At 40.1% G+C, this 1027571-nt stretch overlaps 2 protein-coding genes across 5 annotated transcripts; both read left to right on the forward strand.

The window, feature by feature from the left end:
• The first annotated feature begins 148761 nt into the window (after positions 1-148761).
• Positions 148762-199858, forward strand: DHX15 (DEAH-box helicase 15). The gene is made up of 14 exons (XM_033105963.1): positions 148762-149001; positions 155486-155921; positions 161309-161502; positions 172121-172280; positions 174793-175011; positions 180040-180207; positions 186870-186956; positions 188015-188164; positions 188565-188673; positions 189032-189223; positions 192090-192212; positions 196259-196449; positions 197965-198134; positions 199292-199858. The coding sequence occupies exons 1-14, from the start codon at positions 148934-148936 to the stop codon at positions 199407-199409; spliced, it is 2385 nt and encodes a 794-aa protein (XP_032961854.1). The 5' UTR covers positions 148762-148933; the 3' UTR covers positions 199410-199858.
• Positions 199859-242420: 42562 nt separating this feature from the next.
• Positions 242421-871027, forward strand: PPARGC1A (PPARG coactivator 1 alpha). Of its 4 annotated transcripts, none has more exons than XM_033106261.1 (14): positions 242421-242911; positions 582468-582640; positions 778696-778875; positions 829294-829488; positions 831282-831404; positions 832289-832493; positions 836476-836521; positions 836631-836704; positions 848844-849759; positions 850306-850410; positions 850562-850682; positions 860460-860581; positions 860914-861065; positions 866937-871027. In XM_033106261.1, exons 2-14 carry the CDS (start codon positions 582572-582574, stop codon positions 867038-867040), a joined length of 2412 nt encoding a protein of 803 aa, XP_032962152.1. In that variant the 5' UTR covers positions 242421-242911; positions 582468-582571; the 3' UTR covers positions 867041-871027. The 4 variants fall into 4 exon arrangements, with proteins under 4 accessions (XP_032962152.1, XP_032962154.1, XP_032962155.1 ...); XM_033106263.1 differs by lacking the exon at positions 582468-582640 and adding an exon at positions 426183-426247 and having other exon boundaries at positions 242424-242911; XM_033106264.1 differs by lacking the exons at positions 242421-242911; positions 582468-582640 and adding an exon at positions 760016-760116.
• The last annotated feature ends 156544 nt before the right edge of the window (positions 871028-1027571 follow it).

Here is a 1027571-nt window from a genome sequence, read left to right on the forward strand (position 1 = left end):
GCCAGGTACTGCGCCGTGTGCCGGGTACCCAAAGCTGCACGAGTCCTTCTCTTCTAGGGGTTCATACTCTGGAGAAGGAACAGCAGTGTCAACAGATCCATCCAGTACGGAGTGGGGAGTGCAGCTGGGGAGGGATGGATGGGGCCCCTAGAGACCCAAACACTAGTCCTGGCCACAGACAAGCTTGTTCAAAATCCAGATTGCTGAGCCCCACCCCAGGCTGAGTGAGTCAGTTGCCAGCAGCAGCTTCCTGGAATTATCTTTTTAAAAAGCTGGTCATTCTAGTGAGCAGCCAGGTTTGGGAACCAGTGCTTGGCAGGAAGAACTCAAACTAAAGATCTTTGTCAGGGGCAGCCATTCTGGAAGATAAGTTGGAGACTTCTGGGAACTCAGAGACTTCTGGAAACTCAGAGACTCCAGCCGCGTGGCCCCACCATCCATCCATCTGGCTCGTTGAAACACTGAAGCCTCATCTGCTCAATCCTTGCCCCTCTGCATTCTGCTGATGGGTGTAGTTTTCCTCAACTTTTCAGAGTTCCAGATGCTTGCCTCCCCCCCGGCCCCACCCCACAACATTCTGCTTCCTCTTTGTGAATCTTTCATCCAATCAAAAAACAAAAAATCTGTATTTTCACTCAGTTCCTGAAATAATAATTTTATGTAAGTTCTTGACCATCGTATCACGTGGTGCTTTCTTCATTTAACCTAATTTTATTTCTTTCAAGGTCTGTGGGGCCAGAGTCCCAGAAAGCAGTTTCCAGGCTCTCGGCCTCGCATGGAAAGATGCTGGCTCAGGTAGTAGATGGCCGTCAGCCATGACTAGTTGGCCATCAGCTGTTACCGGTTAGCCATTAGCCACTGATATAACCGCCGTGGTTAAGCTAGCAAGTGCAGATTGCAGTTAGCGTGGCGGGGTACAGTTAGCACGGCAGATTGCAGCTAGCAAATTGGTTGGTTGGCAGAGAAGTGGACAGCAGATTGCGGATCATGTGGCTCCTACTTCCTGTGTCTCCAACCCAGCCGCCAGCGAGACTATAGTGGTATGACTCCCCTACCTATGGCTCCGTGGGTGTTCCTTTTTGACCTCACTATATCCTGCATTCTTGTGCGGGGAGCAGGACCAGAGACCCCGCATGACACCCTGCATGACACATGGCGCAGTGAGCAGGGTACGGTGACGGCCAAAGCTCTCTGAAGGGCGGTGGAGCAGTTTGTGCGTATGAATACTCAGTCTCAGGAAGACCAGGAGGAGCAGCTGCCAGAGAGCTGGACCTCTGTGGAGGGGTGGGAAGATGTCGATGGTTCTCCGACTAGCATAGGCTGGAGAAAGTGAAGGTCGTTGCAGCCCTGTGGGCTGGGAGGTGCTTGCTGAGGCAGCCCTGATGCAGGACTTGTAGCTCAGGAGGAAATGCTTGCTGAGTCCTCCGTGGGAGATGCGGGTGAGGTCAGGGTCATCCCTCACCCCCAGGTTGGGGCGCACTTGGAGCCCTCTCCCTGCAGAGAGAGCAAATGATGGGACAGCGCACAGCCCTGGTGAATGACTATGGACTATGGGGAATTGCCTTCCATCCCTGATTTGATGGACCGCTTGACTGTTTGCTTGGGAAGGTACAACCATGTACTGGAACTGGCAGATGTTTGCTTCCTGTGTCTCGACCAGCCACCAGTCAGGCTGGTGCAGGAAGACCCCTTGTTGGGGTGCAGGAGGATGTTTGCTTTCGGGCCTCGACTGGCCGCCGTTGGGAATATGTAAGCACCTTGGCTGTGAGCCATTATTGTTCCAGCATGGTGCCCTGAGGACCCTGGCTGTGCCCAGGAAGTCTGGCTGTGCCCGGAAGGACTGCTGGTGCCCTGAGAAACCGTGGTTGTGCCTGGAGAGCCTGGCTGTGTCCAGGATATTGAATTCACTTCCAGGCTCCTCCCACAGGGCCCCTCGCGGAAGACACTTGTCACGTAGATTGTGAGGTGAGACCTTATAGGTGTAGAGTATGGGGACAGAGCCAGGAGTGCAGTTTCCAGGCTCTCGGCCTCACATGGAAAGGTGCTCACTCAGGTAGTAAATGGCCATCAACTATGATTGGATGGCCATCAGCTGTGGCTATTTGGCCGTCAGCTGTAACCAGTGAGCCATTGGCCACTAATATAACTGCCGTGGCTATGCTAGCAGTGGATGGTGGCTGAACTAGCAAGCGCAGATTGCAGTTAGCAGGGCGGATTGCAGCTAGCAAGTGGGGTTGGTTGGTTGGTAGAGAAGCGGACGGCAGGTTGCGGATCATGTGGCTCCTGCTTCCTGTGTCTCCAACCCAGCCGCCAGCGAGACTATAGTGGTGTGACTCCCCTATCTATGGCTCCATGTGTGTTCCAGTTTGACTTCACCATATCCTGCGTTCTTATGCAGGGAGTGGGACCAGAGAACCCACATGACAGCCTGCATGACAAAGTCCGTATTCACTGTCATTTTTATAGCCTTCTAGAGGAAATTCGCCTTTTTTCTCACCCCTAGCAACATCCATGCCCCCTTCCTTTGTAGTAGCACCCCAGTGTCCTTCTTGGAAACCACGCACTTTCAGCCCATGTAGGGGGGATTGACTCCACCCCTTGCTCCAGAGGTGGGCTTGTGACCAATCACAATGTTGCATTGGATCCAGGATAGCCCACTCAGAGCCAGTGAAATGCAGTGACACTTTTGCTGGGACTGTTGGAAGAGAGGTATCCTCTCTTTCCCCCTGGACTTGAACTGAACGAAGAAGACTGGAGTTCTTACAGCCACCTTTGCCCACTAAGGGAGAACCTGTCTGAGGATAGGGCCAATGTGGAGGGAAGCAGAATAAAAGTAGGGTGAAATCTGGACCTGATGGGCAATGTTTGAGCCCTGGATCTAGCCATACCTGAAGCTCTAACTCTTCATTAGGAGAGTCAATACATTCTCATTTTGTTTAAGTTGTTTGGGTTGGGTTTTCTGAACTGGCAACCTAACACTTTACAAAACACTTTCTCGTCTAGTATTTTATTTAGTGCTTGCAATGTTTTTGGGGTATGGCTCTTACTTTGTTCACTCTGTAGAAAAGGAAATGAGGTTCAGAAAGAATAAGTAATGGGCCCAAAGATGCAGAGCTAGAAAATAGCAAAATCAAGATTTAAACTCAAGCCTCTCCGGTTCCCAATCCCAGCCCTATAATCATTACATTTCACTACCTTGCAGCCTAAAGAGGAGATAAAAGAAAAAAAAAGAAACAGGTAAGTCTACACACCGTATTTATCTCTGTAACCTCAGTGACTGCCTCGCACTGAACCACTGTATATCTGTGAAAGTATGATACGACAGAAAATCCACTGAGTATTGTAAAGCAGCTGTATTAAAAGAGACAGTCAAAAATACTCCTATCTATGTAGAAGAGATCTCCACTAGAGGACTTTGTACTTCTTTTATACAGTTGTAAACAGCTTCCTTTTCATTGTGTTCAGAAAACCGATAGAATTCATGTCTACCAAGAACGAAAGTGGTTTCCATGAGGCAGAAAATTTGTGAAAGCAGCACTTAGGGTTTCAGGTTGCTTCCTGGAAAGGCTAGGTTCTGCGTGATGACAGTTTACCCAACTAGAGTACTTCAAACATGCCCGAGAAAACTTTAAGTGTGTCTTGCTGGGCCAGGGTTCTTCCAGAAACCCCCTGGGGTATGGAAGTGGAGCCAGGGGACTGCGTGATTCAATCTTGGATCCTGTGTTTTTGTCCAAACACCTCTGGATAACCTGGGGAAAAAGAGATTCTTTTTGGCAAGATGGGCAGGGAGAAAAGAAGCATCATGCTTATTAATAATAATAAAGTGATAACAGCTAACATTGAGTAAATGCCTCTTGTGAGCCAAGTACTTATTAGGCAATGTGCATGCACCTTTTCATTCGCGTTACTAGTACATTTCCTCAGTGAAAAAGAGATTGCTTTCTGTGTCCATCTCACATGCTGGCAATTTTCCTTTCCCCTATGTACATGTCATCCTCCCGTTCAAATGTCACGACAATGTGTTTGAATCAGAAGGGACTAAAAACCAGTCAGAACCAGGAGCTTCTTAACTGGTTACACTTGGCTATGTAAGGAGAATGACCAATGGTAGGACATGAAAGCAATGCCTTTTCTGGCTGGAAGGGGGTGTTTGTAAAGTGTCTATTCTCTCAGGAACACACTAGAGTGAAATCCCTCCAAGCTAAGTTTTTCATGGACCTTGACCCTACTTTCAGTGCTACTTCCTGTACTTGGCAAAGAAAGCTTGAGTCATTCCTGCTCTACCATATAAAAACAAGATAGCAGTATGAGTCACCTAAAAGCATATCCAGTGTAGTGCTGATTTCCTCAAAATAATTGCATGGTACATTCCACTTGAGAAAAGAAGCATTTTCAGCTTACTTTCTAGTCATATTTATTTTAAAATATCTGTTAAGCCCATAACCACATCTACCCCTCTTCTTGCTGCATCGCACTATAGAAGCTAGGGAGCCAGACATGCTTTCCCAGGATCACTTTCAGCTAGTGGTGATCACATGATCTAGTTATAACCAATGAGACATAACTTGATGTGGCTTTCTTTTACTTTCCTTAGAAAAGGGACATAAAGGGTTGGTGCCACCTCTTTCCCCTTCCTTTTGCCCTTAAACAGGACTTGAAAGGCTAGCAATATGGCAACCACCTGGAGACTATGAGTTAACAAGAATGAGAACAAAAAAACAACATGTATAGGATGGAGGAGGGGAAAGATGAAAAGATCCTGGGTCCTCAAAAACTTCATTGAAAAAACAAATTAAAACTAAAGGGGAAAAACGTGCCAACAGCAGTTCAGCTCTAATCTCGTAATAGGAGAAAATCTCAGTGTGTCCCACTGTTAGTGGGTTTCTGTTACTTACAGCCAAGTGTATGCCTAATGGATACAGTTATGTTCCAGACCCTGTCCTGGGCATTGTGACTATGAAGATGAGGAAAGCATGTCCTCACCGTGAGCATTTCATAGTCTACCTGGAGAGACCTATATATGAGGGACCATAGCATCCTCCCCAATGTCACTCCCATATTTTACAGGTGAGGAAACTGAGACCCACAGTGCTTAATTGACTTGTCCAGTGTCACACCTGTTAGGTGTAGAGGAAGGACTTGAGTCTTCAGGTTGGTGACCTTGTACTTCATCAGTTCTGAGGCTCCACTGACCATCCCTTTACCTTCCCCCTGCTGATCCCCTCACACACATACCTTGCAACGTCACCATAATGAGGAAACACTCTCCCTACTCAGATAACCAGCTCGGCTCAGTCCCTTTCCTGTACACCACCAGAATGACCAGATGAACAGAAAACCTGGGCAGAAAAACCCCAGGGGACATGTGAAAAATACACAAGCATCACAACATGTAGAGAATAGAGTCTAGGGACAGAGGTGATAGAACATTCTCTACTCCTAAGATTATGGAAAATTGTTGCTGGAAGAGACTAGAAGGGAAAGAGAGGTCTTTTGACTCAGCCTCTATTTTAGAAAATGAATTAGGAAGTCTAAATACTTACAGGATTCAAAAGGTTCAGATTCAAGGCCCAGGGAATGAAAGAGTCAGGAAAGCAGCCAAGTGTCGCACACAGAAAATGAGTCCAGTATGGTTCTGGCCATTCTTAACTGATGTCTGAAGTGGAATGAACCACAACTCCCACCACAGCCTCTAAATCACCATCACCCACCAAGGCTCCCCAGAGAGGGAAGCCACAGAGCAGCGGCAACAGAAGATTAGAGGTTCTGTGCAATGGCCCTAGTAGTACATTTTGAATAGCTTTTCATAGAATTTTGGAGCAATCTTATAAAGTGATCAGTTCCTCAGTGTGCTCTAGGCCCTGACCCAGCTGTGCAGGATGCCACCTTGCCCTTCCTGGAGAGAACACAGGAATAGGACTTAGTCTTTGGATATCCTCCTCCCAAAGGGGATGTAATAGGAACTGCTGGGAGCCCCATCCAAGGCCTATCCAAGGCATGGAACTTTTTAAATGTTTCTCCCAAGTTCTGTCTATCTAAGCACAAGAAATTTTTCACACTGGTCTCTCTCCACAAAACTTACATGAGAAGCAGGAGTTTATTTCTCATTGGCCTATTTCCCTCAAAAGCCAGACCAGAAGAGATGGAATCTAATTATTGGCTCAACTTATTTTATTTTTCTTATGGATAAATGTTTTACTAATCAGATCCTTGATTCTGGTTGGGTATTATTTATCAGAATAAAGTTAAATTTTCATTTGTGAGCATGTATTCATTATATAAACACCAGTATAGACTTGAAATTGTTTTAAAAATGCATTTACAAGGACAGAACAGCCATTTATAAAAGAACATGCCTATGCACGGGCTGAAACCATCCTCTCTTTTTTGAATTCTAACTCTCAAAGTTATAAAATCTCAAACAGAACTTGAATATTTACTACAACAGAAATTGAAGCTCAAATGCCTATGGAGGCCAAACAGGTCACATAATGAATAAAATGGGCCAGGTATATGTCGCCTCCATTTTGTCTTTAAACACACAGCCTCTTATCTACATTTTGTTTTCCCATTTTAGTGGAGATACTTACCTGAAGAAATATATCTCTCCTGTGAGAACAACAACCCATTGAAAAGTGGCAATTCAGCCCCCCATGCCTGGGAAACAATGGAGAAGAGTAGGAACAGCAGAGAACATGCCAAATCTATAAGGAGCACCAGATGCTCAACCATATGTTACCATATGGGATCACAGCCTATTATTGCCAGATCTTCTATTTCTCAAAAGAGGTCAGAGACTCAGATTTCTATGTGATATCTCTCATTATTTCAATGATGGCTGAGTAGTGTTATTTGCTGCCTATAAAAGATACATATCAAATATAAAGACAGACAGATTGGCAGTAAAAGGATGAAAAAAGATTTACCATGCAAACAAGTAAGCATAAGATAAGCATGATTATATTAATATCAGACAAAGTAGATATCAAGACAAAGATAATTGCTGTAGATAGTGACAGCAACTGGACATTTCACAATGATAAAAGGCACATTTATCAGGAAAACAATAATTCTAAATGTTTATACACCCACTAACAAGACTTTAGAATATATTAAACAAAAACTTACACAACTAAAGAGAGAAATAAACAAATTCATAATTGTAGTTGGACATTTTTAACATACCCTCTTATTAATTGATAGAAGAAATAGGCAAAACATCAGTAAGTATACATATAGATTATTTGAACTCTATCAACCAATATGACTGAAATGATATTTTCCCCAAAATTGCAGAATAAATATTCTTTTAAGTTTTCATAAAGTGTTCACCAAGATAGACTGTATTTTATTCTATCTTGGTCTCATGAAATTTAAAAAGGTTAAAGCCTTATACACTATGTCATCTGATTGCAATGAAATAGAAATAGAAATCAAGAGCAATGAGATAGCCAGAAAAATACCCAACTATATGATACCCAACTAAACAATCCCTTTCCTGTACATCACCAGAATGACCAAATTAACATGCGTCAAAAAAGAAACCATAAGGGAAATTAGAAAATATTTATAAGTAAATCATAATGGAAACAACATATCAAAACCTGTGAGATACAGCCAAAGCAGTTAGTAGGGGAAAATATATAATTTTAAATGTCTATATTAAAAAATTGAAAGGTTGACATGTTAAGAAGCTAGAAAAATAACAGCAAATTAAACCCAATGTAAGTAGAAGGAAAGAAATAATAAAAATCATAAACCAATAAAGTTGAGAACAGATAAATATTACAGAAATTAAAGTCAAGGTGGATTCTTTGGAAAGATTAATAAAATTGATAAAGCTCTAACAAGACTAATAAAAGAGAAATCCAAATTACTAACATGAAAAATGAAAGAAGGCACATCATATCTTATAGCTACCATCAGGATAACTAAATATTTTGGACAAATTTATGTTTATAAATTCAATAGCTAAGATGAAATAGAAAAATTCTTTAAAAACATAACTTGTGAAAAGTGACACAATAAAAATAGTTTAAATGGTTTTATATATTTTTTAAATCAATTTTGTAATTTAAAACATTCTTCCCACACACACAAAAATTGTAGGTCCAGATGGGTTCACAGGTGAATTTTACCAAACAGTTATCAAATATTTAAGAAAGAAGTAATGTCAAACTTATCCAAACATTTTCAGACAATAGAGGAGAAAATTATTCTCTATTTTGAGGCTAAACTCTTAAACCAAAATTCTGATAGATCAGTCTCTCATGAACATAAACCTCTGCACTTAAAAATTACAAAATTTAAAAAAATACAATTTTTTGAGAGTTATTAAAGTATATCTAAAAAACAGAGAGGTGTTTCATATTCATTGATTTTAAAATTCAATATCATTAGGATTCGAGTTTTCTCAAATTCAATGCAGTTTTAGTTACAATCCCAGCAGACCTTTTTTTTTAATAGAAATTGAAGAGGCGATTCTACAATGTATATGGAAAATCAAAGAATATGGAATTGCTAAAATAATTTGAGAAACATAGAGGACTTATACTACCTAATTTCAAGAGTTATTATAAACCTTTAGTAATCAAGTGTAGGAGATAAATCTTCAGTAGGCACAGATTGTTTAATTTAATACAAAAAGCATAAATCATAAAAGAAAAAATGGACAAACTGGACTTCATCATAAGTCAAAATGTTTGCTCTTCTAATGACACCTTTACAAAACTGAAAGGGTAAACCACCGATGGGGAGAAAATATTCTTAATACACATATCTGTCAAAGGACTTGTATCCAGAATATACAAAGAACTCTTACAATGCAACTTTTTAAATGGATCACAGAATTTAGCCAATACTTCACAAAAGAAGACATACAAATGGTCATTAAGTATCTTCATTGGTCATCAAAAAAATGCAAAAAAACCACAACTGATTGTCACTCTATATCAATATGCTTGGCTGAAAAGAAAAAGAATGTAAATATTGGCAAGGATGTGAAGTAACTAGAACTCTCATATGTTACTGGTGAGAGTGGAAAATGGCGTAACCACTTTGGAAAACTGTTCAGAAGTTTCTTATAGAGTTAAATACACACTTAACATGTGATGCAATAATTTCATTCTCAGGGATTTACTCGAGAGAAATGAAAATGTATGTCCACATAAGATTTATATAAGAATATACATGTGTGCTTTGTATATCGGGGGTGCCAAAAAAATGTATACACATGACTTGTATTCATCTTTTGTTATTGGTATATATTGAGTATTACAATTTTAATACAGTTTTTTCCTTTCTTAAAATGTATGTACATTTTTTTGGCACTCTCAGTATATATAACAGTCCCATTGGAAACATCACAGATGTCCATCAGCAGGTGAATACATCATTTGTGTTATAGTCCCACAACTGAACACTATTCATAAATAAGAAGGACTAAACTACGGGTACATAAAATAGCATGAATGGATCTTAACAATATTACCCTGAGTGAAAGAAGCCAGACACAGAGCAGTACATATTATATGACTTTATTCACATGAAGTTGCAGAACGGGTGAAAAAAAATCCATTGTAATAGAAATCAGAACAATGGCTTCCTAGGATGGAGGTGAAGAGGCACCGGTTGTGCAGGTGTGTTAGAATTAGCTGCAAAGGGACATGAGAAATCTTTCTAGGATGATGGAAGTGTTCTATACATTGAACATGGGATGCTGACATGAGAGTTTACACTTGTCAAAGATCATGCATGATGTGGCTGATAAATTGTACTTCAATAGATTTGAAAAGCAGAGTCATTTGCAAACATTAGCAGAATAACAAGGTTGACAGCTGTTGAGCTGACCTCATTGGTGTGAGGATAACCTCAAGTTCAAATTCTTTCCAGGCAAGGTCATCTAAATGGAATGTTGTATTTTGTATTGTTGCTCCTTAAAATCAGTCTTGCAGAGATTGAGATCAGACCTCTAAGGAGCAAGTATTCTAGAGTAAACAGAATAGGCTCTCTTATTCATTGCTGGGATGGTTGTTTTACTGAGGTTCTAAACTATCCTTAAGACAAGTGCTGGGCAGTTGACAATTGATGGGGACCGCGAGAGTGGAGAGCACTCCTCCTGACCTCAGGCTAACTAACTCAACAGTCCCCTCATAGCAGTTATTCACTCTAAGCCTCAGGGCTCTCGCATGTAGAAACAGGGACAGTAATTGTGTAAGGATTAAATGATACCATGTTTCCCCAAAAATAAGACCTAGCCAGACCATCAGCTCTAATGCGTCGTTTGGAGCAAATATTAATATAAGACCCGGTCTTATTTGAATATAAGACTGGGTATAATATATATAATAAGTCTTATTTTGGGGGAAATACAGTATATGTATGTAAAAGTAACCAGCAAAATGTTTGGCATATAGTAACCACCACATTTTCTGCTTTTATTGTTTATTTGTGAGGATAACTCACTTTCTAAATTGAGCTAGGAAACACACAAAAGTATCAGGGTGGGGATGGAAAGATGGCTGTGAATGCAAAATAAATTTCTTTATATCATCACAGGTGACTCTTCAGGACTCAAGATACTTGTACATTTTGTTTCTGTATTAACTAGATCTCCTTAGGTTGCAAGTGACAGAAATGCCACTCATGCCAATTTCAGCAAAGAAGGGATTTTACTGGAAAGTCCAGGATTTTATATTCCAGTAGCTCTACAACCCCTAATAATTCCAACCGAAGTCTCAGGTTGAGTCTCACAGAACCTAGTTGGGTCATGTTCCCGTATTTGAACAAACGACCACATCAATGAGGATGGACTACAATTCTGTCACAGACCCACCCCTATAACCAGGAGTGAGGTCAGCACCACCAGAGCCACTTGTGAGAGAGGGAAAGACATGGGCCCCCAAAGGAAAACACAGGTGCTGCTCTGTTTTTGTCCTCGTTCTGTACGTCTGGCAGGTGCTTCCTGGCACTACAAATTGTTCTCCCCTGTGTATGCCAAGTGAATACCACGGTGGATTATGTGCAAGCCGATGAGTGTTCTGTGGAGAAATTAACTCCTTTGAAGCTGCCTACACATCACATGATCCTGTCACTCACTTTTCACATGTATTCCCAGAGAGGCACTGGTTCTTAAAATTCCTAAGAACATTAGCTCCACACTGAAAAACAGACTATTTCTAATAAGTGTCCATGACTTGTCTTGTTATTAAACAGACTTTGGAATCTCTTTCTTTCCATTTAAACAGAGTTTGGACTTATTTCAGCACCACCTTGTTGTACAGTGAATGTGGCTTCATTGGGAGGAAAAGAAGGGAGGAATTGTTTGTTTATTTAAATATTCCATTTTTATAAGCAGGCTACTTGGTCCCTTGGGACACTTTAATTGCTTCCTGTTATGAGATCAGTCAAATAGGATGAATGAATTAGACCATTCAGTTGGAAGCCATAAATGTTAGTTGAATGGACAAGAAAACAACCCCTCCTTTTTCAAGTGGCAGCCAGAAAGTGTTCAACCCAAAGTTAGGGCTCAGCTAGTAGAATCATCATTGCTTTGTAATTCGGGACTTTCCACATTTTGCAAAGTGTGTCGTAGACACTACTGGCTTCGTATGATTTTTGATCCCTGCTTTTCTTTCTAAAAGGTATACAGTTTGCTAAGGTATCTAAGTCTACCCAACAGGATTCAGAGAGTCACCAAGGAAAGTTCCTGATGAATCCAGTTCAATTAGCACATGGGGTTTCCCAAAGGTGGCCATGCAGAGAGATGTAAAAACCTGGGTCCCTGAGGCTGTGATGGTTCTGTGACCACATCTTTTTTTTACCTCTGGACTTCCCACTCTGTGATCTGTTATCCAAATTAGTGCAAGTCAAGGGTTTCTTTCATTTGTAGCCAGACTAACACAATGTGCCATCCCCTGGAAGAAACTGGCCTTTATTCAGGCAATGTTCAGTAAAAAATGCTTTTTCCTTTACCTACTCTGGGCACTAGAACCCAGACTGCAATTTTCAATTGGATCAATCTAAGCGTAACTGTCAGGAATACTATGGGCTGCGAATAACATGAAATATGATAAAAAGGTGCTTAAACACTTAGATGTTTGCCACATGGAACAAAAAGTCTACAGCTGTTGCGGGGGCTCCATCATACCATCAGGGCTCAGGGCCTTTCCATCTTTCTTTCCATCATCATCGGTGTGTAGACTTCTGACCTTATGCTTGTTGCCTCATGGCTGCAAGTTGGTTTTTACAGCTCCATATGTGGCGCCTCATGTCAGGCAGGAAGAAGAAAGAGGGCAAGCAGCAGAACCCGATTTCCGAGACGACTTCAATGTATGTCTCATGGCCAGAAATGTATCACAGGGCATCCCTAGACTCATGAGAATGTGGCAGAGCAAGTGGTGTCAGCTTAACATATTGCTACCCGCACAAAATTGAATTTTCCTTATTAAGGAGGAAGAGAGAATGTTTATTAGGTAGGCAGCTAGCAAAGCCTGCCACACTAGTTCAGATATTTATCTGTAGTCCTTTAAGAAACTAAGGAGGTTCTTTAATCTGGGATTTTATAAAGACAGCAAAATGAGGAGATGAGAAGGACTAACCTCATTCATGGAATTAACGCTGACAGTTGACTTAAGCATGAATAAAGAGACCCCAAACTAGATACAAAAATAATGTCTTGTATTTATTTTCCTTATCTGAAGGGAGTGATGCAAACCTTACCAGGTGCAGCTAAGGGAAATGTTTCTCCCAGATCTTCTTCATCTCTCCTCATCCTGGTTCTGTGCCATTCACAGATCTGCTTTGGGTCCCACAATGACAAATGGTTGTTTTCCCCTCTAGCAGAGGTGGTGGGCAAATTGTACTCTCTCTGGCCACCATAGATATCCATCCATCCATCCATCCATCCATCCATCCATCCATCCTTCCACCCATCCACTCATCCATCATCAAACCATTTATTTATTCAATGTAAGTTTTCTAAGCTCAAACTACCGAGTCTTGTCAACAATACTGCTATAACTGTAGCTTTGCTAGTGCTTAGGCTACTGCACAAGTCTGTGTAAATGTTCCTCCAATGTGCTCTCAAAAAGCCTTGTTTTGCTTTCTCTCCATCAGAGCTGTGGGGCTATTTTCTACCTCTCTCTGTTCTGAGCAAGCTCTAGTCTTCGCTGCAGGAGTGGAAGCAATTTTGTTATCTGCGCCTTTTGACAGGAACAGAAAAGCTTGCGAGTTGAGTAGTGCTTGGGAAAAACATCCCTTTAGAGAGCCACCGCTGACTTTCTAAACCTTAGGGAAATGTCCAGTGCAGCATAATTAAAAGCAATGACTCGCGTCCCTTTCCCCAGCCAGCAACACCAGCCGCTAAGCAGAGGGCTTTGTTCTTTAACCCCATGGAGGTAGGTGGTGGTCTTGTTTTTACACAGGGAGGATGCAAGAGCAAGAAAAGTTGAGAAACAACTTAGTCTCTCCCTCTCTTTGCTTAGACAAAGAAGTCTGCAGTTTCCTCTCCAAAAATCCCAGTGAATATGATTATCTTGCCAAGAAATAGAGGGAGGCCTTCTTCTTCCATGAACACATGAGAACATATGTAGGTAATTTCCCCAAATATGTTAAGAGATATCTTGGTAATGCAGAGAGAGGTGGTCAAGAGGGGGTGAACAGGGACGTCATAACGGGAGGGGCAGAGAGGAGGTGTTTGATGATTGCCTTGCAGTATCTACCTCAAGCTTAGGGACGAAAAACAACCACCATGTAATTATAACTCAGGGGTCGATATGACAGTGAGTTGCCTGGGATTGACTGCCAATTCTTCTACTGGTCTCGCTTGTTTTTTTTGTTTTGTTTTGTTTTCCTTGCAGTTAGTGGGCAGGTGGGGCTGCCACTGGGCTGGACACGTGAGCCTCAGGTATTTCTCCAGGTGGCCATTCTCCATGTGACAACACCTACTCCAAGACCTCTCCATGTGGCCCTGTTCTAGAGCAGGAGCACACAGACATCTGACATGGTGGCTCAAGGCACTGCAACAGGTGTCTTGGGCTCAGAAAGCCCCAAACATCACTTCCTCTGAATTCCATTGGTCAGAGCAGTCACAGGCCAAACCCAGATTAGGTGAAAAGGAATGCAGAATCAGGGGAGTTTTAATGCTTAGAACACCACGAGGAAGAGAAGAAAAGGCACCAAACAAATTGCCTATCTCACAGCTCGCCTGTAGCCCGTGCCAATGTCTTCCCAGCAGATTTATTTAGGAGACCATCCTGACTTAGGGGATCTGGGTTGTGAAATAGGGTTGTGTAAGATTTTGGAGCCAGACTCACAGTCAGGGAGACTCTAAATAAATAATACACTCATCTTTTCTCAATAATACACTCATTTCCTCTCCATCATTCCACACATGTTTTTAATAATGATGATAAGACCTGCTTTAAAGCATCTGCAGAAAATACAGAGAAATAGCTTCATTTTGCTTTGGCCACCGCAGCCTTCAGGACCACCTGTCAGAGCACCTTATTTGTTTATGTAAGCAAAATGTGTTGATTATTTTTAGCATAACTTAAGCCCCTGGAGACTAATGAGGTGTTCACAGTGTGTGTTAATTATGTGAGTTTTGTTGTCTTCATTAAAGTTAAGATTCTCCATCCTATTTGCCACCTAAAATCCCCAAGGAGCCACATTCCTCTTCTGACCCTGGCATCTTTTAGTTTCCCGCAGTTCACACAGTCACGTAAATATATTTCGTTTCCCCTGCGGAGAAGCAGATGAGCATGGCTCGCACACCCACAAGACCTTGAATACCCCCTTTTAAATTTGTATCCATTTTTAATCTCCATTATTAGTTCTTGGATCTTACAGTAAGCTCATCGTGCAGGAAGCTAGCGACATGAGCTCATTTAGCACTGACTGTCCTTCAACTCAACAGAAAACTGCCGGAGAAGCTGAAAACCAGGAAGAAGGAAAAGCACCAAAATCAGCTTTCGTTGCTTTTTGCAGCTTTTTGATTAACCAAGGAATTGTGTTGTATACACACGACTCTGATTATTTTAGACTTCAGCAATATACGCTATACTTCTGTCCCGAGTGACAATACATCCCATCCAGAATAACCTGTTCTCAGGAAGAGATAATCGCCTATTCCAGACTAATTTGAAGCAGCAATCAGCATCCCTTTCATGACTTTGTCTGCATTGCTGATGTTCTGGAGAAGCTTTCTTTGGCAATGGTGTTAGGGACCTTATTGCAAGTCCAAGAGGTAATGGAGTTCAGGATTTCAGCTGCGGACGTCTTAACGATGGCGGCATCAGGGTGTACGAAGTTGTAATGAAAATAGCAGGTGAACCTAACTGCAAATCGCACATTGTGAGTCTTCCTAGTAATTAGAGCTGTCTAAAAATAGAATGGGCTGTCACATGAGGTGGCAAGCTCCCCGCCAAAGAATCAGGGATGTTGAAGGGAGGTTTCCTTGTCAGGCAGGGGTTAGACTCCATACTCTTGTGGCCTCTTCTAACCTTCATCTAGATTCTACAATTGTTCTAAGCCCACACAGAGCAATCGTTTTGACTTTGGAAATTTGCAAGTTGGGTTCCATGATGGAGTGTGATAGAGTAGAAAGTCAGGCAGTCTTAGGTTCCAACCTCCGCTGACTCTTACTAGCACTGTGTGATTGTGAGCAGTACTTTCTTAAACTCTCCCTGCCCTGTAAAATGAGGATGGAAATATACTGCTTCTAGGGCTGTTATAAGAGTTAGGAATAATACATTTAAAATTGGAGTCCCAAGGTAAGCGCTCAATAAATCACAACTCTAGTTACCCTGAGGAGTGGAATTCTTTTACTTTGTTATTCACTCTCCACTTCAGTGACAGTCTTGATTTGTAAAAACAGAAGAAATGGAGGGCCCATAAAGACACTGGAGAAAGATTGCACTACCATGTTTCCCCAAAAATAAGACCTAGCTGGACAATCAACTCTAATGCATCTTTTGGAGCAAAAATTAATATAAGACCCGGTCTCATTTTACTATAATACAAGACCGGTTCTTTAATATAATATAATATTATAATATAATATAATACAATATACCATGTCTTATATTAATTTTTGCTCCAAAAGATGCATTAGAGCTGATTGTCCGGCTAGGTCTTATTTTCGGGGAAACAGTAGTAGCTGGATTAGTTGAACAAAGAAGCCTGAGCAAATCTTCATGAGAAGTCACCCTGTAGTGTGTCCTGAGCAGGCAGAAGCCTGTAGGACTGTCCTTTTCCTGGGAAAGGCATTGCCTAGTGCCTATAGTGTATTGGGCACATGCGTACATTATCTTAATTATCTACACCATTGCCATGCCAACCCTGAGCAGTAGGTCTGATCATCCCCATTTTACAGAGGATAAAACTGAGGCTCAGAGAGGTCACATGCCTAATCCCAGGACATGTAGCTATTCCAGAGATTGGCTTCACCCACTCTGCCACCAAGACTCCCTAGCATTCTGCTGCGTCCTCCATTCACAGGGCAGAGTAAATCCAGATGCCCAATTGTCCTCTGAAAAAGATACTCCCGCCTGATAGGATATGGTGAATTTAGAAAACCAATGGGAGCTTCTGCAAAGCCAGTGTTTCGAGAACTGAGCTGGAGCCTTAGTTTGGAGATTCTGAATTAATGGTGATCTGCCAATAACTCGTTCTTTACCTATGCATCTCGGGCTTTGCGTGTGTCTGTTAGACCTTCATACCACCTCTTGTCCACATGGTTCAAAATTTTAAAGTACAAAAAGGCATACAATGAAAACTCACACTTGCGCCTTATCTCCCAGAAACACAGCTCTCTTCCCCCAGAGACAATTAGTTTACCAGTTTCTATATATAGTCTCCTAGGTTTATGGTCTTGTTGGTTTTTTTGTTTTGTTTTTGTTTTTACAAAAATTGAAGTGAAATTCTTATATAGCCATCCAAAAGTGTATAATTCAGTGGCATGTAGTGTATTCACAATGTTGTAAACCACCACCTCTCTCTAGATTCAAAATTTTTCATCAACCCAGAAAAAAATGACAAAAACCAAAATCCGCCATTAAGTAATAATCACGCCCCACTTTCCCCTCCCCCAATCTCTTGGGCACCACTATGTTTCCATCTCTATGGATTGGCCTTTTCTGGATATATCATTTAAAGGGAGTCATATAATACGCAACCTTTTCTGTCTGGCTTCTTTCGCTCATCATGTTTTTGAGGTTCATCCAAGTTGTAACATGTATCAGTACTTCATTCCTCTTTATGGCTAAATAACATTTGGGTTGTTTTCACCATATTGGCTATTATGAGTAATGCTGCTCTAAACATTTGTGTACAAGTGTCTGTGTGGACATATGTTTTCATTTCTCTTGGGTATATACCCAGGAGTGGGATTGCTGGGTCATGCAGTAATCTTATGTTTCAATATTGAGGAATCACAGGTTTTCGAATGCATGTAACTTACCCTATTTTTCCACGGTTGATGGCATACTATGCACATTGTGCTGCATCTTGCTTTATTCACTTGACAATAGATTTTGGACATCTTTTCAGGGATGTGCTACTACATATTTAATGACCAGCTCTCATAGGTTAGGAAGTGCCCTGACTGGTAACGTTGACAGGTTCCCATGGTGTAACTCCTACCATGGCCATTTCCCGCTACGAGAGGTCACTGACTGCGGAGTCAGGAAGAGGTACTAATAATCTGCTCGCGCGAAATGGTCCAAGCCGGCTCCTGCTATGACTGGATCATTCTATGTCACAGCACAAGGAGCTGCCTCATTCCTTTTTATGATTGCAGAGCATGTCATTTCAAGATGTGCTATAATTTTTTAACCAGTCCCTGTGGTATACACTTAGGTTGTTTCCAGTCTTTTACTTCCACAAACCAGGCTTTAATGGATAACCTTGTGTGCGTGTCATTTTGCTCATGTGCAAATGTAGCAGTAGACATGGTTCCATGACTTCAGAAGAATCACTAAGATTCTTAGGAAGAAATTCTCAAAAGGCAATTTATTTCTTCATTGGACAGTTATGGCTGCTAGGAAGAATTCTAATGCAAAGAAATTGTCTCTTTTTGTCCCAGTTTCCTTGTGAGTCAAATGGATGCAAATTAGCTAGCCACTTGCCAGCATCAAAGAAATAATGTAAAACTTTGAAATAAAATTGAAAAGCATGTTTTTCTTCTTAAAGATAGGTATTTATGTAAATACAAAGTGGCATGGTTCACACGTGGTGACCTAAAAATACACTCATGGGACATTGTAACCCTGCAGGAGAGGGAGCCAATCAACTGATTAGGATATAGAATAGTTGAAGAGTTTTAGCCTGGTTCTTACTTAGATTTTTTGACCAAGAAACTGAAATACAATGTTTCAGAATTACACTTTAGACTCATCTGGGAAGCTTTTAAAATCTTGATGCTCAGGCCACAGCCCAGACTAATCAAATTACACTCAGGAGTTGGGGGCCCAGGAATCTGTGTTTTTAAAACTCCCTTGGTGATTCCACTGTTTATCCAAGGTTTAGAAGAAAATATAAGGAAAGAATCAAATTTGTGATATAGGGAAACACATTTGTGTTAGTCAGTGTTATCCAGAGTAACAGAACCAATGGAATGAAGGAGATTATTTTAAGGAATTGGCTCATGTGGTTATAGAAGTGGTTATGGAAGTCCAACATGTGCAAGATGGGCCTGCAGCCTAGAGATCAGGAGAGAGCTGGTGCTGCAGTTCAAGTCCAAGGGCTGTCTGCTGCTGGATTCCCTCTTGTTCACGGGAGGTTAGTCTTATGTTCTGTTCAGGCCTTCAACTGAGTGGCTGAGGTCCACCTACGGTAAGAAGGGCAATCTGCTTTATTCATGGTCCACTGATTTAAATGTTAATCTCATCGAAAAACACTTTCACAGAAACATCCAGAATCATGTTTGACCACATATCTGGACACTGTGACCCAGCCAAGTTGAAAGATAAAATTAACCATAACAATATAACAATTGTTGGGAGATACTAAAAAAACTTTATCTTTCAAGAGCAAAGACGAGAGTTTAGTGGTTATCTGAAGTTGTATTTCTCTTGTTTAGTCACGAACAAATTCTCTCTGAAATTCTTTGGCTGTTCCCGCAAAAGGAACCATTTATTTGTCACTTGTAAACCCTACTCCCAGAGCTCCTAGATTTTATTAAAATTAAGAATCATGAGAAAACAAAGTATTTTGTTCCATCATCTTGGAATTGGCTATTTTTATTAGAAGATTATCAACTTTTTTTGTCAGAAGGAGTGAGCATTGTTAATTGTGCAAAGAGATTCACTAGAGTGGCTATAAAAAGTTTGGTCTTAAGCCATGAATATATTCCTTTAAGAAAATGTGATTCCTTCTTCCCTCTTGAAAGACCCGCATAATCAAAACTCAGAATTAAAAAAGGTTAGTCTTGAGAGTTCTATAGGTTCAGCAGGAAGGAAACATGGTTTATTGGAGGAATATATCCCGAGGTGTTTGATTTCAAGAAACAGATGAGAAATCGAAGGCCCTCGGCTCAGCAGCAATCTGAACCCTGTGCTTCCAGCTGGCCTTGCACCTCCACTGTTGTTCGAGCTTCCATTTCAGAGTACAGACTGGAGCTGTTCAGCCCAGTGAGGAGATCCAGGCCCTGAGAACAACGCAGGGGGTCTGAGGACTCACACTGAGCCTCTCACAGCACCATATGCAAGGCTCTGATCCCCAGCGATCTCGGGTTCTGCCTGGAGCCATTTTTAACCTGTGGGACCAGCTGACTGGTAAAGCCAGGACTGCTGTGCGTCAGCAGGAAACTGAGTCAGCCTCATTGATTTGGTGTAGGAAGGTGTGGGTTGAGTTGGTGGGGACCTTGGATGAGTTTTCGTGGTCATGGAAATAGTTTCCTTTTGCCAGCTACAAATCAACTAGCATTCATGCAGGCTCAGAAGCAGAAGAGCAAAAGTTAAAAATAAGTCAACCTTTTATTTTTAGGCAAGGCAGAGCACAGCCCTAAAACGGAAACTGGGGCATGTGAACCTGCTTCTCCTGGGAGACTCAGTGGAAAGGAGCAATAAGTACAAGGTCTCTCCCATGGAGTGTCTCTGCTCATGCAAGAGGGTATGTGGAAAGACCTGTCTGAGCATGGGCGGCTCCTGGAACTGAAGCAGGGCTGCCCTTCTATCCAGTTCCTAGCTAAAGTTCGGGGGACCCGGAGCCTCAGATTTCTGTCTAAACCCTATCAGGAAATGACATCAGGGTAAGAACACCTCTGCCGTGGACGTATGGTGTGTGTAGGCAGGCCTGGTGAGCTCCCAGCCGTTCCATTGTCAAAACACTGGGATATTTTCATGCTGCTTGGTAAATAGACACTTACCTCTCTGCCTCCTCACTACCGGCTACCCAGCCTCTCCTCCGGCACATTGCAGACTACCCCGGCATCCAGCAACTAAAGGGTTAATTCCTGGCACTGTGAGGCGTTTGGAAAATCGGATTGCCTCTGTTCTCTTGAAAGAACTCTGGTATCAAAATCCAGAATTCAAAAAGATTGGTGGTGAAAGTTCTATCGGTCTCAACAGAAAGGAATCCATAGTTGACTGGGAAAGTCATGAAAAACTGAATTGTCCCTTCTGTCCTTTTTTTTTTTAAATTAAAGTTTATTGGGGTGACAATTGTTAGTAAAGTTACATAGATTTCAGGTGTACAATTCTGTATTACATCATCTATAAATCCCATTGTGTGTTCAGCATCCAGAGTCAGTTCTCCTTCCATCACCATATATTTGACCCCTTTTACCCTCATCTACCACCCCCCACCCCCCTTACCCTCTGGTAACCACTAAACTATTGTCTGTGTCTATGAGTTTTTGTTTTTCATTTGTTTTTCTTGTTCTTTTGTTATTTTTGGTTTATATACCACATATCAGTGAAATCATATGGTTCTCTGCTTTTTCTGTCTGACTTATTTCGCTTAGCATTATAATCTCTAGATCCATCCATGTTGTCACAAATGGTCCTGTTTCATCTTTTCTTACCGCCGAATAGTATTCCATTGTGTATATATATACCACAACTTCTTTATCCATTCATCCATCAAAGGACATTTTGGTTTCCATATCTTGGCCACTGTAAATAAAGCTGCAATGAACATTGGAGCACACTTGTCTTTATGTATAAACGTTTTCAGATCTTTTGGGTATAGATACCCAGGAGAGGGATTGCTGGGTCATGTGGTAATTCTATTTGTAATTTTTCGAGGAACCTCCACACTGCCTTCCATAACGGCTGCACCAGTCTGCATTCCCACCAACAGTGTATGAGGGTTCCTTTTTTTCCACAGCCTCTCCAAGACTTGTTTGTCTTGTTGATGATAGCCATTCTAACTGGGGAGAGGTGATTTGCATTTCTCTGACGATTAGTGATGTTGAGCATTTTTGCATATGTCTATTTGCCATTTGTGTGTTCTCTTTGGAGAAATGTCTCTTCAGCTCCTCTGCCCATTTTTCAATTGGGTTGTTTGTTTTTTGTTGTTGAGTTGCATGAGTTCCTTGTACATTTTAGATATTAGCCCCTTATCGGAGGCACTGTTTGCAAAAATCTTCTCCCATTCAGTTGATTGCCTCTTTATTTTGTCTTTTTATTTATGCCTATTTTTTTATTTTTTAAAAAATAATTATTTTTATTGCCTATTTATTTATGGTTTCTTTTGCTGTGCAGAAGCTTTTAAGTTTGATATAGTCCCATTCATTTATTTTACTTTTTACTTCCCTTGCCTTTGGAGTCAAATTCATAAAATGTTCTTTGATCCCAAGGTCCATAAGTTTAGTACCTATGTTTTCTTCTATGCGGTATATTGTGTCAGGTCTTATGCTTAAGTCTTTGATCCATTTTGAATTAATTTTAGTACATTGTGACAGACAGCAGTCTAGTTTCATTCTTTTGCATGTGGCTTTCCAATTCTGCCACCTCCATTTATTGGAGAGGCTGTGTTTTCTCCATTGTGTATTTTTTGCTTCTGTGTCAAAAATTATCTGTCTATATTTATGTGGTTTTATTTCTGAGTTGTTCTCAATTCTATTCCATTGGTCTATGTGTCCGTTTTTCTGCCAATACCATGCTGTTTTGATTATTGTAGCCCTGTAGTGCAAACTAAAGTCAGGGAGTATGATACCTCCAGCATTGTTCTTTTTTTCTTAAGATTGCTTTGGCTATTCGGGGTCTTTTGTGGTTCCAGACAAATCTGATGATTTTTGTTCTATTTCTTTAAAAAATGCCATTGGGATTTGATGGGGATTGCATTAAATCTGTATATTGCTTTGGGTAATATGGCCATCTTAACTATGTTGATTCTTCGATCCATGAGCATGGAATGTCTTTCCATTTCTTTGTGTCTTCAATTTATTTTAAAAATGTCTTGTATTTTCAGCGTATAGGTCTTTCACATCCTTGGTTAAGTTTATTCCTAGGTATTTTATTCTTTTTGCTGCAATTGCAAAAGGAATTGTTTTTTTTTTTTTATTTCTTTTTCTGAGATTTCATTGTTAGTATATACGAATGCAATGGACTTTTGTACGTTGATTTTGTAGCTGGTTACTTTACTGTATTCGTCGATTGTTTCTAATAGCTTTTTGGTGGAGAATTCAGGGTTTTCTATATACAGCATCATGTCATCTGCAAAGAGTGACAATTTAACTTCTTCATTCCCAATTTGGATGCCTTTTATTTCTTTCTCGTGCCTGATTGCTCTGGCAAGGACTTCCAACACTATGTTGAAAAGCAGAGGTGATAGAGGACAGCCCTGTCGTGTTCCTGAATGTAGCCTTCTCTCCTTTATAAAAGGTTTTGGAGCCTGTCCATGTCACCAGCAATAGGATTTACTTTCTCCGTAAATGATTGGAAGCTTCAGCACCAGGACCAGCTGCACCCTTTGGGACTGGTCCTTGTCAACACAGTAATGATTAAGTATAGTAATGATTAAGTACTGGGTATGGAGGTATGTGGGTTCCATCAAAGGAAGGTATTGGGTTGGTAACCTAAGGGACTGTATCCATGGCCCTGCCTACTTAGCAGGAAATACTCCTCCATTTCATCACGGCATTTTCCAGCTATTTTGGTCCCCTGGGTGCCTTCTCCTGTGGGCATGGCACAGATCCTTGATTTCTTCCATTCAGGCCTCTTCACCATGCCACCATACAGTCCCTCTGCCCTCAATGATCCTTTGCTGGAGACACCAGTGCTACTGCCAGTCTGACCTCAAGGAAGCAAGGGCTCACCTCCTCGTGTCCACTGAATCCCAAATGTGGACAGGCCTTTCCACCTGGTTCCCACAGGGGACCAGAGACCAGGATGTCACTTTTAATGAGACCTGGTATAAGTGAGGGAGTAATGACAGGGAAGTTACATACAGAAAAAAGCTCATAGCTCTGATGGGCCAGACATGCTTAACAGCTCAGGTTCCCTGACATGTGCTCTTCTGGCTGTTTTGAGACTAGGATGAGTTTCCCTCAGCTGCCATCCAAAAGACCTCAAATGTCCCCACATCTTTGGGTTTAGGCCAAACTGATTTGGCCAAGCTTTACAACAAGGAAGACAGGATTTTCTCATCCCGCTCTGGGGCCCGCTCTGAGACACCAAAAACTCAGCCAAGCAGAACAGCACCACGGTCAGTCAGTCTCTCTCCAAGAATCCAAGCATCTTGCAAACTAGTCTGACCTATCATCAACCAGTTACAAACTCCACTTCCCATGAGGGTGTTTGTTATATTGTCATTCCCATTTTATAGAAGAGACACTAAGACCAGGAAAGGTTTAGTAACTCAACTCAGTTCAACAGCCTATAAAGTTTTCTAAGGCCTTGTACCTATACGATCATTCCAAAACCACTACACAAAACACTTTTCTTATGCAGATCCGGAAATTCTTAAAACTCTTCAACTATTAACATGTTGCAAATGTGTGACAGGCACATGGTGCTCGTGAGTTAGATATGAAGTTAAGCTTGAAGACCTCTGGTGGGTTTCATGTGGAACAGAAGCCAACGACAAGAAGCTTAGAAAAGGACACATCAGCAGAATGCTTTTAAATTTTTCCAGTTGACTTCTTTACCATCTTATCCGTGATATCAGGCGACGTAGCTTCAGCCACAACACTAGTGTTCTCTAATTTTTCCGTTGCCTTGTTCTTGCTCACATTATTCACATGTAGCGGTTTAAGATCTGCAAACACGGGTGAGATATCACAAACAGCTCAGTGTTTTCACAAGACCCTGATCTGCCACATGCTGTAGATTCTTGTGTATGATACTTCTTTCAGCTGTGCTAAAGCTCCGTTTGGGGTGAATATGATTTCTGCTGCTGGTCTTGTCAAATCAGATTCCTCACTGCTGTGTCTTTCTGCCTTCTATTTTTTAAACCCCTCCATCCGTTGGGTTGCTGAGTCCTCTGTTTTATTTTTCGGCACCAGAAAAATGTCCTTATATAGTCTAGTACTCTTTTTGGTTGCCCATGTATATGAGAACTTATCCCTAGATTGTAAATTCCTTGAGGACAGAGACCTTGTTTTAAGCATCTTCATCTTCCCTTCAGCTCTTACTGTAGACACATTGGAGTTGTTGGGAATTGGTTTATGTGTTCTAACTCTTCCCTTTCGGTTTGTGCCTGGCCCATCCCAGTGGTATAAGCCCTCCATTCTCCTTGCTACCCACTTTAAGTCCATCTGTGGCAACTCTGTACCATTTCCATTTACCTACGAGTAATGTTGTATAGAGATGGTTAAGAAGTGAACCATTCTCATCCTCAAAACACCTCCCGATTTTCTTAAATTTCAACATTCTTAATTTTCAACATTTATCTCATTAGGAAAAATTACAGATGTGTGTTTTTCAAAATCATTTTCTTCATTCTCCTGGAAGGCAATTTCATATGGCAGCATACACACTGGCCTTCAAGGTAACATAGTCACAAGTTTGGAGGATTAAGTGTGAACATCTTTGGGGGGGGAGCACTTTCCCGTAGGCAGGGAAAGCATAGCTAACCTAAAACATCTCATTGTGCCAGAAAGTAAAGAAGGGCTCAGTAAATGACAGGGACGTGTCAAAAAGGACATCAGGAGCCAGCTTGAAGAACCTTGTATTAGTCTGGCTGCCATAACAAAGTACTACTGACTGGATGGCTTAAACAACAGAAATTTGTTTTCCCACAGTCCTAGAGGCTAGAAGATCAAAGGGTCAGCAGGTTGTGTTACTCCTCAGGTCTCTCTTCCTGGCTCTCAGATGTCCCCCTTCTCTCTGTGTCCTCACATGGCCTTTCCCCTGTGTGTGCCCTGAGAGAGAGAGAGAGAGATCTCTGTATCTCCTTTTCTTATAAGGACACCAGCCCTGTTGGATTAGAGCCCCACCCCGAGGGCATCATTTACCCTTAATTATCTCCTATAAACTCTATCTCTGAATTCTGTCACATTGGGGGTTAGGACTTCAACATATGAATTTTGGGGGTACACAGTTTAATCCATAACAGTTCTTTCCACTTGTGCTGTGATTCAGACCCAGCTGGGTGAGTAAACCCAAGTTAAGAAGGCTCTCTGGACTTTGGAATACGGGGATGGGGAGGGTAGAAGATGTAGTGTGGTGTGGTGTATAACACATAGATGGCTTTTGACTCTGCATTGCATGGGTGACTGGATGTAAGCACATTCTGTTTGGACAGGTTGGCACCATTTTTCAATTTCATCATTTGATCTGTTTTTTCCTGTTAATCATTTTATGACGGAAACAGAATTCGATCGTACGAGACTATATGAACCTACTTTGGGAGTTCTTGAGCCTGCAACTAAAAAGAAAACACAACTTTGGGATTCTTCCTGGCCCTAAATTAGATTGCCCTAGAAGTATCGTATAAAAACCTGTAGACCACTGCTTAGTTGGTCCCCACCACAGCCAGGCTGCCTTCATCTCTAACCAGTCATCTTATCAATGCTCCATCTCACCCTCAAGCCCAGCTTCAAGTGATTTTCATGGCTACCCTAAGTGTAAACTGTAAGAAAAATGAAAGAGAGGTTAGAAAGCAAAAACATTTTTCTGTCTTTTCTACTATAAAATAAGTGGAGAAAATTCATCATTATCATCCATAATAACAAAATAATTACAATAATTTTTGCATTTCTTTCCAGTGTTTTCCACACACTCATTTTTGTGTATCACTTCAACGACATACATGCAATTCTATACTCTACCCTTAGTACTTAATCTTACAGAATTTAATATGTCATGTGGCACTTTTAAAACATACCTGCAAATTCTGTGCCACTCCCCTCACAGACAGGTGGTATCGATGCCTCCTCCCTTAGAATCTGGAATGACTTACTGACTTTCTTGTAGCTGATAGAATGTAGAAGGAGTGATGCTATTTAACTTTCAAAACTGGGTCAGAAAGACCATGCAGCTTTTACCTGATTCTGTTGGGACATCAGCTCTAGGGGAAATAGCACCATGCAAGAAGACCTGGTATCCTGAGACTGCCCTGCAGAGAGCCCTCATGTACACACTCTGATGAGCTCGCAGCTGACAGCCAGCATCAATTCCCAACCATGTGACTGAGCCGTCTTGGACATCAGGCTCAGTCAAGTCATCAGATTTTATTTATTTATTTTTTTGCAGCCCCAGTTGACACCTTTCTGCAACTGCATAAGTAACATCAAGTGAGAACTGTTCAGCTGAGCCCTTTAAAATTTGTGATGTATAAAATTATAAGCAAGATAAAATTGTTGGTTTAAGCCACTAAGTTTTGAGGCAATTTTTCACACAGCAGTAGTAACCAGAATGAAATGTTGGTACCTGGAGATGATGGACTGCTATAATGAAAACTTAAAACATGTGGTATTGGCTTTGACACTGGACAAGGGACAAGGCCTTGAGAATTACGTCAGTGAGCGCTTCAAGGAAAATATTACAAGAAGCTGAGGAAAAGGAGACCATTGTTACGTAGTGGTGGGAAGTTAGTAAAACCATCACCTGTTATAATGTAGAAAGTAGAATATGCACTCAGTGAACTCTATGAACTAGATAAGAAAACGTCCAGGCAGAAGCCATCTGGCTTCTTCTAGCTCCTATAATAAAATAAGCACACAGATACAAACAGATAAACTGGAAAACCCACTATTCAGTTTTCAAGTGGAATTTGGAGGAAATACAAAGGGCCCAAGTGAATATTTTTAGCCAGCAAAGGGTTCTTAAAGTAAAAAGGAGACTCAGGAAAAAGATTTTCAAGAAAATGTGGTCAGATGGTAAAAATAAAGCCAGGGGTTGACTTTAAAACACTTTTTAAAAGATTTCAGAAAGATTCAAGATGATATCTCATAGACACTACCAACCAGGTAAAAGCATCTAAGGATCTTAAGTTCATGCTTTGTAGGTTATATCTCTTCAATAATAGAGTTTCTAGGCTCTTAAAAATATTGACTTTAGCAGCCTTACAGGGAGTCGAAGATAGAGAGGAGTCTTTCTCAAAGACCCCTTATGGTTTTTGTTAATAAAGAGAACTCTAATAAGATTCATAAAACCCCACAAAATTTTTCAAAAGAATTATATTGGCAGAGACAATACCATCTTGGACTGAAAGAGACAGAAACAGAACAAAATGAAAACACATCTTTGGATCCCTACCTTCTGTGGGAAGGAAGCAGAACTAGAAAGCTATGCAGCTACAAACGCAGGCTATTTATTATGGAAAAGGAGGAACTACCCAAAGCTCTCTATAGAGTCAATGCAATCCCTGTCAAAATTCCAATGTCATTTTTCACATAATAAAAAAAACACTTTAAATTTGTATGGAACCATAAAAGACTCTGAATAGTCAACGCAATCCTGAGAAAGAAGAACAAGCTGGAGGTATCACACTTCCTGATTTCAAACTATGCTATAAAGCTATAGTAATCAAATCAGTATGCTACTAGCATAAAAACAGATACATAAACCAATGAAACAGAATAGAAAGCCCAGAAATAACCCCCCACATCCATGGTTGAATAATTTTTGACAAGGGAGTCAAGAATACTTAATGGGGAAAGGATAGTGTCATCAATAAACGATGTTGGAGAAACTGGACAACCACATGCAGAAAAATGAAATCAAACCCCTATCTTACACCACTCAAAAAATTACCTTGAAATAGATTAAAGGCTTAAACATAAGACCGGAAACCATAAAACTCCTAGAAGAAAACATAGGGAAAAACCTTGACATTGCTCTTGGCAATGATTTTTGGAATATGACACCAAAAGCACAAGCAACAAAAAGCAAAAATCAACAAACGGGACTACATCAAACTAAAAAGAAAAGGGAACATTTGGGCATTGTTGGTGGGACTGTAAGCTGGTTCAGTCACTATAGAAAACAGCCTGAAAGATCCTCAAAAAATTAAAAATAGAACTACCATAGGATTCAGCAATTCCATTTCTGGGAAAGGAAATGAAAACAGGATCTCAAAAAGGTGTCTGCGCTCCCATATTTATTGCAGCATTATTCAGAATAGCCAAGGTATGGAAACAACCTAAGTGCCCATCAATGAATGAATGGAAGTAGAATGGATACATAAAGTGGTATATATACACAATGGAATATTATTAAGCTACGAGAAAGAAGGAAATATTTCCATTTGTGAAAACATGAATGGACCTTGAGGGCATTACACTAAATGAGGTAAGTCAGACAGATAAAGGCAAAACTGTCTGACATCACTTATATATATGGAATCTGAAAAAGGCTACTTGTAGAAACAGAGAGTAGAATGGCAGTTACCAGAGTCTGGGGGGTGGGGAGATTGATGGGATGTGGATCAAAGAGTACAAACTTGCAGTTAGAAGATGAATAAGTTCTGGGGATCTAATACACACCAGTGTGATTATAGCTAAAAATACTGTATTATGTACTTGAAAGTTGCTACCAGACTAGATCTTAGACATTTTCACCACAAAAAAGAAACAATAATTGTTGACATGATGAAGGTGTTAGCTAATGTTACTGTGATAATCCTATTGCAATATATAAGTGTATCAAATCAACACATAGTACACCTTAAACTTACACAATGTTATATGTCAACTACACCTCAATAAAAAATAAAAATAAATTACTATAGCTGTTACCTGTTTTCTCTTCTCAAATATAGGTAATAAAAATAATCGCCTTCCTCATTTTCCTTCTTTTGGATTATTTCCTTAGAATAAATTCCCCAAAGGAAAATAACCAAGTGAAAGAGTTTGAATATTTGTCTAACTTCTAATTCACACTGGCAAATTACTTTCCTAGAAGTTAATACCAATTGGCCCCAAACACTTCGGGTGTTGTAATTTTAGGTATATTTAACAGCATCACAAATTCAGAAAGTTGTTCTTGTGTATCTATTGTAAAATTTCATTACCCTCGTTCTAGAAAGGAATCCGTACCAGTTGTAGCTCTTTCCTGCTTAGTCTAACTCAGTCCTTTATTGTCTGGTTGGTGTTTCTTTTTATCCTAACAAAATTCTTCTATTGCATTTCCAGCCTCCTTCTGGGAAGTTAGCTATGGAGAATGTTAGCAGCCAGGGCTATATCTAGCCTTCTGCTCTGCTTACATGTCTCTCTAAAGTAGCCCTGAACCACACTGACTTTCTGATCTACCTCTAACCTGCTAGGTTGCTAACGACTGAGCGTTTATTCTGAGTTGTACACACATTATTTCATTTTTTATCTCAACCACTTTGTAAAGTAGACTTTTCAGATAAGGACTAGGGATCAGAGACATTAAGTAACTCTCTCAGGAGATGTACTTTGTAAGCAAAGGGGACAGGATTTGAACCCATGCTTTTGGCCACTACACTTCACTGCCTCACCTGGACTGCCAGTCTAAAGGGTGTTTCCTTCCCACTCACCCGGGCACTTCCGGGGAGGAGGATAGAAGTCAGTGGAAAACTCTGATTTGCTCCTTTCAAATATTGTCTATTTCCTCCAAACACTGACCTGCTCCATATTTTTGAACCATCCCAATTTAAAAGTTAACGTCCAGGTTTTAACTATATCTATATCTCCAGCATTAAGATGCATCTTGATGTATATTTTGTTAGAAGTTATTCAGAGGAAATAAAAGTGAGTATGCCTATATAAATATATGGACATCTTTTCTGAAAAATTTATTCCCGTGTCTAAGAAATTTTGTACTTCTTAAAATGGGAAGAAAAAAAGTATGCTAAGTTATTCTACTTCTCCGCAGTCCTTTATATTTCTTCTCCTTCCTCTGGATAAGCTGTGATATGAAATACTGACACCAAAAGAAGAGTCCTCTGGGAGACTGGGGACTGAGCTGTAAACATGACTTTGCTTCTCTGGAATGTGAATGCCACGAAAGCAGGGCTTTGCTTGTTCACTTCTGTGTCACCGGCACCTGTAACAGCACCTGGCACTCAGGAGGCACTCATATCTGTGGAATGAATGAATGAGCTACCTGGCACCTGCCCAACAGTGCTCTAGTGGTAACAGCTGAGATAATTTGTCACATGACTTCTGGCTCAGCATCTGCCATGGAAACCAGCCCCGGGCCTTTGACACTCAAAGCCTGGTCCCTGGGCCAGCACCTGGGAGCCTGTCCAGGGAAAGCAGACTCTCGGGCCCCACCCCCAACCCATTGAAATAGAATCTATATTTTAACAAGATCTCCAAGCGATTTGTACTCACATTAAAATTTGCAAATGACTCTCTAGACCAGTCGAACATCATCAGCATGACCTGGGAACCTGTGAGAACCGACTGCATCGGAAACTCTGGGAGTGGGGTCCAACAATATTACGTGCTTAGTACCTCCAGGAGATTCGGATGTTCCCTAACACTTGAAAACCACTAGAACAGCCTCCCCAACTTTGCTCTTAATTCCACTCAGAATTTAGATCTTGGTTGTAGTAACTGGACTTTACCATTCATTTACCATGTAACATGACATACGCCATTCCAAACACAATGAATAACCTCATTCTTCTAACCTAACCTTTAAAGAGGCCAGATACAGAGTTCTAAATATGGGTTTCAGAACATAGGACTAGATCATGTCAAGATTCTCGAGGCCTGAGGATGCAGCTGCTCCCTGCACAAAGGGGCTGAGTAGAAGGGTGTGAGATAGATGAACTCTAGCCCATGTTCTACCCTCCAGGTGACTCACCTACAGAGCTGCATCTGCCCAGTAGCGTGCCTTTTTCTAATTCACCCAACGGTGTGGGATGAACCAGCTGTGGTCCTGAGTCTTACTCCTGTGACCTGTGTGTAATCATGTAAATGGTTATATGCAGTAGGTCCTGCTGTCCGATATCAGTGCAATGCATGCCCGTCTCATAGCATTTTCTACGCTGGACTCATTCTCCCTCATTACAGCCGATGGGTTCTTCTCCTCTGCTCCCTCTGACAGTTGTCGGGCTGTTTGCTCTTCTAATTCCCACTTTCCTCCAGGTTTACTGTTAGCCTCTCACTTGTCAGCTATTTGATCTCTTCTTTAAGGTTTTATTAGTGTATCTTCTTCCTCCCTTTGTCAGAGCTCATACACCTGACGCTGCAAATTCTTTAAAACCGCTTAAGCAGCCTTGAGCAAATACATGTTCAAAATACACATCGTTCTTTTCCAAATAGCGTTTGTACCATGTATCAATTTCAAAATAGGGAACACATATTTGCTATTACAGCTTGCAGCCTATAATATAATTATTAAGCTTAATTTTTAAGAGTCAGTAAACAAAACTACAGATACACGTGCACAATTCATATAGCCATCATCTGCTTGCCACTTATCAGTGTCAGTGTTTAGAAATTAACAGCTTTGGTCTTCACAACGATACAGACTTTGACTGAAGGTAAAATCCATTTCGAGGTGACCTTTGGGAAAACATATTTAAGTTTTTCACATACAGGGATATGGAATTAAATGTGTCTATTTGTAACTTCTGCCCATTGACCCTAGATCTGTCTCTGGAGGAGAAAGAACAAATTTTATCCTTTTACCACCTGTCAGACCTGAGATTTTAAACAATGTCTATCATACCTCCCCTTCTCTATTCCCACCCACTTCTTTTCACCTCCATAAGCCAAAAGCCCTCTCCTCCTTTAGTTCTTCATCACAGGCTAATTTACATCAATTCACCCTCTTGATTGTTCTCCTCTGAATGTGTTCTTGTTAGTCTATAGCACACAAAATGTATGATGCCAAAATGAAGACATAACTTTGAATGCTCTGAGAAGCATGAAATAGAGAAAGACTATCTCCCTTCAGATAACACACCTCTATTACTGCAGCTTAGTATCACAGTTTGCTTACTTTGCAATCACATCCTGTCGCTGGCCCACAGCAAACAAAACTTTAATTGCCATACATGATATTGATTAAGTCATTGCCACCCGATGCTCCCTTGCATGGTTTTTAGTAAGACTTCTTTCTGCCATAGACTTCTGGGGCTTTCCTCCCAATTTCTCGAACCTCTAGAAAAGCCTACCAGCAGCCAACTCTCTCTATGCCATGTTCCTAGGCCCAGTCCCAATCCAGTTTCACAAGAGACCGTGACAGCCTTTATAACTATTGCTGGCTGCTTATTCACCAGCAAACTTGAAAATGTGATTAACAAGAGCAACAAAAAAGAAGTGCTATCGATGAGGAAATCTGGTGACAATGATTTGTTATTGTTACTGCTATTCCCAGCCCAGATGGTTCTCTAGATGAAATGGATAAAAATTGGATCCTCTCTGTGGCTGGTGACAGGTGCAGACTTGGCCCCTCCAGTGGGATCTCATCAGACACCCAGCCCACCACCGGCTGAGGAGCTTCCCACAGGCACGTGTGTTTTGTGGCAATTCTGAAAATTGTCAAGTGAATAATCGGACTTTTCTCTGGTGTCTTTTAGAAGATTCCCTTCTGCTCAACCTTTGAAAAACTGTATCAGTCAGATTCTTTGTTTGCAAACAACAGAAACAAGCTCTAGTTAATTTAAGCAGGAAAAGTATTTTTGGGATGAACATGGTGATCCTTCCACAACTGATGAAAGATTTGAGAAACAGGGTTTGTATACGATGGGAACTAAAGAAGCCCTGGAAATGTAGGTAGTAGGAGATAACTGAGAATCTCGTCAGGGTGTAGCTAAAATGAATGAATTACAACCTTTTATTTTCTGTTTTTGTATCACTCTTATCAAGATTTAAAATTTGAGTCAAGAGAGTTTGATGGCTCAGCATGTGTATTAGGTGTTGTCTCCTGCCTAGAAAAGGATGGGCCCTCTGGTTAGCAGTCAGCAAAGCAGCACACAACAGGGAGATAATGACATAAAATTATATTGAAGAGGTGGGAATTCCCGAATGGGGAGAGAGGAGCTCAGCAAATTCTTTCCCCTAAAACAACTATAAAACTGGACAAAATTGTCAAAACAACTGTAAGCCGTGAAACTAACCAAACTGGCAAAAAATTGAGAAGTGTTTATTCAAGTAAACCCACTGAAACTTGGCAAGAGACATGTGGATACTATTTTGTTTTAGCCTGGGGCTGTTCCCATTGTCCCTTCAATTCCATTGGTAGAGTAGAACTCCCAGGACAGGGCAAGCTGTGAAAACCAGCAGCTTTTCTGCCAGAAGAAGCTGACTTGATTTGGAGTGGAGCATGGAAAAACAATCCCATGTGCCTGAAATCATGGGAAAGAGTCATGATTGCTTACATAAATAAATGGGGATGGCCAATATCACAGTTATTCAGAGACTATGAGATTGGTTAGGACAAGCAATAGACTGGAAGCATAGCCAGAAATTTGACAGGGACACCTAAGGAACTAGATAGGTATAGTGGGTCTAGAAAACTCCATTATATCCCTAGAGGTCTGAAAGGCTGTAGTTATGCTCAAAGGCTGAGTGCATGCTCAGGAAAGCTTCTACACATCCCTGGATGAATGTGAAAGCTTGGGTACATCCAGAGAAGACACAAACAGGCTCAGTAGAAAATAAGAGCATAGACAGATTTGTAAACTGCCTGAACTTTAAATGTGTTCCTCAACCCATATAGAGATCCATCAGCAAAGGGTGAAAGCCCTGCTGGCTCAATGTGTTTGAGCACAACCTCTGATCAATTTGTAAGCTATGCTGAGCTAAGGGTGAATAGTAGAAAGCCAAGCTTAGAAATAAAACAAAAAGAAAAAGAAAACTTAGCAAAGACATCAGCTGTCACACACTGAGGTAAAGAGAGACTCTACAGAACGAATCCACACAAGTCAATAAACAAACCAACCAATCAACCAACGAACAAAAAACCCTGGCAATAATGACATCTCCCAGAGAGGAAGTAAGAATCCAGAGTTTCTACAATATATTATCTAAAATGCTTAGTTCCTAATAAAATATTACAAGCATCTAAAGAAATATAAAAGTGGAAAACGCAGTCAATAGAAAACTGTATCTGAAAGGTCATCTAAGGTGATGGATTTAGCACAAAAAAACTTCAAAGTAGCTAGTAAAAATATGTTCAAGAACTAAAAGAAATTACTCTTTAAAAACTAAGGTAAAATGTGATGACAATGACTCCTCAAATATAGAACATCAACATATGCTTGTACACATAGAAATTATATTTTTAAAAGAACCAAATGGAAAATCTAGAGTTGAAAAATAAAGTAAGTGAAATGAAATTTTCACTAGAGGGACTCAACAAAATATTTGACATGGCTTAATAAAGAATCCGTGACCTTGAATACAAATCAGTAGATAAAAGAGGAGGAGGAAGAGAAGAAGAAGAAAATTGAACAGAGCCTCACAGAGCTGTAAGTCTCCATCGAGCACATCAACATACACGTAATGGGAATCTCAGAAGGAAAGAAGTGTGAGAAAGGACATAAACAAATATATTTGAAGAAGAAAATGGCCCAAATTTGATGAGAAACATTAATCTACACATTCAATACGTTCTATGAACTCCAAGTAGAAAAAATATAAATAGATCCACAACTAAATACATCATATACAAAGTTCTGAAAGCTAAAGACAAGCTTGAAAGCAGCAAGAGAAAAATGACTCATCACATACAGAGACATAAATACAATTAACAGCTGACTCCTTATTGAAACAATGGAGGCCAGAGGCAGTGGGAAGACATATTAAAGGTGCTAGAAAAAAAAAAAAATCCCGATCACAAGGAATTAAATTAAAAATCAGCAACAAAAATAAAATTGTCAAATCCACAAAAATCAGGAAGTTAAATATCACACTTCAAAATAACCAAGCCAAAAAAAAAAAAATCGCAAGGGAAGTTGGAAAATATTTTTAAATGAATGAAAATAAAAATACAACATATCAAAAATTTATGGGATGCAGCTAAAGAAATGCTAAAAGGAAAGTATATAGCTTTAAATGCCTAAATTAAAGAAGAAAAAAGCTCTTAAATCAATAGTTTAAGCTTCTACCTTAAGAAACTAGAAAAAAGAAACAAACTAAACCCAAAGCAAACAGAGAAAAGAAATAATTTTTTAAAAAGTAGATATCAACAAAATAGAAAAAAATAACACTGAAAATTAATGAAACCAAAAGTTACTTCTTTGAAACAATCAACAAAATTGACAGAACTTTAACTAGATTGACAGAGAGAGATGGGGTGGGATAGAGAAAATACAAATGACAAAAATCAGGATTAAAAGAGAAGGTATCACTACCTACCCTGCAGAAATTAAAGGAAAATAATGGATTAGTATGAACAATATTATAGCAAGAGGTTAGACAGTTTAAATGAAACTAACAAATTCCTAGAAGCACACTAATGATCACAATGGACTTAAAAAATTTAAAAATATGAATAGACCTATAACAAAAAAAGAAAATGAATTACTAATTTAAAATATGCCCCCCCCCCCGGAAAAAAAAGCCCTCCAGATCCAGATGGCTTCATTGGTGAATTCTATCAAATATTTAAATAATAAATAATATCAACCTTTCAGAATGCTTCCAGAAAATACAAGGAGTGGAAACACTCCCATATCATTCTATGAAGCCAGTATTACCTGATGCAAATGTCAGACAAAGATATCACAAGAAAATAAAACTACAGACCAATATCCTCATGAATATAGACACAAAATTCCTCAACAAAATATTAGCAAAATGAACCTAGAAACATATAAAAAGAATTATACACCATGACCATGTATGATTTATCTCGGTAATGCAAGATTGGTTTAACATCTGAACATTAATTAATGTAAAGTGCCGTATTAATAGAATAAAGCACAAAAGCCACATGATTATCTCAATAGATGTAGAAAAATCATTCAACAAAATTCAACACCCATTCAAGTAAAAAATTTTCAATAAACTAGGAATAAAAAGGATAAACCTTCCTCAAGCTGATAAAGGGCATCTGTGAAAAACTTACAGCTAAATATTGTATTTAATAGTGAAAGACTTAACGCTCCCTCCTCAAGTTCAGGAACAAACTAAGGATGTCCTCTCTGGCCACTTTCTATTTTAACATTGTGCTAGAGGTTTTAGCTAATGAATTAAGGCAAAAATTTTTAATTAAAACCATTCAAATTAAAAGGAAGAAGTAAAATGGTCGTTATTTGCAGATTACATGAGCGTGTGAGGAGAAAATCCTAAGGAATCCATACAGTTTTCTTTTTAAACTACTAGTGTTAATATATGAGTACAGCAATGTCACAGGATATAAGATCAATATATAAAAATAACTGTGTTTCTACATAGTAGCAATTAACAACACACAAAATAAAATTAAGAAAATGATTTCATTCATAATAGCATCAAAAAGGATAAAATAGTTAGCAATAGATTTATCAATAACGTGTAAGACTTGTGCACTGAAAATTATAAGCCACTATTGAGAGAGGTTGAAAATCTGAGTAGATGAAGAGACATTCCATATTCATGGATTGGAAGACAAAATTGTCAGTTACCCCCATGTTAATCTATAGATTCAACATAATCTCTATTAAAATTCCAGAAGTATTTTTCAGAAATTGACAAGCTGATCCTAACATATATGTGAAAAGGCAAAAGTTCCAGAATAGCCAAACCAATTTGAAGAAGAAAAATGTGGGAGAACTTTCACTTCAAAACTTACAAAATAGCTCTAGTAATAAAGACAGTGTGATACTGGCATAAGGAGAAATATATGTATTTATGCATGTATGTATGTGTGTATATACATACACATATACATATGTGTGTGTGTATATATATATATATAACAGAATTGAATTTAGAAGTAAACATATATTTATGGTCAATTCATTTTCGACAAAGAAGCCAGCCAAGGCAATTCAATGGGGAAAGAATAGTTTTTTCAACAAATGGTGCTGGGATAATTAAATATCCACAGACAAAAACGTAAATCTAGACCCTTACTACACACCATACACAAAAAATTAATTCAAAGTAGATCATAGACATAAATCTAAGAGCTAAAACTATAAAACCCCTGGAAAGAAAGAATAGGAATCAATCCTTGTGTCTTTGGAATAGAGAACAAGCTCTTAGATACAATGCCAAAAGCATGATCCATAAGTGAAAAAATTCCTAAATCAGATTTTACCAAAATTAACAACTTTACATATAATGGCATCTTCAAATATACAATTAAGAAAATGAAGAAACAAGTCATACGCTAAGAGAAAATACGTTCAAAATGTATATCTAATAAAAGACTTGTATCCAGAATAAATAATAGAATGAATTAAGAAGAAAACTTGATTTAACAATAGGCAAAAATTTGAACAGACATGTCACAAAAGAAGATATATGAATCACTGATAAACACATGAAAAAATGATCAACATCATTAGTCATCGGGAAAATGCAAATCGAAACCGCAACGAGGTACCACTTCACACCAACTAGAATGGCTAGAATAAAAAAGACAGACAATAACAAATGTTGGCAAGGATGTGGAGAAATCAGATTCCTGATACATTGCTGGTGGGAATGTAAAATGTTTACAGGTGCTTTGGAAAACAACTTGGTTGTTTCTTAAATAAGTAAATATAAGCTTATCATACGATCTAGCTATGCCATTCCCAGGAATCTACTCAAGGGCATTGAAAACATATCTCAACAAAAAGATTTGTATGTGAATGTTATAGAAGCATTATTTATAATAGACAAATATTGGAAACATCCACAGGTTCATCAACTGATGAATCGATAAACACAATGTGGTGTATTTATACAATGAAATACTATTGAGCAAAAAAATACCCTCAGGAAACAAAACGAGTTATTGATATATGCTTGTAACATAAATGAGCTAAATATTTGCCCTGGGTTGTTTGTTTCTGCGGGCTGAGACCCATTAGCAAAACATCCTAAAGAAACCCAAATTTTTATACACCCGCTTATTCTAAAAATAGTTCAAACAAGCACAGTTGTAGTGATTTAGAGCTTTCCTGCTTTGCATTCCTCACTAAACCTCACCCCACATCTGTTAGCAAAAGATAAGATATGCCCTGGACAATAAAGACCCCAAGCCGCTGCTGCCCTTCAGGGCTCCCTGACGAGACTGCCTCTGCAATGGTGAGTGACAGCACCTAGACATGAAAGCCCCTCTCTGATCCAGCTCTCCCTCAGCAGTTCCCTTGTTCTCTGCCCCTTCTGAATGGTGGCCCCTGAGCCATCAGGCTGGGATGGTCTCATCCTGAAAGGGACTTTTCGTCATGCAATCCTGAGCACCACCCAATAAAGCTTATTGTGTGTTACTGTCTGTCCTGGTCATATTGTTTCCATAATCAGCCCCCAAATCCTTTGAACCCCCTAAAATGCTCCAACATGGATGAAGCCTCACAAACATGTGAAGTGAAAGAAGCCAGACACAGGAGACTACCTATTGTATAATTTCATGTGTATGAAATGCTCAGAAATTGTCAAAATACAGAGACAGAAAATGGTTTAATGTTTGCTTGAGTGGAGACTGACAAACAGGCATGAGGTGGTGGAAACTGGGGCTTGCGGCCATGGTTGTGCGAGTCTGCACATTTAGTTGTTGAGTTGTACATTTATAGCAGGTGAAATTTGTGGTATGTAAATTGGATCTCACTGAATTGTTTGAAAATTGTATTTTGGTGCTGATGCCAAAAAAAGGAAGGATTGATGTTGAGGATCAAATCACAACACATACCCAGTGCTCCTTGCTGCTCAAACTGTCACTGACTCCTGCTGTCATGGTGGTATGAATTAGGTGCATATGGAGTCACGCAGGAATTAGGTGCATATGGAGTCACGCAGGACAGCTGAGAGCAACTGTGCTCATCCTTTGTGTTCCTCATCAACATCACACCCTGTTGTCTGTCTTCTAGGCACCGGATGTGATTGTCCTTTCTGGGCCCAACCACTGATAGAAACATGTGACTAGTCCTGAGCAATCAGCTGTGAGTGGCCGTGATCTGGGTCACTTCTGAGCTGAGCATTTGTCGGTGGAAGGAGCTCCTCAGTATTCCTCTTCACTCACATGGTGATCGGTAGTGTCCCATGTGACCGAAACTCTGACCACCCCCAGCCAAGCTGAGCTGGACAAGTAATGTAGGTAAAAGTAAACCTTTGCTGTGTGATAGCCCTGAGACTTGGGGGATGTTTGCCACCATAACGTAATTTAGCCTATCTTGACTGATCCAAGACAGCCACACTGGAACCTAGTATGTTTTGGTCTGAATCTGAGCAACATCAATTGCCACTAATCACTGTAGTAACCACTTTATTAATCAATTATGTGTCATATGCTGTGCAAGGTATTTGACATAGTTCCAACTCTCGACGCAACGCTTCCAGGTAGAAATTACTTTTCTGATTTTACATTTGAGAAAACTGAACTCGAGCAAGTTGCAGCAACCTGAATAAGTGATATAAGCCTAAGAGTTGCTAATACGAAACTCATTTACTCACCTACTTAACAAATATTGGCTATTGCCTGAGGCCTGCTGGTTATATATGCTGGGAACCAGGAATACAATGGTGAGCGAAACAGTCACAGGCCCTCCTCTCTCAGGGTGTAGATGCTTCAGCATCACCTGGATGCTTCAGCCCTATTTCTAGAGATAGATTCACTTGCCTGAGGACGGTCCCCTGGCATCAGTGTTTCTTAAAAGCTCACAAGTGATTCTTAGAAGCATCAAGTGTGTAAACCACTGGTTTGGAGTTCAGACCTTTTGAGTCCAAACACCTAATATCTAGTCTCATCACACAGCCCCTTGCTCCTGTGCAAACTGGATCAGGTTTGACGGGGCCTCAGCAGTTGGCGGGGTTGCCAGCATCTCCTATTTCCTCTCACAGACCTCACCATAATCATCTTTTGTTTCCTCAGCTGTCTCACGCCCTTCATCTGCCTGTGCTACAAGAGAATCTTTGAGCTGAATGAGACTTTAGTTAGAATGATCAATGGTTTTCTAACATTTTTAAGCTCTTAATTTCTCTTTTGCTTTTGTGTGTGTTTTTCTTTTTAATTCTTTTGCACAATGTATGATGCAGATATTAGTGAAACCTGAATGGAATTAGGAGCTAGGACCCAGGAGCTGTCTTTGCTCTCCGTTTGCTCTTTACCCCGGGCCATCTCTCTGGAACCCTCAGGCTCTGAAGGACATAGTTTGAATACTACTGACATTGCGCTACTTCATCATTCCATAGGCAGAGCAACTGAGGCCCCCAAAGGGACACAGGACTTGCCCAAAGTCCCATAGCTTCCTTAGTGGCAGACACTGAGGCAAGAACCTAGGTGTCTTCACTCTCAGTCCAGTGCTTTTGTCGGCACAACATGGAGCCTCCCAGGCATGTTAAGGCTAAGGGTCGTACCAGCATTGTTCTAGAATCTGAAAAGAGCCAACCAAAGAATAGCACTGTGTCAGAAAAGCCCCCTGGAGGACGGAGTGGCTGAGTTGAGGCCTGAAGATGAATTGGCACCAGGCTGGCCAAGAGAGGTGGGTAGCATTCCATCTTGAGGGAGCTGCATATGCAAAGGTCCTGAGGAGAGGGAGGGAGGGGGAGAGACAGAGAGAAAGAGAGAGAGAGGACTTTACCAGCTTTAAGTCTGACCAGAGAGAGGACAAGTGATAAGAGATGAGGCTGAACTACTATAGAAACCAGAAGCAAGATCATGAATATATAGCCATCTTATTGGTTCTCTGAAGAATCCTGATAATACAAGGGACCAGCTTTCTTGGTATCTCTTTTATCCCTGTTTTTGGAGTTAAGAAACCTACTCAGAGGCTCTATTCCCACTGGCCAAATTTGAGGAATGGGACTACTATGATTGGCTTAGACCAATCGGAATTCACCTAAGTGACGTGGGGTAGATGTGGAGACTGGAACCAGCACGGAAGAAGGAGAAAGTCCTGCCAGTGTCAACTACAGCAGGAGTTCGGGGGTCACAAGCCTTAGGTCAGGACCCAGATCTGGGTGCCAGCATCCAGGAGTCCATGAGCACCAGAAATCCTGAGGTGAAGCTCTAGTCTCACAAGGCCTTTCCCCAGGGACTCTGGTGGGGCCAGAACCTATCGGAGCGAAGAGGAGCCCCGGGGACTCTATAAATGAGAAGTGGGAGGGGACTGTAGTTGCCTGGAAGTGGGGAGGTGCTGAAAGCAAATCCTGTCCTCCAATCTTAGCAGGAATATATTTCCTTGGCTATGGAGATGTAGAGATTTCTACATTTTGCCCACTTGTTCTTGCTCTTCAAATGAACCCAAAGAGGCACTACTCTCAGGGAGTCCAGTGAGGGGCAGTCACAGTATCTGTCTCTCAGAGATGGACTGAAGATCTATTATCATGGAAAATAAGTCCATCTCCACATGCTGGAGTCTGTGAAGGATTAGAAACTACCCAGTCCCTTCCCTTGAGGATCTTACAGTTTATTCTGGATCCCAAAACATGAGGCTATAATTAATATTGCTCTGATTTATAAGGAATACTTCCTAAATGCCAGCCACAAAGCTGAGGACGTAACATGTATTTGATTATTTACTTTTTACAACCAGATAATGAGATGATATACTGTTGTTACCATTTCACAGACGAGGAAATGAAAGCTCAAAAACATACCTAACTTGTTCAAGTTTCAATGAGTGGTGGGTTGGGACTCACACTCGGCTCTGTCTGACACCAAAGTCTGTGTTCTTGCCCATAAGACATGGGACAAATCATACGTATTGGAATTTGAGAGAGAAAAAGCTCTGCCGGTGGGATAGAGGTAAGAGCAAAGATCTCCTGAAAGGAGGGAGAGTAGTTGAAGGACACTCACCTTGAACGATGAATAGAATTTATTATAAGCTTTCTCTCTCTCTCTCTCTTTTTTTTTTTCCAGGTGAGACGGTGCAACATAGCAGGGGACAATGAATCTTCCAAGGTCATGCCACAAGTCACTAGCCAAGCCTGGCCTGTCAGTCACAGGTCTGCATTCCCAGCTCACTGAATTCAGCAGTCGAAGCAGCTGTGGTGGCACTATGTCAAATAAGTCTGGAAGCAAACACCTGCAGTGTTTCCCCTTCTCCTCCTTTCCCTACGATGTCCCCTAACCCCTCCACAAACGACCCTCTTATCAACCCTCCCACCTACCCATAAACTGTCCCAGGAAATGCCAGGGTCTAAACACCATATTGGCCATGAGAGACTCGGTCAGCTTCTTTGCCTTCTGGCTGTTCTAAACAAACAAAGGGCAGTGCACAAGTTATTAGTAAATACCAAGGCTTAGTTTATTGTATAAAACTTCAATCCAACAAATAAATGAGCCATCAAGTTTGAATTTATGTAGCATTCAAAACACATTAAACCCATTTGACCATGACAAAGGCCTTTCCTGCTTTGAATGATGAAGCCAGCACTGCAAATACCCTTCGATGAGACATTAAGCAGGTCCTTTTAGTTTGTCTCTGGGGACTGTCAAGGTGGAAGGTAAAGGTTCTGGCATTCTTTCTAAAGAATTATTTTGGGAAAATCCCATCTTGGCTAAGTCTCCTTCCTCTAAAAAAGGGTTTGTGAGACTATAATGGTCAGAACAATTACTGTCACTCAGCTAGGGGTTATCTAGCTGGCGGCCACAAGGCCCTTCCTTACCTTGAGATAATTCTGGAGACACATCAAGGCACAACGAGTTCCCATTAAAGGATGTTGGTAGCTGATTGTGTGAGGTCCCAGCTGCTGTTGTGGCCTGTCTCTGAGCGGTTTCTCCATCTGCAAATTGGTTCCTATAATACCGCAAAGAGGGTAGTGAGAAATGAAGGAGATAACGCGGGAAAGAGCATTTGATTAATCCCAAAGTCCTATTCAAATAAAAGGTTTTAACATCAATAATATTTAAGGATAACCAAAGTCCTATTCAAATAAAAGGTTTTAACATCAATAATATTTAAGGATAACAGATCAGCCCACCTTCTCGCTCCATTTTAGTTGTGGGGACAGAGTCCCAGAGAGCAGTTTCCAGACTCTCGGCCTCACTAGAAAAGTGCTGGCTCGGTTATGAGATAGCCATCAGCTGTCATCAGATGGCATTTACTGTGCCTGGGTGGCCACCAGCTGTTACCGGTTAGCCATTCACACAACTGCCGTGGCTACGCCAGGGGGTTGGATCCTTCCTGTGTCTTCCTGCGTCTCCAACCCAGCTGCCAGCGAGACTATAGTGGTGTTGGTATGAGTCTCCCATCCATGGCTCCGTGGGTGTTCCTTTTTGGCCTCACCCTATCCTGCGTTCTTGTGCGGGGAGCAGGAGCTGAGTCCCTACATGATGCATGGCGCAGCGAACGTGGGGGGGATGTTGGCCGAAACTCTCCAAAAGGTGGTGGAGCAGCTTGTGAATATGGTGCTCAGTTTCGGGAAGCCCGTGAGTAGCGGCGCCGGGAACAGAAGGCACAATCTGTTTGGGAGAAATGTGACCCTCGGTGAATTGGTGGGCCTCGCAAGCCTCCGGATGGCACACCACCCTGTTGGCCTGGTGGGCATCACCTTCCTTTTGGTGGTCCACTTCTGCCATGAGCTCCTAGAGTTGTGGACATCTGAGACCGAGGCCTCCACCCTCTCGGATACCTGGTGCGGCGAGCAGGATTCCAGCCAGGTAGGAATGACGTCTGACGCTGGGCGTGAGGACAGGTGGCCCCCACACACTGTATGGTGCCCGGTGGCCTCTGTTCTCGGGAGCTAGACTCCCTTGGATGGATGGGAGGACGTGGATGGTTCTCCGACCAGCATAGGCTGGAGAAAGCGAAGGTTGTTGCGGCCCTGTGGGCTGGGAGGTGCTTGCTGAGACAGACCAGGTGTGGGACCTGTGGTCCCAGGAGGAAACGCTTGATGAGTCCTCGGTGGAGGATGCGGGTGAGGTTGGGAGGACTTGGCGCCCTTGCCCTGCGGAGAGGGCACACGTTATGGGGCCAGCACACAGCCATGGTGAATGACTGGGGACTATGGGGAATTGCCTTTCATCTCTGATTTGATGGACTGCCTGACTGTTTGCTTGGGAACATACCACCATGTAATGGAACTGGCGGATGTTTGCTTTCTGTGTCTTGCCTGGCTGCCAGTGAGACTATGGTACAGGAAGACCTCTTGTTGAGGTGCTGGCGGATGTTTGCTTTTTGTATCTGGACCGGCTGCTAGCGAGGATATGTAAGTACCTTTACTGTGAGCCACTATTCCAGCATGGTACCCTGAGAACCCTGGCTGTGCCCAGGAAGTTTGGCTGTGCCCAGAAAGTAGGTGGACATCGAGGGACACCCGCTGGGACATTACTTGAACTGGACAGAAACTTTTTCTCGAGAACTGGGTTCCTGACACAGAGCCCCTTGCAGAAGACACTTATTGGGTAGATTGTGAGGCAAGACTGTGTAGGGGTGAAGTGTGGGGACAGAGCCCCAGAGAGCAGTTTCCAGGCTCTCAGCCTCACATGGAAAGGTGCTGGTTCGGTTATTAGATGGCCATCAGCTATGGCTGGGTGGCCATCAGCTGTCACCGTTAGCCATTAGCCACTAATATAACTGCCGTGGCTTCGCTAGGGGTTTGTTGGCAGAGAAGCAGACGGTGGATTGTGCATAGTATGGATCCTGCTTCCTGTGTCTCCAACCCAGCTGCCAGCGGGAATATAGTCGTATGAATCTCCTATCTATGGCTCCGTTGGTGTTCCTTTTGGCCTCACCATATCCTACGTTCTTGTGCGGGGAGCAGGAGCTGAGTTCCTGCATGACATTAGTTTTTCTTGCTTTTGCTACAGGCAATGGAAAGTTTCTCATTTCAGCTGGTGTTTCTGCTCTTGCAGGGAGCTCTTGGGGCCAGCAGCTGCTATTAATGATTGGGGCTGACTCGTTGGAGTTAAGCTCCATCTGGCCAAGGATTGAGCCTCTCTATAAACAGGCAATTTTCAGGCAGACATTGCCTAGAGACGTAGAGAGCCTAGGACAAATCATATTTGTGTGGTCTTCTTCCCATAGCACCCCCAATTCCCATTCAAATGAAGACCAAAGACAGCTTTAAAAGTCCTTCTCCCAAGAAAACACTTACACAAGTAGGAACCCAATGAATCTGAGTGGGAGGAGTTAGAAAGGGGATAATCACTCAACAAACTGGACACACACCATGGAACTGTATGGGCTGCTGAGTTACAAAGATGACTAAGACACAGTCTCTGCTCTCCAGGAATCAGACATAAACACACATGCCAATAAATAGCTATGCCTTGGCCGGAAGCTGTGACCAACTAGCTGTGTCTTGTAGAGACCAGTTCCACACCCTTTGTTTCAGGGCCTTTGGGGTGAGGACGGATTTTTGTATATAAAAATTTCAGGTCATTTTAGCATGTCTTTCTTCCACCTGCACCGACCTGGGTCATTACCTCCTCAGCCTCAGCCTGGGGTGGTTACTTTCATAGATGCACCATAAGATACATCCCATGCAACGTCTCTACTAGAAGAAACACTGGGTGACATGAGAGAGCTAAAATAACCAAGGGTTCGAACAGGATGAAGAAGACTGAGGTCAAAGAGGATAAACCCAGTCCTTGCCCTCCAGTTGTCTGAACTGTTGTGCAAGAGCAGAAACTATTATAAATATTTACTAAATTCTCGTGCTATACTCGCAGTCTCATTTAACCATCACCACAACACTGGGGAACAAATATTCACTGCCCTGGGCTACAGCTCAGGAAATGGAGGCTCAGAGTAAATGTCTTTTCCAAGATCCATAGCTAGTGAAGTCAGGATTCAAACTCCTATCTAGCCGACTTCCAATCTGGGCTCTGAACTGTGCAATACTCGGTCCCCACCCAAGCCCTTTCACCTTGGGCTCTGTTAAAGGCCTTATCTTTTGAAAAATACGCTTTGAAGATTAAAGTTCAGATGAGATAACAGGTGTAAAACACCTAGTATAATACCTAGAACCTACTAAGTGTTGAATATACGACAGCTACTGCTTCTTCTATTGTTATTACCATGCCATGTGGGAGCACAGAGAACAGAATCCAGCTCTGGGAGAAGACATTGAGGAGAAGCCAGGCAAGGTATCAGTGTATTCAGGGCAGGATCCAAGCCCAAGAAAAGACAGAATTGGGCAATTTCCTGAGGCTGCCTACCGAAAGGCAGAACTTTGTGCTAAGTAACAAGGTTCCAGTGTGTGTGTGTGTGTGTGTGTGTGTGTGTGTATCCATCTATCTATCCAACAAAATCTTTGTAAACACATTTCGTGTGCCTGGCACTGACTATAAAACAATGAACAAAACAGACGTAGGTGGGGAAGCACTAGGTGGAGAAGGTGGGTAACAGTAAACACAGGAGTAAATAAATGTTTTCACAATTGAGAATAGCATCAAAACTGTGACGTACAGGGTGCTATGCTACAGAACAGTTGAGGAGAGAAGCTATTGAGAATATCAAGAAAGGCCTGTCTAAAGAGGTGATATTTAAAAATAGACTTGAAAGATAAGCCCGCAGGAGAAGGAGGGGGTGGCACAGAGTGATTGGAGACACAGAGCTGCCCAATGGGCCATCTAACAGCAAATCCTGTCGGGACCACACCTCGTGGGGAAGCCTTCAATCCTTATGGGAGTGGACGCTGGTAAATGACTCTCCTTGGGTCATTGGTTTGAAGACTAGGGCCCTCTGTTCTAAAGATGTCTCTAGGGGCGGTCCTGGGAACCTGGGATATCAAAAACAAGGACACCAGTTGGCACTGATGAGTTGTCACTTAATGCTCCCCTATGAGATGCATTGAATGAAGGGGTTGGCGGTGGGTCTGGGAAACCTGTTGGGGACAGGCCACCCAGTGAACTCAAGTTCAGTCTGTTTTTGAAAGCCTCAAAAAGAGTATTCCTGCTATTCACATTTCAATGTAAATCAAACCGCCTTCAACCAGCAAGGCTGTGTAAACTTGTGTTTAATGTCAGGTTCATATTAATATTTGCATTAACAAGATTGATCGTTTACATAACAATGCATATGTAAAGTCTGGGCTAGGTCTGGGTTTACACATATTTGCATAATGTTTACAGATTGATTGATTAGACAAACTGAGCATAAATCCAAGTAAACTGCTAGTTGTTTATTTTTTCTATTGGGGCTCGGTAGCCTATATCTTAATAAATGGGCTAAACTGAATCTAAGTCCTCTATTATAACCTTCACAGGAGATTTAATAGCTCTGAAAAGTAATTTTCACGGAAAAGAGTAAGATGAAATCATTGGGGCTAGTTTTCCCTTTAATCTCAGCATTGAGTGGTAAAGAGGACACTGGCTTTAAAATATACTCTAACAGAGATAAAACCAAGCCATAGACAGAAAATCGAAGTTCAAAATTCCTTCTGTCTTAGCCATTGAGGAGAGTTTCTTAAAAAAGTTCAGGGACCTTGATAGACCATGTGAACCTCTGCTACCCAATGGTCCCAAGAAGCCAAGGGAGAATATACCTTCCTTTCATGCCTTGAGCATCTCCCAGTAGGGATGGAGTCCCAGAGAGCAGTTTCCAGGCTCTCGACCTCACCTGGAAAGGTGCTGGCTTGAGTAGTAGATGGTCATCAGCTGTGATCAGATGGCCATCAGCTGTAACCAGTCGTCCATTAGCCACTAACATAAGTGCGTGGCTATACTAGCAAGCACGGATTGCGGCTAGCAAGCGCAGTTCGCAAGCGGATTGTGGATTGCAGATCGTGTCGAACCTACTTGCTGTGTCTCTCGCCCGGCCGCCAGCGAGACTGGGGTGCAGGAATACTCCTCGTTGGGGTACTGACGGATGTTTGCTTTTGTGTCTCGACCAGCCACCATTGAGAATATAGTGCTATGACTCCCCTACCTATAGCTCCGTGGGTGTTCCTTTTTGGCCTCGCCATATCCTGCGTTCTTGTGTGGGGAACAGGAGTTGAGTCGCTGCATGACACTCCCTCTGGTTGAAGAATACATGGATCCATGCAAGGCCCTTATCTCCATTCCAATTCATTTTCCCCCTACCCCACCCACCCCTCACCAAGGGGCTCCCCTTGAATGTGCCCAACAGATCTCTGGAGATCATGGAAACAGATAAAGACCAACCAAATGAGAATAAGCAGAGGCTATTGATTCTGAACTTGCTACCCTGTTTCCCCAAAAATAAAAGCTAGCCAGACAATCAGCTCTAATGCGTCTTTTGGAACAAAAATTAATACAAGACCGGGTCTTATATTAATTATATTATATAAGGCCGGGTCTTATATATTACTATAGTAAAATAAGACCCGGTCTTATATTTATTTTTGCTCCAAAAGACGCATTAGAGCTGATTGTCTGGCTAGGTCTTATTTTTGGGGAAACACAGTATATAGCAAGGTTAGCCACTGCCACCTGCATTTTGGCAGAGACTCAAAGGCAGGCAGAGGAGTGGGAAAGTTTTACGGTGGAAAAAAGGGGAGGCTTCAGGTATGCCCAGATTGCACGCTGTTGACCTGGGGAAGCTGGAGGTAGGCTAACTAGATGGGAGGTATCCTATGTGATTGGATAAAGGTTCACATTTGACCTTCTCAGGTTGTTATCCTAAGCTGGAAGTAGGGAAAAAAATTGGGAAAGCTGTCAGTTATTAATCAAGGTCATTTGGGGTCAATTGTTACAGAAGTTATCATTTAGCATCCTGGATTGTTTAACAATCTGATTTCCTACAAGAATGACATAGCAGGCTGGCTTCCTGGGCTGGTTATTGTAGATAACTACTGGTTATTGCTTTCCTGGGTAGGTTGCTGTAGGTTGTAGGTCAGAGTTCCAAAACGAATTGTAACTTTAACCTTTGTGTAGAAAGAAGCAAGTAATTAATAATGGGCAAATATTTCAGAAAATATTGAATTTGTTAACCTTGGGTACTCTGATCAGGGCCATATATGGTAGGTAAGAGTTTTCCGGGGATTATCTCTATTAAATCTTTCCGCTAGTCCTTGGAGAAGGGCTACTGTCATTATAATCATCACCATCATCATCTTTATTCCCATTTTACACATGAGCAAATTGAAGCTTATACCATCTAAGCACTTTGTCCAAGCTCTGTGTATCTGGAAATTAATGGAGGTCGAATGCAAATCCGGGGAGATCTAATGCCCAACCAACTGGAGAAATCAAACTCTTTCCCAGTACTCTAAAAATAATTATTAGAAGCTTGGTATTTCCATCAGTTGAGGTGGTAGTGTCAAGTGGTTATTAATTATTCACTGAAGCAGTTCCCAATAGGACCCCTATTTACCAAAACTTGGTCTAGTTCTCTTTATATACTGATATCTGGAAAGGCTTCATTTTTTTCCAAAAATACTCTCGGCCAGACCTTTCAGTCACTCAGGCAGGAAACACTCTCCCCTTCTCGCTCCCCTCTTTGTGACCCTTGTGATTCAGAATTATGGAGCTTGTGTTTTCCTGTGACGCACTGCAGTGGTTGCCATAGGAGCCTTTAGCTTCGGCGGGCTTTCTGGAGAGGCACCTGCGAGTCCGTAAGTACCATGCCCCCCTCACTTACCCTGCTACCGCGTGGACTTCTTTGCTGTAGCTCCAACATGCCCGGCTTGCTCCCACCTCAGACAATTTGCATTTGCTGTTCCCTCAGCCTGTAATAGCTGTTCCCCACATCTTCCAATGGCTGTCTCCTCTTCGTTCAGGTCTCAATTCTAATGTTCCCAGCCCAAAGTGCCCTGCATGATATCCAGCTCTAATATATTTCCCCATTCCTTGGCCCAGCACGTGCCACTCCTATGGTTTGATTCATTTTTTTTTTCATAGCATTTTACACCGTCTGTAACCATCTCACTAATTTTTGAATGCTTGTTGTTGAAGTCCCCCATTAGAATATTAGTTCTAATGGCTAATTCATGATTTGGCTTGTTCATTCCTTATTCCTGGCACCTATAAGGTCCTCAGTAAAGATTTGTTGAGTAAATTATCCCACTTAATCGTCCCAACAATCCTGAAGGCAGTTCCTGCACTACAGTTGAGGGAACTTGGGCTCAGAGAAGTTAAAACAATTTACCCAAGTCACACAGCTGAACACTGAGGTAGAATAGAGCAGTGACTTGAAACCCAGTTCATCTGCCTCCTGTTTTTTTCTGTGACCTCCTATTCAGCTTGTTAGTGAGGGAGAGATTCTCTCCCCAGAACTATGGGATTGACGAATACCTGGCACCTGACACTGGACAGATGAAACCAAAAGCAGTTTACTAGTTACAAGTACTCACAGCCCTCAGGAAAGAGGACACTGTGCCATGCGGGGCCACCAGGGGGTTGCACTAGGGAACAGAGTGAACCATAGGGGCTGTGGGAGGCAGGCTTTGTGATATCAATAGAGTGGGGTAGCTCCTGAGTCCAGCAGGAGGGTATGATTGGCTAGTTTGAATAATTTGGGTGGCTGGTGATAGACTGAAACCTGCTACTCAGAGATCAGCAAGAACTGCACCTGGTGTGTTTAATAAGGTGGGTTGTTTGGCTGGGGGCCCTTATCTGTGGGAGCAGAGCGGGAAACTCAGGGTTAGGCCATTTGAGGTCCTCCTGATTTCACCGAATGCCAAGGTAGCCCATAATATGGGACCTTAATTTTAGGCCTTATACTACACCCACATTAAACACTGTGTTAATGGTAAAAGAGAAAAGAGGATTGGTGGCAAGGAGATGACGTAGAAGTTGCCATTGAATAAGGCAGTCTAAAATTAAAGAGGGTCACCCCACTGAGGAAAGTGCAAAGCTCTTTCCAAAATGCTTTGCAATCTTCAGAAGATTCTATCTTATTCCAAGAGTACTGAAGAATTGGCAAGGCTGGTCTTTCTGGGAAGAACCTCAAGGGCAATATTTTAGGGCATCTGAGCTCATGAAGTTATGGACGTTGGCAGACTTGGCTGCTGGAACTCATTCAACGCCTACCCTATAATACCAGTGGGTCTTGGTAGTGTGATTTTAAATACCCATAAAAATCAAGCTTTATTGATAGGAAAAACATAATATCTCCTTGGAAGTGGGCCCTACTTTGAGCAAAGAGAGTATACACAATGTTCCCACTCTAGATAACTGACCCAGGGGTCCCCTGGGGCTACTGAAGCCTCATGCATAAACTCATCTGAAGAACCCCTTAAAAACAGCGTGATTGGCATCTACCGTGTTTCCCCGAAAATAAGACCTAGCCGGACCATCAGCTGTAATGCGTCTTTTGGAGGAAAAATGAATATAAGACCTGGTATAAGACCAGGTATAATATGATATGATATGCTATGATATATAATATAAAACCGGGTCTTATATTCATTTTTGCTCCAAAAGACGCATTAGAGCTGATGGTCCGGCTAGGTCTTATTTTCGGGGAAACACAGTAAATCATGTCACTCTTTCCTGCATTTCAGATACTTTGTTCAGTCAGACATCAAATTATTTTCATTATGTAGGATGAAGAGATGTTTGTAGTTCTTTTCCATTTTGCTTTGTGCATGTGTGTGTGTTGTTCTATTTTACCTTCGGTTCATTGAGATTGAATTCTTTACTTTTATGCCACCACATGGGAAGAAAACGTGAACGTCAAGGTTGACATCTCCTGACTTGCTAGAGAAATGTGCAACCTCCTTACATACATCGCTTGGAGAGGTATCTCCTATATGCCCTTCCAATCTAACGTGTGTGCGCACACGTGTGTACACGTACACATATATATGCACAAGGCCACAGATAGCCTGGGTCCAGTCCACCTGTTGCCACTTGCCAACTTTGTCTTTCACTCCTTCCAGAGAGATCATAGCCAGACATCACAATTTCTTCACGCCCTCCTAGTCTTTCTGTTTGGAACACTGTTCCCTGCCCCTTCTCCTCTCTTTCACCTCCCAGCCTCACCCTCTTTCATTGGCTGACCAATAGCCACCCCTCAGATCTCACCTCTCAGGGAGGTATATACTTTAATGATAATCCTGTACTTCCCATTCTGCAATCCTCTGTGTTCAGAGGCTGCCCTGGGAGATGCAGGTGGCAGCCTCTTTAGTGACAGCATGTGACCTGATCCGAGTGGGCAGGGGCCAGACTGCAGCACCAGTTGGAGGATTGGACCTGTCAATGTCTCTTCCTGAATTGTTCTCTCCCTTCCACCCTGTTTCCTCCACCTTGATGCAGACCACCGTTCTGCCATGTCCTAGAACGATTTAACTGGCCTTGCCTCGTGCCTCGCCCTTGCCCGGTCTGGTCAGGTGACGTGGGTGATCGTTGCTCGTGGTCTTCTTGCCTGGGCTCTGCACTGCATAGGGTCCAGCTCTGGTTCTCCTTCTTCTGCGCCTGGCCCCACGGGGTGAGGAGATGCCACAGAGTCTACAGGCCAAGGGGATGTTACACCAAAGCCTGTGTCCCCCACTGCCCCCCACATAATTCAAAACCTTGATCCAGACACCAAGGACCCTGCATTCCTGATATTCCAGCTCTGAGCCCATTCCAGGCCTGCACGGGACTCCTCCCCAGTCCATTCCCCTGAAGGCGAGCTGTGTGTGGCCACCCTGTCAGGCCTGTGGTGTGGCCCAGAGGCAGGTGCTTGCCTGGGAGTGGGAGGTGATGTCTGGACATAAGCTGGAGAAGGCACATGTCTGTCGAGTGGGGCAGAACTGGGGTGAGAAAAGACAAGGAACAGGCAGCAGGCTGGGGGCCCTGCAGCTGTGAGGGGCAGGCCTCAGGGCATTCCCTGCTCTGAGCCCTCAAGGACGCCTTACTGGTCTCAGGAAACCATCCAAACTCCTGAGAATGTGATTTAAGGCCCCAAACTTCTTTGTTTTCTGTACTTCTCCAGCTTCAGTCACTTCTCCCAGGTTCCCTCTCAAATTCACATTCCAGACCTACTAAACGATTTGCATATCCTTAGAAGGTAAATTACCCTATTTCATCATTTCTGACCTCCTTCCTCCCCACTGCTCCTTGAGAGGAAGCACCAGGACTTTCTACCCACTGGTGTGTCCCCAGCACCAGAACTGGGCTTGGCACATAGCAGGCTCTCGGAAAATATCTGGGGGAGGGAAGGAAGCAGGGAGGGGCCATGAGAGCTGGATTTTCTCCTGGCATGGATAGCACAGACCTCTGAGCAGCCCCAGTCCACACTCCAATACTCTGAGAAGCTGCCGCGAGTGCTATACTGGGGTAGGTTGGGGGAGGGAATGGGGAAAAAAAGAAATGAGCAGAATAAAGAGCATCAGTAGGCATTGACATTATTTTAGTTCTGGTTCCACCACTTGTACTCTCTGTCAGAGGTCAGCACACTTTTTCTGTAAAAGGACACAGATAGAAAGTATTTTAGGCTTTGCAAGCCTAAACTTCTCAACTCTGCCTTTGTGGCACAAAAGTGGCCACAGACAATGTGTAACTGAAAGGACATGGTTGTGTTCCAAAAAAAACTTTATTTGCGAAACAGACAGTGGGCCAGATTTGGTCCATGGGCCCTAGTTTGCCAACCCCTGATCTCAGTGACCTAGAGCACTAGATCTAGAAAAAAGTTGGGGATATAATATCTAGTTTATAGCCGATGAAGAAATGTTATATGACATTGTTTTGAAAATTATAATGAAGTAAAAATACTAGAGCAATATACATTAGCAGTATCAGTAATGTTAATAGGCTATGGTGAGGCCCGTTAATAAATCACATTGATTAAGTACCCACTGTATGCGAGGTGCCTTGCCCTCACGTTTTTACTCAGTCCTCACAAGATCTTGTGAAAAAAGAAATTGTTACCAATTTACTGATGAGGAAACTGAGGCTCAGAAACTGGCTTAAAAGTCACACAAGGAAACAAGGCTGAATTCTAACTAATAGCAGTTTCTGGATCCAAAACAGTACCCTCCAAAAAAAGAAATATAAATGTGTGGTGGGTGTAAATAGTAGATAAGTAGTTGAATAAATGGCTGCAAACAGATGGGCCCCTGTTGTGTTCAGATATGAGGGCAGGACCAGGAAATACACCGCCGGCTGTCAAATGATTGCCTGTGCTTGCCACGGCCTCTGAGGCTGGACGTTCTTCTCCCTTGGAGGAGAGAAGCTCTTCCCGGGCAGGGTCCCAAATTTAAATCCTGTACGAGGCCAGGTACCGCTGATGAGCTATGCCATCGGCGGAGGACTGGCCTTCTCTGCAAGGATTTCCTGAGTCACAAGGCAGCCCTCCAGAACTTTCTGGGCCTGCCCTAAACCAGGCCTGCCTCAGCCCCGAGGGGAGACTCAAGCTGCCAGTGCCACTTAAATGCAGAGTCCCCTGCCTCAAGGAGGCCAGATTTAGCAATCTGTCACACACAGCCTGCCTTATCGTGACACAGGACTCGGAGAGGCAGGCAGCTAGGGCAGGGAGGAAAATGTCTATGGGCAGGCCACGCAGACAGGGATTAGAGAGGCTGGGGGAGGATAATTATGGCATTTGCTTTCCCATAAAGTGCATATCAAGAGGAAAGGATTAAGCTAATTGAAGAAATCTCTAGCACTTACGTCAAAAGTGGCTGCAAAGCGATTGCTTTATCTTGCATCTCACCTGCTTCTGAGAGCCCAGCTCAAAGAGGCCTACCCACATCTCCACACTGTCCCCAGCAACTCTTTTCAGAAATAGTGTGAATTGGCGTCAGCCTTTCTGCAAAGGACAGAGGAGCTAAACTTAACTGCATGTGAGGGAGGTTCCCCACCTTTTTTTCTTCCGTTGACTTCCAAAGCTCACATCAAGTTTCCCAGAGAAAGATGGAGAGCTGATTTTCCTGAGGTTTTTACATATGTGTGCACATGTGACAGGTGAATTAGTGGCACTGAGACTGCACGTACTACACAGGGATGGGTGGCAGCCGCTCTCAAACTCTATTTTTCGTCTCTCTGGAACCTTAGCATATACTCCTGAGGGCCGTGTTAATGCAAAGAAAAAGCACAGACTCCAGGATCATTTATTATTCCCCTCCCTCACCTGTGCACCACTTCCGGTCCCAGGCATCTCCAAACCCAGAACCAACCTGAACGGGATCGGCGTTGTCTTCCGTCCCACAAATGGAAGTTGGTTTTTAGTTGCCACGTGAAAGATTTTTGGAGTCCTCTCTGCAATGAATTGGGGAAGGCAGTAAATAGAAAGATTTCCTCTTTCTTCTAGTCTTATACTATGTCTACCAAATAATATTTGACAAATGGACTGCTGTTTCCTGATGAATAAAATAACGCATCTGAAAAAATATAACCAGTTGCCTAATTTTAGGCATGGTGCATTCTTAGACTGCCTTAGAAAATGGATTGCCAGAGGAATTCAGAAATATTCGTTTGAGTGCTTAGGCCTGGAAACCTGGATCCATTCTCTGTTCCTCTGTAGCTTTCTGACCTTGGGGAGTTATTTCAACTCACTTTGATTTCTTCATTTGTGAAACGGGGGAATACAGCTCACCACATAGAGCTATTGTGAGGATTACATGAGATGGTTCAAGAAAAGCATCTGGCACATAGTAGGCACTCAAGAGTGGGAGTTATAATCATTGTGATCATCTGCCTGGAAATCATACGGCATGATAAGGTACTGTATTTATTGGGGTTCTCCAGAGAAACAGAACCAGTGGGCTGTGTAAATATACACATATTTGGATTTTCAGGAATTGGCAATTGTAGGGGCTGCTGGCAAGTCCAAAATCTGCAGGCTGACCGTCAGTCTGGAAATTCCAGCAGGAGGTAATGTTGCAGCGTTGAATCCCAAGGCAGTCTGGAGGCAGAATTCTTTCATCTTCAGAGACCTCCGCCTTTTCTCTTCAGGCCTTGAACTGATTGGCTGAGGTCCACCCACGCTATGGAGGGGACTCGGCCTGGCTCAGAGTGTACTGATTTAAATGTTAATCACATCTAAAACACATACCTTCACAGCAACAGTAGACTGGTGTTGTTTGACCAAACAGCTGGCCACCATAGCCCAGCCCAGCTGACACGTAAACTTAACCATCACAGGTCATCGCTTACTTCAGGGAAAATTGTACCTGACCAAGCACTGGGCATGAAGGCACCACAACACAAAACACACAGCTGCTTAGGCCCCGCAGAACCTATCAGAAGATGTGAAGAAGGAAGACACTCTGATGTGATGAAAAGCACTCTACGCTCAGCTGGTGTCACAGGTTCAAGCCCCCTCCGCCCCTGGATGACCATGTGGTGTTTCGGCAATTCACTATCTCTCAACGTCCTCGGCTGCAACCGATAATAAACGCATCTGCCCTGCCTCCTGCTCATGGCAGTTATGAGAACAAAATGAAGCCCCTGTTGGGAAGGGCTTTGAAAGTAAACTGTTTCGTGCCCCAATACAGTGGTGAAGGCATTATCCTACGTGGAGCGTAACGGTCTGGTCTGGACAGGTTGAGTCCAGTTCTTTGTACTAAAGCAAAGAAATGGCAACTCTGTGAGGCAGTGCATATGTTTGACCTTATTCTAATACATCAGCTGACACAATCGTTAATGTTTTCAATTAAAATCAATTCTCTTGCCTTCTTGGGATTTTAGAGTAGTTTCTTGGGTGTGAACTCGGTGACCAAGTTGTCTCAATACTAAACTCCACCCCCCTCCCCACCTTCTCAATACATTTTCACTGCACTTGAGCAGGGCTCAAAGCAGCAGGTCCAACAAATCCTTGTTGTGCACAATTCATTCATTCCAGAGAGATTTATGGAGCCCTCACCATGTGCTGGGCACTGTTCTGGGTCCTGGTTGGAAAGGGTGGTGTCTCCAAGTGCTGAGCCCGGTCGTGGCACAGGAAAAGCGCTTGCTAAATGCCAGCTATTTAGTATTTGTTCATACGTCATTACGTGGCCATTTTGGAAAAAAAGGCAGGATTAATGCTTTAAAATAAAGACAAGGCAGAGTCAACATTCCTCCCAATCTCTGCAGCTTTTTCAGAGTTTCCAGGCCTGCAGCTCAACATGAGGTCAATATCACTCTGAGCTCCAAAGTCAGGGCACCAGGAGCCCAGAAGAGTGAGGCAATCGTTCTTTGGAAAACTTCACCATCACAGGAAATTGTCCTGTGCTATCTCTTAGAACACTTCACACTTCATTGGCAAGCTATAAAAACAATTACCAGGTCATTAGTAAAGGTTATTATATTTTTGAAGATCCAAAAGCCTCTCTCCCAGAATGACCTTAGCAAGCATTTCAGGGAGAGACAGTCGCTGTAGTGGAAAGAGGGGAAGCTTTGGAGTGGAAACTGAGGGACTCAGCACTGGGTGCTTAACCTTCTCCAAGCCTCAGTTTCCTCAACCCTGTGCTGGAGCCAGGAGTCCCTGCCCATCTCACTGAGCTGTGTGAGAGGTTGAAATAAAATGGCTTTGGGAATAACACCTGGCACCACTGTGAGCCCTTGGAAGCCATTCTGTAAATGCAATTCCTTTCTTTCCCTCGCTCCACGTTGCCTGTGTTTGGGGTCCAGATATGAGTGGAATAAAGCAGGAAGGATTGAAATGGACACGGAGTCTATTGTGATGAGCTAGGTTGTAGGCTAGGCTGCAATAACAATCTGAAAACCTCAGCAGCTGAAACCCACCAAGTTCATTTCTCACTCACCTGTCCTGTCCATCATGGGTTGACAAGCAAGCGACACTTCCCAGAGCTGCTCAGAAATCTGACGGACAGAAGTGTCATCTTATCACATGATTCCAAGATCACAGAGGGGCAGAAAAGGAGCATGATGAATCATAAGCTGGATCTTACATGTTCTGCCTGACAGGGATGTACATTAATTCCACTCCTGTTGCTAAAGCAGCTCACACCTGAGATCAACAAGGTGGGGATGTATCATGCGACCAGCACAGCAAGGACTGGAGGTGTAGGAGCAGACCAACGTATAGGAACTGGGACCCAGCCAATGTTCGTGTAAAATAAAAAGAAGATGGAAATCTAGCAAAAGTTCAGGCTTCAAATATAATCTACCTTGTCACACGAACTCAAACTGTTTTCTTTAACCAATAACGTCCTTTAAGCATCCAATCCTTCGTTCATTCAATAATTTGGTGACTCAGCTTGTGGACCATGATCTAGTGACCGTGATCTGGTCCCTGCTTTTATGCAGCGAATCTTCTAGAAGGAAGACAGGCAACAAACAAGTAGGAAATATATATTGTCATTTCAAGACATGATAAGCCCTCTAAAGAAAAAGAAAACTGGGGAAGGAAATCCAGGATGACCAGGATGAAGTGAGAAACACAACGTGTGTGCCTGAGGACGTTGAATGAGTTAAATGGTATTCCCCCCCAGCCCCCGATTTTTATTTTATCCCCACCCCCATCCCCTTAAAGCTTTCTGGAAGGCAATGTGACTGCCTCAAAATAATGGCAATGACAACACCAGTTTTTGTAAACACAAGAGCTAACATGTTTTTTCCCACCCCTCCCCCAGCCCTCCTCCCAGTGTGGACCGCAGATACTGGGCAATGCTCCAGACCTCTGTTGCTCCAGAGGCCCGACAGGGAAACAGAGTGAGAGAGATCAGAACAAGGCAGGACAAAAACAGCCTCCACCATTGCCTGGGTGATGACATAATCCCTGGCAAGGCCTCAGCCTTCCTGTGCATCTGCACCAATCTGGAATATTCCGTTTATTTACCTACACCTGCATGTGGATGTCTATGTCCCTTTGTGTCTTAGGCACAAAGACAGCACTAGAATAGAGGTGGATGTGCTGAGGGCGGGGTAGACAGCTTTCGTTTATTGAACACCTCCACTGGGTCAGGCGCTCGACAGACATGCTCCTCCATTTCATCTTCACAACATCCTCAGGACGTAGGCATGCATGGCCCCAGTTTGCAGGTAAGTAAACCGAGTCTCAGGAAAGGGAGTTTGTTCTAAGTCACAGGTTAAGTGCCAGAAGTGGATGAGAGAACTCCACGCACATTCTGTTCATCTATGCTGACTTCCAACTCTTTGGCCGTCCTACCCTCTCCTCCTTTCTTTGACTCGGGGGCATCTGTTGGCATCAGTAGTTCAGCCCTGCAGATGGTTCTCAAAATGCACCATGTCACTGTTTATTATTTGTCAAGCTTGTGTTATATTCTAGAAATGAAGCTAATGGCTTTACATACACTATACACTATAATATTATTTTACAATCAATGGATTATGAACATACTACATTAAACCTAAGAGGTAGATCATTATAATCCCACGTTTTTGTTTTTTTTTTTTTTGCATTAGAAAACAGAGGCTCTGAGATGTCAGACTCTAAAAGCCACACTTTCATCCACTGTGGCACATTGCCTTCATAAACCCAAATTTCTTTTCCAATAGATCTACAGGCTGCTGTTACTCTCTTCTATAACAACCCACCAGGTAGACTTTCCATACGAGAATGTTTTTTTTCTGTCCCAGACTCCTTGTTCTTTTTTTCCCGTTTGGTGATGTATTTATTTTAATTTGTTTTTCGTTTACAGTTGACATACAAAATTATATTAGTTTCGGGTGTACAACATAGTGATTTGACATTTACCTACCTTACGAAGTGATCACCCAAGAAGTCTACCACACATCCTGTAGGATCTGATGAAAAGGATAGAATCCCTCCCCAGAAAAATGCTCATGAAAACCTAAGTAGGAAAAAATTACATGCAATGATCTTATTACGTTAGAGTTTTATTTACTTCATATGTGCTCAACTTTTTAAAAAAAAATGTATTTGATTATTCAAAAATGAATGGTTAATTCCAGGAAGGAAAAAAAAATGCGAAAAAACAAAAATTTAATCTCAAATTTGCTCAAAAGTACATGTCAATTTAAAAAACATGATGGTATTTACCTTGAAATAGAAGTTGAAACTGTAATATATAGTTTGATATGGTCTGCACATGTCATCTTTAATATCCAATCAGCGTGAGTTTTACTTTAAGAAAATACTAAATGCTGACTCACAAAAGAATCAGTGTACCCAAAGCTCTTTGACAAACGAGGGGAGACTTACACCAAGGATCACCAGCATTCTCCAAGGCAGGGTTTGAATCACAGATCCTATCTATTTGTTAAGCTACTTTGGAGGGCAAGTAAGAAAATATCTACCTAAAATGGATTAAATCGTAAGAATGTATTTTTTCCCCAGGTAATCTGAAGATAGGGAATTCCAGTGTTAGTTCAGCAGCTCCATAATGTCAGAATTCTGGGTCAGCTGCTCTGCAATTCTCCTGACCTCCCCGTCATGGTCTCAAGATGCTTGCAGCAGCTCCGAACTCCACATTTTCCTAGGACATTGCATTAAAAGAAATTTCAACGTCAGAGGGGTGTTGCTATTTGACAGAGGTGTTGCTTTAATATTCTTTATCTACTCCAAGTTCCAAGTAAGACAGGTCAAATCCATGAAACGAGAACTTCCCCAAACATCTCTAACTATAGATATGGCTTCTTTTTACTGAAAGGGTGACTAAGCAATTAAGTAAGATATTTCAAGGATTTTATGTCAAGACAATACAAGTTTGCAGTTCTAGCACTTTAAAATGAGATCTTCTCAGGAAAAGTGTCTGCATTGTCCAGCGTATTTTCAGGATGGACAGTCATAATTTTGCCACACAGTAATCACTGCGGCTGTTGGGTGAGAATAGGGAGGGAATCCTTATCATGTTCATTGATAAAAATTGAAACAAAGATATATGTAAATTTTGACATCACTTCTTTTCCTTGATATTTGCCAACTTAAGCTAGGCCCAACATAAAAAAGGCAGAAGTGCACATTCAATGATAAGGTATATTGTCATCCATTCCTATCAAAGGATATTGTTAGGCACGGCCAGGCCGGAGGAATGAGTCGTGGGAGACCAAGATTGGTCTATTAGAATTTATTTGGCGTGTTGAGCTGCGGGAGTTCAGGCTTGAAAAGACCATAACTTCCCAGAGCAAAAAGGGGTATGGAGATTTATAGGAGGGGATAAACGAGGTTGTTCCTCCTTCAGTGCTTCAGGGGGTTTTCCTTGCCTTGTCTCTAGCAACCAAGGGTTTTAGGGCATTACCAAGCCCTCCAGCTCCACACCCTGGCCCCCAGGCCTCTGTCCAGACCACCCAGGTCTGCCCAGGGCCGCTGATCACAAGGCCCTAGGAGACAAACAAAGTACAAAGCAAAACAGGATCAGATGGTTTCTACACTCTGGGCAGCTTCTCCAGGCCTAAGGCAAACACAAGCGGACAGGTACAAGGTACAAAGCAAAACAAGATGGCTTTAAAGATAAGAAGGTTCCTGTTCCTGGCCTAAATATGGCCTAACAGATACTCTTCTCAACAACAGGAAGTAGCAAGTTGGGGTAATCACTGGTGTATTCGTTACTAACCACGTACAGTGCCACCCTTTTTATCCTACATTTGTTTGCCATGACACCATATGTCAAAACTATTTTTACATCAAAAAATGTTACTTTCACAAAGATAATTTACAAAGTCACACACACACACACACCCCTAAAAGAAAATACTTATCTTCTCACCAGGAGATCACTCATGGTCCGCAGATTAGGAAACTGCTTGTACACATTTGCCCTCTTTTCCCAATGGGATGGAATGGTAACTGCTACTTTTCATGTGATCTCAGAGTTCTGCCTCTGAGAACACCACCTACGTAGGACATTCTAAAAGACTGAAATGCAACTGATTTTCAACCTTTCACTTATCACTTTCCCAAGGGTAGATAAAACAGGCTGGAGAGGGAGTGAGGGTCTCTTTGGAGGTACCTCGTGGAGACATAAATTATGGTCTGCAGAGTGACAATGACATGAGTCACAGGTTTGCATCCGGGTTTCCCACTTTCTACCTCTGTGACCTTTATTTAATCTATCATTCTCTCTAAACTTCAATTTCCTTACCTGAAAAAAAACGAGAGTAATCATCATTTCCCTCAGTAGGACTGAGAATTTTTGAATGACTCAAATCGATACTGTAGTTATGACTTTGGTCACTTTTAAGTGACCAAACAATGTCGTATTATCTAAGATGAACTGGTGAACTAATAGCACCCACCTGCGTTTCTACCTATAAACAGGGGAAGATGGAAGAATGATAAAGTTGGTTGTATAATTTTATCCCTCATGCTTGTTCGCAGTATCTGTTTCTTATACGTAGAATCCATGTGAGATGTAAGTGGAGTCCACACAGCCATCCTGGGTATTCTATCTGTCTTTAGAGGCAGCAGGACGAGGGGCAGAAAGGCTCATGTTTGTAGGCAACTCACATCAACCCCTTAAACCCACCAGGAAAAGATATTCTGCAACTCTTTGGTCGACAGACGAGTCGGTATGGCTGTGGCAACAATAGGATGGGCAAGGCCTTGCGGGAAGCTTTCTTTATTTGATGATCAGGCCACAGGGAGAAACAAGAGCCATGTAAAAGTCCAAGTCCGCAACTCCAGCTCTTGGGCAAGTCGCTCAAACTCCCGTCTCCGCCCACCCTTCATTTACACATTTGCATGTGGTTTTGCTCATTATAATGTCATTAGCATGAGCAGAGGGGTGCTCTTATCAGGGTAACCAGGAGAGAAGCTGGTGCTCTCGGTTCTTAGCTGAGACCACTAACCTGTGTGATCCGTCTCTGGCTGCATCCCTAACTCACTTCATTTTGTAGGTTTCCGGATTGTAGAGTCTTCTATAATCTCCGTATCACTTGGCTTACTAGCCAAACATGCTCTTCTAAACCCACTTATTAAATATATTTATGTCCACCTACATGCGCATACGGTTCTTTGTGTGTGGAAATGAGTGTATGTACATGTACACCATTTCACGTATACCAAACGTTTTATGTACTTATTTAACAAAATATATGTCTTTCCTCCGTTCAATAGATTAAGCTCTTGGACACTAGCCAACCGTCTCCTACTTGTTGCCAGGGTTCTGATAAATGTTGATCTCTATTTCAAAAAAAAAAAAAAAAAAAAAAAAAATTCGGCATTTTTCCATATTCTGAACAGTACTACACATTTACTATTTATCAAGATGTTAAAGACATTGGATCACACGTCTACATTTTCAGAGCCTGTGGAAGTCAAAAGTTGCCAAAGATTCTGAGTCCTAGGTGACCCTGGGTTCTCAAGGTCTCCTGCAGAGTTTGTGTCTCCTCACGCTGCCTCCGATTGCTACATGACGTGAAACAGCATCCTCCCCAAATTCCTCCTTTTCGGTCACTTATATCAGATATAATAGGAAAGTATTATCCAAAAGTGCAAATTCCTGGCCCTTCTCCCACCCCTCACCCTGGGTTAACAGCAAATTCTGATGTGAAATACTTTGAGTAGTTCTTTGTTGGGGAGAGATGGGAATAAAAGGTTGGGGACTACATCAGAAAATGCAGAGATTGTTCTCAAAGAGAAAGAGTAAAAGAAAAGAGTAGAAAAGTTGTGAAAAGAAGTGGTAGGAAAAGTAGAAACTCTGCTCCAGTTGAGTGTTTGAGAAAGTGGATCCTCAGATGTGTTTATTTAACAAACATCGATGTAGCTCTTCCTGTGTGTCTAGTACTGTTTCAAAGGCTTGACAAATATTAACTTGTTTCATTCTCATTACCACCCTAATAAGTAGGTACTATTATCATCATCATTTTACAGATGAGAGAACTAAAGCACAGAGAGGTTAAATGATTAGCCAAAGATCACACAGCTTGTAAGTGGCAGGGCTAAAACTCAAACTCAGGCTGTCTGGCCCAGAGTTCATGCTCTCAGCCCTGCTCTATACTCCTTCTCATGTGATTTATTAAGTACATTTCTTCCTATGCTATTACAGACATTCAAGTAAAGTTTGGAATTAGCTATTAATTTTGGCTAGTGGACTGCATTCCTCTGTCCATGACATCAACTTGAGACTGGGCCACGTGGGGCCCCAGAATGCACTTGGCTTTTAAAAGAGCACCTGAGTTGATGGGATCTTCTGCAGATGGAGGGTGTGGCTTACAGAAAGGAGACATAACATAACTTTACCGACATCTGCCTCCTTTACAGCCTTCTCTTCCTCCTTCCCTTTCTCTCTCCTCTTTCCCTACCTCTTTCCTGCAGGACTGGAAACTGCAAATGCTTCTCCTTCGAGTAAACAGCTTTTATCAAGCTTCTTCTCTCAAGTATTCCTGCCCAGTCCATCACTGTGCTTAGACGGACACATTTTACAGAGCCCATTTTCCTTCAAACAATATGTAAGGTTTGTCTTTGGTGGGATGCTCTTGTTCCTCAGGGTTCTACGAAGATGAATTGGAACTGAGTTTCACTAAAGCATTACCCATAGGGTGCTGACAAAGGCAAAAGGAGAATACCCAGAATTACAAAAGAGAAGCGCTGAGAGTCACACCTAAGAGTTGCCATGAAAAAATGCTCTCGCCTGACTTTTCTAGGTTATCCAGTTTTTCTTCACTCCACTCTTCTGATAAGCAGAATCTAGATGTTGATGCTTCCCAGCTATAACTGCGTATTGCTGAATCCCTGAGAAGCCAAGGCAGAGATCGCGTTCAAAAATCTGGCCACTTTGCTATCAACGGTGGCTCGGGCCCAGTGGAAAATGTTACTTCTTATGGCCAAATTGCAAAAACGCCCTCTTGAGTTTCCAAAAATACCTTCTGGCTGAAGAGTTCTTTGCCTCTGAGAGGAAGGGTGATGGGGTCGAAACAGCCACTGAGTAGAAGGCAGCAGACATTAGTCACATGGGGAGACATTGCAGATAAATTTTAAGAGCCCCTGCAAACACAAGATCATATGGTGTCCAGGGGCTTTTTTGTTGTAGCAGATATATCTTGGGATCTTTGAAGGAATGGTTGCACTGCCAACTCGTCAATTAATCAACCCTCCCAAGGTCGCCAGGGACGCTGTGGATTGGGCCCGGGCAACAGGGGCCTGGAGGAACTGGCTTTAATTAAAGGATTTGTGCAGTAATGGAATCCTGAAATCCTTTGAGCGATGTTGCATGAACTGGGCCTTTCAATCCCTGTGTGCATTTTCCATGGCTGCAAAAAAGCGACAAATATCCTGACCAAGCACTTAGAGGGAGGGTGTCGTTAACCCGTTTAGAAACCCCGTTGAAGGACACATGGGTGGGAAAGACGCCCAAGCAAATGAAAAAAAAGCAACCCTGCACTCTGCAGCAGTGGGAAGGATATCCATTCTCCAAACCCTTGTGATAAAACCTTGTGATACGGTTGTTAGGATTGATATTTCCTGCGCTCAAGTTTCTTCATACTCACCGACTGTCTTCATTTGAATTGTTACAATTTGGATGGAATAATTAATATCTGAGAGTAAGAGTCTTTCTGGGAGTTCTCTGGATTAATTCTGCCTTAGATTTTTTTTTGACATGCAGAATATTCTGGTAGGGCATCTATTGGCTTTTAAAAAAAAAAATCAGCTACCTTCTTTTAACGAGGTATGTACCCTGGCCCCACCTGTCTGGCTCTTGAAGGTATTTTTTCTTTTGTGACCTTGATCAGACATTTTTCTGACGCTGGGCTAATCCCTTTTCTATCATCGGCATATGTGAAATTCACACACGTGCTATCTTCTCATGGGTGTTCCAACCTGTGGGCTGCAGCACAGAAAATATGAGCTGGACGTAACGCCAATTCCTGGATGCTAACAGGAACGCTACCTTGCTGCTAATTGCTACACACCTCTGATCAAGGCCCATTGCTAGGAAGCTCAGCACCTGGATGATATGACTTTGTCCCCAAAAATCTCTTCAAAGAACTATGATTTAACTTTCAGGCATTGGCTTTTTATCAGGAGCTGTTTGTAATAAGGTCTTCTTATGTGTTTTGAGAAACTACTATCAAATTCTAATACTATATTGTTCAATGTCACTTATCTAAGTAACCTGAAGGCTGGGTTACTCTCAGAGCTCAATACTAGGAAAACAGTTTGCTTTCTTTGTCGATAACCAGACATGTACAGTACATGTCTTAGCTCAGGCTGCATAACAAAATACCACAGACTAGATGGCTCAAACAACAGAAATATTTTGTTCTCATAATCCTGGAGGCTGGAAGTCGGAGATCAGGGTGTCAGCAGGGTCTGGTCCTAGTGAGACCTCTCTCCCTGGCTTGCATACACCGCCTTCTCTCTGTGTCCTCACATTGGCGGGGGCAGGGGGTGGGGGGTGCGGACAGAAGGAGGGCACTCTTGTGCTTTTTCTTATAAGGACACTAACCCTATTACGTCAGGGCCCTACTCTATGACCTCATTTAACCTTAATTGCTCCTGTAAAGGCCCTGTCTCCAAATACAGTCACATCGAGGGTTAGGGCTTCAACATATAAATGATGGCCGCACATAATTAGTCCATAGAAACACATGTACACAATCCATGCAATTTTTCTTTCTCTCTTGAAGCTAGGAAAATCATACAATTGAAAGTTTTTGATTCAATTCCATTAGCTTCTTTAACCTAGATTTTCGTTTATAATTTTTCCTTACTTCCTCGGCCTCATTACTCAGTTTTTGTTCTTCAACCCCTGTAATAATGTGGAGTTTTGTTTTGTTATGTTGTTTGTTTATTCCATGTGTTGTAATGACAAATCTTCCAAATAAATGCTGGAAGCTGATGGAATATAAGAACGATAAGTACAAGAAAAAATTTTTGTCATGACAACATGAGGAAAAATATACTTCAGATATGTTTGTTTGTTTGTTTGTTTGTTTGTCTTGGAGATCTGCTTAGCTTGTTTGTAAAGCTCTTAGCTTGCAGCATCCATAAAATTAAAGGTGGCTTGTTTTGAAAGGCCCAATAACAATGGGTGTTAATGCTGAAAAATAAATGAACTCCGCTTTCTGTACTTTTCTTCAGGAAAGTTGTTCCCAGCAAAAGAGTTCCAGGAATGGGGAATTTGACTTTTTTATCAGTCACTGACTCAAGAACTAGTCATCTTTTGCTTAGAATCATAGATATTTGACCAGTACCTTGATTCTTCCCGTGTAGTCGTACTTCATACCCAGTCTGTTATGAGCTTCTGTCGATCCTACTTCTGTACCGTCTCTCAAATACGTTTTCTCCTCTTCATCGTCTCTGCCCCTCCTTAGTTTGAGGGTCTCACCTGGTTTTTCACGTAGTGTTAAAATAAATGCTGTAGTGGGCAGGTGTCATAGTTTGGGCCACTTAGAACCCTTTCTATATTTTGGAAATGTCCTTGTCGTCATAAGACAAGCCCAAACTGGTTTCCCCAGCATCTCTTGCAGCCAGGACACAGACACTGACTCGGCCTCTAATCAAACATCTGCACACGAGACTTCAAATCAGAAGAAGTGAGTCAGTGAAGCAGGTCCCACACTCACCTCCCCCTGGCAAAGGTGAGGACACAATCTCCTGGTTTCTAGGGGCAGAGGCCCTGGAAGTCACGTTCAGCATCTGTGTCCAGTGATGGCCCAGTGATGGTGGCAGAAGTGTCACCACTGCAGCTGTTCTCAGATGCGGTGTGGGCCTGGTTGCTGGTTTCATGACTCTTTTCTGACTCTCTAAGAGATTCTAGGGCTTGCCTGCTCTCCGCTGCTAGGTCATGCTCTGCTGAAGCCTGCTTATTTAGTGGTTTTCCGTTATTCACCACTAAGGACTCTAGTTTTAAACAACAGAGTCTGACTCTGACTGATTAAGTAGAAAAGTAGTTGATTAAAAGGATATTGAACAACTTCTGTTTTCAGGAAGATGCAGTAGAATTCTTTCCCTTATTCTTCCTAGTAAGCACAACTGAAAACATTACACATTATATGGAGAAATATAAGACGCCTCTGAAACAAAGCTGACTGGTTAGGAAACACAGGGTCCAGGGAGTGACATAGGGATGAGTTCCCTGGGTTTGCTGTCAGCCTCGCATGTCCCAGACTGGATATTGGGGAAGTTAGAACTCCAGAAACATCAACAAGAACAGACCAAACTTCCCTACAGAAGCCTGTTCTCTCTACCAACGTTATCAGGACAGGGGATGCCAAGCAAGACAGAAAACCTTTAGACAATAACCACCCCACTCCAGGCACCGAACGCCACAGGAAAACACTGCAGCCCCACCCCCACTCCTACCAGCAGAGGTCAGTAGCCTAGATTCCCCCTCTTGCTGGGCTGTAGCCATGTACCCCAATCTCCCTATTGTGGTGGTGTCGGAAAAGGCCACGCAGGGAGCCAGGATTTCATCCCCAACAGGTAGTAACATAAGGGAGGGAGGAAAGAAGCCCCTCGTTTCCCAGCCCACTCCCTGCAAGGTCTGGCTATGCTTTCTACCCTTGGGTTCTATCCAATTTTCCTCTCTTAACAAATCTGCTTAACTTAAGCAGTTTGAATAAGTATTCGAGTCTCACTTCCAGCCATGCCCCTGCTCAGATAAACTAAATCCAGTGGGATGCCTGGTACATGGACACAGTAATTGTCCAAAAGATGGTGTTGGCCGTGCATCTGCCTCTTAAAGTACACCCCATACCTCCGACACAGCCTCCTTTTCTGAGGTGAAATGTCACATCCGCAGAGAGGGCTTCTCTAACTTGATGCTCCAAATTATGCCTCCAGTCCAGCTCTGGTCCCCCTTCGCAGCCCTCATCACAGGTGACATTGCACATTTACCTGTGACTGTCTTGCACACTAGGTGAGGCTCCCTGGGCAGAGGCAGCATGTTCAAGTTCACACACCCAGCAAGGCACAAAGCACAAGATGCGTAGTCGGTGCTCAGTACACATCGCTGGAACAAATGAGTCTCTGAAACAGGAGCAGTTCATTCCGTGAAGACCTCTCAGGCTTCTCATGATGATGACAGGGGAGGTGATATGTGGCAAAGTGTGCAAATATGGCCTGTCAGTCCCTGAATAATAATGTGTCTTCTTGTCCCCTCGCTGTTCCCTACCAAGCCTGCTCACCTCACTGGGCAAACTCCGGAAAGGGAGGAGCTGACTCTGATCTCCTCTCTCCACTTAATCCATCTTCCCACGGAGAGGAGAGGGGAAGAGGAAGAAAGGCTAGGAGGCAGTATACACAAACCCATTTTCCCCAGAGGAGGGACCTGGCCTGAGTCTGCGGCTGCGCCCAGGAAGAATTTGGCAGCTCCTACCATCCTGCTGGGGTGCTACAGAATGAACTCTTGATGACCTGCAGCCACGAACTTCATGCCGATGTCGAAACAACCCCCTCAGTCTTCCAGAATTCAAAACATTGGTGTTTTTTGTTGACCTCCCTCCATCATTTTAAATTGGTCATACAAGGAGTGCATTGCAGTGGCTGTTGTTTTTAAGTGGGTGGAAGAAGCTTTTGCACTGAGACCTCTCCTTGGCCTGCTGTTGCCCGGAACAAATGTTGCGATCAAATTACCATCCTCTGGAAATAGTAGCCTAAATGGGAAACGCTGACAACTTCTAACCTGGGCCGTGCAAATGGCATTGATAGAATATCTAAAATAAATGAACACAGAAAAAAAAAAAAAAAAAAAAAAAGCAAAGCAAGCCTGAGGTGTGGGTTTCCTTAACACAGCAGAACCATGTGGCTCTGAGCCTTCTGTGAGTGGGAGGGCAGGAGATGCCAACGCAAGTGGTAGGACAGTCTCTGCTGACCTTTGCATAGTATTGTGTTCCGCCAGCATTGTTCCAAGTAGCAAAAGTGGCTCTGTAATGACGTCTGGTAATCAGAGAGGTGTTGGGGAGCTCTCCAGCCCCCAGCTCTCCCCACTCATGGCCGGGGGACTGTGCTTCTGGGATCACAAAGAGTGCATGTGATCTTTTGTGCATGAGGTCTTGCATTCGTAGAGCTTTTTATCCTGTTCCAAGTTCTTTTTGAAAGAGACATGACACAAGACATTAACACTTCATTTTACAGGTAAAGATACCAGCAACAAATGCACGTCTCATCCAGGCCTGGAACTCAAACTTTATGATTTCTCTTCCAGTGTTCATTGCACCAAAATCATGTTTGGAAGTTTAAATAATAATAATGATCATTATAGTAATTATAGCTGACATTTGTTGAGCACTCATAATGTGACAGGTACTGTCGTAGGTATTTCAATGCAAATGATCCCATCCCTAGGAGGGAGGCACTGTCATTATCTACATTTTTATGGGTGAAGAAACTAAAGCCCAGAGAGGTTAAGTAATTTGTTCAAGGTCATACAGCTAACAAGTGGCAGAGCTCAGAGCCAGAACTCTCAATCCATGTATATGAGGCCTAGCCAAATTCAACATTAAGGGAAAGAGTAACACTGTTTAATTTATGTATTTTGTTTTATTTATTCATTTCCTTATTCTAAAAGTGATTTAATTATGTAGTTTAGAAATTAAGTGAGTTTCACTCAATGGACTCTTCCAGCGAAATTTGGAAGATTACTTAATAGCATAGAAAGGTGTACCTGATAAACACTTACATATAAAAGCAGGATACAAAATTGTAAGTACAGTAGAATTACAATTGTGTAAAATAAGCATGGGAAAATAAAAATCTGTAAGGAAAGTTGTGTTGGAGTGGTGTGATTGTTTTTTAAATGTTCTCTATTTCTAAATTTTCTGGGTTTTTTATTTTTTTGAAAAATATTTAAGGAAATGTGAAAAACTTCCCAAAACATAGCTTGACTTACTGATTTGATTCTCTGGCATTTGGAGAACCACAGAGAGAGAGAAAAAAAATAGTGTTTTAAAAAGCAAGAAAGGTGAAAGCAGCTAAAATCTTTTCATTTTATTGTATCAAAACATCAAAGAATTTGTCTTGATTATACTAGTAAAAATTTGTCCCCACTGTTGAGAGAGAGAGAGAGAGGAAGGAGGAGGAAAAAGAGAAGGAGGAGAAGTGGGAAGGGGAGGGAGAAGGAGGAAAGAGAAGAAAAACAAGGAGGGAAGGAAGAAAAGAAGGAAGGAAGAGAGGGAGGAAGGGAGGAAGGAATTAAAGAGAAAGAAAGGGGGATGAATTTTGTTGCACAAAAGAACCATTAAATTTCACTGCTTTGTTTGGGAACTACTTAACAAGTCCACAAACACTAATCTTGCTGGTAATTAAAACAGTGTAAATGTCACTATTCCAATCTTTGACATTTGGTTTGGGTCTTGACAGGGCACAATGAATTATAGAGAAGGACTCTCCCTGTTGCAAGCACATGTGTTAATAATCCTGGCACAAGGCTTTAGTAGTCCTCTAGATATTTGAAAAAAATCTGTATATCAAGATATATGCCATCCCTTCAGCACTTCATCACACACTGCCTTGTGGCACCTCTTCTACTGCTGTTTCGTGTTGTTGTGTGGTTGTCTTGAATCATTTTTAAACATCTATGCTTGTGAGTCTGGATTTGCCATAGACGTGGCATCTTTCCTGAGGGCACTGGTTGTGTTCTAGTTCTTAGTAACACAATGTCATATACACCAGACAAGGCCAACTACATTTCAATACTAATAATAATAGCTACCACTTATTATAGTAAGTGGTGATCACTTATATATAGTAAGTAATCACTTAAGTAATATTGAAGTATTAAGTAATTTTAAGTATTAAGTAATCACTTACTATACACTGGGCACTATGCTTCCTGCTTACCAGACACTTGCTCATCTAAGGAGACGCAGTGTGTGCAGCGGTTAGAACAGGCAGCCAACCAGCCTGACTGCCAAGTCCACAATGTACTAGCTCTGTAACCTCTGGCAAATTTCTCAGCCGCCTTGTGTCGGAGTGCCAAAATGAGGAAATAATGGTACCTTACGTCTTAGGGTTGTGGCAAAGTTCAATGAGTTGGTTTAGGTAGAGTGCTTGCACGTTCAATAACTATTAACATTCAATAATTATTAACCTCTGTTATGCTCATTTTGTGACTAGGATTGTTCTTTCTTACAATGAGAAAACACTTGCCTCTCCCCCCCCTGATTTCTCCCCTACACTTTCCCATCTCAGTAGATGGTACCACCTTACTCCTAATTGCCCATGTCAAAACACAAGGCATCATCCTTGAGTTCTTTCTTTGCTCTCCTCCAAGTCCAGTCATTTAACAAATCCTGAATCCTCCCACTGGATTCCACCCTGGGAAGCAGTCTTCTGTGGTGGCCCTGCGTGGATTAAGAAACCACCACCCCCATCCATGTATTTCGTATGTAATAATGGGCAAAGCACTGGCACTCTTATTTGGGATAAAAATTTGGGGAAAAACCTACATCACAGGGTTGTTGTGAGGACAAGTGAAATAATCCAAGTAAGGCACTAGAAAGAATGCTTGAATACAAAAACCACATAGGCAATGTCAATCATTGTTGTCATTGTTATTATAGCCACTAATTCGGAGCTGGTCCAAACTGCCATCAGCTCTCACTTGGGCTGAGGCTGCAGCCTTCCTACTTCAGTTCTTACCTTTTCATCCCTTCACCACACAGCAGCCAAAGGGATCTTGTTAACATGTAATAAAACTATAACTTTCCACTGCTAAACATCTTTCAATACTTTCCCACGACACTTGGATAAAAATCCAAACCCTTAGCTCTGGCCTGCAAGTCCCTATATGAGATGACCCTGCCTATTCTGTCCTCAGCTTGGACAGTGGTTATCTAGTGGTTATCCTCCCACCACTAGAATCCAGGGGCACCAACCATTTTTAGTTCCTATAATGTGCCAAGCTCCAGCCTGCCCCAGGGCCTTTGCACTTGCTGTTACCGCTGCCCCCAGAATGCCACTTCTTATATTTGCTGGTCTCCGTAGTGTAAATGTTCTCTCTTCTGCCAGGATATTCTTATTCTGTCTGGGGTTGCCCCTCCGTCCCCACTCCCCAGTGACATTTCATTTGTTTGTAGCCATGTTTGACAGTATCTGATATGTTTATTTGTCCACTGGCCTTTCTGTCTCTTCAACTAGCATACAGCTTGTTCTAGTTACTAGGGTGGCGTGGCAGATTACTCTAAAAGTTGTAGTATAAAACAACCAATTGTTATGTTCCCAGATTATGGAGGTAAGGAAGTCAGGTAATGAACATGGGGATGACTGAGCTCTCGGGGCCTCAGCAGGAAGCTGCAAAGACTAGAGGCTGGAACAACTGGGGCTCTTTGGGCATCGTTTTCTGTCTCCATGTGGTCTCTCCAGGTGATCCCTCCAATAGCAGCAACGAGGTAGCTGGACTTCCTCTTTGTCAACTCAGGGATCCCAGGCAGATGTCCCAAGGGGGAGGGGGAGGAGAATGCCATGTCACCTCTTATGAGGCAGTCTTGAAGGTGATGCAGCATCACGCCCACCATGGTCACAGGCTTGTCTTGATTCAAGGGCAGAGCACATAGGCCCCCCACCTCCCCATGGAAGAGTGCCGGTGTCACAGTGTAAGACGAGAACATGCTATATACATACAATGCTATGTAATTCAGCCTTAAAAAGGAAGGCAATTCTGTGATTTGTGACAACAGGGATGGACCTGGAGGACATTATGCTCAATGAAATAAGCCAGATACTGAAAGACAAATATTGGATGATCTTTGTTATGTATGGAATCTAAAAAAGAGAAACTCATAGAAGCAGAGAGCAGAATGGTCATGGCCAGACACTGACGGGAAGGTGACGGCCAAAGTACACAGAGTTTTAGTTCTGCAGGATAAATACGTTCTGGAGACCTACCATACAGCATAGTACCTATAGCTAATAATGCTGTATTGTACACTTAAAATTTGCTTAGAGGGTAGATCTTATGTTAAGTGTTCTTACCACAAAACATAAAAAACAGTAGTAATAATAAAGAGGGAAGGAGGAAACTTTGAGAGGTGATGGATATGTTTATGGCTTTGATGGTGGTGATGGTTTCCAAGGTGTATACCTATCCTCAAACTCATCACGTTGTATACATTAAACATGTAGAGATTTTTACACATCAGTCATACCTCAAAAGTGTTTTAGAACAAAACAGTAAGCATGGATGCATGATTTGGTTTGTTTTCATTGTTTGCAAAGGTGTTTAGTATAAAACAAAAATTAATATAGAAGAAGAAAAAGGAGAAGAAGGAGAGAAAGGAGGAGGAGGAGAAGTGGAGGAGAACGTGGATGACGTATACTGGTCCAGCCATCTTTGGAAACACAGGCTGCCAGAGAGCTCCACCAGAGCAGCAACCTTGCCTTGTTCATCTTGTATCCAGAGTAGTGTCTGGCACGTAGTAGATGATCAATAAATATGTGTTCAATCAAGGAATTAAATGCCCTATAAGTATCGTTTTGTAGATGGAAATCTTGAGAATGGCTCAGGTGAATGGCTGAGTGAATGGCTCAGGTAGAAACCCAGGTCTGACTCCAAAAGCAGTTTCTTAACAAATTATAGACTCTATTCCCTCCCCAATGTTGAATATTGAATAAACAAATAAAAGAAGAAAGGAGTGACTCATTCTATTTCTTCCCTAGTGAAATTATTCTAATATCATGTTCAGATTCATGTTCAGATTCTATCAAGTCTCCAATTTCATTCCCAGATTTCCCTTCCCCAAACATTTTAGCGCTGATTCTTAACACTGATAGGTACAGAGCATCCTTTTTCAGTAGGATCGTATAAGGTCTGGTCTTAGGATGCCTAAGACTATTGTTTCCAAGTTAAAGGCCCTGGGAATGGTTAAGTACAGCTCGCGACGGACTCCAGCCAAGGACTGTCTACGCAGCCTTCAAAACTGCAAGTATCTGAAGACTTTTATTTTCACTTGCACAAGGCAGGGCCTTTCTGTAGGCTGTTGTTTCTTGGCTGGTGGTGGAGTGGCTAGACGGAGTCATGGTTCAGAGGAAGAGCGCCACCTACTGGTGACCTGCTCCACCTCCAACACCACTGCAGCTGGGCTTAGACTTCCTGGGTCTTGGTCAAAAGGGTGTGCCGGGGTATTCTCAGCAGCATGGTGGAATCTTGGTTTTGACCTCCAACTCTGGTATTTGATGTAATACTGAGGCCGACACAATCATAGCACATTAAATACAGGGCAGGCCAGTGTGGTTCTCTGAGGCAGGATGATAACTCAAGTGGGAAACTATTCTTTCCAAATACAGCTTGTATTTTTCTGGCAAGCCTCTCCACTGAATGTTAGCTCATCAAGGAGAATGATTTTATAGCATATTTAATATCATTCTAGTAAAATATTAACTAGGTTATCATTTCCAGTAATAAAGTGTTGACTTTACCTCCATTTTCATGTGTTCCTGAGAAATTCCAATGTATTAATAATATAACATAAGGCAAGAAAGAGCAACCTCTCCTACTTTCTGGAGGCTTGTAGCCACAAGCAACAGAAAGCCATGGCAACTTGACTAAATAAATAGTTCATACAATATGACTCCATTTATGTGAAGTTCTAGAATAGGCAAAACTAATAAGTAAGAATAGAAATTAGAACAGGGTCTGGAGCAAAGATGAGGAGTTAATTGCAAAAAGATACAAAGGAAGTTCTGTGGGGATAAAATGTTCTATATCTTGATGGCATTAGAATTACTCAGAGGTACATATTAGTCAGAATCCATCAAATGGTGCAATTAAGATTTGTGCATTTCACTTACATACATTTTTCCTGGGAAAAAAAGAGATATAAATAAATATTGAACTCTAGTTAATGACTTGCATTTGATGTCGGCAACTTCCTTTGAAATCCACTAAGAAATAAGATGAATTGACAGATGCACCGAGAGATGGACTGATACGTGATAAAGCAAAAAGGGCAAAATGTTAATCACTACCGGATTAAAGTGTTGTGTATGTGGGTGTTCACCATACAATTCTTTCAACTTTTCTGAATGTTTGAAAATGTCCATAATAAGTAAAAAGGAAAATTTTTTAAAAAGAGAGAGAACAAAGCCATATAACACGTGTACTCACCTCCAGGTTGGAATAAGTTAAGAAAATACCAAGTTTGGGCTGCTTTGGGCTGGAATTATCTCAACGCAGTTATCTTAGAAAGAAGAACAGATTGGGGATTTTAGATGTCACCAATTAATTCTTTTGAAGATTTTTTTTTTTTAATTTTGAGGTGCCCCTGAGCCTCCTGGCCCATCCCTGTAGTAGTGGTCGGCTCCCAAATTGAACTACTGAGGCCGAGGAAGAAAATACTGTTTTACCAATTACTTGTCCCTTTCTGTAACCGCTTGACTAGCAAGAACGTTTTTTTTAAAAATGGCTGAGAGCCTGTCCTTCCCCATGTCTATCACCTTTCTAACTTTGTCGGTAGTTTTTTCAATGAGAATAACCCCTCCTAAGCATCCTGTCTCTGGAAAGAAGCTACACAAAAAATTCTTATTGAAGAGAGCCAACAAAGCTCTTTAAACCATCAAGTGATTTAAGCGAAGATGAACCAGAAGTATATGAATTAAATTTCCCCGCAAGTTCTATAGAAATCCAATAAATAAATTAAATGCATGTGTATTTAAAAATTAAAGACCAAGAAGGCTTGCGGCAAGGTGCATTTGACATTTGAAATAATAAAAACTTGAGAGGAAGCATGTAGCAAGATATGCACTTACGTGGTGTTATAGGGGCCCTCGGTCACCGCTCTGCCTGACTCTGTGTTTACCAAGCATAACGGCATTGCAGGGAAATTCAATAAAACTCCCTGGGTGCCAGATGTGACTTGAGTGTCATCATTTAGAAGACAACGTCCTATAAGTACCGCGTGCTGACCGATTGAGCCAAATATATGGTGATGGAAGGAGAACTGACTGGGTGGAGAACGCGCAATGTGATATATAGATGATGTATTACAGAATTGTACACTTGAAACCTATGTAACTTTACTAACCATTGTCACCCCAATAAACTTTAATTAAAAAAAAATACAACGTCAGCAGTCTCCAGCTCAGCCCTCAACCCACGAGGGCTGTGATTGTTGCAGTCCTGAGTCCCTTCAGAGTTGCCTTTCCTTTTGGAAGCGTTTGCCTCTAGCTCCCAAGCATGCCTGCGAAAGGAGCTGGCAATATATTGCAAGAAACTGAACAATGGTCTCTCATCTTGACTTGTTACTTCTACCTTGAAGAATTTAGCTTAAGCAAGGGATTCTGAGATGTGGCCAAAGCTGTGTGTACAAGGATATTCATCCTCATGTAATTCAACATAGTAAAAATTTTAAAGCAACCGTATGTCCAACAATAGGGGATTGGATAAATAGACAATCATGTCTAACAGTAGAGGGTTGTGGATGCTGTTTTACACAGTAGTTAAGACAATAGGTATGAGTTTGAGAATTGGCTTACCCACCCACTGGCTCTGGCATCTTGGTCCAGTTCTATATGTAACCTGGCTTCCTCATCTATAAAATGGGGATGATAACATTACCTTGTGAGCCTGTTAGAAGGATGAAATGAGACAGTACAAGTAAAGCCCTTATGCAGGGCTTGATCACTGTAAGTTCTGAACTATTGGCATCATAATTATGGTTATGTATATATACTATATATAATATGTATTATAGTATGTGTGTATACACATAGTACTTTTATATAACTATTACAAATTAGATTGTTTAAAGAAGATTTAATATAAAAATGCTCATAATGCCTTAAGTAAAAGAAAAAGAATACAAAACTGAACAAAATATAACTCAACTTTATTAAAGTAGACGTTTAATGGTCATAAGAAACAGACTGGAGGAGGAAATCATCAAAATGTTATCAGCGACTATCATGTCTGATTGGGAGAATATGAATGATTTAAATTCTTCTTTTGGTGCTTTCCTTTATTTTTATTAATTGTCAACCAGGGTTACATATTACTTGGTGTAGTTCCTTCTAAATAGTACCTATTAAGTCCCTTTAATTGAGATGAATATAAAGAAAAGAACAAGAGACTCATTATCTTATCACTCAGAAAATTCTCTTGGCATTTTTTTTTAAAGCAGCATATAAACATAGTTAAAAATTGAGAGCACAGAGGAGTACCAAATTAATAGTGGAATTTCCTACCTGTTTACACCCTCTGTCCACCCCCCCAAGGTAAACACAGTGAACAGTTTCCTTCAAGGGGAGGGGAAAAAAATCAGTATCTATCAGTGCACACAGATCCGTCTTATTCTTTTAATTGTTATCAATTTTTACTTACATTCTATTCCAAGAAAACTGTTGCTTTTAAAACCCTTTACTCATCACCCAATCCATGCCACCACCCCTCCATCCCTTCCAGTCCAGCCAGAATTTGCAGTTTGTTTGGTGAGTCAGTTCCTATGCATTTACTCACATAATGACATCCTCATACATAACATATGACATTCCTGGGGGTCTTTCTTTTTGATGTAAATAATACCGCACTCTACACATAAGTTTAACCATAGCACAGTTTTCTGTAATATGGCTATATTTGTACCACAGTGTTTTTAGCATTTCCCCTATGCATGCATATTTTACCTCATTGTTATTTATTAGTTTCACAATCAGAATGAAATATTCATTATTTGTAGGTTTCCTTTTCACTAACCCTAAAATATGTATACAAATTTTAAATCGGATGTTCGAAGCAGAGCATTCAAAGTTCGTGTGGTTTGCTTGGGTTTGGAATCAATGAACCCTCTCGGTATTTTGGGGGTGTTCATCCCATTCTGGGCCCTTTAAATGAACTGTGCAATCTCAACCACACTGGACCTCAGAAGTCAGCACCCCCGGGGGCTGCTCCAGAGTCCCTCCAGTTCCCCTTCACCACCCTGAGGCTTCTCTTCCCTGCACACATGCTTTCCTCTCTGATCTCCATTGAGCCCCATAACCCAGTTGCTGCTTCTCCTCCCAGCCAGGAGGTAGCCAACGCAGCTTTGGACTTGCTCTCTCAGCGAATCCCTGATAAATAAGGAAGAGAGAGTTCAGAAAAAAAAAAAGAATTTTAACCTGTTTTTATACCTTAATATTAAAGAAAGTAATACGTTGCAGTGAGGTGCCACTGTCACACTCCCTTAACTAATATAGAAGTTTCTACTTGACGTAACCCTAAAACGTGAGGCTCTGGGTTTAATGGTCTGCCTTTCAAACCACCACAGGTCTTTGGTCGCTACACGAGTCTTTCCAATCTCCAGTATCAGCTTGCTTGCTGCCCGCTGCCTAGCTAGTTAGTGGTGAGTGAGCTAAGAGGTGGCTATCCTTTTGCTGAAGCAGAAACTAAGCTGAGAGAGAACAAGAGTGAGCCCCCTTTCCTGCCACGTGGGGGATCAACGATCCTGAATGTTAGTGCCGGAGGGGACCTAAGTCATCCAAGTTCATGCCTGTTATTTTACAGATAAGGACATGGGGCTTGGAGAGGGGAAATGATTGTCTGAGCTCCCGCAGGTAGTTAATGCCAGAAGAGGAAGGGTCTGCACCGCCAGCATTCCGGTTCCTAATTGAAGGCTCCTGCCAGGATGGGTTGAGATACCTGGTCCCAGATTGCTAAGCATTTCCCACATTGTCCCCGAAGGCAGAAAGGAAACCTTTTCTATTTGGTTCAAAAGAAGCAGGAAACTAAATCAAGGGTGGGGGAGGGGCAAAGGCTCTGTGTGTGTGTGTGTGTGTGTGTGTGTGTGTGTGTGTGTAGTGCAGAGAGGAAGTGATGTGAGTAATCCCAAGAGCTGCTGTCACACTGACTTTCCCGGGATGCTCCTACCACTAGGCTTACTGGTTACACCAGCTGCACTTCCCAAAGCTCCTCCCTTCCTGGCCTGCCGCTGACAAACTGCACTGATTTACAAAAAAGACAACTCCGCAATTGCCTGAGTACATTTAATCTTTTCAAATTAAGCCAACTTCACATTCGGCATACCATATGGAATTCTTCAGGGTGTTTATAAACACGGTTACACTTAAGCCCTCGTCCACTCTGCTCAAACTGTAGCAGAAATAGTACAGAGAGCCAAAAACACAGAGATTGAAGGGACAGCCTGCTACCAGGGCAAATCCTTTGAGAGGTGGGAAAGGCTTTAGACACCATCCAGTCCACAGGCTGCACCCTCAAGGCTCATGCGGTGCACTCGGCACACAGATAAGTCGAGTTTGGCTCTCTTTGTGTTTCTGAACATTTTTGTGCCAACATTTAAGAACTGGAAGATTTCACATAAAAATCCAGACGGGCTGCATCTTTGAAAAAACTGGAAATGCAGCCACACTGAGTCCTCAATCCCCCACAACAACAAGAGGAGTAGTAGTAACAGGCAGAAGTACCTCTGCCAGGGGTACCCTTTCCCATTGGCCATCATTCCCACCACTCCCTATTGTCTTACACCAAAGATCTGAATCACTCATTCTCAATTCTTGCCTGACCCTTGAAAACATTAGAGTCTGCCATCCTTATTTAAATGAAGACCTTCATTTACAGAGGAGGAAACTGAGTCTCAGAATCCAAACTCGCCAGTGATGAAGCTGGGATCTAATCCATAATACATCATGAGAGCATCCGGGCCAGGATAGGGGTGGGAGGTTGAGGGAAAGGATGAAAGCACAAAGCTCTTCCTGAACCCAAGACTTTCCAGACAACCCACAGAGCGCTTTGGACTTTCTTAGCTCATGGAGCTGGGCATGTGGGGGATGGAGAAAGGCAAGCCAATTTGACTGACATTTTGAGAGCCTGAGAAACCCAGATGACTTCAGTGTTAGATGAGAAGGTGAGATAACTGATCCTTAGCTTTTGGAGACATTCATTCATTCATGCAACAAACATTTATTGCCTTCCACGAACTACTTTAGGCACTGGGGCGACAAAGATCTTGATTCTGGTCCTCAAGATGCTTACAGTTGAGCAAAGAAAAACATACATGTAAACACATGAATTCCAACAGCTCTTCTCCTCCTCTCTTCTAGACAAATCTGTAGGTGGTTAGTGTGAGATAGTAGAAAATAGATATTGGTCTCTGCCCCCACCCCCAGCTTCTGGCAGAGAGCTCCTGAAACCCTTATCATTTATGGGGTATTAGGAGTCTCTTTTGTTCTAATGAGGTGACTCTGGGTGGGATTCTGGATGGCCTCTGGATGAGGGCTGGTCGCCGGGAAGAACAAGCCATGATCAGAAGCTTGGGATTTTCAGCCCTGTCCCCCCATTCTCTTGAGAAGAAAGAAGGGCTGAAAATGGACTTAATGATCTATCATGCTTATGTGATGAAGCTTCCATAAAAATTCCAATCGTATAGGGTTCAGCGAGCTTCCAGGCTGGCAAGCAGGTGTGGGTACAGGGAGATTCACTCGCCTGGAGACGTCATGGAAGCTCCACGGCCTTTCCCACATACCTTGCCCCATGCATCACTTCCATCTGGATGCTTATCTTTATCCTTTTTCACATCCTTTTATAATAAACTGGTAAAACCTAAGTAAATGTTTCCCTGAGTTCTGTGAGCTACTCTAGCAAATTAATCAAATCCAAGGGGGTGAAGATCATGGGAACCTTTGATTTATAACCAAGTAGGACAGAAGTTGTGGGTAACCTGGGGACCTACCGCTTGTGATTGGTATCTGAAGTGCATGGACAGTGTCAGAATTAAGTTAAATCATGGGACACGCAGCTGGTGTCAGAGAACTGCTTGATGGGGAAAACCCCCATACGTCTGGTGACCAGAAGTGTCAGAAGTGAAGTGTTCTGTGGGAGTAATAAACGGGAAAGACACGCAGGAGGTAGACAGGAGTGGGATTTTTTTATTTGCGTGTCTGTTTGTTTTGTTTTCCACATTAAGGTAACAAGCTGACTTGCACTTGGATTCAAATACTGATCCTGTCCCTTCTGAGTTTGGACAGAATGCTTCCCAGCTAAGGCTCAGTTTTCACATCTATATAAAACGATGAAATGCCTACCACATAGAGTTCTTGTAAGGAAGCGTTCGAAAAGTTCCTTGCACAGAGTAAGCATTCAATAATTAGTGAATTCAACCATTCTTCTCCTAGAAAGATGTTTTCCCTCCTCTGCAATTCATTCTTCTTTTTTCCCCATTTCCTTTCTCTATTTTTCTCTCTTTTGTTCTAGACATCGTTTTAAATGTAGAGATCTCCGAATATTTTCATTACTGGGCGATGAGCAGGTCGGCACTTATTGAAATAAACCCATGTGGCTTTGACTCCCACAAGCAGTGCATTGTTTGTGCTGCTTCTTTGAAGGACAGAAAATTGCTAAGGAGTGACTTTAATTACTTGGTCTCTTATTCAGATGGAGTATCTTGGTTGACCGTCCTGCTCCGAGGTTCTCACACAGAAAAGTTCTTTCGGGCCTTGTGCATCCCAAATTCAAAGGTGAAACAAAGGACCGAGAGGGAGAAAATCTTAGCTGTTAATCCCAGGACAGATGCTGGTTCCCTTGTTGGCCACAGGCAAATTATCTCCCCCGTCACTTTCCCCACCAGTAATGCAGAAATCAATTATTTCCTGGCCTCACTTGAGGGCTGAGAGACTTAATTAAGTTTTTGGAAGATGGTTGTTAGTTAACCTAATTCTCCCCATAAACTAACAATCCTTTGCTTTTCTAATCACGCCTCCCAAATTTTCATAAATGAGTCCACTTTTCCTCCAATCAGAATGTAGGATGACTGTTCTTTTACTAATTCACTTCTATAAATGGCTTTTAATGATATTATTATCACTTTCCCATAAATGGGCCCAGGGTAGGAAAATTCTGATGAAGACATTGAACCTCAGAGATGACCAACACCACAGAGGCAGGCTGGGGAAGAGAACTATGCTCTCCAGAGGAGAGTGTTATCTTTGTCCTTATAAATACAGAAAGGTCTTGGACCCTTGGTCTTACCACCCTAAAGAGAATTGTGGATTAGGTTAAACTTGCTAATTTTGCAGTGGCATGAACAAAGGGTCCCTAGTGGCACGAGTGCGGGTCCCTCAGACATCGATTCAAATCCTGACTCCACCACTTCCTAGCTGAGTGACCTTGAACATTTGTTCAACTTCACAATCTATAAGACGACAATAATAAAGTCTCCTTCCCAGGCGTGTCATAAGGAAGAAATGAAATAATGAGTTCCTTCTTCATGTTCCCTTTTAGAAATGTGTGCACCTGTCCAATTTCCACAATGAGATTGTGAGAAAGCCCTGGAGAACAAGGATTGCTGGAGTGTGTCCATCTTTTCTCAACAGAGGTTCTGCAAGAGACTTAAATTCCATGGAAAATTAGGTGAGTGACTATTTTCTAGTGCCATGTTAGATGCAAAAGACAGAAGTTAATTCATTACCTACGATGGATGCATCAGACATTAGGGATTAACTCTTTCCTGCAAACTGGTTAAGAAGTGTTGATAACACTAATCATTATGAAAGATAAACTTCAAACTTTCAGTGGTTTAATATAATAGAAGTTTACGTCTAATGGGTGTTTCATATTGGCTGGAGCAAAATAATTCAGAGCTTCCCAGGGGTCCGTGCTCATCTGCATTGAAGGGAAAGAGCAGGGAGGAGTGAGGTTTTCAGTCCACATTCCATTAGAGGGAATGGCGGCAGATGGCCACTCCCAAACAGAAGGGAGGCTGGGAAATGTAGTCAATCTGTGGAGCCAGGGTAAGAAAGAAAATGCTAGCAGGTCCTTCCCACATACAAGTCTTACCCACTGGGTGTTTAGTCTATCATATAGTAGTAACATACAGTAGGTGACAGTTTCCATAAATGTCTGTTAAATCTAGAAATGAATGAGTGACTTCATTATTCATTTATTCAATCAACCCTCACACCCTGACTTTCTCTGTTTATCCTATGTCTTATTTCTCCTGAACACTTTCTTCCAGCCATCTCTGTCAGTAAGGCCCTGATAAATTGATCGGTAGCATTAAACAGTGTTTGGAAAGAGCACTTGACCTCAACTTCCAAAGCCTTGGATTTGCATCTCAGCTGGACCAGTTACCAGTGGGTGACCTGGGGCCAGTCACTTTTTACTTATAATTACAGATAGGTAGTCCAAGCTCCTTTCGCTAAGGTGAAAACAATGGTTTGTGGACTTACTATAAGACCACAGGACTTAATACAAGGTAAGGTACTTCCGGATGTGCCATACACATGTAAATGTTATTCACAATTATCTCTGTTATTAACTGGAAACACTCAAGGCATTTCCCCTCCTAGGGTACCAGTATTATGAGAGAAAATTCTGAACAGGTTTCTAGTGGTAAAATATCATACACTTCCTTGCAAAGCCATGCTTTCTACTCAATGTTTCTGTCCTAGGAGTTACATGATAATAATTTTCATAAATATCATCCCAGGGGACCTGAGTACAGGGCTATTGTTTGAATCTGCAACGCTGGTGAGCTCCAGGATAGTGAGGAACGTGTACACATGACATGGTGATGTCAATGGAAGTCAAACCAATCTAGGGACGGGGAAGGAGAAGAGAGAGGGAGGGAGCAGGCATGGAATGCCTCCCCATACCTGTGTTGTGTGTCTCTGGCAACACAAGTGACCATCAACTGACCCAGCTGGATGATTTTTCTCCAAAGGGAAGGGTTATAGAAAATCAGAGGGGAATTCAAGGTTTATAGACTCATTGAATGGGGCAAAAGAAAAACACCTTTGTCATTTGCATGGAAACTTATGTAGGTAAATTCTCAGTTAAACCATTCACCCTTTGTGGACTAAGTTTGAAGGGCAATCTGCTGCCATTAAGTCTCTTACCTCCTAGGAAGGGTGGGGATGTGATGTTGTAGAAAACAACCCTGGTAGTGGAGCCACGTGGAGCTGGGTTCAGATGTTTGCTCTGCCATTTATTTCTTGTTTGGTTTTGGGAAAGCCTCTCTGAGTTTTGGGAGAGACTAATTCCTGTGTCAAAGGTTTGTCACGACAGCTAGATACAACAATTTAGCTGTTGGCCTGCCTAGCACATAGTAGGCATTCAAAGGATAAGTATTGTGATTAAAATAGACCAAAGTATCCATCTCCCCTACTGATGTAGTGATTGACATGCTCATTTCTGAACAAAAAGGAAACTTTGTAAAGGGAGAACGGGGTGTAAATATCACGCTTCTTGGAAGGAGGGGTCTTTCTGACCATCCAACCCAGAGTAAACCCTCCTGGTGACTTCAAAATTGGGTGTGTAAAAAAAATTGTTTTTAACCAAAACAAAAGCTCCAAGAGGGCAGAGAGCTTGTTTGTCTTGTTCAGGGTGGTCAGCCTGGAATGCCACGTGTTTAAAAATAGCTATTGGAAGGAAGGCTAGGGAAGGAAGCTGGGCTGCCGGAATGATTAATAAACACTTTAATACTGACAACCCTCACATCCCACAGAGAGAGCTGCGTCCTGAAAGGCAGATACCCCTGGGAAAGGCAGCAGTTGACTGAAATGTGTTCTGACGTGTAAAGGACTCCTAGGAGATCCCTGCACAGGAAAAAGACTACAGAGAATCTGGGCTGGGAGATGGGGGCAGGGAAAGCGCTTGTCTGGTTGTCACCTGGGCACACGAATGCAGGTGTGCAAGTGGGTTAGGAAGAAGCCCTCCCCAACTCAACCTGCCCATGCAGAACCCAATCTGCATGCATCACCCACGCCCTCCGCGTAGCATCCATCTCCCTTTTCATCAGTGGTTGTGGGGCAAGGGAGGAAAGTATTGTTCAAGACCAGACATGAATCTTGCAGTAAACAAGCTTTATTCTGCCCTGTTGTGTGGGTTTTAACCTTTCATAATACCCAAAGGGCAGATTGAAATGCTGCAGTAACGCACTGTAAAGCTTCCGTGCTAGGCTTTTGGCAAACAAAACAAATTCTAGCCATGAAAAACAAACAAATAAAAAAATATGAAATGCCATTTTAAGCCTTCTCCTAAAAAGAGGCATGTAGACACACTTTCTTTGTTTGCCAGCGCTCCTTCTCCATTCCCTGAATCTCTCCTTCCTTCTAATCCTCTCCCTCTCTCCTCCCTCCTTCCCTTCCTCATCTCCTCTGCTTTCTCTTCCTCTTCCTACTTATTCTCCTTCAGTTCTCTCTTCCATCTTCTCTTCCTTTCTTTTTCTTTGTGGATGAGGTTTCATATTAGGTGGGGGCTGAGGAAGGAAAGGACCTGACATTTATGAAACACTTACTATGTGCCCGGCACCGGCTGGGAACACCGACATGTATTATTTCATTGAACCTTCAAAGCAAGCCACAGGGCAGTAATTCTCTCCACCACATACTCAGAGTGAGACTCGGCAATTAACTTGTCTGAGATCACACAGCTAATTGATCCGATAAATCTGTCAGACTTCACCAGCCATACTACTTACTATTTTGAATTTCATTCAAACTGTTTTCATTCCAGTATTTTCTTACAGATGTGTATGTTTTGTTCTTTCACCCACTAGTATCATTTCCTGGGGAAATAATCAAAGACATACACAAAGACAAAACAATGAGACTGTGGATCACAGCATTGTATTTGATGGCAAAATAATAATAATAACTAAATATCCCATGCTAGTGGTTGGTCGAATAAATGGAACACCTATGAAGCGAAATACTTCAAAGATATTGTTTTACTTATTGCCCTGGAAACATGTTGCTGATATATTATGTAAGAGGGGAAAAAACAGGTTTCAAACAATATGCAGAGTACTATTTTGGCAAATATATGCATATAAAAATTCAAGAAGAATGTAAAAAGTGAACAGTTTATCATTGAATAGTACGATTATAGGTAATTGTTATCTCCTTTTGCTTCTCTGTGTTTTTAAATTATTTTCTACAATGAGCTTGCATCCCTTAAGCAGTTTGTTTTAGTTTTTCTTCTTTTTAGGAGTAATTTTTAGAATGATTAGAAAGCTGCTTTCTAAAACATTTTGCTTGAGGGCCCAGAATTTGGAAACATCTCTCTTCTTTTTTAGCCACTACTGAAAGGAGAAATAGAAATCCTGGCCAAATACTGACAGTTGGCCAATATTGTTTCTTTTTGTAATTACATTGTCAATCGCTGATTAAAATGTAAGCGCCTGAAAACAGGAACGTCCTTTTTTCCTGTTTAATCCATGTCCTTTTGTGGTGTTCAATGAATATTCACGGTTGTTTTATTTCTTCCCTTTACTCCTTTGGTTTTGGTTTGGTTTTGGGGGTTGTTGTTTTTTCCTATTTCACACCAGTAGTTTTGTCATTTGGCCCCTTTTTAATCCGAGTTTGTAAAAATTTGCAAAATGTATACAATACTGAAATTACTTTTTTCTTTGAATCAAATTAGGGTTTGTTGAGTGAAGTGCCCATGTAAGCCAATGAGGTGGGAGGGGTATATTTAACCTACTTGGGAAAATACTTTTGAACTCTTTACAGCATCTTTTTGTGCCCAGTTAATTAATGGACTGATTACAAATGATTATAATTCATTGAGTCGATTTGGCAGAATTTCCTCCTGGCAGAGCTCTGTTTCCTAAGAGTTTGTGTGACTTGCCAGTATTGAAAGTAACCCATCTACTTCGCCTTGCAAAATAGTCACTAATTCATAACCTGTTCAGAATCTGAGTGGTTCTTCCACACTTTTCGAATTTTTTCCTTTATTTATTTCGTTAGACTTGACTGTGGTCTGGAACCCAATAAATCCTCTTTTAAATAAAACCATGCTTTTAAACACACAAAAGTGTTTTCTTCACTAAAAATTATAGTTATAGAATGCAAGATATGAGTGAATGTATTACTCATGCTCACTGAATTAAAAATAATGTAAACAATACCAAGGTGTGTAAAGTGGGAGTCCACACCCCAAGTCTCCCTCCTCCATGCAGAGGCGGGGAGGACTTCTGCCTGGTTTCTGCGGAAAACCACCATCCACTTCCGCCATCATGGTATAGTCCGCAGGCCTGGGGCTGGGACTCTTCCTCATTTAATTGATGGGGGCTGAATGCTGTTTTGATCCTCCAATAAGACAGCCTCAGAACTTTCATGGGCACTCAGTACCAAAATTCCAGGTTAATAGCGCTGTTGATTTTCTAGTTTTGCAAGGGGGTTTGCTGTTTTATTTTGTTTTGTTTGCCAAGAGCAAACTCCTGAATAGTCTTCAAACGGACAACGTGCCTATCAGATAATTATTTCCTTCACTAAATGAAACAAGAATAGAATGAACATAAGAATTGACATTAGGAGCACATGGAATCTTAAAATGGTCCCTCAAGAGCTGCACTGTTCGACAGAGTAGCCAGCCACACATGTGACTATTTAAATGTAAAGAATTAAAAGCAAATAAAATTTAAAATCCAGTTCCTCAGTCGCACCAGCCACATTTCAAGTTCTCAATAACCACATGTGGCTAATGGTTACCATATTAAAAAGCACAAATGGAGAATATTTTCATCATTGTAGAAAGTTCTATTGGACAGCACTGATTTATATGAGACAAAAATTGCAAAACCATTAGTGAAACACCTCCCTTGGAATATAGATATATGTTTCAAATTTGGCTGCAGATATTTTCCACTTTGTACAATAGCTATAGTTCAGAACATATGGTATAACTGGAAGAATGGCAAAAATATATCCCAAGAACCTTCTATTCTGGTTACCATTGTTGTGGAACAAGTCACCCCAGAACTTAGCACCTTAAAGCAGGAACAACCACATTATTATCTCTCCAGGTCCTGGGCCTGGGCTGAGTAGGTGGTTCTTGGGTCTGTGTGTGGTTGCAAGTGGTAGCTGAGGCTGGAGTCAGCTTCCCCCGTCCAGTGTCTGGTAGCTTATGGCTGTCGTCGGCAGGGACCTCAGCTGGGACCTGTCCCAGAGGAAGCCGGAACACCTCTCAAAGCCTGGCCCGAGAAGGTATATTCAGCATTGCAAACAGGGGTCCTTACCCTCCCCAATTCAAGAGGAAGGAACAAGAGAGTCATCATCATGCGGGATGGGCGAGGTTGGGATGGCCAGGCTTGGAAACTACCACAGGCTGCACCTTCTCAGGACTGGCCAAGAGTCCATTTTCGCATCACTGCCTCCTGGTCCCTGGCCCTAACTGCAGATGGGGGCCCCAGCTGGGAATTGATCATGTTAAAAGAAAACTAATTGCATAACTTCTGCAGTGTTTTTTCCTTCCAAAGCACGAACTCCAGATCTTTGCTGTACCTTGGATCCCTTTGGCAATGGTGACGTCTATGGACTGGACTCTTCAGGATATTGTTTCCAAGTGCATAACATAAAAATAGGATCTCAAAGGGAATCAGTTATATGGAGACACAGTTCCCAAAATAGTTAAATCAGAATTGAGTCATAAAATCTAGCGAGCTCTAGCAGTAGGTCTAAGAAAGTACTGTCATTTCAAAGTGCTCGTGAACCTAAATGATCGTTTGAGATATCCGCAGCAATTATATGTGATATAGAAATACCTGTGATTTCTATTGATGACAAATTCATAAATTCTGCTAAAACTGTTGTGGTTTGTTGCCTACATTCGTATTTAACAGAAATGTTAAATTACAGTTAAATGTGAGTAAAAATTACAGTTATAGGCCGCTCCCTGAGTCTATTTTGCTTAGGACCCCCTGAGCTATGGGGAGAGCCACCCCAACCTGGCCATTCTGCCAGCTAAACACCTTCATAGTATATCCATTTCTGTTGCTACTGTCACCACCTGAGTCCAGATGGCAATAATCTCTTCCCCAGATTATTAATCTATTAGACACAAAAAAATCTGATTGTGTCTCTTCAGACGCTTCAAAATGGTTCCCCACTGACCCTAGAACAAAATCCAGACTCCCTCACCTGGCGCTGAAGTCCACAGCTCACCTCCCTCTATCCCCTCCCCTTCTTCTACCAATTGAACATTTATTCACAAATACGTCATTCTCAAAACAGCCTTTCTCCAGCCTTTCATGCACACTTTCCTCTGCCTGGAACATTCTCCCCGTCTCCACTCGTCTTAGCCATTATTTCCTCTGATACTTGCCCTGATATTCGTCTGGGTTCCTGTTACCCTGCACATCCTGCATCCTAGCACTTTCACAGTTCATTGTAGGTATTTTCTTGTTCCGCTCTCTGCTTCTCTCAGTAGATGTGCTTGAGTCATAGTAGGGTTTCAGTAAATAAGTGTTGAATAACTAGATCAATAAGCGAACAAATAAAAGGTGAAATTAAAGATCAGAATTGAGTCATATTCAAGACTCCAGAGGATTGATGCACCAGAGGATTGAAAGATCTTTGAAATACGTAGCCAGTTATGGACCTAAGAGAACTTAGTTCTGCTCTGGGAGAGAGACCGACATTCCCCATGTTCAAATGGCACACATATATTTGGGTGGATCCAAAACCCCTTGGATACCTCAGCACCCACTAGGCTGCAGTGTGTCAGGGCTGGATTCCCAAAAGCCCAGTACATGGCAGTGGCTGTACATTAAGATTCACTCTTCATCCTACAGTTTTATCCCATTCTACAGCACCAGGTCTAAGTCCCATCAGAAACACATATAACTTCTTGATTTGCTTTTATTATTCATGTCAAACATGATGAAAGCAAGTTTTACCTGGACTTGAAATTGACAGAGACCTCAATTTCTTGGTTGCCTGGATGAACGAACTCTGGATGGGGCGTAGCCTGTGTTTCAGGAACAGTTTTGCCTTAACAATCTCATGCTGCTGGTCTCAAGGGCAGAAGCTACGGTCACCTGTAAATCCTATAGAGACCAGCACTACCCACCCCGCAGAGACCAAGGGAGAAGTAGTTGTCGTTCGCTCCAAAGAAGCTGGATATTGGCATTTTTAGGCAAAATCACTAAAAGCTATAACTGAAAAGTTATTAATGCCTTAAGGACAACAACGGTGCTATTTAAATCTATACTTAATATATGAACTAAATCCAGAACCTAAAGTTGCATTACATAAAAGTTCACACAACTAATTAGTATAGGGAATGCCTTCAGCAGCCTAAAGATATGATGAATCTAGCACTGTTGAGACAAAAGAGAGCATTTTCAAAATCAAAACATCGCCAAGACCCCAGAGTAATCCTTCCGATCTCACCCATCAGCTTTCACGTCGTAGAATGAGCCAATGTCAGTGAGACTGCGTCCCTCATCACTGAGTGTGGTGAGAAGATTATAAACATACAGTGTACACGTATTCACACTTGGCCTTGCTCCACAAGGCTTTTGGAATCCCATAAATTACAATAATAAGACATAAACAAATGCTAAAATACAAGAGTCAGGTAAGTTATCCATCAGAATGGGAAGTCAAGTTTGGGGGAAGCAGAGCACAATTTTTGAAAACCAAAAGGTTCCATGTGTTATTATAGATGTGCTGCAAATGTAGCCTTGAGTTTTCCAGTGCCCAAAATGAGAAGGGAAGTTAACCAGGGACAGTCAGCACAGTACCACAAGTTGTGTCTTAGGTCTGCGCATCGTAAGGGTCGCCCTCACAGGAATACCTCCATTGCCTGGGAACCCTGAGAAATTCCAGAGACTAGCGAGACAGGTACGATGGAGTTTTATTTTACCTTGGGTAAACCGATCACTTCTTGCTGTCCCTAAATCACATCGTATAGGTGACAGCTTCTTCTGTCCCTCGTAGGTCTATCTCCAGCCTCTGAATAGGTTCAACCATTCAACAGACATTTACAGAGGGCTCACTGTGCTGGGCGCTATCCTCGTGTGGTGGACACCTGGTGTGCTGCCTAAGAGCCCTTCAGGTATGAAGGGTTCTTCTTTGGCTGCTGAGAACTCCACGGGCATCCAGCCCTGCTGTCAGCTCACTTCAGAAGGGAGCCTCCTCGCCTGTGGTGGCCCGTATCCAATGACTAAGCAATTGGGGTGGGGAGCTATAAAGGCCCCCTTATCTCAGCTTGGGGCACTTCTGAAGGAACATCCTGGCTTCAGAATGCCCCCATAGAATTGTCCGGGGGCTCTGTAGAGGGTGCATCACTGCTCAACTTCTGCCCCGTTTTGCTTCCTTCCTTTCCTTTCTACAGGTACCAATCCCAAGAGCCCTTCCTAGTAAACCTCAGGCACACTACATCCATCTCAGAGCAAGTTTGAAGGAGAGGAAGAAAAGCATCTTCACCTGGTTAGCAGTTACACCCCTGCTTCCTGTCCAGGAAGTTACAGCAGAACAGAGGGAGGTAGGATGCTTCAGTGTCCTGGTATGCAGGGGCCTGAGTGGTCCAGTTTCCACCATCCTTCGCCCCTCTCCCCACTTTCCTCCCTGCTGGGGGCCCAGGGTTCTTGGCTCACTACCTCATTATCATAAACTAATCTAGGGCTAAGTTTTCCTACACTGAAAATGAGGGAAAATGACTAAATGGTTTGTAAGCTCCATAATTATGATTCTTTGGGCATTTTAAAACATAGTCATGTTCTTTTAAGTCTCAACCACGTACTTTAGAGAGTGCCAATTTATGGAAATGCAAATACACATCAGAATATACTATTTATTTTTTTCAATACGGTATATTTTGGTAAATACATTTACCTTACCATCATTGAAGAACATTCAGTGAGCACTCACCAGATTCACCACATAGCACTTGAAAAAAACAGCAGTTATTGTGATACTGACATATTTGCATTTGTCTCATCTTACATGAAGCAAATGAGAGCGCATAACTTAGTTTGAGAATCAACATGTGTGCTACATGGCCATGGTTTCTTCTTCCTCTTCTTCTTTTCCTTTTTCTTTCACCATGCCAGATGGTGTGGGTCAAATTATTCTAGAATGCAGAGAGCCTGGGTTTCTGCAGATGAGCATAACTGTTGGTGCAGACTTCTGCTTCTATCCCTGCCACTCACACACAGTAGTGTAATCTGCTCCCACCAAGAAACCCCAGCCATTCATGCTACTCAGGCAGGAGGGTGGTTACAGCAACATTTTTAAGTGTACTTTGAAAATTTGGGGGATAAAACTTTTGTTTTCTCAAACTCTTAGAAATATAAGTTTTATCTTTAATTTAAAAAATGAACTGAATTACTAGGATACATTGAAATTCCAGCTTGAAGAGTCAGATAGACAATGTTGATAGCCAAATTTTATTGATTATTTTTTATGCATTAACTTATCTAATCTTCACAACAATGTCTGCATTTCACAGAGGAGGAAACAGAGGCACAGAGAGGAAGGGCGACTTCCCTAAGATTTTTAACCCAGGTGGTTTAGGTTTTAGAGACCGTCCTTTGAACTGCTTCCTTCTACTCATACGTGACCAATCAATAGCTCTGTGACTCAGTATCCCTATCAAAAACACAAGTCTAAAAACAGCATCTTCAATATAGGGTTGCTATGTAGTGATAAGTGGATGCAGGAAAAGCACTTGGCTCTCTGCCAGGCACATAGTAAGCGCTAGAGTGCGTTGTCACTATTGAATTTCACGGAAGTTCTATCAAGGGAAGTGCATACATCCCCTGAGTATCACACTACTGAATCTGACTTAGAAACCCGACCTTTGAGAAGTTCAGAACTTTGTCCCTTAACAGCACTTACCCAACCAGGATTCTGAGTATGTAGGTGAGTTATGTGATGTCACACACCTTCCAGACACTGCCTGTGTGTGTCCAGGCTGCGTTCATTCCCTATGATTCCATACGTGGGAGTGCATGCTCACGTCTGCCTCCAAGCTACAGAAGAGGCAAATGCTTTGAGCAGTGACCAAAGCACAGAGGAGGCCAAGAGAAACATTTGGCTCCATCTTGTCAACACTGAGCTCCTTACTCTTATACTTGACGATGAGAAGATATAAATTGGTACAGGCTTTATGGAGAATGATTTGGCAATGTCTATCAACATTTAAAATGCACAGGCCTCATGACCCAGCAGTTTCTCCAGAAAAGAAAATGATATCAAATGCATGATAGTCACTTCAACAACACTTATAAACAAGAATGATTGAAAGCTATGTTGATGTCCATTCATTGTGGTATAGCTATCCAATGAAATCCAATGTTGCCATTAAAAGAATGAGATGGCTCTCTATGCCCAGAGGAACAATCAACAAGATACATAATTAAGTGAAAAAGTAAGGTGTAAAATATTATCCATGTAAAAAATAGATACATATACACATATTCCTATACATTCACATACACACATATGCATATACATATATGTGTACATGTGTGTATATATACATACATACATACATTAGTCCATTTGGACTGCTATATTACCATAGACTGAGTGGCTTATAAATAGCATAAATATATTTGTTACGGGTCTGGAGGCTGCGAAGTCCAAGAACAAGTTACCAATAGATTTGGTGTCTGGTGAGAGCCCACTTCCTGGTTCACAGCTGTTTTTATGCTGTGTCTTCACATGGTGGAAAGGGCAAGGGAGCTCTCTAGAGTGTCTGGGTCTGTTTTATATAGGGACACTAATCCTACTCATGGGGTCCGTTCTCATGACCTAATCACCTCACAAAGATCCCAGCTCCAAATACTATCACATTGGGGGTTAGGTCTCAACATATTAATTTTAGGGGAACACAAATATTCAATATGTATATGCAACGTTCCATTACATGTATATGTATATATTGAATATGTAATATATATGTGTCCATTAGGTAATGTACTATATACATGTGTAATATGCTATATACATATATGTAACACACACATATACACATATGTATTGTTCACCTTTGAAAAAACAAAGAGCCAGTTATTTTATCAGCAAAATGGGTTTATTTGGGAATAGCAGAGGAACTGCAATTCGGGACAAGCAAATACGGCAAACCAGAGGTAAGTCCAAAGAACAGAGGAGAGGGACTTGCTTTCAGAAGAGAAAAAGAGGAAGTTGGGAGCAGGGATGTTTCCGAAGAATTCAGGGTGGTAACAGCTTCTCATTGGTTGAGTGTGGCAGTTTCTCATTGGCTGGGTTATAAGCAGAAGCCCAAATCTGAAGGCAACCAGCTAAAGAGGTTCAGGTGACAATTGACAAAGGTGGAGGAGTTTTGCCTGTGCTATGTCTTCCTGTTTGGGGTCTGGGCAACAGTACACGAGAGCTCCCCCCTTCAGAACTTCCTGACTCCACTTTAAATGAGGTCTATTTATTTATTTATTTAATTTTTTTTAATAACTTTTTTCTTATTAGTTTCAGGTGCGCTAAACAATGTAATAGACATTTACCATTTATATCCCTCACACAGTGACAACTCCCCTCCCCCCATCCACTGTCCCTCTGACATCACACACAGCCACTACATTTCCACTGTCTGTGCACCTGAGGCTGAAGCTGAACAATAAATGAATGTCAACTACAATTTTATATATATATATACACCCACACACACACATATGTATGTATATTTACAAGAAGCGGAGTACAGCATTAGGAATAGAGATAGGTCTATTTATTTTTAACAGTGCATATTATATTACATAGGTACATATTACATTATATACATCTATGCACAGGGGATGTCTGGAAGAAGGCTATATTTTAATCTGTCCACTCCTGCTAGAAGTAGGCTCCCCCAAAAATGGGGATCATCCAGTCTTGTTCTCACAGTTTCTCCAGCATCTTGAACAGTGCTTGATACAAAAGAGGTGGTCCAGAGGGTTTGAATATTCCAGAGTGTTGGAGAAGGAGGAGAGAAATCACAAATGATGATAAGGGGAAAAGAAAAGGGACAAGGCAGGAGCCAGGGCTGAGACGCCGTGGAAGGCACCGAACATAGCTTCTACTGTACAGAACTGGAACGAGATGAAAGCTCTTCCCCCAAAAGGAGCTGGGATACCTTCCACCAACTCCTCCCCACCTTCTGCCAGTCACCTCCCAGAAGCTGGAGCTGGACCACAATTTACAGGGTGTAACATTGTCAGAGGGAGATGACATCTCTGAAATGAACTGATTTTAGACAAGTTCAGATGGCTTTGTGCCCCATTTATCAGGTCCATGCCCCATTTGCCAGTTTTGCAAATAGGCGACGGGGAAAAAGGAGTCTTTGTTGCATCACAAGGAAGGCCAGCTTTTCCTGAGACTGTGCAGCATAGCTGCCATTGTGTGGGCTGTTGCTGAGCAATAGTCATTCTCCCTCCCACGGTGGGCAAGTATATGTCGCTGCTCCGTAGATGTTGGGCTTGGCTTCATAACTTGTTTTGGCCAATGGAATGTTGGTGATAACATGACTAGAGCCCTTACATGCACCAGCCCATTTGACTTACTAGTTCTTAACTCTGGTGTCCCCCCACCAAAGGAAGAACACACCCTGCATGACCACTGCCCTTTCACCTGTGCCCCAGAGGAACCGTACATGGAATCAGCCTGAATCCCAACTCCCAGCCGGGAGCCTATCGCACAGAACCCACTGAGTCACCCAATGAGTTCAGCTTAGATCGCCTGAACCACAGTCCACCCACAGACCTGGAAGCATGAGAATAAATGCTGGTTGTAAGCCACTGAGGTTGAGGGGGTTTGTTAAGCAGCATTATTGTGGTGCTAGATGGTTGATTCAATAGCCACTAGTACTACCTGCTCCAAAGTCAGGTATGAGCTTTCATAATGGCTGTTTTCCTAATAGCTATTTGACCTTGGGTAAGGTAACCCTTGAGCCTCAGTTTCCTCATTTATAAAACAGCAGTAATAGTAGCATTACTCTCGGCGTTGTTGTAAGGATTAAATGAGATCATCTAGATAAAGTGCACCTGGCCCAGAGTAAACATTCTGTAAATCAGGTCACAAACTAGAAGTGTGTTTTCAAAAAATTCAATTAATTATCTCAATTCCCGACTGCCAACTGGGGAATTGTTTTTTAAAAAAATCTAAAATTACATCTTCTCTTGAAAAATTAGATCTGGTGACACTGGGCCAACATTTCTACATGTCCATAATAGATAGACTTGGGGGATAATATATCACTGTGTGTACAACAGAAAATCTGACTATCAGCGTTTAAACAAGTAAGGGGTTAATTTTTCTCATGCAGCAAGATGTCCAGGAGCCAGAAGTCCAGGGCTGGCAATGAGGCTGAGCAATGTCGTCAGGAACCCAGGCTCCTCTGTCTTGCTGCTCGGCCATCCTTAGCATGTGACGTTTGGTCCTCATGATCTCAAGATAGCTGCTGCATGTCCTGCTACAGCATCTGTGTTTCAGGCAAGAAAAGAGGGTGGAGGAGGCAAAGGCACAAAGGCTAAAAATCTCTTCTAGCAAGACTTTGCCCTTTTGTATAGGTAAGGAAGACCATCCTAAAGGAAGACATCCTAAAGGTCAGAAGTAAGTCATATTGACCATAGCTTGCTGCAAGTGTGGCTGGGAAATGTAGCATTTCATAATTGCCTCTATAGTTAAGAAAAAAGGGAGTTGGAAAGATGTTGAATGACTCAAACTAGAGTATCTCAAATTAGCACAGACCCGTCCCAGTCAGGTTTATTGTTTGCCTTCCCTCCGTGGCCCCTGCACCTGTCTGTGTTTGCAGCTTCTTACACAGATGGTACCTGTTTTCGTTATCCCCAGACGAGTCACGGCATCATTTTGGAGCATGCTTTTGAGTTTGTCACTTCTGGCCTCGCCTGTCCAAGCTCACAGCAGAAGTGAATATCCAAGGCCTCACCCTCCCCAGCTAGTTCGCCCCACACTTCATCTTTAGCTTCTCATCTGGGGCGGGAGAAATACGCAATATGCTCAAAGAAGCACTGGAAAGCTTCTGGTCCACCTCTCCAAAGTAGCTCTAACCATGCTAGCCATGTTCTTATTGTGTCACCTTGGCTAAGACTGAGAAAATATTCGTTTCCCTCTACTCCAATGGTCCGATTTTTCCTTTTGATTTTTCCTTTTGTAAGCCACTGAGGTTGAGGTGGTTTGTTGAGCCTTGATAGTTTCATACCATTGATATGTTTCAATGGACATTGATAGTTTCATACCATTTTTCGAGGCAGGCTATTGAAGTTCCAGGAGGTGACCTCTATTTACCACAATAAAATTAGTGATTTATAGAAAGTCAGAATTCCACAATCCCCCAAACTCCCCTTTTATCCCTAACTATTGTGTCAACAGAGCACCCAGCATCCAGGATAGTTCAAAGGTCTGAATTGTGTAGCAAAATAAATCATTTTTTAAATCCCAATAGTAATGTATGGTGGGAGCATTCTTAGGTTGAATTGAGTAAGAGAGTCGATGCAGCCAACCTTGGCTGTGGTATATTACTCAAGTTGATGTGGGGCAGAGAAGATTGGATATTTAATGTCAATGGTATCGGGAGAGGGGGTGAGAAATTCCAAGTTCCATGAGAAAATAAGAAGGTAAAATGTAGGTCCCAGAAGCCCTGGCTTATTTTTTTCTTCCCCTCCCCCACTGACAGTCTCCCTGTTTGCTTCCTTTCCCGTTTCTCTTGCTCTCCCTCCCTTCCTCACTGCTGGTCTATTTCTGTGTCTATACAGTTGAAGACCAAGCAACTTTTTCACTAGGGCCCTCATTTAGTTACAGTGTTGACATTCTGATCCCAGCAGAACTCGGTCTCAAACTTGTTTATTCGCATGCCCTTGATGTTGCGCTTTCCGTCACCACGTGCAAACCTCAATCTCCGAGTGTGCAGAGCTGCCCTAAGCCTGTGCTGAGTTTGCTTGTTTATGCAAACTCTGCACATTCAAGGTGGCCTTTGCACCAGGAGACTCAGGAATCACGGAGAGAAAGGTCTGCCGTTAGATGGTGGAGTAGGCTTGATGGGTCTGGCGGCTCAGTGACAGCAGCTCATTGTAGTACGGCCAAGTTATTTTGAGCCCGTACTATAGTCAGACACAGTGCTAGGTGCTGGGGATACAGAGGTCCCTAAGATATGATGGATCCTGCCCTCAGGAAGCCCACCATCAAAGGAGGTGGCTGACCCCAACATAAATTACTTGCCCCTCTAGAAGGGCTCTCAATCCCCTAGTACAGCACTTCTCACCCTTCAACGTCCACACAGCTCCTCTGGGTTCTTGGGAAAGTGTTGATTTGGATTCAGTAGACCTGGGGGGGTGGAGCGCGGGGTGGGGGGTGGGTACTGAGGTCCGAGCAGCTAACAGGCTCCCAGACATGCTCATGCTGCTGATCTGGGGCCTCCCTTTGTGTAGCCCGCCTGGTCCTAGGGCTGGGGGTCAGCTGTGAAGAGGAGGCCTTCAGGGGTGCTGGGGGGACAGTCCCAGGGAGAATGAGAAGCTGCTGCTTGCCCACCCCAGAAGCACGCGGCTTTCACTCCGAAACAACAGGCTTTGCCCTTTCTGCTAAGGTCCACTGTCTGCGTCGTCGCACACACTAAAGGAGTGTTTTTCAGCGGTGGGCTGGGCTAGGGCAGTTTCAGGAGACAAATATTTGAAAAGGAAGCAGCAAAACATTGTTTAAGGTTGAGGCGGGTAAGTGCACTCTTGTTCTGAGGGCGGCCTTCCTTTCTCTCTTTTCTATACGCACTGGAAAAGGGTTTCTCAGGGCAATACAGATTCCATAGCTCTCCATATCCCCTTTCTCCCACATCCCCTTCCCCACATAAAGGTACCTATACTTGTCAGCGTTCCTGTGGCACTCCACACACAGTAGGCGCTCAATAAATGCTTTCCCAATCTTGAGCAGAAAACACAATGGAGCTTGTATCATGCTATTTGCTTGTCAAAGCCTGGAGCCAGACTCTAGGACCTATTTTGTACTTCTGAATCTCTACTTAGAAAACATTTTCTTCTCTTTTCTTGTAAAGGATTGTGTCAGGGGTGCACTATGCAGAAAACCATTAAGAGATCAATGAGTTTCCAGTCCATGAGACTCCAAATGTGTGCTACTGTGTCAGCCATCTATTGCCATGGCTAATGCTGTGTGACAAACAACAACAAGCCCTCATAAGCGATCTACTTATTGTTCATGCATCTGGTGGTCGGCTAGAAGGTTCTGTGGATCTGGGCTTGGCTCATTCACATGTCTGGAGGTCGTCCAGTTGTCCTGACTAGACAAGTGGGGCGACTGGCCTCTGTTCCATGTTTCCTGTCTATCATCCAGTAGGCTCTCCCAGGCAGGTTTCCATAGGGGTTGTGGAAGGGTGCAAGAATGCAAGCAGAGAAATGCACATGACTTTTTTCCCCAAGCATTATGTGTGCATTATTTCTGTTAAAATCCCATCTGCCAAAGAAAGTCACATGGTTGGGCCAGGGTCACAGTGGGAGGGCTCTGCAAGCTTCCATGGTGAGGGCATTGATACAGGGAGGGGAGAAAAACTCAGCTCATGGATGCAATCCATCCACCACAGCTTTCACAGGTAACAGAGTAACTCTCCAGTTCATACTTAAGCTGATCCAAGCAACATCTTTACACACAGCAAACATCTGCCCTTCTTTGCTCTCTGAAAGGCAGGAAGTCCTTGGAAAACAAAGGCATCTGGAAGGAGGGAGAGCAACCAAGTGTTTACTATCAGTGCTCTAGTCATAAACCACATTTAATTCAAACTCAAAAGGATCTATTTACAATCTGCCAGGTTTTAACATCCCCACCCTTAGGTGGCTTCTCAGCAGCAGTAGAAATATCAAGCTTTGTGCCTCTTTCAAAAGCAAGGGCCTGGGCTCGCAAGGTAAACAAAGAGTAATGAAACAGCAAATGGCAGAGTCTCGAGTTGTTGGAAGGTGTCTAGCGGGATGCCACGGGGATGTGGTTTCATTCTGGTCTCATTTAACATCTTCATTAATGATCTGGAAGAGGGCGTAAACAGCACATTAATTATATTCACAAGTGATGCTAAATTGGGATTTGCCGCCTACACCAAAAGAAGGGACTCTGAAAGGACCAGGCAGGAGATGGATCCAGCCTGAAAAAGGCCAATGGCACCTAGCAAAACATCCCAGCACGTGGCAGGGGAGGGAACGAGTCATTTGGAAGCTGTGAGGCCAAAAGGCAAGGGAGCTGCCTGAAATCCCTTCTGGAACAGGCTAAAGTATTCACAAATAAACCAAAAGGGGTAAAAAGTTTATATCAAAGAGTTGGCATCAAGAAATGAAATACAAGCAGGCTGGAACAGAAGAAGGGAGGAAGGCACCATAATTGGGTGTATCAATGAGGGAGCAGGTTGGCTTGACCTTTGTCCTTTACAGCTTCCTTCTCCCACCAGGATAGTAGCTCCTGAGGGTATGGATTTGTGTCCCCAGCACCTGGACTCATGCTTGAAACATAGAAGCCACTAATAAATACTTGTTAAATGAATGCCTGAATGAATGAATGAGGAATGGAGTATGATTCCGAAGAAGGAATCAAAAGAGGTTTTCTCTCCATCAGATACAAACCAGTGTGAACTTGATTAAAAAAAAACAAACACAAAGAAACTAAACAAAAACAACGGGATGGGGAAGAAATAAAGTAAAAATCAAGCACCCCAGAAAGCAGAGACCCTACTGGTTTTATTTTCCAGTGCTAGTAGCAGTAGTCACAATGGTAATAAGGATGATGATGATGAAATTTATAATTATAATTATAATAATAGTGGTTATAGGTGTCTGTCACTGTTCTGAGTGCTTTGCTTGTGTTCTATCATTTAATCATCACAATAAAACTATGAGGTATTTTCTATCATTGCCCCCATATTACATATGAAGTACAGAAAGGTTAAGTAACTTTTCCAAGGTCCCCTAGTGACAGTGGCGATATTTAAATCTCTGCAATTGTATCCCATGCTTTTTACTACTCTATTGCGTTGCCTACCTCATTGGTTTAAAGGAAAGGGGGGAGGTGTGGGGGACATAGGTGGCTAGAGGGAGACGGAGGAGGGAGGGAGTGGAGAGAGAGAGAAAACAAAAAGAGAAAGTAAACAAACACAGTCAAAACAGGGCATTTGACTCTTCCCCATCTCCCACTCAAGGGACCACAGCCCAGTGTGAGCCTGAGACCGAACACGGAACTCAGTTCTTCTGCCTGCAGGTGCTGCAAGCTAAGTATTATTCTAATATTTAAAGGTAGAAGTGTTTTGATTCCAAGTGCCACTTAATTCTAAACAGAGGACTTTATCTGGTGCTTAATTGAAGAAACCATCTATAGCTTTATTTTCTTCTTTATTATCCCATTTCTCATCTCTCATTTACGTGAGTAAAAAATCTGGGACTTTATATTATATATACATATATAATAATAGCATATGTACTCTTGTTATTTTTCTGTACATTCATTATTTTCTGCACATTACTACACGTCTCTGTCATTTGTACATATCGAGAGTCGAGTACATAAAACCACGTCCACGGCGGTAAGAAAAGATGATATAGGAACATTTATGACAACATGGATGGATCTTGAGAGTATAACGCTAAGCAAAGTAAGTCAGACAGAAAAAGCAGAGAACCATATGATTTCACTGATATGTGGTATATAAACCAAAAACAACAAAAGAACAAGATAAACGAATAAAACCACGTCCACTGTACTGTACTGTATAAGTGATTTAAGAGTCACATTTCAAGGGTCACATCTTTTTGTCCTACACTTTGACATTGAAACAAAACCCCATTGTCCTGGCCTTCTCCTCTTTCGAAACCACTCTATGTTGCTTAACATTTTTGCCATGGCTATAATTTTAAAAAATTGTTTTTGTTTGGTCTGATGTGTATTATGTCCACACTTGAAGGTCACGCATTTGACTTCTGTAATTACCAGCATCTAGAGCAGGAGTGTCCAAACCTTTTTCAACGGTTTTCACCAGGGCCATATGCGGTAAAATACACAAACAGCCGGGCCACTCACTCGAGGTGAAGTACGTATTGCCTCACCTGGTGTATTTAAGTAAACTAAATATATTTTTGGAATTTGCTGCGGGCCAATTAACAATGGATTGCGGGCCGCAGTTGGCCCATGGGCCGCAGTTTGGACACCCCTGATCTAGAGGTAGCATGGTCTGCGGTGGGACAGATTGAAGTTCAGGCAGAGACAAGCTGTGGTTGAGAGAGAATCCTGGAAGCAGCAAAAAACTGGGTTCAGCCCCCAAGGTACCCTAAAAGTGCTCAGTTCCTGAAGCTTTTCCTCTGCTTCGATAAGTTTCTTTCCCAAATTACTATATTTGCTTGTTTGTTTGTTTGTTTTTACCTGTTCAAATTGAGTTTCTGTCTCTTACAACCAAATAATTCCTTCGTAATGCAGTTATTACATTGGTCTGTCCAGTTTTAAAAGCCTGTCTTTTGATTCTGGGGAAGGGGGTCAGTTTAGAAGTATTCCAGGGGCCAGTGGGAGCCATGTTCCAGGTAATTTCCAACTGGTGTTCATCTAGAGATCACTAAGAGTTGACTCTGTGTCTAAGTTTGATGCCTAAGTAGTAAAAATGTGCCATTGAAGAGGAATTCCTAAGGCTGACTTAAGGTATAAAAAGTTGCTCTCCACAAAGACGACAATAGAAAAGCATTTTTCCCAACACGTTCCTGTTAGAGTAGGGTGACCATAGAATTTATGTGCCAAAGGGGTACACTGTGGGGAATGAAAGGGGATGCCTTCAGCACTTATTCAAGGACAGCAGGTATAAAACAGGACTGGTCACCCTATGTAAAATACACCTCAACAAGGGGGTTCCTTGACCCAGAAATATTTGGGAAGTCTGCCTACTATAGTTTCATTCTTAAGGGTCACCACACCCATGCTGTTGAAATCTCTATAGTAAAGAAACCCACTAAATGTCTTCTAAACCAGCATTTCCCAGCTGATTTGATTATGGAATCTTTATTTTCAATAACACTTACTACCATCCCTGGGACTCAATCTTCCCTAGAACATACTTCAGAAAATGTTGACCTTGAACATGTCTTATTCAGATACAGTATAACCTGCTACCTGCATGAATGACCTGTATCTAGAGGCCTCTAAACAAAAATATCTTCCTACCAAGCTCCCATTTGCCTGAAATTTCTACCATGATTTCTTCCTTTAAGGACCTTTTAAAGGATATATATTGAAATGGGGTTAGGCTTATGCCATCCGGAAGGAATAAGTCATTACTTAGCTAAACATTAGTGATAATCAGTTTATCTGAATAGCCACTTACCACCCATAGATTCTGAGTGGAGAAAGGGTCCCCTAGGAGTTGTCTTCATGGGAGGAATAGGGGAAAAAAGGATCCGGTGCATGGGACGCTGACCTGGCCTGTGCAGTATTATATTTTAGGGGAGAGTTCTAAGTCAATATGGTTCCCAACCTTTACTCCACCAAAGATATCGTTACTCTTTACCTGCTTCCCCATCCTTAATTTGAAAAGGTGTTGTCTCCCAAATAAACTGAACTTACTCAGTAGTAGCATTTGTAACTTTATTGCCATTTATTTTTTTCATCTGCCCTTTACCTTCTTTATTCTGAGAATGTTGTTTCCTAATTGCACCCATGAGGTTCTAGAAAGGGCTTCCATGATCTCAAACCCCACCTTTATGGACCTACTGGTTAATCTAGGAGCGTGTCCCTGGACTCTGCTGGGCCAATCAGAGTCCTTCCCAGGGATTTTTGACATCTGGATCAGAATGAGCAAGTCTCAGTCCCTCTTGGGCTACCAGAGCTGTTAGATGTGGGCCTGAAAGCTGCCAGCAGCCATGTTTTCAGCCACAAGGAGGAAGCTAGACTTACAGCAGGATTTCTCAACTGCTACTGACATTTGGAGTCAGATAATTCTTTGTTATGGGGACTGTTCTGTGCATTGTAAGATGTTTAGCAGTGTCCTTGGCCTCTACCCATTAGACGTCAATAGCACTCTCCCCACAGTTGCGACAACCAAAAAATCATCTCCGGATATTGCCAAATGTCCCCTGGGAGGTAAAATCATGTTCCATCCCTGGTGGAGAACCACTGTTCTGGAGAATGAAGTGCACACTCACAGGACAGCACAGGTGACAGCTAAGGAATGAGAGAATGTCCTTGTGACATTTAAGACCCCAGTTCCAGCTATCCTTGCACACTGTGCACACTGCACACTGTGCTGTTCCAGCACACCCCAGTTTTCTGTGGATTGATTTCATAAGCCAATTAATTCCATTTTTTTCCCCCAAGCTGGCTCAAGTTGAATTTCTGTAGTTACACACTAGAGTATTGTGTTCATCTATAATTTTCATTTGGATTTTTGACCAACTGAAAATAGCTCACCCCCTTGCTCTCCTTCTTCTCCTATCCCACACCCCCCTCCAACAGGTCCATTATTACATTCAAAGACCCCTATAAGTCAGAGTTCCCTACCTTAGCCTGAGAGGTTTGAGGCATGAATGAGCACAGAGGTAGTAAAAATGAGCCCTGTGCAGGATCCAATACATAGAACAAAAACACTTCCTCTCTGTTCTCCAGTAAGCAGCAGAGTGAGCTTGCCTAAAGATAATTTTTTGAGAGGGGGATGGGATTTGGGGGGTAGGGGAAAGTATTTTTTTCTCCAATGGTGGAACTAAGCTAAGCAAAATTTGAAAGAATAGATAGCTGATGTCTCAATATCAAGGAAGCCTTTCCCTGGGACTGCTACAGGCTGTACAGAATTCCCTGGGCACCAAAGCCGGTGACCATGCCTTCCAGGCCTGGGGAGAAATTGTGGCCTGTGTTGCCAGCTCAGAGCCAGACAGACATTGCCTTCTTGAGTCACCAGGCCCTGGGCCTCTTCAGTAGGATCCCCACACCTTCCCTTGGATTGAGCTCATGGACCTCCTGCCCCCACGGTACACAGGCCCAATGCAAAGTGGAGCTTTCATAAGCCCATCCACACCCCAGCTTTGCAGCTTAGAGCAGCATGCTTGCAAAGGGGCACCGACTGGTCCTCTGGCAGGACATATTGGGACAGCCATAGGTTGTAAAAATATTTGAATGATTCCACAGTGCTAAGAAAGTAGATGCTATCCTAGGCCCACTGGGCGTACCTTTGCCGATCCCGTCTCTCCCTTGGAACCTGGTGCTTCAGAACTAAAAGGTTAATGCTGAGACTTCACTTACTTCCCATTTCTGCCTTGGCATGATCCTGTATCGTCACGTATTCTTTATGGATGCGTAAAGCATGTTGGACTTGCACATGGAGATGCAACAGTGTTGGCTCCTGCCCAAGGCGCTCACAGTCCAGCAGGTGAGAGAAGAGGTACACAGCGGGCATGGTAACAGCGCGCAGGAGATGGAGAAGACGTCCTAGCTGGAAGGCTGTTGAGGACTCAGCTGATGGATACCATCCTTTCCTTTAGAGGTCGCTCTGGCTTTCTGCGGCGTCCCTGGGAGTCGGGATGATCGGCGGTGTGCATCCTTGCGCTCTCTTGGTGCCTCCTGATGGGCTTACACTGACAAGTCCGCTGGTAGGAATTCAGCTTACCTCCTACCACAGAGGACGCACACCCATCATCCTGGCCACGGCCAGGCTTTGGTGCCACCCACAGAACTGCCAAGGTCACGTATGTGCCACGGGACTGACACGATCAAAGATAGCTAAATTTAGACGAGGGGATCCTGTGTTAGCTATTTCCTTGGGTTACTTCTATTCTTTCTTATTTAGGCATGGCAAAGTAGAGAACCTCAAGCATCCCTCCTTAATTCCACTTATGCTCGGGTCAAGGAGAAACAAATGATCCACCGTAAAACTACTCCTGAAAAGGCAAAGAAGAGGACTATGAGAAACGGTGAGCAGAGTTCATTCTGGTCAGAATATAAGAAAGACAGAAAAATTACTCCTTCAAAAATATTCTCTCCTTCTTCCTGAATCTATATACCCTTCCACGGTACCACTCTACCCCTCCGCCATTCTGGCCCCATTGAAGCAGGATCCTATGTTCATGCAACAGTCAACTATTAACTGATAAGGCTGAACAACTCCCAGTAGGTATTTGCATTTTAATAGAGAATTATTGAAGAGCAAAAAGCTTTCAGAGTCCAAAAGAACAAAGCACAGAATTAGAGGCTCTGAGGTGGATATTTGGGGGAGCAGAATATTGTCCTGGTTATTCTCAAGTTTTACCATGTTTATTTTGTCCCCTTTACATGGGACACCTATTGTCAAATCCTCTTCTAATGTTCTCCCCTCCCACCCTACTACCACCCCACATCTGCTAATACATTAGCTGCCAGTGGCTAGTTTGTAGGGTACCTAAGAGAGAGAGAGAGAGCTGTCTTTTATTTAGTGAAAATTCCGATGGGCCACACTGGTTATGGAAGGCTAGCTTTTAGGTTGTGACCTGCCTGGGTCGGAGCTTAATAGAGGAAGAGGTGAATTGCTTGACGGTGGCTGGGTTGGCGGCTATCTGCTAAACTGGAGGAAGTAAGAAGAGATGGGAAAAGAGGGAAAAATGGAGAGTGTGGAGATAGATCATATTTTTATATGAAAGGCTGGCCAGTAAGGAGAAGTTCATGACACAAGAAGGGCCAATGGACTTTTGGAATAGAGATGTTTGATTTTAGGTTGGGGTGTGTATGTGGGTGGGTGCATGTGTGTGGGTTATACTGGGTTAAAAGCAATCTCCTGTACCTTCAACATGTCAGAAAAAATGTGCTGTGCCGTGTGTCCATGTGGAATTTAAGGGAAGAGCATGTATTTGAGTAAACAATGCTAGCCGCGGGAGCAGGTAAACCGTAACACAACACAGGCTTATTTCTCCCTCCGGTCACAGTCCATTGAGGACAGGGCAGTCATTTTGTGGCTATGCATTTGAAACACATGGCCTCCAAGGTCAAAGACCTGTGTGACATTAAGAATGAAATCAGTCGGGCAATGTGGAAAAGGAACAGCACACCCAAAAAGGAGGCTGTGGAACGGAGATTGAGTATTAAATGGAAGGAGGAAATTAAAGCCGGAGGTGACTAGAGAAATTTAAAGCCACAGAGAATAGGAAAGGATGTTGGGAGCGATGCTGATTCCCGACAAAATGAGACAGGAATTTGAGTTGATCTTCTGTAAATCTCAAAGGACATAGTGACTGCAAGGTGAGATAATTGGAGCCGTCTAGATAGCGGACACTTAGTCACTCTGAGATAGGGTGTTTACCTGCCCCTCCCCCAATCCTACTTCAAATATGTGACTGTTTGGAATATTCTGGTCCTCTTTCATGTGGATATGGAAAGAATAATTTTCCAGGCAAAATGGGAAGCCAGGCCCCAACATTGCTGCTCTTGGACCACAAAAGAGCACAGGCTGCCAGCCATTGGGCATGAAGCGGTCATAGCAGCAGCATCCCTGAGTGGTGAGCGAGAGTTGTCTTCAGTCATAGAACACAGGATGTGCCAGAGCACTGCCCAATGAGGAGCTCTGCTTTCAGACCAGGTCCCAGGTGAAAAGGAATTCTTTCCACCGAAGAGGGTTAAAACGCTGCTCACGTGATTACAGATGGGGTTTGGGACGCAGACCAGAGAGAGGGTGAGAAGTGCATGACTAGTACCCCATAGAGGTGGCCACCATGGAAACATTGTCTAATGCAAATACTGTACAGGACTTCAAAGGGATCTGCTCAGCTGCACAAACCACAGCTGACCCTGGTCTGCATGAGCGGAATCATGGCCAACAGAGAGAGGGCTAAGAATAGAGAGACAGAGTCATCGGCCCAAGAAATGACACCAAAACTTTGCAAAACAATAGGAGAGAAACCCAGCCTCCCTAAGGATAATACATAAAGAGGATTTTGAACACTGAGGATAGAAACGCCAAGGTCTGTCTGCAAATAACACTAAAGGCAGGTGGGTGCCATCCTAAGATCCGTTTTTCGCCCTTCCCCTGCTCTGCTCTACATCCTGCAAGGTGTGTGTGTGTGTAAGAGGGTGAGCGAGGGGCTGACCCTGTGGGCTACATGTCCCAGGCTTTCTGGGTTCAGCCATCGGGAAGCAGGAGTGGGAGGCTGAAGGGAGAAGCAGAGACTTCACTCACCTCTGGACAGTCCTCTGGCAGTGGCTCTGCCGGAGCTGCCAGCTCCTGCCAGACAGGCTAGTGGTGGTTCCTGTGTCCCCCAGGTGACCCCAGCTCCTGGGTTTCAGCAACATCCCCTTTACCCTTTGTCCCTCAGCCTAGAGGTGGCAGTGGCTTTCTGCTGTTGCAAATCTCTGGGCCACTTCACAGCTCTGTTTGTCTTCTCCACTCTTCCATCACCAGTGTCACCAATTTCCTGCATGAAATGCCCTATTTCAAACACTAAGAAGGTTTCTGCTATTCTGGTTGGAGCCTGACTATCATAGCCCTGAATGGGAAATATCACCATGCAGAACAATGGGGAAATGAGACACTGTGGGCGCACCCATGAAAAAGTGGGGGGGCAGGCAGAGGACATCCACCCCACTGGTTAAGGATTCCCATTCCGTCGCGGAGAGAGGGTGCTGGAAGGTGATATTAGAAGAGTAATTATACTTAAGCACATATTTAGTAAAGTATTCAAACCATTTCCATCCCAGTGTGTGGGTTCAGTTATTGTCCCCCAATTATTTTGTAATCTTAATGAATGTAAGCTCTATGAAGTTAGGTATTTTTGTGTGTGTAACTTTCTATTTGGAAATAATTTCAAACATAGAAAAGTGGCAAACTTAAGAATATTAATAGTACAAAGAACACCCATGAATTCTTTCCCCAGTTTCACTTATTGTTATCATTTTACCTGTATGTGTCTCTCACATATAGAAAACATATGTGATTATTTTAATTATATAACCATATTATGTAATTATATAATATTTTTTCTTAACATTTGAGAGTAAGTCGCATACATCAGGCCCTTTATCTCTAATTACTTCAGTGTGTATTTTTTAAGAATTGGGATAGTCTCCTAAGTAACCACTGTACCGTTATCAGTGAATTTAATTCATAAAATAGTTTTACCTAATCAACTTACTGAATTCCAATTGACAATTGACCTAATAATGTCAATCAACCCAATACTGTTCTAACAGAATTTTCCCCTAGTTGTAGTTCATGAAATTGACATTTTTTGAAGTCTATAGTCTCTCTCTGTCTCTCTCTGTCTCTCTGTCTCTCTGTCTCTCTGTCTCTCTCTCTCTCTCTCTCTCTGTCTCTGTCTCTGTCTCTCTCTCTTCCTCTCAGTAGAAGTTTCCTCATTGGAAGTTGGCTTGATACTTCCTCGTGGTCCTATTCAGGTTATGTCTTCCCAACCAGAATACATCATTGGTGACATGTAGCTTTCTCAATGAATGACACCTGGGCGCACACAACATCCACCTGCCCTTCATGGATGATGTCAGCTTTAATCATCTGGTCAAAGCGTCGTCTGATTTCTGCATAGTGATTGTTCTTTCTCTTCCAGCTGACGACCAACCAATCTCAAGAGACACACTTGAGACCATGCAAATCTCTTGTTCCTTACGAAAATTACCTCCTATATTTAGAATGCATTGATGATTCTTGCCTAAGCCAATCTTTATTACAATAATGGTAAAATGGTCATTTCTGGCCTCAGCATTTCCTGCCCATCTACCAGTGGGAACTTGACATTTTACTATAAGCAAGAGCCTTGCGTTCTCTCTTATTTGTTTGTTTGTTTCTTTCTTTATCTACCTATTATTACAATGGATTCATCAATTTTTACTTTAGTGGTTTATAATTCACTATTGTCCTTAACTATTTGGTACTCAAATTGTCCCAGATTTTGCTGATGGGAACCCTTTTAGCAGGCTCTGGGTCCTTGCGACATGCCCTTCTTTCTTTCTTTCTTTCTTTCTTTCTTTCTTTCTTTCTTCTTTCTTTCTTTCTTTCTTTCTTTCTTTCTTCTTTCTTTCTTTCTTTATTTCTTTCCTTCCTTCCTTCCTTCCTTCCTTCCTTCCTTCCTTCCTTCCTTCCTTCCTTCCTTCCTTCCTTCCTTCCTTCCTTCCTTCCTTCCTTCCTTCCTTCCTTCCTTCCTTCCTTCCTTCCTTTTTTCTGAGCACTTCCTTGCAGATAGCATACTAGATAAGTATTCATTAGAAGATATTCAAGGCTCTTCTTGTATTTACCCAGGGCAGGGATTTTTGTGTTTTGTCATTGCTGTATCTCCAGTACCTAAAACTATGCCTGAACACAATAGGCATGGTTTTCGGTACTGGAGATACAGTACCTAAATTATTATGCTCAATAAATACTGGGGGTGCCAAAAAATGTATACAAGGGAACACTTTGGTCAATGTTGCTCAAGCCGTAGTTCACCATAATCAGAAGTGTCTGGACCCTGATGGGAACCACTCTGAGCACCTCTTGTAATTGCAAAAGTCAAATGTGACTTGTATTCATCTTTTGTTATTGGTATATATTGAGTATTACAATTATAATAGATTTCCTTTCTTAAAATGTGTATACATTTTTTTGGCACCTTCTGTATATATTGATTGTATGAGAATGGTTATTAATTAAAAACCTCTTTAGGTACTAAGATATCTATGCTGGACAAAACCTAAATGGTAAAGTTAAGATTATGGTGGCCAAAAGCCTGTGAAAATGTTTAAACCCTGTAACCTACTAAAGTTATTTCTAGGAATCATTCTTAAAAGGAATAATCTGAAATTAACATAAAATGTGACTACACAAAGATGTAAATATAGCATTATTTGCAGACAAAAAAATTTAGACACAATGTCCAACAGTGGAAGAATGATTAAGTAAAACTAGTGTACATTTACGCAATATAATGTAAAGCAACCATTACAAGTTAGATTTCTGGAAATTTGTTAATAGTGTTGCAAAAATGCTTTTGCTCTGATATTAAGGGGGAAAGAAGAAATCCAAAATTGAATAGGTAGTATACATGAAATATATTAAAATATTCATACAAGCAAAACAAAAAGGTAATATAGAAAAAAATTTCAGTAGGACTTGCCTCTGTGTGGTAGGATTATGTATTTTTTTCCTTCTTTTTACTTTCTTTTGCATTTCTAGTTTTTTCTACAATGTGCCTGCATTTCCTTCATAACTAGAAAAGTTAATATTTTAAGAAGAAAAAAGAAAATGTTACCATGCATGATGAGTAACTAGGTAGGCAGTACCCCTCATGTTTGCTCTGAGTGTTACATATTACACAATTAGTCCCAGGTTCTGAAAAGCACTTCTCGACAAACAAAAAGATGAGCTTAGAATGGCTTCAAGACCTTCTTCAAGCAACATCCTGTACCTGGAACATTGCACCAGCCTCCCTCTGTCAGTATCTTATCCATCCTTCAAGGTGCCTTAGTTTGGTTTTCTGCAAAAGCAGAGCCTAAGACAAGGGTTTGGGTGCAGGTGGCTTTTTTGAGTGAGGAAGGCAGTAAGCTCTGTGTTAATAAGCAGGTGACTACCAAGAGTTACCTGGAGTTCAGTCCCTATGGGATGGTCTGATGTGCTCTAGAATTTTTCCACCGTGAAGGGGAGGCTGAGGTCTTAATTCACCAGTTCTTACACCACCATGGCTGAGGGTTGCCCCCGTGGGCATTAACTGATACTTGTGGACTGCTCTGCAGTAGGCATGCAGACTTTGATGGCACTAGAGAAAGGCCCAAGCAGAGGAGCAGAGAGTCCCTTGAGGCCAGAAGCTGGCAGCTTGTCCACCACAGCTGCTGGTGAGCTCGGAGGTGGTCCTGGGGTGAACTGGGACAGGTATCAACAGCACCTGCTACGGTGCCCCGGTGCCAATTTGTCCTTACACCGAAGAAGCTTTCTTTTATGAAAGCATGCACCTCCCCATTCACCCAAACTTCCATAGCCCTTTTGTTTATGATGTTCCTACTATCTGTGATGCCCCCACTACCTCTCTATGCTCAGTTTCCTCACCTGTAAAATGAGAATAATAGTGCTTGTGGTAGATTACAAAGAGGTACATGACAATTCCTCACCCCTCTGCCTTCCATGCCCTTTATAGCATGACTCTGCAGCTCCTCTCATCGAGATAGAGACTATTCCCCAGTCCCGGAATCTAGGTTACCCTTGTAAATTTGCTTTGGCCAAGCGCAACTGCAGCAGAATTGATTGTGTGCCAGTTTTGAGTTTTGGCCTCTAGAGGTTTGTGCACTTCCACGTGCTTCTTGGAATCCTGCCTCTATCATGAGAATAAGCCGGAGCTAGCCTGCTGGAGGAGGAGAGGGACCGAGTAAAACAGAGGCAAATTGTCTCTTCTCAGACCTTCTTTGCCCAGCCAGCCCCCAGCCACCCTGATACACGAGAGAACCTGGCCCAGGTGCCTCAGTCAACACCCAGCTGCCTTAGAAGCACAAGCTCCCAGCCAACGCTTGTGAGCAAAAATCTATGTTATTGCATGCCACTGAGGTTTTATGGTCATTACACAGCCTTATGGGAATAGACAACTGACACAGCATCAACTTCACTAACAATTAAAGAAGTATATTAACACGTGCAGGAGTTAGCACAGTGCCAAGACCGTGATAGACTTCCCTTAAATGTTAATTATTATTGTTGTAATATTATCACACTGTCATCATGTGCCATGATGTCAAGTTATATATATGTCAGTTTCTCCTATTAAACTAGGGGCTCCTGGATGATAGAAAACCAGATCCAATTCATCCTTGATGACATATTTCCCTATAACAGGAGCCCATAATTCAGGAGGGAGATAGACGTGTGCATAAAGTCTGTTGTGGGAACTAGAGATAGCAAATATCCAAAAGTGCTGAACACAGAGCTGAGCACAAAGAAGATGCCTGATGATGATAAAAATAAGTAATGAAAACCAAGAATCCCCCACATCAGGGTATTTTTGTGGAAGGTAAGCTCGATAAGGACTGGGCTGGCCGTCACCTGCACCTCACAGAAGCCAAGGAAATGACGGGCTAATTTGGTGGTTTTACAGCCATAGCTGCTGCTCACACTTTACTGCTCTCTCTTCCTCCAGAGACCAACGATCACATGATGAAAAAACTAATTAGAGCAAGCATGGTGCCCAGAATAAGCAGCCTATTAAGGAAATTTGAGTCGAATGAAAGCAAGAAGACATCTATTATAAATATATCCTTAGCAAGTATTTATTTTGGGGTTCTTTTCCCACAAAACCTTTCCTTAGGGAGTTTATTGTTTGAGAAAAGGCCTGGTAAAAATCAGAATATTTGTACAATGTCTCTCTGGGACCAGCAGGCTCATGGAGTGAGCGCCCAGCAGGAATGCACAGGCAGCACATGCGGAGCCCAGACAGCAGGTTAACAGAGATCCAGACGAATTTATCTTCATTTCATGTCTTCGACAGCCTCTCAACTTAGGTCAAGTCCAAGGCAAATCAAGGGATCTTATAAGAGGCTGGGAGAGGTGATGGAGAGCATGTGGACTAACTTGGATTCCATTCCCAACTCCAGGACCCACCAGCCAGGGGAAACTTGACCTAGTTACTTAATTTCTCTGAGTCTCAATTCCCTCTCTGCAAAATAGGGATAACAAGAAGTCACCTTGCTGGGCTGGTATGAAGATCAAGGAAGGGATGCCAAATGTCTGGTGCAAAATGGCAGGCATGTAGGGGCAGGACATGCTAGTCGCGAAGCAGTTGGGCTTGCAAGCCAGATGGCCTGTGTTTCTATTCCAGCTTTGCAACTTGCTAATGGTCCTTAACCTGTCTGTGCCTTAGATTCTGTAAAATCTGTAAAGGGGGGATTTTATCACTAGCTCTTAAGGTTGTCATGAGGATTAAATGAGTTCCCATATGTAAAATCCTTAGAACAGTCTGGTATATGGCAAACACGCAATAAGTGTTAGCTATTTTTCTTCAAATAGAATTATTAATAGAAACCTCTGATGACCAGAGACCTCCTAATCATCTCACGTTAGTCCAGATATCAGCTGCAATACACTAGCTTATAGACACAAATGGCAAGAGTGAATTTAAGCAAATCATAATTCAGTGAGTCACGATTCCAGTTTATAAACAGAGAAGCACAATTCAATTTTATAGGCAGCTGGGCTGCTAATTAAGAAGAAGCCCTTAATTATAGCATCTGATGTAGGAGGCCTGCCTCGTGCTCACTCATCTTGTATTTTTCCTCACTTCTCCTCCCTCAACCTATCACCCACCTATTGCTCTATTATTTATTTCTCTGTCTCTGTAGAGGGCTTGTCAGTTGTCTAGAGACCTACATACTGAAACTGCTCCCTGGCTCTAGAACTCACACATCTCAGCTTGAAGTAAGAACAGTGCTCAGTTCTCCAGGAAAGGTGGTTAAGGGGTGGGGTGGTCCTGAGGTTAAGGCAGAAAGACGTGGGGAACACACAGGGGTTAGGGGGAGCCATAGGATTTACCCAGGGAAAATGAAAACCTATGTTCATATAAAAATCTGTATGCAGATATTTACAGTGGCTTGAGTCATGATCACCAAAACCTGGAAACAGCCCAAATGTCCTTCAGCTGGTGAATGGATAAACAAATGGGTACGGGCTCACAATAGAATATTGTTCAGCAGCAACAAAGAACAAACCACTGGTACAAGTGCATCATGGGTGCATCTCAAATGCATTAGCAAAGGAAAAGCTGGAATAGAAACACAGACTCAACAGTGTGTATGATTCCATTACTACAATTTTCTGGAAAAGGCAAAACTACAGGGGTTAAAAATAGATCAGTGATTACCAGGGCCTGGTGTTAGAGGAAGGGGGTCCACCACAAAGGGCCCAAGGGAATTTGGGGAAGGAATAGAAATGTTCGATACCTTGTTTGTCGTGGTTGAATAATATATGCACTTGCCAAAACTCATAGAACTCTACACTAGAATAGGTCAATTTTGCTACATGTAAATTAGAACTCAACAAACCTCACTTTAAAATACAACGGCACATAGAGCCATGGATCAGCAAAAAAAAAAAAAAAAAAAAAAAAGACCTTGAAGAAATAATGTCTATTTTTTCCTGCCTTTTATTTTTACTTTATGCATTTCTTGACATCCTTGTTAGACATTAAAATACACAGTTTTAAAAGTAAGGATAATTTCAAAAACACACAATAAAGAAAAGAAAGCCTCTTCAATAAATGGTGCTGGGGAAATTGGAAAACCACGTGCAAAAGAATGAAACTAGACTGCTATCTGTCACCATGTACCAAAATTAACTCAAGATGGATCAAAGACCTAAATATAAGACCTGAAACAATAAACTGCATAGAAGAAAACAGAGGTACTAAACCTATGGACCTTGGGTTCAGAGAGGATTTTATGAATTTGACCTCAAAGGCAAGGGAAGTAAAAGCAAAAATAAATGAATGGGACTATATGAAACTTAAAAGCTTCTGCACAGCAAAAGAAACCATCGGCAAAATAAAGAGTTAACGAACCAAATGGGAGAAAATATTTGCAAACAACACCTCCAATAAGGGGCTAATATCCAAAATATATAAGAACTCATTCAACTCAGCAACAAAAAAAGCAAACAGTCCAATTAAAAAATGGGCAAGGGACCCGAGCATACGCTTCTCCCAAGACGACATACAAATGGCCAACAGATATATGAAAAACTTCACTAATTATTAGGGAAATGTAAATCAAAACCACAATGAGATATCACCTCACCCCAGTTAGAATGGCTATCATCAACAAGACAAGTGATAACAAGTGTTGGAGAGGCTGTGAGGAAAAAGGAACCCTCATACACTGTTGGTGGGAATATAAATTGGTACAGCCATTATGGAAGATAGTATGGTGATTCTTCAAAAAACTAACAGTAGAATTACCATACAACCCAGTAATCCCTGTTCTGATTAACTACCCAGAAAATCCGAAGACATTTATCTATAAAGATAAATATACCCCTATGTTCATTGCAGTATTATTTATGGTGGCCAAGACATGGAAACAACTGAAGTATCCTTTGATAGATGATTGGCTAAAGAAGGTGTGGTACATATATACAAAGGAATATTACTTGGCCATAAGGAAAGATGAAATACTGTCATTTGCAACAGCATGGATGGATCTTAAGATTATCATGCTAAGTGAAATAAGTCAGACAGAAAAAGTCGAGAACCATCTGACTTCACTCATGTGGGATATAAAACTGAAAGCAACAAACGAACAAGACAAACAAACAAACAAAAACTCATAGACACTGACAACAGTTTAGTGGTTACCAGAGGGTAAGGGGGGAGAGGTGCTAGTCGAAGAGGGTAAAGGGGGTCAAATATATGGCGATGGAAGGAGAACTGACTCTGGGTGGTGAACACACAATGCAATATGTAGATGATGTAATACAGAATTGTACACTTGAAACCTATATAGTTTTACCTATGTAATGTCACCCTGATAAATTTAATAAATAAATAAATTTTTTAAAGTAGGGGCAATTAATCTCATCAAATATAGTAATATTTGTATAAGAAAATGTTTCTGTTTCCAAGTAAAATCAGTCTTGTAGGAAGAATTTGGTATGAATTCCACTGGGCAAAATCCATTTCCCATGGAAGATGATGCACATAATACAAGCATTTGAGACTCTGAAGTAGAGGGGATAAGGGTCTTAATGTGTTTTGTCCAACCAATTCATATCTGACTTCAATGCACAATGACCTCAATATATTTGATGAGATTAATTTTGCCCCTGCTTTTTAAAATGTATCTATCTATCTATCTATCTATCTATCTATCTATCTATCTATTTATTAAATTTATTGGGATGACATTACATAGGTAAAATTATATAGGTTTCAAGTGTACAATTCTATAATGCATCGTCTACATATTGCATTGTGTGCTCACCACCCAGAGTCAATTCTCCTTCCATCACCATATTTGACCCCCTTTACCCTCTTCTACCCACCATCCCCCCTTACCCTCTGGTAACACAAAATTAGGGCAAAATCAAATACAGGCAAGTGCCAGATGGATATCCCCAGAAGAATAGCTTTGTCCAAGTGAAAGAATGGCAGAATGACTAACAATAAAAGAATTCCTTTTCAGAATACCCCTAAGCTGCCCAGGATCTAGCACCGCAGAAAGAGACCTGATTTTCTCAGTTCATCACAGAAGTATAAAAGAGTGTGGATTGATTGTCGTGAGCCTTTTCCACCATTAAAACAATTTTTCAACTGAAAACACACTTCACTTATGAAACCGCAGTGTCAGCTTTTCAAAGAATACAACAGTTCCAAAAAGCATCTGGATAAATGAGTAACCCACGGCTGGGTCGGGTGAGGAATGGCCGAGAGATATGAGCCGTCAAGTACTGAGTATTTGCTGAGCACAGTCAGGCATGACCTGGCCTTGTCCTACCACAACCTAGGAGGAAGATGCCATCATTACCACTTTACAGACAGGAGATGAAGGCTTAGAAAGGTGAAACCACTTGCTCTTAACCCAATTTATATTAATACTATCAAATGCACATGTTCTGGGCAGGCTTGAGCCAATCGAACGTGGTAGAAGTGCTACTATGTGATTCTAAGATTGGGTCATAAACAGCCATGCAGCCCTGGACTGCCAAGAAATAAGATAAATTACCTGAGGCCATAATGACAGAAAAACCACGTATAGGCACTCCAGTGTGCAGTCCCAACTGAGCTGAGCCTTCATCTAACTTGCCAGGCCACTAGACATGTCAGTAAAGCCACCTTGTACATTCCTGGTCTTCGCAGCCTCCATCTAAATATCGCCAAGTGATCTTAGGTGGTACCGCAGGGAGGACTTCGACGGACCCCTACCTAAATTCTTTACGCACAAAATTGTGAGATTTTGTTAGGTTAAGCCAATACCTTCTGGGATAGGTTGTAAGACAGCAATGGATAACAAGAATACCCCACCCCCTTGCTTGTCATGCCTCCCTCTTTGAAGAGCCTCTGGGTGGACAGTGCATCGAGTCTTAACCCCTGAACAGTTAAGAAGGTTCTTCGAATTGCACCATGAAATGTTGGTTTATTTAATTCCATCACGTGAACCAAGAACAATGTTATAACCTATATACTACATGAGTATCTGTATGCAATAAAGAACCACAGCATTTAGGACACAGTTCCTTGAAAAATTAGTCTCTGCACCTAAGGACTGCCAGATATTTCTAAAAATGTCGTGTTAATATTTGTTGGCTGCTTGTTCATTCACTTGTTTATGACCTGTTTCCTGTCAGAGCAATAGAAGCAGGTTCTGAGACGTATGGACACTTGAAGTGAGAAGATTCTGTTGATGTGAATTTTTTGCTCTTGTATTTGAGGAAAACATTCTTCAAATTGAGCAACAAACACCTTTATCCCATTCATGCAACAAGGAAGAACAAATTGAGAACCATGCCTTCAAACCTATGTCAGTCCAACCAAATAACTGATATATGAACTTGTATCATTAGTTACCTGAGGAGTTTACAGTTTGCATTTACCCCTTTATTCCACAGTATTTACTGAACACATAATAATACATAGCAAGCACCATACTGGATCTAGGAACACAGAAATGAAGTCAAAAAATAGCACAGCAAAGGAGCTTATAAATCTTGCAAAGGAAGTAAACACATAAACAACTACTTTAATTTTGTGATTATAAATGCAAATATTTGCATTTATTTAAAAAAAATGATATTTTTGGAGTTAAAATGTACCTTTACAATCATTGCCAATCTTTACTTTCCTACCAGCTGCCAAGCAGAAAAGTTGTCAGTGTCCAGTATAACACAGGTGTGACAGCCAAAACACAGGAATATCTAGTGACACCCAGTGAGTACGTGCATTTATTCTTTTATCACCTCTGTGAGTTATTTGTATTGGTGACAAAATTCTAACTAACCTTTGGATTCCTAATTATTGCTTTAAGTATCTTCCAAAAGATTGTTATGTTATGATAAAGCATTATAACAACAAAAAATGAGCTCTCAGAAAGTTTTTACAACTTCAGTAATTATTTTACTATTGCAAAATATAATAGGAGAATTGCTGGACCTTTGCAACTTAACACAATTGTGTACTAAAAAGGACAAGCCCTCATCTGTACCATTCCTGAGGAAAAAGCTTTTGTAGCTAAGTTCTTACCAACATCCAATAATTTTCCTTTACCCCTACAAGAAATCAAAATGAATTAAAAAGGAGAATTAATACTACAATGAGATATCACTGCACACCTGTCAGAAGAGCTAAAATTAAAAAGTGACAATACTGTATTAGTTTACTAGGGCTGCCATAAACAAACACTACAGATGGGTGGCTTAAGACAACAGAAATTTATTTCTCAGAGTTCTGGAGGCTCTGATAGCAAGGTGTTGACAGGGTTGATTTCATTCTGAGTCCTCTCTCCTTGGCTTGTAGATGGCTGTATTCTCCTTGTCTGCACCTGGTCTTTTCTCTGTGTGTGTCTGTGTCCTAATCTTCTCTTTTGTAAAGACACCAGTCATCCTAAATCAGGGCCCACCCCAATGACCTCATTTACTCTTAATCACCTCTTTAAAGATCCTATCTCCAAATACAATCACCTTCTCCTGTACTGGTGTTTAGGACTTCAACATACGAATTTAAGGAAGACATAATTCAGCCCATAACAAATACCAAATGCTGGGGAGGATGCAGAGAAATTGGCTCTCTCATGCATTGCTGGTGGGGATGTAAAATGGTACAGCCATTCTGGAAAATAGTTTGTCAAGTTCTTTAAAAAAAAAACTAAACATACACTTACAACATAATATAACATAGCAGTTGCACTCCAGGGCTTTTATTCTAGAGAAATGAAATCTTACACCTGCACAAAAGCCTGCACATCAGTTTTCATAGCAGCACGATTTGTAATAACCAAAATTTCCCTCAATAGGTGAATGGTTGAACAAACTCTGGTACATCCATCCCATAGGATACTGCCCCGCAATAAGAACGAACAAACTATTGATGGACACACCAGTTTGGGTTGGACTTTTAAAGGTCATTTTGCTGAGTGGAAACAATCTCAAAAGGTCACATACTCTATGATTTCATGTATGTACCATTCTTAAAGTGACAGTATTATAGATGCAGAACTCAGACAAGTTTTTGCCAGGGATTAAGGATGGGGGAAGGGGAAGGATGAGTATGACTGGAAAGGGTAGCATGAGGGAGATCCTCACAGGATCTTGTTTTGCATCTTGAGTGTGGTGGCAGTTCCACAATTATACCCATGTTAATAAAATGACATAGAACTACACACACACACATTGCACAAATATCAGATTCCTGGTTTTGACATTGTACTGTGGTTATGTAAAATGTAACTGTTGTAGGAGACTAGATGAAGAACACACAGGACCTCTCTGTGCTCTCTCTGCAATTTCCTGTGAATGCATAATCATTTCAAAATAAAAAGTCTGTTTTAAAAAAGTCAATGATTATGAAAACAACAACATTTTAAATGAAGACAGGATCCATGGGGACGAGTAAGAGGGTGAGAGGTGAGTGAGGCAAGTTGCGCAATTGCAGGACTTCATTTAAATGTTTGATATTTTGTTCATTATAGGGTTTTTGGCATTAACTTAATTTTTAAAAAATATTGCATGAAAATATCACTTATCTTGACTACTGAGTTTTTTTGATATCCCCTTTAATTTTGCCCCCAAGGCAAGTGCCTTGCTCACCTCACCCTAGTCCCACCCCTGTCATCCCATGTTGCCTAACTGTTTACCCAAGGGATTTGCTTCTAATAACTGCTATGTAAAATATACATATTTTACAATGTTTTAAAATGTAATTACAAAAATACTTTATACTCACAAAAATAAAAGAATATAATAAAGTAAAAAAGCAAAAGTCTTTCAAATCTTTCTCCTCTCAATTCCGTTTCCAGAAATAGCCATAGTTAATAAATTGTGTGTCCTTCCAGATAGTTTTTATATAAATACAGTCATGTACCACATAATGGTGTTTCGGTCAATGACTGAATGGTACCGGGAGTGCCAAAAAAACTACATACACATTTTAAGACATTTTAAGACATGTTATCTATGTATTATTTTTCAAAGTTGAATTGAATTACATAGCAATGTGTCGTATGACGTTCGCTCAAAAGATGGCGTTCATCAAATGAATGATAGCATCATTCATTGCATTACAATTTTAATAGTGTTTTCCTTTCTTAAAATGTGTATACACTTTTTTGGCACCTCTGTATATATGACAGTGATCCCATAAGATTACAGTATCTGCCTACAGGCAAATCTATGACGATAAAAGGTAACAAACCAAGCAAACCACCAAGGACATATTTCTGAAAAGAGTGACACCCCTTCAAGAAGAGCCTCAGGCAGGTCCTTCAGGAGGGTTTCCAGAAGAAGGATTGCTATCATAGGAGGTGACAGCTCCATGCATGTTATTGCCTCTGAAGACCTTCCCGTGGGACAAGATGGGGAAGTAGAAGGCGGTGACATCAATGATCCTGATCCTGGATAGGCCTAGGCTAATGTCTGTGTTTGTGTCTTCATTTTCAACCAAAAACTAAAACTAAAAACTTTAAAAATAGAAAAAAAAATTATAGAATCAGCTCTAAAGAAAGAAAATATTTTTGTACAAACATACAATATATTTGTGTTTTCAGCTAGGTGTTGTTACAAGTTGAAAAGTTTTTAAAAATCTTATCAAGTAAAAAGGTTGTAATAAGCTAAGGTTAATTTATTGCTGAAGAAAGCAAAATAGTTTTTATAAGTTTAGTGTCTATAAAGTTGACAGGAATGTACAGGAAAGTTCTAGGCCTTCAGATTCACTCCCCACTCACTCACTGACTCACCCAGAGCCATTTCCAGTCCTGCCAGCTCCGTTCTTGGCAAGTACCCTATAGGGGTGCACCGTTTTTTCTTTTATGCTGTATTTTTACTATACCTTTTCCATGTTTAGATACATGCATATTTACCATTATGTTACAATTGCCTAAGATATCACTACAATAACATGATTCACAGCGTTGTAGCCGAGGATCAACAGGCCAGGTAGCCGAGCTGTGCAGTGCACTCTATGTAAGTGCATTCTATGATGTTTGCACAGTGACAAAATTCCTTAACAATGCATTTCTCAGAACATATCTGCTGCCATTAATCAATGCCTGACTGAACGTGTAAAGTATACATGCCGTATATACACTTTAAAAAACAAATGGGATCGTATTGTACCACTGTTCTGAACTTGCTTTTTTTTTAATTTCAATTAAAGATATAACAGGCACCATATCCTTCCATTCTAGTCCATTCTATTTGAGCTGCATAGAAATTCATTGTATAGCTATATCATTATTTAATCAATTCTCTATTGATAGACATTTAGGTTGTATCTAGCATTGTTTCAAACGATACAACAACAAAATCCCTAAACATAGCTTTGCATGTTTGTTCTAATTTAAATTTTTGTTATTAATATTGCCAAATTGCCCTCCCAAATACTTTATGTATCTTCTCTCCCTTTACTTATTGTTTCGGGAGTATCTATTTCACTTCCCTGGGGCCAACACTGCATGTCACCAATTTAAACATATACATATATATTTGCTAATCTGATAGGTAAAAAATGGAATTTCATCACTTTATTTTGATATTCTTCTAATATATTTTTATGTATTTATTTGCTCTCCTGTGAATTTTGTGTTCATATCCTTTGTCCATCTCCTATAAATTTTACTGCTTTCTTATGAATTTTCTGTTTATATCCTTTGTCCTTCCTATGAATTCTGTGTTCATATCCTTTGTCCATCTCTATATTGGATCATTAATTTTTTCCACGTGGATTAGTATGAACTCTGCATATTAAAGAGATTTGTCCTTTATATATCATATATTACAAACATTTTTCTTTCCGAGTCTTGCTTGTCTTTTGATTTCTGTCTATGGAGGTTTTTTTGTTTATTTGTTTGTTTTTGAGTGCTTTTTCTTGCTGCATGAAAATATCAGGATTTTTAAAAAATTTAATAATCTTATCATCAGTGGTTTCTTAATCTCATGTCATGCTTAGTATGGTCTTCTCTATTCAAACTTATTTTTTTTAATTTACCCATGTTTTCTTCTAGAGTTTTTGTTGTTGTTATGGCATTTCTTTGGGAGTTCAAGCCATTGAATTCCCTTTGGTGGAAGAAGTAATGTAGAGGTCCAGACAACCTTTGTCAAACAGCTTTCCATTTTTTACCACATACTCTATTGGATAGACCATCTTTTTTACCACTACACTTGAGAGGCTACCTTTATCGTGTAATAATGTACACACATACTTCTGATCGTTTCTGAATTTCCCGTTCTATTTATTTAATAGAAGTTTCTGCTTCCATATTAGTTCACAGCATGCTAATCACTGTAATTTAATAGAACATTTAAATACTTGATAGGGTTATTTCCCTTTATTATTTCTTTTTTCCGTGGATATTTTTCTAGCTCTTCTCTCATGTTTGTATTTCTAGATGAACTTCAAAATAATTTTAAGTTTTTTAAAAAACCCTGCATTCTGACTGGCATTATACTGAATTTATAAATTAATTTCAGGAGAATTCCTATCTTTTAATATATTTTAAATAATATTCACATTTTAAAATTCCTAGGCAAAAAGAACACATCTGTTAATATATTAAAGAATTCTCAAACAAAATACTGTTGCATTATGTTGCACATCTTTGATTAAGAGCTTGAGAAGGGAGATCTTTCTAGGGAGGACAATCATATAAATAATTGCAGAATAGTGTGACTGCTATAACAAGGGATGTACAATATGTTATGGAATATAAAATTATAGAGTTTGACGAAGTGTTCACTTTCCCAAAGAGTTATTGGGGACTACCAAGACACGACGTGTCAGCTAAAGTTTGAGGAAAAGTGAGCAGTGACCAATAAGAGTATTATTTATTCATGTATCTACTGGAGTGTGATATTACTCAAAGAGATTGTTTTAATTAAAAACTGAATAGAAAAGTACTCGTTAAAAATTGGAACTTGTATATAAGCAAATATTCATACATGTGAGTGAATTCTTTAGATAGTGTAGATAGGAACTTTTGTCAGTTATATGTGATGGAAATACTTTCCCAGCCAGTTTTATTAATTTTCATGGTACAGAATCAAAATTTTTAGACAGTCAATTCTGTCATTTCCTGTTTAATTTCTCCTATTGTTTCAATCTTTCAAAAACTACCATCTCTAGAAAGATCTGGTAAATGGGGTCCCAGTTTGGCCACCACATTTCAATAAACACATGGAATTGCTGAATAGCATCCAAAAATGCTGAGAAATGAAAAGTGGGTTTCCATTTTTTCACAAGTAAACATTAAAATAGAACAGACCAAAGAGAGAACTTGTGCATTGTCTCCAAGAATAATACAGAAGATAATGAGCAATGATTTTTCATGTCCAATAATCTTGATTAAGAGAAAATAAGTGTACAGCAAAGTAAAAAAGTTTTGGACGAACACAAGAAAGAACTTATTTACTCTCAGGATGCTAGAATAATGGAATAAACTTCAAAACAACAGGAGGAACTCCATTCCCATCGGTTTTCCTAAGATAATAGAAGTCATTTATACAAATGGCTTACAAACTGGAATTCTAATTTGGAGTATCTTGAGGAAGGTAAGGGGAAAGGATAAGACTATTCCCAGGAGGCCAAGGGCAGGGGTCTATTGTCTGAACATAAAAATCTGGGGAAACTGGTTTATCCAGTTGACAGATAGGGTGTTGACAGGTAGGGTGCTGACCAAGCTGATAAGCTCAAGGTCTCTTCTCCGTATTGGCTGATATTAATAGTCAAAGGACAAATCACAGTCTTAAAAATAATAATTGTGGTCCCAGTTATTTTGTGATCTGTATGAACACACGTTTGGCCTTGAACAAAAGGGCTCACAGGAGACATAATTCTCTCCAGTCCAACACAGTCACAAATTTTCATAAAAGTCTAAAACCAAAAGCATTGAGAATATAATTTTTTGTTAAAGGAAGGAATAAAAGGCAAGTTTTTAGAAATGCTATGCTGGTGGGAAAGTGAAATAAAAATAGTTTAGCACAATCCCAAACTCCCAAATTAACCAAATTTCTTTTCATAGGGCAGGCATATTCAGCGTACAAATCAATGGTCAAAATCTGGTCTTTAGTGACTTTGAAAGCACACATAAATGCATATTTTACATTTTGAAAAGTCTTTAATTGACTAGTAGAGCCATGGTAAAAAGAGATTAGAAATTTCTTCAGCTGCATAAGATTTTCAATGAGTTTCCTAAGGCTGTGGGTGGATATCTTTGATTTTAAGATTGAGTCGATTAGTAGAAAGGAAATGTGTCAGGCATTAGAACCTCATTTTTATTATCTAACATTTATGCAGTGCGATTCATTTCCTCTCTGAATTAAAAAAGTACTTTATAATATCTTGGTTACTGTGAGTGCTATTCCATTTAACAGGCTGGAGCTGGAGATATTAGCGGAAGGCCAGCTGGTGGCCAAGCCAGACCTCACAAGGCTACCGTTGTATTGATGGGGTCACCAGGGCCCCACGTCCAGTAAGTCAAGTTTATCAGATTCACTCAGACTCAGAAAGATGGACTCATACTAATAAACTCCCGATTCTCTGAGGTCAAGGAAACGAACCAAACAGGTTCTTTCAAAAATAATAAATCTGTAACAGTGTGGGGAAACAATAAAAACCTTTGTTAATGAACAAAGAAATTTGGAATTATTCCTAAAAGAGAAAAAGCAAAAGGAATCATATTTAAGAGAAAAAAATATCCCGTAGACTATCACAGCTCCAAACCCAGGCAAAAGAGGAATCTCAGTATTGGGAAGGTGGCTTTGGGAGGAGATCCGTACTCAGAGCTAACTCAATTCACTAATTCATTCTCTCATTCAACAAAGATTGGTTAAGCATCTATGATGGGGCAGCCACTGTTCTAGACATTTGGGTCAGATCAGTACACAAAGCAAGATTCTTGTCCTCTTGGAGCTTGTGTTTTAGTGGGATAAGGCAGACAGTAAGAGACACTTAATAAATGTTTTGGTATTGTTAGGAAGGATGAGTGCTATGGAAAATGAAAAAGTAAGTGGGGTCAAGGGAGACTTGTGGGTGTAGGGGGTAAGGAGCTGTTTATGGAATGAGGTGGTCAGGGTAGGCCTCACTGAGAAGGAGAGAAGCAAGTTAGGGAAGCAGCTATCTGGGAGGGTATTCAAAGCAGAGGGAACAGTAAGTACAAAGGTCCTGGGGTAGAAGTAGTGGGCCTGTCATGTTCTAGGGACTTCAGGGAAGCCAGAATGGCTGTGGAGGAGTAAGCTAGGAGGATAGTAGAGGAGGTCAAGAGGTAAGAGGAAACTGGATTGTGTAGCCCTTGTATGGAACTTGGACTTGAAACAAAATGGGGACAGTATCAGGGGGAAAGTGTGTAGGGGAGAGAGGGGAGTGCAGGGCTTTGAACAAACGAGTGATTTGATCTAACGTCCATTTTAAAGAGCTTGACTCCGGGTGTCATGTTGAGAATAGACTGTAAAAAGGCCAGAACAGACACAGGACAACCAGTAATCCAGGTGAGAGAATACAAGCAGTGGAGAGGAGGAAAGCGGTCAATTTTGAATATATTTTGAAGGTAGAATAAGCAGGATTTCTTGATGCATTGTGTGTACAGTGTGAAAGAGAAAAGCCACAGAGGACTCACATTTTCTAACCTGAGCAACTGGTTACATGGGGAAGGTGGTTGTCCTCATCTGAGATAGGGACAGCCTCAGGTAGAGGAGGTCTGATGGAATTTAGGAGAGGGGAAAGGTGGTCATGAGTTCCATTTTGGATGTGCTGAGTTTGAGATATCAATTAGACATTCAAGCTGAGATGTCAAGAGGCAGTTACCCAGGATCTGGCGTTGGGAAGAGAAGTCTGGGCCAGATATATATATATATATATATGATGATTGTTGGCATATGTATGATGTTTAAAGCAACAAGACTGAATAAAATCACTACATGGGACAGAATAGATATGGAAGAATAAAATCACATTAATTGATTAAAAACAAACAAACAGATGTTCATCTCAATAGATGCCAAAAAAGGCTTGATAAACTTTAAACACTCATTCCTGATTTAAAACAAACAAACAAAACAATAACAACGAAATTCTTAGCAGGCTAGAAATATAACGAAACTTTATTTACGGGGAAAAAAAGACCTCAACATATAATGAAAGATATCGTGTCCTCTAGATGGAAAACCCAATATATGTATTTTTCTCTACTTTCTCTGCTTGATATTTCTCAAATCACAAAGCAATACAGCTTTATTGTAACAAGTAAAACAATACAATGATGTGTAAAGAAAAAGTGAATCTTCATTTTATCCCCATCTCAATCCCCTTTGAAGTAACAAATGTTAACAACCTGGAATTTATACTTTTGCGTCTTTTTCATGGCTCATTCAGTATTACAAGTATTAATACAGCCCACAGAAATACAAGGGTTTAGCATGGGCTTTGTTTTGACAAAATGGAATCATGCCATACACATTACTAGCTTTTAAAAATTCAGCAACATGTCATGGACATCTCTGCAATTATATAGATATAGATTCAACTCTAGCTTTTTTCCCCTAATATGTATCATAAATATGTACATACACACATCATATATATTATAAATATGTGTACATATCTAATGTGCGTATATATAATTTATATATACATATATACACATTTTAATAGGGTATCATTATTCTAGGATATCATCATTTAGCTATCATTATGCTAAAATTTAAAAATATCAGATCAGATTTTTTTTTCTTCTATTCTTCCAGTATCCACCCAGATCTTACCCCCTTACCTCCAACCTGGCATAGCCTCTGTTGACAACCCCAAGCAAAGCATTCCATGCTTTTTCCCCAAGCTCAGGTAATCATAAACAAACAGAAGCTTGCATACAAATACATACACTTACGCACCCACACACTCGTACACATATACTAGTTTATCACTGGGAACCATAATATACACTGTTCTTGGCATCTTGCCTTTCTCACTCAACGTCTTGCAGAAATCGTTCTAATTCACAGGCAGTGGTTCTAATTCCTTCTTCTTAGTAGCTGCATAGTATTTTATGATGCAGATACACAGTTTATTCAACCATTTCCTTATGGATGCACTTTGTTTTTAGGTTTTATCACTATACTTCTGCAATAAACAAGTTCCCATTTAGCCTTCTGTACTGGTTCTTTTATTTATACTGGCTACATTCCCAGGAGTGCAATTACCGGGTCGAAGGGTATGTGGATTCTTTATTTAAATAGAGGCTGCTAGACTTTTTTTTACTCTGAAAAGGCAATAACAACTCACATTTTCACATGTGAGTTGCAATGCATGAGATTGCAATAGATAATATCACTTTTTAAAATTTTTGCCAGTCTGATTGCTGTAGAGTAATGCCTCATTACTTTCATTTGCAGTTCCCTGACTGCTGGTGAGTTTGGGTACCTTTTAATATGTTTATTAGCCATTTGGATTTGCTAGTCTACAAATTGCCTATTTATACCTCTTTAAAAATTGGAAGCATTTATCTCTTATCACTTTGTAAGAATTTGATGTATATAAGAAATATTAACCCTTTATCTGTCATCTGCATTGCATATATTTTTCTACACGCACATTTTGACTCTTGATTTTGTTTATGGTATCTTTTGCCATATAAAAGTTTACAATTTTTGTATAACCAAATATGTCTATCTTTTATACTTTCCAAGTTTCTGAGTTTAGTAAAAAAGATGTTCTCTGACCCCTAGATTTGCATGTAGTCGCCTAAATGTTCTTTTAAGATTTATTGTTTACATTTAAGTTTTTAATACACTTGGAATTTATTTTTGGATTTGCTGTGAAATTGGGATGCAAGTTCATTTTGTTCTAGATGAATAGCCAGTTATGCCAGCACTATTTATTAAATAAACCATTCTTTCCCACAGAATTGAAATACTACCTTTGTCACATATTAAATTATGATATATACTGAGATCTATTTTTGGATCCGCTCTTCTGTTCCACTGATTTGTCTATTCTTATGCCAATACTGTATTGGTTGTATTACAGTGATTTTTATAACACTGGCTTTCAGTTGAAGGCAAATCTCTCATTATTTATCTTCTTAATAGTTTTCTTTGCTATTTAGGCATTTATATTTCCATATGGATTTTAAAATAATTTTATCCAACCCCCACCACCCCCCAGAAAGAAAACTCTCGGGATAATAAATGCAATTGTGTTATATTTATTTAGGGGAGGATTGGGTTTTTTGAATCGGTAATACTTTCAGTGTTTATTTCTTTAAAAAAGAAATACCATTATCACATCTTAAAAATTAACAGTTTCTTGATATAATTAAATGTCTCTTTCAGATGACCTGCTTTCCTTGAATCCTCTAAAGAATCCAAGGAACACTAAGTTTTGTTTTGTTTGTTTTGTTAAGAACTAGTGGACATAAATAGATGGATGTGTTTCCATGCAACTCTCCCCAGTTCCTCTGCCATGTGTGGAACGACCATATTTTCAGTTTTAGATGCGAGATGTCATTGGGGTTCGAGGTGCTTGCATGCATCCTAGGTGATTATTTTATGTTTCAGGGGCTTGTAGGAGCCTCCTCAGGTTGGCTTGTGAGGCCCTTGGAGACGCCCTGGGGAGATTTCAAGTCACACCAGAGAGCAGGAAGCTGAGATGCTCAGGGCAGGTGGTGCATTTCCTGCCCTTACAGTCAGGGCTGTAATCCCAGGGGCCTGCTGCCCTCTCGGGGAAATTGAATTTGGGACAGTCATCTGGGCCCTTAATCTTACTGGGTTAGTCACTGTTTCTGGACTTTTTCAGTGGACAAAGTAGGAAATGATGTTTGTTGGTAAGATTACATATGTCATGAGTTTATACTAATAATTCCAATTCAAATTAAAGAGTACAGCATGTTTACTTAATTCATTGATCTCCTTTCTGCCACACTGAAAAATTTCAGTTGTTCACAATCCCAACAGAACTACTTGTTTACTTTAGGCCACTCTGCGTATAGCATAGTCTCAGATATAACCATCTCCACACTGTCTTTAAAACATAAGATTTCTGGGGTGGCCCGATGGCTCAGTTGGTTAGAGCGCAAGCTCCGAACACCAGGGTTGCTTGTTCGATTCCCACATGGGCCAGTGAGCTGTGCCCTGCACAACTAGACTGAAGACAACAAGCTGCTGCTGAGCTTCCGGAGGGGTGGCTGGTGGGTCAGTTGGTTAGAGTGCAAGCTCTCAACAAGGTTGCCGATTCAATTCCTGCATAGGATGATGGGCTGCGTCCCCTGCAACCAAACATTGAAAACAGCAGCTGGACTTGGAGCTGTGCTGTGCCCTCCACAACTAGATTGACTTGGAGCTGATGGGCCCTGGAGAAACACACTGTTCCCTAATATTCCCCAATTTAAAAAAAACAAAAAGAAAAAAACGAACCATGAGATTTCTGAGAGCAGGTTAAGATATTTTTTGCAATTCTTTTTATGCCCTCAGGGCATATCCCACTAAGGATGGGCTATCAAATAACTGTGCTTTAAAAGTCACTTTAAATTGGTTCTCTCTTTGTAGCTGTGGTACCAACCTGATTCCAGCTGGGTTAAGTTCATTTGTTTTATTTTACTTTCAGTGTTTAGGGATTGCTCCTTAAAAATTTAAGTTTGATGTATAATTGTGTAAAATATGAGTATATATAGTTTTAAAGTCAAATCTAAAAGCAAGGTAATATTCAGAAAAATCCAGGCTCTATCTTGGCTTGTTCACTACTTCTCACACAGGAAGTCATTTTAACCTGTTTTTATAGTTAATTCACTTTGCATTTTTTAAAGTAGTTATAGATTTATGCACTTGTGTATGCAGACATAGTATTTTATACGTACATGTGTATCTCCCCTTTCTTACGGTAGAAAACCATCTACACTTCTCTCCACCTTGTTTTCTCAAATAAACTCTGAGAGCACTCTGTCTCCTCAGTCTTTAGAATTTGAGTGTTTTCATCCAGTGGAGTTCCCACCTCCTTCCAGCTTATGAGCTTTACATTGGCCATCCTGTCCTCCATTGAGTTTTCTAATGCACACTCCAGTTGTATCGTTCATTCTCCCTTCCAGGCCACCAACAGCATCCAGCAGCTGAGAAGTGTTATTTTATGATACTAACTTTTCCTGTCCAAGGGCAAGGTATATGCAAATGTAAGGCTATCAGCTGTATCTCATTGTAGTATACAAATTTAATGCAATTCCACTCCAAATCCTAATAGGACTTTTTCAAGGAATTTAGTAAGTTGATTATGCAATTCATATGAAACAGAAAGGGACCCAAATAGCTAAGAAAATTTTGAAATAAAAAGAAAAATAAGTGAAGACTTTCCTCGCCAGATTTTGGAGCATGTTCTAAGAGTCTATATATAGACTTACTTTACTAACATACTGTAAGACTTCTGCTTCTGGCCATGATGAAGCAACAGAGACCAGATTTAGCCCTCTCCTTTAACAACTAAATTACTAGACCAATACATAAAATAATAGTTTTCAGGCTGAGGTGTCCAAATAGCGAGGGAAGTGAAGATATGCATGCCACAGGCCAGAAGCATTCGTTTATATCTTTCCCGGATCCCTCAGATGTTAGTGGACCTATACGGCAATCCAGAATGGTCCAACTGTGTGGCATATTAATACACATCTCTTCTTGCCAGGGGAACCCAATATCATTTTTTACCAGCTTGAACCCTTTCTCTGGGGCCTGGACAGTGGATCAGAACTCATGGCATTATCTATCACTCTGTGTCATGTCTTTCTGCTCCTCTTGAAAGAATTGTCTATATGTCTTTTTATCTCCTATTCACTCAACCAACTTCATTTGGGCTTTTATCTCCACTACTCTTCTGAAACAGCTCATAGAAAGGTCACCCATGGCCTCCATCATTCCAAACCCAGTGATCAGATATCTGTCCCATCTTACTTCTGTATTAGTTTTCTATTGCTGCTTGAAACAAATTACTACATGCTTAGCAGATTAAAGCCAAAATAATTTATCTTATAGTTCTATATGATAGAAGTTTGACAGGGGACTCCCCAGGCTAAAATTAAGATATCAGCAGAACTATATTCATTTCTAGAGGGTCTAGGGAAGAATGTTTTTCCTTGCTCATTCAGGTTATTTGCAGGATTCAGTTTCTTGCGGTTGCAGAACTATTTTTTTTTTCTGGTTATCAGCTAAGGGTTGCTCCCAACTTCCAGAGGTCACACTTATTTCTTTGCTTGTGGGCCCCTTCCTCCACCTGCAAAGCCAGCAATGGTGGGTTGAGCCCCTCGCATACTTTTAACACCTCCTGCCTCCTCTTTCATCGCATCAATCTGATTGTCCATTCTGCCTTCCTCTTCCATTTTTAAAGGCTCACGCAATTACTTTGGGCCTGCCAGCATAATCCAAGATAATCTCTTTAGTGTAAAGTCTATAACTTAATTCCACCTGCAGAGTATCTCTTGCCATATAAAGTAACATACACAGGTGGAACATTGGAGAATGAAGACCGTAAAGCAAAAATCCTGCCTAGTACACTGGGCTTCTTAGAAACATTTAACATTTCCTTCTTACTATGTTAACTATTCTTGGTTTAAGAGACCTGGTTTTGATGTCTGGTTCTTCAGTCATCTGGTTTTGACAGTTAATTCTTCTCAATTGCCTTTACTGGCAAATTAAAGGACATCAGGAAAACCTCAGAGTCTGGTTCTCACTCTACTTCTCAATATGGATCAAGTGATCTCACTAGTTCCATGTTTTTAAGTAACATCTCTATGCTGAGGACTCCCACATGTATATCCCAACCCTCAACTCTAGACACGTGTTCAGCTGCTTCCTTGATATTTCCATATAGATGTCTAATAAGCATCTCAAAGTTAGCATGACCAAAACAGAACTCTTGATTCATTCCCTCCAACCCACCCACCAAAGTCCTCCTCATCTTAATAAACATCCAACCAGTTGATCAGACATCCTTTATTCCTCTCCTTTCTCTCTGCTATCCTGAACTTCTGCTGAGACAATCTGTTAGCATATCCTGTTGGCTCTGCCTCTAAAATATGTCCCGAAGCCAACTACATTTTACCTGCATTATTGCCACCAACTTAGGTTTAGTCACCATCGTTTCTCACCTGAACTACTTTAACAGCTTACAGAGCAGTCTCCTTGCTCTCATTGTTGCTTTTTCTCCCCATAGTTGATTCTCCAACAGCAACTAAAGTGACTTTTTACAAAGTATAAAACAGATAATATTGCTCCCTTGTTTAAAATCCTCCAATGGATTTTCATCGAGATTTTAAAAAATCCAAACTCCTTCCAATGACCTATTTGTCCTACACAATCTGGCCCCTGTCTACCTCAGTGACCTCATCTTAGCCAATTCCCTCGTTTACTAACTCTATCCACCACTCTGGTGTTTTTCTTATTTTTCACACTTATTCTCATTTCCTTCCTTATGTATGCTCTTTTCTCTGCCTGGAATATTCTTCCCCAGCTATTAAAAGGCTGGGTTCCTCTTATCTTGGTTCAAATGCCATCTTCTAAAAGAAGTCTTTCCTACAGAGGAGATCCAAGATAGCAGAGTAGATAAACGCTGTGCTTGCCTCATTGCATCAACACATCAAAATTAAAACTAAATTATAGAACAACCATGCTGGAGAAACCATCTGAAATCGAATTGAACAGAAGTTTTACAAAGGATTTAAAGAAGCAGCCACGTAGAAACTGGTAGGATGGGGCAAAGATGCTAAACAGGCTTATACCACACCCATGTGTGGCAGTTGAAAATCAAGAAAGATATCTTGGCCACAGAGGTTCCTCATGAAGGAGTGATGGACCTCAAACCCCCCCACACCAAGCACCACAGTCTGCAGTACTGGTATCGGGAAGAGGCACCCCCACAACTTCTGGCTGTGAAAAAGAGTGGGGATTCCGACCATCCAGTTGGGACGGAAAGCTGCAGGAAACCCAGACATCCTCTTAAATGGTCCGCACAGGCACTCATCTTGGGCTCCAGGGGAGGGACAGTGATTCTAGGGTCATTGGAGACATATGAGGAGAGACTGAATTGTATAACTTCAGAGGGAGGACTAGAGGGACAGTCCCCATTTTCCCTGTGTGGAGCCCTTCTCCTGAGCAGCCAGCAGGCAGGCGCCATCTTTCCTGTGTTGAGCCCACCCCCACAGGCCAAATCTGAATTTGATTGGCGTGGTGAGCTCTGCTGCTCCATCCTGCTGATTCACTGAGTCCCTGCCTCACCCAACTTGCATACTACAGGAGGCTTTATCAGCGGCTGAACCTTACAGGAGCCAGGAGGTGGCAGCAGGCCTCAGTTGTCCTGGCTTTTTGAAGAGCTAGTCCAGACCCAGTACTGGTGGCAGCAGTCCTCAGTTCACAGTGTGGCCTCTCCCACATGCCTTCAGGTACAGCACAGGCAGCAACCAACCATGGATCACTTTGTAGATTCTGCCATGTACTCCTCATCCAGTCACAGGCAGTGGCTAACCTGGGCCTGCACTGGAGCCCCTGCCAAGAGGCCCCAAAATCAACATACTTGGAGGTTGACTTCACCACAGCAGAGCACCATCCAAGCGGCACACACAAAGGGTGGTCTCAATAGGCACCAGAGCCTGCTGGGGCGAATCCCACTCCATGGGGTAAGGCCTCTGCACAGCAGCCCGTAAGCTATGGACGTGGCCAAACCCCACAGCCAGTCAGCCTGAAGGTCAATACCACCCACTGACATGCTAACAGCAATCAAGGCTCAACTATAACAGGAGGGCACACACAACCCACACAAGGGACACTCCTGGAACACCTGGAGCAGGTGACCAGGGAGACTGTGCCACTGGGCCCCACAGGACCCCTACTACATAAGGCCAACCAACAAGACTGTGAGAGACATAGAAGATCTACTTAGTACATAGAAACAAACACAGAAAGGCAGCCAAAATGAGGAAACAAAGAAATACGTCCCAAATGATAGAACAAGAGAAAACTTCAGGAAAAAAACTAAACAAAATGGAGGCAAGCAACCTACCAGAGACAGAGTTCAAAACAGTGGTTGTAAGAATTCTCAAGGAACTTAGTGAAAACTTCAACAAAGAGATAGCAAACATAAAAAGGGACATAAAAACCATAAAAAAGAACCAGTTAGAAATGAAGAATACAATAACTGAAATGAAGAATGCACTAGAAGGAATCACCAGCAGACTAGATGAAGCAGAGGATCAAATTAGCAATTTGAAAGACAAAGTAGCATAGAACACTCATTCGGAACAGCAAAAAGAAAAAAGAATCCAAAAAAGAAATGAGGATAGTTTAAGAGATCTCTGAGACAACATCAAGCATAACAATATTCACCTCACAGGGGTACCATAAGGAGAAGAGAGAAAGCAAGGGGTTGAGAATCTATTTGAAGAAATAATGACTGAAAACTTCCATAACCTGGTGAAGGAAATAGACATAAAAACCCAGGAAGAACAGAGTGTTTCCAAAAAGATAGAACCAAAGAGGCCCACATGAAGAAACATCAGAATTAAAATGCTACAGGTTAAAGACAAAGAGAGAATCCTAAAAGCAGCTAGAAAAAAGCAGTTAGTCACCTACAAAGGAGCTCCCATAAAACTATCAGCTGATTTCTCAACAGAAACTTTGCAGGCCAGAAGGGATTGTCACAAAATAGTCAAAGTGATGAAAAACAAGGACCTACAACCAAGGGTACTCTACCTAACAAGGCTGTTATTTAAAATCAAAGGACAAATAAAGAGCTTCCCAGACTAGAAAAAGCTAAAGGAGTTCACCACCACCAAAATAACATTACAAGGAATGTTAGAGGGACTTCTTTAAGATGAAAAAAAGGAAAAAATATGAATAATAAAATGGCAATAACTACTTATTTATTAACAATTGCTTTTAATGTAAGTGGATTAAATGCTCCAGTCAAAAACATAGGATGGTTGAATGGATAAGAAAACAAGACCTTTACATATGCTGCCTATAAGAGACTCACTTCAAATTGAAAGACACACACACACACACACACACACACACACTAAAAATGAAGGTATGGAAAAAATTATTTCATGGAAATGGACATAAACAAACAAAAAAGGCTGGGGTAGCAATACGTATCCCAGACAAAATAGACTTTAAAACAAAGGCTGTAACAAGAGACAAAGAAGGACTCAGTAATCCTATTTCCTGGTATTTATCCAAAGAAACCCAAATGCTACTTTGAGGTGACATGTGCATCCATATGTTCACTGCAGCACTGTTTTCAGTGGCCAAGATGTGGAGGCAGCCTGGGTGTGCACTGATGGATCAATGGATAAAGAGGAGATGGTACATATATATAGTGGAACATTGCTCAGCATGGGTGGGAATGGGTTCTTGCGACCTGTGGAGGCGTGGATGGACCTGGAGGGTACTGTGTTGAGTGGAGTGTAAGATGAGAAAGACAGATGCAATGTCATTTCACTTATATGTGGAATCTAAAGAACAAAATAAACAAACAAAACAGAAACAGACTCATAGATACAGAGAACATTTTGATGGTTACCAGATGGAAGCAGGGTTGGGGCGGTGGGTAAAAAAGGGGAAAGGATTAAGAAGTACAAATTGGTTGTTACAAGGTAGTCATGGGAATGTAGGGTATCGCATAAGAATTATAGTCAATAATATTGTGATAACTACATATGATGTCAGATGGGTACTAGATTTATCTGGGTGATAGATGGGAGGGTCGTCGGGGGGCAGGGTGAAAAAGGGGAAGGGATTAAGAAGTACAAATTGGTAGTTACACAATCATCATGGGGATGTAAAGTAAAGCATAGGGAATATAGTCAATAATATGGTAATAACTATGTATAGTGCCAGGTGGGTACTAGTCTAGTCAGGGGGATCACTTCTTAAATTCTACAAATGTATAACCATTATGCTGTACTCTTGAAATTAATATAAAATAATATTGAATGTCAATTGTAACTGAAAAATTAAAAAGCGGGGAAAGGTGAAGGGTAATAAGAGGTCCAAATTTCCAGGTATAAAATAAGTAAGTCGTGGGGATGTAATGTACAGCATGGGGAATATAGTCAATAATATTGTGATAGCACGGTACATTGTCAGATGGTTGCTGGACTTATGATCACTTCTTTAGGTATATAAATGTTGAATAACCATTGTGTACACCTGAAACTAATATAACATTGTACGCTAACTATATTTTTAATAAAAATCTTAAAAGAGAATTCTTTCCTAATCACCTTAGCAATGTAGCCCCTCAGACCTTCAGCACCTCCAGTAGCTCTTTATCATACTATCCTGTATCATGTTCTTCATGGCACTCATCAATATGTGAAATTTTCTTATTTATTTCATGGTTGTTGTTTGTTACCCTCCACCAGAATATAAGTGGCACAAGAACAGGAATCTTTTCTATTTTTTTCACCATTATAGCCTTAGCACCTAAAACAGTTTTTAATATATAGTTAGTGCTAAATACATATTTGTTCAATGAATATATTGAACATTTAAACTTCTGACCATGCATCTATAGTTTGTTTGGATGTTGTTCATATTGACAATAAAGAAACCAACCCTAGTATCTTAAGCTGGGTTTCCTGGGAAGCAGACTCTGAAACTGAGATTAGCATATAGGAAGTTTATTAGGGAGTGCTCCAGGGATCAATGCCAGTGGAAGGGAAGGGAAGAAAGAATTTGGCAGAGAGAAAACGCTGGCTGTGACAGAAGGCCTAGGTGAATCCCAATAGGAACCCCAAAGCTAGGATAGCCCTTCCGGCTAGGTCCAGATTGTGGCGTGTTGGACCAGGACTTATAACTCCCGTGATGATGGGTCATCAGACACGGGCTACCCTGGGGCGGAGGTGTGCCATTGGGATCACTCACAGAGGCCGCCACTGCAGTAGGTCTCAGTACTTCAATTAGCTCTTATCATCAACCTCCTCTACTTGCCATCGTTTACCCTCACCCTCAGCCAGCACCTTTCGTGCTCCTGGTCGCTTACCTCGTAGTGTGACCCAGGCCTGCAACGTTGAAGGGTCTGAGTCCCGGCTCACCATGCTGTTTTCAGGCTGTAGCTGCAACACTTGTCTATTTACTATCAAAAGTGCGCAAAAGAGTCCCAAAAGATGCTCAAATGAATTACCTATGTGGAAAACATACTTTTTGTCCCAGTCGTGTAACCACAGCATTCACTCCTCCTAGAGACCAGGGCCAATTACTTCTGCCAGGATAATGATTCCTCTTCTTGCCGTCATTCCTTGGCATGAGGAACTTAAACAGCCCAGTTGGCAGCCGTGGTGGAAATATTCCCTTTTAGGAACCAAGATGTTCAGAACCCAGAGTTTCTGGACTGGGAAGCACAAATTCCCAAAACGGATCATTAGAAGTGAAGGAAAGTGAAAGTACTCCTGCTTCCACCTCTTGATCCCCAGACGTGTGTATTCTACCTTTTGGGGAAACAGCACCATGTAAAGTCCATTTATTTAGAACGTGCACTGCATATGGAAGATGCATGCCATCTTCATAAGGTATTGCCTCCGAGCCAGTTCTGTCAGGCTATTGGCTTCTGGGTATTGTAGTATGAACAGTGGATCTCAGAGTCATATGTCATGTGCCTGCTCCAGCACTTTCTTTAATGTTAAGTGGGTCCTTTTGTCTGATACAATAGTATGTGAAGTTTCATGTGCTACATGCTATAGGCTATAAGCATTCTATATGCTCTTGGATAATGGTACTGGCTGAGGCCCTGTGGACAAAAAGAGCAAATCCATACTTGGAATGTGTGTTCATTCTTGTGATAATGAATGGCTACCCCTTCAGGGTAGATGGTATCCAATGTAGTTAACTTGACACCAAGCGGTTTTCTATTGCTGCTTAGAACAAATTACTACATATTTAGGAGATTGTATCTTTGAGAGATTGTGTTATATTGGGCACTTACTGCTTCCTATTGCTAACAGGGCGGACATTCAGTGGTGGCAGTAGCTAGAGCAGCCTTGTAAGTGGTACTCGCAATGCGGCCTTCACATGCAGCTTCCATCCCAGCTACCATGTGAACTCCATTCATGTGACTCTCATGCAAGCATTGGAAGTGGCTGATGACAGAGTCTGGCTTGTATCAACTGAATGGTATGTGGTTTTTCAGTGACTCTTCTAGGATGGATGCTCCCTGATGGTCACTAATATGTGAAATAACGATCTTCACCCTCTATGCCCACTTCCATATGTTCATCCACATGACTTTACCCATATTCATTGTCCCTTAGCTAGTCAGCACTGCCCTTGAATCCCTGTGTATTCTATTGTCAGGCCACCTCTCTTTCTATGTAAAATGGCGGATCAGGCGGGAGAAGTTCCCCTTGTTACTATCTTTCAAGCCCATGCTGAATGGGGCACCAGTGCAGCCATTGTCCATTTCTAGCTTACACCAACAAATCATGTTGAGCCATCTGTGCATCAAGCTCAGGCTTTTTCCTCTTACATCAACTGATTATCAAGGATCCTCGCGTGCAATAAGAGATGTGATCTGAGTAGTAGTGTACTGGCAAATATTTAACAACCAGTTTTCTGAAAAGAAGAAAAAAATATCTGATTTGTACTATTAGCTAACTTTCCTGGTGTAAATACTTCCACTATGGTCAATTTTAAACTACCAATGTGAGGTCAACATTCCTGAAGATTTAGCAATGAGCTCTCATGAGCTGGTACAGACTGGCTCCAGCACACCACCAGAGGTGACACAACAGTGGTGGATGATAGGAGCTACCTGCATGATACCTGCTCTTACAGCTTGCTCGTGCCTCTGGTCTAATGATGTTCAATCCTAGATCCTCTTCCATCTGGGCCCACCCCACCTTACGGCATGGAGAGTATGACAGAACATAGCTCATAGGGGTAGTTCTGGTGTCACAGTCAGCTGATGATCCATGGTGAGGCACTTGTCTCTAGCAGGTCCTGACAGTACTCCAAGAGCTGTTTTTTGAAAGGTATTTAATTCTGTGTTGTGGTTAGTATATCTGAACCCTGTGGATCTACATTGTGATTCTCCTGTTGGAGCTTGCATAAAATCCACATGTCGTCTTTTTCTACTACTGATACCCCCAATACTATAGGGTCTGCTGAGCTGTGTGGTCCAAGAAGCCAGCTGCTTGCCCTACAGCCTGGACCTGTTGCAGAGTCCTTTCCTGCCACTGAAAAATAGCGTCCTTCTGTTTCACCTGGTATGTGAGCTGGAGCAGTACTTCTGAGAATATATAGCTTCCAGAACCTAATGACGCCTATCTGACAGCACTGTGCTGCCTTGCTCACGATGGACACTATAAGATGCAGTAATTTCTCCTTTACTTTGGAGGGGCTCTCCCAATATCACTGGACTCTAAAAAATTACTTTTGAATCTTTTAAGGTTTACCTCTCTTAAGAGTGCATGTGAATTACCAAGGCCTCCAACTTCCCAGCCACTTCTTATTCATTTAGTCCAACTAGCATGATATCGTCAAATTACTGGACCAGTGTTATATTTCTGTACAATGTACAACTGGTCCATGTCTCTTCAGACTATCTTGTGACAGAGGACACCAGAGTTGACATAGCTTTGGGGCAATGGAAACTCTTGCATGTTCCAAAGGAATGTGAATTGTTTCTGATTCTCATTTTGAAAGGCATAGAGAAAGGGTTTAGTTGTCAGCTCATCGGCCATATGTCTTGTACCTGAGTCCACGCTAATCTGTTCTAGCAAAGACAAGACACATAACACAGCAGATAGTCCGTTGCCATTCTTCAGGGTCTGTCTGGATTTTGTAAAGGCCAGACTGGTAAATTAAATGGAGGTAAGATGAGGACCACTGCCATGCATCTTTTAAGTCGTTAAGGGAGGCGACCATTTCTACCTTTTTTCTCTCACTTTTTTTTAATGTGGTAATATATATATAACATGAAGTTTACCATTTTAGCCATTTTTGACTATACAGCTCAGTGGTATTAAGTACATTCATATTGTACAACCACCACCACGATTCATCTCCAGAACTCTCAGCATCTCATTTCATTCAGCATAATGTCTTTACAGTTCATCTATGTCAGATTTTCATTCCTTATTAAGGTTAACTAATATTCCATTGTATGTATATATCACATTTTCTTTATTCATCTGTCATTGGACAGTTGGGTTGTTTCAACACTTTGGCTATTGTGGGTAATGCTGTTATGAACACAGGTGTACAGATATCTGTTCAAGTTCCTGTTTCAATTCTTTTGGATTCCCCAAAGTGGAATTGCTGAATCATATGGTAATTCTGTATTTATTTTGTTTTTGAGGACTTATCATAGAGCTATACCACTTTATGTTTCCAAAAGCAATGCACACAGGTTCCAATTTCTCCACATGCTTGTCAACACTTAACATTCTGCGTGTTTTCTGTAATAGCTATCCTAACGGCTGACAAAGCATTCTCTCACTGTGGTTTTGATTTGCATTTCTCTAATGAATAGTGTCTTTTCATGAGCATATTGGCTATACGATATATCTTCTTTGGAGAAATGCCAATTCAAATCCTTTACCCATTTTTTAAGTGAGTTGTTTGCTTTTTGTTGTTTCCCTAAGTTGGTTTTGAAACTGTTCAATATTCATTGCATTTGTTCTTTATTTCTTTTTTCACTTCTTTTTCTGCTTTCTCTGGTTTTAATTGAGCATTTTATATGATTCCTTCTTATCTCCTTTCTTAGCATATCAATTATACTTTAAAAATTTTAGCGGTTGCCTTAGAGTTTTCAATATACATTTTAACTTACCTAAATCCAGCTTAAATAACACTATACTACTATATGTATAGTACAGATAAGTTATAACAGAATAGTTCCAATTCTTCTCTCCCATCCATCCCTCAAGACATTGTTGTCATTCATTTCACTTATCTATTGCTATAATCACCCAATACACCATTACTATTATTATTTTAAACAAGTTGTTTTCTGTTAGATTCATTAAGAATACAAAAAGTAAAAGATTTTATCTTACCTTTTTTTATTCCTTCTCCAAAGCTCTTCCTTTATGTAGATCTGAGTTTCTGACCTATATCATTTTCTTTTCCCTTCAGAACTTCTTTTAATATTCTTGCAAGGCATTCTTCATTTCTGTTACAATGTTTTGAATTTCTAACATTAGCTTCTGATTCCTTTTTAGAGTTTCCATCTCTCTCCTTATATTATCCATCTTCATTTGTACCTTATCTACGTTTTCCATTAGAGCCCTTAGCATATTAATCATAGTTATTTCACATTCTCTGTCCATTTCCAATTCCACATTGATTGGAATTTGGATTGAAATCTGTGTCATATCTGAGTCTGGTTCTACTACTTGCTTTGTCTCTTTTTCTCGTTTTTTGTTTTTGTTTTTGTTTTTTGTTTTTGTTTTTTTGGCATGCCTTGTAATTTTTTGTTGAAAGCCTGCAGAATATATTCGGTAATAGGAACTAAAGTCAACCGTAGGCCTTTAGTATGAGGTTTTATGTTAATCCGGCTAGAAGTTGGGCTGTTTGGTGTTCGCTGTAGCTGTAGGTGCAAGAGGTTTTAAATTCCTCTGGTGTCCTTGTTTAGTCTCCCTTATTGAGGATGGGCTTCCCTAGGAATTCTTCCTCAGTTGGAGCCTGCATCTTGCAGCTCTTTTTCAGCTGTAACCCACTGTTATTATACTGGATGCCTGTCGGTGTAGTGGTAAGGAGTAAGGAGGGAAAGTATTCTACAATTTTATGATTGAAGCTCAGTCTTTTAATGGGCCTGTGTTCCTGAGCTGTGACCTTTACAAGCTCAGCTTTTTTTCTCCCTTAGGTGAGACAAGAAGGCTAGAAGGGGCTAGAGTGGGAGAAATGCCCAGGTAGGACAGGATCTGGTAGTCTCTTCTCGTCGAAAACCAGCCCCTATTATGGAGAATGAACTGGGCATATTCCCTTCTCTCTCCCAGAGCCACAAGCATGTCTTTCTTGGCATTTTATTGGGAAAACTTGGTGGTATCCTGGAGGTAAAATCCGTAAGAATGAGGGAGCCCCCGCACCCCTCACAACTGAGGCCCACAGGAGTTTCTCACTCTCTAGGTAGTCCAGACTCAGCTTTAGATTGGTCAAGATACCATTTGAGTATTCCAACCAGCTTATGGATCCAGCGGGTTTGCTCCAGGTAAGCAAATGTTTGCTGTCACTCTTTGAACTTGCCTGTCTCTCCAGACTTCAGGGTGAGAGCCTACCCTGCAAACTCAGTTTTCTAAGGGCTCCAAGAAAAGCCATTAGTTTTCAGTTTGTCCAGCTTTTTCTTCTAAGAATGGAAGTGATAATTTCTAAACTTGACATGCTTGGAGGTATAAGCAGAAACTCCTCCCCAGGTTTTTTATTTAGTATCTTGGCTGGAGTGGAGAGGGGGACAGTTTCATAAGCTTCTACTTGGCATTTCCTACTATGATAGTTCTTACCTCTTGCAGGCCAAGAATTCAACATGAGGGTTGTGCCAACTACTAAGAGTGTCTATTCTAAGTGTACATTTATAGATTGGGGACATGACAAGTGGGTGGGTTTGAGAACCCAGGGAAACTACTATGAGCTGGACCTGAACCAGATCTTCGTTAGACACTCCCATTGGCCCCCACTCTAACAGGGAGCCCATAACGACACTTTGAGTCTATCAGTATCAATGTCAGTTCAGATTCCGTATCCAATTGTCCTTGAAATGTTTGAATATTCTCTTTCCCCCAGTGTATGGTTACCTAAAAGAATGGCTATAGATCACTTGGAGAAAGGACTTGGAGAATTATTACTGTGCACACAGTGATGTTACGTGTTGTAGTCCTTGCTCCTAGGGACATGGCAGTTACCTTAATCAATGTACTCCAGGTCCCAAAACTGGTCGTAGAACCAAAACTAAAATTAAGTCACTTATGTTGGGGACAAAATGCAGTTGGCTAATGTGGGTTCATTAAAGAAAAACAAAACTTAACCTTACCTAAGTTGCAGGAATTTACAGTTCTTTTCAGAAATAAGCAGAGGACTTCAGCCAATTTCCACTGTCAAGTCTGTTCATGCATCTTTGGACTTTCATGTTCCTCTGACTCAGCTAACCTGATCCAAATAAGGCAGGAGACCACTGGGTAACCAATCAACTAAAAAACCAAATAACTTCTGCATTTGCCGCCATAAAAACCTTTTACTAGTCTGTGAGCAACTCAGAACTCATTGCTCCAGTAGCCTTGGGTTTCCCAGCTTATAGGTCAAAACCCTTGCAATGAACTCATCTTTCTGCTTTGTTGTACTCAGTGTGCAGAGTTTGGTTTTTGACATGGCGCAAGTCTAGAAACTGGGCAAGTTTTCACTGGGGCAACTGCCCTCAATCTTTTGATCATCCATTCTTGATTTATTTTGGTTGTTCAGATTGAGGACATCCTTTGATGATTGCCCATCTATTTTGCTCTAGATACCTTGTCCTATTTACCATCTCTACTACCTTGTAGCATCCACCTGGCTTCTGATGTTGAAATGCCACCGTGTTACTTCTGTTACAGGCCCCTTTCATCTTTACTACTCTCAGGGAGCTCAGGTCTGAAATGGCATCTTCTACCTTCATCTCTGAACTATAGAGAGAACCACCACTGAATTTCTGAATGATGTTGATGCCTCCCTCACCAGAAAATTCTTTATGGATTCAGTAAGTGGTATGTCTTCTGAACTTTCCTGTGGAATATATTCCTCTGCTGGGTTTTCCACCTTTGTGTAAGTATTTTCACTCTAACACATTCACTTCTTTCAGCTATTTAACCCCCTTTTACACTGTGATGCACAGCAGTTCTGGCACTTCTGCCTTTCTTGGTGACTGTGGCATTGCTTTTTCCACGCTTCTAGATGACATCCTAAGTGTGTTTACACCATTGCCTGGAGTTCTTGTGTATGTTAAATCCTGTATCCTGGAAAAGTACTTCCAGATTGATAAAATTTCCCTTATTTAACTTTATGTTCCACCTCCCTCCTCCCTTCTTTATCCAGAACCTTCAGAATTCCATCCCATGCATACTTTCTTGGCTCCTGCTGGTACCTGATGGTTAGATCCTACAGCTTCTTTGGAGTCATTTTCCAATACTATCAGCCCTAGGATGTCCCTGGAATATTCTATGTTGTGACTTAACCCTAATTTTTGCCTACTGGTCAGCAGGGTAAGTAGGGGTATATCTTGAGGGAGGTGCATATTATGTCTCAGAGAGTAGGCTTCTGATCATCTCACAAGGAAGGAGAATTAGCTTTTAATAGGGAAGAGCAGGGCATTTTGACAAGCTCACCAGGTTGAAGGGAATTTAGGAATTCAAGATTTTTCAGGTCTATCAACCTAAATATCCCACTCCCAGGTGTCAGAGGTGCACCCTTTCTCAATGAGGGCCCTAACCTTGACGTATCATGCCTGTCTAAGTGGAGAATTTAATCTTCATTGTAAGTTTCCACTTGGCCTTATGAAACTGTTATATTTAAGTCCTGGGATTGGTCATCATTTTTCTTTGTCTTTCCACTGCAGGAGATGAGAATCTGTTTATTTGCTCCCAGAAGGTCTTCTAGCTTTCCCACTTAATTTTGAATTGCAGATTAATTACTCTCAGCCTTTCATTATCTCTCTCCAAAGTATCAAGTCCACTTAGCAACAGTCAATCAAATTCCGATGTTCTTATAGTTATTATTTCCTCCATACTTTGAAAACAGTGCATGGTCTTTCCCAGTACACCACGGGGGGTGAAATTTTAACAATTGCCCTGCAATTGGCAACTATGTGGTAACTATGTTCTACATAGTGGTAACTATGTTCTACCTGCCATCACTAAGTCATTGCCGGCCACCAATGGGTGGCCAGGTCCAAAATCCAATCATAGACTCTGCTTTCTTGGGCCATTCCTAGCACCAAATCTTTTTGGTTGGGTTCCATGAAAAGTAGACTTCGAAGCAAGGACTAGTGCACAGGAAGTTTATTAAGGAGTATTTAGGATCAACACCAGTGAAAGGAAAAAGATGAAAGTAGGCTTAGGGGAAAAAACTGGGCTCTGAGGCTGTACGGGGGCTGGTAGATGGCTCTTCTTTATTCCAGGGACCATTTGCTCTGAAAATCTAGAATGGATCATTTAGACCCAGAACTTTGCCCTTCCTCAGAGAGAGTGAACATCCTGGCAGATTCTGGCCCGTTGTTCCCCTTACAGATTCCAGAAGGGTCTCTATCCTTTGGTAAATATGGCCACTTCAGTTACAACACAATTGGTTAGGTTACAGTTTTCTAGGGATATACGCTAAGCCCAAGGAGAAAGTCTCTTCATCTTGACTTCGGTTCCTCCTTTACCAAGTCTCCTTGCACATTTATGAGAGGCTGATGCCTCTAAGGGTAGAGCACTTCTTCAGGTGGAATTCTAACCTTTTCCCTCATTTTTTTCTCCAAAATTTTGGAGTACTTTATAGTTGCCCTCAAACTGGGAACCTAGATATCTGGGACTGGAGTAGTGAAGAGTGAAATCTGGATTTTAATTCTGACTTTGACACCAATTGCCTGTGTGAACGTGGGCATGACCTAGGGGCTCATTTGTAATATGAGCTAAGAAGGGAAAATCAGCTGGAAACTCTTTTCCAGGTTTACAATTCAGTGATTATGCAACATGACCCCTGACAAGTCAATATACTGCTACCGTGTTTCCCTTAAAATAAGACCGGGTCTTATATTAATTTTTGCTCCAAAAGACGCATTAGGGCTTATGTTCAGGGGATGTCATCCTGAAAAATCATGCTAGGGCTTATTTTCCGGTTAGGTCTTTTTTTCGGGGAAACACGGTAACATACATTTAGGGTAAAAGTTGTACAGAAAATTTTATAAATGAAGATATTCGCCTTTCTTTGTACTGATTTTGTAATGTGGATTAGGTACAAAAATAAAAACCCTCTTTATCAGTTGCAGTATTAAGGTTGTATTTAACCTTAGCGGTTGCAGTTCTGAGGATTTGATAAGAACCTGGTTATGGTCTTCCAGGGCATCCAAACATCCATTTCATGAACTACATAGATCACCCAGCTTCGGTTGGTCCACAGATCTTTCTTTTATGTATTTCTTCTGGGAATGAATGCAACTGAGTAAGCAGATAGTCTGGGGGAGAGATCCATTAAAGTGCTAAGAGTCATCTTACCTTAACGATTGTCTATGACTTTAGGGACAGCACTAATGGCTGTGTGACTTCTTAACTTCCCTCTGCCTTAGGGTCCACATCTATAAAATGACACCTACCTTGCCAGGGTGACTGTAAGAATAAGGGTAGAGGTAGGGTTACCACAAGTTCATAACAGGCACACAGGAAAACAAAAAGCTAATTATGTCCTTACTGTCAGCAATTTTCTCTATTCCACATTAAAAAAAAAACATCAATAGGTTGAGAACATACAGTCCATACTAGGTTAAAAAAAAAGAGAGAGAGAAAAGGGCAAAATGGATTATGGCAAGTTTTGACATTTTTCTCACTTCAGTTTCTTCACTGACACTGAGTGGTTAGTGGCTTCAAGTTCTAGAACTGGAGTTACAAAATAGTTACCATAGGTTCCAATCCTGGCTCTGCCCGGTATCAGCCATATGATCTGGGTTTCTCAAACTCCCTGGGTCTCAGACTCCCCTAATGCCAGGGCAATACAAATGGACAGGATTTCCTACCTAGAACTGATCTTTCACCTCTCTCAATTTCTTCACATCAGACAGGGGCGTGAAGGCTACGCGGGGACAGCCGACTTAGCAGCCGCTCGAACGGCCTAAAGCTGGTACCAGGAAGAGAGCGGAGGCCGGCGGGAAGGAAATTGGGCGGATCTGGAGTTCCCGCCTCCGATGCGTGCGCGCTCACCACGCACGCACAGCACGCTGCGGGAGCGCGCACGCCGGCCCAGCCCTCGTCGCCGCCGCCATTTTAGCTCCTGGTTCCGGCCGCGCCGTGTAGGCTGTGGTGCGGGAGGGGTGGGGGTCCTCCAGAGTTAAGTAGCTGTTGTCGACTGCGCTGATTAGGCCGCCAGTTTTTCTTTTTTTCTTCCTTCATAACCGCCCGCTCGAAGAGTCCGAAGATGTCCAAGCGGCACCGGTTGGATCTGGGGGAGGATTACTCCGGCAAGAAGCGTGCGGGGACCGATGGGTAAGCCAGGCCCGGGGCGCGAGGCAGAGGCTCGGGCTTTGTTGGGGTCCCGGCGGGAAGCGGACCAAGGCCGGCCTGGCCAAGCGGGGCCTGGAGCCCGGCCTTTTGTTTCTCTTTAGGCTGGGTTCATTGGCGGGTTGAGCGAGCGGCGCCACTCCCGGGGTTCGGCTGGGCAAGGGCGCGGGGAGAGGTGTTGCGCGGCCGCCGCCGGGCCCAGTCGGAAGGGTGGAGAGGCCTGTCGTGGCCACGAGGGCGCCTCCCCGGACCCTGCCAAACGAGTCACTTGGAGGGGAGCGGGCGGGAGGAAACCGCGGACCTCGTGGCCTGGGTTCCCGGGTAAGGCCTGGAACCGGGGGAGGGGATGGGGGAGGGCGCGGCGGGAGTATTCGCTTCCAAGGGCACCAGGTACTTACCAGGCTGAGGGGCCGCGGAGAGGGCCTTGGGGGCGGGTGGGTGCCCACCTAGGGGAAAGGAGGAGGGCGGAAAGTGAGAGAAACGCGTGGATTCTTCTTTTTGACTGGGATGGGGGTAGCGGGAGTTGAATGAAGCGTGCAGACGAGGAGTTGCCGGGGGAAGGGAGAATAGAAGGCCTGCCGGGAGAAAGGAAAACGTGGAATATACCTGATGGGCAGGAAGGCTGGTCGTATGGAGCCACTGAGTTTATACTTTCGCGGGAGAGCGCGTGCCTCGGTCCATTCAAAGACTTCAAAGTAGATACTAGGCAAACTTCCGCTCTCTGCTTATGCTCCCGCCATCTCCTTTATTTCCTGCTTTGGCTAAAACTGGGTATTGGGCATTCCTGGGATAGGAATTAAAAGGCATTATTTCTTTTCCAATAAATTCTTGATTTCTGTCCTCCCGCCTTCCTGCATAACTAGTTTTTGCAACAAGAAGACCCTTTTCAAAAAAAAATTTTTAGCATTGATGGCAAAATATCGCACGTGGGGAGGTTGAGAGTTGAAATGGAGTGGTGGTGTCTCAGATTCCTTTCCCTTAACGTTCATTAAAGATACAGATGAATAGACTTCAGCAATTGCATCAAAATCATTTCTTGTCCAGTGTGTTTTCATTCCTGAAGTACAGTGTTTTACTCGGATAATTCAGGTATTTTTACCGTTTTATTGTGTGCACGTGTTCAGAATCACGGTGCCAAATCATCTTTATAACTTTTGTGAATTTTTTTTTCACCCAAAGTGCATTTGCATTGGTTTCCAGGTATCTGTCTAGTGAGTGTATAAACCAGGATAGGGTGTACTTTTTGATCCCTTCCCATATAGTGAATATGGAAAGCAGAAATAGGTAATGTTTTAATCTTGTAAAATTTTTAGTTTACAATGTTAGACTTTAGTTTTCTCTCTTTTTAGGTTGTCTCCTCTTCCCTCCCTCCCCACACCCTCAGCAAAACTTTAGCACATTTAGAACTCCTTGCCTCAGACTGTTTAGAGTTGCAAGTGACTTTAAAAGAGAGTATAATCAGCTCCACTGAAGGGATGAGAAAGGAAGACCCAGAGTTGTTAAGGTGGCTTGTGCAACCTTAACCCAGTTCACAGCTGGATTTAGAACCTTGATCTTTTCATTTGCACTCTTAGCTTCTTGCTTTTTCTATTACACTACAGACTATGACTGTATTTAAGAGTCATGACAACCTAATTTAATGACATTTATGGGTCACTAAAGTAGGGGACTCTTGGTTCCTGTGAAGCAAAGATAAATTGCTTGTCATCTGGGTAAAATGCAAGACGTCATCTGACTTCTCTCATAAGAGTTCAGATTGAAACAAAGTACACTAGGAGGGAATGAATTCATTTATTCATATTTGTGGGTGTGCAACATTTAAATACTTTTCTTGGGATTAGTGGTCCCATGGGTTCCCTTTCTCTTGCAAAACTGATACCCTTAGTAAAAAATGTGGACTTTCTATGTCTGACATCTACCTGTAATAAAGCCCAAGTTCTGAGATAATTCTGGGGGGACATTTATATACTCATTTCTGTGTCATCTGAATGTCATTTCTCAGAACTAATTTTCTTTAACTGAGCTTACAACGTTTTAGTGCTTGGGTTCCCCCTGCTCCCCCCCATATTTTATAACTTGAAAGTCTCTTTTCACAGACATGCTGTTTTGCAGTTTTTTTAAGCCTTGACAGTTAGCAAGTGGCTTTATTTGAGAGGGTAGGCTTGTCTTGTGAACTTCATTGCCAAACATGGCTGTACCATTTCCCCAATACTGAGAACGGAAAATAATTTAGTGGGAGATTTCACTCAGTTTCAAGTTCCCACACTATGTATAGTTTTATTTACTCCTGGTATATTTTAGTTTTGGGGTCAGGTGGAGAAGTTGAAGGTTTCTGTTGCAAACTGATGGTATTCCTTTTCCATCATCCCACAAAAATTTCTATATTAAATTATGCAGAAGACAACTACTTATTGAAGTGTGGAAAAAACTTTTTGAAAATAGAACATTTTTCACTTTGGTCTTAGTTTCTGATTAATTCCTGATAAGTACTTTTCCTGTTAATTGTGGAAATGTAAAACAAATACACTGATACAATAACATGTAAAATATAGTGGTACCTCCGTTTTCAAACGTAATCCGTTCCGGACGACCGAGTTCTGAAATGCTCAAAAACCTAGGTACCACTGTATGTAACTATGTTCCCGAAACTATTTAGGTGCTTTATATGTATAAGCACATTTTCACTACAATTCCTGTGATATAGGTGAGGTTAAGTAACTTGCCCTGGGGAACACAAGAATGTCCATATACATGAAGATATAACCAAAAGGCAAAAAATTTCCATGAAATTTTCATCCCTATCTTTAATCCTTTGATGAACTTTTTTAAAGGTTTTTGAATATTTATTCATACATAATGAACTATAATACCGTGTTTCCCCGAAAATAAGACCTAGCTGGACAATCAGCTCTAATGTGTCTTTTCGAGCAAAAATTAATATGAGACCCGGTCTTATTTTACTATAAGACTTATAGTAAAATAGTAAAGACTTATAAAGACTTAAAATAGTATAAGACTTATAGTCTTATAATAGTAAAGACCAGGTAAAGTACAAGCTGCAATTTACTAATTTACTTATATAAGACCGGGTCTTATACTAATTTTTGCTCCAAAAGACACTTTAGAGCTGATTGTCTGGCTAGTCTTAACATTCGGGGAAATACGGTATGTAATATCAGTGGGATTTTTCAGTGTGTTTTCTGCTTTGATTTTTAGTCACTTAAATATGTAATAAACTGTAGAATAGATAACACATCCTTTTCATTGGCTGTATAGTATTCCACTAATAAAGGGCTATTGTAACAACCAATTTCCTGTTCAGTGATGCTTTGGTAGTGTCCCAGTCTTCATTGTTTTATAAATGAAAAGTGGTGAACATCGTATGTGTACATATTTGCATATTTATAGTCTTAAGAGAAGTTCCTGGGAATGAGATTGCCAGATACAAAGCAGTACTTATTTTAAATATTCTGATTTTGATTTTGATGACCAGTTTACATTTTAATTAGCAGTAATTTAGTTTCTGTTGTTCCATGTGGAATTTTAACATGGTGGTGTAAATTTTTCAAAACCTTGAATGATAAGCAATATGTATTGGTCATTTACTATGTTCCAGCACTACATATATTAATTCGTTTTAATTCTTGAAATATTCCACATGACATATGAATAGCCACATTTCATAGTTGAGGGAAAAATAACTGGTCATATAGTTAGCTTAAGTGCTGAGCTAGGATTGAGCTGCGACAGTATAGAACCATGTGTTCAACTCATATTGTGTCTCTACCTGCCAGGTTATGGCTAAGTGATTATAAAGCACTGCTTTGATAGTTTTTAAGCATTATACCTTAAATAGAAAATATTCGTAACAGTAAAACTTCTTTATAATAAAAGTGCCTGTTTAAAAAAAGAAAGCATGCATGTGCACAGCAGTCGACACATATTTATGAAGCAATGGCTTTGAACTCCCCTTAACTGACCCTTAAGTTTTATTTTCCCTCCCCCAATAGACAGTTTGAATCATAGGCATTTTGAGGTGACCGAATTTGCTTTCTGCATCCTTCCTGTTGCTTTATTATTTTAATCTGAGAATAATATTTTTCACTTTGCAGATCAGTAAATTGCGGCTTGTGCCTTACCAATGGTTATGCAAGTCAGTGCTAATTTTACTCTTGTATCAGTTACCCCCTCATTCGTGGTCAGCAGTTAATCTTTGTGTCTTCAGAATGTGTTTTATGCTTCCTATACTGTGGTCATTTTTGATAATGAAGTTTCTGATGCAGTAGGCCCTTGAAAAACATTTTTGTTAGTGAAAGTATTACTGTAACAAAGCAAGTTGATTCATGCTTTACTTTGTCCATCACTCCATCCCCCATATTTAATAACGTTACAGTGTTTCCCGGAAGAGAAGACCTAGCCGGACAATGGACAATCAACTCTAATGTGTCTTTTGGAGCAAAAATTAATATAAGACCCGGTCTTATTTTACTATAAGACCGGATATAATATAATATATTAATATAATAGTATCGGTTCTTATATTAATTTTTCCTCCATAAGACGCATTAGAGCTGATTGTCCGGCTAGGTCTTATTTTCGGGGAAACACGGTTAGTGCCATATGTTAAGTGCCTGGTGCTGTGCTAGAAGTATAGGAATTCATTAAACTTTATGGTTGTCATCTCCTCCCCCACCCCCATACACACACACACACACACACACACACACATACACACACCTCCCTGCCACAGTAGAATACTAGAAACATGAATTCTTTTTATTTAGATCAGGTGTTTTTTTAAAGATTCTTTTATGTTCTAAGATCCTTAAGATGTCCAGTGTTTGAGCCATTAATGGCTACAGTGCTTTTCCCTTTGCTGGGCATGTTCCTGTCTACCCTGTTACAAACTGTTCTTCATTCACCTTTGGGGGCAATGTAAAATACTTTTTAGTTAATGAGCACCTTAGACCAGCAGCAGAATGAGAGAAGCAAAGAAAGGATGGTTGAAGGCATATTTCAAGGATAGGCCAAGAAGCTGAAGTTTTCAATCAATTGTGAGACTTCATTTTGTATGTTTGTTAGGTTATCCTTTGGGTTCTTTTTGCCTTTGATTTCCTTTCTCTTTATGCCAGATAGCTGAGAGGCTTCCTTCCTAGCTTGTATGTCCTGTGGGTCTGTAAAAGATGAGAACTGAAGTAAATTCCTATGGAGTGAAATTACGTATTTTAGGAAGGACAAGATCAAATGTAATTGGTTAGCTTATCATTTCTGTAATTGGGGAGCCATTCTACCTCATGCTGGGTTTAGCATTTTAGCTGTGTTCTGCCGATGGGAGTTGCTGTTGCCCAGCTAATGTGCTATTATAGAGACGCAGTGGTCTTTCCCACTCTGCTACTGATATTGGGGTGTGGAAAATTTGTATGTCTTGTGTGTTAATATGGGGCAATGACATGTTTAATGGCTTGTATCATAGCTCCATATTGCCTGACTATTTTTGGGTCTGGGTCCAAACACCTTGTGGCAAGTTGTCTTCTGTAGCACTTGGTCGGAAGTAAACTGGATTAGTAGAATGAATAAACAGATTATTTTAGAATTATTAGTGTATTCGGAATCATCCCTAGTAACTGGAAGTAGGTACTAGAATTGACTAGTTAAAATTGACCTAAGTTTAATATAGTGGCCATCTGCATGATTTTAAACAACTTAATAGTATACAATAAAGCTTCTTTTTAATGGGCTATGTTTCACTTTACAGATGACCACAATGTACATAAGTTTACAAAGTACTTACAATGTTTTACTTTTGCTATTAAGGGTATCATGCAAGAGTAAACAATGAAAACAAAAGAATAAAAAGTATTTTAATTTTAGTTTTTCTTTAGAGCCGTATATGCTTATTGCACAAAATTGGGAAAGTGTAACTTAAGAAAATTCACCTATAATTCTTTAACTTATGTTTATAATACTATAATGTGAGGTGGAATTGTCTTTGTGTCCAGAAGCAGTGTTCTTGCTCAATTTTGAACGTACTTTCAGTGCAAAAATTAACCTTTTCATAGAACTTGAAGGAGAATCTGAGAAAGATGGTATTTCTATCCTTTTTTGCCTGGTTTGGTCCTACCATTTCCCCCCTCAATCTTTAACTTCTAAGTAGGAAGGGATTTTTACATGCAGAAGCATGAGTTGTGTTACATAACGGTTAAAGGTTGTAGAAAGACTGTCCCTTAACAGAATTTGAGGCATCATCAGGGAAGGGAAGGATATTTGCGGGTGAGGTATGGAGAATCCTTGATTTTTAAGTTCTTTCTCATTCTTTCTGATACTTAATGTATGTAATTCATTGAGTTTTATATCAGTTTATTTATTTGGTTGTTGAACATTGACTTTGTGAGTATAATGCTGCTGTGAACATTTTGCATAAGATTCAGAATCTTGAGTGCTAATTATTTTATTTATTTATTTTTTTTAGGAAAGATCGAGATCGTGACCGTGATCGTGAAGATAGGTCTAAAGATCGAGACCGAGAACGTGATAGAGGAGATAGAGAGCGGGAGAGGGAGAAGGAAAAGGAGAAGGAATTGCGAGCTTCCACTAATGCTATGCTTATCAGTGCTGGATTACCACCTTTAAAAGCTTCCCATTCAGCTCACTCAACCCACTCTGCACATTCAACACATTCGACACATTCTGCTCATTCAACACACACTGGACATGCAGGACACACATCACTTCCACAGTGCATTAATCCATTTACCAACTTACCCCATACTCCTCGATACTATGATATTTTAAAGAAACGGCTTCAGCTCCCTGTTTGGGAATACAAAGATAGGTTTACAGATATTCTGGTTAGACATCAGTCCTTTGTACTGGTTGGTGAGACTGGGTCTGGTAAAACAACACAGGTGAGTTATTGTATACCATGGTATGTATTTTGTTAATGTTTAAGTTTACTAAATGCTTATTTGATCCAGGTGATCACTCATTGTCTGCTGTCTGGTAGGACATCTTGAGGAATAGCTGTTTTGGTATTTAGCACATTTTAGTGACTTACAAAGTGGGAATCCAGTTGGGAGTACCTATTTTCCTGAGTCTATAGGGGGAAATAGCAGTGCTGTTTTTTCTGGTTTTGTTAACATTCAGGATGGTAAAGTGATGCTCTTCCACCCACTTTGACTGTGAGGTAGTACAAATTTGGGGGTACAAGGTTTTCCAGTGCTTGGATGGAGAGATCTGAACCACTGGAGTGATTTTTCCTTTTTGTCATTGTTTGTTTCTTTGTTTTGGTTTATTTGTTTTGTTATATAATTGTTTCAAACCATGTGGATATTCTCTATTCTTTAAAAAACGGAAGAGCTAAATAAATTCTCTTGTGAGCTCCATCCGTCTGTAGTTACCCCCTACACACACACACAGAACTAAACACTTACTACTAGTATCTTGTTAGTAGTATATCTAGGATGTTTTCATGGATGAGCCATTATTTGCTGGGCCCATGTTATAGACATCGGGGCTGCTTCTAATGGTGGTTTTGCATGGACAAATAATCTGGGGGATAAAATTCCCATAGGTGGAAATTGCAGAGTCAGAGGATTGTTTGTAATTGTGATACATACAACCGAATAGCCTTCTATAGGGAACAGCAGTTTACCTTTCCATGAGCAGGCGTGAGAACATATGTGGGAAATCATTAGCATGTACTAAACATGAACTTTTACAAATCTGATAGGTTAAAAGTGGTATTTTTGTGTAATTTTTATTTTGCATTTACTTGCTATGAGTGAGGTTAACCATATTTTCATATGCTTGAGCCTGACTCATCAGTTAAAAATTTCTTAAAGATTACACAAGTAGCAGTCCCTGGCCATTATAAGAAATTTAGAAAGTTCATGAAAGTGTTGAAATGAATTTAATGATCACTCATCTTACCATGCAGAAATAATTATTAATATATTTCCTATTGGCCTGTTTTTCATGTTTATGTACCTATAGTACATATTTGTATTTGAGCACGCTGCATATACAAGTTATTCTTATTTTAAATTACATATGCCACAAATCTATCAATTTGAGTATTTTGTGGAGATATTTTGAAAGCTACAGTAGCAATTAAAATACGAAGCTTTTATTCAAGTCTGAGACTTAATGAGTATGATTTTTCTTTTTAAATGAAGGAAAACAGTATTGATGTTAGGAATTGAAAACCGTTGGTTTATTTTTATCACCTATGGAAATTTAAAGATTACCTGAAAAGATAGAACTCTAAATATATTAATACCATAGTGTTTAATTATTTTAACTAGTTCATCTTATTTGCATAGTATTAACAACACCCATTTAATTAGCATTTGGGTAAAGCCTTACACCCGTGTGCTTGATACGTATTTGTTTTTCAATATCCTGCAAGGAAGTTGTGAATCACCATTTTACAGATGAGCAAAAGGAGGCTTAGATTTATGAGAATTTAAGAGAGGTTTGGCGGGTTTCTCTGAGTTACATGGATTTAGTTGGGTTCAATATTTAAAACTTTGTCCCTTTGTTTCATAGCCAAAGTTACATTTATTTCGTACTGCTATTCTGTGGTCTTACATGATTAATCTTATTTCAGAGATGAATTTGTTTCGTAGTTAGTGTAGAGGAAGGTTAAGTCAACTCAAAACAAGAGCTTTGTGAGTATTTGGATAAATAGTTGGGATGTGGGGCTTTTGTGGGGCGTTTTGTTTGTTTATATTTAAGATACTTGGCTACTTAGGAGCGCAGAGCATTTGGGAGACGCGAAGGGAAACTGAACAGCTAACTAGTCAGTTTCAACCAAATGCTTTTTGGCATACTCTTTATTAAACTTTAAAATATTCAGGCACTTTTTTGGTTATCTTTTTGTGCGTATCAGAAAAATGAAATCCTCCAAACAGAATCTAAAGTAATGACTTTTTACTGAGACTCAGTAAAGACATTTCACATTGCAATTTTGTATGCACCTGTGATATCCATATATAAAAAAACCAAAGTACAGGGCGGCTGGTTAGCTCAGTTGGTTAGAGCGCAATGCCTATAATACCAGGATTGCCTGTTTGATACCCGCATGGGCCAATGTGAGCTGCACCCTCCACAACTAGATTGAAACAACTACAGTAGTACCTCGGTATTGGAACATCTCCATTGACGAACATTTCGGTTTACAAATGCCGTAAACCCAGAAGTAAATGCTTTGGTTTTCAAACATGCTTTGGAAGTCGAACATGTCACACCACTTCAGCTGAGTGCAAGATCCTGAGGCCTCGCTGTCGGCTGTTTTCGAACGTTTCAAAACTCAAAGTCTTCTGAAACAGATTACATTCGAAAACCGAGGTACCACTGTACTTGACTTGGAGCTGATGGGTCCTGGAAAAACACACTTAAAATAAATAAAAGTTTAATAAAGAAATAAACTAAAGCTTGTTCAGCCAAGGGATGGCATGACGAAGGACATAGGTTTAGAGAAGGGAAAGCATTATACGCCCTGGACAGAGTGTAGGATGTGTATGAAGAGTGAGGTGGGGCAAGTCAGACTAGAACAGTAAATTGGCCCTTAATATGTCTTATGGCCCTTAATATGTCTGATGGTCAGGAACCATCAGATTTTTAATTGGAGAGGAATTACAAGGATTTTAACAAAATGTCCTGTCTGGTGAGAATGCTGCTGACAGATGATGTAGGAGGTCATAACAAAATTTTGACTCTGTATAGGTCAGTAGAATGGAGAATAAAGGAGAGATTGGAGTTAGAATGTTTCTGTTATTGAGTAAAGGGCATGGGAGGAATTAGTATTTGGAGGAAGGTGAGAAATAGTTTTGGTTTTGAACTTGTTAAATTTAGGATACCAATAAAATAATTCATTCTACCAGTGGAGATGACCACTAGGTCAGGGGTGGGGACTAAAGTTAGATTGACATTTGTTGTAGTATTAGAAGTCAGAAGAATAAATAAGACCACTCAGGATAAGGTATAAAACAAGACTAGAGCGTTGAGGATCAGTTTTCAGGAAGGTGGCCACAAATGGAGGAAGGGAAGAAGCTGAAAGGAAGTGATAGCTTTAAGGAGATCTGATCCCTGGCTTGAACAGCCAGTAGCCTGCATATTTCAGCACATACTTGCCTTCTTAATGCTATTCTTAGGAATATGAATAGATGGATTGACTAAGCCATTCTCCAGATACTGTCTGGGAACCCTTGAAACCTTTTCACAGGTCTTGGGATTTTCTTCATTGACTTCAAACAAGACGAAAATATTGCCTCACATTCAAAATAGAATCAGATGAAAGAATCCGGCTATATTCTATTAAGCCAGACATTAGAGATAAGCAAAAATGTAAAACAATGTATTCTTAGTTTTTTTTTAGTTTGGAAGATGTTATTTTTCATAAAAAATGATAGTGTAGAATGCGTTTTTATTGTTAAGAATTAAGTATTTTAACAGTTTTTTAGTTTTAATTTGCTAATATAGTTGTTTGGCCTCCTATATTATTTTAAAAGTATAAAGAGTTCCTGAGATCAAAAGTTTGAAACTGCTGAATTAACCCAAAACTGTTTATATTTTGTTTTAAAAGTGGGAGTAAGCTGTTTATTTCACTAGAGTGAATTTAAAAAAATCTGAACATTCTTGCTTTGAGAATTCTGAATTAATTTTAAATAGTTTTAATTGACCAGTGAATATTTTTATGAATTTCATTTTGTTTGGTCTTATAAAGGACATTTTGCCTTTGTGAGAGGCATGCTGAAATGAAGATAGAGGGTGCCAAGAAAATGTATACACATTTTAAGAAAGGAAACCTGTATTAAAATTGTAATACTCAATATATACTGATAACAAAGGATGAATACAAGTCACATTTGACTTCTGCAATTACAAGAGGGGCTCATAGTGGTTACCATCAGCGTCCAGACACTTCTGATTACGGTGAACTACTGCTTGAGCAACGTTGACTAAAGTGTCGACTTGTATACATTTTTTTTGGCACCCCCGGTATATATAGTCTTGCTGGAAAACCATTTGAACTTTGTTTTGGCTTTACAGACCCGGAGAACCATTTCTAGTTGAGTACTTTTGTTCATTTAAAATCCTTTAAAGATATGCATTGTTATGTTCTAGAGAAGCAGCATAATGAGCCCTCCCCCTTACAGATACTTGTCAGTGACAGCACATCCCAAAATTGTAACCTAACTAAAATGTAGTAATACAGCAATCAGTATTCTTCAGGTACTGTACAAATTCTGTACTCAAAAAAGCCCCTCAAAGTGTCTTTTTTCTTTTGGAAGCTTTGATGGAGACCCATCATGTCCTTGTGTCAATATATTCCCGCTTAATGGAATAACCACTTAGATTTTTTCCCCACGGTTTTTTTCCAAGTACTACCATGTTTCCCCGAAAATAAGACCTAGCCGGACAATCAGCTCTAGCGCGTCTTTTGCTCCAAAAGATGCGTTAGAGCTGATTGTCCGGCTAGGTCTTATTTTCGGGGAAACGCGGTACATGAGTGGAGAAGAACCATGAAATTGGAGGATCTATTAGCTTCTATTGATAATGGGACAGGGAGGAAATGCCGTGTCATCATGGCAGTCAACCAACTTGTGCTTGTTGGTGGTTTTTTGCTTCCTTTCGCCTTGGCTGCCCTCCTTTCTACAGGGAAGTGCTGCTGCTTCTCTAAGTCCTATTAAATCTGAGATTACAATTGCTAAAATTGATTTTGATTTTTAATATGATACCTAAGGTGCTGCCATTGTGTGTACCTATTGTCAGGAGAAGGATAGGGGTTAGATTCTGCTGGATTGTGAACCAGATTTGAATTCAGTTAAAAGATAACTGCTTTATAACTACAAACCAATGTGATTTCTGTTTTCACCTACCTTTTGTAACTCAAATTGTGTAGAAATTTAAGTTAAGAGTTTCTTAGAATATTTTTGGAAACTAACCTTTGTTATATAAAGAAGAATTTTTTGTAAGTTGGGTTTTTTCCCCAGTATTTAGAGAAACAATTCATGGTGGAACAGTTGACACTAGAGCATATTCAGCAAAGCCTCAGCAGACCTATCCCACTCAGGAGTACAATTAATGTTATGTCAGTGTTATACATGACCCTTTCTTGGCTTGCAGTTGGAGTACTCATGCTATTATAAGTTTGAGTCATAAATAATAATTTGTGGTGTGCCGAAGTTGAATTTTTTTCAATTATTAGAATGAGGTAAAATGCTTTGTGTTAAATATACCTGATATGCAGGTAGAGTAGAATTAATTTAAATGTGAAATTATTTGATAGATTCCACAGTGGTGTGTGGAGTACATGCGATCGTTACCAGGACCCAAGAGAGGAGTTGCCTGTACTCAACCCAGGAGAGTGGCTGCAATGAGTGTGGCTCAGAGAGTTGCTGATGAAATGGATGTGATGTTGGGCCAGGAAGTTGGTTACTCCATTCGGTTTGAAGACTGCAGTAGTGCAAAAACCATTCTTAAGTAAGTACTGTCTTTAAAAATGGACACTTTTTCTTTTAATTTTCTGCCACTAGACAGGGAACTTTGCTAGTGGAGTCTGAAGTCATCTAAATTTAGAATAGTCCAAAGTAGACTTTCTTAGACTTACTAGATGACATTTTAATGTGGATTCTTTTTCTTGGTAGTAATATATATAGCTATTAGTAGGCATTGACGTTCAAAGGTCAGATTTTAGTTACTTGGTGCAGTATCTTGGGTGAAATGTTGTATCATTTAAATGTGATAGAAAAGTAAAGTGACATATCTCAGTAAAGCACAGTTACTTTTCGAAAGAATGATATGTGGGATGGGATATGATTTATTTGTGGAGCGGGTTTTTAATGTTGATTATACAGCTATTATCATGTACATGTTATGAGCTAAAAGGAGGAATCTTTTGTTCTGTAATACACTCGTGGAGCCTCCTAAAAGTCCTCATTCTTCATTATAGCATGGCACGCGTGATTAACTACCACATTGAGCTCTTTCTCACTTATTTAAACTTTCTTAATTTTTTATCTTCATCTTAAAATTGCATTCTGCATAAGTAGTGATATATGTTGCCTGATGGTGATTCTTCTGAAAATTTTCCCCTTTTGTTGCTTCTGTTTATTTTGTAGGTGACATTTCAATCATTTCTAACAAATGATTTCTTTGTCAAAGTGAAGTCTTCTCCCTGAGGTTGTTTCTAAAAGACAATTTTGGAACAATATATTACATGGGCAATAACATGAATCTTTGATGGCAGAAGTATATATATAGTGATATAGAGATAAACGATACATTTTATAGAAATTTTTAATGTAGGCAGAAGTAGAATAGTACAATGAACTCCCATGTATTTGTGCATCTTCAACCATAGCCAGTCTTGTTTTCATCCATACCCCAACCTCTTCCCAACCATATAATTCGAAAGAAATCCTACACATCATACACTTTGATCTGTAAATATTTGTGTATATCTCAAAGATAAGCTTTCAAAAATAAAACTGATATCACAACTTACATTTTTTCTTCATCAAAATTCAAGTTTTGTCATTTTCTCTAGTTTCTTTGATATATTTCATTTTTTTAGAGCTTCAGATTAATGAATTCAATATCATTTTTAATAGCAGTTGGACTTAAGTGTTTACTTAAGTCAGCTCGTCTATGACTATGAGGCATAATTTTGGCTTAAACCTTAATCTTCATTGAATAAACCTTTTTAGTTTAGTGATAATCACATTGATTAGTTGTAATTACAGTGTAATTGATAAAAGAATTACATAAACAAAATCATAGCTTGTGGTTTTATATTACTTTGATATGTACATAATGTCAAATACTTGAGGATAATAAAAGACAGACTTGTTTTTAGGAATAATATTCTGACATTTGATTCACCATACATCGAACTTTTCTTGGTAAGCCACAGTTAAGCAAGGAGAACAGAATTTGGAAATTGGGAGATGAAAAAAATTGTATGTAGTATTGGGGCTGAGAGTGTGTGTGTGTGTGTGTGTGTGTGTGTGTGTGTGTGTGTGGTGGTAAGTGGTAGATGTATGTTTATGAAAGATTTTGGTTTAGTTACTAGGGAGTAGCAACTAACAAATAGATTTGATAGCTCAAAGTGAAAGTATTTTTGGCATTGTAATTTTTTAATGGCGTGGTTTCCAGAGGCTATCATTAAACTAAAAAAAAAAAATCTTACTGTAGACAGGGTAAGGTTATTGGGATGCCTTCTAGACTCTTCTGAAGAGCTACCGTGTTTCCCTGAAAATAAGACCTAGCCGGACCATCAGCTCTAATGCGTCTTTTGGAGCAAAAATTAATTTAAGACCCGGTCTTATATGAGATCCGGTATTATGTTCTGTCATGTCATATATTATATTATATTATATTATACCCGGTGTTATGTTATACTTGGTATTATGTTATATTATATCATACCCGGTTTTATGTTAAAATAAGACTGGGTATTCTATCAATTTTTGCTCCAAAAGACACATTAGAGCTGATGGTCCAACTAGGTCTTATTTTCGGGGAAACACGGTAGAAGCTAACCTAGTGTTGTCTTAAAGCAGTGTTAAATCCTATTTAATAGTATGGGGCTAGTGGTAATTTGACAAATAGGAATGCTCCATTGAAACCAGTGTTTTATGAATCCCTAGATATATTTTGTATAGTCATCTATCAACTCATGTCTTGGGAACACATGTTAAAAACAGCTAAGGCCTTAATAAAGATCAGCTACATAGTAGTTAATTGGTAGGGAGACTGAATACATCAGATAACTATCAGTACCCTCCATTAGCTGTTTTCATTTGTAAATTTCAAATGCTTATGTATCCATTGTGTAGCCAGAGGTCTTCAGTTTTTCACCATAGAAGGAGGTAAAAAGGACTAACTTGTGAACTGTCTGTGGGACTCAGAATTTAATCATATCCTTTTTGATTCATTATTGACTGTAAATAAACACCATTTAAATAAGTTTGAGAGTACTTGAGCTAAATTAGTTTAAGTCATCTCTACACAGATTAAGGGTCCAAAGATAGTTTCTTCAATGTTTGAGATACATATACATAAATTTAGGTTCTAGGTCTATTAGGTTGATTGCAAAAACCACAATTACTTTTGCAACAACCTAATAATATTGTGCCATTTACAGAGGATTGGATCTAGTATAAATTAGTGCACGCTCTGTTAGACTAGCCTTAAATAGCTATCCAGTCTCAGTAGACAAGTTAATTTGACAATTTGACTACGCTGCTAAAAGGTTGTTTTCATTTCGTTTGTTGTGTTTTTGTTCTCCCATCTTTTTTTCTGAAGTGTTCGTTTTGCCATCTTGGAATGGAAATTATGAAAAAACAAAAAAAAAAATATGGTAGCTAACGAAGAGCAGACCAGTCAGTGAAAGATATGTTGCCAAATTTGTGACCAGTCAGTGAGAAAATCTTAATTAATATAAGGAAGAAGAGGTTGGTATACTTTTGCAGTGGATTTTAAGAAGCACTTTGTAGTTGGAGTAGTAACAAATTTTAAGAAATATTTTTTTTTTTTGAGGGAGCTGATAATTCTTTAAAGAATAAAACAGTTTGATAATCTTGAACTTATGGAAAAACAATATTTGAAGTTATTGATTTAATAGCTAATTTCACCGTTAGGTGATTTTTCCTTTTGGTTTTTCACCCCTACATGCCATGCAAAATTACTGATCTATTTTGATATTGAGGGAACCTAGTAATTTACACAAGTAATGCTTAGTCATTCAGTTAACTTGAGTACCTTCTGTATGTCAGGCAGTGCTACGTACCATGTTTCCCCAAAAATAAGACCTAGCTGGACCATCAGCTCTAATGTGTCTTTTGGAACAAATGTATAATACCTGGTCTTATATTAATGTTTGCTCCGAAAGATGCATTAGAGCTGATGGTCTGGCTAGGTCTTATTTTTGAGGAAACACGGTAACAACTATTGTATAGGGTTGTTCTGAGATCAAGTATGTTAATTTGTATACAGCCCTTAGAGTAATTCTTGTCACCCAGCAAGTGCTAAGTCAACATTGCTACTCCTGCTGCTGCTGATAGATTTCCAGTTTGAGAAATTATTGGATCTTATTAACCAGTTAACTCAGTTATCCCAGTTAATTAGATAGGGGCTTATAAAGCCAAGTAATGAAGTTCCTTTTAACACAGCAATTGAATTACAATTTGGGGGTTTTAACTTAAATTAAACCTTGACATTACTTGTCACTATGAAATGAATTAATGAATCCAAGTGTTCTTTTAAGATGTGGAAACAGGTCTGGTACTTTAAAGATCATTAATTATACAAACATTAATTATAAACGAATTTATTGAACATCTGTTATGGTAGGCTTTGTTCTAATTCAAGTGTAGCTCTGAAGTTAAAGACAGTTTTACTGGGTATTTATTTAGAAAGGGTTAGGCATAAAGAATAAATGTGGTTGTTTACCACTTAGGCAGTTCCTGTTAGAAAGACTAAAAAAAAAATCACTGTTGTCACTCCAGACTTAGAATTGTATTGGCTTTTGTTAATTCATAGAAAGCTAACTTGATTTCCTGAAGGTCTGCCTATATTATTACATTTGTCCTTTGTGTTCATACTTAAGCATGTGCAAGGTATTAGTTATAGAAGTCTCCTTTTTACAGTGCCAACATCTTAAAAAGTATAAAATGGAGCCTACACATTCATCCTAGCTTTCTGTAAACTGCTGTAAGGATGTTAGAACATTTCCTTCAAAACTGAAAATTTGAGGAATGGGCAGTGTATTTTGAAAATAATGATTTAGTTGCCTTTTGTTCTGTTAATTTCTTAAGCATTTTTTTGCTCGATTAGACATCTAACTAAAACATAACCAAATCTTAGCCGTTTACAGAAATAAAGCTGTATGCTTTGGCTGCTGATCTTAAGCATTTCAGGTAAGAACCATGAGGCTACACATACTACAAATCTGGTTAGATATTTTGTCTGCTTTCCTTTTGCTCACTTTTTTTTTTTTGGTATTAGGAATGCATTAAAACATCGTAGACTCCGATTTCAAAATAATCTATGCATGATGTCTTTCCACGTGACTGTTTACATCTACCGTGTTTCCCCGAAAATAAGACCTAGCCGGACAATCAGCTCTAATGCGTCTTTTGGAGCAAAAATTAATACAAGACCCAGTATAGTATAGTATATATAGTATAGTATAGTATAGAATAGAATAGTATAGTATAGTATAGTATATAGTATTCTAAAACTTGGATTGTGCAAGGGATTATACATAAACTCCGCTTTTGCAGATCGTAATATTAAACTACAAAATGTTTTCCGTTTTTTTAAACTGCTGTGTTCACATAGGTCAGGCTTGTGAAATTGTCTTAATTTCATAGAACTATATAAATTGGGAAATAACAGTGCTAGCCATTTTGGACACACACAGAGGACTTTCTTAAATTAACGATGAATCTAAAAATAGCTAGATCACTTAATAAGGTAAATGATTTCATTTTAAAGTGATATTATATATACTTAGAGTAGATCTTTTTTTTTGTACCCATGGCATACAGAAGTAACTGATATTGGAAGACGTTGTTTTGATGGAGGAAGGTAATTTGACGACTTATCTGTAGTTATTGAATAAGTATAATAGCATTCACCGTGAGCGTGTTTGAAAATTGTTTGCTTTTTGGTAATCACCCATCATAGTGTTGGCATTGTGAAGGATGGTTAGGGTGTTCAGTGTCACCATATTTAGTAGTGAGAAGAGCGGTTTTAAAAAATCACTATACTATATATAGCTCTGTCTTCTAAATAGCTCCTGATAAGTGAAAGCTGTTTTAGCTTTGTACTACTGTTCCTTACTGTTGTCATTCATACACTATTTTACTGATAGGGGCTATAAAAAAAAATGTGTTACATGGTAGAGAAAATAAAAGTGAATAAATATTTGTTTTCGTCATAGTCTCTTTCAGAAGTCTTGATCTATTATAATTTTGAATTACTACACACAAACCTGTTTGTGTATGCATTTTAATGTAGGTAGCTTTTCTTTAGTAGAGGCACTCAGGTGACTTGATTGGATTGTAGTGGATAAATCTAAAAACTTAGTGTGAATAGAAAATTTATACCAACTTTAACTATTTTATTTTTAATTAAAATCTGTACATTCATCAATCATTAATGTAAGACCAACACCATTTCCCTGAATATGTATGGGTGGGCCCTTTGGAGTTCCATTATGCACTAAAATGTCTAGTTCTTAAGGTGGGGTTTAAACTCCAAACACAGGTGTTGTTGCTTTTCTGGAATTCCAGACCCCTTTCCCTCTTTTACAGTTGTCTCACCCATTTGATGAGTGTGTGTGTTTGTGTGTATGTGTGTGTTGATAGTTTTTCAAGCTTTTCTGAAGCATACAACTTAGGATACGTATATGCAACTCTTTTTCTGTGCTAAGAGTTGATAATATCATTTCATGTCAAATGTAATTAAGTTTATCCAACTGGTACAGACAGAAAAGTGGCTGTATACCAGTATGTTTTATAGAATGTAAGGTTATTCCAATTTATTAGGTGAAAGTTAAGAGCATAGTATAAAAGTCTGTACTGAATATTTTACCAAGTACCAGGCAGTTGGTGTACTAGGTGCGTTATATGCTTTGTTTTGTTTAAACAGTAGCCACCATATTCTCATTTTACAAGTGGAGCATTAGAAAAGTTGAACTTGTTCAAGGTCAGACATCAGTAAGAAAGCAGAGACTTGAACCTAGGCTTGTCTTACAACAAGGATGTGTTCTTTACCACTGTATGGGTTACTCCTTTCCATCCTCATTCTTCATCTCCATGTAAATCTGTGTGTATTTGTAAAGCTTTCCTGGGAATAGGAAAAGTAGTAAATCTAATTACCCAGATTAAACAATGCCAGTCATTTATAATACTCTTTGAAACAGATACCAAGAATTTCTTTGGGTCATGCTGAGTCAGGTTTTGGATTATTTAGAAACACGGTTTGATTTATTTGCATGTTTAGTTATGCCAGGATAAAGCCTATACTTTGAAAGGTAACCAGGTCCTAATAGTATTAGAATAGCGCTTCATAACTAGGAATTTCAGTACAAATTAACTTATAGAAGGGCTGTTTCAAGACATGACTGATTCACTTACATTATATTTTGGAGATTGTTCTAGAACAGTAACTATAAAATTGCCTCATTTTTAGTGGCTGCATAGTTTAATTCTATTGATGAATACACAAATTGGCATGTTTGGTTACAAATTGCTGCTCTCCTTAGTACCCTCTTACAACCTTCTACACACATTTTTTCACACATGCACAGGTGTATATATCTGTGAAATGAGTTTCCTACAAATGAAACTGTTTGGGTCAAAGGGTATGTTGGAATTTTATTAGCTTTTGCCACATTGTGCTCCATAGAGATTTTATCTACTTTGACCAGAAAGGAATGAGCAAATGAGCATCTGTTTTCATACCCATGCCAACTTCTTTTATCTTTGTCAATATTGTAAGTGAAAAATGGAATCTCATTATGGTTTTAATTTGCATTTCTTTTGTATGAAATTGAACATCTTTACATGTATTTATGAGCCATTTGTATTTCTTTTTGGAATCTGAGACTAGTGCTTTTCTCATCTTTCCAGAAGTATTGCTACTGGTTGACAGTTGTTTGTAAGGTGCTATGTAAAATGCATCCCAATGACAGAGAGGCTAAATTTTAAAAAATGTACAGTATTATAGGATTGACAAAATTTAATACCTGTTCACATTCTTTGCCTATTTATGGTTGGTTGGCCTTTTTCTTAGTGATTTATAGACACTTTTAACAAAATTAAAATTCTGGATATAAGATGCAATTTTTGTCCAGTTTTCCATTTGTTTCTTTGCTTTGCCTTGAAGAAACCTTGAATTTTACACAAGTAATTAACCACTTTTTTAACATTGGATTGTGCATCAGACCCGGCCCAAGATTGCTTTAAATGATTTAATCCTTGTACTTTAGTATTTTGGTTTTGTTTTAAATATCTTTGATCAATCAGGCATTTGTGGGGGTGGGGTATGTGGTTCAAGATGAGGATTAAGGAAGGCATTCGTGTTTGCGAGTGTTCTCTCTCTCACACGCACTCACTCACTCTCTGTTTCTACCTGCACCAAATAGCATAGCACTAAATTATTGGGGATTACTGCTTCCCTGCATAGACATGGTTTTAAATTTTTTCTGGCATTCATTTGGGAAACATTTTTCACTTTTCTGTGGATTTTTTTCCTTTTTAATTTTTTTTTTGAACCAGACTACGTGAGATGTTTTGAAAAATTATAAATACATGTAAACAAAAGTATAAACAAGTAGTAATAACACATTTGCAGCACGTGATGTTTTACCATGCTTTGTTTACATCATCGTTGTTCATGGTGACTGGGGTTGGGGTTGGGGTTGGCTTGTAGTTGTGCTATACCACCTGTGTGCGCCAGTTGCAAAAATCCTTAAGCTAAGTTGATGCTGCTCAGTACACTGGGTTTCTTTTTGTTGTTGTTGTTAATTTTACTCTATTAATTAAATAGTTGTAATTGAAAATTTGAGCTTTTTTTACTTAACTCCAAGGATGGTTTGGCTGCTTAGGCATCTACGTTACTTAATCTACGATTCTCTTCATTTGGACTAGTGCTTCTCACACTTGAGCAAGCATCAGAATGACATGAAAGCGTTTTAAAACACAGATTGTTACGCCCCACCTTTAAAATTTCTGATTGGAATCGGAACACTGATACTAGTGTTAGTAAGCTATTTTACAGGTTTTGAGACCCTAGAAAAGTTAGCTGCTAATATTCTGTTTTCTTTACTGCAAAAGCAACTGATTTGATTGTATCTTTAAGAGACTTTCTGACTGTAAAAATGTCATTTTTCCTGAGACACTATTGTACAAACGGCAATCTTCTGATATTAACTGATTATGCAGGAGATAACTGTAGCATTTCCTGGAATTGAATCACTGGGTGATGATCAAATTAGTGTTGAGGAATATCCAGGAGCCTGTGGAACCTGGAAGGCAGGGTTTGGGCTTAGTTGACCATTTAACTTGATACATGTAATATGCATAGTTAATAAAACAAGGCAAATAAATAGTTCCGTTAATCTAATTTACAATATTTACAATCTGCCATTTGTAACATTTCCCCTTTTAGAAAAATATGAAAGAATGATTTTTTGGGTCAGCTCTGCTTTTGAATGCCTCGACTGCTGTGGTTGTCTGAAGTGTGATGAATGTGAGGAGGAAAAAGATCAAAATAAAGACGGTACTTTTTAAAATGAGTTTTAAGGAGTTTTCAAGTTGAAGTCTGATACTTTATCAGTTCTGACTTTTCTCACATTTTTAATATGTGAAATTTATATACGTTTTACAGTCTGAGGGTCTTACAACTAGTGGCAGTTTGGTGGTTGTCATTGCCTGTGAATTCTTGAACTTGATCTAGCTATACATATTGGCACTTCAAATAAGTAATACATGTTGGGACTATGTGTTGAGTTTATTTTCTAACTAAAATGCCTTCAAAAATGTTACACTAGGGTTTCATATTGAAATGAATAGGCTTGAAAACAGTGGCATGGTGTAAATTTGATAGTATTTAAGAAAATATTTGTTGGAAGAGTGACCAATTTCTTTTTTGCCTTGCAAAACAATAGATAAGAGCTTTATTGAATATAAGAAAGTTACCCACTAGTGGATGAAACTGGATTGTGTTTGCTACTGAGATAATGTGCGAAAAGATTGCCTATCTCGTGTCAGTACTAACATCTGAAGGCAGGAGAAATTACCAAATATCCTGAGATAGATCAAAGATATTTCAAAGCAACGAGAGGCTATAATGTAGCTGATTCATGCACTGTGCTGCACTATCGTTAAGGCACTGAGTCATAGTTTAATTGGCACTTCTTTTCTTTCATGGTCTTAATATAAAATAGTTTTGCAGATAATGCTGTGTCAATTCCAGAAATGTATTCAGGTGTAATAAAGAGGATTCATTTCTCGTACACTGTCAATTTGCTGAACTTACTGCTCCAACAGATGGCATCAGCTAAACATATCAAGTTGGTTCATGAAAGATTAGGTTAGACTAATTTGTGAAAAATCGAGCCAAAATAGTGAAGTCATAAATGATGACTTCAGATTTTATACTGCTTTTAAGTCTGTAAATAAAATCATGGATTTGTATTTAACAGAATGAGCTGTGACTTCAGCATTTGCAGGCTGACTTTGTTTTGTCCAGGCGCCAAACTAAAGATAAGTTGCAGATAGTTATTTTGTATGAGTGACAGTAGTATCCTGAATGGAATGGACAGGAGATGGCTGACACAGAAACAGTTCTGCAAACCACCCTTCAGCTGAGTGCCTGGATTCCATATTAGCTAACCTGAGCCATCCCTTAGCCTGGTTTCCCTTCTTTGGTTCTTTGATCTAGCTGATGTCATCTGGCTTTGCTCTTCCACAGATATTTGTCAGCATTTCTTTAGTACTAATGCTGCTCCTCATTTCCATGAGTGTATTCCTTTTTGTGCTTTTTTAGGATCATTTCATTGAATTGGGTGGGGCGGGGGAAAGAGATGGTAGACTCATGTACCCTCTTAGCTTTTTTGAACCAGGAGCCTGTTGTTAGTTCAAGTGGGGAATTCTGGGGCCTTTCAAGAAATGTACATTTGAATGTAGGAACATTTTAGTGATATGATGTCATAAAGCAACTTAAAATCATTTTTCAGTTTTGTTTTGCAGGTTGAATATTTGTATGCTTCAGATTTTGCTTTGGCATGTGTGTGAAACCATGTGATCATTATATTCCATAATCCGACTTGTTTTCTCAGTGCATTTCAGCATTAACAGTCACACTTGACAAGATTTGATAATGCATAGCTTCTTTGATACATACTCTTAAAATTTTTTCTTGAAACTTAATTTTGCAAAAGATTATTGAGATAATAGCACATTTGATTTGGGCAAAGGTTTAATTTTGACTTACCTGGTGTTTTTGCAATTTGTTTTTATGTCGTGAAGTTTAATTTTAAAATTTCCTACATGAAACTTGACCAGCACATTCTTTGTGAATATAGGTACATGACTGATGGGATGTTACTTCGTGAAGCTATGAATGATCCCCTCCTGGAACGTTATGGTGTAATAATTCTTGATGAGGCTCATGAAAGGACATTGGCTACAGATATTCTCATGGGTGTTCTGAAGGAAGTCGTAAGACAGAGATCAGATTTAAAGGTGAAGTAATTTCTTTTACTTGTTTCATTCATTAAACATGTACATATGAGGTCTGACAGTTAAGTTCGCAAACTTGCCACCGTGCGCTTACATTGGCAGCACTGTACAAACAGCTTGGGAAGGTTTTATAACCTTGGTATATCAGTGTCTCACAGCTGTTCGTGTTGACGTGTGGCGGTGTCTTGCTGAATGGCGTTCATTATTGTTGCATGTTTTTGTGTGCTGTCGCAAGAATGGCTAAACTTGAATTAGAGCAATGAACAAACATTAAATTTCTTGTTAAGCTTGGCAAGAGAGGAAGTGAAATCAGGGACATGTTAGTCCAAGTTTATGGGGATAATGCCATGAAGAAAACGGCAGTGTACAAATGGATGAAATGTTTTTCTGAAGGGAGAGAATGCATCGCTGATGAAGAAGAGGTCAGGACGGCCAGTAATGAGCAGAAACTGACAAAAACATTGCAAAAAGTAGTCGAATTCTGCGTCAAAATCATCGGCTGACTGTGAGAAGCATAGCAGACCAAGGAAACATCCATGGACAAACAGTCATGAAAATCTTGGCATAAGAGAGATGTGTGCAGAAATGGTCCCAAAGGAGCTCACCGATGAACAAAAGCAAAGGAGAGTCGAAGTTTGCCAAGACCTTTTGGAGAGACAAGATGACGTTTAGGGCCATGTTATCACTGGTGATGAAACATGGCTGTACAAATACGACCCTGAAACAAAGTGTCAATGTGCACAATGGAAGTCAGCCGGTTCTCCACGCCCAAAAATGTTCCAGTCGGTCCAAATCAAGAGTCAAAACGATGTTGGTAATCTTTTTTTGATATTAGAAGGATTATTCATTATGAATTTGTACCAGCTGGATAAACAGTTAACCAAGTTTGCTATTTGGAAGTGCTGAAAAGGCTGCGTGAAAAGTTAGACGAAAACGACCTGAACTTTTCGCTGTCAGTTCATGGCTCTTGCATCACGACAATGCACCAGCTCCCAGGGCACTGTCTGTGAGAGAGTTCTAAGCCAGTAAACAAATAACTATTGGAACACCCTCCCTACTCACCAGATCTGGCCCCCAATGGCTTCTTTTTTTACCCGAAGATGAAGGATATATTGAAAGGAAGACGTTTTAATAACATTCAGGACATCAAGGGTAATACGACGACAGCTCTGATGGCCATTCCAGAAAAAGAGTTCCAAAATTGCTGTGAAGGGTGCACTAGGTGCTGACGTCAGTGCGTAGCTTCCCAAGGGGAATACTTTGAAGGTGACCATAGTGATATTCAGCAATGAGGTATGTAGCACTTTTTCTAGGATGAGTTCGCGAACCTGATTGTCAGACCTCATATAAAAAAACAGGGAACACATGCTCATCACTCTAATCAACTATAAAAAATAAACTGTAAAAGGAGCAACCAACAAGTACCTATACTCGTGGTTTTCTTTCTTAATCTATTTTGCTGTCTTTGTTTTAGAGTTGAGGTATACTTTTACTTTTTAATACTGTATTTTTAAGCCAAATCTTTTCAATTTCTAATCCACTCAGTTTTTTATAATCTAATAGCGTGGTATTTTTGTAACCCTGCTGCTCACCCTACTCTATTAAGTACAGAGGCCTTCTTTAAGGATCAGATCTTTGTCCCTGTCCTAACAAAAATACACCCATTAGAATTCATAATGCTGCAGTGTGGGAATAATTATACCCAGAACAACCCACTCCTCAGAAATGTATTGCTTAGCCTAGTGTCTTGTTTTTTCTGTTATACCACATGTACCCTGGCCAGTGTTACTATGTTAATGAGGGCTTAAAACTAAATGTTTTAACATTTTTGTCTCCCAATGTTTATGAAGTTCCTCCTTTTTGCAGTACAGTGTTAATATATGTATTTACAGAAGGATTGTACACTGGGCAGAAAGAATCTGGGTCTCAAAAATTGTTGATAGCTGAGTATGTTTTTCTTACAAAAATTAAATTATGCTTTTAAAGAATATATTTGAAGAACTATATGAATGCTACCATTATTAAGCTTTATGAGCTATTGAAGTTTTAGGGAGAAACTCAAAGTAGAAATTAAGAATTTTGTGATAGACTGTTTTATTGGGGGGGGAGCCTTCTATTTTAGTAAATTTTTAGTGGGTTATATAATGTATGATTTACATAGAAGGGTGATTGCAGTGTCATGCAGCCCTGCACCTGAACAGTCGTTTGTAGCTGCAGGTTTTAAAAAAGAAACCCACATTTATTTTAAGAATTTTTACAAAGAAGTCATGCTTATTAAAGGTGATTTGGAAGAAGGGAGAAAGTTTATACCTGTGCCACTGGGGGTTTTGTTTTTTTCATTTTCTTTGTTTCCCCCCCATGTGTAAGGTTGTGTTTTGATAAATGTAGCAGTAATCATACTACACCTTAATGATACCTTCTATCAATCCCTTTTACATGTTATGTAATTTTATAAACTAAGACCACATAAGAATCTTTAAAGACAGCTTCAAATAATTTACTGTTTTCTTTTCAGGTTATAGTTATGAGTGCTACTCTAGATGCAGGAAAATTCCAGATTTACTTTGATAATTGTCCTCTCTTAACTATTCCTGGGCGTACACATCCTGTTGAGATCTTTTATACCCCTGAACCAGAGAGAGATTATCTTGAAGCAGCAATTCGAACAGTGATCCAGATTCATATGTGTGAAGAAGAGGAGGGAGATCTTCTACTTTTCTTAACTGGTCAAGAGGTATCGTCATTATTTGCTTCATTATTCATCCTTTGGCATACTTTTTTATCCCAACATTTAAAGTTTTTCTTCAAACTGATTGTCTTTATATATGAGATAATAATAATTCCTTTTATCCGTGTGCTCTAAGAATACCTTTTTATACCATTGATATTTGTGTTCTAGTTAGTTACCCTAAGAATGTTAAATGCTTTTAGAATTTCAAGTTTTAGCAATTTAGTCTTGATTTTGTAGAGATCTAGTTGGTCAGTGGTATGGTAATTTGCAGTTTTGCTGAGGTATGGATTTGAATCACAGCTGCTGTGAAATCAGGTAATCATAGTTATTTTTAGCTTGTGAGTGAGCTCTGTAACTGAGGCGCCCATCCACCATCAAAGCGAATGTTTACGTTTTGTTTTGGTTTTCCACATGCTCAGTGAGGATTGGAACGAATCACTGAAATTTCTTAGTTAGAATTTACCTCATTTTAAGATTGAATTTTATTCTCATGTGCAACATTTTCCAAACTTGTTTCCAACAAGATGTTTATAGGTGTGCTGTGAAATTCTTAAGTGGCTACATACATTCAGGAAAAGCTGTCTGGATAAGTTTTTATAAAGCCTTTTACGAGAGGTTTTCTTAGAGCCTGTCATTTACTCTACTAGGCTTTGTGAATTTTCTAGAATGTGTTTCCAAAACTAATATACATGCAGAACACTTGACAAAACCTGCAGATTCTGATTCAAAAGTCAGGTGGGGCCTGAGATTGTGTATTCCTAACAAGCTTCCAAGTAATGCTGAAGTTTTTAAGGATTAAGTTAGCAAGGTTTTAGAGTGTGCTGGTCCATAGAACTTTCTTCAATGCTGGAAGTGTTCTTATCTGCTGTTTAGCATGGCTTTTGTATATTTGAAATGTGGCTAGTGATAGGAGGGACTAAATTTTAATTTCATAAAATTTTAGTAAATTTACATTTAAATAGCTACGTGTGCTGACTCCTGTTACAGTTTTTGTATGGCCCACTAGTTAAGAATTGCTTTTACATTTTTAAAGGGTTGTAAATAAAAACAGTATGCAATAGAGTATATGGATGCAAAGCCTGAAATAGTTTGGCCCTTTGCAGTGCAAGATCTGACACTTGCTCCAGAACATTTTTTCTCAAGTATGGTCAGTTGATTGATTGCCTGCTCAGGTGGGGAGAGTTTTTCAAAACAAAGCAGGTTCTTGGCCCTGTTCCAGACTTGCTGAAACAGGTGTAATTTGAGGGTAAAATAGAGGAATCTGCATCTTTCACAAGTTTCTCGGGTCATTTTTATATTCCTTGGGGTTAAAGTTCACTGCTCCAGAGGAATGTTTTAGCCAATATCCCTGGGGTGCGTTAATGACACCACCCTAAACAGTGGGGTGGGAAATTGCCGTACTTCTCTCACAGGTGTGCTGTGGGACTCACCTCCTACCTCCACTAGCATGTGAACTCTTATTTGTGTCTACGGAGATGTTTAGCATATAATATTTGAGCAAATGTTACTGTGTTAAGAGATATAAATGATGGCTGATATTTTTTGTCCATTCAATATTGTCTGTATGATTTATAATTTGTGCTCCATTGGCCATAGTTTCTTTTCTGTAGAGCAAGGTTTTTCAACCTCAACACTATTTACATTGTAGGCCAGTTCTTTGTTGTGGGGTACCTTGTGCATTGTAGGGTATTTATTAGCATCTCTAGCCTTTACCCATTAGATGCAGAACACTCCCTCCCCCAGTTGTGACAACGAAAAATGTCTGCAGACATTGCTACATGTCTCTAGGAGGGTTCCAAATCATTCCAAGTAGAGAATAATATTTGTTCTTTTGGGAAATAAGATGTGTTGCTGTTGATACTGGTAAAGGAAGATACTCCTTTTTATGCATTTTGAATGGACGAATTTTTATATATTTTGTATGCAAGAATTCCAAATGCTTTTTTGATGGCATAAAAACCGTACTTATACTGTAATGTAGAGTGAGGTATTCATTTTGTCTTATTTTGTATGGCCTTTATAGTTTCTCACTTCCCCCAAAGTATACAGCATATTTTCTTAAATGACCAAAATAGTTATTATGTTCAGATAACCAAGAATATTAGAATTCTATTAGAAATATCAGATGGCCTCATAGTGAGGACCTGAAAGACTTTTTTAGGAGTTAACTTCCTATACTTGAAATTTTGGCAACTATTCCTATAGCAGGGGACTGGAAAGGAAGTAAGCCTGTGGTTTTCAAATGTGTGCTAGAGAGGGAAATACATGTCTTTTGATAAAGTGTCACTGTAATTGTGAACCTCGTGTGTGTGTACTGTTAGGTTTTTAAGTTTCCTTTAGGTGACTAGTCTTGAATTTGAAGACGGGCAAAGGTAGCAGAGTATTTAATGTATTTTGTTTTATTGATTGTGTGTAGTAGCAGTGATTTAAAGATAAGTAAAATAATTATTCCTCATGTTTGTGACTGTTATTTTTACTTAGTCAGTTAAATGGTAGATTTTGGGAATTCATTACTCATACTTTCATAAATTTGAATAGCATCCATAAAATTTAGTTTATCTCATGAAAATTTAAAATGATTTTTAAGACCATTACCATTTTGACCACTTAAACCAAAGTGCTTCTATAATCATCTGACTTAATTTGGGAGAGATCATTTTTAATTAGTGATACTTCGGGAAAGACTTGAATTCTAGAATTTTTTTTATGTTGTTTTATGTTAATGCTTAAAATCTGGACTGATGAATTCCTTAGGGGTGCTACACTACTGAATTAGATAAGAATGATTGTAAATATCAATTGTTTGTAAATGCACACTTGATTGAAGATCCTGACTGAAATCCTTCATTCTTTAAGCAACACATTCTTTTATCTTTAATTTTACTGAGTAAAATGTCTTTTCCACATGTAGTGAATTCAGTGTCTTTAGGGTTCATGTTAATTTACTAACGTATTTGATGCTTTTGGAGCTGACAGTCTTCTTAAACCAGAAACTCTTGAACTTCTGTCTGAATTCTCAGTATTGCTCATGACTGAGCAGATGGTTGCTTTATGTTGATGATTGTCAATGAGTTTTTGTGGTCTTCTGAACTGACAGTATTGACTTTATCAAGGTGGGTAAACTTCAAGGGAAAATTTTGTTGCAGTTTTAAAACTTGTTTTTATATAAAAAACGTAAGTGGTGTTTAGAGATGTCTTTGTATCCCATGAAGTAGTGATTTGTTAGCTAGCTCCATATCTGCTTAGATTGGATAGTCTAGTCCCAAGTAAAGTTGGAATCACCTTGTTAAAATTCTGGAATCTACAAATGTACAATTTGGGGCACTTAATTTTCTTGTACTGTGTGTGAAATTTGGATGTTTGGTGACTTCTAATCATTTATTTTCCTGTCAAATATGACTAAATTAACAAAATTGCAAATATTCTGAATATTGACGGCTGTTTTCCATTTTTATTTTAGAAAAAAATCTAATTTTGTATTTGCATACCAGCAGGGGGCATTCTAATCTAGATCCAGCATTTGAAAGCAATTTCTTTCTGAAAAGTTTATTTCATTTGTTGTATTTTTCTTCCAATGAATAACATTCATTCATTTTCTTTAAGAAATTTTAGGTCTCAAAGGGAACTATTAACATCAAATCCTTAATACTGTGTTTCCCCGAAAATGAGACCTAGTCTGGATCATCAGCTCTAATGTGTCTTTTGGAGCAAAAATTAATATAAGACCCGGTCTTATTTTAATATAGTATAAGACTGAGTCTTATATAATACAATTAATATCATATATAATATAATATGATATGATATGATATAATATAAATGTGATACGTAAATACCGGGTCTTATATAAGACCCGGTATAATATAATATAATATCAGGTCTTATATTAATTTTTGCTCCAAAAGATGAGTTAGAGCTGATGGTCCGGCTAGGTCTTATTTTCGGATATATACAGTAGTAATTTTCTGTGTCACAATTTTTAAGACCTTACATATTTGGAATAGATGACAAAAAAAATTTCAAGATTTCAAAATTTTAACTATTCAAGAACTTTGTATTCTTTAAAAAAGTTGTACTTTGGTTTAAAATCATTTCAAGGAAAATTATCCTAGTTTGATATAATAGAAATACGGAATAAATTGAACTGAAAAGTTTTTTCCTTTTGTAAAAAAAATCTGTGTTTTGAATAAAAGATTTGTTGATAAGGATAGTTTCTGATTGGGTCCTTCATTGGACAGACTGCCAAATCATTTAATATACTTCTGAATTTAATTGAATTAATGCTTCAGTGAAATTTAAAATACATCTCTCTCCTGATTTTTAAGTCCCTTTGCCAACCACGAGAGCCTCCACCTACCTCTCTCAGTCTTTCACATTTTCTCATACTGATGGTGTTCTCTCTTTAAACCTGGATTTAAATGCAAATGTATTGTGAAATAGATTTCTCTGGTGGGGAAATTTTTGAAGATACTCTAAAGTATTTGGGTTAGCCTACTTCTTAAATATGTTGATGATGTAAAGGTGTGTGTTCTCATTAGGAACAATGAAAAAAATCTTCCATATAATTGTGTTAGTGATAATATGACATTAAAGCCTAATTGGCTTCTTTTAAAATCTGTTAGATTGGTACAAAAGTAATTGCGGTTTTTGCAATTTTAAACCTTTTAAATCACGGTTACTTTTGCACCAACCTATTAGCACATCAATTTCTTTTAGATTGTAAAAATTAAAACGGTTATGAGTACAATTAAATATTCCTGGATGAGAATTTTCAATTTTAATACAGTTTGTTGAGAATTAGAACATCCAGTGACTCTTAAGAAAAGGGGTGTGGGATGCCAATAGGGCAGTTTGTATTTGTTTGGCTACAGCAAAGTTTCTTGGATTATTTTGGAAATCCCAATGAAATTTGTTAAATCAGTTTTTATTACTAAATTGAAAATATGGCCCATAAAACTCAGAATGTGATAAATACTTAAAATGTTCAGTGTGTATTCGTTTAGTTTTCAGACTCAAACTTTTATTTTGTAGGAAATTGATGAAGCCTGTAAGAGAATAAAACGTGAGGTTGATGATTTGGGCCCTGAAGTTGGTGACATTAAAATCATTCCATTATACTCTACACTCCCACCTCAGCAACAGCAACGCATTTTTGAACCTCCGCCTCCAAAAAAACAGAATGGAGCAATTGGAAGAAAGGTAGCAAAGAAATGTTCTTTATAAACGTTTCATGTGTACTTTAAGAATTGTCTATGAGAAATCAAACTTGATTGAATTACAAAGGACTTAAGTTGCGGGTGATTGTGAACTGAATTATACACTACAAAATAATCTACATTTTAAAAGTAAGGGGGAGGAAATGTATTTAGGTGGACTTTTGCATATCATTTGACCTCAGAGAAAGAGCAGGAACAGCTTTCCCCCTCTCAGGAAGTCAGTCACCTCTTAGCTAATGGAAGGTTGGTTAGAGTGGGTTAAGAAAGGGGAAAGATAGCCAAGTGCTCTCGTTTTTTCCCTTAAATCACTTGGCGAAAGCTAAGCACTTTTTTCTTCAGTACCTTGGCTTCTGCCTAGAATTTTCTTCAGTATCTAACCAGTGTCATGTCTATAGGTATAAAATGTTGACTGCACAGATCTCTTAATGGTAGCACAAATTACACTGCATAGATATGTGGGTTTCTTGCAGGCAGGATCTGTGGATCTTTTTGGTGTAGATGTGTGCCTGGCACAGGAAGGGAACAAGGATTTTCCAACCCTGTTTCAGGGTGCTTTGCTGGGGATTGGAAGGGAATCTGAGTTCTAGTTTGGAACTGCAGCTAAGCTTTTGTTTTTTAAGAATACTAGCATCTAAAACGAAATAGGCCCTTGTAAATAATCCACTATAAGTTTGTTGAGTATATTTGTGTAGAAGTCTTTTATCTGAAATACTCATTTATTATGTACTTGTCAGTCAATTTTGGAATCTGTTGCTTTTCTTATATCTTTTTGCTAATACTTTCAATGATTTGAAAAAGTTACAAATTAATAAATATATTAACTATATCATGGCTTATTATTTCTTTACATGGCTGTGTAAAAGGTAAATGAACCAAAAATATTTTTCAAAGTGAAAGAACTTACTGAATGGAAATAGATCACCAGCCTAGTGGAATTGAAATTAACAGGTTTATAGGGGGAAAAATCAGTTTTTGAATTTTTCATAGATCAGCAAGAGTAGTGAATGACTTAAAAAATAGCTTCATTAATATTGTACTTCACAATTATCATCATGTTGTCTGTAGAACAACTTCAGATATTTTTCTCTTGTTACTTTATGTGCATTCTGAACTTGGGCGGGGGGGGGGGGGCGGAATAGAAGTTTTATGGGATACATTTAGTATACAGTGTTGTTGAAGGTGATTTGTTCACTGAAAATACTAATTCTCAAGTGTTTAGCTTGAGTCTATAGGATCAACAGTGTATATAAAGGAGCAATTTTTAAGCATTTCCATAGTAAAGAGTTAATGCATCCTCCAGGCAGAGGATTTAGTTTTTCTTGAAATCAAGTGCATTTTGTATATCTGCATTTGTTTAATTTTAAAATGGTTTTTATCTGTCCTTGAGTAAAATTGGCATACAGCAAGATTTAATGTTTGTCTTTTCATGTTATTCATTTCATTCCGTTTTGAGTTACTTTGAGATATATGGGCCCACACTTATTAAAACTCATTTTACATGTGAGCCCTTCTTTGCTCTGTTAATTTAGTTGCCAATTCAATGCATGAATCTGCAACTTAAACCCATGGAGTAGAGTTAGTTTTTTTGTGTGTTTTAACTATTGCTTTCTGTGTTCTTGTGAATCCTAAGGATATTGAGGAATATTTTTTCACTGAAAAGTGATTCTTTGAGCAGCTGGTTATAACAGATGACGGGGGACCATTGGGGTCCTCAAGGTTTGGGCTGACCTGGGCTTTTAATTTAGAATCATAACTATGGGCCGATGCCACTTCATCATCCATTGATGGTACTTTGTTCAGCTATTGATAGTCACTCGTTCAGCTAAAGCTGTAGGATCTCTTATTGGGAAATCACCTTCATCGAATAAGTCATCTTCATCTTAAAGGTTGAGAAGAGCACTGTCATAGCTTCCCTGGATGATTGGAGAGAGGAAGGACTTCCTTGGCAATTGATACATCATTTGTATGTTGAGGAAGAATACTTTGAAGCCGATGTATAAGGGAAAATGAAAATTTTTTATAGAAGGCCAGTTCATAAAGGAGGATTTATTCCACAAGGAGGTAGGGGTGCCAACTGAAAACCTGGGAGAACTGAAACACACAAGCCAAGATGAGCAAGTGACCACCAGACCCAGGGCCTGGCCAGCCTAGGTAGAAAGGGAGAAGGGATTGGTGAGTTTACGGGGAAGGAGACAAGGGTAAGAATTGCAGTTCACACGGGTTCTATGAGGGAGAGCGGGTGGATGGATACTAGAACGGGAAAAACTGGTGTTTTCCTGTTGTTAACAAATGTCACAACTTTGGTAATATCCTGTCTACCTTATAAAACAAAGGACTAGAGGCCAAGGCTTGATCTCTCCATCATGAATTTATTAATTAAACATTACTGTGTCAGTTACTGGAATGGAGCTTTCATTCAAGAGTGTTAACTGTCACTGATAGTCACAATTAATTTAAAATTACGTAGGAACATTTAGGGACTTCTTGCTTCCACTTGTGTAAAACAAAATACAATCTGATTCATTTTGTTAAATTGTTTACATATTTTGTTCTAATACAAAGATAATAGCATAGAGTGCAGTATAATTATTGAAAGGTTTGGAACAAAGAGAATTATTTAATAGTTTTTAAAGTTGCACCAAATAAGTGTAATTTGTATTACTTTATATTTGGTGGGTATCTTTTAGAAGGTAGTGTCTTATTTGCTATTTTTCTTTGTACTTATGCAAAATAGTTTATAATTTTTGGTCAAACTAGCAAAGCTTTTTAAAAGTGTTAAATTTTTAAATGTAGCCTATATTACAGGTAAAGTTTTATGGGCATCTGGGGAACTTAACTAGCATTCCTTTTACAACTAGTTGCTTAGTTCCACTTATGTAGATTTCTAACATAATGCTTGCTAATGGTGAACTATTTCAAGTTTCTAATGATTAAGAAAGGTTGAGAATGCAATACACGTATTTATGTGAGGGATAGATATTTTTACCTATTTTGATAATAATGCTTGATGTTTATTCAAGTATTTGACTTTAAGCTACAGCAACAGCATTCGTGTATATACATTCAAGTTTACTCATCAGTAAATCACTTCTATGTGTCTTTTGACTGAGACTTATAATTGCTGTATTATAGATTTGGTATTAAAATCTAGCAACTATTCTTTGATTTTATTTAGTTTTCATTTTGTCCATACAAATAGCTGATTTTTCTGTAGCCTATCTTACAGTTTACTAATTAACATAGCTCAGAGCATACATCGCTCAATAAAAAAGAGAAATGGCCCTTGTGGAGATGGTTCTATAGTTTCAAAGAGAGACTTAATGATCCACTCTTTGAAGATAACTTAGTATGGTGCTGCTGGGATGTGTACAAACACATAAGTTAATATCCATTCTGAATTGGAGACCCCCTCAGAGTTCCCTGGGGCCTAAAAATCCAAAGTAGTTTAACCTAAGTGTATTATTGTGTCCAAAATATTCAAGTAGAGCAACTAAAGTATGCTGAGTTCTACTACTTTGAAGTGAAATTATTGAAATAAATCATAGTGGATTCCATTAGAAGGTATAGTATTGAGGGTATAGTTTAGCTGTATCCTAAAACTAGATGAAAGCTTACTCTTCGCACACTTAATATATAAAAAGAAAAATGGCAAGAATGTCAAACTTTTTGCCATAGACTTTATTCTGTATTTGGGGTTATTTACCTGAAACAGTTATTTGGCCAATGATGTTTGAACACTTTTTAAGGCCCTTTGAACACTTATTGCCCAGTTACTGTCTAGAAAGCTTTTACCATTTATATATGTAGTCCCGTTGGTCATGTGTTAGTCCCTGGACAAATTCGGGATGACGTTGTGTTCTCACCAGTTCTTAATTAGATCATATGCTGTTTTACATCTAGAATATACTTAGGGCTTGCCTCTCCTCATTGCTAAGATTTCAAGTCAGCTACATAACTTTTATCATCTCATTTATTTGTTCTTTTGCATTATGTATGTGTATGTGTTTTATTTAACCTTAGCTAGCTAGTATTATTCCTCGAGCTCTAGTCATTAGAAGTACCCTCAAAGACATGCAGTTTGTTACATGAATTTTCCTCCTCTTTGTCCCCAAATCTACCTCTTAATGGGTTCAGAACCATGCCCTTTTTTTTCATGGTGATAGACACACTTTAGTAATTGTTAAATCTATGGTAGATAGGTCCTACTCAAAAAAAAAAGGTTAAATGTTACTACTTTAAAGCTTTTTTACCAGTTTACTTTTAGTCTTTGGAGAAAGTCCAGAGATCATCCTTCTGTAAGGTTGTTTTCAAGACTCATATTTTAGAGTTTGACTTTTAGATGCCAGAAGACTCAGTAATGACATGGGGCTTGCCACGTTGGCATGATCACCTGATTCTTAAACACTGGTGGAATCACACATTCTCACCTCCTTAGAAGTATTCCATAATTTGTCGCAAACGCAGAAACAAAACATGCACACCAAATAAAATTATTTTGTGGAGAGAAATTAACTATTTTTAAATAACTCTAAAGAGTTGATAACATCAAGAAATTCTTACCACATTGTCTGTATTCTATTCTAGAAGCAGTAATGTGTGCAATGTATTTTTTTCCAAGTAACTTTTTTTAAAAAACGCTTTCTTCCATTGTCCTAAAGATCTATCCAGAACTATATCAATTTTCACTCCAGAACTCCAGATAACCAGACCTCTTATATAATCACAAACATGTAATAGGTTCTTTGTAGTTTATAATTCTGTATTCATAATCTTTTTTTTTTCAGTCTTGTTTTAGCTAGACTGATAAGAGTTACCAAAGAAAATTGAAGCTTGATGGTGTTAGTGTTAAAACCTTTCCACTACTACTTAGCTACTTAGGTTTGACTGCTGGCTCTGTCACCTACCCCCCTAAATTCATTGCTGCTTCTCCTACGAGACACTTTCTAGAACAATGTTAAACTCAGGTTCTCCTTATTCAAGCTCACCTGTCAACTTGATATACCTTGTTTATGTTTGCTCTGGTTCTAGTTATTAACCATCCAGGTCATCTAAATGTCTTTAAAAATGTATTTCAGTCACATCAAAACATCTCTGGTTTCTTATTCATTTTTTGATTAGCAGTCTTTTAAACTGACCAATGGAAAAAGTACACATTGTTTTTAGACATGTAAATCATTCTAAAATAATATCCTATTAGTGAATCTCCAGTAAGTTTTTAAATCTCCAAGATTTCCTGTTTGCATGAGTTCTTTTGTTGATGTGCCTAGGGGCCTTCTTGCTACCTGGTTTCCCCGAAAATAAGACCTAACCGGTCCATCAGCTCTAATGCGCCTGTTAGAGCAAACATTAATGTAAGACCCGATATTATATTATATAATATATTACATTACATTACACCTTGTCTTATTTTACTACAAGTAAAAGTAAAACTTACAGTAAAATAAGACCAGGTCTTATATTAATTTTTGCTCCAAAAGACGCATTAGAGCTAATGGTCTGGCTAGGTCTTATTTTGGGGGAAACAACGGTACGTGTCCTTGTTCAAACTGAACCTTCTGTTGCTAGTGCTCTTCCCTTTTCTCTTGTGGGTAAATCCCTCCTTACCTTCAATATCTCCTAAATGCCATTTTCTCAGGAAGCTCTCCTTGTCTTCGCTGTGGAAGTAAACCCTTTTTAAATCTCACAGGGCATCTTTGGTGTCATTTACACTTTCTATCCATGTCTAATCTTCCTTTACAAACTGTAAAAGCTATAAGAGCAGACTCTGTATCTGATTTATCTTCTGTGTCAGCTGCTTGCATCTACAGGCATCTCCCACTTAATGGCAGTAATCTGTTCCTGAAAATCAGATGTTCTGAGTAAAAATACTAATGATCTCATTTTTCCATTGTTTAAAAAGGGAAAAAATGTGTAACATGTTATTTTCAAGTCCCTAATCATTTTCCTAAAACACCTAAAATACAGTAAAACACCACATAAAAAAGCAAGCTACCATATTAGTATGTGAATGCTTTAAACATTATTCCCTGTCAATGAAAAGTTCAACTGATTCTTAAAAATTGAGTTTTTGCAGTGACATATTACATGTCATCCCCTTTGAGATTGTATAATTTTCCAAAACATCTCCATTTCATTCTCATGATCTGCTGACTCTTCTTGGATTGTAGCTTGAGATTACACCCCATCCCCCATGTGCCATTTTGTTTAAAATGTTGAGTTTTGGTGACAAAATTTTTCTTGGTAAATACTGCCTGAAAGTTTTGAAAGATGTACGTGTTTTATGAAGTTTTGATATTAACCAAGAAGTATTCTAATAGGGAGACATTTCGTAAGGTAAGCTGTATTGCTTTATAGATATTTTCCTTTTGATGCTATCCTTCTATTTGAATAATCAAACCATAATTGGTTGAGTGATAACCTGAAGTAATAGCTTTTGTTAAAAAAGGATATTGCTTTGATGAGATAAATAAAATTTTGAATTCTTAAATATTAGTCTTTTTATAGCATTGGCCATTGAAGATCAAACCTTTAAGTTTGTTTACTGGATTGAAATTCGATGTTAGTGAAGGTTAAGAGTTAATCTTACTGTTATTTGAATTTTATTTGACTTGTGATATCATTTATATACTATTTATTTCTAAACAGGTAGTTGTGTCAACTAACATTGCAGAGACATCTTTGACAATAGATGGTGTGGTATTTGTGATTGATCCTGGATTTGCGAAGCAGAAGGTACATATTAGTGTGATCGCCGTATAGTTTATAAATTAATGTTAGCTTAACAGTACTTACTGTCTACTCATTTAATGGCTGAAATTTACTTTCTGAATTCGTTTTCTAGAATTATTTTTCTGTTGTGTTTCATTTTTCAGATTTCTATTATATGAGCCCATTTGTGCTCTAACTGGCTCTAACATATTAAGCCCATGTTTAGTATTTAATCTTATGCTCTTTTTCTTTTGCGATTTTATTTATTTTTAAGCTTGCATTTCCTTTGTTTCTATATAATAATGGTATTTTGGTTTGTATTTTGGTTTGTATGTTTATTTACGGAATATGTGGGTAGTAGTAAGATTACAGGACTATCATCTCTGCAGATAAGTTACTTACCAACTAAATTCCTGAGTTCCTGTTATGTGCGAGACATAGTATTTGGGGAAAAGGTACTATGTTAACCTTTAGTTTAATAGTACTGAATCCCAAGCACTTTTGCCAAATGAAGTGACTACTCAATGAATACTGTTTTATTATTTAAAGATCTTTGATTACATTTGATTATATTTGATCAACTTTTATGTAATTGGGAAAATTCATTGTACATAATATTCATGTTTTTTGACGGGAAACTTTCCCTTTAAACTGAAAGCATATAACTGACTTATTCTGGACCAAGTTTAAAATATTTTTCTTGATGTCCACGCTGAACATCAGGTGTTAGAATTGACAGGTTCTTTTCAGGCAAAAGCCTTCAGTGCTATCCGCTATAAAAGCAAGGTGTAAAACTGGTCGAACTGAAATTATTTTAAATTAGGAAGAGTAAAGATGATCTGTGTGTTATATAAGAGCTTTGTCATGTTAGCTTGAATCTTTCAGAATGGAGTCAGAACATCTGAAAGGAAGTTAAGGCATTAGGACGACTACTTCTGCTTCTCTGGCAGTGTGATTTGTGATGGTCATCCATACTGTGTTTATTTTCGAAATTAGCTATGGGCTTTGGGTACTTATGTTAGATCACAGTTTTGTGTTTAATTGAAGAAAGAGCCATTCTTCTGTTATTTCCATTCTAATAGGTGTACAATCCTCGAATCAGAGTTGAATCCCTTTTGGTGACAGCTATTAGTAAAGCTTCAGCTCAACAAAGGGCTGGTCGAGCTGGACGTACCAGACCTGGGAAATGCTTCAGACTTTACACAGAGAAAGCTTATAAAACAGAAATGCAGGTACGAGCTTTTACTGTATCCTTCCTGCGTGTTTGGAAGATTAAGTTGGATTTGTTACCACAGGAAAATTGCTTCATTTGCTTCATCTTACCTTTTGGCACCATAAACTTCTTAGTATTTTCCTGAGTGAGATTATTGGTATGGTCTAGCAGTGCAACTCTTGTTACACTTGGAAGTGGAGGGGGACAGCAGCAGTAACACTTTGAACCCTATAAAGATAATTCACAGAAAGTGTCATTCCTTTCGAATCTATTCCACAAGTATTTTTCTCATCTGAGTCAGTGGTATAGAAATAATGCAAAGTAAATAACTAAGGAGGCAGGGAATAGATGTGTTTTGTTTTTTGGAACAAGAGGATTGAGGAATATTTAACAAAGCAAACATTTTTGTTTTTTGCTAGGATAACACCTATCCTGAGATTTTGCGTTCTAATTTAGGATCAGTTGTGTTACAGTTGAAGAAACTTGGTATTGATGATTTGGTGCATTTTGATTTTATGGATCCACCAGGTATGAATTCTCAGCATATGTTATCAAACCTTTTAACCAAAATTGATTTTCTTTTGTCTGTATCCTATTTAGTCTACATATAAAAAACATTTTACCTTTTTCTTCAAATAAGCATCAAGTAAGTCCTATGTGTTAGTTAGCATTAAAACTAAAAGAGTGACAATTATATGAACAGCTTTTTCTTTCCTTCAGAATAACTATTATTCTGGGAGATGTTTGTAATTGAGTTTGTTGACAGTTTGAGTTTTTAGTTTGGTCAATGGAAGGATGAAAAGTGAGGACGCTTATAATAGTGTACTTTGTCGACATTTTTACTTGCTGAAGGCAGCTTGTCTAATAGATTGCCTTTTTTCCCCAGCTCCCGAAACACTGATGAGAGCCCTAGAACTTTTGAATTACCTGGCTGCTTTAAATGACGATGGAGATCTGACTGAATTGGGATCCATGATGGCAGAGTTTCCTCTAGACCCACAGCTCGCTAAAATGGTTATTGCAAGTTGTGACTACAACTGTTCTAATGAGGTCCTATCTATTACTGCTATGTTGTCAGGTAATAGAGGGAAAGGAACTAAAAAAAACCCAGCTCAAAGTTTGGGTGGACTTCACTTTTGGTTTTGTTTTTTAATATTTAGTATGATAGTGGATTTTATAGGTGGTTTTAAGGAACTCATTCTGTTTCCTACATACCTTGTAAATAGTTTTATAATGACGTATTACTTAGAAAAAGTAAAGCAAGTCATTGTGCACAAAATACAGTAAAAAGATTGGCTCTCTTGAGTGCAAATAAAAATTTCAGTAAAAAAATAATACTGAACACCATTGTAACAGGTCTTTGGTAGGTCTGTCAGTTTTGTGGTTTATTACTGACAATACAAGAAGAACTTTGTTCTAGTACTCGGCACTATTAAGTGAGCCTGAGAGAAACCCAAACTATCATTTAATGTAAGCTTTTTCTGCTTATATAAATATGTAGTCCAGTGGCTGTCATAAATTTCAAGCTTAGCATCAGATAAATAAGTAGTAATGTAGAGTTTTAGGCTTAAAATGGAATCTGATGACAGTTCTTTTACAATAGAAGAAAGACACTTGATTAAGAAAATACACCTAATAGAAAAAAACTGCTAATTTTGAAAACGGGAACATTAGGCTGTAGTGCTGTTTTAGTAGCAGTAAAGCTTAAGCCACAAATGAACAGTAATTTGGAAATTACACTTTCTAAAAAGAAGAAATATTGTTAACATATAAATATACACTGACTTCTACCTAAACATAAAAGTTTTTATTGACCATGGAGGTATTCTATAATATTAGTTTTAGTACTGGGGAGACTTGACTTCCAGTCACAGAGTGGTTTGTCGGTCTTTATTATAACTTATGCCTCAGATAATTCAAAAATGTTATACGGAATTAAAGAATGAATCAAAAACGTTTCTAAAAATAAAAATTTTGGCCTAGTTTAGATGTATGGTATATTTTAATGGTGTGATTTTTTTTTTTTCCCTAAGAATTAGCTCAAATGTTTTTTTTTTTCAGAGTTATGACTGATCAGACTCAGAGCAGATGGGCAGGGCAGTGTATTGAATCATTTTAATTAAATTGTAGTCTCACTTGCGGAGGTGGTGGTAGGTTGTTGTCTGCCTTTCTTATATGTTGTGAGTTAGATTTCCCAGTGGTGCTTATCCCAAGATTTTAGTTTTTAGAGAAAGAGGGCAAGAGTTAACAGATTATTTGTGTGTTTATTTGTTATTTGTCCAGTTTTTATTTTTCCAAGTTCTCTTGTCAGGAATACTATATAAATAACCATTGTTTGAGTTTAGCATGTTAGTCCCTTACAAAATTGGTCATTGTGATACAGTTGAAATCTTCCAACTACATGTCTTACTTGTAATAGTTGTGCAAAACATAGGGTTTACTGGTTGTCATTTTAACACATCAAGAGAGTGAACAGTTATTAAGCGTGGCATTTGTTGGGGGAAATGTTGAAGGGTGAGGAAGAAATCATGGAACAAAAAGATTGCTGAGCTTGTTTGTAATGCTTTGTTTTCCATTTAAATAGTTTGTGAAGTTTTCAGGTCCTGATATAAATAGTGCAAATCAGGGGCCTTATGGGGTGCTACTTATTCCTACTAATGACTGGTAGCTAGTTCACATTAACTTTCACAGCTCTGAGAGGTTTCTGTACTTTTATGAATTACTTGCTTCAATACATTAAGCAAGATTTTTACTATTTACTGTGATCGTGTGTCTGTCTCTCTTTGGCTTCTTTGACATCTTTAAAGGGGAAACTGTATGGGAAAGAGAAATTTGATACTGTATATGATTTCATTGTCGATTATTCCCATTATCTTCTATCTGAACTGATAATTTATAATTTTTTGAATTGACAAGGTTTTAACAGCTTTAAAAATGTATTGACAAAGTCCCCAGCTGTTAAGTTATTTTTATTTTCGTATTGCCTTTATGACTATGGAATTGCTAAAGTGAATTAAGGAAAGTTGTATTTCAAAAAATGTAGTGCACGCTTTGTAACAACTTAAACTTTTATGTGAATTAATACTGAGGCTCTACACAAATACTGTAGTTACATATTTTGATGACCCTTGAAATAATGACTGTTTCAGACTAATTGTCAACTTTTTAAATTGGATTTTGCTTTTATGTTGAGGTTTTGATTCAAATAACAGGTTTTTTTTTAAAAAAAAAACTTGGGGCTTTATTTACTAATCTTAATTAAAATGCTGAAAAACTAGGCTGAATATCTCCAGCCTTTTTGAATTTTCTAATTCAAAGGCGGTTTAACCTTCCACCACTACTGCTATCATCAAAACCCAAGATTTCTTTTTTTTTTTTTTAATGTTTCGTATGCTTCTGCTCACCGGTGCTAATAGTGATACCCACCAGTTGGTAATAGCCACAGCACTAGGGAAAAAAATTACGATAGAAATGTGGCAGTAGACTGGTTGGAAAGTTTTTAGCCCTGCAGTGGGCAAGTGTAGCTTCTTAACTCTCATAGCCATTCAGTGGGTTCAGTGGATGGCCTTTTGAAAAATTACATCTAGCTAAAAGGCTATTGACACCATGATTCTGGTTATTGGTAGAGCTATCAGCACTGGTTTTTGAAATAAGTTGAGCTTTCTAGTATCTCGATGGCCTTCAGAATAGCTGTCTGATGCCTACTTTTAGATCTAGTTAAAGTAATCAGGTACTCTGTAGCTTTGAAACCCTCTTGTCTTACAGATGGGGTTAGGTGTTGATGTACCAAATCAAGGTAGTAAACAGTCCAAGATGCAGTTGGAGGCCATCCTGCCCTGCCCTATGCTCTGTGAACTGACCTAGCTAGGCCTTGTTCCTCTATCTGTGAATGCGTGACTCATCGATATGGGCGTTTGTGTTGGGCCCATACCAACCTTGTTTAGTCCCACAGTGTTTTGTTCGCCCCACGGAGGCCAAGAAAGCCGCAGATGAGGCCAAGATGAGATTTGCCCACATAGATGGAGATCATCTGACACTGCTGAATGTCTACCACGCTTTTAAACAAAGTAAGTGTCAATTACATTGAAGGCACTCTTTGTCTAAATGTCACATGCATCATATAAGATGTCTCTTCATCTTACTTTCATTTATTATTTGTGACACCTTTGCATTAGAACCCCAGAGGTACTTTAGAAAAAACTGACTAACACTGAAGATAGAAATTGCCAATGTTTTACTTTTATAATCAGTGCTGGGGGACAGCAATTACAGAAAGCTGGAAAACACGGCAATCAAAATGAAATACTTGTATAAAATTTACCTTTAACATACCTATTTTGATATACTTCTGTTCATTTCCATATATTTTGCCTTTTTTGTGAATAGTTTTGTATCATTTGGAGAATCATTACTGTAATGTTTTTACTAATAAGTAGCTCTTACATAAAATAAAACTAACAAAGTAGAAAAATGGGCAACAAATGTAAATGACCGTTCTCAGTCAGGCTATAAGTGGTCTGTAAATTCTCATGAAGCAAAATTCAACTCTTCAAGAAATGCATTATTATTGAGAGGTACCATTTTTCTCACCGATATAATTGGCAAAGGTTAAAAAACAGCAAACTGTGTATGAGTGGGTTTCATGGAACAATTATACAACAGAGGTGGGAATATAAATTGTCTTTATGAAAAGCAGATTTTATGTTATCAAGAACCTTAACAAATCCATACCCTTCGACTAGAAATAATCTATGAAATTATCTTTTAGTATTCTGTGGACACAGATAATGATTAAAGATTTTCATCCCAGAATTATTTATGATAGTAAAAATGGTAACAACCTAAATGCCCACCAGTAGAAAGATGATTCAGTAATTTATGCTATAGTCACATGATGTTCTAGCTTTAAATCATGTTTTCAGAGACTATTTAATGACATGAAAAACATTTTCCAGTTAATCAAATTATTGCTAGATGCTGTTGTTGGAATGCACCATTTGTAAAATTAATGAGAGGAAAACTGCAGCAATGACTCCCAACAGATTCTGAAAGTGTTTGATTTCTACATATCAGTAGGTTAAAGACTTTATCCCTGATAGGACAGGTCATTTCAAGAAATCTATATTCCTCTTGTGTTCCGAACTGTATCATACTGGTTGATACTGTGTGATGTCAGACACATAACCTATTAACAGACTGTGGTAACTACTGTAAAGGGAAGGTCTTGAGAAGGAGCAGATTCACATCCATCTTGGTTCTTAAAATGCTTTGATACTAGTAAGATATTGTTTTAAATGGTAATTAAAGGACTTCTAAAGGAGCAGGGTTTTTTTTTGTTTTGTTTTACCCTATTACTCTCACAAGACGTTTTAATTCTTTTAAAATTAAGATAATATTATTTTGTCATTTAAGCTTTTGATAACTAGCATGGCCGTGTATTTGGATTTCATAATTGTGTTACGAATATGAAATTTAGGATTGATACAGACCTGTATTTTGATTTTCAATATAAATGTAACGATGCGATGTTTGAAATTAGAGGGATATAAGATTTAAAAGTGATAAAATTACTAAATAATGCTTGGTTTTTATGCACATACTTGATAGTTAGGAGCTTTCTGTGGAATCATTGAACAGTAGATATCTACAAAAGCTTTATCCTTCTCCTAAATAGGACTAGCAGTTAGAGGAAGTGTTCTGAGTTAGAATGATAGCACCTAATCGCTAGTGCAAATATCAAACTTGTAGATCTATTTGGACATTTCATATTCATTGAATTTGGAGTGTTTTGACTATTATTTCTAAATGATGCTGTGTTACATTATTGAAACATTACGTATATTTGAAAAATAGCAAGTATATTTCAGGTATTAGTCAAGGGATCTTAAGATTAAAATGGTTGATTACATAGTAAAGCTGAAATTCATCTTAATACTGTAAAATGTGATAAAAAATACGGTAAATGTTTAAATTTTAAAAAACTTATTACAGTAAAAGACACGTTACCGTTAATCCCCCTCAAAATACTTCCCCTCTCTTCGAACACAGTTATCCCATCGTTTTTTCACTTTCTGAAGCAGTTCTGGAAGTCCCTTTCATGAGTGTGTTTAGTTGCCCTGTCGTGGCTGCCTTGATGTCCTGAATCATTTTGACTTTGGGGAAGAGCCAGAAGTCACATGGTGCCAGATCTGGTGAATAAGGTGGATGAGGACACACCGTCATGTTTTTGTTTGACAGAAATTGCCATATCAGATGTGTAACACGGGTTGTGATAAAAAAAAAATAACGGTGAATAATGCTGTTAAGGGCCATCCAACAGAAAGGCGGGGATCTTCAATACGGGAAGTCCCCTTAGTAACAGTGTGTGACAAGTTTCAACTTGTTTAGTGCAGTCAGTTAAGTGTAAGCTACGGTTGAGAGAAAGTGTGTCATAAATCATCCTCCATCATGACAACGCCCCGTGTCACATTGCTTCTGGTATACAGCAATTTCTGTTGACTGAAAACATTGGGATGTGTTCTTATCCGCCTTATTCACCAGATCCGATACCATGCGACTTGTAGTTCTTCCCCCAAAGTCAAAATTATTCAGGACATTGAAGCAGCCACGACAGCGCAACTAAAGACACAAAAGAGGACTTCCAAAACTGCTTCAGAAAATGGAAGAACGATTGGTTAAGTTTGTTCAAAGCAAGGGGGAGTATTTTGAGGGGGATTAATAGCAATGTATCTTTTAGTGTAATAAATTTTTTTGTTAATTCAAACATTTACTATATTGTTTGATCACACCTTGTATTAATTGTAAAACTTTAGAACCTCAGAAAAGCTAAACTCCAGAGTGAAAATAAACACTTTTCAATAGTCCCCTATTTTTATTATTTTGTTTCGACATTTTCATTGCCTTTCAGCTTGTTACAGAGATAAGCAAAAATACCTCCAAACCATACTTTGTCTCAGTTTCATCTGTACATATTCAGTGCTTTGTTTTAAATGTCAGTTAAGTTCAGCTGGATACCTTTCATTTTGCATTCTAGGTGGGTTAATTAATGGACGTTTTAATACATCAGTCCTTCAATTTAAAGATCCATTTTACTACCCCACCTACCCAGCCACTCTATGAAATGTGGCTACATTTTGTAATGGGTAAACATTTATTAATATATCTTGTTCCTCTGAAAGCTATTAAGAAAATGTTGTACATTATAATTGGTAGGATCCTAAAACCAAAGAGAAAAGAATATGCCAAAGGTTAATGTGGATCACAGTAATTGGAGAAGGATCAACACACTTCCAAATTTTAAGACTCCTCCCCCCCCCCCCATTTCACAGTAACCCTCTTAGGTATATCAAAGGGCCTCCTTGTGACTGTCTTTGGGACATAAAGATACCACTGTATAATATTTTACATTATGCTATAGTTTGAGCTCTCAACATGAGCAACACTCAGTTGGAAGCTTATTAAGGATTCTTCAGTGGAGAACTATCCCATTGATAGTAATACCTGTAGGAAAATTATTTGGAATTGCTTAAATATAAGCCTTATTTATTAAACAGGAGTGGGGGCTTCCAGACATCCTTGTAAACTGTATCACTTGTATTTTAAAACTTGTTTCTCCACCGCTGAGAGGCACATGGGTCACAATAAAACTTTAAATACTAGCTCAGGAATAATTAAAGAAAAATACCAGTAATCATTTGAGATTCACTGTTGGAACTTTTAAATTGTGTTTGATAATCTAAGGCTATCTTTCCTTTGAAAATGAGAAAGACACGGCATTTTACCAAATTCCTTCAACCCACCTGTTAGACCATCTATTGGAAACAGCCAGCTGGATATTCATGGGTAAAATAATTCATTAAAAATAGTTTGTTCAAAATCATTGTTTTGTCATCCAACAGCCAAAAACCCTACTGTTATTTCTGATTTTGAATTTCACTGCAGATTTTTAGGAAAGTTAGTAGCGTTGTGATTCATTCATAAAGATGATTTGGATAAATCCCCTTTCTGGATTATTTAGCTTACTCTTTATAACAATTTTCCTTTTTAATTAAATGATACACCTATTTGGATGATTTCATGTCCCCTCTTTTTTTCCCTCCCTCCAACTTTGTAGATCATGAATCGGTTCAGTGGTGTTATGACAACTTCATTAACTACAGGTCCCTGATGTCAGCAGACAATGTACGCCAGCAGCTATCGCGAATTATGGACAGATTTAATTTGCCTCGTCGAAGTACTGACTTCACAAGCAGGGACTATTATATTAATATAAGAAAAGCTTTGGTTACTGGATATTTTATGCAGGTATGTGGATAATACAGAAATATATAATTAAATGTTTACATAATATTGTTTACTTTCTATAACAGCCCTTTGTAAGTAAGTTTTAAAAAGCCTATAAATAATTGATCTTAAAATGTTATGTCTAGATTCTTGAACTAATACACTAAGATTTGTGTCTCATGAGTAACAAATTCCCTAAATGGCAAGTTACCAACCCAGTTAGGTAGAAATCAATTTTAGAATTTTTTATTACTGGAGTATTTTGTTAATTATCTCTTCTATCTCCTGCTTGTTTGTTCATTCTCTCTTCCGGCTATGTCTGTTAACCAAGATGTGGCCTGCCTTTTAAGCCATATGCATTCAATAAATAGAATGGACCTAAATGTATTGAGTCAAAGTAAAAATAGCAGATTGGTGCATTGTCTGTATTTGAAATCAAAGTAACTAAAAAAATATTGTGGCATCATATACGATCTTATGCTTATTAGAGTTAGGTGAATAGTAGGGTTAGGTATGAAAATTTTCCAGACTCTCAACGATGTTTATAATATATACTAGTGTACACTAGTTTGTTTTTGACGTGTTCTTAAATTTACTTGTAGTAATTCAAAAAAGATAGATAAGGCTATGTTCAAGCATTATGGACTCCTAATTCTTAAGATTTAAATTTGTTAGAAAAAAGGCATGAGTTATAGTACCTGGTACTTAGGTGCTTAGTAAATATTTATTGATTGAAATTGAGTTTATTTTCTATTTAATAATAGTTGTTAATTTCTATCAATACACACTCTTTGTATTATTGGAGTTCTAGAATTGGAAAGGGCATATAGTATTTGTTAATTAAATATTAGATGAGAGCCACCAATCAATGTGTTTGATTATAGACATAGAAGAAATATAGGCAAGAAGCACATGCACCATCTTGTGTTTTCCCCATTCTTTTTCTTTTCTCACCTACATCTTTTCTTTGTAGGTTATTTTTTGCTTCCACTCCTTGTTGCTCTTCTTTTTCTATCTTAAACGTGAATCTTCTGGTAATTGTTTTCATCTACTCCATAGTCACCTGGAGCTAAAGAACCCACTCAAATAATCTAAGACAAGGGAAGGACCAGATAGTACATATTAGGCGCTGTGGGCTTTATTGGGTTCCTTGTTGAAACTACTAGCGTGAAAGCAGCCATGGACAAATGGTGTGCCTGTGATCCAATAAAACTATACTTATGGACACTGAAATTTGAACTTACTCTGATTTTTACTCAGTACCAAATGTTTTTCTTTGGATTTTTGCCTCCAATCATTTAAAGATGTATAAACCATTCTTGGCTGACAAGCCTTACAAAGGTAGACAGTGAGTTGGATTTGGCCTGCGGTACTTTGCTGATCCCTGTTTTTATCAGGCGGTGATAAATAAGTATAGCCATGGAATAAAAGCAAAAGGTGAGGCCTGCCTGTTCCTAATTATATAGGTAGCTTTAAACCACTTTTATGACTAGCATATCAGAAGCGTTGTATTAATTTACTGGGTTTTGGTTTCAGGTGGCGCATTTAGAACGAACAGGGCATTACTTAACTGTGAAAGATAACCAGGTGGTTCAGTTGCATCCCTCTACTGTTCTTGACCACAAGCCTGAATGGGTGCTTTATAATGAATTTGTTCTTACAACAAAGAATTACATTCGGACGTGTACAGATATCAAGCCAGAATGGTAAGCAACACCTTCTGTTCCAATAGTTTTTGTTAGCATTTTGCTCAGAATCTGACTTTGTTACAAGAGTCCTGTCCTTTCCCTCATAGGGGAACTTGGTGTTCTGTATACTTCAGAGTGTAGTTATGGGGCTTTGACCTGATGCGCTAGTTGATCTCTTACAATCTTTGCTTTGATAAGAAGACAGTGGGATTTTTGGTGTGGGGATGGGCATGATTTGGAACTAAATAAAAACTACAGTTGCCTAGCATCAAGAGGGTCTTTGGAGCTATTCTTTTACTGTTGTGATTAACTCAAATTCCCTGGTTCCAGAAGTCGGTCTTTTCTTTATATTTTACCTGTCTCATAATGAGCTCTCAACTATTTATTATTTATATGTTGATGCTTTAGGAGCTAAGCAAGCATAAAAACTATGCCTCTTGTATCTTAGCATATTTGATTTTACAAAATGTAATCAGAACTGATTGTGTTATTTTAAGCAACATTAGTGTGCACACATACACACCGTCCTTGTGTATGGATTGTTTTTTTTTTTTTTTTTTTTTTGCCAGTATCCATTCTATAACTTATGATGGGAACCGTCAACCAAGAATGGGGACTGAAAGCACTTATTTTAGTTGATGTCACTTGCTATATATTGTGCTGCTTTCCTATACTGATTGTGACTTTTGACACTTAAATTGTGTAGGACATTACCATTTTATCTTACGTACTTTGTTGAGAAAAAATTGTATGGCTAAACATTAAAAAAGATTTCAATCAAGTGTATTCTTTTGGATATAGAGTTATATTTATAGTTATTTAAACTTTGAAAATGAGAAGATCCAATCATTTGAATGCCAAGATGTTTCTTATATGGAACCTGTATTACTATAACCCTAGAAAGGTTGGTCAAAATGAGGTTCTAGAGAGAAGAAATTAATGACTTATGTCACTATCTTTATATTAATGTAAATAAGGGTTTTTAAGAGAATTTATCTTGAGTTTTTTAAGTTTATGGAAAGTCCGACATCAGAAAGTTTCCAGCTTACTAGATAGCACATTGTGTTTGTAGGTTTGCCTTTGCTCCTCAGGATATTAATGAGTAATGCCGATCCTGTTAGCAACCCCAGTACTTTAATTACAACCTTACTTGGTAATTTTTCCCTCCTGTACAGGTTGGTGAAAATTGCCCCTCAATATTATGACATGAGCAATTTCCCACAGTGTGAAGCAAAGAGACAGTTGGACCGCATCATTGCCAAACTTCAGTCCAAGGAGTATTCACAGTACTGAACTCAGTGCTCAGAGCTGAAGCTACTCAGAGGACAGCTTTAAAGATGAATGAACTCAGAAGTTCAAGTTGTGCTCTTCACGTTGGTTCAATAATGGCCTTTATTTGAAAGCTTTTTAATTTTTCTTTACAGTAAATATTCCATTCTGATTTCATAAATTAAACATTTATGCCTCCCTTTTGTGTTGACACTGTAGCTCATACTGGAAAAGTCGATCAATGTTTTGCAGTTTATTGAAAGTAGTTCTATATATAACAATGTTATAAGCATTTCTTTAGAAATGGTTGAAAAATGCTTCTAAAATGTGATTATCGACCATGGTATGCATGATCGTTGTAATTGTTGACATTCCTTTTAGAAGTTGTGAAATGTTACAACTTGTGCTTATGTAGACACAATCTTCTGTCTCAGTACAGAGGCACTGACTTCAATAAAGTCTATTTATACTAATTTCGGCCAAAGCACTTTGATATCTTTGTTCTAGTCTCTAAACATGGCTTCTTCTCTTCCCAAGTGTGGGGCTTTTTTTCCCCCCTGTTGTAAGTATACTATTATAACATATTTAGCATCTTCCCACAAGGAGTATTCCTTATTTAAAGTAGTCATTAAAGCAGTATTTTTAAAAACATATCTTAGAACTTTGTTAGGTTAATCTGGATGTGATCTAATGGGATAAAGTATGCAGTTTTTATTCAAAATTGGATCCGAAAGGCAGAATAATGAGAGTTTTCGCTTTGTCTTAAAGTTCATTTTTTAAGGCTGATAATTAGTATTTTGTTAACCACATTTTTAGCAGATTTTTTTGTCAGAGAAACATGCTAAGCACTCTAGCCTCTGAAACAAATGTATGTTTGTATTCAGTAGATAGTAGGGATTATTACATAGTAGATCTTGGTCTCAATCTCTGTTGGATGTTTAATGCAGCATACAAAAGTAACTAGTATAGTGTGTTAAAATATGAATTTGACTTTGGATTTCCTGTAACAGATAGTAGACAAATTAAAAAACCCTTTCATAACCATAAATAAAATGTTTGGTGTGACCCGTAAAAGGGTCTGTAATAAATCATTTCCTTTTGACCCAAGCACTGTACTCATTAATGTCCGGACACCCTTCTTCTAGCGTTTTCCCCTTGTGAAAATGTTTAAATGTTAAAGGAAATTTATAGGTGTGTATAGTTGGAATTTAAATATCCTTTGAAGCATATTTCCAGTGTATGACTTAAGGGAGTTAATTGGGCAAATTAAAGAGTTTTTCAGGCTACTTACATAATTTTCAGTGTAGGTAATTGTTACTAAATGATGCCTAGTGGCTTAAAGGAGTTAATGTGCTTTTGTAAGTACCTGACTTTGTTCCCATGGAGTAATTTAATTTACATGCTGAAATAATATTTTACGTTACATTTAAATTGGTTAAAATTTTATCCTACATTAAGTATTGGCAACATTATCTGCTAGAGTTTTTTAGGTTGTGTTAAAGTCTAGATACTTGGTCAGACTGTTTTGCATTTAAAAAGCAGCTCTTGCCAGAGTAATATGTTGCCTGTTAAAATTTACACAGGTATACAGTTTGTCATACAGCTGCATATCTTTATAATCTGACCATGTAGCCAATTTTAAATGGGTCTCAGTGTAATGTACGCGTATGTATTGCTTAATCTTGGGGTTTTTAAAGTGTGATATTGAACCATTAGGTTTTCTTATAGAAGAACTTAAGTGATAGAGCTCCTGATACGTAGAACAAAGTTTGTTTTTTGGCAAAGTTTCTAGGAATGGTGTTCTTTCCTTCTTGTAAGTGAGGAGTGTGCACTGAGTTTCTACGTGGGAAAAGAAGAGCAAGCTGAGCTTTTAGTCCACCATCCACACTACTCCATGCCTACTCCACTGTCTTCAGTTTGGCGAGGCTGGCCACATCTGACCAAAGCTGGGAGTTTCTTAATCATTGATGTTACTGGCAAAGGTATGGCTTTTAAAACTTGTGTTCTCTGACCGCTTTGTTTAACAGATTTGGCAACTGAATACTAAAGTGATTACAATTTCCCTTGTCACAATAGATGATTACAACTATAAAATGAGATCTCTGTGAGACAAAATTAAAATTTCCTCTATAAAATTTAGGAAATCTTTTGAAGAGTTTCTGAAGAGGTCTCTCTCTCAAAATAGTAGAGCTCCTGTTTGTTGTGAATATGGCATCAGGAAAGAAGGCCATCAGCCAGTAGAACTTGTAACTGTACAAGTTGAGGAAATGAACACAGCTCGTGGGCAGTAGGACAAGATAAAAGACACCCTATACTCAACTCTTAGCCGTAATCCAAAAAGCCAGAAAGCATTCTCAACTCAACCTTTTTTATATAGCATGTGACTTAGTCCTCGCATTTTAGGTTTATAAGGTGCCCACAAACAGTTGGGATTGCCTTCGGAATAATTGTAATGGCCATCCCCTCTGCTCAGATACTTGAAAGAAAACCATTACTTTGGAAGACAGCTTAATAGTTCTTTTAGAAACACTAAGCTTAAATTTGTTTCTAATTCTTCCTTCTAGAGCAAAGTTAGTTAATTAAGGCTGTTGTGCAATGCCACTGGAGTTAACTGTTCATCACTTTATTCTTATGTAGGAAGAATAGCCTGTTTTTTTCCCTTAGCCTTCCTCTTTGATTTGGTTTCTAGATATCCTGAACATTCCCGATACACCTCTGCCAGGTGTTCTTGAGATTGCGCTCAATACTGGGGTCTAAACGGCTGAGTGCAGTGGACCGTGTAATTCCCAGGGAACCAGACATGCCACTTCTGTGAATGCACTTATGATTAACATTATATTTATTGATAAAGTGATTTACGTTAAAAGAAGTTAAAATTATTTACATCAACCTTTCCAGCAACCACAGCATGCTTTTGGCTCATATCAATCTTTATACATTTAAGGCGTTGACTTATTACAGGATGGTTTTGGATGTGGCTCAGGACTGAGAAAAGGCCCTTACAGACTTTGGGCAATGTTAATCTTTGGCGACTTCACACATTTAAATGTGTCTGTAGCTCATCAAATAGCACTTAAAATATCAAAGGCATTTTAAATTTGCTTCTTAAATAATTGGGATAGGAAATATCTTAATTATATAATATATTTTCTAATAGTTACAGAATTCTTATAGTGAGAATCTAATGTACATGTTGTTTTCAAATGCAGTTTTATCAATATTGAATTTAAAAGTCAAGCTGACAGATTTGGTATATACTTATTGGAACATAGGTTTGAATTTTATAGTTTCTTTTTCTATTCGAGAAAGTAGAGGACGGGGTTATGTTCTGGTCTCAACATTTTTAGTGATGCCCTGGTACCGTACCTACGGATAAAAAGGCCTTGTAGATAACACTGCTGAAGTGGTCAAGTAATTTTTCTTGCCGTAGCTAAGACAAGCGTGTTTATTGAGAATTTCTTGCTGCAGTGACTTTTAGTTATTTCTGTTGGTATATACTGACCTGATTATGGGAACTTTCCTATTTTTGCTTACTTGAATTCTCTAGTTTGAACTTGATTATTCTTCATTTGTAGAGTATTTGAACGTAACCTAGCAAAAGCAACTCTTTCTAGTCTGTTACCAGTTTAGCCCAAATCTGCGAGTTACTCATGTTTAGCAAGTTTCTTATTTTTTTAAATTAATATGTCAGCATATTTTATTTTGTTTGAAAATGTGTTATTTTTTGTAGTGTCTTCATTTGTAATTAGTAGACTATAGTAAATGGAGCCTGTTTGGGAACTCAAGTCATAAACATTAGAAAACCACATTTATATAACTTGGTTTTCTTTTTGTTGTTTTTTTTTTTTAAACATTTCTCCCTGATAGCAGTTTTGTTTTACTTGTTAGTGGTTTTCCTTCGTAGAATTTCTGTATAAATGGCTTAGTGGGTACTGATCATTGTTCATTTTATTAAGCACCAATTCTGGAAGGCATTCTGTGAGGCTATAAAAATAGATGGATAAATCCAGAGACTGTCTCGATTTATGGTCTAGTTGGTGTTTTAAATGTGCAAAGGTCTATAATATATAGCAAGGTATAGTGAATATGGTAACAAAGATCAAAGAGTTATAGGTATCAGAAAGGAAATGTGTGTTAAGATTAGGCGAGTATTGGGGAAAGTGATGTAAGTAAGCTGCCAAGTAAGTTAAATGGTTAAGTGTAAGCCATTGGAAGTGGTGAGGCCGGTGACAAGCTGACATCCCTGGCTCCTGGCTCTAGCTGCTTGTTATGTCAGAATGCCTGATGGTATTTCAAACAAAGCTGGAAATCCAAATTTATATATAAACGCTCCCTGTTAGAAATTGTAGATTTTTTTTTTAAACTCTTTGATTTTTTTTTTTTTTTTAATTTAAAGCTGAGTTCTGGGCAGCCATTTGCAAACTTCTTGGTTAAGTAATCAGGGAAACAATTGTGGGGGAGGTTTAGTGGGACCTGTAGCAAATAATTAGGATTTGAGCAGCATTAAGGATTTCTTAGGTGATTGACAGCATTTCAGGCCAGGGGCATAGCCCGGACAGGTTGTAAGTTTGGCTCTTAGCTGAAGTATGATACACATGCAGTAAACTGTGCTTCATTAGGGCTACAGCTTGATGAAGTTCAACAAGTTTATATAGTTGTATAATCACAAGCACTACTACATCTTCATCACCCCGAAGGGTTTTCCCTATCCATTTGCAGCTAATCCCCTTCCCCCCACTCCACGTGCTTGGCAACCACTGAACTTTCTGTCCTTTTAGTTTTTTCCCAGAAGCTGACAAATGGAAGCATACTGAGCGTAGTGTTTTGTGTCTGGTTTCCTTCTGGATATAATGCTTTTAATATTCATCCATATTGTATATATCAGGGCATTCCTTTTTATTTCTGAGTAGTCGTGGTCCATTATGTATGTGCTACATTTGTTCATGAATTTACCAGTTGCTAGAAAGTTGGGTTATAAAGAGTTTCCCTGCATCCTTGCCAACATTTTATAATTACCGTGTTTCCCCGAAAATAAGACCTAGCTGGACCATCAGCTCTAATGCATCTGTTGGAACAAAAATTAATATAAGACCCGGTCTTATTATTTTACAGAAGACCGGGTCTTATACTAATTTTTGCTCCAAAAGATGCATTTGAGCTGATGGTCCATCTAGGTCTTGTTTTCGGGGAAACGGTATCAGTTTTTATTTAAAATTTTAATAGGTAGGTAGGTGTACCACACTGGCTTCAGTTTGCATTTTGCTAATGACTGATGTTTAGTGGTGCTGAGCTTCTGTTCGTGCGCCTGTTAGCCGTTCGTCTCTGCTTGGGTGAGGTGACTGGTAATAACATCCTCAGCCCTTCTTACAGTTAATTACTTTGGTTTTTGAGTTTGAGTTCTTTATGTGTTCTCTATCCAAAGCCTTAATAAGATACGTGTTTCCAAATGTTTTCCCAGTCTGCTGGGTTATCTTGTTATTTTCTTGAGTGTCTTTCAAAAAGCAGAACTTTTAAATATTGATGAAGTCCACTTTATCTTTTTTTTTCTTTAATGGTTTGTGCTTTGGTGTTCAGGGCCAGTTTTGATAGTGTGTTAAGGAAGCAGCAAGGGGTCCAGTTTGGCTGGAGCATGATGTCTGAACTGTTAAAAAATGATTCAAGATGGTGGTGTGACAGTTAAGCACGCAAACTTGTTGCAACAGTGGTGCTAACCATTTTTGAAATCAAAGGGATTATTCATTATGAATTTGTACCAACTGGACAGTTTAACCAAGTTTACTATTTGGAGGTGCTGTAAAGGCTGCGTGAAAAAGTTAGACGACCTGAACTTTTTGCCAGTTCATGGCTCTTGCCTCACGACTGCACCAGCTCACACGGCACTGTCTGTGAGGGAGTTTTTAGCCAGTAAACAAATAACTGTATTGGAACAACCTCCCTGCTCACCTGATCTGGCCCCCAATGACGTCTTTCTTTACCCGAAGATAAAGGAAATATTGAAAGGAAGACATTTTGATGACACTAAGGACATCAATCGTAATGCAACAACAGCTCTGATGGCCATTCCAGAAAGAGTTCCAAAATTGCTTTGAAGGGCGGACTAGGCGCTGGCGTCAGGGCATAGCTCCCCAAGGGGAATACTTCGAAAATGACCGTAGTGAGATTCAGCAATGAGGTATGTAGCTCTTTTTCTAGGACGACTTCGTGAACTTAATTGTCAGACTACGTAGGTCATACAAACTTGAACATTTCATGAGTCTCTTTTCAGGAAAACTGCAAGATGGGGATGGAAGGCTCAAGAAGCTTTTATAGGGTAAAGAATAAAGAACAAGGAAGTGAAAAACAGAAAATACTTATTGGCTGGGGCCACATGGTCATCCTTGTTTGGGGTGAGAAAGTCCAGAGTTGGCTTGGCATTTGGGGATTGGCTGGCTGAATACACTGCATTTCCGGTCAGGCAGAGCATTTACAGGACACTGAAGTTATCTAAGTTTTGGTTTGCTGATGTGGCACCCTGGACAGCAGTGGCTCCGTCTCGCGCCTAAAAATTTATTTCATCTAGATTATAGAGTGAGGCCAGAGGAGGCTGTGAACATAGGCTGGGACCGAGTTGTGGGGGCTTTGAAGGCTGGGTTACGAGTGGGTTGGAGTTCACTACAGAGGGTAGATTGTAAGTGGGGCTGGCGGACAACACTGAAGCCACTTAAAAAAAGACACAATAACCCAGGTAATGAGATTGAACCTGAGCAGAATACGAGTGAAAGGGCCAGGGATGAAATAGTGACATAAAGCAAAGGAGTCATTCAAGATAGCTGGTTTAGGGTATATACATGAATGAATTGCGTGGTGTGCTAGCCTTGAATCTAGGCTTCAGGTCATCTTACTGAGATCCCAGTTGCCACCTAGAAAGAAAAATGGCAGAGATTTAAAAGTATAGAAGAACCTTTAATAAGGAAGGGCATGGGAGAGGTGAAGGAGAGATCAAGAAATAAAACCATCTAGATAATACAGTTTCGTGTTGCAGAGGTAAGATGGATGGGAATTGTGAACCTAGAAGGCCATTGGATTTGGTCTTTAGCCAGCTTTCAAGGTAGAGGCTGCAAACAGGTAGCCCAAAGAGCCAGATGTATTAATAGCTTGAGGGGTCTGTTTATGTGGCTCCCGTGGGATGTTTCAAATCAGTTAGAGCCATTGTTTAGCAATGGAGAGACACCACATAAAGTTCAAAATATGCATAGATCTGGTAAGGACAGGCCTAGTAATCCACATTGGGGTGTGGCTGTCCTCTGGACAGGCACAAATTCCCCTTGTGGAATTTCATTTTCTCCTCCTTCCTGTCCTCTAGGCGTTGTTGAGTAAGGGGCTTTGGAATGGAAAAATCTTGCAAAGACTTTTTACAAGAAGTTGCATGGTTAATACTGAGATCAAGAAAAAGGATACTTTTTAAAGAAAAGAGACCACCTTAACATGTATTTAGGCAAAACTTGGACCAATGTCTTAGAGACGGGTTGAGGCTAAGCTTAGTGGCGTTAGCCTTGGAAATGAGAAAACTTCTTAGAGTAGGGTAAAGATAGAAGGGAGGGTTAGGGACCTCAGATGGCTTCTTTTGTTGCGGGGGCGGTGTCCGGATCTGAGTGTGAGGTAGGTTTGAAGGAGGGGAGTAATGTCTAAGAGACTTGGCAAGTGATTCGATTGTGAATTAGCAAAGGGTTAGGAAAGGGAAGCCTTAGGTCTTGGGTGGGTTTAGAGCTTAGGAATTTGATCAGGAGTTCACTCTCCCCAGGTTTCTGTTCTGTGATCTATAGCCTGGGAACTGGAAGGAGCCCAGGTTGTGGAAGATGGGTGTGGTAGGCAAGGAGAAAAGTGGTCAAGTCGTGAAGATCTTGACATTTAAAAATATCAGGCAAGAGCAAACGTTCCTTATTTGTGTTTAAGGTTTCATACATGCTGTGTATTTAGATTTGGATGGCAGCTATAGTACTAAATTGACCGTATGCTTGTATTCCTGTGATTTTGGGTTAGTGGCATTAGTGAACAGATTCTTATACTCGTTAGTAGATGTGTTGTGGTTGCTGAGCGGTATCTTCATTTCAGCTCATAGATTTGCTATTCATATGGAGAATTGTTGGACAATTGAAAGAAATTTTGCTCTAGGGACATATGAGGCATCATCAGTGAAATGAGGTATGCTATCAATTTTCGGGAGTGGCTTATTTAAAACCCTTAGTGAGTAGAAATTAATGTTTACAAAGGTGTGGTTTTAAGTTAGATTATATAAAGAAGTAGGATTGATAAATTAGATGCTAGGGAATATTTCAGCTCTGACACTGGCACTATTTTAGTGCCTTATCGTGGAACCTAGTGTTCGATCCACAGGGAAAACTTAACCAGTGCTAGTTTTCTTTAAAAGGGAAGCATTTTAATTTTTAAAGAATGATAAATTAGTGCAGAAAATTGTAAAAGAAATTATTAGAATTTCATCTCTGAATTGGTACAGCATATTACATTGCACTTAGTTTTTTGGGTTTTGTTTCGTTGCTTTTTATTGTGCATTCTCGGTTCTGCTTAGTATAAAAACAAACTGACGACTTTTGTAAAAAGTTTACTAAAAATTCTTAAAGCTTTATATTTGGCTCTTTTGTGTAATTGTTACTTCCCAATATTAATCATATTAGTGAAATTTTTGTAATTTAAAATAGCTTACATTTTTTGTTCTTGTTTACCTTTTTACATGATAGAGGGGCTGGGCTTAATGACGATCCAGGTATTTTTTTTAAGCTTTGAATGTCTGAAGCTGTACTTTCCTTACCTTTCTAGAGACATTTAATTATTGTAGAGTAACTGGGGAGTTGTACAGAAATGCTGACTGCTTTAGAGACGTCCCTTAAAGTAATGTGTAATGATCAATGTTTGCGCGTGTCACCTTTGGTACAAGGAATTTTGTTTGTCACAGATAAGAAAAGGCTTTGAGCCCAAATTTCTCCCACTGTTTGTTACATTACTACAGAGAAATACACTACTGGGTATCTTTTAGACTAGAGGACTTTTAAATGAACAGAGAGCTCTTAGACAGTTGTAGTTGAGTCATACTTTCACCAAGAAATAGTAACAGACAGGCTGAAGGCAGAAGAAATGATTGGGCATGGTGGAGGCGGAGAAAGCAATCAATAGCAACTTTAAAAAAATTTATAGGAACTCTTCAGAGTCCTTGATCAGAACTGAACCTCATAACTCTAGGGTAGATTGCATTATTCCCATTTTTTCCAGAAGTACTGAGGTCCAAAGTCATGTGGCTGTTGATCAGCAGAGCTGGCTTTCCTCCCTCTGCCTGACAGCTCCGCACGTTTTCCCTGAGCTGAGTAGCAGAAAGTGTAGATGGATAAAGCCTGGTTGGAGTCCTTGATTTGCTTCATGGTTCTAAGATTGTGGCACTCATCATAAGTTTAAAATATTATCCACATTATATATTAGGCACCTGTGTGAGCAAGGTGAGTCTAGTTTTCCATTCTGGTTTAATGTTCACAAGAAAATGGGAAAGGAGACTTGACTGCATCCCAGGTCCTCCTCTTCCTTAAATAGTACGAGGAGGGTGTGATGAGATCTTTTGTTACTGGTGATGTGCTTCTTTCTGATAGTATGGATTTTCAGTGCAACCATGTCTTGGCTATGCTTTTAGAATGGATCAGAGATATCCTAGTCTGGAGTCAACATAATCCACAAGTCACTTGCTCAGTTTTTGGATTAGAAATAGAAATACTTCCAAATCAAAATGAACCACATTTCTTCCTCTTGCTTATTCACACTTAAACTGTTTCCCTGTGACTTGGAGCCATCACGATGGTCGATTTGTCTTCCCCATTTCTGTCCTTGGAGTCTTAAGTATATCAGGCTCTGGTAGGCTGTGAGGTCCTCGAGGGCTGGAGCTGGGTCGTGTGTCCCTGTGTCCCTGGGACCTAACACTAGGCCTCGTATGCAATAACTTCTCAGCAGGTACTAAAAATATAACTGCTGTGGCTTTTTGTTTTTCCTTTTTAATAATGCCGTTCCCTTCCTCACTAGTGGTGGTGGTGGTGGTGGTGGTGGAACTTCTTAGACCCACTCTTTCTTGCCCATTAGGCTAGACACCAGATTGTCCAAGGAGTGGGATAGGAACATGATATAATGAGCTTTGTAAACAGATTGACCAGTTTTAAATCCCAACTCTGCCCTTTTCCAGCAGTGAGATTGTGCATTTGTGGCTTAACCCGCTTCCTCATTCATAAAGGGAGGATTGATTTTTAAATGGCCAAAGGATTGGCTTTACTAAGTGAAATAATATGTAACACCTGGTCCAGTGCATACCCATAAGTGGCGGCTTTGCCTGTTCCACTGTTACAAATATGATTAAATTGGTGTTTCGTGGGGCCTAAAGCGCCGTTCTCTACGTGGACTTTGAAATATGTATTGTGACCTCCTTCCCAAAGTCTGTCTTGCTTATTAATCCCTGACTCTTAGGATTCTTAAAGTCTCCTGGAAAGAGAGTCCCCTGTTTAAACATCAGTACTGCTATGACTGACAAGATTTAAGAAACCTGAATGCTTTCCTTCACTGATTATATGTCAGGTATGCTTGCAGAGAAGTTTCCAGAAGGAATGTATTGAAAGGAATCACAAGCTTTTCTTGGGTGATCCACATCATTTATGAGTTGACAGAGTGTGGTGTCTGTGACAGTGTTAGTAAATGCTGTGCTGTAATGTGCTGAAGTCAGTATCTGATTACAAGTAAATGACCAAAGTATTCATCTGTAGGGACACTCGAGGAGTCATGTGCTCTCTGAGGACCCAGTCTGAGTTTCCAGGAATGGCCTTGTTACTTGTTTTGACCTTTCTCTTTAGTCTCATGACAGGTGTAGTCACAGCGAGGCAGGAGCAGGTGCTTAGACTTTGAGCTGTTTGGTGGAAGGAAACTACAATTATTTTCCTTCTGTAGCATCTCTTTTTCCAGTCCCGTAAGAGAAGAGAGGGAAAAAAGTGACACGTGTAAGGACATTTGCTTGGTACATGTCATATTAAAAAGTAATACCGATAGTTTTTGTATAGGTATGATATCTAGAGAATCATTTTTTCAAAACTCATTTTCATTGTGAAAAGGAACATTAGGTGTCTTGTAGGTTTATCTTGTTAGTAAATACAGAGGGTGCCAAAAAAAATGTATACACATTTTAAGAAAGGAAAAAAAACTTAAAATTGTAATACTCGATATAGACCAATAACAAAAGATGACTACAAGTCATGCGTATACATTTTTTTGGCACCCCAGCCCTGTTTAAACACTATCGGCCATATGTTCATATATATTATTATTCTATCTGAACAATACTAAAACCTACTGTTAGTGATCTGAGTTTTCCAGGGCCATGGGATTCCCCGCAGAATTTCTAAGCCTGCTAGATTTATGTTTTAAGTTACGCTTGAGTTTTAAGTTTTGCTCTTTATTAAAAAATAGAAAACTTAGAAAACCTGATGTGGCAGTTCATCACTCCCCACCCCCCTTTATTTCCAAGTCATTATCTAGTTTCTGAATGTGGTATTGCAACTCTGTTTTTTTTAATGTTCTGCACTAAAGTATTTGAGATAAGTCCTGAGTGTTCAGGAAATTCTGAATCCTAGTGCCTGGGGTTAAAAGAAATACAGTGACAGGCTATGAAATAGTGTTGTCATAACTTATCAGTGGCTAGTAAATAGGCGGTTGCCTTCTGACACCATTTTGAGTGAAGGCGGTTTAATTGCGTTGCCTCTGTTTAGATAAGCATTTGGGATCCAACCGTCAAATGTGTGGATGCTGTGCTTAAAAGTATTTCCATTCTGTAAGAATTGATTTCTTAAGTGATTTTTATTTCTAAGTTCTGCTTGACATCAAAAGTTATCTGGACAATGTCTTTCACTGTATGTGTACATGGAGAAACATCACCTACAAATGTATGTAAATCCAGTGACTGTAAAAAAATTGGAAATTTGCAAACACGGTTGACAGTTGGTAATTTGCCCCGCCCCTCCCCGCATCACCTCCCCACACACAAAAATAAATATCCTATGAAAACAATTCTGATTAAGAATTTGTAATTTTTTGTTGTGTTGTTTTTCTTGAAGGAGACGCCTTCCCTGTTGAATGATGATTCCAGTTTCTGGGCATATCACTTTGATGCTCCCAGCCTCATTGCTTCCTGTAGCATAAACAGTAAACACTCAAACCACCAAGCTTTTACCAGGACACTCAAATAGAGGAAGGCTGCAGCCATTTCAGCTAATTTTTGCATGCTTTGTCAATTCAAATTTTCTACTAGGTTGAAAATCCACTTTGGTTTGCAGTGGTTATGGGTTTTATCCGGATGATTCAACCTTTTGGATTTTTGAAGGAAGAGTTTTAACCTTAGCAGTCATGTAGCACTTTAAAATTCAAAACAAGAAATTGAATCTGGCTCTTAAAATGATACTGTGTGTTGTTTTGTGGAATGGGAGGGCCAGATGGATGGCTAGTTTCTGTTGGAATTGCAACAGCTGTCATAAAAGCAGAGACAGTGTTAGAAGGTACCCCAGAAGCCACTGGTTCCAAACCCTCATTTTCAGAGAAAACCAAGGCCCTGAGATTAAACAGATTTTCAAGGTCACTGTTATTTTGTTTCATTGGAAGGGAGACCCCCCACCTCACCCCTGTGTGATAATAAACACTGGCTTTCGTATATAATCCCATTTGATTCCTGCTTTTCCCAAGTGAACAAAACTGTTTTTGAACTATGTCAGTGGCATTAAGAGAATTTGGATAATAGTTAACCAAAACAGTTTTCTGCATGTTAGTTACTGTGATTTAACTGTGGGGGAAGTTATAAACCTTTGCTAATTTCAGACTTTTTTCTAATCATTTGATTAGAATTTGATACGGCTGTAGAATTTTGGTCCTTTACAATTAAAGATGAGGTGTATTTCTTTTTAATTAAATTTTCAGATAATGATAACCATTTCTTGACTTTCATAAGGAAAAATCTGTTGAGCTCGAAGGAAAATAGTTTGATTTGCTGTACCATTTTTTGGAACACTTATGTACCCGGTACTGTGCTAATCATGCTCTTAACATGTTAACACTAAATTCATCAATTCTACACAACAGCCCAGCCATGGAAAATGAGGTACTGTGAGGTTATGTAACCTGCCCAAGGTCTCGGACTAGTAAGTGATAGCTGGTGTTCAAATCTTAAAGGTGGAGGTGGAGGGTGAGGAGAGCAGGCCCCAAAGCCCATTAGCTTATTTCTATAGCAATGTTATTTCCGTTAACCCACCTTACCTACCCCACGCCCGCCACTGCAGAGCTCAACTTCACTGGCATCTCTGTGCCACTGGGGACATGCTCTTTTGAAGACTCAGGATTTAGTAGAAATTGCAGTTCCACCCCACCCCGTGTTGTCATTCCTGTCCTTACCCTGCCAAGTTTGGCAAATGTCAAAAGCTTACCCAGTCACATCATCCTTATTTAAATTTTCAGTCCTATCCACATCCTGGGGGTTTCCCCTATTTCTGGTTTGCTCAGCTCTGCATTTTAAAGACCTTGTTTGTTTGTTTGTTTGTTTGTTTTCCTGCATTTCCAGTTGTTTTGTTACAGGAAGCTTTCAGGTTACTCTAGAATAGCTGAATATAGAAGTTGACCACTCCCCCTTAATCTTTAAATCAAGAGAGAAGATTGAGGTCACATCACTGCCGTCTAATGAATTATTTGTACAGATGTAGAAAAGATAAATATGTATTGACATAATCAGATGAGTGAAGATTTAGTAAGCTTTTCTTGACATATTGACATATGTGGGCCATCCGATTCTCCATCCTTTTAACAACTCTCACTTGAGTTCTATTGGCATAACTAAGTGGGGTTGATAAACCATCTCTGTTTTCTTTCCCCCTGAAGCCTAACACCGAGCAATCAGGCTTTGAAACCAAAGCACTTTCTTGCCTGGTTAACTAAGAAAAGTGAAGACTATTCTTAGCCTCCTGCCTCGCACGTCCATCTCCACTGTGGAAGAGAGGGCTGAAGTACGGAGCGGGCGGGTACACAGCTTTTGAGACGCATCTAAGCTGTCGCTTCAAGCCACTTTTGCTCACTGTCCTTGTTACTTGACTGGTGAGCTTTTGTTTATTTCCTCATCTTTTAGACAGTGATAGAGTCTCACCTTTCACCCAGGGGGTCAAACTCTAAAGTCAGTCCTTATAGCAAAAGTCATAATACAGACCAAAGTAAATCTCCCAAATAAGGAGGTGATGTGTTAGATAGAGATGCATGCTGGGCTATTTCCTGTGTGGGGGGGTGGGGGGAGGGAGGATGGCCAGTGTTTCCTCCCAATGCTGAAAGATGTCAACTTTGAAGCTGAGAATATAGTTGGCCTTCACTCAGGCCATTTATTAAAAAAGCAAAATAAGACACACCAAAGAGGCAGGCAAATCTTGAGATGAGCAAACAGCAGAGTCATATTTCCTGCTTCATGCAGTCAAGTTTCTTTCAGAATAGTGGATAGAGTTGCCCAAAATGTTTATATCGGGTTTTCTGTTTTTGTTGGTGTCTGCTTGACACCTTATAATTGAATTATCACATTTAATTAATTGCTGTCTTGAATATTGTGATAATTACATTGGGTAATCATTGTGTCAAGTGCTTTGTAAACTGTAGTAAGATCCCTGTGTTAGTCAATGCAATTCTCCAAATATTTCTGGGTCCAGGCATGTGGTAGGTTTTTCACATAGCCCTTGAAGTTAGGTATGGCCATGTGACTTGCTTAGGCCAATGGGATGGAGCAGAAGGGAGATGGTCACAACTGAGTGGAAGCTGTAAGAGCAGGGTCAGAGTGTAGTTCCTGTGCGCCCTCTCTCTATGTCACTAGAGTGTGGTGACACACAGCAAAATTCTCAGCTGACCCTAGATAGAAATGAGCAAGAAATAAACCTGTCATGGAAGCCACTGAAGCTTGGGGGTGTTTGTTATTGCAATGTAAGTTAGCCCGTCATATAATACAGTTTATATGGTGGTGTGCTATTTGACACATGGCCTAAACCAATCAACAAGGCTTATGGTGAAGGTACAATTTAAATGCAATTCACAACTGTGAACTGCGAATTGTATTTAAAACTAAAACTTTTGAACTCAACAGAAAAAGGCAGCTCCAAGATCCTCAAGGATATGTTTGAGTCGTGCCCTATTTCCACAAACCTAACATGAGCATTCACCGAAAAGGTGGAAAATTGCTATTTAGTGAGCCCCTTCTCTGTTCCTGGCACTGTTAGAACTAATTGCACAAATGAGTTCATTCATCCTAACAGCAGCACTGGGAAGAATCCTGGGTATTATTTCTATTGCTCAATATAGGAAGTAAGCCTGCAATATTAAATGTACCAGGTCACACAGCCAGCTAATAAGCAGATGAGAAAATTATTTTAGAGGGCACAAAATGCTACTTCAATGTACAGTGACAATTACAGCTTAAACCTACACATTGGCTACGAGTACCTGTTTGCTGAAGATGAGTTGCCCAGTTTAGGATTAATTACTCTTATTCTGAGTTTTTAAGGGAAAATGTAAGTCTCCCCACTACACTTCGACGTTTCTCAATGACCTTGACCTTCAAAAAGTCACCCTGATGTAAACTTCAACATAAAGCCCTAACTCATTGGTGGGCCACCCCTAGCAATTTGGAAGTTAATTTACTCCTACTTGAGTGGGAATGTTGGCTGGACCTTTTCTTTACCAAAGCTGTTTTATTGCTTGATTCATAGTATATTTTCTTTTTAAAAAGCAACCTAAAGTGATGTGTTATCAGAATGCTACACCTTTCAAATTCATATTTTCTTAAAAATGCCAAGTCAAACATGTTCATTTGCATTTAGTATAAAATAGTATAACATCAAGTTTTAATTGCCTAATAATATAACTTAGCACACATTACAAAGACAGCGATCTTGGTTTGTTGTACAGCTATATCATGTCATCTTGTGCATTTCTGTGCCAGTTTTTAATGGGCCACTTTATATTACAGTTAAAACAGTGGTTCTCAACCTAGTCCTCCCCAACCCCCCCTCCAGCCCAATTAAATCAAAATCTATGTGTTTGGGGTCCAAACATCAATTTTTTCTTCAAAACTATTTGGTTCTAATGTGTATCTAGGGTTTAGAACCATTGGGTTAAAATCATGGGCTCTTTTTGGTCACAGACTTGAATTCCAATACTGGGTTCACTGAGGAAGTTATACTTAAAGTTTTAGTTTTGTCATCTGTAAAATGGAGACAGTACTGCAGCTATCTCATCCATTTGTGCTAAGTATAAAAGTGTGTAATATACACAGAAGAACATAATCCTTAGCCAAGATCACGTGCCCAGTAAACAGTACTGTGGTTTGTTTTTAAGTGTCTGGGAATCGGGTAGAGCAGAAGGAATGTCTCCATTTGCAGTGAAGCAAACCCAACTTGACAGTTTTGAGAAGCAGCTTCCCCCATTCTCATGTGTAGGCCTAAGATCCTGTTCCCTCTTGTAAATCTAATTTTCTTGCCATCATTCCATGCTTTCTTCCCTTCAAATTTCAGCTTCTTCGTTACATCAGATAGCACCCCCTTAAATTGACCAACAGAAATGAGCCGGATGCCTGTAAGAAGGGAATGTAAATACTAGGCCGCTTAAGCACCCCGTTATGCGCCCAGCTGCAGTCAGTCCGCTTTTTCCCTTAGAATATTCTGGATAACCTGGTGCGGCCTGGGAAAGTGGAGGCACTTTTCTAGTAAATGGTTCTCTGAGCCCTGGGGTCTCAGGGAGGCAGTATGATGCAGTCGTGAGTGGCGGGACATTTGGAGGTGCTGACTCCAACACTTGCAGCCACGATAATACCTTTTAGCGTTGTGGGGAGGGCTGAATAAACTGATTCTGCCACTTCCCGCTTTGTGTCCTTGGAAGAATTACTTAACCTTTGGTACCCCGACTACTCTCACCTGTGAAATGGGCTGATAACTAGTAGCACCTCCCTGATAGGGCACTTGTGATAATTAAGATCATGCGTATGCTGGTACACGCTCAGCACCTAAGCGATGGTAGCTAGTGTGCCTTGTTACAGGAAATTGCCAGTTTCCCTGTCTGTCTACATCAGGCGTGGTGACATGACATTACCCTCATGAGGTCGGCTCCCTCTTCTGAGGCCGGATGGACAGTGGCCACAAAGGCCCATCCCACTCAAGTCTTCATGGAAAACCCAACTCCCCCGTTCAGCTTTTCCCACTTTATCCCAGTTTGCTTCCCATTTGTGCATCCTGCTGGTCTGCACTTTCCCTTCTCTTTGCCTTGCCCTCTGGTTACTTACTTCTTATTAGCTTCTCCGTAGAGGGTGGGCAAGGGAAATAAAGGATGAGACTGTTAGCAAGAAGTCGGGAGAAGACGGCACTGGGTTAAGGGAGGAGGCGTGTTAGCAATAGCGTTCCCTCCTCGTTACCCTGACAGTACTAAGAAACCTTCACGTTCAAAGAGCCATTTGTAATTCATAAAGCACTTGCACGTTTATTGTCTCTAAGATGGGTATTACCCCATTTTACAATCGTCAACATGGAGGGGCAAGCAGGAAAAGTGGCTCTGGTATAACGCTGAGGAGGACTCCAGCCTACGTTTTCTGACCACCTTCATTGTTTTCTTCAACCTCGGGTGCAGAGGACCGAGTAAATGAACCCTTCAGTGTGTGGCATATTATCATCTGTGCATATAAAGTTCCTGTGACAATACGTAAACAAATGGGTGTGACTGTTCCAATAAATCGTTATTCACACAAGCAGGCTAAGGGCTGATTTGGCTTGAGAGCCAGAGTGTGCTGATCTCTGCTATTAGATCACCATTCTGTTTCACGTGAATTTGCTTGTTTGTGTGTGTCTTCCCAAATGATTGCTTTTTGGGACGATACTTGAATTTCCATTTTATATATCACTTATTTCTTAATTTTTTTGTCTTCCCCTCAACTCAATGCCTCTAAAGTACATTCTTGCCAGGGGTCCATCTAATCCGTTGCTCTGATCATAGTGCTCGGTGGATTGGAACCCCTGCGGTTCACCCACCACTGTCCCAGTGACAGACGGCAGTGAACTCATCCTCACACGTGGTGGTCCCTGTGTACTTGTGTGACAGTCTCTGTGCCACCCATCAGGTCACAGACTGGGCTTCTGTAAGCATGCGGGGCCAGGCCACTCTTTGGGATGCCCACACCACGTACACACGGCCAGCACCTGCCATTTCAGTATCTCATTGTTCTGTTGGCATTGCTCTGATACTGAGGAGTTGCTTAGAACATGTCTTCTTGTGCACATAAGTCTTAAGTGTTTCTAATTTTAAAAGCCAGGTTCTTTCCCTTTTAAACCTCAGCTGGTCCTTCCGAAAACACTTCAGGTTTTTTAATGGGATTTTTCAAACATGCACAAAATATATTTTATAATAAATTCCCATGGATCCATTCCCCTGCAGCAGCAGTTAACATTTTGCCGTCCTTGCTTCAGCTATTCTCCCAGACTTTTTAGTTGTTACTGCAAAATTTTGAAGTCAAGTCCAGACCTCATGCCATTTCACTCTTAAGATTGTAGCTTGGCCTGATCAGGATGCTTTTAAAAATATTACCACTGTGCCAGATCCCAAAACAAAACTGACAATTCTCCCCTCATATTCATACTCAGTTGTCTTTAGCTGTCGCCATCTGGCTGATTGTCTCCGCATGATGTCAGTTGTTCCTCTACTTCCTGCATGGCTCATAGTTACGGCCCCTCCGCCCTGTGGGAGCCCCACCTCTCGGCCCCTGATGGATTGAAGCTGCCAGGATCTCTCTTCATCTGTTGCCAGCCTCCCAGGTGCCCCATTTCTGCATCCTCCCCTGTCCACCTGCTCCAGGCCAGAGGGTTATGGAGACGGGGGGTCCCAGTATTGTGACTAATCCAGTGTTGGCTGCACACCCAGGTGGCAGGCTGAATAAAGACCCTCCAAGGTTGCCCGTATCCTCATCCCTGGAACCTGGGAATATATTGGCCAGTAGGGACTTTGGTTAATTTAAGGATTTGGAGAAGAGCAGATAGATTATCTTGGATTATTGGGTCGGTCTAATGCGACCGTAAGGGCCCTCATCAGAGAGAGGCAAGAGGGACACAGAAGGGCATGTGATGACTGAAGCAGAGGGTGGAGTGATCCAAGGAAGGGGCCATGAGCCAAGGAACACAGGCAACTTCTAGAAGGTAGAGGAAGCAAGGAACCTGATTGTCCTCTAGCGCCAACAGAAGGAGTGCTCATCTGTGCACACCTGGATTGTAGCCTGTAAGACCCAGTTTAGACCTCTGACCTCCAGACCTGGAGGACAGTATATTTATTTTATATCACTAAGTTTGATATGTGTTACAGTAACAAGAAGAAACTAATAGAGCCTTGATCACATGCTTTACAGAAAAGCTATAAACCAATATTGTAGTGCCTTCTGGTCCCGTCTTCCTAAAATGCTCTTACCCCAGATATCCACATGGCTTCCTCTGTCACCGCCTTCGCCTTTTTAGGTCTCTCTCTACTCATATGCCACCTATTCGGAGAGGCCTATTTCAAATAACACACACTCCTATCACTACATTTCTCCTTATCATGCTATATTTTTTTCTTCATAGCACTGAAATGTACCATGTTTCCCTAAAAATAAGAGGCGGACAATCAGCTCTAATACGTCTCTTGGAGCAAAAATTAATATAAGACCCAGTCTTATATAAGATCCGGTCTTATATTAAAATGAGATCAGGTCTTATATTAATTTTTGCTCCAAAAGACGCATTAGAGCTGATTGTCCGGCTAGGTCTTATTTTGGGGGAAACAGGGTACGTACACACACACAGGCCTGGTTTTGTTCAGTTTGCCTGGCACAAAGCAGGGGGTCCATGAAATATTTCTTGAATGAGTGAAGAGAGGAAAGACCTTGCTTGTGATACGAAGCCTCTAATTTAAAGGCTTCTTAAACGGCATTCCCACTTCACTATATTCTTAGTGTAGTTTGTATATTTCTTCCTCGAATCTTTCAATAAAACGAGGGCACTCCACTTACATCGTGGAATGCTTTAAACACTCAGCAGTTTGCCAACAAGAAATCGGCATTCATTCTACACCGCAAACGAGAAAAACAGAAGTGCCTGGTCCAAGGCCAGCAGCTTTTAAAACCATAATTGTGGGGATTTGGGCCACTGTGCTGGGCAGAGGGCAGAGGTGAACCTGATGGCTCTGATGAAAAGGCTCATGGGGACTTCTCAGGAGGAGCTGGTTTGTTTTGTCCTAATTCACCATCACAGATCAGCTGAGCCGGGGACTTCATCTGGATTCACTCCTTGCCCTTGCTGTGTGACTATTGAAACATTCCCTGGGCTCTAGGGTTTAAAACAATGGTTCCCCATTCCCAAGCATCCTTTCTCCCATTGCTGTCCGGTCTCAAACTTCCCAGGCTTAGGGGAGACACTTGACAGGTTTTATGATACTGTTGGGGACACAGAAATCCTGGCTGTCCTGGCTCCATGCAAAGGTGGTCAGTCGGATTGGCATCTGTCGCGAATCTGTGGGACTAGCCCAGCACGTGTGCCTGGCTGCCAAGGCTTTTCCTGGCACAACGCTGGATTTCCCAAACACACAGCCTGCCCCGAAGGCTTCTTACTTAATCTCCTTGCGGGGTCGTTCCATCCTCTCTAGGGTCCCTCTGTTCCCCTCCCCCCACAGATCAAATCCTGCCCGCCTGCCCTCCAGCTGGAAACCTTTATTTCCTTGCCTGCCGCTGTCCTTCCACTTGATGATAAATGGCTTAGAAGAGTTTGTTGTCTTTCCTGATTTCTCCCTAGATAGACTTTGGGCACCTTGAGGACCAGATAACGTTCTAAATGCATCTCTTCTTTAGTGCCTGGTTTGATGACTTGCTCTGTGCTGTCCTCTTCATCCTCATCTCTTCCAGTTTTTCCTCCTGTTCCTCTTCTTCAATGCTTCCTCTCTTCCTCGTTTGACAGTTAACACAACAGTCACTGAGAGATGTGCATCATCTCACTGAATCCCCAGTAACTATGGAAGTAATAGAATCTCTGTTCAGAAAGGTTAAGTACCTGGCCCACAATCACGTGGTCAGGAATGGAACAAAGACTGGGTGATTCCACCGCTCTTAACCACCTCTTAACTGCTATACATACAGCCCTTCCTTCCTTCCTTCCTTCCTTCCTTCCTTCCTCCCTCCTTCCTTCCACCCATCCATCCATCCACTTATCCTTCCTTCCTTCCTTCTTTCCTTCTTTCCTTCCTTCCATCTCTCCCTTCCTTCCTTCCTTCCTTCCTTCCTTCCTTCCTTCCTTCCTTCCTTCCTTCCTTCCTTCCCTCCCTGCCTCCCTTCCTCTCTCCCTCCCTCCTTCCTTCCATCCATGCGTCCATCCATCCATCCACTTACTTATCCATCCTTCCTTCCTCCCTTACTTCTTTCCTTCCTTTCCTCCCTCCATCTCTCCCTCCCTTTTTCCCTCCTTCTCTCCCTCTTTCCTTCCATCCATTCATCCATCCATCCACTTATTCTTCCTTCTTTCCTTCCTTCCTTCCTTCCTTCCTTCCTTCCTTCCTTCCTTCCTTCTTTCATTCCTTCTTTCCTTCCTTCCTTCCTTCCTTCCTTCCTTCCTTCCTTCCTTCCTTCTTTCTTTCCTTCTTTCCTTCCTTCCTTCCTTCCTTCCTTCCTTCCTTCCTTCCTTCCTTCCCACCAGATGCATTGCCTATTCTGCCCCAAGAACTGCTCTTGGTGTGCAAGAGAAACTTGCAGACTCAAGGGAAATGTATAAACCATGACAATACAAACTGTTAAGTAAGAAAGTAAAAGGAAAAGAAGCAGGCCGGTGGGGAGAGGGAAGCCAGGAAGGATCCTATTTCTCCATCACATAGGTGGTGCCTGATAAATAGATAAATAGTAATTATTTGTTGATTAATTTGGCTCTGTTTACTCCCCAGGACAAGCTTCTGCTCTCATGATGAAATGAGCATGTGGGTAAACTTGGTTGATGAACTCCAAAGCACTTAAAATGTAAGGAAATGTGCCTGGAGTTATGTAGCAGGTGAAGTACCTGAAGCAATGCTGACACATAGTAGGTGCTAAACCCATGAGCACTCTGATGAAAGTCCTGTGTCAAGGGCCCAGTTGGTGCACTAGCCTTGATAATTTCAAAGAAAGGAATATTTAACACTGTAAAAATAGTCCCTCCTCCCCCCTGCCCCCGCCAATTCAGTCCCATCGTGGTGATACAACTACAGCCAGAAGGAGAGAACGTTTGCATGAAAATTCTCCATTGCCTACAACTTTAATTTTATTTTAGGGCTGAATCTGAGGTGCCTTCTCTTGCACCCACACAAGCGCACCATTCACTCTACTTTTTTCCCACCTATATCATCCCGGGCATATTTTGTGGAGTCTTCCGGTAAAGGGTTTCCTTGTCGTTAAAGATATTGGAGACAGAACAGCTCTTGGGTGCGTTTCTTAATGTGCCTGAGGCAAAGCCTTAATTCTCACATTTGTACTATTAAATGCCTACCTCCTGGAGGCTCTCAAGATGATGACAGCAGATAGCAAAGCACCTACTTTGATGCCCATCTTGTAGTAGTAGCTCAATAAAATTGTGTTCCAGCCATCTATTGCTCTTTACCAAATGACCTCAAATATGGGCTAACACAACCATCTTACTACAATCCATGAGTGTTCCATGGAAGGTCAGGTTACTCAGGGAGGACTTGGCTGATGGCCTGTTGGAACTCCATGGCTGAGGTGGCTCGACTTGGGCTGGCAGAGCCACTTCCAAGATGGCGCACTCACATGCCTGCCTGACAGGGTGGTGCTGGCTGTGGCCTGGAGCTCCGCCTGAGCTCCATGAGACCTCTACACAGGGCTGCTTGGTCTTCCTCACAAAAGAGTGACGGGGTGTCCAGGAGACTGTGACGGAAGCTGCAATGCTGCTTACAATCTTCACCTCGAAAGTCCAAGGACATTATAGCTGCCGCATTTTCTTGGCCAAGCCAGTCACTCGGGCCAGCTCAGAATCAAGGGCAGGGGAATTAGATCTCCTCTATTGAAAGGAGGACTATCAAAGGATTGGGCCCTTGCTTTAACAAGCCAGGAACAGTAAGTTTTTAGTCTATGTCCTTCTGAGGCATGAGGTCAGTGCAAGCTGCCAGGCTCTGGTGCTGACCAATGGTCTGCTGGTCGTCCTGCAGCTGCTCCAGCTGTGGAACAGCAGCTGGTTGCTGCCTTGTCTCCGATGGCCTCTCACTGAACTGGAGAAAGCAGATTTCAGCCAGCCATGGGGCTAACCATCTGTCCCTGTGGACTATTCTTTTTTTTTTGTCTCTCTGTTTTGAGAGCTCTTTCCTCCCTCCCTCCTTTTTTCCCTCCCTCCTCCCCTTCCTCCATCCTTCCCTCCCTCCCTTCCTTCCAGTTCTTTTATTCTATGTCGGAGTAATTTTTAAAGTACTAATGTAAATTCTTTTTGTTATATTGAGATATGGCTGACGTACAGCACTGGGTGCGTTTAAGGTATACAGCATAATGACTTGACATACATATACCGTGAAATGATTACCACACTGTTTAGTTAACATCCATCATCTCATGTTTTTTCTCCTCGTGATGAGAACTTTTAGGATTTCCTCTTAGCCACTTTCAAATATGTAGCGGTGTTAACTATGGACATCAGGTTGTACATTATATCCTGGTACTAGTGTATCCTGTAAGTGGAAGTTTGGGCCTTTTCACCACCTTCATCCAATTCTTTCATCCCCATCTCCTGCTTCTGAACCATAAGTCCGATCTGTTGTTCTATGAGACTTTTTAAAGATTCTACATGTAAGTGAGAACATACAGTATTTGTCTTTCTCTGACTTATTTCGCTTAGCATAATACCCTCAAGGTCTGTCCATATTGTCACACCGGCAGGATTCCCTTTTAATGGCTGAATAGTATTCCTGTGTGTGTGTGTGTGTGTGTGTGTGTGTGTGTGTGTGTACCACATTTTCTTTATCCATTCATCCGCTGATGAACACTCAGGCTGTTTCCAAGCCTTGGCCATTGTAAATAACTCTGCATGGACTATTCTAAGCCATTCAAATGCAGAGCCATAGCAAAACCTCTGATCATGGTGGTGGACATAGCAGCTCTATGAATAAACTTGCATTTCATGCTGAGATCTTAGCGCTGAGCATGAACTAATGAAATCCAGATTTTGTATCCCACGGTGTGAAACAAGTTGGTTGCCTTTTTATTTTGTTTTCTCTGTTATACCTGGGAATCATCCTGAATGCCGAAATGGTTTTTCCGTAAAGATTTTAAGTTTCTTTATGGTTCAGGTTTTGTTTTTGTTTCATAACTCTGACTTTCCATAAGTATCTTTCATGGACACATTTTCCTCCGTCCTTGAGAAATCTGTGTCAATTCATTATTCAAGTGGGTAAGTTCTCATATCTTCACTTTTGTTATGTTCCTTATCTGACAAAACTGGCATTTCTCAACGTGCACGTTAATAGATGTCACATGTATATAAAAACCTTGATGTCAAACAGGCCGAGGAAATGCTGACTGCCTTAAACAAAATCAAGCAAACAGGTTTCTTTACTACAGGGTTTCTCAGGGTCTTTAACAAACTAGTGTGTACTTTGTGTTTCAGAGAGAACAGTGATATTTCAGAGAGAATGGTGAAGACCACATTTCATGGACTTATGTGACCCTAGACCCTTTTTAGAGAGCACCTCCTAGGACTTAGGTTTCATGGGACACGCTTTGGGAACTGTAGGCCTAAACCTACTCTCGTCTTTTGGGGAAGATGCATGTGACCCACCATTTCTTTAGTGTCTACATTTCAGGTGTCTGCACATCTTCCCTTCCTGTAGGCAAAGTTGAGTGCTGCTCTCTCCTGGGAGCCTGGCACCAGCCCCATAGAGCAAGAAATTTGGGTTCCATTTCACTTTCTCCTCTTAGCTCTGTGATCCTGGGCAGGTTATCCTCAGATTTCTCAGGGCTAACATGGAATTAATATAACTTCCGGAGCTGGGGCAGTGATACTGCACAGGGCGATGGGGCTGGAATAGATGCGTGTATGTGCTAGCCTCCCCTTCCCAGTTGTGGGCTGGATCCACACCACAGGGAACAACGAATGAACGCACTCGCCCCCTGGTGGGCATTTCTGCCTCTGCCACCCAAGTCGACCCAACCATACAGGGGACTGGATGGCTTCTATTGTTGGCTTCTTAGCAACTGTTCCCAATTGGTGTGTGGGCAGTTCCTTTTAGACTAATGAGTCAATAAATTATTTGAATGATGGTGATAGATTTGAGAACAGAGATTTTGCTTCTCTGTTCCCCAGCAAGAGACGAAGTAGCATCCCGATTTTACAGATGCTGGCCTTGAGATCATACAGAGGTAACAGGGTGACACTGGGACTTACCGACGGGCCATCTCCACACATCTGAATACTTGTGTAGACGACATGAGATCTTCTTATGTTTATCAAGTGTGGTTCTTAAATTTCAGGGAAGGGGAGAGGTATGATTTGCTTGATTCTGTCTATGATTCTAGGTTATCTCTAGTATCTATCGGTCTTACAAATAGTAGGCAGGCAGTGATAACAAAAGTTATTATTCATTGACAGCTTCCTCTGCCAGAAACCATCCTAAGTGTTTTGCTTATTTAATCTTCACAACATGCCTCGGAAGATGATAGAATGACTCTTGGACCCATTTTAGAGCAGAGGAAACTGAAGCACAAAGTATTTGAGTAACTTGCTTAAGGTCACACAGCGAATGTGGGACAAAAATCAGCAGGCAGACCCACGCAGTCTGGGTTCACACCTGTGCACTTAACCAGTGCCCCACCCTGCTTTTCTAAAAATTGGTTGTTGACCACCTTGGTTGCCACAAGTGCTTACTGTGTCCCTGCTGTATGCCCACCCCTGTGCCAGGAGCTGTGGACGATACAAAAGATTCATGAGACTATTTGGTATCTATGATTGCTCCAAAATTGGTTTTGACTTCTTAATAAAGGGTAAAATCCCTGAGGAAAAAACTGAATGATGAAATTTAAAAGAGCAAGTTTTTCAAAGTAGGAAGAAACTGGTTAATAGCAGGCTGAAGGGCAAACATGTTTTAAAAAAGAACCAACGCAGGGAAAACCAACACTGTATTAGTGACACATATGATTTGTATGCCTGTGAGCAGGAGAATGTGAAAGGGGGAGAGAGCTGTCTTCTTGAGTAAATGAAGCATGGAAGTTCATTAGGACGATAAAGAAGCGTTAACAGGAAACCCGGTCTTAAGAGCATCAATGGATGGTAACAAACTATATCAGGTAGGTGCAAATTGGAAACTGGAGATGCAAAGGCATGATCTGAGGAATACATTTACAAAAAAATATCAGATAAATAATAAATTATTAAATATGTTAAAAGCTAAAAGGATCTTTGTGTCTGCAAGGCTCTTAAATTCAAGAGACAAAAAATGCCAGGTTGGTCTGGTCCGAGAGGGTGAAGGGAGGGGCATGGAGACGGTCTGGCTGCATTAGTCCTGCCACTGAAGACACAGGAAAACACCGTGGGAAGACCTTTCACAGGAAATCATTAGGCCCAGGCCACACGCAAGTCCCCTGGGGAAATGAAGGAACAAGTTAAAAACATCAAGGCGTTTGAGAGAAGGGAGGTTCCCAGGTCCTGTCCTCATTCTGTGCCCAGGAGGAGCCAGAGGCCTGGAGGGAGAACTCGGATGTCTGGGACCGTGAAGGCCGCTCCGTCCCTCCCAAGAGTGCCCTTCAGCCCCTCTGCTGCCATTTGTGTTTCCAGCTGCTCAGGACAGCAGCGCAGAGGTAAAATCTGCAGGCCCGGGGGAGTAGGGGGGTGAGGGGGGGGGAGGCTGGGGAGAGGGCCGGAAGAATCTCCTCCCCGGGGTGTGTTTCCTCCTAAGCTTCTGTGACCTCCCTGCCTCCTCTCTCACGGGGACCATGGGTTTTTACTGCACAGAGAGGAGGGAAAGACCCAGTGGCTGGGGGAATGGCAACGTGGATGTGAGCGCAGGATTCTGGGCCAGTCTCAGCTCCGCCTCTTACCCAGCTGGGTGAGCTGGGACGAGTCACTCAACAACCATTGGTTTGTAAGATGAGAATGATGACAGTAATAGTACTTCACTGAGTTCTACAGGTACTTGTGGCACGCCTGCTCTGCCAGTCGCTGAGCCGGGACAGTCCTGCCCTGGTGGAGGTTACAGGGTAAGGGGACTCGGCCCTCGGGCCCCTCCCTACCTGCTGGGCATTTCCTCAAGCAAGCTGGGCAGCATTAGTTCATCATCGTCATCATCCTGTGAGGTCATTATTCCTGGGTCCCTCATGTTACAGACTAGGAAACTGAGGTGGAGAGAGGCTAGATAACCTGCCCACAGTCACTCAGCGGGAAAGCGGGGGCGCTTGCTTCATGCCCGCATGCCTGATGTCTCGGCTGCGCCCTTAACCCTGACTTGATGCAAGAAGCCAATAATCGCACCGACAATGATGCAACTGTAGCTGTGACAGGCGGTGTGAGGGAGAACACTGAGCTTGGTGAGCCCATAATGTGCGCATTTCACTGAGAAAGTGACATGCTGGGATCTGAAGATGGGGTCGGAGTTAACTAGGGGAAAACGAAAGGGGTGAGGCCCCTTCCGCAGAAGAGCCTGAGGCACTGCTGCGAGGACAGAGTATCCTGGCGGCCTTAACAGGATGGGGCACAGAGCTAGCTGTCTAACTGGCTGGGTGGCCTTGGCCCAGCTCCTTAACCTCTCGAAACCTCAGTCTTCTCATCTGTAAAATGGGGAGAAGAGGAGGTCAGAGGATGAAGTTAGAGAATGGATGTGAAGTATTCAGCCCATTGCCCAGCGCCGGGTAGGAACTATTGTTAGTATTAATTATTGTCATGAAGCTAGATCCATGAGGAAGCATCTTTCCTGCTAAGGCCTCTACCTCAACAGTGACGCCACCTGAGAGTTGAGAGAGGTCAAAGGTGGTTGGGGTGGTCCAATTAGCTCTTTCCCTTAGTTTACCGGAGTAGACAGATTAAATGAGCAGCTAGAAGCCATTACTCAGAATTTCCTAAGCGGCCCTGGTAATGAAACTTAGCGTATGATGTGCAAAGTATTATCTGGATCTCAATCATAATACAGTGACAATGCCCAACAAGCTCACAAGTACGTGTAGTTTGTGAGACCTTAGGAATCCTCTCATTTTGCTATTAATTAATATTGATGTCTTAATAGTCCAGATGTGACTCTTTAACACTTTAACAGCCAGGCCAACCAAACACTGAGTGTCAATGTCCACAGCAGCTAAAGTGTCCTATGTGCCCTGGGCCAGGTGCCCCACGTGGTTATTTCATTTCATGTTCACAGCAGCCCTGCCCCAAGGTAAGTGTTGCAAGCCCTTTTTGCAGACTAGGTGACAGAGACTATCTTAGGCCACACAGAGGAGAGGGGCAGCCTCTGGCTCTGGAGACTTGCTAACCCCACTCTGCACTCTCTCACATGTTCTTTATGAGAATTTTGTAGGTAAATGATACTTCTGAGTACCATTCCCTAGGGTTACCATTTTGCTTCATGTTGAGAGATTTAAATAAATCTGTGTGATGATCTCCTTCTTGTCATTTGGGTACCACTTCAAATCTTAACTTCCTCAAACAGTCTTCCCAAATTCTCACTGCCCCTCCTATTCATCACATCAAATGATAGAATTGTTTTTCTTGCATGCTCTGTGTCTCTGTCAGGTGGACAGAGCTTAGGTGCCCAGGCAGGTCTTGGTTGTTTCCCTTACTGTCTGCCATCTTACTGAGCTTCCAAGCTCAGTACCACTTTTCTCATCTGTAAAACGGAGATAATAATGGACCACAGAATACTATGCAGCCATCAAAAATGACGTGCAAAAATATGGAATGGCACAGAGAGAGATTCCTGATGTGGTAAGTGGGTAAAAAAGTCAGGCAATAAAACAGCCTATCAGGATGAACTTGCAAACGATGATGAATATAGAAATTAAAGGCCTGGGCTGTGCTTCCAGGCTGCCTGATTATTTTACCCTGAATTCCCCATTTACTACTAGCTGTATGACCTTGGGTAAATTTCACGCTCTGTGCCTCAGTTTCCTCATTTATAAAATGAGGATGATAAGAGTCCATGTTAGCATGTTGTTGTGAAAATTAATGAGTGAAGGCACCTATTGTGTGTGAGGGGGTGTTTGGCACAGAGCAAGAACCTAAGGCAGAGGAGCTAATGTTATTGTTGCTATCACTGTTGTTTGTGTTGTTACTGTGATGTATTAAGTAACAACAAAAGATTGCAAAATGGTATGTACACTCTAGTTCTATCATGTAAAGTATACGTGTATATACGACTGGATGCATTTAGACCAAATGTCACGTGTTCTCTCTGGCTAGATATGTTTTTCCTTAGTTTATTTTGTCCTTTCCTCCCTCCCTCTATCCTTCCCTCTACTTCCCTTCCTATCTTTCTCCCTTTCTTTCTTTAAGCAAACATGTATTACTTTATGTAGTGAGAAACTGAAACCAAGAAAATAACTTAATGCTCAAAATAATGAAATCATAACATGGGCAAGGCATGCTTGCTGGGCAGTAGGGGAGGTGGGCTCTTGTCGCGATTCTGTCACTATGGACGTTCTTTGGTACAGGAGGCCTCTGAACCTGGTGACACTAAGCAGTACTTAACCAAATGCTTCTGCCATGTGCCTGGCATTAGTATCAGCCTCTCACATGCATCACACAATTTAATCCTCTGGGCAGACCTGCCCGATAGGCGCTATCATCGCTGTTACACAGATAAGAAATCCAGGGCCCAGAGAGGTCAAGTAATTTGTCCAAGAGTGCCCAGCTGCCAAGGAGACAGTTCCTAGTCAGGCCTATCTGACTCAGAGTTTGAGGTATAAAGCTGCATCACTTGATTTGTGGTCCCCAGGCCAGTAGCATCAGCATTGCCCAGGAGCTTACTAGGAAATACAGAATCTCAAACCCCAGTCCAGCCTTACCAAGCCAGTCTGCACTGTGATGGGATCCCCGGGTGGTATGGGTGCATGGTCAAGCTTGAGAAATCCTGGTCCCCCACCGTCTACCTTCCTTCATGCCTGCCTCGGATGCCTTCTCCCTCCTTGCTGTGGTCCCACTCTCCAGATCTCAGCAGGGGAAGCTGGTAGAAGCAACCTCCAAAGCACTCTCTCTAGTGACTACTTCGCAGCAATGAGACAAAGGTTTGAAGAAAAAACGATGTTTGAGTCCATAGACCTGATGCAGGGATTATCTATGGAGTGTCTATACCCACGTTATCCCTTTCCAAATAGCGGACTGTAAATAGGATATTTTTATTATTCAAAGAAAAATAAACACTGCAGGCTTCATAACCAGAGGCCCTTCTGCTATGCTTAAATGCGGTTCAGGGTGCTCTGATTTAAAGTTCAGCGGTAGAACAGCAAAGGTGAATTATCTTGGCCTGTGGGTGTTTATATACGATGATGGAATGCAAACAACCATTGTTTGGCTCTGAAAGCAGAACCGGGGAGAACTTCATCTAGGTATTTAATTATACAGGGCACAGTGGAAAAGCTCTTTTATTTCCTCACCGGCCCATGGTTGGAAAACCCATAGGTCACTCTAAATCAAAAGGCATTAGAGTGTGTAAGAAGAAACTGGAACATAACATTTAGCAGAAGTTTTCTGCATTTCTGGTTGTGTTTTTTCCTGCTAAGGCTGTTTGCACTGTGTAATTCATACATGGAGTTGAATAACGTGGTTGGTGGGCGTGCAAGTGCGTGCGCGTGCTCACACACACACAGGCTCTCGGGTTTATGTGAAGAAATAAATGATCGAATATGATAATTTGGCATTTAATTCTGCCTAAGGAGAAGAAGGATTGGAGATGGACATTCCACCCGTGTATGTGTATACATGGGTTGCACAACCCAGTAAAGTCAAGATAGTGGGCTGTAGCGTTGATTTTTGTCAGTTTCTGGTCAAATATCAGGGTTTTTTTCACTTAGTGTTAGAGCTGAGGCAGAGAACTAGAAAGATAAATGATTTCATTCGGGCTGTCAAGTTTTGTTTGTTTGGAAGCAAAGATTCACGAGGAGAAAAGCACATTAATTGAAGTCTCAAGGTGGTAGTAGAACATATTTTCTTTATTACTGCTTTCGTGTAGGGGGATCACTTTTCTTTTTTTTTTTTTAAACTTTATTTGGTCTCGTTCACTCCACTTTTAATGGAGTAGGAAGGTCTCACACTCGGTGAGGAAAATCAAAGTGAATCAGAGTGGGAAATGGCCCGCAGGAGTGGTAGAAGCAGGGATAAGAGAGAGAGACACGGAGTTTTCTCTGGGACGGTTACAAGAGGCTTTCTTTCCCCCAAAATGGTGACTCCCAAGCTACATCTGGAGCTAGTTTTGCCAGGCAAAAAGGGTAGGAAAGGCATTCCAGGCAGACGGAACGTAGGGGTCACACTATACCCACATGGAGGAATCAGAAGTCTCCGGAATGTTGGCAGCACTGAGGCTGTACGTGGGCTGGGAGACCTGTGAAAAGGAGCAGGGGAGAACATTACCTGAGATGAGATTGGAGAGGTACATGGTAGGAATCCGATTGTGAGGTGTCTGGTGGCTTCATAAGCCACAGGGAATCATAGGAAATCATGCCAGACTTGGGGTGGGGCGTAGGCGTCTGGATTGGAGGCATTGGAAGGGGTCATTTTACGAATTTGGACTTTGATCCAAAGAGCAACAGAAGCCATTGAAGGGAAGCCATGATTATATTGGTGCTTTGGGAAGATTATTTTATTGGCAGAGTGGAGAATGCCTGGTGGAGGGCAAGAATGGATGTAGAAAGACCTGTCAGGAGTTTATTGTATGATCCTGGCAAGAGAGGAGAGTGGCCTGGCCTGGGGGTGAGAGATAAATGGAGAGAAGTGGAAGTACTTAAGGGGAAGAAACACTGGAGATGGGTATTGAAGGGGAGGGAGGTGTCATGATTGTTCCCCATCGAACACGGTTCAGACATCTTCCTAATTGCCTCCCGAAGGACAAACACAGCGTGCCATCGTCTGTCTTCAAATGGCACCCAGCATTTTATAGGTATGGTCCAAGAGTAGTCTGAAGATTTCAGGTTTTTGTGGACATCTTACCCCCTGATATCTAGATCCTCTAACTTTTTTTTTTTTTTTTTTTTTTAGCAAATGTCAGGTCGAAATCAGACAAACCAGTGTGACAGGTGATTGGATCTTGAGTCCAGCTTTTATCATCTTCTCTCCCACAGAACTCCTGTAATCTGCTTTATGGCAGATATTGTAAATTACATCTATTGCAACACTTCCTAATTAACCCTTTGGTACAAAGAAACCAGAAAGTTGAAAAACTATATTTCCCTGACTCTTTTGCAGGTCAGGTCATGCATGTGAAAGGTGCCTCCAAGCACACACACCTGCTCTAGACTGACAGGCAGAAATGAACAATGTCTGGGAGCTGCTAAGTACAGCAGATCAGCTGTTCTGGCCAACCAGGTGGCAAAGCCTGCTTGTTCCTCCGGGGCAGTGGGTGGTAGAGTCTCTGGTGTTCAATCCCTACTGTCCTATAGCTCCTTTTTGTGGCTGCTTTGTTCCTGTTTGTAGTATACAAACCCAACAACTCTGGCTCTCCCAGGAATTACATGAGTTACCTCAGAGTATCTGCTTAAAGTATTGAAGTGAATTCTGTTGCCTGCAATTAAATTCATTTATTATTATATATTTCCCCTGTTGTTCTACAAGGGGTGTTATTTTTCTCTGAACATAGGATGAGCTCTTCAAAGACAAGGAAGAGGTCATGGGTGCTCTGTAATGTCAACCACAGTGGTGTTGTGGACGACCGCCATTTTTGCCTGCTTGTCACCATTCTTCTAGAAGGAGAGATGACCAGATTGTGCCCCCCCGTTTTCCTCTGGGGAAACCACATCTTCTCCAGTCTCGGTTTATGTGCTTTGGTGGGGTTGATGCCACCCAGAGAGCCAAGGATGGGTCTGTGACTCAAGTCTGATCCGTGAGAGCATTGCACCCCCACTGGCTACCGTAATTAGTGTAAAGACGGGTACATGACTCAGTTGGAACCAATGATTTGAAATCTCAGGGGTTTTGCTGGGACGGTTGAGAGAGGGTGGCTTCTGTCTGCTTTCTCTCTCTGTTAGGGCTACTGGTAACAAGGAAGAGGTGAACCAGGCACTGCTGGAGGCTCCGTGCAGGATTGAGAATGAAGTCAGCCCAAACGCAGGCAAAACCCAGGAACTGTGTTCTTGATGCTGTGTGAGCCTTGCATAGATTTGGCCTTTCCTGAAGACAGTGCTATTCTTGGTCTCTTCGGTTAAGGAAGCCAGTGAAGCTCTTTTCTTCTTCTTTTTCCCTTTAGCCAGTGAAGTGGGGTTTTTGGTCTTGCAGCTGAGTCCCGACTAAAACAGGAATTGTCCATAAATAGCTTCTGATTGGCTCATCAAAAAAAACTGAAGGTCTTTTCTTTATTTAAGATTTTTATTAAAAATATAGCTAATATACAATATTATGTGAGCTTCATGGGTATACCATAGTTGTTCAACATTTATAGACCTAAAGAAGTGATCACCATGGTAAGTCCAGCAACCACCTGACACTGTCCCATGCCATCATAATATTATTGACTATAGTCCTCATGCTGTACGTTACATCCCCATGAATTCTTTGCTATATACCTGGAAATTTGCACCACGAATTATTCTGCACTTTCCCTCCACTTTTTAATTTTTCAATTAGAGTTGACATTCAATATTATTTTATATTAATTTCAGCATAATGGTTACACATTTATATAATTTAAGAAGTGATTCCCCTGACTAGTCTAGTACCCACCTGGCAGTGTATATAGTTATTACCATATTATTGACTATATTTCTTAAGCTGTACTTTTTTATTTTTTTCAGTTTTTATTGGGGAATATTAGAGAACAGCATGTTTTTCCAGGACCCACCGGCAACATGTCAAGTCATTGTTTTTAATCTAGTTGTGGAGGGCACAGCTCAGTGGCCCATGTGGGATTCAAACTGGTGACCTTGGTGTTATGAGCACCGCGCTCCAACCACTGAGCCAACTGGCCACCCCCTATCCTGTGCTTTACATCCCCATGACTGTTTTGTAACTACCAATTTGTACTTCTTAATCCCTTTACCCTTTTCACCCTGCCCCCAGCCCCCTCACATCCCCTATCACCCCCAAAAAATCTAGTACCCATCTGACAACATATGTAGTTATTACAATATTATTGACTATAATCCTTATGCTATGCCGTACATCGCCATGACTACTTTGTAATAACCAATTCATACTTCTTAATCCCTTTCCCTTTTTTCACTCACACCCCCAAACCCCTCCCATCTGGTAACCATCAAAATGTTCTCTATATCTACGAGTTTGTTTTTGACTTGTTTGTTTCTTTATTTTGTTCTTCAGATGCCGCATATAAGCAAAATCACATTCTATCTGTCTGTCTCTGTCTTATACTCCACTCAGCACAGTACCCTCCAGGTCCATCCATACCACCACATATGCCAAGAACACATTCCCTTCCATGGTCAAACAGTATTCCATGGTATATATGTACCACCTACTCTTTATTCATTCATCCATCAACAGACACCCAGGCTGCCTCCATATCTTGGCCATTGTAAACAATGCTGCAATGAACTGAGCCATTTGGGAGCACAGTGGCAGCTCAGCTCAAGGTGTCGTGTTCAATCTTAGTTGTTGGGGGTGGAGCCCACCATCCCTCATGGGAGTTGCCTCCTCTGTCTTTTGATTGGAGCATTGAATCCATTTACGTTGAGAATAATTGTTGATAGATATGTAACTATTGCTATTTTATTATTCATAAATCTGATCTCTCCCCCACCCTGTCTTAAAGAAATCCCTCTAACATTCCTTATAATACTGGTTTGGGGTGATAAACTCCTTTAGCTTTTTCTTGTCTGGGAAGCTCTTTATCTGTCCTTTGATTTTAAATGATAGCTTTGCTGGGTAGAGTAGTCTTGGTTGTAGATCCCTGTTTGTCATCACTTTGAATATTTGCAGCCAATCCCTTCTGGCCTGCAAAGTTCCTGTTGGGAAATCAGCTGACAGTCTATGGAGTTCCCTTGTATGTTACTCATTGCCTTTGTCTTGCTATTTTAGAATTCTTTCTTTATCTTTAACCTTTGCCATTATAATTATAACATGTCTTAGTGTGAGCCTGTTTGGGTTGATTGTTTTGGGGACTCTCTGTGCTTCCTGGGCTTGTATGTCTGTTTCCTTCATGAGGTTAGGAAAGTTTTCAGTCATTATTTCTTCAAATAGGTTCTCAATCCCCTGCTTTCTCTCTTTTCCTACTGGTACCCCCATGATGCTAATATTGTTACACTTGATATTGTCCCAGAAGTCTCTCAAACTTTCCTCAGTATTTTGGATTCTCTTTTCTTTTTGCTATTCCAATTGGGTGTTTTCTACTACCTTGTCTTCCAAATTCCTGATTTGATCCTCTGCTTCACCTAGTCTGCTGGTGATTCCTTCTAGTGCATTCTTTATTTCAATTTTTGTATTCTTCACTTCTAACTGATTCTTTTTTATGGTTTATATGTCCTTTTTTATGCTTGCTATCTCTCTGTTGAAGTTTTCACCAAGTTCCTTGAGTATCCTTATAACCATTGTTTTGAACTCTGTCTCTGGTTGGTTGCTTGCCTCCATTTCATTTAGTTCTTTTTCTGGAGTTTTCTTCTGTTCTTTTAGTTGGGATGTATTTCTTTGTTTCCTCATTGGCTGTCTCTCTGTTCATTTCTGTGTATTAGATAGATCTGCTATGTCTCCCAATCCTGGCCAGGTGGCCCTATGTAGTAGGGCCCCTGTGGGGCCCTTGAACAGTCTCCCTGGTCACTTGCTCTGGGTGTTCCAGGAGTATCCCTTGTGTGTGTTTGTGAGTGCCCTCCTATTATAGTTGAGACTTAATTGCTATTAGTATGTCAATGAGTGGGAATGACCCTCAGGCTCATTGGCTGTGGGGTTCATGTCCACAGCTTACAGGCTGGGCTTACCCGGCTGAGGAGGATTTGCCCCAGTAGGCTCTGGTGCCTATTGAGACCACTCTTTGTGTATTCTGCTTGTGGGGCTAATTGGGCAGTGCTGTGCTGTGGTCTGAAGCCAACCTCCAGGTATGTTGGTTTTGGGGCTTCTTGGGAGGGGCTCTGGTGCAGGCATAGGTTACCCCACTTCCTGTGACCAGCAGGGGATTACCTAGTAGGAGCTACAAAACAATGCATGGTTTTTCGCTGCTTGTGCTAAATCTGGAGGCACATGGGAGAGGCCATGCTTGGGGTAGCTCTACAAAAAGCCAGGACACCCCAAAGCCTGCTGCCACCTGCTAGTTCCCTTAAAGTTCAAGTGCTGATAAAGTCTTGTCGGGTATGTGAGTTGGGTGAGGCCGGGTCTCAGGGAGTCACTAGAGTGGGAAGAGTTATGTTTAGCAGGTTAATGTAGATTCTAGTTTGGTGCCAGCGTGGAGTGTGGAGCTAATCAGGAAAAGTCTCAGAACACACCGATGCCAGTCATCATCCACCTGGGGCCCATGGACTCTGATAGTTTTCAAGAGAGAGTGCAATGTGGGTGGGGCTGGCTGCTCGCTGAGAAAGTGCCTCCAGTGTTGGGGGAATTGGGTGGGGCCGGGACCTGGTGAGTCAGCAAGGCGGAGCCCCAGAGCTCAAATCAGATTCAGATTTGGCCGTAAGTGTAGGGGGCGGGCTCAACACATTAAAGATGGCGCCCACCTGCCAGGCTTTATGGGAGAAGGACCCCACACAGGGAAAATGGTGACTGTCCTCCAGCCCTGACCTTGAAGCCACACACCTCAGTCTGCTCCCCATGTGCTCCTGACACCCTTCATTCATTGTCCCACCGCTGGAGCCCAAGGTGAGTGCCTGCAAGTGAGTGAGTCTGTGTGTGGGCCGTTTAAGAGGACGTATGGGTTTTCTGCAGCCTTCTGTCCCACCTGGATAGTTGGAATCCCCACTGTTTTTCACAGTCAGATACTGTGGTGGCCCCTCTTCCTGGCACCAATATGCCAGGCTAGGGAGCCTGGAATCGGGCTGGGGTCCTTTGCTCCTCCAGAAGGAATGTCCGAGGCTGAGGTACCCCTCCTTATTTTCAACCACCACATGGAAGCTTGGGACCAGCCCAGTTCACGTCTCGGCCCCTCCTGCCAGTCTCCACGTGGCTTCTTCTTTACATCTTTTGTTATAAAACTTCTGTTCAGCCAGGCTTCAGATGGTTCTCCAGGTTAACTGTTCTATAAGTTAGTTGTGACTTTAATGTGTTCACAGAAGGAAGCAGGCACAGTGTTTATCTACTCCACTATCTTGGACCTCAAAAAACTGAAGTTCTTAATTCTCTATTTTTTTTTTTTTAATTTTCTGTCACTTCTCCTCCAACCTTTCTTCAAGTGGCCATCAATAAGACATAGCCTCCTCACTTTTAATGACTTGATGGAACAAGTAATTCAAATAAAGCCGAGATGCACCCCACTCCACTATTCTCTTAAACATATTGGTAGCAGCTTCTGGAAGGAAAGAGGCTCGAAGTGAGGGCCAGGCAATGACAAGGAAGATGTGGCTCTGTGCTCTGTCCTGTGGCAGATGCTAACTGCTTCTTGGAGAGTGATGATTAAGAACATGTGCCATAGCGCTATAGGGAAATAGGGCTTCTTGGGCTTGAATATTTACTACCTCCACAATCATGTAGGTTAATGTGTGATCTCAGCCAAGTTGCTTAACTTCTATGAACTAAGCTCAAATTGGCTTATAATTAATGAGGAGTTTATTGGCTTAGGCACTTGGAAAGTCCAGGGAGGTGTCTAGCTTCAGGTTGGGCTGGATCCAGTTGCTCAAAAGATGTAAGTCATGAACCTGTGGTGCTTCCTTTCAGGGCTGGCTTTTCAGTCTGGTTTTTCTCTGGGCAGGCTTCATTCTCAGGCAGTTGGGATCATTCTCGTGACAGTAACATGGCCTGGAAGAGCTCCAGGCTTATATCCTCCCAGTTTTGCTTTCCCAGGAAGGAAGAGCACACCTCATGCTCCATAGCTCCAGTGAAAATCTGCGGTAGAGCTCATATCAGGTCATCATGGATCACCTGTCCATCCCCGGAGTGAGGGAGTTAGGTCCGATCACTGAGACGGGGGAGGGAATGTTTCTCAAAGGAAAAGGCAGGAGGGGACTGTAGCCAGAAGAAGGAACTGATGCTAACAGGCTAAAAACAACAGATGCCACTTCTTACTCTCCTAGACTATGTTCTCTAGGGAAAAAGTAGAAATGTAACAGTTCCCACTTCATAAGGTGTTTGTAAAATGAGATGAGTTAAAGTTTGGGTAGCAGGTGCTCTTGGTGCTCTCCCCATCCCCACAGCCCTTACCATATACATGGCCCCAGATTCTAAAGTCAACCTCTGCAGCCCTTTGCCTGAGGACTTTCTCTGGCTGTCAGACCCCGCTTTGTTCATGCTTGCCACTAGTTGCACATGCTGAGGCGTTAACAACACCTGGGGGCAACCTTCAGCTAAGGAGTTAGAGGATCACTAGCCCAGTCCCCTCGCCCCTCGAATGGAGACACTCTCTGAAATGTGTGTTCTCTACTTCCTCCCAGTGGTTCCCAAGTAGGACTCAGCTCTGGCTGCCCACAGTTGTACCTTTTCATGCTTCCTTCACTTCTTTATATCACTCCCCCTACTTCCTTACCTGTGTTCTGGGATCTCCCAAATAAATAACTTGCACTCCAATCCTTATCTCAGGGAAGCCCAAAGTAGACTGTGCCGAATATCATGCCTGGTTTATTATAAGCATTCAATAAATGTTCGTTATTATTATTGTCATAGTTATTTTGAGATCCATTTTCTGCCTTCGCTTCTTTTTGCATTAACTGCTGCCTCCTTTTTCATGCCCTTGTTTCACAAGGTATCTTCCTTGTTTGTTGCACCATTCCTCTCCCTTCTCGACTTTTCCTCGTCTCACTACTTCTTAACTTTAATCCTTCCCCAGGGTAATTATAATTTTGATGAGAGGATGTAAAATTTTAAACAATTACCTAGAAAAATCGGCAGCTATAAAAACTGGTAGACCAAACAACATTGGCTGAAGACTGTAAACTCCTTGAAGGCAGGAATGAAACTGGTTTTCACTTTGCCTGGGATTAACCATGAGTTTGTATTCAGAGGGCTTTTTTAAATAAGACAAATTAGCAGACTTTATTTTAATAAAGGAAGGAGACTGAATGAAATCAAACTTCCTCTGTACATTACATCTGCTTCCCATCTGCAGTGTTTGCCAAAACGATCATTTTTTACCCACATCCACAGCAATTTGGCCTCTCGCATCTGCAGAGCGGAGCAGCCATTCACTAAATGATACCCTAGTGGTATGAGTGTGTTAATGCACGTCATTTATAAACAAGGAAAACACCCCAGTATCATCTGGACTACCGACCAATTTCCAATATGAAATTAATGCAAAACTTATTTTTGGGGGGGAAAGTGTTTCTGAATAAAGATGGATTTTCTCATTAATGGAATGATTCAATTCAACAAATCACACATTTTCAAGTGTGACAAATCGTGACTTGGCACTATGACAGGGGAAAGCACGCAGAAGAAAGTTTGGTTTGCCTTGAGCAAACCAACCACAGTGGATTGGGAAATCAAAAGCTGTCTGTTTTGTGTTTCCATCTTCAGACTTCTGCATACTGTACAGCAAGGAGCTAGCAAGGTGGCTGGCGTGATCTTTTCTCAATGAGCTTGTGGCTCCCTGTTTCCCAAGGGGTTGTCTCTATCTGTTCTGAGCCCCCATGGGGGTAAAGGGGGGTGTGGCTTGTTTTTATGTTGTTGAGAACGAGCAAATAAACCTCGGTGTTACTGCGCTGATGCCAGGTGAGCAAAGCTACCGGGGAAGAATTCTTTCAGCGAGGAAGGGCTGCCTGGGAGAGGAGCAATCTGGGCAAAGAGGGAGGCATTTTATCAGAAGTTATCCAGGTGTCTCTCGTTGGGCCTTCCCTGTTTGAGAAAGAGAGAACTGGAGATTTGAGAGGAGCCAAAGCTTTGTGGCTGGAGGCCAGATGTCACTGATACAAATGTTCCCCTGTTTGTTGCTCGGAGGAGATTCTTTCCACCTGTTCCTGCGTCTCCCTCACTGGATGTCTGTGTGGGCCTTGGACCTGCTCAGTGGATACAGGTGTTTGGAGATAGGACAGACTAACTTTCAGGGAAAGAGAAGTCAAAGCCAGAAGTCTTTGGTTCAGTACCCAGCTCTGCCACTTGCTAGCTGTGGGTAGGATGGGGAGTTGGGCGAGGGTCTCTCCCTAAACCTCAGGTTTTTCATCTGTAGAACACACATATAATACCTTTCTCACAGGGTCCTCTTGAAGAGAAGATGAGCTAGTAAACATGCTATCAATGTTTAAATGAACACATCTCACAAAGGTACACTCATTACCAATTTGGGCAGTTAAGAGAGTAGAACCACTGGCTCTGTTCTTGGGGGGATGTGAAATGGTCAGATAGGAGCAGTGCAATGATAGGCTCAGTTAGATCTGGATGAGAGAGGTAGGTGGGTCACAGGTTTGGGTTCAATTCTTGCTACTTTGTAGTTGGGGAGCTGGGGCAGATTATTTAGCATCCCTGAACCTGTTTCCAGTTTCTGGGTTCACATTTATGAAATAAGAATAAAGAGTCCTGATTCTTCCAGGATCGTGGTGAGAAATAAATCCATTCATTCAACAAACAGGAAGGGGAGTAGAAGTGGGACCTGAGCTGAAACCAGGTGCCTACAGGAACAGAATGTTAACGTGACCTAAAATATATATGACAAGCACTTTACTAACTAAATTAGTAGTGCTCTGTATAAATATTATCTAAAGTACTTTATTTAGACAGGAAGCCTAAGAAACCCCAGGTGTTGGGCCTAATTTTATATTTTTGAGTCCCTTGACATTTAATATTTATAGGAGAGGGACTGCAGGGGGATTAAAATGGGGGACAGCATGAAGAATGTGTCCCTTTTCTTCCCAGCCTGGAGACACAGGAAACAATAGAAGGAAGGATGGAGGAGAAGCCCCTCTATACAGTATTGATGAGATCAGCACTAACTTCAAAAAATGAATAGAATTTCTGTGAGTCTGATATTTCTTAAAAACTATTGTATTTTTTGGAGCCAGGTCAGTCAGCATTATTTGGGTCTGAAGTTAGTAACGTTGAATTTCATCTCTCAATGTTCTTTCTGATATCATTTTTAGGGAAAAAAATCCTTTTTTCCTTTATTAAAATCTACAGTGGCTAGTATAGTTAGGGACCGCTGTTCTGAAACACCATTATTCACAAACCCCAAAAAGATGGAGACTTATCTTTTTTAAAAAAGATCATTTGACATATCTTGGAAAAATAAGTCAATCTCAGAAAAACAAAACAGGTATTTAGCCAGAAATTTAAGGTTTTCTGAATCTCTACTAGAAGCGATGCTACTTGCAAGAAAACAAGCTGTCTGTCTAGAGAGATCCTTTTCTCCTGGTTTATTTCCCCTCTGAAATCATGAGCCGATGTTTGTGACATCACTGGGTTGCTGTGGAAATGTTTATTTCACAGAGGATTTCGACCTCAAGTGGGGAATTTACAAGAGGAAGTGTGAACTCTTGGAAAAACACAATTGGTTTGAATAAAAAGGAACAGCATTTGGAAAAAGGATACAGAAAGAAAACAATATAAATTGCCTATAACAGGTTGTTTCAAGGTTGTTGTTTTTTTGCGAGGATTTAAATACTTGTAAGAGCATCTTACACAAACATGCCAATTTTCCTTTGAATTTTGCTAACTGTAAATATCTGTATAAAGAATTGGGGGGAGCAGTTAAGGGATGGGTTTTTGCAGAAAAACAAACTTTCAGCTACTCATTTACTAAGACTGAGAGGTTTGGTCCTAAAATACCATCGTGTGTGTGTGTGTGTGTGTGTGTGTGTATGTGTGTGTGTGTAATTATATCTGTTTACATTTTATAACATACAATAGACTTAATAGAATAGCTTCATTTAAAGAATTGTGACTCAAGGGCCTGAGTTTTAGTACAGAAGCTACAAAATCCGTTTGCATTTGTAACTGTTAAATCAACAGAATGCCAAACTAGAGCCTTTCTTCCTGCTGGGGCAGTATTGTCCCCTAAATCCACTTTCCAGTTCGCTCAGCCTATCCTAGTTTGATGTAGCATTGACTTAGCTTAACTACAGCAACTGGCAAAAGGAAGTGGGTTTGCATTTGGGATGGGAGGCGGCGGCCACGGGTGTGATGTGCCTGCGTGGATGCGCGCGCGCGTGCGCGCGCGCGCGGGACCAGGGGCACCGGCAGAGAAAGAAAATCGAAACGTAGCAACTGTGTGAAAATCATCTCCGTGGCTGGAAGCGGGGCCTCTGCTCGGGAAAGCAATTTTAGGAATTAGGAAAAAAAATCTTCAAAGAGGGTGGGAGGAAGGCTTGTCAGGAGGGTGCGTGGCGTAACGCAGGACCTGTGCGTCTCCGCGGGCATCTTTTCCCCTGCAGGGGCTTAGGGCGACCCCCTCCCCACCTGCCCACCTGCCCACTGCCGCACCCACGCCCCCTGCAGTCCTGAGCGTGCAAAGCCTGGCGGGGAGGGCGGCCTGCAGCCAGGGGGGCTGCAAAGGTCTGGCGGTGCGGGCTGATTTAGTGGCCGGGGCTGTAGTACAGGCTGTCCCCGGCAGCCGGCGGAGTCAGCGCGCCCACGTGACGGCCCTGGCTCTCCGGTGAGCTCCCCAAACAGACGCACACCCAGCCACACGCGCGCGCTCGTGCGCGCGCACTCACACACACACACACACACACACACACACACACACACACACGCACACGCACGCACCCCCGCGCGCACACGCCCGTCCGCTCTGCCTCTGCGCCCTCCATCCCGGTTTGCTCATTCTCTCGCCCTCTCGCTTCCCCTGCGGTCTCTCGCTCTGCGCGCACACACCACACACACGCACACGCACACACACGCGCGCGCACACACGCAGCCGGCACAGGCGGCGGCGGCGGCGGCTGCCCAAGTCAGGACGAACCTCTCTAGGTACCGTCTTGAGAAGGCGGCAGCGGCAGCGGCGGCAGCCCGAGCATCCTTTCTCAGCCGGAGAGGGAGCATCACCGAGAGTTTCCGTTCCCTTCCCCCTCCTTTTCTTTATTTTCAAGAGAATTTCTTCTTCGCTTATTGGTTTAATTTGATTTTGAAAAATTTTGGTTGCTTTTTTGTGTGTGCCTTTTTCCCCCCTTTCCTCATTTTATTTGCATCCAGAGCATGGCGGGCTGCGGGCTGTCGGAAGATACCTTCTTCTCTTCCTTCTTTTACAACTACGGCTCCTCCTGGGAAACCCCTTCCAACCAGGTAAGGGGTGGCTCGGTGCCGGGCGGCGTCGCGCCCCGTGCCCCCCCCCCCCCACCGCGCGCTCACTTGGCACTCGGCGGGGAGGCAGAGGTTCGGGAGGGGGTGGGGAGGCTGGGGGGCCAAGTGGGTCGCACTGTCTGGGTCAGTGCCAACCGGCGAGAGGAGGTGCCCCCTTCCCCCAGCACTAGCTCTCCAGTCTCCAGGGTCTGTCGCGTCCCTCCCGTGCCCAATCTGCCATCCACACCTCCCCCACCACACACCTCCCAGCCCAGCGGGAACCCAGAAAGAGGCTGGAGCCCGCACGTTACCCCGAACAACTCCCGGCAAAACCTGGGAACTCGAGCGCAACCTTCCCCAAGTCGCCGCGGGCGCCGCGCCCCTGTGCGCCGGGCGCCTGCCGGCCCTCCAGTTGCGCGGAGAGGCTGCGGAGCTGCGAGTCCCCCGCGACGTGCTCTTCCTCCTCCACTCCCCCTGGGGCCCCGAGCCACCTCTTTCCCTAAAATGGCTGCAATCTCAAGTGGAGGCGTCCCCTGACCCCGTGGAGGGGGGAGGGCAGAGTGGATGCTCGGGTGCCCATGGCCCCACGCCTCCCCCCGCGCGCACAAGCACCCCACAAACACACTTAACTTTGATGACTGTGCAATGCAGTCTGGCTGCATCGTGCCCTCCACGCTCCTCACCGCCGGCCTCTAGGTGTGCTTGTTGGTGTGAGGGAGGGGGAGCTGGGGGTAGACGCCGGAGGGGGGGGCGTGGAAGCAGATGGGTGTTAGCGGGCCACTGACAACCTGGCGAGGCAGGCGTGTGCTCAGGGTCTAGGGGTGCAAAAGCTATTCTGGGAGCCAGAGCGAGAGAGGAAAATGCCTTTTAATTAAATAACTGTTGTAGTCTGCTGCCCCCACCGCTTGTTTGGTGAAAGTCTACAGGCATCTATCATCCCCAAACTACACGGCGAAGTGGAGCTGGAGTCGAGGGAGGAGGTGTGTGTGTGTGTGTGTGTGTGTGTGTGTGTCCAGACTGGGGAAAGTTGGGGCTAGAGGCGAGGTGAAGGAGCAATGGTGAAAGGCACAGCAACTCGGTGGGCTGTCCGGGGCACCGGGGATTCCCAGGCCCACGAAGCGCGCGCCGGGTGTGTGTGGGGGGGACGGCGCGGGCCGGCGGCGGCGGGTGACTAGGAAAAGAGCTCCATTTGGCCCGGCTCGCCCTGCTGCCACAGTGTCTCTTCTCCCTGGCCCTCCTGCCAGCCTCGCCGCTTGCGGGGCTGCCCGCCACACTCGCCAGCTCTGGCGCGCTCCCTCCCGGGCCCGGGGCGCAACGCGCTCCTGTGAGCTCCCGGCAAAAAAACCAACCTCCAGAGCGAAACAACCGAAAAATGTGCTCCGCTGTCGCCGCATCACCCCCAGTTTCCAAAAAACTGAAATCGCCAAACTAGTAGTTGCCGGGCGAAGATCTGGCATCCCTGGCGTGAGCTCTCCATAAAGCGCTGTGGCCCTCCCAGTGAATAATACATAAGAGAGCCTTGGAGAGGCTTCTGTCGCCGTGGCTGGAGCAGCGGGAGACGGCGGCGAGCTCCGGCCAGACCGCCGGGCCGCCGCCACGGGTGGGGGCGTCTGGGCTGCTCCCGGGAAACGTGCCGGCGGCTCTGGGGGTGCATAACTCCGGGTGGGGTTGCGAGGGCGGCCCAGGCACGTGAAATGGGGGTTCCAGGAGAGGCAGCCAAGAAAGGGGAGGCCCGGCTGTTAGTAGAAACTTGCAGGAACTGCCGGGGTGGTCGTGCTGCTGCTGGAGTTGGGGGGCTCAGGGGATGTTCCGGCTGCCCGTGGCCGGTACTGGGAGCTTCCTCCAGACCACTTGCCTTGTCTGGCGGGGCCCGGGTGCTCTCCACGCCTTCGCGCGCTAGCTCAGGATTGCCGAGAGCCACTGACCCCTCCGGTTCAGCAAACTCCAGCTCTCCAGGAGCGTCCGCACACCTGTGTGTGTGTGTGTGTGTGTGTGTGTGTGTGTGCGCGTCCCCGCACATGTGTGTGTGTGTGTGTGTGTGTGAGTGTGTGTGTGTATGTGATTGTCGATGAGTCAGAAACCGACTCCAGCTTGCCTTTAAAGACCGAGACCCGTAGAAAAGGCTTGATTGACCCCACGCACCCAGCACAAAGCCCAGACAGGATTCAGGATTCCTCGGCAGCCCTGAGCCCCCCAGTCCTGGAGTCAGATGCGTTAGGATAAGTTTCCCAGCGCGTACCTCCGACCTGTACCTCGGGGCCGTGCAACTCGGGCACTTTGTTTTCCTCGGAGGGAAGACAGAAAGGAGACTTGGGTGTGAGGAAGCGCGCAGTGATACAGCTTTCCAGCGGTGGGAGGGTTGGCAACATCTTTGATGAGATAGGAAACAAGTCATTTAGAGCATTTAAAAGCGAAGGGCTGCGGCCGGATTTTGCAAGACTGGCAATCACGTGCAAACTCCTTGGAAACCAAAGGAGGTGGGCGAGAAGGAGGGGTGTGGGGCTAGGTTGGAGTAAAGGAAGGAGAGAACCAGAAGAGGGGGTGGAGGCGGCGGTTTAAAAAGAAAACTATCGGTTCCTTCGGGTAAAGTTAGTTAAACTTGGTTTGGAAAAGCATTTTCCCAAAAGGCAAGATTTTGCTTCTAGAAAGGGAGACTCATGTTGCTAAGAAAATCGGAAAGAATTTCTGATAAAGCAGCTGGCGCTGCTCTGTGGAGGACGATTAGCTTTCGGGCTGGTATTGGGTGGTGTGCTACACTTAGTGCAGTGGAATTATGTGGGGGGGGGGGCGGAGAAAGGGAGATCATTTGAAATATTGATTTCTTCTTCCAGTGGTGCGGTATGAACTTTAAGATAAAGTACAGAAACAAATGAGCGATGTACGTCGTTAGAGGAAGGTGCCTTCCAGCCCTACTGAAGCTTTAATATCTGGGGGTAAATGCGGCCAGGCTGTGCGTTTCTCCAGGATTTGCGGTTTCCTACGCAGCCACATCACCATTTTCAGGGATGAAGAATGTATGTGCATAAGGACCTAGGTTCTTATTCATCCCCAGTTTGCATTTTCAGCGTTTGAGCTGAAATGGCTGAGGAACGTACTCCTAACTGTTTCTACGGAGAGAAAAAAATAAAAAATAAAACAAAGACAACACTTTAACTCTCATCTTGGACTCTGGGCAGGGCTGTTAGAGCGAGGTCTGCGCCAAATTTGAAAGAGTGAGACTTATTCATGATTTTTACCTGAATTGCTGCCAAAAAGCTTACAAATTCTCTGTTCCCTAAAAATAGCAATGCTCTTCAAATATCATTTGTTTACTCTACCTCAATTAAAAATAAAACCCTCTTCCTAGTGTATAAAGTGCTTATGAAGGTAAGGGTTGCCTGGACTAAAAAAAAAAAAATCAAGCTTTTTATTTCTAGATCAATATGATGTGCTCTCAACATCTAATACCATGTAAAAGGAGCCTTTTTACAACATCAATAGCAGGCAGGCATGTCTCCCTAAGAAGCTCTTTTCCTGGAATCACAAGGCATTTTTGATTACTTTCATTTTCACAAGAAACCTGATTATGACACCTCTGGTTATAAACAAGCAAGTGAAAAAAATAATGAAGGTAGGGGTTCTTTATAGAGAGACCAGGACATTTGGGAACTGGGCATTTATTTATTCATTACTAACACAAAACAAAAACAAAACCAAAAGCCCAATCATGAATCATTGTTGACTGGAAGATTTTTAGTTCTTCTGTGACGTTTTGTTATTAAAGCTGGTGATGGAGGGGGGTTGGGGTGATTTTTTGGGAGAGAGCCCAATGTGTATTAGAGCTGAAACTACATCTGTTACCATTTAAAAGCTGGGAAATTCCATCTTATATCTGAGTAGACCATGTTGCAGATATTTTGCACCCACTTGCCAATGTGCAAAACATACCATAGTGAGAGTTGGGTGGGGGAAGCATCTGCTTAGGTGGAATTTATTTCTTCAATTAGAATGAAAACCCCAATTAAAGTGTGTATGTGAAATGTCTCTGATTTGGCTCAGTGCAGCAGACAACAGACCGTTCTTTAATTTACAGTTTCACGCCTAGGGATGGCAGTAGTGCAAGCTTCCAAACCCCAGCTTTATCTTTCTATGCTGTGCTTTTCAACCCACCAGTCCCTCCGGTAGTTGTTTAAGCTTTCTGTCTCCATCGTGAAACTGACCGCAGAGGGGTCATTATTGCTTGCAATCTGGGCCTAGGTCACCTTATTACTTGTCACTATGTAAGCCCAAATCGAAGCAGGCCAGGTCTGTATGATATTGAATCAATCAATTGAAAGTGAAAAATGGAGCCAATTAGCTGACTGCTTGGGTGTCCATGAGGCCAGACATCTGACTATTCACCTGATTGACTAGTTCTTTGGTTATTGGGTAGCTGAACCTGAGTTTGTGAAGAGGTTACCAACAGACTCGACTATGCTTTTTCACTTTTCTTTCTCGCCCCAAACCCCTGCCACGCCATCAAAATTTCCAGACAACAAATAGAAAATGGCATCCTTGTAAGGAGACACACTATGTTCTTAGAGTAAGCCGTGTCTATTTTGAATTCAACCCTGGACTTTTGTTAGCTAGTACCTGTAATTCTTTGTACTCACTCTATCTTTTCAAGCAGGATAGAAGTTTCAATGCAGAATCATTAATGGATGTGGGTAAGTTGTTGAAAGCTTCTGCTGACTGCCGTTTTTTTTTTTGTCTTGGTACTACTTATATGAATATAGATAGCCAAAGCAGAAAGCAACCCACTGAGGAACACACTTTTTCCATCCAGTCTAAGAACTATAAGGAATTTAATATTTTTTTCCTCTCTTCTGGGTATTTCATAATTCTTAACGTGGTAACAATGTTTGGATCCATGGAGATGAGCCAACACTTGGGAATGTCCTCCATTTCACTTACAAAGTTGTTAGAAAGCTAATATCTCAAAGTTCAAAAAATATAAACTGGGCTTCTATACATTGTAAACATTTTTATTTTCCTGAAAATGTATTACGAACTGCAAAATAGTGTTTAGATGTATTTCTATATATGTGCCTTAAAATAAATTTTACAAATCCACCTATACGGAGGGTGCCAAAAAATGTATACACATTTTAAGAAAGGAAAAAAAAACTGTATTAAAATTGTAATACTCAATATATACCAATAACAAAAGATGAATACAAGTAACATTTGACTTCTGCAATTACAAGAGGTGCTCAAAGTGGTTACTATCAGTGTAATTTTAATACAGGTTTTTCCTTTCTTAAAATGTGTATACATTTTTTTGGCACCCTCTGCACCCTATGTATCAAGCTCACCTAACCCCAGTTTCCCCAACGTTGGATTTCTCCTAGGTAGAGAGAAAAATACAAGAGACTTGTTTGGATTTGTTGGAGGTCTTCTAGTAAGGCTAGCTTCCTTAAAGCACTGGTTTAAAAATACTGTTTGCTTTTTTTTATAAAATTCTGTGAACCTAAAGCTTGGGAACCAAAGAGCAGTGACAGTAGCTACCATTTATTAATGCTGTTCGAAACACTTTACATATCTTTGACTCATTTAATCTCCATGACAACATATGAGGTAGGTACTTTTATTATTATTCCCATTTCATAGATGAGGAAAATAAGGCACAGTTAAGGACCTCTCCGAAGATCTCAGCACTAGTCAGAGGCAAGACTGGCATATCCTCCAGGCAGTCTAGTTACAGAGCCCAGAATGCCGGCTTACTCTTACTCTCTACACTCTACTTTCCAGTACAACATAAAGATATCATGTGGCTACACGTACATTTCTAGCAAGTTTATGTTGGTGGGTATCATTCATTTGCCAGCTTCATGAAATAGAGAAGACCTCCTTTGCCCAAGTATGTCCATTTTTTTTTCTGGTTGTTTATGTAACCAGATAACAATTCTCTTTGGTGAATGAGGTGAAGTCTTCTGTTTTGGTGAAATCAATTATAACTACCTAATGCTTTTTTTTTTTGCCCTTGGTGATGGACTAAATGTTATGATTTACCATTTTTTGTTTGTTTAAATGGTTGATGCAGTTTGAAAGATAAGCAGGGTCTTCAGATTACCCGCTCCCAATATCCAATAATTATGATTTAGTGGAGGGCTCATTGCAAATGTACGTATCAGTAAAATGACATTCTACAAAAGAAGCACAAATTTAAGATACATGAATAGAATAATTTTATAGTCATTCAGATGCATCAAAACTATATATGTGTATGCATATGTATATGTATATGTGTATATATATATATATATATATATATATATAAACTCACTTTCATTTTATAAGCAAACCCATATCATTTTGGGCTTGCACTGTATACATGTATGTTTGCAATTTAGTCCAAAATTTACCTTTCTCATCACGGCCATGTCGTAACAGGTGTCTTCCGTACCGAATCACGCACCTAACATTTATGTCCATCATGATCTAATATCTTTTAGTGGTTCATCCCTCATATTGTGATCTTCCAAAATGCAGTTGGTGGGAAGGGGACGGAAAACATTAAATGTCAGTAGTTACAGCAAGACAGTCTCTAAGAGGAGGGCAAAGGCTTTCTCGCCGGTTTCACATTCCTGTGGCCCTAGCGAAAAGGTAACAGTGCAGGCTTTGCATTGGAATGAGAATGGGGTCACCTACCCTTTGTAGTCATCATCAAGGAAGCAGAACTACCTTCCAGAGAGACCATAGGAAATCAATGATCACACTTTGCCAGTGAAGAGGCGAACGTGGACAGCAGACGGCATTAAATAAAAGGGCAGCAGAAAAGTGATTTACTCCAGAAGGCAGTGTGACTTTTTGGTCCCTTCAAAGAGTTTGCACTTTTGATGTAACAATTATATTTAAATATTTCTTTCTTTTGGATTGTGTGTTCAAAAAAAAAAAAATAGAAGAAGAAGAAGAAAAGGAGAAAATGTGATGTTATAGTTATTTAAGGAAAACACACTGTGTGGAACATGGTACTAGATCCCACCTTCTCACATTTTTTTTTTTTTTGCTAATAAGAATTGACCTGATTTGTTAAAGTTAGTAGATTTCTGTTTGTTTGTTTACTTCATGTATTCCCTAACACGGAAGGGAAACTAGCCATGGAGAAAGACTCACCTTGACAAGAAGTGCAGCAGAGGGATACTCATTCAGGAGAGGCTCCGGTGGGAGAGTGGGGGAAGGGTGATCGCTGATGTGAAGGGAAATGTAGGTGTGCAGCCTTAATGAAATGTGGAAAAGCAGGTGTGCCGTTCTAATATGCTTCCCGTCTTTAGCAGGTCCTCCTGATTGCTTTGTGAGCACATCTTCCTGTAGATTTGAAATACAAAAACTGCAGATCATAGCTGAGGGGCAAAGTGAATGTCTGGCTTATATCTGGGAGAAGACAGAACATTCTTGTAATCTCTTGCCTGAAAGAGTACTCGAAAGTGTGTTAGTTGTGTAACAACAAAACAAAACAAGCAAAAAAAAAGACGCAAAGAAAAATCTCGAAACCAAAAAGCCCTGGCACATTTTGCTCCAATTTTATTATTTCCAGTAGCAGTTTAGTCCCTAATGTTAACAATGAATGATTATGATTCTGTAGTTTCGTTTACAGCATAAATTAGCATTTTGTTTTCTGTTACAGCTTTTGAATGAGGAATTATAATGTATAATTTGCTGAAAATAGATGTTATCATCTCTTAGGATGAGAACAACCACATAAACTTGAACAAATGATAAAAATGGAATCAATTACATTTCAAATGGAAGTAGTTTACAAACCTCCAAATATAAAGTGGCAGTAGTAGCTGGTTATTGTAACAAATAATTAGTTTTTTTAAACAACATTTATTGAATTCCATTGACGATTTGGTAATTGTTCACAGTCGACTGTAGCCCTTTCCTCTTCCAGAACGAAATGTGGCATGGAATGACTGCATTTTATAAACTGCTGTTTGCTTCATTATTTAGCGTTGCAACCAGAATGTATATTTATTTGCGTATGTAACTATTCTTGAGTAATAGGAAAACACTGAATTGAATAAAATAATGTCACCAAGACTAGTTGGTGGCTTCAGATAAACACCCAAGGCTGATGACTGAGAGTGTTTTTAGGTTCCAAAGAAGGAAAAGAAGCAAATAGTCACAATGGGTGTGAGGAGATGTTGAAGGGGGAAACATTTTAAATGATTTTTCAAATAGACAAGTCACATTTTTACTTCAGCAAGAATTAATTTCTCTTTGCCACTCCCATCAGTCTCCTCCCCATAAACCCTTTCTATCTGGTGGTGTCATTTCTGTGTAACGCTCACCTCCAGTAGTCTTAGCAAGCTCCTTGCAGGAAGGAACCATGCCTTCCAAGGTTCTGGACCCACACAATGTCTCGCCTGTAGGAGACAGACAAACAGATATGTGGGATAAATGGCTGAAATTTCAGAACACAACATTCATAACACTGTATGTCTTACTTGTATTGTTCTTTGTTCCATCTCTTAGGCTGATGAGGACAATTCTGCAATGTCATTTTTGAAAACTGGCATTTGACTTGGAGAATAAATGAATCCAGCCTTCATTTAAGCATCCCCAGGGAAGAACATTGGTTTACCATAGGCTCACTAGACATTTTAATTTTCAAAATGAAAAATTATGAAATATATACTTAAATTAATAAATACAGAAAAGATAAAGGAGGAAAAATGGGAATCTGAGGTTTTTAAATTTTTACTTTTTTTTTGGTAACTGTTACATGCTGAGTGGGTTATTCATTTTTGATTATTTCTAAGAGATTAATCTTTTTCTTTAAAGTTAATATGCAAAGAAATATGTTCAACATCACTTTATTTTTAGATTCCACGATTTAGTCTGAAACAAATCAGTGGTGCATTGTAAACACACAAGAATGTATCTAATGACAGGAGTCAGGCTGAACAGATGCTAAAAAAGATGCTTCGTGTGAAGTCGAGTTAACTGCAGGAGCGAAAGGAAAAAAATCTCTAGAAGTTGGAGGGCTTGTGAGGTGAACACTCCAGAGACTCTCACCCATCAAGTGTGTGTGTGTGTGTGTGTGTGTGTGTGTGCACGTGCGCGCATGCGCAATTCAGAGCAGAAGGGACTCCATGCGCTCTTGCATAAAAGTAGGAATGATGACATCCATCCCTAGAATGGTTGTAAGGATTAAATGAGACTTTGGACCTGGGAAGACCATGTTATTGATTAATAAAGGGCTAAGTCAATGCTAGTGCTTATTAGTCTGTCCTCAAGTATTTATAGAGTACCTACCAATACGCAGAGTAGCAGAGCACCTGGCACGTAGTAGAGTCTCAATACATTATATTGAGTCAATAACAGAATCCATGTATTGAACTGTTACTGTAGCATTCTAGAAAACTTTTAAAGTGCTTTACATGGATTAATTCATTTCTTCATCAAATTAGCCCTATTATGAGTATCCCATATTACCTGTGACTCATTGGGAAGCGGAGGTATAAGGAAGTGAAGGGACTTAACCAAGATCACACAACTAGTAAGTGGTACAGCCAGGATTTGTACCCATCATGTCTGGTTTCTAAGCTCATGTTTTAAACACCATGCTAGTCTGCCTTCAGGTGGATGAACTGATGGGATGACAGAGGAGAATCAAAGAAGAATAAAATATGCTGCCTTTAACATGGTGTGAGTTTCAAACATAGCCTCACCTCTGTGTGGAGGTTAGAGAATGGTTAGTGCTTCAAGAAAGGAGCGGATAACAGCGCTATAGTTATTTGGATGAAGGGGAGTTTACTTCTGGCTGGAAGAATGACAAGGTTTTACGAAGGCAGTGGTGTTTGATTTGGACTTTGAAAATGGGGGAGGATTTGGGTAGGTGAGAACGAGGGTGGCAATGGGGCAGAGGGTACATTCAGGCAGGAGAAAAGTATAGGAATTTGTTAAGGACTAATCGTGAAGTATCCTTTTTTGTTGTTGATTTTTTTCATTCAACAAGATTTATTGAGCACCTACAATGTGCTTGTTCCTGCCCTCAAGGAGCTTTAATTTAGTAGGAGAGACATAAATCACATGATAAACACACACACACACACACACACACACACACACACACACATACCACACACATGATGTATAGAGTAGCCCCCCACCCCTTATCTGCTAGGGATCCATTCCAAGACCCTGAGTGGATGCCTGAAACCATGGATAGTACCAAATCCTATGTGTACTATGTTTTTTTCTATATGTACAAACCTATGATAAAGTTTAATTTATAAATTAGGCAAGTGAGAGATTAACAACAATGAAGTAGAACAATTATAACAGCATACTGTATCAAAAGTTATGTGAATGTGATCTTTCTCAAGGTATCTGATAACTGATTGATAACCAAGATGGCTACTAAGTGACTAACGGTAGCATTTACAGCATGGACATGCTGGACAAAGGGTGATTCATGTCTCCCTCAACAGCATAAGATTTTACCACCGCTACTCAGAACGACGCACAATTTAAAACTTATAATGAATTGTTAAATTCATTAAGAAATGAATTGTTAAGTACATTGTTAAATAAATTGTTAAAGCTTAAAGGATTGTTTATTTCTAGAATTTTCCATTTAATACTTTCAGACCATGGTTGATTGCAGGTAACTGAAACCACAGAAAGAGAAACCACAGATAAGGGGGGACTTCTGTATATGAATCCTTGTGTGTGTGTGTGTATTTATACATAAATATATATATGTATATCAACCTATTTATCATCTATCTGTCTGTCTGTCTGTCCATATATCTAATCATGTATCTCCTTTAAACTGTATGAAGTGCTAAGAAAGAGAAATAAAGAATGCATATAGAGAGTAGAACAGGTGAGGGGGCCAGGGTCTACCCTACTCATTGTTTCAATTTGGGAAATTTCCAAGTGGGGACTTCGAAGGGTGAATCCACCATTGTCTCTTGGTGTTACTCATTTTCCCACCAGCAGTTCCCTCCCTTTCTCTTATGTAGCCAAGGGAAGGAGCTAGCAGAGTTAGGATAATGTGAGTTAGTGATTTTGATAGATTTGCTTTCCACTCTGCTGTTTGTCTGTTACAAACAAGCAAGAAATCTTTCAAACTTAGTTGAAAGTTAAGAACCTTGCATCATTTAAAATCTCTGTTGACAATGTCAAGAGAACAGTTTAATTAGTAAATCAAAGTTTATTTTGGATTTTATTACACTTCAATAGATTACTGAACTTTTTCTGGATTAAAATAAATCACCCAAACTAGAGAGTGAAATAGCATCAGAGGTTGAGGACACACTCTGAGGCCCACGCAGCAGTGCTAATGAAATCCTGTACTCTTTTCTTTGTGTGATGTCCCAGTAAAAGGGTTACACTGCTTTGTGAAAAAAGCCCCCCAAAATTGTAAAAGGGAATGTAATCATCTTTACAGTGTTAATCAAAGGCTTGTTATTTCAGGAAGTAGGACTCCATTGCTAGTTGATTTTTTGACTCTGCTAGTAACAGTTGTATTAGAAATAATTTAAAAATGATTTTCCCCAGTTAAACTGATCTTAAAGGACAACTTACGAAAAAAAAAACCATGGGTTGATTCTTTCTTTACACATATTAAATACTGGTTCATTTCCCCCAAATTTTGGCCATATTCATTCTTTTCCTGTACTAGTATAATCAAGTATGATGATGTTTTGGAGAGTGTTTGTAAACTGTAAAGTGCTCTCTTAGTCATCATCATTGTGGTGGAAGGAGAGTTTGCCTTCTGTAAAGAGAAACCATTTTTTGTATTATAGTAGCATTGAATACAGACCCAGAAATAAGTCAATGTTAAACAAATATACATTATAGTCACTTAGGTGGTTATTTTTAAAATGCTTGCATACAGTGATATTAAACACTTGCATTATGGGGCCTCACTCCAGGAACAATGACTAAATCTATATTAAATCTCTTTGCCTGCTCTATAACCGATTCTATCCAGTGACTTCTCAATGCATGCAGAACAAGCATTGACTGAGGTCATCTCAGGCTAATGAGTCTGCCCCCAAGTATTACTTAGTTGTTTAAGTAAAGTAATTAGAGAATGCTCTGTAATATGAGGGCCTTGGAAAATACTTGAATATCCCTCTTTTCTGGAGCATTTTGGGAAAATGCCTCATCTTTTCTTTTCTTTGGCATGTATGGTATTTAAGAAGTCTTCGTAGATAGTAAGCTCTGCTCAAATGCTAGTAGTTGGTATTCTTTTATGCCTATGTTGTATTCAGAGTAAATACCTACAGTTGTTTTTCTTAGTTGGTTTATAAACGTCTGTTTTTTTAAAGCATCATTTGCACCACTCACAACATTAAATACAGTGTAGGGCGTGAAACAGGTGCTAACTCAAATCTTGAGTGATCATTTAAATGAAGAAGTAACCTTTGATTCATTCTTGGAATGGAAAGATGTTGGCCATTAATTCAAAAGGGATTAGAACATAGGAATGTCCTCTAAGCATCAGCCCAAAAGGACATGGGCTAAAAAGGGAGTTTTCCCCTCAAAATACGGATGAAGAACTCTTCTGCATTTTCAGGTATCGGAAATTCTTTATAGTTTACTACTTAATTACAAAATATATTTAAACTTTATTTTCTAGGATACTGGTTTTGAATATCATATATCAGGAAACTGATAAAAGCATATTATTAATTTTTCTTATTACAGATTTGTGATGCATTTTTGTTTTGGAAGTGCTTCTTAGAAAAGTTCAGAAAAACGGAAAATCAAAACCGTATTCATAATGCAAACACCTACAGATAATCACAGATAATATTTTAATGTATATCCTTCCAGACTTTGTTCTAGGCCTATGTATTTCATTTTTAAAGTGGTATCACATCTATTTTCATAATATAAATTTTAGCCCAATAAATCATAACCAACTTGCCACACAATATTTCATATTTCTTTTAATGGCTCTGTAGCATTCTATTGTATGATTATAGGACCATTTATTTAACCATCCTCCTAATCAATGGGTATTTAAGTTGTTGCCAATTAGGACTAAACCTGGTCCATATCTATGATGATTTCTTTAGGGTAACAGAATAGTAGAACTGCTGCATTAAAGGGCATAAACATTTTTAAGACTTTTGTGCTAAATGTCTCCCAGAAAAGATGCACTAACTTACACTATATGTCAGGGTACCAAATGGGGGGCTATTATAAAATCAATCCTTGTATTACAGTGTTTTCCTTGTCCATTTGAAAACTTTAAAATAAACTTTTTTAATGACCATATCAGTCAAGAGGCCATACTTATCACAATGATGACCTTCTTTCCTGTTTGTTTTTTGCAAATTCATTGGTCTGCTGGAACAAAACATGAGTCAGGTGACCCAAGCCAATAGTTTATATGAAGAGTTTAACTCTGGTTATCAGATAAGCATTTTTCCTCTCTTTCCAGGGCCTGCTATCTCTGCACATCCCCACCGGCTTATGTTCTGTGGAGATCTGCAGAGAGAATAATCTTGTTCCTCTCACAGAACTACTTAAACTTCAAAACAAGGAGTGCATCTGGACCGTAAGCAGTATCTCTTGTCATTCCTGAGATAACTCCCAGGGAAGAGGAATGTGAACTATATACTGATGCATCATTGTTGTCGGTCCGGTCTGGACCCAGACATGACAAATCTTAGAGATGTTTGTGAAAATAAAAACTCTTACACAAAAGTAATAATGATTAAGTTCCCAATGAAAGCCGTTCTCATTTCTCTTCGGCTGGCCCCACTTTCTTTCTCCATTCACCTCCTCACAGCTTTCTCAGTAGTGCTTTTCCACCCTCGGTCTGTTAACAATAAACTCCCTTTCTCCACATCTTGCCTTTACTGCATTTTGGTTCTTCCCTACGAGAGTACATTTGGTGTGTGTGTCGGGGGGCAGTGGCTGTTTATTTGTCCACACTCCTTAGACCCCTTTGTTGCTTCCTGAACATTACTTTCCACTATCACGCAACATTGTATGGTCCCTGTAGCCCCAGGGCAATTCCCATTGACTGCATTCTACCCTTCTTCCTGGTTATCTCATCACCTCCCTGTCACTTCTCCTTGTCCCTGAGGGCTTAGACATCTGGCTCACATCCTTCTCTTTACCCCAACTGCCACCACCAGGGTGATCTTTAGCATTCCTGCAGAGAGGACATACCCAGTGGCTTTAGCTTCAGAGTTGTAACACTTCACCCCCACGATGTTTTTCTGTAACCCAATCACATTGTCCACGCCCTGGCCTCATACTTTGGAATGTTCTGGAACCTTAAACTCCAGAACAGTGTAACCGTACATGATTGTAGCCTCATAGCCTTTTCGCTCCCTCATCCGTTTATTTCCAAAATCTCTGGCCCCTGTACCTGTAATTCTTTCCCTTTTTCCTAGTTCATCAACCGTACCCTTCCCCTCACTCGTTGTTTAGCCAGCCCAGAGCCGGTGATTTATCATTTTAACTACTCCCTTGCCAAATCCTCAAAGCCCTTAATCTCTTGCCCTTCTATATCTGTCCACAAAATTCCAGTCTTGGGTTAGTCCAACCAACTGCCTTATTTGCTTGTGCATGCAAACTGTTGCCTGCTGTTGGAAAAAGCCAGTCACGCCAAGGAATGCCACTCTAAGTTTATTGTCCCCAAGCTCAGTGCCATTCAGTAAGTCTTGTGTGGGTCATCAGCCTCACTCACTGTCTTTATCTGTAATTGCAGACACTGTCCACTGTCCCCAATTCCCTTGCCTACCACTGGCCTCCTTCCCGGGTGAGTACTCATGGTTCACCACTTGGCTGAAGTTCTTCTCGCAGTGACCTCATCATTCCTAGAATGGGGGGGGGGGGGACTCTCATTAGTCCCATTTTTAAAAAAGACATTTCTGTCAGGAAATTTCTTTGACTTTTCTGGTAACATCTACCTGTCTTTCATCACGTTTCCTCCTCTCCCTCACTCGCTCTCTTGCTTTGCCTGACCTTAAATGGGAACCGTTTCCTCGGGTTCCAACCTAGCTCTCCCCTTCTTTCACACTGTTCTTGCTCTCTGTGGCAATCTACCCATGCATAGAAATCAGTTATATGACTGTCTTTCAGATTTGTATTTCCAGGCAAGATCTCTCTCCTGAACTCCAGAGCTATTGAGCCAACTGGCTACGTGACAGTCTCATTGTTATTTCAAGCACATTATGTCAAAGACAGAATTCCTTATCCAGATGGCTTCGTTCTTGAATTTCCTATCTGGGCAAAAAGTGACAATACTCATCCTACCTGTCAGTTAACTTTTGCAGTATACCAAACCAGCCCTAAACTTTGTGGCTTAAACCAACCACCATTTGTAAGTACACAATTATATGGGTCGGGAATGTGGGCTGAGATAAGCCAGGAGGTTCTTCTGCTGGATTCAGTTGGGTTCACTTATGTCTGCAGTCAGCTGGCAGGTGACTGGCTGTTGGCTGGGGCTGTGGGGCTGACCGAGCCATGTATCCATGTATCCATCGTCCAGCCGACTAGCTCAGCCTCATTCACATTTTAGTGATCACAGAATTCCCAAGAAAAGCAGGAGAGAGGAAGATGCAAGTTCTCTTGAGGCCTAGGCTTAGAACTCCTAAAGCATCACGTCTGTCTCATTCTGTTGATCCGGGCAAATCACAAATCCTGGCCAGATTCCGGAAGTGGAGAAATAGATTTTACCTCTTGAGGGGAGGAGTTGCAAGGCCACATCACTAGGACATGCATGTGACGGTTGGGTGAGTAGGAGGGAATGAGTGGGCCATTTTTATAATTTGCCACACCCACAACTCAAGGCAACCTGTATCTCTTTCTTCTTCCTTTCACTTCTATCAGTCATCAAGTCAGGCGAATTATGCCTTTATAACTCTTACTTGCTCCTATCGTCAACCGTTGGTCTACATAATTCTTAAGCTTAACTTCTCTATTAGATTGCTAGGGCTGCTGTAACAAAGTACCGTAGGCCAGTTGGCTTAAAAAACAGAAATTCATTTTCTCAAGCTGTCAGCAGGGTTGGTTCCTTCTGAGGGCCACGCAGGAAGGGTCTGTTCCGGGCCTTGCTCCTTGGCTTGCAGTGGTGATCTTCTCTGTGTCTCTTCACAGCTGTGTCCATCCACGTCCAGATGTCCTTTTCTTATAATGACACTGGTCATATTGGGTTAGGGCCCACCCTAATGACCTCATTTTCACTTCATCACCTCAGCAAAGACTTGATTTCCAAATATGGTCATATTCCAAGGTACTGGTGGCCGAGACTTCCAACATGAAATTTTTTGAGGGGCCACAATTCAACCCATAACAGCATCCCCCTACCATCCTTCACTCATTCTTAAACAGCATTATTATAGGAGTAGGGTAGAAATCTCAGGCCGTTTGTTAGGGTTGTTGAGGCCAAGCGATATCATATTTTTTGCTGTTATTTTGTATGTCTTCCTATTGGACTGTAAGCTCCATGAGGGCAGCACACTTTGCGTCTCTAGCACACGGAACCATAGACCCCCCAATACACAGTGGTTAATTTGAATGAATGACTGCCTGCTTGTGAAAAAGTAAGTAAAGTTAACAACCCTGGGAGAAGCCTTCCTGAAACACAGCCATCTCAAGTTTTGTACTTGAGAGAAGAGTGGTGAATGCTTTGGCCTGTGCCTTTTGACTGATCGTCAACGAGGAAGTGAGATGATTCTAGCCTTCACCCATCAAAGTCATGTTAGTGCAGAATGACTGAAGAGATGTGCTTGAGAGAATAGAACTTCTTAGACCCATCTATGCAATTAGAACATGTTTTGTTAACTAAAGAAAGAAGCCGTCATTGTAAATGACGGCAATGTTAGACTTTTCTGAAGCAGTCTGTATCAGGGTTTTCCAGAGAAACAAGTGTGTGTGTGCGCATAGTGGGGGAGAGAGAGAGAGAGCTGTTTGAAGTAGCTGGTTCATGCAATTGCAGAGACTTGACAGATCCAAAATCTGCAAAGCAGGTCCGCAGGCTGGAGACCCAAGGAAGAGTTGCCCTTCGAGTCCAAAGGCCATGTGCTGGCAGACTTCTTGCTCAGGGGAAGCCAGTCTTTTGTTCTAGTCAGGCCTTCAACTGATTGGATGAGGCCCACCCACCTTGTGGCGGACAATCTGCTTTACTGAAGATTAATTTCAACATTAATCTCATTCAAAAAAACACCTTCACAGAAACATCCAGAATAGTGTTGGACCAAATGTCTGGGTATCGTGCCAGCCAAGTTGACCCATAAAGTTAATTATCACATAGTCTAATCCTTCTGTCCTCATGATGCACTTTATGGTATAGAATGTAATGACTGGGGTAGAAGGATTGGACTAAAACAAACAAACTCCTGACCTTTGTCCATATATAGAAGAGACTCTTGTTGGAAATGCCATTAGGCATTTGAAATGTTAGCCAGCATTTCAAAAAGCTATTTAGTAGTCTAAAAAGGGATAGTCATATGATTTACTACAGCTAGAGTAGAAAGTATGATTAGTGCTGAGTGTTTAAGAAAATTAAAAAATCCTTATTTGGTGGTGAGTTTAATTCCAATTGATAAGACACAACACAAATATAGATACAATATTCATTTTTATGCAAACGTGAAATCAAAGTTCCTGGCATGTGCTGGGAAAGCGTATTATTTTTAGTCTTAAAAATAATGAAAATCAAAGAATTATTTGATTAGGAACCCAAGCTGAAGTACCAATTATCACAGCTTAGTTATTTTCCTTGACTAGTACTCTTAGATCTACTTGTGATTCTAATCAAATTCCCTTGTAGTTTCTTGTCTTTGAGCACACTCGGAAGAGTTATGAAAAGAAATAATTGTTTTCTTAGACCGTTTTTGAATTCTGAGGAAGTCTTTTGTGATGGAAGAGGGCTTTGTGGGTGATCATTTGAGGGGCACCAACTGGCATGGAGCTACGTTTCCATTAAACCTTAAAAACCATTTATAAGCGTGAGAAATTTGGAGCAAACTTTTTGTTTTTCTTCAAATGGCCAGATAGTCAGTTGATGAAATACTGTCTTCAAAGACGTCTGTAGGCATCTGACCCAGACTTAATATGCAGTGTTTATGAAATCAAAGGAAGAGAGGAACATTACTTAAAATTATGACTTCAACACAATAATCATTACTGTCATCGTGTTTACTAGTGAGTATAATCCAGGCTTCGGATTCTTCCATTTTCACCTGGAAGAAAAGAATCTCTGAAACATGTGTGTCTCTCCAGGCCAGTTTGTGTAAGAATTCTACGTTGCGTTCAAGTTGTGACCTCTCCAAATTGAAATCTATCCACATAGAAATTCTAGAAGGAAATCTAAATACAGTGTAATGGTGAAGGTCTGGCATTTTACAGTCAGTTCTGCAAGTTACTAACATTCAGTTTTATGATCTGTACAATGGGTACTGTAACATCTGCCTTCTGAGGCTATTCTAAGAGTTACATGAGATAATACACGTGAAAAGCTTAGGACAGTACGTGGCATTTGGGAAGTGACAGAAGCTACAATAATGATGTCAGTATAAAATGATAAAGGGAGACAGACCCACTGGCACATGTGAACAGGTGCTAACCAGTTTAACGAGAGACAATTTTGGGGAAACTATAATACCCATTTGACCCCATTTTTTCCAGTCCTCTTCTGTATTTGTCCCCGCAGACCACATTGATGATGAGGTAAGTTTCAATAACATATTTTCTAGGAACAAACACATCCATTCCTTTGTTGCGAAGACTTATGCTGTAATACACACCAATCAGATCATTTCTAGAATGTCTATTGTCTGCTTCAGATTTGAATATATTTTTTCCTGATTTGCAAACAAAATGGAAAAAAAATTGCCCATTTATTTGCAGGGAATAAACATATGTAATACCAAAGAAAATTAGAAGGTAAAACTCCAGAATAAGATGATTCTTCAGAAAATACAATCCAATTATAGGAGACAGGTAATATCCAGTTCTTTTTTTGGTGACATATGATAAATGCAGATTGCTTAGGTATTTAACAGAGTGGCATTTCAAAACCAAATAGTGTCTATTATTTCTATTATCAATGGGAAAAGTAATGTGAAAGTAGAAATTAGTACGTTGGGTTTATAAATGGGAAGAAAACATCTACCTGAAAAATTGTAAATCTTTGCACCTCAATCGTTCTTTCAACAAATAGTTATGTTCCAGGCACTGTTTTAGAACATGGATAGACAGCAGTGAGCGAGAAGAAAGACCCTGGCTTTGGTGGAATTTAAAATCTGGCAGGTGGAGACAGAATAAAAACGATAAAACCCAATGCAGGCACAAGTTAATTTCTGAACGTGCTAAGTGCTGTGAAGATTATTTTTAAAAAAAGGATATGAGGGGATCCGCAGTGAGGTGGATGAGGGAGGTGTGAGCTGGAGGGTGTGTTCAGACGGGGTGGGGGGGTGGTTGAAGAAAGTCCCTCTGTGGAGGTTGTTGGAGCTTATGCAGGGCGGTGCCCTGGCTGGCAGGAAGGGCTGCAGCCGGGTGAGTGAAGGGATGTGGCCGAACTCAAGGATCGAGGTAGTGGAGTCCAGATCCCAAGAGACTGCAGGTGTCATGTGAATTCATTCTCAGCGAATATGGGAATCCATTGGAGATTTTCAAGGAGGGGAGGGACGTGCCTGACTTATGTTTTCAAAAGATCACTTTGGCTGCTTTGAGGAGGATGGGTCACAGCAGAGGCAAAAATGAATCAGGGGCAAGGAAGAACAGTCGGGGGGCTCTTGTGCAAAATAGGAGAGAGATGGTGGAGATAGGACTCAAGACGGGGAATCATTAACCTAAATAAAAAGAGTTTGGCAGTTGCCTCTGTTTACCAGCATCGTAAGGACATCTGAGTATTTGGTAAGAAATGCAAATGACAAACTTGAAGTAGCCTCCTCAAACATGGACCTGCGGACAAACCCGTCTGGGCCCTGGCACAGCCAGCTGTTTCATGCTCTGAGATTATTGTGAAGTGTGGAGCAATCATATATCCAGTTATATAGGAAAACAATGTTTGTTGGGGGGGAAGGAGAGATTTGAGAAAAATCTAGGGTGACAAAAATTAAGTGGTGCATTCAGGGCGGGTGCCCGTGGTTCCTGACAAAGGGTGGGTGACCATGGTGTCACCACAGTGGACACACTGAATATTCTCGTGAAACCTCTGGTGTTCTCAGAAATAAGTGTTTTAAACGATTAAATGGACAGGCCTCTGTTTGGTTGGTTACTGTAAAGAACGATCACCCAGTTTGAAGGGATTGGTGCTGAAGTCTTTAGAAGACGCTGGTCATTGCCTCAGTTGTTCTGTGGGAAAGGATATCTTCTGGGTCTGTTTCAAGCCAGTGTTTCCTCCTGTCTCTCTCTCTCTCTCTCTCTCTCTCTCTCTCTCTCTCTCTCTCTCTCTCTCTCTCTCTCTCACACACACACACACACACACACACACACACACACCACAGAGCTTTGGTGGATAGCAGATGTATGGTGGGGTTCAGACACATCATGGGATTCAAAGTTGGAAAGGGAAGTTAAACCCATGTCATGTGAAGCAGCAGGTGAGATAATGGCTACTTGTCTTCACCATCTTACTCTCCTGACGCGTGCTGCCTGAGATTTAGCTCCGATGGCTGCCTGTCCTGATTCTGTATCATTACCTGTCACCTCCAATGCCCCGTCCCAACTGACATTCCTTCTCTGTCTTACTCCGTTTGGTTTCCCAGAGAGCAGTTCTGTTTGGCTCAGTCCCTGGAGTCACCTGCCTGGCCCTGCTTCGTGGTGATGGTGGCCCAGGCCTGGCCCCCTGTCTGTCCATTCAGTGGTGCTGGGCAGATCAATCAGATCAGTGATGGATGGGTCCAGGGTAGCTGTTTTGTGAAGAAGAGCCGTCTTTGGTTTCTCCACAGCCCTGGGGCCACATGGCGGTGGAGGGAAGAGAAGGTTTTCGGTTATATCATGGAGAAGGGGAGAAAGTGCTGTTGGTACTGGGCTGGGTGGCCTGCCTGCTGAGAATTTGGGATTGTCTCTGAGGGAGGAGTGAGGCAGCTTGTGGTGGAGTAGCAGCAGTCAGACGAGAGATGCCGATGGTGGCTGGAGGGGCCCGCTCTAGACGGAGGATGCAGTGGTCAGATTTTTCACTTGTAAAATAAGGCAAGGAGGTGAGACAGTTCTCTAGTAAATTCAACAGTTACCATCTGCCTCAGTCAGTTTGGGCTGCCATAACAAAGTACCATACACTGGGTGGCTTATAAACAACAGAAATTTATTTCTCACAGTTCTGGAAATCCGAGGTCAGGATGCCACGGGGTTGGGTTCTGGTGAGAGAGCCCCTCTGGGTTGCAGAGGGCCACCCACATGTATGTATCCTTACATGCCCCTAAGAAAGACGTCTGGTCTCTTCCTGTAGTTGCAAGGGCACTAATGCCATCATGGCGGCTGTGCCCTCATGTCCTGATCCCCTCTCAGAGGCCCCACCTCCGAATACATCACATTGGGGGTCAAGATCTCAACATATAAATATGGGGGTGGGTGGTGGGGGGGGACACAAACATTCAGACCATAACAAAATGGAGTGAATCATTTTAATGTTATCGAATGGTTATCTTTTAACCACAAATGTTCTCCAGACTATCAGAATATTATTTGGCAAACATGGGCAATTCCTTCCTGCCCAATAAATTCAGAAATGCATAATGGTGGGGTTTTCTGATAGGTTTCACGCCCCACCCCCAGATTTGAGGACTTGAAAAGAGCTACAGGAGTGCTCTAAACCTCTGAAATGCTTTAATTTGAAAGCTTAGCAAATACCAACACGTTTCTTAAGGGGTTTGGAAGGACTTAATCCTATGGATGCAAATTGTTATTATTTTATAATAATAAAAACCCACTGCTGGTATTCTGGACACAGCCTCTGTAAAACACACTAATTCGGCACTGAAAATCTGGCTGTGTCATCAGAATGGACAAACAGGAATTGTGAAGATATTGATTTTATATCAACTCAGGCCTACTGACACATGATTTAGGAAACATTTAAATAAAAGAGCAGTCAGAGAAAGGGGATTATATGGATCTTCACGACAGACAGACGATCAGCGTTGAGATCTGATTTAATGTTCACACCTATGAATACCACTGACTGCATAGGGTTTGGTCCTGGATGATTGGGGCATCTTAACCTTGATGGGTGTTTTGAGTCGGGTTGCATTTAGTCATGAGGGTGTTCTCTGGAGATTCTGAGAGGGCTTACCAGACTTGCTGAGCTGATTACTTCAATGGGAGACACTGCTCTGTAGCGTCACGTTGGTGTGTCGCTGTCCAAGTAGCTGTCCTCTGTCTTTTTCTCTCAAACTAACACACACTCAGCTGCTCACTAAATACCCAGGCCTCTGTTTCCTGAATCACTTCTTCCCCAGTTTAAACCTGCTCTCTAGGGGGCCATCCAGACTTTCTAATTTAATTAGGTGTAGACCTTCCCTAATGTCTACACAGTTAGCAAATTGATTATGAATGACCTTGAATTATTCCCTGTTTTAGTGCATTCGTTTTATCTTCCAATCTGGACAGTTAGGGTCCTTGGGGTAGAAACAACTCTCAAAACTGACCTATTCTCTTGGCTTCAGCTTTATTTCACACATTCATCTTTGTTTCCTTTTTTTGGCTGGGATGAGTGCAGTAGATTCTTAGCTGATCCACCTAAAAACAAAGTTTCTAAAACACAAATGTGGCTGTGGTCATCTCTTGATTAAAATGCTTAGTGAGTCCCATTGCCTTCGTTGAATTTCACACTCCCTGGTCCAGCCCTTCCTAACGTGGTCCCACCTCTCCGTGCTTCAGCACTCTCCGTCCCCAGTGCCAGAGCTATTTCTTGCTGTTAAAGTGTGATGTGCTCTCTCATTCCACTGAGTCTTTGTTCTTAGTAGTCCCTTATCCAGACCTTCCTTTCCAACTCTATGGTTCTGTAATTTTCAGTGTATTATAAAAAACAATGCACATTTTCTTTTTGGACTTAAAGAGTGACATGAAAACTGAAGGAAGAGAGGTAAAGAACGTATCCAATAATGAACATTATTTGACCAACCAGACAAATAGATAATTTGTGCAGGTTAAAAAAGCATATTAATAACTTCATAAGGTTAACCAATTTAGGACTCAATTAGAAATGTGATCCCAGGAACTACATACAAATTATTATAATTATTGTGACAGGAGATGGCACTCCTAGGAAATGGTAGGAGGCAGAAATTTAAAAGGGAAATATGTTATCTAAAAGTCAGGCAGCTTGTCTTTGCGGTCCTAAGCGTTGAATTGGGAAAATTAAAGATCTCTGACCATAAAACTACCAACATCATGAAGTACTAAGCTAACCCACTCAGCAGAAAGCAGTTCACCACCATAATTGGAAATACAGGCTTGTGGTTACTTAGTAGAAGTGAACATTTAATCATGTCAGAACCACCGTGTGCCATAGATTTAACACACCACCTCTAACATATTTTGCAACTTGGACAATTAATTCCGCACCTGTACTGTCCCGTATCCAGATTTATAAAACATGTCCTCCCCATAAAAATAAATGTAGGTGGCAAATAGCCCTCTTCTTGTTTGCCAAAAAAACAGATTACTATCAGGAAGGCCGAATTATCACCTGCTGTCAACAAATGGATTACCCAAGTGAAGGTCGTTATCTTACATATTAAAGCTGTTAGGTATGAACATGGGAACGGAGTGGAGGATCTTAAATTTGTCTGGGGTTCCTATTAGACCTTTTTGAACTTTATTTTGCATGCTTGTGAGATTATGAATTCAACTATCCATATAGTCCCCCATTTTTTAAAAAGAGAAACTGCTTCTTTAAATGAAGAATTTTTTTCCTTACTGCTAAAGGTTTTAGATTAACTCAGCATCCCATGAACCTTTTCATGTTGTCATCTACTGACATTTTTCTTTCTGGATTTTTAGAAATAATACAAGATAAAAATCCACTTGGAGGTGAAACAGCAAGAGGTAGAGATAACAAGAGTATTTATTTAGTTTACTCTTCTGCTTTTATTTTCTCCTCATTTTTAATGTAATTTATGTTTCTGCTTTCTTTAACCTCTAAAGTCTGTTTCAGTTAACTTTGATTTCCATGATTCTGTTTTATTTAATTAAACTTTTTGAAGACGTTTTCCCCACTCCACTTCAATGAAACATGACTGAGGAGAGAGTGGGCATAAACATCTTTGCATAACTGATACGTTGAAAAATGCATGACCACTTAAATGTCACAACTTGGGGAAGCAGTTCTTGTTCATTCTAGTGCTACTGAATTTTAAGGACAAGCTGCATGTTGCATTTGTAGCTTTGCTAAAATCAGGTAGCACCATACTCTTGGGCTAAGAACTCTCTCAGTGCTGGACATGGTGTTGAGATCTCAAAGAGGTTCTCCTTCCCCTCTCTTCTCCCTCCACTCTCTCCCTTCTTCCCTCCTCTCCTCACTGCTTCTTTCCTTCCTTCTTTTCTTTGGCAAAAAGCCAGGGCTGTGGGCTTGACAGATGTGAGGACAGCCTCCGACTGAGGCAGCAAAGCCCAGATTCAGGGCAGCCGTCTCTTCTCTACTTCCTGTGCCTCCTGGGCCTGTTTCTGAGTGAGGCTCTGGTTCTGCCAGGTCCAGAAAGTCTCCAGAATTAATTTGGTTCTGGATAGTGTACCTCTTCCCTGCCCAGATTGCTCATTTACTTGCTCTCCAACAGCCAGCCTGCAGTAGCTTAGACTCCAAGAATGAGGTAAGGTCTGATTCAAATGTCCTACCAGCAGGATCCCAGGGGCAGAAAGGGGCAGGGGAATACAAATCTGAAAGGGACCTAAAAGGACACAGAAACAATTAGGTTATTTTGAGACAAAATAAAACTAGAAGAAGAGTGGAAGGGCAGGGGAAGTGGGTCAGGAAACTACCGTTTCCAAAGCACCTACCAGGGTGGAGACACTCACGTGACTACAGGAGCCAGGCAGGGATGACATACATGAAGCACAATGGGTGGGTGGTGACTGGGCGTGGCCTTGTCAGTTTGTCACATTCCCCACCATTCCATAGTGTCTCTATGAAACAAGTGATGACTGTTTTTAGGGAATAGGAATTTTTTTGTTGTCTCCACTCTTTATATTGTGTGATATTGCTTGGGATTGAGGAGGAGGCTGTGAACCAGAAAACTTAGGCTTCTCTGGAGGACGCAGCTGCTTCTTGGAGCCCATCAGTTGTGACCATGTCGGAATGCATACAGAGTAATGAGCTCTGATTTTTCCACAGGGGTAGGTGTTTGGGGTGTGTTCATGTGTGTTATGTAAAATCTCCTGGTGTTTTAAATGTTGACAATGAAATAAAAACTTTAAAAATTAATGGACACTATCAAATAAGTAGTGCTTCACAGCGATGAATGTGTCCGGGGCTGGTGGTTGTTGGCAGGAACTAGCTGATTCACTCCTCAGCCAGCCTCCTGAGGTGGGTGTGGCTGTTCCCTTTCACAGGATCCAAGGGAACGGACAATAAGCTTGGAAAAACATTGGACTTGGCAAATCTCTCCTGGGCACCTACTATGTGCCAAATGCTATGTCATTTCCTTTGGGAAGACATAAGAGTTCCTGCCCCACAGATACTTCTGGTCTACCTCGGATGTCTGTGGTGTGGTGTGTGTGTGTGTGTGTGTGTGTGTGTAAAGTTAACTGCCATCACAATATTGAAATAACAGTTCAGAGCAACAATACAAGGCTTCCCGAGATTAATTATCAAGTGAATTGCACAGATAATCATTGTTATAGGAGCTCCTAGGAGGGAGACAGACCTCTCTTTGGCTTTTGATATAGGGCAAGGAATTTGAACAGGGATCAAGAGATTAGGGATATTCTCCTAAACAGGTTGGATAAGAAAGGCAGAAAGTCAGACCGAGTGACTGGGGAGGCTTTTCTTTTGGAAGAATTCCTTCTGGGGAAAAAGTCTCATTGGCGGTGTGGGATTTGACCCGGAGGATTGGGCAGTAAATTCCTGGCAAATCCAGGCCTAGAAGCCCCGGTGCTGTTTGCATCAATGGTCCATTTTATCGGGATCTACCTTGGATCTTTGATGGGAAAGAGCAGAACAGTTATAATAGGAGTCGCTACAAGCAACCGTGGAGTCCCTATGCCGGCTGTTTAGAAGCTGTCTAATGCTGTCTTGGAATTTTTCCTGTTTTCTTCTGGAAATCTTTTTTTTTCATGTGAAAGCAGTTGTGGTAGCACCTGGATGGTGGCCATGTAGTTCCTAATGAGAGTCTGCCCAATAGGTTGAACACTTATAAATAGTCATTGGATGCTGCTTTAATGACTTCTAGCCTTGAACCTGAAAGAAGTCAAGAAGAGAACAGGAAAAAAATTACAGCAAGTACAGAGAATGGAAGGGAGCATACATACGCATGCGGTATAGCCTCTAACTGGTATGCATAGGGCATCCTAGCTACTCTGTAGTGATTTTCAAACTTGATTTTATTAACTACAAATCCCTCTGTTCAGTTGAACTTCTCACTCAAAACTACCCCAGTTTAAAACAGATGACATAGTCCTCCCACATTCTTTGCACCTAAGCCCTTAGGGGCTGCATTTAGCCCCACGGGTTGGAAATCCGTGATTGAATCAGTTCTTTCAAAGAATGAGAACGATGGATAAGAATCAGAGATGAGGGAGGGGTGGAGGTGAGGGAACCACAGAGATCTAGGCTCGGAGCTCCTAGGAAGGAGAGAGACCTTTCTTTCTAAAATGTGGGGCATTTATCCAGTGTGGGTGCAAGGGCATTGGGAAAAGGGCAGAACATATTAGAATGTCTGTGTCTTTTTCTTTTGTATCTCATTCACTTCATCCTTTTTGGTTTATATGTTATAATGTATATAATATATTAGAGCAGGCGAAGTAATTTATAATTATATCACATTATTTTATACATTAAAAAACATTCTGGACTATGTACTGAAGTCTATGTTTTATTTTACTAATGAGGTACAGGATCAAAATGTTCGGCAACCACTGTCCTAGACTATGACTTTCAACCATTATTATTTCAATTATCTTCTACTAAAGGACCCAACTTCTCCATGATAGAAAAAAGAAGCCCAGTTTTCCAAGAAGTGAGTTGAATTGCTCACAGGCATTCTGTAATTTGTCATTTATGGCAGGTTTTGAGGATATCAACATTGCAGTGGTATTTTTGAGAGGAAATTTTTATCATTATAGCTCCAAAACACATCACAAACAGAAACAATAATTTCATTAGTGGCTGGAAATTGTAATAATGCTGTTGAATATAAATTTCACTGCTGTGGTAATTCTAAAACACAGAAGGATGAATAAAAAATTGCAGCAGTATTATTGGGAATAAACTTTATTGCCATGAATAAGACACAAGTGGGAGGATTGATGGAGACTAAAATTTGGGGTGATTGTTTTCAGCCAGTGGTATGGGTATTAACAGTAAGAATGTAAGGTTTTTTCCCCCAGTATCCTACCCTCACCTTGGGTGGAAGAATCTTTGCTCCGTAGAGAATGGGATAATGTTCTCTTCACTCCAACCGCAACTCACATCTGTTTCTTACTCAGCTTTTCATTACCTTAGTAATTCTATCCTGTCGCGTAAGCCAGAAAGCAAGGATTACCCTCTCTGTCCCAGTTCCTCCACATCAAACCCATCTCCAAGTGCCATCAGTTCTATCTTGAGTCAGTTTGTTCCTCTCCATCTTCTCTGCTACACTCTGGTCCAATCCTGGACTACACAGTATCCTCCTCCTACCTACCAATCTCTGTACTGTTCCCTTCCAACCAATTCTTCCCCAGAGTGAGCCTTGCCGTATGGTCATTGGATCAACCACCTTCCAGCTAAAGCCCTTTTGAGGCTTCCCCTTATTTACAGATTCAAACCCAAACTCCTTACCGTGGTCTTCAAAGCCCTGCAGGATGGCCAGCCTCATCTCCAGCAGTTCTCTCCCTGGGCCACTGTGTCTAGCTAGTCACGTCTCCTTCTAATTCTTGGATGCTGCTGTGGACCGAATTGTGCCCCCCAACCCTCATTCATGTGTTGAAGCTGTAAACCTTCTAAACCCGTCTGCTATGATGGTAGTTGGAGATGGGGCCTTTGGAAGATACTTAAGTTTAGATGAGGTCATGAAGGTAGGGTCCTCGTGATGGAATTAATGTCCTAATAAAAAGAGACAATAGAGAGCTTGCATCTCCCTCTCTGTCTCTCTGTCTCTCTGTCTCTCTGTCTCTCTGTCTCTGTCTCTCTCTCTGCCATGTGAGGACACAGCAAGAAGACGGCCTTATAACATTCAGACAACATCCTTACCAGGAATCAAATCAGCCAGCATCTTGATTCTGGATTTCTCAGCCTCCAGAACTGTGAGAAATAAGTTTGCTTAAGCCACCCAATCTGTGGTATTTTGTTATGGCCGTGTGAACTAAGATCCCAAGAACTTGCCAGCCCTAGGACATTCCTGTTTCCTCAGCTCTGAGCTGGCTATGTCCACCCTTCTGGTTCTCAGCTACATGTCCCTTTCTTGGAGCACTCCTCCCTGACCACCCCACCTAAAGTGGGTGGCCCAACTTTCCTGTCTACCTCCTCACCAGAGCTGTGGTCTCCCCTCCTCCAGGGGGCGCTGTTTATACAGAATGCAGGGTGAGAGGTGGCCCCTGAATCCGTGCAATGAAGCACTCCATCATCTCTTTTCTTTTCTTCACAGACATTGTTTCAATCTGATATTACCTTTCATGTTTGTTTATTGTTTATTGCTTGGATAAACAAAAGCTAAGTCTTTAAAGAAAGGGAGAGCTTGTGACTTTCAGGTTTGTAGTTCCACATCTGACTGGGAAGAAGGACACCACCACATAAAGGCAAACAGAATACCCACGTGTTCATGTTGCTCTGCTGAGTTCTCCATAAGGCAAGCCAGGCACACATTCCTCACTGGGCGGATGCGCTCTGGGGTAGCAGAGAGGTGTCAACTCGTCTGCCACCTTTGGTCACCTGTGAGAGTTGCATGGAGCAGTGCCTTGCCAAGCCACACTGGAGCCTGAGACAGGAGAAAAATAAGTAATACCCATTCTGTCTTTACTTAAAAGTTTGACATTTTGATCATCATTAATTGTTTTTCTGTCAGCTTTTAATATTTTGCATTAAAATATGATCTTGATTACTGAGAATGTGGTGCTCCCTTAAATTTTGCACCCAAGGCAAGTGCCTCACCTGACTCACCTAATTCCTGGTCCTGGCTGGGAACCTTATATTGATCAGGAATATGTAAGGAGTATATAAGGAAGCAAAAGCCTTATTTTGGTTCAGTGGGAGAGTGACTGATTGTCACGTGGGCTGTGGTGTGCATGCAGTTGGGTTGCCCACCCAGCTAAACTGACAGACAAGAACAGTACACATCAGGGGCTAGGACATTTCACATGATTTTAACAGCCCAGCATTGGCTGAGGCCTGGGAGCAGTGTCATCAAAAATGGTCAGAAAAGCAGGACTTGGGAGTCTCATGGACTCGGGTTCAAATCTCGCTGTTGCCAACTTATCAGCCATGTGGTTTGGGCCAAGTGGATTTATCTTCCTCGAGCCTTAGCATCCTCATTAGTAAAAGGGAGATTTTAAAATCTCACCGCTTCATTGAGTTGTTGTGAGCGTTAAATGAGATCATGGCTTCATTTGACACATACCTACTGAGTGCCCAGAATGTGCCAGTTCTATGCCCAGCGCTGGATTCAGACGTGAGGAAAAGACACGAGGATGTTGTCTCGCCCCTGTCAGGGTTTGCAGTCTAGAGGGGGAGGTGACATTAACTTAAGTCACAAATATAAGTACCCACACTATGACAGGGGTAGTGCCCTCGACAGAGAGAATAGGGGAGAAGTGATGATCTCGGTGAGGTTTGAAGGAAAACAATGAGTTCATGAGCTGTAGCACATAGGAAGGGCTTCCAAGAAGGGGAAACAGCTTGAACAAAGATCCAGTGTGGCCACGGGCATGGCCTGCGTGCAGAAATGGACAGGCGACAGTGTGGCTGCAGTGCACAACATTAATTTGTGTAACTTTTTACACTTTATTTATTTATTTGACATTTAATATTATTTTGTATTAATTTCAGGTGTACAGCATATGGTTAGACAGTTATATAATTTAAGAAGTGATCCCCTGACTAGTACCCACCTGGCTCTATACATAGTTATTACCATGTTATCGACTATATTCTCTATGCTTTATTTACATCTCCATGACTATTTTATAACTACCAATTTGTACTTCTTAATCCCTTCATCCTTTCACCCTGCCTCCCAACCTCCTCCCAATTATGACCCTGATAAATCTGATAAATGTATCCATCTGACACCAAACATAATTATTACAATATTATTGACGATATTTCTTACGCTATACCTTATGCCCCATGACTACTTTGTAACAACCAATCTGTTCTTTTTAATCCCTTCCCCTTTCTCACTCACCCCCAAACCCCCTCCCTTCTGGCAACCATCACAATGTTCTCTGTATCTATGAGTTTGTTTTTGTTTTATTTGTTTGTTTATTTTGTTCTTTAGATTCCACATATAAGCGAAATCTCATTGCATCTTTCTTTCTCTGTCTAACATACTCCACTCAGCACAATGCCCTTCAGCTCATTCCATGCTGCTGCAGGTGACAAGAACCCATTTCCATGCATGGCTGAGCAATATTTCATTATATATATGTACCACCTCCTCTGTATACATTCATCCATTGACTGACACCTAGGCTGCCTCCACATCTTGGCCATTGTAAACAATGCTGCAATCAACAGACGGATGCACATGGCCCCTCGAATTTGCATTTTGGGGTTCTTCAGCTAAATACCCATACATGGGATTACTGGGTCCTTCTTTGTCTCTTGTTGTAGCCTTTATTTTAAAGTCTGTTTTGTTTGGTATGAGTATTGCTCTCTGAGTGTTTTTGTTTGTTTGTTTATTTCCATTTTCATGAAATATCTTTTCCCCACCCCTTTACTTTCAGTCTGTGTGTGTCTTTCAATATAAAGTGAGTCTCATGTAGGCAGCATATGGAAGGGCCTTGTTTTCTTATCTATTCAGCATCTTATCTTTTGATTGGAGCATTTAATCCACTTACAATTAAAGTAATTATTGATAGATATGTAGTTATTGCCGTTTTATTATTCATATTTTTGATCTTCTTTGTTTTCTCCTTTTTCTTAAAGAAGTCCCTCTAACATTCCTTGTAATACTGGTTTGCTGGTGAGGAACTTCTTTAGCATTTTCTTGTCTGGGAAGCTCTTTATCTGTTCTTCAATTCTAAATGATAGCTTTGCTGGGTAGAGTAATCTTGCTTGTAAGTCCTTGCTTTTCATCACTTTAAATATTTCCTGCTAATCCCTTCTGGCTTCCAAAATTTCTGTTGAGAAATCAGCTGATAGTCTTATGGGAGCTCCCTTGTAGGTAACTAACTGTTTTTCTCTTGCTGCTTTTAAGCTTCTTTGTCTTTAACCGTTGACATTTTAATTATGATGTGTCTTGGTGTGGGCCTCTTTGGGTTCATCTTGTTTGGGACTCTCTGCACTTCCTGGGCTTGTATGTCTATTTCCTTCACCAGGTTAGGAAAGTTTTCCATCATTATTTCTTCAAATAGGTTTTCAATTCCTTGTTCTGTCTCTTCTCCTTCTGGTACCCCTGTGATGAAAATATTAGTATGCTTGATGTTGCCCCAGAGAACCCTTAAATCTCCTCATTATTTTGGATTCTTTTTTTTTTTTCCTGTTCTGATTGGGTGTTTTCTGCTATCCGATCTTCTAAATCACTGATTCGATCCTCTGCTTCCTCTAATCTGTTGATTCCCTCTAATGTATTCTTCATTTCAGTTATTGTATTTTTTATTTCTGAGTGGTTCTTTTTAATGTTCTCTATCTCCATTTTTATGTTTCCTTTCTCTTTGTTGAAGTTCTCCCTGAGATCATTGATCGTATCCTAATAACTAGTGTTTGGAACTCTGCATCTGATAGATTGCTTGTCTCCACTTTGTTTAGTTCTTCTTCTGGAGCTGTGTTCTGTTCTTTTATTTGGGACATGTTTCTTTGTCTCCCCATTTTGGCTGCCTCTCTGTGTTTGTTTTCATGCATTAGGTAGGGCTGCTATGCCTCCCGGTCTTCATAGAATGGTCTTACGTAGTAGGTGTCCTGTGGGGCCCAGCGGTGCAGTCTCCCTGGGTATCAGAGCCCGGTGCTCCCTATGTGTCCCTTGTATGGGTTGTGTGTGTACTCCCATTGTAGTTGAGCCTTGGTTGTTGTTTCCATGTCAGTGGGAGGGAGTGACCTTCAGGCTGATTTGTTGTGAGGACAGGCCATGATTACAGTGGTGGAGCTGTGGTGCAGGGGCTGACCCTACAGAGCAGGTGTCATGCCGGGTCTCAGCTCCGACTTCCTGCACCAGAACGCAGGATATGGTGAAGCCAAAAAGGAACAGCAACGGAACCATGCATAGGGAGTTCATACCACTATATTCTCAATGGTGGCTGGTCGAGACACAAAAGCAAACCTCTGCTAGTTCCCCAAGAAGGAATCTTCCTACACCCCAATCTCGCTGGCAGCCAGGCGAGACACAGGAAGCAGGATACATACGATCCACAATCTGCCATCCGTTTCTCTGCTAACCAACCAACCAACCAACCCTGTAGCATAGCCATGGCAGTTATATTAGTGCCTAATGCCTAACTGGTAACAGCTGATGGCCACCCAGCCACAGTGGATGGCCATCTGATTACAGCTGATGACCATCTAATAACAGCCAGAACCTTTCCACATGAGGCTGAGAGCCAGAAAACTGCTCTCTGGGACTCTGTCCTCATAGCAGGGTTCACTTTATCAGGGCTCTGGTGCCTGCTCTGTCTGCCTTTTGGGTGTATCATCCTTGGAAGCAGCCAGGTGATGCTTTCTTGGTCTGAAGCTTGCCACGAGGTGTGCCAGGGCCTCCTGGCAGGGAAACTGGGGCCTCTAGGGAGGGAAACTGCTACAGGCCAAGGTATGAGGTACAAAACAATCCGCAGATGGCCACTGCGTGCAGTAGGCTTAGAGGTGCCTTGAGAGGCCACTCTGCAAACTGAAGTGGCTGTCGTTAGTGCTGGGCTTAGGGCCGCTCAGCAAGAGGTACAGGACACGCTGAAGCCAGGTGCTGCTTATTTGGGTATTGTGAACCTTTGAGAGATTTTATGAAACTTCACAGCATGAGCCAAGACAGGTCGTTTGTATGGAAAAGCCACTGGAAGCGGCTTGGGTGTGCAAGAAAGTTGGTTGGGGCGTGGTCTCTGGGAATCACTAGGGTGGGGCTGACAAAACGTGATAGCCAGTTTGATGGAGATTCAGATACAGCATCTGCCTGCGTCTGCACGCAGAGAAGGGGAGGGCTCAACAAAGAAACAATGGCTTCCGCCAGCTCTTCTGTCTGGGAGAAAGCTGCCCCTCCAGCCCTCAGCCTGAAGGCAGACAATTCAGTTCCTCCCTGTATGTCGCTGGCACCTTTTGAGCTGCTGCCCCTACACTGGAGCTCAGAGCGAGTGAGTCCATTAGCAAGTATGTCTGTGTGCGGCCCCTTTAGGAAGAGCTTCTGGGACTCCAGCTTCCCTCTGGCTCATTCAACCACAATCTCCACTGGTTTTCACAACCAGAAGTAATGGAGACTTCTCGCCCCAGCACTGTAACCCTGGGCTGGGGACCCTGGTATGGGGTTCAGACCCCTCACTCCTCTGAGGGGTACCACCATAGCCAAAATATCCTTCCTGAATATAAATGGTCACACTCTGTTGTGGGACCAGCCATTCTGTGTCTCTGTCCCTCCTACCAGTCTGAAGGTGGCTTCTTTATATCCATAGTTATAGGGCTTTGGGTCAGCTAGACTTCAGGTGATTCTCAATGATGGTTTTTCTGTAGTTTAGTTGTAATTGATGTGGTCCTGAGAGCACAGTGTTTACTTAATCTGCCATCGTGACCGGAAAATGATAATTTATGTAATTTATGTTGCCTTTTTTTTTTTTTTTTTTACCATTATCAGCCACTCTGCTGGCTCTGGGTGATAAGGGGAGGATAGGATATAGAAGGTTCACTTATGCCACCCTCAGAGAACAGTTCTGCTCCCAAAGTTAAGAACTGAATTCTAGATAGAAGGCTGTATTTCTAGAGAAGTTTCTAGTAAGGAGCAGGAGAAACCAACAGGGTGAAATAGGGGGAAAGAGTTAAACCAGAAAGAGCCACGTTAAGATGAATAGTGAATAAACAAGAAGGGACATTTCTGTGTCACCTGCCATATTTTCTTGGAAATAAAAATTATTTTTCCAGAAATAGGTATTCAGCAAGAAAAAGTCCTGAGCTGTAAAGCTCCAGTCTTGAGAAAATGCCCTGGTGTGTTAACATTTCTGAGAAAAATGTACAGGCAGCTCTCATGGGCTCTACCCATTTTCCCCAAGAGGTAGTTGAGTTTGGGGGGAATTTTAAATGTTTCAACATGTTTTCTCTGTCATGAGTGGGCAAAGATAGGTAGGTGAGAAGGAGAGTAAAACTGTTGAACTTTAAAAGTAATTTGAAAAATTCACCGTGCGGGAATTTGCATTTCTGAATGGCTTGGCAAAGATGTTGGCAAAGTCTGATCTCCCCAGAGGTCACAGAACAGGTGGTAAAAGACCGCTAATTCTGTCCATCAGTCTCATGCTTTCCCAAGCCTGGATGACCTCAGGGAGCGTGAGTTTCCAAGCTTTTCCTTGAGACACTGTACCGTGAGTGTTTGTCATGCAAGTGCCATTTGTGGTAGCTGATATGGCCTGGAAACTTTCCCAGAGTCCACCAGAAGATAACGGCTTTTCATGGTCTTTTGCATTTGAACTAGTGACCCAGAGGTGAGAAATTCTATATTCCATTACTGACTCGCTCAGCTCTCCCGGGCACCCTGATATAGCCGTGACACTTAGAGTCATGTGTGGCGTGCTCATGACGGAAAGCTACACCAGACTGAAAGCGAATCCTTCATGCAAATCCCATGATGCCAGCCTAGCAATTAACAGCTCTGACTTTCCTGAGAGGGGCTGCCTAAAGCTTAGTCATTGCCAAACTGTGCAGAATCCCAAAAGAGGGATGGTGAGGTCACAGCAAGCCCCCTCTGTAGTCTGTTGTTTATGCCTCTCATTAGCTTAAGTGCTTTCTTTCCTTTTGAGGGGAGAAGGAGCAGTCCTCATCAGTGTCCTGCGAGGGACCAGAGGGACTCAAGTGATGATTCAGGGTGACTCAGAGGTCGCCCGATATTTTGACAATGGTGACAAGAATAGCAATCAACAGGTTGTCCTCCCCCATCTAGGGTCTTCAGTGAGTGGGAAAAGTCAGTCATTATGGAGGCCAGTGAGGCTTGATGTCATTTTGTTAATAAAGGCTTTATAAGAACCAGGAGAACACCATCTGGTCCTGGGACTCTGCCAGGTTGAGGAGACTTTAATAGCTTCTTGAGTTTCTGCAGTAAAAATCGGGCTATCCAGGGAACAGAACATGTGCTCAGGAATGGTGAAGAGTTAGAGCTTATTTAAAAAGTGAGGGGGGCCTAAGCTACCCTTTGCAGCGGCACAGGACAAAGACGGACTGTGTGGCCAGAGCAGCTGCTCCAATGAGGCAAAAAGGAAGAATGTATGGCTGCAACTCAGCGTTCCAGGTGACCCCGTTGTCTGGGATCTCTGAATCAACAGGAGGAGACTCATTATGTGAAAGACTGTCCAAGAATCCTTAAGGCAAGAGACCTCATTCATGAACTCAGCGCCCTGGAAAGGAGCGTGGTGGTGAGGGTTTGTACGTCCCGTTTGCAGGTAACGGTAATTAGCAGCCGTTAAAGGAGATGTGGGTTTTTCTACTTTATGAAACTTGTAGGCCAAACTGAAACCTGGTGACCTATTTCATGAAGTAAACTGTCAAAGAGTTGACAGTCACCCTCCAGAGAATCTCTTGTCCCCCCCAGAGCAAAGGAAGATAATATTTATTCATGGCATTAAAAAATTTAAATTAAGTCATCCCGTAGCAGCCTCCTGAGAAAGAAAGAAAAACGTACAGGGACACTGGTTAGAAATGTTGCTATAGATTAAGACTATGGAGGCAATTAATATTGAGAAAAAGTCAATCTAGCGAGGTAAGAAACTGAAATATTTATATAAAAAGTTAAAAAAGATCCCATTAGCTATTACCCAGGTGGACATATCTCTATGTAATTATGGAGTTCTCTAACAAAAGCAAATTTCTCTCTCCTTGGCTTCATCTCTAAGGCATTCGAGTTGGCAGAAGTTCTTTTCATGGGGAAGTAATTTAAATAGATGCTGAATGAGGTAAGGGTCTCCTCTATAAATTGTTCTTATTCTGTAGGTCAAAATGTGACTCCCATGGTGCAAGCAAGGAGAATAGTTAGAGGGAAGGAGACTGGCAGGTGCCTAGTAGGTGTTCAATACATCTTTGCCGAACGGTATTATAAAAGATGGCAACAGACTGGTTTGGGGGAGCAGCAAGGTGAGTGACCTGAGCAGTACGTAGGAGCGGCAGAAATCATTCAACTAAATTGTCCTATTTGAGCCCCACCACATGCCAGTGAGACTAGAATGATGTTATGATCTGTAGTTGTCAATAAGAAGCTCAGGATCCAACAACCTTGGAGGAATGACAGGGCCAAAACTGGAATTGACTGCTCTTCTTTATAGAGAAGAAGGGTAGGCTTCCTTCCAGGATAATTCTCATTAAACAGAAGCAGGGTGAGTCCGGTTTTTTTTCTCTTCTTTGTTTCTGCTCTGGATCGCTGGGTAGCTAACGGGAGTTCCCTGACCATGCTGGGGGACACCACCATGAAGCGATGGTTTCCATTTTGGATTAGATCTTCAGTGCTTCCTGAAATCTCTTTGGTCTCCCCTAGTTAGCCACTTCTCCCATGTGAAACGAGTGATTCCTCACCTCATGCAGATTTTGGCAGATAATCTTGCCTCATCTTTCATAGCATAAAAGAAAGAGTCCATCACTTGGAGATTCCCTCATTTTTCTTGCATGTACCTAACCATTTACTCAGAGCAAACTACATCTTCTCATCTCCTTTTCTGCAACAGACAAAGCATATTGAAGTCATGAATGGTTTGAATGTTTGAGTTCCCCCATATTCATCTGTGGAAATTTTAACCCTCACGGTGATGGCATTGGGGGGGGGCCTTTGGGAGGTGATTCGGTCATGATGGTGGGGCCCTCAGGAATGGGAATACTGCCCAGAGAGATCCCGTGGCCTTTCTACTATGTGAGGACATGTCTAGAAAGTTCTGTCTCTGAACCAGAAAGTAGGACCTCACCAGACACTGAACCTGCTGGTGCCTTGATCTTAAACTTCCCAGACTTGAGAACTGTGAGAAATAAATTTCTGTTGTTTATAAGCTATCCAGTGAATACTATTTTATTATAGCCACACAGAAGGAATAAGACAACTTTTTCACCTGTATGCTTGTTTTCACTTATAGACTAACGCTTTCTACCTTTTCCCTGTCTTGTTCTGTTGCTCCCCCCGCCTTTTTTTTTTTTTTTTTTTCATCTTCCATTTTCCTCTGGCCTAGTCATGGAAGTGTATATAGGTGCCCTCACCCCCATTTGGTTTGGAAACCATTCCAGTTTAACTTTTATCCCAATACTTTGTTGAAATGACTAAGGTTACCAATGACCTAATTTTCAAAACTAATGACCTATTTCAGTCTTCTTTCTTGATTGTTAAAAGGAATTGCCTGCGTCGACAACTCCCATATTTTGAAATACTTCCCTTCCTTAGCTTGCATTCCTTTATTTATTCACTCTCAACTAACATTTGTCGAGTCCTACTATGTGTTGGGGGACTATTCTAGTTTCTGGAGGTACAGAAGTCTATCATATTCTAGTGGAGGAGACAGGCAACAAATAAATGTGGGAATGAATGCAAAGTATCATTGGATAATGGCAAGGCCATGATGATGGCCAGTCTGCCACTGCTCGCTCTTCCAATGTCTTTCACAGTCTCTCTGGTTCTTTCTGATTCTTCCATTTGGTATTCCCAGGGTGACATATCTGTTCTCCTCTCTGCTTTTTCTATGTGATCCTCTAAGAGATCTCATCCACCCCAAGGCTCTAATATGTCTCCACTAATTTCATCTATGTCCGTGTTTCCATCTCAGACATATCTTTTGAAATTTGGAAGCATCTATCTAGCCTTTTACTGGACATTTCCATTGGGGATGTCCTATAGCGCCCTCACATTTACCAAGTGCAGACTGACAACCTTTTATTATCCCTACGTGCCCTCCTTTCTGTATTCTCTATCCCACTTAGTGTTGGCATCGTCCCATCAGTCTCAATCTCGAAACTTTTCCCTCATCCTCACTGTAATAAGTCATTCAAGAGTAGTTGATTCTGTGACATAGAGGCTCCAGAACTTGGCCCTACTTTCCATCTTTGGAGTCATTGCCTTATTTCAGATTCAAATCATGTCTTTTTATGGACTGTTGCTCCGAGCAGGCTTCCCTAATTCCAGGGTTCCCAACTCCAATCTACCTGTCACCTTGCTGCCAAAATTAAGACCTAGCCAGAAATAAGACCTAGCTGCCGAAAATAAGACCTATCCGGACCATCAGCTCTAATGTGTCTTTTGGAGCAAAAATTAATATAAGACCCAGTCTAATATTATATTATATTATATTATATTATATTATATTATATTATACCCAGTCTTATGTTATAGTAAAATAAGACCGGGTCTTATATTAATTTTTGCTCCAAAAGACGCATTAGAGCTGATGGTCTAGCCAGGTCTTATTTTCGGGGAACATGGTATGATCCTAAACTTCCCTGATTTTGTCAGTTCCCAATTAAAAAAACTCTTTTGCCTGTAGCATGGCTTAAGAACTGCAGGATACAACTGATGTATGGCTCATAAAATCATTTTGTGGGGTTTGCGTCACACATTCAGACATACGAAATGGAAAAACATCAGAATGAATTTCATGCAGAAGGGCGAGTGTTGTTTTGTAAATGTTTCTTTCAGTTATAAATACATGAATGTGTGCACTAACTTGCGATGTAAAACGTATGTCTTATCTGGGCAGCACCAGAAAAGTTAAAAAAAGTGCTGGCTCCTAGGGTGTAATCTAAATTCCTTTGCTTGGCATATAAGTCCCTTCTCCATTCTGCCTCCGTCTTTCTCAACAGGTTCTTACATAGGGCCCAGCACAAGAAAACGCTCAAGTCACATGTAAGAAAAAAAATCTCACGATCTCTGAGCAAGTCTGGTTCTTTGTCTGTGTCGTGTCTTTGGCCACGCTGCTCTCTGTGCCGCCTTTTGTACAGCAAACCTTTTCTTGTTTTTCATGCCTCAGCTTCATGATCACCCTCCCTAGGCAGGGCTCTTTATTTCCTCCCCCCAGGCTTCCTGGTCTTCCAGTGCAGCTTTGCTCTTTGAAATGTGATTTACCTGTTGATATGTCTTGCGTCTCTCATTAGGCCACATGGATGATGAGCGTGAGGTCAATTCATGTTTGTACCTTTGGTACCTAGCACGGGCCCTGGTACTCAGGGATGCAGGAAAACATGTGTGTGTAAGGAAGATGCACATCTTTAGGGCAGTAATGAATGTGGGTATATATGCACACACAGCTCACTTCTGAGGACTCTGACGTCTTTCGTATATTTACTACCTCGACCCGGTGCCCTTGAGGCCAGACACTGATCCAGGGTGTATAATACCACTGTTCCAGGTGAAATAGATGGGAATTCGCAGTGAAATTCCACGTGTATTTTGTCATGTGCCAGCAGCAATAGGACACTAGTCTCTGGATCTCTCATCCTTTCCTAAGGTTAATGGCTTGTGGTATTGGGTCCAATGTCAACTGTGCTCTGTCCTCAAAAATCCTGAGATTATCCCATGACATACGGCTCTTAAAATAAGGCATTTGTATAGGTAATGATAAGAAAGATACAATTTCATTGTTTTTAGGCCTGGAATGAATTTGGCTTTGTTACCACAGGAAAGAGGGGGAAAGTGTTGACCTGAAGTGAAGTTTATTCTATTTCCTGTTACATGATTCTTATTCCTCAACTACTTGTGAATATTTTGGAATTCGTTTTAGAACATAGCTCAGCCACCTCTTGCAGCGTGACCAAATAATGTCCCAGGGTGTCCTTTACTAGGGGAGGACACTTGGCCCCGGCACTTGACACTCATCTGGTTTCACCTTTACAGCTTAGTAACTTGGGTGACCTTTGATAAATTACTTATATTTTGAGATTTAGTTTCACACTGTATAGAGTAGGGATATAGTATTTTGAAGATCACATAGGTTAAACTGCTTTGGAAACTGCAGAATCCTCTCCGAATGAAGCATTTTGCAGGCAAAAAGAAAGAATAGAGAGCAGAACAAGAGAGAGGGAATGGGACATGGTAAATGGGAGAGAGAGAGAAAAGAGAAAGTGGGACATGCGGTGGGAACAGAAAGACTAGGCTGTCTCTTGGCTCTCTTGTCACAGATTGCCTGGTGGTTCTCCACCAGCTCCAGCTAGACACCAAGGGGGTACTGGGGGTGCGTGCACACGAGCCTGTCCTAGAGAACAAGGAATCTAGACCCGGGTTTCTCAACCCCTGCACTGTTGACCTTGGGGCCTGATAATGCTTTGTTGTGGGGGTCCTTTCCGGTATGTCACTTGGCCTTTATCCACTATATGCCAGTAACCATCGTGTCCCCTTACTCCCCCAGTTATGACAGCCCAAAATGTCTCCAGATATTCACCAATGTTTTTCTGGGGGCCCAAATCACCCCGTTGAGAACCACTGCCACAGACAGGTATTTGCCCACCTATCCATGGCGCTCAGCTGGGAGGCAGCTCTGAAGGTGTGTAGATCGCCACTGGCATTGGAGACCCTGAGCTCTGCACCTGAAAAACCAAGTGAATACAGCTTTGAAAGAAAGTTGACATTCAGCTTCTTTCAGGAAAGACCCCACCAAAAATCAGTGAAGTGAAATTGTTTTCCAGATAGGTGAGAGAATGAGAAAGCTAGTAGTAAGAAAACTAGGAACAAGAAAAGGTCCTATATTTATGTAGTGAGCTGTTTCACAGCTTTAGGCCACAAGCTTGTTGTCAAGGGGTGAGAGAGTGGGTTGAACTGTGACCCAAAGGAACCGGGGCCGATGTGCCCTCTGGATCAGCCATCTCATTGGAGTGAATAAGGAGGGGCAGGGAAGCTGGTGTCAATATATCCTGACTTTTGTGTTTCAAACAGCTGAAGAAAATTTGTTTTGCTATGACTGGTTTCATTTCATCTGTTTTCTAGGAAGTGCCCAATTTTCTGCACTCCATCCTCCACGGCTTTGCCAAGAGATAACCAGTGTGCTTCTTTGGAGAGCTGGTAATTCTTGATAAAGTGGTGGAACTCTTTTCTCGAGTCTTGGAATGGAATATCCGAGAAAGCTTTCGATCTAGCGTTGCTCCCAGACTGTGCAGTGTCTTCCAGCTTGGCCAGAGACACATTTGCAAACATTATTTCATATGAAAAAAAATTTTGTTGAGCAGAAAAATGACAAAGAAGAAAATAGATGCAACATTCGCTGTACATTTGAAGAAAAATTTTAAAAAATGTGCAAAATCCCTTCGTCTACAGCAGGCAGGAAAGAAACACAAATAGATCTGTGATAAAGACATTCAAAAATTGTGAAAATTTTACTTTCATGCGAGAACCTAGGCCTGCCGGACAAAGCAGCTCTTTCTCTGGGTCATTATCTTGCTTCCTCCACGACAGGTCCCTTGGCTCACCTGTGCCTCACTGTTTTGACAGCAATATGGGAATATTGTTATCATCCCATTTCACAGAGGTGATGAATATATTAAGTAAGATCCTTACAGCTTTCCTGATAGCTGAGGCCTGAAAAGGTCAACATGTTCTCCCCGAGTCTTCGTGTTATAAAAACATTGGCCTGCATTAAGGAATCTGCTTTCTCTGTGTGTTTTCGATTGCATGGGTCTGGGTATTTATCTTTGCAGTATAGCATGATTACCCTAAGGTACATATTTTTCAGATCATTATAAGATTCTTGGTGTGATAACACCGGAGAGGGAAAAATCCATGCATGCAAGCCTGCCTTGGAGCGGTGTGAACATTTACGGTGAGATTGTATTGCTTGTTTCTAAGCTCCCCATCTGCAACGAGCAACTACACCATACTTAAGCCGTAATGTATAGTTTTAAGGTCACTGCCGGTTATTATCTGACCGGTAATGACCGCAGAAGTATACATTATTGCTACTAGGAGCTATTTTTGTACTATTTTCAGTTTTCCTTTTTATTGAGTAGGGGCTGATACCCCCAGAGTTCCACAGAGTTGGATTACAGTAGTTGAAATTTTCAGTAATTTCACTGGGTTTTATTTTGGGGAGAGGCTGGTCTATAGCTGCTGTTTTTTGTTTGTATGCTGAAAAGAGGATTGAAGTGTATTTGAAATGTTCCTTTTATTTTGAAGTGACATTTGGACTTCGCACCCTGCAGAGCCGTATTTTCTCCCCCTTTAAATTAGGGAATAAGGTTGGAGTAGGAGTTGGATTTGTTTATTTTCTTACTCTTTCTGAATCATTCATTATTAAGTCTCAGGAATAATCACAATGTCAATATGATATATTCTGGAATCAGAAAATATTTTATTTGGGGCTTCATCTCTCTATAAGAAAAAATAAGAATGGAGTCCAAAATTAACTGATTGTAAGTGTTTCCCGAGTTGTAATTTTAAATCATATTTATGATTCTTTGTGTTACTGATCTGACTGAGAAAACTGGAGTCTGAACTAGTAAGATCTTTATTTTTCCAATGTGTAAGCATTCCTTTTTGAAATATTTACTGTTAGAGAAAATACCAGAGTGGTTTTTCTGTGTGTAAAAGCTCATTATTTTGTAGTTAGCTTCAGTCAACTTTCGTTTTCTGTAGAAGTTCAAATAATTATTCAGAAAGTAATACAAAGGGAAGGAATCAGGAATGTGGCTTCACGACAATTTGATCCCAGTTGTGAATGCTCTCCCTTAAAGTGCACAAATGGTATGAAAGATTTTATTCAGCCAAACAGTTGTGTACAAAGGTCTTAATAATGAAACATCATATTGACAGCTTTGACTGTTGGATAGCAGGCTTCATTTTATTTGCCATGTTGATTGATTATTTTTAAGTTCTTTTACATATGTATGCATCAATGCAGCAATTTCATCTGTATCTTTTTTTTCCATCACTGTGTGGCCCAATGAAGAGATAGGTTAACATTTTTAATGGGGAATTTTATGTTGGACTAAGAAACAACAAACTAACAATCACTGTGCTTGTCTAAAGTAGAGAAGACTATCCACCATGTATCTTTGTCTTTTTAAGTAACTGTCTAATAGTGGATAACTTTTGCTCTAGTTGTTGCTGCAGTAAATTAAAAAAAAAAAAAAGTAATAATCCAAGCTAGAGAAGCAGTTTTATAAATTTATGGTTCTACAGAAATATTTCAGGAGATGAAGTTTCTCCAAGACTTTGTTATTATGTCATATACAAACTTTGCTAATGGGTGTCAATTGTGGCCCAGTTATGGAGGCAATAAGTATGGTCGATGAGATTTTACGGTATCCTTTATAATCTTACCGTCGTCGTTTTTTCTTCATAAACAGAAATCAGATGAGTGAAAGCTATGCTCCTTGTGATTCTTTGCCGAACTGGAGCGCTTTTGAGTGTTTGGATGATGACAGAATGATCTCTTTTATACTCTTAAATACATAATCCCAAGAAGGTTTAAATCAATGTGTTAATTGGTAAGTGATACTGTAATTACATGCATAATCAGGGAAATTTTGAATCCAGATTATTTACTTGTTCTCAGGAAATTAATCTGCAGAGGTCATACATTAGATTGCTTGTTTATTAAGTGGAACCCTGTAGCTACAAAGTGCCGACGGGATCTGCCCTCCATGAAGCATTCTTCTAGATGTTCCCAGCAGGTGTCAATGGCACAGAGCCTCGAGTGCTTATTGATCCAGATTCAAACAGTTCATTAATCTAAGCACACATTATATAGATTTTTCAATGTAATTTTGAAAGAGTTGAAAAACTATATTGAATGATGAGAGATGATACTCAAATTATGCTTTTTATGGCACATCTCCCTTGGCAATGTGGCATTCTAACTGGGATGGATACTGGAGCACACGGTATATAATTCCCTTTGGACTTAACTTTCTTCCACTCCCCTATTATTAGGTGGTTACTTAAACAGTTTGCCCATCTTTGTCCTTTCATAGTTTTTTGTTTTCTTTCCCCGTTCCTATTTGGCATAATCAGTGAGGCTCCCCCAAAATGCCAAAATAAACAAAATAAGCTATAGAGATATGAAGGCTGCAAAAAAAAAAAAGAAAAAGAAAAGAAAAAAAAAGAAAAAGAAAAAATCACATAGGGAACAAAATGGTTTTTAAGGATGTTTTGTCTTTCTCATCAATACAGTAAAATTTTCCTTGAAGTTTCCATTTCTTTTCAAGATCTTTACCTTTATACATGTGCCAGATAGTTGCAAATAATGTATTATTATGTTCTGAAATAATCAAAGTGACTCTGAGATTTGGAAAGGATGCTACAAACGATCATTGCGTATATGTTAAGCTCCACCGTCACTGCCGCCATTTTGTACACCTCTGGTTGAGCTAAGGTAGCGTTTCATCCAAACAGGCTTCACTTATAAACAGAGTTGGGCAGTGTTTCACTCTTCCTTGGCCTGTCGCACATGTTGCCATTTTCTTTTAATTTGGGGTAATGGCCTTATTGCCTCTGTTAGAACTGAGGCTGGGAGAGGTAACTATCTGATTCATACGAATAGGAAAATGACTGATATTGGCTTGTTTCCTAAGAGCAAAAGGCGTAGCAAAAGGCAGAAATAAGAACTTGACAGGAAGAGAAAGCATACGAAAAGGGAAAGGCTAGAGGTCGTTCAGCTGCCCCTTTCCCCCAATGTGACTAATTGGGTGTCTTGCCTTGGTAGTCAGAACTCACCCACCAATCTGGATTACAAACCGAATGTTTCTTTGATTAGGACAGACATATTTACTTCATTTTATTTTATTCTGTAGTTTAATGGAAACTTGTGGTCATCGTCTCCTTGGATCTCATTTGAAACAACTTTGGGAGTTTCATCCCTTCTTTTAGCCAAGACATATCAAGCCTTATCATGTGTAAGGGACTGGAAAAAAGCAAGTCAAACATAGGCCTTGATTTGGAGGCCACTATGTCACTGTCTTGTCACCAATACACGAGTAAGGCAAGTTGGTGAGTACCAGACTTTCAGAAGCAACCAGAGTCTATAGCCATCCAGCGGGAGAGGCAAGACATTTTGTCTGGGCCAGTGTGGAAAGGTTTGTCAAGGAGGTGACATTGAGCTAGAAGTCGCATTTTCAATTGACCCTTGAACTACACGGGTTTGACCTCCTTGGATTCACTTACATGCAGATTGTTTTCAATATGTACATTGGCAAATATTTTGGAGACTTGTGACACTTTGAAAAAACTCACAGACGAAACTTATTATTTTCTTAATAACATTTTATTTTCTCTGGCTTACTTTATTGTAAGAATACAGTACATATAACATACAAACTTTGTGTTACTTGACTGTTTATATTATTGGCAAGGCCTCTAGTCAACAGTAAGCTAGTAGTCGTCAGGTTTTGGGGGAGTCAATAGTTATACTTGGATTTCGACTGTGTGGGGGCTTGGTGTGCCCCTAACCTCCACATTGTTCAAGGGTCAACTGTTTATTTAGTTGTTTTCCAAAACTAGGAAACTTCCTGAAATGTTCAATATCTGTATCAGCACAATCGGAGCTGTATTTTAATTTTATCTTAAACCTAAGTTGCCTGTGTCTTCTCATCTTAGTGAATTGGCTTGAGGTGCTGCAGTCCTGCTAACCTGTTTGGATTAGAAGGCATCATGCTTACGGAGGCTTAACTAGCAGGGTGCAGTTGTGCTTACCACGACGTTTGTAGCTGATGAGAGCTTTATTTCCGGAGTTCACCCATTGTTTCAGAAATAATTCGTGCATGATTGTGGAAGTTACTCTGTTACCTGTTTATGCTAACTTTATCGTAGTCCGTAGCGAGGTATTGAGTTGTTGAGTTATTAAAAAGTATTTGCCTTCTATGGCCATAGTTCTCTAGAAGAACAGACTTTGTTTTGCATTTTTAAGGAGAACGTGATAAAAGGCAGGTTGGTATATTTCACTTACCTAGTTCAAAGTGTAGGGGGGTCTGAGATAATAAGGGAAGGCTTGCTGGAAGAGGCAGATTTTAGTCCGAGTCTTAAGCATCAGAATGAAGGATGGAAAGCCTCGGCAGATCCAGGCCTGGGAAAGAGGTTAATAAGAAGAATCTGAACTGGGAAATGGAGGACCTTGTGAGCTTTCGGCTTTATTGTGCCGTGTTTCGCTCTGTTTAAAATATATCTGTCGTGGGGACATGCAAAATTCCATCTTTTGTTTTGACTGTCTTGGATAAGTGATACTTTAGGTCAGGGGTCAGCAAATTTTCTTTTTTGTTTTTGTGGTTTTTCTTTTGTAGAGGGCCAGAGTAAATATTTCGGGTGTTAGCCATGTGGTTCCTTTTGCAGCAACTCAACTCTGCTGTTGTTTTATGAAAGCAGCCATAGGCAATACATACACATGAATAGTTGTGGCCCTGTACCAGTAAAACTTTATTTACAAAAACAGGCAGTGGGTCAGATTTCCCCCTGGGGGCCAAAGTGGACTGACCTCTGTTTTAGGTCATTGTTTCCTGAAGTTCAGCCCTTTGGTGCCACGGTCATGATATTGCTTACCCTGTGTAGCATCTGCATTCTTGTTTACTTAATTTTCTTCCTTGTTTGATTTACATTAAAAAACCCTTAAGTTTATTTTAAAAGGAATTCTATGTCACTACTATAAATGGAAAAATCAGTATTATGTGTTAGTAATAAGGGATCGCCAAAAAATAAATACAATGAAAACAAAACAAAAGCAAAACAACACAGTCATGTGCTAGTAATTTCATGTACACCATGTTTTGGGAGCTGTCGACTGAGGGTGCTGTCAATAACAAAGTGGCTTAGAATTAGTCTCTCAGATTTGATGACTATTCCCTTAGAATGTAGGCAGGCAGGCTCCTTCTCCTTCATCATGGAGGCAGTGGCTGAGGAACTGCTGGGAGTGGGGACAGGTGCATAGACCAGCTCATTATGTGACACCCCAAGAAGACCCCTAGACTGGGGTTGTCGGATGTTATACACAACGCCCATTTAATTTGAATTTCAGGGAAACAAATAATTTTTTAGTATAAGTGTGCCCCATGCAATATTTAGGACATACTCATGCTAAAAATTTCTTTGTTGTTTATCTGAAATTCAAATTTAACTGGGTGTTTTACTTCTTTCCCCACCTCCCCACCCTCCCCCTTTATTATTTGCTACATCTCTTACTCCTACCCTGGCCCAACAGCAGGGGGGCAGAACAAGGACACATGAGTTGTAGGAGGTGCGTGGTGCTGGTGGGTGGCAGAAAAGCCGAAACTCAAGTCTACTTAAAATTGAGTGGATTGTAGGTCTCTGCAGGGGACAGTGAGTAAGTTGGCCTGACTAGGAGGTACGGGTCAGAAATTAAGGCAAGTTCTTGTGACGTGGAGTCCCAGCCAGGAGTTTGGATACTATCCAATTCTGCACCAGAAAACCACTGTGGGGTTATAAAGAAGAGCTTGTATGATAGGACAGAAAATAATCTTTCAGAGAACTTGACTGTTAGCCTATTTATGTAGCTATAGCATGCCTTCCATGCTCTGGAAAAATAATCAAAGGAGAATTTAGAACTGTTCTCGGATTGTCAGTTTTTCATCTAAAAATGTTAATGTACATTTAAACTTTTAATTAAAAAAACCATATCCCATCACAAACTATTTTTAATATGGAATATTTAGCAGTGGTGCACACATTCTGTCCTGAGCTCCACCAAGCTATTAACCAGAATAATTCTGGGTTTAAAAATAAACTGAATTAGGATGTATACCCCTAGGTTAAGTTCCAAACAAATTACATTATTTAAACTCGGCACAGGCATGTTTTGGGCCATTCTATGCAGGATAAAGTTGCAATTCACTGGTGAGTTTCTGACGGCATCAGACATGTCAGCAGTTGACAGAGCCATTTGTGGAACACAGAAGAGAGGATTTCACTACAGCTATTTAGAACCTATTTTTCATCTTCCTTTTTGTTTCAAAATGATTTTATGTATATAATTGCAGGCCTTGGAGACCTTAAAGGATACAGAGTTGCCTGGATTTAGACAAAATATTTGTGCAAGTTTGTGAGTTTGCATGAGGATGCATTTGGACATGAAAATCTAATGCTGGCAGGAAATTTTTTATCCTCTTGTCTCTTCCAGGTGATTGGATGTGACTGTAATCAGGAAATAGTTTGAATATGACAGAACCGTGGTGATTCCTAATTCTAGCCATCATGTGCAACAAGCAGCCACTTCTGTTTCTCTTTGGAAAAGATTGAAGTGTCAGCGGTTAGAAGTTGCTTTTTCAGACTGAGAAGGAGTGCACGCCTAGCTCACCTGGCCACTAGGTGGCGCTGCAGCCATAAGGAAGTGTGTTCACAGTTACATAGTTCGGCTGTGACATTGGCATTAAGGAAGTTCTGCAAGACTGGAATTGGGAGAGTGTAGCTTTTGTGCCTCTGGCTTCTCTGGACTGTAGGGCTCTTTGGATTCTAGTGCATATTTTGTGTATCTCAGGTGCTGCTGAAAGGGCAGAGGATTATTTTATTAGGATGTCATGTTTCCTGCATTTGTGTTATTGTAACACACACACAGACACACACACACACACTCAAAGAGTAGCTATGGATTGGTGTTGGTTGGGGAGTGGGAAGTGAAGGGTAATATCACACTTCCATAGTTTCTGAGCCCGATGGTCTGTACCAGCTGAGCAATAGACAGTGTAGTGCCCCGTGGTCTCTGGGTGAGAAGGAATGTCCTTTTCTTTGGTGTTTCTCTTTTGGAGGGGGCTGTGGAAAGTGTTCTCTTGGTAGAGATGACCAAACTTCTGGACGATGGTAAGTCTCATAGCATCCCTCTTTACGCCAACCCCGTCTTTTAGCTGTTTTCTCTCGGACTTTAACCAGAGGAAAATATATCTATGTGCATAAGAATACTTTTTGGTTTTCTTTCTTGAACAAAAGCCAAATATTTGAAACCTAGACACCCCACTATCACCCCAAAGAAGAAAAGAAACTAATGAAGCCTTTAGTAGGAGTGTCAAAGAGTGAAAACTAAATGACAACCCAAGTAGCTCTCTAAATACAAGAATTTCCACAAAGAATTAGCAAAAATATTTCCTAAATAGTGAAAAATGTGGTATTGATTGAAATTGAAATGTGCCTGGTGAAGAAAAAAATGCGATCAAATGACTTGAAGAAAAATTTACTGAGGATATATTGGTGATTAAATCAGCAAACAATGGGATTCATAAAGGAAATGGTAATAGCTAGGTTTATTGAGGTCCTACTATGTGCCAGGCCCCTGCCACACACGTTTGCATAATGGCTTAATCTTTAGAACAGGCTTTTGAAATGGGTGTCATCACCCCATTTGACACATAAAGAAATGGTAATTTAGACAGGTTAAGTACCTGGTTTGAGTTCTAACACCTTTACGAGCTCTGATTAGAATTAGGTTTGTTAGTTTCCAACACTATGTCTTGGTGTTTCAGAAATGGCTCCATAATGGACCTTGGAGGTAGAGAGAATGTCTGTGTCACTTCTTGCATCGCCAGGATGTGGCACAGTAACTGGCTCATAGTAGGATTTCAGTTGACATTTACTTAACTAATAGATCAATTCTAGACGCCTAACTTTAATTAGAAAATTAGTTATCCCTGATGTACAGATTATAAGAATAGCTTTATATTTGGGTGGCCCTTTATAGTTTAGGACTGGCACATACTTTATTTCTTCAACCAACCTCAGACCGAGTTCGCTGGAGTGGGGAATATCACCACATTTTACAAAATGAAGAAGCTGCAGCTCTGGGGTGAAGGAAGCTTCGTGAGTTCAGGTCTTCTGACTATACGCTGAAGGCGCCCCTAGTCCATGGATGGTCATACACGTTTATGTAAATTAAAATAGTTTAATGAATAATGTTGCTATTATTTTTTGTTATATATACATGATAAGCATTCCTACAGCAAACCCAAAATAGGTAGTCTGAGGGAGTGTGAGGGTTATAGCCACATAGAAGCCGTTTCACCTTTAAAATATGTTTTCTAAAACTATTATCTACAATAAATATTTATTCTGGAAAATTTGAAAGGATACAGATAAGCAAAATGAGATATGATGAAAATTGCCCATTATAGCCTCTGCTTTAAAGATAAACTTTTATATCATCTGTACATTTTTCTATGCATAGATATGTTTTTAAAAAGAGATCATGTCCTTGTAATTCGTTTTTGAAGTTTAATATGTTGTACATGTCTTTATGTGTCATAAATTATTTCTATATCATAACTTGTAATGGCTACTTGAACATACTATAATTTATTTAACCAATCCCTTATGGTTGGACATTTAGGTTGTTTCCAAAATTTTACTATGATAAAACAATACTACAGTGAACTTCCTTGAATATATATCTTTGTGAGATTAGTTCTGACCCATCGTTTTATAGATGAATCTACAGAGACCCAGAGAGTTTATGAAATTGACCTGAGAGGTAGAATTTGGACCAGACTTTAGGGCTCTTAGATTCCTAGAACTCTTTTCCTGTTACATCAGTGAAGGCCACTGAACTTGTCTGGTGGCCATGACTCTGCCCGCCCATGGAAAGAGAGGGATTTGTGGTCTGTGCTGGGAGTCATTCACCAACAGAGCTAAGCTATCTCCAGAAAAGAAAAGGCAAGTGAAAAAAAAGACAGATATGGTTATTTTATTGCTTTAAAACTGTTAGTACGACTCTTTTAAAAACTCTTTTCATGCCTAACCACTGCACTATACACTTGAAGCAGAATAATATTGAATATATATATAATATTGAATATATTATATACGTATAATGGGACGTAAAGTACAGAACAGGGAATGTAGTCAATGGAATTGTAACAGCTATGTACGATGTCAGAGGGGTAGTAGATTGGGGGTTATCACTTTGTGAGGGGTGTAAATGTCTAACTAGTGTGTTGCTTTGTACACCTGAAACTAATTTAGAAAAAGTAAGAAATAAAAACACCCTTTTCTTCCTTTGCTTCTATAACATTGTGTTTCCCTTGTTTCCCTTCTGATTCTTTGATCTTTCTTCCTTCCTTCCATCCCTTCCTTCCTTCTTTTTCTTCCTATCTACCAATTGTCCATATTATTTAAGTTTCTATCTTCAAATTTCTTTTCTCTCTGCCTTTTCCCTATTTTAATGGCTTCACCTATCACTTCCAGGAAAATGCCTCCCAAATCTAAAACTGCTTTTGATGACTCTCCAATAGGCCAGTTCTATATTTCCTACTGACTGTTAGAACTCTGCATTCGTAGACCCAGCATTTGTAAGGCTAGAATCTTGAGACATCTGGTTCTTCCCTTGCCTTCGTCTAATCTCCCACATCTTGCCAAGTCCAGTCAGTTCTCTGTTTCTAGCACTTAGTCTTTCTCTGCTTTCCCACTACCTCTGCCCTAATTCCGACATGTATTACCTCTCGCCTGGACTATTGCAGTGGCTTTTTGCGTGGTCCCACTGCCCCTCTTCTCTCCCTGGCCAATTCGTCTTGCCTGGACTTGGCAAATTAATCTTCTGAGGTCACTGCTCTCATCCATACTGTCCACTGAATAGATTCCAAAGCCATTAGCCTGGCCTTTAAGACTCTTGGTCGTTTGACCCTAACTTACCTAACCTTAGCCTCATGTCCCCGTTTTCTCTAGGGTACTTCAGTCAAACTGGACTCTTAATGCCTTCTTAACAGCTTATAACTGGCTCTGAGCCTTGATCAGGCCAGTTCCTGGGCCTGAACGTCCTGTCCCCAGCAGCCTTTTGAGATCTTAAAACATGAATGCCTCCTCTTCCATGAAGCCTTCCCTGGTTTCTTAAACCACAGATGATCTTGTCCTTCTTCTGTTAACCACAACCCTTTGCTGGCCGTACTAAGTATCCACTATAGCTATTCGTCTACATGTTATGTCCCACTCAGATTTTAAACTCCTTGTGCAAACTCTTTCTCAAACCCTCTTTCCTTAGCATAAGTGTCTCCCCCTATAGAATGTTCTCAGAAAGTATTTGTTGAGTAAATAAATTCAAATAATTTGGGATTTAAGACATTTTACATACATGTATCAGAAATACAGCCATCGTATAAAGGACACTTGAAAGGTTCGCTGTCCTTAAGGAAGAAAACAAACTTCGTATATATTCATAATAGCTGCTCCTTATCAGATCTTCTCCTTGCTCAATGTTCTGGTAACACATATGAATGGGAATCAAAAATAGCTGTCAGAAGGTCAGTAAAGTTGTCTGGAGAGATCTACTTTTGTAAGAAAGAACCAGATTCTCTGTCCTTAAAATATACTCTGCCCCATTACCTCTGGCAGAAAGGTCATAGGGCTGGAGTCAGAATATTTGGCTTCTGTTACTTATGGACTGTGTAACCCTGGGGAACTTTCCTTATTTGTAACATAGTGATGCCTATTATATTACTTAATGATTGCATTTGGCCGTTGATAACAGACAGTCGATATGGCATCTTGAAAAAAGAAAGGTTTATTTTTCTTCCTTGAATATAAAGTCTATAGGTAGGCCACAACTCTACAGTTATCAATGACCCCATCTCCTACTGTCTGTTTTCCTTCTTGGTGTGTGGTTTTCTTCAAGGTAGCCTCACGGACCAAGAGGGCTGCTTGAGCTCCAGTCGTCATGTCAGCATTCCCAGCCAGAAGGAGGAAGGGCTCACGGTCACCTCCTCCTAGCTGAGTAAGCTCCCTTTAAACAGTTTAAAAGAGTTTTTCCAGAAATACCACCCAGCTACTTTGGCTTAGAGCTGATGCGGTGCTTTTCAGCCCCAGCTACCCGTTTAAAACACATGGTGTCTTTCAAAACGTACCTATGCTTAGGCCTCACTGCAAATGAATTAAAGAAAGGGAGAAAAGATATTGGTTAGACATTCAGGGTTTCCTTCTATTCCTACTCAAGCTTTTGGACAGAATTAAATGCGATGTATGTACGTGAAATCACTATAAGCAGCAGTGTATTCGAAGATGACTTTTTAAATAAGATTATCATAATTTAGTACAAATAAGTACAGTTTATGGCCAAAAGGAACACAGTTTGGATTCATTTAGCACATATTGGATTAATTTAGTGCCTTAAGGTCATTTTCTTAACAAATACTCATTGGGAGACAGTGCTTCATGGTGGCTTTAGAATGTGAACTTCGAAGGATGATAAAATCTCCCTGGGTTCAAATTCCAGCCCCTTACTAGCCCTCTCATTTGACGTCTCGAAATCTCTTCAAAGTCTCCATGATAGTACTTAGCTCAGAGTATTGCTACAACAATTAAAAAAGTTAATATGTGGAAAGGTTTTAAATTGGGGGCTTGGCTTGTAGTAAATATTCAATAATTTGCCACTATTATTCATAAGATTGCTTTGGAGGATGATAAAAAAAAAAAAAGAAGTTTCTCTCTCCTGCTTTTCAAGAGTCTAAAGTGTCAGGGGTGTTTTAAGCCTGACACCTGCCGTGAGCCCTTTCTCCTCTCCCCTTGACTGGGAAGTAAGCAGTGGAAAGAAGAAATTGCAGATTCAAAGTGTCTTCCCATTCCCTATGGTCTTCTGTCCTAACTGACCCCCAGCAATGGTCTGGGTTGAAATACCAGTGGGAGTCCCAGCCAGCTAAAGAAGCTAATAATCAGAATTACATCCATTATTTCACTTACTCTCCTCACTCGCTGGGAGATTTGTGCATTTGAAATAACCTTTGCCTGTGGCGGTTTTGTCTCCAGTGAGCCTTCCTTCTGGCCACCATGTTCATGTGTAATCTCCCTTTCCATCCACTCAGTTGCTAACTTGTAAACTTTCTTCCCTGGGGCTTGCTCCTCTAATCTTGCCTTTTCCGTGTTTTGCTGTAGTCTTGTCTTCCTTTATTCATTCTGCATTGCTTTTATCTCCTTATCTTTCCACCTGCTGAGTGTAAACAAACCTTAAGGCAAAAAAATGAAGCCAGGCAGGTTGCTGCCTAGCTCCCTTGAAGGAGAAAACACAGTCTAAATCTTAGAGACGGTGCACTTTACTGTTGGCAGTCAAAATTCAATACTTTCTACTTGTAGCATCACTGCCTGTACAATGCTAAGATGTCTGGAAAAAGGAAGAAGGAGAGTTCTATGGGGAGGAAAGCCACATAAAGAAAGTGCTTTTGAACACATTTTCGAATCTGTTGATAGAAAACCATTACAAAGCCTAAGATTATCTTCATAGAGATGATACTTCTTACTGGGGCTGATCCTTCTGTGCAGGGGTTGGCAGACTTTTTCTGTAAAGAGCCAGATAGTAAGTATTTTAGGGCCATGCTTTCTCTTTGGCAGCTACTCAACTCTGCAGGCATAGCGCAAAAGCAGCCATAGACAATGGGTAAACAGTGAGCGTGGCTACGTACCAATAAAACTTTATTCGTAGACACCGAAATTGGAATTCCATATAATTTTCACATCATGATATTTATTCCCCTTTTCATCCCCCTCCCAAACATTAAAAAATGTGAAAACCATTTTAGACCTACAGGTTTTAAAACAACAGGTGGTAGGTAGGATTAGCTTTCCATCCCCTGCTCTAGTGAAATGGAGGGAGCACACTGGTAGTAGTTAGAAAACCTATATTCCAGTCCCTTCATTTGGAGTCTGGACTCTGTTTCCTCATTTAAAAAATCAGGTTAAGTGATATTACCAAATACTAAAGATGGTGTGGAGCAACAAGAACTTGCGTTTCTTGTTGTTGGGAATGCAAGATCATACAGCCATTTTGGAAGGCAGTTTGGTGTTTTTTTTTTTTTCTTTTTAAATAAAACTAAACATGTTTTTACCATATGATCCAGCAATCATACTGCTTGGTATTTACTCAAATGAGTTGAAAACTTATGTCCACACAAAAACCTATACACAGATGTTTATAGCAGCTTTATTCATATTTGCCCAAACTTGGAAACAACCAATAGATGAGTGGGGAAACATACTGTGGCACATCCACACATGGGACATTATTCAGAGCTAAAAAGAAATGAGTTATCAAGCCATGAAAAGACATGGAGGAACCATCAATGCATATTATTAAGTGAAAAAAAGGCGATTTGAGAAAACTACCTACTGGATGATGCCAGCGACATTCTGGAAAAGGCAAAACTGTGCAATCAGTAAAAAGATCAGTGGGTGCCAGGGGGCAGGGGGGCGGGAGGGATGAATAAGTAGAGCCCGATTGTTAGGGCAGAGAAACTATTCTGTCTGATACTACCATGGTGGGTACGTGTAATTATGCATTTATCAAAAATTACAGAATGCACAGCACTAAGTGTGAACCCTCGTGTAAACTATGGACTTTGGGTTATAATGATGTGTCAGCGTAGGTTCATCACATGTAACAAAGTACGCTGGTGTGGGAAAGGCTGTGTGTGTGTGTGTGTGTGTGTGTGTGTGTGTAGGACAGGGAGTGTACGGGAACTCTATACTTTCTGCTCAATTTTGCTGTGGGTATAAAACAGCTCTAAGAAATAAAGTCTATTACACAAAATAGGGTTAATGCTATCTTCTCCACCTAACTCACAGTGGTTCCGGCAGAACCTAGGAGTTAGGTACGAAGCACTGACTCAACGGGGATTGAGTTCCTGAGTAGAAGTCAGCCCCCTTCTTCCATCGGAGATGTTTTGAGGAACAAGCATCCAGAGAGCGGCCTCCCAGAATAAAACTTTTCCGGGTACCTCTTGGAGATTCACAGTATATGCCTTGATTTCAGAGAAGGCTTGTCGTTAGAAACAATCGCTAGAAAATGCAAAAACCTGGGTAGGTTGTTGAACCTATCATTTCCCAGGACTTCAGAGACCATTCACAAATGCAACACCAGTAAACTTAGGCGGCATGGGAGTCTGTTCCTGCTCCTTGAGAAATGCTAGTCTAAGGGATTGCAATTCATGCCACAGGAAAGATAAACACACACGAAACTTATTTTCATGAAGCGTCAAATCTAGTAGAGAGAGAGAAAGGCGAGGGTTTGTCTTATACTGACATTTGTTTTATTGCTATTTGATGTTACCTAACATGTTACACTTTATTAGAAAATTGTGAGCCATTGGAAAATGTGTAAATTTTAGCTGCCTTTCAAAATTAGATTATTAATTTTTTCACCGTTTGTTTCAATAGTAACAGATCATTGAAATGGAAAGGCAACCTATGGAGGAACCTACTTTAGTTACAGATACTTGGTTTTCTCTGTGCTCACTACATAGAGATGTACGTAGAATTCTAGTTTTCCATATAGCAGCACACATATTAGTGGATTAATTTAATTTATCAGTGAAGTTAATGACTTGTTAGCCTCTTTGGTGTTGTTTGGGAGCATAATCACCTCTCCTGAAATAGATGCATTTTGAGCTGCTCACTTTGCAGGTGCAGGACCCTATGGGGAGCTGCCCACAGCAAGAAGCAGTTTGACGACGCCCACCCCCCGTTTGCAGCACACATGGTTTTCTTGCCCAAACATAGCACCTCGTTTCTAATTCCCTGGGTGATGGGTCCCTGTTTCTTCAAGTTGCACTCCACCCCCCACATGAACTTTACATGAACTGTATGGCTTATATTTTCACCAGGCCATCTCAAATGTGTCCTCCAGTTTGTAGGAAGATCTGTCCAGCTCTTGAATGGGATATAATCAAAGAGCAGAAATTTCATGTCATTGACACTGGTAAGCAGATGATGATCTATAGTGATATAATCTTGTCAGGGCGTTGAGAGTAAATGATTTCTTTTCCATTGCAGCTTGTGACAATCATATCGATACTTTTAGAGCACTTTATAGTGTACCCTTTTAGCGGTTAAACAAAGTTGCCCTTTTAGCTGTTAAAGAATTGGGCAATTTCATCAGGAAAAAAGTCCTTTGTTCATGAAGCAGTGAAATCCAGAGACATTGAAGAACGTGCCAGAGGACTCCCAGCTAGAAGGAAATGGAGCTGGGGTTTGAATTCCACTCCTGGCTTCAGGTTCTTTCAACTTAATTTGCTGCCTTCTCAGAGATGGATGTCCTGTGGTTGGACAGGTAATAATGAACTTATCAATACTGCCCATTTAAATGACATCTGTGATGCCTACCACATAGAATCACCTCAGACCTAGTATCCTTTTCTCTGTAGTCTTGAAACTTCCTCTTGGTAAATCCAGAGCTTTTAAGAAAACTTTTATTAGAAAACATTTCAAAAATGTGGAAGAGTAGAAGGAAGAGTATAATTACTCCCTCTGATCCAATTTCCCAGTTTTAACAATTAGCAGCACGTGCGAAAGCTTGTTTCAACTAGACCCCCGACCTCAATGGGATTAATTTGAAAATCCCAGATACCATATCATTTCTCCTGTAAATACTTTAGGATATGGCTCTAAGAGATAAGGTTTTGAGATTATTTTCTTGCTACCTAACAAACCACCTCCAAATGGAGTGGCTTAATACAGTAGTTTGTTGCTATCCCTCATGGTTCTGCAGGCTGACTGGACTCAGCCGGGCAGTTTTCATTTGGAGTCTCTAAAGCGATTATAATCTGATTTCAGGTGGGGCTGCAGTCATCTGAAGGTGGGACTGGGCTGGATACGCAAGGTGGCACATTCATCTGCCTGTCAAGTGGAAACTCAGGTGGGGCTGTGGACTCTTTAGTTCCTACAGATGGTCTCTCCATGTGGCTTGGACTTCTCACCGCATGGCTGCTGGGTTCTAAGAGGGAATGTCCCAAGCGCAGGGATTCTAAGACACTTGGGTAGGAGCTGTAAGGCTTCTTACAGCCTGGTCTTGGAGGTTCTGACCATCGCTTCCATCACCTTCCTTTGGGCCACACCAGAGCCAATGGAGGGGAAGCAGACTCTACCTCTCCACGGGAGGAGCAGCTAAGAAATTGAGAATAATTCCATAACAGCACAAAGATCCAGATCGTGTTCAGATCGCCCCATTTGAACTATTGGTATTTTACATTTGGTTTGTTCAGAGCAGGACCAAAATGAGGACTATATCGCATTTGTTGAAGAAGCAGGTGGTTTGTCCTGTTGAATTTCTCACAGTCTGGATTTTGCTGCTTGCATCCTGGTGTTCCTCTGTTCTTATTTTTTCTCTTGGAAACTGTGAGCTCTGGAAGCTTGATCAAGTTCGGGTCCACAATTTTGGTGGAAACACTTCGTAGGTGGTGATGTGTACTTCTTATTGCACCACACCAGGAGGCACAAAAGCAGTTTGCCTCTCTTTGGTGATGTTAAAAATGATTTGTGGGTTCAGGTATTGAATTACTCCAATTGAGCTTTTTTTTTTTTTTTTTTTTAAGAAAAACCTCTTAAATAGTTGCCTCCTTTTTTGCAGGCTCAGGAAGTGGAATGAGTCTCTATTTATATATCTATGTCTGTATTTACTGTGTGCTAACCGTGTGCCAGACCGTGTATCAGAGACTACATGAATCAACTGATTTGTTTTTTATAACAACCCTATAAAAGAGCTATTATGATTACCCCCATTTTACAGAGAAAGAAACTGAGGCACACCCCCCCTGTGCCTGACATCCAGACAGTGGATGCCTTTTGCTTAATTTTCATTTACAAAACGGATTAATTCCCATTTTCAGGGTTCCTGGAGGAAACTAACTTGGGTCTGTGAGAAAGGGAATAAGGTCAACGGGAGGACAAAACAAGGGATTCACACGTTTAGTCGCCTCTTCTTAAAATCCAGAGACTGAATCCAGAGGCTTGGGAGGCAAATTCTGCCCTAGCTTCCCAATGTAGGAGAATGAATTATTTAACAATAACATTTCTCCCTTTGCCTTATTCATTGTGGAATAGGGTCAGCAGTGCATGACTTGCTACCTCTGCAAAGGATGTCGGGATGACGCCCCCGTTTCCCTTTGTGCTACTTGCATTACCCAGACACTGGGTGCCTACAGGAGGCTCAGAAAAAAACAATTTTATTTTAAAGAAAATATTTTCAAATGCAATTTGCAGTTTATACATGAAGAGTAATGAGCAAAATGGATGCAGCTGTCTTTTAAATTAACCCTGCAGTGCCACCCTGCTTTGCTTACCTAACACATTGATAATGTAGGCAGCTTTTGTGCCTTTTGTCAGGACTTCGGAGCCCTCTGGAGCTTCAGGGAGGGAGAGAGTGGAGTTAGGCTGAAAAGTATGTGCATGCCTCGTGGTGCCTGGCATCTATGGCTGCTGTAGCTGAGAAAGAAAGGGCTTGGGAGAGCAGAATCCAAGAAGAGCACAGCGAAATGGCTCCTACTCGGGCATGAGCAGAAGGGCCTGACGAAGGAGCCCTGAAGGGCGCAGTCTGGCAGCAGGAATGCTTCCCTTTCTCCAGGGAACAGTTTTGAAGGACACAGCAGCATTTCTTGCATGTCAGTGCAGTGCAGCTATTTTGAGGCGTCTTGGTACTGGCTGTCCAGTCTCAGGTGGTCTGAAGCGGATGGGACGCTCTGCCAATCTCACGAGGCTGTTCGCCATCTCACGCAGGTACTCCTGCACTGTGGGGGTTGAATGGAGCCAGCTCTCTCTTCCCTGGAGGACTCGACATTCTGGAGACTCTGACCTTTCCCTGTGGTTCGTGTGTACCCAGCTGTGTGGGTCTCGAGGCTCATGGGCATTGCATGTTGACAAAGGCAATTACTTAGTAGCGTTTGAAAGGGAGAGACTAGTTCCAACTTAGAAGATGCAATTTCTTGGCATTCCTAACATTTGCTCTTAGTTATTTTAAAGGACACTTAAACCAGAGTAAGTGTCTTAAACCAGAGTAAGTCCAGGTCTTTTTTACAAAGTCAGAGAGAGAGGCCAATGCAAACACACCCACATGGTATAATTTTTTTGGTATCCTGATAGCCATCACTCCAAGCAGACACAGCAATGGTGCTTATGACTCAGGGAAAGAAGGTATTAGGTTGGTGCAGAGTAATTGCGGTTTAAAAAGGTTAAAAATAAATTGCAAAAACCGCAATTACTTTTGCACCAACCTAATAGATACCTCGGGTGTAACACAGGGCCACAGATTCCCAAGAAGTTTCCCTGCCCCGATGAAGGAGATAGGAATCACTCGGAGGCATATAATGGCTTTATTCATTCACAGTCAAGGTTCTTCTGTGGGGCGATAGATGGCTTTATCTGCCACATGGAGCGTCCAAGTTAAACATATTAGCCATTCAGGGCCAGGGCATTTTTACTGACCAAGCCGTGGCCTCATTAAGAGTGTGATGACATTTTATGTGAAGCACTGTGGTGGTTGCTTATTACTTAAAATATTTTTCAGTAGCATGTGCCTTTCGGTGGACAAAGAGCCCTGGAGTAGCATTTCTCTGCTTGGTGTCTTATGACTTAAGAATTGAGCTTTGTATTCTGAATTACAGCAGGGAGGAAAAGGAAGGAAGGAAGGAAGGAAGGAAGGAAGGAAAGAAGGAAGGAAGGAAGGAAAGAATGAAGGAAAGAAGGAAGGAAGAAAGGAAAGAAGGAAGGAAGGAAGGAAGGAAGGAAGGAAGGAAAGAAGGAAGGAAGGAAGGAAAGAATGAAGGAAAGAAGGAAGGAAGAAAGGAAAGAAGGAAGGAAGGAAGAAAAGAAGGAAGGAAGGGAGAAGGAAAGAAAACATGTACAAGTCTTATAATAACCCTAAGACTGGGAAGTTCATTAGAGTTGATTTGAATAAATTATTGTTGAAATATTTGCTTTTCCTCTCATGTCTTCTTTCCTAAGCTAAAGAGGGTTGGCCACATTGGCTGGTTGGAGGCTATGGAGGCCACCATTAGGTCCGTCTTCATCTCTGGGTGGCGGTGCAAAATCTCAGGCGGGGCAGAATTCTCAGCCATGATGCAATGAGAGTTTCTACCTCACACTTGTATGTCATTCACACAAGTGGAGCATCATGGGAGCTGAGCGAGATTGATGTCCCCTCCAAGAATAGCACTGATTATAGAACAGATTTTCCCATATACAGAGCCATTTTTAATTCACTGCCTACCGCAGCTGCCAGCCTGCGGAGATAATTCCTTCTAGCAGAATAGCTCTAGATTATTATAGGGAAATCAAATTTGCATAAAAGCACTCTCTCTTCTCTCTCTCTGTCTCTCTCTGTCTCTCTCTCTCTCTTCCTCTCTAAGTTACTAAACAGATACTGTCAATTACTTTTGTTGAAAGAGCTTTTGCAGGGGGAGGGAAAAATACATTATTGTTTTGAAAATGCCACATAAAAACTTTCTGTACAACTTTAAAAGATTTTGAGGACTAGCAGTTAGTGTTAACACTTCACATTTGATATGTGCTTCACTGTTTTCAAAGTGCTTTTCAGTTCAACAGACTTTATTTTATTTTATTTTGATTGAGCACGGACCCTGAGGACATAGAGATGTGTGTGTGGCTCTTGCTTTTGGAAAGCTTATTTTATTTGATTCATGGAAAAATTGCATGAGGTAAATAAGGCAGATATCATTAGGTCCATTCTGCAGATGAGGAAACTGAGGCCCAGAGAAGTTTAAGTGACCTTTTGAAAATGTGCTTAACTGGTATGTGGATTGAGAGCTGGAACCCGAGTCGTCAGAGTCTTGTCTGGGTATATTCTGGGACACCATGCGGTCACTGAGGAGGGGAAAGGTTGCAGTTGAAAGTTGGCAGCCTGTAGTTAGTTGCTTGGCCAAACCTTTTAATTTGACATTGAAAAATCAGGCTTTCCTTTCCCCCACTCCCACCCCTCAAAAGTACAAAACTTCTGGCTTCTTTTGACAAATATCCTAAGATCTGCCAACACTGACCCTATATTCTATCAAGGTAAGACTGCTGCATCAGAGCCGGCACAACCAGTGGCCACCAACGCCCACAAGTAAATGCCCGAGTCACTCCCAGAAGGCTGGGAGTGGTTCCCTCTACTGAATCTGGGAGAGAATAAGGGTGTGGGTTCTTTGTCCTGGGAACAGCATTCTTCTACTGTTTTTAAAATCATCTTTTAGTTGTTCCATTGACTCAAACTTTTAGCTTAAAAAACAAAAGTTGGCAGTTTTTCGGCTTTTGAAAAATAGATTGTCCCCTGTGGGTCCCCAATCCCAATGATTCAGGATTTGGAGTCTCACAAGGGAGTTTACCTTTACTAGCCACTATAGGCTGATATTCTATCTGTGTTCTTCAAAAGGTGTTTGTGGCTATTATTTTATTGAATTACTTTCTATTTCCTGATCTATTTTAAGCCACCTTTTGGGGGATGAAGGGTGTGAAGCCTGCCTAGCCCTCAGTTTTGCATTTGGGCTTCAACTTTCTGATTTTGTTGGTTCTAATTTCTATGCTGACTATAGGTTCTTATTAGGAAAATGAAGATAAGCCTATTACAATAAGTAAATAGAGAGATAAGCATGTTGTTGAAAACTCCTTAGATATAGGTGCTGCTACGTTCTAATGTACCGCAGACACTTAATTAAATGATTTGGTTTAACCGGGTGGCGTAAGACGCCTGTGTATGCAGCAGGCTGTATATGAGCAGTGGGTTCTGAGCCTTACCTCTAGTATCCCTCTGCCTGGGGTGATACTGTCACTGTTTTGTTTCATCAGAGTTGAGGTGACAATCTGTTGAATATCCACACTGGGTGGAAAGTTGTCTTGGGTGCCCTTTGCACAATCTTCAACTCTTCAATTCCTAATCTGGGGATTCTGTTCTCCACTCAGCTCCCGAGAAGGTGGCCGTGTGCAGGCAGTATGTTTTGGTGTAAAGCTAGGGCAACCCTCTTGTCCCCCACTACTCCTATTTCAGTGCTTAAAATTCCACTTAAGTTGTGCTGTTTTGGCTTTAGGCTTTCATTCTGTGTTCGAAATCAGTTATCAACCTTTCCAAGTACAGAGTTGGCAAAACACATTCATGTACCTTATCTCATTTGATCTTTATAACAGCCCTCTGAGGTAGGAGAGTGGCATTGTCTCCTTTTGGGGGAAAAAAAATACAGAGGGTTTGAGTTCCAGCTGTAACTCGTTACCTTGAACAGGGATATGACCTCTCTGAATTTAATTTCTTTCCCTATGTACAGAGGATTAAAATTGTACTTTACAGAGTGGCTGTAAGAATTAGAGAGAATATTTTTGTTTATTCGTTCATTCATTCATTCGTTCATTTATTCTACAAATATTTATTCAGCCCCTACTGAGACCTGTACTAGGCTGTGAGGATACATTGGCATATGTGACAGACCGTCTTCTGGCCCTCATGGGGCTCACAGTCCAACACTGAGCAGTTCTGAGCACATAGTAGTTCCTCAGTCAATGGTGGTTTGCTGCAAATGACCGGCCCAAAGTCACTGGGTGAGCACAGAGCAGCGGAGGAGTAGAGCTCAGATTTTGGAGTCTTTGGCTCCCAAGTCTTTGACGAGTGTGCTCTGTCCATTGGTCCTTTGGGGAAAAGGAGCTCGTTGTTATTGCCATCTGAGCCATTTGATTGCAGTCATCATCTCTGGTGTCCACTGTCCTAGGAGAGTATCTTTGTCTGTTTGGGATGCTGTAACAGAATCCCATAGACTGAATGGCCTAATGAACACACATTTATTTCTCAGTTCTAGAGGCTGGGAAGTGCAAGGTCAAGGCACCAGCAGATTGGGTGTTTGGGAAGAGCTGGCTTTCTGGTTCACAAGACAGCTCTCTGGCTGTGTCCTCACTTGGCAGGAAGGGTGCGGGAGTTCTTTGGGGTCTCTTTTATAAGGGCACTGATCTCATTCATTAGGGCTCCATCCTTGTGAGCTCCCAAAGGCCCCACCTGCTAAAACCATCAGGATTCAGGACACATTTGTAGGGGACACAGACTCGTAGTCCATAGTCTTTGGCAGAGAGGTGATCAGATGGCTTCTGCGCCAGCTCTGGGCTGAGCCTGGCTCTGCTGTTTAACTGTGTTGCCCTTGGGCAATTTACAGTCTCACTCATCTTCAAATGCCTCATCTGCAGAGAGGGCAAAGTGCCAGCACGTGCCTCCGCAGGTTGTCATGAGGTTGAGATGGAGAAGTGCCTGTCAGGGACCCAACACATCACCTGGCACACCGTGAAGCGTTTGTTAGGTGGTGGCTGTTATTCTTGTTGGCTGGGTTCTCATCCAGGTACGTGCTGGTCGGGGAGACATACCCGCTCCCACCTCTCAGGATTGGCTGCCCTCTCTGTGGCTTCAGGGGACAGAGCTCAGCCGCAGTTGCTGGGTCCTAGAGTCTTGTGATTTATGTCTCCCCAGCGCTCAGTCCACATCCTTCATTTTGCAACTGTGCTGGGCCGAGGCAGGCCACGAAGTGGGCAGGCCAGGCGGACAGGCCTTTCCTTGGGATGGTCTGGTTCCCCTTCACTGAGCCTTGCCAGGGGTGGAGTGAGACCACTTCTATTTGAGGAGGAGGCTTCAGAGCCACCCTGGAAAGGGTGCTGTGTTTCAAGCTTCTGCTTTAGTTTGAGTGTCTGAAGTCAGACCGCTCAGGTTCACATGACAGTCCTGCTTTTTGTGAGCTAAGGAATTTGACTTCTTTAAACCCCAGTTTCTTCATCTGACAGGTAAGGATAATAACAGCTAAGCCGTATGTAACATTTACTATGTTCCAGTTACTTCTCATATACCGTTCACTTATCCCCACATCAGCCCTATGAGTTAGCGTCTATGGTCAGCCTGTTTATGGAGTAGGAGGTTGAGGCATAGAGTCTAACTAGCTTTGCTCAAGGTGAATGACAGAGCTGGGATTGAGACCCAGGCTGACATCTGTGCTCTTAACCACTCTACTGTTCTCCTTCCCTAATAGGGCGGGATAATAAGAATCTACCTTAGAGGGGTTTTGTGAAGATCGGATAGAAAAGCAGGAAAAGCCGTGAGCATCAAGTTGGGTACATAGTATGTGCTTAGTAAAAAAAGGTTTTAAATGAAAAATTTTAGTTTTATGTTATCAAGTATTTCTTTACAATTTCTTCATAATGTTTAAGCTTAGAACTCCATCACCCTTTCAGATTTCAACTTTATTTATTTATTTGCTAGCGTTTTAGTCTTTTGATTTTTTGATATTTACTTATGTTAGCCACAAAAAGTACAGGTTTAAAAAATGTTTTAATTTTTAATTTTATTTTATTGTGGAAAGAACACATAACATGAGATTTACCCTCTTCACAAGCTTTTAAGTGAACAACAGATTGTTGACTCTAGGTACAAAACTGTACGGCAAATCTCTAGAACTTATTCATGTTGCTTGACTGAAGCTTTATGCCCGTGGATTGGTAACTCCCCATTTTGCCTCCCCCACCCTGCAGGCCCTGGTAGCTATATGTTCTCGGTAAGTTTTAGCTGTCATTCTCAGCGCTGAAGGTGGGTATGGATCTCTTTTTCTGGAGCAGTAAGTGGAAGGCCCTTAGAACACTAAGTGTGGGGTGTTCTTCAGAGATCTCAGGCTCCTGGGTACACGTGTCCATCTTGGTCTCATGTTAGAAGTTTGAAACCTGATGCCCCATAATAATACTGTGATACCATGTGCCGATACTAATATTTACTGTAAATATGAAATACTTATTAAGTACCTACTTAGCCTGATGCATTTTCAGATGCCCCAGGTACCAGTAAACAACCCTAAATCATACCCCTCTGGCATTTTAAGTCTAAAACAAGAAATGCTCCACTTATCATGCATGAACTTTAGTTTTCGGTCACATGGCACACCCGATGCACATTTTACATAGAGCTTTCCAAATGATCACCACCTTCATCATCATCATCACCTTCCCCACCATCATCATAGCAAGGTCTTACTATGTGCTAAGTGCTGTCTGCTTTGCCCGAACGATCTCATTGAATTCTCACATTAGAACATAAAGTGAAGATTTCTGACAATTAGTTACCTACAACTTAAAGCAGATGTATAAATATCATTGCTAGCAATGGTTACAACAGAGGGAAGGGCAGAGGAATGTATCTCAGCTCTTTGAATATTTAAGAATTGTGCATAGAATACTTGTGGGGATTCCTTTGGTATACAAGTAAATGTCCCCGTGCTTAGACTCATAGGATATTATGAATATAAAAATGACAAAACTCTGCTAATAGTCATTTCCAAAATATTGCCTAGTGGACATGGCTATTTTTACTTTGTTAATATAAATATTTAGTGAGCAGCTACTATGTTCTGGCACCTCAGTGTTCTCCCATATCCCATTTTCTCTGCTCACCAGTGGAAATTCTTGACTTACATATTCATAGAATATCCTTTCACTCTGGTGATGAATTAAATTAACAGGGGCAGGGATTTTCCTAGAGCTGCCTCTCAGTGCTGAATACTTTGTAGTGATGGAAACAAAACATGTCAGAGAAGTTTTGAGGATAGTCAATAGGTGAGATCCTTCCCATTTTATAGGGACAGGTTTTTTTTTTTTTTTTTTTTTTTTTTAAAGATTTTATTAGGGAAGGGGAACAGGACTTGATTGAGGAACAATGTGTATTTCCAGGACTTTTTTCCAAGTCAAGTTGTTGTCCTTTCAATCTTAGTTGTGGAGGCTGCCATTTAGCTTCAAGTTGTTGTCCTTTCAGTCTTAGTTGTGGAGGGCGCAGCTCAGCTCCAGGTCCAGTTGCAGTTTCCGGGAGCTCAGCTGCAGCTCAGCTCAAGGTGCCATGTTCAATCTTAGTTGCAGGGGGCGCTGCCCACCAGCCTTGCGGGACTCGAGGAATTGAACTGGCAACCTTGTGGTTGAGAGCCCACTGGCCCATGTGGGAATTGAACCGGCAGCCTTCGGAGTTAGGAGCAGGGAGCTCTAACCGCCTGAGCCACCGGGCCGGCCCCAGGGACAGGTTTTATTGCACTTAAAATTTTTCTGATTATAAAAATAACATCAACCTAGACTTCTGACTCTGGCTATATGGCAAGTAGACCAGATAGTCTAATAAATCTTCCTATTCAAATAAAGCAAGAATGGAGAGATATGGAAACTGGGTGTAAAGCATAAGCTGAGACTGTGTCCAAGGGTGATTGCTGAGATCAGAGACTTAGAGCCTTCTGTTTTGACTACTGTGCTGGGGAACAGAAACCAGGCTGTGGGCCCTTGCAATGTGGGAAGTTGAAGCCGAGACCCTAACAGAAGCCTAGGGCTCTCAAGGAGCTACACCCTCTATGAAAAAGTGAGTTAAGAAAACAAAAAAACAAGAAAACAAACAAAAAACAAACCCTGTTGGCCCAGAGAGTTATTTTATCCTTAGCTCTCAGTGGGGAAAAAAAAGTCTCCTTCCCCAAATTTTAACAACAGCCCTACCCTCACTTGATTTTGGAGGTTGAAATTATACTATTGAGTGATCTAAATGAGATGCTAACTTTAGAGGTCCTGGATTGGTGTTGCTCAGAGTTGCCTGGAAGATGTGGGTGCAAATGATCTCTGGAGAAATGTACCTTTATTCCAGACCCCATGGCATCTCCAGAGTTTCAGATGAGTCTCACATGATCTCACAATCCAGAATTACATGCACACAAAGAATTTAGTTATGTATTTAAGAGTCAAGGAAAACAGCGAATAGCAGAATGAGATCTTCAGGTACTTCATGTATTGGAGTTATGATGATACAGAAAAAGACATACAAATAAGATAAGTAAGTTAAAACTATTCAATGACATAAAAGAACTGAAAACGTAAACAAGAGAATTGACAATTCCCAAACAATATATGTATCACTACTGTATTCCCAATAATATATGTAATATATGTATAAGTCTATCAAAAAGACTAGAAAGACTCAAAAAGGCCCAAGTAAAACATCAAGAAATAAAAATAAAATTATTGAAGTTAAAAGTAAAACATGCTTTTTGTGAGAAACTTGAAAGGAATAAAGGAGCCCTCACAAATTAACCATTATTTGATCACTCAGAAACAAACAACGTTAATTTTTTTAATATAATTCATTCAAATCTTTTTCTATGCATTTTTAGAAAGTAAACATCATATTCCATATGAGTATAATTTTCATGCTATCATTTTATTTCTACATAATAAACATTTTTCCATCATTGTGCTGTATATGTTAACAAAGAAATGCCATAATGTAAATGTTCCTCTGCAGTTGATTTTATTTATTTGCTATTTATTTCATTTACAAAGAACATTTTGGCCAAGCTACCAGGCTTTCTTAATGCTTACGCTAGGGACTAGCACAGTGTCACTTTCTCCACATTCTGCCGGTTTAGGTGAGTCATATGGCAAGCTCAGATTCAATGTGGAAAGGGGCTCTATAAATGTATGGGTGATGGGAGGCATAGCTCATTAGGGACTTAGCTACCATATATGTAGTCTTTTTGTTTTCCTTTTTGTATACAGTGGTAGCATTGTTCTGCATCTTACTTTTTTCAATTAAATATTTTGTATCAAATACTTCAATCAAATACTTTCAGTATTAATACATATATTATTTGGGATTAAGATTGACTGCAAGTAAAACTCCAAATTATAGTGGTTGAAACAAAATAGAAGTTTATTTGCCTTCTGAATTTAAGAAGTCTGGAGGTAATTGGTCCTGCTTTTTCACTTTTCTTGCTCTACTACGTGTGACTTCCATTCTCAAGCCACCTCTATCTAAGATGGCTACTGGAGTTCTAGCCATCACAGCTGCATTCTAGCCAGTAGGAAAGGAGAAAGAGGGGAATAACTTATGTCTTTCTTTGAGGGTACTAGTTGAAATTTACACTGATCATTCCCACTTACATTCTTTAGGCTAGAACATAGCTACAGGGCCACACCTAACTACAAGGCAGTCTAGGAAATATAATCTTTATTACAAGTGGACTTGTACCTGGCTAAAAAATTCGAGATCCTGTTCCTAAAGAGGAAGAAGAGAAGGGATATTGGAGGAATACAGTACATTAAGAATTTCCTCATGTTTTATACATATGAGTCTATGCATATATTCTGTACTGTTTTCAGGAAGATCGTACCAATTACAGTACACTTAAATATATGTCTATATCACCCTCATCAGCACTGGGTATAATGAATTTTATAATATTGGCAGTCAGTTAAGCTTATGTCGTGTTTTAATTTAGTCTTTGATTACTAGTGTGGATTGGCATTTTATTCTATTATTAGCCATTTGTATTTTATTTTTTGTAAACTTTTGTTCATGTCCCATGTCCATGGAGTAATTGGGTTTATTTGTTTTTCTTAACTGTTTGCTCATGAGTTTATAGTAAGGTTTTTGACCCTTTATCATGTTAATTATAAATAAGAAATGTTTCTGAGAGTCCTGGGATAGGAGGCATATATGAGAGTACCATTTTGTAGCTAGTGAGTAGTGAAGAGGCTGGCTTCATCACATGAGAAGGGGACTAAGATTGTTTGAGTTAATAGGCTTCTTATGTAGTGTTTTAATTGCAGAAATTAGAGTATCTTTCTATGAAGGAATCAGAGGAACCAGACCGGGCATGGAGAAAGGTGTGCCGTGGAGATTTACATGCACTGTGTGTGAAGCACAAGTCGTGAGGTCAACTCAGTGCTCTTTGACCTCTAAACTGATCTCCAGGTTTTCCTGAATCCTGCTTTGTCAGGTCTCAGAAGGAAAAAGAAAAGATATACCAGTACACATATGAATTCTTTTGTTATTTCAAGATCGAAAGGCTGTAATGATACCACCTGTCCTTTAGAGGGCGCTCTACAGACAGCCATCTTAGCTGTTAGTCAGTTGAGAGCATCTGTAGACCCTATTTTATTTAATCTGCACAGTCACTGCACCCCCAGTAAGAACGCTATCAGAGCACTTTAGCACTAGACTATACAGGTTACGAGACAACAACTCTTAAGAGATTGTTGTTGCTTTTAGAGATTGCTAGATCAAACCTCTCACCTAACAGACGGGAAGCAACTTGCCTAACATGACGCAGCTTGTTAGTGGTGGATGCAAATTTAGAACTCCTGCCTCAAATGTTTATATTAAACTACCTCATTGTCCATGTTTAGCTGTCTCTGAGCCTTCACCAGCGTCCTGCACGCGCCCTAAGGATTTGGACTGCACACTTGCTTTGGAGACGCCCACCTTGTGGGATCTCCCATAAATCCCAGGCACGGCCCCGTTGTGGCGCCACCTGACGACAGCACTGTCTCATCACCGTGTGACCAAGGTCCCAGTGTCTGCCCCGCTCAGCCCCAGAAAGTGCGGGAACAATGACATGTTGGGTCTCCCAGAAATTTGTTTAATCTCAGGAACACTGAAAAGAGTAGGCAAGAGATTGAGGGCTAGTGTGAAAGCTTGCAGGACCAATGAAGAACAAGTCACAAACCAAAACCCAGAAGGTAGAATGTGGATGGATGAAGAGCAAAATGATGTATTTACTGTTTTTAAAAAAAATTAAATTATTTATTAAAAATTTTTTAATTAAAATATATGTATATATGTTGTTTTTATGATGTGGAAGCATGGAGTGGGTGGGACGAGCACCACATTGGGAGCCAGATTTGGGCTTTCTCCACGCCCCATTACTTATAATGGTGTGACTTTGGGCAAGCCCCATTGTGACCTTTCTGCATCTCAATTTCCTTCTCCATGTTACAAGAATAATGTGTGTCTTACCCTAACATCCAGGCTGGGTCTGAGGCTCAGATTGTGTTGCAGCTTGAAAACACCTGGTAAAGAGATGCGGCTCTGCCAATGCTCCTGCTCCCAGGGGTTGAACTGGGATAGATCACCCACACTTTCTCTTCAGGACATGCACATTGACAGAATTGTTGGTGTCCAGGAGTGGTCTTGGAACAGAAAATTCACCAGGAACTGGAATCTGGGGTGTAAATTGATCAACTCAAACAAGCCTACCTATATGGTACCCAACTCTATTTGTGACTGACTAGTCCTTATGTTCTACCCTATTTAAATGAGCACCTATGAAGCATGCAAGGATAATCTAAAACCAATCAGCACCATGGTTCCTTCGATCTAGAAAGTAGAAGAGGAAAAAAAAATACTAACTGTATTACCACCAATGATAGCTTTCATTAAAAATCAGTTATGGCAAATCTGGGCAGGAAAATGCTCAGGGTTCTTATTTTAAGTTTTCCATTGGGGATGTGTGTTTAAATGTTGAAAAATACAAAAGCATTTTACAGATGAGCAAGCTGAAGCTTTCAGAGTTTGTTACTCATTTAACATGCCACATTCAGTAAGTGGCAGAATCAGGACTTGAACCCAGGCCGGGTCTTCCCAGTTCTGCTCTGAATCACTGTTCTATATTGTCGCAAAAAGATGACAATTTACTGTTCTAGTTACATCAAGTAGGATTTTGTGCCAGATCTGCTTTTTCATTGTTTTCTGAAAACCAATTAACTTCCAAGCTCTATATTATTTGCTTTTTAAGCAATAGGGATTAATAATGTGTCTCATTGATTCCAAGACAAGCATTTTCCCCCACATTTTAACATCTCTGAAATTGAATTGCTTCTTACAATGATGGTGTATCATCATTTAATTGGCAGTGTTTTTCTTTCTTAGTGGCATATAAAATAATGGTGCATCTCACAACTGATAGTATCTTAGATTTGATGAAATGCAGTAATAATGACTTGGCTCATAGAAAGAATGGAGCAGTATGGAGAAACATACAGATAACCATGGGGTGTACTAGGGTGAGGTACCACTGGGGAACATCACCTGTTGTCCATCCCTTCTCCTACGATTCTGGTCAAGACCCTTGGCTTCTCTCAAATGAGCTGATATCTCAGCTTTCATCTCTTCTCTGTGCAATATCTTTTGTACCACAATCAGAGTTTTCTTCTTTAAGAAGCATCTACCTGTAATGATTTCCCAGCATGTCAGGTGAAGACCAGACACTTGGCATGAACTTCAGGTGCTGCACGAGTCCCACATCTGCTTTCTGCCTTTCCTCTCATTATATCTTTCTCTCCCTCAGCTCCTGAGGGTCTTTGATCTAACCCAGTGTTTCCTGGAGTGTAGAGCAATGATTCAACATGACTTCAGGTGCTACACTTAAACACAACATTGAATAATCTCGAGTCACCTCATGAGCGATTTTTTTCAGTTTGGCATTCCCTCTCAACCCTTCAGAAAACCTTGAAGAGAAAGTCTTCCTTTGATTCTGGGAAGTCTTCAACATCTTGCCATACTAATTTCCCTTTGGAACAAAGAGAGGGCAGCTCAGACAGCAGTGTTTAGCTAGGATTTCATTGTTTTGTTTTCATTTATTTACTTTTATAACTATCTTAGACTTGGGGCAAGCAGCACTGGATTTCCATTTACAACAGTGACATAATATTTCCTTCTAAAAATAAATATATGTCAGCAAAAGTCAGCAATGGAGTCACAAGTATTAAGCAAATACTAGTGCAGATGATATGTAGAAATGGCAAGAATTGTGAATGTGGTCCTTACATGACAAAAATGTGGGCAGCAGTGCTCTGTTTTGAGTACTTCTCTGTGTGTTTGTGCATGCTTTTCCTTAATTCTAGGTGCTCATTTCCCTGTTCACTAATAACGGAACTCTTGCTTCCTCCTCCTTGAAGCATTCTCTGATTTCTCTAGTCATGACCATTGGACGTTGCTTTAAATTTGATTTAGTATTTTTGTTATTCTAATCTTAGATATTCACATGCCCACATCTGTTGTGATTGGAAGCCTTTTCCTGGCATGAACCACTTCTCAATCCATCTTCATGGCTTCTCCCATGCCTTATATGTGGTTATAGGAAAGAATGAAGGGATGCAATAGAAATTCACGTTAGCAATTATTTTATGCAACCTGCCCCCCTCCCCCATTCTGCAGAAACCCAGCCTGGTTTTCGACAGCTCGTTTGCTTGGCTTGCATGTCAGCTTTAGCGTAAGTAGCAGTTGCTGAGGCATTTGTAGAATCTGCATCGTTCTTTAGCATAACTAGTTTGTGAGGAAGGTCATAGAATCACCTGAAACCGTTCATGAGGAAATTAACCCGAGGGTGCAGCCAAAGGCCAGAAGGAACTGTGGCTCTGTGTGTGCCTCTGAGTGTGTGCTCACTCGCGTGTGTGTGCGTGCGAGTGCTGACAGAGCACTAATCCATGGGGTTTAGAGCTGTACATTTTGGTTGACTTTGCTCTTCATCTAAAGCCCAAAAGACAAAATTCAGTGACCAAAGATAATGGTAATCTAAGCAGAAAGAAAGAGAGATAAATAAAATACTTGCAGTTTTTATACTTGAGCAGTCCTGTTATCTTTTTCAGAGTCTTAGATAAGGAGCTTTGCTCAGCCTGCATGAGCTGAGGCAATGGGAAAGTGTGCAGAATTACAAAGATAGGTGCTGTTTCTAGAAAGAAGTCTGACTCCGCTACCAAGGTTGTCTTCTGGAAAGAGAAAGCAGAAAAAGAACTGGTACCACTACACTACCAATTAAGTTGGATTAATGGCGTTCTAAACAGCTCCTAATAAAGCTCATGCTTACTAATCTTATCTCTGCTAAAGAGGAGTGGTGACGGAGTGTCAGAGCGCACCTGCAAAGGGGAGGTGATAAAAATGGGAGGCATTAAGGGAACACACCTTTATCTTCTTATAAGACTTTCAAAGCATATCTGGCTGCTTTTTATAAAAAATAACGCTATATTCATCGTATATTCTTCAAAAGTGTGACGAGGGGACCTCATGGTTAGCCATCTGTTTTCTCTTTTTCTTCTTTTAGGATTCAACTGCATTGAGGTGCAATCAACATGATAGTTTAATTGTTCTCCAAGGAATGCTGTAGTACAATCAAGACTGACACATGATGGTCTTTGGAGTGAGAATCTTTATTTAAAAAAAAAAAAATCTTCACCTCGTTGTCAGTCACTTATAGAAGAGAGTCTGGTTTTAATGATTGATGGCAATTGGACACGTCTTACTGTCCTTCCTGTGCTGACTTTTTCTTGGGTTTTAGTTGTCGGTTCTGGGGGAGAAGGGAATAGCAAGAAAACTCCCACACTGTTGGGTTTTCCTAGGGCCTCCCACGTGCTCTGGCAAACTGAGTTGGAATAATAATTTGATCAATTTTACATTAAAAACTAATTTCTGCTTATATCTTCCATATCCTTTGTCAGGGGACAACCCTGTGGTCTGCTGATCTTTGAAAGAATATACAGCATATCTGTTTCAGAGTCCATGGAAACTGATTTACTATTCACGTGTTTAATATATGGGACAGTTGGTCTTGCTACAGCAATACAATTATTCTGGAAAAGAATTTTCAATGATGAAAATGAAAAAAAGTTAAAATAGTCATAATTTACTGCTCTGGAGTGCCGGGCAGCTGTTTGCTGCCTCGATCTGTATTCTAATAAGTCTTTTAAATGAAGAGATTTATGAGATTATTTTAATTTTGATGTCTTTTTAATGCTTCATGCATTTTTAAATACAACCTTTTAATAGTTTTTGAGATTGAAGAATTTAATTTTGTTTTATACTGCAGAAATAAATGTATTCTCAGGAGACCACACCATTATTGTAGTTCTTTCTTTCTTCTTTTTAAATCAGCGTATCTACTGCATACAGCTCAATTGCCAACAAGAACCGACAGTCTTTTCTTTAGTTGGGGCGTCAATAAATTAGAAGAAAAATCTTCATCTCTGTGTCACAGTGTAACTGGTGCTAATAGAATTTCTGTGGGTTCATCTGTATGTTTACCCCAGTGGGAAAAAGATTTCTTCATGAAAATAACCCGTGTTTATTTGGATGAATATTCATAGATATATTTAATTGAATATACAGTTGATCCTGGGACAATGTGGAGTTGAGGGGCATTGACTTCCCACCTCCACAGTTGAAAATCCTCATAAAACTTTTGACTCTAGGGATTCAACCAACGCAGATCAAAAAATGTATTATCACTCTGCGGTTGAGAAACTGCTGTTGGGAACGTGAAAATACTGTTTTCCATCGGTTGGTTGAATCTGCGGATGTGAAACTGTGCTTCTGAAAAAAAAATCTATGTGTAAGTGGACCCTCCCAGTTAAACCTGTGTTCTTCAAGGGTCAACTGTAGATGTAAGCATTGCTTGTGACCAAGATATGGCCCAGTCAAATTCAAATTTTAGACAGATCATTGTAGTGTGTCATAACTATAAACTGGTTTTAAAAATACAACATTATGGACAATATTTACCAAAAAGCATATTTTAGAAAAGTAAAAACTGGTACTGTTAATTTTTTATGGTCCCTGCCCATAAAAAAAAGCTTCCAATCACAATAAATATGGGCATGTGAACTTCATAATAATATATCACTTTTACCTTCACTATCCAGGTAGGGAAAACCATGCCGCTAAGGAAAACTGTTATAGTCAAAAGGTTTGAAGTACTCAAGACAGATCTTTTAACATGCCAACACAAGGAATTATCTCTAACTAAAAGCTTTCCCCTGGTATTTTAAGGTAAAATTAATTACATTTTTAAGTTGCTTTAAATAACTTTACATGTGTTAATTGGAGTTAACAGGGGTCATGAAACTTAGAGTTCCATATTATATCAGAGTGGTTTGAAAGGCAGAAAATTCTTGAACCTATGTACTATTTTAAAAAGATGAGATATTCAAATCTAAAAGTCACTAAAAATGCTGTTTCAAACAATGTTTAATAACATGGGAAATGCTCCTGATATAATGTTAAATGAAAAGCAAGCAACATAAAACTGCATATACATTATCCCAATAGTGAGCGGGAGGAGGCTTGCATGACATTAAAAAAGTTATAAGCTGCAGGAAGTTGGAAATAAAATTTTATATTGGGGGTATGTAAAAAAGTTCATGTGCACATATGCATGTCACCCATATATAAAACATTACAACATTAAGGGTATTTATTTTGAAGTTGTGGATGTTAGGATGATTTTTCACTTTCTTTTTCATAAATTTTCCACAATAAACATATTTTTATGTAGTACCAAAAACTAATAAAAATACATCTAGTTGTGCAAAGTAATGCATAAAAGGAGCCAGAATTTATTATATAAATTGCTAAAAATCCTACGTTCTTGTTGCAAGCATAGGTGTTTTCAAAAAACAATCTTCTCTTAATCTGTATTTGAGGAGGAAAAAAAAGTGCTAACTTCCTGTCTTGTGACTCTGATCTAATTTTGAAGCTGGAAACAAGGACTTATCTGAGGATAATCATATTCTATGAACTTTTAGGATATCGCTGCTAAAATACAGTTTTCATAGTGTTGCTCTTTGCCCTCTTCCTTTCAATCATTTTTCTGAAAAATAAGTTAATTACAATTTCTATTCATTAATGATTACTCAAGTTTTACTATACCATATAAAATGCCAAAGCCATCCACATTGCTTTCCCAACAAAAGGCAGTGCATAAACTTTCAACCAGTTTTTTTCCATCCTCCTGGGTCCTATTGGGAGGGATGACACTATTTATATTTTTTCCTCTACTCTGCAGCTTTAGAAGAAAATCTACCTCATCTCTTAACTATCCTTATTTGTGAGCAGTCCTGTCAATTGTAATGGTCTCTAGACCTCAATTTCTTGAGCTAGATAATGGGTCTAAGACCTGTCTTACAGAGGTAGTGAAATCAAAAGAGGAAATGCATGGACATGATGGCGTGCCTGCAGAAGGTATAATACTTCTTACCATTCACCTTATTTCTGTCATCATTATTAACAGTAATGAATGCAGACTCCCTCTAAGCCGGAGCGCTGATGCTTCTGTGTATCCTTGCAACACCTAATAATAATGTCGGCTAACATTATCTCCGTGCTTATTATGTTCCAGGCATTTCTATCTCTAAGTACTCTCCATACATTAATCTCACTTAATATTCACAAGACCTCATGAGATAGATACTACAATCATCTTCATTTTGCAAATGAGAAACCAATGGCCCAGAGCCCTCCTGTAACTCACTGAGGGTCTCCGAGCTAATAATTCTGGAGCTCCAATTCGAACTCCTTTGACTCGGGGCTCACCCTTCTAACTATCACAGGCCTTCAAAATCGTAAGCAAAATAAATAATTGTTATGTGAAGCATTATCAGAGAGGTAAGAAGTGCAGTGCTCATGGAAATGGTGGGAAGTAGCCTTTGTTAGTCTCAAGTGCTTAAAATGGAAGCAAGGCCTGTTAGCAACAGGCTGACTGAACTCTACCTCAGTGTTATTTGAGCGTATTCCAAATGTTACTAGACATATTTTAAAAATAAAATTAAGTTTATTATAAATAGTATTCAACTAAAAATGAAGAGAAACTTGGTAACTTTAGCACTTCACTAACAGTTTACTTATGCTGGAACTATCTGTCATCTTCGTTTCTTTGTTTTCAGTGAAATATATATATATTTAAATATATAAAATATAAATATATATGTGTGTATATATATATCCATATATATATAGGTGTATATATATAGATATATATATATATCTATATATATATGGATATATAGATCTATATATCTATATATAGAGAGAGACTGCCTGTAGAGAAGACAGGGTACCTATCCATATAATTTAAATGAGTCATACTTGCAAGTGGATAACTCCATTCAACCTTGTGTCAGTTCTAGACACAAGGGCTTTTGAGTCTACAAATGAGTCACAGTCTACGAATAGTCTACAAACATGTCGAGATACATTTTAGAATTCTTTTTTTCTTACTTAGGACTGTTTTCTTTCCATGGTTTGATCTCCAGTTATTTTCCCTATTCCCTTCCTCCTTTTCTCACTCCTTCCCACCCACCCTCCCTCCTTCTCTTCCTTTTAACTTTGGAAAGTTCTTATAAGAACATTAAAGGAAAATTTGAAAAACAAAGCAAGAAGTTTTCTTACAACATGACTTTTTTATTCCTACAATATGACTTTTTTTTTTCACTTTGCATGTTACATTACTTTTAAGAATTTTTTGGTTTGCACACATATTTTATAATTATATGATTGTGGTCAAAGTCAACAAACAATTTTATTCAGTATTGTTTCACACAATTAATGATCATATATTATTTAATTAAGCAGATGTCCATAATTTATGTAGTTTCCTCTTCCTGTTGAATTTTTGTTTCCAATGCTTTAGTTTTTCTAGGTAGTATTCTAGTGAACACATCTGTGCATGTGGCATTTTTCTTCTCTTATATCGTATGATAAATTAGAAATAATGAATATTTTTATGGCTGTTACACATATAGTGAATTTGGTATTTCCAGGTGAATCGAAGGAAAGAATGGTACAGGTTTTGGCTCCAATATGGGCTAAAGTTCCTAACACTAAATTAAATAGCCCTATGAGAACCACAACAAAAGATGAAGTTTCTTAAATTTCTATGCAAACTTCTTCAACTAGTTTATACTGCACAAGTGGATTTTTATCCAATTAACCTCAAGTCTACTTAATGTTGAAAAAGTTATTCAGTGAATTTAAAACACCTTGGCCATTCAGTATATAATTTAGCCCCAAATTAACTCCTTCCTGGTTCCAAATTATTTATAGCTATCAGTTGTATTCTTTACATTAGCCAACTCTTTCAGTTACCTGCATAACATCAAAATTTAACAAGAGACTTTGGAAATGGGATCTCAGGATTTTTTTCCACACTGACCAACGATCTTGTGAGTGTGAATTTCAGCTCAATAATGTGGGCATTTTAAGAGCAAATGTTTGGACATATGTTGTCTTATCTTTGTTTTGTGGCTATATGACTATTTTTATTAGGTGAGAAAAGGTGACTTCATTTCCTTGGTAGTTGTTAGTGTGATTGCAGGCAGTCATCTAATAATAAACAATCAAGGCGCTTCTTTCCTAGCCTTGTGTTCATCTCTAATTGTGGTGCCCTCTTTCTTCTTCATAGTTAACGTTTGTGTAAGGAGTTGCTACATTCACTGTCTCCTTAATTCTGAATTATTCCTTGATCTGTTGTGAGCTTTGACTATACCACCTACTCAAATCGTTCCAGCACTGGTCAAAGGAGGATTTTTATTATCAAACCTAAGTGATGCATGTTGGTCTTTTCATATTTGACCTCTTAGAGCCTTTCACTCTGTTCTTGAAAAATGTCTTCTCCTTGGCTTCTATGACCTTGTTCTCTTTAACCATTCCATTTGGTTGCTTTTGTTGGATCTGCATGCCTATCCCAAAATGCTGATGTTTCCCCAATTTTCAGGCTCCTCACTTGGCCCAATCTCCTTGGGTGTTTGTTTATTTCTAATTTTTAAACATGTACTTGTATGCTGATGTTCTCAAGTGTTCCTCTATCCTTCACCTGTGACTTGCATACTAATCCATGCAGCCTACTGTTTATTCTTATCTGGATATCCAGAGTCACCTTTAATTCTACATGTCCAAAAGCAAATTGACTGGCTTTTTTGCACAGATCCTCTTCATTTAGGTAATTGTACCACTGTCCACCCCTTATTCCATCTAGAAACCTGGGAATTATCACAGACACTTTTTCTGATTCACCTCCATCTAACTGGCCACTAAGCCATGCCATTCTTTTTCTTAACTATCTCTGGAACTCCATCTCTTCTTTCTGTTCCACTGTTCCTTCCAGGGACCAGCCCATCAGAATCTCCTACCTGGTCCACCTGACTGTAGTCTTGCCTTCCTCCAATCCTCTGATTGCTGCAGCTAATGATCTCAATAACTCATCTAATCCTATCACTTTTCTTGATCTAATCCGTCCCTACATCTCCTTCCCTAGAAGGTTCTACCCAGGAAGTAAAAAGGTTGAAGTTGGATCCTTTCCACAGTACTCAAGGTCTTCTGTGAGCTGGCATGTGCGATGTCCATCATCATCGTCTACAATTCCTCACTATATTCTTTATCCCAACGATGGTCTTCATTTTTCCTGTTTCCCTGTGTCCCATGCTTCTGTGCCTTTGCATATGGTCTTTCTAGACTGCTCTCTCTGTTATTATTGGAATACCTGCTTACCTTTCAAGGCCCAGTTCAAGGTTCTCCTCCTTCTATTCTGGACCTTTACATTGGTTTCTCCCATTGTACTACTCTATGCTCTCTACTCTCAAACAGATTATCACACTGACTGATGTTTTCTATTTCTCCAGGAGAGTGGACATTCTTGAAGGCAAGGATTGTGGTTTTGTTTTCTCTTAAGTAATGGTTATGTCCCATGATTAAAAGTAGTTTTTTATTTAAAGTCCAAAGAAGGAAATAAAATCACAACACCCCCACCATTCATATTTATTTGATCCAATTTGCTTATGTGTCTATATGTAGTTATTTCTTTTATAAAATTGGCATGATAGGCCTTGGATAATCTTGTGACCTTTTTAAAAAAAAGAGTTTCATATTGTGCAAATTTTCCCATGTATTTAAATAGTCTTCAAAACGTAATTTTAATGGCTGTGATATAGTTGATAATATTACATCATGTAGACATATCACAATTTATTTAATCATTTCCTATGATACATGTTTAATTTTATTATGACAAAGGTTTGTTGAACATCCATTTTTGTTGATATTTAACAGATTTCATGAAATAGAACTGGACAAAGATCTACCATAATATAAGTCTAATTTCCTCAAATTTTACAAATTCAGTCAAAAGGAGATATTTATGAATAGTAGCAATTGCCAGGTATAGTAAAAGCTCCATCAACTCTTTGGACAGTTTTGTTAACAATATTGATGACTAAACATGTTTTAAAAAAACATGACCTTTGTTGTAGATTAAAAATATAGAATGTGTGAGAGTGACTGTTGCTAAGAGAACTCAGCTTTCCCATTTTCTGATTTTCCAGTAATATAGCTTTTTATGTAACTAGTTCATATTTGTGAAGTGCTTTGAAGATGAAAGCTATTATGTAAGGGCAAAATCACTTCATAAAAATGTTACATATAAAATACGAAAATCCATAGACAGACTGTAAGATTTTCAAAGTAACATCAACTCTTTCATGTAATCATTTATAACCACCATCTTTAGACTAGTAATCCAGGATTCATTTATAGATTATTCTTGGAGTATTTTAGCGTTACCCATTACGGTGAAATTGTTTTTATAGTCAAAGGCAATGGTTAGGAATGACGTTATTCTTTTTAACCATGGCTATTGAAGTTGTAGCACAATTTATAAATAGGTGAGGATAAATAAAAATTGGCCATAAATATAAATCTTTCTTCCATCCAGCCTTGCCACTATACAGATTGGTATTTTAAAGAAATGGATTTTATCATGTGTTGTTTAGGTTTTAAAGTACTAACAACCATAAATTACAGATCATCTACTTTCTGTAGCATATTTAAAGAGCGTACAGACTGTGCGAGTAATGGACCTGGGGAGTTCACCAGGTATTAAAATAAAGATTTTCCCTGCGTACATCACTAAACAACATTCCACATAAACAATGTGTCATATCTAAACTAGAGGTGTCCTGATGTTAACATTTGACCCTTTTATTCACACAATGACTTTCATTTTAAAATATCGCCTTTAAAGTTTCTCTGGATCTTCCCCCACCCCTTCCTACATACAGACACGTATATTAGTAAAATGAAGTATTACTGCTGTGCACTGAAACCAAGGCAATCTTTTTTCAGTGATTGCTTGTAATGAGAGTAGCACTCTTTGCACAGACACATCTCGACTGACTGACTCCATCAGACCACCCTCTGGTATATGCTCTCTTTGGCTAGAATTGAAACTCAATTAAGATCAGTAGCCCAGAATTGTAGCAGTGCAAGGAACCAAGAATCAGGTTGAACTTTGGGTACAATTGGCACGTCATGGTTGAAGTCCAGTAATTTTGCTTTTGTTTTTTATGCCTTTCTGTTGGTGTTGATGTATATTTATGCAAATTGAAAATGAATGAAATATTTTCTATTTAACTTTTTTTTCACTCTTAGTTCTTACTTCCCCATATACCAGGCTCCTCCTTCCTATTGTTCCCTTGCATCCCTTTCCCTGCCCCGATCTGGACCTGGTTGGTTTCTAGGGTTATTTAAACCCAGACATACATGAAGTATGAGAAAATTAATGTTCCAGAAATCTTTTTTTTTTTTTGGCTTCTGACCTTTTTGTGCACTTGAAATTGCATTTAATATTTCATTACTACAGGTCTTTCCATTTAATTTCCTAGATTTTTTTTTCCACATGGAAAAAAATCTACAAATTTGGTTTTGCAGTACAGAATTATGGAATCTAATAATTCTCCAGCCTATGACAGTTCAGTAACTGGTGCCCTCCAGCATTTTTATTGCGCACAATTTTATTGCTAAAAGGTTAGGCTATTTGACCATTTTTTTAAGACTTATCCATCAAACATTGCTCAGAAAGAACGAAAATCATGCACAATTTAGAAGGTAACGAATATCTAGTCATTTCTTTGAAAGGGGTATCCTTACATTCATTATGGGAAGAGCCCTCCCACTTTGAAACATAACAGATGGATTTGTGAAGATGGAAAGGCAGGTAAGGATGTCGCATAGGTATGTCTAGCACTTAATGCAGCTAACCAGGCAGAAGTGAAGGAAATGAACAAGTATTTCTGTGATAGTCTTTCTCTTCTCGTCACCCATAAATATTTCTAGAACATTGACCTTTAGTCAAATGGTGAATTCTTTCATTCCGGCATGACAAGGAAAGATCAGAGAACTCTCTTGCAATCCATTTTATTTTCCAAATGGCTTAAAAGCGATCAAGAGAATGATAAGATTGGAATCCCGTACAATTTACAACTTTTCTGGTAATTGGGAAATGGAAGGATGCTTTGTACAATCGGGCACATCCTTTCCTCTGCCTGAGGACTGACCTCTATGCATAGCATCTGAATCTGACAAGCTGTCGTGGAGCGTTGACCCCTTCTGCAATCCCTCCTTTTCACCCCACACAGGGTTGAAGTGCCCAAGTGCTGTCTGCTCCACAGGACAGACAGTAAATACTTGATTGCTTTGGAGTTAACTGATTTGATGGAGGGCTCTTCCACTATCTGTCCTGGGAAGTTTATGTGCTTATGTGCTAAACATATTAAAGAACTATGTATTACACTTAAAAGTTTGTTAGTGAGGCTGATGATAATATTTAATAGTGGTAATTTTCCAAAGGAAAGTAAAATGTGTGAGTGTTAGGTATTTAATGTGTGAATGCAAAACCGTTAAAGATAAGAGAGGCAAAATATGCCGTGTTCTTTTGAATGTAAAGTCTCCCATTTTGCATAATGCACACAAATCATTTCTGACAGTGTTACTCTTAATGTCACCGGTAACCGTTTGGTGTTGCAAGTCATGCCGGGCTTGCTCTGCCTCTCCTCCCCGTTCCCAGGCCTCTTTCCCTCCATGGCTGTGAGAGGCCCCACTTAGGTCCTTGGAGTTTGCTCTTTTTGCAAGGAACCCTCTTCCTTGGCTCTTAATATGACTGCCTCCATCTCAACCTTCCATGTCAACCTAAACATCTCCCTTCGAAGAAGGCGTCCTTGCAACCCTGTCTAAAGTAGGCTTTTTTCCTTTTTCTCTATCACAACATCCTTTTTAGTTGCATAGTCGTTCTAATCTCAGATTTTAATGGTTTTATTTAATTATCCTCCCAGCCCCCACCCTGATCTAAGCTCTACAAAGGCAAAGACTTTTCCTTGTGATTTGCGTGTCCCAAACTTTTCCTGAAGTTCTGACATAGAGTGGGCGCTCATTAAATATTTGTTGAATGAATAAATAGATACACAAATGACCAATGTAAGCACAATTCCTGCTTCGACTCATTGACACGACATTTTCCTTTTGAACTGTTTTTTTTTGGTCTATCCCATGTTGAACTCTTAAAGAAGCTGACTGATTTTTATAAAACTTGGTACACTGCTCGGTATAAGTCCCATCTTGAATTGGATTTATAACTCATTCTGTCATCTTGAATCCAAACGGTGGCAGATAAAACTTGACAAATGAGACTTGGAGCAGATTTCAGTACAGTTTGGTACATGGGTCGATGTACCATTTAATTGAAATGTGTGGAGTCTGAATTTCACGAACCCTTAAATCCTAACCTTAAGCTACCTCAACTCTATTTTCCTTTTTAACAATGCTTTCTTCAAAACCTAACATTTGTGGCTAGATTAAAAGTGTCTTGGGAGATGAAAATCCACAAGGAGTTTTAATGGTGGATACTAGCTGTTTTCTCTAAAACGCACACACCCTGTAACTGGACAGAGTTGATGATAAACACAAGGTCTCATCATGACTTCTGGCAGCCAGGCCACGTGGGAAGAGAGAGTGACAGGGTGGGGTTGTTTGCTAACTTTTCCTGAGTGAGTTGATGCCAGCAGGCCAGAGATAGATGCATATAGAAATACTGACCTTGGGTCAGTGAAAATGGAGGCTTTTCCCCATGGAAAATCTGTTCCTTCCCAGGGGTGTTAAGTGTCATAGTTTTGCCACAGGAAGCATTTTGAACGTTGTAGGAAAATTTTAACTCTGACATCTGGGATGGCCTCTTAGAAATCTGTGACAGCTTGTAAGAGGTTGCACGTATTTTTAGATTGGAAAAACACTGACAAGTGATGTTTTACAAAACATAAGCCCCTCTTTGGTTTTGTGTTGGTTTCGGAATGTCTGGGCTCAATGGTAGGTTCCTGTGCTAGAGAATTTGCATCAGCATTCCTCCGTGATTTATTTGTGTTTGCTATCACACAGCAATTCCCAGGTTCCAAAACACTGGAAAAGCCAGTGTCAACACTGCAAGCAGAAAAGGTTAAAATATGGACTGCAGACTTATCTGCTATTTGCATTGGTAAATTCTGACCCCGGTCTCCTAGAAAACATGGTCTCACGAATGGTTAACCCACCAAATTTTCGTTTGATCTCTTCTTAAAAACACAGCTCATTTTTTTGGATATCTTAATCTTGCATCCACCCCACCTCCATCCCGTGCCTCTTTACTGCTTGTCCCTGCTCTCTCATTTATAAACTTGTATGACATCCTTCCTTTGCTGTTTTCCTTCTTTTTCCTGACAATGAAAGACATTCGTGTTTCTTATGGATTTGCCATCTGCAGACGTGTATATCGAAGAGACTAGAAATGACCCACGAGTTCTCTGCTTACAGGCATGTCTATATCTACATGGAGAGGGTAAGGCTAATTTTTTCACAGCAATCTTACTTACAGCAGTACTGATCATTTTCCTTGCTGCTTATTCTCAGTGGTCTGAGAAATTCATTCCATGGCCCTGCCAAAGCTGGAAAGGGCAAATATCTTTTATTTTCCTCCTCACTCCCCTCTTCCATCTGTTGCAGGCAGCTCTTTGCCTCAGTATCACTAGACTCCACTGTTTCCTCATGAGGTGCCTTTGACCGTTTGCCTCTTTCTTCCTGTGCTTTTGGCTGCAGGAGTCCGAGACTGGCCTACTTATCTCGTGGCCCGCAGTTCTGTTCCTCCACACTTGTAGCCTCTCCCTTCCAGGATGTAGAACTGGATCACATTTCTGCTTCTCTGCTGCTGACAGGAAGGGGGAGGCTGCTCTTGGGGGAGGGAGGCAGAGCTTCAAAGCTCTACGTGCCTCTCTGGCTGGCGTTAATCGGCTCAGACAAAGACTGCTGCCGGGGTTCTAGAAATTCAGACTGGCCTTCAGCAACGTCCTCTGTGAATACAGGACCCCCTGTCACCTGCAGGTTGTAGGAAGGGGGTGGCAGCTAACGTTTATTCAGCCTTTACATACGTGGTACTTTACATACATTCAGTCCTCACCGAGGTCCATGACATAGTCGGTATTCCCATCCACGTTTTCCCATCTGATGGAGCTGAGAAAGCTGAGGCTCAGCGAGTTCTGAGGCTCAAGGACACGGCACTAGGATTCAAAACCAGGTGTGCGAAGTGACAAAGCCCGTTGTTCACCCAACTGCAAAGTCTCCTTTGGTAGAAGAATAAACTTCAACTCTTTGGTGTCAGCGGTTCTCTGGATAAGGCTAAGAACTGCCACTGTCGCGAAGACAAACATCTTTACAGAGAAAGACTGGATGGAGCACAACGGAAACGAGAGAAGGCCGCCAGCCCGAGTGAGGTTCAGAGACTCTGAGAACAGCAGAGCTGGGCAGGTCCCGAGAGCGCATCTGTGCCAGGGGTGCTCCAACCTGGCCACACAGCGCAACCATCTGGGAAGCTTTAAAAAATACAAATGGTTGCCCTTTCTTAACCCATTAAATAATTTCTAGGTGTGGGGCCAGACCTGGGCACGTGTATAAAGCTCTCCAGGCCACTCGATTCTAATGTGGAGCCACGTTTGAGAACCACTGAGTTAGGCCAACCCCCTATTTGGCATTTAAGTAAATCCAAAGCCAACATGTGAAGGGACATTCCCAGAGTCACAAAGTCCGTGAGGAAAAGACTGGGAGGAGAGTGTTGCTCCTGGTCTTTAGCAGAGCTGCTGCCTCAGGGAGGGTGAGATGAGCCTGGAGTTCTGTGTCAAAACTTGGTCAAACCAGAAACACAGCAGCTCCTCCCAAATTCTGGAGGCCAAGAGAGAGCTATAGTTTTCTTAGGTGCCCCTTCCATAAGTAGCAACAGCGAGTTTCTGAAGAGAGGCAACATTCTGTAAAAAGGACTCCATCTTACTGAGTTTCCCCACTCTCTGTGTGGAAGGTGCAGGCTCCTGAGTTCACACCTGACTCATGGAGTCTCCCCTTGCCCTCACCTTTTCCTTTTCCTCATAGGCTTTTGGGATTCCTGTTTCCAGAGCTGTTCTGTTGCCTCTCCTTGGGATAAGGCACTGTGTAGGGGGTGGGGACAGTGCAGGTAAGGGTAGATACCACCACTCAAAACCTCTTTCAAGTCTCTAAGCAACTTGGTTATTCTGGAGGAAGTGTATTAGAGACAGAAAGGTGTGTACGGCGTGGAGGCAGGGTGTAGCTGTTTCTGATAGATTAAAGGTGGTCCGTATATTTACGTGTGGTCTAACAGCATTTACGTAGCGGAGATGAGAGAAGGCTAGAGGAAGATGATGAGACAGAGTGGGGGGCCAGGTCATGTGGTCTGTGTCGGCTCTCGGGCTGGTCTGAATAAACGGGGACGAATGCTTCTCCTTTGTGGCTGGCCCTGAGCCGTAGTGGGGGCCAAAGTAAGTGAAACCAGAATGCCTTTGGCTAAATCGAGAGTCAGATCATCATGGGTGAAGGGTGTTGCTATGGAAGAACGAGATGCCAGCTTAATGTGATGACAATCCTCATCAAGCCTTCTCAAATTGAAGTCATTCGTCTACTATTCTTTGAGGGTCGTATCTGAATATGTCTCTCTGTGTCTCTATATGTCATATCTCTCTATATAAATATATCTGTATATTTTATTTTGTCGTATGTATATACTATCACTGTCATTTACTACCCATCTATCATCTAGTGTCAAGTTTTGACCATTTTTGATCTAAATAAATATCACCAGTGGTTTCATATGGTTCAACCTAATATATTTCTCTTGCTTTTTTTACTTCTAGTAATTCATTCAAAGAAGACATTTTGTTACCATTTTAAATGGAAACCCAGTATCACGTACTACAAATAGAAGGATACCTAAAAAACGTTAAAAGCAAAACAAAACAATCCACCAAAAAGTTAGCATATTGAGCTAGACACTGTTGCCTGCTGAATGAAGGCTATGAGCCTGAAACCTGTTTTTCTTTTGTTAAAAAGTGGGATTAACAAGCCTTGGAGTTCTCAGGGAGGTGGGAAAGGGCTATTATCTTCAAACCAGGACTTCCTCTTTGATGGAATCACAGTGATTGAAAACAGGATCGAAAAGGGGATAACACGTGATTTAATGTTGCATCTGCCCAGCCCCCAACATCATTCACTTTTGCTGGTGGAGCCATCATCTCACACCGTGGGTAACAGGGAGCCCTAGGACAGGACCCTGCCTCGCTGAGTCCCTGTGGACTCAGTGGGTGGGTGGGCGGCCCTGAAAGTCTTGGCTGCCTGTCTTCATTGTGGCTGAGACGAATGTGTTGACGGGGCACTTGTGCCTTCTTGAATAATTATACAAAGCAAATATGCCAAAATTCTTCTTACTGCATTTATAGCTACAGCTTTGCAGGGTGTTAAAAAAGCATGGCATGCGACCAGTTATACTGTTTTTAAAAAGTGAATGAGTTTGATGTTTTCTGTTTCTCCGTGTGACCCTGAGCGATTTTTCTCTTCCCACTGAGCTTCAGTTTTCTCCTGTATGAATTGGAGCTTGTACCACTTCTCCGACCCACTTCGTAGGATTATAATAAGGACAAATGAGATAGTGGTTGGATGAGATAGTGTGTTCAGGATGTAAAGTATTGCTATTATTCTAGTTCAAATGAATTGACTCATAACTTCCATGTCACTGAGAAAATTCCCCTCACCCGTTGCCCTTATCAGTGAAAGTGAACTATTAAGAGGAAAAACGTTTCCTTCATCCCTGATCTGAGTTTGAACATGAGGAGGGAAGCTGTTAGATTTTAATTCTGTTTAAACTTTGATGGCTTTTTGTCTGCGTGTCAAAGTCATCTGTGTGTTCAATTAAAGCATTTATAAAACAGAAATACACAAAAAGAAGGAAATAGTGATTACCCACCTTTTCACCATGCCCTTCTGGTTTTCTTCCCTCGTTAATGCTGATATCAGCTTACATATATCTTTCAATTCCGTGGCCTCAGGAAGAGATAATAAGCTTGCCCAGGCTTCAGTCTTCTTTTGAAGTGGCACTTGTCAGAGCCAGCTGGGGTGCTAGCGGGGGGTTGAAGATGGCAGAGTGAGTCCCAGCGATGTGAGGTTTGTTTGCATTCCATCGTCAGGAGAGTTTGTGTGTCTTCTCATCACAAAGGAGAGAACAAAACGGAAAGAAACTGAGTCAACAGGCCACAAGAAAATGACCACTGCCTAACCGTTCCCTCTGTTTCTTGTGCATCTCCCAGTGGATATGCTTCATTCTGCTTTTTGTTCTAGGGAAAGTTCTGTCTTTCATGCATATTAGGTTTCAACTACTTCCCTTTAGTGTAGTGCTCAAGAAATTAATTAAAATACTAATCAGTTTATTGCACAGTCTATCGGGAACAGGACACTTAAAGGTCTTTTTCCATTTCGATGGTATAAATTATACGATACAAATGTATAGAGAAATATGTTAATATTAAAAACAAAACCTCGTTCAGAGGATCTGCCTTAAAATCACCAAGTTCCATCTTGAAGGAAAAAAGCCCCCAAATTAGATTCCATTATTGTTGGAATCTTAGTTACCCAACTTCAGATAAGAATATAGAAAAAAGAAAACTAGAAGTGATATCAGGGAAAAGGGGAGAGATTTAAAAAAAAAGTTCTAAATTTGCATGCAGGTTACCATGACTACAAAATATCTTTATCACTTATTGAAAGTATCTGTTAACCTTCTGTGGCTGTCCCATCCATAGCTATATTTCAGGATTGCTATCCTAACATCGTATAGTGCTTCAAAATTGCCCTTTTAACAGATTGCTGCCTCTGAGTTGGGAGTCCTCAAGTTCTTATGCAAATGGAGTCCAGAGCTCGCTTCTTAACTGCAGTCTCCAGCTCACATTTGACCCAGCTGGTTAAGACGATTCGCATCTGACATCTTAACATACAGCAAAGTGTTTAGGTTTCTGTGACTTGAAAGTGAATGAGAAATATCTCAGTCATTTTGGCAAATTGTGGGAAGGCATTTTTAGAAAACCTTACTTATATAATTTTGGTGTCTTTTCCGTCCTCTCTTCTCTATGAAGAAACCATAGGTGAATGTACAAAAGTATGGTGTTTTGAAGATCAGAGATGTTTGTGTCCCTGAATAAAAGGTTCCAATATCTGGCCACAGTGTTGGAGGGGCTGGGATACGATTGCAGTGATTGTCCTGTTTATGGGAGTGTTTTATGGTTTCTGGGCATGTGGCTGCTCCAAAGTACTACCTACTACCTCTTTAAAGCACAAAAGGAACCTGAATGTGGCCAGATTTCCTTTCCTTTCTTTCTTTTTTTTTTTTTTTCCTACAGCAACAAAGAAACAATACCCTCATTAAAATAGTATAGGTAGCAATACATGGCTACTCAATAACAATGTTCATAGAAATTACCTTCTATTTCGAAGCAAGCAAGAGAGGAAAAGGCTTTCGTAGGTATTTAAAGATGCCTGTGACATCTTCCCACTGTTTCTTCTAAATTACTTACTATTTGTCTTAATCTGGAGTTACTTTCTTTCCTAATTGAAGCCCCTGGTGTTGTTTGCAGTCAGGGGTGGCTTAACTGACCAGATTCCTGACATGTTTGCTCATTTCAAAGTCCATTTTATTAGGAATTTTCTGGTACATAAACCTTCTACACTTAGGCTTTTAAATAAGTGCCTTTTAAGTCAAGGTAGACGTTGAGGGTCAGAACTTTCTTCGTCTGCTTAATTCTAAACTAAACAATTGTTTCTCGTGACTAATTTGCCCCAATTATGGCTACTTAGTATGCATTTCTCTGATGATGGAAATTCGGGTTTACCTTCTTCCCTTGTGATTTTTCCAAGGACTCCCTCACCCCATTTCTTCCTCCAGTGCTCACTGTTCCTCCCACAGGAGTGGTTACTAATCTTGGGCTACCAGTGATTGCCAACCGTTAACCCAAATGCTTCTCTTGACAGCAATTGCTTTCCAAAAGGACTAAAGCCACATTTCAACAATTTTGTCCATTATGACCTATTTTGAACATGGACACTAGAAGAGAGCTGGAGTCTAAAAAAATATAGCCTTGTGGTTTCTCCACAAGTGTGCACATCAAATAATGATCCCTCAGGCACTCTTTCTCCCCTCCTGAAATGTTCCTGGATGGAATCCCAGCATAGTTGTCATCTTGTGAGGATGATCAGAGTTGGAAGGTAGCAGAAAAGGGAGGAAAATACTTACTTTTATTTCAGAGAACAAAAAGACCAATCCATGGCTGGTATCAGTGGAAATCTCCTGTGAATGACCTCAAAGAAGGGCCTGCCTGTGTTAGGTTTTGCTGGATCCTAATTCATCGTTAGGATCCATTGTGATGGGGTGTTGACTGAAAATAGCATAGGAATTTAGACCTTGGGGAGGGTGGAATAGAATGCCTTGCTTGAATGAGGGTGAAGTCTTTTGTGTACCATCTCTTTGGTAAGGCCTGGCCTTTGGTACTTCCAACATTTAATGCTGCCGGTTTAATTGATATGAGTTTTGTGTCGCCCAATTCTCCTGAAAGAGAAGAAAAAATATTTGCTGTTGGTCGTGGTATGAGGAGGCTTAAAATAGAAGATAAAGGCAAAAACCAACCAAACAAACTCTTTTTCTTAGCTAGATCCCTAGTAGTTGAGTCATATATTGTGGTAGAAAGTCATCAATCAATCCTTTCCGGAATGGAAGGGCTTCAGGTAAATATCAGCTCTCACGTATGTTGCACAGAGTCAATAAAAATTGGCCTAATCATTTCAGTAAACATGACATGATCTCTTTTCTCATTAAAGATTTAAGGAGTAGTGCTACAGAAACGAATAACTCTCTTCAACAAAGGAAGCTGAATAAAGATGTGAGAAGAATATTTTGGCTGCTGTTTTGGTTTAAATGCCAAAGAATTGTATTTTCAAATGACTATTTTGATGATGTGAATTTCAGCTCCTGGTTAGGCAATTTCTGACTGATGACTCCTTCGGACTGTTTCAGGCCCAGTGGTTTTCATCCAGGAGATCAGAGAGGGAGGAAATGTTCAGGTCCCTCCTCTCCCTTATCCCCTCTCCCTACCAAGTTGATGATTATGAGAGAAGCCAAAATTGGAAAATTGTAGCATGCTAAGTGATCTAGCTGCTCTGAATTTTTCATTGTATATTCTCTAATTTTGAACCTGTCAAGTATTATCTGTCAATCATCTGCATATATAGCTTGTTAAGATCACAGAGTCATGAATGTGCATAGGAGACTGACTAAATCTTATGATTAGCAACAAAACTTATCAGAAAATAAGTTGAGGCATACATTAAAAAAAACCTATTGCTAATAAAGGCCTCGATGTTTACGTATGAAAAATAGAAAATAAGTGATTGGGGAAAAAAGGTATTTTGGAGAATGCAGCACAACTGGAATTTATCTGATGTACGTTTAATAATATAATAATGCTGCTGTAGTCACGATGCTTAAGAACAAGAGGGATTATTAGATTTGTGCATGGAAGGTAAAATTACTGCAAAGAATTGCTTTGGGTAATATACAAGATGCAGGATATGAAATGAAATAAAATAAATACAGGGCAGATGACTGGTTTCTCTGTAATGCTGGGTAGATTTAATTAATTGCTAATATAGCACTGAGGCATGAATTACTCAATCATTGCCATTGGTTCAATTTTGGAATTTTAATCTTAAATACAGATACATTAGAAAAGAAAATGTCACTGGGCAGGGAATAAGTTTACGAATTTGAATGTTCACTTTTTACAGTCAGCTGTAAAATATTGAGAAATCTTGTAAAGACATTTCTAAATAATTTGGAAGATTATTTTCTTTTCTTTTCCTTTTGGTGGGAGGCTTCATTGTCTTAAGAAGTCCTGTTGAAATCTGAAATAAGTCAATGAACTTTTCAACGATTCGATGCCATCTCTGCATTCGTTTGTTATTGAAGGCATTTGAGAATCAGCAGGTGTAGTGCAAGGGGCCACGGGTTTAGACTCAGAGAGATCTGGTTCAAATTCTAGATTTAATGTCAGAAGTTTGACTCTTCGCAAGCCACATATCTCTTCTGTTATGTATGGACACATTGTGAGGAGTTGCGCTGAATGCTCTGGATAGAATCTAATGATTGTAACTGTAGCTGACACTTATTGAGAGCTTATCAGGTATTGGATATTGTGTGAATCATTTCATGTTATTATCTAATTCAACCCTCAGAGCAACATGCACACACACACACACACACACACACACACACAAAATATTTAAATAGATAATATCATAGTAGAAGAGGAATGATATCTCTCTGGAAAGATCTGTTTCCTCATCAGAGGTAAGTTTAAAATTCTTCTTTGATTTTTCTCTCTGATTTTTGTTTTGAATTTTTTTATAGGAGTTTATTTGAGCCAAACTGACGACATATGCCAGGGAGCAAGATCTCAAACGCTCCCCTCTTTCTTCTTTTCTTATTATTCTTAGCAAGAAGAAACACTCGGGTATTACTAACCTGAACAGTTAGAGAAAAAAAAAAGTAAGCTCTCGATGTCCTAAGAATGCAGGAGAAGCTTTCCCCTCTTACAGAGTTGGAGGATCAACCCTTGAGGCAACCTCCCAGGAAGCAGCATGACAGGAATATATGGTTTAAGTGCTTGCAACTGTTAATGTAGCACTTTGTGTCTGAACATTTCTTCTTCTAAGGGTTTTGCCATTTGAAATGTCACGCAAACCAAAGTTTGCCATGTATTAATTCAGAGAGAAAAGGATGGTGTAATTGCCCACAGGAAATCCCTTCATAGAGTTTGAATGTCTTTATTATAAATAAGCCTCAAGCACCTTAACTGGAAACACTTTATATTCATCTGAATGGCCTGCTTCTCTTCCCATTCCTGAAAGCGAGGAATGATGGATCATCCACTGTTGATATTTGCAAGCTGTGTGTTTTGCAGCGGTGGCCGCTGTTAAAAAGGGTGGACTTATTCTGGCCATCTTGGTCATCTAAAGCGTAATCTCATAAGAAAATCTTTAGCCAGGTCAGGTTTTTAATCGCTTTGTTAGTCATCTTCCTGATTACATAAGAAACATTGGAGGAGTGTTTCAAATGCCATCAGCTCTTGGCAGTGGAATGACAATGAGGATGAAGTATTAAAAACGAGGTATCCATAAAGGCAGACACGGAGAGAGGGCCTCCACTCTCTGCTCCTGAATATGCCTCTCCATTAATTTTGCTCTTACAACAGAACTCACTGCAAGAAAAAGCATAATTTGAATTAATTATTTGCGCATATGGTGTGATCCTGATGTCAGCTAATGCTACATTAAGGACAGACATGCTGGGCACCCATTAAATAATCAAGTAAATATTTGTATTGTTTATGATAAACCGGTTCCTTCTGTGGCTATTTGCTGTGTTTTTGTAAATATTCCTTTAGTGGGCAGACTTTGTTTGTTGGGGTTTCATACCAGGCTGAAATCTGACAAAGAGCGCTGTTTAAATTACGAATCCGACAAAGAGACCTCACACCCACTGTGTTTGTCAGAGCAAAATGAATATTTAGTAACACTTAAATATAATAGTTGGATCATTACGGTATGTTACTGAACTGAATGCTATGTCAATAACATTAATCACGTGCCCTCGTTCTTGTCCTAGCCGGAATGTTACAAGTACTTCTATGTGATTTCCACTATAACTCAGTCGTAATTAATGATACAGGTACTTCAAGCCGGCACCAAATATTTATACTGAACCAACATGAACGTGAGTTGTCAACACATAAGTGAGCCCAGCCTCTGAAGAAAAGATTGGGACCAAGGGAGGTCAACCCCGTTTTCCTCCGGTGAAGTGTGTTATAAAAGGGGAACACACACAGGTTTATAAACACTCCAAGTAACTGAATGAGATGGGCTTTCCATACTGTTCTCTGAAAATCACATTGTCATAGGGAAATGTGTCAGGGCGTCATCGCTGGGCACATTTTCCTGAAAAGAATCCAGTGTTTGAGAAAAGCTTGATGTGAGCCGGGGAGAGAAGCTATCAAGTGGAGGAGGCACCTTAGGATCTGTACTTGGCAGTTGTCTGAATATAAGTCCCCAGTGATTGCTGGGGCTTTTTGGAATGAGGTCCTTATAATGGTTCTTTCTCAATGTGCTTTGAGGCACCTTGTTTGTTATTTTTGTAAGCTTGATATTTCAAAGGGGCCTCTTTAGTGCTCTCGAATGCCCCTCTTTTGGTTTCACAAAAGGAAGGTTATCATATGCTCGGCATTGTGCTACTTAAAACCAAGTGTGGAAGCGAGTGGGGCAGTGCTTCCCCAGGATTCTCGGGAACAAACTGTGCCTGACTATGTCAGCTAATGAAGATTAGTGTAACTGTTCGGATGAACAGGCTTGCAAACAACTTGTAGACATTTCCTGGAAAGTTACAAGCAAGGATCTCATTTCGTTTCCGAAAGTGAGGAAAATGGGCCAATAAATACTTCTATTTATTTTAAGGCAGCGTGGCCTTTAATTGGCTACTTCTTGGCTGTGGGACTTAATTTGTGGAAGGGAAAAAAATCCTAATCATTCTATCTTCCCCTGCACCCTGCTTTGAAACAAAAACAAAAACAAACAAAGCCTCTCTAAGTCAACTTCTCTAACCCTGAAGGCAGATCTCTGATCTCTTAATAAATGAATTTATCCATTCATTCACTTGTTTAACGAAGTTTTATTGATTGCTTAGTCTCAGGAATTGTGCCTGATGCTGGAACTGACGCAGGAATCTGGACCTTGTATTTTAGGGAAGCGAAAGGAGATGGTAGGAGATATATGTTTAACAAAAGGAAGATGGTCACAGCCAGTATCTGAAGTGGGTGAGCTTCTGAAAGGGCAGGCCCTAGGGAGCGGGGACCCGTGACTGGACAGCAGGGACAGGAAGGTGAAGAATATCCTGGAAAAATTGCAATATTGAAGGAATATGAGTTGTGCATGGGACTTGGTCTTGCTGTTCTTAAAGTTGTATTATGATGGAAAAACTACCTCAGAATGTCAAGATTGGGCTGAAGTCCTGTTTATCTTTTTGTCTTTATTCCCCATGTGGTAAATCCTTCCAGACAATGCATTTGTGTTTGAGGAGATTGGTCCAAGGAAAGGAACATGCTCTATGTTCTTTCCTGAAACCGCCTGCTTTCCCTCTGCTGCCTTCTTGACTTACTAGATGTCAGAGCACGTTTCTTTAGGGCATCATACAGTCATTGCACGCCCAGTACACAAAGTGGACATTGACATGTGCGGTAGGAATGCTAATTCTTTCTTTGTGTTGGCATCCTGACTATCAATTTCTCTAGGCTTCACTTGGGTATCTTGCATTTAAAAACAACACTAGATTTTTCTCTTTGATTTTTTAAAGCTAGAATTCCAACAGTACATTAACAAACTCAGGGTGTTACATACACAACCTATAAAGAAAAGGATACTGAAAGAGACGGAGAGAGTGGGAGAGAGATAGATATTGAGAGATTGAGAGAGAGAGAGAGAGAGAGAGAGAGAGAGAATGAATGAATCTCCACTGGGGAAAACTCATGAAATTCTTGAGTTGTGAAAGGAATCCTGGCTAATCCTGGTTGTGAAAGGAAAAAGTGTCCATTTCAGGCTGTACTGATTATATTGCTATAGGAACGTAACAGCTCAACTCTCAGAGGTAAACTGGGGAGTTTTAGGTTCTCACTGAATCCCTGATGTATTTCACACATGCTGTTTTCCCATTTGTCATTGAAATCAGATCATATCTTTCCCTATCCCCTAGAAAGCCTTTCGGGATCAGGCCCATGCTACCTTTTTCACGTGTCTTCAATTGCCTTCCTTTTCCTCTGTCTCTTTTCTGTCCCTTCCCAGCTGCCGTGGTTCATTTATGTCCCAGCCGCATTAACCACTAGCAAGTGGTTGTCTTCATACCTCATGCAATCCCTGCCTCATTACCTGCTCTCCTCTGCCTGCAATTCCTGTTCTCCTCACTGGCCGAGACATAGTTCAATCAGAAGACACCTCCTTTGGGAAGCCTTTCCGTTTTATTGAATTCTTACCTTGCACCAGACACTGCACATCAGACACTCCTTGTCTATATTTAAGCTGTATATATGCTATACAGAGGGTGCCAAAAAAAGAAAGGGAAAAACTGTATTAAAATTGTAATACTCAATATATACCAATAACAAAAGATGAATACAAGTCACGTTTGACTTCTGCAATGACAAGAGGGGCTCAAAGTGGTTACCATCAGTGTCCAGACACTTCTGATTATGGCGAACCACTGCTTGAGCATAGATAACATCTCTTAAAATGTGTATACATTTTTTTGGCACCCCCGGTATATCTATATAACCATAGTATGCTTGATTTAGACAATGCTATAGCTCATGCTATATACCAGGGATGCCAAAAAATGTGTACAAATGGACACTTTGGTCAATGTTGCTCACGCAGTAGTTTGCTGTAATCAGAAGTGTCTGGATGTTGATGGTAACCACCTTGAGCCCCTCTTGTAATTGCAGAAGTCAAACGTGGCTTGTGTTCATCTATTGTTATCGGTATATATTGAGTATTACAATTTTAATAGTTTTTTCCTTTCTTAATATATACATTTTTGGGGCACCTTCTGTATAAGCATTGCATTATCGCATTATGGGATAAATGCCATGATTATGCCGCTGTTAGAGATGAAAAGAAAAACTGAGCTCTAAGGTGGGATTAGGCACTGCCCCTTGGCCACCACAACTGCTGTGTGTGTGCTCTTTCCCACACTTTATGGCTTCACCAGATGTGCTGATGAGCTGGGTATTGTTCTAGTGCCTGGCAAACACCGCTCCTGTTCTCACGGACCTCCTATTCTAGGGAGGGAGACAGACAAAACACGAGCACATACGTACTACGCCAGGCTAGGAGGTGATGGTGGTTTAGTGCTAAGAAGACAAAAAAGCAGGATGAGGGACAGAGAGTGGGGGAGCGGTGCCGTATGGACAGTTTCTGATCCGAGGGGAGGTCAGTGGGGCTGATGCAAAGCGAAGGGTAGAGGGAGGCCAAGGATGAGTTCAGGGAGGGATGTGGGACCACAAGGAGGGGGCGTGCGAACTAGGGCATGGAGTTTGGATTTCATGCTGGAGCCACTGGGAAGGTTGATAAGGAGTGAAATCATCTGTGTTGTTAGAATGCATCCTGGCAGTTGTGAGGAGAGTGGTCTGAGGCTGGCTAACAGTGGCAGGAAGGAAACCGGTAACAAAGCTTTTGCTCCGATCCAGGGGGAAAGTTGATGGTGGCTTGACTGACTGGCAGCTGCACAGGTGCTTAGACGTTGTCAGATTTGGGATGTATTTGAATGTTGAGCTGGTGACATTTCCTGATGGATTGAATGTAAGCTGTAAGAGAAAAAGAAATGGGGAATTGGCCTGACCACCAGGGTGAATGGATTTACCTTCCACTCAGATGGAAGGTGTGGGTTTTGGTGCGGGGGGAGGTGTATTCATTTTCTAGGGCAGCTGCAATAAGTTGCCACAAACTTGGGTGGCTTAGAACAACAGAAATGTATTGTCTCACAGTCTGGAGGCTTACAGTCCCCAATTAAGGTATTGGCAAGGCTATGCTTTCTCTTACGTCTCTAGGGAAGAATCCTGTGTGCCTCTTCTAGTTCCTCGTGGTTGCGACCCTTGGCATTCCTTGGTTGTGGATGCATCATGCCAACGTCTGCCTCTGTAGCCACGTGGCATTTTCCCTTGACCGTGTCCGATTTCTCTCTTCTTGTAAGGACCTCAGTCATTGGATTAGGGCTCACCTTAATCCAGTCTGACCTCATCTTAACTTGATTGCATCTTCCAACACCTTGTATCAAGGTGAGGTTACATTCACAGATACTGGGGGTTAGGACTTGAACATACCATTTTGGGGAAAATAATTCACAACAGTGGGGATCAAAAATTTCGCTTAGGCAGGTTAAGTTTAAGATGTCATTCAATATCTAAAGAGAGACGGCATGTGGACAAGTTGGGCACAGGGAGGTAGAATTGGGGCAGAGTCTGGGCTGGAGGCAAACCTGGAGGCGGCACCAGGATGGAGGTGGCAGCTGAAGCTGCAGGAGTCTGGAGAAGAGTGCATGCTCCTAAAAGGCAAGGTTTAAGGACCGAGCCTGAAATGCTCTAGTGTATGGAGGTCAGGAGAACAGGAGGAGGAGGGTGGGCATGGAGGTTATGCAGTTTTGTGTCTGGTCTTCTTACAAGCTCTGAGCTCCTGGACAGCAGCAAACTATTATTATATTTCTAGCTCCCAGCACTGGCGCTGGCATACAGGGGCTCTCCATACACATTTGCTAAATAAATGGATAGTGAACCTTCTCTGTTTTTAAACCACAAGCAAATGCACAATGTTAGTGGCAAGATAATGCCCACAGAAATGAGGTGCTGGCCTGTCTGTAGCTAGCCCAATATGTTTGTAATCGTCCCTGCTCTTTTGTGCTGTCAGCCTCGTAAGGAAGAAGGACATATGTGTGAAAATGGGGTTGGAACACAATGAGGAAAATCTCTGCTATGCTGAGCTTCTCTGTGGGACCCAGTGCTAGAAAAGGCCACGCTACTCCCAGGCTTCACTAATGCAGGTCCTGCACTGGGGCATGGAAAGTCCCCTCTGTATCGTGCTGTGCAGTTGTCCAGCCACATCTGCAGAACCTCAGTTCCCAGAAACTGGCAACTGGGACAGAATTTCCACAGGGTTCAGGTGATACAGCGAAGGGGTTTGAAGTCAAGGCATCGTTAAAAAAGGGATCTTTAAACACTGATAGTTTTATCAAGGGTGGAGGGATGAGACTAGTTTTATATTCTGGCAGGGAAACAAAGAACATTGGGCAGAAGTGACACCGGGGTCATTTAAATGTATCATCAGAATTGGTGTCAATATAGAGTGTCATGGTTAAGAGAGTAAACAAAAAGTGGTGTTTCAGAGCATGGGCTAGAAGCCGGAGTGCCTGGGCTAGAATCTGGCTTCTGCCATTTACTCTGTGATCTTGGCAAATTGCTTAACCTCTCTGTACCACAGTTATCACATCTGTAAAATGGGGATAACGATAGTATGTATTTTGTAGAGTTATCTTAAATATTAAATATGTTAATATTTTAAGACCTTGAAACCATACCTCGCTCCTGTAAGCACTATTTGTTGCAGAAAAAGAACTTAGACCTTGAGGTCAGAGAGACCTGGATTTCAGTTCTGACTCAGCCACGCTCTCACTGCCTGACCTTGGGGAGGTCACTGGCTTCAGTTCTCACATCTATAAAATGGAGATCGTAACAACTGCTTGAAAGGGCTGTTGTGAGGATTAGTGAGATGATATCATATGTATGACACCCCTGGAATATCACCTGATATATCGTGGACACCCATAAATGTTAGCTCTTTCCTAACAGGAAGGACTCAGCCATCTCTAGAGATAGCTCAAACCATAGGCAGGACGGCCATGTCAGGGATGCAGCGATGAAATGGTTGTGTCAGAAGGAACGTCACAGTTAATGCCTTTGACAGCCTTCAACCCAGACTATTTTAGCAAGGAGAGCGCTAGAAGCAACATGGGCAGGAAAAAATTTTAACAAAAATATGGAAAAGGAAAATTCCAATTCATTACTTGACTGTATTGATTAAATAGGATGCTAGGTATGGGGTTGCGATTTTTTATAAAGATGCCAGGCAGCCCGTGATGAAAAGAGATGGTATGATCTAAGGCGTAAGGGTATAGACTTGGGCACCAGCCAGTCTGATGGGCTTAGCTGTGCCATTTGTTGGTGATATGGCCTTGGGCACATAGTGTAGGTTGGTTTCTCCTAGAAGTTGACCCCGGGTCTTGGACTTGAGCTACAGTTACTTCTTTCGTGTACATTTATTTGTATGCTCTTGATCATCTTGAGGAAGAGGGTGAGGAAGCCAGTCCACGGAATGTGAATGAGCAGGTACCTGCTATGGGCACCTGGAACCCAATTCTGCTGGGACCTCTGGACGATGCTGTAGAACTGCCTCAGCCTTGTCCCATCTCAAGGGGAGAGGGAGTATTATCCAGCAACTCCCATCTGTCATTCTTTGGGGACTGCTCCTGAGACAGGGCACATCAACTCCCGGGTACTTGCATACTGCCCTGCTTGTGGGCCCAGGCGCTTCTATAAGCAGAGAAGGCCTCCAGGCAAAGAGTCTGTGCTTGTAGGGAGAAGCTAAGTACGCTAGCCTGTGAGTACAGAGGGTGTCTTAGTCACCCTGTGGTGCTACAACAAAGCGCCACAGACTGGGTGGCGTGCACAGAACAGAAATTTATTTCTCATAGTTCTGGAGGCTGGACATTGAAATTAGGGTGGCAGTGGGGGGCCCTCTTCCAAGCCGCTGACTTCTCAGTGTGTCCTCACATGGCAGAAGGGGAGGGGAGCTCGCTGGGATCCCTTGTATATGGCATTAATCCCATTCCTGTGGGCGTCACTCTCATGGCATAATCACCTCCCAAAGGCCACACTCCTAATACCATTACCTAGGAGGTTAGGAGTTCAGCATAGGAATTTTGGGAAGACACAAATATTCAGTCCATTGCAGAGGGACTGTGGGAGGGCACCAGCAATATCTGATAAGACCAGTCCCTTGAACTCTCTAAACCTCCTGTCCTCCTCGATAACATGGACGTAATGATAACATAGACGTCATAGATCTTTGTGGCGATTAGGGAGATAATGAACATGCAACATGTGGTTTGTACTGCTCGGCTATGGAAAGCTGGCAAGGGAAGCTATTATTGTTCTAAAAGAGAAATGTCTCAACAAGGAGACTCTGCCTTTCAAAGAGTAGAGTCCATAGACGCGACGAGGAAATAAATTATTAGAGGGAATTTGTGTCCATTTAATTTGCTTGGAGAAGTGCCCATAATAGAATCTTATGTACTTGGTCACTTAAAAGAATTATGTGTGGCTGACAGTCACATTTATCCACTCGGACAGAAGGTTCATCTTGAGTATAGAGCCTGTAATTTACTTACTGGTGTATATGGTGGGATAACTCAGGTTAATGTCTGTGACCGGAGACCAACAATTAGCAAGTTAATTAGGGTCCTGATTTTTGTAGCGAAGGATAATCATTTATTAGTTTAGGTCAGACCCTGGGCCTTCCCGTGAAGTGACTTTCTATGAAAATATTGACTGACAGGGACTCGCTGTACCTTCCCTCGTACAATTCACACATGCTTGGGAAACTCATTATCTGTTACCGCGATAAGAGTGAGGACTATAAGAAGTCCAGGAGGCCTGGCTTCAGCTGGCCTGTTTGTGGGTGATGGGGGAATTAGAAATAGAATTCGAATATAGGCGTGCCTCGTTTTATCGCGTCCCACTTTATTGCGCCACACAGATGTTGCATATTTTTACAAATTGTAGGCAAGACCCTCCGCCAGCAAAAAGACAATGACTCACTTTGTTGAGATACTCACTTCATTTCGGTGGTCTGGACCTGACCCTGCAATACCTCCGAGGTCTGCCTGTATAACTACAGGAATGTCAGTCCTTCCCCACCCCACCCATGTGCTGTGAGGCTGGTTCCTGCCTACTGTGCACTGGGCCTTTGCTCTTTTCCAGCCAATCATCTGAGATAAATTAGCATCATCATTTCATTTGAGGCATTTGTTGACCAAAAAATAAAAAAAAAAAAAAAAATAGAAAGGGTACCATTGTGCCTTGGGGCTAAAAAGCATTAGGAAGTGGTTAGCTGTTCTTTTTTCTTGTTTTTCGCAGTGACAGCCACTGACCTGTACCTGGGACTCTGTATAAGGGACTGGAGATTATAAATCCAATTTAGAGAAGAAGAGAGGGCATGGATTGAAGGGGCCTCTTGCCGTGGATGAAGAGATGAGCAGCAGGCACGTCCTCTTTTTGGCAATAAAAAGCCTGGGGTTCATTGTGTTGGTTTTGTCTTCTCACTCGACCCTTCTTGCTTGTTTTTGGCCCTGGCACCTACTGAGCTGGGTTGGAAAGTTACTTAGAATGTCCCTTGACTAATAAGGTGGAGGCTTGGCCATGCCTCATAAGCTATAGAAAGGATGATGGACAAGGCTCTTAAAATCTGTTTGGCTCCTGTTTTCAATGCCATCAGTCATGAATTGTACGAGTGACTTGTTTCTGTTTGTAAAATAGGAGCAGAGATGAGGTCGTGACAAACCTAGCTTTGTAAGTCACTTCAGCTTTCTGATGGAAGGTGATTCAGGCGACGGAAACACTCCTGGCCTCTCTTTGCTGGGGGCGGATACCTCAGCACTTTTCCCATTTTGGTTTAAACTGAAACTACCAAAGGAAATGCCTACCATTAAAAGTCCAATCTAACAACAAAATGGGCAGTTTTAAATGATACACCACCATTGTTTTTTCTTAACACTATCTGGGTAAACTGAACTTTAGTTAATAAAAGAAAACAAAATGGTGGAACTACCCCACAAGTAATTTTTCGTGGCCCAGGTCCCAGCATTCTAGGTCTAAATTAGTGCACAGTTTTATGAATTTTTAATGTTCAACAAATACTCTTGTGTTCAGAATAAAGCCCTGGTCCTCCCACCAGTGCCTATGCCCTGATTCCCGAGAGCCGGTAAAAGTTACCTGACATCACAAAAGGCACTTTGCAGATGTGATTAAGGTTACAGACCTTGAGATGGGGGAGATTCTCTGGGATTTTCTGGATGCACCCAATCTAATCACGTGAGTCGTTACAAGCACAGGACTTTTCCTGGCTGTGGTGAGGGAAATGGCAGCATGAGAAGGATTTGATGTCCACCACTAGTTCTGAGGTACAGGGACTATGCACAAGGAAAAAATTCTGCCAACAACTGTAATGAGTGAGGAAACAATCCTCCCGTAGTGCCTCCAGAAAGGAAGTCAGCCCTGCCAATGCTTTGATTGTAGCCTGGTCAGAGGTCTGACTGGCAGACCTGTAAGATAACATATTTGTATTGCTTGAAGCCACGGAGTTTGAGATAATTTGTTGTAGCAACAATAGCAAGCTAATACACTTCAGTTGCTCTGGTCTGGCGATTTCCTAATGATAAAGTAGTTTCTGAACCCAGTGTGTACCTTCCAACCAGGAAGGGCTGAATCATTTCCTATCAAAACCAAAAGCTCTGGCTCCCATGTCTCAGAGAATTCCAACCTGTGGTCCTGGATTGCTGGAATGTTAGAAGACTTAGGTGATGGAGAACCAAACGGAAAGGAATGACTATGAATGGACCATCTCCTATGTTTTAGGGATATTCATTCTCTTACTTAACGCTGTAATAATCTGTGAGGCAGATATTGTCATGTTTTATATCTGAGAAACTTCTTCGAAGAGGTTAAATGACTTCTGAACTTGCAGAAGTAGTAAGTGACGTAGTGAGGTTTGGAATTTCCGAAGAATATGTCCTTTGTTTCTTCTGCCCCACTCTTACCTCCTTTGTAGCCAGCCTCAGGAGTCAGGAAATCGAAAGTGTAGTGGCTGAGTTTTCTGTTATAGAAAACAAGAAAATAGAACCACTTGCCAGTCTCTCCTTAATGTTTCTTCAGTTGATAAAACATTGATGAAGATGGAGGGCATTGTCCCTGCCTTTTTTTTTTTTTTTTCCTTCAAAGCCCAGAGTAGGAGGAGGGGGACCCAGACGGACTGGGTTATCTCTCCATCTGCACTCCAGCTCCCTTCTAGGCTGGCGTCCCTGGTTACTAATCAGTAATGCTTTGTGGCTTGCAGAATAAGAACCTAGTTTGTTAGCAAAAGAATCAGGTTGGTATTTAAGACGAAAGAGTATTTGAAAAAATGATTGATTGTTTTAAAGGGTCACTTGGGACTGGCTTTGCAGATCTTACTGCATTAAGCCAGATTTTGGTTCGATTGCTTGCAATGCCTTTTGGATTAGACGTGTGCAACATGCCCCCGAAATCCCAAGATCCTCTGCCAGCCATTAAACAGTCCTTCATGTCATCCAGAGAGAACACGGACTATCAGCTAACGAACCCCAGCATCCCCCATCCCCACCCCTTCCCGTGCTAGAAGCTGGGCTTCTTTAAATTCAGCTGTAATGCTGGCGGAAGCCTCCAGACAGGATTTGTTTAATGGGCGGTTTTAAAGCACTCACTCGCAGCATTAAGTTCCACGAGAGCAGGAGAGAAGCATAAAAAGTGCTACCTGCTTCTGAGGAGCATCTGGTCCATAGGGAGCGAGAGGCTGTTTAAAAAGACGAACAGGTTTTGGTAAACATAGTCCTGTGCTCCACAGGTGGGGAGGAAACTCAAAGGTCACCTGGGTACATGCCCAGGTTTGGAGCAGGCAGTCAGATGTTGGTGGCATGTGTTCGCTCATCGGTTGGTCGGCAAGGATGCCCAAAGGAACCCCCAGGACCCTCCGTGAAGGAAGGATCCCGTCCCCAGACCTCGGCCAAGCCTTGATGGCTGTCCTTCAGTGTGCCATTCGAGAGCTCTGTGTCCAGCTAGACCCCACCCCTGAGATCTGGGGGGTGAGTCGGGCCCCCTCTGGATGCCCTCACACATAGCATATTGAATGCTAGCTAGCCCATTATTAGTTCTTTTGAATTCCCTTCACTAGAGCTTCTAAAGCCTTCTGCTGACTGCTAGAGTTCTGCCCCCTAGTGTAGGCCATTCCTGTCCTAGATGCCCCCTCACCTAGTTTCTGGCTGGAGCCAGTGCCTGATACCTCTGTGCTTTCTGTTGGCTTGACATCTTGGTGCTATTTGCCCCAGCTTACAGCTTGCTTTTCAAACTCAAAGCTCTCTGCCCCGTACCCATCGCTGCCTCTGGGACAGCTTCCGTCCCTTCTATGTCCCTCATCTCCTTGGCTTCCTCTGGCCTCTGGCCTCCCACTCTTTGGTGGCTCTATGCTAAAGTCCCTGTTTGCCTCATTCAGGAGTCAGAATAGCAACAGAATGTTGCCTAATCCTCCCCCGTGGGACCTCCTTGATTTATGCCCATGAGGTTTTAGCAGTGACCCTAGAACCCAACCAACATAGTACCCAGTTCTGAAACTTTTCACCGAAACTGCCACACAGGAGAGAATAAAATTCTTACTGAAATGAAAAAAAAAACGTGAAAACCTCTCTTCTTTGTTGACTACAGGAGGCCTTTTTATAGACAACCATATTAAAAAAAAAAAAAAAAGAGAGAGAGAAAGAAACCAACTGTGATTTTTAGGTTAGAAAACAGTCTCAGAGTACACTATGCCCCGAATCAGGATGCGCTATGTCTTCTGTACCATGAAATCTTTTTTCCCCCTCAGCTCAACTCTTAAAATAATTTTAAATACTTTAGACTAAACACTTCTTATATTAGATGGTGTCTTTTTGGAAATGGTTTTGGGTTATATCTGGGTTTATTTTTGTGAACTAACTTTTTTATATTGAATTGTATAACGTGCATTGTAATGGTTTTTTTTATAAGCACGCCACATCAAGGAAAACATCTGTAGTCAAAATAGTCTGTTTTAAACACTGCTTTCAGCATATCACAACACTGCTGAGAGATTTTGGGTTGTTTCCTAATCTCTTTTTCTTCATCTAAATTTGAATGTCTGACTTTCCAGGTCGACCAACACCCGACCCCTCCTGATCTTTTCTTTTCCAACAGGTCTTTTTGTTGTCCTTTCTCCATCTTCAGCTGATAATGAATGAGAGTCTGTTTTATAGTTAGTGACAAAGACCTTGAAGCTAGGGTTCCTGGGGTCAAGCGATGTCTAAGACGAAATTCATGATTTTGGCAAGTTGCCTGACTTCTCTGTTTCAGTTTCCTCACCTGTAAAGTGGAATAATAATCTGACCTACCTTATAAGATTGATATGACAATTAAATCTGTTTTGATGAAAGCATGAAAACCTGCTTTCTAGCACACAATAAGTATTCAATAGATATGAGCTATTACTTTATACCCACTCACAGGGGGATTGGTGATTTGGATAAAGGAGCTGTTTATGTCCTGTTCTTCCTTTTTCCCTCACATATCCCATGTAGGTATCCTCTTGCACTTACTTGGTTTAACCTAAAATTCACATGCCATTTGGAACATTTTTTTCCTTTATTTTTGCAGGTACAGGGCAGATTAAAGATAGCTTTGCTCATTCAGAAAGTACCGACTAAAGAATTTTCCTAAACGTGAGAAAATCTCTACCCTCGGCACTAACCATATCCATATGCATACAAGGTATTCCCTTGAATCCAGAAAGTCAAATACTTAGGTTTCGATCATTTCTTCTGAGTTCACTGTCATATCATTGAGGCTAGCTCGGGAGGCATGGGTACAGGGGAATTCATCTATGAATAAGGGTTTGGTTTTAAATCAGGAGACTGTAGAAGCAGAGTGTTTTAGTGGTGGTTTTGCTATTTTGGAATTTTCTATTTTGGTTCTCCAACCCCTCCCTCCAAACAAGCCCCACAAGCCAACTGACCTTCAGAGCATAGTTTGAAACTCATGGAGGGCATCAGAAAACGATTCTGCTACTGTTGGTCAGATTGCTACTCTTACCTAGGCCAGTTTTCTGTCACTAGTGTTGGGGGAAGTGTTGGTTTTTAGGAGAACACGTCATAGATCGACCATGAAATTATCTTCAGGAAATCAAGGTACCCCGATGGATCAAATTGGGTAGGCTGCCTCTAATGGAACCTAAGGAGACAGTCAAAGTCTCAAAGTCAGGCTCTGTGAAGTTTTAGAATTGTCACAAAATGTAGCTGACTTAAAATAAAGTAGTTTTGTTTTTGATTACTTCACTCATTTACTCTAAAGAACAAACCCCTTTAATTTTACCATACCCTAATGAAGAAAATACATTTTGCATCATGAATTCAAGTCTTGGTAACATAATAAAGGAACGATTTCCTTATGTATCACCTGGTGGCCATTATGTATATTTCTCTCTGAAAGAGAACTCAGTGGAGTTCTTATCTGTATATTTTAGTTGAGGGAGACAGCAGAGTGTAATAGGTAAGAAAACAGATTATTCCAGGAGTAAAAGATTTGGTAATCAAAAGCAACATGATCTTGGGCAAGTTCCGTAAACTCTGTAAGCCTTAGTCTTCTCATTTGTAATTGGAAAACAAAAATAATGACAAATTCTCTCTCACCCCCTGACTCCCCAAAACACACACACACACACACACACACACACATACACACACTCTGCAGATTTTTTTTCAAACTTGAGTGAACCAATGCATACGAAGTGCTTAGGACACTACCTGGCCTATACTAAGGACTCAGTAAACAGGAAATTAGGTCAATAAGTACTCAAGTGGCTTTTATTCCATGCATGTGGAAGGCACAAGGACCACAAAAATAAATAAGAAATGGCCTCTGCCATTGAGAATCTTACAATAAGGATACAAAGTATAGTAAGTCTGTGGGTTTAGTCAAAAAAAGCAGAAACAAGTTAGTTGTGGGTTTGTTGCATGTTGGGGTGAGATGATGGCACTGTCTTCAAAATGGTGGCGGGCTCTCCATGACGTAGCTTCTGCCTGCGTGAATAGCCTCATTTTAGGTTGCTCCTCTCCTCGCTCACTAACCTCCAGCTACACTGGCCACATCTACTCACTCAACAAACATTTAGTAGATATTTAGTGAGCATCTTGTATGAGCATGACACTACGAACAAGTGGCAAATGAAGCAGATCAGAACACTGCTTTCCTGGAAAGTATGTACTGCCAGTGTGTCAAACGTGCTAAGCTCTTTCTCACCTCAAGGCCTTTAATCACGTGTCCCCTCTACCTAGAATGGTCCTTCTTTGATGCCTTCTTCCCACTAACTTCCATACATTCCTCATGTCTTAAATTTTGTTTCCTTAGGCAAGCCTTGCTGATCTCCAGTCCCAAATCCAATCAAAATAAAATTCTGCTGTTATCTTTTCTCGGTATATCCTTTTGTGTCAAAACACTATCACAGTTTATTTGTATCATTGTTTTTTTACTGCCTCCTCCACTAGACTGTCAGCTCCCTGAGGTCACAGACTATATTCATTTTGTTTATTGTTTTATCTACCACATCTATGACTTAGCTGGTTCACAATAGGTTTTTCAAGTATATGTGATGGTTTAGTAAGAAGTGACAATATTAAAATATATTTTCATTTTACAAGCACTTATAGAAAATTTGTGCTGATTTTTAACGGTGATAATGTATTTAGATAGATTTATTTTGGTTCTCCTAGCTGATTGTTTGTGTATATGTATATACTTATTTAATTGCTAAATTATGATCCTGGAGAGCTATTCTTTATATTTGAAAAGCTTTCAAATAGTTTTCTTTTTCTCCCCACAGGATTAGCTTTTAGAGTGAATTTTTCTTGGGTTTTGTCATGTTCTTTAATCTTTATAATAACACAGGTCACTCAGTACAAAAGTCCTTGGGTGTTTCAGAGGCTCATTCTTCACGTGGAAAATGTAAATCTGCTCCCTTGATTGCCTGTGCTGTCAGTGTAAACCCAAATCTCTGGAGATAATGTTTAGAAGAAAAGGAAGAAATGGATAATACACCAAACACACCATATTAGCCCTTTGTTTGCCTGCTGGAGTGGGGAGCAGATGGGAAAAGAAGTGGGGTGCTCATTGGGTTTAAATGTCTACAGCTGATATTAGCTTGAAGCATTGGTCAAACAGAAACCTCTTCTTTTGGTGAAGTTGATGAAGCCAGCCCACTATATTCCTACCCTTCTGGAAAATGTTAGTTCAAGTTTTAATACTGCTATGAACAAAAATTTGCCATCATGGCAAATGACACTGTTGGATGTGGATGGAAACCCCATTAAATTGTATGGGTGATATTAATTTAGTCACCTAGGGCTTAATAGTCATTTTATGGACAGTAAAAAAAAAAAAAAGTTTTGTAGCCATAATGTTTTATCTATTTTATGGTCTTTTATGCTGTGTTTAATCAGTGTAATTATGGGAGAAGATAATTAAATGTAGTACTATACAGTTCTTAAGATTTTAAGGCTGTTATTACTAGTTTAACCACAAAAAAGATATATAAAATTTAATCTTCAAGAGAAATATGTCAACATTTTCAGTAAGTGATTTAATAATAGAAGTACAGTTGTGCCTTCTTTTTTGTCACTTTACTTGTCATTTAGTATATTTTTTATTCATAACTGAGAAGGAAAATCAAGAGGAGAAGAATATTTGTACTATTCTTTGAACAAAAGTTATCTTTCTTTGGTTCACAACGGTTACATTAGAAATCGTCTGCTGCCCCTAAAGGCTATTCAGGACTACATTTTAAAACTGAGATTATACATGCGATCTATTTTACTGTGTATGTGCACTCCATACATATTAATCATATTATTTTTGGGGGGAGGGGCATAAATAAAAAACCATTTCTGTTTTTTTATCTTAATGAAAACAGGGACTGTCAAAGAATTGATGAACGTATTCTGAACTGTCTTACTCTGAGGACGGCAGCACTGAGCTCCCATTGGCTGGGAATAACTTCCCATTTGATATTATGAAAGCACATTTTACAGCTAGTCTGACTGTAATTGGAGGGTGTCTTGAACAGAGTGGGTGCTTCATAGATCTCTCTTGATCCGTGCTTACCTGGATCTCTGGAGTGGAGCAGGCATTGAACTGAACTTACAGAAGAACTAGGAGTTAGATTAGAGAAAACAGGATGGAGGGTGTGCTGGGATGGGGAAGCAGAGTAGCAAAGGTGAAAGGCTTGAAATTCCTGGGGAAGAGGTGAGGAACTCCTGGCTAACCTTCTGCAACCTAGTGCATGCAGAGCTATGAAATGGGAAATAAATCAGGGGAAGGAAAAACAAACATCAGGCCACAGTGTGGAGGCTTAAAGCGTCATGCAAAACATACTGGACTGAATACAATGGAATATTATTCAGCCTTAAAAAAGAATGAAATTCTGATATCTTCCCAACATGGATGAACCTTGAAGATATTAAGCTAAGTGAAATAAGCCAGACACAAAAGGACAAACATTGTATGATGCCACTTATATGAGGATCTACAATAGTCAAATTCCTAGAAATAGATTGGAAGTTTCCAGGAGCCAGGAGGAAGAGGAATGGGGAGTTATTTTTTAGTGAGTATAGAATAGTGAGGATGGCTGTACAACGATGTGAATGTATTTAAATGCCTCTGAATTAGACACTTGAAAATGGTAAATTTTATGTTATACGTAACAAATAACAAAACATGTTACAGTAATGCACTGAAGACTATGACAATGGGAAGCATTGAAGCTTCTTGTGGAAGGGAGGATCGGATTCAAGCGGCATCTTTGGAATTAAGCCCTTAGGTCTTTTTTTAAGCTTTGTACTTTGTTGACAAGCTGTGTTGAGAGCATCTCTGTTGCGACCACATAGGAAGATGAGTAAGATGAGACTTTCGTCCTTGTAGTGTCATGAGAAAACTAACGGGGTCGATGGCTGGAAGTTTCTAATGGAGAATGTAGAGCTGAGAGGGGAATTGGGGCAGCAAAAAATGATTTGAAATCAGAGTTGGTATCCCATATTTGAAAGGCTTCTTGGCAATTGTGAGGTCATTTTGATTTGCCTGTGTGCTTTAGGAAACTTGAGTTGGATGAAGCACGGAGGCTGAATGTTGAAAGTTATCAGCCTGGAATTAATGAAAAATGTGAGACCAGATCTTTAGGTTTTAGAGTGGTTTCGTGCACTAAATTGATGCTGCGTTCTTTTTCATTCTCCAGCAAATATATTCTCATTGTGTGCTCTAAGGAAATGATTAGAAAAAACATCATTAAAATACTTCTTTTCCTTTCTTCTTCATTGGAAGAGGCCACAAGTGTCTGATTTTCCAATTTGAACCAAACCTTCACTTTTGCATTCTAATAGCAGCTCTAAATGCGATGACATGGTTAGGTGGCTCCCAGGATTTTACACCGTGAGACTTTCAAAGGGGCTCCCACATCATCTTCCTGCTTTAGGGACAGAAGCTGTGGCCCAGGGACTCATCATTGATCCTTTTATAATTCCGTCAATTTTGTGGCAGTTAGAAAAAATTTATACCTGCATGGTAAAGCTAAGCAAAGAGAGGCATGTCACGTGTACCAATCTCAAGGAAAAGGAAAGTCCACACCGAGTGATGAGAAAGCTGACGAGTGCAGGGAGAGGCAGGCTAGAGGGGAAGGCACCTCTTTCTCATCACAGATGGAGGGTTGGAGCTTAAGCCTCAGGAGCTTGATCCGGGCTGATGGAGACGTTGTAGTGGGCCTGGGATGCACTTGATGGAGATTGGAAGGTAGATCTGGGGTTACATTTGACTGTACCTTTCATTAGCTCTGTGATCTTGGTCCTGTTAGTTATTTCTCTAAACCTCAGTTTTCTCATTTGTGAAGGAACAATAATAGCTTCTTAGAGGAGGGGTTGTGAGGATAAATGGGGCAAAGCTTATGAGTGAAGAGTAATTATGATTATGTCATTGGGGGAGTGGTCAGGTGTGTCATTCAACGGGAGGTCTTTCTGACTCCTCCTCCCCTACTCTCCACAGATGTCCTTCTAGGAGCACCTGGAGCACCTGGGCCTCCCTCTTGGAGCTCTTGGCTAGTGGTGTTGTCATTTATTTACACGTCCCACCACACCATTGTTCCTATAGGTTAGCAATGACCTTCTACTCACCTTTACATCCTCAGTACCCCGCATAGGGCCTGGCAAATAACTGATCAACAATTGCTCAACTCTTGGTTGAATGGATGAATAAGAGACCAACTTTATTTGACTTGTCTTTCTAAAAGAAGGGACAAAACCTAGAGAACGTAAGTTGTTGACCCTTGATAGGTAGCACGGGGAAGGGAGGTGGTGAGAGTCAGAATCAAGATGGACCTCAATTTTTTTGGCCTTTTCTCAAATGACAACTCAGGAGGTGATTTTTTGCTTCATAAAACTTCTTTATAAAATTTATAAAAAGATTCTTGGCTTGATAAGAGATTTTGAAAGAGCACAATCTTCTCGGAATGCAATTTAACCATATAAAGAACCTTAACAGTGCTCATACTCTATGATCCACCAATACTTTTGGAATTATTTCTTAAGGAAATACCCTAAAATTACAGAACTGTTTTGCAGAACTAAGTTGTTCATGGTAACATTGTTTATAATCAGAAAAAAATTGAAAAAATGCCAACTGTTTACCAAAATGAGTAGGATTCAGTGCATTTTGGTAAAATCACATATTGAATAAGATGCAACCATCAAAAATGGTGTTGAGACTTTTAATAACATGGATAATGTATGTATTTAGGTAAAATTAGTGACATATGCACATTTATGGTATGTGTTAAAGTAGAGGAATAAAATGCACACATTTAATAGTAATCGCTTCATTCCACAACAGTAATGGGTATTTACTTTTTTAATATTTTTCTATGGTTTCAAAAACTATTTATTAATTTTATAATCAGAAAAACACCCTGAAAAAAATCTAGTTTTCTAGTTTCTATGATCATTTCAAAAGAGACACTGGGCACCATTTTCAGTGTGCGTGTCAGGAGGAAATAATCCTAGCTCCGAGGTGTACCAGCGTCATCCCCATGTCCTCCCAAGAGCAGGAGAGGCCGATAGATCATTGTGTCTGAAGTGACATAGTGACACAGAGCTCTTGCCAATAGGGAGGAGGAAACGCCACCACTCTGACATCTCTTCTTGGAACCAGACACAAAATACCAGGGAGAAGGTGCTCAGGAGATGAAGGACGAAAAGGGGGATGAAAAGAGAGATTGAGAGGAAGGATGTGGAAAACAGGAAAACTTCAGAAGGAAGAGGAATGGAGGTATTAGAAATAGGAAAGAAAAATAAGAATAGACGAGACAGACACCTGGTGTTTTTGGGGAAATGTAAAGAAAGCCCTCAAGGAGTCCCTTTTATTGCTCTGGGCCTCCATTATAGTCTAGTAAGCTAATAAATCAGTAGGTGCTTTGCTTTTATTGGTTTACTTGTTTTTATTTAGCAGTGGTATCATCAGGCCATAAACAAATGAGCATATCCACCTGACTGTCTCCAGGAAGCATTAGTAATTCAAATTGGAGGCAAGACCAATTTTTCCTCCCATGTATCTTTGTCACCTTGAGCAGCTGGTTCACACTGTGCTGGGAACCTCGGCCCCGGGTGATGGACTGTCGTGTGACTGTTGTCTACACACAAACACTTTGTTTTCCTAAATAAAGGATCCTCGGAAATGCACCCTAGTGCTTATAGCTGAGGACTGAGGGATAGAATTTAGGAGTGCATTCCATATTTTATTCTGAGACCTTTCAGGGGCGGCTGTGAAGGATCGCTGTTTCCTACTATGAACGGATCCATAAAATGGGAATAGCTTGCTCACAGTGGCCTGGCATTTAGGAAGACTTCTGGTATCTGCGAAAGGACCTTGATAGAGGAGGGGAGACAAAAAGCAAAGAGGGAACGAAGCAAGGGAGGAAACAGCGCAATGTAGTGGAAAGAAAATTGCTTTTGGCATCAAGCACCTGAGGGCTGGCATCTTAACTCATCTACTTACCTAATGACCTGGTAAACATCACTTAACTTTTATGAGTCTCAGTTTCCTCATCTATAAATGAAGATAGCCTTCCCTAATTCAGGGGTTATTATGAAAACTAAATGACATAATATAGGCAAACACCTAACACATACTAGGTGGTCAGTTATGGGACTCCCTCTTCCACTTACTGACTGCCTACCTTATGCCAGGAATTATGCTAAGTGATTTCCAGGGCCCCTGCCTAGTAATTTAAACAGACAACTCCCATTATTTCCTCTGAATGCAATAAAGTTGTTTTGAGTATATCCTGATAAGTAATTGCTTCCCTTAATGATACTCTAGTGGAATACAATATGGAAACCTCTGAAGGTTCTTATTCTTGAAACTAATTTTTAAGTACAAGTGCTTACAATTAGTCTTGCCTCAGCGTGATCTGTAGCATACCAAAAAGCCCTGGGTCTCTAAATATAGAAATCAAAATACCTTGAATCCTCGGAAAGCCAAATCAGAAAACCTTACACAAAAGGAGGATAGGCTCACACTCTTCTGCCACATAACTGCATTCGCACATCATAGGGAACACTGCCTATTCAGTTACTAAGTGTCTCAGCAAAGGAAGGATCTGATTTGTTAATAACTAACCCCCATCCACACCCCTCCCCTCCCAATACCCGTGTCAGCACAAAAGGCAGTTTCTTGGGAAACCAAACTCAGTAATTAAAAAGAACAACAAAAAACATCCCCAAACCCATGGATGGTAGATGCTTGCTTGGATGGTGAGTACGTTGCCAAGCTACTGGCTAAAAATTTGCCATGCAAAGAGAAAAATGACCAAACTATGAGCGTGTGCTGAGTGAGATTCCTGGAATTCTACCTTTCTTGTTCTCCAGCATGTTGAGTCCAGTGACAGAGGTGTGTTCAGGGGCTGCCCCTGCTTTTGGCTTTATTAAGCATTTCTTAGACATCATGTCTTTTTACTCCTTGCAAGATCTGACAATATTTTTTTCAGTATTTGAAAGAAATGTGCCACAGAGTGGTTTGGTGACCTTGTGAAGGCTGCAGTGAGTTGGGTCATTGCCAAACTGGGTTTAGAGCTGGGTGTATTCTTTGGGCTTCCGTTTCCTCATATATGCAATGGGTGTAATAGTATTGACCTCCTGGGATTGTTGGGGAGAATTGCAGGGGTTCATGTGCGAGAAGGTGGAATGCTTGGTTCTCAGAGTGTGGTTCGTGGACCGGCAGCAGCAACGCACTGGGCCCCGTCCCGACCTCTCGAATCACAAACTTTGGGTATGAGGTGCAGTGATCTGTATTTAACAAGCCCTCAGGCAATTCTGATGCCCCTCAAAATATGAGAACCACTAGGTCAGTTTCTTTTACACTGACTTCTCCCTTTGGCGACTATTTTATAGGCCCAGTGGTCATTGGCTCTATTATGACCTGCAAACTAGATGTTCAAGAGTTTTGACTTTAGTTTTGCTCTTCTAATTTATCCTCTGCTTCTAGTAAGATGGAAAAGCTGTCTATATCACAGGATACTTTGTTAAAAAGTGGGGAAAACAGAATTAAAGAAAATGGTGAAGAATTATAAAATGATTATGAAAAATTTTGCCGATCGAATATTTGGAATGAATGTGTGAGAGTCATTTGTGAATGCATCATGAAATTTAGAGATAGTAAAAATATGTTAAATTGATTTTTAAAATTTCAAATGGATATTATGTCTTTGAAATGTCAGAAAGATGGGAAGATAGAAAATATCATTAGCTCATATCTCTATAACACTTTTATCTCTTCAGTGTATTTTCTCATCCATTATTTTATTTTAGACTCATTATGAATACTTGAGGTTGGTAGACAGGCAAAAGAGTTTCCTCATCTGTGGACAGATGAGGAAACCACCTTTCTAAAGTATGCACTGCAGAAAATTAATTAATGTTACGAGAGTGTCACATCTACTAACCCCACAGCTATGACCTTCATAGACTTCACTGCTTGCACACTATGTATTTTAGGGAGCATAGCTTTTCATTTCTATTTCAATTTTGCTTTGTGCCAATTAGTGTAAATGATCTTAAACTCTTTAGCTACTATTTTTGGTAAGTTTCACTTACACAGAATAAAAGATATGCCCTGGGTTCTTGTACATGTTGACATAAGTGGTAAGTGATAAGACACAAGGCAAAGATGTTTCGTTCATCCATTCATCAGGGAGTTTAGGTTTACTCTGTTCCAGATACTGGGCTGAATCTCTGTGTTTACAGTAGTGAGCAAATCCGACATCTGATGGATTTAACATTGTCATTTCATCATCTCCAGCTATGCAGCCTTTATTAAAGTGCTGTGAAGTAAGCCTGCCCTGCTTCCCTCTCTCCTTGGGGTCATTCTAGAGGCATCTCTTAGGACCAGCTTTAAAATCACCGACCTTTAGAGACCATAAAGAATGGTCAGTGGTAGTTTGGACAACAAACCTACATGTGGCTACTGCCCCACGGTGACAACTGGCTAAACAGAGAGTTTATCTGCAGGCCAAGTATAGGTGTTCTTTTATGAGAAATGGAAGATTGTACATTAGAGTAGAGAGGCAGCTGAGATGTTAGGAGGAAATACTTTATATATATTAGGAAGTCTGCTCTGTGGAACTTCTTAGGAAATGAAGATTCAATAAATATTCATTTATTTATTCAACAAATAGTTTTTGAGAAGCTGCTATAGGCCAGAAACTGTCCTAGGGACTGGGGCTATAGCAATGACCAAGGTGGGTAAATTCACTGTCCTTATGAAACTTGTTTTCTAGATGAGGAAATTAAGAAGTAAGTAACTAAATCATATAATACAGGGTAAGGAGACTGTGTATGACTGTCTAGGAGTGGGGAGGGGCAGCTAGTTTAGATAAGGTTGTTAGGGAGGCTTCCTGGAGGAGAGGAGATGTGAGCTGAGATTGAAATGCTGTGCTGGAGCAGCTCAGGCTGATAGCATTCCGGAAAAACGGAACTGTGAGTGCAGAGGCTCCAAGAAGGGAACAGGCTTGGCCAATGTGGTTGAAGAATGTATTTATTTGAATGCACAGTCTTGTGCTGGGGAATGTGGAGATGGGTGAAGTTTGGTTGAGAGGCAAGCACAAACAAAATGAAACATTTGGTCTTGACTTTCAGGAAGATAGTATGTGGCATGAAGAGTAATACCAGAACAACTAAAGGTGAGACAACATGCCTGTCTTTAAATGCACTGAGGACCTTGGAAGAAGGGGACATCAGTAGAGGATTCAGAGAGGGGATCATGGCAGAGGTAGAGAATTGCATAGGTGGGCAGAAGAAAAGGGAAGCCCCCCTTTAGAGGGGGTGGCAGCTGGAGAGACTCTATCCAGGAGTCCAGTAGAGAAGGTGGCAGCATGGAAGATGAGAGCCTAGGTTCTGAAGCCAGGCTGCCTCGATTGGACTCCCAGCTTCATTCCTTACCATCTGTGCAGTTGTGGGCTTTCTGTATCTCAGTTTCCTCATTTGTAAACTAAGGGTCATAGTAATGCCTGTGTGTTCTGGTTGTTGCTACATAACAATCCTCCCCAAAACTTAGTGGCTTAGAACATCAGTTTACTCTTCTCTCCCAATTTCGTGGGTTAACTGAGCAATCTCGTATGGGGATTCTTATGCAGTCACAGCCAAATGGTGGCCGGGGCAGGCGTCAACTGAAGGCTTGACTGAGCGGAATGTGCAAGATGGCGTCTTCACTTACATGTCTGGCAGCTGGGCTGGATGGATGCAACACCTCAAGTCTGGCTGGGAATTCTCTCCCTGAGTCCTCTTCCTGTGACCAGCTTGGGTTTCCTGCCTCCATGGCAATTCTCAGGGGAATCAGACTTCTCACATGACAGCTGGCTTCCCCCAGAGTGAATATTGTGTGACAGAAAATGGCAACATGGACATCGTCATTTCCAGTCTGCTCCATTGGTCAAAACAGTCACATGCCAGTTCAGATTTAAGGGGAGGGGACAAAGACCCCACCTCTCAATGGGAGGAATGTCAAAGAATTTGTGCATCTGTAGCCATCTTTAATCTGCTACACTGTTTTATGGATTATGGGGAAGGTTGAATAGGTTAGTAGAGAACATTTAGCAATGCATGAGGAACACATTTAACAATGTTAACTACAATGATGATGAGGAGGATAAGGGAAGGTCTTAAAAATCCAGGCAGGAGATTTGCTAGGACAGCCCTGATGGAATGGCAGAGTCATCTGAAATCCTTGTGTTGGAATGGTGGGAAAGGAGGGCTTTGTTAGGTTTTCTCCTAGGCAGTCAATATCTCTCATGCATGTACTTCATTCATTCATTCACTCATTTGACCTCAGCAGCATTCAAACCTCAAGCATTCACATGCTTGGTGTTACTCTGGGTGCTAGGTGAATAGGACAGACATGGTCCCTGCCAGTGGGGAAGCAAAATTTTAAACCAATAGTCACCAATACTTGTTTGTTATTTTGCTAAGAACTAGGAAGAATGAATGCACAGGGCCCCCAGGAGATTATAACAGGGAACCTAGCCAAGTTTCTGCAGATAATATTCAACCTGGAACAAGAAGGATAAGGAGTAAATTGCCAGGTAAAGAGCCCCAAGGAGGAGGGGCCGGCACTCAGAAACCCAAGTGGTGACCGTTGTGGTTGAGTGCTGTAGGTTGCAGGGCCAGCGGCAGGCGCTGGAGCTGGTGAGGCAGGTAGGACTCCCTGATGCTGGTTAAGGATTGCAGATTTTATCCTGAGGGTAATGGAGTTCACAGGAATGGTGGTATTTGAAGAGTTCCCAAAATTGCTGTCTTTTTGTCTGAAGAAGAAGGAAAAAAAAAAATATCTTAAAGAGATGGGAGAGGGTGTTGAGGGATGAACTTGGCTGGTTTCACTTGAACAAATAAATCACCAGTTGCCATTTATCCCCAATCAGCAATAATCTCAGCATTCTCACCCTGGGTCAGTCTGGACAAAAGCTGCCCACTCTGCTCCGTTCCACATTTGTCAGCCTGTAATAGCATCCTTATCGTAGGAAATCTCTCGATTGCTCCCCAACATAAACTGTTTGCTGGGCAGCCAGGGTCAGCTGTGCCTGCGAAGCTCGCAGGCTGACCCACGTGCCCTCTTTGAACTGCAGAAGGTTCCGCAGAATTGAAGTGGCTGGTCTGAGGCGAGGCAGAGGTGTTTACTGATACAGGTTTGGGTCTGGGGTTGTGAGTTCCCAGCACCTAGGAAAACCATGTGCACTAAAGCAATTCATGGACGGAAGGGCCAAGTCCTACATGCAGCTAAAAAGGACACTGCTCGCCTCCCTGCCTCAAAGAATCAGACCATTTAAAACAAGCTCCGGTCAGGCCGGAAGCAGAATTTCTCATAGATCCGGGTGGGTGGTGTCGGTAAAACCCCTCAATGTACAAAACCAAACACAACCAAAAAAATACACAGGGCCTTCACTTTTATTGGTGCCAACATTGAAACAAAACTAGCTCCCTTGGGAAGGGAGCTGATTTTAGTAGGTACAGTCCTGGGACTGACTATCTGCTAGATAGGCTGCCTGGGCTTTAAAGACTTTGAATGAAAAGTTTGGGCTGAAAAAAAATATCTTCGTTGCCCAAAGGGATTAAAAATGTGGAACATGCTTCCTAGTGCCTCTTTTCTTTGGCTAATGGGAACTGACATTCCCTACAATCAAATGGGACTGAGCCTAATCATATTCTCCCTGACAGAAGAAATTAGAGTCTGTGGTAGAGGACATTATAATCCTGACAGAAGTTTCATGCTCTCCAAAAGCCCAAATTACTCTGTTTACAAAAATCACATGTTGGCGGATCTTTGTTTTAATGCTCTGATCTGAGGGCCAGCTAATTTCCATTTTGAGGGGACGGGGTGGCCTTCAGTGTTGTCATCATTTATCTTCAGATGTGCCTGAGCAGATAAGTGGTTCCATCCTACCGTCCTCTGACCAGAAAACTCACCCCCATGCTGTCTGACATCAGGGTTTGGGCGGGCCACAGGCAGCAGTGAGAACTGACTCATTTTGTTTTTCTCTAAGGCCCAGCATGGTTTCTTCCTTCCCAAATGATCTGTTTTGGATCTACCAGCAGTGGAGCTGTAAATTTATTCAGCAGGGTACCTGAGGTCCAACTCCAAACTCAAATACATACATATATATATATATATATGTTTATGATGATGTATGATATGATAGTACATGCTATCAATGATTACATCCAAAGGAAAAGTAGACATTGCAATGACATTTTTTGGTTACACCTATGTGATGAGGGTGATATTCAAAATATTGCTCATGACCAGTCAGAGTGGACACCGCAGGCAATCAGGGTGGATGCCCGATTGCTGGTATACCAGCTGGTAAACAGCTGGTATAGCCATAGCCGTGGTGGGCTGGGACATATTTAACAACTGACTCTCCAAAAGCACACCCCATGAACCCCAACTCATAGTAAATGCCAATTTTTGTGGTGCAAATTCCCCCACCACAGTCAATTTCAGGTCACCAAGATGATGTCAATTGGCTTGGAAAATTCCTGCAAACTTAGCAGTTCGCTATAGTAACGCCGATGTAAGCCGGTCGCAGCACACCGCCGTTTGAAGCAGGCCCAGGCCAGTTTAATGTCATCCCTGCACACACATACACTCGGATACAAGGCAGCCACAAGATACTTTTCTCCCTCCCAAACATGTGAAGTTAAAAATGACACACAGGAACAAGTCAGCTGGGAAAAAAGTGTCTGAAGTGTTACCAGATGAGCCGTCAGGGTCGTCAAGAGGAAAGCTACAGTTTGATTATTTTCTGCTTCTCCATTGTTGTGAAGCTACAACTCAAGCTCTGTTTTCAAAACGCATTTCTCACCAATTTTTAAAAAATACATGTCATCTGAGGGGAGAAAATAATTTTGTACCCCGGCCACCGGTGAAGCTAGCATGAAAGTCACCAATTTAAAGAACCATTTTCAGATTTGGTATGTGGACAAAATAAGTGGAGGCCATAATAAGGCACTTTGCCTAAAGCAAACGGGTTTGAGCTGATTTTAACTTGGTGGGTAACTACAGCATTATAGGGGGAATACGTCCTTGCAAGGCTTCTCGGGGCAGTCATGTTCTAAAAATGGTTGATGCTTCTATTAGGTGAGTGTTCTCCATTAATCCATGATCTATTTTAGAAGGAAAAACAATCCCATGCAGCCAGTGAGATTTTTGATTTGAGCACTTTGGTCAGAGGCCGATTATTTCTCTTTTACGGACAAGTCCAGAGTTGCTCCTTGCAAGTGCAGTCCTCACAGAGAATTCTAATAGGCATCCTGCTGGGTGTTGTCTGTTCTTAAGTCTCTTTTCATTTGAATTGGAGAGAAATAGCAATCAGTTGAAATACTGGTCTCTTTGGCAGTGGCCTTTGCAGAACGAAAAGTCCATCATCACACATTACGACTAAATCATTTCAGTCAAGTACATGTAGCAGATAGACGGTGACGTTTGTATTGTGCAGCTTCTGACAAATATTTTCCTATCTGTCCATAAACATCTCTGTTGGTGCCTGTCTGGGTTCTGGAAAAGTGGTTCCAGCAAGGTACTTCTGTGATGAAATTAAAGTCAGAGAAATACTTGTATTGTCCTTTTTGTCTTGATTTCTTTACATATCAAGATTACTTTCTGATTCCCACTTGGGAGAAAATAATACAGTAGCTCTTAGTGGAAAACCTGTCTTCAGTTATATTTAGCAGGGAAATGAGTCAAAATGTTGAGGGACTGCCAGCTTCATCATTATAGGATTACGCATTTTAATGGTACACGAGTTCGAAGGCCTTTGGGTTTGATAGTTGCGTCACACACATTTTATTTTTCCAAGCGTTTGGAGGACTGGAATCTACCTAGTTTTTAAAAGCCAGGTGTTGGGTGACCTGTTTTTATTTCTTTTTTTGCTTCAGTTTAATCACTTGATCCTTCTTACACAGTATCGTTTAAAGATGAGGGAATCAACACCAGCAAATTTAATTCGAAGGGCACCTCTATTTTGGAATCTTGACATGATGACTTAGCAGAGAAATGAATTTCCTCCTCTTTGGAGCTTGCTTAGATAATTCAGGTTTGCACAAAGATGAGTCAAACCCTACATCTGGCAACTCTTTGTTAATCCCCAGAGCTGGGACTAGGTGACAGAAAATGGGGACCCAGATATCTTCCTGGATTTGTAAGTCTGATTTCTGGGAACTGTTGGAATAATGTTGTAATTTCAGAGGACTGAGGGCCGGCTTTCTGGGAGCCATTTCCTGGCTACTGATCTGGTTTGTACAAGTGCAATTTTTGTCAAATTAACAAAGAGGTATTTAGAAGTTTATGATCTAGCTTCGGTAGTTGTCTGTGTGTGTTTCTCTTGGCTGAAATCTGTGAATCTGGATGGTCTCCAGGACACATTGAGAGGCGTTCTTATGTAAAGCCTTTACACATATTCCCAGGGGCTTCTCTGAGATTTTTGCAAGGGAGATACCTGTTTACTGCTTGTTCATCAAAACCCATCTCTCTGCTTGTATATAAGAATGCCCATTGTTATCAAAGGACGTTCACTACTTGGCAAATTATTTTATTCTCAAGTTCCTAATGCTTAAATATATTTGGGAAATGTCAGAAAAGAGTGAAAACCAAGTCTTCATTTTAAATGCATTTCCTTATGGAGGAAAGAAAGGGAGAAAGAGAAGGAGTATATGTTTCGTGACTAATATTGAATGCTAAGGTAGTTTACTTTCCTTTGGATCTTACCAAGTAAATGTAAATCTAGTGGAATAGAATCTATGAAGCATATTACTAATGGCATTGTATTTATTGTCTGTGAGAAACTATAATATTTATTCTAGAATAAAAAAAAGATGCAACATTTTCTTCCTTTCTTCCTTCTTGTGATGTGAAACAGAAGAAAGAGGATAATTTTAGGAAACGTTGCTGAAACCTGCAGGAAACAAAATGCCTCAAGGAGGTTTAAGAGAAGTTGTGCGGTGATTCACAGCAAGTACAAATTTTCTAAAGAAATCCACTGTTTAGAAATTTACGTTTACCAAATAAATGAAAAGAAATCTGCTCTAGTGTTCCTCTAAATGGTGCTTACTACTCCTGGTGCTGTCACAATTCAATTCCAGTTGTCTTATGTTGATATTAGAGTTGTCTTATGTTGATAAGTTATTCCAGTTGTCTTATGTTGATATTTTCTGGAGGCCCTGTCTTACAATAATGTGATATATACCTGTGTCTCTAACAATGACTCTCAGAGAGCAATTGTCTTTTTTTGATGAGCTATGTTTTTTTGTTTTTTTTGACAACAGACATGAAGGACCAAAAAAAAAAAAAAAAAAAAAATTACTATGAAATCAGAGATATCCCTGTGGATAGAAATAGGTACTTTAAAGAAAAGTAACATATCCTTATAGTGCATTCAACTCGTTCTGCAACAATTTAATGGGAAGAAAATACTTCTTTTCGACCCCAAATGTCTGCCTTGAGTTATGAGCATCAATAACATTAGCCATAATGGCAGATAGAACTGTTACTTGTATGGACATGTAATTCCATTAAAAACAAGGCTCACTAAGCTACTTGGGACAAGAGTATCTGCAGCAGTGAATCCCATAAGCTAATTGTGTTACGTTAAAAGCACTTCCTCAACTCATTTACTTTTTTTTCCCTCTCTTTAATTTCACCTGTTTACTTGGTCTTGCATTGTGGCACAAGGTAACCAAAAGTACCCATCTGGCATATTTAGAAACCCTCATTTATTAATTACTTCATTCATACTTTTTATCTTTCTTGACGCTTCTCTGTTTTCACAGTGAAGTAACTCTTCTTAGGGCAAACTAGGTCTTCTCTCAAATGAATGACTTTATTTCTGATTTCTTCTCTGCTCCTGATTGATTTTTTTTTTTTAAATCTAGAATGATGATCTTTTTGTTTCTCTCTATTCACAGAAATATTTACTCTTGAAAGTGACTCTTACATGCTATCTTGTCTGGGAAGTTCTTCAAACTCTTTCGGCGGGGTTATTCGTGTAGCCTAGCCAGCAATACTTATCTCTTTGGTGTTTGTGAGTTCACCGACCAGTTTGCAGGTTCTCCAGAGAAAGGATCCAGGGGCTTCCCAAATGATATACCCTTAGCCTAACCAGTGTTTGTTGTTTGATTTAATAAAGACTATTCTGATCATATCAGAGACAAAGATAGGACATAAGGCTGATTTAGGCCAGAGCCTAATAATACACTTCTGTGTATTTTTCGGGGCTTTAGAAAAAATTGCTTTTGATAATGCCAGACTAAGAATAGGCATTCTCATGAAGCTGTCCACAGGGATGCTTATAGCTTTCTCTGAAGAAATTATCGCTTATTCTGAACCAATCAGGACACACAAAAATCACAGGGTGAAAGGTTTCCTTTTGCCTTTTCTGATGCTCCTTTCATCATGGATCGCTCAGTTTTGTTAATTCTTATTCCCCTGGTTCTATTTTAACTTGCAATTGAAGAGTTTTAGCTGTTTTCACAGAGGGTCTGTGAGCCCTTAGACCATCTCTTGTGTAATCCCATCATTTCACAGATAAAGGAAGTGAGGCACAGAGCAATGTACTCACATGCCCAGGCTGGGCCAGGCTCCTTAGTACCCCACCAGCCTGATGCTTTCTCCAGTCTACCAGGCCGTCTCCTGTCATTAGCTACCTGTATTTTCCTATTTACTGTACTTCGTTTGACAAATCATTGAAAAAGAGATAGCACAACACCGGCCACAGGACGAATCTCTGAGCGGCCCCGTTATTTTTATCTTCCCATGTGGAGAACTGGTTATTATTTGTGTGCTTTTTTCCCTCCTTCCTTAAGAAGCCTTTAATCATGACAGAACTTGACCTTTCACCCTGTGGCTACATTCTTGCCTGCCTGGTCTTAATAGCCTCCTATGAGAGAGACCTTCTCAACAGCCTTTAGAAAGTCTAAATAAATTATGCCCACAGAATCCTTTTTAGCTGCTGTTTATAGCACACAGTTTTCCCAAACGAAAAAAAAAAACACACACAAAAAAACAAAAAAAACCCAGGCCAGGGCGCACGTTCATCTTGCTTGGTAGGTGCTTTGAAATGCCTTTCTGTGGAATTTTTTTTGTGTTCTTGTGCTTGGGTAAAGATGGGTGCTCCTCTGTGTCTGGGGCTATGGCATTTGGTGGCCAGCTCCGAAGTGAAAAACCCACCCAAACCACTGGTTTTTCTGTCTACAAGATGCCACGTAGCCAGTCTACCTTCATAGTTTTTAAGGGCAGTCGGTTTGCTGTTTGTTGTCCCCTCTTCTTGCTTAGTCCTCCTAAAACCAGACTCCTCAATGTTACCTCTGCTGTGAAGGCTTCGTGGACCTCCATTCTTTCATACCTTTCCCTCTTTCAATCCCTAAAGCAAGTAGGAACTCACCTACCTTGGGGTTCCCTAGTTCCCTCTACAAATGTCTACCATGGAGCTGCAGCACTTTGACTTTCTTTTATTGATGGGTTGGTTTTATACCACCAGCCTGGCCATACCTCCTTGCCGAGTGCCGGAGCCCATCATAATAGCTGCCCCACAGTAAGCACCTGTCAGTACCTGCTAAATGAATGATCTGTATCCCCAGGGCCTAGCATAGAGTTAGGAAGAATATAGCTAGAATTTAGCTAATGTTTGTTAATCAATGTGTAACTGACCAAATGAATGAATCGGGTTGAGTAGTCACACTTAATGGCGGCATGAGCTGAGTGACCAAGGGTAAGCTGCTCACCTCACCTTTTCACGCCTCATTTTCCTCATCTGTATAATTAGAACTGTCCTCAGTTATAGTTTGGTATCTTTCTTTTCGTTTTTACTTGTGAATCAAAATGAAAGAATCTTTTCTTTCCTCACGTGCACACACAGCAGAAATGAATGTGGGCTCTGCTGGAAGGTGGTGGAAATGGTAGGGACGTTTGTGGTCACAACTGTATGGAATTAACCCAAGAAGACATGATGGCTTAATGAATGCCTACTTTTTCAGATTATGATTAAAAATTAATTCTATTTTCAGAGTTCTTACAATGTGACAGGCAAGTTACACATGTGATCTCATTTAATTCTCAAAACCAGTCGTTAAATGTAGGCATTACTGTTCCCATTTCATAGATGATGAAACGCAGAGGAGTCAAAGGCAAGACGTAGCATGAGTAAATGGCAGAGCCAAGCGTGGAGTGGGGCGTCTTACCACCTCCCCTGTGGGACTGTACAACCAGCTCTGCCTGCTTTGAAAGACACTGTGACAAGAATTGACATGGAAGGTTTTAAAAAAGTATTCTTAGATTAGTGTTTGAGGAACGAGTTCATTTGCAGCTAACACCCCTCAGTGGTGTAATCATACCTCTTTATTTTTGCTTCAGGAGGGTGATTGGACTATAGGTAATTGAATTATACAACCCATCAAAGTACCATTGAAAGTAAAGCATTTGGACTTTGTGCTAACTGGTGTAGACTCTTGATGTGGACCGTGGACTGACTCGGCAGCTGCGGAGATTTGGTTGGTTCATTTGGCCCAGGGATCTCTCTCTCCTTAGACCTGGTGTGGCTGTCTCTGCCCATCTAAGATAGAACCTGCTGTGCCAGACATAGTCAAATGTGGCATCACTTTGGCTGGCCCCTTGCGTGGGGAGAAACTGTGATCTTCCAGCTAGACCAAGACAGACGAGAGCATTAATGATCCCGAAATCATTCTGGAATCCATGAGACAAGACAGATGAAGCAGACCCCCTACCCTACAAAGGTCAGAGTGAAAAATGCTGGGTTCAGAAGCTGCTTCCGTGCCCTGGCCTCTGTGGGTATCATTGGGTGCCTGCTGGTCTGTGGCCCTGCACGTGGGCCAAAGTCCTTAGATATAAAATGTCCTTTCTGAAGAGCAGGTACAGAATGGAACATTTAAGTCTGTCCCACGTGGTCTAGTTTAAAGCCCAGGGCGGCTCTGGCAGCCTAACCTACAAATGATGAACTTCAGGAAAGAGTTGCTAAATTGTGGCCCTATTGACATTTTGGGCTGGATAATTCCTTTGGAGGCTGTCCTGTGCATTAGAGGCTGTTTACCAGAATCCCTGGCTTCTACCCACTAGATGCCAGTAGCATTGCCCTCATTGTGACAGCTGAAATGTCTCTGACATTGCTAAATGTCCCCTGGGAGTGCAGTGAAATCGGCCTTGGTGGGGAACCACTGCTGCAGGGTCACTGGCATAGAAAGGCTTGGCTTGGGCAGAGCTGGCCAGTGAAAACTTAGTTAATTCTTTGACATATCTCAAATCCCAGGTGTACTTTAAAATGTTCAGAAGCTAATGCAGTCTCTTCCTCTTGGATGGAATTCTGTAAGTGCTTGGAACCTAATACCATAAAATATGCGTTTTCAGTGTTTGAATATCAAAGAAGTCCATTTTCTTCATGTGGCTAAACCTGGGGTAGCAGATTCAGCAGTCCTCCCTTATCCGCGGTTTCGTTTTCTGTGGTTTCAGTTACTTGCCATCAAGCACAGTCTGAAAATATTAAATGAAAGAATTCCAGAAGTAAAAAATTCATTAAGTTTTAAATTGTGTGCCATTCTGAGTAGCGTGATAAAATCTCATGCCATCCCTCTCTGTCCTGCTTAGGACATAAATCATTCCTTTGTCCAGCATATACAATAAGATATTTTGAGAAAGAGAGAGAGGAGACCACATTCACACATTTACATAGCTTTTATTACAGTATATTATTTTAATTGATCTATATTATTATTAGTTATTGCTACTCTCTAGCTGTGCCTAATTTATAAATTAAGCTTTATCATAGGGATGTATGTATAGGAAAGAACATAACATATATAGGATTTGGTGCCATCCATGGTTTCAGGTATCCACTGGGGATCTTGGAACATATGCAGTGGGGATAAAGGGGGGCTACAGTATGTGGCTTATAGCCCCCCTTCCCTACTCCTGTGCTCATGGCAGACGTTGAAAATCCATCATGACATGCTTTCCTACTAACATTCATTGTTTAGAATTAGCAAGCAAAATGGAACTGTTTGTCATCTCTGGGCTGGACCCTATGAAATACATTCGAAAGGACTGCCAAATTGTTCAATAGTGTTGGGAAGAAAGTCTTGACATAAGAGGGTTTAGATCTTTGATTTCTAGTTTGTTTTGATTTCTTTCCTTTCCTTAACATCCAAGGCCTCAGTTGTTTGTTTTATAAAATGGAGTCCAGCTTTCCCGGCCGGAAAAGGAATGTCGTAAGAGCTGTTAATTATTCTTCATGGATTCTTGGGCGGTGGAATGCAGGCAGCCTTAGGAATGGAAGACATGCTGTCTGTGTTATCACCATCTAAGTTAGCAGAAGAGACTATTTCTGCCATCACTCTGGATTTGTAAGGCAAAATTTTGAGTTTGGGCTAATAACAGCTCTTGGTACATTCAACAGTAATCAATTTAATAAAGTTAAGCCTTGTACCCAGGTGACGGACACATTTTTTTTTCTTGAAAATTAACATATAAGAAAATAAAGTACTATAACAGAAATTCTATTACCACCATCCAGAATTGATAATTGCTAATACTTTTCGTATTTACCTCAATTTTTTTAAATGAAAGAAATAGATCTTCATAGACAAAGCAAAATATTCAACGCCCCCATCTCTAGTTTCATGTCCCTCTCAATCTTTCCAGAAGCTTCCTATATTATAAATTCGTTGTATATTTTACTAGTGTATTTTTTACTGTTATTTAAATTTTTTTTTTACAATAAATTTTGTCATGTATCCTGTTGACTTGCTTTTTCCACTCAATATTATGCATGCAAGTTGATACATATAGATCTACTAGTTAGTTAGGAGTTACAAACATCATTTTGTATTTCATTGTATGAGTATATTTTATTTATCCATAACCTTATTTGTGAACATTTATGTTGTTACCAGTTTTTCACCTCTGGAAATAATCCTGCAATGAACAATTTTGTAATTTCTCCTAGCCTATGTACCTAGCAGTGAAATTGGTGGTTTGTTTGGCATACATATTTTGAACTGTACTAGGTGTTACAAACATTTCCTAAAGCTGGTGGTACCAGTTTATACTCCCATTCGCAGTTTGAGAATTTCCATTTTCATACATTCTCTGATGGACTGGATTACAGCCGCCTTCTCCTGTTTGACTTTTGATCAACCACCCAGTTGGGGTATAATAATATACTGGTTGGATGTTTGCAGTATGGAGACCATTCTACTGTAGAAACGGAGTAAATTTTCCAACCATGAGGGAATGTAACTTGCTTTCTAGTTCACAGTATGAAGCCTTTTAAATGGCAAATGGTAAGTCTGTAAGGAATCAGAGATTACAGGCATTCTGCACTCCTGGATTCTCTGGTGAGTGCTTCCTGCTTTGGCTGGAGCATGGTAATACCTTCCTTCATTGACTCATGGTTTCCTTTGATGTCTCAATCTGAGCTGGGCTTCTCTTTCACATAATAAGGTTTTTCCTCCCTTTCCTCTATTGCCTTATTCTCCAGTGTGAAAACTGATGCAAATACATTATTTAGTTTCCCTGCAATCTCCTTATCCTTTCGAATATCTCCTTTGTGCACTGCTTGTCTAGCCGATTCACTGATCCCTTTGCAGCAGTCTTATTTCTGATGTACTTAAAGAATTTAATATTATTTGTTGTGTTATCATTGGCTGTTTGTTTTCAAACACCATATTTAATCCTCTCTAATCTTCACTTTACATCTCACCTGCTAAAGTTTATTCTTCTATAAGCCTCACACTGGAATGGATTTCCATTTTTTGAAATGTCTTTTTTCTTTGGTCTTAATAAACTTCTGAACCTTGCTGTGTGTGTGTGTTTTTTTTTTTTTTTTTGCCACTGTTTTAATTTTCTTTTGATGTGACTCCTGTTCTGATTATGGATTAAAATTTAGAATCTCTCTTTTTCAGGGGACTTTTCATGATAGAATTCCTGGAAGAATGCTATACACAGTTTTATTTTGGGATAAAAGAGTAAACAAGCTAACAAAAAATTCTAGGAAAGTAAATTTCCTTATGTTTTAACAAATCACTGCAATTTATACTCCTGGTTAGGTTCCAGTAACAGAGTAGAAACAAAAGTATCCACAGTGGGTCAATGAGTTGCACCTGTATTTATTTGTTTTAGTAGGTGAAAGCCCCTTCCCCCCCCGCCCCCCCGTTTTGGTGGCTGGATTTGTAGAAATAAGACAAAGAGAAAAGCAAAACATCAAACCTGATTTCCTGATGAATAAGAAAATTACACAACACCTTCTTTATTGATTATTTCTTCAGCGGGAACTCCTGAATATTGCAATGCTCTGGGGCATAGTCCTTGGACCCCTCCTTTTATTTCTCCACCTAAATGATATAATCTAACATTTCCAATTATACGTATCTTAGACCTTTTCATGTTGTCCCACAGGTCACTGAGTCTCTGCTGATTTTTTTTTCAATCATTTTTCTCTGTTCTTCAGATTGTGTATTATCTATTGATTTATATTCAAGCTCACTGAATCATTCTTCTGTCATCTGGCTTCTGCTATTAAGCCCATCCAATGATTTTTTTTTTTTAAAGAAGTTCAGATATTCTATTTTTAGTTCTAGAAATTCCACTTGGTATTTTTTTGTATTAGTTATGTTCTATGTGAAATATCTTATTTAGCAATTCATTGCAAGCATACTTTTCCCCCTAAATAAGCTAAAAGCCATAAAAATGGGAAACTTGCCTATGATATCTTTTTCCAGGTATTAATTCATCTCCAGAATCTGACTGCTTTTATTTACTTTTCAGAGCTTTCAGAGCTTTCATGTAGTTGTTTTGGTATTTTGTGTGGAGTTCATATAGTTGTTACCTATGAATGGTCAATCTGATAGGAGCATTTTCAGCCATCTGGGAAGTGGATCTCCCCAACTCTATGTTTGCGAATACCATCTCCATGCTTATGAATGCCACATTTTCAGCTCTCACCCTGAACATCCTCTTGAGCGCCACGCATACAGATCCAGTGGCCTACTCATCATCCCCATTTGGATATTGGGTAGACATCTCAAATTCAGTGTACCTAAAATGAATTTTTTTGTTTTCTCTGTGTAAAATATTTCTCTCCCCACTCTCGATAAATGGCATACCATCATTCTTGATGTTCAACTCAGAGTCATTCTTGACACACTTTTTCTCACTATTCCTCCTCATTTAATCTGTCAACAAATCCTACTGGCTTTACATGCAACATATCTATTGAATTCGTTCACTTCTCTCCATTTCTGATATTACCATCATTACCACCGTTATCTCTTTCCTTGATTAATGCAGTCACCTCTCAATATTGGTCTTCATTGCATCTATCTCACACCCCCTACAAACTAGTCATAATACACCAGCCAGAGTATTCTTCACCTATAAATCAGATTATGTGACTCTGGCCAAAAACTCTTCAATGATTTAGATTCTTTGCTTTTAGACTAAAATCTATTTTTTATTTTATTTTATTTTTTTTAAAAAATACACATGGCTATGTGTAATCTGTTTCCTGTTCACCTCTCCAACCCGTCTTGGCCTGTCTCTCTACTGCCCCTTCTCTGTTTCTTGAGTAGGTCCCAATGTTTCTTGCTTCTGGAATTTTGCTCTTTTTACCTGGAATGTTCTCCCTACCCCTTTTGTATTACTGGCTCCTTTTCTTTCTCCTGCTTAAATTCAAATATTACTTCCGTAAAGCGACCTTTCCTAACCAATCTGTAGAGTTCCTTTCTATCTCACTATCTTACTTCCTTCATAGTGTGTATTACATCTATTTTGCTTATTTATTGGTATTTTACATATTACATAATTATTTTGCTTATTTATTGGTATTTTAATCTTTTTCTTTTTCTTCCACACTGGAGTGTGAGATCCATGAACGCAAAATCGTTTTCTATCTTGATTGCTGTTCTCCCTCAGTGCTTGGCACAGCCTCTGGTACGTAGAAGGTATACAACAATATTTGTTGAATAAATGAATGAAACCAGGAGTACTGAGCCTTTTCCTTTTCTTTCTTTTTCATTTTTAAAATATACTAACTCCTTAACTCAGCTAAGCCTTTTCCTTTTTCTGACACCTCATGCTCAAATGTTGAAAAAAATCACTGATGTGACTGTGATTTTTCTCTATTTGCATCAGTCCCTTTTGAGATTTGACCCTTATTCTATTACTCATTAGCTGGATGATCCTGGGTAAGTCTCCCTTCTTTTTGGGGCCAATTTTTTTCCATCTGTGAAATAAGAAAGTAAACTGAGAATCAGTGGTTTACAATTTTTTTTTTAAGCAGCAGGAAAATTCTCCCTCTTTTATTTCCAATGAAGTCTTATGTGGAACCACAAATAGTTCTATTTAAAGTGAGGTTTAAATATAACCCTTCCTCTCACTCTCACGCTTGACCCGACACACCTCAGTAGAACCTGAGGTCTTCAGAATGCAGCCTGAAAACCCATTGTCAGTTCGGCTCAAGGAACCTCTGACTCTATAACATGATCAATTTTTCTGAGATGAACTTTAGGTAAATACATCCCGTACTGTCCACTGGGGGAAAGAGCCTAACGAATCCCCCTCTATTACATCCATCAAAAACATTTGCATTTGTTAAAAAATTAAAGCAAGAAAATATGACCCCAAACCCAGCAAAGTAAATAAAAGTTATCTTGATTTAAATGTACCTCAGATAAGACGTGGTTTCAAAGATGCTTTTTTTTTTCTTTCCTCTTGAGGGAATAGCTGTACCCCCTGTTAGTTGGGAAAGGCTGGAATTTGGGCTTCAGACGTATGGAGCAAGGGTCTGTGTCCCTGCCCACGCTCTAAAGGATGAGGCGGGGTGTTGCTACTGTGGTACTCTCTTGGGAATTCATTAAAACAGGCAGGGAAGGCTAGTGGGCAGAGCCAGGAATGGACATGACGGTGGCTTCATGAGTCAGCTGGGCTACTGTTAATTAATGGCTCAAATAACTTTGTCTTCTGGACCAGTTCCTCTGCTGGTACTCAGTCTAGACTTTCTTTTCCTCATATATACCAGTGCTCCTCAGAGAATCTGCTGCTGTCAGCTCATACTATCTTCTTAGTCTTTTAAGTGCCTCCCACAGGCACTTAAAGCTCCTGATTCCTTTGAACAAGGTCCAGTAGCAAAATAGAATTGTCTGCAGCTTCTTCCTTGCCTCCCCTTATGCTGGAGAGAGTATACGCTTCTTGAGGCCAAGTCGGGCTGTGAGAATAGCCTTAAGTTCGCAAGAGAACCTAGCACAAAGCCAGGCATGCGTCGTATAGCGTGTACCTTTGACATTGTTCAATTCAGACCAATGTTTAGAAAAGCCTATTTTCCTCTCCATGAAAGTAATATATATTTATTGTAGAAAATGTAATAGAAGCAGAAGGGAAGAAGTGTATCTAAGTGACAGCTGGGAAGAACTGCCTCCAATGTTTTGATCGATTGGGTGGAACCCACAGCACAGCTCGTGAGAACCTGATGCCCTTTGCATGGTACCACTTTCTTCAGGCCTTGATGATGCCTCATGATGTCTTCTTACTTTGGACTGCAGAGGCCCGGAAGTGAACCTGTTGTTCTTTGACACAATTCTTCCTTCCCTTTTTAACAAAGAAACAAACAAACAAACAAACTCACATCCATGCATGCAAGGCATTTGTATATATAGCGAACTTTACTTTTAAGGTTTGGGAGATGGATGAAGCTTAAGTTAGAGCAAAACAAATCACCTCAAACTGAATATTACATGCCTGTTCTTAAGAGCCGCTTAACAACCTTGTCATATTGCTTGGCTATTTTCTTTTTTCTTCTCTACTCAACCCTGCCCTCCTTTTTCTCTCTTCCTTGTGCCCAAATTTCTCTCTCTCTCTCTCTCTCTCTCTCTCTCTCTCTCTCTCTGTGTGTGTTTAATACAGAGCACGTTTAACTAGTTCTTTTTTTTTCTGTGTTCCCTAATATGGGTGTCCAGTCTAAAATGGGCTTTTCAAAATGAGGGCCATGAAATACATTTTTTTTTTAAAGATTTTATTGGGGAAGGGGAACAGGACTTTATTGGGGAACAGTGTGTACTTCCAGGACTTTTTTCCAAGTCAAGCTGTTGTCCTTTCAGTCTTAGTTGTGGAGGGCGCAGCTCAGCTCCAGGTCCAGTTGCCGGTTGCTAGTTGCAGGGGGCACAGCCACCATCCCTTGCAGGAGTCGAAACCGGCAACCTTGTGGTTGAGAAGATGCGCTCCAACCAATTGAGCCATCCGGGAACTCAGCAGCAGCTCAGCTCAAGGTGCCGTGTTCCATCTTAGTTGCAGGGGGCGCTGCCCACCATCCCTTGCGGGAGTCAAGGAATTGAACTGGCAACCTTGTGGTTGAGAGCCCACTGGCCCATGTGGGAATCGAACCGGCAGCCTTCGGAGTTAGGAGCATGGAGCTCTAACCGCCTGAGCCACCAGGCCGGCCCCGAAATTCATTTCAATTATTTGGTGAGGCAGGGTAGGACATGGATGAATAGAAAGTTTTCTTGAAACTTTTGTTTGAGGTGTGTGTGTGTGTGTGTGTGTGTGTACTGGGTCACTGTACCAGTTGGGGTGCTAAGAGGAAGGAGTGAGCTTCAATTGAAGAAGGAGGTGGTTCTTAAAAGGAAAAGCAATAGGATTTGAATTCTGGGCCAGCCACTTGTTTTGCATAAGGATGGTGAAGAAAGGATAAACTTATTGCTTGGGGCAGATAGTGGCAAAGAGGAAGCCAATCCCTTCATTTCTATTTATTTTTGTCATGAAAGGCAATGGCCTGAAATTGGTCATTGAAACAGAATGCTCAATGATGATGAAATTGGAGTGGATGGTAGGTCCGACCCAGCCATGGAGCCACCCCACAGAACTGCAGGGTCTTGGGGACGTATTACGACCACTGTTGGTGGTTACAGGCATATCCTACAGAAATGGAGCCAGGCCAGAGGCCTGGAAATTTATACATGACTTACTTTTTTTTAAAGAAAATAATTCAGTGGATTTTGGAAATCCTACAAACCAGCAAATATTCGGTATGGAATATTAGTCTTAGGAACTAGGGCATAGTATAGATAGTGTGAATATTGATTTCACCAGTGTGTTTGATGAAGATTCTAAAGGTTATTTATTTTTCTTTTGATTGGGAGATGATAGCTAAGGCGGAGAACTGGAGGGTGATACATAGAAGAATTTATTGCTGATCAAGAACTATGTCACAGATGTTGATGTGTCAGACTTAACATGGCCACCAGCTTATCATCCCCACCCCATAAGCCTTTTCTAGTTAATGTCATTATCGTCCCTCTAGATGCTAACACTTAACACAAGAGCATCTTCAGTGTAAGCTTCCTTCTTGTTTTCTACATTAAATCCTGTCAATTCTAATTCTAAAATGTTTTGACTCTTGTACTTTTCAGCATCACATCACTGCCACTATCCTCGTTAAGGCCCTTGTTCCTTTTAACCTAGATTAATTGTTGCCTTGTCTTTTGGTTGCTTCTGTTCTGTATTAGACCTAAAAGTATTCTTTCCTTAATACTGACCCAATCATATCACAACTCTCCTCAAAAATATTTGCTAGCTTCCCACTCCCTACAGTTTGGTTCATACTTTTTTATTGTTACAGCTGAGTCCTGCTGACTCTTCTCTCTTTCCCTTTCCTCCATCATTAACCTGAAAATACCAGCCGCTACTTGGTGCTCCTGGGAGCTTCACTTTGCTTTATTATTCACTCACTCATTCATTCACTCACTCATTCATTCGCTCAATGAGTTTTATTGAACATTGAGTTAGATGTTGGGGAATTAATGATGATAAGACATAGTGCTTGTTTTCAGAGATTCTGTGGCCAGATCTTAAATTTATTGTCTTTGACTGCTTTTGTGCTACAATGACAGACTGAGTAGTTGCAACAGACACTATATAGCCTGAAAAACCTAAACTATTTATTCTCAAGTCCTTTTTAAGAAGCTTGCCATTTTCTGGCCTAGACCATCACTCAGACTTTGCAGATAAGGGAACCAATATCTGGAAGTTCACTGTGTTGACCGAGGTCTTGGGGTAAATTTGTCATCCAGCCAAGAAGCCAATGAGCATAAATGGCCTGACAATTAAATTTGTGAACTTGTGGCAATGATGTTGCTAACCTTTTTTGATATCAGAGGGATTATTCATTATGAATTTGTACCAACTGGACAAACAGTGAACCAAATTTACTATTTTGAAGTGCTGAAAAGGCTGCGTGAAAAAGTTAGACGACCTGCACTTTTTGCCAACAATTCATGGCTCTTGCATCACAGCAATGCAACAGCTCACAAGGCACTGTCTGTGAGGGAGTTTTTAGCAGTAAACAATTAACCGTACTCACCCGATCTGGCCCCCAGTGACTTCTTTTTCTACCCAAAGATAAAGGAAATATTGAAAGGAAGACGTTTTGATGATATTCAGGACATCAAGAGTAATACGACAGCTCTGATGGCCATTCCAGAAAAAGAGTTCCAAAATTGCTTTGAAGGGTGGACTAGACGCTGGCATCAGTGCATAACTTCCCAAGGGGAATGCTTTGAAGGTGATCATACTAATGAGTTCTCAAACTTAATTGTCAGGCCACGTATTGACTTTGTTCCCTTCTTAGCTATGTGTTCCTCTAGATTCTATTCTCTTCACTTATGGGCACTAACTGTTCCTTACCGCCTCCATTTTTGGTGTCATTCAGATTTTTTTTCATAGTTTGAAGATATATTCTTATTTCACTATGCTTATCTCTTTTAGGCTACCCTCAGATTTTGTACAAACTCAGCCAGCTAAATATCCTTTAAATTCTCTATACCTGCGTGACTTTGGATCTACCTAGGGCTTGAGAGCCCAGACATCTCAATAACGTTGATGGCCACCATCTTTTAAGCGGGATCGAACATTTTGCCAGGTATATAACATATATTTGCAATTCTCACTACCACTTTCCAATGAAGATATTATTATCCACATTTGATAGACAGAGAAATAGAGACTTGGAGTGGTTAATTAATGTGCCCCAAGTCGCACGGATAGGAAGTGGTAAAGGCCAAATTAGAATTCAGGTCTGTTTCACTTCCAAGTTCAAGTTCTTTCCACAGCAACGTCTTGCTTCTTAGTGATAGCGTGATGTACATGTATTCCACTATAAAGTGCCCTCACACAACCATTCATGTGTATATTATCTCATTTAATTGCTTTCGAGCCTCACAAGAACCTAATAGAGTGTAAGCTTCAAGAGGGCAAGGACCTTGTGTAACTTATTCTCAGCCATAATCTTAGCACCTGGCACAGTATTTGACATATAGTGGGTGTCTAACAATATTTTATTGATTGAGTGGGTAAGCTCACTATCTCTCTCTACCCGTTCTTAAAAATCGATAACTCATGACTTTTGCTTACGTCTTCCTTTATTATTCAAACTCTCCTTACAACATGTACACCTTCTTTACAACTAAGGGGGCATATTTCCCCATTTTCTGAGGACAATTCTTTTGCTTCTGTTGTTTTGGCACAGTTATTAATAGGACCCCTCTCACTATCAAAAGTGTCCTGATTTGGTCGATGTATCATATGCTCATCTACCTATAACACTTAACAACATTGTTGAGCCCAGAAGGGTTGAATTGGGAAGTCTGCAGGAGAGATGGTTGTAAGTCCAGACTCCGGAGTCGGGCCACCTGGACTGGGATCCCAGCTCAGCCATATACTTGCTGTGCAAGTTGGACAAGTAACTTAACCTCGCTTTGCCTCCATTTTCTTATGAAGCTAAGACTAAGACCTTTCTCACAGGGTTGCTAGGGTAGATTAAATGACATAATTATGCAAAATTATTATGCTTCAACAGTGCCTGGGTCATAGTTAAGACTCTAAGTGATCACTCTTAGAAATACTCTGTCCTTTAACAAGTTATAATAAGTTGGGGATCCATTATTAGAAATATCTATCCTTTAACACTCACTGAAAGTCAAACAAAACATATAAAGCTCCCCTCCAAAAGGCTGCCCCATTTTAACACAAGGTGGTAACCGGCAAGCATTTATTAGATCAAAATACCCGCCTACTGAAAGAGCAGTTTACTTCAAGCTTTCCCAGTCATCCCAGATTCTTTAGCTTGTCCTCTGGTTGACCATATCTTCCAGAACAAAAAATTGTGTTTCCAGATTCTCCTTCCATTTAAAGGGAATTGGGGTGGGGGCTTGTAGAAGGCTGTCCCCTTTCAAGGACTGGCACTAGAACTAATTCATATTCCCTATATACATTTCTTGTTGGGACTAACTCCACAGCAGAAAGAATTTCGCTTGTACTTACCCCTTTTCCCCCTTTCTGGCATTTGCTTTTAAAGTGAAAGCATCTGAGCAATACAGACTTCACTTAAGCCAGACATGAACAGTCTCTGGTTTAAAAGGCACCAGAAATGAACAACAACCAATTTCAGCCTTTTTTCCTTCTTCTGTACAACACTGTTTATTAGACCAGATGATGTACTCAACTCCAAAACATTCATATGGGAAAAAAAAAATTGAAGAATTGTGATTAAAATTGATTTTTTCCCTTTGGGAAGTTGGAATCAAAAATGGTTACCTGCTCATTTATGAAACAGATTTATTCTGTTGACATGGAGGCTTGTTTGAAATGTAATTGAATTTCTGTTACCTAATGGAAAGTGACAGTTAACAGTATTTATTTTCCATTTGTGTCTCAGCAGATAACATAACACAATTTTGATTTGTAGTTAGCTTCGGAATCTGAGATTGTTCTATCTCTGTAATTGAAAAGATGGGAGTGTGATGGCCCCAATACAATCCTTTTTTGTTTTTATACAACCGGTAAAGGTAGCTTTGATACAGTAAACAGCCTCTCTTCCATGATGCTAACGGTTATATTCAGATGTACTGCATTCAGCATGTCTTTCTTATTAGGCTCAAACGCATCTTTCTACGTTGGTAATCTCTCCACTTAGAGTCACATTTTTTTTTTTTCTCTCAGCAACTAATTTCGGTAAATAACCTCTCCTCTGTCTCCCCTCCTTCCTTTTGTGCAAGAATGACTTCTGTCTTGGAAATAAAGTGAATATCCTCCATGAGGATTTCAGCTGTTCCTATCTAGCTGACATTTCTGGGTGCTGTGTGTTCGGGAGACGGGCGTTGTGGGTGAAGGATGACTTTTGAAGGCGGTGATAGTTCCACACAGGGGACTGGGTCTTCATGTCAGGGAAAGGAGTGCTCCCTATGACTTGATCTTACCCTTTTTCTTTATCTGATCTAGACCGAAAGGTACAAGACTATTATGACTTTCAAAGTAGACTGAAAATGGGAAAGAAATGTTCGTTAAGATGGTTTTCTTCTTCATTGAGAGAAGTTAGGAGCGGATCGTGAGCTTGTCTCTTCCAGGTAGAGATTCGTTTTGTCTCCCTGTAACTTTATTCCTCAGACCCCTGCTTTCCCAGAAACTCCTTTGGATGGATAATTCCTGACTGTCATTTGAGAAACACTGAGTGTGCATGAAAAGTGGCAGAAATGGAGGTTTCATGGCCGTTAAACTCGATTATGGAATGCCCTGCCTGGCCCTTGACTTTCTAAGTGACCATGGGAAGTTCACTTCCTTCGCTTGCTTTCAAAGGCCTTCAACAGTGGTTGGATGAAAGGTCTTTAGGGAAGCGACAGCATTTTGATTCAATAAAACCAGCCCTCTGCCTCAGGGCCATCATCATCAAATACCCTGTCAAAGTGCCCAAGTTTAAGACATGTACTAGCTGAGATGGACAGGAGGGCCGGGGCAAAGAAGAGATTGGCCAGATGATGACCGTTCATAGCAACAGCCTGCAAGGGGAGGATAGACATGGCAGCTCTTACTAATTTTAAAGTTGCCCATCAGTCTTCGTGGGCAGGATTGCTCTCCTCTAGAAATATAATTCTAGCAAGGACATTACTCAGGACAATTTTTGTGTGTGTGTGATGTTTTGTAAACAGTTATGCAGCCATGAAATCAAACCTTTTATATATCTGAGACCATAACCATCAATTATTATTCTATCATCAAACCATTTCCTTGTTCATGCTGAAAAATGAATCAAGAAGGAAGATGGATTTTTGGAGGTGGCTTGAATCTAAGAGTGGTGAGGGACTCATGAGAATGCAGAGTGTCTGCCTCGAGAGGGACAAGTTGGGATGCAATGAAGAGAATAGGAAGTAACTGCTTTTAATCCAGGAATATTGTAGCTTCAAAGTGCATGTTTAATTTCAGGAGCAGCATGCCCCACAGGACGATTTTAGAAAATGGCTATTCATTCAGTAAACATTTATCGGGCACCTATTTTGTGCCCAGCACTGTACTAGATTAAATGGACAAATGGTAAAAGACCTCAAACAGGATCTTTACATTTGAGGGAGTCACTGGTTCTAAGAACCAAGAAACCTCGCCTGACTGTTTCAAAACACACACACACACACACACACACACACACACACACACACACTCTTTTTTCTTTTTGATGTGGGTGTGGAAGGTGCATTTAAAATTTTTTATTACATGCTGACCCTTAAAAAATCTTTGTGGCCTTAGAAGCCAACTGCAATCTCTCAACTGAGGTTGCTATTCACTAAATAGACCCCAGGTTATTTAATAACTTGATGACTCAGTTTCTCTGTCAATAAAATTATGTCAGTAATTTTACCTACCCCATAGGGCTCTTTGCAATTTGTTACAAATTTTAGGGATAAAAGTCTCTAAATCACTACTGATGTTATTATTTACTTAACAGCTAGACTTCAATTCTCATCAACATGAACCTCATTAACCCTGGACTTGGGTGGTTTTGCTGGATAAAATCCCTCCAAATCATAGGATCTGAAAGATCTTATGCTTCCTTTTATGATAAATATTGAAAAAGAAATAGACTTTTATTGTAAAATATGAATTGCATTCATTTATTCATCATTAATGGGTTTGTAAATGATTGCTTTAACTTTTAACGAGGTTATCCTTTACACGTACTGAGTTTGGTAGCAAATACACAAAATGAAGGGTTGGTTTTCTTTTCCTCTTTATTAATGAAGACTGGAAATAGTCCCTTTAACATTCCAAACATTTATTAGGGATTCAGGTCTCTTCTGTCTTTCTGCTCTTTTATTTGTAGTGTATGTGCTTTCATCTTCAGGGTGAAAGATAGTTGCTGAGTCTCCAGCCATTACGTTTCAGACAGGAAGAGGCAGGGTAAGAGGCCAAAAAAGGGGGAGTTCTAGTCTCCTATCACCTTTTAAGGAGTTTCTCAGACATTCCAGTCAATGACCTCTGCCTGCATTTCACTGGCCAGAACTTGCCGCTCTACATGTAGCTGCAAGGGAAGCTATTAAATGTAGGCTGAACTGGGCACATTGGTGCTCCAAATGAAATTGGGGCTTTGTTATTAAGGAGAATGGCAGAATGAATTTTAGGTAGGCATTCTATCAAATAGGTATTAGGTAGACCTTCTCAGTGGCATACAAGTACCAGTTTGTAAGCTTATGGGTCAATTTAGTAAATTTATTGCAGTTTACCGTCAGATGCCAAAAATAAACTAGTTTATCTAACTGGAAATTTATACTATGCATTTGTAGTGATGTGGGTGTGTGTATATATAAACTTACTTTTACACAGTCATATATTTTGATATATGCTTATGTAATGCTTTATCACATGAATGTGTATGTATGCCAGGGTGCCTATATCACATAAGATTTTAACTTATGCAAAAAATGCTACAGTTAGGAAAAATACTATTGTTTAAAGGAAAAGAAAACGTACAAGTAGTAGGAAGGCAGTTTTGCCTTATTTCTAGACAATGAGGTCCTATATATCAAAATGTGGCAAACTGAACGATGGTTTAAAAATATGAGTACGACACAAATAATTGAAGCGTACCGTTCCTGTAAAGGGAGCTGAGACTAGATACTGAAGGCAGGAATGCCAGAGTCCTCACGTTTATTTCATGCTGCTCCCACTTAATCAGACCTGACCTTTAGAAGGCCTTGATGCGTGGGACCCTCATCATATTAGAAATGATAAATTAAGTAAAAGCTTCAATTGCAAATATGGAAATGTTTAATTTGCGCATCACCAATAAAAAGCCACTTGATTTTTGATGCAGACTATAATTTCAACACACATAGTTCTTACAGATGAGGTTGTCTAATATACAATTAAGATGCAAAGATTTTATATTTCTCAAAAAGGTGCTTTTTCGCTTGAAATTTCTGACCTGGACCTTGCCTCTAGTGATGCTATTCATATTTTAGAGTCAGAGGGGCCTTTCCTGAAGAATCCAAACAGCTTAGTTAATAGGCTTGTGATAGTTCCTTGGATGAAGTTACTTATGGGTGAGGGTTGGGATGTCCTTAGTTTGTTATGGTCTGTGCTGCAGAGATTTGATCAGATACCAGTCCATGTACGCATGATTATTTAATTGAGAGTCATATTTTGACTTATATGGAGAAGGAGGACTAAATTGTAGCCCACATTTTCCAGACTAAAACAGTGAGCTAATTCTCAACTCTACCAGGGCTGAGCAAGGTGTTTAATCATTTCAATCCCCTGAAGAGGCTTTATTTAGTGAATTACTGCTCCAGGACATACTACAACTTTAAAAAGCCCTTATACTTACAATCCTACACTTCAGATACTGTGTTTCCCTGAAAATAAGACCTAGCCGGACAATCAGCTCTAATGAGGCTTTTGGAGCAAAAATTAATATAAGACCCAGTCTTATTTTGCTATAAGACTGGGTCATATATAATACAGTGTAATGTAATGGAATGTAATATAATATAAGACCAGGTCTTATTTTACTATAATATAAGGCCGGGTTCATATAATATAACATAATATAAGACTGGGTCTTATATTAATTTTTGCTCCGAAAGACACATTAGAATTGATTGTCTGGCCAGGTCTTAGTTTTGGGGAGACATGGTAGAACTGAGTCCCTTATGTCACAACTGCTTGGCAATAATGCTCATGCACAAGACCTAGACTTTTAACATTGCAATGTTAATATATTTTTTATTACAATAGAAACTATGGCTTTAGTGAATAATTTTTAATATTGAAAATTCCATTTACCACCTAGGTTCTGTGGTCGCTGTGGCAATCCACACTGACAAATGAGGACATGAGTGACTGAATTTAAAATAAGGTCCTTAGAGAAGTTGTGTAAGAAAGAACATAACATTTTCACCACAGCGGTTCTTTGTGTTCAGTCCATGTATTTGGCTATGACTTTGGCAGCGTTTGTGCCTTGGTTTTGGTATAGAATGTTTTATACCGTTCTTGGTTATAAGACCTATGGATTTAGTCAACTCAATTCTGTACTTCTTTTTACTGCTCAGTCCACCGGTGGCCTATCAGATGCTATAGAAGTGTAACGAGAGGAGTTGTTTAGGTTCTTATCATTAAACATTTAGTAAGCATATTTATTGAACACATATGTAGTATAAGTGCAGTTTATACTTATACTATAAGTATGCTATAAGTATACTTATATACTTATATAAGTATAAGGGAGAAGGGAGGCATAGATGCTTCAAGGTATTTACATTTTGAGAAGAATACATTTGTACGACAGATCCCAGAAAAACCCAAGAACTTTACAGGACCTATATCTCTTGGACATCTGTTTCTACGTTTTGTTTTGGTGTGGGATTGAGCACAGGAAAAGCCATGTGTTATAGAGACACTATACATTTTCTACTACATGTTAAGCTCAGACAGTGAAGTTTTCTATGAGTGTTGAATGCCTAACTCAAACTCTAGTATGTGTAGCTACTTAGTATATCTTGGTTGAAACGAACTGAACTATTATGAAGATAAAACACCTTGTTAGTCAGGATAAGGTAGGATATGCTGCATTAACAAGCAATCCTCAAATTGTGGTGGTCCCTAGTAATTGTGTGTATCAATGATAAGGGTGGTGACCAACACTTACCGAGTAGTTCCAACGTAGTAAACACGATTCTAAAGAGTTTACGTGCGGTAACTCTTCTAATCCTCACAACAACTAAATAAGATGTGTACTATTCTAATTCCCATCTTACAGCCCAGGAAACAGGCAGAGAGTAGTTAACCTTATCCAAGTTTACATAGTTAGTAAGTCTCAATGCCCAGATTCTAAGCGTGGAAGTCTGGTTTCAGTGTCTGAGCTTGTAACCACTACACAATGTTTTGTAATTATTTAATGTTTCTGTCTGCTGAAGCATCTATCCTTCCCCTGCCCACCCCACCCCGTTTTTGGAATAGCACATGAATTTTGTTTTTCCCCCACTGGCTATGTGATTAATACTAGGCCAATCAGAATTTCTCTCCTAGGAACTGAAATATAGACTATAATTGGAGCTAAAATATGTCTCCATGGAGGTGGCTGGTAAGAAGATCTGTTGGTTCTGTTACCTATATCCCTGTTCTTTCTGAAGTCTGACTCTACAGTCTTTCCTTTGGGACTATGGGTCACTACATGTCCTCTCATTTTCTCTTTGTAAAAATCTATCTGGGCTTACATTAGCCGAGGATGGTTTCTGTTGCATATAAGCAAAGAACCCTGATTGACCCAGTACATAACTGACAGGAGAGTGGTTCCATCTTAGTGACACATTTCTCTTTCATCTCCATCTCTCTGGGCATGGAACAGTAGAGGCTTTGGATGCAGGCAAACTGGGCTGTTTCGGCCACTTTTTTCCTGTGTACAAATGGGATACTCATTCCACGGTGATTGAATTGAATCAAATTGTGAGGGGATCTCACTTCCTTTACTTCCCTCAAGCTCATGATGCTCTCCAGCTGTTACTTATTTTCTGACTCCTGGCAGGGAAACAAACAATTGAGGTTGGCTTTTGTTGACCTTATGGTAATGAATCTTTTGTTTGCAGTGACCCTTTTCCTGTAGGTACAAAGATTCCACGTGGATGAATGAAATTTGTTCATTGGCTTTTATGGAGTCTTATATATCCCCATGATGGTCCATGAAGGGAAATTGTGTGTTTTTATTCTGAAGTGAGCTGAAGACTCTGAGAAGCTCATGGAAAGAAAGGAGCTGCTTTTTAAGTACAATTCTGAGAAGAATATATATCAAAGCATCACAGCTTAGTGTTTCAGAGTATGGGCTTTGTGGAAGAGGCACCACAGAGATGTGCGTTTGATTCTCCTGGCTCTGCTACTTGGTGTCTCTGGGAAAGCTATTTAGCCTCTGCCTCACTTTCTCATTTGTACTAGTAAGATTGTCATGCTTACCTTGTGCCTGGTACAGAGCAGCTGTTAATGAAATAATGCTCCTTGTTAGTAATGTTGATTTGATGCCCATCATCCTTTCTAGTTTCAAGTGAGAATCACTTTGACTCTTTCTTACTGTCTTTTATTTATTGTGCTTCAATACCTATGTCTTGTCTTAACAATACTCAACTCCCTTGTCTTTTGTATTCTTCCCCCACCGTCAACATAAATCAATCCCCAGTATCTAACACACCCTTCCACACATTATACATTTGCAACTGAAAACAAGAAGTCATGTGTTGCTTTGAATGGTGAGATAGAAGGATATATACTTGGGAGTAGGACAGACCTTGATATCCATCCTTGCACCAACATTTTACCAACTTGGACAGGTTTCTGCAACTTGCTATGTGCAAAATAATACCAGCTTCTCAGAGATGTGAGGATTACGGGAGCTGGAGTTATCATGGCCTAGCACAGAGACTGGGCTCAAAAATCAAGAAGACACTTGATGATCACATCATTTTCTGTTTGAAATGTGAATGGGTCACCACTTTAAAGCATGTATCACAGGTACACAGAGCTAGGAATGCTGAAGTGGTAAAATTCGCAACGGTGATGGCCACTGACCATGTTGCCATGAAGGCTGGGTTCTGAACTTGTGACTAATTCAAGCAAATTCTCCATTGACCTAATTAATTTAGATGAAATGGTGGGCCTCTGACTAGGTTTGCCAATGGGACTTAACTGCTAGGCTTCTCAGGATCAAGTTAAATTGTTTAGGGGCAGGGTTGACAGATAAAACAGAGGACAACCAATTAGTTTAAATTCCAGATAAACAGTGAATAATTTTTAGTGTAAGTATGTCCCAAATAGTGTATGGGACATTCTTATACTAAAAAAAAAAAAAAAAAATGATTTGCTATTTATTTGGCATTCGAATTGGACATAGTTTTGTTTTCTAAATCTGGTGACTCGATGTGGGGTGATATAACAACTACTTCTATTAATCTTGCTAATAAAGTCATGAACACGCCTTTAGGATAAAGTGTTTCTCTCTCCACTCTCTGGTGCCCTGGATTCTAGCACAGTCTTTCTCTGATGCTTTTCCCACAAATTCCGATAGAACCCTGTTTTACCTCAATTTTGTGTTTATCTATTTTAATCCATTTCATCAGATGAACATTAACTCATCCTATTTATATATACCCTATTTATAAGCACTGAAAAAGAGAGTTTATATTTGGCAGGAATTTCAACTCCTATTTAGCAATTGGCAAACGTCAAGAGAGGTTTTGGCTTCGATACACATCTCTAAAAGTTGTGATGGAGGAAAGGAGATTATTACCATCCTCTTCCTTTTTGGGTAAACTTAATAAATGAAAACACACACACACACACACACACACACACACACACTTACACACACATCTGGTGATAAGGAACAGAAAGAGGTTTTGCTTTTATCCTTGTAGAATATTCTTTGAGGCTGCTTCCCAGTCCCAAATCTCAAGGCACTAACTAAACAGCTTTGTATTAATTGGAGAAGCAGCTGGGTTGAAAGCAATGATTGATGCCTCTGATTGACCACGGCATGGCCAGTCGCCCATGAAACTGCCTCCTCAGAATCCTTCCCACGGGCTTGTAGGTGCAGGCGGGGCCTGGGAGGACCTGGGGCTGCAAGTGGTGCTCTGACTGCACAGGCTTTGGAGCTAGAGCTGCCACCCTCAAAAAGCTTGATGGTCGTCATCCTAGAGCTGCAGACATGATTGGTGCCAAAGATTGGGGAGCTTATATCGCCTTGTCATTGAATCTTGTAGGGAAAAATAAAACACAAACATAAAAGGAAACCCTTTGTGTGGTTTCTTATCTTTCAAAGGGGGAGATTAACATTTAATTGTGTTGTGATTTGGTAGCCATGGAGGAAGAGACCTATGTGAATGCTGACTCTTGTTAGAAACCACCAGAGCCAATGATTCTCTACCCACAGAAAGCTTGTTTAGGGTTGTGTGTGTGTGTGTGTGTGTGTGTGTGTGTGTGTGTGTGTGTGTGATGTTTAGGTCTCACTAGGCTTTCTTGGTGGCAACTCAGCTGGTTTATGCTCATTCTCACTTATTCTTTAATTCGTGACCTAACTATGCTTCTGAATTGCTTCCTATTTGTTTTAGAAAAGAATTTGTAGCACAAGACATGCAATATTTATTCCCAGAGAGAGATTTTAGAAATGAAAGCTCATAAAAATTAAGCCTTCCATGGAGACGCTGTAATACGCGTTTTAGGGACATTAACTGTATTCACGGACACTGAAGCATCATTCAAGTCATATTTTTTGAGCATCAAATATGTACCAGGCAAGGCACTATAGCTATTAAAATAGTAATAATATTAACTAACAGTTATATAGGTTTTTTTACCTGCCAAGGTCTATTCTAAAAGTTTTATGCATTTATATATTTATCTATCTCCTCATTCACTCCATAAAAATAGCCTCAGCTTTGGCCCAGGCATTCTCTAAAAAAATGTAGCAGGGAAGAATAGAGAAAATATAATTTCTATTCTCAAAGACCTGGATTTGAGTACAAAAGAGAGGGCATTTGGACCCTTCACAATCAGAAAACAATTTAGGGTGACTTGTAATACCAGAATTCAGAGCGAAGGGAACGTATTTGGGAATGAGATCATTCTAGAAAGCATGGAGGAAAATTATCATCCCTGATTTAGTCCTTCAAGAAAGGTTGGGCTTTGAATTGATGGCGAGGAAAAAAGGAGCATAGGTACCTGGGATGAGGGGATGGGACAAGCACGTCTTAGTAGAGAAGCAAGACAGGCATGATGGGGTGACATTTCAGAATTTCTCTGGGAAAGGGCATTCCAGGAGATGGAACATCAGGTCTTGACCACATGCTTATTTGTAATTGACGTTTTCCACAGAATCGTGGAAAGCTGTCCTGACCTCTTATCTCTTCATAGCCCCTCCTTTCTAGAAAGTGACCAGAATCGACATAATCAGGCCATTCAAAGCAAATCCTAATAGTTCTCTCTTTCAGTGCAGGGAGTATTTGTTGAGCGGCTATTTTATAACTGGAGATTTATAGGTGTTCTCCTGGGGTACATCTATATGCTGAGGTGAGAATACAGGCCACATTTTTAGGACAATCTCCATGGAGGCGATATGTCTTAGAGAAGCCTTTGTGCTGATGGATCTGTTAAGTCATTTCAGCCCTGCGTCCTCCTTTGTGCCAGTCTCCCTGCCTTCTCTTTCTTTTTCTTCACCCATTTCTTTCTATCTCTGTGTAAGTGAGGTCCCTCTCACCAGTCTTCTGTGCTCACTGCTGCCAGACATCCAGTGTGATAACCCTTTTTGTTCTGTGTCCATAGGAGTCCTAGTTATTTTCCTCCGGCTGCTCTAGCCATTTTCTCCTCAGATTCACTTATGTCTTCATTTCTCCTATTCTCCGATGAATTCTCTCTCCAACTCTTCCACTCGTCACTGATTTCATAACACATGTTTCTCTCTGACTTATTGCTTTCTTCCTGCTCCTTTTCTCTTTTAATTAATGAATTTATTGTTCATATCCTCTGGTCTCCACCCCAGGTACTCCGGCCTCTGAGTTCAGCTTAAATGTCCAGGCTGGTCAAGTGCACGCAGGCTTTGGGATCAGCTGGGCTTGGGATAAAAGCTATCGCTTCAGGAGCTGTGTGGATAGCTTTCTGAGCCTCAAGTTTGTCACACTCAGGAATAAAACTCCATACCTTCTAGGGTGTTTGTGAAATTAAATGAGATATTGCAGGGTGGGTATGGAGCTCAACAGCATGCCTGGCAGAAAGCAAGAAGAGCCCAGTGACTTTCAGCCATGGCTGTTATTTACTGTTTAATGCTGTCCTAGTTCAAGTTCAAGGAATACTTTTTAACATTTACTTGGGACATGCAGTGGACATAACATGGAATGGCTGTATGTGACCTCTTGTCTACTACAAAACCAAGATGGAGGAAATGGTGGGAAGAAGTTAATTTACTATGTTACAAGAGATATTGAGAGAGAGAAAAAGAATTTTAAATAGGGAATTTTGTCAGGCTTAGGAGTTCGGACTTGTTATAAAAAAGTGAGGGAGACAAACTTCTTTTTAAAATAATTTTTTATTTTTCAATTACAGTTGACATACAATATTATATTAGTTTCAGGCAAAGAACATAGTGATTAAACTTTTATATACTTATGAAGTGATCACTGCTAAATCTAGGACCCATCTGACACCATATGTAGTTATTATAATATTATTGACTGTATTTTCCATGTCATACTTTACATCTCCATGACTGTTTTGCAACTACCAATTTGCTCATCTTAATTCCTTCCCTTTTTTCATCCATCCTCCCAATGCCCTTCCGATCAGGAAACCATCAAAATGTTTTCTACATCTCTGAGTTTGATCCTGTTTTGTTTGTTCACTTATCTTGTTTTTCTCAGATTCCACGTATAAGTGAAATCATGTGGTATTTGTCTTTCTCTCTCTCACTTATTTCACTCAGCATAATATCCTCTAGGTCCATCCATGTTGTTGCAGATGGCAAGATTTCATTCCTTTATATGGCCAAGTAATATTCCACTGTATATATGTACCACTTCTTTACCCATTCATCTATCGATGGACACTTAAGTAGCTTCTGTATCTTGGCTATCTTAAGTAATGCTGCAGTGAACATATGCATGCATATGTCTTTTCAAATTAGTGTTTTGGATTTCTTTGGATAACCCAGAGGTGGAATTTCTAGGTCCTTCTTTGTCCCTCTTATTATAGCCTTTGTTTTCAATTCTATTTTGTCTGGTATAAGTATTGCTACCTCAGTTTTTTTTCTTTTTCCCATTTCCACCTTCATGAAATATCTTTTTCTGTCCCTTTATTTTCAGTTTGTGTGTATCTTTTGATCTGAAGTGAGTCTCTTGTAGGCAGCATATGTAGGGGCCTTGTTTTCTTATCCATTCAGCCACCCTATGTCTTTTGATTGGAGCATTTAATTCATACACATTTAAAGTAATTATTGCTAGATATGTAGTTATTGCCATGTTATTACTCATATTTTTGATATATATTTTTTTCTTGTTAAAGAAGTCCCTTTAACATTCTTGTAATACTGATTTGGGGTGAGGAACTCCTTTAGCTTTTTCTTGTCTGAGAAGCTATATCTGTCCAGTTCTAAATGATAGCTTGATGATTAGAGTAATTTTCATTGTAGGCCCTTGCTTTTCATCACTTTGAATATTTTGTGCCAATACATTTTGGCCTGCAATGTTTCTATGCAATGTCAGCTGAGAAATCAGCTGACAATCTTATGGGAGTAACCTTATAGATAACTAGCTACTTTTCTCTTGCTGCTTTTAAGCTTTTTTCTTTGTCTTTAACCTTTGGCATTTTAATTATGATGTGTCTTGGTGTGGGCCTGTTTGGGTTCATCTTCTTTGGGACTCTCCATGCCTGCTGGTCTCGTACATCTAAATTTCTTTCACCAGGTTAGGGAAGTTTTCCGTTATTATTTCTTCAAATATGTTTTCAATTTCTTGCTCTCTTTCTTCTATGATGTGCATGTTGGTATGCTTGATGTTGTCCCAGAGGTCCCTTAAACTATTCTCATTTCTTTTGTATTCTTTTTTCTTTTTGCTTTTCTGATTGGGTGTTTTCTGTTACCTTATTTTCCAAATCACTGATTTGATCTTCGGCTTCATCTAATCTACTATTGAGTTCCTTTAATATATTATTCATTTTAGTTATTATAGTCTTCATTTCTAACTAGTTCTTTATGTTCTCTATCTCCGTTTTTATGTTTTCTATCTCTTTGTTGAAGTTCTCACTAAGATCTTTGAGCATCCTTATAGCCAGTGTTTCGAACTCTGCATCTGGTAAATTGCTTGCATCCATTTCATTTAGTTCTTTTTCTGGAGTTTTCTCCTGTTCTTTCATAGGGACATGTGTCTTTGTCTCCCCATTTTGGCTGCCTCCCTGTGTTTGTTTCTGTGTATTAAATAGAGCTGCTATATCTCCCAGCCTTGGTAGTGTGGCCGTATGTAATAGCTGCCTTGTGCAGCCCAGTGGCACAGTCTCCCTGGTCACCTGATCTGGGTGCTCCAGGTGTGTCCCTTGTGTGGGATGTATGTGCCTTCCTGTTGTAGTTGAGCCCTGACTGCTGTTGGCACATCAATGGGAGAGATTGACCCTCAGACTGATTGATTGTGAGGCCTGGCCATGACTACAGTGGAGGAGCTGTTGTGCAGGGGCTGACCCTATGGAGCAGGATTTGCTTTAGTGGGACTGTGGTGCCTGCCAGGTCTTCCCTTTGGGTGTTTCATTTGTGGAGGTGGTTAGGTGATGCTCTGATCTAGTCTGGAGCTGGCCACCAGGTGTGTTTGTTCTGGGGCCTCTTGGGAGGGGCTCTGGTGCAGGCCAAGTTCAGCTGCTGCCTATATCCTGCCAGGGGCCACTTGATTTGAGCTACAAAGGGATCTGCAGATGGTTTCCACTTGTGCTGGCTTTGAGGTGCCTGGGAGAAGCTAAGCTGTGAATTGAGGTTGGCTGTCACTACTGTCTGCTTAGCAAGAGGTATGGGGCACACTGAAGCCAGATGCTGCTTGTTTGGGGTTTGTGAACCTTTGAGAGATTTTGGGAAAGTCCAGAGCATGAGCCAAGACAGGCCATTTGTATGGAAAAGCCACTGGAAGCAGCTTGGGTGGGCCCACAATTTACGTGGGGCAGAGTTTCAGGGAATCACCAGGGTAGGATAAATGGTGTCGGCTAGGTTGATGAAGACTCAGCCTGCATGTGTCTGCGCCTGCAGGTTGGGTGGGGAAGGGCTCAACAAAGGAACAATGGCTTCTGCCAGCACTTCTTTCTGGGAGAGAGCTGTCTCTCCAGCCCTTGTCCTGAAGTCAGACAATTTAGTTCCTCCTGTATGTTCCTGGAAACTTTGGGCTGCTGACCCTGCTGTGGAGCTCAGATCGAGTGAGTCCGTCAGCAGGTAAGTTAATGTGTGGGCCCTTTTAGAGGGATGCCTGGGATTTCAGCAGCCCTCTGTCTCACTCAGCCACAATCTCTGCTGGATTTCACAGTCAGAAGTTATGGGGATTTCTTTTCCTGGCACTGGAACGCAGGGTTGGGGAGTCTGGTGTGGGACTGGGACTCCTCACTCTTCAGGGGAGACCTCCACACTGAAGATTTCTCTCTCAATTTTAACCGCCAAACATGCATGTGGTACCTGCCCATTCTGTGTCTCTGTCCCTCATACCAGTCTCAACGTGGCTTCTTCTATATATCCTTAGTTATAGGACTTTTGTTCAGCTAGACTTCAGGCAGTTCTCAGTGATGGTTGTTCTGTAGCTTAATTGTAATTTTGATGTGGTCATGGGAGAGGAAATGCACAGCATTTACCTACTCTGTCATATTGAATTGGAACCAGGAAACAAACTTCGTAAACAAAAAATGATACTGGGCACCCATTTCCAGGGGATTCATTTGGCAATTGGGTGGAATACTTTAGGGAGATTGGAGATCAGAAAACCACTTAGGAGGCCACAGTGATGATCTGAGAGGTAGAAAGTGGGATAAAGATACAGATTGAAGTGATAGCAGAGAGAGAGGATGGATGGGGTACATGAGAGTAAGGGTGTAGTGAGGGGTGGAGAGAGTAAAATGTGAACCAAGATTTTTTACTGTAGGATATGGTGAAAATGGTTGTTTCAAATTGATAAAAATGGGCACTTTGCAAAGAGGAATAAGAAAAGAGGCACTGAATTAAATTTTAGGCAGACTGTGACTCTAATGTCATATCAAGTGGATCTTAAAATAAAAATCAAATAAAGTCAGAAATCAGGGGCTGTATTTTGGAATCATCAGCACTGAATCATTAATTGAAATGTTCTTTCTCTTCATTGGTTCAAAATATAGTTTTTAAGTGTTTACTTTGTGAAGGCATGATTCTATGAGATAGAGATACATGAGTGAACAAAACAAAGTACTGCCTTCCTAGAGCTTACATTCCAAGTCTGAGACCAGAATAGGTGGGCAAGAAAATCATGATCATAAATCACATTGATTTTGGGCTGTCACCATGCCAACACTATATTTGGGTTATTTATGTTATTTATTTCTCAAGACAACTCATTTAAATAGATACTATCAAAACTTCCATTTATAGATGATGAAATGGAGGCTTATGAGGGTTAATGCAGGAGGAAGAGCACAAGGCTTAAGACCAAGTTTTGCAGGATTTTGACCAATGAGGGAGAGAGAAAGAAAGAAGAAAGTCAGAGAAGTGGGAGAGAAATCAGAAGTGGCCGGTAGCAGTGACCAATGCCCGGTGCCCTGGGAAGTTCAGAAGAATAAGAAATACGAAAAGACCTAAGGATCTGGCTGGAAAGATACTAATGATGACTTCCTAGAGGTCACTGTCCCCAAGCAGTGTAAGTAGATGCCAGATATCAAATTCCTTCCCAGGTTGAGGAAATGTCTAGTGAGAAAATGGGCATAGACTATTCATCCCAGGAGTTAGAGAGAGAAAGAAGTAAAATAAAATAGCAGTTAAGAAACACGATCACATGTAGTTATTTTCAATGTGGAAACAATTTTCTGCAAGGGTAAGTACAGAAGAGAAAACTAGATGTTGGCCAGGTAAAGAAAGGAAAGGCCCTGGGTGTCTGGAGGAGATGGGATTGAAAGCAACAGTGGAGGGGGCCAGTGTTGGATGTGAGGTCTCAGTTCTTGAAGAGTGTAGGAAAGGATGAAAAAGGAGATTAAGGTGTGGATATGCTGAAATGGAGCAAGGTAATGCGATAGGTGGGACTTTTGCTTCAGACAACTAATTTTTTTTTTCAAATACTAAGATTCCATGTTACTGGGTATAAGTCTTGGTCAGCAGACAGGACTGGGGACTAAACAGACGGAGGAATATTTTCAATAGATTCTCTGGGGAGTTCATCAAATGGGACTTATTATTCAGTTGGTTGTATTGTTTATGTCTACTTTTGTTTATTTATTTATTTTGGATTTTTAAAATAGCTGTTCCTCTTATCCTGTTGGCACATGTCTTGTTCCTGTAGAAAAATGCTGGTGATAGTAAGAGGAAATTTGTATTTGCACTTTCGTTAGTCTTTCACATCCTCTTCCTGTCAACTTTATTAGTGTGAAATGCCATTAATCATTACAGTGTCATAAAACACATTTTACAATAATGTTATTTCCCCCCCAAGGTTTATTTCTACTATTCTAAGAGATATTTGTGTTGGAAATAGCTTTCATTTTGAGTCTTTCATCTTGAACTCCATAGTTATTCCTGGGACTATTGCCCCTTACTTGATAATTGGTTTCAGATGCCTGTTACAAACTTTGCAATCTCCGGAGGGAAGCTCTGTGAAGAGATGAGTGAGGCCAATAAAAAGACCCTTAGTTTTTGAACAAAAATCACCAGATGGTCTTTCTCCAGGACCCAGTGTCAAAACCTGGGGGGTTGAGAAATCCAGCCAGGGTCATCATAAGGTAAAAATGAGGTCTTTACTTCTGGTAGACTGTAAAGAGTGGTCAGCTCCTGAAGGATCTGAAGAATGAAAACCAGAGTTGTTGGTAAATTGAATGGGCTCACATAGTTCAGGTTTGGGGTATAACAATAGGTTGGCCAGAGAACTGGAATGTGTTGAGGAAGAATCCAAGATTTGCTAGTTCTCTAAAGAGTACTTAACTTGGAGGTCACCCTGAAAAGGTGAGGCTCTGTATGGAGAATGTGCTGTAGGATCAGCTGGTTTCACTCTCCTTTGTTATACAGTCAACTCTTAAATCTTCTAAATGGTAGATAGCTCTTCTCCATTTCAACTCTATACCCAGGCAGGTCAGGAGTGGTGTTTTCCTGACCATGTGACATTTACTATATGTTTGAAGAATCTAATTGGTCATTCGTTTTCTGAAGAGGTAGCATTATTTTTATTTTTATTGCTATCCTTTATATTTTTACTTTTGTATTTTCTTCATTCAGTGAAAATGCACAAGATGGGGGCAGTTGATGGCTTTCCTTTAGAAACGTGTGCGTGTGGTGGGGGTGGGTGCTGAGCATTTTATTGGTCTGAAATAGGAGATATTGGTTCTTTTCCAGGAGATGAGTGCTGAGTCATTTCATTGGTAAGCATGGTGCTTTGCTTAACTTTTTACTTAGCACTCTTGAAAGATGGGAAAAGTAATAGTTGTGTTAGTAGGTGAAATAAGTGGCTTGTCCCTTTCTATCAGTTAGGGAACTCTTGGCTTCACATAACCAAAGGATCAACTTTAAGTGGCTTCAATATGAAAGAAGTGGATTATCTTATAAAGCAAGATGTGGCATGCAGGCTCAAAGATGGCTTCCAGTTGTTCCTACTTCTGGCATTCATGCCTTTGTGTCATCCTTCCCCTTGGTGTGAGCTAGATTTTGTGACTCATTATAAAGCAATGGTTCTCAACTGGGGGTGATTGTTCCCCAGAGGGCATTTGACAATGTCTGGTAGCTTCTTTTTTGTTACAAGTGAGGGTGGTGGTAGTTATACTGTCATCTAGTGGGTTGAGGCCAGGGATGCCACTGAACATCCTAAAATGCTCACCCCCATAGCAAAAAATTATCCAACCCCAAATGTCAATGGTGCCAAGGTTAAGAACCTCTGCACTTAAAGAACAGAATATAGCAGGGAGTAACAGGATGCCACTTTTATTATTAGGTTATAAAAAAGACTGTGGCTTCCATGCTAGGTATTCTCCCTCATTCTCTCTTGGATTGCTTATTCTGGGGGAAGCCTGCTACCATGTTGTAAGGCAGCTCTATGGAGTGGCCTATGTGAGTGAGTTGGACGTGGATCTTCTGAGGCCTGCAAAGTGCTACATGAATGACTTTGGAGGAAGATCCTTCCCCAGTTGAACCTTGAGATGACTGCAGCCCTGGCCAGCACCTTGTTTGTAGCCTTGTGGAAGATCCCAAACCAGAATCACTCACACTACTCTCAAATTCCTAATCCACTGAAGCTGTGAAATACTGTTTGTTATTTTAAGCTGCTAAATCTTGGAGTAGTTTGTTATGCAGCAATAGATAACAAATATGCGAGAAGTCTGGAGACAAGGTGATTCTGGAATTGGATCAGTGACTCAGTGATGCCATCCAGGCCCCAGTTCAACTCTGTGCTTTCACTCAGCCATCTTCTGTGCATTGGCTGGTCCTTGGGCTTTCCCTTTATGATTGTAAAACAGAGGCTCTGCAATAAACTGAAATCCAAAAGCGAGAAAAAAGTTACTTTTGGCACATCTCTTTTTATTGGATGAAAAGTTTTCTCAGGATATACCTACAGGACTTTCCCCTCAGATCCCTGTGGTCATGATTAACACATGACCAATCTCCTAGATTAAGGCAGATTGGGAAAATAAATATTAGGGAGTTTTGGCCTCTATGCTTGGAAGTGGTCTCTATCAGCAAGAAAAAGAAGAGTGAGACTGCAGAAGAGACAATGCCCTATCTTTCCCTCTGGGAGTAGAAGACTGTAGCTTTGGGCAACTTTCCTGTAGTGGCAATAGACATTTTTTGAGTCCAGGGCCCTAGGTCTCTGGGTAATGACTGCTAGGGCAATTATATGTTTCATTTATTCCTCACCTTTTTGTGGCAGATATTTTCCCACTGAGATATGCTTGCACACGGGGAATTGGTAAGGAGTGAGCAAAGGCACGGATTGGTTCAGGTATTTTGCTCTTGGCTGCTGGTTGAATCTCAGAGGACTCCTGCTATAATAGGGAGCATTGTTTCCTCTGAAAGTTGGGGCAGAGTTGTTGAAGAGGGACGGGCTGTGGTTTAATAGTTTTGCTTTTCCTTAAGCTTCAGTGAAACCCCTGCTGTTTCTGACTATGCCCATAGCTTCCTGGAAGAGAAATTATGGAGAGAAACAAAATCACATATTTTATCTTCGTGACTGCATTGGAAGTGGTGGGGAGATGAAGATTACATATGAGCGCAGGAAGATTGGAAACACAATGACCTGCAAAGGGATGGCTGAGCAGAAATTATGGTTTAGTAATAGAGACCCATGGTAGTATCAGACTTGCAAGAATTGGTACCAGGTTTCCCTGAAAATAAGCCCTAGCCAGACCATCAGCTCTAATGCATCTTTTGGAGCAAAAATTAATGTAAGACCTGGTCTTATACTATATTATATAAGACCTGGTATTATGTTATGTTATGTTATATTATATTATATTATAGCCGGTCTTACATTATATTAAAATAAGACCGGGTCTTATATTAATTTTTGATCCAAAAGACGCATTAGAGCTGATGGTCTGGCTAGGTCTTATTTTCAGGGAAACACGGTAGTTTAATATAGAGAGGAAGTGTTCAAATCTCAGCTCTTTCCCTATTAGCTGTGTGATTTGGACAAGTTATTCAAGCTCTCTGAGGCTCAATGCTATAATCTGTAGTACATGAAAGCACCCAATATACAAGGTCTGACAATTAAGTTCACGAACTTGTTGCAATGATGTTGCTAACATTTTTTTGATATCAGAGGGATTATTCATTATGAATTTGTACCAACTGGACAAACAGTTAACCAAGTTTACTATTTGGAAGTGCTGAAAAAGCTGCATGAAAAAGTTAGCCGACCTGAACTTTTTGCCAACAAATCACGGCTCTTGCATCACGACAACGCACCAGCTCACATGGCACTGTCTGTGAGAGAGTTTTGAACCAGTAAACAAAAAGTGTACTGGCACTCTCCCTACTCACCTGGTCTGGCCCCCAATGACTTCTTTCTTTACCTGAAGATAAAAGAAATATTGAAAGAAAGACATTTTGATGACATTCAGGACATCAAGGGTAATACGATGACAACTCTGATGGCCATTCCAGAGAAAGTGTTCCAAAATTGCTTTGAAGGGTGGACTCAGCGCTGGCATCAATGCATAGCTTCCAAAGGGGAGTACTTTGAAGGTGACCTTAGTGTTATTCAGCAATGAGGTATGAGTATGTAGTACTTTTTCTAGGATGAGTTTGCGAACTTAATTGTCCAACCTTCGTAGAAGCTAGCAAGTACCATATTTCTGTCTCTCTCGTGAAAAGTCAAATCAAGTTACTTCTCTTTAAGGGGTAGAATTTTGAAGTTTGATTTTTGTTTTCCCCAGCCTGTTTTTCAGAGCCCCTCTCACCCTTTCACTCCTCATTTCTTCCTCAGGACATACATATACCTATATTGCTGGCCATGTGGAAAAGGGATCTGAGGAACACAACCACCATTGGGGACAATAATTTAATTTCTTACTCATCTCAAACATATTTGCATTTTGAAAGAGGAGGACTGAATGGATACAAGCTAAAAACAAAAGCATAAATCATAGCAGGACATCAGTAGATAAACATTTTCTGAGGGGGAGCTGTGTCTTTTTCTGGCATCTTAAATCACCCTATTTAGGCAATCACCTCTTCCTCCCCTGCCCAAGACTGACTGCAAATGCAAAGTTCCCATTAGAAGAAAAGGGCGGCACACAACACCAGATTATGCTTTTCTTACTTCAGTGGATGACTTGTTCATTTTTTCTTTTCTTTCTAAGGAATGAAAAGTATACCTTCATGTCCTGCTTTGAGGCAGGGACAGAATGGGAGGGTTCATTCATTTATTTTAAAGGATCAGAAGAGATGGAGCAGAGCTGTTTCTAAGTCTGTAGAGAGGACCCCTTCCTTGTTGGTCCTGTGGCGACACTGGGAAACACCTCCCTCCATTCTAGTCACAGCTTCAGGCTGCACTTGTGGGGTCTTTTCCCTTCAAAATGTTCATCTTCAATTGATTTTACAATGCTGAGGAAGACTGTAGGTACAGAGACTCACAGCTAAAAATTAACCTAAGGAAGAAACTAATGGAGTGGTTAAGAACTTGGGCTTGGGAGTTAGGCTGCCTGGTTCAAATCCCCATGCATCTGTTCCAAGTCATGACCTTGACCATGTCATTTAAATCATCTCCTAAAGCCTCTGTTTCCTCATCTGTAAAACTGGATTAATAATCATAATAATATACAATGGTTACCTGAGCATATATCATGTGCCAAGACCTATTGTAACACTTTATATGCAATCTTGCATTTAATCGTTACAGTAGTTATAAGGGCTAAGTCTCATTATGCCCATTTTGTGTGTGCAGTGCTGAGGCAGGATAAGCTTAAGTGATTTTCCCAAGGTCACACAGATGGTCAGTGGAAGAACCACGGTTTCAACTTGAGTTGTATGGGTCCCGAGCCCCTGCTCCTAACCATTCCACTGTCCTGATTTCATAGGATACCTTGGAGAACTCATTGAGATAATACAGGCAAAGTGATACAATGGGCCCTCAGTTGTTGTTATTTTCTATTTATTGGGTTACTTTCCAGAGAAAATCTGAAATGTGTTCTTAAATGTTGATGAGGGCAAAGAGTTATCTATTATTGACCCTCAGAAGTTGGAAGAAAAAAATTTAAATAAGTCTTTTTCCATCTTTTGTTTCCTCTTTCAAGTTCAAATTCTACCAGCTAGAAGGGGAAGTTTAATGCTTTAAGTATCTGAAGGTGGACAGGTAGGTCTTATAACCTCCATTTTAAGCACAAGGAAAGTGATGGATCACATGGCTAGTTAGTGGTGCAGTGGGGACTTACTCTCTGGGTAACCTTCCTGCATGACCCCAGTGGGACTTTGACCTGGATACGGTGGGAAAGTGACTAACAGGGAGCCGCAGTGGTTGAGAACAACCATGTCTGGTGTTAGATCATGATTATTTTGGATCTAATACCAACACCATGTCTTTGTCACTACATAACGAGCGTCACATGAGGGCGGCTTGTGGTGGAGTCCGTCATATGTCTTCAAATTGTTGCAAAGGAGAAGTGAAGGCCAACGACTGAGTTGGTTTGGAAGGACCATGGGAAGTAGCAGCCATATTATTGAAGCTGACCTGCTGCTTAAACCTGTAGCCATTTCATCAATCACCCACCGGTTGGGTCTCCTGAAGGTCAGTCAAATGATTCCGTTAATCGCCTCCTCATTCTCAGGTTCTCGCTTCAAGAGTAATAAATTTTTAAAACTTTTTAAAAAATGAAAAGTTGGGTGACAGGTGTGTATGGAAGAAAAATAATCAGATGGAAGAACAGTCATTTAGGAGCGAGCGGTCAGAGCAAGTGCTGGAAAAAGGGAAAAGTTTTTCAGGGCCCAGGAAGACTTCGCTGACGCACAGAACTGTGCCTAGATGAGAGAGGGGTCTAGGTCCTTGATTTACCCAAGGTGTGTCATCAGGGCCTCTCAGTTCTGGATTCCTCAGGTTCAAGAGTTTTCAGTACTGAGTAGGGATGTCCAAAGCCCGACCATACAGACGAGGTCCTCCTCAGTGACAAGCTCTGATGAACAGGCACCTTTGAAATCAGAGAGCTGCCTGACCCACTTCTCACTTGTCATCTAAAATATCAGGCTTTCTTTTATTAGATAGCTTATTGGGGAAAACAAAACAAACAAACAAACAAAACACACTCAGACCCTTAAAAAGATATATCTGCTTTGTTGTGAACAAGTTTCTTTGTGTGCAAAAGTAGATGCTATTCTTGATAAGGTGGAGGAAATGGAGCTCCTGAATGGAGGCACTGAGCTTGGAGTTGCTTGGTCGTGTGGTTTAGAATACTACAGTTTTTTCAAGAGCACGGGCCTCTAGGTCAGAAAGACTTGAGTTGAGTCCTTATTCTGCACACCTAGTTATGTGACCTTGGGCAAGTTAGTTAACGACTCTGAGTCTCAGTTTCCTAATTTGTAGATAAGGATAATCCTATTTTCCCCTGAAGGCTGTTATAATGCTTACAAGACAGACTTTGTTCATTCAAAACATGTGTATTGTACGAATAACATCCTATAATAGCAGAGAGGTTAAAAGCAGAGCTTCTGGAAGAAGAATATCTATGTTTGAATTCTGGTTTCACCACTTACTTGGACAAGTTACCCAAGGCCTCTGAGCTTCAGATTTTTCATCTGTAAAAACCTGGGTATAATAAGAGTATCCACCTCATGGGGTTGTTTGAAGATTCGATGTGTTTCTATATGGATGGCCTTGAGAATAGGGTCTGGCACCTAGTTAGTGCTGTGTAAGTGTTAGTCATTATGATGTGGTAGGGACAAGGGAAAAACAAAAGAAAAACAAAAAGAAAAATAATAGAGACAAGATTTTTACCCTTCATGGAACTCCTGGTTTATTGGGAGAAGATAAGACACATGTGATTCAGTGCAGAGCTTGGCGTGTATGTGTTCAGTAGATGGTAGCTGTAAGTATCATCATTGTTACCAAATTTACTTGGTTTGAGTCACCAGAAGCCAGAATTTGAAAGGCAGAGATGAGCTGTAAGTCACGTCTAATCCATATGTCGTGCCTACACCTCCTTCTAGTCCCTCATCTTGCATATGGGATGGATGTATCCTTTGAGATAGGCAGGGAAATAAAGGTGGCTGCCTGACAGCCCACTTATAAAGTATATTTTTACCCATGATGAGAAATGTTGGGCTTCTCCATCTTTGGTTGGTTGATTCAATTGTGCATTACCTGTGCCCAAGAGAACACAGACGGCAACATGCTGAAGTATCTTGAGTGATTAACTCCATAATCCTTCAGCAAGGAGTTGCTGTTGAGAAACATGTCCCAGGAGGCCAAAGGACCAGGAGCAATAAAAAGTCCCACCCAGAGATGTCGTCATATATGCAGTGGATATATGACTGAGAAGTTGAGGATCAAGTGAAATAAAACTTGTTTTCTCATTAACTTTCATTGAATGATTGGAAATTAAGTCCATTGAAAAAGTTGACTCCCAAATCTCTAATTTCCATAGAAATGTGAACTATAAGAAATAATAAGGCTGTGTATTGTCTTCCCTGTCAATATTTTTTACTCATTAGTTGGGGGACAAATAATAAGAAAGGCTTTCCCCCCTCTCTCCTTTCTCCTTTCTCCTTCTCTCTCTCTCTCTCTCTCTCTCTCTCTCTCTCTCTCTCTCTCTCTCTCTCTCTGCAGAGGGTGGGGATGGGGTGTGTGTGAGGGGGTGTAAAAAAGCATCCAAGACAGAGGAGAACAAAGACACACCTAAGCTACGAGGTAGCAGCTCTGAAATAGGTCACAACATATTTCAAAAAAACAACAACACACAAACCTGTGATCTCTTGCCCCTTCCGCTTCCTGGGAAGTTGGTTTCTTTATTTGGCATTTGTTTAGCATTTATTTACAAAGTTTAGGCAGCAGCTGCGACTTCAGCAGGTACACAGAGAGAAGAGCTAGCAGGTTGCCAAATTCCACGAGTACAAATCAAACGTGATGCCACGTTTCATGCATTCTTGGTATTATGTGAAATTAAACTTTGGACTGTCAAGTAGCTGTCTGAGAAGGGATGCTTCCAGTGATCTCGGCAAGCCAGTGGGCACTGTTAAAGATGAGATGCGTGTCTGGCTGAGATGCTTTAGTGCAGTCCTATTTGAAAGGGGGTGGGATGTGGAGGGCATTGTTGTGGGGGAAGACCCAGCGGATGGGCTAGATATTGGCTTTTGGGTTGAACAGGGCTGGACCTCTCTAATAATAGCTCTGGAAGGGAGAGGCCAATTTGCTCTCCTGCTGTTTTCTAGAATGCTTAAATTCCTTTTTCTCAGTGGCCCAGTTATGTACCTTAAGCATATGGGAACTCCAGCAACTATCTGCCCCAAATCACACATCCTGAGCACATTTCTAACAATGTGCCATTTTGATGGGGAGCAGAGAGAAGGAGAAGGGGGAGGCAGAGATGGCCCAGGGCAGCTGAGAATGGGAGCTGCCAGCCACTGTTGGAGAGGGACCGCAGAGGAAGTGTCAGTGCCGGAGGGTACTGCGTGTGTCAGTGGGGCATTGCCACCATCTGTGACAGAAGTGGGGAGTGAGGAGACAGGGTGTGAATCAAGGCAGGAGAGTCTGCCTGGTTCTGGCTGGTGAATTCTTTGTTTGTTTGATTTTCCTTGTTTTGATTTAGAGAGCTAGACACAATGACAACACATGCTTGGCCTAACTCTACAGGATTCAGGATAGAAGAAATCTTTTTGTCTCTCGCTGTTGCTTCTTTCTCCATCATTTTGAGCACCTTACATCTTCTGTCTCATGTTGCACAGTTCCCTCTACGTGACCCAAGAATAGGGTTGGACAAGCACCACTCACTAGATTCATATCCTGTCTTCCTCAAGGTGCCTGGGAAATAACTAACCCTTGCTTTGCTCTTTGCCGAGCACTGGTTCAGTTCAGGGCTTCTCGTTCATCTGCACCATGTATTTATAAGGAAAAAAAATGAAACCAACAGGCTATTGGCTCACTCCAACCAAAGGCCATTTTATTGTTCAAGCATGTTGGAAGAGAGCAGAACGTGGTTTTTGCCTCATGGTCTGATCACAGAAGCATCGAGTTGGAAGGCTGGAAAGGTCAGATGGGAAAAAGCAGCAGCCAATTTTGCTGGCCGGTTGAAGTGAGAATGCTAACGCCAACAAAAATTTTTCTGTGCCTTGTAAGCTTTTCTTCATGTTCTAGGAACAAACAGTTTCTGTTTGTAATGTTTTTTTTTTCTTTTTTTCTTTTTTTTTGCTGTGGGAAATATATCTGGAACTTAGCCGCTTAAGCTCAGAGATGGACTTTCTGGTCGCCAGGAGCAACTTAGGAGCACCTTAGGGGAGGGTGTCCGGTGAGGAGGCTTTCTGTTCTGGAAGCGGAGGCTCAGCGGGGCAGCTGGACAAGTATGTGCAGATGGTTTTCTGGTGAGGAAGGAAGTAAACGGATTCATACGGCTTGGTCCCTTGCCGTATAGAGTGCACAGCGTAGGGATTTCTTAGCTTGTTAAATCAAAATGGCAACACAATGGGGACATTCAGAGACTGACCTTCGTTGAGGAACTAAGAGAGCTCAGGGGAGGAGCTGGGTTGGAGGTCTCTGAAGGCTTCTGAGAGGACGGACACACTCGTCCAGATTCATGAAGGACAAGAGGACTGAGCCTGTGTGCAGTGTGTGTATTTTTGCAAGGAAAAGAGGACTTTTCCACCACCTGTTTTTTTCTTGGGTGTCACCTTCTGTGTTGGTGCTGTCACCTTTTAAAATTAGAGATCAAGCCTGGAAAATTCCGACACATAGTTGGTTCTCAAGAAATATCAGTTGAATGAATGAAAACATCTTATGGGCCATTACTTGGACTTGTATGGAGTTTTGGGGAGGGGGTGTAACTAATTCTCTCTCTCTTTTTCTCTCTCTCCCTCCCTTCTCCTCTCTCTTGTATTAAAAAGGATTTTAAAGGTAGAGATAGCTGTACATGACAGCTACCGTCTCGAGCTCCTTATACATGCTTGGTATATTATAGTATATTGACACAGCAGCCATGCAAGGGAGTTTCTCATATTTATTTTAGAGATGACGAAACTGAGGCTTAGAGAGAATAAGTCACTGGCTGGTGATGCATAGCTCGTGAGTGGTGCAGGGAGCATTTGCCCTCCTGTCTGTCTGACCTCCAACCCATACTCTGTCCCTGCCCCTACCATCTCATTTTAATGTTCATAGCTGATTGGAAATTCAGTCTTTTAAACAAGGGAATAAATGAAACGAGGGAATTTTATTTCCCAACAGATTTCATCTCTCTTGGAGAGATTTATGTCCTTGGACTGTATTTCATGGGACCTTTTTACGACTCGCCAGGTTTATAGGTAATGATCAATAGAGTGCTGAGCTGAGTTTCTGTTGCACATGTATACCTTTCATAAAGAGCAGGGAAAATGGATCAGGGAAGAGATGGCCTTCAGGGTCCCCAAGCATCTTAACTGAGCTGCCTGCCACTAGTGGAGGGCTGGGAGGAGGGAGAATCTACACGAGAAGAGATGCTTGGGAAATAGTGGGGGGTCCAGCTCTATATTTGGAGAAGACAAACCATCACAGGAGGCCCATCTGTCAGGAGAGAGCATCAAGCTCAAACCAAACTCTCCATGTGTGTGTGTTTGAATATGGAGACCCAGGAAGGAACACCGTTCTGGAGCTAAGGACATTAGGGACCTGAATGCGATTTCCTCTTGATGTCAGACTGTACTTTGCAGAATGAGGTGGCGCGGGGAGGCCCGAGCCTTGACACCTATGCAGTCTGTGCAGAGGTTGTATGGGCTTGCATAACCCAGGTGTGTGTGTGTTTGCAGGACTCAGTCGATTTCTGTGTATTGCTTGAAACCTTCCTTTTGTGGGTCATTGTTTTGCCTTTTTGGGGGCGCCTTGTTTAATTTCTGCAGGGCTTTAGCATCTAACAAGACATGGTCTGGTACGAGGGCTTAAGCTCTTTCTTCTCCTGGGTATGTTTCAGTTAACATCAGTACCCTTGGAGACCAGAAAACCTTTAAAAGGCAAAAGAATGACTTGCTAATTATGAGATTCCAAGAAATTGAGAGAGCAGTGTTATAACAGTTTCCAGCCAAAGGGCCCTTCCCAAGTGCTTTTCATATATGATCACAGAGGCCACTGGTTCCTAACATTTGAGGGGCATCAGGATAGCTTGGGGATCTTATTAACAGTACAAGAGGTCTAGGGTAGGGCTTGTAATCCGCACATGCAGGTGTGCAATAAGACCCCAACGTTGGAGAACCTGCTATGTGGACGGCTGCTTATGCTGCTTGTTTTGGTGAGAATTGGAAGTCACCAGTGGGAGTGTGTGTGTGTGTGTGTGTGTGTGTGTGTGTGCGCCCCCTGGTCTCACACACTCAGGACCTAGGGCCAGCGTGGCTTTGGGCTGCTACCTAAGCTATATAGACATGGCTTCTGTCTTAAGAAAAGCAAGCAGTAGGCGTTGTCTTATTGACTGGAGGGATTCAGGTGCTGCTGACTTTTTCCTGCTGAGACTTGGGTCCTCTCCTGTACTATACAGCCCATGAAGCTTCCATCAAGTCATCTCTGCTCCTTGGATGGCTGGGAGCAGCCAGTGGGAGGAGTAACTGTCACCTCACAGTGTTTTCATATTTATGCTTTCTGTAGCTTTTCTTGTTCAAGTGTCGTAGCATCTTCCTTCTCTCCTTCTGGCTTTCCTTCCTCTCTTCTTTCCTTTCCTCCCTCTTTCCCTCCATCCTTCCTCTCTCCCTCCCTCTGTCTTTCCCTCCCTCTACCCCCTTCTTCTTTTTATCGTAAGATAAAGAAATCAGTGTGAAGCTTAGTATTCTGAGAAGCATCCCTATAGTTTTTTCCGTTAGCCTGGACGTATTATATATGCTCATCACTTGTGCATTTGTATTGACAATGCCTGCTTATAAATGCTGCCATAAACTCAGTTCTTCCATCCAGGATGAGAATGGAGTTGTTAAAGACAGTTGATGAGGTGGCATCTGTTGGCCAACAGTTTTATGCTGCAGTAGCTCTGAGCAGATAACATTAATAGGAATCACATTTTAAAGTTGTAAATTTGATGTAAAATACTAAATTTGACAATAATTGCATTATAAAGCAAAAATCCTATTTATTAAAGGGCTCCTGTCTCTCCTTTGTGTGAGGGGATCTGGAATTCTTGCTCATACCTGCCCCTAGCAATTATCATGCCTTCTCTAAAATTCCGTTTTATTTTTCCATTTTCATAACAAGTACATTATGATGTGACACATTTTTTTCCAGATATTTTGCTTGAATAAATAAATAAGATATTAAATTCAACTGGGGTATTAGATTATAAATTAGTTCTGTAATAGGCGTCATAATGTTATTTAGATTTTCAGTTTACACAGACCTTGTAGCAACTCCCCAGAGCTATGCTACAGAATTAGAAGTAGATAGAAGTTGATGTAAGAAAATTGGTTTTTGTAATATGCTGATGCCGGTAGAGTTGTGCTGTGTGTAAAGGTATTTAAATGGAGCGTTCTTACTTACTTCGTTGTACAGAGAAAAGATTGATAATGATTTCACTGATTGACTTGTTGGTGCTAAATATTGGCCATGTGAGAAACTGAAATATTTATTTCCAAAATTAAAGCAGTATTTACGTATGAAAGCTAAAAATCCAGCAGGAGAACGTACATCAACTGTTCCAGGGATGAATGTTTTTCTTGCATCTGATGGGTATAATGATGACATAATTTCACAACTGTTTCTTGGTGACCAAGTTAGTCTTTTCGATTATATTTCACATTAAGGAAGATACCCACCCAGCAAAACTGGCTGAGTATTTAAGTCGCCGGCAAGTCGGATATAACCTTATGGAAGTAATGCCTATTGCACACCAGTGAAAAAACATGCATATTTGATACATAATGGGGATTAGCCAGCTGAGTGCCAATGGCAAGGTATAAAGAGAGCATCTGGGTAACAAACGGAAGTTTTCTTTGTAGTGAGTGCTTTCATAACACTAAACGGGGTGGCAGACTACAGCAGGGGTGGGACAAATCTGTTTTTGTATAGCTCACGAGCTAAGAATGCTTTTTGCATTTTTAAACGGTTGAGTAAAAATGAAAAGAGGAATGATGCTTCACAACACATGAAAGTTATATGACATTCAATTTCAACGTGGGTAAAGTTTTAGCAGAACCCAGCCACACTCATTTGTTTACATGTTGTCTGTGGCTGCTTTTACACAACATTCGCAGGATTGAGTAGTTCACACAGAGACCAAATGGCCTGCAAAGCCTAAAATAGTCCTTCTCTGGGCCTTTACAGGAAAAGTTTGTTGACCCCTGCTTTCAACCAAAACCAGGGTAGACTGTTCTGTTCTGGCCTTCTCAGAAAGCCCCATACTGGGGAGAGATTCAGTAGGAAGCGCTGGTCACTAGTGAACAGTGGTGCTTTGCTTAAAAGGGAAAAGATGAGTTAACAAATGTGCGGATTGTCCTCCCTGGCCTTGGTTAAAAGAATGCCAAATGTAAAACCCATCCAACTAACTTCTGTAGCGTGGCTAAAAATAGCCCTCTGGGATAAGCGCCCTTCCAAGTTTCATGGAACTTTTATCTGAATACCAGAAGCCTGGTGCCCCATGGGACTTGCAAAGGTGCCCCAACAGGGCAAAGTCTATTTTAGAGTCTGGTCAACCATATGGCATGAGTGAAACGCAGCCTGTCACTAGTGTGGCCAGGCCAGACCTGGGCCCACCTGGTTGTCTCTGCCCCTCACCACTCCAACACTTTGGAAAAATCTTGCTCTCTCTCTCAGGCCTCAGTTTCTTCATTTGTAGACTGAAGGGGCTTATCTCAGTGACTTCTACCACCCATTTGGTTCTGAGATGACGCAGTATCTCTGAAAATGGGGAACTATCACTCGCCTAAGAAAGTCCTAGTCCTGAGAAAGAAGCCTCTTGTTTCTGGCGTCTTTTGTAGCTTCTTCTTGCCTCTAAAATGCTGCATTTCATTAAGGGTTCACAAGTCTTGACATGTTTGTAAAGAAAGACACGGCAGGAATTCATATGCCTCGCCTTATAACACACATGTTGTGAATAACCTATCTTTGGAATACAATTTGTCATAAGGGTGCAGGCAGAGTTTTACATTTGTGCAGCTTCTGCGATGTGACGTTTTGTTTTCAAGCCGATCCCTGAGCCTTTCTGCTTTACCTCTTGAAGAAGGGAGTCTTTTTTTTTTTTTTGGAGAAGCAGCCTCTCCATTTCCGAAGAATGGGAACATTTGCATTAAAAGATGCAAGAAATGCCACTGTCATTTCCTGAGAATTACCCTTTCCAATGAATGTTAGATGAAGAACCAAGCAGAATCCCTTGAAAGTGGCTGGAAGATAAATTAGAGCTGAGCAGCAGTTAGGTAGAACTAAATTTTATTCCTTCCCTTTAAAATGGTTTTTAATTGATTTGGCATACTTTTTAAGTTAATAATGAATACTGTACCTGGGTCTGCGTGCTCACTCCTGCGAATTAGACCTACTGCGCTCGAAACAGCTTTCCCTTCCAGAGGACAGTGATTTTAACGAAGAATTCTTGCTTATTGCTCCGATGGAAATGTGGTTCATGGTGGTTTCAGACGGTTCTCTAATTAGCAGTCCAGTCTGTTCCCCTGAATATTTTACCTGAAACAGTATGGAAATGTAGACAGGAACAGGGCTTTATCATAATGCTGGGAGTTCCTCCCCACTTTGCAGGAGACCATGTAAAGCATGGTGATTTTGGAGCTGGGAGAGTCTTGCAAACATGGTTCAAGGTCCAGATATCTTTTTAATTTATTTTTTTATGTTGAATAAATTCAGATATCTTTAAAGGAGTGGAAATAGGTAACTGAATATACAAATTGTTTTTATGTTAGAATAACAAATTTAACCTTTTTTTTTTTTTTTTTTTTTTTTTTGAGGGATGTGTAGGTCAGGGGAGGGCTGGGAAAGGAGCATTACATTGCTAAATTAGGGCCTCTTGATCAGATAGCAAGTTGTAATATGGGTGGATGTGGGAGTCTCCTGGCTGTTATCCTCACTTGTGGGGAAGGGAGTTTCTCAGCGTCTCTCCAGTGTTACCATGAATGGAGCATGTGGTGTATGCTGGGCCGTGTTTAAAGGCCAGAGTGAAAGCCAATGTGGAGATAGAGGCCAAGAAGGGATGAGTCCAAGCCAGACATTCACGAGAGGTCAGAGTACAAAAACCGGGGTCTTCTCGTGGACGCACAACACTGAGCGAGTGAGAAATGGAGAAAACATGGAATGAGAACAAGGGTGAAAGAATAAAGGTTGAAGAATAGAGTGTCTTGAGAGGTAGAAGGTATCATTCAGCACATTTCTACTTTAAATAGGACATTCGGTTACTATTATTAAGACCATGGTTTTAAAAGTTAAGGAAAATATTAATTCATATTAATAAATTATATTATTATAATTTATATAATTATAATAATTATATACACTTATATAACTTATAATGATGTAAATTTTATAAATTATATAAATTATAAAAATTTATAATTTAAAATTTATAATAATATAAAATGACAATGATAACTACTAGTACATATGGAAGACTTACTATGTTCCAGGAACTAGGCTGAGTATTACATACAGAATGATCTAATTTAGCTACTATTACCAACCTCTGAGGTAGGTACTAATAGGTTTTCCATTTTAAAGATGAGAAAACTGAGGCCCAGAGAAATTACCATTAGCCGAGTTCACATGGCTAGAAAGTGATAGACTAGGAATTTAAACCCTACAAGAATGACTCTAAACGTTGTGATGATACTGATTCTACAGAGGGAACTGGGTTCACTCTTTGCAGATGGAGAAAGAATTGTGCATTTCCTGAACTTGAACAATGGGAGTTAGAGCTAGGGCTGCACTGAAGACCTGCTGGTTCCCATAATGCACTTAGAGCCGTACACTGCTGTGTGTGCTCTTGCTACCCAACTGTAATTAAAATTATCATACAGTATAATGATTTCTAATACATTTCAGAACAAATCACCGTCTTATATTTGACATGTTGTTAATGTTTACTACCATAATTCCTAATTTGAAATATAAGGCAGCAATTTTTATTAGTGTTTGGTTATGTATAATTATGTCAAATATGAGACTGCAATTTAGATTGAACTGTATTAGCAGTGATCATACAAAATGATTACACTGTATATTTGACACCCTGGATATTTTGTTTCCATAGATTTTTTTTTCCTTCTAAACCATAAAGAATTACTTAAAGATCACCCAAAGGTTATTTATAATGCTTTTCATTGAAAGCGTTTTAGTGTGTGGGGATATACATACTAAAAACGGAATATACTGAATCATGGTTTAAAAGAGAGGAATGGAAGCTACCTATCACTGAATAGGTGCCAGACCCTCTCCTGGGTGCTTTGCACAATGAGGGTGGTATTTTCCTGACCAGATAGCTGGGGCCCAAAGATGTTACCCGTTTAGTAAATAATGGAGCTGAAATTCAAGTTCATGTGCTTTCCAGGAGTTTTTATCTTGGATGATTAAAGAAAGGGTCATTATATGATAGGCTATTGTCAGAATGTGCATTTCTATAAAATTAAGTGTTCTGTATTTAAAGAGATATTTATATACTGGTTCTTATCTATACATTTTCCTATTCAGTAAGTTCTAATAGGTCCATTTTAGAGTTGGAAAAACTGAGACTCAGAAATTTAAGAGTTTTACCCAAGGTTGCGCGAGAAGAGCTAGGACTTGAACTGAGGACTTCTGAGTTAAATTCTAATGTTTTCTAAGGATAGATTGTTACCAGCTTCCTTTGCGGTTACCGCTAGGATACTCTATAGCTGCCCTTTATCACAACAGACCTTGAGTTCTTTTTGTGGTGATGGTGGTGATGGTGGCGATGGTGGTGGTGGTGATGATGATGATGATGTAGTATGGTGATGAAGGTAGTTGACAGCAACCAAGGATGACATGCCAAACTATTTACTTTTATTATACTCATTTAATTTTTGTGGTAAGCCCCTTTTATGGATAGGAAAGCCAAGATGTGGATTCTCACTACACAACAGTAGAGCCAGGACTTGAACATTGAACTTGTCTAACTCCAGAGTTTATTCTCTTATATGCTTATTCTCCACAGAGATAATAATCAAGTTACTTCTTGGGATATATGACACTGATTCCTGTCCATCCGCAAGAAAACCCATTTTCTACTACTGAATATGTTTTTTCTGTTACGTTTCCCTGAACACTCTCTATTTTCTTAACATATTTCAAAAATTCAATGATTGACAGTTCTTTGAATGTTAACATTTCAATGAATAATGTTTCAAAAAACAAATATAAAAACTGAAATATGGAAAGATTACTTCCTGGTCCTGGTGCATAATCAAATTATTTAAAGTTTTAAAATTTAAAAGCAATAAATCTATATTATAGAGAAAAGAAAATAGAATAGTTACATATCTTAATCTAATCAGCAATATGATTTGGTGACTTTCCACTCAATTGCTCATTCATACATACTTTTTAAAAATGACAATAAGCACCGTGTAGGCAGGGACTGTATCTGTTTTGTTCACAGTGCTTGATACTCACTACCATCCTTGAGATGTGGGAGGAATTCACGAACATGTACAAATTAAAAAGTCAATCAATGAAGTATAAATATGAGTTTGTGTTGCTTTCTTATTTTGTTGGTTAGTGTGTCATATATATTTTAAATCATAATCCTATTAAATCTTGCTTGAAATTAAGTTTACAAAGTAATTGATTATTCGTAGAGAAATTTGCATCCTAACTAACCAAGAGGGAGATTTTTGTCTCTGATTGATTTTTTTCAAACTTCATCTTCTTCTTTTGGAATGACTCAAAGCTAAAGTAATACACCTGTGTGAAACCAAAGACTGTTCTCTCTGAGGTCTGAGGTCCTATTTGATAGCTGTAGATACCCTTTAAACAAATATCTGCCTGCATCTATGTTTTGTCACTCATCTATGAAGTTTATGCCCAACAGAAGGAACTCTGTTGTGAGTTCCTGTTCCATCAGTGGTGAGGAGTTTGCTGGCTCATCCCCACCAGCTTGACTAGCCCCCACTGGGCCAGTGACTCGCACTTGCAAGGTCAGTGTTACGAAGTAGACAAGGCAAGGTTTGACCATCCGTATGGCATAACGGAGTGAGCTGGCTGAATCCTGATTAAACCTATAGCAGTGACCTTGGCTAATAATGGGTTCTGTCTGAGCCATAGGGCACCAAATCAGATCACATTGAAAATTACCTTGCCCTTTCAGCCAAAATGAAATAAAAGATTTTGTCTATGATTGCTTTTCTGGACTTTATAGTAGAGACTCATCCTGCTTGATTGAAAAATGTACATGTCAAGATCAAAACCCAGAACTTTACATTTTAATAAATCAAAATTACATGTTGTTGTTGTTTGTGTTGTTTTCCCGTTTCAAGTGCTTCCAACATCACAGGGGTGTATGAACAAGTCCTTTTAAGGTTTATCCTGAAAAAGAGACTTACAAATCCTTTAACCCAGTTCTAAAATTGATCCCCTAAGAAAAGTTAAATATCACCGTTGTTTGTAGATTGCTAGATCACCAGAAAGATAATTCTTTTATAAATACAGATGGTGTGCCCTTATGGAAATTACATGACAGTAAGTAGATGCCAATAGAAAAAAAAAATGGCACGTTGATTAGCTAATAAAATGGTGTTCAGTAGAATTATGCTTCTTTGTCTAATTTATGGCTTATTTGAACTTGTGATGCCCTGTTTTCGTTTTGGCTTTTAAGAAGTGTTCCTTTAAAAACTTTTAAAATGTAAAATAATATGAATTTGATTGTCTTGAGCATAAAATGCTAATCATCGATTAGCAGTGAATCACAGCTATAAAGCTTCCACCTCCTGACCCCTTCTCCCTCTAAGACATTCTTATGAATTGATGAAGCTGAATCAATTGCCAGTAGGCTGAAAACACAGCACTAGACTGACAGTTATAAAAGTGAGCCAATGAATATGTTATTGGCAGAATATTGATATAAAAATCATTACTCAGGTTTTGGGCATGTAAAGGAAAAGGGGAATGGGGAAAGGAACCGAGATTTACCGAATGCCTAGTGTGTGTCAGATCATAGAAATAACTTTATATTTGGGCCCCTGTTGGCACTTTTTCTTTCATTCTCTCTGAGCTGTATTGTACCAAAATAACCATCCCCCTCCCTTTCTGAACATCACTTAAAAAAGAGTGGAGAGCACTTTTATCATGGTACCAGGACATGGAGGGCATTTAAATGTTAGAGTTACATTTTCCACGTTCACAACTCTGTTTGTTGGTGAGAGGAATGTTGAGAAATGTTGCCCAACCTTTTCCAAATGGCACGTGAATAATCCTGTAATCAGTGTAATGTATTCTGTTATGGGAGTAATCAAGTCATTCAGCTTTGAAGTAAGACCCAATTTTTTAGAAAGTGGCTGATGAATGCAGTTTCAGGTATTTAGAGGAGGCTGATATACCTGGGCTATTTGGGTCTTCTTGTTGAACAGGAAAAACGTACTTGAGGAAATTGAAGTGGACCATTCTAAAAATATCTTAAGTTGTAGGATGTATTTTCCTAAGTAGGCATAGTGCGCAATTTAAGATTGTAAAATTAAACATGTCTGTGTGCTTTGGAATTTAGTATTGCCGAAAGCTGAGTTGGTTGGAAGTGAGGCGTGGGGAGATGGTGGCCTGTGCTTTCCCTGGATGTTTGCAGGGTGGGGTCCTCTCACTTTTGAATTCTGAGCTTAAATACACCTTCTTCAAGATGCCTGCCCCGGAGCCACAATCTCCTTCCATCCCTCTTTCCTTTTTGTGATTTTCTTCCAGACTCTTACAACCAACAGCAATTCTTACTTGCTGGCGTCCCCTCTTCCAGGAGAATATAAGCTCCTAGAGATCAGGTACTTTGTATATCCATCCACAAGACCCCAAACAGTTTCAGACACTTTGGAGGCACTGATGAAAGAGCGATTTGAAGAATGACTGCTTGATTCTAACCTCAGAGGGTCCCCCACAGGCACATCATTTGCGTGACTAAAGGAGCCAATGGGAGCAGACCTTTCACCCTGCTACCTCACCACCAACCATCTCCTCAGTGGCACACCAAAGGGTTAAGGCTCCCTTACCTAGTGGGTCCTGTTCCAGGTGGGAGGCTGCTGCTAACTGGATGGCCCGGGCTCTCAGGGAGGCCACAAGCCCGCAGCTGTCATGAAAAAAATGCTTGGAGTGTCCCTGCTAGTTCAGCTTCATGTTAAGATGTCTATTTCAAAACGAACGCCAGCATCTATGCCTGTGTTCTGTACTTGATTTGCAGGGCTTTCGCAGTCCAAATCCCATTAATGCCAGAGCCCTTGCACAAAGCCTTTTGTATTGACTTGGGTCGACATAATCTGTGGGTTTGTGGCCCCTCCCCCACCTTAGGCTTCTTAACAACTCTTGCTCACCCCCTCTTGCTTTCTCTCTCTCCTTTGCTTATTCTTCCTTCCCTTACTCCCTCCCTCCTCTTTCTCTCTCTTTCTCAGAATTGAATTCTAAGCATGTGAGGAACAATTTTGGTCCTAGTTACCTCCTCAGCTACCCCTTCTGCTTTGCATTTCTCTAGTGTTCTAATATTAAGTCAGATCTTCATGAAAAGCCCCATATATACATATCTTCATGTACAGGTAGGTCATTTTTGGATTAATCACTGGTGCATTAGCACCTCTCTATAGAATTTCTTTTCTTTTTTCCCCCCATACGTGTTTTCTGTTTCTGAAAGTAAGGCACGGTCCCTGCGAGCGTTCGGATAATAAAGACAATCCGGAGTGACTGAAAGCCGCAGGTTTCCTCCGTGTCGCCAGAAGAGGATTTGACTTTCCAGAGAATAATTAACCAAACTCATTGTAAGAGCCCATTTATTGAAGAAAATAGGGGAATTACCTGTCCAAGGGAATGAGACGTGTTCAGATGTTGCTGACATTTCCCTCAAATGTGCTGTGGTCACAAAACAGTGACGTCTTTTATAAGAAAAGGAGGAGACGTTGCCGTGGTCCAGTGAGTGGGGACACTGCTGCTAGGCTTTCTTGGTTTGCAGAAAATATGCCCAAGGCAGGCTTTTCAAAGAAAGCCATCAGACCACGTCAGAGCCAAACTGGGAACATATTCCTTATCTGTGGATTCATTTGATTTGAGAGCAAACCCACATTTCCCAAAGTTTATTCCATTGAAAACTTGTCACGTGTGATTTTCAATGCCAAAGGTCTCCAAGGTCAAATAAGGTGGGGAACTCTCATCCCGTTCACATTTCTTGGAGATACGTCAGGCACACCAGCATATTAAAGAATAATTAATTTACTAATAATTGTCACTCCAATAAACTTTAATGAAAAAAAAAAAGAATAGGGAGGACCGAAGTAAAGAGACCTGAGTTACTGCCTTTCATTTGTTGTTTCTAAAACGTATTGTGGACTATTTTTTTTGTTTTTTAAAGTAACGTCTGCTAATATTCCCTAGAACTATTTGTCCTCACAAAGAGAGAAAACAAATAAGCAAAAGCAGTTGTGTGCACTTGACCCTTGAACAGAAGGGCTTTGAACTGCGCAGATCCATTTATACATAGATGGTTTTTTTCAGTAAATGCAGTCGGCCCTTTGCATCTGCGGGTTTCAGTTTCTCATGGCAGATTCAACCCACCAAAGATTGAAAACAGTATTTTCACATTCCCAACCATGGTGTCTCAACCTCAAATGGAAAAATACTGTTTTTGATCCCTGATTGGTTGAATCTGAAGACAGGAAGGGGTGACTATAGAGTTAAAAGTTATACCCGAATTATCCACTGGGGAGGGGGCAGTTAATGCCTGTTAATGCCCCTCCCCCCCATTGTTCAAAGAAAGTGTACTTACTGAATGCATAGTCTTTTGTTTGAGGCTTTTGCACTTCTGGTGTCTTCCCTCTCTAGTTCCCCTATGACAAGATGAGTGGGGCAAGGACTTAGCCATCAATTCCCTAGTGCCAGGCACTGAGCAGGGCACTTTCGTGGCATTACTGCCTTTGAACCTCACAGCAACCTGTGCTTCTGGATTTGTATTAGGTTGGTGTAAAAGCAATTGCGGTTTTTGCAATTCTTTTTAACCATTTAAACCGCAATTACTTTTTGCACGAACCTAATAGAGGCACATCCTAAAGCTCAAAGAGCTGATGGAACTTGCTTATGGCCACTCAGTGAGGTAAATACTGGAGCTGAGCGAGGACCATGGCTGATGACGGCATGCCAGGGCTCGCAGTGCAGACGTCATGCCCTTCAGCAGGGCAGACAGAGACCCCCCTCACCTGTCCCACTTAGGGTCTCTGAGAGGCATTTATTGGTCACCCTTTAAAAGAAACTGCTGTCAGGAGTGCACCATCTCACACAGACCCCTCTTGGTGGAAACTGCATACCCTTCACATGCAAACAACTGGAAATCAAGCATGTGATGTGTATATATCCATACGCATATCTAGTCATCATATATATATATATATATATATATATATATATATATATATATATATATATATATTCCAGGGCCTGAAACATAGTAGGAGCTTGGCGACAAGAATTTATTGGCATTAAATGGGGGAAATACTGCTCTGTGAAGTAAGAGTTCACGTCCATATTATACTCTCTAGCCTCCCCTGGTTTGTTTTTCTCCATAGAATTTATCACCACTGCACATACATTTACTTATTTATTTGTTTTACATTTACTTGTTTATTTGCTTATAGGATGTGTCCCCACATTTGGATGTGAACTTCTTGGGCGAAAGTTCTTCAGGTCATTTCTTCAGCACTGCGAACCTAGAGTAGGTGCTCAGTAAATATTTGGTGCAAGAATAAATGGTCGAAGACAAGTGTTTATCATGGCTTCTACTTTCCCCACACTTCTCAAATTGCTTTCTTCATTCCTCCACTTCTCTCTCAGGAGTAGTTAAAATCTACTTAGGGCTGTAAATAAAGGAAGTCTATGTTCTTCGCTATTCCAATGTAGTAAATATTGAAAGGCTCTGGGTTAATGGCGTGGGGCTGTTTGCAAAGCAGAAACACCTAGGAGGTCTATGCACAGGAAGGTGTGGTCACAGGGGCAGTATACAAAGTTACCGTGTTATGCTGTGGACTACAGCCCATCAACTTCACAGCACAAAAATCCCTTCAGCAGAAAGCCCAAGTGATTTTGTTTGTTTTTTTTTTTTTTAAATCCAGATAGCAGCTCTACTTCCCAGCCACTAAAACCACACCCTGCTGGGCTTCTTAACCTGGGATGGAAAAGTATTTCAATATAATTAATCTCCTTTGCAATCCTTTAAAAACCATTCTTCTTAGAAGGGGGTGCATAGATTTCATCAGACAGCCAAAGGGATCTGGAAAAGATAAGGACCCCTGAGCAGCTCTGACTAATATAAACTGGGTGGAATATTCTACTTGGTGCTTAGGTAAGGCAAAGGGTTGAAAAATGGGCTTCCTTTAATCTTTGAAGTTAACAAAAAAATTCTTTGTGTTTGTTGAGTATTTGCCCATGTCCTCCCCTTCTCTCTGACTGTGAGTACAATCAGAATCCTCTCTCTAGTGTTCTCTCTCCCCTCCTTTATGGCAGAAGTGCTTCTGATATCCTGGGCTTTAGGAAGGCAGGTGAGGCCCTGCTCCAAGGGCAGGGTGGCCCGTGGCCACCTTCACTTCTGTGGAACCAACGAAAATGAGCACAGGCCTGGTGTGAACGCAAAGGCATTCTGCCAAAATGTTTTCAAACTGAATGGTAGAGATGGAAGCCTGCCCATCCCTCACTGGATGACCACAGCTCCAGAAGCACTTTGACCTCAAAGGCTGCTACTTGGGGTGGTGAGGCCGTCAAGAGGGGGGAGGCGGTGGTTGAGATGTATGCTGAGGAGGCTCATGGAGGCTTGAGTCTCCCAGCTGTGGGGCTGTTGCAGGGAATACGAAACGGCTGCCACAGAGATAAAGTGAGGGATTCTACGTATGGGTCCCTTGATAGCTTCCCTTTAATTTGGATTCTGGTGTATAAAATCGTTGTCAAAACAGGCTGTTAGCACACACAGCCTGGTGGTGGCAGGGTGTGTATCAATGGCTGGTTGTACTCAGGGAATAAACCAAAGCTTTAAGTAGAGATATACTTTCATAAGATGGGGTGGGGAGGTGAAGGGAAAAACAAAGCTGGATTGTTAAGACGGAAGGGACACTTTAATAGCCAGAAACAGCAGAGTAGAAAGAGCAAGGAATGGAACAGAGCATGAATGAAATAAAATAACCAGAAAAAGATCATCAAAATGATGGTGTTTATCCAATCATATACTTGTATCTAACAATAAAGTTGTTGGAAAAATTGAAAAGCGCCGCCTTGGAAGAAATTTATTTTCTCAGGCCACACAGAATACAGGAACTCGTAATAAGCTGTGAGTAAAGTACAAACCAAAGTACAAAAAACCCCCACAAAACAATAAACCAGGTTTTCTGACTGCTTGGGGCTCATAGTCCATATATGAGGTGTGATCAAAAAATACAGTGAATGTTTAAATTAAAAAAAATTATTACAGTAAAAGACACTTTGCCATTAATCCTCCTTAAAATACTGCCCCTCGCTTCGAACACACTTATCCCATCGTTTTTGCCACTTTCTGAAGCAGTTCTGGAAGTCCTCTTTCATGAGTATCTTTATTTCATCCTCCATCATAACAACGCTCCGTGTCGCACATTGCTTCTGGTACGGAAATTTCTGTCAAATAAAAACATGACAGTGTGTCCTCATCCACCTTATTCACCAGATCTGGCACTGTGCGACTTCTGGCTTTTCCCCAAAGTCAAAATGACCATGAAAGGTAAATGTTTTGAATCGATTCAGGACATGGAGGCAGCTACGACAGCGTAACTAAAGACGCTCACGAAAGAGGACTTCCAGAACTGCTTCAGAAAGTGGCAAGAATGATGGGATAAGTGTATTCAAAGCGAGGGGGAGTATTTTGAGGGGGATTAATAACAATATGTTTTTTACTGTAACATTTTTTTTATTTAAAATCACATCTCATATAAGAAAGGTGTCCTGTAATTAGAAGTGAATGTCTTGGTCATGAAAAGAGACCAGATAACCCAGGAAGAGGACTGGAAGGGGAGCTGAGGACTGAGAGACCTGGGTGGGTCTGGAGAGGTCTGGGCTCTGAAGGTTGAGCCATTTACACGTTAGCTGAGGGGAAAGGAGAGCCAGAAGCAGGGATTCAGGAATGTGGTCCCAGGAAGGGAAAGATGGATTTACCTTTCATTGGCATTTCAGATGGCTTGTAGTGATGGGAGATGAAGGATAGAAAAAGGAAGCAAGAAGAGTAACAATGGAAACGTTCTCTATTACTCAGAGACTTTCCCAGTAGGGTGAAAAAAATGGTGTGTGTGTGTGTGTGTGCTGATTTCTGGAATGATATTTACGAAAACAGGTTAGGAACACTGACAAAGAGATAAGCATAGAGTTGGTTGGAATAGGAACGTCCCTCTTTTTCTCCATACGGGGGATGTATGAAGTTGTGTGTATGCATGGAAGTGGCAAAAGTTATTGGGGAAGCGTCAAGGTGGAAATTCATAGCTATTATTTTTGTGGCCTCTAGCTACAGGAGCTAACAGGTGAAGATAGTCTAGAGACCCAAAGTGGGAAAAAAATGACATTTTAACATTTTTGTCAGGTAGGCAATTTAAAAATAAACTTGAATTCAATATATTCCATTAATGCTAGAGGTTGTGTTATAACGATGCAAAAATGCCTTCTTTTCGATAGCAGTTAAAAAAAGTATGTCGTCGGGGGCTAGGAACCATATATAGAAGTGGCATATGTGACTGTGACAGTAGCCCCACAAAGCCATTGGAAGCATACCACAAGTCTGCCTTCCAGAATTAACACTGTAACCTATGTCAGGGACTCACTATTATCCTAATATCTGCTTTTGGATTCTGTCCAGTCCCATTAGCGATTCCCATGTTGATTGCTCTGTTACTCATGAATGTTAATTGCTTCTAAATCTCTTTGGATGTTCAGATGCTTGGGGAAAAAAATTCTGACTGGTGAAGGTGCGAGTTTTATTAACGTGCAAGTAAACAACAAATCTGTTTAAAGACTCCAGTGAAATGTCTGTGACGCAAGACGTCATAGACAGTTGGTGGAGCATTTTTCGTTGCTTGTCTGTCGTATGACGGTGGTGTGATAGTGGGGGGTGGGAAGGGAAGGTTTTCAGTGATCTCTGTGGGGTTTGTCCAAAATCGTCACACTTGTATATATGATTAGACAATCAACCCTTCCCCTCTGGGATCCTACTTGCATAGTATGAAATGACCTGGCTACCTCTGAGATAAGCTTAGACTGACAAAGTGCTATTAAATCAGAAGATGTAAACATACGAATATAATTTGGCCCATCACCTCTATGTTGGTCTCTATCGTTTCCGAACCAGTAGAAACCTCGGAAATAACCTTCTTAAACTTCCTTATTTTGCCACTGGGAAACAAAAGCCCTGGAGGTTAAAGAGGCCGGGGCCACAGAGCATCTTGCAGTCGAGCTGGACAAAGAGCGCGGTCACCTGACTCTTGGCTCAGTGCTCCAGCAATCAAGAGAAAGGAAAATGATAAAAACTGCTGTGTATTACATTTCCAGAGACATTGCACTGTTTGTGGAGATCCCCCGCCCCTTTTGGGTGGAAAAATCTGTTATGATCTCGTATTGAATTCTAAGTATTAGTAATTTTAACAGTATCCCACTGAGAATAGAAAGAGATACAGGAGAAGGTCAGAGCACCCAGTTCAGCACCGTGATTCATTTGTTCAACCAATACTTATGGAGTGCCTCGACCCTGGGATTTATTTAGTAGTGAGCAAAAAATTTCCAGTTCTTATGGAGCTTATATCCTAGTGGTAGGGATGGGCATAAGAAAACAAGTAAAGAGACAGACCATGCAATGTCATGTTGTGGTGAGTCTGATGAAGAAAGAGAACGAAGAGTAAGGGGATGAATGTAATGAGCTATTTGAGATTGGTACTCAGGGGACACCTCATGGAAGAGGTAGATGAGCAGAGATCCTGGAAATATTTGCAGCCAGATTGTCTCAACAAAGGGAACAACTGGAAGGACAAAGATCCTGAGGTGGCAATGTGCTTGGGTGTTTGAGGACAAGCCAAGAGCTCAGTGGGGCTGCAGAGGTGAAGATAGTGGGAGATCATGACCTTCAAATCATGGGCTTTCGGAAGGCTCTGGGTCAGACCTTTTTAAGGAGACCCATCTTTTAGCATTTCTATAATCTCAAATAGTATGGTTCAGAAACACAGCCCCAACTCATCTTTTTTTGAGAATATTCTCTGAAGGAGCCATCCTTCTGGGATCAGTGTCTATCACTCACCAGGAGTGTCCAGAGACCCTCAGATCTTTCTGGAGTATTTTAGATCCAAGTGGTCATCACTGTACTCAAATCATCAAATCACAAGATAATAAATTTCTTGATGAGTAGCACACATTTTTGGGTCCTCCAAGAAGCCACATGGAATGCAAAACTTACACATACTAGTAAGAGCTCAGTAAATATTATTTGGTCAATGCATGAATAAATGGCCTGAGAGTGGTAGAAAGGATGGTGTGTCCTAGAAAGGGTTGTTAAAAATATACCCTTCTAAAAATGTTGTTAGTTAGATTACTTCTGAAGTGTTCTGACTTCCTTGGAATAATTTTTGAAGACAAGTCCATATGCTGACATGTGAACATAAGTATGTAACAAACTGAACAGTAGTAACATTATTTTCAGGCCAGATTTTAGTTGGATGGTTGTTTTTTGTCAATCTAATTTTTCCTCCACGTTTAAACTGGATATGGGAAGTATTTCCAACCTTTTCTCCGGTATTAAAGGAATATTGGTGTCTGGGCTCATTCGACCAAAGGATTCCATTTAGTACTGTCTTACTCCGGGTAAAGTGTGTTTAATATGTTGAGATCATGTTAGAGATTACGTGGGAAATAGCAGTCCCCAAGGAAAAGATGGGTGGTCAAGTTGTGCTGTGTGGGGAAGATGAAAGTTGTAATTCTTGTCCTCCTGTTACTGAATTCTCTCACTATAATGGACCAAAAATTTATTTGCCTATTGCATTTCAATATCCCCATCTGCGAAGTGGGGGTAACACAAACTTACCCTCTGCCTTTCAGGTTTTTTGCGAAAATCAGTGAACTAATATTGGTAGAATTGGAGCCCCATGGATGAAGGGTACTTTGTAAGTATAACACATTATTGTCATGTTATGTTCTGTTACTCCAAAGTACAAATATCAGATGTCTGTTCTTGTCATATTAGGAAATCAGCAACACCGAGTTTCACACCCAAATATCAGTGATCTGACTTCCTTTGCGGAATTTAATATTTCTGAACTCTCTAATGTTTTGTCAATGTGTTTGATGTAGAAAAGCCTGACCCACTATCCCCCACCCTTCAAAAAATATTCAGGCAATGTTTACTTGATAATTTAGAAGAATACATGTCTGCATATTGTGTAAAAATGTTGATATGCACCCTGGATGTGAATGCAAGGTATCTTTATTTCTCTTCCCCCACCTCTCTATCACTTTCTTTTTGATTTGCATTTAACTCTGTGTTATGAGCAGTCAGTTTGTGTCTTAAAGAAATGATTGGTTTCAGGGAGAGAATGACTGTGGCCCTCCAATGACTGTTTCACGGAGGGCCACAATGTTTTGTTGTTAATGATGAAACTAAATGATACATCCCTTAGACAAGTTGCTAAGTATTGTGTTTCCAGACTTTGGGTGGGGGAGGAGACCAACTAGAACGGTGAACTAAATGTGGATCACTCTTCCCTTAACATGTTACAGCCCAGGTGGTTTAGGCATGGCCTGTCCATGGAATGGCCAAAGACTGCAAGCCACAAAGCCAGAGAGCAGGCAGAAATTGTATAATCCCAAAGCGACTGCTTTAACTGATTTTCCCCGCTGAATGGTACATCTTTTTATTTTGCTAGGTCAACCAGTGTCCTGGCTGGCGACATGCCCAGGGCTTAACACCTAGTACATTTTTTTTTTTTAAATGGTGGTTGTCACCCTTTTACATAGAGAAATGTATAACACGTTGTGTTGTGACTGCTTATTGAAGCCCATTTTAGTGAGTCATCCAGAGATTCATGGGACTATAGGATCTTATGTCTGGAAGGTCCTACCTGTCTCATCTAGCTCCATTTCTTGGCCAATTTAAGGATTCATCTGATTGGTAACTGAGATCCTCTAGAGGCGGACCTATGACCTCAAGAGGCAACTCTTTCCAGTGACAGCATTCTTTCTTGAGTTGAACCCAAATCCACTCTCTATGTATCTTCCACATAGATACCCAAATCCACCCACTATGTTCTTCTACAAAGAACAAGTTCTCCTCCTCCAAAGTGACATCCATTCAAGCATTTGGTGGCATTTATTGCATCCCCCTTAGAGTGGTCTCTTTGTTAACTTCAGTTCCCTTAACAACTGGAGTTTATATGTCATGACTTCCAAACTCTTTACCCCTCTGGAAAGGTTCTCATTTGTCTGTATCTTTCTTAACAAGCAGCCCTGAGACTCTACCTTCTCCAGGCCCCATTCTGCATCTCAGAGTCAAGAGATCTAATCAAAGGTATGGAAGCGAATGACCTCGAAGAAATCATCTGGAGTCACGTGCGCCCATGGATTGGTTTGAGTAATGAGATGGCAAAGCCCACATCCCTCTGTGAGCTGCAGATGATTGACAGGGAAAAGTTGTTTTGGTTAATAATACAATCTGCTTGCCTCCTGGAGACACAGCAGTAGCCTACTAATTCGTTAGAAATGAATTAAGGTTGTTTACCGATGTTTTAAAGTAACTGTCAGAGTGAAAAAAAAAAGTTCGTACTGGATGGGACCACTCACTTACTTTGGAGTTGCAGTTTATTTTAAGCTGAGTGTATAAATAATATATTGAGATACGAAGGGTGATTTCAAGCTTTAGAACACGAAGCCTCCTGTTTACTAACTGTCATTGGGCTGAAGAGAATTTAAACAGCACTGAACCTTTTTGTCTGTGAATGTAAGGCATGAAATTAACTTTCATTTCGTAGTTAGCAGAAATCATGATTAAGGCAATCTTGTTGATGTGTCTTCTGCGGATCGGGGTCTCTTTTGCTATGCAAAACAAGCCTTGGCAACAGAGCGCTTCCCTGGGGTCTCCGTTGAAAAAAGACCCTCACTCCACCCCCACCCCCTCACCCCCGAAAAGCAAGGATCTGTCTAGGTTCCTGAGTCAGTTTGTTCTGGATATAAAGAAAAACAGTGGAAGAATATTAGACTCAGTTCCAGGGTCTCTAGTCCAGTCCGCCAGGTGCCCTCTCTGAATCTCTCTTTGTTCACTGGGGATAATCGTCTCTGCTTCCAGTACTTCACAGGAAGATGGTGTGACCCCAATGAGGCCATTGTTGTGAAATGGTTTTGAAAGACGTCTGGGCAGGACAGGGCTGTGTTCTCAGTGACTTTCATATATTAACTCATTTCGTCTTCCTGACAACCCTAGGGGACCCGTACTATTATTGTCCCAGTTTTGTCCCTACAAAAACTGAAGTGCCAGGGAAGCGAAGGGACTTCCTCCATCATCTCGCAGATAATGAGGCAAATTGCGACTCACACAGAAGGCCGTTGGGGTCCAGAGGTTGTGTTCTTAACTATTACTTCTTTGGGAGAAGGGGCCAGGTTTGCCTACTGATGGTTGTGCCTCTTCGTCTTGCGGAAGGAAATGAAACATCATCCCACACATCACAGCCTGGAACAATTTTAGTTTGAGAAAATGCAGGTATGGCTTCTTCCGGAGTGACTATCAATGAGGAGGAGCCCCACTGCATAGTGTTGTAGCCGACTGTATGGATTAATTGTGTTTTATGTGTAAACAGCCTGGCGATTCTTAGATGAAAAGCCCGAAGTGAAAAGGCCTATTACTCGTAATGCTTTCAGAAACAAGAAATTTGATTGACTTTTTGTCCCTGTAAACTTGAAAGTATGATAGCCTATTTTGGAGCACAGGGAGAGTGTTAGAGAATGAATAGAAAATGTATTGGGATGTTTAATTTTGCATGATTACATTTCATATTTGCTGAGGTAACTGTGGCACATAGAAGTGTATAATAATATCACAGCATATCTATTTTAGATGTTTTGATAAAATACTCTGGGCTTTACAGTCTGATACAGGAACCCTTTGGGATACGTCCTTATTATGCAAATGAACAAGACTGTATTTGTGTTCACATCATTGAAAATATGTAATTTGTGTAACTGCTTTTTAATTTATATTTACTTGAATTTCAAAAGAGGAAAGAGCCTAACGTGATTAATGAAAACAAAAATGATGGGAATTTGCAGACTTTCCCCCTGAAATATACTCAGTCTATCGTGGGGCCATACTTAAAAGTTGGAGTGGCAAGACGGGGGTCCGATTTGCTTGGGTTTCTGAATGAAGCAGTTCAAAAATAGGATCATTTTCATAATCCCAGAAAAATGGACAGACTCATGAGACGTAATCAGCTGAGGGGAAGAATAAATCCTCCAGTTCCAAATGGCCAAAATCTCAGCAATTGCTGCTGTGCTCTAGCCCTTATTAATACAATAAGATAATTGCATGATTAAATACACTGTGGAATTTCGATAATTAGGAACTTTGTTTTCTCATCACAATATGCAGCTTGCTGAAATGTTGAAAAGCATTGCGGACTTTTACGGAGGCCAGGCTCATTCTTTCACATCACGTCCTCTGCAGCCTTCTGCGGTTCATCTGGCGGTTCTGAGACACTTCCCTTTCGCGTTATTTTTAGTTAGTTATATTTAGACACAGTGAAATTAAGCAGGAAGTCCCCCAAAGTCTGACTTGCCTGCCCAGGTTATGAGAGTTGAGGATCATTTTGCTAAAAGCATCGCTGGTGCCCTCTAGATCTTTCTAGGTAATAATGGTGGAGCAACTGAAGACTAATGCTGTTTGGAGCTGGGCAGGTACCTCTTAGGGTCCTAATTCTGAGATAACTTAGTGAAGTTGCTGAGACGACAGGCTCTAGACATGGGCTCCTGGGTTCAAACCCTGGTGTGGCCTCTTAAATACTATGAGACCCTGGGAAAGAAACTCAATCTCTCCTGTTTGCTTATGTGTAAAAGGAGAATCTTAGTGTTGGTTCAAGGCTTAATTGAGTTAATATGTGGAAGGAGCTCAGAAAGTACCGGGCAGCTTGTAAGCACCCAGTAAAAGTTAGCTAGTATTATTAGGTAATGTGGGAGGAAGTTTCACATTCATCTGAATGTGGCGAACCTTTGAGGAAGAACAAATAAGTCGATTTATGGCTTCGCCCTTTCAAGAAATATTTATTGACCACTTTATCTACCACCATCCTGAGTGTCAAAAAACAAAGATGAATAATCCTCTTCCCTGCCCGGGAATTAAATTGGGAAAATAGACATGCCTATAGATGATGATGATGATGATGATAAAAATAACAGCATTAAAATAGTATCCAGCAGATGGTAAGGTATTTTAGCAGGGACGGGTCTGTCGTAGTGCCTTCAGGACCTAACGCATAGATGAATGAATGAATGACAGGAAGTGAGTCTAAGATGATTTTGTCTGAGAGTCCAAATTGTTTATCAGCACACAGTAGGTTCCTAGCTGAACAGTCACTTAGCATGTGGCTTGGGGGGACTCAGCATATGTTTGGAGGATAAATGAGTGAATGAATGCATGAAGAAAACTGACTTCCAGCTGCTTTTCTTTAGGATGACGACAGTCAGTTTGAGAAAGCAGGTGAATTTGCCAATGTTGAATATTAGGGTCAACATGAGGGTGAAGCAAGCCAGATGCTGACTTACGGTGTAAAATTTAAGGAGGCACTCACCTTCAGGCTCCTACCGGCGCCTCCTTAAATTGGATGCCTCGAATGCCTCACTTTCCTCCCCCTCGGCAGTCCGGCAGTCCAGGCCTAGTTGAATACTGCTCATCTTACGTGTGACTATGCTTTATTTGGATGTGTGTTTGAACACTCCCCCTAAATTTTAATTCAAAAAATTTCAAAGCTATAGAAAAGTTGAAGGGCGAGTACAAGAAATACTCTGTACACCTTTTACCTGACTGTACGAATTGTCAATGTTTGGCTGCATTGACTGTATCCCCTTCTATAGACTTGACTTTGAACTTTGTCCTAATGCGCCAGAGAAATCACATACCCTCCATGCGACATCCTTCTCCCACTTCCAGCACACAGAATGTTCAAGTTACTTTCTAAATTCTGCATTTCAAACTTCAACGTTTTGGAAGAGGAAGACAATAAGAACATTAAGAGAACTTTGCTTAAATACTTCTTTCAAAACTGCTGCTTGAACCTGATTTGTTGACTATTAATATGCTCACATATTTAGAACATGGCCAGTATAAGATGCTTCAAATTTTAAAGGTTAGCAAGTTTTTACGGGTGGTCTGACATTCTCTTTCACAGAGGAGAGATTTTTTTGAAAAGGTAAATTCCCTTGACCGTAATTTTCCTGAGAGCCTTTCAAAAGTAGATGGTAGTCCAATTACTTATACAATGGGGTCATTGTTCTCCATGTTAAGAATATTCACTGAGAGGGGTGACTTTGCAGATATAATATTGGGGCTGTTTATAACTTTGGTGATGTGCTCTCAAATAAAAACAAATACGCACTGCACTTCGGACTATACTGACAAACTTTCATGAAAAAAAGCTTCTCGAATCATCTTGAATGTTTATGAAAAATAAGGTATCTGTCACTAGGAATGTCTGGCCAGATCTGCCAGAAAGTTGCATTATTTCAGTTGTTTTGAAAATGCTCTCTGAGGAGGCCTAGGGAATCTGGGGAGGGATCTCAGAGCCCCCAAGGTGTTGATGACGAGCTGGAGGGAAGGGAGTGAGACCAACATTGAAAATCCAGGCCACTCCTGTTCCATCAAAACATCTCTGGTATCACGTGCTTTGTATTCGCATCTGCTTAAGAATCACTTTTCAGGAAAGTGTTCTAAAGCTCGAAAGAAAGAGTTTGGAAACCGGAGCCCCGGTGGCTAGAAGAAGTAGGAAAAATTCATGAAGCAATGTGAGTTGGCAGTGAGACGTCACAGCTGTCAACCTGCAGGGTCAGAAAAATCATGAAAAGCAGACGCAGGAACTGAAACACAGTGGGTGTCTGTGAGTAGCCAGCAGGGTGAAGGGCCCAGTCACAGTGTAAGGGGGTGATTCTGCAGTGGAGTGACTCCTGATCCTTAACACAGAGATTCTGATTCAATAGATACCGGGAGGGGCTCCGTCTGATTTTTGAGCAGTCACCCTGTACTACAGTTGCCCTAAAGACACGTTTATGTCATAGAACAACACAATATCGTACATTGATAAAGATGACTGGAGTTGTAAAGAAAATGTTAAATTCAGTCCTGTATAAATGCAACCCTTTTTCTAATGCAGGGGCATTTTAGAAGGATTTTTTTCCCCAAAATGCAGAAAATAGAAAACATTATCCTGAATAATAGAGGGGAAAAGACAAAGAAATAATTATATTAAAGTAGAGTTTACTGAGTCCAATGAGAGAGGAAAGAAAGCTTGCATCTGGCTCAATGCTGTGATGGGTTCTTGGGAGAAAGACTCCATGGTGAGGCCTCACGACTTAATAGGATATGTCCAGACGTTAGTTAGATGGACCGGGGTTTGAATCCTGACTCTCCTGCTTACTAGTTACAGAACCTTAGGAAAATTATCTAATTTATTTAAGATGTGGTCTTCTTCAAAGGGTGAAAATTAAATGAGACGATGTACTCCAGGTACTGAGCACAGGACCTGCAAAATAATAGATGCTCAGTATTTAAGTGGTTGCAATTACTGTTATATCTATTTAACATGGATCTTAAAATGGGTGCCTTTTCAAGAGGGCAGAAATGAAAGTGTGTTGTCTTTTGGTTTTATTGTTGGTTTTTGCATGGGGTACGGGAGGGGGATTAATAGATGATTCCCCAAAAAGAGAAATAGCATAAGCACATTTTGAGGTAAGACATGGTGTATGCTTTCGTGCTTTCAGTGTGCCCACTATTCTTGCTCATATAGAAGGTTCTAGATGACAAATGTTTTATAAATACTAACTGATTTAATTCTCATAGTGACTCTAATGACGTAGGTATTGTTATTTAACAGATCATGAAGCCGAGGCACAGAGAGGTTAAGTAAGTTGCCCACGATCACACAGAGGGTAGTGGCAGAGCCAGGATTTGAATGCAGTCAATCACTGTACTTCCAAGCACTATGCTATGCTATTTTAATAGTCATGATTTCTGTTAATGCGTATTAGGAAAATATAACTAGCACAGTAAACACCATGGTTTTGTAGATATTATTGCCTAGAACACTAGTATAGTTTTAAAAAGTGACTTGATTTAAATGAGTCACATAAAACAAATAATAGAAGGGTTGACATGTAATATGATAGAAATCCTGTATGTGGTCCCCAGATGATTTTGGCCTGAGAAATTCTGTGGCGAGGATGGATTAAGGCTACCCCAGGAGACTGTTGCCTCCAAATGATTGTATAATGGGTAAAACTACAATAAAAGCTTCAAGTTCTAGAGAAGAAGCAAGTGGTTTACCCTTGAGTGGGAGGGGGAAGCCAGGGGAAGGGAAGGCCTGTGGCTAGCTGACTTCACTCGCATTTCTGGCAGTTCCATTGGGAAGGGGAAACACATTCCCCGTTGGCCCTGAAAGTCTGTGGAGAGGCAGGCCTGAGATCTGAGCCACTTTGCCATTTTTTAGTTTCTCATCCTCCTTTTCCTCTCTCCTTCCTCTGCCCTCTTCTCTTCTCTCTTCTTCCACCTCTTCCCCTTCTCCTTTTTATTGTCTATGAGGATAGATTTCCAAGTGGCCAGGCCCCAGGAATGCAGATGCCTAATGCAATTCAATAAGAAAAAGAGTTTAATACTCTGCATGGCATTTTAACGTACCTTCGGCTTTCCAGGATGGCACTTGTGTCTGCCCCTGTATCTCTCCTTTGGATGTTTAGGTAATCCTAAACCAATCCATGCTTAGGCTTTTATATTTGAAGCAGATTTACCTCCCTGACAACTGTTTAGAGGCTAATGTTGAAATGAGTTTGCATTCCCTGGGCAAATGAGCACAAGAGTTGGCCTATACGTTGCAAGAAACTAGACTGTAACCAGCTACCCTTGGGCAAGGAATTTTTGGATAATTCCACAGTCCCCCAAACCTGGGGGTGGGATGCCTGCCCCTCGGGCTCCAGATCAGCAGTGATGGTAAGTCTCACACCTAGAGTCTCCTGACCCAGTTTTGTGCATTTCCTCTGTCTTACTGTGAGGATTCATATCATGATCCATTCTTCTTACCTCTCTATTCCTGCCATTTAGTGCCGGGCATAAGGTATGCGTTGTATACCTTGGCATACTCTATGCATTCAATACATAAACTTCTGCCCATTGGTTAAGGAGGGATAGCCACGATTCAGTATTTCTTGTTTCAGGTTGTCTTTTAAGCATCGATTGAGCACTTACTATGTGCTAGGTGCTCTCATACTACCATGTTTCCCCAAAAATAAGACCTAGCTGGACAATCAGCTCTAATGCATCCTTTGGAGCAAGAATTAATATAAGACCCGGTCTTATGTTATATTATATAAGACCTGGTAGTATATTTTATATTATATTATATTATAGACCAAGTCTTATATTAATTTTTGCTCCAAAAGACGCATTAGAGCTGATGGTCTGTCTTGGTCTTATTTTTAGGGAAACACGGTGTTTAATTCTCACAACAGCCCTCTTCACCTATCCATGATGGGGAAACCCAGGCTCAGGGAGGCTAAATGATTTAACCAGGATCACTTTCGGTTGGCTCCACACGATTCAGAGGCAGATATCCCGATTTTCAAGGGGACTTGAAAACATTGAGTGGGTTTCCTCACCTCTCATAAACTGGAATTTCCTCACAACCGATTCCCTAAGGTCTCAGTCCACCCACCCGTGGAAGAAAAGCTTCTCCGTCTTTGGCTGCAAATAAAGAATCTGTCTTCCCGGCATGCGTCCCCGAGTTTGATCAATGCTACTGCCCATAGTGAGTCCGGGCCTGGAAGCCGCTCTCTGAGTTTCCAGCAGGGGCTGCCTGTGAGAACACCATGGGATTAGGCCTGGTCACGTGCCCCACAGGCTGCTTTACACATGAAAATAGTTGTTGCAGTGACTAGAAAACTGACTGGGTTAAACCGTCTGGTTTCAGATTGTTTTGGAGAATGAGTAAGTCTATGATTTTTTTTCTTGTCACAGGCTAAGAGGAAAAAAAAGTAAGAGTGAAACTTCATAGCTATTTTTCTTCCCTCTATGTTCATAGTGGTTATTTATATCTGGGAAGTTTCTGTTGAGATTTGGTTCAGGGTATAGACTTGGCAGGGTGGCTTCTGCACTCCGTGGTGACATTTGACAGACTGCAGGCAAAGCAGGATGGATTTCTAATATCTAGATGGATGGATTTGAGGGCGAGTGTTGGGATTGTACTGTATTATGAAATGGATTTATTGATCTGCATCTAAAAGTGGCCCGTTGCCTGTCAATATCAGATCTGCATCAATATGTTTGATAAATTAGGGTTCCCGACCCTTTGCTTTGTTTGCTTTATCAACTCCACTTGGCAATAACAACAAAGGACTCCAGGTGGTGTATTGAGAGTGGCTTATCGCACTGGTCCTGTGTGCTTCTGACCTTAGGGCCTGCTTTTGCAACACCGCATATGTCATAACCACCCCGAAGAGCACTGCTGTGCCTGATTTCCTCCCCTGAATGAGAAGTTCCCCTACAATGTCGAGTTTCAATCTCAGCCTCACGCATTAACCTTGAAATGCTGTGCCCATGCTGTAGGTAGCATCTTTATTTTCCAGATGAAGACATTAAAACACTGCGAGGTTAAATGAGCTGCCCAAGGCCACATGGTAAATCTCTAATACGGCTGGGATCCAGGCAGAGGTGTCATGGTTCCTGGGTGAGGGGAGGACACTTTCCTTCTCTGTGGTTACAAAGTAAAAGGATCTGAATTTGCAAAAAGCTCGCCAGTAATAGACTTTCTCCCCAGATGTGGTCAGGCTGCCATCTTCTGAGTCTTTGGGGGAAGAAACCCATGTCCCTGTATGGAAACCAGAGGGTTTAAAATGGGGTTTATTTGGTCTTTGTAGCCACAGACCAAGATTGTGGACTTTCTGTCTCCCACTGGATGCCAGCCCTCAGGGGATGGTTCTTATTATGCCACAGGTATCTTTCGGGGGGCAATTATACATCCAGCCAGATGTCAGATGATTTGGGGGAGACAGAAAAACCGAAGACATAGTTCTCCCCACTAATGTGCTTGTACTTTAGTTGGTGGGAGTGGTTGAACGCAAGTCTGTCTCCCCAAATCCCTTCATTTGTGGGCTGGTAGAGATCTCTGGTAGGTGAAACAGGCCCTGTGACTCCACTTACATGACCACAGCCACAACACAGTGATAACGAGTGCCTGACTGCTCAAAACACACTACATACACTTGAGTCAAGCAATCCTGGCAATGGCCTGGAAAGAGGTTAAATATTCCCCTTCCCCAATAAAATCCTTATCAAAAACCCAAAAAACAACAAAACAAAACAAAACAACCCAAAGGTGTTGGGAGTTGGCCATCCCTGTGTGTGCCATGTGGGGTTCAGGAATAATTATGAAAGGAGAGCTGAGTTCTTTGGCGTAAATTATGTTACTATTTACTTTTGAACCTCTTCTGGAACTCTGAACCAAGTCACTTTGTCATCACAACGATCATAAGATGAAATATAGAAAACGAAAGAGATAATTATCTGGCAAAATATATCAAAACCTTTAAGAACTAGAATGCTTGAGAGGTAAGTGGAGTTTTATGTAGGAAAACTTTTTTTTTTCAACCTTTTTGGTTGAAGATTCATTCTATAGTGAAAAAAGTATATCACGGAAACAGGCATATACCTCTGTTTTCATGCCGTTTTGTTTTGGTTGAACCTCAAGGGTATCGTTCTGAAGACCAGGATTTTTTTTTTTTTTTTTTTTTGTAGGTTGAAAGGGTGTATGGTATCTACCAACTGTTGGTCTTAAGCGTGAAATTTTTGACATCAGTTGATTTCAAATGCAGTGAGTTAACGAGCACATTTTCCACAATTTTATTTGCATCCCTTGTTTCCAGGAAGATTGTCTGATAGTATGTTTTTTCTTTCTCTCTTTTACCCCCTCAATTCATGTTCCTCAAGACTCAAAGAAGAAGCCCAATTTCACCTGAACGTGTTAGAAGGGTAGATCTGCTCAGAGATTCAGATCTAGTTGGTTCAGAACGGCATCTAGGAATCTCCTTTCCTAATAAGCACTCTGTGCTTTTCTAACAAGCACTCTAACTAGCTTATTAGAATCTTTATTTCTCACAAGCAGGTGTTCTGAGGCCCACACTTTGAGAAACAGTCTTAGAGGCAGAGGAGGTGACTCCTGAGGAGATGCCAAGCAGAGTGCGAGAGGGGATGCTATGTGTTAGAGGAAAATATCCCCTCTTCCGGAAGATGGTTTCATGAGTGATATGGTGGTGGCTTTTAGTCAATGTCCGACTAGTTACACGATCTTGTTTAGAAATTCAGACCATCCGTCTTACCCCAAATTGAAGCTTCCAAACATTTATTGAACACGTTCTCTTGGGATCCCAGGATCTGAATAATAATAAAAAAAAAGTATAATATGGATCACTGGGAAATATATTTATTATGGGAGCTGTTTTTTTATAGTAGGAAGAATTTATTTCATGCAAAGAATGTATTATTTGATTGTCTCAGATTCTAGGAAGCCTGTGAAAAAAGAAACACCACCAGCATATTATCACGTTAGAGTTGTTCATCCTCAGCCATTTGTATACCATATAAATAAGCGCTCTTCAAAATCTTTCTTTATCCTGTCAAATAATTATTCACAGAAAACATTTTCATTACTTTTAAAACAACAACACTAGTGTGCCTGAGCATAAGAGCATGTGTGTGTGTGCATGTGTGCTTGTGGGTGGATATCAGCAAACAAGCCGTGAACTAGTATTAAAACAACAAATTAGCAACAATTTAATTAAGCACAATTTATGTCAAAGTTTTCTGAATAGGGATATGATTACATAATTATATGGAAAAATTTGAGGGAAAGAACAGACTTTTTTCCCCCCTCATATTCAACTACACTTTCCACCATTGTCTGGCAGCTGTTTTTTGAACTGCCAAGCTGGAGTCACAAGTTGGGCCAAACCATTTCCGAAGGAATGGTCTGTGTGAGCTGGCGGGCTGTCAAGCTGTGTGGTCCTCATACCAGCAAATGAGTAAATCAGAGTTTTAAGTTGCAAATGTGCCTCAAATTAACTTCTGCATCGTAGGGAATGAGCTTGGCATAATTTAAAGTCCAGCTCAGTGACAACCTCTCTTGTGGCAGCCAAATCAAGGAGATGATGGAAAATTGAGGCGTAGTGGGCCACAGAGCTTCCACAGGGCATGAACTCGGTGTACTGCGCTCGAAATGTCACATTCCAAGAGGTCCTGGAATTAGCAGGCTCAGTGTCACATCGCGCTGTGGGCTCTGTTCACATGATCTGAGCCTTTGCTTATCTGACCAGGCCTAAAATAAGCCTCTCCCATGCTTTATTTATGAGCTCCAGGCCACCCAGGCCCGTGATGTAAGTAACCTTGGGGTACACAGCATTTGATCACTTCAGTTCCCATTAACTACCTGTTTCTAAATGGCGAAAAGCATTTACCCAGTGCATTGCCTTATTCATGAAGACACAAAAGCAGCCCGTTGTGCTGTCACTGGGGCTGATTTCCATGTAATGTGATCCAGCTGCTGAATGCTGCAGTGTAGGTTTCTAATGTTAGTTTTCTCCTTCTCTTTTTCTTTTTTTTCTCCTCCATTTTTCGTTTTTTGTTCTTTTGAATCGGTCAGTTCCAGACATTGTTAAGCATATAACTAACTGTATGTCAAGAAGTGATGAGCTGTTCCCCTTTTTAACACAGAACGTCAGAAATTGGTGGCAGAGAACCTCTCTTATATAATAATGGGAGCTTCTAGTACAGAGTCTGTTGACTTTAGTACTATTCATATTTCGGACCTGATTTTTTTTTTTGGGGGGGGTGGGTTATGGAGGCTGTCCTGTGAAATATAAGACGTTTGGGGCATTCCTGGCCTCTAGTCACTAGATAGCCAGTAGCACCTACCCATTTGTGACAACCAAAAATGTCTCCAGACATTCCCGAATATTCCCTTGGGAGTAGTTTGCCCCTGGTTGATATAGTGTGACAGCTTACTGGGTCTTTGCTAATGAAAATCTCAGTGACTCCCTCTGAGATGTGGTTATCAGATTTGGATTTCAAGACAGAAAACCTGGGTTTGAACCTTGGCTCTAACACTAATTCGCACTAACTTGTGTGACTCGGGGCAAGATATTTAGCTTGTCTAAGCCTTAAATTCTTCACTTATTAAATAAGGATAATAACACTTAAAAGATCATTGAAAACCAGTGAACTCATATGTGTAAAGAATACGGCATATGATACTTGTTCAAACTGATGAGCTGATTATATGACCTGATGTAGTATGATTGTCAACTTAGATAGGCAGTGAAATGAATGAAAGGCAGCCCTGGGAGCGAACCCTTTTTATCATATGCTGCTCAATTCTGGTCCTGTCCTTCTCCTCTTCCCCTCTACTTCCGTCCCCCAGCCATTTTTATTTTCCAGAAACTGACTAATTATGGCCAAAGGCACGAAACTGGGAGACTAGAAAGAGAAATGGTGAGGGGATGGCAGAGAACATTTTCCTGGTGGGATCACTCTGTGAGGAAACCCCGTGAAGCGGCGTGGGCAATTCATTTAACTTCTTCAGGGTGAAACTATAGAAAGATTGGAAACACAAAGACACCCTCAACACCACATTAATCTGAACCCCACGCTGCACTCCACAAATGCCAAATCTACCTTGTGGTTTTCCTTCAGGGGAAACTGAAATCTATTTCCTTATTCGGGGGCGAGGCGACAAATGTTAAATCTGTTTTCTTAGGAAACAGCTGAGAAAACAGTCAAAATGATTCCATGTGATTAACACAATTTTCTACCCAGGTCTTCAAAGTCTGAGTCCCTTTGGAGCTGCGTCTAAATCTAGAAATTAGGGCTAAGAATGAGTGAATAGACATCAGCCTGGGACGTGAGACTGTCATCTTTGACATCTTTCCTTCAGCTATCCCACGCCTATTTTACACAGCCTCGCAAGTCTGCTCCTTGCTAGCAATTAGGAAAACCTTGGCAAAAAAACCCTACTCTTCCCATTTGTCCTGAACGTCTCCTTTTTGGGGGTGTTATGGTTTCACTCATGTTCTGCAGGTCTCTCTTCTGTATGTGCACCCTCCTTCTAATCCTTTCTAGTTGTCCTGAAGAACACGAGGGTTGGAAAGGATATGAGCGATCAAGTCCGTTGGCAGAATTGCGTCTAGACCGTTCCTGACGTGTTCCATCTGTCCTCTCTTGAATGATTCCAGAGATGAGGAGCTCACTGTTATGTGAATGCGAAGCTCAAATGCTGAACCACTCCTTCCATCTGTTAGAGGTGTAGCTATCTGCCCTTCTCTCTCTGCACTCAATATATTCCTTTGACAAGTGCATCCTGAGGACCCAGGGTATACTGGGACCTAAATATGAATAAAATATAGCTTCTGTCCTCAAGGAGTGAATTGTGCTCATGGTGATATGTTGCATGGATGTAAATCATTCATGTATTCATTCAACAAACATTTATGAGCAGTTGTGATGAATTAGGTACCTTGCTAGGGGCTTGGGATACAATGGAGTGAGAACACCATCTCTGCTCTCGATGGAGCTTGCAATCTAATAGAAGAGAAAGACATCAATCAAAATTCTTCTTAATAAATACAGAATAAGATTGTACTAACTTAAGTGTGATGAGGGCAAGCGGTGTGGTTCAAATTGGGTAGAAAATGGACTGTTTTCTCTGAGCTGGGAAGGACGAGTGGGAATTAACGAGGTCCTGAGGTTGGAAGGGGAGGGAGGGTTAGCTTGACGGTGCAACGGGACCAAACGTGGGGACCCAGGTGGTGATGACGGTTGTGGGACGAGTCCAGACAGCAAAGATTGGATCAGGTCAGCAGGGCTTTTGGGGCTGTAGATTTTGGTTTTCATCTTAACGTCGAGGCTACGAAGGGATTTAAAGAGCTATCTAGGAGGTAAAATGGACAGACTTGGTCATGGTTAGATACAGACCAGATCCGACCAGTGGATGGAGAGAATACCCGGAGATAAATGTTGTGAGAGCACTGAGGGTGGAGCAACTGACCCTGCCGGTGAAGGCGTAGCAGGCTTTATGGAGAAGGTGTAATGTTTGTGAAACAAGAATGGGTGTCTTCCAAGCTCGTGTTCCAGGTAGGGAAACGGCACCTCCACAGATAGGCAGGCCTGACTATTGGCAGGAATGTTCCAGGACACAGCAAGTTGTCTTCCGTCGGCTGGTGCACAGGGCTAGTGTGGGTAACGGTGAGCGGCAGGCAGGAGGCCGGAAGCTGGGTGTGGCCAGCTGCCAAGAGCGCTGCAGACTCTGCACAGGTGTTGGACGTCATTCTTAAGGTGAGGCTTTGGGGGGAGCTTTGGGAGGGAAACCGAGATCCTCAGCTGGGGTGTTAGAACAGTGTCTTGGCTGTTGTGTCGAGAGGGAGACCAGCAGTCGGAACATCCAGTGCAAGGGCTGTGCTGTGGTCAGGATGAGGCACAACAATCTCTGTCCCCAGGGCAACAGCCGTGGGCTGGACTAATTACGGAGAGAGAATCAACAGGACTTAGTGTTGGGGTGGTAGTCTGCTACAGAAACCCTGACTACCGCTTCCCAAAGAGCTGGGAGAATGCTGGGTAATGTTGATGTGAATCTGTACAAAATGGGGCTTGGATGAAAGCCTTACAGCAGAGCGAAATGACAGGAATAAAATATCCCAACACATGCAGAAGCAACAGTGAGTATTTCCCATTTTACCTGCTCTTTCTGATGGGGCAGGTGCCTGTTCATTTCTTTTGTCAAAGACAGAACATGATTTGTAAAATGCTGGCCCCTCCCGCAAACATCTGGATGCTTGGGGTCGCCCAGGTAAAACACCTGGATTCAGGCCTGAGGTTTCACCTCTTCTTCCAGATGTTTGGTGTTCCGTTGACAAAGTCTTTGCGAAGAGTCATCTCATAAAACCAGGTGCTAAACAAGGCTTGAGCCTGTGGAGGAATTTTAAGGGTATATGAATGAATACACCCACACAAAGGGGCTATAAAATTACCAAACACATTACGGATCCAAGGGAATTGAGAGTTTTTTCTGGTTGACCAAAAGGGATATAAAAGAGTGTATTCCGGCTTCTTAGGAATATCTTTTCAGGTACATGTTTGCTCTGAACAACTGGGGGTGGGGCAATTGGGGGAGATCAGCATGTTATGCGTATGGAGGGGTTCTCCAGCTGAATTAAAGTCTGTCATTGAAGTTGGCTGGCAGACAAAGAGCCAAAGAACTTGATGGTTGGGTTCATTCTTTGCTAAATAGCGCTTTTTGTCACACAAGTATTTTTCTAGGCTTTTTGATTAACTCCTTGTGATCTTTTGTAAAAGAATGACCCAACCAAGGGTTTGGGCAATTATTTAAATATAGGAATTATACACAAACTTTAGAAAAGTACAACTTCTTTGTATATGGGGAAGAAGAAATAGGGGAGACAGACTATGCAAAACGTGTTAATAAATTGTGAGTTCAGCAGTCTTAGCCATGCCTGGGAACAGAGGTATTTTCCACGCCCTCCCTCCACCCTTCTTCATCCTAGTTTCTCTGGTATCCCCAAATGTTTGTCTCTTTGGATGGGCGGGAGGGATGTCACCGTGATAGGCCATGCCACAGATGTCCCAGAGTTCGATGAGGCTGTCCTGTGGACCAGGAGCGATGTCCCCTTTCCCTCTCCCCCTGCCTCCTGTGTGCCCCTGAGAAGTGTCTCGGCTGAAAAACCACTGACTCTTTCCAGGTAGAGGAGAACTGCCTTAGGGCCAAGGGTACATCTGACTCGCTGCGGTCCTTTGCGAGAACCTCCTCCGCTTGAACTACTGTCAAGGCAAAATTGCTTTATTTTCTAATTTTGATGATATTAGCAAATACATGTAATGGGAAATAAAATTAATCAGTCTGTGCTTATGAAATTGCCTCCTGTTTACCTCAGCCTTGTAGCGATGTTTCCCCCTCCTACAGGGGCTATTTTAATTAACAGCGTGAATTTTTGGTAGTTTAATTTATTTTATGATTGTGTAAAAAGACTCCTTTGTAAGGGTTTATATATAACTAGCCAGTTAATTAGCAGTAATATTTTAACAACAGCTGTAGAAGCAGGGAGTCCCATGAAACATGGCTTCCCCCTTCAGACCCGCCAACATATTTATTGGTGTCTTTCCTTATCAGCTCTAGCTGAAGGCAACAAAGGAGGGAAGAGTGAGCATCAGATAATTAAAAGAGAAGTAGGCATTCAAGTCCCCTCTCACCTGCCACACAGAACTTCCTAAGGACTTCTGCGTCTCCAAGCCTCCGATGTAAGACTCTGTCTCCTTGGCTTCCAGCTCTTCCAAAGTCTGTTCTATGTTCCTTGTGGGCCTCAGCAGAAGACCCGCCTTTCTCGAAAATTATGGGGAGTCTTTTAACAGCATTATCTGGAGCTAACAACAGACACTAGCATTCGTACCATGCTTTCCATTGAGGCAAAGCCTTTTAACATAGAGGGAAGTTCACCTTCCATTCATTTCACTTACTGGGATCCAGTTTAAAATTGGGGAGACCGTGGGGGGAGATGATGCAGAGACGGACACATGGAGAGTCAGGAAAAGAAGAAGCAAGACCGACAGAGACGCCCCTTCTTCGAGAGCTAACACAAACCCCTAATCAGTTCCCTGCTACTCCTCCACTGTTACCAAGCACCCATTTTGCTGCTCTGAGTTTGGGTTCAAGGACGGGCCACAAGAGCAGTGAGAAGGCCTCACGTGGAGAGCATTGCAGAAATGGAGGCGCACTGGGGCACCAGCAGGCTCACGTGCCCCCACTGTACCTCGTTTCAGGATCTGCACCCATTGGCCACCCCGACATCAAGATTCCAGAGTTCAAGAAAAGTGGTTTGTTTTCCACACCACATTTTTTTTTTTTTTTTAATTCCCAAAGGCAAGCCAGCTGCTTACTCTGGTGCTCAGCATGAATTCTGCCGACACAACTCTTTTCCCTTCTGTGTTTAGATTTTTGATTCTGACTCCCGCAGAACTGTGTGAGCCTCCTAACCGTGGGAAGCTGGGTATCCTTAACCTTATTTCATGTCCCTAACCTGATAGTAGAGAGAGGGACACTGAGGGCTAGAAAAGTCAAATGACTTGCCCAAGATCACACCAGAAGTTGTGGTGGAGAGGCAGCTAGAACCACAGGCAGCCCTTAGATGTCTGTGGTTTGCTATCTTAGAGAACACTTGGCAAGCCTCACATTTTCTAAGAGAGAGCACACCACCCTTTTCTTTGTGCACCCATAGTACTTCACCCCATTTGTCTCATCAGGGTTCATTTACATGTTGTTCCCCTCACAGGACACCTCCGTGAGAGCAGAATCTCTGTATCTAGCTTGGTGCCTGGTCCATAGTAGATGCTCAATAAATAATTATTGCGTGAACAAAAAAAATCACAGTACGTTGAGTCTGACTTCCCAATGCAAACTTCTTTTGCGTAAGGAATCTGAATTTCAGATGAAGTGCTTGATGCTTAACTCCTAATAGTTGTGTCTGAAAATACTACATGTACTGTGGTGGTACAATGCCTGAAACACAGTAAGGGCTCAAATGTTAACTGTCATTATTTTCTCAACTTTAGTAAATTAGAGGGAAAATATCTATAGAAAGTACAATGCAAGGATTTTCAGAGTGCCTAAATCATTAAAATGTGGGGGATCAGTTATCTCACACACACACACACACACACACACACACACACACACACACCCTTGGTTTGATTAGATTCACTTAAAAGATCTTCTGGAGAGGGAAAATGCCCATTGGGGGATAGATAAAATGTTCCCGAGAAATAGTAACCTTCTTGTGCTATATAATCACTCCAAAGAAATGACTTACATTTGTAAAGCTCTTTTTATTTCACATCTATGTAGACACACAGAAACATGGAGTGTCGGCGAAAGAAAAAGCAGGACAGACAGGAATGAGCCCTCCCTCTATAATTAGCACAACCCCCCCCATGGCACAGAAGCAGTGACACTGCATATCCAGCGCTTCAGCAGTGCCTGCCACATAGTAGGCTCTCAGTATATGTTTGATGAATGGCTGAATGATCTTATTTGGCTTTCACCATAACCCTTTCAAGTGGGTATTGTTATTATCTCTACTTGGCCAATGAAGTACCCTCAGAGAGTTTAATGTTCCCAGTGAAAGTTTCCTAGCTCATCAGTGACAGAACCAGGAGTCACACCCATGCCTTTTCATTCCCATGTGTGTGCTTTATTTTATTTATTGTTACATAGCACCACTAACAATGTACTTATTTATGCGGAGAATAGAATAACGAAGTGTAAGGTCAGCGGCTGGTAATATTGAGAGAATAGTACCGTGTAATTGTTAGAGGTAAGACCCTGTAATTAGGCAAACTTGGACTTGAATCTTGCTCCTGCCACTTACGATCTGTGTGTCTTTGGACAAGTTGCCTAACCTCTCTGCACATCAATTTCCTCATCTCTCCGATGGAAGAGCATCTGCCGCATGAGTTGTCTTGAGGATTGTAGGAAGTGATGCCACTGGCTGAGGGTGGGGCGTAGCGTCCGAGGTCACTGGAGCTGCTTCTGTCCCTCACTGCGGTGTGAGCTTCCTGGGTCCTACGCTCCTCGTCTGTAAAATGACAGACTGGGTGACACGATCTGCAAAGCCCCTTCCCACACTAATGTCAGTGATCGGAGCGGAATGTTACGGTGTCTCGCATCTACTGCGATTCCCCTTAGTATTTCTACAACGTTTTCATTTTCTGATGAAGAGAGAACAGAATAATGTGACGTGGAAACAGGGAGGAGAAAAGAGGAATTGTAAGAGCGTCAGGAAGGGATGGATGAAGGAGGGCGTATCATGTGACACGTAGCTAAATTGACCATTGCGGGGATCGGACTCCATGTGGTGTGTTCCAGCAGGTGAGCGCTTGGCCATGGGGAATTCGTATCTATATGTCAGCTTTCCCCAAACACCATCTCAGTTAATGAGCACTGCACGAGGAACAGAGATTGGTCTGGGCAGAGATAACGGGAGAAAATACGAGAAATACAAGTATAACACTGTAATTAAAGGTAAACTGATGTGACGTATGCCTTCCAGCTCAATTCCTTTTCTTTCTTCCCCTGTTACGCCTCACGAAGCAAGACCCTTTGTGGAAAGGAGATTGAGGAAGCGATGTGTCTTTAAAAAAAGAAAATTCAAACTTGGGATTTCTTTTGATGGGGGAACAATAAAGGGTTAGATAATTCTGAGGTTCTCACTGCAAGAAAACAATAATTGCATTTTGTATTTTATTATAATAATAGGTTCCCGGCTAAATGCACAAATCTAATAAAACCATAATACCAAGTTACAAAGGGCTTCATGAATTGGAAATAGAGTGAATTTAAATGTTTTTGGCACCTGCCACGCAGTTCCCCAATAATAAGATCTATAATTTCCTGATAAGGGTGGGCACAACTCTTGGGACTTGAGGTCGATAGAAGGGCCAAAGGCTGTTTTCCACGTTCATGCTCATTTCTCACTGGCCTTGGCAGGCCCACTCCTTCATGGCTAAACCTTTGCCATTTAAAAGCGTTGAGAGCACTGAGATAGATTTTGTGAGTTTTAAAGGGATTTTTGAACATATAATTAGCTGTACGGGACCAGAACATGGTGAGTCATCCTGGGCTTATTTGAGTGTTTCAAAAGCACTGGATATCACTTGTACACATTGAAAGAACACTGTGTGTTTGCAAATGGAGCAGGAAATGTTTATATGTGTTGGTAAGGCTGAAGGCACAGTGGCAGAACCCTGTTACCTTTCTGATCTGAGTATCTGCCCTGAAAGTTTAGGGCCGCTTTCCCCAGTGTGGGTCACAGATGTGGGCATGGTGAGTAGGGTAAGAGAGATGACATGTCATTTCTCTGCTTGGGCTCTTGGTGCCTGGCAAGTTCTCGAGGCTAAAAGCAGTTGCTAACTGGGCTCTCACACACGTTTGCATGTACAACTCTGGGTCCTTGGTAATCCTTTTCTTCCCAAAAAGGGCGTCATCCTTGATGGGGCAGATGTCAAGTTGGACCTCATTTTATGGCTATCTTAGTGCCAAGTCCCCAGGGAATACATGAAGGAGCCACCAGGAGTGTCTTCTACCTTTAGATATAACTTATTTCCCCCTGCTAAACTCACGTGGCACAACAAGGGTGGCTGCTGATGGTATGACCCAAGAGTCTGGGAACTGTAGTCTTATTATAAAGCGTCCAGGTACATGACCACGGTTTCAAAACTATTGATTCACCACTAGAAACGAGTGGTAGGTATGCCTCACCACTCCTCTTTCCCTCCTGCAGTTGGCTGAGAGGCTAGAAAAACCTACACCAAGGGTTTTGTACCTTTAGGCTAAACCTTTGGCTGTTGACAGTAATTTAATTGCTAGTGGTGAGAGTCTGAGATGTTGTGAGATAGTTTGAGATACAGGACGAAGATGAGAGAAAACACACCTCTGAAAAACTTGCAGTTCCCCGAACCCTGTGTCCCCCATAACACTTTCTGCCTCTCCTTTCCAGCTTGGAGAACGCAGTTCAGTTGAGCTGAGTCACCTGCCTCTGATCACTTCCTTATCAGCTGCGGATGAGACTACCTTCACTTTGCCCCCAGTCTCATTTAATTAGATATAAGCCTACCTCAAAGTCAATTCATTCTGTTTCTTAACATTGACTGCAGTTTCGCTTTTGGCTAACTCCTTGCCTTTCCCTGTGATTGAAGCACTGGAGGTTGATAATTCACTTTGTTCCGCCATTATTGATTTGGTGGCTCTGGTCCAAAATTTGAAAATTTCACTCCAGGTTGTTCTTGCCCTTGGTTTTTACAAAGACATTGCATAAAATGAAGGGTGTAGGTCAGAAATAGAAGCACCAGTGCTACTTTAGGGTATAAGGGTCCACTTTCAATCGTGAAAGAGGCTTATTGTTAATTACAGAGATTTCCAAGGGCATCACACACTTCTCATGCGGTGACTGAGAAAAAATCCTTCTTACAAATGCTTTCTAAACTGAGAATGGATTTGAAAGACCATTGTCTGCCCTCGCTCAGAAATTATTCCCTCATAAAGGACTTGTGTAAAGGTTTTCAAGATACCTTTATGTGAAAGATAAACTATATTAAGGGCCCAAGAGCTTCTGCTCACCACATTTTCACTGAAGGTTTCCTTTCTTGATTCTTATAAATGTCAGTTTCACCGAAGAGTTTCTTAAAGTCGCTGCCTCCCTTGCATTAAGGATTCTGAACCCAAAGTGAATGCTTCGCTGACATCCTTTCTTTTTCTTCTGGGTACGTTGGTGGGTGTCAAGTGTCCAGTGGAGTTTTTCTTGATGGATCATAATGAAATTATTGGTGGGCTCTTACACTGCCTTTAAAAAAAAGAAGAAAATCTTCCCCAAATGAGCATTGCAGAAACCCCAGGAACTAAGAATTTGTGTCGTGGGACTCTTGTGGAGGCTTACATTTCTCCGTGATTCCTCCAGCATGTGATGTTTTTTATTTTTTATTTATTTATTTTCAATGGGGCAAACAGTTGTAATAAGGCCTATCTTTAGGAAAGTAAAAGGAAAAACCCTATCTTTCTTTGTTTCGTTTTCCCCAATTAGTATGGCAAGCTGAGTCAGGGACCCCTAGGGTCTATTTATTGGATTGTATGAAAGAGCAGTGGAAATGAACAGAATGCATTATTTTCCTCAGGTTACTTTGCTTCCATGCGAAGATGGGTCCTTTGAATTAGCTCATAACCGCAGTGTCCTATGTACGCATCATACTTTCCTCCTCTGATATTTCTCAAGGTAAAGGCAGAACCCATGTAATTGTCTTATATCTTTAGAAAACTGGAAGTAGATGCTTTCCAGAGATACTTGTTCTAAATAAAGCTATATTCTGCCCTCTCCTCCTTTCCATTTAATTTGATATCATGTGTCTCTATAAATAAAACAAGCCTGTGATGCCAGTTTCTCATTGGCTTAGAGATCAACTCAGCCTTGACCTCATGCCTGTAATGAACTCCATTTCCTATGATCGGATAAATTATAACCAAAAAAAAAAAAAAAAAAAAAAAAAAGCGTTTTCCTGAAGCTAGATAGACAACCCAGAGATGAAGCCACCACCTCAGGCCTTTTAAAATATTTCCCTTCTGTCCATCATGACTGTAATAAAACAGGTAGTGCAAAGATGTTTTTAAGCCTCACTGACTGTCAGCTACCAACGCATCCAGCCAAAATTGGGGAAAACTCGTACTGCGTTAAGTACTTTGGCTCGATGCAGCAAAATCCAAATCTGCCCATTGTGCTTTCATTTCAATAGGCCCTCTAGATTCTTAATTACAACATGGGCTAATTATGCAGTCAAAGTTCTAAACCGCAACTAGCTCTGCGCAGCACGTCTTTCCTTCTCCTCTCCTCCTCCCTGGCATTATTGTATCGGCTTTCCCAACCCTGTCAGACCGAGATTTAAATCCTTAACCTTACATTCATTGTGGTCCGCGTATCAGCCTTTCCTGCCTTTCTGAGTTACGTGCCCAATAAAATTCTGATTTCTGTCATAGGTCAGGACGTGGTCTTTTATACATTTTTAGGCTGGGGCCATTTAAATTCTGTTTTGGATTTTATCCAGCCTCTTCAGCTTATTTGCCTTGTAAGTGTTTTAATTTTTTGGTCTTAAGGCCCAGCTTCTTAGGCTATTAATTTTTTTTTTTTTTTTTTTTTTTATCCTGAGTGACCATCGAAGCAAATTCATAGAGAATATCATTGACGATGAGATTTTGGACAGTGAGGTAGCTTCGTTGTGGAGAGGGAAGAGGAATGTTTGTAGGAGTATTTACCAAACTTGGTGTGTGTGTGTGTGTGTGTGTGTGTGTGTGTGTGTGTGTGTGTGTGTGTGTCAGTGTGTCCTCAGTGCAGGGACCAGTGCAATATCCAGTTATTAGAGCCTGTTAAGTTGGGCATGTTAGGATTTCCTCCCTCTATGCATTTCCTCCAGCCAGTTCTTTGGATGTCTAGTTTCCATTTCATTGGGGGAAATGTCTTACTTTTCTCTGAATTCAGTTGAGAGAGAGAAAGAAGAAGAGAGGGAGAAGGAGAGAGGGAGGTAGAGAAAGAGAGAGGGTGACATGGAGGGAGGGAGAGAGAGAGAGCGTGAGAGAGAACTCTAGCACAGTGTGTACTATGAAAGGCTTATGGTACATGAACAGGACAACGTATGACATCACATTTGTTTGCCTATTGAGTGACATGTCAGAATATATTTGTATCTTTTTTTGAGTTGGAGAGGAAATTCTCCAGTCTCATTTTATTTGCATATACCTGAGTGAGACTTTTGGGGCTGTGCTTACAAATTCCAAATATGCATTGGAGCCTCATTATTTCTAGGGTTTCTTCAAGAAGAAAGGGGAGGCCAAAGCAATATGGACTAGCAGACAATGCTGGGCCTCTCCAACTCTGGGGCCCTCATGCAACATTGGGCACCTTTTGTTGGTCTTCTCGCCACCACTAGACAATCTCAGTCAACTTCCGCCGCCCCTGGAGAGCCCCTCCATCTGTCTCCTCATCATATTTACCTGCCTTCGACTCCTGTCCTTGGGGAATTTGCTTTGTGTCAGCTAAATCAATAAACATATCCATGTCAATATGTTACAAACTACTAATTACCCAACATGTTATCCTTCCTAGATATCATACACGCACTTTAACAGAATCCTTCTAGAGACAATGCCTTAAGTCAAAAAGATGGTGCTCATGGCAGGAATTTCATTTGAGTCTGTGGGTATTCCCCAATCACCAAGCTGAAAGCCAGCTTCTCAGTGTGAGTGTCAGAACTAAACCAATTCTACTTGGAATAGCAGCAAGTCTTTGTGAATTTCTTTTTAAAAGTGTATTTATGTAATATATATTATGTATTACATATTATATTATATTTGTGTAATAGATATTATTTATATATTTATGATATATATGATATATACGTGTGTGTGTATATATATGTATCATATATATATGTATCATATATATATATATATGTATCATATATATATTTTGTTTTTCTTCCTGGGTAGGCAGCTTATTGATCCCAGCAGCTGCTGAATTTTTATATGCCATTTATGATTGTTCCCGTGATATAGTGAAATATTCAAGGCAAATTTGACCAGTTTCTTAAAAAGGTCAAGTACTTCTATATAATTTTAGTCTGGAGACATTCTCAGATACTCCCTGCTGGTCCACAGGGACTTGGACAGATACATGTAACTAACGGAGTCACAAATCGGAGGCTGGCGAAGTAGCCACAACGGAGTTTAAGCAAACGTGGGTCTGCATCAGTAGTTCTGTTGCCCTGAGATCTCGCTGAGATGGGAGCAGTGTAATTCCAGTAGGTCCCTTCACTTGTGCAAATAATCAGGTGTGATTCTGCTCCAGGATTGTTTCAGGAAGTAAAGAGTGGAGTATGATAATGATAGCAGTTGGTCAGCTGCAGCCTAATTCAGTCATGTCACATGCTGAACTGGCTGGTAATTTCACTGTCAGACTGAAAGACAGATTGAGACATATTTCAAAAAAGTGTTTCGTAGTGACCTGAAAGGTTATGTATTTGAAGACGGCCACAGAAAAGCAGACAGTGTATGCCATTTTGTGTGAATTTGAAAAGTTTTTCTCTTAAATTGAGGGGAAAACGGGGCGAGGGGTGGGGGAGACCAAATACAGGGCTATTTTCTTTGCTGGAATAGTTGTTACTTTTTTTCCTTTAGAAAATAAATAGGTTACTATCTAGGTCTTCCTGTTTCTCTTCCTCAACTTTGTTGTATGTCCTGTCAGTTTCACTCTGGTGGTATTACATGTGGTAAAAAAAGGACTGGATTTTAAGTTGGGAAAAATAAAAAAAATGAGAAAACCACATGCTCCAAATACCCAAACGATGTTTAGTGGCACCCTCATTCTTGGTGTTCTTTTATGGAGATACAGTTTCTTTCTGAGTTGAAGTTTCTAGAAATAAGTATTTGACTTTCCCTACAAACTGCAACTTGGCAAGTAGTTTGGGGAGGATTACAGTTCCTTCTCCAGATGCCTTTGAAGCCTCGGTAAAGTTCCCAGATGTGAATTCCATCGCTTAATATTTCTGGTATTGAGCCCTTTGGGATGGGACATTCTGGGCATCATGGCAAATCCTCTGTATGGGAACCTTTAAGAGAGAGACTGGACCAAACTGGAGAATGTCTTATGTCTGTTTGAAAGGTTGAATATCAGGACTCTGAATATTCCAGAATTTTTGGTGGAATTTCTCCGTGAATATCCTGAGAGATACGATATATAGGGAAGTAAAGATCACCGTGGTGTCACAAAACGAAGGAGTAGTGGAACCAGTGTTTCAACCTTGACCCTTTCGTTCCAGAACCCCCGACTCTTCTGTCTCATTTTAGTAGTGTAGTCTATCGCTGCAGAGAGGATTTTTGCTGTGGAGCGTGAGAACATGAAACTAAGGAGACAGGCAGGCTGAGTGATAAAAGGGCTTGGGATTTCGGCTATGGAGTTTGGGCTTTCTCTTGGAAGCACTGCGAAGCCCTTTTTTCCAGTGACTGTTCACCTACATCTTGCTTTGGATCATTCACTGTTGGTTCTCTTTTCCTCGTCCATATCTGATGAGAGCTTTCAGATTCTAAACGTGCGGTGACATCATTCCTTGTCAAACAATAAAACCTTTTCTTCTTTTCTATACATTTGATGACCTCTCTGGTTGCTTAACCTTCTGCGTGCCCCTCCCCGAAGGGGTACATCGCCTTGATCAACACTCCTCCCCCACATTTCTAGATCATATTTTGAACTTCATGCTGAGACAGTTCACTTGACATGTACAGGTGGCGGTTTTCCCTGTCAAGCCTAACCATATTTGTCTCACGACGCAAGGTGCAAGTACCCTCTTTGTGTTCTCGTACTTTCAGATCTTTCCTAACTTCTACTTTGAGTTCCCTTTTCATTCTCATAGTACCCAAAGTCATTCTACTCTGGAACCCAGTCTACTGTTGCCAGATTTCCTCCCTTCTCTTCGTGTACTCATGGTTCAAGTTAGAGACAAAAGTTCGGATAAAGGGAGGTGCTATATGGCGTGGGCCCAAAGGTACCAAAGAGAGGTTAAGAAGGAGTGTGTTCTACTCACTGCTCCTCTAGTAACCAGTGCAAGACCTTAGGTAAGGTCATTTTTATCTTTTGCCCGCACATTCCTCATCTTTAAAATGAAGCAGTCCATATAAGACAGGAGCTGAGTCCTGTTAAACTCGGTCTCAGCTCCTTGTCCTGTCCATACCTCTCCCTAGAAGGACAAGCTAGAGGACCAAGAGAAGGATCCCTAAAGTGGGGGGCTTTTCCTGTCTGGGGTTCATTTCACAAGCAGAATAGAGATTTGAAGATGATCCTTCTCACCCCAAAATGTATGCTCGTTTAAATATCAGGGCTTGTTTACATACATGTAGTCCTTCAAGAATGACTAAAGTCGATAAAAATGGTATATGTTGATAAGAGCTGCACTGCAGTCCATAGGATTGCAATGGTAATAATAATACCAATACATCTAGTTAAAGAGAGGTAAATTCCACATCATTTGCAAATGAGTTAGAAACACGGTGGAGCAAGGGGGGATGGGGACCTGGGCTGCCATTGAGTGGCAAGTGTGCTTTGGTGGTGGTGCTGGGACTTGGGGATTCTGGTCTGGGCTTCCAAAAATGCCTTCAGCTACCATGTTGTTTCTGCAGAGGAACAGGAACTCCAGAGACCAGGAGGCACCCAGGGAACAGAAAGCCTTTCCTGCCATCATCAACAACAAATGCTTTAAAGAAGCTTGTGAGGGGAAATACCAGTGGGTCACATCTGGTACAGCCACGGCTGAGAACCACGAGTTATAGTGGTTCCAAAGTGTGGGACTCCCTTGGGGAGCTTGTAAAAGATGAAGTTACTGACTCAGAATCCAGGGGGTAGAGGAGCCTGGGCATCTGCATTTTAAATTTCTCAGTGACCCTGACCACCGGAGGAGTTGGAAGATAAAACCCCTAGCAAACAAAGAGGTGAACTTCGGGGTAAAAATACGTACTTTTGAGGATTTGAACAAAGATGACCTTAATTGATCAGTGATAATTCTTATGGGTACAGCGAGGCAGCATTAGATCAAAGACCAGGACTGACCTGGTTGGGCGCTTCTGAGGGGTCCGACCTTTATCCCCTACCTGAGTTTTGAACAGATTGAAAAATGCAGGAGTCAAAGTGGATGCCACATCTCGTCTGTATTCCCACTGGAGCTGCTATTAGGCTTGGCGGTAACAGGCAATGACCTATCACTCGAGCCCCGGATGAGGTAGATTTATCCATCTGGACATCACGGATGCTCCTGCACTCCACTACTGGCGTTTGCTGGAAGAGTCAGAAATGCCAGCTTCCTCAGGGTAGCTCATGGCCGAGGTGAGAAGGATGAAGCTGAGCTGAGCTCAGCAGGCTGAGTTGTCCTTCCCAAATTTCAAGCAAAATGAATTACACCAGTGCCCCACTGTAATGGGATGAGAAAGGCAGCTCTTTCCTAGGGAAAAATTTCTCCCTGGAAACCAAGAGTAGGGAAAAGGTGTTTCAATCATTAGACAACCCTGTAAGTTATTTTTGTGCCTCCCACCCGCATTTTAGACTTCCATTAATTTAGGTGCTCACCTCCTCCTGTCTGGAATCTGCCCTCTGATCTTTCATTCATGTCCAATCTTCTCTCCCAGGTAGAAGGAGTGCTCAAACCAGGTTAGGGTTTGCGAGTTTGGAGCCTGAGCAGGGTGGGGGCTGAGGGGATAATGGGTGCCCTTATATCACTGGAATAGTTGGCCCTTTGTATTAAACCCCCTGTTTAAACACCTAGAGTGCTCTCTGTTTCTGTGACTGGACCAGTGGGTAGTTTACACTTATCATCTTATTTAATCTTTCCTGCAATCCAGATTTCTGCGTGTGATTCTATATCTGTTTTACAGATGAATCCACAGATGTAAAAAGGACTTTGCGCAAGGTTATTATTTCTAGAAGCACTAGAACCAGGAATTCAAACCCAGTTCAGGCTGAAAGCAAAAGTGCATGGTTTTCACATTGTTTCGTGTTCCACTTCCCTGCACAGACTGAAGAGCCAAGATAGGGGTTTTTCTCGTTTTGCTTAAAGCTCCCAGAAGAAGTTCCATGCGGACAAGGTGTGGGAGGGTGACTGATCACATCTGCTCCCCGCACACATCTCTAAACTCCTGCCCTTGTGCATTTCACTGTCTATAAACATCACACAATCGTAGACCTTGGAGCTGCAACGGCCTGACCCAGACCATCCGGCCCGGCAGGCTGCCTTGTGGCAGGAGACCACGAATTATCTTTATTTTTCCAAACAAGGCAGCCGAGCCCTGACAGGTTTGTGTGAGTCGTGTAAAATGACACAGCGAGTCGGTGATAGTGCAGGCCCAGGCCCCAGGATTTCTGGGGGGCGTGGGGGTGATTTCAGCTCTCTCCCAACACAGAGCCAAAAGGAAAGAAATCAACCCAATAGGAAAGGCTGTGAGATAGCTTTCCCGGGGTCATTCCAGGGCAGCCAATTCTTTACTTTAAATCTGCTTTCCCAGCTAACATTGAAGACGTGAGCAGGGAAACCTCCTGACCGGGGGCTTCCCCACCCCTCTGTCCTCCCCCTGCCTGTGTCTTCCTAATCCTCCTTACTGATGGTGAACAGCCCCTCCCCCGCGTGCCCAAGCCCGGTGTGCCGAGGAAGGACCTGGGAACAATTCCTATTTCACAGCTAACAGGTATTAAGGAGACCCAGGCTGAACTGACAGCATGGGATGCGGAAGGCCCAGCATCTCTGCCTTACGACCAGATTTCCAATTTCCCACGATGCTCTAGCCGGCCTGGAATGAGCACATTTTAGCCAAACGTGCGGGAAATCATCTTGTCACTGGTATTTACAGTGTCAGACAACAGCAGATTTGGACATGTGCTGTGAGTTTAGCACAGTGATGCAAGCGGGTTTGGGAGGAAACTCGGGCCTCCCCAGAGGGAGATGGAAGGGTGACAGATGCCGGACAGCACAGCACAGAGAACCAGCCCTCACTTCAGGTCCTCACTCTCTTTCTCTTCCCTGTTTCGTAGGTTCTATCCTCCTTTCTTTTATTATAGCATTAGTATTATCATTTTAGCTTTCTTTCTCCTTTATTTTTATCGCATTTCTCCATCTTCTGTTCTTTGACCATTTGTTCATCTATTCGTTCAATCTAAACTTGTCTATCAGACAAATTTGCTTGGACAGCTAATTATTTTGCAAACTTATTATGTCCCCAAAGTAGACTCTTGGTCTTCTTCTCCATCCAAATGTATTGCTTCCATAACCTTCCCCATCTCAGCACACAACACCCCCATTTTCCATTTGGTCAGGCCAACAAGTTTGGGATCACCCTTCTTGACTCCTTCTCTTTCTATCACACACCACACCGTAGCTAATCCATTTTCAAATCTGTGGGACCCATCTTTAAAATATCCCCTGATAACAATCACTTTTTAGTACTTTTCTATCATTAGCTGGATTATTAAAATAGTCTTCAAACTGGTGTCCCTGCTTCTTTCCTTTCCTCTACAGAGTATTCTCAACATAATAGCAGACCCTTTTAAAATTGGTCACCTCATGTCACCCTTATGCTCCAGACTCTTCAGTGGCTCCCCAATTTACACAGAGTGAAAGCTTCGGTCTTAAAATGGTTTCTGAGGCCCCAACCTCTCCGCTCCCTCTCTGAGCTTATCCCTCTGCTCCATCTGCAAGGGCTTCCTTGCTGGACTTTGAACATCCTTTACACACTCCCACCTCGGGGCCTTTGCATGTGCTATTTCCTCTCCCTTCCTCAGATATCCATATAGCTTCCTCTTGCATTGCCTTCAAGACTCTTCTTAGCTGCCATTTTCCCAGCGAGGGCTTCCCTTAGCAGGCTGTTTAAAGTTACAAGCCTTTCTCTTACACCAAGCACTCTCATTTGCCTGAACTCTCGCATGTCTTCTCCAGCACACGTCATGATCTAATGGTTTGTATGCTTGGCTTCTTGGTTTATTATAGTCAGTCATTTCTGGCCACCTTTTCATCTTGCTCCATCCCCACCAGAATGTAAGCAACGTGAGGGCATAGATTTGTGTCTGTTTTGTTCAATGCGTTGTCTCCCTTGCTTCGACAATTGCCTGACAACATAGCACATGCTTAGTAAATATTTGTCACGTGAAGGAATTGAATAAGTGATTGAATGAGTCATTGAGCAACCACTATGCACCAGGCATGGTGTTAGCATTTAGGCATATCTGTCATTCTTTCACTTATTTGTTCCTTTAATAAATCCTTGTTGAGGACCTATGTCATGTGTCTTTGAAAATGTTCTAGTACGTTCTCTTCTCTCATTAACTTCTTTCCCTTTCCAGGGCTCTCTTTTTCCCCTGCTGCCACATCAGTTTCCTGATGTCTTTCTCATTTTTGAATACCTGTTCTGTTCCTACTGCCTTATCTTCATTCTCCTTCTCCTTCTCTGGAGCTCAACTGTCTTTGGTGGGATGTGGCAATACGTCTGCAGTTGAACATGTCCCAAAATCTGCCTTAGGGATTTGGTTTGGTTTTAAGCTTCCTCCCAACCCACTGCAGCTTTCAGGGGTGGATGTACTGGGTGGTCGCACTGTTACTCTTCTCCCCGTCTCTGCCCCTACACATCCTACTGGAATGTAAAGATGAGATTAGGATGAACAATTCTTTCAAGTTTCTTGTTCAGGGCATTTAGGTGGCTTTTTACTCCCATCTTGTTCATATTTCTGCCCAGGATTTCATGGGAAGTGAATGTCAAAGAAGGCATATTTCTTTCTTAAAAAAAAAAATGAAGAAGAAATGTTAACACATCATGATATCATGGTAACATTAATAGAACTCTAAGTGAAAGGAAGAAAAGGTATTACTTGTAAATCAAACTGCATTTGTCTGCATTTCCTTTCTACTCAAGCCCTTAATCATACAAAATTTATTGTGGTGGTAGTCTATATTTTCATGTTTTTATACAACCTCTATAGTTGCTATTTTTAATGACTACATACTACTGCATTTTCTTGATCATAAGATATTACTGATTTTAAGATGCACCATTTCCTTCATAACAGCTTTTCAAAGAGAAAAAGAAATATTGCCACTTTAAATGTATACTTTGAATGCAAGCTGCAGTGTAATTTCAGAACTGTGGAAAATTTACCAAAAAGTATCTTAAAATTAAGAAAAGTAAAATAGTTCACAGTATATTTATTTTACATTTACATTTATTTTACATTTATATTTACGTAATTTACTACAAATAACACTGCTGTGAAAGTCTTTGTGCCTATAGCTTGTATCTTTTGAATTGTTTGCTTGGTATAAATTCACAGGGGTGCAAATAAACATTTTTATGGTTTTGAAGTATGTTGCCTTGATGTTTTTCAAAAGGGCTGAAACATTGTAGCCCGTTCCCCAAAAACGTTTACTTGTGTAATTGTGCTTAATTGCAACTCTGCCAGCATTAGGTTTTATCACTTTTTTTGGTTTGGTTTTGCTTTTTGCTAATTTTATATATGTATGTAGAGGTTTATTTGCCTTGTTTTCATTATTTGGGAGGTGGTATAAGATACATTAGTAGCAAGTTTAATGATATGTCTAAACTGCTAGTAAAAGGTGTTGCTATTGACAAGGTGGTATAAGATTATCTCATTTAGATGACAAAGACTGGAATTTGTTTTTCAAAGTTTCTGCCTTTGGCTGGGGTGGAGGAGAAGATTCAATGAATAGAATTATTGAAAAAGAAAATCAATTTTTGTTTCTGAGAACAAATCTAATTAGACTTTTGCCATTTGAACATGTGCTAATAATAGCGACAAACAACTTTCTCCAGCAAATGGCATTTCCCATTTGCTGGAGAAAGTTGCAATCACTTTGTATACTCGTTGATTTCTTACAATGACCTCATGAGATAAGTATTATTGCTATTATTCCCATTGATGGGTGAGGAAATTGAGACACAGAGAAGTTGATGTATCTAGTACATTAAAACACCGGGATACCAAACCAACGAGTCTGGCTATGAGCTTATTGTATTAACCACCCCAAGTTACTTCATTTCACAAGTGTAACACACTGTGGTATAGACAAGAGCCTGGGGAGGTTGGTAGAGATACTGAATCCTGGAGGATTTTCTGCTCTATGCTGAAGAGCTCACTTTCCATGTCTAGGATGGGAGAATTAAATATATTCTTTTACCAACTGAAAGTACATTTTCCAGCCACCTCTGCCTTTTGACTCAAGTTTAGAGCCAAATACCCTGATGATATCTTTTGCCCTTGGAGATGGTCCCCTTTTCTTTGCACTCCTTACCTTCCCCCTGCCTATGTTATCATAAGACGTGTTTAAAATACTGGGATTTGCAAAAAGTCACACCAATTTTCCAAATGCTTCAGCATCTGGGATGTTTCTAGAACATTTTATTTCTCTACTGGACAGAATGGTGAAACTCTGAGCGAAGCAAGGTCTTATTGTTACTGGGGCAAACAGATCATTTCAACTAGCTAATTTAAATTCAACTATTCCATTGCTCTTTAAAACTTATCGTTTTATGCAATTCCTCTGTGCTTTTGTGTCACGTGCAAATATTTCCTCTGTGTTTGGTTGTCAAGAAGCAGTCATACGTTTAATTTGTATGAGATTGTATTCTTGTTTGGAAGATAATGTAGCCTAGTGAATAAGAGGACAGGTTTTAGAGTTAGAAAGACCTGGATAAAATTCCTGTTCTGCCATCTCTCATTATGTGACCTTTGACATGTTGTCCAGTTTCCTCAGGTATGATAAAGATAGTACCATTCTCCCTCAAAGGTTTGTGGTAAAGATGAAATAAAATTACTGAGCTAATTATTATAAAATGCACAGAACATGGTACATACTAATGTTCAATAAATTAGCTAATAATAATATACGTGTAATTAAATTTTAATAAAATGTAATAAACATTTAGGTAAAGTCCAACCTCAGAACTCTTTTGGGGAAGTGTTTCATCATTCTCCTGTTTCTTTAAAGTCAGTGGCTCCCAGCTTCTTTCACTGTTGAATTTTGTGCTCTCTTCCCTCTACAGAGTCAATGAAGATTTATTTTGTCTATGGAATGAAGAAAAAGTAACGTCACAGTTTATTTTTATTTTTTTTTAATGAGCATTACAGACATCCTTATTTTTCTCCCCAGCTGGGGGTAAGAGGTATTATTTCTTCAGTAGTTTCTGGGGCTCTACACAGAAATTGTAAAATCAGTGGACTTACTTCCAAGGAGTGACATTTTTAAACTTCATGTCAAAAAGTGGTCCAGAGAGAAATCTCTTCCCCATAGGGATGAGACCCCTGTGGTGGGTGTTATCCTCAGAAAGGGCCTCTCGAGAGGAGAGATGGGTGGTGGAGGTGTGAGCTCCCGGGTGTGGCAGTGGCCTTGGCATTGGCTCATGCGTGAAGGGCCTTCAATACCAGAGCCAAGGTACCACTCACAGAGTGTCAAGTATCTGAACATCATCCCTACCTCCACATTTTTAACTATTCTCAAGAGCATCCGTATTTAGGGGTGGGAGGGTTGGGCATCTGGAGTCCAGCCAGTAGCTGCAGGTGTTCCGTGAAGAGAGATAAGAGTTAAGGGGATAATGGAGATGACTCATTGATCCATTGATTGTTTAGCTGAGCAGGACCCTTACCCTGAGGCTTGATCTGGACAGTGACTCTCATGGGATGGAGGCAGGGATGCAGGTGGTGACAGGAAAATGACTCCATCACTGAACAGTTCAGGGAAGGCAAGAGCCCAGTATGGTAGAACCAATAGCCTGGTTGCTGTTTTTGTAAGATTCTACCTGGGACGTCCAATGTATCAATTCCAGCTGGCGGGCATGGGTCTGACAGCTGCTCTCAGTGTTGGAGAGAGATTCTAGACAGTTGCTGCCAGATAACAAAGAGTTCAGAGCATCCTGACTCAGAGGTGACGACCCCCAGTGGTGTTCTGGCACTTGCAGGCAAGCATAGCGGTCTTTCTGGCTCCATGTCCAAGGGTCGTGGGCCGTGACATGTCTCCAGGACATTTGGCCTGATACCACTCACCCTATGTGCTTCTCTTTCTGCCATCACTACTTCTGAATCAGCTGAAAATTTCAACTCTGAGAAATAAGTGCTCCTTTTTTACTCCACCTAAATCGCAGTGCAGTCATTTTAATTGTAAGACGATTGTGTGTTCGCCCTCTTGGACTTGGTGATTGATTGCATCGGAAAAGGACTGACCTTATCATTTGCATCTCAGCCAAAGCAGGGTCAAGTGTGGGCAGCAGGCAGGTCATTGGGACACCAATCTCCAAGGGACATTAAAACAGCACTGGGGGTGAAAGTCAGACAATGTCAAATTTATCAGAACCCTCCTTAAGGCAAGGGCTGAAATGTGATTGGAAGGAATGTCCTGATTATGCTGCTTGGGGCGGAGGGGCCGCTCATCTCAAGAGGCACAGTGAGTAACGATGGATGCTTCCTAAGTGCCTTCTGAGGAAGAAGGAGCAGCAGGTACCGGGTTTGCCGAGTAGGACGTGGAAGTGTGGACCCGAGCAGAATCACTGGGGATGTTATAGAAAAGACGGAGTACCGCCACCACCTGCACCCTTCCTGTTGGAAGCTCCCAGCTGCTCTTCTACATATTTACCAACATTTCAATGTCTTTTTGAAAAAAATGACAAATTATAAGTCTGCTTGCGGGACCACATGACTGGGTCCAGCCCTGCATCCTGGCGTAGGTTACAGGACACACTCCCTTTTTTCCTTTCTGGTTGCCTCCTCCAGGCACTGCGCACGCACCAGCCAGTTTCTCTGTACCCTCCAAAGTGTGAAAAACTTTGCATGGGTGTTGTCCAGGGTTTTCTGAATTTGTCATGGAATCTCTTTTTTTCCTGTGACAAACATTGCCATTGAGTCTTTTGTGTACCAGGCTGGGCGAGAGCCTGGCTTAGCTGTTTGATCAGGTGGGCCTTAGTTTTCCCAGCAGCTGGCCTGTACATCATTTACTTCTTCTTTTGACAAGCATTTACGGAGAACTTGCTATATGTCCGTTGTTGCAGTCTGCCCTACTGACATTGCAGATGTAGCAGGTTTCTGGATAAATTCATCACCATTCTCCAATTCATAACTCCAGAAAACTTACCTTAGTTTTCTAAATTTGTATGAATGACACCAGCAATCTCTCCCAGGCACTCCAGATTAAAGACTTGGTGTGATCACGAATTCCTGCCTTTTTGGAAAATGACATTTACTTTAGCAATGAAAAAATTTTTTGTTGTTTTTATATAAATGTTACACATTTTTATCCAAATGTTGTAGAAATATTGGGACACACATTAGCTAAAAATGGGGAGAAAAATGACTTACCCTTTCAAATCAGTTGCCAGGCTCTGATGTTTCTGCCTTTCCATGTTCTCTTGTGCCAAGCTCCTTTTCTTGTCCCCACGGCCACCATTCAGCACCCTCATGTGGTCATGTTCTCACACCCAAACAACTGCAATTACTCAAACTAGGTACCTCCAGCTCTGCACGTTATATGGTATGTGGGACCTACGGGTGCACAGGTGTATCATGTCTACAGAACACCAGATGATCAAGATGAAAGTCAGAGTCCTATGTTTTTACTACTATCTTTGCACCTCTGGTAGTTAGAGCAGGGTTGCAGTTCTTGAATCAATTTAAGAATTCTTATGAATGTGTTGGAAGCGGTTGAAGCATTGCTTTCGATGTCTGGGAAAAAATACCTACGGCAAATAAACCCTTCATTTCCTTAGACCCTTGATTTATGCTTCTCCCTGCTTCAACATATCACATGCGTATCGTCACATGTTCCCTGCATCCCAGACTCTGAGACAAAGACCTGATCTGGAGGACTGTGTGTGCCGGCATTTTGCGTGTGTTGTCTCTGATGCAGGCTTTGCCACACTAGTCATTATATTATTTCTGTGTTAAGAGGAGGGATTGGCACAAAGAGCTTAAACCATGTGCCCAAGGTCACTGTTTCCAAACCAGGTGTCGGTGCTTCCAGATGCTCCCTTCTCAGGGAGAGTTTTGGATGGTCAGAAAATGCAAGGGTGGCTTCCTAATTTAATCTCTTCCTGGATGAGAGTTTCTTTCTACCCTGTTTCTGCTAGTAAGGTTTGTTTGTAAGTTCTGGAAACTGGCCCTTTAAATCCGCTCAATTCAAAAATATTTGAATAAAGAATAGGCTGGGACTCCTGGTGTTTTATAAGCTATGTTTCATAGAAGAAGCAGTTTGGCCCAGGAAAAAAACTGAAGGGCAGGAAAATAAAAATTCTCAGTGGATTTTTTAAAACCATTGAAGAACCTCATTATGTCCTCCTAAAGAAAAGCTGATTTTGAGGAAGTCAACTCCGTGATGTGCCATCTTATAAGAAGTTAGCTGCAAATGGATGGGTCTGTGGTGTTCTGTAGGGGTCCATACAGTTGGGAGGTCTGGTCAGAGTGGATAAATAATACCGGCCTCAAATAGACCTGGTGAAAATACCTGCCTCACAGGTACTTTTACACACAAAGTTAGACAGGAGCTGAGAAAAACGGTCTGAGTTGCGCTAGCCACCTCATGTCTACAGCATTTGCCTACCTCTCTTTTTCTAGTCTTTACAACACTAGTAGTATATTATTTAGTTCTGTTTTAAGATGACGGATAGGCACAAAGAGCTTAAACAAAAGAGCTTAGGCTACAAGAACAAATAAGGCTACAAGAACAAACAAACAAACAACAAAACCATAGGCATTGCCTTTCCCATAGAAAGCACATTCTCACAGACATACCCTAAGGTGTGACAATCCAGCCAGCCTAGCACGGTGCATGCACCATAAATGTTTCTTATACTGATTGAGTATGGATACTTCCCCCCTCGGACTGTCTTGGTCACTCTCTCTGTACCTACAGGAGGATGCAGAACCACGGGTGTTCACGTGGTGTCACTTCATTTTATCTCCCACCTCTTCCCTGTCAAACCTTTGTAAGATTGTTTGGGCGCTTTTTCATTTATGTTCCTTTTTCTTCCATATTAAGTGTAGCATTGTTTTAAAGGTGCCTGTACACCCCTTTGAGAAGATACCAAACCCCCATTGATAAAAAGGTAAACTCAAGTTCAGTGAGATTAAGTCACCGGTCCTTAGCAAAGGCGAGAGTCACTACTGGGATTGCGTGATTCCTAACACTTTCTTTTTCACCCTCTCAAGAAGGACCCCAGTAAGTTCTTCTAAAAATCATTCCATGAGGCCAGAAAAACCCACTACTTCGATCAGCGAAATTCAGGTCGGGACTTCCTACACTGAGCGGACAGCAGCATCGCCCATGTCCCACGCACGTGAGCACAAGCCCTTCTGTCTGCGTGTGGCTCTCTGGATCCCTGTAGCTCTGTGATGTATGAGCAGACGAGATGCTGGTGAAATCACAGGAGGATCTGAAGCCATTTGCTTATTTCCAGCCTGGGCACATCCCGGGGAGACTGACACCCTCTCCCTCCAGGCTAGAGGCAGCACCTGTGAGGAGGAGAGCCAGGGAGGTGAGTGTTCCTTGTCTTTTGGCTCTGAGATTTGCTGCTAACAGAAGTGACACTTCGAGCTCTCTGTCATGGTGACTGGGATGCTTTTCCCCCACTGGACCCATGGGATGAAGCCACAGACAGGAAGACGCATGATTCAGTCATTCTGGGGGGGACAGAGAACGAAGGGCAGCATGCTTGGTGTGTGTACAAATACCAGGCACCCTGATATTCCTGTGTCGTGCCTGTCATTTAGATACTTTGCCTTTCCCGCTCGTTGCTCTCAGGGAATGCTTTGCTTTTCTGCTTTCAGAGCCTCGCCTTCTTTGGAGTGCGAGTTGCAGTGATGGCGGGAGAATGAAGGATTCGCGTTCTAGTGCTTACATTGTCTCCCCTTGGCACTGCTGCTTCTTGTCCTAAGGCAGACAGAATCGGCCTGTGCTGGAGGGGCCATCCACACAGCACAGACAGCTGGAAGCTTTGGCGGGCACGACCCAGCACGTGGCACACTCTAGTCAGGGGAGCAATCGCAGAAGAGTCTGGAGATCTTTGTCTTCACCACCGTGTAGCTGTCAGCTGAGGCCCACCTTACGCCTTTCGTCGCTCACGTGGTAACAGTACCCATCTCTTAGGTTTCCATAGTCTCCTTCTCCTCTCTGCTGCCCAGATCCCTCAAGGACCGTGTTAGAAAGCCTTGCTCTGTAATGCTTTCTGCTCAACTTTTCTACACAGGGCACGGTTCTAAAGGCGTGTGTGAAACCCCACCACCCACTCCAGCTTTTCCTAAATCCTTAAGAAAATAATGTGAAATAATGCTGTTGTTTTCGGGGAAGCATGTCATTTGTTTCAGCGGTCTGTAGTTGATTAATTTGCAAATGATATTCCCAATAAAGTGCTTAGAAGTAGATAATTACCAGTATATTAACAGTTCCCGGGGAAGCAGATGGCATTCTGAGGAGCTGCCATGTAGCAGGAGGGCTGACGCTCCGCTGCCATGTACCGTCTACCCCAGCAAACCCCAGACAACAAGCGCAAATCCTGCTGATGCTCCAGATTGGGAGGAAATTGTGCTTTTGCCTCACATTTCATTCTTATCGGAATTTTTATGGGTGTCTTCTGGATCGCTCCAGTGCCTAGTGAACTGCTGCATTTTATGTTGAGTCCCATAACTCTCCACGTCTGTAGTTCCGAATTAGCCCCACATTACGCCTGCACGAAGCGAGTTTTTAAACTAGTCATCAGTGTTCCTCCTCCCACGCCAGATATTTTAAAGCATAGATTATCTCTGTACAAACATATAATTTCAATTTCCTAAATTACCTGAGCCAACACGCAATGTTAGGTAATCAATTAAGAATTTTTGGATGCAGAGGAATCTCTTCCTCTTTCTTTCTTTCTTTCTGTGTCACAGAGCCACATACACACGCGCGTGCACACACACACATACACACACGCACCTTCTTGGCTAGTCAGCATCATGTTTTATTAAGCTACAAAGAGGTTATTTTTCAGTGTCTGGCTCTCAGGAGGAAGGTCACAGTGTCATGTCATCCTGTCTGTCCATCAGGAGTTGTCCCTCTTACATAGGCTGGAGTTATACAAATGTTAACACACGACAGGGCATGGGAGTTAGAGTCCAATATTCCTCTGTGCTCTGGTCGGTTGGAGACTGTCAGAAAATGGAAAGGAGCATGTGAGTCACGAAGAGCAGGATGTCAGTGTGACATGGAGCCTCTTGGGTGACTCCTGCTGGGTCTTTGCTCCAGGTCAGGCTAGCAGCAGGCGACCAGCCAGGCCTGGCCTTGTCATGCCCAGGGTCTACTTTCAGTCGCTGTTATCTCTGAGTCACTGCTGGCCTACAGAGGTTTTGCACGGGCCATTGCAGTAGACTGGGATGGCCACTTTTTTACTTGCCCAATTTCATAGTCATTTCTACTAAGAGAGTAGGAAAGGACCATTGTTTTCTCCGCTTTCCTTAGGGAAGGATGGGCTAGGAGCATGTGTGGGCTGCAGAGTGCTTTGTGCTTATTTAAAGCTGTCTGGGAGCATATGCTCACTGGCTTTTCTAGAAGCAGGCCTTGTGGTTGTTGCTTGGGGCTTACGCATTAGGGGGCTTACTTTGATATGCAAGTAGGCTCTAGGGTTCCCAACAAGTTGCCCAATTATCACCATCAGCCTTTTTACTGTTGATATACACTCGAAGCTTCTAGTTTTGGCTGCCTTTCTTTTTCTTTTTCTTTTCTTTCTTTTTTTTTTTTTTTTGAGAGTGTACCATGCATTAGGCATTATGAGAAATAATTTGAATACATCATTCCACTTAACTGTCACAATATTCTATAAAACAGACAATAGCTGCATTTCACCAAAGAAGAAAGAGAGGCTCAGAGAGGTTAAGTAACTTGTAAGGTCACAGAGTTAGTAAGTGTCAGAGTTGAGACTGAAATTCTAACTGGCCTGTGGCCAAAGCCCAAGCTCTTCACCATGACATTATTCAGTGTTCAGGTCCTTTGATGAAGTGAATTCAATGAACACCACCTAGAATGTTTTTATAGTTCTGTGCACGTGCCCGGATAGGCACACAATGCATATTCTTGATTTTCCATGGGCTGTACTCAGGCTCAAAGAAGTAGAACCTGGGAAAGGATGGGCTGGGATGGGACGTTGGAGTTGGATTGGACAAGGTCTTGACAGTCATACGAAGGAGTTTGGGGTTTGGGCAGCATCCTACAGGCTGTGGGGAAGCCATGGGTGTTCAGGAAAGGGAGTCATAAGATCAGATGAGAGTCTTAGAAAGGGTTTAGAAACAGGATGCTTTGAGGAAATGTGGGTACTAGATAGACAATAATTAAGAAGCTTTTGGAAGAATCGAGGTGCGTAATGCTACTAAAACACTGGCTGGCACTGGTGATGAAACAGTGGGAAATAGTATCACGGAGATAGCCTCTGCCAGTGCAAGCAGCACAATAGCCAATATTTATTATCCTGTGACCATGTACCTATCATTGTTTTCAGCATTTTAAAAAAAAGGGAATGAACTTATCTCATCCTGACAATATCCCTAGGAAGTAAGCCATATTATTGTCCTCATTTTACAGATGAGGAGTTGGAAAGACAAAGAATCCAAGGTGACACAAGTTATAAGTGGCTGGAGCTGTAGTCAATCTCAGCCTTTCTTAGTCCAGGTCTTGATATCTAGCAAGCATGGTGTCAGACCCTGGACCACGGTGGAGTATTGGAGTCCTAGACGTGCCAACCATGCATGCACATAGGTATATGTACACCTGTATACGTACCACAAAATGCATGCGGAGCACTTGGGAAGGGAATTGGCATTAGTGAGTATGACGATTCTGTTTGTGTCCCTTTATGGTATCTTGGCAGCTCTTTCAAGGCTGTACTCAGGAGAGGGACATTTAACTTTCTTTCTATTTAGTTGACTTAGGTAGGAATTACCTCTGTATTGGAGTCTGGTGAAATTGAGATGAGAAGATCTGGGTTCAGGACTGTCTCTGTAATTTATAAAAGCATGTTTTGGGGCACATGAATTAAGGTCTCTTAGTTTCAGGCTTCTCATGGTTAAGGTGAGGATGATAATATTCATTTATCAAGGGATGGACATTGAGTACCTACTGTGAGTCATGCACATGCTAGGGAGGCATCCGCTGATACCAGGGCACGAAAAAGTGACTGCGCGTGTGATTCAGGAGTTGAGTTTAGTGGCTGATACAAGTAAGTCAATAACTAATTGCAATTCAAAGAATCAAGGAGATAATATTCATTACAGTTTTTGAAAATCTAAAGAGCTTTAAAATAGTGTGCCATTATTGTCATTAATTACACTGGGGGGAGTGGGAGGAGAAAAATCAGAAAATGCCAGAGAACTCTCGGTTGGGGTTGAGTTCCCTGCATCTCCAAGGCTCCCACTGGGAGGAGTCCCAGGAGTGTAGGCCCCTCTGAGGAGGGCGCCGTGGCTCCTGCCTGCTGCTGACCTTTGTGGAGAGTGCTTACATGAATACACTTCATTTTCAAAAGTTTAAAAATACGCACTTGGAATTGTAGATGATCCAGCTCGACTCCCAGGCCAGAAGCGTGGGGGAGAATTGTGCCGATCTGGGCCCTGTGCCTCTGCAATTTGACGTCAGCCCGGTCCAGGCGGCTCGCCGCGCCTGTGCCCCTCTGCGTGGTCAGTCTGTGATGCAATGTGTTTGCACAGCCTGCGAATCTATTCCCTCCAGGAAAAGGAAAAACACACGAACACCACGCTGATTCACTTGATATTACCCCTGGTGAAATTCCTGATTTTGCAATCTTTAAGCAATTTCTCAGCAAAGACAGTGACATAGGCTAAGCAGGGGGAAAAAAAAAAGCCACATGTGTTAGAATCAAGCCTTTTTGAATGTTGACCTTTGAGTTTCCAAATTGGGCAAAGGAGTAATTAACAGGAATATCTTGATAAAAGGTGGGACGATCGCAATTTAGGAAAACAACTTTATATTTATTAATCCTTTGTATTTTTGGTAGCACTTTAATATCAGTTATCTAATGTAATCCTTCATGCCAACTCTGTAAAGTAGATAGAATATTCATAATTAGGTTATAGATGAAGACACTCAGGACAGAGAATTTGTGACTTGTGTAGGGCTCTTACTCCTAGGACAAAAGGAAGAGGGAAGAGGGACAATTTATTGAGCAGCTACTATGTGCTAGGTGCTTAATACACAATCTAATTTAATTTGTCTTGCAATCCTGGAGAGATCAATATTCTTATTCCCATTGTACATACGGTTAAACTAATGTCATACATTTAATAATCAGAGGCTGAGGTGGGAATTGGATCCCAGATCTCCTTGATTCCAAATCTATACCCGTTTTTCTACACTTTCAGTATTCTCTGATTATATGCTCTTACCAGGAAACTGTTCTGAACATTTACCTCACATATATATTTTGTTGCTTGTTTGTTTGTCTATATATAAAGTATTTGCATGTACTCTTGTACTATTACTTCAGGAAGACATAAAAATGTGTAAGTATGACTAAAATACATGATTTTCTTTCAGTACCCCATTTTGAAGACTGCCATCTAGGCTATGCTTCCCTTTTTTTCTTCCTTCCTTCCCTTCCTTCCTTCCTTTCTTCCTTCCTTCCTTCCTTCCTTCCTTCCTTCCTTCCTTCCTTCCTTCCTTCCTTCCTTCCTTCCTTCCTTCCTTCCTTTAAGGAGGCCACATCTCACAGTGGCCCATGTGGGGATCGAACCGGCAACCTTGTTGTTATCAGCATCATGCTCTAACCAACTGAGCCAACCGGCCACCCCTCTATGCTTCTTTCTTGGCAAGTTAGGAACACCAAGTTCATTCCTATGGCTCATTTTCTTTAGGCAAAAAAATCTACTAGACACTATAGGGATACTTTAGGGCAGTGTTTTTAACAGTGACGCTCTTGGCATTTTGGACCAGATAATTCTTTGTTGTGAAGGGCTGTGCATCATAGGATGTCTAGTGGCATCCCTAGCCTCTATCCACTAGATGCCAGTAGCACTCCCTCCCCAGAGTGACAACCAAAAATGTCTCTAGACTTTGCCAAATGTCTCCTGTTGGGGTGGGGAAGCAAAATCACCCCCAATTGAGAACGACCGCTTTAGGGTAATCGATAGGAATGTTTTCCTTGCTGATGCCCAAAGAAGAAGGCGTCAGGTAGCACCAGATTGGGAGACATTTTTTTTTTTCTCGCCCATTGAAACTCATCCAGAGGACCCTCGGGCTTGGTTCCAACCTGTATCTGGCAACTCCTGAGGTTGGCCACCCAGAATGGCGGTCCAGCTGTTCAGCGATGATATCAGCCTTTGGATGGCTGCTATCCCCAAGCATATCACATCTAATTTTAACATCTTACGCTTCACTGCCAAAGGACTTTGACAAAACCTGGTGTGGAAGACCATGGTGGTTCAGTGTGGGGTATGGTATGGCATCGTGGTTACGAATACGGGCTCTGGAGTCAGGTAGACCTGTGTTTAAATCTGTGTTCTGCCATTTTTTGTCTGTGACCTTAAATAATTCTCTCGACTTCCCTAAGTCATTTTTTCCTCATCATGCTAAGACATGTAAGGGAGGAGGACACTTGTATCATGGGGTTGCAGTATTTGGCACAAAGATTGTTACCGGCTCTTCATAAAGAGGAGTAGCTATTATTTTGATTATGATGATGATTATATAAAACAGACTCTTGTGTGGCTCCCGGTAAGCACTCAATGAATGATCCTTGTTCTCATAATGTGTAATTTAAACATATATATTTCTGAGTTTAGTGAGTTGGATTACAGATTCCATGACACGGGGACCAGACTTATCTCATTGAACGCTTCATTCCCATTGCCTGGTTCAGTCTGGCCTGTCATAGGCGGTCAGTAATTGTTTGCTGTGCAAGTGTTCTTCATTGTAAGCCATCAAAAATTGTAATCGCTATCTCTTTTGGTCTGTGTCGATATCACTTATCATGGCCCTGGCCAGGGAATGCTCCCAGCTCTTCTGCCCACTTCACTCTGTGCTGCTTAATGTGAATGGAAGATATTTGGTTCTACCATGGGAGGAAGGGAGGAAAGGCAGCTGGAGCTTTTCTTTTTTCTGACGTGTTGAAGCTCAAGGAGAGGGAATTCTTTATAATTGTATCTATTCAATGCAAATCCGGAACCTTCATCATCAGGATGGTCTAATTGTTTCCCTGGATTTGACCGAGATGCTTGCTGTTGTGGTGTCTTCCTGAATTCTATTTCATAATGCAAGTTTGCGGATCTGACTTCAGGTTTTTGATTTATTCTTTGTTTCCTCCAGCTAGTTTTAGAAAAATTAGAACTCTTTTGTGGCTTTACAAAAAAAAAAGATAACTTATGAGGTTGAGAAAAAAAATTTTTTTTTTAATTGGGAATACATCAAAAATCATCAATAAATCAGCCATAACAACACGATACATTTAGGAGAAAATTGATTGCAGCAGCAATAGCTGATTTAAACTCAGGCCTAGTTGCATCATTACTCAAACAAACACAGGAGCTGCATCAGTTTTAATTTCTGTCTTGTTTAAAAATGAGCAAGTTTCTTTTCAGCAAATGACTGTTGATGATCTGTATCTTTACATTAAAAAAAAGGGGGAAAATTTTCCACCATTTCTGACTCGTTGATGTTGTATGTTCTTCAAATTTTCAACACCTCAAACCTGTAATTTTCAGAATATGTTTTATAAAAGCGCAATTAACAGTATGGGCTTGCTTTTTGGTTTGTATGGGTATTGGAAGTGTGTTGGAGAGGTGTGCACGTAGGTATGCATGTGGTTTTTATTGTTTAAACTAAATGAGATATGCAATTGGAATGTTCTTTTTGTTCAAAAAGCAGGTATTCAAAAAACATATTGCCTCTCAGCTTCATCGAGTAACCTCTCTTTAGGTATTAATGGGATGAGTGAATAGAAGCTTCCATTTGCCTTGTCTACTATCACTCAAAGACAGATTTTATGTTCAATTATATGTAACTACCTAGCTACATCAAAACATTAAAAAAAAAAAATGGGAGCAAGAGTAGCCAGCCACTTTCCTCCCACTGTGTCTGGGAAAGGATGTTGAGATTCATAGGAAGTAAACAGCTGAGAGACTGGGGGTTCACGTTTCCTTTCTCCCCCAACTATGAGAATATGTAAAAAAAAAAAAAAAAAAAAAACACCGAGAAAATAATTTTAAAAGTCAAAAGAAAATATTTAAAAGTTATATAAAATTCTGCCATCTAATAGCAATCACCGTTAGCATTTTTCATAAGGTCACAGCCTTTTTTCTCATATTCAGGATCAAATACAAGGGTTGAGATAATGTTGCACATGCATTTTTGCATCCTGATTTTTCTTTTGTGTACTACAGTCACGTTTTGTGTTATTGCAAACTTATTGCAGTTTACTGTCTTCATCGGTGAATATACCATAATTGACTTAATTGTTTCTCTCTTATTAGGTATTTAGGTTGTTGCCATTATCTTTGTTACACCAAATTGAGGACTTCTTAATTAGATGAGAGGGCTCTGGCCCAGATATTTATTCCCTTTCTCATACTTTTTGTGATTTGCTTATACTTCCTTCTGTGGTATCTTTACTTGACCTTTTCACTAAGCCAAATGGCCTGGTTGACTTGGCCCTCTCTCTTTGCAATACAATTTTCACATCTTTAGCAGGGGCTGGTCTCAGGCATAAAGGACCCAAGTGATTGACTGCAACTGGCCTCCATGTCTGTACACTAGTATGGTAACATCATTGACCGGAGCCCAAGGAATGGAGTTACGTAGCTGCCTTCAGCCAAGAGAATAACTGGGCTGAACTTGGCCTTGCCTTTTAAAGCTGAGTTTTAATAAGTGAAAGTTTGTTTTCTCCCAAACCTACTTTAAATCTTAAATGGTCAGAAGTTTCTTATATGTAGCCATAGATTGCTCTTACTGATCATACATTACTTTATACAGAAAATGTTTGGTTTATTAACCATAGTAATGGACTTTCCAATATGAACCTGTTTTGGAACGATTCCCAAATATCCTGACTCTGACTTCTTTCTTCATAGGTATTATATTGAGAGCAAAAACTGTACCATATACTGATCATATTTCTGTCAAAACCTCAGTGGCTCTTATCCAGCTTGGAAGCCTAGAATCACGTGTGTGTGCTGATCTGTTTGGTGGAGAGAGGTCAAGGGTGAACATTTTGAACATCCGCTTCTTTACGTCACATCTTTTCATTATTTCACATTGTAAGTTTCATGACAGATATCATTTGCTCAGTGTCTGTATGTTGTAGTAGGTGTGTATTTGTATACTGGATGTCTCTCCCTTTGGTGGGGAATTCTAGTTTTTCAGCCAGTGGTCTCCCTGGCGATGTCTGCCTTGTGGTCTTGTAGACTCCCTTGGTCATCCTGGCCATCCATACCCACTGCTAGTCTGGTCGGAAAGGAAGTTTTCATTTGTTTGAAAGGTGCGTAGTGAGCTCTTGGTGTGTTCCAAGGGACTGCAGAGATTGGAGGAAAATAATTCAGTGTGGGACATGGGGCTGGGTGATGGCTTTTAGATGCTCCAGATCACTGTCACTAGATATTGTGATATATCCACATGGCCTGCCCCATCGAAAAATAAGAGGAACACGTGATGTCGGTTGCACGGAGTTTTCTGTGGTTAATACTCAGCTCTGAACTTCTGAGGCCCCTGTGTATGTCTCTGTCAGGCCCCGTTTCTCAATGGGCAGGCTCAGGTAAACAAACTCATAAACCACTAATAAGGAGAGAGTGGTGGTAAGTGCTAGAGAGGAGCTGTGAACGAAATGCGACGGCATTGCTAAAGAAGGGTGATGAATTTGGTGCTCATACCCTGGCAGTCACAGCTCTCCTGCCAGCTTTTATTCCCTGATTCCATCTTTCAGGATGCTGAGGGGTATGTGGACATGGGAAGGATTAGTTTCTGAGAAAATTATCCTAGGAAGAGAGTTCACGGGGGAAGATCAACTTCTTTATCTTCTTTACCGTGAGCCCCTTTTTTTCCTTCCTTCCTTCCTTCCTTCCTTCTTTCCTTCCTTCCTTCCTTCCTTCCTTCCTTCCTTCCTTCCTTCCTTCCTTCCTTCCTTCCTCCCTCTCATTTATCATTTAATTTATTCAACAAATATTTACTAAGCAGCTACTATTTACCAGAATGACGATCCACACACTGATGATCAATACAGACATGGTTTTTGCCCTTAAAGGGCTTATATTCCAGTGGATCAACCTATTGGCAGAGATGAAAGCACCAAATACAGCACTCCATATGCAAATGGTTTCGCTGCAATCAAACCATGCTGTCTTAGCAGAAAAGCTCCTTTTGGCCCTGTAAGTCCTTTAACTTCCTGCTGCCCCAGTGTGAGTTTTATTAATGTCACTCTGTGTTCATGGTAGGACCTCATGAAGTACTTGTTGATCAGCACTTGGCTGATTCTGCGTTTCCTCGTAGATATTCTAGTTTTCCTTTAAAATTTAGTTTTCTACATCTTTGACTTATCTCATTTTCAGGCAGTCTCTGCAGGAGTTGACTCAACGATGGCTTCAGTTCTAAATCTATAATAAGCAAATCCCTTAAACATTTATTTTTAGATGTTATGCTCTACTCTAGCAACTTAATTTCACAGTAACAAGGAACAATGCATTTTCCAATGAACACTTCAAAGCACCCATAGGCATAGAGTCAAGTTCATTGCATTCAAGTAATCCAGAATTTAAACCACTCTAAGTCAGTTCTTTGGCACATTCCTTTTTTTTCAAAGAGCTCAGAGCAACTTGCCTGGTTTATCTCCTTGAGCCTCACACTATCCATCAGACATTCACGATGGGGTTTCATCGGTGCCTCACCCTCTGTGAGACCGCAGGCAAAAGGATAGGTTTTTAATATTCAAAGATGTTTTATGCATTGGTATTTTTAAAGCTGAACTCATAAATACTTCTTTATTCTTTCTCCATTTCCTCTTTCTTTTTCTTTCTCTTGTCTATCTTCCTCTTTAGTTTCTTTCTTCCTTCACTTTTTTTGACTAGTTCATTATTTCTGTATTGAAAGGATGGATCCCAAGCATTGTCCATTCTTAGTAAACAACAGCCATAGGAATGATTTCTGTGCTCCCACTGGCCAGGGATCTGTCATTTCCCATCATGACGTCTTCCTGTGCGTGGACCACAGGTTGGATTTTAAAAGCTGTGCCCTGTTAAATTGATAATGGTTCATTTTCAGAGTTGTATCTGTGGTTATGGATCCCCAGTCTCTCTTGTAAACCCTTTCCGGGGCCACAAACCTTTTTGGAGGGAGAACCTCTTCCTGGTGAGGGGAGAGACACCTTCTCGGCCTCCTCCCTGCTGATTTGATGACTTGGCTTCTCAGAAGGTCATGTACATGGTGGATTCTTTAAAGCTTGTTTATCTGGGAAAGGGCTATAGAAGGGAGATTGAATCCCTGCTGTCAATGACTCTTTTCTGAAATAGGGCCAGGGAGATAAGAAGAGTTCACGTTGCCAGGTAATGACCTTGCCTGGACCCACTTGAGAGAGGAGCCTGGCAGGCATCTTGTTTGGAGGGGTCTGGCAGAATGATGAATGGGCTGACTCTCTGCCTGGGGGGAGAGGGCTGTGTCCTCTCTGCCTCCAAAAAGGCTAGGAAGAAGAAAATTGACTCACATGGACAGTTTTCCAACTTTCTGGCACAGTGCTTTGCTTTATTCAAGTTGTTGGGGTCATTTAATATTTATTAAAGTGTCTGCGATGCATGAGATACCAGTTGTCAGCTTCCACCCCTGCATCAGAGGACTGGAGACAGTGGCAATACCAAGGTCACAAATATACTCAATTCATGAGCATCTTTTGAGTACCTTGCATGTGCCTAGTTCTGCATTAGATTCATTGGGACCACAGCAAAAACAAAAGAAATACATGGCATAGTCACTTTCTCCCTAGTGTTGTTTGAATCATATTGGGGCCCTTGGCAGTGATACATGAAGCGGCTAGAAAGCTGTCTGGCTGTATAGAGTTGAGCTTCACAAGGAAGTGAATTGGAACATTATTTAAAATGTCAATGAAATTAGAAATACCCTTTATGTCCATCAGTATGGGAATGCTGAAAAGTGATTCTATAAGCATACTGTAGAATATTCTACACCTGTTAAAAGGAATGCTATAAATAGAACTGCAATGACATTGAAGATTGTCAAGACTATTGTTACATGTATTCCTATTTTACTTATATGATTTAAAAAGTTACTAAGAAAGTAAGTGCTAGATTATACAAGATCAGAAGAGAGGTGGGACACAGCGAGGACTCGCTTCTTTTTGACTTGGTGTATTTGACCAGAAGACCAGGGGCCTCTCAGAAGTAGCTTCTTCTTACTCCCGGCCTGGGGAGTAGCTGCAATAATCAATATGACTTTAAAAATGGCTGCCTTTGCTTGTGAACAACCCCCAGGTGGAGGGATCTGCCATTTATCTTCATTTTCTCCTTCTATCCAATGTGTTTTGTTAATGGGGGTGAGGGTTGGCAATGTAACTTTTGGCTTCTTGTCCTCAAGGAAGACATAACCTGAGTGGGGAAGGTCATTTTCTGCTGTTACATTTTTAGATCTTGACAACTGCGGAGATATGAAAGAGCTGATATCATATTTATAGCTCCCTTTTTATTTTACACCAATACCAGCCACATCCTAATGAAAAATAAAGTGTGTTATGGTGATGTAGTTTATAGCATACAATTTCTATATCCTGAAGTGTTTGGCAGCTATTTGTATGTATATGTCCTTTGTCTCTTGACAGATTATATACTCATTGAAGTTGGGGAGTTTGTCTTTTGAGCTCATAGGTATCCCCTATAGTCATGGACAATGGTGGCTTTCTATGTAATGGACCCTTAATAAATGCCTGTTGATTGAAGAAATGGTTGAAGTAATGAATGGAGTAAGTAGTAGTCTCTGACTTTTGGCTTTCATATAGAAAACAGAGTCAACTCAATTAAAAATGAAGCCATGGACTGAAAACTATATAAAGTAAGTTTGTCTTTCAAGTGAAATTCCTTTAGAAAATGTGAGACACTTTTTGAACAGTAAGGAAAACAAATGCCTAAGAAAAGCCCGTTGTGTCCAATGTGCACATTTAACAAATGCTCACAGTTTGTCATGTTTGCATCAGTGGTTTTTTTGTTTTCTTTGCTTAAATACACATTTCCGATAACACTAAAGTTCCATTTGTCCCCTTTCTAATTCCATTAGCCTCTCTCACCTCTTGGAGGTAACCACTACTCTATAGGAAGCTATACCTGTTTTTATACTTTTCCTTTTTATGTCTAGAGTTCTGTGAGTTTCAAAACTTACATAATAGTATCATGATGCATACACCCTTCTTGACTTGCTTTCTTTTCTCAGTGTTATGACAGATTTCTCCACGTTGAGAACGTAAACCCAGTTCTTTCATTCTAACTCCTGTATAAATACATTCTATGATTTATTTATTGCCTTTGATAGATCCCTATTCCCCTATGGATGGAGACATAGATTTGCCCCCCGTTTTTCACAATTATCAATAGTACTGTTAATGTCATCCTCGTAGAGGTCTCCTTTGGCTCGTGAAGGCTTCCCTCTTGGGCACGAACCTAGAAGTGAAACGCTCTAACTGTGGGGAAAATTCTATTTTCAACTTTACTCGCTATCAATAAATCGTCCTCCAAAAAAGGTTGTACTAATTGACATTCCACCAGCAGAGTAAGAGAATGCCTGCTTCTGTATATTTGCACTAACACTTGGTATCAGAGTCTTTCACTTTTGATATTTTAAGGGGATTGATTTCTGGCTGATGAAGGCTGTGTTACTGAGTTCAAGCCCTGCCAACGTGCGTCATGCTCCAGAATTGTGTAATGTCACACAGCTATCTGAACATCACAAAAGCCGTCCCCTTTGCCAGGAATGCATTTATTGCCTCTGAGTGGCAAACTCTTACTCATTCATCAAGTCCCAATTAAAATGTCCCTGTCTCTGTGGCGCTATCTAGATTCCCCTAGATCATTTGTTATTCTCTCTCCTTGCTCTCATAGTTCTCTGTGTGGGTCTCACTTGTTGTACTGATGATGCTATATTATTATTACATTCTGTGGCTGTTTTCATCACTGGACTAGGAGATTCTGCAGGGCAGCGACGATCGGCGTGGGACTCAATTCATGAGCCTCTTCACTGGGCGTACCTTGCAGGTGCCTGGCACTGTGTTAAGTTCTATGGAACCACAACAAAAAATCATACATGACATCGTCTCTCCCTCTCAAGTGTTGTTTGAATCCCACGAGGGGCCTAGGCAGAGATTTATGAAGCAGCTAGAAACAGTGCCTGGCTGTGTAGAATTGAGCTTCTGTCACTTCTGACACCCTAGCACTTAGTCCAGGTACAGCTCAGTCAATGTTTACTACATAAATACATGAGCAAAAAAATTAATAAATTAACTTATCCAATAAAATCTGCCAAGCACTTTCCTAGGCGTTGGGGATGCAGCGGAGAACTGACCTTTAACTCTCTGTTCTCATTGAGCTGGCTTGTGTGTGTTTGTTGGGATGGCAGTGGGGCGGGGAAGGGGCTAGACAGTAAATAAATCAACAAATCAATATACGCGATGTCAGGGGACGGAAACGGCAGGAAAATAAATCCAAGTTAAGTGGAAGGAAGGCTGCTGTTGCCCTGTGCCACGTCCCTTCAGTCTACCTCTGACACCCGCGGCAGCTGAGGACGAGGCCCTTTGCTTAGACAACGTCCCACCTGCAGCACTTCTGCCAAAGCTGAGGAGCTGGCCGGTTCCTCCTGGGGGGAGCAGCCTTCCCTCTGGCAGGATGGAGCCCCCAGAACCCACCGTGGTCTCCAGCTCCATCTTTGGCCCTCATTGCCTTTCTCTCAGACCCCGTTTCCCTCCCCACTCCCTCCTTCCAGCTCCCTAGAATCACCTTTTAAATAAACGTTTAGCTCACAAGTCTGAGCCTCAGGCTGGAGGAACCCAAACTAAGAGAGTGGACGTTGGGAGGGCTGCTAATTAATACAGGGTAGTTAGGAAAGGACTCTTGGAACGGGGAACCTGAAGGAAAAGAGAATAAGCTGTGGATCCCTGGAGGAATGGTGTATCAGACAGAAGGAACAGCAAGTCTGACCCCAACCCCAACCCTCAGGTAGGTGTGGGCTTGGTGTGTTGGAGGAACAGCTAAGAGAAACAGCTGGAGCAGAGGTGAGCAAGGGACGGGCAGGAGATGATCTCGGGGTTTGGAGCAGGGACTAAGGGAAGGGGTTTACAGTTCATTCCAAACGAGTGAATTGGATGGCTTTGAGGAGAAGGAGGATGCAAGTGTGGTTTTAAATGAATGAATGAATGCAGGCATGTGTACTTATGACCGAAACAAACTTAACAAATGATTTGGGTATTTAGAGATTCTGATTCATGCAGATCTGAAAGGCAGTCATATTTCATGAGCCAGTGTCGAATCACAACCAACCACTCTGGTCAGGACTGATTTGATTCCACCCTTAGCTATCCTTGGAGTTAGCCGCTGTCCAAAGATGCTTTGCTTAGGGAAGCCTGTGATGGAGGGAGAAGTAGGACGGGGGGGCGATAGCAATTCGAGGCCCGTTGGCATGTCGCTGGGTACAGAGGATTTCGAAAGTGATGATTGAGGCTGCCAGAAGGTCACAGCCTACTTGTTGTTTTGTGATGGATGGGTTTAAGTTAGAATATCTGCTGCTCAGCAATGTTTTCTAGCAGGTGGGCTGCAAGTAAAGGAAAACGTCCTTCCTAACCAAACTTCACAGCGAAACGGGAATGTTGGGTAACTCATCAGCTTTGTAAGAGGTGGCTATCTGGCAGCTCGGTCACTTTGCGTTGCCTGTGGCAAAGCCACGCAGGATTGCGGGGTTCCACAGCAGTTCTCCATTGCAAGGTGGCACCTTCCTGCTTCATTGCCGGGCTTTTGGAAAAAGGCGTTTATGGTATTTATTTGCCGCTCTATTAGAAAATGAGCACGCGGATTGGCTCACAAAATGAGATGGCTCAGAAAAATGATTTCCCTTCTTCTTTACATTTTAGGAGCAAAAAGGCCTGGTGGGCTAGGAATGGAGAAAGACGGTGTGGAATTATCCAGGCCAAGGGGTTAAGGTGTGGGCACCAAGCTACAAGACGCTGGAAAGAATATCAGGAATGTTCTCAGGACAGAAATGCTCCTTTCCTTTGTGGAAACTCAGGAATGAATGATCCCACACTAATCTGACTTTCCCTGGGCTTCCTGTTCATTTGCTCTGTGTGCATTAAATTTATCATTACTGGCATAGCTGGAAAATGGAGGTCAAATTTCATTTTGGCCTGCAACGTGATAAAAATGACCTGCAAAAGGTAGATGACAGGTTGTTATTTTATGCCCTGCAAAACAGCGAAGATCAGGTAGTGCCTCGTCGGTGTCCTCTTTTTTTTTTTTTTTTTTTTTCCTTCTTGGATGGCTGATACTAACTTTCCTCAGTATCATAAATGCACATCCGGATTTGTTAGAAGGGTGGTCAAGGTTTAAAACAAGAACGATCTATTTCTAACTAGCATTTTCAATCAGTACAGGTTGACTAGGCACCTTTTGCTGTGCGAGTTCTTTATGGAACCCCTGACAAGTCATAAAAATATCCAGAGCACAGGCGTGACATTCAAACATACTGTCTCTTCTGCTTATAGTTCATTGACTCCCAGAAGTCATCTATTTATAGCAATTAATGATTTCTAAGTAATTAGATCCCCCTGTTTCAACAACTATCACGTTGTAGGATAAGTCCTTCCCCACAGAAATGCATGTGGCAGGCAGTTTCAATAATGGGAACCAAGGCCAAAGTTGGGGTGTACGAGGCAGGGGAAGAAATCTTTTTCTCTAGGACTTGAAGTGGGTAGAGTTCATATGCAATAAAGACTATCAGGAATTGTCTCTACATCAAGGGGTTCTTAAACTTAGGAAGTGCTTATCCTCCGCCTAATACTGCCCTCAAGAATGAGAGTGATAGCACCTGCCTGTCAGTTTTCCAGGGGACAGTCTGGCTACTGCATTGCAGCCTTCTCCATTGGAGGTCTTTCATGAGTCAGTACTACTTCTGCTTCGCTTTGCTTTGTAAAGATCATTGCAAGGACTTATCTTGGGTAATTGTTATTACTACCATCTGCATTACGGCATAATTACCTTTCCAAAATGCTAGATCTCTTTAGCTGATGTTTAAAGATAAGTAATAGGCAAATAATTGCAGAGCCTTTGGATACAGAGCAGGAGCTCTGCAATAAAAGGTGGGCTGTGTTTACAGCATGTGTTTCTCTCTCCTGTTTTTATTTTTTCTGCTTTCACTGGGAGTGGTAGAGGGGTGACTGGTTTTCCTCCCTAGCTCTCCCTTTATTTTTACACAGCCTGATGACTAAGTCAATGTTGTAGAATTTGTCCTTATCGCAATCTAATATCCACCCTACACAACGCATGGGATGTGGAGTGTGGCATTCAAGAACGTCAACGTTTATTAATCAGAAGTCCTGGCAGGTAAATTGTCTCCATTCCTGAGGACCGAGAGTAAGAAGGCAGATGAGATGGATTAGAGAAAATTCCCGTGGCCTCATTTGGATCAGACAGCAAGATCTGCTGTCATCTCATCCTGATTCCTTGACTTTGGAATAAGCTGTGGGTTGGAACTTCTTTATTTGTGGCCCTGGATGTGCTCAGGTTTGGGCTACAGTTTGGTGATTAAAACTTAAGCCTATTTCTTTCCTAGCAGGATCAGTCAGCAGAACATCAGCTACAACGGAATCTGGTGTCTTCACTGTAAATCCTAGAGTATCTACGACATAAAACTATGGACAGTGAGCCATACGAGTAAAGAGAATGGGGAACATGAAGACAATGGAGGAGAAAAATAGGGATTAATTGACAATGCAGAGAAAAAGGCATGACAATATCATGATGGTTTACATAAAGAACAGTATTGAATGTATGGTGTTAAAATTACTATTTTAAAATCTCGCTTGCTGTTTGACATTCTCGTTTTTCTGGAAACTCAGGTGATTAAGCACATCTGCCCCTGATAGTTACCTCCCTAAATTCTTAAACAAACAAGGGAGATGCATTTGAGCCATGTGGACTCAAGGAGTAGCTATCATATGCCCACAAAACTTGGGTTAAGTTCTAGCTCGTAAAATACTGTCAGTCCCCACATTAATTTTTGCAGTGAAAACTTATGGCAGATATAATAATTATTATTACTGGTATGAAGATACCTAAAAAAAGTGACCTTTTGAGAGTTACTTTGTGCTACCACCCATACTCGACTTTTTCTTAGCAGTCTCTCATTTAATCTACACAGTAGCCCTATGAGTAAATTTACTATCCTTTTAATTTTACAGATGAGGAAACTAAACCTTAGAAAGTTTAAATAAACTGACTAAAATCATATTAGTTAGCAGAGATGGATTTGAACCTAGGTCTATCTAACTCACGTCTAAGAGTCTGTGCTATTACTTATATGTGACATATGTACGCTAGTCATCTAGCAGAGTAGGTGAGATATCTGTATTTACGTCTGTATCTATCTATCTATCTATCTATCTATCTATCTATCTATCTATCTATCTATCTATAGCTATCTATCTCTATCTCTATCTCTATCTATATGTATTATCTTCTCTATATATATATAGATATGAAGTTTATCTATGATTATGTGGTACGATCATAAGATACCTTGGTTATTTATCTATTATAAGCCAGGATTTATACTGGGCAAACCAGGAAGGATGCTAATTTTGCAAATCTTAATAGCTAACCATATTCTCCATTCTACTATAGAAAGTATACTGGAAAAGGTTTTGGTGGGTTGGCATTTATTTGCAAGGCTGCAGATTAGCTTCTCTCCAGCTGAAAAAGCTTTGCTTCCCTTGTTCCACTACCACCACCAATTAAGCAATCATTTTAAAAGCATTGAATATAGTCTCATTTTAAAAAATATATGTACCCATCAGAGCTGACATTCAAATAGCAAATTGTGTCACTTCGTGATTCGTGTGTGAGTGTGTGTGTGTGTGTGTGTGTGTTTTAAGGACGACTAAAAATGTACCTAAAACACATTCCTGGCCCTGGAAAACCAGTGTCTGATTTTCATGTTAGATCTTGGTTCTTTTTGGCATAACATTTTCTTCCATGTTCAAAGACAAAACTGGAAGAGTGCTATAGTAAACTTTGCCACTTATTGTAAGCAATTTTATCAGATGTTTTCTAGAGGAGCAGACTTGGATGAGGGGAGGTAAAGAAAGCATGAGGAGAATGGAAATCTGGGAGTTGTGGCGGAGTTGGGGAGGAGCGGTCAGGTTGGAGTGTAGAAAGGCAACGCTAAGACACAAGACTCCACCTTCTTCCCCATTTGTCATTAAGCCAGCTATAACATTGGTTATTTAATTGTATTAACCAAGGACAGAGCAGAATCCATGCCGGCTGCTTTACTGCAAGTTTTCATACCCAGCTCTAAGAAAATACAATCGTCCTAGTAGAGCGTTGCCTGGCCTGTGGTCTTCCTTCTTTCCGCCTTTTGCTCAGTGGCGTGCTCTTGACTGAGTCTCTGCTTTGTAGGAGGCACTGTGCCTCCCTGGTGCCTGGGGAAAGGGCACAGTGACTGTCCTCATGGAGCAGCCAGTCTGGGTGGACACACTAAGAGTCAAAATGCCTTGGACTTAATAAAGCTCGGGCAGCCACTGCCTTGGCCTGGAGTTCTTGAGACAGATTTATAAAAGGTGAGATTGAAACATGAATGGTGTCCTTCCATGTGGGAAAGAGACAGGGTGTGGACAATTCTTAGGGAAGCATCATTCTGGAATCAGAACGTTCCGGTCCTGATGCAATCTCATCTAAGTTGCACTTAGTAAGGGTACAACAGATCAGTCCTCAAGGGGTCTCACGGTAGAACTCCCCTGCCGGGATGCCCTTCCCAGGAAGGTTGGGGTGAGTTGAGCTGCTGCTGATCTGATTCCTGGTCCCTCTCCCTTGCATTCCTCTGGCATCTCTGGAATGGATGCAAATGAAATGTCAAAGCAAAGGTATCACTTCTCTGCCATTGTGGTGAAAATCCACATCCTGGAGAACTGGCATTACCTCTACATTCCCTCCTGCTGTTGGTTTGGGATTTACCACCAGGGGACAACTCGGGTACCGGCAAATACCTCCCAACAGGTAGATGCATGGCACTTTCAACAAAGAAAACTGGGAAGGCCCCTCAAAAATGAAAAACAGAAAAAAAGTTTGATATTTCTGAGGAAAGGTATTTATTGAACACTCTCAAATTTGCATTACAGCTTAAATATGCTAAAGCTTTTGTATTTATAGACTCAGTAATTGATCTAGATATCTCTTCTTGCTTTTTCTTTTCTAACGTTCTGGTGCTGAGAAAAAAACCACATTTCTAATTTACATGTCCAAATTAGTTTCAACTTACTTATATTGAATGATAATAGATTTCTTTTTCTTATAATTAATGTTGTCTGAAAACATAATACAGATTTAACTTATCATTGTAAAGATCTTAAGATTTTAATATTTTTGCAGAGGCATAAATACAGTGTAGCTATAATTATTTCATTATGTATGTATAAAAATAGGATACAGCAAAAAGTACATGCTTTCCCTCACTGATTACTCTTAATGTCTCCCAAATTTCCTGATTTACAATATTCTCTAAGGATGTAGATTTTTCTAATTGAAGTACAGTAATTTGCATATTTTTAGACCTTGTTGACACAGTTAATTGATATGTCATTACTTATATCATGCTGAATATAATTTACACTCTTTATTCACGGCAGAGTTACAATGCTGTCCTTTTGGGGAAGAATTCACAAAGTAGTGTTCTTTGTCTCGCTTTTCTCTTTTGCTTAGCCAGCCTTTGCCTAAGGAAAAACAAAAGGAATAATGGCCAATTGGCAGGGTTTTCTATTCAGCTAAATATTAACCATTAACATAATAATCTAATATATCTTAGCATTGGTGGTACAATGTACATTTTCGAGTAGTTTGGTATTTTCAAAGGACTTTCACATATTATTATGTCAATTAATCCTCATGTAACCCCAGAGAGAAGGATGGTTATGTTTCCTTTCCTGGTGAGCAAACGGAGTCTAAGAGAAGCAGGGAGACTGGTCCAAGGTCACACAGCTAGAAAATTGCAGAGCTGGGCTGGGACATGGTTCCTTTGTCTCCAGAAACATGTTTTTCCCACTGCACTGCATATCCCAAAAGAGATGTAAGGAAATAGGACTAGAGTAGTATGAAAGAAAGACCAGGAAAGCGTGGAAGACATACTAATGGACCCACGAACCACACGTATAAGCTTAGAGATGGGGGATCAAAGTTAACGTCGGTGGTGTCTATCGAGGTGTGACTGAAAAATTTAATGCTTCTCAGTACAGTTGTACATTTCCCTCTCAATATGAGAACTCTGAATGGGAGTGTTATGTACTCCCTACAGGTTGGGCCCAAGCTTTTTGTTCCTCTGTCACTCTCATGGTGCTTTGCTGTGTTCCAATGAGGCACTCAGAAATAATTGCTGAATGGATGAATGGTATTCTCCAGACGTTGGACTTATGGCTTCATTGTTCTCATGATGGGCTGTGATTATATCTGTGACAACTTTGGCCACCCACCCCCATCCGAATCTCACAGACCTCCTCTGAGAGGAAGAATTACTTTTTGCCTTTCTCCTTTTCCTTTTCTTTTTAAAGCCCCATTACTCCGGTTCTCTTGTTAAAAAGATGGTTGGAACGTGGCCTAGCATTTACGTGGATCGCTAAAGACGTAGGGTCTGCCTTTGGTGGATTTCCAAGTGTGCAATCCATGTGAGCAGCTGAAAATCACAACAAATGGGAGTTCAGAAAGCATGCAAAGGCGATACATTATCATATAATGGAAAAAGCACCGGCCTGGGAGGGAGACAGACCTGGGCATGGATCCAAAATCCGGCATTTGCTAGCCATGTGACCCCTTGCAAATCACCTCCCCGAGCCTCAGTTTACTTTTCTGCATAGCAGTACTCTAGTTACTGCTCTCCTCTGAAGGCAGTTCAGAGATAAGGTATGTAAAAGGCCTAGCCCAGCACCTGGTGCCTCCTGCATGTGTTTTCCCTCCTCTCATTCATGTTCAGGCTGACACTGACCTCATTTAGATGAGTTGTAACTTCTGTTCAAAGAACACACGCAGCTCAGTTCTTCATTCAGGGATGCGGGATCATGTGACTTTTCATGCCTTGTTGATGTCACGGTTTGTGCTGAGAACCATGGAGCACCGCTTGCTGTCCAGCGTGAGCACAAATGGAGGGGCGGCTGCTTTTTACCCCCAGCAGCTATGTGGTTGGGTCCTATCACAGAATCGGAGAGGGGGGCGTGTCAGCGAGCTGCCCTGTTGTACAGAAGGGGGCGGTGTTTGGGGGCCCTGGAGGGTCCGCCCCCTCTCTTCACCGGGAAGCGCTTTTTCTGATGAAGGCCAGGCTAATCTTCCCCGTGAGAGCAAGCAGCTGTGGATCACTTCCCACCAGCAGTGGGAAATGTGCTGAGCCTGAGAAGGGAGTGAGGGCTGACTACCGGCCGTCCTTTCCCTTTATTTCTAGAGGAATGAGGTGGTAGAGTAGAAAGAGCCCAGGCTTTGGAGGCCTGCAGCTGAGTCCTGGCTTTGGCACCCACTACATGACCCGGGGGAAGTCACTTCATCTCTTTGAGGGTAAGTTTCTCCTTTGTAAAGTGGAGCTAATAAAACCTAGGTGATACGAATTGGAGAACCTTAGAACCTGGGTGTTGGGAGGATTCAGGAAACGATGGAGATGATTAGTTTTGTTGTGTTCATGGGATTGCTTCCAGGCCAACTGTATCATGAGTAGCATTGGTGGCCACCCAAAGGCTCGCCTGTAGCGAAGGACCCCACTGCTGGCAGGGGTTCATAGTTCCTACAAGTCTTCTGTAACTCTGGGCATTTTGATTGGGTTACGGCATGATGCCACCTGGGAGGGAACCTCCTTAGCTAGGTACCATGTTAGCAAAGACTTGTTTATTGGGTCAACTAGTTCCCATCTCTGTAACGTAGGAGGAAGTTGCAGGTTCTTGCCGAAACCGGTTACAGAGCCGGTGTGCTTGGGAAGGGGACGCTGGGAAATGGCGGGAGGAAGAGTGCTGCCAGCTGAAATCCTTTGGTGGGGAGCCCAGGGCAGTCTGGTATGGATGGGGCATCGGAGGCAAGAGAGTGAGGGCCACGCATCATTAAATCCACTAAACTAAATACATGCCAAGTGAGGGTCTCGGTGCCTGTCACCGTGCCAAATGCCAGCAAGGAGACCTTTGACTAACTTAGCCTCCGTTCTCAAAGTGCTTACCACCTAGTAAACAAATTGTGAATGCAAGTCAGAGTAAGACAACCACCTACACAGGCACGACGCAAGCACCATAGGTGGTCCAAGGAATGAGTTCTCGTTTGTAGTAGGGGCCATTCGGGAAGGCTTCCTGGCAGAGAAGTCTGAAGAGAACAATTGCCAAAGGCTTCCTATTTCAAAGTCTTGACACAGGATGGGCTGAAGCACATAGCGGGGGCTTTCTCAGGGGTACAAGGGGACTTCTGGATGGGTTATGAGTATGTCTACATGTGCAAAGTAAAATGGAGCATCCAAGCAGCTATTTGGATCATTCAAGTCGTCTTCTGAGGCAATATCAGAGATTTTACTTGACTTATCCAGGCAGTTGTCCGTTTGTTCTTTCTGTATTCTATTTCCCCGAAGACTGTCCCTGCTGGTGAAGAGAACAATATAGATAAATGCTGACAAAGCACTCAGGGTGCCTGGGAGGTTTATAAGAGTCGAGCTTTTGCCTGATACCCCAAACTCACCTTTTCTGGAGGAAAGCTTGACCCTGAGATGGAAGCCTTGGAGATGAGGGCAGGGAAGCCTCCCCTACTGTGGTGATTATTAGAATTCTAATGTAGCTTCAGGATGCAGGACATGGATGGGCAAAGACACCAGGGATCTGACCCTTGCCCGCCTCACCAGCTCTGTCTGGTACCATGCTTCTCCCATACACATTCTGTCTTAGCTACATGGCTCGTTCTCAGCTCCTGGAGTACTCCATATTCTTTCCTATCGCAAGTCTTTGCATATGCTGTTCCCTCAATCTGGATACCTTTTATTTTGCACATTTTAACTAACCAACTTCTATTCCTCTTGCAATCCTTATTTTAAATAGCAACTCTCAAAAGATCTCCCGTTCTAAATCAGCTCCCTCATATGATTGTCTTTCATGGAACTCTGGTACTTGTCCTTTAGGGCAGTTATAAAAATTTGTGATTATATATTTTCTTGTATGCTTACTTAACCTGATCTCCTCTGCTCGGGTAGGAGCTCCAGGAAGGCAGGAAACATATCTTTCTTTTTTTCTTTTTAATTTTTACCCCTGTTGCATAAGACCAGTACAGTACCAATAACATAGTAGAGGCTTAATCCCCAATTATTACTTACTAGATGAATGAATAGTCATACAGTTGTTCATCTCAAAGAGAGTTCAGCAGATATCGAACGTAAAAAAGTTTCTCTTTCTTAGAGGAAGATACTGCAACCCAAGATGTGAAGTGACTTAAGCCAGGTGACGTTAAGCAGATAAATAGGTAGTTGGCAGCAGAACCAGGGCCAGCAACTGGGTTTCCTGAATTCCAAACCGGCGATTTTTCTATTAGATAGTTTTAGAGGTGGTTTAACATGGTGGTTAAAAGTGAAGATTCTGGAGCCACAAGCTGTATGACCATGGCAATATCTAACTCCTCAGCACCTCAGTTTCCTCATCTATTTAACGGGCATAAAAAGGCTACCCATTTCATAGGGTGGTCATGAGAAGTAAATGAGACAATCTAAAGCACGTAGAGAAGTGCCAGCTTATGGATAGTGTTCAGGGAATATTAGCCATTATCATTGTATCACCACTGTCATCATCATCATCTTGAGCCAATGAGGGCACTTGCAGATGACAGGTGACACCATCTTAAGGTGCATCGGCAAAAAGGATGAGTATTCATGGCATTTCATTGCCCTAAAAGCCCAAAGCCCCTAGAGGCAATGGAAGCTGCAGTTGCACAGCTCGATAGGTGATGCAAAGTTTGGCAATGAAAACAAGTGTGTGTAAACGAAAGGTACACTAAGGTTTTCTCCAAATAGGCGCCTGTCTGGAAAATACTTCTGGCTGCACATGCAGAAGCAGCCTCAGTGGTCACAGCAGGTGCCCAGTTTTTTTGTTGGCAATTAACTCTGTCTTTCCTTGGCAGTCCTGCTAATGGTTGTGGTGCCTAGTGGCACTGAATAGGTTAGAAGTCATGGCCCCTTGCAAAGGGCATGTGCTCCAAGTGGCTCCAATGGGGTATCAACCTCTTTGCAAGCTACCTTCAGAGGCTATAGTGTGATCATAAGGTGTGAGTAATTGTAGCAGATGTGTACTGACCCCTTCCTTACTGGGTGCCAGGCACTGCTCTAAGCACTTTACCTGCATCCACAGTCATTTAATTGTCCCAACAACTCTGTTAGGTGGGCTCCATTCACCGACGCTTAAGACCCTGAGACACAGAGAGTGTGAATAAACTGCCCAAGGTCACCTGTGATGCGAGCAGGTGAGCAATGATGCACGTGAAGGCAGGAGGTCTGATCCAGAAGCACCCACGTTCTTAATAACTGGGCGATCTTGCGTCGTGAGGCACAGCTGTAGTAGGTGACAGGTGGAGTTATTTGAAGCCCAAATCCTTATTCTGAGGTGGCTGGACTCTAACGTAATGGTTTCACAGAGGGGTCCTTTTTGCATTTCTGAGACATGTGGCCCGGTGTGTGCCTCTGTCTCTGTCTATCTGCCTGCCTGTCTCTATTTGTGTGTCTCCCTTATCAGTCTCTGGTTCTCCCTTCTCTTTCCCCATCCTCTCTCTGCCTCATACAGGGCTACAGTTTCCAATCTGCACAGCGTCTGATAATTGACATGTTCAGCAGAGGTATCAACATGCAACAAATTCGCGGACATTCCAATCGAACTTGCTGTACATGAGTAACCAGAGATTAGTTTAAGAATTTTGTTTCCTTTTCTTCCTTCCCCTCCAAATATCTGCAAATAGAATCTGGTCTAGGGATGATTCCTTATAAATATAATGCTTTTGCAGCAAAGGAGAGGAAAAAGGGAAACATTCTGAAGCTCTGACAGAAAGCAATATTCTCAACTAAAAAAAAAAAAATCTGTTCTCTCCAGCTATAAACATGCACTAAATCACACATACAAAGAAACTAATCTTTAAACTGAAAGTTGGTGGCTGCTCTAACTTGCTTCTTGGACTGGCAAGGGGAGAAATACAAGGCCAATGTCACTACCTATGAGGGGACAGGGCCATGTGTTGATTGTGTACATTCAGAATACTGCAATTTTATAAATGAGCATTTCTGGGGTTCTGGAGACGTGCTCTCCTTAGCTCTTTTGGAGAATTACAAGGTTTGCTGTGTAAATATGAGTCTGATTTAGTCTTCAGTTCTAAGATGAGAAAAATCATCCACCTCTTGGTTACTCAGGTACATGACTTAAGAATTTTAATGATTTTGGAATTACACTGTGACAGGCTGAGTGTTTTTTTTTGTGTGTCTTTTTTGTTGTTATTTTTTTTTTTTTTTTGAGGATGGTGAAAGACATCATTATGCAAGTTTCAGGAACTATCTGGTATTTCATGAGGGAAAATGTCAACATTTGGTATATCTGATGATTTCATTTTATATGTGTGAAAACAGAGGCAAATGTCTGCATTTGAGCAGAGTAAATGTATAGATCAGTGTCTGTACTTTTCTTGAACATACTGTTAAAATAATAATTAAGCCCTCACACCTGTTAGACTGTGAACAAAGTCCTCTTCTCAGAAAACAAGTAAGTGCCTTTCAAGAAGCTCCCAGTATCACCTAGACAAGGCTAGAGGGGGTACATAGCTCTCCTCTCTAATTCTTTTCCCACCCATTTCCTTTTCTCTATTCTTTTTCCTTCTCCTTCTGCCTCATCTCTTCACCCTCTCCTCCTTCCTCATCATTTCTCTTCTGGGGAAAGTGATTTCTTGACCCTAGAAAGTGATTTGTGCTGGGATATATCTGAGCCAGTCTGGGATTCAGCATCTCTTTCTGTTTCTTGAGCCGAGTGGAATTTTAAGTGGACTCTGGAAGGACAAAAAAGAGGTGTTGAGTGAGGAGAGGAAACCAGCACCAAGAACAGCATGGTCACTTGCATCTGCCCCAGGCAGAGGCTAGCCACAGACGAGGGACTAATCAACCAGCAGTCATTTATGGAGCACCTACCGTGTTTCCCCGAAAATAAGACCTAGCCGGACAATCAGCTCTAATGCGTCTTTAGGAGCAAAAATTAATATAAGACCCGGTATTATATTATTATATTATATTATATTACATTACATTACATTACATTACATTACATTACATTACATTACATTATATTATGTAAGACCCAGTCTTATTTTACTAGAAGACCAGGTCTTATATTAATTTTTGCTCCAAAAGATGCATCACAGCTGATGGTCCAGCGAGGTCTTATTTTCGGGGAAACAGGGTAGTATGTGCAAGGCACTTAGCCAGGTCCTGGGGAAGCAGCATTTCTGCCCTTGGTGACCTGATGGGATCAGTTGTTATAAAACAAAGGTACTTCCCACAATAGGAGGTATAGGTTAATCACCTGGTATGATCTGGTTGATTAATTTCCCAAACTCCTTTTCAATGTTAGTTTCAGAGTTCTTAAAAGACTCCAGGGAGGTGGGAAAGAAAAGTATAGTTCAGTGTTCTCCACTGGACCATCTGTTGTCTTACGAGAAAATACAATATACTTTTTTTTCTTTTGTTCAGTAAATTTACATATTCTCCTTAAGAAGTCAATTTCCTAATTTCTAAGTTGGGGATCATAGAAGTACGAAACTCCGGGTGACGTACTTAGAGCAGTGCCAAACACATTATTATGTTCAATGACTGTTAGCTACTATGATTGTTGTTATTATAGTGCTCGGACTTCCTGGAATTTGTATCACCAGTTTCAGATAGCTCAGCAATACTTTTACAACACCCACTTCATCTAAGAATGGCAGAGGGCACAAGTGCAACTGAGAAAGTTGGACATAACATGTCAAGGAAGTGTGTTTTATTTAGGAATGCAGCAAAGGAAGATTCAGCAGGTCCTGGATTTTTTTTGTAAGCAAGTATTTTGCACACCAGGTCTTGTGTACTTGGAGTTTTATATCTTTCTTTCAACTTGCAAACTGGTCATTTCCCCGAAACGAGACTCCTATAACATTTCATTATTAAAAAAAATCTCTGCCAGGCAGGGCACAAAGTCGCATCTTGCATTGTTCCTTTTATCACAAGCAGATCCTTTTCAAGATCAGATGTTCCCGATATAGGTAACAAGGTCACTGAAGGGAGAATGAAAGAGCAGAGTACGGCACGAAAACCAGTGCGCGCGATAAGATTATTTTCCATCACAGGAATGCTGCCCCATTTGCTGCAAGTCTGCTCTGAATATAAACGTGTAGTTTTCACCACAGTCTAGTACCTAGCAAGGGGTTGGAAACACGCCAGGTGTCCAATGAGCATTTGTTGACTGATATTCACAAAGCTCTTTTTTCAGACCTCAAAGAAATTTCCTCACTTTGGTTGTATTTCTGCCCAAAGGGAGTGTCTACACCTCAGCATGTAGACACTCCCTTTGATGAGCTTGGAAGGCGTAGTAGCCATGAGCCTAGGGTTTGGAGCCAGGCTGCGTGGTCCAGAGCCTGGCTCTCACTAGCTTGTCACTCATGTGACTGTAGGCAAATGTCTTTGTCCCCAAGAGGTCATTGTTTGAATCTTGATTTTGTAAATGGCACAGGAAGGATGGCTGGAAACGCTTCTATGTAAAGCCTTATGTTGAGGATCAAAAGTGTTCAAAAACAGTGTGGGGCCTTGGGAACAGCTTTTGCACGTCCATCTTCTAGTCCACAAGATTGGGCATGAAGAGTTTCATGGCTTCAACGCCATCTGAGGGCTTGGTATTTTCCATGCTCTACCTCAAGTTACTGATTCAGATCATGAATACCAAAAACAGTCAAAAACTCAGCTGGGACCAATGAAATAGTGTCTGTTGGTTGCACCAAGGGCTAGGACACCTGTGCATGGTTCTCAGCTGGCAGGGTGTTGCTCAAGTACGTGGCCAGTAGAGATGGCATCCCCATCAGCGTTCCCTTTGGCCTCTAAAAGCCTCAGAAGTTGCCCTTTCCCTATTGCTGTGTACAAAGGTGAAGAGTTGAAGTTAATTAAACGTGGGGAATACAGTGTTTCTCAAGGTAACAAGTAGGATGATTTAGGTGTACGCAGACAAATACATGCATTTTTATTTTAACAGTTATGTACAAAATATATATAATTAGTTTATAGAACAAATGATCTCATGGTTATTATTACTTAGGAGTAGGCAAAGTGAAAAATGGGAGTGAATTTGAATTTCACTTAAAGAAAAATATTCAGTAAATGCCAATCTCAGTAGTTTGTAGATTAGCAAAGATTGTGAGAGTGATATGTAAATGAATAAGGTTTGGAGAATATTGGGCTAGTGCAACATTAATTAAAAATGTAATGCTATGTATGTAAATGCCACTAAAAGATTTTCATGCTCGTTATATTTTCAGAGCTCAAATTGAGCGTGTGGTCACAGTAGATGAGGTCATTCATTGAAGGAAAAAGGGTTGGTAAATTAGAGAAGTGCGGCAATAATGATGGTAAATCCTAGAGTGACATCGCTTCTTGGTAGAATGGTAGGTAGGATCTGGTAATAATACACACACACACACACACACACACACACACACACACACAAATAATTAACCCCTATTCATTGTTTAAATCAAATAATTCCATGTGTTTTGTATTTTAGTGTTACTTTAACCCTCCTACCCCAACATTTATTTTTTAATTACAAAGTAACCTAGATTTTTGTATCAACAACAAAAAACCATACCAGTTGAGACAGCCTTGAGTATTTGAACTGTTTTCAGCAATGCCAGTGTATTGATAGGCTCTTGCTATATAATAAACCACCCCAAGATTTAGTGATTACAATCATAACCCATTTTTTTCCCCCTTATGAATCTGTGGTTCTGCAATTTGGGCTTGTCTTATCTGGGTACATGCACACAGTTGCAGTGAGCTGATGGTTAGCTAGGCAGTTTTGCATGTAGGGCTTGGCTTGCTGTCCCCTGGGATGATGGGATTGACTGGGCCACGTTTGTCATCATCCATCAATCTATCATAAGTTTGTTCTCTTGGTAGAGGCGGAGTGGTAAGAGAGAGAGCATGGAAGAGTACAAGAACTCTTGAGCATCAGAACTGGCACATGACTGCTTCTGACACATTGGATTGGTTAAAGCAAGGCCCAAGGCCAGTATGATTCAAGGGGGAAGGTCTTTATCTCTTGATGGGAGGAACTACAAAGTTACATTGTAAAGGGGAGTACTATGAGGGAAAGGAAACGTTGTGGCCATTTTTTTGCAGCTGGCTATCTTCACAAAATGCCTAAGAGGTGCTCTATGAGTTAGATCTATAGTCTATTACAACTACTTGGCAAACATGTCACCTTGGACAAGTCACTTCATTTCTGGTATCATAGTTTATAAAAAGGAGATAACATACTAGCTCCTCAGCTCTCAGAATTCCAGTCGTGTGCCCCACAAATCAGACCCGCAGTGTCAAAATACCTTGAAAGCTACAAAGTCCCTAAAAAGGTGCAATTTTGTGCTGACTTTGCACAGATTCCTCTATAAAACAGGACATCGTAATAGAACTTGCCTCATAAAGAGACACAAAGTGTCAATAAGTCGATTGCTAACTGCTTAGCCCAGTTCTGGCACAAAGGATTCCATAAATATTAGTGGCTCTTCTTATTATTAATAAAAAAATGGAGATAAGCGATAGGTAGAGAGTACTCAGTAGATTGTGATTAAAATAGAAACAAACAAAAAAGACAAAACAAACCCATTGCAGTGAAATATGAGCTTACCCCCAAATCTCCAACTGTTTTACTATAAAATGTGTTTGTTCATCACCCGTTGATGGCTTTTGAAATCATTTGTTTTTATTGTCTAACAAAGGGCTCTTTTCTGAGTGCTTCATTATCTGTTAGGAATTCTTCAGCATTTGCACCAAACCCTGTGCTCAAATGCTGGCACTGGCAATACCTCTTAGCGATAATTTTCAAGTTAAGTATTATGCATCAGGTAAATGATTGTGCATTAGCAGGTAGAAATGGACATTTTTTTCCCTCAGAAATATTCAACTTCCCCCTCCCCCGCATAGTTAACTGCTTCAAGTAAGACTGTAGAGCATACCGCATGTACAAAGTCAGATTAAAAATAAGAACAAGAAATATCTTAAAACTATTAGCTCTTCCAAGAAAGGACTTAATACATTTGCTGTTCCCTTTTTTCTGCTGTACAGCCTCACTTATGTGTACGATGTTATTTGAGTAATGCCAAAAACAAAACAAAACAAAACAAAACAAAAAAACAAAAAACCCACACCAATAGCAATGTGCCATTTAGAACTTGTGGCTTTTATTCGTTTGGCATTGTTTTAAAGTATAGACAGCCAGATATTGTAAAAGCATGTTTCTCTCTCTATCCAGAATGCTTCTTTTTTGGCTGTTTCTGTCACTAGATTATATGCTGCTGGAAGGCATTGGTCAGATTTTCCTTAAATGTCCGTGACTTACAAATCGTAGGTGCCAAATAAATATAAATTAAAATGAATAATGAATGAATGAATATGTAATGGTGGTATATGGAGAACAGTTGTTTCCAGGTGTGTTGCTTTTCCACATGCTGTATGCAGGAGTGTAGTACTATAAGACAACCTGTATGTGACATTCAGAGAAACAAATGCCCTTACAAGGTAACCTTCAAAATTGCAGGTGCTTTTCTGGAAATGGAATCTGCACTATGATACATAAGTGGCAATTCAATCATTACATACTTCTATCCAAAGACACCACAGATGTAATTAAAGTGACCTGTTTTCCTGTTGGTCCCCTTCTTTAAATGGTAAAGTCCTTGAAGATGGCGAAACTGTGTTTTGTCCCTAATATGCCTGTCGCTTCTCAGAATGCCTGGGATGTATTAAGCACTAAGAAGCCTAAGAATCCTTTAATGGTTTGAAGACTTTGCCCAAGCCTTGCCCTCAAGGAACTTCCCATCTGGAGTTGAGGCAGCAGAAAGCCATCAAGGTTGAGTTTTAAGACCCATTTCCAAAAGCCATGAGGACCTTTAACGGACTTCTGTGCAGAATAGGTCAAATCGAGCAAGCTTGCATTTGAGATGTGTTACTTGTACTCTTCACCTTTGACCTTTTTTCCTTGGCTGTGCCTCCGTGTCCCCATTTCTATTCCATGTGGTTGGTTCTCTTAGTGGCATGATTCTTCCTCTTCTTGATCCTGGATTACGCTTCTCTGAGGAAGGTGACAGTCAGGAGTGCAGAGGCTCCTTGCTAAGAAGTGCCAGCTCTTTCCTATGCCTCGTGGGGAGCGTGAGTGTGTGTACAGCACAAGGTTTTGCACACTGCCTGCATTCAGGAAATATACTTTTAAATGACTAAATAGATTCCATCTTTGGTGTGAGCTGTTTTCTTCTTCCTCACGATTCCTCCCTTTTGTAATTTTCATGATCTTCTGCCTTTGACCAGCATCTCATTGCTTTCCTTCCCCCGACTCTACATTCAAGGATGACTCTTGTGTATGTCCCCCTGTCCCTCCTCCTGTGACACTTTTTTGCTATGTACCAGGGCGATGGGGGATGAGGAAGACTCACATGGAGACTTGTAATAAAGCAGTTGAGGAATGTTGCCAAAAGAAAAAAACCCACCAGCTACAAAGGTAGTGCTACTTTGTGTCTGCACGGTGCTAGGTGCTGGGACAAAGCCATGGATAATAGTCACTGAGTTCTGGGATAGCAGAGCTGGAAGAAGGGACCTTCTTATGCAACACACATAAATCGAGTGTCCTCAGAAGGCCAGGCACCATAGTGGTCCTGCATATACAGCCATAACCTAGTATTAGTCTCTGAAGACTGGCCTCTTTGGGAAGAGGCAAAGTTCCACCTTCAGCGATCCTCAAGACTTAAGACTCGAGTGAAGGTTAAATCCTTGTTACTCACTGTGTGTTTAGTTGGAATCCCCAGTGTGGTTGCCTGTGAGGGTGGGTCACGCCACTGTGCCCATGGCTTCGGGGCCCTGTGAGATGAGAGAATATGCCATATGCTACCTGTTGCAGTGGTCATCACTGGAGTCATGAAATAAATGAGATTGCCGTGGGTTTTGTGCTCTTTTCTGCTAAATGAATCTTGAATGGGATTACAATGAATTTGTTAGGTATTTTATTATTTACACAGGTAGCTTGGAGCCATTTAGCTATATATAAAATAAAAGACAGGCAACAAAAAGATTAGAACAAAACGTCCCAGAAATCAGAGTAAGCTCAATGATTGTTATCACATATGGGATCATCTTTTTATTACAGAGAACAGGGATGGACCTCCATGCCTCCCAGGGCGGCGTTCCATTTTCTTCAGTAAATAATACAGGGTTTCCCCCATAATTACCTGATAGATTGGAATAGCTCCTTGGGACCCATTTCAGTCCATTGGGTAAATGATATGTTTTCTAATGGCATTTTTACCCAACAGTGAAGCTTGTGAACTAATGGTACATATAGGAAGGCCTCTGTAGGGAGTGATGCCGAGGCAGTGGTTACCCCTATAAAGTTATAGGCTAAACCCCGAGCTACCAGATTCCAGGGAGACACCATTTGTATTTAGTATTACCAGAGAAAATAAACACTTTGCAAGCACATTCTTAGGGCATTTTCACAGGGTGTCTAAAGTGGCCGTGCATTGGGCAGGGTGCCTTTTCCAGCCAGTGACATCCTATTTACAATGCAGCTGCTCTTTGCCGCTATGAAAGACATGTCAGAATTAGTCTGGGAAAATCTCATGACTCGTCCCATATGGCTGCCTGGATCAGTGTTCCTGGAGTTGTTGATCGAGGAATGATTGAGATTACTGAGGCAACCGTGAGATCATGGGAAAAGGCCCCGAGGGGCAGCCAGGAGTCATGGATTGTGCTCCAGCTGTGGCACTTCAGGAGCAAGTCCCTTACCTCATTGAGCTTCAGTGTCTGCCTTTAAAATGGGGGTAACCGTCACTGCACACAGACACTGGGCGGCTTGAGAGGCAGGCTTCATGGTCATTACTGCAGGGAGGGTCCCGGCTTGTGCTAGGCCCTCAGTGGGTGCTTACTAAGAAACCAAACCAATCATAACAAATGGTTCGGCACTAGAACAAGTATTCTCGAAACTTGCCTGCTCCCATGAATTACCTGGGCTGCTTGTTCAAATACAGATTCCAGGCCTCCTCCCGGGCCTGTTAACTGAGACTTTCCAGAGGAGAGGTCTGGGAACCTGCATTTAATAAGCATCCCAGCTAATTCTCATGGTCAGACTGGGCCGGAAAGCAGTACTGGAGACAAAGAAGCTGCGAACGAGTCACTTGAGGTATTTAGGTCATTTATAGGGCTGAATCAGGAACATGATTTGGTTACCTGTTCCCTTCACGTGGTCCTTGATGTGCACAGTTAGCAAGCTAACCAACTATTACGGCCAGTTATATGTTGATTCAGGTGTGTGCGCCCATGTGGCCTGCACTCTGTCATGACCACCTCAGGGTGGCTTCACTACATTTCTTTGACAATGAATTTTTTTCCTTTTTGTGTCATTCCAAATTGCAAGGCACACAGATGTGTTCTAAACTTAAAATGAGTATCGGCCCAAGAAGCATGATTCCCCAAAGAAATAGAAATCAGTGACAAGTCTACACGGCTCTCTCAGAGCTGAGCCACCCAGTCTGCTCCCTGCAGTTTCAATGCTGGTCGTCTGACGGTTTGGCGCTTTCTTTAAAATGCTCTCCCTGGAGTGGTAATGAACCGAGGAGTCTGCTCAGCCAGATATCTTCACAAGATGCCTAAGATGTGCCCCATGAGTTAGATCTATGGTCCAGCCAGCCTGGCATCTTATCGGGGGCTGTACTTCTCTAGCATAATTTGTGGGGCATCCGCTATTCCTTTTCATGTTGACGACCTAGAAAATAGGACACTTTAGTGGAATAAGAAGGAATAATAATGAATTGCAATATCTGAGAAGCTTCAGATATACTGCTTTTCAAATGTGATCCCATTTAATCTTCACAAAAACTGAGTTGTTATTCCCATTTTGCAGATGAGGAAACTGATGTTTAGAAAGAGGTTACGTTACTTGCACGAGGTGAAACTGGAACCCAATTCCAATCTCAGACTTGCACCCATCGTGCAGGGATATTCTCCCCACAATGTACCCTAGTGTTGAAGACTTTTTCAGCCTCTGTGAACAGGTGTAGTCCTTTTGCTATCAATATTAATGCACCCAGACTCCATTTCCTTGACTTCAGTTAGTCTGGTCTTTTATAGTCTGCCTCTTTTTAGATTTTTATGAAACTTTCTGTGGGAGGAGGCTTATTTGTCCAGTCCAATCCTGACCACTGCTATTTTGCTCTTGGAATATCTTAGAGATCTATCACCCCCAGTTTGAATAACAAGATCTCTGGAATTAGAAGGGCTCTCCTGGTCATTTAGACCAATCCATACACAATGTCAGAATGTGGACTCAATCTCTCTGCCATATCATTGAGCCCTCTGTCTGAATGCTTCTGGGGAGGGACAACTTGTTACTATCAGATGCCATCTGTGTGACAACTCTGGGCAGACAATACAACCTGTTCACATTGCCTGTATAAGAAACGTCCAAACCTCTAGAGAATTTTTATGAGTTTATTTGAGCCAAACCGACGACATATGCCAGGGAGCAAGATCTCAAACGCTCCGGAGAATGACAGTTGTGCAGTTTCCTTTACGTGTTTGAAATGAAGGAGGCGGGGGGTTAAGAAAGGTTGCATGAGGGTGGGAGAAAACAAGAAGGGGATGGGATTACCTCTTGCATGCTTTAGAAGGAGGGGTCTGAAAGGGGGCATTTCAAACCTTTGTTAACTTAGATGCCCAGAAACAATGGGCAGGGCTGGCTTAAGGCAAAGACAGACAAGCCTTTTAGTAAAAGAAGGTACATGCCTGGGGCGTGACTATCCATCGTGACCTGCCCAGTTAGGACCTTATGATCAGATCACCCCGTGAGGTGACTTTCCAGAAAACCCCCTTTTCTTCCACAACTTTTACTTCCACATACAGTCTTCCGTAGGGCTGACGGGGAAGCTCAAAGGGACTACAACACAATGTGCCACAGTCGTGGTTGATTGAACCCAGGACACAGGACCCCTGGGTTTTGGAATAGTCACTTTCCTTGGATAAATGACAAAGCAACTTCACATCAGAGCTGAGGAGAATGGTAAGATGGCAAAAACTGAGGAGCCTTTGAAGTTACCCAGGGGGTGACGTAAAGGAAACACTGTGGTGTTTTTAGGATTGAAAGGAGAGAGTCTAAAGCAGCAAGGGAAAGGGCCATCCTTGCATATTATTGATTTCCTACCTATTGATTTCAAGGGATGCACTGTCTGCCTGAGACAAAGAGACTGACAGTGAAGCAGGCACCCAGACCTCCGACCTTCGAGGGAGGGCGGGAGGGAATGACATATAAAACACCCCAGGTGCTCACTTTCAGTCAACCCATGAGCACATTCCAGGTCTTGAATCCTTCTCTTAGAATCCTGGAGGGAGCTAGGTCCTTTAGCTTGCCTGAGCCTCCTCCACTGTCCTCTCAGGGGATCCCAGCTGTAGGGAGAGAGCACCAAGGGCTCTCATTTGGATCTTACTGAACCTCAAGTGAAAGTATTGGCACAGTTCTGGGCATCATTGCGTCTGATGCATCTGTGTGTCTCCAAATCCTAGCTAGTGATTGCATGAAGTAGATGCTCAATAAAGGTTTTGAAAAATGAACGAATACTTCGTGAACTGCTCTCTTTCTTAGAGGCGTTAAAATACTGTTAAATTGGGAGTTTATCTGAACATCTCATTCTTTCCAGTTGGTACATACCCAGAGGGGCGGGATCACGCTTAAACTTCTTTCTTAGGGCTCTGCTGTGATATGTAATGCATCTTGGAGGCCTTGGGGTCAGGATCAGCCTTTTTCTCCCTTGCTAAGACCAGGGATTGTTTCTGCCCTAGTGGGGACCACTTTCTCTGTCCTCTGCACTGACTGAGAACACCGTGGCAAGATAGAGCCTGGCTGATAACCCTTTTTTTTTTCCCATTAAAAAATAATCTTTTTTGAAGTACAACTTAACATTCAGTAAAATTTACCTGTTTTAAGTGCACAACTCAATGATTTTTAGTAAATTACGTAACTGTGCAGCCATCGCCATTATCCAAATTTAGAATATTTCCATCACCCTGGAAAGATTCCTCAGGTCCATTTGTAGTCAGTCTTCAACCCCACCCTTGGCCCAGGCAACCACTAATATACTTTCTGTCACTCTAGATTTACCTTTTCTGTATTTTTTATATAAAGGGATCAAATACTATGTGGATTTTGCCTCTTTCCTGTAGCATAATGTTTTGAAGTTTCACCCATGTTACAGTATGTATCAGTAGATCATTTCTTTTTATTGCTGAATAGATTTCCACTGGATGGACATATGACACTTGATTTTACCATTTACTGGTTGATGGGCATTTGTATTCATTTTTGCCTTTTGATTCTTATGCTGCTATGAATATGCCTGTATAAGTCTTTGTGTGGACGTATATTGAAAGTAGTGAGCTTGGCTCTGTGTAGAAGAGAGAACAGAAATGAATGAGAAATGAATTTCACGTATATTTGTGAATTTCCCATTCAGTACCTAACTAAGAAACAAAAGAAGCCTGTGTCATTATCTTCACTTTTAATATGTAAAGTGATGATATTTTCTACACCAAAGTCAGTCTTTTGATAAAAAGACTGTTGATGAAAAGTTTATAATACCATAAAAGTGGAATGTCATATGTATGAATCATGAATTAACCTTTTTATAGGGGTAATGTATAAGGTTCCTATAAATACGGCCTGCTCATCAAATAGAAAGTTCTGCTTGAGAGTTAAAAATTCATTCTTTCATGAATTGCTATGAATTGAGTGACTCATGGCAGCCACGTTTCTGAATGCTGGGGGTACAGCAATGAGTAAAGAACCCCAAATTCATGGAGCCTATACTCTAGAAGGAAAGTAAGACAATGAAAAAATAAATTAGTAAAAATATAGTATGGTAGATGAGGATAAATGCTGCAGAGAAGAAATAAGCAGTTAAGGAGGATAGAGTATCGGAAACAGAGTGGGAATGGGACAATTTAAATAAGATGGTCAGAGAAAGCTTCACTGAGAAGGTGACATGGGCAAAGACGTGAAGAAGATGAAGAAGCAAGTCATGTGAGTATATGGCAGAAGAACATTCTGGGCAGAGGAAAAAGCAAGTGCAAAGGCCCTGAGACAGGAGTCTGCATGAAGGGCACAAGCGATAGAGGAGGTCAGATGGCTGGAGCAGAGGGAATCAGAGTAAGAGATGATGTCATAGAACTGGGATCAAGCAAGGGCGGTGATGTCCTCGGAACACACCTTGACAGGTGGTGAGGTCTTTGTCCCAAGGAGAGGCTGAAGGAGCCCTTGGCAGGGATCCTATGGTAATGGTCAGGTGTCAAACGATCAGCTGGTCACAACTGCTTTTCAGGTCCCTTGCAACACTGAGACAGAGCCATGCTTCTCTGAGATTTAAAATGGCTATTCTGTACTAAGCAGGTGGGGCGTCAGAGTGGATGCGATTTGAGCCAGGCCAGCACTCCATCAACGAACTGATGGGATATTGCCTGGCATTTGCTGTCTGTCAGAGAGGATGTGAAGTGAGCAGGCTTGGGGGGGTTCAGCACAACCTCTCATTTCATCGACCAGTGTCTCACTTTGGTCTCCTCCCTGCCCTGGCATTGCAAGGTAGCTCAATTTAAAAATCAAGAACTCTTTTTTTCCCCTCAGTAGAGTATACCCTCTTGATGTATAGGTAGGAGGGAAAATAATTTAGTTGGTGAGGTTCTAACAGGTGCTTTATAGCACGTTAATGTCCACTTAGCTGCCACATGGATTGACCCGTCAATACCCGAGGCATTTAAAGTTGCAGTTTTCGGATCTCTTTCACACTGGGTACAGACACTCTCCAGCTAAAGTCGTTGCCACTTACTCTCCCAACTGTGAGTGACTGATTTGTCACCCTTCACCACACTTAGTAGAGGATGGTTCGGGCTGGACTCAGGTGGTACCACCTGCCACACTTTTTTTTTTTCTTAAGTTTTCCTTGTTTCTTTAGCAGCTGATGCCTCAGGTTTTTACTAGTTTGCTCAATGATGAAGGATGGTCCACAAATTATGGAGGATCTTATGTTTTTTTTTTTTTTAAATATTGTGAAACATTTAGGTGGCTAAAGCTTTTGGGCTACCATGATGGTCAATGTATAGGAGTCATAGTTGTTTCCTCGTTTACCCTGAAGTAAGGCCTATCCTTGATCATGTAAGATGTGTTACGTATATGGCTTTGGTGCAGAGAGGTTATCTTTCTTTCTTTCTTTCTTCCTTCCTTCCTTTCTTTCTTTCTTTTTTAAATAAACATTTAGCATTAGAAAAATTTTGGATTTACAGAAAAATTGCAAAGATAATAAAGAGTTTCCATATACCCTGTACTTAGTTTCTCTATTATTAGCATCTTACATTAATACAATTCATTTGTTACAATTAATAAACCAATATTGATACTTCACTATTAACTAAAGTTCATTCTCTGAAACTTCCTTAACTTCATACTTAATATCCTTTTTATGTTCAAGGATCCCATCCACTTTACATTTGGTTATCATGTCTCCTTAGGTTCTTCTTGGCTGTGACAGTTTCTCAGACTTTCCTTATTTTTGATGACCTTGACAGTTTTGGGGAGGACTGGTCAGGCATTTTAGTAGGATGTTCCTCAATCAGGATTTATCTGATGTTTTTCTCATGATTACATCAGGCTTATGGGTTTTGGGGAGGAAGACCACAGAGGTAAAATGCCATTTTCATCACATCATATCAAGGGTACATACTATCAACAAGCCTCATCACCGTTGATGTTGACCTTGATCATCTCGTTGAAGTAGTATTTGTCATGTTTCTCCACCATAAGGTTATTCTTTTCTTTTCCCTTTTTTCATACTGTACTCTTTGGAAGGAAATCACTATGCACAGCCTACACTTAAGAAGTGGGAGTTACATTACACCTGTTTGAGGACAGCAAATGTACAGAAATTATTTGGAATTGGGCTGCATGGGAGATTGCGTCTCTCATTTACTTATTTATTTAAATCATTTTACTTAGTATGGACTTGCAGATCTTTTATACTTCGAATTATAATCCAATAAGACTGTGTTTCCCTGAAAATAAGACCGGGTCTTACATTAAGGTTTACTCCAAAAGACGCATTAGGGCTTATGTTCAGGGGATGTCATCCTGAAAAGTCATGCTAGGGCTTATTTTCCAGTTAGGTCTTATTTTCGGGAAAACAGGGTATTTATCTTGTTCCAGTTTTGGCAATTGGAAGCTCTTTCAGTTGGCTCCTGGCTCCCTTTGACATGCTCCTGTCGTGTGTGTGTGTGTGTGTGTGTGTGTGTGTGTGTGTGTGTGTGATCTCCTTACTTTCTGGCACTGCAAGATGCTCCAGGGTCATTTTGTGTATTTCTTTCCCGTGTCCAAGAATCAACCATTTCTGCAAGGAGCCCTGACTTCTTTTATTGGAGAATGGTATTAGAAACCCAAAATTAGACAATAGGAGTGGTTGTCATTAGTGGAATGTTACTGCTTCTATGCCTGGAGGGGTTATCTTTCTTACATTTTTTGAGGAGACAAAGCTATGGTATGGTAGGAGGGGTGCTGACGAGAAGCTGCTATCTGGGGTCCTAGCCTGCACTTGTCATGTAACTGTGTGTGCCAATGTGGGCAAGCCACTTTACCTGTGAGCCTCAGTTTCCTCTGGGATATATAACACATATTATATATATATATATATATTATCTTGCCCCTTCATTTACAGGGTTACAACAAAGATCCAGACAGTTCATATCATTTGTAAATATTTTGTGAATTGAAAGTTTCTCTACAAGGATTTGTTTTACTTTCATCACCTTAATGCTTTTAGCATATATAGTGCTGTGTCATTGTCGTAATTTTAGATTGACCAAATGTCACGCATTTGCAAGTACAGGATCCTAAATACCAGCATTTAGTTATTTTTTAAAATGAAAAATAAGTTATTTTTAATCTTAGAATTTATTTTGTAATATGTCCCGTAGAAATTTTTGTTATGAAAAAAAGTTTCTAATATATTGCTTAAATGACTTCTCTTTCCTTCAATGCTTCCATGTTTTAAGACGTTTAAGAGAGTCAAATAAATCAGATACTAACCAAGAGGCAATTGTAGTTACTCCTAGTGGCTGTGTCAGAGTAGCTTGGAGGGACTTTCCCTCTCTACAGGCTCCCCTCCCACACCAAATGCATGTGCTAACTTGAATCAGTGCACTTGCCATTCAAAATGTCACATTGAGACAGGTCCCCTCAGCCCCCATTCCAACCTACTTGCCCACCCTCCTCCTGTTCTAGGCATTCTGGGTCTGCTAATGTGTATGTTTATTTACCCTCCAATCTGTGCCATATACACATATATACACACACATGGCACCATGGAGAAACAGTCAGAGTCTGGGGAAGGGAGGCTCAGCTCAAAGCTGTCAGTCTCTGGGTATTGCTCCCTGGCCCGGTGACCCTGTGGAATAACCCCCAGCTGTGGGCTATAAATATATAAATGATGTAGAAAAGGCGGTGAACCATCTCAGCATGAAGGGAGACATATTTTGCTGGCACCGCTGTGTCTGTGCTGCTTATTGGAATTTTAAAGCACGGTCTCATCCAGAAAAGGACCCCCTGCTCTATCCCAGAGCTCCTGAGATTTTGCTGCTGTACCGGTGTCTATGTGACTCCATCCCTGCCTGACTCACCTTCGTTTTCCTCAGTATGGAGCTCAGCTCACTCCTAGGACCTGTTTAAATCAGGTTACTTGTCTTTCCTTTTAATTAAGAGCTAATGTCAGAGAGAGGAAAGAAAGAAATATGCAGGGAAGGTGGTTGCCTATTGTGCAACGGACACAATATGGAGATGCTCATGGAAAATGAGAATTTCGTGGTTCAAACGGGGTTTTCATTTTGCTGTAAATAAACCAGCCTAAGGAGAAATGACCAAGGAAAGAGAGGGCAGGACAGCAGAAATCTAGATTGCTTGAAATGTGTTTATTTAAATGAGCAGTCATGGTATTTGAAGTCTAATGTGGGAAGGAAGGCCTTCTCACTGGTTTGGGAAAAGCTCCCTGTGGGCTGTTCTTCTTAAGCGCAGCCTAACAAAGTGCTACCTAACGAGCACAATGCAGATCCCAAATTCAATTTTGGTTCTAACTGGCGAAAGCACGTTTTTAACTTTGATCTGTAAGCAGGAGTCACGAGCATGATTGGCTAATGTTGGACTTCCAGTTGGCCTAATGAGATTTCATGAATATCAATATTGCGACAGCATCATAATGTATTTGCTGGCTTTTTGTGCCAGTGGAAAAAAATATTACTGTCTATTAGTCTAATAACTTGGTTTCATAACGCCACACTAATTATTCCAGTTTCCCTTTGGTGAGTGTGGGACGACTGCTTCTTAATTTTTGGAAAGGTCAGCATATTTTTTTAATTGATGCTTAGTTTGACTCCATCTAATGTCAGTCAACTGTTGTTAATAGGCTCTATTATAACACAAAAGTGCTGATATTTTAAACGTAGTTGGTGAACCCCAACAGGGCTGTGAATTCAGGGCTGCTCTGCAAGATAACATTAGTCATTCAGCAGTGGTACCGAATTTATGTTGTTAAATTCATTTCAGCCATTGAAACTTGACAACTAATTTTGGGTAAGAATGATTGGAATTGATAAACTCTCTTATTTTTGGAAGTGGCTGTTTTTCAAAACAAATCTTTTATCTAGTATGGCACATAATTTAGTGGAAACATACAGAAATTGGCATTGCTGTTGGTCATGGGGGTGAGGGAAGCATTCAAATCATTAGATCCTTTATTTTTCAGGACGAAATAAAGAATACTGAGTGAGGGCCATGACGCTCACCCCAAACAATACACGCTTGGCTAGAGTTTGTAAAATATTATTTTTTTAGAAAGGGAGGTGGAAAAAGTGTCTGTTCTCCATAAATCTTATTACTTTTAGAAGAAAACAAAACCCTTGGACATTTCTGGCATAGCAGAAAACTCCAATAAGAAGGAAGTAATGAAAGACAAGTTCATAAGTGCCTTCTCCTATAAGAAAGGCTCTTTGCATATGCATCCCACTTAATCTTTGCAAGAACTCTGTGAGGTATCTCATATTAACCTTATTCTACAGCTAAGGAAATAGCTTTGGTGAGGTCGAATCACTTGCCCAAGACCAATTGCTAGAATATGGCTGAGCTGGAATTCACACCCAGATGGGCCTGGTTCCAAAATCCATTTCTTTTCATTAAAATGGAAGCTTCATGAGCAAATGGGTCATATCATTTTTGCTCACCTCTGCGTCTCCCAGTGCCCGTTGCAGTGGTTGGCACTCAGTGACATGAGAGTTCCCTGCCAATCCCTTCCTTGACCTTCGAATTTACCATTTGAACCTCTGCAAACTGTCTTTACCCCTTTGCTACTCCTTCATATTTTGTCCCCAATTAAATTAAATCCAAACCTCATTGTAAGGCTGACATAATTTGCTGCCTGTCCACCGCCATTCTCCTTACTAATGATACTCTCATGGTAGTCATTACATTCCCACCAATGAGATAGATCCTGACAGCTCCATTTTCCAGAGGAGGAAACTGGGGCTCAGGGGAGTTCAGTGGCTTCCCATAGGGACACATCAATATGGGTTGGCACCTGGTATCAGATTCCAAATGTGCCCTACTCCAAAGCCTGGGCTCCTTTCTCAGGGAACCTGAGCTGCATTTTGACAGTGGGAATTGAATTGTGTTGAGCTGGACATTCTAGGCTGGAATGAAAAGTATGAGCAATGACTCAGAGGTGAGAGAACACGTGTCTGGTCGCAAGAAGGACCCTCTAATAAAGTTGTTGGGATTCTGGTGTTTTCGATTTGTTTGCTAACGGAGGACCTGGGTCATTTAACAATGCTATGCTCTTCCTTCCTGACCCTGGCAATCTGGCATCATGCTCTTCTTTACCTAGGACCAGCCTGTAGAAGTCGGGAACCATGTCATTGGAGGGTACGTCAGCTCTTTGACAAACTCCTTTTCTGATCACTCATCCCACACCCAGCACTTACCTCCCTCCTGTTTTGAGGGATGTACACCCACACCTTTCCTGTTATTGCCTTCTTCTAGACATATAGGAAGATTTGGCTCAGTCCCCAATTGGAATTTTCTTTTTCTTTTTCTTCTTTTTTATTGAAATTTATTGGGGTGACAATGGTCAGCAAAACTACATAGGATTCAAGTATACAATTCTATAATGCATCACCTGTATATTGCATTACGTGTTCACCACCCAGAGTCAGTTCTCCTTCCATCACCATATATTTGACCCTCCTTTATCATCTTCTACCCCCGCTTTCCCTCTGGTAACCACTAAATGGTTGTCTGTATCTAGGAGTTTTTGTTTCTTTATTTGCTTGTCTTGTTCCTTTGTTGCTTTCAGTTTTATATCCCACGTATGAGTGAAGTCATATGGTTCTTGACCTTTTCTGTCTGACTTATTTAACTTAGCATAACAATCTCAGGATCCACCCATGTTGTTGCAAATGGCAGTATTTCATCTTTTCTTATGGCAGAGTTGTGTTCCATTGTGTATATACACCACATCTTCTTTATCCAACCATCTATCGAAGGACACTTTGGTTTTTCCATGTCTTGGCCACCGTAAATAATGCTGCAGTGAACATCGCAGCACATATATCTTTCCAGATAAATGTTTTCAGATTTTTTTGTATAGATACCCAGCAGAGGGATTGCTAGGTCATATGTAATTCTATGCTTAATTCTTTGAGGAATCTCCATACTGTTTTCCATAGTGGCTGTACCAATTTACATTCCTACCAACAGTGTAGGAGGGTTCCTTTTTCTCCACAATCTCTCCAACACTTGTTACTATTTGTCTTGTTGATTATAGCCATTCTGACAGGTGTGAGGTGATATCTCATTGTGGTTTTGATTTGCATTTTCCTAATAGCTGGTGAAGTTGAACGTTTTTTCATGTATCTGTTGGCCGTTTATATGAGTTTTCACTCTAAAAGCACAGCAAGGTTGCTCCAATTAAACCGTCTTTGCTGTCTCCTACCATATTTTCATGGGTACTCCTCCCGTGAACACCTGGTTTGGGGCATTAGGAGGGAGAGGATTTGACAGAGCTAGAGATTCTCAGAAGCCCGTTCCTGATGAAACGTTTTTGCTTTTTCTCTTCTTGTGCTGTTGTTTAAGTTTCAGGTTTTCGTCTAGGGAGCCTCTTGAAGTTAAGAAATTAGACCACAAATAGTGTCACCGCTGAGCTCCTGTGACAAAGTAGTATAATATGAAAGCCCAGCAATATCAAGCTTGTCAAATGTTTATTGTAGATCATGCACCAAAAGAAAATCCTTCGCTCTTCGGGTCTTGCCTTGCTAGGCTGAGGGAAGCAGGAGAGTCATGATTTTCCAAATGTTCTCATCTGACAAAGGCTTCTTGTGTTGGCCATTTTGTGCTTGCTGAAAGTTTACCCCGTTCTTCTCTCTGTCCCAATTCTTCCCTATTGTCAGGAGAACCGGAGGCCTTGACTCTTGTCCTTGGCAAACAACCCATTATCTGCTCAGGTCTCAGAAATGAAGAAACAGGCTGGTTATGAGCACAGTTTTAGCTCCTTTGCCTCATCTCCAATGCCTCTACCCCCACCGGTGCCTTGAAATACACTGGAAGGCGTAACTCAGCAGGCCAGTGCCTTTCCCCTGTATTTCACAATCTTACCACTTGTAATGTGTTCGGCTCTGGTCTTGATCTGGGGATGCAGTGACCAATAGGCTAGAGAAGGCCCTTGCCCTCCATAACCTTTTCTTACTCTCCTTGGGCTTCCTCTGCCGGTTCATGACAGTTTCCTACACTCACAAAGCTACTCCTTTACTGTTTTTCTGAGCATCAGGTAGCATTGTGAACTCTTTCTGCCCTTTTATTCAATCAGCTCAACATTTTATTAACCCGAAGAGTTTGTTTTGCTCAGCAGAGCTGGAGAATTGGGTATGTACTTCTATTTAGATCATTTATAAAAATATTAAAGACGGTCAATATCAGCGCAGCCTGTGGGGCTCCCTCTTGTTGCTCTCTGTCTTATCTTTAAGCCAAGTCACCTGACACAGGTTAGGTATATAATATGTGTCCGATACATTTCTTGTTGATTCATTGATCCCCTTTCCTTGTCAGGCGAGTTCCCACAATCCCAGGATGATTTGGTGTTTTAATGGCCCTGGATCTGAAATATTGTCAGAAGTCTTCTTTGAAGATAAATAAACCATATGAATTCGTTTCTCCTAGTTCCCACGCTTGCCTTCTCAGAGGAGTTACATGCTCAAGCAGGCCTGAATTCAATGCCTCCTACCTCAATTCTATTTCTATTCTCCCATTGGTTTGGTTATGTTCAGTGTGCAGTCATATGCAAACTTTGATTCTAAGAGTTTTCAGGTCTCCGAATGAAAGGGAATGATTTGTCTTTCCAGGGTCTGGGAGCCAGTGTCTGTCGCTTTCTGCCAACTCTATCACACTGGATACTGGTAACAAAAGGTTGAGTGTTTTCTTCAGGAGGTCCCCAACTTTGCTCCCAAGTTCAACATGTTTATAAGTTGCAGCTGATATCACTGATGCTTAGTCCTACAAATACTTAGTGCCAGGACCTATGCTAGGCACAAAGAGCAAGGGTCCCTGTCCTTGGAGAGCTGATATCCTCTAGTGGAGGACAGGACAATAAATAATCGAACAAGCAAACACATTATAAATTGAGACTTTTAAACTGTGATGAGGGCTCTGAAGCAAACAACACGGGTGAGGTGATAGAGACATGGGGCCAGGCAGGGAGGAAGAGGCTGGTGTAGAGGGCATGTCATCTTCGGTTTAGACAGTGACGTTGGACTGACTGTGGCATGATGGAGACGCACACATATGATCTTCATGAAGAAAGTTCTTGGCAGAACAGACCCAGGCATAAGGTCCCTGCGATGGGATCAGCTTGGTGCTTTATGAATAAGAATTCCCAGGTGAATTTCAGCTGGACACCATTCCAGTCATAACTTCTACCGAATAGCTTTAATAACGACTGTTACTTATGAATCACCAGGTAATATGCTCATGTTCCACATCCATTAGCACTTGGTGTTAAAATGTAAGGCAAAAGAGGGCAGGGATATTTATCTTTTTTGTTCAGTGATGGGTCCCACTTGCACAAAGGGAGTGCTGCACAGTAAATATTTGTGAACTAAATACATTCCTGCTGCAACAGGGGGAAGTAGCACCTCCCCTAATTTAGAGATTAAAGGACTAAGTTCTAGAGACATTGCGTTAAGAAGGAGAGTTGGGGTTTGAGCCTGAGAGTGTCAGACTTGGACACCAATGCCTTTCCCACTATGCGCTACCCTGCTTGTTCTAGTACATTCAACCTACCTGCCTCCGAAGTCTAACTGGGTAGCATTCCTCTGAGTCAAGAGAAGCAGGCGGCAGTTAATTTGGCTATTCTGCTCCTCATCTGTTCATCAGGGAGTGGTCCTTTTGTCCCACTGATTTCCGAGCTAACTTGCTGCCTTTCATGTGGGCTCAGATCTTTTCAAAAAGCCAGACCTCAGACTCTGACTGCCAAAGCCTACCCTCTAGGAGAATTTTACATAAATCGTGGAATCAGAGCACACTGTTCATGCTCTTACATTCAGGCAAATGTAAAGGAGCCGAGAGGAAGGAAACTCACATGGACTGAATAGCTGCTATGAGACTCGCTTGTATTTTATGTACAGAACCTAATTTAACTTAACAGTTAACCGCTACTAGAGTGGTGACAAGAATCGTGACGAGAATTGATTTGGGGGTCCAATAGATCTGGATTAAACTCGGGGCTCTAGCACTTAGAAGCTGTATGACTTTAAAAAAGTTACATAATCTCCCTATTCCTTAGTTTCTTAGTTATAAAATGGGTCTAATGTTACCCATCCTACAAGCTTATGATGAGGATTAATAAAATGACTCTTGTATGTGCTTGACTAAAGCCAACGTTCAATGAATGTAACTTCTAATAAATTACCGTACATTAAGGAGTCTAAGATGCCATATATCAAGTGCCATTATTTTATATACCACTAAGAAATAGTGTTCCCCATTTAACCATCATGTCCTATCAATTGTAAGCTACATTCTGATATCACAGATGGTCAAATATAGGAAAGTGTGCATCTTGGAATGGATGATATATTGTGTAGGTTATAGGCTCTATAACCCACTAATAATAATAAATTAGCAAATTACTGAAGCATCTGAGGCAGATCATTGGCTATTGTTTGTCAAGGGCCTCACGAATTGAGTGCTGGCACCTGTCTTTCCAGCATGCCAGTTATTTGGGATCTCAATATCAAAAAGATTTTTCTTACATGATGTCAAGCTGTCCCACCACAATTTCAGCCAGATTTTGCTTGTTTATTTCACTCTGCAGACAATAAGCAAGTGGTCAGTGTTCTCAGAACTCTCATTCATCTGCTTGTTAACTTATACCTGAAATGCCTTTCTTTCAGACTAGTTACAATATAACTATGCAGGCCTGCAAACCATCTCACCCATGTACTGTGGCTGAGGTCAGGGAATCAAGAGATTTTTAAAAGTTTGCTATTCGTTCATTGAAAAACATTTATGGCGAGTATAAGATATGCTTGATCTTTTAAAAATATTGGGAATAGGACTGCGAACCTGGCAAGGTGCCTGCTCTTACAGAATTTGGAGAAACATAGGTGATAAACAAGTAACAAAGAAATACAATTTCAGATGAAGTCTATAAGAGAAATAAAGCAAGATAATGAGCTAGAAAGTGACTAATGCTGAGGCTGTGGTAGGTAGAACAGTAGGGAAATTTCTCTGGGGAGGTTACTGTTGAGTAGTGACCTAAATGATTGGAGGGGAGGACAGGGGAAAGAGAATTTCTAGTTACAGGCAACAGTTATTGCAAAGACCCTTAAGGTAACGGACTTGGACTATTTACAGCACAGAAAGATGTGGAAAATGGAGTAAACGTATGGGAGAGCAGGGGGAGGACAGTGGAGAGGGCGGCAGGGGCTACACTGTAGTGGGCATTGACAAGGCCGGAGTAAAGAGAGAGGAGTTTATTCTCAGTGTAAGAGAAAACCACTGGAGAAGGATGAGTCATTCAACTGGGGAGTGGAAATATCTAATTTGCTTCCCGCCCCCCCCCCCCATTTCTGTGGCAGCAGAGAGAGGATTGTGGGGTTAGGGATGGGGCAAGAATCACAGCAGGGAGATCAGTTAGAAGGATGCCATGGAGATGCAGGACAAATCTGAAACGGGAGGGGTGAAAATGGGGAGCGTGGTCAGATCAGGTCAGGTTTGGGAGGCAGCGCTCTTGGGGTATGGGTTTGGCAGGCTGAAGGAAAAAGGAAAATCAAAGCTGACCCCTTGTCGCTGGGACTGAGGCACAGAATGGTTGGTGCTCCCACTTCCCGAGGTAGGAAAGAGCTGGGAGACGCTCATTCAGGGTGACATGCGTGCTCAGGTTACCGCTGAGATGCCTATTATTCATCCAAGTGGAGGGGGACAGTGGGCAGCTCTGAGTCTGGAGTTCGGAGGAAAATTCACTGTTAAAGGTATACATTAGAGATACTATTTAAAGCTCACGTGTGACTTTTATTTTAGGCGAGAATGGAGATAGAGTTGAGAAGATGTTTAGAGGAAGAGCAAGAGCCCACACACAGAGGGAGCCCCCAGGGGGGTTGGTGCTTGAGAAGACGGTGAGCTTTGCAGGGCAACTGAGAGGAGGAAAAGTGAGCAGAGGATTAGAAACCCCGCGGGCTGGATCATAATTACACAGTGATGGACACTTCTGGGCTGGGAGTCTGGTAGACAGAGACTTTTACTTGGAACAATATTGATGATGGTCAAAAGCTACCTTTCACCTTATAGACCCTGAAACACAGAAAGGTTAAGTGACTTGGCTGAGGTGACAGAAGTGATAGAGCTGGGATTTAAACGTCGCTCCAGCATCTGGGGTCTTCACCACCATACTATCCTGTCTGTATGTGGGATCCTTGAAGAAGTTTAAATTAAATGGAGGGAAAAAAAAAAAAAAAGAATGTTTTGCATCAAAGGAGTGGGAACTGTGGGTTGGCTTAGTGAAAAGGTATTTTGGGTCAGTTTCACCATTTGGGTGACAGTGCCATTTTGAAAGAAGCCAGAAACAGTCATAATGAAAATAAATGTTGTTTGGAACAAAGACAGCAGGCAGAGTTCATTTTCTCCCTTTTCCTTTTAGGTCGTTCTGAGCAATAAAGGCCACCAACCACTATTCATATCTGATTAAACAAAAGTAAAAAAATGAAAAAAGTAAAACAGGCAGAGAAAAGACTGCAAGAGCCAGTGGCAAGCTTAATCTTTGGTATTTAGAATGATGAAGAGAAGCAATATGTGAAATCCACTTAAAATATGATTTCATGTTCTAATATACATTTTGAATTTATGGGGAACTGACTTCTGCCATTTATTCAGAGAGCAAAAAAACGCATATGCTATGCAGCTGAACTTATCATACCATAATGGGACACCTAGCATTTTTCACAAGTGATTGATCTTCCCCACCCCTTAACAGTCCTTTCCTAACTGTTACAAAAAATGGAATACATTTCAAGCTTCTCTTGAGTTGAATTGAGCTGAAAACCAAAGGAGCCACTAATGCTTGCCAGCTTTAGTAAGAAAAAATAAAAAAAAGAGGCAGGGGGTGGGGAGAGTGTCTCCTTCACTTTACAAAAAAGGAAGAAAATTTCAACTGGGAGAAACACCCCGGGGGTGGATATGTTAATTGGAATATTCCCCACTAAGGTTAAATAGAACTTAAACACTGTTTGAAGCCTGTGTTATATATCCCAAAATACATACTGAACCAGGAGGTAAAGGAACTGGGTTTTATTTCCAGCTGTGTCGTTGATTTGAACAAGTTGTTTAACCTGTCTGTGGAGCTCAGTTTATCCATCTTCAAAATGAGAAAAACAGTGTTTGCCTATATCCAACAGAACCGAAAGCCAGGTTCCATATTCAAAGTTCAGGGTTCTATTTAAATTTGAATTTTAAGGTGATTGGATCTTTTTTAAAAAAGAAAAAAAAAAAAGTTAAGAATCCGGAGAATAAGAAGAAAGAGAAACAGCTGGATGCAGGGGTCTAAAAAGTCCTTATTTTTGTACAAATCCGCCCCTGATTATACAAATCCTAGTGGTAGTTCCTTTCTAGGAGCTCTTTGTGGAACTTGTCACTTGCATCTCTCCACTAGGGTGACCAACTCATGATGTCTGCCCGGGACTTGTTTGGTTTTGGCACTGAAAGTCCCATGTCCTGGGAAGTCGTCGGTCTGGGTCACACCTGGACGACTGCCCACCCTCATTTCCACTGAGCCCTGGATCACACTCGTCTTGTGTGTTTCTGTGTTCGCAACGAGGCCATGAGCTTCATGAAGGTACCGGAAGTGAAATGATTGTTCAGGTCCCCGTGGCATTTTTGGCCGGGAGTGTTGGATCCATAGCATGTCCCTCTTGCAAATACTTCCTTTATTGATTTGTTTCCTAGATGCAGTCTGTGATCTTTAGCCTTTGCCTCCTGCAAAATATTTGACCAGGCAGTTTCAAGTACATTATCACTTTTAATATAACAGTCCATTGAGCGTAGCTGTGACCTTCCTCCCTATAGCGAAATAAACTGGGGTTCAGAGAGAAGAGCAGTTCACAAAGGCATCCATCCATCTTATAAGTGGCTGACTTCAGGCTAGAACCTTGGTCTTCCCTGAGCAAAGCCCGGACTCTAACTCCATCACACCAGGGCTTGCGCTCTGGGCCTGGAACACTCTTATCTCACTTGATGACTGGGCAGCTGATACGTCTCTCCAGGCTTTGCTCAAGCAACTGCTCCTACAGACTTTCCCCGATGACCCCGCCTGTTAGCACGCCTCTTGTTCCAGCCGACATCATTCTTTACTTCTGTGGGACTCAAGCTTACCCCGCTTTTTATAATATTCATTCTCATAGTTGTTCCTTGCTTTATGTTTCCTGGGTGATTATGTGCTTCTTGAGGACAGAGCTGAGAACTTCACTCATTTTTGAACCCCCAGGTCCCAAGTGCCTGCTCATTCATTCATTCAACGTTTGGTCTGTGTTGAGCAACATCTTGATTGTAAAGGGACAGGGACATGCCCTTCACCTGGCTTGAAGGGGGACATGCCCTTCACCCAAGTTTTCAGTGGGAAAACTTGACATTATTAGTAGAAAGCAGAGAGGAAATCCAAATCAGGTTGGCTGGCCATGTATCTTCAGTTTTACTCAAGTGCCACACCACCACGATTTGCAAAGAACTCTTTCCGTGACATTTCCCCCAAGTTTTCTTGCAATGTTTTTAAAGCACTGACAGAAAATAAAAAATGCTTAGATTCTATGAATATTAGAGGAAAGTCATTTGCTTGATTAATTAATTGGACAGGCACTTTCTGAGCATCTGCTGTGTATGGGATGTCAGGGCCAGGACCTGGGGGGAATTTGGAGAGTATGAAGCCCAGCTCCTGCCTTCCAGAAGCTCACAGTCTGGCTGGTGTCCAGACAGATGCCTCAATCACTATGGTAGAGGACAGCTGAGTTCACAGGTTGAAGGGAAACACATCATGCTGGTGGTGACACTGGACAGCTTCCTGGAGGAGATACAATTCCAGTTGGGCTTTGAAGTTTGAATAAAATTAAAAATACCAGCAATGATCAATTACAGGTGCCTTAGTGGCAAAGGTGCCTCCTGAGTTTGGGTTTGTGGGTTTCTTTTCTTTGCCCCATGATCCTCTTTTTTTGTGTGAGAAAAATCTGACTTTCCTGAGATAATTTGTTCTAGACTCACTTCTCTTTTCCCTCCCTTTCACATGTGTTCCCTGTCATCTCCCCTTACCCCAACTTGTCATTTGGAGGCATCTGGTTTTGTTTGGCAAGCCCAGCATTCATTCATTCCTTTCTGGAGCCAGTGGTCCAGTTTGGTTTCCATTTGATCTTGTTTCCGGGCTTGTAGTGATAGAAACCCTACAGTTCCGCCCATAAAATTCAGATCATACCACTTCCATTCACCAACACTCACCCCAACAACCCCCATTAATGTGGTACAGGACATAACATCATTAGGTTTTCGTGTAAATGAACAATGTGGGGAAATGTTTACAGCACTGTATGAAATTTTTATGGACTGAGCAGTGATCGACATATTAACAAACAGCAGGAAAAGAATTCGATTTGCTTTCTAGTTTTCCTGGTATTTCCTATTTGCAAACCTGTTGTCAACAGGCACATGTCTTCCATGCCCAGTGTATACTTGTCTGCTGAAAATTGCTATTAATACTTCATTTATAAAGAAATCCTGGAGGAATATTGAAACACCAATCTGCACCATGTGGCTTCATTTTTATTCAGATCAAAACTTCCTATTGCCAAAAGAGGGTAGGTCCTAATGCTTGGTCTATATTTTTACAGCATGCTGCTGTTTTTTGTTTTGTTTTCTTTTGTTTTGAGATGTTATCTAAATTATTTGATTTCTGAGGTTGGGAACCCCACAAAAATAATTCAATAATTGGTGTTGGGTACAAATCCTAATATACACCAACTAAGTTGTTTTCGGTTTCCCAGGGTTCCTGGTTCTTTCCATGTGAGCATATAAACAGAGTGATCAACCTTGGTTGTTTTCAAACACCGTGCGCTCCCTCTTCAGTACCTTCTGCACATGTGAGCTCATTTCACCCCCTGTATCCAAAGTGTCTCTCTGAAATCAAAGTTGGTGCTATTATTACTGTTGCTAACAATAGCTCATGTCCACAGCAGGGAAGAACAATTAACAAATTCATGAATTGTGTTTGTTTACATGTCTGAGCTCAAGGCTAATGATTTAATTAATGTCTTCTGTCGTGAACAGCAGAGTTAGCACATGGAAGTGTTGCTGAGTGGCAAACAAGGTGAGATTTGAGAAATTCCAACTTACTTGTATATATAAATAGACATTTATTCATGGACGATCGATCTAGAGTTAGGGTAGGAGTGTTTCCATCTCAACAGTTCACTTTGGGAGTGCTTGATAAAGAGTTAATGAACTTAGCTAATGCCTTTTGCAGGAGGTGGAAGGTACTTCGTAGCTATGACTAATCCTTAGAACAATAATAATAATACTAAAGGGCAAGCTATTCAAATATTTCAACAAAGACTCAGTCACATTTCATATTGTAGTGTTGGACAAGTGCATCTATTGACTGTTCACAACCTCAGAGTCCCAGCTCAATCTCTGCCTCTTCTGTGTGTTCCCCAAACTCCTTGTTTATAGTTTTCATGTGAGGGTATACTTTCGGCATTGTGTAAAATGCTATCCTCCCTCTCCGTGGGTGTGGACGTCCATCTTGGTGTCTCACACATTTCCAGTGCTCCATAGATGTCTACATGCATGCAAGGCTGATTTCCAGAGTTTCACTGACTTGAATACCAACCAAGGAAATAGTTTGCCTTTAGAGCTGCTTCTTTTTAAATATGTCAGTGCACATAGAAAAGTGACACACTTACCTGCCTTTTGTAGTTACAATAAAAGGCTTCTTTTTACAATTATCTTTATGTTTTGGGTGGAAGTGGTTTACGAAGAAGAAAGAAAACCTTGAAGCATCCAACAGTTCCCTCAGTTGAGGAGCGATGCTTTCCATCTCTGGTTCCTTCACCAAAAGACCGGCGTTCAGACCAGGCCACGCATTTCCCCTCCTGTGCCTTATTGTTTAAACCAATGAACAAAGTGCTTCTGGGGACCATAAACTCTGAGTTTGGTTGAGTTTGATTATTTCAACCACTTTGCAGTTATTTCTTTGTTTCTGCCTATGTCTGAGACTGTTTGCTGGGGATGCCATGGTGTCAAAGTGGAGAATGTGCTCTCTGGAACCACAGGGCCTGTGTTCATTCATTAGCTCCATGATGTGAGGGCTTCATTACTGACCACTCTGTGCCTTTGCATCCCCATCTGTGGATGGGGACAGTAACAGGACCTATTTATAGGGCTATGGTAAGGAATACATGAATGACTACGTGTAATCAACAGAAAGAGCTGGAACAGTATTTGGCACAAAAATATGTGCATTCCATAGATATTAATTAGGTGATGCGGACCGAATGTTTGTGTTCCTTTAAAATTCCTATAGTGAAGGTCTAATCTGTAACGTGAAGGTATTTGAAGGTATTTGGGAGGTGATTAGGCTTAGAGAGGGGGCCATCAGGGTGGAGTCCCCAGGATGGGATTGGTGTCCTTATAGAAGAGGAAGACACCACAGCTATCTTTCTCTCTACGATGTGAAGACACGGTAAGACTGACACCTGTAAAGCAGGAAGAGAGCCCTCACCCAGAACCGAATCTGCCAGCACTTTGATCTTGGACTTCCCAGCCTCCAACATTGTGACGGAGACATTTATGTTGTGTAAGCCATCCAGCCTAGGGCATTTGGTGATAGTGGTGGGAGGAAACGAAAACACCAGGCACACAGTTCCCGCCCTCAGGTAACATATAGTTGGGGGAGGTGGGGAGGCAAGACAAGGTAGAGAAATGCAGAATGGGGAACTGACCTCGGATAGCAGTAGAAAAGCCTTGTTGGCAGCAACAAGGGGCAGTAGGAATTTAGGGGAGACACGCTTACCGCAGAACCTTGAGGAATGGTAGACTTTAAAAAGTAGAGGGGATCCCAGAGCTGGAGAATTACATATGGAAAACTTTGCAAGTGGCAAAGAACAAGGTATGTTTGGGACATTAAGAAGATATGAAAGAAAAGAGAGGAGAGGGTGTATAGGGAAGCAGTGGAAAAGTAGGATGGGCAAATTGTGGCTAGCAGTACCCCGCCACAGTGTAATGCATAGGGAATGGGCTTCGAAAGCAGACTGACATGTTGTGTGTCTGACCTTGGGCTTGTCGATGTACCGCTCTGAGTGTCAGAGTCCTCATCTATAAAATGAGCTTCATTTGCATAACTCCTAAAGCTCCAGGTACTCAAAAGATGGCTCCAATTAGCATATCTCCTGAGTGCAGGGCATACTGGAGTTTTTGCAGTGGAGGAGTGATACTCCAACACTAATCTTTTAGAGTTAACCGGCTGGAATAAAGAAAGGACCTCCTGGTTATAAAACTTCAAAGGAGTTGGGCTAATTGGGGTGGGTCAAGCCCTCTAGATTTAATGTGAAGGGTTTAGTCTATGTTGATAGGTTTTTCTTCTGAACATCATTTAATCAAAAGCTAAAGCAAGAGGTCTCTCGCTCTTGCTCCCTTGAGAAGAACAGAGGCTTCAAAGCCACTAAAATACCTACTAAAGGAAGTGTGTCGAGGAATAATACATTAATTTACATTTGTGTAGAGCGCCCTTTTATGTTCCACCCACTTGTCCTTTCTACATTGCAAATCCCACAGGAAGTTGGTCTCCACTGACCTTCTTACTCAATAATTCCCAAGCACACCATCTTGGGAGCAATTTTTAACCACAGAAACCCAGCCCTGTGTATCTCTTCAGTTCGTGACTGAGGATGAAATAAGATTCTCTCATCTTGTTTGCACTGCCGATTTGTTAGCGCTTTATTGATTAAAGATCGCAATGCACAATTTGTTTTTCATCTTAAGTTAGGATATTCTGTATCTGTCCCACTGTCTATGAGTTATTGATTTACTATGATCTGTAAAAACTCTTTTGTTCCGAAAGTTGGGGGCACGCCACCTTTTTTGAAGGGTTTTGGAAGGATAGTGATCCATCCTATTTCAAATCAATGAAGTTCAACTTCCCCCAGGAGGTTTGCTGTAACTTAAGGAAAAAATTAGATTTAGATTTAGATGAAAACAGTCAAGGCTAGGGAGGCCCCGCTTAATTTCTATTATTTCATAACTGGCTTATTGTGGGAGGATCTATGAATATATACAACTGCTGAACAAAGCTCCCACTCTGCTAAATTTTTTTCCATTTATTGAGAGAGGTAGGAATCATGGCATTTCCATTCTATTTTCAAGTGCATTTTAAGAAAATATGCGTCTATTGCACCATTAGAGGACAGCTTGTCTGAGCTCTTACAAACTACAGCGCTCATTCACATTAGGAAATGTGTGTAAATTGTAAAATATCTGAAACTCGAGCCTTTAATGGCAGCAAATTGATTCCCTAAATGAACAAAGCAAATTAGTAATAAAAATGGCAACCCAATAGGCCTTTTTGCTTTAACCCCAGCCTAATTCTGTAGACACAGATTCTATCTTTTCAGTGCCAACTTACTTTTTTTTATTAGCAGATTGTCGTCAAAGATGCTAATATTAAATTCTTTTTAAAACTTCTAAATCCAACAACTCATTAATATTGCTTACCTTGGCCTTATCTTTTAGAAATATTGGCTTTAGTAGCAAATAATGAATTATGGAAGTAAGTACAGGTGGCATAGCTTCATTATTCTTGATTTACCATGCAAGATGGATAGAGCTAATAATAACTGTACTCATATAGAAAATTCTTGATCAGAGCTATTTTATCTTTTAGTTCCATGCAGTTGTGAGCATTCTCTTTGTATTTTGCCAATTTTATTTTCGTCATTCACTTGAGTGTGCTTTTCCTCTCCATTTAAAGATAAGTGCAGTAATAATTTTAATGGGCTTGGTGAAAGGGAAGGCCAACCAGTGATTAATATTTGGATACAGCATGATTTGAACACTGTCTTTGATGCTACTGAGCATGTTAGAGTTTTGAATGATAAATCAAGCACGTGTTTACATTGAGTTTGGAGAGCCATGGAGTCTTATGTCATGACTGGGTCCTCTCAGGTTCTGTGTGAATATCCTTAGGTATGAAGAGGAAGTGGTTCTTTTTAATCTGCCTTGACAAACGTGTATCATATCCATGTCTACATGACAGAAGCATCTTTAAGTACATTTTTTTGTTTTGTTTTGTTTTGTTTTGTTCTGTGTTGGGCAAATACCTTTAGTTTTGATATGGTGAGCAAATAATCTTTTCCCCTGACTTAGCCTGTTTCAACTTAGGATTCATTACGGACAGGCACCAGTTCTGACTCTGAATCTACCCAGGGGATCTCAGGGCTCTCAGCCCATTTGTTGCTCTGTTTAGTTCTTAATATTTTGTGCTGCAATTTATGTTGATGTGCTAGTTTGTTTTCATCATGCCGGGAGCTCCCTGAGGTCAGAGACCATGTTTCCCTCATCATCATACCCCTGGAACCTGATAAAGCATATAGTGGATACACAACACACAGGGGAGAGAATTTCAGTAGGTGCCACATGGAGTTAGAGGTTATGACCGAGTCCGTAAGGGGGAGTGATCATTCTGTTGGGGCTCAAAGCAGACTATAAAAAGAAGGTAGGGTTAGAGCAGGGCGCCAAAGGAAGCGTGGAAAACAGAATTTATGTGGATAGCCCTGAACACACAGATGAAGGAACAAGATGTCAGATGTGAATGCCAGTGTACCTTAGATCCAAAGTAGGCATTGTCGCCAAGATTATATTTGATTGTGAGGCAGGAAAAGCCACAGGCCTAGTTGAAGTAAAGGGGTTTGTGTGGCAGGGTCGGGGAAAACTCACAGATACAGGAACAGAAAACTGGTCAGAACTCAGATGAGTTGGAGTTAGGCACCTGCTGGGAGTGGAGAGCATCTCTAGCTGTCTGTCAGGGAGTAGAGCCTGACTTTTCAAGTTTCCGAACTATAGCTGCCACACGGTATCTCCTTCCTGCTTCTCTCTGGCTTAACTGCATTTTGATTGGTTTCCTTCTGCTCATTCATGAGCCAATCGGGCTGCTTGCTCTGATTTTGTTAAGATCTCACAGTTCTGTGGCTCATGACCCATGGATGATGGCCTCTGTGTCTCTTGGTTATTCTCTTAGGAGAATGCGAGCTGATTGGCCACTGGTCAGTCAGTGGAATTAAGCTGTGATCTTGTGGTCATTTCTCCTCCAATCGGCCAGGATTGGGTAAGTGGGGAGGCAGACCCTACTGGGGTATTTGAGTGATTCAGGGTCTTTTGAAGGAGCTGTGGGCAGGGCAGGCAATAAAACATGGCCAGTGCAAGAAAGGCAAGGGAGGGGCCTTTCTAAGTGTTTAAAGGCTTTGACGTGACCCCTGTAACTTGAGGGCTGACACAAATGCTTGGCGTTGTCTACTTTGATGCTGGAATCTTGGAAACAGCTCCTTTCTTGAAGAGCCTGATCTTCTGGTTAGAGTATGAGCCCACGGACTTAGGTGATATGTGCCACTACCCTGAGCTCTGCTTCCTTCACGCTGGCCCTCCTTCTTTCCTTACTTCTCTTGCCCTGCATTAGATTAGGACTGATAGGAATATAAGGAGGAGTGACACTTGTGTCAAAGTAGGGCAGAAAATTAAAACCCAGGACTGTCACCCCCAAGGCAGGGTATCTGGTCACCTGAATCGGTTCCCTAAAAGCAGACCATTCACTCAATGTTCACCCAGTACTTACTGAGTGGTTAGTTTGTGGCAGACATGGTTCCAAGCACGGGGACTATGGGGATGAATGTGACAGAGATGTCCCTGACCTCATGGAACTTACATTCTAACGGGGGGAGGCAGGTAATAAAAAGGGAAAATAATACGATAAGATTAGGCAATAAGTGCTATAAAATAACAGGGGAATGGGCTGGAGAGCCACGGGGAGTGCCTCTTCAGGTAAGACCTCTTTGAGGAGGGGACACTGTCAGAAGGTACGAAGGTCTGTGGCATGACAGTACCCCCTGTGCCCCGTTTCAACTAGCCACATTCCCAGCGACTGTTAAGGTCCAGTGTTGGCCATTGTATTGTTTCAAATTTTAGGCCTCATTTAGGCTGCAGACGGCCTGTCGATTTTTGGGAAAATGTTGATGCTGGTAAGGACCTTTACTAGGTATCTCCTTTTAGGAGCTAATGGTGCTGTGTTTCCCTAGTCAGTGGGCAAAGTTGCTGGTGGTCCCCAGTGAACGGACACTTGAGGTGATGTGAAACTTCTGGCTGCCATCGACAGAAGGGAAATGCTCATGCAGAGTTTTGAGGTTCTTCGTTGAAGCTTTGATTTTAACTTCGTTGAATCTTTTCAGTTAGGACTCCCCATTTGCAGAAACGTGCATTGTCAGTAAGATGTAAATCCGCACATGACGATAACTTGGCTTGGCCCAGGCGACCACATGGCTAACGGCCGGGACTGAACCAATGTATGTCTTGTTTATACTTTGGTTATGATTTAATACTGGTGTTTGCTACCGTTCTTTGGTTCAACATCCATTGCACTAGTGTTTTAATGGACTAGTAATCAGAGAGATCCTCTTTTAGAGACAGTTTCTTTGGTCCCTATTCAGAGACTCTGACGCAGTATGTCCTGTCTTGGAGACTCAGAGGACACATTACTATCTTAGACCACGTTAGAGATTTTTGAGGGAAAACAAATCTTTTAACTCTCTTTCACTTGCAGTCCCAAACTTGTTTGGCCACGAGGCTACTTCCTGGGGCATAATCCCAAGTAGTTGTCCTTGGCATGTACACATGGAAACACTCCTTGGGCCTGTATCTCCCAACACTGAAATGTAAGGCTCGGAGAAAGCCCCGTGTACTTATGGAAGTTCAAGCACATTATCACTCACTTACAGGCACTAATGACTCCCATAATGTAGTGAAGTTTAGCATAAATAGGCTCATCATTAACATTGATGGCGGAAGTATAAACAAGGCCCACACTATTACATTTGCTATTTGTTCATTATGCATTTGGAATTACCCTCCTGTCTCTAGCTGTCTCAGGCTGGGGGTTTATAAACCTAAGTGGAATGTGGTATTATTTTGTTTGTGAGTTGATTTTTTATTTTATTTTATTTTATTTTCAATGTCTCCTCTCCTACAAATGGGATTACCAAAGCAGGGAAGGATGGATTTCGGCTTTTCCAAGGTGGCATCTGCCATTCTGATCATAAGGCCTTTCAGAACACCAGTATTTTACAGGAAGAAAAACAACGACAACAACAGCAACACACAAACAAGAAAAACAAATACCAGTAGATTCAAGGAAGCGGGTTAGGGTTCGGAGGGTGTGACCTTGCCAAGTCACTTAGGCATGCTGAATCTTTGTGCCATTGTCTGATGGCAGAGATCGTAAAAGCAGCATTACCTACCATGAAGGGTGGCATAAAGCACCGTGCTGTCACAGGCACAGGGTGGATTTGGAGCCAGGCTGGCTGGGTGTGGTTGCTCGTATTGGCTGAGGGACTTTGGGCAAAGCACTTCATCTCTTTCTTTATAAAGGGAAGATGATAATAGGGGAATTGTGAGGATTAAATACGTAAATACTTATAAAGTGCTTAGGCCTGTGCCTGGTGTGTGTGTGTGTGTGTGTGTGTGTGTGTGTTCAATAAACACTGGCTTTTACATAAAACACATGTACTTGAAAGTGTAGAAAAGTGTGGGGTTATGCAAGATACTAATTATTCTGGCTCTCAAGGATCCAGAGACTACAAGTAAAAAGAAACCGGAAACACGTTTATTGCCCTCACAGAGCTTGTGAGTGTGAAAACACGCCTACCCCTGGCTGAGATACACAATCAGAGTTTGGTTATTTTGCCACATGTCAGCATCAGAGGAGGGCTCACATTTACTGGTACAGTGCATCTATTTCGTAGTGATTCTGGCTCTGTTCTTCTAACATCTGGAGGAGGTGACAATGAAGGTTCGAAGGAGGACAGATAGAAAGAGAGAAAGTGGAGGGAGAGGAGACAGGCTCCCAGGGTAAAAAGGATGAAAGGTAGGCATCCTTTGCCAGTTGCTCTCCTTCTGCTTTGGTCTCACAGCATCTGACCTCAGCACAGGTTTCCCCTCCATGCAGCTCTCTGAAGCAAGCAGTAGGTTGCCCCTGTTTTATATCTAAGACCAGCAATTGTACGGAGGAGGATTCTTGAGTGGTTGCAACTATCAGCTTGCAAATCTGTATATGGAAACTCCAAGGCTCCATTAACTCCCACTTTCTCTTAAAACTCAGCCCCAGTGTCACTCCCCTTGGAAGTTGCCCTTAAAGCTATCAAGCAGACCTTGCCCTCTTTTTTAATTACAGACCTGTGTATATCTCCATCAGAGTGTTCCTGAAACCAGGGAGTACCCTAATAATAATACACACCTTTGTGAAGTTAACATCGGGAATCCTATACGCTGGCATAGGGGAAGGCACTGACCAATTGTGACTTTAAGGTAATCGAAAGAGTTCACATCTGTCTACCCTGTTTGCTAAAATACGTATTAATCCTCACAAGACTAAACTGTGCAGACACTTCCCTGGGACACTGTATGCTGTGATTGTTTGACTCTCTGTCTTATCAAATAGGCTGTGAGTTCCTTCAGGGGAAACTTTCTTCCATCTCTGTACCTTTTCCTCTTAGCACAGCGTCAGCACAGAACATGCGCCATAGGGGCTGGTTGAATGTGAATATGAATGTGAATAAGTGAAAAGCACATATACTCATTGTTCAGTCAAAAGCATGCCGAAGAAAACCAGTTTAGCTGCTATTTTTGCTTGAAGCTTGCGGCAAACTTGGAGTAAGACTGCCAGGTTCCTGAAATTCATCACTGGCTCTTCCCCAATTTGCTGTAATGCCAACTGGGAGTTCTGAGATCCTGGTTTTGCCTCTAATTTGACTTAAGCCTTCCTGAGAGCAGAGACCATGTCTGTGTTATTTATAACCTTATTCCTAGCACAGTTGCTTCCATGTAATAGACAGTTAATAAATGCTTGTTGAATGAATGAGTGATCAAAGTACTTGGTAGAGTCATATAACCAAGTAAGGCTACACATATACACAAATTAAGTAAGACTACAGACACACACACACACACACACACATATGCATATATACATTATAATATACATATATTTTGTGTATGGTATATATAGTACCTGTAATATATATGTATATGCATTCATTTTAAATATATATATATATATATTCATAGTCACACCATCTCATGCTATTCTAATTTTCATTTCCTCATTTATTATACCTTTATCTTAGTTCCACAAACAGGCCTCTTTCCTACCTCAGGGCCTTTGTATGTGCTTGTCCCTCATTTAGAAAGCTCTTCTTGCTACTCTTGCATGATCAGCTCTTTTGATCCTTTGGGCTCAACGTAAGTTGCCTCCTCCTCGAGTGCTCCCTTCACCACTTTCTCTCAAACCTGTTGTTCTCTCTATCTCAGCTATGATTTGAGTCTTCACAGCACACGTCATAACTTGCAATAGGTTTGCCTACTTCCTGTTATATATATCGCCCCCTCCCTATTAGAAGGTCAGATCAAGAGAGAGGCCTCTGTCTGTTTACCATTATGTCTCCAGTGCCTGGTCCGTAGCAGATTCTCCATAAAAATTTGCTGAATGAACACTTGGAGGAATTGAAAACATGGGAACAAAAAATCACTTTTAACCTTCATGATTCTTCCCCCCCTCAAAAAGCTAACCACTGTTACCATTTTTGGTGTATTCTATGTGTAAAAGATACATTTTATACATATGTTTTTTTAATACACATAGTTTCACCCTATGCCGACAACTTTCTTACATTCCTTTCTCCCCACATGGTAACCACTGGATTTTGCCCCTCTCTCCATGTTGTGTTACTAACCTTTTATTACAGACACAGTGGCCTCTTTCCTGTTTCTTGACCATTCCGGGTATGCTACAGCCTCAGGGCCTTTGCACATCCTACTTTATGGAATGTTCTTCCTTTGGAGAGCCACATGACCAATGCACTCAGCTCTTTCAGGTCTCATTCGTATATTCAATTATCATCTTCTCTGTGAGATCTTCCGAGCACCCCCCTTTTAAATGACAATCCCAGCATCTTTCTCTCTTCTCTGCTGTTTTGCTCCGTACTTCTCATCATTGTTTAATATGGTAACATTTTATTTACTTATGTACTCATGCTCCGTTTCCTAAAATGTAAGCTCCATGAGAGTAGGGACTTTTGTCTGTTTTTTTTTTTTTTTTTGCTTCTGCGCTCCCAGTGCCTAGAACACTGCCTGGAATACTTTTCTGATGTTGGTCTCAATAAATCTTTACTGAAAGAATTACCCGTCCACACCATCATTTCAGATGGTTGGACTCTATGGGCCATGATGATTTAATTTGTTGAGTGACTATAATATTATAGAGTAGAATAATATCATGAAAGTTAAGGAGTTCTTTGAGCACCTCAGGAAAGGGGCACAAATTAGTCTTATGGGTGATTGTTTTCAGCATGCCATGGTTTTTGAGTCACTGTTTGGTAGTAGATTTTGTGCCCTGATTAGAAGTGTGGTCCTGGTGGCTGTTCTTAGAACCTGTCGACCAGTGGTGTCTTATTTTCACTGAAGGGAATCGGACGTTTCTTTCTTTGCTTCAGATGGTCACATCTTTAGATCCTGAAGCAAGAGACACAGCCTATTCTCTCAGGAGTCCAAATGCAGGAACAGATTTTGCCTCTGAGCAAGTAAGATATGCCAGAAAATCAAACAACTTGCCATCACCAGCCCATTTCACATTTGAATTTTCGACGCCTCAGTGGTCATTTTGAGAAGATAGCTGGTAGTAGGACAGTCTCGGCTTTGGAAGGGAGAGACATGTACCATTTTCCCCAGGGCCTCCTGCTTTTGCTTTGCTAAAGCAATTCCTTGGATTCCTTATTCTCTGCCTCTAGCCACTTTGCTTGGAGTCCCTGCTGAGAAATGCATGATGTGACACAGCCCATTAGTAAACCCGAGATCTGGGGTCCAACGACATCAATCCAGCAGTTCTTGAGCACAAGGGCCGTACCAAAGGTGTCAGAGAGACTGCGCAGCTGCCTGCATTCTAGAAGCTTCTAGCAATGCGTTCCCTGAGAAGTGAACAAGTTCAGGGTAGAACGTGTGGACCCTGAGGCCAGTTGGCCTTCATCTCGCCTTCTGTGCGTCTTCAATGTGCGCTGCCATCTTCAGAACCGTAGAAGGCATTTTGTCAGAGTTGCGTTGAAGTTCTTTTGGAGTGAAGGATTTTTCTTGCTTCTTGTTTCCTCACTTCTCTCCCTAATTCCCTGCTCTAAGGATCCTGGCTCAGCATCTTTCAGTGCATCTAATGGCTTTTGGAGCGGATGTTTAGTGATTAGCTTTCCCTAGAGTTCTCCTCCTTCTTTTAGTCCTTTTGTTATCTGGAGAATTGTTCAGTATGGTTCAGAGGAAGAAAAACGATAAGTCTGCACTGCCAAGAACGCCCTCCATCATTTTTGGGTGAAAGTATCTCTATGTTTGCTTTCTTTGGGGTGGTTTTAGGTGCAATGTGGACAATGTCTTCTACTGGTCTGTAAGGTATAGTGTCTCTTGGTGGTTTTTGAAGTCCATTCGCCAGGAAGTCGGGGTTTGAAGGAATCCTCTTAAATCATGCCTCTCTCAGGTATGTGAGCACAAAGAAAGAGGTTCCTCTCTCACTGTCTTCCTTTTCATCAGCAGAATCCTATTTTTAGGCCATTGGTATATAATTCAGCTTCCTTTACAACCAGGTCCTGGCATTGTTTTTAGGAATTTCTAGAGCCATTAATGGTATGTGACTAAGTTGAGGGCAGAGTGTATTATCTCCATCCTCTCCTGGCGACTCCTACGTTTGAGGCGCAGGCTATTTTCAGAAAGTTTCCAGTGTAGCATTGTCTGATGATCAAGTCACGAAATCACAGGTCCTTGCTATTGTTGTGAACAAAAGAAACTCCTTGCTCTTGTCTCAAGGCGATACGATGACAGGGCCCGTGATCAGACTGGTGACCCACGATGGATGCCTTTCTGAGTGTGACTCAAGTTCATCTGTACCTGTCCCCACCTTTACCTCCGAGAAGTGCCCTTTGCATTTGATGATGGCATGCCTGTTGGATTTATTTCCAGTGCTGTCCTCTCCCCTGCCTTGCATGCACCCTCGGTACCATGCTGAGGGCAAAGCATTCTCTCACCCATGCGTTTGCAATCCAGTGTCTCACACAGCCAGATGGCAGGCAGGCATCGCGAGCGGTTTTTGGCTCCTGACCGAGTGACGCTCTCCACATGACCTCTGGAGTGGCGGGGCGGAAGATGGGCCAGTTTCTGCTTGGTTCCTGGAGATATCCCAGCTCTTCCCCTTTCCCTGCTGGAAAAGGAGCAAACCTGTTTCTGTTTGTTGGTTTGTTGAGAGGCTTCCGGTTGGGTTTTTAGATGAGCTTCTTTCAGAGATGCTGCCTTTTAGGTTTAATGCTGTGGTGGCTTGACCTGTAATGCACCAGAGTTTTCCAGTCCTCCTTTTTTGGTGTGCTCAGTGCCAGCATTTGCGCTCACGATGAGGACTTCCCCGTCCATGACTGAGTGTGCACTTTGCCTGATACTTGCGCTCCAATGCTTATTAATATGCGGGAAGGAAGGACGTGTACCCGCTTGCGGGGTACACACAGGGTCCTTCCATGCATGGTCAAGAACCCTCAGGTACCCTGAGGGCCATGAGAATCAGGGTGACACCAAACAATGATCTTCACGAGGGGATTGTATCCATTCTCACTCAGTAGGATCGTGGGGGTGATAGTCATTCATTTTAGCTAAAGTCTGTTTTGCTCCCCATTTGTGCTCTGTAAGAAAGAAAGAGATGCTTACCCAAGCAACCTGTAGTTTTCACGTTGAGGCCTTAATGTCAGTTGATTTTTTAAAAAATAACCATTTAGCAAAAATTCCTTAGTAAACCTACGGAATTAAAAGTCTCTGGTGATGGAGAAAAACAACTTTGTAAGTGGCCTCTTTTGAAATAGCTTCACTTACTTTGCATCCACCGTCGATTGCCAGGAAGGAAAAGCGCGCTGGAGAGCTCCACGGAGTTTACAAGGAGGCATTGCTCGTGGAAAAAGCTTCCCTCGGTAGATCACAATATACGGCCCCAAACACAGAAGTTGGAAGAGGTGCTGGACAGAAGCCACGGAGTGTCTTGTAGGTTCAAGGAGCAGTCCCCAAATCAATACTCTCGCGGACTAGGCAGTTGCAGGCTGGGGGAAATGTATTCACATGCACACACTAGGATCTTTGCATTGACACGATTTCTCCTGGTGTTTCCAGTAGAATTGACTCAGCAGGGTAAAGGGAGAGCTGACCATTTTAATGACCATTTGTGAGAAGAGAGACAATTCCACTCTTTCATTTCTTGACCAGAACAAGCGGGAACTGAATCCTGTTAGGCCTGGTAAGACTTAACGATTTGTAAAAGAGAATGCATTTCATGTGACCAAACTGGTTATTCCCACACACATACTTTGGGATTTCACCAGGAACAACCAGAGGCCCCAAAACAAACAGCCCTGAAGGGTGGGTGAACAGGAAGCATGCCTTCCCTTGTTGACCTTAACTTATATGTTGAGTAAGCACGTCCCTGTTCTGTATACCCTGGTGTATCTCAGGCAGCCTCTCGTTTCACTGCAATTGGACAGCGTCCAATTGTCCCTTTGGTTCTGGTTCTTAAAACTGCCAAGAAGTGGAGGTTGAGAGAGACCTGACTTAAATAGGGAAACTGAATTGGAACAGGCTGTGGGTGGATAGCCATGCTTCTCAGGTCCTGGGTGAGTTACCTGACCTTCAGGGGGGATTAAGAGGGGCACACATGAGTCAGTGGCCTTGTCTGACTGCAGTTTAAGTGCAAACCTGGCAGTGTGTTTGTTGTTCTAACCTGTGGATGTCTCACAGCTGGTTTGATCTGGTGAGCACACAGACCATGTTATATAAGGGCAGTGATATGCTCAGAATCTTGGGTTCCAGGCTCACCCTGGCCTTCTGGTGCTCTGGTTTTCCCTTTGGCAAGAAGCTCTTCAGATGCTTGTGTAACAATCTATGAGTATGACTGAGAAAGGTTTTCACAGTAATGTTAGAGGGCTTTCGGGAAGGAGTGGTAGGTAGACACTGGGTTAGTTTTCATCATTGCATTGTCAGGTGGTTTTGTCTGTATACGAGGGGGGAGTGGATTTGACATTGCTTGATTGTCTGGATCGCACTTCAGAGAAGGGATTTTTGAAAAAGCTATTTGCTTGTACACAGTGATCTTCTGCTGACCCCTTGCTTGTGGCTTCGAAACACTGATGTTACACTGAGATATGAATCTGCCCTTGGCCAGAAGCCAGGATGTCATCTAGGCCTTTTGTTTGATGTGATTCCCCACACCCAGTGTGCTTCTGTTTCCTTGCCGGGGGCAGTATGGTCCCGGAGACCAGGCACGGACTGGGAATTGGGTCCCTGCGTTTTGGAAGGCGACTTCCTCCTTCCTCACTTACTGTATCACCTTTAGGCAACACATCTAATTGATCTGTTTCTATTTGTGCATCTGTATAATGGGGTTGGGGACGAGTGGAATGGGGACTGACATCCTTTGAAGGTCTGTGCTATGGAGCCCCTGCTGTATCTGTTTGCTTTGGAGACTCAGAAACATTAGTTTGCTCGGGCTGCCATAACAAAGTACCACAGACTGGCTGGCTTAAACAACAGAAATTTATTTTCTCTGGAGGCTAGAAATCTGAGATCAAGGTGTCAGCGGGTTTGATTTCATTCTGAGGCCTCTCTCCTTGACTTTGAGATGGCCGTCTGCTCCCTGTGTCTTCACATGATCTTTCCTTTGTGTGGATCTGTATCTAATTCTCCTCTTATTATAAGGACACAAGGAATATTGCGTCAGCCACCCGCTGCCTCCCACATGTCCTCATTTTACCTAATTACCTCCTTCGAGGATTTATCTGCAAATACAATCACATTCTGAGGTCCTGGGGGTTAGGGTGTCAACATATGAATTTTTTTGGGGGGGCTGGGATGGTGACACAATTCAACCCATAAAATAGCCCCTCTGAGGTGGGTCTAATATTACAATTTTTAGGTGAGAAAGCAGGCTGGAATAAACTGGTAAACCTTACACAGAGAGAAGCAGAGTCAAGACTTGAATCCCTCTCTGATGCCTCCTTTTGTGCTCTCTTTTGTTTCTCTGCTTTTCCTGAAGCACACCTGCCTCCTGGAGATAGTTGGTACAGTGACTTCACAAGTGCAGTGTTTCCACAGCCCTGTTCTCATGGTTCTTCATCTCTGATTCAGACTTTCCGAAGAAGGTTGGGTCACTTAGAGTTTGCTTGTCTGACTCTCAAGCCACGAGATTTTTATCACGCTCTTCACATGTTTAGTACCGTACCATAACTCAGTCTTTTTGGGATCCATCAGAAATCCAACTATAGGAACATGGATGCTAGAATTTAAAAGGTCATTCTTTGTGAAAATGGCAAACGGACTTGTTAGGACCTTTGAATCATCTCTTCGTAGCCTGAGTTCACAGAATTAACACCCATGGACCCGGTTGACTATACCCATCATGATCTTAAAACAGTTCAGTTAAGTGCGTGTCCTGTGGCTCCATATGTTAGCTGGAAACAAGGTGCCAATATTTCAACACTGCTTTCTCATTAAAACGATCAGGGCATAAGCCTGGAAGATTCCAGTGTGTACCTCACCTGGGACCTCCCCAAGGGAAATGTGCCTGTCAAGCAAACCAGAAATAGTGTCAGAGAGGAAGCACACCACCTCTGCTGGCTCCCCTCCTGGATCGAGACATTAATGAGCACTTTGTCCTCTTGGCAGGACCAGGTAAGTGTAAGAAGTGTACCTCCTGTGGTGTTTAAACGCATTCTAGTTACTCCCATGATAGTGATGCACGAATCGTCAACATATTGACCCCCCCGCGCCCCCCAGAGTATATATTAAATTCTGAAGGATTAATCAAAACTGCACCATGTTGTGTGCAATTAAACCCTTGAAAGGCAAAATAAATTTGCTGGAGCAGGAACAGCTCTCGTACCACTTCTAGCCGGAAATGAGGCATTTTTGAGTTCTATTACAGATGAGTTTTTGCTCAGGCGCATCTTTCAGGAGGTGGGATGGGTCAGAAGGAGGCACGTGCAAAACATGTTATGGATGGGAGGAGAACAGGGAGTCAAGCTCTTTTACTGTTACCCTTTGGGAGTGGGTAAATACTGAGTGAAATCCTTCTACCAGAAGGAGCACTGGATTGTGTCATTTTTCTTAGTAGAGGAAAAATGCCAGAGAGTTGTCTCAGGAATAATGGAGGGAGTAGACGCTCAGCTGTCTGCTAGGGCCCTCTGTGGTGACGGGTGTGCTCTGCACGGAGGGCCACAGGGAAGGACAGCTCTGCTCACTTAGCCGTGTTCCTACATTAATGAATGACAATTTGGTGTGCATTTCCAAATGAGGTGAACGGAGTCTTGGGGAAAACGTCTTTTGGAGGAAAAAGAGAGTCCTGGAGAAGAAAGAGGTACCTCTGCTCTCCCATATAATCGTTCTGGTGATGCCAAATCGCACATTGTGTAGCCATTTTAGTTTATTATATTTTTCAAAGAGTCAATTAGAGTCTGTTGCCAGGAGCTGGGAAGCTGTGTTTTCAGTCCACTAAGGAGTGAAAAAGGAAAAGTTTGGCATTGATTGCTCTGGAGTGACACATGATAGCCACCAGGAGTCACAGAAACAGTGCTTTGGAGATAGCCCCAGCAGCTGAAGGAGAATCAGGGTAATGTGAAGTCTGCAGGAAGGTAGTTAAGAAGTTAAAATAGTCTTAATGAAGGCATGAATGAGACCAGAATTACATTTTTCTTTGTCCACTTTTGACAATAAATTTCCTGTGCTAGCCAAAGTGCCAAGGCTCAAGAGAGATTGATAAGGATAAAGAATGTAGCACGCTGCTAATGGGACAATTTTTTTCCCCATGTCTCCTGTTCCACTGGAATAAAAAAAAATTAAAAAAAAAATTAGTGAATCAAGATGCCTAAGTTGCTCCCATAAATAATCTAAAATTGTATTCATTGCAAAAAAAAATTATGTAGAATGATGTGAAATCCTTGAATTAATAAATTCAAAAGCTCTCACTGTGTTAAATGTAGCAATTAGAAAAATAAGAATTGTGTGCTTAATTTATACAAAGTACATTTGGTTTTTTTTTTTAAAGTTCGGAAATAAATTTTATTGGGAGATACATTGAAAACTCTCATGACATCTGGAATATGGAGACCTAATTGCTGATTCAATGGCATTGCGAACATGCAAACATATTTCCTTGGTGAAATGTCAAAAAGGCAGCAATCAAAATGAAGCGTTAAGCATTAAAATGAAGAAATGATGACTGGGTTGATTTGTAAACATTTATCTCTAAGCTTACTTTATGAAAAAGAAGGAATAAGTTTAGGAACATATTAGTAAATTTGCACATTCTGAGTCCTCGGTATGGTGAGGGCATGGAGTCTCAAGTTACATGGTGGGTTCAGTCAAAATTTGTATTTCCAATAAATGTCAACTATAATTTAGTATATAGTTCAATCTGCATTCATATATATATATATATATATATATATATATATATATAGTCACAGGATGTGGAGTACAGCATAGGGAATAGTCAATGGGATTGTAACAGCTATATATGATGTCAGAGGGGTAGTAGCTTGGGGAGGAGGGTTCTCACTGTGAGGGGTGTAAATGTCTATTACATTGTTTTATGCACCCGAAACTAATAATATTAAAAAAGTTTGTGTTTCTCTGAATCCTGATAACCCCACTTTGCTTTTTGACGGGGGGGGTTTAGTACTTTATGGAACAGCGGGAGGTCGCAAGCGGTTTAGGGAAGGAATGGGTTTCTTTTGCACCCCCAGCTTAGCTCTTCTAAGAGAGAATGTTTCTCCATCTTTGAAATAATCCCTTTGTACTGTGTTTGGGAGTCATTTACTTGTCCTGCAATGTTGGTTGGTGACAACATTAGCTTTCATTTGTGTTGTTGAGTAAGGTAGGTTGGGAGTTTCTGGTGTTTGTGTCATCAAACTTGGGCCTGACCGTGCAACCCCACAGCTCATTGTTCTGAGGGCCAGTGTTCATCCACTCTGATTAAACTCTGAAGAGGCAGTTACTATTCCGGTGACACCTCAAGTTCATCCTTCTTCTGGTAAAAGAAGCACCTAGCGACTGTTAATTGGGACATTGACTATAAAACCAAAACGTGTTAAGCCACTTCCCAGGGAAGGCAAGTCAACTCACTGCTGAAATAACGTTCCTTTGTGTTGGCTTATCCAACTCTTTACCTTCTAGAGAAGCAGCCCCGAAAGTAGTTTCTCATGAAAGCGGGTGGTGGGGGGATTGTTAAAACTATGACATCCCCCATTGTGGGAGGGACTGACAATGATCTTGGCCACTGTAATCTCTCCCAAATGAATATATTCTCAGACTCCCCCATTATGCCCATTGTATACAATGAAACCCCTCTTCAACGAAGTCCTGAAAAAAGAAATCTGCTTCAGGAGCAAAGTCGTCCTCCCCAAAAGCAATGCATTTGTAAAATCTCCACTGTATTGTGCTTGCAAATAACATTTAGTTCTGTAGTGTAAATATGCAAGAGTTCATTTTAATAAAAAAGTAAGTCCTAAAATAAGATAAAACCCATGACTAAACTTGCATGTGAAGATTTAGACTGTATTCATCTGCTGGTTTTCAGTATAAATATTCATTGGTTTTGAGTTCTCAGGTGTTGGAACTTTTAATCTGCATTCAGATGGAGGTACTTTAATCAGGGAGTTCATAAAAGTCTGCAACCCCCCACCCCCCAAGAATAAAAAAAAACAACAGAGTAACACATAGAATAGTGGGTGGTAGGGCTTCAAAATAACCCACCACGCTGAAATGTATGGCTAGAGGGGGGGACAAAGTAAACACCAAATGCCATTTTGTACCGTAATATCAAATAGTCTATTAAAAACAAATCTCTTACTGTTAGACCGAAAAGTCTCAAAAACCTGTCACTTGACTGTAGTCTTCAGAGATGACTGATAATGGGTAAAAAATCCCATAGCATCTGTTTACCATGTACGCACACAAACTGTTAGGAACGTTTCTAAATGTCAGCAGTAATGTATGCGTGTGTATCAGCCATCACAGAGCAACACCGCCACCAGGACGGCACCAGGGACTGCTCGAAATTAGGTAGGTCAAGTGAAAGGTACCAGAGGCACCCTCGGAGAGGATGCTGTTTGTCTGGGGGAAAAAGAAAAAACAAAACAAAACCTGAGCTGCAAATGTTAATACGTGAATCCGTGGGAAGCCCCCTACCATATTTTGAATCAACTTTAAATCACAGGCAAGTTTATCAAGCTCCCAATGCTAAGGTCAGTTTTGGAAAACCAGAGGGGAGAGGGAAAATATTTGGCATTTGCCGGATTTCGCATTAGCAGGCTCTCAGATTTCTCTTGGTAACCTAAGCACATATCAAGAGCAGAGTCACTGAGGTACAAACGCTGACTAAACAATGTAATGGTGACAGCGTTGTTAGCAGCTGCTGTATTACTTGAGAGTTCTGTGCTATTTAACTACTTAGAGGGGGAACACGGCATATTGGCCCAGCAAAGTCATCGAGACTCCAAGCTGTCTTCAAAATGAGCTTTACGGCAGTTACCACTTTCCTCAATAAAATAAAAACAAAACAAAAACAAAAACAAGAAACAAAAAGAGGTTTGGTGATTGATTTTGATAATGAGTTTTATTTTTTCTCAAAGGGTAAAGCCCCCTGGAAGTAATATGGCATATGGGTGACGGGGGGATGTAGGAGTTGGAAAGAACTGACAATAAATTTTGGTTCCACTATGTGGAAGAGTGATGTTGGACGTGTTTAACGTTGCATGTCTCTGCCTCAGTTTCTTCTTTTTCTTTTCTTTCTTTTTTTAAATTAAAGTTTATTGGGGTGACAATTGTTAGTCAAGTTACATAGATTTCAGGTGTATCATCTATAAATCACATTGTGTGTTCACCACCCAGAGTCAGTTCTCCTTCCATCACCATATATTTGATGCCCTTTACCCTCTTCTGTTTCTTCTTTTTCAAAATGGGAATAATAATAATAGGATACCCTGAAGGGGTTGTTGGAGGATTCAGTGAGCTAAGGCACATAGAGCGCCTTCCTCAGCACTCAGTAAGTACTCCAGGCAAATTCAGAGCAAGGCCAGTGTGAATGAGTGACAAACCTAAACTATGCCATGCTTTACCGTAAATGTGGGTTTGCTATGTCCAAGTGTGCATGAGAAGTACGCCACACTGTCTAGAGAGTTTTCCCCTAATGGCTCAGTGGCACGATTCACAAGTCACATATCACAGCTGCTGGCCTCTGCTTATATCACCAGAAGTGTGTGTGTGCACAAAATGGTTCCTCCTCAAGTGCTTAGAAGAGTCCGCTTCCTTTCTGATCTTGTTTTCAACATGAATTGGTTTATTCAACTCCTTTGTAAAGAATTGAACCAAGGTCACTTTTAGAATCCCTCACACTCTGGTTTATATTTTAAATTGTGGTGTTTTAACTAAGGTGGTTTTATTGTGTTGGACTAATCATATACATTGCAGAAGGGAGAATGTATAGAATCGAAGTCTGTGGTTTCTTTCCATTTGTCCAATCTATTTAGTTGGGGAAATATTCAGAAGGGTGCTTAACCTTCTCTTTGTCTGTGCCCAGTATAAAATTTCTCTCTCAAACCCTGTCCTATTGCAGTATCATCACCGATGTACACTGCACACCGGTCTTCCCAGCTAACTTGATTCTAGCAGGGCAGGGACCATGCCTTATGTATTAGTGCAGCATATACACACTGAGCAATGCTTAGCACTTCATAGACACTCATTTCTATTTTGCTGACTGATTATAGTTGTAAGGGTAGGATGTTAACGGAATTAGTGAAGTCTGTTCTTCATGCTTTTAGAGCAAGCAATAGATTATATTTTGGGTGCGAGATATGACCTTGGTACTCAGATTAAAACCATTTTCAGCACTTCCTCAGGCGATCGATTTTTCTTCTGTTCATTCAACAAACATTCTTCCCCCAAACTCTGTGTGCCTGGCACTGTGCGAGGTCCTTAAGATAGACATGGCCCCTGCATGCCGCTGAGGGAGGTGGTCAGATCAATAAAGAAATGCAGTAAAGTGGAAGAGGCCCTGTGACCTAAGGGTGGTGAGGTGCCCGGGACCAGCAAGTGGTCAGTCCTATCTGAAAGGGAAGCACTTCCTGCAGGAAGTGAATGGGACAATCTCAGCAGGCTTTGCTGGGCCAAAAATGGCGAGGGAAGAATGTTGTAGGCTGAGGGGACAAAGTGCAGACACATGGTCAGCAGGCTGGGTCTGCGCATAGGAATGGCCTGTGTGCTTGAGAGATGAGTGGAGCTAGTCCCCTGTGCTACGGAGGCTCGTCTGTATCTTGTAGGCAGTGAGTGGCTGTTGATGGGTCTCGAGTAGGTTGTGGCATTTGCAGAAGCGTCAAGTGTTAGAACTGAATAAATTAATTTATTCTAAATCCACCAGTTTTACAGATGATTAAATTCAGGCCTGGAGATGTGAAGTATTTCGGAGGTGATGATGCATAATAGAAAGATTGAAGGATTGCTAGGGGGACAGTTAGTGGTCAAAATTGAGTCCGGCCATCTTATTAATTGCATTTCATCGAACAAGTCCCTTATTGTCTCTGAAACTCAGTTTCTCCATCTTAAAATGGAGATCCTAATTTTACCTGCTGTACTGGTGGGTAGGCAGGTATTGTGGGGTTCAGTGAAGCCATGCATATGAAGGCCTTTGAGAGCGTGAGGTGCTGGAGAAATATGAATGTTGTCTGCTAAAAGCCCAGTCCTGCACCTCAGATTGGCTGAGTTTGAACTTTGGCTTCTCTGCTTTCTAATTGGACAGTGCTGGGCATAAGGCATAACCTTTCTGTTTGTCTCTATACATGGAGATGATAACAGTACCTACTCATTGGTTGTTCTAATTATTATTATTTTAAGTACTATCAGCATTCAATGATAATGCATGCAAAACGCAGTCCCCTGCACACTGCAAGTGCTTAATAAATGCTACCCATTATTCATTTGTTATTTTAATTATTTTTAGCCCAGTATTCTTTCCAGTATACTCTGCTGCTTTTCTTTGACCCTCTCTAAAACAGCTTTAAAGCCATAGAGATGTTGGAATTGTTCTAGATGTTACAAGGATGAGCCATTTGCGGGGTGATGACATGTAGACTTTGGCTGTTTAATGCTAATTCCGTGCAGCGTTGGGCACCATCTATAGATCTCTACCACGCATGTCATGGAGACCTTTGGCTCTAACTAAAGGGTTTTCTCAGGTTACCCTCATCACCTAGGTGGTCTTAGGTCTCAGTGATTGTATGAAGAATTTGAAATCTGGAAGATTAAATCTTCCAGCTGCCACCCCCATTAACATTTTTTTAAATGCATATAGATATGTTTAGAATACCCAATAAATTCATTTTAACCAGAGTACAGGATATAGGGGTCCTTAAAATATGGAGTCACCTTTAAAATTGTTGCCCTATACACATAATACATTTCTGTCCTTTGATGTGCTCTGACTACGTATTGAGGTGTTCTTCTCTTCCTGGTGAAGTATTCTGAGTTGCCCACTTCCTTAGAAGGTGAAGCGTGTTTTGTCACTTTCTTCAGTTATTTTCTGGGTGCAGCTTCATTGGTTGTTAAAGAGGATACTACTTCATTTTATTTCAAATTATGGATGAGGAGTTAGCCCTAATTGGGGCATAGGGAAATCACCTAGGCTCTCATCTAACCAGACAGAAATGGTTTTAAGAGAGGATGGGGGAGAGTATCATTTTTATTTTTCTAATTGCTATAAATCTAACATAATGATATTATAGAAAATTTTGCAAAAAAGGTAGAAATCACCTATGTGTTGGTTTTGGTTTTCCTTATTCCCTCCCTATCATTGTCCACACACACACATACACACACACACACACATACACACACACACACGAATACAGGCTGAAAGGTGATTTTGGCTCTGGGAGCTGAGATTAGTTTTTGTCCTTTACTGTCATGCAACTTCTCAGGATTGGATCCATGATTCACTCTTGCAACCTAATAATAATAACAATAATAATGATAATTCATTTATTTAGAACTTAGTATTTAAGCACTGTTCCAAGGGCTTTATATTATATATATATATATATATATATATATATATATATATATATGTATCATTTCATTTTCACAACAACCTACATGAGATATGGCCTATTATTATCCATTATAAAGAAGGAAAAACTGAGTCACAGTGAAGCTGAGTAATTGGCTCAGAGACGGTGAGTGGTAAAGCCAGGATTTCGAATAGGTTCTCCAGCACCACGCCAGGTGACGGTGGACCTCATCACGCGTCATAGAAGAGGCTCTGCTCTGGAGCAGTGGCCTGGACTGTCTGGGTCACCTGCCCCTCCTTTCTACAGATATGCAGGGAAGAAGTTAAGGTTGCTCAGTGCGGTGAGATGCGGACACACAGTGACCTCGGCAAGAGGACGTTCAAGGACTGTGTTTATAATTTGTGTTAGGTCCAAACATTAATTACAGAGCTATTATGGGCATGGAACAAACTTGGAAATGAGTCTTTGTTTCATTCTATTTTTTGGGACTCATTTGGTCATTTAAGGCTTCTTGTTGGTTCTTTATGGCTGGATTTTTATGCTTATGGCTGGATATTTATTTATTTATTTTCTAATGGCACCCTTACTGATATACTGATATGTTAATCGTGTTGATATAAGTCCTTCCACACATACCAGTGCATGTGTGGCCCAATTCACATCTTTGATGACAGAAATGTTTTCCTGGAAGAAGTGGAAAATCATCACAGAACTTAAGTTTTTATGAAGTTGAATCTTTATCTCTAGCCATATATATTATACAATACTATATATATATAGCTACATACATGCACACATGTGTACGAATAATATTACGTAATATTATATATATTTGATTTATATGATATATAAGTCACATATACATCTCCTATGATTCTTGAGAATTACTGTATTGAAATCCTAATTGCCAAAGCATGATATATCTCATCTACATACTTTTCCCCACCATATAAAACTGTTTCTAAACAAAGACTTTGATGTGATAGAAAATCTTCTGCTTTGGTTTATGATGTAAAAGGGCTCCTGATTCCCCCACCCCAACCCCAGTTTATATTAGATGAATTTTCTAAGCACAGGGCACATTTGAAACTTTTCAAATACTGTGGCCATGACAGCTAATGGTGGATAGTGCCATGGCTTAGAAATTTCTCAAGGCTAATCATTTTTCAAAGAGGGAAAAATAAAAACAAAAAAAAATCTAGTAGATTAATAAAAAGGGCACGGTGTTCTTGATGAGGCAGGCAAAATCTCAAGGCATGGCTCATCCCCTCTTTTAATTATCCAGTTCATTTAGTCAGCTGTGATCCGGGACTTTGGGAGGTCATCTGCTGTATGAAAGGAAGCCATGGCAGCTATTGACCCACGGTTTGGTTCAGGGATGGAAAATGGCTACCCAGGCTAATGAGTCCTTTTAAAAATGGAACCTGGAGAGAAGGGCTCTGGGTGTGATGTGTGGTGCCGAGAAGTCCTCCAGATGCCCTGAGCTTTCCTGAACCTCATCATAAAAAAAATATTTATATCTGAGAAATTGGCTGGTTAGCCAGCTTTTGTGATGGCTCATTCACTTGAGCAGAGAGAGCTCCAGAATTGAAAGCTACAGGTAATGCACCTGGGATGCAGCCCTTGGGAAGTTACTCTTAACATGTGCATTGTGGTCCGACCCCTGCATGTCCCCTCACCTTTGTCCTACTTCAGCTGATAATTGGATATACACCGGGCAACCTTGGGGCTTCCTGCTATCATGGCTAAGCAGCCTCTGACAAAACCTCTTCAAACAGGGAAAAATAGCCAGGCCAATTCATCTAGTTTCTGCCTCACTGTGTTGGAGACTCACCTGTCCTAAAATGACTAAAGAAGTACCCATCTCATCCCTCTGATGGGCTTCTGTTCAGTCCTCCTGACGTGATACGTCCCAATGAAACCACTCGCTCCCTTGAGTGGAGGTTCCCACTGAAGTCTGGTTACTTCCTGGAAGTGGACCAGTTGCTGGAGAACTGCTTCTGTGAGAAGAGAGGGTGCCCAGCCAGGAATCTTCAAAACTGATGGCAGATGTTTCTTTCAGTGTGTGTGAGTGTGTGTGTGTGTGTGTGTGTGTGTGTGTGTGTAGGGGGATGGTGATGGGGGTGGTGGTTCTGTGAAGACCCAGAAGCCAGGACTCCACAGCTCCACATTATAGAATCAGAAAGGCAGTGACCATTTGCCTGGAGACCACCTTGGGGAAGAAGGTGGAGAGGAAGCACCTCTATGCAATCCCTGCCTGTGACAAAAAAAAAAAAAAAAAAAAAAAAAAAGAAAAAGAATTTATAAACATTTTGTTGGCACTCTAATGGAGGGAGGACCTGGCAAGTTTCTCCAAAGCCCAGAATGATAATGATAAGTGGGAATTAATTATGTGGTCCCCATGATGATTAATTTAAGATGTGTAAAACACCATTGTTGGTTTCCATATAGCAGAGGATCCTCATTCTGCATGCAGGTTGTGTTGGTCGTAAAACATTTTGAGATCTTTTCACAGTGCTGCCCTAACCTCAGGCTGTCTAACCTAATATTTTCTATGAAGCCTTAAGTTACTAACTGTGAATTTTAGGAGTTTTCTAGACTAACTCTCATCCCATGTTTTCTTTCATTCAAAGAAGGGAGTGTAAAGTATTTACTCTGAGAAATTGCAAGACCCAGGGAGGTTTTCTAAAATTCTCGTGCTCCCTTGTGTTTACCATAAATCTGAGACAGTGATACGATCAGCAAGCTTATTTATGTCTGAGTATAAAACATGAATACGATTTAAACAGAGCCGACTCCCTTTCTAGCATCTCCCCTCCTAGGTTGACTGTGAATTTTATAACTATGGTGGACTGTCTGTCCCACTCTCATACATTGATTTGTAATTCAGTTTGCAGCAAATTGTTCTCTGTGCTAACATTTGCATCTCCTTCCTACAAAATGTGTTTCTACCTTCAGCTTCCTCTCCAATGTCATTTGAAGACTGTATCTGGCCGGCAAGTCAGGGCTCCCTCCTCTCTCCTTTCTCCTTCCCCCTGGCTTTCTAGAGAACAAGCCACTTCGGGTGAAAGCATGTAGCTCAGGGTTTCCATGCTGCCCTGAAGAGACACCCAGATCGCGGGTCATGACTGTCAACGTAAGGTGTCTGGTGGCATCAATTGGGCGACTCTTCAGGCCGTGATAACTTTAAAAATGTATGATGAGTACCATTGAATTAAGGCAGATGGGCTGATTTGTGTTATTCCTAAAATAACTGGCAAGTAGGTGTTTATCTCGTTTTACAACAGGACAAAATTGCTTTTGCAGTGATTCATTTGTGATCCCAGCTAAGCGGTACTATTAATTTACCTTACTTCTGACTGGGGTATTCGCCTCAGTATTTATCGTGTTTCCCATAGTATTGTCAAACGGTGGTGCTGGTATGACACCTCAACATTTGCATTTAGATTATGGGGTTATGGGTTAGCATTGTGAGAGAATGTATCCAACTACAGGGTGGTTATTGAAGGGGTAGTCATAGCCATTTCTGACGTCTTTCCTCGAGTGCTGTGTGTGGAACCTTGGTGATTACTGTAACCCTCCAGCAGGCTCCCTTCTTTCAATCTTTCCCCATTCCTACCACCCATTCTGGACACACTGTGGCTTGAGTGATTTTTTTAACATTCAAATTTGATTTTGTCGCAGCTCCTATTTTTTTTTTTTTTTTTCAACAAAGGCAAACCCAAATTCCTAAGGGACCAGGCTTACCAAAGGCAGGACAGTCAGCCCAGCTTCATAAGGGAAGTCAGAGATACAGGCTTATGCAGAATGTCTGGATTTTGAAAACCTTGCATAGACCAAACCAATTGCAACTGTATACAGCCTTGACTTTGAATTCTTGGCTTGTAGTCACTCTCTGGTCCCCCATTGGACCTCAAGATAAAATCCAAACTCTTCAGCACGGGATATGTAACTCAATAATTGGGCTTCGTTTCCACGCTTATCTTTTCTTACATTGCACTTCATTCATTCCCACCAGTGAATAGCATAGGTGCTACTCACACGGAACCAACTCTAGTAAAATCTTCAATGATGCAATGAGTGGGTTCCAAAAAACCAACTGTGCAGAGTGAGGGGGGCAGCAGCATTGGCTGTGAAGTTGAGATGACTGGTGGGAGCCTATGCAGCTAGGCACCGGGGTTTCAGAGACCTTGCTGCAAGATTCAGAGCTGTCCTAGTCCCATCTGTAGTTTGGTTCCACATGATGACAGCGGTCTACTCTATGTTTGATTGGAACCGTTCTGGCTGACTGGAATTTCACAATAGCAGCAGTGATTCCGGGGATCTCTAGATAGGTGTCCTCTGTTTTATGGGCCCACTCTTGGAACAATTGGGATGAGAGAATACTTGGTATGTGGGACCCAGTGTCAGTGTCCTGTTGTGTGTGTGAACACCATGTGCACATGTATGCATGTGCACACACACAACAAAGAACTTTAATTGGCCCCATCTGAGAACTGGGGCTGGAGAGAGGGCAGGAGCCAAGTCTTAATTATGTCCAAATTCACATTATTGCATGACGCGTTATCTTAGGGTCTTCTTGTACCTGTAGTTTCTCAAATGTCAGCAGTAAGCTGTGTTTAGCCTCTTGGCCATTGTAAGGACTGTTCTCCCTGGTGGCATCACTCTGGTTAACTTCTCTTGACTTTTAGGATTCAATTTCTATTTAACCACCTCCTTGGTGACATCTCCACACCCCTAGGAGGAGTCAGGTCCTTCCTCTTCAGAATTCTTGGTACATCTGAAAAACTTATTATGTCTCTGTAATTGGTTCATTCCACTCTGGGTTAGCAGGCTAGCCCTGAGTGGCTCAGGGACAGGGAACATGTTCTCCGTACCCTTTTCTATTCCCAGTACCTTGTGGTATCTTGCAAGTGTTCATTAAATGTCTGTTGAATGGTTGATAGAATGGAAATAAAATGTGGCCACATGGCTGTGGAAAAGTTTGCCAAGTAAGAATGGAGCACTTTGTTTGACAAAATGGATATAGTTATAATGTATATGTAATATATTATCACATATTATATAATATTATATGTAATATTAATATATTTATATATATAACCCGTGCGTTTTGGCTCCTACAGAGGAGCTAAGAAGTCAGTGCACCTTCCTCTCCACCCCCTCCACCACCGACATTATTCCACGTTTTAGTTTTGTTCTAAGTTTCCTGGCCCAGAACAAAGGTCCCCAAGAAGCAGCCTTTCTTGCTGCTTCCTGGGTTGGCCTGAAGTCAGATGCAGCAGAAAGGAACCTCACAAATAGGTCTGCTGTTGCCAGGTCGCCAGCCAAATTGAGAAGACTTGATACGCTCGTTGAAGTTCTAAGCACACTGTCACACTGAACCCACACTCTCCGCCGTCCTCTTCCCTTCCTCCCCATCCTGAGCCTGAATGTTCTTTAGCTCATTTCCATACCCCCTCAACTTTTCCACTCCCTTTGAGTCAGCGTCAGTGACGTGTTCTTCCCAAGTCACTTCAAGGCTGGAGTCTTGCTAAAACAAGGTTCTCAGGAACAAAGGGAACTCAAGTTCAGGGTTAAGATGCTAAAATCAGATTGTTCTCCTCTGGCAGTAAATTGGTATGCCACTCTCACCACTGCTGCAGATAAAATTAACCATGCGTTGAAATCATTGCAATAGGCAGTGTCATCAAAGCTTATTTGTAATGAAAATATGATGTTTCAAACCTAAACTCAGGAGTATAATGAATGTAGGACCATATGTTCCCCTCCCACGTACGGCTGCGGAGAGGAGATGCTATTTAAAATATATAGCTGTGGATGAAGCTCCAGGTTTTTTCTGCATTCCTTATCTCTGGTCGCCTGTGGGTGGTCGGTCCAGAATGGGGGGTGGGTCAGATCACAGGTGTCCAGGCCTGGCAGGAATGGCTCCTGCATCTGAGGTAGTGCCGGTGAGGTCTCGGGCTTAATCAGCTTGTCTCATTCAGTGGCAGTTGGCTCAGTCCTTAGTGATCTTCCCCTAGTTGCTCCTTTGTCCCTAGCAGTGGTGCTTAGGCAGCTATTGTAATGAGGAGGACGAGCAGGGACTGACCAGAGGTAAACTCTAGTGAGTGTGATCCCTGAGACCAGTGATCAGGCTCAGAGGTTCCTGAGGGTGGAGTTGGTTGCTGTTCTAACTTGTTTGAAACACAGGGATTGAGGAAGAAGCCTTCACACCAATAGCCAGAAGCCCAAGTTCTCTTTCGCTAGCTTCTTCCTGACAAAGCTGGCTCTCTGGAGGGCTCACTGACCACTGTCATGTGAGTGGGAGCTTCTGCACCCAGGTGTCTGGGTCTCCGATGAAGCCTCACTGGAGGTCCCAGGTGTGTAATTCTGAGTCCTCACCGTAACCCTGACCTACCCTTGCTTTTCAACTGAGGAAAGAGGATCAGAGAGGTTAAGGAGCCTGATGGAATGGCGATGAGCATCGTGAATTATTTCATGCTTGTTACTGCCGGAGAGAGTAAAGCAGAAGAATCTAATCACTTGGCTTTGCCATTTAATAGCTATAACACCTTGGGCAAGTTACTTATTCTGAGTCTTGATTTTCTCATCTTTGAAATGAGAACAATGCTGATGTGAGAAGTCTTTATGGGGATTAAATGAGAGATTTCACATAATGGGCAAAAATCAGTCCATAGTAAACACTCATTAAATCTTGGTTATGAATATTGTGCTGTTGCTCTGCCAGGGTTCGTGGAGTTACCCTGTGTCTACTGTGTCTGAGCTGCCTCTGCCCACATCTGTGCCTGCCAGGTGGTGGCTGGGACCAGACAGGAGTGTGAAATGTCTACTTCAAAAGAGGTGTTTTTTTTTTTTTTTTTTTTTTTCCTGCAAAGATTAAATGAGACAATATATGTACTGTCTCTGGTATAATACATAGGATATTTTTTTTCCTCCCCTAGCTGCCTTCCTCCAATACTTACATTGCTCTTGGCCTTATACAGTGTCATCTGTCCCAGGTATTCTTGTCACCTAAGAAGGGGACTTGTGAGGACCAGCAAAGCATTTCAGACTCAAGGAATATGTTTCTGATGGAGGAACTTCAGGCTTCTTTTACGAGTATAAGAAGGTGATTTAGGAAATATTTAGGATGAGTGAAGTGGCGGGGGTTCGAGATTGAGGGCTGAGGACAACTCCTGTGGTCATTCACATCTCAACTCTTCACAGATAAATTAAAATGGATAAAGGCATCCATTTCTTCTTTTCTTCCTCTCCCCATTAAAACATGCACTGTATTATCAAAATTAAATTTCTCCAACCAGTTGCTCCCTTTTTTTTTTTTTTTTTTTTTTGGCCAAGTGTATATATTATATGACTGTAAAGGTAGGTGGGCCTTCAGCTTTTCATTAAGCTTGTTAAAATACTGACATGCAAATAAAGAGGTGGCTGTCCTGGGAGTTCCTTACATGCTACTTTGATCTCCTGACGGTTTGCTCAGTGGCCACAGAGAAGCGACCCCACCCCCTCATCTCTCCTTCCTTCAGTTTTTACAACAGAAAAATTGTCAGGACACATTCCTGCCTCTTAAGCCCAGGCCTTTCAGGTCTAGTGAAACAGTTCATTTTGGGGCAACATTCTGAGTGTTTTTGGTGAAGTGATGGTATGGAGAGCCACAAGGGGTCCTGCTTTCCACCTGACTCTTAGCTCTTAGATTGAGAGGTTTTGTTACCCAGCAGTGGGGGCAGTGTGTGTGGGGGCGAGGGGGGGAGGAGCAAAATGTCCGGGTCTCATCTTCTTGGTGTTGATCAAACGTCTTTTAGAAAAGCTTCCTGACAAGAGAGACTCCCTCACGCCGTCAGGGAAAGCAGGCCGGGCTTTCCATTTTATGTTGAGATAATGCAAAACAAAATCCCTCCCCAATGACTGCCTGATAAAGGAATAAATTGACTGTACAAGGTGATGTGTTTGATAGGTCATTCTCGCCGATGCACTAGAAACACCTTCTAGTAAGAACAAAATGAGGGCAAATTTGTTATGCACCTTTTGTCATTTTTAGATTGCATTGACATTTTTTTTTTTTTTCAGATTGGAGCCTATTATCCTGAACTTCCTAATAAACAGGAGTGACTTAGGAAGCGTTTCTTTGTGTTGACCTTTACTTAATTTTTTATGCAAGTGGAAAAAAAAAAAAACTATTAGGGAGGACCAATCAGCACTTTAAATATCCTGTGTATATATGTTATTCTTATAAATAGATGTGGGTACAGCTTTTGAGCATATTTTTATCAGCCTGTGTAAGGGTAAAGTGTTTATTTTTAAAAATATATATATGTCTCTATATTTATCGGTGTCTGAGGATGGGGTAACATGGTTCATTTAGGACCATTGTGGTTCTAGAGATCACATGGCGGCTAAAATGTTAAAACCGGGTAGTGCTCTAAAAATAATAATATTCCACTGTGGCTTGCCTTTGGTGAGATCTCGGCGTAGGGCAATTAGACAAAAATGCTATTCCATTGCCGATTTCCTCTTTAGCAGAAGGCAGTGGCCAGCAGTTGAACTGAAAGTGTTCAGAGCAACACAGCCAGGAAAAGCACACGTTGGGGGGGAAGTACCTTTTAACGTCTGGGGATTTTTCTTTTAATTCCCTGCAAACGTTAAGACTGTGTAGGAGGGTGGGTAATGCAGCTGTTCTTTGTAGCTTCTCTCCTGGCAGGCCAACAAGAAAATCAGTGGTCTGTTGAAGTCCCTGACTTGGCCCATAAATAGCGGCGAAGTGTTGGATTTTGAAATGCCTGTGTAACACTGACCATGCACCACGGCTAGGATGCTAATGGTTTATGTGGCCTGCAGGTGACAGGAAGATTTCTGCAGGCAGGGCTTTGTTGTAAATTCAGTCTGCCGCGCCGCCTCCTACCATCAGAGGTGGTTTCCGAGAGCTCACCGGCTTTTTGAGTTACGGTGAGGGGGTGCCAAGATGAATGATGGGTTGGCCCAACACAGCTGTTGCTCCCAGCGTGTGGAATTCCAGAAGACGTAAAAAGATTGTGCTGCGGAGATGTGGGAATTAGAAATGAGGTCCAAACGGGTGTGACAAAGCGGGGACTTTTGCGATGACACTATGAGAAATGCTTAGAACTTGTAGGTTACTGTTCCAGAACTGCAGTGGATGTGAGGATAATTCATCCAGCACACAGTGATCTTCCTTATTATTACTGTTTATTATTAACAGCAATTAAGTCTTGTTCCTGCAACGGACTTTAGTTCCACGGTGTCCTCATATCTGTCATCTCATTTTATCCTCATACCAAGTGGCAGATATTTATAGAAGGGGCAGCGGTCTTTTCAGGGGAGCCCCTGGGCTCCTTTTGAAGTGCATTGTGTGCCAGGCACAGTTGAAAGTTAACTAAAAAAGCACATTCTCTGCCCATTGGACACTTACAGGCAAGAAAGACAGGAACACTGCAAACGCTAAACATGTAATAGGTGTCCTCCAAAAGGCCCTTTACAAATAAGGGAAAAAAAGGGTGAAGGTTTTTTGTTTGTTTGTTTGTTTGTTTCTTTTTCTGTTTGTCCTCTTGGTGGACTTGCACTTGGAGAAATAATGTTGATAAACAACACCACCCAACGACATTCGTATGCGCTCGGCCCTATCCTATCTGGCACCTCGTGTGGATTAACCCTCATTTAATGCTCACGAAGCTGGCAACGCTGGTCTTCCTAGTAGCTCTGCTTTCCCAGAGAGCAAACTGCCCCAAAGGATGAGTCCAGAGCCACGTTGCTGGGAAAGGCATTGGCGGAACTTGAATCCAGGCCATTTGATCTTGGAAGAGTACAAAGCTCTATTTATTGGGATATAATTATTTTATGGTTCCGGAAAGGCCTTCTGGGAAGCCCCCTGCTCAGTGCAGATGTGATCTTTTCAGGGAAATCTTAAGCAATTTCTTTCCAATGATTGGTTACCAATGTCACCGGGTAGGCTTCTAGCATCCATTGTTATTACTATTTTTACATGTCGTGAAGGCCAGAAGAGACCCTAGTGGGGAGGTTGGGTGGGCTTTTTGGGGGCCATGCAGAACTCTGTACCAAAGAATGTGATGGTATCTTTCAATTTAAGAAGAGTAGGGCTGTAATGTGGGGGAAAGGCAGGAGTAGGAGTCTGAGTTGGAAACTGAAGAGTTTTCACAGAATCGTGTCTAGGCTTTGGTTCATCCGTTGTAAAATAGGGGCCATCGTATTCTTCTTGCTTATTTTCTCATGTTCCTTGGAACAGCCTAGGTTGTTTTCCCCTCTGAGCCTTTGCATGTGCTGTTCCTTCTGCCAGGAGTACCTTTTCCAGTCCTTTCCGATGTTCCCTCATCATGCTCACAAGTCAGCTTCCGGAAGAGATTTTCTTGACTACTTTACTCAAGTGGCAGCTTCTATTCTTGAACTTCTATTGCATTATTTTCTTTCATATTTTTATGTTTATTATATTCTTAAGATGCTTATTGCTTTTAGAAATGATCTTTTTATTTGCTTACTTGCTGATTATCCATGACCCCAAATGCAGTAGAGTCTCAGCTCCTGAAAGCAGGGACCGTGACCCTTTTGTTAACTACGTAAGTCTAGTGCCCAGAACTGTGCCTGGAACAAGAGAGGGCGCTAATAAATCTTTGTTGAAAGAATGAATGAAGAAATGACTAAATGAGTTAGGTCGTTGCGGGGTTGTTTGAGGTAAAGTAAACAAAAATCTTATATGCACGTTATTGTAAATATTTAGCACAAATACAATGCAAACAAGGAGTAAGATCAGCTTAGGGTATTGAGATGCAGCCATATGCTTTATGTTTCTTGGAACTGCCTAATAATAAGAAGACTTGTGAGATGGCCATCCATGGACTTTTCTCTCGTCTCCTCGTGTCAGTTCCAATAACTGGAATGCAAGATAATAACTAACTCAACATTAAAAAGCTTCTACCCCACTATCCTCATCGTAATAATGCTGGAATCCAGTAAGTTTCTTGGATATGTTCTTGATTGGTATTGAATAAAAATCAATGGAAAGTGAAACCCAAAGCCTTCCTTTAGATCTTCCTTTAGACAAAGTTTCGTGTCTCTGATCTTATCAGGGAGGACAGTCAAAGGGAGGATGTATTGGGTCAGTCTTTGGATAGAAGGGAACTCAAGAATAGCCATTAATGATTTCCTAATACTTGGTCAGCACCAAAGTACTCCATCATTGGCATCTGAAGATGATTGCATTTCTGGTAGCCATACAGAATTCGCATTTTACTGGGAGCCGTTCGAGGGCCTCTTAGGTACACCGTCACTTTGCATTCTGTTTTATTTGGAATAATATGAATCCCGGTAGATAATGTTCAGAATCAGAAAGCCCTCCAAATATGGGGGGTACACTTTCAAAAAAGATTGTAATTGAGATGTCTGTCTCCACATATCCCAATGGGCAGAATGATGTATGCCAAGATACTCAGGTTTTTGGAAGCCACAGTGTTTTCCTAAGCATGGATGACTGTCTTTGCTACCTCCCCTTTACCAAAAAAATGTTTATTTAAATATTGTTCCATCCCCACAAGCACTTTTATTATTTACCGATTTAAAAAAATGACATCATTACTTTACTTCTGAATTTTTTAAAGCGACAATTGTGCAATTAAATTACTGAATTCATTTATATTTAATTGTGCTTTTGGTTTTAATGTGCTATTGGACGGCATTTCTTTCTGAGGCTGTTAGTTTTCCACATGGAGAATCTAAGGCTATATCAAGGAAATATATTACATGGGCAAGACAAAGTCTCATTAGTGTTATTTATAGCATGCTGAAACCTCATTAGGGGAAGGTATGCTGGATTCAAAAATGCATTACCGGGAACGCTTTATTTTTTTGTACTGGAGAAATTGCTTTTATTGTGTTTCTTTGTCACAAGCATAGTGGCTACTGTTTCTTAAAGTATGAAATAAATTAAGTTGGAAGAAAAGAGTAATTAATCCACTAGCAAGTATAGCCTCATCATATTAGCAGAATGGCCTACACATGGTTCTAAAGAATTTCTATTTACCCACGCACCTTACCCTCGACCAACCACTAATTTATAGCTTGTTTCACCTCAGGTAAAAAGCAATATTTTTCAGGGCAGTAGTTTGCATCTTAAACAGTAATAATGTGCTTTTAGTGCATTTCAAATCAGGGATGAGTGAAACTTGAGGTGCAAAGTCACAAATTGCCCAATTTAGGAAGTTCTATTTGTTCTAATGTGAGCCATATATTCACTCCTGCGTAAATATTGTCCAGGAGGCATGCCGGAGGACTGTGATTTGAGGCAAATGGGAACAAAAGAATGACTCTCTGAGTTGTCAGTCTCACGAATGAAACTCATTTCGAGTGTGTATTTGCTGATGAGATGGAGCAAGGAAACACTAGCCCGTGCAGTTAAAATTCTGCCTTCTTCCAAGACTTGGCCTTGCTACAAGGGGGGGTAGTGGAAGTAATTCAGACCCAGCCACTAATTTTTCTGCTCCATTATCATCTTGACTGTGGTTTTTTATTGTCATCTGTCTTTGGGTGAAAGGCTGTATTAGTAAGAAATAATTTCTACCAGAAGATTCAGAAACCTCTACTAACAGTTGTTTATGATATAAGTACATTTATTATTTATTATTTAGTTAACAGGAGATATAGATGGTGGGTCTCAATGTTTTTTGTTCATGAACTCAGCAGTGTCATTAAGAATTCAGGTTCTCTCCATCTTTCTTCTCTACTGTTCTCAGTTTGTTTTCTCTTTATGCTTATTGCCACATGGTCTCAAGACGGCTACCACAGCTCCAAGTATCACATCCTTACACTAAGTGTTACAAGCAGAAAGGGAAGGGAGGGGCAAAAGTCTTGTAATTTTGTATCTTTTTCTCCATAGAAAGGAAGCTCTTTTCTCAAACTCAGTGGGCTTCTCCTTAAGTTTCATTAACCAGAACTGGCCCACTTGCCCCTCTCCTCCCCCAAACAAATTACTAATGAGAAATAAAATCACAGCATTGGACTAGGTTATGGAGAGGGATCCCTGATCTCTCAGATCAAATGTTCTCTCTTCAAGGAGAAAGTGGGGTTATGGGTACTGGGTAACGAATATCTAATATTTGTTGTCTGCCTTGGTGGCCACCGAGCAATTTATAAGATGGTTTTTTGCACAGCAAATGTTTTTACTAGTCACATTTGTAATCACCCTCTTTGGGCCAAGGTAGAGAAGATTTTCTCATCAATCCTTCCTCTTTCCAACCATCCATACTCGTACACCCACCTACCCACCTACCATCTACTGAACATATGAAGCTTAGCTCCATATTAACTGCTTTGTGAGATAGAAAGATAAACCAGGCATGGATCTGCTCTAACAGAAATTCTGATATATTTTGGAAATTAGACACATGCCCAGGTAATTGTAATTCAAGATAGAAAGTATGAATTGACCTTCAAGTTCAGAGGTGGGAGAATTAGGGAAGCTTTCTGGATTAAGAGGAGATTTGAGCGTTTTATATCTAACACTCCTATTGAACATCGTAGTCCTTTCTAGAGCGTTCTCATTGGAAAACAATTTCCATGATTCTCGCAGGAGTTGTTTTTGACAGCTTTTCTTGCCCCAGCTTCCTGAGGCTGCCAGTGACACAGCTATGGGTGGCGTGGTCTCTGTAAGAAAGGAGTGGCGATAGGGCAAGCGATGGGTCTTGACGTGCTTTTGCTTCACTTGATAATAAGTGCATTTGAATTTGTGGATGGATTGGGTGGCTTGTTTTGATGAGATTGCTATTGGAATTATGTCACCAGTGACTCCAAGTGATGTATCCGGGGCAAGATCACTACAGCAAAAACCAAGGAAAAAAATAGAAATCATCAGCCACATTAACAGTGATGAATGATCACGGCATTGACGTGGTCTTTTTTTTTTTTTTTTTCCTCCTCCTCTCGAAAGCAGCCAGCCTCGTACCTGGCTACATTTCCAAGACATAATGACATAAATAGCTCCTAGGTGTATATCTGCAGGTGACTTACCTGCCAACTTAGATTTGAAGTCAGAAACCATTTGGGGCGGAGGGGCAAAGTTGAGGTTTGTGGGTCAAATCCAGCCTGCAGTCGTCGTTTGTTGGGTGTACACAGTGTTTTAAAAATCCTGAAATTTCAAAAAATAGAAATTTAGATTTGGGGGCTTTTTTTAAAAAATAGAAAGATATAGAAATTCTGGGTTGCCATTCTCACATGGCAATAATTACCCAGAACTACGAAGCTCAAATTGCTTTGAACAGGGCATGTCCTCTTTAGTTTGCCACAATACCTACCATTCTCTATTGCCTTTCGCTGGCTCTCCTTGATTCCCTGGGGAACAGAGGAAACTTTGGAGTTTGGCATCCCTGACTGAGAGGTGTTAGTTCAGATTGAGCAACACAGAACAGATACACTCTACCAGTTTAGAAATTATTCTACTCTTCTTATTTTTCAAAAACCTCAGAGAAAGCTTACCACTATCTACTAGAGGTTTTATTGTTTTGTTTGTTTGTTTTGTCTAAAGTCATGAATAACTTCATATTTGAATTGCTAATAGCTCTCTTTATAATGCGTTGACATTTCAGTTAGTTTTACATGGAGTAAAACTGTTTGAGCAGAGTTAATCTAGCTAAGTGTAAATTAATGTGTTCCCTAAGAGCTATATTATAGGTATATATATATACACTCTCTCCACTGGGAGCTATTTTGGAATGCAATTAACCCTTTGAAGAACTGTCATTACATGATCCCAAATGGCATGAAAGAGTTAATTCACTTTTCAAGTATGCAATTCACTTCTTTGGGGCACTGTAAATTATAATCTTGGAAAATTCGGTTGAGTTATTACGGTTGTTACTATTACTGTTAAATAGTAATAATGGATTTATGTAGTACCTTGACACCACAGAGCTAAAAACAATTACATTTAAATATCAATTCAATTTAATGTGAAACCATGTTTTGTCTAATCATTGTAGCTAATTGCTATCCTTTAGAAGCAGTTTCCGCAACATTTTTATTAATGGTCTGGTAGCAAGTTAGCTGTTTGGAAGTTTCTTGCATGAAGTACCATGCAGCGTGAATTTATGTGTGTCAAAAATATCTTTTTAAATGTATTTACTAGCTGATGTGTATATAATGTATGACCTACTGAAGATTAGAAATGTCAGTGGAGTGAGCGTGTCTTTGAATCAAATGTGTCTGGAGAATGTTCATGAGGATAAGATGAAGGCTTCAAATGCTAAAGTCAATATACAAAATAATGAAAACAGAAAGTTGGCCCACCCACTCCTTCTGTCAACTAAGAATCCCTATTAACAATCAATAGGTGTTCAGTAAATACCCAGAGATAAAAGAGTATTGTAATAAATAATATTTGCAATAATATTCCTGGAGCAATGAAAGATGTGTCATGTCAGAGTAACAACCCCCTCCCCCAAAAAAAGATTAAATACCTTAAATGCTTTTTCCCTTAAGCCCCTAAAACAAGAAATTATCAGAAAGTCAAAGTTAGCGGGAAATAAACTGATATTTAAGTTGTTTATATACCGGGGATGCCAAAAAATGTATACATATGACTTGTCTTCATCTTTTGTTATCGGTATATATTGAGGATTACAATTTTAATGCAGTTTTTTCCTTTTTTATAATGTGTATACATTTTTTGGCACCCTCAGAATAATCACCATACATAATGATGGGCTTAAAAGTCAGGAGGCCCAGTTTGCAGACCTGTTTTTTCCACTTTTTGACTGTGGGACCATAAGCAAATTATTAGACATTTCTGAGCCTTTATCAATTTCCTCTTTTTAATGAACATAGATATAACATATATCTGGTAGGGCTATTGAGAAGTTTAAGGAAGATGATTTATGAGCATGTACAGTACTGGGCATATCGGAGATGCCCAGTTTTTGTGAAGTGTCAAGTTTCTTTTGTTTCCAAAAAGAAAAGCTTTTTTTGTACCTCGTATGTTAGGAATTTTCCAGAAATGGCCAATATTATTGGACTGAGTTCATGAAAATCATCTGGTTGTTCCTACCTGTGTTTCTTGCCCTGTCTGAATATGCCTGTCTGGCTATCAATGTCTAGACCTTCTTTCTTGGTGATTATTTTCCTGATGATTTGGTGATGTTTATTGCAGAGCTGGGGTAGGAGTTGGTAGGTTTGGAGTGGAGGCTCTAAGTTCCGTAGCACTAAATTAATGATTTAGACAGGTGTTTGTTTAATATGTGCACCTCAGGCACCTGTCAGAGTCTGCATGATTCCACACTCAGGTCAACCTGTCCCTAAAAGCCACAGGGTTGAGATAGAGTAGTCCCCCCTTATCTGCAGGGGATAAGTTCCAAGACCCCCTGTGGATGCCTGATACTCTGGATAGTACCCAAGCCCTACTATATTTTTTCCTGCACACAATACCTATGTTAGAGTTTAATTTACAAATGAGGCACAATATGAGATTGACAACAATAACTAATAATAAAATAGATCAATTATAACAATCTATTGTAATAAAAGTTATGTGAATGTGGTATTTCTCTTCCCCACCATCTCTCTGATACTGATCTGATAACCCAGACAGCTACTAAGTGACCAACATGTCCTGAGCCAGATGGAGTGGGATGGTGCGAAATTTATCATGCCGCTCAGAATGGCTTGCACTTTAAAACTTATGAATTGTTTATTTCTGGAATTTTCCATTTAATATTTGCAGACCATGGTTGATTGCAGGTAACTGAAACTGTGAAATGTGAAACCATGGAAAATGAAACCACGAATAAGGAGGGGCTACTGTGTTGGGAAGTGAAGCAGGGCATATGGAGCTCTTAAGTTAAAATCTGGTGTTCTTTTTGTAACACTTGGGACATCTCCACACACAATATGGCTCATGGGTCTTCACACCTAAGGCTCAGTCATGTGGTCCAGATGGGTAGGGTAGACCAGATGTCTAGGTGAGGGCACTGGCATCCAGGCCAAGTTGCTCAGGCTTGCTGTGATAGACAGCAGGGCACCAGGCAAGCAAAGAAGTTATGTAGAAGGATATGCAGTCTGGTCACCACCTGTAAAAAGGATGGAGTGCTCAGAGGGCAGAGTTGGAGACCCCTGCTAGGAGATGATTTTTGGGAGCCCCTCCTCCCGTTGCATCTCACCGCCTCTCTAGGTTCCTGGGGCTTCTTTCTCTCCTTCCTCTGTGGGGATGCTGAACTCATGTGCAGCTGGAGGGGAGGGTCTCTGGCTCTGGGCCATCACTTCTAAGGAGGCAAGGGTAGAACAGGAAATGGAGTTTCAAAATAGGGGCTCCATGGACCTCGCCTCCCTGCCCCTCCCCTCTTCTTCCACATCCTTGAATTCGCTCCTCCCTCCTACCCCATTGCTCGTGTCTGTTGTGGAGGCCTAAAAAGGAAAAGAGGTGTGAACTGTACCACTACCCAACATCTATTTTCAAGGTTGATTATGAGGATCAATAACAGTGAGTTTTAAATATGAAGGGCCATGTAAGTGCTAAATAACTTGCAACTGATGGAGACTCTAACATTTCAGATACTATAAGGTAGGATGGGAATGAATAGATATAAAGGCTCATTCCATGAATATCATGACAAAAATAACACATTCATTCGTTCAAGAAATATTTATCGAGGACATCATCAAAATGGCGGCATGAGGTGAGCCTCTGGAAATGTCCCCTGGAATTTACAACAAATTGAAAAACTATAACTCCACACAGGACTCCCTGCACAGCAGACAGGCAAGATGAAAAGTTCTCACTACCGAATTGACCTAAAGGTGGGCGAATCGCACGAGTGGGGGAGGAGGGAAGGGAGAAGTGCGGGACGGAGCCGTGGGCACAGGACACAGACCTAGCTCAGTGCTCCGAGCTCGCTGCATCCCGGAGCTACCGCAACTGCGGGAGAGGGAAGGACTCGGACTGCGAGGGCTCCGCTTATGGCCCTCAGGGCTGAGGGGGCAGCGAATAACACGGCTGAACCCAACGCTCACGGCAGAGACCTCGGAGCAAAGACTGAGGGAAGAAGGCTGAAAACGGTGGTTTAAGCCCTCACTGCCGAGCAGAGAACGGAAGCCTTAGGCACCGAGACTGGCCGCCCCCTCCCGACCCTCCCAGAGCTCACCCTGCCCCCACCTGCCCGGTGCTGGAAGCGGAACAGTGGCAGTGTCAGATCAAAAGAACAAAATATTTGCAGTTCTGAGAACTGTGGTCCGCAGACACAGATTCGTAGCCCAACTAGTTGCGGCAAAGGGGAGGGAGCTGTGGAAGCAGGACTGGCTGTGGTGGTGGTCACCGACACTGCTCTGGGCCACCTCGCACAACTCACCCTGCCCCTGTCCCCACCTATCTGGGCAGATCCCTGCAGGAATAAACAGAACTGCTGAAACATACGGGCTCTGACTCTGGTGCAGGAAGAGCTTTGGAACTTCAAAAGCTCTCCGCATCCCCACAGGGACATGGTGCCCTATGACCCAGGCGAACTGTTAACAGAGGAGAAGCCCACCTTCCAGGGAATACCCCCATTGTGTGAAAAGCTGGAATAGTGCAGAGAAAACATAACACTACAGTGTGAGAGAGAAAAAAAAGGCTGCAGTCAGAGAGAAAATAAAGCACTCTACAAACATGTACTGGAAAACAAAAGAAAGACCTCTTCCTATCAACCTGTTGCAGAACCCACTCCTGTAGATGTCTAGGAAGAGAAATAATAAATCTTTAATTGCCATGAATAACCAAGGCAACAAGACAGCTCAGAAAGAAAGTGAAAAGTCTCCAGAAAATGAACTTAAAGATATGGAAATATGTGGCTTAAATAACAGAGAATTCAAGAATGCAGTTCTGAGAAAAACTCAACGAGATGCAAGAAAACACAGAAAGGCAGTTGAATGAACTCAGAAACACAATCAAAGAACAACATGAACATTTTACCAAAGAGATTGAAATTTTGAAAAAGAACCAAATGGAATTTCTGGAGATTAAGAACTCAATAGAAGAAATTAAGAATGAAATAGCCAGTTTAGGTAGTAGAGTTGACCAGATGGAGGAAAGAATTAGTGACATCAAAGATAGAAACCTGGAAATGACACGGATGGAAGAAGAAAGAGACTTGAGACTTAAAAGAAATGAAGGAACTGTACAAGAACTTTCTGACTCCATCAGAAAGAGCAATATAAGAATAATGGGCATACCAGAAGGAGAAGAAAGAGAGAAGGGAACAGAGAGCATATTCAAACAAATAGTCTATGAGAACTTCCCAAACTTGTGGAAAGAACTGGATCCTCGAATCCAAGAAGCAAATAGAACACCTAATTACCTCAATCCCAACAGGCCTTCTCCAAGGCACATTGTATTGAAGCTGTCAAAAATCAACGACAAAGAAAGAATCCTCAAGGCAGCCAGGGAAAAGAAGATGGTAACCTACAAAGGAAAGCCCATTAGATTATCATCAGATTTCTCAGCAGAAACTCTACAAGTCAGGAGGGAGTGGAACCAAATATTCAGACTATTGAAAGAGAAATTATGAGCCAAGAATAACATACCCAGCAAAGATATCCTTTAGATATGAAGGAAGAATAAAGACCTTTCCATACATACAGAAGCTGAGGGAATTTTCTAATACACGACCTGCACTACAAGAAATACTAAAGGAGGCTATTCGACCACCATCAACAGGGACAATTTGTGGCAACCAAAACATAAAAAAGGAGAGAGTAAAGGCCTGAACCAGAATATGGGAATGGATAAAGTAGGCATGCTGAAGAAAATGGAATATTCTAAATATCAAACTTTCTTTTACATAAACTTAAGGGTAACCACTCAAAACAAATCTAGAACTGAAATATATACTGTAATAAAAGAAGAAACAAAGGAAAACATCCTAGAATACCACCACACAGAAAAAATAGACAACAACAAAAGGGCAAAGAAACAATGGAGACACAGTCTTATGAGAAAACCAAAGATAGAATGATAGTAAATCCTCACATATCAATAATCACCCTAAATGTAAATGGACTGAACTCACCAATAAAAAGGCAGAGTTGCAGATTGGATTAAACAACTAAATCCAACCATATGCTGTCTCCAAGAGACACTTCTCAGCTACAATGACAAGCATAGACTCAAAGTAAAAGGGTAGAAATTGACACCAAGCAAATGGTATCCATAGAAAATCTGGTGTAGCTATACTGATATCAGATGAAACAGACTTCAGGGTGAAAAAGATAACAAGAGACAAAGATGAACATTTCATAATGGTAAAGGGGACTATACAACAAGAAGACATAGCAGTCATCAATATTTATGCCCCCAATCAGGGAGCACCGAAATATACCAAGCAACTACTAACAGAACTAAAGGGAGAAATTGACCAAAACACAGTTATGCTAGGGGATCTAAATACATCATTGACAGCTATGGATAGATCATCCAAACAGAAAATAAATACTGAAATAGCAGCCCTAAATTACACATTAGATGAAATAGACATAATTGAAATTTATAGAGCACTTCATCCTAAAACATCAGACTATGCATTTTTTTCTAGCTTACATGGAACACTCTCAAGGATAGACCATATATTGGGACATAAAACTAACCTCAGCAAATTTAAGAAGATTGAAATCATACCAAGCATATTCTCTGATCACAAGGCTTTGAAATTGGATATCAACTGCAAAAAGAAAGCAGGAAAAACCCACAAATACATGGAGATTAAACAACATACTTTTAAAGAACAACTGGGTCAAAGAAGAAATTAGAGGAGAGATCAAAAGATACATAGAAACAAATGACAATGAAAATACATCCTATGAAAATTTTTGGGATGCAGCGAAAGCAGTTTTAAGAGGGAAATTCATATCATTACAGGCCTATCTCAAGAAACAATAAAAAATCCCAAATAAATAACTTCATGTTGTACCTTAAAGAACTAGAAAAAGAAGAACAAATGAAACCCAAGGTCAGCAGAGAAAGGAAATAATAAAAATCAGAGCAGAGCTAAATGAATTAGAGAACAAAAAGGCAATAGAAAAAATTAATATGACAAAGAGCTGGTTCTTTGAAAAGATTAACAAAATTGACAAACCCTTGGCTAGACTCACTAAGATAAAAAGAGAGAAGACACTAATAAAATCAGAAATGAAAAAGGGAAGTTATCACGGATGCCACAGAAATACAAAGGATCATCCAAGAATACCATGAAGGAATATATGTCACCAAATTCAATAACCTAGAAGAAATGGACAAGTTCTTAGAAACATATAGCCTTCCTAGGCTGAACCATGAAGAACTAGACAATCTGAACAGACTGATCACCAGTAAAGAAATTGAATCAGTCATCCAAAACCTTCCTGAAAGCAAAAATCCAGGACCAGATGGCTTCACTAGTGAATTCTACCAAACCTTCAAAGAGGATCTAATACCAATTCTGCTCAAACTCTTCCAAAAAATTGAAGAAGAGACAGTACTCCCTAGCTCATTTTATGAGGCCAACATTACCCTGATACTAAAACCTGGTAAGGACAACACAAAAAAAGAGAACTACGGACCAATATCTCTGGTGAATACAGATGCAAAAATCCTAAACAAAATTCTAGCAAATCGAATGCAACAATGCATTAAAAAGATTGTTCATCACAAGCAAGTGGGGTTCATCCCAGGGGCACAAGAATGGTTCAACATATACAAATCATCAATGTGATACATCAAGTAAACAAAATAAAGGACAAAAATCATATGATTATATCAATTGATGCAGAAAAAGCGTTTGACAAGATACAACATCCATGTATGATTAAAACACTTAATAAAATAGGTATAGAAGGAAAATACCTTAACATAATAAAGGCCGTATATGACAAACACTCAGCTAATCTCATAATTAATGGTGGAAAACTGAAGCCCTATGCTCTATGTTCAGGAACATGACAAGACTGTCCCCTATCACCCCTGCTTTTCAACATAGTGTTGGAAGTCCTTGCCAGAGCAATCAGGCAAGAGAAAGAAATAAAAGGCATCCTAATTAGGAATGAAGAAGTTAAATTGTCACTCTTTGCAGATGACATGATGCTATATGTAGAAAACCCTAAAGACTCCACCAAAAAGCTATTAGAAACAATCAACGAATACAGTAAGTTTGGCTGGCTACAAAATCAACGTACAAAAGTCCATTGCATTCCTATATACTAACAATGAAATGTCAGAATAAGAAATAAAAAAAGAACAACTCCTTTTGCAATTGCAACAAAAAGAATAAAATACCTAGGAATAAACTTAACCAAGGATGTGAAAGACCTATATGCTGAAAACTACAAGACATTTTTAAAAGAAATTGAAGAAGACACAAAGAAATGGGAAGACATTCCGTGCTCATGGATAGGAAGAATCAACATGTTAAAATGGCCATGTTACCCAAAGGAATATACAGATTTAGTGCAATCCCCATCAAAATCCCAATAACATTTTTTAAAGAAATAGAACAACAACTCATCAGATTTGTTTGGAACCACAAAAGACCCTGAATAGCCAAAACAATCTTAAAAAAAAGAACAATACTGGAGCTATCACACTCCCTGACTTTAGCTTGTACTACAGGGCTACAATAATCAAAACAGCATGGTATTGGCAGAAAAACAGACACGTAGACCAATGGAATAGAATTGAGAACTCAGAAATCAAACCACACAAATATGGACAGATACTTTTTGACAAAGAAGCAAAAAATATGCAATGGAGAAAAGACAGCCTCTTCTATAAATGGTGCTGGGAGAATTGGAAAGCCATGTGCAAAAGAATGAAACCGGACTGCTATCTGTCACCATGTACCAAAATTAATTCAAAATGGATCACAGACGTAAGCATAAGACCTCAAACAATAAACTGCATAGAAGAAAACATAGGTACTAAACTTATGGACCTTGGGTTCAAAGAGCGTTTTATGAATTTGACTCCAAAGGCAAGGGAAGTAAAAGCTGAAATAAGTAAATGGGACTATGTCAAACTTAAAATCTTCTGCACAGCAAGAGAAACCATCAACAAAATAAAGAGGCAACCAACTGATTGGAGAAGATTTTTGCAAACAATGCCTCTGATAAGGGGCTAATATCCAAAATACACAAGGAACTCATGCAACTCAACAACAACAAAACAAACAACCCAATTGAAAAATGGGCAGAGGACCTGAAGAGACATTTCTCCAAAGAGGACATACAAATGGCAAATAGACATATGAAAAAATGCTCAACATCACTAATCATCAGAGAAATGCAAATGAAAACCACAACGAGATGTCACCTCACCCCAGTCAGAATGGCTGTCATCAACAAGACAAATAGTTATAAGTGTTGGAGAGGCTGTGGAGAAAAAGGAACCCTCATACACTGTTGGTGGGAATGCAGATTGGTGCAGCTATTATGAAAGGCAGTGTGGAGGTTCCTCAAAAATTTACGAATAGAATTACCATATGACCTAGCCATCCCTCTCCTGGGTATCTACCCAAAAAATCTGAAAACATTTATCCATAAAGACAAGTGTGCTCCAATGTTCATTGCAGCTTTATTTACGGTGGCCAAGACATGGAAACAACCAAAATGTCCTTCAATAGTTGAATGGAAAAGAAGTTGTGGTATATATACACAATGGAATACTATTCAGCGGTTAGAAAAGATGAAATAGGACCATTTGTGACAACATGGATGGATCTTGAAATTATAATGCTAAGCGAAATAAGTCAGACAGAAAAAGCAGAGAACCACATGATTTCACTGATATGTAGTATATAAACCGAAAGCAACAAAGAACAAGACAAACAAATGAGAAACAAAAACTCATAGACACAGACAATAGTTTAGTGGTTAACAGAGGATAAGGGGGGAGGGGGTTGTAGATGAGGGTAAAGGGGGTCAAATATATGGTGATGGAAGGAGAACCTTCTCTGGGTGGTGAACGCACAGTGGGATTTATAGATGATGTAATACAGAATTGTACATCTGAAATCTATGTAACTTTACTAACAATTGTCACCCCAATAAACTTTAATTAAAAAAAAAGAAATATTTATCGAGTGCCTGAGTGCCTCTGTCAGGCATTGTGGTACATACTAGCGGTACAGAGTGAACAACCACAGAAATCACAATAAACTCTCCACCCAAAGAACTTCTGTCCAGTTGGGGAGAGATAGGAAATGAGCAAAGGAATAAGTAAGAGGTACAGTTGTACAAAGTGGTGTTGAATGCTATGGAGAAAAATAAAGCAGAGAAGGGGATAAGGAGTGGGGGAGAGGTGGAATTTTAAATGGGATGGACTAGATAATTATATTTTAATAATTGATTCTTACTAAGGAGTTAAGATTTTCCTAATTAAAATCTATTTCGACCTAGGGTAAAGAATGCTTTTTCTGTTATGTCGATGTCCTTTATAGACAGTTTCATAGAAATGGCATTTATGGTTGCAGCTGTGTGAGAGTGTGTGTTGTGTGTGTGTGTGTGTATGTGTATGTGTGTGTGTGTGTGTGTGTGTGTGTGTGTGTGTGTGATTTCTTTACAGCTCCCTAGTCAGGATTTCTGTTTTCACCAATACTTCCAGGCTCCACTAATTTACTAATCCTTTTTTCCAGTTCTTTCCAGTTCTTTCAATCCATGTTTTCCTCTCAACATATCCCTTCTGTTCCCTAAGTTTAGTAGCATTTTCTGGCCAAAGATACGCCTTTGTGTTCTAGAAAATCAAATTCAGAAGTCCTTGAGAAGTGATGGATGAGCCCAACGCTCCCTTGGGTGGGCGTGAATATGCACACAGATGTGACATAGTGGTCAAGAGCCCAGGCTCCAGAGTCAGCATTGAGATCTTGAGCAAATTCCTTATCTTTCTGGACCTCAGTTTCCTCATCTGCAGAATGGGGATAATGATTCCTCCTTCAGAGCCCTGTGGTGTGAATTAAATGAGAAGACCCAAGGAAAGTGTACACACAGCACATTGCCTGACGTATTATACGTTCAAGAGGTGTTAGGTGCTTACCTCCTGATTTTTTTTCTTATTCTAAGCTTTCGAAGATAATTAGTATAGTATTTTTATCTTAGAGCTTGCATAGGTCATGGAAATCATCTGGTTTAATGGCTTGCAAATTGTTATTATTTTTTAAATCATTAGAAGGAATCCTGTTTTTTCCAAATGAAATCCAGCATAGAACCCAAGTACAAAAGGAAGGTAAATGGGATTAAATTTGTTGAAATGGGAGCAAGAAGTCTAGGTCCTACTCATTCAGCATGTACCCTTTAAGACCTCAGCCTTCTCTTCTCTCTGCATAGCAGCCCGTAGGGCACTTCTGAGAAAGACTAGGGTTTCTTAGGTCTTTCAGATCAACCAAAGCAATATATCAGAGGCAGGGTGACTCTAATCGCTCCTCAAATGTCCTTAAATTCTCTTTGCAAACAATCAGTCAATCTTGCTTCCTCCCTAGAAAAATTTGAGGTGGGAACTGGCAGTTTGGATTTCTCACCTACTTTAGCCCATTCCCTTTTTGTATTCTATTGAATTTTTCCTTTCCAAGGTCACCATCTACTTGGCACACCCACTGGATTTTTCATCCTGTTTTACCTCTATGCAGAATCTGCAATTGACCATTTTATTCCTTCTGAAATTCCATGGGGGAGGGGGACTTCCATGAGCCTCTAGTAAGGGCCTAAGGCATCTCGACAATGTCTTCTCAATGATAGCTTTGATTACGTCATGCCCTTTCTCAGAAGCCCTCCATGGCTCCTTATTGCCCGTAGAACCCAGTACATACTCTGCAACCAATATTTAAGCTCTTCATGACTCATCTGCTCTGTAGCTTCTTTGTTAACTTTAATTTTATGATTGTCCTGGATTATTGCCTGGACCTGCTCTTGACCTCCCAAAATATACTTTCAGAGTTGGGAAAGTTTACTTAGCACGAAAAATAAGGGTGGGATTAGGGAAGACAGAAAAAAGGAGAGACGCTTCACCTGGACCTGGTAAGATGGGTAAAATTTAAAGCGATAGAGATGGCAGCAAGAGCATGGCATAGAGTGAGTAGGTGCCTTTGTCAGCCCTACTGGATAGATGTGATTCAAGATCAGGGACTAATGTATTATTCATCATCGGAGGGCCCACGGTACCAACTCACAACTCTGCTCACCATAATCCTCAACGAACGAATGCAAAAAAGCAGAAATGACCAACTGTATTTAAAGTCTAGCATACTTAAAAAATGCGCACAAGTTAATACAGTCTATTAATAGACAGATTAAACCCTTTGAAAAATGAAAACTAATATAGAAATGTGTTTTTATTATCTAATTCCCTAATGTGTTTTTGTTTTATAAATGATGCAATTATGTTATTACAGTGTATTTGTGTTCATTAATAATTTTGTCAGAGGACAGCCAGTGTCCTGTTGGAATTATTTGTGTACCTGGACTTTTTATCATGGCTTTTCCAAAGAGAGCCATATCAGTTTTTTTTTTTCTGTTTTTTTTTTTTTGCCAAATAATGCTGCATTACAAAGCACTGAAAACCTTAGAGGCTGGAAGCAACCACTATTATTATTTCTCATGAGTCTAAGTGTCATCTCTGCAGTTCTGCTAATCTAAGCCAGAGTCAAATGATCTTAACTGGATTCATTCCAGTGTCTGGACTAGCTGGTGACTGGGCTAGGGGGCTGGCAGGTGGGAGGATAACCTCAGTTCTGCTGTAAGTGGTCTCAGGATAGGCTAGGCTTATTTTCTTGGTGAAGGCAGAGGAAAAAGTGAGTGAGAACAGACGTGTACAAAGAAGGCTCCTAGGCTCAGATCACACATACCGTCACGTCTACCTTATTCTGCTGGCTGACGCAGGAGACAAGGCAGCCAAGTTTCAAGGGATGGAGAGATGGACTCCATTTTTCAACGGAAGAAGCTGCAGAGTCCCATGGCTAAGGGCGTGGGTACAGGAAGGCACAGAGAACTAGGGACATCCATCATTGCAATCGCTCTGTCAGAGAAGATTTACATACTTCGTCAGGTTTTTCTTTCTTTTTTTTTTTTTTTTTTGAGATTAAGAAGGAGACTGGGAAAGATGCGATGTGCATTACTCCAGCCTGAAAACTAAGAGCTTCCTTTTGCCTCATCGATACTCAAGCTGCTATTTGCAGGTGCTCAGAGTATTACCATTCAATCTGCCCCTGAAGCTGATTTAGTTCTTTAAAGGCTAATTCTATATTCTGTCCTTTTCATGCCCTCTTAGTTTCTTATCTTCTCACACAGGAAATGATAGATCAGTTGATTTGTCGCCTTTGTGTCTATAATGAGTACGGAAAATAAAAGACTTTGGGGGGTTGATAGGAAGCAGATATGTGGAGAAACAAAAAGAGATATCCTTGGTTTGCCTCTTTGTTGGCTTCTTTCTTTATTTACTTTTTTAAGGCAAAATCTAGAAGAAAGTAAAGTCTCCGGGGACATGACGTGGTTGTGGTTTGGGAATGGTCTAACTCGGTGTGTGAAGGCATCTGTCGGGGGCGTGGGGGGCGGGGGGCAGTGAATGGAAGTGCTGATCTGGAATATTGGAAGGCATGAGGAAGAAGAAAGACTGATCAATAGCTATTTTTCAAGTGCGGAGCATAATTTGTGTCAGGCTGCTGAAATGAGTTAGTGCTTCATAGTTAATGGCCGTGAGCACATTCCTGTATTGCAGCACTCTCCAAAATGTTTGCCATCAACAATTCTAAAAGGCTGTGAGTGACTCACAACGTGAGTAATGCACTGGTGCTGCGTGAGCTGGGGCCTCTTCTTTTCTGAAAACCTTCCCCTTGGACATCGTGTCTCTCTGTATTTATTAGGTCTCTACCTTGGCAGCCCCGCAGATCAGCCAGTACTCTTGCCATGTTTGTTTGGACAGAACTTTTGTGCAAGTTGCCCTTTTTTCTCATTTGGGGCGCTCCTGATTCCCTCACTCAGTTCTTTCTGAACTCCAAAGGAAACGCCATTCTCTTGCTATTCTAAGTGTAGCCCTCAGACCAATGGCGTCAATATCACGTGGGGGCTTATGTGTTTCAGGCCCCACGCCAGAACTACTGAATCAGAGTCTGCATTTGAACAAGATCTCCAGGGGATTCTTGTGCACATGGGAGTTTGAGAAACACTGTGCCATTCCACAAACATTGATTTTTGCCCCTGCTATTTCTGTTCCCTCACTGTTCACTTCCTCGAGGTCCTTTATACCCTTACCTTAGGTTAGAAAATGCTCCTCAACTTTTCACTAACCTCTCTGTGAGGGATTTCAAAGTGTGATGGGCTACACTGACATGGATTGAAATAAAATCCCATTAAAAGACATATATATATATATATATATATATATATATTTTTTTTTTTTTTTTTTTTTCAAGTTTGAATATTTGTTTTGGTCATTGGAAGCTGGTGGTGGCTGTGAGATCATCTTCCTCTGTAAAAGGTATAAGCCACAAAGAAGTCTGAAAATTAGATATTTACAAAAGCGAAGGCCATGCTGTCTTACCCCCAGTGTACCCTAATGTTAATCAGGAATTTCTGCCAGAAGAGTGGGTGTGGCGTGTGATGAGAGCTCCCACTTGAGTGAGTTCTATCTATCTATTGAGTGTTTTCCATGAACCACATGCCACACACTAAGCCAAGTGTTATAAATTCATAGGATGATTTAATCAGCACATCAGCTAAATGGAGTATGATCCCCATTTTACAGACGATGAAACTGAGGCATAGGGAAAGGACATAAGTTGCCCAAAGTTGTATAGCTGGTGAATGGCAGGTTTTATGTGATTTCACAAGTTTTATGTGATTTCTCCAACTGGACGTTCTTTTCTTTGATTCTCAAGGCTTTTTCCTCTAGGTTTATTGGGCATGTATTTTGACAAGAGGCATTACCCTAAAGCTAATTCCTGACCTTCTTCCACACCGGGGCTCAGGTGTTTTGAGTTCCCTATCGCCACCCTTGTCTTTATCGTCCACCTCGAGCATGAAGTCCATTCTGACACCTTCCAACAAACTGTCACCCGTCTCTTTTTTGAATTCTGTTGCCTGTGGTCACCTGGAAGCTTTACTTACTTATGAAATTATCCGGCACCTTCTCTACCAAGGACGTTCCATCCTTTTCCTTGCACCCTTTGCCCTGCCTGGCACATCACACATAACATATATGTGTTCCGTGAACTGAATCTGAGCTGATTTCTCTCTGACAGGGACCTTGGGAGTGTCAGAACTCCAGCTGGGGAAAAGGTTGCTAACAGGAGAATTTCTCTACGCAGACGATTTCACACTTTTCACTAAGGACCAGCCCAGAGTTCTCTTAAACTCCAATCCACCAAGAAGCGAGGCTGAAGAGATGATGGGTAGGAGGCAGAGTATGTTCTAAAACCTCGATCACCACCCTGACCAGGTCTCCAAGGACAGGGGAGCCCATTTGAGTGCTTTTGCTCCTTAAAAATTCTCAACTAGAAAGACAGCAGAAAACATTTAACATTTCCTCTTGGAAAGCTATGCTGCCTTTGATTTTTCAGAATGTCTTCAAGTGATTTGGGTCTATTTTTAATACCCGTGAGACATGATGTTATAAGGAGAGCTAAATATAGGGGCCACATCCCCGTTTCTTTTATTCATTGGCCTTAATCTTCTTTAGGAGGAAAAGAAAACGCACGCGGTATTTCACCAGCGAGTTGTGATGTTTGCCCCGATGGGCCCCGCTGAAAGGAAATTCATAAATACTGTGTCGGAAATAAAGATAATTAATTGATTTTTTCTGGAGAAAACATTAAGTGGGAGTTTATGTTCAACCTCCCCTGTCTGCTGAAGACTTCGAGATAGTTCCTTTCATTTCCCTCAGGGTCCTTTGGGGACAGCAGTCAGCCTGTGTTACTAGAGCAAGCTTCAGCACCCTACCGTCGGAATCCAGAAGAGTGGGACAGTCAGCCAAAAATAACACACGGCAACAGAGCAGCCGCTATAATTCCAGTTCATTATAAACTGACAAGGCTGCTGCTTCTTCCTTTTTTAAAAGAAGGCATTAAGTGCATGTTAAAAGCAAACAACTTTGTGAGCACCCATTGGACCAGAAGGAGAGACTAGGGCTTCTTGTACAGCTGTGAGCCTGAGGGATCTGTGCTGGATGGCTTTGCTTTCTCCATTTTACGTGTTTTTTTCATGCCTTTGCATTGCCCACACTCCTTCCGGATCCATCATTTCCGTTTGCCTTGAGTGGATCCCCATATTATCAGCATCTGGGATGTGGCTTGGAAAAGCCCCTGAGGTGAGTCTTCAATCTGGTGCTGATGCCATCACCTCCTTTAGTTTTTATGGCAGCTGACGAAGGAAAGGAAGGCAGTTGGGAGGGTGGCTAACAAAATGGGCTCTAGAAATCTCCACTTGCTCCTGGCTCCACTCCTTTAAAGCCATGAGCACTTTGGAAAGCTATTCAACTTTTTCATGCTTCAGTTTCTCTGTAAAAGAATAATCATGATAATATCTTATAGAATTGTTTTAAAGATTGAAGCACATGGCATGTAGTAAGCACTCAACATCCTTTAGTCTCTAAGTCTATCAGTGTAACAAAGGGTGAGGCTGGTGAGTCTTCTAGAGCTGTGACATGATTCAAGTCCCTGGTTTGATATATATTTATTGTTTTAACAATCATCTGCACGATGCTCTTGGCTTAATTTGGTTTCTAAATCTGCTCACGGTCCTGATTCCCAGTGTTGTTTTAGGTAGGGTGGCAGCCTCAGCTTTCGATGAGAAGTTGCTTCGATGAGTGTTGTATCTGTGCTCCACATGGGCTGTCTCTTGGAGAAGAGGTCTTCCGTCTCTGCCTCCTCCACCATTCCTCAATAAATAAGAACAGCCCACAACCCCTGCCTGAGAGATAGATCGACAGCTGGCAACATGGGAGGATGTCTTTTCCAATGAGGTAGAAATCCAAAGGTCCCGAATAGCACTTGTTCTGCCCAAGTCCAGGAAATATAGTCCCCACCTACTACCTGAACTTTCCGGAAGCAGCTGCATTTTATAATCTCTGCTTGTGTCTGCTCCTGTCCCTCTGACTTTAAGGAAGTCACCACTCCAAAGGAGGACATCATTGTTAAATGCCATTCAGAAGACTGTTAATATCTCTGCTGATCTCAAGTTGGTCTGGCTCTGAAGGGGACCTTTGTGGAAATGGCTTTGGGGGTATTAGGTCAGAAGGACCCTAGTTCCCCAATTTCTCTATTTATGCAAATCATTGTCTAGAATCTAGCAGAGGAGAGTTTGTGTGTGTGGACTGCAGTGTCTTGTAGGCACCCATGGATATTTAGATTTGGAGATGAGTCTGTAAAGGAAAAATAATTCAGAGGTCAGGGTACCATGAAGTATTGTTACTCGTGCTGTGGTCTGCACAGCTGTAGAAACATTTCAGAGACTGTTTTATTTTAAAGTGCTACCACCCCAAACCTTAAATCTAGATTTTATGTTAAGGGTTGGGACAGGGACTCCATGTCACTCTTCTCCAAGGACACTGCAGTCTGAGCAGAACTCCTGGAGGTGAGCTGTGTGGGCCCAGGAGGTTGGAATGGGATGGATTCTTGGGGTGGTGCGAGCACAGCCCCTTCTCCGTAGCTCAGATATTACTTGGGGCTGAAATGGTTTGCTTAGCTGACTGTCTTTCTCAGACGACGGTAGGGCTTCCATGTGTTTCCCTCATCTCTCAATCACTAGTACCCAGCACCATTCTTAGCACATAGTAGGTGTTTAGGTCATGCTTTTAGAATCCATGAGCAATAACAATAAAATGATGTAAAAATACCACTTTTCACCTGTTTACTCATGAAGAAAGACATTTATCTTGATTTCTGTTACAGGGCTGGATTTATCTCTGATGCCAATTTGGGACTCAGAAAAACATTTGAATTTGAATTCTGACATTTGGTCTGTCTATGTATTTATGGTTTGTTTGATAGCTCTAATAGGCACATTTGAAATCTAAAATGAAGTGAATTAAATAAATTGTAGAATTTGTCTCCCTACCCCTACTTCCTACACCCTGAAACTCTTAAACAAATGTGTGCTCAGTTTCATGGTTGCTAGGTTAATACATGGTCTGCATCTGTAAATTCGAGTTCATTTGTTGTAGAACTTTAAAAATATTACGCCTGTTCAGACAGAAGCTAGAACGTATGAATTTAGCTCTTATTTTGTAGTTCTTGTCATAATGCTTTCCTGGAAAAAATAAATGAACAGCCATGTTTGTCGCAAGTGGCCTTACCTCTAAATTATATTGTTGTTGTTGTTGTTGTTGTTTTTTGTGTGTACGCCAGATCCTTGATTTTGCTTTAACTTGGTTTTCATGGTTTAATTTCTTTTAGTTGGTAAAGATTATTCATCACTCATTTAATTCCAAGGTTATCTATTGATTCTTTTCTCCTCATTTGGTATTTTCTGGCATTTTGTGGCACTCAGTATTGATTTATATAATATCAGTCATCTAAATGTTCGTAGGAGGTATCGTTCACTTGTCATCAGCTGTTTTTCTGAACTAGTAAGTGGAATGTTATGTATGTCGAGGATGTTGGGTGATTTAAAGGCGGGAGTCTTGCCCTTCACACCTACTGGAACATGCTTATAAAAATCCTTATATAATTTGGAAGTGAAATCATTGAGAAGGTTCTCCAGAGGTAGCATCAAGCAGTTTCTTGGGGTGGAGGGAGGAGCTCAATTCTTCCCTGTAACATTTATCAACCATTCTGTTCCTCAGCCACTGTGAATTTACACTTAATAATAATAATAATAATAATAATAATAATAAATAATAATAATAAAACTTGCTATGCAAATAGACCTGTAAGGTAGGTCTCCCTAGTCCATTGATTCTTAAACTTGAGGAATCAGCCTCATAAAAATGCAAATGAAATTCTGTAGATCTGGAGTAGGGCCTGAGATTCTGCATTTCTAACAAGCTCCTACTGATGCTGGTCTGTACAGTTTGAGTAACAAGTCCTTAGCCCACCTTCCAACCAAATTCCCATCTTAATTTGCTTGGATTTTGAAATCCTCGAGCTGTATCTGAGATTCCCCTTGCATTAAGATGTTAGGATTAGGAGTAAGAGAGAAGAGATGTGCCTCACCACCCACCTCCATTTTATTTTATACCAGTGATTAGAATCTAGGTATAAGTTACAAGTATGTAAACCAATTGGATGGTTCTTAAATAATCTTCAATCCAAAATATTTGGTGTTTGATCAATTCAGTTGTCATGAGTTTTTGAATTCATATTTCGTAAATTTATTTGTGCCTGAGGGACTTTGGCAATTCCTCACCTCCTCTCTTCTACGCCTTTCTCCTCTCTGAGGTTCCTCTGACCCCTCCTAATAAGGTTCCTCCTTATTCCATGCCTGATTGTAAAGAGTTTTACTCTCCAAGCCCAACTAGAAAATAACTTGTGCCGGTGTTAGGATATAAAGCTTTAGGGTACCCCTCCTATGAGTATTCGCAATTTCATAGATAGTGACTGAAAAGTTTTTAAAATCAAAAGATATGGCTGGTGGAATTTTAGCCCCCCTGACAGTCTGCTGGAGGATTTTATTTGGGAGGTGTGGGGGGTCGTGGAGAGGGAAAGATGTTTCCAGCTTACCATGTGACCTGTTTCTCATTCATCTTCCTCATACTGTCTATCTTCTCACTCTCCTCATTACTCCATTGGTCATCATTTCTGGAAGCTTATGACTTCAGATAGTCTTTAAAGTAAACTTTTTTTTTAAACTTCTGTTTATTTCAAGTGCGTTTTTCCAGGACCCATCAGCTCCAAGTCAAGTAGTTGTTTCAGTCTAGTTGTGGAGGGCGCAGCTCACAGTGGCCCATGTGGGGATCGAACTGGCAACCTTGTTGTTAAGAGCACCGCGCTCTAGCCAACTGAGCTAACCGGCCGCCCCTGAAGTAAACTCTTTAAGAAAGTATTCTTTAATTCCGCTGTGCTTAATATTTTCTAAGGCAATGCTCTGTGTCTCTGGGTTCCCTCAATGTCCAGGATATCATAAAGGCAGGAACAGTATATAAACATACTGGAAGGGGAGATATTATTTTTATATTGAATTGGGAAGGATGATATATGGAATGTCTTCACCTGGTCGGACTTAGATTTGATTCTTCTCAAATCAGCGACGACTCATATGTAGAGAAAAATTGAGGTTCTCATCTGTATGTTGTTTTTTATTACATTATTTTGCTTCAGGCTCAAACATATCAAAGTAATTCAGACACTGTGGATGAAATCATCTGATTTTCATCAATAAATGTCTACTAAATCCTTCCGATTATAGGCAGTTGGTATTATTACACAGTTGTAGGAAGACACAGTAATACCATGCAGTAATTAATTGAAGTCTACGTGGCTGAAATTTATACAACATTTAATTTTATAGTTATAACCAGACTGTTTCTCACGTAAGTGATATAAGTAGACTTAGGTATTGAAATGGATTCTGTTTCTTGGTTTGAAAATTTGAGTCTACTGCTTTCTATCTCTGTTCATTATGCATAGGTTAAGAAGTCCTTCCTGGTTTACCTCATTTTTTTTTTTTTAACGCAGACGCCTTCTTATTCCATACAATTGAAAATGGTTGTTGACTGATTAATCACATAAGTTGATTAAGTTGGGGGATCATAAAGCATGTACATACATAAAACATTTGACTTTTGCTTAAATTCCATAAATGCACATTTATTCACCACTATTTTGCTATGGAACCAAGGCCTTTTTTCCTAAGTAGGTGCCCACAGAGTGGAACTCTGGAGTCTTTTTTTTTTTTGTATAAACTATATTCCTAAAGGATTCTCTACAAATTTCAGTTTCAGTTTCTTTAAAGTGAATTAAGAATTTAAAGATAGTGTGACCTGAGAAGAGAGTCTGTGTAGATTTTTAAGATCCCTGCCTCTACACCAGCAATTTCTTTAAAGGAAATTTTCTTTAAATTAAAGTTAATTGGGGTGACAATGGTTAGTAAAGTTACATAGGTTTCAAGTGTACAATTCTGTAATACATCATCTATATATCATATCACCACCCAGAGTCAGTTTTCCTTCCATCACCATATATCTGACCCCTTTTACCCTCATCTACCACCCCCACGCTTACCCTCTGGTAACCACGAAACTATTGCTATGTGGGATATAAAACTGAAAGCAACAAAGGAACACGACAATCAAATAAAGAAACAAAAACTCATAGACGTAGACAATACTTTATTGGATCTTTCCAAGACATTTGACTAGTTTCATGAAAGCAACAGCTCCCTTTCCATTGAAACTCATATTTTATAGATGTACTATTTAATTAAATTATATAGTTACATTGATGGGCACAGCTGGATAAATAGGATTGGAAACAAACGCAAGTGAATCTTGGTACGCATACAACTCAGTTACGTGGGAACCAAAGTGTGTGAGACTACGAGAGAGCATTCTACCAGCCACAGTGTGCTGTTGGCCCAAATCCCGTGGGCATCACTGTAGTACAGCTTAGATGTTTTACAGAGAGAATGGCAAGGATTCTTTTTTTTTTCTTCTTCCTTTCTGAAATATGACTATAACACCAGAGTTCATTCTTTTCAAATTTATCACTCTGATGACAGTTGTTTTTGTTTTGTTTTGTTAGCGTTAATATGCGGACATCTCTGATGTTGTGGAATGGATACATTATTCCAGTTTTTTTGTGAAGCAAATTTCTGAAGATAAACACTTCACCATTAGCTTCCAACAATAATAATTTTAAAAAAGCAAAAACAGAAGTAAAACTTTGTGAGAAAAATCTCTTGGAAAATTTCATTGAGAATGGATTTAAAGTGAGAATGTATAATAAAAAGGGCGGTAGGAACTCATAAAAACTCTAGCCCAGGTGTTAAGGGAAAGTGTGTTCAAAATCCTATGGGTGGGTAAAAGGCCATTACATTCCCTCCTCGCCTGGGGACTCCTCGGCTCTGTACTTATTGTCATCTGTGGCCCCCTGCCCCCTCCACCTCAGGGTTCCTTTCGTTTTCTCCTCTAGACTGAATTTCTGCATCTAATAGAACAGGTTCAAGTGCCATATTCTACCATCACAGAACACCGCGAACTGCACGGTTTAATTCACTTGGAAAACTCTTTATTTTCTAGCCTTTTGAGTCTTGAAATGAAGTATTCACACGTTTTTATTATGTAAGTTAAAGGAATTTTCCTTAAAACCAAGGGAAGGCATTTTGTATAGATTTTTCCTATTTCATTTTTATATATATAACTTTTCCATGAGGAAATGTTACAAATTCTAACACTTTCGATTTGTTATTAGTCAGCGTATTCTTAACAAGCTGCTTATCTTGAGGGAAAAATAGTGATTTGCTGGCAATCCTTGGCATTCCTTGGCTTGGAAATGCATCATTACAATCTCTGCCTTCATCTTGACATGGTGTTCTCCCTGTGTGTGTCTGTGTTTCTGTTCACTTTCCTCACTTTTTGTAAGGACACTTGTCATACTGCATTAAGGCCCACCTAATAACTTTGAGCTTGAGTCCCTTTGTAAAGACACTATATCCAAATAAGGTCACATTCCGAAGTGCTAGGGGTAAGGGGTTCAACACATCTCTTTGAGAGGACACAGTTCAATGCATAAAACTGGGTATAGTTATTAGCACGTGCATTTGAAAATTATTAAAAAAAAAAAAAAAAAAGGTTCTCCTAGTGGTTCCATAAGCATGTTCCAGAGCATGCTTATGTCTTGAATGTCACTGCTGTGCTCTGGCCAGAGTGTTATTCATGGTTTCCTTATACTTGATTTTCATAGTTGAAACTTCCTTTCATGAAAACGTTTAACAAAGATAGAAACAAAACTAATTCCTTTTTGATTGCTTGATTTAAGAATAGTGAATAAAAGCTATGCTATTTAATAAGCTCCTGTATTCATGTATGTTCTCATTATGTTTACAGTTTGGATACGTGTACTTTATCAGTAGTGAATGCATACTGAGCTACATTTATTATTAGAGGCTTCATTTTGCTTTCATTAATTTCCTTGCTAAATGATAAGTAGAATTAAAGTCATGCTATTCTGAGTTTGCATTCTGAGACAGAGTGACGCTGCATTATTGAATGCTTTTACCCTTTCTTTTTAAAATTCATATTTCGACATCATCTATGGAAATTGCCACACTTCATGCTACTCACTTATGAACAGGAAAAACTCAGGCTATAAAGGAAGGAGGAAACAGTAAAATACGGGGAAATGGGTAGAACGAAGTGGGGCTTGTAATGGAATCTACTTAAAATAATATTTCAGGCTTATTCCATGCTTGTGATAAATGCTCTAGCTAGATCAGTTAGTTATTCTTACAACAACTCTGTATAGTAAGGGCAGTGTATTGGTCAGGGTAGGCTAGGTTATACTGATGCAATAAATAATCCTGGAAGTTTATTTCTTGTTCCCGTAATGTCTGTCGTTGGTCCAGGTGAGTCTCCAAGGCAACTGCTCTCCACGAGTTGGCTCAGCATTGTAGCCTGCTTTGGTGGTACAGCAGGTCTTATCAGCACTTGCTTTGCAATCACTGCACTTAGGGAGAAGTGGGCTGAGAATCAAGGCCTGCCCCCGGAAAGAGATACCCGTCGTTTTTCTTATAGTTCATTGGCCAAAACAAGTCACAGTTATGCCTAAGTTTAAGGAGTTTAAGGAAATGCAGTCTTGCTATGTTTCTAGAATGAAGGGGAACCAGATATTGATGAACAATAATATGCCTAAGTTAGGCATATTATTGGTGGGTATAAAGGTTAGGTAATCTGCCCAGGGACACACAGCTACATAATAATGGAGCTGCCAATACAATCTAGGTCTCTTTGACATCAAAAATTATTGTATGTTCAACCTCTTTGTATACAGCTTTCCATAAGAACTGATTCAACTACCTTGCATATGGTGTGATACAAATGGTAAAAATAATTGCTCTCAGTTTTTCTTTCTTTCTTTCTTTCTTTCTTTCTTTCTTCTTTCTTTCTTTCTTTCTTTCTTTCTTTCTTTCTTTCTTTCTTTCCTTCCTTCCTTCCTTCCTTCCTCCTTCCTTCCTTCCTTCCTTCCTTCCTTCCTTCCTTCCTTCCTTCCTTCCTTCCTCCTTTCTTCTCTCTCTCTCTCTCTCTCTGTCTCTCTCTCCCCTTCTTCTTTTCTCCTTCTCTTTCTCCTTCTCCTTCTTCTTATAAAATCCTGTCATAAGGATTTCAAGGAGATGAGAAAAACCAGATAATTGGTGAGTTCCACTGAGTTTGGTCTCTAGGAAAATTTTCGGGACACCTGCTCCTCTAGCCTTTCTCTCTTACAACTCAGGGTAACCTCTGAAGAAGCATCTGAATATTCTCAGTAAAAGAGAGGAGCCAAGCAAGTAAAGGAAGGATTTTGCATTTAACTGCTTTGCTAGGCTGAGGTAGATAGTATAGTGTTATGATTATTAAAAGGAAAATAATGGCAAGATAGATTTATATGGCAATTTAGTCTATAAAACATGTTTCTGTGTAGTCTTTAGATGAGAACAAGCCTGCATGCATACTCATCCACTGTGATGCCATATCAGTGAGTTGTGATATGGGACTGCCTCAATGAAAGGGCAGTATGAAGTATGAAGCAGGGATCAAACACACAGGCCTTAGACTCTGATCTGGGCTAACCCTTGGCCCATCACCTAGGCAAATAGCTTTGTCTCTCTTGGATTCTTCATCTGTGAATCAGGAGCTTAATGACGACTTCATAGAATGTTTGCAAAGGATAATTGAGGTAAGGTTAATAAAGCAATTTAACCCAGGGCTGGTATCGAGCTCCATGCTCAGAAAAGGCTGGGTGCTCTTATTATTATTATGGTGGTCATTGTTGTAAGAATTTTTCAATAAGGCATATGATTATTAGACTCTGTGCAGTGGTAGATCATAGCGGGAATATTACAATTGCTTCTGGAATATTATAATAATCACTATCACTAGAGATAGTGGAATATAGTTTGAGACTGGCATCCAGGATTGAGAAATTACCTGACACCGTCTTACATGGTTTGATGAAGGAACTAGCAAGATGTGACATGGAAAAGAGACACTTTAGCAGAAGCCTGAGAGCGTGGGCCTCTAGTGTCTTTTGCTTTCTGAAGGGTTGTCCTACAGAATAAGCTTTAATTCCTTATGGAATTACAAAAATAGTACTGCCATGGTTGTTATGGTCATTACAGGGAGACATATATCAGTTCATTTTGAGACAAAGCTATCAACCATAGAACAGAAAGTGCTGGGAGGGAGGGAGTTTACCGTCATGGGTAGCAGAAGCATTGTTTGGATGGGTACTGGCAGGGTCATGAGGATTCAAGCATCAGTTGAGTGATTAGATTAGAGAAACAAGAACTGATAATACTGAGTTCTGTGATTCTCATTCTGGGTGCTCAACAGAATTATCCAGAGAGATTTTAAAAAATATATCAGGGTCTTGGACCAATTAAATCAGAATCTCATGGGAATGAGTCCTCGGCAATAGTATTTTTACAAAGCCTCTTAGTTGATTTTATTCTGTTCTATTGTACAGTCAAATTTGGGAACCACTGTTCTAACTGAAAAGAAGTAGGTGCCATGACAGTAGCTCCCAGCTGCATATCTTAAAGCTACAGGTACTTGACATTGATAAGCAGGAAAGAGGATCATTCTGTGTGACAAACAGTAATGAAGTAGGACAGAGTTTGGATGAGTTTGGTTTGGTGGAGCCCCACATTTTGAGGACTCCATCCAAATGGAAGCCTCTGATCATTTTGGATAATGGTTTGGAAAAGGGGTTGAAGATTCATGGTCAGGTGGAAATGCTGCTGCAGAATATCCTATGGCGGGGGTGGGGGAATGGGAAGGTAGAAAGCAGGGATTGTAGATGCTCAGGATTCAACTACAGGAAGGAGTCTATTTTCACCCCAAGGAGCTTGCTATTTTTCATGTTTACTGGCTGCGGAGTGATTCATACAGTGTTGGGGGACATGTGTTCAAATGAAATGTGTGGCTTCTATGTAAAGTAGCTTGTTTCTTCCAGGATACTCCAGTCCACTGATGCAACCTTGCAGAATAATACGAATTCTGGTGTGTGTGTGTGTGTGTGTGTGTGTGTGTGTTGGATGAGGAGAAGATGGAGCACACATAAAAATGCATACTTCTAGGGCATAGAGCATGCCTTCACTTCCCTCCTCTGACCTTTACACCAGAAGCATAAGAATGACCCATTGTCCACTGGCCCTGGAGCTTGGTCGTTCCTAATCTCTGGACGCTCAGTAACTGAGCTAGCCTCCCACTTGGCCAGCTGGCAGCTGCCAGACTAGCCCCATGTATCCCAAATTTGTTCCCACGTGGCTTCTTCCTGTCCGATCCCTTATCCTCTGGCATGGCATTTTCTCCATGACAGTCTGCCCCTGAACTGCACTCGCTGCCGCTTTGGTAGAGGCTTGCAACGAAAGAAAGTAACAACCACTGGACTGGCAAATCCAGTTTGTGCAAGCAGCATCAGCAATGGATGAGACCTCCCCCAGGCTGGAAGAAGACTGGAAAAAAGGACTTCAGCGAGAAGCAAGCTGGCAGGTAAGTGACATCTTCAGCTTCAGATGGACCCAAATTTCTCTCTCAACTCTTTTAGCCCAAGTCTAGGTATTTCACATCAGTCTGTTTGCAGAAATGCATTATCTGCAGGCACATCCATTTGGGAAAAGTCATCATTGGTTTCCATTTCTTTGTAAACCATGCAAATACATCTCGAGATGAATTTACTCTAGATTCTTGAGCAAGCTAATAGGGTTTACAAATCTATAGATGTTGCTAAATTTATACTTTCTTAATAAAGGCCCTTGAATTAACAAGTTGCAGGTGTAAATCAAAGGAAACATGCAGATTTGGTTTGTGTGAGTGTAAGTTCGTAGCAGTATAAAAATTTAATACAACACCTGTCATCAGACTTACTTTATGATGTTGTAGTAGCTTGGAATAAGGGACTTGGTTTTAACCTATTTTAATGAGGTGACTATTCTTTTAATGCAGCTTGCCTGCCTTTCTTATTTATGCTGAACTCATAATAGGTAGAAGCTCTGTGGTATACAGAGAGTTCAAGCTAAAGGATTCATTTTGGTGTAGAGGCAGTTTTCATTAAAATATGCAAAGCAGTAATGTTTATACGTTACAATACCTATTTCAAATTAGCAAAATTATATGCTCCTGTCTCGTAAGCTGCCAACTGAAATCCCTTCCTAAATCCTGTTGAATGGCTTTGATTACTCTTCTTCACATTACACATTACACACCTCTGATGCATATTTTTATGCATCCACTCCATTGCCATTTAATTAGACAACAATATTGAAGAGCGATGCCAGAGCTTCTTCTTCTTTTTTTTTTTTTTTAAATGCTGCTGCCTTATGGAAAAAGAACACTTCCATGCATGAAGCATTTCTTATGGGTGGTGTTGGATAAAGTGAAACCATGATCTTCCATTTTGTCCACAGCAGAAAGTTTCATATAAAAATGATGATTCAGAATGATTTGATTTTCAACATCAATATTTAAAAATAATTCTCCCTTTTTATAAGAAGAGAAACTTTTCATAAGATTTCTCCTTTGCAATAGAAGTTTCAGCAAAATGTAGTACCGAAATTGACAGATATGTTTTGTTCTAAACAATGTGATGACATTAAATAAGGAGCTTCAGAAAAACATCCTCCAGCCTATCATGAAATTGAAGTCCTTCCACTTTGAGTGGGAGCATTATTTAGTAAGTAAGAAGGGATTCAAAATATATCTCTGTGTGCTACATTGAGAATGTCACACAGTGGGTCTCCAGGGGGGTTATACAAATATTCAGATATTTTATGGTATGTTGATGTGACTTTTGTCTTTTGTTTCCATGTTTTCCTTTGGAAAGTCGGCATCTTACATGTAGTCTTCATTTCTAAGGAGGATGAAGGGAGAAAGGATGTGAGCTGATGACTCTGAGATCTCTGTGAACAAAACTAGAAACATGAAATCAAAATGTTTATATAAAAAAGCATGCATCCTACCAATGTCAGCATCTCATGAATCTTTGGCTTGATAATTTTCCCAAAGGCAGATAATGAAAATATTCTCTGTGCTGCTTGTCTCTACCTCCAAAGATGTGATCTTGTACAGCTGGTCAACCCCTGTCATTTTTATTGTGATAGCTCAAGCTCTCCCTAGAGCTAGTGAAGGTAGTGGTTATGAAAGGAATATCCTAATCTCTCATTTGGTCTTGCTGACTCTTGTTAATACATGGCATCATGGCATTGGGTGGAAAGGGTGTCATAAAGTGTCAGCTCCAGCTTGACCTGCTTCTGGCCCTCTAGCCCTCCATGAGGCCTACCTGCTGCCCCCACTCTCCCGTCATCTGTATTGCCCTGCTGGGACCCCACCTGCACAGAGTCATCCCATTTCAAGCTGATACTCAAGCTGGCCCTAAGGGAAGAAACGAAATCTGATTGCACTACATGCAAGACCTTTGTCATGAGAGGGACTTCATTTGGCCATCCATGGTGGTGAAGCTGTTGGCAGAAGTTTTAAAAACAAATTGTGATTGATGCTCATGCTTTAATTTAGCCAAATACTACATTTCTTATTGAAACTGATCCAGTACTTTCCTACCTGACTATTTATTATGGACCAATCACAGTGCCAGGGTTTTATGTGTGCATGTGTTTGAACACACACACACACACACACACACACACACACACACACACACACACACACACACACACCAATCTTTCTAAGAAGCCTAGAAGGTAGATCTGATTACTCCTCATTTTATAGATGAAGAAATTAAGACTCAAGGTGGTTACATAACCTGTCCAAAGCCACTCAGTATTCAAGTCCACGCCTGTTTGACTGCAATGTCTGTTGTTCTTCCCATTTTGGTTGCTGTGCCATCTGAACTGAATTTTATCTCATTTTTTATCTTATGGAATAATGGCTTATGAGCAGCTGTGACGTGGGCAGGCAGGAAGCAAGAGGAAGAAAGGGAAAAGCATGCCGTTCTTCTAATGGAATAATCAATCTCTGAATCATTAAGACTTTAATAAAATGCTTTTTAATAGTTTATTTTTTTAACGCTTACTCTATACCAGTCACTAAGCTACATTTCTAATTCTTTTAAGTGCTCTGACAGATCTGATTTATTCCTATTGTACATATGGGGAAACTGAGGCTCAGAGGTGTTAGGGAGTGTGCCCAAGGTCGCACAGCTACTGAGATGCTGAAATTGAATATGGACCTGCTTGGCTCTGAAGACTATACTCTTATATAAGGCTAACTCTCGGAGTGTATTTTCAAATTATATTTCGATCATACATATTGTAACTATCTCTCTCACAGTGATATGATGAGAATTGGTCCTTGAGAAATTCCCCTGATAGTATAATTTTTTTAAAAAAGTTAGAGGTGGGCAAAAATACCCTGCTCATTCACTTCTTCAGAATGTATTTTTATTGGATGCTGTTTGCCTTAAATGAACCAGCTTATTCATGGAGTTGGAAATTAACTAGATACAATTTCAAGAATCAGTTGTAAATCTGAAAATCCATTGAAGCGTGTAACCTGTACTGGAAAACCAACATCACCTGTCTTGTATAGCCCACCTCAGGTCTGGGAGAAGCTCAGGAATGGAGATGGCCGTAGCTTCTACCACCAGGTAACCGCCTGTGGAATGGCAGACTTACTTGAGGCAGTGCCTTTGTTTCTTCTCTTGTAAAAAAGGTGATGCTTGAGTGGGGCCCTGGAGGGTAGATGGGAGGAGACTTGAGAATGCTTCATTGTTCTGGGCAATTGTTAGTTGAAAAGACATTATGGAGGGACTGATGACTCATTTCCGGATAGCGTTTTGTCTTGGGTTGGTTCCCTTTCAAATAACCGATGTAATTGCAGTGTGGCCATTGTGAACTCCTCTATAGATATTGTCTGTCTGTGCTTATCTCCTCCACAAAAAGATGGATTCCTCCAGGACAGAGATACATTTGGTCTTTGTGTCTCTGCACTTAGCACTGAGCCTGGCACACACTCAACCCTTAATGGTGTTTACCTAACAGAAGGGAATTGCCAATTTGATCTGGAAGGAAACTGAGACATAGTCTGATCTTCACATTACACTTGAAGAAGAATGGAGGCGGAAGGAGGCTAAGCAATTGCCCTGAGTTAGTGAGGAGCAGAGATGACGATCTCCCTGGTCAGCCTGCTTCCTTTTCCTTGGATTGCTTCTCCCTACACTTCCTCTACCTCAACTTTCTCACTTGCAGAATTGGGACTAGAATATATCATCTGTGGCTGTTTATTGATCATGTACCCATTTGGATAGGAGTTATAGCATCAGGGTCAAGAACAAGATTGACAGCCAGACTTCTGGATTCTAACCTTGGTGTCATCAATTTCCAACCATGTAATAACGTGTTTCCCCAAAAATAAGACCTAGCCGGACCATCAGCTCTAATGTGTCTTTTGGTGCAAAAATTAATATAAGACCTGGCCTTATTTTACTATAATATATGACTGGGTCTTATATAATATAATGTAATGTAATATAATATAATATCGTATAATATCATAGGAGACCAGGTCTTATATTAATTTTTGCTCCAAAAGATGCATTAGGGCTGATTGTCTGGTTAGGTCTTATTTTCGGGCAAACACGATATTGGTAAAGTTTTTAACTTCTCAGTGCTTCAGTTTTCTCACCTATAAAATGGAGATAATTGTCCTAGCTACCGTATAAAGTTGTTGTGAGGATTAAATGAGTTAATTTATGAAAAATACTTCAAAGAACACTTCAACAAGTACTGTTTAGTGACCACAATGTGCACTATATGTGCCAGTTACCACCTATCTGTAATCTATTGAACGACTTCAGCCATTTAATGTTTTTGTTTGTTTGTTTGTTTTGTTTTTTTGAATACCTACTATGTGCAAAGTACATCCACACTAAGTGGATGAAAAAGTGATCAGAGATGTTATGCTGTTGAACTTGAGGTCATGGTAGGGAGCACACAGCTGGTTGAAAAATGCTCCATGTGTCATGGAAGCAGTAAGGAGTGGCCTCCAATCTGTCTAAGAGGTTGCATGGAGGGAGTAATACCAGAGCTAATTAAGCTAAGAGAAGGAGTTAAGCCAGTCAAATAACTATTTAGGCCAAGAGCTAGTTGTCCTTTGGTACTAGCCTTTTAGGGTGAGGCAGAAGTAGTGAAGATGAGTCTAAAGAGGCAGGAAGGAGAAAGGTGCTGTGTGGGCAGACCAAATCGTTTCAAATGGCAGTGGAGAGCCACAGATAGGCTGTAAGCAGAGAGGGGAAAAAAATGAAGAAAAGTAAGATTATTCTTGCTTCAGTGTGAAAATAAATTGTAGTGAAATAAGACTAGAGTCCAGAAACCCAATTAAGAAGCTGCTTTACCACTTTAAGTGAGGGCTGGCTGGACCATGGAAAGAACATGGAGATAGAAAGGTAGATTTAGAAGTATATAGAAGATACCAACGTCAGGATTTGACAAGTGATTGATATAAGATATAAGGCTTTGACAAGAGTCAAATGACCCCCCACGTTTCTCTTTACAGTGGCAAGGTGAATATAGGTACCACCATCTGCAAAGAAATTACCAGAGAAGATGGTGTCTGGGCTTATGATTGGGTAGATAATAACTAACAAAATAGTGGAGGAGAGTTTTTTTGTTTTTGTTTTTTTTCTCAGTTTTTTTTTATTTTTTATTTTTTATTTTTTAATTTATTGGGGTGACAATTGTTAGTAAAATTACATAGATTTCAGGTGTGCAACTCTGTATCACATCATCCATAAATCACACTGTGTGTTCACCACCCAGAGTCAGCTCCCCTTCCATCACCATACATTTGATCCCCCTCACCCTCATCCCCCACCCCCCAACCCCCTTACCCTCTGGTAACCACCAAATTACGTTCCCCAGATTAATTTTCAAACCCGTGGCCATCCTGTGGTCACCGACTGCCCTCCAAAAGAGGAGAGTTTTAAGAAAAGTGAATATATAGATAGTTTTATGCCAGGAGAATAAACAAAACCCTGTGAGGATTCAGAAAATCCAGAGACGGTAATAACCTCAGGAAGAGTTAACATTGACGAAGAGCTTACTTTGTGCCAAGTGCTATTTTAAGTATTTGAACTCATATAATCTTCTTACATGAACTTGTAGTTGTAGAATCTTCACTGCGGCATTAGGGAGATACAAGTAGTATCTTCATGTTGTAGGTGAGGACGTTTCAAAGAAATTAAGATAACTTAACTGGTATATGGGACTTAGGCCAAAGCATCTTGGATCTAGAGCTTGTAGGTACACTGGGATGATGGCCATCCACGTGGAGCTAGGGAGCAAGGACAGTTCCACAGAGTGGATGGCCCTTGAGCCAAGTTTTTAAGGACGAGTACGATTTGCAAGCAGTGAAACCCTGAGTTAGACTCCCGGCTCACAACATCACTGATGGTGGCTATGTCATGCTTATCCACATATCCAGATAGGACGTTCTTTTGTACATGTCTCTGGGGTCAGCGGGTCTCCTGAGATTTTGAGACTGAGTTTGTCCAGGTGGTGTAGGCCAACTCCACAGCTCCCAGCAGAGGTTGCACATGGTGAAGGAGTCATCTAGCAGGGCTGGCCCATCACCTGGCAGGTCTGTGCCCAGCAGGCGATGGTGTATGGGAAACGGTAGGCCTGACTGGGGAAAGTCTACTTGTCCTAGACGTGTTATCTCAGGCAAGTCCCTCACCTCTCTGAGCTGTTTCCTCCTCTGTAAGATGAAAAACAAAATGCCCACCTCCTAGGTAAAAATTCAGTGGCATAATGTGTGTTTGAAATAATTCTGTCTGATGGAAAGCATATTACAAGTGTAAGATTTTATTTCTGTCAACCGAAAAGAAAGCAACAGTGTACGTGAGAAATAATACCAACTACAAAAAGAGTTTTGTGTGTTCTCTACCTTCCCTTCCAATTCCATTACTACTTTGTTGTTTCAGTTTCCACATAGGAAGGAAAATAAATAGGGTTGGGGTTGGTCCCTACTCTCAGGAAAGGATTCTTGTCTTCATGTTTGAAGCACCTTGACGTTGGGATCGATGGAATAGTGGTTCATATTTTGAGTTTACACCATGTTTAGAGAAATCTACGGCAAGATACTAATGTCATCTATTTAATGAGGAAGTTGGGATGATGGGTCCCAATCAGCACCTGCGGATGTAGCCTGACCAGTGGTAATTCTATGTCAAAGCCTGATGGACTTAGCAAGCTATGGTTTGAATGTAGACGCTGTAAGAGTTTAGATTTGTCAAAAAAGAAATTCTGTTCTTTCTTTGATTGCTACATTTGTGGCACAATGGTATGTTTGAGAAGACCCCTTTTCTTGCTGGTTGTAATTTTTTGTTGTTGTCTTTTAAATTGTGTGGGACTCATTCATTCGTTCATTCATTTGGTCAAGGAAGGTGAAGTGTTTGATGTATTTCTTAGATTCAAATATCATAGATTTATAAGGCTACACGAGACCTTGGGATGACATGCCATTGTTTGTTTTCACCATACATGCTCCTCGCTCTGAGCAGAAGCAAGTCCAAAAGGTTGAAGACAGATGAGCTTAAATAGCTTCCCTCTGTAACTCACTCTGAGGTCTCATGAACAATCCTTCGACATTCTTCCTCGCGGTGGATTTAACCACTCCTGTTGCAGCTTAGGACCAGTTCCACTCCTTCATTCTCCCTGGAGGTGGAGAAAAACAGCTCAGTCACTGTCGTCAGGAATCAGCCTTCCTGGCCTTGAAGATCATTATGAAAGCAGCCTCCAGCTTTTGCTTCTCAAGGCTAAGCAACCCGAGTCCTCAGGTGTAATTCTTCATTTCCATCTCCTTGAGTTTCTCGGAACCTTCTCCAAGCCTTTTCATTACCTTTAGCTTCCATAGCCTAGAAGGTTTCAGGAGTATGTAGCAAGGGCTCACCAGTTGTGATCATCTGCTCATGTATTTAGTCAGCTAATGCACATTTATTGAGCTTAACATTTTAAATACTAGACTTCTGGGAAAAGCCCTGAGGGTACAATAATAAATAACAACAGCATAACGTAGCACTGAAGAGACTGGTTCATATCCTGGATCACTGCTTACCAGCTGTGTCACCCTGCATTTTACTTTAAGTTTCTAAGTCTCAGTTCCCTCATGGGCAAAATGAGAAAACAATAGTATCTATCTCATAGGGCTGTTGTGAGGATTAAATGGATAGGTACACGGAATGCACTTGGAATATTGGTTGACGCATAGTTTGAGTTATGTAACTGTTAAATAAAATAAAAATGAAATAAGATGCAGACCCTTGTTTATCCTTGGAAGGATAAACTAATAAATAGAGAACTACGTTCGGTGCTGTAGTACAGTCTGAGCATGTGGGATGGAAGTTCAGAGGACCGAGAGGAATTACATGTCAGGGCATCAGGAAGGGCTTCGGGAATCAAGGGAGGTGACCTGTTTCATGTACTTCTTCACATGTCATTGACTTAGAATGCTGGGAGGGACCTTGGGATGACATCTCATTGTTCATTTGCACCCGACACAGATCACTGAGTTGGATTTTAGGAGAAGATTAAGGGCTTGCTAGGTGGTGAAGAGGGTGAAAAGGTATTTTAGTCAGAGGAAGCCTTATGAACAAAGAACTAGAAGAATAAATGTTGGGCACATGTTTTATAAATGGTGAGTGGCTGGCTGTGCCATGCGGTGTGAGGGGCAGTGAGACGGGGAAGAGGTCCTTCCATGTGGGTGAGGAGTTGGTGAGTGGAGTTGGAAGCCTTGTGGAGGCATTTGCTTTATCCTTAATCTCATCCATCCATGCTGTAGATCAGTTCTGGAGGCTGCCAAAGCATTTCAGGTTTCTCTACTAATAGTGTTTTTACTCTGTCTTGGATCAGAGTTATGTGTTAATCCCTGGAGGCCAGAATCTGAATCTTACTCATTTTCCTATTTTGCTCACGGCCTTGCATAGGCCCAGGTCTAGAGTAGGTTTAAGTCGTGTGTGTTGAAATCAAGTTTGCCATGTTCAACCAGTGCCCTCGTCTGCCTGTTCTAGAACAACCAGTTGTGCTTATGCATGAAGGAACAAATGCAAATAAATGAATCCAGGGATTTTACCGTTTTCAAATTTGACTCAATTTCGAGCCCCTCTTGGGAAGGGAACGATTTTGTGTAAAACCCCCCAAAACCAATATAAGAACCAAATTCTCCCAGTGGTGTCTTTGCCTTTTACATTCGCTTCCTGTGTTCCTGTGTGCCACGTTCACGATCAATTATTCTGACTGGGGCCCGATGAATCTTGAGCGAGTTTAAGACTTACGCTCTTTTCTTCTTGAACTCTTTCTTGAGTGTTGACTTACGCAGGTTGCAATTCGTGCTGACAATGGCTAAAAAACATTTGAGAGATGGAGGGCAGATTTTTAAAAGAAGGTTAAGGGAAAGGCAGCTCTTGAGTATCTAAAGAGACAAATATGTTTTACATCAAGTCCCCCTGTTGAAAAAATGTCAAAAGAAGTGAGAAATACTCAAGTTGTAGCAGCTGGTTGAATGCAGCTATTCTCGCTTAGGGCACAAAAGCCACAATTTTCTATCTAATTCACTACTCAATCATTCCATGGCCCCTGTCTTAAGCTCAATTTAAACTCAGTCCCCAGTACACAGAGCCACTGTAGAGCGTATAAAGAAATGCCTGGACGAGGGATCGAGGGAGGAAGGAGCCACGTGGTGACCCAAAGCTTGAGTTACCAAGTATCCTGGGCTTATGTGGCATCTCCAACACCTCTTACAAAGTCCATGTAAAATAGGTCATTTCTTCTTTAGCCTTTCAATTGTGATTATCTCCGCCTGACAGAGTAATATGATCAGGCACAGCCTGATGCTTCTGTTCAAATGCTCGCCACATGTTTTGGGAAAACAGTCAAATTTAGTGGAAACTTGGGGGTAGTGCCTGGACTGGAAGTTTGCTGCCTCCAGGGCTTTGAATTGAAATGGAAACGGCTGATTCTTGGCAGAACTCCATTACTGTTGATGACTATTTGTCTTTTTCAGAGGAGTTTGGGTGAGCAACAAATATGACTGCTCTTTAGGGAGAGCATCCTGGAAACTGTTGGATCTTTCCTTACACATGTCAAGTGTGTTTCAGTTTTCAAAAACACTTTTCCATTTATACTCCTTTTTCAATCTCCTGGAAGCCCTAGGAAGGAACTGGCAACAGTAGTATTATTACCAATTGCCAAATGACTAAACAGGGTGCTGACAGGTTAGGAGTCTTGTCCAGCAGGACCAGAACTAGAACCTGGGTCTGAAGTGCAAACCTGTGCTTATTCGCTGAGATCGAACTGCCTCTCTGTTCACTGGTCAAGGGTCAGCTTTTCCAAAGCTTGTAAAACAAACAAACAAACAAACAAACAAAAAACAAAAATGTTCTTAAATTAATACTTAATTAGCCCCAGTCAATTGTCCTCTTCTTTGAAAAAGTATGACATTTAAAGCCAAAAACTTTATGTAATCATGTCTAAGAAAGAGGTTCCCCATCAGTCCCAACAGTATAAATGTCTGGTGAAAAAGCAAGATGTTCACCTTTCTCCATGCTGATCGTCATGTTTCCGGCCTGGGCTTCGTGCAGTGATGGGAGTCCGGCAGGTCTGTTACACAGTCAGTAATCCGGGGATATGCTGCAGAAATACGTAATTTTGTGTAACACTCTTAGGGACTTTATTTTTAGCATTGCTGGATTCCTTTTTTTTTTTTTTTTTTCACCCTGGAAAAGAAGGCACCCGGTCTCCTGCAACAGCTCCTTGCCAAGATTTAAATAGCACGTATCACCTCAACCCCACCTTGTGGGTGAATCAAAGTTTCAGTGATTCAGAGAGCTGAACTAATGAGACCAAAATGTTTTCTTGAGAAATTTCTAGAAACTGAAATGGTCAAGAGGTCATATAATACAGCTTTGTTATTTGTGTGGGAGTAATAATAAACTCTTAGCTGCATAGGTCTTTGCAATATTTTCTTTTCCTTAGTAATTCACACAGAACTTGTGGAACTATGGGGAAGCATCTTATGCTGTCCTTTTTCTGCATCATTATAACGTATTAATTTCATCTCCTAGAATTAATCTACTCTTCTCTCTCCCATCTCCTTTCTCAACCAAAAAAAAAAAAAAAAAAAAAAAAATTCAAAACCCTCATAGTCACCTTTAAAAACTCCTATCAGCAAGTTATACTTATTTGAAATTCTAGAATATAATATTAGTTATATCACTCACAAGCATGAGATCTGGAATCGGACCAATGTGAAGTTGGATCCTGTTTTGCCATTGACTAGTTGGATAACCTTGGATGTATTTCTGCTTTAAAGCCTTCCTTTCAGTACCTTTAAAAAAATAGGATTACAATAGTAACTTTCTTCTAAAATGATTATGAAGATGAAAGGAAGTAATATACCTAAATCTCTTGGCAAAGTGACTAGTATATAGAAAATTAAAATTAGCAATTAGCATTCTAATGGTAAAGGTGTTTCCATTTAGTCCAGGACCGTAGCAATACTGTTCACAATTTTATTCATGCCAACCTACTAATGCATAGGACGGAAGTAAGACAAAGAAAAGACAAAGATGGTCACATCATGAGGCAACATTATTGATGACTTAGGAAAGTTAAGAAAATTTAGAAAAATCAAAATATCTTAGAAAAATGAGAGTTGAGTTAGTTGATTCAACATAAATATGCAAAAATTAATAATTTTCTGGTAGTGATAACCAGTTAGAAAATAGGAAGATAAAAATCATTGAAAATAGCACTAAAATATAAACTATTAGGAATAAACTCAGTAAGTGATAACATAGACACGGTATGAAGAAAACAGTAAAATTTTAATAGAAGACATAAAAGAAGGCTTGGCTACATGGGAAAAGGTGTCATCTTCCTAGAAAAGGGGAATGAATACTGTCAACACTTTAATTCTTCTCAAATGAATATACATATTTAATGTAATTTTTAATTGAAATCGTGTCACTCCTGTTGTTTTCTGGAAACTTGACCAAGTATTCTAAAGTTCATCTTGAATAATAAATAGATCGAAAGAGCTAAAAAATATATTTAAAAAGAAGAGCAGTAAAACAGGCTTTTCTCTAATAGATATTGTAATGTACTATAAAGTTATGGTAATTAAAACAGGCTGTTGTGGAGTAAGAATCAATGGACAAAGGGGTTTGAAACAGACCAGAAAACGATGCTAGTAAAAACAAGAGTATAGAATAGGAATGTGCTCAAGGTTAGATTACATATTAGTGCAGGAACTGACAACTATGCAGTAAGTGTTGTTGAGTTACCTGGTCGGGAGAAAATACTAAAATTAAATTCTAGAGGGAAAAGAGTAAAATGTAAAAAATTCAAAACACCTAAATAAAAGGAGAAAATATAGGGTAATATTGATCTGATCTTGGAATGGGAAGGCTTTCTAAGCATAGAGGAAAAGAGTGATGGTTTTCATTATGTAAAAATTGAAAAAATTACTATGTCAGAAATGTAATAAACAAACCAACACAATCAAATAATAAAGTGGACAAATATTTTTGGCAAATCTGGTCTAAAAGGCTTGATATCTTTTACAAATTAAGAGTTCATACAAGTAAGAAATTACCTTAACATTTTACTAGAAAATAAATGAGTGTGGTGTAAGCAATTAACGGGAGGTATTATATATGTTACCAGTAAATATATGGAAAAAGTTGTAGTCATAGATCTTAGCAGAGAAATCCAAATTAAAACAATAAGGAGACACAACTGGTAAAGATTTTGAGGAACAATAACATCGATGGTAATATTGGTGATGGTGGGATGGATCCCCCACAGCTACTGCCTCTGCCTTTTGGGGGTGTAAATTATTACTACTTTTCTGGAAATCAGCTAGATAATAATGTATCAATAGCTTAATTTTTTTTTTTAATTTGACTTATTATTCTAGAAACAGATCTTATCAGAGACAAAGATATAACTTCATGTAAAAGGATGTTTATTTTGATATTTATAAAAATAAAAATTTGACTCATCTTAACTATCCCATTAGAGATGAACAGTTAGACATAATATGATACAGTCATCAAAAATGGTGTTTTCAATATTTGCTATAGGGGAGAATGCTCTTGAAATAATAGTAAGCGAGTATAGTGGAAAATATACTTTGGATTAAATATGATACCTGAAACCCAACAAAGGATAGTAACGATATAAACAAGGTTTAAACCTCAGAGGATAAAGAATTTAAAAAAAGGAAGGGATGACATTGGTGAACAAATGTCAACTGCAGTTTGAAAGCTCCAAAGAGAATAAACAAATGGTAACTGAGGCACCACATTAAAAGAAGAGTGAAATTTAAGATTGTAGGGGGCGGAATCAACAAAAAGCACGTTGCTTGGCACTGCGGAATTCTGGAACTGCTCAGGAGTTGAATGTACCAGGAACCTTAGAAGGTGAGGGTGAGGGGTAGAATGGAACATATGTGAACAAGCTGAAAGTATACAGAAAGAGCAAAGAAGCAAGATCCCCGTGGACCACAGCAGAAAACTTAGTTCATGTCCCTAATGAAGTTGATCAAGGAAAGATTTGCACTGGAGGACAGTCAGGCACCATGGGGGGACAAGTCGTAGGTAATAATGAATTGAATATAAAGAGGTTTCAAATGAAAGTCTGTATACTGAACAGTGAGACCCTAGTTCTCTTTCTTCCCCAAAGTGTTGGCAGCTTGCCTTATGCTCTGCCAGAGAGAAAAGTGAAGGATTCCTTTCTGGGAAAACTGACCAGTCCAAAAGAAAAGGTCTGCTATGGAAAGGCCAACTCTCATCCATGTGACACTGAAGGAAAGCCCACTATTTGTCAATCCTTCCCAGGCTCCTGGAACGTCCAGTCAGCCTTGAATGTTTTATGCTGAAAAGGGGCAGATGACCAGCTATTACTGGAAGGCCTCTAACATGAAAGAGAGAGAAAAGCAGAAACAAAAAATAATTGGAGCAAACTAAGGCAATGCAGAGCAGAAGAAAACATCCTCTGCTTTTCTCTAGTACTTTCCACGCTTCCTAGTGGGTCGACTCAATATAAACATCATTCTCTGTAAACTTGTATTGAATTAAAACAAGTAACCAGTGATTTTCCTTGTGTGTTTTATGTGAGTTTCATTCTTAGAAGCAGGAATTGTGCTGTTGAGAAAACTGTTTTGTAAGAATAGACAGAATTCCTATGTAAATTGTGATTTGAGTGGGCTGGCTTTGTTGTTACTCTGTGTCTGGGTTTGAGGGCTGACTCTTCCACTGATTAGCTGTCTGATCTTGGGCAAGTGACTTCATCTATCCAGGCTTTGGTTTTCTCATCTGTAAAATGGGAATAAAAATCATAGGTATCTCACAGCATTAAATCAGATGATGAACGTAAAAGGGTGAATGCAGTGCCTGGCTTATACAAGAGCTTAGGGCATGTGAATGATTATGGCAGTAGAAAAGCGTAATTGTGGGGTAGGGAGCAAGGGGAGCAGTGATCCCAGTAACTCGCTGCAAATATTGTACCTTCAGAACATATTTGTAATGTTGAAATTACATTACATGGCTGTGGGGAACTATGACATAAAAATATGAGAGGAGCGTGGAGATACGTAGGGAAACCAGTTGAAATGATGTGGTACCCATTTTAGGTCTCATGCTTTCACCAACCCCTAGCATGGGTTAGAAACTGGCCCTGACCGTGCAGTGGTCTTTAACAGTTGGAGCAAAATTAGTAGTGGTAATATATTACAAGGTTTGTTATTTCTTCAGTGACCCACAGACGATTTCATGGAACATTTCTGAGTATGAAAGTAGGCTTGAGAATTATTTGAAAATTTCATGGGTGCCAATTCCAAGAAGTTGCTAAGCCAAAGTGGGATGCTTAACCTTGATCCCTTGCCTTTAGAGGTGACTCTGGTCGAGACCACCACCAATCACACGTTTTTCACAAGGAAGCAGAATGGACCCCTAGGTTGCTTGGTCTATAATGTGAAGCCCGTATGGCAATTTTCTTGTTCTTAAGAAACACACCAGTCATGGTACAGAGTATTTTCAAAACATGATGTATTATTTGATGACAAGCTCTGTTCCCTGATATATGGGGTGGAGATGGGCTCATATAAACCTGAAGGTTTTCGCACAGGGGGGAGTATTTGTCTTCCCCTCTAGGGCAATGATGCATTTTTCTCTCTCACCTGAAACTGCTATTTGTCCTCTGGGATTTGAAGGGAAGGGAGGGATGATGAGGGCTCAGGTATCTCCAGAGCAAAAAGCCAGAAGCTGTGAGGGGTGCCAGGAAGGTCTTCCTTCCGCTTCCTGGGAAAGCACTCTCTGCCACTTAGAGAAGGCGGCAGCTTCCCATTCATGTACTTTTTTTCATAGTGGCCTTTAAAACACCCCAGTAGCTCTCTGTGCAAAGTTAGGGATGAAGGAAATACTTGGTCAGGCAGACACTTAAGAGCCAAAGGATGCAATTATTTGTAGCCCACTGCACGGGGCAAATAACTTCAGTCAATCAGAGTTATCACAGGGAGAATACGTTATCCAAAATTTCAGAGAATTCTTACGTAGGAATGAAAGGGCGAGACTGATTTCACAGTAGCAAGAAAAGGGGAGGGAAGGGAAGGAGAAGGATTGTGTGGGAGAAGTGACTTCCATGGAGAAAGGTGACATAAAGAAGGAACTAATCAGAGAACGGGGGGGGGGGAGACAGCTGAGATAATGAGCTACTCATGTGTGTGGTAGTTTACATTTAATTCTCACGGCAAACCTGTACATATAATTACATAATTCTCTCCATTGAGAGATGCGGGAACTGAAGGATGGAGCAGTTTGTTCTCGCTAGGGTGCCCAAGCTCGCGCAGGTAATAGTAGGCAGTGTCTTCTCAGGTCCTTCCGGCCCCAAAGGCTGTCATGTGTCTTTCCCCTTGTGAAAGGAAATTTAATTCCATTCCAGGTATTTTCAAGGTACTAGAAATCCTCTTTGCTGGGATCCTCCCTTCCTAGCATTTGCTGGGCCAATCTTCCTTCTGGTAATGATTTGCTTGTACAAAACCCTCTACACAGGTGAGGAGGAGGAGTTGGGCATGCAGGCTATAAGTACCGTTTCACGTCTCTCTTTGGGTGTGGTGTTGGACACCCACCAGGAGCCCTCATAGGTAGTCCAAAGATACCCCATCTTCTCTCTCCTGCACCCTAACATGCCTCATGTTCCACAAACTAAGACACACGGCTGGCTAACAAGTCCTGATTGCCTGGGTTTACATCTCAGAAGCTCTGAGAACTTGACAATTTACTTTACCTCTTTGTGCCTTCCCACCTCTGTGTTTTCCCACCTGTAGAATGATGATGACAATGGTAGCTGCCTCCCAGGGCTGCCATGAGGATTCAGTAAGAAAACCACACCATCATCATCATCATTACATCACTACCACCCTGCAAAAACCTGCACATAGTATGTGCTCAGGGCTTCTTGGCTGTTGTCACCTGAGGTTGGGTTTCAGTTATTGGAAGTGTGGGTTTAAGGAATAAGGGTGAGTTCAGGGAGGAGTCAAGGTTCAAGAGAAAGGAAAGCAGAAACATAGCTTGTGAACAGAAACTCTCTACTGTGCTTGATCTTTCTCCTCTGGACTCCTGCAAACATTCTGCCCACCTCCCTCCACACCCATAAAACACACACGCACATTTTTATTATGGATAAAGTCTGCCATTCACCGGGATACTCTGGAAACGTGTTTCTCAGAAAAATCACTTCTCTGGATCACCTTTCTGTCTTGAATGAGAGAAGGCATCAGGGAGCATTTTAAAAGATATCCGGGCCTCCATGCTATCTTTGGAGCTCTTGTTCCTACATCTCTCAAGTGCAACTCTAGCTGAACTTCAATTTGCAACCACGTGCAGAGTTGTCATTGTGAAGCTGAGTGTTGTAAGAATTTCCACCTATGGACGTTCCCTGTAGCAAGTCTCACTTGGCCAGCAAATCCCTGTGTAGCTGCATTGCACCACTGTTTCTACCTGGGTTTGTCTCCTTGGCACCAGTGGGCTCTTCCAGGAGTCACTGGATTGCTTTAGCATCTCTGAGCAAGGCTGAGTCACCCCTTAACCTTTTAAAATACCAGGAGTCTTTCAGACAATCGTGATTCAAAATGTTGAGACTGCCTGAGGTTGCCTGGAGAAGTTTGTATGTACGTTTCAAGAATGGTAGTTTAGAAATCTTTGATCACTGCGGGCACGGGGCCTGTAGGTTGCCACGGAAGGGATGTAATATACTGGGGGGAAAATGCTAAGCCATTAAGAATCAAGTTGCTCTTTGTGTGTGTGTGTGTGTGTGTGTGTGTGTGTGTGTTTGAATTCCTAATTTTCAGATTTAGAAGAGCAAGTAATTATATCACCAATTAAATCAGTGAAAAAAATCTATAAAACGAAAGAAGTGCTATTCTTGTTGAATAATATACATACATAAAATTAGAGCAATTCACAAATGCAGAATCTTAATGTTATAGTAGATGGTTGCAACTGCAAGGCCTGCTTTCCTATTTCCATTACAGATCTGTTTTCTTTCAGTTTGAAGGAATGTTTCCCTTAACGAAAAACTCGAATGCTTTATTTTAGCCTACAGGGATACATTTCATGCAAGATCCGTTTTAAATGATTTTTTTTTAGGTTTTGAAGAAATAAAATATTTTTATTTTAATCTCATTAATTTTTTTAAAAAAACTTTTGTTCTGGAAGGACTCAAACATAAATGAACTTTAAAAGTTGAAACTTTCCACCTGCCTAGTTTCCAGCATGAAGAGATTAGTCAGGAACTGAGAATTGTTCAGAGAGAAAATGAGAGAATGGCGAGGAGGTATAAGTACAGACCTTGGCACCGGAAGGGGCATTCGGGTCATGTAGCCCCATTTCATAGACTCAGTGACCCTCGTGAAATGGGCGTAAAGTTAATATGCATGCCTAAAACTCAACAGTATTTCTAGCCCCATTAATCAAGATATGAATTGGAAGTAACCTAAAGTCCCTTCTAGCTTTAATGTAAAAAATTTTAAAGTCAAAATAATATGTGCTTATAATATCTTCTTTTTTTTAAAAAAATCAAATGTTTCAAAAAGACTTGCAATGACAAGCTGTTGGCCCACCTCTCGCCTCTTTGAGCCTTATTCCTTAGCAGCAAATAACATTACCCCTTCCTGCTTTTCAGGCTATAACACCAACCAACCAAACAAAAAACACAAAATAAAAACTTGGTTTGTTCACCTTGTGAGATATAGATGATGTATTACAGAATTGTACACCTGAAATCTATGTAACTTTACTAACAATTGTCACCCCAATAAAGTTTAATTTAAAGGAAAAAAAAAACTTAGTCTGATTCAAACTGCCATGTAATCTTTTAAATTCTTAAATGATGCTACATAACTAATTAGAATCGAGGGGTAAGTTTATGTTCCTAGAATAACGGAACGTGAGAATGGGAAAACTCCGTATAATGTAAACTAATTCATTTATATCATTAATGAAGAAAGCAAAGTCTAGGGAGGGGCTATGATTTGTCCAAGGTCAACCAGTTGGTTTATGACACTCTAGGAAATAAAGCTTGAGTGTGATGCCCTTTCCCTTGTACCATCCTGCTTCTCAGGATTTGTTTGGACATAATTTGGGCGCATCCTGAATAGTGCTCTGAGCAACTAGGTCCCTTCTCTAGACAGTTAGACTATGTTAAAATGCCAGTTAATATGAATGCATTAGGAATGATGCATTTGTCATTACAGAGTAGTACAAATTATAATGTTTCTATAAAAATTATAATGTCCCTATAAAATTGACCCTGTTTGGCAGAAAAATAAAAAAAAGAAACAGGCGATTTGGAACAGGAAAAAAATAAAACATTATTGACACAGGGAACTGTGTAATATTAGAAAGTATAATTGGTAGGAGCTTTCCGCGGTTAACATTAAGTTCCAGTCTTAGCTTCCCATACTTAGTTCCTTAATTTGTCACCAGAGAAGGACAGAGAGTATTGATGGTTCAAGGAGTATGGGAAACCGTGATAGCAAGACAGTGGAAGTCTCGGGGAAACAGAAATCAGAATTGGGGTACGTATGGGTGGGTGTCTGTATACATATAAATGGAGGTGGTGCTGGTAAATTAGAGGCAAGAGTGGAGTAAGTGTTCTGGAATTCCAGGAACTATCTTTAACAGAGACCGACAATCTAGTCTTAAACAAAGAGTTTGATCACATAGCAGCTAGGCCAGTTAGGCCAATTTCACAAAGTAAAAAGAAATCATAATTGGCCTAGACAAGGGGTTGGCCAAATTATTCTGTAAAGGACCAGATAGGAAGTATTTTGGGCTGTGCCAGCCACATGGTCTCTGTGGCAATTACTCAGATCTGCCATTGTAGCATGAAAGTGACCATAGACAACATGGAAACAAGCGAGCGCGGCTGTTGTCCAATAACAATTCATTTATGGTCACAGAAATTTGACTTTCATATAATTTTTATATGTCACAAAGTATTATTCTTTTAATATTGTTTTCAACCATTTCAAAGTATACAAAACATTCTTGGCTCATGAGTCACTCAAAAACAGGTGGTCGGCTGGATTTGGCTTAGGAATTATAGTTTGCTGACCCCTGGGCTAGACTAATAAAGGGTCCAAGTCTATCCCTTAAGAAATGATTCTGCTATCCCAGCAAGCAAGAAGAGAGGAGTTGCCACTTTGTTTTTCTCCCTGATTTTGTGGTTTCCGGAATCTAAGTACTCTCTGTTTTGCTTTGTTTTCGGAAGACCAGAGGTCTTGACAGAAGACAGAGTAAGGTTTGTGTGTGATCTTTTCACTCTAATACCCTGTTTCCTGATCCACAAAGCACTCCAGTGCATACAACAAAGAGGGTTCTTTACTGCATTGTACAGACCATTTGCCGAATACGCTGACATCATGACTAAGGTGTAGACACTTCCGAAAATTTTTCTGTTGTTCTGAAGTGCATTCTGCATTCTGATGGAGCTCTGTGTAGGGTGTACACTGGTGGGAAGACCTTTTCAGTGTCCTTTGGGTTTTAACTTCCTCCCATATTATCAGAGGGGCTCTGCTTTGCTCACAAACCCCAGAAGTGCATTCGGTGAGGAGTGCCCAGCTATAGCCCTCACTGGTCACTGACATTCTTTATGTGTACTTAGTACAATTCATATTTCTAATCCCTATACTTTTGATTGGTTCCTGGCCCTTATTTTGATACTAATTCTATATGTTAACAGTGTGCTTTTAAGGTGAAAGTTTTCTTCCTTATAAAAACTCTGAAACTGACGGCAAACTAACACTCAGAGAAGTCACAAAGGTAAAGGGATGGAACTATAGCTCAAGACCAAACCGGACTCCACATGCATTGCACCTTCTGTTCACTGCACAGCCTTGACTCTAGTTTAGAGTTTACGGGGCTTGAGATCTAAAGCCACTTGTAAACTTTCCTTTGATGAGGTCAATTATTCTTAAAATTTATTGCCAGTAGAGTGTTTATGCATTTTATTAATGTGTTTGCTTCCTCCTAAGCAGAAGTCATTGACTGGAGTGTCGGAAGTTACCTCATGCTTTAGAGGGTGAAAAATAAATATCTGCATTTGGATTTGTTGAGAAATTAGCCCCTCTTTCCCTCTGTTAACCTGTTTTTGTTTGTTTGTTTGTTTTGCCTTTGGACCTTAAAAAAAATAGATACTTAAGGAAACGAGAGTTTGAATTAAAGATTAGAATGTAACTGGAAAATTAAGTTCCTTAGCATCTACAGGATCGATGGAGATAGGTACAAGAACCTCCTATCTCAACTAATTTATGCCTTATTTGATTTCGTTCCCAACATGTATTTATTCCATATGTGAATGCATGTAGTATTTACTTATTCTTCATTCTGCCAACTCACTTTGAAAACACATGCCCGTAGCAATGCCCTGGGTTCTGGGGGAGATACTGGAGAAAATAAGACCCGATTACTGGCCCCGAAATATGCAGTATCATTGGAAAAACCAAGAGAGCCAGAAATAATTCAATAACGTTACAAAACAGTATGGCTGGTGCCAACATTCATGGCAGATATGCTAAGCTGGAGGGGATTTCAAAGAAGGAACATGTCAGTGTAGAAAAGACTTCATGAAAAACACAGATTTGACCTGAGTTCTGGAAGTGGGTAGGATTGGGCTAGAGGAAATCAGTATTTCTTGAGAGTGTACTATGCTGGGCATTGAAGGTACTTATTTATTCCTTACCAAACATCAGTATCACTATATCCATTTTGAAGTTGAGGAAACCAAAAGAGAGGTAGGATTGCTCAGTGGTTAAGACTCCCTGTGGTTGGCTCTAGGCACTGCCATTTTGCAGGTCATGTGACCACATGCAAGACACTGAACCTTTCTGTGCCTTAGTTTCCTTCTTTGTAAAATGGAGATCATAATAGTACCTACCTAGGTAGTGTTGTGGTCAAGGTTGAATGAATTAATGCGTGGGACGTGCCTGGTATACATTAAATACTCAATCGATGCCAGGTGTGGTAACTATTATTATCAAGCACCTTGCCCAGATTGGAGTGCAGGACTGACCCTCACTCCATGCTCATTTCACTACAGCCAGTTGTGGAAGGTGGTCCTGATGGATCCAGCTCCATCAGAAGGCTGTAGTGCAGGGTGAGGTATCATGGTGATAAACTAGTGGGTCTGTGGGGAGAGTGTTGTGATGAAATAGAGGATTTAGAGTGATGAATGATATGAGAGAAAGTTGGGTGTGTAGGGGGAAGTGCTAGTGTTACCCTTCCAAGCAGAATATACTGCGCACGTAAGCAGTTTGGCCAGGCTATGACTAGGTAAATATTACTACCTACCTGTTCCTTCAAGTTCAATTCAGACCCCGTCTGTGGGAGTCCTGTCCTGATACCATATGCCTCCCACAATCTAGACACGTGTAAGCACATACACAGCAGCACTCAGCCTGAAGTCCAAATCCTACCTGTAATGTGAGTGAAGCTGTGTGCTTATCCCTTGTGTTCCAGTCATACAGAATTAATTTGTAATTCTCCGAAGTGCATTGGAATAGGAACGCTGTGAGGGCAAGGCTGGTTCTGTCACCTTCCACTCTATCCTGACTGCCTAGGGTGGTGCCTAGTACACAGTTGGTGCTCAGTGAATGACTGGTGGAAAAGTGAAGGGGATGGAATGGGTAAATGAGGGTTCTCTCACACCTCTGGACATTTGCAGTCACCTCTCCCAGAAGGCACGTCTTCCTTCATCTTTCCCCCATTCTTAAGATCTGAATTAGATGTACAAAGAACACGTAGTTATTCCTTCCTTGAGATTGATCACATTGTTCCTTAGTGCCCCCTTTCTTAGTCTGTCCACCTCATTCAACTGTGGCTTCCTGGAGGGTGAGACTGAGGTTTTCTTACTCAGCACCACATGCCCCATGTCCAGCAGAGGGTCAGACTCACAGGAGGGCTCGGGACCTGCCTGTGAACACAAGTGAAGGTGCCTGCTGTACACACCCCCCACACCCACCCACCCTTACAGGAGCTGTTCTGTTCTGGCCCCTCTGAGAGAGTGAGTCACCCAGGTAAGTAACAGGTGACTCAGGACAGTGGCAGATGTCTCTCTCCTCCTCGTTCTGGCAGCGGGGGAAGCGTAGCTCAGCCTCCACAGTTACTCTGGCAGTTGGAAGTCAGAGAAATCAGCAGCTGACAGTAGCAGTGAAGTGCCTGAAACGGAAGTCCGTAATCAGCCTCAGGACTTTTAATGAGTGTTCTCCAGAACAGAGTCGCTAACAAACCATCCTGGACTCCCTTGATCAGTTTAATTGGAGGACAGACGGTCTGAAACATTTAAAAAAGCTGACAGAAGGATCTAATTCCCAAGGCTTCCCCTCAAGCTAAACCTGGGCCTCCGAAGCTCACTTTCCTGGACACTTGCAACGCTTGCATTTTGACCTTTAGTAGATTCTGGATCACCATGTTCCCAGCTCTGTTTCTGAGCATGATCTTAATTTTATCCTTTTGAGCACAGAGGGAATGATACTAAACTCTCCATCAATTCTGATATCTTGCTACTGGAAATAGGTTTGAGCAAGCGACTGCTTTGGGGGAATTTTGATGCCTGTCTATGTCACAGATTTTGTTGATCTGTTTTTAAAAAGCGTATTTAAAGCTAACTCTGTCTTTTTGCTCCCTGACTACTTAGGAATCGCTCTTGAGTTTCCTGGTAATTGAGATGCTCCTTTGCATTCAATGTGTTTGTTTTTCTTACCAAATTAAAATACTTGGAAAATTGAATTTTTGTATTACTAATATGTATTTTAGAAGCTGATAAATGTGAGATTAATGGCCAAAAAGAGACATCTCAGATGGATAATTTAGATTTTTATCATTTATTAATCATGGAAAGTAAACCTGTTCTATAAGTAATTTTAGTTTTATCAAGAAGATAAATTGTTCTGGCTAATGAACGTATAGATAGTCTATGCCAAAGGCATTTGGTGTAATCTGTTAATCATTTAACTATGTCAGGGCATATGCTATGTCTTCATAAAGCAATTAAAACACATAACTTTCTCCACTGAAATGTGTGTTGGCCTTCACCGCCTGCAGCAAATTAAAATGGCATTTGTCTTAGACTAGGTTTCGGAGGCACAATATCTAAAGGCAAAAAAAGAAAAAAAAAAAACAAAAAAAACTAAAACAAAAAAACATGGGAGGCTGTAGATGTCACTGCAGAGAAGGACTAGTTCAATCTCTCATTCTTGGAGTGAGGTTACAAATCACTCCCTGAGTGGAGCTGTACTAATGAGGAAAGACTTTCCGTTCCCAAGTACCTATCACAGTGGATGGGTTCTTGGCGGAAAATCCCCAGGGACCTTTTCCCCTACCAGTGCCTGGGGATTTACATCTGTAGCTCCCATTAGCACTAATGGGTGCTCCCCGCATACAAACTGTCCTCTCGCTGATGGAGGAACAGACCCCTGAATAATATTCTTGCTCCATTTATCTGGTGTTCGGAAAGGGACAGCGGGCTACATTAACAGGGCTTTGAGAGCGTTGTGGTGCCATTATGTTAATAGAGATTTGTGTCAGCTCTTTTTTTAGAGGGTCATAATTCTACTTTTAAAACTCTCTTTTGGCTGAAACCAATTTTTAAATATTAATATTCTTTCCCTTTTTCTTCCTTTCTTTTTCTTTTTGCAAACGAACAATCACCACCACCATCACCACCACCACAAAGAAATAAATGGCTAATTTACTCTCCCGGCAATTGCAGAAGGTGATTTTCACCCCACTTATTTTCCAGACGTACTTGCCTCACGCTCTGGGCTCAGCTTCAGTCATCCTGCCTGTGTGGCTCTGTCAGTAATGAGTCTTAGAGGACCCCTCTGAGGGAGGTGCTTAGCAGAAAGCTTTGGCTGCCACCTGAAAACAACAAAGGCACAGAGAGGTGAAGTAGTGGCTTGAGATTTTGTGGAACCTGGAGGCTGAGGCCCGTTTGCATTGCACATCACATTTCTGATTCTAGAGTTGGTGGGAATCTGATAGGCGAGTCCCCCCCGAAGCTTCTGAGTAGGAATGGAGGGCACTGATTTCTCTCTGGGCTTCCATTGTCTTGCAGAGGGTACAGTACACAGTGGGTCCGCAGTAAATGTGTGATGAACCTACTGATGTACAAATGGACACCTAAGATTGATGTTGGCTTTTGTGCTTTTTTCTTACTGGCTTCATAACCTGCTCAAGTCTCAGTTTCCTCACCTGTAACATAGGGAAGGCGATTTGCTCAGATGTCACAGTGCCTACCTGAGGAGTCAAAGAGTTAATGCACGTGCAAGCTTTCGCTCACGGCCTAACCTAGAATAAGCACTCAAACTTGCCAATCAATAAGTCCCTTTTCCTGCCCTGGGGATGAGGGAGGCCTGGGGTGGGGGGAGGCCAGTAGTGTTATTCTAAATGACACCTTCCCCCATGGAAACAAGGCAAGTGAGGAATTAACGTTCCCCCTAAACAGGTTGCAAGGTGTCCCTGCATCCAGTTTTTAGAGGGCTTGATATGCAACTTCCTTAATGATACGCTAAGACAAAGTCCCCCAAACCTTTTTGTTATAGGGTGATAATCTTTACTTTTTCTCTTATGTTTTGAACCCCAACATCCATCACCCTGGTTTGTATGTGAGGCCCATGAGGGACAGTTGTGAAAGAAAAAAAGCAGGACGGACATTCGTTTTATAGTTAGCAAGGTGTACATGTTGGCACTTAAAAATAAAATCCAGAAAGAACAGTGTTTTATGTAGATGAAGTCTGAAAAAAAGGAAGTAGCAGAGGGCGTTTTGAAAGGGGTGGGGGGTTGTTACAAAAGGACTCAGAGGCAGCGGGGTGGGGCGTGTGGGAGAGGACAGCCGCCCTCTGTGTATGGATACGGGCGGCTTGTGCGGGCTTCTCATCATATGTTCTGCAGAGACTAGCTCCACGGCATCTTCTGGCAACTCTGTGTGCTGCCCTCTGCTCCCTGACAACTCTAACCAGATCTGATGGTCCTGGCTTGCCAACATTGGGACAGCTCTGACTCCGCCGCTCACATCAGGGGCCTCGAGAGGAAGAGGGACTGCCATTCCCTCCTCTTTGACCCGTTCCCTCTCATCCCAGGCACTAGAACTGTTGCATTTAGTAATGGACTCATGACTCCTGAGCCTGACACTGCAGCAGGCCCCATTGGTCCCCTCCCCTCCACCAAGTGTCCAAAGACTTCCCAGACGTGTCAAGGGTGAATAGTCACCGACTCATTATGGAGCCAGGACGTCACATTGTAACAACCCCCTCCCCGCCTTTCTTATTACCATTGAATTATCTTCTCAATTCTTCCTACTTATTGGATTCCTCTTGTAAGTTTTCATCCTGAAATAAATTCAGCTTCTTGTCTGGTCACAGAGGACTGTGCACAGCAGTCTTCACTCCGTTTTGGTGCCTGGGGGCCTGGCAAACCTCTCCTGGGAAGGGGAGGAAGGAGGAGAGGTGCTGCTTGGGCAGTTCGGATGTGGGCGTCTGGCCAGCTCCGGAAGGCTGGCCCACTCCAGAGTCTCGAACACAGATTCCCTGCTGAGTAGCATGTCGATGCCAGCAGACTGCCAGGCGGGCCCCCTGATGTTTGTAATACACTGATCCATATCAACGTTATGAAGTTCCATATTAATATGATGCTAAATAGGGATTCCGACGCTGGCAAGAGGGGTGTGGGGACGCGTTGAAGGAGGTCACCAGTAAAAATGAAAGCCCTGGGACTGGAATAGCAGCAGACTTGCAGGTGACTGTCGAGATGCATTAGCAGTCGGGGGAAGCTCTCAAGGCATCTGCTGCATTATTCTTGGTTCCAGCCCAATGCCCCCACTCTCCTCTTTCTCATTGAATTTGATGCTTTATGGAAGCTGCAACGTCATAAAAATAACACTCTGCTGCATCCTTCACCCCGGGATCTCAAAGCCCTTTACGGACATTAATATTTATCGCTAGGAACCTGGGATGTCGGTTGAGAAATATTATCCCAATTTTACAGATGAGGAACTTGAGATTGGGCGGTTAAGTGACTTGGCAGAAGTCACTCCCTACCTACTGAGTGGTGGGGCCATGCCCTGGGCCAGATCCCAGAAAAGTATTCTGAGCCCTTGGCAGAATGGGAGAATGCCCTTTGTTTAAACGGAAGAAAACAGAGTGTGCCCTGAACAAGCTGGAGGAACGCAGGGCAGGCGGTCTCATCTCCTCTCTCTGACTTTGATTCCCCTCCTGTCAGGCTTGAGGGAGTCCCCTCTCATGGCCTGTTTAGTTTTTCACATCTCTGCCAAACTTGCCAGTGAAAACTGCCAGCTCAGAATCCATGGCTGGAACATAGTGGCCAGATTCAGTTACAGAACTTCCAGGAGACATGGGGAAAGGGCCTGCTTGGGAGAAGGACAACGGTCAAGAAGAAGGGGGACCTGCCACAGAAAGACAATAGAAAGTCTCTCCGTCTAAAAAGATGGAGGTTGAGAGGAGAATATCATCCAAACGGAAGGGGTCTTGAGGGTTCAGAGACGGTGGACCATTGGATGTAAGGCCCGGAATTCTAGAACTATGGGCATGTTTTCTTCTTTACCTGGAAATTATTCAGGAAGAATAAAGGGTAGTTCTACACTGAGCTGTGTCAATGTGAGAACTTCTCTGGGAAAATGCGTGGGTTTAAAAAAATTGGTTTAAAGGCTTTTATAGATGAAGCCTCTCTTCTGAAAGTTCGTGTCTGACTATTTGGGTTGACACCAGAGACGAGGCTGTGGTTCTAGTTTCTAGCACCTAGTGTCTGGCTACAGAAGAAAACTGGCCTAGTGGGTGGGATGGTGCTTTACTAAATATTTGCTAACCGTTTGTAAAGCTCTGATAATGGGCTTTGTGGCACCAGGGGTGAGGGGCTGCATAGAATGGAGTTTCTGCCCAATGGGGGCCCCCAGGCTAGTTGTGGGAAGCAGACGTGCCAATGAATACTTACAGAGTTGTGAGATGGGCTCCCGCCGTGGTTGGTACTCTGTGCTATGGGAGCACAGAGGAAGAGGTGATTTATGTCAAGGAAATTCTACTTGCAGATTACGTTCTTCCCAAACCAGCCTTGATGAGGCTGGCACGTTCTCCCTATTAGCAATCGGATGGTGACCACCTGGTTCATTTTGTGGGTAAACAAAAGCTGTTCTGAAACACTTGGTTGAGTCGAATGTTAGTCGGGTTCTATGGAATTTTAGGAGGTGTCAAGAGTCGAGAGTCTCCTGCCCCTGCTGGTGTGACAATAGTGTCATGGTCACCTGTAGCACATTGCGAGTGCCCTGAGGAAAGGACATCAAGGTTAGTCTCTTAGGGCCAAGTCATGCTCCTCCCTTGTTTCTCAGGTTTTTCTCAGTAATCTTAGAACAATATCCTAGGGTCCAGTTTGCAAAGGGCTTTGTTTATTGCTCAGCATGTCAGTAGATAGTAGGATACGTCTCACAGCGTGGTGTATTTGGTAGGGTGCGGTGGCCTTTGTGCCAGAGCCTTCACCAGACCTGCTGTAGCCATGATCATGTCATCCCAGGAAGTGCCTGGAGATTATAGAGATGACACGGTGAAGTAACAACACTAAAATAGTAATGGAGACTATGCTCCCCATCCCCCAAACCATGTGAAACCCAAGGTCTGGCCATGTGGCTGGGCCAAGAGAAGGTGGTTGAAGAGTCCACTACCCACTCTGGGAGACCTAACTGGCCTCCTTTCTCTTGGTTTCTATTTCAGCTCTAAGTCCGTCCTAAATATCATATGTGAGCATCCATGTAGAGCAACCGTTTCAAGAGAAAGGCCGCAGAGGCCAGGCTGCCCAAGAGCTGGGATTCAGAGGGACCATAGCAAGCTGGCTGAGCAGCTTGAAGCTTCTTCCTTCATCACACCCTCCAGTGCTACCGTGGCTTAGTACATGATCTTTCTCCTGATCCCGATTCCTCTCTAAAGGAGAAGCAAGTGCTTCGCTTTACAAATATTGATTGTGCGGAGGACAGTTCTTGGCACTGAGGGAGAGAGGATCTTCATCTTCCTCTGGTGGTTGGTGTGAGCCCCAAGGAAGGGGAAATGGGATGGTTGGGGCCATAAATCTCCTGCGGGTTCAAAGACACTTTCCCAGCTTTCCCTTTGGCCAGACTGGCCTGGTTCAGTGTGTACTGGGAAGGCCCTCCCGAGGTGCCTGCACAAATGCAATCACGTCGTCAGACCAAACGTGGATCCTGGCCCAGGTGGTGAACCCAACTGCCTTCACCCACTGAAGGTTAGAATAGCGAAAACGGGGTCAGTTTGCAGAGACAGTTTATCAACATGACGTTAGCAGCGTGGTTAAGAATATAGATTCTGGAAGTGGGTGGCTCTGGGTGAATTCCCTGTGTGACATTCGGCACATTCTGTAACTCCTTGTTCCTCTTTTTCTTCACTTTTTAGAACAAAGAAAGATATGGCATGAGGATAATAATGAGAATTGCGAGGATGAAAGTCGTAATGAATGTAAAATATTTAGCACCATGCCTGGTATGTGGTAGGTGCCTCGTGTCCTCATCTGTAAAATGGGCTTAAATATGATACCGACCTCACAGGATTTTTTGTTAGGATTAAATGAGTTAATTCACATAGAACACTGGTGTGTGGTGGCTGGCATGTAGTAAACACTCAATAAATGTTCTTTTCACTATTTGTACTCATTGCTATTATTTTTATACATTTATATAACAATTTCCAGGGAAGACCTCAAGAAACACTGCCCTTTCCCACTCACTGGGCAAAAAGGAAGATTTGATTTGAAAAGCCCAACTGGCCAGGACATGGTGGTCAACAGACAACCTGAAAGCATTTCCTTAAAATTTCTTTTTAAAACGTAACATCGTTCCCCAACCTTAGAAAGATTTAAATATTAAAATGCAGTGCTTGGGCACTTTTGTTTTTATAGTGATTTTGCTTTTGTTGTTCCACCAAAGTACTTTTCAAAACAGCACAAGCCAGTGTTAGACAAATGTTTATCCGATTATATAGGCATATCAACCAAGAGAACATAATAAGGTAGAGTTACTAGAAATTCTAAATGTGAAAAACAGGCATATTAAAATGAATGAAAAATTATAGGTATTACTGCAGTAAGCTGCTTGTAATATTCTTTCACGGCATATATTTCCTGAAATTGTGTTCCAAAGTGGTTTGCTTGCAAAAATGAAAGAAAGCTGGTTTCCAAGGTCCACTTGTGGGGCAGGACGCATAACTAGCAAATACTTCCAACTTTTGTGTTTGTTTAGCGTGTCTTTTTTGTTTGTTTGTTTGTTTTTTTAACTTTCTGGCTTTAGTCAGATGGCGTTTAGGCTTTCTGGATGCGGGTCTTCAGAGCTCATGCTTACCACATGCTACTGGTAAGCGCAAGAGTCTGAGAAAAACAGCTTCGTGCTGAAGGTTTCTGGAAGGCAGAAGCTGAGTGCTCCCCAGGGCTGGCTGCCTAGCAGAGTGTATGTAAAGTGTGCTTGTGTGTGGTGTGGGTGGAGGGGCAGAGAGTGGACTCCCAACTTGATTCCTTCTAGAGCAGGGTCCTCAGAGATGGGGACCCAAGTGGCTTTGGGATTGCTGTGCCTCTGGAGGAAGCGATCATTTTTGGCCATGTTGCCCTAGATTTGGGTGTCTGCTGGGAATAACATGGAGAAAAGGGATCCTTTTTATTGGGGCTGCAGCAAGCTGGGGACTCCATAGGAGAGGATGGGAGGAACCCAGGTTGTGAGTGCAGTTGGGAAGCTGGCAACACATGGCTGTCTTTCTGCACTGGGGTTGTCTTGAAGGTGCTATTTTACTTTTCAGGGAGGTGACCCCTGTCAAGCATGTGTGACGGTCCCAGCTGTGCCCAGGATGGGGAATTGGGGAGTGATAAGCATAGGTACAGAGTCAATGCACTTTGGAAGAGGAAGAGTGACTGTGGCTGTTCCCACACGCTGTTCCCACACCAAAGAGCACCTCATGAGGCACTCGGGGCAGATCACTTGCTAAGTGTGAAGTTTGAGAACTGCTGGCTGTTTAATGTCCGAAAGCAGTTTGCTGGGACTTGTCGTACACTTGGGTGAGCCTTTGGCCTCCAACATTGCAATTCCCACCTAAATAAATGATCCTTGGGGTGGATTTGCATCGATACGTTGGATAAATTCTGCGAAAGTCCTGTAATCCATGAGTCTGGTAAGGCCAGCTGCTGCTCCCCTTGAAAAGGTCAGGATAGCATTGCATTAAAAAGCACATTTTTATTTTTTGCTCCTGGTAATTCATTCTGCATTTTGTTCAGATATCCCCCCCACAACCCCCACCCCTGCCGATAGCTACAGTATTGGCATGCTCTCTTTGGTTAAAGCGGTGGCCTTGATTGAAATAAACATAAAAAAGAGCTTAGGAAGAGATCTTTTGATGGATTTTATTGGCAACACACAATAAAAAAACAATGACAACATCTCCCCCGGCTCCCCCCCACCCCCCCACCCCCGCTCCAGTGAGTTGTTTTTCCTTCTTTTCTCTGATCAACTGTATTCTAGAAATTCACTGTCCTTAGCACACACTCTAATCTGCATTTTTGTCTGTCCTCACAACTGCACTTTTCACTAGTTGCTCGGAACTCATCTTTTTTCCGTTTCCTTTTCCAAACGTATTGTTTATCTCATGAAGAGGAGGAGAGGGTTGCAAAATCAATGTCTGCCTGGGTATGTGGTGGGAAGAGGGGCCCCTCATTGGGCTTGTATGTGGGGGTGCAGGCAGCAGAAGTCAATTAGCTTGTAGATTTCAAGAGAGCCTGTCATCAGTGTCCTCTGCCAGGGATCATGCAGAGTGACAATTACAATTGATTTCTCAATAAAATTGTGTTCAACCTTCCCCAACATAATCCGAGACAAAAATGACAGAGAACTATAGAGAACTGTCTCACTTTAAAAAATTTTATTCTTTTCAGTCAATTTTGTTCTTGGAGGTTTATTATTGCTATTAGCCTTGAACCATGAGATGCTCACGGCACGGACCTTCCTACCTAGACGTCCCCAAACAGGCAGAGTCAACTGAGGAAGTGTGCGAGTGGTGGGCCAGCCCCACCGTGCGCCCCCCCAGGCAATCCGTCTAGGTCAGGACGCCTCACTGTGTGCCACAGGAAGATGCCACTGGCCTCTGAGATCCAAAAGTGCAGGAGTTCACTCTCTGTGCTTTGAATCACATTCCCAGAGCTCAGTGGTTCTTTATAGCCCATTGCTTTCTTTCTCTTCAATCAATCAATCTCCTCTTGCAATCTATGTCTTTCTCATGCTTTGCACGCTCAAGCACATGCATGCACATCCCTCCCCCCGTGCGCAGAACCCTTTGCTTTGGGAACCACCACACAACCAATGTTTTTTCCAATTGCTGGAGCAATTCCCCAAATGCTATGGCTGGCGACCACCACACAGGGCCTTCTCTGTTCACTTCCTGTATTTAGCTCTCATCTTGTGCAAAAGAAGTCATGCCAGTTCGTGTTGCTTTGCATTCTGAGATTTAACGCATACCTCTTTCACTCAGGAAGCCACGCTCTTCTAAGGAGGAGAGGTGGACACAGGTTACTTACCACCTCCATGGCCTCTTGTCACTCGTTTACCACCACCCTTCTGTCGTCTTTACCAACAGTTCAGCATTCATTGAACAATTGCAATGGGCCAGCACTAGGCTAAGAACGTCTTCATTTTTAATTTCAGGCATTTTGATTTATGTCACTGCTCCCCCCTCTCCTAAGCTGACTGTCCCCATTTTTTAAAAAAAAAACTCTCAACCATTTTTAAGTGCATTTTAAGTGTATTAAGTACATTCACATTTTTGTGCAAACATGGCCACCCTCCATCTCCAGAACGCTTTTTCAACTGGCAAAACTGAAACCCTTTAAACAGTCGCTCCCCATTCTCCCCTTCTCCAGCCCTTGGCAGCCATCATTTTGCTTTCCATCTCTATGAATTTGACTCCTGTAGGTATTTTGCGTAAGTACAGTCGTACAGCATTCATCTTTTCATGACTGGCTTATCTCACTCAGTGTAATATGTTCAGGGTTCACCTATGGTGTCGTATGTGTCAGAATTTCCTTCCATTTTAAGGCGAAGTAATAGTCCATTGCTTGTTCATGCCACATTTGCTTATCCTTTCGTCCACTGATGGACACTTGGGTTGCTTCCACCTTTTGGCTGTTGTGACTAATGCTGCTGTTCACAAGGGTATAAAATAGCTTTGATATCCTCCTTTCAGTTCTTTTGGGTTTATGCTCAGAAGTATAAACTTCATATGGTTAATTTTAGTTTTAATGTTTTTGAGGAATCTTAGTACTGTTTCCCACAGCAGCGGCACCATTTTACGTTTGTAGCAACAAAGCACGAGGGTTCCGACTTCTCCACATCCTGGACACCACTTGTTATTTTTGCCTTTTGGATGGTAGCCATTCTAATGGGCGTGATTACGAAGCACTCGATGTGCCTCCCAACCACCCTAGGAGGTAGGCAGTATCGTTTTCATTGTAAAGGTCAGGAAATTGAGGCTGGGGGATGTCAAATAAACTGCTCAAGGCCAAACAGCTGGCCGTGCTCAAATATAGTGGGCTCTGGAGCCATTCTAGGAAACGATAAGGTCCCTGTTTTATAACGTCCCCTGCGTTGGCTCTATTGGCAACATATCAACCAAAAATTGGGGGCTTTTTTTTTTCCCCCACTTAATGGCAAAAATTCCCATATATCTTGTCAAGGAAACAGAGCTCTGAGCCCAGAAAAGACATTGTTCCTTTATTATTCTAAGAAAAGCAAAGGGAAAACAAGTTAAACATCAATGAGGCCATCTATTCTTCATGCCATTTTAACTTTCCTGATTAGGCAGGTAAGAACTGACCTAGTACCTCCCAGGGTTGGAAGGAGAATGGCTATTTTCTGTCAGCCTAAGCAGAATATGCCTTTATAAAGAAGAATTGGTAGCCCTGAGCAATACGTCTTAGATCCAAGGCGAAAGGCATAGACATTGAAATTGTATGCATTTCGTTGCATTCAGTGAAACTTCTGTTCAAGCATTCTATAGCTGAGCCCTAAATCAACCACATCCTAGCTAAGTAATCTCAGGCAAATTTGCTTACTTCTTTGAACCTCAGTTTTCTCATCTATAAAATGGGAATAAAAATATCTAGCTCATAACATCTGTCTTCTTCTTCCCAAAGAAAGGGTGAGAACAAACAAAACCACTTATGCACATTAGAAAGTCAAGTTTACCATTGACGCCTTTGGTTCAGCTTGACGCGGGGTATTCCTGATTCAAATTGATGACTTTGTCACCAATCAACCCTGGGCTAGACTGTCTCAGCTGAGAGGTGATCTGGTACCAGGAGCCAGTGAGGAAGCAGGGGGCACAACAACAATGCCCTCTCTGGAGTCGGATGCACACTGAAGACGGGGCAGAGGGAAGTCCAGTGGACTGGTCCAGTGGACTGGTCCAGTCTTGGATTTCACATTAATTTGATGCTATTGATTTAGGGCATAGGGTTGAAGCTGTCCCAGCTAATGCTCCCTAATCTGAAAAATGAATAGCTTACTTTTCCTAACAAGTCAATCTAGTTTCTTAATCTTCCTATAAGTTTAATATAATTCTACCTTTTGATCACTTTCGTGTCTCTTTTTCTGAATTCTGTGCTCCAGTGAAATGAGTTCTTATATATAAAGAGCTCAACACTTTTCTTGGCACTTAGTAGTTATTCAATAAAAAAATTTCTCTCTTTTTTTTCTCTTCTCCCTCCTTCCTTCTTCCATTCTTCCCAGTTATACTCTGGCAATGAGCAATATTATCAACTAAGGCCCATGGAATGACTTTCCTGATAGACATTCATTTTATTTTCCTTCACTACCCAGACGTAATTTATAGCTATTTCTTGGATGACAATGGCTACTCATATACTCTGAACTCGTGAGATGGGTCCCGCAGGATAACATTTACCCAAAGGACATGGGAGCTTCCCAAAAAAGAACTGAGGTCTCATAATCAGAGACTGCATTTTGGAATCCCACAGACATGGGCTGGAATCCAAGCTCACCTGCCTTGTAGTCACATAAGTGAGGCACGTTTAGAGAAGCATTACGGATCTCAAGTTCTCAAGTCTTTCTCAGTTGAAATTCCAGGTTTGCCTCTTAATAGCTGTATGATCTGGGGCAATACTTACCTTTCTTGTTGTGCCTCGACTTCCTCATCTGTGAAAAAGGATAGTAATAGAATTTAATTCATGGGGTTGTGAGGATTAAAGATGATATTACATATGACTCATTTAGAACAATGCCTGGTGCCATTTAGTATGACTTTTGGTGCAAAAGTAATTGCGGTTTAAAAGGTTAAAAAAAATTGCAAAAACTGCAATTCCTTTTGCAGCAACCTAATAATATTGTGGCTGTTCCTATTCCTGCTGCTATTACTACATTACTATTATTACTTCTATAGTTACTGTTACTGCTACAATGGAGCCAAGTGCCTGTTGAAGAGCACTATTCATTTCCTGACTGTTTCTTGGATTCAGATAGATCTTGTGAAATATACCTTAAAGCACAATTACTAGGTGTTATGCACTGACTTCAAGTTCTAAAGGGATTACAGTTCTTTATTTAAATAGGATTTCTCATGCTATTAATAAAGTATGTTAATAGTAACTCATTTGACAGTTGAGTGAGATTATGTTTTTACCATGATAGTTAAATATGTATGTAAAATGTAAATTATGTATAATTTTTACTCAATTGAAAAGATATCTTCAAACACCCACCACACTACAGTGTAACTCTTTCCAGAGAACAAATAAGGTTAGTGACAGGGAGAAGAGCGTAGTATTTAAAAACACTAGGTAGACATACGCAGAACATAAAAATGAAAATTCAAGTGGAATAAACATCTCCAAAAAAATCTCTCCTTTTTCACAAGACATCAGTATTTTGCTGTTATCTCAGATGGGTGACTTCTTCTAACAAACATGTGGTTTAAGTGCCCAGACAGTATTGTTTTTTTAAAAGAGGATATTAAGAGGGCATGTGTTTCATTCCTTCCAGAGACCACCTGTCCTCGAGCAAATAATACTGTTCATATAAAAATAAGCATTTCTTTTCCTCTCAGAGTATCTCCCCTTAGAATCACATTCAGATTTTGATAATTCCAGTACCTCAAACAGCTGGTTCTGTCCTCTAATCCTCTCTCCAATAGATAATTAAACACTGCTTTGAGTAACTGATGACCCAAATCTCCTTAATCCAGTGCAGCCTCAATGCTAGACCAGTAACTGGTATATATTTTCCTAATTTACTCCTAATTTTCCTATTCCCCGCATGTCTTTATGGTGTTCTCATGACGGACGCAGTATTATATAGACAAGTTTGATGGCTACGGCTGGTAGGGAGAAGGGGGTTGAAGGAACGAGTCCAAGATTTCTTTTTTGCCTCGGTGAAAACTAGCACAGTGAGATAATGTTCTAAATAATGGCGGTGGTTTATTCAGCAATTTACTGTGCCCCAGTCAAATGCTAAGAATTTAAGCACATTATCTCATTTGATCCTCACAACTAACCTGAGGCTTTATCGCAATATTACATACGAGGAAACTGAGGCACAGAGAAGAGAAGCATCCTGCACCATGTCACTCAGTTAATGGCAAAAGTGGCTGCGATTCAAACCCAGATCTGTCTGACTTTGAAACCGTCATTCTTATTCGCTATAAATACAGTGTTTGAATGGCTGGATCCATCTAAAATTCCATTTTTAATGGCAGAGATTCAGTATTGATGAACACCGTCTTACTTTTTTTTTTTCCTTCTTGCCCTTATCTTTTATCTTGTATTTAGGCTACTCTTAAGCACAGTGATGGGGGTCATCAAAGCTAGTGCCTAGTCTTCTATGTGTATGATTTTTCACCCATATTACTCCATTTCCTCTTCTGTTTTTCCCTTTTCATATGAGCTTTATATCCAGTACCAAACGCAAGACTAATTGCTTAGGTTATTTGGGTAACCCTTTGGGTCCTGTATTTGATTTATATTCTGAAGGAGAGTGAAAAAAACCTTGTATTACCTGGATAGAGGTATTGGTTGACCCTCCTTGTTACCAAAGAATTTAGAGAATGAGAAGTCCCACTGGACTTAAAACATAAAATCTGATTGCATGACAGAAGAATTTCTTTGGGATGACTTATAAATCTGAATGTTTAGTTATCATTTTATCTAAAATAACCCAGAGAATGAATTTTTCTTTTTTCTTTTTGGTCTTTTTATAAAATCTAATTTAATTTTATTTTTTCTTTAAATTAAAGTTTATTGGGGTGACAATTGTTAGTAAAGTTACATAGATTTCAGGTGTACAATTCTGTAGTACATTATCTATATCTCACATTGTGTGTTCACCACCCAGAGTCAGTTCTCTTTCCATTCCCATATATTAGACCCTGTTTACCCTCTTCTAGAGCTCCGCTCCCCCCTGCCCCCTTACCTTCTGGTAACGCCTAAACTGTTGTCTGTGTCTAGGAGTTTTTGTTCTTTCAGTTGTTTGTTTTGTTCTTTGTTGTTTTCAGTTTTATATAGCACATATCAGTGAAATCATATGGTTCTCTATTTTTTCTGTCTGACTTATTTCACTTAGCATTATGATCTCAAGATCCATCCATGTTGTCACAAATGGTCCTATTTCATCTTTTCTTACCACTGGATAGTATTCCTTGTATATATATACAACTTCTTTATCCATTCATCTATTGAAGGACATTTTGGTTGTTTCCATGTCTTGGCCACCGTAAATAAAGCTCCAGTGAACATTGGAGCACACGTGTCTTTATGGATAAATGTTTTCAAATTTTCTTGGTTGATACCCAGGAGAGGGATTGCTGGGTCATATGGTAATTCTATTAGTGATTTTTTGAGGAACCTCCACACTGCCTTCCATAACAGCTGCACCAGTCTGCATTCCCACCAACAGTGTATGAGGGTTCCTTTTTCTCTACAGCCTCTCCAACACTTGTTACTGTTTGTCTTGTTGATGATAGCTATTCTGACTGGGGTGAGGTGATATCTCATTGTGGTTTTTATTTGCATTTCTCTGATCATTAGTGATGTTGAGCATTTTTTCATATGTCTATTTGCCATTTGTGTGCCCTCTTTGGAGAAATGTCTCTTTAGGTCCTCTGCCCATTTTTTCAATTGGGTGGTTTGTTTTTTTGTTGTTGAGTTGTATGAATTCCTTGTATATTTAGGATATTAGTCCCTTATTGGAGACACTGTTTTCAAAAATCTTCACCCTTTCAGTTGGCTGCCTCTTTATTTTGTTGATGGTTTCTTTTGCTGTGCAGAAGCTTTTAAGCTTGATATAGTCCCATTCATTTATTTTAGCTTTTACTTTCCTTGCCTTTGTAGTCAAATTCATAAAATGCTCTTTGAACCCAAGGTCCATAAGTTTAGTACCTATGTTTTCTTCTATGCAGTTTATTGTTTGAGGTCGTATGCTTACGTCTTTGATCCATTTTGAATTAATTTTGGTACATGGTGACAGATAGCGGTCCAGTTTCATTCTTCTGCATGTGGCTTTCCAATTCTGCCAGCATCATTTATTGAAGAGGCTGTCTTTTCTCCATTGTATGTTCTTTGCTTTTTTGTCAAAAATTATCTGTCCATATTTATGTGGTTTTATTTCTGGGTTCTCAATTCTATTCTATCGGTCTATGTGTCTATTTTTCTGCCAATACCATGCTGTTTTGATTATTGTTGCCCTGTAGTACAAGGTAAAGTCAAGGAGTGTGAAAACTCCAGTATTGTTTTTTTTTCTTAGGATTGCTTTGGCTATTCGGGGTCTTTTGTGGTCCCATACAAATCTGATGATTTTTTGTTCTATTTAAAAAATGCCATTGGGATTTTGATGGGGATTGCATTAAATCTGTATATTGCTTTGGGTAATATGGCCATTTTAACTATGTTGATTCTTGTAATCCAAGAGCACGGAATGTTTTTCCATTTCTTTGTGTCTTCTTCAATTTCTTTTAAAAATGTCTTGTAGTTTTCAGCATATAGGTCCTTCACATCCTTGGTTAAGTTTATTCCTAGGTATTTTATTCTTTTTGTTGCAATTGCAAAAGGAATTGTTTTTTTTTTATTTCTTTTTCTGAGATTTCATTGTTAGTATATAGGAATGCAATGCAATTTTTTGTACGTTGATTTTGTAGCCAGCCGACTTTACTGTATTCGTTGATTGTTTCTAATAGCTTTTTGGTGGAGTCTTTAGGGTTTTCTATATATAGCATCATGTCATTTGCAAAACGTGACAATTTAACTTTTTCATTCCCAATTTGGATGCCTTTTATTTCTTTCTCTTGCCTGATTGCTCTGGCAAGGACTTCCAACACTATGTTGAAAAGCAGAGGTGATAGGGGACAGCCCTGTCGTGTTCCTGAATGTAGAGCAAAGGGCTTCAGCTTTTCACCGTTAATTATGAGATTAGCTGAGGGCTTGTCATATATGGCCTTTATTATGTTAAGGTATTTTCCTTCTATACCTATTTTATGAAGTGTTTTAATCATAAATGGATGTTGTATCTTGTCAAATGCTTTTTCTGCATCAATTGATATAATCATATGATTTTTGTCCTTTATTTTGTTTATGTGATGTATCACATTGATGGATTTGCCGATGTTGAACCATCCTTGTGCCCCTGGGATGAACCCCACTTGGTCGTGATGAGTAATCTTTTGAATGTATTGTTACATTCGATTTGCAGAGGATGAATTTTAAAAAGAATATGGAGAAAGGGAGGCACAATTAGTATGTTGGGCTATAACAGAGACAAGTTAAAAAAACGTATTAAAGAATACAGAATGTATAGATTATTTCCAAGGGAAATTCTATGGGATCTGATTCTACTTGTAAGGCTCTTCCATACACTCAAACTAAGCTTTTCTAAAACACCTCATTCACTCCCTCATTCATTCATTCATCCACTCATTCATCCTTTTATTCATTGTAAGAACATCTGAATGCCTCCTAGTATATACCAACTATTTTGTCAAGCTCACACTGGCACCTGTTCCTGACTTAACATAATTTTCCATAATGGCAGTAACATTCATCAGCTTCAGAACCTCCGAATCATTGTCTACACCCTGCAACAAAGTCCAATATTCAAATCTTGCCCGTTGTTTTCCTGTGATGTCCATTCTCTTCGTTTAACTCATTCTTATCCAACCCCCAGGGTATTGTTATTTTCTTCTAATTAGTCTCAAGGCCTCCACTTTTCAGTTCTTTGTGCACATCACTGCTGAGCATAGTTGTCCCAAGTTGACACATTCATCAAGTTTCTTCCCTGCTCGAAAGCTTTCAGTGCCTTCCACCGTCTCTGCAGGTTTCAGTGCTCACTCTAAACCTGGCCTCCCATTGAAGTCCAAGGCCACTCCCTCGGCCCATGTGTCCATTCCTTGTTTCTGTTGTTGCCTGACTCAAACTTATTGTTTAAGCCACACTGTTGTCTTCCCAACCCCTCTTCTTACTAACAATTAACCAGGCAGGCATTGTGTGCCTGTTACATACCAGACACACTCATGCTCATTCTACAGTTTTAGAAATTAAGAATGTAGACACTGTAGATATGATTTCTAGCTCTGCCACTGGTGAGCTATATGATTTGGGCTAGTGCCTTAATTTCCTTAATCCTCCATCCTCTGATCTGTAAAATGGGGATAACAACCTCATTTATCTCATAGGGCAGTGGTGAGTATCAAAAAAGAGAATGAACATAGAGCCCTTAGCATAGAGACAGACCTCATAGAGTAAATGCACAATAAATAGCTGTCATTATTATTGATATCACTTATTATAGAATATGGTCTTTTAAAAGGATGTATTCCATTTTTATCAAATATGAAAACATTTCCTTTGAAACGCTTTTGCAGAGGGTAGGAACCATATCTTTCATCATATTTTCCATTTTTAGTATACTACCTGGCATTCAATAAAATATTTGAATGAATGGATAGAGTTCTATGAATAGACTCGGTTCTAAATAGAATGTCCACTGGATTTGGTAGCAAGGCTGATAAATTTGCTTTTGAAGTAAGTGAGTTGTCAATGAGTATTTAAGGACCAGACTTGCCTTGGACAATTTGCATTTTGCAGAAAAGATTCCAAAACACCAAAAACAACCACAGTCATAACATTTCTTCTAAGCAATGGAATTACGAAGTAAAGGAGAACAAGGGGCCAGACAACCCACTACCTACGAAAAGGGAAGCCAGATTCCTAGAAAACTGTGATATGAGGAAATTAATTAGCAATTACTTGGCCTACTCATTTAACTAAATTACAGAAAGGAGAAGCTCAGAGGAGCTAAAGTTGAGGAGATTTTTTTGTGGGAGAATCAGAAAACTACAGAAGAGGCTACATAAAAGAATATTCTAGGCACTAAACTGTACCATATAAATCAGCAAGATCATATTCTCTTTTCCAAGGGTTGTTAAAGAGCTAAGAAGTGAGTAATTCATGAAAAAAAATCCTCAGAAAAATTATAGAATGAACATTAGAAATCATGGAAATATGTAATTCTTCATGCAGTCAGTCCTTGATTAAGCATACTAATGGAGTAAAATTCTGATAAATCAAATTTGTGGATAATCCTCAAACTATTGGTTTGGTTTTTGAAGTGCTTCTGTGCTTGTTCCCTTCACAGCAAGAGAACCAACCTTCTAACTGTATTTGCTAATGTCATACTGAAATCTCTAGGTGGACATTAACTAAAGTTGGGGGCCAGTGTCTCAAAAGGGCATGCGAAGTTTGAAGTGGACCCTTCTGGATTTGGGAAGGTGGAACCAACCATGGCTTTGGATAGTGGAAAAGTGCATAATCTACATATAACCTTTTTAAAGCCAAACCTCTCATGGAGCAGTTTTGGCAAGGATCAAAATCAAAGGAAAATAATTATTAGCACTGATTTGAGTTTTCATTGTTTTCTTTCCAACACATGTTCAGGAAGTAGGACATATATAATAGCCACAACTCTTTCCTTTGTTCCTATCTTGTCTTTTAGATAAACAGTAGCCATTTTCTTTAATACTCCCTCTCTTCTCCAGGAAGCTACTGACTTTTTCCTCTACCTTATGCCAGTACCTATTATTTTTTTTACCTTTTTCAGAATAAATCTTATCTTTGGATATTCTCAGATTCTCCCCTTCACGTATTATCAAACACACACACACACACACACACACACACACACACACACACGAACTCAGAGGAAGAGAACATACCAATGCTACAATTTTTCTTGAGGGTGGAGAGTGAAGGGAAATGGCTGTGAAAATAAATGTGTTGTCTATGTACCAAGCAAGTGGATAACTGAGAGTTCCTTACATAAAGGGGTGCAAAACGCAAAATATCGTCTCCATTTTACACATAAAGAAACTGAGGTTCAGAGAGGTCATGTGTTGAGTAAAGATGGAAAGATGTTTTTCCTTAATTCCCTGTGGTTAGAATTAGTTTATCAAATTAGTTGACCGGCAGTTTGGAAGAGGTTTATGTTTAAGCTTGGAGTGTGAGCACTGGATGATTGGGGGAAATAAGGTCTGTGGACAGCTTGGGGTAATTATATAAAGACATGAGAATAGCAACACAAAATTTTCTCTCTGTCATAAATCCTCGGGTCTCAAGTTGTGTATAGACAACATTCTCGCCACCATTTGGGATGAGATGCATTTCATCAATATTGGAAAGACTGGCTTGAACCCTGTCTGAACCCTGATTTTCACAGGGTGCTGCAAGGATCCATTGATGGTTGCTTATTACATTCATCATTCTTTGCAATTCTTGAGTTTTTTGAAAAAATGGGCCATACAATATATTTACTCATGTATATCGTAGAAGATCAAAGAACCATTTGTGACCATTGAAGATAATTGAGCCAAATGAGAAAGCCAAACCTAGGTAGAGAAGGAAAATGTTGACCAAAGAGTTGAGCTGAAGAAGAGAGAGGCCAAAAATTATGCCAGCTGCTGTCAGGAGAGGATTCTTATGGAAAGACTGGTCCCGGGGTGCCTGATATTCTGGACTGTGTGTCGTTTTATAAGTGCGTTTGTTAGAGCACCGTTTTGCTTTTTTTTTTTTTTAAAAAAAAAAGATGAAAAGGAAATAGTGCAAGCAAGGATGACGAGAATGATAAATGGATTAGAGGGCATGACTTACTGTACGAAGAGAGATTGAAGTAATATAGAATAGATAGCCTAGAGAAAAAAATAGCAAAGGAAAAGGCAAATTGCTAACACTTCTAAGTACCTGAGAGGTTGTTACATGAGTGACATTCATTTTGGAACTTGAACACATCAAAAGACATGCTTAGTATGGTCTGGAGATATATATTTGCCCATTTACTCACTAAGTTCAATGGCACTGAACCAGAAAAGGCAGGAAGTGAAGTGTAAAGTCTGAAGAGTTAGAAAGAAAATATTTTAAGTGTTTATGTTACCTTCAAGGAATGATATTATTAACTTTCAGCACTGTAAGATTAAGAGTGACATTAAGCATGAGAGATTGTGTAGCTTCTCTGTGTGTATTCATGAATAGAATCTCTGGACTGTGCCTGAGCCTGTCAAGTGCCCAGGGATTTCAGCCCTGTTGGCTGAAAAGGACTCATTACAGAGCATTTATTGATTCATAAACTAATGGTTAAGTGTAGGGATTCTGTATCATGGGCCTGGGTTCAAATCCTGACTCAGTGCATACTAGCTGGGAAACCTAGTGAAGAACTTAGTCTCTCTAAGCCTTAAATTTCATTAAATGTAAAATGAGGATAAAGAATAGTGCTATTTTATAGAGTTCTTATGAGGATTAAAAATGTGTGTGTGTGTGTGTGTATGTGTGTGTGTGTGTGTGTGTGTGTGTGTGTCTGTTAGCACACTGTAAGGCACAAATTGTAAGTTGTTATTCATCCATTTGTTAAAGAAACACATTCAAGGGTCTACTTTAGACCAGGCTAATCAAGGTGCTGGGGATACAAAAATGAATTGATTCAAGTTCCTGTTCAAGGGGCTTAATTTCTGGTAGAAAAAAGAGAATAAACAATTACGTACATAAAATTTCAAGTAGTGATGAGTGCGATGAAGAAAAATATATCAGGCAAAGAGATGGGGCAGTGAACTAGTCTAAGTGGAGAAAGCATCATTTTTATGGAACCAAAGTCAGGAGGGAAATAATGAGTTTGGGAAATCATAGTAGTTCACTGAGGCAGAAAGATAATTGGGATGAAAAGGAGTAATGAACTAGGAGCTGGGAGAAGTAGGTAGGGGTCAGGAAACCAAGAGCCCCAAATGGTTTATTGGTCAGAGTAAGCTCAGTGCTGTAATAAACAAAATTGTAACTCAATACAATATAAATTAATATCTCGCTCATGTAGAATGTAGCTTTCAATGTCAATCCAGGATCCCATATTTCTTCCTTCTTGTGCCCCTACCATTTCTTAGGTCCCCAGTGCCCTGTAGTGAACCCTCTGCATCTAGTGGCAGACTGGGGAAGAGACAGCATGGGGGGTGGCATGGGAGATTTTTATGGACCAGGTTGGAAATAGTACACATCATTTCCTTTTGGATCTATTGTGTAGAAACTCAGTCATGTGGTCACACCTAACTGCAAGGATGGCTGGGCAATGAACTCCAGCTGTGTACCCAGGAGAAGAAGAAATGAGGTTTAATGAACACGTAGCTGGCAGTATCTCCCACGTACGGCATGCTAAGGAGCTTAGATTTAATTCTGAGGGCAGTAGACAGTCACTGAGATAATTTAAGACAGTTTGCATTTTAGATTGAGGAGTCTGATAGAAGGAGAATTGGAGGGACCAAAAATTTAAGTTAAGAAAGTCAATAATCTGAGACACGATGAGCCTCAACTAAGGGAGTGTGGTGTGGGGATGGCAAGAGGAGGCTGCTTTAAGAGATGCCAAATAGTTTTAATGGGCAGGGTTACAAATGAATGGATGGGGAGTAGAGGGGACAGGAGTCGATGTCGAAGGATCGAGAGCTTCCAACTTTCATTCACTGGGAGAAGAAACACAGGAAGAGAACAAATTGGTGAGGGGAAATGAAGTGCTTGAAGGACAAACACCCCATTGTCTTTTATTCTGACTCCTTGTATTTTAATGAGCCTGCTTGCCAAACCAATATTGGGACATTTTCTGACGTGTACAAGCAAAGTTGTGGGACCAGCATATTTATAATCAGGATTATTTTGGACTATCCAGGGTGTACTATTGTTCTATATCTACTGCTCTCTATAGTTCCTATGTTTGTCCATGCACAGTCTTTACTCATTTGACATTAATTAAGATCTTTATATACATCGGGAACAATATTTGGCATCTACAACTAAACCGTGATCCCTATTGCCCTGTGAATGAGCAAGAAACAAATGGTTGAAATGCTTGGTAATTGACGCTAAAGAATACGGGTTTTTTGGTTGATAGTTGTACTGGTTTTAGACTGTGAGGTAAGAAGATGCCTAATGTGCTTGTTATAGATTGAATTATGTCCCCCAAAAGACATGACGAAGTCTTAACCCTCAGAATCTGTAAATATGACCTTATTTGGAAATAGAAACTTTGCATATTTAATCAAGTTAAGATGAGATTACACTGGATCAGGGTGGGCCCTCGTCCAATTATTGCTGTCCTTTATAGGAGGAAAATTTGGACACGGATGTATAAGGAAAAAGGCCATATGAAGACAGAGGGAGGAATCAGAGCAGTGCAGTTTGCCGTCTCCAAGATGGAGATCCAGAAAGCTGATGGTATAGTTCTAATCTGAGTACAAAGGCCTGAGGACAGGGAGAGGCAATGGTTTAAGTTCTAGTTCCAGGTCAGGAGAAGATCGATATCTCCACTCAAAGAGAGAGAGCAAATTTTCCCTTCCTCTATCTTTTTCTATCCAGACACTCAAACGACTGGGTGATGTCCACCCATATTGGGGCGGGCAATCAGCTTTACTCAGTCTTCTGATTCATATGCTAATCTTATCCAGAAACACCCTCCCAGACACATCCTGAAATAATGTTTAATTTAATATGTGGGCACCCTGTGGCCCTGTCAAGTTGCCTCATAAAATTGACCATCACAGAATAAAAGCTCTCCTAGGGTCTTAACAGAAAGCATGGCCCTCCTGACACCTTGATTTTGGACTTCTAGCTTCCATTAACTGTGACAGAACAAATTTCTATTGTTTGTGGCACATTGTTATAGCAGCCCTAGGGAATTAATGCCTAATGTGGTATTTAACGGCACCAAACAGTAAAGATGTATTTGGACAGAGAGAGATGGTATATCTTTGCTCAGCATCTAAACTAATCATCAATTTAAAAATACTTTTTGTATCGCCAAATTATAAAACTATTTTTATACATGTTCTCCTATAACATAATTTCTACTATAGAGAAGAAGAAAGAAAGGCTTAGCGAGTTAAGGCTTGCCCCAGTTCACAAAGCTAGCGAGCAGTATTGAGGTCCTCTGGCTTCACTACTCATTCCTGGAACTAGGGTGATCCCTTCTGTGCAGGAATTAGGAAGTAGGCTCTTGCTGAGTCAGCAGGTACCACCCAGGGAAATTAGGAAGCAGTGACCCTGCAGGCTGTGGGTCGTTCCCCCGAGAACTTCTGTGCTCAGTAGGGCTTAAAATACTTGCCTGTGCAGAAAGCCTTATGTTTCCCTCTCCATGGGCACTGCCTGGCAAGTGCAAAAGACAAGTGCAAATAAGGAGTTGTTCTTGGTTGTCATGTGAGCTGTATGCAAAAAGTCGTGCAACTTTTGTACACGTAAAATGTTTCTTTGGGTGTTGCCCAAGTGACCTTCCAACGGCTGAAGAGTGAAGTGTGCTTTCTAGTCACTCGCCTTGGCAATTAACTCGGTGCCCTGTGCTCTGGTGGAACTTTGTGTTACCATATGTCATTTTGAGACGTACCCAGTGCTCTCTTGGCGTTGGGATTCTGCAAGCTGTATGTGTATGATAACCAAAATGTCTCAGAGAAGTTGAATATGCCTCAGCTCTAAGCTCTGGATTAAAGAAGCAATCTTTTGATAAAACAAAAACTGTTAATGTTTGGTAGATAGTTTTGAGGTGTGAATTCCTTAGTAAAATTCAAAATGGCCGCTCTGATTTTATGTGAGTGTTCTGTGAGGTGGCCATGATTTTGACTAATGAGGTTGTATTTCCTAATATTTTCTGCTATGCTTGCAGGCATCAGAGTGGTTCTTTTAAGAGACTCATCACAGTACAACTCAGATTAGAATCTGACCCTCAAGGTCTTTTAAAACAGGAAGGCTTTGTGAGAAACTGCAGACCAAGATGACAAAGTGGCATCTCATTTGCTTTCTATGTAAGTGAGTGCTCAGAAAAGATGAAAAGGAGGAAATGGGCCCTATTCAAAGACAGACTCAGTTCCTTTGGTAAAAGCGGCAGGGGTCCTTGTTACACCCAACTGCCATCTTGCTCAAAAGAGCTTCAGCCAAGGCGTCATGGGTGACATATCTTAGAATTCAATTAGTGATAGTGCAGTGACCCAATTTAACACCCTTTGTTAAGTGAAAGCCAGTGTACACATATGGCATTTCCAGGCCAAATTGATCTACATAGATGATATACTCAGAATCTGAAACAGTTGGCTCTTTCTTTGTCCCAGAATTGAGGACATGTAGTTTCTTTCATATGTCCTAACTTTATTCCTTCCTTAGTTATTTATACTGTGGTAGAAGCAGTGGAAGATATAAAAATAAATAAAATCACATTAAATTTTCAAGTTCCTTATTATATAGTAACTGGTTTAAGATAAAAGTGATAATCACGACTACTACTGCAAAAAACATATCTTTACTTTAGGTGTTTTCCATATTTAATACTGCTCACAATTACTTACTTTTGTCAACTCCATATTACAAATAGTAGTTTACATGATGAGTATAGTAGTTTACAGATATGTAAACTGTCACCAGATAAATCACAGGTTGGGCTGGGCAGCAATGGGTAGGAATGTATAGAAAAGATGGCATAACGTGTTATAGATGAGGTAGCATTTGAACTGCCTTAGAAAAGGCATTCTGTATTGGTAGAGGGAAGTGATGCTCAAAGTTATGGTAGCAAAGTACATGGCACTTCTGGGAATGGCAGAGTAATTCGTTTAGAACCCATAGTGACACAGAGCAGAAAAGTGTAAGTCAATAAAACCAGTGCCAGATTATCAAGGGCTCTGACTCCTAGGCTATAACTTTCCAATATATATATTTTTTTTTTCAGTAGGACAGGAGGAAGAGCCTTAGAAGGGTTTTGAACAGGATGGGTTGGTTGCGGGTGTGGGCGTAATCAGGACTGTGCTTTTAGGAAGGTTAATTTAGTAACCATGTGTTTGATGGAATCAGGGGTGGAGTCCCTAGGTGAGCTGGAGGCCAAGGAGAGAGCTCTCCTTTGGACTTCAGTTGCATGTTTATTCTGTTAAGATTAAACAGTAATCATCTCCTGATTCAGTAGGAGAGGATCAGTGTGGGGAAAGGATGAAGGGAAGACATCACAGTTTGCTGACCCCAGATAGCTGCTTATAGGATTGGTAGCTTCATGGCAGATTAGGAAATCATGAGGGACAAAAATAACATTTTAGGATAGACCACTCTCTCAGTACTGCTGATGACTGTTAAAGAGATTCACCAAAATAGCCAAGGAAATCTTTGTTAGTAAAATAATGTAGGATAATAAAGAGAAGCAATCCACTACTGATGAACTATGGAGTTTATATGTCCATGTGTTCTTTAAAACTATAAACGCCAAATTATCTTTTATACTAATCTTATTTTGGGGGCTAAAAAAAGAATATATGCCCATAGGACACATACAAGTTTATATACATTATATCATGGTATTTAAATAAGTTTATTGGGGAAAAAAAGGTGACTTTTAAATACAGGATCATTAAGATGACTGACATTAGAAGGAAAACATCAGTTAAGGTTTGTTTTTATTCACATGGTCTTCTGTTGATATTTATACGGTCTGGTGCCTATTGCATTGGTTCTTTTGTTCTCCTCTGAGCCGCACAGAATAATGTAAGCTGCCAGTAGTTTAAGGAATATAAGTAGCATGTGTTTTCTGGAGTCAAGGATTATGCAGTGCACTTAAAATTTTAATAGCCATTGATAGAGACTTTAAGCGATTCAAGTACACTGGAGTGTTGGACTTCAGCTTTCTTTTCTTTTCTTTTCTTTTTTTTTTACTGCAGAAAAGTGCTCACCCTGGGCCATCGGAGAGTCATATAGGCAGAAAGGGTGACTCTTGGAAGTGGGATTTATTTTTCATCACAATCCGTGCATGTTTTCTATTGGGAAAACTGGGTGTATGTATTTTTAATATTATGAAGTCACCAATGTTAATTAAAAAAAAACACAATTGAATACATATTGGCACATCCTTGGGGATCAGACTTTGGAATGCTGAGTGGGTCTGTTAGATGGTAAAACGTTAAGAAATCTCTTTCAGAAATTTTTAAAGACATTTACTTATCAGTAGTCCAGATGGCATTTGAAATGAGAAATATAAAACCTTATAAGTGAAACATTGTCTAATGGAAAAACATTCTAAGGGTATGTGATAAATACTTATATGATATGAAAAATAAAGAAAAAAGTAAAATTAAACATGCACTATAGACTAATATCTTTCATATTTATTCTTTATTTGGATTTTTTTTCTTTAGGTATAGAGTACTGTCCTATAACTTCATACTTCACAATCTGATATCCAAAGTACAACTCTTTGGAAAACAACATGGTACCCATATAATGCACTTCTGAAAATAAAAAATTGTTTTCTTAAAATTTACCTCTCCATAGTAGGGGTTCATATGTTGGGATCCATGGATGTGCTTTAAGGTGTGTCTGTCAGCTCTTTGAAATTGTGTCAGAAAAGTCACATGCATGTGACTGTGCATTTTGACAGAAAGACGTATATATACACACACACACATATAGATGTGTATATATATGTTCTCAAAGAGGTTTGTAACCCCCAACAGGCAGAGTACGACTGGGTTAATGGAAGGCAGACGTATCAGTCAGGATTTTGGCAGGTAACACATGGCAAACTCAAATGGGGCAAGAGTTTAATAAAGAGACTATTTCCAAGGTGTAGGAATGGTTAAAGGAAACCAACAATTCATGACTCCCCAGGGCTTGCAATAGTGAGACCAGGACCTCCCCTAAACCTGAAGATGGCAGGGAAGGAGCTGTAGCTATAGTGGGTGGATAATGTATATCTCAAGAGGGCAGCCTCTGGTGCAAGAACGCAGTCCCTTGCAGCCTGTGCCCAACAGGGAGGGAGTTGGAGGGAAATACACACTTCCTTGTCCTCCTAGCCTTGGATCTACTGTGACTACCTCCCAATATCTCCATCGGATCAGAAGTGGAAGGCAAGGAGGCCCGTGGATGCAGTCTTTAAAGGTTAGTCTTCCAAGGTGCAGAAATCAAAGAAGAATGAAACATCGTGCTGGGGGAGCAGATAGAGAATGTTCATCACAGTGAAACTTAGCTAGCAAGCTTCATTCTTCCCAACGCCTGCTTTCCTACTGCCAATAGGAACTGAAGCTAAATTCTGCTATAGTAACTTTTTCAGTTTAGAGTTATTCACAGCCTAGACTAATAAAGCTTTATTTCTAGTTATGTTTTTTTTTCTTCTCAATATTCTGTTTCTTAAGGGTAGTTTCTACCTGAGCTATGTGAACACTAGTGGGTCAGAAGCTTAAAATTAATATTATGTTGACTTAAGGATCATGGACGTTGGGAAAATTTTAAGGCAGGTAGATATCATGTAGCATATATTGCTAAAATGCTGAGAAGCAAAGAGGACTATCATCATTTATCCATTCCCAGTGAAACGAAACTATGATTATATTACATATTCAACGGAATTTGTACTTTGTTTTTATTTCAGTGATAGTCTCAGATCCGTAAGCTCCAATATTGCATTAACTCATTGTACAGAGTTCATTATTGTAATTAGACTGTTTTTTAAGATTATTAGTGGACTCACTAATGTACTTTTAAAAAGCTTTATTTGGAAGGAAGTCAATATCCAAAGCCAATAGAACTGACGGGCTTGTGCCACGCGCTCTGTTGCTGAAAATCATGTTATCAATTTTCATGTGACTGATAATCAATTAGAGTGACAGAGAGATGATTCGAAGTCAATTTTCTGTTTATTGCTAAATTAGCAGTTGATCACGTGTGCTTATTTTGGGTTTCAAAGAAGCTATGATTTCCTTTGTCAAGAGACAGAATGGAGGTCAGTGATGGGAATAATCGTTTGTGATTTTAAAAATATTTGCCTATTAAGATGCAGAGTCTAGAACTGTCAGATGCAGATCTGTGCATGCATTTGAGTCGAGACAGCTAACATCGGAAGACTATGATAAAGTATCATACCTGATGCAAACATACCGAGTCCATGTATAACCCAAGAAATGAGTCAAGCATTATTTAATTGTTGGTTAACGCATTGTCCTTAAAATGAGCAGGGACCCAGATTTTCAAATGGAGAAGGGTGCTGCATGATGTACTGTCTTTAGGATAGGATGGAAAGCTATTCTGGCTATTGTAGAATAGTAACCATGCTATGTTGTGGCCCACGTTGTTGGTTAGATATTGAGAGTGTCAATAAGATTTAAATAAAACACTCTGAAATGATACAGTAACTAACGCTGGACGTGATAGTAGTGGTGGCAGCTAATTTTTTTATTGAGTACACTAACACTATGTTAAGTGTTTTAGAAAACATCCTCTGTCAGCAACAGACTCTAGGAGTTGCTCTTTATTTATTGCTAGTTGCTTTAGGAGTTGTCATCTCTATGTAACAGAGGAAGAAACAAAGGCATGTTTATTTAACTAGATAATAGTCTCTACTTAGTTGCTCTAGGGGTTGCCATCTATAAGAAGAAATAAAGGCATAGAACGATTAAGTGGCTTGTATATCCTCAAGGTTGAATTTTGTCCAGTTCCAGAGATTGTATATTTGACCATGATGCTAAATTTTCTGAATTGGAGTCAGAAGGAGTCTTTTGTAGACCTCCCTTTGCATTTTATAAGCTGATTAATCTTTTACCTTCCATTTCCTCATACATAAAACAAGGGGTTAAGCAAGATAATCTCGAAGGGTCTTTGGAGCCCTAAGTATTCAGATTCTAGAACTATCCAGAAGGGAGCAATTCCTCTCAAATGTAGAATATTATGCCAATATTCCAATTATAAATCAAATAGTAGGGAATCTGGAATGCAGACATTATATTTCTCCTAAGAACCTCAACTCCATGTAATTGCGTATTTTCAATTACTCAGTAGTGTAATTGAATCACTAAAGTATGGCTCCCTAATTCATACCGGATAGCAGGTAGACAAGTTTACTATCAGAAGTGTTGCACATTCTGACTTTTCTTCCTTTAAGATATGCTTTCAATTGGAAAGCAGAATAAATTACTGAGGATTTGTTGATGATTCACAGTGATGGAGGGAACATTAAAGCTTTGGGATGACAGAATGTATTTTGTCCATATATTTGGACAAGTGAAGTTGAGTTTAAATTACTTATGATAATATTTAATGGTGGGCCAGTAAATACACTGTTGTCTATTTCGTGAGTGTAATTAAATTGTGTAAGACAAGACCTCACTGTGGCTCTGAGCTATTAAATCTCTGTGGTGACGTGAGGTAAGGCCGTCAGTGTTCTGTGGGGAATTCCAAGCTGGAGGAGTTGAGAGGAAGGGTTAGCTAGGTTCTGCCATATATCACTAGCTCTATTTGGATTCTGGAATGCCCATCTCCGTACAGTGTCTGGGGTGCACTTACAGGGTTGAAATAAAAATTAAGCTGGAGATGGGTCCATTGCCAGATATAGCCATTTGCTTCCATAAACACAACTAGAGAGAGAGAAAAAGAATCGAAAGGAACAATCCAAGCCAGGAGCCCTCATAGAAAGACTCTTCTCCTACTTTGAGGATCCCACCAGGAATAACACCCTGTGGGAGGGCAGTTAGGATGGTATCAGGCTCTAGATTTGGAATGGTCTTGCTCTGGATTCACTGGGGGAGAGAAATAGAATTGCACGCTGCATCCCAATAACCTTGAAAGGTCAAAATCAGGAGAGGCGATTATTTGTACTTGTCCCTGAATTACAAATATCACTTATAGACTTTTAGTCCAACATTGAGTTAATTGCATTGTCTCAGTAGGTACCTGGTTTAGGGAGGGTGGGTGCTACTGATTCTCATATAAAGGAAGGTTTGGGCCACCTCTACTACACCCAGGTCAACCTTTCTATTAGTTGGGCACCCCTTGGGTTACAGTTATCTCATCTGGAAGTGAAAAAGACATTCAGATTAGGTTTATAGAGAGGACTGTAGATAATCCCGAGAGAGTTATGTGTATACAGTATTGTATGTGTATTTGTACTTGTGTATATGTGTATTTGTATATGTATATACAATATTTCTAATACTCTGGAAGGTTCCCTCATACCCTTTGCAAGTCAATGGCCTACTCAAGCCATAGGCACTGTGTATTGTTTCCTCTACAAGGTCATAATGTGCTTTTGACCATCCACTTATGTTTGGACAGGTTGTTTACTGCACAAGGGGACTTGGTTTGAGAGGGCAAAAGGCGGACTGAAATCCAGTCCATCCTCAGCTTGCTAAGCTGTGTGTCCTACTGTGGGAATTCTTGTGCTGGAAGAAAGGGGCATCTTTGATTTTTAAAAAGCTGCCAGTTAGGTTAGCAGCAGCCTGGACATTCTAGACATTTAGGTCAACTCAAAATTGTTGAGTGTCTACTTTGTTCTAGGCACCAGGTTAAGTTCTGGTGGGTATGAAATGAGCAAGCTGTGGCTTCTGCTTTTTAGTAGTTTGTGGTCTAGTGGGGATGACAGCCAGGTAAAATGGATAAAGTTACTATTGTGTAATATATGCAGTGATAATGGGACATACAAACTGCAGGTCAGAGCTACAAAGGGGTAGGCTCGGTGGCAGGGTTAAGGAAAACACACATACCAATGCAAGGGCAAGACACACTCACACGTGAGGAAACCTACACTGATTTTTTTTTTCTTTGAGGTCATTGGAAAATCTGTCAGTAATCAAGAGATAAATGCAAACATATAGCTAGGGACTCCCTGCTTTCTCGGCTGGTAATAGAGATAATACTTAAAAATAAAATTATAATTGACTACCATATTGACAGGTTTTCACAAGCATGTCTGTAAACAAATTGGAGTTCATACTCCCATGTGATCTCAAAAGATCAGTTAGCCTTTCTTAGGTGATGTTTACATAAACATTCTGAAATGGTTACAACGAAGGGAAGTCTGGGAACACAGTTAACTCAGTTGTAATTAATGCTTCTAAAATATTCAGTTTTAGCCCTGATCATTTTTCTCTGAAAATCAAAGATTGAATCAATCTAAAAATAGTAATAGTAGCTAACGTTTTGTAAACATCTCACAATAATCTTATAAAGCAGCTTTTATTATCAGCTGCATATTAAAGATAAACCGAGATGCCAGGTGTTAAGTTACATGGCCAAGGCTTATAAATGGCGGGAACAAGAATCAAAGGCAGGTTTTTCAGACCTCAGATCCTGTATGCTTAATTGTTAAGCCATGATGATGCTGCCAGACTGTGACTGGTTAACAGGGCTCCTTAAATAATTGGTCCGCTCCTGAGGATGGAGACTGTATTGGATAACTTTTATACCATTGTACTATATTTAGGCTCTCAGGAAATGCTGTAGACTCTTTGAAATGGAGAGATAACTAGAAGATAAGAGTAAATAATAATAGCAAACCCTCCCAGGGTACTTGCTATGTACCTAACATTGTTCTAAGTACTTTATATTACAACTTACTCTTTATTCATGTCTAAAAAAATAAAGTGTGTAAAGTGCTTTAACCGTAAGTGTCCAGCTCAGTGGATCTTTTATATGTATATGCAATATTTTCAACACTCCAGAAGGTTCCCTTGTGCCCCTTTCACGTCAATACCCTCCCTGAGAGATTACCACTTCCAGAGATTACTTCTAGTACTTCATGTAAATGGAATCATACGTTATTTACCATCCATCTTTTGTGTGTCTTCTTTTGCTCTTCAAAATGTCTGTTAGATTTTCCCACGTTGTTATACGTATTAGTGATTATTTATTCCTACTGTTGCATAGTATTTCATTTTATTGATTTGCTACAATTTATTTAGTCCTTCTCCTGATGGACAATTGGAGTTGTTTCCAGTTTGGGGCTAATACATAATTTAAAATGCTAGAAGCATTTTTTATGCATCACTTTGGTGGAAATAGACATTCAGTTCTCCTGAATACAAACCTAGGAGTAGCGTTTCGGGGTCACAAAGTAGGCATGTGTTTAGCTTTAGTACTTACTGCCAAATTGTTTTCCAAAGTGGTTGAGCCAGTTTACACTCTCACTAGTGAGATGTGGAAATTTGAGTCACTCCACATTTGTGCTACCACTTGGTGTTGTCAGTCTTTTTAATTTTAGCCATTCTGGTGATTATATGGTAGAATATCATTTTTTTCTCCTGAATGCTTTAAATTCAATCCTCACAATAACCCCTGGAGAGAGACACTATTATTATCCCCATTTCATAGATGCAGAAACTGAGGCATAGAGAGGTTAAGTAACTTGCTCAGGGTCTCACAGCTAGTCAGTGTCAAAGCTGGTATGTGAACACAGGCAGTCTTGTTCCAGAGTCCATATTCTAAAACACTTTGCTACACAATGGGGGCACTTATGAGAAGCAAACAGGTAGCCGTTCTCTGGGCTTCTGCCATTTCAGCCTATAGTTCTTTAAGTCTACGAATAATACCTTCAAGCATTTTTGCCATAATTCCTTACCAATAGTACGATTACTGAGTCACTTTATTTAAAATATAAGTCATTGTAGACTCTTCCTAAACTATTACATCTAGTGAATGTAATTACTTTCATCTCGATAAATACTGAAAATAAATATATGACTCTTGTATACCATTGTGATACTCGTACTTTTGGAAACACTGACTTTTGCTATGTGATGATCTGCCTGCCCAAATCATCCATTTCCCAGAAGTTTTTAACAATTGTGTTGCTATACATACAATGATGAAAAAATTAACATTAAATTCGATGTATTGACTCCATAAAGACACAAACACTGCTTTACTAGTTTCAACAAGTGTTTTTCCAACATTTACTATGTCCCAGATATTATGTATGGCTCTTCAAGGGGCAGAGTGATAGAAAGACCCCATCTTGGTGATGGTCAATCTCGTGGAGATTACAACTGGCTGGAGGTAGGGGAGAAGAACTACATATGGCCACAAGTTACAGGGCTGGAAGGCAGAATGTGCCACGTGCCACAGAGCTGTTCAGAATTCTCCATGTCATAGTGTTTAAAACAGCTCTGTAGTATTGTCCGGATGCTTGCCAACATGCTGTTGAGACAGCATTTGATGATCATATGTGCCACTTTTTGATCAGAGGGATGAAAAGCTATTCTATTTTTATCTTCAGTCACTTTCCTTTTTTAATATACATTTTTTTTGCTCCTTTAAAATTAATTTCTTCCCATTTATATGATTAAACATGTAAAAAAGAGACAAAATAGTATAATAGTATCATGAAACACTATATACTGTATACTAACTATATACCTGTTATGAACTTCAACAATTAACAATCCGTGGCCACTCTTGTTTCTTGTTTCTCTAGTACTACCCCCTAGCCACTTCCTCCTCCCGTATTACGGGGAAGGAAATCCAAGACATTCTTTCTCCCGTAAATATTTCATTATTTTAAAGAAAAGCAATCATAATACCATAAGCACATTAAAAAAGTTAACAATAATTTTGATTATCAAATATGTAGTCTGCGTTAAAACTTCCAATTATTTTATAAATGTCATGTAGTAGTTTGTTTGAATAAGAATCTAAGTAAGATCCATGTGTTGTGATTGGTTGCTATGTCTTTCAAGCTTCACTTACCCTGTGGATCACCACCCCCGTCTCTTTTGTTTTGCCCTGTAATTTATTTATTGAAGACCAATCGCTTCAACTTCTGAGTTTAGAATAACAAAATGGAATATGGATATCAGAGTTTCTTTTCTCTCCATCTTAAGTATCTTGAGAGAAAAAGACTTTTGACTTCTTAAGAGAAGTCAAAAGAGAATTGACTTCTGAGTTACTCCTTGGGAGAACTAATGAGCCTTTCTTATTTGTTTAGAAATAATGTGTTTGGCATGTCCAGCAGATATCTCCCTAATTACTTATTTATGATGGTATGGCACCGCTAACCTGTCCAAGACGGCTCACCCATGATTTTCAGAAGATGAAGGTAAAACGGATCACTCAGCATGCCGAGGCTTCAGACCCAGAACTCTGCCAGTTTGATGTGAATAGTATTTTTGAGGGAAAATCGACTTGAAAGCCGCTTAAATGCAGCACTAAATGAATATGAGTCAGAGTTAAGCGTCCCATCAAGTGCGCCATCCAGCCCCGTCTCTTGCAGCCATCTGAAGCCATTTCTGCAGAACTCTGCTTAGTCACTTTCACACAGGGGAGCAGCATGACACAGGAGCAACTGCTTTTGTATGTCTGTGCATGTGCCTTTTCCCCTCTTACATCCGCTTACTATGTCCCAGATATTATGTATGGCTCTTCAAGGGGCAGAGTGATAGAAAGACCCCATCTTGGTGATGGTCAATCTCGTGGAGATTACAACTGGCTGGAGGTAGGGGAGAAGAACTACATATGGCCACAAGTTACAGGGCTGGAAGGCATTTTGGAAGAGTTTTTTTTTCTTTTTCTTTTTCTTTTTTAAAACAGCATATAAAGCTAAATTGAATTCAAACCTAGTAAAAAGGGTGGCTTCTGTGAGAGACAAGGGTGTGTTTTTTCAACTCAAAATGGAATGGCGGAAACCTAAATGCAAGGTATTATTTTCTGTGGGGCCAAGGAAGATTGTCTTCCCCTATGATACTTCTGTGTACCAATCGTGATTCCCTCTTGTACTGTTTTCTAATGTGTGTGTGTGTGTGTGTGTGTGTGTGTGTGTGTACATTCCTTCTCTGTTTATTCCTTCTCTCTACTATGACAATAGTAAGTGCTATATAAGTATTACCTAGTATGTACTAGGCAATGTTTAAAGCACTTTGTGTATTGACTCATGTTTGTCACAATAATTCTTTGAGGTAGGTATTCTCATTACCTCCATTATACATATGAGGAAACTAAGGCCGAGAAAAGTTACTGGTCTTGGATCACACAGACAGTAAGTCATAGACTAGAGATGCACACCAAGGAAGTCTGGTTCTTGAGCCTGTGTTTTTAACCACTGCTCTGTTCAGTCTCTTTGGAGTCATATATATATATATATATATATATATATATATATATATATATATATATATATTTATGTCTATATAGATATATATTATATATACACCATATATATATATATATATACACACCATACATATACCATATAGATAGATAGGCAGATATATATATATATCTGCCTATTGTGTGTGTGTGTGTGTGTTTTCCCTTTTGACCATACACGCCTTCTGGACTGCTGCTGGGGCAATTCTACATACCAACTGGGTGACTTTGAACAAAACCCTTAAACATCTCTGCTCCTAGCTTCTTAACATAAAACGGACATAAATCTCAGGGAAGGTTTTAGTGAGATCAAATAAGATGATAGTAAGTATGGAAGTGTAGCTGTTCCAGAGCAAATGTTTGGTTTCACAAGCATTAGTTGAGCATATGTTCTGTGCTAGGCACAGAGGGTACAAGAATGGCCTGGCCAGACGTGGTCCGTGCCCTCTCACACCTCCCATCCGGTGGGAGAGGTGCACAGCATCAGTAAATAAGGGCCAATCTTGTCAAGTGCTGAAAAAGAAAAAGACTACTGTTAGATTCCCTAGACATGCTGAGCTTGAGCGTGGCCCACAGGAGAAGCTCGGCAAATACTTAATAGACTAGATGGACTATATCAACTGCTAAAGGCTGTCACCAAATGTGGCTTAAAAGTGCAAATATCAGATGAAGTGTGATCTGAAAAGGCCAGGGTAGAGCAGGGCTGACTCAGATGGAACTACGGTAAGTACAAGTGAGGAAGAGTGGTAGGACAGTGGGCAGCTGGGAGCTAGCCCCGCTATGGACATACGACAGAGTGCGAAGGCAAGAGATATCATACTCTGGGCGACCCCATGTGAGTCTTGTCTGCTTTTGGCCTGCCCTGCGACCATAGACAAGGCTTTTAGCCTTTATCCTATTGCAGGATTTCTGTGACTGTTATTTCAAAACAATATGAGAAAATGCAAAAAAAAAAAAAAAAAGGTTCTTAGGATAGTGTCTGATGTATTGCAATTGCTTAGTGAATATAAGTTTTTCTTATTGTTATTCATTGTTATTATTATAACTTCATTACTGTAAGAAACCGTCTATATTGCTGCTAAATCCATGTTCATTTTCCCCCTTGTTCGATGGCTTAAAAAATAATGTCATGTAGAATTACGGTGGGGTGGAAAGATTCTGAGTGGCGAAAGGTCTGGGATTTATTCTGCCACCATTGGCAGGATAGACTTGAAGCAGCCATTTCCCCTCTCTGGGCTTCGGTTTCCTCACAGGCAAAATCGGAGTTGGGCTGGATAAGCTCCAAGGTCATTTTAATATTGGGATTCTGTGATGGTCTTCTGAGATTGCACATTGGACCATTGGAGGCCCCCACAGGTGTGTGTTACCATGGGGCCTGTCATCTTTAGTGGTTCCTCAATTGTGGGTGACTGTGATTGCCCCTCACCCAGGCACATTTGGCCGTGTCTGGAGACATTTGGATTGTTACACCTGGGGGTACTGCTGGCATCTGGTGGCTAGAGGCCAGAGCTACGGCTAAGCATAGAATAATGTGCAAGACAGACCTGTACAACAAAGCGTTAATAGTCCTGAGGTTGTGAAATCCTTGCTCAGTACATACGTTGTGTTTTCCAACATCGGGAGCTGAGCCATAATTCGATATGCATGGACGTCCCCATCCAGTCATGTGATGAGAGCTAGGCATCTCGGTCATTGGAAAGGGTCACAAACATATTTGATTATCCGGGAGCCTTTTCTTCCTATTCTGTTCTGTGTCTTTGTGACAGGCAGTTGGGAACAAAGATGAGGTGTCAGAGAACAGAAGAAATGGAATCAGGGACACTTTAGAGAACAGAGCATGCAGCAACTTCTGTGTAAAGAGGCCATAAAGGGAATGGAAATGGGTCACCACCTATCTCGCTAAGGTTCTGCTAGGCAGTGAGTGATTAGATTCTCCTGGGAATCCCTTTGTACCATTAACTCACTCACTCACTATGCATGGAGTACCTGTTGCGGGCCGAGCTTTGTGCTGTTGCTGGGGATATACAAAGAGCAAAACAGAGCAAGTCTTTCTACTACGAGCTTTCCTGCACCTTCTACCTTGTCATCTCCCTGGCAAGTCCTACTAATCCTTCCAGACCCAACTCAGACAACTTTCTTTTTCTTAATGTCTCTGGGTGAGCTAGGTGGCCTCCTGTCTCTTCCCACGGAGCCCTGCACGCATTTTCTTAGTCATCTGTTTGCTTTCCTGCAGAGATCTGGTCTTCTTTTCCTCTGTATCCTGCGCACCTTGTCTCATGCCTGGCACTGAGCAGGCACTCAAAAACTGTTTCTTGAAATAATGAATGTGAGAGCGAATGAATGAATGAATGAATGAGGCAAGGCTTCAAAGTCTAGTCTTCATGCAGTTTTTATGACTTCTCCCTTTTGCCTTTCATTGCAGTCTCCTCTGTATATCTCAGATTGGAAACAGAGGAGAAAGGTAAGAAAGACAGCTTCCGGCTGAGGTCTCACTAGGATGCACAGAGGTCACTTGGAGAAAGGGAGGCTTGTGGGATCTGAGGTCAACTGTAACACAAGCAAGAATTGTGGGTGAGCTGGTGTTGTGGGTCAGGAGTGTGAAGGTGATCCAGAAAAATAATGGGACCGGTAACTGCTCTATTATGGGAAATATTAATGATCTCCATAAAGATGGTATATGACTCAAAAGATATTACTTTTAGTAGATGTCTTTGAGTTGTATGAATTAATAAGGAACTGCTTGGGACGTGGAACTCATTAACTTCTCAAATCTACCTTATTTACACTGAATGTAAACCTTTCTCAGACTGGTGGCGTGAGATATTCTAAATGGTGTTCCCCGTGTAAACTGTACTTTCTGGTAAAGATTCAATTTTTTTCTTAGGGCATGGGTGTGGGGAAGGAGTTTTCTGATGCATTGGATCCCTTTGTATAGGTAACTTAATCTTCTGTTACCTGCCACCCTATTGAAACCAAAAGTTCTGACCCACTGGCAAGACATTTATGACCAATCCCATAGTGACTCTTTGTTAAACACCATTGTCTAGCACTTAATTCAGTTCTTTTAGAACCGATTAAGTTGGTCAATGGTCTGTTGTCCCTGTCAATAGGTAATTAGTGTTAATGTACTGTCCAGTCCCTCCCTTTCACTTCGTCAGTGAAGGCGCTCTATCCACGAGGTGGGTGGCTGTGTGTTGAATGGGGAGCCAACCTCTGATATTGGTTTCTTCCTGTAAACCCCTTCCCAGACCAACATACCTCTCTCCTACAAAGAGTTCTGGGCAGCTGTGCTTTCCCCAGCAATTGTTTCATACACGTAAGACGTTTCTCTCACATCTTCAGTTGAATGGCTTTGCTCACTGAGACTTTTTTTTCTGGCAGTAGTATGAAAGTGCTGTCTTCCATATTGTTCTTGTTGTTATTTTCCTGCGGTCTAACAGGCACTGGAGTCTTGCTATAAATAATAAGAGCGAAGCGAGTCTATAGAAATAGTTCTCAGACTTTATCATTTTCCCCTCCCCACCCATCCCTAATTAACTGCTGTATCACCTGCTTTACAAAGGAGAATGGAGAGGGGCATCGTGCCTGTTGGGTGTTTTCAATATGGTATCCCTGTTGATTCTTCCTCTAAGGTAGACATTACCATCCCATTTATTTAGATAGGGAGATCAAGTCTCTGGGACAGTAGGTAACACACCTAAAATGACAGAGCCAGGAAGTGGAGAACTGGGATTTCGAATCCAGATTTATCTTTGTTCCAACCTTCTGGTAAATCCCATCAAATACTATGTGAGGGGAAGGAGAGGACCAGGAGACGGTTAAGGAGAAAAACTTGGTAACTCGAAAATAGGACATTGGCCATGGGATGCAGGAAAAAGTGGAGGGATTCAATTATTTTCCACCATTTCTACTAATGGGCATCTCGGAAACTCATTGACCTGATCTAGCAAAACCCTCAGAGCTTCCTCATAGTTTCTCCCCATAGATCATCAACCAGGGCTTGAAAAGCATCAAGCTCTGGTCAGTAAAGTTACCAGCATCCTACATCTTGGAATTTATCTAATTGATGCTGCTGGAAATGTTGGCTTCCTTTGTAGAAAGTGAAGGGGCCGTGTAGCACAGAATTATATTAATAGCTAGCACTTATTGATAACTTTCTACACAACTTTTCTACAACTTTCTAATCTCGTGCTGCTCAAACTGCTTCTGGGGAAGGACCCCTTTCCTTTTTTTCCCCTGATCTATCATGGACTATTGCCCTATTAAAATATGATAAAAATTAATTCATAGAAAAATGAAAGTAAAAATGGCATAGAGAATGTAAGCCCCATCGTCTTATTATTCTTAGAGTCAATGGGCATAAAAATTATTCTCTCAGATGGTGAATTTCAGTATTCCTCTGATCATGGACTGGTGACATAGGGAATGTAGCCTGGTGTGGTCCACGGACCATACTTTGAGTAGCCCTTCTCTAAGCAACTTACATACAGTTCTTCTTGGGAGGATTATTTTCCCATGTTACAGAAGGGACAGGGGCACCGGGATTCATTCCCAAAGCTGCAGAACTAGTGAGTTGAGGCGCTGACGTTGGAAGGAAGGCAGGCAGCTGGTTCCAGGACCTTCCCTGTTAACTTCTCCATGTTCTGCCTCGACTCATAGGATATAGAGTTTGGGTGTAGAATGAGATGGACTGCAGGCAGGTCCTGACTCCATCATTTAGCACCTGTATGACATTAGGATTAAATGACATCTCAAAGGCTCCTAGGTGGCCCCTGGCATGACGTAAGGTGCTCAACAAATAGAAGCCATTCCTTCCGAAAAGGTCAATCTTCCAAATGACACTTTGGTAATGATTTAGGGTGGATTCTTTGATTTGGTGCAGTTAATATTCCATATGCCACTGTGTCTCAACTGTCATGTTTCTCAGAAAACACTTTGTCAGTGGTTTCTTTGTTCCATGAAAGAAATTAAGTTGAGCTTTATAAATTTAATATCTCTGTCCATTTATTTCTGAATCCCATGGCAGAAATGGCCAGCTATAAAACTTATTCGGAGAATAAATTTGTGTTCTTTGGGAGCCAGTAAAACAACGGTGGGGTCCAATGCCTGGTTTAAATTCTAGTTTTTCCAATTATTAGCCATGTACCCTTGACTAAGTTAATTTTTCCCAAACCTCAGTCTCCTCATCTGTGCAGTGGGAATGAGAATAACATGATCTATTTCAGAATGTTGCTGTAAGGATTCAATGAGTCAATACATGCAATGCATTTGGCCACATGCCTTATAGATAATAAGTACTTAGCAAATATTAGTTATTACTATTGGTGCTGATCTGTGGGGAAAAGGTGAGATGCCAAGACATCACTTGTTCTCTATATGTGACCTTTTACCAAAAAGTTTGTAAAAATTGATGCCAATCTTAATGGTTAACTACTGAGCTATTTTTCATTAGCACCTATGTATGCTGGACCTTATGCTTGCTATATGCACACACATTATTCATGTAATATTCGCAGCATTTTACTGACCGGTAATCAAAGCCTGGGGTGGTCAAGTAGCTTGCTTAGTGTCCCATGCAGGTCCCCCAAGTTGAATCCAGGAGTCACCTGGCTGCACCCCACACTGTTTTTCAGTTAATTTTACTCAGAAGCAAAGCTGATAATAAATAACGAGTTAACATTTACGTAACTTCCATGTGTTGGGACCTGTTCCAAGTACTTTATATGAGTCATCTCATTTTATCCTCACACAATTTTATGAGATAAGTATTATCATTATCCCCATTTTTTTTTTTATAGATGAAGAAGCAGAGTCAAGGGACATAGGGGACTCAGGTAGTGAGAATGGGACCAAGCTTTGAAGTCAGGCATTCTGGTTTGCTATGCTATACGTGAGGGAGAAACAAATGCACACACACAGATACCCATCAGCCTGCGGGCAGGTATGCATTATCCTGTTTCTTGGGTTAAAAGTTTTCCCTTCTCTGTAAAATGAGAGGGCCGCCTTAGTGTCTCTTTAAAGTCCTTTCTGCCACCAAAAGCCTAGGACTCTGTAAGTAGGACAAAATACAGCTTTCCTTGTATGTCTCCCCCACATTACTGACCTGTTAGAAAATGGCCATCACATGAATGGCTTAATTTATACTTAGTCCCCATTTATACAGTTTTGGGGAATGAAGTCAAGACAGAGGCCCAACAGAGCCGTTCCAAACATGTTATCAGCTTCTTATTCGGGATTAGTCCTGGGGTGCTGGTTTTCTTCCTAAACACACGCAATGGTGTTGTCGACCGAGAGATTTCCGAGGTTGTGTTTCTTTCCCCACAGCTTTCCTCTACACTCAGCTCCTTGGAGAAACCACAGATGATTGCCTGTTGTGCAAAGTGGACACTCCATGCCTCAGAGTAGAGAACGGACAATTATTTGGTGGAAGTGTGTCTAAAGATTTGCCAATTTTCCCCATGGAGTCTTTGAATGTGCTGTTGGTAGTGGCTCATTTGTTTGGGCTACAGGATAAAAAAAAAAAAAAAATGTTTTGTGAAACTCTTAGCTTCCCACACTTATCTTGAGAATTTATTTAAAAAGAGGTTTTTGTCTTTCACTTGAACTCAGGAGGAGAAAAGGACCTAAAAGATTAGCATGCACACTCTTTATTCTATAGACAAGGAAGCTGGTGATCAGGATGTCACTCGGCCAAGCACACGAAGCTCTGGGCCATGGATAATCCACACGAAGGGTCCCATCCACATCTGAACCTTTACAGTGAATTTTGTGGGTACAAACATTTCTTGGAGGAGAATGCTTATGGCAGGGATCAGAAACTCACGGGCCCACAGATCATGCCAATGAGTGAGACAGTTAGGTAAAGGGCAGTTGGCACGCGTGGGGAATGTGGCCAACTGGATAAGAAATGAGGTCGGACAATGAAGATCGCAAACTCATCCTGGAAAAAGTGGTACATACTTCATTGCTGAATATCGCTATGGGCACTAAGGTAATTTTCCCCAAACCTCAGTCTCTTCATCTGTACGGTGGGGATGAGAATAATTTGATCTATTTCAGAGTGTTGCTGTAAGGATTCAACGAGTCAATACATGCAATGCATGTGGCCACATGCCTTATAGATAATGAGCACTTAGCAAATACTAGTTATTATTATTGGTGCTGATTTGTGGGGAAAAGGTGAGACGCCAAGGCATCACTTGTTCTCTGTATGTGGCCTTTTATCCAAAAGTTTGTAAAGATTGATGATACTATTAATAGTTAACTAGTGAGCTAGTTTTCATTAGCACCTCTATGCTGATGCCTGGGGAAGCTCTGCACTGAGGCCAGTGCCTAGTCCACCCTTCAGAGCAATTTCGGAACTCTTTTTCTGGAATGGCCATCAGAGCTGTCGTTGTATTACCCTTAATGTCCTAAATGTCATCACAATGTCTTCCTTTCAATATTTTCTTTATCTTCAGGTAAAGGAGGGAGTCATTGGGGGCCAGATCAGGTGAGTAGGGAGGGTGTTCCAATACAGTTATTTGTTTCCTGGCTGAAAACTCCCTCACAGACAGTGCCGTGTGAGCTGGTACATTGTCCTGATGCGAGAGCCGTGAATTGTTGGCGAAAAGGGTCGTCTAACTTTTTCACGCAGCCTTTTCAGCACTTCCAAATAGTAAACTTGGTTAACTGTTTGTCCCGTTGGTACAAATTCATAACGAATAATCCCTCTGATACCAAAAAAGGTTAGCAAGATCGTTGCAACAAGTTCGCGAACATAATTATCAGACCTCGTATACCCCATTATAAAGAAATATTGCTTCTGAGCATCAGCCAGCTGTTATCACGGGGTCGTGCTGGCCCAGTGCGGTCAGACCTTTGAACTTTTCAAGAGAAGCAAATTTTCTGGACTTTCTGTAAAATATTTCACTATTATATTATCAACTCACTCAGATTTCTAAGATAGCACAGGCCAAATACAACATGACATTCGGTGAGATGTAAACCATGGGTCACACATTTGCAAACACAGACTTGCCAAACACAGAGATGTCTACTTCTCTAATGAGAGTTACAGCACCGGCACACAAGTTTTCTCCTGTTTCTTTCCCCACTGAATTATGCGATGATTTAAAAACAAAATCACCTAAGCCTAGAGTTATATTTAAGTCCGTGGAGAGCAGCTCCTCCTTTACCGAACATTTCATATATTTACGGCAATGTCTCTTCTTCCATCTCCCTCTGTTGGCGGCTGTTCAGGCTGTGCAGACTTCTGTACCACCTGTATTAATATCCATATGTTCTTTCCTGGTGACAAATATTCATTTGTGAGAGGGTGAGGCATTGGACAGAGGTGACCGGCAGCTCTAAATAAGTATTAGAGACATGTCAAACTCAGTTAAATAAGAGATTAGAAGGGGGGCTGGGGAAAGGGAACAGATCTGTGATTCTCGAGGAGGGAGGAGAGAGTATTCCTTCAAGAAAGATGGGAGAAATGAATGTGAATTGAAAGAAACTGGAGATTTTATCACTGCAGATAAATCTCTACTGCACTCTCCAAATCCAGGGCCTTAGGTATGACATAAAGATGATGGTGTGTAGTCGAGTGTATTGAAACTCCCACAGATGTTTATTGGAAGTTCAGTGTTAATAAAATACATAGATGCATCTCTCTACTTCTCTTTTCCTCACGTTCCCTCTCTCTCTTTATTAAATGATCCTATTTAGCACCTGAAGAATTTCCCTTTGCAGAAAAGGCAGTGCGTAACTCCTTGCTCTGGGTGTGCGTATTTAAGAGTGTCCAGGAATGATCAGTGTGAAGGGACTCGGGATCATTTTCAGCTTTAAGAAAGGAAGTCCTGAGTCTAGGGACAGGGACATTTTATATTGCAACTTTGTAACAGCATAGGTTTTTCAGTTCACTTGTCAGAAGGACTTTATTTATCAGTGTTAAAAATACTAAGTAACTTGTCATTACTTCTATAACTGGAGGAGATAATTAAATCCTACATGCTTTAAGGAATCAAGCCAGGGTCAGCGCTGTTTTGCATACCACATGCACAGATTAGGTGAAAGTAGCCTGTTTCAACTGTCACTTGATATTATATTAGCTATTAGGTAAGCGGTCCAGAACTGTGGAGCACAGCAGACACCTGGCAGTGCCCCTCCACCCTTGCGCTGTGCTATGACATGGTCTGGCCCTCCCGTATTTGGGAATAACATGATACACTTAGACAGTGGGAGAGCTTGACCTCTGGCTGGTCTGTTGAAATGGCCATGAAATACCGTAATGCTTGGTGCTTTTTATTTCCAGGGAACTCTTGAAGTGGGTCTCTGAGAAGGTCCTGGGCAGGACGAAGTAGATCTAAATTGCTTCCCATCAGAATTTGGGGACGGTCACGCTGGGTCATGGGCAGCAATATGACAAGACTATTGAGAAAAGGCAAAACACGAAATTGAGTTTAGTAGGAGGACTTGGGCGGACAGTGAGGGTGGAACCGGGAGCTGCTTCTTATGAACCAAGCCAGGGAAGGGCTGGCCACTGGTGCAGTGGTGCAGACACACGTGGAGTCAGAATCTGGTTCCATCGCTGATCTGTTGTGTGACTTGCCGTAACTTCTCAGCCTCGGTTTCCTTGTCTGTAAAATGGGCTCATGCAAGATGCCTGGGTCAGGGATTAGTGCCTGGCGCAGGCTTTGGGCATGCTGGTCCTGGCAGGATCAGAAAGCTGACCCCGAACTTAGTATGGTGCCTATTAGTGAGTCAAGTCTGAACGCTGCTGCAAAATGCAGAGAGGACCTTTGTCACTTCTTACTGTAGTCTGCTGCTAGGTGTGGTGGCCTGTGGTTCCCAGGGGTTGATTCTACCCAGAGGGAAGGCAGAAATAAGTAAATTACATCGCTGTTGGCAACATGCTCACGCGCATCACAGGACAGCGTTTGAGCTATAAACTGCCAGTCAGTACACTCCTAAGAGACGTTTAGATTCCACTTGCTTTGAAGGTTTGTAACAAAACAACCTCAGCTATCTACTGCCAGGACCGCCGCCTGCTCTGATCGCACCTCATGCTTTATTTTCACTTTTCTTATGCGACTTAGTTTTCCTACCTTGTATTATGGTGTTTGGAGATTTTTTAATCTCCTCTCGTCCAAATCCCTGTGTGATCCAGCTTTGATGCCCCCAGAGCGTCTAGTCCCATCCCTGACCAGCACAAGAGCTCTACAAATGTTTGTTGAATGAACAAACTGAAAGGTGGGAGGATGGTTTTATTGACCTGCCTCAGTTTCTCTTGGCCAGTGATTCTATCATCTCTGCTTTAAGGGTCCAAAGGAAGTAAGACTCAAGACTATGGCCCACAAGTTTATGTTCAATGGGATCTGAAACACGATATCCTGGAGGTATCGAGACTAGAAAATTTTGGAGTCCAGAGACAGGAGTGCCCTGAACATTAGACCAGGAAACCTCATGCACAGCACCAAAGGACACTAGGGTCCATTTTTCCTCAGTTATTGGTGACGGTTGCCATTGGCCCTGTTCTTTTCTCAACCTGTTCTTTCTTTGTTAACTCAGAAGCTACAAAAAGGGGACACTTGGCAGAAGCCACAGCAGAATGGAGTGATCAGGTGGGTTGCGTCCCACCCTGTCTCCTGGGGGCCCCGGGGGTTCTGGCTGCTCTCTAGTCTGAGGCAACTGGTGAGGCCAACTTTGAATTAGATGCTCCCGTTCCTACTTAGGGAGGCATCCTGTGCTCCTGTGTCACTCTCTGCTCCCGGCCAGTCACTCACCTTCACCACCGTAACAAAAAGTGCCGGATTCACTACGGAGTGACTACCAGGTGCCAAGTCCTTTTCTAGGTGCTTGGAGTATGCCAGGGGGCAAACAGGTAGAAAATCTCAGCCCGTGGCACTTCCGTCGTAATGCGCAGGGGAAGGCGCTCAGTGAGATAGACACAGTAAGTGAATGACAGCTGTGTTGGGAGGCAGAAGGTGCTATGGGAAAAGAGCAGGGTGAGAGGGAGACACACAGGGAGGGCCAGACAGAGACAGGTTGGAGACAGAGATGTTGGGGGAGATTCCTATACACAGTGAGAGACAAACCAGCGGAGACAAGACAGAAGGAGAAAAGAGAGAAGCTGTGAGGGACAGAAAGAATGAGACACAGACAGAAAGATAGACAGCAAGTAGGGAACCAGTCAGCCCGAAAGGCAGTGGTTCCACCTCCTAGCTCTCACCAATCTACCCGCTCCTGGTCTTCTAACTCTCTCCCTTGCACCCTTCCGTCTCTAGGTGCCTTCTCACACCACTGCCTCCGCCTTCTTCGTACCATCCACAGCCCAGCATTTCACCATCACAATCGTGCCTCTCGTCCTCTAGTCCCTCCCTGGGGTGCGGAGGCTGTGCTCTCTGCTAGCACTGGACACTCCTGCCCGCCTCTCCCATCTCAACTCTTGCTGTCACCGCTGCCCTGGCCACAGTGCACTACGTGGTGTTTGTTAGAGACAGCGCTCTTGTATGGATCCTGAAAAGCCTTGTCTGAGCACCCCGCTCCTGTCTAAGACTGGGGCCCGTATTCCTGGACTCTCACTAGTTGTTTCATTTCTCGGTGAACTGAGACAGGCAATGCTGAGGTCTCAATACCAGCTAACACATAGGATGCTTACCAAGGGCCAGACACTGTGCTGAGTACGTTCACATATTAGCTGTTTCATCCTCCTAACAACCCTTTAAGGGAGGTACTGTCATTACCTTCACCTTAGAGAAGATGAAATTGTGGCACAGAGAAGTTTAGACAGTTGCCTGAAGTAACCCAGCTTGTAAATAGCAGAGCAGCCTCCTCTCCTAACCAAAACAAATAATGTACACGTTGCTCTTCTTCCTAACACAGGATTTATCTCCATTTCTGTAATGTTTCCAGACTTGCCCTTCCCTCCCCACCCTCCCACCCCCCAGATAATACATATTCCCAGATTGTAAGCTGCTTGAAGACGGGACAGACATAGCTGGTGTGTCGCTTAGCACTTGGCAGAGCCAGCTCTGGAGAGGTCATTGAGGAAGGCACTTGTCCTGGTTAGAAGGTGTGTGCAGGAGAGGGACTAACAAGTGGCCCGTGTGCCCCTGAGCCATGACTTTGGAAGACCTGAGTGACCTGGCCGGTAGTAGCTTGTTTTAGGAAGCAGAGAATGATAGAGGAGGGTTGTTCCTGGGTGAGAAGACCTTTGGAAGTGGACGGTCCCTTGTCCCCTGGAAGCAGCTGCACAGCCAGCAGATCGCAATTTCTCATGTGCCTGAAAGGAGAAGAGGGACAGATGAGGGGAACCCCGCTTACCTCCCACAGGCCAGGAAGCCTGCCAAGAAGCTAATACATTCTGGTGCCATTTCAGAGGTTCTAATGGGCTCTGATGCCACAAGGACCACGCAGGTCTTAGCCAGGAAGCCTGGGGAGTGCACGGGAATCGCTCTTCGCAGCCTTGGAACACTGCGACCCATCAGTGAAGGCGGGAATGGTGACCAGGCCACACTTTCCTGAGCAGAGACACCGAGGCCACATTTGAGTGCTTGGAGTCAGCCTTTCGGTGGTGTTTTCAAAGGGATTCTCGAAAAAATAGAGTTTGTGATAGAATAGCGAGAGAATACAAAATAAAACTACACGCAGTATTAACATTCCCCATGGGAAGGAAAATATTAATACATGTCTAAATGGACACCTGCCCCCTGGGAGGGCTTCAAAGAGGCACAGGGTGTAAGAGGCTGAGCTCTGGGATGCAGAAGGAAAGGACAGGGGTTCCGGTGTACCTCCTCTGTGTCCCCTTCCCTTTCCTGTCTCCACCCCGTAGGACGGGGGGACTGTGAAAACACAGTGTCTTACTCCCACATCCTGGTCCCTCTAGAAAGATAATGAGAGTCCATCTCCTTACGAGCATCGCAGGTAACTTTCTCTAGCAGCCGATTGCCTTAAACCTGCGAAGTGTTGTCTTGTAGGGGTAGAGAGCATTGAATGCAGGAGGAAAACAAAAATAAATAAGAGCTTCTACACCATCCATATTGTTATTATACTTATAAAACCTAAAAGCCCCTGCTGACTGGAAAATTAATGATAGGTACAGTCAATATTAATTGTCCCTCCAAAAGGCAGGGGAGAAAAAGCATCCAAAACGGGGATCAATATAATCCCCCTGCCAGTACCTTATCGAGCCTTTCTTCCAAAAATATATTTTTTAAACCATTGACAGGATTATTTAGGAAAGCGTTTACTTAGTTCTGCTAATGGAAAACCGTGATAATGAACTTGGAACAATAGGTTTTAGAAACATCAGCTCTTGGGAGATGACTGGCTTCCCACTCAGTCAATGCCGCAGTTTTTCTTTGAAAGGGGAGCAGCAGAGACTCGGGTGGAAGGAGTTCGGATACTTGATCTGCCCTGCAGAGTTGTGTTTTTCTCTCTCTCTCTCTCTCTCTCTCTCTCTCTCTCTCTCTCTCTATTTTTCTTTTCTTTTCTTTTTCTTTCTTTTTTTTTTTGCATTTCCCATGAATTATTAAATGCACATCCAGCAATGCAAGGGAAGAAAAAGCAGATGATTTCTGAGTTTGCTAATGGGCCAGTTGCTCAGTCCAGGCAGGAGTCCACGTGTGTGTCTAGTTTCTGTAGGCGTCCCTAGAAATAGAGCGTGATACTTACTGCATCTCAAGTGAATGGTTTTTCGAGTAGCCCGTAGTTTCCTTGTGGTATCCCCCTTGTAGTCGTATGTGGTGATGTAGAACAAAGGTTTAAGAGGTTTTGGACAATTTATGTGGTTTGGAGAAGCTGTTTGTCAAGGAACAATATCTGCAACAATTTTTATGTTCAATTTGAATCCCAGGTACTTTGCTTATTTTTATAGCACCGTTTTCTGAGGTGTTGCAGCAGACTCAAAATCAGTGTGTAAATGGTGTTGGTGGTTTTGGTAAGGGGTTTTTGGAGGGGGCTGGGCAAGCAGGAAACCATTCTGGGAAGACATAAAGACAGTGGACGTTGGTACCACTGGAGGGCTCTTTGGTGAGTCTCATCAAAATACTTTGAGTCATGAATATTTCTCGAGCTGAAAACTTCACCTCGAGGGTAGTGGAATAGTGTGGGTGGGTCCAAGAATGGATTTTGGATTCAACCAGATTTGGGAGATCTGGGAATACTATTTCCTAAGACAAATTACAGGCAGGCATACCTTGCAGGTATTGTGGGTTCAGTTCCAGGCCACCACAATAAAGCAAGTCGTAATCTTTTTGCTGGTTGGAGGGTCTTACTTTCAATTTGTAAAAAATGCAACATCTGTGAAGTTTAATAAAAAGCATGTCTGTATTTATCCTCATCATATCTCGGTTTCCTAACCTGTAACACTGGGATCGGTACAACAACCACATGAGATAACGCATGGAAAATGTTCAGTCAGAAGGTTCTGGCACATCGTAAGTCCTCATAAATATTATTTCTATTGTTATTGCGGCTGCTGTTAGGAATCTAGCCTCAGACAGGAGGTAGGGACATGTACAAAGACTTAGTTGGCAATACGTGCCTCGCAGCATTGCTTATAATAGTGAACAACTGGATTGACTAAAATATAATACGATAAATAAATACAATGACTGTTGTGTTATTTGGCTATTGAGAGTCATGTGGTTGATATTTATTGATAGAACCGTATTCACAATAAGTGAAACATTAGGTTGCAAAGTAGCATCGTCCTATTGTTTGTTCAAACAGTACAGGCATAAATATATATTCACACATTATACATGCATAACTAGGTGTATCCCTGGGCCGTGGAATACAACTTTTTATGTTCTAATTCATTTTATTTATTTATTTTTTTTGCTTATCTGAAATTTTTTCCAATGTCCGCATGCTGTTTGTTCTTGACGAAAATCTGTTTTTTTTTAATTGGAAAAGAGAAAACCTTAAAATGGGGCTGCCAGCTGGGGGATATCCTCTTTAATGGTTAAAAACAAACAAACCAAAAAAACAGTCAGAGTGTCAGTCTGGCTTTATCAGAGATTTCAGGGTGTGAACTTGGACGTGCTAGAGGTCGTGTCACTCCATCAGAAAACATAAGAAAGGGATGAAAGATCAAGAACATTTGAAAATGAGATCATGAGGAATGAGAACTATACAGTCGCTTGGCCCCATATATATTTTTGAAATAGAAGACTTACTGACATTTGAAAAATGGAGACCTGTGCCACTGTCTGGAGCTTGATTGGCATTTATGGGCAGTAGGAGGTGTTATTTGCCCCCCTTCCAGCACTCTTACCCCTCATGCACCCTCTGAATTAAATTGGATAAGCTATAAAACTTTCGAAAATTGCTATGTACAGAAAAGACTAGTTGTCGTTTTCAAAATATGACTTTTCTGGATAGAAATTCGAAAAAGTAACTTGTGACATTTTAAACACTTTTACGGATGCTTGTTAAAAAAGGAAAAAGCAAAAAAGAAAAAAAGAAAATTGTACCTGTTCAGAGAGAAAAAAACGAGAAGAACTGAGAATAGTTCCATACCAAGTCTTTATTGAAACAGTTGGATCTAAATCTCATGGATTTTGTGAAAATTGAAATAATGTTTGGCAGGAGCACATGATTGCTATAAATATCTATTTATATTCCTACCTCAGGAGTGGGCTAGGTCCCTTAATTTTCTTAATAAATTGAAAATTATTCTCACAAATGCAGGTTTATCATTTCTATGATGCTACAACTTGACCCTTTGAGGTCTGGAATTTTTAGGGCTTTCAGCTGAATATGTACTTTACAGATGGGGTATACCTGTTCATATATAAGATCGCCCTCAAATGCTTGTGAGCCCTTCTTTTTTCCTCCAAAGGGTTTAAGCACATTTATGAGTACTTTATCCTTTTGACTCCAAGTATTTTTTTGCAAGGGAAAAGTTATATTTGTCTCAAAACCAGCATACTCTGAAATACGTCCACAGACCCTTTTTGTAATCTAAGTATTTAATTCCAGGAATAACGAGTTTTCTTCTGTGATCCCATCCATCTCTAACACAACTCAAAAGATGAGCATCATAAAGTATGCTGAATGCTATAAAAATGATGACATTATTGTCAGTAGAAATTTCTAAAAGGTTTTGCTAGCAAGACTGTTCTAAGTGAAAATTTAGAGGAATTATATTTTCTTCCCTGAAATGCCCATCCTGCTTTCATTCCTTTCTTTGATTTTGTGTTCTCTCTCTCTCTCTCTCTCTCTCTCTCTCTCTCTCTCTCTCTCTCTCTCTCTCTCCCCCCCCCCCTTTCACCTCTACTTCCGAATGCTTGCCATCTCGGTGTCTGATTATCTGTCTCCTCTTTTGTTCTGTCTGATATAGACCACTTTTATATTTTATGTCCAAAACCCTCCCAACCCCCTCTTCTGCCATGGGGATCTTAGCTTTCCCAATAAGATTTATACTCATCACTCATTTCCTCAGAGCCCTTTTAATCTTCAACAATTATATTATTATATTACTCTAGTATTGTAATATAATGCATAGTATTAGGAGATGAAAACTTAATGTCTTAATGTTTTATGATTTACTGTAGAGATCACAACTGGCTACTAGGTTGTTTTCTTTGATGCAAATACTGTTTGCTTTTAATTGGTTGCTAGGTCTTTAAGATTTTACATGAAAATTTGGATTTTCTTTGAAAAAAAAAATCAGAAGATTTAACCATCCTGGGTACCTTACCACATGGCAACAGTGAGCTGAAGTAGCTCCCATGTTCTCCATACATCACTGCCCTTCCCCTCCCCTTTGCGGTCTTCATTCACCTGTGTGACTCCCTGATTGCCATAGGCATTTGACTTTGCCACTCCTGTTCTCCCTCCTGCTCCTGCAGTTTCCTCTCCCTGAACACCCCCTATCCCTTCTACCAAAAGAAGTGAGAAGAATGGGAATTCCGCTTAACAATGGCTGGACCAATAAGAAGAGGTCCCTTTGGTTATCCCTCAAATGACTCCTGAGCTTGTCAATAAGGCTGGACCCAAGATCCAAGACAGAGAGTGTTGGTAAGAGAACTGCTAGGAAACAGCTAATGTCATTCAAGGTCACTCATATCTGAGTCAATCAACCATTTATATTAATGGGTGTAATTTGTCCTCTGGAATTTTTCAGGTGTGATATTCCTTTTTCGAAACTTAAATATATTTTATCACAATCTGAACAGTAACAAAAGTTGAAAGAACTTAAACAGTCTAGTGGTGTTTAGACTAGCTTCCGCTAATACGTGTATATTTGTGGTTCTTCTGGGATGTGGAAGGGGTCTATCAAGGGGTTATATCTGAGTTTTCCTTTTCCCACACGAATGTTTGATAACTTTTTTCTGGCATTGCCTCTTCTGGCTGTGCTGATCTCTTCAAATATGCCAAGAGTACACCAGTGCCAGCCTATGCTTAGCATTCAAGAGATATTTGTTAAATGAATGAACATTTTTATTTATGCTTGTGAAACTGAGACAGAGAGAGGAGAAGCAGCTTACCTTTGGTCATACATGGAGTCTCTGAGAAAACTGGCATTAGATTTGTTGAGTTCTAACATGTGTTTAAATATTTCTTCCCAATTCCCATCACAGTACATACATTATAATCCAGCTTTTCGGCAAATGTTCAATTTTCACTCACCACGAGACCTTGAAATGGTCATAGGAATTGGTGATTCGGATTCTAATTCATGCTTCCAGCAGGATTGCACTCAAATAATGCTTTCTAATTTTCAGAACATTTACAAACTGTTTCCTTGCTTAAATAATTGGTCGAATTCTGATATTTTGGGTTCCTAATTTCCTGTTCATATTGCAAACATCTTAGCTAGTGGTACCACTCTGTTGGCAGTGTTTTTATCACTGGCAAGTAGGCACGATCTTGTATTTGTGCATGTTTTATCAACCTGCAAACATTTCATGCCTTTGTTCTGTTGGGCTTGTCTGCAGAAGTCAGTCTCAACTCTTTTAGCAACTGCCGGCATTGAGACCAGCGTGTTTACTCCAAGTTCATATATGAGGTCTTCGTGAAGTTGTTCTACCTTACAAAATGAATGTGAGTTTGGTTTTGCTTGGTTTTCCTGCTTTGGGCAAGGCTTTCTCTGTGCAGCTTCGTACAAGTTGCGTGCACTGCCTGTTACACCCAACTTAATTCATCTGTCAGAAATGATAAGTTCTTTGGAGGCGTTCCATTCCCGAGTCTCCCAAGTGTATGTACACACAAGCACAGCACACGCACACACACATAGACAACACATGCCACCATGAACGAACTGGGCATAGCTTCGAGCTGCTGATAACCTAGGCAGTCATGAAGAAAGCTTTACTTAGACATGAAAGCCTCCTCTGGAATGAGCTTTCTCTTGTTTCTCCCTTCTTTGGGATGCCATTGTTGCTGCAAAAATGGAGATGAAGATGACAAAGAAAACCCACTAAAATGGAGAGTAAATGACTGTAAAAACCACTGAACTCTCAGCTTCAAAAAAACGTCATAGGCACCACAGTGGGAAGTGTATTCATAGGTACCCCAGAGACAGAGTGGTGAGGAAGGATCGCTTCATGACAAAAGACTGACTCTGTCTCTATCTCTACCTCTCTAGCTCTGTCTCTGTCATCTCGATCTCCCCATCTATATTATCTATACCTCTATCTAAATCTATATCTGCATACGAATATATAGGTATTATTGGTGAGTTCACGTTTCACCCCAGTAACTCTGACCATAGAATGGGTTCCTGCCTCCCTTCCATACCCCATTTTCCCTACTTCCTTCTGTGCTAGAGAAGTGACTAGGAGCTGGAAATATCAGGAGAGAATTGCAACATTGTGCTGGTGATATTTCAGGATGATCCCAAGATTTCTATTTCCTGGTGTCGGTGTCCTGTGTAATCCATCCCCTGGTGTGTGGTTAAAGACTTGTGCATAGGATACGATGTGATGTCACTTCTGTGCTTAGGTTACATTTTAGACCAGGGTGAAGCGATTTTACACATATAATTTAGGTCACAAATCGGATGATTTTAAATTAATCAAAAGAGAGACCATCCTGGGTGGGCCTGACTTAGTCAGGCAAGAGCTTTAGAAAGAGGGGTTGGGTTCTTCCTGAAGAGACGGACGCATCCCGCATGGCTGTGACAAATCCACCAGCCGTATTGTGAACTGCCTCTGGAGAGAAATGGCCCCCAGGAGCTGAGATCCTCCATCTTACAGTCGCAAGGAACTGAATATTGCCAACGATATGACCGAATTTGGAAGAAGATCTCGAACTCCAGATGAGGACACAGCCTGGCCAACACCTTGACTGCATCCTTGTAAGAACCTGAGCAGAGGACCCAGCTAAGAAATGCCCATAGAAATCATGAGATAAAAATATATATATATATATGTGTGTGCTGTGTTAAGACACAAAAGTTTGGGTAAATGGCTAAGCAACAATAGAAAATGAACACAAACAATAAAAGGTCTGCATGGTCAGTAACGGGTCTGCTCACACCTGTGACCACCTGCCTCTTCAGCATCTTGCTTCTTCCACCTTCATCCATAAGTGAAACCAAGGAAGGATCTAGGTCAGAGTCTGAGGTGTGAGAGAGCCTCGTGCCCATTCTGACTTCAGAGGGTGCTCTTGCATGCATTTCTGTGAGTTCATCTTTATTCTCATTTGCCTTATTACTGCAACAGACATAACATAGAGAAGTTCTCTTTTTAGGAAAAAAAAAAGTATTTAGCTTACTCTGGGTTTGGAAACATCAGACACTGGATGCTAGGAGCGGTAGCATGCCTTGGACCACTCGCTGCAGACTTGTCATCCCGTAGCACTGCATGAGGAAAAAGACGTGTGACTGCCGTCATATGCTTCTTTTATTTCCCTGCTCTCTTTTAAAAATGTTCTTTCCTGTTCAGGCTTCGGGGCTTTTACTTTCCTCTTTCCCTTTGTGGGGTGGCATTTGCCTTGAATGTTGATGAGGAAAACTTGGTCCCTCCCCAAGAACTTATTTGGGGGTAATTAATTCTTGGCTCCACAACAGTGCTTCACAACTGTGACTTTCTTAGGTACGGATTGACTGAGTAAATGTCCAGGCATGGGACATGAGCAATTATGGCATTTCCTTTTGCCAAAAATTAATCGTTTCTTGAACTTGCTGTAGTGGGGAATGGGAACGGTGACTGCGTGTGGGAGGGTAAAGACGGAATTCACACAAGGGCCGTGAGGAAGTCCTGGAGAACATGGACTCGAGTCTCTTAAGTCATTTTCTTTGCAATTTTTATGCTCTGGAGCTCTGGAAGAGGACACATTCTAGGAAGCTGAACGATGCCTCAGGGAGATTACAGTCTATTAGGGCAGCAAGTGTGCAAAAATGACTGTTCATGAACTTTGCGTAGACGGTGCAGCCGCAAGTGCAAAGAGGTGAAAGAGATAAACATAGGAAGACACACCGTATGTTTTAACTAGAGTTGGATAAGGGGATTTGGCCAGAAGAAAAAGAGTACGTTGTGATGATGGGTTTTTTTCCATTGATTTTTCAGCACATGTTGAACTTGGACGTGAAACTGGGCACAGTTTTAGAGAAAATTTTGTATGACCCAAGGCATGGCAAAATACAAATCAATTAACTAATACTCTGCTAGTTTAGAATTGGTGAGAATTTGGAATGTAAATTCTGCCAGGGCAGGAGTCATCTCCATCTTGTTCTCTGTAGCATCCACAATGCTTAACAGAGAGTTTTGCCCATGGTGGGTGCTCCGACTCAAGTGGGACCTACGTGAATGAATCTCACAAGGAGCAACTGTTCAAAGGGTTTTCTAATAAGGTTAATTGTGTGATTGCAATTGCAAAAACACAAAAAGTGGGAAGAATGAACTGTTTGCGTGGAAATGATTGCTCAATCACAAAATATTGTTTCCCATTCATTAAAGCAAGGCTCCAAAGGCTGCAAATGAATTCACGGATAGCCCAGTGGGACTCACTGTATATTTTGAATGTACCAAAAAGTATGTATTTCTTTTCAAAAATAGTATCTCACTCATTAGTCTTACTTCCCATCTCACTTTCTGAATGAGTCAAATTTCGTGAGGTTTTGGCAGATTCTCCTTTTCTATATTTTACCAGGTTGAGGGACAGTCATGGGCTTTGCAGGCTAAGTAGTCAGCCAGGCCTAAGCTCAGACAAGCAGTCCAGATCCAGAACGTCTTGTAAAGCTGGGCTTCAGAACAGAAAAGCAGGTCAGTATCAGGCTGGCCAGCAAGAACCCAGGACAGAGGAAAGGGTCCAATCTGGACGGACTGACAACGGCCATAGACTGTTCCAAAGGTAGAAGTCCGGATACGAGTATGTTGTGGAGGGACGGCTTGGAGAAAACAGCAGAAATCGTATGTCTCATCTGATTAACGGGGCAGGAGCATAATAAGTTCAGGCCAGGCATTAAAAGCTGAGCTGTACTTCATGGTGGTAGGCTTTCCTATTACTCCATCCTCATCTAGAAATGACCAACTCTATGGCCGTCCAGTGAGGTCGACTGATCCACAGCATACACCCCCCGCCGTCCCCCAAAGTCTCTCTTCTACATATACATACAATTTTAGCTTTAACCACTCTGGACCCTCTTCATTGAAAATACCTCCTGCTTTCTCAGACTCACTGGGCACATGATGGCAGCTCCATTTAATGAAGAGTTACACTATCGCGATTTTCTTAGTGACTATTGTTAAGTGCTCCTACGAGGAGGCTGGGTATATGAAAGGTGTAATATAAACTCGATTTCTGTTTTAGGGAGCATGAGGTTATGTGCACAAAAGACCTTTTGCTGGATTGTATATTAGTTACCTCATTAACTTAAAAACAGAATTCTAATGTAAATCATAGCCCTCGTTATTACTCAGAACTACAGTTCTGATGGAAAGTTAGCAGTTTTTTCCCATACCTTCACAAACCAGTAGCCTCCAGAATAAATTACTTATTGCACCTTATGCCAATTGTCCTTAAAGAGGCAACGTTTTTTCACAGATGGTAGGTTGCCACACATTCCAAGCTTGTGGTAGTTTGTCCTCTTTCCACCGTTTCCTGTAGGCTCTGAGCTGACTGAGTTCAGGTCTTGAGCGTGAAACGGCTAGAGTTGTTCCATTTGGTTATAGTGACTGTGTGTCAGAGAAGGTCGATGAGAAGGAACATCGAGGACCTTGCAGACACAAGACAGCAGTCTCTGTGCAGCCCTCAGATGCACCGAGATGACTCCCCTGAGCCCACAGACTAGAAAGCCAAGGGAATTTGGCTCATTTTCTCCAGGATTCCAACTGCCTCGCTCACTCTCTAAGCACCGACATGAAATGCTCTACAAACTCCTTAAATGAGAGTCCCCATTATGCATTTGCTTTTGTGAGTGTGTGTGTGCGTGAGTCCATGAGAATATAATCAGTGCTGTCATGTCTCCATTGAGACTTTAAAATGGACAGCGAATATCCTGATGGCTGATGGCAAAGTCCCTTGCACCTGCCCAAGAGCTTCAGAGAGAAGGGATAGAAAGTTCTGATCTTTCTAAGAAAGGAGATGACACTGCTTTAAAGTCTCTTGTTATTCATTGGACTTATTTTACAGTCACAGGAGAAGGAAGGGGCGGTTGCCTGGAGTTTCACACGTCGCCAACAGGAGGATGGTGGTCAGTTCCATTTGTTCTTGACACTGCGAGGTCTTGCTTCTGCTTCCGGTTCTTTAGACATCCGAGCGCATTCCCCAAAGAAACCCACTACCCCTCATTACCAGAGTTGAACAGATGGTTCTGAGCAGTTCTCTGGATTTCTGGATGATGCCAAGTGAAAATTAACATTCACGGGGATTCTCTGTTATTCTAACACCACAATCTTCATCTTGGTATTTGGAGACCATGCCCCAGCCTGGGATGTGTCAGAGTTTTCACCATTTCTGTGCCCCTTAGGCAAACAGGCACAGGGCTGGAGTCTGCTCTGAGAAGGCTATGTGGACAGTTTTAATTTCTTACCTCTCTTTATTTCTTGGTTTTAGGTAGTGCTGATCAAAAATTATTGTTCCGTGATCGGAGAAGAAATGTGATATCAGCTCAGTGATGTGTAGAGAGCAGTCATAAGGAAATATACATGCAATGAATGAATGAGTAATTATCGGGCATCATTACCTTCTGACACATTACACATTTCTTGATGTGCTTTTTGTTGGTCTTCTTCGCTAGAATATAAGTTCTGTGAGGGCAGGAATCTTGTTTCAGCCAAGGCATTTTTCTCCAGACAGGGGACAGTAGGCATTTCATGCATGTTTGTCAAATGAATGGATCCTCCATGGGGACCTAGTGAGTGAACTAAATACCCTCGGAATTCCATTTCCGAGGGTATTTCTGAATTGCTTCCTTCTTTAAGTACTCCAGCCTGCACAAAGCTGACTTGAAAGCTAATATTTGTTGAATGGTGTACTGTGTTCTAGGTACTGGCACAGAAGTTTGTTGACACATGAATGAGTCTTTTCATTTACAGTCCTGTGAGGTATGCATTGTGATTATATTCCAATTTGTAAATGAGGAAACTAAAATTTACAGAGGTTAAAGACTCGCTCACGAACATAGGTCAAATAAGGTGAGAGGCCAGGATTTGATTCCAGGTCTGATTAACTCTTTAAACTATTAAAGGCTTCCCATGTCTTTACTGGACTAGTTTGCTCACCCAACCAATCAACTACCCTACTCTTACTGAGGCGTTTCTATACAGGCATCATGCTGGGTGCCTGGCAGCGTGGTCTCTGCCTTTTCTATGTTGTAAGTAGGAGAGGGGGTCAGGGCAGGGATCGAGGGAGGAAATGTAGGCGGGTCTGTATGCACCAGTAGGATAAACTGACAAGTTTCAGCCAATTTACTTCACCAGTATTCCCGATGGACGGAGGGGGTAATGAACAGTGTAATGTCCCATAGCCGGATCAGAATGACAGTCTGTCTGAAGGAGGTGGCTGCTGCTTCCCAAACAGACGTGTGTTGTGTTCTGAAATGGAGCTCTTGTCAGTTTCCTTCCAGCCAAGTTACACCTAGAACTGTTCCTTAAAATAGTGGCCCAGTCTGTGTTTTACCCACTTCACTTCTTCTTAAAATGGAAGTTTATAGAGAGCTGTTTGTGGCGACAAGAAGAAGACGGAAGCTAGTGAATACATTGTCAGCACTCAGATGTACAACTTCTCACTGCTTGTCATCCTAACGGGCTGATTGACTCCTCAGAACTGCTTATTGGTTTTCATTTAGGGCTGTATTATTTTCACGTCACTCACATTGCTTCACGATCCCTATGCCATCTTCAGAAGATACCTCTAGCCGAGCAGGAGCAAAGTGAAGGCTATGGAAGAAACTTCACCACCTTCTTTTCTTGCTTCTTTATTTGCAAAGTTTCAGGATGTTTATATTAGCTTGCTAATGCAAGACTGTGTAGGCGATGCTGTGTGCTTTAAAATCAGACTCTCAATTATGTAAAAATTCTGATAAAATAGGGAATAATTATCAGAAGTGTTTTGCCTTCCTTTTTTTTTTCACTTTTTTTTTTTTTAATAGGCTGTGGGACACATTGCAGCAAATATTTCACACGGGAGTTTGTGTCACTATAATAATTAATGCCAGAAAGTTATGTGAAGGTCTTCCTGTATTAAGTAAACTAGCCCTTGCTGAGAATGGAAAGATGAATGGTGGGAGAGTTGAGAAGAAAGCTGCTGTAAAAATGACCTAAGTTTTAAGATATATAAACTACGGGTAAAGAACCCACATATTTTTATCTTTGCTGAGAAAGGTTAGTATTTTTCTAAGACAGTAACAGAATAGTAACATTTTCAGTTAGCAAATAATTGCACAACTGTGTGATCAGATGTTTATAGAGGTTGCAAGGGAAAAAAAAATAACAGGGAACTGTGCTTTGCTCAGTTTTGGTTTGCTGCCCTTCTAGTGATTAGATTTTGTCAACCTGTTTTTATAGAAAAAGGCATTAGGAGTTAGATCTTCAGCGCTTCTGAAGGGCAACCAAACTTGAATGCAGCTAGAGATAGCAGTTACTCTATGGCTAATGTTATCATAGAGGGTGAATTATAGGTATTGGCATTTAGCTTTGTAAACTGTGCTTACCTAGGGATTTTAATAAAGCTAGGATTGAAGTTTTATGTTTTCCCTTCCTAAGAACATATAGCATTTTTACACTGAGACTTTATTAGTTGTTCATATGGCTTCATCAGATCGCCATTCATAGGGTAGATGTACAAGGCCTGGGAATAGATATATTCCAACCAGTGGAATAATATCTGGTTGTAAGTCAATATCTGCCAAGAAAAAAAAAGAAAAAGCTCCTAAGGATCCTTTGTGTTCCCTTTAAATAAAGAGCTCTTTTTCTTTAAACTTCAAATAAACTTTTATCTTCCCCAAGTGGATGTGAGACCTTCAGTGCCTCTAATGACGACCAAACCAGACAGACAGTAGCCTGACTCAGTGTTGGAAAGTTCAAGGGAAGGGTCCAGGCTGGTTACATAACTTCCCAGCTGGGTGATACCTGGCAGACCATAGGGACCGTGTTTCCTCCCTCTCCTTGGGCATCCCCAGACTCCCTTCTCTGTTGTGTTTTGTTCACGGTTCTCTCCCACCTGCAGTTGGAAACTTTATTGAATATTCTGACCTCATTCTCTGGGTATTGCTCCCAGGATGTCACTGCAAGGTCTGTGTATAGAGTAGGTGACTCAAAGGGCTGCACTGCAGCGCTGAGGTCTGCATGGCTGAGCTGCTGAAGAGAGCAGCCCTGGGTTTATATTTCTCCATCAGTTCTTGTCTGGACCACTAGAATAGTCCTCTAACTTGTACCCTCTAATGGACCCATTCCCAATCCCCAATGAGCCCCTCTCCCCATATGATAATGGAATCATAAGATTTCCGGGTTTGTGGTAGGTGTGTCCTCTCTTCCCTACACTCCTCCATTGAGTCCTCTCCATCTTTCTTTTTAACCAGTCAACACATCTTCAGTCCCAGCTACGATGCCGTAATGATGACTTCTTCCCTTCTCTCCTTTACTGCATTTTTCCCCCTCACTATTTGTTCTTTTCATAGGTCCAATCCGATGTCCTCTCCACCAGCTTAAGTGTAGCAACTCAAGACCTCCTTTGTGTCTAGAGATGAAAATGTGAAAAATATGGCACTTAACGCTGCTCTCTCAGTCCCTGTGATCTCAGGGCCATAGAACCATAAAAAAGCTGTATCTGACAGGACCGGTAGACATTGTCTTAGCTAATTAGCTCATTTAACAAATGAGTGGACTCTCAAGGGGCTGGGGGGATGATTTCCCAAAGGTTACCCAGCTGGCGTGGTGGCCTTAGGACAGGACTCTCCAGGCTGCCATCTCCTGCTCTCTCCCGTGTATCAAGCTGACTTCATTCTTAACAATACCCAGCACAATAAATTCCTTTACCCTATTTTAAGTTTCTATTTACCTTTTGAGTTTCGCAAACCTGTTTTGAAAAAGAATCCTATCTTTTTTTGAAAAGTCTTCTTTTATTTCCCATTTAAAAACTATGACTATGAATTCCCTTACAAGTTTAGTGCTTATAATTTTCTTTAAGTCACCAGCTTCAAGACTCTTTGTTGCTGCCTTTTAAATTTAAATTCACTTTCTTAGCAATAACCTAGAGACCAGGGACATTTCTTTAGTGTCCTGTCTTAAGGATTCTTCCTCCTTAAAGATCTAGTCTTTGTTTGTAAGCAGTTTTGTCTTAGTCTGTTCGGGCTCCTGTCATAAAAATAGCACAGACTGGGTGGCTTAAACAACAAAGATTTATTTCTCACAATTCTGGAGGGTGGGAAGTCCAAGGTCAAGGTGCCGGTAGATTCAGTGTCTGGTGAGGGCCCACTTCCAAGTTTGTAGACGGCTGTCTTCTCCCTGCATTCTCCCATGGCAGAAGGGGCCAAAAAGACCTCTGAGGTCTCTTTTATAAGGACTCTAATCCCATTCCTGTGGGCTCTGTCCTCATGACCTCATCTCCTTCCAAAAGCCCCGTCTCTGAATACCATCACTCTGGGGAGTAGGTCTCAATACACGAATTTTGGGGAGACAAAAACATTCGGTCTGTAGCACAGGTGGGATGTTTCTAAGTCATGAATGCTGTTGGAAAACCCTCAAGGAAGAACAGGATAAGCAAAGGCATGGGATGAATATTTTTTGTGTACCTACATTATGTCTTACAAACAAGACCTCATTTTAACCCTCCCAACAGTCCTCTGTCAATATGACTTTTATTTTACGGACAGGTTAAAAATAATGAATTGGCAAGTCACTTGAGTAGTGAGGGGTCTAACCAAGATTCAAACCCAAATTCGTCTCTGTATGAAGCCTGGTATTCTTCTAGTAGTTGGCCATTTCAGATCTAAGACCTTGAATTTTTGATGTGTGGCTAGTGTGGTTTTTGAGCTGTTGATTTAATTATTTATCTTTTACGGCAGATGAGTAACGCCAGCAGTGATTTCCCTAAAGAGATTTATAAATTGTCCCTTTCATTTTCTGTTTTATCTGAACATCCCTCGAAATTTATCATCAACAGCTGAAATCTTCCTTGGGGTTAATAGTTCATAGTCATAATCAAAACTGAATGGAGATTGGCAGACTGAAATTAATTGTTTTGAATTAAGCAGTGGCACAGGTCTTTACTACCCCTTTGGCACGGGAAATCACCAGTTGTGTTTTTGTCATCCCGACTGGTCTGGACCTTTGATCCCCAGTCCTGGAGTGTTGCCTGTCCTCAATGTGGAGGCTGCATTTCTGTCCTTCAGATCCCCCATGCCACTTCTTTTAGAAACAAGAGGGTCTTTGGGCTCTTCTTTTTTACAAATTACAGGTATTAGTACAGAGTTTCCCCTCTGTTCAACTTGGAAAACATAGGCGACAGAGTGGTCATAGCTCTGAGCTCTGACTTGCCTGGGTTAGAGTTTTTCTTCTTCATCTGCACCAGCGACACAGATGGTTTGACTTCCAATGACTACTGAACCCAACGATGTCCAACATCAGTTTCGTCTCGCCTCTGTTTCAAAGATCTATCACTCACTGCTTCAGAACATGGGCACACCGTATGCTTTTGACTAGTGCCACAGTGTAAGAAAGTCTGAGAAATATCACTGTTTTATTATTTTTGAAGATTGCGGTGCTATTTATATAATGATAGCCACTGCTTCCCTTTAGATTTCGCCTTAACATTCTTTTTTCAAAAGGACTTTCATGTATGTTATCTCAATCCTATAATCCATTTTTCACACTGAAGCCAAAATCATCTTTAAAAAAAAAATCAATCTGATGCTATCATGTCCTTGCTTAAAATCCTCTATTCACTTCCTGTTGCCCTCAAAACAAATGCCAAATTTTTTTCCATGGTTTGAAAGTTCCTGCAGGAATTGACTCCTGCCTACCTTTCTACTCAGGCTTCTGCTCACTCAGTCGTAGCCGTGTTGGCCTTTTACCTTGTTCTTAGAACTCACTGCTACTACTTCTCACTGCCGTTCTCTATGTCTAGAATGCTTTCTGTGAAATTGTCTGGGTGGCTGGCTCCCTGACACCCGAAATAGTTGTCAACTGAGTGAGTCCTCATGGCCTGGGTAATGTTCATGAATAGGTTTACTGCCATTGCAGCCCAAACTCTACCCTTTTCCTCACTCAGATCTCCTTTGACTGCATGTTATTCTCTCCTAATTCTAGTCTTTCATCTACTGGATATTTGTTGTAGGTCTTTGTTGTAAATATATTCAATTAAGTTCCCGAAAGTTGAAGGAGAGTATCTTGGGTTTTTCTGTGATTTTTCCCTTTTGGTGCTCTTCATTTGGATGGTAAGAAGATAAAAGGGTTGGCATCACAGTGGAAAAAATACTGGACTCTGAATTAGGGGATATGAGTTCACAATTGACCCAATTGCTAACCAGCTGTGTGCGTATAAGTAACACATCCAACTGTCTGGGTCTTACAGTTTCCTCTTCTGGAGAATGAGATGCTTTTTGACTCCATCTCATTCTTCTTATTCTTCACCAGAGTTTTCAAACATGACCATGATTCCTTGTGTGGTCACAAAAATGAATTTCTCTGTGGTAATTAAAAGAAGATAAGACTAAATAAATCCATGACTGAAATGAACATGGCTTTTCCTTTCAAATTATTTCTATGTTTTGCAAAAGATTCAAGACCCTGCGAGGTGGACCCAGTCCCGTGTAATGTGGGTCCATTTCCTCCCTATAATTATATTTAGCGTGTCTGACTGGAATAATTCATAACAACAGAAAATGGGACATTTGTGGGTTTGCGTGGCATGCCAGGTGGCTAGATTCAAACTGTGAGATGGTCGCATGTAATGAAGGACACGCGAGGTGCATTTTCTAATCCTTTATCTTGAAATTTCTATGGAGAACTTGCCAATTCAATATTTTGTCTACTTCTTTTTGTTTGTGTTTTTGTAGAAAACACAGCTAGGAAAATGTTGTCAATATTGTCATGATTGTTAAAAAAAATGCAGCATGCACTTTTGAGAACCATAATTAATGCTGGGATTATGCCAGGATCTCTTGCTTGATTTTCATAAAACCATTTCTACTATCTCAATAGCGAACTGCAAGAAAATCAGTGACTTCTGCTCTCTGGAAATGATGAATCAGGTCAAACTGAATTTCTAAAGCATAGAAGAAAGTTTCAAATTTCCAGACACTCCAGAAAAGTTTGTCCTTAAGTTCTCTGTTTTTGTGTTTATCATCCAATTTGTGTGAGACAGAACAACTGAATAACAAACCACGTGGAATGACTCTCTTCCTGATGGTCATGACATTTGGCTGATTGTATGCCCACCTCCTTCATGTCTTGGTCTGTTTTGTGATAGATATATGATTTGGTGGATTATATCTCTTCTTAAATTAATAGATTCATTATGGCTCTTTGGATACTTGAAGAGTGCCCGTTTGGGTGCCACACTCTAATTAACGGCTAGTACCCAGCTGTAGGAGTTTACAATTCTTTAACAGCTTTTCTTGTGTTGTCACATAAAGTTAGCTATCTCTGAAGACAGGCTGAGTTTACACCAGTTAATGCTCTTGAAGGAGATTACCGTAATTACCCGTGATCAATGTTTAATGCTTCTCCATCCAACCCCACCTTTGCCCTTTCCAAGACAGGATGTAGAAGAAGAAAAAAAGTCAGTGACAGCAGCTTTATAGCAAGCTTGATTTAGGTTACAAGAAAACTGATTCTGCTCTGGCCTTTGAAATATTCCTAGGCTCAACAATGCGCTGTTTCCAAGAATTCTCTAGGATGTCAGTTGCTAGATTGTTATTACACTTTTACACAATGAATCAGGTTCTTTTTGAAGATGTACCATGTTCTCACTTAAAAAAAAAAAAAAAAACTATTGGGAGAAAAAAAATCATTTGATTTCTTCCTCTCTGTTTCTTACAAGGGCAATCTGTATAGTTCAGTATGAGACTTGGTGATTGCTGTAAGTGTTAGCGAAGCAATCAAGGTACTTCAAGGATTCCGCACAAAAAATAAAGGTACATCTTGAAGAGATGAATTATTCCCCCCAATTCCCACTAATTAATAGAATATTATAACAAAGGAAGTCATTAAAACTTGAAGGTATGTTTTTTCAAGTCACATTTATCAAACATGGTAAAGGAATCCCTGAGCTCTATTAGTTCCTGTGTATTTTTAAGATGATATATGGATTTTCCTTTCTATTGTTCAAATGTGAAGATGTTTTAAAAAGAAAAACATGCTTTTATTGCCATTTTTTTAAAGTATTGAAGGGGATGAAAAGGAAAGTATAATAAGAGCAGTATATTTTTATGTCAAAAGTAACCTTTCTATGGTACTCTTTAGATAAAACTGAATATTGGGTAAGAAAGAGAAAGATAAGTAGTTCCCTTATTCATCTTAGTCCAAAATCTATTTTACTCACTGCTGGTTGTTGGCATTGCACGATGATCTGACATAGTACCGGATCAGATTATCAGAAAAGAAGGAGAGTCCCGATTTAATAGTTACTCACCAAAATTTTGCCCTTATCTCTACATCACAGAAAAATAAGTAGTTGTTAAGTTTCAAATCCTGTAGTCTTTCTGATTTATCATCAAATTGTGGATACACTTAGCTGCCTAGCATCAGGGAATCCAATAAGTCCTGTCACATAAGAAGAAAAGAAAAAATACCATTGGATAATGGGTTACATTCTCCCCCACAGTGATTTATTTCTGTCACAAGACTTAATTTTATCATAAGGCAGATGCTCTGTCTGTATCAGTATATTCATTTCTGCATTTATCTGCTTCATTAAAAAAAAAGACACGTGGTGCATATGTAGGGATATATTTGGCTTTATTATATGGCCTGATAACCCACTTATATGCTATTTAATCACATCTTTAATTTCCACATTTTTGTGATTTGAAAATTCCTTCGCTATTTTATAAAGGGGATCCAATGCGAAAGGGTGGGTGCCACGGCCAATGAAATTGCATGGGGCAACCATAACAGCGACAGAAGGTATTCACATCTGAGCGCTCTGGTACCAAGTATCTAAGATTCATGTCAGAGGGAATAGGCAGAGTTTACCGGGGTTATCAGGCGATAGCTGGGATGAACCGGTGACAGCCTCTGTTATGAATTCATTTTATTGGCCTGTATGTAGAAGACATGGTTACCTTTCACAAAATCTGCCAGGTAGACATAAATATATATAAATAAAAGAAGGGGAAAGAAGGGAAAAAATGAAGGAAGGAAGGAAAATAGGAAGGAAGGAAGCAAGGAACTTAAAAAAAAAGAGGGAATCAGAAGATCCCTTCGTTTTATTCGGTCTGAGTCACTTATACCTCACTGCAGAACATTTTAATGACGGGCTTGTGTCTCATCAACTTGACCCTCCCTGCAATCTGCCACTTCACACAGAGTCTGCTCCTCTGAATAATCATCCCTGTCTTTGGGGCAGCTGAGGTCCACAGGTTGGAATCCTCCACCAACTGTCATCATTCCAGTGGAGCAGCTACATCTGTTTCCACGTTGCTCCTTCCCGCAGTCTCTCCATTGCAGAGTGCCTTTCCTCCCTCCAGTGCAAGGAGGTCCCAGGGAGACGTGGTCAGAGAGCTCAGCTGGTCAGTAAGCTTTGAATACCTGCAGTTCCCATTTTGACATTCAGCCCAGAGGACTTTCCTGTTGTCAGCTGCCAGTGACAAGTGACAAGACAAACTGTGACTTCTAGGCAGTTTCCCAAATCCCTCTTTACCTTCTTATGGCTTCTCTTCTTTCCAGGCCTGCGGCCTCATCTGATTTCCCTTAAAACAACAGCAACCACAAAAAATCAGCCCCGACCATCACACCATGACCGCCCTCCCTTTTTTTTTGGCACCAAAGAAGGCGCTGAAGTTAAGGTACATTGTGATGCAGAGTTTCCCAGATTTGCATTTTAGTGAGATCCCTGCAAGAAAGCTAATAGACAGGAAAGGAGACCAAGTTAATGGCAATTCTCTAAACAGCTGTTGTACCATTCAGCTCCACTACTTCAGTTAATTAATCAGCACCTTGCTGGCAACTCTGGGGGAGAGACTCGTTAGATACTGGTAGCAAACAGGCAATGCTTTCATATCAAATATGTTCAACAACATTTAATACAGTGATAACTTCCACAGAAGAGGGCAGGGAATACTGGGGTTTATGCAGGCGCTCAGGAAGAGGCCCTTAGTATTGTGTAGATACACACTTGCTAGAAGTGCTGCATGTGTTGTCTTCGTCTGTAGCCAGCCCAAGAGAAGGTGGGCCAAAGAATCTCCAGGAGTCCCTGTTGTCATAGATGCCTCTTTTTATTGTAATAAACAAATACGTATTCGTCGGGGGATCTCAATGTTCATGATACAGAATAAATTAAGCATCTTCATTTCTGATGTTAGTCACAGTATGCCATTTGGTGTTTTAATCATTGAACTAGTCCTCAAACTTGACAACAACTAAGGGAGATCAAAACATTCACATGTAGGCCACTCCCCAAGCTAGCTCAGCGTTTAGTATGAGAGCTATTGACTCCTAAGCTTCTCCATGACTTTTTATATTCTAAAGGGAAGTGACCTCTTGTTCCCTCCAGGAAGTCAATAAAGGCATACATATTTTATGAATGATAATGCACAGAAATCTCAAACAGACAAAATTATATCTATATCTGGCCAAGGTACTCTGTCTTTTCTTACTCTTCCAAAACTGTTGTCAGTAAAGTCGGTACTGAGTTTAGTGTAACAGTTGTTTTACTCTAAGTTTCTTTTTATCACATGACCTTCTCCTTGATTAATTAAGAAGGTACCCTTTTGCATAGTTCTTATTTTACTTTCTCATTTGTACCTATATGTCTTTACCCTGCCTTATAAAGAGATAATGTGGAAACATGATGGCTAAAAAATAAATAAAAAGACTTATCAAATGATACATACTGCTTCAGTTAAATTTAAATTTCCCATTATTGACGTAATAGAAAGACAATATTGATAACAATAAACAATATACATAATTATTACATAAATCTTAAAGAGACACATGTATGCCTTTCATATATGTGCATGATTTTTATCTATTTTGTCATTTTCCAGTGTTAGGAATAAAACTGTGAAGTAGAAATTGTCTTATGTGTGTAAATATTATCATGCTTTGGGAATTCCCTTTGGATTCTTTTCGTTGATATTCTCACAAGTAAAATAGAGCCTTCGGTTTCCTGCCCACCTGCCCGGGGTCAGACAGAGAACTTCATACCAAGGACTTGAGCTTGTATTAACCAATTCATTCAAATGATTTATCCACTTGGCCGGTATGTACTGATGTAGACAATTATAGCTTCGGTTCTTTAATGAATCCTACATTATGGCAGAAGAATATCATTGAGTCTATAATACTCCAGGGAACTATAAAGAGAAATGTCCCTTTTAAATTAGCTTTATGGCGCTGAAGCTTTATGTATTTACTTGCAAGTTCAATATTAACTCAAAGTATGATTCTTGAACTGTCTCTATTGGCGACGACACTGCTTGTACAAAGGGCTTTCTTAGCAGTTATTAATGGGAGTCTGTTTAAAATGAACAACAATTCCCACCTGCTACAGTTCCTTTTGCTACAGAGAGAGCAGAATGCTTTCTTAATCCTAGGTAATCTGACATACAAAACATAGATTAAAAAAAAGGACTTTTACCTAATCCAGCTTTTCAAAGTGTGATTTACTTTTAGGTTTGGTCTATAGACTTTCTGACTTTTTTCTTTTTCCAAATCAAAGGTCCCGAATTGTAACCCATTTAGAGTAGATGCAAGATGAAATTTACTAGTGAACGAGGTGGTGGCAGAGGGGTAGTAGCTTGGCAATAGCTCAGCTATGGTGGATCCTGGGCTATTTGAAAATGATACATTGTGTAGTATAACACATGTCTTACTCTAAGTTTCCTATTACTGCATGATGTTCTCATCCATTAATTAAGAAGATACCATTTTGCATACTTCTTACTTTACTTTCTCATTGTAACTTTACGGCCTCTTTAAAAACTCATTTAGTCATTCAAAGCTTAACCAAAGATGGCAAATATGGCACACGGGCCACGATGATCCTTCTGACACCTCTAGCAGACATCACTAATTGATCATACCATCATTCCTTCTGAGCCATAGATAGCATGAGAATCTTTGTGACCACCAAGCTCCAGGAAGCCAACTGCTACTCATTGGTCAGAGCTGGCACATGAGATGAATTATATTTACTGCCCTTGGCCTAGACGAGAAGTTGACAAACTATAACTCATGGGCCAAATATGCCTGGCCACCTGTTTTGGAAAATAAAGTTTTATTGAAATACAACCATGTTCATTCATTTATGTACTGTCTATGGCTGATTTCATACTCTGGTGGCAGAGTTGAGTAGTTGTGATAGAGATCGTGTGGTTTTCAAAGTCTGAAAATATTTAGTCTTTGGCCCTTTATAGAAAATATTTGTTGACTCCTGGCCTAGCTTTTTATAGGTTTCCTGTGTCTAGGCTACCCTTGTTTTGAGGAAGCAAAACATGTTAAGAAGCTCTCTCAGGGGAAGTGGGGTGGGAGGAAAGGGAAGATCAGGAGAATGAAGCAGAGGGTAAAGCCTACTGCCCAGCCAAGCTCTGTGAGCAGATCTTTGCAGTTTGGGTTAGGTCTGAGTGGCACTGAGAATGAGAAGCAGTGAGCTTGTTTCATGGGGAATCCTTCTTTGCAGTTCTGACGGGGAAATCCTGTTTGGTTGAGACAGGAAGACCAATGAAGAGCAGGGTTTTTCTCATCTGTGGAGGCTGCACTACAGTGGAAAGATCTTAGGTCTTCCCATCATCATACCCGAGTTGGAATCATGAGCACTCACTTCCTGCGTACCTCTGGGCTTTGGATAATAAATGAGGATGATACTATCTCTTCAGGTTGTTAAGTGATGTAGCACATGAAACGTCCTGGTAAGAGGTAAGAGTTGATTCATCGCTAGTCTCCATCACCTCCATTTCATCAAAGGTAGAAAATGCCATCACACCTGTGAAAGTACTTGTCAACTGCAGAAATGCTCTCTGCTTCGCATCTCTAAGAGTTTCTAGACTTCCATTCTTTCTTGTCTTTGAGGATCTTCTGGATTTGGCCCAGAGTCAGGCTTTCTTTGGAAGGCTGAGTAGAATTTAAAGCATTCTATGTTGCTAAAAAGCATTGTTTCATTCAGCTAATCAATAAACATATAAAACTGAATATGACTCATTTCCTCCCCACAGTTAACCAGAGTAATAAGCAATTAAATGACAAGGAAAGAGAGAGTGGGCCCATGGTGATGCCCCAGGAAGGACTGGCTCCTTCCCTGGGAAGTCACTTTCCCACAGAAGGAGTCTTCAGCCAAATTTTGAGAGACGCATAGAATGCAGAGGGGTGAGCATTCTAGGCCTGTGTATAATAAGGAAGTAAAAAAGGCTGAAATCAAAATGAGAAGAGATACCCACAGTTGGGTACTGCTGGGTAGTGGTAGGAGGCAGTCATGGAGAAAAATCACAAAATCGTTATGTGTGGAGCTAAGAAAATTTGAATTTTATCTGCCATACCACTGAGGACCACTGAGGGACAATGACCTGATCAAATGATGAACACGTCCTTCAAAGAGTATTTTGGAGGTCAGAGAGGAATGGTAAACTGAAACGTGGCCCTTGCAAGGAAGATACACCTATGGCAAGATGGAAAAGTCCAAGTATGTGTGTGTTTCTCTTTTTCAGGGAGTCAATCTACGCAACTTTCCCATATTTGTTTCCCACTGTGCAGCTCAGGATGTGGATAGGTCCAACGAGAACCCACCGTCCTTGTTTGGGTTCTCTGCTGCTCTACAGACTTGTACTCAGACCTGAGAAGTGTTGATCTAATCCATACCTTTGGGGATTTTAAACTGGAACTTGTCACAAAAAGAGATTGATTAGAAAACGATGATTTAGACTCACACTAAATTATATGAAACTGCTAACCTAGGTAGACCAAGATCAGCTTCAAGCATACTATTTTAAATGTGAGTTTCCTTTTGGCTAGCCATCCTTCATGGAAGGAACTGGTAAACATTTTAAGTCTGGGATGGTCTCATTCCTGCTCTGTTGATTGTTGCTTCTATTGGTCACCTTTTATGTATATGCAGTGACCAAATCCATTCCTTGGTAGAGTCTTGTAAAGATCATTTCTGGTGGGACTTCTCTGTAGCTACCCTTCTTGCAAAGCCTGACCAACTTCCTTTCTTACTTTAGTTGTATTTTTAAAAATTCTTAATGCATCTTTCCACCTCTGGCGTCCTTCCATCTGGATTGCTGCTGAATCCCTGGTCTTCAGGCAGTGGGGTGTGCTGGAAGGAATGCGGACTTTGAAATCTGACAGGCTTGAGGTGGAAACCTGGAAGTGTCACGTCATATCTTTGTGACCTTGGAAAAGGTTTACTCAAGTCCTCTCGTTTTCCTTTCCTTCATCTGTAAAAACGAAATGACTAGTACCGACCTCGCAATTCATTGTCAGGTTCAGATTGGACGGGCGGAATGTGTGTGGCATCACGCCTGCTGCCATCTACATCCCTAGAAAATGAGGGCTACAGCGCTTATTAACGTTAGTGTTTTTCTCTGCCCTCCTTTGCCCAGTATGGACGAATGTTGGTTTCCATCAGGTAAGCCTCTTTTATTAATGGGAAGACTGACTTCTCTACAGATGACTTCTCTCTTCTACCCCCTGGAAGACTTGCTCCCCAGGCAGCAAAACAGCCCTTTTCTATTGTCCTTTCTGAGAGCTATACTTGAAAGTCTTTCTGTTGAATCTTCCAGGCAGGATCAAAAGAACTCTGGGCTCCTGGAGCTTCAGAACATTTTAGCTCTGCTCAGGAGCTTTAACTGGTGACTGCCTCCACACAGGATGGCATAGACAAGGGCAGAATGGGTGTAAGCCGAGACACAGGGCACAGGGCCCAAGTGGTAGTGCGAAGGGTGTTTGCCTGGAGATGAGGTGGTCCAGGTTCTAATCCTTAGCTCATGACTAGCTTTTGGCTTGGGCATCTGAGCGGACTAGGGTATTTTATCTCCAGTCATATTACCTGGAAACTTCTACGCTCAGGTAAAATCATCCAACACAAATATCAATCTTTTTAATTCTAAAGTTTCTTTAGGAAGAAACAAGTGCCCAGTGGATTGTTTTAAAGCCCCTAAGATGCCACCGAGAAAATTACTCTTAAGGGTACCAAATGGCATCGTAGTCATTCAAGAAATTAGTATGCCTTTTTGCTGTGCTGTTTAGAAAAAAACTTAATTTTCTTCTTTTGATCCTCTAAATGCTTGCTGTCTTTGCAACGGTCTGGGGACCACATAGGTGGGTAACAAGCAGTCAGGACAGCCTTTTACCTTAGTAGTCACGAGCGTAGGCTTGGGGGCTTCGTCCAAACCCTTTCAAGCCCTGACAAGCTGTGTGTCCTAGGGCAAGTTATTTACCCATTTCAAGCTTCATTTCAACATCTTTAAAATGGGGCTAATGACATTAGTACCTGGCTTATAGTCAGGTAAACTATGAACAGATTATATAAGCAGCTAAAATAGGGAGAGCACAGTAGTAATTTCACATACACCACTGCAAATGTGAATTTATTTCTTGACCACCACTTTTTCACGGAGGAACTTGGCAAAACTTTTCTGACGGGATCATTAGATGTCGGTGTTTTATGCCTGCTCTCTTGGTCCAGGGGACTGTCTCCTCTGTTCCCATTTTTTTATGTTTTCTGTACGTTGCAGGGGTTAAATTTCCTCCTTTTGCAGTGAGTTGGCATCTGATGTGATTCAGTGTTGAAGGACTAAATAATCTGTGTAAGGTACTTGGCGAGTTAGCTGGCACATAGGGTGTACTCGATTGTTAAATATCATCGTTTCTCTTATAGTTTCTATAGAGTATAACTTGTCCATAATTGTTTATTTATTGCTGTGTACACAGCTTGCCCTTTGGTTTGGTTTTGCTTTGTTTGTTTATTTATTTGTTTTTGTAGCCCTTGTTTTTTAAGGGAAGGCAGAGTACGGCCAATTCCCTTCAGATTCTAGGATTAGTGGATGAGGCAGATTTGTCTTCTAAAGGGGACACAATTAAACTTAAGCAATGATTTAGGTACCAAGAGAATCTGATTAAAAGCACCTAAGGCTCTTTGAATTTTTCCGAAAGAAAGTGCTATGTGAATTGAATATTGTTTAATTGAAATAGAGGGTGTGCTTTTATTGGCTCTTTAAATGTTGAAAGACTGGCTAGAAGGAGCCTCCAGACTTTATTCTGATGTGTCCACATAGAGGACAAGAATAGTGGAGAGAAGAACAGTTTAAAATGGAAGCAGAAAAGCTGCAAAGGGAATTGAAGAGATTTTGATACAGTGGGTATAAAATTAATGGGCTATATCGAGCCTTTCAATCACTCTTTTAAAATGGGAACATGTAGCTTGTCAAAAGTATGATTCACATTCGCAAAGCCAGGTATCTTCCATTTAGCAGTGGTTAAGGAGATGGGTCCTGATGTCAAACCCACTTGAGTTCAAACCCCAACTCTGCTGATTTCCGGGTGCAAACTTGGTAGGAAAGTTATGTAACCTCTTGGGTTCCCAGTTTCCCGATTTTTTCTTTTTTTAAATGGAGACATGTAATGCCTATTTTATAGGGTTGATATGTGAATTAAATGAAATAATAATAATGTATGCAGTGCTTAGAACAATGCCTGGCACACAATAAGAATAGAACATAATAGAAACAGTATTATCGGATGATAATCCTAATTTTAATAGTAATACAATCAGGTGCACTCCTGTCTTCTGTAGTAACACAATAGCGTAAATGGAGAGTTCTCTAAGAGAGTTCTCGTTTCCACATGACAGGCACAAGGAAATATGATCGAAACTTCCCTTCCTAAGGACTTGTAAGGAGGGGAAAAAAAATCACCAAGTGGCAGTTGAGGCAAGAATTATTTATCATATTGTTCATTGCATGTTATAAAAAGAATACCATGGTAAATTCCTTCCAAAATGCAGTGGCTGGAAAACGTCTTATTCTGTTGCACTGAGATCTTGCCCTACTATGGGATAGCATGAACTAGCTAGATTCAGGGAAACTCAGCACTAATGATTTTGTGCTCCACTATTGTAGCATTCCTCCACTAGGATTTCTTGCTATTTTTTTTTCTTCTCTTTTATTCCCCATTCCTTTTTCTTTGTTTCTTGGCTTTTGACCTTTCTTCCACGTTAATTTTTTAGTGTAGCTGCTGAAATGCCAGGGGCATAGAGGTGAGAACGTGATGATGGTTTCAGAAGCTTGTATGCACATTTCTGCTCTGCCTCTTGTTAGTGGAAAGTGTTGAGCAACTGATTTAAGCTGTCCCAGCCTCAGTTTTCTCATTGGTCAAACGGAACTCTTACAAATGAGTTTGCAGGGTTGTTGGGGCGTATACACAGATGGTGTAGGCTCCACTATGGATTTTACCCAGCGCCGGATTTGACCCATAGTAGGCTCATTAGCTCACTGCCTCCGACACCTTGTTTCCCCTTTTATACTCTCTTTGAAGCTCTCTGTGGAAATGCTCCCTAGATGGGATGTGAATGGGGTAGCCCCCGAGCATGAGGGGAAAGCCGCGGAGCCTGTGTTCGTCTGAGTGCTTTCTCAGGGTCAGATGTTCCTCTTCCCTATTAATTTTTGTTACTTGTAGATTAATCAGTTGTTTGATTCATTCAACAAATATTTATTAAGTAGCATTGTGCTTGGCACTGGGGGTCACAAAAGTAGAGAAGACATAGTTTTTAATTTCATAGCACTTTCATTGTAGTCTTTCATCCCTACTCATCAAAATAACCAAGCCATCTGCCTGCCCATCGCTTTTATTGGGTCTCTGGGGGAATGGCCGTCATTTCCACAAAGTGGAATGACTGTATCCTTTGTGACCCACCTTTGGGGATTGAGCTTGGGAAGGACTGTCTCTCCTGGTGAACGATATGATTCTGGAGAGCTCTTTATTTCTCATTTTAGATGGGTATGTGAAAACTAAATTTAAACAAGCCTCCTACTCCTAAGGATGCTTTGATTGCACCCGGTGAGATGGTTAGATACTTTTATTTAGCATTTTGGGGAGCAGCTTTAGCAACAGATGTAAATTTTTGTATCAGATGGTGATGCTTCTTTCCCTCTCCTACTTGACTTGATTTTTACTTTGTCAGGTGGTCGTGCTTTATTCCCCCCAATTAAAGGAATTGATTAAAATTTGTGTCTGTGTCTTCGGTGCTATTGCCTTTCTGTGGATCAGCTGTGAGTCAGTGATGCCTGCAGAAGCCCTGCAGGTGTGTACAGCTGACTCCACCTCCGAGCTGGAGCTGAGTGCAGTAACTCAATTCTCCAGCGATCAGGAAATGCCGAATGTGGTTCTCAGTAAGAACTTACTCTTCAGAGAGACCAGCAGAGGTCTGACGGCAGGAAACAGGAGATGGATGTTGTTCCTTATGTTTCTTGAAAGCCTGTGGCAGTTTTCTTATGGATAATGCAGTATCTTAGTAATTACTGTAGGAAAATGTTCTATCCTAATGTGTATTAGTTCTGCTTACTACAGTCTAGGGTATGATACTACTGAATGCAACGCTCATGTAACATAATTTACTATTATTGGTATTGTTACTCTGTGCATTCAAGGTACACAGTAAATTATCGAAAAAGAGGCTCAATACTTTTTTGTTATTATCTATTATATATATGTTATATACATTATATATAACATATGTTATATATATTATATATGTATATATATGAAGTGAGCATTAATAATAGAGACAGATTATATAGGGAAGCTAATTGAAAAAAACTTTTTTTGCCTTTTGGTGTAAGGATAAAACTTGTTAACTGTCGGTTTTTAATATATGTCATTATTTTCCTTTAAATCACTTTTTGATTTCATCAAGGAATAGTCTGAAAACAAAAGATGTCATATATTGGGATGTTCATGAGATTGAGAGTCAGGAACTCAGAGTTCAAGTCCTATTTTTGCAGAAGGCTTTATCATTCATTTATTCATTCATTGTTTAATGCACTGAATAATGAGCAAGTAGCATGCTAGGGGTAAAGCAAGCAATGACAAAAAGCTGACAATGTCCTTATTCTCCTGGAGATTATGTTCTTAGATACATTCTATAACTTTTTTACATTTTAGTTTCTACAAGTTTTATAAAACATGTAGAATAGTGTCGTCCACCTTTCTTACCTGTCTCTTCTCCTCCCACCCCCATTTCTTTGCAGGATTGTTGTGCCTGTCAAATGGGATAATACATAAGAACACTTTAGAGCACAAGTTAAAAATGTAAAGTCCACATGCCTCATGCCACACTGTCCTATTCCCTCACCCACTTGCACTTAGTTATGAAGACAAAGCATACATTAAAAAAATCTGTCAAGGAAGCAATACACTGTGAAACTGCTACAGAAACCATTAATTATTGACATGACCTCTTGTTAACCGAGGATTGAAATGTGCATTATTAAAAGAAAACTCCACCCCAAATTCTAAAGCCATTAATCTGGACGTTTAGAAGGTATTAGATCTTGTAATGATGAGGACATTAGAAACACTTTGATAAATATATACTTGATGTGAACCTTTCCAACCTTGCATTTTACATAACGGTGTCTATATCAGGAAATGTTCAAATGTAAGATTTGTTCCCTAGAGGTCAAAGAATTAGTATGCTATTTTATACACACACACACACACACACACACACACACACAGAGAAAGTTATGGTGCAAATTATTTTTATGGTTAAAAATCGCTTATGTATTTTATATATAATATCTATTATGCATAAATATATGTAGAACATGTCTGTACATACTTATTCATAAAGACATAGTCTACATAACTTTCTCTATAAAGAGCAGTAAATTCATATATTCTATTGCAATAATTTCTAGTAATATAAAACATAACTGTATTCTAGATTTTTAAGAGAGCAAGAAAATTTATTAATCGTCAGTGCACTCAATTTCTAACCACTTGTCTTTCAAAGCTTTGTCTGTTTGAGGGTATCTTTTGCATTGGGGCGTTTCTAACAATATTGAACATCACAGTTATTCATTCTCTTTCATTTAACATATATTTATAGATAATGTACAAGATGCTAGGGTGGAGCTGAGAGCTATAGATACGTTGGTCAACAAACTACGGCTTTACTCCCTTGGGGTGTATTGTTGAGTGGGGGAATCAGACAAGCAACAGATGGTTATAACTTAGTAGTGTATGTGTGAGCTCACAGAGGAGATGAGATATTCTTGAAACACACAGGAGAGGCTACTCTCCTGGGCATGGTGTGTGAGGTGGGGATTAGGAAAAGGCTTGCAGGAAGCAGTGACACACTGACGCCTAAATGAAGAGAGTCACGTGGGTAGTGGGAGAGAATCATAAGGTGGTAGAGGCTGAGTGGACAGCACCTGCTAAGTCTCAGAGGCAAGGATGGAATGACGGGCTCATGGAATCCAATGCAGTTTTGGAAGCCTGCAGTGTAGTACTTGGGAAGGCAGAATGGTGAGGAACGAGTGTGAATAAGCAGGCAAAGGTTAGAGGCTGTCGTGGAAGAAATCCTACTACAAGGAAACCACTTTCTGCAGTCCTTTAGATTTGGAGGGTATCACGGGTGTATTACCCGTGGCTCGAACACAGACCCGCCTGAAAGGGAGGAAGGTGGACAAACTTGATAGTCTTAAGAGTGCCTTCAGCAAGTGAGTTTGTGATTCTGTGTCTTTGGTTTGATATTTCTGCCACATGGGCTACCACAAGGTAGATTCTGTTTTGCATCATCAAGTATCCGCAATGCTTGCTGTAAAAAGTGTGATGGGACTTTAGGATTGAAAGTAGCTCTGGATTCCTTTGAGGTTTACTTTTCCCTCAAAGTCGAGGTTCTGTGTTCTTCTTTGTAGTAGAATCACTAATAAAATGCTCTTTGACAACCTGTAATTACTAAGTTATATAGGAGAATTTGAAGATGAAAAACAGCAATAATATTCTTGGTGTTTGATATACATCTTGTGTATTTCTTTTTGATTCCCTCTCTGAACATGCCATTTATTTAACATGGAGGGTCAATAATGCTTCCTTATTTACTAATATACTCTAGAGACATGATACTGTGTAATGGAGAGTACTGGCATGCTGGAGTTTGAATTTTGTGTTTTCTGGATACTGGGTTCTGTGACACAAGGCAATTTGACTTTTCTCAGACTCAATTTCATCATAAAATACAGATGATACTACCAACTGTTATTGTGAGATGGAAACAACAAAATGAGATTATGATTATCAAATGCCTAATGGCGTCTAGGCTTCTGTAGGCTTTTCCTGTAAGAATTACCCCTACCTCCTGAGGAGAAATTCGATTGCTCTGAGCTTGTTGAGAAGCCATTTAGAACTGTGTTCACTTGGTAAATACTCCCCCCGTTACTCTTGCAAGTAGAGTCTTATTAACTATTACTTTTAACTGAATATAACCTGAAGTCATATACAAATCATTTTAATTTGAGAACCTGAGTCAAAATGTCACTTCATGTAAGTTTAATTGATGAAGAATGCTATGAACCGCAAAGTACGGTAAAATCTTTCCTTCTTTTTCCCTAGTTAATCTCCATTAAGTATAGGTAAATATTTTAGACTTTTTAACTCTGCCTTACAACATTTTAATTAATACTGAGATGCGTTCCAGTGAACACTTTACTTTCCAAATGTTTTCTGAAAACTAGAAATTCTCTAATTTTCAGATTGACATAGAGGAGGCTCTCAATAAAAAGTTTACCTTTAATAACTCATCAGAGATTTAAAATCTGAAGCAGGTTGTTTTAGAACTGGAAAGGGCCTTGGGCAGGGCCAAATCAAGTCTTCTCATTCTACAGACAAGGAAACTGAGATGAAAGGTCATTGTCCAAAGTCATACGGTTGGGAACTTTGTTGTTTACTTAGGGTTTAGTTTCAGAACTGAGGCTGGAAGGGCAGGTATTCTGATTTCTTGACCAATATTTCAAGTTAGTTTACCATTTTCTACCATCACTTCCCCATTAGAAATTGATTGAGATGTGATATATAACATGCTTTTGGCATGACTGGCTTTCATGAGAAATAGTCCCCATAAGAGCCATTCTGTTTTTTGTTGTTGCTCATTAACTTGAGTTTAGAAACATCTAAACTTCTCGTATACTCTCTGTAATCCTTTGACAATTTTGATTTGTGTGTGGTTTTATATTTATATTTAAAAAAAATCATGCTCAAATTTGAAAACACCTTCTACTGAGACAAGTATTTGGTCAAAGTCACCATACTTACCAGATATGCACTTACCTCTGCTTCCTACCTGTTTCTTTAACCGAAATAATTTTTCTAAAAATACTAAGCATCAATGTCTGCAGTTCAGGACTGGTCACCTGGAAAAATTATGGGAATGTGTCTAATGTTCCTAGACTTTTCGACTTTGTTTATAACAGCCCTCTCTGAACACTGAACGGAGCTGGTCAGCAGGAACTAACACAACTTGCCTCTTCCATTGACTTTCCATCAAAACGGATACTCTGTTAGGTGAGCCTTCCCACTCGTCACTATCAGGGAATTAGATATCATACCAGGAGTGAATACTGCAGTCTAAGAACCGTTAGGCTCACCTAATCATCCATGTAGTGAGTGCAGAGTGTGTCCTCATACAATTTCAAACTCTTTCCTATTGGTTTGGTAGTTTTTGGAGCTGAAGAGCAGCTGGCTATCCACCTGCCTTATAATTAATCCGGATGGACTTGAAGGCTGTTAGTATAGTAACTCATCTCAGTTTCCGTCCTCCAAACTTTTACCATAGCCTCGTAATCTTTCTGTTTTAATTCCCTGGGCTTTAATTGTTTCCATTTCTGTCTTCTGGCCTCTCTGAAATGTTTGTCAGTGTTAAATGGTATTGCATATATTGGGTTCTTTTGACAGCCCTAATTCTTATCTTCCCCCCGGGAGTCAAGAATTTCCCACTACGTGGGTTTGTTTACCACATCCTGCCTGATAGTGGTCAGTGTGAACTGGGGGTCGGGAGACTAGGGTTCGAGATCTTCTGCTACCAACTAGCTGCATGGCTTTAGGAAAGTCGTTCTAACTCTCTGAGTTTCAGTTCCCTCATCTGTAGAATGGGGATAAAAATCCTGACCTCTTCTACTTGAAGAGGTGTTAGGAGAATCTCATATGATTACAGATAGAAAAGGCTTTTTGAAAAATGAAGATGCCCTGAGAAGTGATAATGTGATTGTTCACCTGGCTGCATCTTATCAACTACCTTCTCGATAAGGTGTTTCTTATTTTCGAAATTTATCCTTTCTAAGGTTGTTTTTTTTTTTAAAGCATCCATTTCTTTTATAGAATAGTTTTATGTATTCATTTAATCAATATTTGGTAAGACCTACATTTGTGTCAAAGCACAAATGGTAAGGACGCCCAGGTGAGTAAAACAGATACAATCTCTACTCTCACAAGAGGCTAGAATAGACATTTGAATTGGTGATGGGGTAGAATTGGCAGGGAGAAAGGGACAAAGACATTGAATGCATCACTACCAATGAGCATGTAGTTTAAAATGTGGTAAGTACCATGGAGGAGAAGCAAAAAGAATTATAAGACCAAAGAACAGCACTGTCATGGTGAGAGGGTTCTCTGAGGAGGTGACCTTGGAGATGAGACCTAAAGTGCAACGAGTAGTGGGCAGAAGCTGGGGAGAGAAAATCAGGTGTGCTTGTCCAGAGGGTGTGGGGAAAATATCAAAAATTAGCTTTGTAATAACTTTTTATCTAGCCTTTAAATTTTTGCTTTTGGCATTTTTAGAGAAGAGCATACATATATAATTTGTATATGTATATATACATATTTTATATATGCATACATACATATATGTATATATAATTTGTGAATGACTAATTATGCATGCATTTGAGGGGATGCTAAAATATTTTTGCTAATAGAAATGTACAGTCAAAAAAGGTAAAAGAATACTGTTTTAGCCAGATAGAACAGGATGCACAAACATTCTGATAAAGGAAGGAGGATATGGACAATTTTAAGAAACTTCAAGAAGAGCCGTATGGTTGGAAAGCAGAAGATGGGAGGGACTGGTGGTATGTGCTGAGCCAGAAGGAAGCTAGGATAGGCCAGTTAAGAATCTTCTTTATTGTAAGAACATTGGGAAGACATTGAAACCTTCCTCCCTCTCTCCCACCCTCCTTCTCTCCCTCGCTCTCTCCCTCCTTCCCTTTCTTCTTTCCATTTTTGCATTTGATAAATATTTCTATAGGCCTAGCATTGTTTCATTTTCTTCCACATTCTGTATTTCTAAAAATACTTGGCTTGCATTTTCCATCTCCCCATTCAAAGCTTTATATGTATATTGGCCACATTTAGATAAGAGCTTCTTTCTGTATATGCGGACGATGCTTTTCCGATTTGCATTTCAGATAACCATCAAGGGTATACACAGCCATCCCTGGCATAACTAGCGTGAGGTATTGCTGCCCTGGGTGGTTGTGCCAAAGTTTGAAAGGCAGTGCATCTGAGCTTAATACATGAGCACATCAGAGGGAGAGATTTGATTTCGTCTCATGATGTCTTGCATCCATTTAGTAGTCTTCTTGTAGGACCAATGGTCACCATACGTCAAGGAAAATAAAATAGGACTAAATGTTATATAGAGTGTTTACTATGTGCTTGGCTCTTTGCTAGGTGCTTTACGTAATTTATTTCTTTTAGTTTTTACAATAATGCTATGAAGTAGTATCATGACTTATTTTCAACTGAGGAAACAGAACATATGTGACTCGGCAAAAGAAGGATTTGTTCTACTTTGTACATCAGGTGTTGGCAAGTTATTTTCTTAAAAGGACTGGAGAGTAAATATTTTAGGCTTTGCAGGCCATATGGTTTCTATTTCAACTCTGCCACTGTAGTGTGAAAGCGGCCGCAGACAATATGTAAACTAATGGGTATGGCTGTGCTCCAAAAAAACTTTATTTACAAAAACAGATGGTGGGCTGGATTTGACCCTCAGGCTATAGTTTGGCAACCCCTGTTAAAAATAATAACAATAAAACACTAATAATTGTCATTTTTCAACTTCTAATTCTGTGGGTTAATTACTTTATTTGCAGTATCCCAGTGAACCTTTACAAGTCTTCTATATGGTGAGAGTTTTTATCCCCACTTTAGAGATGAGAAAACTAAAACTTACCTAGAATAAGTAACTTGTTTAAGGTTAAGCATCTGGTCAATGGCAGTGCAAGGATTTTATTCTAGGTCTTTTTTATTTTTAGAGTTTTTGGCAAACACAGTTAGTTGTCGCTCAACGTCTATCATTTCTTCCTTGCTTTAGTATAGCAGCTCTGAGTGCTAGCTGCGCTCACAGCTGTCCAGTTACAGACTACATTTCCTTGCCTTGCTTGGATTGGGACATGGTCCTGTGACACTTCTCGTCAATGGGTCAATGTGATACGTGTGAGCATGACCTTTTCAATCTCCAGGCCCAACCCATAAATGGAAGGAGTACGCCTATTACATTGTCTATTCCTCTTCCCACTGGCTGGAATGCTGTCACGATGGCAGGAGCTGGAGCAGGTGTCTAGATGACAAGTTGAAAGAAGTGTGTTGAGGATGGTTGAGTACCTAGCATTCAGGCTGAGTACCTCAGTACCTAGCATTTCAGCCTAGGACTGCTTGTTATTTGAACTGCTCTGTGAAACAAACTCTTATTGTTTCATCCACTGTGATTTTGATGATCTTTGTTACAGCAGTAAATCTGTCTCCTTACTAATGTAAAAGCCCATAGTGGGGGAGAGGGCCCATTCTGAGGAGATTCTTAGAAACGTCCTTTGCTTATGGGTGGGGGGCGGGTGTACTTTCAGTGTTTGAGGAGAAATGAGATGAAAAGTCATCATTTTCTCAGTGTGTCCAAGTCTAAACATCTTGCTGTTTGGTTAATTCTGGGCCTCTACCTTGGACTTATGTTTTCTTTCTTGCCTCCGGGCCCACTTGTTGCACAACCACTTTGACTTTTATTTTCTTTAATTTAGTCACCCTAATCCCATCCCCCAGCTTTCTCTTCCCAGTAAGACCTGCATCTCCTTAGCTTTCCCGTTCCTTGTGGCCTCAAAGAAAAGGGCCACTGCTGAACACTTTGCAATCAAATAAACCAAAGCAAAATGGAACAATGCAAAACAAAGCAAAACCAAAACCAAACATCATCATCATCATCATCATGGTTTTAAAAAGTATACACGTGGAGAAATTGCAGAGCTCAAAAATGGTGTTCTTGCATTCAGGTCCTTGGTTTCTTGTTGTTGCCTTCCCTTTGAAGGGTTTGGAAATATTCTCTCTCTTTCTGCACTCTGAAACTCCCTTCTTCCTCCTGACCCCTTCTCTTTGATAGATGATACTGATCCCTTTTTCCAGAAATTCTCCTTTTCTAGCCCCTACCTAATTTCCCTCAAGCTGCCCAATTGGCTTGAGTGGCTCCAAGAGACTTAGAGGGGGAATTTCTATAGCAATAGTGTTCTTGAAACATTTCCTCCTCCTCTACCTCGGAAATGTGATACCCCATGGTTGGTGTGTTGTTAACTTTGTCCTATAAGTTCAAAAGGGGAGAACACACATGCAAAGTTGTTTATGTTTCTCTAGGTATGAGGCCAGCAATTTGAGAAAACGGGCACCCAAGGAACAGTGGTCGTGACTGCTGCCCTCATGGTGTATTTACTGAGAATAATGTGTAGAATATGTTTTAAGTTGGAAGAGTGGCAGTTACTCATCTTCAACTTCACTGCCTCGTCTGTAGCAGAGGCCCACTAGGGATACCCAACTGACAGACTGTTGGGAAGATCAAAAGAGAAGACATGAGTGGAAATGCTTTGGAAATCATAATGTGTTTTAGATCTGTTAATCAAGTTGAACATTTGAGATGTAGATAATAAGTTAAAAGGAATTTAGAGACAAGGGAAAACATTACCTACTAGAAAGCTTAAAGGAAGTCTTATGGAAGAGGTAGGGCTATCAGGGCTAGTCTAGTGGATACTTGTCAAGTTCATGGTCATTTGGCACCATTTGCACTTGTGCCTCTCTGAAGGCAGAAGACAGGAACTTGTTTCCTGGGTTCTTTGACCTAGGGAGCAGCCCTGTGATCTAAGTTCTACACCCCCATGGGATTTCAGTCTGGAAACAAATTATGGGAAGGAGTAGCTTCACTCGGAGCCTACCATCAGAGGTAGCAGGGGAAGCGTCCCATGCCAGCCTCTGTCCTGGGTAATGGGAAATATGTGGCCTGCCTCATAGGTCTTCGGTCCAACTGAGTGGGAATGGGATGCTACCCTCTTTCCCTGAAATGCGACCTCGCCGGACAATCAGCTCTAATGCGTCTTTTGGAGCAAAAATTAATATGACCCGGTCTTATATTCTATTATATTATATAAGACCCGGTCTTGTACTATAATAAAATAAGACCAGGACTTATATTAATTTTTGCTCCAAAAGACGCATTAGAGTTGATTGTCCGGCTAAGTCTTATTTTCAGGGAAACACGCTATTTGAGCATTGTTCTTGGTTGCTTAGCCAGGGGCCTGATGCTCTTGGTGTTTCTGGGAAGTACTTTACATCCTTTGATATATATATATATATATATATATATATATATTAAACTGGCACAAATGGCTTCTGTTGTTTTCAACTAGGAATCAGTACTGATAAAGATTGGGAGCTTTGTTAAGTGGAATGACCAAGGGAACCTGTGTGTGCTCAGAAAAGAGTGTTAAGCAAGGAAAGTGAATTCACTCCAGCAGTGAATTCCTGACAGTGGGAAGTGCATAGACAGGGTCTGACCAGCTGATAAGGGCCTTGAATGTCCTACAGAAAGGAATGAGGATCTTAAACCCCAGAGAAGGGGGAGCGCCTGAAGCTATTCCAGCAGATAAATGGCATCCCTGGATCTGAGTTGGGAGGAAAGTAAAGATCAAGCAGCTTATGTCCCCTTTTCTACTGGCTGGTAGTTTAAATTCCAGCCACAGGAAGTGACACTGGCTAAATTAATCACAACAGAGAAGAAAGGCTATGGAGTAGCTAAGCAAGTGGGAGGAAAACCTGCAGAACCGGGTTTCAGCAAAGTAGTGTGCCCCAGTGCTCCTGGTGCTCTAGACACTAGGAATGATAAAGCTGCCTTTTCAGTAGGTCTATGCCTGGGCTTACCCACGGAGGCCGAGGGGAGAGCCATGCATCCTGATGGACAGTTCCAATAAGACCACCCATCGGGAGAGAGCTGGTTCTCCAGAGAGCTCAGGCACTATGAGTAGATGGAAGAGGTGATGTCCACTACCCTGTCCTCAGCAAACAGTCCTAAACACAGTGGACACAAGATGGGACGAGGTACAAAGCACATGGGAGTCTATCTGAATAGAGGTGAAACAAAACCACCAGAGTGGTTATTTTCCCTGCCTGTATAGCAAGGGCCCATGGCAACATCCCTCGATGGCTTTACAGCAGCTTCTGTCCCCCCTGCAGGGTTGTGAATTGGGATCATTAAGTTTTAAGTTGTTCTGCGGCTTCCGTGTAAGCGATCATGTAAATATCAGGATGCTGGATGGGGGAAGCAGGTAATAGCATGACTCTCAAGATCCTGGATTATTGCTTATTAACTTTCCTCCGCAAAATCCTTAAGAATAGCACCCCCTCCCCCAAAACCTAAGCCGAGCATACTTTATGAGCACTGCGTTAGAAAGGCAAAGCTAATAATTGTAACCATGTAGATGCAGAAACCGTTAATGTTTCTCATGCCCTGTGGTTGGAAGAAATATATTAAAAATTGATTTTTGGTTTTTGCCTTTGTCTGTGTAACATTTATAATAAAGGATACAGGAGAAAGTCTCCTTTAAAATTGGTGTTTTAAAGCATTTTGGGCTTGTTGGTGTTAAAATAAATTTTTATTAATGGTTTCGTCGTACATGGTAAAAGGTCAGTATCTGAATATGACAATTTTATCTTCTTGAAAAAAAGATGGTACTAGCATTCTTCATTACTTATATATAAGCCAGAATTTTTGCTACATTATTGGGTTAAACCAGTTTTAGACATGAAGTTATTTTTTGAATAGAATGTGGGCTAAGTGTAGTAAAATGTGCAGCTTTAAATTTTTTTCTCCATTTTCTGTCTCTTTTTACTCTTTTCCTGTCTCTTTCTTGTGTAATAAGGTGTAACTTGTTTCCACACTGTGTATATGGTAAGCGGTGAGCCATGTGTCCATATTACTTCTTTGTCTCTGGGATTCTATTATCAGTTTACTCTTTTATAATTGAAGAAGCTTTTGTTCATCTGCGAAAACACATTTCATTTTATTTTGTTCCTGTTTCAGTTTCTTGGACATGATGTAGGGAACATACAATTCTGCAGTAGTTTTTCTTTTTTTTCCTTTTCTTTTCCCAGTCACTTTAAATAAAATATACTTCTAAAAAGCCTGCCCCATTTGTTCTGAATGTTTTAGAACGTATCTTAGCTGTAATTCCCTAGAAACAAAATTTCATGGTGCACTTTCTAATGGGTTTTCATTAATCTGTTATAGTTTTGCTGCTGATTTGAGTTTATCAAATAGGGTTATAACCTGATAGAAATAATGCTGTGAAATGCTTGGATTTATCATATGTTTCGTAATTCTGTAGCTGATGTGGGAAAGATGGATCCCTATCAGGAAACAGCCTTTGATTCAGAAGAGCTGCAAAGGCTCAATGTGTTAATTGCCAAACCACCTAACGTGTATAAAGACGACATTTTATGCTACCTCGTTCATCATATTTTTAGAAAGACTATGTGATGGATTAATAAAACATAGCAAATCCTCTACGCAAACCAAATGTTTATAATAAATGGAGCATAATCTAACTGTTCTGCTATAAAATGAATTAAAGTAGTCTCTAGCCAGTAAATTCAAACAGAATGGAGTAGGATGGTTAGCTGACCTCAACAGGCAAGTGTTTTACTATTAAATACATAATTTCCTTTCAAATAGTCCTCCCCTTTCAGGTTGGAGTGGGCTCAAAGTAACACTGGAATCTCGAGCTGGTAAATAAGCAAAACTGGATGCAAAGTGGATGCTTAGAGGTTGGGGGTGGGGTTTCTAATGATGACCACTCATGTCTGAATGGAGTCCTTCTGTAGATGCCAACTGAAAATAATGTCATTTTAATATGACTCTTGCCTTGTTGCACAATGTAGTAGTAGTTTTTTAAAACTTAGTTTGGCCCCCTTTGTATATGAAAAGAGAAGGCAAGCTAATATAAATTGTGATGAGAATACAGCATGAGGCTTATGATACAGACATGTTTCAAAATACTTTTTACCTTTATTATTGGTGAACAGGCACCATGGTAGCCCTCAGAGTTGGAGGGGAAGGGGGGATGATGATAGAAATGGAACGAAAGTGAAAAAAATGCTTTACTTTTTCATATCTGTATTCATCTTAGAACTCTTCATTTCTCAGCGACTTTAATTTTTCACTCACAGCAGCCATATAGAAGGTGGACAGCTTCTCTGAGATTTTGTTCATTTTATTAGTGTTTTTAAACAATGAAAAGTTTTACAGATAGCTAAGCTTCCATTCTATTCTTCTCTTTAGGAGAGAGGTGATGTTATTTAAAATATCATTTTGTTTTCGGCTCAATTTCAGTGTATGCCACGGCGAGGAAAACTACTGGATGACAAATGCTCATGGTTTTAGTACGTGTTTGGAAGAAGGGGAGGCGGGCGTACAGGGCGCCACTGATTGGGCGGAGCTCTGTGGGGAGCAAACTCCAAGCTCAGTGGAGATCAGGGGAGATTTTTAAGCAGTGCTGATTTTATATCGTGGTCCAGAGGACACGCTGAGGGATGTTCTTTTTCTCCTCCCCCTGCATCTTTTCCTCCCCCTTCTTCTCTTTTTCTTCTCCTACAACTTCTCCTTTTTCTCTTCCTTCTTCTTCAACAGTTCAGCAGAGGATCTCTCCTAAGCCTGTAAGACCTTATAGATATTGCATTAGTTTTCTAGGGTTGCCATAACAAGACACTGCAGAGTGGGTGGCTTAAATAATAGACATTTATTTCCTCACAGTTCTGGAGGTTGGAAGTTCGAGACCAAGGTCCAGCAGGGTGAGTTTCTCTTGAGGTCTCTCTCCTTGGTGTGCAGGTGGCCGCCTTCTCCCTGTGTCCTCACCCGATCTTTCTTCTGCAGTCACACATTTCTGGGTTTTCTTCCTCTTTTTGTAAGGACATCTGCGCTGTAAGATTAGGGCCAAAGTCTTATGACCTCATTTAACGTTAATTATCTCTTCAAAGCCTCTATCACCAAATACAGTCACAATAGGGATTACGGCTTCAACATATGAATTTTAGGAGAGACACAATTCAGTCTATAGCCTTTACCATAGCAGTCCACAGCAGTGTAAATAAATGGTCCATTGAGACCGTTATATAAAAAGATACCTTCAAATTTTTTTTTTTTTGCAGTGGGGGGAGTGAAAGTGGCATATCTCACATCCAACAGAGATCTGTTTGTGAAGAATCAACACTGCCGCCCCACACTCCCACTCTCCCTTTAATTTTCCACTTCTCTCTTGGAGCATTTCTCACCCAACTGCAACTGTCCTCCTCTTCAGGGTCCCAAGCCCACATTTTCCTTGGGGTGTTTTTAGCAGTACCATTACATTTTAGAAATCAGCTTTATTTAATGGCTAAATACAAGTTCCAAGCTTCCTTTGTCCTGCCCCACTTCAAAGCTTCCATTCCTTCATGCTCCTTCATTCCAAATTCTGTCCTGATATTTCCGGATGTCTCGTATCTGCCAAACCAAACTGCGCTCATGCGTATCATGAGAACTTCAAACTCCCTAAGCAAGCTGATGAAGGGCTGTCATTAGCCTCGTCGCTGCTATCTTCGTCATCATTGATGGCATTTATTGGGCAGACTTTGCTGTAAGTAACTGGACTTACTTGATGCTCACAACAGCTGCATTCAGTGGTGACTATCCTTATTCATGTATTACAGATATGAAAATAGCCCATTAGATAATAAATGTTAGCATATTAGAAACTAGAAATGAAGGCCTTTGAGCAGTTACGTGACACAGTCATGATTGCAAGCGTGTATGTAGCTGAGCAAGATTTTGAACTTGGGAAGCCTGGTTCTGAGATGGGCACTATTAACTGTCATGTTGATCGGCGTGAACAGCATGGTTTAGGTCAGGAAGAGATCCTAGAAACCCTTCAGAGTTCCCCTCAGTATTTAAATGGATGAAGAAACCAAGATCCCAAAGTGGTTCTTATTTTCAGACGCCATACAATGAAATGTCACCCAACAAACTCTAGGCAACTGGAATTGCTATTTTTATTACAGAAAATGAAAATAATACGTATCAGTTTTGAACACTTAGCTACCACTTTGTCTACACAATTTCAAATTTCGCCATTGACTAAGACAGATTTTAATTCCCCCATTTTACAGATAAAGAAACTGAGTCCAGCAAAGAGGTTAATTAATCACACCGTTAGTTGTAATGGACCCTGAACTCAAACTAGGTGGCTCTTTATAACCATGCTCTTTTCTCTCCTCTGGGTTGGTACTGTGCACACCCATGAACAGATACTGTAGACATGCAACTTTCACTTCCCTCGTGGATCCAAAGCCCAAGGCTCTACCCCTTGCAGACTTTGCAAGGAAAGATTATGCAAGTCCTTGTCCCACTTTAGGCAGTATCACCTAAAGAAAACATACATGCGGGCAGTCCTGGATGCAAACCAGCCTCTGCAACTACTACCTACGTGGTTTACTAACCTCTTCACTGCTCTCTGAGACACAGTTTTTTCATATATGAAGAGGAAAAACAATGGCAACCACATCAAGCTCATATTTGTTCAATAAGCATTTATTTAGCATCTTTTATGTGACTGTGAACCCAAAAGCCAGGGTTTTGGCCTCAAAGGTCACTGTGAGAATTAAATAATACAAATTAAATAATACAAAAGGCTTAGCACAGTTCCCTGGTCCATAGTAAGCCCTCAAGAAAATGTCATGAAGTGGCATTATTATTGTTAGTTATGTTATTTTGGGTCCCTTGGCAGATGTTTGTTGTTCTTACATACAGCATTGTCCACAGATGTTTTGTGGGACACACACACACACACACACACACACACACAGATAGTAAGCAGAGACTTTTTTCCCCATGCTGTCATTATTGGGTCCTTGATAAATTGTGGGCCTGATACAACTAATTCTTACATCCCATTCTATCCAATATTTGGGCCTACTCTCTATGGCTTTGTAGTTCTTCTTCTCCCTTTTCATCTTGCTAGGCCATTAGAAGTCCCGCTCTGTGATCTCCAATAGCTTTCCAGAAAAGCTGGGGAAATCCTTTTTAACCCCCTGAGCCCCTCTTTCTCCTCCACACCCCCACCATATGCTGCCCTTTCTGTGATTTGGTGGTGAAGTGCGTTATCAACCCATCCTGCCACCAACAAATGTGTTCAGCTTTCTGGAAATTAGTGTCCTCTATCAATGGTGTTCTGTGCTTGTCCCTGAGCTTTTGATTTAATTTCAGAAGTAGGTCCCATATATTCAATTAGGGGCACTTAAAAAAACTTTCTACTGGTTTATAGTCCCATCTGGAGGAAGGGAGTTACTTTGCAGAATAAATTGAGTGCGAAATTTGGCTATGCAATAAGAATTCACTTCCGTTAAGGCAAAGAGAAGAGATGCATAAAATTCACATCATGCATAGAATAAACGTTTTATCTTTAAGAAACATATAAATAGACATCAAACACCACAGAAACATAGAGGGTTTCCTCTCTCTGTCTCTTTCTCTCTTTTTTTAGAAACAAATTTGTGTGCAATTTCATAGCAAACTTTGCAAGGAAAGATTATGCATGTCCAATGCTGATAAGACTGCCCAAATATAAATTTTATGATGAATTTCCTTTAGAATTCCATCTTTCTACCAGCACTATCAAAGAAAGGAAAATAAAGATTGAAAGCCTTTGAGAGCCAAGTGCAGGCACCTGAAGAAATCAGGAAAGAATTGAGAACCTGATATTGTAGCTAATTTGTAACATTTTTGCTAAGGTTGCTCTCCTTAAAAGAAGGCACATGCTCTAAACTTTCCTTCTTCATCCATTGGGCAGCCCTTCCTGCTGACACTTACCAGTGATAAAAATGCAGGGTAGGATGTGAGGGTGAAGCAATTAAGGAAGTTTGCAAGCCAGCATCCTGAGTCCAGCCAGACCACAGTGGAGCGGATTATCTGATCCTGCAGGGAGTTGAGTGTGGGTAGAATCCTTGCACTGGAATAAGAATGCAGTTAATATTTGCTTAACCAGCAGCTGAAGGACCCTCAAACCAACACCAGTAGAGATAAGAAGTCACAGGTAGAAGCCTGAGAGGTTACATTTGAGGACCCTTTGGGTCAGACACCTGAAGATATGCACGGAACATTTGTCTTTCAAAAACCTTCCGATAACAATGATTATACCTTACAATTTTCTAATGTAACACTCTTCAAATAGTGACACATAAAAATGATTTCTCTGCTCAGGTCCATTTGGAAACTATTGATTACAGAAAGAAAAAAAAGCAATATTATCGTAGGACTTCTCAGAGCCTTTAATGCATGAGCATTGTGAGTATCTAGGAGAAACAGTGTGAAATAGCAGTTTGATTTTTCACTGAGCATCTCACAGGTCTTTGATTCTTTGAAATACACTTGAAGATCCACGGTTTAGTGCTTCACTAAGCACTTTCCTACAGATTATGTCTGAAAAGTGAGCACATGTATATTCCATCAAGTATGTGTTCAATTAAGGTTGGTCAGTTTAATAAAATATGTTACCTGAGGGGTTGCAATCCCTCATCCTTAATCCCAGAGTCTGTCTCTCTCTGTCTCTGTCTCTCTCTCTCTCTCTCTCTCTCACACACACACACACACACACACACACACACACACACAATCATACTTTTGACCATCACCACCTACGATCCTCTGAAACTTTCTGCCTTTCCTATCTATGCTTTCTTATTTTAGAAACTGCTGTTTATTTGCAGGAAATATTGAATTCATCTTCCTAGACTAAGTTTACTTTACTGGCAAGAGATTTCAGATTTTCATTTTTATCATTATCTCTTTAAACCTGATTGTGTTTAACTTCTTACAGTTTCATTATTCCTAAGCACCACCTCTGACGTTTTACATTTCAAATTTTCCTTTATTTCTTTAAACGTTTGTGCCTTTATTCCTGTCATTCAAGGAGGATGAATTTCCTCCTTTCCATCTTGCTTAACCAACATCATTGGCAGTCAGCAGCTGGGTAGGCATAGCACGCTGTTTTCTAAGCATATATAATGGTCCGAATGACAGAGTTTGCATTTGTATTGGGTGAAAAAGTGCTGTTTTCTGCTAAAAATATGAATTAGAGAAAGCTTGACCAGTAACTTCAGATGCCTGCCAAAATACCCCAAGTTGCCACCTCCATGTCATCTGGGGAGACGGCCTTCCCTACAGAAGTGGATTCACTTTGAGTAAATTGAGAAAGCAGGTGATTCTGAACACACTATACCCCAACCACATTGACTACTTGAGTTATTACTATAATATCATCTTCAATTTATATGGGACCTTACTTCCAAAACCCTCTAAGTAATTCTAGCACGTATGACCTCACATATCTAGGGGTGATATTTGGAATATATAACCATGGGTACAACAACTCGGACAATGACCAATGAGAATGAACCCAGGTCCACTCTGGAGCAGATTGTGGAGCTCCCTGATGTTGTGTGTTAGGTGCCCCTGCTTAGGTGTTGGATCTTAGTGAGGTCTGGCAAATCAGAGGGAGAGCACTGATTACCCAAGTATGGAAGTACTTTACCATTTTAATAACCAATGATGCTGTACTATGTTGAATATCAGATCAGCATATAGCATGAGAAGGATACTAGGAGATAGAGAGAAGTTGGTTCCATTTTTCTCATTTTAGAAAAATTTTAAAGGAAAAAAAAATCTGGGGTATAAAGACGTTTTGACATTTAACCAAAATTATAGTCACTGACACTACTCAGAATAGATACCAGCCTGGTATTCTTTCCCTTAAGGTAGGAAGAAAGGATGTAAAGTAGTGACCCAAGGTCCCTCAGCTCTGGGTAACCCATTTTGTAAGGATTGAAAAACACAAGAGTGAATTGATCGAGGCAAAGAACACAGCATATGACTCCATGAATTGTATCCACAATTCTCTCAGGGTCAAATGCAAGCTTGTTAATTGTGCTAAACCTTCGTGTAGCACTTCCCCATGGTTACCTACCCCCTCCTACTAACCACACAGTACAGTGCCTATATCAGACATAGGCAGCCAGGCATATAAATCATAATTTGAAAAATTGGAGGGCCTAGACTGGGACATGTGGCTAACAGCTTGTTTTCTGCTAAATTGCAAAATAGCAGGGCTGCACTCAGAGCTGCAAGGTTCATCTGACTTCAGAGCCTGGCATTAACTCATTCGGCCTCAGCTTCAGTAGCAAAGCCCAAAGAGGCTGCAACCTGACCGTCTCAGTCCTTCACAGCAGTGGGGAAAGGGTTGCATGTATCATTTGGTTTCTTATCTTGTCCGGTGGTTGATACTATGGTGAGTTGGAATTTGCTGTACTCAAGCTTTTTCTCCAGTCTGCTGCAGACTGATACAGGAATTCTGTGACCCAGAGGTAAAGGGTATCTGGTAAAATAAGCAATCTGTCTCAGTGTTAGGAAGTCCACGTTGCTTTTGGTCAATGAGACGTGGGGCAATCACCTGCTAAACCATCCCATCGAATGTTCATGGAAATTCGTGTGTGTGTCACTCTGTGTCACTGTTTTGTCTTTGGTTTGCTTTTGGAGTGTTGAAGAATATTGTTTCCTCATGTCTGTGGGACAAGAAAAAGGGCGCAGAGAAAAGTCCTCGTCCACCCTAGAAGAAAAGATTAAGGGACATAATGGGATATTGTGGGCAAGTAGTAATGAAGTTGCGTCCCGCTGAGAGTGTGTTGTTTACACTCAGCAGTGGCCCTTGAGGCAGGCATATATCCGGGAGTCCCAGGGTGGGTGGGTCCCATGGGTGACCAACCAGCAGAAAGAAATAAAGTGACAGAGTGCCTACAGGTCCAGGGTGGGGACTGCATGTAAAAACACATTAGAGAAAGTTGATTCGTGGACAGCTGTGGCCATGATGGGAACTTTGGAAGAGAATGAACAAGCAAAGCCTTCCAACTTTCCAAGACACTTATGCTTCCGACAGTAAACTGTTATAAATATTAATAAATGGTGTTCACTGAAGCCCTCGTGTTCTCTCGGCATTGGAGGATTCTCAACAAGTATAAGAGAAACTCCATCATCCAGAGAGGCAGTACGCATCAGTCCTGGAGTTGTGCTAATAGAGTCGGTCTAGGTGTGAGTCACAGCTGCACCACTTACCAGGTAAATGACTCCAGGCACTTAACTTTCACATCTCTGTTAACTCAGTGTCCTCGTCTGTAATAAAGCACGTATCGCTAGTCCCTCCCTCGGAGGATTAGCCTAATGTCAACGTACTTTGTACCGATAACAAGTTTAGAACAGCGTACCCAGTAAGCACTCAGTGATATTAGCCATTGTATCAGGACGCTCAGCACACATTTGGTATCGCGACTATAAGGCTTGAGTCCTAGTCACAGCTCACGCATGCAGGGCTGTGTGGCTTTTGACAAGTCACTTAGCATCTCTGAGGCGAAGTGCTTTTTTTCAGTAAAATAAGGATTTTCATATTTGCCCCACTGACGGAGGGGGTTAGTGCACAAATCACTGTAATAATCCCTCTAGTGAAAGCCGTTTGCAAGGTGCAGAGTTCTGGGCCAGTGCAAAGTCACAGTAGCTCGTATTTTAATAAGGCATTTATTATTAAGAATATGTCATTATGATCTAGTGGCAGAAATAATGTATATACAGAAAAAGGTGACTGCACAAGATGATAGTTTGAGTAGAGAATGGGAAAGAAAAGCAGTGCTAAAGGCATTGTAGGTGAAGGCGGGAGCTTCAGGGTGATCCGAGAGGGCTTGAAGGGTGCAATGGGATCAGCATTGCGACCTGAGGGAACGGAAGGCACTAGATCAGCTGATAGGGGACAAGAGCCTAGCGACCACTTCAATGAAAATAATGACTATATCAACAAAGCACTGACCCCTGGTCTTTATGAAGCCCTGATACGTGCTCTATTCAATGTATTCTCCTCTTATGCTCACAAAAATACCATCATGATTACCATTTTACAGATGTGGAGAATGAGGTGTACAAAGTCATTTGCTCAAGGGCATAAGGCTACCAAGCGGTGTTTAGGGGATTTGGGTGCTGTTCTGCCTTCTGCCTAATTTCGGGGTGGAGGCTTCCCACCACAAGGCTCACCTGCCTCCCACGGAGAGGGGGTGGAGCTAACCCCTGCCACCCTGATGGACAGTGCTGCCAGGGCTTTCTTACCTCACGTTCTTCTCTTCCGTTGTTCCCAGCCTGAAACATTCTCTCCCTTCATCCATTTGCCTCTCTCCTGCTCCTTTGATTTGCTTTTCTAGGAACGCTTCTTTGCGATTTTCCTCCCCACCTCTGGGGAGGGTATGTGTTTTTCCCAGCGTAGACCTTGTCACACTATTGTGACTCGCAGGCAGGCGGGGTCTGCCTTATTCTTTATGGTATCCCCAGTGCAAGGAAGGAGGGAGGAAGGAGGGAAAAGGAGAAAGAAGGAAGGAAGGGAAAGAAAGAGGGGGGCTTTATATAACAAAATATATACCTGATAAATGGCTTTGGGGGTGCAGCTTGGGGAGTAATTTTTAGAGCCTCTTTAGTGCAGAATTCTTATATCCCTCCCCTTTCCCATACACACATATGGGAAATATATTATTCTTTCTCTTGAACCTGAAGCTCTCAGGAGCCAATAAGGAGCCCAGGTCCCAGGTAAGATGACTCATCCCATCAGAACTTGGGCCACTGTTTTCTGCAGGCATCTACTCGACCTGCAAAGCTGACATGTGGCCCCATTGCTCAGAGCCATTGAAGCCAATTTGGTTGATAATCTGCAAATTAAAAATTCAATAACTAGTTCCCAGAATCATTTTCAAAAGCTGGAACATAGAAATTAACATGTTAATAATAGGTGCGCAGTGGGGTGGGTTTTCTGCTGTGGATTGTCATTGCTTTAATTTGGTATTATAAAAAGGCCACGGGACGCATTCCTTGAATTTTGCTGCAGAGTGTAGGCTTTTAGGGGTGTTTTGTAAGTATTGATGAGTGGAATGGTGTTGCTCATGGATTTTGTGGCAACTTAGGTAGGAAATAAATAGGGTGCGGTAGGATTCGTCAGAATTTCCTTTAATAACAAGGCCTTACATCTGTGCAGCACTTTGACTCTTTAGCATACTCTCAAGTGGATCTCGCCCATGCTTCCGGCAAGCCTATGAGGCAGGCAGGGGCTGTAGTTTCTTCCCGTATACGCACAAAGCAATATGTCCGGAAGTGCATGACCTCTCACATCAATAGGTAGCAGGTGTAAGTCATGATGTGAAGCTGGCTCTCTGCATTCCTACCTACCTGAGAGCTTTGCTGACCAAAGTGTCAAACCCTGCAGCACTAACAGGTTCATACACTGGCTGCCCTAACGACTCAGGTATAACAATATCAAGGCAGAATGTCCGGTCTAAAAACCACTCTGAGAGCAGCAAAGCTTTAACAGACCTGGGATCAAATCTCTGCTCCATCCCATGTTACTTGAGAGACTTCAGACTTGTCCCTAAAGCTCTCTGAACTGCCGGTGCCTCATTTATGCAATAGAGATAATAATAATGATCCCATTGGTTCAGTGTTCGGAGGAAAGCAGAGACGATGTGTGAGACAGAACTCAGTGGATACTTAGTGTGAATCCTGGCATTTGAAATTGAAGACGTGTGGCACCGGGTATCTGGAATGGAAGCTGTGTGAAACGTGTGTAGCCACTTGCCCCACGGGGCTGTTTATGTTAAATTGATTACACTTAAAATGAAAAGTGTAGTTCCTCTGTCTCACTACCCACTCGGCCTGTGTCCAGTGTCCACGTGAGGCTAGTGGCAACCACACTGGGCAGTGTATCTGTGGAGAACATTTCCATCGTTGCAGAAAGTTCTGTTGGACATCGCCGCCTTGGGAGAAATGACCCCTCCAAGGAACAGGCAGCGGAGATGTCATGCAAAGTCTAGATTCCATTTTGCCACAAGACACAAAGGAGTGGACCAGTGGGTGTCACTTCCTGTTGCTTCGTAATGTTGTTTACATTGGGGCTATGCAAATCAGGTGTGAGGAATACAGTGCAGTACATGGAAGAGGCCCACTCCAGAACATCCTGCTGATAATTATGTGGCGCGCGGCAAATGGTGGGTAATTTCCTCTCAGGTGCCTGTTCTACACGCCTGTTTGGCAGGCTTTATTGCCGGGTGGATTTACACTCCGCATTTGCCATAAAAACTGGTTCCAAAAGAAACAAGAAGCGTGGCAAGATAAAAAGCGATATAAAAAGGGTATTTTGTGATTTATTTATGTCAAATTTATGGAAGATGACAGGAGGCATTACAGTTCCAAAATTAGTTGTCACAGTCAGGCTATAAATCCTGCAGGACAGGAGTTAAAGGATTGGGTTGGGAACCTGGACCCCTGGGTCTATAAAGGGGTCTGCAGGAAGTCCAAACAAGGCTAGGAATTTCTAAAACTCTCCACAGAGTGGCTTGGCTTGCCATCTATCTGAGGAGCTGACACTTACTAGCTAATACTTATTAGTGTCTTGCTATGTTTTAAGCACATTCCATTTATAATTTCATTTAATTCACACTCTCTCTATTTCACTCCTTTCACAGATGTGGAAACTCAGTATTGTATCTCTGAATACGGGGTGAAGGCAGAATCAAGGTGGAGGCTGATAGAATGTACCTGTTATACGTTCACTCAAGATTAAAATGAATTCATGGTCCGCAAACATTTATTTTATCACCCCCAGGTGCCAGAGACAGTGCCAAGCACTAGTAGTAGCCCCGCAGGGATCTATTTCTGTATTCCCCACCACGTTAGAGAAACCTTGGGCCATCACTTAAGTCAAAACACTGGGAGCCATTCTTGGTCATCCTTTGTCTTGTCATCCCTACATCCTACCAACTCCCCACTTCTTGATATATCTTAAGTCTGCCTCCTTTCCTAATGTATAGCCTGAGTAATTAATACTAGTTGCTAATATTAGAAGAGCAGGAAAGAGCACGGATTCTGGAGATGAGCGTATGGATTCGAATCTTGGCTCCGTAACTCACGTTTCTAAGCCTCACTGAACTTTAATTTCCTCACCTGTAAAATGGAGGCAAAACACGATTCCCACCTCTTGAGCTATTGCAAGGATGTAAGGCATAATAGAACAGTGCCTGGCATGGGTAACACTACTTAAGTTTCTGCCACTATAATTGCACATTCATTGTACTGAACATTGTGCTGAGCAATTTCCCTTGATCGTATGGAATCTCCACAACACTATGAGGATTTTTGTTAGTCCCATTTTGCAGAGGAGAAAACTGAGTCTTCAAGAAGGGAAATAAATCACTCGTAGGTCTAGTGAGTAACAAAGCCAGCATTCTAACCCATAACTGACTGACGCCAACGCGTGTGTCCTTAACCATTATTCACCATAATGGTTTCTGGAGTTTCCCCATAAAGACTTCCTAACTGGCCTCCTGGCCTCCAGCTTTGCCTCCTAATGTCTCTCCCGCACAGCTGCTCTATCGTGTTATAAAGAACATTCATTTTAAGAAGATTAAGACATCAAAAACTTTAATATTTCCTCCTTGGCTGGCCTCACTCTAGCCCCAGTCTAGCACTTTCATTTTCCATCTCTTTGGCCAACTTTCCAAGAGCGCTCAGGAGTGAATGCAGGAATGCCAGGGTTCATAAATGCAATTATGTGGTTATTTGGGACTTAATATTATGGTCACACATTTATGGGCAGTTAAGCTGCTGGGGGCGGGGGTTGGGCGGTTAGGAAGTGTATGTATTGACTTCCCTTTAGGGCTTGAGTCAAGATTCTGCCTCCGTGCGGGACCCTCCATTCTTCCCGAGTTTTCCACCTCTACAAAGCATTGATACTTCTTATCTCAAATGGACTGTGAGGCTTAACTAATGATTATAAGGGCTTATAGGTGCTGGAAGACAGAGGCATTGCTTAAATATGCATGTAATATAAATCATATGTGGATAAAAAGAGACAAGTAAATTAGATCAACCAAAGGTCACTCATTTACTCAGCTGGGTACTCTGAAAGTTCATCCAGGATTGTTTCTTGCCAGGAGTGAATGGATTTGAAAGTAAAGATTTTCAATGGTATTTTGCTCACAAAAGTTTCCTGCAGTGGGGAAAGAATGATATTGCTCATGGTATTAGCAGTAAGAAAGGCTAGTGAGGGAGAATAATTTGAAAAATGAATGTCTCTTGCTATTTTCCTTTGACGAACAATCATAAAAGATCTTCCAGGTTTAACGCTGGTCCCGGTTTCTTGAGCCTGTGTTTTAGAAACTGATTGATTGTAGATATTCACTGGGTCTCCACCAAGTTTGGATCCCCAAATGTCACTTTGCAGTTAGATGGCCCCCATCTGAAAAGCACCGAGAGATGCCAATTGCAATTCAAAAATCTCAATTTTCAAATATACCTTACAGCTTATTCCTGGTGAGAAACACTTTCCCCCCTCACGGGCATGCTAAGTCTTGTGCTGGGAAAAAAAAAAGGTGGAAGGTGTTCTTTTGAATGAAAGGAAATTTGCAGCTAGGAGCTCAAGTCCCTGAAGCTTAAGCGGCCTCCCTTCTTTTAGTGTTTCTTGCTGTGCAGCTTTCCCGTGGGCTCAGGTAAGAGTAGGAGACAATTGAAATGGGAGAGGCAAAAGGCCCAGACTAATGGCAGTTACGTTTATTACCTCCTCCCCTTGGGCTTCAGGCAGAGTTATAATCTATACATGCAGGTGCCCAGCAGGCCCTATGCGCCCAGTGGCCTGAGTTCATGCAGTAAAGCCTGTGCAAACAGGAGCCTTGTACTGACATTTGGGGTTGCTCAGAGTCAGACGAACATCTTTCTGCTAGGAAGAGCCAACCCCAAGTTCCGACACCCAGTTTGGATTTGGGAGTTGGGACGCACTGAATGCTTTGGACTACCAGCGGCTTTGGCCCCAGGGCTCTCATCTTACTGGAAAATGGTTTGAGGGAGTCAGTCACCCTCACCGTGCCTCAGCTTTCTCCTCTTTAAATGAAGGTGTTGGGCCAGGTGACCGCAGGGTCCCAACGTGCTATGTGTAGGTGACTAACCTAGCGAGGGTCAGTCCCTTTCCGGATGCTATGCTTTCACACACAATATACAGCATCATTTGGCAATTGTTGTCAAATGATATTCAGACTTTTCTATCCCACTATATTTTATCTAGAAAAAAACTGCCGCCTCGCTACTTCTGTTTTCTTCTTGGTGTCAAAAAAAAAAAAAAAAAAAAAAAAGTAGAGAAGGGGTTGTGAAAGATGGACCCATTTGGCCTTCTCAGCAAATTTCTGTTTGATTTTATTTTTTTCCCCAAGCTCTTTTCTTCCTGGCCGGAAGGGTTTCATGTAGTTGGAAATGGCAGCGAACAGTGCAAATGCTCATTATCTTTATTGGTCATGATCTTCGCACCCATTTCTTTGTCCAGAGCCCTCAAAACAGCCTATTAGTTAAAGTATTCAGTTGGACACCTTTAGGGCTGGTGTCACCGTGTGGGCAAAAGGACGATGTGGGAAGAATCGTTTGCGGTGAGCATCTCATCACTGCCTAACAAGCACGGGGCCATGTGATTGGCAGAGAAGGTGGCCAGTTAATGCCTGTCCCAATTGACACAGTGAAAAAGGCCATTTCTTGCACCGTGTGGTTATAATGCAATAACAGGTGTCTGGGAATTGGACTCACATTGAAATCACCCGCTAGTGTCCTCAACTTTTACAGGAAGATACTGTGGGGGTCAGCAGGGGAGATGACCGGTCTCCCCGATAAGCTCTGGAGATACAGTTGGACACGTTGAGAATTTCCTGGTACCCTGTGATTTCTATAGAAGCATAAGGATAAATCATGCGTGGACTCCATGAGACCCTCCACAAGTGGAATTGCGATGCCCTGGGCCTTGAGTGAGGTGACTCTGACCTTCTTTCAAGTTTGATGAAATTTTGATCAGAGGGAAATGAAATCTAAATCGCTATTCTGTCATCAGACCAGGGTGGCAGATCTTTCATGGAGAGCTGGTACTGTTATGAGATGAAAATAGTAAAATGGTGTGACTACCCCTTCCCTGACACTATGATTAGCTGCCTAGACGTGTGATTATTTGTTATAGGTCATTGTCTAGAAAAATTACACATACAGACCCACACACGTGTTTTTAGCTATCTTTTTGCTTTTGCCTCTAATATGTAGACTTAGCTAAATGAAAACATAGAAACACAAGTAAGGCAACTATTGATAGATTATTTCCATAACTAAATGAGAGCACTCCCTGATCGGAGGGATTAATCTATCGTTGTTGTACCATGTACCTAAAAGCCCATGAGCCCTTCAGGTTCCTAGATAAATTGGAAAGACTTACCTTAGTGACAATTTTGTTATGAATTTGGGCAGATTAAGGGAGCTTGAAGCCTCAGGCGCTGTAACAATATGAGGACGTTCACCCTACGTGGAGGTAACAAGAGCTCATTGAGCATGCTCGTTACAGCTTACCCATGTGCAGGACACGTAACGTAATTCAAGATGATGAGGCTCGCTGCCATCAATAATGATGATTTTGCGCCTTTTTCCTGTTAGTCATTTTCCTAGGACAAGTGCATTATGCCCAACAGGACTCCAGGCAGGATTCCCTGGACCAAGGCGTTCCTCTAGGGTGGAACTCAAGTAGACTTGTAGGTTTTACTCATCCCTGCCTCTCAAATTAGGAGCCGGAGGTTGCCAGCTCCCTCTTGTTGGCCAAACCGACTGTAATTTACTTACTTTTTTTCTGTTCTGGAGAAGGGTTTCTTGATTATATCTCAGTACTATTGACATTTCAGGCCAGATACTATTCTGTTTTGCAGGGTGGGGGAGCTGTCTTGTGCATTGTACGATGTTTAGCAGCGTCTCTGACCGCTATTTACTCGATGCCAGTAGCATCCGTGCCCCCGGGGGAGTCACAACTAAAAATGTCTCCCCCCACTGCCAAATGTCCCCTGGAGGACAGAATCGCTCTAGAGATATTTCTGACACAAAAGGATGAGAATTTAGGCCTTCATATCTCAAACAGAGGCTGAATCTATCGGGCCACCTTATTGGGAGATTTCAAATCAGTTTTTAAAGGTTAGCCTAGATTGCTACCTGATTCAACTCAGCAGGAAAAATCATACCATGTTGCGTGTGAAGTGACTATAATTTATTAGCTCATTAGTCAGGCCTTGAAATAACCATTTTGAGCACTTGCCCAGGCTGACCACGCTTGAGGCTGAGTTGCTGTTTTCCAAACTCAAAGCTTCCCCCTTTGCTGTTGGGCCGTCCTTACAGGAGCTCGCTGAGCTTGCCATGGCCTGGTGCACTTACTGATAAGCAGCCTTTACTTGTGCATCCAACAACTCGACATCTGCTGCTGCCTTCACCATCCCAGCCGATACAGACATTCTGCTCTGTCAAGAAGGACAAACAAGTGCTGATCGGAGAGCTAAGTAGGAGAAAGCCTGACCTGTGGCATGGGAGAGGCTAATACCTCATAGCTTCTTGAAGGTTTACAAGGGATGCGAGAGTCACTGTTCTCGTTGGCATCTTTCCAAAAAGCCAAGATGCAGGAAGGGAGAGTGACTTTCCCCAAAGCCACACTGTGCTGGTGGTCTGTCCACACTGAAAAAACGGGGAGGTTTCTCTATTTCTACTCCCTTACTCTTGTTCACCATATCTCATCATCACTTTCTGTGGAGTTAAAGGCCATACCGGCCAATGGAGGAGCTTTTTCCATTCGGGAGTAGGTCATACACCGTCTAACACCATAATAATTACTGAAATATGCAAGAGGGGCACGTTTCATTTTACCTTGGAATGCCTGCAAATAATTTGGAGACTGGGCAGCCAGTGCAAACATCCTGATGGGTTTTTATATGACCAGGTGTTCACTTTGTCCCCTGCTTAGTTGTGTGTCAGCAACGAGCCCCTTCTCATGTTGAGTCTATTGAGGAGGGCCATATGGTGGGTGACGCTGGCCCTCAATTGATGTAGTCACATTTGCATTCATTCTCCGATGAGACAGTAAAGGGGAGAGTCCTGTACTGAGAACCTTGTGCTTGGAGCAAAGCTAAACACTGAGTAATGGAGGTTTCGTTTTTTGTTTTTTTTTTTTCTTTTTCTTTCTTTTCTTTTTTTTAGACAAGTCAAGGGTACTAGCTAAAGTCATTTATTTGCATACTGAAGTTCTAGCATATGTTCCAAATTCTGCCCCTGCTGTCAATATGAATAAACCCTTTGGGGATAAATCATACTAATAAACATATTCTTTACGAAGTTAAGGCAACTAGGATTACCCAATATTTCTTTTAGCCCTTCCTGGTAGTAAGGGACTGTTGATCTATTTTTATTCTACATCTGAGTCTATGTGAAAGACAATTCTATTTTGTAGATACTTTTATGTACTTTCTAGAAATAATCTTACTATAAACATTACAAGAACAAAAACTTTGTTTTCTGTTAGGTATTTTCTGTTTGCTATACTGTATTTCTGTTAACTGTTCTTTCATTAGCTATGTTATCTACAGCAAAAGATAGAAATATGTTTTGTTATAGAAAGTGCAATGAGTTACATTCACAAACATAGTTGTGTATTGATATTCACATAAGACCATTTATTTGAAAACTTTCCTGCACTTGAATAAAATTGATATCATTAAATGAATTGTCAGAGTAGATTACAGTTTATACTACTTAAAATGAAGTAGAATATTAAAATGTAAAGAAAATTTTGAGTTATGAACTTGAAAACATATGAACTTGAAAATTATGTTTAGGCCCCTAGGTTCATATCTATCTTTGCTATGAATTTGTGGTTGGTCCGAAGTCAAGTTATCAGCCATTTTTAATTTCAACATACCAATTTACAAGTTTATCTTACTGGGATTTTATGAAAGTTTTATGAGGATTTCAGGTTACAGTTTTTCTATATGTATGCTTATATTTCTATTGTACCTTCAATTCTATATACAGTAAAAAATGACCAGTAAATAAAATGAAAAGTAAGCAAAATGATGATTATTAAAATAATCTACTACTTAAAACTTAATTCAAACTTACTTCAAATGAAGTTAAATCATTTGTACTTTTTATATATAATTAATCAAGTATAACTTTCTATTCCTCCGAAAGATAACTGTTTCTGAAACTACAGAAAGTTAATGTTTCGCTTTTCCTATTTGCAGTGTTCTTATTTAAATGCATACCCAGGAATGGGCTGTCAGCAACAAATTATATCAATTGCAAAGCTACTATAATTTTTAGATCCTGAATGGACAGTATAATTGACCTAAACTCTGGTATCCCTTTATCCTTTTGTCAACATTCCAGATTCTGACCATATTGGTCATGTGTATTCTTTAAAGACCAGAAGGAACTAATTCTAACTTGCACGCATATGAGTTGACGAATAAAATTATAAGTATCACCTAGAAGTAGTTCTCTATTTGTTATGTGTATGTGGATATCTTTATAAAAGAGTGCTCCTTTAGTTGGCTGTTTTTTCTTTCTATGGCGTTTATCATTGCCTCACGTCATTCTCTCTCTCCTATCCAACTTCAAAGGGCACAATAGCAGGGACTTTGTTTCTGTGCTATTATATGCTCGGTACCTAGAATTGTGCCTGGCATGTTATGGCTACTTAATAAATATGGGAGAGAATGAAGGAATAAATACATGATGGCTATTGATGAGAACTATTTAGAACTTATCTGACTCAATCCCTTCTTCATACAGATGTGGAAATTAGGCTACGGTGGCTTATCAAATCGATTTCCTGTCCATTCCTTTCTTACCCAACCCTCTTGTTCATCCGTCAGATATTGAACACCTACTACCTACCAGACATAGTATTAACTGAATACGTATCAGAAAAAAAGTAAAAGAGATCCTGCCTTTAGGGAGGCCAACATCCTTGGCATGGGGAACATACATTAAAATAAAAATAAAATGGTGGCTTTATAGGCATCTTTATACCTGGGGGAGAGGAGAGTGAGGTGGGGACATGTGATTTGACTGTTGAGAGAGGAAGAGCAGGAGGCAGGTGGTGATGAACATAAAGGTGGTTGTAGGCGGAGGATGCGCAACGACCCAGGCTTGGGGGCAGGAGCTGACATGGCTCATGTTGGGGACCCTGAGGTAACTCAGGGTGATGAGTGCATGAGACAACTTTGAGAAGGAGACACCTCCTAGTTAGGCTGTGGCTATGGAGTCAGAATGCCTGGCTCCGAATCCTGGCTCTACAGTTTTTGTCCTCTGTAACTTTGGGCAACTTAGTTTCCTTATCTATAAAATGGAAATAATAGAATGTACCTCATATGGTAATCTAGAGCAAAGGTTAAGAGAAATACAGTTGTGCCTTATACACAGTAAGAGCTCAACAAAAGTGTGGGGCTATTGCTATTGTTGTGACAATTAGGAAACAGGCAGAATAGGCAAGCTTGGTTAGGAGAGATGCTGAAGAATTTCGCCTTTGAATTTTATTCTGTATGCATTGCAGCACCCCTGGCATGAGTGTGAGTCAGGGAGGGAACTATTTGGATTTTATTTTAGAAAGAAAGACATCTCAGATCACCAAATAGAGGAAAGCCTTCTAACGGGAAGGAGTGACGGATTGACACCCGCTTGGAAGATGGGATTGGGCAAAGACATTGCAGATGGAGAGAAGGTAGAGCCTCTGGAGAGAGACTTCAGCAGTAGAGCAGGGTCTCTAAGGTTCCCAGCTTGGACAACTGTGTGTTTAAGGCGATCATTAACCGAAAGCATGGGTATAGGAAAATTTGGATCTTTAGAGATTGCTTAGGATAGCGTTATCCTGCAGGGCTTTGCTCTTCAGAGCTAAGCGGTACATGGACTGACAGAATTGACATCACCTGGGAGTTAGAACTGCAGAATTTCCAGACCCACCCCAGGCTCCAGAATCCAGAGCTGCCTTTTAGCCAGATCTCTAGGTGATGTGCATACACATGGAAGTTAGAAAAGCACAGCGGGTCTACAGTGGGTTGTGCAGACTACAGCCCCTGACCAAATTAGTCTATTTTTGGTTTTAGCCTGTGTGCTAAGAATGGTTTTCACATTTTTAAACGGTTGAAAAAATTAAACAAAGAATAATATTTTGTGACACATAAGAATGATATGGAAGTCAAACTTCAGCATCCTTAAGTAAAGTTTTACTGGAACACTCTCATTCACTGGCACATTGTTAGTCGTCCCTTTTGCTCTTAATGACCGAGTTGAGTAGTTGCCACAGCGAATGTAAGACCCACTAAGCTGATAATATTTACTCTCTGGCTCTTTATAAAAAGTTTCCTGGCGATCTAGAGAAAGGACTTGGATGTGGCCAAGACGTAGGTTCTAGTCCTAGGGCTGCTACTTACTAACATGTAGTTAGTTTCCTAACGTCTCTGGGCCTCGATGTTTCCCACTCGTAAAATGAATATATAATATGTACCCCATGGGATCATAAGAATCAATAGGAATAATGTATCTATTGCACTTATCCCAAAGCCTAGCACACAGTAAGTGCTCAGTACACATTGGCTGTTATTACTCAATACGAATGTGAATAAATAACCATGGTACCTCTCAAGCCTTTGCTTTAATCCTGCCTGTTTCCCACTGATGTGGATTTCTGTTCAGGCATGTCTAACACGGCTGTCGTTCTGAACAGTCACCCTACGTTACCTGGGTTTCTGCCCTTATCCAACTAACCAAATTTAGAGAACGGCCTAGTAATAAAGAAAATTGCTTCTTTACGCCAGTACTTAGGCCTGTCATGAATAATGATATCAATAACTAATAACCTACAATGTGGTGTAGATACTGGGGAGTAATTTATTTTGATATTTTTATGCCATCATAATGAATTTGTTTGTTATTCATTGTAACTCAACTTTCAAGGCATAAATCAATGTTGTTTTATATTCTGGGCAGATGCTGTGTGTATTTCCAGAGGTTTTCTAGGGTAAAGAATTAACAGCTACTAACAGTAACACAACCATGGGGTGTTTTGAACACATTTTAGAAGCATCAATAAAGAAATCACTGCTGTGGATATTCTTCCCATTTTGAGGGAAAACTGCAAATAACCATGCTGGCATTTAATATTTAGCAGACCTTGATTTGAAATTAAATTGACTGAAGATAAACATTTTGGTTATCTCTTCAACTGAAGTATAACTTTTCCTCAAAAGAACTATGCTGTTTCAAAAAAACGAAAAAAGGAATGTTCCTGCTTTTTTCACCTTTGCCCTTTCTTAATAGCTATACTCTGGTAGCTTTTCTATTAAGTTGGTGCAAAATTAATTGCGGTTTTTGCAATTATTTTGAACCTTTTAAACCTCAATTACTTTTGCACCAATCTAATAGCAAATACTGATATCCAGGGACACTTAATGCAAAGAACAAGACAACAGCAAAACTGAGAATTTATGTGCTGCTTTTTCCTGGTTGTGAGTATGATATTTGGGTTGTGGTGTTGAGTGTCAGATAATTTCCTCAGATCTTCAGTTATTGTGAATATCTTCTCTTTAATAAAGGCTTTAAAAATTAGAAAATAGAGAAACGGACTCAGATTTCTAACAAGTTATAATTAGTACAAATAAAAAAGAACAAACTGTTGCTTCCTGATATGAAATAACCTATTTCTTCACAACTTTGTGGAGCCAAATTCATGTTTTCTATTTATATTCTTATTCTCCATCTCATTTTGTGTGGTTAATAAACCTTATATTTTGGATCGGCATCTACTAGAATTATGCTAAAATTATGTTATATAATTATTGAGAATGTTTAAGCTTTCCTTTAAACTTCTACAAATTACATATTTAAATGTGAGCTCTTTCTAGAAGACCTCATGTTGTAAAAAGTGTGAAAGAATTCTTGAGTTCTTTTAAATATAAAAGACTATATATTTAAATTACAAAGAGTACAAAATTATCTCAACAATCTTGAAAATAGCCATTGTTTAAAACAAATATATATTTGAGTACTAATATACGCACGCGGCCACTCTGTTAGTCAATGTGCAATATAGGAAAACTGTGACTATTCCCATGGTTAGTGTTACCAAAGTTCTAGAGTGGAAAACTCAGCATGCTTATTTCCTGTATCTCCTTCAAGAGGGTGAACTGGCTATGGAGATCTCATCCTCCCATGCCTTGCCTTTCCATCCTAGAAATACTAAGAGTAAAAATTTGATAATGTAAAGTTCAGCTTGGTTGAGAAAGGTAGGCAGCATCCATAAGGAATTTAAACTTCCAGTTGTGAAGCTGCTATGAACAGTTAAAAAAAAAAAATACTGACTGTAGGGGGTTAGGGAGATAACTGATGATATGGAGGAAAAAACAAACAAACCGATTTCAAAGGAAACTTAACGGAATATTTCTTACTGGACAGTGTAGTCTTATGAAACAACCTTAGTAACAGTGAATGTGCTGTTCTAATTTGAAGCCCTTTTATCATCTGTGGTGCCTGGAATACCATTGTATATTTCCATGTGTGACAATGTAGCCTTGTATTTTCTTCTTGGCACATAGCTCTCTGAGTTGAATTTCTAACTTTGGAAGGTGAAGTTGTTTGACGACTTGAATCAATTATAATATGGTCACTATTTCTTTTGATACTGAGTATTCCGTCTGTGGATATTCATAATGACAGACATGGTCTTGAAAATTGAAACAACAGGTCACACAATACACTATTTTAGGCTTAATTGGAGTGAGCTTTGAAAGTTCAGGGAAATGAAGCCCTGGCTACATCGCTGGGGTATTAGTCTATAATCTAATGATTGCATAATCTTTAATGCATACCCTGGTTATTCCAGTAAAGGCAAGGGGCTGATCGTTCAAACACCTGCATGTAATACCTGCAGAACTGCACACTCTGTATGGTTAGAGCCAAACCAACATGGTTTCATAACAAAGTTCTCTCTGTTTCTGTAACATCATAATACTTTGTTTTGGGTACGTACTAAGAGGTTTATTCAAAAGGAGCAGCAGGGAGTTATTTAAAAATGCTAGGTAGCTGCATTGCAATTACAGCTGCTACAAATCATAGTTGACCAAACACCCCTTTGGAAAGATACCCTCATATTTCTTGTATGCATTTAATGAGCGTATACCTGGTACATTTAGCTTGTAACCAGCTTGGAAAACCTCATAAGAGAGTAAAGTATTTCCTTCTAGTCCTGCTACTTTCATTTTCTCACTGCTTTTGGAAAGAAAACTGAGATTCAAAAGTCAGACTAAGTTGTAGCAAACTTTAATGCCTCCCAGTAGGTAGGTGACAGGGGAAGAAAGCAAGATTCTTTATCACATCTTCACATGATATGTCAGAATCGGCTTATCGGCCAGGGTTTCGGCAGGACACAGGGTCTACACAGATTGCTTCAATGAAGGGACTCGATTTAATGAAGGGGCTACTTGCAGAGTTGTGATCATGGAACGAGAACAAATGGGCATGTTGGAGCACCAGGAGACTCGCACAAACTAGGAGTCTTTAGCAGAGAGGTGACTTCTCATGAAGCTAACCAAGTATAGGCTTCGGGGTTTCTCACATCAGACAGATCCCTTCCAAGGCCCTGTAAGGGGCCAGCAATACCTTCTCATGGTCATGTATTTTTAAATAACATTTCCAAATTTAATTATACAAGTTTTGGAGTCCATAAAACTTGGATAGCCTAGGGCCAAAGGATGAGAAGAGGACGTAGTGTTACGTCCTGAGCCCGGACAGAACTGGAGTTAGGGGGATCGGGGCGGGGCAGCCACCCAAGACGAGGTGAAGCTGTAGAGGCACAGATGCTTCTAGAAGAGCAGCCCAGAAGCAGTGAGGGAGTGGGAAGGACGTACCTGAAGCCTCTCTCACTCCATATTCTGGTTTCCTGATGATGCTTTGCATTGCCTGAATCCAACAGGAAACTAGCAGACGAGGAGCCCAGGTGAGGGGCATTCTGAGGTATAGAGTTGAGCAGAGAAGGATGGAGAATGGACTTGAGGGCCGGGGAGGGGGTGCGGGGGAGAGATGGGAAGCCGAAGCATAACCAGCAAAACCGTGAAAACTAAAATCAGCATTGTGACCTGTTTTCTAATCCAGAGAGTTCGAATGTACAATTTTGTGTTTTGGACTCTCCTTTAGTGACCCGTATGAATCAGTTCTTTTTTTCTCATGGTAGATTCTGAGAAGAATAAAATGCCATATGGTGTTAAAAGTTGTATTGCAGACTTCGGTGTGTATAATAGCCTCAATCAGAACAAGTCACAGAACACCTCGAGTGACCGTGGGCTGGCCAGTGGGTCCCCCGTGGTAAATTGTGATGAGGGAGTGGAAGGAAATAGCCATGAGTTATAAACAGAGTTATTCAATCTACAGACACTTTCCAGATGAACAACTGCATTTCAGCCTGAGCTTTTGTTAATAACTGTTCAAATATTTACACATATCACTGATGAATGACTACAAATGTTAGAATCCTGAACGTGGTGCGGGAGATGAAGGTGACGGCTTTTCTGGTAGGGCAGAGGGAAAGAATTTATTTTTCCTGAATGGGTTCTAGATTGAGAGACTGCAAATTACCCAAGTCAATAAACTGAAGCATTTAGAGCGAGATTGCTAACCTCCAGGGTTTTTTTCCCCCCTCTAAACTGTGAGGTAGATTTCTGGTGAGGTTTAGTCAAAGGAAGTCAGCGTTTGTTTCCCTGAGACTGTGGTCCCATCACTGTATGTACCCCACTGTTCCTTATTTGGGTTATAGATGTTTTCTTCAGAATCTATCGAAAGCCTGGGACTTGAAGACTAGCATGCATTTTGATTACATGTTCTGACCTTTAGGAGACCCCGTGTGATGTATCGATGGTAAAGGATCCTTTGATAATGAGTGGTTATCTGTTTATCATACTCCCTCACCTCATTCACCAGACCTTGCTCTTTTATGTTGGTTTTCTAGTAAAACCAAGCAGCATGTGGCTCCTTGGGAGGGTTCCATGTAGGGTTTTGTTTGTGCCGTTCCCTCTGCCTGGCACCCCCTTCCCACTTCTCTAGTCACTTATCTAACTCTTACTCATTTTGAATCAGATCTGGCATCCCTTATAGGAAACCATTCCCGAGTCTCTGTGTACCTTTATCTCATCATTCCCACATCAAATATCGTATCAAATCTGTAGGATTCACTGCCTCCTGGCCCATCGTGCTTTCTGAGTCAGCAAAAGGGTCTAATTCCTATTAGTATTCAGAGTGTGCAGAATCTGGCATGAAGCAGGTCATCAATAAGTATTTGTTGAACTGAACAATTGGAAAAAATATATATATATATTTTCTCCAAAGCAGGAAACACTATGCCATCCTCAAAGTAGTTCTAGTGTCCTAGTTAAAACTTAGTCCAATGTGTAAAATTTAATTATCTCTCTCTGATTAATTGGCTCCTGAGATGATTTTTGGATTTTCCCTGTGCTTGGGGTAAAATTAGACCAGTGTCTGCTTTATCACACTAAGATACCTGCAAGAGTAAGTTGCACTTTTTGTTAAGACTCAGTTGCAGAGTAGGTAACATCTTTCATATGAAGTAGTAGACAATGGAACAAACCCTGATTATCAGTCTCATGCCAAGTCCCCAGTGAGTAAGGTGACAATGACAATGTCCATTATCATGCCGGATCCTCATGCCCACTCTATCATGCGGTGACAATAAGGATCTTATTGTGTTTTTTTAGCCAGGAGAGGGTGAGTAATTTTCCCAAGGTCACTATTCTGGAGGAGGCAGGACTTTCTGATCCCTGGCCTTCCTGAGTCAGGTCCAGTGCTTTCTATCCATTATTCCAAGGTGCCTTGCAGCTCTGAGAGTAGGCTCCATCATGGTGCGGTATAATCTTTACTTCCCTCTGACTCATACTTGATACTTTGTATAGCTTTGCTGAGGTTTTTGGTCTCTCCTTAAAGACCATCTTGTGCATTGGGCAAATATCATGGCCATTTTCATCAATTTAATGAGAGTTGGCTTTGGAGGCAGTGATGGAAAGGAAGGGAGTCTGTAGAAGAGGTGGATAAAGAAATGCTGGAGATTCATGATATATTCAATATATAACTTTTCTTAGGGCAAGAAAATAGACTCTTTTGAAGGAAGATTTATATCAGTATTCTTAAAGTTGCGTGGAATATATACCTTTCCGGGAAGTGGATTGGAAATCTACTTTGGGTCTATACCTATGATGAGTCAATTTGCCAATGAAGTGTTTTGGGGTTGAACTACTTCCAATCTGCTTTTCTAAGTACCTGAGTGTTTTATAACTTTCTAGGTACCATCCATTTCAGAGGAGAGCACTTTTAAAATGGGTTTCTGTCTAAACTCAGTCACATTTTTAGTGTACGGTGAAATTCATTTGAATAATGGACTTTATTTTCTTCGTGCTTTCAGCAGAATTGTGAGCCTGGAAAGAAAACAAGGCAGATTTGTAGGGTAGCTGCAAAGTGAAAAATATACATTTGAGTGAGTGATGGCTTGTGGTTGTTTTTATTCCCCCACCTTTTGTGGGCACTTGCCCAGGGTTTCATGGATGGGGGACAGATGGCTCACATCCTTGAATCCACATCAGGACACAGTGACACTTCACAATAAAATTCTAGGGAAAGAAACAAAAACAAAAAACACCTGAGATTTGCAAAGTCTAAAGAGGCCTGAGAAAATGGATTCCACTTGCTTAAAATGGTAGGGAGTTTGTTTACTGGATTAAGTGCGAAGTGTGTTGATAACAGATGGAATGAGTGATCACATGACATATTTAAATAGTCTAAGGATAACCTCGACGTCCTGGTCAATGTTCCTTCTCCCGATTAATGCCAGTGCTAATTAACTGGCACAAGTGTTTCTAGCCATATGGGGGATGGTGCTGAAAAGCGACTGGCAGCCTATATCCAGCCACTACCTGTATATAATTTAGTGCTTTGCTTCGTGCTTTGGGACTTCCATAATGGAACAGCCAAGCACAGAGAGAAAGCCGATGGTTGCAAGGGTAATGATGTTTTCTTTGTTTCTTTTGTGTACCTTATTGCAAACGTGGTTGAAAAATTAGGAATTGTGTTGACTTTGTGCAGGAAAGTGAAGCTGTCCTTGGTCCATGTCTGTATGAGGGCTCCTTGAGTGTCTGAGTGGTCTGTTAATTGATCTTTATTCTGGTTTTCTAATAATGGGTGGCCAATTCAGAAATGATCATCATTGAACCAGTGCTGTGCTCTTCAGCTATCTATTTGCCTAGGACCTGAAATGTGAAGGGAAGAACTAGTTTAGGCCAATAGCGAGTAATGTGATCTGGGAGTTAGGTTACGAGTCCATATCCAGCTACTGTTGTACAGGAAGCGAGCATGCTAGGGGAAAGAGTGCTGGATTTGGAGTCTGATAATTTGGGGAAGAATCCCATTTCTGTTGCTCACCAGTCTTTTGGCTCTGGGTACTCTCAAGGGCTGGCTTGGGAAATAGAAGCTTTAGCTTCAACAGTGTCTACTAGTCTTCTCCAAGCCAACTCAAATAAGAGTAAAATTGAAGTCAAAATACAGTGACCATGTAATTTATCATCCAAATGGAACACTTAAAAGTGAACAGAGAAGTTCATAAAAATGACTCAGGAACCACAGGCATAAAGAGGGCTTATCCTGGGCACACTGGGATGTGTGGCGTCTATAAAGAAATGAAAGCAATATACTCGCTCTACAAATGCAACTTCAAGACAAGCCCCACACAGCTCCTTATTCCAACTGGATTTCATCCTTGGAAGCCTCTATTGTCTTTGGAAAAAGTGCTGTTGAACCTCTCTGAACCGCAGCTCTAAAATGGGGAGGGAGTACTTGCTTCTCAGAACTGTAGAAAGGGTAAAATGAGATGTGTGTAAAGCAACAGGGACTGTCGCCCGTAGGTGTTGCTTCTTCGTAAATGTCTCCTTGTCGTCCTGCTTCCTTCCTGCCCACCCGCTTCCCTCCCATGGGGACAATTGTACTATATCAAAAGTAATCATGCACATTTTTAAAGGAGGGGCCATAGATTTAGATTCCCTACTTAATCAGCAAGAGGGTTTTATTAATCATTTATCCTGACCACATGGTGCCTGGGACAGAGTCGTACTCAGCCAACATTTGTTCCTTAGATGAATGAATTAAAGAGTAAAAGAACAGCAATGTTCCACAGTGGAGGTTTCTCAGATGGAGAGGACTGTGGCTGCATTCTTGGCTGATAAGAATTCAGGAACCACAAGAACATAGAATGGTCTTTCCTAAATGGAAGTTTAGGCTGAGGGGCAAAATAAGACTCTTTAAAAAGGTTTGTCATAACCATGGAGGAACTGGTTTCCTCCTGTCCCCACTTGGCTCCCCAGTTCCCGCTGAGTTTCTCAGATGGAGAGGAAGCGAATGTGGAGCCCAGCACAACAGGGAGGGAGAAACACATGCAATTTCCCTTGTGCCCACTCTCGGCCTCCCACACTGGCAATTATGTAGCTCTTCTCCATCAGGCTGCTCTAACAGGCTGCCACACACCTGGTGTTCAATGGGCAGACCCAGGAATCTGAGAATGTCAGCTGTTCTGTTGGACCTGAGAGGAGCTGGGTCTCTGCATGCAATGTCTGTGAAATCCGATGGGCCGTGTCTCGCCTTGTGGCTTTTGTATCCTGTTTGCACCAAGAGGTTGTATGTAAGCAAGCTTTGGGGAGTGGGGCAGGGGCAGAAATTCTCAAGGAGGAGGCGGATGTGATCTGAGCAGTAGGGCGGAGTGCAGGCTCTAGGGTTATACTGCCCGGGTTCAAATCCCAGCTCTACTAATTAACAGTAGTGTGTGACCTTGGGCCGACTGATCAAATTCTTTAGGTCTCTATTGTTTCATCTGTTAAACAATGATAATGATTATATCTGCCTTATAGGATTCTTTTGAAGGTACAGTGAGATCATCTATATGAAGCATTTACTACAGTGCATGGCACATAGTAGGTACACGATAATTGTCAGCTGCCATTGTTCATATTAGGACTAGCAGGATCACCACCATTGGCTTCATTATTAATGAGTTCTGAACCTGACCCTTCATTATACTAAATTCTCTCAGTGAGGTAATTGTTCCCAGTTAGCTGGCACCAGGGAACCTCCGGGGGCCGGGGGTGAGTGGGGGTGGGCGGGGAAGTAGGTATTGTAGGACAGGGAATTGTCACATCAAGTATATTACATGCTTCAATAGCCAGGGGCTGATTAGTACAAATCGAATTTCGCACCAACCTGCCAGAGGCAGAGTGCACATTTGGGCTCCGTGGGTCCGGTTTGATTGTTGTAAGGACATATTTACACAGGAGGTGCCATGTGAACAGTCAAAAAATACTTTCTTTGTAGCAGTTAATAACAGAAAAATACCTGCCTACATACGTCCATACTTATACTTACAACGAATGTTTAAGCCTCCTCACCAGGAAAGAAGTATGTGCACCTGAGACTACTCTCAGACTAGAAGCTGGAAGGCCAGCACCCGCCCTGAGGGGACTCCAAAAAGATCAAAAAAAGAACCAATCCCCTAGACTTTTGGAGCAGGCTTTATTCATGTCCTCTTTTCCTTCTTGCCTGTCTGGGTTGCACTGTACCTTTGCTGCTCTTCCTACTAATATTATTCCACTGTCAAGTTCCTGGCACACCAGACTAGGAAAGAATTTTTCTGTACTTGCAGCCTGAGCTGGGCGCTGGGAAATCCTCCTGTCCTGGATTTGTAGCCGCACGATGCCATTCTTTAAGCTGAAGCCACTTTACACCCGTGCTCGGTGTTTTGGCCATTGTTAGCGCCAGCCCCGATTTGGCTCGTGAGGGGCTCCGCTTGATGTAGAAGAAAAGTGAGTTTCTCCTTTGTGCCTCTGCTCGTAGGTCTCTGACGATGAAAATAGAACCGGCTTTAATCTTGCTGGGCCTGACGGAGAGATATCTCCCAGACTGCAAGTCAGCGTTTACCCACACGATTGTTTGGCAAAATCTATTTTTAAAAGTCCATAAATTCTACTGGTAGACAAAATAGGTGCTGTTCTGGGGGATGGGAGCGGGGGGCGGGAATGGGAGCGAATATATATATACCCCACAATGTACTGTCGAGTAATGAAGTGAGAACCGTTCCCCACTTCTTTTCACCCACTCTCTATCTGGGAGCGTGGTATCCAAAGATGTCCATGCCAAGTTATGATATGGAGGGAGCTGATTCTGCCGCGGGGAGGAGGGAGGGTCTGCCTGTCATTCGGGTACCGCCTCCAGCTGTTCTGGGTTGAGCCAGTTTTGCATCTCCAGCCGTTTGTGACTCACATCTGCAGGTCACATGAGGCTGGCCATCATGACATGTGCGTCACCAGCTTTGGAAACACAAACTCAGAAATCAGGTTAGGCTTCTTTTGGTCCGTTGTTCCTGTTTCTATGCAATGGGAGCAGATTAGGAAGGCTTGGCGAGAATTCTATTAGTCAGGAGTCTTTAAATGTAATAAAAACAAACTTGGGGACTTGGGGACAATGAAAGGACCCAGATTGATGTAAAGATATAAAAGGCAGGCTCTGTGCCCCTCACAGCAGTGTGTCCTGAGCTTCCCGAGCTCTGCCCTTGTCCCTCCTGCTAGGGCCACCCTCCCAGCCCACTCTGTCCCCAGCTGTCATCTCGGAGCCTCATCCTTTCCTCGCTCTCATGTTCTGTCCTAATGATGGCTCCTTCTGGTCACTTGCCTGCTCCTCAGAGGTCATGTGAAGGCATCTTATGTGCTTTGCTGAGTGGTGCTAGTCTGCAGCGGTTCTGTCCCTTGTCTTTTCAGCTAGATTGGCAATTCTTTGGAGGACACACAGCATCCTATGTGTCTTTGTTCTGTATCACTGGTGTATGTGTATGCATGTTTATTTTCTTCATTATTAATATTTTAGTAGGTAATTTATTTTCATTATCTAAAGTTACAAATAGAGATAAACAAAAATAAATTTAAAGTAATTGAAAGCTCACATCTTAAAATGGCAAACATTGTTCACTTCAGGTGTGTAACTCCATATATATGTAATATATATATGTATATATTATATACACACCTATACACATACATATACATATATGTGTATTTTATATATATATATATATATATATATATATATATATATATATTTAATCACTCCTTCCGGGTGATGGAGAAACAAAGAGAGGTAGAGGTAGAGAGCAGTGTGTTTTATATATATATATATATATATATATATATATATATATATATATATATATATATAATACACACACACATATATATTTATATATTCATAATGTGTTTTATAATATATATATGTTAACACCTGGATCCTCAGAACAAATTTATGGGGTATTTGAAATGATCATCTTTGTTTGAAAGATGAAGAAACTGAGGCTCAGAGCTGTGAACTGGCTTGCTCAAAGTCATATAGCTAATACATGATAGAGCCTGATGTACAGAGTGTTTCATAATTTACTTGTTTTACACTTGACAACATAGTAATATATTCATTTATTTAACAGATGTGTGTTAAATACCTGGTATATGTCATGCACAGTGTTAGGAGAATTTTGCACAGAACAGAATTAGTCTCTGCTCTCATGAAGTGGGAAGTGCAATCAGTGCTTTATGATAGGAGAAAAACAGGGGCCGGTGGGTGCACACGGCAATATCTAGCCTCATTGGAAGGGGTGCACATACTTGTTTATCTTGTTCATGACTCCATTATTTCACATAAACCTTTTATTTTAGAATAGTTTTAGGTTTATACAAAAGTTATAAAAATAGCTCAGAGAATTCCCATATACCTTATCCCCTGTTTTACTGAATTTAATATCTTACATTACTGTGGCACACTGTCACAACTAATGAACACATATTGATAGATTACTATTAACTAAACTCCATGCTTTAATCAGATTTCATTAGTTTTTTTCCCCCATATCCGTTTTCTTTTCCACGATCCCACATACCATGTAGTTGTCATGTCTTCTTAGGCTTCTCTTGGCTGTGGCAGGGTCTCAGACTTTCCTTGTCTGTGATGATCTTGACAGTTTTGAGGAGTACCAGTCATGGATTATACAGAATGTGCTTCAATTGGGATTTGTCTGATGCTTTTCTCATGATTAGACTGGGGTTATGGGTTTTGGGGAGGAAGCCTACAGAGGTGATGTAGGCCATCCTCAACACACATCAAGAGTGCATGCGATCAACATGAGTTATGATGAAGGTAACCGTGACCACACCACTGAGGTCTGTATATCAGATTTCTCCACTGCACAGTTACTCCCCACCCCACATTTCATATTTTGCTTTTTAGAAACCAGTCATTAAGTATAGCCCACACTTAAAGGGCGAGAAGAAATGTTCTGCTTCCTTGAGTGGGGAGCGTGATTGCATTTTTGCACAGCATGGACGTTCCACAACCAATTTCCTCAACCCCCTGTTGAGGTTTTCCCATTTGTGTCAACTGGGAATCCCACATGAATATCCTTTATAAATATCCTTGAATCCCTCCAATTATTTTCTTAAGAATAAACTCCTCTAAATTTGGGTCAAAGGGTCGGTATTTTAAAAAGACTTTGAATTTGTGTTGGTAAATTACTTCCTAGAAAGGTAATACCCATTTACATTGGGGAGTGTTAGCTTCGCCAACCATAGCAATGTTATGTATTATTTCTTTTAATCACTGATGATTTGATAAGCAGCAAATTTAAGCATGTAGTGGGTAGACAATTAATAGAAGGATATAGAGACAGAGTTCTATTTTGACTGAAAATCATAACCACTTCCTTATTCTACAATGGAACAAACTCAAGTTGACTAAAAAGTTCAGGCAATGGATATCTGCTCGACCATGTACTAGATAGATGAATTGTTCCTACTCCCAAGGATATTTCAGGCTAGGTATGAAGGCAATGTTTAAAAGCTCAAATTATTCCTTCAACTTGAGTAACACCTACAATTCAAATTGTACTTATCGTTCTTCCATTAAAACACAAAATACCTCTTTAGACTGTCTACATGACTTTTCATGCTGAAAAAAATGGTGAAGATTGTTTGAAGTATTTCTGTAGTATCAAAATTTATTTAACATGAAATTTAGAGACTTACATAGATGGAGAGGTTATTGGTGCATGAAGGAAACTACATTCCAAACAGAAATTGTTTATGTAAATACTGGACAGGTCATCACTGAGGAAACCTGCCATTGTGAGTTCATAGATGCCAAATGGGAAGTCATTATGAAAGAATTACGAATTCTAGCATGTAATGTTATGTGCGCCTAAGTTTAGATTCCCAAAGGGACCAATTTATAAATACTACGTAAGTGTATGAGCACTAAATGGAATCTGGTGAAAACAGAGCCACACAGATTCAATCAATGAGGAAGTGAATTTCATTCAGTTGGTGCAAAAGTAATTGCAGTTTTTCCAACTATTTTTAAACTTTAAAATCACAATTACTTTTGCACCAACCTAATAAATAAATAACAGTAACGTGGGAGTTTCAAAAGACTGAGAGTTTTGTCCTAAACCCTATACTTATTTAGGATGATCTTAATGTACTACATCTAGATTGGTTACCAGAGCAAAACAGAAAAATGTTCTGAGAGCAAAATCCCCTGGCTCTGTTGAATCTGAGCGTGGACAATTGATAAGAAATTGGGAATCATTTAGATACAATCAAAATCTAAATATTGATACTAATTCCTTTCCCAGAGGGACATTTTCAGCTGTTCTTCAGCGAATTCAATTACTTATTCTTTTTATTGCTCATCGGTTCTGTGTTTATGTCAAGGAGAATTGAGCTGTTGGTGGTGCTGTTTTAGGATATACTTAGATCAGTCGGGTAGGAGATGAAATTAGAAAAATCATGAAGTTAAAAATCCATGAGATGGTTGTTGTTATTCTTCTTCTTCTCCTTCTTCTTTTTCTTTTTCTTCTTTTCCCTTTGCCTTTTGGAAATACAGTTTTCTGCAACAAAAAGGCTATATCTGCTCATGTAGCAGGTAGTGTTCTTGGGTTGTTGATTTTAGGAGCTAACGTCTTTGCCCAGCTTACAGTAGGGAGGACAAAGAACTCTGGCCATTCTCTGAAACAATGGCAGTTTTGTAGTCACCAAATCCAATTAAAATCATTCTTGGTGGTACAGGTAAACAGGAAATGGAAAGATATTATAGTGATTTCTGTAATATAATTGTAGTGGTGGTCAGTGCTGTGGCTTGGGTTCCTGCAGTGATTTTCTTTAGTGATGATGCCCGGTATGTATCCAGGGAAATAATACCTGGCAGGATCGATGGATATGAAGCCCACTTAGTGGTGACACTATGCCCTAGAACTGTACATGGCCCCCATAAAGCTACAATGGTCTTGCATCAGAATTCCTGCTCCCAAAAGCAACACTAGGTGCCCTCTGACATGGAAATCTGTCACCAGAGCCATTCTCCTTTCTGAAATGAGTATGTGTAAAGTGCAATATATATCCTCTCTGAGGAGTTTATAAGTCCCTTCAGGGATGAGGTTAAAGGTGGATCGTTATTTCCATTTTAGAAGGTAATCTCCAAGTTTTTGTTTATGTTAGTGGCCCAAGCGATCCAATCTGATGGTGTCACACTAGAATCTGTAAATTGTAGTTTCACTTTCTCTCTTACAAAGTTGTGTGGATTAGTTAATTCATTTTATCATAAGGCGGTGAAAAAAAATCTATTTTCAGTGATTTAGAGTTCTGATTTTGCCAAGGTCTCTGTTTAACAAACATGTTATGAGACAGTCTTGCTCACGCTACATTTTAGCCTATGGTTTGGGGATTGTACTTTACATCTGGGGCTTTCAAGTTCCTTTATTTCATATGGAGCTAAACGGTGTTCTAGAGTCTGGAGAGGGATAATTTTACTCTGGGGCTTTTAAGTAGCAAGCAACCAAGAAGGACCCGGGCAAATTAGAATTGGATCTTACAGGCTGACTCTTTGTGAGGTCTGCATCTAGTTGGTCAGAAAGCCCATAAAACAAGACAATTTCACGAACGAACTACAAAACAAACACAAAAGGAACAACAACAACAACAACAACACACACACACACACACACGGGTTAACTTATAAAATAAAAATATCTCATGAATTAATTGAATATTTTTCTCTAGGTTAATGTCATCTGTTTTCATGTCGCTGCTACCACTGGCCATCTCATTACAGTTCACATGATATTATTGTAAGCATGTAGAGTCAGTGAGGATTAGATGTTTCTTTTTTGTTTATTTGTTTTTAACATGAGAACAGGAGCCATAGAATATTCTCAAACGGAAATCTAGAAAGTGCTTTAACCTGTCCTCCCTCCTTTGACAATTGCTTGTTGAGGTCAATGTGAAATTCGAACTCATCTTTTGAAGACTTTAATTTCTAGAAAAGTCACCTCCTTCTAGAAGTTTCCTTGAAGCTAATAGAAGTGTTGGCACTTTCTCTACTATGTTCCATGTAGAATCTTCCATAATTCTCTGTCATTAGGTAGAATTTAGTACATTGCTGCAATTATTTATTACACGTCAGAAATGGTATTCTTTTCCTCAAGTCAAAAATGGTATTCTCTCATCTCCCTGGATAAACAGAGAGAGCAAGGCAAAAGTAGGCATTTAATACATGAATGAAGAGAGCCCCCCCGCCCCCTGCCCGACACACACATGTTTTATAGGTTCTCGTAAAGCACTGTTTACATTTTAGAAATTAGGACCGATAAGGGAGGCTTGAGAACTTAGAGTTCTAGTGAAAAGTTAGGGATGTAAAAGGATATATTTTCAAATGCATACAGTTATATGCAGATTATGACCACTTTTAAGTGAGGGAAGATACGAAGAGATAATTTCACTTAATGAAAGTGTTTCTTACCGTTTGTTGTTAAGAGGTTGCTATTTTTGGAAGAAAAAAAAATAAATGGAAAAGATTAGACTTTGAGGGTTGTTATGCTATCCTTTCCCTTCCTAGTTACGTGTCTTTGAACCTCAGTGTTCTCATAGGTATAACTAGGGTAATAGCAACTTCTGGAGTTGTTGTGAGGGTTAAATTTTAATGTATGTAAAGTTCCAGCATTGGTGTCCGCACATACTTGGTTAATGGTCACCAGTATTAGTGTTGAAGTGAGTTTCTCTAACTCCCAGTTTTGTGGCATTTATTAGTGAGCTCCCTTGGATCCTTTCCCTGTCTTTAGTTTTCAAATGGCGTAGAGCTTTGTTTTCCAGAGAGTGTTCACATGTAGGGCAAAGATGGCAAAATCTCTGAGAGTCCCTACCATCATGATATCCTGTGACTATGACAATCGTTGGTATGTGCTTTGACTATGCAAAGAGAGTGAGGAGAAATTAAAAAAAAAAAAAAAAAGCAGTTGTTTTTTAAACGTTCTTTCACCTAGAGGGCAATAAGGTAAGGTACGCATTTCTGAGGATGCTCATTGCATTTATACATTATTTTTGCCCATCTGTCAATGAATTAGTCTTTAATTTGGGCTGAGCCATTTTGGTATTTCAAAACAAACATATTTTGAAACAGCAGAGAAGAAATATCATTACAGATTTTAATGTTTACTATTCTCTATTTTGTGAGATTTTGATATGCAAAATTCCTATTGAAATGCAGAGGACGTTGCCACCATTGATTTGAGTACTAAAAATAAGATGTAGCCGTGTTCTTCTTCCTCCCGCTCCTCCTTATTTGAGAAATTGTATGGTACAGAGCTAAATGATAAGGAAAACAGAATTCTAAAAAGCAACAACTGGCCTGGCTGGGCAATCATCACCATGGACCCCATCCAGCCTAAAATAGCCTTGATGAGCTTCTGAGCAAGAGCAGCTGTGGAGGCTTCTCCCTGACTCCAAGGGGTCACCCACCGGGGCAGCCACAGGATGCCTTCTAACTGCCAAAGGCTGACCTTTGCTGGGTAGCAGACACACTGTCTCCTCGCAGCTCTTCTCCTATTTGGAAGTGATGTCCTAGAGGGCTGGAAGAAAGTTTCACTTCCCATATATTGTCTCTCACCACTTCTCTGGCCTTTGTTCCTAACCCTCTTGCTCAAAATTTTTTCTTTTTTCCCCTTTTTTCCCTGTGATCCCTACCTAATGAAAGGGGTCATGCTATTACCACTCTCTGAAGTGTCATTCTCTTACTTCTTTGCCTGTTACATTCACATCCATTGTTTCATTGTTCATGGTTTTTTATACATCACATCTTCAAGGAGTTCTTCCTTGTCACCTTTAGAGTTAGTCATTTTCTCCTCCCTTCTCCTTTAGCTTTATACATGTTAATCAGTCTTTGAGAGCATGGTTTTCTGACTATACTGCAAGCTCCTTGAAGGCATGTCTTATTTGTCATTGCGTCCTCCAGTGACTTAGTACACAACATAGCATAACATATGTCATGTACTAAGTGTGCAATAATTTAATGAACGAATGAATAGATAAATGACCTAGAGAGTTGTTAGACCAGGAAAATATGTGCATTTTTCTTTTTAAATGCAGAAGTATCCATTGGTGCCTCTACCTTCTAAAGAGGGACTTTGCATGACTCCTCAGACTTTCTTTAACAATTCTTACTCAGGATGCATAAAGATGCTGAAATGAAACCCAAGGTAAGAAGCAGATGCTGTATTGAGCAGAAATCTTTTTTTTTTTTTTTTTTTTTGCTAGTTTTCCTTTCTCTGTGAAGCTCTTCTACTTCCTCAGTTCACTTATTTTTGTAACCTCTCAGGAGCCTTGACTGTGGATTTCATAGGACCCAGTTTGGCCACTCCAAGCCTCCCATGGGTCCCAACAGCATTAGAAAGTTTCTTTTGGACCCACCTCCAAGCCCAGTTGTGCTTATGCATATTATCTGACTTAGCAAAGTTCTATTGAGATGAATGGGATATTTGTCATAGTACTTCCCTTTGGGACACTGGGAAAAGGGCCTGATCCTAAATAATGAGAAGTTGTATAATCGAATGGACTGTGATGATGAGGCAGAAAATATTACTATACAACAGCTCTGCTCTTCCTCCTGGGGAGAGAGAGACAGAGAGGTCATTTCTGTCCCTAGTAGAGATGTATTAAGCTTTTCTGATTTGCAGGGTATAAAGTGGGAGAATAATACAACTGAATTTATGCTTGATGATTGGACCATTGTCAGTACCTTCTCACCTTTTTGGAAGAAGTAAACCTGTTGAGGACAGGCAGACATTTAGCTTCTTTTCACAGGAAAACATGTTGAAGAGAGCCAATAGAGTTTATCTCTGGGTTAACGTTTTATTTTTCCAGTGAAAAGAATAGGGAAGTTGTGAGCTAGGCATTGGGACTCTTGGGTGTGACCCATAATTCTACCTCTGGCTTAGTGCCAAGTTTCACTTTGGGCAGAAACAGTGGAACTTTCTGACCCAATTTTCTGGTTCAGAATGGGATCAGCAGCACTTTTGAATACATCATTACACATTGCATGAGCTCCCTGTGTTGGTGGGAAGAAAGACGTGAAATAAATGAAAGATGAATTTCGCTTGTAAGACTACCAGAGAGGCAGCAAAGTAGGATAAATTAGAAGAAGCTACATGAGGATCTTGGAGTAATTGTAATCTTATGGTATCTGCTGTCCTCTCTTCCTCTCTTTTCTATGTAAAAGAGATGTGACTGAAAGACTTGTACCATTCTGTGGATGAAGCTTATGGTTTGTTGCCGTGGCAACTGTCCTTCATGATGCTACTCCTGGTCTTCGATCTTCTAAGTGATTTTGCACGCAAAGTGCCTCCTTATTTGGGTGCATTATCGAGAAGTCCATGCTTTTGATGTCTAGTGCGTGCAGGAGCTGGTGCTTTACCCTGTTCTGGGAACCTGTTTCTTTCTTGTTTTTATATGATTACCCTTGACTCCTGCTGCTGCTTTCCATAGCTTATTGATTGCTATCCTCCAGATCTTTGAGTCAGTAGAGTAGAACTCAGAGCCAGCCTGCCTTGTTCACCTTCTGCTTCCTTGACATATCTGTGTATAATAGGACTAATTATGGTACCTACATTATGAGGGTGTTTGGCGATGAGACATGCTATGGAAATGACTTAACTATACCTAATACGTAGTAGATTCTCATGATGGGCTGGCTTTTGTTATTAGCTTTTGAAATCATTTTGGTGGATCGGTTGTCTCTAAAGGCTTTGTGATGATACTGGCTTATCATTTAAAATTCAATGAAATCAATTCAAATTTTTTCTGGATGTGGGCATGAATTATGCAGGAATGACAATACTTAATATTCACTAAATTAAACAGATGTATTAAAGTGTTTTACATATTAAAGGGACAAGAAAACTTAATCTATTTGCCTTCCGGTCTTGAAAAAATAGAGTTAAAGCTCTGCTTATAGATAGGGTCAATGTTTAGATTCCATCCTACTTTGCAATTCTTTTTTAAAGATTCATATCTGTTATACCAGGGCACCAGTTAGGATAGTGAAATAGTTAACAGCATGAGCTTTGGACTCAGATAGTCCCGAGTTTGAATCCTGCTTCTGCAACTTGCTACTTGTATTATCACAGGCAAAGCATTTAAATTCTCAATACCCATTGGTTTTCTTATCCGTAAAACAGAGATACTCATGCCTACACCATGGTTTGTCATTATGATAAAATGAAATACTGTATGTAAATCATTTTGGTGCCTGAAGTAAGGAAAGTCTATAGAAAGAGTATTCTATGCCATTTTGCACACCTTTGAAGGACACCGTTTCATTGGGTTCTATGTAAATGGCACCCTTTGAATTGACAAAAATTGGCATCTACTAACATTATCATTATGATGATATAAGTAGGGAAAGTACCTGTGAGCCAGAAATGCATGATCACCTGCTCGTTCTCTGCATAAGCAGAAAAAAATAATAGCTAAAATTGGTGTATTAGATTCTACCGGATGTTGTTTCTCTTTAATTTTACCAATTAATATCTGAGGGATTTCCTGAAAGTGCGTTGTATTTATCAAGGATCAAGTCTATGGCTCTTATAAAACTTCATGGGGTAGAGAGTTGGCATAATCATATCTCGCTGGATGCTCTGGCTATCAGGGCTTGATCCTGCCCACCCCACCTGCCTGGCACGCGGGTATTGTAGACAGCTCTTTCAGGAGGTGGTACCAGGACACAAGTAGTATTTTGCAAGAAGGATCCTTGGCTTTGCCTGTGGAGCAGAGAATGTGATCCCTAGTGAGGAGCCAAACCACAAGCATGTGAGCAGTATCTCGAGCTTGGTTTCTGCCCAAGTACATGTAGGGGATTGGAAAAGACAGGGAACCTTTGTGAAATGATGCAGCCTCACATACAGCGACAATTCCACAATGTCTGGTGGGATAGTCCACCTTTGTTCCAAAGGAGAGAAATTGTTTCTTTTCTTTTTTTCTTTTTACCTAGAATCATCTCCATTGGAGAGGGAACCATCTCATCCCTTTCCTGGATCTGGAGTCTTTCCTGGATCTGGGAAGCCCCTGAATGTAAATGAGTCTCAGTTTCTTCATCTGTAATTTGGGACTAATAATAACTTCTCTGCCTATATCATAACGTTTGGCCCAGGTTCGTTGCTCCATCAATACTTGTTGTAAGTGTAATCAGTGTGATCGGCTTCGCCAGCACGAGCCACACCGGTATCGTTATTAATCAACGGAGTGTCTCAGATGTCATTGTTGTGAGAAGTTGAAATTGTCCTCTCGATATCTCTCTGTCACCTCACAGATCACAGTCCTAATTGTTCCAGATAATGTGGGGTTTATATAGTCTAGACACCAGGCCAGAGGGACAAGTGGACACCATGGTTGTTCTATTAGCATCACTCCCTCTGTTGCTACCGTTGGATGGACCCTGCAAAACAAGGTGGAGGCTGGTCCACCGCTCTTCAGGGGCCTTCCTAGCTATGGATCTCTACACAGACCCACTGATATCGCCTGGCTTGGGCTCCGCCTTGCCACTTTCTTTCATCACAACCCATGCTAAGTTAGTGCTCCCCACAGCATTATATCAAGACAGAGGAGCAGGCTCTGGGTGGATTTCCAGTCTCAGCCAAATCCATCCTTCCCCATGTTTCCCAGTTAAGCTCCCTTCCCTTCTTATAGGTCCTCTTTGGGACCTTAGTCGAGACTGCCCCATTCTAATAAAGAGATTTCAATAACATAGAGCATCAAATGAGACCTTCCCATTTTTCTTCCCAGCAGTCTCCTTATCTCCTATGACAATTTGTTCACCTCTCCCCACGGGACAGTTCTGCATAGCAAGGAATACTGAGAGACATCATTATTAGACCACACAGGATACAGGACATCTTTCCCAGAAGGAAATGGTGCTCGTGAGTCTCATCTTTACACAGCTAAAGAAAGACTTGCTTTGCTCACCCCTGGCAGATGAGTGGCTGGCAGCTGTCAGTACCCAGTGTCACATGAATGATTAAGTAATGCATGTGAAAATGCCTTCTAAACTAAAGCACTCCGTACAAAAGTAAGCCATCACAATTCTTATTAAATGGGCAGGGATGATTTACACACATGGCATAGGCAACACTAACACTCATGAACTTTAGGTGATAGCCAGAAAGCTGTCTGAAATAAAATGCTTTCTAGCGCCTCAGACTCTGCTGGGCCAGTAGGCTATTTTCCTGAATGTTGAATCATGTTTGTTCTTTTTCTCCATTTTCTGTCATCCATTTTCACAGTACTTACTTTCTCTTACTTAAGCTTCATAAGCCTCCCACCAGTATAGGGTGAGCAGGTGAGAATTAGACCAATCACCAACCCAAATTGAGCAATGTGGAGAAGAGGAAACTGCAAACACATGCTCCTGGAAACAAAGGGGAAATAATAGTATTAACAACACAGTGTGCCTGGCACATCTATACTATCTCACTTAATCTTCAAAACGGCCCCAAGGACTTGCTTTTTACATTTGAGTACAAAGAGATGAAGGGGGTGAGCCTTGGGGACAGTTCCAAGTCCACACAGCTCTTGAGTGGGAGAAGAGACAGATTTCATCATCAGTGCTTGTTTTCTATTCTAGTGCACCGCCTGGCTTCTGGAAAGGGAACGGCCCCCATTTAAAAAAAAAAAAAAATTCACAGAGCTTTCAGACATTTTGGCACCAGAATAATTGGTAAGAAACTCCAGGCAATGCCCTCGATTCCTTCCTGTTGAGCTTCACTTTCACTTTTGGGTCTTTTAATTTTTATCGCACTACAGCCATCACTTGCAAGGGACAGTGTGCCCACCGGGCCAAAGCAAGTGTTCTTTCTTCTCCTTGAAGCACCTGTCTGCTAACAGCCTGAAGCAGCAGGACTTGGATTCCTAGACCCGGTGCTTTGGTGGCTTTCCCTTCTGCACAGCAAGTGGTGAAGGGCCTTTGTCAGTGGAATCTTAGAACAGGCACTTGGGTATGTGAGCAGGAAAGGAAGGTCCAGCTTTCCTCTTTCCCATTGGAATTCTTTCTATTTAGGTTTTCCCATGCAATTCTCGGTACCTTGACTTAACTCCAAGAAGATGTCATTCTATGAACTACAATTTTTTATTTTTCATTTTTAAGATTTTCATTTTGCCAAAATACTGTTTGTGTTTCCCATTTCTCCCGATGTAAACAGTAATTTTTGTCCATTGCCATTTACTGCCTTTCAGTTAGTTGCTTGTGTTTCTCTACTTATGTTGAAATTTTGCTATGCATTTTCTTAGCAACTATTCTTTCCAAAAAAAAAAAAAAGCGTAGCAGGATCAATAGTCCCAGGTTTGGCCCCCTTATGCTACTTACTAGCCATATAATCTTAGAAAAGCCATCACACATCTCTGGGCTCCAATCTGTAAAATGGGAAGAATAACCTATCACCTCCTTGGAGGCAGAAGGAGGGTGATTAGGTCATTTCCAACTAAAGGAGATGATTAATCCCACTCAAGATGTTCTCCGATGTCCTCTGTCATCTCATGTATCTGTGTGCTTTCAGAAACCTTTCGATCTGTATTGACTTTTACCTTTGATTTTCAGTGATTTATTCCCTATCCCTTTGTATAACGATCACTTTTACTTGTACTTCTTACTCTTTCCATTTGCTGAGAAAATGAGTGGATTTCCTTCCTTTTACCTACCGACCTGCCACCACTACTGTTACTGTTCGTGCTACCTACTGAATACCTGCTACGGCCTGACTTTGTGCTAACTAGTAAACATTACCTCCGTAATTCCTTTGAACATCCCTGACAGTGGGTATTATTATCCCCATTTTATAGACACGGTGAAATATCTTGCCTGAGGTCACATGGTAATAATTGCTGAGCCAGAGGTTGGGCCTGGGTACCTGTGCCCGGAGACCCTCGTGGCTTCTGTGGCCTCCCAGTAGGCACTACCCCTGCAGCACCTACTGCTTGTAAGCCACTTCCCGTAGATCCCCTCTTGTTATCCTCACAGCTGTCCTGGAAACTAGGTATTGTTATTCCATTTCACGGCTGAGGATCCTAAAGCTTAGTGGGGACATCAGGTAAGTTGGCCAGAGGCACACAGCCAATAAATGTTCTCAAGTCCACTATCAGATGACCTTCCTTCTCCCCTCCTTTCTGCTTTGTGAATGAATCAGTGAGTGAATGGTCACCTTCCTTTCTTCCTCTTTCCCACTATTCTTTGCTTCCTTTATCCTCTTCCTTGAAAAAAAAAAAAGACTTTACTGTTCAAATTAAGATCTAGAACGTGCTGGAGGTAAAAGGGGAGAGGGACAACGGAAAAGCACAAATCAAACAGAGCCAGTCTATAATAACCTTCCACCTAGAGGTAACCACTTTCCTTTTTCTTTCCTTTTTTTTTTTTTTTTTTTTTTAAATTTTTTTCTCTCCTTCCTGTCCTGCCCTTGCCTTTGCGTCCTCTCTGGCAAGAGTCACATTCCTTCTCTACCTCTTCCAGCACAAACTCCCTTTGGGGGTCCGAGTTTCCCTGCTGAGGCACTTGGCATAACGTGTGACACACACATTTGCAAAACTAATCAACTGTGGAAGGGACAGGGAGTCCCAGCACAAGCTTGGAAAGGCAGCAGCAGCCACTGCGGCTCAGTCCCCTTGCCTGGCCCCAGAGGTGGGGGCGAGGTTGCAACTCCCTGTGACTGAGCCCCAGCTGCCCCTCACCGGGACTGTGAAGCAACAGAGGCCCTAGCAACGGAAAATGCCACCGGACACTGCAGGTGGCGGCATGTGCAGGGCCGCCTCTGGGAGTCTTTCGTTCTAAGCCAAAGTTCAGCTGAAGGGCAGTCGCCAAGCCAGAAAGTCATGTGGCTCTCATGTTGGTTAGTGTGTCACTTTGAACAGCTTTTATCTGATAGTATTATGACTAACCCAGTGCTGACAGCATGGGACAGATTATAGGGACCATGTGACGATTATTTAAGGCATCAACGAGGGCACTGTGCGGCTTCTGTTAACCCCTTCTTTCCAGGATCAGTTTCCTTCATGAGTTCATACCCTTGAGAGTCTGGGGAGAGAGGGGGAGGAAAAGGAAAAAAAGAAAAAGCCCACTGGACTTTGAAGGGTCCAACTGGTTCCCATTTGGATGGCCTCTCAGCCACAGTTTATTTTTGTCCCCAAAGCTAGAGTGGTTTGTGCTCTTTAGGCTTGGGAAAAAAAAAAAAATCAATGATGATGGTTGTTTATATTTCAAAATCTTTCTTTTCTTACACCTTGTACTGATAAATTCTATGCCTTTGTTGTTGTTGTTGCTACAGTTGATCTTTACGATATTAGAAAGCTGTATTGAAGTGCTAGCTAGAGAAATAGTCCTTTAGCACGCACCTAAATGTCAGCAGTGAGAAGGCGCCACTCCCCACAATATGACTGGCGTCTTGGATGGTGCAAAGCAAACATAGGAAATGCTATTATTTATTATTTATAGGATGCCCTGGGTGTACACTGAGTGGCACAGTGGTAGGCAGCTGCGCGAGGGCTGCCACGCCAAAAATCAAATTCACAGTCACTCTTGTGGTGGAGGGGGATTTTGTCCTGCTCAAAGCCCTGTGAAGCAGTGTAAGTGATCTTTATGTTTGAGTGAAAAGGAATTTCAAACCTCATTTGGGGACTTAAAAGTAAATAGAACAGAGTGTTTGGATCAAAATTCAGGTGACATCATCTAAAAGATGTCCCAGGTGCTGAAACAGAAATATTTTCAGTGGGGTTCCCTGTGGTGTCAAGCAACAGGGTCTGCAAACGTTTAGGAGACATTGGACCACAGCCATGTTTTGGAGATTTACTTGGCGAGTTCAGGCCCTGTTAACATTCAGCTGTAAAATGTAGTAATAATAGTACCTTCCTCATAGGGTTGTTAAAAAGATTTAATGAGAAGAGGTTGAGAAAGGCTTAGCCTGGGGCACGATGAGTGCTCCATGGAAGGTGGCAGGTGTTACTCCAGTTATTCTTCTTCTTGTTGTTGTTTGTATGCTGAGCAGCAGAAGGCACTAATCTTTGAACACAGACTTCAACTGTTGATATTTCCAGGGGGATTTCAGTGGTGGGGCCACTGCAACCTTTCCCACTGAGGGTGGAGGCATTTCTGTCCACCCTTGCCACCCTCCACCCCCACCCCTGCCATGAGTGCCAGACTTATTCCTCTCAGTAAAGTGTTTGCTGTTGCCTTTGTCACTGGCATTCAAGTGTTCACACCATGCCACTCTAAAGGGACCAGGATCACTTCCAGAAAAATGACAGAGTGAATGGGAGAACTCCCAGAGGTAGCATCAGCCTCCGCTTTATTGCCCAAGCAATTCAGCTCTGGCCCCAAACTCGCATAGGCTGCTTGACCATACAAAACGCCTGTGGCTAACTGGGCCTCCATCCTTAGATGGTGGTTTAAGGAACATCTGTTATGATGTGTGCACATCTTTGGGGGTTTCATTCCTCCACCGCGAACAACTAGTGAAAAGTTTTCCTTCTACCCCGTTCGGCACCCTTAGTCTCTCTTCGTCAATAGCCATGCTTTAGCACCTTTTATAGATTGGAGCTCTATGTTCCTCCCCAGCTGACCTGACATTTAACCCAGTTTTGGTGAGGTACTCTTTCATTTATTTAACAACATTTATTGAGTGCCTATTTTGTGCAGGGTCTTGAGCTACCGCAGAAAAGGAGCCTAAAAGCCAAGAATAATTTTGCTGCCTCGGTTTTTTACCAGAAATTGTGGATATTCCCTCTAAAGAAATTCTTCTCAATAGCAGCTGCATAAAGACAATGAACCCTAGGAGAGTAAAATACCAAACCCTGAGAATAGGCCAGATACTTTTTCCTGAGGCCTTTATTCTGATATTCAAGTGGTATTAGTTTGCAATATCAGTCATCAAAATATTGAAATGCTCCTGGGTAAGTAGCTGCTGCTGGAGCCTCTGAATGCCTACCTGCCACCCCCCAACCCCGTCACCATGGCTCTGTTCTTAGCCCCATTGGCTGCCTCCTGATCCAAGAACCAAAAGATGGATTGTTATATCAGGGGCCTCTAGGACACGTTCTGATTGACAGGTGCCCATGTCCATATTGGTTGTTACGCTTATGGATGTTTTCAATCGTAGTGCAATTCTGCGCCATGGTGTAGAAGTTGATCACTGTGAGTTGAATTTTGATCGAGGGCAGTGTAGTTAGTACAGAACCGAAGAGCCTGGGTTGCGTCCTGATCCCATTCCTTCTGATTAGTGTGGCTTTGGATGAGTTATTCTCAAGGCTTTAGGGAAAATGCTTTTCCCCTTTGTGTAGATGGGGGGAATAGAAATACTTAGACCCCAGGCTGCCGAGGGCAACTGCAAGGATAGATTAACTCAGACATCTATAGCACCAAGAATAGTGTTGCAACATGGTAAGTGTTCAGCAAGGATTATTACTAATTACTATTGTTATTAGAAAATTTTGTAAAATTCATGCTCAAATTTGATCAATTTCAAGAAAAGATAAAACAGCTTCTTACCCTCCTCCCTAACTGCAAAGCCAAACAAAACTAAGAAAGAAACTAGGTAACTTCTCTTGCTGGCTGTGAAGAATTAAATGTATATGAAGTTATTTTACTGGTGTGATAAAATGATTGTACCTTTGACATATCTATATGTAGGACGTATGTGTATATACGTGTTTTGTGAGCGAGATCGTGTGTTTATAATTGCTTGTTATTATGTGTGGTGGCCATAGACATGAACAGTAGAGAGCCTCTGCCATTGAACGAGCTCATTATCTGTTGGGGGAAATGTCTAGAAACCAACAGTTACAATGTGCTAGGTGCAGAGGTACAATATGCTATTATATTTTACCATATATACCAGGCCCGGAGAAGAAGAACCTAACTTAGCCTCAAGGGGTCAGCAAGACCTCCTGGAAGAGCTGACATTTTAGTTGAGTCTTAAAGGATGACGAGATGTTAGACAAGGAAAGAAGGCCCAGAAGAGATTTCAGGTAGAGTTTGAGCAAAGACATGAGAAGCTGGGGTGGTAAGTCTGGCTGGAGGCGTGGGCAGTGACCTTCTCAGAGAAGGCTGCCCTGCCATGCCTCAGAGTCCCCTCTGGTCAGTGTGGAGGCATTGAAATTACGTACACTGGTGGACTGTAGCCAGGGTTGTGTTCTAGAAAAATTGCTGGGTAAGGTTGGTGAGGGCCTGGACTAAATGAGGGCATTTAGAGTGGAATGGAAAGGAAGGAACAGATATAAGTATGATGAGGAATTAAAGGGGATGACTCCATATTTTTGGCTTGAGGGGATCTTGTAGCTGCTTTGCAACTGATGCGAAAAACACAGAGAAGCCAGCTGGGGCTGGGGGAGGATGGTAAGGTCCATTTTGGATACTCTGAATTTCCCTGGACCTGCGGGAGTTTGGTAGTTGGCCACCAGGTGACCTAGAGAGGGTGCAGTCTGGGCTGGAGACACAGGTTTGGGAACCATTATTGTTCTAATGGCAGTTACAAGCTTGAGAGGCAATGCCATCATCCATGGAAGAGTGAGAAGAACAAGCAGAATGGGCTAGGAACAAAATTCCAGGGAACAGCAACACTAAAGAGATGGAACACGGAGAAACAGCATTTAGATAGGCAGGGAAATTGGAGCATACTGTGTGATGGAAATCAAATTCAAGAGAGTCCAATAAATATACAGCCATGCACAATGAATGCTCTTCTCTTACCACACTTCTTTGGTAATACTTTAGGTTCAAAGTTTTATAGGAACTGCCTAGCCTGGAGGGTTTTGTTTGTTTGTTTGTTTTTTTGGTATTTTTCTTAAGTATCATGTTTCATGACAGGTAACTATTAAGCCCTACACTGATTTTTCTTTCTTTTTTCTTTGTTTTCTTTCTTTCTTCCTTTCTTTCTTTCTTTCTTTTTCTTTTTTTTTTTTTTTTGCCTATAGACTAAAACCAAAGCATAAAGTGGGGCATAAAAATGACCCTCTTATATCCTCTCAGGCCTCACTTCTTTCTGTGAAAACTAGACTCATAAAACCTTTTATCTGAGTCCTGGTCTCAGTTTAGGTCAATTCTTCTTTTTAACTGAATCCATTCCATTTTCTCTCATCATCCTCAGAATATGTTCCCTTCACTGCTTTTCACATCCTTTTATGAAATGTTTGTCCTAAATCTCTTTTATTTTGAGTGGCACTTGTAAACTAGACTCTAGCACAGAGCAGATGTATTCATTTAATAGTTTTCTTTGATGGCTCCTTTAAGAGGCTTTATAATCTTTATATTTTACCATTAGGTTGGGGATTTTATGCTCTTTTAACAGGTATATTACCTTCATCAGATGTTTTCATTTTAAGCTGTTGACTTATAAACACATGGCCTTCGGGGATTGGTGTGCAGAAAATTTATTCACTTACAGATTTATTCTCCTATTCATTTTTGTATTTAGTGCAGGTATATGCAGAGCACCTTAGATTGATTGATAATGACAGTTCATTGGTAAAAATAACTCTTTCGATGACCAAAATAATTGTTTCCTCCAGTTGACAATGGGTTGGTGAAAGATCACTTGTATTCAGAGGAATCTTAGAAAAGTTAATTAAAAACAAAATGCTTTCAAGCCCATAGTTAGTTCTCCAGTTTGCATTTTTGGAAAAAAAATTGTGCTTACACATCTCCTCTGTGGACACTTGATTTGTCTTTTAAACTATTTAATTGTTCAAGTAGTTCATACTTTTCAAAATGTAATGTATTTTCGCTTGAAACTGATGTATTCTGATCTTACAACCATGAACCCGTCACATTTCTATAACAGAGAGAAATGGGAAAAAAAGTCCTCCTTCTGTTTGGTGTTTGAAGGAAGATGGAGCAGGAGAGTCTTACATGCAAACAGTGTGTATAACCTCAGGGCTATGACAGGTGGCCATGTCTCTTTCACCATTGATTATGTGCATGAGGGGATTCGATGAGTAACTACTTCGGGAAGTTGGTCCTCCCTGGGCGTAGTGCTGCAGGGACCTTTGTGTATGCAAAAGGTAAACTGTCCCAGAGCCTTGTTTTTCTGGCTGGGAAAACAAATGGAATAAAAGACTCTTCCCTTACTTTTTGCTTTAGAAACTTGGACATCTAACTGATGTCCAAAACAGCACTGACAATCCCTAAAAATGGTGGACTGGGCAATCTCAAAGGACGGATAGGGCAAAAACATTGTCTACACAGAGAAGGAGGCTAAGAAATTGAAGATGGTCCCTTTGATGTCCAACCTGTTTTGCAGTATTAGAAAATAAAGTTGGTGTTGAAACCAATCTCCTGTGATTGATTACCTTCATCGTAAAAATCACTGTAAGTGATTCAACATAGTTTGGTATTTTTTCTACCTGTGCCCAGGAGAGGCCAGGATGGAGCCAGTACAGAAACTGAGTTACCCTTGCTCCCAGACTCAGAAATGCTATGTCTCTCTTTAGTAAAGAATGAGGGGTAGGCCAGCCCTGGAAGGAGATTTCATGATTTTTCCTTGTACTCTGCTTTGTGGTCCTCTCAACGAACTTGCTTGACTTCAACCAGAGCAGAAAGAGTGAAAATATGAAGGTGTTAAAGGTAGGATCAGAGGTAAGGAAAAGGACGTGGACAGATTATTTCAAAAGTGGACTTTTCTGGAAATCTTTTATCTCAGGAGAAAAGTGGAGGGTGGGTATGATGCCTCTTTGTCTTTCCCAACTCAGGAGGTCAAGTTAAAATTTTACTTCAGTATCATTGGAGCATTTTTTGACTCTATTTCTAAATATATGCAGGTCAAGCTAATATTCCCTTCCTTTTTATTCTGACAGCACTTTGATGCACTTCTTTTCTAGCAGCCATTCCATTTCCATTCTCCTTTGTTCTTTCTTTTCTTGCCTCAGAAGTATTTGTTGACATGCATTTTCCCTAAGGGACTATGATTTCTTGAGAGGAGTATCTGTACCTTATTCACTTTTTTGTTGCCTTCATTAGCACCCAGAAATCTTTCTCATATTAGGTACTCATTTACTGAATGCATGAATAAGTGAATGAATAAATGAATGATTGAGCAAGTGAAGGAACAGAATGGGTTGTTTTCAAGTGGTTGAGTCAAATATATAGCCACGTTTCTCAGTCGTCTCAGCCGATCTCCATAGGACTAAAACTCTCCACTTACTCCCGTACTTCAGTCTGCCCGTCTGTCTATCTGGGGTCTTCACCAGATATGTGGCAGATATTTCTCTAATACTCAAAACGATGGTGAGACTCAGTTGTTAGGGGCAAAAAGCCTCTATATCCTTTTGCCAAAAAACCCCACTGTACTGGAGGCTCTATTACTTTCAGAAAAAAAAAAAAATAACCTGGGGTTGTACAGCACCAGAGGAGTTAATGGCAGCCAACAAAACGAAAACCAAATGCTCCTGGGATAAGTCAAGAATTAGAAAACGCAATAGTTAGTTGATAAAATGTCTGCTTTAGTTTTGGCCAAGTTCCTTGAACCTTGCCCCATTGCTGTAGCCCCCAGTTGAAGTGGCAAAGAGGTGTCAGTGATAAATCACCCTGCCATGATGCAGCACAAACTTCAGTAAATTACATGTGGAAATCAGAGTGGGTATAAAAATGGTGTAGCATGAGTGAGCCAACGGGGCCCAGTGGCGTTGAATATTTATTCTTCCTTAGCCACAGGATGCCTTCTGTTCATTCATAGATGGAAAATGAGTTGGACGTTTTTCATTGAAGCATTCCATTGTATCTGTCAGGAGTAAACCAAACAAACACACTGAGAGCTAAAACGCTAGCAACGCCTTCACCTCGGACCCAGGGAGTTAGTACCTGACCAGGGACTATTGAAGTCAACTCTTGCTTTTGCTCTTGGTTTGTTATTAACATTAAGAAATCAAAGGAAAGTGAACTAATAAAGCTAATCCTCTTAAAACATGACAGAGTTTAAAAAAAAAAAGAAAAGAAAAGTAAACCTTGCGATTGTGTGAACACAGCTAGTCCCTGCTGTTACTGGGCCAAGAAAGGAGGAAACTCCCTCAATAGCTATAGAAATTCAGACCACATATGGATGTGTACCTGCATATCTTGGCAAGAAAGTGAAGTTGTCTTAGAGATGCTCCTTTCTTGATGTGATGGGATGTTGAAGGCTCCCTGTCTTCTGTTAGATACAAAAGCTAAGCAATATACTTCGCCCCAGCTGGAATCAATTTCTCTTCAAGTGCCAAACACCCAGTCCATTAGGGGCCAGTTTCTAAGCTGCCTAACATTTCTCCTTTGCACTGAAGGATCTTTGGTGTTTGTATATCGATTTCCCTATCAGACGGCAAATTCCATAAGGTCAAAATCCAGCTCTGATTATCCCGGTTTTCTTTCTTGTTCTGCCCACCTTCTCGTAAGGGAGAAACATTTCACCAACGCTGTGGATATTCAATAAGGATCTGCGGAATGAATGAGATATTATTCCCTGTTGATGGATAATGAGGAAGGCTCAAATATGTAGGAAGTGTTCTCTAACATTTCTGACACCACATTATAATTTGGGGACTGGCAGAGGCATGCTATTTAGGTGAATGCCATATTTTCCTTGAAACCACAGAATTATTATTTTTCTTTCAGATTCAGCTTCCTTTTGAAAGCTGAGTCCAAATAGCTTTTCTTCCCAACTAACCCATGAAATCTACACGGGTCAAATTTCCCTTGTATTCAGTAAGGCTCCATGTGTCTTTTACAATATATTCCAGAAGAGCCATGCACAACATGTATGTATCTTATTAACCCCTCCCCTGCCACTGCTTGTGCTTGATGGGATCTGAGGCTTTTCAGGCAGTTCTATTGTTGCCAGTGAAATGTCAAACAAAATTGTGTTCTGCATGCCCAGGGGAGCTTTACACAAGGAGCTGCGTAGCCCCCTGGAGCCTGCCATGTACTGCAGTGTGTTGGTTAACATAAGGGCAACCAAATCAAATCCTACGCCTGTCCTGGCCAGGGACTGAGAGCTGGAGACTGGAGGAGAAACATAGTTTTAAATTACAAAATGTTTCACTCCTAAGCGCTTCTCTTTGTGAAGACTTTCTCAGGAATTGAAGAATCCCTTCTCATTCAATTAAATTCCTTACACTCTCCACCCCCACCAACACATACACACACTTGGTTATCTGAGGACAAGAGTTGGGTTGTTTACCATTTTCCCAGAGTACAAAGTCTTGAAGAGTTTAATTGTGAATGTAATCTGAAGAATCAAAGTCAGCCCCATTCCTCAGAAGAATGTGACAAGTGGGAGGAAGGAATTGTTCCTTTGCCCAATGCTCAAAGTGGAGTATCCCACTCCTTTTCCTGTGAGAAGGGTGGTAGGAGGCAGGTGGGTGGGTGGCGTGGGGGCACTGAGTTATTCTTTTTACAGAAGAACCCCTACTCCTTTGGGCTGTGCCCTCCTGGCTTCTTGCTGTTTACTTGGTGGGCAAATCCAGGCAGGGTCTGGGTTGTGTGGCTGGTATATCCTCCGCAGAGACGGAGTTGTGTCTGGGACAGGCTCTCTGTTTGGTGCTGGAACTGTTTGGAAGAACAGGAGGAACCTGAATCTGGCCAGGCTCTGGCCATTTCAGGCAAGGAAGGCAGGAAGGAGGGTTCTAGAAGCTGAGTGATGACATGGTAGGATATAGGAGAGTACGTAAAAGAATTCCAGGAAAACCTGCGTCTCTTTTCTCTTTTCGGAGGTTGGGGGAGGGGTGGGATTGGGGAGATGGGAGGAGGAAAATTAGGGTAGGAAGCGGAAATGATGAGACTACAGTTGACCCTTGTACAACACAGCTTTTAACTGTGCAGGTCCACTTACACACAGATCTTTTTTTCAATAAACACCTGTACTGTTTCCAATCAGTGGTTCGGAATCAGCAGATGCAGAGGACCAACTGTATGTACTCCCCCCATTTTATACCAGACTTGGACATCAATGGATTTTGGTATCTGCAGGGAGTCCTGGAACAAATCCCCCACGGATACTGAGGGACAAGGAAATTTTGGGGGAGTCAAAAGTTATATGCAGATTTTCCACTGCATGGTGGTTTGGCCTCCCTAACTCCCACGTTGTTCAAGGGTCAACTGTAATTTCAGCGTTCTTCCAAGCTAAGTTTAGGGTTCCAGGGAAAATGAAGCTTTGGTTTGTCTGAGTACTATTTCAAGTGAAAGAATTATGGTATTTATGTCCGAATCAAATTGTCCAGGGCAGGCGGCACTGCTTGCCCACTCGTGGGTTCCATTTCCCACAGTGCATTGCCAAGCTGTTGGCCAGACAAGTATTTTCTGTACTTTAGTAGTTTAGTGGTAAAAGATGGCGACTTGAAGGCTTGACCACAGCATGAAAAACACTACCATCATGTGGGCTAATACAGATATTAACCTTGGTTCCATCTTTGTCTTTTTAAAATTAGATAGATCAAGTCATAGTAGCTGGAGGCCCCTTTCTAGGGATAAAGACCTGGTAGATCACTGAATTAGTTCATCACCTGCCACAGCAGAATACAATCCCACCTGTAGAAACTTCTTTGCACTTGATCTTAACCCATACCGTTATATTTATGATGCTCCTTTGAACATTGTGTGTTTTATCTTTTAAAATCAATAGACGGTTTCTGACAGACTGTGATGGGATTCCTTTATGCATACCACTCTTCTGGCTGAGTTAAAAATTACAGTCTCTAAAATGATTTCATTTACATTTGATCCTGGGTGGACTGCAAGGGTCAAACAGAGCAAATCAGACTTTTGGATCTCCACTCTTTGTTTTTTTTTTTAACAAACTCTTACCCACCACTGGTGGTTCTTGCTTTCCTATTCCTATTGTCTGGTTGACTATGTTGGCTTCAGTTATATCCATTTACTGTAATACTGACTCGATTCTTCCAGTTTGTCCCAAGTTTCAGGTACTTTTTCTTTGTCCTCCATTTACTCTTTCTGTGTCTGCTAAGCTACTTTATCAGCACATAAACTAAGGGAACATTCTGTCAACAACAATATTTTATCTAGGACTCCTGACCAATTAGGGTAAGGGCCATCTCTCAAATCCTACTTTCTATTTAGTAAGACGGTGGACTTTTTTAAAAGGCTGAAACAAGAGGAGAGAATCACCATTTATTTATTGGAACCTGGACTAGAGAGTGAGTGAATACTAAGTTGCCTCTCAAGAAGATCTGCAATTCACTTCCTTTTCAAAGGAAAAAAAACCCTCGTGTTTTATTAGATGGAAAGAGATTATTTCAAGCTGCAAAAGTTCTCCTTGAAGCACAATATCCTCTAAGATGTGTAGAATCATTGAATGCTAGCTTGATTTGGGACCTTAGAGATTTTCTATTGTCACGTCTCTATTTTAGGGATGGGAAAACTGAGACCTATAATAGTTACATGAATTTGTACAAAGTCATGTATGTGGCAAGTGGAGAACTAGTATATGAAGCCCAGTGTTCAGGGCTCTGAGACTGATCTTTTCCCCATGCAATCATACAAAAAAGCATTTGTTGAGTACATTTGATATAGCTAGTAGTGTGCTTAGTGCCGTAGAGGCTAAAAAGAATGAAGATAAAAGTTTGCTGCCCTCAAGGACCTTTATGATTTTATTTTTTTAAAATAAGACATATCCAAAATGAAGAAACTGGAGAAAGTTAAAACCTAACATATAATCAAGTGCTAGATGGTGAAGTGTGGATGGGGGCACTCAATATTAACCATGTCGGGTCATGGTTATAAAATAGGTCCTCAGATAACTCACAAATAACCAATAGAATAGAGCTATTCAGAGAGACCAGCAGAGGACAAAGGAGCAGGGCCAACGTGAAATAAATGGAATGGGAATGGCAAATACTTGACACACAGGCCACATAACCTATTCTTTTTTCATGGCAGACATCACTCATTGATTGCAGAATTTTCCCTAGAGTTCAGACATGGTTGACTATTTTTAAACAGTATATTCCTGGTAACCATTATGAAATAGTTGAAATAGGTAGGAGACAATGAATTCTATGTGCTAATCTCCATGTTGGGATAAAAAGAACTTTCTGGTTAGAGTGGTTTTAATATTAGGAGATAAAAACACATAAGCCCTCTCTTTGATACTCACGAATAATATTTGTCATGATGATTGATCCATTATTAAGAGATCTGAAATGTTCATGTATAATCTATTTGAATTTAAATTATTATTTTTGTCATGTTGGATCTCCCCAAATCTAGTAGTGTTTACTATATATAGTGTGTGTTACATATTGGCCATGCAACAAACATCTGTTCAATGAATGAAGCTCATTGAGACATTAATTGTAGCCTTGAAAAGGTGAAAGGCCAGAGTTTTATAAGCTGAACTTAACCAGCTCATGCTGGGACCTGAGCCAGGAAGTGATACACACACTGTATATTTCAATCTATCAGCCACCTTCTTCGCAGAATTGGTATCAGCAGGGCCCTCTGTTTCCTGCCATGCACATTTGCTCTAAGTCACAACATTAATTAACAAAGAAACTTTATTGCAAAAAAGTGTAGCAATTTCAAATGACTGTTCTTCATGCAATTGGATGCCCTATCCAACTCCATCCTACCAAAAATGCTATGGCAGGTTTTATTTTCTGAGAACACATTGGTACTTTTATTTTAATTTCAGTTATTAATCAATGAGATTGTAAAATATGTGAGATCGAGATCGTTAGTCATCATTTCAACTGTTCTCCACAAGTGAACAGTATTTATTAATTATTTACTACTGTTATGCGGTATTCTGTTAGGCAAAGGTGAGAGAATAGGACATGCTTTCAAATCTCCAGGAACTCAGAGTATAGGTTGAGCAGTGATGTACAACTGTAAATTTTGCCACTTATAACATGTGTACTTTACATGGTAGCTGTTCAGTAAATACTTGTAGATATCACCTTTTTCTTTATGTCCTCAACATGGGATTAGCAAATACGTATTTCACCTCTCCTGCCTGTTCCAATTGTTTCACAGTGGCTTCTTGGAGTTCATTGTCAATAAAGATTCTGATGCCATGGGCACATTCTGAAAAGGGCAGCAGTCAGTGAGGGATGCCAGTCTATGAGCAAAGGAGAATGAATGAGGTGGCACATGCCAAGAGAAAGTACACAGCCTTTGTACTGAGACAGACCCTTGAGAATATTCCCAAACACCTCCTCTAGTTCTGACTTAGCATTTTATGTGTCATTCGTGTTCAGATGTGGGAACCCTAAATGCCTTGCTTTTTTGAATGAAGGTGTGAATACAATTAGATTGAAGCATCATTTCCAGGGCATTAAAGATATAGTGAAAGAAGACCTTTCAGGAGTTTCATGATGATGTCTAGATATTTATTTTTAAAATAATGATGATGATAGCTAGCATTTGTATATTACTTTGTAGTTTATAAAGCACTTCCACAAATTGGAAACAACCTAACTGTCTGTGAATGGAGTATTGGCTGAATAAATCAAGGCACTTTCCCACAATTGAATAGTAGGCAGCTATTACATAGAATAACGTAGATCTTTATTTGCTGATATGAGGTAACACCCATGATAAGTTTTTAAAAAGCAGGTTTCAGAGCAGTATATTGTGTCTAACTCTGTTTAAAAATTATATTTTCATAAACAAATTATATCTGTATGTTGGCATGGCATAGAAATAAATCTGGAAATTTATACAAGAAAATGCTAATAGTGGTTGTCACTGTTTACTGAGATATAAAGGATTTTTACTCTTATTTTCATCTTTTTATATTTTCTGAAAGACTTATGATGAGCATATGCTACTTTCATAAGAAGAATCTATTAAAAACTTTAGCACATTCACATATATTAAGAACGTCTGATCCTTATGATGACACCAAGAGTAGTTATTATCCATGTTTTATCAATGAGGGTCACAAGTTCAAATTCATTGCCACTACTTAACTTTATCATGTGCCAAGCAATGTTCTGATTGATTTACGTATATAAACTCATGTAATTCTCATAATGATTCTTTGAAGAGCCTATTATAATCTCCATTTATGGACGAGGCACAGAGCAGCTAAGTAAATTATCAAATGTCACACAGCCTACAAGATTTTAGAGCCAGGATTTAGACCCAGGTTGCTTGACTCCAGCGTCCATATGCTTCACAATTATGCTACGTTGTCTGATAGAGGCAGAGGGCAGAAGGTGGCCCTTGTAATTGAACTTGGATGTTTCGGCTCCAAATTATGTTCCTTTGTCACTGCACATTTGCATATGCCTTTTATGTTATACTTGTCATGGCCATTTTCTCCTCACTCCAACATAGCCTCAAAACCTGGTGTAGTATATTTAGGGGGTTTCATGATAAATTTCTCTGGAATTCAGTATTGAGGATAAAATCTCTCTGGACTACATGAGTGTGTGTGTGTGTGTGTGTGTGTGTGTGTGTGTGTATACACCAGGGGTACCAAAAAATATACACACGTGACTTTTATTCATCTTTTGTTATCAATATATAATGAGTATTACAATTTTAATATTTTTTTTCTTTCTTAAAATACGTGTACGTTTTTTGGTACCCTTTGTATATGTACTACCATGTGTGCCAGGCACTATTCTAGGTACTTGAGATAAAATAATAAACAAAACCCAAAAACTCCCATTCTCATGCACCTTCTGTTCTACAGGAAGGGAACAGAAAATAAGCAAAAGACACAGAATTTAGAAAATTGATTAGTGCTCCAAAGAACAATACAGAAGGAACAGGGGCACGAATGGCTGGGCACTGGGAAGGGTGTGGGGTTCCAACTGAACTAGAGAAGTCAGGGAAGTCCTGTTTCCTTTTGTCTAATAATGAATATTTATTGAACTCAACGCACTTTGCGTTTTGTCCAAACAGCCAGGAAACACAGAGCTAAATTCAGAACTCAGTTACAACAAAGCAGTACATTCCAGGTATATACTAGCATTTACTGCCTTCTGCTTTTAACCTGATTTAATATGGTTTTCCTTTGTATTGTCTTGTTTCATGTGTCTAACTTTGAATGTAATCCAGAATACCATTTTTGGAAGTAGAGAGGATACACATTTGAAACATCAAAAAAATGAGTGGAGTTAATGAAAAGTACAAAAGAAACCAAACAGCTCATTTTCCTTTAGCCCAGAGGAATCGCTCGTTCTTCATACCTGTATTGACTGTTGAGTAATCTCATCTCTGATGTGATTGGGGACTCTTCCTTTTCCTTTATTGCTTTCTCCCCAATGCATACCACTCCCCCCTCCTAATTTTCATTTCCAAGAAGGTCTAGATTTGTGTTTGTTGGATACAATTGGCCTTTTTCTTTTAAGATACAAAAATCTTTACTCTTGTATTGCTGCAACCTTACTGAGTGATGGTGGAACTTCCTACAACCGTGGTGATACTTCGCAGGAATTGTGAGTATTGATGGATGGATGTTGTAGTTTTCTCTAGTAATTAAAACTACAGTTATTTATAAGGCTTCATTTAGAAATTGTTGCAATATATAGTTGCTGTTAATGGATGGCAAATTCATGCTATTTATCAATAATGCAAGATATTTATATCAGCATGTTCTGTTGCTGTGCTCACACTTTAAGCACTGAGCCCATTAGAAACAATGCATTATTCTAACATTACTGGCTGGGAGGTAATTAAAAACACCAGTGCTGACTGACATCCCAGGTAGCTGTGCGAGATTCAGGCCATGTTGACCTGCAGTTAACATGGTGTCTAGCCCTTAGTCACACACAGCAAAAGAGGAAGTTTTGTTTTAAAATATAATTTTGAAGACCTCTCTCTCTCATGCATGTTAACAGTATTTCTCTCTGGTTGCTTTCTTTGTATAAGGATAGGACAAAACACTCTCAACACATTTCTATAGTTTGTATTCAAAGTCAGATTCTCAATTTTTCACAGAGTTTAGGAGATGGTATATTTACGCTTACGACAAGCTCTTTGCCAGATTGTGGGACTCATAGAGCGTGACATTGCGGGTGTCTGTAGGTATCTCAGTCTCTTCCATTAGATTTAAGGGCAGAGATTATGTGTTCATCAAATTGGTGTCTCGCAGTGTAGTGTGCCTTTTAGACAGTAGGTGACCAACAACTCTTTGAAGAGTAAATATGTGAATTTATGCCGGTGTGATCATCTTATAGGAAAGGGTTTGGAAAATACGTACTAGGTTCCCTGTGATATGATGAGAATGAGTCGCTAAATGTAAAGGATGTAGAACAATGCTTGAAACATAGCAAACACTCGATAAAATTTAGCCATTATGAGTATTGTTTGTTATATTGAGTATTTCCAGGACACCGCACAGTGCTCAGCACCGAGTTCAGCTTTTTTGATTTGTTTAAGAAACGAATGCATGAGTGAACGAATGAATCTCTTCCAGAACAGGTTAGCTGTCCATTCTCTGAGCTTCCCATGCCTCCATCATTGCTTTACTCCAGGATAGTCTGCTAATATAATTATTCTTGTTTACCCATCTGCTCACTTACTAGCCTATGGTGCTCCAAAGGGAAGACTTCAGTCTTCTTTATCTTCCCAGTCCTAGGGCGAGCACAGCCTATGGAACATGGCTGGCACTCAGTGCATGGTTTGTGAATGAATGGATGTAGCGATGGGTGAATGAATACGTGCCTCATCCGTGATGCTCTGGTAGCTCGGAAGTGAAATAGTTTCGGTTGAAACTAAGTAATAGAGGGAAAAAAAAAAAAAAAAAAGCCCTACCTTCCTCTATGTAGCTATGGAATTCTGGCATTCATTCATGTTCAACACATTTACTGTATTAAGTTGTTCCATCACCATTTTAGATGATGTTTTTAAATCATCTCTAAGCCTTATTATATTTGCATTTTCTCTCTTCCGAGAGTCCTAAATTTGCTTTTGAAATCACATTAAAAGTTACAATTCTAGGTGTTTAGACATTTCACCCATTGATCTACTACTGAAGAAGGGCTGTATTTATTACATGGGGGTGGGCGTGAGAGAGAGAGAGAATGAATTTAAGAGTTAAATTTGTTAATATTCTGTGAGCCCTGGTAGCACATAGTGAGCATTGAATGTCTTGAAAAATGTTGTGTTAGTTAGGATTCTCCAGGGAAGCAGAGGAACACAATATTTGTATTTATGTCTATCAGGCCAGCGGGCTAGAAACTCAGGCAGGACTTCTAGGGTTACGGTCTTGAGGCAGAATTCTTTCTTCTGAGGGCAACCTCAGTGTTTGGTCTTACCGTCTCCGACTGATGAGGCCGACCCATGTTATAGAGGGTCATCTGCTTTGCTTAACATCAACTGATTATAGACTTTAATTATATCTGCAAAAGACTTTCACAACGACACATATATTAGTGTTTGAGCAAACCTCTGGCCACCATAGCCTAGCCAAGTTCAAATGTAAACAACCCGATGCGTAATATTTTACGATTCTTAGAGAATCCTCATAAGACCCCAAGAAGGGAACTAAGGCATAGAGAGCCTTCACACCTTTCCTCAGCCATTTGGCTAGGAGCCGAGGTCAGTGTCAGAGTCAAGGGTGTGAGTCCCTGCTCTGTACCCTCAGCCTGGCTGAGCAAACACAACCAAAACCCTGCTTTTGAAAATGCCATCTCTTCCCCTATAATTCTCTGTATTTCTTCGTTGTTTTTTTTTTTTAACTTTTCTAAGAAATTTTCCTCCTTAAAATATTAGTTTCTCACAGTGGGTATATTTTCAAACTAATCCTAATGACCTCTTTATGGTTCAACCTTTTCATTTTGTGTTCATTCAGTTTGTAATGGGTTACATTTGGAGACACGCAGCTCCTGAACTGCTCTTTAAAAGCCACCAACATTCATTTCAGTATATATTTCTTGATGAAATTCACACTCATGAATCATTATGTCTTTAGGCCATGGTGGACACTGTCAATTTTTTTGTCCAGTTGGAAAGTGATTAGCTAATCACAGTCAAACACGTGTTTTGTAGTTAAATTCACGATCACTTATCTCAGTTTATCAACAGTTAACAGAAGATGCGGTCAGACTGGGGGCCCATTAGGAAGATCATCAGGTGCTATCAGAACGGATTGTGTGTTTACGTCAGGGCTCTAATTGTACACCATGGCTGTCATTTCAAGGTTTCAGATCATTACCATAGACCATGTGAACTCATGTTAGAATTATGTGACTCCATGTCTCTGTCCCCACAAGATTATAAACTCTTGAGGGATTAGACTGTATTTCATTCATATTTGTGAGAAAGATCAGTGGAAAATGTCATGCTCTTGTTAATCCAAAGATGACAAAGGCAATTATTTTTACAGAGTGTACCCCATGCTGTGCTAGGCACACAGAGAATGGTTTCAGAGTAGGGGAGATAGGAAAAAGGTTCTTTCTGATAATGCCTACCTCTTCTTCCTCATTCTCTTCCAGGCAGCCTGGGTTTTTCTGATCTTTGTGTTTTACTCACGATGTCCTGCTGATTCCTCTGTTGGTCCAGACTCATAGGTTCCAGTCTCCCTATTAGCCTGTGGATTCTGTAGGACCAGGCATTGGGTCTTATTCAACTGTGTAGCTTTAGTCCTGCACACAATTTTAATTAGTAAAGATTTAAAGCTGTGGCAGGTGGTAGAGGGCAGTAGTTAGGTGGAGGGGTTAAGGGCATGTGCTGTAGAACCAGGCTGCCCACGTTCAAGTCCCATCCTTACCACTTATTAGATGGGTGGCTTTGGTAAAGGAACCTCTGTGCCTGTTTCTCCATCTGAAAAAAAGTGGGGTGGTACTCATAATTCCCATATTATTAAGATAATATATATATAAAGACCTTGGAATAGTAGTAGGTCCATGGTGGACATCATACATCAGGTTTTCTTTTTAAAAAGTAAAACCACATTTTAAACTGCTCTTGTTTTTGTATGTCTTGTCTTCTAGTGACTTACTGGAATTTGGGGGGTTAAAGATAGATTTTCAATAAGATCACATGAGCAACTGCATTCTACCACCTGGCTGAGAGCCAAGTTTGGGTTCTCACTACCTTTTATATTTCTTTGCATTTCCCTTAGCAGCTAACATTGGGCCTTGTATGATTCATCATTTGTCACCAGGACTTTTTATTTTCTAGTGCCCTTAGTATTGAGGAGAACTAGCATTTAGCAAGTATCTACCAGGTACCCAGCTAGGTATCTGGTCCTTACATTCTTCTTGAGGACAATGGTGTCATCTCTATTTTATAGAGGCTCAAGGAGATTAAGTATCTTGATCTGTTTCAAAGAGTTAGGAAGTATCAGGGCCTGGTTCTGCCCCCAGTTCAGTTTCATTTCAAAGGGAATGCTTTCACTTCCTCATTATCCTTCCTCTTTCTGCCTCTTATCCTTCTTGGATACCAGCAGGCACCCCAAAAGCTGGAGAAATCCACATGCTCTTTTGCAGCCAAGTGTGCCTCTTACAAGCTTTTATTCTGGATTCCTTTTATTGAAGGGCCTATGAATGGATGGGCCGGTCCTGGCAAACCACATCTCTGTTTTCATTTATTTGTATGTTGGCACCTACACAGAATTACCCAATACGACACTAAACTAGTACTGAGTAGGGCACCCAGCAAAGCAGGGCACCCATGCAGAGGCAGCAAAATTGTACCTTTGAAAGACTATTATATTTGATCATTTCCAGTAATCATCGAAGCAGCTATTATGACAAAGATGAGAACTCAGTTGGGCTTCTCTATGTACGTGTAATTTAGTAGTAAATCTAGTTTTTATTCTGAATTACAGGTGTTGCAGTGGCCTCTAAAAGTCTTCACAGAACCTGGCTGGCGTACTCTTTCTAGGCTGTTTATGCGTTTCATTAGGTCTGCTTTCAAGGGCCTAACTGATCCCCCCCTCTTCTTCCTGAACACACCTGCTATTGTTGTGTTCACAGGTGGGTGTGTAGGTTGATCATGAGTCTGCCCTTCCACTCACTTTGAGACTGTCAGCATGTTCAGGGCAGAAAGCTCAAAAAGCTCACACAAGGAAGGACCCGGCCTGCTCCTGGGCCATCTTTCGGGGTGTAGTAGATTCTTACTGATTTACTGCCTCTTAACACGGTCTGTGTCCCCTCTTATGTTGTACACTTGTGCAGATGGATACACAGATCCCCACACATGTGGCTCGATGTAGAGACATTTGTGGTGTATATCTTTCCCTTTGTCATGGCATTGTGGGGCTCAAGTCGTTCTTTGACCCAGTCGAGCCTCTTAGCAAGGATTTTCAGTTTTAACTTTAATTTTTAGAATCGATTTTATCTACCTTTACAAGGTCGGAAGACTGAATGGTTAGTATTTACTAGGCAGAGCTCCTGTATGAGGAGAAAGAAGTCCATTGCACATACTTCGACAAGTCTACAGTTACTGTCTGAGACTATAAATAACTACTGCAGACATGAATTAAGAGATAGATTCTTTGTGGATAATTTTCCCAGCAGTATGCTGTCTTCTTTGCTGTTCCCTGTTCCCCTTTCAAGAGGGGACAGCTACTGATAATATTTAGAAAAACAATATATAGATTCCGAGAATACATTTCTTGTCTCCGATATCACTAGTTTGCTTTACTTATTTTAAACTTTGGGCAATGCTAGAGTAGCTTTGTGATGCTGATATTTAAAGAAAGCTTTGGTGCTTATGAATAATCTGTCAGGTTTTCCTTTGTTGTTCTGAATGGGCTATTACTCCATCTATTTAAGAGGTTTCAATTTTCTGATTTTTATATGTAGTCCACGATAATTTTGCCTTTAAATACCTGAAGTGATGATTGGTGTTGGAAAATGGGGACAATGTCTGTCACTGGTTCTTTTAAAGAAAGGTACATTTGGTGACAATTTGCACTATATCTTTCCTCATACCTTTGCTCAAACTGGCAATGACTAAGCACTGGCAGTGAATCCAAATATTTTTTTTTCCCCATTTTAAAATTTTCAAGATTTTTTTTTCCCCACACGAATCTTTGATCTTTAAAAATGCCACTGAGGCTCACTTTATGCCCCAAGCAGAGATGTCCTTCCTTCCGTCTATACATGTGAACCACCCACAGAGGGGGACCCGTGAGCCCTGGTCCCCATACACGTTTGTGTATTCCACAGTCTCAGTGTCCACTCCAAGGGATAACAGGCACAGAAATCTTTATTGCATGTGTTTTATTTTGAAATAGTCCAGGAAAGGAAGGAGAGGAAAGGCTGAGAGGACAAAGAAATAGTCGGAGCTGTGAAAGTTGAATAATGAAATAAACGGACATTTGCGTGTCACCCACTGCAGACCAGGCACTCGGCAGTCCCCTTACCTACCTCCCTGCAGCTCATGCTGTTGAATTCCCATGATAAGCCTGTGGGGGTAGGTATTGTCCCTGTTTTCTAGATGGACAAGTGAAGACATGGAAAAATGTAATGGTGGTATTGAGATATTGGGGTATTGAGGTAGAGTGTACTGAAATGGCTTCACAGTCCTGTTCGTGTCCCTGATACGCTTGCTGAGTGCCTGGCCTTCACAGCCAACGTATGTCTGCATTCATCTGCGTGTTGATTCTGCTTCGAAGTATTTATTCCAAACAGTAGAATTTGCATATCTAGAAAGGGATCATGAATGTGGACTTGGCTTAATGCTCTTTGAGAAAGTGAGTTTCTTTTCTTTTTCTTTCTTTCATTCTTTTTTTTTCTTTATCACCACCTTCAGACCAGACCTCAAAATATTACATGATCAAAAGTATGCAGCTTTCATTCCTATGGAGTTATAATCAGTGTGGTTTAGACTTTTTTTAGGTGTGGTGGTAATGGTGGCCATGGGGATTTCAGAATTAACAATGCCTACCGCCCCAAATGGCCAGAGGCCATCCCTGTTTCCCTTTGTTCTTCTAGGCTCCTGAAGGTGTGAGGGTTTCAGAGGAGGCGGCCTTTTCTGGCTTTGTACTCTGAGGTATTTTCTTTAGGACCTGCCCCATTGAATGAGGAAGGCCCTCCTGTTTGCCAGGCTACACAGGTATTTTGGACCTTAGTTATAATTATTTCAAAACTAGAGCCAGTGTTCTCCAAGCCTACAGTTAATGTTTTTTGGAAATACATTCAATGGAATTTGTTTTATTTATATTTCCTGGATCAGAGGAGATTAAAACACGATATAATTTAGCCTCCCTTTCTGAAGACTTGAACCACAATGCGTTTTGAATGGATCTAACTCATGTGGATCTTTTCATGTTTGACCACTTCCAAGCGAAGGCTATAGAATGTATATTGGAAGTTGATTCCGTTATTGCTGTCAAGAGTCAAGGTTAAAATCTATTTGCTGAGTTTTGTTCTAGAGTAATGTAAACATTTTGTATGGACTTTATGCTACGGACTTGTATGGAAACACATTTGTGGCATGGTAGTAAACACCCGGTAATATGGTTTGCCGTGTGGTCTTAAGATGTGTTCTAATCTGGCTTTTGTTTGCAATTACCATCTTCAAAAAGAACCTTTCTATTTTTTAGGGGGAAGGTGGCGTTGTAATAAGGGCTCTGTCTCTTCTGGGGGTGCGCTCAGTGATCTGAATCAGACATCCCAAGTTCACTTTCGAGGTTGATCTGCAGAGAAAGGTGCATTCTTTTCCATGATATGCCTGCTCACATTCGTAGATACTTGTCGTGCGGCTTCTTTTGACCAGAGCAGGGTACTATGGGCAGCTGTGTTCCTGTTTGAGTCCTGCCTTTTCTTAATTTCCAGCTTTAGCTACGTGTGTGGTGTTTTTATTTTCCTTCTGGACATGAAGCAGTGTTTCCCTTCTGATTTGTGGGGAGATTCCTAAATGTCTAAGTTATGTGACTGTTGGACATAAAAGTGCCATTTTTAAAATTCTTTTTCACAGTCTGCTCATCAAGAGAAAAATGTCTGCAGTCAGGCAACAATGACTTTAGGTCCAAGGTCTCCCACATACCAGCATTTTGTCTCTAGAAAAGTTACTTAACCTCTCTAAGCTTCAGTGAGTTTATCCCTAGAATCAACATAATAACAGGACTGGGTCTTACAGTTCGTGGAAGAATGAAGTGAGATAATCCAGGTAACACCTCAGCACAGTGCTTGGCACACAGTACCTACCCACTTAACATTGGCTATCATTTCTTCAGTGCTATTATTTTCACTCTAGCTCAAGGAGATGTGAACTTTAGAGAAGTAAAGAGGACCCTGTTCTTTGGAAGTTGAAGGAGAATAGGGGGAAACAAGAATACCGTGCTTCGTTTCTCATCCTTCACACTTGTTTATTACAGTGGTGGGCTACCATGGAAACATTCAGGATTAAGATGGCATTATTGAGTTAAGCATTCAAGGAACATCTCAGGAGGGAAAAGCTGTAACGTGCACACATGCCATAGGTGGCTTTCAAAGGAAAGGGCTCTTTGGGGGTGCACAAGGGATGGCAGTTACTAACTTCCTCATCTCACGGAGTTTCCTGAATTCTCTGAGAGAATTACGATCAAGAGCTGTCACTGTGATCATTACCCTTCGTTTGCCCCTTTGCAGACCATTCCATGAAGTTCCATGAAGTTGTCAGTAGTTATAGCCAGAATTTCAAAATGCGAAGTCGCTCTTTATGTACCAGGGAGTGTGGCTTTCCAAAATAGATTCTGAAGTCAAAAAGAACTCAGAGTGTTTTCTGAGAAGGGTTGACCTCCTTTCATGCCACTTACTGTGAATTAAAGCTGCAAGGGAGAACTCGTTTGGGCACGTGGTTCGGCATGTAGAGCTGTCGCTGCCAGGGAACAAGATTTGTGTTTCTAAGGAGATACAACAAAAAGGAGAATGCTTTAGGAGCCAGCGGCTGTCAGAGTGTAAAAGTATCTATGTTCAGAAAGAGAAACAGAAGTGGAATTAAGGAATTTTATACACACGTTACGGGGGGCCCTTCTGCTCGTAATTCTTAAGTGCAAAAGCAAATACGTAGTTGTGGCCACAGAGGGCTTAGGACGACTCAGCTGATTTTCATTCTCAGACTCAAGCTGGATTGGGTTGGTACTGACCTGCCCTGTGCATGTGATTTTAAGACGGTCTGACTCTTGTCTGTCATTTTGTTGGGTTATATTAGTAACAGGGGACAAAGGGTGACATATTCCAGCAGAGGTTTGGGCAGCCACTTGGCAACCTATTCTGAATAAGAGAGAGGAGGAATACCCGAGTTTTACCAACTGGGGCAGCAAACAAGAGCCTTCTACCAGGATCTTTAATGCAGTTTCAGCCAGTTTGCAAATGTTTAGTCAGTTATTAGCTGAGAAGGGTGCCCTGAGTGGGTTCATTGGATAAAGTATCATCATAGGACAGAAATCACAGGGAGAGTGCACCAACGAAAAATTACAGTACAGCTATATTTACTTACTGCCTCTGCAATACGGTTTTATTTTCCACAGTTGGAAAGGGAACCACCTGTCTCAACTGCTGATGTCAGAAAGCTCCCTCGAGACACAGGGCTGCTGGAAAGCACATGATACTGTATATATTTGCTCTTACGTCCATATCTAGCTAAGATTGGGTTTCAAATGTGAGCCCTATTGTGGAGTTCATTGAGCAGTGACTTCCAGGTGCTCTCCCACGTCACCATGCCCTTGTGAATTAAAAAGTAGCGTGTGCAAGCCACTGTCGTGAGTGTTCCCTCAACTTGTATGCAAGTATTTACACTGCATTAAAATGAATGCCCCGTATCTTGGGGGTTCTCATCTATGGATCCCGTTTTGCAAGTGAGTATTAAGAGGCATTATCTCTGCCCCTGGGAGCCAGTGCTGCTGGTGTTCTGGTTTTTGTTTTATTTCTAATGATCAGGATTTTAGAAAACACACATCAGATTTGAAGGATTTTTATAAAAATAGTATGTGCCTATCTTTCTCCTTCTTTTGCTTTTTTTTCCTGGTAGCATGTCAGTGTGGAGAAATTGTAGAGTGGATGGAATGCTTAATGCCTAATTTGGAAAGACTGGATATTGTGATCATGCATTTCAAGGGACCTGTTGTGTTGTTGTTGTTGATGTTATTATTATTGTCGTCATTATGAATCTGAAGATTTTCAGAGTTGTATGACCCACTGCTCTACTTCTTGGTGCCTAGGGGAGAATTAGGCCTTTGAAACATAGTTCCTTAAGGAAATGTGAGGGCTACTGCATTGTACAACTCCAGGGGACACCATTTTTGTCATAGTCAAGGATTCATGCTTGAACTAGTCCACTGACTATATGTCCAATCCCAGGAAATATGATGCTATCAACATTGCTCAAACGTTACATAAAAATAGATGGGCGAAAAGGTGAAGGGGATTAAGAAGTACAAACTGCCAGTTATAAAATAAGTCACAGGGATGTAATGCACAGCAGAGGGAATATAATCAATAATATCACAATAGCTATGTAAGGTGACAGATAGTTTCTAGATTGATCATGGTGATCAGTAAATAAGGTATAGAAATGTCTAATCACTGTGTTGTACACCTGAAATGATTGTAATATTATATGTCAAGTATCATTTAAAAATAAAGAAAACCACTAGAAAACAAAACAGAACAAAAAAAATAGAAATTGTTACCAACAATTGCAGAAAGCTTGCTGTTAGTGAAGTTGTTCATTATTTTAATAGTATTATAACGTGCATCTGAATTTGAATATCTTTACCACCTTGCAAATTATATAGTTGTTAGACAAAATAGGTGGAAAACGGAGTCTCTGAGAGTGTAAATTATATTCTTGGGGCACATCAAATCAATGTCCTATTAATTTGCAGTCTTCCCATGATGCACACCTTCAATTAACTTAATATTTGAGGTGATGTTTGGTATCTTTTCTCAAATCCTAAAAATAGAGTACATAGCATGGGCTAAGACCCCCTGGTTCATCTAATCTTTCCCCCAGTGTAGGATTTTCCTCTGAACCATTAACAGTGTTATAAAATATGATTGATATTAATTATTATTTTGTGAAGTACTGCAATTCCTTAACATGAACTGAACTAGAAATAAATATATTACCATGAATTAAGATTTTTACTAGTCGCGAAAAAGAATTGGATGAAGGCACCTATGTGAAATCCTAAGTACAGGCATCAAATTGAATTAATGCCAGCACTGCCTTGAGATTAATTTGAGTACTGAATAAGAAACAGTATACCATAACATAACTGTGTTTACTGAATCATTTTTGGCATCAGGAACTAAAGCTACATTACAGATGCAACAACAGGCTTTTCTCCCTTGGAAGAGAGAGGCGGGTGCATTTTGTAATTAAAGTGAATGTTACCCTCTGAAAAATGCCGATAGTCTCCAGGAAGAAAACAAGTCTTCTTAAGAACCTTGCATCCCTGTATCTATCTCAGACTTTGCATGCTCTGTGTTGCTCTGGCCTTCTTCTGCATCCCATGAGGGTTTTGTAATGTGATCAGCTCGATTTTCTATACCTTCTTAATCTGGAGTACTGGGTAGACCTCAGTTTATAAATTTGCATCTCATTATTCTGTATATGTTTGGAAAACATGGGGAAGGTGTTGGAAGGATGGATTGGCTCAGGGATGTTCTAGAAGGGATTCCTGGTTATCTAGGGAGGATGGATTATACAGCATTTAATATAGTGTGGCATGAGCTGAATATTGTAAAGTCCCAAGGATCACTTTTCATGGCTGGGATGTGAATGGTGCCTCCTAGGGGTGTGCATTGCTCAGGCCCTGCTCTAATACCCCTTTTCATTCTGCCATTCCCTGATTCTACAATTCATTAATTTTCTTTGCCTGTATGAAATAACTTACTTGAGGGTAAGTGCAAAACTTGAAACCAGCACTGTCAAATTGGAAGATTATGCACATCACACATGTAATTGAAATTTCCTAGTAGCCACATTTAGAAAAAATAAATTTAATATATTTTATTTTCCCCAATATAGCCAAAACATTATATCAACATATAATCAATATAAATTCTTAATATTTTAATTCGATTTTTCATTCTAGAGCTTCGAAATGCTATTATATTTTACATTGATAGCTCGTCTCACTTTTGATTAGACACATTTCAAGTGCTCAGTTAGCCCTCTGTGGGCTGTGGCTGCTGAATGGGACAGCACTGTTTTCAGCTTATGTGCCAACTTGTCAGCATTTCATTACACAGAAAAACTACTTGTGAAAAAAACCTTAAATGTTTAAGACAAAATATAATGTATCTTTTATGTCATTTTTATCCATTTAAAAAGTGTGCATGATTAATCGCAAATGTGTGAGAAGACTGTGAATGCTAAGACAATATAGTTGATAGGCCACTGGTGGCAAAATTGACTTTATATTGAATTGTTTTGCTCCTGTGGCTTTGTTTTCCGTTCTTCCCCATAGATATCATCCTTTTAAAACATGGTTTGATACTCCGTGGTTCTTCTTCTCTTGTTTGCAAACTCTTGTCAGTTTTCATGTACCATATGGATGTTTTGCTTCTGAACAGAGCAACTCTTGAAAGATTGTTTCTGCCCTTGCTGCTTCTGGTCTATTTAGAGGTAGAGCCAGGGCAAGACTAGTACTAGGCTGGTTTTACTTTTCTTCAGGTATCGAGAAACTCATAGACACTTGGCATTCTGACAACTTAGGTGATGACTCGATGTGTGCACTCATAGAAAGTCAGCTTAATGTAAAACTTCAAAAGAAAGTCTGTTGTGCTTGTTTCTAGATCTTTTTTACATGAGGAAGCCAGGCAAAAGTCAACTTGTGCATTTATAGTAATGTTGGTTGGTGTGACATTGAGTTTGGTTTTTTTTTTTAAGATTTTATTAGGGAAGAGAAACAGGACTTTGTTGGGGAACAGTGTGTATTTCCAGGACTTCTTTTTATTGGGGAACAGCGGTGTGTTTTTCCTAGGACTCATCAGCTCCATCCAAGTCAAGTTGTTGTCCTTTCAATCTTAGTTGTGGAGTATTAATATGTGAATAGCAAGTATCATTATTGAGTACTTATTATATGCCGAGTGCTGGGCTTATTATATTATTTAACTATAACACCAAATATGCAAAATGCATATTTATATTACCATTGTCATAGATGAGGAATCTGAGGCTCAGATAGTTTAGGAGAGTCGCTTAGGATCACATAGATAAATACTGACTGGCCCCAAAGGCCATGTTCTCAGAGAAGGGGACCACCTTGCCAAAACAAGTCAATGACCCACTTCAAAATGAAATTTGAAGGAAGGGCAAAATACTAAAGTTTTAGAGTTAGAAGTTTCCTCCATTTCATTCATTTAGCAAATACTTTCAGAGAACATCTAATCTTATCCCATCTTTTGACAGAAGAGGAAATAGATCTAGAAAGTTGAAGTGGCTTTGCCCAAGGTCAAACAAACAAAGCTAGACATCAGGTCCTTTAATTCCTGCCCACTGCTATTTGCCCATGTGGTTTCATTGACTCTTTAATAAGAGAAGTTGAGCATTAAGAATTTTTTTTTTAACTGAAAGATAGCAAACTTTAAAAATTTTATCGTATAAGAAGCCTCCTTTCTCTTTCTTCTCAATGCATTTTAGACTTTTGATTGAAGCATAATATGAATACGGAGAAGTGCATGTATTATAAGGGTTTAGCTCTGTGAATTTTCACTAACTGAACATATCCATAGAAGGAGCACTGACAGCAAGAAATAAACCATAACTAACTTTCTGGAGCCTCTTACCCCAGACCATGACCCCAGCTCCCAACTGCCACCCAAAGCAACCTCGATCCTGACGTCCAAGTACTTAAATTAGGTATAGCTCCGTTTCTGTACTTATTTATAGACAGAATAGAATAAAAAGGTGTGAACTTTTTTGGTGTGTCTAGCATCTTTTGCTTCACATTATGTTTGTGGGATTTATCCACATTTAGATGTTTAGTCCAAGTTCATTCATTCTCATTGATGTATTTGCTTATACTTTTAAGGTGTAAAGCCTCAACAGCCATGATATTTTAAGTGGAATAACTAGGTTTATTGAACATTAATTATTATTTAAATTGCTTTTTCCCCCCTGGACATTATTAGTCATAGTTTCCCTTGATTCAGTCTAAAACAAAATAACAAAGCTCAAATATGGTGCCATCCTGGTTTCAGTGCTAGATACAATATAGCAAAGCACTCTTGGCCTGGGTTTTTTTGCAATATTCCACGTAGGGTAATATAATAGAGGAGACAAAGAGGGCACAGTCTGAAAATACCCACAAGAGAGCGCTGAGTTGGGAGTTCCCACTCGCTAGCTTTGTGTGGCCGTGCAAAAGGTTAGGTGTGGCTTATTTTTAGGTGCCCTACGTCGAAATGGATCTAGTAAGATGGATGATAGAAAGTCACACCTCAGGAGTTGGCAGAGATTTTTGTTTTGAAAAGAGGTAGGAAAAGAATCCTTTCTGATCAGCTGCTTGGGTCAAAGTATAACCTGGGCTCTTTAAAGAATAATAGAGCTTTTGGCCTGTATAAAAGGGAAACTCTTACAAACTGCCTTTTGGAGATTGTTTCACAGGCCCAGAAATCAAGCTTTCTAATGTTAATTTTCTTGTTGCCTCTTTCCTTGGATGCAGGAAAACGTGAAGTTAGCTATGCATGCCAGTGGGCACTCCTTGATCATCCAACATTGTATAAGAATAGCTAGTGGTTTAGCAAGGCCTGTCCTTACTGAGGTTTATCATTTATTTGGCCTGACGTGGCTTACTCCATTGTCACCGGTACTCCCTCTCCAAATTTTCTGTTGGGGAATTTAGTGTGCTTGTAGCTATTCACTCAGTCCTAACGTTATGTCTCCAAGCTGGGTGATATTAGATGGCTCTGAAGCACTGATGTACCTCCTGCTAAACAGAGTTGCATGGACAAAGAAAACAACTGGAAGAGAAAAACTCTGTAACTCCTAGTGATACATCAGCAATCTGTCCTGTGATGTGGCTTGGTTTAATACAGTTGCTAATGTTGCCGTGATAAACTATTTTAGGCATATGACCGTCTTTCCTCTCTCCACACCCTACAGTAATCGCTCAAATGATGCCCCTCAAATTAAAAAGAGGTCAGGTCTCCTTCTACCAAATATAATGAGCTTTTTATTGAAGGGGAGAGGAATGTAATGGCAGTGGGGAGCAAAATGCTTACTTCAAGTTCTTCTTTACCTAGATGTTATAGACCTTATTCCTATTGACAAAACCCTGAAGTTAGGAGCCATCCTCTCTTCCTAATCTTCTCTATCTGAGTAATATCATTTCTTTCTTGTTGTAAAAACCAAATCACATGTGAGTATATTAATTTCATCCATATGCAGGCATAAGTAAATAGTCACAATCACATTGGTTGCACACGTATGTTTTTCACCCTTATTTTGCAAGCAGGGGATTGGTCTTACACATGGCCTGTGCCACTTAATAGAATTAATGATAAACAAGATGAATGCTTGCTTTTTCTCTGGGGCAACTACCTGGGCTTTGTAAGAAACCCGCGTGTAGATGCCTGTCTTCTCACACCGATAAGTGCGGTTGAAAGGATTCTATTTCCTGAGTTCTCATGTGATCTTTTTCTGGAATGGTTAGGAAGTGAAATATGCTTATTGCATGGAAACTGATGCATCTGTGTTCTTTCAGCAAAGTTGAGCCCCCGTTAGCTTGCTTGTACCTCCTCCCTGATTTCCAGTGCCTTTTGTGCAATGGAACCTTTGGATTCACCCTGCACAAAGACATCTTCCCAAGTGGCCCGTCTCTGTCAAGGCAGACACATCATTGCATTTGAGAGTTGGCAGGGATCTTAGGTATAATTGAATCTGGCCATCTCCTTCGATAGATAAGGAAACTGAGGCTCAGAATCATTAAATGAGCTGCCCAGAGTTGAATTGTGGGCTAGTGACACATCTGAATGAGGACCCATGTTCTTTCTTTCATCCTTTTCCTTCCATTTGGGGCTAAATCAAGATCTACAAAGTCACTCTGCTTATCAGATAGACTTGAGCCTATGTAATCACTTTAAATCTCATGAGCTTGGCCTTGGTTCTAGCCTCATTATCCCTCTTCTCACAAAAATTCTTGACGGTCAAAATAATGGTCACCCAAGCGTATAGGAAGAGTGATTTGCAGGAAAGGCCCATGAAACTGCGAGAACGCTGACTGGAATAGGCTAATAGTGAAGCTTTTATGCCTGTGGACATAGCCTTTCATGGGCAAAGAGGGTGGGTTACCGTTCATGTGCTACTGGGGAGCCCCAAAGGTGCTTCTCGCCCAAGAACAGGGCTACAGTGTGACAGCATTTACACAGGTTGCTCCACATTTAGCAACAGACTGTGTTCCAGAAGTTCACTCGCAAGTTCACTGGCTTGAAACTTGGACTGCCTTTTCCTTATCTAGTCAATTTCAGTTGTCTCGGGTAGGAGCCACATTTCAAACCTCCCTTCCATTCGGCCTTCTCCGACTGCCTTTCCATTTCCCCAGTCGATGAAATCTCTTCTTGAGAAATTTTCTTAATAATTTAATCATGCCATTCTTAAAGCATTTACTGTTCCCTCCCCACCCCCACCCCTCTTGGCATGGGCTTTTCAAATCTGTTAGGTACTAGAAGGGAAGAAAAAAAAAATAGGACTAACAAATGGATGCTTTTGTATAAATAAATGAAATCCCCTAACCCTACCAAGGATAATTACATTTTCTTTCAAATGTAAAGTTTATTTAACTCAGTTGATGAAATTTCAAAGATGAGAAAGTGCAGACAGTAGTGGCGTCTGGGGGTCAGGGGTGTAGGCCTACCTCTGAGGCAAGATAATAGTAGTTGATACCTTCCCTCTGCCTATGATTCAGGGCTCAGAAGGGTTCTAAAGTGCCCACAGGGACGTCTCCCAGGGTTGCTCCTGAGCCTTGCATCCTGAGTGCAGTAGCTGATAGACTTGCAGTGATAGAGAGAAATGGCTTCCTTTTAAGTACATGAAGAATATTTGAGACTTATATCGAATGTCAGGGGCTCTATCGATTTTGCTACATTCCCCATATGTTAAGAAGGCATAGCCATAAGTCTGAATCTCTATGTCTTTTAAAAATGAATAATTCTTCTTCTTCTGAATATCAAAGTTATATAAATCTACCCTAGAAAATTTAAAAATGAGAGAAAGGCACATATATACACAAAGAAAATGTAAAAAGCACTCATAATGTCATCAGCCACTATTAACACCTTGTTATATAGTTTCCTTGTCCTCCTTCCTCTTCTTTCTTTCTCAGTGTATATATTTATATGTGCATTTGTTGTGATTATAGTTTTTACAAACATAATTTTAAACCTTAATATATTTTGAACATTTCTCATTATGCTATTATATATATTTTACAATAGTTTTAATGATATCGTTGAATATATAATGAATATATGTTTATGAAGAAATATACTGCTCTAGAATTTATTTAACTAGGCCATTACCGTTGGACATGTAAACTGCTTGCAAGTTTTCAGCAATGTAAATAACTGTAGCATTTCAGTAATGTAAATAATGTAGCATTGACTCACACCAACAGTCTTTCCACATATCTCTTTGTTAGTGCCTTAAGATGAATTTCTAGAGATAGAATTTCTGGGTTGATGGAGATGCCCATTTTAAACAAATTTGATAAATACCACCTGCTGATACTCTAGAAAAATGTGTGTCCATTTATAATCGTACCAGCAGCATTTAACATCTATTTTTGATTGAGCTGCTAAATGTGAAGTTCAGTCTTGGAAGTAGTCTTCTGGGTTGAGGAATTTTCTTCAAAAATCTTGTGTCTATTTGGGCTAGTGAATGGAAAGTTCGATTTTATAGAAGTCATCACAAAATTTAGCTTAGACTGTATGCTAATTGCTTCCTAAGATGTGAATTTGTTTTCTTTCTACATCACATTTTTAGGATATACATATAAGCTCTGCTGGAGTAAAATTCAGATATCAAAGCATTGGAAAAATTTACAACAACGAAAAAAAAGCAAACTGACCAAAACTCTTCCAAAGCTTTTCTGGTGGGATTTAAGAAAAATAAACAAACAAACAAACAAATGAAAACAAAAGCAAAAAACTTCATTTATTTATGTCTTCCACTTTGAGACTAGGTAGAAAACACAATTTTCTCCCCTAAAATCAAGAAAAATTCATCTCATTAGGACTCAAGCTCTAGAAATAAATACCAGAGGGAACTGTTTGACTAACAATTATTATTTCCAATTTAATAATTTGTGTGCCTCAATTTTCTCTGGCCCTCACTGATTTCAGTTAGAGGATAAAATATCTTTCTTGTAGTAAGTGAACTATTACGTTATTGAGGTTCAGTAGTACTTTAAATTTTTGATTAGTACCAAATTGAATAAAATAGGATGTGCTTTTTCTTTCAGTTTCAGTAAAGAAACATTGCTAAATAATCCTATTAAACATTTCTTGTCTAAATAATCAATAACTCACTGCATTATCGGTGAATTAACCTGAAATAATTAAGGTAAATGAAAATGTCTGTAGATGCACAAATACAGCAGGTAAGCATCAGACAAAATAAGATTTTAACCATCCTTTTTTTTATCTCTCATCTGTGGGCCTAATAAGCATACTTCTTGCTTTATGCTCAGATTAGTCCAATTGACTGCAACTCGGATTAATTTTCACGTTATTTTTTTGTTTTAATGTGCAAAATGCCAAGAGCAGATTTTGAGATCCACATTAAACTACAGGCTAACTCAGTCAGTTGCACAGGGCTGGTCTGCAGAAGGTTTTACCGGAGATAAGAGATTTGTTACTGAGATTGTCTATCACCTCTAGTTTATGAAAAATAAATACATAAATGGATGCTAGGAGGCATTAAAACTGTCCACTAACTCTCCTCTACTTGTTTCCCCAAAGGTGCTTTTGTGTAAAATAAGATTTGATTTTCGAGTGTTCATAGGCTAGAGGTTTTTGTTAATGGCTTGCCTTGTTACCCACTTTTGTGCCCTGCACAGCCTCAGATTTAAACACATCCTAGGGGCTCAGAGAGTCTGTGCTCAGAAACTGACTTGGAGAATCAGGATCCATTAGCTCCTCTAGACATTAAAAACAAGCAATTGGATGACTATTAGTAATGATTAACTTTAGAAAAATTAGCAATTCTGGGAGGACCCCTTTCTTTCCTGGAAGAATGCTCTAGACAGGCAGTATTCCCAGGAATGTTGATTTCCAGTTATATAAAGTTGCCTCAGGGGGTCTTTGCTATGCTTTTGATTGGGGAATAGATATTATTTTTATGTATGAAACTTTGCTTCTTCCTATAAGGGCTTTCAGGAGTCTGTAGGCTCATTTTATTTACTCTCAAAACCCTCGCTCTTCTTTTCCTTTGTTGTAAATGGGTACACAGACAATCTTCATTGCATAGTTTGGAGGATTAAATTGATTGAGATGTGGCATATTGGATGCTGATTTTAATGTCTAGCTCATGCAAGTTCTGCTGTATCCGTTTTCTTCTCTGCTTTTCTTTCTTGAAAAGTTTTAGCATTAAACTTATTCTACTATTGTTTATTGTAAGCTTACTAAAATGGGCAAAGATGTTTATACTAATAGCTCTTTATTTCTGAGTTCTCACCTGTGTACACTTATGACATAAAAATCAATTGTCTTTCTTATTGTCTGCTTGGGTATCTGAATCCTGGGCATTTGAGTTTGAGTATATTAAAGTTTTAGAAGTGGACAGTTGTCTGAAATGTGTATGGTGGGAAAGCCTTTTGTGTTGGGCAGGAGGAGGGAAGGAAGGCGAAATGTTACATATACTTGGTCAAATATTTTTGTTGTACAATTAAATTATTCTTTTGAAGGTTTATTTTCTCTCTTGTCATTAACTCTAAGGATAGACTCTACTGCCGCCACCAATGTAGGAGCTTCGGGGAATGTTAACTGAACCACTGAAGGGAGAAATTCCATCAGGGAGGAATCTAGGCTGTGTAGATATGGAACATTATGGGCCCTCAACAGATGTTAATAAATACCTTTTCCTATTGTTGAGACAAAATGGGGTTGATTCGGGTGTGAATTATAATGGTTAGTGAAAGGACCTTGTACCTAAAAAGGGTGTGTTTTAAGGAGAAGAATAATCTGGGTATTGAGCGAAGGGACATTTTTTTTTTCCATATCAAATTATTCTCTATTTTCAAAGGTTGTCATTCCCCCTAAAATTGTGAATTCCCTTGTGTTCATGTCATATGCCTTCTTGGCAATCCTTGCAATACATTGCTGTGGACACAGTAAGGTTTCAATAGATCCTTGTTGATTGAAACTAAACGTTTGGAAATCTTGGAGGCACAGTTGACGAAGGGGTGAAAGGAGGGTTGCAGGGCGGGAGGAAGAGAAACAGTCAAGACAGACACAGAATTAAATATAGAAACTGCCTGGGAAGCCAGAAAAGAGCAAGGTTGGTGAGCAACTAACAATTTATATTCTCCTGAGAAAAGAAACACACTGGACAGAAGAGAAATTTTAATCTGAAGAGCTAATTAAACAAATTATAAGACTTCTAAAACATCCCGCATCTTAAAATTGTAAATTTGATACTTAAAAAAAAATAGTGGAAAGTACTCTAATTTGTCCACAAATCCTATTTATATTTTAATTTGTACAGTAGTAGAAATTTGAGGGAAAATATACTATGCTGTAGTTTATAAATCACTTCAATGTTTTCATTTCTAACTAACCCTCTTTGTGATGGTGAGAAAAACAAAAACAACATATAAAACCACCTCTGGTTTCAGTGGATGTGCTGATTTGGTTAACAACAAGTGGAATTAAGTGGCAAAAAGACAAACAAGAAAACCCCAACAACCCACCAGGAGCAGTTTAAAATATCAAAAATAATACAAAATGTTCCAGTGTAAAGAACTTCCCTAAAAGGTGTGAAAAGGATTAAAAACAAACAAACAACAAACAAACAAAAACGTGTAATGGATGCCTAGCATTCGAGCACAATGAAAAATATCAGAATATCACGACACAAGGATCATGTGATAATAATGAATAAACATCAACCCTTCTTGGTCAAGTGACCAATATTATTTCACAGTTGACTGTGCTGAGGGGAGAGCCAATGACCTTTTCCCTGAATTTTAATAATTTACTGTAGTTTTACATTAAATCAGAATATAATTTCAAAGAAAATTAGTGTTTCTTTGTGGAGAGTGCAGAGTAATGCCACTGATTACATGCATAAAAGTCTTCCTGAGGTTGTATCTTCCTGTTCTTGCTTGATTTAGAAAATTAAAACTACAGTAATTTTCCACTATTTGTAAGAAGGAAAATGTGCCAGTGACATGTATCCAGCTAATTTAAAATGTCAAAGCTTTTGGCTATCTTTTTATCTCCAATAATGACAAACTGTCAATTTCATCACATTAGTCAGGAATTTACTAGCAACTTGTTGCAGATACCAGAGTAGAGAAATCTCTTATAATATATGTAGTCTGAAAGAAGAAGCAACCTGGTATTTTGGTTTTCTGGGTTTTTTTCTGTTGTTAGTTTTTCTTTCTCTCCCTTTAATATTTGAGCAACTTTATAATTAAAATATGTGTTAGAGCAAATTTCCATTTTTTCCTTTACAAAGAGAGGAACAGCAGAGAACAATTAAATTAACCTTAGTAAAAGAGGAGTTTAAGTTGACAGTGGTTTAAAAATTATTTTTAGATACCCGGGGAATTTTTTCAGATAACTCATTAAGCAAAATAATTGAGCTGATTTTAGAAGTATATTGGGCTTAAAATTTTATAAAAGCATATATGCATGAATATATATGTTTGAATATATATGAATATAGATGAACACACAAACACACAAACACACACACACACACACACACACACACACACACACGTGTACATTTCCCTGGAACTTGGAAGGGTTAAGTAAGAGCACTGTAGTGTTATGGTGTTTTTTGGTGGTATCTAGTATCTTGAGTTTGTTATGTATTCAATATGTAGTGTCATCATAAAACAGTTGCACCTGCATTAGCCCTCATTGTCTCAGGGTAGAAGCTGGGAAAAAAAAAATTAAAAAGCTCAAGAAATGAATATTTCTGCTAATAGCACGTTGGTATTTTTCCCTCACTCCACGGACATTCTTGATGTGGAACACAAACTGCACAACCCAGGGCACTAGGGTTGGAATCCCGTGTTTATTCAAAAATACACCCTAAGGCAGTTAGAGAGGAAATGCTACATGTATGAAAAAAAGGCAGCTGGGAACCTAAGCTGATCTGAGCACAGCAGCAGCAACTGTATTTACTAACACTTGTTTTCTGGGAGCCTGCGAGAAAAATGGAAATAATTAGAAGGGACCTGAAAGGATGGTATTTTGTTTCTTGTTCTCCTTACATGGAGCAAAGCTAAGTGCAGTGACACTTCAGGAGCTGGTGTTCCCTACTGCCAAGGGGACAGCCGATTTCTGGGTGGAGGAGTTTGTTTATATCTTAACAAATGCAGGTTGTTTTGTTGATAAAACAAGCAAAAACAAAACAAAACAAAACAAAAACCATGCCCCATTCTCTGCTTTCAAACACTTCTCCCAATTAGAAAATGTCTCATAAAAATGCATCATGTGATAAGCTCTTGCTTTAGTCCAAACCTAGCTAGAGCCCACTTGGAGGTCTTTAAAATTCTAGTCCTTAGGGAGTACACATTTTAGCTAAGAATATAGTAACTCTGTCGTGAAACAGGGAGATTTGCCACTTGCTTGTTTTGGAAGGAAAATAAATTAAAAAAAGATTGCAGGGGATTTTAGTTATTATATGGCCAGGGCTCCGTTCAGAGTCTGTGGCATTCAAAGCTGGATTTAATCTCAGCATGATGCTCAAAGCCTCCAAAAGTCCAAGTGTTTCCTTTCTTTCTTTCTTTCCGTTTTTTTTTTTTTTTTTTGAGCGTTACTTCACTGAGGCAGAGGGCTGCCTTTGAGTGACGTCACGAGTTTGAGCAGCAAGCTGCACAGGAGAAGGGAGGCTGGGTGAGTGACAGCCCAGCCTACTTTTTAATAGCTTTGTCATGTGACTGGGGACTGTAGTAAGACAGGTGCCTTCAGTTCACTCTCAGTAAGGGGCTGGTTGCCTGCATGAGTGTGTGCTCTGTGTCACTGTGGATTGGACTTGAAAAAGCTTGACTGGCGTCATTCAGGAGCTGGATGGCGTGGGACATGTGCAACCAGGACTCTGTATGGAGTGACATCGAGGTGAGCTGGGGCTGGGCTCGGCATTGCAGCCAGGACTGAAGCTTCCCTCCAGATTCAATTATTCCTGTAAAGGGGGAAGGGCTTGGGCGAGGAGAGGAGGTAGAAAAGTAGCCCGGGCAGGAAAGGAATCTTAATCTTATCTTAACTCCAATAAGTTTGCTATTTTAAGGTGGCTTTGAGATGCCTTGAGCAAATCAAAGCTTAGCTGCTGTCATCTGTATCTGTTGCAGTTGGAAACTCTTTCCATGTGCCTTTGGCTCTGTTTCTACTCATATGCAATATTTATGCTCTAAGATATTGATATGAATCAGAAGCTGAAGTCTTTCCAGTGGTGTTTAGTGGCCTGGTTGGAAAAATGCCATCTCTATTTATAATAAGATGAAGATAAAAATATTAAAATGGATGTGCTCAAATAGAGTCAGTTTTGATTCTAGTCTAGTATTTTTTTTTTTTTTTTCTGTGTCTCTGTGTTCATTAGACAGAGAACTCACAAAATCCTAAATAATCCTGCTGGGCTCTTTTAGATTGCTTTTCCTACAGAACACAAAACAACGAAGCTGATTCCTTTAAAACTCCTCTATGTGGTTGAAAGATTTGGCCAGCAAATAGAAAGAAAATATATACATATATATGCCTTACAGTGCAAGGTTTTCCATTAGCGTCAGTGGCAGGGAAGCCAATGGTTAAATCTCGCTGTACCACGGAGAGCTGCCTGAAGCCGGAGAGAGAATAGAGTTTATGCAGGACTGTGTGTGGAGCTGCTCGCTGCTTGTGTAAAAATAGACGGCAATACATCAATCCCACAGTCTCTGCTGGCTACAATTCATACCGGGGGAAAAAAGCAAGCCGTTTGCTCCTAATCTCTGGAGTCTCCAGTGACTAGCTAGGGGACGAGGAACTAGCATGTTTGCATTCTGCACACTGCAATGTTCTCGGAAAGTTTGGGCAACTTGGGAAACAAGTGAAACTTTCTGTGGACGCTGGTGAGATGGACCCGAATTGAAGTGCATGGGGGATCTGAGCTGCTAACAATGAACCTGGCAAAGGACTGCGAGGGCTTCCTCTGGGTAGCTGGGGGCACGTAGGGTAAGGGGGAGGATTGAGTGCTACACGTGATTTGATTAAATAAGATGTCCGTGAGGTGCAGAGATACACATCTAAAGTGAAAATAATTTGGCCAAGGCCGGCTGCGAGTGCATTTTTCCTATCTAGCCAGGCATGCCCTGGATTCTTAACTCTTTGCTGTGTTTGCAAATGTTGGCTCAGTTTGCCCTGTCTTGCCTTGGCAGATCGTATTTGCGGATTGTAATTGTTCTTGTTTTGATTTCTCGGTAAAACGGAATGGATATGGATAATTCATAATATGTAGCTATTATGAGTCAGGGTTATAAGTGGCTTCAAAGTCCTGATTGTCTTCGAGTAGCTGGTGTGTCCTATGGGTGGTTGTCTGGATGGCACCGTGGGTCTCAGCTGCTGTAGTTTCATTTTTCTATCATGTATTATTCCTGATGCTGCTAGGAGTTGATTGAGGAACTAGATCTTATGGAAATATGACACATTTATTTTAATCATTGGAATTCCTTGTAGTCATTTTCAAATAAGCATCAGAACCATTTAGAACAGAGGCCCTTTTATTTTTGTCTGAAGGAGGTGAGGTCTCGGGCTAATTGTCCAGCCTGAGATTGAGCTGTCGGTTGGCTGAGACTGGCCCGTGGTTTCTCTGTTGCATGGTAGGCAGCAAGCTGCTAGAAGCCCTGACTTCGCGGCGGCAGCTCTGGGGATCACCACCGCCAGTCTAAAATATTACGAGCAGCAGGTAGCGTAGGCAGCTTTCATTTTTTTGAATCATTAATGTTTGCTGTCATCCTAAAACGTATTATGCCCTTTTGCACATAATGACAGGACAGCACATTGGTTAATAAAGGCCGGTATCACTATAGCTACTCAGAGTCCCCCGTGTTTCACAGTTTAATGATGGTGATGTACAATAAGGTTACTTAGATTGATAGAGACGACTCACATGACATACACTCCGCTAAGACGGCCATTCTTATCTGCCCCCCGCCCCCACTCGCTTTCCTGTCTTGACTAATTTTTTTTTAAGAAGATGCTTTTTTTTTTGCATTAATATAATTAATGTGGCCAAGTCCACTCTTTCTTCTCTCTCTCTTTAAAATTTACCATCAATGGCACAAAAACCTCCAAAAGGTTAATGGAGTATTATACTTAATTATAATGATTCATTATCATCAGTGCAGTTAAGCTAATTTATTGTCTGCTCCTTAACTAAGAGAAAAGTCTGTTGGGGTGAAATAGCATACAATAATTATCCTTTTGTGTTTAGTGACTGCTGTATCCTTTTAAATCTTATTATGAAATTAAGGCTATGGTTGTGAAATAGCTGTCATAGTTGCAAAGAAGCCGGAGAATGTGGGTCTGTAACTGCCATAAAGCACACCTGTTACAGATGTATAGGGAAGCAGTAAATATCAGCATGGCAGATGAGGACACATACATGGCCTGGCCTGCTAAGTCTGGCATCATCCAAAGGCCAAATATAAATGAATATCAGGAACACTTGTTACCAGTAATGTGTTTTAGATTATCAGGATAATGCCACATTCAGAAGCACTAGTTTTATTAGCATGGAAGAGCACATGCACATTTTCAACCATAACAGAGGAGCAAAAAGGAGAGAGAAAGAGAGAGAAAGGAAAACAAACAGGTGAATTACAGCACCGTAAAATACACACACACAAAAGATCCGATCTTTTCAATGGTTTTCAAAAGTTACTTTAAAACATGTATTTAGGAAAGGTTAAAGGATTTTGAACTAGCCATGCCTAGAGAGGGCAGTTAAGAGAGAGACAGCAGGGAGTTGGTCACTGGTTGGTAGTCAGCATTCCAAAACACGGTTTCTAAGTTATGCTTTGCACAGCAGAGACTTCAGGCAGATGTAGAGATCTGCAGTTTTCTAACTTTTATTTTTTGTTGTTGCTTTTGTTATTTATCCTTTTTTTTTTTTAAAGGACTATCCCCCAGTGAAATCCCAGTGTTTTTTGCACCACTGATAAAGTTATCCCCTTATCTCTGCATTGGGTCTGCGGTGGAAGAGTTAACACCGTGTGTTTGTGCTTGGAGGATGAGCAGTGTGGACAAGTTGGAGACTGGGAAGTGTTACACCCAAAACAAAACATGAACATTGTGCCAGCATAAAATCTCTTCGGCCCAGCCTCCTCTTACTTACAAACCTAGTCAAGTATACGGATCTGTAACTGGGCTAACTCGGATAATAAAAAGGGAAAGACCAATACAAATGATAAGCAAAGAGTTTAGATGGAGAGGATTGCCCTTTCTTTGCATTGCCTCTCTGCCTGCCAGCTGGGACCTCACTGGGGCCTGGTGGTCTTAGGGAAGAACTGCAGGGATTTTCAGGCTCCTCCCAGCCTCCCCTTACCAACTGCTGACTCCTAGCCAGGACCTACTTCCCAGTGTGGTGCCTAGGATCACGCTGCTGCATATGACCCGTGTAATACAGCCTGCCAGCGATGACAGGGGTGCTGGAGAACACTATCTGCAGAAAACTTATTTTATTCAAAATCTAAATGTCAAGCAGATACTCGCTTTTATGCCCAACGGCTGCCTGGATGTGAACAAGCCCACAGTATCTCTCCTGATCCTGGAAGGTAGGGCCATGCAGGTGCCACTTCAGAACGTGTGCCCGCTGATTTAGATACCTTGGCGCGCAGGTGGATGAAGTCCTGCGTCTCTGACATCACCAGACCCTGTGGTAGGAAGTTTCTGCAGGGTTCTTCACAGTATGCAGTGAGGAGTCAGCAGTCAGACAGCCAGATCAAGGATAGAGGACCACCTTTTTGGTAAGGGGGTCCACTTTCCTCAAAAAGCCACACTGTTTCGGAGTTCAAAGACCACCTGTTGCCTTCAAGGAGGTGAAAGACAATGCCAGTCTGTGATAGCCTTAGTGACAAGCAGCTCAGTCGCAGTAGAGGGTATTTTAAACCTCTCAGTATATTGAAATCATTTTTAAAACGCCAAAGAAAAGTAGTTCCTTCGAATTCACTTATAGCATAGTTTAGGAATACATAAATGATGAAAAAATATAGCTGTGGTATGTTATAGTGGGTTTTCTTTCCAGACCCCAGGTGATCTCACACACACACACACACACACACACACACACGCACGCACGCACGCACGCACGCACGCACCACACACACACACACAGAAATAAACACGAACCTTTTGCCAGAATTAAATCTCTTCGGCCCAGCCTCCTCTTACTTACAAACCTAGTCATGTATACGGATCTGTAATTGGGCTAATTCGGACACACACACACACACACACACACACGCACACACAAGACTTGCATGTTACATATAGTGAAAAATATAAAAATCATTTAGAAAAAATATGATTTTTGCCCTTCATCATTTTGACCTATGTTGAGATGAAGTTCAGAAGTTCATGAAGTCAAGTAAAAGATTTAAATAACAATTCAAGAGAACCATGGACAAGTTAAAGGACTTTGCCTCATTAGTTGCTAAATGAATTATATGGATTATAACGGTTAAAATGAGCATAAGTGGAGAAAGTTTTCCTAGTAAAGTTCTTATGTTCTGTTTTCCATTTAGCAGTTGTTTATTTTGTCTGTTATGTGTGATGGTAATTCCAAGGTAAAATCAAATTTATATCCCTCCCTCAAAGGGATTATATTCTTAAAGGTGGAGGGAAATTTTGCGTGTAGTTAACCAGAAAACGATTTGAAACTCGGTGGGTGCTAACTATCAAAGAGGTACAAACAAATCCAGTTGATTTCTAACTGGAAGAATCAGAGAAGGCTCATGGAAGCATGACATTTACCATGGATCTGGAGGTAGAATTTGGGATCAAATGGATCAGGCAAAGTATCCTTTGGGAGCAAAGTAAGTTAAAGAATTTAGGATTTTTTTCTGGTGACTAAAACCCTGGAAACCAGCTTTGGTGATACCGTTGAATTAACCAGGCTTAATTCCTATCACATGCTATTGCAGTTTAATACATTCCTGAAGTTAATGACAGGTTTTTTTTTTTTGTTTTTTTTTTTTTTCTTTTTCCTTTTTCCCTGCCTCCTGCAGTGTGCTGCTTTGGTTGGTGAAGACCAGCCTCTTTGCCCAGATCTTCCTGAACTTGACCTTTCTGAACTAGACGTGAACGACTTGGATACAGATAGTTTTCTGGGTGGACTCAAGTGGTGCAGTGACCAATCAGAAATAATATCCAATCAGTACAACAATGAGCCTTCAAACATATTTGAGGTAAGGACACCCGTGGGTAAAAATTAATTTCTCATTGAACTTGGCTTGGGCTGGACTAACATGGTTATTGGCCTGAAAGCATAATGGGTTCTTCCTTTGCTGTCCTCAAAAGACTTTTTATCACAGTTAGGCACTTCCTATTTTGTGAAAAACACTGTTTGGAAAACAAATGGATTTTTTTTTTTTTTTTTTTTTTTTTTTAGAATTAAGGGGCTAAGGACCCACAACAGAGTGCATTAAACTGTGTTGAAATACTAAGGGATTGTGAAAGAATTAGTGACTAGGAAGAACAAAAGTCTAAACCTGTTTATCCCTATTTCCCACAGAAAATGGTGCCTAATATAAATTAATGTAAAAGAAGCCATTTCTTTTTAACCAAGGGGTTCGATGTCCACCTTTATTTGTTTTACACAGTAGGTGAGCAATTTATTATTATTGTTATTATTATTATATTTTTGATCCATACCTCTCATTTCTATATATCATGAAAACTTCAAACCCAAATACTCTAATACTTACTTATGAACTAGTCAAAAATTATTTCTCTTTCAGTAGTGAGAATTATCTCTCAGGCTCTACACTGATATAAGCCTATCCTATAATAAACAATATTAATCTATTCCTGTTAAACTGTTATTTTGAGGGGGGAGGAGTTGTTTCTCACATGATCAGAACTCATTTACTCAAAAATAAATATTTTCTTAGAGGGACAAACACTAAGTGAGTATTCTGTCAAGTGAATTAAGTAAAGGTTGCCAAATCAACCTCGTTTTCAGTATCAAAATCACCAATACCACCATCATCATGTAACATTTTGCACCTACTATGTGCCAGGCTCCCTTACAAAGAACTTTAAATGTATTTTTCTATCCACCAGCAGAGATATTTCTTATACTTCAATGTTATTTGGTTGAAATTTCAAGTCATTAATAAAGCCAATTTGATAATATTTATTGAGTTTTCCCAGCACCCAGCACATACAAAAAAATACACTGAATAAATGTTTATTGAGTCATTAAGAAAACTAATTTTACAATATTTACTGAGTGTTTCTGGCAACCAGCACATAGAAGGTGTTGAATAGTGCTTGATGAATAATGAGTGAATGATGAGTATAGTAATGTTAATCCCAATAATAGTAATAACAAAATAGCCAACATTTTGGAAGACTTGTGCATTATGTGTATCATTTTACACATCCGTCAACACAGCCTACTGTTTAGGTACTAGTATTTCCATTTTGTTTTTACATATGCAGACAGTGAGCCTCAGAGAGGTTAAGTGATTTTCCTCAAGTCACACAGTTAACAAATAAAGACCTGGGATTTGAACCCACAATGTATCTGACTTTCAAAGTCGATATCATTGATAAAAATAGAGTAACGGTGAATTTGGGTGACAGCCATCCTTTACAAAGACATATCAAGCTTCTCCTTTGCTCAATATATTTAAAAATAGAACAGAATCTTTTTTCTTTCAGTGTTGGTTGACATGGAAGCAGGGATAGCTGGTCAGCTGGGGTGGCTGTAGGTTCTGCCGACGGCTGAGGTTTTATAATACGTCTGGAGCATTATGTGTGTCTTAGGGGAGTGCTTAAGGTAGTGGAGGTAGGGCTGGGGAGAAGGAATACGGTGGAGGAAATGCTGAAGGTTTGTGGTTAGTTATACTTTCTCAGGCTTCTCAGCCGGGTCTTAGAAAGTTCATGTGAGGACTTGGCTGGTTAGAACTGGTAAATTGAACATTCCTCATTCCGTACACTTGTCAGGTTACAGGCCCATTTTAAGTCATGCTGCATTAAATAAACAGTACTTTTGAAAATGTCCATCTCTATAGACCTCTTATCTAAAGATCGGCTATTCCATATTGGGTGAATGCCATGCATTTTACAGGTGATGGTTAGGGAATAAATAAAAGGTGGGGAGAGATGGCATGGTAGCCAGTCTCGCCCTGGTGGACTGATTTCAAAAGAGACAGCTTTCTCCATGAACTTGTGTCTCCACATTTCGTGCTGCAGCACCTTCATGAGGTAATTCTGATTTATACCTTTGGGAGACTAGTTCAGCAACTAGTTAGTTATCTGTAGATGCTTAATCTCCACAAAACACCCCTTTTTGTTTCCCTATGTAACTTTCTACTACTGATCGAATTGTTTTCAATGCTCTAAAATACAAGGTTCATTTATTTTAATCTTTCATTAGGTCATTTTAAACCAGGTTCTCAACCGAAGGCAATTTTGCTCCCCAGGGGACATTTAGCAATGTCTGGAGATAGGTTTTATTGCTAGGTCTGGGGCAGAGGGATACTACTGGCATTTAGTGAGTGGAAAGCAGGGATACTGCTAAATATTCTATAACACCCAGGACAGCTTCGCACCACAAAGAACTCTTTGGCCCCACGTGACAAAGGTGCTAAGGTTGAGAATTTGGTATTAAGAAAAATGAAAACAAAGAAACAAGCAAACGAAAAACCAGTCACCTTTATAAAACATTAAAGATGAATTGGTCAGATTTCTGAGAGAAAATACAGGTAAGTTATAGGATGTGAAGAATCAGAAGCCACATTAAAATTATCGAGATGCTCTGGGCCTCGGGGTTGATATGTCAGGAATTCTCTGAGTGACAGACAGCAGAAGTAACTGTTTAGGTAAATCCCCATAACAGTTTTCTCTGATGCCACAAAACCCATTCTTCTTTGTCGATGCAAAGGGTAAGGCCATATGTGTCAACACCGTTAAAAACAGCAGCAGCTTCCTCAGTATTTGCATACAGTCAAGATGCCTCTACTCTTTGCCCTCTAGAGCTCAATTCAGACATCTTTTTCTCTAACAGGAAAAAAATTAATAAATAAACGAAGTGTGTTTTGAGCACGTTAGGTGGAACTCTAAAAGGGTGACTTCCCCCATGAAAAGAAGGTCCGTAGGCAACAAAACAACCCTGGAATGGCCACAGTTTTGTGTTGCTTCCACCAAAGCTGCATGTTCGTGGTCATTCCCCAGAGCCTATGCCTTTAATCCTTCACAGTGGACTTCAACCTGTGCTCACGTTCTTCCAGTCTCAAAACACTGCCTCATCACATTTGTGAAGGCCTTGTACTTGAGCAAGCCAAACAGTCACGGTCTCTGCCACCTCTGATCTGCCAATAACAAGCATTATCTACCTCAGATTCCCAGAATAAAATAAGGCACCGATGGTTAAACCCTTCTTCCTGACTCACTGATGACCCCGCTGGAAATGGGCCACGGGATTTCTGAATTCTAATCAAAGCAGAAAGAAAAGGGAGTATTTACAGCTACAGATAGCAGACCAGGCCATTAAAATGCTGGGAGTAAATAGAAATTTCTTCCTTTTGCCTCTTCCATACGTTTGCATCTAAGTTTAATTTTTATGTAACTTTAGAAGGAAAAAAAAATGAAACCAAATGTCGCAGTTTTGGAAAGAGTTAAATTCCTAAGTGGGGAACAAGGTGTGCCAACACACAATTGTACACGCTGGTTGAGTAACTGGACACACACACAGCGATTTCTGCTTGCACAACCTATGTTTGGATGTATAAGTGCACGTGATCAGGTATGATTCAGAAGCCACTTAGAAAAACAGGACACCGGTCCTATAGGTACGGCCTCCAGTGTGTGATCCATGTGTCAGGAAAACAGGATACTGCCCCGGACTGGCTAGTAGCAAGATTTATGTTTCAGAATATTGCAACATAACTTCCTTCCCTGTGTTGCCTTTGTGCTTTGTTTGAAGGAGGAGAATAAAGGACTGTTTTTACAGCGTGGCAATGTGTAAAGATGGGTGGCATGGCGTTAGTTGAAATTGCACGCTGCCCCTCCTGAGTCACCGTGGGCCACTTTATCCCTGCTATAGTTTAACCTCTGCTTTAATGGGCATCTTTCATTCATTCATTCGTCTGTTACTTAAGCATGCAGCTACTCAGGGTTCTTGAGAACATGGCGAATAAGAATGTAGTTGTCTCTAGGTCATTTCTCATAATATGTTCTGAAGCCTGCCTCTGCTAATGGGGAGAGAAGGGTTCACAGCTGTAGCAGATACTCACGTTGGGTAATTACTCGAACTCTCAGTAAGGTCTGATACTGTGAACTTTTATAGGAGAAAAGGAAGGGGGAAGCAGTATCCTGTTATCTGTCCGTGAGGTATGTTACTGTATGCTACCAAGGGAATGGTGTTGAGTTTTCAAGAAAATTTGATCATTCTGATGATAATATAGATTTTACATTTCTTCTCTTGACTTCCAGTCCTTTTTTTTTTTTCTAGAGTGGGCATATATTATGTACTTATCAAAAATTTAAAGAAACAATCTTAGCTATTCAGTGGTCTGTGCACATTTTGGGAGCCAGGAACCTGCTTGTCTTATTTACTGAAGTTTGCCTAGACATTTTCTTAAAGAAACAGAAGAAAGTCAGTGCACAATAAGTATCTGCAGCGTAATGGATAAGTTGACCATCATGTATTTATTGATGGTGTGGACTGCATTAGCTAATGTGACGACTACATAGAAAGCACACAAAAGTTCTGTTTCCTAAAGAAAGAAGTTGGGGAGGCCAAATGAAGTAATATGAAAACAGTTAGTGAACAGTGCAAGACTGTGTGTGTTCATACATATTAGCAATTGCAAAACAAAGTGAGACTGTATGTTCATGTATGCATAGGGTTATTTATATACTTTGCATATATATTAGCAACTAGGAAACATTGCAAGACTGTGTGTATGCATATATACTCTGTGTGTGTGTGCGTGTATGTGTGTGTGTATCCTAGCTAAGGAGGGATTCAGCAAGAATAATGTCCCCGAAGTTGATAAGAGAGTAAGAGTGAAGTGTTTTTATAGAGGGAGTAAGGAAGTGAGGAGCTTGGTTTGCTCAAAGTAAAATATATGGTAACAGGAACACAGGAGTAGTTGTAAATTTGGATTTAGGGTGGGTACAAAATTATGGCTTGCCATGAGAACCCAGTTGGAAGTGTTTCGAGTTTACATGGTAGAAATTAGGTGTCATTAGAGATTGTTTTTTTAAGCAGCAGGGCGATGTAATGGGGATGGTATTTAGTAGTGACAATTCTGGTAGCTGTAAGAACTATGGACAAGCAGGGGAAATTCGACAGCAGGTCCAGCCACATTCTAAACCCTATGGGATGCAGGTGCAGGGAAGAGACAAGGTGACAGCAGAAGGGATGGTGTTCAGGGAAGTCCAGGGGACTTGAAACACCTTGAAGGAAAATTCCATCAGCCCTGATGAATATGAGGTTAGAGAGGGAAGTGGCAGACATGCTAATTTACAAATGTTCCAAAGAGAATCCGAACTTCATGGATAACTTTCTGGTTACCTTTCTGCTCACCTTTTGGAGCTGAAGTACTTTCTTAGATTTGCGAGTCATTTTACAAAGGGACTCTCCATCTCCCTGCTGCCTTAGAGGCAGAACATATTTAACCCAATGCACAAATGTACATGGTGTCTGCTTTTCCTCACTTGTCTCCTTGGAGGAAATTCTGCAGCCTTCCATGGTAATGAATCCCTGCTTCTGACTGTGCCTGTGGTCAGCCAGACTTTTCTATGAATGGCAAACCTCTTGGAATTTTAACAAAACAAATAGAGGAAGAAAAAAATGTGAGTAAAAACCATCTCACCTTAATTTAATCGTCAGGAGAATAAATCCTCCTTTGTTATAGTGGAGAGAACTGAATTAATTTACAATAACTGCTTTTTCAAGATTTCTGGAGTTTCCAATTTGCAATCAATCAATGTTTGTCATTTAAATTAAATTTACGGCCCACCACCAGATTTTTGCCACACTTGGTAATGACACTTATGGAGAACATAGACTTCAAGTAGGAAAATAATAGCCATTTAAGTGGGGAGATAATTGGCTGTAACATAAGAACATTGAAGAATGTTGAAACTCATGGAGACTTATGGGGTATTTTAAAAATTTATGTTGTACTTATCTTTGCATTTGTAGTCTACCACAAAATTCCAAATCCTGGGTATAAATCAGTTAAATCATGGAGAGTCACAAATCAGGAAGCAACAATCTGACCCAGCCTTTGCACTGCTTTAGTTTCAATGTCTGCTGTCGGGTTATCTTGCAGCGTCTAAACAGTTTGTGTGTGTGTGTGTGTGTGTGTGTGTGTGTGTGTGTGTTCATCTACACACCTGAGTTAAAGACTGTTTTAGACTTCTTGGCTTGATAACATCTGCCTTATCTTGGGAACATCTGGTTTATCACCCTATTTCTTCTCCGCCATTATGCTGACCACTGGAAAAATATGGTTCAGGAGTTCTGACCCACGGGGCTATGTCTGTTGGCATCGACCCCTACGAATAAATAGCAAGTCACAGGATGCTGGTTACATGACCGTCTTTCACTAATTCCAGCTTTCCCGGTGGTTGCTTTTGTGAATATAGGTTGTTGGCTGCTGTTTTTCATGGAAGGCCATCAGTTCTTAGCTATTTGCAATTGGAAAAGGGAGAATCTATGTTTACTTAGGCCTAATGCTTGCAAAACATACCATTTTGTGTTTTGGGGCCTAGCTAGAGGCCAACTCTTTTATTTCAGATACTCTGGGCACCCCGAGAAGTAGGTAAGCTATTTTATGGGCCTATCTTCGGCTTTTCCCACCTCCTGGACTCTCAAGTGGGTCCTTTAAATAAAATTTACTCCATGTGGATCTCTTTGAAGTCAGAAAAGTGGAGACCCACATTTTCAAGGAGGAAAACTTTGAGAGGAAAAAGTGGTTCATTGTCTCCTGGCTATACCTCAGAGATATTAGTCTAGGTTAAAGTAATCAAGACTCAGGATGCTGCATGGGACAAACTGTCTGTTTGTATAGTAACTATGTGTGCTTGTGCAGGAACCTTATACATATGCTGTGTCTATTTGTCCACGTCCCCTAACTATATATGCAATGTCGTCGAAACACAGCCCAGCAGATGGCTCACCTCCGAATGAGATCAACACACAAAGCAGATAAAAAGATGAACAGTAAAGAGCGTCTTCAAATGGTTTCCACTGCTCTCTACCCCAGACTTTATATTTTTTACAAGGTTAATTTGTCCCTGTGATTATGTGCCTATTCTTTTAGCAGTGAAAACTTTTATTGTGGGTTTTATAAAACGAATTGCGGGTGATGTAAAACAATTTTGTAAGGACCATTTTTTTCCTTCCTCTTTAACCTCTCAGGTTACTTTCCAGACTGTGTGCGCTGAGGTATAGTTTGAAAGCAAAGCTGGATACTGTGTTTGACTGTAGCCTGCCAAAGATGCTGAATTGCAAGCAGCTAGAATGAGAGCAAGGGAAAATGGGAAGAGAGATACACAATGAAATACACATTCATATTTTTGACCAGGGCAAAATTTTACGAAGACAAATGACTTCTTATTCATTACACCATTTGTGCCAAAATGACGATAGGAGATACTTTTATGCCTTTTCTCTTCCAAAATAATATCATAATTTGCATAGTTTCAGATTCTAAACACTAATACTTTGTACACCTGCCCATCTCTTTTACTACTGCAAGTTATTTATTCAAGGTTTACAGCAGGATGGATTAATGAATTACCAGGTCTTGCCTACAATGACTTGGCCTGACTTCTAAACAACTATCGTTCCTTTTCTTTCCTTTTCCTTTCCTTTCCTTTCCTTTTCTTTCCTTTCCTTTCCTTTCCTTTCCTTTCCTTTCCTTTCCTTTCCTTTCCTTTCCTTTCCTTTCCTTTCCTTTCTCTTCCCCTTTCCCCCTTCCGCCTTCTGCCTTCCCCCTTCCCCCTTCTCTTCCCTTCCCTTTCCTTCCCTTCCCTTCCCTTCCCTTCCATTCCTCTTTTTCCTTTCTGGCCAGTCTTGTGATTGGTATTAATGGGCTCCGGAGACCAAGCCACCTATGGAGTTTTTTCGCCCTCCCCAGAAGCAGCTTTGTTAAGTATTTCTCCTACTTTTTCATCTCTCCCAAACTGCTCAGAGGCAGTCAGTTCAAGGAGGTATGAGCAGGCTGGGAGGGCAGTGAGGAGGGAGGAGACTCAGTCACCAAATACTTGGTGGCCAATGCCCTTCCCTGTGCCACATCAGCATGATTTCTCAGAGCCCTTCAGCACAATCGAGTTTAGAGTGGGTTCGTCACAGAAGAGGCAGAGCTGGAGCTCTGAACTTGGAAGGAAAGCCTCAGAGCTATTTGCAAAGTGCTGGTGCTTAGTGAATACTAAATTACATTTAGGAAATAGTCTACTGCTACCAGTTATACTTCATTTTTATTCTTGACACAGACACCTAAATCAGAGAACAGTAACATTTCAGAGATTATAGAAGCAGTTTGGGTATGTTCCAACACTATAATAGGATCAGAATTTTAAGGCCTTTTGTATTATTACCAATAGTCACTTAGTTTCTACTGCAGTGTACTTTGTAGGGAATTACAGCTTTTACTAAAAAGATTAAAATGCTATTATGCAAATGATTGCAGTATGTTATTATGTTTACAAATTAACATCCATGGCTCAACACACAAATTAACTAACTATTTTATCTATGTTATTAAGGATTTAATAAAGTAACTGTTAATAAAAATGGGTAGCTTGGAACACTTAACAGGAAACAATTGTGATTTAACACAGAACTCGAGCATTGCGTTTAATGTTCTAGGTGATATAGTGGTAAAATAAAGTTGAGCAAAGCCCGTAGAGGAACTGGGGCAGTGGGAACTACAGAGCTGCCTGTCTGAGCTGCTGGTGACCAGGCATTCAATAGCTTCAGGCTCTAATGTACAGTGGGCAGCATATCAACAAATCTAAGCAAAGCACACACAGCATCTTCTATTAATAAATAGTTCATTGAAATGCTAATTGCCCTCCCTGACATATTTGATATGTTGCATACACACAGAGAGTAGTTACATTATTCTAAAATGGAGCTGAGAGCACATTTTGCTGGGCCGAGTGGGATGTAGCTGCAGAATATCGCCGTGTGATAAAAGAGGAGAAGACAAGTTTCAGACTAAGATGGCTTTACAAACAGGCTGCAGATTGCTATTCCTGGCTGTTCATAAGAGATCGTAAAAGCGAGGAGATAAGCACCGCCAAGGTCCCTGAGAAATGAATGTACGTGATTATGTTATCTTGTAGGTTGGATTTATGAGACAGACCAACAACACCTTCACTTCGGTCCAACAGGAAAAGTAGGAAGAAATGCAGAGTTTCGGATAGCAAATTTTGTTAGAATGGCAAAGTTCCCAAACACTCAAATTAAAAGGTTTCAGAAGATATCCAGGATTCTGGTCACTGAATCCTATGCTAGATCTCAAAACAAGAGCAAGGGGTAACCATTAATTATTAAGTAATAAAGGGTACCCGTGATCTAATATTCAGCAAACAAACAAAGAAAAAGGAAACAAAAGAAATACTAGAAAATCCTGGAACCACTTAATGTATATTTCAAATGATTTCTATTTATGTTTCTGAATAGTCAAATGAAGATATAGAAGACTTCTACGTAAATAACAGCCTTTTTAGGTCTGCCTACTCAGGACAAGTAACTTGAGCTTCTTAGCAGGTCTATCTGGGTGTACTTAAGCAACACATGGGCAGGGAAGCAACCCCACACTTGGCCAAGGTTGGTGTCTTTGCCCACAATACAAGCAATTTATTTTGTTCCGAATCACACCTCTGTGGTTGGAAAACTACATATGCAAATTTTTTGATATCTAGCTTTAGCAAGGTGCCTGGTTCCTTCATATCCTCCCACATTTGGATAAATTGTGTTCTTTTCCACATTTGTCCTTGTGGAAGCGAACACTCACGCCTTGGTAGAAGCTTGCTAAAAGAAAGGAAAGGAGGGAGAGAGGAGAGGAGAAAACAACCTGACCAAATACTGTTGCGGGGAAAGCTCATGAGTTGATGGGTTGTGGCCTTGTCCCGTTCCCAGGCACCTGATTGAGAAAGTGGTACAATCCTGTTTTGCACGCATTCCAGAACTCTTGCCAGTGTTCACCTGACATGACCAAGGTTTAACGTACTTGCAGTAACTTTACGCAGCTCAGTGGCAATGTGTGCCTTTGTGTGGCATACACATTCACCTTCCTTTTCTTTAAGAGAAAAAAAAAAAAGTGATACTTGCCACAGAAGGGTGGTAAAATAATTAGTCCGGTAGACAAATGTCTTGGCCCATGTTTAAACAGAGCTTTAAGGACACAGTGTTCCCACCAGTCACATCTAAATACAAACCGGTGTCAGCTGCCATGCAGACTAAAATGTAATAGCTTGCTTTCACATAGGTCATCGTCAATCCATTTTGGTCGCAGTCACACTGCACATCTGTTTCTGCACGCTGCAGCTTCTTAAGGTGGCATTTGGACTTCATAAGAGCACAGACAACCAAGCTATAAATTGCCACTGCTGGAGTTATTTTGAATAAGTGTATACTGTTTCATATTTATAATGGTGAGGCTTCATAATATTCACAGTGAATATATAACACCGATCAGTTCAACAAGCATGAAATTGTATGTTGTCAACTTGTCACATAAATAGAGTCATATTCTGGCTTGCGATAATGTTGAACTAACATTTTTTCCCCCAGAATTGTCGAGAGGGTCACAAAAACGCAGCAAGGTAGCACTTCCTTTGGGTAGATAAACCGTCAGGGCTATTGTGAAGTTGATATTAGTCTTGATGAGTTTCTTTTCTTCCCTCTCTCCAAAGCGTTTGCTTTTCTTGGGTGAATGCTAATTGGGTAATCTGGTGTGTTTCTTCTGTCATCCAATGGTATCATTTTCAGCCAGTGCTAGAAGCCCTTTTTTTTGGGTTGAGTATGTGTAACTGTTTTTGTTCTCCTTTAAAACAAATTTTTTTTTGGTGTTTGCCCCCCCTCTACTATTCTCGTAGCACAAATCAGTGCTAATTGTCATGAAATTCTCTAGACTCTGGAAAGCTCTTTTATTGCATTTGCATCCCAGTTAATTCTAAATTCATCACCAGAGGACTATTAAGTGATAGCCTAACATTTTGGGCAAACTTTCCCACGATAGAGAATTTAGAGAGATACAGACAAGAAATGATTGAACTAAATGTGCCATTTGCTGAAAAGAAAAAGGAGGACAAATAAAAGGTACTCACCAGTAGCTAGGGAGCGCCTGCAGAGAGCAGTTTCCACAGTGACTGATACTTCTGCACCAGAGGCATGGGTAGAAACTGATGTCAAGTTCTTTTCCACTTTTGAGAAATTCTTAAATGTGTTCCATCCTCCCCGTTTTCCTTCCAATGGCCTAAAAACAGGAAGTGTTGAAGTCTCTATCTGCAGTCATGTTGCCTGACCTGCTTAAGTTGCTACCGGGAGACCTCAGGACAGGGCTGTAGAATGCCAGTAATACCGGGGATGATTACTAACACTGGCCCTTTCCTCCCAGGTCACTTGTCGTATGGGTGGTCACATTTTCTGGTCACAAACAACTTGGCCAGCCAAAGCTCTTGGTCCCCACCTTTGGCATGTTTTCACATTTCTTCATGCTTCTGAAAAAGTTCCTCTATTTTCTCACTGATTCATGTACCCATTCATCAAAAATAATAATAATAATAATAATTATTGTCACCAGTGAGTGTGCTCATCTGCTTGCCAGTGTCTGGGGACGCAGTGGTTAGGAGTTGACACAGTCTGTGGCTCCATGAAGTTCATGGTTAGTGTGGACGTCAGGCCTTTAAAATCAAGTGAGATAAGCGCTCTGCCAGAGGGAGCAGAGCAGGAGCTTTCTCCACCCGCCTCTTATCCTGTTCATCGCTGGCAGATAAATTCTGCCCTTCTCTGGATTTGGTGCCCTTATCATCTTCAGCGATGGTTTCACCTTGAAGTGGAGTTTCTCTGGAGACCATTTCTCTTAGCTATCGGGACCTTCTGTGCCAAACCAAGAGCCCAGGCATAGGATCCAACAAATGCAGGGGTGGGGGACAGAATGTTTGACATTGAGAGACCGTGTCCTACACACAGTGTATTGATGAAAACAGCAGTTTGCTCATTGCAATGGCTGAGGGAAGACAAGAGAACGCCAGTCTGAGGGAAGAGAGCAAGGCTGTCAGCCACAAGTTCTTCAACCGGCGTGCAAGGTTGACAGGACTAGAATGCGGGGCCTCTGGCAACGGATGTTGCGATCCTTTAGAAAAAACTGTTTGGTACCATTTTAGGCCTGTTGACCTTTCTCTCTGAGAATGATATTTCAGTCCAGTTGGAAGGGCTGACATGCTTTTTCTTATATGCGGCATCCTGAATATGTGGCTGTTCTGTCCTTTGAAGCCTTCTTCTCATTGTCTCGTGGGAGAGTCCTAAATAGGCACCTTCCTGTTCTCTGGAAGGGGGCATGCCCGGGAAACACATTACCTCTCCCTTCCTTCTCTCTGAAAGTACCATGCACCACACCTCTACTGAGCCTTATACAAATAAATTGCTTTCTCTTTCCTGTGTACTCGGGCTTCAAGCTCTTCTCCCCAGTTGTTCTTTAGAAGTTTTTCTTTGCTTTTGAGTGGTGCTTACACAGGGAAAAAGTTCCTCTGTTATAGGAATGCCCTTGGTCTTTCCACGGGCTCTTGGCCTAAGGACATGAGCTTCCCTGGGTGCCATCTCATTGTTCATATGTGAAGCTTGGAGCTCCTGTATTCCAGACAGAGTTGTCCTGGGTGTCCGGGGAGCCTTGCCAACTCAGATTCTGCCCAGAAATGTTCTCATGTCAGGACCCTGTGTGTCTTGCTAGCACATGCTCTGCGGGGACACCCTCCTGCCCTCTGAGCTGCACATATCAGCCGGGCTTTTTCTTTCAGGCAGTACTGCCTGATGTGCAGGCTTACCTTCTGTTCCAATGGGAAAAGAGTCTGGGCAAATGCCCGAACATTTGAACACAGCAATGCTGCATGGGATACGTGACTTCTTTCCTCTGTTTGCCCCCAATTCCAGGGCTGTGTGTGCAGCAGATTTGAGAGTTACAATGCCACTTTCTAGCTCCTTTAATGCTATCACCCTGCAATCCCAGCAATATAGCTGAGGTGACGGCTGCTCCTGTCCTAGAGGAATTTGTGTCAATTTCTCTTGGGAAAGATCTCGTCTGGGCTGCTTTGTAATATTTGTTCTAACTTAAAAATTCGACAAAGACATTCCTTCCACACAGAACCAAAGAATTTTCTGTGTTTAGATGCATTTGGAGGTAACTGGCTGTTGCCTGGTCTTGGCAGATACCTGGGTCTGGCGATCCACGTAGCATGATCCATGCTCTGCTTAATTTGTCTTTGAATGGCAAATGTGCTTTTCCTCTGAGTCAGCGAAAGGCGTGATACCCTCCAAGAGTACTGTGTGACCTCCCTGCTGCATCTGTGGTACAGAAAAACAAAACACAGATCACACCCTTTTTCCTTTCGTTGCTGGTTTATTTTTTATTTCCAGCTACGTGTTTCAAAGCTGAAAGAAAAGATGTATGTTCCATAGATAGGATGCGTTTTTACTTAATCACAGTGGTTATTTTTATAATTCATATTAGTAGACCTCATTTCTCTGGCCATTATTAACTTGGTGTTATTAATTGTCTGAAACATAGCCGAGGAACACACCATTTGTAAAAATGTCTCTGAGACGCCAAACCAGATGCATAAAAATCATACTCTCAAACTTAATGCATTTTATTCCCAGATAAGCTTCTCTGGCCCTCACACTTACTTCTTTATGTTTTACTTACAATTTAAACCAATCTAGTTATTTGCTTTCCAAACACATGGAGGAGAAGAAGAAATAATTTAGAAAGTTAACGAGCTGGTAGAGGCAAGATCATAGCAGGAAGTGGGCCCTGACCAAAAGAGACAGACTCAAAGCTACAAAAAATAGACCCTCAACATAAGACCGTTTGGGGCCATTTTGTTTGAGGGCAAATTGCCTTGTACTTCTCAGGGCTGTATGCTTAATAGCTCCCCGTTGTCGTTTTTTCAATATCACACAAAGCTACAGATCAATTCTCATAATTTGTTAGATGGGGGAAATATGTAAATGATTTTTTAATTTTTCCATTACATGCTTTAATAAAAAATTTGGTGCTTAAGCAAGTCAACTTCTTGATTCATCTGCACAAGTGCCTTTCGGGATTAAGGCCTGATGATAATAGGTAAATAAGGCATATATACAAACACACATCCATACATTTAGATCTAAAAGATTGTCATGATATCATCCTGTTAGTCCTTCCCACATAACACTACGAGGTAAGTACCTCAGAATGTTCCATGATGCGGAACTTCATTGTGTGATCTGTCAGATTACTTTCTCCCTTAAGAAATACAGTGGTTAAAGTTTCCTCTGATAAAGAGACCGCTATTTTTTTATTGTCCATATTAAACTCTTTGGTGACAGGCCATTTATTGGTCAAGACAAATACAGCCCAGCAGAATTATCCTTAAATAAATCATGTTCCACATTACTTTAGAATGAAATGACTTATACTTTCCACCTTCGTTGCTTTCCTACCTAGTCCCCACATAAACCCCAACAATGCATAATTCATGTATGTATGTATATATATGCTCCAAATGAATATATATGTATATACACCATTTGTGTATATTTTTACAAATGGTAAAAATGGTGCATATTTTTACAAATATGTATATATATGAATATATATGTATATATATTCATTTGGAGCACACTAAATTGTAATATCAGTACTATGAGTAATTCCTCCCTTTTTTTCCCCATTTTGTTTGGCGATCCTTATTAATAAATCAGCAACCTTAGCAATTGCAAAATCATCACTAAAATATGCTGCTTGGTTTTGGATAAAGGACTTCAGGTAATGTACAGGATTCGGTTCCTTAAATCTAATTTCTGTCTTGAAAGCCAAGGAATGCTATACCTGTGTCTTCTTTATCAAAACGTTCTCACCCAGCTCTGTCACCTTTTACCTGAGGGGAGAGAATGGACAGCTTGGGTTCTCTATATGGATCCCAAGCTTTGGTTAGGCAATGACCCCTTATTAATATTCAAACTTTGGCCATTTCAAAGAATGCTGTCCAACCTGACTACTGTAAGCAGCCTGGATCCCCTGGTACTTTCTCATGCTTATCTTTTGTACGAAGGCATTTGTGTCTCTTTTCATGTCCCTTTCAGGAGTAATTCTCCCCTTGTTCAATTGTTCCCTTTCTCTTTATGACTGTCATAATAGCCCTTGATAACAGTTAGCCAGCAATGACCCTGTCCATCACTCACTCCAAGCTCTTCTTGAACCAGCAGATGGTCCCTGAGTGACCAGATTAATTGTGCCAGTGCTGGGCCTTTCCACCTGACCTTTCATCCAGTAGCATAAAAGCTGATTCGAGGCTGTGTGCAAGGCTGGTGGCCCTGCCATTGCACTGCCCTCCATGGAGCCAAGCAGTGGATAGGAGAGTACCAATGCAAATTAAGTGCAGAGGCAAGGATAGAAAAAAGGTGTGCAGTTGGGGGTTATCAGACATTAAATCTGTTCTCCTTTGAATGCCAGTGAAAATAAGTCCTAAGGAGTGAGAGTTCAAAGGAAACTTTTTATAGACACCATTTCCATACACTGTATTATAACAGCATGATATTCTAAAGGCTGATTGTTTGGGTCTGTGTTCAGTTGGAGCCTTTACTAGGCAAAGGATAAACTACTAATTCCCTAAATTTAGGATGATATTTGTGGCCCTCTTGGGCACAGAAAGAGTGTTTATTGTCACATGAGCAAAAGAGCATCTTTTCCTTTCGTGAAGGCCTTTTCATTGTGGCTATAGGTGTCTAGGCCATAGCTTTCTGGCTGTGTCCCTCAAACTATATTATATGTATAAACTGTATGAAGAAAAGGATATGCATTAAGCTGGTACCTCATCACCGTCTCATTGTCCAAAACAAAATCCTGCACATTAGAATTCTATCTCTGATGTCTATTAATGGGTGGATTTACAGTGGTTCTAGCAAATTGAGCGAGCGAGAGAGAGAGAGAGAGAGAGAGAGAGAGAGAGAGAGAGGAGAGAGAGAGAGATAGAGAGAGAGAGAGAGAGGAAAAGAGAGAGAGAGAATGAGAATATGACCTTTCCAGCCATTCCGACCAATCATGCTAAAAATAAGACATATCAAGGGTCTGAGGGCATGTTCTCTAAGAGATGGTTTGTAAACAGAGCCAACAGTGACAGCACTATATTGTGTGCCTGCCAGAGTGGCTGTGAACTTACCTTCTAACTTACCGAGGAGGCGTGCTGCTCAGATTAAGATATATGAGTGGTTTTAATGGCAGTTCTGAGACATGTGGCTGTGTTAAGCCAATGTGTTGGCACATAAAAGCGCCACCACATATCTATAATGGACATTGAGTATTCACTCCTATCACCGACAGAAAAGGAAACATTTCTCACACTCAGTGAAGAACTGAAGACTCGGTCCTTCGTGGGGTTCCAGAGCATCAGCGTCACTGTGCCTCTGTATAAGAAACCCACTGTTACCTGGGTTTCTCATGGAAAATGCATGGCCACAGGTTCCCAATACACTGTTCCCAACACCGTGCCCATATTTCCTGACCTGTTTGGACTCTCTCAATGGATCCAGATTTCAAACTTGTGTAAATATTTTGTTGTTGTTGAGGTTTCCTTGGCACAAATTATAGTAAAAAAAAAAAAAAAAAATTACCTCTTGTGGAAAGTGATTGCAGGATGGAACAAGTTTGCTGTGCCACAGTTCTATGCCAGTTACCTGAGAGCTTAGAAGAATCAAGCACAGAAAGAAACGGTGGGGTGGTGAAGGAGCGCTGACTTCCCAAGGCATTTGGGCTTTTCAGAAGTTGTGAATGTTTTTGGTCTTGCTTTCATTTATAGGCTGGGATCATGTAAACCAGGGTACAAAAACAGCAAAGAGAGAGGATACCCTTAACCTGAATTTCCTTCTGGTTTCGGAGAGAAATGGAATGCAGGGTCTCCTTTGGTCTTTTAGCAAAGGCCTTGCTGAGTTCTCTTTGTTAGAAGGGAGTAGTTTACCCAGCTGAGGAATTTAGGGTGACTTATAAGTTGATAATTCAGGATGGTATTATATAGGAACTCATTTTATTCATTCTTAAATCACCCCATTTATCTATTTAAAGACGAACTATGTGCCAGGTACCAACTTATAGGTACTCATCATACAGAGATATATTATGTATAGGTAATTCTTAAGATGCAGCAGTTGGTCGTCTAGTGAAAAAGACAGACTTCTAACAACTAATTATTAGATACTAGGATGAATTCTTCAGTGGTAGAGTTAGAAATGAAGTGCCATGAAGACACAGGCAGTAAAAATGTCTGCTGAAAGGGTGAGAAGACAGGACAATTGATCATTGTTGGTGGATTATTTACTCATGAGGCTTTATCCATGGGAAGTTCAACACATGTTTATTTATTTATAAAATGTAGCAAACTGTATTTCTCCCGTTAGGGGGAAGACAGAATGGTCAACGAAAAGTATGCACATAGTAGGCTCTTAATAACATTTTCTAATGAATCTGCTTTCTAACAAGGTCTATCTACAGGCAGTCCAACAGCTCATTAGATTTTAACAAAAGCAGCAGAGTTAAATCAGAATTCCTCAGTCAAGCACCCCGGGCAGTATCTCTGAGAGCAAATGAGACAGATAGAGTCCGAAATGAATTAAATAGTCAGCTACAGCCAGCCAAACTTAAAAAAAAAAAAAAAAAGCCCTGAAATAACCAAAAATGGAAATATATTACAGTTATCTGCATTCACAGTACAGAACAAGTTTGGTCGTATTTAAGATAATTCTCTAGTGCCTGCTATTTTTAGCTCAGGGGTAAGCTTCTCTAAGAGTCTTTGGGTATTGCATCTTTTAACCTGGCCTAACAAACTAAGCCAATAAGCTGTCTGATGTTCCTTGTCCGTCCAGGAGGAAGAGAGATAGCTAAAACAAACCATTTGTGGGAAAACGGTCGGCCTATCTTGTATTAAGAGCTTTTTTCATATAGATTTTTAAAACATCCCAATATTAAGTGTTGCCTGTCAGAGACCAAAATGTCAAGCTTTGCTGTTTTGAAATGGTAGGCTCATGGTTATAAAAAGAGGATTTTATAGGCCCAGTCTAATGGAAATAAACATTCCTCCATAACCTTCAGTAAAACCAAATCTTTACAGTTCAAGCTATCATTATTAATGTCTATGAGAAGAAAGAAACGTTTCCAGGGGGTTTATTTATTTTTTTTAGTCAAAGAAAGACCGGCGTGCTGTACCATAGCAAATGAAAGTTTTCTTAAAGCTTTCTCCTCAGTGACTTTGCAGTGTGTAATTTAAAAGCAGAAAGCAAAGAAAATGCAGTTTTAAAACACTCGGCTGGCTATTCCTGGTATCTTTCTTTCTTACATATTAACAACTCTTCGTGAGACTATTGCTCTGTCAATTCTTGTCTGTCTGTCTCTATAGAGTATATACAAACAACTTTATCAGCCTTTTATTGTTCAGAACCTTCTTAGTGTGTGTCTGGAGGCGTAGGTGTGAGCTGTCTCAGTTTAAATCCTATAACCACAGGTGTGGATTACAACACTTAACAATGTATCATCTTCTACTCTGCTCATCAGAAACAAGGCTGTTAATAAGCACAGTTTAATATTGCTCCAAGGCTGACCAGTGTACTGAAATTCAGAAGACTGTATTTCCCCATGCAGTATGGGGTGGATTTTAGCCGTAGATGCTGCCTGTCAAGAAATCAATGGCCAGATATTTATTGCACACACATTATATGCAAGGTGTTATGCCTGGTGCGGTGGTGGTGGTGGTGGTGGGGGGGCGGCTAGAAAGGGGTTTAAAGCAGGACGTGAGTCGTCAAGGAGTCTTGTCACTCAGTTGCAGAAATTAGATACCCACGCCTACAGGTGGCAGTCAGGGAAGATGAGGGCATTTATAGAGATCCTCCTATGTCTCAGACACCCTGCCTAGGACTTCTCTCTTACAGAGTGAATCTACCTCAAGTACCAGCCTTCTCATAAACATTTTATTGGGCCCCTGCTAAGTGCTGATCACTGCTCTCGGTTAGGCCTGGTTTCTGTCCTCCCACAGATTAGGCATTTAGGAGTTAGTATTTAACCAGAACTCAGATTTCCTTGTTTCCACTGCTTCTCCTCAATGTCAGGAGGATGGAATTGTTATTTTCTATCTGGCCAGTCGCATAGCCATCTCCAAGGACATATCTGCTTTATTGAGATGTCCATTGATTGTTAAATGATCAAATGGTGCCTATTTCTGCCGAGAACTGGTGGGATGTGGGCATTTGTCGACGTGCAATTGCAGTCTGCTGCCAACGAGGTGTTTGCCTCTTTGCAAGCTGGCTCCTGATCTTTAGTCCCTTTAAGACCTGCTGTTAATCTTTAGCGCAGGCTGACTCGGCAGCACAGTGCGCCCCAGGTTGCCCAACTTCTTGTTTGTGTGCTCTCAGGGATCAGAAACCAGTTGGCTGTTTTTCCCCCCAAACCACACACCTCGGGGTCACTGCCTCTGTGTCTGTGCTTTGTTCTCCATTTTTCATCTGTTGCTGAAGACTTCCTCCTTGATCTTAGGTGAATATTCACCCTCTTCCTCCATCATGTCTTTTTAGCTCTCACTGCCTCGTACTTAGGTGCTCACCGTCTCCTTTACTGCCTCCCTCTGTCAGTGTTGTTCCAGCTACTTCTGAAGGTATCATATTCCACACGTGCCCTACTCAAGTATGAAACCAACCATTGTTTTTCAGTTCTGTGTGCCTAGAACTTTGCCAGAAATGATGGTACATAGAAAGGAAGTTTATGGACTTTAGGGATTATCTTCCTTTGGGGTTGTATAGCTTTATGAGAAGACAAGACTTACCCATGGGACACAGTGGGTCAAATGTGGATGGTCACTCAACAAAGCCCTATTCTGGAACATAAGAGTCAGTGACCTAACCCTGCCTTTAGTTTCCATTAAAAATTAATTGTCCCATAAGGAAACATGTGATCGTTGGCATGATAGTAGCTAACGACTCTAAGAGTTTTATTGGTGAGAAGAGAGCCATAAGACCTGTGGGTGAAGAGGGAAGCCAGGCTGTGGAGACAGCCTCTAAAATAGATCTTTGAGACGGACGGAGAGAGATTTCCAGTAGCAGAGAGGAAATGGAAATGTTTTCGACATCAGCTTTCATGTTATTAGTTACTTAACATATACTTATTCATCACCTACTATGTGCCAGGATGTATGCTAGGTGTTGGCATAACAAACTGCATAGGATAGCGACAATGGTTTGAATAGTCATCGTGCTGAAAAAAGTCCAAGGGATGATTGGGAAATACTATAAAGGTTAATTTAATTGGGCAGAAGAGAAAGCAGATACAAGGGAATGGAATATTACAATTGTACTACAGTTAACCCTTGAACAACGTGGGGGTTAAGGGTGCCAACCACCTCCAATGCAGTCAATAATTCAAGTATAACTTTTGACTCCCCAAAAACATAACTACTAGCAGCTTACTCTAGGCCGGAAGCCTTACCGATAACATAAACTGTCTATTAACATGTATTTTGTATCTTATATATATATATATATATATTACATACTTCATTCTTATAATAAAGTAAGCTGGAGAGAAGAAAATTATATTAAGAAAATCATAAGGAAGAGAAAATACATTTAGAGTATTTATTGAGGAAAAACATTGTGTATCAGTGGACCCGCACAGTTCAAACCTGTGTTTTCCAAGGATCGACTGAAAATTAATATGAGGAGCAATTTAGTCTAGCAATAAGGAAACTGAGGCCCTGAGGCCCGTGAACTGACTTACATAGGGATACCAGGACAAGCAGGGAGCAAATAGTTTATAGGGTTTGTTGTCATGGAGGAAGGGATATCCTGGATAGAGATTGCAGCCAGGGGCTCAGTTGTTGTGATTTTCAAGCTTGAGGTAATATAGCTTGAGTTAGGGGGTGATGCTGACAATGAAAGAAAGGGATGGATGTAGGAGACTGTGCAGAAAGAATCGATAAAGATCTTTATCACATAAAGTGATAGGTTCGATGCTGGGGTGAGAGAAAAGGGAATAAAAATGGCTGTGGTTTCAAGCCTGGGTAAACTGGAGAATTTGGGATCAGTTAAAGAAAATGAGAGACTCTGGGGAGGATATGGTTCAGGGAAGGACCCAAGAGAACGGATGCAGAATGAAATGTGTGTTGATTGTAAAGCACATAGGGTGACTGCTACTGGGGGTCTGTGAACAAACGATGATAATAATTGAAGTTGGGAGTAGCCATGGAAGTGTTTACAAAGAAGATGTCTTAATGGAAATATTTATTTGGCAGACACAGTGGAGGAGGGTTATCAAAGTTCCCCTTAGTCTGACATATTAGAGATTTCCCACTTTGCTTTGAGGTCAATAATTTGCCAGACTTCTTGCCTAGAATATTAGTAACTTTGGGTATTTTTATGTGTCAGACTCTGGGGCTAAACATTTTTAAACTTTGTTTTATTGTAAAAATAGTTTTATAAAGTTTAATAAATGAAAAAGAAATGAGCTCATCTAATTCTCGTAATCATCAGGATGGGTTGAGGGTGTTACTTGATTTTACAGTGCAGAAAGTGGGGCTTAGACAAGTAGCTTGCCCCGGGCCAAGTTACGGAAAACTAGAGGACTTAACATTGCCTAACTCCAAAACTTACATTTTTAACCACTCCCTTCTACTGCCTCTTACTTTATACCTCTATTGCCAGGCTCTGAGCCTCTTATGCCCTCCTTTTTCAAATTTTCCAAATACCTGGAATTATTTCTGTCCTCTTGTTTTCAATCCTGAATTTTAAAACCACAGAAACCTCTTAAATTCAGGAAGTGTTCCCTGACCAATTCTACCTTTACCTAAACAGCTAGCAGATCTTGTTGGGGAATCGGCATCAAGACATCCTGCCACAGACTGGTCCACCGATTAAGGCCATGCCCTACTGCCATGGATCTGTAGATGTTTTCATTTGCAAAGGAGTGCACTGGAAAGCATACATGAAAATCGTGAGGCCAAGAACTGTGATAGCCTTTGTGCCCAATAGGTATATTCTTGCTACTTGTTGACTGATGGACCAAGATTTTTGTTGGCATTTGGTTGAGAAGGAAGGCAGTTATAAAGTATTGATAATTCATCCTAAAGTGGGTTTTAAAGTCCTTTATTGAACTTTTGAGCATGTCTTTGTCAACTAGATTTGGTGCAATATGCCTGTAAGATAAGTTTCTCAAAAGACAAGTGTAGTGGGGGATATAACTCCTTTAAAATGCAATTGAAAATAGATATATTCCCCCAAATAGACCATTTCTTACAAATTGCACTTAGCTCTGGTGATTCTCCTTCCCCTACTAAGCAGCAAATCAGTTTTTCATTTGTGGCCGTACATCTTTTTGTTTAATATTTTGACTTTCTTTTACTCCAGGGTTAGGAAGTGAAACCATGCCTTATTTATCATTTTTTTTTTTAAATATCTACATTGCCTTGCATTTAAGAGTGGCCCAATAAATACATGTCATCAGACTATGTGTTATTTCCTCCGCTACTTTGTAAGGAGTGATGGTGACTTTTCTTTCTTTTGGTTCCTGTGTTCTCCTAGCAGTTCTTCAGTTCCTAGTTCAAAATTTTGTACACAAAAAAATTCAGTACTTCCTAATGAATAAATGAATTAATGGCATTTAACTTGTGATTTTCTAAACCATCTTGGAAATATTTTTAGGGGACTGGGAAAATTACCTGAGTAACAAGATATGTTGAGTAGCTGCCACGCTGGGTCTGGTGACTGTATCAAAATCTTTGGTTAGGCCAATGATTCCATTTCAGCTTGTTCATTCTTTGTTTCGAATAATACAGGTTTTTGTGCATTGATGTTTAAGATAAAGTGGTGCCCATTTTGCATTTCTGGTTACGTTTACAAAACAGTGTTTTATTGCTGTCTAAACATAAGAGTACTCACAACCACTCCTACTGCAGCACACTGAGAAAGGACTGTTATGTCTACTTGCCCTTCATTTGAAATATGTTGTATTTAAAGGTCATAGTGTTCCGGTTTGGGTAGCAAATTATTGATCAGGGTATTATGGTAACAGCTTTACTGCTGATTGGATAAAGATAAATATCCAAGAATGCAACTGGTATTACCTGGCATTATTGTTTTTCTTGGGAGTCCGGTCATCCCATGAAAGCTAAGAATGGTTAGTAGGTGAATGTTATCAGGCAGAGTGCAAGCCAGTGGTACCCAATGCCCTCTAAGTACCCCAATTTGGATTCTGGGCCTTATCTCATCCTGTATCCATCTTTTTACTCTTTATTTATAATTCCTCCACTTTTTGAAATTTTTCTGTTGCTCCCCACTCCTTTTTTCTTCTTGCTTTAATATCCGTATTCTCATCCATTTTTTTGAAGGATTATGAGGAGACATTATCATCATAGAATTCTTAATTGTCTAATATAAAGCTCTTTATCAGGTCCCCATTCTTCTGGAATTTTCTGTACTACTTCGGTATTCCCCATTGACTAGAATGTAGTGAAACTCTTTGCCCCCTTGGTATTTTATTTTAAATGTGTTTTTTTTTGTTGTTGTTAATATTCCTCTTTGCAGTCTCCTAGTTTTCTTCCTACTTCTTTGAACACATCTTTTCTCTTTCCTTTGCTAGAAGATCCTAAAGGTACCGCTCCTGACACTTTCAACATGTAGGCAGATTAGAGCTAATTGGACAAGCCAAAAATCACATCTCACATGGCTCACCAGTGGCTCTGTGTTGATTGTGTTGGCATCAGCTCTGAGTTGAGCCTTGCCTTGGTCTGACTTTGGGACTGACGTTTTAAGCAATATCACTCTTCCCTAATTAACAGAGGCAACCCAAGGAAGAATGGTTTATGAAATGATGCTTAAAAAAAACTCCAAGGAGAACTTCTTTCCCTGGGAGGTCCACTGGGTGGATAATGTACTAGAGTGGGCTGGTATTAAAAGTTATTATAATAATACCTTAATTTATAGTTATAACTATATTTATATTATATAAATCTATATTTATATGTTGCTTTAATTTATATTTATAATTTATCTTATAAAATATAAATTATATACATCTAATGTATAAGTTTATACTTTAAATTTATATAATTATATATTTATGTATCTTAATTTATATTTATATTTCAACTCAGAGAGTCCATCCACACAACTTTTGCTAATTTTTCCTGCCTTCCTAAAAGGACTGGAAGACAAATGTTTTGCAGTGTGGAACTCATTCTCAGAATTAAGAGTCTTGCCAGTCTACAAGCTAGGAAGGGCAAAGGTGAGATTTGACTCCTGATCTCCCCCAATTTGAACATATTATCTCTACATGTCATTTTCCATATGTACAAAGGGACTATCGATACCAAATGAGGGCCGTATGTGTACTTCATATTGAGGAAACCAGGAAGCAGTGGGGTTGGCCCAAGCTCCTGGATGTCAGCAACCCTCTTTCGTCCTTGTATCCCAAGAATCTGAAGGTATAGCAAGATGGATAGGAGACTGGTCCCTGGACTCAGGCAGGCCTGGGTTGTAGATCCTAGTTCTACCACGTCCTTGCAGTTGGACCATGGATATGTTTACTTAACTTCTCCACGTCCCAAGTTTCTTTTTTCGCATAATAGCACTTGCCTCATGGCATTATTCTTTCACTCTGTGAACATTTACTGATCACTTATTACCTGTGAAAAATCTGCTAGACAATGGGGATTCAGTAGTGAACAAGGGAGTAAAGATCCTGCCTTCCTGGAGCTTATGTTGTAGTTGGTTGTTGTTAGGATTAAATGAGTTAATGCTTTGGAAGTGCTTTGCACTGTGCCTGGAATATAATGTGTATGCATTTAACAAAATGAATACAAAGTCTATAAACAGCTGGAGGTGATGATGATATTTGCCTTTCCTCTTTAAGTGTATCTATAAAGATAGTCAATGTAATATTAATAAAGCCTTTGCTTTTCCAAGAATCTGTCTATTCCATGGAAGACATTCAGAATTTAGCTGTCACAGTTGGGATTTGTAATTTGGAGTTCCTTGGTTGCGAACAACAGAATACAAAAAAATTAGAATCAACTCTATCTAACTTCCCCAAGCAGAAGAACAGGAGGATATCGGTGGCTGGTGGAATTGATGAGAGGGTATTGAACTGCGCTTAGAAGCCTTGCATCAAAACTCGGAGAGAATTCTGATAACCATTCAAATTACAATCGGTTTCTCCTGGGTCCCGTGCCAGCCTCTGGGTGGTGAGCAGAGTGAGGTTTTTGCTTTCTGGCTCCCACTGTGTATCTTGTGGAGAAGGGATGGTTTTGTAGAAGGAAACTGTGATGCTGTTACAAACATACTGGGCAGTCAAGAAACAACGTGTAAATTAAACTTCAGGGTCTGAAAGGTGATTGGAGAATCTTGTCAACATAAAATGCTTGACATTAAGGAAAGAATGGGGTTCTTGCTCCCAAATAAACAATGGGAATTCTACCATCCAGTGGCTATCTTCTGCAATTCCGTGAATTGAAAATAGTGCTGATATTTTAATTATTTGTGCCTTTAAAATATAAATATATATTCTATAGATATCTATATGTGTGTGTATGTATACACATATTAAATGCATTTGATGAAACCTCGCCTCTGATATTATTTGCCAAAAGTGAGCTCTTCATCCTGTGGTTTGTGCATCTCATTGACATTCAGCACTATGCACTTATTGCCTTTTATAAGAGATTCGACAATTCCAGAAACATGTATGGAGCATCAGCGATGAGTGTCTTCTGTGAGCCCAGTGGAGTGCTGGCTCTGGGAATATAGAGGGATGTGTTAAATTACATTGTACAATAGACTGTATTTGCTATCCTTGAGAAATCATTTATGTGTCTCTGCCAAGAAACATTAGCCTCTTCATTTTTAAAAAAAATTCCAAATAATATATGTAGAAATAATGTAAGGGAAGTGCATAGTTCAATGCTTGTACATAATTGGTAGTCAATAAATGGCAATTTGTAGGAACATTCAGTACCCTGAACTTCCTGGATAGCTCTGTAAAACCAACAGTGTCCTTGGGAACAAAACTGTAAGAGAATTCTGGGCAAGATTCAAATTCCGGGGAGGGAATGTCCAACAGCCTGCCCCTGGGCTCTGTGCCAGCCCCTCAGTGATGAGAGGAAAAGTGGGGCTTCTGCTTACTGGCTTCCTAGTGTGTATCTAATTTATACCTTTAATCCAAGGTAAATTCATTGAGGGAGGGGCTGTATCTTTTTATTCGCCACCGTATCTTGCGCTTACCATGGCTCCTAGCACATGGTATGCTCCTGGGAAATATTTGTTGAAGAAATGACCAAATTGGGAAGCTCTATACAGAAGCCAAAGGAATATGACTAAGCTACTTGCTTGAGTGGCTATCATTAATGCATAATTTTCAAAAGGAATCCTAGAACAGGCAAGATGTTTAATCTCTGTCATGAAATGTAACCTTTGGAGGGAAGACAAGCAACCACAGTGTGACTTCTCAGAGTGCCCTGCAGCTCTGAGCACGACCAGCCTCTCTCTGATGTGGCTAGTGTTCTCCAACAAGCGAAGGCATTTTGTATGTTACAGTGAAACACATTTAGTCAATGATGTTTGTGATGACTAATGAGTCTGGGGTAAGTGGAAACCAAAAAGCGGTGGCCTACGTTACAGAAAATATCCACACAGAGCATTCTCAGTCATAAGATTGGTTGTAAAAGCTCAGCATTTGGTATTTTCAACAACTGCTGTTGGATTTTCTTTATGGTTGTAGTGGCACATTCTGGTAAGGCAGTACGCTCTAATATAAATTGTGAGCTGTTTGGGGTGGGGCTAGGGGATATACGTGTTTTTTTGTTTTATTTTATAACTCACTATGGCAACACATTTCTACAAACCGTACTTTATTTTGGTTCACGGTTAGAGAACAGGATGATAGTTAAATGATGGATGGTTCCTATAACATAACACTTGCATGATTCTTTACTTAGTCAATTGCTGTTTATTCAACATCTACTGTATGCCAGGTTTGGTGACATTGGGTTTTTCTGTGTAAGTTACATTGTTAGGTTTAGATGTAGCATCTAAACCATCTCTTTATCCATCTCTGCTTGCCTTATACCTTATTACCATCCAGAGTCCCACTTCTATCTCACTTCTCCTAGACCACCTCCCTCTGCTATCCTAAGACACCAACATGCCTCTACTGTGTACCCTATGGCAGCCATACTTTCCCCCATGATTTCACAATTTTCCAGTTTCTTATCTCTTCTGCCTCTCCCACTGGATGGGAAGCTGGTTAAGGGTCTGAGCGATGGTTTTCACTAACACAGTTCCATTACCTAACACAGTGTCTGAAATAGAGTAAGTTCTTATTAAGTATGCGTTGAATGAAGAAGAAATGAAATAAATCTGAAATTATTTGGGGAGCACATTATGCAAAGGCACAATGCTGGTCCTTGGAGAACCACCAAGAATTAGTAGGTACTGACTTGTCCTACGGGAGTTTCCAGTTAACTCAGCCGTTCTCCCGTGTATGGCAAGGGCTTTTGGAATGCCTACTATATTTCAGGTCACCATCTCTTTGGAAGTAAAGATGGGTATTTTAATAGATAGCTAATATTAAGTGTTGTTAGCCTTGAGTGCTCGATGATACTTTCAAATAAGACAATGAGAAGTGAAGAGTGGTATGGGTGGGAAGATCACTGAAAAAGTCTGCCTAAATATTTGAACCTATTTTATTTTGAAGTAAAACTCTTTTTTCTTGCCCTCCCCCTTTTTCCTTCACATCCATCTGGGATTTATTTATTCAGTATCTGCTGTATTAGATGCCCAGAATAATAAGTGGCATAACCCTCCTTAGGAAATACACACAGTTAGACACCTTTTTAAGGTGAGCTTTGCCGTTGAGCAAAAAATTTTAGTACAATGCATATCATCAGTATTAAAACACATCTTTATTATTGAGATTCAGGTAATGAGCCAAAGGGTATAAATAATAGCAAAAGTATGTATTGCCATTTTTTGTTGTTGTTGGTAAATTCCAATATGTGAAGCTTTTTTTATATAGAGCTGATGGGCTTCTATTATATAATTCATGTCAAAGAAATAATGTTTTTTTTTTTTCCCCTAATTGCGGTTTCCCATTTTAATTTGAGATCATTCCTAACTTGTATACATGCTTCTGACTTTACTGGGTTTAAATTGCAAAATATGTAAATAAAATAAAACTTTACTTCTACATTTGAATGAAAGGTAAATAGATTGTTTTAAAAAATTAATAAAATAAAACTCATTTTTGTGGGACAAGAGCAACTTCATTTATAGATTTTTAAATTTCTTCCCTCAAGTTATGTTTCTTTGCTAAGTCTGTGGAATTATTGGACTGTATGGCCTATCCATCAGGCCAGACAAAGGGGGAGGCCATTGGAGACTTGTATGTGTTTCTGCTAATTGGATAGGTTCATAATTAAGTTTTGTGTCAAGTCTAGATGTGCTCACAATGGGCCTTCATTCTCCAGGTCAGAGGGAAAACATAGATGTCTTAACACACCCAAGTGTTAGGAGAAGTCTGTTTTGTAATAGTCGTCAAACAGATTTTTTTCCATGACCAAATTAATATAACTGTGCGAAAAGTGTTATGACTTGATAAGAAATCCATTGCCTAGATTTCTGGTAACATTTAAAACTAACAGTTATTCTTCTCAGAACCAACCCGCAATATCTGAATGACTTATCTGATACTTGTCACACATACGTGGTCTTGTGGAGTTATATTTTCATTATCCTTGTCCCACTTCCTGGACTAAATTATAAACTCATTGAGGATAAGAAAAATAACATTTAACAATAGCTTATATCTATTGAAGGTCTCTATGTGTTGACTGTATTCTAAACACTTTATAGGTTTTAATTAATTTAATATTAACAACAACCTTGAGGCAGATATTTTTTAATTGTCTTCACTATAGATGGGGAATGGAGTCCCAGAAAAGTTCAGTATCTTGGTCTTGGTCCCCAGTCCTACTGTGTTTCCCCGAAAATAAGACCTAGCCAGACAATCAGCTCTAATGTGTCTTTTGGAGCAAAAATTAACATAAGACCCGGTTTTATATAAGACCGAGTCTTCTGTTATAGTAAAATAAGACCGGGACTTATATTAATTTTTGCTCCAAAAGATGCATTAGAGCTGATTGTCTGGCTAGGTCTTATTTTCGGGGAAACACGGTAGTTCATGGTAGAGCCAGGATTCTTGCCCACAAAATCTGACTCCAGACCCTGTACCCTTAGCTACTTCATTGTATGACCTCTTTAGATAGCTCATGCTTTACTGCATGGTGATTCGTACATGAAAGGGGCTCCAAAATATGAAGTGATTGGTTTATCAGTAATTTTTCAAATGTTTCCATAATTTTATCACGTTTTGATTTGTCTTTCTGTATAAGAGATATAAGGCAGTTATTATTACCTTAATGTTCCCGGTGAGCATTTAAGCAAGGAACAGGGATTCAGGTACAGCGTAAGAATTTTCTGCAGAAGTCCTTCCTCATTATTACCACCGAACATTCACAGTGGCTCAGTGTTCACCAGGTTCAGATATGGGAACATGCCTGACTCCCAGATTTGAGCTTCACAAGTACACTAGCCCTCCTCAAAGTGTATCTATTTTTTTGGTGATGCAACATGGTAGGTATAACTTAGGAAATCTTTCTTTTCATCTGTCTAATAAATAATAATTCTTTGGTCCATTGTAGTAGAGCATATAAGGGATCATGACCTAAATGTAAACATTGCTTTCTGTTGAATTTTTCTGTACCACCCGTCTTTCTTACACACCTCTCACTTTCCCTAGTTTAAGAGATGTTTTAGAGTGCCTTCCACTAAAAATGATCCCTTCTTTCTGTACTTAACCTGTAATCAATCTATGAAATTTTAAGTAGTCAAAAGTTTTAACTATGTCTTTGCTTTCTGTAACCAAAGCCTTCTTCTAATATAGGAAACCAATGTCCTAAGTGTCAAATGCTTAAATGAAAAAAAACATATTCTTTACAAATCCCTTATACAAAAAAGGAAAACGTGTGAAAGGAGATCTAGCATAGCCTCAGAATAAAATCAGCAAATAATTTTGCTTGTAATTACTTCATGGGAATCATCCTGTCAACCTGCAAACACCATGACACATTGTAAATTCCCCAAGGACAGTGATAATCTACTTGAAAGTTGAGGTAAATGGTATACAAATACACGCACGCACACACACACACACAGATCTGAGTCATGCATCTTGTACATATCTATTTCACTACATAGATAAAGGCTGATAAAAATGTGCTTATGAAAAGATAAAAACCAGGTGTTATACAATAGCATAAAATACAGTGCAATGTGCTAAAACACGTTAAAAGAGTTAAGTTGGTATGCTTAAGTAATATTTAATGGGACAGGAAAAATCAAACAGGACCTTAAGCTATACTTAGGATTTTTATGAGGGAAAAAAATGGGAAAAGCATTTTATATCGGAGATACCATAATGAGGCAGTAGCAAAATGGAGAGAAAAGACAGAAAAAAGGAAGACCAGAGGAGGGAGTGACTCCCATTTCCTGAAGCCAATGGGAAGTACAGTGAGGATGGCCATAGAAAGTAAATGTCAAGTAAGCCTCTGTGTTGTGGAGAAGAGAGTAGAGAAGTGGACATCCGTATGTAGAATGATCAATTGCTCTTCAAATCTTCTGATCTTCTGATTTGTTTTGAAAGGAAAAAAAACAGAAATCCCAGATGAAATTATTTAGCTTAGTAAACGTTGCTAACAAATCTAATAATGTTGAAAACTGTTGGTAGGCAAACACCGTATTAACCAAACAAAACATATGTCTAGACTAGTTGTGGCCTGAAGACCTTGAGTTTGCAACCTGAGCTCAAATGAGTGAAGTGATGTGAAAAATCTAAGTCTTCATTCAACACCTTATGGGATGCCTTTCTAGTGGAGATTCGTTGTAAAAAAACAGAATTTGTCTGCCTTGCGTGATGGGGGCAAGTACTAGAGAAAATGTGCTGCGTTGATGAAGACAACTGGCCTTGCTACCCAAACTATGGTCCGCAGACCATAGAAACTTAGCATCATCTGGAAGGTTATTAGAGATTCGGAATCTCAGACCACACCCCAGAACCCCTGAATCAGAATCTACATATTACCAGCTCTGTCAGGTGATTTGTGAGCACATTATTGTTTGAAAAGCACAAGTTTTGGAAACTTAATCTTCTTGTTTTTAAATAGCCCCCGTAAGACAAATCACACAACAAAAGTTTGAGCAGATAGCAACATTCCCAAGACTTTGTATGTTACCAGTGGAATATAGAACCCTAAAAGTTCACTCTTCCTGAAGCTTGAGCAAGCAGTTAACATGGTAATGTTGACATATTTAGGAATGCTTCCGCAGTGTGAAGTCCTTTACAAGAACATGGTAAGCCAAATGCATGGCTCAACACAGGCGGTGTATTTATTTGGTAATCAGTAAATTACCTTATATATAGAGTCAGTAAATGTTGAATCCTGGACAACTGGTAGATTGTTTTTTCAATATTGTGCTCAGTCTCAAGTATAAATTGAATAGAGTGACCTTTTGATACTCTATGAAATTGACTGCATTTCCTAAGATTCTGTGGTTTCAATTACCATAAATTTTTTATATTGGGTCCACTGCTGTGACATTGGCCCCAGCATAACAGTATCTTGTCATTGGTTCTGATAATGCAGTTGGCAGCAGGACAGCCTGTTGTTACTAATATGCGTGTGAGCACGTGCACGTCTGTATTCCCAATCAGAACTTTAGCTCAAGTACAGGAACAATATGCAATTTACCCAAATCAAATCTAATCACTGAGTAGATTGCAAAATGTGAATAATTTTTGGTCCAATGATGGAAATTGTGTTCTAGGGTGCTAGCAGGATCTTGAATTTGTGAGATGGATAAGTCAATTAGTGGTTCCTCAGTTTATTAGCAAGTTAATTGTCAGAATGTAATGGAAACTTCTGAACTGCAGCAACTCATTAGACGCAGTGAAACATGTGACTTTTTTTTTTTCCAGAAGAATATTCAGTGAGCTGTGCTTTTTCCCCAAAGAGATCTTGAAAACAAAATTAACAATTATTTTTAAATGAACATCTCTGAGGTCTGAGGTTTGAATTCTGCCACTGGTCAGATGCTCTGGAAAAGTTAGGGGCACAGAAGAGAGGGGCAGCCTGGGTTCAAATTTCCATTCTGCCACAGGGTTTATGGGATGTTAGGTGAGTTTCTTAACCTTCGTAAGCCTCAGTCTCTTTATAAAATGGTGATCCAACAGCTATTTCAAAGCATTGCTAAGATAAAAGGAGATGCCACATGCAAAGTGCTTAAAAACAGCCCTTGCAAGTAGCAAGAGCTCAAAGACTGTTATTCTCTTATATTTGTCAACCGAGATATTTGTCTTCAGTTGCCCTTTATCTTGAAATAAGTTCAATTGTAGAGCAACATTAGTGTTTTCAAGATTAAAGAGTCAGTCATTAAAAGGCATGTAGCCATTGCATTATCAACTAAAAAGAGGCTGTGTCTTACTATCATGTTTGTACTTGACAAAAATTGACAATTTCTGTCAAAACAGAAGTTTACTTTCTAGTTCCCTGGTAGATTGTATTTTGATTTTATTTGGCGTTTATGGCAATAATAGTCTTAGTACTGTCACTGAAGTTCGAAGAAAACTCTTGCTTCATTATTGCTGTAGCTCCCAAAGGAGGGCCTGGCAATGTTTCAGAATAGAGAGCGTTGAAGAGTTGTGTGTGGTGATTAAAACTTGACTTCATATTTCAAAGATAGTAATTATTTTCCGAAGCCCACAACCCAAATCAAGAGTATAATATGAAAAGAGTATTTCATTTCCAACTACAAGACATGGGTTATTCCATTCTCCTTCTAATTTCCTTTTCTCTGATTTTTATTTTTCTTGTTCTCCATATTTTCATTTTTTTAGTGTATTTTTTTCTTTCATTCAACATTTAAGTAGTTATATGACATTATATAGCAGGTACTGGTCAGGAAGGATGCTGTAAACAGAGATTGTTGTCTGTTAGAACCACTGCTGTGTGTCTGAGATACCTGCCATCCAAAACAGATTTTCTAAATCTACAAATGAATAAAAGAAGGAATGAACGAATAATGCCAAACAAAACATGCCATGGACTTCAAGCAGCTTAACTATATACTGAGGCCTCTTTCCTTTTTTTTTTTTTAAAGATGTTATAAAGGATTTAAATAAAATACCTGCTGTATGTATCGAAGACTCCATTTTACCTGGTCTTATTTTTAAGTTAAAATGAATTAATTAATTCCTCCCCGTATCACCTTCTCATATACATCCCCTGTTTATATTTTCTATGACCCAGTGGTACTTGATATTTTCGTCCTAGTTAAGCTATTCCAAACTGAAGGCACTATCTGTAAGGTATTCCTAGTTACTAAACACCATTTGTTGTGTAAGTAGAAAGGCTGTTTAATCAGGGGTAAAGACTGAAATGGCTCATTGGAGGTAACAGATTAAATAGGGTTTCTTAGGATTTGCTCTTTAGTTTTGCTCTTTGATTGGCAGGAAAACATTTTAAAAATAATTTTTAAACAGTAACATCATTAGAGAAAGAGTAGGAAGTGACATGGTGTTTCATGGTGCCGCCTCTGCCCGGTATCTAATTTAATCCTTACCATAACGTTGTGAAGCAGGTATCTCTATTTTATAGTTGATAGCGCTGAGGTCACAGGCCCAGATGCCTTTTCTGAGGATACTGGCTAGTATGTTTCAGAATTAGAACTTGAATGCCATTTTTATACGGCCAAATTCCATGAAGTTTTTATATTGCTACTTTGGAGATATTCACAGAGGGCATGGTATCAATAGAAACAGAAGCAAACTGAAAGACTTTGGGTTAATGTTTCAGGAATATTGAACTACCAAATGCTCTTCCAGGGACAAAGTGAGCAGCAACTGACACTGGGATGGCACAGAACTTTTTTGCTATCAATTGCTAAAGCCTAATGTTTTCATATTGTGCCTGGAGGTGAAAGGATATACCCTAGGGCCACCTTTAGATGATAGCTTCAGATGTTTCACCCCTGAACAGATTACATCACAACAAACAGACCTGGAAAGTTTGTCTACAACCATTGATGTCACCAGGGCAACGAGGATTCCCAGGAGAAAGCACGAATTGTGTCTCATCTCCTTCCACGGCTTTGCTGTAGAGTTTCAGACAAATTCTGAGATTGTTTTTATACGTGTTGTGAGGAAGAAAATAACCTAAGTATTCAACTATATAAGTATAGTGCAAATTTAGTAAATATTGTTTGAATGATTTTTGTCTGAGATGCATGTCTCTCTAGCACTACATTTTTATATAATGCTTCTTGACTCTTTTTCAAAGCACGTAAATATTATGCTCTTTTTACTTCCAATAACCTCAGCCACGGCAGATTTTACTGCTGCCATTCTACAGATGAGAAAATTGAGGCCCAAGGAAGACATAATCTATGCAGGGCTACATAATCTATGCCAGGGTGGGTCTGGACTGATCTTTGCTAATTATTTAATCCCAGTTAAGCTTTTTCTCATATCCTTTTATCACACACTGCACATGCTTTTTATTTTTATAGTTTTATTTTATAAATACAAAAACTCTCATTACAGGAAGATTAGAAAAAAGATAAAGTTATCGGAAGTTTCTCTTCCTTGCAATATTTTGGTGTTTATTTTTCCAGATGTTCCCCAGTATACATGTGTAGATCAGAAAGTGGACAAGTGAAATTTGCTAACTTCCTTGATGGACTTAATAATTTTTAATGGGTCGTTTTATTTTAATGATATACATCTATATTATCATTTTCATGGATGTGGCATGTCACTGTGTGGGCTCTTGTGGGTGCCTGTTTACTTTTCAACCCAAGCTTTCATAGCCCACCCAACCTATGGTCAGAGGTCACTCTCATGTAATCTGCGATGGTGTTTTTCCAAAAGGATCCAATCGAATGGCAGCGGTCACAGTAATGAAGCTCTCGTGTGGTGAGTGTCCTGGCCATACACCAAAGAGGTTTATGTGATGAATGTACGCATACTGAAGAAGGGTCTAGCACTGAGAAAGACACGGACAGGAACTACCCAAGGGTCAAAGCTCCTAGCCCATAGCCCGAGTGGGTAATTGACGTGAGAACTGAGACTCAGGAAAGACAGCCCCCCCAGTAAAGGGCCAGACTGGATAAAGATGAAACATTCACGTTCCGTGGAAAAAGTGCGGGGTTCAGGGCATCTTGATGTGGGACACTGGTCTTCACTGATGGGAAAGTCTTCTCTATCTCAGCCCATGAGATAGATCATAGCAACTGTTTTCATCTTCCCTCTCAGGCTCCACCATTCAGTCTTTTATCGGAGTAATTCTCAATCCTGGTTCCCATTAGATCTCCACCAGAGGAGCTTTTAAATATACCAACTCCTACCTCCAAAGATACTGATTTAATTGCTCTGTGGAGAGAGGGGGTAAATATATATATATATATATATATATATATATATATATATATATATATATATATATATATAAATTTTTTTTTTTTTTTAATGCTCCCGGGATTCTAATATATAGCCAAAATTGAGACTCACAGCTTTACAGACATCTTTCACTTTGTGTAAAAGACGATCAGCAGGAAACTATTCTTTAAGTCAAGTTTTTGTACTAAGAATTATATTTTCCATAGTTTTAGAGATTTAAGTATTTCTAAGTTATCCCAGTACGAAACCTTTTCTAAGAAAAATAACCCTGTCCTGCTTTCATAAATAAATCTGATTTTTAAAAAGATTTGGCTTTCCTTAAATAAAAGTAGTGTTCTTACTGCTTTATACATTCATTTATTCCTCGCAGTAGTTTATTTTTGTTTATAGTAATTTATTTTGTTAATTATCTGTCTTTCCCTGCTAGAATAAGCTTGGTGAGCGAAGGGATTTTAATTATTTTGTTCATTGCTATAACTCCAGTGTCAAGAGTACCTGGCACATAGTAGGTACTCAATAAATATTTATTAACATTTTTTTTGACACTCAGTTTGACATGCAAACCATGGTTCTTATTCCCAAGAAGGTTACACTTTGTTGAAAAGGACAGACATGGAACTTAATTACAGTCCAGTGTTTCTATAGAGGTCTGTACTGGCAACTTCCCATTTACAATATTTTAAACAATGTTGAAGCCTCAAGAAGAAAAATGGTGAGTGGAACAGAAAGCTTCTTTGCTATTATTTACTTTTATTCTCCTGGAAAGCAACATTGGAGTCTATGGACTCCAAACAAATACAGATTTTGATCAGTTGCTAATTGACCTTGAGAAAGTCTATTTAACCCTTTGGGCCTCCCCAAAATCATGCAGTTGGATGAGTTGACTCTTTTTAGCTCTTACATTTGGTATTTCTGTTACTATATCCTATTATTATGTGAGTGAGCCTATCGTTAAATGACTTGTTTTCTCCTTTTGTCGTTCTGTAAGTCTTGAATTTTTATTCAATTCGGTTTGTACTTCTTTTGTCCCATGTTGTTACAGGCACATACACTTTTTAAATCCAGTTACCAAAGTTACTTAAAAAATATCCCTGTTGACGTTAGTAGCCAATTTTTCTAACCAGATGTCAAATGCTACCCTACTGTGCATGCTCACCACATATGCATAGAAATCACTGATAATTATGAATGATTCTGCATCTAGAACTGATTCAGTATAAAGTATTTAAAGATTCTTCACAAGGGATACACTCAGTCTGGCATTAAAAAAAGCTCAGTCTCTAAATCCTAGGAGATTGCAGATTTACTCAGATGCTTTGTAAACCTAAACCCACATGGAATACTTAGATACAAAGTCATTGAGAAGATGAATTTCTTATATTGTACTTATTCGGCAAGTATTTATTGACAACCCTCTACGCTGTGCAGAACACTTTAGTGGAAAATGAAATTTGCTCAAGGAGTCTAAGACCCAATCCCAGGCTCTAAATGGCTCCTATTCTCTTGAGGAAAGGGCTAGGAGTGGCACAGAGAATTACCAGGAAGCACACTTTGATTTCCTTCACCCTAGATGGCACCAGACAGGACAGCCTTGCCTCCGAATAGCTTCTAACCACTTTGAGACAATTTTCTCTCATTTCAATGCTATTGCCAGAACATTGCAGTAATCAGATCATTTGACATCACCTGTATCTTGGTGTCCCCAACCTTAATATACCATATAGATCTAGGTGCCAGGGATCTGCAGCTGCACAGTTTGCATAGCGTGGTGCTAAGTCTTTATGAACAAATAGCATTGGCCTTGTGAGGTTGCCTTCTAAGCACTTCTTTTGGGCAGAAAATGTGGTATCTTATAGAGAATTTATTGGTTGTAATAGGAATTAAAAAAACATTTTTGACCAAGTCATTCTAAAAATTTTGCATGTGCCCAGGGTTAATACTGCTAATTTGCAACAATAAAACTTTATGAGTCATTTACAGTAGGCCGCCTTCCTGAAGTCCTAGTGCTGCTGTGCTCATTGATGAATGCTCATGTGTAATGTTTGTTAAATATTGTCCATATCACCGCCATCCCATTTCCATCTGTATGTAAACTATGAAAAATTTGTGTCACTCATTCCATACTCTCACCTCACAGCCTTACACTTATTCTTTTCTCTGCCTGGAACTTTTCTTTCTCAGGTATTGTGGTTTGCTACTTCAAATGCTGTCTCTCTCTCTCTCTCTCTCCATATATATATATGTATATATATATATATACACACACACATAATATATATATATATATATATATATATATATATATATATATAATGTATATTATAATATACACACTGGTGGTGCCAAAATATATATACAAGTGGACGGATGGGTCAGCATTGCTCTAGCAGTAGCTCACCGTAATCAGAATTGTCTGGACGCTGATGGTACCCACTTTGAGCCCCTCTTGCAATTGCAGAAGTCAAACGTGACTTGTATTCATCTTTTGTTATCAGTCTGTATTGCATATTACAATTTTAATACAGTTTTTTCCTTTCTTAAAATGTGAATACATTTTTCTGGTACCCTCTGTATATATGTGTATGTGTATGTGTGTGTGTGTGTGTGTGTGTGTGTGTGTGTGTGTGTGTGTATGTGTATCTATCTATCTATCTATCTATCTATCTATCTAGTCTATATTCTTTCTTTACATATATTTTCTCTGTGTGTATATATTTATGCATACTCTTTAAGCTCTATTATATATATATATATATGTATATATACATATATATTCCATCCATTTCTATTTCTATATATATTTTGTGTATATGTATTTTTTGGAAGGGGCTCTTTTGTTTATTATCGGCTATCCTCTCTCCACCAAACGAAAATTAAGTCCCTAGAAAACTAGTTATAGCACATAGTAGGCACTCAATAAATATGTGTAATTAATAATCATATATGTATCTGTAAATATGCAATAAATATGGTACAGGCCTGCATGTGTGTGCAGGAGTGGAGGATGCATCAAGTGTTAATACCCAGTTTACCTTGGTGTGGATTTCAGGTGATCCCCCCATGCAGTAAGCAGGCAAGCAGCTAGTGATTATGTCAAACTGCACTCTTTAACTCCAACATACCAACACTAACAAGTAACAGATAGGCAATGACCTTTATACAAATTGTAAGAGTTTCTATAAGAATTTGTGGTATTAATAATTTTAATAGCCACACTTAGCATCTCTGTATTATGTAGACTGCCCTTATAAAGGAAAATACGTTTTTCCCTTTTCCCTTCATTTGTTCATATTCTAGCCCTGCCTCAAGGTCTACTTTAAATGGTCCCCCTATGATGGGATATTTTTCAACAAATCTATATATTTTTTTCCACTGATTTTGAACTCAATCTAATGCATGAGGACAATAATATAATAATTATAATATCAATAAGAGCAAACATAGTTCTTACTATATACCAGGCACCGTTCTACATATTTGTACAATTAAGCTCAGTTGATTCTCAAAATAACCCTGCAGTGTAAGTCTTATTATTAAACACCCTTCTCAGACATGAAATCTGAGACACAGAGGTTAGGTAAGTTGCTGAAGGTTACACACCTTGTAAGTGCTGAACTCAGGATCTAAACTCAGGCAGTCTAACTTCGGAGTCTGTATCTTGCCTCACTGCCTCTTTCATAACAACGTAAAAATCTCATAAGGCTTTTGTGTCCTTTCTGAGCTGTGAAAAAAAATCGTAAGAAGTCTAAGAATGTTAAAGAACTTTGTGAAAGTATATAAAAAAGGTCCTCAAAAATCATTTAGTATGGCCTATGTAGTCAAATAGACTGCAACACCAGAATGAAGTTTGTGATAATGGTGATGGTCAGAAAATGGTGAAGAAAGAGGAGAATGAGTGGCAATAGAAAGTCATATGAAATGTCATATGACTAATCAAAAAGACACTTAGGAAGTAAATAAACAATAAGCTGCAATCAACAAGGTAGCATAGATCTTGAAACATCTAAGCACATTAATGTAAACTTTTGGAGATAAGAATTTACATAGAGTAAATAAAATGATGTTATTAATAACTATTAAGAGCTGGTAGAATTGTAGGTTAGAGGGGATCAATCTAGTGGAATCGTAAGTTCCCACTTGATTTATACACTATTCAGCCACAAAACAGCAACTTACTCAAACTTGCGTGATTATCAGAATCACTTGGTGTGCTTATCAAAACTTCAGAATCCTGAACTGATCCTAGCAATCGATTATTGACTACGGGCGGTTTGGCCTTCTGACAAATACTTGACAATATGTGGAAACGTTTTTGGTTGTCATAATTGCTGAGGTGCGACTCCAGGCATTTAATGCATAGAGGCCATGGATACTGCAAAACATCTTAAAATGCGCAAGACAGATCCCTACAGCAATGATTTATCTGGCTCAAAATGTCTATATTACCAAAGTTGAGAAACTCTGATCTGGAGATTTTGATTTTTGTGGTGTGCGATGGGGCCCAGAAATGTGTATTTCTGTCCCGAAATCCAGGTTATTTTTATAAAGGTTTTAAGAACTTAAAGATACCAGTATGAGCTGGGTTTGTTGAAAAACATCTCATTAAAGAGGGAACACCTAAAACAGGCTTTGAGGTAGGGATATAATGTAAACAAGGGAAGAGGTAAAGGAAGAATAGTCTAATAGAAGAGCAAATCACTCGCAGTAGAACTAATGATCGGCTATGCAGAAACACTGGGTCAACAATAAATAGTAAGAAGCAATCTAAAGGCGACCGACTGCCTCTTTCTACATGAAATAGAACTTCACTTCCCCATCTTAGTCCTTCTCTATTGCTAATTAACTAATGTGCCTTTCTGACTTCTTCTATATCCTCTGGTAAGAATATAGATTAGACTAGCCCGTGCTTATGCTCATTTTTATTCTAATAATTTCTTCCATAAAATTCCAACCTATGAAGGGAGTGAGAACAAGGAATTGTTAGATGCATCTGGTTTGATATCTAACTCTGCCTGCCTCTCATTAGGTGCATGAGTTTGGGACTAATAATAAAGTTAGTGGGTGGTTTTAATCAAATAGTACATGTAAAGAAATTAACTCAGCACTAGGGACCCAGGAAGCACTCAGGAAAGGTCAGCTGCTATTTACTATTATTTTTTATTCAAATAACATTTATCTGTCATAATAGTTATGACACTCTTTAAATAAACAGAAACAAAATGAAGTTGGGATTTGAGATGATAATCAGTAACTTATATCAATCTTAGCAACTGATTATTTTGTACTTTGTTTTGATTGAAGAGGATTGAGGAAATTCTGCTTCACAGAAAAAATGTGTATTTGTAAATGGCTCCAGGTTTTAAACTGCTTACCCTCACTTCTTTTACCCTTACTGTTTAATCTTGAGACCAACACAAAATGATTCATTAGGGTAGGTTAAAGCAGTGGTGGTCTCTACTGTGTTTATGATAACACATGTGAGTGTGCATGTTGCTTTCTAAAACCGAATTCTTTATGTTGGCATATGAGTTCAATTATAATAATACAGAAAATATATACTACGATATTTATAATCAGTCCTTACAGTAACTACTGATGTCCAGTGTTCCATGGAACACAGGTTGAGGAAACCTCTGGTTAAGACTATTATATATTCCCAGCTTGTAGATGACTGTGTTATGTGGTAAAGAATGAAGAAGCGCACCCTAGTCCAGATAGACTACATCAATTGTTTTCTCTTGATTAGGGAGCCTGATGTACGGACAGAGATAGTAAGTTAGTTTGGCATGGTTTTCTCGTCATATATCGTCTTGGCTCTTTTGAGGCATTTGCAAATTAATTGTTTAATGATGCATTCCCGTGTCTTCCCAAACATCAGTGTTGGTGTGAGTAAATCTCTGCATTGACGAGACATATCCCAATCCCTTCGTTTATAAAAGATGGACATTACATTTTCTCTCACAGGTTCAATACTCTGGGACTAATTTCAGAATTAGTGCCTCTGTAGTTGCCGTTGTTCATATTTACTTCTTTCCCACTAAGAATATATTGGCTTCTTGCCTGGCCTATCAGCTGGTGTATGAGACATGAATGCAAGCTAATTTTAAATCATAGCCTAAGATAAACATTATTAATAAGATAAATCTGCTGGGGGATGGAAAGGGGTGGGATTTACAGAGCAAACACTGATGACAACAACAAAAGAGAAATGAAAAGTCACATTAGATTCATAGGACTGGTTAGACTTTTTAATTATTATTTCTCTTTATTTTTGTTAAGCATCTACTATATGCCAAGGGTCTTAATAGTGATCAGCCAGGCCTCACAGACATTCTATTTTATATAGATCATGAAAAAGGAAAATTAGGAAAATATATATATATATATATATATAATAGAAATTAGTGTCAAAGGGAAAAATAAACCAAGAAGGCAGATATAATGTGTCTGGAATAGTTGGGAAGGTCTCACTGGATACCTGACATTTGAGTAAATGAGGGGCAGCCATGTGGCCATCTGGAAGAAGAGCCCTCTAGTAAGGGGAAGCAACAGGTACAAAGACCTCGGGGCAGGGGAATGCCTGACATTTTTGTGAACCAGTGAAGAGGTCAGATTGCTTGGAAAGGGTTCAGATGGATAAATGGGGGTGTTGACAGGGTCAGCTGATGTGGGTCTGGTATAGGACAAGCAACCACACATCTCACGTAGCCTGCAATAGTCTGGGTTAACCCTCAAATGGTCGACTGTGTATCATAGCCCCTCTCACTCTTAAAAGGGGTCTCACTTGGAAGATAAATATGGTGATCCTAGGCTAGTAGTTCACTCTTAGGATTTTGGTTTTACTTGTAGAGATATGGGAAGCCATGGAGGGTTTGGTCAAAAGAGGGCCATGGTACGACATCGGTTTTATCAGGATCACTTAGGCTTCTGGGCTGAGAATGGATTGTTGGGATGGGGTGGCCAACGGCAAAGGTGAAAACAGGGAAGCCAGTTAGCACCTATAGGATTATCATTCTAGCATTCACAGTACTGCCCGAGTTGAGTTGTTTCACTTGAGGCCACACAGCTAGCTACTGGTATAAATGGGACTAGGATCAATTCTCCTGACATTCAGTCTGCTGTTCTTTTCACAGTGCCGTTTTTCTCTGAGTTTACACTCGTGGACGTGTTTTGAGAAATAAACATAAAACATCCCCACCCTTCTCTCCTACCCCCCAAAATAGCTCATTTTGAGTGCATCAGTAAGGAGTTTCTTAGGCCTTTCTCTCGAATCTCTGCTTTTGTACTTTACAAGGTGTGATCAAAAAATATGGTGAATGTTTAAATTTTTTTTTAAAATTGATTATAGTAAAAGACACATTGCCATTAATCCCCCTCCAAATACTCCTCCTCACTTCAAACACACTTATCCCATCATTGTTTCCCTTTTCCAAAGCAGTTCTGGAAGTCCTCTTTCGTGAGTATCTTTAGTTGTGCTGTTATGGCTGCCTCAATGTCCAGAATCGATTAAAAATGTTTACCTTTCATGGTCATTTTGACTTTGGGGAAGAGCCAGAAGTCGCATAGTGCCAGATCTGGTGAATAAGGTGGATGAGTACACACTGTTATGTTTTTATTTGGTGGAAATTGCTGTACCAGAAGTGCTGTGTGACACAGAGCCTTTCCGTTGTGATCACAAAATACAGTGAATGCTGCTGCCGAGTGCCATTTGTTGGAAAGGCACGGATCTTCAATATGAGAAGCAGCACGTCCAACCTTAGTAACAGTGTGTGACAAATTTCACCTTGTTCAGTGCAGTCAGTTGGGTGTGAGCTACGGTTGAGAGAAGGTGTTTTTTAAAGTGTGCCGTAAATCATCCTCCATCATGACAATGCTCCATGTCACACATTGCTTCTTGTATGGCAATTTATGTCAAATAAAAACATTATAGTGTGTCCTCATCCACCTTATTCACTGGATCTGGCACCGTGCGATTTCTGGCTCTTTCCCAAAGTCAAAATGATTCAGGACATCGAGGCAGCCATGACAGCACAACTAAAGACACTCACAAAAAGAGGACTTCCAGAACTGCTTCAGAAAGTGGAAAGAATGATGGGATAAATGTGTTTGAAGCAAGGGGAAGTATTTTGAGGGGGATTATGGCAATATGTCTTTCACTGTAATAATTTTTTTTTTTAATTTAAACATTCACTGTATTGTTTGATCACACTTTGTAGGTCATGTATCCTCTTTAGAATAATATACTCCACATGTTCAGAACATGCTTATTAACTCATGAGTGAGCAATATATGCTAATAAGTTAGAATGGAGCCTAAGTACAGATGTGAATGTACCTTTATGCCTACTTAAATAGGAGCATAAATATTAATAGGTATTAAATAGACTCCCACAGGTCTAAATGTATCTATGGAGAGAATTCTTCAGTTTTGCTTATATTTACTTCCACTTGATTCCTATTTTATTTTTGTGGGAATTATTTTCAATGTTTGATCATTTGTTTCCTCAGAGTGGATAACTAGAAGAACAGATGTGTTGATTATACACTTCTATAGTCAACTACAGTTGAATATGTGAGACTACACTTAAGATATTGAGATATATATGTGCATAAATTCTATTTTAAACATATGCACATTGAGATGCAAACTTATGTATGTCGGGGGGACATGGTATGTTATGTATAGACACATTTACATATATGATATTGTAAGTAGGCTCTATGTCTATGGGAAATTACCCAGATAGTGAAATTAAATTCTGTATTCTTTCTACTTGCCAGTACATCAGTACAATCTTAAATTCTAGTAACTCTGGAATCTCACAGGGCAAATACTTGTAATACAATGTGCTTATCTTATCTCACCTGGGAATAAAATAGAGGAATAAGCTAACTCTCAGGGCATTTGTAAGAAATAAATAGATACAAAAGTATTTTTATAAGAAATGCACGATGTAATGTAATGTAGTCTTTATTGTCTTGATTATTTTGGTTGTACATATATGCTTGAAATTTCTTAAGTCCTTTTTGTTCTACCTTCAAGTGCCCATCCTTTTTCAAAACACTTTATTCCATATGCTAAACAAAAAGTGAGTGGGTTATTTTAGGGATTCTTCCTATTGAGTAGAGTATAAGTTAGCAACTTGTAAGAAGTGTCATGTGGGGATTCTGCCCATTTTCTTTTGGGGTGTGAGGAGGTGGGCAGACACACTGTTGGAGACAATGCCTGGATGTAAGAGTAGCAAGAAAAACCACAGTGGATTATAGAGCATTCACGGGGAGAAAAAGAAGAGGAGAAAAGCGAAAGAGTTGTTTGAAAGTGGGTATTCAAAATATTTAACAACCATTTCAGCAAAGGCTCTGACCACTGATTGGACTTGTGTAATAAGCAATCAGTGAAGTGATATCAGTCCTGTTTAAAATGATTTAAAGAAAAAAGCTAAAAATCTCAAATTTTATTTTTGTGATATAGTCTGAATTGCTATTTTTTAATTTCATTTCAGAAGAAACATTTCCTTTATTTTGAATTCAGCTTCTCTTAAATCTTGAATCACACTTTACATATCAAAACCAAACTTTATACATGCAAAAGTTTTTTTGGCTTCTTGTTCACGAAACTGAGTTACGTAGCTTTAAGTAGGGACGTTCAGGAAAGGGACTCTTATGATCAGCTATATTCCTTATTTGAACTCCTGACTTTATAAAAGTCACTTTCTCATTTATTTATTTCAACTCCTGGTGGGGTCTAGTGGAACAGATAATCCAAAATAATGGGTGATCCAAAAATGTCATTTATATTTGGCTTCTGAATATACTCGTATTACCAGATGTTATTCTAATGGGATTTCCCTTCTAAATTAGGCCACACTTAAAGTAGGAGTTAATTTTGTCTTCATTAACTCCTTCCAAATCAGCCTGATGGGTCCAGGAGAAAGCCCAAACCATGCTGGGTATTTGGGAGGAAGCTGGCCCAGTGCTAAAAGTCAGCGGTAGATTGTGCTCAAGGAATGAAATTCAAATATGGGTAATCAAGATGATGGGCATATGCACTGGCAATGTTCATTGAGCACCTTCTTGATGAATTCTCAGGCCATTATCCACTCTTTTTCTTAATATCTCCCTATTAATCATGAGTGCAGAAAAATTCTGTAATAGGAATTAGGCAGATAATAACCTGGAATTTTATATAGAAAAAAGAAATAGAGGTTCAGAGAGGTTAAGTGACCTCTCACACAGATTGATCTCTGAGTAAACAGTACCTAAGATATTGAAACTGATTAATGAATGATAAAAAGCCCCCACTGTTTCCTTCTTATTGATGATTTGAATAATGAGGAAGCAAGAATTCTCCTGGCCTAATTCACATTAAGAGAGCTAAGATAATGAAGCTGTGATTAAATGGCTATTAAACTATTTTTATCAAACAGAGATCAAGGAAGTGTGAAAATCTAGGGATGCAGAGTGTAATTGCAATTCTACAAGATGTGGAAAAAATTACTATCATAAGCAGGGCATGGTCCTTCCATAATAGCCTACATTTAGAAATCTTGGGGATACCACATGCAGTTTTCACTCTGGGTTTCTCCCTTCAGGTGTTGGTTAGCATTTCAAAGTCCCTCATCTCCTCCTTAATTTAGTGGATTTATTCACTGTCTGTGTGCAGTTGGGTGAGTGGAATGCACTGTCTGCCCCAGGATGTATATAACCAACTGGAAGATTCTTTTCCAATGGCTCCCAAAGGAAGAGGGCCCAGCTATTATGTACTGGATCCCAAATTTCAATTTTGAAGTGACAATGGGCATCTGAAGGGGTAGAATTTATCTTCCTTCAATGGTACCTTTTGAATTATAGCACAATTAGTACAGGTCATATAGGGACTCAGCAGTCCCAAAGAGCAGTCATAAACCTTCTGATTTTGTTGGCTGTTCTGAACTCATTTGTTAAGGACATGGTATTGTGGTGGAATTGTTCCATATTCTAAATTTTGGGTTGTTCGTACACATGTATGTGTATCAACTGTCACTGGAAATTCTTTACACTTGAGTGAGTTTTTGTTGATGTGCCTTCTTTATTCCTGGAGAGCCCTTAGAGAATGAGGTATTACAGTCACATGGACCTTTATTTAGGTCAGCAGAATGGCAGCAGACTTGCATTGTGTAAGGAGAGCCCAAGGTTGAAACCCACCATGGGCAATGCGGCTTGCTGACCACAGAGCTCAGCAATGGCAATGCCTCTTGGCCTGGTTTCTTCTACCTTTACTTCCCACCTTCTGTAGCTGGCTACTAGACTGAGCTCAGTTTGTGTAGCTGTAGACTACTGCCCAACTGGGGATCTGCTCTCTCTTTCTCACCTCACTTCTTTTCTTTTTTTAAACTTATTTGAAGCTAATAAGTAGATTTTTGTAAAAACAGTCCTTTCAAACATTTAGAAAGTGGTATCAGAGCTGAGTCTTTGAAAGGTTATCTTGCAATGTAATTTTACTGACTAATGTGTTTCCCTGTGCTGTCACCTGTGAACAGACATGTGTTACTAGGCCAGTGTACTTCATCTGCAGTGACGTTGATTTATTTGCTCTGTAAATTGGGACCGAAGCAATAATGGATAGTGACATTAATTGTTTACCAGAGTCCTTTTTGTCACATCCATTGCCTTCTCGTGGGGGTGTTTGATTGTTGAAACTCATGGTAAACTCATTGACATTGCCACAGTGAGGGGCAATGTCCACTCAAGTTTACATATTGGGATATCTGTTGAACTTCAACACAGAAGTGTCATTGGTAAATATCAAACCTTTTCCCCAGTCTTCTATGATTAAAAAAAACACAGAGAATTTGAAGTAATAACATTATTTTCGTCCTTAATTCAAAAACCACTTCCCTAAAATAATTGGTCTTGGAGCACCCCTTGAAGTCACCCACATACAGGGATGATAATTAAAAGGTTTAAATTATTTCTAATGGACACTGAATATAAATAATGATTATAGTCCTACTGGTCCATACAATTTGAATATCAGCCTACTCTACCTCAACACACACATATACAAACACTCACTCACTCATTCACACTCATAAACATACACAAGCAAAATACCAATCTTCTGTCCTATAACCCTCCCCCTACCCTTTGTGGTTCCAGTAGAGAGGAGAATTAAAATAGTTGGTGCTTTAATCAGATCTTGTAAATTAATTATAACATTATCAAGCTCCAATCTTTCTGCCATTGTATTTTGGTGTACATTCACCCAGGCTTATTAAATAAATTGGAAAAAGCTAGTTAATTTAAGTGTTCTTTGTCATTTTGACTTGATTGGAATTATTGTAGCTTGTTTGCGCTAGGGATCAAACTAAGGCGCTATTGTATTTTGTGATTGAAAGCAAACAGAGGCTTGTAGTATTATTTCTGGGAAGCCAAACCCAAAATTTAAATCTGGGTAAACAAAATTACTCATTTATTGATAAACATCCTTAACTGTTTTTATTGAGCTATTTTTTAAACTTGAAATACATCTTTATGAAAATTGGGATACCTGGAAAACACGTTTAATTTACTGGAAGTATGTGTGTGTGCCTGTGTGTGTGTTTCAGATATTTTCAAAATTATTTTTATTAGGTAACATGGTGATTCTTATATTAATGTAAATTTCATGGCTTTGGGATATTTAAAATAATATCTATTTCATCTACTTACATTTTTACTCAGAGTAATTTAATACTTGATTTAGTTTTTTGGTATGTGAAGGAATCTAAATTAAAATGAAAAGGAGATTGGCATCTTTGGATGCCAAATTATAATCCTGGACAGCAAATAAAGGAAAATTATTTCAGTATCTTTACTAATAAAATTACGTGGACATTATCCAGAAGAAGTGAGGGGAAGGAGGGATGCTAATGATTGTTATTTAATAGAGTAATTTGAAATTTTAAGGGTTTGATCCGTTTGTGAAGGAAGTGGTGCCATTTTGAAGCTAACCTTTTATCCCCTCTGATTAGGATTTACCCTCTGCATTTAGTCTTAAAACTCATCCAGTTGCCACTCCACTCTGTGTGCCCAAAACCAACTTGACTCACAATGTCAATCTTAGTGTCAGGAGCACTAAGAAGATGCATAATGCAAGTGTAAAAATTAGCCCGTAAAGTCCACTGTAAGTAGCAAATAGCTCGTCTCGGCCTCTTGAATTTAAAAAAAAAAAAAAAAAAAAAAAAGTCTGTAGTTTCTCTCCTGGATGGAGGCTGATCAGTAATGAGGGAAAACAATTTTTTATGTGAAAATAGAATGTATATGTGATAAAGCCCTGCCTAATTTTCTAGTAATACAATTTGATTTTCTGATTAGCTGTCTTATTCTGTGATTCTTGTAATTTTGTCAGGTCAATTAACTGGAGTTCAGTGCCAGCGAGAAAGGAAGTGTGGGCATTGCTAGCTTCATTAGATGTCAGCAGCTTAGGTGCATTTTGTAATAGAATCTGTGTGAGATAATTTAGCTATTGTTAGTGTCATAGCGTACAGAACGTTAAAAAAAGATATGCAACAGATCATTGGACAAACAATGTGAAGCGCTAAAAGAAGGAAACAAAAGTGATATACACACTATATATTTTAGGCAATAAACGCAGATCAATCAATTATTCACCAAGTAATCAATGACTATCTATACTGTGTACCCAGCATTGATTACCAGGTGCATAAAATGTAGCATATTGCCCTATAAACAAGGAACATAAGCTCTAGTTTGGGTCATCTTGAAAGTTTTTATATAGAGTCCTGAAATCAGTATTGTCTTTTAGAATAAATTGTTTACAGGTTCTTCCCTTCTGCTGGAGTATTACTGGACGGGCAGAGTGTTGTTTGTTTCTCTTTGTACCTTCAATACCTGGTATAGATGGTCAAAAGTATCTGTGGAATGAATAAGAGATTAGCTTTCTAAGAATGTGTTCGTGGGAAGGAGTGTGGGCGTTGAGAAAACCAGTTAGAGTATGTTGGCGAGAGCCTCCATTAGAAGAAATGTTGCCTTAGAATCCTACCTTTGGCCATTAAGAAATGAATACACTTGAAAGCTATTACAAAGTTAGACTCTGCTTATTGACTGACCAGCTAAAGAGGTCTCAAGGTAGTTCCAGAGTTTAGGTCTGAAGAATTGTTACCCAAACATGAAAAGTCAAGAGAAATAGTTTTGTCATGGAAGGTCCTAAGTTTAGGTTTGGGGGATGAGGGAGCTATTATCAAGTAGACATATCCATTAGGCAGTTATAGATTTATGACTGAATTTGGGAAAGATGTCAGAGAGAGAAATAAATGACTAGGGAGTGTTAGGTGATGAGATTATAATTGAAACCATGAACATGTCTAGTTTCTCTTGGTATAGTTTCAATTTCTGGCCGGTGTTCAGAGGTTTAACATTTTCACAGGTATGCTGCATGGTAGACTGAAACACTGTATGTGAAGATTAACTAGATAATGGTTAAAATCCTCTCAAGTCCTGAGATTCTCTAAATCATCTCTTTTAGTAAGGGAAACAAGACACAAACATGTGGAAAACGACTGTGAACAAGATAGAATCACAGACAGAGGCGTTAGGCTCTGACATAATAAATTACTAAATTGGACAGCTCAACAATCAGAGAATCATACAGTAGAGGTGTTAGTTCATTGTATGTTCATTTTCAAGACAAAAATGAACTTGGAGTCTGAGGAAAACATTGCTGTGTTCTGGCACGGACATTCAAAATTGCATGTATAGTTTACTCATTGGGCTAAACACGTCCAATCTACGCTGATTATCAGTGTTACCCATCCCAATGTCCACTCACTCAAGTCTTCTTCTGGTTTTGTTTTTGCAGAAGATAGATGAAGAGAATGAGGCGAACTTGCTAGCAGTCCTCACAGAGACACTGGACAGTCTCCCTGTGGATGAAGACGGATTGCCCTCATTTGATGCACTGACAGATGGAGACGTGACCACTGAGAATGAGGCTAGTCCTTCCTCCATGCCTGACGGCACCCCTCCGCCTCAGGAGGCAGAAGAGCCGTCTCTAGTAAGAACCCTTCCTACTGTTTAACAGGAATTGGAGTTGCCTCTGGCTACCCGCTGCATGGGTATGATGTAGTAACAATAAGGGCTGGATTTTTAATTTAGACTGATGCCAAAACAATCCCCAAGCACACCTGGAGTTGCAGATTCTCTGATTCTGTGTTTAAAAATATTGATACTACAGTCTTCATGTGATCTTACTGCATTTTTTTAAAACTATCTTTTGTGTGTACTTTTATTTCTTAGTGTTATTTATGCTCATGGTAGAAACTTAGAAAATGTAGACAAAGAATAGACTGAAAATTTACTTGTAATTTCAAATAACCTGTAATATACAAAATGGTTGAAATCTCTTTTATTAAGATATATGATCAGTATGTTTGTGAATTTTAAGTGTATGCATTATTTTTAATGGTTGCATAGTATTTTATTATTTGAAGATGTCCCAACTTATTAAGCAATCCCTTATGGTTGGATATTTAGTCTTTTTCCCCCTATTTTTCACTATCACAAATTGTATAATAATTGACATTGGTAGTTTTATTCTTGTGCACACAATTCTAGAAATAGAAGGTAGATAGGGGTATGTAATATTTTAAGACTTTGGATCCATAATTCTTATGAAGATTGAAAAATAAAAGCACACTTGCAACCTTAAGTTACCTAAATTTATCGTAGGTACTGAAGAATGAATTTGTTGGCAGTGGAGAGTGAATTTTCTTTTCAAAGCAGTGCTTGACCAGAATTGTATTCGTTCTAAGACACGGTTTTACCTTCTCATTTGTGGTAGCCATTTGTCATTTGCCATAAATCTGATATGAGCACACTATGTAAATTACAGAATGCCATCCTCCAAATTTTAATAATGTCCTTTGATGTGCCATTTAGAGGTTGTTTCTCTCCCATCTCTAAATTGTTAAATGTTAAATGCACTCTGTGGAAACGTATGGAGACCCTACTTATATTCCTTCACCTTTTGAAACTTCTGGTTTAGAAGAAAATATTTCATAACTAATTGTTATTTATTCCCCCATTTCTCCATTTGTTAGTATCCATTGGCTTTTCTGTCAGGACTCTGACTGCTTTGTGTTGATACCAGGTGATTTTCATCCACACAGTTGATTCAGTTGGGAGGTTTTGACCTAGAGTCATACTAAGTGTCCCAGGAGGGAGCTCCTGGAAGGCCCTCAAATCAAATGAAGAAACAGAAGTCAAGGGACAGTAACTGCTTTGGCTGAGCCAGAACCCACATCGCCTGACTATATTGACAAAACCTCTTCAATGGTAGCCGCTCTTTTAATCCAAATATTCTTTGAATCAGTAAGGTTTTATACTTGACCATGCAACAGAGTGAAAACATCACAGACTCTTTCACGTATTGACATTTTGTTCATTTGAGTTATTGAGGGGGAGATGTCCATGTAGTCCCTTACTCTTCCCCAAATCCTCATTTAGCAAGGCAGCTTTTCTCACCTCGTAGTGATTTGAAAATCCTTTTAGGAAGGTACTTTTGCCTTACTGTCTCTAAAAGAAATTGGTAGACAATACTAAGTGTCAAATGTAGGAAAAGGAAATACTTTCAGTTGGTAGTATAATGCCAAACTTTTGCTTAGTTTTTAAATATACATTTCCTTTAGTACTTTTGTGCTAAGGTGTGGTATAATTAAAGAGTGATAGAATTACTTTTTATGATGATAATTAAATTTAAGTTTAAAATGTCAATAACTTACTCTAATGCTTAGAAGATGTTTAACTTTCCTTGCTTTTTGTCCTTCTCTGATTCTTCTCTGTTTCTAGCTCAAGAAGCTCTTACTGGCACCGGCCAACACTCAGCTAAGTTATAATGAATGCAGTGGTCTCAGTACCCAGAATCATGCAAACCATAATCACAGGATCAGAACAAACCCCTCTGTTGTTAAGGTACAGATCTAAACTTTTTAATGTAGGAAGGACAGTAACAAAGGGTTTTTGCTTGAAACTGTAAAACAAATGATAGGTTTATTTATATGTGTTAATTCAGCTGGGATCCTGCAGTTGCCTCCTCATGGTGAAACCGATTATGAAAAGGGTTTCCAAAAGCAGCACTCTAGCTATTTTAAACCAGGACGAGTTCATTTACATTTTGTCTTTGGACCCTTGAAATGGAAGTTCCACCGTCTGTTACTCCTTGCCCACTGTATTAATACATGCGGCAATGTGGGCTACAATTTAATTTGCTGATAGGCTGGTATTATCTATGAGTGACTTTAAGATGCAGGATTGCCGTTTTGCCAGCTGTCTAACCTGAGAAAGATTGCTTTGGAATCACCGCAAAAGATCTGTCTCTGCCATTAATTGGAGAGAATGCTGGCAATGACATAATTCGGTTAGTGGGCTGTATTAAACAATGTTTGTCTTGCCATTCACTGTGAGTGAAAACGGAGTGTTAAGGGGTACTTAAGAGAATTGTGAATACTGGGCTCCAGCAATCAGTGGCAAATTAAGGTTTAAACCAGCTTATTTTCATTTTTTTATTTTATTTTTTTTCTTCACAGTCAAGGCGCTGTAGGGTCTTGTTAGTTACATGTTGCTGAGTAAGAACATTGAAATGTAGGAGAAATGAAATAAAAAGCTGCCTAAATGTCATTTAGGAATTTTAAATGTAATTTTCTTTCCTTGTTCTGCAAACAATTATTCACAGCTCATAGATCTAGTACACTTAGACTGAACACTTCATTGAAAATCTCATCTCTTCAGAAAACCTATATCCATTCTGATAAGGTTCAGTTCACTAATTTTAGCTTTCTTTATGCCTTGTTTTTAAGACCGAGAATTCATGGAGCAATAAAGCGAAGAGCATTTGTCAACAGCAAAAGCCACAGAGACGTCCCTGCTCGGAGCTTCTCAAGTATCTGACCACAAACGATGACCCTCCTCACACTAAACCCACAGAGACCAGGAACAGCAGCAGAGACAAATGCACCTCCAAAAAGAAGTCCCACACACAATCGCAGTCGCAACATTTACAAGGTAGGCTGGGGGAAAACAAAACAAAACACACTCTGTGTGCAAGGGCGCTAGAGGCAAAGCAAGCATGCACCAGGCGGGCGGTGGATGCCCAAACTTCAGGCTTCCGTTCCAGTGGTGTCTCTCTAGAAAGAGAATTCAGCACTTTATTATAGATGGGGGAAAAAAAATCCTTCCTCGGACACAGGTTGAACATATCCTATTCAGCTGATACGCAGCCTAATTCACAATCGCCAAAAGGCACTTGAAATGTTAGCCGGGTGGGGGTGGTGGCGAAGGGGGTGCATTGCAACATCAGATGAGGTTTACATGAACTCTGAAATGCTGAGATAATTGAAGCTCTGAGCAAGCGGGGCTAGGCAATTCATTAAAGAGCTTTGATTTTTTTTTTCCCCTTTTCAATCATGGAAAAAAATGAGGCATTGTTGATTTGTTGTATATACTTTAAGAAATAGTAAATAATAATTATGCAGCCTCTGCTGATTATTAAGTACATTCTTTTTTGTTTTGTTTTGTTTTGAGAATACATGTTAGGCTCATGGATTTTATTTTGTAAATATGGATTTGGGAATTCTTAGAATTTTTGTTTTCTTTCTATTTTAAAAAATATTGCCTAGATTAAGTGAAACGTGTTGATTTTTACTATCCCCATATGTTACTGGAAGGCCGATGCTTCTGAGGCAGATCAGGGTGATTTTAGGAATACCTCTCTTGACAGAGATGTAATTTTCTTTCTTTTTGGCTCCTTCTCTCAAAATATTCTAGTTGTAGAGGCCCAAAGTGAGCTTGTTGAAAGTTGCTGTCGCTTTAAAGTATTCCGGTTTCCACGTGAACAAGACCTCTTACCTTGTACTGCAAGTAGGCATATTCTAAAATAGCAATTATAAACATCCACCTCTTTTTTTCCTTTTGTTTTCCCAACTTCCCCTTCCAGCTGCAGAGTGGTAGCTTCTGATCCCTGTTTTGAACCATGATTATTTCACACAGGTACGCTGTTGCTGCTGCTTTTCCTAAGTACTTTCTTTCCCAGTGTTTTGAATTTCCCTCTCTCGTTCCTACCTCACCATAAGCCCAGAATTTTCAGGAACCTTCCTTTATTATTTTCAATTGGCTCCTGGTTAGCTTTTTCCTGGTGGCTATCTCAAAAATCACTCTCCAGCCCTTTCTGTTAATTCAGGAAAGTGTCTTTATCGAAATGAGCCAAAGCCTTTTAGGTTGCTTTGCCCTGATAGGTCCCACACACACACTCTTTGAAAGAGTTTTTCTCAGAGCAGAACCAGCCGGGCTGTGGGACTCATGGTTGCTGAAGCCCTCAGGTGAAGGAAAGCCAGCTGGGCTCGCTCTAGTGAGTGAACTGAAGAATTCACTAGGCTACATTTTACCACTTGCTAGTCATGCATTTGTGTTTTGGAGCTGGATTTGAAGTCCCAGGCTCGATGAAACCTTGTAGTCAGTGAACCCAGTCCAGTCACTCATGGTTTAAAGATTTTCTTTTTTGTAACTTTAATTGGTCCTTTTGGATTTTGAGGGTTTTGTTTGTTTTATTTTTTTTCAGTATTTAAATTTGCTTACCACTAAATATTACTGTAAACTATTACAAATGATGGCCGTGAGGAATTAAATTGGCCTATGGAAGGAATAGTCTTTAGAAGAGTCCTGCTGCACGTGGGTTTTTTAAAAGTATATTTCTGTGGTGAGGCGTGAAAAGCTTATCCTCAGAACAAAGCCTTTTGACCGGGAAAAAAAAAATTCCTGTAGTTATTAAAGGTCTAAAAGAAAATAAAAATGGCTGGCTGTTAATAACCAACAGGAGATGAATGCTCAGCTTCAGGGATTAAATTATTCAAAATTCGAAAGTGAAAAATATAGGAACTATTGAAGACAATAACTAAGACGATCTACCTACTGAGGTTACGCTTCCTAATGTATTGTAATTTTTCCTCCCTAAACTCCATGTGTGCACATTGTACCATTGTGGGGTCAGGTTCTTTGATGTTCCTTAGGATAATGGTCTGGCCCTTGGCACCTGTTGGTGTCCCGCTGGTTCATTAATTCATTCATTTGCTAATGCATTTGCCCATCAAAAATACCATGGTCTGCATGAAACAGATGCATTCCTGCCCTCAAGGATTATATGTCTCTGGTCTACCACTCATTGAAACAGTATGGATTAAACGCTTAGTGAACCAAATCAGTGCCCCTTTCGTGGTAGCTTTTGTGAGCATGGGTTTATGCAGGGGTTCGATCTGTATGTGGCTAGGGGCCCTACCCCTTCTGTGGCCCTCATTTCCTGTTTGCTTTTGCTCTCATTAAATATGGCTACTGCCTACTCCTGTCTTTCCATTACCCTTGGCCTTATCTGTACCCAAACAATCAGAATTTTGGGGGTCTTCCTTTGAGCATTTCAGATAGCCTACCTATACCTTGAAAACTAGAATTCCAGCGACTGATTTTTAATGGACATTTTCAATATACATTCAATAAATGTACATATCTGGTGGATTTTCTGGTAGGGAACCTGTTTGTATTATCCTAATTGTTAGTTGAGCGCTGTAAAAGTGGGGAAAGTTCCTTCCTAAGTGTGTTCTTTTTGAAAGGCTCATTATATCAGACATACTAAAAAAAAAAAAAGAATGTAAACCCTGTTCATTTATCTGTGTATATGAAAAAGCCAATCAATCAATGTACCTAATTTGTAGATGACAGCATGAGCTCAGATTACTGGGTGCACACTGGGTAGATGATAAACTAGTCCATTGTTTAAAACCTAAATCTAAATCTACCAATTAAATATGTAAATACTATTTACCCAAGGAAAGTACCTAATTTCAGCTTAATTTGGATATAAATAATATTTTCACATTTCAGAGGACCTTAATTACTGGGGTTGATTAATTTGCTTTAATATCTGTTGGTTGCAGTTCCTCTTGATAATAGGAGAAAGGGAACATGTCCTGGGCCGGTTCTGAGTAGCCAGTTTTATGGCCCTGGAAATATCATTTAGCATCTCTAAAGATTTTTCTCAGATTCTTTCATCCATAACATAAGGAAGTTTATTCTAAAGACATTTTTGGTTTCAAGTCTATGATTTTCATTACGTAAATGACTATCTCTTGACCTTTTGGAAGTAGTTATTTTACTGGAAAAAAATTGACATAAACTTACGTACATATAAATATGTCTTACAGATAAGCATATATATATACACAGAATATATGGATGTATGTCCCAAGGGCATTTCTCATCATGTTTTTCCCCTCTTCTGTTCAAAATATGAGACTGCCAAAGAGAAGCAATTGAAATTTTGGAGTGAGAAGTCGTACTCCACCCTTAATAATTGGGAAATGCCTTCTGTAGGAGGTAAAATTTAAGAAGCGTGAAAGGATGTAGATGAGCTTGCAAGGATGCAAGTCTTTAAGTCTTTCAGCTGATAAACATAGTATCTACTTTAGTTGTCTATCAGATTTGGGGGCCTGAACCCCATTTAAGCCATCTGGGTCAATGTCCAAATCTGCCATAATCTTTCAATTAATTTTTAGTAAATGAAATGGCTATTGTATGAGCTTTGGCCTTATAGAAATAGCCTATTCTCAGGCCAGATATAAAATTATACATTTTAGAAGAAAAATCAACTAAATATTCATAACGTTCTGTCATTTGTAGTTACTCTGCTGTTTTCTTGTCTAAACAAACCGTGTACTGTATTCCAAATTAAAATAGAAAACATTATTTTGTTTTGATGGTATGATGCAAATTTTGTATCCTTAACAGAGATGCTACAATTTTTTGGAAAATTCTGTTTTTATATGTTTTTTCAATGACAGTTTCCTGACGCATAATGGACTATTGTCTGACTTTGATCCAATATTCAGGGATTTCCTTACTTTCGTTTTTCCAGTTTCCAGTTTCCAACCTGACTATAGTAGAATAAAAACAAATCTAAACACTCAATGTTTCATAATTAGTTTCCTTTTTTTTCCTTTAGCCAAACCAACAACTTTATCTCTTCCTCTGACCCCAGAGTCACCAAAGTAAGTATTAAGAAATGTAACCATTTTCAGAAAGGGAAGGGGGTTCTAATACATTTGGCTACAGCAACTCCATTTCAGTTTGTTTTTATAAATGTGCCATATCTTCCAGTGACCCCAAGGGTTCCCCATTTGAGAACAAGACTATTGAACGAACCTTAAGTGTGGAACTCTCTGGAACTGCAGGTAAGCCTTACATTTCACTTGGAAGTGTGTGTGTGTGTGTGTGTCTGTAATATATATTAAATTAGAGTGTATTCTTTATGTGATTAGTGAAATTAACACAGAATAAACAACATTGGATAAGAAGTTATCTATAAATATTTCTAGTGGTTTGTTTATTTTTTTCAAGAGAAGACATTTGTTGTGAGTCAGACTTGTGCCAGACTCTCTGATGTATATAATACTGCCTTGGATCCTCAAATAACCCTGTTTCAGATTAAGACACCAAAACTTGAGAAGGAGGAGACATGAACATTTATTGATCTTCCACTCAATAAATGTGCCAGGCCTATAAGTCGTTTTGGCTAATTTCACAAGACCTCGTAAGGATGGTGGTAGTTTTCTCATTTTTAAGATGAGGAACTAAGATTCAGAGATTTTAGGTAACTTGCCCAAGATCACAGAGCTAGAAAGCAAGGGACGAAGGTTTGAAGGCAGGTTTACTACCTCTTAATGCTTCCCTTGGAATGTTTTCACGTTTTCCATTGTACTTAACATTATAATCCTCTCCCATACAGGCTACCATTTTAATATCTTTTCAGCAAAGGAGAAAAATGAAAATATACCCATTCACCAAAACAAAATGGTCTTATATAGTTTTACACAAGAGCTATTTTCTTCACCATCTGAGCTTCTGAACTCATTTAGCCCATCTTTATTTCACATACTGAAGAGGAAGGAGCATTAAATACTTGGACTGACCTGAGAGAAACTTACTAACACAAAGAGTTCCAAAGTAGACTTCTGAGTTGGCTGTAAATAGTGTCTTTGCACCAAATGCTTTTAGGTTTAGGTACTTGAGCCCCACCAGAAAGTGAACCTTAGGATGTCTGAACAAGAATTTGCTTGGCTCTGGCTATTGCTGATAAGGGTAAATGAACAGTTAGTTAAACAAGATGCTTTCAACCAGAACCATGGTGCCTACACGCACTGTGGTCATTGTCAATAAATTTAATTTCACACTTGAGTTTGGTAAATTACCTCCTTATACAAGGTCTATTGCATGATTGCATGATTTGGTAAAGCAGTAAAGTAGTTAATTTCATGGTATTTATATACATTTTATATGTGTATATGTAGATTCACACATATGTACTTATATACAAATATATCTTTATATGGATACATATACACACATGTTTGCTTATAAGCATATACATAACATTATCTCTTAAATCAATTATAATTTACATATATGATTATAAATTGCTCTTGGGTGTATATATTACATGCAATAGAGGCCTTATCTGACCAACAAGAATAAGCATTTAACAGGTTTATCTAAAATGTTGATTAAAGTATATACTATTTTGTCCTTTTGCTTTTGCTTACAACATAAATATACATTAAAATATCACACTCTTTGTAGAAGACAGAGATCTTTACCTTGAACTTAAATGTGCTAACTGGAGATTCATTCATCTTTCTTGCACAAACCTCACTAATAATGCATTGTAAATGGTCTCCACTTTTTGCTTCTTACTCTTTGAAAGAAAAGAATTAAAGATATTAAGATATTTGTGTGGTAGTTGGAGTGCAGAATCATTCTAGATTTTATGATTTTCATGTAAATCATAATCCCCCATGTTTCCTCAGTGTTTTCCAATAGCACCCATCTACAACTAATTTGACAGGCTTTCTTTTAAAGCCTTTATTGGGTCTTTTTATAGAAATAGCATTTTTACTTATATGTTGTAGTTTACATAATATTTTAATCTCTTACATAATTTTCATCACCAGTGTAGTGGCATTAACTGATTTGAGAAAATACACTACTGTGGCTCATAGTAAGAAGTTAACTGAAGGGAATGTATTAGTCAGTTACTTTGTTTTAGAGAAGATTAGTAAAGTTTCCACGGTATATACTGAAACCAAGCTTTCTGTTAAAGAAACCCTTTTTATTATTCTGTGATTATAATAAAGTTACTATAAAAATGTCAAAAATATTAACTAGCAGGAGAATTTTCATAGTTCTAAGGTGAAAAAATATCCATAGCATTGTTTTCTATGGACATTTTTAAACATCTGTGATCATTTTGTGCATATATATGTGTGTGTGTGTGTGTGTGTGTGTGTGTATACATATATACATATATATGTATACACACACACACACACACACATATGATTTTGCATCCTGATTTTTCAGTTAATATTTTAATAAAGAATTTTTGTATCACCATGGACCTTTACTATCAGGCTTTTAGCATGCTGCGTAGTTTGAGTAAGTACATCAAAATTTACTTCATCATACCCTTACTGTTATACATTTCGGTTGCTTTAGTCTTATCATTTTGAAATAGCACTGTAGTGGAAATCTTTGTTTATAATTTTTTAATCTTGTTTTCTCAAAATAAATTCCTACTAGTTATTAATACTGAATATAAGGGTATCAATATCTTGGGGCTTTGTAATATAGTATTAGGTTGGTGCATAAGTAATTGCATTTTAAAAGGTTAAAAGTAATTACAAAAACTGCGATTACTTTTGCACCAACCTAATATGTTGCCACATTGTTTTCCGAAAGTGGTGTTTCCATTTGTAGTCCTGTTAGCACTCTATGGATATACTTACTTTAGTTCATTCTTGCTAGCATTTGATGTCTTCATTTTTAAATGTTTTGCTAATTTATGAGCATGAACATATCATTTAAATTGTATTTCTTCTATTACCCTGTTTCCCCGAAAATAAGACCTAGCCGGACCATCAGCTCTAATGCGTCTTTTGGAGTAAAAATTAATATAAGACCCGGTCTTATTTTAATATAATATAAGACCGGGTCTTTAATATAATATAATATAATATAATATAATATAATATAATATAATACCAGGTCTTGTGTAAAATAATATAAGACTGGGTCTTATATTAATTTTTGCTCCAAAAGACGCATTAGAAGTCTGGCTAGGTCTTATTTTTGGGGAAACATGGTAGTGAGATTATGTTGTTTAAAAAAGCACTTTTTGTTTTCTTCATGCCAGACATTTTCATATTTCTCTTATTGGTAGCTACCTAATTTTAAAGAATTTAGTTACAATTTTGATAGGTTAATAGCCTACACTATTTATTGAAAGGTAAGCAGAGATTTATGCAAAATACCATTTTTAATACTGGGAATCTTTAAAAACATATACAGTGGATTTATTTCTGTCAGTGAACCAGAATTCATCTTCCTAGTTTAAATCTCTTTTTCTTAGTGCTTTGAAAGATTATTGGTTACAATGGAAATCAATTTAACAACATATTTTTAATACCTACTCTATGCTTGCAATATGATAGGTCTTGGTGAATGGATGTACAAGTGTCAAACATAGAGACTAACAATCCATGTAAAGCATGGAGCATAGTATTTGGCCCATAGAAGGTGCTAAATAAATGTTCTTGTGTTTAAAATGTGGGCTTATAGGCTGTTGAGAGAAAAGAACACATTGTATAAGAAGCATGAAGCGACAATATTATTTACTATGCATAATCTTTTGCTGCCTCCTAAGAAAGGGGACACAGAAAGTGGTTTTTAGTTTGTTAAGCACGGTGGCTGTAAGTGTGAAGATGCAAATTAGAGAAGCTGAGGTAGGGCCAAGTTGTATTACATAAGAGAAAGAACTCAGAGCTATAGGAAAATGAGACGGAACTTGGAGGATGCTGAAGGAAGCTGGAAGGACTATTTGGAACTGACCTGGAGGGTGATGTGTGGAGAAGGAGACTGGTGGAGGAGAGGGATTTCTTTTTTTTTGTAAAGATACTGTGGATTTGAAATGTGTGATGTGTATGATCTCCCTCTCTAAAAATCTAGAGTAAAATTTGTTGCGTAGTAGTGTTTGGAGGATGTGACCAACACTGATTGTGCCTCAAAAGAATCACAAAAGGGAGTGAAGAAGTTATCAGAGGGAACCCTGTAGCGTGGCTTTAAGTTAAATACAATGATTGCGCAGAAGATTGAAAAGCATTATAAAGGCAGGTCAGGACTGAAAGAAACGTTAAGGCAACATCACTATGAAGTGAATGGCAGAGGTTTAAAAAAGGAAACCATCCATGGAAAGGTTTGGAGGAAATTGAGCTCTCCACAAGCTAACCTCACTTAAGGGGAGAAGATATTGATGGAGCAGAAGCAAGGAGGCAGCAAATCAAAGGTGTTGAGGTAAGAAGGAATTTGGCATGGGCTGTGCCATTAGCATGGGACTGCACAAGATAAGACATACTTTGCCTCCTTCATTTTTTAATTACTAAGACTCTTTTCTATATCCTTAATCTTTTGTAGGTCTCAGATTCCTGAATTTTAAAATCCTATTTATAATTCCTAAATGAAATTACTTTCTGACTCAAAGGACAAAATTATAGGTTGAAACAGAAAATTGCCAGTATTCAACCATTTTTGACATACAAAAATGGCAATTTCATGTGGTTTAACCTGAACTAACATACTTTATAAGTAGCAATAATAAAAGTAATTTATTATGATTTTTGAAAAACAGATAGTGTAGCTTATACTGTAGTTGTGCAGAACCTTGGCTCTGATATTGGACAAGACCAAGTTCAAATTCTGGATCTACCCTCATCTAACTAGCTGGCTTTTGGTCAATTTGAGGTAACTTCTATAAAATTCAGTATCCTTCCGCATCAAAGGAAGATAATAACTGTACCTGCCTCTCATTCAATCACTGTGAGGATTAAGTGAGATAAAACATGGAAAACATTTAGTGTTCAATAAATGTTAGCTATTTAATTACTAATTCTGTGTTAACTTCATCGACTGAGGTCATTGTACCTTGCTGCTCGTCTTTTCAATTTGTGATATTCTTTACCTGTTCCCTTTCGTTGACCTTAATGTTATCTCCTGTTTGGCACTCTCGTGTACAAAGTTATGTACTTTTCTGTGGCAAAAGCTCCCTCATTCCCCATGAAATTGAACATATACTGTTTTTGGTATGGGTGTGGGATTTAAGAAATCAAGATCTCCTTTTTGATATTTTCTCTACAACTGCATCTCCTACAGTGTTTCCCCAAAAATGAGACCTAGCCGGACAATCAGCTCTAATGCGTGTTTTAGAGCAAAAATTAACATAAGACTGGTATTATGTTATATTGTATTATATTATGTTATATTATATTATAGTATAGTATATTATATAAGACTTGGTCTTATAGAAGACTAAGTATTATATTACATTATATTATACTATATTATATTATACCCAGTCTTATATTATAGTAAAATAAGACTAGGTCTTATATTAATTTTTGCTCCAAAAGATGCATTAGAGTGGATTGTCCGGGTAGGTCTTATTTTTGGGGAAACACGGTATTACTACAAATAGGCACTTAGGCACATTACTAGTAGGCACTTTACGTGTATATTATCTTTTTGATTCTGCCCATTTAATTGTTGAGGGAAAAGCTGTATGTTGATTCTGGCTCTTTGGTGAACCCTGGGTTCAAGGTAGCTCTGTTTGACTACAGATTATGTCTCTTTCCTGAGGCCTGAATTTTAAAGATAGTAGTTGACATCTGTTATGTTAAATAGATTTCATTTCACTTGCCAAAATGTCATGGATGGGTATTGGGTGCCAGGAACATTGTGTTGAAAAGGATTCTAAGGCCAAATCTGTGCTCAGTAGAATTGTCTGCTCCATTAGTGATGTCTGCCATAGGTACAGCGTGGGGTGGACAGAAACAGCATTGGTGGTGGTGATCTGTTGACCCTTGGTCTGCATGCTTAATCTGTTTGGTTGTGGCAGAGAAATTGTGTCAAGCTTTTGCCTAAGACTTTCTGGTGTCTGTTTTTTCTTTACTCTCACAAATTTTAGTGAAAATTTTCAAACATTTATGTGGAAACGTAAGGAGTCAACAAAATTCTAAGACCTCCAGAATAATCCCTCTGTCCCATCTGCAGAGTCTTTGAGGAGCAGGAGGAATGAGATAGGAAGTTTGCTTTATTAGGTATCGCCAGCTGGTCTGACTTTGTGATTGTCCTGAACTAGCTCATTTTGGCTGATAAAAAAAAACACTTCTCTTTTACAGGTGTAAAAACTAATTTGATTTCAAAATAGCTGTTAGTAAAGCAAGATGAGAGAAAAGAGAATGCTCTTTTGGCAGAAGGCATTCACATCTATTGCTTATAGAGATTTTCAGAGCTCTAGAATTTTTTGTTTCTGAAATTGGATTGGCAAAGCAAAGTCAGCGCAACAAGATGATGGTTTTAACCCTAAGACATGAAGAAATTTGGTTAAGGGCCAAAGTGACTTACCCCAAATCTCATGTATATGTATATTTACATGTATATGTATATATATGTATATTTTCATGTATATGTATGTCTACATGTGTATCTTTGTTATTACTCTGAAAGTAAAAAAAACAATATAAGTATTTTATAACTAATTAGGGAAATAAGAAGAGCAAAATAATCAACAATCTCATCACCCTAACACATAAGGTCTTAGCAATTTCTTTCCTCCATTGATATATATGTTTTTCCTCATTTCCCCATGGTTTTGAGGAGAGTGGATGTGTGATTTGGTGTCTTTTATTTTGCCTTAATGTTTTCCCTTGGTGGAAATCGGTCATCATTCAAAGTATACATCAATGGACTTGTGCTTTAAAAAAACAAACAACACTTACTAACCAATCAATCAGTTGTAACATTTGTTTCTTTGATGTGGAGATATACATGTGTGTGTATGTTTGGACTCCCATTTAAAAGTTTATTGTGCAGCATGGAATATTGACAAACAGCATAAATTTGCTGTACCCTTTTGTTATATACTTCTTTTGTATGTGACTTATCTTTGAGGAAATGGACCAAAGCAAAATACGAGCAGTAGCTGGTAGTTTTAAAAGGCAAACCATAGTGTCAGAGAACTGGAATGTGATTTTGACAGGTCATATAATCCATTCCTGTTCCTGAAGAATTCGAGGAAGGGAGACCCAACAAATACTCTTTACAACCTATTGCAATGTTTGGCAACTCTTATTGTCAGGGATTCCTTCCATATTTCAAACACATCCCTCGTTTTCTATTTTTAATCTCATTCTTCTTGACCCAAAGTCTGCAAAGATCATTCCTTTGTTCCTCAGTTTTCTTTTCTGAAAATGGTACTATCCAGTTTCTTTTAAGCCAAGGATAACAAAGCAGTTTCCTTTCCCACATAAGCTTAGGGTGGGAGTCGGGGTTGGTGGTAAACACCTAGAAAGCCAGCTGCCCCTCATCCCCACCCTGCTCCCCTCTCCTGTTCCAGCTCTGTGGGAAAGTGCACGAGGGCCCATGGATAATATCTTCATCTTTCATGAACAAGAGTTGGGGAATTAGTCACATGTCATAGAAATGTTTTGAAGCTTTTCTGCAAGGCCAGTTTGTTCCCCAGTAATCAGGGGTGATATAGGAAATACTTAAAAAGCATTAAAGGCAGGGGCCCTCTGAGCCAGAGCAGGGTGTGGGAGCCCCCTCTGTGTGAATTGTTAACACTTAGGCTGCTGGCTCTTGTGTTGTCCAGGGAGTCTTGGACAAGGTGGGGATGGGTGGAGGGCACTGGAGAAGCTTTTATGCAGGAAATATTCTGACTGGTGTAGCACTAACAGCTCATATGCTCATGTTGAGTGAGTATCAGCCTTTCTGTGCCCTTCTGACACCCACTCCAAGTTCTTGAGGCCAAAAATATGGGAGTAGGACAAGTCACACACTTCTCCTTGCCCAGTCTTTCTTTTTCTGGTGAGTTTTTAAGTAAATTAGAAACTCATCTTCTTCTTGTTTTCCCTTTAGAACTATCTGAGTTGGCATGCGACCTAAGAAAACTCCCACTGTCAAAGAAAATGCAAAGCAAGTCACAGATTTAGCAGTAGATTCTGTAAGATGTTATAAACTTTTTTTTGAGAAGAAGATCCTGCTGAAGCCATTGGGTGGATAGTGGAGCACAAAGAACAGAGGAGAGGAGTCACCATTAACCAGAGTCATTCAATTAAACAAAGAAACCCCAAAGAGAACTCCTCAAAGAAAATCGTTTTATAGCAAACAATGAAACACGAAACAAAGCAAAACTTGTCTCTGATTTTTTTTTTTAATAAAAGGGCTGTTTAAAAAGATGACTGTAGAGTGTGTACCACTTCTCGCAGATTTGCTGTGCAGAAGTGCATAAGTGTGAGTGATGGAGAGGTACTTGTTTATTATAGAGCACATTTCAATGCAGTAATCATAAATATTGCTAAGGTTGTGCTCTGTTGAAATATGACCTACATACTCTTGATTGTTTGTGTTACGTGATTTGTCTGACACCCATTACATTCTGGGTAATAGCAGCCATTTGTTGCTCTGCACAGCAGGCTCTTTTGACAAAAGAAAATAGGCAGCAATAAAAAAGCTATAGTCTGAATTACATTCCGCACAGTGCTGCACTGCTGAGAGTTTGTGCAAGTGTGTTGTTAACAGTGCTCTGAACTGCCTCTTGTCAGCCTTCAGCCTGTAATGGCCATCTGTCCTCACACAAATCTGTCAGAACCTGCTAAGTTCAAGAGAGAGCACGGAATATACCTTGTACTGTCAACACCAAAATGTACACATTCCTCAGAAAAATCAACACGCAGGAAATAATCCGGAGGTTATGGGAGGCATTAGCACTGTTGGTTCAGGCTTGTGGGATGAAATCGTGAGTCCGGCGATTAGTGCGAACATGAGCAAAGGTAGAGGCATGAAGGAATTGGTATCGACTGTCGTCCTACCGCAGGGGGAAAAAATCTGGGTAAGAGAAATGGGGTTCGAGAAATCCAATTAGCTCAGGAGCAACAAGGGGTTCCCTGTCCCATGAGTAGCTCTCAAAAGTTTGACGCTATGTTAAAAGGAAAAAAAAAATGCTTTTTACACTGTTGTTTTGCTTTGGGTCTCCACTATCTCTGGAAATAGATTTTCAATTAGGTACTGGCAGTTCAAAGTCTTGTGATTCTTGAGATTTCTCAGTCTTGCTCGGAGGTATTCTCTGATTAAAAACGTTTCAGTAAACAGTAAAAAGTTTAGGGAGTTATCTGAATTATTTTCCCCTACCCACCTACTCACTAATCCGAAAATAACTTCCATCCACTAAGCAAGTATTCTTTGTTTGAACAAGGAGTGCCAACGGAAATTTACAGCCCTGATATTTTCACTCCCGGTGTGTATTTGGTGATCTCAGAGAGTTTCTGTACATTTTAAGCATATGTGCAAGAAAATATATTTACTTTAAATTTGAAAGAATTGTTTCTATATTAAAAGAACCGTGAAGCCCTTGGGGCAGCCTCCCTGTGACACCTGCGCTGTGGTGTCCAGCGCTGTGGTGTCCAGCACACAGGCACTCGTTTCGATGGCCACAAGCTGTCCACTATGTAAAAGAGGTGAAAGACTTTGTTTTTAACTCAAAGAAACTACAATTGGGGTGTCGCCACTCCCAAGAGCAACTTGAGAATCAGTTATTTAAGCGATAATGAGCTTAGGTACTAGGACAACGGTTTCAAATGTTCAAGACGAAAAATAATTTCTATATTTAAAATCCCTAGATAGCTGAGCTATTTTTAGAACGAGTCTCTCTTTAATAGTGGCCTAATTTGGTGTTTCTGAAGTTTAGGGTTTCTTTTCATAAGTCTAGAATGTCAGTCAAAATACACATACCTGAGTAAAAGCCAGCGTGCCACATAGACAGTGTCGGGCGGTGGCTCTCCCTACGTGGTCTATGAACCATCTCGTTAAAAATGTGGAACCAGCTTCCCAAGTGATCCTTGGGCCACTGAAATGTGTGAGCCACCATTGAAGGAAGAGCTAGAAAAATAAAAATATAAATGAGGAAAAAGTGTGGTAAAAATAAGCTCGAGCAACATTTCACTAAGAGCTTATAATCTATTTGTAGAGACAAGATATAATTCACATTCAAAAAAGACAAGCAAGAATATATAGCCATATCTGATAAGTATCAAGTGAGTGATCCTGGCAGTACATTATTGGAAAAGCAAAGATTACCTTAATTTGGGGTGTCATGAAAAGATTTATGGAGTTGGATTTTAGGATGTTGAATGTCACTTTCCCCAATTCAACGGCTACATCATTTGGAATATTTGACTGTTATTTACTCAGCAAAGAGAGATTAGTCATCATTACTTCTGTGAGCAGCTTAGCTTCCTATGAGAAATATTTGAGAACTTGTCATTTCTTTGCTGGGCGTTAGTATCTTTAAATTTATTGTAATGGTCATCGAAGGTAGCAGAATTTATGAATGGGCAGTGCAAAAGTTAGAGAACAAGGGGAAAAGAAAACAGAAAGAGAGAGAAGAAAAGACTGACCATAGAGGAATATCTAAGATTGAGTAAAAGACATATGTGTCCATGAAAGAGGGAAAAGTAGGGTGTGCCACAGTGACGCAGATGCCTCATTTAATCATATGTCACCTCCCTGTTATCTCTAAACAAAGAGGAGTAGGCATACAGTAGGCTGCTAATAAAGGAGACGTTTTGGAGACCCAGATGTGTCCCTTCTCTTTGTGTTTGCTTTTTCTGTCTTTCTGAACTTTTCTGGGATGGATTTCCAAAGCCAAACCACTCTGCACTTTGTCCCTTTTTTTCCCTCATTATGGGAGAATTAGCTATCCATTATAAAAATTGGCAAATATTGGCATAAAATATTTCATTTTGGGGAGAATATAAATTTCCTCCATCTCTTTATTATAAAGTAAGAGAGAGAGGCATCCCCTTCCTGTTGATATGAAAATTTCATGTGGCTTTCTGTGACCTACTTGGTTCTCTCTTTATAAATATATATACTTTTTTTTTTTTTTTTTTTTCCTGGCAAGGTAGGATTTCTCCGCCTTTCCTTGAGACATGCTATTGCCTTAAGTCTAACCCCAGGGTTTTTTGCCGAATACCATTCACCCATCCTCCTAAATAGAAAGTGTGTTGTAAACTAAAATGTTCCCTTGTAAGCATAAAGCCATTTGAACTCCAGCCTTCCCTTCTTCAAAGTTCCTTGGACTCTAAAGCCATGCCACAATTATTCTTTCTCAGTGTAAAGGGATGCGTGGCACTTACTCACGGGTGAGACTTAATAGAGGCAAATACACTTCACAGACTCTGTCACAATGACTTGTGATGGAATTTTCTGTACAAAAGCACGAAAGGCAACGACTGATGGATTTCCCCCCACCTTCTTCCTTCATTTTTAAAATACTTTTAATTAGTTAGTTGCTGAAGCTTGGATTCGTTTCAATCCTTCAGCCTCATAACCTGCTCTAATGTTGTGCTCTAAATAAAATGGTCCCCTGGCACTGCTATATTTTGTGTTACTGTTCACTTAGGTTTCTGTTGCAGAACCATATTTTAGACAGAATGTATTAGTTATGCTTACAAGAATGTATTATACCTACATTAGCCATGGTTTACTAAGTTAATGAACTGTGGAGACAAAGAATCATTGCCATCAAGTTGTAGAGTTGTCTTGTTCCCTGCATTTGTGTGTCATATTTTACTGAACTTACTTTGAAGTTGCCTGAGTCATCCCCACCCTGCCCCACATTTGCTGTCATCTGATGTATGTTTTTGTTGTTGTTGTTATTGTTGTTTTTCGTTACCTAACTTTGGCTCCATGGGTAGATTTCCTTGATTGGACCAAAACCCCCAAGCCACTTGCATCCTTGGCAGCGTTCTTTGCAGACAAATGCCACCAAAGCTATTCTGTGATTCCCTTGAGTCTTTCCGTGTTAATTTTCCATAACATAGATGATATGATGCCCTTGAAAATTTGAGCTTTGGTAATGCCTGGGGCTGCGGAGGCCAGTAGGGATGTGTTAACATTTTCTGGGAAGCAGATTCTGTTAGCATTGGTGTTTGCAATACAAAATATCATGACTCTCACTGCTGCCTGGCATTGTGGATCCATCTTTTCTTGGTGACAGAAGCTTAGAGGGAGAGAGTCACTCTTTCAGGTCTTGTCATGAATTTAGTTTCCTTTTTCACTCAGTTTTAACCATTGTCTGAAATCTTAGAAAAGTTAGGAAAACATATCCTGGCATTTAAGAACATTATCTCTGTCTCTTTTCTCTTTCCCTCCCTACTCCCCTTCTTCTTTTTTTTTTTTTTTTCTTTCTTATTTTTGTCTTAGGCCTAACTCCACCCACAACTCCTCCTCATAAAGCCAACCAAGACAACCCTTTCAGGGCTTCTCCAAAGCTGAAGTCCTCTTGCAAGACTGTGGTACCTCCGCCATCAAAGAAGCCCCGGTACAGCGAGTCTCCTGGTACCCAAGGCAATAATTCCACCAAGAAAGGGCCTGAGCAGTCTGAGTTGTATGCGCAACTCAGCAAGACCTCAGTGCTCCCCAGTGGACACGAGGAAAGGAAGGCCAAGCGACCCAGTCTACGGCTGTTTGGTGACCATGACTATTGTCAGTCAATCAATTCCAAAACGGAAATACTCATTAATCTATCACAGGAGCTCCAAGACTCTAGACAACTAGAATATAAAGATGCTTCCTCCAGTTGGCAGGGGCAGATTTGTTCTTCCACAGATCCAGACAAGTGCTACATGAGAGAGACTTTGGAGGTGAGCAAGCAGATCTCTCCTTGCAGCACCAGAAAACAGCTCCAAGACCAGGAAATCCGAGCCGAGCTCAACAAGCACTTCGGTCATCCCAGTCAAGCTGTTTTTGATGACGAAGCAGACAAGACCAGTGAACTGAGGGACAGTGATTTCAGTAATGAACAATTCTCCAAACTACCTATGTTTATAAATTCAGGACTAGCCATGGATGGCCTGTTTGATGACAGCGAAGATGAAAGTGATAAACTGAACTACCCTTGGGATGGCACACAATCCTATTCACTGTTCGATGTGTCGCCTTCCTGCTCCTCTTTTAACTCTCCATGTAGAGATTCCGTGTCACCACCCAAATCCTTATTTTCTCAAAGACCCCAAAGGATGCGCTCTCGTTCAAGGTCCTTCTCTCGACACAGGTCGTGTTCCCGATCACCATATTCCAGGTCAAGATCAAGGTCCCCAGGCAGTAGATCCTCTTCGAGGTAAACCTTGTCAAAACCCACCCACAGCATAAGGCATTCCCAGGAAGTCAAAAACAAGCATTCAAACCCCACAGGCATCCCAGCCCCTTACCGCTGCATTCCTGGTAACACAGAACTAAAGAGATTGTTGTTACACATACATTGTTCCTCATCTTCTCTTAAATCTGTCAGCCTTGAACACAGTGCCTTGAGCCAGTCAGATCACAGGGAGCAATTTGTAAGAAACTTGCTCATCTAACTTTTTCCATTACCTGGAGAGCTGCCCTGTACCAGGATAGTGGAGATCCAAGCAAGATAAAGCTGACAGTGTACCAGACTGGCGCTCGGCGTTAACATCAATAAGAGATGCTGGAGAGAACACATCACTCCCAGACCTCTAAGCTGACTAGATGATCAGAAACTGTCACTGGGAAATCTCGCTAGTAGCTGGGAAAAGAAAGCCGGTTTATGTAATACAGTGTGCCACGGGGTGTTCAGTTGTGCTGATCAGCGGGGGGTTAAGTGGCAGTTGCAAATGCCCTTTTCGTGTTTTCTTCTTTCTCCCAGATCTTGCTACTACTATGAGTCAAGCCACTGCAGACACCGTACACACCGAAATTCTCCTCTGTGCTCAAGATCACGTTCAAGATCGCCCTACAGCCGTAGGCCCAGGTAACGATGCGAGTCATTTTTCATGGGCTCCTCTCATCCCTTCCTTTAGATGACAAGATGTTATCTAAAACCCTACCCTTCCCCAGTTTATTATTCATTCTGCTTGTGCAATTGGAGGTGGTTGACTTAATGATGAAGTTATGTTTCTCAGGTATGACAGCTACGAGGAATATCAGCACGAAAGGCTGAAGAGGGAAGAATACCGCAGAGAGTATGAGAAGCGGGAATCTGAGAGGGCCAAACAAAGGGAGAGGCAGAGGCAGAAGGCAATTGTAAGCAGCTTGGAGCTAACTTTCATTTTAAAGGAGGGTTTCTTTTTTTGTTGTTTTTATTTTCTTTTTCCTGTTTTTCTTTTTTCTTTTTTTATTTTTATTTTTGTAGATTAGAAAATAAACTAAAGCTACAGCTTTGTTAGAACATGCAATAGTCAGCCTTTTGGCATTAAAACATCACTGAGCCCCCAATCTCTCTTAACTCAAATTATTGGAAAACCTAATGTTATGTCAGTGTCATTTCTCATTCACCTGGAAGCTCATTATTGTTTTTAAAAATGGAGGGAGTAAAGATTTCCTCAGTCAGATACTTGTTCCATCCGGTCAGAGGATGAGTTCTTCTTACTGTTCTTTGCTTCTTTTTTCTCTAAGTAGAGAATGAGGAGGTATCACCGGTTCATCTTTTTGGCAGACGTGAGGATTGGGTTGTCTATGAAGAAAGAGACTGGGTTCAAGTTAGATTTAAAGGAGTCAGTAAAGGAAGATTAGCTAAGAAAGTCATCATTTCTTCTTATTTGTACTGGGTCATCACCTAACTGGGCAGTTGACACATCCACATTTCTTAGGAACTACTTTCCAAATAACCCATTATGTATTTTGACACCACTTACCACTGGGTATTATATTCACTTGACGTATAGACTATACTCTCCATTCGGTCGAAAGACCCAGGTTATGTTAAACTAGTTCGTTCTCTCTGGGTCTGTACCTTTTCAGCAGCTATTTACTAATGGGTAGACTTTACCCCAGCTTCCTTGTATTGCTTATCAACCTAGACCTTGGAGGGCAAATATGAGACACTCCAGTTGTCAGCATCCAGCACTTGTGCATGGCAGACATTCCTAATCAATTATGGCACTCTTTCCCACCGAGCCCCCATACAGTCTTAGGGTGTTTCCTGACAGGGTGCTCCAGGGAGCCATGGCTAATCCATTAGAAACGGCACTGCTTTTGTGCATTGCAGCAGCTGCCTGTCTGTGCTAGCTGCTAAGAGTTGTTTCCGTGAAGATCAGCTTTGACAGCCTTGCATATAAGCAAACCAAGACTTACGGAAAGGAATTTTAAAGGTTAGACTTATATGGTTCCTTTAAGAAAACCCACTACCATCAACAAAATCTTGAAATACCTACATAAAAGAGCTGACTAATGCAGTCAAAATCAAGCATTAGCCAACAGTTATCAGCTGGAGGAAAAAGGTTAACTGAGAGGTTTGTTCATCGCAGGCACTCAAGGAGAAAGATGGGGAAAGTAATTGAATACTTAGGCTAAAGGTCTAGGGTGTTTGCTGTCATTTAACTTTGAATCTACCTAAGACTGAATCAAAGGCCTTGTGCAAATTACAACACCTTTCCTCATTTTTCTCAACTTTCAAATGAACTGTGATATTAAGGTCTGCCTGAGTATCATTAGTTAACACTTAAGAAGACTAATGAAAATTAAAAATTCAATTTTTCTAACTTTTCTATTTTTAATTAATAGCATATTCAATAATGATAATTGCTCACATTTATATAGTGCCATGTAGTTTACACAGCCTTTTTAATATGGCACATTATAGTTAATCTTTACAAAAGAGAATCAGGTTGAGTAAGCATGTAGGAAAATAGTTATTTCAGTGTTTGCAAGTTCATACTTTATAAAATTCTTTGTTTCTTCCTAGAGCTATGGCCATTAAATAGAGAGATTGATTCTTTTATCATATGTTTGCTTATTTGAGTAAAATACAACATAGATATAACCAAAGCTGTGTAAATAAATGTAGATAAATAACATGTGGTTATTTTAGTCCTTCAAAAGAAAATTTAGTGCCAGATACTTAACTGGAGTGAAGCAAGGGAGGGATGTGCCATTTCGCTAGTTTGGCTCTTTCCAAATGGATCAAATAGTGTGATTGGTCTCCATTCCGTAATTGATGCCTGAGTCAAAATCACTCTTGACGTCATCAACCTCAGCTTGGAATCAGATACTACCGTGTTTCCCCGAAAATAAGACCTAGCCGGACAATCAGCTCTAATGCATCTTTTGGAGCAAAAATTAATATAAGACCCGGTCTTATTTTACTATAATATAAGACCAGGTATAATATATAATATAATATAATATAATATAATATAATATAATATAATATAATATAATATAATATAATATAATAAATATAATATAATGTAATATAATATATAACATAATACCGGGTCTTATTTTACTATAATATAAGACCGGGGCTTATATCAATTTTTGCTCCAAAAGGCGCATTATAGCTGATTGTCCGGCTAGGTCTTATTTTTGGGGAAACACAGTACCTTGCCTTCTCTTTGTGTCACAAAGGTTGACCAGCTCCTTATTTAATTCTTTGACTAAGACAATCTTTTATCAGTTTTCTTTGAAAGATGGTTTATATAGTGCAAATGTCAACTTGGCTTACATTAAATAATTATAAATTAACTAGCCATTTGTGAGAATTTTGGCTTTGAAATTTTTGTTTTGTTTTGGTTTTGAAAAGCAGATTGAAAAATAAAAACTACGACATAGAGATTATTTACTAACACAGTGATCTATAGGTAGTATAAAGATTTGGGACTTACTGCTAAACCAATTCCCACTTCAGCAATTATATGCTATTTCTGCTTAACATAATTGAAAACCCATCATGTGACTCTTTATGTGATGAATATTGGCTAGGTGCTTGCAATATAAATTAGGTAAGACCTGGTCCCTTCTATCTAGAGAGCTTCAAGTCTACTGGGAGATAAAGACAAACAAACAGGCAGTAGGGGGTCTTAGGTGCTACATGTAAGATACTGTAGTGGCATTTGGGTTGGCACTCAGACCTGGGGATGAGGGAGGTCATCCCTGGAGATGGTGAGTTTGATCTGAAACCTGAAGAGATGGAGGACAAATGTTTCCTACACTGTTCAATATGGTAGCCATTAGCCATATGGCTAATTCAGCTAGTCCTGAAATTAGATGCATTATAAATGTGTTTGGATTTTGACAACCGTACAAAAATGAGTGTAAAATACTTCGTTAATATTTTTTTATATCAACAACAAGTTTAAATGATAATATTTTGGATATATTGAGCTAAATAATGTATATCATTAAAGTGTGCCTCTTAGAAAAAAAATTTAATTAAAGTTTATTGAGGTGACAATTGTTAGTAAAGTTACAAAGATCTCAGGTGTACAATTCTGTATTACATCATCTATACATCTCACGTTGCGTGTTCACCACCCAGAGTCAGTTCTCTTTCCATCACCATATTTGATCCCCTTTACCGTCTTAGAAAATTTTAAATTACATATGCTGCATTATATTTTTATTGGACATTCCTATTCTAGGCAGAGGCTGTACAGCTCATACTAGGTCTCTGAAAAAGAGTAAGGTATATTGGGAAACTGCTAGTCATTTAACTAGAACACTGGGGTGCAGGAGTGGCAAAAAATAAGTCTGAGGGGCTCTGTGGAAGCCAAATCTTTGAAGGGTCTCATAAGGCATGATAAAGATTTTGAAATCTATCTTGAAGGCATAGTGGAACTATTTAATGAGTTTACCCACATGGAGATTTTCTGATTGATTTCCTTCCACAAAATGATCTGCTTTCTTATGCCAAAATTCATTTTCAAAGTATATTTTTATGGACTTGGGCACAGAGATACATGCAGTGATTTTTGATTCATTTGACGAGGTTAGCTGGAAAAGTCATTCATGATGCAGCTAAAGGACAATGACATGAATGACGTGAAAAGTCATTCATGATGCAGCTAACTAGAACAGTCTACCTAAGTTGGTCGGGTAGGCAATTTCCATTCAGATTTTTGAGATGCCTTCATATAATGAATAAGTAGCAAATTATATTTGGAATACTTTGATTTGGAGTGCTGGATTTTGCATAAATTCGGATCTATCATATAATTAGGGGACCAACAAAGCAAAGGCTCCAAAAGGAAATGGAAAAAAAGTGCTAAAATTATATAATAATTGATATTTTAAAAAAAGATTAAAGTAGTCTTTGCTACCTTCGTCTCGTGGTCTGTATTGCTTTTATTTTGAGCTCCATAATAAGGGGATGGTTTGGGAGGTGTTATAAACTTTCCATTGCTTATGCCTCTAAAACTCTTTACCCAAATCAGCGCGTTAAGAGAAAACTAGTAATTACTAATTCATATATTGTTGTCGAACATTGGCATGGCTTCAGTTGTTACTTTCCTCCGATTTCCATCTAAACTTTTTCTCAAAAGCCAATTCACTCTCTGTCTTCCTGAGTCTCATAGGCTTGAAATAATTCAGGTTATACTGGAACCCTGCAAGCCAGAGTTTAGTACTTAATGTCTAAACTGTCACTGCTCTAATTTCTTGTGGACTTCTAAGACCAACTCCATTTGCAATCTGTACAGTTTCCTGCCAGAAAACATGATAATGGGATGTTAATTTAAAGGGCAAATCTAGACATTATGATATGGCTCAGTGCTTAAAGCCAAAACCAGATGTGCTTAAGCAATGACTGTGCCATTTCATTTCTCTTCTCCATTGGTTAGTATGCAGCCCGGGAGCCAGGAACAGTGCATCATCGCTGATAATTATCAGCTTCTTCCAAATGGAAAAAAAAGTGTAATTTCTCATAGTTATTCCTTTTTGGAGAAAATTAAGTAGTTTCTATTCAAGCCTTTTTCAAGAGATATTTCATGTAAGCAAATATATCTAGAGCATAAGCTCACTATTTAGAAATTAACAGTTTTATCAAAAGTCATTATATGTACTCTAAGTGTAGAATTTTCATGTTTTCTGACTGATCATTGTGTTGACTTGTATCTTTAGCTCTTACTTGCACACTAGCAGTTAAGTAGACTAACCTGGATTTAGTCATATTTATCCAAACTTAGACACTAAGGAGGAATATCCCTGGGCATTACTGAGATGGGGATAACTTTGGAAAACTGCTACAGTTTTGTGTCTTCCTTAAGAGTGCCCCCTTGTCGTGAGTATTTATTGAATGCCTATTGAATTAAAACAGTATAACTAATACTGAGGGCAAAAGAAGGGGGAAAAAAACTTTTGCTTTTGGATTTTTGTCAGTTTTGGCATTTTTCTGTCCATTTGTATATTTTCACGGCCACCTAGCCCTCTCCGTTTATCCTTTCGATAGAGGACCTATCTATACATGCCATTCATTCTAGAAATGGCATTGATTTTATCCATTCATCTCATCTATAATATTTGTAATTTCCGCGGAATTTTTGAGGAAGTCTGGAAACAAACACAGATCTTTCATTGCCAGAGTTGATAATGCAGTTTCCTTAGTATAGCAGGAGGAATTTTTATGTTATTCTGATTTGGAAATGTAGACTAGAAGTTCTGAGGACACAAATCCAAATTCTATCAGGCTGTTACTTGTTACCTCGCATTGCAGAACAGTTTAGTGAGATAACCCATAGAAAAGCATCAAGCATAGTACTTGGCTCACGTTAGACAATAAATGTTAATCTCCCTATTAATTTTCTTTTTTATTTAGGTCAAACACCTTTTACCAGGAATAGCTTATTATTTGATGAGAAACAACCATTATATGTTTTCTCCAGTTTATTGGGAGGCTCTATGCCCTTTTTTGATAAAGATTTTGATAATGCAAAGTCAGTTAATGCAGTCAGTTTTTTTTTCTTTATTTATCCCCTGTGTTTTGATATAATGAGGATTTACCATACCTGTTAATGCAACATAGATCTTCAATTTTATTATCTATAATCCATCAGCATACTAGCTTTTGTGAAAATTGAAGCTAAAAGATATTTGATAAATGTTACATCCTCCTCAATAGTGAAAACTGGTCTAAAAATCATTTTTCAAAAGCTTTTGCCAAAGGTTTAGAGTTCCTCCAAGCCTTTAAGAAGTTGGAAATGTTATTAAGCATTTTGATTTTCTTTCCTTTTATCTCCTGTTTAGAAATTAATGTCTTGAAAAATTGGCTGCAAATGTTCAGGTTTTTTAAAGATATGGAATCTATTCATCTGTCTAATAAAACGGCAACATGTAAAAAATAATCGGTTCTTCGCTAGACATTTTGGCCAATCTTGGAAAGATTTTTGTCTTTACTTTTTAGACCTTCAGATGCCTTTTAGTTTTGTTTCTAGCACTAGGAAAACTGAGCACTCCAGTCATTTTCTCAAATGAGAATTTTAATATGTAGTCAATCTCTAGTCTTTGTAAGGTAGCAAGACGTGATCCCACTCCTATGTTTCATAAAAGGAGGTGATAGACAAATAGGTAATTTAAGTGATTGTGGACCAGGCCCTTGGAATTTTGTTTCTCCTGTCTAGGTTGTATCCTCTTTTTACTGCAGAATGTATCAGTATCTGATATAAAAGGTCCTCTGGTTTATCTTCTTTGTGGGATCAGTGTTGCATACAGCTTTGTATAAAGAAGCAATTCAGAGACTATCCCAATATGTCTGCATATGGACGTGCATATGGTCGATTTTAGCTTTAACTTCCTTGAATATGTAGGCTGTGTGTATTCCCATAATGGTAGTTGAGCAATTTCCTTGTGATGGTTCAATTTCTTTCTCTCTCTTTTGCATTCCTTCCCACCCCCCTTTTCTTCTATACAGTAGTAACCTTCCTAAAAAAGCTCATTAAAAAATAAATCCATTAACACCCATGCAAGCAGGCGCCAGGAAGTTTAGATAACAGTCCCATCACATTTGACTGTTTGGCTAGAGCCGGCTGCGTAAATAGAATGGAATGTGATGTTATGATTCCCTTGCTCCAGTGTGCAACACTGCCCCAGGATGGGCCTCACCATCCGTTTATATTTGTTGACCTCCTGTATGTGCTGGGTGCTCTGAAGCAACACAATTACATCCTTCGATGGAGACATACAATCTACATGGAAGTGAATCAGACAGGCTGCTCTGTTTGCTGTACATCATCTGGTCAGTTCTTTAGGCTCAAAAGCTGATGCCAGAGGAATTGTGTGTTACCAACTGTTTCAGGGGAGCCCCACCTTAAGAGTTAGAGTCTTGCGAACTTGTAGCTACTCCACATTTCTAACACTTAAGCCTATAAAAGCAAGTCATGGGGACTTTTGTTAATTCACTCAGCTGAGCTACGTGGGCAAGGTTTTTCCTATGATAAAGTACCAAACCTGCCCTTCTTAGTCTTAGAGAGTCTCAGAGAGTAAGGACTACACTTAGGCATCTTTGATGTAATGAAAGGTATGGGTTAAGTGTTAGAAAGGATTAATTGATTGGCAATTGACTGATTTTTCAGCAAATATTCATTGAGACTCCGTTATGTTTCAGGTGCCCTTAAAACATAGTAGTCAATAGGATAGATGCGGTCTCTGCTTTCATGAAGCTTTCATTGCATGGTGAGGTAGACATTAACGAATGGATAAAGTATTGATTCCAATTGGGCATAGAACTACAAAGGACAGTATGTTCTGTAAGAGCAGCTAATAGGAGGCTTGACTTCATTGCAAATCTCAGAAAGGAAATGATAGTTGGGTTCAGTGTAATTCCAGACTGTATCTGAATATTGGTGAAGGGAAAGGAGAGGCAGTGAGTGAAGGATGTTCCAAGTAGCAATAGAAAAGCTTGTGCAAAGGCTTTGGAAAAGGAAGGGACACAGTATATGCTAAGGGCTGATAGAAGCTCAATGTGGCTGGAAAACAGAGTAAAGGAAAGAAAGAGACATGGGGGATTAAGTCCATGATAACCACAGGTCCAGATGTGAATGGCCGAGTAGGTCCTGTTACTAGACAGTAATTGGCATGATTGGATTTCTATTCCCTTAACACAGAATACTATAGAATACTTTGACTGAAGTGAAAGAATAGATCAGAGGAAGGTAAACATAGACACAAGATCCAAGTTAAGAGGCTGTTAGACTAGTCCAGAAAGAGATGCTGGGAGCTTGGTTTAGGGGAGATATAATGAAGGAGACAGACTAGAGAGAGACTTAGGAGGTGAAAATCAGTAGGACTTAATTAGTGATTGGCTATGTGGAGGGGACTAAGGGAAGAATCAACGAAGCACTCAGGTTTTTGTCCTGAATAACTGGCTAGATGGTGTTAACTTCGCTGATGCAAGAACACTGGAGAAAGACCCACCGGGGAGAGGGTAGAAGTGGACAGTTTTGTCTGAGTAATGTGGGTCCAGTTTGAGGCGCCTAGGGGACATCTAACATGAGATATCAAATAGATAGTTAGTTATTTGAGTTTGAAGCTCAGAGGAAATTCCCTGATGAAAGTAGAAATATGAGTGTTGCATAAGGTAAAAGAAGATGAAACATGAATGATTAGATCACTTAGGAGGATATCTATTATACACTCCGGGAATTGTTCAGTTATATTTCAAAAGCACTTATTGAGTAACCAGTCTTTGCCAGGTCCTTTGCTAAATACTAGACACATGAAAAGGAAAGACATTCAGTAAATAACATAGGACATCTCTTTGCCTTAGGCCTAAATTACTTTTCACATCGTCCAAGACAGGATACTCTCAGCACATCCAGGGAAAACTCTTAGGCAAGCTGAATTCATACCTTAGTCCTGTGCTTCCTTGTCTTTGCTTCCATCTAACTTAAATCTCTGCAACCTTAAATTCATTCCATTCTTGTTTGTCCTTGATAGACATGTAGCCTAGTTGGTAAGCACATTCTTTATGTTAACTCCTTACATTCTTGCCTTTTCTCAGTTTTGAGAGAGAAGCCTCACCTTTGGCTTTGTCTTCTTAGAACAAGAGTTATAGGATTGCTTCTTACTTTGCAAATGCATTCGTGGTTTTTTTTCGTTTGTTTTTGTTTTTTTAAGAAATGCATTCCCAGGCTATATAATATTCTTTCCGTATTTTGTAGGTAATAAATTGCTGATGATTTTTCAGACGATGATGATATTGACTCCACTTGTGAAAATTAGGCCACACCCTTCTAGTCTATTCCTAAAATAAGATTCATTGGCAAAGGGAAATTTATAGCCTTTTTTATAGCTCTTATTCTTTAGAGATCCATGGCTTAAAATAGTCTACATTTTCAGACCATATTTTTCAAATTATTGTCTTTGGACCACCTGCCTTAGAGTCACTGGGGTGTGCTTGTTAAAAATGAACGCTATCTTCTAAATAGATTTTTAGTATCACCAGGATAAACCCCAATAATTTACATTTTTAATTAGCACTCCAGGTAACATTTATTTATACTAGAGGTTAAGAATCACTTTTTTGAGGGATGTCAAAATTTGTACATCAAGCCATCATACTGTACACCTTAAACTTACACAGTGATGCATATCAATTACTTCTCAATAAAACTGGGAAAAGTTGTACATCTCATTATTAGAATTCTGAGTTAATGAGAAATTAAATAGTTTTGCAAGCCACGTCAGTTTCTTACTACGTTTAAGGATTAATAATTGAGTCACAGGAATGAAAATTATTTAATAGGTATTGCTCAGTTATTCAGTGATAAAATGATCACATTAGTCATATTTCTTTTCTAATGTATAAAAGTTCATGTGCCTGAAGAACAGAGATGGACAGGAAAAGTGGAAGAGAGTGAGGTGCCAAAGAGAGAGCATGTAAGGGATGAGAGTGATGTTGAAGAAATGGAAATTAGAATTTGGTTCAAGTGTAGTCTTTCATTCAGTTTTCGTGTATGTTTTGCTTTAATTGGCATGCTCTCTGGGTTCTTATTATGCATGACTTTACCTTTATGAATGTTTCTAGAGGTTCAGTTTCTTTCTTATCTCTAGAACTAGCAAGTCTCTCTTTACTTCCCCCACCTCCAGGAAGAACGCCGTGTGATTTATGTTGGTAAAATCAGACCTGACACGACACGGACAGAACTGAGGGACCGTTTTGAAGTTTTTGGTGAAATTGAGGAGTGCACAGTAAATCTGCGGGATGATGGGTGAGAATCTTCAAGATTATTTCTTGTTTAGAAGCTGACATATGTAAAAAATTATGGCCATAAGATTACTAGGATGGGGATGCTTTGACAGATGACATGTTGAGTTCAGAACCTTATTTATTTTCTTTCATCCCTATTTATTAATCTTTCTAGTTGAGGTTTCCTGTCCCAGAAATAAGTATTTAGCTGCTTGACAGGACAATCACACTGATAAATGGATGCAGTGGTTCAGATGTTGGCACCGGCGAAGCCTCCCAAAGTAGCAAGGGTTACAGTCATATATGCTAATGCTTCCTCACTAGCTTTGAACTTTTCTTCTTTGTCCATTGCAGAGACAGCTATGGTTTCATTACCTACCGTTATACCTGTGATGCTTTTGCTGCTCTTGAAAATGGATACACTTTGCGCAGGTCGAATGAAACTGACTTCGAGCTGTACTTTTGTGGACGCAAGCAATTTTTCAAGTCTAACTATGCAGACCTAGGTATGGATTTTATTGTACATGGAATGACGAATCCATAATGTAGAGCTCAAAATGGAAGCAAATGTAAACCATAGGTACATGGGGTTGGACCATTACTTTGTTTTACTAGAGGGAATATTTAAATACAAATTTTATTTTATTACTTATTTTTTAATGCATGAGACAGTTTCAGAAGCAAAGAGCATAGCTTTTGACAATAGTACAGACTCAATGAGTAAAATTGACAAAGGGCAGAAATAAATTTGTTGTACTGTCTGCCCAGATGGTGAACTTTTTTCCTGGTTGTGTGTGTATGTGTGTGGTGTGTTGTGTTTTGTGTGTGCATGTGTGTGGGGGTATAGTATATGTCCGCATGTGTTTATGTTGTGTACGTGTCTTTGTACATGTGTGTCATCTGCCATTGCATTCTGTCCCCACCCTGACTCCTTGTGTACAAAGCGTACCATTGCCCTCATTGTTTTATGGAACAGAATATATACAAGTCTTATCCTTTTTCCTTATTATACCACAGAGTTGTAGAAATGTTAACATTTTCTACAAATTACACCTTGAGAGGGGAAAATAAAGTCTTATATGCTAAATCACACTATACTTTCTTTAAAAGAAAGAAGAAAAAATGCTATACTTTGAGTACTTCCATATGCGAGACACTGTACCAGACGGGGCTTTGCAAGCATTTTCTCATTTAATTACTCGAACAATCATAGGAGGTCGATGTTATTATTATTATCCTATTTTACAGATAAGGAAACTGAAGCATATATAAGTATTGATTTTTTTTCTTATTATGAAAGTATACACTCAATGGGTAAAACTTAGAAAATATAAAAAAGTATTAATAAAAAGAGTAAAATCACCTTTCAGCCTATCACCTAGAGGTAATCACTATTACCTAGTGTGTGATTTACATTCCAGTTTTGTCTCAGAATGTCTAACTTCTTATAGTTGAGCTCATATCTTATATATAAAGAATATATACTTTTATATTCTACTTATCTCAATTAATATTATATGAGTTCATTTTCACTGTACCTACAGGATTAAAAATAACTTATCAACATATTTTAATGGCTACACAGTATTCTGTACGGTGAATGGTGCCATTATATTTAATCATTCCATTATAACTAAACATTTTTTCAATTTTCAATGTTTTAATATTATAAATAATGCCACAATGGACATCTTAATTTCCTTTCCAATTTTAATTTTGTTCCGTTGCATGTGATTCCCTATCTAATGTGTGTATTGTAAGCCTTTAAATTCTTTGATGAAGGCAGGAACGTGGCAAATGCCTTGTGCGTATGATATAATTATTTTAAATCAATTATACTACGAATCATAAAATTAACATATAAATCTATTCCTAAGCATTATTATATTCCTATCTGCCCTTGCTTTGGCTTGGTATAAAGAAAGAAATGAATACCCAATATAGGGATTTTTTTTTCCTTTCTTCCACCAAAGTGATGTCTTCCTAGAGTAATTGATACAGGTAGTGTGCATTGTTCACGGGGAATATGCTATAATTCACTTCAAAAGCTAAATAGATAGTATGAAGCAGGGAGAGGCAGCTGACTGTTAGAGAGAGAGAGGCCTAGGGACGAAAATATAAACGGTGGCAAGTCATTTGTTCAAATGCTGGCTGATAAAAACAGTCAAGACAGATTGAAGTCTTGAGTTGATTTGACTTATTTTCTTCAGTGATGAAGGCCAGGGTGTTTCTAGTCTCTCAAAACATCTAGAGTTTAAAAATAAGCTACCTAGAGGGGCCTTTAGATCACGATTCATCACTGGGAGAGGGAGGATTGAATGGTATTTCCAAATTGAACTAGAGCCTCCCTGAAATATTTCTAAGAAGAATGCTTCCCCTCTCGTTATCTCCCTGTCTAGCCAGCAGCAGTGAAACTTTGCCGCTGCTCGGCTAGCTCTGTATTTTCTGAAAAGTGTGTTTGATGTGCATTATAGTAGCATGGGTTTTTCCAATTCCCTCAAGCCCTACAATTGCACGAAGCGTATTTGATCTGAGCGTAGGCATGGTGTAGTGGAAGAGCCTGCAGACCTTCGGAATCCTGCAGACCTGGGTTTGAAACCTCACTTAACTTCTCACCTTAAGCAAACAATTAACCTCCCTCTGCCTCTGGTTCTTCAAGTGGTAGAATACCTCATCATGTTGTCATGAAGATTAAATAAATGGTTGTGAAGCCACTAACAGTGTCTGGTAGAAAATAGGTGCTCAGTAAAGAGTAGCTCTTACAATTAAAAATGATGACAATGAGAAGAAGTTGGAAATTTCAAGTGATTTTAAAATGGAAGCATCAACAGCAGCGTCCAGCTTTGGGACTGAAAAACATTCATGTGTCTTGTCTTTGTCTGCTGAAGAGTTCAATTAAATGCTTCAGGCACAGCCACTGAATATGGTGGACAGAAGCATATCCTGGATTCTTAGACGGAGTCTGAGCTGATATGTGTGTATCAAGAGTAAAGTGCACATGATGTGATACAGATACATTTTACCACGAGTAGAGTGACGGATCATTTTAGATGGATTTAACCATTTTTTTTCTGGTACTTTTTTGCTCCCCTAAATTAAATTAGTTCCCACATCCTATGTCTCTGTGATTGAGGCCACGTAACGGCCACTACAATACTATTAGTGCAAAGCATAATGATTTCCAGGACTATTTGTGAGCTAGTTGTATAAATGAGACTCAGAATGTAAAGAGACAATCAAGGTTACTACGGTGAAGCCAGGATGTAAGTCTGTAAGTCTGGTTTTTTGGGATCTGTAATTTGTGTGTCTTTCTATTCACTGTTTTATGAACAAATGAATCTTTTTTGAAAGACCTCAAAAATCTTAAAGCAAAAGGATAAACATTAAATTAGGATTATAGGACAAGAACAAAAGGATGGGTCCGTACTAAGAATATAATAATTTTGATCGGAATTAATTATGGTGTAGAACTTAAACATATTAGAAAAATGAAATAAATAAGACATCCATCACAAACTTTTTATTGACTCAAAGCAATATATTAAATTATCAGTATCTTAAACATATATATAACTTTTCATAAACCCTTGCCATTTCATGGTAAAAATTCCCAGATCCCAACACAAATACTTTCAACCATAGTGTCAGTAATATGCTGATCTTTAAGATTAATATATTCATTTAACAGATATTAATTTGAGTACCTACTCTGTGCTAACAGTTTTCTAGGTGCCAAGAATACAGTTGTAATGTGATTTGTTTCTATTTATACAGTGTCATTATTTGTAACAACTTATTTATAAAAATAATTAGAGTGGCTTTCTGGTTTTTCCTATAAAACTTTTGTCATATCATACTTGTGTTGCAGTATTCTTTGTTTTATGTAGAAATAGGGATGGAAGAGATGTTATTGCCTCAGGAAGTACACATAACCACATTCTATCTTCAGGCAACCAAAAATATTTTGTGGGTGCCTACTGTGTGACGTAGTATACTCCTGTACGTGGGTATATATGAAAGTGCCAGTCTTCATATTTCACGATGAAGAAACTCTTGAGAACCACTGTTTCAAAATATTTTTAGTATTTGCTAATCAAAATAGAGAAACACTGAAATTCTGGGTGTCATGTAGAAAAATCCAAAGTTAGGTCATTTTAAATATTCTCAAAATTTCCTCCAAGAAAAGATATATGTGGGTGTTCTTGGTGGGCCTATACTGTCACACCGACTCCCGTTATCAGAACACTGTCCCATCTTCATCTACAATGAAAGTGGAATTCTGATTTCAGGCTAATCTCTAGCAATGAGTAAGACTTTGTTTCTACAAAAAAATTTTGATTTGAACAACAGCTGCTCGTGAGGTTTTAGTAAGACAAGCAAACTATAAATTAGGTCATGAAGAGAAGGGTGGGAGCCAATATAATTTAAGAGTTAACCATGTAAGATATTAGTGAGGAAAGACTGGTTATTTCTTGTCCTTGCCTTTATGTCTGAGGCTGACCATAATTGTTGGTACTGTTTTTTGTTGTTGTTCTTACCTGGAAAATCGTTCTTGACAAAAATTCAGTGAAAACAAGGAATGGTGAGAATGAAAGAAAAAAAAAAGAAGTGAATACATTTCTTTGTTTTAAAATCTAAGACGGTTAAAGAAGATCGTAGCTAGGGGTGAAAAAAAAAAAGTCCATCTGATGCTGGAGAGCTTGAGGGATTGCAACCTTTTCAGCAAAACAACTTGTGAGGTCAATGATTATGCCTCCACATTATCTAGTATTATACTCTTCTGTCATTTTGATCATTTTTGTTTTGTAACCTAGTCTGGGTAAAACATGGAAATGTTCATATTTTAGTAGGATTGTTTCCCAGAAAGGTTTGTTTTCTCTTCATAATACATGCTTTCAAAAGAATGAATGTATTTGCAAGAGATTTTTCTGTTATGTTTCCAAGGCATTCTTTCTCACTTGCAAGACCAGCAAAAATATTTAACTTTTTAAATGGATGTCAATGGAGAACAATCAGAAATATTTAAGAGAATTTCACTTTACACCCAACACGGCTGAAACATACACATTTTGTTGAGAGCTCTTTGCAGTAGCATATGGAACTGCCCAAAAACTGACCTGGACTAGTTTAAGGATCCCAGAAAGCGTATTTTCCATCTCTCCTATTAATGAGTAAAGAAACTGAATTGACGCTCTCTGGACGTTTCCCCAAACCTTCTAATTTGGGAGCATTTTTGTCTCTGTTGCTGGGGTGCCCTAAGGTATAGAGTAGATGCCGGGATTGTATGTCTGTCCTACTTCAAAGGAGAGCAGCAGGGTGGGGAGCGGGTGCAATTCTGATGATTCAGTGACATCAGTCCCGTGAATAGGAAAATTAATTCTACTGCCTGGGCTTCTTTTATCATCTAAGTTGTGGAGGAACCTTGGGTACGTCATTTAACATGCCAGGAAAGGAGTGGGAGCTTAATTTTAAAGTATATTGATTGGATAAGTTGCTGTTGAACAGATATTAAAGTCCGTTCTGATTACCTTCTAGGAGTGTTTAAGTCTAAAATGAATCAATAGATGAGTGTTTTGAATGTTCCTCTGTCTCTCTCTGTGTGTGTGTATATATATATATATATATATATATACACACACACACAGAGAGAGAGAGAGAGAGCCCTTTTTTTATTTTTTATTTTTTATTAGTCTCAGGTGTACAAAGCAATGTAATAGTTAGACATTTACACCCCTCACAAAGTGATAACCTCCCTCTCCCCATCTGCTACCCCTCTGACATCATATATAGCTGTTACCATACCACTGACTATATTCCCTATGCTATATACTCCATATTGTATTCCAATTCAGTATTATTCAACTTCAGCTTCAGGTGTACAGTGCAGTGGTCAGGCATCTGCACAGTCTATGAAGTGATCCCCCTGCGAAGTGCAGTGCCCATCTGGCGCCCTACGTAATCTTTACAACATTGTTGGTTACATTCCCCAAACTGTGTTTCGTATCCCCGTAGCGATATTGTGACGACTAATTTGTGCTTTCTAATCCCTTCACCTTCTCCCCCATCCCCATCCCCCTCCCATCTAGCGGCCGTCATTTTTTTTTTCCTATATCTCAGAGTCAATTTCTGTTCTGTTTGTTTATTCGGTTTTTTTTAGATTCCACATATAAGAGAGATCATGTGGGTTTTGTCTTTCTCAATCTGACTTATTTCACTTAGCATAATATTCTCTACGTCCATCCATGTCGCTGCAATGGCCTACTTTTTCAAGTATGTTGACTAGATAAGTTGCTGTTGAGTCAGGTAATCTTGAATTGGATGATTGAGCTCATGACCCTGGGCAAAGGACACACTAACCTGTCTTGGGTTTCTTGCAGATTCAAACTCAGATGACTTTGACCCTTCTTCCACCAAGAGCAAGTACGACTCTCTGGATTTCGATAGTTTACTGAAAGAAGCTCAGAGAAGCTTCCGCAGGTAACATGCTCCCTGGCTGAGGATGACAGAGGGACGGTGAATACCTCACGGGACAGCGCGTCCTTCCCTAACAGACTATTGCAAGTCATACTTAGGAATTTCTCCTACTTTACACTCTGTACAAAAGAAACAAACAAAAACACAGAACAACAACAATACAACGAGAACAACAATGGTTTACATGAACACAGCTGCTGAAGAGGCAAGAGAGAGAATGGATATCCAGTAAGCACATGTTTATTCATGGGTGTCAGCTTTGCTTTCCCTGGAGTCTCTTGGTGACGGTGATGAGGTGTGTGTGTGTGTGTGTGTGTGTGTGTGTGTGTCTCTGTGTGTGTGTGTGTGCATGCGTGCCTGGTTTGGGGTAAGTATGTATGTCCAGGTGGGGACTGGGGGTTCCTGACCAGAGTGTGCCAGAGCAAACCACTTCAAATGGCAGCAGTTCCATGAAGACACAAGTAAAACCTAGAACTTCAAAATGTTCATATTCTATTCAAAAGGAAAAAAAAATGCATAAATTCAAAAGGAAAGAAAACCAACCAACCACAAACCACCCTAAAACGACAGCCGCTGATATCTGGGCATCAGCCTCCGTACTCTGTTTTTTAAGAAAGTGCAAAATCAACTTGAAGCAAGCTTTCTCTCGTAACGTAATGATTATATGACAATCCTGAAGAAACCACAGGTTCCGTAGAACTAATATTCTCTCTCTCTCTCTCTCTCTCTCTCTCTCTCTCTTGCTGTCTCTCTCTCTCTCTCTCTCTCTCTCTCTCTCTCTCTCTCTCTCTCTCTCTCTCTCTCTCCCCCACCCCTCTCTCTCCCTCTCTCTCTCTCTCTACCTCTCTCTCTCCCTCTTTCTCCCTCTCCCTCTCCATTTTATCTTTTTTCCTTTTGCCATGGAATCTGGGTGGGAGAGGATACTCCAGGCACCAGAATGCTAAACTTTCCTAACATTTTGAAGTTTCTGTCATTTGTTCTTTATCCTGACACCCATGTAAATGTCCAAAATGTTGATCTTCCACTGCAAATTTCAAAAGCCTTGTCAATGGTCAAGCGTGCAGCTTGTTTAGTGGTTCTTTCTGAGGCGCGAGCACGGTGTTACATTATGAATGAGAGTTGGGTAGAACTCTCTGGGATGTGTTCAGATAGTGTAACTGCTACATTCTCTGATGTAGTTAAGTATTTACAGATGTTAAATGGAGTATTTTTATTTTGTGTACATAGTATACAACAATGTTCTTTTTTTGTTATAGCTATGCACTGTAAATGCAGCCTTCTTTTCAAAACTGCTGAATTTTTCTTAATCAAGAATATTCAAATGTAATTATGAGGTGAAACAATTATTGTACACTAACCTATTTAGAAGCTGAACTTACTGCTTATATATATTTGATTGTTAAAAAAAAAAGACAGTGTGTGTTTCTGTTGAGTGCAGCAACAACAAAATGATGCTTTACGCACATCCATCCTTTCGTAGGTGAGCTTCGATCTAAGCATCTTGTCAAGAAATATCCTAGCCCTCTAAAGGTATTAACCACTTCTGCGATATTTTTCCACATTCTCTTGTTGCTTGTTTTTCTTTGAAGTTTTATACACTGGATTTGTTAGGGGAATGAAAATTTTCTCATCTAAAATTTTTCTAGACGATATCATGATTTTATGTAAAGTCTCAATGGGTAACCATTAAGAAATGTTTTTATTTTCTCTATCAACAGTAGTTTTGAAACTAGAGGTCAAAAATCTTTTTAAAATGCTGTTTTGTTTTAATTTTTGTGATTTTAATTTGATACAAAAAGCTGAGGTAATAATTACAGTATGATTTTTACAATACTTAATGTGTGTCTGAAGACTATCCTTGAAGCCAGTATCTCTTTCCCTTGGCAGAGTATGATGATGGTATTTATCTGTATTTTTTACAGTTATGCATCCTGTATAAATACTGATATCTCATTCCTTTGTTTACTAAAGAGACATATTTATCAGTTGCAGATAGCCTATTTATTATAAATTATGAGATGATGAAAATTATAAAGCCAGTGGAAATTTTCTACCTAGGATGCATGGCAATTGTCAGGGTGGAGTTTCAGTGTCTCATTTGGGAAATTCAGCTTTTGCAGAAGCAGTGTTTCTACTTGCACTAGCATGGCCTCTGATGTGACCATGATGTTGTTCTTGATGACATTGCTTCTGCTCAATTCAATAAAAAACTTCAGAAAAACCTCCATTTTGAGCATCAGGATTTCCTCTGAGTGTGGAGCCCCTGGAATGGAACTCAGTACAGTTTGGACTGTGTATTCAAGTGTCTAAGTTGAGATTCAATGACAGTTTGGCTGACATGACTTTTCTCGAAGACATGATATACCTACTCCTTAATCTTAGTTTTTTTCCTTTCTCTCGCCCAACATGATCTTATAAAATGGATTTCACCCCCAGGCCAATGCAGCTAATTTTGATAGCTGCATTCATTGATCACCAGCATATTGCGTTCTGAGTGAATCCACTGTCTGTCCTGTCGGATGCTTGCTTGATTTCTTGGCTTCTTATTTCTAAGTAGATAGAAAGCAATAAAAATACTACGAAATACAAGAACTTGTTCACAGGTTCTGCGTTACAACAGTAACACATCTTTAATCCGCCTAATTCTTGTTGTTCTGTAGGTTAAATGCAGGTATTTTAACTCTGTGTGAACGCCAAACTAAAGTTTACAGTCTTTCTTTCTGAATTTTGAGTATCTTCTGTTGTAGAATAATAATAATAATAATAATGATAATAATAATAATAATAAAAAGACTATTAAGAGCAATAAATTATTTTTAAGAAATCAATATTTAGTAAATCATATTATGTGTTCAAGGACCAGATGCGTTCTCTATTTTGCCTTTAAATTTTTGTGATCCAATTTTAAATACATTCTCCTTTCTGCCCTGGATTGTTGACATGAGTAAAAATACTTGGTTTCTTTTCTTACTTATCAAAAGACCGCACTACAGATTTCATGTTGAGGATTAACTTATTCCCCCTCTGGCCTGACAAATATTGTTACCATGCAGACAGCTTTGTTTTTTTTTTGTTTGTTTGTTTTGTTTTCCCCCCACGGACTTCAAATTGCATCTAAAATTAGTGCAAAGAGAGAATCACTAAACCATCCGAATAGAGCTTTTGTATCTTATGCAGACACTGTGGGTAGCCCATCAAAATGTAAACTGTATTCCTTTTATTTTTAATTTTTTTTTTTTTGGAGAGAATATTTCAAATGAACACCCCATCATCACTGGAGGCAAATTTCAGCATAGATCTCTAGGATTTTTAGATGACCGTGGAACATTGCCTTCATGCTGTGGTAAGTACCACATCTACAATTTTGGTAACCGAACTGGTGCTTTAGAAATGTGGGGTTTTTTTGTTTTGTTTTGTTTTGTTTTTAAAGAGATGTAGCAGAATAATTCTTCCAGTGCAACAAGATTGATTTTTGCTAAACGACTCTGAGAAAGCAACGGTTGGGCTGTCAACATTCAAAGCAGCAGTGAGGGAACTTTGCACTATTGGGGTATGATGGTTGGGTCAGTTAAAAAAAGGAAACCTTTTCATGCCTTTAGATGTGAGCTTACAGTAGGTAATGATTATGTGTCCTTTTTTGATGGCTGTAATGAGAACTTCAATCACTGTAGTCTAAGACCTGATCTATAGATGACCTAGAATAGCCATGTAATATAATGTGATGATTCTAAATTTGTACCTATGTGACAGACATTTTCAATAATGTGAACTGCTGATTTGATGGAGCTACTTTAAGATTTGTAGGTGAAAGTGTAATACTGTTGGTTGAACTATGCTGAAGAGGGAAAGTGAGCGATTAGTTGAGCCCTTGCCGGGCTTTTTTTTCCACCTGCCAATTCTACATGTATTGTTGTGGTTTTATTCATTGTATGAAAATTCCTGTGATTTTTTTTTTTTAAATGTGCAGTACACATCAGCCTCACTGAGCTAATAAAGGGAAACGAATGTTTCAAATCTACTTCTGCTTTTCTTATTTATCATCCCCAAACTCCTGGCATGTTTCTCAGATCAGTACACATTAGTCGCTTATTATTATTCTATTTTCCTTCTGGATCTTTCCCCCTTTCTCCCTGCTTTTCCATATTCATGGATGGACTTCAGCTTTAAGGTAACGTGCACCTTCTGTATTTTACCTTGTCTCCTTGCAAACGGAAAAGCCATAGTGGTGATTTCTATAATGGGAAGTGACGTGGGACTTCATCCAATGGATGAGCTCTGTTTTTCTACTTACCCCTGGAAAGTGTGTATTTTTAAGTACAAGCCACGGCCCCTAGTGAGAAACCTGCTAAATATTCAGCTTAGGAAGTAGTTCTACTGTAGATGGAATAAATATTTTTTGAAGACTTGTTATAGGAGGCAGCCCACCATCTTATGTAAGGTCATCAGGTGAAATCAGGGACAGGCTGATAGCTGCAGACATGGCTTGCTGTCACGATGTCCACTGTGCCGCGTAGGTGATTGAGGGTCCTGAGGACAGAGATGACAGACTATGCACTATTATAGTGCTCTGGTATCTCCTGATTTCAGGTAGTCATTGCCACCCCAGCAACTTGTACTGCAAGACCCACCGTAAGCATAGCTCTGGGAAAATGGAGCTTAATATATCCCAATCTCCTAAAGAAGAAAACTTTTTTTAATTATTGGAAATGTGATAGGGCTTATCGATCGTACATTGGAATCTGCTAAATAACACAAGAAGCACTTCCCATGGTTCTATTTCTATTTTATATCATTGTAAGATTTGCCGCTTATACTGAGGGTGCCAAAAAAAATATGTATATACATTTTAAGAGATGTTACATTTTTTTGGCACCGTCTGTATTATCAATGGAGAAAATAAAAACTTACCATTATTTTATGCAAATAATGCATTCATCTACAGCCATGGGTACTGAGCCCTCCTGAGATTCAATGGATAAGCCTCAGATATGGACTTGTCTCCACTGATCCTTAAATCATTTTTAATCTTCTGGCTGGAACCGGCAAGGACGTCAGAAGAATGCAAGTGTTCTTCTTCTTCTTCTTCTTCTTCTTTTTTTTTTTTCTTAAAGTGGTAAAAGAACAGTTTATTAGAAGAGAAAGTATACTCCAAAGAGTTAGGAATGGGCCGAGCACAAAGAAAAGCAGCTTGAGGGCCTGCAAGTCTTCTTTTTAAAGGATTAACTTTGTATCCTTAAAAACCTTTTGAGGGTGAAGAGGGATTTTTTTAAAAAAGCAGCAGTAGTAGCTGCTGATCTGGTCCAGGGCCATCCTGATTAGAGATAAAGGATTCATTTGAAGTTGTCCTCAAACATTAGATCACTTCCACCCTTTACGATATGAATGGCAAAATAATTATTGAAAACAAAATTAGGCTGGCCAAAAATAAATGAACACTGGATATGAATAGTTGATTTAAAAGAAGCTTGTTTCAATTCAAAAGTCCTCCAAACTACATCTGTCTAACGTGTACAATGTGATATTGGTTCAAAATTCTTTTTCAGTATTGCCAGTTTTCTCTTCATTGTAGCGTTATTTAGCTAATCACTGGGTATAATTTACAACTCTAACAACATTATTATACTCATTTGACACCAGTGTTAGTAGCTACTGTTATAACTCAGTATTAATTATAGAATATTTTAACCAAATTGTGCTTTTTGCAATATTTAACTGTATTAATCTTATATTTTGCAATTCTCATTGCTATTCCTTGTTTTCAAACACATTATACACCATTATAAATCAATCTTTGTACTTTATCAAACAGCAGAGAGTAATAAAGAAGGTCACAACTCATAGAGGCGTCCCTTAGAGGTTTGTAACATCGTGATTTAAATCTCAGAAAGATTTAATCAAAAGCTGAATTAATCCCTGGGGGAAAAGATGCTATATAGATTCTATTGATGGCACAAAGCAGACTATTTCCTTTCATGGGTCTCTGTTAACACGTTGAAGAAAAGGAACATAGTTTTTCTGTGAGAAAGACAGTAGGATTTCCTTGGCGGGGGAAGGATAATACGCAGTGACCTTTGTGTCACGTTTCTACCCTTATATTCAAAATGGCCTGCTTCAGTGTACTCACAGTTGCGTTATCTGTTCTTCTAGGGCTTAGTTAAGTTAAATGTCCTCCACCTTCTTGCTCCCCTAACTATATTCATGTGATTCCAGGAATTCTTCAAGGTCCCAAAAGCTCCACTCCACTTGAGCATGTGGAATGTGTGGGTCAGATGAGCCGGTTTTCAGGGCTTCTGTTGTAATCAGGTGACTGCCCCAGGGCAAATTCTCAGGGGCACTGGAAACTTGCAGGAAGAAATGATCATCAAGTACAGGTATTTCTAGGACACGGTTCTACTGAAAAGCCTAGCATTTTCCATGACGAGGATGTATGTTAACAGCAAGAGGCCACCATCTTCCCATCAGCCTCTTTTGTGTTCTTAATCTATAGGATTGTGGTCATATTCCTTTTAACTCAAAAAACCATTACTTAACATCAGCTGACTTAGAGAAGGGGCAAAGTGGAATTAATTAATTGAAAAAAGTGAGAGAACTTTTAGAGGAGAAAACCAAATGATCCTATAATATTTTCATGATTAAATTAAATGAGCATAATTATTCATGCACATATGCACACCAAGGCATTATTATAATCAAGAACCTTAAAATATTGTATAGCTTCAAATTTATGCATATAGCACTAACGGAAGGCAAGTATCTAGTGTGATATTTGAATTTGCATATTGACCATTTTCATATATTAATTTCTAGCAGGGAGAATCTGAATTGTTAGGAAAAATCCTGGGGTGATTTAGAAAAAAAGTATTGTGCTTCTGCTCGTTTTGAACATCAGGGGCACTTAGCAGCATTATCTTTTTTCCCACATAGTTTTCTGTGATGGATTTTCAACAAGATGACATCCAAGTGAAAGTCAAAATTAAATGGGAAGGAAAGAATGTTAAGTGGTAAAATCCTAAATAGCTTATTAGACTACTTAATTGGAGGGAATTTATTTTTGCTGCTGTGAGGAACTCTATAGTCAAGCTTCTCTTTAACAATACTAATTGATGAAAAAAGTGGCTATAGTAATATAGTTACTGCACAATACCCTCCAGCAAGTCATTTAAAAGAATTCACAGGTACTTTCCTTTGATTGACTTTGGTGTTATCGAAAATCAAGTCCCGTCTTCATTCATATCATTGCTTTTCCACTTAATTTCCAACCAGGTCTCTTGTTAACTCCTACCAGAGCTTCCCAGTGTGCCTAAAAGACTTGAAAGAACATGAAGCCGTGCTTGTTCCTAGTTTAAACATTTAGCAGGTTTTTCAGCTTGATTGCTATACACTTTAATCAAATGACTAATGTTTCATTGTGCTTAGAGGTAGTGCCCTCCGTAAGCGCTACACTATTTGTTGGCAGGAATATGTGTATGCTATCACAGAATAATGATTAATTGCTCTGCTCCCTAAAGAAGGAAAAGTTAGGAAACTGGTCACACAGCTTGTGATATGACCATGTAACTTTCATGTCAGGTAACTTAATGATCAAGTGCAATGCATGACCTAATCAAGAACCTTAATTTTCCTCCGATCTTCTGGCTACATGAAAAAAAAAAACACAAAAAAACATTCTGGTACCTACGCAATGAGCTGCCTTTCCCAGGCTCTGCAATCTGAATTGTCCAGCAGGAAAACAGTTAGAGGAAGAGCAAAAATTGGAGTTCACCACCCAATGTTTGGACTCAGTGTTTGAGGGTGGGAAATACCTGTATGTCAGGGCTGATGTTTTCGCATTTTTAATGACAGATATGGTGACATACAAAGGGAGTGCCAGTGCATGCACCTGATGAATGAAACAATTCATAGAGAACTCATAAGAGTTCCTTTGTCACCTGGTGCCAGGGTCTCATTGAGCCATCGTCTGCCATGTCACACCATAGCAAAGACTAAGACTAGAAAGGTCAGTTGAAGGAAAGAGAGGGAATAAATAGAAGGTTAACCAAACACATTTGAACTTCAGGTACAAAGCAAGGTTGTGGAAAAAATTTCCCATGATTTCTTCTTTGCCTTTTATGCGGACTCATGCTAGGGATTATATAAACAAAAGAGGCAATTGTACAACTAGGGCAGTAGAGCTACGAAGAAGAGAATGGTCCTCACAAAACCGGTTCTGTGTGTGTGGTTCTGTGTCAGCTCAACAACAGCTGGCCGTTAGCAACCTGGTGTTTGCTCAGAGTTGCTGATTAAAATCCCTCAGCTGGTCTAGGAATCTCTAGTGCTCAATTTCTGCAGTCAGCCTAAGACCTAACTGTACAAAGGTTGGCAAATACATCTGAGAAATTGATCACTAGACACTCACAGCTCGTTTATGGACGGACTTCCTGAGGTAGTGTCCCTGTTGTAGAGAAAAGAGGGCTCCGTTTCTAACAGTGAAATATCTGGGCTCCATTTCCAATCCAGTGACCAGGCTCAATGAGGTTAGTTAAAATTACGAAGTGGGAAAGAAGGGTAGTTGGTCATGGACTTTGGTCTTTGGAATTCTGTGAACCTTAAAAAAGAAAATAGCCCAGGGCTTGCAGGCCACATGGTGAGAGAAAAATGTTTGAGAAATGACTGGTTTAACAACGGCTGCAAAACGGGTATTGTCAAAAAATCTTTTAAATATGTCTTTTAATCTTTTAAATACGTTTTTTAAATTGTAATGAGAAAACGTTTTAAACAAACTCATAGATGCATAAAATAGTAGACAAGAACCCAGTGTATATACACTTCCTAGATTTCCAAGATTCTAACATTTTACCCTTTATGTCTATGATCACTCTTAAAACAAATCACTTACCCATCTCCTTTTTCTACTTTCCTCCTCAGTAGTGACTTGCATGCATCTTATGGTTGGTGTGTGTTATCCACATCTCTTTTTCTTTTAACTACATTTCCATATATCCAAAAGTAAGATGCAGTATTATTTTCTGTCTTTTGAAAATTTACACAATGTTTTCTTACTGTATGTATCCTTTTCGCAATTTGCCAGTGGTGCCTTTTAATGCAAATGCAAATGCAATTAGAACAATTCAGCCTTGGTGTAAGCCAGAAGGACTCCTTCTTTCCAGGTGTTTGGAGTTGCCTTAGCAGCTGCTCCAACTGTCCCAGATAATCATTCTTCACAGCGTGCCTGACATTCATCTTGGCTTCCTATTTATCACTTTGGCTCATGGTTAGGTGCATGTGTGTAATACCTTTAAAAGTCTTCGACCCTTGATCCACAGCCTCCTCTTGCTTACTGAGTAGTTATAAAGTTATTCCAAGGGAACAGGAGGTCATAAAAATCAGAGCAGAACATGGAAACCCATACCAAGATAGTTATTTTATTTTCTGTTTAATAAATGAGTGACTTCCTTGATTTTTCTTCTTTGTTAAATAAGAGACTTTTGCCAGACTGCTAACCTTCTCATTCCCACATACCCGGGATCGGCCATGCCCTCTCAAGAGAGAGCATTGGGGAGCCCCGGTACTGAAGAAATTATTTCTTGTAATAGTAACCGATTAAACTAGTTACCAGCTGGGGAGCATGTTTCAGCACTTAAGTTAATTGAACTGTTGCAAACTAAATATGATTCTAAATTGTTTCAGTATTCCAAAGCACTTCATGCGTGCAGATAAAAATGGAAAAAAAAATTACCAAATCGGTTTGAAATGTGCAAATCAGGCATACAGCGTTGACATTTAGATCTCTGACCTGATAACTCTGCAGTAGGTACCTTGAAAAACTTTGTGGGCTTTTTTCTTCTTCTTCTTCTTTTTCTTTTGCTAAGCTCTCCTTTGAAACCCCTGAACCACTACCTGATGTGATATTCAATAAGTGGAAGTCAGGCTGCAATCAGAAGGGGAACTGTCTGCATCAGGGTTTTTCTACCAATTTGCCCAGAAAATAATCTCTTCGTGATTCATTTCACGGGCCAAGTAAGAAAGGAATTATTGAAAGGAGGTTGAGCTTAATAGAGGGAATGCAGTGTTTTATTCTGGGAGAATCTGGCTAGAACTTTGTTTGTGAATGTGTTTGGAGGGCATGATTCTCCTTGAGGTGGTGGCCTTCATGTGTTTAAGACCACTGTACACAATCGTTGTTGAAGTACATTCACTGTACACAATGAATGTTGAAGTTCAAGAAGGAGGTGGTCTTGAAGTAAGTCTGGTTGGTGGAAGATGCTATTACCTCATCTGATGTGTCCCTTCTTCTTCTCCATGTCTCCCCCATCACCCAACCATTATGATGATGCCATTCCATGTCCAGAACTTACTGTTGCTGTGAATTTTCCAACCCTCTACATAAATCAGGCCAAAAGTCGGAGAGAGAATGGGTAGTTTGAGAGGCATCTGAAGGGGTGTGAAGCTCTTGGAGGCGTAACCAATCCTCATAAGCAACAAGTTACACCAGGTCCTCAAACACTGTTACTTCCCTCTGAGGCCATCCCTCCCCCTCCCAAAGGAAACCTAAGCATAAAATCAAGTGAAATACCATATGTGTTGTTTTCATGGACTCTATTTGAGAAGACGACTACAACTCAAAGCATTATAGACGTAATGTCAGGATGAGGGTCTTAGAGGATGCCAACACGAGAGAGAGTAAGTAAGTTCCTGGCTCCAGGTCAGACGAGAGGCCACCACTGTTGTTTCGGTTATACCACATGTTGCCGGGCACCATACGCCATCAGAACATGAAGCAGCAACGCACTGCCACAAACACACACGTGTAGAACAAACTGAGGCCATAGGGACAACATGGGCGTTGACTGAGCTGTCAGGTGTGACCAAAAGGGAGGCGGCATCAACCTTATTACACAGACGAGGCAGCTGCATCCATAGTGTGAATTGAGAGGTCCATGGCAGATTCCTTTCTCCAAAGTATCTCTTCCATGGCTTATAATTAATACTGGAAATTCAACATTTGGTCATTCATATATATTTTTTAATTAAACTGAAAATACTCCTAGAAATATAAGAAACTGTAGTCATTACCAGTTCTAGCACACTGTTGTTCAAGGTAATTTCAGGATGAAAGCGAGTTGTGTTAGAGCAAAAGTGAGAATAATTGGGATACCCATGTCCTCACGTCCTGGAGGAAGGCAGGAAGGATAATGACACTGGGTGATCAGAAGAGGGACATATAGTGAATGTGTCATAGACTTCACTATTGTGTTGACGTGTGAGTGGGCTCCTAGAAGAGAAGATTCACTTACAGTCTCAATGAATAGCTAAGAACTTTTTTCATCACTTATTTATGTACCCCTAACCATTTATTGAACATCTACCTGGAGCCCTGTGCTAGACTTGGAAGGGATAAATCACATAGTTCCTACCTTTAAAGAAACTCCTAATAAAATGTGGAGATGCATATAGTATTACACAAGCTTTAGAAAAATATCTTCTGTGTCCCTGTTACTGTTTGAGTCCCCAAGGTGGCAAACATGGATTAATGAGACCCTGTCCTCAAGCAATTTGCAATCTAGTGGATGCATATAATGTAAAGAGTGTATAACTAAGAAGTGTCCCAAGATCTATGGGAACAAATCCACTACTCAGAAGGGAGGATGGACAGTGAATACTCGACGGGAATTTTATTGCCTAAATTTACCCTTGACACGCAGAACAGGATGGTGGGAGAGGAAGGAGTAGTAAAACTCTCTCTTTCCCCAGATCGCTCCTAGAATTGAGAGCATTCAAGATTTCCCTAATCCGTCTGCCATCTTCCAATGACTTAATTCAAGTGTTGCTTTCTCTACAAAAACTTTCCTGACCTCTCTCTTCCCACTTTCTGCCCCATATCTGAAGAACTGATGTCTTCATTCGCATATCTTCTGCACATTGAACTATCACAGCAATGATAATGTCATCTTCTAATTTATTAATTTACCCTTGTTTTGCTCTTTGAATTTGTGAAGTTGTTGGCTGACTGACTGGATGGATGGATGGGTGAAAACTGACAGAATTTTCAAATTTAGCTAAACTAATCCCCAAATGCCCTGGCTCTGAATAGTGCCTGGAACGTCATTCTTCTCAAGATCATATAGAAGTGGCAAGATAGGATTCTTGAGTTGGAAAAGTGATTTCTCAAGCCTTCTCTGAGAAATTGGGTATAAGAAATACGCATGTGGTGGCATTTTCCCTCTCATGGCTCATTAAAAGTACCACCCCCTGACACAACAGTTTTGCTATGACAGAAATCTGAGTTCTTCATTTGAGAGTGTTTACCATGAGCTCCCTCCACCTGGTCCATGCAAAACATGGGCTGTCTTTCCTCAGAACTTGACAACTTCTCCCCGAGCAGGCCAGCTCTGGGGAAGCTGTCTGCTGCTTCTTCCTTCTAAACATCTTGCTTTGAAACATCTTTTGCTTTTCTTTCCCAGCTGCCTGGTTCTGATTTTGGATCCTTGGATTACGCATCACCCAGGACAACGTTTGGGGTTCTTTACTCAACGGGGAATTTGGATCAGGCAAGGAGGCTGCTGATGACTGGGGCTCCGAGCCAGCTTTCCCAGGAGCTGGTCATTATTTTAACAATCCGGTTCTAGTTTTAGTGGAACTTCTCTGGGGAAAGGGAATTTTTCCGCTGATCCTAAAGATTTAGGGAAGCTTGCAACTTAGAGCAGGAGCCCCACCTGAGTGCAAATGGATGAAGCTGGGGGACACTTGCTCATGCCTTCCAAATATCTGTCCTAAAAGTCTCATTTCTGTGGCCAAATGGATTGTCATATCATGTGCAGCCCTTACCTAGAAATCTGTTCATCAAGAAAGAGAAGTCTGTTGTCTCCCAATTTCTGCTTTCCAGGTGACTGATATTAATTAGCTTCCAGTCGGAACAATTTATCTCTAGCTGAAACCAAAGCAGATGAAAACGCTGCCATGCAGTAAGATTTCTTTTCTTGAAACAATAAATGGGATGAAGATACTTATCTGGGAGAACAGGTTTCAGGTGGAGCTTCCATCAGCAGTACTTTGAAATGCATTGTTAGACTATAGCTGATCTGGGTAAGGAATAAAAATAGCATGTCATATTTTGACTACATTAACTCATTTCCAACACAAGAGGCTGAGTCCCCTGCACAATGATAGACTTTCTTTGAAAGTAGAAAGTGCTGACGTCGTTAATAACTCTGGAGCCAGTTCTCAATTATTGGCATTTCTTGAAAGATACCACTACTTTTCCCAAAGCTATGGCTCAACTTTAGAATCTACCTCAGTTCACCAAGAGAGAGGACAAAGCTTTTAAATCAACCTACCCTCCTTTTTATTACTGAGTACTCCCTTAACATCATCCTTCCTGGGTAGTATGCATATAGAGTCAGCACTGAAACCCCAAAAAGTTGACAAACAGAAATAATTAGGACAACCTGACAATGAAATAACTGTCTAACCTACCTGTGTGACCCTAGGAAATTGATTTCTTTATATCTCTTAGCCTCATTTTCTTAAATATGAAATGGAAAAATAAAGCCCGATTTGTGGGGTAGATATGACATTTCCTGGGCTGGTCTATGTAAAAGAACTTGGCAGTTGATAAACATAGTCCCCTCTCTCCTTAGTGTCTCAGATGAGCAATTGAAATGTCTTTGAAAAAAACTGGAAAGTTATGGTGAAATCTGAGGTGAAAAGGATACATTTTTTAATGAGGATTGTTTTCAGTTCCCATACACTATTGTAGACAGTAAAGGTAAAGGAAACAAACAAAAAGAAACAAAACTCTGACCTCGGTTCAAACTAGAAGTTCTGGGTTCTAATTCTGGCTTTAATACTGACTGGTTGTAAGTACTTTGCTAATGTGCTTTACTCTCTAAGCACCACTTTTCATATCTCTGAATGGAAGGGGAAAGACAGCTTCCAGTTCTAACATGCTATGGAAATAGAAAAATATACTTACTGCATTCACCTCTTTATCTTTTTCGTTCCACTTTAACTACATCTATATATTTCCCTACATTAGTTTCTTTTCTCTTTTATGTTGATATTCTCCTGGCTTTTTTCTTTAGTCATTTCTTTATGCATGTTCTTCTTGAGACATAACATTGATTTGCCAAAAAACATGAAAGATGACTTCTAAATCAATTTCTGCAACCTAAAGCACTGTCCCAAGCTTCAGACTCATAGACCTTTGAACATTTCCTTTTGAATTTCCTCTGGAAATTTAATCACAATATGTCCCAAACAGAACATATCATCTTACTCCCTAAAAATATATTTATATTCCCCTTTTCAGAGATTGTCATCAATTCATACTTTCCTGGTAAAAACTTAGGAATCATCCTGAATCTGCCTTCCGTTTCATATCATATCGAATATCACCAAATCTTACATCATCAAGTCCTGTTTATTCTATTTCTTTCAAAACTTTCAAGTTGATCCATTTTGATCCTTAATTATTTCAATGGTATCAGTTCTACTATATATTCTATTTAGCAGTCAAAATTTTGCTTCTAAAACTCTCATTTTATCCTATCCTGCCCTTATTTAGAACCCATGGATGGTTTCGCATTGCTCTGTGGAACCAAATGCATATGTGTTAGCAGTGAGTATAAGTTCATCCAAGAATGGTTTCTACCCTCCCCACAAAACATCATTATAATATATTTTTCACCATGCTCTCTGACTCATTGTTCCTCATGCTGTAGCTCTACTCTTACTCCATCCTTTGCAGCTTCTGGAATATACCCTACTCTATCATATTTCCAAAACTTTGCAAAAACTATTCCCTCTGCTTGAAATGCCCTCCCTCTCCTTCTATATCAGAGAGGCTCTGGGTCCTTTTCCCAAGGTGGTTAATAACCCAAGATTTGGGGTAAGACACACTTAAGATAAAATCCCAGATCTAGCACTTACATGCTCTGTAATGGTAGGCATGCTACTTACCTTCTCTAAATTTTCGTTATATCACCTTTAAAATGAAAAGAACAATGCCTGCTGATGTCGTTCCAAAGATTAAATAGGATGCATTTAGTATGGTACCTGGCACATAGGAACATTCCATAATTATTAACCAACATTTATCCTTTACAACTAGACAATGAGTTCCTGCCCCTATCCTGTAAACACACCTCTGTATGTCCTGATCTGGAATGTAAGCTCCATGATGTCAGGGACAGTCTATTGTGTTCACATTTATTTTGCATTTGTCATTATGTCTGACCCCCAGCAAGCCTACATAATTTTTTTTTTTTGTCATTTCCATCAAGATTTAACTCAGACACTGGTTCTTCTAGGAAGGCTTTATTGAATTCCTCTAATCTTCCCTCAGCATTGGTTAAATATTTCTCTTAAGTAATAGGCTCTGCTTATACACGATTGGAATGATTTCTTTTTCTTCTTTAGACACTTGAGTTTCTAGATGAGAAAGACTGCGTCATTTCTATCTGTGAATCCCCAACACCTTTCCCAAATCCACACAGTAGCACTCAAGGAAAGCTTTTTGAATGAATGAATTCTCTCTTTCACTCATGTCTCTATCTCTCATTGTTTTCTTCTTACCATGCTTGATTTGCATTCAGTTTATAAAAATCAGAAAGAGAATGTGGAAACCAATGGATGTCATGTGGGTGAGACCGCTCTTTTACCCCAGAGTAGACTTCATAGCCCCCTGATGTTCTGCTGAAATAACCATATTGATAGTGGCACCTGGGTTGGAAAGGTTCTTCCACCATAGGAGCTTTAGACAGGCTTTCCCCTGATCAAGGGCATGAGAACAGTATAGCCAAGCTGCTGAGGACTTGCAGATCTTCCTGAAGGAAGTCTGGAAAGCTGGTATGTGTAGGTAAGAGCCCACCCTCTGATTCCACCCGGAGGGGTTTGAATAAGAACCTGGGAGGTCTGTGAGTTTCTAAATGCTCAGGTGAGAGTGGCTAGAGATGGTCTGAAAAGGAAGAAAGAGGAAGAATTCTCTACTCGGTTCTCTGGGCCATGGCCTCCAAACCACCTTGCAGAGGCAAAAAGCCAAGTTGACCCTGATATGCATCAGAATGAAAGGGTTTGTGTGCAAATCAGGGAAGAATTCTTTCAGCACCTACAGGACCGGTGCCCAGTGTCCAAGAGTTAACATTTGGAAACTGCTCAGTGCCAGGTCATTGTTTGAAAAGCAGCAGATCTTGGAGCAAATGCCAGCAAGGTACAGAGGGGAAGACGTGAGGACAAGGGCTCCAGGAATTGGCTATTCAAGAATGTTCAAGAAATCTGATAGCACTTTTCCTTGTCAAAAGCAAAAAGAGAAAGAGAGAGAGTGAGAGGGAGAGGGAAAAGGACATTCAAATGAGCATTCATTGAAGCAGACTGCTCAGGGTTTTCAGGGAATTGCGAGGGCAGATGCTATAGCGTTATTGGAGTCAGTGTCAAATGCAAGAACAAAGTGGCAATGACATGAGCTAAGAAATGACTAAGCACTTGAGGCCCGGAGTCGCTAATAGATGGATCTAAATGCCCAGTGAGGCAGTTGTCTCAACTCATTTGAATATTTCTGAAGAGGTGATGAGAAAAATCACAGGAGAGATGGAACCTCTCCTCTTCTGAAATATCCCGATAAAATAACATTGCCTTATTCTGTTACACTGGAATGGTGATTGATCTACCCTCCTCTTTAGTCACTTTCTCGGAAGTTTTAGTACCCGAGCACACCCAGCTTCCATTTGAAATGGGGGTCTTTACTCTTAACAAATCACATCTTGGCAGTGTGGGATTTCCGGCTGAAGCTGCTCAAAGGTTTAATAGAACAGGCAGGGTTTGATACTCAAGCAATTAAGCTGTGGGTTTATTCAGAACCGCCTTCTTCCTCCCATTCTGGTTTCTCCTTTTTCATCAATGTTTCTGTGTTTTGGGGAGCCTGAGAAATTTGGGCCTGGGGGATATGGTGATGTGAAGGGAGAAAAGTTGGAGAAGACAATAGTCACGCCGTGGGTTTTATTCTCTCTCAGGGAGTGTGTTGTCATTGAGTAAATGTTTGACCCATAGGAGATGCTTGATACATACTCCTATCTTTGCTTTCCCACTCTCCCTTTTGAGTTTCCTCTCTCCCTAGCTCCTCTTTATTTTGGCTTCATTGGGAAGTATAAAGATTGCTTTGAAAAGAATTACGGATAATGATACAAGCTGCCACTTAGGAAATGCCTCTTCTACACCAGACTCTAAATTAGGCGTTGTTGTGATCTCAGTTATGCCTCATCACAACACAGAATGGTAGGGGCAACTGTACCCACTTTACAAATGAGGCAACTGAGAAAACACAAATCCAGTCACTGCCTCTATAGCTGAAAAGTGATGGAGCTAGAAAAATCCAGGTATTCCAGACTCTAAACCCATTATTTTTTAATGTGCTGCACTTCTCTAATGGACCATACAAATGTGGCTTTCTTGGGGCAAACCCGTGTGGCACTAGGCTCAGAGCCGGTTAAGATGGTGAATTAAGTTTGGGTGGACCGCCTTTTGGCATACTCCTTTTTCTACCTTCAGCTCAAACAGCATCTAGTCAGGCCACCCTTTTGGTCAAGCACTTTTGATGATTTCCTACAACTGGAACTCACCTACTCCTATGTCTTTGTTCTTTAGGGGCCCAAGGTTTCAGTTAATTAAAAATAAACTTATATGGGCTAATGACTCTTAACTCCAAATCAGTGACATTCCTTAGGTACTGAATGCAGAGCCAAAGATGGGGATTTCATTTGGAAAAGGGTTGCTGGGAGATACAGTTTTGAAGTAGACAAAACTTCATTGCCTCTCAAATCTCAGCAGCAGTCACCCTTTTTACCTACATGCTGGCAGTTTCTTGCTTACAAAAGCCTCACTGAGAAAAGCACCACCAAGTGTTGAGATCCAAGCCTCTAATTTTCTGAATAGTAAGCTCTAGTTAGGAATGACGTTCCTTGATTTTCAAAAATATTTATTGAGCACCTATTATGTGCTAAAGCTCTGTTCTAGGTAGAAGATTCAGTGGGGGATAGCTTAAGCCCCTGGAGAAGTTCTATGCTACTAGATATTTTCTCTCTATCTTTCTCTCTCATGGACATTTTTATAGCCTGTTGAACACTTAGAAGGACACCCTTGGAAAGATCAAGTATCAAATGGCTGGGGAGAAAAAAGAATAAGAAAAAAAAGAGGTATATTAGTTTTAACCTGCTCATTTAGAACCACTAGTTTCAATCAATGACAATTTTAAGATATTAAATCCATCCTGGAGTAACTTGTCAAAAAGAAAAGAAAAAAAAAAAAAAAGGTACCATTACAGATATTCTCCAAGGTTCTTCTAATAAGATCCGGGTCAGTGATGGGAAATAAGCTGGAAGATGAATAAGTTGTCAGAATGCAATTGAGTTCCAAGGAGTTACCGCAACTTCCCAGGAAACGCAGTGTGAGCCACTTGGTTCTGATACAATTATTAGGGAGGTCTTTGGTGAACTAGCCCAGAGAACAGCTGCTGACTTCTCATCACACAAAATAGTGTTGGACCGTCCTTGTACTTAACCTACCCAAAAGCGTTTCTTGTCATTCTGTTCCGAGTTAAGGGAGAGAAAGAGGCAGCCATGTGAATCCTCTCCGTTCCTCTGATTCTGCATTCATTTCTATTTTGTCAAGAAAGCTTGATAGATTCTTTTTCTTTTTTAATTAAAGTCTATTGGGGTGACAATTGTTAGTAAAGTTACCTAGATTGTTCACATACCTTAATGGGAACCAGATCCTGGCTCCATCAATTACTAGCTGTGTGACTTTGGACAAGTACGTAACTCCTCTAAGCCTCAGCTTCTATATCTGTAAAATGGGAATCATGTTAATAGTGGCTAAAAGTAACTGCAAACAGAGGTAATCTGATGGTTTCTCTGTTCAGTCACTGCCAGGACACAGATTTATTCCCTCATTTGAAGCTCATGGTCCCCATTAGTTAAGTGTGATTTTACCCATCGATAACTATTATTATCAAGAATCACGATCACAGTTCAGACATCACTAGAGGTGACATTTTTAAAAATTGTGGTTATCTTCTTTCTTTTTTTTAATTGCAAATGACTGTGCAACTTCTGTGATAACCATCTCTGCCAGGAGGAGTTTTCACCATTTAATAAATGGCATGCTTTGGAAGAGGTTCTGCAGTCAGGTAGATAGTGCTACCTACAGCTCCCAGCAGTCCCCTTAGGGCACTTAGGATAGTGAAACATTTAAATGGCTGAAAATATATACTAGGTAGTAAACAAGTATGTCGCATCCTTATGTGCCATAGTGAGTCCTTGCTGAATATGGGGGTGGGGAGAGGGAAAAGAGAGACAGAGAGAGAGAGAGAGAGAGAGAGAGAGAGAGAGAGAGAGAGAGAGAGAGAGAGACGATATGCCTCATTCAGCACTCTTGAAAGTGAAGCAGAAAATCAATATCCCTACCTGTGACCCTGATTCTGTGACCTGCTCTGTGATTTAGTCTGCAAATTCTCAACCTTGCAGAATCGAGGGGATCCATGGGTTTCATTTTCTGTAGACCCTGGTGGAGTCTTCTTATAACAGGTCTCTGCCCTAGGGGGAGAGTCCCTTTCATTCTGTCATCTCTTCTCTCCATCCCTGCTGACCCCCAGTCCTTTTTCTGTTCCACTCTTGTTAGGGGATCTGTGAGAAAAGAAAAATCAATTCTCTAGTTAAGGTCAGCCAGTAAAATTTGCTCCTAGGTTCCCTAACTAGAACCTGATGAATCCAGCCACATTTCTCCCAGGTTACAAGTCAATAAAGCCTTCTAATGGCCTCAATCATGGCTTCCCTTCACACGGGCCCCTCCGTACCTTTTATTTAAACCTCCTTGTAGGGACATAATTTTGTTTTTTAGTTGTCCGGATCATTTGGGGAGGTGAATTGGGCTGGGAGGGTGAGGGTGAAGGTTCAAAACACAAAGCCCTGGGTTTTTAGCCACACTTGGTTGTTCCATTGAGTGTGTGCAGCACGTTATTAAAGTTAGAAAGGGTAGCTTCAGACAGCACCCACTACTAAAGGCTTGGGATAACTACTTCCTGGACTTCACCTGGTCCCTGATTTATCAAGCAGCATCTTTGGAGTCATTCATTCATTTTTGATAGGCCATGGATGAGAAACACCCATAGCCTGCTTCTCTGTCTCCCCTCTTAGACTGTGAGTAACAACCTGGTACTGTTTCTTCTGAGGAGCCACATTACTGCCCATGTAGTAGGGGCTCATAAAAAAAACAAAAAACAAAAAACCTCATTTTGACTGATATTGGTGATCGGTATCATGTTTCCCCGAAAATAAGACCTCGCTGGACAATCAGCTCTAATGTGTCTTTTGGAGCAAAAGTTAATATAAGACCCAGTCTTATAGTAAAATATAATGACCCGGTCTTATAGTAAAATATAATGAGATTTATATTTATATTTGTATTTACATTTATATTTATATTATAGTAAAATAAGACCAGGTCTTACATTAATTTTTGCTCCAAAAAATGCATTAGAGCCCATTGTCTGGCTAGGTCTTATTGTCAGGGAAACATGGTATGGAGGAGAGGGGTAGGAAGCCTGGATAGGTGACATGTGTGGTTAGTCAAGCATGAGCCAGTTTGTTAAGGACCTGGTAGCCTGCACTAAGGAGTAGTGATTATTTTTCTTGAAGGGGATGGGAGCTATTGAAGGTTAACCACTTTTTAGGAAGGTTATGTGGAGGCAACTAGACACCCCGATGCTGATGATGTCGCCCTTCCCATTGTCAGCTGTCTGGTCCCAGCCTGCAAACCCTAGGTGGATCGTCTACCACCTAGCCATGGATGATGAAAACTCAGGCACCACTTTGCCTCTGAAGCCTTCTCAGCAATTTTTCTGAGAGTAAAACATTCTCTGTGAAATTTTTCAAGATTTCTCCCTGTCGTTCTGAAATGCCCTGAATTTCAAGCAGCTATAATGTTGCTGACTCACTTCTACTTTCATAAGGATCTGGGTTGAGTTGTCATGTGTTATAAATCTCCAGTTTACAGAATCTCTCTACTGCTGTAAGGTAGACCTGGAAGTGTGTCGAAAGAATTCAAGGTGGGCTAAACAGAACTTGAGATTAAAAAGTGTTCTGTAATTTGGCTCATTTTTTTTCAATAAAAAGAGACCTATAATGTTTTTATAGAGAGTCATTATTTAATTTTTGTCTTAAGGAAGAGATGTCAGGAGTGGACTTCCAAGATGTATGTCTATGTAAGACGGATTGCATTTAACATAAATTTCCCTGAGCTTCTTTTAATACTTTATAGAATCTCTACATCATTCATGCAAACATATGTCAGATCTCTGACAGGAGGCAAATTTCTCTTTTTAGGATTTTGGCTTGACTTTGTCTGTCACCGACAGAGACATCTAGCAGCTTTGAGAAACTGGGCACCCAAGACTATGTGTTGAACAGGAAATGCAACAATGTGGCAATGCATAGAAAGCGAATCAGAGGCTGGGCTGAAGACAAATATGGTTTATGTCATAGTTTTCCCCACCAAGAATCAGTCTACAGAATAAACTCCATGGGATTTGAATACAATTTTGCAAGCCAACTTGCATCAGGACGACTCTTTCCTAGTGAGGATAAACTGGTCTATGCCTTTGCATAAGCTGCTCGCTCCTCCTAGAATATATGGATGGATGGATGGATGGATGGATGGATGGATGGATGGATGGCCTAGGGTAGCAGCTCTTGCCTGAAAACTTCTTAACCCATTGTTATACTTAATTTTTTTACCTTTAAAAATGATGTTTTCTCTGAATGCTTTGGCCTTGATTATTGTTACTGATTTCTTTGAGATTTTTCTATTGCTACACTTTGCTTCACTCCCTTCTCTTCGTGGGTTTAACCCTCCTTGACCTAAGGCCAAGAACAAGGAAAACACACGAAACAGACAGCCTACTTTAACTTATACCTCATGATCAGGATATTGAGCTTTTACTTTTTACCAAGCCATAGTTTCCTATAGGAAGGAATGCTGACTCATGGAACAGGTAAGGCTATATGTATATGCAAATATATAATTTACCTCTTACACTGATTTCATTAGACACCAGGTCTGTGGTGTCTTAGGAGTTGTCAAATACTCAGGCTTAATTTCACATAATTATACAGTACAGGATGCCATTATCTCTGTTTCCTTATTGCTGTGTCACCTCTCTTTTCCTCAACTAGAAATGTAAGCTCCACGAGGGTAAGGGTTTTGAGGCTTTTGTTAACTGATATACTCTCATCCCCTAGAATAGTGCTTAGCACTAGTAGAAACTTTGTTAACTGATATACTCTCATCCCCTAGAATAGTGCTTAGCACTAGTAGAAACTAACTAAATATTTGAAAAATTAATGAATGAATGAATATCAAGTCAAAACTTCCTTCTTCATTTATTTCCTGTCTTTGTTTCATGGGTGTTTTTGTTCTCTCCCTTCGGGAGGGCTTACACTATCACCTGCAATGAGCAAACTTAGAGTTCTTTTGCAAGATCATGCCGTTTTATCACGGGGAGCTGGAATGTCCATGCTCATTCTTTCTCACTGATGCGGGCTGATTTAATGTCAAACTTTTTAAATGTGTCACATCCCTTGTACTACTGGTGTTGCTTTAACAGATGCCTATTTTTCTTAGATTATTTCTTATGTACCTATACTTCTTTTTATAATCTTATTAAACTTAATTTTATGCTATATTTTGTTCCCCCACAAACCATACTTTATTTTCTTTGCACTTCCTCATTTGACCTTCTCATATGTAATTCCTTCTTTTCAGGTCAGCAAATAGAAATTGCCTGAGTTTCTCGATAACATCTCTCTTTATTTTGGTATCTTTTAGTACTCTTTCAATATAGCCTGGATCAAATAAGTACATTCCACATATTTGGCAGGAAAGTGTTAAGCATTAACTCCTAACAGCCCTCCTCCTTTGTATCTATCCTTTAAGTTAAGTTGCCAGGTAGATTTGAAGAAGGAAATGGAAGGTCACTCAAGCAAGTTATCTATTTTCCTGTATAGGAGAGAGGCAGTCTTCTAAGAGTCATATCAAGAATAAAATTCCTTCTATTGACAGCTGTGGTTTGATTTGTTCAAAAGGGCAGATAAATAATCCTTTGTAAAGGGGGAGTGGAGGCATCATTTTATACTTACAATAAGAATAGTTTTGACCAAATTTCAAATGTTCAGATGCAAAGATAAAGGGACAAAGATAAAAGCAATAAACATCAATTCAAAGGGCACAGATTGTTTACTAGCTGCAGTGATGAGTACAATGTCAAAATAATGGAGCTTTGAATAAATTCAATGCGATTCTGTGTGTCTTCTTGACTAGGCAGTCATAAAGATGACAAAATCAGTTAGGACATAAGGGAAATAAGAGGGTACAAAACAAAGTTGAAACACTCAGTTGGTACCCTCCACCTCCACATCCAAAAAAGATATTATCAATTCCTGGTGAGCATGGATTTGTGTTTAGATCATGAACTATACCTACGTAATAGCACATGTGCAACTATTAAGAAATGCAGGTAGGTTTCATACTATGTGCCAGCTGCAATTACTTGGTAGTGGTTTCCTAGAGCTTTTGATCATGAAGGATTCTAAGGTACTAAGGGCTATCTGTGAGCAAACATGCTGTAATCATCAGCAAAATTTATCATGGGCATGAGGCTTGGAAGTGATAGCTTGAGTTCTATAAATTTTTCATTGTTGATTCAAGTCTAATTATTATTTCAGTTATGTTTAGCTTTCTTCTGATAATTTTTGGGGAGTTTCTTAATTTGTTATCATTTTTTTCTTCTGGAAAGATTGACTTAGCATAATATCCATCTGGCCCTTGTATTACTTGCCCAGTTGGGATTATTACAAAATTGTACACTGACAGATTTCATAGCAGAAAACAGATTTACCACATGGACTATGAGGAAACAGAGATGTTGACTTAGGAAAGGATAAAAATGTGCAGTGCAAAATTCACCATTGTGTTCACTAGGGTAATGATGTTAGAGAATTCAATTACATTACAAAGGACTCTTAGTAAGGGTACTTTCAGCTGCAAACACAGGCAACAGTGGTATAAGCTAATATGAGTAACTATTTCACTGAAGAATCAGGATGTTGGTTATTGCTGACATGTGGTCAATAGCACAATAATGTTAGTGTTTGTAATTCCTTAACTCTTTTTTTAAAATGGCTATCAGAGGGATGCCATATCACCCAGCCTCATGTCTACCTTAAAGTTAGGAAAAATGGGGTAAGGTAAAGAACCAGTTATGTCTGCTCATTTGATCAGTAAAGTAAAAGCCTTCACACATCACCTCTGACCTTCATATCTTTTTGTTTAGAAATATGTCAGATGGTTCACCCTGGTAGCAAGGTAAAATGGGAAAGCATATATTTAGCTTTTCTGACCTCTGGTAGATGGGGCAAGGAAAAAGAAGGTTTGAGGTATTGAATTAACCAATCAATGGTCTCTGACACAATGTACCCCTAAAACTAGTGAGCATCCATGCACATCCTTTTTCATATATACATATTTTAATATGTCTATTCATCTCTCTTCTATAGGAAGTACCTCCTAATGAATGGAAATACCATTCATTTTAGAATCTAACTTGAAGTACATCATCTCTGAGTGATGTCCCCTTCTTGTTGTCAAATCCAGATGCAGATTTTCTGGTCTAGTGATTATTTGCTAAAAGACAATTTATCTGTTCCCTTCATCTAGTATACAATGGTGGTGAAAGAACAGGGTAACTCCAATAAGATCTCCATCTTGGAGCAAGGAAGACTGGGAATTGCACTCAAATTACTGGTGTATAACACACATCAAATAGCAAGGACATTGTCCTGGCAGCAGAGTAAACCTTTTTTAGGAAATCTTCCTATCCTTTTCTAGGAGGATCCATAGTATCTATCATGGTTGTATCTGAAGTATGTTTTGAAGAATATGTTCTAAGGAATGTGCAAACTTCTTAGTTTGTTTCTTATTTGGAAAGTTTCAAAGGCTTATAGGGTTAAGCAGGCACAAGTTTGAGGTTTCTTGAGCAATATCATTCCTTGTAAAACATGGTAACCTTGGGAATGATTTTGCTTCTAGTAATTTCCATGTGGGGGCAACTAAGGCCAAACATACTTGTAGTCATAGTCTTTGTGAGAAATTCTGTGTTTTAGTCCCTAAAGTTAGGGATTAGTCTAATGGGCAGTGCATTGTGGGGATATGAGAAAAATAGGTTTATATTGGAAAACACCATCCTAGATCAAATCTTTGCTAAGGTAAAAATCCAGTAGTTGTTAAAAATTGGGATGCTCTCGTACTGCTTGGTAAATAGCTGCTTCCCCTTGTAACCATTCTGCACCCTCAGATCCAGCTACTAAAGAATTAATGCTTGACATAGTATGGGGAGCTTCCAGGATCCTCTTCCAATCCTATTTCCAATATTCTTTTTGATTCCTCATTGCCTCTGCCTTACCATGTATTAAATATTTTGTACATCACTTCTAGCTTGTACCCAGTTTGGGCAGCACAGAAATATGTTCATTCGTATGGCGGGTCCTGGGACCAAGCCAAACATTTTCCAAGGAAATTTTACATTAGGAGAATACTAATAAAAACCTTAAAAAGAACAGCATCAAGTTGAAAAGGCAACTTCTAAGGAAGTAGTAAAAATAAAGAGAATGTCAAAATAGGTTGGTTTGAGACAGGTAAGAATTGGTTGAAAGTAGATTCAAGAGATAATTATGCTTATATAGACCAACCACTGTGGCATTCTTCTACTGTGTGTCTAGGCACAATGTACTCCCCAGGGGCCTGTCTTTAAAGCCACTGACCTATCCTGGATACAAGCCAAACAAGGAACGGTCAGGAGCAGAAGCCCAAATAATCAGGTACCACCAGTGTAGGCAGGCAAGAGATCTGCGTGGTCAGAAAGTCAATTAATATAAGGAAGAGCAAGAAGATGTCATACTCGTAGATCTCAGAAGACAGGCAGGGTTCAGAGTTTAAGAGGTTAGAAGTCTGGCAGAAACAACTCTAGTAATAAGGGTTGAACTTGGATCCTAGGGCAGAGGGTGCTCCATTATACTCTATTACTGACTGCTGACTGTGGCTGAGTTGGGACCACAGGTGGTGGACATTGTCAGGAAATCTCAAAAGCAGACTAAAGATGCCAACAAGGACTTATCTAGGTTTTATTGCTGAATTATCCTTTTTGCTTTTTTTTTTTTTTTTAATGTTTCATCCATTCATTTGTCACACGTCTTGAGAACATATTATTGCTATTAGTAATGGCTGACATTTTTTGGAGGTGTGCTTATAACATGTCAGACACAATTCTAAGTGCTTTACATATGATAAATATCTCATTAAATCTTCACAGCAATGATATGAGGTTGGTATTTTTATCATCTTCACTTTATAGGGGGGATACTATCCTTCATCCACTTTCTTTACCAAACTCTCTACCAGGCTCATCTCCATCCAGTCATCCATCCATCCATCCATCCATCCATCCATCCATCCATCCATTCATTCATTCAGCAAATTGATGTGCAAGTTGAGGTGCTAGGTGTTGGGAATAAAAAGGTGAACAAGATCAGAAAGCTCACTTCTTTTTTTACAGTCTAACATGGGAATCAGAGAGTTAAATCATCACTTGTGATAAAGTATGATAGGTACAACAATCTGCAAGATACAATGTGAACTCATAGAAGGGGCACTTGGTGTTATTCATCAAGGGGTAGAAAATCTTTGATGAATGATATTTAAAGTGCAAAACAAATGGTCACTAAGAGTTTGGTAAATAGGAGTTAAATTATGTTCAAAAAGTAGAAAAGTACACGTTTCTTAATTTGAACATAAAGTGGGAAGGACAGGAGGATGAAAGACTAGACAAGAAATGAAGGCAGGATGCCAGGGTACAAAGAGCATTCTGAAGAGCTTGGAGTATCTTAATGGCACTGGGACGTTTTTGATGAGTGTTAAGTAGGGGAATGACATGATTCATTCATTTTGCATTCTAGAAGTATCACTCCAGTTTAGTGTGGAGAATGGATTGGATGGGGTAAGACTGTATGTAAGCAGAGTCATGTGGGATGGAGTCAGGTACAGTCTCCAGGTAAGGGACAGTAGTGGCCTGAGCTGTGTCAATGGCCACTGGAATAGAAAAAAGTGAACTGGATAGAGAGAGAGAGATCTAAAAATGTGAGCCAGGCAGAACTTGCAATAGGCCTTTCACATAGAACATGCGGTATGATGCATATATTGCTATTTATCTGGAATAAATGTGACCTCAGATTTCCGGCCGTATTTGAATATCTAATTTAGTGACCAGGAGCTAATGGGAAACCTATGCCAGCATAACGTACATTTTCATAGTCAGTAATACAAGAGAGGAGAAGCTCTCATTTTCATGAAATAGGCCCGATATGTATGGCAAAGGAGGAGTTGTATTAGAGCATTAGGGTGCGTAGTGTACACTTGAATTCTTTTCCTGCAGTTATGAAGGCAAGTGGAGGTTCCATCATGAGACGCTGAAACATGGGGCTCAGTGCGGTATTTTGGGTAAGTTCTTCCTGACAACAGTTATTTATTTTAAAAGAAGAGTATGGTGGAAAACACTGTCTTGCCACACTGAGATTATACTCTCCCTTTTAAGTTACTTTTTCTTTAAATGAAGGAGGACTTGAAACCAGAGTCTAAGAAAACAAATTGGCAGCAGCAACTTAGAAGAATCTGAACTCAGCCTGGATGCCCATACTAGGCTGTGATGTAGGCCAGAGAAGACTCATTTTTTATCCATTTTATAATTAGGAAGTCCATGAATCAAAGCCCCTTTTTGGGTGTATATTGCCTCCCTACTGTATTTAACTTTGTTCAATTGAAAAGACTCATGTCTCACTGCCAGTCATCTCACCAGCTACTTAACAGCCCATGGAGAGCATTTTTTTCTTGCTTATGGAACATACTTTTATCGTTGTTTCATGCTATATCCCATAATGTACTCATTTCTATGATGTGGCTGACCAAGGCCTAATCATAAATCTGCCATCGTTTTTGGGCTTCAGCCCCTTACACCTTGTCTTATAAAGAGTTATAGCACACAGTTAAATTGGTACCAGATGAAGCCAGATACAGGGATTCCTTCTTGGCTTCACTCCATAGCTTCCTTATCATTTCCCAGGAAAGGAGGCAGGGTAGTATGTTTTCCTACAACTTTTAAAGTGACTCACAATTAAAATCTTAAGGTTAAAAGATTGATACTGGAAACTGATATAATACTGTATGTTAGCTATATTTTAATAACAATCTTAAAAATTAAATAAAATTATGTATACTTTAAAGAAGAGATTAAAAGATTGAAGAAGTATGATAGGTGTGAATGAATGATCCTCAAAAGATGATGAAAGAAACTTGGATGTGTGTCTTTTGGGTTATTACTTATATTTTTTAAAAAGGCAACAATTTTAAAAAGTACTAATAGCCACAATACATAAATCTCAAAACTCAATAATAAGGAAACAAACAACCCAATTAAAAAAATAGGCAAAACACTTGAACAAACAGTTCACTAAGAGAAGATATATGGATGACAGAAAAAAAAAAATACATGAGAAGATGTCCAACAATATTAGCCACGAAGAAATGCAAATTAGGACCACAAAGGAAATACCACTACATAGCTATTAGAATGGCTTAACCTTTTTTTTTTTAATGGCAATAACAAATGTCAGCGATAATGTGGAGAAACTGAAACTTAAACATATCGCTGGAGCAAATTCAAAATAGTACAGCCATTTAGAAAACAGTTTGGTAGTTTCCTGTGAAGTTAAACATATACTTACCACACAACCCATCAATCCATTCCTTGGCATTTACCAAAGAGAAATGAAGATACATGTCTACACAAAATCCTATATGGAAATGTTATAGTGGCTTTATACATAATTGTCAAGAACTTGAAACAATTAAAATATCCACCAGCTGGTGAATGGTTAAACAAATCGTGGTGTGCCATACAATAAAATACGACTCAGCAATAAAAAAGGAATGAAGTACTAAAACATGGAACAGAATGGATAACTCTGAAAAGCATTATGCTAATTGAAAGAAGCCAGACTTAAAAGGCTACAATATTATATGATTCCCTTTATATAACCTTCTGAAAAAGGCAAAGCTACAAGGACAGACATCAGATTAGAGGTTGCCAGGAGCTGGGAGTGAGGAAGGGATTTTCTACAGAGGGGCACAGAAATATGGGGTGATAGAAATATTCTGTATCTTTATTGTTGTATGGTTACATAAGTATATGAGTTTATCAAAATGCATGGAACCACACACCTAAAAAGAATGCATTTTATTATATGTAAATTATACCTCAATACATGTATGAAAAATATAGAGCACACACTCTACAAAAAAAGTGCCATGGAAGAAGCATAGTGCAATAGTTGTTTAAATGGGTTTGGGCTATTCACTTGGGTGTCATCTTTCACATAGACTTCACTCTCTTTGATCCAGTTACTTCCTGATTAGAGATGCAAAACAGAATCCTCTAAGGATTTTTACTAAGAAGAGTTCTGAATGGAGAATCTCCATGAGGTAACTGAGACAAAGAATCCTATTAGCAAAATGAAAATCAAAGGAAAACATCTGGACCACTCCTACCCAGAGTCTTTTTACCAACTTATTTTCTACTAAAACTTCGAGTTGTATTAATGATGGACTCCAATGTCTTATAGCATTATACTCAAAGGCAAACTATTGTCCCAAGGAGAAGTAATCAAGTTAGCTCTTACCATTCCTACAGTACTTTAGAGAACACCAGTGGAGATGAATTTATTAGATATTTGTACACCAATTAAAATGTGTCTTTCTTGGAATGCATGCAAAGTAGGGGTGTTTTCTTATAAATAATGTTAAAAAAGATTTTGTTTCCTGAGGTCCAAACATAGAAGGAGCACAGCACTCTATCAGGTTTTCCCCAATCAAGTCATAGCTTGAAAGACCTAGACACATGAGAGAGCAAGAGGAAGTGAAACTGAGGATGGAAAATGCTAAGAATAAAATAATAGCAACTACTCATCATTGAATATCTCACAATACCAAGAACATATAGTAAATTATATATATACACGTATATATATATATATAGTAAATTACAGTTATATAAATATATGTGATATATATATAATAGTAAGTGATATGTATTTATCTACAAATATATCGTGATATATTTTTATATATATCACTTACTATATATATATTTATATATATATATACATATATATATATATATGTATATATATATAATATTTTTTCAGGTTTGAATTAAAATGAGTAGAATTCAATTGAATGGCCTGAACTCAAGGAGAGACAACTTTGAATCACGGCCATTGGAAGAGTCGGTTTTGCTAATCTGTGGCCCAAACACAGGAGACCCACTAAGTTGCTACTGCATCATTGTGGGCTTGTTGTTGATTCCTTCATTCTTCTACCTGAAACTTAAAACATTAGCCACTCGTGGAAAAGGAGAGAGAGTAAATAATCAAATATTCCTTTGCTTCAGTCCTGTTTTAGGAGCTGGACATGGGGCCTCGTTTGGCAATTACCGAGATCATCTGCTCCCACACATTCCAGGTTCGTCACCCTCGGGCAACACCTGGGCTACACGGGTGGAAACCTGAACCTCCATTGCCATAGTTTTACATCCTTAGGGATTATATCTTTCGGGGGAGAATGTGGGGAGGAGGTTGATTCGGTTCTCCATTTATTCATACTATTGGGTCATGAGATACTAAGAGGTGTCCGAGGGGACAGCCTCCGTTCCATACATGGTCCTCCTTTGGGAGCAACAACCAATGACTCAGGATCAGTCACTCCTGAAGGTACAGTGACCCTTCTCCACCTCTTCGTGCAGCTATGTAAGGAGTATGAAATGGCTGAGGGAAAGAATCAGCTTCTATTTCAAGAGAATCTGAATTAGTATCTTGTTTTAGTTGTTTTCATTTTGGCAGCAGGATCTCCAAATACATTAAGCTTTTGCAGGTCAAACCAGTGAATACCATGAGTATTAGCCCTTTTTTGGATTGCCTTTGCCTTAAAAATTGTCGTCTGGTTAGAGGCTGTGTTCTGAAGAGTACTATGTAAGTGTCCTAGGGCTGCCGTAACGAAGTACCACAGACTGAGTAACTGAAACAACAGAAATTTATTGTCGCGTAGTTCTGGGGGCCAAAAGTTCAAGAACAAGGTGTCAGCAGGGTCATGATCCATGTGAAGTCTCTAGAATAGAGTCTGTTCTAGCTTTTGTGTACGATGGTGTTTGTGTAGCTAGCCTCTATTCTAGCTTTTAGTAGTTTATTGGCTTGTGACAGCATAACTCCAATCTTCACATGAAATTTTTCCTGTGTGTATTTCTGTCTTTGTGTCCAAATTTCTGTTTTTAATAAGGAAACCAATTATACTGCATTAAAGGGTACCACTCCAGTGTGACCACATTTAACCTACCTAATTAGTTATGCAACAACCCTATATCCAAGTAAAGTCATATATTTAGACATTGAAGTTTGAGACTTCAATATACGAATTTGGCAGCCCATAACAATTCAACCCATAACAGGAACAACAAGAATCGATATGCGTGTTTCTCCCCCCAGACTACAGAGTGTACCACCTGAAATTGTGCCACTAGGAAAATGTCTTTTAGGAAAATGGAAGGTTTTCATCACAGGTTCGACTCCATGAGGTTAGACATTTAAATGACCTCTTTTATTGTCTTTATAAGGTCTTGGATTAAAGAATTCTGCCAGGTACTCATCGTACACAAACACCACAAATGAGTTGACCACCAGATCAGGTAAGTAGCTCCCTATCGAATAGTGCTGTAAGAATCCTCTTTCTATGTATGCTCTGTGCTACACAGGTTGCCTGTGAAAGTTGAAAATCTTGTTGAAACAGTTTCGCATGGATGAAGATAGCTTCAAATAAAAGAAAAACTTTTAGTAGATTCAGTCTTTCCGCATTAGTTCTGGTATTTTCTTTTCTCATTGGGGATAATTAAAGAAATAGGTCTTCAAACTTTTATTTTATACTATTGGTTCTATAATCATGCTTGACTTCAAATATTTTTTTCTAAGACCAACATATAACCATATATGCACACACACCCGATGTAGACAATCATTTCTGTGATATATAATTTGAGTGACAATAAAAACCCTTTTTGCCTCAAAGTCAATCTCTCATTAACACATTTTGAGTTCCAGAATTGCCATTATGTACCAGGCAAAAGCTTTTCCTATTACAATATTCTGCTTGGATGTCCTTTGTTCTATTTTTTTTTTTTCCTTTGGAATAAGAAGCTCTGGTGCAGTGAAATGTTAACAAATGTAGAGATAGGAAAATATAGACAATACCTCAAGTCCTACCCCTAATTGTCCATATAGACATGACAAACTATATCAATTTGGTCTTCTAATACCTCATATGAAAGATTAAAATATTTGGTAAAATTGGGGTTTCTGAAATTTGATCACATGGAGTGCTTATTAAATGACAGTTTTTCAGCCTCCACTCCAGACTAATTACATTGAACTCTCTGGAATAGGGACTGGTGAACATTTTGGTCAGATTTTTATTAAAAATATAGTTAACATACAATATTATATTAGTTTCAGGTATACATCATAGTTATTCAACATTTATATACCTAAAGAAGTAATCACAATAATAAGTCCAGCAACCATCTGACACCGTACCACGCTATCACAATATTATTGACTATATTCCCCATGCTGTACATTACATCCCCGTGACTTATTTGTTTTATACCTGGAAATTTGGGCCTCTGATTCCCCTTCACCTTTTTCCCCCTATTTAAATTTTTCAATTGCAGTTGACATTCAATATTATATTAATTTCTGGTGTATGCATAGACATTTATATAATTTAAGAAGTGATCCCCCTGACTAGTCTAGTACCCACCTGGCACTATGCATAGTTGTTACCATATTATTGACTATACTCTCTATGCTTCACTTTACGTCCCCATCACTACTTTGTGACAACCAATTTGTGCTTCTTACTACCTTCCCCTTTTTTCACTCACACCCCCAAATCCCCTCCGATCTGGCAACCATCAAAATGTTCTCTGTAACTATGAGTTCATTTGTTTTGTTTTTCTAGATTCCACATATAAGTGAAATCACATTGTATCTGTCTTTCTCTGCCTGAAATACACCACTAAGCACAATACCCTCCAGGTCTGTTGACGCTGCCCCAGATGTCATGAACCCATTTTCTTCCATGGCTCAGCAATATTCCACCTCCTCTTTATCCATTCTTCCATCGATAGACACCCAGGTTGCCTCCACATCTTGGCCTCTGTAAACAATGCTACTTGTATGGATGCAGAGTCCCATCCAAGTAATGTTTTGGGTTTCTTTGGATAAATACCCAGAAGTGGGATTACTGGCTCCTTCTTTGTCTCTGGTATAGTCTTTGTTTTAAAGTCCACTTTGTTTGGTATAAGTACTGCTGCCCCAGCTTTTTATGTTTGCTTGTTTGTTTCTATTTTCATGAAATGTCTTTTTCTATCCCTTTACTTTCTGTCTGTGTGTGTCTTTCAATCTGAACTGAGTCACTTGTAGTCACCATAAGTAAGGGTATTGTTTTCTTGCGCATTCAGCCTTCCATTGTCTTTTGATTGGAGCATTTAATCTATTTACCTTGAAGTTAATCGTTGATAGATATGTACCTATAGCCATTTTTTTATTAACAATTTTGATATATTTTTTTTTTCTGTCTGAAAGAAGTCCCTCTAAGATTTCTGTAATATGGGTATGGTGGTGATGAACTCCATTAGCTTTTTCTTGTCTGTGAATTTCTTTACCTGTCCTTTGATTTTAAATGCTGAATAAAGAACCCTTGGCTATAGGTCCTTCTTTTTATCATTTTGAATATTATGTGCCAATCCTTTCTGGCCTGCAAAGTTTCTGTTGAGAAATCAACTGACAGTCTTATGGGAGCTCCCTTATAAGTTACTAGTTGCCTTTCTTTTGCTGCTTTTAGAAAGAAACATTTAGCAAGAAACATAAAGACAAACGTTTTTGTCTTTAACATTTGCCATTTTAATTATGATATATCTTGGTGTGGGCCTGTTTGGGTTCATTATTTTGGGACTCTCTGCACTTTCTTGACTTGTATGTCTACTTCTTTTGTCAGGTTAGGAAAGTTTTCAGTCATTATTTCTTCAAATATGTTCTCAATCCTTTGCTTTCTTTCTTCTCCTTCTGGTACCCTTATGATGAGAATGTTGTTATGCTTCATGTTGTCCCAGAGCTCTCTTAAACTATCCTCACCTTTTTGGATTCTTTTTTATTTTTGCTGTTCTGATTGGGTGTTTTCCACTACCTTGTTTTCTGAATCGCTGATTCGATCCTCTGCTTCATCTAGTCTGCTGGTGATTCCTTCTAGTGCATTGCTCATTTCAATTATTGTATTCTTCACTTCTGACTGGTTCTTTTTTATGGTTTCTATGTCATTTTTTAATGTTTGCTGTCTCTTTGTTGAAGTTCTCAATAAGTTCCTTGAGCTTCCTTATAACCATTGTTTTGAACTCTGTTTGTGGTAGGTTGCTTGCCTCCATTTCGTTTAGTTCTTTCTCTGGAGTTTTCTCCTTTCCTTTCATTTTGGACATATTTCTTTGTTTCCTCATTTTGGCTGCCTCTCTGTATTTGTTTCTATGTATTAGGTAGATATGCTCTATCTCCCAGTCTTAGCCAGGTGACCTTAGGAAGTAGGTACACTGTGGAGCCCTGGAACAGCCTCCCTGCTCACCTGTGCTAGGTGCTCCAGGGGTTTCATGTGGGTTGTGTGTACCCTCTGGTTATAGTTGAGCATTGATTGCTATGGCACATCAGTGGATGGGATTGGCCCTCAGGCTGATTGGTTGTGGTGTTTGGCCATGTCCACAGCTTATGGGCTGCTGTGTAGGGGCTTAATACACTGATTCACCCCAATGAGCTCCAGTGGGCTCTGCTGCCTATTGAGACCACCCTTTGTGTTTGCCGCTTGAGGGGCTAATTGGGCAGTGCTCTGCTGCTGTCTGAAGCCAACCTCCAGGTAGTTGGTTCTAGGTCTTCTTCAGAGGGGCTCTGGTGCAGGCCCAGGTCACTCACTGCCTGTGACCAGCCAGACACTACCTGGTAGAAGCTACAAATAAATCCATGGTTGTTCGCTGCCTGTGCTAAACTTGGATATCCGTGGGAGAGGCCACATTGAAAACAGAGGATATCTGCCACCAGTACCAGGATTGGGATAGCTCCACAAAAAGCCAGGATAGCCTGAGGCCTGCTGCCACCTGTCGGCTCACTAAGGTTTAGCCACTGATAAAGCCTCATGAGGTATGTAAGTCATTTGAGGTAAGGTCTCAGGGAATCACTAAAGTGGGAACAGTTGTGTTCAACAGGTTAGATAGATTCTGGTTGATGCCAGGGCTGAACCTGGAGCTACTCAGCAAAAGTCTCAGAGCACAGCAAAGCTAGTACCGCCCCTACCCTTGGGCTCATGAACTCCACTCGTTTTCCAAGAAAGAATGCAAAGCAGATGGGTCTAGGGGCTCTTTCTCAACACCTCCAGCATTAGGAGTTGGATAGGGCAGGGTCCCAATTAGTGAGCAGGGTGGAGCAGCAGAGCTCACCAGGCCAATCGAATTCAGATTTGGCCCGTGGGGGAAAGATCTTGCCTGCCTGCCCACTGTATGGAAAGAGGATCCCACAAAGGGAAAATGGCCACCATTCCCCGGCACTGGCTCCGAAGCTACTCATCTCAGTCTGCTCCCACAGGCCTGCAACACCCTGAGTCGCCGTACCTCCGCTGGAGTGCAAGCGAATGAGTCCGTGCACGGGCTATTTAAGAGGATGTCTGGGTTTCCCGCAGCCTTCTGTCACACCCAGATGGTGAATCCCCTTTGTTTTTCACAGCCAGATGTGTGGGGGCTCCTCTTCTTGGCACCAGTACTCTGGGCTGGGGAGCCTGGTGTGAGGCTGGGGTCCCTTGCTCTCTAGCGGAAACCTCCACAGCTGAGATATTTCTCCTGATTCTCAACCACCACATCGAGGTCTGGGACCAGCCCGTTTTGTGTCTCTACGCCTCCTACCAGTCTCGATGTGGCTTCTTCTTTATATCTTTATTTATAAAACTTCTGGTCAGCTAGACTTTCAGATGGTTCTTCAGGTTGTTTGCTCTATAATTTAGTTGTAATTTTAATGTATTCATGGAAGAAAGCAGGTACTGTGTTTATCCATTCTGACACCTTGGATCTTCCTGGGACCAGTGAATTTTCAAATGTTCCCTCTAACCCTTGCACTCCTCCCTAGTTTATTTTAACTGACACTTGGGGAAATGCCATTTTTCGTTATTTCTAAAGCCCACTCCTCCAATGATCTGTTGAAACCAAATAAAAGCCACTATACCAATTAACCCATTAGCTCACATTTCTCACAGTTTTCCTATTATCATTAAGTAGAATAGGGTCTTGAAGAATAAGGCCTAGAATGGGTATCGTATTTTGCAGTGCATATTGCATACTTTTTTGTCCAAATTTATGAGGGGAAAAAATAAGGATACGTATCATACATGGGTAGTACTAATTCCATATCTATATAAATGTTTTTAATTCTTTGATTTATGCTATAAGTTAAATGTGTAACTAGAAGTCAATAACAATATCCGTATGCAAACGGATGCAAACGTGATACCTGGAATACGATAATCGGTTTTGTTGAATTTGCGACAAACTTGCAACTACGAAGAGTTCTTGGCCTTCTGTGATCCGTAAATATTGTAAATTTGTTACTGGTACATAAAATTTCTTGTAACTTGTATCTGTTCTTGTGTTTTATAATTATCTGTTACATAAAATTTCTTGTACCATAATATGTTAAAAAATAAATGCTAAAATTCCTTTATAACACAAAAAACAAGTATCTAAATGTAAACAAATAAAAATTTGAATTCAAAAATTAAAACGAAAGATTTTTTTCCCCTAAAAGTTTGGGCAAAAACATGGGTGCACATTTTACATGGGAGCGCATTATACATGGCAAAATATGGTACCTTCTGATGAGGAGACAATTTGGGGCAGCGGGAGGCCCAGATATCAGGTGGGACTGAGGAAACTTGGATAATTTAAGGATAGAGAAGGATTCATAAATAAATTTGGGGATAAGCAAAATAAACTGTGAATATGTGCATTATCTATGAATATATATGTGTGTGTGTATGTGTGAAGAAGAAACAGTAAGTGTGCAAATCATGGATACTTTTATATAGATTGCTAAAAATGGTAGTGTAGATCTATACTTATTGATATAGAAAGATGTACAAGATGGATTTCTAAGTGAAAAATAGACATCTCATATAGATTTGTTTTTGGGAAAAAAAGTCTTTTTGAATTTGAAGACTATATATTTGAAGCATGCTGAATTTCTGAGTGGTGAGAGTACAGCTAATTTCTATGCCCTCTTCCTGCCTTTATATGTAAACTGAATTTGTTTTACAATGAGAATTCAATATTTTACAATCATAAACAGCAGTAAAGCTCTTTCTATTCTGAAAACAAAAGAAAGCAGAAGTTGCATAGGGAAGGTTAAGATGGTGATTGTTGCTGGACATTTGAAAGGACCAAACAGAGCAGGTGTGAGGAGGAGTTGGACGGAAAGTAAGGAATAAGCCCAGGGCTATAGAGGAAAGGGAAATGAAAGAGGAGAGGCGAGAATGGCTCAGCCGGGTGAAGTCTGCACTCTCCTAGGTTCTTATCACTACTCTTGGCACATCGGCCCAGGTTGCCGTCCTGTACTTTGTTCCTTCCTGGGGCTAGTAAGGAACCCATGGGTCAGTGCAGCAGGGATAATTGCTGTGCACAGGCCATGTTGGACAGTTTAAGATTTAACTCCTCTGCTACCGGTTACCAGCTTGCAAGCTTGCCTGGGGCCACTTGCTCCAAAGACCAATGCATTTATTTCTGATATGCAGTCCACGATGGCACAGTTGACTAGCAGCATGGAGAAAAGACAAGGAAATGGAGGCTATTTATAGCAGAATGCAACAAAGGTTTCCTTTCTTTCCTTTACCACGAGTTGTGTTTCTCTGAAACTCTGCCATGTTGCGCAGAAATCAAAAGGGCAAGAGAACAAGTTCTACAGAGCTGGTTGGAAAGTTCCAGGGCTCTGTTTTTAGAGCAAATCTGCCAGCTTCAGAGGAGGTTGCAACCACCCTCGGTTTCTAAATCAGCTTGATGACAGCGCAAATAGATGCAAATGAGGGTCAAATCAATTTCCATAATGAACAGTACAAGCAGAGCCAGCGGACTCCTCTCCACCTGACTCAAAATTACTAGAAAATCAAATGAGGGGGAAAAAAAGAAACAAAGAAAGGAAATGCAAACATCTTAGTGACGAAGACTGTCGCCCTTTAGATATTGGAAATGAAAACTGAGGTTCAAGAATGACTCTGGACTTTATTCTAAAAGCTTGTCCAGGAATGGATGGGTCCAGTATAGCTTTTCGGAGCATTTTGGTTGTGATTAAACTTTTTGCATTTTTTACCAGGGTTCATCTTTCCCTATTCCTAAACTCTTAGGCTCTACTTAGTACCATACCTTTTTTTTGGGGGGGGGCCTTTATAACAGCTTTACAGAGATATATTCACCTACAAAAAAAAATTCTCACCTTTGAAGGGTACAATTCAGTGGTTTTCGTGTATTCACAATTTGCAGTTGTACAATCACCACCACTATCTAGTTTTAGAACCATTGTTTTCACTCCAAAAAGAAACCTCATGCCCGTCAACAGTCACTTTCCAACCCCCCTCCCTTGGCCCCTGACAACCACTAATCTAGTTTCTGTCTATGACTTTGCCTATTTTGGAGATTTCATATAACCAGAATCATATAACATGTGGCCTTTTGTGACTGGCTTCTTTCAGTAGGCTGGATGTTTCAAGGTTCATCTGTAGTGCAGTATGTATCAGTACTCCTTTCCCTTTTATAGCGGGTTGGCCTTTTTAAGCACAACCAACATGCGGGTTATAAACCTCTGTGTCTCAGAGGACTGCAGTGAGCTCCCCTTATTTCATGGAAAACCACATGAATTTGGAGGTAATAGTAACATGACCTAACCTTATTACTTTTCCATTAAGTCTTTGCCCACTGCATTTAGCTCTCGATCTCTCTGCATTTCAGAAATTAGCTTCATGTCATTCAACTAATACTGGGCTGAGTTGACTTACATTTATAATTAACAGGTATTTTTATGAGCCACAATGCAGAGGAATTCATTTCCAAAGACTATTTTGGCACTTCTGGCACAGCCTGTATCACTGCATATGGTTGACTTGCATCTATGAAAGAAATGAGTCGCTAGAACTATAACACATATGGGCCGTTGACTGAATGATCTGAGACATTTTTTAATTGGTGTGAATATGGAATGCAATAATTTATATGGATCCATTACTTTTATATGCTTAAGTACATAGAGGGAACTAATCGAATGGGTTTTATTTTCTGGAAGGCCCTGAATGTCTTTGCATAACCCCAAATTTCTTCATATACAGCTATACTTCCATGCAAGTCATTATCTTTAAGACAAATGCTTTCCCTTGTGAATGCCCATACTTTGAAGAAGTGTGGTGTCCATCAGTAATCATGCACAGCAAACCTTCTGCTTTTGACTACTCAGCTGATACGATGTCACACTTAACTGGTACATACACAGGCAGATGGTAGGATAAAAAGTGAGGTTCTTGATGATGTCTGTAAGGCAGTGCTTAAATCTGTTGGGGTTCAAAGGTGTCAAATTTAACCTTAAGTTGTGTTTGTTGCTGGGGTTCAGCCACATCAGGAAATGTTTGACAAATGAGTGGAAAGAATGTGCCAGAAATCTCTTTCCCACCAGCTACTAACAAAGGAGGAGTCTCCTGGAAGAGACCTCACTTATTCCAAGGCTGATCTGGGATCCTGATAGAAGATCTGAGCCTTGTTGTGGTTGGTGTGGTATTCCAGAGGGTATTCAAAGCCGTGAAATGGATTAAAAGTTCTGGAGAAAGAATGCCATTACTTTACATTAACATAATACTCTGGAGAGGATGCCAAATTCATATGATTTTTTTTTTTTCTAAGATAAACGATGAGATACCAAAGAGATTTTGCTCTCTTGTCAGCCCATCTTTGGCTCTGTTCCCAGACACACAACGGTTCAGGTTCATTGTGCATTGGAGTTGGGTGGGAAAGTTTGAGGAGCACTAACTAGGGTGACTTTCTCTTCCAAGGAAAGAGAAAGCAAACAAATTGGCTGTGTCTAGCAATATGACGGTTATTGGAAAGAGAATACAAGTGGTCCTAATAGAAGAACCCTTTCAGTCTTTCAGATTTTACCCCACACTATGAACCTCTACTTCCCACATACTAAAACCCTATAAAATAGTGGGCCAGAAGACAAAACCATTTTTGTGCCTATGTCACGAGTATAACACAACAGCTGGTGGCAAAGCATTCTTTTTCCACTTTGGCACAGAACTCGGTATCACTTTGGCACATCAAGAGCTGTTGTACACTGGAAATACCCAAGACTCAGGTGGCAGGGGAATATGAGGTGGCAGTGCCTAGAGGTAGCTGTGTCTGCAGTGAAAGTGTTCAGAGGGTAGAAGGCTGGTAGAGGGTTGGAAGGTGAGATGACTGCATTGTTGACCCAGTGGGGTTAAGAAGAGAGTCATAGAGCTTCCTGGGTGGTCACACCCAGCTACTGTGGTCACACCATTTCTTCAGCAAGAGCCCCTGTTTCTCCTTTCTATGTTCCCTATGTGGGATGTCATGCTCACAGGCATATTGGGGACACCCTGTGGAGGTGCTCAGAAGAGGTGGGTGAAATCATCATGGGCCTAGAAGTCTACAATAGCGGGTTTGGGTGAAAGCCAGAGAAATAATAATAATGATTGGAGCCATAAAATAACAGCTACTGAATATACCGTGTGTTAGGCTCTGTGCCAAGTGCTTTATATTCCATGTCTCTTTCAGGCCTCACAATAACTTTTTGAGTTAAATACGTTTATTATGTCCATAATACAGTTGAAGAAACTGAAGCATCATAAGCTAGATATTCTTGTAAGAGATATTGTCAGAATTCAAGTTTGTTTCTTAATCCTAGCCCAAGTTTTAGCCTCCATATTATATTACTTCTCAGGTTATAACTATAATCAGACTCAGTTTTAGCCATTCATATTTTGTATCTCTATGAGTATTTAGCAACAATAATATATTTCTTGGATATGCCATTTAAAAGCTTGGTTTATATACATAAAGATACAACTACATATATATACATTAATGTGCTATGTTCACATGGATAAATAGCTATTAAAAATGTGTGAGCTTTATGAAAGAATAGAGTGAAATGAGAATAATGTCTAGTGAAAGAATTATTTTTATTAGTGTGTGAAGTAGCTTCACTGAAGGAAAGCAGGAAGGAAGAAGTGTTGAACTGAACATCCTGGCATTTGGCAAGTATTAGGATAACACTGGATCCTTACTGGATCCTGTATTCATCCTATAGATGAGGGAAGGGAAGCTCTAAGATATTAAGTAATTCACCTAAAATCAAAGGTCAAAATGAGACTCAAAATCCTATATGACTTTAAGTCCATCCATTGCATCACTGAGGCCAACTTCTAGCAGAATGTTAGAGAATGGGAGGACTCATCAGTTTTTTAGTTCTCAAACATGGTTAAACATGGAATATCTATTTATTGATTTTTTTCAACAAACACCTGTAAAGTAGCTACCATATTTCCCCCAAAATAAGACCTAGCCAGACGATTGGCTCTAATGGGTCTTTTGGAGCAAAAATTAATGTAAGACCCGGTCTTATACTGCATTATGTAAGATAAGACCCCGTCTCATATTATAGTAAAATAAGAGTGGGTCTTATATTAATTTTTGCTCCAAAAGACACATTAGAGCTGACTTTCTGGCTAGGTCTTCTTTTCAGGGAAACACGGTATTTTGTTTCAGGTACTATGCTAGATGCTAGGTGTTGAGTCTTAGCATTGACCTTGGGAGGAGGAGATTCCATTGTCCAATGGAAGAGACAGAACTTATGCAGATCATTAGTTAATATGTCAGAAGTACAGGGTTCTATGGGAAGAAAAGGGAGGGAGAAAGTTTATATGCTTGGTAAATTTGGAAAAATTTTTACAGAGGGGGTGACATTCAAGTAGGATCTTAAGTAGGAGTTTGTCAGGCAGAGAACAAGGTAAAGTGAAGAGCAAAGACCATCTATACGTTATAGAAGAGATCAGTTTGGGAAAGGAAGGATCGTTATTTTGTATGGCTAGAAGGTCTGGTTTTGAGGTAGGCAGTGGAGAGAGAAAACATTTGATGGCTTGTTCTTGAGGTCTAGTTTTGAAGGATTCTGTGATCCTTTTACATACAGTGTGATCAAATTTTTGTGTTAAAAGATCACTACATGAGATTTACATACAGTGTGATCAAATTTTTGTGTTAAAAGATCAGTATATGAGATTTGAGATAATATGTTGAAGTATAGAGAAAGGAACATTAGGGAGAATTTTTAAAAGACTAATTATCCTGAAGGCATTCTTGATTTTTTCTATAACACTCCACATGGCTGGTCTCCAATTTCCAAGAAATTTCTTTAAAATCAGGTCTTGTTTTCTGTTCCACTGCCATTTTCATGGTCCTTCAGCTTGTCCTCACTTATCAGGGATGTTGCCCTAATGCCCAATTCCTTCTTCTAAGCTCCTGGTCTCCTATAGCTCCAGTCAGAAGTCACTGCAAATCCCAGGCCTAGAAGATCCCCAGGCCCACATGCAGTCTCCATTCTTCAGGTTGTGCTATATTTTCCTATCTTTTCCTAAGCAAAGAAAGGTTGTTCTATGCATGAAGTTGAACTTTATAGGGATATTGAATGCTTCTTTATTGGTGTGACCCAAATGGATTACTGTTGGCAGGGGTTCTGCTGCCTCCACTCTTCAGAATAGTCTGGCAGGATGGGATGTCTAGAGCTTGAGGCTTGTCACCTGGGACCACAGACATCACCCTTCATTTACTCACATGATTCATACAAGTAGTGCCATTTTTTGTATATACCATGATGTGAAAACATACAAATTGAGAACAATTAGAAAGGCAAAATTGCTCCTGGCGCATGAAATTGTAGAAAAAAACAGTGCAGAGTTAGAGAAACATACTTCATTAACATTTCCCACAATAGACTGGAAACATTTACAGAGATCTGAACTCTGTTCTTGGCTCTCTTTCTAGCTTGTTTTATGACTTTGGCCCAGTCAATTAACCTTTCCATTCCTCAGGTTGACCTAAGTAAACTTAGAATAATATATCCCAGCCTGCTTAGCTCCCAGGCATGTGAGGTCGAAAGGGTTAACGGGTGAAAGTTGAGAAATTATTCAAAGCAGTGTTTATTAGAATGTGTACAGTCTGTTGCAATAGGCAATCTATGAGTGAGTGTGTTAGATAGTAGAGGTTTGGTAAGAGAGATTATTGGGTACAGTTATCTCTTTTCCTTGAAAGCCCTCAACTTACAGGTCAATGAGTACCTATGTACTGGGTGATATTCAAGGTTAGAGGAAACACATGCCTTACTACTGTATTGTAACAAATCAGTTAATTACAGAACAACCTGTGCTTAACAGCCCCTGAAGGCACTGCCTGACCTTGTACCAGGGCTGTGAAAAGACACTTTCCTGACAAGGAAATAACCAAACTTGTGAGGGCCTTTCCATGTATTCAGGTATTTACAAGGGTAGCTAAATGCAGCAGTTACAATTTCCTTTGAAAATCACCACACCTCCTCTCTCTCTCTGGTTTCTCAAGTTGGCCCAGAAAGGACAGTAAGTAGCAAATAGCAAATGGGTGTTTGCTTGGGTATTTCAAAGACTAAACAAGGGGAGGCCAGTGATGGAACAAGCACCAGCTTATCACTGGTGTATCGGTGAGGTTGAATCCCAGTATAACCTACAGACACACTGGAAAACAGGGAGAGGGCCACTGTTCAACGTCACATTGAAATCACATTGGCAACACATTTTAAAGAATGAGGTAAAGAAATATCGGTTGGTACAGGCTGATCACTGCACATGGTTAGAGACTTATTTGTCAAGGTATCTGTTAAGATTAAATTTTCGTGCACTCTGTGACTCAACATTTCCAGTTCATAACCCTATAGAAACAATCACATATGTGTAAAGAACCATGAATACAGACAGACATTCTAAGACACTCTAATTTTAAAAAAAAAAGGAGGGAGAGCTGCCTTAAGTATGAAGAATGGCTAAATAAGTCATGGAATATTCATATCATGGAAAAACATGGGACAATTTTTAAAAATGTGGGTGACATATGTCCAATCCATGAGCAAATCCCATTAGTTTTTCCTCTAACACATACTGTGAATCTGACCGATTCTCACCAATTTCGCTATAAGCATCGTTCTCTAAGGCACCATCCACCATGGGTTCTGTGAACAATAGCCTCCATACTGACCTTTCAGCTTCCTCTAGTGTCTCCTACAGTTTATTTCCTACTCAGCTCCCAGACTGTTCCATTTAAAAGGCAAATGAGGCCAGATCACTCGAATGGCTTCTCATCACACTTAGAATAACACCTAAAGTTCTCTTAGAACAACACCTGCTAGGCCATATGTGATCTGAGCCCTGGCTACCTTTCCAGATTAATTTCTTACCATTATTTTTTCCCATACCTACACCACACCCCAGAGTGGGTGCTCAACAAAACACTGCTGAATCAGTGAAAGACGGGGTCGATACACACAAAAATGGAAAGACTAGCATGACCCACAGGGGGTACTGTGGATAAAAAAAAACAAAACTGGCTACTAATTTAAATGCCTGGATTCACACCGTAGCTTCATCACACAGTTTTCAGCTGTGTGACCACAGGTTACAGGTTAATAAATTCTATGTATCTTAAATTCCTTGTCTAAAAAAATGGGATTAATAACTTTATCTCATAAACTGTTGTGAGGATTAAGTGACCAATGCTTATAAAGCTCTCAGAGCCATGTCTTATTCATAATAAGTCTCAATTAACATTATTTCATAATGATTTGGAGCCCCTGTAACTTTTGGGTCTTGCCTCTTAATTGTTTTACTACATCATGTGTTGAGGGTGCTATTTTAGACAGTGTGAACAGGAGGGGCTTATAGATAAGATGATTTTAGTAAAGCCATGAGGCTGAAGACCGTGTAGCTTTCTGGGGAAAGAATATTTAGGCAGAGGGAAGAGTGGAAGGAAATCTCTATAAAACAGTACCCGTAACACATGATGTGGTGAAAACATAAAGAGAAAGGGAAAAAAAAATAGGGGCTCCACATTGTAGTGATACAATATTAATTAAGACCTACTATGAGTAAGATGAAGCTTTAGGCGATGTGTGTGTATATAAAGATACCATTACTATCACAGCAAAGTGTAAGATACAGACATCTATAGATATATACATCTATATCTCACAATAGTTCTATGAGGTGGGAGCAACCCTAAATGTTCCGGGTAGAGCCAGAAGACCAGAGACAAGGGAATGGCAAGGGAAAAATAAAAAAGAGTAGGAGGAGAGTCAGAGGTGTGATAAAGTGGGGTGGAAGGTAAGAGAATGCAGCCCTTTCAGGGGCTGGGATGACAACTTTGGATTATAGCGAGTGAACCGGGAGGCTCCTGGAGACCTTACATCAGAAGACTAATGTGTTAGAAGGATCACTGCATGGAAGCAAAGTATGTCACTTAGGAGGATATCATAGCGATCTGGATAAGAGATGATGGCAGCTCCCGCGTGAGTAGAAGGCTTAAGTTTGAATAATAAACCTGACAGCCTTTGCTTAAGAACGAGAAGTGGTGTGTGAGAGAAAGAGAGAAGTCACGATGACACCAAGTTGAGTCATGACAGACTAAGATTGCTCTTTATTGCATTTACTGAGTGACTGTGGGAGGAGGTTCAATCAAGAATATGGGTTGGACATCCAATTGGAAATACGAAATAGGCATATGGATATGAGTCTCAGGTTCTGGGGAGAAGATTGGGGCTATTGAAAACTAAACATTTGAATCTCTAAACTCAACCTTGTGCAAGAGCTATAATTACTTTGTGGTCACGATTTGTGTTTGTTCGGGTGAGTTAGAGGGTCTTTCTTGTTTTTTATTCTTCTCTAAGTTTCAGTTTCAAGATTTATCTGTTTGATCTCATTCTTCTCACCCATTCAGGATCTGAAGGAAAGAATTTTTTTTCCCCTTCAGTTTCCATTGAAAATGGTGCTGCTTTTGAAAGAAATAGGTATAGGAGTTCAATGACCACAGAGGGGAAGATCTTCTAAACTAAGAATTAGCAGAGATCAGAATTATCTAATATGAGGAAGGACAAGGAACAGTCTATACTGTTTTATAATGTGAGACCTCAGTAATATGTGCTTAAGACATTCTTTAATAGATGATACAGATGTAAAAATATATTACTAAAATAATCCATGGTGTTAGTGCTAATATTTCAAAGATACATTAGTTAGCATAGTAATATTATTTGTAGCTACCGTTATTCTCAGTAGCTCTTCTTGTTAATTTCCATTGTTTCTGAATACCATAGAGCATGCTGGGAGCTTTTCTTGGTGCTTAACATACATTACCTTATTTGATCCTTACACTTTGCTGTGATATTAATGGTATCTTTGTTATTCAAATGAAGAAGTTGAAAATATGTTGCTTTAATATGAGTGGTCCTGGGCTAGAATTTCCCAGATATTTCCCAGAATACTAAGTATGAAGAAAAGAAAATGGTGGCTCTAAAAGATGGGGAAATGTTTAGATTAAATAAATATAAACATGCTTTTTAGCAGAACTTCTCATGCCATTAGTATGTTAATATAACTCTCTAAAAGGGGCTACAGCTTATAACATGTCTCAGTTACTTGAGCACAGAATCAATTTCTCTTCTTACAGTTTAATATTGGGAAGAACACATTTTAGAACATGTCTCTTTAGGACAACTTAACCCCAAGTAATGATGTATGTCCAGAACTCTGTTTTTTTTTTGTTTTTTGTTTTTTGTGTGTGTGTGTGTGTGTGTGTGTGTGTGTGTGTGTCTATGTGTGTGTATGTGTGGTATTTTTCTCAAAATTTTTTTTCTTGGGCTTTCAGGGTCATACTGTTATAGGCATTTGATGCCATGTACATTTCTGATTTCTGACTGCATCCTGGACTTGGGTGCACATTTTGATGGATGCACTGTTGTTGATCGTGCAAACGTGCTTTCACTTTGAACATAATTTCAATTTGTTGGACGCCCAGAGTGTTTGTCATGTGGGTCTGACCACACGGGATTTTCCTTTGTCCAAGTGCAGCTGTAAGCCGTAACACTAATGCCGTGGTCATCCCTCAGGCATTGGACGCTTTGTGCCAGTCTTGGTCTCTGTTGACCTGCCTCCATTCTCCTCAGATCCTCTCAGTTTGGTCCATAGCTGTCCTCATGCATGAGTTTTGCCACACCACAAATGACTTTGCACCGACTCAGACAGAGAGTCCTTACTATTCCAAATACCTCCTCTATCTCCTGGGGTTTAGTATGAACCCATTGCCCTGGAAGCCATTCCCCATTGCTTGGTGTTCCTTGACGAGAAGGAGGACTCTTCTTGGCTACGGCATCGCAGGCCTTTGTTCCTACTGGGCCCAGTCTTATCGTGGTCAGATAAGATTTCTGTCCTGGTCCCATTATTGAGTTCCCACATTACTGTCCATTCAGAAGCCTCAGGTCTGCTCAAGGGACCCCATTTGGCTTTTATCCATGTCCCTAGAGATTAAATGTGTAATTGTGAATTTTAGGCCCTGGTCTGGAGATCAGCTATCGTAGACAGATGCCTCAATGTTCTGCTTAGACTTCTAAGCATCTCTTAGTCACGAGCCTCTTTATCTGTGCCTTGCCTGCTTTGTCACACTGACACATCGATGACAGTAGCAGAAGCTTCCGTTTTATGAATGTGATGTACAGTTTTGCGTTAAGCTTTTTTAAAGTGTTATTTTATTTAACATCCTTATGAGATAAGTGTAATTATCCCCATTTTTCAGACAAGAAAATAATACTGTCAAAGATGATGTTCCTATCAGTATGTAGGGACAAGGTTCGAACCCAGATTTTCACCCAGATTTTCATCCTTACACTTATGTCCCAAAAGACAGTGCTACTTTCCCATATACATTTAGGACATTTAATCACTACGATTTCCCTGAATTTGCTTATGTTTTCTTAATCTAAATTTAAGTAGTACTTACTACAGAAAGCAAAGTTACTTTGTATCAGACTTAATTAATTCATGTATTCATTTGCTAATTAGTGAAATCTTTAGTGAGGGCTAACCAAGAGTCCAACACTGGGTTGGATACGGGCAATGAAAAAATTTTTTTTAAAAAAAGACATATATATATATATATATATATATATATATATATATATATATATACAATCCCTGATTTCAAGGAACTCCTTTAAGAAGACAGCATCCTAAACAAGTAGGTAGAGAGTATAATGCCTTCTATTACAGGCTGTCATACCTTTAACACTTACAGTCCTTGAATGCAGTGGAATGATCAGAAGGACATTGCAAGCACCATTGCCTTGGTGTTTTTAAACCTAATGTATCTTTAAAAAGTAGTGCACATGCTTATTGTAAGTATGTTCTCTAGTAACTGTAAAATAGGTGGTTTAGTGAAATATCACTTGTCTAGGGATATAGGTGATGGCATTCTCTTTAGTGCATCACTTTGAATTTTCGAGATGTGTGAAGAATTGATGATAACCCAGAAATGAAAGAATCAGGTCGCTCAAGGGGATCACAGGCAGCGTATCTCCTTGCAGATTATTTATGCACCTGGCTAGAACCCCTAGAAGGTCTGTTTCCTAGACCCTCTAGGAAACAGGGGCTGAGTGGGAAGGCCCGAGATATCTGCAAGGTTTGAATTAGCAAACGTTGTCATTCAATACATTGAAATTTTTCCTTGGAAAGATACAATAAATAAGTAGTTCTACATGTGGGTACTGGAGAGGCAAGATGGTGTCCTCGGGCAACATGGCTGACAGCCAGTCTGGGAAGGAAGAACCACAGTGACAGCTGTGCCAAACACTTTCAAGAATGTAATTATGTTAAGAATAGGGAATTTGGGGGTGTGATTGTGCTTCTCTGCCTTTCCTAGGATTTATAGAATCAGAAAATACACTTTATAAGATGAACTATTTAATTAACTCTATAACCTGCATGGGATGAAATATCTGTTCAAAATGTCACCCTATTTCAGTTATTCTAAAGAGAAGTATGAGAGGAATTTGTATCCAGGTCTGGACCAGAGAGAAAGAGAAGAGCTTCTCTACTGGGATGGAAATGGATAAGAGAGAAAATTCACTGGGAGAGATGCAAATGCATGATGTGGGAGGGAAGCAGAACAACAGGGAATACCGTCAATGAGTCCAGAACATCATCCACTCAAAAATCCAGGATTCCACTAAAAGATAATTCCGCAGTAGACAAAGAACAGGAAAACTGACCCCGTTTTGACTGTACTACATCAGTCAATCCTACCAGTGAGAGTGTGGGATCCACAGGTCCTAGAAAGAGAGCTGTTGCTAACATGGACAATACTTATGGGTGAATTTTTGTTGGCCAGCTGCCTCATCAAGCAAGGTTATACTGGCCTTTCAGAATTGTAGCATTCTCTTCTCTCCACCCATCCACCCTGCCTCCTACATTTTGGCAGCCTCATTACTGACATCCTAAGAGTGTATGTTTAGCTTTCTAATGTGATGTGATAGGAATGTTAGAATGTGGTAGGAGAATAACACTAAGTTTTTGCACGGATGTAAATTGGTAGTTATACCAGTTTATCAAGCATCCTTGTGTCATTCTTCCTATTTGCTAAAAAAAAAGCAAGGTAAACGAGTTTAGTGATTCATTCGAAACTCTTTTTTGAGGACAAACTGCAGACCAGCAAGTGAAGCAAGAAAATATGTTTAATATAGGAGTCCTGTTGTTAATAAATTTAAGCCCAGGAAGCTCTAGAAGCAGAGTAGAGATACCTTACCCAATATTCATGGTCAGAGTGGCTTTTTAGAAAAAGATGACTTTGAAACAGAGGCTATAGAATGACTTGACACATGTATTAGCACAGACCTAGGGCTAGCACTGAACTAGCAAGATTTGGAGGAATTAAAGATGAGTTCCTGCTCTAAAGTGTCTTCTCTCTCTTTAAAGATATAAGCAACTCTAGCAATTAGCATAACCATGAGACAGTAAATGATTATTAGCTGTGATGTGTGATAAAGATAAGCTTATAGGAGGTCAGAGGAGGGAAAAGATCTCCAAGGTTATCAGTATGGGCCATTTATAAATGACTTAATTTGGACACCCACTCTGATACATTGCCATCTGCTTTAAAAGAATTCCCTCCATTATGTAAAAACATCTGATCATGAGTTGGTGCCTGTATTAATGGATGCTTTTTCTTTTAGGGAAGCCTCATGTGTTCCATCTCAAGTTGAACTCCAAAGTCAGATAACATTAGATGTGCATGCTGTTTGCCACTTGGCAATTCTAATCTTTCAGCAGCTGTCTGGGTAGAGCACTTTTGTGCATAGGGCCTTTGGAAGAGTCAGAGCTAAGGAAACTCACCACTTCCTCTGGAGACAAAAACTCACAAGGCATATACCTAATGGTCCAATCTGTATGGCTGAGCAGGAGACCCACAGTATAATTCAGACTTCTTCTTGGCATGTGGAATCTATTACTCCTGAAACTTCAAAATGTACATATTTTCCCCAAATGAGATGTAATTCTGTTGAGTTAATTATCATACAATTATAAGCAATGGAAAAGAAAACCCTAATCAAACGTGAACAGCTTGTCTAACTATTAACCAGGCAGTGGTGAACCATTACTTAGCTCTGACTTGCATGATCCATCATAGACTTTTCACCCTCTGTGAACAAATGCTTAAGTGAGTCCACAGTCATTTAAAAGTGAGAGGCCTGGCTTCCTATGATCGTGTGATTGTCTTTAAATTGTTTAGTCATTATATTTTACCGGCATGAAGTGACGGCGACCTTCCACCTTCCTCCCACCTTCTCCAGGTGATAGGAAAGAATAGGCCAAACATGACACAAAAGGCATAGCTTCCCAGGACTCTCTATGCACAAAAGTAGTGACTTGTTTTAAAACTTTTCTACTTCTATCCTAATTATATATTTTGAGAGACTCAAAATATTAGAAGTAAAATAACTCGGGATAAGTTTCCTTTCTAGGAAGATCCAGAGTACAAAGCATCAAATTCACAGAATCTTTTAATATTAATCCAACAAAATCGATCCTCGGGCCAGTTCAAGCTAATGCCAATATTCCAGCAATGAAATACAAAAAGATTCAGGTGTAGCCTAATATATTCTTGGTTTTACAGTCTTAGATACAAGAGATCAGTTCATATTGACACAGGAGTATAAAAGTAGGGTTTGTTCTCGTTGAAAGGACTAGGCTGTTAGGAGTGAGAAGGAAAAATGGAAAGAATAAAGCCAGTTAGATGGTCTGATACCACCTTTGGGGTAGGTAATGAGACTGTGGGTTCAGGGGTTCAGTGTATTCCCAGGCACACTGGAAACTAGGCATGGTACCTAGTGACATCCAACTATTAGTTCATCCTAACCTTTATCATTCTGGGCTTGCCTTGGTATCAGCTTATACGGGCATCCAAACCATCAGCTGCTCTGGAAGGGCAGGAACTCTCATTTCCTATGGGACTGGATGGTGTCAGGTACACTGACAACATAAAGGCTGATTTGAATGGAGAGCAGATTCATCTATCTGGAGCTTGGACAGAGTGAGGTGTTTAGAAATGGAGGCAAGTAGCTGACTTTAATTCTGCAAACACAGGCTTAACTACAGCAAATGAGCTCTTCTAGTGACAAAGAAATCCACATAACATTTTGCTTTTCTGTTGTTTCCTGGTAACTAGGATCTGAGCAAAGGGGGTGGAGAGGGAGGTGTGGGAAAAAGACAGGCTGGAGGTGAATCCCTGCTGACGGTGTTGTTGAAGCTGCCACAGCAGTCTCCAGAGGTAACCACCCCTCTGTAAAGAAACAGGCTATTCCCAGGAAAATATCAGTCTGTTCTCCTATGAACAAGATCAGCAATCATATTGTGTTTTCCTTTTCTCCACTCAAGCCTTCTGATAACAAGGAGAGAAAAGCAAATATCTTGGGAATAAATATCTAGTGGGATGAATATTCCAGGATTCCTTGAATGTCAAGGTTTGCCTTCCAAACTTACCTTGCTTCCTATATGAGTTTTGAAAAACTGAAAGTTCACTTTGGAAGAAATCCCAAGTAGAGGTTTGCATGGGGAGAAGATGCCAGTGAGAGTGAAACATATAAAAAAGGGCCCAGGGCAAGGCCAGGAAGGAGTCAAACTAATAAGGAGGTGTGGACTAGGAAATGTGTTAACAATTTGTGGAGGTGTGTGGTGCCTGCAGCAAAACAGACAGAGAGGGCGAGGGAAAGGGAGAAGAAAAGCAAAGAGCCCCACAAGTAGTTGAGAAAGTTCTGGCTAAAGGGCGCAGTCTCAGCCTGAGGAGAAGGAGTAAGAGTGCTCAAGAATCCAGGGTTGTGGTCAAGGACATTCTACAGATACTCTTTGGCATCAGAGCGCAGGTTGATCTCTCTCATCTTTATATTAACTGGAATCTATTGAAGGTGATAAATCCATTTCCTGTATGTGCCTCAGGAAGCATTTCCCCAGGGAAGATGGGGGATAGAGATTTCTTCATAGAGAAATATTGGCTTTGGTAGAGGTCCACTTTCCGCTTAGGAAATGAAATGTCAAGAATGTATGGCTGTGTGGGCCGGCCCGGAGGCTCAGGCGGTTAGAGCTCCATGCTCCTAACTCCGAAGGCTGCCGGTGCAATTCCCACATGGGCCGGTGGGCTCTCAACCACAAGGTTGCTGGTTCAACTCCCGCAAGGGATGGTGCGCTGTGCCCCCTGCAACTAGAAAACGGCAATTGGACCAGGAGCTGAGCTGCGCCCTCCATAACTAAGATTGAAAGGACAACAACTTGACTTGGAAAAAAAGTCCTGGAAGTACACACTGTTCCCCAATAAAGTCCGGTTAAAAAATAAATATATATATTGTGTTGGCTATCCTGGATCTTTAAAAAAAAAAAAAAATGTATGGCCGTGTGAATGTTTCATCTTTAACGTGGCATAGGAGTGGGATGGGTGCAGAATTGGCAGGGGCTACTTCTCACTGTTCTGGAGGCTCATTGCTGCCTTGTTTCTACCACTGTCACTCTGAGGTAGCTTGCTCTGAATAAAAAGGGCCAAATTCCACTTATGTAGATTATGGGCCCGCAAGATGTGGGACAGCATGAATTATGGGAGTTTCAGGTGACTTCTAAATATTTTTGTGGCCATTAGTTGTAATTTTTTCCCTAACAAAACCATTGATCAGAACTGGGGAAACTATCCTGGATGAACTGCTTCCCTAGACATCAAGGATTTTGAAGAATAGGAGAAGGAGATTCTGAAAGAGAAAATAAAATTCTTGGCATAACCCACACCTCCAAAATAGTTTTCGATGTCAACTGTCCATCAGACTTCCCTAAGGTTAATTGTCACAGGCTTTAGGAAAGGTTTTGTCCTCTGACATTTTGAATGAGTAATAACAGAAAATTCTGATTAACACAGGCAAGTAAGAGCCTTTCCCCTTACCATAGGCTTACTATATGGCTCTGAGCGGTACCATAGTTGTGTCCCTCTAATATTTCTGTCTTTGAGAACATCATCCATAACTCTAGATGAGGTATGACAACTGGATTCAACTTTCTCCTTGTCCCAAATAAGTAGTGTTTGTTCACTCTTATTCAGTTCTCCTCTAACAATAAATTTTTCCACTGGATAACACAATTGCTTCATTTAGATTATATTGATGTATAAGACGGCTTTATACTAAAAGAGTCATAACAGCTACCACGCGTTGAGTATGCACTGTCAGGTAATGGACTTTATTCTTATATGCCATTGTGTTCAGTATTCATGGAAACTGTGCAAGGTAATTATCTTTGCATCCACTTTACAGATGAGGAAACCTGAGAGTTAAGCCCAGTTCTCTGAGTTTCCACAGCTAGTAAGTGGCAGAGCAGAAATTAAAATACAAAGAGAATTTGACTCTAGAACCCTGAGGCATAATGACCCTTAAGGTACATAGCTTCCCTAGGGCAGCTGATAAAAGTCTAAAACATTTTTAAAGAATCTAATTCAATTCATAGTTGAATTGGAAATCGTCCTTCTCTATTTGTGTCCTCAAGGTAATATGGTTCTGGCATGTTACATGTCTGCCTTTTAATCTCAGAAAACCTGAGGTGTGGATGCTATACCTGGACAGATTTATGTTCCCCTCCTAATTTCTCCATGTCTAGCTATGTGGCCTTTGCTGGGTGATTCAACTTTTCTGGACCTCACTTAACTCCTTTTTAAAATTGGTATAATTCCTTTTTTTTCATAGAGTTGTAAAAAGGATTATGTGATCTAAACAATGAATGCTCAGCAGGTTGGCATAGATTAGATCTATGAGATACATGCCCCTCTGTAACCCATATGTGGGACTAGACGCTCCTTCAACTAACCAGTCTGCAAACTTCCTTTTCTGGAGAATGACATCAAATCCTTCACTTTTTGGTCTTTAAATCCAATTATTTCCATTTAAGAACACAGGATGACATTATATTTATGTACTATTTCTACCTTCCCACGTGATAGCTCATAAATGATGGTGGAGTCCCCTAATTTTCTCTTTTTCATATCTTGATTTATGGCTAGGAACTGTCAACATCTCAATCAATAACCACTATCTTCGGCAAGTGACAGAAGCTTTTTTGGAAGTTGACATTCTATATTGATTGCTGATGCCTCTCCGTTCCATCAATAGACTGTTGGTTGTGATCAAGGGCAGTAGCACCAACTGTGGGGTCATTACAGATGAGTTTGAATTTCATTGAAATCTGAAGAGCAGGGCTAATGGGATATACTGTCATCCTGTAGATAGCACAAAAGCTGCTGTGGTTTACTTAATTTGAAGGGACATTTCATAATTCTAGCTAAATTGGAATCACAAGTCAGATGAAATTTAGGAGCGAATTATAGTGATCTTGCCCTCCAGAGGCTTTGAAAGAATAAGTCCTTGCTGCAGTTGGCAATGCCTGCTCAATGAAGTTTCTTTAGCTCAAGAAGGAAACTACTATTTCAGGAGTTGAGTTTCTGGAGTCCAATGACAGAAATGATCAATTACTCACAAACTGAAAAGGCTTCTGATTTAAAAGGGTGAGAAATGTTAGTGTTTAATGAACCAGTATGAAATTAAAGTATTTTTAGAAATATTTTAGGAGTGCATAATGGATATATAAGAAAACGGCTGCACCCAATGTTAGGGTTCCAATGTCAACTTTGGAGGAGAAAAAAATATTAAGATAAGGTATTGGGTATTTATTCTGTGACAGGAACTGTGTTAAACATATTATACATTTTGTTATGTAATTCTTGCAACAATCCTGCAGATAATATCTAAAATTTAAATCGGTGGTTTACAAAAATTAAATAATTTGCTTTAGTGCATAGAGCAAATATACTGCGAGACTTTGACTTGTACTCAGGATTTATCAGAAAAGTGTGCTCTCTTTCTACCATGTAAATTTTGTTGCCTGCCTCATGGCTTGTAACCCTTCAGTATTACCCAACCTCCTTTTAGCCTCCTGCTGATGAGACTGGGCCTTCCATTTATTTGTCCAGGATGTAAATTAGGATACCTTTAGTATTATAGCAGGGATCAGTATTACTCAAGAAACAATTCAGGATAGAATCTGGAATTAGTAAAGCATGAGTGGGAAAGATATTTGAGGAGCAATTTGCATTGGGATAGCCCGTAGGCCTATTTCTGGACACACATTAGAACTGTGCTCTGCACCTTTGTCCAGTTATTTTTATGTATAGAAGTGGGAGCGATCCATGCTGAGTGTGAACCAAGGCCTGACCTTACCAACAATCATAAGGCAATGACCATTGAGCGAGCAGCCATTCTTTGTCGACCTCAGTGCTTCATGCTTTAGTTCTGATGCACTTAATGTTTACGTGTTTGTTTTTAAGATAAAATGAGGAAAGTTTTAGAAGCCAGCAGTTAGAAAGATCAAACAAATTGTATAGAATGACCTATCTAGAAAATGACAGATCTGAGATCTAGGTCTGTCCAATTCCAAGGATTACACTTGTTCTACTGTAACCTACTCATTAATTACCAACATTTACTACTGTGTGCTAGGCCCAGTGCTAGGTACAGGGAGTCACAGATAAATAAGGAACAAGTCTCACCCTCAGGATTTTGTCTTTCATATTGTAGTCAATTCTCTCCTATTAGAAAGAAGGCTTCATAGCTCCTCTAATGGGACTCTGTCTTATTTTCTGCCCCTCTGTTTCGCCCTGCACAATATTAGGTAAGCAGTTAACATGCAACAGTACCACAGGGTCGTCTTATTCATCTCCAGACTTTGCTTATCCTACTGTCTCCCATTTAGAGAGGTGAATCAGGGCCATTCTACCTTGGATCATGATCTCTGAATGCTTTGGAGAATTCCAACTTTGTCATTCCCTTGCATTAGCATAATAAACTGAATTTTCTTCTATTAATAGAAATGGAAATCAAAGTGCTTAAGGGTATAATGCCAACTGGGCATGAAAAGAAGCTGGAAACATCAGCAGGAAACAATGTGTCATAATCTCACAGGTCTTTTCCCCCTTGGATTTCAGTACTTTTCTCCTACTGCCAGCTTTTCTCTGTGCTTTTGCCCAGGTCAATAGAGGGAAGCAAAAGAAAAAAATGACAAAAAGGAGTTGTAGGTGATGTCATGTCATGCAGCTTCTCTCTGTTCTCTGGGCTAGGGGATGGAGTGGTAATTCATGGGTTACCAACTTCCTAGCCTGGTCAGTGGAAGATCTCAGCTTCATCTTAGAGTCCCTTATCACTAGAGTGTTTAGAGTTCTTGAGAGATGTCACATACCTGGAATAATGTGTTTCATAGAGCAAGGTGAAAAGATTAAATTTCTCCACATCTTGCTTTTCTTTAGGGCTTGGGAAAGCACACGGTACGTGTTCTCTTTCTCTCTTCTCTCTCTCTCTCTCTGTCTCTCTCTCTCTCTGTCTCTCTCTCTCTCTCTCTCTCTCTCTCTCTCTCTCTCTCTCTCTCTCTCTCTGTCTCTCTCTCATATTGCATGAATATAAACATGATTTTAAAAAGTGACTAGTGAGTAAAGTTGAGGGGAGTGGGAATTTCTGTTCACTGACAACCAATAGTCCACAAGACTATAGTTTTTTCTTTCTTAATTGAACAATTATTTTGAGATATAGGTACAAATAAATTAATAAGGCAGGTCCATTCATTTGTCTATTCATTCAGGAAGTAGTAATTTATTGAGGGACTTCTGTTTAAAAGACATGGCTCTAGACCAAGAAAACACAGTGGTGGTTCTTAGCTCTACATGACTTGATAATCTACTGAGAGAAATACTCTAAGAGAATGGACAAATACATATGCCAAATTATTTCCTATTAAATTATGAAAGGAAATGGCTAAGGGTCTGATCTCAAGGCAGTAAAAAATATTTCTGTTTCCATGAAAGTCTTTATGTTGTTTGATCTACTTTTCTTCTTCTCATCTATTTAAATATTCTCCAGTTTCTTTTGTTTTACTCTCAAAACTCCTAACATATTATCCTACACTTAGTAGGTATAATAAGCGCACACTACCACAAATGGCAAGTATTTGTTGAGCACTTTCTTTGCGTTGGTCACTGTAAACGAACTCCATCTATATGCCACATTGTGCGATGAGCCTAATAGAATAACTAATGTTTACTGAGTATGGTTTATGGGGTAGCCATTTTCATGTAATATTTATTCACTTACGCTTCACAACATCCTTGTGTTAGGGTTTTTCAGAGATACAGAAACAATAAGATAGATACAGATGTAGATAAATATAGATGATATAGATGATAGATGTAGATGTAGATAGAGATAGAGATATAGATATAGATATGGATATGGATATAGATATAGATATAGATATAACCGGGGGTGCCAAAAAAATTGTACACACTTTAAGAGATGTTATCTATGTATTACTTTTCAAAGTTGAATTATGGTAGCAATGTGTAGTCTGATGTTCACTCAAGAGATGGCATTAATCAAATGAATGCTAGTGTCATTCAACGTATTACAATTTTAATGGTTTTTTCCTTTCTTAGAATGTGTATACATTGTTTTGGCACCCTCTGTAGATATAGATGATATATAGATACAGATATAGATGTAGATATAGATATATATATACATGATTATGGAGGCTGAGAAATCACATGATCTACTATCTGCAAGCTGGTGACCCAGAAATGCCAGTGATGTAATTCAATCCAAGTTCAAAGGCCTGAGAATTGGGATGAGGGGCTGCTTGCTCAAGTCCTGTTGTTAGTCCGAAGGCCTGAGAACCAGGACTACAACAAAGGCCTGAGAACCAGGAGTACCAATGTTCATGGGCAGGAGAAAAATGGATTTTCTTTTTTTTCTGAGAGAGCAAATTTGCCCTTCCTCTTTAAATGAGTCTACAGATTCAAATGCTAATGTTTTCTGGAGACGCCGTCACAGACACACCCAGAAATAATGTTTTACCATCTATCTTGGCATCTCTGAGCCCAGTAAAGTTGACACATAACATCAAGCATCACAGTTTCTATGTGGAATCATAGATTAAGTAATTTTTTCAAGCTTACATAACTGGCAAGTATCTGGAATCAGATGTAATCCCAGCTGCCCTGAATCGATGGTGTATATTCATAACCACTATGCGAGTGGGTTCATAACATAGTCTAAAAATACATTAGAACATATCAGAATGCATTGCATATATAAAATAAAATATTATTTAAGGAAGTTTTTCAGTTATAGCACACATCTATAGATACGTAATAAGTAAATGTGTACAGAGTCACAATATAAGATTCATTCCTTATGTGCATCGTGTTCAATAAAGCTCCAAAACATGGCAACTAAACCATCGGAGCCCCTAACACATTAGTGTACAGGAATCTACTCTTCACACAAGAGGTGCCTGCTATTTAAAATGGACGTTGAGGAGAAGGCAATACTCCTTCTGGAAACTGCAGTGCAGATCAAGGAAACAATATATCTGTGGGCTCCCCCACCCCACAGCCCCAAACCTGGAAGCCTGACTGCACAAATGCCACGCAGGGAGGAGGAGCTCCTGAGAATCATTTTTGTTTGTTTGTTTGGTTTGTGGTTTTCTTTTTAAATAACTTCTGCTTTTATATCTATTAATGATCTCCTACTTTCTTTTCTTTCTTTTTTTTTCTTTTTTTTGGTTTTATTTGTCTTTTATACTCTAACCTCTAAAGTTAAATGTTTTGTTCCTTTACTTTTGATATATTTCATTTTGCAATAAAAATCCCTAAAAATAAAATTAAAAAAAAACTTTAAAAGTGGATGCATTGGGGCTGGGAGGTAGGGAAAATAGAGAGAGCTTGGTCAAAGGGTATAAACCTTCAGATATAAGATGAATAAGGTACGAGAATCTAATATATAACATAATGACTACAGTTGATAACACTGTATTGTATAATTGAAATTTGCTACGAGAGTAGAACTTAAATATTCTCACACACACAAAAATGGGTCATATGTGGGATAATAGATGTGTTAGTTAACTGAATGGGAAGAATTCTTTCACGGCATGTATGTATATCAAATTGCACTTTAAATATCTTATAATTTCTTTGTCAGTTATGTATCAATCAAGCTGGGGGAAAAGTAGGTGCATTTTCTGTGGTTTATGAGCTTTTGATGTCAAAGATAGCTGAGTTCATCTACATAAGCTGTAGCTAAGGATGCTGGACATTCTTGGAAAGTCCTATGTTTCCCCGATGAAAATGGGAATAATCATATTTTCTTTGTAGGGAGGGTTATTGTGAAGATTACATGAGATATCGGATTTGAATTCCTTGACATACTGCTAATACTTAAATATCCTGAGTGCCTTCTGTTTCTCCCAAACCCCCACAATTTATACTCTATAGGCCTTGGACTCTGCTCAAAGAAATTCCTAAAGATTCCATGAGTCGGCTGTGTGACCTCCAGTTGTTCGGCACACTTATCATTCCCAACCGTTTGCTTAGCTATGATGATTAGAAGAAGCACATAATCTGTTCTTTTCGGGAATATGTAATGGAGCAACCACTGAGGTAGCCAGGAGCCAGATCTGCAAAATACCCACCCAGGTCTTACTCAAAGAATAAGGGAATGAATAGGAAATATTTTGGGTAAAAGTGGAGCCGGGCTTCTCCAGGTGTCTCCCCATCAGTAGTGTTTAGAAGGTGAAGCTGTTATGACAAGTCACATTTTGATTGGATTCACGGAGATTCCTTGAGTTTAAGGGTCTTTAAAATGTGGAAGATTGTAGAAACTGCCTCCTAGGCTACACCCCCATGAGAACTTCAGAACCTGTATTTTTCCAGTTCTGCAAGGACTTTTGCTCTGAAATGACAAAACAGATGCTCCTTGCAGCTGGTTTCACCTATTAGCTCTTTAATCTATCCTAGAAGAGAGCTCTGCTCTGTAATAGCAATGTGTTCAATCTGGGTAGATGTGCAAGATGCAGGCCTGACAGCGTTGAATCGCAGAGGAAATACCAGATACCAATTCTCTTTCTTTACTTCAATGAATTTTCTCTCCTCCTTGCCCTGCTCCAAGCTCTTACCACTCTTGCCCTCACCCCACCCCCTACCATTACCACCTTTGTAGTTGAAGGCATGGATGGAGATGTGTTTCCAACTACTTAGTTTCAATCAATCCCCAGCTTTCTTTAGATATTGAAAGACTCCTTTTATGTTGTTTTCTTTAGCAACATTTGCTTTTATTTGACTCACTGTTCCAATAATTGGGAAATGGAATCTTCACTGAGAACGTGGAAGTGAATAGGACCTAATAGTTTCAATTCAGCTAGAGCTATGGGAAACGTATGAGGGTTACAACCCTTGTCAGAGCGAGACACTTGCTTTTATGAAGAGCATATATTTGAACAATTGCAACTAAATACAGTCGTCCTAACCCCTGCTCCCATAAACAATGATTGTAAATGGTAACCTTTCAAAGAAAAAGAAAAAGGATTCTTAGATGTGGCGTTGACTAGGTTGAATTGCATTTTTTCAGATGTGTGTGTATGTGTATAAAATTATACATAATTTTTATATATATAATTTTTTATATATCCTATGTTTTTAAAAATCTTCTCTTCCTGACTTACTCATAAAATTTACCATTACTAACCTTCAATCTTAACTCATTTATTTTCCTTCACATCAGCTCTCTGATGCCCTGGTTAAGAAAACAAACATTCACCTTCAGCCATAGGCATCAACAGAAGCAAATACCGACGAAAACATGTCTAAAAGTCAACTGAAGGACAAAGAGAGCAGATTGGAATTCCTTGTGGCTCACCTCCTGGTTTCTTTCAGGCTCCGGGCAAATGAGCATGTGCTAACTTGTATGGTTGACTAACCGGTATGCTTAGCCCCCCAATTTACATCTCTGTTGAGGTTCAAAAGTGGGTCTCTGAGCCAGTTTTCCTTAGCTCCTCTGTTATTTCGCACTCATAATTTCAACCCTTTTGGGAATGCAGCTCACCAGGGTACATCTTAATGTAGGAAGCAATAATTGGCTGGGCCCCATTCTTCCTTTAATGTGGGATACAGCCAGCTGGTACAGATGTGATAGGATAAGGTAGGGGAAAGGAAGGGATGGGGAAAAAAGAAGACAGTTTCCAAGGAAGGCATAGGATAGCTTGCCCAACTCTGCTCCACTTCTAAGGGAAGAAACTCACCATACTTGAAGCCCTCCCTAGCTTTTCATCCTCCTTTCAGCCCCCAGTCCTGCATGGGTAAGTGGAGTTAAAAGCAAACTGAAGAGCTTTATATACCATACATTTCTGTGTGCCTCAATTTCCATACCTGTAAAATGGAAATCAGATACTTGGATTATAAGAAGGTTATAGTGGTATTTTGAGATTATTTAAGGTCCAGAAGTGGAAAATAAATTTCATCTTGTATACTGTGCTGAGAAAGCTTCTGAGGCAGAAGGTCCTTGCAAAGAACGCTGGGACCAGCACATAATAACTGCTATGGGGGTGGGGGGTGGCACAGGTGGCCCCTTCAGTCCCTCTGATCTAGTTCACCCCTGCCATTTAATTGATGAGGAAATTAAAACCCAGAAAGTTGAAGCAGCTTGCTATGTTAGACTGTCAAAGTGAAGTGTTCTGCAAAGGTGAGGCCTCTGTACATTTATGCAACTAATGAGGATTTTATTAGGGTGCTGTTTCAGTCTTTGCTTAGGAGAAAATTGAGCTGAGTAAATAATACTTTGGTGAATGTATCAGTTTGGTTGCAAGTGTCAGGAACCTAACCTTCGCAAGCGATTGACTAGCACAGTCATTTATCAACTTACGCAATTATGGCGGAGTTGAACAACGAAACAAGAACAAGGGGAGCGATCCCGTTGAGCCTTAGGGATAACGAACCAGGGGTGTGGATGCTGTAGACCCTCCCTCCAAGTTTCATGGCTCTATCAGTCTGCATTTCACCTTTACTTTTATTATTATTTTTTCACCACATGTACTGTTTCTGAGGAGGCTTATTAAAAAAAAAAAAAAAAAATCACTTTTTTTTTGTTTGTTTTGGCCACAAGAGGGAGACTGTATCACCCTGTCTGTGCTCTGAGATTCAAAACATCTAAGGAAAGTGCAGGGATTGGTCCAGACTGGGGAAAAGGGTGAGGCTATAAAAAAAAACAGGGCAGCTTCCATCAGGAGCATATGGATGGAGTAGAGTAGGATCTGGTTCCAGAAAAAGAGTTTTCCCGTACAGAAAACTACTGTGACAGAGTCACTTAAAATACATATCTAATCACATAAATACAACCACAGGTCCACTCGAAGCCACAGACTTCTTTTATTGTGAATTAAGAGAGATGGATCTGAGGTTGCCACCATCAATCTCAGCTGCCACACTGTACTGGGATATATATTTTTCATATGATACATCTTCTCAGTCCAAGCAAACTACTTCCTCTGGTGCTCAACTGAGAACAGAGAAAAAACTTAGGACCTGCTTTGGTCCATCTACAATGAAGATAGTGTGTGAGTCTCCCACATGCTGCCTTTTTTTTTGTTTGTTTTTTCTTTTTTTCCAGCGGGTCATTTAACCTGATAGGATCATCACTTAGTACTCTGACAAGAATCTCCAAGTACTATGGTACCCCTCTCACTCTGGCGACTACAGCCGACTTTACAAAGTTGGGCTGCAAGTTCCAGGGGAGACATCTTCATCTTCTCTTTTATTTCTGGGGCATCATATACAGTGGCAGAGTTTCTCAGCTTGACAAGCTAATAAGTCACTTGTATCCTTCAGTACTCTTAGTAATTAAACAAACCATCTAACCACATGCTAAATGGGAAGACTGCAAACAGCCCAAGAGTCCTGGGTGGCTACAAGGGCGGTGGAGGTAACACGAAAATAAAGGCCCGAAGCTTCTCTGAAGGTGGTTTTGATGTTCTAGCTAGTATTACTGAGATTAGAAATACAAGGTATCACAATTGTAGGAAAAGTATTTTGATTGCCTCTAAAGTATAGCACTTTATAAATCAGTAAATCATGGTTATGTTCCTGGAGAAAGGAGGCTTTCCAAATAAAATAAAATGTCTCAGAACTTAATTGTATTTTTCTTCTAATAAATAACGATAACCTTTTTTTTTTTTTTTTTTTTTTTGGCCTACAGACACGGCTGAATGCAAATGAAGGCAGTGTTTTCATACTCATAGTGGGTTTTAGGTTTAACTGTAACATAGATTTAACTCGGTCAAGGACTATAGAAGGGGGATAATATTTATTATGTACTTTTGCCAGGGACCTTGTTTCATTCTCTATCTGAAGTGGAGCTATGTACCCATAACATTGAAAGAAAAGACAACATTTCCACTGTGGAAAGCTAGAAGCTCCTTTCTACAAGGAGATTAAAAGAACGAATATATTGTACAAATATTGCTCATTGAGAAGTTAACACTTAGATGGCAACCTGCATGTACTAGGCAGGATATTTACAGACTATTTAAAAAATTCTCCTGGCAATCCTCTGTGCTAGATTTATCTACATGTTAGAAATTTTAAAACTGAGATTTCACTACATTATTTGACACATTCAAGGTCACACAGGTATTAATCAGAGTGGCTCGGGTCTGTCTGACTCTTGTAAGCTACACATTCCCTGCTGCACCACTCTGCTCCTATTTTATTTTGGCAATAATGATTCAGGAATGAATGAAACATGTTCAGCCCTACTGGATGCTGTCGGCCATTCACATTATGTCTTCAAGTTTCGAAGAGAGATGACTATAGACGGGATTAAAAAAAAATCCCCTTTCAACTTCACGTATTTATGAATGTGTCAATGAATACTTTAAGAATGTATCTATCAATATCAAATGTGGTTTTTAGCAGAAACCTTGAAAAAAATTGCAGAATTATCCTCTGAAATATTGCTGCTATTATTTTTTAAAATTGCAAGAAAATGTTCTGCCATTTCAAACCATTTATCTCTGTTAACAAGACACTTTTTTAGTTGGATAGATAATATACACCCATCTGGTCTGCAGTTTCATTTACTCTGGTAATAATAACTAAAGGCATTTCTCCATTGCTTGGCATTGTCCAGGCCAGTTGTTTGCCTTTCCTGCGGTTGATGTGGGATGCAGAAAGCAAGAAGAAATTGGGACCTGGTTATAATACACAGACCAGCTATTTATAATGTCATTTCAGTGTTGAGGAAGGGACATTGCCGAAGTGTTAATGAAAGCAGAACCTTATTTAAAACACCCTTGACCATTCAGGAACGATATAGAAAAATGCCACAAAATATTTTGGTGTTTTTACTAGATACTATCCTATTCTTTTATTTTCTAATTCATGAAGTTCTCCAATACGCTGTCTATACATTTGCAAATATGCATGCAATTCAGATTTTTTTGCCTGAGTTATGCAGGTAAGGTAAAAAAAAATTACAAAAAACAAGAGCAGCTTTTCACTTGGCTTTAGTTCTGTTTACCACAAAATGAAAAGTGAAACACAGACAATATTCTGAAAACTTCAAGGTAAAGAAAAAGAATTTGCTTTAATCTTAAGGTTCAGTAAAGACTATTCTTTCATATCTGCATAGTTGCTTTGTTTCTCCAGTTTCTCTTCTATATACACAGGTTGGCATGTTGGCATAGATTTTGCCTAGGAATTCTAGAAGGTACTTAAAAAAAAAAATTGTAAGAAAGCATGAATTTTGATCCTGAAACTGCAAGCTACAACTTTCCCCATTCACTTTTGTTTCCATCTCTTCTTCTGTTTTCTGTCACTTTCATAGTTTTCCTTTTTCCTCATTATTCCTAAAGCTGACTGACCCTTTGTTAATTGGTTTCATTGAATGTAGTCTATCAAAATATAGTTGAATGCAGGGAAATTTATGTTTGGTTTCAGTTTGACTTGTTTTCTATTTAACAAGCTGTTTGTGCTTTGCAGCAATATAGCTCAGTAGTGTGCTTATTCCAAGCATTTCTTGGCAGGTAAACCTGTCTTCTTCCACTCTTTGGCTGGTAGCAGAGTCTCTGCCCCCCAGCCACCATCCAGGCTGGGGAGGGAGCAGGGAGGTGGAGATCAAACAAAGGGTTATTTTGAAAACGATGCATAACTATTTCCTTGCTTAATTCAAGAGGTGATTCAAACAAATTAAACAGGTCAACAAAATTCAACTAGTAGGGGCTTTTCCTCAAAGCAGTTTATTTGTGTAGAAAAGGCTTCTTAGCGCTATGCATTAAAGGCAGTGGTTAAAGCATGCCTTCTTTTTCAGTTATCTGCAGTAGTTTAAAAGAATACCCAAATGAAAACACGCCATTCTTATTTCTCTCTCCAAAATGCTGTTAATTTAATTATTTTTAGATATTGAGCTAAAGTTCCATTCTTTTTTTTTTTAATGAAAGCTTTATTGAGTAGACATACAATAGCAACATATGTTTAAGGCATGCAATTTTATGTTTTGACATATGTTTATAGTGTCAGTCCTTAAATTAAAAAAAAAAAATACTGGTTCATCCTTATTTAACATTGGCTAATGCTTATTATAATTAGGCAAAGCTATATATATTTATATAAACTAAACGTTACAGTAGAACCTAGAATTGGAAGGGGGTAGATTAGAGATGATGTCATAAGATGCTTTCGTTTTATGGATGAGGAAACTGAGGATCAAAGAAATGAAGTCTTTTATTCAAGGTCAAAGATTACATGTGATACAGCTCGGGAAGGTCTCCTGATTTTCAGTTCTGTGACAGTTATAGATACATTCATTTGTCACTTTCTCTCACGATAGTAAGAAAAATCTATATTTTATATTTATATTTTAATATTTACTGTATATGTAAAATGTAAAAGGAAAATAATAATATTTTCTCAATGTTATGTTAAAGCCTGATTGGAATGCAAATTATCTTCTAAATTTATGAGAAAGTAAATAAGCAAAAAGACCTCAAATCTCCCTTGAATTTTTGAATTTGTGGGGTGTGTGTGTGTGTGTGTGTGTGTGTGTGTGTGTGTGTGTAGGATACTTTCCAAGAAAGAAGGCCATAAGATACCGGTATAGATATTGGCAGGAACATAAAGAAATATTTATCAGGTAGGATATTTTTTTTCTTTTGCTATTTAATAAACTCGTTCTGATCAAGTTAAAAATACAAAATTCTCCATGAAGCAGACCAACACATGAATGCACCATGAGGACCCATTGTCCCTACTTCTCTATTTCATTCTTGTTCTGAAATGTTACTGGATTATTTGCCAGGCTTTCCTGTTGACCCTTCCTCTTGGGAGAGGGTCCTTCGGCTTGGGTGGTCACCTGAAGTCTTAAAAATCAAAATTAGGGCTTTTCATAGTTAACTATGGAGTAAGTACTCTTTTTTAAAAAGCACAAAAAAGGAGGAAGAAAAGGTAGGCACGTTCAATATCCCCTTTCTGGCTAAAAATGTGCTGTAATGTCTGAATGTCAGAAACCTGAACAACTGAAGAAGCATGTATATCTTAAGATAGAAATATTCAATCTCTGACGTCAAACCTATAGTCATGAACTCAGAGGATCAATACGTTTGAGAGTTGTAAACTAATTTATTTTTATATTGTATTTTATAGCACACAAAATTGTTTTTTGTCTTTTAATTGTTAACTTAAATCTTTATAATAATTCTTTATAGCTAACATTGATATGCTGTCAAAGCGCTACATATTCAAGGAACCACTGTGAATGCTCAGATACATGAAAGCTAGGAAATAATGATTCAAAGTAGTTTGAGAAAGCATTTGAGGTAAGAAAAAACATATGCAGTTATACATACAAAATATCTTTTATAATACCACTGGAATGTGGCATTATCTCAAACTTCTCCATTCCTGATGTATCGTTTTGTGAGTTCCCTGAATGCAGAGACCTTGTCTTTTTTCTTTACTGTTGTATCCATAGAGCTTGGTACTTTGCCTGACTTAGGTCCTCAAATGCTGTTAGTTAAATGAACGGTCAGATTAAATACTTTCCAGGCCACTTTTAACCTGTTATGACTTAATTGGAAGACCCAACCCCTAGGGAGAATAATATATGAAACTCAGTCTGCCCAGTGTTCTGTCTTCCCACTTTTTTACTACACAAATATTAATTGAATACATTCGATGTCCATGGAATGTTCTAGATATTGGTGTACAACCGTGAACAAGACAAACGAAATCCCAGCAGATTTAGAGCTGGCATTCTGCTGACGAAAGATGATGAACAAATTTACAAATAATTCCAGACAGCACTATATAAAAATTAAAACAAAATAATGAAACGGAAAGAGGGATAGGGAGTGTGGGTCAGGAGGATGGCCAGGGACAGCCTGCCTCTGAAGGTCACCTCTGAGTTGACATTTGAATGATGAGAAGGCAGCTGTCATCCAAGGAACAAGGAGAAGGTTCGTGTGGCTGGAGTGGAGTGGGGAAAGGGAGAGTCATAGGAGGTGAGGCTGGCAAGGTGGACAAAGGGTCAAGACATGGCAGGTCTTTGGAGTCTGCCACCTATTTGCTTTTTTCTTTTAGCTTTAAATGAGGCTTCTTTCATTAAATACCAGAGCTGCTGATATTTTTTTGTAAATGTCTACTTTATAAAGATAGGATATTAAGTACAGAACAAACAAAAATGCTTCTTGAGGAATTATGATATTATGGGAAGTTTTAGAAGAACTTGTTACAATAATGTTCCATATAATGGGGCAGGTGGCGGGGAGGGCGGTATTTAAGACTTCTCGCAATGAGAAAAGATTTGCTTTACAACAAGGGTTGGCAAACTTTTTGTTTGTTTGTTTGTTTAAGGGTAAGATGGTTCATATTTTAGAGTTTGAAGGCCAAGAGGCAATATCTAAGAGATTAAGTATGTTTTTAAATAATGTGTGTGTGTGTGTGTGTGTGTGGTAATTACAGATAACGTGAAGTTTTCAATTTTGACCATTTTTGAGAATACAGTTCTCTACCTACTTATATTGTAACCATTAAAAAATGTAAACATCATTCTTAGCTCATAGGCCATGTAAAAACAGCCAATGGGTCAGAGTTAGCTGTAGGCCGTCGTCTGCCAACGCCTGGCTTACAGAAACTTAAGAAACACACTTTTCAACAGAGTAATTGACATTGACCAAAAGGTATGACCTGTTCTGAACCCAAATAACTTTTTTGTTTAAGCTGTAATGTGGTCAAACGTGATATGATCATTTTTTACTGAACACAGATTCTATTTGTTTTATTCTTGCCAGTTCAAGAAATATCGTCTAATGAAGTTCACAGCATAAATGCTGGCAAATGGCTTTGATACCTGTGATGGCTAAATTTTATGTGTCAACTTGGCTAGGTGATAGTACCCTGTGGTTTGGTCAAGCTGTCATCTAGATGTCGTTGTGGAGAGATGTGGCTGGTGTGGTTAACATCTATAATCAGAGGGAACAGCACATGATGTGAGTGGGCTTCACCGATGCAGTCAAAGGCCTTTAGCACAAACAAGTTTTGGACAAGAAGGAATCTGCTTCAAAATAGTAACGTAAAAAAATCCTGCCTGAGTTTTCATCCTGTCAGCTTGCCCTACAGATATCAGACCTGCCAGCTTTCATAATAGTGTGAACCAATTTCTTAAAATAAGTCATATATGTATGTATATCTGTCTATCTATCTATCTATCTATCTATCTATCTATCTATTTATCTATCATCTATCATCCATCTCGTCTTCTGTTTGTTCTCTTTGTCTGTGCTCTGGAGTACCCTGGCTCATACAATGCCCTTAGTGTTTTTTTGACTCTGGGATTAAAAGTTGCTGTGACTTTTTGGAATAAGATCCTACTGCTTAGTTTTTAGTTTCCACGCTTTAAGCTTCGTTATCAAAGACGACACAGAGTTGGTCTATAGGTTAGAAAAGTCTCTGGTACTGAATTTAGAAAGCAGCCTAGAATTTGGAGAGTGACAACTCTAAGATTTGTTTTCAAATCTTACATATCACCTCTTTGAAAAAGCCTTCCAGTCTATAAGTAGAATGTGCAATTGTTGAGCAATTGGTTTCACTCTGTATGCAAGTCTTGATTTGCATGTTCCCTCCTTTGGCCTTGTAAAGAATCCAAACAAATCCTCCAAGTGTAGTTTATGGGAGTCCCTACTCTCAATTAGTAATAGAATGCCATAAAGTGGCTGTATCTGTTACAGAGAGAACTCCTCTCTCCTCATTAACTCATCGCTTCAGAGAACTCAGTGCCTAGGGGAACCCTCCTCTTGTATCAGGGTTTCAGGCTGTGTGATTTTTTTTTCCTCAAGAATTGAATGATTGTGCTAGTGGGGAAATAGCATCATCTGTGACAGATAACTTCTTTATTGGGGAAGATGAGTAACAATGACTGCAGCACTGATATCATACTTAAAAACCTAAGGGGGAAGGAAGGTGATAGTGGGTATCGTCCAACACCTGTCCATAAAGCCGGTGATTCATCACACCCAGACAATTCTGTGGGAATAATACATTCATTGTGTCATGGCTGCCGAATCTTCCCAAGTTTAATAGCTGCTGCAGATCCATGGTGCAGTAGAAGCCTCTGAATTAAGATGATTCAGTAGGTTCCAATTCATCCTAAATAAGTGGCTGTCTAGATAAATGAAGTTCATCAAATTGCAATGAATACCATATAACAACCTTGCTGGGACTGCATGCCCCTGGGACACGGACCGTGTCTAACTGTGTGCTCTGCAGTGTCTCCTGTGCTAGCGCTTTGCAGTCTGTGTTCGATAATAACAATATGACAGTGTGTTGCCCTGAGTCATTTTATTTTTTAACAGCAAAGTTAATGCTTTAACTACATCAATTAAGTCACTTAAACTCAACCGGTTAATGAAATGCCCTTATGGAATGCAGCCTTGGAATCATTTTTTGAAAGCAGCAAGCAACAAAAACAACCCCAAAAATCAGTATAAATTACATCTCATTCAATTTACTTAAAAAGAAGACAATTCACATTTAAGTTTTATTTTAATTAATGATCTTTGCTGAGGAGGTAGCCTCAGCCATACAGGGTACTCTTTGTCTCGTTAACTGTTTTCTCTGACACACTGGGGACACCAGACCAGGGACACAGCGTGGTGAGAGGAGCTGAATTGTTGGAAAGTGACTCTGGGGACTTATTCTGGAATGCTTGGACACTGAGCTAATGGGACCAGCTCCCTTTCCCCAGCGTGAGGGACTGACTATGCTTAAGTTTATCTTTCATGGGACAGAAATTCCTTCGTTCCTGCGGAGGAACTGTAAATTCTCACAGTGCTAGAGACTCCAGGGGCAGACAATACTTAAAACAGCTGGGACCCCCATCTAGACCATCTGGTAGTGAGAAGCCTGTGTATCTCCTAGATAGAACTGCTTTCTCACACCTGCCCAGTGTGGAGAATGGCATGGTCCCTTCCCTGGAATGCAGACCCACACTGCTTGCATAGCCATATTCTGGTCCTGGCCGAACTCTATAGAATGATGGAAAGATCAGGTGAACTCTTGTCTCCCCTATCTAGCTGACCCTTGGCTGATGTAAGGTTTCCCCATTCTCCAAAAACGCCTATGCCTTAACCTCTATCATGTGACATTGTAGAATTCCTCGTGAACTCTATTGGCAAGGTGCAGCTGACCTGGATGGAATCTCCTTGAGCAACACACAGTCTAAGCTGGCCTTTTGAGCTTTTGAGCCCTCATTTCTAGAAATTGCTTCTGTCTTCAGAAGCAGTTTTGTTTCTTCGAGATGAAGTGTGCTCTTGGCACCAGCTGGGATCATCTTTGGTCTAATGGACTTCTAGCCAGTGTTGTGTGGCTTCGCCACGTAGGGCTGATTGTGAAAATAGTCATCCAAAACATTCCTTCTAGAACTCTCCCTCACTGTGCTTTACCACCTATGTGGAGCACAGTTCTGCTGCAGTTTCTCCCTCACTGGTTTTCCCTGCTGTGATGGGCTTTGCAGCCCTTTTGTTTTGCTACCCTGGGGTTACTCATGGGCCCATGACTAAGACTGTTTCCTTTCTTTCTTCTTCTTTTTTTTTTTCTTTTTTATTAAAGTAACACTGGTAATTTTGTAAGACTATATAAATTTCAGTAACTTGGGATCTGTCAACTCTATTGCCTGCTCACCAACAAAAGTTGAGTTTCCTTCTGTTACCACATATTTGACCCCCTTTACTCATTTCATCCTACCTCCATCTCCCTTCCCTTCCAATAACCACCATTCTGCTGTCTGTATCTATGAGTTTGTTTGTTTTGTTTTGTTTGTTACTTTTTCGTTTTATATTCCACATAGGAGTAAAATCATACGGTGTTGTCCTTTTCCATCTGACTTATTTCTCTTACCATAATACCCTCAAGATTTATCCATGCTGTCTCAAATGGCAGTATTTCATACTTTTTTATGGCTGAGTAGTAGTCCAGTGTGTGTGTGTGTGTGTGTGTGTGTGTGATGAATGTGGTTGAGTTATACGCAAGACCAGGTAAGAAAAGGCAACATTTTGGCTGTGCAATAACCTCTAAGGAACAAGCAGGAAACGGTTATGATGGAAAGAGTATGTGAGTAGTGGGAAAATCTTCTTAGAGATTATTTGGCACAGATGTGCTTCTTAAGCCAAAGAGGACAAAATCCTCGATTACTATAACAAGCAGGCATCCAAGATACTCAGGAACCACCGCAAGTTATTCACAAGATACTTCTTATCTTACCCAGCTTTGTGCACTAAGATTTCAGGGCACAACAGGAAAAAAAAAAATCAGGGAGAGAAATAAATATTTTGTTGATGAGCTTCATGAATTAAGGATGGAACTTCAAGATATTGCAGTTCTAGTGGTTGAGAATCTTTGTACTATGCACATTAGCACTAAAATCAGGAAATAAATCACCTTAGAAGCAAACCATATAGACTAAGAAATACAGAAGCAAACCATATAGATTAAGGCTAATGGATTAAAATAAAGTTGTGTTCAAAATAAGGTGGAGACACCATCAAAGGCATTTCTTTCTTTCTTTTTTTTAATTGGGGAATATTGGGGAACAGTGTGTTTCTCCAGGGCCCATGAGCTCCAAGTCGTTGTCCTTCAATCTAGTTGTGCTCTAAGTCCAGTTACCGTTTTCAATCTTTAGTTGCAGGGGGCACAGCCCACCATCCCATGTGGGAATTGAACTGGCAACCCTATTGTTCAGTGTTCATGCTCTAACCAACTGAGTCATCTGGCCGCCCCTCAAAGACATTTCTAGATAAGGGAATATCTTATGCCCATGGAAGTTTCAGAGACTGAGATGAACCAATATTCTGCCTTGACTTTGTATTCATTGCAAATTTACAGACCAAGCAGGGAAGATTATATGGCAAAGTAATTAAGAGACAGGTTTATGAGTCAAACTGGGTTTGTATCATGGTTGCATGGCTTATTAGCTGTATCAGCCAGCTATTACAATAATGCTGAGTAACAAATCACTTTCACACTCAGAAGCATAAAAAAGCTAGAATATTTTATTCATTCAAGTTTCTGTGGGACAACTAGAGTTTTGTTCATGTAGACTGGGACCTGGGTTTGCCTCTGGATTATGACTTCTGAAAAGTTTACAAAAGGAAATCAGTGTTACCTTGTGAGTAACGGATGGTCTCAATGTGCAAGTTCCTTCCATTTGTTTTGTAGCTTTGTGTTTCTCTCCTTAGTAATCATACTACTTGTGAGCAATTTTCAGTTTTTCCCATTTTTTTTTTTCAAGTCGTTCGTCTTATTTGATTCAAACACTAATTTGGTATCAGGCCTCTGAGTTTCAATTTCAAACTTTTAGCTCCACTTAGTGGGTATCAAGACGTGCTTGTGTATGTTAGTAGGACTTAATAATAGAACATATGTTCACAATGTTCACATTACTCCCTTGAGGAAGGAGCTCAACTGATGGGTATCTAACTGACATTGTCCATATTATTCTTAGTTGGCCACATAACAATGGCTTTATAATCTAGTTTCCTGCAGCTATAGATCGGCTTGAATCAGGCAGACAAGTACCCCTTTTTTGAGAGAAAGGAAAATGCATAACTTCAGATTGAATCTTGTTTCTTCAATTTGCTAGCTGTGTGTCTTTGGGAAAGTTAGCTAACTTTTCTGAACTGCAGTTTTTGTTTCCCAGTGGATAAAGCAATTCTTACCTTGGAAGAATTTCTCTTCTTGCAAGCATTGGAGAAAATGCGTATTAATGTTGAACCATTGTTGTTATCCATTCTGCTCTAAACAGGATTTCTTTTCCCCCCCCATTGCTTGAACAAGAGGGTTCTTGTTCCTTCCTATCTCAGGTTCTTTTTTATGCTCTTAACTACTTATGCTCGCCACTAACAACATTTATTCATTCATTTATGCAGCAGATATTTATTGAGTCCTTTCTCTGTGCTAAGCGTTGTTCTGGGAGCTAGGGATATATCACTGTGCAAGGTAAACAAGAATTAGTTCCTTCTTAAAACTTACATTCTAGTTAGAAGGAAGGGTCCTAAATTAGCACGTTAGATAGTTATAAAGATTAAATTAGATGGATCTTGAGATTATAATGCTAAACAAAATAAGTCAGACAGAAAAAGTAGGGAACCATATGATTTCACTGATATGTGGTATGTAAACCAAAAACAACAAAAGAACAAGACAAACAAATGAGAAACAAAAACTCATAGACACAGACAATAGTTTAGTGGTTACTAGAGGATAAGGGGGTTGGGGGGTGGGAGATGAGGGTAAAGGGGATCAAATATATGGTGATGGAAGGAGAACCTCTTCTGGGTGGTGAACACACAATGGGATTTATAGATTATGTATTACAGAATTGTACACCTGAAATTTATGTAACTTTACTAGCAATTGTCACCCCAATAAACTTCAATAAAAAAAAAAATAAGACTAAATTACCGTGTTTTGCTGTATATAATGTGCTGCTGTGTATAATACGCATTGCGTGTTTTTGGCCCAAACTTTCAGGGAAAATACCTTTTGTTTTAGTTTTTCAATTCAAATTTTTAGTTGTTTGTATTTAGGTACTTGGTTTTTGTATCATAAAGGAATTTTAGTATTTATTTTTTAACATATTATGGTACAAGAATTTTTATGTAACAAATAATTACAAAACACAAGAACTGATACAAGGTACAAGAAGTTTTATGTACCAGTAGCAAATTTATGACATTTACGCATCACAGAAGGCCAAGAACTCTTCGTGTGGCAAGTTTGTCGTAAATTCAAGAAAACCGATTATCGTATTCCAGGTATTGTTTTGCATACGGATATCATTACTGATTTCTAGAGTTACACTTTTAACTCATAAGCGTAAATCAGAGAATTAAAAACATTTATATAGATATGGAATTAGTACTACCCATGTATAATGCACATCCTTATTTTCCTTCACAAATTTGAGCGAAAAAGTGTTCATGATACACAGCAAAATACAGTAAAAAGCAAACCAGGGAAGGGGATACGGAGGATTAGGGTTGGAGATACAATTTAACTAAGATCATTTGGTATAGCTTACTAGTTCTGTGTGTTCTCTGTCATCTGAGAAGACTTTCTAGCCCCTTGCAGTTAGATGGGGACATAACACTGGTTGAGACCAATGGGTTACTAGTAGGAGTGATGTGGTCACCTCCATTTAGGTCATTTAAGAGTCTGTGTATTTTTCAGAGCCGTTCTTTCTTTGCCGGTAAGGGGAGGGAGGCTGCATGCTCCAGATAATGCTGATAAAGGATGGCAGGGTCTTCATCAGCCTGGCTCCCTCAGTGATTGTGTTGGGTACAGACCACCTGACCAACCTACATATGATGAGCAACAAATACGTTTGTTGTGTTAAGTCAGTAATACGGTGTTAATTGGTTACTACCATATTATCTAGATTATCTTGATCGATATAGTTGGTTAGACAAGAACTCAAAAAAAGAATTTTTTGAGTCACTACCTAAATGAGGGAGGGAGTAAGCAGATTTTTTCATCTTTAGATATCAGCTTCAAAATGATTCTTTATCACTCTTTGCTTAACGCCATAAGGTCTTAAAGCTCCACAAGTACAGGGCTACATTTTTAAAATTTAATTTTCAGCATTGTAGGAATTCGATACATCTTTTAAAATGTATACACTACTGAATGGATTGCACAAAAAATTGTTAGGACATAAAAATGATAGCCATTCCTATTGTATTCAACATTTACTCTTCCTTTTTCCAATCTTGTTTCTTTATTTTGTCCTTCAAATAAAAATAACAGTAGATATTTATTTAATTAGTCTCTTTTGACTGACAGTGATATTAATTAGAAGACACATTTGGACATAAAGGAAACAGGAGCTACACTGGAGCAGAGACTGATATATATGTCAGTTTTGTGGGTACTGAGGCCTAGTTGATGACAGCTGATAATGTCTCACATTTATTTATTGACAAATGACTCTGTGATAGTACTGTACTAAGTCTTCACATGTATCAACTTATTTAATCCTCATAATGGCTTTAATGGAAGGTTCAACTGTTTTCCTGTTTTATAGATGAAGAAACTAAGGCAATAGTGATGTTGAGTAACTTAAATTCCCCCAGCTATTATAGTAAGTAACAGAGCCGGGACTTGAGTCCAGCTACATTGGTGCCACAGCTGTACCATAACCTGTTTTGTCATATAGTCTTCTCCTGGCCTGTCATGCCTCTAAATGGAAGTTGCAAGTTTCGTTGGTCTCACACTTCTGCTTTGCCATTTGTGCAACGCAGCTCCACTTAATATGTCTGTTTCTTTCTCAGCCCATCTGCTTCTCTCACTATGAACTCATTTTTCTTTCTGTCTGTACATTTTTATGAACTTTGCCATTTGCTTACACTCTCCTTTCTCATAATCTCAGTGACCCTTCACGCCTGGGCCCTACCTCATGGCTTCTCTTTATAAATCCTTTCAGTTCCAATTCTTGTTACTGACATCCTGATTTTTTCAGAACTCAAGCAAGAATTCATGAGACTCTCAGAAACAGTTCCTATTTAAGTACCAGGACAGGTCATAATTTCTTGGCCACCCCATATTTCACCTGTGTCGGGCCTACCTGCCAGTGATGTGATCATCTATGGCTAAGGGAGCTAAGCCTTCTGGTTGAAATGATGTTGTCGAAGGATTCTCAGAATTAAGTGCTTGAATGTAGCTGTTTACTTAGAAAAGGTTATGGACATGGCGAGAATCCCAATTAATATATGTACCATGCTTGTCTACCATGAGCCAGGCATCACATTAGACACATTGGATAATAAATAATTAGACACATCACATTGGATAATAAAATTATGATGCTTCAAGGTGGGCATTGTAATCATTTCCATTCTATGGTTGCAGATTCTGAGTCTCTAAACGTACCCAACGGTCCATAACTAGAAAATAGCAGAGTAGATAATGACTCCCTTGGCATTTTTACTACACTGAACTAGAAGTTTCCTTTGCACGTGTTTATTTTATTTAAAAATCTCTGCTTTCTTTTTACCTGAAATAAATAGAACACTTGAAAGTCACCACTACTGTCAATAGTAGAGACATATCAAATGCTGTCACTTAGCCAGAAAGCTGCTTTGGAGTAACTGTGTAATATTATACAACATGACAAGCTCTCACCCACAGTGGCAACATTAGAATCAGAGGCATGTGGCTTGTGTAAAACCCCAAAGCCATTAGTTGAAATCCCAGAACCAGAAGGCTGGAGATCTCACCACTGAACCCAATCTCGTCTCAGCCCTGGAGAGCAGAGGCCACTCTACATGGGTAGGTTATTTTCATTCGGGGCTAAATGTGTGCCGACATTCAGCTCTCTGTTCTGGAGCTAGCTGGGCACATTATCTTCTCAGTGTGGATTGGATGAGGGAAGTGAGAAGCAAACAGCAAATTCTTGGCAGCCAAAGGCAGGCAGGCAACAGAGAAGAAGGGAGAAAAGCTGTCAGGGGACTGTTGAGGAGTAATTTGACTCTTGTGATGTTTGTGCCATTTTTCTTGAGTCGTCAGCCTGCTCTCTGCAGGCTTGATATTTTCTTAATAAGTTAAAGGTAAGAGGGAATCACAAGAATGAAGAGACTGGAAGAGGTCACCTAATTTTCTATCTTTGCCCATGTTATCATTGCCACAGCCAGGATTTTAGTGAAGGATTTAGTGAAGGTACTTCCAGGAACAGGAACGTCCAAGTTGCAGAAAAACCTGTTTAAATGGTATAAGTGATTTAGAAAATAACTCACAATTCTACATAACTCTAAGACCCCCGAGTTAGAGTAGTCTTCAAGTGAGTTTTGCTACATTTACTTGTCTCTGTTTGTTTTCTGCAGTTTTGGCTTCATCCACAGGTGGCTTTTCTTTCTGTTCACAGTATGGTGGCCAACGGCATCCACACTACAGGTTTCCAAGGTCTGGAAGAGAATTTTACTCTCAGTAGTTCTCCCAGAAGAGCCAAGGAGATGCTCTTCCAAAAGCCCTGGCCCAGTTAGTCTCTGGCCATATTTGCTCCACTTGAGTCACAGGCCTAGTCCCAATCCGATTACTATGGCCAAGTGAGTGGGCTTTGCTGATTAGCATAAGTTAATTAAGAATTGTTCTTGGCGCTGAGGATGATGTCACCTCACTCATACTGCAGGCTAAAGGTGGGGGAAGGGCAGTTTCCCATAATTCCTGTGTACTACTAGGGGAGGAAATATATGCAGGGTACCTATACAGATCCCACGAGCCCCTCCTCAAATCTCAGCTGCACTATTGCAAGTCTCCTCATTGAGCTTCTTGCCTCTAGTCTTGTCCCCTTTGGTCCATCTTTAATACTGCTCCTGATGACAACCAAATGACGCTTAAGCGGCTCACATAGCATATAAAATCCTTTCTGCATTGTTTCCTATCTATCTTCTAGTTTCTTTTCTATCCCCTCTCCACAATGAACTGGGTGAAGCTGCCAGAACATTTTCCCAATATTCTCTGTCTGGCTGGCTGTTCGTCATTCATCAAGGTACGGCTCAACCATTTTTCTCTGGATGCCTTTCATGACCTCACTGTCTTGGGCTAGTTTCATGTGTTCTGTGCTCTCGTAGCAATCTGCATTTACCCTCTATCACAGAAACATCCTACTGCACTCAATTGCTTGCTTTTTCTTTCCTGCTCAAGAATGTAAGCTCCCTAAAGGAAAGGCCACAGCTCTGTATCCTTAGGTCCTGGGACTCCACATAACATTATATAAGCATTCAGTCACTTAATGCAAGCTTACTGAGTGATTCCGATTTGTTAGTAAACTCTGCTAGGTGGGGTGGGCACAGTGTAAGCTGAAAAGAAATTCAAACCCTGGTCCATCCTGTCTTACAGACTACTCATTAAAAGAATAAATAAAGAATAAATAACAAAATGTGAAAAGGAGTGTGAAGCATCTTCTAGCATCCAAGGAAGTATATTGAAAAGAGCATGGCCGTTGTCTGTCTCTACTGGTTTTCATTCTCTCTCTCTCTCTCTCTCTCTCTCTCTCTCTCTCTCTCTCTCTCTCTCTCTCTCAACTGTGTTTTCATCACCCATAAAATAAGGAGCTCTCTAATGCTTAACATTTTTAAAAAGTTAATTATATTTTCACTACATTCTATCTAATCTTGCTGTCTTTGTTTTTGTAAAAAAATGGAGAGGGAGAAAGTTGTTTTCACCCAGAGAGATTTGTAGCAATAAATACCCAGAGAAGCAGCAACCTGGCCCACTGCTTAGGCACATCCGGTTACCATCCTTTAAGTAGGTAAGTGTTCAACAGTGTATAGCTCTTCCCTAGAGTACTGGTCGATTTTCTTGGGTGAGAACCAAAAATCATATTTAATATCAACTACGGATGCCAAGGCTGAAAAAAAAGTATATTAAGTGGAAATTTAGTGAATTTAGTACCAATCTAAATCTCACCTTGCTCTTCTGCCAATGCTTTATTTCAACTCACTGCCAAATAAACTTGCACCTAATTTTTAACCAATATTTAATGTTGGGAACACCCAGGGACACATTTTTTACTAGTATCAGTGATACATTAACCTAAGTAATTAACTACTAGCTTATGATTAAGAAAACAAATGAACAATGGATACATTTGTGATGTAGTGGACTCAATTAATTGTCATTTCTCCTCTCTCTCTCTCTCTCTCTCTCTCTCTCTCTCTCTCTCTCTCTCTCTCTCTGTCTTTCTCCCCTCACTTGCTAATTATCAGAATCCATTAATCTGCACTTGGTGTCCCAGTCATTAGTATGAATTAGCAAGACTCCACTGTAAATCACCAGACACAGAGTTTGGATAAATGGAGAAAAGGTTTTAATGGAGATAAGTGTGGTGAAGCCAAATTATAGGAAAGTATAGGTCCCTTTTGTTTCCCTATCCTGCTTTCCCTGCCACCTTATAAAAATAAATGAAATCCTTGAGAAAAAAAAAACAAAAAACAAGAAACAAAACTAAATATGAACCTAGATTTTAAAAGACTTAGCATTAATAAAGAGTTTGCATGATTAGGGTAAGGACTTCTAATCAATCCAGACAGATATGATCACAGTCACAATTGCATTGGCTGTTATTATTTCCTTTTCATTGACTTGTACCAAATGGAAAATAAAGTCTTGAGATGCCTACAAACGGAAATGAAAATAATGGTGTGCAGTGATAATTTGATAGGAAGTAATTGGCCACCTGAAGAGAAAACCCTCATTGTGGAAATAATTACAAATAATTGGTTACTACAAGATTGGACTACATTTGATATACTCAGTACAATAAATACCCTTAACTAAAGATGCCAATGTGGAGGTTTGCGGGGTACTGGCAACCACATAAATCGGAGACAACGACACAATTTATAGACTTCTAGCCACAGTCCAACTTTGCCCCACACATATAATTTATTTAGCTAAAAAAATGAGTTTGAAATATGTTTTAATTTCTGTCAATACTTAAAGATGCAGATTTTGCACAAAAATTGGATTTATAGTGTTCTTTTAAAAACAATTGAAATATCAGATGACACTGGGCTCTTATTGCCACAATGGCAGTGATCTTGGGGAATTTAATCAGGTACTAGAGGTTACCCACAGGCCCAACTAATCTACCCCATACAGTCAGAAGCCATTCCAGCTCCAATAACATCCTGTATATAAAACATTTCAGTTTTATACTAAGTCTACAATTCTTAACTTGAGTTTTACAATAACTTCATAGAATAATTTTATAGGAAAATAAATTGAGGCTTTAAATGGCTCACCCAAGAAGATAAATCAGGAGCTGAAGAAGCCAGGACATTAATGCAAGTCTTTTGACTCATAATCTCCTAACATTTCTACTGAGCCCTGCTCACTCTTGTCTGAGATCAATTATGAAATACTCTACTGGAGTAATATGTGCACTGAGGTGAAGTAAACATCCTTTATTTGGAGACTAAAGTACTAGCATTGCCATCTCAAATGAAATGATGTGTTTTATGTGAATTAATACTAAATAGCCAAGAACAAAATATGGTCCCACATTCTGACCCATAGGAAATTTTCTAAAAAACTAATTGGGGTCATTTGTTCAGTTAGAAAAATAACCAATTTCAAATTCCCACCCTTCAACAGGTCCTATTTGGTTTTCGACCTGGTGGGATATCTTTTTTTTCACTAGGTACTTGACTTTCTCTAATTTATGACATTTTGCTTTCAACTGTTTTCTGGCAGAGGAGAACCCTGAACAAGTCGAGATAATGTTACAAGTGGAGCCTTCTGTATATAAAAGCACGTGAAATTTGACATAAACAGTACTTTGGAATCTTTAGAAACTTCTGAGAATATTCTCAGCAAACATTACTGGATAGAAGGAAACCACGTTGGACCATTTACTTGTAGGTGGGTCTCTTGAAGTCTTTTCAGCATCTGGTGCTACCGCTGTTGCAGGAATTACCTGTTCATTAGCTGTGCCGTTACTTAATAGATTTTTTTCCTGATTCAACTTCATGATTCAGAAAGACCATCTCAACAATTTCTCTATCCTTTTATTCATTTTATTGCCAGGTGGAATGAACACCTCTATAGCAAAATGAATATGAATCAGTGATTTTTACGGAGTATAGATAAATGGCCAATGAGCATGAGAAAAAAAAGACTCCTCACTATACACAAAGAAATACAAATTTTAAAAACATGTAGTTTAAACAAAATAATGATATATTATCAATTACCTACTAAATAGGCAAAACATTTTAAAAGTTGTTGTATTCATTGTGTCTGAAAGTTCTAGCATACTGGTATCCTTATACATTACTGGTATGAATGTAAACTGGCTTAACTTGTCTGCAGGGAAAATACTAATTGTATCAAAAGTCTTGAAAATGTGGAACTAGTTTAAACTGGTGAAACAATTACGTGATTTGGAATTTATCATTTAAAAATAATTAAGGGTGAACACAAATATTTATTTCTAAGAATGGCAATCATTACATTGTATTATATTGTTAAAATATAACAACAATAATAATAAATTGGAAGCAAATTAAGTTTATAAGTATAATGTTATCAGATCAGTTTTCAAATATTCATATACTTGAATTGCCTTTCAGTCAGTGATATTATAGGAGAATATTTAATAATATAGTAATATGTTCCCAGTGTAAGTAAAAAAAAGTTTCTGATATGTATACAACATAAGATCCTATTTCTGCATACAAACAAACATGAAAATGTTAGAAATGTATGGGAGAACGCACTCTAAGATGTCAACTATGCTTCTCTGGGTGGTGCAAATATGGGCGATTTTGAACATTTTAAAAACTTGCTGAATATTATTGTTTTTTGAAGAAGTCAATTAATCTCATTTAAATGACACAATCCTGTATTATATTGATTCGAAAGTATCAGGGATCATATAGCCTCAAGCTTCTGTCACCTCTTATTTGGACCACTGTACTAACTTCCTAATTGGCCATATCATTCCACAGCTTAAAACGCTTCAGTGGCTTTCCAGTGCATTCAGAATAAAATTTAAATTGTGTACACGATCCTGTTAGACCTGGTCCCTTGTCTGACCCTTCCATTTTAGGTCACACCACTCTCCTTCCCTTCAATCACAATCACATTTTTTTTTCCCCTCAAAACTAAAAATCTTTCTGCTTTAGGGATGTTGCACCTGCTGTTCCTCCTGCCTGGAAAGTTCTCCCCTTCGTCTCCCCACTGAAGGCTGTTCTCACGACTGACTCTTTCTCACTTTCTGGGCCTCCACTCAACTGTCATTTCCTGAATAAGGAGCCTGACAAAAACCCTCTGTGGCCTCAGACTGTTTTATAGCCTGTAGAGATCTTCTCGCTAACTGAGCAATTGTTCTTGCTCAGTTATTGTTTCACAGTTATTAAATACTGATTCTTCTATAATATTGCTTTCTTGTGTCCAAAGTGCAAGCAGAGACCTGCTTGGTTTGCCTCCTCTTACATCCCCAAGCGAAACAAAGGTGTTTTGTATGTGGAAAGTGCCTAATAAAGATGAGGGAAGTTTGTCTCCAGGTATAGGAGGCTTTCTGTGCAGGTACACATGCATAGTCTCCGAAAGAACAGAAACTGAAATATGGCTCCAGATCTAAGAAAGGAACTTAAGAGCCAGAGTTGGGGATGCCTGCCTGCCCTTTGCAGGGGAGGCAGAATGCTCAGTCATTCCTCTTCTCAGCTTCTCTCTCTTCTGTCTTCTATTCTTTATGCAACTTGCGTTCCTGACCCTCCATTTGTTCTACATATTTTCCTTTCTTCTAATTCATTTCTCATTATTTTGATTTGTAAAAATTACCTCACAGTTAGAGACAGCTATAAAGCAGAATGACTACAACAGCATTTCGCTAACTATTTCATGTAATTTCAAAATACCTATATTAATGCCAGTATCAATTTCAATATTTTAATAAGAAGTGAAATGTGATTGCTGTCAATTTCTATACCACTGTAACCCAACATAAATATAATGAAAGCCATATATAATTATCAATTTTATAGTAGTTGCATTAAAAAAGTTAAAAGAAACCTACAAAATTAATATCAGCATTCTATTTTATTTCAACAAATTCTCTAAAATATTTTTGATCAATATAAAGATATTGATCAATTTGTTCCTTTATTTGTACTGTTTTTAAAAGGCAATATGTACTTTACACGTATGGCGGACCTCAATTTGGACTAATCCCATTATTTTTAAAGATTTTCATTAAAATATAGCTAACATGCAATATTATGTTAGTCTCATAACCATAGTTATTCAACATTTATGTACCTAAAGAAGTGATCACCAAGGTAGGTCTAGCAACCATCTGACACCGTACCACGCTGTCACAATATTACTGACTGTATTCCCCATGCTGTACTTTACATCCCCATGAATTATTTGTTTTATACCTGGAAATATGAATTCCCCTTCACCTTTCCTGGCCCCTCTTTTTAAATTTTTCAATTACAGTTGACATTCAATATTCCTTTATATTAATTTCAGGTGTGCATCATAATGCTTAGACATTTCTATAATTTAAGAAATTAATCCCCCTGACTAGTAGTCACTTGGCACTATACATAGTTATTACCTTAATATTGACTATATTCCCTATGCTTTACTTTGCATCCCCACGACTATTTTGTAACTACCAATCTGTACTTCTAAATGCCTTCCCCTTTTCACCCTGCCCCCCAACCCCCTCCTATCTATCACCTCAATAAATCTAGTACCCATCTGACACCACACACGATTATTACAATATTATTGACTATGTCACTTATGCTATACCATACATCGTCATGACTACTTTGTAACCAATCTGTACTTCTTAATCCCTTCCCCTTTTCACCCACGTCCAACCCCCCCCCATCTGGCAACCCTCAAAATATTCCCTGTATCTATGAGTTTGCTTGTGTTTGTTCTTTAGATTCCACGTATAAGTGAAATCAAATTGCATCTGTCTTTCTCTGTCTGACATGCTTCACTCAGCACAGTACCTTCTAGATCCATTCATGCTGCAACAGATGGCAAGAACCCATTCCCTTCCCTGGCCAAGCAATATTTCATTGTATATATGTACCACCTCCTCTTTATCTATTCATCCATCAGTGGACACCCAGGCTGCCTCCACATCTTGTCTATTGTAAACAATGTGGACTAGCCACATTTTAAGTGTTCAATAGCCACATATGGTTGGAGACTACTGAAATGAGCAATAATATTTCTACACTTTGTATCAAATTCTTTTCCACCTGAGAGAAGACTAAGGTTATTCTGGTCTTTTGGCTAGAGTATTCCCAGGGAAGATGATTGAGCAATATGACTCTTGTTAAGATGTGTAATAGTGTTCATAGTTCTGGAGGCATGGCAGTGATGAGATCCTAGGAAATTGACTTGGTCTTATGAGGATAAAAGAGCAGGTAAAAAAGAGGGAATTGAGCACTGTGGGAAGGGAAATATTTAGGCCCTGGACAAATAGCTGGAAATTGGGCCTTTTTCCTGTCCTCTTTTATCCCAATCTCCTTCCCTCACCCACCTCCTATTTTTTTAAGGGATCAGCTATCACTCTAAGCCAACCCCAGCAGAGCCTCCGGAACTAACTATGAACACAAATTAGTCCTGGTGTGTATGAAAATAATTAATAAATACATGAAAAGATTCTCATTTTGGAAATAAGAACTGAAAACATCAACAGAATACTTGGGACAGATTTTAAACAAGTAAGGAATATCGGTACAACACTTGCAGAATATCGCTTGATTCCGTTAATCTCTTTTTATACTTCGAAAGTTTTAAATGATTCAGATTTTTTTTTTTTTTAAATGATGAGATAATGATATCATAGAAGGAAAAGACCAGTGTTTTGGTAAGTAAAAGTATTGTGGTACACTCAAAGCAGGTTAATAAAATTGGTGTTACCACCTTGTTTTCCCAACTTAATTCCCATTGCTTAAGGACAAATTATCTCTGTATATCTTTATTCAAATTTATTTATTTTTCTTTCTTTTCTTTTTTTTTAAATTAAAGTTTATTGGGGGTGACAATTGTTAGTAAAGTTACATAGATTTCAGTTGCACAATTTGAGAAAATCTTATTGGCTTCTTTTTTATATTTGGCCAAATCATCAATTGCTGGCCTATTTCTAGATGGACAGTCCTTGAGCCAGGTCCTCTAATAGTTCAAGCAGCTGTGGCCAGAAGAGGAAATGTGATCCCATAGAGCTGTAGACAGGTAGGTAGTCATAGTAAATGATATTTTTTTCAGCATACCTGTGCAAGTTTGGTGGCCAGTTGGCTTCCTTCAAGGCAATACAGAGTAGTAGATCCCAGCATAGCTGGGGAAGCAGACTTCCTGGGTCCAAAAATTGATTCTTCCAAGACCCAGCTAAATGTACTCAGGCAACTTAACCTCTCTGCAAATCTCTCATCAATATCATGGGGATACTAATAATGTCTACCTTTAGGTTTTTGTGAGGATTAACAGATAATATATAAAAGTTGTTGGAATAAAGCCTGGCTTATAGTTAATGCTACATCATATTACTTTTTCTTCTCTCATTTATGAAGAGCTAATTATACCTTTGGCACACTATGCTTTGTCTTGTTAATCTTCACAACAGCTATAAACAATGGGTTTTGTGATCTCCATGCCACTTATGAGGCAATCGGGGCTAAGTAGCAGTAAGCAACTTGCTTAAAACTACAGTTAATAAGTGGCAGGGATAGAACTTCAAATAAAGGATGACTGATTTCAAAGACTAATTCCTCTGTTTTACTGCAACTATTTCTGTCCCAGAGATGATATATAGTAAAAGAGCTGAGGGTTGAGAGCCAACAACTTGGAGAATTTTGTTTGAATGATATGTGGTTGATTGATCCAGAAAATCCCCAGGATATTATTTGGTTTCCATGAGGCCTCAACTCTAGGCCCTTGTTCTATTCATTTATATAATTAGGTTGCCAAAATGCAAGACCTACCACTGAGCCTGCCTGCTCTGTACAGTTGGCGCCCACTGCTGTCATCACTGATGTGTTGAAAAGGTGTGTTCAGGTTTGCTTTGCTGATGCCTCTTTGGGCCAAGACCAGGCACATTGTTTGAGTGACATGGCTGTAGAACCCAATCAAAAGGCCTAGGCTCTTGACCCAGGGACCACAGCGATGGAACAGCCAGCAGTGCTCCAGCCATTCACTGCCTGAATGGTAGTCTTGAAATGGTTTGCATGATTGTGCTGCTTGACCAGAAAACTCTTGGATTTGCAAAACATTTTCTGTCATGCTTTGGCTTTTTAAAAAGGGGTCCAGGCTTTGAAATGTTTTCCCAAAGATAGACTTTGACTTTGGAGCTTTGGGAAAACACACACACACACACACCTGTGTAGAAAAGCGTGAATGTATTACATTTAAGGGTAGAGCCATTATAAACGTTGGTGCTGTTAAATTCTGGAAATCAGGAATTGGAAGGGAATGCCTCCTCTGCTGATTGCACTGTAACTGGTGAGCTATAATAGGCTCCAGACACTGCTAGAATAGCAGATATCTGTGTGTGACTACAGAGGAATATATAAGAATGAAAAAGACAGATGGTGTACTTTCGTGCACTTAAGTCTGATTGCATGAGTTGATAATGAATGTTTAAATATGGCACTCCCATAAAATCAGATACCTGTAGACAATACAGGAATAACTACAGACTTGCTAGGAAAAAAAAAAAAAGGAGTTGTGGTTCTAATTTTTGTTTTTGTCATTACTATGATTGTCTATTTACTTGTATAGGAATTTTCATAACTTTCTCAGAGCCTAATCATAAAACAAAAAAAAAACACAATCAGTAACATAGAAAACAGATTTTTAGAAATGAGAGGAAACTTAAAGACTATTTCAGAGCTATGGAAGCTCATGGCCAGATAGGTGAGATGTCAAAGGTCAGACAACTCTTAGTGACAAACTGAGGATGTATAGCCATGTCACTCGCCTCCTGGCCCAGTCATCATGCCACCGCAGAGCACAATGCTTGCTCTCCAAGATTACATTAAAACATTATAAACCAAGCAAGAATCATAAACAGAACCCAACTGACATTGTTCAAAGGGGGATAGTCTTCTACCTCCACAGACAACTTTGGTTTGTATATTTTATTGGCCCCAAATCAAGTTAGGTCAGGTTTTTTAAAAACTTTAGTAAAAGTTGAATTTTATGGTGGCACATATGCACTCAGTTTTCCTAAAGGGCTCCCATTTTAACATCTTTTCTGCATATGCTATCCAAACAGATCTCCAGTTAGACTGTTACAAGTCCAAAAAGTAAAGTCAAGGATCTTGCTTAGATCTGATATCAAAAGATGGCTGTGCCAACGGGTGAGTCTGACGAAGGGTGTACACTTTACTTGGGAGCTAAGGGAAGCAATCCGGATCTGAAGTGCATGCTCCAAGCAAAAAGTAGACATCGATCAAAAGCTGTAAATAAATTGGACCTGGCACCTTAAGTGCCTTAAATGTTTGAAGTTAAACCTGAAATTGCGTCCTTATTCTTTAAGGAAACGGGTGAGCCTCCCATCAAAGAGACTGGTGGCATAATCAAGATGAGTAATGCTGCCAGATTCTGAAAGGACTTCAAAATCTGAGTAGGAAAGACAGTCCCAGTGCAGGGAGCACTGAAAGTCCACATGTCACTTATCATGAGCTGGGATATGGGTGGTGAAAGACGCACATACTTTAAAATTAGGTAGTGCTGACATATATTGGGAACTCTTTGCATGGTGGTGGAAGTGCTTTTCAATCACCATCTCAAAACAAGAATCCACATCAGGCCATTAGAGATTTTGCTAGAACACAGAAGATACTGAAAATGACTCTTCAAAAAGCAAGGAGAAAGACCACATCACATAAAACTTAAAATAATTTCTAATTCTTAATATAAACATTATATAATTGCTTAAATGAAACTATACTATAACTTATAATGTCCACATGCATACGAGGTCTGACAATTATGTTCGAGAACTTGCCACCATGTGTTTATACTGGCAGCACTATACAAACAGCTCAAGGTTTCATAACCTGGTATATCAGTGTCTTACAGCTGTGTTCATGGCGGTGTGTGGTGGTGTCTTGCTGAGTGGTGTTCACTGTCGTTCTGTGTTTTTGTGTGCTGTCGCGAGAATGTCTGAGCTTGAATTAGAGCAAAAAATAAACAATAAATTTCTTTTAAACTTGGCAAGAGTGGAAGTGAAATCAGGGACATGTTAGTCCAAGTTTATGGGGATAATGCCATGAAGAAAATGGCAGTGTACACATAGATTAAACGTTTTTCTGAGAGGAGAGAACGCATCACCGATGAAGAGAGGTTAGGGTGGCCAGTAAGGAGCAGAACTGACGAAAACATTGCAAAAATTAGTCAAATTGTGCATCAAAATCATCGGCTGACTATGAGAAGGATAGTAGACTAAGTAAACATCCATAGAGAAACATTCATGAAAATCTTAACTGAAATTCTTGTCCTGAGAAAAGTGTGTGCAAAAATGGTCCCGAAGGAGCTCTTGCATCACGACAATGCACCAGCTCACATGGCACTGTCTATGTGAGTGAGTTTTTATCCAGGAAAAAAATAATTGTATTGGAACACCTCCCTACACACCTGATCTGGTCCCCAATGACTTCTTTCTTAACTGAAGATAAAGGAAATATTGAAAGGAAGACATTTTGATGACATTCAGGACATCAAGGGTAATACAACAAGAGCTCTGATGGCCATTCCAGAAAAAGAATTCCAAAATTGCTTTGAAGGATGTACTAGGCACTGATGTCAGTGCATAGCTTCCCAAGGGGAGTTCTTCGAAGGTGACCGTAGTGATATTCAGCAATGAGTTATGTAGGACTTTTTCTGGGATGAGTTCATAAACTTGTCAGACATTTAGCAAACAAATGTGATACAATTGTCACCTGTCTAACTTCCAAAATGTTTCTTTTTTTCTTTAACCCACCAAAATGACAGCATGCCCATTACTTCCAATTTGCGAGAGTGAAGTAAATACTACAAAACTTGTATATGTGATAATAAACTTCAACAGAGGAAGAAATGCCATTAGCAAAATAGAAAGTATGAAAAAGTCAGAGGCATATGATATCAAATTGGTATAGAAATTTAAAAAGAAAACATCATAACTATGGCGGTAAGAACAGTTCTTGCCAGTGCAGAGCAGGAGAAAGCTTAGCTCAGAATGAAGGCACAAAGAGACCATGAGTAGTCAGTGGGGTGATTGTGTGGGAAGTAATTAGGGCTTAACTATGAAAGAATTGATCCATTTATGCTGCTCCTACAGTGTAACAGTGGCAGCTTGCAGCATTGGACTCCTCTTAGCTTAAAATAAGTGATATGTCTAATGAGGGTTCCTCACTCTGCGTCAGGCAGAGCTGGTAGACCAATGGAGTATGAGGTCAGACAAGTAAGTTCATGAACTCATCCTAGGGAAAGTACTACATACCTCATTGTTCAATGTCACTACAGTCACCTTTGAAGTACTCCCCTTGGAAAACTATGCACTGACACCAGTGCCTAGTCCACCTTTTGAAGGAATTTTGAAACTTTTTCTGGAATGGCCATCAGAACTGTGGTCATATTATCCTTGATGTCCTGAATACCATCAAAATGTCTTCCTTACAATATTTCCTTTATTTTCAGGTAAAGAAGTCATTGGGAGCCAGATCAGGTGAGTAGGGAGGGTGTTTCCAATACAGTTATTTACTGGCTAAAAACTCCCTTACAGACAGTGCTGTGTGAGCTGGTGCATTGCTGTGATGCAAGAGCCATGAATTGTTGGCGAAAAGTTCAGGTTGTCTAACTTTTTCACGGAGCCTTTTCAGCACTTCCAAATATAATAGTAAATTTGGTTAACTGTTTGTTCAGTTGGTTCAAATTCATAATGAAAACTCCCTCTGATATCAAAAAAGGTTAGCAACATCGTTGCAACAAGTTGGTGAACTTAATTGTCAGACCTCGTATGTTATGATTTGAGAACTTTATAATGGATCTGAAAGGATAAGAATAATAATAAAGGTATCAGAAAAGGCAGCTTCACTCAGTATTTCAAGTTTGAAAGGCATTGACTTGTTTCTCATCCAAGGTAAATACATTCTTTCACTGGAAATTACGAGGGAGGGGGCTGACTTCACACTGCTTATGATCAATCCACTAACTATAAGGAAAGTCAGCTTATCCATAAACCTGGCCCAATAAATACAGCACTCAGCTAGTCCTCTCATCCAGGGGAGAGAATAAAAGAAATTACAAATAAGATCATGTCAGGTGAGAAAGGTGACATATGCTACAGAGAAAAAGGTTTAAAAATATAATTTTAAAATTGAGATAAAGTAGATGATATTTCTTGTAAAATATAAAAGACCAAATTGACTCAAAGGGAGGGAAATAATCTCCACAGACTAGAGCTCATGTACAAATAAATAAATAAGTAGTCAACATCTCATTTTATTTCCTCACCCTCTAGCAAAGGCAATAAACCAAGACAGTTTTACAGGTGAAGTCTCCTTGATATAGTATAAGCAAGTAAGTTCTTTATTTATGTAAAAATGATTCCAGATCTTAGGATAAAATACAGAGCTTTTCAACTCATTCTATAAAGCTACCATAATCCTTACACCAGCTCTGGAAAAAGAGAGAGAGAGAAAAAAAAAAAAAAAAAAAACATGAGAGAAAACTGTCCAATCACACTTACCAATGTATAAATAAAAATTCTAGATTAAAATTTAGCAAACTAGATGCAGTAACTTATTAAAAGAATATTTCATGATTCACTATTATGTTGCCAAAGAGTTATTTTAAAAAAGGAAATGGTCATGATATGTTAAGTGACAACCAGTTTATTTTGATGAGCTGTGTAAACATTATTTTTTTATGTTTGCCATGATGTAAAGAAGTTTAAGGCACTCTAGTTTAACCCAAAATGGTTACTTATTACATAATCATATGTATAGTGTAATTTAATTTATGTTAAAAAAATGTATGTTCCGCATGAGGAGGGGGGTGTGTGTGTGTGTGTGTGTGTGTGTGTGTGTGTTGTTTACAATTAGATAAAATATCTGCAAGGATGATAACAGTGATTACTCTGAAGAGGATCAGTTTGTTTTTTGCTAAACGTATGTCTGCATATAGTATAGTCATTGTCACACAGAAGGTTCTGTATTCGATAAATGAATGAATTAAATGGAGTTGGGGTAAAATACAACTTTCACTTTTTGCTATAGGCATCTATATTGTTTAAATATTTAAAAATGCATATACATTTAATTTTATTAAAAGGATACATAAAAACTATATATGTACAAACACATACCCCCACAGACATATAATTATTATTTCCTCATGGTCATTCATTAACCAATATTTGTTGAGAAAGTATAATGTGTCAGTCACTGCTCTGCTGCTTTCAATCAGTGAACAAAACCAACAAAATAGATGTCAAATCCAATCATTCATTTGTTCATTTAAATTGTGATTATTTAATGATTTATTAATCCATGAAATGAACTGATCACTTAATCTATTCTAGATACTCTGTTAGGAGGAATCTAATGAATCCTATAAAAATAAAATTCTCTTAATTATATTTTTCTGTATGCACATGAGGGAAATTCACAGAAATCATCTAGGAAAGTGAGTATTTACACTCATTGTTTCTTCTTCATAATTGGACCAATTTCACCAGCATGTATATTAGCACTTTTATTATAAAACAACATGAGTCAACTGTTTATTGTCTGTATAAATTTAAAAAATCCAAAATTTTTTAACAAAGAGTAAATGGATCAGAGAATACTGAGTTTGATATCAGGTTGACCTGACTGGAAATGCTGTATTGTATGTGAGTGTGTTTTGAAGTACAGGATTCACCATCCTGACAAAAGCCCGTGCTAGCATGCTGCTAGGAGGGCTCTTAGAAGCTTCGTGGAAGTTATGATGCACATTAAGTGAAGTAGAAATACTATAACTCTCATGGCACACCACGGAAGAAGAGCTCAATCAGTTCAGACAATGGGCAGGTTAGAGTGGATGTAAGCCTGAAAAACCTGCAGGGTGATTATGTTTCAGGAGAGAACCCAGAGAACATTTTGTTTACTAAATTAATAGCTTACTGTGGGAAGAGTATCAGCATCACTGAGAAGCTCAGTGAAAGTTTTCCTCTGAAGGCTAAGCTTGATATTGGGCAATGTTACTCAATTGAATCCTTATTGCATTGGGAATGATTGGGTGCCAAAAAAGGCTAGGTGGCCGTGCTTAATTCTTAGAAGCCAAGGGGTATACCTATTATCATTAACAGCAGGGTTGAAGTGCTAACCAGAAGGGCCTGACCTATACAGAGCTATGAAGATTGTAAATGGAACAATAGCCAAAAACATACTGCATGAGTTTTACTCACAAAAGAAATCAAGATTGGATGGTTAGGAGACTGAGAGTAGCCACCCAATAAAAGTCATGTGTTTCGATAGAAGCTAGTTTTTGTATCTGGAATTCATTGAGTGAAAGAGAAGCAAAATCTTCAGGAGAAAAAAAACCTAGAACACTATGGCAAATATAGAGTAATATGTCCCCAATACTTCCCAAAGGGGTCTTTAACCATTTAGAATGGAGGAAGGGGAATATCCAAGTATTTCAACAACAGAAATACTGGTGGGATCAGCATTACAGAGAAACAAGGTCTGGCTCACAGAGAGTCCAATGGCTCCGACGTCCTGGTCATTTCCCAGCCCCTGAATATAAAACTGGAATAGACATACTGAGTAGTTGTGGTCCATACTGGTTCCTTTGCTTGTGGAATAAGAACTATTGTAGTGAGGAAGGCCAAATGAAGCCTCTGAAATGGAACTTCTCTCTCTTGCCAAGATAGCCACTGGAAAAAAAAATCAGGAAAATGGCAGAAATTAGTGCTGCTGAAAGACGTAAAGAATATAGGGTAGTGCATCCTATCATAGCTCCATTTAATTCGCCAATCTCTACCTTACAAAAGTCAGATGAATTCTGAAAGATAATAGTAGGTTAGTGTCCACTCCACTGCGTAGTATCCCAATTGCAGATATAGGGCCAGATTTGGTGTATTTCCTAAAACAGATAAAAATAACCTCAAGTACATGGTATGCAGCCATTGATCTGATGGATGATATTTATGTTTCCTATCCCTATCAAAAGGGTGGATCAAAATCCATTTACATTCACATATAAGAAATAACAGAATGCTTTACAGTCTTGCCAAGGTCTATGTGAAAACTCTCCTATGTTCAGTCAAAACATATAATGAAGAAAGCTGAACTGCTTTGACATACCTTAGAACGTCACACATGTCCGTTATATAATGACATCATGATAACTGGTGTGAATGAACATGAAGTGGCAAGTGTAATAGAGGCCTCAGTAAGGTGTGCCTTCAAGAAAATAGGGTTTAACGTGATGAAGACTCGGGAGATTGATACATCAGTGGAAATGTTAGGATTCCAGTGGTCTGGGACCTGCTGAGACATACCTTCCAAACTAAAAGACAGATGGTTATGTTTACTACCTGTGATGCATCCCAATTGCAGATATGGTATCAGATTTGGTGTATTTCCTACTTCTCTTCAAAAAAAGGCATACTTATCTGAAAAAAAAAAAAGAAAAAAAAAGCATAATATCTCCGGGTATGTTTCCGGGTATGTTCAGGTTTGGAGATAGCGAATAACGTACTTGGGAATATTGCTCCAATCCATATCCTGGATGACTAAAAAGGCAGACATATCTGAGTAAAACCCAGAGAACAAAAGGTCTCTGTAATGGATTCAGGTTTTGTGTAAGTGGTTCTGCCACTTGAACCATATGACCTGGCAAACTCTATGCCATAAATGGTGTTAGTTTTGATAAAAGACACGTGGAGTTCGTAACAAGGCTCAAGGATAAGTACTTGCCTCATTTTATCCAGTAAACCACCCCAACCAGCCAAAGGTGCAAGCCACAATAAAGGAAAATTTTAGAACTGGCAGTAGAGGAAAGAAATGATGATGTACTTCAACTTACTTAGTACCTTTTCAAGACACTATTTTGAGTGAGTTAGAATCTTTCTGAATTTTAGTTTACCTACCTGGAAAATGGTATTAATTTTGAAGCACAGTGCTAGTGAAACCAACAATATTTAGGGTCATAACATTCAGACAGAATTCTGCATCCACAAGGATTCACCTCAACATCATGTTGTACACCCACCATATATTACAAACTGTCACAGTATGTCATTTAAGCCTCCATAAGTGGCCCGATATAGATATAATGATCCCAAATGAGCACATGTGGAATCCAAAGTTTCAGGAAGTTACGTGACCAGACAATTTAACAGAGTTTATGCCATTTGAATGACTGACTTTGTTGTTGTTGTTCATATAGTTGTTCAACTTCTTTTCCTGCTGAGAATCCATTCTTGATGACTGGAGAATAAATTGTAGTCATCAATTCCCCATGTATATATTTGGCTTTGTATATTTCAAGCTCCACTGGTGCTTTCAAAATCACAGAAAAATAATTGCTTTATATTCATCTTTTTATTAACCAGAACACAGAGGCTCTACTTCCTGATTTGTTTGGCTCTTGGTAATAACGTTATAAGGGGTTACTTCAACAATAGCAGCAGCAACAACAATAATTATAAACCTAAATGTGTTGAGTGCATTTTGTGTACAAGGGACTGTTCTGAAGAATTGTAATGTGTAATTCATTTAGTCTTCCAAATAGCTATTGGAAGCAGGTACAAATATCATACCTATTTAATATTTGGGAAAATTGGAAACAGAGAGCTTCAAAAACCTTATTCAAATTGCTACATCTAGAAAGTGGTAGAAATGGGTTTTGAACTCATACTGTCCAGCTGCTTTGACCATACTTATAACCACATGCCGTACTGGGGAAATGACTGCCAAACTCTATAAAACCTCAATCTATGCAGCTCTGAATATGCTTTCAGTTCTCTTCAAGTGTTTGTATCAGGGCTAGTAACTATTGGAAGACCAGGATTTGGAGTGTTGTGTATAGTGATTGCAAAACAGCTTACTATTTGACAATAAAACTAGCATTTACTTCTTTGCTTTTCAAATAGTATTGCTAACTTAGAGTCATGGGATCAGCACTACAGAGAAAAAAGGTCAAGAAATTTGTACATTAATCCCAATTGTGCCACCAATGGCTGTGGAACCATAAGCAAGTCATTTCACCTTATGTGACCAAGTTTTCTCATGTGTACATAGCGACCAGTATTACGACCTCTGCGGAGTATTTTGGTGATTAAATGGGCTAATGTTTGCAAAGCACTTATTGACAGTCACCCCACCCCTTATCACACACAAACAAAGCCACAAGTGATTTCTAGGGTTGTTTGGGTAACTACCCTTATGTCTGCTGGGTCATTTAAACTAACCTTAAATGACCAAAGACATCCTTTTGGATTTCTGTCCTCAGTAACCTTTTTCAACGACTCTGGGGCAGTGTAGTCGTCAGACAAATGCGTAAGGATGTTGATGCAGAGAGGAATTTCACAGTGTCCTTTTCCTAGTCCTTTGAGGTTTTCCAGAGTAGCTGTTTTCCTTTTAATTCTGTGGTGAATTACACACCAGACTTTCTTTTCTTCTCCTCCTTCTCCTCCTCCTTCTTCTTCTTTGTTTTTTCGTTCAATTTCTTCTGATATCTGTATAATGATTTTCCTTTGGAGAAACACTAATCAGCTCTTCTTAGTACATGCAATCTTTGGGAAGGAGGGTGAAACTTGCTTTGAGTTGCCAGGGGGGACATTGGGTGGGGCATTAGGGGTGACACATGTCTGATCAATCAGAGAATTACATTCCCCTGGCTGTGGTAATTGGTCCGGGGATGGACATATGAACCAAGTGAGGTCAATTTAAGTCAATGAGACTCATTCTGGACTTCTTTTAAAACTATTGAGAAAGAAATACACTCTACTGAAGCTGTTGAGAGGATAAATTATAAATTAACCTTGGAGCTGCTTGCCATCATGAGTGAAGACTCTGCCTGACAGTGGAACCAATACAGAAGAAAGCATAGTTAAAGAGATGGATAAAGATTGAGTCCTTAGTATACCACTGGTGGATCTATCTGTGTCTGTAGCCAGAATATGACCAACATTTTTACTTAGTAGGGCCAACAAATTATCATTTTCCCCTAAACTAGTAAAATCGGTACTATATCACTTGTTACTAAATAATTCAAAAATGGCTATTCTCTTGATTTCCAAGTGTTGGAACTGCCAAATGCATTTTAAATGCTTGGCACCATTGATAACACATATTCAAGCCTTTTAGACTGCTCAGCTATGCTTTCTATGCCTATCTCAGCTGAGTGCTTGCTGCTCTCAGTTCTAACCAATAAGCTGCTTTGCCTAACTTCTGGTCTTGCCACTCTGTCTTTGCCTTAAGAATCTGAATATAAGATTTGAGCTCTTTAATACAGAATGGCAAAACTGTTTTTGCATAAACACACATGACTTCTTTTAACTCATTCCCCAATGAGTCCTTTCCATCAATGCACAGAGATGCCCACGGCATATGGCTCCAAGTGCACCATTATATTCACTCCCTACAGAGATTCTCTGGGTCAGCTCTGGGAGACAGTAATTACTCCTTGCATGGAAGTAGCTGTTATCACTCAGGGGCTTTTATAATTGATGTTTCTTGTACCAGTGTTCCTTTCCTTTTAGAGATGCCTCAGAGAACTACAGACTAACTTTTTTAGATAGCATTTGCTTTTTTTTTAATTTAATTTTTTTTAAGCAAATATCATTGTATGATGAATTTGGTCATTATTACAAAGACCCTGATTTCACATCAGACTCATTGCTTTGATAATGATAGATAACCTTTTGAAAAGAGTCATTGGGTATTTTGGGAAAAGGAATCATGTTTAATTATTTACAATTATGACATTATCTCCTGAAATTGCAAAATGTCTCTTTGCTATGAATAATAATTAAAAAAATCATATTGCAGGAAGAGTGCTTACTTTTCTTGGAATTTGAAGATTTGCCTTTTCTTTTTTTTAGGAAAAGTACTATGTTGCCCAATATGTTAACACAAGGAAATGTCATTTGATTCCACCTCTTTGGAATACTACATTTAACATTTCACAGACTTGAGGCTCATAATAACTGCAAGCTGAAATTACCAGGGCAGCTTCTTAGTTGGCCTAATATGAGTGTAGAATAGGAAGTTTTATGCATGTTCCCATCTGATAGAGGAACTTATAGCTAAATTGGAGAGAGCATAGGGCAACAGAAATGATAAATGGAATGGAAGGGATTACTGAACATATGAGAAAAGATTAAGAAAAATGGGGTTGTTTAGTCTTGAAAGAAGATGAGTCTGAGGTGAATTGATTGAGGAATTTGAACTAGCTAAGGGCTACAATGCAATTAAGTTTGATCCATTTGAAGGTGTACCTTTAAGCACAAATGTGTGAAAGGCGAATTAAAGGGCTCTTATTTTACAGAAAGTGTGGTGATAAGCAAAGAAAGGATTTATAAGTACTAAGCTAAAATAAAATTGTATTATCATACATTAGAAAATATTTCTACACGTTATTGAAGACTCACATAAGCTAAGGAAAAAGACAATGTGAATAAGTATCCAAGGTCTTGGCATGTATTTTTGAGGTAAAACGCTTCTATTCATTATTTTCTATTCATATTATAATGGAATCAAAATATTTGGGCTGAGTTCCAACTTATTCACATGTTATCCAATTGACTCTGTGGCTTGGTTTTCTTATTTATTAAAGAGGTGGCAGAGTTAATATTTGCACTTTTTATTAAATATTAAACAACTAACTAATATTTGATAATTGATTTAAATACAGAATGCGTAATAACACATAGATGATAGAGATATAGATGTTATTTACCAAAGCCTTCTTCCCAATGTAAATGTGGCCAAGCAGAGTTTTGAGAAACAATATACATTGTAGAATATACTTTGTAAAGATAACATATAATTTATTTGCCCTCTCTGTCTTGTTCCAAAACAATCTTAGGTAGCAATAAAGAATAAACTAAAATATTCCAAGTAGGTGCAATAGGGGAAAAAACGTTAGGAACATGAAATGTAGTGAGGGATAAGGCTAAAGTATATATCATGTGGACTTAATTTGGATAGACTACAAACTTTCCTCTAAGTGTTCTCTCAATTAAATAGAAAAAAATGAAACAAAGCCCTGGGAGTTAAAAACATAGTATATTCATAATAAAAATAAACAAACCAATATGACAAAAAGACAACTATTTTTGCCCCTAGGGCCAAAGGTGTATGTTTTCCAAGTGCTTTCCTAGACAGAACACAACTGTCATAATAACAAGCTTTTCAATCACATGTCTAGCAATAGATACCATAACACTTTATGTAGGACTATTTAGTTTAGTGCTCAATAATATAGACAGTTGGTAAAAATTCAAACTATAATTCAGTAAATGCAGTTCCAATGAATATCATGTAAATTGGTGAAAATACCCAGTTTTTTGAACTTTATACATAATAGATTCTATTAATTCATTATTTCAGTCATTCTATCAATTCATATAGAATATCCAACATTTGACAGCCTTAGGTTAAATTTTTAGTACATATAGAAATAAAGCATAGTCCCTTAATCAATTCTGCTTCTGGATTTAATGCAATAATTAGTTTTAGGCTGAAACTCTCACCAGAACCAACTATAAAATCTAGATAAAATACAAAGGGGAAAAAAAGCAGTTATTTGAAGATATAGAGAACAACCAAGGCAATCAGAATTTGAGAGACAAGAGTTCAGGAAGATAGTTCTAAGAGGTTGAAAAGTTAATAATAAATCAAGCAGTTTTGTAGTGTTAGGAGACAAAAATGAAATTCAGGGCAATAAAAAAAGAGAAATCTAGGTAAACAGTTCAAGCTCTCTTGAGAGCCTGGAAGGGTCGTACTCTGGGAGTCAGTGCAAATGATAGTAAAGTGGCTTTGACTGATTAAGGTGATATGATCATATTCTAATTATTGGCCAGAAGAAAAATAAATCATGTGAAAGATATCATTATCAGAATCTTTAAAACTGTTCATATGCAATATCTAGCATTCAATTAAATAAACGTCAGAAAACAATCAAATGACCAAAAACAGTAGAAGAAACATAGAAAATAGAAAAAAAGACCTTGGGTGAAACAGTTATTAGCGTTATCCAACAGAAACATTAAGATAACTAAAACTAATATGTTAAAAGTAGAAATAAAGAAATGTAATGTTGACATTGAACTTAAATATGAGATAAAATTTAATGTAAATCCTAGTCCTGATAAAGAAAATAGCAGATATCAAAAGATCAGTAAAATTTTAAATAGAAGATTAAACACCATAGAAGATAGGATTAGAGAATGGGAAGATAAAATAGTAGGAAATAAGCAGTTTGTGGCATAGAGGAAAAAATGCAAAATACAGCAAAGGGCATAATAGACATCTAAAATACAATAAAGATGTCTGTATACTTGTAACTGAGGCCCAGAGTGTGGGAGAGAAAGAGAGAGAATGGGGCAACATATTTTAAATAGATACTGACATTTTTCAAAATCAATATGAGATATAAAGTCACATATTTAAAGAGCTTAGAGAAAACAAAACAGGATAAATGTAAAGAAAGTTATATCAAGGCACATCAGAATAAAATTGTTTAAAAAAAGCAGCAAGGACAAACAGAAAATCTAAAAGCCAGAGGAAAAAAAGTAACATTATTATCAAAAGAAGAGCTATAGAGATAAGAAATGTAGCTGACTTTTAAACAGAAATAATAAAAACAGAAGATAATGGAATGACTTTTGATTGCTGAAACAATAATTTTCAATCTAGAATCTAGTTCTCAGCAAAAATATGCCTCAAAAATAAAGGTGAAGTAAAGATATTTCAAACTGTATTAGTATTCTATTGCTGCTCTTACATATTACCACAAATCTGGTGGCATAAACAATATAAATTTACAGTCGTTTTATAGTTCTATAGATCAGAAGTCCTACACCAGTCTCACTAGACTACAATCAAGGTGTTGGCAAAGCTGAATTTCTTAATGGAAACTTTAGAGGAGAATCAATTTCCTTGACTTTTCAAGCTCTTAGAGTCACCTTCATTTCTTGGTCAATAGCACTCTTGCTCTGTCTTCAAAATCAGCAAATGTTTCTCACACTGCTATCTTTTTGGTTCCCTGAAGTTGAAAAAGGTTCTTCACTTCTAAAAATACAGGTATTTAAACTGGATCCTCTGGATAATCTTCTCATCTCAAGGTGCATAGCCTTAGTCACATTTGTAAAATCCCTTTGTCATGGAAAGTACCCTATTGTAACATATTCACAGGTTCTGAGCATTAGGGTATGAGCATATTTGGGGGCCGTTATGCTGCCTACCACACAAATTAACAAAAACTTCAAAAATTGGTTGTCAACAGACCTCACTAAAATAAATACTAAAAGGAGTTCTTCAGGAAGAGGGAAAATAATTCTAATAATGAGCATGATAATGCAGGAAGAAACAAAGGTCGTCAAAAAAAAAGGTAAATATGTGGAAAGAGTAATTGTTTAAAACGATAAGATTATCTTGAGGAATTAAAATATAGGGAGCCCAGTGATGTGCTGGAGCCAGCTAGTATTGGCTTGCTATAACTTACTGCTAAATTTTCAGTGATTCTAAAAATTAGTTGTTAAGCATATTATTTTAACCATTACTAGAAATTAAATTATATAATATTGCAAAATAAGTTATAGTAAAAACAAATGCAATAAATATTCAAAATTCATTACTTCCTGATTATTTTGCTAAATTTAGTTTATCTGTACTCCTTAGAATATGCCTAAGGAAAATAATACATAATGGTATATTAATGCACATTTCTTCCCAACACTCATTCTGTGATGTCATGTTGTAATTTGTATTTGGCTATCACAGTAGTATTTATACCATGAAAGTTGTCAAATACTACAACTCAAGTCTTGATTTCTTTTTTGTTGTTGTTGTTGGTTGTCTATAAAGTAAAAAAAAGTTAATTATGCAGATTAACTGTTATTCAATTTAGCAAAGAAGTTGTACATGCTAATGTGTCAAATTCTGATATTTATCTTCATTATCTTAATTTCATTTTCATTATGCATGTTAATATAACTAAGATATGAGCCCATTCATGTCATAACTATACTTATTCATCAAATTAAGCCATGTTTGGACTAAATATATAAGAATTAGAAAAAATACAATGTAAGCATTCTGTGAGACTCAATTGACTATATGGAATTTACAATAGAGAGAATCATATATTTCATTTTTATTTGTAAACTTAATGCTATACATTCTGTATCAGGAAAAAGTATAACAAACTTATATACATATATGTGCATTTATTTTCCTCTGTGCATACTGAAGTAAGCCCAGAATATTGTAGTAGCACAAAAAGTGGAGTTAAAGTGTTATTACTTTCCGTTGTCCGAGAGATACTAAATGTTATTAATTTGAGGTCAAGAATGCAAGTTGTAATTTCTAGGGTGGCCATTTAAAGTATAGTAAATAATAACTTAATAGAATGGAAGAAGATAACTGCAATAGACGCTCCTATCCAGAAAGAGTAAGGTATTTCACCCATTTTCATTTAATGTAATTCCTGATATATTTGGACTTAAAGGGATCATCTCATTATTTTTATTTAGTCCATCTAATTTTGTCCCTATTTTTTATTTTTATTTTCTCTGTATTGTTAGACTCTTAACAAAATTGTTAACATTTCTATATACAGATTTGTAGCCTGACTTTTCACTACATGTTATATTGCATGCCATTAAATATTCTTCGAAACATCATTTTTTATGGCTACATAAAAATCTCATTATATGTACTATTATTTATCCTCATCCTTATTGGTTGATATTTGCTTTTTATGAGCTATTATGAGTAATGCTATGAAGAACATCCTTTATCACACATTTCTTTGGCAAATCTGATTATTCCCATAGGGTAGATTCCTAGGTATAAAATACAAAGATGTGAATTATTTTAAGCACTTCATACATATTGCTAATTGACTTTCAGAAAGGTTGTACTGATTTACACTCCCTCTAGTAGTGAATGTTCCTTTTTTACTATAGTTCCGTCAACATTAAATATTATTATTTAAAAATATCTTTGTCAGGTTTTAAAAATTGAAAATACATGTTCCATTGACATTTTTGATTTTCATTTCTTTGATTACTATGAAAGCTAAATAGTTTTGCACATTTATTGGCCATTTATATGTGAATTTTCGGTTCAGGTCTTTTTCCTTAATTTTCCAAATGCCTTCTTCCCTTTTAAAAATGTTCCTATACTTTCAATGAGCAATTGTTCCATGCAATTACGCATAACAGTATTAATCAATTCATTCAATATTTACCGATAATTCTTAGCTTTTAGACTTGTGAGAGATAAAATATGCATAAGATACATAACACCCCGAGGAGCCCATAAGTTCAGTGGCTAGCTGTCAATTCATCTAATAACCTAACTTAATTCATAGCAGACTATACGAGTAAGGACCAAGTGCCTATTATAGAAAATAAGCGTACATTCCAGGAAATACTAGTAATTGGCAAGTCTTTTTGATGGAGTTTGGGGATTCATTGAGCCTTGAAGGAAGAATAGTGTGTACACTGAGGGAAGGAAGCTAAAAACAAATTGAATGAAGACAATATATTTTTGTGTGTGAATAGAAAATGTGAGATTTGTGGGCTAGTGATTTTGTAAATGAGTTGATGCTGATATTAATTGAGATAATTGATAACTTCAGATACTTGACTAGATCTAACATCTAGTAGCCTCTTTCCCGTTGTTATTAAAATGTATTCCAAGAGTCCCTATTGAGGTGAAAATAATAATAATAACAAGTGGGGCAATGATGACCCCAATGACAAGAGAAGAGGCCAATGTGCCCACCAGAGAGGGTGCCATCTGCAAGTCATCTTAGTGTCATCACTAAATAAGGAAGGATGAAGGAAACCACTTGACACAGACATCACGTGCAATGAGAGACTCTAGAAATGCAAAAATCCAGTAAGTGATTGGATAGACCTCTTTCCACTATAGAAAGGAAAGACAAATGAGTCTTTAACTTAGGATTTTTACAGACTTTTCTTGAGATCATAGTTGTTTTAGACTACTTGAGCAATTTTCCTTCCAAAACTTCCTATTTATTTTTTAAAACAGCAACATATAAGTATTTAAATCACAAAGAGAATGATTTTCAAGAGCAAATCATTTTGTAGCTTTCTCCTGACTGGTACCGGACCTACCCTGCTCCTGTGAATAACAAGAAAACTGGCTAAAATGAAGCATTGGGGAAAAGGCAAGGTAGGACACAGTGGCGAAACAAATGATGTGAATGAACTCCAGAGCTGGCACCTCGCACCCAGCTAGCAGAGTACTGTCGTCTCACTGAGTGGAGAAGGAAAAAAATCAGTGGGTCTGTTACAATACTAAATCAAAAGGTGTCACTTCTCCTCTCCAGATAACCACCCGTGACTTCCCACCTCAGGAAAAAAGCACCTATCAGGCACCAAATGTGTCACTTCCCACAATTACTTTTGTCCCTATGTCCTTCCCCCAGTTCACTCATCTTGAAGCTTTTCCTCAAGCAAGCCAGGTTCTTTTCCTTACATCTCCTTTTCCCGGAACTCCCTCCCTAAGACTCCCCTCCTCCCACCCCGACACACACCTACCTGCCTCTACATATACGAGAAGTTTTTTTCTTCCTTCATTCAGATCTCCACTCATGCCTCACCTGTGCAGACGGGCCCTCCATGACCACCCCACATAACACACTTCTCCCAACTCGTCATCCACTGCCATACCCCTTATTCTGATAGGTTATGGGTGGCGGACCACCCATACAGTTGAAAATCTGCGTATAATTTAAGTCAGCCCTCCACATACGTGAATTCCCAACTGCAATTGAAAATAGTAATTATCTTCATAGTATTTATCCACCTCAGGACATTCTATTCTTTTGTTTGAATATCTCTCTTTAGTAATATTTAAGCTTCATGAGTTTATAAATGTGTTTATTTTCTCTACTGCTGCTGTGCCCAAGGCCTGATATATGGTAGGTGCTGCTCAATAAATATGTATTCAATGAATGGATGACTGAAGAGGATTCCAGCCAAGGAGAGCAGTAAATGTAGGCTTTTTCGAGGGCATGGGAGAAAGGGTTTTATTTAGCTGAAAATAAAATGCCCAGAAATATCAGCATAGGCAACACTGTGGAGTGAGGCACAAGGAAACAATTTCAGATCAGTTTGGCTGCAGCGTGGGGGATCTGAAGGGAGCATCAGAAATAAGCCAAGTCAAGTGCCGGCTGAGGTAGTTTATTGGCTTGATGTTTTAATGTCCCTGAAAATCCATAAGGATAACTGGAGCTGAAGGCTTGTAAGAGGAGGTGTCATTTGTTTAAAGTAGTGAGTCCAGAAAATGAGCTGGGCCTCAGAGAGGCAGCAAGGTAGCTCCTGAATGTTGTCCGGCTCAGCTAGTTAACAGGGCATCACGAGCACTGGCTCACTGTCACAGTCACACTGAGCTTCGTGATCAAAAATAAAAATCACTAAAATAGGACACTGTTTTATTTTGACTGTTGCTTGCCAAGCATTCTCTGTGGATTATCAAAGAACTACATAAAAAGAAGGTTGATGTATATTATTACCCTTGTAGGACACCTATTATTATGAATGATTGATTTCTTCTCCCCTGTCCCCAGGGAAATTGTGAGTTCAATGCAGGTAAATAATAGAAACTTCTACAAAGCGCTCCAAAACCATTTGGCTGAGTCTCTCAAAGAAGAAAGATGTAAGTTAGTGATCTTTGTGCTTTATTAGAATTAATAACCCCTAACATGCTGACTGTCCCTCATTTCCGACTTCATTCTCAACTATTATTGATTGTTTTCATTAATTAGTTATTTTTCAGAGCCCTAAGAGGCAGGGCCCATTTTATAGATGGGGGAACTGAGGCCCACATAAATTAAGCAATTGCCCTAGAGCTGCACATTAAGTCTGGGTTAGGCAGGAACTGGGGCATGGTAGTTTTTATCTTTTTAGTTCATGAAGTCATGCTGGCTCAGTTTTTTAATTAACATAGAAATTTTTATGTATGAGCTTGTACTAGAATATTGTACATACGCTTTTCAAAAGGGATACCAACACTTGGTGACATCTGATTATCAATACTCAGAATTTATTTCATCTAGGATAATGACAAAATGATGAAAAAGTTAACCATTAAATAATAATAAAAGTAAATGATTTGATGCTTTTAACTTTCCACACTTTCGTATCAGTTTCTTTCGTATATTAAACATTCTAGTGAGTTTAAGAAAGATAGTAACTTTTATCCCTATTCTGTAAGTGGGTTAAAGAGACATAGTTTATTTGACTGCTTCCCAGATGTTTAGAAGCCTATATACTATGCCTCCTTCATTCATTCAATAAGACATTCATTTTTTACTTATTCACTTAGCAAATATTTGTATCAAAAATGTGCCAAACATTCTGATAGGCTTTAGATATACTTAGGTCAATAAACTAAACAATCTGAGGCCATGTAGATCTCACATTTCAGTAGCGGAGACAGAAAATAAACAAGTAAACAAATGTTTTTTTGCAAATTGAGTGAAGATATAGGAGGGGATTAGATGCAATATAAAAAAAAAATGTCAGCAAGCATTAAGGTAATGAGGAAAAGCCTCTCTGAGAAGATTGCATTTAAGATTAGACTACCATGGAGTAGAGAAGCACAGGTGAAGGTATTTCCAGGCAGAGGTAGTAATGTGTATGAACATCCAGAAGAGGAAACGTTTGACATGTAGGAGAAACTGAAAAGGTGGCCAATATCTCGGGGAGCTTAAGAATACCAGCACAAGGGGAGACTGAAGGAGAGGTCAGGGGTCATATCTTTCAGATTCCAGTTATGACAAGATATTCAATGTCATCCTAAGCAACACAGGAAGCCATTGGAGGTTTTAAGCAGCAGAGTGATATAATCATAAGTATGGGTTAAAAAAGAGCATGTTGACTATAGTGCTGGGGAAAGATTGAGCGTTGGGTAGGTTGGGAGGAGAGAAGAGTGAAAGTACAGAAACATCAAGAGGGAAGCTTTTACTGTGGTCTAGGTCAAGACTAATGGTGGTGCTGATAATAGAGATGAGACAGGTTTAAAATGTAGTTTTGAAAATGGAACTAATAAGACTTTAAACGGATTTGATGTTGGTTAGAGAAAAAAAAGCATTCATGGGTAACTTCCAGTCTCTGGCATCAACAACTGATAGATGGCAGAGCCCTTTATGGTAACAATAGGGGAAAATTCAGGTTTTAGGAGGGAACAAGTGATCAGGTTTGAGCAGAAAAGTTTGGAGGATGCCTGTGAGATATCGAAATGGAGCAAACAAGTATGTAGTTGGGTACGCAGGTCTGGGGTTTAGAGGGGATGCCACTCTTGAAAACATGAATGTGAAAGTCATGTACATAAAGATAGGCTTCAGAGCCACGGGAATGGAAGAGAGCACTTACCGAGAGCATGTAAGAATGAAAACAGAGGGTTCAGGACTAAGCTCTGGAAACATTCCAGAATTAGCAAATGGTTGCAAGAGGAAAATCCTGCTGAGAAATATTGTAAAAAAAATTACAAGAAAGGAGGCAGAAAGAGAATCAGCAGCGAGTGTTTTCATGGGAGTTGGGAGGAGAATATTTCATTCACTAATCCTTCTCGTTTCTGTGGGCCACCATCCTTTCAGCTTCTAGTGTGGGTACCTTCTTTCCTGGAATTCCTTTCCTCATCATCCTCTTTGACTTCCATGAACTATTCTGTTTGGCTTATGTTATGTTCTGTGTAACAAGAGCAACTATTAAACATTTGCTATTCATTCAAAACCTGAAATGTACGAGCAGCTACACCATGCATTTTACATGTATTTATTTTCTCTGACGCCATAATCACATACTCATTAAGTAAAATTGACTCCTTGTTTCCGCCTCAACTTCAGTTGCAGTAGATAACAAAATCTATTTTGGGGACCTGTTCAGAAAAGAGAAATTCCAGGAGTCAAATGCTTGGCTCAGTAGCTACGATGTAGAAGGAACAGAATCAATAGTAGAATATTATTATTATTTCTTTCACTAAAATAGTTAATGTATTACAATTTATAAATTTACTTTTTGAAATTTACAATTATAAATGTACCACATAAAAATTATTTCTTCTATAGATTGTGAGCTCTTTAAGGCAAGGATTGGTTTTTATTCATTTTTAATCCCCAATTCCTGGGTACATTTTATGGGCGCAAAGAGTTTTATGAAAGTGTTAGTGCCTATTTTATATTGCAAAGGCGGAGAATTACAATTCTAAATGTGTGTGTTAGGTGGGAATGAGTCACATCATTATTTTTTAAAGCATTTTTAAAATTCAGCATTAAAATTACTATAATTTTGAATTACACAACCTAGTTCTAATTACATTTTTATTATTATATTTTGGAGAGGTGTGTAAGATGTAAGCAAACATGCTAGATGTGTGAAAGATTAAACGAAAGAACACAGCAAAAGCATAATTTTTTCCCTCCTAGATGTGGAATATTCTGGGAAGCCGAGGGACCATAGTATCTGGCCCAGCTGTGGCTGTGAGCAGCCAGAGTAACAAGGGAGTTCAGTGGTTAGACGATCAGAGGAGAGAATTCTCGGCAGAAGACACATTTGGCTGGGCACTGGCCTTGAGCTCATTGGAACTCACTTGGATATTCTGTGCACTAAAGGGGAAACCTGACAATGTCAACTGAAAATTTTAGCAGTTTGTTAGTCACTGTTGTTACACCCGTGCCATTTAACTCATTCATTTTGGTGGAGATAAGAGATAGTTTGAGAGTCCTGACGGAGGTAAGGTTTGTGGTGAAATTCAGGCATGGGAGGTATCACGGGCGTGGAGTGGAGCTCAGGGTGAGGTGAGGTTGTCTGTTGTTCATATAATTATGATAAAGCATGAAGTTTAATAATGGCACCTTACAGATTACCCTTGAAAAGTTTTTATTTGTGTATCCCTAAAATAACTTAATTATATATATATATATATATATATATATATATATATATATATATATTCAGTTGGTGGCTGAAATTTTTCATCATATGTTTAAATACTTGCAAAGATCTGATTTCTTGTATAATGAAAATATTAACATTTTAAAATAAAACTGTTCATGCTTTCAATTTTTCCAATAAAATGTAAATATCATAATAATAAAATACTTGCCACTGTTTCAGTCAAAATACGCGAACAACTTTAAATAAAACATTATGTTTGCTCTTCAAACTAGTATTTTTTATTCTACTTTCTCCAAAAAAATATTTTAATATTCTCTATTTTATGCTTAGACAGATTTTATTATCACCTTAACATACTTTCTACAATAAACCATGTATATACATTAAGATTTAACTTTTAAAATGTTTCCTGTAACCATAAGACTAAATGTTAAAATTATCTTCTACATTAAGTTATTGTAATTGCCATAAGTACACCATTGATCAAAACAACTTATATTTCAAATCTGAATGTAATTATTAAGTGCAAAAGTAATATTTTATAGGAAATTCATCTCTTAATGAGATAATGTCTTTTTATTATTTCATTGGCTCATGTATCTACGGATGAATATTTCTTATTGCTAGAATCACAGTTACCGTATGAGTTCTGCTCCTATTTTTAGTTTTTATAGATGTAAGCACTGAGAAATTCTACTCATATAAGTAAGTGGAGGGGAATGGAAGAGCAATGTCACTCAATTCTTTGATCTTCTTCAGCGATATATGCCAGAATTCACATAGTCATCTAACATCATACATTATTTTTAATCTATTAGCTGACAACTTGATTAGGTCCTATTCAATTTTGCTGAAAGTAAAGAATTGGAAATCACCTGACGTTCACAGAAGATCTGTCACCCTGTCATTAGAGTCATTAAGTTTTTCAGCATCTCCACCAATACGTATCCCTCTGTTTGGTGTCTTAGTAGTTTATATACCCTGGGACATTTCACCATAGGTCGATTCTAAGATTCGTGAGAGCCATGACTTCCTTTTTTAAAGTAGAATAAAAGAAGTTTATGTTAGAGGAGGTAGAAATAAAAAATCTGCATGATGTCTTTAATGTCAAGGAGACTAATTTTAGGGAAGAACACATAAGGAACTAGGGAACTCAAAAACGCTTGGAAAATCTTCATTTACCAGCAGGGATGCATGAAACAGAAGCACCATAGACTGAAGCCCTAGCATAGCCTCTTCCCACGAGCCTCATGTCCTAACAGCCTAGTTAGGACTTCTTCTATTGATTACTAACCACGTTATACATTCATATATTGGGTGGATATTAGTCACCTCTGAGATATAAATATATACAGCTCATTGTAATGGGTAGATAGTAGTAAGTATGCCAGAATAAAACAACATGCTAAAATGTCTTCATAAGAAGAGATTATATTAGACAGTGAGGAATAAGGTAAAGAAAGTCTGCAAGGATGGTAACTGATACATTTGATATAGTTATACATCCAGGAATCTACTTTAATAAAAATGTGCTAAATGAGAATAATGCTTTTGCAAAACAAATATTTATTGCAATATCATTGACAATAGTGAGAAATTGAAATCAACCTAAATGTTAGCTCATGATATATTGGTTTAATAAATATGGCACAATTCTTTAAGAAATATTTCCCAGACATTGCAATTATGCTTATGGAGAGTATCCCATAATCTCCGTAAATGTTTGTTATGTTAGTTAATTTATACAGATTACTTATATTATACAAAATTCTATGTTAAATATGATATAAACTTTGAAAAGTATGCACATGAGGGAAGACTTGAAAGTACATGAAGGTAATAAAAATTTTCTTGGACTGATGCCCATGTGTTTTTTAACTTAAACAGAAGCGTTCATAGTACCTGTATCAAAATAATTGATAATTGAGACCTGAAGAATAGGTGGAATTTGTCATCAAATACGAGGCCTATTGTTCGTATATATTAACAAAATTATAAATGTAAGAATTGCCATTATAGATGCAAGAACGGTCTAGGGCTTGTTTCAGAAGAAAGAATGGATGTTCGGCTGGAGTAAGTATTTTACAGGCTAGTGGGAGATAGGTCTTGAAAGACAGGTTGGAAGAAGATCGCTGAGAATATAGAATATGGAATTTATTTTTTATTCTATGGGAAATTGGGAGCTATTGAAGATCTCTGAGCAGAGAATAAATCAATTATAGCTCTTCTTTAGAAAGATTTATTTATATATGGTATAAGAGATAAATGAAAATTGTACACAGGGAGTTTACTTATGGGGGTTACTATAATAGTTTCTGAATTCATTTTCTATTTTTGCGCAGCGATGATGTATAAATATAGTAATTTAAACCAGTTTCTGTGGGTCTGGAGTCTGAGCATAGAATAGCTTTGTCCTCTATTCAGAGTCCTATAAGGCTATAATCAAGATGTTAACTAGAGCTGTGGTCCATCTGAGGTTTGGACCTCTCCTCCAAGCTCACTCAGTTTTCTGGCAGGTCTCATTTTCTTACACTTGTAGAACTCATGGCAATTTGCTCTTCAAAGCCAGTATGATAGTCTTTGATCTCAGAGAAGGCCTAAGCCCTCTTTTAAAGGGCTTTCCACTGATTAAGTCAGGCCTGTCTAGGATAATCTCTCTTTTGATTAAATTCAACTGATTTGGGGCCTTAATTGCATTTGCAAAATTCCTTTGTCTCATAATGTAACCTAGTCAAGGGGGTGAGATCCATTACCTTTCCCATATAATGTAACTTAATCATGGGCACGACACCAGGGGGCGGAGATAATGGAGCCATCTTTGCACTCTAGAAGGGAAGTTGGGCAGAATATGCATAGTGCCTTGACAGAGACTTGTGAAAGGAACCCACAGTATTCTAACTCAGCTGGTGTACAAATAAATAAACACATAAGCAAATACACAATTAAATATAGGTGATATGTCCAAATACAGAAGCATGTATAAGGGATCATGCATGGCAGGGCAGTAAAAGGATCCCCAGTTCTTTCTGGATGGGGAAAAATCACAGAGAGCTTCCTAAAAGAGATGTTCTTGAAGGATGAGCAAAATTTATAAGATGAACAAATACAGAACAGATATGCGAAGGGAAGGGAATAATTATCACCAGATAAATGTCTTTGACATAGATCATACTATTATAATATTTTTATAACAGTTTGATATTTTGTTCGTTTTGGACTTTTGCATTTATTGTGATTTTAAAAAATATTGCATTAAAACATTACTTATCTTGGTAACTGATTTTTTGTCATCTTCTTATGTTTCACATCTGAGGCAAATGACTCACCTTCCTCCTCTCATCCGGGCCCTGAGCATCAAATTGCAGAGGGAATTGTCATTATTTAGGTATTGCTGAAGTATAACGAGAGTAGAAACATGGCAGGGAGGGGCTCTAGAAAAAATGGCAGGGAGGGTCTGGCGTAAGATTATGAATGGCCCTGCGGTTCTCTGAGGAAGATCTCCAAAGGCGTTACCCCGAGGATCACAAGAAAGAATCATGGTTTTCAGCTGGAGTGTGACCAGATGAGACTGCCACTTAGAACAACGCACTGGCAAAAATGTTGAGGCTAGTTTGGAAGAGTTTGTTATTCTCCCTTAAAGAAGAACAATTAGGAGGCTATTGTAGTGGTCACACGAGGTAAGTAATTACACTTATGTTACCCATAGTATTTGGCTCACTGAAAAGTATTTTAATTTGGGGATTCACCAGCAGAAACTGAGAATTTCTTTTTGGAGAGCATGTTAGATGCCTTTTTTGACTTGCTAAATGGTAGACCTTTTGCTTAATGTGATTTTTTTATGACAATCACATTTAGGGCTGAAGCATTTCTGTAACTATATGCGGCTTATTTCACCTGAGAAATGTTTTTTGATAAGATACAATGTTCTGATATGTGATGCCAGGATTGAGTCTGAGCCTATAGTTTTATTGCATTTATATGCAGTGATGTTAGGTTAGAAGTAAGGCAAATGAATTCTCACCATACAAAATTGAACAACCCAGCTTTATAATTGCTTCCGTATAGTCGATTGCCTATTTTGTCTCTGTTCAAAGTACCCAAAGGAAATCTTCCTAGGGCCATTGAAAATATCAGAGTCTGCAGATGGAGATCATAACTATACAGTATTGGCTGTATATTTAATATACAACTAGTGAAAACTGATTCAAGGGAGGGAGCCAGGATTACAATTGGATGCTTGATTGGAATGGCTGATATAACCAAGAGGCCAATTTATAAAAGACTATTTTACATAGTAAAGAAGTGGCATGTTAAAAAAAATATTTATGCCTTGAAAAATTCTAAATATGCACAAGACAAGTGCTGATAGAATCATATAGTTCTTTACATTTCAACATTATTTAATATCTCTGATACCACTCCCCATGCCACACTTCCATCTTTTGACACTTTCATTTTTCCAAACATAACTAACTGTACCAGTCCCAAATTCTTTTCTTTCTTGTTGATAAAAATTGAAGACTCCATGAAGCTTTATTTATTTATTTATTGGGGTATTTATTTCACATTTAGATCAGGACTTACTTTTTTTTTTAGAGTTTCTTGTCATGCAGAATGACTCCCAGTTAACTGAAAAAATGTCATGATTGATTCTTGAAATTAAGGATAACTTTCTTAATCTTAGGTTTAATTGGAATACAGAATTGTACACTTGAAACCTAACTTTACTAACCATTATTACCCCAATAAACTTTAATAAAAATAAAAAAGAAACATAATATATGGCATATTTTAAAATAGCAAAGTTTTCAAAAATCTACTCAATAAAAGTGAGATATGACCAGAAAAAAAAAAAAGAAAACTTTCAGAACAAAAGTGAACCCCCCAAATCAAACCAAACATTTTTATGTTTTCTTGCTTGCCATATACGTTGTTGAGCTAATCTGTTATATAATTTCATGAATGCTCTGAGCACGCAAGTAGAGGGTCACAGTCCCAAAAGAAAATTGCTAGGACTCAACCCAAGAGCAAGCAGGAGATACTTCCATCATGTTGGCATCATTTCAATAGTTCAAAAATGGTCATCCAGACTGTAGAATATACTCCATATTTAAATTCCACCACACAGTCTTTTATCATGTAACAGAATTTAGAAAACCTGATTTAAAACAAATCTTCCTCGCAGAGTTTAAATTTTAACTTTTTATCAAAGTAAAAAATACTGATGGGTGAGCTTTACCCAGGAGAGCACTGTGATAAGAGTTCTGATATCCTGAGTTGGAGGCTGCTTTTTCGGAGGGAAGGAAAATAAATAAAAAAGGAGACACAAAGGACACTGTCCAATTTTATCTTTACCCATTTTACTTAATAACAACTACAAAATCTAAATTTCAACTGAAAAAGAAATAAGTTGATTTTCTGGAAGCATCAAACAATATAAAAGTATATAAAATAAAGTGCAATGTTCATTCCCTACTGTGGATTTCCATTTCTTTAACCCTCTCTCCAGATGCAACCATCATTAGGGAATTTTAAAATATATTTCCCCAGAAATATTCTCTCAGTATATAAGCATGTGTTCATACATTATATGCCAGTATGCATATATGCTATGTGTGTATACGTATGTATGTGTGTCTGTTTTGTCTGTGTTTGTTCTCTTGAGTTACACAAATGGCAATAGATGGTGCCCTACATTTCCTCATGAGGTGTATTCAAGATCACTCTTTCTCAGCACACACACAGTTCCGTCATTCTCTTTAGTACCTGCAGAGCCACAGTGTCTCAATCTTGGTATTATGGATATGTTAGGTCAGATAATTCTTTGTTATGGAGGGCAGTCACGGCCATTGTCAGGTGGTTAGCAGCTACTCTGGCCCATACCCACTAAATGACAATAGCACCTCTCCAGTTATGAAAAATATCTTCAGAAATTGACAAATGTTCCCTGGGGTGCAAAATCACCCTTGGTTGAGAAATACTGCTTTAGAGGATCCTATTGTATAAATATATTCTCCCTTTTGATAAATATTGAGGTTGTTTTCAATTTTTCTCCTTTTTTATTAAATTTATTGGGGTGGCATTGGTTAATAAAATTATATAGGTTTCAACTGTGCAATTCTATAATACATCATCTGTATATTGTATTATATGATCATCACCCAAAGTCAAATCTCCTTCTGTCACCATATATTTGATCCCATTTACCCTCATCTACCACCCCCTTCCCCCCTTACCCTCTGGTAACCACTAAACTATCAATGTCTATAAGTCTTTGTTTCTTTGTTTGTTTCTCTTGTTCCTTTGTTGCTATCAGTTTTATATCCCACATATCCGTGAAATCATATGGCTTTTGACTTTTTCTGTCTGACTTATGTAACTTAGCATAACAATCTCAGAATCCATCTATGTTGTCGCAAATGGCAGTATTTCATCTTTTCTTGTGGCTGAGTAGTATTCCTTTGTGTATATGTACCACATCTTCTTTATCCAATCATCTATTGAAGGACACTTCAGTTATATCCATGTCTGGGCCACCATGAAAAATGCTGCAATGAACATCAGAATACATATATCTTTATGGATAAATGTTTTCAGATTTTTCTGGGTAGATACCCAGAAGAGGAAATGCTGTGTTGTATGGTAATTCTATTCTTAATTTTTTGAGGAACATCCATCAATTTTTGAAATTGCAAAAAAAATGCTGCACTGAGCATATCAAATCCATTTGTCTCTGAGTAAATGTAAAAGTCTCTAAATTATCTGTAGGGTAAATTCCTAGATAAACTCTCAGGTCAAGGAGGATAAGTACTTTACATTCGTATAGATTTTGCTAAATTGCCCTTCTTTTATGTCTATTTTGTCTTAAAACCAATCTGTCACAATCTCTTGTTGATCTCTAGGTGGGAAAAAGTAAACTCAATAAATGTTTAAATCATATCCTCAAAAGCTTTAAAGATAATGACAGGCACCAGTTGTCAATTGCATTGACCAAGGCTATCCTGGAGGAAAAGATGACCTGTCCAGTGTTTAGATTTCAAGGCAAGGAGAGAGTGGGAAAGGAGAAAAGTCAGGAAAGTAGGAGGGGATGAGAAAGCAAACATTTATTGCATTTCTTCTATGTCCAGGCATTGTGATACGTACATTACATATGTTACCTACGTTATGTTAGGAATTATCGTTATGGCCTCTACAGAGACTGGCTTGGGTCTCTGGGCATGAACCCAAACCAGGTAAATAGGCTTAAGGATTAAACACTGCCAACATCAGGGCGGTGCTCTGTTTCTCTGGTGCAAAGATAAGAGCTACTTCCTCGACAGCCTGAAGATAGTTCACAGCAATTATATTTCATTAAAATAACCCATTCCTCCAACCCCTCCAAGGGTCCTGTGATAGATGCTTATGTCGTATTTTAATCCCAAAGTCACAAACCAGCGGCTTTAAGGTTGGATTGGCCCACAGACATGGTTTGTTTGGACCGTACAATGTTATAAAAAATTGAGCTAACACTTAAAAATCAAGAGATGTTATACAACAATCTTGAGTTCTGGTTTCTCTTTTAGAAGGATAAAGATCTCCAACAGTGGACAGGCATTCCACCTGGCAACAATTGGCATAGCTGAATGAGTAGCAGATGCCACTTAAGACAGGGCATATGCTCTCCAGTTTATTCTAGTCCCGGACACTCCTTCTGGCCTTCTTGGTATAAAGGTGTAGGCTCAGTTTCTATTGAAATAGTAGCCCTGCTGTTTACCTTCCAGTTGAGAAACTTCTCGCTGTAAACATTCTTTAAATCATGAGGAAAAGAAAATTAGAAGGGAGCCATATGCAAATAGAAACATAAGAGCGAATATAAGCCTACCTTGGTGGTTCTCAAATGTGTCTGTATAATAGAATGACCTGAAAAGTCCTTTAAAAAATGATAAATGCCTGAGTCTCACCTCCTCACCTTCGTTGATTTGAGTAGAATCCCAGGCATCAGGTTTTAAAAGTCCCCACGCGATACTAATGTAGGAAAAATGATTGATATATCCAAGTCTTAATCTGGGTCTATTTGTATAATACTGGCACCTAGAAGTATTTCAGCTTTGGATTCCCTGCCCCAAGCCAGCCGTTTTAACCACACTGCTTCTGCAATTGTCACTGAAGTCTAGGTTACCCTACCAAAGTATATATTCAGAGCAAAACACACTGAAGGACTTAATAGACACTAAATAAACTAGTAGTTTCTTACCAGAGTTCAGGTCATTATTCTTTTTGTCTTACACTTTGTCTGACCAGCCCAATTCTTCTTATCTTCTCCTTACCATATCTATTTTTCTAGATTCTGCCCTCTTTTTTCCCTCTCATTTATGATTCCAGTTTTCAAATGAAGAAACTGGATCTCAGTGAGCTCAATCGTTAGGGAGATCATCCTCCTGTAAGGGGCACACCCAAATTTTTCTGATTGCAAAAATCCACGCTCTTTCCACTACACTAAATTGTTCCACAGTATTACTACCTCTCCTCTTGTTTTCGAAAGCCCTTTGATTGGCGGTAAAACCTTTTATTTTGCAAGGAGAAAGGGAGCATGACGGAAAATGCCTGTGGAGGGGATAAAGTAATGAAATAAAACCACACTGATGTACAAGTGACTAATTGCAGATCCTTTCATGAGAATAGATTGGACTTAAATATGACAGTACTTATGTTTGGTTATAGGCGTTTTACATGCTTATTGGAAGAAAATTGGAAAATAGATAAAACTAAAAGGAAGACATTTGCTAGAGAATTACCACTCTTGAAAACCAGTCTTAATATTTTGATATGCTTTCCTCTATCTTTTATCCACTTATCTCAAAATTGAGATCATATGATAGATACAATTTTCTCTTGCAATTCATCATCTAGTATTTATTGACTATTTCACCGATTCATTGAAAACTTTCTAATGGCTGCAAAGTATCTTGTTGTGAAGAACCACTATCATTTATTTAATCAGTTTTAACAGAGGATGATAGAGATAAATTTTGAAAGACGTAGGGGTATTTTCAATCGCACAAGGGAATACAAGGGCTCAAATCCCAACTCTATAGCAATATTCCTGGTTTCCTTCCCAAGAACCACATCTGGAGCTGTTCTATGCTCATGGTTGACTGTTTGATTTGGATTTGAACTGAATCTTTGGAGAGTTTAGATTATGCCAGTTTTTCAAGGACCAAACTTAGAATGAAGAAACAAAGGAGGAAACAGAGTCAAAGGGGATTATTTTAAGTTGGAAATGCATGGGTGCTTTTCACCTTTGAAGAGAACTACGAGAGGGCCGTCAGCACCTTTCCATGGGGCAAACCTTAAGTGCTAAGACAATGAATCTGGTATTTGAACATCTTTAACTAGCACCAAATAGTGATTAATTATGAGATTTTCAACTATAACATTTAAGCATTATTCATTGCACATGTCTACTGTGCCAACCAACACATGAAGGATATAATGATGGGCAAGAGAGAAGCATGAGTCTCTTCTGATTTATTTGGAAGATAAAAATAACAATATTTTATAATTATATTTCCTCATTTATAAAATAAGAGAATCTCTATAGCCCCTTTACGTGATAAAGGATTATGACCTCACGTTATTCACTAATTTAAGGAACACTTATTAAACCACTACTATCTTGCATGCACTTTGCTAGTTGTTGCTGATGCAAAGTTACTTGCTCTTAAGAACCTCACTTAAGTGAGAGTATGTAATAGAAATATAATTTACAATAAAGTACAATGACTTGCCATTATGGAAGTATGCGCTGGGTGATTAGGGTCACAAAGTAGAAGCGCCTGTTTTTCTGAGAAGGAATGGGAAGTCTGGGACAGTGTAGAAGAGGAGAAGATAATGAGTTGTCACAAGACAGGAGCAAAAGCTTTCCATGTAGAGAATACGAGAAGTGGCATGTAGCATATACAGCAGCACAGGAACATGAGCAAACATTGTATATTCAGGAAGTGATTGAAATATAAGTTATTTTTACTAATTTTTCTGTTGTGCAAACATTTATTGCACACCTAGAGTGCTAGGCATTGCACTAAATCCTGGGAATGAAATAGAGATCGTCACAAATATGGGCCCTGATTTCAGAGGGCTTAATGTTGATTGGTGGAGACACGCAATAGACAAATGATCACACAGATCAATGTATAATTACAAGTAGTCACAAAGGCTATGAAGGAAAATTCTCCGAGTCCCCAGTAGGATTAAGAAGTTTCAGAATCATCTAGGGTGAAATGTGGTAGGGAAGCAAAACATGTAATGTGGTAATAATGCGTTTAAAATATCTCTTAAAGAAAGTTGGAAATGGTGATTTGGTGGGATTTATAGAGTCATGTGTCTCAAGCATGCAGGACAGAGGGATTGGCACAAGGTGAGTCTGAAGCAGAGACTTAGGTCAAGTCAGATACGCCCGAGGGCCATCTTGGACAATGATAGGCACTTGCTGAGGTCTTTGGTTATGCTTAACATTTATTAATGTGGACTTGAAGTCCTATCTTATCTGGGCTGTACCGAGTTCCAAAGTTTCTTCTTTTACTGTGTTTCTCCTCCCAGGTGGACCTCTAGGTTTTTCTACGAGCTACTTCATTAGCAACTGCTCTTCTTCATTCCCATGGTTACCAGCCTCATCACACACTGGGTCCTGATGACTAATTCTAGGGATCCATACAATCCAAAGTCAGCCAATCAGAGTGCTCCTTGCTTCAGAACATAGTGTATGTGTCAAGGCGTTTTTCCTATAAGGTTCTTCTCAGACCATTTTTTCCATATTTACAGTTGCAAAGGATACATGGTAACCCACACCATACAGAGTGATAGTAATACCAAGTTTTTTGTTTTGTTTTGTTTTCTGTGTGTGTGTGTGTGTGTGTTTTTTGTTTGTTTTTTTTTTTTTTTTTTTTTTTTTTTTTTTTTTTTTTTTTACCAAAAGCATTAGCAGAGACAGAGAAATAGTATAGGATCTCCTGAGCCTTCATAGTTATGCCTGAAGTGTGCCTGGAACAAGCAGTGTACTCATGGGACAAACATGTCCAGGAGATAGATGCTACCCACCTTCATACTACATTGTATATTTATAGATCAGCCTAAAGGAGGGGTAGAAAAGATTTGACATTTGTTAGTAATAAAGAATGTGTCAGGGAATCCCTGAACCCAGGAGCTGGGAGAAGAAGGATAAAAGCATGGGTCATGTCTGTTCCCTGACATCCCTGGAAAGAGCCTTGAGGAGCCTCTTCATGCTGGGATCACCAACACCAAAGGCCTTGGCATTTTTCTGGAAATTGGTTCACTCCAGTTCACTGCTGGACCCAAGGGAAAAAAGGAAGAGAAAGAATATTTGTTCCTCTTCCCTTACTTGATCAAAAGAGGAATTGGCTCATCCTAGCACTTAAAAGCAAAAGAAGGCATCAAAGAGTCAGGAATTTTGGTAATTCAAGCAACAGTAACTTGCATAACACATACCAAATCCTGTTTATGGAGACTCTTTCCTGGGGGCTTTTGGGGCATTCTGAATGAAGTGGATACTCTAGAAGGAAACAAAATGTGCTTATAAACCTTTTCTAGAGAAAAATTCTCCACTATATAAGAAGGCTATACCTCAGACCATGTTTGAGGGGGACATATAACCGCTATCCCAAATACAGATCAGAGAGGCGACAGATGCCATAGCTAGACCACCTTCATACTTCCCAAGAAGTGGGATTTATCATTTGTAATGCTGTCTAAAAATTTCCGCTTCTAAAAGGAGAATTTGAATTGTACTCCATGAATGAACGGAAAGCTAATTTGAGGGGACAGTGAGGACAGATGTTAACAAGCACAATGCACAAAAAGCCTAAAATGATTGTGTGGTCAATTAGATGTAGCAAATATTTTTTTTTTAAGATGTGCAGGACTTCTCAGAGCCTTTACTAAGTTAATTTATGCTGTGAATCTCCAAAGATATAAAACTGTGGTTTTTCAAAATTTCCTTGAATAAGGAAAAGTTTTATTTTTCTACTCAGATTCTTGAAAGACTAGTCCTTATAATAATACCAATAATATTAATTGAGCATTTACTATGTGCTAAGAACTGCAGTAATTGGGTTACACAAATTACTACTCATGACCAGTCTTAGATGTAGAATCTATCACTCATCTCATGTTACAGAGAGGAAAACTATCAAACATTTATTTTTAAAATGTAAAAACAAAATTAACATTGTAGAAATTGTTAAACATCATAAAACACCATGGCTGTGTTTTCCGATTGTCCCTCACCTTGAGGTGGGTGGGCTTGTAATTCATTCCTTTTGTAAAAGAATCTTTGGGGGCTATACGCACCCTTCCTACAACACGAAATCAAGGACACCCCTGGATTCTTCCTAGGTTCTCCAACCCTTTTAGATCACACTCCAGTCAGGACAAATTTTATCATGAGGTTCAGAGTCAGGAAATCTAGTTTTTAGTAGAATAAAAGCATACAAGAATCTCAAAAAAAAAAAAAAAAAAGCCTATCATTGATATTTTCCTGATTCTATATTAAAATGTATTAATATTAAAAGCCCTGGCCTGTTGCTAGTTACAAGCTTCCTGACTCAATTGCACATAGTACTAGGAGACTAAGTGATAACTAGTGGGGATTACTTAGTTTGTATATCTATCTGTCCCTTGTGATGTTTTTAATTGTGTGGCGCTATAACTGTTGGTGTAACTCATCCTGTGCTTTGAGGGAGATAAAAAAAAAAAAAATTGGGGGGATGGATTTTCTTGAGAATATCCCTAATTTATAACATGCTTAGGGGGATATAATATGTTGAGGTAAGGATTTATCTTCATTTTTTTTTTTGCTGTAGTGCACTCCAATTTTGATATTGGTAAAATCCTAAGAAATAGATGAGATTCTGTTTAACTATAAAGAAAAGTTAATTTGCCACTCCATTGCCAAGTGAGGAAAGAGGGCGTGATTTCAGTCAGATACTCTCTGAGGACAGCAGTATTAGATTGGCATACATAAATACAGCAGAGACTTCTGTATTTTGTGTTACGATGCCGGACTTGTGTGGAAGTAGGTATGTACTTAGAGGAGCTTTTGCTGGACACCCTTCAACCAAACCTCCAGAATATATTGGCATCTAAGGAAACTCTTTGATTGATAGATAGCTCTATATTTTACAAAGCAATTTTAGGTATGATGACCTCATTTACTCTTCACAATACTCTATGGTGGTTGTTATTATTTCCCTATTTTGTGAATAAGGAAAGAGGCTTAGAAAGGTTCAATGACTTGCCCTGAGTCACACAGTTAACAAACAAACAAGCTGGACTTCAGAATTGGGTCCCTGTCCGGCACTCCTTTTACTCTATCTCCCATTAACCCTCCAAAGTTTAACAACATTCAGAGAAGGTACAAAACAAGGAAGCACAATTGAAACCAATAGAGATTCCATTTTTACAATTAAATTATCAAATATATTTTGTAATTATAATATTCAAATCTGAAGACATGAGATTTGCTATTCTCATACTTGCCTAGTAGATCGAAAATCAAGTAAGGTTCGCATGTAGCAGAATTGGAAAAGTTTCAGATCTGTTTATCTAATCATTCTACTGTAAGTAATCCATTTTTAAGTTAAAATGGAAAAAATAGTTTTATGTAAAAAATGTGTGTTGACATTTATGAATGATGATGAAAAGTAAAAATTTCCCAGAGTATAGTGACTTAATGGCAGACAAATCAATGAAATATTATGCAACCATTAAAATCATATTTACAAGAGGCTTTTACTAATATAGAGATTTCACGTTATGATGATAAGAAAAAAAAGAATATACAAATATACGTGTTTGTATGTGTGTGTGTGTGTGTGTCTGATGTGTGTGTATATATATATATACACATATATATGTATACACACACACACACACAAACACACACACACACACACACACACACACATATACACAAAATATGCCTATAAAGGAAACAGAAGAAACTAACTGGAATCTTACCAGTAATTAAACTGATAGAATTATGAGTAATAATATACTCTTGTTTCTGTTTCTATGCATTTTGAAGTTCAAAAAAAATGACCATTGCATTCTGTAAAAGGTTAAAAAATGCATTTTTAAAAATAAGGTTAAAGCATGTGTTGCACTAATATGATATTTTGGCTAGTGCTTTTTCTTGAAATCAGGGAAACTGGCTGTGTCCACCAAGTTGTGGATTATGCTAGCCAACCTGCAAAGGTCTTTTTTGCCTCCATTTTCTACGACTGTTGAACCAGAATGATGATATACCATTTTTGGCTAACCACATTCAATTCTTCCTTCCTAAGAGCCACCTGATGCCCCTTTGGGGCCATTCCTCATTGTGTATAGTGTGGGTGTGAGTTAGGACTCCCTTCCCATTACTTCTCCTCCTCTATGTTATCCAGAAGCTGAGGTTTGGAATCTTGACCTGGTGGCTCTAGTATGTATGTCAGGTGGAGATCATTTGATTTCCAGTGGGTTAGGTATTTCCTGCTGTACAAGAATTGCCATGTTTCCTCCTAATACTTTGGAGCTCTTTTTATGCCAGCTCATTTGTAAGCCTAGTTTTCAAGCCTTCCATCAGGAGTGATCTCCTTATCTTTCCAGTAAATTATTTAACACTGAATTTATTCAGAACCAGTTTCCATTGCTTTCAGTCCAGAACCCTGACTAATACACACACTGACAACCATTCTACATCATGAGTATTGGCAAATGCTTTCCTTCAGTTCCATAAAAGTTAGCAAGGGGGCATTTTTAATACCCACGTAAAATCAAAAATAAAGGCAAACTGCTGTAACATAATACTTCACCTAGAAGGGCCTAGTATAAACACCAATGGCCATGATATATCAATTTGAAGCTAAAAGTTGTTTAATGTCATAACACATTTTAGGCTCCAGTGTGATCTGAGAATTAATTCTCTTAGTAGCCACATATGGTTGGACTTAGAGCAAATGTCGTTTTCCAATTGGAAGCAGAAGACTGTATGCAGTATATTGTAGGATCCTTGATTATGTTATGCTCTTGAATTTTCACAGCGTCTTAGACACAGGAACTTTTCTTTTTTTTCTTTCGTTCTTTTTTTTTTTTTTTTTTGGTTATTACTCTGGCTGTTCTTTAAGACCTTTTGCTGGGAAGGACACAGTCTTCGGCCACTTTAAGCTCCTCTCGGTGTTTTGAAGATAACCTGCTAATGCTCCAATTCCTTTGTAATTAAAATCTTTCTGAAGTGGCATTGGATTTGTAATAACTCTCATGACAGTGAAGCCAAGCAGAAGACCCAAGTCATCAGCCTGTTTTCTGGAGTCTTTTATGTAATGACATTCCCCAGGAAAGACACTCAGATCCTTAAAGCAGCTTTAACTCAATGAGGCAAATGTTCTCTTACAGGGTCCAGAAACCAAAGCAGCTTTTAAAACAGGAAGCTGACATAATTGGCTTTAAGTTCTATCCTAAAGAGATATTTTGTCAGCTTTGGCACTATTTACTTAGCTCAGGGGTTAACCAGGATAACATGTTTGACTTGCAAATATATTTCTTCAAAGAATGCAAACAAAGCCACCATCCCTTCAAAAACAGTGCACAGGAGACTCCTGGTTGTGTGAAAAAGCTAGGGGAGCTTGGGTTTGTTTTTCTATGTATGTACTCTTAGCCCATCTCCCTCTCTCCATCACTCCGCCCCTCCCAGTTTACCTAGGGTGAGAATGGCCTGAGCGACCGCCAGGTCTCCTAAGAGGTTACAACACGAGGATGACACAGCAGTTTCAGGACTCCAGAAAACAAAGAGCCCGGGCTTCCTTTTCAGATCACAGGTAACGCTCCTTGTATTGCCACTTACAATTTTTTCTAGTCCCATGGATAAAACCTCTCTTCCTTTTTCTCCCCAGTCACATCAATTCTCTTCTCCACATCCTGGGCAGTGTCCTCTCACCCCCTTTTAGCAGGTGAAGGCTTCATGACTATACTTCAGTGGTCAGAGTGTAAGTCCAGCCTGCCTTTCTCCACCTTCCTTTTCCCTCAGCTGACTAAGAATGTTTGAAGCAGACAACCCTATTGCTTGCCATAGTTCCCCTGCATTCTGCCTCAGAAACACCCCTTTGTTTGGGGGAGACCCTTCAGGTTCTACTCTCTCCTGAAGTAACACCTCTTCTATATCCTCTCTTTTTTTAGGTGCAAGTTTGCGTCAATTCTTTGTTTTTTTCTATTCTTGCTGTACACCAGGCATTATAAACACTGGAATACAACAGTGATGAAGTCTTGAGAGCTTACAATCTAGTAGAGACACAAAAAAGTAATTGCAGTGCCTCTGATATGTGGTGGTGTGAACTCAGGTGCTATGGGGACAATGGCGGTGGCCCTTAACCTATAAATTTTGGGACCAGGTATGTCCTTGTCAATAAAGTAAGAGCTAAATGAGCAGGGAGATTAAGTAAGAGTGAGTTTGGTGAAGTAGGTGAGTTTACCAAACCAAGGAAACAGGTTTTTTCTTTTTTTCTTAGTTTTGCCAATTGTATAATTAATCCACACACATATTGTGGATTTTTTTGTAAAATAGAAAATGATAAAGGAGGGAACGAACAATTATCTTAATTAAGCCCTATCATCTAGATGTTATTAACCATTAATAGCATGTCATCGTTTTTCTATTTTTTTTTTCTAATTTTTTGTTGTTGTTTATGTGGGGGGTGAGGAATGAGGAAGTAATGTAGCGGTGAGCAAGAGTTTGTATTGTTCAAATTGTTTACTGTCTACACAGTTTTGAATCCTGCTTTTTTTCACTTAAAATTACACTATAAGCTTTGTTTCACTCCATTAAAACTTCCAAACACATCATTTTAATGGCTCATTTAGTCTTTCCACATGAGTCCCTCTTGGTTCCTCTCCCTCCTGTGATCACACCAGTAATCTCTCTTGTTCATGCCTCCAAGTCAAACTCGCCTTCTTAGCTTTCTCTTGAAATTGATAACATCAGTCACCTTTGTATTCCCCCTCATCTATGTGAATGGGAAGGGCCCCGTGCCCCCAAATGGTGAGCTCAAGCACGCTGGAAGACAAGGCCTTGTCTTTCACTCCTTTGGGACTCCCTCCCTTGTGTAGTCAGTAAGGGTTACTGACTCATCTATCAATTGATGCTCCTTTAAAACAAAAACAAGAATCAAAAGCTAACCCGCATTGGCTAAATCTACTCTGAACTTTATTTGACTCCTTTCATTGGGCAACATTTCAGTACCTCACTCTGTGAATTATTGATTTAGCCAGTCATCCTTTGTCCCGGAACTTTCCCTTAAATCAGGGGTAGGGGAAGGGTTGGACATCATGTGCCAGGTATTGCTAGGCTTCCCTTGCTGAAATAGTGTATTCATTGCCAGCTGCTCTACAGATCCGTGCCTGGAAGTTACCAGTAACATATCCGTGTTTCCTCAAATTATTATTATCTCCATTGTTAACATAATCGTTATTATTGATACCCTGCCAGTCATTGTGCTTATTATGTGTGACTCATGCATCTTACTGAAATTTCAAAATAACCACCTAAGGTAAAAGGTATTTGCAACCCTACTTGTGGAATTTAAATTAAAAAAAAAAGCTAGTAAATAACTGGGTTAATGATTGAACCAGAAATATGTGATTCCAGAGTATGTGATTTTAGAAGACATGGAATATGAGAAGTGTGTGTGTGTGCGTGTGTGTGTGTGTGTGTGTGTGTGAGAGAGAGAGAGAGAGAGAGAGAGAAAGGAGGAAATTGGGAGAAGCAGAGATCAAAAGACTAGAAATTATCTTTACTTTAGGGAGATTTGAGAATGCTCATTAGACTTTATGTTTCTTATTTCATAAAGGACATCAGGCAAAATTTTGACCAGTGTCTGTCTTAGCGCTGAGAACCCAAAGACTTCTGTGGAAAACAGGCAGATGTTGCTCGTTTGCACTAATGAATTCTATTTCCCCACAAGTATCACTATTGTCCTGGCTGCTCTCCTTCTGTACCAAATACAGGTCTTTCTGAAGAGAGGTTATGAGTGAGTGAGACTGAAGGGGAGAAAAATCTGACAAAGACTAATGCATGCAGTCACACATTATGAATCAACAGCAATGTTCCTGTGTCCACGGTTTGCTTGCTCTAACTTTGCTTCTCTGAACTGAGCATTGGAGTGAAATTTATAGGAAAAGTAAGTGGAAGCCTGGTGCTATGGGGTTAGGCTAGGCATTGTAACGGTTGTGGACGGGAACAAGTCAAGTCCTAAATTTATCCTTTCCCTTTTTCTTTAAAGCAGGTGGAATTTACAGATTGAATGTTTTAAAGTCTGGGCTTCATGAAAATCTGTGTTTATGGAAAAATGTGACCTGCATTTGATTCAGGCAGATGTATTCAGTATAGACAGATGTATTGAAGGATGGCAGATGTGTTTGATGAAGGCAGATGTATAAAAGCAGCCTCATGCGTATGTAGTCCTAGCGAGAACTTGAAAGGAAGAAGTGAAAGGTCAAAGTAGGTATACAGGTAAACGTAGATGGTGACAAAGGTAACTCCAACATTTAGAAAGGGAAAATTCAGTTACCCTTTGAATATGAGCCATATAATCCACAAGCCTTGGATAGAAGAGAAATGTACAAAACCACTTAAAGAGACTAGTTCTTGAGCTTAACAGTATTAGAATGCTGCCCTGTTAGTAATGATAGCCACTGCCTTTTTGTGTTTTATCGTAGTGTGTTAGATTCCTCTTCTGTGCCTTTCGACTAATATTAGTTGTGAATTTTCAATTCCTTGGTTAAGCCTCACTTATTTTAAGAAATGACATTTTATAACTATTTACAAATTAAAAATTTAATTTTCAAATATAATACCTATCTCTTCTCACAGTGAAACAGAAAACATTATAACAAAAAACAAAACAAAAAAAAAGAAGAAGGAAAAAAACAAACTGGAGCATGTTTTCATTCCAGTCTGTGTCCTTGTACTCTCTTTGCTGAAGTGAAGATCTGATAAATTTTTCACAACCATAAGTAATGCAGGGAGGAAGAAGAGGAGGTAATTTATATGTACAAGCCCATGAATGAGTCATATTCAATGTCCCTTGCCACCTCCAAACCCCACTTCGAGCGCTGGGAATTGGAAGGAAGGGACAGCATAGAAAATTGACCATTTAGAATGGCAGAAAACTAGGAATAACACTTTACAAAATAATTATGTAACGCTTTACAAACTAATACCAAACTCAGCTCTTGCCCCCTCTCTCTTGCATTTCCTCAGTGGCGACAACCATGATCCAGGCTGCCCTTACAGTAGACTCAGGAGAAGCTGGAGGAGTTATTCTCTAACTTAAGAAAATGTCTGACAGAAATATAATTCCTTTTCTTATATCGGGTGATATAAATGTATATATGAATTCAGATATATTTTATTTGAATTGGTCATTGCAATTCATCAGCATCCAGTGTATGTTTTTATAATGGTAACATTTTATGAAAATATGAAGTTTGCATTATCATTCCAGCTTTTACAGTTCTTTGAAATAAATATTCCAGAAGAAAATAATTTGGCCCTCATAAGTGATATGTGGGTGTTTAGCAGGGGGAATAGATAATAGAGATGGGTGACTTTCAACTGTGGTTTCATCTTGGAAGAATCCATGGAGCTATTTTCAAGTGCCAATGTGGCAAGCATTGAATCCTACCCCCAGAGACATACTGGGGTGGGGCTCCGGCATCAGTGTCCCTTCAAATTGCCCCAGGTGATTCTAAAGAGCAGACACATTAACAAAACCCTAGAAGAGAGGAACCAAAGGGGCAGAGGCGAAGTGGACTGCAAGTATTGACTAAAGAAGTACATAGTTTCCTGGAGTAAAATGATCTTAACAAGGTGTGTGAGTTATTTCCATTAACTATTGAAGTCAGTCAACTTGTGCTTCCTTGCTCTAGTTCTATGCTCACTGAGCATATTTTGGGTTATAATGTGGCTTCTCACGTTGGTCTGTCTGATGCTGAATAAGTTCAGATGGCTCTGTTAACACCAGTGTTTTGGCTTATGAGACACACACATGTACCTATGAATCAATAAAATGGCTTTCTAACTTAGATTTGTTTCTTCTAAGCAGATTGATCGGTACAATTATTTTCCCAAAGTCAGCTTAGTTCTGAGACCATGAAAACTTTGAGGTTTAAGGCTATAGGCCAGGCAAAAACGTAAGAACTCAAGTGAAGCATTTCCCCAGGTGTCTGAGGCATTTTGGCTTTCTTTTGGAGATACTGGAAATGCTGCTATTAATTCTGTAGGCTGAATGTTCTCTTGGTAGACCCAGCAATTTTGGGCAACTCTTTTTAGATGTGACTAATTTTTGTTAACTTTTTGGAAAGATTTGATGGACCAGAAATGATTTCAAACATTTTCAAAAGAAACTTTTTGTTTTAAAGCCACTCTGAGTACCTTAGCTTGTATCACCATTCAGAATAAAGTGGAACGGTCGTCATTCTGAGCAAGTTTTGATGTTATGTGATCTCACACGTATAATTTATTCTCTTTGGGCACTTGTTTTCCTTAATGGAAAAATAAGAGGGTAGGGTCATATTAAAATATCTCTGGATTTTTGCTAGCTTTAAAGTAATGCACTCCTATGCAACTATGGTCTTATTTAAAAAATAAACTTTTTATTTTATAACAGTTTTAAATTTACAGAAAAATAGGGACGATAGTACAGAGTTCACATATTAACATCTTATATTAATATGGTACACTTGCTATATAATGAACAAATATTGATGTGTTATTATTAACTAAAGTCTATACTTTATTCAGATTCCTTTAGTTTTTTTTACCTAATTTTCTTTCTTTTTTCTTTTTTTCTTTTTTCTGTTCTAGAATTCCATCCAGACAGCACGTTACATTTGGTAGTCATATTTTCTTAGGCTCTTCTTGGCTTTGACCCTTTCTCAGACTTTCCTTGCTTTCGATAACTTTGATAGTTTAGAAGAGTACTAGTGAGGTATTTTGTAGAATGTCCCTCAATGGCGTGTGCTATTTTTCTCATGATTAGGCCAATGGGTTTTGGGTGAAGACCACGGGATCAAAGAGGCACTTCCAATGCATGATGTCAAGGGTACATTTTATCAACATGACTTATCAGTATTGCTGTTGACCTTGATCCCCTTGCTAAAGTAATGTTTGTCAGGTTTCTCCATTATAAAGTTACTTTTCCCTGTCCCTTGCCATACTGTCCTTCCTCTTTAAAAGGAAGTCACTGTGAGCAGCCCACACTTAAGGAGTGGGGAGTTATGCTCCACCTCCTGGAGGGTGGAGTAACTACATGAATTATTTGGAATTCTGCAAGGGAGATGTGCTCTTCTCCCTTATGTATCATTTATTTGTATAAGTTTGAAATCATGGATATTTATTTTATACTTTATGTTCTAATTCAATATTACTTTATTTTGTTGTTCAAATTGTTCTATTTTTGTCTACTGGAAGCTCTTTCAGTAGCTCTTGGATCCCTTTCACGTGTCTCCATGATGGATCTTGTGTGTGTGTGTGTGTGTGTGTGTGTTTAGTGTCTGTCACTACCACACGCTTCAGGATCATCTTATATATTTCCAGTTTTAGAATCAACATTTATTCAAGAAGCCTTGGTTCCATTTATTGGAGTATGGTATTAGAAACCAAAACTTAGGACAAGGATATACACCCCTTGTTACTGTTGCTTCTAGACATGCTCTAGCTGACAGACTGAGTAATGTATATGTACATTAACCTATGTATATATACAAATTTATAAATATTTACATGTGTAACCATCTGTATCTATACTAAGCTAAACATAAATTCATACTGATATCTCCAAATCTAATCCCTTACAACATAGATCATTCTGGTTTTTTCTACTTGCTTATCTGTAAACTTTCAGTCTTACAGTGAGAAACCTGGTTCCCATCCTTGTTTTTGGCACAGAAAAAGATACCCATCTTCAACTTGTAAGGAGTCCTTGCTTCATTTTGGGGGAATAATATAGGGACCAAAATGTAAGTGATAGCCTCATTGCTTTTGAGTTACCATTGTTTTCCATCACTTCATTGGATAGGGCTATAAAATGCACATTTTGGAAAGAAAATATCCTGATTATATACTGCTGTTTCCAATTCACTATTGTAGGATTTTTACTTCTTTAAGTATAGTCTCTCATTTCTTTTCACTTCAAAAAGCTTGATTTCGTGTAATATTCATAAATTATTTGCATTACTCTACAATATAAATAAAATAATTTCAAATTAATAGTATGATATTGCCACAATGTGATTATAAATGTATTTTAATACTGACTTTATGTTTTTATTGTTCTTTAAACAGTGGCTACTGGGGATGAAGAAAATATTGTGCTTTACATCACTTTTATTCATATCTCTATGATTATGTCATCATTTTGAGACACAGGTACATTCATTTCAGTTTGTCTACAAATCTTAGCAATTGATTTTTTTTGAATGTCTGTTTTTTTTTTTAATTAAAGTTTATTGGGGTGACAATTGTTAGTAAAGTTACATAGATTTCAGGTGTAAAATTCTGTATTACATCATCTATAAATCACACTGTGTGTTCACCACCGAGAGTCAGTTCTCCTTCCATCACCATATATATATGAAATTGATTTTTTTATGGTAAATTTTATTTTGTTATTTATTTGTTTATTTTATTAGTTTCAGGTGCACAGAACAGTGCAATAGTTAGACATTGCACCCCTCACAAAATAATAACCCCCGCCCCCAATCTATTGCCCCTCTGACATTGTATATATCTATTACAATTCTATTGAGCAATTGATTTTTAAATATAATTTTATTCTTGTGTATGCAAACACATCTAACTATGTAAAAAATAGAGTATATTCAAAAAAATCTAATTTACCTTCCAAAAATACCTAACTCCTCCCTGTTTTTAATCTTCCCTATGATAGCCATTTTATTAATTTGTGTTTTATCTTTACTATCTTTCTCTTTGCAAAAAACAGCAAATGTATATTTATCTCTATGCATTACACAAAAGAATGACAATGTAAATCATGTCCAAGACCTTATTTAGTTCACTGAACAAAGATCATGGAGATCACTCCTCATCAGTGTGAAGAGATCTTTACCATTTTTCTTTTATTACTGTTAGTGTTTCTGCATGTGACTGTATAATGGTTTTTTAAAGCAATCCCCTATAGATAGACATTTGCCATTATAAATAATATCTCAGTGAATAACTTTATGCCTAAGTCATTTTGTGCATAAATCATTTTTTATATTTGGGTTACACTTTGGAAATAATTTTTCTTGGTCAAAGGGTAAATGCGTGTATAATGTCCTAATTATTACCAAATTATTTTCATCGGGGTGGAATCATCACATTTCAACAAGCAATGTAAGAAAATGTCTATTTTCTCACAGTATTACCAACAAATTATGCTTCTAAACATTTAGATTTTGCCAGTCTGATAATGGAGAAATAGTATTTCAGTGTAGTTTTAATATTCATTTACATAATTATAAGTGAGATTGATCTTCTTTTCATATGTTTCAGACACATTTTCTATGCTTTGGTTAATTTCATATTTTTTGGTCTGTTATACCCCTCAAACTTAAGACCTTATTTTCTTTTGGAGATATTATTCTTTTATGATAGAGTTTGAAAATTTCTTTTGTAGTTTGTCCTTTGTATTTTGACTTTTATTTTAGTGCGGGATTTTTTTGGCCAGTAAAAATGTTCTTAAAAATATTTTTGTATTGTTGAATGTATCAATATTGTCTTTCACTATTTCGTATTTTGATTTATACTTAGGGAAGTATTTCACATGCTTAGTTATTAAAGGTATTCATACATGTTTCTCATTGGAACCTTATAATTTTAGTTTTTACATTTAAATCTCTCATATCTTTAGATTTTACCCTGGTGTACAATGTGAAATATGGGTGTGATGTGATCATTTTCTTAATAGGTATTTCCCACAACATTCTTTCCCACATCGTTATCAGTTAAATTGTGTCCCCCTAAAAAGAGATGTTGAAGTTATAACCCTCAGTACTTCAGAAAATGACTACATTTGGAAATCAGGTCTTTACAGAGATAATCAAGTTTGAATGAGTTCTTTGTGGTGTGCCTTAATATAATATGACTAACGTCTTTATAAAAAAGAAATCAAAACCTAGAGACACAGAGGGAAGTCAATATGAAGGGACACAGGAGAAGATGGGCATCTAAAAGTCAAGGAACAATTGAGGCTGCCAGGAACTGGGAGTGAGGCCTGAACCAGACCCTTCCCTCAAGCCTCAGAGGGAGCATGGCCTTGCCTCCACTTTGATTTTAAACTTTTGGCCCCAGAGCTGTGAGACAATACATTTCTATCATTCTAAACCACCCAGATGTGGCAGCCCTAGGAAACTAATATACCCACCTTTATCATATATTTTCACCTGTAGCTTGGGTTTAACTTCTTTTTCCACGTCTATTCTGTTCCATTTGGATTATCTGTCTACTCATGCATCCATACCACAACATTATAATTGAAGATGATTTATACTATGTTTTACTATCTGGTAGAGATCCCCTCCCCTGTTTGTTTTCTTTGTTGCAGTTTTACTCCATACTTTATTTTCCATATGAAATTTATTAAAATAAGCAATCAAACAAACACTGTTAACTCTAGAAAAAGAGAAGTTGGCATTTTTATGAGGATTGAAGCATTTACTATTTTAATGCTCATTCAGACCGGACTCTTCAACTATCCCCTACCCCCCTGCCAGCCCCTCTCTCCAACATCAGTTATCTACCCTTTCCAGTCTCCATAGTTGCCTAGACTTCCAAAATGGTTCTAGTTGCTATGGAAGTGTTTTTCCCCACAAAAACTGAAAATTCCTTGGATGTAAAGCTCTCAGAAAAATTTTTTCCTACCCACAGTGGCAATCTCCTGGACACATACTTAGTCTCAATAATTATATGTTGAATGGAATCAAGTTGCATAAGTAACAATTTTAAAGTTGTAAAGGAAGATTTGTTATAAAAGATCTGTCATTGAGACTTTAAAATAAGGATGTAATTTAGGTAATAGAGTGAAGTGAAGTGAGTGCTGAATGTGCAATCTCAAAACCTGGGTTCTAATTATCTATATTATATTACATAATTATATATTATACATTACTTATATAACATATATTTGTATATTCTATTATATATAATACAATTACATAATATTATACTTACAAATACTATACTTACATATTTACAGTATATATAATTATATTAATAATAAATAATTATGTATAATACATAATTATATATAATACTATACTAGCATCCTATACATATATTCTGTCTTATTCTAAGTCATATGTACTAAGATAGTTAATAACTTTGAGACCAGCTTCTCAGCTTCCTGCATTTTAGAATGTAGGATCAGAAATCCTCCCTGGGCAGGTTATTGTGATGGTGAGATGATCGCCAGTTCCTGCTGGGCTTCTAGTTCTTTCCACGGTCTGGTCCTTGCCTCTTTCTTACCATCTCTCTTGCCCACTCAGCACCAACCACACTGGTCTCTTTGCTTTTCCTTGAAAAGTTCAAGCTCATTCTTGCCTTATGGCTTTGGCCCTTGCTCTTCCAATTACTGAAACTGCCCTTGTATTTTTACTCAACTTATTCTGTGCTTTTTCTTAAGTTGTGGGCTCCAGTGAATTTCATCACCTGGTCTTCCCTGATTACTTTGTATATAACAGCCTGCCTTTTCATTCACTCTTTAATCCTTAACCTGCTTTATTCTTCTTCATGATGTGTATTTGTATCTATGAAATTATATCGCACCTTTATTATTTGACTGGTTATCTGTTTCACTGAGATCTAAGCTTCCTAAGGATAAAGATGCTGTTTTCTTTACTTCAGTATATTGTGGCTTATAACAATGTGTTAGGTGTTCAAGAAATACTTGTCCAATGAATAGATAAATAAAATGACATAACATGGTATGTGTAAAATCCTTGACACATAATAGTTGTTCGATGAACAGTAACTTCTTTTTCCACTTTATCCAAAAAAAAAAGGGGGGATTTTGTTGTTGTTGTAGTAACACTGAACACACATGTTAAAATATACCTTATTTCTTCCTACATTCTACATCCCTGACTTCTGGTTGATAAATAATCTAATTTCATCAGTCGGACTGCATGTTACATGTGTCATTTTTCCCTAGCCCAGGCCTTTCTGCACTTGATCCGAGGCCACAACATTTTTAAATGCCCCTTCCCTATCATTAGTCATGCTGATTTCTTGGGTTCTGGGGATGCTCGTGTGTCCAATTAGATCTGGGATGTTTGCTTTCCAGAAGGCAGCAGAAAGGACATCTTGCATTTGCTATTCACAATTGGATCTCCAGCCTATAATAGCGTCTCTCTTGGTGGTTATCATTTTGCCAGTCAGGACTTAATGGTGCTCTCAGCTGAAATGGAAGATATTCAGGCCAGTTTGACTTCCCCATTCTTCAAATGGAAAGGTCCTGGCATCACTGATTTTCTTTAAGATTTAGCAGAGCAATAGTCTAAAATGGAGGTAGAGAATTGCCTGTCCTACTGGAAGTTTAGAAAAGTGTGCAATTTGGGAAAGTTTCTGACCAAGCTTGACACGTCTCTGCATTGTCAAGGCTCTGACACTCAGGACCAGGGGGAGACAGAGAATTCAGCCTCCAAGGTCATGGCCCTTTTGACAGACATGAAGAGAGGGTCTAATGACAAATGGGGAGTGTTTAAAATGCCAAGGAGCAGGTCAAGGGTCAAAAAACTGAGAAAAGGACTCACAGTCAGCAGGTATATATTGTGCACATGACACAATGCTGGGAGCTAGGTCAGAAGCACTTAAGTAGCTTTCAGGGGAGTAAATGTCTGGCAGCTGGAACACAGTGCTGGTTTAGGGATATCTTAGTGCCTTTGCCTTTTAAGCCCTGCTATGGACTGAATGTTTGTGTCCCCCCAAAACCCCTATGTTAATACCTAACCTCCCAGGTGATGTTATCAAGGTGTAGAGCATTTGGGTGGTGATTAGTTCATGAGGGCAGAGCTCTCGTGAATGGGATTAGTGCCTTTACAGAAGCACCCCAAGAAAGCTTCCTTGCCTATCCCACCATGTGAGGTTATAATGAGAAGACAGTCATCTATGAACCAGGAAGCCAGACAATGAATCTCTCAGAACCTTGCTCTTGGACTTCCAGCCTTCAGAACTGTGACAAATAAATGTTTGTTATTTATAAGCCACCACGTTTAGGGTATGTTTGTTATAGCAGCCTGAACGGACTAAGACAAGCCCTCCGTCTTGACTTGCCCTGGAATCGTCATTCCCAAACTTGAGATATTCAGGTATACTATCTTGACTACTTTCATCATAGCTGAGTACCACCTGTACTATTTACTGTCACTTTTTTCCCCCTAGAATCAACTTACTTTAAAAATATTTATGTCAATTGATTATAAAAGAAAACATAATATTGTCCACACAACCATTTTCTTTGGTCATAGAAAGTCAGTCTTAATGAAAAATTATTGTTGTATTATTTAAAATTATATGTCACCAGTGGCCTGAGTGCCTACCTTACTTTGAAAAAGACAGAAATCCTTAACTTCAACTTTAGACCATCTGAATGACAGGTTTGGGCTCTTATTTCTTGTCTGACTTGTTTATGGTCCTGCATCACCCAGTTGGTCTGAGTCCCAAATAATCTCTGTCTTCTATTTCCCCTTTATCTCTACCGCTGCAAAAGCTAAGCCCGCAAGGTTTCAACTTCCTCTTTTCCTTCTTGAAGATTTAATTTCCCAACCGAGGCTAGGCATCTGTAGGTCTTCTCACCTGACATATGGAAGCTACAAAGGGGGCGGTGAGGGGAAGGGAAGAAGAAGGAGAAGAAATGCAATCATTTAAATAATGTTAACCATGAACCACATGCAGTTCTAGATACTTTATAAACCTGAAAACATTCAATACTTTCAAACTACTCATTGTAATCCGCATTTTACAGGTAAGTAAAATCTGCTAAAAAGAATGTAGGAAATCTGCAAAGGCGATGCATGGGTAAAGCAGAGATGCAATCCAAGTTGTACCTGACAATATACTATGTGTTTCTTCCAAGTAAAAATCCTGGAGAAGAGAGTCCATTGGCATTTAATATGATATGATATGCAGGGTTGATAATCCCTCTTAAACTGACAAAAACTCAATCATTTTTGTGATTTAAATAGCTACAAAATATATGTGTTTCTGATTCAAGTTGCACTTAAAGTATGAAAAGACTGTTTTCAAAGAGCCATTTAATGTTCAAGAGCCTTATAAATAGGATCAGGCGACTCAAGGTGGCTAACTGAGATCTATTTCTTGTTTCAGCTTTAAATGTGCTGAAATGATATCCAATTCATAATGCTACTATTGATATGCCCAGAGGGTAGAATCCTGTGACTACTTAATCTCATGTTCCCTCAGAGCAGAGGACTGCATAATCTTTCATTGTGTGAGGGCACCATAATTCATTTGAGCATCTCTCTCTTTTTGGATATTTAGGTTGATTCCATTTCTTTGCTTATATAAATAATCGTGTTGTTCGTTTCAAAGTCTAATTTGAAAAGAAAACAAATTCATTTTTAAGTGGATTCCTTTTATAGTTTATGAGCTTAAAAGTGAGAATTTATGTGTAATAGACTTTAATTTCTTTTTTAAAAATTTCAGTGTCTATATATTCTGCATCTCTCTCTTTATATGGTTGCCTTTTTCCTCATTGATTTGCAAGCTCCATGAAGACAGAGACCTTGTTTGTGCTATGGAATGCTGTAGTCTCAGATTCCAGAATAGTACCAGGCACAAAAATAGCCAAAATTAAACAAAAAAGGTCCCATACGGTTTACAGAAAAATTATGTCAATGATGTTAAAAAGAACTTTTCTTAGAATTGAAAAGTACACAAGCTGGCACAAAATTTCAATGTCAAGTACATTTATCCTGTTCAGGCAGATCATTCTGAGTTCAAACTACAGGATTTCTAGGTGCCACATTGATCCTACATAGCAGATGTGTGTTCGAATGTTTACTTTCTCTCTGTAAATTTTTGACTAAACTGTAGAGAAACATAGATGTTCCACACTCCTCTTTTGGGCTTTAAGTTTTGAAAGATAAAACTTTCTACAAACTGAAGAATGAGCAAGTGAATAAATATTTGTTTAAAATAAAAGTCCCAATTCCAGAAAAGATTTCTGAGTAACGGAAGAGATACGATTTACTAATCAGAAACATTTTCTTAAAATTTAAGTATATTTGTTATACAATATTACATTAGTTTTCAAGTGTACAATACAGTGATTCAACATTTGTATACCTTACAATGTGATCCCTCGACTAATTCTAGTACTCATTTGTCATATAGGTCAACCTTTTACAAAAAGAGAGGAAAGGACTTATAAATGTTTACACTGTGACAGAATTTTGCTAAATTTTTCAAGTTGAAATGGTTTGCTATATTACCCAATTAAAATTCTTGAGACACATGCAAAAACTGCCCCCTACACACACAGTAGCGTTGATAACCTTGTTTTACCCTGAGAGGATCTGCATAGCTGTGAGAGGGCTTTCTTCTAGCTCACTCTGGGCCATGCACTGCGTTCAACACTTAATATTCCTCAGCTCAGTTAATTCAGCTACGAATGTGAAAGCTGAGACACAGAAAGGTTAAATAACCTTTTTCAGGACAGTAAACTCCTAAGAGACAGAAGCAGAATTTCAGCCCAGTCTGCTCAGAATCTGAGTCTTTACCCAGTAAACATAATTCCACAAGCTAGGGTTCTTGTCTTTCGACATATTATGTCTAGTTTCTCCCTCTTTGAAATAATAGTTTATAACTTTTTAGTATTAAATATGTCCTGGGTACCTAGCTAAGGGATTTGTCACACATACTAACTCATTTAAACTTCAAAACAAACTTGTAAGGGACACACTACTTATTATCACTTCTATTTTGCAAATGAAGAACCAAGACAAACTGAGCTGAAGTAACTGTATCTAAGTTATATGTTTGTGGGAGGTAAATCCAGATTTCGAGCAAAGCACCAACTTACTTTTAATCCCCAGTAGCCTCATTTTTCTCTTCCCTTCCCTTTTCTTCTCACGTTGACACTTATTCCTCTTCCTCTTATTCCTTTCCTCCCTTTCTCTCCCAATTTCCCATCTCTTCCCGTTCAATCAAAAGAGTATACATATATATTGTCTTCCAAGTTTTTGTTTTTTGAGATGACTCCAACAAATGAAGAGATACATGTTACTCTTGGGTAGCATGGATTAATATTGTAAAGATGTCAATTTTTCTAAATTAATTTATGAATCCAAAACAATTTCAGCTGAAGTCTTAATAGATCATTAAAACACAATTGAGAATCCAGATACCAACTTAAAAATATGTTGAAGTTTAGTATATGATGTAGATGACATTTTAAATCATCAAGGAAAATAAGAATTAATTAAAAATTTTAGGGGAAGAACTGGCTAAGCATCTAAAACATTGGACTTATAAATAATACAAAACAACCCATTGTGGAGTGATCGAATATTTAAATAAAATATGATACCATCACATATTGAGATGAAAACATGGGTTTCATGGTTTATCATCTTGAAACATAGAAGATATTTCTAAACGTGACATGAAACCTAAAAGCTATTTAAAAAAGATGACAAATTTGAATTAAAAATATCTTTAAAATTTTAGTGTGGCAAAACAAAACTGAACAAAACCACACGCCGAGTGTTGGTAAATCTGTGAGGAAAAGGGCACCTTATGCATTTTGAGAGGAACATAAATCGGTGCAAATTTTAGGAGGTGAGTTTGCCAATTATGCCGAGATTTTAAATGTCCACTTTGTTTGATTCCGTAATTCTACTTAGTTAAGACCACCAAATCTGATATGTACCTGGCATTGTGATAAGTTCTGTGAAAAATAAGTGAATACAACAGATATAGTCCCTGCCTTCTTGGATTCAAAATGTTTTCTTAAGGAATAGGAATATTTTTTTCCGTCATGGTAACAAAACTTAAGCCCTAGGGTCCCTTATATGCATGACCCCATTCCAAAGCCTTAATTGTTTTTGTGTTTAAATTTAACATTTGTTTCTGAAATATGGCATTCTTAGGGTGTCATGCTTAGAATCAGATCAAACCAATTTATAAAACTGTGCACATATAGATTTGTCTTCATCATAGTTATATTTATGGTTGAAAAAAGAAAATATAATCTAAATAAATTAATAAAATAATATCAATGACTTACATAGTTCTTCATCAACAGGCACTGCATTAAATAAATCAAGGCACAGACATACAAGACAATCTTATGGAATCAACATGACAAAATGAATCTCTATTAATTGACATGGAAATATGTCCATTATATTGTTAAATGAAAAAGTAGATATCAATATCGTCTTGCTGTATGATTCATTTATGCAGAAAAATCTCTATATTTATTTGTATCTCTATCTGTTTCTATGTTTACCTTTGGTCAGATTTATAGCTAATCTATATTTATAGGTTTCTATTTGCATAGAACTATACCTGGCAGAAAGTTTTTCAAAATGGTGACAGGGTTTATTTCTGGGTCAGTAATAATTAGGGTGATTTAAAAATTCTTTTTTATTCATAATTTTATGCATTGCTTGAAGTTTTAACTTTGAATATGTTTTGCTCATTGACAAAACATATGGTGCTTTTGAAAATAAAATATATAGCACAGACAAGGGCAAAGATATGTTGTAAAACTTTAAGTATGTATTACACATTTGTATGACTATAATTAATGTTTATGTATAGTCTGAAATAATGTACAACATAGAGTTAGTAATATTTGTGTAATAGAGTTTGCAGACATCTTTTAAAAATATTTTGTAATTGAATTTTTCAATTTTTCCTTAATGTACATGTTATACCATGTAAGGAGCAGTAACATTGACTTACAAACACATTAAAAACGTCAACCATGTATACCCCATGTATTAAATAATCATTTTTGACCTGCAAACTAATTAAACATATATTTGATCTTTCTTCAAACATAGCTTTACTATTGCTTCTGTTGTCCAGTGTGCTTCTAAAAAAGCCAATACCCTTATAGCTGACCTCTCTCTCAGTTCTTCATCCTTGCCATCAATGTCTTTGAATTTTTCTTTTTCATTCTGCATTCTTTTCAGATTCTAGGGTTTAAACTCATCGCTGCTAATTCTATAGTGTTGCTGCTTCTGCTCTTTATTGCTTTTAATGCAGATTTCTATTCTATTATTGCATTTTTAATCTCCTTATGATCTTTCTTTATCGTGTCAAACTCCTGTTTTTATTTCCTACCTGCCTCTCAGCCAACTCCCTTCTTATCTCAACTTATTTTCATATAATCTCATCTTTCATCTCTTTATTCAGAGTCTGTAGTTTTCCTTCTATTAAGATTACAAAGCAGACAATTTTTGTGATTGCTGTTTTCTTTCGTGACTTTTAAACTGTTCTTTTTCTGCCGCTTGATTGCTCCCTCCTCCTCCTTTCAATGTGCGCAATATTTTCACTGGAACCATTTATTTTTCTGTTTTCAGTGTTGTCATCTTTACACAGAGAGGTATCTACCGATGGTTGATGGAAGACTATAACATTCCCTTCCACTCAGCCCTAGATTACTCTGAAAACCCTCTGCTCAGACCTTACGCAAAAGAGTTGTTGATATCCGTGGCTCAGCGCCACATTTATGGTTCCTAGCAGTGATTTATTTAGTAATAATGTTGGTCTTAGGAGGGACTCCCCATTCTTGAGGTATTGTTGACTTGCTGTGTGGAGGCAGTACACTGTAGTAATTAGTGTATTAGCTATGCACACTAAATGGTGCATTCACATTCTAGGTGACCAATATTAAAAGAGTCATTTAACCTTCCCAAGACCCACTGTATCTGTGAAATGGACACTATAGTAGCACATACCTCATTGCATCTTATGAGGATGATACTGATATCAAATACATATTGGACTGAAGTACTTCAAACCTATTATCTCACAGCATCCTCCCAACTATTTTCATTCTCATTATACAGGTGAAAAAAATGAAGGCAGCAACATGATAAGTAATTTTCCCAAGGTCACATAGCTTGTCAGATGTAGAACTGGTATTAGAATCCAGGCAACCTGCTTTCCAATGAATGTTTTGTATTTAGCATCTGATAAATGTTTGCTATTATTATTACTAGGATGAAAATTTATTCATGGATGATCAAAAGTAGTGAGTAGTTCTTCCCTTTCCTGAAACAATAAAGGCAGAGCTCAGTGTTCTACTTGCATGCTTTTCTTTTCTTTTCTTTCCATTATATTCTACGATGAAATTTTGCCATAGTTGAACTCCTCTCTCTCAGTTTGTATAGAATTCCTGAAAATTATAATCCCTGAAAATATTTAGAAGAAATTCAAATTAGGGAATCTGGGATGGAATGTGTGTGTGTGTATGATTCTTTTCATCTGATTCATATATATGCACATGCACGCATGCACACACACACACACACACACACACATACACACACATACACACTTATACACACACCCAACCACTTTACAAGCCATGCTCCATGTTCTGTTCATAGAGCTGTGGCTCTACGGTCTATCTATGGTTTGCATTGTCACAGATTCTGCTTTTCTGAGCCCAGGCCATAGGAAAGAGTGTTGATGTGCATTGTCCTTCACATTGGCAGTTTTGATCTCCTGCAAGTGACAAGGTATGTGCTAATGTCACCTGACAATTGTGTTTCTCTTTTCCACTCCATGAATATTATAATTAGAGGAAATTCCTCTAAGATTCTGCCAGTAGATTAGTTGTCAATCTTAGTTTCTTGGTTTATTATGCACTTTCATTTCTTTCTGTGTTTTCCTAGATATTCTGTGATAAAAATCACAAAGTCTGAAATGGCGAATTGCTCTTCAATCACTTTCTTAAGCTGCTCTCTCCTCAATTCCACCCTTACTTTTCAACTAGACACACACACACACACACACACACACACGCACACACACACACTCATACACATATACATGGAGAACTTGAAAGTATGTTAATGACAGTGACAATATAATACTAAAGATAGTAATGTGAATATTATATGAGAAAATAGAGTAATTTTCTTTTTGCTCTGTGCCCAGAAAGTTGTAAGTCAAAAGTGGTATAGATGCAGATAGATTTGCAGGTTGGAGGGTTCAAGAATTTCAGCAAATTTCCCTTAATTGCCAGAATTGCCAGCAAAATAAATAAACAACAAATACATAGATGGATGGATGGATGGATAGATAGGCAGACAGACAGACAGACAGACAGACAGACAGATAGATAAATAGTAGATAGATAGGAGGTCATTTGCAGAGAATAAGAAAGCTAAGATTGGGCTTGAGCTATGAGAACCTGGCGAAAATCTACTGTTTCCAATGGAGAAGAGCCATTGTTTTATTACGATAAAGATCTGCCTGGATAACAAAGACAAAGTAGTGATGACCTAGACAAGAAAGAACCATTTATTTCTTTCATGTAACAATCTCAGCATAAGCAACATAGGCTTATTTAGTGGCTCCATAGTCTTGAGGAACTAAACTCTTCTGTTGTTGCTCTGAGTTTAGTCCTCACGTATATCATCCAAAATACTTCCCACCACGTCCACATTTCAGGCAAGAGAAGGGAGGATGAAAAGCAAAGAAGGGCTCATCTCCTGCGTCTAAGGCCACTCATAGGAAGTGGAAACACATCACTGCAATTTACATTCCATTATAGAAAGCTCAGTGTGGTCATACCCACTGCAAAGGAAGCTGGGAACTGTAGTCTTCAGCTGGGCAGCCATATAAATAATGAAAACTTAGTGGTTCCCTTACTAAAGTAGGAAGGGAAACCTGCAAACTCGATGAAAACATTCTATGCTATAATCAATAGGGGTCATATATTTATGGTTCCCAGCAAAGTTGTGAAGTGATTCAAGTTTGTTTTTGGAAGTCTTCCTCTTTCTTTACATTTGTCCTCACTCCAGTGTTTTCATGATTTTGGTCAAATGTTTAGTGACTTTTTCTACTATCGTGGCAGGTAATTTCATATTTATCCCAGCTTCCCATCTATGCTACAATTTCAGGTGGTCACCTGACCTCTGCTTGGATATTTCCAGAGAAAGAGCTCAGGACATCACTGGATTGTTGGATAGTTATAATTTTTAGAATTTTCTTTTTTTCAATTAACTTGATGATGTTGTTATAAATAAAAATACGGCAGATAAAGCCCATTGCATGTTTAACAGTCACTCCTTCTTTCGTCCCTGTTAAGAAACTTCATTTTTTTTTAAGATAACACATGGGGATCCTTTGATTGCTTAACATTTAGACTCTTACCCTAGAATGCTTCATGATTGATGTAATCTAGTTGTCACAATGTCATTCCCCATGACCCATCGTGTTGCCCAGTTCTGGATAATGATACAACAGAAAAAAATCAAGGCACTGGTGACTGCAGATTTTCCTTCCCCAAACTGAAAAAAATAAAATAAAAAATGCATCTTATACTGGCAATATTGATGAAAACAATGCAGAATTTCCTTAAAATTATGGAGAACACAGGCAGAAGCAGCTACTGGCTTAGACTGGTTGTATATCACATACATTGATGCTTGACAGTCAGTAATTTCATTGACTGCAGCAACTAGAATTGGAACTTGGAACTTAGCTAGAAACAGAGAAACTGAGGAGTCAGTACATGGGGACAGGACATGCTGACCTAGCTGCACTGAAGGGAGGAATTCTGGACCTACGCACAGTGGTCCTGGAGAAAGTAGAGAAGGTTAAAAGGTCCAGGCAGTTAATGAAGAGAAGACATGAAAGAGAGAGGAAGGGAGCTAAGAGTCCATCAGGGAGAGACCCAGGCGGTATGTAGACAAGCCCTACTATGTGAGTGACCGGGAGACTGAAGGAGTGAAGCCACTGGGTTTGTGAAACTCAAAAGTGGGATTCTAAAATCCTTTAAAAGAGGCCTCCTTAGGCCCATAAATAGGTAAATAAATAAATACAGCAAGAGCAACTGATGCATCTGAGAGGGCAAGTATACTAGATAGAACCTAAGAAAGGAATGTAGGTACTGAAGAACTATTCAGGGGCATGGTTTTGGGGACTCAAGTGCTAAAAAATAACATGTTAAATAGGGTATAGAGGCATAACTTTTTGAAGTTTATGTTTCTCTATTGGGAAATACTGACATGGAAATATCGTCTCCTTACTACTCACCTCCCCTCATTGATTCTGCGTGACCATTCTTTTTTTTGTCTTTATTTCTTTATTTTACCTTCACTGTTGCCTTCTAGGTTCAGAGCTTTCACCTGCCTCTCAGCCCTCTCTAAGCACGTTGCCTCTAATGGTCTTTCACTCTTTGTTTTTATTGTGTTTTGTTTTTTTGTTTGTTTGTTTTGGCTTTTCTTTTGTACCCTACAATTTAATCCCTAGCCTGGACATAATTATGTGTAGCCGACACTTTGGCTTGGTTTGCTTCAGCCCCAATCTGGATGGGATTTGATAAAGGGTTAGGGGATTGTTGTTATCAAGTGTGCTTGTCCTAGCTTTGTCAATTTCCCCAGTTTTGGGATGGCATATAAAATTTTTGTTTCACAGGTAAGGAAGACTCATATGGAAAGAGTGAGGGGCAATAATCTGGTTAAGACTGGTTGATAACCAGTGTTAGAAAAAAAAAAAAAAAAAGGCCTTCTGAGGACCCTGGTAACACACTGAGGAGTGGTGGTGGCTTTGTTGGGATTCCCACTCTTGGTTGGGCATTTTCTGCAGTAGAGAGAGGGAATAGAGAGTTTCTTTCCCTGATTATATTAGTTGAGACAATACCAGAGGCCTGATACTCCACTTGGCATCTAGTCGTATCATCCTGTCTTGTTCTACTTGTCAAACAAGTTTGAAACTGTCACCAGCATCCTGACCAATTCACCCTGCCTTGTGTTTCTTAGCCCCAGACATCTGGAGAGTTGAGGCCCTGCCATATGATCTCAAATTTTTATTCCCTCTAAGTCCCTGCAATGCATGTCCCTGGTTGAAAGGAAAAGATATTGGATATATGATCATCCCATCTCTGAACTCCCAATTCTCAGTCACATTTCATTTTCTCCTTCAAAATGATTAGGTACTCTGCTAGAGATGGCCTTTGTGCTCTGACCTGGTCTTTTTACTATGTTATCAGGCTTAACTCCTTCATACTCTCTCTGAATCTGCTCTGACATCGATAAGCTATTCCGGTGCTTTTCCCTAGTATTCTCAATTCTTTTTTTGATTCTTTCTATCTCTCATCCTCTGTCCCCTCCTTTCTGTGCATTTCATCTCTGAAACTCCTTATATATCCTATATGGCATTTCCCCCCCCCAGGGATGGCAGAAAAGAGACAGATAAGCTATCGCAACTTTCTTCTCAAGATTCGTAATTACATTTCAACAACCAAAATTATTGATTGCTAAGCACTCTCCCAGGTCCACAGTGATAAAGTGATCAAAAGACAATTCATGCCCCCAGAAAGGCTCACAGACCAATGCAAACAAAAAAAAAAAAATCAGAGAGATACATAAACAAATAATTACAATACAGTTACGGGTAAATACTACAGAAGAGCCAGACATGCCTAAAACTGGGAGAATATTAATGATGGGGCAATATGTGTTGTTTGTAAAGTAAAAAAGAACTATAGACTAAATCCAACAATTAAATGTTCCTTTTCTCCTATATATTCAAGAAATATTAAAAATTGTAGAATGCTAGAGATAAGAGTCTTCCTTGCTTTATCTGTGAGAAAATAGACCTCAAGAGGCTTGCCCAAAATCACTGAGCATGTTATGACAATGCTGGAATATTATGTATTAGTCAGGAAAATTTAAAATAGGTGCTACAATAGAGAAGCCTCACAATCTCAGTGGCTTTAATACAACCAAAGGGGCTTGCCTCCTCCAAAAGTGATGTGGGCTATGCGGTCTTCATCCATTTTGTGGGTATGGCATTGTCCTTTTAGTAAGAGATGTCACTTTCTCTCATGATTCATTGGCATATGCAAGCCTTATTGCCCCAATATGAGAATTTCATAAGAATGCATGAGAGTCATAGTGTCCAATCTGTCTTTGCCATACCTGACCTCCCTGGGAAATCCTTCTTATGCTACCATTTGTTTTTTTCCCCAATACATGTTGCTTGTGGTGATAAAACACAAAGTATATGTTAGAGATTGACGGACGGACAGATGGATGGATGGATGGACAGATGGATAAATGTGAAATACCTTCTACCTAATGTTCATAATCATTTCAGCTGATCTTAGCTAGGTTGGTGTTTATTTTTTACCTTACATTTGTTATTATGGGTTGACCCTAATGCTCTTCAGGTGATGGGTATGACCATCCTTTTGTCCAACAGAATTCAAGAGACTTTGAAACTGCAGTATAGGACACCATTGTATTAATCATTTTGTGACTAGTACTGCAGAATAAAATACCTAGCATAGTAAATAATAGCATTAGTGCTGTCTTTGAAAGAAAAGGTCAATATTATCCATGCTCGCTGATAGGAGAGATTAATATACACTTGCTATTATTAATAATAGTAATTAGACTCTATTGCTTTAGCTGATCCTTAGGTCTCATTTATAGGAAAAGCTTAATGTTCTTCCTGAGCATGACTTGGCGTATTTTAGCACATCGTTGCGAGCATTGAAAATCAGTGCCAGGATCTTCTTATCATTTTATTAGCTTTTTGGCACTTTGATTATGTATCTGTATTGGGCTTGCTTTTCCACCACTGAACAAGTTAGCAGGGATTTTTATATGAAAAACAGAAGACCTTTTCTTAATAGCATTTCCTATCAGGGGGTGTGACTATAGATCTTTGTATATTTTGCACCATTTAGCACAGGCACTTTTACAAATGAAGAGGACAAGCATCCTTGTCAGGACAATTAGCACTTACAGCAGAAAATTCTTCTAAAAAAAAAGCTTAAACTGAGGTTGGCGTACCTGGAAACTTTTTGGTACTGGGAGCAGAGACAGGGCAGAGGAAAATGGAACACTGGGTGTTTGGTCATCAGATGATCAACTTCTTTTCTGTTACAATTTCTCCATCAAGATTACCTCTGAATACTATGAAAAGGATTTGCAGAGATATAAAAATGTCCCAGGACAGATGATCCTTGTTTAAAGTCTAACCAGAGGGAGGGTACATTTAGGAGTTCCCTCATTCAGATGAATTCCCCTCCATGTTCTTCATTTGCCTTAGATTTCCACTAATATTTCCAATTTTGGATTAAAGCATGAAAGGCCTCTATTAAAATGAACCATTGTTAGCTAGCAGGGGTGAACCACTTACTCTTTATCATTAATGTCTTCCTGTGAATAATTAAAATGAGGTTTCTTCCTTTAGCTAAGCCTTAAGAAATAATAGTGGTAATGTTTAAAAACTTGAAATTTATGGCATGCTAGAGTTTACAATACCGACTGAGTTATTCACCCATTTGTGTCTCATAATCTTGTGAGATAAGACAAGCGGAGGAGAGGGTTATTCTCACTTAGCAGCTGAAGAATCTGAGGCTCTGACTGGCAAATCAATTGCCTGTTTAAGGACAAGCTAAAGGACTGGGTTATATTATAGAATGAGTAAGAAGTAAGGAGAGGCAAAGAGAAAGTCCAGACAACATATAGGAGTATCAGTTCATGTTGGACCATCAGGAAGTATACATAATAGCCAAGGTAGGTGTGAAGGTTTGGAGGGTCTTGCAGGGGTTCAGGTTAGAGAGAGAAGCTATTAAGAACAGTTGCAGTGTTTACCTTTACTTGAGTGCCTGTTACCTACTAAGACCTGACTACACTCTTACATACACTATTTCAACTCATCTTCTTTATAATCTTGCCAGGTGGATGAGGGTAAAGGGGATCAAACATGTGGTGATGGAAGGGGAACTGACTCTGGGTGGTGAACACACAATGGGTAATACAGAATTGTACACCTGAAATCTATGTAACTTTACTAACAATTGTCACCCCAATAAACTTTAATTCAAACACACACACACACACAAAACCACTTTAATTAAAAAGAAAAGAAAAATTAGAAATCGTGCTCCAGATTCTTCAACTACAAGAGGCATACTCTTTTCCTATTTCTAAGTCCCACATTCTTTCACAGCCACACGCTACCACGTGAAAGCAAACAAAGAAAAGGTCAGGGCAGGACCTTGAAAACAAATTTCCCTTTCTTCACATCTGTCTCAGGCTTGGCTTCTCTGCCCTTCCCCTTTTGATTAACTCTGTAATCCTGCAAAGAACAGATATTGGATCACACCCTGACCAAAGGGAGTGTTTAAAAATCTCTACCTGAATACTCTTTTGAAGCTTTCAAACTTTCTCATTCTCCCTTTAGATTCATTATGTAGAACATTTCATATGTTTATTTCAGTAACTTTTCTATTGTTGTTAAAGCAGTTGCTACCCCAGTTGCTGTAAACCAGAATTACTCTCTCCTTGATTGAAAGGTGACCGACCACCTCTTGAGTGAAATGTGGCAGTTGCTTAACAGTGTACATTAATAAAACATGATTGTCTAATAAGCAGCAAGTAATGATGAGATGATGCATTTAGCTGACAAAGCAGACAACGGCTCAGTGGGCTCAGAGGTATTTTTGACTTTTCATCTCCCTATTGAGCGGCCTTGAGCAGGCTGCTTAATTTCTCCATTACTCAGTCTCCTCATCTGTAAAATGGGGATAATAACACTTACCTAGCGCACGGAGGCATTGTCAGAATTAATTAACTCAGACAAAGTCCCCTGAGACGCCTGGATAAACGGTGCCATGCGATTGCAAATGATTAGTATCCTTATTATTCTGACACTTGCCCATAAGGCCCATCGATCAAATACGGTTCTAGCTGAACTGGGCAGAGCGATGGATTCTGCCACTGCATTCGATGGCAGTTTGCCCTGAAGATAAAGTCTGTCACAAGCAATGTCTCCCCAGAGCAAGCTTAAGCTGGTAGCAGTATTGATGTAGGTGGTCTGCCTGCCAGGATGCACAGAGGCAGTTTAACGAGAGCTAATTATGGCCAGCAATAACGCCAGAGCCAAGATCTCACCTCTGATTATGAAGGGATGTTCAGAGAAACTATTTCTGAACCGGATCATCAGGCCGAATTTTCTGCACCACTGGTATGGGTAGCATTCTGAAGGATGTCAGGGCACCTCAAATTTCAGAGGAAGGAGACCTGCAATACTCCTCTAGAGGGGAAGAGACCCAGAGGCAATTGTTATCCTCGCAAATTGCCCTGTGTGACCTTCATCATTTATTTATTTTGGCCATGTTTTTGGTTGTTGAACAACTATTATATGTTTGTTCTTAGGATAGAAAGATAGGGATAGAGACAGTTGGCAAGCAAGACAGATAAGATGGAGTCCCTAACCTCACGGGAGCTTTTGATCTAAGAGAGAGCAAGAGAGATACGTACACGCAAAATAGAGAGAGTAGAGGAAGTGGAGCTTTGAAAAGCTGCGCACCAGTGATGAGGATAGGTGCTTTGATGTGGTGTAGCTGATGTTACTAATCATAACATCATAAGCTACAAATACGTGTGATGTATTAATGAAGATATCCGCATCTCCATGACTACCATCTGAGTGCAAATGACTATCATTTCTCTACCACACTACTTTGATAACCTCCTGGCTAATGTCCCCTGTTTCTTCAATACTTGCCCTCCTGTAGCTTATTCAATACACGCCAGATCACTCTGAGCACGTTACTCTTTTGTATTAGTCTTTCAAGACTTCCTTCCCCATTGCTCTTAGAATCAAATTCAAACTCTGGCCATTGCTTTCTGTTTTTTAATTGACCATCTCTAAACGAACCTAATTCTAAAATCCAGCTGTTCTCTAAGCTCCACCCATATGAGTTTCCTTTCAGTAACCTAAAATCCAAGCATTTTCCTGCCTCAGGGCCTTTGCATGTTCTTCCTGCCTGGAATGTCTTTCCCTAGGTGACTTCTACTGTCTAGACCCCAGTCCTCAAAACCTATCAATTTAAATGCCACGTATTCAGAAGACCCTATCTAAGGAATCATTTCCCCCTACCTTGCCAATATCCTGGGCTTTGTTGCTCCCCTTTACGGTATTTTTAAAAATCTGTAATTCTTCATTTAGTCAGACATTCATTAATTCATTTAGTTGTTATCTGGTTCTGTCCTGTACAGAAGGTGCCTTTCAGAGGGAAAGAACTTGTCCTCCTCTCTTATTTATCAGTACCCAGCAAATACCTGGCACGAACAAATATTAGATTGCTGAATGCTGCTGAATAACAACTACCCTTTTTAAGCACCAACTATATGCCATGCACTGTACTATATACTTTACATACAGAGCTCAGTTTTCTATGCAACAGCCTGGAGAGGTTGGTATTACTCAGTGGCAGTTTTCATCTAGTGAAATTGAAATGTAGGAACACTGAGACTTGCTGAAGATTACAGCTTGGATTTAGTGAAAACTAAATTCAAATTCAGTCCTCCTCAGCTCCAAAGTAAGGGCTGGTCCTGTTCTCTGATGGAGGGGTGGGTGGTTGGGTGGCAATTCAAATGCAGGGGTCCATCATCAATTCTCTGTCCATGGCATTGGACATGGATTCGCTTGAAAGGCGTTTTTAGGGACCTGATTCTACGAGAAAGACCCGAACGCTTAAGTACATTTGTTAAGTACTGAGATCCTGGGGATGACTTTGTAGAGGAAAATTAGTAAAAACCTTGAAATGGATGAGCTGAAACAATGTTTTTCTGCCCTTGTTAGGACATTTTCCCATTTATTTTTCAACCGCTTCTTGCCTGGGGGCATCGTAATCTTTGGCTTCTGATTACTGTTTCCTGGAGGAAAGTTGAGGGAGTGTGAAAATGCTTTCACTTTAGGTTCACTTCAATTCATTTAAGAACCTAGCACATTTGAGAAATCTGCATAGATAGACAAAGAGCAAAAACATATTGAATTAATGTGTAATCTGATTGTGGCTTTTCTCAAACTTTGACATTTAACATGTGATGTTATTTGTTTGTGAGTTGAAGCACTCTCGCAATTAATACAAACAAACAGGTAACTTTAAAAAATGAGACAAACATTCACATAGAAGTGACATTCTTTCATTGCCAGATTAAAATTAAAGCACTTATAGATGCACAGAATTTTGTATCATTCCATTTTCATTGTTCTATAGTGTCTCAGAAAGATTCTGTGTGTGTGTGTGTGTGTGTGTGTGTGTTTCAGGATTATTTTGCTGAAAGGTTTTCCAGTTGCCTATGATGATATTAAAAAGATGTTAAAGTAAAACCATGTATGTATTTAAGTCATCAAATCTCAACCAGAGCAATTTCAACAACTATCAAGACACATAAAGATGAAATTTCAAATATTGTGGCACAGCTGTGGACTGTAAACTGAAATCAGAAGTGTTAGAATCAAATAATATGTCCGTTTTCCAGAGACTAAGATGTGTTCAATACCAAGGGGAGGACTGTGTATTAAATATAAAACAAGTCCCTTTTGACTCTTAGGAACTAGTAGAGATGACAGGGAGAGCAATGGCTAAATCATTATAAAGTGGTCAGTGTTAAGATAGAAGTAGTCACAGGGTTCTCTGGGAAGACAGAAGGTAGAGCCCTAAATCCAACCTGGCGCTATCATGGCAGACTTCCTAGAAGAGGTGACACCTGGACTGAATTTTAAAGGAATCCCTTAATTGTCAGGAACATAACGGTGGTCTCAAAGTACTTGAAGCTTCCTTTTGCTTATCAGTTCATTCCTGTCTATTGCAACTGGTTGTCTCTTCAGGCGGAGAACTGCCACGCTCAGTTTTCAGACTCATATTACTTTTAGACAGGAAAGAGCTTCTGTCTTTCTAGCAGCCATTTGAAAAATCCTAGAGAAAGGTTCTAACTTTCCTTGGTTGAGTTTCCTTTCGAACACTTAGCCCAATGGTTTTGGCAAAGGACATGGTGTTCTGATTGGTCTAGCTTTTACCCATCAACGTACCTAGAATACTAGTTATCTAAGATGGTGGCTTCCATTTGAAACCTATAACTTACTATGGTGACTACAAAGGTCTGCAAAGAGCAGGAGAAAAAAAAAGTTACCAGATAAAGCTTAAAGGATTGTTGACCAGATGAAATAGTTGATATTTCGAGGGACTATCTTCCAACCTACCAGTGGCTAAAGTAATTATACCACTATGGATACAATTCAGGTTGCATTTGCCTGCTAAGAAACTGTCAGGCAAGAAGAAACAACCATTTGCTAATTTATGTTCTGTGCTAACCCCTTTTCTAGGTGTTTTACTTTCACCATCTCATAAACATTCTTCCTACAGACTTCGGAGATAGGTATTAAGTGTGAGAGGTTAAATAACTCTTAGTTGATCACACGGATTAAGAAGTACAGAAACTTTTTCTTTTTTTTTCAATGAGCAATTCCATGTTCCCTCCATTTCACCATGTGGGCTCTTTGGAAAATAATATTTGTAGCATAATGCCTAATCTTCCAAATGGCAAGAGGTGTGCAAATAGGAGCATTGTTTTGTTTTCTTTTTTGCTGACTTTATGATAAGATGCTCTTTCTTCTTTAGATTTTAATGTGCTGTGTCAGGAGAAAATATATAATGAGTACTCTGGATTTTCTGTCTTTTGAGCTGATTCTGTAAGACATGTCACATGTCTCTTCCTTAGAGAGAGTAATTAATGGAGTGTATTGTTATTTCCATATGATATCATCTCTGGAAGAATTTCTCTTCAGGCACACAATGTGGGGTTGAGGGGAAGGGAAGGAGGGATACTTGTACATTTCTGCATTCATATTGAACACTATCCCAACAGGATGATACAAGCAAATATCAATAATTAAATGGGAAATGCCCCTTTATCTTTCTGGAGAGATCTTCCTATTAAGCTTGGGTGACAATTCTTTTGGAAGGGTCAGTTATTACTGGCCTTCCAGTTGTGGACAGATAGACTATGGGGGAGTGGTGACATAGCAAAGGCAATGATTGGGTCATTCAGTGGGAAGCCAATAACTGCTCCTTAGGTAGGCTCATTGCTTATTTCATCAACCATGCACGGAGTTCCCTAGGAAATAATTTTTTCCTCTCTCATTAGGTTTAGTTACAGAAGCAAAAGAGACGTATAAACAGAGAGGGGGGAAAAAAAACCAAAAAGGTGTATCTCATTTTATTACTCTTCTGAGTAATAGTAGTAAAAGTTTTGTAGAGAGTATTGTATACAGTAAAACAATCATTTGTCAAAGGGTAAACTTACTGAGCACCAATGCTCTGTGTTTAAAAGATCCCTTGTGTGTCATGAACTACACAGTGTTCATAAAAAGCTGTACTCCAGGGTTAGATATTCTTGCTTCTTCAATTACTAGAGTTTTCTGAAGTCTCTCAAGGAAAGAGGATTAAACATTTATTGTCACGAAACACCAGGTTGCACTTTGACCCCATGCTTTGACATGTTCATTAGTCCATACTCTAAATTTTCAATTACTGAACCCATAAACTACCACACACACACACACACACACACACACACACACACCAAGTTAGAAGTAGTAAAGGAGAGGGAAAAAAATAAAAAAGCAACAGCCAGGAGCCTCATGCAATGCAGTTCTGAAGACTCTATTTTCGGCCATTTTAGTTTGGTCATTATAGGCAGTGTGTTCCCTTAGTGAACGATACCTGGAGTTACATTTCAGTCATAAACTGATCTGATTGATTTTTTACTATTGGATACTGGAAGAAAATAAGACCTTTGTTATCTTTTAATCTTTACTCTTTAGTGGAGAATTGATATAGCTCACGTAGTTGATAAGGCACATGAAAGAAATTACCGAATATTCCTCATGGTGAATTGGCGGGGATAAAATATGTTTAGATAATGATGCACACATAAAGAAGATACTAGAAGAGGAATGCAAAAGGCAGTTTCTATGACATGGTCATTCAGAAATTCTAATTTGAAAGACTAGCATAAATTATACGTGCAAAATTAAACAGAGTTTAAAAAATATAGACTGATGGTTTCAGTTCTGACTTATAAAGTGATTGAAAGTTATGAACGAACCTGGACTTAAAACAAGAAAAAGCTGGACAACTTGAAAACAATGAGTTTTCTGGGACCAATCTGAGAATTGAGGTCTCAGGGCAAATCATCACCCTGAAATTTCTAGAGGTAGGTACATCTAGAGAGATACAGCCTGGTCCTGCTTACCTGGGACAGACTCCTGGAGCCATAAACTGGCAGTAATATTTAGGTGGTAATTTGAGGCTGAGCGTGGACTAATATGAGATTGGGAATCATCTGGTGGCCACAGTCTTGGAGGTGGGGTGCAATTCTCTGGGTTTTACCTCTAGGAATTCAACCAGGTTCTTGTGGTAAAGATCCAGAAAAGATACCCTCCTGTCCCTGGTAAAGAGAGGAAAGGAGTAATCATTGTGAAATATACCCAGAGCCTTCTCCATCACAAAGGCCTACTCTTTGGGGAGAAAAACAAAAAAATCTTTGCTAGCGCCTAATCCCAGGTAGGGGAATGGAATTCCTCTCACCCCAGCCCCTTTCTTCTTATCTCATCTAAGAGGGAAAATAGAGTCTGCAGGGTTAGGTTTCAAGGAAATGGATTGGGAACACTGCAGATAAGGAAGAAATCAAAGTGTTGGTAGTAGAAAAGTTGTACAAAGGAAGAAACTCTTACAAAGTTGATAGTCCTGAAAAGAAATGCCCATTGGAGACTAAAATTTAATCAGAAGATTATAGAGCACTTGCCTCCCTCTCACTTTAACACTATGTAAACAGGGCTTCAGTGTAATAACAGGAGGTTATAGGGGAAAATCTGTATGTACATACAGACTCTTTCTGAAGAACAACACAAGCAACGACCAAAACAAGAACACTAGAAGAATTTGAAGTCTCTGGCATCTACAGCAAACATTAAACATAGGCCAACTCCTAGCAGATTAACTTAAGTCAACACACTGCAGACCAATTCCTCAATTCCTATTAGCTGATATAACGTGTTTAGCTTTCAAAAAAAAAAAAAAAAAAAGTTATAAAAGTTACAAGGCATGGCAAAAGGTAAAAACAACAAACACACCACAGAAATCAGTCTGAAGAGACAAAGTAAGCATGAAAACTAGATTCAGATATAACACAGATTTTGGAATTATCAGACAAGGTCTCTAAATTGAATACTATAAATATATTAAGGGCTCTAATGAAAACAAAAAGTAGAAAACATGAAAGAACAGATGCTAATGTAAACAGAAAGAGGGAAATCCTAAGAAAAATTAAAAAACATTGTAACAGAAATGAAGAATTTTTTGATATGTTTATCAGTAGACATGACATGGCCAAGAAAGAATCTGTGAACCTGAAGATAGTTCAACAACAACTTCCCAAACTAACATGCTGTGAGACAAAAGAATTTTAAAAACAGAACAGACATTCAACGACTGTGAGATAATGTCAAAGGTGTAACATACACATCACTGGAACAGAAGAACAAGAAAAGAAAATTGAGCAGAATAAATACTTGAAGTAATAAAAGCTGAGAACTTTCCGAAATTAATGAAAGACAGAAAACCTCAAATCCATGCATATTAGAGAATACAAAACAGGATAAATACGAAAAAAACAAACAAACAAACAAACAAAAAAACACACACTGCATTTTGACATATTATATTAAAACTGCAGGAACAAAATTAAAATGAGAAATATTGAGAGAAACCAGAGAGGATGGAAGAATTGTACCTATGGAAACACAGGAATAGTAATTACTGCAGACTTCTCATCAGAAACAATACAAGCAGGAAGATAGATTGTGGAGTGAAAGCGTTTAAAACATTGAAAGAACCCCTCTACCCATCACCAATCTATAGTACTATATTCAGCAAAAGTTTCTTCAGAAGTAAAGGAGAAATACATTCTCAGACTAATAAAAACTGAGGAGATTTACCTTTAACACATTTAACCTGCAAGACATGTTACAAGAAGTTCTTTAGTCAGAAAGAAAATGTGTGAAGAACTGAAAGTTTGTATTCCCACCCCAGAATTCATATGTAGAAGCCTTAACCCCTCAGTGTGCCTGTATTTGAAGATGGGACATGTAAGGAAGTAATTAAGGTTAAATATGGTCATACAAGTGGAGTCCTGATCAGATAAGATTAATGTCCTTATAAGAAGAAACATCAGAGCACTCAAGTTCCCTTCCTCTCTCTCTCTCTCTCTCTCTCTCTCTCTCTCTCTCTCTCTCTCTCTCTCTCTCTCTCTCTCTCTCTCCCTTCTCCCCCAGGACCTCTCAAGAAGCTTGGAGAAATGGCTGATTTAAAACTAGGGGAGGAGATGTGAGTCTGAGTTTCTTAAAGTGCCAGGAAGTAAAAAAGTTCTCAAAAAAAAAAAAAAATAGAAAACAGAAAAACACCCCGCAATGATGGGTGTTTGTCAAAGGATCATGGAAGACCATTGAAAGAGCTCACAGTGGCCCACTCTGGAATAAGTTGAACATCAAAATAATTAAGGTAGTGTGATTATTAATTTTATGTGTCAACTTGGCCTGTCCATGATACCCAGATAGTTTCTAGATTATTCAAGATGTTTCTATAAAGATATTTTTAAGATGAGATTAACATTTAAATTATTAGGCTCCAATAAAGCAGATTACTCTTTATAATGAAGGTGTGCCTCTCCAATCACTGAAGGCCTTAACAGAAAAAAGACTGGCCTTCCCTGAGAAAAGGGAAAATTTTCCAGCAAACTGACTTTGGACTCCAGCTGCAAATCTTTCTTGGGTCTCCAGTTGCAAGCCTACCTTGCAGATTTTGGACTTGCCAGCCTCTACAATCACATCAGCCAATTACTTAAAATCTCTGTCTCTCTCTCTGTCTCTCTGTCTCTCTGTCTCTGTCTCTGTCTCTCTCTGTCTCTCTGTCTCTCTGTCTCTCTGTCTCTCTGTCTCTCTCTCTCTCTCTCTCTCTCTATATATATATAAATATATATATATATATATATATACACACACTCATTCTGTTGTTCTGTAGAATGCTGACTAATAAATGTAGTAAGCATTGGATTATAATCCCATATATAGAAATCTCTCATACAGAAGAATTCCAAATAATTGATCTAGAGAATCTCCTTTCAAATAGGTGGTATTTAACCACACCACTCCTTTAGTGTGGGCTGTCCGTAGTGACTTGCTTCTAAAGAATAGTTTACAGAAATAGAAAAAACATAATTTTACAGTGCACAAACCTGACAAACACTACCTTGACCAAGTGACAAAACTTAACCGCAACTTAATTCACGTTGATAGCATGCACTGTTTATATGAAGTAATTAGAAGGATACTTTGCCTATGTTGTCTTTCTCCCTAAAGCCCATAACCCCAGTCTAACAATGAGAAAAACATAAGACAAACATGAATTAAAGGGCCAGCTACAAAACACCTGTCCAGTACTCCTTAAAACTGTCAAAGCCACTAAAAACAAGGAAGGCCTGGGGAATTGTTACAACCAAGAGGAGCTGGATATAAACGTAATAGAGACTTCCTGGATGAGATCTTGGAACAGAAATAGTTCATTTAGGTAAAAACTAAGAAACTCTGTATGGACAATCTGTACGGAGTGAATAAAAATGTATCAATATTGATTCATTAATTCTGACAAATGTAACATATTAATGTAAGATATCAATAATAAGAGAAACTGGCTATGGGCTATATGGGAACCCTCTGAACTATCTTTATAACTTTACTGCAAATTTAAATTTATTCTAAAATAAAAGAGTTTATTAGAAATATATATATATATTTCTAATAAACTTTTGTATGTATATATACATTATATATATTATGTTATATATAATGTGTATATATACATATATATATTAAGGGATAATAATACTTTGAATAAATAATGTAACTATTATGGCAAAATATCAACATCTTTCTTTCGAGAAAAGAACTGAGCTTAACAGAAATTTCAGTAAACGTGGGATCTCTCAGCTAAAACACCCAAACCTTCAGAATATAAGAGCTCTGATTATTTATCTTGGCAACTGGTATTGACTTGTGAAAATTCAGACTTAAAATAATTCCATGATTTTTGCCGTATTTTACTTTTCAAATATAAAGACTAATAAAAGCATTTGATTGCCATTTCTTAAAATGCATACTGAATATACCCATTAGTCCACTTTCCATGCTTTGTGTTGATGGAAAATCCATCTTTAACCATAAAGCAATTGATTTTTGGAAGCGTCCTTTTCATGTATTACTGATTTGTATTCTGTAAAGCCCACTATTGCAGGACAATTTGTTTGAGTGTAACCCTCTCTCTCTTTTGCTTGAGCGCTTTGGTTTATTCAAGTTACCAAAGCACAGAAATGGCTGAAGCATTGGCGGTACCCATTCTCTTTTCCTATAGGGAATACTCACTATTTAGCAATGAGCATTTTCAAATGCAAATGACCCTCCAAATTAGGGCAGTCCTCCTTCTTGGAGCCACTACTAAACCACCACCTGCGTGTGTTCCTATTCAAAGCTGGTCTACTCAGCCCATATGCATCTCCTCCAGTATTTTATTTGACAATCTGTTTCAGCTTCGCAAGGGAGCTAGCAAATTATGTATTGCTCATTTTGTCACAGTCATCATTGATGACAATTCCGGCATCAAGAGGCTCATTTTCTTCTGCAGATGTTTTTATCAAATAGAAGATAAATCATGGTTCCCCGTCTTGTTTTGTGTTGTACTTCTGGGAATAACGGAGGGCACAAATAAAAACCCTTTCATTAATAAAGAAAGAAAGGAATAGACTCAAGAGGATCACCATGCAGGATTTTCAGATATGCAGAGCACACACCGGTAAGAGATTATATTTAGCACCAACGTAAGAGGCTTGGAATGGGGGTAGTGGTATTGGGGGAGATATACTTAATTTTTAAGAGATTCAGTTCCTCTCATTCCTTTGAGTATAGTAGGCCCGATTGCATTTAGAATTTCAATAAAGAGCAGTGTTCACCATAGCATCTTCTATAAAGAGGCACTGTACAATCTGCCTGAAAAAATACATGATTTAAGTCACTGGTAAATCATTGGGAGAGATTGTCATGAAGTTCTCATGACATGCAGGTAGGCTCTCTGTGATTTTTGACATAAGCACCAGGAGGTGATTTGTCCTGCTGAGTCTGTACTCAGAATTGGTTGGAAGGAGGGAAAAAGCAAGTATGTGAATCTGTCTTGACCTCAGCTATAAGATGTAGATTGTTGACGAAAGTAAAACAAAACTCTTAAAGAAAAAGAAATATTGAATATAAGCACACTATATATACAAGTGTGTTGGTACTATTGTATTAGGATTCTATGTGTGTAATTCACATGCCCAGACCGGCCCCACTGTAGTCCCTATTGC

The sequence above is a fragment of the Rhinolophus ferrumequinum genome, chromosome 5, assembly GCF_004115265.2.
Source record: "Rhinolophus ferrumequinum isolate MPI-CBG mRhiFer1 chromosome 5, mRhiFer1_v1.p, whole genome shotgun sequence".
Taxonomy (NCBI): domain Eukaryota; kingdom Metazoa; phylum Chordata; class Mammalia; order Chiroptera; family Rhinolophidae; genus Rhinolophus; species Rhinolophus ferrumequinum.

What these genes read in the sequence shown, in the direction of transcription:
- DHX15 (XM_033105963.1), top strand. Translation starts at nt 148,934, where the DNA reads ATGTCCAAGCGGCACCGGTTGGATCTGGGGGAGGATTACTCCGGCAAG. An exon ending in GGTCTGGTAAAACAACACAG is followed by an intron (nt 155,922 to 161,308) that starts GTGAGTTATTGT and finishes ATTATTTGATAG; the next exon opens with ATTCCACAGTGGTGTGTGGA. An exon ending in AGTGCAAAAACCATTCTTAA is followed by an intron (nt 161,503 to 172,120) that starts GTAAGTACTGTC and finishes TTGTGAATATAG; the next exon opens with GTACATGACTGATGGGATGT.
- PPARGC1A (XM_033106261.1), top strand. Translation starts at nt 582,572, where the DNA reads ATGGATGAGACCTCCCCCAGGCTGGAAGAAGACTGGAAAAAAGGACTT. An exon ending in AGGCAGAAGAGCCGTCTCTA is followed by an intron (nt 829,489 to 831,281) that starts GTAAGAACCCTT and finishes CTCTGTTTCTAG; the next exon opens with CTCAAGAAGCTCTTACTGGC. An exon ending in GGCAGAGGCAGAAGGCAATT is followed by an intron (nt 850,683 to 860,459) that starts GTAAGCAGCTTG and finishes CCCCACCTCCAG; the next exon opens with GAAGAACGCCGTGTGATTTA.